This window comes from Ptiloglossa arizonensis, chromosome 6, assembly GCF_051014685.1.
Source record: "Ptiloglossa arizonensis isolate GNS036 chromosome 6, iyPtiAriz1_principal, whole genome shotgun sequence".
Lineage (NCBI taxonomy): Eukaryota > Metazoa > Arthropoda > Insecta > Hymenoptera > Colletidae > Ptiloglossa > Ptiloglossa arizonensis.
The window spans coordinates 25,380,824-26,450,534 of record NC_135053.1 but is presented as its reverse complement, the minus strand read 5'-3'; the positions used below and the strand labels follow the sequence as shown (position 1 = coordinate 26,450,534).

Here is a 1,069,711-nt window from a genome sequence, read left to right as displayed (position 1 = left end):
GTAGTGGTGGTGGTGGTAGTGGTGGTAGTGGTAGTGTTAGTGGTAGTGTTAGTGGTAGTGGTAGTGGTAGTGGTAGTGGTAGTGGTAGTGGTAGTGGTAGTGGTAGTGGTAGTGGTAGTGGTAGTGGTAGTGGTAGTGGTAGTGGTAGTGGTAGTGGTAGTGGTAGTGGTAGTGGTAGTGGTAGTGGTAGTGGTAGTGGTAGTGGTAGTGGTAGTGGTAGTGGTAGTGGTAGTGGTAGTGGTAGTGGTAGTGATATAAGTAGTGATATAAGTAGTAGAAGTGACAGTAGTTACAGTACTGGTAGTGGTAATTGTAGTTTTAACAGTAGTGGTGATTATAGTAGTCACAGTAATATAGAAGCAGCAGTAGTAGAAGTAGTGCAGTTATAGTATCATTAGCAGTAGAAATAGCGGTGCTGGTGGTGGTAGCGATAATGAAAGCGGTAGCAAGAGCAGTAGTGGTAACGGTAGGAGTAGCGGTAGCGGTGGCGGTGGCAGTGGCAGTGGCAGTGGCAGTGGTAGTAGCGATGGCGGTAGCGGCAGCAGTTGCAGATAGCGGATGCAATAGCAGAGAGTGGAAACAAGAGCAGCAAGTGGAAGCAATAGCAGAGAGCGGAAGCAATAGCAAAGAGCGGAAGCAATAGCATAGAGTGGAAGCAATAGCAGAGAGTGGTAGCAACAGCAGACTGCGGTAATAATAACAAAGAGTGGTAGCAATAATAGAGAACAGAAGCAATAGTAGGTAGCTAGTAGTAGTAATAGTGGTGCTGGTGGTGCTACAGGTGGTGCTGGTGGTAGTGTTGGTGATGGTGACGGTGATGGTGATGGTGGTTGTGGTGGTGGTAGTAGTAGCAGTAGCAGTAGCAGCAGTAGTAGTAGTAGTAGTAGTAGTAGTAGTAGTAGTAGTAGTAGTAGTAGTAGTAGTAGTAGTAGTAGTAGTAGTAGTAGTAGTGGTAGTGGTAGTGGTAGTGGTAGTGGTAGTGGTAGTGGTAGTGGTAGTGGTAGTGGTAGTGGTAGTGGTAGTTGTAGTTGTAGTTGTAGTTGTAGTTGTAGTTGTAGTTGTAGTTGTAGTTGTAGTTGTAGTTGTAGTTGTAGTTGTAGTTGTAGCAGTAGCAGTAGTAGTAGTAGTAGTAGTAGTAGTAGCAGTAGAAGTAGTAATAGTAGTAGTTAGTGGTAATAGTAATAGTAGTGATAGTGGTAGTAATTGCAGTAATAGTAATTGAAGTAATAGTACTAGGTTTTGGTTAATAGATCATTTTTAACAGTAGCTCAAACTTTTTAATAGTAATAAATTTATCCTCTGCGAAATTGTTTTGCGTTTTTTTATATTCTCCTCTCGGAATTAGCTAGGCTGGTAGTTTGATGCGTTTTGTTAAAATTTTTCCGTTTACTAACTAAAGTAGCGAGGCGAAAAGTTCAAGTACTCGTAATAAAGGCGCGTAACATAAATCTCTGTATAATTATTGTTTTGTTACCTGTCTCGCTCTCCTGATACTACACTCGCGCGACCTTTTATCCCCCTCTCTTGCATGCACACTCACTCCTTCGGACTCGTACATTCACACCTCATATTCTCCAATTTTCTCTTACAAAACGCGCGCGCAATTATTCTCTCTTACATTCGTTCTCTGACTCGTCACGGTATCAAAGTGTTAGCTTCGTTTTGCTCTTGCTCGTTTCGTCTAATTAAAGGTAGATGAGATATATCCCTCGGTAAAACTCGCGTCTAAGACCTAATAAATTAAGTAATGGAATCGCTTTTTTTTTTTGTTCGTTTACTTGCGTCTTATTTGTTTATTCATTTTGTTCTGCTGATCGCGAGTTACGTTTTATTTTTTTGTCTCGATTTCGATTAATCTTTAATGTTTATAATTTTCTGTTTTCTTTTTTAACGTCAGACTTCCTCCTTCATCGTAGTCGGTTATCCGTGGGAATGCGCGCGGATCGCGTTTCGATCTGTCGAAAGAACGTATTCGTTTGTTCGTTCCGAACGAACGATAATCGCCCCGTGAATCTGTATGGACAACGGTCGGAAGTTCCGGTAGGAGGATACTCCACAATTCGCGAGTGACTCGATAAACTACGACGATCGAGTTTCGTCTATTCGAAAGTCGGAAAAAGTTCAGTTTCTTGGATTTTCTAAGCGAAAAAGTTTAACGATTCGATCGTAAGAAGATGGCGGCACGACTGTTTTTCTCGGCCGCTTTCCAAGGCGATCGTCACGGTTTTCAATGATTTCAACGGAAGCTTCTCGATCGTCGTTCGATCGCAAAAAAATCGGCCCGTTGTACGACGCGCGGCGTCCGCTAAGGTTCGATTTAATCGGAAAGTGTTCTTTAGTACGGACGACTTTCTCGAAATAATCGTGGGCATGTCGTTACGCGACGTTACTTCTTTCGGTTAATTTCCGCTTTATTTTACAGAAAATGGTGAAATGGCAGTCTTGACGATTTGGTAATGTGCTTTCTCTTCTCTAGGAAAAAGACGAAACGTTGAGACGACAGCGAAGAGATAGGTAAAGCATGGTTGTTCTGCATCCGGGGATCGATTGGCCTGCCAATTCGTTTACCATGAACTCGAGACGCAATAGGGATTTCTTATCCGAGCTTGGCCGCAACGATATCCTTATCTCCCATTCTCTCGGCGTTCTTCTTTTACTCCTTGTATGCCTACCATCTTTTCGGCATCTGACTTGGCGGTCCAATTTCACAGAATAAAAGGAAAACAACTCGAATTCGTGTACTTCGCCAAGGCAAGGCAAAAAATCGCGAAGTTCAAAACGAAAGATATTCCTAATCGAACTTTTCGTCGGTCGTTCAACCCTTTCGGCGATCACTTTTTTTTTTAAATATCGTTACTTTAAAAGTAGTCTGGTGTTTAAAAATACGTAGGTAACGCTTTAAAATACTGCTTCGCGTTGGCATTCGTCGAGTAAACTCGTTCACCACGGTTCAAATGACGTATACGATTTGCTAAAATTGTAACGCGCGTACGACTAATTCTATAACTAATAATTCGCTTATTCTACTGGACGCTCGGCCGAAAGGGTGCGAAAATTAGCTCTTTCCCGATCAGTCGACGTGTCGCGATCGTTTTCAACCATAAATGAAAGAAGCGTGTCTCGCGAGTGGAAGAGAACAAAATATGCGACCCCCTCTCCCTTTTCGCTGTTCAAAATGATCGTCGTTAAGCTAACGGGCCTCTAGTCGGAGGGACGCGAAATTGATTTCGAGTTGCGATCGTTTATTGTCCTAATTACGGTTATAAAGCAATCTAACCTTGCATTGTGTCGTTCGAATTAAGCGACTAACTTAATTTATTTATAATTTGAAATGCAAAAGTAAATGAAATTTTAGTTTAAGTTCGTTTCAAGTTAATGAATTAATTGTTCGATAGTTCGAAATCGTTTCATCGAATTCGCTAAATATATTTAATTCGACACTGTTAGTAATATTTGATGTCATCTAGCAAAGCTAAGGATGTAAGGCAACCTTTTTGCGCAACTAATAGAGGGGGAACGGTGTCGTTGGCGAAAAATTTGTCTTATGAAAAATTCTCTCGTAGCGAAAACCTCCCGTCCCCCTGACTCGAAACCTTTTAGCGACAACGATAAGCGCGCGAATCATGGCAACAACGCTAAGTTTCGTTCGCTCGAATGTTTTCCGAGCGTCCTGCTCCGCGCCTCTTCTTTATACTTTTAATGGAAATTGATTCCGTTTTTCAACGAATTAGCCTTGCTAAATGCGAGTCTACGCGCGATACTGATTTCGCTAATGCTCGACTCGAAAGGGACCGGAAGTCGCGTATCCTGGCGACTGATTGTACAAAACCGCGTATCTGTCGCGATCCGAAAGGAACGATGAACACGGTTATAGACGCCATCGGCAGACACCTTTCCGACTATCGATCGTCACTTTCCACGTTGTTGTTTTGATCGCGTGGACGAGGAGTATTTGTTTCGTTCTTTCGATCGTTTGCAAAACTTGTCGCATCGCTTGTGCCGATTTGCTGCGAGCTCTCGAGATGCGCATCGAGGCCTTGCGGAATCACGTTCACGTGGCACGTAAAGCTTTCTTCCTCGCTTCCGGTTTTGAAGCTCGGAACTTGATCGATTTCGTTGTTTCGATCGTGCACAGCAAGGGAGTTGTCGTCGTCGTCGTCGTTGCAGATCTTTAGGTAATATCGGTGCAGCCAGACACTTTCCGTGGACACGTCGGTCGGTGATACAATATTTCCTGACTTTTAAATAAATTCCTCTTATCTGTCGCGTTTCTTTCTAACTCCCGAGATTGCGCACGATCGAGTATCGATATTATTCCGAGTAGATCTATTTTTCGAAGTATCGTACAAACGTCAGTCGTGGTATACTATGTTCGTAGATGCTTGCTTGTGTAGTAAATGTTTGTTTGTTTGTCCGTCTGTTTGTTGCGCGCGCGCGTGCGTGCGTGCGTGCGTATGTGTGTGTGTGTGTGGTGGGTGTGCGCGTGCGTGCATGCGTGTGTATAGTCAGAGGTGGGATGTTACGCTCCGAAAAACGAATTGTATTCCAATCGCCCAACGTTCAAACGGATAAGTCGATGCCGGCTTACTTTGAGCGGTGTTCTTGGTGGGAAAAAAAAGAAGATTTTCTCCGCTGCAAGACGCGTACGTTTCTGTAGTTGTTCACCGTGTGTAACTCTTACGGGAGTCTCCAGAAATTGGTTTTTCTCACCACGGGTACAATCGCCGATTCTCTGCCGCTCTTTTCTTTATCTTTTTCCCGTCTTTGTTCTCCTTTCTTTCGTTCGATCGTAGCTTCGTCTGTTTTCGCGCAGTATCGTCGATATAATCATTAGAATGAACGTCGTTTTCGTCATACCTTCGCCTACGTGCACTCGATTAATCAAATCGATAATAATTAATTAATATTACGTGGTACGATTTCCCTGGTTTCGTCACCAGCTGGTATCCCCTTTCGTCGACTACGCGCCGTGTTGCCGACTCGCGCGAATAACATCGTTAGGGAGGGGGGATTTGACGACCGCCTTTTGTTATTATTACTTTTTGTTCATTTTTTCCCTCGCGAAGCCGCTGCGATTTAATTCTCTTCCCTTTCGTTTATTCGTTACATTTTTTTTTTTATTTATTTGTTATCATTTGTAGTGAACACTGGAGTCGGTGGTGTGGAGGTTGGACGCGCGAGAATAATTTACCCTGCTCCATCCCCCTTATTAACACGTAAGTCCCTACGTGGGGTGCGTGTGTACCGTTAACACCTCCAAAGCGGCTGTCTTATTTTCGCTTTTCGTCGAAGCTATCGCCACCTTTCTCTCTCTCTCTCTCTCTCTCTCTCTCTCTCTCTCTCTCTCTCTCTCTCTCTCTCTCTCTCTCTCTCTCTCTCTCACCCTCTCTCAACCTCTTTCACCCTCTCTCACCCTTATCGCTATCCTTATTTTTTACATTTATTGTTACGCGATAACTTTTACCATCGTTCCTCAACGTTTTCCGCTTCTTCATTTTTATCCTTACTTTCTCGTTCCCTCCAATTCTTTCGTCGGCGATTACGCCGTTTCTCGTCGTGTTGTTCGCGTATCGTGCCGATGGAAGAAATTACGTGGCACTCGTTACTCGGCCGATCCTTGGTCGTTGAATTTCAGCGAATACTCTTTCTTTTCTCTTTTTTTTTTTTTCTCGTTGACGTGTAATAATGGATTGGAAGCACCCCTCGTATTGACAGACTATGGACAGAGGGCGCGCGCACTCGCGCAGGCGCAGGCGCAGGCACGTGCGATCCAACAGCCAGCGTGCACGCGTACACGCGTTTATCGCTAGCACTCGCAGCTAGCGCGACTACGACGACGTGTGAAGGAGGCCTACGTCAGGCACCGTAGGGAGCTGCAGCTGTTTATCGACAACCGCTTCAGCACTGGCCACCACGCTGCCACAGTCTCCTTCACTGAAATCATAGAAACCGGTTTCAGTTGTTAGGAACATTGGCCACGCGAGCGTCTTGGGGTTTGCCACTGTGGCAAACGCGAACAAAGGTTTGCAGGTACGAAAGAGTCCTCGAGAGAAAGATTATATTGTTCGTGTTATCGTTTTCGAAGAATTCTTCGGTTAAGCGATCGATTGAAATTTATTTATTTATATTATGGGAGAACATTTTGGCGCGTATAGGATAGCAACGGAACGATCGCCCCTGAGGTAAAATTTCAGATAAAACACGTATTTCGGCGTGGTCGGTGATTCGGAAATTAAGTGAATTTTGTTACAGCACAAGTTAGCGTTGCCAGAAATATGTATATGGAATATGGAATAACCGATGGCTTCTCAAGTTTCTATCGGTCGAATGAATTTACAAAGAAATTTGAACGACGAAAGAAATATCTACCTAGTAGTCAGACGTCAGTCTCGATGCTCATACAGGCTGGATTAATATTGTTATTATGGCGAGGGTTGCAGTTGGGCTTCTTGGTAATCTCGGGATGAGTGAGCAGTATGCCATCTTCCAACTCCATTATGTCTGACGATGATTCTGACATGGAGCTCTTCTTCAAGTGTTGACCTGCAAAGCACACCAAGAACCAAAATTCGACGGGTTTCGAAAATGGAATTGCCGATCGCGCTCGTAGACTGGAAAATTCGTTAAAATCGAAGAGTCGCGGCGTTGAATAGTTGTCGAGGGCTTTTCAGCGAAGGGTCTCGTCGAGGAGGACGACGTCGACGAGCGTTAATCGACAATCGTGGTCGGTGTTCCCGTCGAAGGCTACGAACGACACGTTTGTCGAGGAAAGCGTGAAAAATTGTACAGCCGGTGGGTTTGCGCGTAAGCGGATTAGTATCATGGTAAACTACCGTGTCAGCAGGGGCGTAGACACGTGATATCGGTACGTACTCTCGTCGGGATTTGCCTGGTAAACCGACAACTTGAAAACGTAACCTGAAATTCTCCCTTCCGTTTCGTTGAGTTTGAACAGATTTTTAGGGGCGTAGGTGCAGTCGTCGAACGAAGATTAGAATCGCGTCTTTAATCGATATTTTAGGATTCCACGAGGATGCTTACTAGCGTTTCGGTAATACCGAAGAGGTAAACGGCGCGTATGTACGTATTCGATTGTATTATATTATCGCATAGATTTTGCTTTTGAAAGTTGATATGTATACGTATCCGACTGCTCTTTCGAGCCAATGTAACATTTCGTACCAAGTATTATCGTATCGGTAAGGCCGAGCAAGTTACTCGACGTTACTCGAGCGGTAGCGAATACCTGTCTCCCTTAACACCGATGCGATGGTTACGTAATGTGTTCAATGCGTGCGTTACACGCGCCCGTTAAAAATTTATACGGTTTTGCCATAGTATCGAGCATGGAACACGTACAAAATCGTTACTAGCTCGGTAGAGGTGATCCCCGTTCAACTCGAAAGCCATTTGGACAGTGAAAACTGTACGTGTACGTATACGCGGACAAACGATTAGGCGACAAGCTCTTACCTAAAGTGCCAGGGAGATACGGGCAGCTGGTTACGTGATTAAAGTTCTGCGACTGCATCTCTTCCTGGTCAGTCTCACGGTGATAGAAGTAGTTGAAGTTGGAGACGATGACAGGGACAGGCAGGGCGATCGTCAGTACACCAGCGATCGCGCACAAAGAACCCACGATCTTCCCCCAGACTCCCACGGGCCTGAAGCAGAACGAAATGGAAGCTTTGACTTGCGGTTTGCCAGACAACCCGAGCGTCGATAGCTTCGTTCCTCGTCTAGAAACTCGGTGCTAGGTGTGGTGTTTCTATCTTGTGTGAGTTTGCCGTGTCGAGTCGAGTGTAGCGCTACTTATGCGGTACTGGAGGCTCCTATAGATATACACGGCCCGTCCATGTGCTTTTCGCCGTGTTCCAAACAGAGATTGGTCGTGGTCGTGCGAGGTATGCGTTCGTTCTTCGAGCTTCGCTCGCACTGTTTCGCTCCGAACGAATAGACCTCCGTGAAACAATTTACAGGAAACATGGAAAGTTTAGCGAATCGAACCACTCGCTACTCGGTTGGACAATTGAATTCCATTGAAAGTAATACGGTTTCTCCGATAGGAGTGAGCTAGTAGGTTCACAGAGATCGCGGTAAGAGAGAAGCGAAACACGTACGTTGAATCGAAGTCGAGTTCAACCGATCGTTCATCCATCTCGCTGCCGATACTCGCTTCGGATCGAATTTGCGATCGTACGATTTTCCAGAGATTTTTGGAAAAGAAATTTGCGCAAATCACTTTGAACCAGTCTCTATTTATCGAAGGCCACGTGTACGCAGGACCGTGTATACTTATAGCGATTCGCGTGGTCTAACAGAAGCGGGCTCACTAGACTAGACTAGGGGACTAAAGTGACTCTCTAAAAAGGCTCCATCCTCGTGTGCCGATGCACCGTTCCAAACAAGCGCGTGCCATTCCGTTGCTGAGATCCGACCGAACCCTCCAACGGTACGACATGCAATTCGTTGGATTCTCCGATTTCGTTGGGAAAGAAATCGAACGAGACTACTCTCCGATCGAATCGTGTTGCTTAATCCCTGAGCTCGTCGACGTTCCGTCTCGAACATGGACGCACGACGTTCGAATCGACGACGATACACGTACGGACGGTTTTCCCTCGGATTCACCGTGCACGGATGATCTCAAAAATCGCTCGCGTTAACGAGCAATTAGAGAAAATAGTCGATTCTGGCGAAGCGACAGAAATTGCTACAACTTCCTCGAGGGCAGAGACGATCGGAGCGTGTTTCATCGAATTGAAAACCATTGGTTAATGTCGACACTTTGGTCCAAGTACTCTTGTACTCTGCTCTCCGGTCGTTGGACGTACGAAACACGAGCTCCGTCTATGCGAGGGTAATCTCGATTTGCGGTCGAGGGTCAACTGTTTGGTGATAAGTCGATATATCGAGAATTAAATGTAAAAAAAGAGATCATTCTTGCAGGTGTCACTGTACTATGGGCCCTTGTGATCCATGACTGATGGTGGTAGCAGTGATGACGACAGCGTTGTGAGCAAAAATTGAGTGGTTTCCAAGGGAGTGAGAATTTCGCCGAGTCTTTCGGGAATTATGTTCGGTGGCGAGAAATTGTATTTGGAGCTGGCTGGAATAAATATTGTTTGATCGCGTATGAAACACATGCATTGGTAAACCGGATGCGGGAATTTGGGATTTTCAACGAGTTTCCAAGTTTCGACTTGCGACCGAGATCGGCCCGGTGAGAAAAAGTTCCATTTTGCGTTTGAAAGGTAACGAATTCTCAACGAGAAACATGCGAATCAAGGTTGAACCAAACGGTCCGAATATTAAAAGCAACGCGATCGAATCGAGTTAATTACCCGCGTGATAAACAGCGAGCGTCGTTTTCAAATATCGCGTTCACGATGGATCTCAACGTGCGCGTCGAATTGCACGGTTATCGAGCATCGATGCCTTAGGAGCAAGTCCGTCGGTCGGAAGGTTTCCGAAACTGCGATCAATCGTGGTAATGGGAATCGAGAACTGACGTAATGAGACGAGACGAGACGCGACGCGACGCGACGCGACGCGACGCGACGCTCGACAGTCGGGGGTGGGGCACAATTTCAAAGTGCGCTTCAACAGGGGAGCTGGTTACGCGAGAACCGGGTTTCGATAGAGGAAGCGAGCGACGCCGGTCTCTCGACAAAGGAGTCGAGTTGGGTGCGTGTATCGTAATGGAAAACTGGAACGGGTCTCTTGCGGTAGACAGCAGAGAGAAGCATCATCGTTACACAGGGTGTCCACCTAAAAACAATCGAAACGTATAAAACTTCGGGAAAATTGTCGTTGATTACGTATTTCCTTTTTCGAAATCTCGTGATGCAGAAAAGTTTAACAAGAAGTCTCGTTTTTCGATGAAAAAGTTCATTCTGCTGCTCTATCCAAATCGAATCAAAGGGTCTTTACGTTTCGTTCCCGATTTAACAAGTTTCGTGGGGATGAATTGTCAGGTTAGAAAGTTCATCAGGGATCTGAATGATTCCATAATTTTTCTGCATTTCTTTGGTGGTTGTATTTCGGCAATTGGGCTTCGATGATGGTATTCGGCATGATTTTTGGGCCCGTGTAATCTTCAACGTCTCGATCGTTTCATACCCTGTCGTTTTTCCACCAATACGAACGCCCAGGCTATTTTGTACATTTTACTACTTCTGTGTCGGACTAGTTCGATCCGACTGCTCGCACCGTCTAATACTCTTAAAATAGGATGGCCGACAATTTTCGCACGAAATGGTCGAGAGGACCAGAGCCGGTGAAACATTTACAACCTGTTAGCTTCGAAACCTTGACTGACCATTAAAATTTCAAGGAAAATCTGCTTTAAAATCAAAACTTGAAGGTTCTCGTTTTATTCTTAACGAGTAGCCAATTATGGTTTTAAAAATGGTTGTTTCTTAAACAATGGTCGAAATGGAAAATTCGAGCTACGACTCGTTAAGAGGACACGTTTTCACCTCGTAACGGATACGATTACTCCATTCGAATCGTCGCGATTTCCTAGCCGTTTTTTGGCTCGGGGTGTTTTCGGGTACTGTACCCGTGCCCGAGGACGCTTATCGATTTACAGGAGGCAATTGCTCAAGAAGCCCCTTTGCTCGTAACACCGGAGATCTCCAGTCTCTCTCGACGGTTGCTCTTGAATCTCGAGGGTCTATCGCGAGCCACGAAACTACCCTGCCGATATTATAATGTCGCTCTGCTCGCACAATGAGACGCGAGACGCAATTTTCACGACACACACTATTTTTCGACTTTCCGAGATACGTTTTCTGTATCTTTTTACGCAAAATTAATCTAGATCGCGCAGCAATAAAACGCTTTGACGGGAAAATATTTCTCTTCTATTGTTCTATTCGAAATTGAAAATTATCCGTATCAATTTACCGATCGTATCATTGCTCTCGTACCGTAACGGATCGTTGATCTTGTACGCGAAACGCGCGTGGCAGCGTTTACGGTGAAAAAATATATCGTGGTATATTTATTTTTTTCGCGCAGCGTTTCTATCCGATTTCTGTATAGGATCACGTTATATAATTCCTTGATAAAATACGATACGTACGACGAAGAAGTTGTTTGGCCACTATTTACGGAAGTTTCTGTTTCTCTCGTAGAAAAAATGTGGTTAACAGCGAAGATTCGTTAGAGCTTCGTGGGAGTTCCTTGTCGCACTCGACCGTGATTAAGTTGTAACGCAACGAGTTTTTCTAGACTTTTTTTCGACCCTTCGATTACCCTTGACGCTCGCTCGCGAATAGATAGTTTAAACTCGTTAAACGCGACACTGACTTCTAAGCAGATATTTCGCGTCGCAGTTCCTGTCTCGTTGCCCCGAGAAACGTGATTTCCGAGACGAAGGGACAAAGGAACGAAAGGTGACGCTTCGAGTACAGGAGAAAGCAGGAAAGAGTCGTTGACAGGGGCAGGAAAGAGAATCGCAGGAGAAACGAGAACGAAGGGCTGATTCAGTGCGACAACGAACGCAGTCCTGGAGACGATTCTATAAAAATGAAATAACGAGATCGTGAAACGAAGCGTGTTTAGAGGAAGATTGCGAGCAGCGCTATAAATATGCAATCTAGAAAAAATGTGTAGAGAAGAGAATTTCTTGGTCGAGGTGGTGATAGGCAAGTAGAGGAACGAAACATTCCAAGTCTACAAACAGGGAGAAGAAAGAGAAAGAGAAAGAGAAAGAGAAAGAGAAGAGAGAGAGAGAGAGAGAGAGAGAGAGAGAGAGAGAGAGAGAGAGAGATGCGTGGAAATCGAGAAGATAAAAAAAATAGCGTGTCTAGCTTTATCAAGCACTAAATTCAAAATCACCAAAAACAGAATTTTCCAAAACTAAAAAGCGATCAAACTGGATAGGGAAGACGGGGAAAGCGGATGGCACGAAGGGTGGGGGTAGGGGAGCATGGAAGGAGGATCGTACTTTGTAGGAGCGAAGAGAGGACAAAGAACAACGGTCTGCAAGGTGGAGACTAATCGAGTGAGTAATCAAGTAAGAATTAGTAAAGTATCGAGGACGGAGTAATAAAAGTGGTGTGTGTTTCGTTTGTTTGGCGGGCATTAACTAGAGTCTTAAGTGAAAGTGAGTACATCATACGTCATGTCACCATAGCCCACGGTCGTCATCGTGACAACGGCCCACCAGAACGCGTCCGGAATGGACTTGAAGAACGAATTCTCGGAGCCGGCCTCCGCGAAGTATACCGCCGATGAGAATAGCACCACACCTGCAATGCAAGGAAGAAAACACCGGTTCAGTGGGTTTAACGCCCCCGGTGGCTCTGTACCTCATGTCCCCGTAGCCAACGGTCGTCATCGTGACCACCGCCCACCAGAACGCGTCCGGTATCGATTTGAAGAAGCTGTCCTGCGTGCCCGCCTCCGCGAAGTATACCGCCGACGAGAACAGCACCACACCTGAAACGCACACAAGAGGAAGACACGCTTCAAGACACGGTATTTTAGCGGCCTCTAGCTCTAGTCGTCGACTCAGCCCTCTCCTTCCGCGGTTGGATCCTGCAACGCGACCGACGACCGATCTCCCTCGACGCCTCTGTTCCGATCTTCGCCACTGACTCTGCCTCCATGTTGAACAAAGCTCGTCGATCGAGCAAAATCGACGAATTTACCGGATTCGGACTTGGATCGTTCCTCCGGAAATTGGCAATGGACGATCCGCACCTTGGTTTTTCGGTTACCTAGATCGTTCAGCTGCCAGCTTCTAGCGAAGATTTGCGGGGAGACTTACAGAGGGATTTTCTGCTCTCTTGTTTTTAATTTCGTTCGTTTGTTCGTTCGTTCGTTCATTCGTTCATTCGTTCATTCGTTCGTTCGTTTGCTCGTTCGTTACGTTTCTTGCATGTAGAACGTTCTACCGGAAACAAAACGTGCGAGTATCTACCCTTTATTTTCGACAATACGGAGAATATTTCGAACATTGTTCGAACGGTTGTAAAGAAAAGGAATACGATGCGCGGAATATTTAATAATTTTGTTTCAAAGTTACGATTCTTTAGAATTTTTTCTTAACAAAAAAAAAAGCTTTTTTCGAGTTTCTGGTTTAGCGATCAGAATAGGTGGTTTAGAAATGTATATTCTATCCTTTGCTCTGTTGCAGAGGAAAACGTTAAATTGTCCCATCTCGTTTGCCGTACGCGTAGCTAAAACGCTACATGGCATTATCGCAGCTGTGTGACGTAAGTGCGCAGAACCACAGTCGCCGACCGTAGCGACACAGCGGCTCGAATTTTTCGAAACATCTAACCTGGTAATGGTGGATTTAGCCTTATCGAGGCCCATAGCTAATTACTTCGAAAGGGAAGTGTTATTGTTACGAAAATAGATTTATCTTCCGATTATACGTTTCCGATAACTGCAGTACTTTTTAATAATAATAATAATAATAATAATAATAATCTTTCCTCCAAGGTTCTGAATAGCAATTTCAATTAAATCGATCGAATCAAAGTATAAGGCACTTTACGAGGCTCAAAGCTGATGTTTCTTTAGATCCACCTCTGTAATCTAGACGCTACGTGTCGTAAGAATCGTTTAAAGTTTCGAATCGATTTATGTATCCGTGATATCAAGAGATACTTGGGTGTTCCGTTTCCGGTAGAACAGTCTGCACGTCCGCAGATATTTAAATTCAAAATTCAAGAAATTATCCTCCAGCGATGCGTTTGCCAATGCTGGAAGAGCGTCGATGAGACGTCGCGTAGAGTACCGTTTATGGTTACGTTCGAACGCTGTGCATTTGCAAAGAAATGCGCATTGGTAAGATCATCGCTGGAAGGTTTATCGGGACCTGAATTACGAATCCATGGACGAACGGGGGTTGTAAATATCTCGCGAAATCCTTACCGAGGGTAGAACGCGCTGTTGCAATGTCTTGGATTCCGAGAACAAAATAATTTCACAGATTAGTCGAACAAACGTTTCCGTTTCATTTTCGTTTCGTCGCGGATGCAGGTAATCGAACCGCAAGTTTTCGATACCCTGTTCGTCCCTTGTATTCGCGTTATGCGTCGTATTAGGATATTAAAATTTTTACGATAAATGGGGGAAGTTTCCGTGGAAGTAGACACGATCGAAGCAGAAATTGCGCTCGAAGCATGCCTCGTCGCGCGAACGAAGCTACGCTGTCGCTAAAAGTTTCGAGTGGTACGCCGGTACGTAAACGAACGACATTAATGTGTCCGAATTAACGAAACGATGTAAATTGCGAAAGAAGCGCCGGTGCGAGCGCAACGCAACGCAACGCAACGCAACGCAACGCAACGCAACGCGATATAGGAAAATCTTTGATCCGTTGACGCGAATCTACCCGAACGTTTTCACGATAAGCGTAGATTCGTCCACGTGACTCGAAACATAGGGAGAAAACGAACCAGTCGATCGAATTGCTGGGCGGCAATTTGGATTCTGATCGCTCAATTGCTGGATGATTCAGCTACTCGTACCGTCGACGAATCCCTTCTCCCTAAGCTCGATATTCTAAACGGTCATCGTTCTGGGAACTTTCGTCGACGCAAATTCGTCGAACATAAGTAGCACAAATTGGAAGAAGAAGTGAAACATCGTAAAGGCAGCAACGATAGTAACGGAACGGAACAGAACGGAACGGAACGAAAGGAAACTCACCGATGAAGAGGAAAAAGATGAGCAAGCCGAGCTCCCTCATGGAGGCCTTGAGCGTACGACCGAGGATCTGAAGGCCTTTACTGTGCCTGGACAGCTTGAATATCCGGAACACCCTGACGAGCCTGATGACCCTGAGTATCGCCAAGGACATGGCCTGGTTCGTGCTCTTGTCCTGCGGGCTTACCGGCGCCTTAGGTACATCGATCGTCTCCTCCTCCTCGGCCATCACGGTGCCGAGCGTGATGAAGTAAGGAATGATCGCGATGATGTCGATGATGTTCATTACGTCACGGAAGAAGTTCAGTTTATTTGGACATGCGAGGAAGCGCACCGATAACTCGAACGTGAACCAGATGATACAAATAGTCTCTATTAGGAAGAACGGGTCCGTAATGTCCGGCACTTCGTCCTCCTCGATCTTCGTGCCGTTCGTCGTCGTGTTGAAGACCTTGTAGTGTTTGAACTCGGGCAGGGTCTCCAGGCAGAATATCACGATCGACAGGAGGATCACGAACACGGATATTATGGCGACCACCCGGGCGCCCTGGGAGCTCTCCGGGTATTCGAACAACAGCCAGACTTTCCTTTGGAACTCGTGCGTCGGCAGCGGCTTCTCCTCCTCCTTGATGAACCCTTCGTCCTCCCTGCGCGTTCGTGCACATTTACACGTTGCTCCAAAACGTGCTAGGTATCCCGTGAATCGTGATACGGCCGAAGCTGATGGGAAAGTTTCGTTCCAAGTTCTCGACTTGCTTTATTTGTCGGTCGCACCACGAATCATGGGACACTCTGTCTACAGAATCGAACGTATTCGAAAGAGAAGGTCTCTTCCTTGAACGGTACGCGCACGCTTCGCGATTTCCATAACTACGGACGGAAAGAAACGGGAACTTACAAAAGAGGGAGGAACGGAACGGAACGGAACGGAACGGAACGGAAACGGTTCTAGTAGTTTTATTACCGCGGCGGTAACGAAAGTCACGAAACGGGACCACAGCCTGTACAGAAACCACAGAAACACGGAGAAACGAGAGATCGAACCTTCCCCAGGGAACAATTTCCCAGGGATCCACAACCTTTCCTTTTTCTTTTCGATACTGACTCCGTTTTCGAACAAATAACCGTGTCGTAAAATTAATTTTTCAAAATCGATCTTACGTTCGAATATAATTGTCGTAGCCTGTTACGCGTTCAAAAGTGTGCTGTACAGGCCGTGACACGACCAGCGAACCAGTGACCTAAACGTTCATCGTTGAGACCGTCTTTGTTCAAGTTTCCGTCTAACTACACCCACGACTTGTCTTCGTAACGCGCGGTGTTTTTCGTACCTGAATTTGTTGGTGGCCAGCTCGCCCAGCTCGTAAAACTTGATCTCCTCGGAAAAGACATCGAGAGGAACGTTGACCGGACGACGCAGCCTGCCGCCACTTTGATAATAGTAAAGTATCGCGTCGAAGGAGGGCCGGTTCCGATCGAAGAAGTACTCGTTGCGAAGCGGATCGAAGTATCGGAGCCGCCGTGACGGATCGCCAAGGAGCGTGTCCGGAAATTGGTTCAGCGTACGCAGTTGCGTCTCAAACCGTAACCCGCTCACCTGTCGGGATCGAAACCGATAATCGATTATGTTGTTACGCCGCAGTCTATCCTTACCCGTAATCCTCCTTTTGTCACCCGGTGCCCGGCTAATTGGGACGCCAGGTCAACGCGTTTTACCCAGCTTAAACAGCTTTCGACAGCGATTCGCTAATTTTCCAGGGGAAATGGAACCGATCTCGTTAACCTTGGAGGTTCGAACGCACTTGTTTTTACGCTCTGTGCCGTCGACTCGGCCAGAAATTGTAGAACCGTGTGCGAGGAGCGTGTTCGGAGAGACGAAAAGACTCCGAGGGAATCGGTTGTCTCCGTGAAAGAGCTTCGAAAAGGGTTCTTCTTTCGAAGCTAAAAGTTGCTCGTTTCCCGAGTAACTTTTATCTTCGCGAGAACGGTGCCCAGAAGCAAACGACCTATCTCGTATGTTGCTATCGGGACAAACGTTCCAACCGAAATCTAGGATGTCGTTAGAGAAGACACTTTGAAAAAGTTCGTCCTTCGATTTAACGAGCGTCGTTGTTACTCGTTACACCTGAACGTAACGTCGATTACCGCGCCGCACCGCCGCTGATTTCTTTTGGCTCCCAAGGAACGGGCTTTCTTTTCGATTCTCCTAGCTGCAAGCGGAAATCTAATAAACGAAACTGGGCTAATTGCGTCCCGCCGTTAAAACGATTGAAAAGAAAAAGGACAAGTATCGATTATAACTGTCGCGGTAGGACCTCGATCGAGAGTGGTGCGCGTCCACGGGAGTTATCTTCGTCGTTCAGAAATTCGATTTATTCGGATAATTCGAGAATCAGAGCTACGATCACGGTAAACCACCTACCCGCCGTTTAACGAACGAGGATTCGCCGAAGCGTCGAGAATAATTCGATTCTTCGCGGACGAACGAATGGGACGAGATCGGAGGAGAGGTTACGCGCGACTTTTCTTCAATTTCGACATTTTCCGACGGATACTTATGTGGACTCAACGTCCGTTACGAAAAATGTTGTCTCGAGAATCGTTCTTCTCGAAGTTCTCGATCGTTGTTGCACCGACGAAGCAGCTTCTCTTACGTTTCTCTTACGGTTATTTTGAAAATATATTGTACATTCGTGGTCGTCCAATTTTTATACATCGCGTCGATTCGACTACAAATTGAATATTGTTCTCTCGTCCGGTACCTCTGTTTCAAGAATGATCGAACCTTTAGTCGGTAACGCGTCACAATTATAATCTGCTTCATCGGTTGCGGTTAACCGTGATTTGCGATCCGTGTACAAATTAACGAATCGTAGTCTTTGATACCACGATTCGAGACCGATTCTCGAATTTTATTCCGGCCTGTTCGAGAGAGACACCAAGAGTAGACAAATTGGCACCTGTACGGTATTCCGTTCTTTAAAAACTTCACGCGTACAGGATAAACATCGATCAATTGTACACGGTGAATCACGCAACTCGATCACCTTGGTCGTTCTCGGTGTTAATGGACCGATCCGAGTCTTGTTTTTCCGATAGAGGATCCGAGTTTTCAAAATCGTCGATACGACGAACCGTAGATGATCGATCTTGAAAACCTCGAGAAAAGACCAACGCCCACGTATCGTATTTAGCTCGCGGTCCACCCTGAGAATCGAATATGCCTTTTCGAAGGAACCGACCGAAAGAAGGATTTATCGGAGACACGCGAACATTTTGCCGAGATTATTTGGAAAAGCAGCCAAACGACTGGCACGGAGTTCGCTCGTCTCGGTTCGGAGAAGATAAAAGCGGTGGAAAAAAGAAACGAAAAGCAAAAAAAAAAAAAAAGAAAAGAAAAGAAAAGAAAAGAAAAGAAAAGAAAAGAAAAAGCAACAACACGATTCCTCTCAGGAATCTTCGGAGCAATATTTACACGTGTAGCGTAAGCTTTAGAAAACAGATAGAGGAAAGGGTCATAGTTATCTCTTACGTAAAATCTTCGACGGCGGCTTTGCTTCGCCTCGAGTGTCTCTCTTGAAGATTTCTCGACGATCGAGAAAACGAACCACGGAGAAAGGCGTGGAATCCGATCTGGCGCAGGAAACGGATCGGTACCGCCAATTTTTCGGAGAACGATCGAACGGTTACTGTAATTGGCGCAATGCAGTCGTGTCATCCACGAGGACAGATAATTCCGTTCACACAATACGACCTTGGTACTATATTGCCCCTGATTCCAAGACGAACTTGGACGTTTGCCAACGGTACGGCGGTCTGTAGGTCGTTTCGTGTCTCGAGATAATCTTGCCTCGTCGAAAAGAAAGAAATACGAACGAAGAGGGACAGCACGGGATCGAGGAAAATATGCATTCGCCTCTGGAGAACGCGCGGTAATCGATCCGAGTAACGAGCTCGTGACAAACGAACGGGATCGTTTATCGGCCGCGGTTGTTTACTCGCTGCGATGAATCGAGATCGAGAAACGATTCGCACGATCGAAGCCCGCCGCGTTCGACTACGCCCTCCTCTTCCTCGTTTCGACGTTTATACTCTTTTTCTCCGGCGCGTCGAACGGAGCGACAAGTACGCTCCGTTGTTCCGAACAATCGCGATCGGATTCACAGGTCGGTAGGTTTTTCTCTATTTCCACACGGGACTTTCAGCGCGGAATTTCGACACCGATTATCTCGACGTCCCGATAGAACCGGGGGTAGGAAAGATACGAAACACCCGCGCTAGAAACGTTTACCATTTGAATTTTTCTTTCCGCTCGTAAGGTACGCCAACTACTCCTTTTCGTTTTGAAATTTCGAAATGAGAAGGAACCGCAACATTGACCGAAAGTGAATTTCTTTCGGCGAAATAATCAGTTGTACGAAGAAAAGAGAAAAAGAAAAAGAAGAAGAAGAAGAAGAAGAAGAAGAAGAAGAAGAAGAAGAAGAAGAAGAAGAAGAAGAAGAAGAAGAAGAAGAAGAAGAAGAAGAAGAAGAAGAAGAAGAAGAAGAAGAAGAAGAAGAAGAAGAAGAAGAAGAAGAAGAAGAAGAAGAAGAAGAAGAAGAAGAAGAAGAAGAAGAAGAAGAAGAAGAAGAAGAAGAAGAAGAAGAAGAAGAAGAAGAAGAAGAAGAAGAAGAAGAAGAAGAAGAAGAAGAAGAAGAAGAAGAAGAAGAAGAAGAAGAAGAAGAAGAAGAAAAAGTAGCAAGAGTCGATAGCAATTCGACGAAAAGGAATGCGATTAGGTCTTGCAAAATGTTCCGACACGGTCGTTTGAATTACGTTTGAAAGGAGAATAGATTCCTTGGTCGAAAAGGAACGATGGTTCGTTACCTTCCATCGATGATCGTACGCGACCGAGAATCGAAAGCTTTGCGCGATCGCGTTACCGTACGTGTATTCTACTTGCTAGCCGAGCGTCGGTAAGCGCAACCCAGCTGCCGATCCGTAATCGCGTTCGACAGCTTGGGATCCGATCGAGCCGCGCGTGTCTCGGTTCCTGCTAAATCGCGTTTACGTTTTCGGGCGGTAACTGGTTTCACCGTAACCGGTGAATGGATGTACACACGTGTGTGGGTGTACGTATCGACGAATCGATCGTAACGATCGTTTCCCTTCGATGAAATCGCGGGGGTGTCGGTAAACCGAGTGTACGGCTACAAGTATGCTTACGTTGATGACGACCCTTTCGCAAAAGTCATGATCGTGCGGTATGGGCTCGAAGTGCGTGACGCCTGTGTATTGGGTGTGGGGGTTCGGTCCATCCTCGTCCTGGCTGCTGAGTTTCGGCAGCGATCTGGAAAAGAAAGACGCTCGCGTCGTTAAAATGTCCCGCCGGCCGCACCGATATAGCACACGTATAGTACACACGTGACACTGTACAACCGTATATAGGATGTAGAAACGAAAACTAGGTTGCGCTACCTCTGTACTAACAGCCCCTATACCAAGCTATTCTTTTAATGAGCTACTAGACTGGTAAGCCGCTAGGTCGACAGCCTAGTAGAACTGCGATAGCTCGATAGATCGGTGAAGCGACAGGATCGCTAAAGAATTAAATCCGGGCCGAGTCAGCTACTCGATCGCTAGATCGTTGGCGAATAGGAAGGCACTAACGTTCCTACGATGGAATGTTCGATTAATTATCCGGCTACTGGAGTGGAAAATCGCTACGCCGCTAACTGACTCTACTGCGATTGGTTGGCCGAGAGAAACAGGTAAAGTTGGAGGATGAGGCTGGGCTATCGATTACGGATCGTAGCGAAGTTACGAGGATGGATCGGAAAGCTAGGAATTTTCACAAAAAATCGGACGGATCGTCGAGTCGATCGTTAGCTTGGTACGTACACCGTTAGGAGACTTGCGTGACTCACGTCGACGAAGAAAGCTGCGGATCCATTTCGATCGAAAGTTTGGGGGCCGATTGGCGATAAACAGGCAGGGCGCCAAGCGAATACGCAAATCGTAATCAACGCTCGTCCATGAGCTATCGAAACGACGAGCATCGTCGAGCTCGTCGCCAAGAACCTTGCGTGCTTTGGCCGTCATTGTTTTATCGTCGGTCCAGTCGCAGCTGGATTCCAGGAATTGTTCCTAGGCGATATCGATGCGGTTCGATCCTCTCGTTGAACGCGATCGAAAACTTCCTCGGAAGTTCGACGTTTACTCTCTAGCTTCGATGTCCCGGATCACGTATAAATCCTCGCTCGATACGAACCTTCGGAGAAAGTTCCTCCGAGTCTGCTCACGTTACGTTTCGTTTCTTCGATTCACGGATACACTCCCTTACCGGATAAAGGAATCGTTTAGGGACGAAAAGCTCGCAATATTGCTGTACGAAGAATCCGTTCGATCGATTTCGTAATTAGACGGGCACTTGGGCTCTTGAAATCCTCGACTCACGTTATGCGTCTTTATCGTGCCGCTGGTCGCGTTCATCCAGTCATCGGTGGAACGCGAACGACGTATCGCCCTGCGAGCGCTAGACGTCCTAAACCCTTCTATTCTTCAAGTTTTGGAAACATTTTGTAAAACGATCGGTACAAATATTTGTTCCTTCCTTCCTTCCTTCGTTCGCATCGGGAACGCGAACGTTTCGAGATACAAAAACAAGTGGATGTACGTATGTATGTATATATTGTGGCTGTAACATCGGTAAATGTATGTACAATACGGTCGCATCGTTTCGCAACTTGTAGCTGTTCTCATCGAGAAAACGAGACGGTACGTTACATTCGATATCGCCAAGGAAAAGACGTTGTTGAGCGTACGTTTCTCGAGTCGTCCATTAGCATTAAATTTGCCAAAAAGAATGTAATCGATGGCACGATCTTACAGATCGTCGCAAAAATATTTGTATATTTCACTGGTCGACGTTAAAAGGAATTTTTCGGAAAAGGAATAAAAAAAAAAACAAACATACGGAGACTCGGATTTCTACCAGTGACGGTGACCGACGCCAAAGGAAAAGAAGTACGTGCTGCTCGAGATGCAATATATTACGAAATTTTTCCAGAAAAATAGTATTTACGATTCGGTTGCATCGGAAACGCAAGTCACGGATATCCTTAATTATCATCATCGTCATCGTTATCTACGTCACCGTCGTCGTCGTCGTCGTTGTCGTCGTCGTCGTCGTCGTCGTCGTTGTTACGAGGCAAGGACCCTTCGATAATAGTAAATAGAGACGACGCGAGCGAAATTACGAATAAACGAAAGCTTGCGACCTAGAAAAAAATCTACGACACGATGGACACTGTTGGCCAATCCGTACGTACGGTCGACACGGTTGTTTTTACCAATCGCGGTATGCGGTATTGGTTAAAGAATCGGAATTCTCTCGAGTGTCCTAGGCGGAGAATCGAATTTAAAGAGTCGAGTATAATCTAAAATTTATGGTATTTTCAAGATTCTAGGATTCTTAAAGAGCGTGGATGATTTTATTAGAAAATTCATCGAGTTCTCGAAACCGTGGATTCGATTCTTTGGCAATGCTCCGCAAAATCCAACGAAGGAGAGTGAGTGGCCTTTAGATGCGTCTAAGGACGTATACATATGTACGGAGTTGTTTCTCCAGCAGTCGAAACTCGTTTACGACCCGAAAGAAGGATTTCAAAGAAGAGATGCTCGCCGAATACGTCGGAGGAGAAACATTGAGCGTCACTTTCCCCGGAACTTGTCCAAGTAGAATGAGAATCGTGAAGAAGGTGGCGTGGCACGGCGTCAAGGTGTTCCGCGAGCAAAGCAGCGAGACGCCAGAAAGAAAATGAAAAGTGGGAACGAGATGTGCCGCCAAAGAGCATCTTCGCGCTCCACTTTGCGGGGCCGAGAGGGTGGCTGTTGGGTCGATTCTCGAATTTCTTCTCGCTATTTTACAGAGAGTTTCAACGCTGAAACGCGTTCTTTGGTTTTTCTCGATCGAATCGACGGGAGTGCGTTACTCTCGTCGAACACACCGGATTCGAGGAGACCAACCCTTCGTCGTAAAGAGCGTGAAATTTGAAAATCGATACGTACACGCGATACGAATCGTGTTTCGTTGTTGTTTCCTGCGTCGGCACCACCGCTCCTTTAAAGAAGCCAAGGTCGATATCGCGATCTTGTTAATCGTTGATACGATCACCGATCGACGCGAAACGTATTCGAAGAGAATTACCCCAGCATCGCGCCGCGAACAAACGTTCTTCCTCCCTTTCCCGCGGAAGATCGCGAACGATTCCGTCGAGAGACAAAAGACCGATTAGCTCCGAGAACGCAACGATTCTCGGCTGGTGGTGAATCGCCGAGCAGAGGCTAGACACCGCGGCCGAACAAAAGAGAGCCCAGCCAGACGAATTTTCCGAGCCGAAAGTTCTTTGTTAGTTAGCGGCGGCCGCTGCTCGATGCCGGATGCTGCTCGGGAACCTTTCACGCTCGCCGCAAATTCCGCCTCAAAGGTGCTCTACTCTCGAGAGTAGACGGTATTCCGCGTTAGCGACACTCGTACCGCTGCTTTCTGCCGCGACAGCGACCGAACGATGGATACCGTTTCGACCGCTACAATACGATTTTCTGCGCGCGTTCCTCGAATCGTTACTCCGACCAAATTTCTAAAAGATATTTTTAAGTTTTATCTTTCGAGGTGATCTTTCGGGAGCTCTCTCGAGAGGTTTTCAGGGATTCCGAGAACCGTTGAAATACGCGGAAAATCGAAGAAATACGCGGATAACGGGAAAACCGTGGGAAGCGTGGGAAGCGTGGGAAGCGTGGGAAGCGTTTAACGCGAGTTCCGTCGCGTTTCCCGTGGGTCCTGCGGTACTTTGTACTCGAATAATTAGTACCGTTGGGAGATGAAAAGATCCGTTCGAATGGGTGTCTCCAAGTAAGGAGCTCGTTACGTGGTCGTGTATCACGTAGACAAAAGTCCACGTACAACGTGTTTTCCGTCGGCTCGTATTCCGAGTAGGTACGTTTATAAAAGAATTTTTCCACGCAACTCTGGGAACACCGCGTCTCGGTTTCCACTTTTTATTTATCACCACCGGTTAGCAGTTGTTAATTTCTTGGAAACGGATCGATTCAATTTCCCTCGCGTTCGCAGCGAAAGCGAAATTGGCGCGATCCCTTTTCGTTAGATTTTCTTCAATTCGAGGCGCGTAGAAAAAGGCCAACGTCGCTGCGAAAAATCGATATTTCAATTTTGTCGTTTAATTACGTCGCCAGAGGCGGGACAACGGCCAACTATTTATCAAAGTCTGGTCGTGACGGCCGACGCGGAGCGAGGGCAATTCTCGGTTCGCGGAGAAGATAGAAGAAAAATATCGGCCCGTGGATCTAACGTACGCGTCGAATTAGTTCACCGTGATGGATGGTTTATTCCTAGAGCACCGATGACAGTCGATGCACTCGGTGCACCCGGAGCGTAACTGAGAATAGCCCGACGTATCGCAAAAATAGATACGGCGTTACGTTGCGCGGTCCACCGACGAGCACGTGTTTCCTCTCGTTCCTTGGATCCGACGGAACGATCCCGGTCGGTGGAGTTTCTTTCGTTCTCTGGCCGTTCGAGCTATCGGGCAAACAATTTTCAACCCACGAGAGCGTAATCCTTTGAAAAACGAACATTTCGTCGATGCGAGGGAACGTCTCTTACTTCTTGCGCAACGATCGACTTCATCGCGAAGAAGTTCCAAGACGTTCTTGCATCTTAATTACCAGAGATCTTTTTCCAGAGCGATCCGTTCAAAATCTTCTTCGACATTCGTTGTGTTTTTCCGACACAACGGACGTTGCTGGAGCAAGATCGTGTAACAATTCGTAAAAATTACTTTCGAGAGGTTAAAGAACCTCGAGAAAGAAGCTCGATCGTACAAGGTGAGGGGAGGTAACGTTCTTTGCGTATTTTCGAGCCGAGGGGATCGAGGAGCTATCGCGGATCGCAAGTTTCGAGTTATCGTTATTGTTCGACTCGGACGCGATTATTTCCCGTATTAGAGCGGTTGCCTCGCGGCGAGCAGCCTCTTTCAGAGTTTGCCTTCGAAACGAAAGTACACGAGCGTGCGTAATTTATGCTCGGTAGAAGCACATTTATAAAAGTGTTCTCCAATTTGTTTCCCGAAAGGATTAATTCGAGTCTTCTCGTTGATATCCATTGCACATTTCGAGCACAATGGCGACATTCTGCCCCGACCGCGAATCAACGAAGACAAAAATGAGAATTAAAATCGACCACGGTTTGTCATTGTCGCTGCGTTACAATGGAATTGTTCCCACGGACGATCGTCGATAGAAGTCAATTAAGAAACACTCGAAGGAACCGCAATTGTTATCCTGAACTTTGATGTCGCCTAATTGGAAGGAGCGTCTGTCTCTTTGCTCGTCTCGCGATCCAGTCTCTGTTAAGATACAGGGAATTCAATGGCTGAATGAAAACCGTTTCCATTGTTAGCGTCGCGAGGGAGAGTTTATTTCCACTCGTCAATGGGGATACCGGCGTGCAGGGAAAAAGGACTCGGTTCCGGAGCCCACGTATCCGAAGAGCGACTGAAAATAGCGCGTCGTCTCGCGGAAATAGCGAGTCCGTCGTCTTGTACCGTGACCCAGAAACCACGTGCGCCTGTCGTTGCCCAGCGAGAAGAATCACGCGGCCGACCGATCGACCGACCGACCGACCGACCGACCGACCGACCGACCGACCGTGTAACCAAACGACACAAAGGGCGCGACCATTTCAAAGAATACGCCAGTTACGGTCGCGCACTCGTCGGATCGGTTCGCAAAGAGAACGCATCGTTTTTTCAAGGAAACGATCCTCCCCGGTGGTATCGTTCCATCCAGCGAACGCAAAAGGAAGAGGCGAAGAGCAAAGCCCGATAACACGGTACATCGACGGTTGACCGAGGCGCGGGAGAACGCGTTTGCGTTTCTTCGAATTGTACGTTGATAGGAGACGTTCTCGGCGCACGGTTACGCACACCTTTCGATACAACTTGTTGTACAACTACGACAAGCGCTCTTGTTTCGACGTTTGATCGCACTGCTCGTTCGTGTAGACGAGAAACGGATCGCAATCCGAAAAAATGTACGAACGTCGGTGACGAAACGGCCGATGGGAAAGCTCGGAGAAATATTATATTTCGAACGAACGAGGCCTGCATCCGGGAGCTTCGAGTAACACCGTTCCGAGTACAAGCTGTGCAAACGTAAACGTTCGAGAACGATTCGCGAGTCTAGTACGCTTTTGTACGTTTTCGTTTCCTCGAAAGGTCGTGAATTTAGGAGACAGATATCGAACGATTTTTACCGGAAAACGTTGTACGCGTGTAACGACTACTACAACGGAAATGGACATTGCCGCCGATGTGTCGCGAATGCTTTCAACTTCCGAACCGAAAGAAAGCACGGCTTTCGAACAAAGATGCACAATTTTGTAGAGTAACTGGCCAATTTCGGGCAGAACCGTGATCCACGTATCGCGAGGAAGATGCAACGCGACGGCATCAAAATTGGCTCGAAGCTTCGATCGTTGCGATCGAACTTTTCTGCGCGTCTCTCGTCTCTTCTTTGATCGGTATTCACGCCTCCCCTCCCTACCGATCTTGTTACCTTCGTAACGTTCGTTGTTTCGGTGATTCGAACCTTTGCGTTTCGGGGCTGCAAAATCCGCGAACGGTTTTCCATCCCGTTCCCGAACCAGCCGCTCGCAATACGTTTGCGCACGTCATCGAGCAGACCTACCATCGTTCTCGACGCATCCCGTCCGCTCGCTCGGAGCGAAAAGATCACGGGATTAACTCGAAAAGGAATTTACCGACCATCGATCGCATTTCCCTCCAAGAGTTTGTATCGGAATTCGGACACGGTTCGAAAGGCTAGCCCGACAATTTGAAGAACCAGCTTCGACAACGATCGATCTAGCTTCCGTTGGGAATCTATAGCGTACAGGACGTTGCAGACCGCAAGAATCGATTCCCAAAACTCGTCCCGTCGAAACTTCCCACACTTTATCCGAATAGTTGGCCCGTGCCCTTAGACAGCCGCGCGAATGGAATTAGTTCTCGACCGAAGGTCCGATCGCTAGGTCGGATTCGCATTACCAATTAGAGGCTGACACCTTTCACGGATCTCTCCTAGGCAACGTTAGTCTGCCTTAATAGGCATCAACCACCGGTATACGCGTTATATATGTGTGTGTATATATTATATATATATATATGTATATATATATATATAATATATATATATACACACACACACACACACACACACGCGCGCGCGCGCACACACACACACACACACACACACATGCACACACACATATGTATATATACATATCGTGCACATAGAGAGACGAACCTACGCTGGTGTTGGCTGAATGTGTGTACACTTATGCACGGAATATTCCTGACCCAGTATCAATGGAAGTCGATAATTTTAACTCGTCATCGTGCCGCGGTATATCTCGCTGAAAAACTCGGTGGAATTTAATGGACGCTGCCAAGGTTTGCAATACGGACTGGGTCCACGATAACGTAGTCATGACTTTTTCCTTGTTCCTAACTTTTCAAATTTGTACACTCTTCCGTTTTGGCAAAATTAGGTTTCGGAGGATTCGGGGTTCCTTGTTGCTCGGCATTATCGATCGACGCATCGCGAATCCGCGACTCCGAATCGAGGCTGTGTACACGTATCTTCGGCGGCGTTCTCTCCCTCGAAGAGAGCAATTATAATTTTCATTTTGCTTTTGCTTTCCAGAACCAGTACGATTTTCAAACTCGGCTAACTGTTCTAACATCACCGAATTCGAAGGCGCGAAATGCGAACAAACTTTTGACTTTGTTAAACGTATTCGATAGGTTCGATACCGCGCCAAGTTTCCGGTAGAATTTTAACAAAGGATTAAAAGTTTCGCGTTAAGAAAGATGGGTAAAGTGAGAACGAGCAAGAGAGAGAGGGAGAGAGAGAGAGAGAGAGAGAGAAGTTTAACTCGGATCTCTCGTTTAACGCGACATCGTCCCAACGAATCGAGCTAGCCGAATTGTCGACGGATTTCTTTCCCTCGAGTCCGTTGTTCCAAACGACTAACGCCTACGAACGTTCGTTATCTTTCGGGTCGGAAAGAGTTAACGAGCCGCAGTGCACGAGTCACGATTCGCGTTCCCATTAAAGAATCTGCGTTACGCTTGGAGAAAGTAGAATGGCGAAAGACGTGCACCGAGAAAAAATACGAGAACAAACGATTAACGAATCGATGGCATTCGCGAGCGATAATACGTTGCACCGACAAGCCGAACGAATAGGTGTAGCTCGAAAGCAGTCTTCTTCGCTTATTCATTACCCGGTAAACAGCAACTTCAACGTGTCGTGCAAAAATAGAATACACGCGTCCTCGATATTAAAATATTCGAGTACCCGTGCGCGCTTTCGTTGCTACGGTTGCGTACTTAAAGGGGGATGTCACGGAAGACGTTGGAGCCTGTTCTCGAAAAACAGAGAGAGAGAGAGAGAGAGAGAGAGAGCGATTCCGGCAGAAATTTCAACCCTTCGCGCGTGTTAAATCGATCGCGGAGTTCGAGGCTGACGCGAACGAACGACCTTTGTTTCCGAGTGTTCGCAATTGCGGACGTTACAGATTGAGAACGACGAGCAGACGGTGCAATCCGTTTTCATTAGATAAACGTAATACGGTGGCACGAAAGGAAGAAAGATGGATAATATCGAAAAAAGCGACGGAGCTTTCGGTAGCTTACGAGCTCTGAGGGCGTTTATTCGAATCGTTGGGATTCTCTGGTAAAAATCGATTCGATCGTTTTCGTCAGAGGGGTGCGGTAAAGTCGCCGCGACGATCGAAGACGATAAAAGTTAGTTTTTCTTGGAAGGCTCGGTTCGGAGGAAAGAATTCTCGATAAGGTTCCTTTACCGCGGAAAAATTTCGAGCTCGCAGCGCGGAAGAAGGACCATCCGTCCTTTCCGCGGTGTTCCACCAGCACCCTCGAGACCTCGTTTTGGAAATCGTGCGCGTGCATTCGCGCTCTGGCATAATCCAGTACAGAGTTGACCCACATTAGGAGAGATCAGCGACACGAAGGCGAGAGGAAGCTGACGCTGCATGCATCCCCGAGGCGCGGTCTGTCCCTGCTGGACGAGAACGTCGAGATCCTAACGACGGCTCGGTAGAGGCTCCAAGACCCCTGGGTTCTCGAGGAGCAGCTGCGGCCATCGGGGGCGGACTCTGTCAGCCCGGTTCGTCATTAATTCAGACGAGTTCGAGCTCGAGAGCTCGAGAAGCCGAGAAGGAGCCTTACCCCGTGATGCTGTTTCCGTCGACGGCACTCGTTCGTCGCATCGAGTGGCTCCGAAGAGACCGGCGAAAAACTTCGATGTTGCAAATTTTTTGCACGTCGCGAGGACTTGCACGCGACGCCTCGCTTCGTTGGAGATTCCGACACTCGACGGGAGTTTCGCTTCGCTTCGATTCTAGCGAATAACGCGATACTCGTTCCACGAACTACCATGAAAATTCCAACGATTCGAGCTCGCGAAAGTTCCGTTCGCTCGTAACCAACGATTCCGCAAGGTACTCGTGCGTAACTCGCCCGTTGGATCGTATCTCTGTATTTCCTCCGGTCGAATCGCGGGCCGTTTCCTCGAACGTTAGATTTCATCGCGTAACGAGCACTCGCGTCGATCCTACGATCCGCGTACATACCTTTCCATCGATGGGAAATTTATTTTCAACCTCTTTCGGCTCTATCTACCGTGAAAGGTGTCGCTTTTACGAATCCACGTTCAAAGCTGGAAACGTTCCGTTTACGACGAACCGAATCCCGTTTAATTTCTCCTCTCATTTTTTCCTTCCATTCGAACGACGAGAGAAAGGAATACCGGGTGCTCCTTGAATCGTTGCAGTCGGTAGTACCGGAGTCGGGAAACGCAGGGGAGGCGGAATCAAAGAGAGTCTCGGTACAAACGACTGTTTCGTTAAAAGCGAAATGGGGGAACGTCGAATAATTGTGAATTATAACGAAGTTCACGAGGCAGCGGAACGGTTGCACGAAACGAACGAGCGCGGACCATCGATCCGCGGACACGGACGCGAACGGATTTTGCATGCGCAATATTTAAATTTCCGGACGCGTTTCGTTTCGAATCATTACCCCGAATGGATTCGCACGCGACATCGCGACGTTAACGTTCGTCCATCGGATGCCCCGCTTTTCGACAAAGGCCGGGTCTCCTCGATAACGCGGCTCGTCCCGGTTGAATCCCGAAAAAACTTGTCACGTTTCTTCACGAGCGATTCGTATTCGAACGAAAGGCTGGAATTCACGGTCGTGGCGAGTCGCCTCGATCGGACGAAAGCTTTCGATTTTAAACGTCGTCGAACCGAGACGACCTCGAAACTTTTGAAAACGAAAGCGCGGTAAGTTGCGAAACGCGATTCCAGCGCGCAACGAGTACGAAAACTCGATGTTCGAAAGTAGGTATCGTTATCGTTGGAATTTTTCTTCGATAATTTGCGATCGTACGCCGAATTTTCTTTAGCGGTTAGCGAACCGTTTCGCGCGGCATTTGCGCAGAGACAAATCCCGTAATAAAGTTGGTACCCACGTTAGCAGCCCTCGACCACCTGCAAGCCCTAAAACTCGTTCCAATTACTTCGTCGGTCGTACGTTCCGCGGAAACTGGAGTCTCGCGTTAGCTGTGCCGCGGTACAGAAGTTTCGAAACGGTCGGTTACGAGTGCACGCGCGAACGTATCCGCACGCACGCACGCATACGCGCATTTCTGAAGGAGCGAGCGAGCGAGCGAGCGAGCACGCCCACGCGAGAAGCGAGTGCAAAGAGAAAAAACCGTCACTCGACCAGGCGAGAATCTCCATCCCCGACCACTTGCCGCGAAGCGTCGCCGTCGCCGTTGTTGTCGCCGTCGCCGTCGTCGTCGTCGTCGTCGTTCTCGTTGCCGTTGCCGTCGTTGTCGTTGCGCGTGCATTTCGCGTCGATGCTCTCGCGACGCTCCGGCCCTCTTTGAAATAAACCAACGCTACTCATAGTTTTTCCTTTCTCTCGGTTCGCGGCACGGACCTCGTTTGGGTAAGTGGACCTCTGCACCCGTTCCGCTTCGTTTCGTTCGCCACGATGATAACGATATCAGGTCATTTCGTACGGCTTCGCGTATACGCGGTCCACGAGATTTTTTATATCGCGTGGTATCCGACTCGGTCGAGACATTTACGGTAGCGGGTTCGGGGTGTTCGAGCCGTGCAATTGCTTCGGCCGACGCGGTTCGGCCCACCGAACGTCTCCGCCTTTTTCTTTCGAGCCGGAGATTTCTCACGTATTCGAGCGAGTCGATGAAAAGTTTTGTCGGTGTACTCTGCAAATATTTGCCCATTCGAAATATCGCGTGCAACGTATCGTCGAGGTAGTGCGCGTAACGGAGAATTCGAAGGAAAACAATGATACGACCGAACAGCGAGAAACGGTAGAAAGGCGTACGAACGAAATAACCTCGCGAACGATCCAACCGTGTTCGCGGACTCCTGGCGTATTCTACATCGTATTCGGTCTTTCGTGTTTTACCGTTCGGATAGAACGAATCGCGCTACAGTTCGCGACGGAGTTACTTCGTAAATTTGGCAACGAATCGGCTCGATTTGTTTCAGCCACGAAAGGTACTCGAATCGTTTGGCCCGAGGCCATTGAGCGGAAAAGTTGTACCATTAATTATTCCATCGAAGCGCCGAGCTTTAACGAAGTAGGTCGAAAACGATTTTATTTCGATACTCGACCGTCCCGTCGCCTCGTATTTTTCGAGTACTCGAGCAAACGAGCGAAACGCAAAGAAATTCATCGGCCCATCGAGCGCGAAAGACGGAATCGTTTTCTACTCGCTGGAAAAACACGAATCGATTGAACTCGTCCCGCTACTTTCGAAAATCTCGACGGCGCGTAATCCCGTTAGATCCGTTCCATTCGTTCGTGTAAAAAACGAAAAACCGTTTCTTCTCGCGGTTTAGGCAATTACGCAAACTGGTATTCCGTTGATCTCCTCGTTGCGCGTTCGTTGGTTCGTTCGTTGCTTTAGTTTTTCCACGAAAAAATTTCGTATTCGTAACGATGACGCGCAATCTTCTTCCGTACAGTGCGTTTCGCGATACACCGTTTCGAAAAAGTGTACACAATTTCGAAATACACGGAGCGGTCGAAAATATATTTCTTATCGGATCGATCGAATTTGGCGCATCGCTCGTATCCAGGATTTCTGGGATCCGATCTATCGTGTAGATCGCAGGGCTTTCGACGCGTCGAATGCGTTTTTCTCGCGTATAAGTATTTCGAGCACGGTTAACCGTTCGTTTCGTTTACTCGCCTCGTCGCTACGGGGTAAGTATCGTTTTCGTAATTTCCTCGTCGAAAGAGCGCAACGACGCTTCGCAAAGGTTCTCCGTGTACGGTACCTGTTCTTGAATTCCCAGGCCGTCGGAAGTATCGGCAAATCGAGACTAAACTATCTCCTGCCAAAGTATCGGAGTCTCTATTCTTAGACACCCTGTATTTACGCGCAACGACACGGATACGATCTCGAACGCGACTACGCTCGTGAATTTATTTCACGAAATTGCGTCGCCACTTGTACATCCTGACCCGTCCACCGATTCGTTGTTCGTTGTACACGGTTCCGCTCCGCGTATTACGTCCATAAATATTTATGCGGACAACTACGCGGTAATTGGACGAGCCACCGAAACCATGGACGGAAGATATTCCTGGTCGGTATCGAGTCGCGATCGATCGTTCCGGAAAAGACACGGAAGGTTTGCTCGGAACGCTCGTCTCGGGATGCTTCGCTAACGGAAAATTCGGGCAAGGATGTTGCTCGTTCGCGATTCAAATTCCACTCGAGTCGGTGAAATATCGCGACATCGTCGCTGAGCAAGAACGGAACGCGAGAAACGAGGAATCGCGGAACGCGTTATCGCGTGCGCTTGGACCGCGATACGAGACGAGACGAGACGAGACGAGACGAGACGAGACGAGACGAATGCTTTCCATGGAGTAGACCACGGTCAGGAATGACTACCTATTTTTAGAGCTCCTCGAGCTTAGCGAGACTCGATCGTCCGCGGCACGACTATTAGCGTAATTGCTGGGGCGCGCGTCCCCCTTGACTCTAGACACCGAGCTGATTGCACAGCCGGAAGAAGAACCGAGACGCGTCGTCCAGCGACGGGATCGAGCGTATCGCGAGCTGCGTGGAAAACTAACATTTACGAAATAACTTTTAACCAACGAAATTTATCGCTCGTTGGCGACACGCTCGTCGACCGAATTTCGAGCTAGTACTTTGCGATACGAATTTAAGAAAATTCGAAGGTTCGTAGCTTCGCGCAACGCGAATACAGAGTCGCGAATATCTCGAAGATGGATAGACGGGAAAGTTATCGGGAAACTGTGCGATCGAAACGTTCGCTATTTCGACCCGATGGAGGAAGATTCCGAAACGAGTACGATTCTTGAGAACGAAAGAGCAGCTATCGGAATGGAGAGATTCCGACGCGGAGCGGAAAGCCGGTCCGTGGGAATCGGCGGGTACGAAATTGTGTCGCGCTTGTTACTCTTTTGGATCGCTGGCCATTTATTCGGCTCCCCTGCGTCGTCCTCGTTCGCCGTACGGTGAAACGCGCGAGGCTCGCGAAGAAAACGTTCCCGCGCGGCTCCTTCGCGGTTTTCTTTCATTGCGGTAATGCCGTAGAGACGACGGTCCTCGGGTATCGGTGTACTCGGTCAAAGTCGTAAACGCGTTCAGGTGCCGGTACTCGCGCGGCGTCTCGAGAGACGTCGAAGATCGCCGCGAATTTCCGAAATCGAGATATCGCGCGGCGATCCTCGACTCTTATTATTTCGCGACTACGCGTTCCTATTCTTGGATCCACGTGAGAGAGACGCGGTACGGAGTTCCTCGGATCCAAGAACGCGACCGTTCCAGTCGCTAAACGCAAGGAATCGAGAAAAGTGACTTGCGTCGAACAACGTCTATATCCTAATCTACGCATTCCCATCTACGTACATTGGAACGATCTGGTTAAAAAGTCTCTAATACAGCGGCTGCGGACTAAATTCTGTGAGCTAACGCTAAGAGGCTACGCGAGGCGTAACAACTGAAAGAGATCACGTACAACATCGAGATTTCGTGTCGATCTAAAACTCCACTACGCTAGATCGGGGTTAAAAGATGCGTCCACGGTACCGGACGGTCGTCCGGTCGAGGCAATAGTAGTAGTAGTAGTAGTAGTAGTAGTAGTAGTAGTAGTAGTAGTAGTAGTAGTAGTAGTAGTAGTAGTAGTAGTAGTAGTAGTAGTAGTAGTAGTAGTAGTAGTAGTAGTAGTAGTAGTAGTAGTAGTAGTAGTAGTAGTGGTAGTGGTAGTAGTAGTAGTAATAGTAGTAGTGGTAGTAGTGGTTGTAGTAGTTGGTAGTGGTAGTGGTAGTGGTAGTGGTAATGGTAGTAGTATTAGTGGTACTAGTATTAGTGGTAGTAGTAGTAGTGGTAGTAGTAGTAGTGGTGGTAGTAGTAGTAGTAGTGGTAGTAGTAGTAGTGGTAGTAGTAGTAGTAGTGGTAGTAGTAGTAGTAGTAACGGATGACAGTAGTGGTACAAAGTATACGGTACAAAGACGTACAAGAGAGGTGCTCCGTCGAGCGTAACGCAGGTTCGCATGCAAAAGGTAACCTCGTACGATTGACCGATCGAAAAGATAGAGAACGAGAGACGTGGATGGTTTAGTAGTAGGTCCGTACCTCGTGTCGCCGTGTTCCTCCGCACCATTCCGGTGGGGGCGTAGGTCCTGCCTCGGTTTGAGGACAGGGGTCAGCCCCCATTTCTCGATGAACTCGGTGCGGGAAATCTTGGCGCTTCGCGGCGGTTACGAGAGGGGGCGAATCCCCCTCCCGAGCCCCATGCCCCCGGAGAGCGGTGCACCCCCGCAGAACACGCACCCGACGATGCTTCCTCTCCGCTCCTCGCCACAGCACTCCTTCTCCGTCTCTTGTCTCTATGCTCCTCCTTCTCCTTCTCCACCTCCTTTTTCCGCTCTCTTCTCTTTTCTCGGTCCTCCTCCCCCTCCTCCCGCTCCCGCTCCCGCTACCGCTCCCGTTCCCGCTCCCCTCCCCCTTCTCTTCTCTTCTCTTCTCTTCTCTTCCTCCTCCTTCTCCTCCTCCAGCAACTCCTCCTCCTCCTCCTTCTCCTCTCTGCCACCCACCGAACACCCAACCCCGTGTACCGTGCGTCGTTCGGTGCTCCGAGTTCTCGTCTCCTCTCGCGTCCTTCTCTCTCGTCTTTTTTCCTTTCCTCTTCTCCCACCCCCTTTATTCTCCTCTTTACTCGTCGCTCTCTGTCCAGTGGTTCGCTCTGTCGCACCAACAACACCAACGGACACCGACGCAGGACCGATCCACCACGAGTAACTGGCACGAGCACTACCAAAAACGATCACTGTGACGCGGCGGTGAACACCGACGATCAGCGACGCCAAGAGGCAGCACCAGCAGCGCAGTCAGTAGCGCGGCAGCGGCGCTCGACGCACAGCCACCTATCAAAATGGCTGCTCTCTCCTTTTCTGCCTCTCTCCTGCTTCTTTCGCAACCCACCCCTCTGGAAATCTCTTTTCGTCGCTCTCTAGCTTCTCTCTGTTCCGCCCCCCTTGCCCCCGAACCCTGCCCCCCTCCGTTTCCTCCCACTATCGCTCCTCATTTTCGTCCCTGTACGGGACTCGAACGTTTACACCTTCTACTCTTCGTTCGTTCGTCTTTTTCTCCCTCTCTTTCTCTCCCTTTCTCTCCCTTTCTCTCTCTTTCTCTCTCTCTTTCTCTCTCTGACTCTCGCACTGACGCACACACCGTATCGTCTCTCACCCTCCTTCTACGCTCCACGCACGCTCGTTTCTTCCTCTCTTATCTCGCACGCCACGTTCCCCGTATCGTTTCGCGTCCGTTTGCGAATCTCTTCGTCGGAGCTTCCGATCCGGAAAGAGCGTCCGGAGGAAGAAAGAAAAAATGAAAGAAAAAATCGAAAGAAACGGGAGAGATATCGTAATACCGGGTGAGGGCTAAGGGGTGGAGGCGAGCGAGCAGGAGAACGTACAGGAACCGTTAACTGACGCGGTGCGTTCCGTCACTCTGGCGCATCGTTCACTTCCGATCACTGACGTTGTCGGTCGGCGACAGGAGCGAGCGGAACCACGACGAACGAGGAAACGAGAGCCGAGAAACGGGCCGAAGAACACCGTGGCAGCCGCGGCGCACGAGCCATCGATGACCGTTCGTTCGACGCGTAGTCGCGGCCAGCCGAACGATACCACCGAGTCGTTCGGAACGACAACGCCTTCGAATACGGGACGGAAGCCGCGGCACGCGTCCCCTCGCCGCAGCGGCGCGGAAAATCTCGATCAAATGGATCGCGGCCGGCCGACTGAAGCGCCTCCACCGGGAGACATCTATCATCTGAACGCACTGCTCGGATACGCACTGACACCACACTCGGCGATCTTTCCCCGAGTTTTTGGTTTTCGTCCCTCTCCTTGGTTGGTTGGTTGGTTGGTGTCGTTCGTTCGTTCGTTCGTTCGTTCGTTCGTTCGTTTGTTCGTCCGGTCGTCCGTCCGTCCGTCCGTCCGTTCGTCCGTCCGTCCGTTCGTCCGTCCGTCCGTCCGTCCGCCCGCCCGCCCGCCGGCCTGTCCGTTTGTTCGTAGGTCCGTCCGTTCGTTTGTTGGTCCGTCCGACCGTCCGCTCGTCGACGGTCGACGGGGCGCGTATCTATCCACTCGGCTCGGTCTCGTCTCGCCGCGCCTGCTCCGTGTCGCTCTCGGTCTCGCTCGCACGCGCGCCTCACACCCGACCACGAGGATCACGGACCAGCCGACGGAATAGTTTTCCGTGCCACCTATGCGCCACGCCGACGAGAACTCGTCTGAGGAAGCTACCGTCGATCTACGTACCGCGCGCGCTCTCGCAGACTCTCTCTCTCTCTCTCTCTCTCTCTCTTTCTCTCTCTCTCTCGTTCTTTCTATCTCTCTCACGAGAGCGCCGGTGGAGGCTACGGTGGAAGATAGCACCGGTGGAGGTGGAGAGGTGGAGAGGTGGCGGTGGCGGTGGCGGTGGCGGTGGCGGCGTTGGCGGCGGGAGCAGCAGCGGTGACGGTGGTGGCGGTGGTGGCGGTGGCGGCGGTGGCGGCGGCGGCGGTGGCGGCGGTGGCGGTGGCGGTGGTCGCGCCGCTGCTGGCGGGCAAGCGGGCGTGCGGACGTGCTGGCGTGCGGATGCGCGGGCGTGCGGGCGTGCGGGCGTGCGGGCGTGCGGGCGTGTGGCGCGCGGCCGGCCCGTAGTGGTGGCAGAGAGGAGATCGCGTCGTTGCTGGCAACTAAACCGGAGAAAGAAATATCGCGACTAGAGAAGACGGTGTCTCGCAACGAAGCATCCTTGTTCGTTACTGCTGCTTTCTCTTCCAGTCTCGCTCGTTCTCCTTCTTCCTGTATCCGTTCTGTTTCCTCTTCTTCTTCTTCGTCTTCGTCCGAGTTTACAAAGCTGCGCTCTCCGTGTTTCACCTGTCGGACCGCTCTCCGTTGCGGCGGCACCTCGCCGCTCTCGGCGGCCAAGTTTGTTCCCTCTTTCTCTCCGGTTATCTTCCCGTTTGCTTCGTTTCGCGAATTCCGGGATCGTCCGTCGTACGCGTTCCTTCTCCCTCTGTTCTCCGCGACACAGGAAATTGGGAATCGGACTCGATTTCTGCGCGGTGCGAGCAAAGTTTTCCCTCCCTTCGTTCTGTAGCCGTTTTCGGTCGACGCGGTCTACGAAAGGAAGAGGTCCGCGCGCGAATTACCGCTTCCGCCGGTTGAACGCGTCTCGGCTCGAGTAGATCGTCCGGAGCGCGTGGTAAGAGGAAACGCTCGATTAGCGTCGAACGGAGAACGGAGAACGGAGAACGGAGGACGGAGGAACGCATCGAAGTAGCGGCTGGCTCGGAGCGAGTCGAGCGATCGGTCGTCTTTGGCGATGCCGGCTCGATCGACGTCGAGCATCCCCATGGTTCGCGCGATCGTTCGGTCTCGGGAGAGAGAGGACTCGATCCGACTCGATCCGATTCGATTCGACGTCGTTGGCGAGCACGAGGTTTCGACTATCGGCGCGAGTAGATCAATGGTTGTTGCGTAATTGTGCCGGGCAACGAGGTGCACCCTCCTGGCCTCTTGGTCGCTTCGCAAGCCCTCGCTCCTCCCCCCTCTGCGGATAAGGCAGACCGGTGGTCGCGATCGAGGACGAGAGTGGGTCGACGGTTCGGCGAAAAGTTGTCGGGACGGGGCTCCACGGCGAGGACGATAAATCGGTCGCGGGGCACCCGCGAGGTCGAATCCTCGCGAAATTTCGTATCCGTTGGTCGGCCATGCGCCATTTGTTCCTTCGAGACGCGCGCGCATTCCTGCCGACTCGGTTCCACCGCGTCGTTCCCTTTCTTTTCTCGCAGCTCGAGTTTTTTCCCTTTGCACCGCTCAGTTTTCCGAGGGATTTTCTCCTCGGTTCGGCTGCGATCGCAATTTCTCACGGGGGAACTCGGTCGGTCGGTCCGTAGATCGATAATAGTTGCGAGGGTTCGGGGCGAGGCACGCTCGTTCGAGTAGCGACGCCCGAACCTCCTTGTAGTCTTTTTCGACCGGAAATTTTTATTCGCTCGGCGACCGCGCGACTTTCGAGGTATCGAGGTATCGAGGTATCGAGGTATCGAGGATCGAGCATCGAAACTTTGAAACGTTTTCTTGGCAGCTCGCTCGACGTAAAAAACCTTGACGGCCGGCGGTTCCTTTTCGTTCGTTTCGACGAGCGGATCTTCGATTCGAACGTCGATAAAATACGAAGCCGTATCGTCGGCAGGTACGAGCGTTGCACCGGAATAGGAATCACGGTAGGTTCCGTAGGTTCTCGAGAGTGATCTCGCGGTTTCGGTCGCGTCCGTCTCGTACGCGACTGCGGAGACCGAAAGTTTGCGCGGACCGTGCCGAATCGTACGCGAGGAGCATCGAGACGCGACGAAGAATTGGAACTCTGGTACAAGGGTAAAGGGGAAAAGGGGAAAGAAGATTCGCTTCGCCGCGCGTCTTCTTATCGTCGCTCGTCCGAAAGGAAATAATTAGGCGGTCCGTATTTATAGACGACCTGGCGAACGTTTTTCATAACGCGGTTACCCGACGGTGTGCCGACGACCTGAAATTATTATCCACGGCGAGACCAGCACGCCACGTTGTTGCGATCGGATTCGGACTCGCCGAAGATACGTCGCAAAGACAATAGGCCCGCTCTAAGTATTGCCAAATGTCACGAACGCTCGACGTTTCTCGCACGCTTGATCGCGTACGCCGACACCTATTAATAATGCACGCGACCTCGGTACGACTTTTGCGATTCGTTCGCGTTACGTTATCGATACCGTCTCGAGACGACTACTCGGTTTCGTCGATCGTCGCGAGCAAGATTTCAAAAGCCTCCGGTAGCTCTCGCGTACTTTTCCCCGTCATCGAACTCGTTCGTTTCGCTCGTCGTAATCCTCCCGTATCCGTTGCTTCTCGAGTTACGTCGCGACTCGTTCTCGATCGTTGCTCGATGCGATACCGTTGGCGATCTTTCCGCGAGTAAATAAATCGAACAGAGAAGACGGATCTCTCTCTCTCTCTCTCTCTCTCTCTCTCTCTCTCTCTCTCTCTCTCTCTCTCTCTCTCTCTCTCTCTCTCTCTCTCTCTCTCTCTCTCTCTTCTCTCTCTCTCTCTTTCTCTTTCTGGCGCGCGCGCGCGCGCAGCCACGCACACACGGTCGCTTATTTCCCAGCGGTTCGAGTGTACGGGTCGCGTCGATTTACAAGACGAAGTAGGTATCGCCGTAGCGACATCGGATAACGTTGGTAAGGTCGATCCGTGGGATATTTCGCGGTTCGCGTTACCCGGTAACGAGCAGGAGGCATAGGCGCTGCGTATTCACGTGCCTCGGGTACGCGCGCGTTGCCCGCCTCGCAGTCTGTATTTCCCTCGTGCCACGACGCGTCGCGTCGCGTCGCGTCGCGTCGGTTGAAAGTAGCGTCGCGCGGTATCGATAACCGACGCTTTTCGCGAGGCGTTCCCGTCCGAGGATTCGCGTTACGATCGTCCGGAAACTTGGAAAAAGCAGGGAGACCGTAGAATCTTCGGAGAGTTCGGGTCGTAGTTGGTAGGACCGAATTCGAATGTCGCGCGAACCTAGGATTCGCGCGGTTGCTCCGAGACGAACGATCGGATCGATACTTTTGCTTTTCGACGGTCGCGAGGAGAACGACGAGAGGGGAGCGACCGGGGACGGAAAGCAATCGACGCGCGTAACCCCGTCGTTTCGAATCGTTTCGAATCGTTTCGAATCGTTTCGAATCGTTTCGAACCGTATCGTGGAATTTATCCGTAATCTCCGACTCGGTTTTTTCCCAGCGTTTCGCGACGAATGGTCCCGTGAACGCCACGTGCTCCGCGCAGGAGTAAAAATAACGCGCGAGCCAAACCCGCGTCCTCGTCGCCGGGCGATCCGTTTCTCCTCGACGGTCCTGACCGGACCGACGAAGGTCCCGGTTGACCGCTGAATTTAGCAACGTCCTGTACACCTCTTTGCATCGCCGACGGACAACGGATAGCTGCGGAAACACGCTTCCCCCAGCAGCAGAGGCGAGCTCGACTCGAGAATCGCTCGAGGCGAACGAGCGAAAACAACCGCGCGAGATTATCGCCCAAAGCGAGAGAAACCGAATCGAGCGGAAACTTTCCAACTGGAGACTCCGTCGATGCCTTTGGGTAAACCCTTTCCATCGGTGGACGCTTCTCGATCGATAATCGTTACGGAAACAACGCTAATTCGGCCTAACGATCGGCGACGCTTAATTAATCCCCGCAAACGGTTTTTCCAAGCCGGCGTTCCCTCGTAACGAGTTCCGAGGCTGGCTCTCATTCATCGAACAGGAAAAAAAGGCGTGCAGCCGGTCGGGGCGAAACGGGAAGAAATCAATGCCGGTGTCCCATTGATCGAGAAGGGGGTTCTCGATCGCGGAGCTGCCCGTTCCTCCTCGTTCGTGTCTTCCACGATACGGTCGTCGTTGCCGGCGACCTAGATCGCGACGCGGCGCGACGGGACGTACCCTCCGTGAAAGTTCTCGTCGCGCTCGGGGCCGGGACGGAAGGAAACGGAATAGCATGTGGCAGCATTGCAGTGTAACGGCATTGATCTCACTTTCTCTTTCTCTGTCTTTCCGCGCAGTTCTTCGTCGCGTGCACCGCCGCGCCGGAAAGCTGAATGACGCGGCTCGCGAACGCGAGTTTGCTCCTCCTCTGCTCGACGCAGGAAATTGAGAATCGTGGTCGAAGGGTGCGTCGCGAGCCGGGAGAGAGCCGATTTTGCGACCACACCTTCGATATTCGCTCCATCGCGGCCCGCGCTCGCCGATTTCGAACAACGGACGGGATCGAGCGGATCGAAAGAAACGTCCAAAGGCGTAGCCAGTTTTCGCTCTTCTCTCAGCCCGACCCACCCGATGTTTCCCCGTGTCCAATTATTTCGTCCCCGTTTTCTTCCCGGATCTTCCCCACCTCCTCCCCCGTTACGCTACTTCCAATCTTTCGCCGGTCGCGTAGAACGCCTCTCGCCCCGCGTTTCCGGTTCCATCCTACGTAGTCCGGGTCGTTACGGGCCTCTTCCTTTTTCTTTATTCCCCCGCTCCCCGTCCCCCGTCCCCCGTCCCCCGCTTTCCATCCCTCGGCCCTCGCCCCTCGCTTCGCGTAAATCTCTCCCGTTTCGTTACATCGCTCCCTCTTTCTTTCCCCGTCGGTTTTTTATCCACCCTGCGCGCCCGTTTCGCCGCTCCTTATCTCCGCGCGCGTTTCTTCCGCCGTAATTCAAATCTCTCCGTCCCTCTTCCCGTTGCTTCCCCTCCGCGGATGCCTTTCGCACCTGTGCGATAACTCCCCGCTCCAGCTTTCCCTTCGTCGTATCCCTCTCCCCTCGACGACCCCGCGACGCCCCGCGACGCTCCACGACGGCCCACGACGGCCCACGACGCCCCTCGACGCCCCACGACGCCCCGCAACGCCCCGCGACGCCCCGCGACGCCCCCCCCCCCCCGACGGCCCCCGATGCCCCTCGACCTCCCTCGACGCTCCTCGACGCTCCTCGACGCTCCTCGACGCTCCTCGTCGCACCAACCGGGCGCGCAATCAATACATCCCTCTCTCCGGCGATTCTAACCCCTACCACCGTAGAGGCGAGCAACCCACCCCTCCGGCTACTCTCCATCGCGAGCCTCCCCTCGGTTTCTCCGTCGTCCCTTTCCTTTCGGCCGTTTCGCCCCTTCCACTCTCCGTACTCGAGCGATCGTCCCTTTCGCGTTTGGTCTTCTTCCCTCGTTCCAAGTGTCCCACGCTTTTTCCGCGTTCTCTCTTCTTCGGTTTTCACGGTATTCCGGTCAGCTGATCCCACCCACCGCTCGACGCGCTCGACCACCATGAAGCCAAGGTCAGTGCGTCTTGCGGGAGCGCGTGCCGAACCATAGACGGGACTCTACCACTGACTCGCGCGGACCGCTTTCCTCTCGCCCCGTCGAGCCGCACCGTTTTCGTTTCTTTTGTTCAGCCGAGGAGCGTTTCTCGTACCTCGGAACTCTTCGCTTTGCGGAGCTTTGGGTCAACGGACCGACTCGGAACGGACACCGAAGGCCGTTTTCGCGAACCGAGACGTTCGGACGACCAGAGAAACGTACAATTTACGATTTACGATTGGCGACGAGCAGCGTTCCGCGATCGTTCGATTCGTCCTCCGTAGCGCACGATCTTCTAACGGCACGAGTATCGCGAAACTCGATCGATCGGCCGACTCTTTCGAACGAGGAGCGCCCGAATTGAAAAGTTTATCGGTAGCTTCGGCCTCCTCTGTTACAAATTGGCAAAGTTTCGTTGGAATTCGGTTCACCCATCGGGGTCGGAGCGGGGAACCGAAACGTGGCGAACCGTTTCTTTCGCGGATCCGCTCCGCGCGTAAACGTCGATTCGAATCGATCGGGAGCGTGGATCGCGAGGTGTCGTCCGCGAAACTTTCGCAAACTTGATGTCGCGTGCGTCCCGGCGATTCATCGCATCCTCGTTCGGAAACGAGCGTTTCGCGTAACCACGAACAAATCGATCAGCGTTTCGCGAGTACGCCCGAAGGGCCACTCGGTCTTGGATCGATCGCGAATCGAAGGGACCTCGGTAGAGTGGTCGCGTCGCGTCGCGTCGCGTAGCACCGATCGAGGAAGGGCGAGAAAGTTCGAGTCGATCGGTAATCGTTGCGAGGGAGAACGATCGAGGGGAGTTCAATGTCGCGATTTCGCGAAATTTAAGACGCGCCGATAAATATCCGTGTACGCGGCCCACCGAAATACGATCCGCAACGCGGCGTGGAGCTAAGCCAACGACACATCCGCAGCCCGGCCGCCCTATTTCGAATTACACCGTGGAAGTTTCCCTATCGGGATCGAACGGGACTCGTTGTTCGCGGCGACGGAATAATTCGGCCGATCGATGACCGTCGTTTCTATCGACGACACCGTTTCCCATTGTCCTCGATAACGGTTAACGGTACCGTCGCATCCGCGGGAAGGTTCATCGAGCGAAACGCGTCGTTGCTCGAAAAAACCGTCTCTTTCCAGCCGAACGTTGCCCGTCTCGATCTCGAGCAGTGTTTCGCGCGAACCGCTGCGAACGTTTCTCGACGCGTTCTTCGCGGTAACTCGATACCGAAAACAACGCGGACGAGGTATTTCTTCTTCTTTTTCTCGAAAACGGGGAACGTTTACCAATCGTTTCGTCGAACCAAGGTAGTTTTCGATCGATCGATCGATCGATCGATCGCAGAAGCGATACGAAGGTAACGAACGCCGCGAAACTTTTCGAAACTTTAGCGAGGAGTATTCGTTAATCTCGAGCCAAAGGAACGGCTCCCGATGGAAAGTTCCGTACGAGTCGAGGACGCTGTACGAACCAGGTAGACCGTTCGAGGGCCTCGGGACCGAGCTAACGAACTCGTCGCGACGAAGCGTTACCCCGCGTCAAAGAAGACAATGGAACCCGCACCGGTGGATACTCTCGACGATTGATCTCGCCGAGTGCTCGTTTCGCGACGAGGAGGACGACGCCCGGAAGATTCGCGTTCGAAGCAACAAGAGATTCGCGCTTCCGTCTCGTTTTCCTTCCGATCGGACGATCGCGATCGTTTCCCGCTTCTTCTACTCGAGAGTAAGAAGAGACGAGGCGAGGCGACAACCTGTTAAAAAGTTTGTTCGCGCGGATCTCTAGTGGATTCTCTCCGGTTTTGGCTGGCCATCGCCCAGCCATCCGTTCGAGTCCTTTCCAGCGACGAGTGCGACGCACTCGAGTCGAGAGGAGGGCTGTCCGATGGAAGAAGAATTTTCACGGACGACTCGTCCGTTTCGGCCGTTTCTTCCCGGCGTCGGTAATTTGCGAATCCGAGTTCGCCTTTCGAAATATTCGCCGAACGAACGTTGCGATCGCGTACCTCGTGTACGCCGACTAATGGAAACCTTCCTACCGAGCGAATTGGAAATCTATTATTGGCCGCGTCTCGCAAATTACATTTGTCGATAATCGTGCGTTGGCTCCGCGAATTGACTCTCGCGAACGTATTCGACAGCGTTTCCTATTGCTTCGCGGGGAAACTGGCCACCGCGCGTGTATTCGTAATGCCTCGCAACGCTCGCTTCTATTATCGGCTATACGGAAATTCGGTAATTACGCTCGAAAATACGAGGGCCGGTATTTTGAAAATCTAGAGGCTCTCTCGCGAGCGAAACTTTAGCGAGTTCCTTCCTTTCCTTTCTTCGCGGAAAGAGCGAACGCACGAGCAGTTTTTTTCCTCTCGATTCGCGTTTTCGCGTTTTCGGATTGTTGCGTTTTCGGACGATTTGCGAGCGCGTTCGAAGAGCCGAAAAGACGCCCGGCGAACGATTGGCTCGCGCGGAGTTTGGCGCACCGGTTTTATCGAGTTTCGTTCAATTTTACGAGAAAACGATCGAAAGAGAGTAAAACTTCTATTCGAACACTCTCGGCTTTATATACAATCGTAAATTCGAACGGCCAAATGTTTCAACGATTTCTACGATGTTGCGGTATCCGTCGAGCGAATGACTCTAAAAATAAACTTACACACAGTGGTTGTTGGAAAACGCATCGTCAAGGTCGGAACGATCGTCGGAGGAGAACGTTGGTTCGATCGCGATTCGGGTTACGCGAAGAAAGAGATCGATTCTTTCCTTCTCTCGTCCGGAAGCGATCGCACCTCGACGGAGGTTCTCGATCGAGAATCGTTTCGGTTTCGAAAAAGGATCTTTCGAATTTCCCTTTTGGTCGTTCGTCGGTCTACCGTAACGCGTTCGCGGCCTCTCTTTCTCTCTCTCTCTCTCTCTCTCTCTCTCTCTCTCTCTCTCTCTCGGTTCGTTCGCTCGAGCCTGAGCGGCCTAAACCTCCGCTCGCGCGTTAACCCGCCAAAGCTGTCCACGCGTAATTAGCTCCGGAGCTGCCTCGCATCGGATACAGCGACGAGCGTAATGCGCGCACGATTGGCGAGGTTGTGGCTCGTAAAGGACGCGCGGGGTTCGCGCAAGGGTAAGGGGTTCTCGATGCTCTTACGTGAGTCCTGACCGTTACGTAAAGGAAATAAGGTTACGGATCGAAAGAGGTTGGAGAGAGAAATAAAGCGGAGGAGGAGAGTAGCAGGAGAGAGCTACGGAGAGAGAGAGAGAGAGAGAGAGAGAAAGAGAGAGAGAGAGCGGCACGGTGTGTGCGTCATGTCGGATCCATTCACCGGCTTCGGTGAAGATGGGGCGAATCGGGTCGTGGGCATAGTTATCTAGGTCAGCTTCCCTGCTTCTCATGGCCTCGATGGGAGTGGTTAACTCTGGTTACCCCGTGAATGTAGCGCGAGAGGCATCAATGAAACGTCCGGAATGACCCTGATCGGACGAATTGCCGGTAACGAGGGCCGTAACGCGAGTCGATACGCTCCCGCGAATCAACCGTTACCGGGAAACCTTCGAACGTCGTCCACCTTTCTCGTCGACGAACCCGTTTCGGGACCGCGTTCGAACGATTCGCGCGACGAACGGTTCCGTACCGGTGGTAGCGGCCACCCCGGCCTCGGAACCGGACAGAACCGAGTGGAAAATCGAAGCGACTCGGAACTCGAGCGGGCAAGTTTCGCGCCTCGCGGTTATTAGAAGCAACGCCGCGTTCGTTTCCGTCGATGACGAGGAAACGCGTTCGCGCGAACGCGGAAACCGTGGTATCCTCGACCCTTTCCAGACCGGGAAATTGGACCGATCTTTTCGCTTCCCCGGTATCGAGGTTTCGAGAGTTTCCCCTCTCGGATGGAATTCGATCCGCGCGTTTTTCGTCCCGCTGTACCGATCGTTCTCGGGCGAGGATCTCGCAACGAGCGAGTAAATTTCGCGATACTTGGACCCGGTGAGCCGATCGCGCGATAAAATTCCAGGGAGCGCAAAAGGTTCGCTCGGTTTCTCTTTCCATGTATTTTCCGTCCGATCGCGCGGATCGGGAGCACGTGATCTCCCCCCGCGATCGAAATCCGTTCGGGAGGAACTCGGAAGGCTGTTCTCCTCCTCCTGCTCCGGGCGGCCACTAATTATAGCGGTGCCGCGTTCTTCGCGCGTAAACGTACGTTTTCGTTCTCATCCTCTGAGAATAGCCGGCTCGCGATGACTCGTCGACGAGAACGCGCGGAACCTTCCGCGAAAACCGCTTCGATTCGTAAACGCGGGACGCAAACACGCGAAACGAGCGAAGAAAGGAGAAAGCGGGGCTAAGAATAACGACCGCTCCCGCTCCCGCTCCCGCTCCCGCTCCCGCTCTCGGTCCCGCTCGTGCTCGAACGCGCGAACGCGCGAACGCGCAAACGACGGTGTAGTTTCTCGGGCCGCGAGGAACGAACCCTTTCGAACACGTGGCGCGCGACGTGCGACGTAAAACGTGCGGCCTGCGACGCGCGGCGTGGCCCGCTCGAAGAACCACGGACCCCTTCGTACCGTTGATAGATTCCTAGGGCAAACTCGAACGAACGAATCCTCTTCGAGGAAGGGAAATCGCGCACGAGAAGGTTTACGTTTCCGCGATAACGAACCGATGTCCCGGTTCGAACGGCGAGAAAACGGTAACGAAGCACTTTCGGGCGAGTAGTCGCGATAGCGCGCCTCTTTGCATGCAGACGCACGGTTTCGCGTTCGGTCGGGATCGTTTCGAAAAGGAAATCGGCGTTACGCAACGCGGAGACCGGCCACGGCGTAGATTTTCGATAAACTCCTCCGAGAAGCGATCCTCGCGTCGCGTAACACCGGCTCGGTAATCCCGCACGAATGTCCTCTCGTGGAATCACGTTGTCACAGAATCACGCCGCGCGTTGTTCGTTCTCTATCTACTCTCGTCCTTTCTCACCCCATCTTCCACGCTCCGATCGGCCGACACCTTGCACCGTCAGCAAATCCACATGGTCCTTTCAAACAGCATTTTACGAAATATCTCTCTCGTTCGCGATCGAGCCGTGCGAGCGACTGAAGGAGAGCTCGCGAACGAGCGAGCGTGCGATCTCCACCCTCGTGCAAAATGCAACGTGCCAACCGAGGGACCGGGGGGAGGGTGGCTGCCGTCCGAGCGACGGAGGGTTGAAATTCACTGGCGTAAACAAAAGCAGCGCACCCTGCATAGCCCGACGAGCTCTCCCGACGGGGGACGATAACGCCGGCGAAGATTATTAGATGGCGCCAGCCACCGGGATCCTCGCTACCCTTATCGACTCCGTTGCGCCAACCGACTCCGCTCACGTACACGCGCGACAGCGACCGTGTGCAGAGACCCGAAAATATTTCGGCAGCCAGGCCTGCCAAACGGGTCGAGCAGTCATCGGGGTCGATTTTCGCCAAGCCGGAAACCGTTTCAAGGTCAAGTTACCAACGCTACAAAACACAATGCGGAAAGACAACGGGGCTGATCGATAATTCCTTTCGACGCGATGCGACGCGACGCGACTCGACGCGACTCGACGCGACTCGACGCGACTCGAGGCGTCGCGTCGCGATCAATTTCCATTCGAAGATCGCGAACGCACCCTTCGAGGGCGGAAACGTCCGTTTTCGAGGGTCGAGAGTATAAAAAACGAGACGGAAGGGATCGGTCCGGGTGCGCGTAAAGTTGGCATCGTTCGACGGTGCGGTAGTTCCCCGTTCGTTCTGAATTTTTGCCAATCGAGTACCGTCGCGGAATTCTTGCCGCGGGAAAAAATTGATCGGTGTTAGCACAGTTTCGAGCGCGTCGCTACGTTAATGCCGTTACGTATGTTCGACGTTGCCGCGGAAGTAGGTTAAACGGAAACTTGGAAGGTTACGCGGCGAAACGTCGAAACCGGTGGGAAACTTGGCTCTGGAAAAATGTCCGCGATCCCTAGTTTCGCGCGAAAGTGCGGCCTGGTTGGTCCGCGATGCGCAAAGAACCGTAAAGGTAAGGGAGCGACGTTCGACGCCAAGATCTCCGGGGTGTAGCGCGAAATCGAACGAGGGGCTAAAGGTATCGTCCCTCGCGACCACTCGACCGGAGTCGCTCCTCTTTACCGGTTTTCTTCGTCCGGAAAACTTATCCTCGTTCTCGCGTACCCTCGAAATTTCGGGAGGATCTCGTTCGGAGAGGAGAAGTCTCGCGGAATCGGTAAAGGGGAGGGTGCTCGCTATCGAGGAAACACCGATTCGATCGGAGCAGCGAACGAGCGTTTTCCCGAGAAACGGGACAAAGGAAGCGTTTCGTTCCGGCTTTGTTCGACGAGATTCGAGGCAGCGATACGCGGTCTCGCGCGGTCTCGCGCGGCCACGGAAATTGCTTCCTCGGTGGTAGTTTCCCGGCGCCTCGGACGACAAAGGTGAATCGGCCTTTGAGGCGATTTGCGTTTCTCGGTACGGGATAAGAAATTGCCGGGGTTGTTTCCGAACGGTCCTCGACGGTTTCGAGGCTGTCCCGTCGAACGGCCCCGTTTTACGAGCCAAGGTCGAATCGATAACCTTTTACGGCTCGCCGTTTACGAGGAGCTTCCCGAATAAATCGTACCGCGAGCGATACCCCGCCCCGGCTCTTACGAACACCGAATACGTATCGTTCGTCGAACGATCGGTCGGTCCGTTTGTTCCTATTCTCGATGTACGCGGCGCGTGTCGCGCAACGCGCAACGCGCACTCGGGAGGGTCAACGACGGAAGCCCCGTGGGAAAAGCCGCGGACACGCGCGCGCGCGCGCGGGACAAATGTGTCGCGAATCGTGACTCGCGACTCGCGACTCGCGACTCGCGACTCGCGACTCGGGACTCGGATCGATGAACGCCCTCGGTCCCGCGGAGCCAACGCGAATCCTCCACGATCTTCCCAACCCAAGCCGTTTCGAAGCCCTCGCGCTACCCTTTCGTCTTCCTCGAGGAAAACGAAACGCGTTCGCAAACGCGGAGCGTCGTGCTCCTTTCCGTTGAATTTCCTTCGGGAAGCGTTCGTCTCTCGAAGCGCGTGCCGCCACGGGGCGGGGTTCGATCGTCGGTTGGAACGACGGTTTCCTCGAAACGAGACAGTCGGATTCTCGAGAGACGGTCGGGTTCGCGGCTTTGAAGCCACGCGGCCACGAAAACGCGAAACGTTCCCCGGAACGCTCGCCGTAACGGTTCGGCGTAACGTCGAGAACGACGTTACCTTCCTCGAAAAACGAAACGTTCCATTTTCGGTAGTTTCGGCGATTCTTGGTACCGGCGTTGTCCGCGCGTACGGCGAGAGACGTCGATGGCTTTCCGAAAGATTGGCTTCGAAGAGGTGGAACGGTTCCGGTGGTCGAAACGGGAGAGAAACGAAAAAGTCGATAGCGTCGAAGGGAGGAGAGGCGGGGAACGTTTCGAGCGAGGTGGAAATTCTCGGGTACGGTATAGGTCGGTCGGCCGCTTCCGAGACGGATCGATGAACGCCCGGTCACATGGGAATCGCCATGAATCGCGCCGCGTCCACGTTGCCGAGCTGTCTACGAGCGTTCCTCGTATATTACCGTTTACGCGAGCCGGCCGTCGGCGTCGTTGTTGCGCCCCAGCGATGGGAACGAAACTCTCGCGAGAAAGAACGGTTCGCCGGAGAAAGGATCGGAAACTCGGCGAGGAACGAACCTTCGTTCGTACGAGGGCGTTGGTTCGAGTAACGATCGAGTTCGCTTCGTTTCGTCCACGTGCGCGGTTCGTCGACGAATCCAACGGCCGTGTTCGCGAACTGCGAGGAATCGTTCCCTTTGACCGGTAGTTTCGTCGAACGCGTTGGTCGGTATCGATGAGAACGAAAACGAAGGAAGGAACGCGGGCGTCGAGTCGCGGCCGTAAACGGTCGGTTTCGTTCGGCTCGACCCGACCCGAGCAGCCGCGTTCGATCGCGAGCCTTTCCGGACGGAACATCGGAGACCGTCGGTAAGGTCGAACTCGCCGCGTCGTTGCCGCCCCGTGTTCAGAGATGCCGCTCCGTGCGAACCGAGACTCGCAACGCCCAACCGGCCTCCACGATTTTACCCGGAACGTTTCAACGTTCGTGTTCCCCTTGGATTAACGCGCGCGATCCACGGAACTTGTTTTGCCGAGTTTTCCACCCCTCGAGAGCAAACGTACGCGTTCGAACGGACATCGACGATCGTCCGGTGCTCGAAAAATCGAGTCCTTTCTCGAACCATCGACGGACCGGCGATAAAGCTGTTCCGCGTTGTCGGACCGTAACGCGTTCCCCTCGCTTCTCGGTAGTTCGTTTCGCGACACGGATCGACGATACGTCGCGGACGATCTCTCCTTTTACGTTCCCGATCCGTATTCGCGTTCAAAATCGACGCACGCGCGCACCTCTTTCTCCGTTCGAATTCTACCGCAGAGCGCGCGCGAACGATTTTTTCGCGCGCAAAGATCGGATTTGCGTCGGTCGTCGTTCCCGTTCCTGGACGAATTTTACCGAACGGAGAGAAATACGCGAAGAAGCGTTCGATCCACGAACGAAAAAAGTATCGTAATTGCGAGCAAAAATTGCGAGAGGGACGGAGAAAGGGTCTTATCGGCAGCATCGTTATCGTTTATCGATTCGACCATCGCGATCCGTCGACGGACGGAATTCGAATATCCACGCTCGAGGAAAAAAGACGCCGACTAACGAGCTTCGAAGCCGACCCGATAATTAATACGTCAAAATCACGGGGCGAACAAACGAGCAGTCGTTTCGCGCGGAACGCGGCCAACTGATATCGATACGCGAACGTGTACGTGTTGTCCGTGGCATAATGCTTCGAGCTTGACAAATTTCCACCGGGATGCACGTGCGACTGGCAGCACGACCATTTTGACATTTTTCATCGATCTCGCGGCACTTCCGCTCCCGTCGAATCGAACCGAACCGAAGCGAAGCGAATCGAATCGAATCGAAGCGAAGCGAAAACGAGGAAAAAGAGGCTGCGTCTCGTCGGGACAGTTTCTCGACGAGGTTGCGTCGAAATAGCTCGGGAAACGATACTTTCGAAGGCGGAGAGAATCTTGAACGTTTCGCGCGATCATCGATCTTCGATTTCGCAGTTCGGCCAGTTTTCGGCCGTTTCGGTCGTTCAGCGAATCTTCGGTTCGACCTTTGAATCCAGCGAGCAACGAGAAAATTTCCAATCGCACCGTTAACTCGGTTAACCCGTTTGCGAGGCAATCGAGCGAGTTCGCAGCCACGGAGGGAGAACGAAACGTTTCTCGATCGTTGGAGAAACGAAATCTGCGCCGTTAGAGAGCGCGTTGCGCGTCGCGTATCGCGCATCGCGCATCGCGGGCTAGTTGCTCGTAAACAAAAGGGACCGGAGAGAACTCGTCGCTCGGGATTCAATTAACTCGCGCCGTGGAGCGATACGGACCTATGAATTTTCTATCGCCGTTTAACGTACGGTGGCCGCTCGCTCGTTGCTGTGTTCCGCAGTTAACGTATCGGTCGTTCGTTGGGCGAGGATACACGGTTCGCGGTTCGCTCGTACGCGGCTCCGAAGGCCGCTCGGCTCGCTATCGGAAATCGATTAACCCGCGACCGTGGCGAGGAGCGACCCCCTTCGCGACCCCCTATCGACGCTCTTCCTCGACGCGCGTTCCCTCCGTGCACCGAGGTTCGCGATACGGACGACCGAACATCGATCCCTACGGATCTTTTATCTTCCCGTAGCCGCCCTATCTTTCCAACTACTTGTCCACGCATGGTCCTTCGATTCCTTCGGGGAAGGAAAACGATTCGTCGACGTAGCTCCTCTCCGAGGAGAGCCGGATCGACCGGTAGTCGCGGAAACGACGCGGAGATCCGGAAGACGATTCTCTTTCCAAGATTGGAACGCCCGAGTCGAGGATCGACCGAGCATCCCTGCGACATCGAGTTTACGCGAACCACGTGTCCTTCGAGCGAGCGGACTGCGCGTCTGCATTATTAAATTGCCAAGTTCTTAGCGAGCTTTGCCGAGAAAACTCGCCGCGCGAAATGCAACTCGTACCGCGTACCGACTCGGACGAATCTCCACCGTTTCCGCGCAATTGTTACGATTACCGGTGACAAGATACCCGTCGAGACCCGTACGAGAGCGTACCGCGCGACCTAATCTCGCGTTCGAGTGAATCGCAGTCGCGGGAGGTGGGAAGAAGAGCGGGAAACAACGACGAGGAAAGACGTTCCCTTGCCGTCCGTTGTTCGCAGGGTCTTTCGAGAAGAAGTAGCCGGAAGAACGCGCGAATTCGCGACGACGATGGCGGTGGCGGCGGCGATAGCGATGGAAAGGTTCGAAAAACGATATCTCGTAAATACGATCGTCCGGCGAATTCCTCGGAATCGTTCGAGACGAAAGGGTAACGGATCGGGCGCATCGTTCTCCGAAATTGGCCTTTCGAGGAGCCACGGTGCGAAAGCGAAAAATAGTTGCTTCGTTCCGAAACGGTCTCGCAGGGAACGGGCCGATGGCGAATCGATGTCGGGCAACCGGTAAACGACGAACGATCGAAGCAAAAGAGCATTCCGATATCGCGCGGCGGGGGTGGTATCGATTCGGTCGTCTTTCACGTGAAACTCACGGATGCTGCCGATGATCGGAATATCTGGCGTGTCGTTCCTCCGAGAAGCCATAGATGCCGGCTACCGCGGCCATACCTCGATCTGCACGAGCAACAGAGAACTCGACGATGGCCGTTCCAGGTTCATAATACCTCGTCGAAGCTACGAGCGTGGTGGTTCCGTGTTCGGCGTCGTCTCGTCTCTATTTTCAGCCGGGCGTCCCGATCGAACGTCTGCCCGTTTCGTTCTCAGCCGCGGGAACCGAGCGTACCGCTCCATAAACGGCCTTGTCCCTCTTTTCGAAATAACCCCGGAGCCCGCCACCGACCAAGGTCGAGCATCCCCTTCGCGGCTCCGTTGGATCTTCGCCTCGGCACTCCCGCTCTGTCCCTTCGGCGAACCTTTCGCATCGACGAAACGTTCTTCTTTCGATCGAAATCGAATTCTCGTTCGTTTCGTCGAACGCGAACTCGGCTCGATTCGTTTACGAAGTACGCGCTCGGTCGCGAGCAGTGACGGGGGAACGGTCGAGGAATTTCGAGAAACCCGGTGACGCGACCATCGACGAAGGGGAGCATTCGTCGCGCGGGACCGGCCAGCCGGCCGAACGGTTGCATTTTTCAACGAACGAGACGCGATCGAGATCGAGAACGAGAACGAGCACGAACCGGGCCGGGACACCGATCCCAGGCTGTCTCGTTGAATCAACCTTCTCCGTTCGCGGCGAGAACGATCCTCCGAGGACGGATTCCATTCTCTTTGCACGGCTCTCGCAATTATCTCGCGAAAAAGCTTTCGCGGCCGAATACGTTCCCGGGGTATTCCGAGGCGATCGAACGAGCTGCGGTTTGCTCGGTTCGCGACGCAAATGCTTGCGAACCTTGCTCGGACCGACGTCGAAAAATCCCGATCGAAAAGTCCAAGCGGAACGGGATCGCGATCGAAAGCGCGCAACGCCCAAGGATCGCGAGGACGTCCCGACGACCCGTTACCTCGAATCGGTCTCTCCTTTCGTTCGATACGCGCGACGAATTTTGACGCGCGACACCGACGCCGACGCCGACGCCGACGCCGACGAAAATATCGAGATCGACTTTGTCCGGGAGATCCGGCGCGGAATCGCGCGACGATTTAGCCCGCGAAACGATTCACCGGCGGTAGAAGCGAAACTCGTGGGATTCGTTGTAACGTTCGGGCGAACGGTTCGACGCGTCGCTCATCGGGCATCGCACGGTGCACCGGGCCTTTGTCCCTCGATTTCGGTCGCGCGAGTATCGTTCGATGAAAACGCTACCCCGTCGCGTATCGCGTATCGCGTTCGTCGGTCGTTCGGTTCAACGGAGCAACAACCGCTCTTTTCGCAACAACCTCCTCCTCCGAATCGGATTTTTCAATTCCGAGCGCTCCGCTCTTTTCTCCTTTCGTCCGTTACGCATCCGTGCAAAGTTCGAGGCGCGCGCAAGATCGCGTCCGGCCGATGAAAACTTTTCCACTTTGCGCGAGCGTTCTCGACGGATCGGCGAGTCCAGTGTTCGGACGACTCGTTCTCGCAGGTTGCGCGAATCGTGCGCGAAAAACGTCTCGTCGATCCGTCGAGAAACGGGAAACGGGAAACGGGAAACGGGAAACGCGAGTCGGTTTTGCGCGAGAGGTATCGGAAACCGGGAAGAAATTCGCAACCGGCCCTCGTCTAAACGCGTACGGTGCGAGCCTCGTCGAAGAAACCGCTCGATATCGGCCCTCCCGAAGGGCAAGGGGGGCGCGAGACGACGAAACGAGAGCGGAAGAACTTACGATGCGATCGATTCGATCGACCCGACGGAATTCACGGATATTTGGGAGCCGTTGATCGTGGCGCGGTCTCGTAAGTTTTCGCGAGGTTGCGCGTACTCCGATGGAGATCCATCGTTGGGAAAAGCCGAGGCGACGAACGGGACCGTTCGCGAACGATTCGCGGGGATATCGCGCGTTTCCTCGACGGTCCGCGAAGTAGGATCTTTCGAACACGGTCTCGGGGTTCGTCGAAAATCGGCGCACTCTCACCCGCGACCGAGCGTTCCCGCGAAAACGCGATGCGAGCACCGTATCACCGAACCGATCCGTTTTGCTCGCGTAGGGTCGCGTCGCGTCGCGTCGCGTCGCGGCCGACGCGGAACGTCTATCGTTGACAGGTCGAAAGGTGACTGCGGCACGCCGAGTTGCTCGAGGCAACGTTCCACGCGCGCCACGTGCTACCCTCGATTGGCTCCGCCTACGGTTCCGTCCGTATCGGGCTCGGAGCGCATTGTAAATCCATAACCGACCCAAACAACGTCCACCTTACCGCGCGCGTACACACGTGCATACGCGCGCGCGTCCATCGATTTTTCTCTCGAACCCGATAATTCGTCGGACGCGTTCTTCTACCGAAACCTCCTCGAAGCTGGCTCGAACGTTGCTCGCGGGAACCGCCTCGGAAACGCCTGCGAAACGCGCCAATCGTGCGCCACCGATTACCGCCGCGAGTGCAATTTTTACGCTGCTCGGTAATTCGCGGACTCGAACCTTCGCTGAATAATTTATCGCCCGACGAGTTTATCGTCCGATACGTATCCACGTTACGCGTTACGCGTTACGCTCGCGTTCGAGTGCGCGACCGGTCGGGGGGAAGCTCGGGTTACGGGAATACGAGCAGCGACGAAAAAACCGAAACGATCCCTATCTCTGGCGATTTCGAGTGTTTCCCGCCCGATTCGCGGAAAAAGTTTGATCCGATCGAAGAAACGGAGTCGCGAGTCCGTCCCCCTTGACGCGCGTGACGAAAGTTGGAGGGTAATCGCCGTCACGGTTCGACACGGCGGTCGAAGCGATCGCGCGCTCCGATCGAAAAACTCGGAGATCCGCTCGCTTCACGGTTCGACATTTTGGAAGGTCTCGTCGTCGTTGTCGCAGCTGAGTCCTTGGCAGGTAGCGCGCATCGCCGCGTACGCGACACGTTCTAAATAAGCTTTGCGCGCGTATCGATAGGTATATCCGGTGTAAATTAATTAATAAATAAATTACGAGAGCCTTATCGAACGCCGTCCACGCGAGAAGCGGAGGCTACGGTTACGCCTTTACACGCCTCGTTTATCGACAAGGTTTTTAGCGTACCGCGTAAAACACCGGCGTAGGGCATACCGTGCGACCGGCTCGCTTTGTCGCTTTCCGCGATTCCGTTGAGGATCCGGTCGCTCCAGCGACGTGAAACTTCTCCCTGACTTTGTTCGGAACCGGCGACCGCGCGTCGCATCGAACTCTCTCGAACGCCAACGGAATTCGATTCCTCGGAACGAGATCTTTTTCCCGAAAAATTGTCGAAACTTTCCCGCGGTGCGTTCCCCACCCTGAACTTTGCGTAAAGTCTCCCCCGTCGAGTATCGTCGAATCGAAAACGCAAACTGCTCTTCGAAGAGGAGGAAACGGCGACCTTGAACTTCCGAAGCGAACCGACCTCGAGAGAAAACCGCTCTTCCGTCGCTGGATTTGCGTCTTCGAACCGTGCAGCTTCCATCCTCCGCGAACAGCGACCGCGCTCGGGCATCCCCGTTAAATTTCTCGAGCGTTTGTTCGAAAGAACGTTGTTCGCGAAAGCTCGAGTTTCCACCGAGAACGTACCTCGACGAGCGTCGCGTAAATTCGGAAGGTAAACGACGAGTCGGTGTTACCACGTGCGCGACACGCTCCACGCTCCACGCTCCACGCTCCACGCTCCACGCGCCACGCGCCACGCGCCACGGAACCCTTCAACGTGCCGCGTTAAACACCGGGTTGCGCGTTTTTACCGCGAGAGAAGATATTTGCGCCCTCGTCCCGACCTCGCTTTCTCTACCTCTTGTCCTTCGGCGGAGCATCGACGAAGAATACGATTCACCGTTTCGAGAGGCTCGCGTTTCGCGATCGAATCTCCCGCGAACTTTCAACATCTCGAAACTTTCAAAGTACCGTACTCTGGCCCGGTGCTCTCTCGCCCGTAGAATCTCCATCGCCGTGTTCCGATCGCCTCTCTGGCAAACGTTCGAGCCAAACTTTTGCGTTGCGCTTCCTTCGAATCGTAATCGAGCCGTTTCGAACACCCGCCGCGTCTACGACTCCGAGTCTATTTATACTCGAACCAATTTGCGTACGTTGCGCTCGAACCTCTCGATATTCCACCCGGAACACTCGGGAGACTTTCTCTCTTTCGTTGAGCGTCGACCCGCGAAAACGACCGCGCAAACCGCAGCCGCGGTACCCATTGTGCCTTGGATTTTTCTTTCTTTCCGAGTCATCGGTTTCTACGCGTTTTCGTAACGTGTACCGTTACCGAAGTCTAGCGCGGGAAGAGCTCGGATCGAAAGTAGCCGTAAAAGACGTACCGTTCGATCGACCGTGACGCGTTTTCGAGTACTCGCGGAAATCGCGCCTTCGATGTCGGACAACGATCGCTTCGAGCATCGAAATCGAGAGATGGCTCCGAAAAGCGGGCACGAGAACTACCGCGGACGCTTACCTCGAGGAAAGTGCGCGATACGTCGCGCACCGCGCGTTACCGAGATTGCCCGAACTGGATCTCATCGTTCGAACGATGTCGCGAATTCACCTTCCGATCCGATTGTCGACGAACATCGAGAATGTTGCGCAAACTTGCAAACCCGATTCTCGTCGGTCGAAGCAGCGGTCGCGGCGAGGTGGCTCGATTCGAACGTATTCGCGAGCGCGACCAGGCCTCCGTTCGAGCCGCGATAAATACTTTAACCGGCAACGATAAACTTAAACTCGAATCGAAGCAAGTAGGACGACGTTAAAATTTTATTACGCCCTATTTCTTATTCGCACTACCGGTATCTCGGCGATATCGACGATAAAGCGCGCAATAACGGATAATCGTTGGCAGTGGCTCCGGTTTTGGCACGGTCGTAGCACGTAAACTCCGCGGAAACGTCCGTTGCGTCGCGGAACGATCAATTTCGCGAGCGGTCCGGAAAACTCGCGAATCGCCGAATTTTATTTTCCCGGAGGACGCTCGTAAAGCCGAGTCGACGACCAAAATTGGCGCAACCGCGAAACGCAAAGGAAGCTGATTCGGTCGACGCGTTCGCTCGTCCGCGTTCTCCAAAATTTACGATCGATTCCTCCGTCTTATTCGATACCTCGAAACGTCGTTCCCGACTACTTTGGAATTTTCGAATACCGATGGTACGCCGTCCGCTCCATTTTCCGTCGAAAATACCGCAAGCGTTCCAGTTCTTACCGGAAACGCCAAAGTCGCCGTTTACGGAGGCGAACGAGTCGCGGCGATAAATTTGCCGAATCAACGCTCGCTCGCAGGAATCGATCACCGCGTTCGATCGAAACGCGCAATTTTATCTATCGTTCGGTCGATTCCTCGATTTCGTTCCAACGGACGTTCCGATCGACTCGACCGATTCCTCGTAGAGGAAAGAGACGAGTCGCGAAAGCGAATTCGCGTAATTTCCACTCCTGTCGAAACACCGGGCAAGAGATTCGGATTCGATGCGCTCGGTGGTCGTTTTCGGGGAACGGGACGTTGGAGGTTCGGTCGGCAAATCCTCGCGGATAATCTACGTGGTCGCGCGTACGGCGAATTTCACGGAATCGATGGGCTTTCGCGTATTTCGACGCGTCGAGTCGAGTCGGGGACGCGATTAAATTTCGCCGGCAGGAATCGCCGTTGGATCCCAAGGACGCGAACGAGATTCTCCGGAAGCTCGGAAAGGGACATACGTATGCGTGGATGGATCGCGAATCGGCGGCACCCGAGCTGCTCGAGCGATCGTCGATCGCGTAATTCGCGAAGCCCGATATCGCGATCGAAATTGCACGGATCGTTTCTTCGGCGGTGAACGTTGCGGAGACGGATACGAGACTCGGATCGTTTCTTTTTTGGAGGGGTTTTCCGTAAACGGTGGATACTCGAGTTCGCGACGACGCTTTCGTAAAATTCGTTCGGTCGAAAGGATACCCGATCGCTTTCCGATGGTAGCAGTTGGCGCGAAGCCTCGGAAGTTCGTTTCCTCGTTTTTCCTTCGACAATGGTTACTTTCGCGTAGGCGGTAGGAATACTCGAGAAGTCGCGCGGGCGGAATCGTTTCGGAGGCTTCTCGAGAAGTTGTTGGCAGTCGTCCGAGAGATCGATGCTAACCGGCGTTTAATTGAATCCGGAAAACGAGAAAAGATCGGAGGGGTTCGGAAAGATTACCGGAAGAGACGAGACGAGACGAGACGAGACGAGACGAGACGAGACGAGACGAAACGAGAGGAGTTGTTATCGGTGAGCGCTGGTCACCGTTCGTAATTCGAAAGATCGGATTTCGCGATCTCTCGTGTCCGATCGTTTATAATAATATCGTACGACGCTCGTAGGATATCGAAAGCACCCCGTCGATTTTCGATTTTCGCGTCACCGTCCGACGAAAAGGGAAATTCCCGGGAGGCCCGTCGACCGCTCGAAAGAATCGCGTTATCGTCGGGTTTCACCCGTCACTGTCACCTAGCTCGAGAAGCACGACACACGCGGATCGTAATTCACGGTCGCGAGAACAGGCCGCGAAGAGCGATTCCGAACGGTGGTGGCGGTGCGCCGCGTACGCGACTGACGTTCACTGGTTTCGTCCGCTGCTGCGGACGTATCGTCCTGCAACGAGGTCCGCCCCCGAACTGAGGCAGCATCCTCGATTCTCGTTGCACGTCCCGCTACACGGCCGCACCGCTAACGATTGTTCCTTCGAGGAATCCAACGAGCACCGACCGTAAACCGGACTCCCGCGATGACGCGAAGCGAAGCGACATCGCGGCGACCCGAGCGGCCCGCCAGTTCGGAAATCGCTCGCGAGACTGCGTTTACTCGTAAAACGATTTCCTTCCGAGTCGAGAAGAACGACAACCTCGACCTCGACGCGTTGTTTATTCCGCTCGGAACGGAACTCGAAATTTCCAAGACGAACGATGGATTCGTTCCGAACGCGTCGAAGACGCGCGTATTTTACGTACGTGCATCCGCCGCGACGGCGACGGCGGTAACGACGGCGACGTCCCCCGGTTTCGGAGCTTTCGAAGCTTTTACGCGCGAGTCGATCTGGGTCTCTCGCGAGCCGAACCGAGCGAGAAATCGGTCTCGGCGCCCGCTCTCCGTCCGACGCAAAGATCCGTGAATCGATCGCGCGAGTACCTGACCGAGCAACTATTCCGCGCGTCGTCGTCGTCGTCGTCGTCGTCGTCGTCGTCGAGGATTTTTAACCGTTGAAACGCGATCGATCCCGGTGCAACGCGAAGCGATTCGATCGGCGCAAGGACGGCCGGTGTGCAGCGATCTTGTACTTTGAACGAGCAACGAGATACACGAGGGTCGCGCGCGATCGTAAATAACCGACGGGTCGCCCGATGCTTCTTGCAAGTTTAAGGACTGCGGTAAAACTCAACGGAAGACTTTTAGCTCCGTGCGACGCGCTGCGAAAGAAATACAATCGCGAAGGACGTCTATAGTAACGCGGATACCTTCGCGCGAGTCGATCCTTTTTTCACCGGGGCTCGTTTCGTCGCGTCGATGCGAACAATATTTCGCAACTTTTGACGGATCACCGAGGTAAGTTCTTCTCGGATACGAGAGGAACGGTACGCTCGGAAACCTTGGATCCGACACCGACAACGCGAAAATATTGCTCGCGCGCAACTTGGCCGATTCTTCTCGAACGAATTCTCGAACGAGCGGATCCCCTCGAGGACACCTCGAGACGTCCGAGTCCGGCCTCGTTTGGACCCATCCGTTCGCAGCGGACGGATAAATATTGTTCCTCGAGACGGGAATCGGTGCGCGACACGGAATTATGAATTCATCCGGGGAAGTTTACGCGACGAGATCGCTTTTGACCGAGAATTCATCGAGGGCAACGGGAAACCGGTGTCCCCCGGCGATACCCCAGAGGGACCGAAAAAATCATCTCCGACGCGAAGCTGTCTCGAGGAAAATGGCAAAAGTATCCGTCGACGTGGTCGCGCGACCGGACCCGAGTACCCGAAAAACCTTACCCGATCGATTTATCGAAGGTCAACCGCGCCGTGTAGCGCCGCGCCACGCCGCGCCACGTTGTCCGAGATAGGATTTCGATTCTTCGAACTCGGAAGTTACGTTTCTAGTTCAGAGTCCAGCGAGTTGCTCGTCCTCGCCGAGTATCGACGCCGTGACGAGAAAATGACTATAGCACGCGAAACTTTCCTAATCCGGTTCACGATTACGGGTCGAGGATTCTACTTGGGTCGCTCGGTTCCGTTCGACTCGAACGAGGCAGCCACGATCGACGGCAAATGCTTTTTTCGTTGCTGGTTCCCGTCTCGGTCTCTTCCCCTCTCTTCCTCGAAAAATCGAATCGATCGCCGGACCGACGAACCCGCGCGACGTCCAGTTCGCGAAATTTCGCGCGAAACCGGGAAAACCGTGGTGACTTGCGATCGTTCTCGAGATCGATCGTTCTCCGTAAAGGGTACGCGACACGGTTCGTCGCGACTTTTACGCGACGACTCGAGAAAATTGAGAGAAGCGTTGTTAATCGTTCGGTCGCGGCGGACCTTGGTTTCCGTTCGGTCGTCTTCGCGGTAGGCTCGGCTCCTGTTCGAAACGACGTCGAACGCGTTAAAAAGCTTCCAATTTGTCGCATTTTCGATCGAACCGGCTTTCGGCCCGTTGATTCTATCCAGTCGGCTACTTTACCGTTACGCCGCGCTTCTAAAAATAAACTTTCATCGATAAGTTACTTCAGCGACTGTGATTTTACTCTCAACTTTTCTTGGATGGAAATCGCTGCCGGCCTGCCTTTACGATCCCTCTCGACCCTTTCATTAACCCACTCCAGAACCCTCCACTTATCGACGTGGGCGGAGGAAATACGAACTACTCGCGATCCGGCACCGATATTTGCCTTCCCGAGTTCCCCGCCGGAGGTACCCGCTCGAGTGCTCGGGTAAACAGAACCACCGCACCGTACCGCACCGTACCGCACCGTACCGCACCGCAACGCGCCGGTGTCTCCCGGCGAATCGAACGCGCGCTATCTCGATCTCGGGAACGATCTAGGGAAAATTCCGCGACTTGGAATTTCGCTCGCTCGTCCGTTTTGCGAACGGAAATCGAGGGAACTTTTCGATATTTCTCGCTCGACGCGGCACGGGAAACGAGATCGAGGATATTTCGAACGCGTAACGCTCCCCTCGATGTTTTCCGTTCTTGGAAAAACGATCGGTACCTCGGCCGAATACCGTCGAGGGAGGAACGCGCGATGGCTACGATCGACGATCGATCGAACGTCGAGGACGTCTCGTGGATATCGACGATCGTCGAGCGAGTGGGCGAACGGGCGGACGGGCGGACGGGCGGACGGGCGAAGGTGACGGCACGGGGATCTCGAATGCGAGGAATTCGAGGCATCGCGAGACCCCGAGCGAGCTTCGATCTATCGCCGGTCTCGATAGGATCGTAACCGGTACCGGGTAACAGTTTGCGTCTCGTTTCGCTCCGGTTTCGCCGAACGATTCGAATCGTCTCGAAACGCAGCCGCGAAGCGACTGCGACGAAACGCTCACCGAGAACTCGTTCGTTCTCGAACGCTCGTGAACCGGATCGATCGTCGCGCGTACACTCGAGAGCAAAAACCGACCGGAGAGAAAGGGGCGATCGGTAGCTCGCGCGTTTACCGCGGTAGTCGGAGGACGAGCGGACAGTTTGCGACGCGAGGCGGGATCCTTCGGGGCTGGTTTTGCTTTCCAGCCCCGAGCGAGCGAGCGAGCGAGCGACACGCCGCGGTGCATCCCGGCTCACCGCACCCCGTCACCGACACCCGACTTTCCACTCCTCTGCCCGTTTACCGCGCGGCTCTGCTCTTCCGCTCGAGACCCCCTCGAGCTCCCCTCGAGCTCCCCTCGAGCTCCCCTAGCCGAGTTCCACCGGCTCGATATTCTTTCCGCGCTCCTGCACGGAACACGATCAACCGCACCGGTGCGCGCCACCCGCGAGGGAACCTCGTCTTTTCTTTCCCCTATTCGAGAGACAAAGTTAACCCGCGCGAGCGAGATTACCCAACGCGGCGGCGACGACCCCTCTTCGCGGCCCGTTTCCTTCCCGTTTCGTTCTCGTTTCGACCGAACCACCGATCCCGCAACATCGTAACGTCGCGTTGTTCGGTTTTTCCACTTTCCGACCGGGAACGCTACGAACTCGGAACGAATCCCTCGTTCCGGGTGCACCGTAACAACCACCTCCTACTCGCCAACGGAGAACGAATTCGACCCGCTTACTCTACGGCTCTCTCTTACGATCGGTTCCGAGTATATAGGAAACGTCGGGTACGCTCTCTCGCGGTTCTTCGTCGAAATTTACGTTATCGAAAAAACGAGAGACGATCCTCGTACCTGTAATCGCAAACAGGCGAACCGCCTATTTTCGTCCTCGAGGTGGAAGTTGTTCGTAAATACGTTTCGCGAGTGCGACTCGAAATAGATACCTTTTCGCTTTCGACGAATCGATCTCGGACCGGTGCAAACGCCCTCGCGCGAGCACGAGCGCGTCGAGCGTCGAGCGTCGAGCGTCAAGCGTTCGACCGCCACGCCGACTCGCCCCGCGAATTAATTAACCTTTCGCGTGTCGTACCGTTAACACCCCTTTCGTTGATGCACTCGCCACCGTTCGTGTACCAACGGCAACGCGTAACCGTGAAAACGGGAAACGAAAGCTTCTTACGGTAATAAACGTTGCAACGATTCGCCCGATAACGGTTACGGGTTCGCGATTGTGCGGCAATATTGCGCGATAAATTCCAAAGGGCCGTGGAGCAAGGTCAGGAACGAAGAGGTAACGGCGGCCATCGGCCGAGGAGAAGCGATCGAACCTTTTATCGGGGAATTAGCCGAAGCTGCTTCGAGAACGTTAACGACGTTCTTCTCGCTCCTTTTTTCGGTCCACGACGAAGCGCAGCGACCCAGCCCGAGAGCTCGTTCTGGACGAACGCAACGGAAATTACGCGTCCGTGTCTTCCGAACGAGAAAGTCGAACAACGTAAAAAAGTAACCTCGGTATCGCGAGACCCGAGACTCGTCTACGTAATTTACACTTTGTCGCGTAAGAATCCAACGATACCGTACGCGCGCTAAATCGATTTACCTCGATCCCACCACTTTTTCAAATCTCGACCGACGTCAGATTTGCCGATCCGACGGAGGTTCCGCGCGCGAGATCGAACTTTCCCTCCAGGGTGTACCGATCCGTGAAAACGCGTTCGCAACGCTTTTCAAAGTGCGCTGCAATTTTGAAAAAGTCGACCACGCTCGACGAAAGGTGCAACGTTTCGCTGCTCGTTGGTATCGCGCGCAACCTCTGTTCGTAACGTAAACGGTGAGCTCGAAAAAGCAACGGTACCGCGTCGCGAACGTTACGGAGAAAGAGGCGAGACAGAGTTTCAAATTTGAATTTCGAATCGATCTTTCGTTCGTTCGCGTCTGTCCCGCGACCGTTTTTCCCTCGTGGAAAATGGAAACGATAATTGGGAGTCTCCGGTGGAACGGTCCATCTCGCGACCGTTTTCCTCCGTGGATTGCGCGCGTTCGGAAGAATACGATTCGTAGTTACGATACGCTTGGTTCGAACGGTAAACGACAATCGCCGAACGATCTTTCGTTGCGCCGAGATTGCACTTTTTCCGATCGAAATAAATTCGAAAGGCGCGCGTTGCGGACGATCGAGGGCTTGTATTCGAGCCGAGTAGGCGTAGGTGTATATTACCGCGGTCGACTCGGTCCATCCGCGGCCCTCGGCACCTTGGGCACCTTCGGCACCTTTGGCACTTCTAGCGGGCTCGACGCCCTCGGGCACCCGTGGCCCGAACGTTATCCGGCGAATTCATCGGGGAGACCGCATCGTCGGTGTCTGCTCGGTTACCGTTATTACCGTTATCCACTTCCAATAAGCATTATCCCGGGTAGGTCGGTGGGCGAGCAGAGCGGGAGCGTGCGCGGTAGCTTCCTTCCGAGTCGGGATCTTCTTTCGGTGATCGTCGATAATGCAGTTACCGTGCTACGTACGGACCCGTTGGATCGCCCATCGATCGGAGCTTCCTTCGACCTGACCCAGATTCCTCGAATCCGGCTCGAGGAGCCGTCCTCGCGAGCGGATCCGTTTCTCCTTCCGCTCGGCGCGAGCGTATTCGGTTCGTCGACGAGCGACGCCATCCCGACGGCTTCCCGACGCCTTCTCGACGCCTTCTCGACGCCTTCCCGACGCCTTCGCGACGCACCGCGAACGGGTTTCCATCGCGTTATCCTCGAGGGTAACGCGAGCCGATAAATCGAGCCGGCCCGAACCCTCGCCAGCGGAGACGCTCCGCTCGTTTTTCCTCGCTTCTTTGTCCTCGCGGAATCTTGTTTACTCGGTCGCCGGACGAACCGAATTTATCGCTCCGCGTGTTGGGGTAAATGCGCGTTCGGTGTAAATTCGGTCGATCGATCGCCGCCAAAGTCGGGTCAACCCCTGGATCGAGTCGCAACGCAATTCCGGACGCTAACGAATTTCCCCAGTCGGTGGCGAAATCCGCTCGCCGATCGACGCGATCCGGAACATTTTTCGATCTCTCCGTTTCGTCCGAGTCGCTTCGAGGCGGTGTATCGGCCCTTGGTACGAAAACAATTCGGTGTTCCCGCTTTCTCGAGATTCACCTGCACGCGTTACTCGTCGTACGACCAAGAGGGTCGCGTCTCGCCGCGATCGAGATCGATTCGCAAATATTTCCTTCGGTTGTTGGGCGTCGAGGCGACGGGTCGAGCTCCGATCGGTCCTCGCGCCTCGACGCGTTTCGCAACGAGTCGGCTGGTAATCGCTGGTTTCGCCGCCTCGAATCACCGGTTACCCTGTCTCTTTTTCGATTCTCCGTTCGAAACGAAAGACCGTCGCGCTTTCGAAGAGAACACCGTACGACGAAGCTATCCAGACGAAATTCGCCGAATTACCCCTTTGCGGCGCGATCGACGAACAGAACCGGGGGGAATCGAAGCGAAGCGAAACGATCCCTCCGAATCGTAGATGTTGTTCGTTGACCTCGAACGTTCTTCGATTGTACCAGATTTATCGCGTCTCTCGAAACCGATTCAACGAATCGACGAAACCTCCAGAAATTTCAGGATCGCGGAAACGAAGGTGTAGCCGATGGAACGCGTTTTCTTGCGCGGGCAAGCGCGGCTCGATGCAAAAACGCTCCGACCGAACGAACGTTACGGAAAACGGGTCGTCGAAGCTTTTCCGTCCTCGCGGTGAATATAAATCGGAGCCTCGAGAGCCGTAGCTAGCCAGGCAGCGGAAAGCGCGACCGAGCAAAACTCTAATCGTATCGAGATGCAATTTCCGGAGAACGCATCGAAGCTACTTTGGCGATCGAATTCCTTTCCGTCGAGGCTCGAGTTTGCGACAGAACTGCGAAACGCCGCGCAAAATAACTCCCGGTAAAATCGGAGAATGCGAAACGACAGGGTGGCCATCAATGTCGCGTGAAAAATTACTCTCCCCGTGTCGTTGCGAATTGAACGCTGCCCGAGCTCCCGGAATATCGTTCTCTGGCACCGTTCTAGCCCCGGAGACACCGGGACTATTAGTCTCGCGGAGGCCAAGGAGAAACGCGACGTCGCCTCGATTCTTCGCAACCTTCGAATTTCGTTTCGAATCGAACGTTTTCCCAAGTATTTTCGAATTTCGAGACCACGCGACGTAACGCGTTTGCGCGTTTCGGCCTGCCTACGCGCGCGATACGAGAAATACTCGGTGACGCGACCGAATCCTCTTCCAGTGTCGTAGCGTTTATTACGAATAGACTGCGTTCTTCGACGACGCCGCGACGACGACGACGACGACGACGACGACGGTTCACGAAGAAACGATTTATCGGCCAATTTCGCGATAACGACAAAGAGGAACGCATTGACACACATTCCGGTGTGTAGTTGGCAAACGGCGAACCAACGCGAGCGTTCCGCGTGGTTTCGCAGAGAGGAGATCGGAGACGGTCTTTTTTAACTTTTCGGGGACGTCTCGTCGCCATCGAACGACCCGGAGATACGACGTTCTTCTTCGATCTCTGGCGCGTTTGCCCTCGTACGATTTTCCTCCCCTAATTTAATCGTCGTTGCGTTCGAGTCGACCCACAAAGGGTGACGTACAATTTCTCCTACACGCTCGCGCAAATAGCCGAGGAACGACGAGTCTTATAAAACGAAGCACTATGCGCTATTGCCATTACCTGTTGCGGTAATTTCGACCCTCTCTTTCGATCGTTCTACCTTCTTATCGTTATCGTCGTGCGCGCGCGTAGCAAAGGACGCGCGAGAAGAAAGCTGGAAAAATTATACGGCAAAGCGGAGTGGCCGCGTCCTGAATTCCCGTCCAGCGACCGGACTTTTCGACGAGCAGAGAGTTTACCACCGTTGCGCCCGAATCGGATTCAAGAATTTTCGAGGCGTCGCGAGAGGCTGGAAGAGGGAGATCGCGATAGATCGGGACGAGAGGTGTTTCCGGTGATCGGAAAAAAGGTGAGAGGACGATGTTTCCTGGCGTTCGTTTGAGAAATCCGATCGATACCCGAAACGCGTTCCCGAACGCGTTGATTCGCGAAACCTCGGAAGCACGGCTCTGCTCCCGAGGAACAAAAGAATCCCTTGTCCAGCGTTTTCGAGGCAAGCTGCCGATTCGGAGCCGGTCGATCCCGGTGCGTCGTTTACGAGTCTCCGGAGGAAGAGGCGAGGCTCGTTCCTCGCGGAGCGTTTCGAGTATCTCCGTGGTCGCGTTCCCCGCTCAACCTGCCGTTATACCGACCGGAAGGGGCTATTGTCTCCGAGTGGCGGTCTGCGAGGACAATCGAGACCGGAGGAGGAAAGCACTTTCGCCGGGAGCTTTCAAAACAATGACGCGCTCGCTCGCTCGCTCGTTCGCTCGCCTCGATGTGCATCAACGGACTGCAAATATTCCAACAGGGGGGAAAGAGAGAGAGAGAGAGAGAGAGAGAGAGAGAGAGAGAGAGAGAGAAAGAAGCGTTTGACCTTATTTCCAAGAGCGAAGGTAACCTACCGTGAACCGAAAGAACGTTTTCGCGAGACTTCCTCGAAACGATCGTACCTCGTGTTCGAACGGAGCTCGAGAAATTGGTACCGGTGGTTCGCATCGCGCGCACCGATCGAACGTTGCGCAAAGACGAGACACGGTACAGTTTCACTCCCAAGGAACGCTTTCGAAACTCGGGAATCTACCTGAAACGGGGTAATTAACGCGTACATTCATCGACACCTTCCCCCGGAAACGGACAACGGACTCTCGTTGCCGTTCGGGAATCTCGGAGACCGCTACCTTTTCTCCTTTTTCCAACGTTCGACTATTCGCCCAAAGGCGAACGATCGAGCGCGACCGAACGCGTTTACCAAGAACCGGGATCACCGAGAGAATCTCTCGAGGTAAACGTTCTCGATCGCGCTTTCTCGGCGAGTGGGCGATTCTTCGTCAATTTTCGTACGGACTCGTCGCGTTCGATCGGAGAAACGTGTGCCTCCGATACGCGAAAATTGCATTCGATTCGACGAAAGAAGGATCGAAGGTAATCAATTTGCACGGCGTCGCGATACGACTCGGACGACGCTTTCGCGCGAGAAAAGTCGATCTCCTCTCGAGCGAGCCGGTATCGTTTCGAACGTTTCCTGCTCCAAATTTTTCCTTCGTAGATTCGATCGTTCGAATTTCGTCTTCGCGCTGTTCACGTTCGACGACACCGGGCTCGTAGTTTTCGCGCGCGCTCGTTATCGATTGCTCTCGGTCGTCTACGAAAAGGGGAATGAATCGAACGCAACGAAAACTCGAACGAGTAATCGAACGAACGCGAAAAATATACGGTTCGACGAAATAACAACTACAACAACAACAATAACAACACCAACAATGACGACGACGACGACGACGACGACGACGATGAAGACGACGACGACGACGAAGGTAGCAACAACAACATCAACATCAACAACGCAACAATAGTAGCAGCAGCAGCATCGATAACAGCAGCAGCAACAACAACAATAACAACAACAGCAACAACGACAACAACAATTTATTTATTTCTACGGGAAGAAACCATTTGGTTACACGTGATAAGAGTAAGCTGATACGAACGTGTAACAACGTGTACAATGATAAGGAAAAGAGGCGTAAAAGAAAACGAGAAAGGAAAAGAAAAGTAAACGGTAGAATCGGAGAAAGCGATTACAAAAGTAATAGTAAAAACCACGTGTAGCGCAGTAGGCGGTATTTTGAAACGTAGCGAGGGAATTACGGAGAAAGTCTGTAGAGTTGCGTAAGCGATTTGCGGTAATACGTAATCGGTCGAAACGGTTGTCGCTGCCGTGGAGCGCGATGCGGGATTCGACCGCGTGAATGGAACGTTCTCCGAGTGACCGCGTTTGGACGTAAACATTGTAATTTTTTTTAGCGGCTCGGCCGAGACAATAATCGGATCGTTGGGAAGCTCGCGTAGGAATATCGGCTCGGCCGCGGTGCGGCGTCGATCCAGGGTCGTTAACCGGGGAAGCGTCGATACTGGCTCGTGGTTGCGACGATACACCGAGGCGAGTTTGTTCCCGCGGTGGGAAACGAGCCTCGGAAACTTACGTCGCGCGCTTTCGATTCCGCGATACGTGGCGTTTGCGACACGGAACTCGAGCAACGAAACCGGAAGCTTCGAGAGACGAATCGACGATACGCGCGCGGACGACGCTCGCGAGACGATCAGCTATCGAAAAGAAACATCGGGAACAACGTTAACGGCGAGCAACCGTGCCCGGTGTATCGTCAAGTAGACGAGGCTGGACAATGGTAGTAGCGCGATCGAACCCGACCGCGCGACACCCGGCCGCTCGGAGACACCGCGTCCCCTACGCTGCCAACGGAAAATAGAAAACGGTCACGGTCGATCGCATCCAAGTAATTATTGATATCGGAGTAGATCGAACTCGTTCCTAGCGAACGGAGCTTCTCCGAAAACGAGGGACGGAAACGCGGAGAGGGGGATCTTTGGGCGGCAACGAATCGAGAGCCGGAGAGACGCACGACTTCGTCGTAACGAGACGAAGGAGACGAAAACGGTGCAAGAGTACCGATCGAAACAAGTATCGTTGCTCCGAGGAAATCGCTCGGGTTGTCGTTTCCATCGAGGCGACGGACGTTACAGCCGGAGAAAGTTCACTCGGAATTGGGTAAACGGGAAACGATTCGTTCGGTAGCAAGAACCACGGACGTTTCGATGATAACGCAGAGCAGTATCCTGGCAGATTTTCACGCAACCTCGGTATTGTTATTCGTATTTAAAACGATCCGTCGAGTTCTCCGGTGGATTCGTGAACTTGGAATTTTCAAGTCCTTAAATAGGTGCTCCGTTATCGAGGTCCGACCTCGAAATCGGCGAATGGAAAATCCAACGCGGGGAATTACGGTAGCACGGTAATACACGGATCACGATGCAAGGGGTAGAATCGCTCGGACGGAGTTTCGATTCTTCGTCCCTCGACCGCGATTGCACGGCATGCACGGCAGCTTGGGATTCGCTTCCATTGTAGGGCTCGGTGGCTCTCTCGATTTTCGCTGGATCGGCAGCTACGGTGCGGAAAGAGGGTAAGGAGGTTTCGAGCGGGTCCGGTCGGTTTCGGCTGGACCGTAGCAACTGTCGGAAACTTGGCTCCGCAGGGAGAAAAATGTACGTTCGAGGATGATTTTTCTCGAACTTGACGGTCGCGGTTCGCGATTCCGAATCGTCACTTGTTAAAAGTTTCGTCCCGGAACGCGCTCGAGCTCGTTTCGCTCGCTCGCTCGCTCGGCTCTCGGAGTAATTCCAATTATCGTAATAACGTACGTTTGCCCGTTCGGGAGTTTTAAGGATAATTATAACTTTCGGCGACCGACTCCAACGAAACTCGTCGAAATTTAAACGGACGGTGCTCGCGCGCGAAACGAAATCGATACTTTTGCGCGTTCACGGTGAGCAACGAGCAGACGCGATGAAAAATTTCGGTCGTGGTTAAAAATTCAGAGGCCGGAAAGCGAATCGAATTTCTCGAGCGCGTTGGTTCGGCGGTATTCGGGCACGGCTTTCGATATTAGTCTCGTTATCGGCTCGTTAAGCTCGACGGGTTGTATTTATAGCGTGGAAATTTAATCGAATCGGTGGTCGATTCGACGAACGTGGATCGGGAGGAATCGCGCTGCCTCGATCGCGGCTCGGTAGGAGCACTTTTGCGCGGAAACGAATCGGTCGTCGACGTCGTTCCGGGAAGCCCTTCGTCGATCGATCCCGGTCCCTCCGACTCGACCGGGAACCATACCGCGAACCGATACTCGGACGCCGAAGTTACCGCGGAACGTTCGCGAGCCGATCCAATTTTTCGTTAACGTCGGCCCACGAACGTTTCGAGACCGTTTCGGAAGTTTATCCGTTCGTTTGGAAAATTCGGTGGAAAATTGTCTCCGAACTCGGTTTCGAACGCTCGCTCCGGAATCGTCCTCGTCGATCGAGGAGAGAGGGAGAATACTTTGGTGCGCGAGAGTTTCCAGGTTCGAGAGTTACCCCGGACGGCGCGGTTTGGTCGATCGTTTCCAACGATCGATCCGTGGCTCTCGTCGGTCCGGAGACTCTCGACCGACGAGCTCGAGGATCGGGTCGTTTTCGAGGCTGGAACGGATACCGCTGAAACCTCGGCACCCTTCGAAATTCGGCGAGCTCGCGACCGGTTCGAAAACGATCGACTCGGCCCGAGGCCGAACATCGACGTCGAACCGCGATTTTCTACGACACGGTCGTGCGAACGTAACACCTCGGCGCAAAGTGTTCCGTGGAAAATACTCCGGAAAGAAGCTCGTCGTCGCGCGAAGCTCGACGAAAGCTCGACGAAAGCTCGAGGAAAGCTCTTTCTCGGAACGAACTGCCGGAACGAAGATAATTGAAGCGCGTGCACCTGTCGCGGAAGCGCAGCTGTCGGGACCGTGCGAAAACCAACGCGAAAACAAGGCGAGGGAAGCAACGAGCCGCGGGCCGCGGGCCGCGGGCCGCGGGCCGCGTACGATCGATGCTCGCTCGGTCTCCTCGCGGAGAAAAATAACGTTGCGAACGAAATCGCTTTCGGCGGATTCGCGTTGTTCCAATTCCGGGGAGAAGGGGCAAAACCGTATCGTTGTTCGACGAGAAGGACTCTCGATCGACTTTCGAATGAAAATAAGTTGCCGGTCGTTCGCGAACTCGAAACGTGGGTCGCGCGCAGAGCCGAGCAACTGAATACGCGAGCCGCGAGCGCGTTCTTCGGGAAAACGGGACGAACGGAACAATTATCGCGAGCTGAGTCCCTATCTCGAGCCCATCGCTACGCGCGTCACGATACGCGCAACCCTCCCACCCCTAATTGCACTCTCGTTCGGGGTATGCCGGACGAGTGTACCAAGCCGTTCGCCATCCACGAATAATTCTATGAATTCCCGTTAGACACGTTTGTCACGCGATCCTGCCACGCTAACGCGCGTTCCGCCTCGGCATTACCGCCGCGAATTATACGCCTTCCAGCCTATTTTCCGCCCTTTAGAACCGGCTAAAACCGTTCGCGATTACGCGAGCGCCGGCTGGCTATCGGCCGCTCGAAGAAATTACTCAACCGCGGACGTTGATCCGTCGAATCGTCGTCGTTCGATTCCCGAAATATCGTTCAGAGGGAACGGATCGCTCCGTCTCGAAACCCGCAAACATTGCGATCGCCGGAACCGTCGTTAAACGCGATTTCCGAATCGTTTCCGACGGAACGCTTTCCAGAAAAAAAGCTTCGACGCGTCGAAAAATAGCGCTACAGCTCCGAAATTAGAAGACGCTCGCCGTGCGAACTTCTTGAAACAATAATCACCGACGTCGTCCTCGAAAACATTCGAAACGTTTCGGCGGGTGTTATCTATCCCGCGTAACGATTTTCGAAAAACCTGGCTCCACGGTGACAAAAGAGTCGAACGATCCTTTGTCCCGTGGCTCGTAGCTCCACCGCGTAGAAAAGAGAAAAGAAGAGCGAATTCGAACGATCGGCGCGGCGAGGTCCGGCCCGAACGAACTCGCCCGTAGAAAATCTTTCGCCGGAAACAGCGTACCGAACCGACGCGGACCCAAATACGATTCGAACGTCGGTTCGTCGAGGTTACCGGTACGAATTCCCTCGTAAACGGTTCAACGAGAACGCCGGAAACGCGAGCGCTCCATCCATCCATCCATCCATCCATCCATCCATCCATCCATCCGTCCGTCCAGCCGCTCGTTTTCTTAAAAAAGTACATCGACGCGCGACTACGAACGAAGAAGGTCGTCGACGGAGACGCCTCGCAATCGGTATCGCGGTACCGTCGACGCGCTCGTTCGTTTTCGTTCGCGAGACCGTGGACGAGTCGATCGATACCTACGCCGACTCGAACGCGAATCGAACACGGGGAACGCGACGCGCACCCGGGACGTTTCCTCGCGAACAAATTGGTTCCGGTTTTACGCGCACGGAGCGATAGAACATTTCCGCGAAACGCGAGGAACCTTACTTTCGAAATGTTTCATTTTATTTCGGGAAAAAACGAACGGGTGGACCCGCGGCCTCGAACTTTTCCGCGAGCTCGGAGATACGCGGCCGAGCGAATTTAACGAAAAACTTTCGAAACGACGCAACGAGTCCGAATTCCGTCGAAGGTGCGCCGTCGATTTTGTTCCCGTTTCCATCCGACGGAAGGTAAGTTCGGTTCCCATTGGAAATATTCGGGCAAACGAATACGAAGGAAACGGAGGGTAAACGTCGCGGAAGCCGAGACTCGAGCCTGAATCGTTTCATCTCGAAACGCCGTAGCAACCTCGAGGCGTTGCGCAACCCCGAGATCGCGCGCTCTTTTCGGCCGGTGAAGCGACGATTTCGATGGAAAAATCACGGCTCGAAGTTTCCGAGTTTGACGCTCGATCGTTGGGCGAGTTTCCCCGTCGATCGGCCCGTTTTTGCCGAATCGACGAGTCGTTCTCGCCTCGAAGGTTGCTCGTTACCGTTCGCGCGACGACGAGGAGCGAACATCGAACGACAAATACACAGAGCCACACCGATGGACAAACAGAGGCACGAACAAACGACACGAACACAGAGAAGCCTGGCGGATCGACTCCGAGCGGTCGATCCGGCGAGAGCGAGGATCGCAGCAACGCTGGCAACGCGACCACGCGCAAAAAAGACAGAGGCAAAAGGTATACAAAGAGACACGTATAAAACATGTGCGTTCAGACAGTGCGTTCGATGGGAGACTATGGTGGACTCACCCGCCAACAACCAGGATCATCTGCATGTTGCATGGAGGCGGCCTCTTTCTCGCTTTTTCGCAGAGGGGGCAGTCCGGAGCGGTGAGTCCTCTAGTTTCGCATGCGGTGACAGAACATAGCTATAGAGTGGTAACTAGAGACAGACAGACGGACGGAGAAAAAAGGCGGCCCTGCTTAAAGTATCTCGTCTCGACGCGTCCGCCGATCTCTCGAGCGTCCCGCGGACGACGAGAATTCGTTTCGAGCGGCGGCAGCAGCTTTTGAACGCGAGTCGAACGTTCTTTCTCCGCGGCGGAGCGTCCGTTTCGTTTTCGGGATCCCGGCGACGAAGAATCTCCTCTTCGCGATCGCGAATCGAGGTGCGCGTTCGACGAGCTCGAATTTCGAAGTCGACGCGCGCTCGTTCCAGGCTTCGAACCCGGCCGAACGATATCGAGTACTTCGCGGGAAACGTTCCTTTCCGCCGGTACTCCTCGATTCCGACGAAACGAATCGCAACGACATCGAAACGCGACCGAGCCTCGCGAGCGCGTGTCGAATTCGATCCCACCGCTGACCGTACCGGACCGGTCTCTTTGTTCCTTTCTGCCGTTTATTGTTCACCGCGATCCCCTCGAAGCGCGCGCGCGCGCGCGCGTGCGACAGAGCGAGACACCGAGAAAGAAACAGAGAGAGACAGACAGAGAGAGAGAGAGAGAACGTACAGAGAGAGAAGAGAACGAAAGAGAGAGAGAGAGAGAGAGAGAGAGACAGAAGAAGCGTCGACGCCAATAGCGGCGTACCACCGCCGAAACCGTCGTATATTTTAAGCAGGGTTGGAAAAGGAGAGAAAGATGTAGACAAGTAGCGAGAAGAAAAAGTTTAAAAATACTCGCTAAAGATAAGATTCTAAGGTACAGTGGCGAGAGAAAGAGACTATCGGAGAAATCGAAACGGAAACAAGTGGAAGTAAAAAGAGATTCTATCGGTAGAGTGGGTAATTACGTGTAGTGGATCGGACGTGTGTCGGTCGTTCCGTGACGGCTCGACCTTGAAATCCGCGGCCCGCGGATAGCTCCGTTCTCGCGCGGGCCAACGAGGAAATCGTTCGGCAATTTTTCCGACGAACTTTTTGCGTCGACGAGATCGACCGCTCTCGGCGACGAACGCGCCGCGAGAGTTTCCCAATTTTTCCAAAAAACGGCTGCGCGCGAGAACTTTGACGACGGTTCTTCGACGAGGAGCTATTTATAACGGAGCAACGACTCCATCCGAAGCTCCTTCGAGTCGCGCGATACGGGACTCCCTCGACGACGATTTCGCGGATACGGTTCCACCGCGCGAACGATCGTTCGCCGAAAGGGACCGCGAGCGACCAAAGAATCGTCGCTTCCGTCGCCCGAACGTAAACCGGAAACTTCCCGAAAAGTGGCGAGCGCGCGGATAACGCTCGTCCACGGAACGATCGAGCGTTCGAACGACGGAACGCGACGCGTCGAATATCCTCGGCGTCGCTCGTCGACCAAAAAGAAGACGCGAGACCGCGACCTTTTACCGACAAAAGCGAATCCTCGTTGCGCTCGCGAGAACGTAGAGGCACGACTCGACGCGGAACGATCCAGACGCGCGTGGTGAATGCACGGAGTGTTTCGTAACGGACGATACCACGGAAATCTTGCGATTCGGTCTCGCGCGAGCTTCGTTTCGATTGGACGAACCTCGTCGCGAGCTATCTCCGTTCGCGTTCCTCGATCGTAAACATTGCCGAATATCGCGCGTGATCCGACGATATCGCGAGTATCGATCGGTCGGAAGAAAAAATAGCCCGGAACGAGCGATACTTTGAACGGTCCTCGAGAAACCGAGAGAGGACGAAACGATTTTTACGCGGAATCTCCGTACGGGTTATTACGAAACTGGCAGTGTGCGTGCGTGCGCGCGCTCGTATGTACGGTGTCGCGTGTCCGTGTGTCCGTGTGTCCGTGTGTCCGTGTGTCTGGGTTAGATCTGGGTGAGAGTGTGCACGCGCGGGTAGTAGCGCAAAGTAGTAGACAGAGAAACAGAGAAGAGAAAAAGTACAGTGGCTAATTGGCGATGGCCCGGCGAATCGCCGTGACGGCCCGCACTATTGTACCTTCCCGCATGTTGCGTTTACTACCACGAACCCCCGTGTGTTCCACGCACGTCCTAGGACAGCCGGTGGTGTGTGATTAGTTATGTGTGAGCCACTTACGAATATTCGTTCACCCACTTAAGTCACTAGTCACTATAGCGCGCTCGACTCGCTCTCGAGAGATTGTTCGCGGTGTCGGCGGTGTCGGTGGCGGTGTCGGTGCGGTGGCGGCCGCGAACGTCGGCGGACGTCGGCGGACGGTGGCGGACGGTGGCGGACGGTGGCGGACGGTGGCGGATGGTGGCGGACGGCGGCGGACGGCGGTGGACGGCGGTGGACGGCGGCGTCGCGGTAGACGAGTCCACGCGAGTATCGGTCGCGGATTTTGAAAGGGGCGCGTTCGATGTTTCGGTGTTTCGGTGTTTCGGTGTTTCGGTGTTTCGGTGTTTCGGTGTTTCGATGTTTCGGGGTCGAAGGGGACGTATTCCGATATCGAGCCGCGCAATCACCGCTCCCCGTGTCAGCTGATCGGCCGTGGCGCGCGTTCTCCGTAGCGGATCGTTGCTCGAGGCCGCGTGTCGCGCGCGCTCGATGGCCCGCCGGCGCTCGAATTTCCCAGGAAATTACGGGGTTCGCGGCGTCGAGACGCGGCGGCGGCGGCGGCGGTGGCAGCGGCAGCGGTTACCGCGGGGAGAGGGAGAAAGAGGAGCGTTTCGGCGGATATCGAACCACGGCATCGGCCGGTACGTTCGTTTCATCGCGTCAGGCGAGTCCACCTTAAACAAGGACGTTCCACGGATCGCGGATTTCGAACGCGGTCGTCGAAGGCGAGCGTTCCAAGGACGGGAAAAGGATTCGGCGAGGAGGGGGCGGGAGGCGGGTGCTCGCGGGTGGGGGTCTCGAACGGAAGGATGCCATGGGAGGGATAACGGGGCCGGAGAGGGAGAGGGGGACGCGAAACACCGATAAAGCGCACCGTCACGCAATCGTTTAATTTAATCGCGGCCAGGACACGAGTTCGCCTCGTGTTGCCCGCGTTCGCCGCGTCCTCGTCCTCGTCCTCGATTTCGCGGTGGTGGCGGCGGCGGCGGTGGCGGCGGCGGTGGCGGCGGCGGTGGCGGCGATGCCCGGTCAGGTTAACGAACACCGAGGAAACTCCGTTCGCGTCGAACGAGGAGCGAGAACGCGCGCGCGAATCGCTCCGCGACGGGGCCTCGGATGGCGAAACGACCGCGAAACGAACGGGGCCGAAAACATTTGACAGAGAGGTTCGCGCGTCACATTTTCCAGCCACCGGAACACCACTGGGCCACGCGGTCGGTCCCTCGATTCGATCGGCCGTTGGCGGTAACCACCCCGCGAACCCGCCTTTTTCTCGCTACCCTCTGTACCCGTCGACGAGTTCTTTTCCCGATCCCACCGGCGCCGACTGCGCGCTCCTTTCCTCGATTTCTCCGCGATCCGCAGACGGGTCCACTTTCGCGTGCGATCTCCTCGCGCGGGTACCCGCCGCCACCGGTACCACCGGTACCACCGGTGCCACCGGTACCACCGGTACCACCGGTACCGCGACGGTGCGAAAACAAACCCGACGAGGTGGGAGTAAAGAGTTCTCGAGGACACCCGTGGCACAACGCACTGTCGCGCACAGAGACGGTCGATTCGATTCGGTCGCGCGGAGAAGAACCGGTAGGCGGTAGATTCGGCTCGAGCCGCGACCACGTTTCCCCGCGTTTCGTAGGTTTCTGAATCGTCGAGCCGGACGTGCGTTTCGCGAGACTCGCCTGGATACCAGAAAAGGACGAAACGACGGTCGAGGAGGCGTCAGGGGGACGGCGACGGGGGACGATGGCGGGAGCGGCGGGAAAGGGTGGGTAGGTAGGCAAGGTGGGAGGGAAGATGGGGGAAGAGACGCGCGGGGGTGGCGGACGGAGAGGGTAAAAGGCAAGGGGTACGAAAGGGACAACGAGAAACGAAAGGGACGGAGAAAGCGAGCGCGCGAGAGGAGAAGACGGACGGAGGGGGCGGTAGCGCGTTAAAAACGAGGAGCGAGGATAGGCGAGGTAGGAGGATTCGCGGAGGCGGCGGAGGCGGCGGAGGTGGCGGTGGCGGCGACGGCAGCCGGCCGTTTAGGCGGTAACGAGAGATTCGCGCGCGCGAGACCCGGGCGTTCGTGCGTGGTGCGTCGCGCGTTTCTGCGTTTACGGGTACCGGGGTACCGGGGTACCGGGGTACCGGGATACCGGGATACCGGGGTACGGATACGGGTACGGGTACGGGTACGGGTACGAAGGGTAGCTCGGATCCGATGGGACAGGGCGGCAAAGGACAGCGGAGGTGGCGAGCTTGTCGCCGGGAACCGTCGCGGCGTTGCACGGGGGCGCCACCGGCGCTGGAAAATCTCTCTCCCTCTCCTGACGCTTATCTCCCACCCTCCCGCGTTCCGACTCGCTCCGACTCGCTCCGACTCGCTCCGACTCGCTCCGACTCGCTCCGACTCGCTCCGACTCGCGCCGACTCGCGCCGACTCGCTCCGACTCGCTCCGACTCTCTTGGTTCGGAGCGTTGTCAATTTTCGATTCTCCTTCTCCCGGTCGACGCGAGGGTTCGGTCAGCCTCCGAGGAAGGTAGGAGGTCGAGGGTGGGGTTTCGGTCGGGCGGGTAACGCGTCCACGTTCGCTCGATCCCCGTTACGCTCGTAGTCGGTCGTTCGGTGTCTAGGTTCGAGAGAACGGGTTCGAAGCGCGTTCGTGTGCGCCGAAACGGGTTGGTGCGCGAGAGAGCGTTCGCGCAGCCGAGGGGTGCGCGTGGATGTATGAACGGGAGCCACGGCGTACGGGGTGGAATCCACCACCGATCTCCTCCAGCCCGCTGCACCGCCTTCGCCGTGCTGCTCGTGCGTGGGCTTTCCAAGTCGATATCCACCCGCACCACCGACCACTCGACCGTTCGAACTTCCTTTTCGGGATTTCCGAGATTTCCGAGATTTCCGAGATTTCCGAGATTTCCGAGATTTCCGAGATTTCGGCGAGTTCTGCGGCGATTCGCGCGCGAGAACCATTCGGATCGACGAGCGATCGGAGAGGAAAACCGCTCGTCGTAAATCCCTCCGCGCGACGAAGTTCGGCGACTCGAATCGTTCGGTCGTTTCTCGACGACGAACCAGTTGCTCCGACGAACCGTCGGAGGCGCGTTTCCTTTCGTCGGGAAAAGTCGTCGAATCGAGATCGAAAGATCCGGTCGATTCGCAGTAGGTGGAAGAGTAACGGGGTCGAGGATCGTTCTTCCCTGGTCGGCTTCGTTCGATTTTCGATCGAACGGTTACCGGTAGCACCGCGTGGAGTAAAAGGCCAGATTTACGATCGGTTTCCTTCGGTGGGAGGCCTAGCACGCGCCGCGAACGGCAGGGTCGTTCGATATCGCTTCCTCGATCGAACGTTAAACGAGGGCACTCGGTGGCTCGGCTCCGGCGAAGCGATAGCGATTCTTCGCGTCGATGCCGTCGGAATTCGCTTCCTTTTATTCGCGCTCGGTTTCCTTCCGTGTTTATCGCGGGAAGCACTCGATGCGGTCAAGGGCAGCGCGCGTTGCATCGAGAATAACCGCGATACTCGATCTTTCGAGGAATTCGAGGCCCGTCGCGCGTTATCGCGGTGAACGGTATCGGTTCTCTTTCGGCTCTTTCGAAGGCTCGTTTCGCGCCTCCGAGATCGAAAGCGGGTCGGGTCGCCTCGTTCCACGGTCCTCGAAAAAACCGCGTTACCGCGTTTACCGACTCCGATTCGATTCCGCGTCGATCGATCGGTCGCGAAGATTTCTCGCGAGCGAAGCGGTCGTCGGATTCGAGAGATCGATGCAGACTCCGGCGCAAGTAGCCGTATTTACCGAACTGGTTTCGCGCGATCGCTCCGGTATCGAGTGTCTCCGATATCGAGGATAACGCGTAGCGGCGAGCAGCGGGAATCTAGGACGCGCGGGAATCTTTTATCCGCTCGGTCCCGGACCTGATTCGGGATCCTCGGTGATCGGAGCCGGGCGCGCGGTTCGATCGATACCCGACCGATCGAGGGCCACCGAATCGTTTCGATCGCCCTTTCCCGAGGAACGGGTGGTAATTTTCGGCCTCGCCGGCTGCACCCTGACCCTCGTAATTCTCGGCTCGAGCGGCCGTAATCTCGTTCACGGTCGACGCGGCGATTAACGCCCGCCGGGATGCGCAACGCCCGGGGAAATTTTCGTCGAAACGCGAGCGCGCGTTTCTTCCTCTCCGAGAAAACGAAATTCGGCGGAAAAAGCAAAGCCCCGCTTCGATCGAGCTGACTGCGAGAAAGACGAATATCGGAGCAACCCTCCTGGCGTTGGAAGCGCTCGAGAACGCCCTCCGGTGGTAATCTCGCAAACTCCTTCTCCCCGAGTTTCCGAGACGAAGCTTCGGTGAACGCGCTCGATAGTCGGTGGCTGTATTACCAACGACGTCCGAGCGTTCCGACGAGGTTCCGAGAAACGGCGCAACGCGGTTTCGATTCGTGCTCTTCGAACCGACGAGGCAACCTCGGTCGCGAGGCTCGAGCGGTTCGTCCCTGACTACGAGCACCGGACGATCGAGTTTCCAGCCAAAGTCCAACCGGTTACCAAAGTCCACCGAGAGCTACTTGGGATCGAAACGATCGTCGGACTCGGAATGTGCTCCCTCGGTGCGCAATTGCGAGGGGTCTGCGAGTTCGGGCAACGATCGAAGCCGTTGGGGAGTCCCGGTGGTCGGTGAAACGCGCGCGAACCAACGAATTTTCAAACTCGCGAGATTCGCTCGTTGCGTCGTTCGTGGAACTCCGCGAATTTTCTTCTCGCGGAACGAATCGATACCGCGAAAAGAAGCTCGGTCGTTCGTGGAAAGGCGCGCGGGCTTCGGCTCGCGTTCGTTCGCAGACGCAAATAGGTTCGGTGTTTAGCGGAGTACGCGCTAGCGGAGTGTCCGTCGACTGGAAAATCGCTCGAAATAAACGTCGAGTTTCGATTCCGTTCGGTGCGGCCGCTCGAAGCGGCTCGAACCGAGCGCTCCGAAATTACGTCCTTCCGCGGCAACGAAATTGCGTCCTTGCGTCGCGCGAAGCAGAGGGGGGGGCGGGGGGGGGGGCAACGAACGAAACTAATGCGGGCGCGAAGCGCAAGGGGAAACGCAGAGGCAGAAAGCGCGCACGCGTGCGCGCGTATGTGTTACTGTCACCGCTTCTTGCGTCGTGGGAACTGACGTTCGCCCTGTCCGCCCGGAAGTAGCACCAACAAGAGCAACAACTCGATCCAGTTCGTCATCCTCTCCGGCTCGTTCGAACCCTCCCGGTAGCTGCTGTTAGGCAAGGCATCGCGCGAAATAGTTTCGCGCTAGCGACATCTCGACTCGGAGCCTGAATCAAGAGAGGAATCCTTAGAGACGTCCGCGCGACCGTCTCGATCTCGTCCTCGCCGATCGACCCTTTACGTTCCGATTCTCGCGTCCGCGTCGCCGTAAGAATCGGTGGCTCTCGACGGTCCAGCGCGCGCAGCCGATCGCGGCGAGTCGAGAAATCACTCTGGCCTACGCGTCGAGGCCCGATAGAGTCGTCCCTCTGGAAAATCGAGACCAATTTCTCGGGCGATCGGTCCGCGCTCGGTCCGCGCTCGGTCCGCGCTCGGTCGATCCGGCTCGAAGGGGAACGAACCGAAGACGCGAGCCGAGCCGACCCCGCGTCGTCGTCGTTCGTTCTCGACTTTCGATCGCGCGCGACTCGTATCGTCGTACCTCGAACGCCCCGAACGGGGAAATTCCGTGGGAACTCGCCTTCCGCGCGTTCCTCGTTGCTCGCGGATCGGTACCGGGGAAATTGGATCCTGCGGCTTCCTCTTTCGACCGAGAGGGATCGCGATTTCGATAAATTTCCCATCGGCGAGTGAATCCGGCGATCGATCGGATCGCAAAGGGGGAGGGAGGAATCGAAAGAGTGGTCGCGGATCGCGGCGATGGTCGTTCGTTCGTTCGTTCGTTCGTTCGTTCGTTCGTTCGTCCGTCGAGTCGTCGAGAACCGGTTCGATTCCTCGACCTCGCGACGACCCGAGGGACTCGGAACCGCGGCTCGATGATTCGGGACACTAGCTGTTCTTCTTTCTCCTCGAAAGCTACGTGAATGATACTTACAAGTAGAGAGCACTCGCGACGAACACGGTAAAAACCAGGGAATACGGCAGACACACGTGGCAGACGCCGAGAGAACGCAGGACAATGTTGCTAACCAGGAGTAGAATCGCAGAGTCCAAGACGAAGGAAAGGAAACCCATATCACACTGGCGAGGTACTCGATTTCACGGTTCCACGGAAAGTCATCGCCGTACCGTCTGATCCGCAACCGTGCACGGAGCTCGCAATCTGCCGAACGCGATTTCGGATTACGAACGCGCGCATCGATCGTTTCGCTCGCGGTTCGGAGAGCCGAACGAGTATCGCGATCGCGACCGCGATCGCCCGAAGCCGAGTTCTCTCACCGTCCGTTTCCTCCGACCGCGTTCTTCGAACCCATCGAAACGATCGAGAACCGCGAACGAGACGCGACGCATAGCGCGCGATTACGTCGCGTCTTCTCCGGTCGAGCCGCGACCGAACCGATGATCTCGGCTCGAAGTTCGCGAGGATTCGCGACGGTTCTTCCTTCACCGGGTTGGCCGAGGTTTCAATCGTGAGAGGAATTTCCGGGTTCGGTTCGAGTCGCGAGGAACGCGCTCGGCGTCGTGCGCTCTTTCGGCGGTGTTCTCGACCAGCGAAACATCGAGAAACTACGAAACCTGGCGAGCTCCGATGCACAACTACGCATCGAACGATACGACCGACACACTCGCGAGACGTTCATCGATGTGCGAACCGAGACGGATCTTCGCCGACGGCGAACCGAAGCCGTGCATACGTCCGACCGCTAACTACCGCGTCCGAAACGGCTCGAAGAGATACCATTAGTCCAGTGACGTATCCACTTTGGCGGCGAGTCGAGGAAAACGCGACCCCCGACGATCGAGTTTTAACCTCGTCGGTTCCTCGGCCGAGATTTATCCTTCGAATTCCGAACGTCGGCTTTCGGATTCGTTCGAGCCCCTCGACCGAGTTCCTTTCCGACCGCCGCCCGAGAACCGCGAAATCCTCGCGAGCGATCGGCCGACTCGTCGCTCGAACGAAACCACGCCAGCCAGAATTGCGCCCCGAAGACGCGAACGCGCGAACACGCGAACACGCGAAACCGTCTCGTTCTCGACGAGTGCACGGGCGCGACCGCGAACAACCACGAACCTGCCACGGAGTCAACGGTTTACGATACAAACGCTTAAAAGGCTTCGGAAAGCTTGTAACCACTGAGAAGAAGTATCACGGCTGAACGAAGGATACCGTTCGAAAAACGAGCTTGTGGGAAATATGCTTAGGTAACGCCGAATTAGGGTTTCGCAATCGTTCGTGTCTCGCCTTGACGAGAAATTAGCACCTATCGCGCGGACCAATTTAGGGAAGCCTTTGCGCTCGATCCTCCCGAGCACGGAGTCGATGAAATTCTCAAAAGCGAACGACGCTATCGCGGTCCTTTTAAAACCACCGCGTTTATCGTCGCGAAGGAAACTCGGCCGCGCGATTCTCGCGAATCGAATTCGCGCGGTGGTCGTCGACGCGGCCGGCTATAGCCCTTCCGAGAACAGTCGTTCCACTTTGTTCGCCGCGACGTGTATTATTAATTCCGCGAACGCTCGAACCGTCATCTGTCGTTCGCGCGGACGAGTACCGCCGCTCGAGGGTATCTCGAACGTCCGAACGGATCGGATTCGTAGCGAGGTAGATTTCCAGCCGACGGGACCGAACTCTGATCTTTCCCGGAGCACTCGGGAAACGTTTACCACCTTCTCTCGTTCACTCGTTCGCAACGAGCCGTAGAAATCCGCGCAAAGGTGTTTCACCTCGACCGCGACGAGTCCGCGAAGTAGAATTCGCTTCGGTGGTTTCTAACACGAGACCTTCTCCGTCGATATCGTTGCCGTTCTTACCGTTTTACGGTAAAAATATTCTTCGAGGAACTCGAGCGATTTTCGGTAGGTTTTCTTTCCCGCTGGACGAGCCGCGCGTTTTCGAAAACGCGCGGCTCGAAGTTGCGAAACGTTGCACGACCGAAAGCGATGGCTCGCTCGTATTCATCGACCGGGTCTGGCGTTCCAATTACTGACTGAAAACGTTCGATCGATCGCGCGATTCGAGACTCTCTCGGTCGCAGGTACCGATACCCTATTTTTGTCCGGCCTTACGTACGCGCGCGCGAGCAAACTTTCGAAGGGTGTGGTGCGCTCGACGCGCGACGCATCGGACGAAACTTTGCCGCGACGCTGGCCGAAAATTCAACGGCGACGAACTCTGGATGAATTTCGGAGCCGGCGCGACGGAAACGATCAATCGTCGAACGGAAATCGTTCGTTCGCCTTGCAACGCGCGTCCACGATTTTCTATCGGAAAACGACGCGCATCTTGCGCGAGAGTGGTAGAAGAAAGTGAGCGGAAAAAAAAGAAACGCTTCGGTTTTTGTATCGTTTTTGTTGTTGTTGTCGTTGTATTTGTTTCCTTCGTTCTTTCCTCGAATAATCGAGGGCCGTTGATGCAGGAGAACCTCGGAACGAACACCGACGCGGGAAGCGGAGACGCTTCCCGTTCGAACTCGAGTCGTACCGGTTACGCGCGTATTCTCGCGGTGGAGAAAGTAGATTTGCCCGTTTCTCGTTGCGAGGACCGTTCGTTCGATACCTCGATGCGATCTCGGTCGATACGATCGTCGAGAGATGCCGTTTCGGCGTCCGATACGTTCCACGGATTCCCGATCGGGATCGAGCCGTTCGTTCTCCGAGAGTAAGTTTCGATGTCGCTCGTGAAGGTTCGTCGGTCGCATCGGTGTACCCGCGGCGGTGAACGTCGAGGTCGAACGTTCCGGGTGGCGCGTGGAACGAGCGAAATCGAAATTTCGGTAACGGGTTTGGTCGCTCGTCCGGTGAATCGTGAGGCCGACGGGGACGAGGACGGGGACGGGGACGGGGACGAGGACGGGGACGGGGACGGGGACGGGGACGGGGACGGGGACGGGCCTGGCAACGAAGGGGACGACGGCGTCCGATTTCTGTATCCCGCGTTTCGCGAGCGGAGGGCGATTCTCTTTCGGGTCGAGGCATCGAGCTAAGCATTCCAGGTATTCGCCGCGATGGAGAAGAGAACGCGTGCGTCTCGCCTCTTCTCCGTTTCGCAGCGACGGTAATCGAGTAGTGCGCGAAAGCTTTATCGTCCAAGGTGCAAGGCTCTTCATTCCGTTTCATTCCATTCCATTGCATCGCATTCCAAGCCTTTCGGATCGAAAGCATCGGGAGAGCATCGGGACCCAATATTCTGGTCGCGGTACGCAGTTCGTTTTCTTTCGTGATCGCATATCCGATATTTCTCCAAGGTGGAGGTGGACGGACGCACAGTAGCGTGTTTCGTTTCCGTGTTATTCGTTCGGTTCGACTTTGGTCGCATTTTTCGTGTCGGGGGCACAACCAGTAAGCGGTCCAACATCGAACATCGCAAGCTTGTGTGTATGTTTTTAATGCCTCGTGCTGACGGATATATATGTCGGGGGATGTCGGGGAGGTCTGTGCCCGGCGCCCAAGGCCACGGTGTGGAACATACAAAGCCTCTGTGAACATTGTGCATTCGCCATCAGTGGAAGCTGCGTGAAGGAGGCGGTTGGAAGACACCGTCTTCCGGAGAGGGATTTCGGGATCATGCTTCGGCCGGGTTCGTCGCGCGATTCGCTCGACGCTCTCGAGAGGATTTCCCCGAGTCCGTGACGAATCGTCGGGAAAGTACGCGCGAATCGTTCGAGGGGCCGCGTCGACGGGTTTCCCCGCGGTAGTTTCCGCGAAACGTAATTATTTCAGTAGGGGTGCACGTGCTCGCGACTCGTTGCTCGTTTCCCACGTCGATTTTCGCGATTCTCGCGATTCTCGAGAGCGTTTCGATCGAACCGAGGCGGAGGAATCTTTCCAATCGGGAGGGAAGGTACGCGAGGAGAGCCGGCCGAAGGTCTCGCGGAGAGGCGGACGGCTCCGCTCGCGGACGCAGCAGGGATAGGAGGGTGGTTGCAACGATGGGTAAACGAGGCAGAACGTGAAAACGAGGTAAATATACGTATATTCGTGGACAGAGAGAGAGGCGTCCGGGTCGAGTCACGCGCTCCTCCGTTGTCGCGATGTTCGAAAGGGGCGTCGGGTAGAGAGAGGCGATGGATAAAAGAGTGTCGGGTACCGGTTCGTTCGTGCGCAACCGTAATCGTAGGTACGCGTGACTCGTCCCGGTACGGATCGGCCGGTGTCGATACGGCGTAAAAGGTGAACAGGTAGTTTCGATAAGAAACAGAGGCGTAGAGATGCGAAGGGATCGAACTCACCGTCTCGTCTTAACGCGACGATAACGGCGATAGTCGTTGGCGTTGACGTCGTTGGGGTCGAAGCCCCTACGGTGCTTGGGCGGCGAGGACATGGTCGCAGCAGCCTTGGTACCGTCCGAGACCGCGTTCGGCGTCCCGGTGGTATTGTTGTTGCCGAAGGCACCGTAAGCGTCCTCGGCGATGTGCAGCGAGACGAGAGGCGGCGGCGAAGGCGGCAGATGGGCGGGGACGATGCCGGATCCCGATATCGCGGTTTCCGTAGTCGGCCGAGACCGAGAGCCCTGTGATCCTGGCGCTGGTGGCTCGCCGATTACGAGGGTCCGATCCCCGTGACCGACGTGGCTCTTTGGCACCGCGTTCAGCTCGTGCCTGCTAACCCTACCGGCTCCCGGCCGACCCATTCAAATCCTCGATTGTCGCCCGTTCACTCCACCTCTCGATCTCGCGCGCCCGCTCTCTTCTCGCTCCTCTCGAATCGGTCCCGCCTTCCTCTTCCTTCCTTCCTTCCTTCCTTCCTTCCTTCCTTCCTTCCTTCCTTCCTTCCTCTTCCTTCCTCCCCGACGGAAATACCCTCTAGCTACTCCCGCGACGACGAAATAGGATCCCGGAACTCCCTGCGGACGCGGCACACTCGTTGACGGAACCCTGTCCACCGTAACCAGCGGACCTTGCCTCTTCTCGACCTCGTGCACGCGCGCGACCGAACCCTCCGCTATCTTTCCACGTTCCGACGCAACACGAACCACCCATTCGCGACCGACTCACGCACGTGCCACCGAGACCGATCCTACTTACGAGGAACGCGACCGGGACCGGAGGACCCGAGGCGGGAACCAGAGAACCGTGACAACGTGTACGATTGCCTCTACACCAATGTCCAAACACCGTCTCTTCCTTCCGTTCCGCGACCACGCCGACTCACTCCGACTCGCTCCACGGATCCTCTCGCCCTACGCGATTTCCCTGGATACCGTCCGATGGCAGCACCGGAGAACGCGACGCGGAAACAACCAGTCCCGAGATCGCCTTTTATTTCGACAACACCTTGCGATCGAACGAAAAACTTCGTACCGATTCCCCTCCCTCGAACCCTACCCTCTTCCCGATTCGATCCTTTCCCGCGACCTACGAGATCGCCAACGCGCTCCGGGATATCGCGACCGTGGAACGCTTCGCACGGTCACCGGAACGCGGAACGATGACTCTCGCCGCGGCCAAAAGGTGCACGATCGCGGACCACCGTTACAGGGATACCCACCCGCGAGAAACATCCCTAGCGAACCTCCTAACCAACGAAATGTCAATCGTCGAGAGTACTTTTTCCTTACGATCGATTCCAAGCCGAGGAAAAGATCGAAAAGATCGACCAAAGAAACCGGTTCGAGACAGTCTCGCGCGAGCGCGAGGTCGCCTCCCGCGTCTCCCGAACCAGCTTCCGGTCGTACCAATTACGGAAAACCCTGCCAACTTTCCTCGATCGGTTCTCCACCGAATCGACGTTTTTCTTCCTTTATCTCGGCCGTTCTCGACCCGCCCGATAACGACCCTCTCCTCCTCCTCCTCCTCCTCCTCCTCCTCCTTCTCCTCCCCACCATCGTCGCTCTCTCTCTCTCTCTCTCTCTCTCTCTCTCTCTCTCTCTCTCTCTCTCTCTCTCTCCCCTCCCCTCCGGAGAGGTCGATCGATTCGTCCGTACGAGAAGTTACTAGCACCCGTTCGAGGATCGGGGGATAAATTTATTTTTATCGCCTTTTCGAATATTCGATTCGAGAATCTCGATGGTTTATCGGCCGGATAAAAAAATTATTATCGTCGTTGCCGATCCGTCGCTAGTTTTTCCTGGTTCGAGGGTACGAGGCCGCGCGATCGTTTCGCGACCAAGGTCGCCGAGCACCGAATTGTCGCGTTTTCGAACGCGGAGATGAAAAATTGAATCGGGGAGTGGAGCAATATTGACGCGACCTTGAAATCTTTAACGCTCCGAAGAAGAGCGCAGAGAGAGAGAGAGAGAACGTTTGCGAAGAAACAAAATTCTCGGACGGTTTTGCTTTCTCCCTCCGGAGACGACTAAAATATTTAATCGTTAAACATGCGAACTAGCCGTTGGACGGTGGGGCGCCGAGCAACTCGAACATCCGTTTACACCTGGCCTCGCGCGGACACACGGTGAAGCGATTAACCCGCCATCCACGCCTTCCTCCACCCCCGAACGAAAATAGAACCGGTTCCGAGGGGCGCCGCGCGGTGGCAGCACCGAGAAGGAGCCACGAGACGGATACAACGTGCGTGCGTACCTACTATGGAACGTAGCGATTCGCGTTCGAACCTCGCCACGGATCTCGACGATCGAAAACGCAACGGCGAAAGTATCGGCGTCCCTCTTTGGCTCGGCGAGAGACTCGACGCGAAAAATTGCGACCGTACCGAAGCGATGGAATCGTTTCGCGAACAAAGAACGACTCGGAGCCCCGAGGTTAAGGGGCCAGGGTCGAATTCGGTGCACGCTTTACGATCAACCGTACCCCGAACCCTCGTCTCGTGTCCGCAAGGACATCGCTCCGGATACGATTCGAATCCGCCTCGAGAATTTCACTGTATCCCTTCCACCGAGGATTCTAGTGCCGCATTGTTGGTCGTAAACCGCTGCATTCGACAACGTTCCGAGCGACGTCCTCGCCGAACGACCGAACGATCTCGGGCCCTCGACGATACGCGCGATGCACAACGGACCGATTCGAGCGACAACGTCGCGCGCCAAAAAGTGCACGAACGACGAGGACGGAGACTCGAGTATTCGAAAGACGAGCGCAACAGAGCGCGCGGAAGAAGCATCGTCGAGGAAAGCGACGGTGAGAGTGGTCGCGCTTGGCACCGGCAGAGGGTGCGCGTGAAACGGGTCGGTGGTTCGCACCACGTGCTCTTTAAGCGAGCTCCCCGCGTCGATCGAGCTGGCGATCGTCCAGTCCGGTTCGCTCGAGTTCACAGCTACGTACGATTCCCTTCGCGGCGAATACGGACGGTCGAACGATCGCGGAGATCGTTCACCCTCGAGTCTACGGTAGAAACTGTTTCCCCGGTTGGTCGCGCCTCGAGCTAGCCGCGTACTCGGCCGACATCCTCGACGAGCGGCATCCCCTGCGTTCGAGAACGAGTTTCGTCGCGAAGGAAACGCGACTCTCGATCGCCAATCGTGGTTCGCGGCGCGTAACTCTCCCTCCCGCCTAATTCGTTCTCTCCGCGAGTTCACCGTAGGCCCGAAAGATGGCGGTGGCGCAGCGCGCCACGAACGCCCGGTCAATACCAGAAAACGAAGAAAGGGTCCAGTTTCGTCGGCACGCTAACCTCGTTTCCGAGCGCGTCGCTCCTGCGCGCCGACGGCGTTCTCTCGCGTTCCCTCGCGTTCCCTCGCGTTCCCTCGCCTTCGATCGGGAACTATTTCGAAATCGATGCGCGCCACGCGCCCTTGAACCGCCCGATTCGAACCGTTACGGGAACAATCGCTGAAAACCGTCGAGAAAAGACCTCCGACCCACGTTTCGAACATTGTACGTATTCTATTCGACGTCTTCGTTTCCCCGCAACGGTACAAAGAAGAAAAGAAAAATTATACCGTGGCGCGCTGCGAACGAGCTGCACGGCATTCCGTTCGAGTAGTTGCGGAGAATCGAGAAAACCTTTTCATCGTTGTAAGAACGGTTTTCGTCTCTTCGTTTGCGATTCCGTGCGCGTGTTTGCAACGTAACCGCGTCGTATCGGTAACGCGAACTTTTTCCGAATTCTTCGATCGCGCGCGTACGACGATAAAATGGTAAATCGCGAGAAACGTGTACGCTCGCTGGTAAATTTATACGCACACCCGGGGTTCCGGTAAAAATGGACGCTATTGCCGGCAAACGTGGTTACCCGCTGGTGCGTACGTTTTTCGCGCGCTACGATAAATACGTGTTTTTTTTTTTTAATTTATCCACGAACACGGTCCAGCTCCGAAACCACGAAATTTTCGTTCGAACTTTGGACGATCCGGTGCGCTTGCACTTTTATCGAAAGAAACGAACATTTACGCGCGTGGGTACCGATCGCGTTCGCGCTTTTGCCGCAACGCGCGTTAACGACACTTGCGTGGTCGTAAAATTTTTAACGAAATTCCGATCGACGATTCTTCGAACGATTCGTGGAGGATTTGTTGGCCAAATCGCGCGAATCCAGATACTTTGACCGATTTCAGCGCGCGTCCGACCATAGACGCGCCACGGTTCCAGGATGCGCGACCTTTTCGAAATCGAACGTTTCTCGATTTCGACCGATCCCGATCCCTTCGATCTTAGCAGTGGAAGGTTTCGAAACGAGAGGCTCGTCGACGCTCGTTGGAGAAATGTACGAAACGTGGCGTCGACTTTCAGACCGATTTTCGTAGATCGCAGGGTCTCGCGAATAGCGGAACGTCGTTTCACCGATCGCGCGCGGCAAATGGAAATTCTGCTCGCGACGAGGCTCGTAACGACACGGTCGGTGATTATTTTCGGATATCGAGGGAAAGCGAGGGTCTTTCGCGGAGGCATCGGTACGTCCGCGTTTAAATCCCGTATCGCACGGGTCACCGGTTCCCAATGGCGAGCGCGATAACGAATCGCCAATTAATTTCGCTCGCGTTGTTCGCAGCTCCGTTTAAACGAGAGTCGACCGTTCGAGCGATTTAACGAGGGATCGTACGAAGCGTTGGAATAATATTTGAAACAGCGCGAGGGAGAATTCGCGATCGCGGTAAATTCCGATCCTCGAGATCGCTCGCGAGGGAAACTGAAATTCGAAAGTCGAGTTTCGGTTCCCGCCTAAATCCATTCGAGAGGTTCGGCCCGCGAAGAAGAGGAATACGGTAAACGAATCGCGAGGAATCGTCGCGAGTGGTAAACCTCCGAAGGGAACGGTTCGTCGCGGTGCGCAACAACCACGAGAAGAGCGGATTCAAAGTCCCGAAAGATTACGAGGGAACGATCCTTCGCAACCTCGCGAGCGAACGCCCCGAAATAATCTACGTAGGTGTACCTTGCGAATCCTATCGGACGCGAGAACGTAGCTGGAAAATCCTAGAGAGAAACCCCGTTACGGAATTCGAAAACCACTCCGAGAAGAAAAACCCGAGCGGTCGATTTTCTCGACGTCCGAAGGGAATCGCTCGAAACTCCTCGGAAGCCGACGAGTCGAGAAACGTATTTCTCGAGAGAGAGAGAGAGAGAGAGAGAGAGAGTTTCTCGAAGGAACGCGAATCGAAATAAAGTAAGGAATCGACGGTCTCTCGCGAGTCGGGTCCGCGCGGTGTTCTACCCACCGATGGTCGCGCGAGCGATTAATTGGCGTCCGGCTCGAGACGCGTGTAGAGGATCCAGCAGCCCGGAGGCGATTATCGGCGCAGGATTCTCTCCGGTTGCGGTAGGTCGGTTCTGCGTGGTCGTCGCGCGTACCTTCGAGAAGAAGCCTTCCTCGGTATTCGACCAATGAATGACGCGAATGGTAGCACGGCGTCGGTATGACTGACTCTCTCCCGAGCCGACGTAACGCGAGCTGGCCCGCGGCGAGCGAGCCGGGCGGATACCGGGCGTATCCGTGGTTGGTCGGCCGGTCCGCGGTCGTCCCTCGACCGTTTGCCGCCGATGGACTCGATCCGATTCCCACCGCGAGGCTAGCACCCACCGATTCGATATCGCGGTGCCTCGCGAGTTTCGAAATCGTTCCGGCGCCCTCGAATTACTAAACAGCCGACGCACCGGATACGCGTCCCCTTCGCGGGGACCGAGCCTCGTTAACGATTCGCGTTCCTCGCTTATAGCCGTGTCGCGTGTTACTCTCGTATCCGGGAAATTGGGTCGGCCGTTCCTAACAGGGGCAACATCGATTCCCGAACAAGGTCGCCAGGAAGGCTCTCGAGGAACTCGTTCGGATTACCCTGTCGTTTCGCCGGTTCCTTCCTACGGAGATCCTCCCGTTCGAAATTCACCGTCTCCGATTCGCCGATGGAAATTCTCCCGGACGAACGAGGACGCGGTAAGTGTCCTCGGATCGGCGAACCGAAATTGACGTCGCCTCGCGCCGCGTCGTTCTCGATAAAAAGCGTTTCTCGAGCGGTAGGTTCGAGGGCTCGACGAGACCCTCTGAGATTTTCTTGCTCGTCGTTTGGATCGCGTAACGCGTGAGGAAAGTCCGGTAGCTGGTTCCGCGGTGAGAATTCGAAAGGTCGTAGGCCGGGAAATGTTCGAGAGCGGTGTCCGTTTCTTTGGGCAAAGTTGGAAAGATCCGGGCCGGCGGTAATCGACGGCATTGAATTTCAGCCGCGGTACGGGGCATCGTCGACGCGTAACGGAAAGTTTCCCCTCGGGGCGGCGGTTTGTGGAACGGGCGCCTGCAGGGCGTCGCGGCCCTCTCCGTAACCGTGTGCCGCGTGTCGCCGACCCCGCACTCACCTGTTTAATACTCGGTGCCCCAGTATTCGAGTTTGCCGGACACGCACGTAACACTCTGCGCTTCGACGCCGATACCACCCGTGGGTTAAAACCACCCACCTCGAATGCGACCGATCGCCGCACCGTTTTTACCCAACCGAAAGATAACTCGCGACGAAGACCTTCCCGCGGTTTTCCAAAATTCCGAGGATCGACCTCAAGGTTTGCGCGATCCGTCGCCGACAAGGTGACGCGAAATCGTTGACAACCTCTGCACGGTCTCGAGTTCTCCGACCCATTGGACGCGTTTCTTGTTGCTGCGGACATCGATCGCGCGTTCGATCGATCGTCGGGGATATTTTTTCATCAACGATCGACGCGAGCGACGAAGCACGCGTAGCTAGAGCAAACGCGCAAGAATGTCCATTCGAGGGTGCACGAGAGGGGAAATATCGCGATTACCTGCAGGCAATCTCCGACCCGGGTCGATACCGCACAGTTCAGTTGCCCCTTTTTCTTTCCTCGAGCGACGCGTCCGCGTTAAATTCTCGGCGTCGAGATTGTTCGTTCGAACCGGTGCCGGCCGCGTCGGGGCTCTAACGGTCCGGTAAATACACCGAACGCGCCCGACGATGCGTTCGCTGCCCGAGAAAAGGGAACCCCTGAGAATTACACCGGTCCGTTCGGACCGAAGGAGAATCGTTCGCCTCGAAGGTGAACGGAAATTACCACCGGCGGAGAACGATCGTCGCGTACCGAACGCCTTCCTCGGAAATCGCGGAAAGAGCTCTTCGTGGAACGCGTCCTCCGATCGATCGTGGCTCCGATCGTCGGGAACGAGCCGAAAAACCGAACGACTCCGAGCGCTGCGGTCGGGTGGTAATCGCGCCGAACGATCCGAGCCGATCGGTTCGGAAACGTTCGTTACCGGGACCCTTGCCGCGAGGTACCGAGACGACCGTGAATTTCAACGTCCTCGGCAAATTCAACGAAGCTGTGCCACCGTTCGAGAAATATCGTTGCCCGAGCCGCTCGAGAACGCGACCGGAGTCGAGACAAAATCAATTGGCCGGTCAAGGTCAATTGCCCCACCGTGGATCCGGCAGACGCTGGACAAGTTTGTCTCTCTTTTCGACGAACAGAGGGCCACGCTGCCGGTTGGCGGTGGCGGTGGCGGTGGCGGCGTCGAGTCTGCGCGAAAAGGCGAGAGATGGAGCTGGCGCCGAGATAGCCCCGTTTCGCGCGGCGGGGAGCGTGGCATTGAGCGCTCCCGCAATTTTCTCTCGATTTGGCCTGGATTTTCTCCTATACCCTCGTATACCCCTCGAGATGTCTGGCACTTATCGCCTCGGCTTTTCGCGGAGACGGCAGCTAAAATATAAACAAAGCCCGTGGCTCGGACGCTCGACGCCTTCCCGCGGTATTCGGGCTACTCGATCCCTGAACTCGAACCGTGGAATTGCCCTCGAAGATCTCCTCTGGTCGAAAATCGAGAAGAACGATCGATTTCTAACCGGAACGCGCATTCGACGAGAGTTCTTTTACGCAAACGAGCCACCGTCCCGTCGTATCGGCCGTTTCGGGTACCATTTTTTAAATACTTTTCGGATCGTCGACGAACGAACGTTATTCGGGGTTCGCAATGGCGTCGACAAAGTCGGAAGCGTCCTTTGTCGGTTTCCCGGAGCTCGCGTCAGATGGCAGAAGCTTCCCTGGAACCTCGGTACCGCACCGATTGCGCTTCGCGGAATACCAACTCCTCCGATGTTCTATATTTACTCGGAGTTTAAGGTGCATCGTTGGCTCAACGGTCGAGCATCGTGGAAAAAATGAAACGTCGACCTTGGGTTTCCCGTCTATCCCTGGCCAAAGGTATCTACCGACGCCGTTTCGACGAAAACAACGAGCGAAGCATCGATGCCGATAGTTTTCCGAAAATCGCTAACTCTACCTTCGGCCGAGAAACTACCCGTTGCTGGAAACGAGCAACGAGAAGCGCGCCGATGCCGGCGTCTCGACGGATCCGCGACGGTGGGACTCTTCGGGGGGGACGAAGCTCTCGTTTGCCAAACACCAGTCGCACGTGCTTCGCGGCGAGCTAAATATTTCGGAGGACAACGGAAGCGGATCGAACAACTGTGTCGGTCGGTATCCGGTAAGGGAAGGTCGCCGACGAACAACGTTCTTCCAAAATTGATTAGAAACCGGATGTTGTCCGAGCTGTTTATAGGGGAATACACTGTAGAACGGTACACTGTACGAGTCAAGTTTCGGAGCGATCCGATGCGAAAATGGATCGAATTTTATTAATTTCGATAAAAAAGTGACGCTTGGGGACTCGGTCGATTTTGCGGAACGGTCCTCGCACCGTGCGTGCGAAAGAAACGATCGATCGTTCGAAACTCGCAAAGACGCGTACGAAAGCGTTATCGCAGAATGTGGCGCAAATCACAAAACGAGGTCACTCGAAAGCAAAAACCGGTTACCTTTTCTTACGCTCGGGAGATCCCCGTCGTCGCCGCGGCAACATCCTCATACCGAGAAGAGCGCCTCTCATTCCAGCGTGCATCGTGATTAATCATTTAGAGTTACGCCCGGGCAAGTTCAACGTAACTTTCACCGCGCGAAGAGGGCCCATTAGTAAACGGAGAGAAACGAAACCTTCGGGCTGGAGAAGGAGGGGAAGAAGGTGGAGGAGGAGAAGGAGGAGGAGGAGGAAGATGGGGAGGTGGAGGGAGAGGGAGAGGGGGAGGGGGAGGGGGAAGGGGCACACACTCGAGAAACAAAGTAACCCGGCTGGAACGTCGTGAAAAATTCCCGGACAATTACCGAAACGAGCACCGCTCGTTCGGGGATAGACGTTTCGGACATGGATGGATTCTCGGCACTGGTGAAACACCTCTACCCCGGGACGACACTTATTTCCAAAGAGAGAGCATCGATGGTCTCGCGCTCGCCGATCTTCTACGTCGAAACCGTGACTCCCTCGACACTTTTCAAACTTTTCGACACCGGTCGGCACGTGACCGCGATCGATCTTCGATCGTCGCGAAGCGGCGAGCAACCGGTTCTCGATCCCTGCCGTCGCGTATCGCTCCTCGGTTTTCCCGCAGCTCCGCCACCTCCTCTTTTCCCGTTCTATCTATAACTCGGTGTTAATTGGGCGTCGGTGAGACCGCGAGACGCGTCGGCGAGACGCGAGATTCCATCGAGATCTCGGAAGACGCGCGTTGCGATCAGGAAAGACGGTGTCGCGGAGTAAACGAGTAACTCGTTCCCGAACGACAGCTCGAGCGACGTTTCGACCGGATCGGAGCTCGCCGTCGAAAGTTCCTCGCGGGCGGCGCGTCGGTTTACGACCGTGAGAGAAACGGTGGGGAAACGGAGGGAACGCGTCGAAAATATCGAGATCGAAATTGGTCGCTGGAAAGTTAGCGGTCGAACTCGAAAATTGTCGCGCGTCTCGCAGGCGAAATGGGTCTCGTTCGTTCCGATCGCGAACGGGCGTCCGCTTCGGAATTCGCCGCGCCGAAGACGTTCGAACGTATTTACGGTGGATAACGATCTTAACGGACACGGCTGATCTTCCGTTCGGGGAACTAGGAGAAGTTTACCGTCTCCCGATGTATATCGCGGAGCGCGCGACGCCCGGCCATAAATTTCGACTCCCGCGAACCGTAACGTTCGACGGTCACGGAACAATGCGAAGAAGCCTGCTCGCGAAACTGCTTCCTCGAAAATGAACGAACCGATGACCGGAACACCGGCCTCGAACGAGCCGAGATTACTCCCCGGGATAACGATTATTAAAATTCTCCTCTCGGGTCGTTCCCGCAACGGCTCGCGACAACGACTCGTTTCCAATTCGCTGGATAGCCGTTCTTTCTCCTCGAAGGAACGAACCGTACCGTTTCGAAACGGCGACTCGTACGTTCACCGATTACGCCCGGTGTACCGACGAACCTTGGACCGGAGCCCAACTTTCAAATTTTATACATTTTTACGGAGAGCGGTTGTTTCGAGTTCGGTTGGTTCGCGTCCAGAACTCTGCCAGCGAACCTAGGATCGGCTCCCTCCCGAGTTTTCAATTTTCCACATTTTTACGGAAAATAATTGTCTCGAGCTCGGACGGAAACGGTCCGGCTCGCGAGACGGCTGGATCGCGGCCAACGCGCAACATCGCGGCTGGTAAACGTTCGGACCGTCCTCGACGTGGATTTCCGATCGAACCGACCCGTCGATCCTATATTTAGCGCGATGTTCCTACGAACGGTTCGCCGGAAGATCGTAAACCTCGACGATCTCGTTCCGACGATTTCGACCTCGCGACGGGAAAAAAATGACGAAGCGTTTCGCGGCTACGACGGCTACGGCCCCGAAATATTCGAATATTCGTCAAAGTGTGGGCGGATCGAGACCCGGTATATTTTCGAAACGAAGGTACCGCTCGGTCTGGGAACGCCGCGTCGCCTACGCCTCGCCTCGCCTCGCCTCGCGCCCGAAACGCCAGAAACTACGTTTCCCGTGGTAAACAGGGTAGTCGCGGCCATTGATCAACGAACGCGATTCGATCGGCTTTCGAACAAACGTTGGGTCGAAGATTCGTGAACGCGTTCGTCCACCAAATTGCCTCGACGCGATCGACGGGGAGAACGACGACCGCTAGCGTCCGTTGGTGTATCGTTTCACCGAATGTTACGAAGGTTGTCGGGGTCTAAAAAAAATCGCAGCCTTGAACGGCCGAGCGGTCGAAGGTATCGCTCGTGGCTTTGTTCGAGCGCGTAGCTCGTTGTAGCTGGCGATCGCGACAAACGCGAATTACGTCTAAGGCGAGGGTTGTCTTGGAAGCCTTATCGAGGTACGCGTCAGCGATTTTCGATCCGACGCCTCTTTATCGAGAAACCGTCCGCTTTCCTAGAAACGCGCGGTGTAAATCTTCTTTAGGGCTTAAAGAAGAGCACTTGGAAAGCGATTCGTCGACGCGTATCGAACGATATTCGGAAACGCGTAACGGTTGGGGGAACACGCGAGCAACGAGGAAGCCGAAACGATCGACTACGCGCAAGGAACAGCGGAGCTTTCTCGGTTTTCCCGCTACGGAGCGCGGTTTTACCGCGAAATCAAAGCGCGAGCAGCGCAATGCCGACTCGAATCGATCGCGACCGTTCACGTAGCTTCGATACGAGCCGAGTTCTCGACGCGCACCGCGCGACCCGAGAAACGAGAGAACACCGTCGCATCGAACCTCGACGACGAAAAGACTCCTCTTTCCGATTTCCTCGATCGAAATCGGGCAAGAGCGTCGGCGGCGGTTCGCGAAATTCCGATTTCGTTAAATTTTACATTCGAGAGGCGTGCGCGACGTAAAAATGAGAAACCGGCTCTCGAAGTCGCGGACGCGCGGTCGATCGAATTCATAAATATCTCGCGTACGCGTACGCGAACACGCGTTCCCATTTTAATGTATGAAATTGCGTTTCGTGCAACGACCCGCCGCGTAAAATAACCCCGTTATCGAATAGCGCCGCGATCGTCGTCGAACGTACCGAAACGCGGGATTTCGGCCGGGGTCGATTCGAAAACGATCGGTTGGGAAAATAACGGAAAAAATGGCTATCGATCCGTGGTCGATCTCGGCGCGCGTACTCGATTCGAAGGGGAAGAACGCTCGTCGAAAGAATCGAACACCGTGCGAACGCTCCGCGGGAACAGGTTCGTTGGCGTTCGCGCGTATTTACGGGCGAAGACGAAACGTTGTCTCGCTCGGAAAGGTGCGAGTGAACGTCGCGGGTAAAGAAAAGGCTCGTTTCCTTGGTAGGGATCGTTGCAGGTTTCCGAGGGTTTCGAGACTCGCGGTCGAGACAAGGGTTTCGTTTGCCGCGAGAGGGAGGGAGGGTGGGGCGGTGGAACGCGCAGCGGACTGCCACGGCGGCTCTCGATACGATAATCGTTAACGGCGCGACTCTAATTAGCTCGACCGCGGAGACACGCCACGAAGCGGAGTCTGGTGCAACGTTCCATTCTGCGCATTCCCGGCGTGCCGAATTCCGAGCCAATCCCCATTCCCCGACGCGTCGGCAGGCTACGTCCTGGCTAATCCGGACACCGAAGAGCGCGAGATCGCGGTCGAACGTTGAGTCGGTCGCGGGCCCGTCCAGAGCTCACGGGATCCGAAATTTCGTCAGGTGCGCGCAATGACGTTAACCGCATGCAGTCGTTGCACGGATCGATCACGCAGCCCGCACTGCGAAAACCTCGACGCTGCCATGCCGGCTCGAAACCTTTTCCTTGCCTTTAAAAACCGGGGCCAACGTTGCCATCGTTTCGGTTACCGGCCGCGGACGGGAACTCTTCCGCCTCGAGCGAAACGATTCGCGATCCTCTCGGGACACTCGCTCCGTGGATTTTCGTCCTTTGAGTTTCGACGAGCCGTTCGAACCAAATTGAACGCGATCGAGCGCAATCTGCCCCAACGAGGGCTCGAAAATTTCGAATGCGTGGCGAATCTCCTTTGGCGATCGCGAGCCTACACTCGGGTGTCCGCGTTCTCCCGAGGATCGACGTTGAAGAGGCACCGGGGGAGAAAGGATCGCTTTAAAAGTGGCGCGGCGCGGCGAGGCCCTCCTGGTCGCGAGCCTTTTGTTACGTAATCGGTCGTAATTGCCGCGTTACGACGTTACGGTCGTCCACGACGAAACGCGATCCTCGCGAGTCGAGCCTCGGCCCGTAACGACCGCTCTCGCTTCTCGCTTCTCGCTTTTCGCTGCGTCGACGCGCGTTTTCTTCGAGTTTCGCGGTGCGATAAACCTTCGGTGAAATTTATTCTACGGACGTAGAGGAAAGTTTCCCTCGCGTCTACCAGTTTCGAAGAGCGATCGTTTTCACCGGCCTAGCCTCGCTAGAGACAACCTTTCACCGGAGTACTCGACTCCCGCGTTCGCGACCGAACGAAATCCTACTCGCGATCCCCGATCCATCGCACTTCCTGGGTCGAGCGAACGGTACACTCGCGCGAGAACCCTTTTCTCGTCTCGTCCGTTCGAAAATTGGGTCCCGATTACGCGTTACCCACTTTCCTTCGGGAATCTTCTCCTTTTGTCCGTTCGAGCCGCGTTTTCGAGCAAAAAGCCACAGGTAGGAACGAAACGAAACGGAACGGAACGGAACGTTTGCTCGCGAAATTCGAATCGATCGGGAAATTACGGTAACGAGCGCGAAGGTTGAACGAACGACGATGCCTCGGTCTCCGTAGCTCTGCTTCGAACGAGGCTACTTTAACGAAGAAATTGGCCGACCGAGCTCCTTCGTTGGCTCTATTTCCCCCGTAATCGGTGCCATTTGCCGCACGCTTCTGCCGACGATGGACAAGTTTCTCCGAGCGGTCGCGAAAAAAGTCGATAGTCCGTCCGTCCGTTGGTTCGGCGAGGACGATCGAGCGGAAGGATTCGAGCAATTTCGACCGAAAACGGCCGAAAGGGCAAAAAACCTCGTTCGATCCTCGACTCGACTCGAACCGAGTATTCCTCTTCCCGTAAGCGTATCGTCCGCGTTTGCGTTACCCTCGATCGGGGATCGCGTAAATTTTCGCGATTTCCGTCCAGATCGTTCGGACTTTCGAATCTCGGAAATTTCCTTGCACGGAGGGCCGCTTCTTGCCCCGTTCCGCGAGCCGTCCACGATCGCGGGTAACGCCTGAGAGGGAAATATCCATCGATTCGAGCGTATCCGTGGCCGATGCGAGCTACGAACGGGGCGGGTTCGAGCACTCGAAAGGGAATGGGAAAAAAGAGGCTGGTCGAGCGTTCGGCGAGAGAAAATGCGCGGACGCTCGTTCGCGCTGGCGGTCGCGCTCGCTCTCGGCCGCGCTAGAAGCGAGAAGCGAGGCGAGGCGAGGCGAGGCGAGGCGAACGCTGGCCGAAGGGAGGGCAGAAAGCGGGGCATAGGGATATGTCGCAATGCGTCTTGACGTCACCGGTGGGACGTCGTTGGTGGGATTCGCTCGACGGTGGATCGGCCGGTGCAGGGGTGGTGGTGCAGGACGAAAGAGGGTGGAACGGTACGGAACGGAACGAAACGGAACGGAACGGAACGGACGCGACGCACGTGTACCCGGTGCATCAACGCCGCTGCGAGCCGCCATCTGTCGAGAACGCGGTTAAGCGCGCTCCGAGAGTTCGTTCGCCGATAAGACCGATTTTCCTATCGATTTACTCCGCTTTCTCCGTCGAGGGAAAACGGCTCGCGCCCCTCCCCGGAGCTCCGACGGAAGAACCGTTGAAAACACGAGACAAACTCGGAATGGAAATTACGAGGAAACGCGAGACCCTCCGAGGGATATTTTCTTCGTAGTTTTCTCCGTCTTTTTCCAGGGGCGCGGCGTTCCTAATCGCGCAAACGGGGCTACTCGCCGAGAAAGCCGAAGATCGTACGAGCCGTTCGAAAATAGCCGAGCGCGAGTTTCCGCTGGAGCACGCGGTTCGTCTTCTCGTTTACCGATGCCGCGTAGCTGGCCGCGCAGGCGCACGCGCACGCGCAACGCCTCGTAATTCGTCCGACGAACCGCGACTCGCGCCAAAGCGATAGAAACGAACGAACCGTGTAACGATAACGGATAAATATAAGTTTCGCGCGGCTCGGCCGCGAACGTCGAAGCCGGCTCTCGCTTCCGAGCACCGAACGATCGCGCATCACCTTCTATATTTAGTCGGCCTTTGCGACACACGAGACTCGGAGAGACGATTCGCGCTTTCGGCATTTATTCGCCCGCTTTCGGATCTTCCGGCTGAATGTTCCAAAGCGGCGTCCGCTCTCGAAATTCTTTGAGCTCCCGGAAAAACCGAGATCGCGGTATATGCGCGCATTCGCCGCTCGCCGCTCGCCGCTCGCGACTCGTGTCCCGACTTTGAAGCTACTGCGCGAGTAGTACGAGTCAACGAATTTTCATCCTCCCGCTGTACCGGCGGATTTTCAACGCCGCGATGAACATTCGACGCGTCTTCGTCGACCTCGAAATTCGCGCGACTCTCTTTCCCTTTTCCATGCGACGATACGACGATTCGACGATACGGCGATACCCAACCGAAATCCATAACGCGTTTCGAACGAGCTCGCGAATATTCGCTCGCCCGAAGAACCCTCGATTCGAATCGAGGTCCGCGTTCACCGGGTAAACGGTCTCGACAGTTTTCGCCCGAGCACGGTCCGAAACGGCTCGAGGATAGGAGGGTCGAGCGTTCCTCGTTTGCCTCGATGAATACTGCATACTTCTTAAGTTTGGCGCAAACCTTTGCGCGGAACCCGTACGAGTGATACGGGAATAACGAACCGAGCGTCTACCCGCTCGAAAACGAGCACTTGTTACTCGCGTTGGATCCTCCTCCTTCGAGGGTTTCGACTCGGTTTCCCGTGCGGAACGGCCCCGACGCGTCCGCTGATCTCGTCTCGGGCTTAATATCCCGAGCGGAGGCGAACAGAGGAGAACGGAGGCGAACCGAGGCGAACCGAGGCGAACCGAGGCGAACGTGCGCGCCGAAAAACCGATCCGAATGAATTATCGTCGTCCTATATGAGACCCGGAGTCCTCGGTATCCTGGAATTGCGTCTCTCGAACGTTCCACTCGAACGATAATGCCCGCGCCCGCTTCCTCGCTCTCTCTCCCTCTCGGTGGCTCTCTCGCCGAGGAGAAGATCGATGATCTCGCCGCGTTTCTCGTCGCTCGGAGAACTTCCGGCGAAGGGAATTTAAGCCGGCGAGGTCGTTCATCGCGACCTTAAAAGACGGGGCTATTTCTGGCCCGTCCTTTCTGCCCGGTATAAACGTCCGAGATGAGAAGTTTACGAACTTTGCGCGGCGACCTTCTTTTCGTTCGCGAATCGGGGTTAGTCTTCGGCCGCGGGAAACTTCCGAACCGTTCCATCGTTGCGTTTCGAGGAACGCGAGACCGATGCTTCCTCGATTCTTTCGCTCCGTTGCGAAACCTCCGAGGAAACGAGACCGTTCCCTGCCGCTGAATCGGTGCTCGATCGATGCTTCGACGGTGAGCCAACGACCCTACGATCCCGGAGGTGGCTACGAAAAACGAGCCGGACGACCGGAAGGGAACGAGCGTTCTCCCGAACCGAGGAAACGCGACGGGTTGCTTTTCAACCGTCGAAAACGAATCGACGATCGTCAACCGCGTCGTACCAACGTTCTCTTCTTTCTAGGTCGAAATCGGTCGCTCGTCGAACGCGTCTACGTCTACGTTTCACGGTTGCGCGCAGTCGTCTTTCGGAAATCGCGAGGCCCGTGTAAACTTTCGTACGATCGTCGACATCTCGAAGGAAACGCGACCGATGAACGACCGGATCTTCGAGAAATATACCTACGGTCGGAGGAAAGAAAGCAACCCGTTCCGGCGCAAATTGTCCATGTTCCTTTTAAAGGCCTTTACGTCTTTGTCCGGCGGTAATTGGGCTCTCTCCAGCGTGTCAATTGCCACTCGCGTTCCGGTCTAATTTGAAGAAAGAAAAACGCGCGCGCCTCTGTGTGTCCGTGTGTACGCGTGTGTGTGTGTGTGTGTGTGTGTGTGTGTGTGTGTGTGTGTCCCGTTGCCAATTAAAGGGAACGAAACGATGGTTACGCGGGACGTAATCAGGGCTCCCGCGAAAGTACGCGCGGCCGTTAGCGAAATCGGCGCCTACGGAGCGAACGAGCGAACATCGCGATCTTTTCTCGCGACGATACCGACCCGTTGCGAGTTCTCAACGATGCGTTTCACGACGCGTCGAGAAACAAGAATTCCCGACCGTAACGAATCGGTGACGCGCGAATCGTTCGGTACCGCGAGCTTCTCGCTCGATGCCAACGGCTCGCGCTCGATCGTATTCTTCGCGATCTCGGTGGTATTTTTGAAAACGATTTCGCTCGGTGTCGTCGATGTACGAAATACGCGGCAACGGCGGTGGCGGTGACGACGGCGGTGGCGTTGTAACTTCGTTCCGCGCTTTTAATGAGATTTCTCGTAGCTTCGAAAGTGTTTCTAAAAATAACAAGATGTATAATTATTTTTAATTGGCCCGTGATACGAATAAATTTTAATATTTTCGATCGAAGAAACGTCGCGCGACGATGCGGATGAGATTTCGACCTTGTTCGAGTTTGTCGTTTGTCCGCGAGAAAGGTTCTCCCGCTCGCTCGTACCTCGCAAAATGAATTTAGAAAACGTGGCGTTCTATCCGAAAGAGACTTATATCGAACGCGAATTTGCATAGAAATGTATACAGGGTAGTTCGAACGTCGCGTTGCCCTAGGCCGTTGAACCCTCGAAGCCGATTACGCGCTCGCACGAACGAATCTACGTATTTACCTGCACGGTTCTGTTTCAAAACACACCGACCGCTTCGAAGCGACCTTAAAAACGACCTTGACGGGAATTGGGCCGCCTCTCCGAACGCACTTGGAATCTACACTCCGCGATATCGGGATCGCGATTTTTATCGAACGAACAAAGGATCGGAGACCCGCTCTGTTTCTTAGCGTTGTTCCTAGCCCGCGAAAACTAGACGCGTATACGCGTACGTATTCGAAGGATGGTTCTTGTCTCCGCGGCTGGTACGAGATCCAGCGCTCTATCTGTAGGGAAAGGATTGAAATCGTTATCGGCGAGATTCGGTCGGTTTCGTATATATCTTCTCGGCGGTGATATTTTTACGTCTAAAGGAGAGCGTCGATTCGCCGGTGCGCGTCGATATCGACGAGCTCGGTTTCGAAGCGGCCGCCGGCTGACAAAAGCAGCCTTTATTCCGCGTACTAACGACCGCGCGCGTTTCACGCGGCTTCGAAAAACTTCCCGTTCCGTGCCAGCAAATGCCTCCGTGTCGCAACGCGTCCGCGAATAAAAATAGCCGGCAGCGCCGATACACGCGAGGCTGGATGTCACTTGAAAAAACTACCGCGTTCGTCCGGAAGATCCTCGAAAACTTCGTAAATAAATAACACCGCGTATCGATCGCCGCCTAACCGTTCGAACGAGGGGAGACCGAGCTCTAGTTCGCGAATTAAAGCGCAGCGAACGCGCGGGCTCGTGTCCCGGTTGCTTCTCTCTCCTCGAAGAGACTATTCCTCTTCGTTTTCGACCGACCTGGTAATTTATTACGCCGATTCGAAACCTTCTCGAAACTTTTCGTTCCCGAAACCCGATCTCGTCCCGACCGAGGCCGATATTTTTCCCGACTCGTGGAACTCGTTCCCGATGAAAATACGAGCGCTCGTTCCGAGCATTACCGAAACGATTACAGCGAGCCGTGTCTCGCGTTCGTCGATTCGCCGATTCGTCGAGTCGTGTGCCATCGTGCGTGCGAGTAAACGAGATTCGGAATTCCTTGGAAACCGTTCGAAACTATAAATCCCCGAAGACTCGAGGCTGAGTTTCGAAAAGGGCGAAGGGGAACCGAGAGGGAAAATCGAGAAACAACCGAGAAGAGAGTAATAGTCGAGTAATTCTCGTGTACGCTGATAATACAAAATCGAGAGCGACAATTAGTTTATCGAACTGCATATCGCATCGCATCGCATCGCATCGTATCGTATCGCGTCGCGTCGCATCGCGAGCGAGGAATTCCGTTGGTTTCGTATCGAGGCTAGTAGATGGCTCCACCCGGGCCAACCACGCCGACTCGATACACGTGTGTTCCACGATCCTGTGCCGTGAACCAGACCGACTCGTTCCACTGCGGCGGCCTTACACGCCGGTTCTCCCCTCGATGCTCCGAGTTCCTTCGGTACGAGAGATTTCGTTTCGTTAAATTTTTCACTCGGCGCTTATCAAAGGATCCCGGAAATCCTCCGTAGGAGAGACGACGAGATATCGCGACGTTCAAAATGGAACGTTTTCGTTTCGATGTCCAAGTTTTGCATTCTCGACTCGAAACTCGATTCCATTTCGAACGAAATCGGTACGCGGGCGTACGTTCGCACGATTCCGTAGAAAAGAATCGAGTAAACTTTTCGTTCGTCCTGTTCCTCGTTACGATTCGATGCTAGTGCGAAACTCGAGATTCGAAGAAGCGTTCCCTGTTCCGAAAATGGGCCAATTTTGCGAGATAATTCTGGAACGCCCTGTCGAAAGTCCGCATCGTGCGCGCATTCTCGTTTCCCTACACTTGAACCCTGCCGTCCAGAGCGCACGTTCCATAGATTCATCGCGAAAATCATGAATGAACGTAAGCCCTTCGATGCGACGCATTCGGTTCGGTTTCTCGCCCGGCAACAGTTCCGGAATATCGCGGAATCGATACCGCGAGCATCGAAAATCACCGTTTCTCGATAACTCCCGAGGAGAATTCTTTCGCGAGCTACCGCTCGTCGATGTTTCATCGAACGACGATCGAACGAAATCACTTCGATATCCACGATATCGTACGAAACGGAATATTTTTCTACGCGGTTCGCCGAAAAGTTCGTTTTCGTAACTCGACCCGCGTCCGCTAAAATTTCGAAACTCGAATCGAAAATCGTTGGACGAGGGAGGAAAATGTTACCACGATGCAACGCAACGTCGGTGTTCGTCGAGAAGGTCAGGAGCGTGGCGACACGATGTTTCTGGGACACGCCGCGCTTAATCTATTCAGCCCTGATTCAAATGACCTTCGATTCTGGCCGGCAATGAGTTAAATTTAGGTAGCCCTTTGGGATTCCAGCTCACACTCTCGCGCCTTTTGTCCCGTCGTTGGCTTTGTTCTTTGCATTTCTTTGGCGACGCGATTACCGAACCAAAGCTTGCGCATCGCCCGATAAATGTCACTCGGAGTATACAAGGTGAATCGCTGGAATCTGCGATCACGAAGCGAATTTTAATCCCAGAGATACTCGGACGAAACGAATAACAACGAGGACGGCCGGATGGAACGCGCCGTCTTACGACGCGCTCGAGAATATTAACGACTCGCGATAATTAGGTAGAAGAGAAGAAAAAAGTTCGCCGTGATCGTGGTTAAGGAACGACGAGACGCGGGAAAGGAACAGGGGACTCGTCGATACTCGTTTCTCCCCGCCGGAAGTAGCTATTCGTCCAATTATCGGGTTCGACGAGCTCGATACCAATTTCCGTAACAATATTTCCAAGATTAAGTGCGCGCGAGTCGGTGACGTCGACACCTGTACGACTACCCATCGGTGCTGTCGCAACGGTGAGCCCAGAGTTTGCACGACCGGCTCTCGAACTTTCCGCCTGTATTTTCTTTTCGCCACGGTTCGACTAACGAACTACTCGACCGGTGGCTCGAAATTGAAACAAACGAGGGAACTACGAACACGGAGTTTAAACTCCGGCGAAAAGTATGCAAATACGATGCCGAATATTTTAGATCCTGTCCTTTGCAAGATTTCGAACATCGCCTCTCCAAACTTTCCTCCGCGATCGAAAGCTATCCTCTGCGCGAATTTCGCGCGAACCTTCCGTCTTCTCCCACGAATAATCGTATCCCCGCACCGACGACTATTTTCAAATTACACCGAGTCGAAGTACCGACGAGGGAAGCCCCGGAAACGGGAACGCGCTTTTTAACGAGCCCTACCTCCAATTGTACCTCTCGACGAGCTGTTTAAGAAACATCCCCCGTTTTCAGCGAACACGACTTCTCCTTTTCGAGACGGATCGAAGCCGATGGTAAAAATCTTCCAGTCTCGCGTACGGACCTCGCTTTTCTAACGGCTTACGAATCTCGGTAAAAGAAACGAGAAACGTGGTCATCGACCGAGCAAATTCTCAGCGCACGAAAGAAGAATCGCGTACTCGAACATTTTTATTCCAACACCGAGATCCGTACATCTATCGTTCACAGCTACACAGTGACTCGTCCAGAGATTTCGAATTATTGGAATACGTTTACGGTTATCGTCGAGTCGATCGACCAGCCGCGTCACGGAACGGAGCGCTGCGAAAGTGCAGGCCAATTCGGTTTCCACGTTGCTGCGTTACGAATTACGAACGGATATATTTACGCGATGTTGTTTCTCCGCTGAGAAAACTACGCCGGAAATTGGCCGAAGGAGGGGGGTATCTGTTAAATTCGGACGATCCGGTTGTTCCATCGGGAGAAGAAAACCGAAGGCTGGCTCTCCTCTTTAAGAGAGAATCGTTGACGGCAACGTCGTCGAGACGTATCTTGTTTCAGACGTTCAACCGCGATCTTGAAAATGCCACCGCTGACGGAGATCAAAGCCGCTCGCGAGCGAATACCGCCAACTCCTCGGGGTATTCCTCGCACAGGGTGCGCGTCGGAAGAAAGAAAAATAAGGGACGACGAAAAACGAGATCTCGTCTCGAAACGCCGTGCCGTGATTACCGCGTCCCCGTCTTTAACACACGCGGCGATTTTAACGACAAAGAAACGTTGCTCCGAGGCAGACGCGCGACGCTAAGCCTGGAAAACGAGCTTTATCTTCTTTGCCTCGGAAAATTGTTCGTAGCGCGTTTTCCAGAGTTTCTCGACTCGATGCAAGCCACGGTCCGGATCGAGAGGTTCGGTAATATCGACTTCCGACGCGTCCCGAATAACGATCGTAATCGGTATGCGCAACGTATCCCCGTTAAAAATGTAAACGAACGTTTTCTAATCTCGATCGAAGAAGAATATTGTCCGCATTCGTTGGTAGTCGTGAGTAGGGAACGGAGAGACGAAAGCGGTATAAACGGGAACGTTCTCGCGTAGCCTGCGAGCGGGCTCCGATGCTGCGTCAGAGTGCATCGCGCGGCGCATCTGCATGTCGCATGTGGCCCGCAAACGCGAAATCGAGTTAATAGGAGTAAACCCCTCCCCCCTTGGGAGTTCTTGCAACGACGTCGTCAACGAGGACAATGAGACGTTAATGCCGGGCCGTTGGCGCACGATTAAGAGAGGATCGGATCTCGTTAATTTTGCACAGTCACGGTCGAACGTTGCGCGTCGAAACAAGTGGCTGGGATTATTTCCCGCCGTTCGACGACGCGCATTTGTTGCCGGTGGTAATCAAAATTCGATAGCTCGCGCGGCCATCGAATTCGATTCGACGTTTCGAGCCTAACGCAAACAACGTCGCGTTTCTATCGATTCGATGGGAAATCGACTTTCGAAACGCTGTATCGCGAATCGCTCGTACATCCGTGCCAACACCGAACTCTCGAACTTTGCGCCGCGCGTTTCTCGAACATCGAGTTCCTTTCCAGACTTTACCGCTCCTACCCTCGATTTTACGTCGAACTTTGCTCCCGCTCGTACAGAGAACGATCGTTCGAACGAATTCTATCGAGGTTTCGCGCGACACTTTTTACTCGCTAACGCGTCCATTTTCTCCTCGGTTGACGAACGTTTCCAAAGAGAACCCAATTTTCACCGTTGCGGTTGAAAATTACGATGCACGCGTACGAACGCAAAGCGATTGCGCAAAGTCGAATCCACGACCGAGCGCGAGAAGATTCGCCGATTTGCGTAACGATCGAGTCGAACCGGCCCGAGAAGGAGACACAACAGTCGCTACGGTTGAACGTTGAAATTGTCGTTAGTTGGACGCGTTTCGCGAGCCCACGAGACACGTCGATCGCGAACGTTTCGGTCGTTCCGGCACGAACCTGTCCCGTTCGAATTTTCCGCGACGACTCGGTCGACGAAGCGAAAGACACGAATTCCATACGTTCGGAACGTTCGCGTACGTTCGAGCGGAAGAACGAGGAAAAAATCCGTCCCTCGGACGTACGACGGTGAGTAGGAAATTCGGTTCGATCGATCGTCGTCGATTCGAGTATCTTCGCGGTAACGAGCAAACGCGAGGAAAACAAAAATTTTATCCGTCGTTGAGGGCGCCGCGACTCCGATCGTAACTTTGGAACTTTGCTCTCGCTCGTCGATCAACGGTGTTACGAGCCAACGACGTTCACCGCGGAAACGAGCCCGCGCGAGGGAATAAAAAACAGCTTCACGATATCGGATCGAAATCTTTTCGATCGAACGAGCAAGGACGAGGATACGAGAATAGGTCCGAGCTGGTGTGTCTCGAGTTGTCGAGAAATTAATGCCGTTTAAGAAGAAAGAAGTCGAAAAGAACATTAATTTCGCGGCAAGCCGATCCGAGCTGCTCCCAACGGCGACTATCGAAAGTTTACGAAGCCGAGAACGACTCGGCCTCCAGGGACGAAGGAACGATTCGCGGTTCTCGAACGCGCTAGGAAAAAGGGCAAAGGTTTCCTGGAAACGTTCGAAAATACGTACAACCAATTGTCGCCGATACGCGGCCGATTTCGTATAGACGGTTTCCGAATTCTTTCGAACGGTTTTAGCACCGTTTCGATTCGTCGCTCCAACTATTTTCGCGCACGATCCAAAGGAACAACCGTTTCGAGGAAAAGCTCTCGAACGGAACTACGCGTCTCGTCGGAAACAATAATCGAAAATGTACTCGCGACGATGGATACGATTCGGCAAGATTTTCGCAAGAAACGTGTACGCGTCCCTCGAGAAGAACCTCTTCGTTCCACGTGACGGATAAAAACCGCGCGTTATCGTTCCCCCGACTTGTTTGCCATCCTTTAACGGATTTCTTTCTCGGGACGCTGGGTTTCCGTTGGTTCGACAACGGACGACGTTCTCCCGGCGGAGAGGGAATCTGCAATGTCCTACGAGGAGTTTCGGCTTGAACTCGGTGTTGCGTTCGTAACGCGATCCACGAGATTCTTTCGGAAGGAATTGGTAAGGAAATGTATCTATTCGAGGGAAATGGAAAGGCGCGATTCGTGTTCTAGGTTGCGCGACGATGATCGTTGGTTTTATCGCTCTCGTTGCGGTGTTCCGTCTGGGAAGCGAGTTATCGTCGAAACGAGCGAAAATGGTATTTAATGCGCGCGCGGCGTCGTTTTTATCCAGCTGAAAGAGGGCCGACGTTTTGGAAATGGTCCAAGGGAAAATTGAAACGCCGCGGCGCGGCGCGACGCTTTCCAGCGACCCACCGATAGACGTCGACGACTACTTCGTATTCTCTTCTCGAAAACAATGGAAAGATTTTCGCTCTTATCGAACGATGACACCGGCCACTTTTGCGAGACCGGTCGTAAAGGTAGTGGTTTCTTTCAACGATTCCGATCGCGGGGCGTATATATTTTCCAGCTGGCGAAACATTCGCCGGGATTCTCCACCGTAAAGCTCCGGGTTGGGTCGCGAGGCTCGATCCTTTGTATCGTTTCCGTTCGGATCGAGCAGCGCGGAAACATCGAAATCGTCGGTAGTTGGTCGAGGCGGTTCGTGTCGAGGACAGTTTAGGCATCGAGCCGTTTCGTTCGCGGCGAGGTGTAATCGACGCGAGATAAAGGCCGGTAATAATAAGATGCGTGCGGAGGCGGGCACGTGAGCCGGCCGGCGTACACGCGAGTGCAGCCAGCAACACGTGGCAGATTATAACGTCTAGAAGGGTTCGAGTCGTACCGCGGAGCGATTTGGCAAGCTCTTCGACGTCTGGAAACGCTTGCCATGCCGATGGGGGACGAATCAAACTCCGCGGGGGGTCGAGACCGAAGAACCGAGGAAAGAGGGGTCGAGAGGCAATCGGATCGACCCGAGGAGGTTCCGGTCACGGTTCTGCCCCCGTTCTCTCGGGAGTCGAGATTTTGGGAATTGAGCGCTCCCCGCGAACCTCGTGGGTTTCTTTGTTGCCGATTTACGGCCAGGGAGTCGTAAAGCCACGGGGTTCGCCACGGGCCGTCTACCGCTTCTCGCGTTCTCCGACGAGCTGTAAAAATTTATACGGGTCTCGTGCGGTTTGCCCGCGTTGCGGCTTCGCGCGCTCGATACTTTGCTCGCATACGGGGCGTACGATTGATTTCGATTCGGCGAAGCAAACGTGCAGGGTATGCAGGAACTCGGGACTCGGGACTCGATCGGCACCGATCGATCGACCCTAGAACGAACCTCGGGACGGGGATTACTCGTACGATCGTAACGGATATCGGTACTCGGCTCGAGACGACGCGCGAGAGTTTTGGACGCGAGAGTCGAGCACCGGCTCGGAACAACGATCCGATCGGAGCTCGTTAAACCGAGCGGAATAAGAGGGTGCTCGAACGGATCGTCCCGAGACCGCGCTCGTGAAAAGAAGTTGTCGCCTTCGACCCGGGGAAACCCGACTCGGTTTAAGACGCCGCTCGAGAAACGCTGACAGTGTTTGTCAAACTCATCCACGTGTCCGACGGCTCGAATAGATGTCTACATTCGAATCCGTTTAAGAGTACTTTGTCGTCTCTTCCTCGATAGCCAGCGCGCCGGATGCCCGAGAGACGTCTTAATCCGGACTCGAGGGCGCGGCGCGCGGCGCGCGGCGCGCGGCGCGAGAGCTCCTTCGCGACCAAATATCTCTTCCCTTCGATTCGAGCGTCGAGACTAAACATTTTAACGTCACCTTTCCCTATCGAGATACATATGTATATATACTATAGCGTTACCGAAAGGTTCGATGCTCGGTATTTCGTAGCATTGTCCAACGACGATAACCTTGCGTAAAAGTTTACGAGGCTCGGGGCTCTTTCCAGAAACGAGGGGGTCATCGGCGACGAGGAAACTCACGCGTCACCCGGATACGGCTGACACGGCAGTCAACGCGTTAGAGAGTAAACTCGATCAACCTTCCGGATGGTAATCGTATTTAAATCTCGAGCGACGCGCTTTCGAAATATCCGATGGGAAGATTCGCGCTCTCGCGAGACGGAGACTCGTTGGACCCTACGAGAGCGCCGATAGGAGGCCGATTCGCCTTAAAAATTCCCTAGATTATAGCGTAGCGGGCGCTGAGCTCGGATCGATACCGGGAGGCGAAGCACCGGGTTGAGGCTGAAACGAAATTTTCGAGAATTCCGTGACTTAAATGCGACTCGAACCGAGCGGAGTCTGACGTCCGTAAAGGTGGGTTCACAGTTGTCACGGAACGGGGAACGATCCGACCGATCGGAGCCCAACCAATCGACGCGCTGCGCCCGTTTCGTCTCCGAATCGATTTACGAATATCTCTTAACGGGTATCGTCTTACGACGATGAAATTTCCGCGAATTTACCATCGAAGGGGAACGAGCCATCGGGGTCTCGTTCGTTTGCTCGCTGGATCGTACACGGTAAGAAGAACAATACGGACGGTGCAGCTACGTTTTCGCAGTCCGCATGCGCGGAGTTTAGTTCACGGGCCAGCTTTGATCGTTGTTTCTTTTCGTTCGGACGATCCGCAACGTATCCCCTTTCCGAGGACCAAAAGAAGAACGCATCGCTCGGTGGAGCGGTTCTTCTCGAGTACGTTCTCGATAGATATTGTTCTCTTCGCGGTAATTGTCGCAAGAAAATTGGAAATTTCGTTTCGGTTCGGTTCCGAGTGTGGACTCGGGTTAAGCGTAGGCAACCGATATGCACCGACACGGTCTCGTATTCCGGGTATAACGCGGGCTGCGCCACCGATACTCGATAGCTTTTATGTTCTCTCCCGTGGGGGGTAGTTGCCGGCGCAAAGTAGGTATCGCTCGAACAAATATTGACGCACTGCCGCGCGTAGATATCCGACTTGAGTCGTTTAAGCGTTCCTCCGCAACCGAGCGCCTTGAAATCTCGTTCCGCTCTCGCGATCCGTCTCGCCGCTCGAATCGGACCATCGAGACCAGGCGATATCGAAGTTCGATCGTCGACGTTATTACGCCCGCGTTATCGGACTCGGTTCGCGGTCCGTTTCGAGATACCAGAGAGCTCCTATTGCTCCTCGAAGCTCCTCCGATTTTATTACCGTCATCCCCCGGTAAGTAAACATCTTTCGACCGTTGTTAATCACCGACACCGTTCGAACGGTTCTCGTAAACCCGGTCTCGATCCTTTGTACGGGACGACGCGCGAAAAGCGATCGCGAGCGATTCTTTCGAAAAGTGTCTCGCCGAACGGCGCCGCGAACGTTGCCGAACTTTCCTCGAAAGGAACGAGAGGATCGAAAACGCGGAACGAACTCTTTTCGCGCGAGCGATTTTGAAAATTTACACCCGCGGAGCTGCAAGCTTTCCCCGAACACGCTCGAGGCACTCGAAAGGGGTAGCTTTTCGAATAGAGGAGAAAAAAAGAAAAGGAGGGAAGAGCGTGCCGCGGACGTGGCTCGAGCATCGTTTCCGAGCGTAACTATGCGCGCAACGAGCCGAGACGCCGAAGGAATTCGAGAATGCATTTCTCTTTCGCGAGACTCGGAGCTTGTAAAACTTGTTACCGGTACGGGCGAGCGACGGGTTGAACGCCGGGAAACGATGGCAGCGAGTAGTAACCGTGCCCGGCCATTATTATTCATAACATCTGCGGCAAAGGATGCGACGTTTTCTCCTTTGGAAGATCGGCGCGTTAAAACCGATATATTTCCCTCGCTTTGACGTTCGAATCCCACAGTACCGGGCGTACGCAGCCGACATTGCGAAATTTTCGCCGAAACGTAATTTCTCTTCTCCGCGAATTTCTGTCTCGCCTTAATTGGTCGATCGTAGACCTCCGACGCGTTACGATTCGCGCTAATTGCGCCGTTACGGGGGAATAACCACGCCGCGGAATCGTAAAATCGAGAATTTCTCTTTGCATCTTTTAAACGTTGAACCATCGAAGAACGTATCGAGCGGTAACTCCGTCGTCGGTCGAACGTTTTCGCGCAACGATACATTTGTCGTTGATTCGGTCGCGTGGCTGAAAAATGCGAAATTACTCGTTGGACGTGTCAGATTTGGCTAGGAGCGCGCAAGCGTCAGCGAACGAACGTGTTCGTCGTGCGATTGAATTTCATTCGCGGCACAGATTTCTATTAAAGGTGCACGGTTTAATTTAACTTGATTTAATTTTCATTTGTACACGAACGATAAACGTGTTCTTGCGAACAATGCGCGTGGTAATTCGAACATTCGCCATAAAGGTGCGAACGCGCAAATTTCGTGCGTTTAACTTCCGCAATGATGCTCGCGTAGTCGCTGTACGTTCGTCGTCCGCGGTAGTGGACGACGCGCACTCGCGTTCGAAACGTTATCGAATGTTGAAAATCCCCGTCCCGATGCGATCGTCTCGAATAAAACAAGCGAACGACCGAGGAAATTCGTTCGAACGTGAAACGTTGAATCGCGAAAGAAGAAAAGAAATCGATGCAACGCGGCGGAAGGTTTGGAAATAATTGCTTCTTAAGAGGGTTAATAAGATGAGCGAGGAATCGATTTTCCAGCGGTGATTTCGGGGGGTGGTAGGTAAGCGCAGGGTGGGTAACGTTCTTACGAGTTGATCCGTAGAAAAAGGGGGAAGCTTCAGGGGCGGCGCGTTCGAACGACCGACAACGTGCTGCTACCGCCGCCTATGCAGTCTATTAAACATAGATAGGAGTACCGCATTGCCGTGAATCGGCGTGGGGAAGTGTTAGGGGCTCGCTGCGCCGTGTTGTCTCTCCCGCTCCTTCTCTCTCTTTCTCTCTCTCTCTCTCTCTCTCTCTCTCTCTCTCTTTCTCTCTCTCCCTCCCTCTCGCTCTCGGTCTCGCGTTCCCTCCCTCTACGCGTGGCGAGCTACGAACACCGCCACACCGGATACTACAGAACCTGTACCGAACCTGTACGGACTATACCAGGGATGAACAAACTGCGGCCCCAGGTCAGATGCGCGAGCTTCTCCTCGGTGTATTTATCGCTCGTGCTCGTTCGGTCGCCTCTACGACGCGGCCGAACGTTGACGGTTCGTCGCGCGACTCTGCCGAGTTCGGCGATGCACTCGCGTCGAAGGTTTCCCGCCCACCCGACTCCTCGACCATTTTACCAAACTCGTTCCGTACCATTTAGGGACACCGGTAGCTAGCACGCTTCGTTGACCCTCGTGAATTCCAACGGACGATCTGTCGCGCACCCGCAATGCTGCGAAAATTGCCGAGCACGCGATCCATCGCTACTCACTTTCGACCGATTATTTTACGCGCCCGAACCCTACGCGATCGGACGATAAAGTGTTCTATTTATCGCGCCTCGAATTCGCCGCGCGATCCAACTTTCGAATCGTTCCGGATACGCTCGTTTCCGTCTCGCGAAGATATCTCGAAAACTCGGTTTTCGGCGAATTTTTCGATCGAAGCTCGTGGCCTCGCAAACGGTCTCCGCGAGTGCGGGACACGATAGCCCGAGGGTAAGAGGGTTAAATAATTTAACTGGAATAAACGTTACCGCTGTCCGTGTCGACGAACAGGGTAATTAAAGGAAACAAAGTTCCCGTTCCGACTCTGGACGAATTCGAAATAATATTGTACCGATAAAACTTGGGCGAAGACGATAAATTACACTTCCGGCGCGTAGTCGCGAACGTCGATGAATCCGGCCGCGTAAACGTACCGTCAACATTTTTACGATACATTGGATAATCTGGACGCGTTGCGATTCGTGTCGCGCGAATTACAAACGAACGAAACCGGCAAAAAGTTAACGGATCAACGGGTAATAGGAATAATCGGAAAAACAAGTGGAAAATATCGATTTACAAAGAAAAGGAGCGACGTTGCGTTAACACGGGTATTTACCCACGCTGCTCGGGCTTTGAGCATTTTCGATGCTCGATGCTTACTCCTCGATTTTCAACGAGCTTACGATACCCGATTACCGTTTCCGAGCGCGGTTCTAACGTTCCACGAGCGTTACCCGTCGTTACGATACCCCGAGCTATAATTGTTTATCCGGTCGCTCGCTTTCGTGACACATTTCCGCGTTAATGTTTCATTAGGAGTCTATTTTCGCGGTCTCCTAGCGGCCATGGTCGGCGAACGTTCTTTCCTCTCGGCCAACGAAACTGTTGTTGATCGGTTCGGTTTCATCTTCGAGCGATAAGTCGGGCGAATCGTCGTCGAGATCGATGGGAAATCGATTTAACGTCGTTTGCGTACATCAGACGCGTCGATGCACAATACCTCCGCCCGCGTTCCATTGTGCACAGTCATAATCGTGTTTTCAACAATTACGCAGCCGACAATGAGATCTCGCTAAATGGAACGATAACACTCGCATTACCCAGAAAGCTGTAATAGCGTAACCGGGATTGTCGATGAATCGCAAACAGGAAGCGGTCTTCGTACCGCTGCGTTCCATAATGGTACAAAACGCGAAGAAGTAAACCCTGCCGAGTAAACGGAATACAAAGCGTACTCGACCGATATTCGAGTGCTCGTAAATTGATCGCTCTCGGACGAAATCACGGACAGGGAGGGGGGAAATGATCGAAATTTCGTACGGTAACGGAAGATCGTTGGAGCGTATTTCGGTCCAGCGAGGTTTTCAAAGTGAGTGGGAATTTGTAATGGTTCGTTGGTTGTAACGTATGCGTATCGAAGTCTGGTCGGTGGGGCGCGACCCTACGGGGTATAAGTTGAAAGAGGCCCGGGCCACGCGAAGGAGATACGGGACGGTAGTAACGAAGCGGCAACGGAAAACCGGTGCCGGGTTACAACCTCGCTCTTGCCCTCGTCCTCGTTCGTTATTCTTAACGTCACCGTGGCCGCGGTCGACGAATCTATGCGTGCCACCCCCTCTAACCCTTTCCTCGTTGCCGCGCCGCCGCACCGCGCCTGCCGCGCCCGCCGCGTCCGCCGCGCCCGCCGCCCTCACCGCCCTCGCCGCCCTCGCCGCCCTCGCCGCCCTCGCCGCCCTCGCCGCCCTCGCCGCCCTCGCCGCCCTCGCCGCCCTCGCCGCCCTCGCCGCGCTCGCCGCGCCGTACTGCATCACGTCGCACCACGTCGCGCCACGCCACCCTGTCACGCTGTCCCCCTGTCACGCTGTCACGCTGTCACGCTGTCACGCCGCCTGGTTCGCAGTGGCTCCGCACCGCGCGTCTTTCCCGCTATTCACTTTTTCCTCGCGACAAAGCCTCCTTTCCGCGACTCGACGCCTTTTCTGAACGGCTTTCACCGGTTTTCTAGCCCTGGCTGGTCCCCCGTCGCGTCTTTCGCCCCTCTCTCCTCGAGCCGACGATTATTTAACTTTGCAATTTCCCCGCGATCACGATCCGCGATAATCCGAGGCCCCACGTGACACGGAAGCACGCTAGTTTTCCGTGCTCCGCGAGTACACGGATACGTATCTCCGATGAAAAAATGGTCGCCGACCGACTAGGAGAATCGGGAAAGCGAACCGCGATCGCGCGAAGCACGTTCGAGGAGACGCGGATGGGCGAAAGGCGGGGCAAGCCTGACCCTGGAGAAGGACGATCTCGTAACGGTCCGTGCGTTATCGAACTTCCCGTCGGCTAAGCGTCGGTTCGCCCTGACACCGAATCGACTACTGGAACGGCACCGTTTCGCGACCTTCGCGGACGAGGTGGACAGAGAACTCCTCCTTATTCCGTGCTGGTTCACGTGTTTCGCGCGAGACGCGTAAACCCTTCCTTGGCAACGCTCGCCCTCGGAACGGTTAATATCTTTCTTTATTTTTGGCATCGAGCGTCGCGGCGGGACACGCGCACTTAACACGGTGATGCATTTAAATGGAAGAATTTTGCATTTCCACGGAGAAGCAGAAATGGCCGCGTACGCGTGCCGGGGATCTCTATAAATAGAAGGGCGTTTTGTATCCGCTTTAGATATGCCGTGTACACGCTGACAAGGTTGTAGATCATCGCGCGATACGATTGTACGCGAGCGACGGTGAAACCGTGGCTCGTTGAGCGAACCGAATAATTACACGGTCCGAAGTTTTAATAAAAGAAAGCGCGACGGAAACACGGGTTTTTCATTTAGAGCGCGTTACCGTCGAACGGAACCGAAAGCGAAGATAAACGATGCCTGCCGGACGGAACCGCGCGTACCTAACTACTTGGACAGAAATTAAGGAGGAAACGAACAAAGTGCGAAACAAATAACGCCTTGGCGCGGGCACGGGCGCGGGCGCGGGCGCGAGCGCTCGCTCTTAGACGGTTTTTTCCGACTCGAGGTTGCGACCGACCGGCTCGCAACAGGTGCTTGGACAAAGGATAGTGTCTAACGGTGCGCCGTGAACTTCCGAGAAGCTTTCTTTTCACGCGTCTCGCGTTCGCTTCGATGACGGACGTAACGAGGACCCGGCTCTACCGACCGAACTCTATCGTAAAACTACGCCGCGACACCCGACAAATTACTCTCCGACCGAGTTCTTCGCTCTTAACGCGACACGTACCGGAAAACCTTCGAGCGGGCAGACGCACCGGCGTACTTTTCGTTTAAACATCGAGCACACGATACGCGTAAGAAGAAACCTTCTTCGTATTATCCAACGTGTCCCTAACGAGATAATAATCTACGTAATGTGTACTTAGTTCTACGGAATACCTGGCTTCCACCGGATAGCTGGTAAGATTCTTAACGGATTACACCACTTTAACGGACCGAAAAGTAAGTAGAAACTGCTTACGAAGACGGGTATCTACTTTCGAACACGTGCCAGGACGCGCGCGCGCACACACTGGACCAAAAATCCGCTAAATTTGGTCCGGTAAGGTCCGCCATTGGATTCTTCCCCGCAAGAGAAGAAAACTTTGCTTGGATTTTTGATCGTGGATCGTTTCTAGTCGAAGTAAAATCGTTCGATTGAATTTTGTCGATTCGAACGCGCCTTTGATGCGCGTACTACTTTTGGGTAATGTTCGAGATACTCGACCGTGCGATAGACCGCGCTCCTCTCCTTGAGCGGATAAAACTTTAGTTTCCCCCTAGAACCTTACGAGATACCGAACTTTTTTACAAGGTACTGAATCTTTTTAAGAAAACTCATCTAAATCTGTCCAATGGTTCGGAAACTTTTGCGGAACGAAGAAGATTTCTTTGGTCGTGCTCGCGAAATTAACTCGCGACGCGTTCTACGGATTTATCAAGCACGGAGCTGTATGCGCGATAGAGATCGGTAAACTCCGAGAAGAGAATCGTTACACGGTGTCGGGAGTGTTGCTTCGGTTCCCGAAAGTTTAACACCTTCGTTTCGTTCGGTGCGAAAGTTGGCCGTGCGTCGAGCTCCGAGCGCCCGTCGTAATTTTCGGTTGCAGACTCGTAACCGTCGCGACAACATACTTGTCCCTCCGAATCTCTGTATCGTTTCGCTGTTCTCGCGAAACAACGTCGAGATCGCGTTCGACTCGTTCCGATGTTGCGCGTTATCGTCGGTTCCCGTATCGATGGAAATATTTTCGAATTCTCTTTTCGGAGATATCTCGCCGATCGTGAGAATCGCCTCGAGTGACGAAGGTTTCGCGCGGCTCGTCGGGAAAACGAGCCAGGAAGGAATTATCGGTTATCGGGGCGGTGAGCATCGCTGGGAAGAAAATATCGTATCGCGGCGCGTCGCCGGCCATCCGGCGTTTCCTTCGATTTTTCACCGAGGTTCAAGCACTTCACCGATGCATTTATCAAGGCTCTGACAAGCGCCATTCGCTCACCGTGGAAACACGAGTTGCCGAGCTGCGGATTCGCGCGATAAAACCACTGGCCAAGATCTGCCCGATGAAAAGCTCGTAACGCGAATTCGATACGTTTCGCGCGTCCTTTGTTTCGATCCTTCGTTCGAAGCGTCCGCGTCCGCGTCCGCGTCCGGTCCCTTCGTTGTAAACTCGGCCAAGGGGACGAACAATTCGCTCAAAGTCGTTGGGGACGTAGGCGCCTAGCCGCGTATTTGGAACCGCTGACGTTTCTAATTTCGTTCTTTCCCTCTCCGTCGAAAAAAACACAATATTTCTCTTTTTAATAAAGTAACTTGTTCCGGTAGTGTTTTTACGTAGTTGGCTGCGTGGAGGGTCTCGGCGCTTCTAATTACCGCCATAAATACAGGGTTCGGTAACTAAATTACTCGAGAGCCTCGTTACACTTGCTGCAGACCCGGGAATAAAAAGCGGAATAAAAAGGGCCTCTGGTCCTCGAAAATGTTGAGTAATCTTTGCCCGGAATTCATGAATTCCATTTCAATTTCAAATTTTAAACAAAGAATCGCCGGTGCTCGCGAGTCGTTCGAGCGGTGAATCGGTCGGTCGGTCGGTCGGTCGGTCGGTCGGTCGGTCGGTGGGTTTTCTTTAAATCCGCGAACCGGGCTTCGGTGTTGGCCCCTTGGTAGAGTTTCCGGTTCGTTGAACGCGAGGCGAATAAAAAATACCGAGCGAATAATCGGTCGGAAGGGATGTTCGGAGCTTCGGCTCGTTTTACGAGGCCATTATCTTGCCGCGGAGGGCGATGATTTGGTTTCTCTTGGATTCTCCACGGCGAAATTCCAGCGAGTCGCGCAAGCGCGCCATTTTATCGCCGACGTTTGCCCGATCGTTTTACCGTTCGAGCACTCTCGCGGTCTCCCGTAATTAATATCCGAGCAATTTTTTCGATATCGACGGAACGGAATCGTTTCGAAGGATTTGTAGATCGTGGACGAGCTCGCGGCTCGCGACTCGAGCCGCAATAAGCGCATCTCCGTGTTTATTGGACGCCTCGTGTCCCGACTGCGACGTGTCATATTGATCGTAATAATAAAGCGATTAATAGTAGCTCGCGCGGCCGCGCGGAGTCGGTGTCGGACTCGGCGGTTCTCGTTTGTTTCGCGCTATTATTAATCGGGCGTCAATCGACCGTCCCACTTAACGTTTAAATCTGGACACGCGTGCCTTGTGTTTACGAGCGTGCGTTGACGCGTCTGGCTGCACACCGAACACTGAACGGTGCGCGAAAGAATCTCGCCCCGGGTGAACCGAGTCGGAGTCGGTACCGTTAATTTCAACGCGAACGACCCGTCGCCGCGAAGATGCAGAACGCTATCCGGTATCTCGGACGTTCGACTATCAATTTAAGAAGAAACCTCGAAAAACAACGTTTCCTTTCGGTGTAGCGAAGATCGAGAAATAAATCTGGAAACTGATCGCGCGTATACCCACTTGGATCACTTTACGCAAAAGAACCGTTAGTTCGGCGAACGGTGGAAGCGGGACGACCAACGTTTACCCGATCGATGGAGATTAGTATCGATACAAGCTCGGACGCATCGTCCCGTGGACAATTATACGCGGGTGTACCGGCACGCGTAATCGCTTCGACGCGATCGTAAATCAAAACCTCCCCCATTTCGTAATTAATCGTCGATCGAATATGTCGTGTGGCGTGGCGCGGCGCGGCGCGGCGCGACGTGGCGAGGAGACGCTCGAGACGAATCGAATCGAGGCACGTGTAAAATTAGAAAGAGGGAATGCGAGTGAAATATTCAACGATCTCGTGCAAGCGTCGTGCTCTCGATCAAATTCTTCGAGCGAAACTCTCGGAGACCTCCGAGTTTAACGTCGATTTAACGACCGTAATTGATCGCCCTTGAATTCGAGTTTAAACGCCCGAGCGAAAGCGCAACGTTCGATAAAATTGCGCGTCCTTCCCCTCCGCGTTCCACTCGACGGATTCCGTTGAAAACGATTTATTTTTGAACGCGACGAGCGATCGATCGATCCATCGACGGTCGTCCGTACTCGACGGTGTACAAATATCGAGGTTCGAGAAGCGAAATCCCTCAACTTGGAACCGGTCGGTCGTCTCGAGAGAGGACACGCGACGCGCGAGGCGTTTGCGTATAAACTGTTGTTTTCGGGTCTTTAACTCGTTCCCCCTACCATCCGTCCACGGTAACTATCAATCGATTATAAACCGCGGCCGCTCGATAGCAATTTTCCCGTCGAGGCTGAAACGTAATTAGCTCCGTCGGTGATTCGCGAAACCGCACACGATGCGGGATAGCCTAGGCTTCCGGTATTTCCGTTTCCACGCCGATATTAATTCACCGCGGCTCCCGTCAACGTTATCGGGACAAAAAATCAACGACGTAGAAAATATTTTGCGCGCGAAACATCCCCCGACGCGTTCGAGCGCAATTTGTTCATAAAGCCGAAGAACCACCGTACCCGTAGAACGAACGGTCCACCGAATCGCTGCGCAACGTCGATATTCCGATACGATTCGGGGCTGCTTTCGTCGGAAATTGCGTATTTGCCCGAAAAATCCTAATTCGATCGCGCGTCAGTTTTACTCGCGCCGATGGTAAATTACGATATCGGCTAGCCAGGGTGTTTCTCGTCGATCTTGCCGTTTCCTCCAGCTTCGTTGGTAGAACGAGTCGAAACGAGTAACACGGTATCGCGGCAACGCGAACCATTTTAATCTCGTTTGATCGGACAATTTCAATCTACATTTTCGATTTATTTTCGCGCGTGGAATCACCTCCCGATTCTAGCCGTCTCTTGGCGGTCCTCGTTCCTCGGTTAGACGCGGCAGGTATATTGCGTGTCGCAACAATTTTTTCTCCCGCTACCGTCGCTGTTGAATTTCACACCCTTTCGAGCACCCTCGGTGCCATAGCGAGTCGCAAAGTGCGCCGAAGCACCTACTGAAATCCTCCCGCCACCGCAACGTTTAACCGCTCTTGTCACGCGATTAATATATAACGGTACAAATTTTCACCGCTTCCTAATATCGACCGTGCCCCCATCCCCTCCTCTCCACCGTCAACGACCCCTTTCCTTCCACTGAGTTTCGAGAAAAATATAGCGCCGCGCGCCATAAATCAACGTGACTTTTGGCACCGACGACTATTCATGGTTGATCCGAACGTATGTACGTACCTACGCTCGTGCCGCTAACGCTGGCTCCGCTAGCGCGAGCTATAAATACGATCCCGACACGGCCACGAAACCTGGGAAAAATTTCGCATTTTCACGCGGCCCGCGTTCGCGATTCGACGCGACCGAAGGAAAACGACAATGTTCGAACGAAAACGTAGGTCGCCCCGAAACGCCCGCTACGACCCCGCCAAAAGTACAAGCAATCGAATCGACGCGCGACAGACATTTTACGTACGAGCTTTCGTTCGATGAAACCTATCTATGGTTTTCTCTTTACGCTTACCCAAAGAAAAACGCTCGAGAAAGATATTTGTGAAACTTTGCGACCATCGAACGATTTACGATGGACGATTTCTTTGCGAAACGAGACGTTGTTTCTACGAATAATATTTCCGCGCGTCGTTCTCGAAATCGGGAAAACATCGCGTCCTTGTACGCGGACGAAAGATAATCCGGAAACATTTGGCACGCGGAAAGGAGAAAACAATGAAATCGATGCTATCTCGTCCTCTTTCGTTATCGTTCGTTTCCGTTAGTGCTAATACGTCGAACGTGCTCGATGAAATTGACCACGAGCCATTGATTCGTACTCTCTCCGTGGTCGCCGATACGCGTATCGTGGCCGAGCACGAGCGAGAAGATAATATCGAGGGACCTCGTTGATCAAAGTTTCGCGATTCCGGTTAATCCGTGCTCGAGCCTGTTACTACGGTTCCGCGCTTACCTCGGATTATCGAGACTCCGGCGTAGAAGGTAAAATGAAAAAAAAACAACGGCCGCCGCGGCTCGAAGAACGCAAACAACGGATAAGTATCGAGATACGAAGCATGGAAATGTTGTCGCGGAAAAAGAGCAAGAGAAATTGCACCCGTTTAAAGTGGCGCTCTCCTCTTCAGAATCGCTTAGCCGCGATAAGAATGGAAGACGGCCGAGAGCCGCTCGGTTCTGAAGATCATCTTTGGGACGCAAAGACGCTTTCCGGAAGAACAAAAGACGACGAACGACGGTTCGAGTTTCCTCCTCGCTATTTTTTACCCTTCTCGACGAAATGGCCGTCTTCCTTTCGGAACGCGATAGTCACCACCCACCGATCCAGCGAACAACCGGATTCAATTGGCTGTTCGAGGCTACAAGTATCGCAAAGTTTGAACGCGAATTTTTCGCGCGAGCCCCGATTGCACGCTCGCTCTTTCAACGCGATCGCGATCGCGATCTTTTCGAAACAATTTGGAAAAATATTTGTCAAAACTTTCCCGTATTTTCCTTCTCGAGTAAAACCCGCACTGCTTCCCCACACGCGGAGACGTTTTTTAAAAGTTGGTAAAAATTTCGTATTTGCGTCTGGCAAGCACGTATTCCCCGCAGTGTGTACCCGTTCCTTTGTACCCCCGTTAAGAGGGAAGGAGAGAGGTCGAAAATAAAAGTACAGCCTGAAAAATCCACGACGAGTTCCGTTCCATTATTTAAATCGCTATAAACGAGTGCACGAGTATACTCGAGATAAGAAAAACTCCTCCCCGATTATTTTCGCCGGCGTATAAACGTCGCCGCGACGGAATATAAGACTCGCGGTCTCTCCTCGCCCGGAAATGCTTCCTCGCGGAAATTCCGAACCCGTTTTTCCACCGTGTAACCAACCGTGAAAGTATAGCCGAGGAACACGAAACTGCGGTTTCGCGTCTGGCGATTTCCCAGCTTTTTATCCCGGCGAGCATTCGAGAATTATTCAAGAATCGTTCGAGACGATCGAGAGAGGAACGATCGAACGAGATCGCCGAGGGAAGGAACGATTTTCCAAATATTTTCGACGTTTCGTATCGTCGTTTGAACCTTGCAAAAAGTGACTCCCTCTTCCAGAAACGTGACGAGTATTCGTACTGTTTGCGAGACGACTCGACCACGGATCGAAAACACCGAACCCGGAAACCGACGAACGTCTGGAGAAGGTTCGACCGGAGGACTTAAAAATTGCTCGTATCGGGGTGTTATCGGTCCCGGAGGTCACCGAATTACCGTCGTTCGTACGACCGAGCGACCATTCGCGATACCAGAAACGAACGAGCTGCTCGCTGTAATCACAAGGCAGCCGAGTTAATTCGGTTAATTTGAGGAGGATTTATGGCAGCCACGGTGCACCCGGGTAACGCAAGGTCGATGTCCGGTTTCAGTGGTAACGAACGGTCGGATCGCTAACGAACGAGTCGAACGGAACCCGGCCGAGACCAGCGGATATCGCTGACGAAAAAAACATCGAGAATACAATATAGTTTGCTTGTACGACGGTTTCGGTCGCGCGAGACGCTTCGAGCACCTGTCCGTGTCGGTACGGTGCAAATACCTGCTCGAGATACCCAATAGGTCCGACGTATCCCCGTGCCCTTCGTCCGAACGAAAATGTATCGATCGTGACGGAACTCCGTAGAGGGTGTCCGATAAATCCTCGAACGAACGAGAATCGCGCAACCACTCCGAAGCAACGGTATTTACTCGCTGGCCGTACCGCCGTGTCGAATTTACCGAATATCTCCTACGTCCAAGCTTTCGAAACCGGGAACCGTGGCAAACGTGTCTTTCGAATTTTCCATCGACCGTTTGCATCGAAACGACCGATCTGGCTTATTTTCGGTTCCCCGTGGCAACGCGCACGGTGCAGAACTACGCTCGCCGGACGATTCGAAGCACTCGGAGCCTTTCGATTGTTTCATCGATGTACCTTTCGCGCGATACGAACGGAAATACGTGTTTACTTTTCTAATCACCGTGCCGCGTATACCAACAACCTGTTAAAAAATTGAATCGCGCGCGGGAACACCTCGAAATACCTCGAGTACCATCGAGAACCGAGCGCACGTCGATGCGACATTTCCCATTCTAGCGCTCGGTTCTAGAATCTCGTTGTCGACCCGTTTGTACTTACTCCTGGAACACCGTGTACATATATTTGGGTCAAACACCGCGCATTGCTCGAGTGTGTACGACCGAGCGGTTAGTATACTAACCAGCCGTCCAATTCTGACCGAGGAGGTCTGGTTAATGCACACGAACCGTAAGTGGCCGTTATCTCGATCGTCTTTTTGGTCGGTAACGTGGCCAACGAGACGTTGTCGTTGCTCGACTCCTCGTTTCCGAGAGCGGGCGTCGAAAGACGACACCTTTCGAACGTTGAAATATCCTCGCTCGTCGCTCTTCGCCGAAAGTGAACCAAAACCCGAAGACGAACGCGCACGTTCGAGAAAACATTCGTCTCGAGCTCGCATCCCGTTGCCGTCCGAGGAAAATTACATTCATCGCCATTCGCGATCGTAATCGTCTCGGTAATGCCGCGTACCGCGTAACCGATCTACCCGAAGGACGGATTCGGACGGCACGAATAACGTTGACCCATTTCTTTCCGCTAAAATGTCTCGAGTTTCGAAAACTTGGCCACCGTTCTCGAAAACGTCGTATATATGCAAATGAAAACGCATAACTCAAAGGGATAGCGACGAAACAGAGGTTAAAAAGAAACGCATTCGACCTGCAACTAATAACGAATTCGAGTCAAGGCGAAACACGGTACAACATAGAGGCAATAAAAGAATCTTTTGGCACGGAGGGACGTGTTGAATTCTAATCGAGATAGCCGGGGGACAGATTCAACTGGCACGCGCGATTCCATGCAGAATCTGGCCGCGGGTTCTACCGAGGACCGAAAGAACCGGCCAGGCCAGCAAACTTTGGCCATGCGTCACGTTTCCCGGACCGCACTGTCGCCGTTTAAAACCTTGCAAATTGAATCCTCGGAGACTCGTCTAACGAGGTCCGCAGCGTCGCGAGATACGCGAGATACGCGAGACGCGCGAAACGGGCGAGACCGGTTTCTTAATTAACGGTCCCGATGGTAAATAGACGTCCGCACCAGCGAACGAGCAAGGAATCGCGCTACGCCTTTCGGAATTTTCGCTCGCGCAGAAATTTCAATTTCGGTCGATACGATGTCGACGCGCGGATTCGATTTCCGCGTCGAATCGAAAAGAATTCAATTGTACGCGAGAAATGATTTCAATCGACGTCGTAACTTTTGCGAAAACGCTACGGGGAAAACTGCAACGACGAGCCGAGTCGTCGATAGTCCTAAAATACAACACGCTCCGACTCAACGACTGCCCCCGACGCTATAATTCTTTCAAAAGGTTGAACCTCGTTGAAATTCAAGAAGAGATATTCCCGTTGTTTACGAACCGCAGATCCCGTCCAGGGTGCACGCGAGGTAAAGCAGCTCGCGAAAGCTCGGACTTTGAATTTCGAGAAGAACAACGATTCGTCCGTGCGTTCTCGCGCGGACAAGGAAATCGGTGATCCTTTTTACGATTAACGATGCGATTCGAACGATACCGTTGCACGAAATTCGAAATGCGTTGTCTGGCGCAACCGACTCGACGAGCGAATCGGAAATCTTTCTTCCTCCGAAAATACGAGGCTCGTGACACATCTTTTCGTCCCGCCACTCAAACACCTGCCGCGCGAGTACGAAATCATTAAAAGAGACGATTCGCGGTTCCGAATCGTCGAGCATCAATACCCGCGTAATTAGTAACCGCGGCCGCGCATAATTAACAGGAACGAAAGCGTCTTTCGGCCGCGTTTGTGTGTCACGAGCTCCGAGTTGGCGCGCATCGAAATTCCGTTTCACTCGCGGGACAAACGTACACTCGTTGCTACAATTTCTTACAATTGATGCGTTCAATTGTATTTCGTCCGTGCTCCGTTGATGCAGCGTTTAAACGCAACGGATCAAATCGGTGAAAGAGTCGATAAGTCGATGCTGCGACTTTTCGAATAAGGTTGATCTTCGAATCTATCGCGGATTCTATCAACCGAGCTGTCACCGAGCTTCGTTCCGTACACTCGTTCGAAAGGAAAAAATCGATTCGAGGATTCCCGTCGGTCGATTTTACGAACGACGAGACCAGATTCGAACTAATTCTTCGCGACGAACTCGAGCCGGCGGTCGCGTTGGCCGATCCCGTGAAAAAATAATAAAAATGCGCTAAAAATCGTACGAAATCGCGTTTCGTTCCCAACGAAGGCCGATTCTCTCGAATCGAAATCGCTTACCCGTCCGGAGAAAGAGTTCGAACTTCCGAAGCAATTTATCCGGAAGTCCGCGTCGATATCGCGAGATTTAAAACGGTTTAATACGTTCCAGGGTGGTGGTGCCGATAGCGTCGTTCCTCTTTGAAATTTCCGGGAAGTTTGCCACGGATTCGAGGTTCGTTCTTCTCCGTTTCGACGGGATATTGCCTCGCAGCAATTACTCCCGCGTCGCGTCGCGTCACGTCGCAGCGTACGATGTCGTAACTTACGGTTACGCGGTGGTTTCGACGCGACAACGTACACGCGGAATTCGCGATCGCTCGAAAGATTGGAATCCTCCGAGCGATTTCGAATGATTCCTCGCTCATTCTACAAAGCTGCGGAGAGTTGAACCACGCGCAACGAAACTCGCGAGACGACAGCGATTTCGAACGAACGAGTGCCGCTCTTCCATCGGAATCCGATAGTTTTATCGGCATCGTTCGTTTTGAAAGCCGAGCATCGCGGTGAAAGTAAGTTTTCGATGAAAATTAATTGGAAAGAGCGGGTAAGGAATCGGTTCGCGGGGACCTTGAGCGGCCGGTCGATCGCGCTCGAAGGAACCCTCCTAACAGCGTTCGCCTCCGATAGATTTTCGGACGGTAGCTCGCGAGCTCGAGCTCCGGAACGTTTTGCGACTCGGGCGTCTCCAAGATCGATACGAAACTGGCTACCTACCGACTTGTACCGTCCCGCTCGATTAAACGAAACAAATAACTGACAATTATCGGGACATAACGGACGCATACGTGCTCGCGCGTAACTGTAATCCCGATTCTATCGAGTATTTACGTGTCGTTTCGCGCACAGAGAGCGGTTCATCGTGAAAATGAAATTGCTTATACCACGCCTCGCGTTCAAATACGTACTTTCGTAAACAAAATTGGCCAGTCGATATCGAATTCCGATAAGGCGCATCGCATCGTATCGCATCGCATCGCATCGCATCGCATCGCATCGCATCGCATCGCACCTATAATTAATGGACGGTTCAAAATAACGCGCCGAGCTACGAAAAAAGCAATCGTCCCGTCTAATCCCGTAATTAAATCGTTCGAGCGCGATGAAATTAGACGGTTGCGATTGATCCGGTACTCGTTCGGAGCGCTGATTTCTTTCCCGACTCGTCGAATACGATGTACGGTCGGAAGACCCGCGAAACTGTCGATAATTTGCCGCTAATTTTCATCGAACGCAACGTATTAAACGAAAGGTACGTTGTTCCTTCTAAACGCGATCGAGGTACGAGTGGAGAGCCGAGTTTCTCGTCGTTGCATCGATTGCCTCGGAAATGCTTGAAATTCGTCGTTTCGCTCGCGTCACGGGTAAAGAGGGAAACTTTTTCGAGAAGCAACGGTGAAAAATCAACTCGGAGAATATCGAAGAGCGGTCGGTGAATCCCACGGGCGAGAATCCGTGCTCGTACGAACTCAGGGAGAAAATTGGCCACGATTCTGTGGACTGGGTGACGATTCTGGTCCGGAGACGACGCGACGGAGTCAAGTCGTACGGAAGCAGGAAAGGATTACGGATCGCAAAGGCGGTCTTGGATGCGAACGAGACGACAGCAATTCGACGCCGCGCTACCGAAACGACGCTCGGTCCTTTGCGGAGAATACCAGTAACGGTGTTCCGGTTTCCGCGTTATCCTTTTTAACGAGATATCGCGCGTCTCGTTTGCCAGTGGTTAAATTTCGCGGGTACCCCGTTCGGTGGAAATTCGGAAAAAGAAATTGGCCATCGGAGATGCTCGTTCACGGGAAAGGCGTTCTCGTCCGTCGCGAGGACAGAGGTCTCTCATCGATGACGCAGGTCGTAGAGAATTCTCGCGAATCGATCGCCGAGAAAAGTATTTCGTTCGAACGTTGCACGTACTGTACGCGGCTGGTCGCACCAGCGACGAAACGTCGAAGCTCGAGACGGTATCGACCGTAGCCGTGAAACTCGAAATCCTCGATCGAGATAATTTCTCGTTAACGAACCGTTAAAGGGGAATTTCGGTCCTGTACGAAGTCGCGAAACACTTGTAGCGTAGGCCCGCTCCGCTACGGATCCACCGAGCGAAGAACGAAGGTTCGAGGTACGCGAAGCGTGCCGTTATTTCGGTCGTTAACCCGTTGGTCTTCCCTGGCATCCCTTTGCGAGTACGAGAACCCGGTCGCGTGTAAGAAACTTCTCGCACGCAAATGGCGGGCTAGGTTTTTCGGACGGAACTTTCCACGCGATCGAACCCGAAACGCGATTCCAATTTTTGGCCTCGACCGCAGCTGACGGTGATCCGAAAACGACGATTCGTTCGCGGTTACCATCGAGTACCCGGTGTCCCCGCCGGAGAGAACTTTATTCGTTTTTATTCGGTGAAACCGAAACGCGGCTTCGTGGCGCGTTTCTTCTTCCAGTTCTTCTTCTCCTTCTTCTTCTTTTCGAACATCGACGGAAGACGTTAAAACGGTCCGTATCCGACGGACCGGACACTTTTTCTTCGAATGGTAAAGCGCAAACCGCAAAGCGCAAGGCGCAAAACGCAAAGCGTAAAGCGTGTAAGCGTAAAGCGTAAAACGCGAAGCTCGTATTGAAGCGTGGCGTCGTCGCGTCGCCATAGTTACCGAAAACAAGTTACGTCGGTTACAGGATGACCTAATATTTATCAGAAAGCAAGTAGGTCTCGCGGAGGAGGTTGAATGGAAGAGAGGAGCATTGTCAACGGTGCAGGGAACGATGCCGGTTTTCTCTCCGGAGCGCGCATCGCGTCGTGTTTGCTCTCCTCGCGAGCTAAACCCTTGGAGGATGGAGAGCAGGAAGGTTTTTAATCGCGGTAACACGCGCTCGCTCCGGGAGGGCGACGCGGTGGCGCGGTGGCGCGGTGGCGCGGTGGCGCGGTGGCGCGGTGGCACGGTGGCGCGGAGTGGCGCGGAGTGGCGCGGAGTGGCGCGGAGTGGCTCGCAGCCACGGTTATCGGGGGAGGGCTGAATTTCTATGCGGCCCGTTTGCGAAAGTGGCGGACCGGGAAGCGAGGATGCATTGTCGGGTGGGTGCAGCGGTGCCGGGAAAAAACACACGCCGCGGCGCGATGTACCGCGGAACCGTTGAAAACGAGGCGAAAGGGAAACAAAGCGGTCGGCCGATGGTTGTCCGCGCGGAGTTTTCAAGATCGACAATGGCCGGATGCAACGATCCGGCCGAACGGGATTCCCGCAAACGATCCAAAGATCCTGGAGAACCTTTTTGTTCTCCGCGGAGCCATTGCGGACGGTTATCGGTTTCGCTCGAAACGGTTCCGATAGCCGGCCCGATGCCACGACCGCGATAAATAATTTCGTTGGATCGGGAGCGTACGGGTTACGCGGGGAACGGAACTCTTCGTCTGCTCGCAAAAACAACGCTTCGCTCTCGAGTGTTCTTTTACGCGCTCTCTTTGCGATTTTATTAGCCGCCGGTCCTCTTTGATCGGATCGCGAGCAACCGGACGAGCGGAATCGATACCGCGCGTTAAAAGAAGACGTTCGTTTCGCCTCGTTGCGGCTAGTTATTTTCAACGGAAGCCAGACCCGAGATTTTCACACCTCGCGCGCGATTACGAAGCCAACGCGCGTTTCCAGGGTCGGCCAAGGGTACTCGGGCGCCGTGCGAAAAGAAAATCCTCGAATATTTCGCTCGAGACAACGTCCGTCCTTTTCGATTCTGCTGGCCTTTCCTCGCGATACTTGAGAAAATTCTCCTCCTCCGTTCGAAACGGTCGAAGAACGCCGCTCGCAAAGTTTCGGCCGTTTCCGCGTAGTTTCGAGGAAACGGTGAAGCAACCGTGATTTCGATGAAACTACAGGTGTGCGGAGCGGCCAAAACCGGGAGCGGTGACGCGTCATTTTTAGGTGCGGCCTGTTGCTTTTAATCCGAGCGTAGCTCGAACGCTCGTAGACAGCCCCATTTTTGTCTTATCGCGTGTTACGGAGTCCTGTCGACGGTGCTCGAAATTGGCTCGCTGTTTCGTTGCCAAGTGTGCGGCCCCCACCTTGAGCGACGCGTTACGCGAGCGTATCGACGAACGAGCCGACGGTTACAGAGGTCGATACGGTGGGAGATTCGGCCCGATCTCGTTGCGGTTCCCGATGCTGTAATTGCGCGTAATTTATCGCGTTGGAGCGGCAGACTGCGGTCGCCCCGTCAGAGAACGTGGAAGAAAGCCGACTGGCCGAGCGAAAGAACGCGGTTCAATTTACCACGACCTACGATCAGGGTACCTTGTATCGCGATACCGTTTAACGGAACACGGATCGCGTTTTATTCCCGATCGAGCAGTCCCCGATGCAAACTGTCCTCATCGAGATACGGATCGCGCACCTATCTACGTCACCCCCGTGGTTTAGCGAATTCGCTTTCTCGCGAGGCGATCGTTGCCTTCGATTTCGAGAAACTTGCGGAATGTTTCGTTTAAATCGCATCGCACGGCATGCTGCGTACGGTAGATAGGTAGGTAGGTAGGTAGGTAGGTAGGTAGGTAGGTAGGCAGGTAAGTAGGTACGTAGCGATATTCGTTATCTCGGTATTCGAGCTTGGCCGCGTAATTTCGCAAAGACGGTACCGGTTTCTGCCCGAACACGGGAGCAGAAAGAATTCTTTTCCTCGGTAGACGCGGTATCGTGGTCGATAAAGGAACGAGTCGTTGAAAAAAGCTCGAAAATGTTCGATTCTCCTGTCTTTTATGTACGCAAAGACGACGCGCGATTGTCGTAATAATCGTAATTCTATCTAAAGATCGACTAGAACGCATAGAAGACAAGCAGAAAAAGAATTGGAGCGACTCACTGATTGAGCGTCCGATCGTTGCTGCCGGTGGTCGCAGAGCCTTGAATACCGGAAGCGGCGGCAGCGGCGGAACCCGAGTCGTGATGCCTTCTGTCCTTGTGGACAATGCCCATTAATTTCATCCATGGATTGTTGGCCGCATGGGCGCCTATGCCACCGCTCTGCCACATTGCGCTCGCCAGTCTCGCTCGTTTCGCAGGAGCCCTTCCTGAGCTCCGACCGTTCCTCTATCCTGCTGCCCGGAACCGCGTCTCCGGCGTACACCGCTCTGTCCTCCCGCTGGTCGCGCGAGTTCTCCTCCTCTTCTGGATCCTGTTCGCGATCCTGTTCGCGTTCCTGTTCGCGTACCTCGGTATCCTCGTCTCGGCGATCACTGTGTTCGATGCGCGGCTCACCGGGAACCGAAAAGTCTTGAGCGAGCAGCCTCGAGGCTAACGGGTCATCCTCGAGAAGAACGCGAGAGAGACGCAGCCGGCGATCGGCAGGGCTGGCTGGCCCTGCGTAGGTGCGAGGTGCCTTGATCGGCCCCGTAGGCTCCCAAGCCCGCCTCTCGAGCACCTCCACCATCTAATCCTTAGTTTCTTCACAAGGCTTTGCCGGCCCCGCACCCTCCGTTGCGCTTTCGGAACTCCGCTGGTTTTCGATGTGCTCCTCTTTCGCGCGTTCCCCTCCTCCGATCGATTCTTCGCGCCGGATCTGCGCCTTACGTCGTCTCACGGTCGACGCTTTTTCTTCTCCTCTTCCATTTGCTGGCTCTTCCCTTTCTCCTCTCCTCGTTCGGAAAGTTCGCGTTTCTTGTTGGCTCCGTGTCGTCTCACGTTCTCTCGGTTCGTCGCGGCTCCTGGCTGAAACACAAACGGACCGTTCAGAGAATCGGGACTTTTTCCGAAACTACGTAGGTTACGTTCCATTTCGCGGGGGTCGATCGATCGGTTTCGCGCGGGCCAACGATCGGTCGAGCCTCGTCGGATACGCGTCGCTCCTCGAAACACGGAATTTACCAACTCGATTCGAGCTTTCCGGGAAAGCCCGTCGAACCTTCCAACGGTTGACGATTAAATTCTACCGCTTCCATCGTTCCGCGATCGAAAGCCGATGAAATTGCTTTTCCTAACCGTCGACCGTGGTCGGACTTTTCGCGACGCGTACGAGCAAACGGACAAAGAGGAAGAAAATTTAGCCGAGCGTCGGTCGATCGGTCGATCGGTCGATCGGTCGGTCGGTCGGCTACGACGATCGAAATAACTCGCGCGATTTCGTTCCGTTTCCCCGATCGCTCCGAACGCGATAACGCGTTTGTATCGATGGAAAGGTAAATCGACGACGGGTTTATCGACGAGGCGCTTCCGCTCGGAAGGACACGAGTGGCGCCGATTACCCGAAAGAGCCGATTCGAGGAACGAGGCCCGAGATCGTAACCCCTGAACAATAGAAGCTGCCAAACTCGAGTTCGAGGCCACCGAGAAGAGCGGTTCGACTTATTTACGTAGGGTCGTTCGTTACGAGACGGAGCCCTCCGGAATACAAAGAAGCTATTGGCCTCTCGTGAAGAGAGTATCCATAAAATTTTCTCGCGAAGCGAAGAGCCTCTTTGAACGAGATCCTCTCGACCGGCTCGTGTAACCGCAACCGACGCCAATTATTTCCGCTCGATGAAAATCACGGGACATAATTAGCCTTCAAAGGCTTCCCCTGAATTTTCCAAATCCCAATTAAGAAGCGGTGAAATCGGATAATGGGTATCGACGAGTCGCGATCGTATCGAACGTCGGGCAAAGGGCTTTCGAGAACGGCTACGTACGCGTACGAAATCGGGGCCGCGCGTTTCGAACGGCAGATATCGATATCCCTTCAAGGTATACGGAAACCGGCCGTTTCGTTCGAAGGCGAGCCAAACGGGGAACCCTTTGGTTGTTTCGTTCGTCCTCGTCGTCGTGGCTGCTGTCCCGGGACGAAAACGTCGCGGAAGAGAACCCTCTCCGACGATCGACGACGCGATCCGCGAGATCACGGTTTTCTCGAAATTCGAGCGCCGCGTTCGATCGAAGCTTGCCGCTCGGGGCGCGAACGGTAACCGGGTTCCCGAGAAACGAATTCGTTTCTTCTCGGAATCGATGTCGTTCCTACCGCGGCCTCGTAATTCACCGGCCGATCGACCAGCGAACGCGAGAGACCGAATTTACGAGCCATCGGCGGCTCCTCTCGTTTTTCGAGCTTTCTTCGACGCGACGCGCAAACGAGAGAGCACCCGAATTTCGAACGTTGCGGCACGGAATCGCGCACTGGACGCTGGACGACCCTTATCGCGGTGTACCGCTGCTCCTACGATAAATTAAAATTCCAAGAGCTGGGCCGACGCCAAATATCTCGAGCGCGCGCGAGCAAGGCCACGGAGGGATAAAACCGCCTCTCTTCGAAGCATCGCGCGCTCGTAAAGCCACCAACGAAGAAAGAAACCGTTCCACGTCGTTCGAAAGGAAATTTACATTTTCTTTCCTCCGGCTTTTCCTCGTTCTCGAGGAAGAGAATCCGGTGACGCGGCCGCGATCGACGGTAACGTCCGAATGGAGAACAACGACGCCTTCGCGTCTCGGGGATCGTAGGTACGCGGAGCGGTCTTCGAGCGGTCTCGAGCGCCAACTCCCTCGCGAAAGTTTCCTCCACCTACCGGATTCCCCGACCGAGTTTTTTCCTCTTCCCCGACTACTCCGAAAGAGGATGCGTTATTTTTCCAGCGTAACGCGAAACGCGAGACGCGCGATCAGCGACTCGCGTCGGCCGGAACGAGACCGAACGTCCTCGTTTCTCGCGCGAATCGAGACACTGGTTCGCGAACGAGACCGAACGCGAAAAAAACGACGTTCGTTTCTTCGAAGCGTAAATCGTTCGAGGAGCCACGGTAGTCCGCGGTGACGTATTCGGACTCGTCGAAGCCCGAAATCGATTATTTCGAGGAGTCCTTTCTCTGGAGTCGCGCGACTCGCGAAGAGCGATCGAGGAACACGGAGTTCCCGGAGCCGAAGCCGAAACCTTTTCACGGTAATTTCGCGATTCGTTCGAATCTCCGTGCGAGCGGACGAATCCGCATTGCGCGTAAACGAACGATCGGTAGGAGCGCGAGCGTCGTAGGCGGGTGCTCCGGCCAATTGCGCGCATCGGTGCCACTCGCTCGACCCGACACCGATCCGGCCCGACTCCGACCACCAACGGAACAAACTTCCTCGACGCGGAAGATTTTTTGGAAACCGCGATCGCGACCGCGACTTTAGCGGAAACGCGGCTCGAGACGCGAGAGAGCTCGATCCAGCGAACGAAAGGGAGGGCAACCGGTAGCCTTCGATCGACGGAGATTACTGAAAAATTTGCTCCGTCCGTTAGGAGGACGGTCGAGGATTTCTACCAAGAAATTGGAAAACCGTCGAAACTTGGCGACCGGATAGGGTACCCGAGGTTCTCGCGTCCCAAGGTTCTTACGGTCGATAGCGTTCGAGCTTTCCGAAAGTACGCTGCGCGTCCTCTCGTTCGACGTTTCCCGATACCGTGCGTAACGTTGGATCGCCCGTCCAAAGAGACACCGAAGAGCATCGTCGGCCGGCGACGAACCGCGTTCGAACCGCGTTCGAACCGCGAGCGAACGGACGGAAAGAGGGACCGAGCGATCGACCGATTACGATCGGAACCAAGAGTGGATACGAAGCGAGCACGGGGCGAGACGATTCGCGGTGGTCGATCACCGGTTCGTTTCGAAACAGGGTCGCGAAATCGAAACGCAACCGTGACAGCGGATCGAAAAACAAACGAGAGGCAAAGTGTCGGGTTTCGGGTCGCAAACGTCCCGGAAACGTGGGGCAAACGACGCGCAAACGACGCGCAAACGACGCGCAAACGACGCGCAAACGACGCGCAAACGACGCGCAAACGGCTCTCGTGAACTCGTGGTTCTCACCTGTTCCGCGTGGCGGACCAACGCGCTCGAGGAGACGAGCGTCGAAGCGGGGAAGAGTACTCTCTGCAGTGCGCTATCCACCTCGGTGTGGGCGTCGCGAAGGAAAAAGGTGGAATCGAGGGCCGTACGAGCCACTCGTCTTCTTCGTCCTTCAGCCACCGTCACGGCGTCGCGGGCGCATCTTGCACCGCACACGAGAATACGATCAACCACGAAACGAGATTTTCACCACGTAAAACGTCTCGGTCACCCGCGTACGCTACCGAATCGTTTCGTTCCCTTCCTCGAGCCACCACCCCCACTTCCACCCGGTTGTTCACGTTCACCCTTCAACTAGACTCGCATTGGCCCGAAGCCAGCCACACGGTCGTTGTTCTCCACGATGACTGTACGTAACCACGCGCGAGTTCGATTTCGACCTTTGTCCGCCTCTCGACGCCGATCGACATTTCCGCGAGAGCTCAATGCCGATTAATCGCGGCGATAGGTCTTCGTCGTTTAGCCCGCTCGACTAACATCTACGGAATCGGTGAAACGAGTTAGAAACCTCCGTTCGATCCTTCCGCTATCTTTCTCTCGCTCTCTCACACTCTCTCTCTCTATCTATCTCTCGATCTATCTATCTCTCTCTCTCTCCGCACAGAGTATATTCAACTTCCCCCTCGAGGGGAAATCGAATACGCGAAAATGATTGGCGCGCGCGTTCGATCGAAAAAAGCCGGCCGTAGTTGGTTCGCACGGATCTCGTTCGTAGGGGATCCAAGGAGAGAAAACAACGATCCGAGACGACGCTCGAACGACGCGAGATAAGCGGGACGGAAACACGGTTCGACCGGAATCTTTTCCCACTTGAGATTCCTTTTCGAAATACGCGGAGGAAGAGTATCGATGCGCGCGTAATCCGTCGGTTGCCTACGAATATCCTGTCAACGATGCCAGACCGGACGATCGAGACCAGATGGGACGACTCTCGTTTTCAACGGCTCGCGAGACGTTTCGAAGAGCGGAAAATGTTTTCCTCTTGGAATAATTTTGATCGAAAACAAGGTTACCGATACGCGGGACTCTCTCGCGTCGTTGCGATCCCGAAACCGATGGATTCGAATCCCGGAGCGGAAAAAGAAAGAGGAAAACGGTATTCGCGGTGGTTCGAGTACCCGACCAAGTCGCGGAAAGTTTACGAGGAACGGTTCTGCGTATCGTTGAACGCGAGGGTATCGAGTGGACCGCGGTAACCGCGTTTCCGGGCATCGTCGGACACCCTTCGAGTCGATGTTTCCACGACGTTTGCCGAAGGAAAGAGTTTTCGAGGGAACCGAAGCCGCGATTCGAGGCCAGTCGTTCCGACGCTCCTCGAACGATTCTGGCCTCTACGAACGGGCAGTGGCGCGTCTGGCATCGACGATGGAAACGCTACAGGTCGTCTTCGGAGAGAAAGGCAAAGGTCTTCGTCGAGCGCGAAACGAGAGAATCTACCGCCGAAGGAAGGAGCACCGGTTACCGCGGCCGACGCTCCTCGAGATTTCAACACCGAGACCGAGACCGAAACCACCACCGATTCGGACGCGTACGCGTTTCGCGGCGAGTACGCGGATAAGACGAACGAGTGCGCACTGGTTTATACGCGTCGAGGCCTCCATCTTCCGTTCGAATGCATCGCGCGAGACGAGAGGTTTCGAATCGTCTCGACGAGTGCCTCGCGACGAGATCTAAATTCCTCGGTTCGTCGGCCGTTTGGGCGATCGGGTCTCGGGTGAGTCGCGATGTTGTCCGGCGAACGACCAGTCCCGTTGCGAAAAATCGGGGGAAGGAGTACGTCGTTGCGAAAGCCCGACGCGTTCCAACGACGGTTAATAAATAGCCGCGATATCGGTGTATCGATCGCGGAAGAGGGATATACACGTGCACGAGTCCCGGAATCGCAGCTCGCGTGGAAATCGTCGGAGGCTGAGCGTCGGCTCGCGCGGAACGAAAAAACCAGCGGTCCGCGAATCGACGACCTTGATCGCGGCTCGGCTACGGAAAGCTCCGAATCGCGAATCTTCTCGTTCGCTCCGAACACGATTCCCGATCGCTAGCGGGAAAAGGGACACTCCGCGAACGCGTTCGGACCGAAACGATCGTCCGTGCTGCGCCGACTGATTCCGCGACCGAGAACATCGAAGCCGACCGAAAAGACCGAACGAACGAGAGAAGAGAGGAGGGCGAGAAACCGTGACAGGGGAAAATGCACGCGTACCCCGCTCGGTCGAACACGAGCATCGAACTTGGACGTACCCATCGCCGACACCACGGCACGATTGCAGCCAATGAGATCGCGCGATCTCAGCCGCATTGGCGGTGCGTGAGAGAGGTCGCGGGCTAGCACACGCGGCATGGCATCTCTTCCCTCGCGCGAACCGAACGCCGATCGCTACGAGATCCCTATTTTTCACACCTCCGCTCCGAAAAAGACCTTTAACAATTTTCCTCCGACGCGCTCCGACGCGCTCTTGGCCTTTCCTTTCTCTCCCCCTCCCCCCCTCCCCCCCTCTCTCTCTCTCTCTCTCTCTCTTTTTCGCTCTCTGTCTCTCTCTCTCTCTCTCTCTCCCTTTCTCTCCCTCTCGTGCGTTCTCTCGTCCGCTCTTTTCTCGTTTCTCCTCCCTCGGCTTTCTCGTCGCTTCTTTACCTGTCGAAGAACACGAAGAACACCGCACCGGACGCGAATCTACGAGCGATTTCACCGTGACCGTCTTCCAGTTAACATTGACATTGGCATTGTCGTCCCGCGGTGCCGAAACGCGGGTTCCTCCTCTTTCCTCTTGCTGCGCCGGACATCGAGGAGGGCACGATGGTCGGCACACAACCGATTCGTAGATTCCCTCGAGGGGTAATCTCCGGTCGCACGAACGGCACCGAACTACTCGCGAGGATCGCGTCGGGGTTCGAATCGTTTCGCGCGTATCCTCTTGTGTGTAAAAATCGCGATACGGTAGCGGCACGCAGTCGACGCACGGTTGATCGCGTCGCGCGGACGCGAACTTGGCGGTCACGCACACCGGTGTCGCACCTACGATCGGATTAATCCGGCTGCACCACGACGATCTCGGCCACCGTTTCTCTCTCTCTCTCTCTCTCTCTCTCTCTCTTTCTCTGTGTGCGTGTTTCTGTCTCGCTCGCTCGCTCGCTCTCTCCTCGATCGCCCCGAGGAGATCGTACGAGTCGACGACGGCCACCACCGGGACCGAACAAAAGAAACGGAAACGAGAACCGAAAGAGACCGCGACTCGCGAGCGAAGATCGTATCCGAGCCGTCGAGCGTGCCTTGAAAAGAGAGCGACCACGGCTCCGTAGAATCGCGAGGGCGACGAAAAGAGGGGCGGGGGGTGGGTGTAAGGAAAAAGGCACCCCGACTTAAAAGAAAAGGCGGGCGGCCACGAGACTCCCGCGCGGAGCCCAACGTTTCGCCTCACTGCCGGGCTCACTGCAGGCTCTGACGCACCAGCCTGCCGCCCCCTGTACGCCGCCACCTCCGGCATCCCCTTCCGAACACCCCCGACTCCCCTTACTATCCCGTTACTACCCCTTCGACCGCCCACCTTGCTCGCTCCTACCCTCGCCATCTGGCTCGCTGCCTGCATCGCTGCCTGCATGCCTACCTGCCTACCTGTCCACCGGTTCGCTCGCTCGCTCGCTCGCTCGCCCGTTCGCCCGTTCGCCCGTTCGCCCGTTCGCCCGTTCGCCCGTTCGCCCGTTCGCCCGCTCGCCCGCACGCCCGCTAACCCGTTCGCCCGCTCGCCCGCTAGCCCGCTAGCCCGCACGGCCCAAACTTCTCTTCGAACCCTCTTGAGCCGGAACCCCCGCTACCAACGGACCCTTTCTCCTTTCTCCTTTCCTTGTTCCGTGCCCGGCGTGTTAGCGGCGCTCTCTCGCGATCAAACTGGAGGGTTTCGATGCCCGTGCGCCGCACACTCTCGTTCATTCGGCGCACACGCGCACACGCGCACACGCGCACACGCGTAGACAAGGCGTGCGGAATACCACGCCAGCGGCCGGGCTACCGGCGCACACCTGCGCCATGCTCTATCCCCCTCTCCACCGCCGAAAACCTGACCGCCCCACTCTTTAGCCCACTATCGTCCTTTCCTTAATTCCGTTTACCCGTCTTCTTTTTTTCTCCTTACCTACCAAAGTCTCTTGCCCCGAAACGGGCTGTGCCTCGAACGGTGACACTCCGTCCCTCCGATAGGCCCTCTGGTTCCTCCTAACGGGTAAACGCGAGACGCGCGATAACGATTTACCATCGCCGTGGGCCTGCTAATTTAAAGCGACGTCGACTCGGTTCGCCGCTAGACCGTGACCGACCCGATACCCGTTGCAACGAGAACGCGAACGCGTCGGCCAGTTGCCTCCTCGAACGCTCGAAAAATTAGCAAAACCTACCCGAACGCCTAACCGTTCTTTCGGATACGATTCATCCCCCCGTTGTACTTTTTTCGTCTTGCCGCGTCTCTGTTCGCTAACGGGCTCCGCTTCCGTTTCTCTTTCGGCTCTCCGCGCGAGTAGCACTCTTACCGACCTCGCGTTTCTTCCATAAATGTTCGCCGCTTCTTCGTCGATTTTTTCCTTCCTCCTCGATCCAGGTTTCGGTCCTCGCGCGAAACCGAACCGGGAGTCGGAAGGTCCTCCCTGTAAAGAGTGCTGGTAGTTTACTCGATCGAGATACCGCTCTCGCGACTGGTTTTTCTCGTAAACGGGGGATAATCGATTTTCGCGCGAACAACGATCGGATATCCAGGCCCCCCTCGGCGCGCGCGCCTAACCAGCGATTCGTGCGCGAAATTCGCCGAGAATGTCCGAGTCAACGTTCTCGGTTTCTCGCTCTTTTTACGAAACTCTCTCGGGTACCGACGATCCTACCGATAGTGCCCTCTCCCGAAAAACCTTCGACACCGGGGAAAACGATACTATCTTTCCGGTCGAACGGTGAGAAATCGGTGTCCCGTTGTACCGCGCTGAAACGAAACCGCGAGAGCACACCAGCGACCGAACGTCTTTGCAAGGGGGTCCCTTATCTCCGCCGAGTAATCCCGTTTGGAAAGATTAATCGGCCGACGAGGTTCGTCCGCGTACCAGGTATAAGCCGACGAACCACCGAAATCGAATCCACGTTAAACTCGCGCGAAATGGAATTTCCAGGTTCGGCCAGCAATAACGTATCGCGTACTCACGGATGCGAGCGAGCCCATCCTGGATACCCTCCTTCCCGCCCTGGGAACACCGACGAGCAACGGGGGGGCTTTTCGCTACCGACGATTAAATATTCCGATCGTTTTACGCGGAATTCGCTCTAGCGTGATTCGAATGCCCGCGAGAATCGGTTTCTACGGAGCGTTTCGTAATACGTGCCGCGAGAAATGTTCGATACGGCCGCTTTCGACCATTTTTGTACTTCGGTAACGGACGTTTGATCGCGTTCGCGCATTCATGGGAAGCTCTCGAAATGGAATTCGATTACTCGTAGAACGGAACGGTCGACTCGTCGAGGATCGCGTACGAACGGCTTTACCGGCCCGGTTCGCGATTCGAGATCGTCCGAGTACAAAATGACCGTAACCGGGAAACAAGGACGAATGTAGCGCGCGTTTCTACCAACTTTGTTCGTTACTTTTGTACCCCGTGTCCACCGTCGAGTCGCGTTCGGCTATCCTACAACCAACGAACCTAACGAACGGTCGAAAATCCGTGCGTCGAATAGCTCGCGTTCCACGTGGAACCCCTTCGGCCCCTTTCCCTGGGCTGAAACATCGACAAAGACGAGTCGACGACCGAAGAGCTGGAAGAACCGTACAACGGAGAAACGGAAACCTTTCCGCGACCAGGACGAGGGTAAAGACCAGGAGAAAGGTCACGGCGTTCCGAAAAAAGACATCGAAGAATTATTCTTCTACCGACACGGACTCTGCGACACCGTGAAAGAGTATCGTCCGACCATTGTCGGTACTGCGATGGATCTCGATCGTTTCAACGACGCTTTTGGACGTCTTTCGAGAGATCTTTCGACCCGCCGTGACACGGTTCTCCGAGAAATACAGTCTTTTTATCTGTTTCGTACCGAGGACGCGCGTACGTATGCACGCGTCGATCTACCCTACGACGAATAAGATTTTACGCTGTACCTACTCCCGAGTACGGTTAAAGTGAGAGGAACCTCGTAACTTGGTTATTGCGACTGGCTGAACGTATTCTCGCCAAGACACGGCTATCAAATTCGAAATGGGAGAGCGATTCCGGTGGAAAAGTGGCATTTGCCGGGGACGTTATCGCCGACGACAAGAAACCGATCCCCGACTCGGAACCGCTAATAATTAAGCGGCGTACGGTAGGGGCTAACAGGGCAAGGAGTTGGGAAACGAGGCGAGCCGCTCGTTAAGTAACTTAAGCTCCGCGGTTTTTCAATTTACCGGGCCGCCCGGGGAAATATTCCCTCGATTCGAGCGACTGTATCCGTAGTCGACCGGCTCGGCCGTTGTCTTCTCTTTCGAACCGCGTCGACGAACGAACGAACGAACGATCTTTACCGAACAAGAATCGACCGAGCGAGCCTGCAAGTGTTCGCGGCTAATTTGTTTTCCATGCGCTCCGTAAGAAAAATAGAGGAGAAAACCCGAACGGTTTTAAAATTGTTTCGCGATCGGATTTGCGAAATCGGGGAAAGTTCTCGTTGGAGCTTCCACAGGTGCTCGATTAGCGGCACGCTCGAGGAAACGCGGAGAAAACTCGGGGCAACTCTGCGAAGAGAATGGCCGCGCAATTTGGCGAACGATAGGCTGGACGACGATAGTCGAATCAGAAGCAATTCGAAGTTAGCGCGAATGGAATGTAATTTCCGGAGAACGCGCGCTTAATCCACTGCTCGGAGTCTGCCGCTTCCGAAGAGGTACCGAACGCTTTTAATCGATCCGTGTTTCGACGAATCGCCCTCTCGATCTTCGGACCCTGACGCTACTCGATCGATAATCTCACGGCCACCGAGCGATGAACCGATGAACGCGTTCTCGGCCGATAGCCGGCGTACCACCTTCGTCCAACGATAAACCGTAGTTTTCCAAATTAAACGAAGAGATCGATCTCCGGAGCTTTTGGAAATACCTACTTCTCGATTTTTTCGTTCAATCACCCTTCGCAAACATCGACGAAAGGTTTGCATCGTTTTTGACAATTACATAACCTCCTAATATTTTTCTACTTTCGCGCGTTTAACGTCCAATGCCCGCAAACGCGTTATTAACGCACACTACGCGGAGCATTTTATCGTGGCGTGACATCGATAACAACGAAAACGAAACCAAAATCAAAGATCGACGATTTTACATTTTCCAAAGAATTATCGATTTCGGTGCTAGATCGAAAAATAACGTATTCGAAAGCGTCTGGATATTTTCGCGAGGAAACGGAAATAATAATTACGCACTACGTATTTACCCAAGTCTCTCCGGCGCATGGAAAACCAACGTTACGAATCATCCTGTTCGATTACGGCAAAAATTTCGTTACACCGTTTTACAATTCTCGTAGCAATACCATCAGCGTCTCTTCCGGAGTCAAACGAGCAATCGTGTACCATTCCGTGCCGATCGAATCAACGTTTGAGCGGTAATTTTTGAATTTTTAAATTAATTCGAGTACAGAGTATTCGTAATGAAATAAAATAAAATAACAACAATCGCGATAAATAGAGTAGTCGATCGGAATTGAAAAGAATTGAAACGATCGCAGGATGTTTGATTTACCGTTTCTAAATATTTATTTCGTTCGTTAAATTCAAGCAATAATTGAAACGCGATCTCGATTCTACTCGGTACGGCAACCAATTAATTTGAACACCAAAATGAACCTAAAATATGGAAATATTTGGAATTGTACCTAGATATCGTATATCCGTTGGAACCAATCGAGCGAAACCGTTCTTTGGGCGGCAAATTTCAAACGAGATTTTTCGTCGACCGAAATAAATTTTACGCTATACGTGTAACATTGCACCGGATACAATCGACCACTTTTATTTTCATTTCCTCAAATTTATTCAGAGTACAGTGATTTTATCGTCGAGATGGATTTTCTGAAAAGTTTCCACTATTTTTACGCCTTGTATCGACATCGCGTACACAGGTAAGAGACCGGAATGATTTGGTCCAGTTAATACGCGTTGAGCCGACCGTTTACGGTAAAGATAACAAAAAATAACTCTCGCTCGATACAGCAACGTCCGGTACACGTACGCGAGTACGTTAACACGGCTAACGCAAATAATCCATCTCAGCTTTGAACGTCGAAACGATTAAAGCGATTCAGCGCAACTTGGTTGACCGTCCGACTCGAACCGAGCGATAATTACCAGCTGCGAAGAACACTGCGGAAAGTTACGAAAACAATTTTTACACGCGCATTCGCCTACCGAACTTTACAATCGACGTCTTGATACGAACCAAAATCACCGCACCAAGGTAGCTAACAAATTAATTGTGTAGTTTATTTTATTCGTATATATATATATATATATATAAATATACATTCAGCAGTCATGAAAGGATCAAATTCATGCAATACGTTTGTATATGCTTATGTACACATACGAAGAATGCTGAAATTATAGCAGCGGTAATAATGTTCGAACGTGCTTACGAACCGTTCAATTCCATATTGCAAGGTTCTCTTTAGATCGCTACGATAAAACTCGATTGTTCGAAAACGTATATCTAATAATATTCGGAACGTTTAAATTAATTTTCCAAGAGTCGTCGCTCTCGTATCAACCATAAATATATAAAATTTGAAATTTAACCGTGGCAGAAATACAATTGCGTTTAACGTATAAGTCGATATTCCGTACATGCTTACCTTGCAATATCCTTATTGAATATCCAGTCGCTGTGAATTATACAACGACTAGATACTCGATAAGGTCGAATTCGGTATTACACTAATAACAATATGAAATACAATACGTTATTGACGACTGCGTTAAATTCACCGTGCGTGGTAACGAAAAAGAACGTTATACGAAATATTATCGAGATCAATAATCTTGTACGGAATCGTAATTATTGTAGGGAGGGGGATCTGGACGACCTTCTGGAATTCTGTATTTCTCTTCCACTTCTTGCTCATTGTCGTCTTCGTATTTTACAGCCGTGAAGTACGATCCTGACGTTTGGAAGGTGTTACTGTAGTCAGGATAATCTGAAAATGTTCATCGGAACGATTAGTTTCGTGCGAAACGATCGTCGATCCGTGATCTCGAGAAAAGTTTTCGAAAGCCGTACCATCCAAAGGCTCCTCTTTAATTCGGATCTCTTTCGTGTCTTCGTCTTGGCGATCGCCTCGATCTTTCCTGTCTCTGCGTTCACGGTCGCGATCGCGTTTATCTCTCTTGCGATCCCTGTCGCGATCGCGTTCGATACTCCTCGAGCGCCTTCTCTTACGATCCCGATCGCGATCGCGATCGCGTTCGCGGTCTCTCCTGTCGCGAGGTCTTTCGTCCCTTTGTATCTCTTCGATGTCCGGATCGGGTAAACGATCGCGGCTCCGTCTGCGTTTTCGATCGCGCGATCTGCTTCTCGATCTTCTTTTTCGATCGCGCGATCTTCTGCGCTCTCTGTCCAGTCGATCGCGATCTCTGCAAAGGCAAACGTTAATATTCGAATTACGTACTCGTACTTGAAAGCGCGTAACAAGAATCTTTAGGAAAATATTATCGATGAATCGACAACGTTCAACGGATCGTTCATAGCAAAAGTTAGCGCGGTTCGATCCACTTTGTAATTTGAAAATACGCAAGGTTAAAAGTTACCTGTCTCTGTCAAGGCGTCCAGAATTCTCCCTCTCCCGTTCCAAACGGTACCGTTCTCGTTCTCTTTCATTATCCTCGCGACCAGAGTGTTTTATGTTCACGTCAGGCCCACCTCTTCTCGTTCCACCGAGACCACCGCCGAGCCTTCGAGGAAGCCATCCTTTCACGGTCCTTGCTCGTTCCACGTCGACCAACACTCTGCGACCATCTATTTTCTTACCATCCGCATGCTTATACGCAGCTAAAAGTACCGATTGAAAATTATCAACTGTTCGCGTTCCCATACTCGCTATTAGAGTACACTATGGGACTTCTATATCTCAGGGAAATAAATCTGAGATGACAGAAAATACTGTTCTGAAATTACTTCAATGGCTTTTTCTTTCTTTTTTTTTTTTTTTTTTTTCATTCTCGAGCGAACGTCGCGACTAGGAAAACGCCTTGTGAAAAGACAACCGACGCTTCGACAAAATGAATATTTTTACTTTTTTTTTTTTTCTTTTTTTCTTTTCTTTTTTTTTTGTACGAGTTCTGTAATTTCGAGAAATCACGGAACGCGCGAGAAATGTAGAAACAGCGAATACAGCAAGGACATCCCGAGAATTCGATCGCGGAAACACAAACGAGAAAATCGAGTACCGAGCGATGCGTACTCGCGGCGAACGCCTACACATGAACGCGTTTACCGGTACGATTTCTATTTTGATTGTGTTTCGTGGTGCTTGTCGACAAGATCATTCAAGCTGGTAATCGTGACGATTTTCGCGGAGATGATTAGGGTCATAAGGTATCGGCACATGTTATTCCTGATTACGTCCGTACCGACTGCAACGCACGTTATTTTATAAAGTAAAATGCGAGAGCACGTACCGGTGACGAAACGAATATCCTTGCGTTAGGCTCGTCGTTGATGATAATTTTTGTATTCGCGGTTAAAGGTAAACCGTAAACGTTGAAACCGTTTCGTGTTTTCGAGTTGGGTGAAACGTACGAAGCGTGTAGATACAATGGGCTGGAATTGCGATCAGTATTATTTGTAGCGGAAAGACCGCTGTCGCGTACCGCGGCGGATCACCATTTAACCGTATAAAATCACAAGTTCTACGTTACACTCGCGGGCCATGAATCAGTAATAAAATGTACGGAATTTTTCGGTACCTTAAATCTACAAGTTTGTAAAGTTCAAAAAGTATAGCAGATACAAAAATACCTACCGCGGCTACTTACGTACGGAAGTTAACACAAATCTTAGAAGTACTTTTAATCGTGAAATGAACTCGTAAGAGACTCGCGAGCATAGAGTAGGCCAGCGCGTATGCTATTCATTGGGAAGGTGCCCAGTCTTCATATGTTCGTTCAATCTCCGAAGAAGTTTACTTTTCATTTACCTGGTGCGCTTTGTTTCTTTTTACTTACGACCAAACCGTGTGCGCAAGTATCGTATATACTTTATAGTTTAGATTTACATTGTGCTCTAGTTATACATTAAAATTTAACGTAACTTTAAGACGAATTCTTTTTCCGTTAATTTTCTGTACTTTCGTTATTCTTTTTCATCTTACACGGGGAACTTTGTTTGCACGGCAAAAAATTATTATAATTTTTTCAACGTACACGCTTCTTCTCTTTTCGGTATATTTCTTTAGTTTCGTCTATGCACGCTATCCAAGAAACTAACTGATTTCAGATGAAAACCCGAATAATCAGACTGTTAGGACAAATTAGTATTCTATATCGAAATTGATATGTTCAAGGACTTGAATGTAAATAATCGATCGAAGTAGAATGATTGGATGACCCTCCGAGTAAGATGATAACTAGCTATTTTAAGATTTCGATTAAAACGGAAAGAGCGGCGAAGTAAGATGCTCGAGAAACAATAATCGATCAGTTTGGAACATGCATTTTGGTACTAGACCTAACGAGAAAATATTTCGTTTCTTACAGAGCCCATACGGTGCCCGATATTCGCTTGGTACATATTTCCGCGTCGAGTATTTCAAATGAGTAAAGCTTGATCTACGAGTAGATGATAGTACTCCCATTGTAAAAAAAATTATAGGTGCTACAACCATGATGTGCTAGAGTATGCCGTATGCCGTATTACCTAGTGATGCGTAACAGTTAATTGAATTTTGACAGAAAATGCGGTTAAATTTTACTCGAAGATATTTGAGTATTTCCTACGTGTAGCTCGATTACGATGCTTGTGTGATCTAACTTTACGTACAAGCGCAAAATCTAATTGCTTGCAGAGCGTGTCCCTGAACCTTCTTTTCTAAAAGCCCACCAATCAATTTCAATGTAGAATGCTAACTTTTGCAAACCGTGTTGTTGAAAATAAAAAAAACTTCAGCCCAAAAATTAGCAATCGGAAGGACTCCCGACTTCCAACACTTTAAGAGTGCGGCCATGCCTATGGACTACCCCCGGTGGGGGGTGTACTCGAATCGCAAGTTTAACAAAATCAGACAAGATAAATAGGGTAAGCATAGACGCTAACAAACGTTGTTGTATGTTGGATCTTACCACACATACAAACCTATCATATCAGGCAGGTTCAGGGATTTTGCATGGAATAGTGAACGGCACTAGTTGCCGGCAGCGGCCGCCACGCTGTACCAAGAACAAGATAAAAACTGCATTAATCAAGACAGCCAATATTTCTTTTTTCAGTTGATTCGTTTACCATATATGCATTTACAGAATGGTAATCCTGCATGGATGTATGGCGGGACCCCCCGTACCGTCTGGTTTAGTACCAATGAAAATGGGTAGCCTAACTATAGCCCTGCCCCACTATATCTAGCTGGAAGTGACGCTAAGTAAGGTGAAATTCCAGACTATGGACTCGCCGAGGTTCTCAAGAAGGGATTACGTTTCTCGGGTTTTACTTACAGTGCATATCTCTTTCGTGCTCATACTCAATGAAAGCATATCCTCTAGGCTTGCCATTTATTGCATTGTGAGTTACCACTATCTGAAAAGTTAAACAGTCTCAGCGACAGCAGACACTCGAAGGAGAAAAGTCGAAGAGCGGTTTCGCCCGCTTACCTTTTTTACCGGACCGTATACTTCGAACTCTCTCCTAAGTTTGGATTCGGACGTATCGTAGTTCTAGAAAGAAAATATAGATATTTAGACCGATCGATTCTTTATCGAGCAACGAAGCGACGATAAACCATATTTCTAAAACTGTATTCGAAACGATACTTACTATTCGAGCTACAAAAAGTGTCTTGAAGGGGTCCGCTGTCGCATTCGGAATGCCAGCAGGGTCCCATACAGCGATTTCCTGTTCTAGTTTATACGCCACTTGCTCCGCACGTTCCCTCCTTCGACGCTCGAGACGTTCTTCCCTAGTTTCCACGCGTACCGGTGGTGGTGTATCTTTGGGATCCTGTATCAAATATACGTTATTTCCTCTTTCGATCGCGCGGAACGTTCGGCGAACACTCGAAACGCGTTACTTCCAACTATCTACGTTGCTTGGAAAACAAATTTCGACGACGAGCACATCGAACGGATCACGTATGCACTTTTATTACCTCAAAATATTTAAGGAATGCTCCAACGCCGATATAGCCTCCATTCTTCTTCTCGTGCGGGAGCTTGCTAACGGGTGGTAAATACGGTATAGGATCCCGCGGAGCGAACAGAGCTAACAAATTCGGCGGCAGAAACTGCGTCATTTTCTCAGGTACAAGGCAAACGTAACACTTCTTTTCTCAATTCAAGAAAATCATCGAGACACACGGCATCTTTGCGTACCAAACACCATTACAAAATGGCGACAACGTTGCCAACATTTTACGGTTCGAAGAGCCTCTGCTGACCTCTACCGAGTCGGTAAAGTTTCATCGAACCTAGAGACGTCCGTTTCGTAAAGAAGATCGTGACGACATCTCTCGGACGAACTCGGCCACCAGAAGATTGCGATCGAACATCGAGTCTCGTTACTCATCGATCGAAAATTTGCGTTCCACTTTTGCGTCTAAGAACGCAATGCACATTGCATCGCTGTATTTCCCTTTTTCTCCCTTTTTTGCCAACTATCCGTTCACTTTGGGTTGCCGCAACATTACGCATGCGTAAATTACATCAACCGAAAACCACGGTCCGTAACCTCTTAACGAGATACTTTATAGCGTGCATCCGGTTTTGATAAATAAATTTCAAAAGCATCGGAGAAACGCGAAACGAGAAGAAAAAGTTTATGAAAACGTAGGCTCGCCTAATTTGTAAGGTACAATTATGTACGTTATTATTGTTTTTACCGTTTAAAGTTAACAAAGAATCGCGCATCCAACAATTTGAGAAGCACTCCGCTTAACTATCAAAGTTCGTTAGTTTCGCTCGCAACTAATCGTTAATAATTTTTATACGCGATACGACCAAAAATATGTACATTTATGTTTACGCGTCCAATTAAACGCGAAATTATCCAATCGACGCATCAACGTCGTATCCTTTGCGGATAACGACTTTATTGCATAGATGGTAAAATTATTGTTCATTACCGTATTGGAAATAATTTCTATACGTCTTTCGAATATAATAAAATTACCATCTTTGGATAATTATTCGGAGAGTTGAAATATCGCACATATGCGAAGGTTCGCGATCGTTTCCTACATTTGCGATATTTTAAAACAAATTAAAATATATTTTTCTCTCGAAATTGTTGCACTCGGTTGGAAATGTTATTAACATTGGGTATTTACGATACCATTTTCTTAGATTTAACCGGTAATCGTCGAAAATTGCTCGAGATGGCGCCAGTTGTACGTCAAATCGAGCAAAAAGTCGAAAGCCGTAAAGTTCGACTCGTAAACGTCGATTGTTCGAACCACGCTCCTACGAGACGTTAACGTATCGCGAAACTGTACAATTGCGAAAGAAAATTTAAAAACGAAATCGCGTGTACGCTACGAATGCTTTCGGTTAAAAATTAGTTCAGATTTCGAAAGACCGCGAGATGACGCTAGTCGTGCACGAAACGAATTTTACGCGACGCCAAACGGCAACGAAGAGTACTATCGTCGTTGCACTTGTGTTTTCACGGGCCAGCTACCATATTGATAATTTCTTCTCGGAATGGTCGTTTCCTTGCAATAATATCGAGCGAGCATCCTTGGCAAAACGCAACGATCCACGGGAGCTTCGAAAAATTGTGAGTACAGTTACAATATTTAGTTAATTTCACTGGGTTTTGTACGACGTAGTAAAGCGTAACAAAGTAAATTCTATCGTATGGCTGCCGTGACGTCATATCCGTTTATTTAGGATTAGTGGACACACGCGCGCACGCAGGCGCGCGCGGGCGCGAGCGAGCTTACGCGTAACGGCGGACTCGAGATATTCTTCAACGAAACACAGTTACGGGCGTCCATTGTTTTACGACTCGAGAAATTGCCGTACATAATTTCCAACACCGCGTTCTTCAAAACGATCGTAATAAATGTGCACGCGTTTCGACCGGTGAAAGGCTTTGCGAAAAGGGAACCTTAGCCCAGTTTCCGCGTCGGAAGTCTTCCCGAATTTTGTTTCCTCGAGCTATTGAATTTTGCGATCGTCGCAAAAGATATTCCGTGCGAGCGTTCGATGGGTCCGCGATTCGAAATCGGCCGGATTTTAATGCCGCGCGAAAGCGCGAAACGAGGAAGAAACTCCGAAATGGACGTTAATTTTACGGTAAACAGAATTTTCCGATAAGATACGAGCGTTACATCATCGAAATTGCACCGTAACTACGATCTACGCTTCTACGTCCGTAATATACGAACTCGGGATAGACTTTGCACTTTATGTGCAACAATTACCAAGTTTTATCGCTCGAACGGTTTTTATCCGCTCTATCTCCGCAATAATCAGCGGTGACATCGGAACGTTGAGATTCCGTTAACGTAACGGATTTCACGCGAGAGAAATAAACATTTTCAAGTTCCTTGGAACGTAGACCAGCGCCCTACGCTTCTCCGTTGCGTGAACGCACCGCGTACGCAGGAACGGAACACGTCGAAACGTTAAACACCGCGCAAAACTATCCAACGGAGCTTCGTTGGAACCGTTTGTTCGGTTTGCGCGAAATTTTTCGGAAAAAAACGTTGCATCTAAAAATCTCAACGAAGCGAAGAGTCTCGTTCGAGCGAGGAAAACTTTGCGGGGGCTTACGTCGGTGTAATTAAAATGCAGGCAGAAATCGCACGAGCGCGTATTTCTGCAATACACCGACTCGCCGAGGACGCTAAAATAATGCAAGATGGATTTGACTTTCGTCCAATATTCAGCGGTCTCGTATGCCTGCTCACGTTCACGCGCTCACGCGTTCCGAATAAAGAACGCGTGTATAGGATGCTCGATGCGCGAGCTGCATCCACGGGCGCCCGCGCGCACGCGCACGTACACGCACACGCACACGCACACGCACACGCACACGCGCGTAGTGTGCGCGCGAGGCCGTGCGCTGCACGTAAAACCGCGTATTGCGGATAGAATCGTCTTCCATTGGAACGTCGAATCTTGTTCCGATCGTTGATTCGGAAACGTACATCGAACCGAAATACGAATCCGATCTTGCACGCGTGCGCGCAACGAAACTCTTCGGCAAGTATCTTCGAACGGTCTCGACGGTTGTAAAGTTTTCCCTCGATTCGGAATTTCCCATCCGTCCGGTTTGTTCCCGGTTTCGAAGCTCGTTCCGAAATTTGTTGTCGAAGGATCGTCCGTCCGTTGCGTTCGAACCTGTTAAAATCGGGGCGAGTAAACGTTCGATGGAACTTCGACAGTGTTCGCGATACGCTCGAATCCAGCGCGAAAGATCGGTCGAGAAAGCGGGGGAGGAACAGTTGGGGTCGCATCTAGAAGAACGGTGGACGGTTGGCGTCGGTCCGTCGGTCGAGATTCGTCGTCGAGATCGATTCGGCGTAGATCGTCGAAGCGAACGAACCGCGAGGAACGCAACGTTTCGCGGCGCGGCGCGTCGAACGATTCGCGATTCGCGATTCGCGATTCGCGGTCTCGCGGTCTCGCGGTCTCGCGTCCTTCTTGGGTCGCGCGATTCGTAATCGGTGGACGATCCCCGTTTACGATTACCGCCGGACGGTAGCGCTACTCGCGATCGCGAAAGGCACAATCGCGAAGCAATTACGCCGCGTTCGCGCAAACGGCGATCACTCGACTCGGCCGATACGAGCCGCGTAATTGCGCCGGCTCTGTTTTCCCTCTGGCGACTCCTTGGACGATTCCAGTCGTTGACCGGAGGACGTAGCTTTCGTTGCACCGAGGGCGAGCGAACGGGTACCGAATCGTCGCGTACGCGCGTAGGGCGCGGTGAAGAACGAAATTACGGGACGAGGTGACTCGCGGTTGGTCGCGTCGGGAACGGTACCGCGTTCCCGCGAGTTTCCTCTTCCTCGCGAACGTGATTGAATTCGATCGGTTTCCGAACTACGTTTCGAGTCGGATTCGATGGTTTCCGCGAAGCCGAGAACCGGTGCGAGTTCGCAAGAGGGTGATCGTGGTCAACACGGTCGTCTGGCAGCTGCATCGCGCGTACGAGTATACGGTTGTACGGTTGTACGGTTGTACGGGTGTACGGGTGTACGCGTGTGTCCGCTATTCACGGTGAGTATTGGCACGCATCGTGGCATCCTTATCGAGCGCGAGCAACGGCGCGAGAAAGCGATCGGTGTCGAGGGTGGGGGAGCTAGGCGAAGGGTCGCCGCGATGGCAAAAGACGCCGCGTTGAATATCGGGAATACGCAGGCACCCTCGCTCGGCGTCGGCACGTCTCCGTCGAGTCGTACGCCGAGCGTACTCGCGAGAATGTGCCCGTTTCCCCGGCTGCCATCTTGGTTTTGCGTGATGTCACGGCGTGGCCTACTTCCGAGCACTCCACGTGCAAGGGTCGTCGACCCTGTTCTCCTCTAGCCCCCTTTGCCTAGCCGGCGCTGGCTGCTTCGAGCCGCGGCTACCAAATGCTCTAGCTGGCCCACCTCCCTTCCCGAGCCAACCAGCGACCAGGATTCCTCCGCACCCGACTCTCTCTTTGCCTCCACCGCCGCTTCGACGATTCCTTTTCCTCTTTCTCCTTCCCTTACCTCCCATTCCCTTACCCTTCCTTTCCCTTCCCTTCCATTACCAACGCTACAATTTTTCCTCCACGATTTACTCCTTTGCTTGTTTATCGTTTCGTTGGACATCGATTAACGCGTTCGTCCAACCCTCGTTCGGTGTTCGTTACCCCGATACGGTTTCGATCGATCTTCCCCGAGCAAACCTTTCGAAAAGCTCCTCGTATCCGTATCTTCCCCGTACCGCGCTCGCGGATCCTGACTTTCTTCTCCGTCCGGGTAAGGAGACTCGGTTTTCGATCGATACCAACGATATTCCTAGCTTCCGGCGGAAAGACTCGTCGCGATTGCGTACGCACGGGGATCGAAGATCGGAGATCGCAGATCGCGTTCGAGATACGGTAGCTTCGTCGGATTTTAACGCGCGGTGCCAGGTTGACGACTCTCCCGCGAAGGAACGCTCGCCGCGCTTTCGTTTCTCGAAATTGTTCTCGGCTCGGGGGCCCCCTCTCCGGCGTCCCCGTTGACTGGTTCCGTCGTAAACGCGATTCGCGTTCCAATTGGGACACGCGGAGCGATTTTCGTCGCGAGAAGCGTCCTGCTCCGGGAGCTGTCGCGCGAAACGAACGCGATCGCTCCGTCGAAGAGACGACAAAGGGCCGAGAATCGAATCGGGAACACGGATTCGGCCAGGTTCCTCTCGCGAATCGTTTTTGCGCGGGTGGACGGGAACCGTTGTTCTCGCGCACCTGTTCCTGTCCACTGGAACGGCTTACGCGACCAACGAGACGCATCCATCGAGAGAGAATTAGAACCGGCGGAGTTCTTTCGAACGCGGAAAATCGTCTTCCCGAATATTCGGAGGAGCATCTTCGTTGGTCGGAGTCGCTCGGTAACGCTCGAGTCGAAGAGCCGTGACAACGCTCGTGGCTCGACGCGTATCGCTTTAAAGCTTTGGCGACCTTTGCACCGTTCCCCGCCAATTTCGACAAAGAAACGTTACCGATCCGACGATCGCTGTGACCGTTCCCACGAAAACTCGGTTTTTTTGCTTTTACGCCGCTTTGTACCCCTTTGAATCTCGATTCGTCCCAACGGGCATGCACGTGTACCTACCGCGGGGAGTACTTTTCCTCCTTTTTGCGGTCGGACGTTGTCCATCGGCTCGTAAATGATCCCGTATCGCGCGCTGCTCGTTCTTTCGGCGACAAATACGTTTCGGGCAATGCGGATATCGACAACGCGTGCACGAGTTTGCGGAAGAACCGGGCCATCCGTCCATCTCTCCGGATATCGCGGTCAAAATTTCGAGCAACGAGAAACGAACGGACGGTTTACGAAATTGAACCGCGCGATCGTCCGACGCGTACCGCGGTTTCGATCGTCGTCTTTCGTCCGAAGTAAATTTTCCCCTCCTGTGGTATCGGTAGAAACGATCGCCGCGCCGGAGCTACTGGTGAACGCGCGTATCTACTTTCCACGGGAATGCATCGGAGGCGATCGTTGCTCGGTGGCTAGGTTCGTTCGAGCAACCTCGACGAAAGTCGCTTAAATTTCGTACGAGTCGCGTACGATTCGCGTACTCGGGGAAGAGGTTGTTCACCGTTCGATGTTTCGCGAGAACTCGTCCCGTGGGCCCTAGCTCGGGAAAGCGCAACGCGATGCCCTACTTCGGTAGCGGGTAGGTGTACGCTACCTTCTGACGCGACGACGATCGCCGAGGCTCATCCGTCCACTTTTCCCGACCGAGCGGAACGATCCCAAAAAGGGTCGATGTTCGATTTATAGCGCTACTTTCGATCTTACTCGGCGTCGTCCCTCCCGAGTCGCCGTCGGTGCGTTTCTCAATCACCGACGAGTCTCTTCGTGCGCGAACTTGCCGATCGACTCGGATCGCACGCTCGGCACTTTTTGCCCGATTCGAACGCGAGGCGCCCGCGCGCGCGCGCGCTCGTCCATTGCGAAAGAATCGAATCGCGACGACGCGCGTAAAAAGATAACCAGGACCGGGCTGCGCGCAGTACCCTCCGTAATCGATCGAAACGCACCGTACCGTAATACCAGTCGTTGACTCCGAAAACATCGCAGCGTGTTTTCCAGCGATCCCGTGTCGCGAAATTACGCGACGATAAACGACCGTTTCGAGCAACGTCCGTTGCGACTTCCTCCACGGTCCGTGGTAATCGTGCAATCGTTATCGAGCCGATACGGATCTTTCGTCGCAAAAATGTACGCGGCGGTTACCAAGTCTCGCGTCCCGTCGATCCGCCGGGATGCGCGCACAGCTTCGCTGAAACCGATTCCCGATGTTTCGGCTTCGCGAATGGTATCGATGGCGATCGATTCGACGAAATTATCGAGCGGCTCGTGTCGTAAACAAAGCCGGTAATCTCGATCGTTTACGATCTGAAAAAAACAATGCCGCTTCGTTTCGTTTATCTTATCGTCGTCGTAAATACGCGCATCTCGAACATCGAGGAGATCCTCGTCGAGAGCCGCGATCGTTGAAAAAAATAAGAAAGAAAAATGTACGGTCGAAGTTTCGGTAGTCTCGCGGTAAGTTCGGTAACGACGTGTCGGTAATCTTGGAAACTCGTAACCGGACTCGCGGCGCGTTTCGCCCTTTGGAACGAGGACGGTGCTCGCCGATAGAGAGAATCGGCCGAGCGAGCCGTTCCCGACGGAAACACCCTCTATAATTACGAGCGTTTCGAAGGCCTGTCCCGCGATACGCGACCCTCGTTTAATCGATATATACGCGTACGCGTATCCCGTCGATCGGGAACTTGGCCCGTAACGCGGTGTACCGACAATTATCGGTACGGTGTAATACACGTATTCGCGGTACCAGCGTTGTACCCCGCGTTCCCGATATCCGTTTGGACAACGAACGGAGCGACCTCGTTCTCTCGCGGCTCGTAATTACTCGATGCGTTAAAAATGTTGGAGCGCTGATCGAATTAGCCGCGTCGGTGGCTCCCATCGGAAGTATATCAGCGCGCGACGAACGAAACGAAAATGTTTCTCCGTTGGCCGAGAACGCCGGTGGAAATGTAATTGCGGTTGGACGTTCGGTCCATCCGCATCGATCGTGGCTGCAGTTCGTAAACTAACCGGCGCGACGGGTTCCAGGTTACTGGTTCAACCCTTCCATCGATCCAACCCCACTATTGAAAATTCGCTCGCCTCGAGACCCGTGTGCCCCGTGCCCCGTACCCGTTCTCTTCGCCGAAAATCTCGGACGCCACCGCGGCATTGGATTCGGAGCATCCATTCCCCTCTCTACTTTCGCATCTAGCCGCGACCGATGCTAATTATTTACGAGTCGGACCGCCACGGGAAACCCACCCCCGTGGGAGACTACGGATATTTCCGTACGGCGGCCCTCCGCTCGAATTTGCCCGGCTATTTGCGCTCCTCTCCCACGAATATTTATCGAAGGCCACCGAACTTCTCCGCCCGAATACAACGGGCGGGCCGTGGTACGCGCGCGTTCCTCTTTACGATCGTACCTTACTCGGGTGGATCGCTCGCTCGGAAGGGACCTTCCGTGGATCGGGAGATAATCGGAACCTTGGAGAACCCGCGGCCCCACCGTTCGATTCGTTGATCGACGATGCGGCGAAACCGTTCCTCCGTGGCCGATCACTCGTTCGCGGCGTCCGATCCGAAACTCTTTCGCAACGACGACGATAACGGGGAGTTTACGACGGTGCGGTTTCACCGCAAGGTGATCCGCGCGTCGGTGCACGGCGGTGGGTGTACGTATCGTCGACGATCTTCGATTCGATCGTCGTTTCGATCGCTTTTCCGAGAAAAACGCTCGAGTCGCGCATCGTAATTACGTTCTCGCCTCCGTATCGTTTACCGGTGAGAACGCCGCGCGAGACCTCGGTATCTTATTTACGATACTCGGCCCGCTTCGTTTCGCGACTATCGGGGCCGCGAACTTTTGCACAACGCTCTTGTTCGGCCGCACCTCCGATGGCTTTGCTCCTTGGACTCGTATCTTGGAAGTTACGCGATCCTGCGTTTTACTCTTACGTTTATTCCACTTTTCGCTCGCTTCCATTTCTCCGTCGCTCCTTGCGCTGCATTGTCCCTCGCCGTGTAAAAAGGTTACCGTGGAAGAAACGATAACGGTAATACCGGTCGATATTTTTTTTCAGCGCGAGGGAAAAAGTTGCCGCGCGTGCAATTCGTCGCGCTTTCCGTAAAATTGCGACTCGGCGAGTCGCTCGTTTCCCGAGTATGTCCGAAACGTCGGGTTACACCGTTCCGAACGCGAAGGTACGCGAACGAAGGCATCGATCGTAAAAGGAATGCGCCGAAATGTCAAGATCGAGGCTCTATCGAACGAGAAAATCCTTGCTGGAAGTGTACGTCCGCTCTCGGTCGTTAACGAGCAAAAGTTTCGTCGCAACGAGCAACGACGCGGTTCTTCCGGCTAAAAATAGTGAAATTCCAAAGACGCTCGCTCATCCGTGTTGCATAATTGTACGAAATTCCAAATGAAGCGAAGACCGCGAAGAAACGCGCGCCTAGCAACGTCGATTCGGAATTCTCGTATTTTTGTGCAACATTCGTCATCGGTAATATTCTTACTCGGCAAGGTCTCGGCGTGCTCGCGGACTCGCCCGGTTCGTAAATATACCGTTACGTTGCGCGTATCGCGATAATTGTATAACGCGGAAACTGTACGATTTTAATTCTGGAAACGATACGAAACCGGCGAGAGAAATATCGAAGTGCGATCGCGACCCGCGTACGCGTATACCCGAGAGATAAATGTTTCCTCGAGTGTACCCGCGCTGTCTTTTATCGCGCGATTCGTTTAAACTTTGAATCGAAACGCGACGAAACGTTTCAACGGACGCGAGAAGGAGCTGAAAATCACGTTTCGAGAACGATCGATTCCGAACGCGAGAAAACGGAATGCCGAACGCGGTCCCTCGACTCGTCTCGAAATCGGCTATTGACCGACCGTTGAAAAACGTTTACCGAGTTTCGCTTCTCCTCGACGCGTTCGCGCGAAACGAAAATATTTCCGTCGCGAAACGACGTTCGAAGCGGTAACCGAACGACGCCGCGAAGGGCAGAATTTCCCAAAGAAGGGAGTTCGATGCGCGGTGCGCTCCGAGCGGTCGTCGTTCGCGCGTCCCCGGCCTTTGCTCTTCGCGAACGCGTCCGAGTCGATAACGTTTCTTTCGAAGAGGAAGAAATTTTCTCGATTCCCCGCGGTTCGAAACGCTCTGTAGCCGAAACGGAACACGGAGGCACGTTGAAAGGGGTCCGTGCGAACGGAACTTTGGCTCGCAAGCGTGCGCCCTCGCTCGGGGTGAATCCGGGCCTCCGATTCCCTTCGCCTCCTCGTCTAGCCTCGAGCCTACACCCTGCGCTGGTTGTCCCCTTCCAGGAGGCAGGTGGTATCGGGGGATCCATCGAAAACAGTGGGAAGAACCGAAACGGGGAGACGAGTAACGGTAAATTCTCGTAAACGAAAAGCTCCTGACCCTTAACGAACGAAAACATTCGTCGAAAAGACGAACCGGCACGACGCCGCGCGGCGCGATGCGGCGCGGCGCGGCGCGGCGCGGTGCGGTGAAATCGATCGACCGACTGCCAAGGAGTTTTATCGTTTCCGTATTCTTTCGAGGAAAAGTGCATCTTTCGCGAACGCGAACGCGAACGTAACGAAGCGATCGAAAATCGATGCCGATTTACCGGATAATTCTCCTTGGCAACGGTGCGGCGGCAATTAAAAACGCGTCGCGGAAGAGCCGCACACCGCGGAAAATCGAGACGAAACGTCCCGTAAGAAGCTCGACAATAGGGGCTGTGCGGCGAGAGGGATAAGAAGCCGGAGAGAAGGGCGGACGGCGGACGACGGACGGCTGACGGCTGACGGCGTACGACGGACGACGGACGAGCGGAGCATCGTGGATAAGAGCGGAGGGGCAGAGGGGCAGAGGGGCCGGGCTGGGAGAGCGTGGGAGAGGGAACGGGAACGGGAACGGGAACTGGAACGGGAGCGGCGGGGGTACGACGGAGAGGAGAGGAGAGGAGAGGAGAGGAAAGGAGAGGAGAAACCAGGGCGCAAGTATTGATCCCGCACCGGGTGGTTGACACATTTACCAAAAGCTTCGCGTGGTCTAGTTTCGGTCTGAGGTCGCGAGAGGAGCGCCGAAGGAAATACACAACCAGCGCGTCTTTTTCGCGTTGTTCAATTTTCCACGTGCCTCCTCGACCTACATTCCGGTTAATTAAAGCTTCGATCGCGATTGATTTTCACCCGCGACGGCCAACCACCAAATACGTATCTCTCCGGTATCGTTCCGAGAAAGAAACGGTACTTTTCCTACCGAGAATTCTATATCTGGGAGAAGTTTTCCAGCGGTGGAGACGACCAATTTTTTCACCGATCCGCGTCGAACGAGTATCGCGATTTCAATTACGACACCCGTAACAAATACGTCGCGAGCAGCGAACGAACGCGTAATCGTCCCATCGGAATAAACGTCGCGATTAAATCGCTGTAGGTCGGTTTCGTTTCGAATCGAACGTTGCCCGTCTCTGAGTTCCGATTTGGATCGCGGCCCGACCCGAAACGCTACCGAAACGTCGATATTTAATATCGTCGCGCGAAACGGATCGATCGAGTTCTCATCGACCGCGTACGTGCGTATTATCGTCGACTCCCGACTCGTTTCGATATCGCGGTACCGTCCACCGAAATTCGCGATACCTTCTCTCGTTATCGTTCAACGAAACCGCGAAGAGAAGGATTACTCCCGATAAAATATCTTTCCGCGGCTGGAGTGGACGACTTAACGCGATAGCGCGAGCCAGCGAATACGCGCCGCGCGTCCTCTAAAATACTACCGTTCGTTCGAGCGATCCGCTATCTAATCGTAGAAGCGTCTCGTACGTTCGCGCGATCCCTTCTTCGCGTTGGAAGTTTCGGGAAATCGAGGCGTCTCGGAAAAGCCTCGACCCAATTTCCTCGCGCGTCGTTCGCGTTCGAACGCCGCGACCGCTCGACGAACAATTTCACCGTTTTCTCGGCGAACGGGACAGCTGGAAATATCGTTGCCGTTTTATAACAAAACTCGACGGTTGCCGATCGCTCGCGTCCTTGCGCGCGTCGCGAGTTTCCTCGCGACTCGTTCGCGCGCGAGTTCGAACGCTTCGATACTAGCAACGGTATCGAGAGGGATCGATTCCCTCGAGACGATAAAATCGACGATATTGGATTTTTCGAATTTCCGAGCGCACGGTAACAACGTCCGCGCTGGTTTCCCCACGGGGCCGCGCCGCGAGCGCGAGCGCGAGCGCGAACGCGAACGCGAACGAGAGTCGTGGAAAAAGAGGCGCGGCGGAAAAAAAATAATGGAAAAATTAAATCGGTGATCTCATACGGGGAAATCCCGCGGCCCGAATTCGGGAACATTGCCAAATGGGTCAGAGCTCGTATCGAGCTGGTACAGCAGCTACAGCAGCGTTGTACCGCTGACCTCGGCTCACCGTTGCCCTCCTTACCCCCTACCCCTTTCCCACCTTGCCCCTAGCCCCTAACCCCTCGTCCTCGTCACCCTAGATGGCGATCTAGAGCGATTCTAGAGCGAGGCCACCGACGGAGACCAACTATTCTCTCGCGCTGCTCATCTTATGTCACCCGTTCTCTCCTATTGTTTCGCGAGCACTGCCGACGTACCGAGCGCGCTGGCTCGAGGTAATTAAATGAAAATTAACTCGACCGGAAAGAAAACCCGGGCTACGACCCGCTGCTGTTCCTCTTCGAATCGGAATCGAGACAACTTCCAAGGTACGCGCGGGCAATTTTTTCGCGTACGCGACGCAACCTTGCGTACTCGAGGGCGAAAACTACCAACGACCGAACCGTCTCCTGTCGTTCTGCGATCGCGTACCTAATTCGCGCGGAACGCGTCCAGAGCGATCCTGTGCGTCGCCCTCGCGGCGCACGCGTACGTTCGCTCGAAAAAATTGAAAAATATTATAATACGCGTCGCACCAGCGAAACGGTCGACAGTTGTTCGACAAACGCGTACACTCTCGCGTACAATCGTTATACGCGTGTCGTAGCATCGTTAGTGGCACAATCGTGTCCTTGCGTGCACGCTCTCGTAATAGAACAAATGGTAATTAGCGGATACACGTAGCTATACGTGCTTGCGCAAACAGAGCCCGTCGATTCTTACCGACTATAATTATTATTTACTTGTAAATCCTTCTTTTTCCTATGCCGTTCCATTCATCTCGTGTCATTGACAACTGTGCTTCGATGGTTCGAGGACTTTGAAAGCGTACGACGGAATCGAGCCAAACGGATACATCTCGGATGATGTAACGAAATGCGGACGGTAATGCAGCGAAAAAATTAATATTCCCGCCCAGTGTGTGCGCGTGTGTGTGTGTGTGTGCACGCGCGCGCGCGTGTATCAATGACCGGTTAACACTGGTCAATTGTCACGCCTTTGGCATCGGAGACCGAAAAGCGATAGAGGCCGCGGTATCGTTTCGCGTAACGTTCGCAATCTTTTTCCCCGCGTAGTATAATCGACGAATTTCGGAACGAATCGAACAAGTTTTTCTCGCCTCCGCTACGTCGAACGAAATGTTTTTACGAGCTCGGAGTCGCGCGTGTTGCAACCTTCTTGAACTTTTGTACGTTTCGTACGATCCCTGATCGTTGCCTCTGTACTTATATAATCCGTATAATTGTTCGCATCTGATTGTATCGCGGTACCGGGAAGCGAACTATTATCTTTCATACAACGCCCCTGTGATCCATCGATAAATAAAGATAACGGAATGGAACGTAAGAGTAGTTTTGTCGTTTAGCGCTTACAGCGCGTGTTTCATCGATCGTTGGGCGACAACGTACGTACTTATACAATAGTTTCGTATTTCCGCTCGAGAATCCCTTTTCTTTTAGAATTTATTAACGTCTCCTCGACTCGAGAAGCAACTGGAACCGCTTTCGACGAAAATGTCTCGGACGTTTACGTCGTACAGGTTTTCGATCTCGGTGGCAAAAAGTTACCACGTGGATACGTTCGATCGATTCTCGAGTTCTTGGAAAAATCTAACCGCGTATCGCGATACGTTCGATTTCGTCGAGCCAAAAGGAAAGTAAACGCACGACGTAAATAAACAGGAGCAGGGAGCGACAGAGACCGCCCAAAGCCGGTAGCAATCGATGTCGGTTAACCGTAAGAAGAAAACAATGCGCGACTGCGCTCGTTGGGAACGATCGACGATCCGTGATTGCTCTTCCTCGCTGCGATCGAGTAGCGATCTTTCACGGGCAAGCCCGTGTTCGCTGGAAACGTTCGAGACGAAACAATCCCAGAAACGCGCACCGTTCGATCGAACTATCCGCGTCTTATCGCGGAACGTCCGATGTACGGTCCGCCTATCTGTAGCCCATTTTTGTCGTCCTCGTTGGTCGCGTACCTCCTCTGACGGTACTCGGTGAACGTACGGTTTCCATGGGTAGAAAATAAACCGAAAGTACCGTAGAAGTTCACTCTCTACGAGTTTACTATCTACGGTCTCTAGCCGCGATTCGAGCTCTTCCGTCGATACCGACACGGCCGTAAATAGCGGATGCGAGCGCCGGGACCGGACCTGTTTCGTGTTACGGTATACGTCGATAAAAGGAAATCACGAACGGGGGTCTCCGGTTATCGCGACCGAAACGAAAATTTCGAACGAAGAACGAGGTGAGAACAGAAACGTGAAGAGATAAAAGAGGCAAAGGGCGGTTCGACAGTTTCTCGAATGCAGCACGTGGCACGGGACACGTGCCTAAAGGTCGTTGGCCGCCTATACCGGATTTTCTTTGATCCCCCCTCTCTCGTCTCCTCTCGCGCACGCACACGCACACGCACACGCACGCACGCACACGTTCGTAAATCGTCCCACACCGCCTCTTTACCTAACTCTAGTTTGGTTAAACAGTGAAATATGTACATATATCGATTAAAGATTCAATCGAGGATCGGTACTTTATCGTCCGGTCGAGATCATTTTCCTTCTCGTTATTATTTTTCGTCCCGTTTCTTCGATGCCGATCTGTTTATTTTTCACCGAGAAGAAGCAGGAATTTTCGGGGGACCGAGGTTGGAAGCCTAGCGAGGTTTAATGGGTCTCCGAGTCAATCCCATCGTCGTAAATTATACAGAGTTTCGAAACGGCTCCCGTAATACTCGGACGCGGACGTCTACGAACCGCTGAACGAACGGACTAGAGAAATTCAGCAGTTTCGGTTGTTCCGTGTGATTCGACGGGTGTCGTTACGTAACCGAGAGCAATTTACGACACGGACGGAGTAATTCTTGACGCAACGCTGAATCGTTGGCGAGGCTGAAACACTGCAATCCCCACGTGAACCAACCGCTATTAATAGGAACCAGCCGCACCTATTTATCTTGCATAGGAGAGTCAAGTGCAGCTGGCCGACCAGCTACCGTGCCGCCACACCGGCAACGAAACCTCCCGATTAACGATCGAACGCTACAATTCCGTGACCCGTCTTTCTATTATTTTTCGAACGGGTGCGTTCCGTGCACACCCCGCACCCGCACCCGCACCCGCACCCGCACCCGCACCCGCTCTGCCCCGACCCACTCCGCTTCGCCCCACCCTGCACTGCACCGCATCGCACCGTACCGCACCGCACCGCACCGTACCGTACCGCACCGCACCGCACCGCACCGCACCGCACCGCACCTTAGCGTACCGCACCGCAACGTTTTATTTTCTTTCCAGCGCAGCTCGTTTCGTCTCCCTGTTCTCTGGCACAGTTACGCGCCAGTTCTACGCACGAGAATTTCTTTTTCTTTGATTTCCCCAAGGTAAAAAGGCAACTCTGGATAGCTGCGCAGAGCCTCCCGAGTCGTCGATATAAAATAATGATAATCGTTCGATACCCAATGGTAGCGGGAAATCTGAACACGCATAGGTAACGACGCGAAAAACGATTCGAGAAAGACTTACGACTAACGCGAGTAATCGATTCGATACTCGTCGAGGGGAAATTGCGTCAACTAATTAGCATCTACGATATCGCTATAAGGAAATACGCGCGTCTCTCCATCGCTCGATTCCCAAGTCTACGATCGAAGCAGGAAACAATGAAAGCGATAACTGCGAAACGTTCTTTAAACCGAGGCACGCGTAAACCTATCGCGCGCTCGAATTTCTGTACTCGTACGTAACGTTGACTTCTATACTCTCCTACACGTGTTCCGGGTGATAAGATAAAAAGGTGACAAATTTTTTTAGAACGAGAAACGATCCGTTTCGCGTAATATATATATATATCTGTGAAAAAATCTATATCGAGCGCAGACCGGAGCCACGGAACAGACGCTCGGTAACATCGTAGCTGGAGTACACGCGAGGACGATAGCACGTTTTCGAGCAGCGACTATCAACGTTGTTATCTCTGTTGGAAACGAAGAGTTTACGGGTGATTCTTCGTTTATAAACACTCGAAAAAAGTAGCGAAAGACTTGAAACGATCCGAGTACACCGAGTGGCCGGGAGATCCGATGGGCCAACTTGTATAAATTCAGGGTCGAGCCGATCGCCTATTGCGGCGCGCATTCGAACTTTCCAAATGTAAATTCTTAATAATTTATACGCGTCACGGTTAACGGTGTTTTGGTCGAAGATTCTCGCGCCCGCTCAACGCAGTCACGAAACAGAATGGTATTATCTAAAATGGTTCGGGTACTCGTTCGAAGCGACCGCCGCTTTATTCGATTCGAGCGGCCGAATGTTTTTTCGAAGGAATTCTCGAGCCGCTCGAGTCCCCCTGTGCGCGTAACTCTTCGATCGTTTTCCTCGCAATGGGACGCATCGGTATCCTCGAAAAGATTCGCGATTCGGCTCGACTTCCGCGCAAGCCGTACGCGTAAACTGGCCATATGTGCGACTCCGCGAGAAAACGCGGTTCCACGCCTATGCATCCGGACGGACGTGCGTACATACCACGTGTCCTACCCCTCGCATGACTAAATAGGTACTGGGAGCACGTGGCCCCCCACCATGCGTCCCCTAGGGTCCGTCGTGCGCTCGCGAGAGAAAATGCTCGCGAGAGACGCGTATCCGCGTACGAAGAGGACGAATCCGATTCGGCGAGGACCGATCGCAAATTTTGCGAAACCGACCGGAAGAACGGGGTACCGAGGATCGCCCGACCGAGACGAATAACGAGGCTAGAGACGCGAAAGGCGTACTCGGACGGAGGAGACGCGGTACCATTTCACTTCGAAAACCAGTGGAATTCGAAGGAAACTTTCAAAGTGCGTACAGTGCGGTACTGGGAACATCGTCGAATCGAAGTTTGTTTTCCAAAGGTTCGCAACGCCGCGATGGTCGATATCGAACGTACGATCGTTCCCTTGAATTTTCATCGTTTTTAGGACGAGCGCGCCACGTACGATTCAATTCGATGAGCTTTTATCTCGTAAAATAGTTTCCGTCGATCCTTCGTGCCGCGTACCGATCGAATCGTGATTTCGTTCGGCGTCGGACAAATTGTTACCGCTGTTCGGTAACGCCGACCGTCTCCGTGCTGCTACACACCATTACAAATTGCGCTCCGGTTGTACGAATACGAAGATAAATGGATCCCCATCCCCTGGTTCGGAATCTTCCACTTATCGTAGCAATGGCGCAACGAGACACAAAAATATCGCGTTTCGCGTCGCTGTCAAGCGTACGCGTACGCGTTAACGCTCCGATAACGAACGCGCGGTAATAATCGAACGATCGAATATTCGTGTCTCGTCCCGACGCGCGTACCCGATGCCAAATATTCCCAGGGCTACGTAGAAACGAACCACTTGGCACCAAAGACTAGAATTTTTTCGTTTCTAATTGCGGACGAGGATGTCAAGGAGATTTCGAGATAAACTTTGTTCACGTAACAACGCGCGTTAACCAAGGTCGCGCGAAGTCGTTCCTCGTTAACGTTACCGTTTAGGGATGGATCCGTTTCTTTGCAGCGAGCTCGAGTAACCTCGACTGCTCGTAATCGTCGCCGTACTCGTTGCAACGCGAGCTCTCGTCGTACCTGTTCGAAAATAAACGGTCGACTAAAAGTAAATAACGTTGACCTTGGGGGGAGAATTCCTTGGAAGCGTTACACCTGTTACTCCGAACGTCTTTCTTTTATCGCCGATCGTTTCGATAATCGTCGAAACGAAACGTCGGTAGTCTTGCGAAGGGAACTGCGAGCTCGACGTAATTTCCTTCCCGAAGGTTTGAACCTTCGCGGTGCCGCGTATTTCGTCGAATTCGTCTTTCGTAAGCGCAACGCACCCGTAATATCGTCGATGTCGAGCTAAAAGTTCCTTTCGATAACGTCCAACTCTGGCAGCGAGTAGGTGACACGGAGGGCTAGGCTCGGAGAGAAAGGACAAGCTACGGAAAAGAGTGGAAGGACGGAGGTTGTCAAAAGAGAAAGGAAGGAACAGGGAGATGGGGTTGGAATAAAAGAGACCGAGGGGAGCACCGGAGAGAAAGGGAGTAGAGCGAAGGGAGAGAGCGAGACCGAGACCGAGAGCGAGACCGAGACCGAGAACGAGAACGAGAACGAGAACGAGAACGAGAACGAGAACGAGACCGAGAGCGAGACCGAGAGCGAGACCGAGAGCGAGAGAAGACGGAAGAAAAGGGGGGCATAGCGAGAACAAAGTTGGTGGGGTCGATAGTTGGCCGAGTTGGCGAGAGAGCCGGTTGTGTAACAAAGGAACGAACCAAGTAACAAGAATCCCAAGGTGCATTCGTCGATTTACTCCGGGTTTCCTCGTACTCGTGGCGTTCCAGTGATAAATTCGGTGAACGCGCGTCCACGAATTGGCGACTTCTGGCCCGCTTAGCGCGTTCTCGTTCGATCCTCGACGAGCACGCGCCGAGGTTTCGACCTTATCGGGAACGAACGCGTTACCGTATCCTCTAACTGGAAAAACGAATCGCGAACCTTCCCGGAAATTTCAGCGGTTTGCTTCGACGTGCCGCTATCCTCGAAGAGATTAACCGAACCGTTCGTCGCCGATCGGTATTTCGCAACGCGTTATTTTACGCGCAACGATACTCTAATTAGATCGGGTCAATCGATGTCACGTTTGATAACGATGTCCGGTAAGTCGATCTAACGACGCGCGATGACATTCGTCGGTTCGATAATGTTCGTGGGTTTTCGAGGCTCGAGTAGCGAGCAAGGAAACACGAGTGAGTCGTTTGCACGCTCGAATCGAAGTTTCTTTCCAGTTCCGATCGGAAATTAACATCTCGGTTGGTTCGTTCGCGAAAGGAACGCAAGCGCGCGCGCGCGTTCTAGGGTTTCCTTTCGCTAAATGTGGAAGATGTTCGTCAAGATTGGGAAACAAGACGGTTAGGTAAGCATCGCGTTGCCAACAAATTCGAACGATACGCGGACTACGTATTCCGGAGTAGGGCACACCGTACGACGAGGCTCGCGAACCGTTTCGCGGGATCGTTAAATAGGTCGGTCCAAACGATTTGAAATCGCGAATCGAGTCTCTCGGTCGGGATGTACCGGACGAAGCCTTTTACCGGCGAGATCGAAACGCGTCGGGTTCTTTGCTATTGTCCCGTTCGTAGATCCGAATTCGAGGTAAAAATTGGAAACTCTTCTCCGGTGTCGTCTTCGTTGACGATCGCGTTACCTTCGTTGTCGTCGCGTCTTACGAAAAGGCGCGAGCGTACCGAGCCGTATTATCCCACGAGAGATATTTGCAGTTTCGGTAGGATCGGACCTTCCGTATCTTCCGACACTTTTCTGACACGTGCCGAGTCCACGCGACCGACTCGCTTCGCCCACGATGCACGAACCTTATCGCGTTTCGTGCGTCTTCTCGGTTTATCGTTTTCTGCTCTTTTTTCTCTTCATCTTTTTAAACTGCTCCGTTCGCGATCCGAGAGTATTCGAAAAAGTGACGAGAACGCTCGAAGTAACGGAAATAAGAAAAATTTGGCAAACCTTGAGCCACTTGTTTCCCAGGCGTACGATCCACGACGCAGGAGACACTCGAGTCGCGTCTACGGCGTGCACCGCGCGCAGCCTTTTTCAACGCTTCGAGTGCGTTCTGCGCAGCTCGTTTCGCACGTGGGAACGTAAATTCGCTCGACGCGAAATTACCAAAAATCCCGTAAATCCCGGAAATTCCCGATGCGAACCGTCAACGGCGATCGTAGAAATTTGAGGTGGCCGGACGCGGAGGTTCGAGGGTGAAAAATGTCGAAAGGAAAGATGGAAGAGGATGCCGCGTTTCGACGCGAAATACGATTGCAGAGTGAAACCCCGGCGACAGAGACGAGAACCTCGAGACAAAGGTGAACGAGGGAAAATGCAAATCAGCGAGAAACAAAGCGCGAGGAGGAAACGAAGAGCAAAGAGAAGGGAACGGTTACGAGGAGACAGAAGAGGGAAAAGGAAACAAAGACGGGTAAAGGCTTGCGCGAGCCGCTGCTTACGTAAGTACGTACGCAGATAAGAAGGTGCTTATCCGAGGAACGCTGGCATGCGAGCCACCTCGGACGACGTAAAAATATGCACGTGAAATCACAACGGTGCGAAACCACGCGGCGTGTCGAGTTCGATAAAGTTTATTGGCTGTCCTGAACGATGAATCGGTTCCCTCGGCTTTCCCGCGTTCACGAGCAATCGGATTGCTCGAGTACGCGTCGCGTCGCGTCGCCAACACCGCCGACTCGTTCGGAAACCACCGAACCGATTCCCAAATCTGTAGCGAAAATATTGCGGTGCGTCGTCGCTTGGAATTCTAAACTAGCTTTCGGCGAATCGGAGCTTCGCGGACAAGGTTACCCTTCCGCGATAACTATCGAATCGTCCGTCGAAAAGAGAAATAAAGGAATCCTGCTCGTAAGGTTCGTTACGTACCCTGCGCGCGCGCAACGATACACACGCCTCCATCGGAACAAGATAATCTCTAATATTTGTTCACGTCGCGTTGCTATTTCGTTACGAAGACGATGCATCGTCGCCGAAGAGTCGCGTTACGCAACGATCGCGCCCGACACGCGTGCAACCTTAATCGAGCAAACTTACAAGAACGATATTCGCATAAATTCGTCGTTGGGTCGAGCCTCCGCGAAATGCCCTTGTTTTTTCTTTACGCGCGAAAATGATGGTTACCGAATCCGATCGACGAGTCCATCGGCGATCACGGTCGAATCGTTACGATGTTCGGAGCAACGATTCGTTTCGCGAATTCGTTTTCTTTCGTCCTCTGGAGTAACAAAGGAGCTATCTCTGTTCGCTGATGCTTTTGAACGTTGCCCAACTGGCGCTTATCCTTCTTTGCTTTGCCAATCTTTGCCGAGCAACGTTCTAAAATTCGTTCGCGAAACTATTTCTCGTACGTTCGAGCGTCTCTTTTGAAATTTCATCGTCGATCGTTTCTCCCGCGTTACGATTTCGTACGATCGATGGATAAATATTTACGAAAAAACGGAAACTTCGGAAAAACGATATTTTATGCGCAGCGACTTGGGCACGTTTCGTCTGGCAGTTATTGTCGTAAACGTGGCCAAAACCGCCGCCATAAATTACACAAGCTCGTTCGTTTCGCGAGAAAATTTAGGACGCCGCTATCGCGCGTCGTCCGTTTCCTCGCCGAAAGGAATTAAGTCGCTCAAGGTCCTCTTGGTAACTGGCAGCAATGGTTGCCCTGAAATTCTCAATTCATTCCTATCCGGTGCATTCCGCTCGAACCGCGAACGCCAAAAATACACCGCGTCCGAAAAGTCGACGCCGTGGTCTGCTCGTACGCGACGAAAACCTCGACGACCGATATATTCTCGCGTATCGCCGGTGAAATAAATATCGAGTCGGCGCATCGATGCGTCATCGGTCTCCTCCGGTGAAACTAGTCGCAACGCTGGCAAAACGTTGGAACAAACTCCCGAGAGGTCGCGGTTTACACCCGGAAGCCATGAACGGAATCGACTGTGTATACCCGGACAGTGAAAGCACCGAGTATCTTTTAAAAAAACAAGCGTTTCGTTGACAAACTACGGTACGATACGGTACGGTACGGTACGGTACGGTACGGTACGGTACGGTACGGTACGGTACGGTACGGTACGGTACGATACGGTACGATACGATACGATACGATACGATACGATACGGTACGATACGATACGATACGATGCGATGCGATACGATGCGATGCGATACGATAGGATACGATACGGTAAGAAATAGGCTGCGCGGTGCTGGCTCCCCTTCCGTTGCCTACCACGAGCTAGGCCGATCCAATTGGGGTTCGAATAGCCTAACGCGCGGTGGCCTCCCCTTTGAGTTCCCGTTGCGATCAATACTCACGATGCCAAAGCCAACGCGGACCGCCGACTCTACCTTCGGAGAGGTCTTCGCGCGAAGCGTGACTGTCCTTGAATATGTATGTATATAGCGATTCACGGCGAAGACTGCCAGACCTCCCGACGGTCGAGACTATCTGCCGCAGAATGCGGTAGAATTCGCTATAATCGCTGCACGGTTATTCAATTTCGCAGAAAAAACGTACAAGGAACGCCGGTACGACTCACCGTCGCGGGAAACGATACGCGTTAATAACGCACGTGCGATACGCTGTCTTCGAGTGTCTTTGCTCGTGCTCTTCGTCGAAACTCTTCGGACAACCGATGGCGCGAGAACTTGTCTCGATGCGTTTTACAAAATTATCTTTTTCTTTGCGCGAGAGCGTAACAGCTATTCGCGATGATTACGGTACCGATACTGGAACCGTTTCGCGTCCAATTTATTTCTTTTCTACCGATTCGAATTTGTAAAAATTCAAACGGTCGATCGAGTAAACGAATAAGCAAACGCTTCGTTGCAGAAAAACGCGGCCCGCTGTCGTGCAGCACCGTGCTTCCGCCAGCATATTCAACACTTTATCCGACTACACGCATGTGCATATACGGGGTGTTCTAAAATTTACGATTCGAACCGGAACGAGGTGATTTCTCCGTGGAAAATATGGACAGCGATCGTTCATAGTTACCGTCTAATTTGCAACGAAGGACGCTTGTTTCTTTCGAATCAATTTTGCACACTTTTGCGACTCGCAAACGAATGCACAAAGATGAGAGTTATCCTTAATCGAAAGAGCGCTTGCTCCGTGTATTTGGAAACAAAGTTTCCTCGGGAAAGAAACGGGTTCCGATCAAATTTTATTCCGCGTTTTCCATCAACCGAGGAATTTCGGAGCACCCGGTATAAACGCACACGTACGCGCGTTCCGTGAATGCAGGAGAATTTGTGCGTACAGCTGCGTGTTGCGTCACTCTCCGCAATTTCGGATACCCGCTTACCTACTCGTAATCCCGACAAGGAAGAGGAAGCGATGCTTCGTTCCCCGTTGACCTTTCTCTTTCTGTCGATTATCATCGAGCGTGCGCATATGCGTCCACGGGCACGCAGAACCGCACGACACGCGTGTCGCTCACTCTCCTTGGGAGTTGCACAACGCGGCTTCCCGTATTCTCGACTTCCTCGGTTGTGTATCGTGCACGCTCCGAAACGAAATCCTTCGGTACGTGTACGCGATGAAAGCGCAAGATTATTGGAACCTTAACCCTTCGTTCGGACTGCAGAAGAAAATCGTGGAGGCACGCAGCTTCGTTAACGAGAAGCCAGGGTCTCGCGGTACTCCCGGTTTCCAAATATTTCGTGCGATACGCTCGAGCTAAATACTCGTCGCGTTATTGCGTCAGACGAATAGAAAGTTTCATATTCCCGTTCGTGTACAACGCGTTCTTTGTCGGTGGAACGAAGCAAATCGAATTTCCAGAGGTTTTTTTTTATATTTTTCTTCGCTCCAGCTATTCGTGTCCGGAAATAAAAACCGAAAGTTTTGGAAACACTCGAAAATCGTACAGATGCGTGTACATTACGAGCGAGTGAATGCCCTCGAATAGGTTCGAATAGGTTCGAACGCATAATAAAGTGTACACGCACGGGAAACGGTTGATCCGCATGAACAAACACACAGACGTACGCGATCGCGTATGTACACGGCATTAGACGCGATAGATAGATTACGCGGTCGCGTCGGCTCATTTTGCAGAGTGCACGGAGAGGTGCGTGTGAGCGATAGTCGCGCACACTGTGCGCTCTTAAAACGTGTGCGTGCTCGCGCGCGCATACATCGCCCGGTATATCGCGCACACGCATACACACAGGGGGCACACAGGCGCACACACGCGCACACAGGCGCACACACGCGCGCGCCCGCGCGAGAGAAGAGGGAACAAAGAAAGAGCCCTAGCGACCAGCAATGCGGCAACGGCGAGCGCCTGCGCGCCACGCTATGTGAGTCAAGGACGACACGTGCGGCTCCGAACGACCTACTTATATCCCCGTTGCTTCGTGCGCGATCGGCTCGCCCCACGAACCTTCCCGAGCGTGGAAATAAGACGACCGAGTCGAGTCCCAATGTTCTACCGAGTCGACTCGTTCCCCTTTCCCCGTCCTCGTACGCGAGCTTCGTTAATCGACTAACTGCTATACGCGCAGCACCGTTCTTTCGCGTTTAATGTTCGGATCGAGACGATCGTTTCGGTCCCAACGTTTCTCTCGATGTATCGTCCTTGTTCGGATCCTCGAAAGGTCGATCGATGCTTTTTCGAACTTTGTCCAGAGTCCGCGTATTCCCGTACGGTACGTTGCGTCTCGATCCCAATGATTTATTCTTCGCGCAACGGTAAGCTAGTATCGCGATTTACGTTTCTTCCGATCCTCGATAACCTTGAAAATTTTCTCCAACGGAGAAAAAACGAATCTCCGCGATGAGAAGTGCACGAACGATTTCGAGGAACGTCGCGTATTACGTAACTTCGATAATAAGAGAGCGTGCCACGGTACCGTAGACCCACAAATTTCGTTTAAAACTGCGTCCACGACCGACGAGTTTTTACCGCGAATTTCGAAAGAAAGGAAAGAAGAACGAAAATCTATGCTACGCAACGATGAATTGTATTCATTGTTTCGATACCAGGTCACCGCGGAAGCTTGAACATCCGGAGTAGCGAATTTTGATGGCCGGAGGCCACCGCGGTGCCCTATATGCGAAACGCGGTGGATCGATAGAAAAATGGGTCAAAGGTTCGACGACGATTTTAGCGGAAATAGTAATTGCAGCGGTAGCCCGATTACCTTTGCTGCGATTCTCTAGCGGCGACCGATATTCAAAGAGTGGATAAATCCATATGCATATCGTATAAAGTGATTCTTAGAAAGTGACCGATGCAGGTAATTATCCGTACACTCTGAAAACGTGTTAGAAATTGTCGACGGTGATTTACTCTTTTTAAATAAAGACCAAAATGTCATAATAAGATAAGTGTAACGGCGGAAATTTTATCGGCAAATTAAAAATTGAAACGTTTAAAGTTACGCGGTTTAGAAATAAAGTGCGCAAACTTGCAGGCCGCACGTGCCCCGTCTATTAAACATCGAGGCAGACGAGCCAAGCGTTGCAACATCGAAAAATAGCTTACTTTCAACGCGTTTTAGTTTAAAATTAATCGGTAAAATCGTACGATTCGTTTCCTGGCTGCATCGGAAACGATACGAGTTTCGTTTCGAGTAAAAAACCACGTTAACCTTGAAACAATCTTGCGCGTCTAGTGACAAAAATAATCGTTCCTTCTGTAAGACGTTGCCATCCGAATCTCAACAGTTCCTGTATCGACAGCTTTTTAACGCGTTCCGAAACTTTGCCGATAATCGCATCGGTCTGTCGTTTTATAGCGATCATCCTATATAGCATATATTTATCATGGTTTTGCGCATAGCAGCAAGAGGGGCGGTTGGCTGACATCCATCCCCCGCGTTCGTATACGAGAAACGTGTACACCACCGCACGATGGCCCTTTGGACCCGTAGAGCATCGAATCCAAAGGCGGCGGGCATAAAGGCTGCCTTGATTCGTCGGTTTTCTTCCCACCGGCAGCATAAGTAGCGCGTTTCCGCGCGGGTTGTGGCCAGTTCCTGTTCGACCGTCATACGACCGTAGCGAGGTGCGGGCGTGTGGAATCTCCCAACCAGGCACATACACGCAAAATACGTCGCGATGGCGTGTACACGCGCGCACAAACCTCTCGCAAGTACCGACCGTGCATGCACGTGTGCATATATATATATATACATATATATATATATATATATATATATATATATATATATATATATATATATATATGTACACGCTACACGGTAACCGTGTGTACGCGGTGTCCTCGCCCGAGTATCGTTCGTGTTGAGTCGAGAGTGGCCTCGTGTGCGCTAGCTATATACGCGGAGGATCGTGTGCGCGTGTGTATCGTGTGTGTGTGCGCGCGCGCGCGCGTGCGTATACCGTGGATAGTGAACGTCGCGGGAATTCGTGGTGTGGAATCGGCCAATCGCGGGCCAAGTAGCAACGGCTGTGCACCAATCGGAGAGCAGAAGTCCTCGCGAATGCGCGCCACTGTTACCACCGGATGTACGACCGTATCGAGTAGTGGGGATAGACTGAGAGTGCGGCACAGGCTACGCGCTCGAGCGCATCCTCGTTCGTCGCTGCTCGCCTTCGGAGTCGGTCGTGTTTCGCACTCTCGAGTCTCCTCTCTCATCGGCAGTTTCTCGAAGCCGAGGAGAGAGTTCGCTCGCCAGAATCTCTCGAACGCCATCGCGGTGTTAACACTCTCTCGACGTTCTTCCGAGTCTCGATTTCGTTCAGTTCCGATTCGGTCGCGTTCTGTGCCGTCTTATCGTTCTTGGAATCTCCGAGACGCATCGTGTATCGCGTAACAATCTCCCGAATTTTTACTGTGTCGTCGTGGCGTGGCTTGGACACCGAGCGCAACCGGAAACGAACACCGAATTCCGTATCGTCGACCGTGGGACCATGCGGTCGTCTGGGATTGCCGTTCATTGTGCGTTTCTCGTTTCTTTATGGTATCTCTTCGCACGAGTGATCGCTCTCGCGGAATTTACTGTCGCGAGATAACGCGCGTTTACGTTCAACGAACGCCTTCGAAGTACGCATCCGATCGGTAAATTTATTTAGGCCGTCGTTCGTTCCAGGTATTTATTTTCCATCGAGCGGTGTCGGTAGATAAAAATTTTCAATTTTCGTCTACTCATCGATACAGCCGAAAATTGTATTCATCGATACGCGTTGCAACGCAAAAGTAGCAGTCGCTCGTAAGGACTGCTCGACCGAATCTTGCCGCGCACGCAATTGTCCCCTCGCTCACGGCGTTTGCAGTAAGCCACGGTAAGTGCCAGCGCGGCACACGGAGATCCACCGGATCTTTTTCTAGCAAGTAATGGTAGTTACCCGAAGATAAAAAGATACGCGTCGAATGCCCGAAAAGAATGTAACCAGCTACGTGAATTTGGCCCGCGATCGAAGATTTATCTTTTGTGCGGTTAAAGAGGAAGGAAAGAGAACGTTGCTCGTACGTCGCGATGTTCGTGTTCGTGTTTCTTCGGTCTCTCAGTGGGTAAAGATGGCGGTTCCGTCGTTCGTTGGTTCGTCGGTTGAGTGGTGAGAGGGGCAACTGTGACGCAACCCATCGTCACGTGATCAAACCGTGGCTCCGCTCTCGCTGGGCCAGTGTGTGATCTAACGTTTGTTACGGCAGTTGATGGAGGATACGAACAACGGCTGGAGTGCAGAAGATACAAGAATACTTTTTTCCCTCCGAAGTTGGCTCCGTGGCTCGTTGTTCGCTGGATCAACGTGTAACGACACCTCGATCCATTTCTCGGTCGCTAGGTCAGTGGGGGTGAGAAACTGGCTTGGCTCTGTGCAACGATAGTCAGTCTTTTTCTCTCTCCTATCGGCCCCGTGGCACATCGTTTGACGTTGATCGAATACAACCCAGCTTTCCAGAAGATTCCACGACGTCTTTTCTTTCTTTTTTTTCTTTTCTTTTCTTTTCTTTTTTCTTTTTTCTTTTCTTTTTTTAACCATTCTTTACGCTCTCGAGAGCAGGAACGCGCATCGAAAGAAAATTCGCATACGCGGAGAACCACGTACCGTTCGTATCGGTACGTAGGAGCACGGGCTCAGCAGTGAAAACCGTGTTCCCCCAGCTGTAATGTACCATGTTGAAAAGGCTCTGGGATCACGGAGAACACTGCGCGAGTACTGACCGTTCTTCGAGCATCGTCACCCGTCGTCTCCATCGTCGTTCTCTCTTTTCTCAGTTGCGCGCACAGGGCCGAGTGCAACCGCGCGACCGTACATAAATTACTTTTCCGCTCGTTTGAAGCGTAAATTACTGTGCGCGTCTGTCGACCGGAAAATTTAATTCCCGAAATAAATTGCGTTTGATTAAGAATACAGGGAGAGGAGTTCGAGGACGTAATTTTTTTCGTTTCGAAAGTGCCACCTTGTAGCATTTTTTCGTTCCGAGTGCCCGTGGAACGTTTCGAAAGAAATCGCGTCGTTGCGATCGTACGGTGTTGTTCCCTTTTTAGTAGTCTCGCCGACGAATGTCGTAAATCGAAGGAAGGAAGGTGCACCTGCTACGTCGAACATCGGCCCTGGTCTTACGTAGTAGAGTCGGGTGAGTAGTGGCCGGTCGCGATCGTTGTTGCAAAGCCACTTTGTAATTGCCGTGCAAGAATCCCTGCCGTTAGAGCGCCGTTCACCTCGAGAGCCTTCTATACTTTCTAAAGCCGCTTACTTTCGTAACTTGGCAAATACCGTCGGCCTCGTACCGTGTAGCGGATCGCTGACGCGATTACGGGGCTAGATTTTTTTCTCCCTCTTAATAAAGTAGTCCGTTGTCGTTTTCCATGTAACAAGTGCCTAGAAACGTTTCTTTTTCTTAGCCGCTTTAGCAACGCGACCAGACGTCACACGCGGTCAACGTAGCCACCGCTCTGTGCCGATAACGACTCGTTCGTAAAATTCCTGAATGTTGAATGTTCGCCGAGCGAGCGTGCGCACGTTTCGTCGAAAGGAAGAAAATTCTGCCGAGAATCGGTTTCACGTTCGGTACCTTTCGGGTACGGAGGAAAGGAACGATATCGTTCGCGGTGTGTACCGTACTGGAAGTTCGTAAATCCGATCGCAGAATTCTTTACGGATGTTCGATTCGGGTACGGTAATCTCGCGTCTCCGATGCGCATCGAATATTTACTCTCGTACGTTTATTCGCCTCGAGTACGATGAAATAGAGGTTGAGTGTTTCGCGATTCTCGAGAATCGACGTTTCGCGTCGTCTCGACCGCACGCATGCCAAGTAGGTACCATAAATATCGTAACGCTGAATCAGCTTACGAAGCGCGCCGTAACGATCCAACGACGCGTGTTTTAAACGCAAAACCCGGCAAATGTACGTTGAATGAACGCGCGTCGTGTATCATCCACGGCGAAAAGAGGCATTAAAGACGCCGTGTTAGTCGTTTCTGTAAATAGAGGAACGTGTTTGTTTTTGCTGTGTAACTTGTACTCCGGTGTCGACGGGGAGAAACGGCTCGGAAGAAGGGACGAGACGTTTGTTTCGCAATCGCGTAAATCACCGTGCAAAGGAAAAACGTAAACGATGGGAAAACCCGCTCACGGTCGGTAATTTCGAACGACGCGTTTACGAAATTACTCGATCCGTTCGTACGGTTGTTCTCGGAGAAGAGACGAATATTTCTTGGAAAAACCTGTTCGGTCCTCGCGCGATTACGTATCGCGGATTAGAGGAGAGCCGAAACGCAAAGGAAACATAGAACGGAGAAGTTTGGAAAGTTACCACTCCTTGGGAAGAATGGAGAGGTAGGAGACGCGACGATGGAACGAGATATACCGTGTGCACACGTACACGCGCAAGGAGGAAAGGGAAGTGGGACTGGCTTGCCTTGTGCCACTTTGTACGTACGCACCGCTATCGAGATTGTAGTCTCGATACTTTGTACCGGTCGTGTAATATTCCCAGATTTGTTTCTTCTTTTGGTTCCATCGGCTCCGACCCCGCTCTCCGTCACCGTTAACGCGCTCCAAATACAATCGTAACGCCTAATGGGATCCTTTCGGACGATTTGAATGTACTTTTTCCAATTGGCGAAACATTTTTCGAATTCTATTCGGGACCGCTTTCGCGCCTCGGAGAAATTCGAACGTTCGATCGCGCAAGGAACGACGACGATCGAAGTTTACGCGTTCTTTGCGAACAATACGACGAATCGCGACCGAGCTCTCGATCGATTTCGGTAGCTGCTCTCTGGGAATAAAGATATCGATTCGCAAATGTATATTTTCGAGAAGCATCTCGAAGTTTATTCGTGGAGGTTTTCGGGCGTGGAACGAAACGATGGTACTCGGTCGCTCGAGACCGAAGGACCGTAAAGGGAGTCCGAGTAACGAGTACGGAAAAAAAGATGGTTTCGAGCGTCGGTTAAAATCGGCGCAAACACTTACGGGTGACGGCGGGTGATCAACAACCGCCATTTTATAGAAGGCGTCGCATTGCGGCCATCTTTCGTCCGTATAGTAATCGAAGCGTTTCCATTTCCATTTGGGGTTGCTCGATTGGCTCGGATTCCATCCACGCGCTGTCTAATTTTACTCGTTGGCCTCGAATCGGTCTCGCCATGGCTCATCGCGGGCTGGTACCTGAGTCCGAGAACAGTCGCTTCCGATCGTTTTCGTCCGGAACGATCGAATTTACAAATCCCGTGACCATTCGTCTCTGTAATCTTGTCTTCGAAAATGGCGCCGTTCGGATATCGATTTATACACACGCGCGCATTTAGCTACGTACTTATCGCTTCGATATTTGTTTACACTCGCGTTCGTTTTATTTACGCGGAACGGATCGCACGGGTTCGCCGTTTCGAGTCGGCGGGACACGGATCTACGTTCGATGAATTATCGACAGGGATCTTTGGGGTTTCGAATGGTTTTCTGCGCGTCGACCCCCTCCCTTTATCGATGCGAAACAAGAAGGATAAACGGGACCGAGCGATCGATCGGGAATCGATACTCTTTGGACGAGTTCCGCCAGGAACGTTGAAAAGAAACGAATTCGTCGAGAGAAAATTGAAACGATCGCCCGACGCGTATCTTCCATCGAATCTATCCATCGGCTTCCAAACATCCTCCAACGACTCGTCGCCCACCCACGGATAAAACGATTTACACCCGGAGGTTAGCAATTTCGAAACTACGAGCGCGAACGACGCGTACGATAAAACGGTTTCTAGGCGCGTGCATTTACGAAGAAAAAAGGTGGTACGCTCTTGCGCGGTATTGCGAGAAAAGTTGTCCGCGGTTTCGTTAAAACTCTAATTCCGTTTGGTCATATTTTTTATCTCCCCCTTTGCGAAGGAACTAGTCGCACAGTTCGAAATTAAAAATAAACACGTATCAATCTTAAGAGCCCTTGACTCGCGCGGAACGACTACGGTTTCTGTGTCAAGCCTTTGTATCGTAAGTTATCGGAGGAGCGCGTACGTACGTGCACGTTCCGTATCGTATTCGGAGACCCGAGGACGATTCTCGCAATTGATCGTGTAACCGGGAAACTCGCTCGTTGCGTTAATTTTTCTGCAATTGATTCCGTGCATCCTTTTAATACGTTTTCGCAGGTACAACGAAACGATCGGTCCGTTTTCGCGGAACAAGAAAACGTACTTTTCGATGTACGATACTTGCGTTCGTTCGTTTGGATAGCATCGAGTACCGCGTTCGCTCGGTCGACTCGTAAATATCGATGCGCGTACCGCGGCTCGCAACCGCAAACCGGAAGACGGTTTCTGCAAAAATTATTTTTAATCTACGAGTTTGTCGGTCAGCTGTCCGGACCGGTTAACGTTACGATCGAACGTTGGATCGAACCGAGCTCGAAAGTGTTCCGCGAGCGTTGAAAGGACCGTTCGAAGCCCCGTCTCGGTTACTTCGAGAAGGGGTTGATCTCCTCGGAGAGTCATCGAACGATTCGACATTCGCGACCGCGTAACCCGCCCTCTTTGGGTCGAAATTCAATTCGCGCGGATCGGAAGACTCGTTTCCGCTGGAATCGTTGGTCGCGTACCGGTCGACGAGGACGAGGGAATCGAAGAAACGCGAAAATTCCGATCGAACGGAAGCTCGTTGGTAAATAAGGTCGAATCGTGACTCGGTCGGTCCTATACGCGAGTAGCAAAATTTCAATTTCCGTGCGGACGGTGTTTGAAAATTTGTCCGTGCTGCGCCAATGTTACGGATGACATCATTGCGAAACGGTCTGTCGACGGGGCGGGAGGGGTATCCGTAAAGATCGTGGATCATCGCGAGGGTAACGGAGGGGAGGAGCGCGCTGGCCGCGGCGAGGAGCGGAGAGGGGCGGAGAGGAATCGAGCGCGAAGAGGAAGAGACACGGCTAGCGATGGCTTCGAGTCGCTGAAAACTGCGCGCGAAATATCTTCCACCGTGGATAGAAACTCGGGAAACCTGGAAACCTTTGTCGTCGAAAGTTTCGAAAGTCTCGAAAGTTCGGTAAAGACTTTCCAATCTACTCGCTGCGTCGGAATTATCGCTAGAGGACGTCCGAAACGAAGTTTTCCAAGGTTATCCGTCTCGGCCGCCGAGACGTCCGAACCGAATGGAAAATTTAACGTTCTCGATTCGTTGGAAGATTCGAAAGCAAGCGCGCGAGCGTCGTTGTTTCAGCGTTTCTATCCCGTTGGTGGAAAGATGGGAACTTTCGAGATTTTTAGCACCGAGGAGGTCGTTCGCGATTCGGCTGAAATTATTGGTAAAAGTTTTCGCGGGAGAGAGAAAGAAACGATCGAACGGCGATCGCTAGAGTCGGATCGAGGGAGGCTGAAGAGCAAACGGCGGAGACGTAGAACGGAAGAAAGGCGAAGAGAGAACGGCCGAGCTCCGAACGCAGAAAAATCGCGGCGGAGGGGTAGGAGCAGGGACTCGGGAAGGGTAGGGTAGGGGAAGGGGGGGGGGGACGCTCGACGGGGGAGACGGGGGAGACGCGTAGAGTGGCGGGGGAGGGAACCGTGATGCGATATAAGCACGAGAATCCAGCGGTGGGGCGTATCGGGCAACCAGGCCTTGAACGAGCGAAAGAGAAGAAAAAGCGACGGGGACTATTCCTACTGCCACTTTGTAAAGTTTCGCGAAAATCGACCGAGACCGACCCCCTTTTGCGAAATCGTTCGACCCCTCGAGTCGTTCCCGATTCTGCTCGCACGCGAGATCGGGAACCGCGCGATCTTCCTTCGTTGTTTCTTCGATGCAACGGGAACAGCGAAATTTCGAATCTCTTCGGGAGAGACTCGCGGTATTTACGGACGCGAGCTCGAATCGTTGAAACCGGAACCGGCAGCTTTCGGTTTTCCCGGAAAATGTTCGAGAACACGTTTCTCGAAAACGAAACCGGGATTCGGTCGTCGGGTTGGTAAAAGGGTTCGCGGTTCGTCTAAAAAGAAGGTTGCGCTCTCTTGCCTCGTGCCCGTAGAATCGATCCGTCGTACAGCGAGCGTAAATTTCCACCGGTCCCGCCACCCGTATCCACCGATATATCGAGCTCCCGAGGTTATTGAAAAGAGATGCCGACACGTGGACGGACTGAGCAACGATTCGCGTTGCGGGTAATTTTTCCCGGAAATGAGTCAGAGGAATACGCGAGTACAATGGAACGGTAGAAGCGGGGAAGGGAAACACGAGGAGAAATCGACGAGGGCAAATTGTCGCCGAGTACGTTCCGAGTCGATCGAATCTTCGATTTTGCGATCGTCCGGGCCGGATCTCGCGCGTTTTCGTCGGCGCATTCGCGAACTGGTTCGTTCCGAAGGAACGAAATCTTCCGCAGTTGGGTTCGTATCGCTCGAAAGATTCGAAAGAGCTTTGCGAAAGATCGTTCGGTCGGGAACTGTTCGAAAATGGGAAAGAGCAGGTTGTGTACGCATCCCTGGAGAAAATCTCGATGTAAGAGCTATTTCTGTGAACGTCGAGAGGAGAATTGGCGAAGAACCGCGGCCGAATCGGTCTCTGGACGGTGTCGCGGTCGCGATGCCGAGGGTAAACGAGGGAAAAGGGGAATAAAAAGGAAAGCGGCGATATCGGTCGAGCGGCGTGGAAGAGCGAGCGAAGAAGAGGCGAGGAAAGGTCCTCGAGGCGTGGGTGAGGGGCGTCTCCTTTCGCGGCGGAGCCAGCCGAGAGGACTCTATCGTTCTCCTCGAAAACCCACCCTGGTTCGGGGAACTTTCACCCTCGCAGCAACGCCCGGACGATCCGATCCGCTCAAAGATGGCCGCCTTGGTGGCTAGCAGGTCACCGGATGCGCGCTAGACCACGCCCTGCGCTCGCCGAACCCGAGCTTTCCGCGGCCAGCGCCCAAGGCCGCTTCAAGGACGAACCGCGATGCTCCTTCGGGAACGAGCGGACCATACCTTTTTCCCGGAAATTGCGCAACCACGGCGAGGCCGCGTTAACGCTTTCGCGGGTTCGTTCTCCGTGGATCCTCGACGAGATGATAACGATTACGTTCGGTATCTTCCGTCTCGTCTCGTCTCGTCTGGTTCCTTTGCATATTTTTCGCGCCTGTTGCGTTACCCCTCGATAGGGCGATACGTCTCTCGACGAAACGGGTTTCGAAGTATCGCGAAGCGTATCGGCGGAAAATTCGTAGAGATTCTCTGGCATCGTCGGCAGAGTTATCGAAAATAACTCGGTTCCGTTTACCGTTGTTTCGCGCGAACGATCGTCGACGGAAGTGCAACGACCAAGGGACGAGCGAGTTGCGTTCGACGAAGAGCTACGGCATTCGAACACGCGCGACGAACCATCGAGAAGAATACAAAGAGGCGGGCCGATTCGTCGCGAGGCTCGCGAGGCTCGCGACGCTCTCGAGGTTCTCTCGTTCGTCGAGGCAACGAAATAGGTTTTTGGAGCGGAAGCTTTTTCGGGGGCGGGATCGATCGACCCGTTTCACTGGCCTAATTACCGCCCGACCTCCCGGCTCCGAGCTCTCCTCGTTCTCCTCTCGTAAACTCGTCGCATTCGCGTAGACAGATATGCGCGCGCGGAATATATTACCACCGGTGGACGTACACGGTTCTCCGCTGTCACGGACAGAGACACCGAGCCCGATAACGTCGGGGAACGAACGATAAATCGCCCAACGGCTCGTCGAATTTCATCGTCGAACGCGACCGAGCCAACCGTACCAACAATTTTCCAACAACGTAATTTCCGTCGCTCGCCGTTAAGAAGCTGGTTCCTTTTGGGACGTTGGCTCGAGGAACGCGGACCCGCTGAAAAGTTTCTCGTCTTCTCCCGTTCGTGCTTCGTTCCTCCGATAACGCCGCGCGACGTTATCGCGTGGGCCGTTCCTAACGACGATCGAGCCAAAATACGGGAAAGGTTCGTCCGTTGACTCTCATCGTGCAGGTGCACCGATACGCAGCTGCGAGTCTGCACCTTTTCGTCTCGCTCTGTTCTCCCGGTAACCGCCGCTTTTGCAACGAAACGTCGCGATCCGGATTTCTCTTTTCGCGGAAATCTTTTTCGAAAAATTTGCTTCTAGATCGTCGGAAGGAAGGTTCATTCCTGTGAAGGTTCGTCCTCCGTGAAAACGGTCCGAAGGATATTTACCGGTTTCCCGTCGCGGAGTGGGTCTCGCTCCTCTCGCAGCGTCGGTCTTCCTCGATTCGTACACTCTCGAGAGGTTCTCGTTAGCACCTCCGCGAGCCGCGTCCTCACCTGTCTCTCCAATTACTCGTTCGCCTCTCGTTCTACCGCGATTGCTCGTTATCCTCGAAACCGAGTCCGGTTGCGTAACGCGCGCCATAACGGCGCGATGTAATCGCGCGCGCAGGACACGAACGGAGAAGGGAAGACGAAACGAAACACGGGGCACGGAATGCCGGGAGATTACCGGAACCGCGGCAAACGGATTTCGATCGTTTATTCTCGTTTTCTTTCTTCGATCCTGTTGCTTCGAACGGTCGCGCGCTCCAGAGACACTAGCTTCCATTTTTCGGCGATCCTCTCGAACGAATTCGGGGCGAATCCGCTCGGGCGGCTCGCCGGTAGGAGGAGCGGGAAAATAAAAAGATGGCAGGCCGGAGGTATTTCGGTTGTTGCACGGTCTATCCGTTTGGCAGGTTTATCCGAGGGCATGCGCGCGACATGTGCCCATCCTGCCCACTTACCTACCTGCATCCTAGTTTGCCTGCTCTCTGGTTGCCGGCTCGGCCTGCCTACCTACCGGTTTGCCTTGATCCCTTGAATAGCCAGGAGGTGGGTTGGTAGGTAGGTAGGTAGGTAGGTAGATAGGTAGGTAGGTAGGTAGGTAGGTAGGTACGTCTTTCTTACGTAAGCGCTCCACTAGAGAGCGAGTTATCGCGGCAGGGTCGAACGGACGAACGCGCGCGGAGAGAGGGAGGGTGGGGGAGAGAAAGAAAGGAAGAGAGCGATAGAGAGAGAGAGAGAGAGAGAGAGAGAGAGAGAGAGAAAGGGATTTCGAGGGATCCACCGCGAGACGGACTCGCTTCGGGCAGAAACTACTCGATCGACGGCCATTGCGGCGTTCGGCCGTGATCTTGCACCGTTTCGTCGATTCGAGGACGTTCGATGGGCACTCGCGCATAGTGCCGAAACGGTGGGTACCGAAAGGTGTTCGGTTCGCTGGAAAATCCGGAAGATTCGTTCCCGAGGGGAGCATCCGGATCGTAGGGGGTGCCGGTTGTCGTCCATCGATCCGTTCGGCTGGTTGCGTCGTCCTTGGCTCGGCACAGAGGGGAGAGGAGTCGTCGAATCGATGGACGGTAGGGAGGATTTCGGTCGTCCGTGGATCCCCTTGGATCGCTCGGTGGCGAAGAACGGTGCCGCGAGTCGCGCGTCGGGCGTCGGGCGTCGGGCGTCGGGCGTCGCGCGTTGCGCTCGCGAAACGATCACCGCGCTTGTGCCGTGACACAGATATCACGCCCTCTCCCCAACCCTGCTCGGTTCGCCCCCTCGCTCTCTCGTAGCGGTCGCAAACTGGGCCAGCGCATCTACGAAACGGACGCGCAAATTTACCGGATCGACTTGGCCGTTCGGGTCCGCGGGGTCGAACGTTGGGCTCGCGTTTCTCGAGTGCTCGCTCGGAAATCTTTTTTTCCTTCTTATTTGTCCTCTGTTCTCCGGTCGAACTCCGGTAGGTAGCTACCGTCTGCGGACCGCCGGGCGTCGCTCGAACGTTTCGCAACGAGGCGGCGAACGTATCGCGTTTCGCGGGGTTCTCCGCGACGGGAGGGCCCGACGTACGAAAAATACCAACGATTCCGACTCCTCCGTCTCCTCTACGACGGAAATACACCTACCGTTTCTTCGTTTCGCGAATACGAGACATCGCGAGGGATTCGACGGAGGATTTGGAATCGGAACCGGAGAAAGAATCCGGAGTTTCGGGAGGCTCGCTGTTCTCTCCGCAACGGGCGTCGTAGCCGCGATTGCGGAGGCTAGAACGAGGAACGCGCGGCCGCGTTGGCTCGCCGAAGCCTCGCGTATCCATAATTGCGCCGCTTCCTGCGCGTGAATACGGTTGTCCCACATTTCGGCAAGTACGCCTACCGCCTGACGTTATTTTCCGAACTGGGTCGAACGGCTCGGCTCGGCTCGATTCGGCTCGACTCGGCCGACACGAAGCGACGCGAGACGACGCGAGGCGAGGCGAGGCGAGGCGACGAGACGCGCGAACCTAATCGCCGCGCGGCCTTTTCACCGATCGACCGTGGAATTTTATCGCCGCGAGGAACCGAGATACCGATCTCGACCAAACGTTGCACCCATCCCCGCGAGAAATTCTCTTTCCGTTTCTCGGTTCTTCTCTCTCGCGGTAAATCGCAATTTTGGTCGTTAACGCGTCCTGGGACGCGTGAAACGACAGCACCGCGGGGGTACAGGCTGTTGCAGAAATACGCGTCGATAACCAAGGAGGTCGATCTTGCGCGTTAGCTTTTGGCGAAACTAACGAGCCAACCGGCGAACAGGTATCCGCGTCTCGCTCGTTTTCGTTCCGATTCGAACGGAAACGTTTTCGTCGGTGGTTCCTCGAACCGGGGGACGCCTACCGAGAGGGGACACGGTGCTAATTTCTCCGAGAGCAGCGGCGTAGAGCCGAAACCTCGAAACGCGCCGCGCAGAAACGAGCCTCTACACCGTAAACCGAGTCGCGCCGATTCGATGGAATCGCGGTTGAAAGTTTCACCGGATAAAATTGCAAGTAACGCTTTTTCCTGGTCGCTCGGTTTATTTGTTCCGCGAGGATGGAACGATTTCGTTCGCAGCGATCGTCGAGTCGGCGTTCGACCGAAACGGGACCCATCGCGTCGAAGGTTTCTAGGTTTGCCCGTTCTAGATACCGGGGCCGTGTTTTCTCGAGTAATCGCGAAGCGTTGGGAACCTCGTCGCGGTCCCTTGGTTGTCCTTTGCGCGCATCCTAGCTGCGGGTCGGTCCGAAATTTCGAACGGTGCGCGAGGCGCTGGTCGAGGAGAAAGAGAGACGGTCGGTTATCGATAGATTTTCGAAGGAGTCCCGTGGGGCGCGTGCGATACGAGGAGTAGCCCGCGTAACGGTCGCGTGGTCGAGAGCTCGGCATCGCGGGTGCTCGGACGGCTCGATTCACCGGTAACGAGCGTTAAACGCGAAAAATCGAGCTCTACGCGGAAGCGACTTTCGGGCCGCTGGCTCCGCGTCGGATCGTCGTTAATTTTCGAGGGCAGGAGCGGTCTTCGGAGCGCCTGGCCTCGCCGCTTCTCGCCGCTCCTCGTCTCTTTTAACGAGCGCCGATAAGAACGAATTACTCGCGCTGCCTACTCCCGGTAATTATTCCACTTTTCGGTTTTCCGTCTTCCCGTTCGCGATCTTTCCGTCCCGGCGTTAAACGCGCGAGGCTTCGTTAGCTCCCCATTACCGCGGCAATCCCGTTAAAAATGCTTATTTCTCGAGAAAGCTCGAGACGCGACGAGGCTCCCGAACATCGCGTCGGACCGTTTCGAGGGGAAATCTCCTCGATCGAACCTCGCGATCGTTATTGCTCGTAACGAACGAAACGAGATACAATCGTACGAGTAGAAGTTTCTCGGTGGTTTCGTTCCGTTATCGCTGCGTCCTGGGCGAACGGAGCTTGCGGCTGCAACGAGAGCCCGGTGCGATACAGTCGAGCCCGTGCGGCTAATCGGTCCAGTTGACTCCTATTCCGTGATAACCGTTCGCGCGATCGAGTTTCCGTTAATGTTCCAACGATACTTTCGCAACGAGGATCGATCGAGGCTCGGCCGGTTCGAGTTTTCTTCCTTCGAGGATGAAATATTTCGATCGTCGACTCGACGGTCTTCCCCGAAGCCTCGATCGTTCCACGGCGGTTAACGTGCTCCGTTTGCTCTTGGCGTTGATAAAAACGTTGCGCGATCACGTGTCAGCGATGAACGCCACGGAGCCGCGGCGTCAGCACCGCTCGTAAAGCCGCGTTGTAACGCGCGCGAACGCTTTTCCCAGTATCGGAACGGAAACGGGCGAAACTACCGAAAGACCCCGCGCGAAACAAACACCGACGATTCGAGCCAGTGTCCGGTTCGCGCTCGCGACGGAGAATTTCGCGAGGAACTCTCCACCGGCGAGAAGAAGAACGGCGTTCCCTCGAAACCCGACGAGACTCTCGCACGCGTATTCTTCGCGGCAGACTTTCGGACTAATTTTTCGCCAGTACGCGATCCTCCGCGACCGTCTGGTCGCGCATAGGCGTACGCGCGCCCCACGGACTCCTCTCCTTACGTAACAACGAGATCGACTCGACGAGCTTTCCTTTTTTTAACACCGTTAAATGCCCGAGCTGTCCTTAGCCGCTCGCGCGCAGGTGAATAATTCTCGGAACGTACCGTGCACGCACACGTGTCCGTACGTGTCCACGATGAATCACGAAATGGACGCAACGGACGTCGTATTCCGATGTCGTTAACTTGGACGCAATAACGGCCATGCGTCGACGCGATACCGGCCGCACTGCCCGATCAATTTCACCCGGGAAAAAATTACGTCGACCGGAATAGACGGCGAACGCAAACATTTCGACCGGAAGAATGGCTCCCGTCGGAAGGTTAACGTTTTTTGCGTCACCCCGAAGGTCTTTCGGTTTCGGTCGGGGCCTTGCCGGCAAGCCTCCCGAAGAGCCGTTCCTCGATTTTCGTTCGAGACGATTGTTCGCTCGACGATATCGAAGCGTTCCCCAGTTTCCTCGCGAAACTTCGGAAAAGGGAAGGGCTCTTCGAAGCGATCGATTTCGGGCCCCTGAGAATCTAGATCCGCCACTGGCACGGAACGGTAACGAAGGTACGAGCCGTGGCTTTTGCTCGCCGACGATTATCGTACATTTGTCGCAACCGCGAAACGATCGCGCGAACCAAGCGCGATAGAACGAATCGGCCGATCGCGAAACTTGCGAGCACCGTTTTCAGCAAGGTGCACCGCCGCTCGCCCACCGGTATACGCGCATATGTACTTGCGACGCAGCTGTTGCGAGTACGCGCGTACCTTGGAACCCGCGAATGCATACGATTACATTTACCGATCTCTGGTCATAAATTAATACCACGATTCCGAGTAAACGCGGCACAACCACGTGCGTCTACTATACGCGTACAGGCTGTTTCGCGCGCGCGCGCGTGCGCGCGCGCGTGCGCGTGCGCGTGCGCGCGAGTCGCGGTAGGCGTAGAACCAGTGGTACTCACCCGTCGGCATTACCTGTTACTTCTGCGAGTTATTTTCGACCGAGATACCAGCTTCGAATTTCGACGTTTCTACAATTTTCGACCGGAACGGGTCTCATACGACCCGTTTCTACGTTTCCAATTCTGTTCGATTTCGTTCCTCGGAACGTTTTCCAGCGGCCGAATCATTGGGAGACTAATTTTTCGATGCCACGTGCCTACGTTGTCGCTCGACCGGCAGTCGTGCCGAGCAGTTTTATCCGAGACTCGATACCGCGAAAAGAAGACCGTCGAAACCTCGAGCGTTGCCACCTCGACGCGGCAAAATTTGGCCGTTCAAGGTCGCTCGACGATCGTCTTCCTTCCACGGCTCGGCTTTGCTCCCCTCGGCGTGTTCTCGCACGCCCGAAACGCTCGATAGCGTCCCCGAAACATCGTTAATAAAACCCCTTTTTTCGTCGCGCATCCGAGTCACGCAGCCGCCGTAACGCCATCTAGGATCGCAGTCGTTCGACGAATAGACGCTTGCTGACGAACGAGCTACGATTCGTCTATAATTATCGACGTACCGTTCGGCCTGGACGAAAGTTGGAAAATGTACGTTTCTCGATGTTCGCGGATACGTACGTTCGTATCGAGTTTGAAAGAAAATCGGAAAACGGTTGGATGATACGCACTTGTTGCGCGTTTAAAAACGACCGACTACGCGGCTCTCGGGAGGTCCGTTCCACGTGGATTCGATGCAACGCGCGGAAAGCGACAATTGTACGAAAGAAGCGAAGAATACTTTGCGAAGGTATTCGTTTGTAGCGTTTCGAAGGCGGTCCGCGTCGCGGTTGGTACGCGCGTGAACGTGGCTTAATAGAGTTTGATCGGCATCTTTGAACGCGACTCGATGAAGTACCACTGTTATAGAGCGATCATGCGCGCTCTTCGAGTTCCTCCCTCGCCCCGCGGGTTGCGTCGCCCACGTACCCTTCTGCTAGTTGCGTAACGCTGCAGAGTCATGCGATAGGATAGCTCTGCCATGGCGTGGCGTGGCGTGGCGCGACCCGACGCGACACGACGCGACGCGACGCGACGCGACGCGACGCGACGCACGGCGGGGCGCGAGGAGACGATGGGAGGCGATGGGAGGCGATGCGAGGCGAAGCGAGGCGAACGACGAACACCGACCGAACGGGAACGAGAAGGAACCGGCGGAAACGAAACGAAAGAAGCGAGAAGCACGATCGGGAACGGAGAGAGCGAGTTAGAGAGACGAACGAACGTGGATAGGAGAGGAACGAGCCGATGTCTCGTCTCAGGGACAAGAAGAACTCCGAAGAGACCGAGAGACCAAGAGAGCGCAGAGAGCGCAGAGAAGAGGCGGTTCAGCCTTGAAACGCGCCGCGAGCGGCTTTGTCGCGGGTTTCGTGCACGAATGCCGGACTCGCGGTGGATCCCGTCGAATCATTTTTTCCGATCTTTTTCCCACGTGGACGGCACGCCGCTGTAATTCGCGACTGCGAATACCGTTACCCGTTACCCGTTACCCGTTCCTCGCGTCGGATAATTTTCTTTTACACCGATCGATGGAGTTCTCGTTACGCGTATCTTCTCCCGCGCCTCGTCGCGCGTCGACCACCGGAACACGGTGATCGACTTCCGATCTCCCGTCTCGAATCTACCGCGAAACCGACCGAGCTTCGTTTCTCGGGACCACGAAGACCTTTCCTTTCCCGTTCGTCGATTCCTTCGATCGATCCGTTCGAAAGCGCGGAGAAGACGATTCTCTCGTTTTCGTGCAACGATGCGAATTCTCGGTTCACCGAGTATCAATTTTGCTAGAGCCGGTCGCTATACGCGTACGCGCGATCAGGTTCGGGCCGCGACGAGTCTAGATCCGCCACTGCTGATCCTTGCCAAGGATTCCCGTCGACTCTGACGGTTGCGACTCGCGACTCGCGACGCGCTCGGAGAAAGATCGACGGTGTCCGTTCGAGTTTCGTTGACTCGATAAATTTCAATGTCTCGATTCCCCGAAAACGGTAAACAAAGACCGTCGGTGTACCCGAACCGACGTAATTTATCGTTCCGGATGTTTTATCCGGAGCGCGATATCGGCGATTAATAGTTAGCCGGTTCAATTTATGGAGAAAGGAGCTCGTATCGGGTCGTCGGTTGTCGCGCGCGTACGTATATCATCGAGGCGATGGAAACGCACCGGTTCGATGTTTCGCGGGAGGTCCTTCCGAATTTCCGTCGCTCGCCTAACCCAGAAATCGTTTACGCAACGATGCGCGAACTCGTCGCGAAAACGTAGGTTCGCGATCGCGGCAACGTTTCCTCGTAAACCTCGGATGCTGAAATTCCGAGAAGCGCACCGATAGATAAAAATAGATAAAAGCGCGCTGGGCTGCCGCTGGCTTTCTAGAAACGGTTCGGTCGATCAGGGTCGCGAGTGCACCGGTGCGCCTCGTCGTCTCGAAAAAGGCTTTCCCGTAATCTCGCTCCGGGAAGGAAGCGGAGCTTACTCGTTTAACGAGTCGCGGAAGAGATCCGAGCTCGGTGTCATTGCCGATACTTTTAATAGAATCGTATTCGTACAAGGTGCTCCCGTTTACCGACGTCACCTTAAATATCTACGGTGCCGTCTAATGCGCCACCGAGAGCAAACTCCCACGGCTGCGGAATGCACCGATAGAGACAAAAATGATCTCCAAGGTCGTTCTTTACGATCGATGCTTTTTCACGCGACGGGAAAGATTTTCGATCGTCGCTACCGGCATCGGGACGACCTTCGACGATCCGACGTCGCGATCTCGCAATGGTCTTTCTACCGATCCCGCGGAACGTTCGAACGTTCGAGTGCTCTTCCGTGGTCGATGTTTGCCGATCCTCCCGTGCCCCGACGCGCCAATTCGATGTTTCTCCGTACACTCTGCGCACAATTGTACGTCAAACGGACACGATAACCGGGATAAGTTGGAATTTGCGGTACTCGTTCGGTACAAGTGAATTTATTATTCGCGCGTATCGTTACATTTATCGCTTCGTAACACGCCGCCGGAATTGTGCTCGCGCGTTATTAACGTATCCTGTACAAATTTTCGATAGAGAACATTCGCGCAACGTTTTCGATCGAGTCGAGTTCGACCGCGAAACGCGCGTTCGTGTCCGACGGTGTCTCGATCGCACGTGTGCGTTTCAATTTACGGAGAACCTTGGTAAACTTTGAAATTCGTTTTTCGTTGCGCTCGAATCGATCGAGCAACAGCTCGAACGTTTCGCGCAACGGCTCGACGTCTCGAAACGAAGGGACGGGGGGCACTCGTGTTACGTTGGTCGGAAGACCACGCGGTGCGTATGAAAAAAGAGGAAAAATAACGCGCGAATCGCGAGCGTTGACGTCGACGACGAGGACGACGAGGACGACGAGGACGACGATGACGACGATGACAACGAGGAGTACGGCACTTCTCGCGAAAGTTGCGAAACACGCGCAACGCTTAACCTCCGCATCGTCGCCGCGACCGCGAGCGGCCACCGAGCGAAAGCAAAAACCGAACGACTGCTTTCCGTGTAAGCAACACGAATCGAAGGCAGAAATCGATGCCACGGGTATCGCGGCTTTTTTAACGCTCGGCTACCACCCGACTGGCATTTTTTCTCGCCAGCGAGCACGTTCGACTTACATACGTATTTCTCGATCCGTCGGCACTTCTGGAACCAGCGGTAAACCGAAGCTATATTTGGACCGCCGCGATTTTTCCCGAGACGAACCAACCGCATTTTCCGAATAGCTCTTTGCGCCCCGCTGCCGACGAGTATCGCACGCTCCCACATTTTCGTTTCGTAAAAGCACCTTTGCAAACTTGACCCACTTGCCTACGTATGTAGGTCGAATCGAGTGCGAGCGAGCAATTATTCCGATCGCGGTACAGACACCGAAACCGTCGACAAAATCGTACACCGATTATTCGGACGAAATACGCCCAAAGTGTCCAAGACTCGCGTCTTTCGAAACTTTCTTCCCGAAGAAGGAGACCTTTAACGCCCGACCGTCCGTGTACGTGTAAAAATGTGTGTACGTAAAAAAGAAAGAAACGTTCGATTCAAAGGTAGTGGAAAAGTAGATATTTCTCCCTCTCGAATAAGGTTAGTCGGAATGTAAAGGAGGTTGGGTCGAGGAAGAGCGAGAAAATGGAGCAGGGGCGAGGGGAGGAAACGCGGAAAAGGAAGAAATTGCGCTCCGCGGGCGAACGAAGAGCGAGGAGCGAGAAAGAGAAGCGAAAGTAGCGACGAAACGGAAGCGAAGAAACGAAACGAAAGGAGAACGACGGGCCGAAGGAAAAGATGGAAATGAAAAAGAAGCGTGTGCCGCGAGGAGGGTAGCTGGGTTTCGACTTCGTAGTAGGCCTCGATCGATGCTGTTACCATGGTTACGGGGGCAGTACCGCGGTGCTCCACTGCTGATTATTTATGTCAAGGATCCCCCCTGCTTCGAAGCTCGGAACGCGAACTGAAATGCAAACCACCCCGATGAGGAAGTAGGTAGAGACGGGCCCTTTGCCGCAACTTCTCCAACAATTTCCTCGTTCAAAGGTTCGAGCCTCTTCTCCGCGAATCGAACCCTGGAAACCTAATTTTAACTCCGACTTAACCTTGTTTCCACCTTTGCGTTCCTGACACTTTCGGCTTCGTGTTTCGCTCACGACTACGGATACGTTCTTTCCTTTCGTATATGCAATCGCCGCAAACACCGGAACCCGATGGGGCTCCACTGCCCTAAGTAATCGTGCCACTGAACGCGAATAAAAACCTCGTCGAGTATCCTAGACGCGTGTTTGTAATTTAACATTCTAAATCGACTAGCAAACTCGGATTATCGTTCACCTTTTCGTTCAACCACTATTCGGAAGCACGGAAGAGTTTGTTCGTTCTTCAAAAATTTTGCGGTTCGCGTGAACGACTTTCTTCCTAATTTTATTCGAAGCTCAGTATCCGTTACTTTATTGTCAAATTTATGTAGTCGAGCAACGCATCGCGAAGAAAATTAATTGGAAAACGAATACATTTTCGTGATATTTGTCTTTCGCAATACCTTGCGAAAAATGAACGAAAACCTCGAAGTAATTAGTTTCGGAAGCCCGCTTTGATAAACGCCGAGGCTAGACCGCGCGACGATATCGAACGCGACCGAATCCCGGCGCCTTTTTACACGCCGATAGCGCGAAACGGCTGGGAATCTTACGCGGAGCCAGAACGAGCCTTCTTTGAGCGCACACCCGGCCACGGGAAACCGATAAAAGTTAATCGCTCGATTTAAGTAGTTTCACGGAACTTTTTTCTTCCGCAGTAGAGTCGTTCGAACGTGACCGAAACCGAGGCGTCTCGTGCGCCCCTCGAGGGTTACGTTTTTGAATTATAAAGCAGCGTTTTTCCAGATATTTTTTACGGCGCTGCGTACCAATTGCCTTTCCAGACCGACAAATTTTTTCGACCGTGTCCGTCGAAACCCTTGCATCGCAATGATTACGGAGACGCGATATCGTTTCGAAAAACGTGACTCGATCTCGATTCTTTGTTTTCGTTCGTTGGTGGATCGTCGAACGTACCGTGTTGCAACGATGTTCGCTTCGAACATCTTGGAACACGCGTAATTCGTGAAATAGGTTATGTTTGCCGGTCAAAGTTCGAGAAAAATTTATTCGCGAAGGATGCGAGAAAACTTTACGAGAGACCGATCGTTCTTAGGAGAATCGGTGTAACGAGATCGCTGTTCGAGTGGGTCGTAAAGGGTACGAAATATTTCTAAACGAAACGCCAGCTTCGGAGCGTTACGATTTAGAACGTGGATTAGGAGTTGACATTTAAAGGATGGCCATCGCTAGTGACAAGTGGCGTTGGAAGATGGAGCTCCGGTCGTCTTTCGGAGTAAGCAGGATAGAGGAGAAACCGTGAAGGAAAGCGCTCCCGCTGGGAAGGATGCTTTCGACCCAGTTTCACCCTCGCTTGGTGGTGGTACCGTCACGAGTAATCGATACCGAGCCTAAGGGCCATAGTGTCGTGCTCTATCGCTACGAAAACTATCGCTATAGCCCGTGTAGAACACATAATTAGTGTTCGATAAAATGACGTCACTTTTCTTCCGTCTTTCATCGACCGCTCTACATACGTTTTCCTCTTTCTCCGTTTCCTCTGAACTGTACGTACGTACGTCTCCATGGATGACCTAATTTTCGACGTCTTGCGTTTACAAAAATGATCCACGAAACATCGTGTTCGTTGAAATGAACAACCACGGTAAAGTACGCGTTTAAATTTTACGAACAGAATTATCGATATTGTGAAAAAGGAGTACCGTGAATCACGATTTTATCTTTAATTTGTATCGGTGCGGAAACGAATTAACAAATTAAATCCAACTTTTGAAAGGAGTCGACGCGTAAAACAGGTTAGGAACCGCGGTATTAAATTATCGGTTGCAACGATGGAGTTCCATCGCTCGCTTCTCGCTATATTTTTTTCCATTACTTTCGTTTTCCTTGTCATTGAATTTACTATTCTTCGCTTCGAATATACGGTGTCATTTCGCGATAATGAATATTCTGCATATTAGAATTACAAATTCGGTGGAACGCGAGCGAAACGTAACTTTTGCGCTAACTTGTATTGGGAAATACGATGCCATCGTTGGAGCATTGAAACAACTTGTACAAAAAGATCGACGATCGATGACGCAATGCATTGTTAAACGCGAATCGTAAGCGTAGATTTTTAAAAAGAAGCACAGTGTGCGTGCAATACTACGACCTTTGTGTCCCAGTTTTTAGCGATCGAGTTATTTTTTTCCGAATTTGCATTTAACTTGAAAGAAACTTCGGCGATATTCGTGCAAATAGATACGAAATGGACAAATTGATGATAAAATTATTTATTTTCGATAAACATAAAACGAGAAATAACAATTTCACTCGGAAAATGTCTTCTTACGCGATTACATGCAAATCCGTACGATATTACCAAATACATTGAAAAGGATCTTAACGATGAATTCGGATGATTAATTTTATTCAAAATTGCTTGGGTATGTAACTTAATATAAATCTATCAAAAAACATTAAAATTTTACATTCGATTCTATTAATTGGAAACGTTGCCCATCTTCCGATTTACGTGTTTCCACTAACGTACCCAAAATGAAAATCGGGAAACAAGAATTTTTCTTTAAAGCTACTCTTACATCTGTATCTGCGACGTAAATTGTGCGTAATGAGACAGTTACTCATTATCGAGACCGTGCAATGTTGATAATACACATAGTGGGCGGATGAGGTCATACGTACAGCAAATAGGACATCGCGCTACTTTTTCTACTTGTCTACAATTTCTTGTAAATGTAATTCTTGGAACAGAATTCATAATACATGAAAAATACGATTTTGTTCATCCGTTGGTAAAATGGCATAACGTAAAGAAAAAATAAATCGCGTAAAAGATGTAAGAAATTCGAGTCAAATTGTTGCGAGATTGTTTACCTAATTATTCTACGCGAACTCGGTATTATATCAAAAGTCCGAATAACGGTTTCGCAAACAGAAATTGAACATGTATCGTGCATATTCATCGGAGCATTCTTGCAACACAACGTTCATTCTTTCGAGTTATATTCATAACTATTTTTATTCCATATACGTACATTAGAAGTTTTGCTACAGTTAACGTCTTTCGCTACCTCACACATTTTTCGATCTTAATTTATGCAATTCACTATCGAACTAAAGTATTAATTAACGATTACCTCTTTTTAATATTTACACGTGTATCATTAGTCGATCATATATAATACAAAGTTGCACTCTTCGCTGCCCGCGATTGCTAGTAATAACATCCTTACGCGTATAATCCACTCTCAGACTTCCTTGTACTCCGTTTGACCTTCCTTTACGAGTCAATCGTATCCGAAGCAAACGACAAATATCGTAGCGTACAACGACCCCAACAAAGAACTACTAGAAAAGCATTTTCGTAGCTATTCAAGATCGTCAACGAGTCGCGCGTCAAAGTCTCTCGAAATTAAAGAGACTTTTCAATGGAAACAGTAACCTCAGCTGCGTGTACAGCTAATAAAGTGGTACGAAAACCTCGTCACTATATGTACGCTTGTGCACATCAGTTTCAAAAAATTACTTATATCTCTAACCCTTCATCCTTGTGACAGTTAACCACCTAAAAATATAGACCGCAATTGGTCTTCTATAAGATAATCGAAGAACGTTATGCGAAAATTGTAATTTCTAAATAACATGATAAAAGATACGTTCATGAAACACAAAAGGCGAGCATAATTATTCCTCGTAATTCGTACGGTATAACAATCCATAATTTTTTCTTTCTTTCTTTCTTTCTTTCTTTCTTTTTTTTTTTCTTCCTTCTTAAACGTCACGTGTTTAGTCGAACTCTTGCGCACCTATGGTCAATACCTTATGTCAGGCATGTCCGTGGTTGAATCCCCCTTCGTGCGGCTTACTCCCTTTTCACGCACTGTTTCCGAAATACAAATATCATCGTTCCCACTTTTGCTAGTTATTTCACTCATATATCAAAGAACCCTACGCTAATTTTCGCGAGAGACGTTTACATTGGACACGCATCGCACAGCATGACTAAACTTCGGAACTTAGTTCGAACACGACTGTCCTACGTATTCTCAAAGCTCGATGATTCATCGTACAAAATCGAGTACGAAAATTTATGAGAGAATCGTGTCTTCTCGAAATATTATCGGTTATCATCTGTTTTTAAATGCTAAACTTCCAGAAAACAGATGTTACGGAATTAAAGCTGGATATAAATAAAAACGCAAATTGCGGAGATCGTTCTTAAGATGCGGCTGTCAATGCCAACTTCTCTCTTTCGTTTTTCTCTACAGCCGCCACGTGATCGGGTTTTTCACCTCGCGCGTAACGGTCCCACATTTTTCTGTACAACATTTCCATGCCTAACGCGTACAGTTTGCAGTTGAACAAAGGACTCTCGGATCGTGCTTTCCATACCTTGGCTCTTGTCGCTTTCAAACTGAAAAAGGAACAGAAAACGGATTAACAAATAACAGGTTATCGTAACGTTAGAAAAAAGAAAAAGTATTCTACTACACTAAAGAATCATATTTCGATAGATTACAGACCCCGGCACGATTAACTTACTATTCTCTGTCTGTTCCTAAACGAACAGCAATATCCTGATACTCTTGTCGTGTTCGTGCTACTAACTCGGGACATCCCAAGGTATTCAATTGACTAGCGGCTACGCGAGACGCCAACGTTTCTCCTGGCAGTGTGACCACTGGAGTGCCAGTCCATAAGACATCCATACTGGTAGTATGACCATTACAGAGTGGCGTATCCAAACATACGTCGGCAAGTTGTCCTCGTCTAACGTGTTCCTCTTTGGCAGCAACGTTGCTGAACAAAATTCTACCGGGTGACAAACCTAATTGTTGAGCCGTTGCTTGTAAATTTGGCTCGCCAACAGCCGGGAAACGTAGCAACCACAGCACTGAATTTGGCACGTGCTTTAAAATCTAGAATTTTCAATTGCGATCGATGCAGGTAAAGATACGTTTAACACATTTCGGATAAAATTAAATTCAAATGTGAAAAATACAGAGTAACTTACATGTGCCCACATGTGAAGCGTAAGCGGATCGATCTTATACAACTGATTAAAGTTGCAGTAAACAACTGCGTCCTCTGGTAAACCGTACTGCTGTCTCGTCGTGATCACAATATTCTGAGGCACTTCTTCGCCAGTTGCCGTTTTGTTGTTCACTTGCGTGGTAGCCATACCGTTTTGAACTACAACACCGTTTACGGACATTTGACATTGTCCAGAAGCGATCATCGTCTCGATAGGAGTAGTTGTTGGCAGTTCCGCGACTTTCAACGAGATCTCTACTGGTTTGTTTTTGGCATCGGGTACAACAACCTCGCGAATCTCTTTAACCAACGTATTCTCAATCATCGGAGAAAGATCTGTGGCGTTTATAACTGCTACGTTGTCTGCAACTTTACCCTTCATGTTCAATTTGTCTGTCAAAATGAGCCGTTCTTTAAGATGCGGGAACATTTGTCTGAAAAACATTAAACACTCTAATATAACGTATATAGAAATTTACATAGTACGTAAGGCAATGCATCAGGCTGAGAAACTTACTTATGATCTCCTATGAAGTACGTGTGCGGCATATAAGCAAGTTTTTCGCTGTATTGACTGGCAAGCTCCAATGGAGAGGTAACTTCGTCCGTAATTAAATAATCCATAAAGCTTGCCCCGGACGTTCCCGGATATCCGAGCCACATTACCTGAATCGGTGCCGGTCGCAGAGCAAATATTTCGTTTCTAGCGCCTTTCGTGTAGCCATTCATGTTTACTAAAATATGTATTCCATCGGAATTAATACGATCGGCGGCTTTTCCATTGCACGGGATCTGCGACAGATCGATAAAGTGCTCGGCCTCTCTTGCTATTTTTGCTCGGAAAGTCGTTCCATCGTCGGAACTAAGGGCATAACAGTAAATCTCGACGCTTTGCCGATCGTGAAGACCCGGAATCGACTGCATGAGGTGACTGGTAGGATGATTTCCAAAATCTGACGAAACGTATCCAATTCTCAAGCGGGTACCGATTTCGCGTGGATACTTGTACGGTTGTTTGTGCAAAACGTGAATCTGAAACAACCGTAGAATCAATGTAAGAATAGAAAAATGTGTACGCGTAACAAGTATTCGTTCTTGGAACATTTTGCGTCGACTGTAAGATTTATCGAAAAAATTTGGTTACCTTCTCGATACAGAGATTCGCGTGTCTGGCTGCGATAGCTTTTCTGAACTCGTGAGACAGTGGATAGAGCATGGAATGATGCGGATGCACGCTGGGTAATCTGTTCTTGTCCAGCTGCTCGGCAACAATCGAGACCAATTTCTTCATTCTTGCCTCATAGTCGGTCCAGTCGCACACAATTTGAAGGCAGTGTGCCAAATTGCAATACGCGTCTGGAAAATCGGGCTTCAATTTTAGAGCAGTTCTGTACGATTGAATCGCCTCAGGAATGTTCCCGGAATCTTTGTGGATCGAGGCTAAATTGGAATGAGCGTCGGCAAAAGCGGGATTAATTTGAATAGCTCTCGTATAACATTGAAGAGCCCCTTGTATATCTTGCATTTCTTTCAGAGTATTGCCCATATTCGAGTAAGCATCCGCGAACGTCGGTTGAATGCGAATAGCCTCTTTGTAATGCATCAGTGCTTCGTTCAGTTTTCCTTGCTGTTGTAATACAGAAGCAAGATTGCTATGAGCTGCTGCGAACTCAGGGAATACTTCAAGCGCTTTCAAATACAGTCGTGTTGCTTCTTCTATGTATCCTTGTTCCCTTTTTATGTTGGCCTAAAATATATACGTTTGTAACGAAATAGATTCCTAACTGTGCATCATCGATACTTTACACGTACAGATTCCTATCGCGATTGAATATCATTGAATATTTTGTGCACAAGTACCAGATTATTAAGGGAATCGGCGTGCGAAGGACAGAGACGAAGAGCCGTATTATAGCAATCCTCGGCCTCCACCACTTGTCCCTTTTCCTTGAGCGCGTTCGCCAAATTGCAGTAAGCGTCTGGGAAATTCGGTTGTAATTCAATGGCACGGCGATACGTGTCGATCGCCAAATCGATGAGCCTGCAAAATCGTAAATATATTTTCTGTTTCGCGATCGTTGAACCAACTCGCGTTTAATCGAAAGTAAAATAATTCTCTCGATGGCTCACCCTTGTTCATAGTAGACACACGCCAAATTTCCGTGTACGACTGCATTATTGGGACTGAGATTTAAAGCGCGCAGATAGGCAGCTACAGCTCTATTACAAACATAAAATTCACGTGGCCGTTAATCGATGTACCAACAAAGACAAGAACATTAATATTGTTTTTCGAATAACGTCGATCAACTGTGGCTAACTATTTTACATCGGTGATGAATCATTTAAGACGGTATATACCGACTGAAACGGAATAAGAAAATTCTCGATCACTTGGAAAGCACTCGTATGCGACACCACACCCGAGACAAATCGAACACGTGCGATACGTTGGTATACGTCGCAAACGTGTCACGAGGACGACCACCACCGGCGAGATACGAAGAAAACCAGTGTCGGAATTAACCTTTTCACGTTATATTTAAACCAAGAGATGCATCCAGGGCTCGAGGATCGCGTGAGTGCCCGCTGCAATTGCACGCGCAAAGAGGGTGCGATCGTAGTCGAGGGCGATATCACCGTGTACACGACAACGCACTGGCAGTCCATTCCTTCCCCATTTCGATATCTTCAATCGATAGATCAATCGGTGCTTTTAAATATGCGAAAACGATCGGCCGCCTCCCGGGGAAAATACGCCGAAAATACGCAATCACGGTTGGCTTTTAATTGCGAAACTTGTAGCCACGAGCTACGTTTTTGGCAATATCGAGCTCCGTTAAGGACGGTACATCCTCCCGCGAGGAGCAAAAGATTCTCTCTCGTGGGGGCGGAGCAAGCCTTGGGAATCGATAGTTGTCGAGTTTCTCCGACTGTTGTGCGTAACGACGAAGGAGATGGCTCCGGACCGACACGCAAAAACTCGTAAATCGAGTTTCTCCTTTGAATTTTATTGCCGACTATTTCCTCGTTTGCCAAGCCATTTTTATCCATATACGATCGAAAATGTTTCGGACGACGAGCAACGCCTACCAATTACGTCGCGCGCGAATCTCAACGAATTTGATTAGAAAGGGTACGCCTGCGCGAGCGAGCGAGCGAGCGAGCGAGCACGCGCCCGACCGGCCGTCGATTCGAATGGATAATAAATATCGATACGAATTGTCGAGAATAAGCGAACCTTCTCCGTAACGCGACGAAAAAGTAAACGAAGAACACGTGCTCTGTCGCCAAGATATTCTATCAAATTCGCTCTACGCGTTTACTATTGCGACAAAAAAATCTTACGTTGTAAACGTAGTTTTCGGATACGTAGAGCGAATTACAAAATATACGTGCCTCGCGAAAGAAGGTTACTCGCGGACATCGCTCTGGAGAGATACAAAGGACAATGAACTTGAAAGGACGTTGTATGAATATCGATTCGGTGTTTACACGTTGGCTCATGCGCTTTGCTCGCTGTTCCTTAATACGCGTATTCGGAAGCGAAACGCGTGAAATGTTACAAGTTCGGTGATTTCTTTTATCGTGCCGCGAATACAGCTGTTCCGTTCGAACGCGTTAGCGTTAATATTTTTTAAATGAAAATGCGATAAGATTTGTCAACTTCGATGTAATTCCATTGTGTACCGACATTATCGATTGTATGACATTTTACCACCAATAACATCATGGTAGGACGTTAAAGGAATAACTATAAGGTCACTTTTCTCTAGCACAGACTTTAAAACCGACGCTAAATTGAAGTAATATGCGACGATCGATCAAACTGTGCACATCTATACAAGCTATTAGACACGCGACGATACACGTAGCGATTCATGGTACATTCGGAAAGAGAATACAGTATTCGTTGAGAGCAGGTCACTCGAGATGGGTCCGCATTTGTTACGTAACGTAAAAAGAATAAATCGAAAAATTTTTTTTTTTTTAAACGCGATATATTCTTTCATCGACAAGACTCCTACTTTTACGTCTATGTGTAAGAATTTTTGTTGGAAAGTTTACAAATGGACGAGGAATAATTCGCTCGAAGAGAGTGGGAGTGAGAACGAATCGATTAACCGTATCATTTCGATACTAAAAACGTCCCTCTGGTGTAAACTTTTCTGTAATAATTTTGTACGTATACATTCGTTGATAAATTATTACGTTATTATGTATATATATATATATATATATATATATATATATTTGTAAAACTTTGTTTAACAAAAATTTCAAAATTGTCTCGAGAAGAAAAAAAGTTAAAAAAAAAAAAAACACTCGACCTTGGAGTGTACTTGAAAAGAATGCAATCTTTGTAAAGGACACACCTTCCTGTTGCTCGATAGAAAAAAAGTGTGAAAATGACTCGTTTCTAATGGTATGATTTGTACCTCGAGCGATACGGTCGTTCTATTAGCGTTGTCCTTTGAACGGCGATTCGAATAAGTATGAATTCGAAGAGGGTCTGTCTCTTTCTAGTTCTTACCTATCGAAGATCCTGGCCTCTTTGAGGACGTTGCCGAGATTGATGTACGCGTCCAAGAAGTTCGGATCCAACGCCACCGCCTTCTCAAAATGATGAATCGCTAGCCATATTTCTCCCTGGGCGTTGAACACGCAGCCAAGATTGCTCCAGGCGACGGCAAAGTCTGGACGCGTTTCGATCGCCTTTAGATAGCAAGCCTAGAGACAAACGGAAGATTAGAGGTAATGTTCGCGTACTGTCAGAGACGCGCCGCGCGCAATGCCCGACCTCTCCTCGCCGCGCCGCAGCTTTCACACATTCACCATCCTCGAACACCTCAGAAAATAACATTTACTCGTCGCCTTCGTCCTCTCTGTTTCCCTTTTCCTCTGTCCTTTCCCACCTTCTCGTGTACTACGTTTTTTCGTTTCTCGAATCGATCGATACACATTCGTTACGAAACGGAAGAATTTCGATTGCACGATTTACGTCGACGACTGGTTTCTATCGTGAGCTTTTCGTCGCGTCGTCTCATCGGGTCTGGATCGGACGTACATTGTAAACAAGTTCTTAGATTCCATTTGTTGAAAAAACTCGCGATAGAAACACCTATACGTTGCATAGTTGCTCGCTACTTGGCTAGTAGCGAAAACCGAGCACGGTTCCGAGCTCCGTTGATACCGATCGTCACCGGTGTACTATGAATCGTAAAATTGGCACGATCCGTGAAACTTTCTTACCGAACGAGATCATCGAACGATAATAACTCGTACGACGAGGTACCGATCCATCGATAGCGAAATCTGAATATACGTAATACGTATGTACGTACGTTCGATGGGTTGGGTTAGGTGTCGCGCGGCGATACTTCTTGTAACGTTCCGAGGGGGGAAACGGAAAACGGAAACGGTAACAAAGAAAACGAAGCTCACCTCTGCGTAAATCGTGTAACGTGTAACGGTGGGTCGGGGATTCGGTGCGAGTATCCCAGGGATAAAGGGTCATAAGGTGCGCGTTAGAAACGTCATCGTGTAAACGTGAGCGATAGAGGTGCCTGGTCTCGTATCCGTCGATTCTCCGGAATGCGTCCGGTGGACTCGACGGCACGCAGTACGCCAGTTTCGCTGTCGTTATTGTCATTCGGCCATGTTTGCCTTCGAAAAGATTCTCCCCCCTTGGTCGAGATGATCGAGAAACGCGTGTACGCTTGAACCGTAACGGGTTGCGATCCACCCGTATCCCCATTTACTTCGCAACGCGCTTACGTCGCGGATCGATTACGAAACCGATCGTCGTTTCTTGCTCCGGTTAATGAAATTTTCCAATTTCCTCTAACGCGTGACGACGTTCCAAAAGGTCAGAGCAGGGATGTGCATCGCGCGTGCCGAGAGGCGGGCTGCATCATATAAAACAGAGTAATCCGTACCTAAACAATAAGTAAAAGGGCATTTACGGTCGGCCGGTCTCTATGCGGGACATGACGAAGAGATCGTGGTCGGGTCTGGGTCGAGAGAAAGGAGAACCGGGAGAGAACGGAAACAAAGTTGAACCAACTTTTAACACCGGACGTTGTTCCGTTTCGGCGAACAAAACGGACAATGAATCGTTCTCGGTTCGTAACGGTCCGAGTTGTAAAATCGACAAGTCGCATACACCAGAGATACACGCACCTTTTTCGCAAGGCGAGTTGAAAAGATCCAACTTTCAAGTTTCACGGAACAAGGGGAGAACCGGTGTATACCGGTGGATCGATGGGATTGTTCAGAGACCGGCCTTGGGAATTACTTTACCTGCAGTGTACCCTTCGGTAGGTTGACGGTAGGTACGGCTCGCAAGCTCTCATAATAAACTTAGACCGAGAGACAGTGTGTTACTGAATAACCAGATTCAGATTCACCCCTTTGACGAAGGAACCCATGGTAACCGAGACCAATCACATTGCTCCGACTTCCCCTCCTAGAGTTGATCATCCCATCCACAACAATAAGACAGCTGCGTTAATGTCTCTTCACTGATACTCTTCGCCTCAACTTTTGTCTTTTTTTTTTACTTTCATTTCTTTTTAAAACACGTTTATATAGAGGTACTACACCTAGTCGTGCGTGCCGGTTGAAAGGCACGCTTCGCTGAGCTCGTCAGCCACCATGTTTGAAACGCGGAGGCTTCGTCTTAAAACGCCTTAAAACAAGAATCCCCGGCAACCTGAATACGGTGCAAGACGAGCGTGAGATACGTTAATTTTGGGTCCTGGAACTTTTTAGCCGTCAACGTTTCCACGTAATTGAATTTTCTCTTAATTGAAACGGTACATCGTGTTTTGAAACTCGTTAGAACCGTGAACGTTCTTTATGGTGCAGACTTGTACTTTTTCTGAAATCGTATGCGTTGCTGGTGGCGAAACGTACTGAGCGAAAAACGAACGAGCGGACTAGAAAGCGCTCCAGAATGGCGGGAAATTCAGCGGAAGGCCTTTCTCGTTGCTGCGTTCTGATTCGCCGACAAGCTTGTCCCTGCAGAGAGTACACCTGCGTGTATACACGGAGAGACAAGAACCAATGCGAAATAAAGTTTTCCATCAACAAGCAAACGTTTCAAACACTAGTACTGTCTACAGTCGCTTGCTTGTCAGCCATCGCCGCGCCGCGCTGCTGTGAAAGAAGCAGACCACTCGACTCGCCGTACTCAATTATTGGCAAAAGCAACGAAACTCTAAGGAGTCGAAAAAATCCTGCGAGTTTCCAACCGAAAATACAGAGTTGCGAATAAACACGTGTGATTGTCAAATAATTATCGACTTGTCATTTTTTTTGTTTTTAAATCAAATACCACGATAGGAATTCGTCGAGTGATCTCGCGCCATTATATCATCACCGTACACACAAGTTTAATTACTCTCAAAAGTTGGAAAGAAAAGGTGTCGCATTTGGCCACGTATACGTAACGGATCTGTATACCTAAAGTTAAATACACATTCAAAATGAGCTGAATCAAATGAGGATGAACTTAACTGCTATAGTCGCGCGCTGCAGATCCTATTGTAGCTTGTTACGTGTTAAAAAAAAGTAACACGCTCTCTATGTATTTACCTTTTCAAAATGAGAAAATAGACCGTTTTTGCTGTAATAGGATCAACAATTGCGGTTAAAATTTGCGATAACACCAAAAGACGAAGAGGAACTCGTTGCTGTTCGTGACGGTATTATTGCAAAACGCGCAGTGCCATGAGGGATTTGAAACTGTTTTCGATTAGTTCTAGACCAAAAACCCTCGTGAGCCGCATTTGATGTCGAGTACCTTCGTTGATCCTTCGTCAAAAGGACGAACGAAGAAACATTAAATGCGGCTGTTCGATCAGTTAGGTGGGTAAGAACGCGTGCGATGTACGATCTGCTATCGAAATTTGAATCTCAAACGTTTGTACCAATGTTTGCAAAAATTTGCGCACGCTCGATTTCGATAGAGGGCCATCGCGCGCCGCGCATACATTTTACACAAAAAGAAAAGGCTTTCCGCTTGAATGATGCGTATGCTCTGCTAATTCCTAGCCATTCCACGGAACTGCTGACTAGTGCTCGTGCACATTGTACGAAATGCATTCGTACCTTGTCAAAGAAATGATAATCAACGAGGTTTTTCAACAGACGGCCAACATCTTAAAGTTTGACTGCGGTACCAATGCATACGAATATGTGCATCACACGTCGAATTAATTTACAACAGTGCCAACTGGCAAAAAAAACCTACCTTGGCTTCGTCAAGTCTTGCTAATGCTTTCAAAAGATTACCAAGATCGCTTCTCACGCAGTAGAGATCCTGTAACACGCAAAAAGCGTACGATGTACGGTTTATCCAAAATTTACAAAATCTGGTTTAACTTGACGCTATTGAAGATGGTTTATTTAAAAATCTATTTTAATATCGATCGGTTCCTCACAGGGTTGTATTGCAAAGCAGTCACGTATGCTTGAACTGCTTGTTCCATATCCCCTGCAGCCACTAATGCAGCTGCCAGATTGATGTAACCATCGATGAAATCGGGTTTCAACCTAACGGCGTGTCTGTAGTTTTCCAAAGCTTCCTGTAGCTGACCACGTTCCTTGAAAACATTCCCAAGGTTACTGTAAGCTTCCGCCAACAAAGGATTCTGTTTTATCGCTAAGCTACTGTAATGAGCAGACCTAAAATAGATGAAAAAAAATGTATTAACGTTAATGGTAAATTGAAACGGAGAAGAGCTACTCTAGCTTTCCGCAAAAAAGAACATCGTTCCAAGAGTATTTACTTGTCTAGCCTCCTACACTGAAAATGAATCGAAGACAACAACAGAAGAACTCCTGTGTTGTTTGTTTCCTGTCGCCAGAGCTGCATGCAATGTCGTTCTGCATTTTCGTAATCCCCTGCTTGATACTCCCTATGAGCAAGTTCCAGTAGCCCTAGAAAAGATAAATTCAAACATTTCGCGTTAAATAAAATTCATTTATATTCATGTATTTACCTTAGACATTTTCATAGGCAGTTTTAATTTCAATTTATTTTACCAAATATTTTTTTCTAACTTCATTAAACATACGTTGCTCGCAAAATTTACGAAATGCTTACTAGGTTTGGAATTTAAACAAAAGCACGTGTACTTTTCAAGTCAGCGTCATGTGACTATGCTTGTTTACGTCGATGTAAATATTTCTACGATTTTCACGTATTTCCTTTCGCTTTCCAAAAGCCCATATATGCGTAACGTTTTTACGAGTATCAAGAAAATTATAGAAAACTTGAAATTCACGAAATGTTAAAGAGTGACGCAATACGAAGCATGAACATAAAAATGGCTACTTCCGTTGTATATTAAAACGGAACAAGTACGGATGAAAATGTATAAATTAAGAAAATAACATTCTTTAAAATATGTCAGGAATACTCATTTATATGAAAAATATATACACATATGTATGCTACAACCTGCAATGCAAAATAAAAAAAAAAACAATTTGCATAACTACGGCACATTGCGTTCCGGACTTAATTACAATTCATAGTATCATGAATTTTTATACTGATCTTTGTAAAAAAAAGTTTACTTAAAAACAGTGTACGCTTTTATGTTGACCAACATATATCGATTTTCTTTTGTAATTTGACCGGCTGCTAAAAAGTGAAATGGTATAGGGAAGAAAAAGCGGCAGAGGCAAAAAAATACGAACAGTAGGAGTCGACAGCGACGTTAATGGTCTGATTGTCGGCGATTGCAATAAGCTCCTTGCCCTGGGTGTCCTGTGTAACAACCAGAAGATTCTGTCCATTTTGCCACTCGACGGTTCCATTGTAAACGTCACCCGTACCGTTGACCACGTTTCCGATTATTCCGTTGGAACTTTTCAGGACAGATTCTTTTTTCTTCTCCACCAATCTTAGACTCATTTTGGTGACAAAATTTCCCCAGTTCGTTGCTCTGATCTTCCCGGCACTACACGCATACACACAAACACGCCGTTACCACGCGCAAACAATTTCGAGACTTCTCGATACACAAAAATTGATGTTCGGTCTTTTTCTACGAAAACGTCTTCCAATCAATCTCGAACTGCTTTATTTTTTTCTTTGGATTTACTTTTGTCGCATTTGTTGTTTGATTTAGGTTCCTTGGTCGTCGATGCACACTTTTCCATCCGATACTTATTAACTCCTCGATTCTGTACACACTGTATCCGTCGTGTTCCTATACGAGAGATCGTTCTGGCCAGGTTATCCCCGCTAGATCAAGCAGCAAGCCGATTGGTTGACTCGACTACTATGGCGGACTCCTGCGTCGTGTGGCAAAGACGAAAGAGGGACGAAGGGAGGTAGAGAAGACACCCGGCTCAGGAGCGTCAACATCGAACTTGGTGCCATATAACTTTTACGTTTTGTTCTTTGTGAACACGAGTGGCTATCCAAAAACTTCGAGTCGGATATTTTTATCGAAATCGTGTTAGAATCTCAAGAAGTTATTTGCCACACCAATTTGTACAAGTATTCGAAATTCAATTTGCATCAAAATTTTCCGATCGAATTGGATACTTGCATAGCCTTGATACACTACTTCTCAATTTCGATAACAATTCAACGATGAGAAACTTGCGACTGTACGGGACTTGTCAATGTGAGTTATTTTTAGCAAACAAAAACGTAAAAGCAACTACGTTGATATGATGCGTTAAGATGTGTTAGCATGTTAATGTTGTATTAGTAATTCTATTGGTAATATTTTATTTTTATATAATGTAATCATACCATTCGGACTATTCGAAACAATCTCGGATTCTATTCCGACAAGAAAACCGTTTTGTTTTTCTTTTTGTAAATTCGAATGATTGATAACCTTAACGGGAGTCAGCATTACATAAAAGTTAGAGACATCGATTGCGGATCATTTTTAGGGATAAACTCTTAATACTCTAGCACGTACACAAAAATTCGGCAATTCTCGGGGCGCATATAACGTTGTACGTGACTGAACACGCAAAGAAACCATGCCAGTAGTTCTCATTCGTTATTAAGAAGGACCGATTATCCTGACTTTCGTAATTATATACGACTCATTGCTTTCATCTGTAAATTCTGTACATTGATGAAACAAATACTTTCCCTTAATTATAATTTTAATCTCGTAAACTGGATATACAACGTTCGTTACAAGATCATTGAAGTACAACATATGCTCATTTGAATCTTAATATTTTTCAGTAGTGAGAAAACATCCTAACTGCAGGTGAGATTTTACAATGATACAAGTAATGAGTAAATGATAACAGATATGATACAAACCATTGAAATAAAAATGCGAAATTACACTACAGGAGGAAAAAATAGAGGAACGTTGCAAAGAACCACTGATATATACGAAGAGGGACTGTTAGCCCCACTCTACCGCTCGGAGAGCAGATGGAATAGGTGCCCAGTGGAATATTCCATCGTCACTTTGACGAAGCACGAACAGCGGATTGGGGAACGAGGGGAAAGAGAAGCTTAAGGGAGAGCAGGCTTGAAAAGGGGAGAAAACTATAAGCTAACAACGGTAAAGCAGTAATGCTGCGAATGACATGATTTGTGCAGCAAAATAAAATCATAGACTGAAATCGCAATTCTATGATAAACAATTTAAGCCTGCAATTTCTTTAACATCCGTGTATGCGGTCACACAGTTTTAATGTATTATAACGCGTTCTTAATGTATTAAACGCGAGAATAAATAAATTATATCGTTCACGTAATTAAACGTGAATATATTGTTCACATTGCAGTGCCTAAAGAACACGAAATACGTTTTACGTATATATGATACCATATATTTATAGTAATGTAATAAATTAGTATTAATTGATCAATAAGATACTGATAAAATTATTTCTCGATCGTCTTAAAATATTACAAGCAAACTTGATTCTATTTAAAAGTTTCAAATAAAAGTTGTAATTTAGCCATGATTTTGATCAAATAATTGTAATTGAGTGTTATTCGAGTACAGGTTCGAGGCAAAAATATATGTACATTACGAAAATTACATGAATACAGTCTAATTTTCTTTCTTCCTATTTTTAGCAACACAAATTATAAGGTTTCAAAGGGAATATCTGCAAACTCATCCATTTGATGGAACCTCGTGAACGAAAGATTGAACATTGCAACGAAACGATACGTAGTTACGGTCGTTCTACTACGTACCAACTGTCGAAAGTTGTTGAATCTCGTTCATCTTGAGAATGACACTGGTACCAGCTATTTGTTGATGATTCTGCTGCTGCTGTTGCTGCGACTGCTGTTGTGCTTGCATGATCACGGCCACCATAAAAATTTGATACACGAAGAAAAAAGTCATAAAAGAATTTCGTTAATTATTTGCCCGAAAGATCTGCCCAAAACCGAATATTGCAGTCAAAAAATCGCGACGAGTCGTATCTGAACGTGATTCTGTCCTTACCCAGGAACAGAAACAAAAACACAGGTACGCGCAGGGCTTACGTCGGCATGCACTAGCGCGATCTTTCAACGTGCGCCATCATGGATTTTCGAGCACTGCTCAAACTACCCAGGTTCAGTATATAATATGCAAATTACGTATAAACGAAATTATGTGGCCGTTGAATATTCGGCTATTCAAGGTTCTGTGATAAAAGACACCAAGTCACCGATAATTTGGTTTCTCGCGAACGACAGTTTGTTAACGATACGAAATCCGTAACATAACGTGGACCATGGACACGTAACACGAGCCGACGCGAAAAACCAATCGATGAACGCATTCTGGGTTGGAGACTGGTGCGGCTATACGCGCGGGAAATACGTCACACTGATGAAGCTGATATGTAATCGCATTGCACACGCTCGGCTATTGTATTTCGTGAACCCCAAAATTTTGTAATAAATATTCTTTGGAAATCTCAACAGTCTTTCCATATTAAATTTATAATTTACATATAATGCTAAATGTTATTATTAGTAGTTAAACAAAAGGGTCTAGGATGTAAAACTTGACTAAAACAAAATATTGAATATATTTTTACTTTATCGATTAGATTCCTGCTTTCAATTATATTATATGTTGTTTCATAATCTAAAAGTTTTCCAAACTATGAGTTAATTTGATAATAGTTGTTTTCTATCCTAAAAATACGACATATAAAATCAATTATTGGTATTGTGTAAAATCTTTTTGTTCTTTTAAGAAAAAAAAAAGTAGTATCCTCGGAATTTTTAAAAAAATTAGAATATATATTTCTTATTATTACATAATAAACAAAACAAACATATTTATTATATGATTTAATGTGTGTGTGTATGTGCGTATATAAAAAAATGTATTCAAAAAAATACAAAATCAATGAATTATAAAATTATCCGAGCTTTTTTCAGAAAAATTATTAGTACCGAATAGACGTGTCAAATTTCAGAAACATTAATATAAATAGTTATTACGCAAAAATCATTTAAAAACATAAAAAAATATTTTATTCTACAAAATTAAATACGAAAAAAGGAATGAGTTTTTAAACAAAAATATGGCCACTCCTGGAAATCATACACGAGCGCCAAGACGGTGAGAGACCAAGAACGACTTCCCCACCATGTTGTAAGAGTTCGAATAAACGGAGGCTCGATCCGTTTCTTCGTTCTCATTCCTTCGCTGCTGTTGCCGGCGTTTCATGGTTCTGTGTTCATTACTGACTTTATTTTATTTAGTTTTCAATTTAATAATGGCAGAGATTGAGGAGCGTTCATTCATCATGATCAAACCAGATGGTGTCCAACGTGGACTCGTCGGAAAAATAATTCAACGTTTCGAAGATAGAGGTTTTAAGCTTGTAGCAATGAAGATGTTATGGGTAAGTTTCCTATATTTGCACATGTACATACGTGAAACGTCCCTCGCGAAAAAATCCCATATGCATTTATGTGATTATTTCCATAATCACGTGGATACTGGTTTCACGTCAAAATTGTCGTTCTTCGCAGCTTTTTGCGGAAAGTAGTTCTACACATATTTATTGTAAAGAAGCTATCGTATTTTTCTTTATTAATAAAAAGTTATCGTTACCTTTGTTGTCGACTATACGATATCAATTTTTTGGGTCAAGATAAAATGGTATCGCGATTTTTGCATCATTGTCATTGTATTTGTACTTAACATTAGTAAACAAATTACAGTAAAAGAATTTCAGTGAGTAATTAGAAGAGTTATTTTTGTGTACTATTTATTAAGACAAATTAAACTGTACTAATTGATGCCTTGCAACTTAGTATTGGCATACAGCCTAAAGATAAAACTACTCTGATATAATATAGTCATTGCATTATTTAACACGTAATGTGACCCATGATTTCGATATATAACATTCTCTCGCAATAATACTTCAATTTGTTTTTTTAGCCAACAGAGGATTTGCTAAAACAACATTATGCAGACTTGGCAACTAGACCATTTTTTTCAGGCTTGGTTAAATACATGAGTTCAGGACCAGTTGTACCCATGGTAAGTAATAATTTTATATTTAATAACAAAGTACATTTCTTCTGTACATAACAGAAGAAAAAAGAAAAAGGGTATAGTAATAAAATTTTATAAACCCCCTTTAGGTATGGGAAGGTTTAGATGTAGTAAAAACTGGTCGTGTAATGTTAGGAGAAACAAATCCAAAAGATTCAGCACCTGGGACAATACGTGGTGACTTTTGTATACAAGTTGGACGTAATGTTATCCATGGGTCTGATTCTGTTGAATCTGCTAAAAAGGAGATCAAATTATGGTTTGGAGAGGATAAGAAAGAGGTCATTGACTGGGCATCATGGGCAGAGAAATGGATATATGAATAAAATATTTAAAATAAATTAACAGGAAATGTTAAGAACCGTTGATCTTAATATATATTCTGTTGCTTATTCCTATTCAAATAATACCATAGGAGTCATTGTATATAAATCTGCTTAAGGAGTAATAAAACATATTCTTATATAAAAAAAATTGCATCAATATTAATTTTATTATTACCCTTTATAGAGTAACATACAATTGACAAATATAGCAAAATATTAAAATTCTCTTATACTTTATTGCATAAACTTACAAGAGAGTATAATCTTATCCCTTTGCGGACGGAGCCATTTAGCGGCCGTGCGTCGCATGTTTAACGTTTGTATTATAAAAACTAAAACTTCGTTTAAATTGAACAAAATTTGTTCTTGTAAAAGAATATATTACTATACTGACAAATTTGTACTTTTATACACCTGCATCGTGTAATATTTCGAAACGGCTTAAGTCGGCTATTTTTGACACGCGTCCGCAAAGAGTTGAATACTTTGTAAACATTTGATTAAAATGTATATATATACTTTCTAACAACAATAGCTACATTTAGTTTAGTTAACAGTAGGTAGAATATAAGGAATATGAAAAGAAAGATGTAGAAATCGATTAAGTCGTAGATAAAATTAAGTTTCGATAAACATTTATGATTGTACAGAGTTGAACGAAATGTCTATTTCTTAGATATATGTTTGGTATAAAGTGTTACTTAAAGTCCATATAAATAATCGTTTGACCTTTATTTTGTTTTGTTGATTGTATATTATCTCGTCTGACAGATTTATTAATATACGACGTCTATCGATATTAATTCGTCGGAGTAGAATTAATTATCCGATTGTCCTAAATACGCTTTACAAGCAGGACAGTAGTGTTTCTTCACCAAACAGCTGTCCATACAGTAAGGGCAAGGTGCGCAACACCAAAATCTAGAAATACATATTAATTAGTTTTTTTTTAAATAGCATATGTTTTAAGTCTACAGTATGTTAACCTCCGTCAACTGACACCTCTAGTGATCGTCGACAACCATGCATAGGTCAGTATAGACCCGATTCTATTTTTTTTTCTATTTTGTCATTCTATTGATCGCCTTATTCATTCTGAAATAAACAGTTTCCGGTTTAAATTACACATCGCGAATCGAGAAGATCGACGAGGCTTTTACGAACGTGGATCAAAACAGATCCAAGCTCAGTTGACGAAATATTAAGCATACCGAATCGTATAACACTTTTGGTACTCTATGTATTGTTAACTGAAAATTTTTCCAAAGTTCATAACGAGTATATAATAATCAATGGATCGTATTCGATATAAATATGTTTTATTAATTACCCAAATACACATAGAAGAAGTGCAATCATATGAGTTTTCATGTTGGCCTCAGTTTCTATTGATGTACTTATATCGGCATGACAAGACGAACACCTTACGCGTTGCGATTCAGAACCGAAATGTGTATTTCCTACGATGACAACACCTGTAATATCATTGTTTAAAATAATTATTTTAAATAATGTAAAAGATAAAATATTAATTACTCATAACTAACAGCAATAATTAACAAATGTACCATGCAATTTATCCTTTTATAGTTTATTGTAATACAGATACATATTGTTTTATTAAGAGATTAAAGAACATGTGTCATAACTTAGCAAATAATGTAAACCGTTGATTTGTATTTTGACAATTATTTATAACTAAAAAAATACAATGAGAACGATCGAGAGCATAAAAAGTAGTCAGACAATGGTTGAGTAAATGGTTCGAAATTTTAATCATAACTTCTTGAATTTCATTAATTCGTTTTACATGTCTCTGCACTTTATCGAGTTCCCGATCACCCGCAGCTGCTAGCTATACAGTACCGCCCTTAGCAGTGGGCAAATGAGGTAGTACTTGGCACGGGCACTTACAAGGATCCACACTTATTGTTAGTTACTTCCATATTTTATAAAACATAAATGAATGTAATTACCGCGGCATTCGTTTCTTTTTAACATACTTTTACAACTATATAATTTTAATAGTAAATTTAAGTTAAAAAATACATCGACAATTTTCTAAAGAATATAAGTTTTTAAACAATATTGTACAGTATAGCGTTTAATATCTGTAAACTTTTTAATTATATTAGAATAGGAATAGCGGGCTCTGTAATCTCTAGGAGCGGCACTGTAATTATTATATCAGGGACGACCTATCCCCACTGCTCTACTTCCCAATTCTTCGACGTGTTACACTATTGTGTGTTGTGACTTATAAATAATAGATTTTCTTATATTCTTATATCTACTTTGTAAGTAACAATTATGCCATAATGATAGCGATAGCAATCAGTAATACTGTATTATATTTTTTGTTATATATGTAGAAATTTGTAAATATTATTTGTACATAATAAGTTTTCTTATTATTGTATTATATTTTTTTTATGTATGTGAAAATTTGTAAATATTATTTACACATGTTTTTTTTGTCCTTTCAACAAAGTATAGTAACATTAGTTACACTCACTATGTTTATATTTCTTTTTCTTTTATTGTCCCATCGTTAAATGCTCTTAATTGCCCCATTGTAATTACTTGCATTTTTCTTAGCATTTTTCTAGTTAGTTTAAAATAATGTATGAATTTCAATACATTTATTGATAGTCACTGGAGCAAAAGTTAATTAGAACTAACGTGTGTGGATATACTGTTAGGTTGTGTATGTAAATAAATCTGATGGATGTTTTCTTTTCTTCTAGGAAAGTTGGAATAATAATTTACAGTAAATTGATTTATGTAGTTTTTGATCCTGCGATGATGAGCTTCGAAATATTTTATAATTTTCTGTTCCACAGTTGGAATTGTTTTTTTTAAATCATCATTTCTTAGATACCACTGTGTCTTTAATATTGTTCTTAGGATAGTACATTGAAGGTTTTCCATTTTATTTATATTCGATTTGGCAGTTATATTTTTTTATATAATAGATTTGGAGTCCATATGTCTAGAAAGGTTTAATGATGCTTTATAAATTTGTATTTTGTTATTTAAATTCAGACTTGAATTTCTTGCTATGAGCCAGTTCATGGTTCTGTTGTTTTTATTTGTTTTTTCTGAATGTATTTTTTCCAGTTTAATTCATCACCCAAGTGGAGTTTGTAATATTTGACAGAATCTGTTTCTGGAATTTTTAGATTTGTAATTTTAATTTTAGAGGTTGGTTTTTTGTTGAGTGTGAATGTGATGTGCAAACTTTTTGTCGAATTAATTTTTATTTTGTTGGCTCGTATCTAGTCTGTTAGTTTACATGAATGATTTTGTAGAGCTAATGTTGCAGTTTTTACGTTTTTATTGGAGGACAGTATGGTAGTATTGTTCAAAAAAGTATATATTTCTATTTGGACTGTAGTTGGTATGTAGGCCGTGCATAAAGAATACAGGAAAGGATTGAGGACATTTCCTAAGGGCACGCTAATTGCTTTACTTGGATGTTTCGTTAGAATTTTTACCATTATGAGATCACATTCTGATGTTTTGTTATTTTTTATGTTTTTAATGATGGCGAGAATTTCCTCCTTTTTGGTTCTTGAATTATTTATTGATGGTGGACTATTGCTGCTACAAGGTGAGGAGGTGTGTAGCTCGTTAATAAATATCTCCTACAAATACTCTGCTATGGTTTCAGTTTGATTCTCTAAAGATTTTGTCCATCTTCTGTTTGATTTTACTAACAGTGATATTGGGACGATAGGTTTTTTGATTCGTTTAATACTTTTCCGTAGAGAGTAATTTGTCCTTTTTGTATAATCAAAATTCCTAATATAGTTTATAAAGTTATTGTTATTTGTGTTTTGGATTTCACTTCTTAACTTATTTGTTAGTCTGTTCAGATTTATTTTGTACTTGGATCATTTTGTATTCTGTCACAATTTTCTTACTTTCTTTCTGTTTTTAATTAAGTCTATGATGTGAGAAGGCTATTTTGTTCCAGTTATTTCTTTGGTTTTATGTTTTGGTGAGGTAAATGCTGCTGATTATAGTACATTAATTAAGGTTTCTACCGGTGTTTCTATATTTGATGCGTTCCTTACAGTAATATTACAGTTTAAGTTTCTATTTATGTATTCTTTATAAGTTATTCAATTGGTCGTATTGTTTGTTAAAGTCACTTTTTATACATTTCCAGTACTTTTTCTATCATAAAAATTGTAGGGATATGATCTGAAGATAAGTTGAGTAGTTCTAATGCTTTAATATCATATTTGGTGTTAGATATTGCTATGTCTAGTACATCCAAGATTTTCTTTGTATCTGGTGGCTAGTAGATGGGTCTTCCTGATGAATATACTTTTAATTGACTGTTTATTACGTAGAGGTATAGGTTACAGTGTTTTGTGTTTATATTTATATATTATAATGTATGTATTATGTTTATACTTCTCACATACTTGGTTGTCCATCATTATAAGGTGGTGGCGGTGGAGGTTGAATAAAGCTTGGTCCCGACACAAAACCTACTGGCGGTGGTGGTGGCGGTATATTTTTCTCCATTATAATATATGATTTTTTGTCTGAAAAAAATAAAAAAGAAAAAGTTACTTTACTTGAGTTGAAAAATGATACACGTTCAATGATAAAACGTGTTATTGTGTGAAATATAATGTAAATGTATTTACGTTATTCAATGTGTTATTTAATCTTTTGAATTAGTACTACGTTGCTTTTAATGTACACAATATTACGTAACTAGTAAAATTGATAAGTAAAATCAAGTGAATAACAAACCAATTTATATAACTAAGTGGAAATTTTCCAAGTGTTCAGGCCATTTTAAATTAAATGGTATAATGCAAAAGGAGGGTATTCTTTAAAAAAAAAAATAGAATATGAATGTAGAATAATATTCTTTTGTATGAGTGTTAAGTTTTGAGAAAATCGTTTTTCAGAATTAAAACCTGCTTTCACAATTAACTTAAAAGGATCTTCTAATATCCCATGGACTTTTACAGTCAAATTATTATTATTAGTAACATAATAAACATTATAAATGTTTTATTATAAGTTAGGTACATTAACAATAAATATTTCAACAGTACTTTCAACTTTTGTGGTTTCAAATCTTTGATACCTTAGTCATTTTAAATTAACATTTGCTGGTTAATCTTCTAGCAATACGTATTCACATATTAAATTGAATTATTACTTTACGATTTTTCCACCTATGAATTCATCACTCTATGATTAATCACACGATGTGCAAATACGAAATTAAGTTACTTAATACTACGTCCATTGTATTTTATATAATTGTTTAATCTCTTTGATACAAGGTGGAGAAAAATCAAATGAAATTCAATGTAAGTATTTATAAAGAAATACAGTAAAATTTATTTGATGTCAAATTCTTTGCTTCTTAAAATTGGTGGGGTGGAGTTACATGTTAAGAATATGAAGGCAATTATATAGAATGAGTCATTAAGCACTACAATGCATCTGTCTTTTAACGTAGCGTTCTGGTTAATAAAAAGACAAACTGAACAATTTATAATGAGGTAATCTTGAATTGACCTTGAATGTCAAATCAAACAAAATATTGCCTGCCTTTGTATTACATTTAATACTTTTTTGCAGGGTATGTGTTCAAAGCTTTTGCCGTTTACTTCTTCACATTGCTTTAAACAATGTTGGAATGAACGACAAACTGCTCTGACAAGGAGAGGTTCAGAGGTGTGGTACTGACTTTTCGATCGGCGTTTGTACAGTGAATACGTGTTAATGAACTAAAGTTAATGGTAACCAATTTTTGGAATAGACGGTTTATAGTTTATAAAATATTCAACATCGGAATTATTATTTCTGTTTATCTTATCATGTGCAATAACCTCATTCGTGAGAAGCATATATAGCGTGCACGATCGATAAAGAATCCACTTGCTTTCAAGGTCAATTCATGGATACCTCTTTTTATTGACTATAACGCAGCGTTAGAAAAAATATTCACTGACTTCGAAAAACTCAAGGTCACCTTGATATCTCAGAAAATATCGGTTGTGAAAAAAATTAAGTTACATACTTCTGATGCGTTCTTTCAAATACCACGAAAATTTATTTAAAACGTTTTTTAATACAATCAGTATGTAATGTGTTATTTTACATAATGATTCTTATTGACTCATCCTGTATATGTCTTTATCTCTCAAGGATGTCACATTTCGTGACCTTACGACTCAAGGTGATACTTTTTTTCACACTCGAACTGTATCTCACCTTTTGTTGTCTTTTCACGGAGTACAGAGATGAATAAATTCATCCGAGGTCATTTGAGGGCCTTCGTAAAGAAACAACTGATATCAACAGAATCTGACAACGAAAAATGTAACACAAAGCGTAGAATCATGGTGTCCAAGGTAAACGTATAAGAAATAGAGTTAATGTAAACGAATATTTTGGTATATATTTTTCAAGCAGATTCGAACGTTGTAAACACGTTGTTTAAAGTCTCGAAAAATATATATTGCGTATCGTATACAATCTAGTACTTGCAATACTAGAAATATTATGCAGCGGTATAGGTTGATGATTTTTAACTCATAATTTTCTTGCAGCAAATCATAAAATCGTAAAGCACCATACGATAATAATATTAACATTTCCCTATTGATGTCATCGCACAAGAGACATTTGACATCGAGGCTTCTACTGATTGTAGTTAACGAATCATCGAATATCTACACTTTGCTGTGCAAATTTAAAATTGTCCGCGATCACAGTTTCCTTTTCAAATTACGTATCTGTGCACATTAAAAAGATTCTCTAGTAAATGGATATGTACGTATAAAACATGTAACATCACCGGAATGATATATCACGAAGTAATCGCTAAACAAGTTTTAGTAATCTTAAATGTATACAGGATGAGTCAATATGTTACATACCATCTTAAAAATAAACGGATAACAGATAGTTACTTAAGATTATCGATGATATCGTGGACAAATCAAGGAACACTAAGTCAAATTATCAATTTCTCAATCAATCATTCGTGTAATTGTTTTGTTATTGATACTAAACCGATAAGATTATAATTTAAAAATGTAAAAGATCCTACAGGTCGATACAAAATATTCATAAGGGTGGTAGCACCACTGTAAATATTTCACGTTTGTATATATTTACTCGCGTGTAACGTTGCTGGGTACGCCTATTTAAAATTTTGTGGCAGATATGCGCCAGATTTCGAAACATATACTTTGAAAGAAGTACACCGCGGTAAAAGATAATGAATATATCGATTTCTTTTGTTTGAGGAATCTAGACGGATACTCAGTTTGCACTGTGAAGTTATCAATCAGTACTTTTATACTATAAACAGTTTTACAGAGCACAATATATTTAATAATTTTTGTTTCGTACGCAATTGTATTATTGACTTATCTCATTTTTCATTTTTCAATACCTTTACCTAAATAATTTTTTATAATTTACCTAAATAGTAGTACCTATATATTTGAATTAATCGATCGAAAGTTCTAGATAAAACGATATCAAAAGTAAAGTATAAATCGTGTTAATTAAAAGTTATAAATGAAGCGACATGTGCATATACATTTTGAGAGCGAACCGGGTGTCATGGGTTTTCATACTGTCACTTTGTTATCTTATATTTCAGTATTTTAATAGCGAATGTTGCATAATTACAAGTTTATATTTATGATTTGTTGAATGTCAAATGAATTTTTAAAAATATTTGCAGGTTGAATGATTTCAATTTTATTTTCTGCTTCTAAGATATTTTTACAGGAAATCCATGTATGTTCGTATATAAACTTGAAATGTGAGTTTTTTGTATAATTTTTGCCAATAAAAATGGAAGAATGCGTTTTGTCGTGAATGCATAATTCATTTAACGACGATCGGTATTTCGTCTACCATTGTTAATCGTAGATGCAACGTGACACCGTACAGTGAAATTTTATACGTCACAGTTGCGTTTGCAACTCGCAACACAATTTCCTTGATAATTAAGTATATATGTACGTATATGCATTATTTTATTCAACACACTTCAGACGCTAATAAAATGATGCAACTGTTTACAAACAGAAGTAAAGAGAGGGAGGAAAACACTTCCAAGAAACCGTGCATACTTTAAAAATAGGAAATTTGTGCATACTTTATCGCAATTCCATCAATTGTTAGAAATTAAAATCGGTCACAAATTTCTCTGTTAGTAATATAAATACTTTCCCAATATGGCTTTATAAAATGATTGAAATTGAAAATTGTTGTACCATTCATTTCACATTTACACATGTTTAAAAAGTTATTTCGTTCGGTGCCGGTGAAGTCTAAAATTATCTAGTACGTTAAAGTACTTCCATTTTCGCACCCACATACCTGTTGAAGTAACACACACTATGCACTTCGTCCAAACTCTCAGCGATCAACGTAACGTTGGAACGTCGAAATTTAACTATGTACCTACTTGAGTTTACACCGGTATCATACAACCTCAAATTTTCAATATAGCTGCGTATATATCGGTAGGCGCAAAGTGGGAAAGTCAGTGTTGCCGAATGGGAGACTTCTGGGAAGTGACGTAGTAGCCACGTATGTAATCTCACGCGATTATCAGATCATGTATATCAGTTAGTGTAAGAACGCTTTTCTTTCATCGACATACCATATACAAGGAAACCAAGTTACTCAAAATACGTGGTAGATGTGATTCTTGGAAAACAAGTTTTAAAACTTCAAAGAAGAATTGTCCAAAGCGAATCATCCCATAGAAACTATATTATATTTTCGTATAAATGTATGTGTAGAGTCAATACTAAAAGATACAGATTTTAAATTATATTGCATAGCTCGAAAACAAGTGATGACTCTTAAAAGGATAAGTCGATTTGCACTGAAGGCATTTCTGTAAACTTTTACTTCCGGAAAAATAAATACTGAAAATACGTAGATTAGAATATGTAAATAAAAATATGATTCGAGTATGCAATAAATAAAATTTTATTTACCTTTGCTTTATCAAAAAAGATAGAAAAAAAGTTTATTCAATTTTTTAATTTTAAATTTAATCCGTCTTAAGATTTATTTAAAATATTTCGAAAAATTCTGAAATAACGTATACATATCAGAAAAATCAAAACACCAAAAAATGTAAACTACAAGAAGTACTCGACCAATTTCACTTAAAATCTAATAAGATATTTAGTTGGAAGTATAAAACTTCAATATAAAGTTTCATTAAATACCATTCACTCGTTTAAACGGAATCGTTTTAACAAATGTACGCACAATCTATGTACGTATGCACATACGTACACACGCCAATTGAAGAAAAAATGTTTCTTTTTAATAATTAAAATGTAATCAGGGGGTTTGGAATTGCGTTTCAGCTTAAAAAAAAAATTTCTGTCGAAACTTATCGCGATTACGATACTACCCATCCTTAAACATAAACTGAAAAATAAAAATGAAGTACCGTGTTAAATATTATTGATTGTTACTAACCTGAAAATCCAAGTATCCTGCATACCTACGCGATAAAAATATGCTTAGTCGAAACTCGTGAGTTTGTTATTTGAGTGCGCGTGTATTTCATGTGCCTCTAGAATTATTCTTCTAGTCAATTAAGATTCCTTAAAAAAAAACTGATTGTACATGTTTGATTGATTTTTTCCCAAAAACAAATGAATCCTTTTGTATCGTACCATGTATTTCGAAACACTGTCACATCCAGATGAGGTAGACCATATGGCAATTGCAGTTGAATTTATACAACGACCGAAATTTTTGATAAAATTCTAAAGTAATTCGTTAACAACTTATAGTATAATTTTCGATCATATCTACATTATAATAAATTTAATACAAAATTTGAGATTTTACTTGAAATTCACAATGGGAGGATACATTTTTTTTTTTTAAATAATTTTTTAGTTACTTAATTTACTCGGAGGAAAAAAATACTTCTTTGTGTGTAAGTATGGCTGTGTATACGGAGCTAACAATATATCCATATTATGGTAAATGTATAAGACAACTATCCATGCAGTGATAGACATGGACAGTAGATACTAACTACATGTATGTATTTTGAGTTTTTCGAAACGAAAGCGTTAGTGTATCGTATGCACGATGCAATTATTAAATATCCGACTAATTTAATCAATTACATAGAAAAAGTCTGACGACTTATAAACACAACATAAAGGGACGAAGTTATACGCGCTAATGTAACAAGGTTTTCTGACAAGTGAAAAGATTATACAAGTATAGAAATAACGCAGAACATGGTAAATTTTCTTTGCGAAATAAGCAGTCATTTAGAAATTTTATAATCGTACTGAATTCTGTTTTATTATGTAATGTGTAATCGTTTCCAGTTAACAAGTAATTTTATTGACCATAGGAAAAATCATTTACCCGTTAATTAATACAAAAATTTTAGTAATCTTCAGAGAAAATTGTAAATTTAAAGTACAAACGTAAATTCAATAGTAAATATCTCTGGTAGTTCTGTGCACTGACAATGGAAATTGTTAATTGACTGCATATTATATTTCTTCTACGTTCGGTGCTTTATTTATTAAAAATTTCCACGAATTTTGCATTAACTTAACATAGGATCCTTTTCATGAATTTGTAAAAACTATTATATGGAAATCATAAATAGAATATAAAAATATGTACAAAATGTGTAATAACTTTTTACGAGCATAAGTTATAAAGGAAATCAACCAAAATTCTAACCGAAATGTTTTCCTAATATTTAGAGCGATTATAAAATAAAATTTTCAGTAGAGATAGTAAAAATTTATTATTACCCTGAATGCGAAATTGTCAGGTGTTTAACAATCACAAATTATACCATACATAATCAGTTGGATAAATGCAGATTAATGTATGTTTAAATTTCTTCTTACACATCTCAATTCGTGCATGTAATTCAATTCTTTTCAATTTCCATAATAATTGAATCAAATTTTTCTATTATGTGTACGTTACATTACACAACAACTTTTTAGGAGAAACTCGTTATTCGAGTCAGTTTTATCTATTTGGTTTTAACGTACCTATATGTATACCATTGTATACAAAAACATATTTAAGTTTTCAGATAATACTTTGCTATGGAAAAATTTTCAAAATTTCACTCGACACTAGAAAGGATTGTAAACGTTCAACATTCGTAGTTATACGATCTATCTAAAGAATCAAATTGCCATCGATCGATTACGTTTAACCGTTCGTTCGCATATAAAAGTACTATGTTCTTTGGCTAATAAGACAACAGTCACCCTAACAATAACAGTACAAAGACAACAACCTAAAACACGTTACGAAGAATAACGTCAATTCGTTGTCCAATTGGAAACAAATCGTTTAAAAATTTAGTATCAAACTCTGATATTCTCTCAACATACTTTCTTTTGTATTTAACATTGCGTACGCACCCAATTCAATTCGATCGATCGTTCGTACTAATGATCGTTTAAAATTCAATTCCTACGTAATGTGACGAGTTATAACGGTCGACAAGTCAGCCAAAGTGTATTAGATACGGAAAAGTAAACTACTAGTAAAAGTGATCGAGATACGATCATTTGCGAGGATAAGTTTTTATCAAGTGCTATGTCTCGAAATTCGTGTAGGAAGGTATCTCTTCGCGATCGCGTTAATATCAATACGTTGGCAGTATCGAATTGGTTTGTATCTCTCGAACGATATTCGTGTGGAATGTTTCACGGATCAAAGCGAATAGAATTTCGATGGATCAACGACGAGGCCGAAAAAGGGCGGGAGCACTAAATTTCACGGTGATTTCGCACTACGTGTATTCGTGCACGACGCATCGACGCGGTTCTCAGTCTTCGTTTCTTTACGAGGGACGATCAGACGTGGACTTGGTCTTCGGTTTCCGTCCGAGTAACTTGCGAAACGACGAGGTCCATCTCGATCGATTAAATCCTGCTGTGCTTTGCTCGTCCGGCTCGCTGCAGCTAAGCGATTCGCTGATCTTTCTGCTTTTACCACTGCTGCTGCTGGTGCTACTACCCCCGTTTTCGTAACATCGTGATCTTCGGTCTCCGATCTCCGAAGAGAACCTGAAAAACATTAATCGTTAGTTGTCTTTCTTGAAAATTGGTCCGTAAGGGAGACGAATAGGATTACAATTTTTTACGTTTCACATTTTAAAAATGTTCTCTCAACAGTGGCTAAAATCGCCCAAAAAAATCTCGTAGAACTCTATTTTTCAAATAGCTGTCGAGTCGATAGTCCCCGACTCGAAAATTCTTCGTATCGAAGAATCCTTTGATACGCGTTTCGAGCTCGCAAAAAAACAACGATTTTTAATCAAATTTCTAACCAAATCCAAAACAAGTTCAATTTGGCACGAAATGGCCCGAAAATGTTCTCGATCGTGCGACTGTTGGGCGGATCGTGCGCGATTTACGCGTTCCCGTTATAGCGTGTCTCGAGCACAACGGTGAAGCTTATCGAAACGATGAGAAATCGAACAGTGGTGAATGGGAGGAGCCGATACGGTAGGGGCCTGTACGTTTGACCGATCGATCGTCTCCCAATTACGACTGCGCGATTCAAGATTAAGAATGTAACTACAATCCGATCGAAGAAACGACAGATTCAGATAGCGGAGAATCGTTCACGAAGAAACGGTAAGCAAATATAGTTCGATCGGGTTCCTACGCTATTTTCGATACGCTTGATTCCATTAGCAGCCACCGTTCAATGGAACGGGCAAGAAGAATATCGGGACGGGCGGTCGGTAGTCCCCTCGTCCTTCCCGACTCGATTCTTTCTTCGGACCGATAGACCACGCGTCGATATGTAGTAGCGAACGATTCGAACACGAACCCTGAATCGGAAGAAAAGGCTCTGGCCGTAGGTGGAGCGCTAGAGTTGGCCGACGAAAGCGAGATTTCAGCGACCGGAGTGCTCGGATACGCTTCGTCGTCCGAGGCACTGTTACTGCTAGTTGTACTGCTGCTACTACCGTTGCTCCCACCGGCGCTACTGTCCACGCTGGAATCATCGATGAAGCTTATTTCTCGATCCGCCAAAGGCGAACTGGTCCTCTGTGCACGCGACGACGATGTTGCCGGTGTGGCGTTAGGTCGCAACCAAGTACGCAGATCCTGCAGCGGTGCTTGAAGGCACTTGAATAGATTGCCGCTAAAATTTTCACCAACAATACAGCCAATGTATAGACCAGTCCTGTCATTACTTCCGTATAATTCTAAAATATTCTAAAGTTAGTTCTTATTTAGCGATAGTCGCGATCTTTGGGGAAACGATTTTAACGTTTCGCTGGAGTCGCAGTTAGCTTCGTCGGGTGTCTCAGAATCGAGGCATCGGACAGCGAGCAGATTCCTCACACGGTATGCTCAACGGTACGGGAAATCCCACAAGGCTCCCGGCTTTCCCCCAGAGCTCGGGGAGTCTTTGGGAGTACCGACGCCACAGTGGCGCTTATTTTGATATCGATTCTGAGACATCCGACGAAGGTACGGTAATAATTCTCAGTTTCGAGGCGGAAGCTTGTCCTTCGAGACGAAACTAGTTTCGCCTCGCAACCGAGGAGAATTACTTACAATATCGGCAAACATTTCAATATCAACGATCGTTTCGTACCACGGAAAGCGGAGAAAGCGAACGGATCGCAAGAGCGATCGACTTACTCGTCGCGATAGTCATCGATCTCCGCAAAAGTGCGTCTCGCGTACAAACAAACTGAACATCGCCGGCGACGGCGGCAAGATGTAGCGTGAAGAGTCGCTGCACGAAGATGACGGGCGGCGTGCCTCAGAGTGATCGTTTCTCGCGTCAGGGCCGCGACGCCTTCTTCTCGTCTGCGTCTTTCCTCTCCCAATTCGCCCTGCTCCGCGCGCAGCTTCTCCTTTAATACTTCATTCTGAAGAAAGAAAAAGACAAGTTGAAAAGCTACGGTCGAAGAAAACCGCGCACGGAAGACAGACCTCCCGAACGCGTTCATCCTTCGATCCTTCGATCGAATCTAACGAACTTTCGAAGCGAAAGAAATTTGAAAAGGTCGGGGTCGGAGAGTAGCTGTTCGCCGTGGCGTTCTCACCTCTCTCTCAAGAGCATCTCGCTCGGCACGGATAACAGTAGCCTGTCTGACAACGTCCTGTCGAGCTCGTTCCAGAGTTTGCCTTGTAATCTCGTTTTGCGCCAGTTGCATCTGCAGACGACGCAAAGCCACCTCGCGTTGTCTGTCTAGACGATCCCGCACCGCTACGCAGCTGTCTCGGTCGCTTTTAGCTCTGTCCACTTCTTCCTCCAGCCGTAGACTCCGCTCCAGTTGGAGAAAGAGCTCGTCCTCTTTCCCGCGAAGCTCGGCTTCGCAACCCTCCAGACGCTTCTCTAGAAGCCATAGATTCTCCTCTAGTTTGTCCCTTTCGGCCTTGAACAAAACGGACAAGATGTACAATCGGTGATGCGAGTACAGCCGAGTACTTTGGCTAAACTCGAACGATCGGTTAAAGGATACCTTTAACCTCGAGTCCTCGAGAGTGCAACGATAGCGAAAATCATTTTTATCCGTTTACAAAAATTTCGCGAAAGAGAGTTCCTCCTCGAGCGATTCGAGATCGAAATCTCTTTGCAGATTGCGCGTATCTATCGTAAAGCGAACGGACAATGGCTACGCGTCGTTCGATGCTGCGCAGAGACGGCCCTGGAAGACTTTTATTCGGTAGAAATCGCGCCAAATGTTGTCCGTTAATTACAGGAAGCAGCACTCGAGGTCTATCCGATCGATAAATCAATCGATACGATTGTCCCGAGATATACCTTTGGACCGCTTTGTACGCTTAAAAAAGTGTGCGTCAGCTCGAAGAAAATAGATAAGTGGACGACTTCTTTCTTCCGCGATCTAGACCCGATCGACGCGATCTCAAGGAAGATCTCTAACCCAGTGGTTGTCAACCAGCAACGCGGACACCGTACTCACGGACGAACGTTCACCACGATAATAAACCTAATTAAAAAGGAGGATCGAGCGGATCGTACTTTTAGAATTGCATCTAATTTCATGGTGATCGCGTCGAGATGCGTCCATTGCGTTCGCTGCATGCGAGAAAGGTCCACGGTATCGTGTTTCCTACGAAATACACGTCCCAAAATTAATGTCGAACATTGGCAGTGTAAAGGCGGCGGATCCTCTGTTCTTAGAATCGTTCTTCCACCGCACAAGTGGAAACGTATGTACCTGGTGCCCAATCGAATCGATTTTGAGTCATGGAGAATACACAAGCTCGTATATCTGGAACAACGCGTACGATTATCTTATCCGTGGGAGATACCGATGATTTTCATTCGGATGTACTTAAGAGGCTCGTATAGTTTTCTGTTCCAGTACCGTTGGTACGGAGCTTTGAAACGATAATTCTTCGACGATAAAACTCGTAAGTACCGAGGAAAACGAGTCGTAACCGAAGATCGCGATCGTTCGCGTAAATATTTATCTCTTTCCTCGATGCAACTATCGAGGAAAAAGGTGTATCTATTTTGAAACGCTATTCGCAATCTCCATTACCAGTGGAGAAAAACAAACGATATCCGTAGACGGTTTACGCGGCGAAGCTGATCCCACCTTTGACGGGAAGGAGAGCATTTTACACGAAATAAAATAATTGGCAAAGATCGAGGACGCGTTGGCGCGTAGCCAGTCGCGATCGGGTAGAATTCGTCCCTCGAGTTGCGTAAGCGATTAATCATAAATCGTCGATCGGGCGCGTCTGGTCGCGCGCAAACGACCGACCAGTTTGTCATTGAACGTTTCGATTCCTCTCGCGCAAACGCTGGCCATCACTGGCAACCTACGTCCAACTGGACGCAACACCGCTCCAAACGAGACGACAACGAACGAACGCCGAGGATCGCTACTCCTCCCCTTAAGGCGAGTCCACACACTTGTAACGGAAGCACCAATTTCGAGCTACGACAACGGAAGTTTGTAACAGCCAACGGAACAAAAACGAGGGTCGTCGACCTAGTTCGGATCAAACACTGGACTCGAGAGTTACAGTGAAAGGGATCTTGGAAAACTAGACGCGACAGAAATTGGTCGCGTCGGAATTCTAGGTCGGCGACAAATATTTGTTCAAAGTCAACGAGAGACCGATCATCGAGTCGGTCGCTCTCGCCGAGTTTTATTACGAAAATTCTCGCGAACTCCGATCGGCCGATCGGCAGATCGTTTCGACTATTTAGTTCGTTCGTCGAACGTATCGATAACGAAGCGGAAACGGTCCTCTTGGCGTCTCTAGCGTTACCCTACGTCACGAAAGTGACGTAAACCCGTTTGCGGTAGCTAAAAATATCTCGATTGCTCATCGAACAATCGCTCGTGTTCCTTAAACGTCCGACAAGTATACTTGTACGCGATCCTCGAGAAGATCTCGGCGAGCCGATCGACGCGGTAGCGAAATACCGTGCGTTGCAAACTTCATATACCTCGGAACGATCTTCGATGGGTCAATTTCCGTGGGATCGTCAGCCATTGGAAGGTTTTACGTGGACCCGGCTTTGGACGACTCGGTAGCTTCGAGCATCGCGCTAGATGTTGCATTGTAGGTCAAGCTAGGTGGGTAAGCCAGAGCCTCGAGAGGTTGATGAACGCCATTACGGGCTAGATTGGAGCATACGCCGAAGAGTTTCGCGGTCCCCTGGTCGCGGTGCGAGACTAGGCGAGGCGAAAAGGAGGGGGCCACGGTGGCGGTGGCGGTGGTGGTGGAAGGAAACCGAAGAAAGTCGGGGAAAAAATGAGAGAAACGAGACAAGTCGAAAGACAAGACGCGAGACCGCGGAAGGAAAAGCGGACTAACGAAACGTCAACGTATTTCGTTCGTTTCTCGTTTCGTTTTTCCCGGTTGCGATTCTACGACTCGGTTCTGGTTCCTGCGGTTAGCTTCTCCCCGGTTATCGCGAGCAAATAATCCTGTGTACGGAGAGCGGTCAGGCAGACGTACAAGTGGTCGCACCGCGAGCGGAAGGCCAAGGGGAAACCGGTGCAACCGAGCAACCGAGCAACCGAACAACCGAGCAACCGAACAACCGAGCAACAGTCTAGTTTCTTTTATCAAAAGGCTTCGCCCCGATGGATAAACCGATTCTCCTCGTGTCTTTCACTTTCCTCGATCCTCTCACAGACCCGATTTTTAAACTCTTCGGAGGGTATACGTGCCGCGAAGAACATTCTCGTCGATAACGAGAACGTTTCGAAAATGATCAAAGTTACGGGTAAACCGATCGACGATCGTTTCAGTCCGCGCGTCCACGGCTGTACGCTTCACCGAGAAATATTTTTTTCAATAAATTCTCCAAAGTATTGTCAAGAATGTCCCGTTGGAAAGATCGTACGTACGAGAAAAATGCAACGCGTCGTTAAACGTCCGGAGAGAATTCCTCCGGATGCAACGTAGATTCGACAATTGTTGAGAAAGGTTATTTCTCTATCGATCGAGATTTCGTATCGAAGAAGATAACGACCAATGGTAGCGGCGAAACAAAATTTACGACCGAAAAGACGGATTTCTCTCGCATCGAGAAAATCGCTCGCAAGAAGCACTCTTTATGGCTTTGCAACATGTACTCCCTTAACTGCGAAGCGTATCGTACGGTAATTATCTGCGGGATACTCTACGCGAAGGTAATACGGCGTACAATGGTAGAAATTTAAATTTCTTCTCGAATGGATCGGCTTCGATCGCGATGAAATTGAAAAAGGAATCGAACGCGAGGAATTCCAGGAACGAGGAGGCTTCTATCCTCGACCTTGTTTGTACCGTGCCGGACACGCGTAGACAACTATTTTCATTTTTCGCGATTTCTCGTCGATAACGTTTATCGTTACTGTTGCACCGTCGATTCCAAAGGAGAATGAATTTAACAGCCAAGATTCATTTGGACGAATTACGATTCATAAAAGCCCGGCGAATGCGGTACGAACGACCGGTGAACCGGCGGGAGGTCCGTTGAGTCGATCGCGTCGACACCATCGTAGTTACCGTTAAGAATCGCGACAGGGACTGGATTTACGATACGGATGTGACTTTTTTCGATACGTACGCTGTTCCGTTTCGACGATGCTCGATTCGGTTTAACGGACGGTACTCGAAAATCTAACAACGGTTTCGAAGATTTGGTGAAGTTTATACGGGCCTTTGTAGCGATTGCCGTATCGTAAATCCAAAGAACCCGAGGAACAAGGCCGGGGTAGGTAGACGGATTATGTTTGCTCGGATTCCGTACGGTAAATCCAGGACAAGGCAAACGAAACGCTCGAGGATCTCACGGAAACGATTCAACCGTCCGAAAACACCGTCCACGGAGAAATTACAACCGAGATTAACGCGTTCCCGGTCCAACCGACTCACAGGTGGCTCGAGACGATTTATCGTTCGACGAAATCTATTCTCGAAGTATTAAACGTGGGTACGTCGCGGGGACAGCGATCCTTCGAATCCTGTCCGCGTCCTTCGGACGGATACAACCGAGGGACGAAAGAGGATACCAAAGTACAGTGATTCGTTTGCGTCGTTTGTTCGATCGGACGGTTCGATTCGAAACTTTTGCAATTGGAGAAGAATGTTGCCCGTTCCCCTTTTCGGCTAAAAATCGATAAGATTTTCTTCGCGTTCGAGCGGTATTCCCGCTTACAAGCGTGGACCGTGAACTCGTTAACCGCGACATTTCGCTTTAAATAGAACGCGTTTTGAACTTCAGCGATCGAACTTTGAAACTGCGCGACGAGACGAACCGGTATTCCTCTTTGTAATTCTATAGTTGACGCAGATATGGAATCGATCGAACATAGACCGTATGAAACGATCTTTGTTCGATACGGATTAGGTTAACCACGTTAGCGAACAGTAAAGTCTCTGTTTCCACGGAGCAGAGCGTTGGTATCAAATTTCTTTGCAGAGAGTGCTCGTGGAAGCCGTAGGAAAACATTGGAGACCTTCGAGGCGATATGGGAAATTCTTCCTACGGAGGTCTGGGATGTCTAAAAGCCATTCGGGGAGAATCAAGAGCACGGTGGCGAGCGAAGCGCAGAGACCGTGACCTGCGAATCGTGCACGTTTAAGACCACGATGACAGCAACGTTCAACGATGTATACTTTGCTGGACGTGCACGAACATTTTCAGAACAGCGGAACGAACGTATCACTGCCGAGAAGAGATTTTTCTTCCGACGATATCGTATCGCGAACAAGAATTCAATTCGAGCACCGATAATAACTTTCGTATCTCTATCGACACCGTATTATTTATTTTAGTTCCTCGTAATCGTTAATTGTCGTCGTCTCTTCGTTTGCTAGAAAAGTTTCTCTTCGTATCCGTCGATAGGAGTTGCATCTTATCGATACATATTTTTCAGACAATCTCTCCCGCGGAAAGAGCCCAGTTTTCTCTTCTACATTTTTGCGGATAATATTGCGAGCAGGCGAGACTTGATTTCACTCCGGGCGCAAGCTCTTTCATTCAGATAACATCTATCCGTCTAACAAGATCGCGGAAGAGGGACTCTCCCATCTCCGTTACGATCGTCTCGGGAATTAATTGCGTCATTACGTACCGCTTGCGGAACAATTTCTGTGCATTTTTCAGCAAGTTCGGTCGCAACGTTATTTCGAAACCGATTTTGCTTCGTTTTTGAATCGAACGTTTCGAGTGATCGTCCGTTCGATCGATCGATCGATCGGTGGGTTGCGGTGCGGTGAAAGCCCTTTCGAGCGTTCGACGCGTTCGCTCGATAATACCAACTTTACAATGTGCGCACCCGACGGACATCGATAAAATTTTATTCGATCGGAAGGATAAGTTTTCATCGTTTTACAATTCTAATTTTCGCTAAACGAACAACGGATGAAAAGGTGCTCGTCCGTTCGTCGTCGTTCGATATTTTTATCCGGATAAGAATTTTACTCGTCTTCGGCAGCCGATGCACGCTGCACCGACGAAGCTCACCTCCGAAACGTTAAACGCGACAAAAATCGCGAAGAAAATCAAAAAAGATCGCGTACAATTTCTTTCGGGTAGGCTCTTGCTCACACCGTTTCATCCGTGGTTAAATTGTTTCGTTGAAACCTCGATTGCTCCGAGGGCCGCAAACCCGTTCAATTTTATTCAAATTTACGAAACACCGACGCCAATTTCGTCGTACTTCCTCTTTACCGCGCCAGTTTGCCCCAATGATAGACGCGGGCAACGATCGACGACACTTTTCCGGCTTCGTCGCGTTTTAGTATTTAGGGTCTCCGTTTCGATGTATCCGGTGTGCAATTTTTACAACACATCCCGACGTTAACGCGTCGCAAAGGGAGACGCTTATTTTCTCTTCACACGGCGAGGTATTTCGATACTCGCGTTACGCGTCGTCTTCGAGAGACCTATCGAAACTATCGGGACGAACGTTTACTTTCCCGATGGTCTGCGTCCAACGAAGGAGAGTATCGTGGTAGAGACAAATTTCCAAATTCTTTTCGAGCAAGTTTTATCGGTCGCTTGGAACGGTTCGACTGTAAAAAAAAAGGAGACATTTTTTCCACCCGAACGACCGAGCGAATTTCAACCGAACTTATTTTCGGCCCGTTTTCCCTGTTCTACGCGTCGAACCGACAGAAATTCGTTCGCGTGTACTCGAACTAGGTTCCAACGACAAAGAGTGAATACGGTACCTCGGTATCTACTTTGCGCGCGAACCTAGTCAGTTGCATCGTCTCGTCGAGTGGAAGGAATTCAATGTCATTGTTCAACGACAAAAGTCATTTTTCGAACGATCGACGCAGGAAGTGGAAGTTTCCGTTGGAAACAGAAGTACACCGTTGGCAAAGGAGCGAGCATTACGCGAGAAGTGAAGCGTGGATAAGAAGCGGGGATGGATATATAGCGTAGCGTAAGTGGGGCATTGGATTGGTTACCCAGATCGTTCCATGATTCTCGAAATTGGCAGCCTCGTTTTCTTGCACCTATCGAGGCGCTACTGCAATTAAACGTTAAGAAAGACGAACTCGTTCCACTTTATTTTTCAAGATTACCGAGCGACGCGCAAGATCGACGAACAGGTCCGACGCTGTGCGATTTTCGGAAGCTGAACCGGATTCTCACGATCGCGTATCGATAAGGAACCCGTACGGTTCGGATTCGAGTTCGATACGATTCGGACTTGGTTCCCGATAACGATTCGTTTCATTTACCTTAACTTCGTGATAACGTTCTTCCAGATAGTACGCGATACCCTTGGCTTCCTCGTACTTGGCGGAGAGGGCGATGTATTTGTCGTAGTGGCGTTTGAACAACACGAACCTGTGAACAAGAAACACGGTATCAATCGGGTACCTCCTCGGTGCGTGTTTGGGCATTTTCGTTGCACGATCCGTGGGATGCGTACAGGGTGTTCGGTATGGAACGCTTTTTCGATTCGCCGCGACTAAACGAGACGATCGAACGACCCGTTTCGAGAGGAGCGCTCTGCACGGCCAACCGGTAGATCGAACGACGCAGGTAAACAAGACCGTACTCTCGACGTCGTAGACGCAGCGAAACATTGCTCGCGATACGATCGAAGAAACGATTCACAATTTTTGTACAGTTTCGTCGTTGGTCCTCGACGAACGTTCGATGGAAGACGAATCGAATCGAACGCAAAAATGTTTCACTTTCGGAAAGAACCGTCCCAACGTTTAACATCTTGGACGTATCCCTGTTTCTCGAGTTTGCGTGGCTAGGTGTGTTCCTCGAATATAATTTACTCAAAGGGAAAACTTACGAAGCGAGTCGGTACAATATGTTGGGTTACGAAGAACGAACGAACGAGGGAACGCATCGCTCGGTAGGAGGCAGATTGCTTTCTCGTTCGGAGCAAATCGCAGATCCGGCGTTAAAAGAGTCGCACGGGAAGCGAGAGAGCTCGTGAAAGAGATTAGGCGAAAGGAGGGCCGAAAGAGCGCGCGAAACGATTTCTGCGCTCGGTTCCCCCGTTTCGTTCTCACTAAACGTAAGATTCCCCTTTGGCTCGATCAACGTCGCGGCGCGATCTCTCGTCGGAGATCTGCCGTTTGGAAACCGGAAACTCGCTCGGGTCCCACGCAATCCTAGCAACGTAACGAGGAATATATATATATATATATGTGTGTGTATGTGTCTGTGTGTGTATCGGTGGTAGTCGTTCGAGAAAGAGGACCTTTCGGCCATGGCGGTGGTCGGTGGTCGTCGTCGAGCGATTCTCCCGCGGTGGTCCTCGTAAACTCGGCCCGCTCGATTTCTCTCTGCGTCCGTATCCTCGGCGCGGTCTCCGATCCACCAAAACTTCCTCTCTCCGGCTCTTTTCCTCTTCGAGTGGTTCTCGGTCACAGACACTCGCACACCCGTCGGCAGACGCTCGTCCATTCTCTTCTCCAGCGCCGTAGGACTTTCGCTTTCGCGATTGCTTCGACGCGGGCCTCCGGGCCCGTGGGCCCGTCTCGAGATCCTAAGGTGATCTTCTCGTGTCTCTTCCGGGTGGCTCTGCTCTGCTCTGCTCTGCTCCGTGGCACCGGTCCCGATGCCCGCTCCTCGACGTTCCTCGCCGATCTCTCGACCGCGAGAATTCTCCTCCGGCTGGAAACCTGCGATACGCGACCGATGTAATTCGATCCGTTCCAGCCTCGAAGGTGACGATCCGACTCGATCGCAATCGATAGCGACCAACGTCGATCGACCGTATCCGGAGCTAGCTCCGGCTTCGACTCGACTCCGATCGAATCGAATCGAATCGAATCGAATCGCGGAACCCCCGATCGCCGTCTACTGGAAACCGGACGCGCTGATTCACCGATCCAATTGCGAACTAATTTTTTCGCACCGGATCGCTCTCCGACACTTCTCACCGTACCGGATATAAATCTGTCCAAAACGCTTCGAACGAAGATATCGAAATCCGCGAAATTCTACGAATCGTTATCTTATCGCTTTCTAGTTCGTGACAACGTTAAATATTTTCGAACCCGCGAGACGTTCGATTCAGTCCACGAGCAACGATCGTTATCGCGTAGAAATCTGACATCGCGAATTTAACCGTATCGATTCCAGGAGTATACTCGTCAACGTGCACGAATACCGGCATCGCGATTACGTCATTTCGAGGAACATCGGTATCTATTTTTATCGTTCACTTGTTACGATAACAACAACAAGAACAACAACAACAACAACAACAACGGTAATAATGGTAAATAACCGTGTTCGTATCGACGCATCGGGTCGAAAGAGTACAAGTTTCGCGTATTTCTTCGCTTTCGTACTTTTCGCGGGCAAACTCGCGACGCGTAACGTACGGCTGACACGAGAAAAGTAAAATTGACGACCGGCGATAAATACTATTGTCGACGATCGCTCGTAACTCATTGTCGATTCCAATTCATCACCGGAGAAATTGAACGCGCGCGTACCAACGAATCGGTTTCACGATTCTTACGACGTTCGATATTCAGCGGACGTTCGGACGAAGAAAATTTTCGTTCGAACTTTCTAAATCGCGTATCTCGGTGGAAGGGTCAACAATGCCGGACAACCGTGACCAAAGGTGGAGCACCGACCAGAAAAGGGTGCGTTGCCCGATTTTCTCCCGTCGCGCGAGTACGCGTTGGATTTATTTTACTCGAGAGAGATCGCGCACGTCCGACGAATATAAAAGAAAGTGAAGACACGCTTCTGGTTTTCGCGCGTTTTCGGAGTAGCACGGGTGAAATTTTTTTTCCATCGCGAACGCGTGCAACGAAATTCGTCGTTAACGCGTTCGATAAACCGCTAACGCGCAAGGTTTATGGTTCTCGGCCGCACCTTTGGAATTTACCGCATGGTTGCTCCAAATAAATAAATAAATAAATAAATAATCCGTCGAAACCGCGCGCTGAAAATAACGGACGGTGAATCGACGGAGCAACGTTTAAAAAGTAAACCGACTATCGATTGCCAAATTCCCAATTCTTTACCTCGTTCGACACTTTGGGTGGCTGTGGACGCTCGTAAATCGTAAATACACGTACCAACGGAAACGCGTTTCGTGCACCGCCGGGAAAGATTTGGAAGTTTCTCCGTAAGAAACCGAACCGTGAACCGGTACACGTGTCTGCGAATTCGAAAACGAAAATATGTAATCTCGAAGCATACTCGAAAACTACGGTGCTCGTTCGACGTTAAAAATACAGTCCACGAGTGACCCGAAAATAGCTTTCGTTTTTGGCGAGACGTATCTTCGGTGATCGTTGGTCGATCGGGCTTGGATTCGAATCGTTCCCAGGGATTCGCACGGTCCCCGACTTATCGGAAACTCCTTCTTCGGTCCCACGAAAAATACCTTCTTCACCGGTGCGAACTGTTTTCGTTCGAAACGAACGAGAAATTCCGAGGAAAGTACGAGTTCCAGTTTTCGCGATCGCTTTCGCGGCGATCGAATCGCCGATAACGAACGCAATTTCGTCCGAAGGAAAAAATAAGCAGGAATTTGTCGGCGGTGACGGTCGAACATCGAGGAATCGATGTTCGGTACGGTCGAGGAACGTTCGTGCGATTCGCGAAGAAACTTATTTTTTCTTCTCGCGTATAGGAATCTCTCGGAGGAAAGTCTGCGCGTGTCCCAATTCTCTCGGCATCGTTTGGCGGCCACCGGGACGATTGCGGTGACGGTGACAACGTTTTCGAAGAACCGATGCGTACGTACAATGTTGGCCTGGCCACCGAATCGGAATCGACGATCAACGTGTTCCACGACGCGTGACCATTGACTCGTGCTCGTGAGTACCGTCGAGTCCCGGCGATGGCCCAGCTACCTCGAGTCGGCTATCGTAGAGAAAAGAACAGAGCTAAAGATAGCGAACCGTTCGAACAACCTCGGTTGTCTCACCCTGCCGGCCGGCCAACCCCTCCCGTTCTCTCTTTGTCCACCCATTGTGCAGCTGACCTCAACCGAAATACGCGCGATGGACACTCGGCCCCGATCTCCAGCTCCGTTTCCCTTAACCTTTCCACTCGAAATAAGGAAGCCTCGCGAGCTCTGCAGTCGCGACGTCGCTTTATTTAGACGCGGCGTGTTTTCGAAATATCTGACTGCTCGTCTCATACGCGAATGCCTTCGAGCGTTTTTGCCTCGCGAAAACTACGTTCCTCGAATCGTCTACTCGTTACAACTTCTCCTTCTCCGCTCGTTCGCGATCATTTTACGGGACATTCGGCTACGCCCGTTTCTCTTCCACGATTCGTAATCGAACATGGACAAACTTTTCAATTTTACGTTTACCCAAAGTTCGAACCGACAAATTTCATTCTGCGACTCAAATTTTAATTTTAACGATATTTTTCTTCAATTTACGATCAACCGACAACGTTAGCGTTCGAAGCTTGTAAAATGTAATCCTTGCTTCGTACGACGCACGGAATCGTGCGAGTATTTACCAGCGATATTAGGTACCTACTCTGTATACGGTGCACGGAGTGCAACGATGCAACTGGGACGAGTCGTACGTTCTGGGTTTCGTTCGAGATAAGAAACAAACGGCCGAGGGAAGAATCGAACGTTGCACGAGCTCTGTCTCCTCGCGGTCTCCCTTTTTATCGCAAGCGTGGTTTTACTTTTTAAAAGCGTACACGAGGAGATATTCGAACGTTTCAAATATCTCGTAAAACGTACGTTTTAACTCCGCGAGCCGTTTGAGAAGATGTGTGTTTCGATTTACAAAAAAGAAAAAGAAACGCAAAAACAAAGTAGAGTGCCCTTCGTAGGTGCATCGTTGCGATTCAGACGGACGCGAGGTAATACGAAAATAGATCGCGTTACAGCTTCGATCGCCGTTCAATTTTCGTCCGCCGTTTGTCCTTTACCTTCCACAAGGTAAAAGTTGTAACGCGTACGTACCGAGTTGCGCAACGCGCTCTACGCAGATACCATTGTTACTGACCCAACGCGGACCAATAATGCGCGTATCGCGCGACACATTATTCTCGTTCGTTTTCCTCGTTGTTCCGTTTCGCGTACAGGAACTTCGACCTTAGCCGAGGTCGGATCGTCCGGTTCGAGGAACGTTCCAAAACTCCTTTCGAGCGGAAACAAGTTCGCAGCGAAGAAACGTATCGCGTTCGACTTCGGTATTAAGATATTTTCGGTTTGTCCGATAATCGTTATCTCTAATTACAGGCAAAATTACCGAGTTACTGTAACTAACGCGAGCTGATTAATTGCATCGATTAAATCGCGTTTTAAGCGGACGCGCGGCTCGCTGCTAATTTCCTTCGAAGCCGTTTTCATTGAGAACACAGAGTACACGCGTGCGCTCGCGCTCGCGCGAGTTCCTACGGAAGCCACTCCTTCCTTCTTCATTAAAAATGAAACGCTCTTCGCTTTCCGTTTTTAAGCGTGCGAGCGCGCGCGCGCGAGCGAACGAGCGAACGAGCGAACGAGCGCGTACCGACTGAAATAGTTTGTCAATGATTCAACGTCACCGACTAAATCAAACTGCACGCGAGAGAGCTGAACCGAACCGGAAACCAGTTCGTCTATGCACGTTTTACGAGCGTTCTCGAGAGAAACGCGATTTTCAGCCCGACGGAACAAATCGTACGGAACTGTCGCGCTACGAAACGTTCGCGGTTGTTCGATGGTTCACCGATCGTTCGAACCCCCCGCAGAACGGAAGAACAGAATCAGAAACGACGAGTTCTTCCACGCTTCTATCGCGCGTTGCCAGATACGGTTCCGGAGCAAATTGCACGCAGCGTTTCCGCTTTAAATTACGATTAGTGCATGTACATTTACTTTTTATACGCCGCTGCGAATGTACAGGAAAGTTACTCGGTCCACGAAAGGAAACCTCACGGTGGAGTTGAATTTTCTTTCGATCGTTGCTGGGAAAAACTGTGAAAAGTTCACGGTCGCTACGCGATCGATGTTTTTTTTTGTTCTTTTTTCCGCGCGAAATTATATTTCTCCGGTCGATACCGTTTTCGTGGTGCGTTTTCGCGAAACGTGGTAACGGTCGAGAACTACGGTACCCCGGTCCAAGATCGCGACGAATCGACGAAACGATCTTGAAACTCGTACGATCGAAAATACGGAAAAAAGTTTCGACTCCGGTATCGCATTTACGTAAGTATCTCGCGCGTTCGGTGGTCGAAGATACAACCGAATCGATCTATATACAGGTTAAATCGAACGTGGCGTGGATGTACGCGCGCACTCGATGCGTTTACGTTCCGTCGTAAATCCGAGACATCGTCGTAAACCCACGTTAACCGACCCGCTCGTCCGCATTTACGGTCGCATGCGTACATCTATATATCGAATCCCGGATCTCCGGTGGCACGACTTGCAAATCTGTAATATCGACTTCGAAAGGAGCTCGCTGCATCGTAAATTATCGAGAAATAGTACATCTGTATCTCGTTTGCTCGCGCTCGTCGCTTTTTCTTCCTCGATCTTGACCGCCTTGATTCTCGCGACTCTTCCACGTGGTTTTCATTTAATATAAATAAAAGCGTAACGCCGAGCGATCCCGAGTCCCGCGATACGTCGAACGCGGTCACTTGGAATTTGGACACCGTGTTTACGAACGGTGCGTTGCAACTCTACGAACCGATAAAAATCGCTGATCTCACTCGTAACGCAAATAAAAAGCGTGCCACATTGGACGGTAAAGTCGAAAGATCGAGAAACGGGACAACTCTGACGCGCGACGAATGAACAAAACTTACGCCTATAGAAAAACCTGCTCGTAAGAAATTCATAGAATATCCCGTCTGTAAAGTTACGCGCCAAGAGAACGACAAACACCGAATACGTTGTAACTAACGATAAATAAACGAGCAATTCGTTGTAAACGAGATGTAAACCCCGCCCCCTTTTTTTTTTTGTTCGAGTTTCTACGAACGATACGCAGAAAACGCGTCGATTTTCTCCATAAAGAAGTTACCAACGAGCAACCAACGTTACAAAAGTAATGGAAATCCACGAACACGAATATTCGTATGTCCTTGTAATAACTATGTTACGTTCCTAGACACGTAACATCGGCGAACTATATACGAATTTATTACGGTATATTCTGCCCAAATACCACTGCTGGTTGAAAAATTTCGACAACAACGATTTGTTGCCATGTGTAATCTGAAATCCAAAAATAAGTAAATATGGTACAAGTCGATGTTCCCTCTACGCTGCGCGCATGCGCGGAAACCGTTGCATATCCACGTACCCGATACAACGCACTGTTTCGTTGTATTTCTCGAATTACAATTCAGTAAGATACACCCGACACTTTTTTCTATTTTAAAGTCTACACTGTAAAGGTTATTCCGTTGAAATAAAATTGCAAAGTTTCGTGCCTTTGAAGATTAAGGATTGTTCGGACGATCCGAAACGATCCAACGACTGGATCTTTGTTTTTGTGGGTACATATTTTTAAAATTCCTTAATTACGAATTGTGTGTAAAACCGAGACAGAATTTGTACTTCCTTCCAAATATATTTATACGGAATGTACAATCGCGAATACCACAAGGCCTTTACTAGATGCACAACTTACCGTTCGACGCGTACACACTTTTTTGCGTAATTGCGTAAGAAGGTCGTCGTTTACAATGAGAATACAAGAGTAACGATGTATTTTCGAAAAGCGATTTGTGTTCGATTTTCAAGCATTGCGCAAAGTATTCGAGGATTTTGTTTTCTTGATCGGAAAATAAAAAAGAAGAGAACGGAGAGGGAGGTAGTAAAATGTTTTCTACGCACCTGTAAAGATCGTTCTCGGTGACGATGTCCCGTATGGAATCCTCGGGATCGATGCGATCCGCCGGTACGCCGGACGCTCCGACGACCCTCGAGGACAACAAGGGACACGGCGGTGGTTTCGAGTCGGTGGCCTCGTGGAGGGCGCTGGCCGCGATCAGGTCGTCCTCGGAGGCGGTGCTCGGCAAAGGCACGCTAGGGCTCGGGGAACGCGAGCCGGATATCACGCCGAGCAAATCCTCGCTCCTCGAGTGCCTCATCTCCATGCCACCGTACCTCCCGGTGGTCGTTCCCATCGTTCGACCGACCGTTGCACGCTTAATCTCCCCACGGTCGGTTTCGAACAATACGAGCGTCGTCCGTTTCTTTCTCCTCGTTCTCGTTGCCACGACCTCGAGCAGCCCGAAGGAACCGACGATCCAACGACCGCTGCTACTCCCATCCGGACGAGCCCTCGTCTCTTGCTATCTCTCATTCGACTATGTCCGACTCGAGGCGTACGATCCACCGATTTTCATATCCCGTGGTATATATCTCTCTCTCTCTGTTTCTTGTTTCTTCCTCGTCGCCTTTCGCTCCTCGTGGCTCTTCCACTTCCACGGAACGTCCTCGGATGTTCCTTCGTTCGCGGCGAACCAGAATTCCTGCTGTCGCGATGCCGATTATTTCCCTCGAAACTCAATACCGACCGCTACCGTTTTCTTCGTTTTCTTGCGCGTTGACCGGCATCGACTATTATTTTGGCCATTAACCCGGGTACCTACGACGGACAACCTTTTAAATGGTCACCCCCCATTCGAGCGTGACCGTATCCAACACGCTGTTCGACTTCGACGATTGTCCGTTGCTTCGTTCTAGTTCATCGCGCGTCGCTAACTTACACGTCTGTCCCGATTTCTTGTTTAAATCGCAAACACCGTGACACCGTGATCCACGAGATTTAGTAATCGCTGCCGACGTTTAAGTAACACTCGATTATCGAGAGATCGCTGTTTAAATCGTCGCTCCACACTTTCTCGATTTCCAGCGGGGTAACGAACACCGTGACGCCGCGCGAAATACCGAGGGTAACGGACCTTTTACGTTCGTTCGCGCGTTTGCACGCATTACCGACCGTGTCACGGATCTTACCAGCTTCTCTGCGTTCTTCGAATGCTTTTTCGATGTATCGAGCACCAACGCGGCTGGTATCGAGGAATCTACGACAAGTTGCACCGTTAACGAAACCAACAGGACGTATCCTCGTCATGGACGAATCCACGTTTCAACGATCGCGCAAAGAATCCGTTCGATTCGCCGTCACGAAACGATCGACGAGTCCAATCACCAATAGAGATTCACGCCGCCATTTTCGTCGGATGATTCTACGAATGTGCACCTTGCACCGTGCATCTCTCGAGAAACGCCGGACACAGAGCACACGCGCCGAATAGGCTCGCCCCTTCGTGATTAAAGTAATTAGGAGGCAGGGTGGTTCTTCGCGACGGACTATGCGCGGTGAACAACGCGACACGTACACTATAGTTATCCGGAATCGTCCACTTTCCGCGACGGGAGTACGCGATACACTGGTGATCGCGTGATTTTAACTCTCTTCGCACAGATTTTTCTCCGTCGTGCCACCTTTCTTTCGCGAGCCACAACCGAAGTCTGCCGTAACGGGAACCAGCGGGGCCGCTTCGTCCTTTCGCAAGGAAGGGGCGTACGGTAAAGGATGCACGTATACCTGCGCGCTACTGCGCGTTCGCCGCAGGTACACATCGACATTGACCAATGAACGTCCCTTGGTTGGAAACGGGTCACAGGTAGATCCTTTGGCCTTCTGCCTTCGACCTTCTCCCGAGCGAACGGTTCGCATTCTGAGAACAACCACTATTTTTGGAAACTCTAATCCCATCGAAATAAGCACCTCGTGTCGTCGAGCTACGATCGATCGATTTAAAGAGCGAAATCATTTTTTTCCTCGAGTCATCGGATACGAAAGTTTTTCCTAGAAGTGAGGTTAGTCCGTGTTTAAGTGGAGCAAATTCTTTCTATCTGTTTTGCATCGTACCATGGAACGTCGGACGGTACACTGCGACTGCGAGAGCGGTCTACGAGATAATTGAGTCGGTTGATCGTAGTTTTCTACATTGTCTCTCATGAACGGTAATAGAACATCGTGACATTGCGATTGTCCGTCGCGGTGGGTTTATCGAACCGATTTAATGTTTACCGGAGAAAACCAACTGGTGACCAAAACTTTGATCTTGATTTACCGACCTCCACGGTGTACAATATTTTCTAGACAATTTCCCTACACTTCCTAGGGCGTTAATCGCATTATCGGTTTGCTCGGGCATTGCGTTGCATAGGTGGCACAACAGTCGTCTTTAATAATATATGTACAGTTAAACAATGTACATTTAATATTTGTGCATTCGATGATATCTATACCGTACGCTTTAAAGTTGTAATAATCGATGGGCTAAAAATTCAATCGAATTTTGAACTTCCATTCGATGAACTTTCTTTGTTAGAATTTACAGACAACTATCTTCTACGACTCTCGCTTACAAGACTGTTTGTACGAATTAAGGAAAGTAATGTGTATTATGAATGCAAGATGTTTCGTTTGAAAGGAAAGAATATAAAATAGAGTGTTTATTTTAAACATTGTAACCGAATACAATAATTTGGTCGGTAAGGAAGTCCACAAGTTTGCTCTCTGTATCGTAGGCGTCGCTAGATTTTCAAATATTGTTTACATATTATTGTCGAGCGAGTGTCGTTCCCGCTATTTTTTGATGAAATAGAAGTCATATGTCGGCACCTTCTTATTTTGATTTTTAATTATCTCGCAACCTTGGTAATACTTTCACTATGACGAGTTCTGTTAGCACAAATCCATCTACTTTGTTGCCTTTAGGTAAGATATATTTTATTTACAATGTCTTTATAACCTCACTTTGTTCTTTGAACACTTTACTGACCCGCAGCATGAATTTACAGAGTTAGTTGACAAATGCATCGGTTCTCGGATACACATTATTATGAAAAACGACAAAGAAATTGTCGGCACTTTATTAGGTTTCGATGACTTTGTAAATATGCTGCTCGAAGATGTGACGGAAAGCGAAGCAACCTCCGAAGGACGAAGGGTCACTAAGCTCGATCAAATTTTGCTCAATGGAAGCAATATCACGATGGTTAGTAATTAACGTTTGCAAGTAACCAATTTTTATGTTCGCATCGGGTATACCAAAATTGTTCGATCCAGTTTTATCGAGGTATTTCAATCTGTGTTCGTATAAAACTGATCATTCTCTTTGCAAGGATCAAAATCAATTTATAGAACGGAATTAGGGCATTTTGACAGTTGTTTATATATTTTTGTTGTAGCTTGTACCTGGTGGAGAAATGCCCGATACGTAAAATAACATCCTTTTTGTTATATTTTGTACAATAAAAGTATAAACATTAATCTAAGCGTACGTACTATGAAAAAATTAATGTTATTTTCGAATTGAAAATATTAATCAAAATAAATATTACCGAGCAATCAATGTATAAATACGATCAATTACTTCATCAGTTGTGGGTCTATCCGTAGCATTTTGCGACCACATTTTTTTGTACAATGTTTTATAAACGCCTTTAAACTCGTCGTTGATAATTTTGTCATCTGGGCGATTCCCTTTTGCAGACAGATAGATAATCGTGTGACAATGTAAACCGGCGAATGGCAATTTTCTAGAAATCATTTGCCAAGCTACGACACCTAAAGAATAAATGTCTGCTGCCGGAGTTGGTTTATTCCCTTTTAATACCTCTGGAGCTGTATAGCCTGGTGTACCCTAAACAAAAGTTGTCTTTAACAAAAAGTAACGTAACTAAATAAAATAAACGTACGTTCGATTCAAAAGTGTCGTTGGACTCTCCTATTAGTACAGAGCTACCAAAATCGGTAAGCTTCGGTTGACCATCTGCAGACATTAGAATGTTTTTTGGTTTAACATCGGCGTGTACAATGCCTGCATTGTGACAAAATTGTAACGCGTACGTTATGCCTCTTAGCGTGCGCACTCTGTCGTTTTTAGTTAACGCAGATTTGTCCAGACGATCTTGAAGACTAGTACCGCATAATTCCATTGTTATTAAAGATATAGAAGCACCTTGTTCTATCATCAAAATTTTCACTATGTTAGAGTGTCTTAAGAAAGAAGCGTGTTGTTCAGACATTAATACATTGTTGTACTTTTTTGTCTGTACCACTTTAGCTGCCACTTGATTACCTATTGAACATTTAATCGACATTCTCAAAAATATCTTACATACGGTTTAACGTGCTAGAAACTTACTCGTCAAAGGTTACATATTTTACCTTTATAGGAAGCTTTATATACAGTTCCAAATCTACCACACCCAAGCACCGTACCATGTTTCTTTGGAAGACCATCTTTCAATATTTTCTTTCTGTTAGGGGTATCTATATTAAAAGGCGATATATGGCCCTTGTTTTCGATATTTTGTTTACAAGTATTCTCGTTTGGTGTCTTTGGACTTAAAAATTGTCTATAACGATATAATATAAAACGCTTTCGAACAACGGAAATTAAATTCGTTTGTTTTTTTCTTCCGCAACAGCATTACCTTTTCTCCACATTGCGGAACGCACGAGGCGATATATTACACAATTTCACTGCCAATCTTTGCGGTGAAGCCATGTTGAGATTGCTATTTAACAGAGAGTAATGTCGTACGTGTGTCTCGTTTCTTGTTACTTCATCAGAATTATAACGGAAATGAGCGCCTTTTTTTTTCATAAAGCGTTACATAGGCTTTAAGTAAACGACAAGGACGCGAACAGACAATAGTAAACAGTGTGTAACTGTAACGCAAAGTTTTGTAGAAATTTGTCGATATTAACGAAGAACGTTGATCAAGAATTTTATGAATAATATCGTTGTAACGTGTAAATAGAGCAGCGTGTAAGGTACGATAATGAAACGTCTAAATAGAGTACGAGGATTTCAAAAGACTAAGATAGAGTGCAATTAAAATGTTTTATTTCTCTATTTTCTAATATAAGGCGTGAACCATCTACTAGTAGTCTATTACTAATTATTACTCTTTAATACTGTACGATAACTAGATTATTTACATTTTTTTTAAGAACTCATAACAATTGATACTCGTTCCAATAATCTCTCAATATATGTAATATCAGTGGTATGTATATAGTAACATGTTAATGTACTAGACATAACATATCTAATGAATTTTTGTGTTAAAAATTTGACTCTAATAGTACATGCTCGTAAGTACTGCCAGTATTTTTTACAGTAACTCTGGACCTCTATCACAATTACGCAGCACAATGTTTGTCACACGAAACTGATGTTTTATACAAATTAGTGGTAATAAGTAACGCGGTAATACATTTTTTTCTTTTCAGAAATAGTGAGATTAAAATTCGTTATTATTCAGTAAGGTACTTTAGTGGATTAGCAAAATATTTTAACGAATTAAAATAGAATGTCTTTTCTCTTTGTAACAGCATTCAAAATAGTCGGTTTCATCTTTGTTTTCCTTTGTTGCACGTATACGATATACGGTAACGTATTATTATGGCTTGGTCTTTTTCGAAGTGTAGAAACTTTACATTTGGAAAACTAACAACTACAATAAAATTAATAGTTACCGAGGTGAAATACCTACCAATACTGATCAGTTCTTATATCGAAAATAAAGTACAAAGTGAATATTTAAGGGGGCTTGTTATTCGCACAATGGTAGTTTTACTACGTTTTAAGTTGGCTTATGTTCTAATTTTAAATAAGTACACGATTGGTTTAAGTAAAAACTCTATTTTTGTTCCTTTCTCGTAAGTAAATACGAACGAAGGTCGATCCAAGCTTTTTCGGAAGTAGTTGCTGAAATTCTTGAATCGCGAAGCTTATTTTCTCCGGGTTTAACGAACATTTGACTATTTAACGTGAAATTATTATTCGTGCAACGTAACGTTGATCAAAGGGGCGTGAGGTATATCGAATTTTGAAAAATTAGATCCCCGACGGAAAAACGTCGATAGTTTCACGCATACATACGAATACGAATTTGTTTGTGATCGGCATTTCGTGGAAAGTTTTATTTAAATAACAGAGTGCGTTTCAACGAAAGGACTGATTCTTAATCGATGGAACAGTAAATTCGTTCGTTTAAGTACTCGCAACAGTTGTAACGTAACGAAGACTGTCTTTCTTTAACGTTTTCAACATTTAAGTTATCGTTTTCAAGTTATTTATAAAATATCGTTTTCATCGAAGAAAAATGGTGATAACTTTTTTTCCAGCATATATTCAACAGATATTGCTAAATGATTGTAATTCTTCGCACGTAGTGCTAACGAGTTACGGTCCCAAAGAAATTAGAGCTACAATATTCATCGATGAGAACAGCTAACAAGAACTACTCGGACATCTTTTTATAAAAGATTCGATTTCATTCGTCCACGTTGTTTCCACGTGGACGGAACAGCACCATTAATAATCTGCGATCTTTTGATTTGGCACTCTCGTATTCTGTGCCATTACGCTTAAATGTTTCCTGAGCAACGGTATCGTTCATCACTGTTCTTTAGAGGCACTCGGAGGCACCTTTTCTCCTCATCGACTCCAAGAAAGATGAAACGCATTACAAATTTCGATTACGAATATATCGGACAGTGTTCTGGTACTCGATACATTTTGCGTATCGCAACGTTTATTCGGTATTCGAAAACAATATCAATTTGTTCCATAATGTGTACAGATCATTTGAATTCGCAATTCGAACCGGGTTGCCGAAACAAACGAATATATTATCAATCCAGAGTATCTTTTCTTCTTCGAAGATTCGATTTCATTACCTACAGTCCTAGGTAACGTTATTGTATTTTATAAATCGATCGATGCGATTCCAGCAAAAAATACATTTCTTCCTTCGAGTACCAGTACACATCGAAGATATTGGTAACAAACGTAGATTTCACCGGTCCAGCTTCTCCGGTATACGCATCGTTATCGATTATTTACAAATTTTCTAGTACAAAATAAACTTTACGAATTCAACGAGTTAACTGCTTCTTTATGGGTATCGTAACCCCCCGTTTGTCTACCCTTTATCCACGCCCATCCTTAAATCATCGGTATACATATTTGCTCTTTCATGAAAATAGACTCTTTTTTTCTTCGCAAACTCGCACTAGCGTTGAAAGACGCTCTGATACGTGATAGAGGTTACGGAAAAAACGAACAAATTCCTTCGAATTGAAACAACAAGGGAGAAGCAGGGAGAACGATATATCGGTGGGAAGGAGGGAGAGGGAGAGGGGTAGGGGTAGGGGTAAGGAAAAAGAGAGAGAGAGAGAGAGAGAGAGAGAAAGCAGGGAGAGGGTATATTCGGAGCAAGTCGAATAAGGCACTATCTAACCAGGTAACGGAGCTTCCTCGTAGAAATCTGGCTCGTCCTCGGTGCTCTCGTGTTCCGATCCTTTGCTGTCGAGTGCCCGCAACTCGGCGACGGTGAAAAAGTGTCTCATCTGTGCTCTAAGAGGTATCATGAGAATCAGGAAGAACGGAAGCGCCAGGGCCGCCCTGGTGCTCTTGACGGTCCACAGTATGGCTAGGCACAGTATCTGTATGAGCGTGAAGATGTGCATTTTGTACGTTTGCACGCGACGAACGTAATTGGCGGTGCCGTGGTGTTTCACCGGCATGAAGAACAGCTTGACGCGGTCGAACATTTGCACGCCGTTCGTCGATGAGATGCCCATGTAGAGAAACACACCGAGAAGGACGGACATCGGTACGCGTCGCAACAGCGGCGCCATCAGCACGCTCACTCCGATCAATACGGCGACCAGCAGAGCGCTCACCCTTTGCTCCTTCACCTCGACGATGTGGGGCTTGTCGCCGGGTGCATGGGTGCGGGACATCACCGTCACCGCCGACACGTGCGTCAGCGACCTGACCGAGGCGGCGCAGCACCACGGGGCGCCTATCAAACCGCAGCCAACGTTCATCAAGCAGACCACCACTATGTCCATGTGGTATCCGTTACCCTTGCGCAGCTTTCGCTCTTTCTTGTCGATGATCAGTCTGGAAAGAAGGGAAATCGTATTATTAAAGCGTTTCTTCTCTCGGTTGCGGTATCGTCGGAAAGTTCACCCAAGGTGAAACGTCTTCTTCTTCTTCGGAATTCTCCACATTCTTCGAGTACGGTAGAGTACGGTAGAGCGGTACTACAGAGAATATTAATTTTCAGCTTACTTACTACATCGATCTCGTCCCTCGATTCTACATTTTTCACGGTAGAATCACGATCGTCGTAGTTCTCTTTTACAGTGTAACTAAAACCGATCGTTCGTGGGAAGAAGAAACGCGAGAGTTGCGAAACGTTGACGATAGACGCGCGTGATAACCGTACGCGTTAAAATAACATTGGACGCGCTTTAAATATCGCAAGACGGTTACGAATCTATCGCGATGCAAACCGGCGTCACACGGAAGAGGTTTCCCTCCTCTCAGAGCGACTGCTTCCTCTTTGGTAGACATCGTTTATCTCGATCGTCTCGTACTCGGGAAATCCGAACTACGGAAGAAACGATATTTCCGCGCGCACCGAAAGTTACTCGATATATCTTACTCGGAGATTTGAGTTTCCATGAAGACGAGAATGTAAACCAGCAGAGCCGGCACAATGCAAGCCATGGCCATCCACAGAGGGATAGGTTTGTGTACCCCAACGGGCGATACGAGCCAACTTCTGCCAGGCTGAGTCGGCGATAGACCTTCCGGGACCAAGAGTTTCTCCGTTTTCACCATTGCCAAGTAGTCGATCAACGCGAACACGATGATGCTGATCGGTACGCCAAAGTCACCGAAGGCTCTCCTGGCGCTTCGACCGAGATAGTGACTGTTACGGAAGATTCGCAAATAATAAGCGCCGAGGAAGGTGCCCAGACACAGAATGGTGCACATCAGCGCGGTGTTCGGTTGATTGATCAGCAATCCCGCAGCGTTGCGACCCGGTATCAGGGTCTGTGGCTTCTCCAACTGGAGGACGACCGTGTCGCCCGACACCGGCGACACGACCTTCATCTCCGTGAGGTTCAACCGCGATTCCCAGTACATCGTTTCGTTGGTCTCGGGAACGAAGCTGTACTCGTCGAGAAGCGGATTCTTCGCGAAGTAATTGTACAGCTTGATGAACGTCTCGACGATGTAGAGGAGGGATATCAGACCGGTGAATATCTCCTCGGTGAAACGGGTGAAGAGCCTGACCAGTACCGATCCCTCGACCGAGGCGATGGCCAGCGCTATGATTCCCATCCAAGCTCCTACGTAGACTCGCACCGTTAGAAATTCGAGCTCGTTCGCCAGACAAAAGTTGTAGAGACTCTCGTCGAAGAGGAGAAGGGGCCCGGTCGTGCCGATTATAACGAGTGGTTGGGTGGAGAACAGAGCCATCACGATCCCGGTCCAGGAACCGGAGACCAGGGTCTCCGATATACCGATTACGTTGTGCGTCTTGTCGCTCATCAGACCGCCGAAAGTGATGGCCGTGCACAGAGCGGCAAAGTACATGAAGATGGCAGCTGCCAAGCAGGAGGAATTCAAGCCGTCCGTGAAGTCGGATAGGTAAAAAGGGTAACGTCTTTTGATGTCGTTGATGAGACCACCGAAGGGACGTTTCGTTCTACGAAGAGGATCGTCGTCGCCGGATGGTTTCTTCTCTTCTTCGCCAGCGAGAAGAGCTGCGAAAAAAGGAAACGTATCTCGTTAGACTTTTTCGATCCAGGCTACTACTACCGCGATACCTAATACGCGTCCGTCGAGTCTCGAGTCTCGCTGTTGACAATACCAAAGGGTGTTTCGACGAGAACGATGTTTGATTTTTCGCTCGTTGCAAATCGGATATTCTATTTCTTCGTTCTTCTCGTCGTATCGCGAGATAAGAAATTTTAGAAAAAGACTCAAAGTCTACGGTCGACGTATCTCCGAAGAAGTAAATAAATAAAGACGGTTCGAAGGTCCATCGGATCCATCGTTCCCATCGAAACTCCGTTATTTCGATCTCGATTTGGGTCACCTTTCTTGATGGCAGCTTCGGTTTGAATCGGTTTGTTCTTCTCCTCGAGCGCCTTGGCCTTCCGATTCCTGATAGCCTCGCTCTTCGCCTTGAGCTCGTTGAACGGCAGCAACGCCTGCCGCTCCCAATCACCGGGAGGCAGAACGATCGAGTCGTCGAGGAACTCGTTGATCGCGGATAGAAGCTCGCGCCTCTCGTTGGCTTTGTACGCGATTTTGTGGAAGGAGGTGTTCGCCATCAGGGTGGCGATCGATCTACCGATCTCGTGGTAGTCCAGATCGGCGTTCCTCGGGCCCAGCAAGGTGAACATGAATCTTACCGGTATGGTGACCTCCGTGATCGACGGAATGAACACACCCTCGGCGAGACGGACGAACGCGATCGTCGGTTGGTCCAAAAAATCGACCGCGCCGACCAGGACGACCGTCGCCTCGGCACCGGCCGGTATCCTCTTCAGGATGTAGTCGTTGTGACCCTTTTTCAGGTCCTCGTTGCTGCTGGTGTAGGTGAGCTCCTCCTTCATGTCGACGATCGTGTGGTTGGTGTCCAAGGCCAAGTTGGACGAGACGATTTTCGGCTTCGCGTCGTTCAAGTTCTAGAGGGTGGATCGAACAGGAAGATTCGTTAGAGGGGAGCTCGGTAACGTTCAACGATCGCTTCAATGATATGCATACGATGCGTTGGACCGGATGTAGAGGACCGAGAGGTTTTCGAAGGGCTTTTGCGAGCCGGAGAAGAGTGTTTCGTTGCGCCAGAGGCGGATGGTTGGCTCGCGAAATGTTTTCATTACGGTCCGCGCGCATCCCCCTCCGCGAGGAGGATTTCCTTCGGTAACGGAACATCCGCCTCTGCGTGAAAACTCGCCGATTTCCGTTCGAACGATACAGGGTGTCCGATTTATCGTAACAGGCGCGCGTTAAAAGAGTTTCGCGCATCGTCGGGACAAAGGAGACATTCGAGGTACCGATAAATGGGACTACCTGCGTATCGTAGGATCCGATGGATGTTGTTCGATGTTCGATGGGTGGAGCAGATATCAAGCGGAAATCGGAAGAAAAACGACGCACAACGGCGCGTTAGAGCCGCTCGAGATCCCGTAATAAACGCGAAACGCGAGACAACCTCGAGTCTTTCGCAACGTTCTCGTCCCGCGGCTTTCGGAGATCCCGAGCGAACCTAAGAGGCGCGCGTACGTATCTACGGGGTGGCTAAATACTGCAAGGAGAGTAAAACGAAAAACGGTGTCGTACGAAAAGTGAAACTGACCAATGAACGAAAGTGCGATTGCAAGCTGGAACAGTCAAGCGGCGTCCTTGCTCGATATACTAAAACGAACATCGAAGAAGCCTTCCGCGAGTGCAGAAAACGCAAAAAAAGGTAAAAAGGGAAAAGAAAGAGAGATAGATAGATAGATAGATAGATAGATAGATAGAAAGAGAGAAACGGCAAACCCAAAAGAACTCTACTACGGAGGTGTATCATGGACTTACAAGGTGGTGCGTAAAATACGAACCGTAAAGAATAAGGTGCGGTGCTACGAAGAAAGATAGCCGGACAACGATTTTCCTACTACGAGATACGTGTAGATCCCTACGGGATTTGGCGGTACTCGTAAAAATCGCGTCGGTCGGTCGGTCGGTGGTTCGCGCGCGCGCGTTTCGAAAAAGATGGAGCTCGATTGCGTGCTTTCGTACGTGAGTTTCGTTTCCGTGTTTCCGGGGTCGAAGAAGATAGGGATAAGCGACGAAGAAAAAATGTGGGAAAACACACTCATTCCCCTGTAAGTTCATGCCGAAAGATGTTAATGCGAATATCGATGTGATCGGCGATGGGGCGAGGCGTAAACTAGCGAGTAAGGTTGAAAATACTGCGTTCGAGTTCGGGAAACGAGAGATTTACATGTTGGGTTACATGGTTCTCAGAGGCTTCCCGCGCAGCGTCTTCTTCCTCCAGACAGACGGACTGTGGAAACAATATTAGGACACACGGTCAGTCAGGCCTCCCGTCCACTAACGGATTTCTATCGCTTATTTCTCGCGGTTTATCGAAAGGTAGCTCGCGCGTTAAACACCCGGGGAGAAACGTACGCGATAGAGAACGCGACACCTACTATAAATCGTTAAAAGCATCGCGCGGTTCTTGTACCTGAAGGCTGGTGTAGCTCGAGTAGTTCCTCTTCCCGCCGAATCGGAAACCGCGATCGTGATCGTGCACGTGTCTGTGCCTGAGGAGCAGAGCCCTCATGATCACGGGCCTGTCCTCGGGGAGGATCAGCTCCTCGACGACCATCTGCTCGACCACCCGATACGCCAGCCCGGGGAGATCCTTCTCCTCGAGGTCGAGGAGGACCACGCCGGTCTCGAGGCATCGTCGCAGGTTCAGCAGAGAGTGAAAGCTCAACGAGGCGACGTGGGGTCTGCCCCATCTGTCCGCCCCCTCCTCGACGTCCTCCTCGTACTTGATCCATCGAGCGGTTTCGCGCCACTCGCGTTCCTCACCGATACCGTAGAGCTCGTCCAGTTGGACGAACACCTCGTGGGGCGAGTGATCGTACATCTTCTTGAAGGTCTCGTGCGGTATACCGCCCTCTTTCCTCCGCCCGATCTGCACGGTCGAGTGTGCCGCCTTGTGACGTCTCATACCTCGCGGATCGTCGCTCCTGTGCGACTCGAGGTCGTCGATGTCCAGTTCCTGTAACGTGCTCGCCTCCTCCGGTTGCACGCTCACCCTCCTCGCGAGGACGCCCGCGTTGTCCGGGAGTCCCGCTCCGGATCGTTTCCGCCATTGCGGATCCTCTTGCAGCGAATACTTCCGTGACTTGTGATGGTGTCTTCTGCGACGGGAGAAGCGAAATTCAAGCAACCGGTTAAAGCGCGGAGGAGGAACGGTCGCGGTATTTGCGAGAAATTTTCGATACCGATTAACCGCGTGTACGGTGCGAGCTCTCGAAAGCTTCTTCTCGAAATCGAAAAGGAATCCTTCGAGATCGACTCCGCGTACTCGAGCGATCCGCCTCGTGTTCCGCGGTACGAGGTAGAACGCGCGAGAACGCGTTTAAAGAGCAAAGCTGCGTTACACGATGCGTAACGCGCGAAAAACGCGAGCAACTCGCGCGGTTTGTTTCCCGAATCGCGCGAACGGTCTCGAGTGGCTGGCCGCCACTGTACGCGTTTTGCCAGCAGCCCGGCGAAATCCCGCGAACAATGCCGCCTTCGTTGACACGAGGCACGCGACCGAGTGCCAGAACTGTTTTTGCGCTCGACCCTGGCAGTCACTCCACCCAGTCTGCCATTGATGAAAATCAGACGGATCGGCCAGATCTTGGTCGCAGGAACTCGACGGAACGGTGACTTCTAGCGAGACGTTCTTCGCTCGTTCGTTTACGAGGCGACGTAAAGGAACGTTGCTTCGACGAATAACGATTATGCTCCGAATACGAAAGTACGATGTATCTTTCTACGAAGTGCGATCGCGATCGCGAGCGTGTGGCGTGTGGCGTGTGGCGTGTGGCGTGTGGCGTGTGCGTGTACTTATGCGGTATCGAAGTGGTTCGACGACGTCACATTGTCGACACAGCCCGTACGAAACCGATACGTAGAATTTGTTTTCGCGCGTACGTTCGACATCGCAGAGAACGTTCGACTCGCGCGAAAATCGGACACGTGCATTACCAGTAGAAACGGGAAAGATACTTTTTCAGAAGTCCGATGCGACCAATGCCCATGTCGTAACGGTCCGGGCGGCCATCGTATCGCAGAGCCATGACGACGAACCAGGACCAATTCGTCGCATTCGTCGCACCGTGATCACCGAAAGACAGGAGACGCGATCGAACTAATTACAAGAACGCGAACCCAGTGGCCTCGAGAATCGGACTGCCCGGTACGGCTCGCAACGGACAACGCGAATCTCTGGCCGAAGGCCATCACGTTAGACGGCAATCGCGAACTGGTTCGCATCCCTCCCGCTAAACGTATCGCAATTATCTAATGCCGAAACAAACCAGGGAACTCGAATTGCTCGAATCGTTTTCGAGACGCGACACCTACCACTCGGATACGCGCCGCGTTTTCCCCGTCTCGTTCTTTTCGCTGTTCGCGTTCGGTACGAGCGCGATTCTCCTCGAGCACGATTTCCATCGTCAAACCGCGAACCGAGAGTCGGAAACGAAAAAGACGGGCGATTCTTTTTCTTGTCCCTAACCGCTCGAACAGAAATTGGAATTTTACGCATCGAACGAAACGCATTCGAATCTAAGAGCGTACGGTGAACGGCCATTTGCGCCCAAAGCGTTCCTCGAGTTCTCTCGATGGAATCGATTTTCGACGTCCGCGCAAAACTCGACGACGAGGAGAAGACGGTGCTGACGTAATTTAAAATTCGCGAATGCGCGAATACAACGACGCGCTCGAATCCGTAATTTTGTTATTTGCACGAATAATAAACTACAATTGCTGCATCTTGGCAACTGTTGATACGACGTTTCGGCTCGCAAAGTCATTAATTTAAGCCCCGTGACGACAAACTTCGAGCGTCGTCGTAACGACGAAAACATTCCGACCGCGGATCGAGCGATCGATGCTTTTGCGGTGTGTCTGGCGAACGAAACGATAACGTCGCAAAACGAGACGAACACGGACGTTGCTCGGTGCGCGCGGTGGTTACTCGGCCGACGGACGCCCGACGCATCGCGTTCGGGAACCAAGAAGCTCTTCTCGCGATCCGGATGGACCACTCGATCGAATCGGTCTTCCTTCTAATCGAGATTCGTACCCGCGTCGAGCCGATTCGTTCTCCCTCTTTGCAGCTTTAACGCTTCGAAGCGAAACTCGCCACGAATCGAGACAAAGACGAGCGATACGCGATTACGAAACGAAGCATTTTTAACCCGAACTCGAGCAAATAACGAGAAGGAATTTTTCAGCTTACGCGCGACAATAGACCCTAGGTGCGATCCCGCTCCGACTCGAAAACGAGTCTCGTTGCGGACGAAATTAAACGGTCGAGCGCAACAAAGCCCACGGCACCTAGGAGATCGTTTTATAGCCAACCGTCTCGTAAACTGGGATTTTTGGACCGCTGAACGTTACACGCGTCTGGCACGTTCCTAGATCGCATTTAACCGTCAGCCGTTGCGAGCCGATTCCAAGAATCCGAGGACAGTCCACGCGAGGTTTCCTCTCCCGAACCCACACCCGGGATTCCTTCCCGTTATCGACAACCGGAGAGGATCGGTTCCGCCCGATCCGTAGCGACGTTATTTAAAAATAAACCGAGAACAACGAACAGACGCGAATCGTCGAGAGCAAATTGAATCTCTCGAGAGATTCGGTGTCGTCCTTTCGATCTGAGTTTCGAAACGGTCGTTCGTTATTATTTTATTCAACGCAGGACGTCTGGTTCGTGTCTCGAGCGTAACGCCGCGCGCGATCGAGAACGTCTACCGGGTGTATCCGAACTATGGACAAGGTCTCGCTCTATCGAACGCGCAAATACCGACAAACGAGTTGAAACGTTCTCCGAGTAAAGTTCTTCGTACGCAAATTGTCGAACGACGAGTTCGTTCGGACTGTATCCACAGCTTCGACGCATCCTGGACGAAGAAACGTTTGTTAGCTCGACGATGACCACGCAGGCAACGGTAACGGTAACGAAGCTCGCGACGAGCCGGACAGAGTGTCCGTAATCGAGTCAGGATTTCTACCGGTCGCAAGATTCGGGTTAGGTTCGAGATTGGGTGGGTCAGCGAACCGACTCACTTGTGCTCGTGTTTCTGGTGTCTCCGGCACTTGCGATCCTCCTCGTGGAGGCCAGGTGCGACACCGGCCGGTACCTCGTCCTCCGGGGACGTAGGAACATCTTCCTCCTTGATGTTCTCGAACTGCACCCGTGGGCTACCAACGGTCGGACTGTCGCTGAAACCGGAAGCGGCTCGCTCCGAGATCGGTGCCTCGCTCTCGCTGCTGACAACGTTCTCCGTCTCTTCGGCGGTTTCCTCGTCGGCCTCGACGCTGCTCGGCGACAGCCCGTTGTCCATTTCGTCCCCTTCCGGTCCACCGCCATTTCCCGCGTTCACCTGCCCGTTCTCCTCTTCTTGGCCGACTTCCGTCGTCGATCCTTCGCTGGAAACATCACGAGCGCGCGTTTTTCCTTCGCGTTTGCGTCCTTCTTCGACCTCGTGGACGGTGTTTCGATAAGAGCGAGACGTCTCTCAACACGTGTGAAAGTACGCGGGACGCGTTCGAAATCTCTCGTTCGTTTCGAAGCGCGCAATTACGTTGCAATTACAATTGCAATTTGTTCGAATTTTTCATTACCTTTCGGCGTAATCGGGCCATTGTGTCGCGAACGACTCTCCGAACATTGCTCGATTTTGCGTTCGATTTTCCTCACTCGTGGAACAAAAATTTGACGCGGAACGACGACGTTCCAATCGACGCGGAACGTTCGACGTTCGTCTGTAAACGGGAAGTCGTTCGAAGATCCATCGCTCTTACCGAAACATCTTTCACGTCCGTTTCTTTCGCAAGTATCGCAGCGGGAACGACTTACGGAGAGAGATGTCGTCGCATAGATCTGGAATGAATGCTTTTCAGGGGCATGTGTGGATGAGGGTAACTTCTCTTTCGGTGCTCTGTAAGAAAAATGTAGAATAGAGAGAAATACGTTCGAACTTTCACCGTTTTAACGCAGGAGTGTTAAACTCGTTCTAGGAAAAAATCGTAATTTTTAAGCTATTCGGTTTTCGAAACGGATAAAGTTCAACGCTCTTTTAACGAATTCTTTTTTTCTTTCATCGAATCGGGAGATTCGGTCGGATTTGACCAGACCGGTTTCGTCCGACGTGGAATTTCTCCATACTTTTAAAAATAAACGTACTTTCGTAACAAAACCAATCGTTTCGATAAATCGATTTATCCGATAATAGTGAACGGAAGAAAGAAAAGGATGCGTTTGGTATCGTACCACTGGTGTCCACGTAGAATAGAACGTTAAAATTCTGCGGTATTACGATATTGTACGAAGAATAAATTAATGATCGCGGCATGCCAGAAAGCGGAATTGCCGCAACCTTGGACCGCAAGAAACAATCGATTTACGTAAGCATATTTTCCGTGTCCAGGGTTCGGTCCGAGGAACCGTATTGAATCACGGACCCGATAAGTTACGTTGAAAAAGCTCTCGACGCGAAAGAGAAAACGAAACTCGCGGAGAGAGGAAAAACGGATCGGGCGAAAAAGAGGTAAGAATCGTTTAAACTTCGCGGTTGGCGCTACCGTTAGAAAACGATGTTCGAAACGAGAGGAAAGACGGTACGTACGATTGCAATCGCGATCGCCATATCGCGGTGGTGGTCCTCGGTCCCGATCTCGATCTCGATCGGATCCAGCCGATTCGGAAGGCGAACCGAGTCGGGCTACGTCGAACCTCTCCCCGACGTCCATCGCGAAAACCTTCTCCATCTCCTCGTCGAGTTCCGGTCCCGTTTCCGCGCCATGGCCGTCGACCTGTTACGGGGAAAAGAACATTTCTCGGTTAATTCGAACACGATTTACGAGCAACCGTTGTTACTCGATTTGGAAAAGTTGGACGGTTCGTCGACCGAGAAAACCCTCGTCGAATAAATCGTCGACGATGCGTGGAAACCGAGGTGTCGAGCAATTACGAAGCGATCGTTCATCGAACGCGAAACGTTTCGTACTCGGCGTTGGTAATTCGATCGGAGCGCGATCTGTGCTTTTCCGATAAGACGAGCCGCGGATCGTCCGATAGACGACGTCGTTCGATGTTCGATTTTGGTAAAATTTCAATAAACTCCCGTCATCGTTTTTTCCTTTCGTATCGATTTATCGCATTCGACGGGCTCGCCGTTGACATTATTATAGGTGGTTGCATAATATCGATCCGCCGCGAAGGAAAGGGCCAACACCTCCGAGCAACGACGTTTACTCTCGGCGAACCGATACCGTAAACGGTGGACTTTTTATCGTCGAACGACCGGAGAACGTATTCATCGACGCGTGGCTCGAATCGAGCTACGATACCAGCCGTGCACGCTCGGTCCTCTTTCGCGATTCGATTCTTCGAAGAAGCGCGCGCAGACCAGTCGTTCGAACGTCGTTCGTTTCGCGATCGTTTTTCATCGAGTACCTCTTGCGAGAACTTTCGACGCGTATTTTTCCATCGACTGCGTTCGTAAGCGGCACGCAACCAACCAGCTACGAGAAGAAAGGGTCCGTGATTCGAGTAGGGAAAAACCTCGGTGGTTCGATGCATCGACGACCAGAATCGAAATGCAGAAAATTGCGTACTTTCACCGACTTTCGACAAAATCCATTGGCTCGAGCGACAAAGTTGTAAATTAACGCTCGCAAGTAACGCGTACTGCGATGCAATTGGGTCGTCGATGGAAGCGTGCGCGTCGAATGTTTTTGGCACACTGGAACGAAAGGATACCGACTGGAAACAAATTGTTACGTATACGACGCGCGCAAACAGCGATCGTCCAAGTTCAAAATCCAGTTTCCTCGAGTCCGTGAAAGCTTCGATTCGAGTTTTTCGTCGAAATGCCCGGGAAAGGACGCGCTCGGCTTTCGTCTCTTCGGAGTTATCGAGCATCGCTGGAAATCTAGCAAGATACGGTCGCAGCAAGGTCGAAGCCGCGTATTTCTTTACTCGTCGGACGAAGAATTGCCTCCTTCCTCTCCTCCTCCTTCGTTTTCGAACTCGTTCGATCGTTGCAGCTACACGTAATTAATAAATCGAGCCAACTCCTCGACGAATACCAGTATTCGTTCGCTCTCGTTCCGACGTATCTCGGATTCGCGTACATCCGGTGTATTCAATTTCTTCGAATGCATCCTACTTGCGCATCAATGGACGCGTGTCGTACGAACGATCGAACGAATCGTGTCGCGGATTTTTGTCAGACGCAACGCTGGACGTGGGATCGAGCTCGAGTAACTTACGTCATCGGGAGGACCATTGAAAAACGATGTTGTACTCCGTTACGTGCCGTCGAAGCGGACGCTCCTCCGAACCGATCGAAGTTGTCGAAAATTTGACTCGAAACGAGGAGCGGTGGAGCGGTCGAGCGGTCGAGCGGTCGAGTTCGTTCCGCGATCCACGAAACGGATTTCCTTAGATCTAACGATCTCTCGGAACGGAGCGATCGATGATCGGTAAAAACGGCACCGAATTCCCTCTCTTTCGGCGGTGCGTTTCGTTCACGGTGGTTGTCTTCGTTTTCGTTCGTTTGGCGCTCGAACGGCCTCTTTTAAGGCTCGAAACGCGGGGGTGAACGGGCATCAACGATAGAGGAGAAAGGAATTCCGTCGTTAACGACCGGTAAGCTCGGGTAGCGAGCGATCGAGGGGCACCGCCGAGTTCGATGCATACGTATTCGCGCACTGCGTAAATCGCGGGAGCGAGAGGCGCGCGTCCCGGCGCGGTTCGAAGTGCGTCACGCCGCCGAGGGTTTGGGAACCGTGTCGAATCTACGGTAACGGAGACCGAAGGAGCGCGATCGAACCCGCGATTCTTCGATGCCGCTCCGACCTCGAGTTTCGACGAGTCCAAAGCAACGCGCGATCGACGCGACGTTCGACGGAAAGGACTCGCGCCGTCCACCGAGATCCTTCAGCCTCGACGAACGATCCGAACGGAGAACTCGAGAGGAATCGAGAACGAACCGCGCGACGTCGGACCCGATCGAAGATCCTCGTCCTCGCGCCGAGAGGAGTACTTCTTCGAGCGAGAGTCCTCCCGAGGGACCTGGAGAACCGCGAACGCGATACGGTCCATCGACGATCGGTAGAGTTCGACGAGTCCAAAATCGAAACATCGATCCGTAACGCGGAAACGAACGGAACGATCGAGCCGAGTTCGGGGGAACCGCACGAGCCACCGTTCACCGATCACCGTTCACCGTTCACCGTTCACCGTTCACCGTTCACCGTTCACCGGTGAAAGTCCTACGGAGAAACGTTTCTCCTCGACGGAGGAACGTCGCCGAGTCACGAGTTCACTGTCATAGTCGATCCTTCGAGAAGAGAGTACCCTTCTCGAGTAGGAGGACCGGATCGGTCCACGGCACGGAAACGATGCACGGTGCGCGAAAGCCCGCGACGTTGGCCAACGCACTGTCGAACCGCTGACACTCGGATCCTTCCAACTGTGGAGAGAGACGGAGAGAGAAACAGAGAGAGAGAGAGAGAGAGAGAGAGAGAGAGAGAGAGGGGGAGGAGCGTTCCTTCTCGTGGCCAGGGCGAGAGAGACACTGCGTCGCGCGATAAGATATCACCTGGTGGCTCGTCCGCAGGGATCGACGTAACCAGCGGAGGACCTTGCCCGATGCCCGTTGGAAGAACGACTTCTCGGAGGAGTTAGCGGCGGCCTCGGGCATGGCATCCCGGGCCAAAGTGACACCCGGCCGGTCGGCTCGTGCTCGCAGCTCGAAAACCCAAACTGACGAAGAGGGTAGCGCCGCCACCGCAGAAAGTGCGCGCGGTGGGGATGGGGATCCGGGGGCTGGCGTACGCCCGGAGGGGTCGGAGAGGTGCGGCGATCCGTCCCGAGGCGGGGCGAGACGAGGACCGACGAGGAGCGACGAGGAGAGACGAGGAGAGGCGAGGAGAGACGAGGCGAGCTCGCCTCGGTCGATATCAACCCCATACGTCGCGACCAGACGGATCTCTCCACCGAAAGCCACCGTTACCCTTTCTATCCCCCTCTTTGGCCGATCGCGGTTCTCCCGGGACGCAGCCGGACCCGACCGACTTCCCTCGCGCGTCGGCCTTCCCACACCTACCCGGATCAACGAGATTACGCTTCCTCGAGTACTCCGAGAAACCGATCGCGACTACTTATCGCCCACCGATGATCCCCCTTCTCCTCCTCCTCCTCCTTCTCCCTTTCGATCTTTATCCGATTCCTTTGCACCAGCCACCGAATCGAATCGCTGGTTCCCAAGATCCGAGGGATCGTCGAGGCACGTCGTGTACCATCCAATTTGGCGCAGTTCGCTCGGAATTGATTTTATTACCATGGAGCCTCGAGAATTACGAAGGCTCCCTCTGGGAAACGGAACCTCGGACGCGACACCGACAGAATCGAACCTTACCGATCCGGATAAACGATCCGTTCGAGCCTTCGTAAATAATAAAAAAAGATACGCGCGGCCACCTTACCGTGTCGCGATCGTTTCGTCGAGCTACCCGAACGGGCTTTGCGAACGGTTCCGCGAAGATACGACGAAACGTATAAAATTTTCCGCGCGCCTCGTCGCCTCGAGCATCGTTGAGCGCAGGTAGGGGACAGCGACACGGAACACCTCGTTCGTTGCATCGTGTCGACAGGTGGAAGGGACGAGCCACTTAAGAACGAGCGAAATTGGAAGTGGAATTCCTCCGCTTCGAGTAAAGGCGGAGCCCGTTGGTGGGAGTAGCGGGGTGCCAGCTCGGTATCGCTTCCTCGATTTTAACCCCGTTATTTTCCCAGGTTTTTCGTTCCACCGGAGTCGTTTCACGGTTCGAGGAGGAGAGAGAACCCATCGGGTGATCGGTATCGCGAATCGTCTCGGAGTTCGCGACGATGAGCCGATCGTGCATCCGAACGGCGCGTCACGGATGAAAAAATATCGTTCGCTCGGCTAGGTTCGGAAACGGGTGTATCGAGAGATGGGTAGCCATTGGTCGATGCTGTGGATGCAACAAGTGTCGGTCGGCCGTGAAATCTACCGTTTGGAGGGGGTCTCGACGGCACGGTGGAAGCGGACGGAAAGAAGGAGAAAATACCGAGCGGAGGAAGCAGGTGGGGGGTAGCCGGTGGTGGCGGTCGGAGGGGTGGCAAGTGTCGCGACCAAGGGGAGAGAAAGCTCTCAGCTGGCGGGCGGGTGCAGCTGTCGGAGAGGCGAACCGGACCAGCGCAACCCGAGCGAGGCCTAGGTCACACCGGTAGGCTTATCGACCGCTCACGATGCCCAGAGACGAAATCGAGCCTCGTTTCGATAACGTCGACCGCGTCTTCCCCGAGTTCACAGTCTCCGTTCGAAATTCGATCGGCTTTCGATCGAGTATTCTCCTCCGCTCGGATCTACGCCTCGGTATCGCTCGAGGAAACGAACGATCGCGTTCAAACCGCGGAAAAGTGTCTACGGATCGAATCGTTCGTTCGAGAAACGATATTCTGCATTGCGGGGTTAATTAATTTTGTCCCGATCGAACGCGGTCCCGGTACGCTCGTAACGCGATACACCAGGGAACGGTGCGTAACCGTGATACCTAGCAACGATATCAACGGCGGTTACGCTCGTTTCCTCCTCGTGGAAAACGGAACCGCCCACGATTTCGAAATATCCCGTGTTTCGATGCGTTTACGACGATTTCGAGACGATCGCCGAGAAGCGAGCGATCGAGGGTCTACCGCGACGGTTGATCAAAACCACCGTATGCATTATTAATCGATCGTATCGAGTGCACAGCTGCGGTGTAACGAATTACGAAGTCGATCGACATCGCGATATAAATTATGGCCGATCGGAGAATCTGTTCCGATACCAGTTCCGCGACAAAGGTTAACTTTATTTTCGGAACGAGTCGATGTCGCTCGTTTTGCGAAGCATCGCATGCCCGATAACGACCCTAACTTTCAACGACACGAAGCAAACGAACGTCTTGCAAATTGCGAGCAATTTCAACCGACAATTTACGATTCGAGTCCCGCGACGCGTTTCGTGCCCGAAATTCGATCTTCTCGAACGAAAGACACGGCGAAACCTGCAACGTCTGGAGCGGTTGCGTCGATTTTCTCGACCTTTCGATCTTTCGTCGCGAGAGTGGTTCGTTGCGAACTACTCCGAGTTTCGTTCAACGAGTAACCCGCGAACGGTTGTTTACGTTGGCCGTTTCTTCGCGGTTAATCACCGGCCGACCAGGAACTTGGATACGAGAAGGCAAGGGGTGGCTCGGCATTCGGTCGAGATGGCGCTGCATCGGCGAACGGAGAACGGAGAACGGAGAACGGAAAACGGAGAACGGAGAACGGAGAATCGAGGGAATAGGAGTGGGAGAGAATTTCCAGCATCGACCGGGGTTTCTCGTCGGTGGGAACGTGTACGCGCGCACGTATCTCGCTTCCTGCTTCCACGACCTTGAACCTGAACCAACCGCGCGCACAGCCTCTCTGCTCCGTCTCCCTTCTCTCTTGACCGCTCCGCTGAAAAGCTCGATGAAAATCGATGCGCCGTTTGTTGTGCCCCGACTCGACCAAACCCACAGCTTCTTTTCGCGAGGAGAGACACCCTTTCGACCGTTCGTTCCTCGATCGGGATGCTCCGCGAGCGATACTTTTCGAACGGTTACTCGAACGTTTCGCGTTACGGTTCGTTACGATTACGACGCCACCGAGGAGACCGAGGGCAAGTTTAATCGACTTTGATAAATTGGCCCGATCGAAGTGAATTCAATTTCTCGCTGGACGTCGAGATTGAATCGATACAGGGTGCCATTATCTTGTTCCGATAGGTCGGAGCTGGCGGTTGACGCGCTCCTCGACGATCGATCGATCATCGACGACGTTAATGGAAGGGTAGCGAGCCATTAATCGACGTTCGGTGGAATTTCTCAACGGAGTGGACGATTTCGATACGTTGTTCGATTTTCTGGAAGAAGGAACATTTTCGTCGGAACGTGCTCGAGATAGGTGTTTTCGCCCCTCGCGGTATTCGCAAGTACACCTTCGATTGGCCGTTGGATGTTCAGAGCCGACGTCGAGTACCCGGTTCGAAGAGCTCGTTGACCCAACCACCCGCGTCTCTCTCGCAAGTATATTTTTCTCCCCCTTCTATTTACGGTTCCTTCTCGAGCGTCGAGAGCCATACGCGAAACAACGTTCGTTCGTTCGTTGGTTGGTTCGATTTTTATGTAATTTCGCTGCATCTTTATTTACTTCGGGGCGCTTCTCGTCCTCCTCGACGGCACGGATATTTTTACCTTTGTCAACGGCAACGAAGGGCGAGGAGTACAAAAGACCTTGCTCGAGCGTGTGTTAAAAATAACGTCTCTCCGGTGATCCGTGCTCTCGTTATCGAGCCGACCTTCTCGAGAAATATTTCTGCTCTTCCGATTCCGTGTCGTTCCGCTGCAACTACGATCTCGCCAACGATTTCGTTCCACGAGTCCTTTACCCGCGTTGAACTTTCGTAAAATCGTACAGTTTCGTTCGTCGATTCGTAGCTCGAACGTTCTCGAAGCGTACGAGGTGCAGCGTCATCGATCGCGGGAGCGAGTTCGAGTGCGAAGAGGATATCGAGTCGTTCGTCCGAGTATCCGCCGTGAGCGAGGCGAACGTTACATCGGACCTCGCCGCCCACACTTTTGCGAACGAAATTCGGTTCGCACGGCTCGCCACTCGACCCTGAACTTTCCTCAAGGTCCACCGAGGACAACGGAAAAGACCCCACGGACACTCCTCGAAACGGACGAAAGGTCGCGAGCTTGGAATCGAAATTGGCGAAAAATCGGGATTCGAGAAACGGACCGGGTTCCGACGCACCGACGCACCGACGCGGACGCGACGAGTACGCAGGCGGGGAAAAGAAAGAGCGCAAGTACCTTGACGGGTGCAAGGGTTACCATGGAATGGATCTTCCTTCGGCAGAGGGACGCGAAGCAGCATACTCCCATAGAGCGTTGCCAGCCGGGCACCTTTTCGTCGAACGTTACCGCTCAATCAACCTTTATGACACTGCGGTTACGATTGACACCGGTCGTCCGTCTTGTAATCGAGTTTACGGCTTCCGGCCTTGCGTAAGTGCCTAGCCGGCAGTGATTCGTTGCGCCGAGCAAGTGCGAACCGAGTCGAGGTTCGACACGCGACAGGGACACCTACTTATATCGTTTCGTCGTTCTAACGTTCCCCGCGTTTGAACGATCGCAAGCTCCGTTCGCGGTGTCGTTGCACCGATGTTAATCGGAACCAGGGAAACGGGAAACGCCGAACCGGTCGACGATCAAATTCCTCTTTAACCCTCTCGCAGCCCCGCGCGAACGCATTTCGGTTTCGAAGACCAAAAGTTACGGAATTTTCTAATTTTCTTTTCGTCGAGCGATTCAACGATACGAGTTGGATATCCACTCCTTCGATCGAGAGAAAAAGAATAGTAGTTCTTCTCGAAGAAATTCTCGAACGAGAGGAGGTACCGTGCCAATTCGCAACGAGTCGGTACCTCTTTTTCTCAATTTCGTCGCTTCGTACGCGTAGCTATTATTTTGCAACGGGACTCGGGGAAATCGGTAACTCGATTTCCGAAACTGCGAACGGAACAGGCTTTGCCGGTCAATAGGAAGCTCGCTTCGTCGCGAAACTAGCTTCGGATTCAATTTGGATTTTCATCGGAAGCGGCGTTCGAAGTTATTACGAGGATTTAGGGGATTGGTCGAAAAAAAGGTGAGACTCCGGGTCCCTCTGTGCGCCGCCGCGATAATCGCTTTCGGCAACCTATCTGTTTTCGATCAGCGTCAATTCCGACGGTTAAAGGGAACGTTTCCGGTAAAACTTGGGCGAACTGTCGAGGTATTCTGTTAAAAGGAAATAGAAAAATGATCTCCGGAGGAACGAGAACGACGTCGATCGCGTCAGAGAATCTCACCGTCGATTCGTTCGTCGACATCGAATCGAATCGAATCGACTCGAATCACTCGCGACGAGTGTTAACGCGCGCGGACACTCGCGGCTTATGAATATAGATTCCCGTGGATGGAATTATGCCAGAAATTCCGAAGCGAACGATATCCGTGTCGAGTGTCGACCCTTCTACGGTAAGCGACGTTCGTTGTTTTTTTTTTTCCTTTCTTTCGAATGCTTCCTTTTGCACGGTGCGCGAAATCGAGAACGACCGAGGTGCTCGCAAATCGTAACGTTTCGATCGCGACGTTTACCATCTTCGTCGACAGGTTCACCGCAACGTGTAATCAATCGCACACCCGTTTCCCACTTGCCAGCGTTTGTACACGAACCGAAAATAGCGCGTTGTTTTCCTACAAAACGGACAGCAATTTCCCGAAGAAAAATTTACTTCAATTTACGTCGCGAAACTTTCAAACTTTCCATTTATAGCGAGACGCGTTCGCAGAAATGTTATTTCTTCTCTCGGAGTATCTTTCGCGCGCAAAGAGCCAAAACCCTGGAACCTTTCGAAAAACGTTGCGTTCGATTCCAGCTCGTGTAACTACCAATTGGCACTTATTTGACGAAAGTTGGGTGCAAAATAATAGCGCGACGGCAGAGGACTCGCAAAAATCCGTGTGCCGGTCCACGTGTTAATAAGCGTTAAATACGGGGTGTCCTCGAACACTGCGACGAGCCGTGAAACGCAAATTCTGTGGGCCGAAAAGATCGAAAACTCCTCTACCGGTTTCGCGACTCGAGGCCTCGTTCTCGGAGCGCGCTGTTCAAATTCCTGGACCGAACTGCCGCGTCTGCGCACTCGTCGACTTTGCGGTGATCCGCGTTTAGAAACGCGTGCGAATACCGCTACACGTGCAGAAAATCTTATCGATCGGTTATCGATCGCACCGACCGCGATCCCTGCAACCTATCCACGTTTCGCAATCTCGGAGAAGATTTCAATTTCGGTAGAAACTGTCTCGATCGCGCTAACGGCGTCCCGAAAACGAAAGGAATGAGAAATACCAACCGTTCGCTCGATGGAAAATTTTTCATCGAAACACCGAAACGTACAAGTAAACCGTCGAGACAGAGCGAACTCGTCCATCGAACGATTCGATTCGATTCGATTCGCGAGGATACTCGTTCGAAGCAACGAGAGAACGTTAAACGTTGATTTAAATAATTTTCCAGTATTTGGAAAGACCGCGTGCACGAACCCGGGCTGGCTATTTTCTACGAAGATACCGTCTCCTCGTCAACCGTCCCGCGAGTCGAAGCGGTCGAATATTCAACGCACGATCCGTAGATTCGTGCGCAAGGTAGCGCGGATTATCATTTTTATCTATTAAAAAAGATGAACCGAAGTGGATACGAGAAGCGGGAGAAGCTGGTGCCGACCGATTGGCCCGATTATCGACGATCGTGGGTCAACGATCGTTCGATAGGAGACGCGGAGCGGTCGATCGAGTCGCGCGCGCGACACCTAAGAATTCCCTCCCTCGGTGTTTCACCGCGCGTCCCATCGATCGCGAGCCAAACTTTTTGCCAACCGAACACGCTGGAATCCGTCCGGTACGCGTTGCGTAAAACGGCGGCTCCGTACCGTTTTTCGGCTCGCGTGTTAACAGATCGTTGCCGAGCACGTGCTCGCCCGCTTTCACGCTTCGGGTTATTTTAAGATTTATCGCTCTCCTCCGTTTCGCCCCGATCTTTCGACCGCGTCTACTCGACTCGCCGGGATGATCGTTTCCCACGTAAATGGACATCCACGGGGACGAGGAACTCGCGATACTTTCCGACCAACGATATTTCGCGCACAAAGTCAAATATTACCCGAGCGAGATACGCGAACGTATTTCTTTTTCAAGAACGGTCGATCTTCTTGGCGAAGACGGTTGCAAGAAAGCGAAATGGGTATCGAATTTTCAATCGCGAACAACGGAGGAGGAGCTCGCGAAGCTCGTTCCGTCGCGATTGTTTTCTCCCCGGACACTTGGAATACACGGATGATCGAACGGGTCGAAGATCGAGCACACGGTTTGCGGCGAAACGATAACGCCCCGTTTAACGAGCACGCGGTTGCCGGGCTAGAACACATTTCAGCGAGGATGTGTGCGCAATCACGTGCGACGTGTCGAGTAATTCCGTTCGCACGGTGACCGTAGAATCACGAGAACCGCGAGTAACGTGAAACCACGAAGCAATTCCAGTGACGATCGTTTGCTCGGCATTCCGATTACCCTCCCCTTCGAAGATCTACAACGACTCTTGTACTTTCGGACAAGCATTACGACGATCCGTACTAAATTCGAAAGAATTTCCCCATCGCGCTTCGAACGACGAAAAACTTTGTCGACGACCGCGAAACTACCGATCCGGGTCGTTTGAAAACAGCGGTGCAATTTTTAACTGAATCGAATAATTTCCAAACGCTCGTGGAATTTTTGAAAGTTCTCCTCCCGAGAGAGAATCGATATTTTTATCCGAGCAAAAGTTTCGAACGAGGTACCGAACGAGTACAATATTCTGTTCGTCGAACAGAGCAACATTTGAATCGCAGATACGTGTATCGCAACGAACAAACGAAAATTTGATTCTTCGATGGAACGAACCTTGCGAATAAATCATTGGACGCGCGTTCGAGTTAATTCTTTCCCGACTCTGGTTTCTCCGATTTCTCGATGAAATCGTAATTCTTCTCGAGACCGAACACGCGAGAAAAGTTTTCGGTTTCTCTCTCGAGTCGAAACGGATTTTTAAATCCGTCGAGAAACAAGTAGGCGTTTCCGCGTGGAACGGAATCACCTAGCGCGGAGAATAAATAAAATTGGAAAAGTCTCCCGCAACTCCCGGAGGACCTACGCGTCGTTTCCGCGTCGAACTTTTGTCTCGCGACGCGGGCACAAGTTTACCAAAGCAATTCCACGGTACGAGCAATTTTACAACTTTGCGAAAAGAATACGTCCGTGCATTTGCATCTCGTCTACGTGCAACTTGCAACAAACTCACCGTTAATCTTCAACGTCGTCGTAAACATCGGCGAAAAAAATATACCTTTCTGCATAAATTTCACGCACATCGTGCAACGATCGGATTCGCCAATTGCGGCTGGACGAGGCAACGTTGTTAACAACGGACGCCAGCAATTGTCATCGTCGCGAAAAAAGAAAGGCAAAAGATTCGAAAAAAGATTCGACGTCATTGAATTTGCGTTATCGGTCTCTCTCCGCGTAATTGGATCAGGTTTTATTAACGGAGTGGTATCTAGATTCGTCGATGTCAACGAGTATCGCCGATAGGTCAATAAGAATTTTAATAACGCTTCTCGTTTTTCTACGACAAAAAAGTACAAACATAATACCGGCTGAAATTTAAATATTTTTTTGACCATACGCTCGAACCTTGAATCCTCCCATCCCGAAAATGAACTCTTCGTTACGTTCCACGAGAGACGACGAAGAAGAATTTGAGCCAAATGAAAGCCGAATAAAACCAACGTTTGTTCAATTGGACGGTTAAGTTTTCGTTCCATCGATCTCTTTTCCACGCCGATCGAGAAGTCACGCTCGTTCCGAATAATTGAACGCGATAAGTACGTATCGTGGAACTTGAAATAAACTATCCAACGCGGGGAGTAAATATCGAATGTAATGTTGACGAATACCGTTAGAGTCGTTCGATGTTTCAGCTGGCGCGCGAATCAGGTGCTAACGAGAATTTTACTGTTGAATCGACACGTACCTGGAGGATCTAAATCACGTCACATGTCCCGTGCGTTAACGTCGAGGGGAAATATTGGTTTCTTTCTCCTCTGCAAACATTCGAGGCGATGCGGGAACAAATTTCGATCCTCGTACGGGGAAAACTCGAATCGGATGACTCCGTTGTGCGAATCGAGAGGGAAAGCCCTTGGTAAACGGTATCAGTTATCGCGGCAGCGTAGAACGTATCGAGCAATTGGCAAGGAAGTGCCTCGATTGATCTTCGAAGAAAGGTTTCGCGCACCAGAAACTCTGTTTGCTAAACACTTGTAAACCATCGACCTTTGCTAACACGACTACCGATAGATTACGCGCGCGTTTAAAGTACTGGGCGCGAAATCGCGGTATGCGACTCGTCGAATAGTATTTCGCGAATAGAAATTTATTCGCGTTACTTTTTATCCTCATAGAAATTCCGAACAGCAACGAAAAGATTGAACGTTTCGCAACGAATAAAAATTCAACCCTTCGATCGATCCCCTTTTTTTTTCTTCTTTTTTCAAATATTGCGAATACGTTGATTTCGTTCGAATAAAATTTTCCCCGTGTTTGATCACCGCTGACGTTTCTCTCGTATAAATGTCGCAACGATACTCGAACATTGAAAATCGGGCGGAAATTGTAAAATATTTTCTTTCGATGATAAACGATATTGAACGCGGGACGAAACTTACCGATGCTCTTTTGCCAAAACCAAGGAAGGACAGCTTCCTTCTGGTATTCTCCATCGTTTACCGGTCGCGGTAGCTGCTCCTACAGCTATCAGCCTAAGGTGTCGACTTTTTCCTGGGTGCTCGACCGATCCTGAGTCGGGACGGCGATGTCCACATGTGGAGTAATCGCTGAGATGGCAGCTCCGTTCTGCTAGCTGTCGAACAACGTTTCTCTATTAATTTCTGGCACGATCCTTCGACTCTGCTTACAGTTTTTTTTTTTTTTTCGCAGAGTCCAACGCGTGGCTGGTCGTATCGTAATATCGAGACGTTTGAAAGTCTTCCGTGCGTTATCGTTCGTCGCGATTAAAACGGTAAAGGCCAACGTACGAAGTCACGGGTTAAACACGAACGACGATCACAGAGAACAAACAGGTGTTTCGCGATATCATCGGGCCTATAAGGTGAATCGATGGCAGACAGTTCTCCTTGCAAAGCTGCTAATAATAACCGGGAGTGACGAAATATTTACCTCGAAAAGAAAAGGAAGGAAGGAAGAAAGGAAGGAATAGAAACACGCGTTAGGTCGATGACGTCAGGAAGGATAAATACCGGATGTTTAAAGTTTCGTGGCCGATCGACGGCTCTGGTTGGAACCGATCGAACGACAACTCGATCGGAGAAGCAACGAGAACGAATGGATGGTAAATTCTCGGATCTCGTCGCCAAAGAACAATTGTCCTTCCGTCCGACGAGAATTCGGGGAAAAGAAACTCGAGGAAACCGCGAATCGTAGGAGCGATTTTCGATACCACGATCGAAGAAAACGAGAAAAAAACGAAATAGGGATAAAATCGCTACGTGCTCGACGGGAGCATCGGGAGAGAAAAACGAGACGAGAGGCGAACGATCGGATACAGACCACTTTAAAGTAAGTGCAGCTGCATAAAAAAAAAAAACGGTGCAGTCTAGCGTTACGAGGACGATGGTCGGAATCACGAGCGATCTCGAGAACACTTGTTCGCGAACTACGGATCGACGGAGATCTCTCGAACGAGCGAACCACTATCGAGAAGGAGAGCCGACAGGATGACAGTGACTGACCGACCGACCGACCGACTGACTTCGTTCGAGACTACCAGTTACGCGACGTTCGTCCAAAAGGGACCGCGTCCTCACGTGGCGTAACCTCCGCGGTACAAATACCGAAATAAACCGATACGCTTTGTCGACCATTTACTCCAAAATTCACTCAACGTGGAACACAACGCAATTTGAATACCGATACGAAACGATTCCGACCGATAGATCGTAAGAACGATTCGAATTTATTTACGAACGACGGTTTCCAAGTTGGCGAATCGTACAACAACTTTGGAATTAGCGATAACTTTGAGCCACGCGCGACTCGTCTCCGCCACAGAACGTACTCGTTAGACCGGAGGAGTGGCCTAACGACCGATACGCATCTAAACGCTGTGTAATTCGTTTCGGTCTTCGGAAGAATAATAGACTCCTCGTATTTGGATCGTAAATTCGAGCAATTGCATTTGAAACTTAACATTTGGCACCATAGAATTCTGTTCGTAGAATACGGACGGTCGTAACTGTCTATTAGCGCAAATACGCTTTCTACGATCAAAAGTTATTCGAGATCGCGAGGATCTTTTGTCACCGTTTCTGTTCGTACACGGAATGAACGAACGAACTAAAAATGATTTTAAAACGAAGATACTTCTTGGAACGCTCTCGAGTTTGCTCGTCGAGAATAAACGTCCGGAAAAAGTTTCTTTTTTAAAATCTACCATTGTATTGTACTTACCGCAGAAAGGACTTTCGATGGGAAATCGATGGTAAAAAATATCGAGTTTCGAATCGAATTTCTCGAATATGTACGATACGCGTGGTACATTGTCGGCGGATGGTTCAATCATCGACCGACGTATCCTTTCCTGAACATTGTCGCGATATTGCGAGCCAAGGATTCGAAATAATGGAACATCTCGATATTTTGAAAAACGAGAACGTTTCGAAAAGCGTAGAATAAGATACTTTAAGGATCGAAACGTTGAAACACGAGTTCGCGTCACTGGTCTTCCCGCTCGTCTCCAACGACACTCTTGGATTCGCTGAAATGACGTAACGAAATTCCTGTCGCCGATTCGATCAGTCGAACGAATACCTGACTCGCGATACTTAGTCGCGCGGTTGCACGCCATTCTCGAAATGCTCTTTTGTCGAGGAACACGGCCTAGATCGTCGCGAAAACGCAATCGAAAATCGAAACGAAAGGTAACTTTGTCGTTTTTACGAGAATTTTGTCGTTGAACTTTTTCGAAACGTTACTCGAGAAATCGAGGAGAAAGAATAGACAAAGTTCGAGGCTCCGTTTCGTATCGGATCGGAGCACCCGATCCCGCATCGCGTAATTAACGACTCGATCTCGAGAGAACCGTAGCATCGTTTTACTCCCATCGTTTGAACGAAAGGAACGAAAATCGTGTTGGTTACTCGCAGCTGTTGGATGGTCGTAGTTGACTAAATTGGTCGAACGAACGTTTCTCTTCGTTGTTCCTGAAGAGCGTCGTCCATCTCCGCGCTCCCTTTCCGTTTCGAGTACAAAGTAGACGTTCGATTTTCCTTCTACCGAATATCGCGACGAACGTGTTCTCAAGAATTGCGGATCGCGGCGCCACGTTGACGCGAAGAATTCCTCGTCGCGTACGGTCTTCGAAATTCGTTACGCGCCGCTTTATCGCGCGGATAATTCATTGTTACGGAGCAACGATTCCGAGTTCTTTTTCGACGGTCGCGAGTTAATTTTTCGTCGACCGTTATCGTAGGAAATGCTCGCGCGATCGTATCGACCCAGGAGCCCGCGCAATATCGCTTCGCGTTTCGGAAGGCCGAACGAGCACCTTCGAGGACAGTTTTGGGAAACGAATTGACCACGGTTTCATCGAAGACTACCTGTGGTTTTCGACGAAACCATCGAGCGACGTTCCGAGGAATTTGTGCGCGGTGAAACGGGTCTAGAGGCAACGAGGACCGCGCGAATCTTAGTCTCGGAAACATTCGAGAATACGGAGACTCGGAATCGTTGGGAATGTTATTCCAGACCAGAAGAAGTTCGTGGAAGTTCCGATTAGTCCGGATTGCCTTGAAACTTTTGAACGCTTCCCAAAAGCTGACAAATCAAAACAACTTCGAAAATAATCTATCGCAAATAGACTTACGTTACATCGTATTTAGACAACGATTAATTTTCTATTCCCGTAGCCGGGCAAATATGTATATATATGCATACATATGCGTAGATATACATACATATATTTGGAAATGTAAATGAACGCATCGCAGCCGAATAATTTGGACAGAATGTTTCACAAAAATCTCACCGTTATCGCGCGAAGAATGATCCACGATGAACGCAAGACAAACAATCGTTAACGTTCCTGATCCCCGGAGTACTCCCGCGTTACTCGTAACACGACCATTCCCGAACCTCTCGACCGAACGAATCGTTCCGACGTAATATTTTCCAAGAAAACGTGCGATACCTGTCGTTAAATCCGCGATGCCTTTTACACGATCGGGCACTGTGGCTGCTCTTTCGATCTCCAAAAGGTACCATCGAGGGATTCCAGCGAGTGCTCGAGGCCGCTCGGGCATCCGAATATATAGCGCGTAACAGTTGTCACGGTAGCGAGAACATCGTCGCCACGAAGTTCGTATCTTCGGTTGGATCTTGACGAATAATTGTCGGAAGCGTTCCCGCGGAGGGCGTGTCTATCGCTCGATTTAGACACGGAGACTCGTTCACCGATGATCGTCGATCCGACAATGAGCGCGGCCAGACATTCGGGAGGTGCGATGAAGACATTTCCCGCGAGGCAACTGGCCTTTGTGGCTGTTGAACGAAACTGGTGCCCTTTGTCAGCGCACCATCTGCCACGGTGTTGCGTCAAATTGCTCTCTTATTATTCTCCGCTTCTTTGTCGCTGTATCAACAAGTTCGGACCGTATCTTTCGATTACGGTTTGATAATACGCGTTACAACGACGCTCGAACAATGCGCGCTTACCGGAGAGCTTCGTCTTCAACGGACCGTTATTGCGCCGTCCAAATGTTTTTCGACTGCTCGAAATAATTGGATCGGCTACGCGAATAACTTTACCCTCGATCGGAGCTCTCGATAGATTCGAACGCTCCGCAACGTGTCGTACGAAAACACTCGGTACGAACCGATGTTTGCCTCGTTCGCGTCTCCGGACGATGAATATTGTTACGCCTCCTTGCCCCGAGACAAACGGAAACAAAGAAAGAAACGTTCGGATCGTTAGCAGCGAATACGCGAAAACTGACCCGTACCAATAACGACAACGGTAATGATTTTAAAAGAATACTATCGTAATTTATGAAACATTAATGCTAATGCTCCAATGTCGTTTTTTACGTTAATAAATTACCAAAAGAAATTCGTGTCGTTCTATCGCTCGTATTTAGATAACCGGAACGGTTTACTTCGAAACGGAAAATTCTATCGCCACTCCTGTACGTAACGAGCGGTGAAATTAACGGAACGTATTATCCGGATATTTACCAACGCGGAACTGTCCGTATTTTGTTTCGTTGGCGTCCGAATAACGACGAGCGTAACCGTATCTATAAAAACGAAGTCCGGTGGATAGTTCGAAACTATTTATCTTACACCGTTCGTCGGCCGTTTCGCGAACAAACCGGTAGACGCACAGTCGTGTATTAATAGTCGCACAATGTAACCTTGTTTACGCGGTACGCCAAATTCTTCCGTTCCTCTGCAAAATCCGCTTTGATGCCACTCGTCCTCGTCGATCGATCGTAAACACGCTCTTTCGCGTTAAGTTGCACGAGTGTTGCAATTCGCAACGAAAACTCGGTACGACGATGCGCGGAAACGACGCGATTCGAATCGTTAATAAATCGTGGAACTCGCGGCGAGTCGGGTGGGGAACTTCGTTTCCATTTAAATGGACAACTATCGATAGCGCGATATACATTTATACGTAATACATGCGCGAAACGACGACACGATATTCGTAAATGGTTCGTCGCATACAGAATTTAGTACGCGGAATATGACCCAGTAAAAGCCGATGAATAAGTAAATTTGTATTACGTAGCGACGGGAGTGGACACGTTTCGTGCTCGCTGTCAAGTTTTATGGTTCACCTTCGTTTTAAATATTCAAACAACGAGAAACGAGTCCCGTCGCGTACCTCTTACACGCGGTGATACGAAACAAACGAGATCGAAACGATTCGGGGCACGGTGTTCGCTCGAGTACGGAAATCGTTACCGCGATCGAGGCAACAAAGTACGCGGTCCCGAATTACGTCCTACCTTCTTGCTTTTCCACTTGGCTGGATCGTCATTTTTCGCGGATCACCCTCTAAACGCGCTCATCGAAACGAAGAACGATCCTTTCCGTTTAATCGCGGCAAGATTTACGAACGAGCGCCGCTCGAGTTGTACCCTTTTGGTTTCCATAGCCGCGAGATTGCCTTCGAGTTTCCGAGCGCACCTCCAGTCCGTGTAATTAACTTTTAAGCTCGTATTATCGCTCCTGTTCTATATGCACCAGCGATTCGTAACTGCGCTACCGGGCAACGTACACAGTTCTCGAGAAGAAGACTCGACGATTCTTTGGATTCTTTGGATTCGCGGCGAACGATTCCGTTGTTCGATTTCATCGCGTTATCTCGATGGTAATCCGGAAAGTAGCGAGGAATTCGAATTACCTACGATCGATCCGTCGATGGGCCATCGATTCGATCGAAGTACCAGCTTCGCTCTGGAAACGGATAGAACGAGAGGGTCGAGTTGCCTCGAGATCGGACGATCGTTGCTCGGATTACTTTCGTATTTCCGTTTCGATCGTTCGACCGAACAGCATCGTCGGAAAAGCTCGATATTCGAAAAAAATGGTGCAACTTCTCCGGCGGTTCGACCGGTCTCCGTTCAAACGACGAGAAACGATATCTCGAATTCGAAGAAACCGTTCCGCGTTTCGTAGGACGAAAGCCTCTGTGGAAAATTTTTCGACGCCTCGGCCGAGAACAGAGAAACCCGTTTCTTTCTCGCTCGGAGCGTGGCGGGCAGCACGTGTATCAAGAAGGAAGGACATACGCACACGCGCGGTTACACGATGCGAGTCCGAGATGTCGAGAGATTTATAAAATCAGGTCGAAAATCACGGGCCCCCTGGTTGCGTAACCTTGTGCCACAAAAGACACGCGAGAGGAGAAACTGTGCTCCTTTCTCTCGAGCCCGACCAGGCTCGAATCGCTTTTGTTTCGACGATTTATTCGCGCGAGACGATGCCCGATGGGTCTCGAATCGCTTCGCGAAATCGCCAACTGTCCCGAACCTTTGCCGAGAACGCGCAAACTCTCGATGGAATTCGGATTTACGCTGTACAATATTCTCGAAAAAGAAAAAACGGGAGAAGAGCAACGCGACGATCCACCGACCGTTCGGCATGTAAATTATTCGATCGACCACAAGGATCGCGAACCATCGTTACGAGAAACGTTTACGTTTTGGAAATTGTATCGTTCCCAAATAACCAAAGAAATTTCTCGCGGCGCAGTAGGCGAACGGAAGAACAAATTGAACTTGAAGTTTTCGTTACTCGAACGCGCAATCCCTTCGACCGGAGCAACGATGGAGTTTAATAAGTCCAATTAGACGATATCCAGCATGGGTGCGATCAACAACGTTGTTAAGCCGAACGAGCGCGCGAATTAGCGGCGAGCGAGAAATGTTCGTCACGCGGCCGCCGTCTTTCGCGCTTTTCACCCTCAATTGCCGGGGCCGGCGCTTAACGTCGTTAACCGGTCCCCGCTTAATTATGTCACATGAAAACAGTTGGTGGCTTTTGAACGATTTGCGCGTGACAAGATCGTTCAATTGAAACTGGACGAGGACCTCCGAGTTTCTCGAAATACGAACCGAGCCGAGCAGTCGCTGCTCGTTCGAGAACGCGAAAACTATTCGTACGAACGATGTTCGAGAAAACTGTGCTTTCGATTCTATTCGCGCGAATCGAAACAAGGAAAATGGAAAATGGATCACAAACTCGGAGCACCCGAGTTCTACCTTCTTGCGCACGCTGTATCAAAAAGGGCGATGTATCTTTATTTTCCAAAAAAGTTCCTCTCGGTTCAAACGCACCGTTCTTTCAACAAAAATACATTATTATTCACCAACGAGGACACAGAGAAGGTGAATAGATTCTGTTTTACGAGGCACGTACAGTTTCTCTGAACAAGTTAGCGCACAGTGTACTTGCATCGTTGCACTCGAAAAGATAGTCGTAACGTAGGAAAATAGTCCTCGTTGAACCACTCAACCCTTCCCTCTATTTTCGCGTAGAAACGAATTATACTCCGACCCAGTTTCTGGAATCCCTCTGTAACGATAAAGGTCAAAGAGTTCCTTATTAAAAAGTCGCAACGGAAGTACGAAAGACGCGTTAACGCGAGAGGATCGTTTCGCTCGATTCTGGGTTCGACGTTAACGAAATTGATGTTTACGCGCCGTTTCCGACAATAGCCGAACACCGACTTTATTCTTCCACGAACCTCGTAACGATTTTGTTTTTCCCCCGGCGAATTTAAGCTCTCGAGCTTTTCCCGATACGAACGATCATTTTTTTTTCAAACGTTACGAGATCGATCACAATGGAAACGAGACATCGTTCCGGTATAGGAGAACCGTTGCACAAGAATCGGATATTCACCGTAAACTCGGACGTCGCTGAAAGCTCGATCCGATTGGACGGTCCGAGTAAATAAACGGTAGAAAACGTTCAGACGTAGCGCTTTTGTGTTTTCGAGAACGGCCTCGATCGCACCTATACGCCTCGAAATAATGATACGGCATTATGCGTGCAGGTGTATCGCGGCTTCGAAGGGATCCCCACCGTGGCGTATCGTTACGTTTACGGTTTTGTTCAATTTCCCGTATTTCCAGGTCACCCAGAACCGGTGCGGTACACCTTCGCCCGGCGAATCGAATATATTCCGCGATAAAAATTTAATTCGCAGCACCGGACGTTCTCGTATCTGTCCGTTGCACGCACCTAACCTTGCGCGCTCTTTTTCTATTACTTCCAATTTTAGCATTCCCCCCCGCGGCGTGCTTCGACCTATATACAACTCGCGCGTAAAACGCCACGTATTCCAGTTCTCGCGAAACGTTTGTTCGAGCGTCTCGACGATCGAGCGTACAATTACACGCTCGTTGTTCGCGATAACTCCCACGCACTATATACTTTTCCGTTCCCGGTGGACCGTCCGCGATTTCGACCACGAAAATATATCATTTCCGTTCCGTTACAATTATTCAACGAAACTATCCAGGAAAAAGATGCCCGCTACGCGTGTACCTTACGAGTCGAAGTTAGTAGACCCTTCAGAGGGTACGCGCGTTTACCAGCTCGAAGAAATCGATCATTTTTTTCCCCTTGTGCAACCATTGTACACGATACGAGAATATTCTGCCATGGATTTGATTTTTTCGTTTCTTAGGTTCGTCTACATCGACAGGAGCAATTCGTTGGCACCGTCGGGTCGATATTCGATCGGTGATGCAACAAATCGCTCAAAGGAGGAGGAACAATTCGAAGATACGAACGGACGAGAGAGCTACTGGAACACCGATAGAGCAACGAGCAGCCTGGGTCACGGTTAATCGGTTGATCGTGTATGCCACCAACCGGACAATGTTAAGGCTATCATCGATCGAACGTTGCGCAAATACCTTTATTCCCACCTGTCGCTGCTCAGTCACCGATACCCTCGACGTTTCTTCGTACGAACAATTTTCGTACTTCTTCTCGAATCTGGACTATCCTCGCGAGATCTTCGGACACGAATCTTACACCCGTAGACGAGGTCTTTTGCAACGATGGAGCTCGTAGTACCGAGGTCGATGGTTCTTATTCCGTGGACGTACGGTCAACGACTTACGAACGCGTTTAATATTCAAACGTCGGGGTTCGTTTATTCGTCAAAGTACGATAAAAGTAGACGTTTCCTCGCTACACGAATCCCCCGTTGTTCCCAAGTTCGAGTTCCGTTTGGGGTGGTTTTTTCCGCTGGTATATGTATTTCCTCTTATCGGCATCAAGCGGAGCTCTTTCTTAGCGGATTGGTTCGGCCGTAATACGAATTCGTAGAAGCGGCGCGTGTGTCGTTCGTTCGGAGACGAGGAACGGTTCTGTATATTTCTTGGATATTACGTGTACGAAATTCAATTGGCCGGTGAAGGTTACTTCCCCGAATACGAAACGCATCGATCACGGCTGCTGCGCGTGTACGGTGGAGAGTACACCGGGGAACGGTACATCGGGGATGGTTGTTCCCGGTGGCCTTGAGCGGTAAGACGATATTGTTCCCGTGAAACAGGTAAGGGCTGCTGGCAACGTCGAGAGGAGCAGGTGCGCGAGCCTGTGCAACCCTCGATCCTCCGAGAGATCGCGAGCGCGTCGCCGAGAGTTTATTCACCGGGTCGTTCGACGAGTTTTCTCGTTCGATGAAACACATTGAACGGTACAGCGCTGGGTAGCTCGGTAAGTTTCGTCGTTGGATAACGCTTATCGAACAATCTATCGTTTCTCGTGGACTCTTTCGTATGATTCTCGAACCGTTGCTCGACCGTTCTTCTTTAACTCTTTCGCTGGTTTCGTTCACTCGCGCGCATCCCTGTTTTCCTTTCGCTCAATTTACGACTATGCTCGCGTACGCGACTTACGATAAACGGTATCCCCGATTCGACTAGGAGACGGTACCGTAAAAATGCACGATCAATCTCGCGCTCGTCGGAGAATTTTTAACGCGATCCGCACGTGTCGAACCATCGATCCGGCCGGCGCGATCGATTTAAGTGTTCAAGCCAAACGACTGCGAACCAATTATTTCGCGGGACGTTTCACGAATCACTTCAAGGGAACCCGCGACCGTATCGTTGACGGTTCATCGATTACCGCCGCTTTTCGATTCGGTGTTCTCGAATATCTTATTTAAGATACACATTCGAGCGATCTCGTTGCTCCGATGCAAGAGAATTTTACGTTGGACGAACGCATCGACGAATAGGAGGAACACCGTTCGAGGGATAAACGTCCATTTTCGGAAACGAAAATATACTTACCTGTTTACCAGGTAAGATCGTCACGGTGCCAGAAGGGAAATTTATTTGCATTTTTCGCGTGCATCCCGGCCGTCGACGACGCTCCGAGACTCCGGCGACCTCGGGTCGCCCAATAAATCACTCGTCCGTACCGAGAACTTACCGTCACGATGAACGAACGGTGCTCTCGCATGCAACCGGGAAGCTACGGTGTTTTCCTACGTTTCGAACGAGCTCCGGGACAAGGGGTTGGACGAACTCGTTCCGAGAACGGTCGAGTGATAAATATTTTCAATTTTACCGGTCCGGGAGGTGAAATCCAGGATATCACCGTGCACGATAACCCCTCGTTGAAACGTTCGGGTTTCGTTTCGCGATCGAACGTGCCGAATCGTTCTCCCGTCTCCGTTCGTGCGCTTTGATTCGCGCGGCGGACAGCTCCCGAACCGTAGCAACATTTTTTACATTTACCACTTGGTATCTTCGCGAGAGCGTCGTCGATGAATCGGCGAGGTTGTCCGGTCGAAAACGAGTCTAAACGCGATCGTGTTCCACGAGAAATATAAAAGTTTTCAAGTGGCGTTAATGGTCGTCGTACCGATACGGGCGTGGCAACGCTTCGAATCTCGCTGTTGCGCTCGACTCTTCGCGTATCTCGTATCCAAGATACGAAACCTCCTTTCCGGGAACAAATTCGCCAATAACCCTCTCTGAAACACTTACACCGGACTCGAGAGTGTAACCGTTTTAACGAGCGGTTACCGTATTTGCACGAAGGAAAAATCAAAACTTACGCAACGTTTCGCGATCGAGCAGATTCTTAATCGACAGTGTTACAGCTACGTTTCGTTAACGATTCCGCGTGGATACCGAAACAACGATTTCGTGATTCCGTTACGAAATTAATTTAAAAAACGTCGCGTGCCGTTGTTCCTCGATACCAGGTCCGGAAGGAACACGAGACTACGTATACGTGTACATCGATCGTTGATTCAGCTCTCGCGACACGAACAAATTCGCTCCAAGCGTGCGCGGACTATGATTTTCCTAAAAATACCCTCGCCGAGCAGACGTGCGTGTCCGCGGTAAGAAAAACGCTGACGGCGTGTCTGGCGTACGATTCGAGCCGAACGAACATCGTTCGATGGGTTCAACGATGTTCAAGAGTTTTCGTAGCGTGCAACGGAAGCACCGAAAGCAACGATTACCGAACACCCGGTATACGAATCCCTTGGTACGGCGCGAGCATCGTACGCGACTGGATTACAGCCGCTCGAGCCGAAAAAGGTTTCGATCGATATTCTCTGGTAAATTGATGCGTTTCTCTGTAATTCCTATCGCGAGTAAACAAAAACGTATTCGAACGTGGACTGTTCGAACCGATCCGTCGTACCAACGACGAACAAAGTACGAAATCGAGTGGACGTTCGGCTCGTGGGAACGCGACGATAAATTACACGTTCGCGCGCGGCAACGAGCAGAACCGTTAACGAGATGTTGCGACACGATTCTTCGTGGTAAAAGAACTCGTTCGTTAGGAATCGCAGACGCGCCGTACGATAAATCGTTGAGAGACGAACGAATCGAATCGAATCGAATCGATTCGGCTCGGCTCGGCTCGGCTCGGCTCGGCTCGGCTCGACTCGAGGACGAGCAACCCGCTCGTGGAAAATGATCGCGGTAGGGCCGACTCTACAAAGCTGCGGTGAGTACCTGCGTACTCGGAACGAGCGAACCGTGAACCGTGAACCGTGAACCGTGAACCGTGAACCGTACACTCGAACAGTTCGAGTTGCTGAAAATTTACCTCAAAGTTTGCCGGATCGAGGCGTACGGAGGCCTACCGATTTTTCGGTACAATAATTTGCACGAGTATCGTTACCTAGGACCGTTCGAACGACGAGCGTGAAACGTAGAGGGTCGTTGTACGAGCTCGCTACGCGAAACGTGGTCGAACGATCGCGAGTCGTGCGAACGATCCTAGGACGAAACGTCACGGGACGGGACGGGACGGAACGGGACGGTCCTCTGGGTGTCTCTCGAGGTATTCTCGAGAGGCTCGTCTGGTTACGTACCTGGGGAGACGCGGGTCTCCCAATGTGTTCCTTTCCTTTTTCTCCCCGATTCCGCTTCGAGACCTGCGCAAGACGAACTATAGACTGTAGCCGGTCTATCGAATCCAGCATAGAGACGAACAATCTCCTCGCGGACCACCTCTGCTCGACTACACGACCGACTGACACGAATGACAGCGACCAAACGAACGACGAGCGAATACGACCCCCACCCCCTTCTCGCCGCGATTGTACTTCACCGGAGTGAATCGACTACCTGTGACCAGTCTGCCGATTACCACCTCGTGCAGCCATCGGACAACGCTGCTGCACCTCCGAGCTTATGCACCGGCCGCCCCCAGTGACGCTCATCTCTCGCCAGTGGTTCTTCGATCTACCGTGATCGACGAGTTTCGCCCGGACTGGGTCTCTCGACGACTGAAATTCATGCGAAACAACCGGACAACAAGTTGCTCGTCCTTTTCGAAACTTTCCTCCGAAACTGAAATTATCGGTCGGCTCCACTTTCGCGGTTTTTCGAACATTCTGGGAATTCGTGAGCTTTCGAACGAGGTTCCATTCTTTTCGCCAGTTTTACGACCACCTTCGTCAGAAACCGGAGGACTAACGGTATCGGTACACCGATAGAGGTATAATTAGCGGCAGTAACGCGGAGAAAGTATCGCTCGTCGTTCGGTCTCGTGCAATCGATCGTTTCCTACCAGGAACGATCTTTCGGGAATTTCGCGATATCGCTCCGATAACGAACATTTGGAAAGAACGCGTCTCGAAGGAAACGACCGAACCAGAACTCGCGTTCTCTCTCCGGCGATATCGATTCCTCCGCGAAGGTTGAGACGTAACGATGTCAAAGACGCTAAGAAACACCGTTGCCCCGTGCGGACGATTGTCGTTTACCTTTCTTGGACCTTGGAGTCGCGTACCCGTTTCAAAGACGATTTTCAAACAACTGTGTACGAATAGGCACACATCGATACGCGTCTGTTACTTTTCGGCGAGCGTGGTTACCCTTGAAACGTTAACTAACCGCGACTTTCGCGTCTCGACGGAGGACCAAGGGCGAAGCGGAAATATTCCAAAATCGACCCAACTGTCCGACTTCTGGATATCGACTCGTGGATTTTCAAAGACGGTAACGATACGAACCTATTTGCGTAAATAAAATTGTCGAATCGCGTTAAACCCGCGTTGAAAAGTACAGGTCCGGGCGAAATGTTTCGAGGAGGACTGCCGGCGAACACGTTCTCGAAATCGACTTTTCGTGCATCGCGTCGAGATCCAACCACGTGCTAACAGTTCCAGAGCGAGCGCAACAGCGACCGAGTCTCCAATTACAGATCCATATTCGGCCAGCGAGAGACGCGACACGCGTATCGGGGTATCTCGTCTCCGATGAAGATACAATGCGACGAATATAAAAATTTTTCGTTCGTACTGGCTGTCGCATCGAAACACGAGACCGTTTTCTGTATGCAAAACTAGCAGCCGCTCGAACCGAACGATCTTCGCAGCCGTGGAGATTAAGGTACATCTACGATGTCGTCTCCGTTTCGTGTTCGTGTCCCCGGAATCGAAACGGTTGCTACGATTTTATATGGAAGTATTTACACACTGCCCGTGACGTGTCCGTCATTGGCCAAGAGCCGATCAGGATACGGTTGCGTACGCACGGACCTTTATTCGGTACGTTTTAACAAGGATTTGTTGCGTTTTAATCGGAGTCACCGATAGCTAGTCGATGAAAAGCTACGAGGCTAACGGAGTGAAGAGAGATCGCAGAATATCGAAGACGTACAGTCTCTCCGAGATATTGCAATTGCAAAGAATACTTTTCGTCAAATGCTGTTAGGTTTTCACGACGGTAGTTCTATTAATTTCTTAGGAAATAAACTTTCTCGAAAATTCTAGTCGCCGAATCGGAATTCTATCCAGGGGCATCGTTGCGTATCGTTTTCGATCCTCGAGAATTCGTAACGATATTTTGAGAGGAGGCGCGTTTATACGAGCAATAAATTTCGATATCGAAATAACCGAAAGATAAATTTCGGTTCGAGGTGCGACTCGTTCTAGCTAAATTTTACGTTCCAGAGGTTCATTGAAACGTTACCGTGACAGACGCGTCCACCTGATCACACACCCGTGCGAATAAAAATTGCAAAAATCTGACACGTGGCGTCATTGCGACGCGGAAAAGAGTCGTTCTTCGTCGAACGAGACACGCGTTGCGATGAGAAACGTATCGCGTAGCGTTCAATCCGATCGTTCGCGCGAGCTTCAATCTCGCAACGAAACATTGAACAACGTTGAATCGATCTAACGGAAAAATGATAATCAAATGACGTATAAATAACGAGAGAGTCGATTTCGTGACAAGATTATCCCAAGCTCGGGGAATTTGCTTGCATCGGGTGGAAGAGAACGCATTCGATGCAATTATCGCCAACGAATCAAGATCACGGATGATTGTTTAACCGACAACGAAATTTAGTAAAACATACATTGAAAAAATCGAAAGATACGGAGTATTTGTCAGCTTGGAAGATCTTGAGGAGTATACAAATTTACGCTGGTTAAAAGCTGCCCACGGTTAATCGATAATTTATGATTTTGAAGGAAAAAGATAAGTCGGCAATGGTTCTAAGAGATTCGAGTGATTTCAGATCCAGCGTGATCGGCAACATCCATGTACCCAGATTGTAAGACGCTAATCTTAAGAATCTATGTTGATCTCGACCGTAAGAATTTACTCTCAACCGTTTACAAACAATTTGGTCGTAATTCCATTCTACTCGAACGTAGCATAAAAAATTCAAAAGTAACGGAACCTCGCGAAGGAACCATTTTCTCGTGCAAAGCGTTTTCCACGCTCCGAGCCCTTCCTTGCACGGAATAAGTCGCGCAACTTCCACGAGTCGTATCTCTTTTTCCAACTTTTTACGTCTATCGACGTATTTATTTCGCAAACGTGCAACAATACAGCATCTGCGTTTTTACTCGAGTAAATAATACTTTGCGACGCGTTTCGAATGCCTTTCTTGGTACACCCTTTGTTCGAAGTGTTGCAGCGTGTTTATCGTGGCGCGTAATTGCTCGATGATACACGAACGGGAGAATTTGAAAACTTTGCCGAATTATCCGTTTCGAGTACACGTTTCCACCTCGTACATTGTGCAACCCGATAATAACGTGCACAATATCTTCGGTGTAGTAAATTTGCCGGAATCGAATTGATAGGCACTCTCGTTAAACGCATGGACGATCGTGCTACTACACCACGATAAATCAATCATACGCGGTAGAGAACGTCAATTATCCGTCGAAACGGGGGGACAAATCGTTCTCGATAACCGTGTGATTTTTCTTACGATCGACCGGGAGGAGCAACGTTTCCAATATCGTGCATTTCGAGGGAATTGTAATCGTTTGTCTCGTTTGTACAACTTCCAATCGCTACGTTAGAACGGGTCTCTACTTGTACCGTATACTAGAGAGATTCGATCAAACTCGAACGCTCGGATAGAGAGCACAATTCATCCTGTATAATTAACGAGGCTCGTGCCGTTACACAAACACGATAATTACCATTCGGAGCAATCGGCGTCGTAAAGTATCGCGTTGTAGTGTTTTTTTTTCTTTTTTTTTTTTTTTAATATCGACGAAACGATACTCGTTAACGAGTGCAATAACTTTTGGTCCCGCTGTTCCGAAAGATAACCGCGAACGTTCTCGAACGTATAAAACTGTGGGAGAAAATCTTGCCGCAAAATTGATACGCGAATCCCCAACCGCCGATGGAGTGATTCATCGAGACGAGTTGTCGCGTGCTGGTCGACTCGATTAAGCTCATTGAAAACGGGACCGCAACTCGTGACTGGAGCCGGCAACGCGCCACACATAAAACTCGAATCAAACGAATTACCCGATAATCGTTCCTCTCGCGTCAATAGACGTACGGCTCGTGTCCTAACAAACCGACGAGCTGTTTCTTTGAACCTACCGCGACGACGGCAAATATTGTGAGATGCCTTGCGTTACACACTCCAAGAAGAGGGTCCTCAAACTCGTACCCTACCGACTTCTCGTCCCCGACACCGGGTATACACCACCCGATGGAGCAATAGTTCCTCCGAAGATCGAGTTTGCGATAGGGATTCGTGATCGGGAATCGTCCTCGTCACTGTTTATATTTTCATCGCGAGGGTATCGTCAATGGGTCGGTGAACTTTTTCCAATTATTCGGACTACTTTCGATCGTTCCAAATCCTTTGGAAACGAGTCCAATGAATTACGATAAAAAATTGACCAGCGAGGTCGCGTTGGGACTCATTTTGGACCCAAATTCCCGTTCGATCGATTTTCGAACTTCGAACGGAGCGTTACTGTACCGATTCTACGCGGAACACGAACAAGGTACGAACGATTCTACATTTGCCATCGACGTCACCGAAGCTTTTATTCCTCCGAAACGCGCGGACAGTTTATCGCCATAATTTTTCAACGCAACGATCCGCGTCACCGCAGTTAACGACCGGACGTCAAGTTTGGACGCCGAAAGTCTCGATGTAGCATTGTTCCGCGACGTCTGGAATTCATCGACGAACATTACGGTTGATTACGCACGCAAGAGGATTACGGAACTTGCAGTGTCGCAGTTGAGCGTCAGACGCCGCAGCAGCTGTTAATTATCAACCAAATGAAACGGTTTGTTGCAAAATGTACGACATCGTCTCGCCGGTTGATAAACACTGGTTCTGCGATTGATTTCGTAAACGTGCAGTTCAGGACTGTGAGAAGTCAACTCTTGGATCGTAACGTAATAATTAGTGGAAACGAACCATTAACCGGACTAATTGGACCTTTGACGAGTTTGCTCTCCTCTGTTTGTCCTCTGCGGCTCGAGTTGGGCAAGAGATCGGTTCGACGATGAATCGGAAACGTTTAAGAAAAGGGGTTTAACTTTTCCTCGACGTTGAGTTCGCTCGAGGGATCTTCTCAAAGGGATGAAAGAATCGAAAAAATTTTCGCTCGTAAAAAGCACCTGCACAAACCACGTACGACCAGCTTCGGCTTCTGCGCAGATGTTTACATTATCGGCACATTTTGGGCAGGCTCGCTTCCACGCGATTCAAAGGAATAAATAATGACCACATGTGTGTCAAAGAGCCAGGGACCCGGGCCAAAATCATAATAGAGAGTCACGTGCGAGGTGCGCCCGTTCAAAAAACATCAACAATTCGAACCGTGCATCCCAGATGTTTAAGTATACTTTTGTCAATGACGGGAAAATTTCGAGAACAGGATTACGTTGGCATACGGACAACTAGACGCGAACACCGAACTATATTTCGAAAAAGTGTGTCTTTCGGTAACCGTTTCTTGCGTTAAAATCGAGTGCTCCCAGCACCGGGACTTTCCGTACAAATATCGAACGAACGAAAGACAAGCAACATTTCTTCGCGTATAAAATTATCTATCTCCGCACGGTCCGCAGTAGTACATTCTGCGTCTACCGTGTACGATGTAACGTGTAAACATACAACGGTGAGCGCGCAAAAAATAGTGTTATCGTTTACTCAACGAAGAAATATCGATTCGCCAGCCCACGTCACCCGAATCAATTTTTAGCCGCTCGCGAATAAAACGATACTCGATATCGAGATACGTGCAACCGATGTGGCCAGCAGAATTCTACCGGAAAGATGGTCGCTCGGTAATTACCGTTGACAGTCTTGACGGACCAAACATTGTTCGTACGGTTTTACAAGGTAACGGTCCTCGTTCCTTCTACCGTCAATTTTTTTTCTAAACGCGTTCTTCGTTAAGTACGTCGTTAACCCTTGCACCGGTGAGGATCTCTCGACTCGTTGTCGACGGTAGGGGGATAGGGTTCTCGCGATCAAATTGATCCCGAAAACATTCCAAGCGGCCTAGATGGACCGCGTGTAAACATTCGTTTACATCGATCTCGACGCTGACGCGACCGAAGTACCTCTCGTCGATTTTTACAAACAAACGATAGAGCGTCGAAAGACCGACTCGTTTCGAACTCGTCGCCAGTGTTCGGACTTTGGATAAAATTTTGTGCGCGTTCGACGTCGAAAGTCGAATCTTTTCGCGGCTGGCGCGTTTACGCCGACGAATTTTTCCTCTCAAGGTCGCGAGAGTCACGCGGCCAATTTCACCTGCGAAACGCCGATCGAAAACCGCCTTAACGCGCGTTCCGAGAATACGGAATGATTTGTCGCAATCGATTCGACGCGCGTGTCGAATATACACCCCGTACGTACGCGAACGGGCCATTTATTATTTCCGATTGCTCGTACGAGTAAACGTAACAACGTTTGTCGGTCTTCGAGTTACACGAAAAATCGCGCAAGGGAGAACGAGTGTCCGCTCGCTGTCGAAAAGTAAAAGACCGTTTAGCGATAACAGATGGTTACTCGGCAACGCAGATAGCGGAACCGCCAAATGTTTACGAACGCCCCTAACAGCTTGTTCGACGAATTCGCTGGAGATACAACGAAAGTAAATAACCGTACCTTTAACGCGAAATATTGTAAGCTTACGTCGTAGAAACGATATTGTATCACCGAGCGAATTCTCGTTACCGACGAGAAAGCGACAACCATCGACTCGAAGATTCGGAACGACTACGAAAGGTATTATGTGTGTACATGTGTATGTATATTGTTCGATAAGCAAGGACTATCGATTTCACGTCGTCTTTATGCTTAATCTGTCGGTGCGTTAACGAAGCGACTCGTAACCTTCTCACGTAACTGGAATGTCCTTTGGAATACCCCACCTACCTCGATGCACGCTTAACGATCGATTTTTGAAATACGATCGAATAAAGCTCGATTGTCCAGAAATACGGATCGTATTAACGAATCGCGCGAATCGACCAACTTGAAATTTAAACCTTACGAAGTATACTTCCGCGATAAAAATTTCTCACCGCTCGTTTCGTTGTTACGCATATCTATAGTATACGCGCATCTCGTTTGACACAATCGTCACTGTACAGGTTAACCCACCGTGGCACGGATCGCTTTATCGTTCACGGCTAGTCACATGTACGAGACCATGATAAGAGCGTAACGTGTACGTTCGATCGCGAATCGACGAAATTGAAAAACTCGAAGAGTACGAAACGTTTGTCTCGACGGATCGCGCGAAAATAAATTCATCGTGCTACTAGCGTCGATAAAAGTATGCAGCCTACTTTGCGTCGACGATTCTGCCACGTTTTCCCTTTTACGCGACAAACTTTCGTTATATGTACCGCTACGAACATAATCTGTTGCATTCGTCGAAATTAATTTCGTATTTTATTTCACACGGAAACGCGAGAGGGAACGAGTGTACGATCCTATCGGCACGGTATGTGCACAGCACACATGTACGCGCGGCATTTAGGTGGCCGTCAGCGCATGTCGCGTTTCAAAGTTTGAAGAATAAGCAACAGCGTCGCGATGTTTTTCAATGCGGTCATTTACGGAGAATACGTTTCGTAACGCGAAGAACATGGAACCCGGCAACAACCGCTCTCTCTTTTTCGCAAAAAACAACGCCCGAGCACGTACGAGAACTTCACACCGTACCGATGGCATGCACGCAGAAGAACGAAACAATTGCGATTTCGAAATTTGAAAACGGTCGAAAGTGCGAGGATAAGCGATATTCGTCGGATTCGAACGCCCGTTGATCGAATGGTCGAACGTATTTCGATCGGCTTTACGTATTATACATTGAAATTTCAATGCAGGTTAGCACAAATCGAAATGCGAATATACAACTGATAAACATTAGGACGTTTAGATATACTAAATTTCGATGCGAACGTAACTTTGATAACGTATATTGCATCGAACAATTTCTTTCGACGAGAACGCGACGATTAATATTTCCGGGAAAATGACTGACGTAGAGCGAACGTTTACTCGTGTTAGATTTAATAGCTCGTAAACCTATCGCATTGTTTCTCGAACGCGATGTAGTCGTTGCACGATCGCAACGATAGGACCACCAACGCGCCACGCATCGGTGACGACTAAAATGGCCCCACGAGATCGGCCAGTAAAGTCTGATCGCGTGTAACGAAATCAACGATTTTAACGGAACGAACGAAAGTCGAACGTAGTGTTCCACGTGGGCGCGGAACGCGATCGAAGGATCGATCGAATCTTCTAGATTCGAACGCGCTTCGTTCAACGGACGATCAACCGAGGAAAAGAAAATCAAAGTGTTTACATACCCTTGTCTGGAATTGATACGCGTCGAGCCGTTCCCGAAGGTAGCGCGGCCGTTCGGCCTCGATCGACGGAAGAGACGCAACGGTTTTGACGCTTTGTCGGTAATTTCTTCGCTCGTTCTAACCGCTCGAACGAACGATCATTGTTTTCGTGCCACACCGCGTTTGCCGGGAGGGCCAAGCACAGTCAGCCCAGCGTGTAACGAGTTTTCTTTCCGCGCTACCGGCACGCATGCACGTTCACGAGGGAGATGGTGTTTGCTAATGCACTGTCACTGACAGACTGTACGGAACTGCTCGATTCGAACGTCTTTGGACGGCGTTTACCACGCTTCCCTGGGGAAACGTTAACTCCGGTCTTTCTTTAACACGGCGAGACCGATGGACGCGGCGGATGAAGAACGAGAGGCAAACAGGGAGGGGGACAGAGAGAGGATAGGGAGAGAGGGAAAGAAGAGAAAAGGAACGAACGAAACGGAATCAAATTTCTACGGCAGCCAATCCTGGTGCTTCGCTGTCTATCGTGCGAAAACCTCCGAACTGGTGTGCTTTAAAGCCTATTACGCACTGTTGGTGTCTGGAGCTGTCCCAGAACTCGAAACATTTTGCGTGGCGTAAAACTCGTTTTTATCGAGGGGTTACGCTGCCGTTGCTCCGAGAAAAAAGTCGACAATTTCTTTTTCTTACAAATCGATAATTTGAATCCTTAATAATAATTTAGGAGATATAGAAATAACATAATCGACAATATCGTGGTAATTGTGATAAAAATATAACGTTTAAAGCGATAGCGTAAAACGAAGCTCACGAGTGAACAAAGACGGAATCGATTGTTAAAAGACGAACAAAATTACACCGTACTTTCATCGCGATTTGTTTCTTCGACGCTTATAGATATTTTCCATTACCTTCAACAAATGAAATTATTTGAAAACGATACTTCGACATCCGTGCAATCGTCTTAGATTTTATTTCGGATCAGGTTCAGATGTGTTAAAATAAAAGTTTAAATGCGATTTAACCATGTTTTTCGCAGTAATTACGATTTTTGTTTTTGCAGTTTCCAAAAAATAATAAAAACGTCTCTTTCGAAAAGGACTTACATTTTTTTTAAATCCTATAATTTTTACAATTTTTTGAATTGTACAAATTCCATTTGAGTATACGTTCGAGAATGCGTTAAAGAATAATATTTTTTAACCACTGATCTTCAAACAGATAAAGGTTGCACGTGCATTTTACTGTTCGCATACGTTAACATTTAACGAGCCAAGTGAATCAAGACAGCTACACAATCGATGAATTGCCTCGAACCAATTGCACGTCGATCTAATTTGCGCAAACGCAAATAAACACATTTTGTAAAACACGTGCGAAGCGATTACGTAGTATAAATGTATGCAGAAAGATGTTGCGATCGAACGAATTTTGGAAACGATCGAATTTAGAAACTCTAGTTACTTAACGACGAAGCGAAACGTACGGGAAAGGGAATCATCCACGATTACCCTAACGGAAGGAATGGAAACGCAAAAACGGAGGTATAAAAGAGTCAGGCTCGTTGCAAAAAATGTACATTACGTTTATTGATGTTAGCTCGCGAAGCTCCTCGTGAAATATCGAGTGGATTACAAAGAGGCGCTCGGTTTAAAGGGTCTCGGGAGTGATTTTACGGTCGTAACACGAGGTACGATGACGATGCACGACCGTCCGTATGGGACATCGGTCGAGTACATTTCCTTTCTTTCACCATTTTGCTTTAAACAAGAAAAAAAAGTCCGCTACGGACTATATAAATTGCTACGACGTTTCTATCGCCTGTGTTCGTGCTTCGACTCCGCGTTGTCATCCCTCCGATCTCTGTACCGATTAAAGAGAGAACGAGGAATGAAAATGGTCGCCCAGTACCGGAGAAAGAGATGAATACACGAAAGTAGTAATAATGATATTCTCGTCCGACTGATACAGGCAAAATGCTACGGCTTGGTAAGGACAGTGACCGTTTATATTATTCTGTGTTTTTATATATATACATATACATATATATATATATACATATACATACATACATAAATATATATATATATACATATATATACATATATATATATATAACTATATATATATATATATATATATACTTCAACGTACAAACTATATCGTACCTTAATAACCTCTAACGCAATAGGGGTACAGGGGCAAATATTTACACAGGGTGGGACCATTTTACACAGTCCAGGGTTACGCGGTACAGTTTCAAAGAGATCCAGTGAATCCGTTGATTCATGGCCGGCCTTCTTGTCTTGGGTCCAGCGTGATAACACGCGATCGTTAACGGTGACAAGTATCTTCACATTCACTATCAACTAGTTATCAACATTTATACATAATACAACCAAGTTCCTCGCACGCACGCACTCTCAGCCCCACTCATAGGATTGCGTAACGTTCTCGCCCTTTTCAACTGGTTCGGTGATCTCGATCGGTGTTATTGTTGCGTGCCATTATAAAGCAATGAAAATTATCGCACGATGCATGTGATACTTTCAACGAATATACTTTCTCGAGTTCGAAACGAAAATTGACGCCATTTCGCTCTCAATAGTTCCTACTGACGAGGTAACGATGGGACGAAGCGTAAAATGTTTCGCAAATGGGAACCATTTTACGAACATTTCTACGGACCACCGTACAACGCGATTGCTACCGTACGAACCTTCGTAACAAAAGAAACGATCCACGTTCGTTGAAACTTCCGATCGCGTTCGTACTTTAACTGTACAATAAACGAGTCGGTTTCGAGTTGCACTCGCAAGATCGTACGAACGTATTTCTAACAACGATCGCGGAAAGAGGAGACGTTTTTTGTCGTGCTTCCGCGTTCTTTGTCAAGGGACTTCTACGCGACAGATAAATAACGAAACAGGGTTCGTTTACTCAGGTTCGATAAAAACATCTCGACGCTGCACATTCCTAGCGTGATCGGGGGTGCATTGCTGTGATTCCAGATCTTTCGCGCAGAAGGAAACGCCACCGATCGATCAAACGCGTCGCGTTCGAGCATTTACGTCCGGTTGCAATATTTTCGGAGTATCATCGATTCGCCAATTGCGTAAATGTTAACTTTCAACCCTTCGTAGTCGCGCTGTATTTGTATCGTGGTATCTCATCGACCGATACTGCTACAATTGTTGGTCAGAACGATCGCGAAACGACGCAACGATTACATCCGACGAAGAATCGATTGTTCTGTAAAATTTACAAATTTCGTTTCCTTGTAACGGAACTTTCTACGTTCAGAGAGGAGTAATATTTTTGATTATCTTTTATTGTAACATTATGTTATATAATCTTTATCGGTGTGGTGTGTCCAACGAGAATAGCGCCGTTATTGTTTATAGCGAACGTTTCCTCGTGCGTGAAAGAGCAAAAGGACGCAAGGTGACATGGCACGGTACCTTAATCGTTAAAAAAAAAAAAAAAAGAAGAGAGAACGGATCGATAGAAACGCGTTCGAGACTCTTTGCACTCGTGGCGTTTCAGGTTTTCGCTGGTAAAGTTAGACCGATCTAACGGCACGAAAGATTGGACCGTGAAGTTTAAAGAATAATGAAAAAAATGTATACTGGTGGTCGCTGTCTTCCTTTAACAGGGAAACTGCACAGCAGCGGGGTTTCTCTTCTCGTTTCGAGCGATCGAACAGCATTTTCGGTGAACGAAATCTTTTCAAATCGAAATATCTTTAAACGCGACACCTTTTCGATGCAGATTCTCCAAAAAGAAACGTTGAAATCGGCCACCGCACTGCTGGGTTAGGTCTCTCTTGTAACGTTACAAAATGTTACACGTAGCTGGGGTACGAGTGCAAAAGGTTCTCAGAAGTGTAACACACGTCGAAGAAAGGGATTCTAATTCACCTACTTTCAATACGTATTTACACAGACACCTGTAAACGAGTGTCCGGGACAATTAATTATCATAGTTCGCGTGTATCGCGTTAACGAAAACGACGTCGGGTCGAGGCTCGTATTTGAACGTCTTCCGGTTTCGAATCGTCGTGGATGTGTGTCTCGTAGAATCAATTGTCGTCGATACAGCTCTATTACCGAGTACGAGCCGTCGAACGTGACTATCGAATATAACAAACGCAAACTGTTGATTCGTTGACTAAATTCAACTAGAAAGCGGACGATAAAATTGGATCGAGGAACGTATTATCGAGCGCAGCGTGCGCAAATTGGTTCGGAATCTTTGAAAATTTGGCAATACCGTTCAAATTCTTCGAAAGTTTAACACGAGCCTCGCAACAACGATGCAAAATAGATCGGCGAACCTGCACGTACATATCGCAACGCGCTTTTCGCAATACGACACCCTTGGGGCAATATGTACGCCGCGTAGTTGTGTATCGTTATATTAAAATAAGAATATAAAATTATAAAACTATCAACAAATGTACACATCGGGTAGAAAAAGTCTCGAGAACGATAAAACTCCAAGGAAACGAGAAAAGCCGCGCGTACGACTTTCGGGCTCGGAACTGATCGCTTCTCGTTGACATTTGCGACAGTTACGGATAGGTCAACGATAAATCTGATACGATGCCGACAATTTACGCGTTCCATTGATTACACGGTAGTTAAATCGACGCGTAGAAAGGTCAACGCACCCTCGGTGTAACAACTTTCGTCTATTCACTTCGAACAATGAAACTCGATCGATACTTTCGATGCTGGTTCGAACGCTCGTAAGCGTTCAACGCACGCACAGCACCGATCGATCGAGCTCCGATAGCGATGAAAGACTTGAACGAATAAAACGATCGTTCTCGAACAGCATCGAGATATCTTCGAAATTGGGAACCGTTGAGCGGACTTGTAACGCAAAGTGTACAAATTCGTTACACCGTTAAGCAAGTAAAACTCGGGCGAAAAGTTTCGAGATAAAACCGACGAACATCGGACATATTTGACGCATTTGCAGTAAATCGATTCTGAGCCCGAAAGTCGCCGATCGCGACAACGCTGTCGATCTACGTAGATTGAGCTTTGGTCGAGAGGACCGGTCGTACGACGAGAACGCGTTTGTGCGTAAAAAAGTAAACTAAGGAAAAAATCGAGAAGGAAAAGGAGAAAGTTGACGTGTAAATTTTTGGCGCGTATCTTCACCGATGTCCACAACAGTTCAAGGATAACATTTTCGTATACCTACTCAAGTCAAAACCGCAGAGTGCAAACGCATCAACATTATAAAGCTACTCCGACTGCACTTTTGCTGGAATTCTTTGTGCTACTGTAATTTTTTGTCTTTGTTGGAAGAATAAAAATAATAATAGTAACGATGATGATAATAATAATAATAATAATAATAATAATAATAATAATAATAATAATAATATTAATAATAATGACGACGATGACGATGACAATAATAATAATAATAATAATAATAATAATAATAATAACAATATTAGTCGTGATAATAATAATAAGAGTATAGTCGAAACAAACATTAGGCTCAATTTAATCGTTAAACGTTTAAATCTCGTTTCTGCATATTAATGTAAATTAGTGTTTAACTTAATTTAATTTTTGGTTTTATATTTTTAATATTATCTTATTTGCTCAAAAGAAGCTGAATTAGATCTGTTTGTTCGAAAGATCGTTACGTTCTTTCTACTGTGGGGTAATCTGGTTATAAGAATCGTTCGAATTTGAATAAAGACAATTATCGCATTACCTTGTAGATACACGATTCAATGAAATTTGATGTTTGTTTCGACCATTAATTTCGCGCTATTATTTATTGTGACAAGCAACAAATACGTATTTAATTTTTTTTTGTTCAAATACCGTCCAAAAGGAGCCGCCGTTCTAAATATATATCCGCAAATCTATCACCGTTCAATTACAAACGATCTAAAACCCTGAGATGCGAATTCGCCTTAGGGCGATTAGTCCTCTCTATGGAAAATTGGCCAGGCAATCAGGTTTCCGTGTGGTTTTTCAAGTGTACCCTCTCAGCACGCAATGAATCGACCTGTGACGTTGTAAAGTTAAAAATACATCGGTTGTTTTTCACGGGTGTGCGTCGCATCGTCGCAACGAACAAGTGTACGCGTCTAGAAGAAGAAAAAAAAGAAAATCACATTTTTGGGACGAACGGACGAATAATACTACTCGATCTTGATTTCATTGCGTGCTGCAGAATATAATATAAATACTCTAAGGTATAAAAGTGCGATGTTGTGCGCGCTGCAGCTAAAATATCATCAAATTTCTGATCGATTCGGACCTATTTGGTCTTGTTTCCGAATTGATTCACGTCAAAATCGTTGTACAATACCAACAACGTAGAAACTGTGTCTCGAAACGAAATCTTATAAAATCAGATATAGTCGGAGCGATAGCGAACCGTGTATGTGTGAAGTGTGTGTGTACGTGTGTGTGTGTGAGAGAGAATATGTGTGTTTTCAGCGACGATACATTAGAAAAAGTTGTCGACAGTTAAAACTTCTCACGTTACGATAGAGTATAGATTACGTTGGCTAATCGTTACTTTATGTAGTAAAAAATCCGTCAAGCTACACGAGAGTCTACGACAAAGTGTGTATCAAATTCTTTCCTTCTTTTTTCCCCCATCCTCTTTCTCTAATAGACATCGGATAATATGTATACCTGTATACAGCTTTCGGAATAATCGTCCAGTTCGAAGAGAGCAAGTCGACGGTACGAATTGGTCCGTCGACGGTACGAATTGGTCCGTCGACGTTACGCGTATCTCCGTTAAAATAACATCTTCCGTTCTCCACTCGTAGAAAAGCTCACTACCGTTCCCAATGTCGTTTTATAAATAACGAATGACACTATTATCCGTCTAGTTCGACGTTCAGGTAATACACGACGTATAAAAGCACGGCTCGAGCACGAGGACAGCCGAGACTCGTGTCGAAGGTGCACGTATTTCGTCGCGGCAGTGTGAAGAAGTTCTAACGTGTTCGGTTATTAAATTCGCGCGCGTGCTCTTTCGTCGCGGGTGGTTCGTTGGTAAAATACGTACGGTTACGTAAAGTAAATCTCGTTAACCCTGTGAGCACCGATAATGCGCTGTGCGTATCGTTTCAGTGGTTCGAAAAGTCACTATTTCTTGAGGGTTCCGTCGACGAGCGTCCCCGTGCAGAAAAGACGGTCCTCGTCTCTCTCGATCGTCTCTGTGGTTTCTCGATTACTTTCAATACGGGAGATATATACTTTCTAGCGCAAACTCGGTGAACGTTGGCAACGGTGCGACTTGAAATCTCAAAGTGCCTCCAGGTTTCTTACCCTTCGATGTACGTAAACGCGCTAAACGACCCGAGTGCGCGAGCCCCTTTCTCAAAGGAGCGGTATAAATCGTTCAGAGACGACGACGTTCGCTTCGAAAGTACAGAGAATGCTCGTAACACGTTCCAGATTCTTCTCGTCAGAGAGATCGTCCTTCTGGAAGAAGGGTAAAAACTCGAAAGACAGCTTGCTACCTCGAGTCGAGAGTGCCTAGGCGTCGACATGGGAGTGGATCCAACGCGACTGGAAGATGCGACGTCGGTCAGACGACATCTGTCGCGTAATGCGTTTCTCGGGTATTCGAATACCGCTCACATGTTATACGCAACGTAGATCGGATCGAGCTGGTCCGCCAGGAAACCGTCGCGCAAGTGCATTCGTTGCTTCTCGCCGCGCGAATTTATCGGGACCACTCCGGGATCCACCACGACTACCACACCGACGACCAGGTGATGTTCTTCGAGAACGGCGCTGGTGACCAACGCCACGAGATCCAAAGCCTCGCTTTCGCTTCCGTCGAGCTCCACCACAACTACCAGTAGATTGGTCCACGTAAATACGGCGCTGTAAATCGTACAAACGTTTTCGTTTACGGTGAAGGGCAACTCGGTCGAGAGGATCTATTCTACGATATCGTTTGTTCGTGTTTACGCGTTGGGTCATCCCGTAAGCGATACGTAAGTCGTTTCGTCGTTTCGTCGTTGAATCGCGTAACAATGTAACAGGACGGGAATCGTCGCAACCGACTGCATCGCTTACGGAATAATCGCTCACGATCACTCACTCACCATTCCGCTATCTTCTTGTGACACCTCATGACGCTGTTCTCGATATCGATCGGGTGATATCGCATTCCCCTGAGCATAATAGCTTCGTCGAGGGCGCCGACGACGAACACAGCGTCGTGCAACTCGGCGTCGCCGGGAACCAGATCCGCTTCCGCTGCGGAAGTGTCGCCGGGAACGTCGCTGATTACCGACTGCTGAACACTCTCGGTACGCCTCAAGAAACCGAGATAACCGGTCCTGGCGTAAACCTCGTTCGTGTTTCCGGTCACGAGACGAGCGTTGAAGTGATCCGCGTAATCGCTTTCGTCGCCGTAAATCGTGAAGTAGCCGCTGGCGTTATGAGCGGACTGCACCCAAATCTCCCCTAAATGGGAATCTCCGCATTGTCCTTTCGTTTCCGGATTGGCGATGATCACTTTTACCCCGGGAAGCAGTTTTCCCGATTCCATGAGGCACAGAGAGTGCGGACTGCCCCTTTCGACCAAGGACACGCGATCGTTGCGCAACGCGCGGAGATCGACGTACACCGTGGACGGTTCTGGACTCGATGCACCCTGTTCCGAGAATAAACGATATTTCGTTTCCAAGTTTCGTATTTCTAACAATGAATTTCGTTATACGTTTGGACCACTCTGTGCACGAACCTGTAAACAAATGGCTGTGTTCACTCTGCATCCGAAGGAGGTCGACACGGCGCGCGGACTCAGACCCAGAGCGGAGAACAGTTTACTGAAGCTCGAAGTAAGGGCGATCCGTGGCCTCTCTTCGGCAACAACCACGCACGTTCTGACGCAGGCCAAACTGACGCCCCGCGCTTTCAGAGCGTGAACGGAGGAACCGAGACCCTTTGTGCAGAGTTCCATTACGCCGTAGGAGCAAAACGTGTCTCTCACTCTGGACTGACTAACCGCCGACAGCCACAACGCTGGATTAGCTTCCACCTGAAAACACAAAGATATCGAGAACAACTCTTTGGCTTTCAAGTTTTTTCAATATAGCTCGTGAAAACGTACCTCCGACGGCGGTATGAGTATGGAATGATGTCCGCTGTATATACTGCTCAAACACCACAAAGCAAATCCTAATCCAGAGTAAGGATCCAAGCACAGAGCGATATGCCTCGACGGATACAATTCACAGGCAAGTTTCATGGCACGGCACAGAGATGTCACTGCTGCGTGGGACATTTTAATTCCTGCGAGCATGCCCGTGGTCGAGACGCTGAAGTCTAGATAAGCCAGCATCTCCGCCGTCGGAGCTCGATACATAACAGGTAGCTTCTTCTTTGGCATGTCGTCCATATCGAGAATCGTCGGCCAGCTCTTTATGTCGACAACATTATTCGCCTCCTGCGTTGCATCGTTGCATATAGCATTTATTCGTACAAACGATTCGATACTTTAATTGCTAAACGCGTAAAGAGCAGCTCTAAAATATCGTTGCGAATTTAATCGGCTAAAAATACGTCCGAGACGAACAGTTCAACGGTTATAGAAAACGTATTATCGGTAGAGATGTACAGGGTGATTCATTCATTTTAATCGATTCGAGTATCTACGTACATTGGTGCCGATGATAAGAGAAAGCGTAAGAGGAAGAGGTTGTTCGGTTCGAGAGAGAACTTTGATAAAAAGAAATGGAAGAAAATGGAACTTTTGTACCGTTTTCCGATTCGAATGAAAACGACGATACTTTCCCGAACCAAACAACTTCTTCTCGTTAGACTTTCCCTAAAAGCCAACGGAGATGATTCGGGATCATTGGAACAAATGGACCAGCCTGTATAGAAAATACGAAGAATCCATGGCGTATCGGTGTACCTTTGTTTTCAGCAGTTTCAGGAGATTCTGATTCGTGAGCACGAGCACAGACTTACTGACGTCCACGATCATGCGGACGGTTGGCAACGTGGTCTGAAGGTTCTGCGGATGAGGTGGCCTGATCGTAACTGGCACTGCTCCAACGTAGAGACAACCGTAGAACGCGCATATCAAATCTGTACCGGGAGGAAATATTAATGCCACATGGTCCCCGGTATTAATTCGTCCGCGATCCAACAAAAGATTCCCGATCCGTTCGGCCTTCTTGTGCAGCTGCGAACAGGACAGGGAAGTTGCCACTGCTCCTTTGGCGTTCAACGACGTGAATATCACGTGATCGGAGGTAGTCACTGCACGCCATCGAAGGATCTCCGAGATGAACTGGTACTGAAAGATTCAACGCGTGAACGACGAGTCGCAAACTCGCGAACTTGTAAAAATGCTAACGAAGCGTTCGTTAAGAGGAGAACGACAAAGACTGTAGATTACGGTGTGGTTGTGCCTTTTGTACTAGACATTTATCGTTAATTTGGGGCCAACGTGTAAAAAATAAAAAAGGCTCGACAGACATCGGGCTCGACGATGGCGTCGAGCCTTACGAGGAGATTCGTTATCTTTTCCAAAGAATTAAGGAAAATTGGCGCTCTTTACGCGTCATAGTCATCGACACCGATTTCATACGCTCTCAATCGTTATTGATACGCGTACAGTGGATGTATTCGAACGATCCGATCTATCGTACTTGTCGTTCCATTCTCTCCACGAATTTCGTCGACGCAAACCTTTTTAGCGTTATCACTGTCCTCGTCCAAGACACCCATGTCCCGTCCTTGAGCCGAGGCCAATCTATTACCCTGAACAATGTTGCCCACCATGACACTGGCCGGACCAACGTCTGCAACAGAATCCCCCGCTACACGCCCCCGCACCATTCCGTTAGTAAACCAACACAAACACTCAACCCAATAATGAGTAGCTCACACACTCTCCCCTGACTGAGGCCGGAAAATCAAAGCTCTATAAAGGTTCGTGAACTGGTTCGTTATTGTCTTAACGTACGTCCTCGAATAGGCGTGTCCGAAGCATTCCATGGACTGTACATACTCGACGGAAAAAAAAGAAAAAAAGAAAGAAAATATTCCGTTCTTCTCGAGAAGTACGACAATTCGACGATACGAAATTAATCAACAAAGCGTTAGTAAGGAAAAAGAAAACAAACGAAGCACGGATCGAAACAAATTTGTAATTGTTCGAAAGCTTTCGTTTTTGCGTGCCAATCGTAGTAATCGTACATATACGGTGAATCGAAAATAAAATGTCACATCGCAAGGTGTAATTCATCTATAACCATTGGATCGCTACAGGGTGTTTTGAGCTCAGCCAAAAGAAAGAAGGGTGAAAATAATAGAATACCATGCTAAGCGTTAAAAGTACTTCAACGGTGTAGGGTGAATCAATGATACATGATATGTAGCAAGAGACGGTTGTATACTTTGTACATCTGTGCTAAGATACTAAAAGCCTACTAATGACTTTGCAAAGAAGCGCAAATTGTTACGTTCCTTCGCGTGTTAATTCGGGATTTTGCAACAAAGAATGAAATCCGAAGAACTGCTCATTCATTCTCTCATTGATCATTCTCATAAACATCTCGACGAATCGATCCAACGAGCCAGCGAAAAGATCTCCGTCGCGGGAACGATGCGTTTGTCGTTTTCTTCCAACGAATCGCGAGTTGACTTTTCGTCGATTTATCCGCCATTTCGTTGGATCGTCGTCGCTTAAAATAGAATGCGTAAAGAAAAACGAAGAAATGTTACAACCAAGAAAAGTGAGTGTATATATTGTCCTTGTACTTGCTGACATTCATGTAATTCGTTAAAGTCCGTGATTTTTATCGGTATACCTGAACTTCGGGGACTTAGTACTCGCTGGTGAATGAGCAACCGCTTACCTGAATGGACTTCGCGTGGTTTGGGTAGATTTGTAACGCAAGTGTGCGGACAAAGCAGAACATTAGCCGGGTGTAGTGTACCCTCTAGAAAACGTCTTTTCGTTTCCGACAGATGAATACCGCCGAGTGGTGTTTTCGGCAGGTAATTCGGCGGAACCAGCGCCAGACAGTATATTCCAACCGCGTGAATGGAATCTACCGCTTGCAGCACGCGCGACATCCATTGAAAACTCTGAATAAGTAAAGAATTCGTGTAAGAATCTAATTTACGCTGACCAAAGGGCGGTAGATCGTGGCTCGATTTCGAACGAGAACGCTCCGCGACTCGTAAACGAATTTTACGACGCGTTCGTATTCGTTGCCGCGCTCGAGGTTTTCAAGGGGGAATTTTTCGAGGAAAGAGCGTCCGAAAGGTTGTTCCGGAGTAGATTCGGTCCTCGCGATCTCGAGCGACCGATCGATTTTGAAACGGAACCCACGAAAGTTATACGTCTACGATTCGGTATAGCGTCACCGAGCGTCTCGTTCGATGGAGCCGTAAACGCCACTCGAAACGTACTTCCTCCTCGCTGCAATCGGGTCGCTGTTCCGCAACGACGCATATTCTTTCGTCCCTCAATACGCGAACGCTGAACACGGCTATTCTACCGCGGTAAATGAACTTCATGGGTTCCACGGCGAGAACCGTAGCGATGATATCGTCGGCGTTGTGTTTCCTTCCCGTGACAGTCATCAGTCCGTCGCGCGAACCGCAGACGAAAACCAGGCCACCGGGTCCGAGGAAGCCCAATAAACCGGAACGAGTGTACTCGACTTCGCCCAACGGACTCCCATCGGCCTGCAGAGGAACCACCTTGAACGTGTTGTTCGTCAGCCCTTGAAGTCCCCAGTACTGATTCCCGGTCGCTGAACTGTGCACGCAGATCTCGCCGACTTCGTCGGTCTTGCAGATGAACGGCTGCCCTTCCATCTTGATCACGACCACGATACCTGTAAGAGGAGGAAAAACGTTCTGGTGTTTAACGGTTCGTGGGAGGATGGACGTAGAACTCACTTCCGGGCATAACTTGACCGCAATCCTGAAGCGTCAAGGAGGTAAGAGAATTCTCTTGATCGACTCTGACGACCCCGTAGCTCAGTCCGGACATCGAGAGGACGCCGCGTCCAGTCGCGTTCACGCCGGCGCGACCCGGTCTTCTGACCGAGACGGTGAGAGCTTCGCTGGAGGATGCACACGGACAGACGGCGTCCGGTCTCAAACCTTTCGACTGGAATACCGAGAGGAACTGGTCGCAAGAGGAAAGGGACCAGGGATTGGCACCGTCGGCGACCAACAGCAGTCTCAGCGACGACAAAGAGATGTCCTTGTGATCTTTCGTGGCCAGGAGACCCCAGTGAAGGTCCCGAGACTTCACCACGGCGACGCTGGCACGGTGCTTGGTGATCATTTGCATCCAACTGGCGGGATTCACTTTCATCAACGCGTACGGAATGAAGATCACGTGCATCCCGTTCAAAACGCTGGTGAGGGTGCTATGCCAGAGACCGACTTCCCGTTTGAAATCCAGCACGCAGACCGCGTTCTCGCCCTCCGTGTACCCGCAGGCTTGGGTCAAGCCTCGACAATGCGAGAGCATCGCCGATCTGGTCACGGTCACGCCCATTACCGAGCCGTCCTTGTCCGTGGTGTACTCGATGTACGCCGGAGTGTCGTCGGTCAATCGCGGCGGCGGTAGCCAGTCTTTCGGCGTTTTGCCCAAATGTTCCGTCACGAACCAGTGCAGCTTCGGCCAACCTTTGAACGCTACCACTTCACCGGCCGCGGTTTTTGGCAGGCCTTTCAGACAAGCCTCGCTGGTCAATGCCACCTAGAAACGACGCATTCGTATTCGCGGGAGCTTCGTTCAAGTCCTTGCTGCGCGAACAGATCGATATTTTCGCGAGCAGGATCGTTCTTGCGCAGGAAAGGTAATTTCGACACTCGAACGTGCGAACATTTGTACTCGAAAGGGCGAATATTACGAAAATTGTGGGCTCGCGACTCACCTGGATCCCGCAGCTTCCCAAAAGAAAGCCGATCTGCTGCGAGCCCGCGTCCCGACGAGTCAGAGGAACTTCGATCGGCACGGGTACAATGCCGGCCTGCAGGCAACCGTAGAAAGCGCACATGAAGCTTATCGGGTCGTTGTTCGGGTAAACCAAGGCGATTCTGTCGCCAGGTTTCAGACAGCAATCACCGCCGCGACTCAGAGCCTTGTTCAGCAGCGTGTAGGCTATCTTGTGAGAACGACTCAGAAGCTTTCCGTAAGTCAGTGTTACGCAAAGCTTGCCGTTCGGATCGAGAACGGTCGCCACCGGTGCTTTGTACGTCGCCAAACCGTACCTGGAGAGGAGAAACGTTGTCAGTTGGATGGCGGTTGGCCTGTTACGGATCGTAGACCGAAATTCTCGTCGCGCGCTCTCGTCCGTTGATTTCCGAGAACCGTTCGCGAGAGGAACGTCGCGTCGTCGATCTTTCGATCCGAGCTCGCGAATTTCGGTGTTCTTGGAATCGTCGCGACGCGAGTTCCTCGGGAACTGTTCGAGCGTTAGTTTGAAAATTGTGAATCGCACGGTTGTTCGAGAAACTTTGGTGTACTTTCGGTGCTCGTATCTTCGGAGCGAGTAAAATTCTCTAAATTGGGGAAACGTCGAGATTTTGCGAAACGTCTCGTTTCCCCTGGTCCGTTACGGGTGGTTGGGATTCGACCGCGAGCAGAATAAGATAGAGGTGAGTTCGTTGTCGGTAGGTGGCGCGATGCGAGTAAACTTTGAGAGTTTCTCCGCGTCTCACCTTTGTATAGCGGCCTCGAGCGACCTGGGCAAACCAGCGGGTACCGACAATGGTTCGCCGACCGCGGAGGTCATGAAACCGCCCTCGGGTTTCGGAGCGTTCGGGTCCTTCGGATTGGCCGCGATCTCGAGCTCGATGTCATCGTCCTCGTAGAACTCGGGCAACGGGCGCCGCTTCGGTCGTTTCAAAGTGTTGAGGAGCTGTTGAATCTTGGCGGAGACCTTCCAGCGTCCGGTGGTCCCGGTATTGTTCTGATCCTCGACGACGTGGTAGCGGTTCACTCTATCGGCCCCCGGTCGCCTGGTCGACTGCTGCGCAGCCGGTGTGTTGCTGGTGTGCGTCACGTCCGGCGGCTGAATGTTGCAGTAGGCATGGGGCGTGTATTCCGCGATGTCCGTGATGTCCGCGCCAGGAGGTCTCCTAGCCGGTGGTCTCGGAGGCGGAGGCGTGTCTCGCGCCGAACCGGTGCTGCTGGTGTCCGACAGTCCTGTGCCTAAAAGTCCAACGTGAAACGCCTCGAAGCACGAGCTATACCTCGCCTCGCCTCGCCTCGCCTCGCCTCGCCCCGCATTTACCAATGCTTTTTCGAAGCTCGCTGCCCAATTTTCGACGATCGCTCGAAACGACTTGGAAGACCCGGCAATTATCGACGGAAAGCTTTTCGCGTGTATATTCGAGTCGGCGCGAGATTGGCGGTGCGATTGTTCTCCGATTCGAAGTTGCCGAGTGTACGGCCGATCGATCGTTTCCGAGATTCCCGACACGAAGCTAGCCAGCCAGCCAGCCAGCTAGCTACCTTGCTGGCTTTCCTCCAAAAGGAGGCGAGCTTTGCACCCGGAAGTTTCGCGGAGTATCCCGAGCGAGTCGCGTAAGCCTGGAAACGTTTCGGTTCGTTTCGGGCGATTGTCTCGATGCCGGCCGGGGTATCTCGACAACGCATTCGCATTAACGATCGCGATAAACCGAAACCTAAACGGCGCGCGAACCACCGGCTCCCGGCTTCGCTCGAACGGAAAATTTACGGCGCGTCGCGTCGCGTCGCGTCGGAGTCACGAGCAAAAGATAGAAAGAGTTAGATTCGAAGGAGGTATACCCGTTGGACCACCGGCACCGGGACTTTCCTCGGTGACCACGCTGTCCTCGTCGCTGCTCGATTCCCCGCTGTCACGACGGTCTCGGTCGGGACTCCTGGCCATCACGGAGGTTCTCTTCGATGGCATCGGCAGGGACGGCTTCGGACGACCCTGCATCGCCGCCAATGCCTGCTGCACCGCCTCCTGGCGCACCTCTGTGCATTTAGAGTCGAACGATCAACTAAACAACCACTCGACACATTTCTCGCATTGACGTACTTTAGAGAAGACGCGCACGGAAATCCTGAAACGGGCAACTTGTACTTTCTACTGTGCAGAAGAGCAGCCTTTATGCAAAATGCACGACTCTGTTCGTCGTTTGAATTCTTGGCGAACCGCTCGACCGGGCCGGCAGATACTTCATTTATCCTTGCGTTTTCGAAAGTTTCACGCTCGCCGAGAGCAGAACGAGCTCGGTAAAGTTTCGAGGATCGGAAATCGAGGGGCTCGCGCGCCAATGCGTCCCGTGAGCTATTTATTCCGGAATTTTTTCAGGAAAGCGGCGCATCGAATTATCTTCTTTCCATCGTTGCACACGCGCACGCGCACGCACGCGCGCGCGCGCACGCGTGTGCACTCTCACGTGCGATCGCGCGAGTGCCCACTCTCGCAACGAACCCGTGCGATGTCGTAACGACGATACAACGAATATACCTCGGGCGGAAATGCAGAGACTCGCTGACCGAATCCGCGCCGTCTCCATTACGCTTCGGTCTATATTTTCCACCGTGGAAGATGCTCGGTCCCGATCCGAGGGAAACGCGGTTCGTTCGAAAGTGATTCGAAAATCGAGCCGGGTTAACGGTAAAGATCGAACCGCGACGAAAATGGAGAACGCCGCGAAGCGAGCAACAGCCTCGGTATTGAAAGTGGCCGGCCGTTGTCGAACGATTCGATTACCAAAGATGGACGTTGCATCGAGCGGACACGAGCCCCCCGCGCGTACACAATCCCCGATCCGCCGCCCGCCGCCCACCGCCCACCGCCCGCTTCGAGCCTTTTCTCAAGATCGAACCACGCGCGAGTACACGCCGGAGCGTATTTGCGTGTAACCGCGCGCGGACGTTTCTCCGATGGGCAGCGAGTTATCTTCCGCGAGCCACGCTCGTCCTCTTCGAGCGGTAACGGTGCACCAGGTGCGAGATTGCCTTCGCTCTGCCTCGAGATAAATGAAGTTTCCAGGCGGACTTTTATGCACGGAGAACCGTTCGTTCGGTTTTCGTTCCGTTCCGGCGAGCACCGCGCGGCAAGTTACAAGCTTTACGGCGCGCTCGCTAGCTCGCCAGCTCGCGAAAGCTCTTCCGGTGGGAAGTTTCGGGCATCGTTTCGCATCTTCCTCTCCGTCGCGCTCAAACGAGAAGAAGAGCTCTCTCCGATCGCTTTCGAACGCGGACGAACGGACGTAATATTTATCCGGATAAAAATTTCGAATCGGGGGATAAACAATTTTTTACGCGTCGATTCGTTCGAATTGTAGGTGCGCGGGCAGTTTACGCGCGTATGTATGTACACATTGCCCGATGCAATCTCGGACACGGTTACGAGGAAAAATTCTTTCCGGTTCTCGGGACAAAAAGTGCTTGGGAAATGTTCGAGGGAAAACACTACGGTAGATTGGTCGAACGATCAAGGGGAGCACGATTTGGAGTAAGTTTTCTGGTGCAACTTTTTACGAACAGTGGGGAATCGAAGGGTTCGTGCAATTACAGGCAACATTCCGTATTTACGATTCGACGCGGATCAACGGTCTACATTGTTCCCCGGAAAACCAGTCGGTTTCTTTGCCGACTCGCGGCTATCGACTTCGCGATTTGCTCAAAAGTAATTGCACGCGTTCGATGCAGGAAACGCTTTATCAGAGCAGAAAGCACTCGCGCCGAAAGCACATTCCTCGCACTCGCAAAGCGTGTTTCCGTGTATCGAGCCAATCGAGCTTAACGTTGCGCAATTACTCGGACGCGAATTACGATTTCCAAGCGCTCCGAGTTCTAAGCGGATTTCTATCCGTTCGGGCTTCGAGAAATGGTCGTCGTCGTCGTCGTCGATAGATTTCGTTAACGTCCGATACGCGCCCGACGTACTCTCGATCGGCACGACGAATACTCCAACCGACGAGATACCCGCGAAACCTAACCGCGACGATTCTTCGATTTCGTTTCAACGTTCGTACGGGACTGGTAATCGACCTTTGGAATCGATAAAGTCGACCCGAATTATTTTACCGTTTACCCTCACCTTTGAAAACCGATACATCGAATTCTTCGACGCTCGTCGACATCGTTGCTCGAACAGTTCAATTATTACTCGAAAGTACGCGATTCGATTTCAAGAGCCGATCGAAACCCGTTGAAAAACGTTTCGTTCGAAAATCGTATTCCAGTCGTCGAGGGATAAAACGTTGGAAGGTTCCGGTAGACTCGTTGCTAATTTTTCCGTAAAATTCGAATATCTCGAAGCGGTTATACTCGAGAATTAAAAAAAAAAAAAAGGAAAAAGGAAAAAGAAAACATACTGCAGTTACAAGTACATAAACGAAAGAAGTCCCCTTTCCCATAAAACCGAGCTTTCTCTTTCCCACGGCAAGCACTGTCTCTCAAATTGAACGACTACTGTAACAAAACGAAAAGCGTCTACGAGAAAAGAAAGCGAAAGACGCGCAAACAATTCGTCGAAAACAAAACGGATAAGTACAAGGACGTTTGCGTCTCACCGAGTTATCACCGAAATCGTACCGAAGATAAAAATCTTATCTTTCCTAAAGCTGCTACGATAAAACGAAAAGCATCCGGAAAAGGGGTAGGGGAGGAGGAAAGAGAAACGAGAAACGAGAAACGAGAAAGGAAACGTACTCGAAGAGTCACACGTATTCGACCGATCGGAAAACGAATCGACTTTGAAATTTTGTTTCGAAAGTATACGTAGATGCGTTTCAAACGAAGGTCGGACGAAACGATCCGTTGCGAAATTACACCTCGATGGCTTCAACTGTTTCGGGTAAAACGGTAAAATATTTTGCGACTCGAAGGTCACGGTTCGCGAAAGATTCGACAGCACCGCGAATATTTTGTAAACCAGTTCTCGAAACTTTCCACGGTGTGAAAATACAAAGCACGAAAAATCGATCGTTCCCGAGTGCTCGAGTACATGCAACTCCTGAAGGACGTTTCCGTCTGTTCGAAGTACGTCCGAAATCGTATCGGAACATTGACACCTGAACGAGAAGGTCCAAACGGAAAAGCTAAATAATTTGCCGATAATCGATCAAGCGGGACGAAGTCGTTTTAACAGCGAACAGCGTTATCGAGTAAACGGAGGATCGACTCGCGAATGGTCCGCGGCGCTAGTATTTGAATAAATAAACGGTAACGCGCGTAGAGTCGGGACTCGTCCGAGGGTTAAGGACCCGTTAGCGGTTCTTTTCGTCGCTTTGGACCGTTTGATCGTCCAGCTGTGTGATGTACTCACCGGAATGATAGCGGCTCTCATTGCGCGTGAGTCTGCGATTGCCGCGTCTCGCAGCCGCCGAGTTCGAGTTCCCGGTGTTTCCGGTCGAGCCGCCAGATCCCGGGGGACTGGCGATCCCGCCAGGTACTAGCCGGCCTCCTGCATGCAACACAACAACAACAACGCCACATAGACAAAGAAAGGAGATCTACGAGGATCGGCAGGGAGCTACGCGTTTCGTTCCTTCCAGCGAAACTGTCTCCTCTACCAGACCTGACCCCAAGAAACGATACTTGACGCCAAGTACGCCTCGATCGCTCTCGCTTTCGTGCGCACGCCTCTTCGATCCCGAGACGGATGGACCGATTCGCGTTCCTTCGGATCGTTTCCAACGGCACCGAGTTCCACCCGAAACGAATCTCGCGATATCGGCTGCTTTCGGATAGATCGACGCTTCAACGGGGGGAAAAAGAAGAAAAAAAAGAAAAGAAATATTCACTTTAACGCGACTCTGGCCCGTTCGGTCCATCCGTCTCGAATCGAACCGTACGAATGTTCGCGATAACTCCGAACGCTGAATTACCTGCCAAGTGAACGTAATTGGAGTTGCTCGGCTACAACGCGTGTTTCAATGGGGAATCGTTTCTTTAGGCGCGGTCTGAACGGCGCCGCCACTGACAACGGCGACGACGATCGGAGGTCGTTCCACCTTCGGAAGCTGCGACGACGATTTCACTTTTATCGATTGTTCGCAGCCCTGCAGTGGCCCCGGGGGATGTTGGGGGGTTGGGGTTGGGGGTCGGTCGGACGAGGAGGTGGGTCTGTGACGCGATCCGATCGACAACCTCCGCGTAATTTGAACTCTGCCAGCTTTCGAAGACGCGACGGGCGACGCGAATCTCCCGTTTTATCACCGATCGTTTTGCACTTGCTCGCGTTTGGACCGACTTGTAGGGATTTTTCGACATCGAACTCCCGCTGTAAGGCCGGCTGGACGAAACGGAAGAAAGATTTTCTCTGCGCGACGAGAGTCTCTCGAGTCTCTTCTTTTACGCTTCGACCCGAGCCAAAACCGCGCCAATTGTATCGTTGTACGCGTCGGTTGCAAAGAAACGCGAAGCGATGGCGCAAAAGCGAGTTTTTTTTTCTCCCAATGGATGCATCGGAAACGGTGGTCGCTTATACTCGTCGAGACGTCCCGATCGTTCGATCGATCTCGTGGCAAAACGTTCGAAGCAAAACTTTGGCACGTGTTCACCGAACTAGAAAAACGTTAAAGACTTTCTACGCGTTACGATGGAGGTCACGGTTAAAGCCTGAACGAGAGAACCTCCTCTCGTGTTTCGCGTCCCACGCGGTTTTTATCGCCAACCGAGCGAAAACGATCGATATTTTGAATCGCGACTTTCGAGACTTTCGAGACCGACCGTGTAAATTCTTATCGTCGTTCAAGTAACGCGCGCGCGCGCGATATCGTTTTGTTTCTCCGGAGCTCGAGAGTTCGTCGCTAGCATCGAGCCGAGCAAAAATTCGAACGAACTCGTAAGAGCGTAATTGTTCGACGACGATCGATCGAGTTCGATCCGCGACTGCTTCCAGTGCCCAGAGATCGGCTCCCAAATTCGATTCGGTGCATTTTCGTGACTGGTTGTGAAATCATTGGCAACTCAAAGAGACAAAAAGAAAAAAGAAAAGAAGGGGAAAATATAATCGCGAGAAAAGGTAATGGAAATTTCGCAAGCCATCCGAAAAAACGTTGTCACGACGAATCCTCGCGATTGTCGTCCGTTCTGACGGGACGGAAGAAAATTTATCAGAATCCCGATCGATGCTCCGGCACGCGAGGCGACTAATGGCCAACGCGGAAAAATCAAGGTGTTGCGGGCAAGTCCATGACTGTGTCGAGTCACGTTGAGTCGAGTCGAGTCGCAAGAATGCCGACGAATGGCCGCTTGCAATCTCGAGTCAGCCGAAGGTGGAACAACCGGTCCCGGCTAAGTCGAATTACAAAGGTATCTAAGGTGTAAAAGCGTCTCCGCTCGAATCGGTACGCACGTGGGATTACAAGCAAGCGAGCTACATCCAACAAAAACGTGTCAACCTCTTCGAGACCTACGCTCCTACGAAAGTTTCATTTTTTTTTTTCTTCGAATTACTCAATCGTCTTGGAACGGAACAACTTCGAACGCGATTCGAACGCGATAAAAAAAATTGTAAACAAACAAGCGGACTGGAAATATATTTTCTTTACCGGTGCGAAGCACTGCGTAACGATCGCAATGGCCGATCGCTCGCAGAGAATCGTAAATTTTTAGAGCGCGATATTCAATTTTCCATTGCGCAAGCCCGACGAAAGTTCATCGAAAAGAACGTGGCTTTATTCGTCGACATAGAACACGAAGAGGTTGAATCACGAGTACTTCTGATCACTACTGATGAAAATGACTGTTTACGGATTATCGAGATCAATTACTGGATGAATCGTGAAACGTGATACGATGATGGCTCAAGCTACGATCCGACCTCGCGATTCTCTACGATTGAATTCCGAGTTCGTAGAGGTGAGGCGCGCGCGATCGGATGAAATCGAAAGATTCGTGGAAAAGAAAAAGCGAACCGAATCGGTAATGCAAGAACGCGGTAACGGAATTTCGGTTAAACGAATCCTTTCGTCCGATCGATAAAGCACGATTAATGGTTATTGTACATGATGAATATCTACGTGCGTGGACAAAGATCTAAACCGTGCACACTCACAACACAGGATCGGTAATCGAGTCGGAAACATCGCAGTTTCGCTGAATTTTACGCTATTTACACGCGCCGTCTAAGTTTGGCTTAATTGGTAACTATTTCTATCGCGAAGCAGAACAATTACGGATCTACGAGATGCAACATTTTCTATGTACATTTTTAAATGGAAATCTGACTTCCTATGAAATTTCTATCCGGGACAAACTTTGGTCCTTGTGCGTTAAGAATCGTTCCCGGGAGTCACGATTCGTAACTTCCGTCTGTTGGTTTACCCTGGAAGGGGTAACCGGAATCGTAAAACGTTCGCGATCGCGGCACGACCCGTGGATCGAATTCGAGTAAAAATTTCCCATCGAGTGACGCGAGGAGTACGGAGTCGAGCCCGAGGGGACCGGGCGCTTAATTAAGACAAGGACCAACGGCATCGCAATTATCCAACGAGTACTCGACAGCCTGACTGCCATCCACCCCATCAACCCCACCCACCCCAACGCGGTCCGACGCTCGTCTTTCTCGTAACGATTCTTTTTCTCCCGTCTAAAGACAACTATTCGCCGGATGCCGTGATCCTTGCCGTACCGAGGAGCCGTCCTTCCTTCCTCCTCGAGGAACCGATAACGCGCTTTCTTTCGAAAACTCCGAGGTAAGCTCTACTGGTGGCCACGTTCGCGCGGGAACCTTCGAAACGGTTACGTGTTCGTTCGCGAAACTCGTATCCCGAAAGTCAGATTTCAACTTTGCGTTCTTTCGCTCGTAAAAGTCACAAGTGACCGGTGGTTAAACCGGACGAAGGAACACAACGGATTCGATCGTAACGGAAAGAAGAAAACAAAGGAGAGAAATAAAACGGTCGAAAAACAGAAAGCTACGTGAGCGTGAAGTTGGCACAGTCAAAAATGCACACTGGTCGGCGTACGTGCCGACCAACGCATCCCAACGGCTATACGTTCCTACTGAAACCAATCCGTGTACGACAGCGCTAACAGCGTCGCTTTTCTAATGCTCGGTGATGCAGGTGGCCATGTCCCGCATGACCCGCAGCTAAACTCTAATTTTCTAGGCGTGGTACGAGGCAACAATAGAAAAAGTATATACGTTGAATCGTGCAATGCGTCGCGCTACCTGAATGATAGCGCTTCTCGTTGTGCGTGACGCGACGTTGCGTGCGGCGTGCACGTGGCTGTGGTCGGCCACCGACACCGACACCGACACCGACACCGACACCGACCCCGACACCGACACCGACACCGACGCCGACACCACCGCCTCCACCACCACCGCTTCCATACCCCGTCCTCTCGACCCTTTCGATACCGAGGACGCCGACACCTCCTCCATCGTTTCCAGCCCCTGTGCGCCACACACGTGCATATGCAAAAGCCACCCTCCAGACTCCCTACCCTCCCTCTCCTCTCGCTACTTCTCGTTCCGATTCTCAAACCAGGGGGAAACGCGTCCTTTTCCACTCCGCGTTTACGACCGCTATCGGTTACGCGTACACCGGTTTTAATCATTTTCAAACGAGACCGACCGCCGCCCGTCTCCGGGAATTCCGCTTCTTCAATTTTAACGGACTCGCCGAACCTTTCGAGCCGTAATCTCGCGCCGCGGCTACGTCCGGATTCATCGTTCTGGAATTATTTAATACGCTCCGTACGCGGTTACGCTCCGTACGAATTTGATTCGACGTCGTTGGAACGAGCTACTACCGTTCGCGGCCGAGTCACGCTCCACGGTATTTAACAACGTTCGAGCGAACCGTGGTCAAACCGTGACAATACCGTGACCGACAATGTAAATCGAACACGACGCGAATCGCGCTCAACGACGAGTAATCGCGAACGAGTAAACTACGATCGTTAGCATCGAAACTCGAGAAGGAACACGGCCGTAACGTTCGATCGCAGCTTCGAGCAACGCGTCGCGAACACGCGCGTTTCGACAGCCTGCGAGCCTGCGAGCGTGCGCGGAGGACGCGACACGGGAATACGCGAACCGTTGACCCGCTCGTAGTCTCGGGAGCCGTTCGAAAACGACCACCCAACGTTATTCTAACCGATGAAGCAACGAACAACAATGCTGTGACGGGATAATCACTGCTTTGTACGTAATACGTCGTCGGTTGGAAGCTACCTGTTGTTCGCGGTTACGCGTTCCTCCTGGGATAGTCGTGAATCAAACGCGAAGATAAATCGCTGCCGAGGGGAGGAGATTGGCTCGAGTGCAAAACACTTGTTTTCAGGAACCTGTCTTCGAAGACACGTCTTTCTGTTTCTTTTTCCATACACCGACGTAAACAACGTACTCCGGCTCGGATCTATCCTCTCGGAATCGGATCTATCCTTTGTCGATGGAACGAGATCTCTCGGAACGGATCACCTTCTACGCGTGGAATTCTCCAACCGGTCCGTTACCGATTATTTCGAACGAAATCTTTTTTTATTACCCTCGACCCGACGATAGGAGAAACGCGCGCGACGAGCACACCTCAGCCAATCGACGCGGCTCTCGATACCCGTTACGCGAATGCGTTACTCGACGTACAATATTTTCCATCGTGCGTCAAACGCGTACAAGAGTTTAAAACTCTTTTAAAACTCGAAATCGCGCAAAACGATCCGACGTTCACGTTCCGTGTTAAATTGCGCTACACGCTCGTAAAATGTTACATCGTTTGCGCAGAAATACTCGTATTCTCCGATCGATTTTCCTTCGAGTATTTACGATCGATCATTTTCTTCCCGTGTTACCGGTCGCGTGTTTTAAAAACGATAATCGAATTAGTTCCCATCGTCGAAAACAATGCGTCGTAATAACCGAATAAGACCGCTCAACGAATCGAAACGCGCAAGAAACCACTATCGCTAGAGTGCAACCGGCACGGTTCGAAGATTCGTGGTAAAAGGAACGGGCCAGAAGCAACGACGTGGTTATCTGCTTTTTCGAAACCCTTACCGATGCAACGAATGCGCTTTTTTTTTCCTTCTCGACGATAAATACGAACCGATAGCTCGACGAGAAAAGTACGACGCCTACAACGATAGTCCGTACGCGACTATTGACGCAGACAGTGAGACGGAAAATTGATTTGCTTGTACGCAACTTGGACAATTTTTACGCACAATCTACAACGTGTCCCATTCTTGAGTAGCGTTTCTCGAACGAATTCTTTTCTCGCGGTGATAAAACCGCGCGGATACCTACGCGCGTATCCTCTCGATGAAAAGAACAGCGGCAAGAGTGCAACGTTCTCCCGTCTCCCGTCGAAGGAAATTCGTGGAAAATCGCGGTTCGAGCACGCGGAAGTTTCAAGTTTCGAGAAAGTCAGAAAAGTGTCTTTGCCCCGAGTCGCGTACACGACAATAGCAGATGTACGTCGCGTATAACGAGCGGATAACGCGGAAGTGGCTCTTCCGCATGCAGGTACAGTTAAACAGTATGTACATACGCTGCAACCGATTGCAGCGGTTCGACCGATTGCAGCACTGGTCGAAAGCACGACTAACAAGGAACATCCGTGAACCGTTCGACACCGATTTTCCAAAAGTCTTCTCAAGTTTGCGGAGTAGCCGAAAATAACGGGCGCGTGTCTTTTTCGAGCTTCGATGAATCAAATTTCACCTCGTTGATGCTACTTTGAAAACTATCGGAGATACAACGAAGGTTTCCGAGTAAATACGTTGCGGTTCGTAACGGAAAATAACACGGTGTACACACCGGTGGAAAAAAGTAAAGAAGACGCTTCGCTTCGTGTCGCTTAAAAGTCGTTTTTGTAAAAAATTACTTAGCCGTTTCCAGGAAACGATTTCGCAATTACAGAGATAAGCAAAAATAACCGCAGGTGTAGTGGCGATAATACGTTAAAAAAAATGTCGGCTCACTCTCGAACACGAAAGTAACCGTCACCGAGGCGACCGATAACAAAAGGAAACGGATCTCGATGGGGTTTTCGCGTACGCAGGAATTCGAGTATCGCGAAGCGCGTTAGTTTTTCAAATTTCAACGAATCGTGGTTTCTGGTTCGTTGTACCGCGTACGTTTCTCCGTCGCGTTGCGTTCCGGTGTTCGATTCGAAGGATTCGTTCCGGATTCGTAACGTATCGGATACGAAGGAAACTCGTGTAAACGCAAAGACGTGTCCAGCACAGACCAAGGCGATTCCACCATTCGGAAAAGAGCAAGGATAATTCGAAGGACTCGGGTTGCGTGTATCGGTGCCGCGCGTTGCGCGTGTTCCTGAATTGCGCAACGCGGACACGAGAGTGTCAGATACGGTCGTTGAATCGATAGAAAAATCTATGGTACGAGGAACGTTCAACGACCACGGAGGCACCGACGAGCGCGTGATAAGGCGATTGCGCAAGAGAGGAAAACCGGTGGAAGGTGACGGATGAAAAACGGTGCTCGAGGCTAGAATCACGCGGCCGTGTCCGCTCGTTCCTCCGTTTATTCCCATTACGATTGCATCTGTCGGCATTGTGCGCGGAAAGCAAGCCCGTGTCTCTTGAGAATCGGAACGCGATTAATATTACGACGCGAACGACGACGAGAGACTGGTTGTTGCGTCTGGATGTGGCGCAATAGTCGGGCGAGCGCGCGACCACGAGAAGCTTTTTTTTTTGGAAACGTACAGCCACGATCGAAGAATACAAACGTGGCGAGTTTCGATGAACGAGCAATCCACCGCGCTTCCTTCCGTACGCCAGAGGATCAACGAGCTCGATTCCACGTGGATCATCGGGAAAGCCCGTGTCTCGTGTCTCGGTCATTCGGAGACCGTGTTGACACTTTCCGATCGGAATACACAATCCCGCGCGGTACATTATGATTTAAACACTTGACACTTGATCGAGCAGTTCTTCTCCATGAGTAATTCATGCAAATGCTAATTTGGTCGGCGAGAACAACTTCGAAGCGAATACGTGCTCAACGAATACGATTACGAGGTTTCCGCGCACGGCACGTGCCGAGCCTTTGAATCTTGACACCGAAAGGGTTAACGAGCACCGACCGCCGATTCAACGTCCGTGTAAACGATCGTCTCGCGAAATTCCAAAACGAACGCTCGGAAGGGACGCGTGCCGGGTAAATACGGACGAGACGCGGCCGCGAATTTTTCCATCGGGGAAAAGTAAAAGGTTCGCGAACGGGAGCCAGGGAAACGGCGCGTAAATCCGCGCGCGGAAGTGGCGTGGAAAAGAATCGCGGTGTTACGATTCCGTCGCGAGCTTCTCGTCGGCGCACGCGCGCGCTGCTTCGGTAAGAATGAAACGATGATGAGCATATGATGACTCGTTCGCTAAGGTTTCTTGCGAGCAAAAAGGAAAAGTTCCACTCACCCAGCTGCTTCGAGGCATACTGCTGAAGTAGACGTGTCCGTTTCTTTTCGTACCCCTTTTGCGTTATGTCCCCTGAAACGAAAAAACAATGCATCGATAATACTTACTTTGCGGATCTTTCGATTCACGTTGTACGTGACGCGTACGTATCCGTACGAGGTAACCGAGACTTCGATACGGTCGTTCGAACGAGTCTCGTTACAAAGTCGCCTCTGTTAAAATTAATTATCGAGACGATTCATCGATTCTCGACTCCAAAAGAAAAGAAGGATAACGAAACGAGTATCGCACGCGATACAACGATAAAAGGAACGAGTAAGGTCGGAGACGGATTCTTTCGATTACGAATGGTGAATCGAGCGATTTCGATTGGAGTTCGAGCACCTGGTAAGAAGAAACCGGGACCCCGATTATACTACCGTAAGAACCTAACGATCGGAATCGTGCTTTCGATTCGATTTTCAATTAAGGTTTCATCGTTTATCGGCTATAAACGGTCAGAAAAAGCGAAGCATCGAGGCACGAACTCTCGTCAATTTTTTGGTTTTCTCCGCGCGCGCGCGCGAGAGAGAGAGGGAGAGAGGGAGAGAGAGAATAGGAAAACGCGAGAGAATCGTCGCACGTTGAATTACCTTGCTCCCGAACGAGTGGCTAAATAAGAGAGATCTCAATTTCTCAACTGATTTCCATCGACGGCCCGAAAAAGGACGTCTCTCGATAGCTCCTCGCGCCTGATCTCGTTCGGGGTAATTTGTTCTCGCGTTGCGGCACGAGACGCGAGGAATTCCGAGGACGATCGGTGAACGCGTCCAGCTGTTCGCTCGAACGTTAGAAATCGCCACGAACGTTCGCGGATACGAGTCGGAAAAGGAGACACTTGGCTCGACGCGACCTCGTAGAACGCGAGCAATGAAATTTCCAGGGGAGAAGAATTTCGAAGCTGCTCCGAGTATGCAAACTTTTTACCAACAGTTCTACCGCTAATTACTTGGACCGTTTTGTCGCAACCTCGACACTCGCTCACGAATCTTGTCCAATGCACCGTTCTGTAACTCGAGATGAAACAACTCCCCGTATATCCTTCCCCGCGTTTTCCAAAATCTTCGTTTTGCGAAGAAGTTTTCCAATCCTTCGATATACGCTAGAAAACGCATACATCGAAAGTCCAATGTTGAAAATTATCCTACCGCTTATCTGAAAGCAGATTTAATTTTTTTAACGGTCGAAGTAGGCGAGAAATTACCTCGGAACAAAGAACCGATCGTTCCTAACGAGTAAACGTATAAAAATGTTTAAAGTCGTCGTCTCTCCATTGGTATGCATTGTGCGATGGTATTTACGAAGACTGTCCGTGGATTGTTTCATCGAATCGTCGAGTAATAAACCAAAATACACGCACGACGTCGCTGATTGTGACAACGATGATTAATTTCTCGAGGAGAAAGAAACCTCGGTGTTTTTCGTTCGTGAAATTCTACGGTGACTGTGCTTCGTGAATGTCTACGGTGCAACTCGCTTGCCCACGTGTCTTGCGCGACGCGAAACGGGTCGGCATGCCGGCGTCACGCCTCGTAACTCGAGAAAATGTTCAGAATCGATCGGCTAACGGCCGAGACACGATTTTTCCAGTTACGAGCACCGACACACGGCACGAAACTAGGCCACACGGCGTTGAATTTGTTCAAACGGTCCCCAACACCGTACGCGATAGCTAAAGAACCGAATTTTCCAAATTTCTCACAATTGTGCCCTTTGCGCGCGGTCGATAAATACGAAAACAACTTTCAAAAGTTTTTGTCCCGCGAACGATCGTAATCTTCGGGAACAATCGTGAATTTTCCTCCAGAGATCGCGATACGTACTATATTGTTGGAAATCGAGATGATAATTCGAGGTAGCTCCCTCGGTACGTTTCACGAGCTACGAACAAGATGCGAATTGTAAGAAAAGTTTTCCTCGAAGCGGTAGAAGACGATGCTTCGAGTTTCGTTGCTTCTCGAATTTTAATCGAATCCTGGTCGGAACACGATGGTCGAGCGTTTCGCGCGCGAGCAACGGAGCGCGGGTTGTATCTCTTCGGGCAGTCTAACCGGTAGTTAAAATTATCGGCACGCGGATCGACTGGTCCTTCGGGCAAAGTGCATATTGCGCGCGGCCAGACCTACGAACGCGAATGCGTCCAAAGGAATTATTGCACGGTCGAGTTATGATTAGCGCGCGGATGAAGAATTTCTCTGTTGGGGAAGCGCGTACAGACACCGAGTCCTGCCTCCTATTACGCACGCGCTGCCTGCTTCACCCGCGGTTAGGACATTGACATCGAGTCAACGATTAACCCTTTTATCCCGACAAAGTTACTCTCCTCGATGTTTCGTACGGGTTCTCCCTTGGGATGTAACGCTAGCAGGTCAGGGATAATTATTCGTGTAAAAATAAATCGAGGAATGGATTTCTTACGCGCGAGACTTGGTTTCCAAGGAAATTAATGTAGAAAATTTACTCGGTGCATTTCGGTGCGATTCGTTACTTCTGTTTGCTCTTTCGCGATTGCGATCGGTATATTGTTTTCTGGACAAATGTATTACGGAACTAGCGTTTACGATGAACATCGAAGGACAGTCAGATATCGATTGGAACGTACCGATAAGAAGATAACGAACGCGATACAAATCTTCCGAGTGCGAGTACGTGCGAGCACTCGACCGATTCTCGAAACGTATTTTCCCGAAAACGAAAACACTGCTCGGAGAAATTTTATGCCACATTTTCGATCAAGGTACTCTCTCGCGAGGAAACACTCCCTGTGCTTGCCAGTAGTAACGTCACGAGACATTCTCTATCCGCGACTAGAATTTTTCAACGCTTTCTCTACCGGGAAATTGCACCGTCTTTGCCGAGGGAAAGAGTGTCTCTCCGAGTATCGAATTGGTCCTAACGATTCCAGGCCGGACAGATTCGACTAACGTGCAAACTATCGCGCCTGGCCCAACAGTTGGCGCAAGTTGGAAACTCGATTTTACATTTACCGCGACATCGACGCTCAAGATTTCCAGCGCTAATCAACGCCCGTTGTTGTTGTTCAAGTTCGATTGGATATTCAAGCTATGAAAGTTTTCGCGTTATCGCGTTCAATGTGTTCATCGAATGCTCCAGGGTCTTCTCGCGTAACCGAACTCTCGCCTCCTATTGTCTCGTCAAAGTTCCAAAGCGTGTGAATAATGGAGACCAAAATTCGACGACAGCGGGACACGGACGTTGATAACGTGCGAATACGCGACGAGCTGTAATCGCCTAGCGAAATATTATTCAATTTCCTCTATATTTGGATCCCAACAACGGCACGGGTTCTCGATTCGAACGAGAAATCGAAACCGTGTAGCCCGTTGCTTTTACAAGAGCGAAGAAAGGAGACGAAGAAAGGCGACGATCGTTTCGAACGTATGTACGCGCACAGCTTCGAATCGAGTTCGCTCTAGGCAAAAACCGCAACGAAACCAAACCTGGCGAACACGTTGCGTAATTAACGTCGATCGCGTGGAATAACGGACAAAAACGAGACAGACGCAGATATTTGCAACCGATCGAAACTTCTGACGCGACATTACGATGGACAATCGAATGCCTGTCGTCGCGCAATCTCCTCGTCGACGATTTCGATCGCTGTCGAAGCACCGACCAGGGAACGAGTTTATGCTAATTCGCTGCAATTAAAATCTCGACTGCGGATACACGTCGTCGCGTCGTCTCTGTTTCGAACCTAAACACCGTGGGTATTAGATTCACTATCGACGAAACGGTTCTGAAAGGCACTAAAACGCCACACGGGTATTGCGCAAAGAATCTGCGAGTCGATAAAAAGTTAATCGTAGAATGAATTCAAGGGAGTGGGTTGCAAACGTGAATTGTCAAAATCGCGAAAGAGTCGAGCAAGACGAATTTGTTGAATCTGGTATCGATCGTTTCCGCGATCGAGTTATCGCGAATCGTACTTCTGTTCGAATTATTTTTCCTTATATGTACGATACAGGAATCGTTTCTAGAAAACTTTTAATCCCGCGTGATCAACAATAGGTCGAACAAGGTGCCGTGTTTGGATCTATCGAGACAATAGTCTTGTAAAAATGCGAGGAAAAATATAAAAATTGTTGTTAGCGGCCACACCGCTACGCGTGCGGCACCTCTTTGAAGTTTGGCCAGCGGGTTTTTAAAAGCCTTTCGCTACGACGGAATTGGCCGCTGGTACGGTACCGCTGAACGGGATTCCGAACCACCGGAAAACACGGTCGTGCGTTTAAAATCATTGATAGATTTTCGATGATTGTTCGACGAGGTAAAAAGTCACGGGGAAAGTGGAATCGTCGATCGTGGTCGTTGGCGACGCGAGCGCTGCGCCCTTGCGCGGATGCATCGTCGCCATTGGCCAAGATGGAAACGCGTACAAGTCCATCGCGTGACGAGGAACGCGAACGAAACGAAACGCGAGCAAAATCCGAGATACGTTCGCGAACTGGTCGCGAGATCGGTGGGTTTTACTCGGTCGCGTTTCGTTTTGTTCGCGTTCGTGTTCCTGGTCGCGCGTTGTACTTGTACGTTTGCCCAATTTAGCCAATAGGAACGGTGCATCGCGTCGAGGCGTTGCCGTCGCGTGACGATTTCCCCCGTGACCTCCCTTTTCAGCAAGTAGGCCAACTCCTGACGCGTCGATAATGCACGCACAGGTGTATCTACAGGAGCCGGTAGCAAAGAAAGGGTTGAATCGGATCGAAGAAGACCGGTGCGGAGGATTCGGTCTCGTTTCGCGCGCACGAGAATCGCAGATCCTGATCGCTCGTTGCGATAACTCGCTCGGAATCGAAAAGATTTCGGGGAGAGCCAATCGGTGCGATACGGTTATCTCAGTTTGGGGTCTTACTGGGTCGTTTTCTCAAGGACGAGCACTTCCGCACGAGAAAGACCGGCTGGCCGGAAGCTTTCCGTAGCTGGGACTTCCGTCTGAGAGGCCTCCGTCTGAGTCCGGATCTCTGCCTCTTGAGGTGCTGTTGCCTCTGTGCGGCGTGCGAGCTCTTTCTGCGCTCGGCGCCGAGGCGCGTCGACTCGTCCTCGGTCTCGCTGTCCGTCGACGATAGACACCTGTAGTACATCGACTCGTTCCTCGACTTTTCCTTGCCGAGAAGATTACACGAGCCCCTCGAGAGGAAACTGAGAAACTGGTTGCTGGCGAAGTAGTTGGAAGTCGCGGGCCGCCAGGTGGTTCTCCGCGCGAGAAGACCGCTCGTCCGCAACTCCTCCGAGAACAGTTTGTCCTCGTTGAAGTCGCTGATCTTCGGTGCGGGACACACCGACGAGGAGGAGGACGCCGCGGAAAAAGAGCCCAGGGAGGAGGATACCAGCGAGTTCAGGACACCCTCGTCCCGCTTGTCGTTGAAGTCGCCCGAAAGCAGCAGCTTCAGGTCGTCGAACTGATCGTCCGAGAGATTCGACGAACAGTCGTCGATCCTCTCGACCACGGGTACCTCGCTCTCCGGAAAGTATCTGATCTCCCGCCAGACCCGCCTCTGACGTCTCGAGCGACGTCTTTCCGGTGGAACGAACCACACGGGGCTGTTCGAGCGTTGCCGCGGCGGTGGCTGGGGCTTGTTTCTTTGAGAGGTCCGTTTTCCACGACGTCGCGAACTGGACCGCCTCGAGGCGTTCGTTCTCTTGAAGTAACCCTCCCCGCTCACGCTCGGCGACGGCTTCTGTCCTCTTCGGTTGAAGAAACCGTTCCTCGTCCCCCTGAAGCCACGTCACACATCGAATTCAGGCCCGTGTGTCGGGGAACTCTCGAACGATGAAATTGACGAACAGAATGCCCGCGCGATCGAACGACGAAAGATCACAGGATGTAAACGAAACCGCGCTAACACCGACGAGTACGATTCTTAACGAAAACGCTCCAGTGGATACACGATCGGAAATGCTTTCTCAGCGGATAATCGGCAAACAATTTGCACGTTAGATTTCTTAAATGTCGTACCGTGCGATCGAACCCGTTTCCCAGGATAATTCCGGTTTATCGTAGTTTCTCAATGTCAATGCGGAGCCAACGGTGCGTAAAGTCAACGGCTCGTTGTCGATGAAAAAACGAGTACAGATACGTGCGTGTACGCGGTGAGAACTCGGAAGAATTTTCGAGTAACAGTGACAGTAACTACTTCGAGCAAAATCTAACAAAGATCGTTGTTGTTAAAGCGACGTTCGTTGGGTACGGGGCTTCCGGGTAATTCGTACGGCACGGCAAGTAAAAATAACCTTTCGTTCGCTTACACCCTGTGTCTCGCGCGCGTTTCGCAATTTCATCGTCGAGGAAAGCCAATTAACAAGCAAGCGATAGTAACCCTGCGCGAAAATCGGCCAATCTGGCGATCCTGAGGGAGAAACCGAACGCGGAGGAGACATCCTTCCCGGTGACGCTCTTCTCCGGAGCGGAGACCGTCCTCGCGACCGTAGGCTGGGGTTTCCTCTCCTTGAGCGCGCTGTCCAACGAATGGTGGACCGAGGGTCCGGAGGACCTGGGGTAAGGGACCGGTACCGCGTCCCTCCAAATCCTACCGAGGCTGATGCTAACGCTGGGAGGTCCCTCGGCGGATGGCTCCTGGGCTTGCAGGATCTCTTGCTGGCCGATCTTCTCTTGAATGGTGTCGCCGGATACTTTGAACGGTTTCGAGGGCAACACCGGGGACGCGTCCAGCTCGAGAACCTTTAGATCGTCGGCGACGTGGTCAGCGGTCTCGTTCTGCTTCGGAAACTTGGAAATCTTGTTCTTACCGGAAACAGTCTGTTGTTGCCTGATCTGTTGATGTTCACGGTGCGCCTCGTCGAGTTTCTCGCGCGAGGACGAGCTGACACCCTGTAGCCACTCGTCGTAGCTGATCGATTCGCGACTGAGCGTGTCGTCTTGGAGCTTCTTCGGTTTCTGCTCCTTGATCGCGGTCTGCTCGAGGGACTTTTCGTTCGAGTTGGTATCAACGATAGGCGGAACGGTCGCCTCGAGGTTCTTCTGATTGAGCTTGTTGCGTCGCTTGCCCCGATCCAGGTAACTCTTCCGTATCGATATCCTCTTGAAGGACTCGCTGCGCTTGAAGGACGGCTCGTTACGGTCCTTCTTGCGGCCCACGAGCCTCCTCAAGTTCTCGAAGGACAACGGCCTCATGAGTTCGACCGTACGCGGACTCGCCGCTCAAACGATTTCCTCGAGCCGCATCGCTCGGCGCGTCTTCGAGACCTTCTCTTCGAGTACCGCAATCTCATGTGGACGAGACACCGAGAATCCTCCTCGACTTCTAAACGGACACGGTGGTTCGTACTCGATGCTGAAAGTTGGCTGACTCGCTCGGTCGCTCGGTCGCTCGGTCGAAAACTTTGCCGGGGAATTCTCCTCCTCCGTGTTCTCTCCGCGATCGCGGCTACGTTTCCGGTTTCGGATCTCGCGCGTTATCGGGCCGTTATCGCGCTCTCGAGATCGCGAGTATTCGCTGGTAGAATCCGCGGAGGGATTCCGCGCGGACGAAGGGCTCGCTCGTTTCGGGCTTTCGAGCACACCCCGCTCCCCGAGAGTCCTTCGAACGAGAGAGAGAGCTCGGGAGTTCTCTGGACTGCTTCTCTTCTCTCCCTCTCCGTTTCATCCGTACTGCCGTGGTTCCTCTCTGGTCGCTCGGTCTCCGTGCGAGCGGGCAGGCTCGCGCGTTTCTGCGATCTTAAGGTGTAACTCCGAGGTCTTCCAGTCGCGATTCGACATGGCTTTCCTTTTTCGACGTGCCGTTACCGCTTCGTTTCTCCTCCTTCCCTTTCCTCGGTCTGCAGCTCCCTTTTCGCCGCTGTCCTACGACGGGCCAGGATGGTTTCTTCCTTCGACGAAAAACGATCTCGTGGCTCGATCTCTGCCGTTCTCGTACGAAAAATAACGTTAGCTCGGGACGCGTCGCGTTCGATCGGAGGTTGCGCGAGCGATCGTCTTCCTGCTCCTGGATTCGGCTCGAAGGAAGCTAGTTTTCGATCGGCGGGCAACCATGATCCCGACGTTACTTCGCGTTTCGACGTCTCTCGATTTCCCGGCGAGAACACCGTTATTTCTCCCGCGAAACGATTTCTCGGTGCAGCCGGTAACTAGGCACTAGCGGTCGATCGACACGGTCGACGTTCGTCGATTTTCGAGGACCGATCGAACGAGCGATTCTTCGAGGCACATTTTCATTCACCGGTTCCTTCGGTCGATCGGTGTCTAAGAAACAAGGCCAACGCTCCCCGGTTACCAGGCGTAACTTCCTCGACGATTCGGCTCGCGTCGAGCACAAATGTTGTTCCCCGTATACGCGTCTCGTCCGAAAGCACTCTCGAATCGCTGAGAAGATCTTCAACGATACTTTCTCCGCCCTCGAACGATTACGACACTGATTTCACCCTCTCCTCCCACCACCGCACCGGTTCCCGTGTGTATTTATTATTTTGATACGACGAGAACACGTAACGCTGGGAAGCACGAATCCGTGCCCAACCGACACGCTAAACAACCACTGAATCAACGATCTTCGCGAATTCGAACAACACGATTCGTTCACCTCGCGCCACCACGGAACCGTCGAAACGTAGCGAGTTGCGCGCGCGCACCAATCGCAAATATTTACATTTTTACACGGTGCACCATTATATGTGTCACGTGTATCGATTCTGGGGACTCTTCGGTCTCGTCCAGTGCGCAAACTCGCGTCGAATCGATTTTACCATCGATCACCAAATATTCTCGTGACGCGCGTATTTCACTGAAAGAACAAATCACGGTCACGCAACGACCCCGAAACCACGCTCGACCGACCGCTGTCGCTTTTGCAAATAAGAAAACCGCGTGTACGGTGTTTACCGCCGATCTTTCCGTTCAATTTTTCCCCCGAAAACGCGACTCGCGCGCATTCCTTCGGTTTTCCCGTAGGTCTATTCGTCCGTGTTCTTAACCGACCTTCACCAACGTGTACTACGAAAGAGAAACGTCGTCCGAAATATTTAACTTGAAATTATTCTTATCGATCGAAATTCGTTCATCCGACGAGTTTGGCCGACGACACGAGTTACCAGACAACGGAAGAACTTTTTTTATTCGTAAGTGGCGAGAAGAGAAATTTATTCGAATAACGTACGTAGACGGAACAAATACATATGTATTCGTTGTGTAAACGTTGAAAGCAGTGCGCGAGACGGGTATACCATTTGCGTAGTGTTTGTACGACGGTATAAGTTTTAATCCATTACGGTTAAACAATGATTCGAACGAAGTTATTCGAGCGGCGCTCGACTCTGATCGTAAACCGACTCTCGTGGAACGAGTAAACGGTTGCGAATGAATTGCGGAGGGATTAACGATGCGCGTAAATAAAAATTAGGAACAGTTTCGAACCGACCGTTTGAGCGAAGAGTCCGGTACCGTCGATAGATTCGTAAATAAACCAGAGATTTATAAGTCGTCGAAAATTGATCCTTCGCGATAATATACCAGTTCCCCCGGCATGGAACTCTTTCGCCCCGTTCGTTTGAAACAGCCTGCCGGTTAAGGGAGTAAGGTCGGCCCTTTGGAATCACGGAAAACACACTCGACTCTCGCGTCGCCGAGTCGTGTCGTCTGAATTTTACTAACCGATGCTACGATCGTTCGAATCTCTTCGAAGAGAGCGGTCTTTCGGGTTCGATTTGCGTAAACGATTATCTTACAATTGGCGATTTGAATTTGAAAATTGTGCACACAACCGGATCTATTCCCGAACAGTGGATAAATAAATTTCCGCGATATCGACGATGGAACTACACGACCGATTCGAACGTAACTTCGCGGACAGGGAACCAAAAACTGTTGGGCCGGGGTTCGGTCGTTTGCGTGACCCACGACGATTCGAAAATGTTTAACAAGATCGTGTCGTTCGTAGAAACCGAAATACTTTGTCCGTTTCGTAAGGTGGACGGTACGTAAGAAAGATCGACTCGCGAAACACGATCCTTGTCGTTCGATATCCGATAAACTCCGTAGAAGGTCTACGCAAACGGTCTACGCACGAGTCCAGTACCGATCGGTTCTCCAGCTATCTGCGAAGATTCGATTGAAATCGACGCGCAACACCTCGCGTGATTCCTTTGCGACATAGCGGTTACTCGTTATAGGGCAACGTCGATCGCGTTTACGTAAATCCAAGGTTCTCGAGTTCTCCGAGGAGCTAGAACGGCGTGCAACGCGCGTCTCTCGCGACACAGGTACCGCGGCGATTCGTAACATCGGAGCATTCACGAAACACACGCACCCCGGATTCCAGTGTTCCACGCGCGTCCCCTCGAACGGATATCTCGACCAGCGTACGTAAACACCGTACTACCTGTGCATGTATGTGTATGTATGTACGTATGTGTGTGTGTGTGCGCGTGTATGCGTGTACGTATACGTCTATCGCCGAGCTGAATTTACAAAGCGAAAGAGACGGGCGTGCGGAGAGGAGAGAGCCGGAGAGAACTAGAACACCGACGGTAGCCACTGTTTACGATACAGTGATAATAGCAGAAGAAGAAAAACGGAAAGAGTGGAGGCGTCGATAGGTCCGAACAGCGGCAATAGTGGAAGCTGAAGAGCAACGGTGTAGCGTTTGAGTACGAAGCGGCGGTAGCGGTCGTGTGTAGGGTTGTCGTGTCGGGCGTACTCGAGGCGCGGGGCGTCGCGACGCGGGTCCACCCTTATTACGGAGGACAGAGGAACGAGCATCGGGAAGCCAGCCGCCGCGGGTCCCCTCGTCTCGCGAGGAGAAAAACTCTCGGGTAGTGCGCGTAGCTGAAGTCGCGTCGAATCACTGGCATTTCGCGAGCTCTCGACGCTGCACCTCTCCCTGACTCACGAGACGAGGAGAACCACCACGGACCCGACCAAACGCACACAGAGACGCAACACCAGACGGAGGAAGGGAGAAAGAGAGAGAAAGAAAGATAGAGAGAGGGAGACGAAGAGAGAAAGAGAGAGAGAGAGAAGCGGTCTGGGAAGCCGGGCCCCCTGTGAGTAAAAGTCACGTCGCGAGAGAGACGGAGAAACGCGGAGAATCGTGGCGCGGGGGTGGGGGCAAGGAGGCGGTAGTGGTGGTATGCCGTCCGTCCACTCTCGCCTGCACACAACTCTCCGGCTCTTCTGCTTCTCTCGCAGCATCCCATTCTCCTTCCTCTTCGCTCTTTCCTGCTCCTTTCAGTCCCTTTCCCTTGTCTCTCTTGTACGGTTGCCTCGCGTGTCCCCGAACAGAACAGACTCCCTTGGCTTTTCTTTCTCATTTTCGTGTTACGTGCTCCATCGCGCTCTCTTTTTCTCTCTCTCTCTCTTACTCTCTTTCTCTTTTGCTCGCTCGCTCTCTCGCTCTCTCGCTCTTTCTCAAGCGCGGTCTCTGCCTCCACCCATGCGCGCGTTCGCTTAAGGCGGGCTCACAAAGATCCGTGAATCGGATAGAGAATCCTCTAGCGATGGGAGTGATGCCCTCGCGAGCGGTGTTGATGGTTTTTACGAATAAACGGTATTGGGCCCGTGCAGAACCAAACACCTTCGAAAGATTCTAGAATCGAAACGTAACTAAAACACGTCATGCACACGAATCGAATGCTCGAAGCAATCGACGAATACCTTGGACAATACTTTGTACGCTGTGTCGAGAAAACATTGATAATCGTTCGTCCTTCGTGTTCAATCGTGCTGTCCAATGTTAAATACTCTTATAATTTGTATTCGAAGCGTTGTCGAATACCGAGTATTTCTGATTAGTAAACGATATACATATACTCGGTTTCATTGCCGAATGACTGTACATGTAATTTTTCTCTACCTAGGCAGTACTGCTTTCGTAACTCTTCAAATTTCAGAAAAGAAATTCCTCGAAATAATTAGCTTCAATCCCGGTAATTCCAGTGTCGATGGTGATCCGCCGAATTATAAAATCCAGTTAAACTTTAACGTTCATCCGCGATCGTTAGATTCTTACGCAAAGACCGCAGCACGTGGAAAAACAAGGAGGCGCTATTTACCGCTGTAATTCGAATATAATCCAGACGTTGTTAACCCTGTTCTTTAACGATATTCTTTACGAGTACCTTATCCGTCGTAGAAACCACTTAGAACCGAATAAAATTGGAAAGTAATTTCATTTACCGTCGCTGGTTTTTCGCAGCCATCTCGAAACGATGCTTTGTCCGTGTAAAATTCGATATTGCTCGTTTGGTATCTAAATTTACCCGGTCTGTGCGAGACTTCGAACGCCAAAATCGATATTTCAAAGACACAGATCTACCGCAAACGGTACACTTTTCCGCACAAGCGTCAAAAACGAACGATTACGGAAAAGTTTTACAAAGTCATCGACGTACAATGAAAAAACGGTATCGAGGAAAGAGACTCGCACGATACTCCACATACCAAGGGGACAGGGGATTTTCCTTTCCGATTTGAATCGAAGCGTGCTTCTTCGCGGACCGCGAACAACGACCGTAACGAAGCTCGCAGCATCGATGTTCGTTTTACGAGAAAAGAAAAAGGTTTAAATTGACGGGTTGATTGGTACTCTCCGACCTCCCACTCCCTCGCGCTATATCACAGACCCTTAACTACCAGAGATCCGCGAGAGACCATTGCCGCGCGTATTCCTACTTTTTTCACGAATACGACTCGAAACGCCCACGCTCGACCGTCCCTGTACATTGTACAGTGTACAAGTAGCGCGAGACCAGCGACAATCGACGCTTCGATTAGAAAGCATGGAAATCTACATAAATAAATGGTTCTCCGCTCGTCCGTTTCTTACCGCATTGCGAGGAAATGTATACAATCGTGACGAAACTCGAGTCGTGTCCGTAGAGTGGCCCGACTTGACAAAAATATAGAACGTACCACGAATAAAGGAAACGTGGACAATGTCGAGAAATTTTTGCCAAGTCGTAGCTCTCGTAGGAAGAATGACCAAACGTCCCGCTCAACGGAGCTAGAGCTGGCTTGTCCCAAAGCTTACTCCGTTCTACTACCGTTCGAGAACCAAAATCGCGTTCTGAAAATCAAAACGCGGATGTTTGACGCGTCTACGAAATTACACGTACGATAAGGAGTATGCAAACAGATTACATTCGATAATAAGAAAATTTGTCGTGCATATCGCGGAACAAGGCTACACCCTTGAATTAACTCCACCGACACGCGTCCAAATCGATAGCAGAAGCTGGCCAAACACTCGAACATCTCCAGTTGGGCGCAGCTACCGCATTCTTATCGCAACGATAAGGGAAACCTTTTAATATCGCCGTTAGAAAGCAATTGTTTGGAATATTAGTCACCGTTATTTTCGATTATCCGTAGTTGATTTACAGACATCTAACGGCTCGATTTCTTTTTGTCTCGTACAACAAACGGAACGGAGTGAAAAATACTTATCGCTTAACCTTCGACGAGATCACCGAGTAGACGGACGAACACTTTTATCAGAATTTAACGTTCCCCGTCGTTACTCTGAGAACTTGACCGAGAGGTACCAACCGATTCGCTTTTCATTATCGTCGCGTGCACCGTTTAATTATTTCCAACACCGACGAACCGTGGAATACGGCACATCGAAACTAAAGATGGAGTTGCTTTTATTTCTCAATTCCGGAAATTAGGAGATTTCTCCTCTTTTATCTACCGTTACGCGCCGTAACAACCAGCGAAAACAACTGTACAGACCGTATATACGAGGTGGGCGACAGTGCCCATCGTGTCTTAGAATTTTTTTCCCCAAGTTACCGGTTTTCTTTCAAAACTCGTTAAGGAAATTTATACGTAATTTCGCTCACACTGCCCAGTCGCTTGCATCGATATCGTACTTATTCGTTACATTTATCCGTACCTCTTAGTTTCTACTCGGTACGCGTTTCCTGTATATTATCGTCAAAGGATCTTTACCCGTATAACAACGATAATAATAATTAGCATCGTTACGACACGTTGCGTCCACGGACCCTCGAATATCTCTATCGATCTGGCGAGAGACACGGTTTAAGAATTCGTGTTGAATATTTTCGAAACGTACAGGCTCGAGCGAAATCGATAACCGACGACTCGATACCGGAGACTCGGCTCAACGATAAAAATCGACACGGAGGTTTCTATCGTGCATCGGTGCCGTCAGAAGGTGCGGAGGAGGGACATAATAGCCGATAAGCGTCGTCGACGCGTGCATGGAACGCGCGTCGGTGCAACGTGCAACTCAAGGCGACTCGAGGACGTTTACCCACGAAACCGGCGACCTTGATCTTACAAACGGTCCACGAACGAGGCGCGACAGCAGCTGCACCGACACCGATGGATGCATTCCGCCGTCCCAGTGCAACCGCACCTGCATGCGCCCTAACTACACCGTCCTCGTTGCGGACGATTTTTTTATCGGTGGTTTACCGATTTCGATGCTCTCTGCCCTGCCGTCTACCTTTCGACTTACGTTCTCAACTGTTCGAACAATCCCACGTGTCGGGTAATGCAGAAATTGACGCGATCCTGTTTGAAAAGAAAGAGATACAGACACAAAACACGAAAGATATTCCTTTGTTTCTTTTATTCGAGTAAATATTAATTTTTAACGGTAAAAATGTTTTCCACCAAGGTGTACCATACCGGATACGTATACTGTTCATGGATAGTACGTACCATGTTCTCGAATCGCTTATTGCGATATTCTTCGCCTCCTCTCTTTACCGTAATTTAAAAACATTTAAACTTTTACACACTTTACTAATTACGCATAAAAGTCCAATTTCGATATTTCTAACGATCGTACCAATTACTGTAATGTACGCTGTCGGGCAAGGAGTTACAGGAGCGATCGAGTTCTCTCTCGTTTTATCAACGCAGCGGTAAACATTGCCGTTCATCCGAAGAACACAAATTCCGTAAGACATCGACTAATTGCTAATTGATAGCGACACGCACGGAAAATGAATTAGTCGATTAAAGCGTACGGGGTTATCGGATTTGTTTTGATTGCGTAACGCAACACGGAACCAGAATACGATTAATGTTGCAATAACACAATCTTCTCGAACAAATTGCTATTTAAAGGTCCGTGTATCGTGCCACATCGTCCGTTTACTCGTATATACGCACATCTTACGAACTCGGTTCTATTATTACGAATCACCGGTCTATCGTACGTTTGTCTAATTAACTCTACTCTCGATAATGTCGCTCCCTCTTTCCACTTGGGCATCTACCGCCGATTAAAAGTTTGTACACTCCTGGATCGTTAGGACAGCTCGCTCAAACTTCCGAGTGGCATTCCATTTGTTCGATCGCTTCGAGCGTCCATCGATCCACGTATCCATAAATTGATCGATTGTAAATGAAACTTGTACTCTCTCGATCCTCGTGTCCCCGGTTCGACCAGCCGAATCTCTCCAATTATTTCCTCGAGTCTCTCTTCTCGCGATCGCGTACGTTCAAAGTCGCTGAACGATATCGCGTATCTCGTAATACCGGCACGTAACAACGGTGTCGTTATCGTCGTTTATCCTGGTTATTGCCGGTCCGACGTCCGTTCAATTACAAAACCCACGAAGACGTTAGAAAGTAACGAAATATCGCGTAAAGGAAACTTTGGTAAGCGGAAGTACGGTGACCTCGAAAGTGCGAATAGAGGCCGCGGGCGAAGTGCGAAGTCAGGTTGAACGGGAACGTAAATCGTCGTAACAACAGCGCAATCGAGAACTGACGTCAGCGGAAGGGTCGGAGGGGCGACTGATTTGCCCGCACCTTGTCGCTTCGATGAATTCTCGGCCGATAAACGAGTAGGCTAGTTGTAATCGAGAACCAAACCCAACACTCTTGGAACGCATCCGACGCGAAATTAGCCTGGACGTTACGCTCCCTGGCACTTGACTTCTGTACGGGGGATTCTTTTTCAGTGATCCGGATACCGGAGTAACGATACCACCGATCGACCGAGAAATAACGAGCCTGAAAATACACAGTCGTTTCCAGGGCACCGATTTATCCTACCTATCGACTCGAACGCATCGTTACTCTCGTCGAGTTCGATGACAAGTCCGTGGACAATTCTAAAGAAATTGTCGGTTTTACCTTTGGAACCGCTATTGCTTATGGATGTCTATCGCGATCCTTGAGAACAATGTCCTGTTGTTCGCGAACAATTCCAAACTATTCGACTCGATGAATCCTACAACGAATCTAAACTCGTTTCGAGATTCCCTCGACGGTTTAAACCTTTGGTATTGAGAAAACGAACTTTCGTTAAATACTATATAAGAAAAGTGAGACGTAACGGTTACGAAGGAAATTGTCGATACAAACGTTCCTTCCGTTAGCGGATCGATCGGTTCCGAAAGGTCAACGATATCTTCAAAATAGTTTTCGAGTTATCTGTACGTGGATACGTGTTCGAGATTTTAGGGTCACCTTCACCTTCCCGAGTGGAACTACAGCTTTTCAAACGCCTACGAGCGGAGCCCTTCTCGCGACGAGTTCGATGACCCGAGGCTCAAGGTCAAGCAAGGTCAAGCAAAGTTCAGACACGTATATCGAATAATATCTAAGAATGTCTTTGCACAAAGAGCACACTATAGCAACAGAGGACCGACTTTTTCCCCGCAAATTTTCATTAAAGAGGAAAATGCTAAGCGATCTAACGTTTTTGAAGTCAGATTAGAGTAGCGATATTCGAATAAATTGAAAAAATTCTACGAAGACATTTTTTCCGAGAGAGGAAAGAGGGGTGGCGAAAGGAGGGATATGAGACGAGAGTGGGGGGGGGGGGGGGGGGCGTTGTATTTCATGGCTCAAGGCGATTATTCGAGAGCCATAAAGTCCGAATGCCTTCTTAACTCGAATATCTTGGAATTATCGGTCACTGGCCAGCTTCATAAGAAGGGCTAAATACCTAAGGTCTATCCTACGAATCTAGGTAAATAAATTCTACAATTTTCACGGGTACCTACCATTCTCCTTTGCAAACTGAAACTCACCGTCGAACAAAGAATTTCTCGTTTCGCTCAATTTCGCGGATATTTTGCTCGTGTAATTGCAACAAACGTAGAAACCTGTTCAACGGTGAAATAAACGTACAACCGATCGGTGTGTACACTTTTCGTGCGCGCGAGTAACCTTGAGGAGGACTGAAATTGCGGCGAGCTCGAAATAAAACCGAATACTGTAAAATAGGACGCCCAAACTGGTCGTTCATGGAACTCCAAAAGCATGAATCAGGGAGCGGTGAATAATCTGTACTCTCGAGCGTCAACCGAGAACGTTCTATCCTTTCTTCTCGGACACTCCTTTGCAGCCAATTATACGGAAACGCCGGGACAGATCCTTGGCAATCTGTGTTACACGATAAAAACGTTTAAACGGGATTAGCTGGATACAATAAGAATTATTCATAAGACGCGTAGAAACAACGACGGCGTAATTGGTCGTTATCCGACAATTCGCGGATAAGTGCAACGTTTTCATTCGCGGCACGGTCGTTTTGGTATTTCCTGAATCATCGAGAATCGCGTTTCCACCCGCAGAAGGAAGCGTTAACTGGCCAACCGTTGAGCAACCGCGAGCGCAACGATCCGTGCGACCATGGAAATCGCGTGGATAAAGGTCCACCTTACCTTTAACTGCAGCCACGTAATAACACGGTGATTACGAAATTGTAGGTTAAGATCGCTTTCTATTCTTTTTTCCCTCCTTGCTCGGCGAACAACCCAGTCGTCCACTTCGAGACTCGGGACACTTTTTCAAGTAGACGCAATCATCGGGGACCGATCCTGTTCGCGTTACACGCGATATCGTTCCAAGGATCGTTCGAAGATCCTACGAAACGAATTCCATCGCGAACAGAAATTCTCTCTTCAACGAATCGCTGAATAATCAACCGCAAAACTATTTTCCGCTATTAGAGGCGGTACCTGAGAATCGTTCTTTTCCTCGCTGTCGCAAAAATATTGGTAATTGAGTGTGCATTATATACCGTACGTTGTACGTTTGCGTCTATGTATGCGCAAACGTACACAGTCATATGGAGGTGCCGGATAAAATAGGGCACTGGAAGACATAAATTTGCTCCAGAATACGGAGTCCAGAGAAGCTACTTTCGGCTGTTTGCTTACGGATCTTTAATAAATAAAACCCCGTTTCTCTAGCGATAGTACATCGACTATCTATAGAACACTTACACAGATGCGGTAGCCTGCAAGACGACCCATTTAACTTGACCACATTGTGTATTTTCATTGTGGTCGACGATAACACCGAGTCTACAAGGTAGCCAACCGTTTGCTCCGATAGGGCACGTATGTGTAGCGAGTCGTTATTTCAGGGTTGTCGACACTTTTTACGGTTAAAATTTGCATTCGTTCGTTTTTAGTCTCGCACAGGAAAGTGAATTCTAGGACGCGCGGTACACGATATTTGCACGCGAAAAAGAAGGCTGAAGCGAGTGCCATTAACTTCTTTCTCAAATACGACGCGTCCAAACGTTTTCTCAACAGTTGGGAAACTAACGTTGTAAATTTAATCTTTCGCGCGTCTACGTGGATCGATACGTCGAAAAAGTCGTATAAAACGATGAAAGAGAAAGCAGATATTCCAACGAACATAAAAAACCAACAGCATTATCGCTAACCCTGACCAGCGTTACACAGAATCCTCCGATAGTTTGAGAAATTTGTCAATTTACTTTTGTCAATAGCAACGCTCAAATGGAAAACGATACGATCAAAATACAGTAATTTCTTTCCACGTGTAGACGAACCTAAAATAACTTAAAATAAAGAATTCCTTTGTCACGACTGCCCGAACTCAAAAAGGACAATGAATGGGAGACACAGTGGTACGAATTTCGTTTTCGTAAGAGTATATATTTTTGGAAACGACGGTCACAACGGAAATCGCTTTCTTCTCGAAAGCATACTGCTGCGCCGCACCAAACGCTGTACATATTCTTTAACCCTTGTTCAGCCAGCTCCGGGTCCATTTTGATCCATGCGATGTTTATGTCATAACCGCGAGAAACAACCGTAACCGTTCGGTTGCTTTCGTGCTCGTTAGAGCCATGGAAAGAAAAAATTTGTCAACTTATAAATCGAATAAAGTAAAACTTGGCGAGTAAAATTCTAACTCGACGCACCGTCTAATATTTCAAGGAGAACCTTGACCACCGACGAACCGGTTTTAATATTACGCTGTGAGCCGATAAATAAAGAAATAAATTAGCCGAAATTAGAAGCAACGAAAACCCCAGGCCGTGGATCGTTGAAACGTTAGATAACAGGTGCAGTGCGCCGGCGTGAGTAGCGTTTAATGACTCGTAGATAAATCGTATCGTCGAATAAACGAGGCAACATTTTCTCGTTACATCGCACGATTACGTGTAACGCTGTCGATTACCGAGTCGATTAATTTTTACAGCTAAATCGAAGTTAACGAGCCGATTCGGAAGGGTGTTCTGATTTTCAGCGCTAGAAATCGCACAATTTTCAAGAAACTTATCGAAGGAAACAAACGAAGACGTAGATATAAAACTATGCGAATATATTTGTACGCGATTTAAATAATTGTATGAATTTTTTGTATCCATACGTATGTAGCTGTACATCGAGCGGACGAAGCTACGCAAGGCGTCTCGAGAAATAAAGAATTAAGCAGTGGTATCTTGTCGCGTTGACACGATTTCATCGATTATAGTTATCAAAAATAGAACGGAAACGGAAACGATGAAATTACAAGAGTTGCTCCGGTACTAGAACCTCGAATAGAAAGAAAACATCGAAAAATGTCGAACTAGAACCGATGCGTTCCTTTGTTTTGCCTAGCAAACCAGCAGATCTGGTTTTGTAGAAGGAAGTACCTTGCACTTATGACTTACGGTATCAAGGAGAGGACGGGGGACGACGAAAGGAACGCGTATCGAGAGCAGAGACGAATTCTGTTCTTGCATCCACGATTATTGTCGTCGTCGAAAGAGTTTCCATTACGATTACGTCAACCCCAGTTAATTGCTGGGTGAAGTAACGACACTTGGGCTCAAAGTGGAACACCGTTTCTCGACCATCCGTACAGCTCGCACAGTCCACGGTGTTTGCCTCGATACCAGTCGTCGAAATTTCCGCTGGCTTATCATTTTATCTTTAGGTAGGATAGTTCGAACCCGACCGAAACGATACACCTTCTTCACCGATAACGACCTTGGCCATGAGTATCTACGATCACTGAACTCGTTCGATCGTGAATTACTTCCTTCATTTTTATATCCAGATTCGGATAAAAAAGCCTTCCGTTTGCCTTCCCGGCGCAAAGAAGGCATAAATCGGTTATCGGGCTCGGGCAGACCACGTCCACACCTTTTATCGCTCAAAGAGCGTTTCGTCGCGTCCAAAACTCTCCACAGAATTCCTCTCGAGGCGAGCGTATGTAGTCGGTTTCAATTGAAATACGCACGAACGGGTAATCTGCGCAATTACCTCACATGCAAATAAAGCTCCGTGAAGATGAACGGTGACCCGTCCAGCTGACGTCACATGGCCGCCGGAGGATATCGCGTAGAAACGATATTAGATGTTAACGTTCCTAAGCTTGAACGCGTACACGGCTCTCGAATCTCGTTAGACACGCGAAAAGCATAATCTTCTTAACAGAGGTTATCGCTCGTCGAAAACGTATCGATCGACAACGCTCTATATTTAGTTATCATAGCTCGATCTTCTACGGCTTCGGGCTGACTCTCGTTCCAAAGAGTGGCCGCAAAATTCCCCCCGTTTTGTTTTTAGACCCACCATTTTCCAACCGAATTGCACGTCGAATGATACCACTTTGCGAGACGATATCGATCGCAAAAGATTAAGTCGAGTCCAGAAGTTAGTCCAAAGGTACGGGGACTCCGAGCAGTGGCGATTCGTTAACGCTTTGAGACACGAGAGCGTTACGTCGGTCTAATAATTTCAAAGCTTCGCGAAGGAGGAGAGGGAGTTGCTGGCAACGATTTTCGAGTCGGATTTCCAAAATTTTAAATGGCGAACAACGATACATTGAAAAAATTCGCGATTGGAATAGTTGTAAAATTGAACCGTAACGGATTTATATAAATTCCTTCGAGTGTGCATTATTTTGGTAAGAATAATAATCGATGAATTATTTTAATCGTAAAAATTTCGTCCTGCGATTTTCGATATTGGCCACCTTTATTTTTCGTAATACGTAAACTGTATTTTACGAAAATTACTCGCTCGGCGAACTTCAATGGACCGAGTAATAATCTTCGTGAAAATATAAAAAATGTATAATTTTCGGTGGCCATATTGGATCCAGCATTTTTTGTTTCGTCGAGGAAACAAAGTCCGAACGCTGCGAGTTGCGTCGAAAACAGTAGTTGACAGTCACGTGGCCCGTTTGAATCCTCCGTACTTTTCCACGTGGAACACGGTTGACCGTGCGGAAAGTAAACGGCCATGAAAAATACTAGGGATCCCTTTAAATTGCGAACGGACGAGACAACCGTTCGACCAAGGGGCTGCAAGGAAGAAACCGGTCGGCCTCTCGGTGTAACAATTTCTAACTTCGAATGCAAACAAGCGAACCGTCCAACGAGTCAAGAGGCCGCGGGAAGCAGACTCGAAACATCACACCTGTAACGATGAGACGCGTGGCCACGGGACACCCATGCGAACTCTGCTGAAACGACGACACGCTCGTCTTGTTCTTCAACGGTCGAGAAAGATATTTTGAGGAGTCGGTTCGTTTATTCCGGTTCGAAATATTCCGCCAACTCGGCCCCGAATTTCCAGCCACGATCCTACTACACGTTCGTTCTCTTCGCTTGCTAAACGATTTTCTACAGTCGCGACCACACGTACGACATCCCACGAGAAATATGACTTTTCCGAGTATCGTTCGATAAAGCAATAAAACTGGAAATCTGTTTTAAAAGTCCAAGTAGGAATCGAACGCGCAAGAATCGCGTTTAAATGTTTAATTTTCAAGAACGAGGCACCACCGGTGCAAACTGTCAGTGGCGAACATAGCAGTTACCTGTGGTACTAAACAATATTGCAGTAAACCGTCGCTAATTTGTAGCGGCCGTCGAATCGACACCACCTCAAACTCGGAAATATTTCGTTCTTTAACCACTGTTCCAACCAAACGCCAGACTCCAATGGACCTCGAAACTTTATTAACGAGATACGCGTCAGTTTTTCTACTCGTATACTTCGTCAAAGTGTGCCAAGTATTCGGGGATGACACGAGAAACCGGTCGATAGCTCGTTACGAAAGACGAAACTGCAAATACAAATGAGCTCGCAGAATGATTGTGTAGCTGACGAACTCTGCCCAAATCGCAGAAAAAAGATTCCTGGCGGTGTCCTCGTAATTTTATTTCCATATTGTCGCTCGTAAGGATTATTTGTTCGTTTGTTTATTATCTTACACAGGTATCAACTACCGAAACTATTTTCCAAAATCCGCGTGTTTCCGAATACGAAGATCTCTATAATGTTTCGATCAGATCCCTGTGGCGAGAAAACTTCATAATTTCTTTGGTTACGTTTACAATCGTCGACTAATGCTAATTTATTTCACAGGATATTCTATATTTCCTTCGACAGACCTTTGTATACAGACCGTATTTTAATTGTACACGTAACTGACATTTCTATATTGAAAGATTTGCATACGTCAGTTTGTTATTAACTTATTAGGTGACCGTGGGTTAGTCGTGCGTGTTCAATTGTTGAACATTCCTTTCTGTCGTGAAGTGTTTTGCCAGGTTTCATCTTTTTACTTTATCCAACATGTTATTACGAAGCACTCGTTTTATGCTGAAAATAGAATCGTTTAATCGAAAGATCGTCGAGACACTTCGAGGACATCTAGGTACATTCGAGACGTACGCCATGCGAGGAGTCAGTTTCGTGTACTTCAAATTTTCTGAAACCGATTAACTCTCCTTCGGAGGTATTGGACCGTTTAAACAATTTTGCACGAGAAAAAAGTACACGTAAACGACGTTGAATCCTGTTCTATCGGGAAATTCAATCCGATAAACTGGCCACCGGTTTCGAACGATGCGTACGAACAGGTTTCACGAGATTCGTTTCAAGCATCGAGCGTCACAGGATCGTAGGTAAGGGTCGTCGGTAATTCAAAATGCATCAAAAAGGAAGGATAAGGAACAGTCATCGTCGATGATCCAAAAGAAAATGCAAAGAACGATATGTATAGAGCGAGGCGCGGTCGATAGGAACACCCGAGTGTCGCGATCGGGACAGACACGTTTGGAGGAATTCCAAATCTCTTTCTTATAATTAATGTTTGACAGGGAACGGGAAAAAGCTTCGTTCCGACACGAGAAGATTTTTCAAAAGCTAGTGTACGCGGTTACGAGGGAGCAAAACGGCAACAGTGAAGCAACTATCGATTTTATCAACTAAGGGGGCTAGGGGATTCTTTCTCTGGTGTGCAGTCACGGGGTGAGTCAGAAAGGGTTTGCGTAGCGGCGCATCGAGAAAATCTGGTTGTCTACTTACCTTCGGATAACTCGAGATCCAGCTCAGCAAGTTTCTCCCGCACGTCCTCCGGGAGCTTGCCGATGTCGATGTTGAACTCGGCCATCGCTAGGCCATCCGCGCTGCGCCGAGATCACCAATTCTCCAGCCGTACATTCCACGACCCGTCACCACCGCTCGGCCATCTTGCCTTACACTGATCCGACGAGTCGCCGCCAGCTAGCGACACCGTTCGACCGGCGCCGCGCAAGCGTGCGTATTCGATCAGTGATCAAATAATGTATTAGGTTGGCGCATATGAAACGTTTTTTCTAAAGATTGAATTTCGCGGTACGATGATAAATGGATTAAACGACATTTAATTCTTAATCGTTGTACGTCACGATAAAGAAGATAAACTCTTCAAACTTATTTGATTGTTGAACTTTTTACTTTATACGATAATTTTCTATACAGGTAAAAAGACAATTACTTATTCTACTTTTTATAATATTCAATTTTGGTTTCAAACTTGAAACTCACTCTGTACAAATTCTTCGTTACGCTACATATTCGTTTAATCGATATATATTTGTATCGGATGAGACCCTACAAAAAAAGATCGGTAAGCATTGACTACCCTCTCGTTAAAAAGGACAAAGTTTCTTACATAGCATGTGGTTTTCAAAGTTCGAATCTCGATATATGACATTAGAGACTGAGAAAATAATTCACGTCAAATTGTTGGAAAGATAACTTCGCAAATGAATGATAGTCATTTTGCAGTCGTACAATGTTTAAAAATTCAAATCAACATTGTCCGTAATACAGCTCCGAAGCTTACTGTTCTATATTGTGTTACTACATATAGGAATGTCACCAAGCGCATTATATGTATATAAATATTCTACACAAACACAACATAACGCATACAGGTGAACAACGTCACGTAAAGACTCCACCCGTGAATAGAGCGACTTGAAAGAACAAAGACAGCCGCTTAGTTACTCCAAAGAAATAAAGAAATTCATTTTTAAATGAATCGTCTATTACAACGAAGAATAAATTTTACGAACAATAAAAAATAACAATTAAGAAAACAATGGAAAACATTTGAAAAAGATAATAGTTATTGTTTAATGATTTTATACATGTGTGTGAAATTTTCAGAAAACCAACCTACGTGACCAAATAGGTACATACAATCGGTGCATCAATGATAACAATAGAAAAAAAATGTTACTATATAATTAAAATGGATTGTTTCATTATTTCGTTATTTCAAGCAGAAAATTATAATCCTAAAAATTATTTCATAAAAAAATTAATTAGTAACTTGTAACATAACTAAGCTATGATTGTACGATATACAATAAAGATAAAATTCTTGTATTTTTAAAACAAAATTTGTGAAATAAAGTATATAAAATGACATTATTTCAAAAGTACCCATGCTGTTGAAACGTTTTACGAATGACAGGCGTCGTGCGATCTTAACTTTCGAGCCTCTAAGTATTACGCGGGTGATTCTATAAGATTATCGACAATCGTGCAACCTAACCTCCAGTATATAATAATTCAATATTACGAAGTTATAAATGAATACAAATTTTCTACTCTTTAAGAAAACATGGAAATACTAGAGGATCCAGTCTTTAAAACAAACTATCAAAAATATAAAGTTCGTGTCAAATTATGGGAAAGTCGTTTTACAGAAAAATATGGGCGCAAACCGAACAAGGTACATGATTTAAGTTTTTTTTACATATGAGACATAAATTTGATACGACTAAAATTATTGTACTTTAATAATTGTTAATGATAATTTCTGAATTTCATTTTGTCATTGAATAGCATCAACCGACCAGTTTCAGTCAGCTTTTGTAAAAAATATGGATCCTTTTTTAAAACACAATTTAAAAATATTTCTTTTAAATTTAGAATTAAATAACTATTTTATTAAGAACAAAATCGTTTATTTTTGTGACCATTTAAAATTTTCTTTGTATCGCTAGTTAACATCTTTTATATTTATAATTTATAAAGGTATATGAACTAAAGTTACACACTATGCATACCATAAATGACATGAAAACAAAAACAACAATGTTCTTAATTGAAAAATAAAATAAAACAATATTTACATTTTTTAGAACGATATTAAAGAAGCTGATATAAAAATAAAAGAATCATACAAAATGTATTGGAAATTAAAAACACGTGCTTTAGAAGAAACGCTAACAGATATTACATTTTCTGATGAAGTACAAGATAATATTCCTGATATAACTTCAATGCAGACAGCGGTTGAAGAAACCAAGGAAGATAATAAATTATTTATAGAAAACAATAAACAAGATACAGACAATACAGATAAAAAAGATGATGGAAATACAGATAAAAAGCAAGTAGAAACTATAAATAAAGAGGATATAGAAATTATAAGTAAAAAGGATACAGAAAATATAGATCCCTATGGTCATAAAAATCAATCTGTCGTTAATGATTCAACGATAGATAAATCTGAATGTAAAAATGTAAAAGGTGTATGGGGTGATCATCTAAGTAAAAGTAATGAACAAGTGTCGAAGAAGAAACAAACTCTACCAATAAGTAAATCTTCCTTTCAATTATCGCAAAATAAATTTACAAGTTCAAATTTCACAAAAAGAAATCCTAGAAAATCATTATCTATGTCAAAGATAAAAAGTAAATCTGAAAAAGATGTTAACACTGGCATAAGTGAGAATATGGGCCAAAGTATATGTTTAGATGCAAGTAAGAAAGACAGCTTTGATGCCAATGAAGAAATAAAACCTGTGTTTGGTGAACCAGTAAAAGTTATATATGTAGAACACAAATCTGCTACTCAGTCGATTAGTACAGTTCAGCAATTAATGGAAGGTCATATTGTTAATAGAAACTTGAACCCAGGCTGGTTAGACAGGTGTACAAAGCAGAATAATTTGGAATATACGTTGCTTGATTTACAAAGACTCTCTGGTACAAGTGATTCTGGAATTGAATCAATGGAATCCAGTATTCAATCGCCTAAGGAAGATATACCACTGCTTGTGACAACTAGATCAGTACAGGATGAAGTACTGGATGAAGAAGATTTTATTTGTAATAGTGACTCGGAAGAAGAACGTAGACATAAACGTATTAGAAATATCAAAAAAAGATTTAGCGATCAAAAGAATCATGCTAAAAGACTTTGCACAGATAATCACACAAATAGTCTTATTGAGAACGTTACAACTTCTAATGTACAAGAGAAATGTGATGACATTAATGCTACTAGTATTCCTACAATTAAAGGTAATAATATAGGTGATAAATGTTTAAGTAATGTGACAAATTTGACTGACAAAAGTGACAATTACAATAATGATACAAACACACCTAACAGTGAGACTGCAGAGAAAATATCTAATGAAATACAACCACGTCGTAAATCTTTTAGAAGAATTAAACATGTCTCATCTGACAATTCTGACCCAGATTTCAATGTAAATGATAAACAATATACTAAACATAAAGTATTAAAAAAGACACGAACAAATTTAAGAAAGAGTGAAACTTCTGCAAAGGGAATAAATTTAAAAACTGAGAAAGAAAGTATAATCAGAACAAAGAAGTCCTCTAGAAAGAAAAAGAATGTATTGGATGTTGATAAAGCTTTGTTAGAGCCTGAAGCTGTGGATCCAAAAAGTGTAAGGGATAAAGAACCCACAATATATGCAATAGAAACTTTACAAGCTGTTCCACGTTTTGCCATCAAGAAAAGTAACCAAGGAGACCTTATTGAACAATGTACTAAATCAGTTTCCTCGACAATAGATAATTCAACTGCCAGTTTTGTTGCTTCTATAAAATCAAATGGGAAGTTAACCAACAAAGAAAAATTAGAAAAGAAATTGGCAGATGGAAAAGTAAACGAGAACTTTGTGAGAATAAATTTGAAAAAGAAAGTATTTGTGCGTGGCAAAAAAAACTTTAATTTTTCAAAGTACAAAAAAAATCAGTGGAAACAAAAAAAGAAAGAATTGGGATCTAGTGAAGGTAGTTTAGAGGTAGCTGACTTTGTTGAAAAACATGGTGTATCAACTTGCTTCAAATGTGGAGATGTTGGTCATTTTTCGAGAAATTGTCCAAATAGGAAAAATGATGATCTGATACCATTAGATGAGATAGACGAAAGTTTACAATTTCCTACTTTAGAAGAAGCACAGCAAATGGCTAGTAAAAATGCATTAATGGCACACGCTAATAAAATTGATTGTCTGCCAAAGAGATCATTATATTTTTCTAAGGAAGAAAATGAAAAGGAAGTAAAAGACGAAGCAGAGGATAAAATTGATGATAATAATTTATGGGAACCCATAGAAGATGAAGTAAACTGTTTATTCATAAAAATGTTGTTCTTCTTATAATTAATAATTTCTTGTAACTATTGCTTTATATTTTATAAAATTTTTAGGAACTTTTATGCGAACATAAAATACCAGAGGATTTAATATCAAAGTTATTACCTCCAGAAATAGACTCTGTACAAGCACTATATGAACTTAAAGAAGATCAATCGTGTATCGGTAATTACTTTAATATCTTAATAAACTCGTTAATAAATTCGTAAATTAATCGTGGATAATATGTAATTACAGATACACCACTTGAAGTGTTTGAAACTTTGCGGAAATTTGGTTATGAAACTTTTAGACTTGGACAAGAGAAAGCAGTGATGAGAATACTATCTGGTCAATCAACATTGGTCACTCTATCCACTGGTTCCGGCAAATCTTTGTGCTATCAATTACCCGCATATCTTTATTCTAAATATTCTAATTGTATCACTTTGGTCATATCACCATTAGTGTCTTTGATGGATGATCAAGTGACTGGCGTGCCGTCATTTTTATCTGCAGCATGTTTGCACACGGGTCAAACGCAAAAAGTACGAGATAACGTGATGCAAGCAGTGAAGCAAGGAAAATTAAACATTTTATTGGTCTCTCCAGAAGCCGTAGTCGCTGGTGAAAAATCAACCGGCTTCGGTGCCTTATTTAGGCAGCTTCCACCGATTGCTTTTGCATGTATAGACGAGGCTCATTGTATCTCACAATGGTCCCATAACTTCCGTCCGTCTTATCTCATGGTTAGTCGAGTTCTCAGAGAAAAATTAGGTGTCAAGACAGTGTTGGCTTTGACTGCCACTGCAACAAAGGCTACTAGTGAAAGTATAGTAAATCATCTGGGCATACACGACGGGATGGCAGGTGTCATCTCTGAAATTCCAATGCCAAGAAACCTCTTGCTAACAGCCTCTAGAGATGAAAATAGAGATCAAGCTTTAATAAAATTATTACAAAGCGAAAGATTCCAAAAGTGTAATTCAATTATCGTTTATTGTACTCGACGAGAAGAGTGTGCAAGAATTGCCAGTATTCTAAGAGTTTCTTTACAGGTATTATTATTTCTTTTTGATTGATATCAATGGTAAGTTAATAGTATAATAATATTATTTATTTATCTATTTTTTAACAGGATGAGCATAATCATATACCTAATAGTAAAATCTCTTCCATTGCGGAGACATATCATGCTGGTTTATCAGCTTATCGTCGAAAAATTGTACAGAAAGCGTTTATGAACGGACAAACCAAAATTGTTGTAGCTACTGTTGCCTTTGGTATGGGTCTCAACAAGCCAGATATTCGTTCCGTTATTCACTACAACATGCCTGGAACATTTGAAAGCTATGTTCAGGAAGTCGGAAGAGCTGGACGAGATGGAGACCTAGCACACTGCCATTTATTCTTAAGTCCTAAGGTATTGTAGAATTATTTAACATCGTCTAACGAATCTTTTGAACCTGATTTGATATAATGTTTTTCTCCAATTCAGGAAGATAGTGATAAATGGGAATTACGCCGTCATATTTTTGCAAATGGAGTAGATAGATATACAATCAGACGTTTGTTACAAAAAGTTTTTGTTCCATGTTCATGCTCGAAAATACGCGAAAAAAATACTGACCGCAGATGTCCTGGCCATGAAGTTGCTCTGCCGATTGACGAAACAGTTCCAGCACTAGATATTACAGAAGAAATGATTTCGACCCTTTTATGTTATCTCGAGCTGCATCCTAAAAGATTTATTACTGTTCTCTCATCTGTATATGTAAGAGCTAGGGTTTCGAGTTACAGTGGATCTCAAGCATTGAAACTTGTTGCACAATCGGTGAGTATCTACAGTGTTTGTTTCTAAGCATACTTCATGTTCATAACTAATGTTTCAGTCACCGCCACTTGCAATGGCAATAGCACTGGACTTGCAAAAAGATATTTCTCATGAAAATAGTAACATCATCGAATTTCCGGTCGTAGACATAGCATCCGCTATTGGTTGGGATAGTGGAGTCGTAAAAAGTCATCTTAAAAACTTAGAGTGGAAAATAGGTGTGATTTCATGAACAAATAGTGTATTTGTGTAAATAATTGATTGCAGTAAAATATTAAATTTCTACTTGAATTTTAGTTAATGGGACTTACAAGCGTTCAGCCATTTCAGTAAAATATGATAAACTTGGTTTAAGAGTAAGAGCTCCTGGCGATCTTACAGAAGATGAGCTAGACGAAGCACTCGACATTTTAGTTAGTTGTGCACAGACTCAAGAAATTTTAGCTTTACAGCAACTTGAAACAATTAGCACGACACTTCAAAACTTTAGCAAGCAATCAGTGACAGAATGCTTAGTGATGAATGAAGAAATGACGATTAAATCCGATGAATTAAAGAATGTTATTCGAAACTACTTTGATGGAAAAGTTCTGTTTGAAATTAATTCCCAGCAACAAGTACGAAGTTTCCTATAATTTTAAATACCGATATTTGATTCATGCGTTCACAATTTTGCATTTTTGTTTCAGATGAAAGTGGAAAACGAAACTCAAGTAGCTGCCGACGTTCGAAATTTAATCGTAAATTATCGAGATAATAATTTTAACGGGCGCGCAGTTGCTCGTATTTTTCACGGTATACAAAGCCCGAATTATTCCGCCTACGTTTGGAAGAAATGTCGCTTTTGGAGAGCCCATCTTTCATGCAATTTTAATGCTTTATGCCAAATTGCGACGAGAGAAATTTTGGCGTTACGTTAAAATAAGTATATTCTCAATGCTTTTAAGGGTAAACTTTTAACAGTTTTGTGAACTTTGTAACTTAGTACAGCAGCAGTTTTTAAATCGTCACAAATATTTGAATACTATCTTTGAATACTACTATCTTGGACGACGTGTAAAACGACATACTCTAAGATAGATTTAATATGTTACAGATTCTATCTAATCATACGATAGGTGTTTTGACTGACATGGAATGTCCGCTTAAGGTGGGTCACCGATGATTTGGTTCAAATTTTGTACACAGATAGTAAAGATGATAAAAAATAACATAGTAAATGCATAGATCGTACTATTAAATATTTTTGAAGAAAATTATATGTAATGTTTTGTACAAGTTCAAATCTCCATGGGTTAGCAACTTTTTTCTTTCAATATAATGTTATATTTATATATTTTTTTTATCAGGCATATATCATATACTTATACACATTTTCATTGGTCTTTTTTTTACGATTATTCTATAAAATCGATGATTTATAACTATACATTGGTAAATACATACATACATACATACATATATATATATATATTTTTTTTTCATTACACACACAGAAATATTAATGCTGTGTTAATTTTTTATGCAGTTTTTTTTTTGTATATATATTAAGATATTGTCTACACAAAAAGTATGAAAAAATGAAATATAATTTTCTTTAAAAATAATGAATAGTACAATTATGCATTTACTATGTTATTCTTCATTATATTTACTGCTGACACCTTACACGAACACTCCTTGTGAGTAGTTTTATTTTAAAAAACTTAGGAAATTAGATATTATGTAACGCTTATTGCTTCAATAACGAGTGAAAAAGTTGGTATAAGTTGTGATATGCAAAATGATTACTCACAAGTGCCTGAACAAAGTAATTTATTTTTTTTTACATTTATAAAATAAATTGTAATATAAATGTTCCTTTCATCTTTTTAAACAATACAAGAACTGTTTTCCTCCATATCTGCTAGAGTTTTAACGTGTAACAATAATAAAAAATTTATTCAATTTTTGTATCAGGTACTCAAAACGTTCCTGTATTACTACATTGTTACTATTAGTTAATAAACAAATCCCCAATATAAATTTTTTTTCCTGCACCGATTACTATTCTCTATTTTTCAATTTACGTTAGTAAATTCGATTAATTTACAATAATAGTGTATAAATTAGAAGTCACGAGTAACTTTTGTTACTTTCTTAATACTAATTACGTTCAATACGATATTTTCTTTTTCGAGGCGATGTTGAACACTGCTTGTGCCGCGAAATATTTATTTCCTTCATGTTTGACGAAGGAAACAATAGTTGCGATTAATGTTTGTAGTGCTTCTGTGATAATAATAAATTTCTCGTAAGAGCTTGTGCATGCGTATTTGCTGTATTTTACCGACGCGATCCATGCACGTTTCGTTCTGGCAGACTGCGCAAAATTCAGACGATATTGCGTGAAACGGTGAACGAAAGTAAACGCTGGCATTTTTCAATGCTTTGTTCTTGTGGTGAGCCCAAACGTGCAACGATACTTCCAAGAACGCCAAAACCGGCAAGAACCAGTGGAAGCATATGATGGCCAACAAGAAGAGACAAATTGGATGTATTTGCCCAAAACATGTACCAGCAGGAACAGGTTCCAACTCCATCAAGTTTTCGCTCTTTTTAAAACCATCCTTATTTGATAGAGTTTCCTTCACTTCTTTCGGAATCTAAAAAATGATTATTTATTAGCTTTTTCAATACGTTCTGTATGCTTATTATTGCGCGTGGACGAAGTATTAGTTTATATTATTCATTATATATAACTTTTACAACAGAATGCAAAAAATTCATTTTTAAACCTTTGCGTTCGGAGCCTTTACGGAATTGTTAATCAGCCAACTCTATACTTCATTCGGCGAGACAAAATACTCTGATAAGCAAACCACGATACATTGTAACAGATTTGCATTGACTCACTTTGGCTCTGCTCAAGAGCGTATCGAAAAGACTCCAAAAACGTGAGAGTAACATGGGTCGCATTTTGTGAATAATTTATTTATATTAAACGTTAAAAATGTACTTTTCGGAAAACAAAAATAAATACCTTCTCTGATTTTCAATTCTCCCTACAAACTTTACCATTTTTGATCAACCATTGGGCATTACAGTCTTAAAACTTCTTTGGTTCGCCTTCCTCGAGGCCACTATGCATCACTAACACTCGACCCGATGTGTATATATGTATCTATTCAAGGTACAGCACTTCATCGTTTCAGTTCTGTCGTAAGTTATGTGGTTTGGTTACCAATCTTCATCTCGCTATATAAAATATAGTTACAGAAATCTGATACCACTAGAGAACTTACGAGAATCAGTTACTATTCGTAATCCTCCTCGTGAATCCAACGTCCGACCGTAAAGGGTTAAAACTTTTACAATCATTATACTTGAGGTATCGTTGCGATTATTCGCTTCCTATTTATGACACGACAGATTGTTTTCTTCATGGATTGAAGCAACGATATGTATTTTATGGTAATAATTTTATTAGGTTTCTGGGTAAGATTAGTTTTTGTACCTGGAAGCGCATCCTTCGGCTCTTGGTCGTTTCCGTCCCTATCACGTTGATTTCTGGCTCTCCCGTTTCGACATTGTTTACCGCAACAATGTGTTGTCGAATCTCGTAATCGGAAACAGGCAAACTAATGCTTTCTCCGGTTTCTTCGTCGACGAAAATTCGGTCCATTTCCCTGTCGATGTTTATCACATATCAAAAATCTATACGGAACACCTACTCCCCCCCCGTCCTCATTCCCCCTCTTGTTTCCTTCGATGTAGTCTCGTATTCGAAGAAGGAAAACCAAGTTTAATGTATTCGAACGTATGTAGTCGGATCCTCGGGGTCACTTCCCGGATACGGTGCTCTGCACGATTTTTATTCTAATGATTAGGTAGCTTGGCGTAAAAACTTTCTGAAACAGGGTCAACAATAACAATCCACTATTATCGACTAAAATGAGAAATGGCTTCGAGACGATCGATCGAATCGTTTTTACCTTTCAACTGTTGACGTATAAATTTTATCGATATGTATGATCTACGGGCAATCAGTGAACGTGAGAGTGAAAGTAAAAGAGCTCCCCAACGGTAATTGAAATTATCAGGTCGAAAAGCGAATCGAATAATGGAATGTTAAAAGTGGGAGTATCGCACAGAATAGAATTGCTCAAAGTGCAAGACGTATATAAACGTTTGATATCAGATTTAATTCACTGACATGTATTTTATAGAGATCAAATGAAATAATTATAATACTTTACCAAAATTTATAGTTAATATCAATTTTAAAAACGTATTACTGTTTTTATTATACTTAAAGTATCAATTCATCCGTCAATTTCCAAACAACCCCTTGTAATTTATTCACTCGCAAATTTAATCAATTGATCTGTGAAGGAGCAATCGAGTTGAGAACCTCTGAACCGAAGATTAACATATCATTATATGTATGCATGTACACGTGTGCATTGTCCGTCTATTGCATAGATTCTATGTCAAAGAATAAAATGTATTAAAACGTAAAAATTACATAGAACAATCGAATTAAATATCATTGACTGATCATTAAGCAGAGAGAATTTTTAAAAGAAGAATGATGCAACACCTTCAATTATTTGCTAAATTATTTGCACCATCTTTACTAAGCGTCTATCCTTGAAGGAAAATAAGATTCTTGGTTGAATGAAATATTATTGAAAGATAAAGAACGTAAAGCACCAGAAACTAATGTGAACGAAAAAACATTAAAAATTAATCGATACAGATCTTAAATCAGCTTTCCCATCCATTGTTCGTATTCATACGATTTAATATTTGCACCCACTGTGTATCTATTCTTGATTTCCCATTGCGAGTAAAGAATTAATACGATCAAATGGCAGACGAAAGTCATCGACGTAATAAAGGTTCAAAGTTTATTTAAGTAGTACGTCATATTACCTAACGCGCGTAAAATTTCGGACATAAACATTGATCGTCAATTACAGATCTAGACCGATCGGGGGGCAAACTAATTACTGTTTATTTTTTTCAAATTTTGGAAGTTATAAAAATAGTACAAAATAGAGAAAAATTGCACATATATAAAATATATAAAAAAAAGTTTGCGAGAATATCAAAGTATTTTGGAAAAAATGCCACTTTTCAGCAAACATGAGAATATGATAAACAATAATTTTAGAGATATTAGACTTTAAGTAAAATTAAGAAAAGTTTGGTTATGTATATGTATCACACCATTTTTCACGATCAAAAATACATTTTCCTGTTGTCTTAATCGTTCCGAACAGCATAAATCTAAACGGATCATTCAGAGACGTGTGTATACGTACGTATAAGGTGTAACATCGAAAATGATCAAAATGCAGCAACAGCGAGCGAATCCGGTACGTACTACAAGCAGGTATAAAAGTGTTTGGAACGATGATTCCAATATGAAAGAAATTTGTCTTTTTATCCATTTTCATGATAGCGATGCTATTAGTTACTAGTTATAAAATTTTTTCCGGTTGTCCGGTATACATTTTTTATACCGAACATGTAATATACGTATAATGAAAAACAGTCCGAATAAAAATGTCATCAATCATCCATTAATAATACCTTCGTGAAAATACATACAATGAGAAATATATGTAAAAAGTCTTGAGTTTGTTGACACTCATACGCATGCAACACCACTTTGAAGTTTGGCCAGTTGGTTTCTAACTTCACAATTGCGTCTTTCGAGACTCTCAAGTTGAACAAATACAAACAGTGGTGGGAGTGATTCTTAATCGCCAATCCTTAATGCAAACTTGATCTTTAGGCGGAGTATTACTATAGTCCGAAATATTCAGAAACAAAACGTATGATTTTAGCATACACACGATGCGATCTTTCTTATCATTTTATGGTAAATATTTACTCGATTAAAACGACGAATTGGAGAAACTATCGTTGTCGTACTCGTCATCAGAAGCTTGGAAACAGGTGGACCAAGTGCAGCCATATTTTCTACAAGTCTTTGCAATGACTCTACAGAAATATTCAGCCATGCAACACATATTTGACAATGTACAAATTTATGTTGGGTATACGCATATAGCAATAAATTTCAAATTATAGGTCAGTCACTGATAATTTATAATTTTCCATTCATTCGACTGAAGTTTGCCAGACATTTATGTCACTTAGTTTTTTTTTTTCAATGTATAATAAAAAATAAATGTAATGGTAATATTATTTTAATTTGGTTACGTATAAATTTATTTTGTAATACAATCTAAAATTTATGCTAAATAAATTAGTAGAATTTGTTTAAGAATCATTTAATAAATTTATTTTGATTATATTTAAAAACATAATAATGACAGGAATTGTGATATTTTCTTGTTGTTAGAAAGAAGTAATTCCTATCGGCCTTATTATTTTACTCAGTTTGTAATTTATTTTTATTTTGTGTAAATATAGGAAGAGCTCGGCGAATTATTATAACTATTGATACATATGTGACAACACCCAAAAAAGTTTTGGAATCAATGATATAATTTATAATAGCAATTAATTTCTCAATATCTTTATTGTATACTTTACGATTCGGGTCAAAAAAAGCTATATTATTAAACTATAATTGATTACAAAATAAATGATCTACATAAAGGGGTTATGTATTTCCAATTTCATTTCGAATTACACAAACATGTTAAAAATCAATGCGTATACGAGATACATGTATTCCGTAAGCGAGATGCCATCAAGGACTATTCTACAAATGTTTCTTATGCAATCGCAAATGAAGATTAGAAATCATTTTGGAGACAGGATTTTAACTCGTCGTATAAACGTTGATTCTTCACTTACACGCGCAGTATCAATTCGTTAATAAGATTTATTAGTGATAAAACTGCGAATTCCGCAATTAATTTGTAATGAACCAAGTAATTGAAATTTTATGGTAAAAAGTAACATTTAAAAGACAGCAAATATAGTTGTTTGAAACATTTCGAACGTAACCTATAAATGTCTCGAAGAATCGATTAAATAACCGTGTATTTCTTCTCTGACGATGGAATATTCCAGGAATAAAGTAAAGAACAAACACAAGATCAACAGTAATTGGATGTAATTATGTTTTGATTGACACACTACATAATCGTAACGTAAAAGCAGATTCTGCTGGAAAATTTAAGAGACAGTAAAGTTTTGTGCTTGATACGTATTATATTATATATCAAAGAGATTTTTACATAATATTTTACTCGGAAAATAAATTAAATCGTTTTAAGATTATTTATTTTCATTAGTAATTATTCTTCATTTAATATTCGCTCCGTAAGTTATTCATATCCATGATTAATCATAATGAAAAATCGAGAACACAGACTTTGTGCATATACATACTTTTGAAGTAATTGAGAATTACCTTTTGGAACTTGAAACAACAAATAAAACGCAATCGCATTTACATATTGAGTAGCAAAGTGACGAGCTGACGAGTAACAATACTAATGGAAGTTTGTGTATACATATGTATTTACTTTTGACGAAGATCCTTGCAACGCAATGCTCGTTCCGACATTTTTTCCATGTAAAAAAAGATTTATTTATCATAATTTACAGATTAATGGTTATTTGTTTAAGATATTTTAGAACAACATGAGACAAAAAAAGGATATTCTCAGAAATTACAATTATGAAGAAGGATTAACATCAATTTAATGTTTAAAATTCAAAGTAACCTGGCAGCCAACCAATAGATAACCTCTAATTTACACGAATAAAGAGAATTTAATACTATACACTTACGGATGCTACACGACTGTAAATACGCTCACCGATAGGAGCGTGATATGTGGGCAATTAACTCGTTTTTCGATGAAGGTCCACGGTAAGCGTCACTTTTTTATGTAAACTCACACCTCGATAGAAAATGAAATAGAAATTTACGTCGAAAACACTGTATTCGCGATAAAAAGCAACATATTGCATCGATCACGTTACCAAGTCGCGCGTTGCCTATAACTCGTCGCGTATCTGTAGTTCAACTGAAGGTGCTCGCCATGATACCTGTAACTGTGCAGAGTGTAGATGGCTGTGTTTACCAATCATAGAGGTCTCCGCTACGTTGATAACATGAAAATAAATTCAATATTAGGTGTCCCGAAGTTTCTCCACATAACGATAACGTTATTTTGTTTCGTTTCTTCTTTTACTAATTAATAATATTGTATTTCAATCGATATCTATCGAAGGTCAAGAGAAGTGTACAATGACGTACAAATTGAAAACAAGGTCCCAAAGGTGTTACTTTCGAAGTTTATTACATGGAGCGCGATTCGCTTGCTACACGATTGAACGTTTTGAACAGTTTGACACACCACGTGCTGCAGTGAAAGCTTCTGTGCAATATGATGGTACAATGAAATGTATCGTGTAAATGACTCACAAAATGAACATTTTTATTAGATTATTATGATAATATACAATACTTATTGCTAGTAAATATTTATATATGATAAGTGTCCATAATACGTTTCGGAGAGTAAAATAACAAAATAAACAATCACATGTTCGATTCGATCAAATCGATAACAAATTCGTAAGAATTATTTGAAAAGCAATGAATCAATATTGTTTTTATCTCGTTTGATAACAGAAAATAGAAATAATCTTCCATTTATTTGTTCGCATCAAGAGATACTTGTAATAAATACAACGATCTTTATTGACACCAATGTCAACTATTACTGTATTTGAAAACACGATAATTTTTAATTGTAAGTAAAACTTGTCCTCGATATACATAGATAATTATACACATTGTATTTATACTACATTGATATATAAATATAATTCTGTTTTCTCACGCGCTAAATTAAAAAAAAGGAAGATATTTCTTAGGGCCTCGTATGTATGTACTAAACAGAGTAAGTGAGTTAAAACTGTTTATTATCGTTAAAAAATGGAGTTTCAATTGTTTAATCGATACATAATCTGTTGGTATACGACACGAAGGCGAACGATTCGATGTGCATAATCAAGCGTATGATTATCTGTGAAAAGTGAGAAAATGGATAAAGATAAAAAGCATCAAATAAGCGAGACAAATTTGAAACAAATTTCTGGATCTAAAGAATCGGAGATTAGTTTGAAGTCGTATAATATGCACGATGCAGTTTCTTCGAATAATTTGACATCCAGATTGTGCCGAAAACCTCCTCGCAGTTATAAAAAGTAACCATAAATTCATTTTTGGTACAAATTCTCCCTAGCTTGTATTAAATTTATTTTTGTTTGATATGTATTCGCAATTAAAATTTTTACTTATTTGTTTACTCCAAACAAGATTTAATCGAATTAATACGTATCGGACGTAATTAAAAATCCTTGACTGTTACTCACGAAAGGTTCATCTTCACACTTTTGTTTTCGATTAATTCAACACCATATCAGTAATTAATTATTACATATTTACAAATACTGTCCATGATTATGATTTCATGACAAAGATGATAAATTGCGTGATGATTATTTCGATTATCAAAAATAATTAAAAGATAATTAATTCCAACTCAATTCTACTCTTAAAGGTGTAGAATAATTCAAACATATATATATATAAATGTTCGTACAGAGGGAGAGACGAGATACCCTTTTTTATACCGCACAAGAAGTTACTCGAGAAAATCGACCACAAGTCGGAAATTCCTGAACCACTGGTGAAGACGATTTTTACATTTCTTTCGATCTATTTTTATCCGAGGGAAATCTAAACAAATCTGCTTTCGTAGACCGGATTTGGCGCTCAGCAAGAAAAAATTCGAAGAGAAATATGCAAACCGAGCACTCTACCGATGGTAACGGAGAAGGTGGATAAAGTATCAGGAAAAGAAACTACTCTTCGAGAAGTAAAACAATCGACAAGTAACATTTTTTGTACTTTTGTAGTTCTGCATTTTTATCAATGACTTTATCGAAAGCTTTCTATATTTATTTATTACTTCGTTGCTCGGTCTCGATTTAATAAATACATTTGTTATTTCTTTTCGAGAAAGAGGGAAGGGAGGGAGGTGTCGAGGTGTTCGAAGAAGGTGGATTAATTCGGTGAAAGAATAAGATAGCACCGATAAGGCTATTGGCAGTCATTGTAAATCGAACTCAGAAAAATAAAGTCATTAGATACTTACATTGTTTCTTCATATTATGAGTAGTACATGTACAATCATGGGATAGAATCCCGGCCGGTATTGAAAAACAAACGCCAGAGAAAAACGTATTTCCGTTGGTCGATCAATTGGAGCTGATTCAGCGATTGCGAGACGATCCGAAAATTGGATTCTTTTATATGGTCTACACGGTGGAACGATCTTCAAAGTATTTCACCCCTTACGCCCTGAAGTGAATACAACGTTCCGATTCTTCGAATTCCATCAAAGTCCACATGTTACTCAGTTACCTCACTAATTACTTTTTTCAGGGTTGTCCCTTATGCAAGCGTAGGCAATACTTACATGACGATCAGTGCTAGCGGAGTGACTCAATACAGCCCCGATGAAATGAGTTTTACCCCAATTGAACAATGGGAAAGGGAATACGTTTTTTATTTAAAATTATTGAAGGTACGAAAGTTATGCTCGTAAGTTTTCAGATTTACTTCGATCCCTATCCCTTCTGCTTCCTGCGATTTCAGATACAAACTTTCATCGCGTTTCGGAAGTGGAAAGCTTTCTACGTTTGGAGAAAATCAATCTCTTGCAGGAAGTTGATGGAGACCAGAAATTATTTGGAAGAGAATCTTTTCATATCGGACCCGATCCTCAGTAAGGCTTTGTTGGAAATTAAATCAATGTACTCGATCTTTCTCGATTCGAGCTTCTTCGATAATACCACGATGGAAAAGATGTTACTCTTTTATTTTGTTGAGAAACAGGTGAATCTACCGTGTTCTAAGAGACGAAAATATGTTTTTAAGTAGATGCGACGCTATCTTGGAAATCGGTTTTTACAGTTTGCCAAGTTGGAACTAATGAGAAGCAAGTTGGACGAGTTCAGAAGATTAGCGTCAAATATTGTTAACAACGCCTGCCTGGGTGCATTACTGCGAAGTGGATACACACCGGACGATTCCAATATAACGATAGAACAAACTGCTTATGGGAAACTTGGTAACGCCTAATATTTATGCAACAAGTTTCGTCGAAACTCTTGCACTTTTTTCTGTTTCATAATTTTGTAGGTGAGTTCGGTGCTGTTAAGTTCAAAATGCCAAAAGACGGTGTTCTCAAAATGAGTTACATCGAGCAGGCACGAAAAAGAGAAAAATGTTACAGACTTTCATGGTACGTAGCTTTCTGACAAGATATATCGAATTTCTATTTTATTTTACTCGCATTGCTTTATTTGTTGTGCAAAGGTATTATTAAAAAAAAAAATTTTATTGTCCAGCTTTATTCATCTGGTCGATTACATTCAAACGAACATGATGCACGGTCTTCTGTTAAACGCTTACACGGAATTTATGGAGGTATTGAAGATTCATACGGAATCTTTGCCGGACGATGATTTAATAAATAATGATAAAATCGATCTTATTTTGGAAGAAAATCGACCAGCATCACATTGTATCCAGGTAAATTTGATTATGATTCACATTAATCCTTTCTGCTCCGATATAGTAATCTAAAATAAAAAAGAAACGTACGTATACGTGCTTAAAAAGATCATATTTTTAAAGAATGTTATACATTTTAGTAATGTTATCAATTTTAGTTACCATACTTCGTAGTGGATTTACTAATTTTACCTTCTGCGGAGATTGTCATGGATCCAGCTGAAGCTATTTTCCGTTTCGTAATAAAAACCATCCAAATCATGTGGGAAGAGAATACATTTGCCATCAAACCTCTTCTCTCCGATCCTTTCTTCCATTCTTTCACTAGGTATGGAGGAAATTGTATATTTTCGTTAGATACACTTTATGAAATAATTTCTTAACGTTTATACGTGATGTTGTACGCATTTATTCGAGGCCTATGATCAATCATAAAATAGAAGATCGCATTTGTGGCCATCCTCCGGAGATTCAGGAGATTTTAAAGCAAGATCCGATCTCGAAGAATTTGAAAATTCAGGTGGACGCGCTGCTCGAAAAGAATTTCGACGCAGCGAAACGTTATTGGCGCCGCTTCGAGAGAATTCGACAATCCTTTTTCGAAGCCACGACATTCGATGAAAATATCATCCGTGACAATCGAGATTGCAAATTGTTCCGTCAATGGAGCATTCGTTACAAAGAGGAAGTGGATCTAATTAGTAGAGTGATCGATTCGCAGTCGTTGGGTATCTTTTTCATTCAACTCGAGCGATTCAAGGCCGTTGCTGATGTCGCTCCTAGAGGGAAGATAGGAGTAATCGAAGCTGTTATGCCTGGGTAAGCTCGTAAAAAGCAGGAAGTTCCATAGTTGCGTGTATTGTAATCTTTCCAATGCCGATTAACGATAGAACTTTTTAAGTCGTAACTAGATTCCATTGTCGCTTATCATTTTCATTCGCTTTCTTTTAACTCTCTGTTGTTTTACCGTATCATTTTTCAATTTTATATCGTCTGAATATTGTTATGGAACTCCTCGTTGCAATCATTTCTACAGTCCGTAATCATTTTTTAAATTCCTTTCTATGTAAGTCACGTTCACGTTTCATTAGACTAGGGAAAAGAAGAGTAGACGCTTTATTAACGGAAGCGATCGACGCTATTAATTATCTCGAAATTGATCCCGTGACGACGGAAGAATACGCGGCATATATAACGTTCGTTGACGAAACGCAGCAAAACGTGGACGAAATGGAAGCTCAATTGGATTACGTGAAAGAATTATACGATACGATGGAAGAGTTTGCTTTTCCCATACCGTCGATGGACATGGCAAACTACTTAGTAACGATATAACTTGTCAAATTTTTTTTTCTATTTTTTCTCATTCCACAAAAATCAGAGTTTTTTTTATTAAAGTGCGCTTATCGTGCAGGGCATCGGGACACATTTTACCAGTCTACGATTAGCAGTGGAAAATAGGCTGGAGGAGAGACCAAAACTGATAAGTAGATTCAATGCTCAGCTTCAGAAGGATATCACAGCGTTGAACGAAAAAATATCGGAGATTCACGATGAAATTATGGTAAATTGTAATCAGGATTATCTGAGAAAGAGTTTTGTTGCAATCTTTGTTCATTTTCTTGCAGCAACCTTGGCTATTGGACTACGAAAGTAACGTCGATGCTTGTTGGAACACATTACAGGAACTCGGTGATCGAATAGCTGCCTGCGCAGCGATTGCGGAAACCTATCGTGCTCATCAAAAGTCATTCAGGGTTAGTTGGATTATTTGTCGAAGCTTCGTAGTATAACACCGAGCGAGATCGATGTAAGATAGTTCGAGGTGAATAGGTTAAGCGAAAGGAGTTTTCTTTATCTAAAATTGTACCGTTTCGAGGCAGCTTGAACCGACGAGATTCGATATCCTGGACCAAGTAACGAACGAACTAAGGTTGCGTACCTTATTGTGGAAGAGTCTAACCGAATGGGAAAACGCGATCCACGCATGGAATTACGCCGATTTTGACACCTTGGACGTCGAGGACATCACCTTGTTCACGATGCACACGATGAAAAATATTATTCAATTGGAGAGAGGTTTGCCGCCAAACAACATCGTGCCCAACTTGAAGGAGAACGTTGAATTGATAAGGAACAAATTACCAATCCTGGGGTACTTGAGGAACCCAGACTTGAAGGACAGACATTGGGAGAAGATCGAAGCCATATTGAACTACACCTTCCGTCCCGATGAGAAAAAGACATGGGATCAGTTGATGAATCTTGGCGCTTTCCTGAAGCCGAACGAGTTGATGGAGATCGCCGTAGCAGCTAGTTCCGAGGCCAATTTGGAACATATGCTGCAGAGAGTCGTTGACGCGTGGAAGGACATGGAATTTATTGTGATACCTCATAAAGAAGGAAAGGACGTCTTCGTTATAGGTAGTTTAGAAGATATTCAGACAATGATGGACGAAAGTAATATCAATCTGCAAACTATGATCGCGTCTCGACACGTGGGTCCCATTCAACCTCAAGTCGAGGAATGGATCGAAAAGCTCGATTTGTTCAGTGAAACTTTAGTACGCATCTTCCTCTAACCGTTGTGATCTTTTCGAAAATACCAAGTGACTACTTCGCGCGTTCCTACTTTCTAGGAAGCGTGGCAGCAATTGCAGCTACAGTGGCTATACCTCGAGGCGATTTTTTCAGCGCCGGACATTCAGCGACAACTCCCGATGGAGGCTAAGCTGTTTCTCGAGGTTGACAAGTTTTGGAAGGATCTCATGAGACGAACTTACAAGGTGCTCGATAAAGTTACTTAATCAAAGTATTTCTTCGATTGAACGTAACTACCATGTGAATGATTTTTAGGTGCCGTTGGCAATGGTTGCTTGCACTCAACCGGGTTTGCTGGAACTGCTCGAGGAGAACAACAGCAGATTGGACGAAGTCATGAAGTGCTTGGAGTCTTATCTCGAGACGAAACGTATAGCCTTCCCGCGATTCTTCTTCTTGTCCAACGACGAGCTTCTGGAAATCTTGGCTCAGGTATATCGATCAACTGAGGAATATCCAAGGCTAAAAACGTCTTTTCGGAAACATACGCGAGAGACACATTCCAAATGAAAGAGCCAGGCCATTCTAATACACCGCTTGTTACAAAATATAGACGAAAAATCCTCACGCTGTGCAAAGACACCTTCAGAAATGCTTCGACGCGATACACAGATTGGAATTCGCGATAAAGGAGAGCGAGACCGGGAACGAAGAAGATGCTGTGTTGACCACCGACATAGTGGCGATGATTTCGCCAGAAGGCGAGAGAGTTCCTCTTGGAAAAGGTTTGAGAGCTAGGGGTAATATGGAGGACTGGTTGAGCCGAGTCGAAGATGCAATGTTCAAGACCTTGAAGGGGAGAATGAAACAAGGAATTAAAGATTTGGCGGCGATAGGACGGAAAGAATTTCTCTCTATGCATCCCTCACAGGTTAAAAACACTTTCTTAAAGACAAGATGCATTTATTTATCATTTTTTGTGACCGATAAACTAGTGTTTATAATAAATATTCGTAAATTGAAAGAAATTTCTTACTAAAAATATAGCGACGTATTCGAAATGATTACGTCACAAACCTCTACTCTCATCCTTTCCAGATAATCCTCACCGTATTCCAAATATTTTGGACTCGAAATATCCATCTCATCTTGGAATCTGACGGCAATGTACTCAAGTTGATGAAAGCGTTCGAGCAAAAGTGTTTCACGGTTCGGTAGATCATTATTATTTCGCTATCTTCGTTAACAATCTCTGTTCTTCTTCGATTCGTTTTATAGAATTTGGCTGAATTAGCAGGAATGGTGAGGGGAGAATTATCACAATTGATACGCGATGTTATAATTAATGTGATAACGATCGATGTTCACGCCAGAGATATTGTCACAACTTTGATCGAAAATCAAGTAACAACCAGGTCAGAAGTTATCTCTTCTTTTCTGGAGAGAAGTTTTCACATTCTCTTTCTTAAACTCATTTATCCTTGTTCTTCAGCACGAGTTTCAATTGGACGAAAGTGTTGCGCTATTATTGGGACGACGAAATTGACAATTGCTTGTCACGTATGAGCAACTCCGAATATCTTTACGGATACGAATACCTCGGTGCTCAGAAGAGACTCGTTATAACGCCCCTTACCGACAGATGTTACTTGTGTCTTATGGGTGCGCTTCAATTGGATCTAGGTAAAAGAACCAGCACCGCGTACAAAGGACGCTTTATTTTTTTCAAAGATGAACTGTAACAGCGATCGTCGCTGCTTGAAATTGTTCGATAGGTGGTGCTCCAGCGGGTCCAGCTGGAACCGGTAAAACGGAAACAACGAAAGATCTGGCCAAAGCGAATGCCGTTCAGTGCGTGGTATTCAATTGTTCGGAAGGACTTGATTATAGAGTATGCCAACAACGACAATAATCTTGATTGTTTCGTGTCGACCAATATAATATGTAGGACAGCGAGCAAAACAGCGTTACGAGAAAACAAACCCATCGCGATACTTTATCAAAATTTGTATACAATCGTAGATTCCTAGACAACCGACTGACAAATTATTTCAACCGGGAACAAAATTAAGGAATCTCTCTTTCCTCGCAGATGATGGGCAGGTTCTTCTCCGGCCTGGCAACTTCCGGTGCCTGGTGTTGCTTCGACGAATTCAACAGGATAGATATCGAAGTACTTTCCGTGATAGCTCAACAATTGATTACAATCAGACACGCCAAACTCGCAAGAGCCAAAGAGTACGTTGTCACAACTCCGACGATTACGTTCGGATCTAAACACGATCTTCTTCCCTCGACAGGTTCATGTTCGAAGGACGAACAATAAAACTCGTAATGTCCTGCGCAACTTTCGTCACTATGAATCCCGGTTATGCCGGTCGTACTGAATTGCCAGACAATTTAAAAGCACTGTTCCGTCCGTTTTCTATGATGGTTCCTGATTACAGTACGTTTTATCAAAAAAATTGTTTTTTTTTCTTGGACGTGCTTCAAGTAACACGTTGAAACGAATGGTTTCCTTTCGCAGAGCTCATCGCCGAAGTCACATTATATTCGGAAGGATTCGAGACGTCGAAGCCTTTATCGCAAAAAATGACTCTGATGTATACTCTCTGCAGTGAACAACTTTCTCAACAAGATCATTACGATTTTGGAATGAGGTTTCTCCCTATCCGTTGATCTTGTTCGCTGCACAAAAGCTCTTGTGATTTCTTGTCGTCAAAATCGTCAGGGTTGTTTACTTAAATATTTTTATTGCTTTTGTATAGGGCTGTGAAGAGCGTGCTGATGATGGCAGGCAACCTCAAACGAAGTAATCCCGACAAATCGGAGGACGTTGTTTTGATCAGGGCTCTACGCGAGAGCAATATACCCAAGTTTTTGCGCGAAGACGTTGAACTCTTTGAGGGTATTGTAGGGGATCTATTTCCAGGCATTGCAATCCCCGAGGAGAGCTACGGCATTTTGGAAAAAACTGCTATAATGGTAATCGATGGTTTAATTTTATTAAACATTATTCCATAACTAATTTAAGAACGTTTAAGTTAGAACCGTGGGACAGTTTCTATGCATCGATACGCATCTTTTGCAGGTGCTCAAAGAAGCCAATCTGCAACCGGAATATTGTACATTGAAGAAAGCTATTCAGCTACACGAGTGTTTGCAGGTGAGACACGGAGTGATGTTAGTTGGACCCACTGGTGGTGGAAAAACCACGGTTCTTTGGGTAAGTCGAGTGCTGTTATTTTTCTTACAGAGATACTAATACTCTTTTTTATTACAAGAGAGTATTTTTTTTGTTTAGACCCTTGTAAATACGTATAACAAACTCCATGAAATGGGTGTAGTTGCGAAGATGTATCAGCCGGTACACTTGTACACAATTAATCCAAAAGCAATTACGATGGGTGTGCTATACGGAAAAGTGGACACAATGACCAACGAATGGAAGGATGGACTGATTGGATCCATCGTTCGTCACGCTTGTGCCGTTAGTAGTAAAGCAAAATGCAAATTCTTAATTTGAATCATCTCAACACCACTTCAAAAAAAAAAAATGTCCAGTCTGAGACGGAGGATCATCAATGGATCGTTTGCGACGGGCCTGTTGACGCTGTATGGATCGAAAATTTGAACACCGTCTTAGACGATAACAAAATGTTGTGCCTGGCCAATTCCGAGAGAATTAAATTTACCCCGTACATGCGTATGCTTTTCGAAGTCACGGATCTTTCTCAGGCGTCACCCGCTACCGTCAGTCGTTGCGGTACAAAAAAAAACACTCTTAAAATTTATTCGATACGCTTCCGCTCTATCTACAATTTCTTCTCTCTGCAAGGAATGGTATACGTGGATTCTGAAGAGCTGAAGTGGATGCCGTACGTGAAAACGTGGATAACGACTCTTCCCGAAGAAACCGTCAAAGAGGAACATAGAGAGATAATCATCGAGCTTTTTGACAAATATTTCGAGGACGGACTAGTCTTTTGCAGAAGAAATTGCGTTTGTCCAATTTCTCAGGTTGATCGATTCTCTTTCTCGTTGTTTAAAGAGTAGAAAAATCAGAAATGTTTCATAGTCACCGTTCGATTAACATTTCATAGGTCGACATCGGCAAAGCAAATACGACTTGTGCAATATTAGGGAGTTTCTTGAACGAGCCGGGAGCCATAGAGAGAACTATCGACAAGGCGCGGATTAAAACCTTTTTGATTCAATTATTCGTGTTTGCTTATCTTTGGTCAGTCGGTGGCAACGTCGTCGATTCCTCTCGGAAAGAATTCGATGCTTTCGTGCGAAAGCAGTTCAAAGACAACGAAGATGCATTGTAAAATTTCAACAATGATCCGTTTCTTCCTTCCAGAAATTAAATAAACACACTGAACGGCTGTGTTCGTTTCTTAGCTTACCACCGACAAGTTTATGGGATGTGTACGTGAACGTTCCGAATCGTCGATTAGACGTTTGGACGGAGATTATGCCAGAATTCGAATACAACAGAGAAATGTCACTTTTCGATGTTCTCGTCCCAACAGTCGACACTGTACGATTTGGTTATATGATGAAGAAGTTGGTGGAGAGCAACAAACCGGTACTTTTCACCGGTGACACTGGTTAGTATTATTTTGTGTAACTCTTTCCTGTTCAATATTAACACTAACAGAGGAAGAACTCGATCTGTCCCCCTCCGATTTTAACGTGCTTTTGCAGGATGATAAAAGACAGATCCTTGTTGAAAGTGATAAAATATTAAGTATGAATACTCTTTGAAAGTATCGAATATCTACATCCAATGTTCCGTGCATTCCAAGAAGGATCTGCATTCTACCATCGTGCGTGTGCAACGTACAACGTACCACCGTAACTCGAAATATCTATCGTCGTTTATAGGAGTTGGAAAATCGGTGATAACGCGGGTGGTGTTAAACACCTTGGAAGAAACTCAGCTTTGGGTGCCGATCACTTTAATTTTCTCCGCTCAAACGAGTAGCAGCCGGACTCAAGAGATTCTAGAATTAAAATTGGAAAGGAGGAAAAGAACCGTTTTGGGTGCTCCCATAGGAAAACGAGTATGCGTGTTCGTCGATGATGTTAATATGCCTAAATTGGATTTGTACAAGTCCCAACCACCCATCGAACTTTTACGGTACCGAGTCAATCGTAATCGCTTAAACGGTATATTCTCTGCTTCGAGTACGTAAATGTTTCTACGTGGTATTGGGAACTACGCAGCCAGCTGATAGATTTCCACGGAATGTACGATCTGGAGAAATTATACTGGAACGACGTGAAGGATGTTGTATTCACCGCGGCGTGTGCATTCCCAGGAGGTGGTAGGAATCCTTTGACGCCAAGATTTGTCAGACACTTTGCGATACTGCTTATTCCAACGCCCACTGAATTATCTCTAAAAGGAATCTTCAAGTAAATTCTCGAGAAAAAAGAAATCACAGTGTTAAAAAAAATGCTCGCTCTCTCGATAAAACGAATTCGTAGGGCAATTTTAAACGGGTTCTTGGACGATTTCGTGGATTCGGTGAAGCAAGTAGGAGACAAAATAGTGAACGCGGCGGTAGACGTCTACCGAAGAATCGCGACAGACCTTCTACCCACTCCGGAAAAGAGTCATTACGTTTTCAATCTGCGCGATTTATCGAAATGCGTGCAGGGGATTATGCAAGTGGATGCCACGGTTGCTAGGGAACCTCTGGAAATGTACAGGTGTGTACAAAACGTGCACAAGCGTTGACGAGAGATACTGTAACGTTGGCCATAACGAGATTAGAATCGCTCGTGTTGTTTCAGGCTCTTCTACCACGAATGCCTTCGCGTGTTTCACGATCGACTGATAAATTTGGAGGACAAGAGTTACTTCTACAAGCTGTTAAATAACATTTGCGCCAGTACGTTTGCTACGGAGGTGGTGCGCCTTCCGGATGAAGAAATCATTGAAAAACCACCGGTGCTTCTATTCGGCGATTTCATGACTTTCGGGGCAGCAAGAGAACAGAGAATTTACGAGGAACTTACGGATATTGAAAAAGTTATGGGAATTTTGGAGGTCTGTCGTTTACAATTGCGCAAAGAATTACGTACAATTAAATAAACGTTAGATTTCTTGTTCGCGGTACCTTCTATATTTTCGTAAATCGATAACGCAGGATTATTTGGAAGATTATCGGTACTCCATCGGGAAAGACATGAAAATTATCTTTTTCATGGACGCCATAGAACACGTTTGCAGACTGGCGAGAATTCTTCGATCCGAAAGAGGAAATGGTCTTCTGGTCGGTGTCGGTGGAATGGGAAAGCAAAGTCTGACGAAATTAGCGTCTCATCTGAACGGTTACAGGTCCGTAACAGCTTACGACGTAATTGCGCAATTTATTTATAAGACGTTGAGATAATTTACGAATGCTTAATTGAACCGATGAATGCTCGAAGGTGTTATCAGATAGAGGTTACACGGACATACGATAAAAATTCTTGGCACGAAGATCTCCGACGTTTTTACTTCGCACCAGGCACTAATGCTGAGCATACAACGTTTTTATTCGCGGATACGCAAATTGTGCTCGAGGAGTTTTTGGAAGATATCAACAATACTCTTAACACAGGTGAAACCATTATTATTTGGCCAAATAAAATTATCGTCTTCTTTAATTGTACTCGAGATGCAACAGATTGGCCGACCAAGGTCACCTCTTTCTTTATGCACGGTTTAAAAAGAGAAATCGCTAACTGTTTATATCTCGACTACAATTTTTGATTGTCCAAAGATTTTTATAATTATTTCGAGGCGTGGAGTCCACGGTAAACATCGCTTTACTAGTCAGTTTTAATTCTCGATAGTAACGTGAATCTACCGTACATTTTAGGCGAAGTCCCAAATTTGTACGAAGCAGACGAGCTCGAAAAGGTTATCATAGCTACTAGATCCGCGGCGAAAGCAGCAGGAATCAATGAAACGAACAGAGATGGAATTTATCAGTTCTTCATCGGAAGAGTCAGGAATCGACTTCACCTGATGATCTGTATGAGCCCTATAGGCGATAACTTCAGGTCAATTTCATTATTCTTCGCGTATAATAATAAAAAAAAAAAAAAATAATGATAATAATACTAATTTATAGTACTTGGTTATATACTCGTAAATACGTAATTACCGTCTTGTGCAGATACCGATGTCGCATGTTTCCGTCATTGGTAAATTGCTGCACGATCGATTGGTTTACCAAATGGCCAAAGGATGCCCTCCTTTCGGTAGCAGAAAACACATTGACCGCAATTGTACCGAACGATTCGGAGAAGCTTGCTATCCTTAGCTCCATTTGTGTCTTAATTCACGAAGTATACTTACTTCACGGAACAATCAGACCGATGAAAATCGATCGTTTAAGAACCATGGTACGGGCGATACTAATTTTTAACGAAAATTATACAAAAATTTTCAGACCGTGGAAGAGGTAACGGTGCGATTCTACGTAGAAATGCGCCGAAGGTACTACACCACGCCGAGCAGTTACTTGGAGCTTTTGAAGTTATTTCGAATCACTTTAGAGAAGAGAAACAAAGCAATAGAATCGTTGAAAAGTAAAATTTCAAATGGTCTCAACGTAAGTGATTTTTCTGGAAGAATAATGTATTTACCATCAACGATCATTTTCCATTCAATATCTGTGCCATCTGTGTAGAAACTTGTCGAGACCAACGAGATGATCGGTATAATGAAAGAACACTTGGTCGTTCTTGCCCCGAAGTTAAAAACAAGCACGGAAGAGGTAACGAAACTGATGAAAATGCTCATGAAGCAACAATCTGAGTGCGACAAAGCAAAACATCTAGTGACCGCCGAAGAAGCAACGGCTAAAGTATGATCGACGAGCGAAAAAGAAAGAAATTAACGTACAAAAGAACCAATGACAAGAGATCTGGTGAAGTTGCGGTATTTTTCTTTTTGTTAGTTGAAAGCTGACGAAACGGCGGTGTTAGAAGCCGACGCCAGACTAGACTTGGAAGCGGTAATTCCAGCCTTGCTGGAAGCTCAAAAGGCGTTGCAGGCTTTAAATAAAAACGACATCAACGAGGTTCGTGTCTTCAACCAACCACCTCACTTGGTGCGTTTCGTCATGGAGGCGGTAAACACGCTGCTGGGTGAAAAGTGTGTTTCATCGAATCGTTAATTAAACCTAAAAAATCTCGTGTTATCCGCGAATCTCTTTGCCAGAACGGATTGGCCAAGCGCCAAGCTGGTTCTCGGCGACATACGTTTCCTCGACCGCTTGATCACTTATCCCAAGGACGATATATCGAACAAGCTTCTGAGCAAACTGCAAGAGTACATTAAACACCCGGAATTTCGGCCGGATCTGGTGGCTAAGCAAAGCAAAGCGTGCAAATCGCTATGCATTTGGGTAAGAGCGATGGACGGATATGCCAAAATTTACAGAATCGTGGAACCGAAACGTCAGAGGTGAATTGTGGGAAACTTTCGTGGGAAAAATGAAACGGTTTGCGACAAGCGTGTTACTAAAGTGAGTCTCCGTAGATTAAAGCTAGCCGAGGCAGAACTGCGAGCGATGGAAGAAGTGCTTGCCCTCAAACAGGAAGAGCTCGCCACGTTGGAAAGTAAAATTCAAAAGCTTCAGAAGCAATACGACGAGGCCGTGAAAAATTTAAACAAGTTAGAATCCGAAATGGAGCTGGTGGAAGCGAGGTTGAACAGGTCCGGGCGACTGACGTCCGCATTGGTGGACGAGCGAATTCGATGGGAGGAAATGACACGCGTAAACCGTTAAAGTTTCATTTAAAGTTGTCAATCATCGATTGGATAGATTTTTCAAACTTCCCTTTCGTTCGAACTTTCAGGAATTCGACCAGCAAATGATCAATGTTACCGGGGACACACTGATCGCTGCCGGTGCGCTTGCCTATCTGGGTGCATTTACCAACGAGTACAGAGAGGAACTACTACAAATTTGGTTATCCAGTTGCAAGGACTACGATATAAAGACTACAGAGAATTATAATCTTATCTCGATTTTAGCCGATGCTTATGAAATTCGTCTTTGGAACACTTACGGTTTACCGAGAGACAAAATCAGCACGGAGAATGCTATCTTCGTAACGCAAACTAGTCGTTGGCCATTGATGATCGATCCCCAAGAACAGGTGATCGTTGCATTATCTTCCCATGTATCGGATCGATCGAGACACGATCGAATAGGATCGGTTTATTTTTTAAATTACATTCTACATTTGTACAGGCGAACAGGTGGATACGAAACATGGAGCAAGACAATAATCTTAAAGTATGCAAACTGACCGATGAAAGTTTTATGAGGATATTAGAGAATTCCATAAGACTCGGAACACCTGTGTTGCTTCAAGAAGTAGGAGAAGTGCTAGATCCAAGTTTAGAACCCGTCTTGCTGAAGCAAATTTTTATACTGGTACGTAATCTTATCAACAAGAGAGAAGTTAAATTATGCGATTAAGATGACCGTTATTTGAATTACATTGACGTTATTTAGGGAGGTAGACTGTTAATACGATTTGGCGATACGGATGTCGAATACGATAATAATTTTAAATTGTATATCACGACGAAAATCGCAAATCCTCATTACTTGCCGGAAATCTGTATCAAAGTGACAATAGTGAATTTCACTGTAACCATGGGAGGTCTTGAGGATCAATTACTGGCGTAAGTGCGTTACGTACAATTGTCATAAAGGTCTCACGTTAACGTTTCACTGGCGAGGTATTTATGAAACTAGCCGTAGTAAAATTGTATGCAATGAAATCCGGAGAATGAAATGATTCTTCAGAGGTTTATACATTTTTACTTGAATTGTATAAAAACGAATTTATCGAAATATTCAGACCTAACGCAGACTCATACTCGTGAAAATATTCATGAAAATATTAGGATCGATCCTTAAAGTCGTGATTAAAACCGTGTTAATCGACTGTAAATTTGATAAAGTTTCCTGACTTTGTATATTTTAACTGTGATTTATTTCGATAAATTTCATCCATTGCCTCGATGCGATCCCAAATGCCGAGACAAAGAAAGAGATATTAAACTTTCGAGTGTTGTTCGATCGTTTCACGAATATTTTCTGAGAACATAATTGAATCTTACACGACGAAAGTTGAACAAAATTAAATGTATAAATATAATACACAAATTTGAAAACACGTATCTTTTTCTAATTTTCTATAGGGACGTTGTACGGCTTGAAAGACCAGACCTTGAAACAATGAGAAACGATTTGATAATGAAAATCAACTCCGACAAAAGCCAATTGCAGAGCATCGAGGACAAAATATTGACGTTGTTGTACAGTGCGGGTGACGATATTCTGGATAACGAGGATCTCATAGAAACCTTAAACGATAGCAAAGAAACATCCGCGATCATCGCAACGAGATTGATCGAGAGCGAAGCGACCGAAAAAAAGATATCGGAAACGCGTGAAAAATATCGAACGGTTGCAAATCGTGGATCTGTTCTATACTTCGTTGTCGCGAGTCTCGCGAATATAGATTTTATGTATCAATTTTCGTTAAAGTACTTCAATCAGGTGAATAATTCTAACATGTTTTAAAAAACATGTCAATTTTCGTATTAGCGAACAATTACATTCTCTACTCTTAATTACTTTCTGTCTGTCCAGATATTTAATACAGTAATCGAAACAACCGAGGTAGATGACGATTTAAAACGACGTTTGCAAACCTTGCTCGCTGAGATAACATTAGCCATATACACGAACGTTTCACGAGGCTTGTTCGAGAAACACAAATTGATTTTCAGCTTTATGCTGAACATTGCAATATACACGAACGACGGGACCATCGCTCAGGCGCAATGGAATTTTATACTACGAGGCGCTAGAAGTATTAAAGTTGTAAGTTGTAACACCGAAACAAGAATCGTTGTTAATAACAACAGTTTCGTTAAATCGAAGCGAATATTTTCAACATCCGTGCGTTGTATTGTCTATACAGGAAGATACACCGGATTATCCGACCTTAACGACTCAAGTGTGGACTTCGGTGAACTATTTAAGTCAGATATTCAAAAGCTTTAAGAACATTTTGCAAGATATATTTAAAAAAATTACACTGACTCTGGGATATTTTCAAGAAGTAATCAATATAATTCCTACGAATACAACAAATGCAACACACGACTGGGACAAATTGTTAACCGATATAGAGAAGTTAATGCTGCTGAAAGCTCTGAAGGAGGATCAGTTGATATTTGCAATTACAGCTTACGTGACGAAGAATCTCGGACCGAAATTCGTGGAATCGCCTATGGCAGCGTTGCAACTATTGTACGTAACAGAATTGAAATAATTCCTTGCATTTGCAGGGGAAAATACTTAAAATTGCAAATTTTGCAAATTTTCTGAAACTTTTGGAATACATTGAGGACACATCTTGGTAAGTGATACGTTACTTTATGTTACGCCAATTCGCTCTAAGGAGATGAAATCAAATTATTCGCGAAGGATTCCCGGATTGAGGATTTTCCCTTGTCGCTTTATTTACAACCTAAAAATAAATTGTTCGAGAATTTAACGGAGTAACATAAGCAACTAATATCAAATTGTGAATGAAACAACAATTCTATTCGCAGATTCGCAGATACGTCAAATAAAATACCATTGGTGTTCATACTCACAACTGGATCTGACCCTTTCAGCGGTTTCCAAAGATTTGCGAGCGAGATGGGTTTCGCCGATAGATACGATTCGATTTCCTTAGGACAAGGTCAAGGTTCCATTGCCGAAGGTCACATACGGGCGGGAACCATAGAAGGTAGGTGGGTGTTCCTGCAGAATTGTCACTTGGCCACCTCGTGGATGGTAAAATTGGAGCAGATCGTGCTGGAGATCAGCGAACAATCGGGAGAAGTGATACATGCTGATTTTCGACTGTTTCTGAGTTCGATGCCGAGCGCCGCCTTTCCGGTTTCCGTCCTTCAGAATTCGGTGAAAGTTACCAACGAGCCGCCGAAAGGTCTAAAAGCCAACATTAAGAGGGCATTGTACGATTTGGATGACGACTATTTTCAATATCATTGTAAGGACAAAGATCACAAAATTTGATCAAAGAATCTCATCGAAAGGCAATGCCACCGGCGTTAAAGAATCGTTAATTAATTTTAAAAAATCTCTTTTCTCGATATATAGTTTTGGGAGAAAGCTGGCGCAGAATGATATTCGGTGTTTGCTTCTTTCATGCAATTATCCAGGAACGAAAAAAGTTTGGACCTCTGGGGTGGAATATACTCTACGAATTTACCGATAGCGATCGAGAGTGTTGTTTATTGAATTTAAAATTGTTCTGCGTGCACGAGCACATACCTTGGAACGCGTTATTATACACGACAGGTTTTTGATTTTTTTTTTTTTAGATAACGCATATTATACAGAAGTCAATAAAATATCCAAAAAAATCTTTGTTGCTTTTGACGACACGAAATGTCCAAGGAAGGAATAAGGTAGTTATTACAATCAGAAAATCATTTTTTGCAAGATCGTATTTTTCCGACACTTGAATCGGAAAGATTATCTTGTTACAGCTTAAACATCGTAAAATCGTCCACTCATTTAAAAATCATTGTCCCCTTCCATCCAGCAATTTCTTTCTCAGACATTCAGTTGAATCGTAAAAGTATAACAGGAATTTTTTAGCGATAATTTAATGCATTTCGTCGTATACATATACACGGACTGTATACATATATGACATAATGAATCGTATAAATGAATTTTGATTACGTTTGCTTTAGGTGAAATCACTTATGGAGGCAGAGTTACGGACAGTTGGGACTTGAGATGTATGAAAATTATTCTAGATATATTCTTCTCTCCTAAAACTTTAGATATCGGTAAGTTATTTTTCAATGAAATCCATTTTTATCGATGGATAATACCTATTGACATAAAATTACTTTAGATTATATTTATTCGCCGTCTGGAAAGTATTACTGTCCTGTACTCCATACTCCGCAAGAGTATAGAGATTTCGTGGAAACTTTTCCAATAATCGATGATCCCGAAATTTTTGGAATGCACGAAAATGCGAATATTACTTATCAAGTAATTGAACAGAGTAATATTTCTAAAATACATTTAAAATTCTCGTCTTTAAGGACTGGCTAAAAGCTAAACAATTTTTATAATTGTAATCATTCAAGTTAAAAGAGGCTCAATTCGTTGTGAACACTATTTTGGAAGTGCAACCAAAGGAGTCCGCTGCCGAGGAGGGCAAATCCAGTTCGAATATAGCATATGAGGTTGCAGATATGATCATGAATAGAATTCAGTTAAAAATAGATCCCGTGGGATGTAATCCGTATCACTTAATTGTAAGCAAAGAATGTAACTCTATAGAACGATCGGATAGATAAAGTTACCAAATTTTTGCAGAGGGACACAATGAGACGACTTCCATCTCTGACTACTGTCCTTCTTCATGAAGTAGACCGATATAATACATTGCTAAAGATAATACACGCGTCAATAGAAAATTTACAACGAGCCATCAAAGGTTTTGTCGTTATGTCGGAGGAATTAGAAAATGTCTTTACTGCACTCATCAATAATCAGGTTTTACTATAAATTTTTGTATCCGTTAACTCATTGAATGATGCTTTCAGTACAATATAGGAACGTGAAATAAGAACTTTTTTACAGAATAATTGCATATATTTGTACAAATTTAAATCAATACTTCTATTCATGTTAGACATATCTATTTTAATATTATGCGTACATAAATTAGGTACCGCAAATGTGGCATAATGTGAACATCTATCCGTCATTGAAAACTTTAGGAAGCTGGATAAGGAATTTAGAGCTTAGAATTGATTTCATTCAGGTATAAAAGCATTTTAAAATAGAAAAGTGTACCAAATATGATAGGAGATTTTCACAATTTTTGTATATTATAGACTTGGTTGATCCATGTAAAACCCACTTCTTTTTGGATTTCTGGTTTGTCGTTTCCACAAGGATTTCTCACTGGAATATTGCAAACATATGCAAGAAAATACAATACTCCTATTGATCATTTGAAATTGAATTTTATTGCCACCAAAGTGGTACTTGATCAAGAAGAAATTGAAGCAGAACATAAAAAATCTGAACAAAAGGTTTTAATAACTGCAAAATATTCTTAAAAATGTAGTTTATTTTAACAATACATACAAATTAAAATTTTGTGACAAAATAATAATCACTTTAGGTATTGGAAGTGTATAAAGATTTACAGGTGCCGGACGATGGAGTATTAATACATGGACTACATATCGATGCTGGTAGATGGGATTTTGAGTCCATGATTTTAGTAGATGCAAACATAGGTAAATTATTAATTTCGTGAACTACACTTTATGAAATAATGCACTGTTCAAAGAAACAGATAATTTTAATTATTCAGGAAATGTTTTTCAGGTGAAATGTATCCGTCTCTTCCAGTTTTACATATAAACCCAGTATTAGAATTACCAAACGATGATTCAAGATACGTTTGCCCCCTGTATAAAACAACTGTACGAGCAGGTGTATTATCTACAACAGGACATAGTACAAATTTTGTTGTTGCAATTTTGCTTCCATCCAGAAAAAAACAATCATATTGGATTTTGAAAGGAACAGCCCTTCTGATTGAAATTATAAATTAGATTCTTCATATTTCAATTAATGCAATAATATTATTACAGCATATATGAAAGATGGTTTGGATACATTAATTGACAACTGTATAGATTTTATAATTATAGGATTGAGTACCACTGCAGTCTGTATGCATTAAGACATATATATATAATTTAATATATATTTTACAACGGAAAGCGTATAAAAAAAATTATATTACAAATACATGTATAACTTAAACATAATGAACACAAAGCTAAAAGAATGAAACAAAAAATATAAATAGAAATTAAAACAATTCTCTTTGTTTTCTTCTCACAAGACTAGCGTGATAATTATAATCCTCTTTATCGATGGTCCACATGCAGGTCATATAAACTGTGAGTATCGAAGCTAACAATATTCTGTCTAATCTATAAAACATTAAAAATTAACTATTTAATTGTGATTGCTATATAAAAGAAAGAATAAAATGTGTTTTAAAATGAAAATAAATGTGCCTTACGTCATATAGGGATGTATCCATAATATAATTAGAAAACCTGTAAAACTTGGGTGTCTCATATGCGAGTAATAACATAGCAATTCTTTAGACTTCATGATCATAGGACTTGGCAAATATGAAAATTTATAATATACTTGTTTGAGTCCAGTTAATTCTGATATATCCATCATTAAGCATCCACTGTAAATTATTGCCCAAGCCAGAACATGAAAAGCAATGAATATGAACCGTAGAATATTATTGGAAGATGTATTGAATTCCCACAATGCAATTGATGAAATAGTTTGCCACTGATAAAGAAGTAAATGTAGAGTCATTGCACTGACAACATTATAAATACTTCTCTCCATATAATCCATATGAAATTTACAAAATAAATGTTTCATAAAATCTTTGGCCATAAGTGAATGTTGCAATATGAATGTACTTAATAAGGACATATTTATTATTAGTAACCACAACACAGAATCAAAATTCTCATCTGTAATACAAATTTATGAGGTCAACCTATTTCTGTGTATCTCAACTTCTTGAAAAAGTTTTCATTAATAAGTACCACAAAATGATAATTGTGAATTAACGTGTATTAATATGACATAACGTAAGATATGCCTAATAATGAAAGCCGTTTACCTTTTTCTGATGGAATAATCGTCTTCTGATTTTCCTTATGACATGACAGAAAGTACGTCAAGTTACACAGAATATAAAATGTGTATAAAAAGCACGCAGCACACGTCACTACGTTGATACATTTTACAATCATTTTTGTAAATAAACAATACTTGAAAACAGTCGCTTAGTCACTAAATCGGTGTATGATTATTCCAAGATTGTAATCGTAATATTGACAACAATTGTACATAATCATAACCTATTGATTGATGAACAATACTTCCGAAAGAATTTTATACTTGTTTAGAAATCTCTATTTACAGAAACTTTAAAAATCATTAAATACATATGAACTAGATACGTAACCTATGTTAAAACTATTAAAAGAGACCCTAGATTGTCCTGGCGCGAATTGAAATCATTTCAAAATGTTTTCTGCACTTGATATGATACGATTCGTAAGTGGTGTAATTAAATTAATAAAACTACTCACCTATTGTTTTCTGTTGTACAATTCTGTGACTTTCAAATGAGTTTTCGATTTCTGTATAATTTCAATTATATAATAATACAATTGTGAACTTTGAAAGTTACTGCAATATATAGTTCGGGCAACGCCTGTCGGAATGAATTGTCATCTATGACCGTGTAGTGTTTCGCATTATCCGTTTCATCGGTTTGGAATGCAACTTTCCGTCAAAAGGAGAGTTCAGGTTAACTTTCAATCGTGTGGATTGGAAATTTGCACGTCAGCCAGCTGGCTTCTGAAGAAATTTGGCTGGTACTTGTCGATATCTAATTTGTAAGTATTCGAAATGCATGTATTATGCATAAGCATTTAAAAGAAAATGTAAAAGCTATAAGCCTAACTTAGTAATTTTGCAGTTTAACTATTTACCATGATAAGTATATTTGAAAGTGTACACAACGATAATATGTCTTTTCGTATAAATATTATTATCAGAAATATGCTGCGCATATTTTTGCTTTATATATTTTTACATATTCTTCAATTTCTAAAAACAATTAACGAGAAATATATAACAGTAATTTTGTAGGTACTCGAAACTTCTGCGCGTTCAAATTAATTTTTAATCGTTACGTTGGTTAAATATTAATAAATTTAGTAAACTTGGTAATATACAGCTGTAGAAAAGAAAATTGAATTGAAAATCACTTTATTGAAGAATACATGAGGAGATTTGTTGTACAGAACTAGTTACTTAATAAAATAAATTTATCAATAATACAAACAAACCCTAACTTTATGCTTTCTATGTAATTTACTGTACATATTTAATTAATTCTCAAATACTTTATTTTTTATTTTTAATGTATTTTAAAGTTGTTCCAAGATGCCAAACCCTGCTGAGCGTTTAAATTATGTACAAGATAGCAGTAGCGACACGGAAACAGATAAAGAAATGGGTAGCAGTGGACGACATCGTATTTATAAGAATAGAATGAGGTAAAATCTTTTTAAATTTAAAAACATGTAAATGCCTATAAAGTTGAACACAAAACAAGATATAAAAGTAACAAAACATTTTTATAGATACTTTATATTAGCAGCTTAATTTCAACCTCATTGAAATGGGAAACATCTTAGACAAGCAATAACACAATAATTTGATGTGTAATTTATTATTTCTTTAAATATTCCATTTCAGTAATTACATGTTTAAATTGTAGCATGTATTTAAAGCTGTTGTCATATAGTATGTTATATGCATGCCAATTAATCTTTTAATTAAAAATAAATCATTTTTGCTCGTGTATATTGTAATATTAAATTAGTCCAAAAATAATACAACAAAGAATGTTATACTTGAAATTCATCTAGCATTTTACATTATTCAATATGATTTTGTGAAATTTTGTTTCATATTATGCAACTGTATTTCTGTTTCGAATCATGTTGCATAAGCTTTCTGTAACGTTTTTTAATTTTATATATTTTTTTACTTATTTATGTATTATTAAAGGAATTAATTAACATCAAAAGAGTGAACAATGAAAATGTATTTCAGACTGATCATTTGAAACCCAAATTATATTTAAGAGAATTATTTGCATAATAAAACTTCATGTACATATACTTCATTTTTAATTTGAAACAATTTTTATACTGAATCTTATTAGAGTTAGTAGACATTACACGATGCTTGTTGAATGCAATCATTAGAAAGGTAATGTCGTTGTTTTGCATGTAGTTGTGGTGGCTCTTCCAAACCTAAATCTTGTCTGGTACAAAGAGACGGAAGCAATGAAAGGCACTGTCATTCCTTCAATTCTGGAAGACAAAACACAAATGTAAATCAACAAAACAGGTAATATTTACAAATGAACAACAGATTGCAAACAAAGATTTTCGTTTTACCCTCTTGTCAAGGTACATAAACACTTCATATTAACACTTCATAGTATAAAGGATTTAATTATTTTATATTTCTGCGTATCTTACTTTTATTCTTTATATTGTCAAAACAAGAGTCCAGACATCATTACCTGAGAGGTAGGTGTTGTCTAGAAATTCATTCAACACTGTGCATTGCTTTTGTGTGTTTATTAGCTGTAATTTCTCTATTTTCTGTGAATATTGTTACTAAATAGTCTTTCGTAGTTACTTAAAACATATTTTTCTTCAGATTGTGCTCTAGTGTCGGTGTTGGAAAAAATCAACAAAGTCAGAGTAGAGATAATTTACCATCATCTGGATCTATTACTAGCATAAGTAATCTACAGGGTAGTGATGAACGAATTACCCTTATTGTCGACAATACTAGGTAAATATTCTCCAATATCACTTTTAACACTAACGCAATTACATTAATTAAAAAATTGAATTGATTTTCAGATTTATTGTCGATTCTGATCTATTCACTGCACATCCAAATACAATGTTAGGTAGAATGTTCAATTCTGGTGTTCAATATGCTCAACCAAATGAACGTGGCGAATATGAAGTTGCAGATGGTATATCTGCTATGGTATTTAGAGCTATCCTTGATTATTACAAGGGTGGAATAATTCACTGTCCGTCAACAGTTGCAGTTCACGAACTGCGAGAAGCTTGCGACTATCTCCTTGTTCCATTTGATGCTAATACAGTGAAATGTCAAAATTTAAGTAAGTAACAATTGTAATCTACTACTACATACTTTTGCATGACGAACATTTTTGTAAACACTATATAGCTAATTCAAAAAAATCATAGTACAGTCTCATGTATTGAAAATTGCCATGTAAGTGACACAATTGCAACTATACTATCATTTTTTACATTTTCATTGTTAAAAAACATTAAATGATGGATAGTGGCATCGCTTTTCCATATTCAGTATAATGTAGAAATTTTTCCATTATATTTACATATCCGGGATAATTTAAAATTCGAGTCAGACCAGTAATTTGAGAAATATTGCTTTGACTTGAAATAAATGGCAGGAACTCTAGAAATTAGACAATTTATTATAGGAGGGTTATTACATGAGTTATCTAACGAAGGCGCACGCTGCCAATTTGAAGTGTTCCTCGAGGATTTGATATTGCCACTGATGGTAAACAGCGCACGTAGAGGTGACCGTGAATGTCACATTGTCGTTTTATTGGAAGATGATATTGTTGAATGGGATGAAGAATATCCTCCACAAATGGGAGAAGAATATTCACAAAGTAAGTGTGCACAAACTGTAATCTTTTTTGTATTACTTTTGCTTTTCTTGTAATATCGAGGTTAAAAATATATAACCTTCATACACGGTATATTGATTATATAAAATAAAAATTCGATAATTACATCAACCGCATTTTTCAATACTATAGCGACTATATTAGATGTAGTCATTTCCTTCAATTACAAATGTGAGATTTATGTTTTTTGTGTAGTCTGTATATTGTTTTTATATTCTATTAACGCTAAGTATTCGAAACAACTAATATTTTTCTTTATATTCTTTTATTCTTCAGCTGTCAACAGTACCGCAGTGTACCGATTTTTCAAGTACATCGAAAATAGGGACGTAGCTAAGCAGGTAATGAAGGAACGGGGTTTGAAAAAAATTCGTTTAGGTATCGAAGGCTATCCTACCTACAAGGAGAAAATTAAGAAGAGAGCAGGAGGACGTGCCGAGGTTATTTACAATTACGTACAGAGGCCTTTCATCCATATGTCTTGGGAGAAAGAAGAAGCAAAAAGTCGACACGTTGACTTTCAATGCGTGAAATCAAAATCTGTAACAAATCTCGCGGAAGCCACTGCCGACCCGGTGCTAGACGCCGGTGGAAACCCAATAGGAATTGGTCTTTTGCAAGCAACAGAAACAGTGTCTCAGCCGGAAGTTGTACTGGCAGTTGGTTCGGATGGCGATGTCGAAGGCGGTATAGGTTTACCAGTTGATCAAGATCTCGGGTCGATACCGCCTGACGAGTTACCATGAATGTTCGTTATGAAATTGAGGCTGAACAAACTACCAAGTATTTACGCATCGCTTTCTTCATGCGTCAATTTATAGTGTTAATCAGACTCGCTTATCTCACAGTTTTGTTTTAAATTGGATAATCAAACAGAAAATCCAAAGTTGATTTTCCAAAGAGGAAGCTTTAACGTGCTTTACATACTTCTATACAATAATCCATGAATTTGCTTACGTGTAAATGGTGTTCTGAATAAAGGCAAGGAGTCATCCTTTGTGAGTTAGGCAAGCCTGATTTTGACTCAGTCGAAATGATAATACCGTGAAATTATTGCATCTTGTGGATGTTTATCTAGTATCTTGTGATAGTCCTCGTACGTGACGTTCAAACTAGAATAAAAATAATCGTTGCGACTTTTTCAATTTTGTATGTAACGTTAAATATTTCTTATAATACTTACGTGTCAAATGCGAAACAATGATTCATTCGGTATGTATTTGCGAAAAGTAGTTTCCTGTTTTATACGATTAATAAAGTTGAATACTATTTCCGAGTCTATTTTTTCTTGTTTTTTTTTTTTTTTTTTTTATTTTTATTTTTCTTCCCATTTTGTCGTATATTAATTTTTAACATCAATGGCCTAAGAAGGCCTTCTGTCGAAAGAACTTATCAATCGAAAGAATTAAAATCCAATTACTTAAGGTAAAAAAGTGCGTGTTAAAGATTCTAATTTATTTAAATTAATTCGTTATATCTTTTTACACACTTAATCACACGGGGATTCGTGACGCAAGGGGTCGGGTATGAAATCGTATTATATATACTTCTCCATTGCGATTAGTTTGTAAATAGTGTCATGCAGATGAAAAGTTAATTAGTGTCGTTTAAATTTTATAACAGATTGTCTATTCTATCAATAGATTATAATTATAAATGAGATACACAAAATACGTTTCATCTTAAAGGAATTGGTGTTACACGATCTGAAATACCGACCTCCTACGATATCAGTGGTTTCGCAACGACATTTTCGTTTAAGAATAGTGATTTTAGGTACTACATTCAACTAAACCATGGAAGTCGGTAAAGAATCCATCAGTCTCAGAAAATGTATCAATATGTCCTATTCAATCTTACAGAACGAACATTTTTAAGGTTACAACTACCGTGATAACTTAATAAAATTTTCCAAGTCTCGACTAATCTTAGACTTCTACTGAGTAATATGCAAATTATATTCTAAAACAGGACAAGAAAAAAAGCTACTCGTATTCGAAGTGAATTTATTGAAATGCATCAGGCTTGCATTTATACTCATACGTTCGGTAAAAATATTCAAATATTCATGCAAATAACAAATTTGTCAATGTCACAATACTCTATTTACGTGTATACTTTAAGAAACCATTAAAAATGCATAGCCAATTAGCTCGGTACTACCCACGACGAAGAATTATTGTTCATCGCGAGTAATATCGATTACCAGGTCCTGGTAATCTCTATTCACGAAAATGTCATTCTCCCGAAAGCCTTCAAGGCGACCTCTCGATTTTCGGCTGTTGTACCCTCCGCGGCCCAGCACGGTTATGAGTTACCAAGGGCTCGACCAGTGCCGACCAGTGATAGCCGGTGATCGATATTGGCGACCGGTCCCTAATTTCTTTCTTTATCGACTTGGGTGATTTAGTTGAATATAGAATCGCTATTCTTTAACGAAGGTGTCGCTTCGAGACCAATGATATCGTAAGAGGTCGGTATTTTAGATCGTGTAACACCAATTCCCCTAAAATGAAACATCTTTTGTATATCTCATCTGTACTAGAGTCACTCTGTACGATAGTGAACATCCTTGAATGCAGAATGCGCTACGAACCATTGACTTTTCACGAGGTCGGTAGTTCAGTTTGCGAGATACAAACTCCTATGGAACGGCCAGTTTATCCTCGTCGTCGGTTTTCTATCTTGTATCTCGTCTGTGGCGTAACATCGAGAAGACGCAAGCGCGTGCGCGATCAATAAATAGGCTAGTTCGGTCGAGGGCAGCAGAGCAGTAGCGTACGAACACGCGAGCAGTGCGGAGAGTGGTAGCGCGTTAATTGTTGTGTCGGGTGAGGCGTACGAAAACAACAGAGCACCCCTCCCCGGCGGACGACGGTGTAAAACGGGCTGCCAGCGGTGAGGCTGCAGAGCAGGCCGCTCGTCCAGCATGCAACCACCACCGAGAAAAGTAAGCCGACGAGACTGACATCCATCCAAACACATGTCATTTCTTTTCGTCTTTGATCGAAAGTGATTCTCTTTTTACTCGTCGCATCTTCGCTTTCAAAGAATTTGCAACCATTTGTTCGTTCTTTGCGCACGAATACGATAACTTATTCCCGAGATGATTTTTTCTGAAATTAGACTGGAATCTTGTACTTTGCCGTTCTAAAAGAGTTGAGTCGACCAATTTCTGAACAGTGAAAACGCAGTTTCTCATTAATCGAGAATCGGAACATATTAATTTCCAAAGACAGCCAGTGTTTCGAGTATCGCATCCTCGTGCAAACGTCCGAGGAACCGCGAGAGGATACTGCTTCTTCGCGTCTCGAGGAACGATCGAGATACGCGAATCTGGCCGCGAGTATCGATCTTCAGCGACGTCTCACAGAAAAATTGACGTAAATGCCGCTCGAACGCTGCCACGATGAGAAAATCGATGCGCACTTCGGGCCCTCGGTGCGAATCTATACCAAAAGCTGACCTCAAAATCCATGGAACAGGTCAAAGACCCGAGTTAATATCACGCCAGATCGAACCAACGAATGTGCATACATCGCATACGGTTGACCGCTTCCATCCTCTCCGCGATCTTTACCTTCGTGGTGTCAAAAGTGCGATTCCCTTTGCCTTCCCGACTGCATCAACGTTCCTTGAATCGATATCTCTCAAATTTCTGACCGTCTCCCTCGTTATATAATTGTACGATGTACCCACTGAAATCGATCTTGAATTTTGAATACAGAACAATTTTGGAGGCCATGTTCCTTCGGGAGAAAGTTTTGTACAAAGTTTCTGGTTTCGAGGAAAGAAAGGAGCGCAAGGAAATTCTGTCACTCGGATGCGCAAATTTTGCGGTCTTGATTTCTTTTTAGCTGCATTGTCAAATAAGAACGGCAATGAGATGCTTGGAACAGATGGATACAGAATTTTTGGAAATCTTCAACTAGTCGTGGTCTTCTCGTAGTATTGTGGTATTTAAAATGCGAGCCGGTAACGATTTCTTGTCAACGTTTAATGTTCCTAAACCTGTGTCGTACAACCCTCGTTAATGCTCGAACAGCATAATGCTCCTATCTTTGTCGAAAGAGATCAATTCTTTTACATCGCGATGTATTACTTATTCCCGTTTATGAAACTGCGTGCAACTTTTTTTCGTTAAAAAAGTTTCATATTCGGACATTTTACAGAAAGTAATCGTTTTTAAAATTTTCTCTATATTAAATAATTTTAATGCCCCGCAGAAATATGCTTTCCGCGTAGACGTTTGACACGTTCGAAATAATTTTCAATAAACACCAAATACTAGTGAATCTCGTATCTTGAAGTGAAACGTTTCGGTTAAAAAATAAACGCGTACGGTTTTTATAGCGTAGGACAGATAACTCTTTATAATGCAAAAAAGTATTATTTATTTGTTAATAGACGTTGCAAAAAATCCTCTTCTCTGGACGTAAAGCGACGTGACTCGAATAATGTCAACTTTACAGAAGAGAGAAAAAAAGGATATTACACTGTTGTAAAGATCCGAATAAAAACTTCCGTGGAGATCACTTCGTACGATATTTGTGAAAGTTACATAAGCCGTCGTTGTGAATATTCGCGTTAAATTCGCCATTTAACGAGAAATTTTTTCGAAACGTTTGTGACACTCTTTCCGTTGATAATCTGACACGTTTCCTATATAAAGATATAACCCGATAATGGAACTTTTTTTTATTCGCGTCACTTTTCTTACGGTAGAGACAAGGGTTGGGAGGCAGGATGCGGAGTACGAAGTATCAAATGTACCGTTATCGAATACGTACAAGAGTGATTGTAAACGCAACGACTCGAAACGATACCAATTTGAAGGGAATTGTGCATTCGCGATGCACGTTCGAAAAACCAGCCCAAGTTCTCGTAATTTTTCCGCCGCTTAGTTACACGCAGAACGGTGAGGCAAATCGATGAAACGGTCCGATGATTGTTCAGTCATTTCTCTTTCATCGAAGATAGCAACATTTCCTGACCTATTTATCAAGCTGCGGCAACCAGCCCTTGCGTCTCGCTCCACGACAATAAAGTTTCACAGTTAAAGATCAGGGGATTCCTGACCCACTTCCACTTGTCGAATGCTAGTCGCGCGATAAGAATCCAAAGAGACACCCACCCCGCGAGATACGTGAAAAGCGAACGCGTTCTCCGGGTCGTATCGAGCCCGAGGAACACGCCTCGACTCGCACGCTCGCACGCTCGCGAGTCCTTGCGCATCTATTCGCCGATGGCGCTATTTAGAAATTGTTCTTTGCGTCTCGGAGGCGATCTCGCGTTCACCGGTATCTTCTCCTCGCCGGGAATTCTAGTGAAAAATTCCCTCCGATACCTTAACGATCGGAAATTATTTGTTTGGCGAACACGACTGCTTTGCGCGAATCTCCAAAGACCTCTTTTTTTTCTTTTCTTCTTCTTTTTTTTTCACCGTTTTATTTCCTCGGCGCTAGGAAAGCTCGTTGGGCTCTCTGATCGATAAAGTGTTTTTTTAGAGTAATAAACGTCTTTGTCACGGCCCCGGCTATAAATTTTCTTTATCCGGAGCCTGGAATTCTTTGCTGTATCATGGTACTTTGTCGAGCGCACCTTGCGCGGCTTAAAAGCCTGGCCTTTCCGCCTCGTGGAGCCCAGACTTGAATTAAAACGAAATTACTTTCAGGGAGTAGTAACCAACGAAATTTTTACATCGATGAACGATCGCGAATAAAACTCCTCTCGAATCGATCAACGACGTATTTGTTTTTCGATAATACGTGCAAACCCAATGTAAAAAGAAAAATGTCAATTTTTCATTTCCGTCGAAATTGACGGGTAAGTACGATAAAAACTGACGAAACATTTTCTTCCTTCTTTGAGATTGTATCCTTCGTAACGACAGACGGGACGAAAAAACGATGAAAAATCGTTCGATTTTAAAGAGAATGGAAAAGATTTTGAATCTTTGAGCGATTACCCTTGATCGTTGCGTTCCTGGGACAACTTTTCGTGACTAGAAAAAAGAAAATGGATCGTGGTCTTACTCGATCGGAAACCAGCCTTTGAATACGATACATTCTCTGTCGGCAAATTAATTTCGTGCAACACCAAAGCCAACGAATAAGGAAAGATCACCGTGGATAAGAAAGATTGCACGGACGAACGTATTTGAAATTGCACTTGGATTGCGTACGCGTTGAAGCTGTTGCGCCGAATACAAATGGATCGAAGCACAAGCAAAATGGATTTGGTTGTTACTCGGGTAATTCTGTTATCGTGTTTGCCAAATCACCGGGAGGAGAGAGAAAAAAAAGGAAGCTTCGAAACGTGGAATCGTAGCTGACGACTCCGATGGTAATTTTGTCTCGTTTAACGATCCGCGTAACAATGCACGACGTTACGAGCGCGCACAGAGCGATTGCTTACGAGCGAGTTCTTAAATCGTGGAGGCATTCAAGAATGCAACGCTAGACCTTCAAAGAGCAATCGATAAGAGAGTAGCTGGAATTTTAAGCGATCGTACCAGCTGGGCTTGTCCCACGGTATTAATCGGTTAGCTAGTTAAATAGTAATACTAATTACAATGTGGAAGTTGAAACCGGGGTCCCTTGGAAGTCGAAAAGTGGGGTACATAAATTTACCTCCTCTTTTTGGGGCTGGTGCCACCCAAGGAGAGTGTGACCTTATTCTCGGAGGGTGGACGTGCTCGTCGCGAGTCGACTCGAACCTACGTGATGTAGAAACTAAAAAGGGTGAGATTCTTTCGGGAACGATTCGATCTGTCGGATCCTCTTACGCCTCTACGTCGGAGACTTGGTTCGAGTAGGCCTGCTCGACTCTCCTAAAGATTTCCTTCTCGTTCTACCGAGCTATACGATTTCCGAAGGTTCCTGCTTGCATATTCTGCAGCATCGTACATTATTCTCCATCTTTACACATCTAATGGCCACTTTTACGAACGCTTCTAGAGCTACCGACTATTCCTAGCTGTTATTTTTTAAATCTATACAGGTTCAATTTCTTCTAAATATCTTCGAATGTGCAACGATCGCGAAAAGAGAACGCTCGTCTCTACTATAATAATACATTAAACATCACGACGAGTGAAGCAAAGTTGTTCTACAGTTCGACGTAAAGAACGTACAACGAATCGAACTCGCACTCTACGACGAGGTTTAAATGTTAAGTAAAATACGTTACTTAATATCGCAATATCGGAAAACAATTTCAACCGTTCGGTCGATGTAGAAAGAAAAAAAAAACTAAACCGAGGTGACCGGTTTATTCGTTCTAACGGTACCGTTTAACTCGATCCTTTTTTGGTAATAATATTGGCAATTTAATCGCATCGGCGAGCAAAACTCGACGATGGCCGAGTTGTCGCTTTTTCTTGTCCAAGAGCTGATTTCGTTGAGTAAACAGCCCCCTCTGATTGTGCGATACCGGCTCCCGTTTCCTTCCGTAAAATCTTCTCTGGACTTGATCGACCGAGAAACTCTCTATACGACCTCCGGCTACTCGTAAGTCCTAGATTCGGGTAGTCCACCCTCCGTATTGACTTCGTTGAGCGTTAGAACAGAGTTCACGAGGTCAAAGCGAGCCCTGATGCGTAACGAAATCGCCGATGCATCCCGCTTGTGTACTGCAAAATTGAACTTGACTTCAAACAATGTCGCCGTTAATTAAAGCGCCACCCTTGTTACCTTCACTGTCCGGCAATTATTGCCGGCCACGCGCAAAAGACCAATAATCGAAGCGGAAAGAGAGCCAGTCGTTTATTTTGCATTCAGTAGAAGCTCTGCTTTCTTTCAAGAGCGCACTGCATGAAACAATTAAACGATCGCGCTTTTTAAACGATAGAGAGAAGGGCACCGTGTATCAGGAAAATAATGTATATTTAATACACGGGGGGTGAGTCGCGTAAAATGTTGGAAGATTTTTCCTCGGGAATTGTCAGGGACAGCGATACCTTTATTATAGATTTTACCGGAGTTTTTTTATGCGATAAAAATGATTCTTCCCTTGAAAGAAAGCGCTCCTGGTGCGTTTCATCCCGGTCTCCGATGGATTTTGCGCGCGGATGTTCTCTCACAGGGGAGCAATCACGAATCGACGAACACCGATTTTTGTCGAAACGTTTCTTTCTACAGAATAATTCTTATTCGAATTCATTTGTCTAAGTTGTCTTTGTCCGACCGAGTACATCGTCCACCTGAAAATTTGAAGACTGTTTCTTCGACCCCTCTGCGTCGAATATTTTTCAAAGTACCACTTTGTACAGAAGTTTTGTTCGAATCGCCGATTGTACCTCGAAGTTCATCCCTTATTAGCGGAGGATGTGTTTCGCTTCTGAATTAATTCTTTTGTAAGTTTCATTCGAGGAGGAAGGAATTTGCGCTCTTTCTAAGGTACGAAAAAGTAGGCCAAGTGTACCGTTGTAGCACGATTGTTTACTCAAACCGTGATTCTTCGCTCGCAGGGAAATTACGCAAAATTTCTGAAGAATGTGCACGCGGAACAGGCGGCAAAGTTGCAGGCGAAAAATCAGCACGAGTGCGACCTTTTGGAGGACATACGGTGAGTCTTGAACTTATGTAAAGGAGGATTAGATAAAAGCCCTTTGAACGTCTTAAGCGGGAATCATTTTGCGTCAGCGAATTTCCATTTCTTCGACGACCACACTTTCACTTTCGTCGGGCAGAGAGTTTCCCAATAATATTTATATTTTTCTTACGAACGATGCATCGAACGCGCTTACGAGAACCTTTTCCTTCTTCGTACGTTCGATCGGTTTTAATCTTTTTCTATTCGATTTCACTCGCGGTTACGAGTGCTTTAAAAAGTTAACGCCCCCTTGATAGAATACAAGCCAGAAATATTTATTCGATAAACAAGCTGTTTCGGTGAACATCAAATTCTGCTTTATCGTTCCCTTGTCGCGCAGTCAACATTCACCGCGAACTTTATTCTCTGTTTCACGGGTCGCAAACGAACTTTCGATTCGGAGATCGTAGTACGATGGAGTACGATCTGCTTTCGAAAACTTATGCGTCGATATTACCCTCCACCTGAACGTACACAACGCGAGTATTTTACGATGGAAATATATTTTTCAGCAACTTTACGATCAAAAAGTCTGCGATCGAAAAATCCTATTCCGAGGTAAGCCGGATATACCTGCGGCGATACGTAATTAATGCTCGTCGAACTTTTACGATCCACGTTTTGTTTCAGGCGCTCCTCAAAATATCTTCTGCCTACTTGAATAAAAAAATACCAAACATTCCAGACCTGAAAGTCGATGGCGGGGAAGAAAAATGGTACGTTTCGTTTCTCTGAATCGTAAAATGTCTTCTCGCGTTAAGGTACGAGATATTTCGATCGACACCCTTCTCCTCCTCTGGATAACTATTATTTTCAGGAATATGTGGAACGTTTGGCGAACCGTGCTGGAAGAAAATGAGAAACTCGCCAGAGCGCGGTTAGCAGCGGTGGAAGTTTTTCAACAACAAATCGCCGACGACGCGAAATGTTTAAAGATGCACAAACTCCAAATTTCTAAAAAGGTACGTTCGCGATGTTCGAACAATTTTCGTATCTCGTACGAACAGATAAAGATAGGAACCATTACGTATTTCTCCTTCCAGGCAATCGACCAATTAATGATAGTACAAAAAGAATTGCAATTGTGCGTGCAAGACGTAGACAAAACCAAAAAATTATACTTCGACGAAGAACATAGCGCTCACGATGTACGTGACAAAGCAAAAGATATCGAAGAAAAGTACGTACGTGGGCGAGCAACAGTTATTCTTACTTTCCTGATCGATCGAAAACATAATACTACATGACATTTGATCGTTTCCAGACTAAAGAAAAAGAAGGCATCCTTCTTTCAATCGATAACGTCGTTGCAAAAGAATAGCGCAAAGGTACGTATTTTTTTGATTGTTATAAATTTGATATCTTGTGATGGAATTATTAACGCGACGAGCATTTCCATTTAAAAACCGATACGGCTAGGTAAGCTCGAAACGCGATGCCTTGGAAGAGAAATCAACCGGAGCTCGAAACGATTATTTACTTAGTCTCGCCGCTGCGAATGCTCATCAAAATAGATATTTTGCAGTCGATTTACAAAACACTATGCAGGTAAATAGATTCCATCTTTCGTGATTCGTGTCTTCTGATCTCGCTTAGAGTGAATAAAAATACCTTTTCCTTCTTCCAACAGTATTTGGAACAAGGCGTTTACGATAAAGTGACAGAATATTTAACGCTAATGGGCCGTACAGAACTGTTGACCTGTCTAGCAACGCAAAATAGTTTCACAAAAATTCGCGATCAAGCGCAACAAGTAAGTAATTAAGAAATCTAACACCCGATACAATTATTATTGTATCGGGCGAATCACTGCGATTAAATACTAGGAAATTTGTAACCATTGATTTTACGCCTCGTCACGATCGCTTCTCGTATCTGTCTCAGCTCACCAGGGAATACAATATACAATGTTGCTGTTTATATTACCCTGTCTTAAAACAACATATACAATACGAATTCGAGCCTTGCGACCATGATCCGGTAGAGAGGTTTGTAGATAGCTACATATACATTGAGAACTTATAAATAGCAATTGAGGTGTAAATTGTTGATAATATTTTGTAAAACAAACTCGTTGCAGGATAACGGCTGATCACGCTGCCGCAGCTACACTCGGAAAGGAAGCTCGTCGCTGGGCAACAAGAATAGCGCGCGAAGTAAGCAGCATCCGAGAAAATAATAGGAAACTGCAGGTTCTCGTGCAACTCAAAGAGTCTGGACAAAAGGTTAACGTGTTACACGATTGATTAATCGAACGAATCCTTTCGCTTAAAAATAACTTGACGATAACGATTTTGCAGACCGATCCGAACGATCCGCAAGGTCCGGATTTAGACACGAAAATCGACGAACTGAAACACACGATACGACGCGCAGAGGTAAGATTTCTGGTGACACGCGAATCACGTGAATTCTCTTCCTTACACGTTTACTTGTTCATTAGACAGCAAAGCTAAAGGCTGAATCGAGAATAGAATGTCTTCGAAACGGTGGAGGTTTGTTATACGTTAACATATTCGAATGACATTAACGTAGTAATAAACGTAGTATCGCCGCTCAGAGGCGACAGTAGGCGACACTATTGCTTCCTTCTTGTTGTTTCTTTAGTGAATGTCGACGAATGGCTCCAGGAGGTTGAAACATTGACCGTACAGGAGATGCTGCGCTCGGCCAGCTCGCTCTCCGTCAGAACCGATGCGTCTGGAACGGCGGTACTTATTGTCTCGATCTAACTTTGGAAACCTCGATTCTTACACCGAGTGAAATACAGATACAGTGAACACCTCGAGCAGAGGCGGATCTACCGTAAAACTAATATTTGTTCTTTTTTAATTCAATCACTGTTCAACTACGCTAAAAGCGTAAAAAATAAATTTTTAATTTTCATTTGCCCTTGAAAAATGGTGCATATCGAAGAGAGAACTAACAGGAAGATAAATATATTTTCGTGACAGTAATGTTTACCGATCGTAAAATATTCAGAAATGGAAAGAGCTCTTCGAAGTAACTAGTTTCAAGCACCGATATGTCTAGATCCGCTACTGAACTTGAGAAACACCCCTTGTTCACGTAGGCCGCCAAATAAATGTTTCTAGTCGTTTGATTTGTTCAAATCCCTTAAAGCATTGTAGACGATATATAATCAACTGGCTGTTCAAGTTTAACCTGGCCTCACTGTTTTGTCTCTCTTCTACCTATTGTGTGTATAAGCGCTGATCTCTCGTAAAACATCGACCACTTAACGTTTTCATCGCGCAGGAACATCCATCATCGGACTCGTTCTACGATAGCGACGGAGATGGTGGAAGCGACTTGACGACCGTCGAGCGACCAGGTAGTGCGCGAAACGCTCCTCAACAAGAAGAGGAACCAACCGAGGAGAGACAAAGGCACGACAGCGAAGAGGTCGATGGTACGTCTATACAAACGTTGCGCTGCAAATACGAATATAAATATCCAAGCAATGGTGCAAGAATGTCATGTGTATACATTTATTCGACAGCTTTACTCGAGCAAGAGAAACAGCGAATAGAAGAACTTACCGTGGGTTGGGACGATCCGACGGCAGTAGATTGGGACAACGAGGAAAAAGACGAACAAGCTGAAATCCATGAATCATCCGAACAGCCTCCTGTGCAACCAGTATATAAATGCACCGCGCTCTATTCGTACAGAGTAAGAACCACCAGTTCTTAACATTGATGGACATGTACATAATGTTGTTGTTTTTCTTAATCAATCCACCGATGTAATTTTTATTTTTAGAATTTCGTACATTTAAAATCACTTGAATATTTCGATGATCAGATTGATCAAATGAAAAAACATTAAATAGCTAATTAAAAGTCTTTTTCGGAAATTAGGCACGCTTGTTGCAAACTACAATCGTTTCTTTTTTCTTTTATTATTCTTCTTTAACAGTGTAAATTGTACGTATTTGCTTTACGTTATAATATTTTTGATAATCGTTTGGGTAAATTTTGTCACAGGCCCAAAATCCAGACGAATTGTCCATTGTCGAGAGTGAGCAACTCGAAGTTGTTGGCGAGGGTGACGGTGACGGTTGGCTCCGGGCACGAAATTACCGAGGAGAAGAAGGTTTCGTTCCTCAGAATTATCTCGACGTCGAGAGGGAGCCTGAAATAACTTCGGGTCTCAGTTCTCAAGGACCAGGACTCGTTCAGCAAATATCTTTCTCCTCGGTAGATTATACGATCGACGATCACGATGCGGTCGATCCCGACGCTAATTTACAACCGACTGTTCCGGAAACTATTGTACAAAATCATATAGGAGGTAAGCTTACTGTTCTTTTCATTTATTTAGCTTTTGCAGTTTTCGAACATTCCAAAATGTCATGTAGAAATCTCGATATCTTTTTCAATCAGTTACATGGTATTTATTCGTTGAGAGCAACGAAGATTCAGGATCTACGCGTGTTATTTAACGTAGAGAGAACACGTTTTTCGAATGGTCGTTTTCTACTCGCCTTTGCGGGGCAAGAGTGAATCAAAAATGATAAAGAGAATACCTAACTCTCATCGTGTAGATTAAATTCAGGTCTCAATGAATACATACTATATTCCAAGACTGTGTACTTTGATTATAACAATATTAGAGCCTTGTTGTAAAAATTAATTTACCTTTTCAGAAACCGAACAATATTGTCTCGCCCTTTACGATTACGAAGCCACATGCGACGAAGAACTTAGCTTCTTCGAGGGTGATATTATAAAAGTTCTGAAAAAAAAACCACACGATGTCGACGATGGTTGGTGGGAGGGTGAATTACGCGGACAACGAGGATTATTCCCGTCTTTAATTGTGGAACCATGCGCTGCAGACGGTTCGCCTTTGACCCCGCAGGTTAAATTTGAATTAATACACAGATTTAAAGATATATTTAGCCTCTACACTTTTAACTTCCACAATGAAACGATTCTATTTGTCGTTGGTTATAGAAACGGCAAAATAAAATAGGATGATACATTATACAACAAACATTTTCCTATAAGAATGGGAGAAAAATCAAACTCGAAGAAGTATCCAATAATGTTTATTTGAAATGTCTTTCCAAATACGATACGTTCTTCCAGAACTGATCTTCTTTTCTCTCGTTTGTATCTATGGAATTGTAATTTTATAGATAAACGATATTGGGTTATATAATATTATGTATAATTTATCACAATTTAGATACGGATAATACAATTCTAAATATTTTACCTTACTTTTAACTTTTGTGATAAATGTAAAGTGTACGAATATACACGTTTACTTTAATGTTTCAATTTTCCTTATAATTTTTTTCTGACCGGTAGGAGAACGTGACGCCACCGAGCTCCGCACCACCCTTATTTACACCACCCGAGGTTACAGAATTCTTGTTGGAAGAGGAACTGGCACAAAGTCTCATAAATGGTAATGATCGCTCGTCAAAATTCCATTGTATCATAGAAACGGATCAACACAAAAATCTATTCTCAGCGCTCATTCTGTTTAACACAGAAACGCAAAGTGAAAAGCCTAATAACGTAAACACTGAACAACAAGATGGTTTCATAATAAATCTCTCCAAGGACCAAAAAAGTCAATATGGCTCGCAGTTCGATGCCAATAACGAGTCTGAAGGGCCTGGTATAGTAGGTAAGTAGAAATTGTCCACTAAGCGCATCAATATTAACATGTCGTATCTTTGTTGTATTATTTGCGTTAATGTTTAATCCGTATCTCGATTTACACATAAAACTGCCGCTTAGTTGTAGAAGTATCGGATGAATCGGAAACCAAGGTAAATGGGTGGTTGGTAGAAAATGATCAAACGAGCCGATCTCTCGTTGCATGCGTTAACCTGTTTGCACCGTATTTCCAGGCAGATGACGAAAAATCAAAACAACCGCAATCCTTGAACAATGACCAGTCTAACGACGATTTTGGGCTTGGTGTTACCCAAATAGTGATCACCGCAGCGACACCGATGGAAGAAGTCGAGCACCCGTTTCCAGGATTACAAGAAACCACCGACGATGCGATAAAATCCACGGAAAGCTCTGAAGGTGATGTGCCATCGAGCACAACAACCGCCGACATAAATGAAAGCGATTACAAAGAAACAACCGTAATACTGGACGAAAAAGAGGAGCAAGTCACAGAAACAACGGAAGACATTGAAGAGAAGTCAACGGTCGATGACTTACCAACGGACTCGGCACCATTCCCAGTTAGTAGCAGTTCCGGTAGCGAGGCAGACTCAACGTCCGGGCCGAGCACAGGAGATAATTCTCAATCAATACCGTCTCGTGGTACTGTGGTCGAAGTACAGGAAACGGAAACAGAGGACATCGAAATCGTACCAGAAAAGATGATGGTCGTGGGAGGAAGGGCAAGTATTCCAGATGAGTTACAACCCGACCAACTAGAGAAATTACAAAATCTGAAAGAATCGAATGCCTAGGATTGACTAGACCTCGGAGATCCCGATTATCCTGCCTTAACAAATAAACTGGCTCTTCCGAAAAATCATCAAAATAAGTTTCAGCATCTGCTGGAATTCTGGAAATCTCCAGAAGTTATCGGGAAGAAAGACTAACGGGAATCGAATAACGGGACGACTGGGCAAATTTTTATGTTAATACTATGTACACAACCTTTTTGCTAGATGATACTCTAGTGAACTAACTATTTAAAAGAAAGGTGTTGCGACTTTTGCAACGTATTTACAAGACGTTAATGTACAGAGTCATAAGGTAATAAAGAGAATTGTCGATACCTATAATAGATGAAAACTTTTAGTTGTTCGTGTACATTTTAAGAGAATTATAATGGTGTTGCATGTACGAAAAGAATTATCGTTTTTTATTTATCTTTCATAAATTTGTATGTCTTTTTTTTTACAAATTTTTTTTCACAATTTTATGAATTCCATGCATTATACATCCTTTACCCGGCTCCATGTTTATATGATTGAGAACTTTCCTGGCATAAATTTAAGGCTGCATCCTGAGAGCACCGTCTAATCTTATAACTTCTCCATTCAGCAGAGGATTTTCAACTATATGTTGTACCAACTGAGCATACTCATCCGGTTCACCCAATCTTTGTGGGAATGGTATAGTTTTTGCTAGAAATAAACGCACCTTTTCTGGCAATGCTTGTAGCATAGGCGTGTTGAATAATCCAGGCGCGATTGTTACAACACGTATACCATTTTTACTAAAATCGCGTGCTATTGGTAGAGTCATACCGACAATTGCAGCCTTACTAGCAGAATATGCTGCCTGACCCATTTGGCCATCGAAAGCTGCAACGCTTGCTGTGTTGACTATTACTCCACGTTGTCCATTCTTATCTGGTTCATTCTCAAACATGAGATTTGCAGCTAATCTAATGACATTAAATGTTCCAACAGTATTTATATTTAATACTTTCTGAAAATCAATTAAAGAGTGCGGCAAGCGTTTGTTAAAATTACACGTCTTATATGCAACAGCCACCCCTGCCGCATTCACTAAAACATCTAATTTAGAAAAATGTTTTGCTGTTGACATCAGTGCAGCCGTTACATCCTCTTCTGATGTTACCTATAAAAAAGCATGTCACTATATACATAAGTTGCTGTGAGTTTATTATCATAATAGATTTCTTTATAAAAACAAGTATGAAATTATAAATGATACACGACAGATATTTGATGAAAATAGCTGTCAAAAATACACTTTCAATGTCAATTCATAATGGTTACTAGTAGTATTAGTAGTATACATATAATCAGTTGCTCAATAAGTTTTATTGAACGACAAAACTTATTGAACAACCTAGTACATAGTATATTAAGACAAACGACAGTAACAATATTAATAATCACATATTGCTATTAAGATTAATAATAATTAATAATTCTATAGTACATATACTGTAACAAAAATATACATCTTTATACAGTTTAGAACTTTGTTTGATGCTTTTTTGTTTAGTACATTGCTAACACATAATCGCAAAACCTTCTTTCAGACTTATTTAACACTATTACTGCTATTACTACTACTAGTATCAATTTGTTAACACTTACATCCATTGGTACAAATAGAGTAGACTTTCCCATTTGCTCTGATATATGCTGTCCTTTTGAAACAGGTAAATCGGCAATAACAACTTTGGCACCTTGTTTGACAAACCTTTCCACAGTTCCAAGTCCTAATCCGGAAGCACCTCCGGTTATAAGAGCAACCAATCCCTAAAATATATGTCAATTATAGTGTTTGTTTATACATTTAATTTCATTCTAATGTATTAGTTATCTGTTAATAAATTTAACATCTTTGTGTAAACAAAGCTACTAATTTTTAAATAAATTATTTTTAGAGCATGTTCTATAATACATAAATAGTTACTATAATGCACTTTTGAATTATCTGAATGTTATACTTTTTTTTATAGAAAACTAAGGATCTGTATAGTATTTAAAGATAACAGAAGGCAAACTTGTGCAATTGTCTAACAACAACCATTTATATTTCAGCTTTTAAATTTTGTACTATAAAATGGCATAAAAATTAAGAAACAAAAACTCTTTTCACTGAAACAACTATTTAAATTTATTTTATTTACACAGAGGTTTATTAATCTTAATATAAATTTTACTAATGCCCTTTTATATCATGTTTTATTACGTAATGATAAATATAATAATAATATTAAAATAATACATTTCAAGTGTAATAACAGTACAATTAAGTAAAACTATAATTTTTCTATAATATTTTTATTAATGCAACAATGAATATACTAAATATTCTTAATTGCAATAAAATAGAACTTATGATGTAGAATGTTGTTTATCTATATATTAGTCACATAATCCACATGATAAATGACTAAATTAGAATATAATGTAATTGATAAAATACGTATTATCTAAGATCCTTCAATTTTTTAAATCTCTTTTTATAGTTTGTAATTATATTTATTTAATTCAACAATATTTTTGTATTACAGGATAGAAAATACTGTAACGAAACTATTCCACGAAACATCTGCTTTCGTCAATAGACGTAATTCATTTTAAATGGAAACATATTTTTCGCAAACATATGATATTAGGTATACATAATTAGTAAATTTGCGAAACAGTATATCGTACATTAAGACGTATGAATGCAGTAATGAACCAAAAAACTTTAAATATGTTTCTCTACTTTATAAGTTAATATTTACAATTATAATTTTATTCTACTTACAAGAAAAGAGAAAGAAAAAGAATACAAAACTTACCTTCATCATTTTGAGATGTTCGAAAGTAACTACACAGAAATGCACGGAATAAGAATAATTATTAGCAGATTAAGATAAAGAAGACGATGAAAATTTTATCAGCTATGGAACATCAGCTCTTGAATCAGAACGAAAGCAAGTAGGCATATGAATCAGCAAAATAATTGATCACTTAACTTATCGATATGAAATATTCAACCAAATAAGGATAAAAAAAAAAGGTCGTACGAAACAAGAACTGAGACGAAGAACGTCTGTAACTTGGTATTCCTTTTCTGCTAGAATTATACGTTCCAATTGGCTTGAAGTATCCGCCATTACATGGAACTTTAATTCGAAGACGTCTGCCATCTTTTTTTATATTTAAAATTGTATTTAGTTACCATTTTTACCATTTTAAAATAAATGGTACATTTTATTAACTTACCTACTTATATATTGGCACCTAATATATACATCGTAATAAATAAAAATTGGTTTTCTCTATATGTTTGTAAATTGCTGTATTATTTACTTGCTATTTGCTTATTAGTTTCTGCAAAGCTGTACACAAGTATTATTTTATTGTTACGTAATTTTTATTTCAAATTGTTTTTTCTTGGTTATAATTTTTAGTAAATGCATATACTACAATTCCTGACACCAATATACAATTTGAACAATTCATCGTTTCTCATATATTTCAATTTTAATTTTACCCAGAAAGTTGATTAATTCAATGATATTACATATATTTAGCACACATGCTTAATAATGTATATTTATGTAGTTAAAATTTATAGGTACTATACAACATACATATATGCAACACACATTGCACGGATATGCCACATGTATACATATCAGAGAGGGACAAAATTGTCATCTATATAAAAGTTTCGAATAACAAGAAGAAGATAAACAGCTTTAGGAATTATCGAATTAAATATTCCATAATAAGCAAATATAAGATTTACTGTTCAATCAAATAAACATCGCGAATAAATCGATATGCATACATACATACGTTGAGTTTATTCATCATCTTTTATTTAAATAAAACTTTACCCATCTCAGATGCATACATACTTTCATTCATGCATATAATAATGCGTGTAAATAATAAAATGTAATTTCAATTTGTTGTAAAATCTTTTATTGCTAGTTTGTACTTTGTAAAGTATAAGTATTGTAAAGGTGAATTATTGTATTGCTTTAAATAACATAAAGTAAATTGAAGAACTTTTCTTAAACTGTTTCAAGACACAGTATTGTTGTATTTATGTATATTTAAATAAAGTACATGTAAAGCTGAGAATCTCTGTTTAAAGAAATCCAAACTCTATCATAGATATAACCATAAGTAAACACAGAGCACAAACGTAAATGATATTTACAATTTCTAAAATATAAGTTTGTACTACATGTGTATATTTTTGGCAAAAATAATAATATGTGATTAATGTAATAAGAATTACTATTATTAATTGTAACTATAGTAAATCGGCATTTTAATATTCTCGTATTATTGGTTATGTTTTCTTAAATATACTGCTAAACTCTTAAAATACAGTCTTCTAACTTATAATGAACATCATACGACTGAATAGTCTTCTATGTAAAAACTTTTGTTATAGTAAATATTGTTGCAAAGAATATTCTACTAAATGTTTATCAGGTACATATTCATCTAAAATAGCTATTTTAAGAAAACAACACAAAATAGAAGATTTAATTTACGTTTGGAATTAAAATGAATGATTAACAACAATTGTGATCAATACACCTTTTTTTAGATTTTCCAACAATCTATAAGTGTGAAGACGTAGAATCTACATGGTACAATGTTTGGGAAAAAAATAAATACTTTGCTATCAAAGACAGTGAAAAAAAAGCATTCAAAATGCTTTTACCTCCTCCTAATATAACTGGAACATTGCATTTAGGACATGCCTTAACTGTTACAATTCAAGATGTTTTAGCAAGATGGTATTTCTCATTAATAATATTTCATTATTCAATTATTGTAATCAAGGTTACTCAAAATATTTAACATCTAGGTATAGAATGAAAGATTGTCCTGTTATATGGATACCAGGTTTAGATCATGCTGGAATTGCAACACAAATGGTGATAGAAAAATATCTATCTAAAACAAAAAATGTTACCAAATTTAATATAGGAAAAGAAGAATATCTTTCATTTATTTGGAAATGGAAGAATCAAAAGGAAACTGAGATAAAATCTCAATTGAAAGCTTTAGGTGCCAGTTTGGATTGGTCCAAAGAATATTTTACAATGAATAAGGTATTTCATAAAAAATCCCTGTATAAAAGTTATTTCAAAATTTTAAGACATAAATTATTCTTTTATAATACAAATTTTAGAATCATGAAAATGCTGTGATAGAAGCATTTATAACTCTTTACAATAAAAATATGCTGTATAGAAAAAAAGATTTAATTAATTGGTGTCCTACTTTGCACACTGCAATATCTGATATTGAAGTAGAAAATGTGTATATCACTGAGAGGACACAACTCCAAGTTCCAGGATATGAAAAAATGATTACATTTGGTGAAATAGCACATATAGCTTATCCAATCAAAGACACAAGTAATACTCATTATTGTAAATTTGTCATACTCTTTGTATTATTCATATTTTATAAAAACATATTTTTTTTTAGAAGATGAAATAATAGTTGCAACAACTAGACCAGAGACTGTTTTTGGTGATGTAGCAATTGCTGTTCATCCAGATGATGAAAGATATTCAAAATATATTGGTCAAAATGTTTGGCACGATTTAAGGCAAATCTATATACCCATTATTCCTGATCCTTTAGTTGATAAAACTGTTGGCACTGGTAAGTTACTGGTAAGCACTGGTATTTTATTAGTTCAAATAATAAATGATAATAAACTTCAGGAGCAGTCAAAATAACACCAGCACATGATCATTTAGATTATACAATTGCTACAAATCATCAGTTAGATATTATTCAAGTATTTGATGAATATGGAAACATAACAGATGCAGGAAATGATTTTAAGGTATAAAAATATTTAAGTTAAACAATTATATATTTTATAGTGGTTTTTAACTAAAATTAAAACTTGAAAATATTTTAGGGTCTTCCAAGATTTATTGCTCGGAAAAAAGTCTTAAATGAATTGAAGAATAGAGGTGTTTTAAGAAATATCAGTGATCATAAGATGTGCATACCAAGGTGTTCACGATCTCAAGATATTGTAGAATACTTTTTGAAAGAACAATGGTTTGTGAAGACCAAAAGTATGGCACAAAAAGCGCTAGATGCTGTGAAACAGGGTCATTTAAAAATAATTCCTACTATTCGTGAAGAATTATGGTATGAGAAATTGAATAACATTAGGTAATTAGAAAACTATATAAAATGTATAGAAAAGATTAATTACAATATCTGTTTTTTTATTATATTACCTTGTTAGAGATTGGTGTATTTCAAGACAACTATGGTGGGGTCATCGTATTCCAGCTTATTATATTATACTTGGAGACAAAATTGAATGGATAGTTGCCCGAACTGAAAACGATGCAAAGCTCATTGTAGAAAATAAGTATGGATATGGTATAAAAGTAGATCAAGATCAAGATGTGTTAGATACATGGTTTTCTTCTGCAATTATTCCTTTTGCTGTATTAGGGTGGCCAAAGGAGGTATAATATAATAACAATTAAGTAATGAATGAAATAATATTGTTATATTACATTAAAAACTTTATTTTTAGACAGAAGATTTGAAAAAGTATTATCCTTTAACATTAATGGAAACAGGGTATGATATAATGTTCTTCTGGGTTGCAAGAATGGTCATGCTCGGATTGGAGTTAACTAATCAGCTACCATTCAATGTAGAATTTTCTTATTCTTAAACATGTATTTAACAAAAAAATTATTTTCTTATAGTTTTTTAAAATTTGTTGGCACATAGGAGGTAGTTCTGCATGGCATTTTATGTGATGCTTATGGAAAGAAAATGTCTAAGACAGTTGGAAATATCATTTCACCTGAAAACGTCATCAATGGTATCACTATAAATGTAAGTGTTAATGGATGCATATATAAACGCATATTTTATGTTTATTAAATATTTTAATGTAACCAGGATCTAACTACACAAATCACAGAAAGTTATAATACTGGTATTCTTAATAAGACGAATTTCAAACGAATGTTGTCTGCAAATAAAAAAATATTCCCTGATGGAATACCACAATGTGGTGCAGATGCACTACGAATGACATTGTGTAGTTTCAATATTAAAAGTTAGTATACATTAATATATACAATATTTTAATAAACTTCTCAATGTGATAATGTGATAATTTCATTATAATTGATTACTTTTTAACTGCATAGATGAAAATATCAATTTTGATATAATGCAGTGTCGAGCAAATAAATTTTTTTGTAACAAAATTTGGCAAGCAAGCAAGTACATTTTACTTATGACAGGTGAAAAGCTATACCAAGAACCAAAAAATATATCAATTATTGATCGTTGGATTTTAAGTCAATTATCTTTAATGATTGATACAGTCAATGATGCATTTATGCAACAAGATTTTCACACAAGTATTGCATCGATAAAGCAATTCTTACATTATAAATTTTGTGACTTCTATTTGGTAAGATTATGGTAGAGAAATCCACTTTTATGTAATACATAATTTTCTTTACTTTGTTTAATGTCATTTAGGAAGCAACTAAATGGGGATTCAGAAATGAAAATTCAGATATTATTATGAGTCACACATACAGCTTAAGAACATGTTTAGAAGTTTCACTAAGAATACTTGCTCCCATAATGCCATATGTTGCTGATGACTTATACAAAAGATTATCGACTAAATTTTCCGAATTTTTATCAGTACCATCTTTAATGGAGGCACCATATCCGATGCCAGAACAGGTAAGGATAATTGGTTTACGTTTTAATAAATTTCAAAATTTAAAATTTGTATTTTGTTTGATTATTACAGTTTAACAAGTGGAAAGATAATACTATAGATAAAAATATACACAAAGTAGAAACAATGATATTTCAAATTAGACATATTATGAATAATGTTAGTAAAAAATTAAATCCAGAAGGTAAATATACATTTATATATATAGTAAAATATGTGCTATTGTTAAAGTATTAGAACGGAATTTTGCTTGCAGTTCATATTGTAACTAGTAACTCTGAAGATTTTAGTTTCTTTAATGAAACTATAAATTTAATTAAAGGTGGAAGTAAACTTAAGAATATTTCTATACACCCAAAACATAATTATACAGAAAGTGAAAACAGTGTACATTATCCCTTAATTCCTGATTGTACATTATTTATTATTATAAAGGTAAATTTTTTAATTATATTACATATTAATTTAGTTTTATACTAATTTTTATACACAATGTATGTGTTTTTCTCTTAGAATTCTTCAGTTTTGGAACAAGTACAGAAAATTTCACGTGAGAAATTGTCAAATAAGACAATAAAAATTCTTACGTAATTTTGATTAAAAGGTAAAATGTAATCCGTCTCAGTGAGAATAATCATATTTTATAATACAATACAGAATTAATTTTCATCAACATTCATAGGTTCAACTATAGAATTACTTTCATCTTCATCACTGCTGTCAGTGTTCTCATCGTCCGAACTCGAACTGCTCGATTCGAACCAAGTTTGCGAAGATAAATCATCTGCTATTATCGTTTTCCATTCATCTAATTTGCGACAATCTTAAAAAAAAGTAAATAAGACGATAAGAAGGTGTTATTTTATAAACTTTCATTATACATGTGTATGTAATGTACTCAACTATAACGATGTACATACCTAAACTATATAAATCATTGAGCGTATATTGTTGATTACCATTTTCAAACATGCCCCCATACAGATATAAAACATTGTGTTTCATAACAAGTCCAGGATTTATTCTTGGACATGGAACAAATATATGTTTGTGTGAATTTTCTTTGTTATGTAGAGTAGCTGTTGGTGTTGATCCTATGGTAACTGTAAATATTCCATCATCATCAGTAATTGTAGATTCAACAGAAGTAGAGGACGATTTTTGTATTTCATTGTCATTTTCATTTTCGTTCTCACTATTGTTTTCTTGGTCACCATCTTCTTTTAGTTTTCTTCTTCGATGCCGTGTAATTATATCTTTTTTTTCACATAGTATCGCTAAAATCAATCAAACAAGAACATGTATCAAACTTTTATAGCATCTAAGTAGTGTTTAAAAAAGAAGTGTTCTGTTGTAATTAAGGCACTTACCTGTCTTCCATTGTAACTTTTCTAAATCTAAAGCCATCAAATCATTATAAAATGTTCCATTGAGTTCTTCTTCATTATCTTCTTTGTCAAAAACACCACCAAATAGATATGCTAAATTTGATTGAACTAAAACAGCTGATATACCACATCGTGGTGATGGTTTATTTCCTGATTGCTTTATGGATACCCATTTCCACTTTAAACCACTTTCATCATTTTCTAAAATAATATTCTTAGTAATTTTCAAGATTGAAACATATGAAATAAATTACTTACTCTCAGGAGCCATTAGAAACATGTCATTATGAATAAAACCTTTATCAACATCTTTTTTCAATCTTTCCTTACTGTAGCCACCATATATAAGTATTTTGTTTTCATGTGTTGGCAGTATTATACATCCAGACCGTGGAAGCGGTGGAATACCTAAAATTTTTTGAAATATATTTATAATACATAGGTTTGCTTTAAAAATGTATTTTTCTATTCATCATAATTTTACCAGATAATTCAATTTTATGCCAAACATATGTATCAAGGTTAAATATATTCACATCATTGTAATATTTATAATCCCTTAAGTTATCATAAAATCCGCCAAAAATTATCAATTGTCTTTTTACATGTGTCATTCTGTGACCACTTCTAGCTGATGGTCCACCAGGAGATCTACAGAAGATAATGGAAATTAAATAATAGAAAATTTTTTGGGTCTAATTCTTAAAAGCTATATCCATACAAAATTTTTTCCCATCTTTTTTCACCAAGTCGATATACCCATAGATCTTTGTAATGGTAAAATTGTGATTCTGAAGGACTGGAAAATTCACCACCAAAGGCCCACAATTCTCCTTTATTTGTTGCTGTTGCTACTACTTGATGACCACAACGTGGAGGTGGAGCATTCGGTGCTTTTATAATGGTCCATTCATTTTTACTCAAGTTATATGAAAACATGTCTCCATAAACAACTGTCTAAACAAAAGTAAACTTATCACACTACTAAATAATTAAACTACTGATTAGTTAGATTAAGTTTTATTAATATTAATGAAACCTAATATTAACAATAAGAAAAATATATTTTAATTTACTGTGCGTCCATCGTGATATTCTCCACCAAGCATAATGAGCTCATCTTTAAAGGGATGAGGTGTTAAGGTGAAATTTACGCGTCGAGATGGTGGTGCTACTGTCTTTTCAATAACACGCTGTCTTTGAGCTTCTTCCTTTTCAATTTCAGCAATCACATGCTCTATATTATCCTAAAATTTATAAGAAAAGAAATCAATTAATCAATATCTTAATATTTATTTTTATTATTACAAATTTCTATTATGATTATAATAGAAACACGAATTGTATTTATACATTTTGCTAACCTCACCAAGTGCGGCCAATTCTTTTTTTTGTTTAGCATTTAATTTTTTTTCAGTTTTGATTGTTGTCTTTACGCTGCCACTAATTTTTTTCTTATTTTTATCCTTTTTACCCATATTAAGTAACAAACTTTTTAAAAATTACAGAGTGCTCTTTCAACGTTATCGACCTACGTGACTGTAGAAAATTTGCTTAAAAGAATATCTTTGACAGTGGTAAAGTAACTGATAGAAATCCTTCGTTTCTTTAAATAAATATAACAAAAACAAGATATTTGTTCTAGTTCTTAATATTCGCAAGTCATCAATTATATACACTTTTTAAACTTAATTATTATTATACTAATTACACTTTCTGATTGGAGAAAATATATTTTAAAATATTGAAAGGAACACATTTGTCTTGTGTATGTTTGTTATCATAAGTAATCAATTTTTTTTATTACAAAATATAAAATTATTAAATATCTTCATTCGTTAAAATTATTTTTATTTATTTTTTGTAAAGTATTTTTTAGAAAAAAATATACATTTTCATTAAAAGTTTTCTCATTTATAGCATAAAATCCACCTTTATTCTTTAAACCTAAATTCACTATATTTAAAAAAAAACAATCTATATTTATTTGTCAGGTGTGTAAACTAAGATTTCAATTCACTTAAATTTGTCAATCTCGAGATCGAATATTCTGAAATAAGGTGCGTTTGCTTGGTCGAAAGTCGATCGTAGAATATCGCTTCCGCAGCAAACGTCAAAGTTAAAACAATCTTTAAGAGTTTCTGCTTTTAGAAGAAAAAGTGACATTTTGAAACCAGTTCTGCTTCAGAGAAAGAAAAAACAGTTTTATTTGTTACTTTAGCTTTTGCAGTGACGACTATTGTTGCTGCAATTATTTCACGGCGTCATCATCGTTCCAATACGTGTCCATGCAATGTTAGTTGGCTCTCCCTCTTGCGAAGCATTACGTTATTTTTTTAGTGGCCACCACTTCAATGTTGTGATTATTTTCGCGTCCGATTAATCGTATCGTAGTCGAGTAAAGGCGTGATACGCGATCGCATCATGTTTTGGGCGAACAATTATGTGTCATCGCCTCATATCGAGGCATTGCTCAATAAGGAGGTAAGGAAATTATTTTTCCGCGGATAAAAATGTTATCCTGTTGACTGCCTAGCGGTTTGCAAATTTTAATACCTCGTAAGGAATCCAGTTTAAAATATCCTCTTTCATTTGGCGTATTTCGTCGTAACATTGTTTAATGAAATTAGAATTACTTATATATTTTTTTCCCTTTTTTTTTTTATATATATACGATTCATACCTTGCTTTTGCATAACTCCTGTTTCTTCCGTTAATAAAGATTTTTCAAAGAAACTATCAAATTGTAGGAAAATATTTAAACAATGCAAAGCAGTAGATACTATTTAAAGTGCCATTCACCTTGCTTTTGAAAAATTATAAAATTTGAATATTTTCTATGCAACTTTTGATATGCAAAAAATTGTCCTACTACTTTTATTCAAATATTTTTTGAAACTTTTAATACAATAGACGAATTAATATAAGTTTTATTTCTTATATTTGTATAATTCGTGGGAGAAAATACTAATTTATTGTGATATAATATGTCTTTGAGTAACCTGTATTTTGTATAATTTATTGAATATAAATTGACAATTCTTAATATTTTTGACAATATTATTAGAAATAAAGAATTTAATTTTGCTTATACTTTTAGGGTGTTACATTACAAGAATTGATGGATGAAGAAGATATTTTGCAAGAATGTAGAAGCCAAAATAAAAAACTTATTGAATAGTAAGTAAGAGTAAAAAATATTTCTACAAACTGTAAAAACTTCTGATATGTAATTGTTTATAGTCTAACAAGATTTGATGTATTGGAAGAATTAATAATGCTTACAACTAAAGAACCATCGACAGATATAGAAGAACGTTGGCGTTATAAATATCCAAATGTAGCTTGTGAATTATTAACTTGTGATGTACCAACTTTAAATGAGAAATTAGCAGGTATACAAATTAGCTGAGTGTATATCTTAATAAACTTATTGCTTATAAATCTTATTTTTCTATATAAAATGTTATAAAAGCTTTGAAAAATATAGATGAAAGATTTCATTAGTTACAATTTCAAATTTGTAAAAAGAAATTAAAATTAGTTTTATTTTAGGAGATACAACACTTTTGACTAAACTTTATTCATTTATTGATACGGATCAACCATTAAATCCGCTCTTGGCATCATTTTTTAGTAAGACTATCGGAGTACTTGTTGCTCGAAAAACTGATCAGGTGATTATTAAGTTAATATAATAAATTTACAGAAGTTTAATATAAACAATAGAATATTTAATATAAAATAGTATTATTTATAGTTAAAATATAATTGCATCACAATTATTAATTATGAAATATCATTTTTTCTTATCAATTATTTGTAACTAATCTGCAGATCCTACATTTTTATCTTTTCTGTTAGAACTGGTATTCGTATCAGTTCACTTGTTTACAGGTTTTGGATTTTTTAAAAAGTCGTCAAACATGTGTCGATCTCCTTTTGCAACATTTGGAAACCTCTGCAATTATGGATTTAATACTGAAACTTGTTACTCAAGTTGAGGGTAATGACATACGACAAAATATATTAAATGTAAGGAGTCATACTTTTAAAGTACTTTCAACAAATAATTTTAAAAAGCAGAATATTTTATTTTTTGATGAGACGAGATTTGTTTGTACAATTAATGTAGCTGGTTATATTGCTTTATTTGAAATTTGATGTACATATGTGTTTTAACAGTGGTTAGATAGTCAACAGTTAGTGCAAAGATTGATAAAGTTATTATCTCCTAACTCTGAATCAAGTAAACATACAAATGCTGCACAATTACTTTGCGATATGATTACTGAAACAAGAGAAAATCAACGTACATCTACAAAACAATCTGATTCAGATCCTATTTTAAATACTCTTGAATCGTAAGTACAACAAAAAGAAATGTGTAACTAAATAAACATAAATTATACAATTACTACTTGCATGATATTCAAAGCAATTGTTATTTCTTTCTTTGAAGTAAGTTATTCTTTCTTCACAGAGCAGACACAGTAAGTCTACTGTTAGAAACAGTCTTAAGTGGAGAAAAATTAGAGAGCAGTATTGTCGGAGGAATTCAAGTACTTCTTACACTTTTAAGCAAAAAAACTAACAAGTAAAAATTTGAATTATTGTTTAAATATTTTGGCATCTTATAAGGAAGTTAGCATATTAGTAAAACGTAATATTTGTATTTTTAGTGCATTAAATGAGGGAGATGTTCATGATAATGGTATTGAAGATGAAGTAACAGACAAAGAACAACGTATGAAAATTTCAAATGCAACCTTACCTTATTTAGAACAACTTCATAAACTTCTGTTACATCCACCCTATGTAAGTATAATATGTAGAGCGCAAAGGATTGAAGTTATAAACAAAATGTTTTTATAAAAGTTGTATGAAGAGTGACATTGTGTGATATTAACAGTTTTTATGTGGGTTGAGTGGTGAAGGAGGTGTCAAATTAATTATGAATCCCGCATTCCACCATAACTGATTTTTGATACTGAATGTTATAATCTTAAATCTAATAGAGATTACTGTTTGACCATATTCTTGAGTTTTGATGGCAAATTTTTGAATGCATTTATCTGTTACTATGTTTTTGAATAAAATTTAGATCATTACTAATTTTATTGGAAATCTATAATGAAAATTTTATTTGGAGTCTTATATCATCAGGAAGCATTGTGTGTACATCAGTTAATTTATGCAATTTTAACTGATGCTTTCTAAGAATTTTATGGACAATTGTTCTCGAGAGACCACAATTGCGTCAGACTCTATGAATGTTCAAGGGCGCATGTTAAAAGTGGCCAGCACGTTAATTTCATCATCCTTAATCCACGAAGAATGTTGGTATCTTTAAAAGTATTGTACAAAAAATTTGCCAACTTTATAAATCATCGGCGCTAAGGACTTTTGTTTATTAGAATGCCTTTTATGAAATTCTTTAATGAAAACTTCTCCATACAATAAATATCCGTTACTTCACGAAAGAACTAATTCTAGTCTTTCTCTAATAATAAAAGATATTTTTATTCAAAAATCAAATAAAAATAGTAATGGTTATAAACAAAAATTTCGTAAATTGACTTATGGAAATTGAAACGATTAATGTAAGAGACCCGTTGGCAGTACGTTTGGTTTTTGTTGATAGCACAGAGCCATATTGTAGTCATTTCTTGCAGTCACGACACGTCGCTAACTGCCGACTATCGGTTGTTGGGCGATGCAGCACGCACACATAAGCTGTTCATTTACCTTTATTGAACACGAAATGATGTTGTATAATATCTTTTTGGTTCAGTTTGTTTCAGTTCTATTATGATGAAAAACATTTAGCATTCCATTTAAGGAAACTAATTTGATCTTGACAGTTCTTTCACCACTCCACCAACATCAAAACTTAATATTACACAATGTCGCTCTTCATACCATTCAACTTTTGTAAAAATATTTTTTTTATAACTTCAATCCCTTGCAAGATACTAAACTATATTCATTTAAACAAGACACTTTATATATATAAAAAATTTTAAGGCATTGTAGATACCTTGATTTTGTTATTTAATATTTGTATCAAAAACAACTGTTAAAATATAAATATGCGGTTTAAAAAATATTGTTTTGCCTTAAATATAAAAAGAGCATTGTATTCAAATATAATTCTTTAACTCTACGTTCTTATATTTCAGAAACCTCCTGTCAAAACAACGGCTGGAGTGTTAGAATGTCCATTAGGCAATACACGTATACATGTTGCAAAGTTATTTACAGCACTAATGACTGTGGAAAATGTAAAAATTTACGAAACCTTAGTAGAACTAGGAACATTCCAAACACTACTGGTGAGTAAAAATGATCACTTAAACGTTAAAGAAATATAATATCTAAAAAAATATGTTTTTTTCTATATTTTTTAAGGATTTATTTTTTACATATACGTGGAACAATTTCCTACATACTCAAGTACAATTGTGCCTGGCTTTAGCTGTTAATTGTGATTTTAAGGATACAAATGACATTATTTATTCTAATGTAAGTACCATTGTTTCAACAAGAACATAAGAAGATATCAATTTAAGTGATATAATTAAATAATTTTCAGATATTTATCAAGTGCAAATTAATAGATCGAATTTTAGAAGCATGGGATAAAAACGATAATAAACAGTATGTTAAATAATAATTGTTGAAATATATGATATAAATCCTTATTTGCGATAATGGGAAATTTTTGCTTAGCATCTTACTATTATATTTCAGAAATATGGAAAATGGAATCAGACAGGGATACATGGGTCATTTGATAAATATTGCAAATAACATTGTTAACCAACGTAAAAAAAGCGAAGATTTAGATAACTTTTTGAAATCTAACTTATCATCTGAATGCCTTAATAAATGGAAAAATCTTGTGAATACACAATTGGCAAAAATTAATAAAACTCATCAAATTCTTTTGGTAAGTTTAAATTTCTACATAAGTAAAATTTTATCCATTTAAAATTATAATTTTATAAAGTTACTCGAGTGAAACTCATAATGTGCATTTTTAGAGTGCAGAGACCGATCCATACAAAAATAATTCCAGTGAAAATCCAAATGATTTTAGTTCTTATCCACAAGAAGAATATCTTGAAGTTCATCGAACTGAACAAGTTAGTACCATATTACGTATTTATAAAAAATTTTCTATAAAAACATATAATAGGTTGTAATAAAATAACAAATTTAATTGATGAATTATAATAAGTTATTATTTTGTACAATATTGCGTAATATGAATAGTTTTACGCTAATTACCTGAAACAGCATATGGCACCGCAATTTATTGGAAGTTTCGGATTCTATGACGATGAACTCAATAAAAGCGAAGGTGATCTTCAGTAAGTAGCTCAATACATATGTTCACGCACATTTTATTAATAAAAATGACACAATTATATACGCACCCGCGAACACATTTTTTATAATTACAAAGAGAACGATAGACTCTCATATTGTAAAATGTTGAGATAAAAATAGACAAAGTAGAAGACTATAATGTAGCATCATTTTTTGCAACATCTTCTTTTTACGAAAATGCTATTATAGTAACTCCATTGACCAAATAACAACGTTGGGCTTTACTCTCAGTGAAGAAGATCACGAAAAGAGAGAAGAGGTGTTCAATAAGGTACAGGTGTTGTTACTACAGATTTTATAGTTCAAATATTTTACATTTCTAGAATATCAATGATTCCTTGCAGATATGTCAGGAAAAACAAAAAGGTGGCTTGGATGATTGTAGCGCAGGGGCAGAATGGGGTGATGAAGGTGAACTTACTTTTCAAACTGTGGTAGATAAACAAGACTGGCCCCCGAAACAGCAACATGATTCCAATTCGTTCGACGAGGACGATGAAGGTTTTATCTATTAATAATAATTATTTCACATTAAAAAAGTTCCTCTTTTTTTGTACGAGATAGATTAATTTTTATCAATTTGTGTATTGCATAAATTATATAAACCTTTGTATAAATACGACATTAATTTGAACGATTCTAATTTAGAGTAATGCTATGTTAATATTTATCACATTAGGATTCAACTGAACTATTATTTACAGGTAATACACTTCCCGAGGTGAATCCATGGGGCAGTGCACCATCAGAAACAGTTGAATCTACTGGTTGGGCAAATTTTGATAATTTTGAAAACGCATTCAGTGTAAAGAATACTGTGATAATAGATAACAAATTGTGTGATGAAATTAAAAAAGGGCCACCGGATACATCGGCGGATCTAAATAAAACGGAAGCTGTAATGGAAAATAAAATAGCGGCGGAAACCATTGGAGCAGGTGATGTCGAAGTCGATGATTCTGTTGATAGTACTTCTTCGTCACATATAGAATCGAATATAGATGATAAAAGTATTGAGGATAGTCTGTATTTTATTTGTAATGCTAATAGAAATGCAAATACAAATCCAAATCCAAATCCAAATCCAAATAAAATTTTAAATGCCAGGTAATTAAAGTGTATGTAATGTTATATATAATATTATCTTGCAATTGAATATGTAACATACATTATATATTTTAGAGAAACCACGTGTGAAGAAAACATCATGAAAACGGAGCTTGCTACTACTACGGTACAAAATGAAAAGTCCTCGAATGATTACAAAATCTCATGTAGTTTAAACAATGCGTCATCGGAAGCTGTATTACCACCAACAGATGCCAAATGAAACGCTATTTCTTAAGTACGGCATTGCAATAGAACAAAAGAAATCATATCAGTATAAATTTGTACGAATGATCAGAGTATATATTACGTCCCTATATTTTCATTAGATCACAATAACTGTGCTTCATTACGTTGGCGCCTGAGTAACTACAACTTACAGTAGGGTATAAATACGGAATGAAAAGTAAAAAAAACTCATCGACGCTCAACTATGTTTAGTGTATTACTTGATGTATTTGCGTACGTTCTCAGACCGCCAATGTGTCGACTGTAGGTATTACATCTACGTGAAATACAATTTTCCAAACATTTTCGGTAAACATTAGTATCAAGAGTTTCTTTTAATTATTATTTGTACGTAATCAATATAAAAATCTGACAGCCATTAATATTTTCTGTTGCGTGTTTGGCGTTTAGCATGATAAAATAGACAAAGTACAATTTGTACAAAAACAGAGCCAATAGTAACCGATATTGATCAAATTTTCGCTTGATTGCTCGATACTTGGTTTCAATATATATATATATATATATATATATATATATATTTAATAACATCAGTATGAGGCTCCTTAAAGAATAAATCACCGTAAATAATGATATTTCATAAAGAACTGGTGCTTTCGCTTCTTTGTTCGATAAGGCAAAGGTACTTATATGCAGTGCCTATTGTTTCATTAAACGTATGCTCGTGCAACGATGCGATACAAACAAGAAAGGAAAATTATGTATTTTTATTACGTTGATGATAATATTCAGCCAATGTATACACACGTAATGTAATCAAAGTATTTCAATGAATAACTTTATTTGCATTCCAGTAAGAAAATTCTATAAGAGTAAATAACATTAATAGTCTTTCAAAATGATCTTCCAAAAAGATATAGTATTAAATTGCAGGGTTCCGAACTTAATGTGGTGTATGCTTTGGTTAATATGTGTATAGTTTTTTAAAGGGGAGTTTTACGAATTAAGTTCCCTGGTTGTTCGAGAAATTTTGTTTGCCTTAAGAGTTTTGGCTATAGTAATGTCTTTATAGTACCGTACACGAAATAATGTACATAATTAATAAATACAAGCAGTGTTCAAAATTCAAAGAACAATATTATTATTGTTTAATTATCTTTATAACATTATAAAACATGGTCTCGCTTTACAATCAAAAATGAATGAACACGATACTTAATTTTGTTTTTTTAAAATCTGTATTGATATAAAAATTTTACAACTACCATATAATTAATTATATACTTCAGTTTTAATTAGTCGTTTAATTTTTAGTCGAATGATTTTTCAGTTGTAACTGAAAATTGAAATGTCATATTCTGAAATTAATTTTAGACACTACTATTTCATGAAATATTTATTTTACCTAAATATAACATTTGAACGTAAATAAGATACTATATTATAGTTCACAGTTTAGCCAACTATGCAAAATAACTGTTCACTCACAATAAAACATATGCGAACTAAATCAAGGCTTTTTACTATTTTTTTTAAAAGTAACGTGTTATATATGTAAATTAAAAAATCTTGTCAACTAAATATTGGCAATTTTTTAGTAAGCAACGGATGGTTAGCTTTATCAATTAACTGATAAATAGTGAGTGGCTTTTCATGAGCTATTTTAGTTGAATAAAAGATGTATCTATTAGTTTTTAGTTTTGGATTAATAATTTGAATTTAGATAAAATTATACACAGTCTATGAAAAATAAATCATTTTAAACAAGTTTTTCCGATTACGTATTTGATGATATATGTTTCAAACTATATTTTTATATTTCTATTGCGTACAAAATTTACTCAAGTAGATCGCACTCTTTATGGTTACATCATATCGTGGCGTGCGGTACGTTGTTCAGTATCTATCGATCACTAAGTTTGCTAGTTTCTTCAAGAAATGGAATTGTAAATGGTAAATTTGTCCAATATCATTATATGATGTTTAACATTGATCCTAATTTAGTGCATTTTTTTATTTAGAGTAGTCACATGTTTCCTGGAATTTATATAGGTGACAAAATTTATTTTGGATATATACAGAGTTCGTAATCCTGTTATTTATATTTACTAATTCTTGGGTTAGAGTAATTGATTTAATTCTTTCGCAGAAGTAAATCAAAGGGAATAAGAGCTTCATGATATTTCTCACGCTTAACCGTTTTCATTATCTCGTGCCATTTTATATGTATTTGCATTGTATATTTATGTACAATAGCGTATTACATAAAGATTAATTTTAAAACATCTTAAAGTGTATAAATACATTGCATAAACAAATATTGAAGTAAAAGTTTTAATGTTTATTTTTCTTTTTCTAGTTTAATGGGTATGTCCAAAGTCTCATATTTGATCAAACGATACTGGGCTGTGGTTACATTTCCTACAATTGTAGCAGTCACAATTTATGCAGATTGGAGCCATACTCAACAGTGGAAGAAAGAAATAGCCAACAAGGAAAAACTGCACTAAAATCAATAAAATGGCAGAAGTACGCTTCACGAGAGTATACGTTCAACTTGGCCTACTTCTGGGAGTTTCTTGTTTGCTTTCAAAATGGTTAGGAAAATTGGAAACAGAGAAAATGTCTTCATTTCGTGATAAATCTGCTTTGTTTGGAAGAGAATTGAAACCTGGGGAGCCTCCATCTTGGTAATAATTTCATGAACTTCAAATCGTAATATATAATTGTTTTTACATTATCTGTTAGTTAATCATAATATGTAATTTACATAAATGAATAAACTTCTTTGTATTTGAAGTCTACTAAGATTGAAAATAAAACATTTCAATCACTTAAATTACGAAGTTACTTTTAAGGTAATAAGAAAGTATAATTTTATTTGTACAAATACATTACAACAGGTTTAATACAAATATTTTTCATTCATGTATAACAATTGTATATAATTAAAAAATATTTCATTGTTTCATTTTTTGTTCTTCATAATATTGTGAGATCAACGAAATATGGTAAGTATTCTATTTCTAATATCTTTTTTCTTTATTATTTTTTCAGACTTATCAGTTTTTATACTTAACCTGAGGTTTTCTTTATCTTCAATGTCTTTTGGCATTACTTTGTTTGTTGTCATGTTATAAGCCTTTCGTTTTTTCTGCAACCACTCATTTGATTCTTCGTTCCAAGATATTGGTCTATCTTTCGAGCCTTTAATCACTTTTCGGTGCAAACATAACTTATTACCTGTTTCTAAATTAAGGTACGAATACTTTTCTTCATTTTCTATATTATGATCTATGAGACCATAATGTTGAAATTTTGTAGCCTTATCTTGTGAAGCAAAAATATTTTTAGTGACTCTTTCTAACACTTTATCCTGTTCAATTCTGATAGGTGTTTCAAATTTCTCTCTTAAATTGTCCAAGTTTTGAACTTCAAGATTTATACTGCTTCCTTTGCTTGAATATTTTCCGTGACGTTCGCTGGCTGATCTTGTGAATGCATATGGCCTTTTATATAAATCAGGATTAAATTTTTGCGAGGTTTGAACAAAAGATGAATCTCCTATATCAGCAGATAATGTGGTATCTAAATCTTCATAATATGGTTTACAGGGGTTCTTTATTTTGTTACCATTGAGAGAAGCAAATTTAGAACAGGTTGACTTTAAAGTTGTAGAATCTTTTAAATTTGACCGCTGCTTTGTTCTTCTTTTTTCAAATGTACTACTATCAGAGGAACAAGAACTCCCAACACATGCTTTTTCTTGTTGATTATTATGTATTATCCCTTTATTATCTATTTGCTTATTCAACTGTTCAGTTTGATTAGTAAACACGTCTTGTGTACAAATATTTTTTGTAGATGTATTCAATTTGTTAACTGTATTATCAAATTTCTCTAAGAAATTATCATTCATTTGCAATTCTGTGGTCTTTATTTTGGAATCAACTTTGATTAAAGATTGTGACACATTTTTCTGTGAATTATGTATTTTTAATAAATCTTGTAATTTTTGTTCTTCTTTCAGATGTAAATTTACTTGCTTTAATTTATCTTTCAATTGACGCTCCAAGACTTTTATTTCTCTTTCCTTTCTAAACAATGCTTTCTCACGATTTTGTAAAGCTAATTCTCTATTTCTCAATACAGCTTCCCTTTGTTCTATGTCTTTTAATTTTTGTAACCAATTTCCTTTAAACACTTCTTCGCTAACTTCTTGCGGTGTTGGCACAGTTGCTGAGTATTCATTTTTGCATCCATGATAAGATAGATTTGTAATTTTACATTCAAAATCTTCGTTTTTTTCGTCGATTGGTGTCAATCTATCAACTTTGTTATTTATGTATGAGGAGAAACGTGCATCATCTACATTGTATAATTGCCTGCACTTTAGTTCAGGAATGTTAAGGAAAGTGTAAAAATTATTCAATGTGCTTTCATTTACTTTGTTTAGGTCAATATGATCTCTTTCAATAAACTTGTCAAGTGTTGTGCAATTTTTTAAGTTTTGTGCACCTTTATCTTCCTTGAAAAGTGAATCGTTTTTGTAATTTTCAGTATAGTTTGATTCAGTTTTTACAATACTTGCAATTACATTGTCAATTTTATTCGATTTTATATTCACATTATTTGTTTCACTTAGAACAGAAGTGGTATGGCAATCATTACCCAAAGGCACAATAAAAGCTTCTACTCTATATTTCACCTGTTCCATTATTTAAAATAACAACTCGCTAAACATGTCACTTTTACGATAAGAAACAAGTGACATTAACCTTTAAAAAGCTGCTTACTTTTTAGTGCATCATGCTTTTTCAAACGTTAAACATTTCCTCTTAACACGAAGTTTTATAGCCTCTCAAAAATTGTCACTACTTATCGATATTACAGCGTGTAGATAATAAGTTTATTTGGTTATTGAATTTGTTTTATATCGAACACGCATTTGCGTTGTATACTTAAAGCAGATTCCTTAATTCTTTTGTCCAAAGATTGTTACAATTCATTACATTTTGTATCCACTACGATATTCATTCATTCTATCTCTGAGCACGTGAATATGTGTACGTTATGCATAAATCTATATCGTTGCATTTTCACGAAATTTGAATTATCACCAATCCTTATGTCTTAAAATGCAAATGAACCACGCACAATGTTCGTAAAGAACTTTTAAACCGTTGTCGTATGTAATATAGCGTTAATTTTACAATACCATTATTTTTCCAGCTAGTGACATTAAGTCTGTCAATGTTTAGGTTTTCAAGAAATAAGACTGTATGCAGATAAATATTCTTCCCCAACGAAAATCTAGAAACAATAATTTGTCACTTGAATTCACAGCAGATTATCATAAAATATAGAAGTGTGAATATAAATATACGAAATTAATGTGTTATATAAATACATATACCGCGACAAATTAACACAGAAAATGAATTACACAAACACACACATTTATATATATATATATATATAGTGTGTGTGTGATGCATGCATTAATGTGTGCATGTATGCACGATGTATACGTATATATGTGTGTGGGTGTACTACATTATATTGTGATTTTTGTTGAAAAAATTAATTTGATGTTCCTGTATTTGATACTGCTTATACAACAATTTACTTACGTTGCTAAATTTACCCGTTAAAATAGTATATATTTTGGGATACAGTTAGCAAAATAAAAACAAAGATATAGAGATAAACATAGGAATGTTTTGTAATTTCTTCACAAATTTATCATCTAACGATTGATATAAAAGAGCAAAATAATTAAGTCGAAAGGAAATTGAAAATTCATACACATTTTTCTACAAATTTGTAAGTTTTCCAATTTAAATTATTTCAAAGGTTTCCCCTAATTTGGATATTATTAATTCACGATTCTTTCGTAAAGGGAGCGCTACTATTGATTCACTAATTCAAGGTCACTTAGATGGCGCTGACGTTTTTTTACAGTCATGTAACGGAAAATTACTCATTGTTGGATTTTACACTATTTAATTTTAAAACATACAATTTACATAGTAAACATATAGCAAATATTTCATGTTCGACTCCTATTACAAAGCGTTACATATTTTTTCTGTATGCAAACCATTAATATTTCCCGCTTAACTCGGAACATCCGTCAGTATGCGCGCGCATATCGATTTGCCCAATTTACGTATATCCTATCGAAGAACAGTGTCGTACATAGAAGTTGAATAAGCAATACTATCACGTAACATATAAAGAAAGAATAATATATGATAAAACCGATTATCATGCGTTTACAAATTTTACGTAATTAATGAAATCAATATTAAAGAAAATAAAATAATTTTCAATCAAATTTCTTTGAAATAAGAAACCGAAATATATTTTTAATTACACAAATTGTATTGACGAAATGAAATCAACAATAATAGTACTAACTATAACAGTGAAGGTCAATCAAAATATTGTTAATAATTATGAGAAATAAGAAAGTCTTAACATTCGTTTGAAGATATTGATTAACAGGCGTATATCTGAAAAAAATTAAATTTTCGTACATAAAAGTGGGGCGCGACATCGTTGGTACGTTAGTGTAGTTTGTGGCTGCTCGGTTCTTAAAGAAAATGGTGGAAAGGAGGGGGTAGAGGGGAGGTGAGCATCATTGCAGCGTTGCAGTTGTCCGCCATTGCTAGGGAGTTAACTTCGGTACTAGGCCAAGCGAGGGTCTCGGTGCTCGCCGTGTGCCCCCACCCCCTTTCATCGCGGAAAAAACTATTTAGTGATTTCGTGTTACGATTTTGGGTATTTTGAGATCCGGGCGATTTCGAATTAGCCCCACGTTCTGAAGTAATGGAGAAGAAGAGGCATTCAACGATGGTTACGAGCAGCGAAACGGTGTTGAACTTTCTAACGCCAACGGGTCAGCGTCTTACCCCGACAGGGAAAATCAGCCATGCTAAGACGCGTGTCTATACACAGCGATATCGCAAAGAATGGGAACAGATGCCCGATTTTAAAGGTACTACTTCGTTACCGTTCCATTGCTGCCTCTAAAATAGCTTGTTGCTTAGTCACGAGAAGCAATATGTTCGGTCGACATTGGTAACGCATCGTTTGTGTATTGTGCCACGCTGGATGTGCGTACATATATACATATACGTTAATCGTGTGGCTACGAAGCACAGTCGTCATGGCCTTAAGCAATGACGCTTTCGATCTACACAATGAGTAAATTATTTTTAGAGAGAACGCCTACCGCGCGACAACGACCTTTCTGTCTCGTTATCTCTTCGACGATCGATGGGTACCTTGCACACTGTGTTCGAACATTTTTTTATTAAACACGATACTTTTTTCGTTATATCTGTTTTTACGAATTGCGTATAATTGTCACATATTGTTGCCTTCCAATCCTCTACGTGTGAAACTTGAATTGTACAACGAATTTTTAAACGATTGATGGTATCCCCATTGCTCACAGGTAATCAAACGTCAGTCAATTTTCTTGGTGAAAAATTAGAAGAACGATCAGTCGCGTTTAACATACGACGTGACACTATCGAACACCGTTGTTACATGCCTAGCCATATTACTAGAGTTAATAAGTTACCAGTAAAGGCACTGCTGGGTAATTCGACTGTCTTTCGAGTAGATATCACCATACGGACACGCTTTTAGTGGAATGGCGCGTTCGGGATGTTGTGTCCCAATTGTTCGAGAGAGAAGGGAATAGCGCGCGCGCGAAATTGCAAATAGCGAAATATGTATTTACAGTCACACGAAAATATTCGACCGGCGGTATGTTCCTAGTTTAAATGGATACAAATTGCACAATACAGTTTGTGCCAGGTAGTACGCGTTGTGCACATGGTTTGCCTGTACACGATTAAGTAAAATATGTAAATTTGACAAAAATCAAACTACATATGAAATACATAGCAATTCAGTAAAATAAAAGGCACTGGATGTTGTAAAAGAATTTGAATGACATTCAATGGTCATAACAGGTTTTTACTGGGCATCACAATGTAAATATACTGTCCTTAGTTTGTTCTAAGGTAGCGCAAAGTATGTATTGTTCATTGTGCGATTCATTTTCTTAACTATGTTAAAATGAATCACAAGGAACTAGAGAAATTAAAGCAAAGGGAAATGTACAATGAAATGTAGTAGATGATATAGTGTACTATAGTAGTGTACTATATAGTGTAATATAGTGTACAGAAAAAGTAGATTGTGTAATAAAGTTGTACAATAGGAGAAAATTGATCATTCGTTATGTTATGAAGAAATGTAAAATTAAAAGTCATAATACAAATAAATCGTGTGGTTACCCAAAGAAGTTAATAAAAAAAGAAGGGACAGTACTATGAGAAATTGAAAAGGATTCCTTTCTTTTTGACATAAAACTATTTATTGGGTAAAATGATAGAAAGTTCAAGAAATACTATTAACTTGTTTAAATACTCATTGAAGTAATATGTAAGTTTTATAGTCCATTAATAGAAAAATTACTATGAATTTAGGGTATTTCATGGAAAATAGATGTCAAAATTATGATTGCCGCTAAAGATTTATCAATTTTGTATTAATGCTATTTTTGCTTAAGATTAATATTTATGACTAAAATACCTACTCGGTCTGTAATGTATTTCACATTTTGTGAATATTACTTAATTTTGGATAAACTTGCATAATTTATCTAGACAGGTATTCTCTTGTTTTATGGATATGGTCTTAGATAAATGTTTACTGTATTATGTAATTTGTATCGATTCAAATCATGAACATACTATGTTTTTAATATTTTTGTGTACATCTCTACACATTTGAAATAATATTGTTTTGCAGGATGGTTGACACATGTGCCATTTCAACCCACACGTGCTTATTGTCTGTATTGCAAGAAAAATCTTCATGCGCACAGACTTTCTTTATTGAAACACACGTGTACAATGAAGCATCAACGTGCAGCCTTGCTACACGAGGCAGAAGAAAAGAAAAAGGCTGCTGCTCTAAAGGTGGATCCTGAAGAGGATGTCGAAGTAGAGGAGGTTGACGAAATTCAGGTTTTAATTAAGAATTTTCATGAATTTTCCAATACAGGTAATTTTCGTTTTACAACTGGCTCCTGCTACCGTACAGAAATAAACAAGTATATTATCGTCATTTTACAATATTATCGCCAATCAGTTGATTAAAGCCAATATAAGTGTTAGATTGTTTATTCGTATTATTATATGAGTTTGCGTATGTGTACGCGCGTATTTGTGAATGCTTTTCCCATGATTTAATATTTATGTTACCCATTTTAGAATTCTTATATCTATAATATCAGATAATTGAAAGAGGGGATAAAAGAAAGAGACAAATAATAAGATTTAGAAATTAAATTAGGATCAATGAAATTTTGGGAGAAATATACATATCTTGCATGAAATTCGAGTTCTGAGAAAAATTACCGAACGAAGCTGCATTGTAAAGTCGAATACTATCTGTATTATCTCATTGATAAATTTTATGGATCGTGTTTCATTTGTACTCCCGATGCAAAATTGTAATACTGGATATTTAGTGAAAATTAAATAAAAATATTTTTCCATTAGGCCATGGAGCATGTACAGACAGAAGTAGAAGAAAACGAAGATGAAGTAGAATATGTCGTCGAAAGATTGGAAACGGACGACGAGTTAGATGAAACGCAAATCAAAGATCCGCCCGAAGATGATGAGGGTGAGATGGAGGAAGAAGAAGAAGAAGAAGAAGAGGAAGACGTAAAAAATTTACAAATGCCTTTGGACGATGAAGATGTTAAACATAGTATGAAAAAGATAAAAATTGAGAGGCTGGTAAGATCACTCTTTTGTTTAATTGTTATTTAATTGTTAGTAAATTGTACTGGATTCGGTTGACGAATTTGTAACGTTAACGACTGGATTTGTTAGGAAAGTTGCGGAGATACTCTGGCCGAAGCGATGGATCACATGCAGAGCGAATATTTAGAAGATGCAGATAATCAAGGGGCTGTGCAGATGGAAATGGTAGTAGAGTCGGAAGATCAATGTAACGCAGAAATGCAAGTTATGTCTATTCTTCCCGATACGGAAGATTGTAACAAAGAATTGCAGAAGGAGTCACGTGAGAATGGAAGAGCAATCAGACGGGGCGAAAGTAAATTAGACAGAAAGTCTGCAAAATTATTGGTAGCTATTGTACATAGTATAATCGTGCACAATGACTGGTCAAGTTGAACAATTTATATTAGGTTTATCGATGTTCTTTTAGCAAAATGTGAAACAACAAGGAGATGCGGAACTAGTGATGGCTTGCCCGTTGCCGATTTTAAGTACGGCTTATCAAATAAATTCTTCGGTTGCACCTACTTCTAATACGATTGGTGTGCTTCAACCCGTAAATACTATTCCCATTGCACCGGCACAAAGTAAAACAATTACTTTAACGTCGGGTGGAAAGACTTTGACTTTAACTGGTGGCACGTTTCAACCTGGTGCCCAGTATGTTTTGAGTAAATTAAAAGGTAAATTTCCGACGTTGCTAATGGCTGATAGAAAATCTGCAAGTGCATCTAATCAAGTAGACGACGTTGCGAAAGACGTTCAGTTAAACAAAGATCAACTTGCCGTAGCTAGTACAAGCTATCAAACTCCGAAGAAGGTACGTGAATTGTAACGTCAGTTTTGTATACTCGATGTGCAGCGGGTAGAAGAGATGCAGCGAATTTCGATTCGTGTTTTTTCGAGTGGTTTTCAAGTGGTTTTCAAGTTGTACATTTGTTTCAGCACGTGCTTTTAAAGTCATCGAAATCTTCCTCGAGTAAAAAACCTCGCATTTCTACTCATGTTGTGGATACAAGTAAAGGTCTACCGGTTGGAGGATTACAAGTCAGTCTTTACAAGTTAATGGATGGACGGTGGACGTTTTTAAACGAAAGGTATACTTTCACCAAGACAGGTACATTTAGTCTGGTAGCATGTTTTACCGACAATTGTTAGTTTTACGATGAAAACAACGAAGCTGTTTCGTTTTTGCAGCAACACAAGTCCAAACGGTCGATGCGTAGACTTGGTGGATAACATGAAAGTTAATTTCACAACCGGGCGTTACAAGATTCACTTTGACGTCGACAAATATTTTACACTGAGGAGAATAGAAACAATGTATCCGTTCATTGAGATCGTGTTCGATGTGAAGAATCCTGCCGGTCACTACCACATACCGGTGTTGCTGAGCCCGTTTGGCTATACGACTTATCGTGGTTCCGAAAGATGAATGGCTAACAAAATTACGATATTCGACGGACAATTTAGGGGACGGAAGATGCATCGGTTTTTTTGTAAAAATATCATGTTTCGTAAGAATAAACATTTTTTATAATCCGAGAAACTGACGACAACCAATGTCAGTTTCTCGTCGTTGCCGGTCGGTATTATATAGCTTGTGCATTTTGTAATTATCGAGAGCTACGATATTTAAAAAACGATAAAATGTCGCAACGCAGCTCGATCGTTGGACATTCGATCGTCTAGGCCGATAAATTAATGCGAGCTACTGTGAAAAAATATATTTTATTTCTTACTTTATAAAAGTGATTGCGTCGAGACGTTTACTAATGAATCGGCTGTAGGCGTTTTCCAACAAGATTATTTGCGCGCGTGGTGCAATTCTTTCGGATAGAATAATATTTGGGCGGCGTGTGAATCGTACCGTTTCGAAAGCTTTGGCAGGCGTGCAAAGGTGACGAAGAGAAAGGTGCAACTGTCGACTGCGAGAAGGTAGTCAATGGAAAAAAATACAGCGAACTTTTCGAGGTAAACCGTAGTCGCGATATCTTTGCGGATGTAAGCCGCAAAAAGTGATTCTCGTCGTTCGGTATACAGGATCGGTTAAGCTCAAATTGGTCGATTCATTTTGTTTTCATTCTAGTATCCAAAGAAGAGATGAAATTTATTCCTTGGTTTTGGATACCCTAACGATTAAATCGGTTTCACGACTCGAATGCTTTTCTAAGTAGTAAGAATCTAGACAGTGAACGAAGAAGGTAACGAAGGTTTTATTATATATATATATATAATAATAGTAAGTAGGTCTGTGTAAAGATCTAGATAAAATAGAAGCAACCAACTGCGAGTTGGTAACGAACGGAGAGAAACATTTTTTCGAACTCGGCGGTTCGCAAGTACCGCCGAATAAACGTGTACAGATTTGAGTATGCCTCGAAGAGTTTACCGTATTTGTTTCACGGACTGTACCTTCGGTACGAGTTCAGCGTGCAAAATTCTTCGAAATGCTTGAACATCGATGGGCCCGTTGAGTTCGGTCGAAAGGAATCGCGTCGGTGGTCCTATTGCGGAGGAAGGTAGCTTCTGTCGACGTCTTTCGGCGGTAGGTACGAGTCACCCTTCGATCCCTTGGATCCTTGATCGGTTTGACCTCCGCGAGCACCGTTTCCTCCTTTCGGTCCCGAAGTACGACCGGAACTGCCCGAACCAGTTCCTTCGCCAGTGCCAAATTTGAAACTGGCTCTGTTCCCGTTCTCGTCGGCCTCGTACCTTCAAAGGGACGTCAAACTCGAGCAGCTTCTTTTCGAAACGCAGCGATAGCAAAGGAAAGCTGGTTGCTCACTTGACGGAGATTGGAAGACCCTCGGGACTGTCGTAAGAGAAGCTTCCTTTCACGGTTCTCACCAGCTCACCGTCCACTTCCTTCAGCATCTCCGTTTCCTCCCTCTGCACTCCGTCTTCTGCGTTCGCGCTCGCGATCGGACGGTTTCTGGCTTTGTTGTCCTCGAACGGCGTGTTCAGGATCAATCCACCGGAACCGCGGGCAAATTGAGGCGCTTTCTGATCCGGGGACAATTTGTCACCGATGCAACAGCACGCGGCGAGAAGCACCAACCAGAGGATCTGGAGAAACGAGGCGCGAAACGATCAGAGGATCGTTCCATGTGTAATATTCTGCTGTCTCGTTTACGTCACGATAAACTCGGACCATGGTTTCTAGAAGTAGTTCTGCGTTAAAAAAATACATCGAAATTATCAAATAAAATGTCTCCTCGAGAAGCTGCGATTTTCGAAGAAATCAATTTTGAAACTGCTCGTGGCCGTTAACGCGTTCCGTTGGAATTCAATTTATTGGATTTCGCTATAGATCGCTACAGTGTTCGCACAGAATGTGCAGGAGTGACAGTTTCCAACGAGAAATACCATTTTCGAGCAATCGACTTTCCATGTCTCGTCTACAAATGCGATAGGAACGTTCAGAGAGTAGTTTATTTGTTTCTACGTCCCGACTCGTACGAAAGGAAAGTATTGTATCGAAAAATGTGTTTCGAGATACCCCTGGATCGTGTCGCGACTTTATCGAGAAAACGACTCTGGTCTACCATCGATTGAAATCGTTTCTTTCGAGAGCGGGACCACTCGGTTGGAAAAAAAAACTTTGACTCTACGTTAAGATCGATCGTTTAGCGATTCGACGCTACACGTTGTACTCGGAGGAAGTTTCGGAGCTGTTCGATAAAAAGAAACGCGAAACGTGGACGTAAACGCGAACGTTGCGTATCGTGCGCTCCGACAGCATCGATGTAAATGGTGGAATATCTTCGAGGAAGTAAGCTCTCTACGCGCGCGCGCGCGCGCGCGTAATACGACGCGTACGCGTAACTTTTCGAGGCGGACGAAGAATCTGCTCGCCCGAGGGGGTTACTTTCGACGTTCGGTGACCTCTCTCGACAGCCGCGATAAAATCGCCGTGGATCGTGCAATCTTTCCGCGTTACCACCTGTTCGCCGTTGGCTCGCGCGGTTCTACCGAAAGGAAACTTTCTACTTTATTGATTCTCCCGTGTCGTCCAGGCGAAATATCACTTCGAGCATCGTCCGTTCGATGCGGATCGCGCGCTTTACGACCCCCGTTTTCCCCGATCTCCGCAAAGCTGTCCAACGTAGGGGCCCCTCGCGGGACTGCTTGCTACCCCTTCTTACGAGTCCTCCTCCGCGCATTCCACCTATGTATGTACTTACTACGTCGTCGGAGAAACGATATCTCCATTGCGAGGAAGCTCGCAGACGCTCTGCACAATGTATCGTGCATACGCAGTGTCGCGTTTAGACGTAGGTGGGAGAACCTTGAAGAGGTCTCGCGGAACTTGAACCGACTCGGTTTAAGGCAAGACGTTCGATGCTCGTACACTGGGCGAAGCGCGGCACGGTGGACCCGTACGCGGTTCTTTTCTTTTCTTTTTCGACCAATCGTGAGATCTTCACCGATAGGATCGCTCGACCGTGATCAATCGATCGTAAACGACGGAGCAATCGTTACGGGTGTTACGAGACTAGGGGGAAAGGAATTCGAGTACCACGAACGGTGAAAAAATTCGATCTCGAATCGTCTATGTGGGACCCGACCGAAGTTGTTCTCGCCAGTGCTGGGGGTCGACTCTTTCTTTTTTAGGGGTACCGCCTCGTGGCAACATCGATGGATGTCACCGGCGAATTTCGATTTGAATTTTTCTTCGCTCCGAAGCGTGAATGTGATACCGTCTCCGAAACTTTGCGCGAAAACTACGGTGAATGGGTTGCGTAGCGTTCGAAAATCGGGATCTTCGATAGGTGAATCACGGGTGGAGAATTTTTCGTGACGGTGAGAGGAACACAAGCACAAACGATAACGGGGGCGAATGAGTTTCGATCGGGGATTCGATGAAGATGTTCGATCGATAGCCGGGAAGACGCCGGCCGTCTCGATCGGTCCAGATTCCAGGGAGGAAGTTTGCGATACGAGACGCAAAATACGTTTCTACCCTCGAGGGTGGTGTATTCCTGTCGTCGGGTGTACTCGTCCCGGCTCGAGTACGGGAACGTACCAGCGATCGAGGCACAATTCCGCGAGAGGTCATCGTCGCCAGAGGATCGGTCACACTGACGGCACTCGAAATGGCATCCCTCGTGGCACACGCGACTCCGTACGACTTGCGACGCGATCGATGGATTTTCAGAAGCCGCTAACCAACATCTGCGCTCGTTCGCTCGCCGAGCTTTTATATACCCGATACTCTACGCTACCGCGTACCAACCGCGACCGACCGTTTTTTCCCCCTCTGATGCGACCGATTCTCAGGATCGCAGACCTCACGAACGACGCTCCTGTAGCTCTCGTTTTTTTTTCTCTCCTCTTTCGGACCGTCTTCGCTCGGTGTCTACGGAACGTACCTACCATTCGAATATTAACATCGAACGAATAACGAGTCGATCGAAATACTTTGTCGAACGGAACTTGCGAATGGGACGATCGAGGGGGTTCGTTGCGCGAAACGCGAGCTCTGCTCGTTTTTTCGCGATCGTCTCCTCGATTCGCCAACGAGCTCGCGCGAGTCTCGATTCCGTTCGATGTCATCGCGAGACGGAAGTCCCGCGGAAACAAACGAACAACCCATCTCGTTGCATATGCCAATTTAAAACGCGAACGCGGTTCGGTCGTTGCGTGCTCTTCGCGGACATCTCGCGATGGACGATGCTCGTTCGCGTTCGCGCTCGCGTTCGCGCTCGCGCGTACGTATTCGTTCGCGATTATTTTCTTCTCTCGGCCGTGGGGACGGTTGGATTTATCGCCATCCGTTTGGCACGCGATTCAAAGGCCAACGTCGTTACGATGGATGAGATTTCGCTCGTTTAAGGGCACACGGGCAAACAATGCGATCTCTGAACCGCTAATAGGATGCGTTTGCTCTTTCGTAGGTAGAATCGAGTCACGTTGACATTTTACCCTTTTATTCGATTTTTTTCCCACCGAACCCATCGCATTCCGTGCCCGGTAGCCGATCAACGATCCCTTTCGATCCGTTCCCGATCGATCTCGATCGTTCGATCGAACCGACCGAGTCGAGCGCCGTTCGAACGGCCGAGCGTTACTCGCGCCTCGAATCGCGCGTGTCGAGGTTCCTTCCAGGTGTCGAGCGCGATCGTCGATATCCATCGTCGCCCGTCGAATCCATCCGGTTCTCTCCGAATTCGTAGACCGAGGGCCAGGAGTAGTGCCGCGGTTCGTGGAAATAACTCCTTCGATTTTTATACATATATACATATATTTTTATACTTGGACGATGCATCGTCCAAGAGAGAATTAACAGGAGGGTAAACGTATGTACATTTTCGTGTAACATCCGCGAGAAGGAAAGAGCAAGCCTCGATCGGTCTAGACTCGATTCTGTACACGGGTGATCGATCCAACGTCGATTGTACCTAGCGCAGCTGAACCCTTTGGACGTTGCGGGTGGGTACCCGCGAACGCTCGCGCGATCCCGATACGTACTCGACGCCGAATACGTTGTCCCCGGTTGATCGATGCTTCTTCGATTCGCAGCAGTAACCGAAGGGTCGTCGTTCTTCGTGGAGGATCGCTGCCGACTTGCCAGAGATCGCGAGAAGGGTACTCGCTCTGTCCGTAAGTGGCTGGCCCTGTCCCCTGTTCGAATTTCGATCGACGTGCAATCGATGGAAGCGGTACGGTGACTCGTTTGCCGCGTACTCGAGCGGCGCGAAACTGCCGTATCGTAAGAAGAAAGAAAGAAAGATTGGTCGCGAGTTAAGGGGAATGTCGCGGCTCGAGTAATTTTTCCTTAATCGTAGCCGGTACAAAGGTCGATCGATCTACACCAGAATCGCATTAAGATTCTCGCTCGTGCCAGGCACGCTCGTCTTCGCGGTTTCTTCGCAGCCTCTTCGTTGATTTCTCCGTTCCATTCGATCGTATACGGTAAAGGAAAATGTTTCGCGCGAGTGGTCGCAACGATTGGTTGCGCGCGTTCAAAGAAGACCGATATTTTCGTAAACCCGATCGAATCGTTACCGAACGTGTACAATTTCTACGAGAAATCGACGAAACGAACAATACGGATCCGGTCGGTGACATTACCTCGACGACCGAGCGCAGACGGTTGTTGCCGGATGAGACGAAGAAAGTAAAGGTGTCCCCGTTTATTCGATTATACTTCTGTTCAGCGATGCGCCGTGCTCTGTCCGTTCACGTTCCATGTACACCCCTCTCCGTGTTTCGATTTACGACTCTTCGAACGGCGTATGCCTTCGAGAGCGTGGCCGCGCGTCTCCGTTTGGCACGAGCAATGTCCCACGATTCCGATCGTTCGTACGATGTAACGATTTCATAATCGAACGGCTATCGTTCCTCGGGACGGAGACGAGAGAAAGGACTCGGTTGCCGAGAAGGAAGATACATACGCGCGCTATCGCGCGATCCGAGCGTTATCGTACCGAGAACCGAGATACGCGCGCAGTTTCCACGACGGATTTAACCGTCGTGATTTACACACTTGACTTTTCGAGGACGCGCTTCGTCGACCGAGACGATTTCTTTCCAAGTTCGTTTGCGAATCGAAAACAAAGGGACGATAATGTGGAACGCGATCGGTTCGTTACGGAGGGAGGGAAAAAAGAGAGAGAGAGAGAGAGAAATCGTATTTTTTTTGGTCCAATTTCGAGCACAGCAGTGCCTCGCGTAAAGTTGGACAATTGCAGAGAATTGATTTCGTCGCGAGCGTTCGAAAAGTACGATTCAAACGGGATACAATGGAATAAGGTTCCGGCCGGAGAGAAACTTTATTCGAACGAAAAACGAACAAAGTCAACGTTTTTCCAACCCGACTGTCCAATTTTGATTTCTTCGTTGCGGAATATTTCATTCCGTACGTCGAATTTTAATTTTTATTCCACGTGTTAATTCAACGGCAGAACGGTTATTTATTTTTTTATTACAGTCGAAGAAACCCAAAGGGCGAGGATGGTTCTCGATCGCCGATTCGAGGGACAAATTTTAGCGATACCCGAGGCATTGCCGTACTCGGAGAGACCGATGATAATTCGGTCGCAAAGCTAATTGGTCCAGATTTCGGTTTATTTCGAAGTCGAGTTCGACGAAGAGACTCTCGGGAGATCGGGAATACGGGGAAAGAACGAAGGATCGGATCCTCCATACTTTTTTTTTCTTCTCTCTAAACGAGACGTTTAATATCAACGTTTCGCGTGTAAACGGACATTAAGAAGTTTCGGTAGAGATTCGATTCGTCGTGCAACTCGATGCACCCTCCTCGATATGCACCGCGAGTGTATAGGATTTCGAGACTCGACAGCAACGGGAAATATTCGCGTGAATCCGGTCCCTGGGATCGCATCGTTTTCAAATTATAGTCTCTGCCATGGTCCAGCTGTTGTTGTTCGTTGAAGCAAGATCGTAACGTTACAACAGCCTCGAAACTTCTCTCGTCGAAGCGCATTTTCAGACTCGAGTTACAGATGGTCCAATCAATTTGAATTTGTTTCGTGTCTTGTGCGTATTCTAACAACGTTTTCCACTTATTTTGCATTTTCACGCGTAAAAGCTAGGTTTTCAGTTGAATTTGGTAAAATAACATCTTCGAGTCTCAGCACCCTACGCAGTCCCCTTTCTCCGTTGCGCGTAACGTCTTCGAACGAGCCTGTTCGATTTCTTCCGATATATAAAAAATAATTGCGTATTTTACAAAATGCAACGGATCGTTTAACGAGAGAAAAACGCGATTCTCCGTTCAAATTCTTTCATTTTCGGATCGATGAAAAAACGTGCGAGAAAAATTTAGCGCGTTACGAAGCTTCGGAGATTTCGATGCCACATCGGTGTAAACTCGTTTCATCGAAAATAATCGTTACGTTTCTGTTTTGTGAATTCTGTCGCGTTGATTTTTACAGGACAAATGCTCGATATACCGACGGTTCGCAGACCTTGCGAAAAAAACGTCACCGATTCATCGATTTCGTTAAACGCTCGGTCTTGAAGAAACGAGTGTTCGATTTTAACGGATCCACGCAACTATCCACGATATTGGTCAGCGATCGAAATAATACTGAGTCGTTAATTTGCGTTTCTCGCGTAATTGTTTTTCCGTCGATCGTAGAATTCTATGTACCGTCAATTTTATCATTCACAGATTTCCACAAATCTTTTTATTATCACTTTCTTAGGAAATACCAAGCGAAAGAGTTGAATAGTTCGTGTCTTCTCATTTTGTGTGTTTGTTTGTGTTTGTGTGCGTGGGTGTGTGTGTGTGTATACACGTTTCCGTGACCATGTACATACTGTATGGACTCTTCCTTTTCCGGGTTTGCTCCATGGTATACGCTAATTTCGCGACTGTAATTTGCGAGGACGCGAGTAAATTATTCAGGATCTCTCCTATTACTTACAATTTTATATTACACTCTGTACCGTACATACATTGCAACTGCGTACAATGAATTGAAAATAAAGGAAATCTTATATTCATCTTCCGACGCTCTTGCTTTGCTCTTTCTTCTGCTTCACCCGTTCCTTCACCACTATTATATCGCAGCGTTTCATAAATATCTTTTGCCCCGGCGATCTAGGAAAAATACGCGGATATGTGTATTAAAAAATACAGGCAGGCATTCGTTCAGGCAGACAGGCAGTCACGCATCACACGGTACAGTCATTTAAACGCGAACCAAGCACCGCTCTGTGCAACGTCCGGATTCGTCTCTCTGTTCCTCTTCGCGCGTAGTCGTTGACGAACGATGCGGTAAATTTCTCGGAACGTGCTCGAACAATGCGAAATTTCAATTTCAATTTGTCGAATGATCGTTTCGTCGATGTTACACCGGCGCTACTCGATGCAGGGACCTTCCTTGCGCGTCTCCTTTCCCTTCTAACCGTCTCTTTCTCGCCTAGCGTATCCACATTGTCCGAGAAATCGCACGACGTTGAAGAAACAGTCGTGACGAGTTAAAGTCTCTGTCGCGAGGAAGCTCGCAGACGTATGTATAGCGTCGCGTTCGAACAAGAGTGGGAAAATTTCAAAGGTGTCGCGAAATATGACTTGGACAACGCTGGTTTAGATCCTGGGCGCTCGTTCGATTATCGACCGTGCTCGCATAATTTTGCCAATCGGACGAGAATCGGTGCGCTTCTACAGGGTACGATTGTTAATTAACGCGCTACAGCCGATATACTCGTCGATGACGTTCAACTTCCTTTTCTTCGGGCTTCGCTCGACTCTTTACTTCGACGTATCTCTTCCAGCGATTATACGCGACGAGCAGTCTCGTTTCGCGCAGTGAAAACACGCGATTCGACTTTCTTACACATATAATAATTACGCGTGGAACCGATCAACGGTTTCCCCATCGATGGACATCAACGTCCGTGTTAGAGAAGTTTCGTAAACACGCGCGCGCGCGCGCGCTCGCACGCGGTTACTCGTACTTTTCGATCGTATCTATACGCGCACAATTCGAGAAGATCCATCGAACGAACGTACGTACGTCCACGTACACACACGCATACACCGTACATGCATACGTCATAGATACATACATACATACATACATGCGTACATGCATGCACGCATACAGTTAAATACAATAAAAACGGGTTGAAAGTTGCGAAAGGACACGTAGAAACGGACGACGTATTCGATAAAAACAATAAATAATTAATTATGGACACGCAACGCGCGCGGTTGTGAAAATGAAAACGTACTACCGAAAAGATATCGCTTAACCGATCGTTTTCGCGCGCAAATTGATTTATTTCTCGTCGCTCTCTCCTTTTTTTTCCGTTCTCGTTATTTCGACGTATTACTTTGTGCTCTAACAGGAATCTCTCGGTCGCAACTCCTCTCCTCGACGCGTTCTTGCGTTACTTCGGCGATCACCGACAATCTCACACACACACGCTTCAAAAAATATCGCGATATTTACATATTTCGTCGCAACGATCCTGAATAGTTACTCGCGCGCTTGGACTATCGAGCGTTGGCTCGCGCGCAACAATATAGCACAGCGTTCTTCTTCGGTACGTTCGGGTTTCTCTTTTAATGCGAGGCGTAGAAAATAACGGCAACGAAAAAGATCCGTATCGAAGTAATGCGATTTACGAAGAGACGTTACCGAGAGAAAACATGCAGTTCCCGATACTTGATCGCGAAAGGAAAATATACGCCGATCTCTCGTCTCTCCTTTTCCATTTTTCCATCGTTCTATCGTGTCTGACGATCGTAGTAGTACCTTTTGATTAGCGCACGTTCTACGCGATGTTAAAAAATTTTTCCGTAAAAGTCGCCTATATAGAAGAAGTAATTAAGTCCGAGTTGTTGTTTTTTTTTTCTTTTTCTTTTAGTAAAAACGAGAATCTATGAACCTATATACCTATATATACGTGTATATATATATAGTAGTATATCGATGTCCAACGAAGTATAATTAATTGCTTTCTCGTAAACTCGGGTAAAGTTTAAACATCCGTTCCCTGTGCAATCGCGGACCGATTTTTCTCTCACGCTCGCGTTCGTCGTCGTTTATACATTTCTTGAAATCACGATGATTTTGACAGTAATTAACCACAATAGTAAAAGCATATAAGCTATACAACTACCATTTTCTGTATCTACAATATAGTTTTATGTATATTTTTTTTTCTTCTTCTCCTCCTCCTCCTTCTTCTTCTTCTTCTTCTTCTTCTTCTTCTTCTTCTTCGTACTCTCCTTTCATAGTCTATTTACTTTATGGACACTCCGTTGTCTCCGAAAGGCTATCAAGAGGCTCGGTGCTTTACACGTGTTCAGGTAGCTCTCTCCAGTCACGTCGATTAGCTTTCGCTCGGCGAATCGTTCCGAGCGTTCCCCAGGATTCCCCTTTGTCGCCGTATCGACGCGAACCGTGTCGTTCCGCGAGAACATTCGACTTCCGTCCCTCGAGGTTCGTCTCTCCCGTAGGAAAATCGAACTTGTTCGCAGAAGAGAGAAGACGGCGGCGCGCGCACGATTACTGTCCTGACGCGGCCGGTTACGTTTTCTCCTCGTAGCTGCGTTCCCTCGTTTCTCCAGGAAACTGGTCCCCGGAGCGGAATATACACGACGGGAGTATTTGCGTCGTTTTCCACGGTGCTGGTCGCTATCTAGCGACCAGTCGTTCGAGAAACGCGAACCGAGAACTCGTCGTTCAACGAAATCGCCGCAACGCGCCCTCAACGACCGAGAGCGATCGTTGTCCGGTTGCCGAGACATCCGTGCCTGCTTCTCGTCCATTACTGCAGAACACAACATTTGCATTTAGGCTTCTTCTTCAAGGTGACGTGTTCGACCTGCGAAGCGTCGCCCGGTCCTTGCGCCGTTATTCTGGCCACTTCTACGGTCGCTGCCCTCGACGCCGCAGCAACCTGTGAGCAACACGGAAAAAAGTACCCTTGTTATCGACATCGGGACGAGAAATCGACGATACGTTCTTGGAACCGAACACCGATCGAATCGAGATGCTACGCGACACCGAGTTCGAACGATCGAAATTTCGAAGCAATACCGTGCGTAAAAGAATATGTGGTGTGTATCTTAGCGAAGGTTATTTACACAAAGTTTCTTTTACGCAAAATGGAAAGTAATTTGAACCGAAAGAGGAAAGATTCAGGTCCGAAGATCGATACCTTATCGTTGACAGGCTGCTGACTGTTCGCGGTCGCAGTTTTGATCGGAGTGCTGTGGGCATTTCCGTTCTCCTGGCCAGGCTTGGGCGAAGAGTTGACGTGTCGGTTGGTCGAGTTCGTGGAGGACTTCAGCAAGGGGCTGGAACTGGAGTCGTGGTCGACCGTGGTCTGCGCGTTGCTGGTAGCGGTGTCGCATCCTGGCAACGGCGGAGCGGTTTGGCCAGGGGTCGGTGTGATGGGTTTTCCACCTTTTATCAATTCCACTATCTCATCGGCCTCCCTCGAAAGGTCGCCGTCCGGTCTGAACGGATTATCCCAGCCGCTGTCCGTGCTGCAAAATAATTCGTCCATTTAAACCTTCGTGTCCTTAAGCACGACCGAAATCGATCCTCGTTATCGCGTTAGATCGAACAAATTATGCCTTTGGAAACTACCCTACTCTATTCTACGTTTCTCGGAAACGAAATCGTTTTTGCGGAATGTTCGCGATTCGCGAACGATTTTAACAACACCCTCGACCCGTTCCGTGGTATTATTTACCCACGATTTTGGCGATCGCGCGCGTACGCACACCTCCGCTCGCGTACGAATCACCCAGTACACATTTTCTTACGGAATAAACGAGCTTAAACGGTTAATTCTTCGTTTGAATTCCGTGCTTCTTGTCTCTAATTCTGGAACAGGAGTCAGATTGCTCAGTCCACGCTTATTTTCCATCGTCATCTTTTCTTTCTCGGTCCGCGTTTGAAATACATACCGTGGTAAATTAGACTCAATTATAATTGCCACTCCCTGCTAGCCGTGACATTGGCCACGATATCGCGTTCCACCTAATTGCTGCTCATCCTTCCTACCGCTCCCCGATGTTGCATGCGTAGCAACGGGCGACGCGGACGTCATCGTTTCGTCGCGAACCATCCACGAGATCTCTTACCGATCTTTGCGCCGATCGAAAACCGATTTCGGTTAATTCGAATCGATCGATCGATCGATCGCGTCACGATCCGGTTGGATCGTTTTCATCGATCGAGGATGATCCAACGAACGAAGAAAAGGAGATCGAAGGTAGTAACCGACCGGAAGCAGGAACGAAACGGAAACGACGTGGAAGAGGATGGATACCGTGTTCGTTGGCCGAGCTAAGGCGAAACGGTTAGTAGACTCATCGGAACCGTTGGACTACGGCCAAACGGACTAATAATGTCCGATATTGCGAAACTGTACGCCGCACCGAGTTCCCTCGCTTTCCCCGCTGCGATTAATCTTCGCGCCGGATCGCATTCCATCGCGTTTGTCCGCAGTTCCGACATCGTTCGCGACAATGGAGGAGCCGTCGACGGTTCGCGCGACGACAAACGGACCACCCTCCTCCTTTATCGCTCCCGAAAAAGGAAACGCTCGACAAGTTGATCGCGTTTCCGATCGTAAACTGGTATTCGATCAACGCGGACAATCGTCACGATTCGGCCGAGCCTCGAAAAACGAAACGATGCTCTTTCTTCCTTCAATTTCCCGTCAATGTTGTCGTCCCGCTCTTCGACGTCAACCGTATACGTAGATCGAATTTTAGCGGCACGTGGTGTTCGCCGAAAACGGACGAGAGAAACTTCTCAACGATCGTCGAAGATTATTGGCGATATTTGGGAACCGTTAAATGCGTTAAATACGATCGACGATTACAAAACTGGCCCGAGTCGGTAATATTTCTTTTTCTTTTTCGCTCTCCAATAGTACTGTAAAGTAGATCGACGCAACGTAGATAGCATCGCGAACGTATACGACCTACGATTATCGCGTCGAACGATAATTTTTCGAGCGTATTGCTCTACGCGAGGCGATTCTCGATTCAAAGGTCGATTTCGTTCCCATTCGGAGTTCTACGCGTTGCACAGTTCTGGTAACAATTTACCAACATATTTCGTACACGAGTCCGTATCGATTTCCTCTTTCAGCAATTACCGTGTCGTCGGTATCGTTGCAATTGTACGATGCAGACCTTGTAGATTCGCGTTGCGCAATGTACGCATTGCGTGACCTCGAATACCGCCGAGGTTCGCTCAGAGACGATCGAGGGACCTAGGTTTTTCGCCAAAAGTCGTAAATTGCCTCGATTCGTATCGAATACCAATTGTGTCGCTAATCTTTGAACGTCGAAGATGCCAAGAAGCGCGATTCATTGAGGGATCGAATCCGGTGGGGAATCGTCGTCGTCGTTCTCGTCGTAGTCGTCGAGAAGTTGGCTGACTCACGGGAAACGACACAGTTCGAATAAAATGGTTGCGTTTCGACTCTTGTATAGCGTATCGTTTTATATTTAAACTGTTACCGGTGGGATTGTACGCGTTGACTTTCACGCACAGACAACGAGAAAGGAAAATAATCGCGCACGCGCGCGCACCCGTGTGTATATAAACGTTTCGACGTTTATATTTTAAGAAAATTAACGCACAAGCGCAAAAAGGACTCTTACGAAACTTAAAGATACATTTGGTCGGTATTCGTCGATAAAGGAACTCTTCTAAACAAATTTCTTCCTTATCGAGTATGAACGAAGCGTCTTTATCCTAGATTTTGGACCATTATTTGTTCACCGTACGAAAACCTGTGTGTAAAAATTATTTGAATACGATCATCGAAGCGTTGAAAAACTTTAACGTACGAACGATGCTCGATAGAAATATTTCGTTCGAATTTGCACGGTGCGATACTCGGCGGTTTGAATATTTTCAATTGCTCGTTACGAACGAAGTAAGGAAACCGTGAAGCGGCTCTATTTGCGTGCGAGCAATGTGCGCGTTATCTTCCCGAGGCCTCAATTTCCCGTGTAAACAGGAATTCTTCAAATCGAATCGAGCGCGCGAGCTTTCCGATAGCGACGTGTGATTTTTCGCGCGCTGAATTTTCATCGTCGCGTCACTCCTCGTCGCTCGTCACGCGTCACACCGTCACACCGTCACTCCGTCACTCCGTCACTCCGTCACTCCGTCACTCGTCACTCGAGCGTCGTTCGACGTCTTCGGATCCAACTGCGCAAATTGGCAGCCGAGAGATTCGAAATCCGACGACGATTACCTTTCATTGCCGTCCGTGTCCTTCGGTACCTTGATCACGTAATACACGTGGCCTCCGTGGGTGGTCGTCATTTTGCTCGCGATCGCGAATCCACGTCTCTCGATATCAACATCGGACGCCTTGATCTTACCAGGCGATTTCAGAGTTCACGCGCGAGCTCGTGGCTATCGACACTTCTCCAACGGTCCGGAAACACGACTCGCGGTACTGTCCACCGCCTCGATTTTACCACCTCGATCCTCCTCGTCACTCCTCGACGTTCGGCCTACCGGTCCAAATATTTCTCCGAGCCTGTCACGAACAGAACTCGGCCGTGATTTCGCGCGAACCGACTCGAACGCGAACGTAAGACTTTATTTTTAAGCGGAATCGTGGCGGGAGATCCTTGCTACTACCGCCTGCCGTCTTTCTTTCTCTCCCACGGCCACCCCCTCTTTTCCTTACTCCCCTTTCTCTGTTTCTGTCACGGTACACGTCCACCCAACCCGTTATTTCGAGCTGCGTTATTTCGCGACCAACGAAACACAGTCGCGATAAATATCGCATCCTTGTAGAAAAATTACAAGACGAGTTTACAACCTTTCTTTCTCGCGAATATAAAAAAAAAAAAAAAAACAAACCGACGTCGATTAACCAGCGATAGGACTGATGACGATACTCGAGCGATTCGATACCAAAGTACCAATTAAGGGGGTATCTACTACGTGTGTCGACGTGAAAAGGACTTTTTTCAAGAATTTATTCAAGAACGATAATTCGATTTTTTGCTTTTCTCTTTTATTAGACAGGGGATACATCGTAGATTGTTTCGAACAATTCGTCAACTTCTGTATGTACAATTTCGTGAAAAAATATTGAAAATTGACCGAGTTATCGCGCGGACATAATTGTATTTTTATCGTTGATACGATTTCTTCGGTAAGATCTTTTCAGCGCCCGTTATCTTCGAGGATTCGAACGATCGTTTCATACGTAACAAGAATTTACTCGAATTCTTCTACGAAGGATATTGGAAAAGAAACCCAAAAACAATTTCAACCGTAACTTTGTCAAAAAAAAACCAATCGATATTTTCAAACTCACAAAGGTGTGTAATTTACGGTATCGATAGACGTTGATTCGGTATCATTCCCATCGCTACCGAGATTATCGATCACGATTGCGGTGGCTCCACTCGCTCTCTTTGAGTGCAATTTCTTTAAAACGGCGCAGCATTGTTTTTCGTGACCTATTAGTCCAGAAGCAATTGATCTCGTACGCTGGCATCGATATCCTAACCGGATCAATCGGAAGCGCACGAAACGTTCGCGCTCGCTACGATCGGTTGAACTTTTTTCGCGGACCGTTATACTTTCGATGCGTATTTCTTAATTTACCATTCGCGAGTCATTGCGCATTTTTCGCGTATCCTTCGGTGTAATTATTCTCTAGGATGTCTTTCTACGAACGAACAGAAACGTTCGTTTCATCCGCTAGCCGCTATTACGTGCCACGCGTTTATCCGCGAGATCGTTCGGAGTATTTTCCGTGAGTTTATCGACGAATGTTTAAATTCTCTCGAGAAGACCGTCGTAGACGCTATCGCCGACCTGTAACGCGTTATCGAGGGAAAAGCGGCTCGAAAATAAACCGAGAAAGAAGTCTGCCGAAAAAAGGGTTCGAAGGAAGGAAAGGAGGAAGGAAAACGGTTAGCTCGGGCACGGATACGTATGGATCGAGAAGCAACGTTATTTTTATTTTTAGATGGCAAATAAACACGCAGAGAGCCCCGACAGTCCGTTCCATCGGCGATCATAATGAAACGCGTAAGCCGTTCATCGATCCGTGGCAGTCGAAGCTGACCTATTTCCAGAAAATCCTCGACCTATTTACTCCAATCCCCGTGCAGTCTACCGTTCCCTACCTTCTTGCTATCGACAAGGCGAGCTCGTTCTTTTCCATGCGACAACAAGAGTTCAAAAGAAAATGCATCCTACCGGACATCCAATTACGACGCCCCGTACGAACGGTTTCGGCCGACTTTGAAACAACAATTCAGCATCCATCGAGGACACTTTACCTTTCGCCGATAATAGTACCACACTTTGCATACGCCAGGGAAAGTGCAACGCGAATTTCTAACGACGCGTACAATGTTCGCCGATGATCGCGAGGACGCGTGCGAACTAACGTAGAAAACATTGGGAGAAAGCGGGGAAAAATTTCGAATTTCTTTCGTATTTAACGGGCCAATTAAATGTAGGAAAATCGAAGATGGATAGACGTATCGACGCGACACCCTCTTTAGGAGGATACGAAACTTCCTCTGTCTTTGGAACCTAGATTATTTCGCGCAATTTTCATCTCGTTCGTTGTTTTTTTACAATTGTCGAGCTTCGAGCAACATTCGCTACGCGTTATAGAATACAACTGGAAGACTTTCGCGGTGTAAAGAAATACGCAAAAGACCGAAACAATTGTTCCGGAGACACGGACGCGAGCACGGTACGAGCGGTCTTCGAACAGATCGAACGATAACGATAGATTTTTTTACTCGTTCCCGATTAATCGCGCAAGTTCGACGAAACGGTAGAGACACGAGCAGAATCGATCCGATTCTGTTTATAACACTCGATGTACGGCTTCTACAGAAGTCGATTCGCACCGACGCGACGCAGGTGTACGCGATAACAAAGCTATCCTAACTCGAGATCTGACCGAGCGATTCTGCAGTTTCGCAGCAATAACGGAACCTGTGAAAAACAGACGTTAATTCGAACCCCGTAGAAGTATCGGTGTACCCCTTTGATCGCGTTCTGTCGAGTGGAATGGTCTCGTCGTGTGTATGTGTCCGCGCGCGCGCGCGTATTTCCTGTCGTTATAAATAACGATGAGTTCGATGCTCCAAGATATTTATATAGAGATGCTTTTCTATGTGTATATATATATAAAAAAATAGAAACAAAAAGTCTGGCGTTGCGAGTTAGATTTGGCTCGCACTGGAAACTTTGCGAAATAACGATATCGAAGAAGAACCGAGTCGATCCGTTAAGTGGGAACGTTACGAATGACGAAATTTTCAATAATTTTTTCAAAGGAAACGAGCAAAGGTACGAACGTAAAACTCTCCAGACACGTTTACCTACGATTCGAGTAGCTACGTGAATTTTTTCGTGTCCGTACGTGGACAAAGTTGCGCAAGACGTCCTAGGGAATACTATCTAAAAAAGTTGATCCTTTCGGGCAAAAATTTTGGAAATAATTTACGAGAAATTTAACCGGCCGACGATCAAACACCTGAACGACGAAGAGAAAGATATTCGTCGTTCGGAGAAGGTACGTTAACGCGAGACACGGCTCGGCGGTGTGAACGATGTAAATGTTGAAAAAGGTCGTTGAATTATTATGCACGTGTAACCGTGCGAGAGACGTTGACGAGAGAAGGCCTCGTTGTTCGGTGGAAAGAAATTGAATCCACATTCGAAGTGGAAGAAATGCTTTCGAAGAGCATTCTCCAGGGGTGTTCCCCGTTCCCGGTGGCCAGGGCTCGAGAGCAATTTGTTCCGCGAATTTGTTATTTCGAGCGGTGAGATTTTCAAGATCCCGATTAACGAGGAGCAGGATTCCGTTCGGTATCGTTACGGGTAAGTACGTGTCGCGTTTTCTGTGTAAGCGTCGAGCTCGCCTCGGTGTTCGTCTGCCCGGTGCTCTCGCGATTCCAGCGACGGGGTTGGCCAAGGGTGACGCGAGCGACGAGGGTGAGTATATGGGTCATGGCTGTCGGTGGTGTTCTCGCGCGCACCGTTTTCCTCGGCTGTCCATACCCACCTCGCTGGAATATCGCCACGTTTCGCTACCCGATACGCGGAAAACGCGTACGAACCGACCCTACGATTTCCCCGACTACCACCGAGACGCCATCGTCTCCTACGCACGAGTGGAAAACAGTCGCGAGCGCGAACGTAAAAGGTTTCCATCGACTTGGAAAACATTCGCCCGGTCCCGCGTTCCGATCGTTCCTCTTTAATCCTCCGAGGTGACCTCGATCGCATCGACGAGTCGAAACGCTACGAAAATAACTGGAGAATTCTCCAAAACCGAAAACGAGAACTCGAAAGTTCGCGCGAAAATTCGACAGAGAGCTCTCTCGCGATACTTTTTATCTCTCGTTCGATCGTAACTTTTCGCGACGACGCGCGACACGTCAATATCGAAGATTCTCGTTCGCCGGGCAATGCGTCTCGACGCGATAAACTTCGCGTCTTGGCGGCAACTGGCCCAAAGCTATCGAAAACGTACGCCACCGGCGAGATTCCCCGAGTTCGTCGAGTTCGTCGAGGCGCAATCCATTTTCCCTGTCGTCGGTCCGTCTTTTGATATTTCCGATCGGGACGAACGAAAGGCGCCCGTTCGAGAACGAGTTTCGAGGAAAATTTCATTTCGTTCCAGTGTTTCGACTCGCGGCTCCTCGTTACGGTGCTACCCTTTTACGAGTCGCGTTTGATCTATCGTCTAGCCACGCCTCCTAATGCAATCGCAACGTCGATAATCGTAATAATGGAAGGCTCTTGGAAAATTGGCGGAGACGCTTCGAAGAGGAGTTCTCGGAGACTTCGAAGTAGAAAAATGTCCGCTACGAGGGTCGAATTGTTCTCGGATGGTGGGAGAGCTCTGCGAAGCGTTCGTCGAGTTCCGCGTACAATGTTTTTCGGCAATTGTAAGCGCGAAAGAGAGAGACAGAGAGAGAGAAAGAAAGGAGAAACGTTGTCTCCTTAGGGGTGCGTACGATTGCGCCATCGCGTCGCGCGAGGCTGCGGTCGGCTTTTCCGCGGCTGCGTGGTTGCCTCTCTACTCGTTGACCAGGAAAATTCAGCCGGAGAACGAGCGAGGGGATACGCGAGAAACGAAGAGCGGACCTCGATCGAGAGTGCCGTCGATAAACAGAGAGGACATCTAGGGCAGTGTGTTCGCCGCCACAGAGTCGCGATACGCGAATTGATTTCGTCCGCGAGCTGACCCGCTGAACTCCATTCACCATTATTCTCGTCAATTTGCAGCGCCTGTTTCGCGGAATTGTAGGTTAACGCGTTAACTCCGCTCGAGGACTCTTCGCGAGATTTTCGCGAGATTTTCGCGATAGCACGAGGTTCGTTACCGTCGGAGAATTCAAGAGGACGGCTCGTTGGGATTTAGAAATCGAACGGGGATTTTGCTCGAGGAGAGGGATCTCGAAGAGGTTGTTTAAAATTTTCCGCGACGGATTCGGCGGAGAGGGATAGAAGAGGAGAACGCGAGATAGGTCATGGTTCTCGAGAGAACTTTTTCTTTTGGCTTCTATCTTTGGTAACCGCCTAGACGCGCGTCGCGACGCTGGTCCCGTTTCTATTTTCAAGAAGCCGGATCTGGGTTCTCGCTCCAGGAGCTCGCGAGACCGCACGAATCTCCGCGTTCGTCGCGCGACGCGAACTCGCGCGCACTATTATTACGCTCGATGGATTCTTTCGGTTGTTCGAGGCCGAGGGACCGTCGAGCGGGGAAAGAATATCGGAGCGCGCGACTCGTTCGATCTTCCGGATCGATTTACGAGTAGGTAGCATCGGCTCGCGAAGATTCGCGCGGAACGCCGGGATAGGAAAAATCCGAGAGTTCGATCCGGGTTTCGGTCTCGGGAAGACCTCCGCTACCGGTTCCGGAACGTCGAGCGAAGATGGACCGTTGGCAAGTTCTCTACGGATCGCGGGCGTGATCGTCCGAAAATTCACCGAGGGCGGAACGCCGAGGAAGCGAGCAAGTATATCCGGCTGGCAGCTACCACCACCGCGTCTCCCCATCGAGCCGGCGACGATGCATTCCGTTGCACGACGCGCGAGCGAGCGAGTCACGGCACACTGCGACGTACGAACAACAACGAACGCGGGTGCACCACTGCGAGAACCGATCGGGACCACGGTTCTTCGCCGATGCAGCCGACAGCACAACTGGCGGCTGTCCTACCGCACCTCTGCACATCCACCCACGCTATATCGATCGTCCCTCCTCTCCTGCGACCTCTCTCCTCTTCCGCCACCGCCTCTAGTACCTACGCAGTAGTGCTCCTCGTGGTGGCGGTACTGTTAATAGTACCATTCGCCGATGTGCTATTTGTACATTGGCCACTCGACGGGTACCATCGCGACCGACACCGCGTTGGCATCGCTGGTGTACCCGCGTACCGCGAAACGCGGACCCCTTCGGGTTCCAGACAGAGGATCGAGACTCTCGTTCGACCCAATTGCCTTCACCGGCCGATTCTCCAACCGGATCGAACGCGATCGAGATTATTTATCAACGATATCTCGTCCACGCTCGCCACTTTTATCGCGTCGATTTACAAACGGACCTCCCACGGCTGGCAGAGGGGAACATTTTATTCGAGTTTTCTTCGTCGTCGGTTAGATATTTCCACGACTCTGCGAATTGTTTTTTTTTTTCTCGCTCACTGAGTGACGGATCGACGATCGTTGTTTACCTCTCGCTCGTTGAACGAACGTTTCGCTCGTCTCCGAGTGTTTGCTTATGCTCGATTTTCGGAGATAATCCGTTGCCGCGTTACGACCGTACCGTACCATACACCACTTTCCACGTAACGCGTTCGTTTAATTGTCGAAGAAAGAAACAAGCACGAGATTTCGTCGAGTTGCTTTTTATCGCCGGCGTGCCGGTGAGAGTCAAGACTCGGGGATTACGTAACCAGTGCCGGAGTAGATAGCGATGCGACCGGCGGACCGAACCAGACAATGGAAAGGAAACGATGGAACGAACGCTCGAACGCTCGAACGCGTATTATTCTTCGCAGACGTCGGTCCGGAATGTTTCCTCGTTGGTTTTGCGCTTTGGCTTTCAGCGTGCAACGCGGTCGTTGCGCAAATACACGGAACATCGGATTACGTAACTAGGTAATACGCGACAAAAAGGTCGCTCTGTAGCTAATTGCGCGTAAATCGGTAAACCCAGAGGCGGTTGTCGCGCGATCGCTGACCACGTTCTAGGTCAAAGTAGAACGCAGTTACAACCGTAACCGACGAATACTCCCCCGTACATCGACCAAAGAGTATCCGATCGAACGAAATTCGATTTGTTCGCGCGACAAGGAGGACCGAGTAAACCGTACTCGAGCGATCGATCGCAATCCCGAGCTACTCGCGTCCCTTCCAACTTTGTTCTACGCGTGTTTCTTTTCTTGCCCTCGTCAAGTTCACCGACACCTGTGAAACGAGGTTCTACGTAGGCGAACCAGGTTTCTATGTTGTTCTATTAATTCTAGTCAACCGACATCCGAAGCCACGTTCCCGCGTGTGCCAACGAATACTCAGGCTGCGCTTCGAACGATCGAAGAGCGACTCCTTTCGATCGTTTGCCCTACCGAACGGACTCGTTTCGTTTCCTCTTCGAAATTGTCGCGAGGTTCTCTCGATTCTGTGCCTCTTTCCGGAGCAACGTTCCTTGTTTTTCCTTACCGTGTCGGTGGTGTCTGTTAAATCTTTGAACGACGCTCCTCCTTCCGAACACTCCCACCGCGTCCTGGACGCTCGTCGGGTTCGACGACGATCGAAATAGTGGCTCTGGAATCGAATCTGACTCGAGCAGCGATTACCGAATAGGTCGATGCTTGCGGCGGCGTACGCGACTCCGTAATGCGACTTCGTAACGTTCGATATACCTATTAAGCGTGCATGTGACTTGCGTAAGAGGGTCACGCTATTTAAAGACAACCGTTGTATCGTCTAAACAAGGTACACGTAAGAACAAGGTATGCGACGTACCTATTCGGTAGGCGGGACGTTGCACTCCCACGAGACATCGCGATCGATCGCGACTCTAGCCCTTTTTCGTTCTATCTCGGGGCGCATCTCGCGCTCGAGAGATTACTCCGCGTTGACGGAAGCGAGCGCGAAAAACTACGTTACTGGTAGAGAACGGGACGATGAACGTTCGAGCGGCAAACGATTCGTAAAACGATCGCGTCGCGACGCAGAAAGGCACGCGCGATCGCGTAACGGTGACTCGGTTAACGATGCTCTCTATATCGGCGTACGTTCCGTGCGTGCGTAACAGTCGCGAAGAATCGTATATAAATTGATAGCACGGTGTCGTCCGAAAGAGGGAGAAACACGGAGAAAAGCAGAGAGATCGAGGGGACGGTACGTCACTTCCGGTCCATTAAGAGCAACACGGGGGTCATCGCTGGTGTTACGCGCACGGAGCTAATTATAAGAAAGACAGAGGCTCTCATTCGTACCAGCCGATGAAACTTTACACATTTCTCGCCAATTGTTCCAGACATTTGCACCGATAAGCCAGCGAAAGAGGTGCCGAATTCGCGGTACGCGAAGCATTCGATATCGAGCATTCGTTCGCTTCGAGTTTAAACTTTATCGGTAATGGTCGATCGTAATCGCATCTTTTTCGATCGATTTACGATCAAATCCGATCCGGTTAACTTTACAGAGATTGCACCTTATCGGCTTTATCGACGCAAAGCGAGCGTATATATAGAGAGATTTTTTTATATAGACAGTCAACCTTTTTTTTCGCTTCGACGAGCGAAAAACCTTTGATTACGTGTTACAGTCGCGTATTATAAATTTATCGGCGTCGCATCGAACGAGCGACACTCTCGAATCCTTTCTCGGAACGACCGTGATATTCGATCGAAGGAGTAGCCCGTTGGATGAAAAAGAAATTTTAGATGCGATCGTCGAAGGCGTTCGTTATCTCCTTCGACCGCCCGTGAAATCTTCGATACTCTCTGCGCGCTCTAATCGCGGAGGATAATCGACGGTAGTTGCTCGGTGCGGCGCGACCGACCGACAAAATTCCACGATCGGAACGGGTACTCGATAAATCGTCGATGCGCTCGAGAAGATCGCGAGTCGGACGAGACGAAACGAACCGAGGACGAAAAAGAATCGGTCGAGATTACCTGATTTGCGTGTGATAGGCAGGAGCCGTGTGTTCGGTGTGCGTGGTCAGGAGTTCGGCCGGAACGGTGTCCATGTCGATCGGTTGAGTCCTCGATATCGCGATGGGCTGCACCTGAAATACGCCGGGTGTTGTCGGTGAAGGTTGTGGACCGAGCAACGACACGCGTACCATTTCCCTACCTTCGCTGTGAACAGAAATATCACGCAATCTATGAAAATCGTGTCCAACCGTACCGAAACGGATTCGTGTTTTGTGTACTAGTTCTCGAGGAAGAAGAAAAATTTCATCGAACGCGTCGATGAACTTTTTCCCCTTCAACGGACACGTTCGGCTGTAATTTCGTTCGCGTAGGAAATTATCGAAAACGGGATCGCGGGATTACTCCCGCCGTGAGAAATATTCAATAAGGGTAATCGACTCGGATTTTCATTAAAGCGAATTTTCGCGGGATTTCGCGTAATGGACGATAACGTCGATCGAATCGTAAACGCCGTGAAACCGGAGAATCGATTAATATCACGGCCGGCACGAAAACGCGATTAGCTAATGGTGATTTATTAGAGCTAACTTTCTTCTTTGGTGGCGCTCTTATAGTCGTCGACTGTTTCGTTGGCCTCACGTGTTGCACGAATGGCACCGTGCCAAAGGGTGTGTTGACACTCGCCAATTTACGGGATTACTCGATACCGTATCGATATAATAAAGGGAAAACGTATATACAAATTGAAACGTTCGAATGTTCGTTAACGCTGACGCGTCTCCGTAATCGAGCTAACGGAACGCTACCGAACTAAACGATTCCTTTCGAAAGCAACGTTCGGTAAAAATTGTCGCTGCAATATTCTCCGAACGCAACATTGTTCCCTCGACGGCTATAAACGAAGCCACCGAGGGGTTATTTTGTTTGTCGAGAAGAAAAAAAGCTCGAGCAAAGTAGCGAGAAACGACCTTGCGAGACGATAAAACGAAGAATTTGCCTCGAGACAGAATGTCACCCCGTTCGTTCGATGGGTTGTTTGCCACCACCCTAGGGCGTTAAACGTGACCCTCTTACTTCTCAAGGGGCACCCCTGTGGATTCGCGTACAAATCGCGTGTAATCGATATTTTTCGACGACGAAGCGTTGCGCAGTGGGAAAACTCGAGCGAATAGTAGCATTCGAAGCTCGAGTTTACAAAACTTCCGTTCCTTTTGCAGTCGCGAGGAGTACCGCGTATTTATTAAAAAAGGAGAAAAAAAAAGAAGGTAAATCGATACTTTGGTCGGTCGCGAGGAACGTTCGGCCGCAACGAAAATAGGTTAGAAACGGATAAACGTGCTATCGGCCGAGCGCTAATCGAGACGGCTCGCCTTTAAAAACGAGTAATAAATATTTCATTGCACGGAACGTAGTCGAAAAAGGCTACGCGCACCGTTTATCCCTTTTCAACCTCTACCCCATTTTTTCGCCAAGCAATGCTCTTTTCTGGACAATTAGCGCAGATACCATGTTTTCTACCGGATGCACGCGAAACTCGCAGAGCACCGTGTTAATAGAGTTCGTACCGATGCGCGGGTTAATTGCGCGTGAAACTACGCGTGTTGTACATCCGATACGCGCGAACATTGTACGCGAGTCTGTCTCTTGAATTTTTACTCGGGAAAAATTCGGACGGTAGAAAACGGGCCAACTTTGTCGATTATTTTACTCGTCGAACGAGTCGGTATCGGAGACGGACGAAATTTTTTTACCCAGATAAAATATTCGCGTCGTACGACGAGTAAAAGATACACTTTTGTTCCGTGTACGTTGGTTTTATTCCGATAGAATTGTATCCATCTCGGGCAGGAACTGCTCGAACGTAGTACGATGTAATACAGTTGTAAGAAGATGCAGAGTACCGGTAGGTACAAAAAAAATTGAACCGAGAAGTATTTAACTCCAGGTACGTGTACCTGGTGTAGGTTAAAGTAAGAACATTATTGGGAGAAAAAGATCTGGGTTACGCCAGGAGGGAATCGACTCGACGGGATGCAAATCGTAAAAACTTACGTTACACTTTCGCGATCGCGTGGCAAAGTTTCACGATGCACGGAGGCCCGATGGTAGAGACGCGTACTCCACTCGAGGTAACATCGAATATTAAGAGCGAAAGAACACTCGAAGGGTTTTCGAGGAAAGTTTCGCCAAGTCCGACGCGTAATATTACAAATATCGAAGTTGCTAGTGATGGCGACTTCAAGTTCACGAGCAGTGTTTACGGAAGAAAAACGATATATTCGAACAGGGGAAGGAATCTAATTGGACGAAGGACGGTGATACGAAGAGTACCGTTTCGTCATCGAAGCATCGATATCGCTGTAACGCTATAGAAAACGTTATCGTAATTGCGGCCGAACGGCACACCCTCTTCTCCGCGATGGAAGAAAACATCGATCGAATCGACTCTCGGAGGAGAGTAGAATGCGATATTCCCTAACGAGACGTCGCGGATTCGAGCGAGTCGATGTCCAAGCGTCGCGAGTCACGATTTTGCACGATCGACGCGTGTTCTTTCTCTCTCGACTTTCGTTCGAGCGAAAATCGTAAGAATAAAAAAAAGAAAAGGGGGGAAGGCTTTCGTTCACGCGACGAGAACGAAAGAAACCGAAAGGATACAGAAACGAAGCCGAGGTCTGGCTCGAAACCGGTTTCACCGTGCCACGGTCACGCGACTTTTCATCCCGATGTAGCCGGTTACGAAGGTATCGATCTTACGACGATAATGCACGAGTGTTACGCGCGTTCAACCAGAGAAATCGACCCGTGCACCACGCTTTTGTGCGCAAGAATGATAGCTGCATTACGTTCCCGCAAAAGCATTGTCGCGTTCGTCCACCAAAGATGAGAATTATACAATTTCCAAGTTACGTTCGTCGATCGAAACAGTGTCTGCAGCGGTTTCGGTGGATTCGTTCCAGCGCGTAGCAGTTTCTCGATCTCCTTAAAAAAAACGCGTACTCCGGAGTCCATGAACTTTTAGATGACATTATCAACAGCCGCTCCTTTACGGAGTTCCTTCCCACTAAATTCGAGATGCTCGAACGAGTTACGATCAATGGAAAATAACCTAAAGTTTGTCGTTACAAATATTCGACGAGTTGTACGCGCCATCGTGTCACTTTTGCGCAAACTTTTTCGCACACCCCGTACAGCGAGAATGTTTACGAGCGTTCTCCGAGCATCTCCGGCCGCTACGCTCCGGTCTGGTCTCCCGTTCCCTAATAGCCACGGTAGTGCGCAGTCTGACGTCACCGAGCAGTTAAACACCTACTGCGTACGATTTAAAGTTTAGACCTTGAGCTCGTGATATCATCCCGAAACGTTCTCTCGTATTTACCGTGAAACGGCACGCGCGATCGAGAGTATTCGTTGCACGCTGTCCTCCTCGAGTCGATGCCTCGGCAGTTGTGCAACTTCCACGAGTTTCGATTGTGTTTATTCGTTTATTTTATACACTTCCTAGTCGCGCACACTCGTGGCGCTCTCCTATCCACCGTGGACTCTCGATTCGTTGGCCTACCGATCATCGAACGCTTAACCGAGCGTCTCGAGGAAGAAATTCTTTAAAGGAGCGGCTATCGAAAATGCCATCCCAAAGTTCACGGAGTAAGGAGTTTTTTTTTGTTTTTTGTTTTTTTTTCAAAGAGATTGCGTAACTTGCTTGCAGGCGAAACGAGTCCATCGAAACCGCCATCGACCGTATCGATTGTACGACGATCACGGTAGCGTCTCGCGCAGCGTTCGAAAAGTTGGGAAGAAAATTGGAACGTTTCCCCGGTCGATAACCTTTCCACGCTCCTTTGGTCTCTGTCTCCTCGGTTTCTGTAAAATTAGACGAGCCCGCGTTCGACACGTCCGATTGGTCTCAAAGATGCAAGAGGGTCGATCGACGGTAAGAGACGAGTCGTTCGCACAATAAACGGAAGCGGGTCGAGAAGACCGTTTAACCTAATTTTAACCCAGTTCCGTGGAGGGTCGTCTTTTGCTACGTCGGTAAGCGATACTCGAGAGTATTGGCATCGATCATTCGGCGAGCAAGGGGCGGATAGTCGGTGAATACGTGGGCGCCATTGCGTCTGTAACCTCGCGAGGTCGACCTCGCTATACCCGATGCGAATGAGAACGGTCAGTGGTACCGAGAACCGAGCTAAAATATTCCACACTCGCGGAAAGCTAATGAGAAATCGAACCGTGTATTTGTATTGCCAGGAAATGAAACGTCCAACCGTTCCTGCCGAATGGAACCTACAAAGGATTCGATTTAATACCGTTAATGGAGTACTTGTTAAATAATGAACCGTGGCATTAGATTCTATTCGACGGATCGCCTACTCGTGGGATTCTCGAATAAACTGTTCACCGTACTGGCGACGTATTTATCAAAATTTCTCGATCGATCGATGCTCGATTCTAGAATTTCGAACAATCGAACGAATCGAACATCGAGAGTTTACCCCCCGTTCACCGTACACGTGTTAATCGCCTACGGGTTTTCATTTACGCGACGACACCGATTCGGAAGACTTTGCGTTTACTTAACACGAGCGAACGTTTCATTTACGACGAGAGAACACACGCGCGACAGAAATTCGCGTACCACGATAATTCTAAACGAAACAACGATTCCGAATATACGTGCACAACGTTCTAATTACGGTCCGTACGGCATCAATTTATTTGTAAACATTTCCGGCTACCGCGAGCATTTTTGGATAATTTCTGCAATAACAGCGTGTAAATGGAATAGTTACACGACTGCGTTAACTAGCGTTACGTGGTGCATTACTCAAACGCGATAAAAATTATCAAAGGTTCTACGCGCGACGTACCAATAAGTGTGCCGATGAATCGTAAACAGTGTTTCAATTTCCTCGCAGCATTTATAATATTTCGGTAGATAATTTTTATTACGACCGCTACTAGGCTATTAAGTTTGTTCAAAGTTTCACCCAACGATCTAATACGTTCTAACGATAACAGATCGTAAAACACACGATAGATTAGACGGCATTCGATACTCGGCGTCATCGGAGAAGGGACGAGAGAAAAAAAAATCGTACCAACGATTAGAAACTCGGGCACCGTGTATCTAGGAGAACGGGGTTTTTTCAACGTGGACGATTAGCTCTCGGTAGATATTCACGTTCGATCGTTGCAGCGAACACGATCGGTTAGGCTCTCCTCCGCGTTTTCCATTTCGGAGCACCGCGCTCGTTTCGTATCTGCTTCGTAGCATATTTTTAACTTCTTCTTACGCTCTCCGGAATTTATGTAACGATCGAACGTATTCGATCGGTTGTATCGCGATAGACGAGTACGCGCGTGAAATGTTAAGTAGGATCGTTGCGAGTTTGCGTATCGCCGCGCAAACTCCTACACACGAGCCGCTTCAATTCGTACTCGTCACTGGAACGAATTTATCGCTGAGAATCACCAACCGTGCGTTCTCTTCTCGGCTCGAGTACTTCTTGGACAATTTTTTCATCACGATTAACGAAGAGGAATACGTCGCAATATTTTACATAGAAATATCTGACTTAACAATCCAACGAATTCGATCTCGTTTCATTTTTTCTCTATCGAAGAAGAAAATTGTATTCAACCTTTTTACAAACGACTCATTACGAGTAACTATAATTACCTCGAACGTATTAATAGATACGTACACACGTACGGAACGTGACCAGATGACTCCGAAACGTGTTCTTCCGAGTAAGGAACATTTTTCTGAAATTTTTCTCGACTGCGACGATACTCCTTCTTCGTAGGTCGGGGAGTAAAAAATGAATACCGGAGGTAGCTTTTCTAATAGGACTCTACGGCCGCGGGCTTTCCTCGCGAGCAAGAAACAGTGCTACCCTGGGAGGAAAAACTGTACGTTCATTTGTCACGAGAATCTCTCGCGACGATGTACATACATACATACATATATACGTGCAAAGCGAAGTCTTCGGTGCTAACGCAGAGATATGCGTTAGACACGCCGGTCACGCATGACCGACTACCGTCTGTAGTTCGATATCGCGCTTAAATTTGTATTGTTACGAAAGCCTACGGAGCAAATACAACGGGAACGCCCAAAGAAACGTTCGATTGTTATACAACGCAGTCGGTTGATTTTTATTCCCATATTCCCCGAAGGTGTTACGAAACCTCTGCTTCGCAGCCTGGAACGCTCGCGTTTCCTGCATCGATTGCTGTTTAGCGAGACCCGAAAGATGAAAATCAATGTTTCGTGTGCAATTATCGGAGAAAAAGAGTGTCGCGAGAAAAATAACGATAACTCGCCGTGGTGAGACAACGACACGTCCACTATCTTTCTCGGTGTGCAGATTCGGTTTCATTTTAATTAACGATAACGCTCTAGACGCATTGTAATTTGCAAAACACGGTGAATGAAACGATAAGTAGTTTCCACGAGAAATAAAGTAAGAAGTTCGCTCTTGGATACTCGAGAAACGATTCTTTGTCGCATTACCCCATGAGTCACGGAACATTTTACGTTCGGTGTAATTTTTCTCGTCGGTAGCGAGGTTTCTCTTATACACCCGACGATCAAAGTGCCAAAGAGTGCTCGAGAAAATCTGAAACGTGGGACAAACACGAATGCAGAAATAATTTCTTCGAAGGCATTTGCATTCCCGCATACATTGTATTTAATTTATCGAAACACTTTCGAAACTCTCTAAGAGAAGAAAACTAATTTGAACGCGAGACGAGCGTAAAAAACAGAATCACTAGGTTAACGCGAAAACGCCTGTTACCTGCTCTCGAGCGGCTAGCTAGTACCGGCTCGACAAAAGGAAAATCCTGAGGTTCGAAAGAAAGGGTCTGTAGTGTGTCAAGATGGCTCGTCGCCATGGTAACTGGTCGGAGAGTGTACTCGGTCTCTTTTGCATTTCCTCCCCTCGTAACTGCGACAAGTTCCTCATCCTCCAGCTTTCCCCTTTTATTACATTAGTTCGTCCCGTTTACTGGCCCATTCGGCGAACGAGATCGATCGTCGGTCGCGATACGCGACACGATCGTCTCGTCGACGCGTAAGACATCGTGGGCGGTGAGACGCGCGCGATAACGCCTCGCGACTAATCTGTTATCGTTGAGCTTAAAATAGTTAGAAACGAAGGAACGATGGAGAAAAGGCGGTTAACTCGGCACGATCGACGACTCGGTGCACGGCTTATCCCGCGAAATCCCGGTTTCGGATCGTCCATGATTCGAGTAGCGATCGCGAACCACTGGCTCGAACTGTTTACAAGCGACCAACAGGAAGGGAAACCTACCTGACAGACGAGAATCCGTCAGCTTCCCGTGGCTGCGACTCGGGAACAATGACGAGAAGCTCCCGTGGATACTCCTGGCATGCAAGGTCCTTTTCCCTCGACTTCGAGCAACTTCGAACCGAGAGTCACTTCGTTACCCTACGCACTCGCGAAATCGCACGCACGAAAGCTGCCGACCGATGCCCGGACACGACACGAACTAAACTTCGTCTCTCCGGCAAACGAAGCTCCTATATAGGAGTCGCGAAATCGATCGTAAATCCTCGGCACCACGCCTGCGTTTATGGACCTCCCTCGCTCCACCTGGTCACGCTCTACACTGAGCAGGCAGCACTGACGTCGCGCGGTTGAAACCGCGCAGGTGCTGCCCTCTGTCGCCGACTTTGGCAAACGTTGCAACTACCTGCATCTCGCACAATGCTCCGAACCGTACCATATTGTTGCACGGATTTTTTCTTTAGAAATTACCAGCACGAGAAGAAGCAACGGAAAAAATACAGTTTCACCATTTTTATTTTCCGATCTGTAAGGACGGGAAGTGTCGCGATCGAGACAAATTTCCAACAAATTTCTTTTAACGGAAAAACACGTTTCAAGACTAGCCGATCGTGTCTTATTTAAAAAGAGAAAAGGAATAAAATTTTTTTTTTCGAACGTGTATGTATACACGTGTGTGTAAGTACATCCGTAGATACGTACCTGTGTATGTCTATTAACACGGTTGCGTCTAAACGGCCGAATGTATTTCAACGAAACTTTGTATTTAAGTTTTTTGTTTTCGTCTCTACCTCTGGTAGATTTTTGGGGATTCGAGATACGCGCGTTATTTGCAATAATACCGAAAAGTGTTTGCAAAAAGTATCGCTACCCATTCGCCCCTGTTGATTTTTCAAACGTATAATTAATTTCGAATTATGGAAACGCCGCTAAACGTCGATAAGCGTACTTTTATTTTCTTCTGCAATTTTAGCCTTCGTGTATCGACGTTAAGTTATAAATGCGTAACATTATGTTCCATTTGCATAGTTATCTGAACACGTATAGCCGGATATGTATTGTAAGTACCACACGTGCGAATTGATATTCATCGACGTGCAAATTCTTCGCATGACATCATACTTCGTCTCGAGGTTCTCGTAGCGTATTTTAAATCTTCCCGAGAATGATGTCAATATCGCCACCTTTTATGTCAATGTCCCAGTTTTCGGTTTAAAGAAAAATTCCCTACAATACGAACGGACCTGCAATGTACTTGTTGCGTGCTTCCATCCATGCACATATTGGGTAAACGAGTACGCTTCGTTGTGGCGAGTACACCGTAACGAAATATACGAGGGAACGCAGCTCTCGACGAAACGGGGGGTGGGCGGGGGATAAAAAAATTGTACGTACAATTGTCCTTCCGCCTTGGTGAAACATGATCCTAAACGCGACGCCCGCCTTGTCGAAAACCGACATTAAGTATTCCAAGCGCGCGGTTCATCGTTTAACCGGATCAAACACGATAATGATCGTACAGGGCGATAAGTAGAAGTCTATTAGGAAGCCCGTGGAGGCATCTGAATCGTCGAATTGAGACTACAGCGATGTCCGGGCTCTGTTCTCGGCGTAGAACGGAGAATCGCGTTATAAACGGGAAAAAGGTTACCGTGCATAACAGAAACGACGAAAGAACTATGGATGGTAGACTTTATATTTCACCGGTCTACTGTAACGAATTAGTCGTTCGAGCGAACGACTCTACGCTCGCGAGTTTTAACATCTGACCGCGCAGTTAAACGAATGGAACGTCCAGAAACGTTATACCGGTAAATATCCACATATGTATGCATGCATGTATGTATATATATATATATATATATATATTGTGCGCCAGATGACGCGACAAATTCCATCGCGCACGCATAAGCGACCGAGAATAGAGTGAAAAAAATGATTTACTTACTCGGTATCGGGTACTGACGCGATCAAAGGAGGTAAGCGTCCGTTGTGGTCCAAGAAACGATTGATCTCTGGCTCCTCTTGAACAGGAGTCTCGTACACCAAAGTTTCAACCATCGATCCTTTGCTCGAACCAAAGGAGACTCTGCGAAATGAGGAATGTTATCTTCGTCGACTAGTTTATTTACATAAAATCTACATTTACAAGGAGAGCCGTTGGTAAATCATCCGGTAAAAGAACGTTTTGCAAAAACCCACGTGGAACGTGGATTCGTCGTAGCAACGAGACGACCGTCGATATAAAAGATGTCGTTAGCCGTATAGAGAGCCGAAAAAAATAGTTCCCGTAAACCTCAATTTCCTATCGCGTGACAGCACTCGAAGCGAGTGAATCGGACACTCGGTAACCGCAGCAGCGGGCGGTCTGATATCAAAATCGAAATCCCGCGATCGAGGTATCGGGTTACAGCGATCAAGCACGGTCGAGATTAAAGCTACGAGTCTGTACCGAGTCTGTCTCGTATACTTTGCAGGACACGGTAGCATCGACCTTTGAATACGTTGGACGAAAATAATTTTCCGTTCCGATCGATCGAAATTCAATTTTCAAAATGGAACGATTTGCGAAGCGACGAAAATCGAATCGAACGTTCGACGAAAAGATTTCGATTTTTCCAGTTGTTCGTAGCAACCGGACGACATCTTTTAGCCGGTGCAACGTTACGGTGCCCTTCTTTTCCTTGCGAAACGGGGTTCTGATCCGAACTAGATTGGTTATCGGTACAGTGCTGCCACACAGTGGGAAAGTTACTCAACCGCTAGGCTACATTCTCAAGAGTAACACACCGATAACGTACGTCACCGCGATTTCTCGTTACCATTCTGTGCAAATATCACGGCTTTGTCGAGTAACGCGTACACGGCTCGGTGATAAAATATCAGGGTACTATTTTGAGTTTGTGATATTTAATTGCGACGTACAAGAATACGAAGCGGTATCCCTAACGTATACAGCGATACGAACCGGAAACTATAGAAATGGTATCGAGTCGCGCATAAATTATTTTCAGAAATTCGAAAACAAGTAGGATGTATTGTCTCCTCCTCGCGAACCGTAGTCCCTTTCTACTTAGGACCGATGTGTGTCACCATTTCAAACTGTCCCCGATGACGTAACGACGATTCGTAATCGTCTACCCACACACAGCTCTCCCATTTTCTTTCTCCAAAACGCAAATTCATCGATTCGCGGAGCGATCCGGGCAACACCGGGACTCGCTTTAAACGAGAATCGCACGAATCACTCGTACGCGTTATTCAAATATCGTGTCCCCCGCAGTTTCAAAGGCAACGAAGATCGGCCTTGCCGCTTCTAAACGGTATCGACGAACGCGTTTCTCCTGCACGATATACGACGTTAAAATTGGACCGAGTTAAACGGCGTGTGAAAAATATGTCCCCCGAAGGAACTTGGAGCGCGTTTAACGATTTTACGATCCTTCCGTTACGACAAGCTCGAAGAGAGCACTGGACAGTTTCACCGAGCACCCAATCGAGAAAAGTGGCGACCGGGAGAAGCCTTCCCTCCCATGATGATCTCTCTCCTCTTTGTACAATGGTTGAATTCGTTTGAAATTCGTTTCAAGGCTACGTTCGACTACGCAGTGTCGTTAAATTCGTCTCGGGATCGACCACGTTTTCCTACGTCGAAACGGAAAAACAAATTGTCGCGCGAAACAAGACCGTCGACGATTTAAAATTCGAACGATGCATCGTTCTTTCGAATTACGGAACTTTTAACGGTTTCGGTTTCAGAGAACGCTCCGCGTATTCTAATTCTCGCGGAACGTTACGAAACTGTTTGGTATTCCTCGCTTCGAACAATGGCATCGCGATACTCGTATCGCGCGCGCTAATACAAATAAACAAAAAAATAAACAAACGAGTTATTTCCGGTGCACGATAAAGCACGCGACGGAAGATAATTTTGGAAATCGGAACGAACGTGGGTAAACGCGACGTATGCCCGGTGCGAGACGTATGGACGCGACGAGTCTCCGAGCGGAGAAATACTTGTCGAAGTAACGAATCAAAGAAGTAGAGTCGGCAAAGTTTTCAAACTTGTGATTCTAGCGCGCAAGGACAAAGCCTCTGTAAGTACGTTAGGCTTTGTTCGAGCACGGTCCCACAAGTCGTCGCATGACCGTGACCTACCCAACATGTAAATGTCACGGGAGTTTCAGTGGGATGCGCTGCAAAAGACGGCTCGCAAACCGGTATGGTATAACATCCTCCACCGGTGGAGGGACTTGGATCGTGTTTGCTTTGTAAAGGGACGTCCAATGAAATGTATTAACGCACGGATCATTAGTCAAACTTTCTCTCCGGTAGCAGCGGAACAGGAGAATCGCGAAGGCCGTCCCGACTTGTGTACAACTTCGATCGCTAATGCGTATCGTCGTTTCGGTTGGACGGAAACGCTGGAAAAAGAACAAAGAAGAGAGAAGAGAAGGTACGGGATCGTCGAATTCGGCGGTGTTTTTCGATTCGGTGGATAATTTTAACTCGAGCGACGCTTCCAAACGTTTTACCTTGACAGTGAACCACTCGCTCCGATTTTCCTCTCCCGTTCTACGTTCGAACGCGTTGAATCCGAGCGAACGTTCCAACGAATGCGCGCGTTGTCGCGCGACCGCCTCTGCCAGGTGCGAATCTCGCGTCGATACGATTCTAGCGGTGTCTCGTGCGACGTTTGAAAATCGAAAAGATCGATTAACGAAACGGGAACCACGCCCGGAGAGTTTCTAGACATCGAGCCGAGTCGACGATCGTTCCAAGTTGAGAAAACGGAAACAGTTGCGGGGCTATCGGTACCCGAGAATTATCGTAGATATCGGGGACGATAAACGGAACGGAAAAAAAAATCGACGATCGATCGAGGTAGAAGAAAACGATCGACGTTCGTTTTTCAATGATCGTCGAGATACCTACTTATCGAAAATTGACAGAAATAGCGAAGTCTCGGCGTTAGCGAGAGAGGGAGAGTTAATCGGTCGCGCGAGTTTGATATACCACCGGGAGGAGAAGGTTAAAGACCGAGCGAACCGAATTAGAAAGGTGGTCTCGAATGACCCCTGAACTCTCTTCGAGTCTCCAAGCTCTCCGGCTCTAGCCCCCTTTGTATATTCGTCGAGTTTTTTCTCACCTTTTTAGACTAGTGTGCTTCGCTCCGTTGAAAATTTTGTTCTTTCGATCGCTGCCTACCGTGCTGGCGTCACTGTTGATGCTGTAGAGACTGTCGTCTTTGGTGACCTTGGAGGTGTGCAACGTCGACTTCTTCGCCACGGTGCCGTTGTGCTTCGGGCTTTCGAGGCTCTGGTGTTGCTGTTGCTGTTGCTGTTGCTGTTGCTGTTGTTGGTGCAGCTGCTGCTGCGGCTGTTGTTGCGGCTGCCGGTGATGCTGATCGCCGGCATGCTCCTCGATCTTCGTCGAGACGATCATCGTTTTGGCCGTGTCGGCGTGATTCCTCGGGGAAACGACTATCGTCGGCTTCGAGGCCAGAGGAGGACGTTCTCTCGGACTCTTCTGGAGTTTACTAGCGCGATAGTTGGCCTGATTGGTGTCTCCCGGTGGCGGCTTGTCTTCCGTTGGCAGCATGTACGACAACATCGTCTTTTCTCCGTTCACCTGGCAGGAAAATAAACAAACGAATTAAGTCCTCGCACCGGAAGCGGGAAACGGAGGTAGACGAGCGTCGGGGGGCAATGCGTAACGCAGCGGCGCGACGCGACGCGACGCGACGCGGAGAAATCGATGCCCCGCGCGAATCGGTTCGTTCGGGGTATCCTTTTGCTCGTCCGGTCTGCTGGTACTCGAGCGGGAAAGAGGTCGCGCTCGAATCACCAATTGGAACTAATTACACCGAAGCGCCGCGACGTTAATATCTGTTAACGCTTCAACGATCTCCCGTGAAGCGGTTTCTTTTCCGTGACGGATCGACGTTGTCGCGTAACTGTACAAACGCGAGGCCGATACCGAGCTACGTTTTCTCGGACCGTTCTCGTTACCGCGGTATCAAAGTTTCGTTCTTCGTTCGAATTTCTGGAGATACATTTTACGAGGAGAGGCGTGGATCGGAGGGGAACAAAGGCGGAGGGAATCTCGAGAACCGTGACGGGAATCCAAGACGTTGGATCACGCTTGACCACATTGGATCGCGTTTACGCTCAAAGGATGCGCCGAGGAAGATACCGCCGGCACCGCGAAACGTGACTCACCGACTATTTTGCTTCGGTTCTTCGTGTCGTGTTTTTCACCGGATATTTCACGCGAAGAGTCCAAGAATCGCCGGATTCGGCACAATGGACGCGAGTTCGACATTAACGTCCGAGCTCGGTACGACCGGTCACGGAAAGCTGGACGCGGACCTAGCAGAAGCCGTGATATCGTTCCGAGATCCGCCTACTCTAAAAATGTGCAACGATCTTCGATATCCCTGGAACGTGGGCACGTATTTACTTGGTCCGTCCGTGCTTCGCGCGGTGTTGAACGTGGAAAGGAATCGGATAGGTTCGCGCGTACAGAACCGCGATAAAAGAGAGTACGAGCGAATCGATACCGAAACGAAATTCAAACAAGCGTACGGAGAGGAACGGAGAGGCGTCGTTGGTCGAGAACTTTACCTTCGAGTTGCACGAAGCGTGCGGGTCGCGTAAACGACGGTGCGTGCGCGCTCGCTCGCTCGGTCGCTCGCACTCGCGCGTTCGTGCGTAACTCGTGCACGTCTCCGGTGCGTGTTCGATTACTCGCGCGCCACACGGGCGGGAATAAGAAAAAGGCGGGTACTCGCGAACGGAGAAAGAATCGAAGAAAGGATCGAACGCGGAAGAAAGGTGGTGGGCAACGTTGGCTGGGAGAACGGCTGGCCGCAACTGGCTGTGAGAGCGTCGCGCGAGACCGCGACGCAAAACCGACCCAAAGGTTAGAGGAATGGCGGCCTCGGACGCTTATACCTATGTCTACTCCACCGTGGCTCCAAACTTCTCCGCGCTTCGCTCAAACTCGGCTCGCGCTCCCGTCGTTCGATCGAGCCAGCATGCGATACGCTCTCGCGTCTATATCGGACCGTCCCCGCCACCTCCGACGGCTTTTACCTATATCGGTTTCGCGCACTCCGCCCGCGCGAACCACGTGCACCAACGCGCAGCTCTGTCTCCGTTTCGATCTACGCCGAGAGGTTCCGCGCGCGATGCACTCTCGAGAGTCCTGGTGTACTTCGATCCTTGCGACCGGATCGATTCGGTTCGATATTCACGGTCCACTGACACATCGAAACGAGTATCTCGCGAATCGAAACTCGAATGTTCCGGACCGGCGAGAAACCAAAGAGAAACCAACGAGAAACCAACGAGAAACCAACCGGGCCGAGTACCATTTCGTTCTTGGAATACTTACGCTCGTACCAAGGAGTTCTCGAGACGATGCTTTTCAGAAGGCTCGCGTGCTGGACTGGCATTTGGGCTACCTGGAACACAAACGCGATATTCCGTGTCAGGGTGTACATTCGGTTCGAATTTCGTCGCGCGGTCTATCGCGTTCGAGAGCTCTCACGGTATTTTAACGCGACGCGCGTTCGAACGTATCGCCTGACCCGGAATACGGACCAACGATAAGGAACGAGCGGAACGAAACGATTCGAAAAAGTCCATTAGCGGGAGAACGCGACGAGATGCTCCCTCCGCGAGCTGCGTTCAACCCTGGCCGCCCGTGGCAGCCACTCTTTTTCAATGGGCAATGCGTCAGCAGGCGTGGCACGGGACGAGCGGGAGGAAGCGATCTCGCTGCTTGAATAGGCACCTGTTTTCGCAGACAGGTGACACGAACACGTACAAAACGCTCCGCTGTATGCAAACGCCCGAGAACCTCGGGATAGACCGAGGAGGGCAATGACTCCTAGAACACCGCGAGTGCGCCGACAGACGAATCGTCGACATCGAGAATAAAACCTTCCTCCGGGGCTGACGCGTCTTGAAAAAAGAACCTTCGACCGTCTGCCCGAGCTCTCGTCGTAAGATTTCCGGAGATACGAAACCTACTCGACGGACAAACCCTCGGAAGAACGCGCGTGCTACCACGCTAGAGCAATCCTTCTCGTCGCGTTACGAGAAACACGCGTTTCTTCTCGCGAATAGAACCACGAGGAGGGAACACTCCGCGCGGCGTACAATTCCTTTGAAAATCCTACTCGAACACCTTTCGACCCTTTTACGCGCGTATTAATTTCCCCGCGAGCGTATTTCTTCTCGTTCCTGTCGAGCTTCGACTCTCGTCGAATATTTCGTAAAACGAAACTCTGCTCTTTTTTCAAACGCGCGAGATTGGAACGCCAGAAGCCTTAACGGATACCAAGTTCGATCTTCTGGATACCAGCCGGAATACCAAATGGTACGCGGAGGTAGGTATTCGTTTTCCTCGAGCGTGGAATTCTCTTGCTCAATTCGACGACCAAAATGGGAGTCGAACGTTAAGAAACGAGCAAACGAATTCGCGGATTTCTCTCGGCGAGCAAAGCGTGTACGAACAATTACGGGCGCAATGGTCTTACGGTCGGCTCGCGCATCGCGATTACGGCGTCACGACACTCAATGCGGTTCGGTGCATCGGGCTACTAAATTGATAAATTTGCACGATCCGCTATTCGCGAGCATTGACGGTTACGAGACGCGAGAACGTTCTTCTTGCGAGCTGCCGGTCGACTCGCTTTTTAGTAAATTCTCGGTTCTATCTTTTATCGAGATTTACGCAATTCGTTGGACGTGTACTCGCGAGCCGAAGCAACTCGCTCGTAAGTGGAGAGCCATTTTCCGTTTCGACGAGCGAACCGACTCACTCGCGACAATAAAGGATTATCGTCGGGTTGCCTTATCGTCGTTTTTATCTACATTTTTATGAAAAACGTTGCACGCGTTATCGTGCTCGTTGGTTCGTGTAATTCATCCAACATTCCCGGCCAGAATCGCTCCGTTTGCGAAGCAGTCGTTATTCGCGAAATCTGATTTACTTTGACCGATGCTACGATTCGACCCCCGAAATATCCACGAGAATAAATCCTAAATAAACGCGCGTCGAATTTAATAAAATTCTATCCAATTACGATCGAAGAAATCCACTCCAGCGGGCGACTAGAAGATTCGAGTAGCGCGGGACGAGGACCCTTATATTTCCCGATGAAAATTGGCAAAAATATTATTCGAGGAATGTACTTTCGATGAGCATTTATGTCGAACTTTCCGCATCGTTGCAAAAAAAAGAAAAATTCCCAATCGTCGACCGTTTTTTCCGCGTCTCGAAAGCGTTCGATGGTATTTTCCCTCGGTATCGTAGATACGAAAATTCGTGGCTCGAAATTGTTCCTCGTGTTCTCTCGTAGTATCGATTATGAATTGCATTACCATAATATTTACTTGGTGCTCGCGATGAACACGCGACGCTTACGTAACCACGAGACACCGACGGATCTGTGTCGCGAACAGGAGGTCCACCATTTTCCATCGACGGACTTTCGCGGAGTGTTAGGTTCACGCCCACGTTATTTACGCGAGTCCGCGCGCGGGTCACTCCTCTACCGAGAAAACTGGTCAAAATCGAAGCACTCGGTTCGCGACGAGTCTGTCCTGCAATTAGGGAGCCCGGTCATGCGGGAAATTCGCGACAGTCCTCGAAGCGGTCGGTCGGCCGGCCGGCCGGCCGGCTCGGCACGAGATCGATCGATCGAATTTTCCTTCGAAATATACGACGAGCGTAGAAATTATTCTCGGTCGAAGACTTGTACGATAAACGAACGGACACGACGATCCGTTTAACGCGTACGCGTGTTTTAATTGCACCGTTACGGGAGCACGCGAGTTCAAAATTATCGAGCGGAAAAGCGCGCGTGAATCGTTCTTCGCTCATCGTCGCCTCCTCTTGCTCCATCGAGGGATCGTGGTTCGGCGACGAAACGATTCGAAGATGTTTATTTCCGGCCACGAACTTCTAACGTTACATTGGACGAGATTTCCGGTACCGTGACTTCCTGTCGCTAACAGTTCCGCGCGTTCGCGGCTTCGAAGCCACTTACGAAACAACGAACCGAGAAAATCAAAGTACCCGTTACCGTAAACGGACCCGTGGTTCGCGCGTCTCGCGCAATTGCGCCTCGGACGAACAACAGATACCGAGGAAACGTCTCGACCGAGCGGATCCGAGTCGGATGCACCGTAACGCCGATCAAAAGGGGCCTATGTTTTCCGAACGAACCGCGTAATTTCCCGTGAGTTCGTTTTCGATCCTTTTCTGAAAATTCGTACACGTTCCGAGTTGGCTTCGTTCGCGGATCGTAGAAACGCGCGAGTTTAATATCGAGAAGTAGGGTCACTCGGTTCGAAAAAGTTTTCGAAACTCGTTCGTTTCGCGGCCTCCTTTCGAGCTCCTCTTCCGCGTTTACGAACGCGTCGTCTCCGCGGTCGTATACGGTTCGCGAACTACGTACACTCTGCTCCGCGCCGAAACGTCCCGTGGATAGAACAAACGAATGAATTCGTAGCGTGCAACAGTGTTGGTCGTTTCGAAAGCGGTTCGGTCGGTAAGAAGTTTCGTCGAGCGGTCCGGTCCTTGGACGTTGTTTCGAGTTGAACGCGAGCTCGTCGGTATCACGGACGCGGAATAAACGTTTCTCACGACTTGTGGGAACGCTGTACATCCGACGTGATTCACTCGCCGTAAATTCAAAACCGCGCCTTTAAAGATCTTCCGCTCCCCCTCGAGCCGACGATAAATTTTCAAGCTCGTCTTATTTTCTTTCGTTCCTTCGCGAAATTACGCCTCTTTCGTTTCTCCGCGTTTGCGCTCCGATCTCCTTCCTCCCATCGTTTTCCCCTGCCGCGTTCGTTTTATCGCCATTGTTGTTCCAGTCCACTTATCGGTAGGTATTATCGCCGCGATTATTCTCAATGCGAATCAATCGTTGTCGCTATCATTGCGCGTCAACGTGTTTACGATAATTGGATCCTAGAAACGACGCGCGTTCAGATTACGCTCCGTTGTTTCAGCACAATGGACCGCATCTTTTTCAATTTGTTCCACGGGCGTTGTTCGCTCGACGAACGATTCGACGAATTGAAAATTTCGCCTCGTTACTCGGCGACGAACGAAATTTTCACCAAAGACCGTGAACGAAATCAACGTATCGATTTTCTTTCGTTCGTAATTCGAATTCGAATCGAGATGTAAAAAAGTTGTTTTTCCATTTTGGTCGTTGCTCGAAACTCTTATCTGGATACAAACTCGTCGAGTAACGGTAGAGTCGCGGTTGATCGTTACCTTCGCTCGATCGATCGCTTTCTTTTTTCGTCGCGATATATATAAATTTCGATTCGAATTTTCTTATTTATTCGGCAAACACCGGACGAACAGAAGTCGTAAAAGTTTATCTTTTCGCCGTGGTTGGAAACTTTTCTGCGGAGAAGAAGGTTGGCCGTCTCCGGTGTCGGCGAGTAACAGTACAGTCGTGGCGATTATTCGTTAGAGGAGGCGAATCGCGTATCAAAGTCCCGGGGAAAGTCTGCGAACCGCGGAGCAGAAACGAAAAGGGATCGCGCGAGTCGAGAGACAGACGCGTCACGACGCGATCGCGCTCGTGATCGCGATGGCGAAAAGAGGGAAGAGTAACGGAACTCGACCCGGGGAGCATCCGTCCACGCGTGCTGGTCTTAATGGTGCGCGAAGATCGCGAGCAACGAATAGAAAGGACGATTACTTCGGGTTGTTGATAAGCCTGGGCACGCTGACCGAGCGCAGGAAGTTTGTCCTTCGATGGAAGAGCACCGCGTAATAATCGGTTAGAGTTTCCGTCCATCGTTCCGCTTCTGCTCGTTTCTGGCCGGTTGCTCGGGTCCCTCTCTCGGTGCATCGTCTTTCTCCTTTTTTTTTTCTTCTTTTCATGCTCGACGTGTCTCTGTCACGGGTATTAACGTAACTGTAGTACCGGGCGAACCGTAATACGAGCACGCTTCTCCTCCGTATGCGTAAGAATCCTCGGATGCACGCTAAGTCGCCAGGATTACGGATCCGCGTGTGTCTCGACGAACGCGCGGTGCCGCGCCTCTGTGTTGCGTGCACGCACACGTACGGTGCACGCGCACAACAGTTGCATTCTGGACGCAACCCGGAGAAACGAGTCCCCCATCGGATAATTAGATATCCGATGTCGTTCTTCGCGGTTGACTCGGCCAATTTTTTCTTCTCGCCCAAAGGATTCGAGAGAGACCGAGAGAGACCGAGAGAGAAAGAGAAACGCTCGCGTTTCCACGCAATTAGCTTCGCTGCACGGAATACGCGCCGGTACATAAAATTCTCTGCGTTTCTTTCGTTTCGTAGACGGTGGTACCGCGCCGAGTTCGTGGAATCGAGTTACGGAGCGTTCGCGTTTCAAAAATATCGATAACGAACGAGAAACCGCGAACTTTGGACGCGACGAGAGGTTTTTTCGTCGGTAAAATTCGCCCATTCGATTCCGGATGCAGCGGTAAACGAGGCGTTTCAGCGCACTTTTGTCGCGGAACGCGTACAGAACCGCGAACCACGGCTGCGCGAGGGTGTCGCAGACCCTTCGTTCTCCCTCGCGGAAAGTAAGAGGGACAACGATCGCTAATGTACATACACGGAGAATAATTCGTTAAGGGATACGACGAACGGACGAAGCAGACGCGGTGCGCCACGATTTTCATTTAATTCCGTACCCGCGACCGAGGAGAGTACAGTTCTCGACGTTTACGTTACGAAACGGTAAGAACAAAGCGGACTTGTGTCGCTCGGGATTTCCGCGATCCCTAAACCGCAGCTTTACGGATAGAAACGCTGCTAAAACTTACGCGTTGAAATTTACGGTACACTTTCGCGAACGTAACGGTCTCTCGAAATAAGTTTAAATGAGTAATCGTTGAAACGGTTTACGAACGTTGAGAGGTCGCGCCGAAGCTAGACTCGTAATTTTACGGAAGAAAATACCTTTCCGGATCGCAAAAATACACGTTGGAAGAGCAGTGGCCGCGCGTCGACGGACACTCGAAGCGAGTGCTCGAGGAGAGCGAGCAAAATTCGAGTATTCTCGATAAGAACGAGAGAACGAAACAAACGTCCAGGTTCGATTGTTCGCGAATGTAAACGGTGCGGGGCAACGACTCGCGATCGCGGAACGGGTAAACGGTTTTGCTCGATTTCTCGCCAAAGATTTTAATTATTCGACGGGTCTGTTGTTTTCTCCAATATCGTACCGATCGGGAGTATTTTTCTTTTCTTTTTACTCGAGACGAGGGTAATTTCGTCCTAGCTTTCCAACGAATCCAGGAGCAATTCGTAATGTCAAGGAAGGATGCTCGATGTCCCTCGAGCGTGTCATCGGTTTCCCGCGCGACTCCCGACTTTTAACGTCGGAGCCGCTCTCTCGACATTAATCTTCTCGGCCGGAGTTGCCGAGCAATTGCGAAATCTCGGTGCAGCAGCGTCGTCTACTCTGCGCACTGTACCGTGTCGCGAGGTCGACCTGCACGGATGAACCCGTACGGGTTCTGGCAGCTGGTTGGGTGCCAGCAAACGTCTATGCTTCCCGACGTTGTCCGCTGGCATTATAACCAGGAAGATGTGCGCCCGAGCAGGGGACGTCGCCTCTCTTTCCCCCTTATCTTATCGCGAAAATCGTCTCGAAGCTCGTTACCTCGCCTAATGTCGCCGTTTCTCGCGCGTCCCGAGCCTTCCGTCAAATACCCCGTCTCTATCGACGACTCCATCGCGACGTGCTTGAATTTATTTACTTGCCCGTTTACTTCGCTAATAAACGGGATTGAACGATCTCGACGTCGAGGCGCACGAACCGTGGACGTTCGCTCCGAGCGAAGAAGGATCGCCTTTCGAATTTTTACGAGATCGTAGTTTCGAATTGAAAAATGAAAGGAAAAGGATTCGTAAAGTGGGTCGGTTCTGCGTCGTCGTTATCGTTCGTGATATCGATTAGCCGAAACGCAAGCGTTCCGGCGGTTTTAAAAGAATTTAGGAAACCGAGAACAAGCGAACGTTCCTTCCGTCCGACGATTCGCACCGCGCGGCATCCGCGAAACGAGACAATCGCGGATCAACAGCTCGGTTCTTATCCGTTTCCGTTCGGTGGGGGATCGACCAGTTGGCGCAAAACGTTTCGCGCGTGTTTCGCATTCTTGAAAGGTTTTTTCGTAGGTGCCAGGAAGAGGAACGACGGGGGCACCAGGTGCGAAGAGGGCATGTACATCGCGATTACATTCGACGCGGACGTACCACGACGGCTGGCGTAATGACGCGTGCACGCGACATTCTCACTGACCCTCGTGTTCGCCCAATCAAGCCCCCTCTGCTCGATGCGCTCTCTTTTCTCCATACGGTTCGCTGGCTACACGGCCTTTCGTATCGTCGCCAATTCAAATGCACGGTTCTTTTTTCCGGTCTTCTCACCTTTTTCCCCTCTTCTCGTTCGCGAGATGCCCGCCAAGGAGATTTATACCGGACGAACGCGAGTTTCTTCGATCTCGTTGCCGCGAAACATCCCCGAAAGAGCGGGCTCGCATCTACGTCGGGCTCGTACTCCCGTGGAATACAATTACGGAACGAAATGTGCTTCGCTCCGGTGAAAATAAATTGTTCGAGGTCCATGTTCAACGAGGAAAGAGTACGAAGCAACGATCGGAATATTGTAAATTCCGCTAGGTTTCGTGTTTATTTTGCCCGCTTCCGCGTGCACGGTGAACGCGCAACGTTCTCTTTTTTTTTTTTACGATGGAGATACTCGTACGTAGAGTTCCCCCGCGTCTAGGAATTCGAACGCGGTTACGTGGAAGCGTACGATCAAAATTTTCAAACGACGCGAATCGATTTCACGGTGGCCCCTGGCAGGTATCTCGAGTCGGATCGGAGGAGAGCGTTCCGAGTAGCCGGGTAATTTGGAATGCGGATAAACTGTGTTACGCAGCTAGCCAGGCTCGTCGAATATCCTCGGCTCCGCGAGAGCGTAGGCGCGTACGAGTCAACCGTCGGAATTGGACGGGTCAAGTTGCAACGATGCGCCACGCGATGAGGTAATCCAATAAACTCATTGCCAGCTGTCGCGAACCTTGCTTCGAAGCGCTCGCGAAAACCTACTTCTTATTCGATTAGACGTCCCCTTTCCCTTAACGCGGCTCGTGCAAACCCGAGTACCGAGTGTCGTCACTCCTCGGACCGAACCGACATTAAAACCTAGCCTTTCTTTCTTTCTTTCTTTCTTTCTTTCTTTCGGCCACGCGTCGTCGTCGTCGTCGTCGTCGTCGTCGTCTTTGTCGTCGTCGACCTATGCTCGAACGCGACTCCGTTGCTCAAAGTTCAACCGCTATCGAACAAAAAGCATCGCGATAACCGGGCCTGTATTATCCTTTGAACGCGATAGAGCCGAGCTCTACGAAAGTCTCGACGCGATACGATAACACGATTATCGACGTACGAGCGACGTACCGTATACTTTGTTCAACGTCGATACGAGCGGTACGCCCGTGTCTTCTCTCATCTCGAAGCCGTAGGAATCCTCGAAGCGATTGATCAATCGACGAGACGCGCGAAGAATAAAGATACGTCGTTACGGGATTGTTTGGAAGTAGGCGCGTGGCACTCGATCGTTCAGCCCGGGGAAGCAAACCGTAGCCGGTGCATCGTGCTCTGCCTCGTATAACAGCTGTCGTACGTGAATCGTGTTCGGTATCGACGGCTCGTGAATACGGCTCCGTACGTAAGGTGCGTAAACGTGGCGTGAGTCATCCTCTCGTAGTCGCGATAGCAACGCGTAACGGAATAATCGCGGGGAGAACGCGCGCGCGCGCGCGCGAAACTCGGCGAGCTCATTCACGAGTCGGCAACAGGACCGAAAGGAAACTTTGAAAAACCTTGGGAAAAACGATCGTCGAACGTAATGACGGTGCACCGATGTCGGACTCGTACAAATTGCAGGTTGCGCGCCGAGGGAGAAAAGCGAACGGTATTACGAACGTTCGACGATCGGTTCGCCGAGCCTTCGCGAGGAAAGAAAAACCAACGAGCGAGCAACGCCCGCGAACGATCTCGATTTTCGCGAATGAACGTTTCGCCAAATTTACCGAAAGAAAAATATTTCGAGGGAGAGACGTTTTTGCGAAAAACCTGTTCGAACGTTTGCCGCGTTGTACAGAAATTAAGTCGAGAAACGATAGCGCGGCGGAGGATTTCGATGTTTCCAGGAAGCTGCACGAGGCAAAGTTATTTCGATCCAGCTGCAAACGTGGGTCAGCGTACCGAGACAATTTCCTGAACGCTCCGACCATCCTACATACGCGCTATCCTTGTTAAAACGCCGAGTCGCTTCGCGCGCGTTTTCTTCGCGAGACGCTACTCGGATAACGCGACCGTTGCTTCTACGTGGGAAAAAGCGCAGAATGTAACTCGGAGCGCAAAAACCACGCGCGTAAAACGATGGGAAAAAAACCGCGACGCGTTGAAAAACTCGACAACGCTTTCTTTCGTCGCGTTTCCTTCGCCTTGAAGCGCGACGAATCATCGACGGTCATCGTTTACCACTTTGCGTTCAACGAAGGACGGGAACGGAATTAGAATACTTCTCGAACGACCTAGCCAACGTTAGCGACGTTATCCGAGCAGCGATCTTATCTCGATGAATCCGACACTTACCGATGTATCGATTGTACCGAGATCCGACGAGAGTTCGTTCGAAACGGTTGCTGCGGCGATTTAATTCACCTCTCGCAACACGCCTAATTTACGGCCACGGAAGCGTACGGTACCGCGTGCTTTCCATAGCTGCGGTTCTATCTATATACTCTGGATGCAGCTTCGTTGCGCGAAAAGGACCGCGGAATCTCTTTGGATTTGTTTCGCGCGACACGCGAGCCACCTTTTCCGTTTCGAATTCGAGCTCGACGATTCCACTATCGTTGATTCGATTACGGAACAGCCGGTACCGCGTTCGACGATAAATCGTCGACTATAATTTCGATCGGAGGGAAAAGGAACGACGAATTTACGAGCGTAGGATTACCAAAGGAAACGCGCCTGCACGGCAGACCGAGTGTCGATAAACAACATTACAACGAGTCTTCGTTTCGTTCCGATCGATTATTTAATTCGATTTATTTATATACCGGAAAAGTTGCCAATGTCGAAAGCCTTGAGTAATCGTTGGCTATTACGAGCGCCGTTGATAGCGTGCGCGAAAGAACCCTCAAATCGATACAAATTTCGAAAACAAAGGTATCCGCTGTTTCCGAGAAAAGTGTGGAAATTGTCGCGACGTTACGGTGCGTCCAACGCGCGACTTAAAACCCGGCCATTGTTTCGTACGAAGACTCGTAGCTCTCACGCGTTGTTTCGTAGACGTAGCTTTAAAATCCAACGATCCATTTTCTTATCCGACGTACGAAAGTACCCCCTCGCGAGAAACGAAATCCCCCCCGAGCGGCCGAGCGGTACAATTAACTCGGTTCAAAACGGAGCGAAATCACGCTCGATTCAGTTACGAAGTACGCGACGAAGGAAAGAATCGCGAGCTTCGAAGTTCGATCGAAGAAAAACACGGCGGCTAGGTTTCGCGCGCGCGAACCTGGCAAGTATTACATAGATACGCGCGAGCCGCAACGTTCGACGTTGACCGGGAAGCGTGCAACAGCTAGCTCCGATCCAACGCGCGCGCGACGAATCTTTCTCACCAAGGGCAACACATTTTGATCGATACAGACGTTACGAGGAAAACGGTGAAGCCGAGTTACGACGCAAAATGAATACACAACGTGCACCCACGTAGGTACACGAATGTAACATACATCGCCGCGGAGTTAAGTCATTCGCCAGAATTAGAACGTACCGGCGAATGATAGACGTCCGCGTTTAAAATTCGATATACGTATGTAGAATATCTCGGCGAGCCCGCGTTCGGCTCCTTTCGAAACTGTTCCACTCGATCCCCGATAGATTATACGTATTATTTTTGTTTCCGCGGTAATCTCGCGCATCGGATATTTCTCTCTCTCTCTCTCTCTCTCTCTTTCTTTCTCTCTCGTACCGGTCTCTCGAGTTATTAACGAGATACCTTCCTCCAACGACTCGGTCCTAACGACGCTACTGTGCGCCTCGAGTGGCCGCCCCCCACGTTCCTTTGTTCTCTTTTATTATCGAGCCATCGAAATCGCTTCGTACGATTACTCGTCTGCTTCCGTCTAGGTGGCTTACGTAACGCCGTCATCCGCGTGCACGCCGTTCTAGTCGCTTTTCGATCTAATTTTGAGCGCCAACACGCTTCCCGTTAATTCCGCGAGCTTACGTTTCGTCGCGGGCGTTGCGGCCGATCGTTCATCATCCTACTTCGGGGAGACTCGACGTACACGATTAACAAAAAGCGATAGCAAATTGGTAATTGAACGTATATCTGTTGAGAGTCTTCCAGAGCTTGCTCCGAGATGAATAACGTTCCACGGGTCGAGTACTTTGACGTTGCGAATTCTTTAAACGTACAGAACGGACGCGCTTGATTCAACGGTTTCGAATTGTTCGAAAATGGCTCGCTGTAGGTAAAAAGATCGCAAAAAAAAATTTCACGGTATCGAAGGAGATGTAGATTTTTGCATACTTCGCCTTCTTATCGAGACACGAAGATCGTGTTCGGTCGTTTGGACATCCGAAATGCGAGCGAACGAGCGGTGGAACGGGCAGTCGAAAATACGGTAGCAAAGCCTAGAATTTGATCCGCAGAATGTGCTCATCGTTCTACTTAAAAAGGTTAACGTCCATAAACCGCTAATAGTTCCGTATCGAACCGAAGATTACCCGTTAATGAAAGTTAATGAAGAGTAGCGAACGGAGTAAGTCGGTCGATCGAGTTGCGCGTAGGTACGCAACGGTTGCGCCGCGTGCAACAGGGGCAACGACACATCCAAGTCTCCGAGACCGAGAGACAGGATGGGCAGGATGCATTGAATTTCAAGCACTTAACACAAAGATCGCCACACTTTCCCCCGTCACGACCCTTCCTCCTTCCTCTTTCCACTTCCCTGTTCATCGACTATCCCTGTCCGGCTTTCGGCATTGTCGCGACGCCGCTGACCCGTGAACTCACCGATCCAGCGGATAGGTTATCCGAGACTATCGAATTTCATTGTCACTACGCACCCTCGAAAACCGACCTCCGATCGACCCACAAACAGGTGTGGCACGATTTACGACCAAGCTCGTTCGATTCACCGACCGGAAGAAGGTGCCGACGCGAACACTTTTAGCGAGATTCGACTCGATCCAACCGCCGCTGGAGAAACGTTCAGAGACGATTCTGACGTTGCGAATTCGATAAATGTAACAAACACGGAACGAATACTCGTCGTTCGACCTAGGCGAACGGAGTACCGTTGAAAAAATGTAACAGCAACCTCGCCGGAGATCCGATGCCGATGTCTCGCGGTCGTCGTCGTCGTCTATTCGATCCTTTCGCTGCGAACGAGGTATACGTAGCTGTACACAATACACGTTCAACGCTGTCGCGTTTTCAAAGTATTTATGGCGAATACTCGGGCTGTGTAGGGGCCTCAAAGATGTGGCGTAATCTAAACAATCTAAGCACGAGGCCCTGCTTCGGGTACTCGGTTTCAGCGACCGAGCGAATATTGCCCCGAGCACGGGACGCTTCTTGGTTAAAGCTCGCCGTGGCAAAAGGGTCGAGGTATTCGTGTTCGTGTCACGAATCATTGATCATCGGCTGGAGGTTTTAATTCGCTCTCGCGCTCTTTAGGTCGAGTTTCTTCGACGTATAGCTTTCCGCGCGAACGGAGCACCTTGTCGGGATCTCGTAGCGTTAAAATATGTACGCGTTCGCAAGTTTTCGGAACACGAGCGTACGGGAAACGGGACAATGCCGACGGATTCGTAACGTCGGCGGGGAAATCGGAAATAAATGTTCGGTGACTAACAGGGAACGAGGAGTCGACGCCGCGCCACGTTAGCCGGCTAGAGGGGGCGAAAAATCGGCCACATGGTTTGGGAGCCCGGGGCCTCGAACTCGGAAATCTTCCCCTTCGATGGACGATAACCCTGGTAACCAATTGTTTGCCGATCCTTTCTCCCCAAGTCCAACATTCGAAGCGAGAGCACGGAGAATCGCAAGGAACGAAGGGTGAAACGGCTGCTCGGGGAGCAGCTCGGCAACGAGTGCAAGCTACCCTCGATCGCTACCGTCCCGAGGTTAACGCGGTGCATCCCCCGCGATAGTGACCGTTCCTGGATAGAGGAGGGAACGTGGTCGTAGGACGGTCGGTCGGTCGGTCGGCTGGCTGGCTGGCTGGCTGTTTCGCGTGTACACGCACGGCAAAGGTAAAAGCAAAGGCAAAGGCAAAGGCAAAGGCAAAGGAAGAAATCGATACGACGCCTGCGCGCAACCAGACCTAACCCCGCTGGAATCGGCGTCGTTCGTCCTACTCGAGGTAGGGTTCTATCCCCCACCTCCTGCCACCGAATCGTTTTCGTTATCGAAACGCAGAGCACCCCCGTCGCCGTTAACTCGCGACATTTTATCGCCATCCAGCAACGGCTCCCGCTTCGCGGACAATCGGAGCCCGGATACCCGTCGCGTCGAGTCACCACCTAGACCAACCGACCGAGATCCTCTCGCGTTCGCCTAATGTCGTCTAGACGGCCTCCTGACACACCAAACTTTAACCCACTCGCTCTCGAGAGTGGCTGACCCGGATAGATTTTGGCTCGCGATTCTATCACGGCCTAGACGTTCGTCCAAGATACTTCGAACAAAGAACTCGTACACGTCCATCGTGTACAGCTTAGCGTATACTCGCTCCGACCGTTTCGCTGGTAATTCGCCTACCGAACCTCGGGGAAAGATTTATCTTATCGACGTTTCGATTTAACCACCGTTCGAAAGCGGACAAGATAAATTTGTTACGCGATCTCTTAATATTTTTCGAATTTTATTTCAAACTTAACGTCGTCGACCCATCTTTCGTTCGTCTTCCGTCGAACACCTTGGAAAACGAAAGCGCCCGATGAATCTACGTCCGCCTCCGCCGAACGCAGGCAATGGCCGACGGTACCATTTCGTCGAGGTGCACAAAACGATCGATCTTGAGAATTCGAGAGAAGAACGTTCGTTCGATAGCGAACCAACGTACGTAAAAAATAACCAAGGTATCGCGAACAGCAGCTACTTCTGTATGGTGCGTATCCGGAGAAACCCAGCCGGTACAATACAACGCTAATCGCGACATTTCTTCGTTCCGTGTGGCCGAGAAATGTCAGAGATTATCGCAGCGGGAAAGTCGTCTGTCCTTGAAAAATGTCAATTGACGTTTACGAGTACACGTTTTTGCATCCGTGTTATCGCGTCGATCGACAAAGCCGCGTAATTAACACTTCGATGCGAAGCCGAGCCAACGCACAGGTTGAAACCCGAAGGAAAAATAACGACGCTACAATTGCGATCGTTTAACGAGCACCGGGCCTCGAACAACAAGACCCAAACTGGTATACCGGCGTGTCTAACATTGGAAACGATATTACGCCAAAGATAACGATACGTCTAATAATAATTTCCCCCAACGTTAACGCCAATGTTCATTTGGTGCGACGAGAAAACGACTGACCTAAACGCCGTGAACACGGCGTTAAGCACACAGCATCGCCTTCGCGGTAATTTTAGCGATCGAGAGGCTGCGTATCGTAAACGCGTTAATACGCCGGTCGCGAATCGTACTTTAGCAGATAACGTAATTGCACGTCACGGCGATCGATCGTTTCGATACAGGTTGGATAAAATCGTCGGCCAATCGAAGACGGATTTACCGGAAATCGTGCACGTTGGACCAACCTCGATTCAACGAGGACTCGCATCGATGCGCGATCCTCGTTGTTTGTTCGCGTATGTATAACGCGGCACAGTTGCCGTACACACACTGCCGCTCGTAATTCTATTCGCGCGGTCAGCACGCGACCAACAGTCGGCCACTCGTCGCACGAGTAAACGTCTTTTAACGCTTTAGCACCGGACGACGTGCTATTGCGCTTTTTCATTTCTAAAAGCTGACGCGCTTCTATAGTTTCTACGTGCCTGGAAAATTATTCGACCGGAATTTCAAATAATTCACGACGCCTGGCTTTTCAAACTCAACCCTCCGATCGATTTCGATTTCCGAATAACATTCCTGGACCGATATCGCGTACCGTTCTTCGCGTTCCGACAGTTTTGCAACGGTTTGCGATAAACGTTCCATCGTTTCCGTAGGAAAACGCAACCGTATCGAACGAAGGATTTCTAAGAACTACGTAACGCGCATTCGAAGAGACCCTTGAGAGCCAAGACCTGCGCGAAAGTGACGATCGTATATCGTGTCGTCATCTGGGATTTATGTGCTATCGCTCGAAAGTTCGGGATCATCTAACTTTCTTCCAGACTGTGTACACACGCCGCGTACGATTCAGTGAAATTTTGGTTCGAAAACGGAGCAACGATACAGTGGGTACGACTAAACTTTTACAGAGTTTCGCGTGGAGAAAGGGAACAAGGAACCGACCACGAGTCGTAATTTTTTCGTTTAATTGTCGATCGTTGACCGTACACTTAAATATTTATTCCTTCTCGTTCTGCTGTGTCTACGAATACAGCGATGCCTCGGGTATCGATAAGATTTGTTGCTCGGAGTCGCGAACATCTCGCCACCACTGTGTTTCGTCGACTCGAGCGACCGTTTCCAAAAATATTCCACAGGTACCTATGAAAATAAAACCCGTCTGGCCGAATTTCCTCCCACCGTATCCCATTCGTTGTACTCTTTTAGTGGCCCGTTTCCCTCCCGAGGAAACAACTCGTGCTCGATTTCTCCGTAATTCTCCGTCGAGGAAACATACTCTTCGAATTTACAGATTCCACACCGTGGAACGAATATTTTCATCCGTGGTTCGTTACGTCCCGAACGCGTTCGCGGTAACTTCTGTTACGGTCGATCGAACCCCGAGCTACGTTACGCAAGAAGGTGATAATTGTATAAAACTATTAGCCGTGTCGAGCAGATGTTATCCGCATTAGCCCCCTCCCCGTTTCCCCCTTTCCGACACACGAAAGGAAACAACGAGGCACGCGAAGAAACGAGGATTCGCGACACAGAACGCGAAATCGCGTAACAGATTTAACGTATTATCCGGCAGTATCTGGAGCAACCTGTTTGAAAACATGGCTGCGTATTAGAGACGTCCCTGACTTGGATGCAATTAGCCTAGTAATACAGCTTTCCACCTCCGTGCGTTTCCACCGAAAACTGGTTTACAGGTACTACCGTACGAAAAAGGAGAAAAAAAAGAAGAAGAAAAAAAATGAAAAAAAAAAAAAATAAATAAAACCGTCGACGACTCGACTTTGTAACTTTATGCACGGTGCGCAGGACTTCCTGTTACACGGGCTCGAGATTTTGTTCCACTTTTCGTTTAGCAAAATTCTCGTTTTTCAATTTGGAGTTTCCCTCGCGAGACAAGTTACCGCCGCGTAATTTCTCAATTAAGCACGGCCGAGTAGTTCGACGTGACCTTTCCGAGTCAATTTACGGAAAAGTTAATCGCTCGTGAATTGCAGAAAGTAAACGGACCGTGTTAAGGTAAACTCATCGAATCAAGAGCAAACAAATTGTACATTAGTTAAATTCGTTTGGTTAACTTCCGAGACACGTTTCAACTGTTGCATTAATATTCTTCCACACTCGTGCGAGCACGTTACGCAATATCAAAGCGATACGACCGGTTCGAGCGTTAGATCGTATTACGCGCCGAGTATACGCAATGTAAGTACACGGTTACCATTTTTACGCGCGATCCGATGAAACGTATCGCTCGTTTCGCGATGGCGAATATTCCCGGAGAAGAAGCGTGCACGTATTTCGGGGTTAAAGTGTTGGTCCCGTTGTCTCGGAGTAGGAACAAGCTCCGTTCGGTGTATACGCTCTTTTAGTAATAATCGTCTCGAGAATCGCGACGCAATAAAGGCCTCTTTTGTACGGTGCCGCGCGAAGACAGCGCGTATCGTTCCTTTTGACAACACTCATCCATAGTCACGTGCTGGATACGTTCGCTGCGACGTCGTTTATTGTCCACGGTTTATTACTCGATATTAAAATGCAAGCTCGAAATAATTTACAATTCTTGTCGATGTATTCCGCTCGAAATGTATGCTCCGTTTAGATATCGTAAAACCTTATTTAAAATGCAAATTTTGCGAACGATTACGAACAGGAATACGGAAATAGTCGTCGGAAGCCTTTGTGTATCCTAAAATTTCATTCTACGTTGCGTTCGTCTCGGACCACGTTTGAATTAGGCTTCGACGATTTACTCGAATCACCGAGCTAAGTACCAATAAATTAGTAGAACTAGTACGATATAGGTTTTTGAGGTATACTGCGCACAAGTTGGGACATCCTATAGTCAATTGTGATCATCGCTATGGACATAATGACCCCATTACGTGGTTACACGATATGACCACATTGAATACCCGTAGAACTGTTTCCGTACCGTTGTTTATTTGTCAGTCGGTTAACGGAATAATACGTATTTCGCAAACTTTTCTAAGCAGAGTCAACGTTTACGTTCAATCCAGACAGGAAAGCACAACCTTTTTACGCAACATTACGCAAGTACGGTTTTATATTTATCGATCTAATACATTTGCATATTTAACGTTCTTGATAAATTTTTCGTTCGTTTTGTAACATTCGTTGTGCATACTTCCACGAACGTACACCGTTTCGAGCATAAAATACGTTCGTTAAATTATTGCACTCGTGTGTAGAAGGTCTCATAGTTCTACCTTGTATTTCGTTGTTAATCGAATAAATAAATACGAAATATCGAAGCAATTGCACGATCGTTTCAATTTACGGTCCATTCGAAATGTCGAAGGAAACCCCCGATTCGTAAAGTTTAAGGTCAATATGGTAATCGTCGTTACAGGAAATTCGACGAGAACGTAGTAACGATTCGTGCAGAGAGTATAGCTCACCTAGGGTAGTCGTCGAAAGGTCGTCCTGGGAAACAGCTGATCCGACTGGCTCGCTCGGTGGGTGTCGCTTTCGTTGAGGTTTCTCAATCGTGATCGGCTAACCTCCAAAACTAGCTGCGCAATCGAGTGGATGCTAGCGACGGGGCGGGGATAGCTGATCGCATGGAACGCACCTCGAGTTTTCTTCTCGCGTGTCTCGGTTGCGCGGCACTCGACTCGTCTCGATGAGAGTGTCCAGCCGTAGTTAAAGCGGCACGTAAAGATTACGAGGATCGTTGGTACTTGCGAAGGGTGGCCGTTGCGTCATATATCGTTGCCAGGCGAACGGGACGTAACCCAATTCGCGGCTGGCAGCTTCTGCTTCTGCCTCTGTTCCTCGTCTCATTCTCTCTCGATCCCTTCGTCGTTTCGATGTACAAGGAAATTCACTGGTACGGACAAACGATGAGACTGCATGAGACACCGTGACTCACTGTGGTAACATCAACCAAACTGGTAAACACACCGCGAGTCGAGAAGTCGCGGTGGATCATCGAGCGACATTCGCGATCGGACGATCGTCGATTCTAACCCAATTCGCGAGGAGATCGGCGAAAGCCGATGCTCCTGGACGCACTATTAACTGTGCGTATCCTTCGGGTTAGTCCGTTGTCAGTGTATTTACTGAAACGAAACAACCACCGAGCGAAAGGACGCGACAGGGAAAGCCGCCGCGAGTGGCAGAACCGAGGAAACCAAGAGACGAAACACACCCCACTCTGCTACCAGTGGAAATGATACTGCGGCTTCGTGAGACTTTATTCCGTGCATACTGTACATAAACGCTTACGCGCAGGCGCAGAACAAACGTGGCTCTGTCAGTCGGACCTGACCACTTTCGAAATATTACTTCAAAGGATATGTTATTTTATTACACGATTATTTTGTTCTCGATACTGGAGTATAATAGCTCGTTTCGAAAAGTAATTTTCTAAATAAAACCTGCATTTGGAATAATGGAATAACCGATCGATAGCTTCGTACAAATATATCACATTAAACGGTGACGGTACTCTTAAATTGTAGTCTAATGTACTGGAATCTTTTGTATTTACTAAATTGTGCCAAGTATTTTGTCGTTAAATATTTTTTATCGTGTCGTACTCCGATCACTGAATACGATTCTAACTTCGTTCGTGGTTGAACTAACAATATGTTGACCGTAACTATTATTTTTTTATCGTAATTTCAAATGAAAAAATAATAACACGTTCTCGTTCTTAGAACTGTTGTCTTAAATAAATCGATATCTTCTTTAGCTCCAAGTAACATTGGGCCAAGTAACTAACTAAACTTTATTTCAAATCGTTACTTTATATTTCGGTTTGAAATAAAATTTACCGAATCCTCGGACTATATTAAATAGGCTAAGAGTTTTTCTTGACAAAATAAATAAAAAATGCCGTAAAAATCAACCTTGATTTTGACATCGAGTCTTCGAATAACGTTTGCACAGTTGTTCCTTTCGTATGGACTTGACGTTGAGTAGGATTTATAGTGTGCTGGCAAATTTCCGTTTAATTCGATAAAATGTTGATCTTAAGAATCAACTTTTATTCTCGTCAAAATTTGATGAATAACGAACAGAGTGGATTAAAAGATAGACGTCACATTTTCGATATACAATACATTATTATATTAAAATATAAATGCAAACTGTTCAACAACTAGACATCAATGTAGCATATAATATACATTACATATTTCAATTTCATCGATTTTACAATAATTATAATTCGTAGCCAAATATGGATCGAATTTTCTTTCTCACATCTTACGTTCGAGTCATTAGATGTTCAAACAAATACCACAGAGGTTTTTGTCACTTGAAATCTACATATTTTAAGAACTAGCAATAAGGCCATTTTTCGAAGAATAATAAGCCCTAGCTTTCCAATTACTTTCATTAATAGAAGATGTATAAAATACAAGTAATATTTCAAACTTTACAATTGCAACCATATAAAAGCACGTTACGCGCTCAATCACACAAATATAAAATACGGATAATGTCACGCTTGCTCACTGCTCATCTTTGTCTTTAGCTCCGTGTTTTAAGATTCGCGTGAATTCGATGTAATCGAACATCGATCCTTTGATAGGCGCTTCGCGGTACATCTCGTCCACGTCGTCATCCGTAAATCTTAAAAAGTGAAAAAGAAAGATAAATTTGTTCCTTGTTTCTCTTGAACGTAATTGAATTCTTCATTTTACAAAATGTTACCTGTCTCCCATTGTTGTGAGTAACTCGCGAAGGCGTTCCTCGTTTATATGGCCAGAGTTCTCTTCGTCGAAACAGCCGAAAGCGTTCTTAATTACATCTTCCGGATCCGTGCCTTGAAGTCTTTCACCGAACAAAGTTAAGAACATCGTAAAATTGATTGGTCCCGGAGCCTCGTTCATCATAGCTTCCAGATAATCTTCGGAAGGATTTTTGCCTAAAATAAATGCACGAACGTTGTATAAAAATTACACGATACTCGATCGTATTGCATATTTGAGGCAAACATAAATATTATAAATATTTAACGAATTAATGCGGTTTGAATTTAAAGAAAAACCTTGGCAATGGAAAATTTGAATTAATATTTTGGCTAAAATCGTAATCCCGATTACCATATACTTTATTGTAAGTAGTTTGAAAAATATGGTATTAAATCGAGTAATTAATTAATTTGCAATATCTCACCTAAAGAGGCAAGCATATCGTGAAGATCTTCTTTGTCGATGAAACCATCATGATTTTGATCGATCATGTTAAAAGCCTCTTTAAATTCGGCGATTTGTGCTTGATCGAACATCGCAAAAACGTTCGATGTCGCACGTTGCGCGCGTTTCTTTGTCGTTGCACGACGTCCGGCTGTTTTGCGAGACGACATGTTGGTATCCCTGGAATTATAAATAAAGATACAGCTCGTTTTGTTTAACCAGTTTTTAATTTCTCCAGTAATTATGGAGTATTTCTCTTAGATTTTGGAATATTTCGAATTTCAAGGATGACATAAAAAAAGAAGAGGGGAAAGATTATACAAGTTTAATCGTTATTTTGATAAATGTAACAAATAGTACGAATAAAACATTAAGAGAATTTAAATATCAATCGTATTTACTTACCACGCTGTAGCTCCATTATCTGATTAATATATATTTCTGGACAATAAATTCAGGAAATTGTAATGTACCCGAAATCAGAATAAAAATAAGATCGTCTTACTTGGTTAGTCGGTAAAGAGGACGTTACACTCTACCATCTATCGATGTCTTCGTACAAATGCTTAATCGTACATTTTTGTAATAAAAATTTATTATTAAATTTGTTAATTTTATCGTCACAGTTTAAGAAAAAAGTTTGAGGGCAGGTGTTAAAAATTGTCCTACATTTTCTGACACGTTCATTAATTTTTGTGGCAATAATAGTACAAAATGCTACACATTTTCGGTACAATTTTTTCGCATGCCTCTAATTTTGCCTGTAATTGATTCACTTTAAATTGTAATCTTTTTACTTTCTAATTTTACTTTATAGCTCTTTGTCTCAAAACTTTCGCTCGGCTATATTGGTACAGGCTATATTTGACTACTGGTAATGCTTTTTCCTAAGAACGCTCAGCGCCGGTGTAAAATTATTGAATTGTGAATCCCATCAAATTTAACCATTAAATTTAACTTAAATGTATTAAAGTACGCCGATTAATGAGAAAAGTACGTAGATCGGAGACATAATAAACACAATGGCCGATCTACCAAGTAAGACGGCTGTCAAGTATTTCACGCTTTTTAGGACGCCTTTGTACACGCGACTTAACAACTAGAATCTTTCAACTTGAATCGTTCAAGTAAGTTAATAAATTTGTACCAACCTGATTAATATGAGCTTCTTTACGACAAATTATAATGAAAATCAGAACGACACAGAGACTCGTGCAGCACTGTGACTCACGTTACGCGTTACAGTATGGTTATTCACCACACCCGGACATGTAGCGCCATCTGCCGAGGAATCGTCTGTCCCATGGGTTCTCAACCTAGTCGCTAATAAATTCCGTGGAGTCTATAAAACACCAGCCCCATAAAATATTACGGGTTACTTGGGAATCAACGAAGAATCGTATGTTTATGTATATAATATGTTTAGGAATATTATAAAAATAATAATATATAATTGATATTATATAATTCTAATAATATAAGTAGAAAATATTTCTTACCAATTCATATTTCGATCTTTTATTTCACCAATTATTATTTTTAATTGTAACATTAATATCGATTTAACTTTTTGTTCCATACAATTTTTAACGTATCCTATTCTTGTATCAGTGTAGGACAAAGATCGGCAATATAAATTCCATTTTTTTAAAGAATTTAACGCGCAAGAAGGTTGAGAACTTCTGGCCTATCCATTGCACGAGCCTTTTCTAGTCATGCTCAAAAAATTAGGGCGCATTACTACGAAGAAAATCAACGATTCGGTTAATGGAGATCGATCCTTGGTTCGATATTCAAGTTTGGTTGAATGAAACCAAACTATAACGGAAAATTATAATTTTAAAAGACAAAAGCCAACTTCTTTTTTAAGGTGAGTCGTTCAATCGCATTCGGACTCTGCGTTTTCCCAATAATGTTACTCAAGCCCGTATTATTTATGAGAATATCTAAATTATTTAAATGGTTCGTAATAACCATCTTCTCGTTCAACGATATTTTTAAAAATTTATGTACTTTATATTGCGCAGATCACCCGATTCACCCTCGAAAGGACACGTCACTGTAGGGTACCGTAGTTGGAGTAAACTACTGACAGAGAAATCATTGCCTTATAAGGCTGTGAGAGAGCCCGATATAGTTGTTCCTCGTGTCGTAATCACGTTCACGGTATATTCCAAAAGGTACAATTGCAGCCAGATATATGCTTCCATTGAACTTAAAAAAGTAAAAGGAAACGCTGGATTTCACGGAAAAAATGCAGCACGATGTAAAATAAAACAAGAGCATTGGTTTCTTTATTTGCCAACCAATGAACATACGAATTTATGGTACAAGTGCGTCACTTGAGATTTACAAATAATACTTCTAAATTACAGAAACACTCTATATACATAATGATACATGGATTGAAATGTCAAATAATTTCGAATGTGTACGAAACGGAGTAATAGTAAAATCGTTATCCATCGTTAATGTAACGTTCGTTTGTCGTCGACGTATAAAACACAGACGCGAATTTTTCGCAGACACTCAATTGTCGCGTTTCTCCTCTTTACTTATTTACATAAATCGGCGATGCGCCGAAGATAATAACATAAATAAAGACAACAATATTTCGCGTATCGGTATCCTCTTACTTTCCTATCCTGTACATAAATAATACCTGATTTCAGAAGACTCTATTCGAACTTTTCGATTTCAAACTATCGTACAGACACTCCATTAATGGTGATACCGTTTCTATTTGAAACGGGTTCCGCCTCGTAATGTCCCGACCTACCGTAATGTCTTCTCACGTTGTTGCCGTACCTTCGACAAAAAAGAAACAATTCGTAAGATCATCGATCCGGAGAGAAACGAACAATTATTTGTAACTTTACCCGTAAGTGCTGCCGCTTATGCTGTACGGATTGTCATAAAGGCCGTCTTCTGGAACATTTTCGTACATAGCGTTGGGTGTTCCATCGTTAAGCGTAGCATAAGACATCACAGCCGCGTTCTGGTCCTCCTTTCTTTCGGCCGCTTGCACGTTTTCCGTATTCTTCACCGGGGTAGCTTTCCTCCTGAAGAAGCATTTTTTTTATAAAAAGAAGTCTTGTTTCCGTTCAACGAAATTCGTTTTCAACAATTTCGTCTCGAACGTTACGCACAGTCTTAGATAAACGAGTCCAAGAATAATTAATATAAATATGATCACTCCGGCCCCGATGCCAACGCTGGTGCCCACGCCTTGCGCTTCCGCTACTTCGTTCGGCATAACTACGGAACAACAAGGACAGAATCAGAACAATTTTGACAATTTAATAGCTACTTTAATGTTCCACTTACACTCGCATTTGGGTTCCTCGCCGCTCCACGAACCAGTATCCAAACACTTTCTTAGAAATGGGCCAACTCTCTCGTACTGCGGTAAGCAATGATACTCTGCGGTTCCGCCGTAGGTCGTGGTCCCGTTCACTACAATCACTCTTCCGTTTTCTATGGGTCCCGGATGTTTGCACTCGACGGCTGCGCGATGAGAATTAATTTCAATTTTAAGTCTACTCCGTCGCGAGACTGCGTTCAAGGACGATAGGTGTTTTCAAGTTGGTTTAGCAGAGGCAAAGTGATACGCTTACAGAAACAGGCCGGCATGCTTCCGCTCCAGGATCCGTTCTGTAGGCATACTCTCGTTTCGTTTCCCTCCATATAGAATCCACGTGGACAACTGTAGTGGGCCACTCCACCCACGCTGTGCGTCGATACTTGCGTAGAGAGCACTCCTTCTTTTTCAGGATCTCTGCACCTGATTTCTGCGCACACGAACAAATATCTAAATACACGGGACAAAGAACGTAAAAATCTTTTATCGTTCGACACATTTCTTATGCAATATTTCCATAGAAACGTTTCATTATTTTATTTTACTCATTATCAATGGATAAGCTGGGCTTCCAGATTCCTCGATTTCTTCGTATTGCGATATTTAAAGATCAACTTATGCTCACTGTATTCCTCTGAATCTCGTTCACAGTACAAACATAGAGCGTTTGCACACTTTATCGATAATCACAATTGGGAAATAAATATTTTTATCCAGACAATTACCTTTGCAAATCGGAGTATCGCTGCTCCAGGTACCGTTCTCGAGACACAGTCTCCTAGCGAATCCATCCAATTCGAAGTTACCGTCGCATTCGTAAAGCGCAGCTGCCCCGTAATAAGTAGCGTTCGACGTTAGAGTGTATCTTCCGTGTTGAATATGCTCTGGCTTGCTGCAATCGACGTCTAGAAAATACATTATTAAATTCCGTGAACGTTGAATTTCACGAACCGCTACAGAGAGTCTTTTACCGCAGAGAATTCTTTCGTTCCTTTGATCCAGTTCTTTCATCGCGGAAGCTACGTCGAGATATTTTTGTAAGCGACCTGCGTCGTCGTGGCATTGTCGTCAGTTTTGATATGTTTTTCTTCAAAAAAAATTTGTCGAATTTTATCGAAACTTTACAGTCTTCTTGTAAAAAAAAAGGAAGAAGAGAAGCAGTTTAAAAATCACGTTCTACGGTAAAAGATCCGATGAAATAAGACAATTTTGCCAGTTTCTTACAGACGCAGCGTGGAACCTCGCCGCTCCACTTTCCATTGTCCTCGCACGTGGACAGAGGTTCCCCGATCACCTTGTACCCCCTCTCGCAACGATATTTCGCGAGGGCACTGATCTTGTACGAGGTCGCGCCTGTATTAGAGTTCTCTGGAGTTCCAGTGCGAATCAACGTTCTGCCGTACATTCGGTCGTTCCCGGTCACCGAGAGTATTCCGTGTTCCGCGTATACGGGTTCCGGGCACCGAATCTCTGCGACGAGAGCATTATATCATCGGTGTTCCTATCTCGTGGACATGGAAATGACGCAACTCTTTGGATGTCCACGTACCTTCGCACTTTGGAGTCGCGTCGCTCCATTGACCATTGTCTAAACAGTATCTTCTCGACACCCCGTTCAGTCTATAGTTTCTCGTGCAACCGTAGGTGATCTCGCTTCCGAGATGGGTCGTTCCATTCGCGTATTCTACGGCTCCGTTCAAAACGGGCAGAACTTTTCCACAGTCGACGTCTGTAAAATGAAAAATCCGAATACGTTGCGAAACAATCGACGCGTATTGTTTCTTTACGCGTACATCGAGACGTAAAAATGGCACGCGAGAGAAAAAAATTTAACAACGATCGAACTCACACTCGCAGCTAGGCACTTCGCCCGACCATTCACCGTCCTTGCCGCAGGTGTGTCTGGCTTCGCCTTGGAGCAGGTATCCCGCTTCGCAGTGGTATTCGATGGCACTGTGAACGTTCAAATCGTATCCAACGACGTAGCTTCCAGTCGGCACTTCGGGCTCTTCGCAGGTGATCACTGAATCGAAAAATGAATTCAAGAATTGGTCGGTGTGGTTAAATATTACATCGTTCTATTTGCATCGCTGCTTACACTCGCAGGACGGGGTATCGTGGCTCCATTTCCCTTCTTTGGTGCACTCTTGTTTCGCTTCGCCGACCAGCCAGTAATCTTCCAGGCACGTGTACACCGCCAGACTTTTCACGGTGGTGGTGCCGTTGATTAAAGAAACCGAGCCGAATTCGATTTGAGCCGGTGCCCCGCAGTCGACGAATCTACACTGAGGCGCTTTGCCGGACCATTCTCCGCCGACGTCGCACGTGAGAACCTTTTCGTGATCGATTCCGCGCGTTAACGTTGCTCAACATTTCATTTGTAACGAACAGATTGCGCAAAACCTTTTACAATTTTAATAAACGATACCGCGTGTAATCGGTGCGAGAAACGGGCATAGCGAGCCTAACGAACGAAAGGAAATGTACTGGCCCGGGTCAGGGAAGAAACGATAAATGAAAACTTACGTTGTCTCCGAACAAAATGAAGCCGTTTTGACACGAGTAAGTGGCACTCGAGCCAGCTCTTCTTCCGGTAATCGTAACGACTCCTCCGTTCACCTGCGGTGGTTCCGGACACCAATCGACTGGAAAATAGCGAATGGTAAAATTGTTGCACGACTCGGTGTATCGCGTACCCGTTAAATCTATCCCGTACACAAGCATTGAGGTTTATGTCCACTCCAAATACCGCCGTCCCCGCATCTGCGTCTGGCGTCGCCGAGTAGCGTGTAATTTTCCTTGCAGGCGTAATCAGCGAGCGCTCCGTGAGTCGTTCTTTTATCGACCAACGTGATCGCCCCGTTCACCAACTCCGGCAGGGGACCGCAGTCAACGACTGAAAACATTTAGACGGTGACGCCGATTATACGCGAGACGATTGCAAATAACCAGCTGCAGTCAACGACAATTATGCAGCTCGCGTATCGACGCGCGCGATTAAGCTTACATTTGCACGTGGGCGACGCTCCGTTCCAAAAGCCGCTCGGCTCGCAGGTTCGGCTCTTAGAGCCGATCAGCATGTATCCATCGGGACAAACGTAATCTATCGTCGAGCCGATGGTTCTCTTCGTCCCCGCTATCGTTGTATTCTCGGACTTGTCTGGACTACCGCAGGTCGGTGGTCCTAGAAAAAAGTGTCGCGGCACGGAGCATTAAATTTTTCCTCGCGATTAGAAATACTACACCGGACCCGTGCCAAAACTAGCAACACCTTTTGTATTTCGTTTAGAAAAGTCGAACGATTTTGTTCCACGGGTTTGCGTATTCACATATCTATTTGCACGCGTATCAATGGACACTCACTGCTTTGACAAATCCAGTGCAAGTAGTCAAGGTTGCAACCGACGTCATTCCAAAGCCAGCTGCGGCCACCGTCCAGCACCACGCAGTTTTGCTCACCGTTATAATTATTCGGTTGATCCTTTCCCCAGGAAGGTTTTTGCACGATATCGCCTAAAATAATTTCCATTTCAACTTGCTTGTCCTTTGGATATTTACCAAAGCTATTCGATCGTAAACTCTTTATACAACCTGCCGAATAGTACGGTAAATGTAACGGATATTAAAAGAAAGAGAATGATTTTTGTTTTCTTGATTCTCCGTTGCGCGTCTTGTACGATTCGAGGCAATAAATTGTTTAAAACTAGCTAGAAGCAGCGCACGAGAAGCAACAGGAGAATTTGATAGAGCGTACAGGTGTACGGGAGTTGTTGGCGCGAAATTCAAAATTAAGACGTATTGTATCGAACGGAGATATATATTTGTACAGGTACAGGTACTTTATACGGGTACGTGTATCGCGTTGTCGTATCGATCGTATTGAACGATTTATCGAGAAGCATCTGTTCGATCCAGATGCAACCAACCATTATCAAGAATTATACGTTCGAGCAGATGCTCACGGGTGTAACTTCCAGTTGATTTCCACACGGTGGTAACTTTCACGTTCTATTTATTAGAGCGTGTGCGATTGCGCCGACAGTCGGTCGCGTCGCGTCGCGTCGCGTCGCGTCGCGTCGTGTCGCGTCGAGTCGCGTCGAGGCAAGTAGATCTTCGATTTCGCAGGCTCCGAGAGCCAATCGGGGGTGGAATTTCCAAACGATTCGGACCGAACGATTTCAAATGGCAGACGGAACTATAATTACAGCGTAATTGCTGGACAAATTGATTGGCTCGGGTCGAGGAATCTCAATCAACGTTACCCAACGATTGCTTCCCGTCCCGGTTCCCATGAACGCTGTCGATCGATCGTGAGAAGGGAAAAAAGTCTTTTGGCCGTTGAGCGCCGGATAACGGGGAACAACGACGACGAAAATCGAAGAAATCTCGTCGCGTAATACGTATCTACTCACCGTCGACCCATCGCCAGGTTCGCGCCGTGATCAGGGGCTCCTTCTGCGCGCCTATCCAAACCAGTTGCGTTTTCAGCTTGTCCTTTCGCCTTTCGAGATTGTTCAGTATGTATACGGACGACACGCCCTGCGGTTGAGAAAAAGTAACGATTACGGTAAAAGAAACCGTTGCTGGATCGACGAGCGCAGATACGATCAAAGGTTCGAGTACACCCCCGTAAGATTTACGTCCCGTGGACCACTCGTCGGAACCAAAGGGCACGGTAGAACGAAAATCATCCAACGGTAGGACCCCGTTGGTGGACGTACCCAAACTTTTGAACGACATTACCGCGACCGTCGAACGTATCGAAAGAAAAAACTCGTCGAATGTTTCCTAGGGAGACCTTGAAGCCATGAACGAGGTCACCGCCTCTCGCGCGACAGTAGTTTCTGGCTTCTTGAAACGAACCCCCCTTTTTCACCACGAACTCGTAACAGGTGGAATTGAAGGCGGCTAAGTCGGCGTCAGCCGGTGTCCCCGAATAGGCGCACCTGTCCGTCGAGAACTCTGCGGAAAATCGGGTAGAACTATTCTACAGGAATTTTATTTGACAGGCTGCCAGCGATCGTTCGCGCTCTTCGACTCTCGACTTACCGTCAACGGCGAATACCTCCACCTCGCAGAGGCTCAAGCTCCCTTCAACGCCCACCAGCTGCAGGAACACGTACTGTCCGATCAGAGCTCTGGCGCACACGAAAGTCTTAGTGATTCCTTCCTCTGCAACGAATCGATTGATCGACCATCGCGACGGAACACACTATCCTACTTTTTAATGGACTTTTCAAACGCTTACCGATCGTACCGGGGAACCAGGCGCACAAAGGGTTCCGTTGCAATTCTACGCTACTGTTACCGACGCGTATCTCGATGTCCTGTAGCGGTTGATGGCCTGTCGAGAACGAGACAACTTTTCCAATTTCGAATTTCGGTTCGATAAACGCGTTAAGGACTTACGACTTCGCGACGGGCTAACAAGTGAGAGAGTTTTTAGAAACGACATCGTTTAAACGCCGAGTCATCCGAATGAACTCAATCGCTCGAAACTTACCCGGATTGCAAAACTGCTTCTTTTCTTTTATTTCTTTTATTTCGGACGATCTGACGACCGAACGATTCGATTCTTTTTATTTTTTTTTTTTTTTTTGGCGTTTCGCGTAATTGGCCTTATCTTTTTAACGCGATTAAAATTTATCGTCGAAAGTTGGTAGATTTCTAATTCAATATATACAAGTTTAGGGAACACGTAAGCGTTCGTTTTTCCAAACTGTCTTATTTCCCAGCCCGTTAAAGCAGCGTAACCCTATAAGAGGACAAAGAAATACCTCGACGATGAAGACCATCGAGCATAGCGTACTACCTTTTAAGTGGACCACCTTCTAATGCGAGTTGAACTGAATTTCAAGTCTCGCTATTTACATCATTACACCGGCACTTTCTACTCGGAAAGAATGTAACCGTTGCGAATTAAAATATTTATCATCGAATCCGACAGCTTTCTCTGAGAAGTTTCCGAACGAACGGGTCTTCTTTCTAAATTATTCCGTCTGCTCGAAGATCCACGCTCGAGGGATAACGTTGCGCGCGATAACGATGGAAAAACGAGAACGAAAAATTGATTACCGCAGCAGCCTCTGGTCGTTACTCGAACGACCTTTACCGAGTACGATTTCAAAAGGTCGACCCTCCACCAAGGGCTGGGCTCGCTCTGGGTTTCCGTGCATCTTTTCCCGTCGTGTTCCGTGCTGGAGTCACCGTCGTTTCCGTGGCCGGCATCGCCCCCTCGCACGGTCGTCGATTGATTCGTCGGTTTGCGAAACGCAACGTTCGTACCTGTAGCAACGTCACATTTTACGACGAGACGTCCTCGCGACCAGTACGAAACGAATGATCCGGAACCGAACAACGTCGGAGCCAAGGTGTTACCGACCGCGACCGAGCAACAAAACGTCCCATTACGGACAGGACGCGTTTAGCAACAAAGAGAAACGATTATCCGGCGATACGTTCGTAGCCGGTTTCACCGAGTCGCGAGTACTTCTCGTTTCGGAGTCTTCCGGTTTCAACGATTTTCCGCATTCTCGGCGACGCGCCGATCGAAACGCGTTCGAGGCCCGGCATCGATCGAAATCAACGAGATTGCGCAAGTAAGAGCTCCCCGAAACTTCGCCCGGGTAAAAGTGAAGCGTCGCGACGAATGATAATGTAAAACCGTGGCGCCGATATCGAGAGCAAAGGTCGACGTGTTTCACGAGGTTGCTTCGCGGCATACGCAAAATCGCTTTCTACCGTACGCACGCGAGAGGACCAACGCCGATCGCATTTTAACAAGGAAGAGTTCAATTTCTTTCGTTCGTAAGGTGCAAGCGATTTCGTGGCAAAAGAATTCTGCTCCGCGGTGAATCGAGGAGGAGAAAGCCACCGTACGATCTCGTTGTCAAGTAAGGCCAGCGATCGAACGCGCCGGCCGAAGCGATCGAGGAATTACAATGCAAACGGAAAGATTCCAAACGGTTGGGTTTCGTTAACGGAGGAATGCTTACCGCAGAATGGTAGATCTCCTTGCCATTTCCCTCGAGCGTTGCACGTCAGGCTGCCGCTGCTAAACAAGCCAATCCTCGGATCAAATAATCGAAATTCTTCGACTCGCTGCGAACGATACGCGACGAGGGCACGGAAGGTGGACACGCGAACAAATATCGCCAATCGTAGCAATTGTACAAGAAAACGGAGAAAGTCCGTAATGACCGGTACTATCGACCACTATCGTGCTACGCAAATGGTCGTCTCGCTCGGTTGCGACTACTGCACGCGCGTATCTATCTACGTGCTCCGAAACCGACGGAAAAACTCGCTAAACGTTACTCTCGCGCTCGTTTCGTCAAAAAATTATTAAGATAACGCGCACGCGCGATCCCCGCCGGCAATCGTACCGTGATTACGATCGGATACGCTTTTAATGTCGAATAAATGGGCGCACAACGCGTTCTCCGTACATTCGTAAGCGGACCCGATACTTGGAAAAAAAAAAATCGCGCGCGCATTTTATTTCGCAAAATAGAAGCGCTTTCGTAAGCGTTGGTCGGACACTTACCCGAATAATTCGTACCCGACGTCGCACGTGTAGGTCGCTAAAGCGCCAGTCTGCAAAGATTCGTCGGACAACGACACCTTGGCGTTCATCGGCACCGCCGGATGACCGCACTTCGATCCTGTGTTTAAGAAAATTACGTCGCTCAGTCGTGACGCTTTACAGCGTTTCTTCGGAAAAAGTAGAAATTCATTAACCGCTGGATCGTCCGGTGTTTGCGGTGGTATTTTAACGATACACTCGAATTCAACGTTTACCGTCGACTACCGTTTCGAACCGCTAAAACTGAAGTTTCAATCTCAGGTGGTGCCGTTCACGGTAGATTGCATATTTTCTAAAATGAATGAAATTCGTTTCTGCGTTCTCCGCTGGTTTTTCCATCTCTCGGATCGAAGGAGAAAACTTTGCCCAATTGTATTTCGTCGACGAAATTCTACGGTTTCTGTGAGCGTATTCCGCAGAAACAATTGCGGTACCGTGTCGGCGCTTAAGCGTGTAGCAAGATTCGAGAAATTATCTAAACTCGAGCGGTAAGGCGTAACGTCCACAATTCGAACGTTGCGAGCCGAAAAGGACCGAGAAATTTCCCATTGCGCATCGATTAACGCGTTTTCCTTTCCACGTTTGATTTCCCGCGGCTTTCGTTACGTAAACGAGCTGCCTACCGTTAAGTGGAAGAGAGATGTCAAGGGCACGGCAGACTCCCCGTATAAACGTTCGAGTCTGCGAGGCTTTCGCCCATAGATCGGTATAAAAGTAAATCGAACAATAGCCGCGTCACCGGGCTAGGAGAAACCTTGGACAGAATCCCACGCGTATTCCATTATTCGAATTCTGCGGCTCGGGAAATTAGTCGTACAACAACGGATTTTCTATCGTCCGCGAAAGGATCGAAATTAGTAGGTCGAGAATAGGATTGCCGTAAAGTCACGATACAGTTGGTTATGGACGGTTCCGAGCACACGGAACGGGTATCGGCGAGCAACCGTACGAAGCTTGAGAAACTTTTTTACGGAGTGGAAAGACCGAGCGCGTCGGCCAGAAGCCGATGGAAATCGACGAGCATGTATCTACGAGCACGTGCCCCGCGGCTAATTTGCCGCGGAGGATTCTCGCGAGAGCGTGGAAACACCGGAGCCTCTTTACGATCGTAAAAAGTATCGTATCTCGGGGAGGGATAATCATTCGATAGGTTTGAAAAATCCCAAAATCTGGCGAATAATTTTCTCTCTCGTGAGACATTTCGAAGGACGAAAGGGCTCCGCGAGAAATAATTACCCTCCGGTCCCGATAAATCTGGATCCACCGGCGTTGATCCTTCAACGTAAATAGAAGCGTGTCAGTCGTCGATAAATCGACGAAGATGGTAACGCGCAACGACGATAACCCGAACCTCGCGAAACTCCTCGTCGAGTATCTCAGCAACAGGCGATAGGATCGTAAAAGCGATTAGACGAGCGCAGTCGCGCGCAACTCGCGGAATAACGTTTCCGGCGCGATGTTCGAAGGCCGATCGCGCACAGATGGCCTTTGATTTTCGAGTCGACGATCTTAACGATCCTAATTTGCATTCTCTCGTTGGCTACGCGCCGCTAATTCTTTCGAATCCGGTAGGCCGGGAGAGCTCGGTTAATTTAAATACGAGAGTCTGCGCGCATCGAAACGCGGGGTGAAAGCCTCCGTTGTCTCTTTGGACCGTTCGAACTCTCGGGAGCGCTCCGTTTCTCGTGGGATACGAAGTTACCGTTTCGTGCGAACGAGTTAATTAAAGCGAGCACAGACGCGTTCGCGCGTACCACGTTGCGCGTGAATTACAATATTTCGATTCGAAATCGCGACTCTTCGCGCGTTGAAGCGCTTCTTCCGCGGCTCATTTTCCGCGTAATTAATATCGTGTTCACCGTGCTTGAAAATTCACTTCTTCGATTATACGCGAGAAAGTTATCATTAAGAACGACGGTCACCAAACTTTCGACTCGACGACCGTTCTCCCGAACGCGCCGCGAAATACTCGACGAACTTGATTCGAACTCGATTGCTGAAAAACCTTCCGCCCGATGGTTTGGATAAATACGTCGACTTTGAGCGTCGACTTTACCTTTAGGTTCGAGCGATCTTGCGAGAGGTTCGAGATCTCGGTAGCGACGAGACGATGGATTCGACGAAAGAGACAATCCTCCTCGATGGATCCAAAGAAAACGAGAATCGTTTGTGTTCCGTGCGCACCGGTATTTAAATACGATACATACGTTGCTCTAGCTTTAGCCTCGAGTCTTTGGCATTCGCCGATCGCTTCGTGGGTCTGGGTCACGCGGTTACAAAACTTTAAAGCCGAAATAACGGTACGACATGGTGCTACTTCGGGTCGGGACTACTACCGGTGAAGCGTGTCACGGTACGGTTCTTGGTTTATCGCCATTTTCCTTTATCGTTGTTCAAATCGCTCGATAAATGGACAGCTCGCTCGTTCCCGCGAACCAACGACTCTTTCCTTCTTTTATTTTTCCAAACGATCCCAGTATTTTCTAAATCGCGCGCACTTTGTACTGCGTAGAAGAAACATTGCTCAATATTCTTACGAGTGCACATCTACTTGAAAACATTTTGCGTTTTACGATCTTTCATCGCTTACAGACGTTTGCGTTCTCGCTCGTTTCTTTCTTTTTTTATTACCAAATTCGATTTTTAAAGCGATCACTCGTGCCTTCGGTTCGGTATTCCGTGCCATTCCGCTCATCTTTCCCGTTGCAATATTTTCCCTTTACGGTACGATAACGGCAATCTTATCGTCAACGGGTCGTTAATTACCCGGAGATCGATTTTATTCGGTGGCGCTCCATCTTGGAGCAAAGACGCGACGCTATACTTTCGATCGGCTGACCCGTAGCATTAGAAGGAGTATCGAAAATAGAATGGTTCGTTCCACGCGAATCTTTTGCAATAATTGTGTCGGTGTGTATACGATCGCACCGGGGATCACGAACACACGTTCTCGTTCTGTACCGTTCAAACGTACCGGTGTAATATTGCACGTACAAAAGCGATTGTCAGGAAGTTGGAAAGTGGGCGTGCCTGGTTGCGATCTATCTCGCGAAAAAAAAAAGAGAGATCGATCGTCAAGGATACAGAACGACGCTATTGAAAGACAGATTCGGTTCGAATTTTTTCCCCGATGTTCCACCGTTCGTCGTTTCCTTTATCGATCGTACGAGATCGCCGTTCGGTGTAATTTACTTTTTCGAGGAAAGTCGAGCGACCGATTACACCGTTCGTTCGGTGTCCAAAGTCCAAGATGGAGAGGAACCGATAACGCTTTTTTCCCTCGGTGTTCTCGTTGTCGCGAGTTCCGGTGCGATCGGAAAGAAAGGCGAAAACGACGAGATCGTAACGACGGATATTACGTGTTATCGCGTTTACGTAAACGGGATACACCGAGAGCGAATTTTACTACCGCCTCGCGAGTACGAGGCATCAGTAGGGCATCAGGAAACCGGTTAACGGTCGTTATTCGGTTCTACGAAGAGGAATACCGCGCGACGCGACACAAGGTGCGCTGCCACCTCCGGAATTCGTGCCACTTAAACCCACCAATTTGAAATCGGCCTTTCGGTGCTATCGAAAGGAAGTTTGTCATCGGTACGGGGGAACGGAAGAGTGTTCCTTTCGCGAGTTTCCTAATCTATTGTACACGCTGCACTCAGCGAGGAGAAGAGTACACGGTGCGTGTGTCGTCGCGATCGACGATGACTTGCGACACCTCGCAACGCGTCGGGAAACGAATACCTTACCTCGAAAGGTGTACTTTCGTGTTATTGCTTCGCGAACGATTGCAACGCTCGCGGATACAGGACCGTTCAAAATTCTCGGACACGCGGATTCACCGGGAAGATTTATTAGAAAGTGGTCGGTAGCACGAGCCCAGGAAAGGTGAGTTCCAAACCGTGTCGTCTTATCGAAATACGTCTACGTAGCTTAAGATTTCTTCGGCCTGAATTGCACCGAGTGTATGCACGTGTGTATCTATGGGTTTCCAGGGGACACGCTAGAGATCGTTTATTCGGAGAAGAGTGGATTTTTAGACAGTCACGACACGAGTCGCGAAAGAGAGAGTTTTAAGAGAATTGGTATGCGATCGTGCGATTTTTGTGAGAAACATTGTTCGATACACATCGCCGTCGTATTTCTTTCGTCTCGCTTTTCCGTTCGGTTCTCCGATGTATCCTTTATTAGGGGGGATACGTACCTCTGTCACCGTTAAAAGGACTTTCTTCGAAAGAAGCGCACGATGAATCGACTCGATTGTTTCTTTCTTTCTTTTTCCTTTCGAGAAAAAGGGAATATCTCGATCGTGAATCGTTTTACAAAATTATCAAAGTCACGTACAAGCAAACGTGCGAAAATGAATGGAATTTGGTGATTGGATTTTTAAATTTTGCAAAATTAACAAAATTACGCCATTTAAAAAAGAGAATGTGACATTTTGCGTAAAAATTTGCTCCTCTGTCGGGAAATAAAAAGCCAACGTATTAAAAGATCGAAAAAACGGCTCGACTGGTCGACAATTTTATTAATTGTGCGCGAACCGAGTTTCGTGAAAAATTTGGAAAATTGAGAGAATCATCGTGCAAACCTAACTCGTATTTTTATCGTTGATGCAATTTTTTCAATGGGACCGTTTTTATTATTCTCGCTTTTACAAATTCGATCGTAATTTTCTCAATTTTCCATGAAAACTTGTACGAAATATTTTTCGTTCTACGTGCGATTAAAGGAAGAAACGATTTTGTTCAAATCCCTGAAAAAGGTATGTATCCCTCAAAGATGGATAAGAAATGTGTGCAGTTTGGTCGCATTTCCTGCATCCCACAGAAGCGACACGCGGAAACTCTCGAGAACGTTCGGGCAATGTTGACTGACGATGTTGTGTAACCGGCGGTAGCGTCGAATTGCGTCTCGCGCGTTCGGCCACGACCAAAATACGCGCGATCGGTCGTGCACGGTGATCACGGATCGGAGGAAGTGGCGCGGTGGTCTCGGTCGAAATTTCAGCTGCGTCGGGCGTGGAGGGCCCGGTGCCCCACCCACGCGGGGTGCGTTTAACCAGGCATAGGTTATCGCGAGTTTCGCGTGCTTCCGAGTCTAGCCAGACCTAGCCAAGCGGCCGGCTAAATGTTACGATCGTCTCAGCGTGGTGTTCGATGGAAACGCGAATCGTGCTCGAGTCCGCGAGCGGCGTTCGACACGCTTCCTCTTTCGCGGGAACGAAAGAAAAGCGTTCACATAGAATCTCGAGGACGCTTTTACTTCCCCACTCTGACACGAGCTTCGACGCGTTGGACGGTGTACGTGCAACCACCGACTGCCCGGTTTGCGAGCCGACCTATCACCCTATCGTTCAATCTATCCAGCGATCCGCGAGTCCCTGGAATCGGACCGGTCAGAGGCGTGCGAACTGGTCTCTCCCACTTGTATTTACAATTACTACCAGCGATCGTTCCGTAAACCGCTCTGTTTACGCGGCAACCGTGGAAACGATGGCTGCCAGGAACAGTTCCCGGAGCTTGTGTCATCGCGTTCGAGTTCTCTCGAAGGTAGGGCTCGTGCCACACCACTGAACGTTTCAAATCGCTCGAAATATTGTCGAAAATTTCAAGAATCTCGAGATCCTCGCCCGTTTTACCGAATCGTCGAGGTGTTTAAATTCTAAGAGACTCTCGAGACGTTAAACGTGTTCGAGTAACGGTAGAAGTCGTCTAAATTCGTTAAGACCGACGAGCATTTCTCGTGGCTTTCGACATTTCCATACGCATTTATATTCAAATAATCTGTTCCAGCGCCGAGTCACGTCCGAAGTGAGGTCCGCCGGGAAAAGCTTTACCGAAGAGTCCAACGGTATTTAATTTCAAATCGAAATCGAACGAAGCAAATAAACGAGTATCGACCTAAAACACTCCACGCGCGTAATTATTCGTAGCTGATCGATTTATGCGCAACGATTTTATCAATTGCGCGACCTTCCCTGCGAACTATGCCGGCAACTATCTCCTCGCTAACCGTGTATCTTAACGGTACACCAGACGCAACAGTTAAATAATTATTACGCGCAAAGGTGTTATTTTCCAATCGCAATTATCCTCGCGTCAAAGATACGTGCCCTTCCTACGCGTTTTTACTCGTTAACCAATGAAAGTTCGAGCGAGCAGTTTCTCGCCAAGGAAAGGTCTGCCGTTTACGCGTCGATGACGTAAATGGCACCGCGTTCGGTAAAATTTTATCGACGCGTCGCGTTTAATTCGTTCGAGCACAGGGCCGAATCGAAAGTGTCCTGGACACGTGGCGCGGCAAACCGACCAATAAAAAATAAACACCGCCGTTCGAGAAAGCCGCCGTTACTCGGGCCACGTGTTTCTTGCCGATTTAATGGTACATTACGAACGGTTTTTCTACAATTACCGTAAAAGATAATATTATAGACGGCTGTTGATACGCGTACGCAGAAATGCAGTGTTTGCGCTATCGAGGCGTTTCATGTAGGTCAACTAGGAGAATAAGAGTTACAAAAGGCAAAACTTGCTTCGATCGACAACCACGACCGGGAGTCCTGTTTTTCCGCGTCGCGCGACCAGTTTTATTCAAATTGAACCCAACGAACGAAAAACTCGGTCGAGGGAAGTACGAAATTGGGGCAACCCGATGGACAAAATGGGAGGAAGTGTATCCCCGTTTCCGGTCTGCACGCTCGACGGAGTACCTTCGAACGGTTCGCCACTTTGATCGAATCGTGGCTCCGGTTTGGTCAAGGAGTGCCTCTATTTTCGTCGGTAAGGATCCTTGGACGAAAATAACTGCCGCGAAACGCGAGGGATGTTTTTCTTCGTAAAAAGAGGCTAAAAAGTTTGGTTAGAATTCGCAAGGTTTCGGGCGAACGAAACACAAAGCGACAGGAACCTGTGCGTTTCGTTCGAAGCGGATACACCGGGTGACCTCGAGACACCAGAAAATCCGCGTGGACGAGAACCGAGTGGGCGGTACCTGTTTTGCGCGCTTGTATTCCTTTCGTTAGTGCCGGGGACACTACCAGGAGAACAGATGGAAAATACTGGACGACCGTTGGCTTTCAAAATTGGCGACGGTTCGTTCGATCGGCGCGGCTCTTTCTTCGCGCCATCGATGACGCGGTTCAACGAACTTCGAGACACCACAGGATCCGTCCGCGCCCGAATCCATCTGTGATTTATATTTAGCAAGGTCGAGGAAACACTCCACCGAGAGCGGAGAGTGGAGGGAAGGAGAGTTTTCTTCCCGTTGTTTGGAATTCTCTTCCTACGACCAACGGGAGAGAAGTTATTTGCGTTTCACCTGGCGTAAGTGAAGTATGCGTTCGAATGCTCGGCGATGTTTCCGCGACGCTTTGAAAATCGTCGTCACCGATGCGTTCGTAACACCGACCAGTTCTTCGAATATTTTATACCGAGAGAAAGAAACGGCGAACAAAACGGTGGATTCGAAACGCGTCGCGCGATCGATCGAGCTTTTAACGCGTCGGAGAAATGGCTCAAAGATACATATGTACGTGCCTTCTGCGCCCACGACGAGGATCCCCAAAAGGGATAGGAGAATTTCTCGCGTCATCCTTGACGATATGTTGTTCTCTGTCCTCGACGATGAAGCGGAATCACATCGAAAACGCACTAACTCTGGTCGCGATCATCCACGAGCACGTACCCGCTACCGGAGAACACTCTTTATCGCGCACCTCGGAAACTTTCACGAGAAGTTTCTTTGTTCGGTGCGCGGCACCGATGAAAACTCGCCTCGACACCGTAATGTACTCGTTTCTCGAATTCGATTCGAAGTATTCACACCGGACGGGGGATTCGAACGTTCGACGATCGAATTCCCGCGATGACTCGATCCAAGGAAGGTCGCGAAGAGGTCCTCCTCGCCGTTCACCGAGCAACTTTTTGGTCACCGTATGCGATCGATGCGAGAAACGATCGTCCTTTCATGGTTTCGTTGAATCCATTCGAAGCGCGCACTACGCGGAATTATTCGCGGTATTCCGGCGTTTCACCGCGACTTCCTTTCCGATTCCTCATGACTTTTAACGTCTCTGTGTCGTTTATTCGGGTTCTACGTACGGGCGCGCGAACTCCTCCCTTCGATTATCGAAATTACTCGAGAAATCACTGGAACCGGGACCGATTCGCGGGAATTTCGGTTCACTGTTACCGAAGACCGTTAAGCGCGACTTACGGACGGCATTTTCGCTGACCGTTTGGTCGAGTATCGACCGAGTATGACGATCCGTTCCCTTCACTAGCCGTCCGTCGAGTGCCACAGGCCTCGGGTCTCCTGTACTCCTTCGACATTATGAAAGTACGGTGTACCTTGCTGCACGTACCGTGCATCCAGCCGGCTACTATGGGGGAACCTACGCTCGACTACGTTCCTCTTGACTTTTCGCCTTAGAACCGGCAACAAGAATAAGTGGCTTGCACTAGACCCAAGGTGGTCACCGGACCACCGTTCCGTCTTATTCCCTTTTCTCTTTGCAAGCTACACCTCCTACGTATCGAGTTCTTTCGAAGATCGGCATACGTCTTACGACGGTACAAGTGAAAGGGGTTATTACTTCCTATCGAAACAGACACCGATTTCGTAAACGTTGATCTCGACGAAAAAGTTCCATTCTCGTAATATCGGGCACCTCTCGCCTCTTTCGACAAACGCGAGATCAATTTGCGGAATTGCCGCGAGAGTTGACGTATCGCGATGTTTGTCGAAATATTCGAATGGATATTTTTCACGAGCTCGACAAGAGCTGGACAAAGTGTCCGGTCTTGTTCGGTCGCTCGGTCGTGTTACGTACTCTGGAGGGAAAATTGCGTCGGTCAGCTCCGGCCGACTCCGGTTGTCCAATGTCGTGCTCCGAGATCGAGAAGATTGCTCGCTCGGTCGTCCGCGAACGCGACGCCGCGATACACGTTGTCTATCTACTTGTGTGTACCGTACGCGTATCCGTAACGCTTCCAAGGTAAAACGGCTAGCGTTTGATCGAAGCGGCTACGGGAACTTTTACTCGGACGCGATTACAGAAGTTGCGCATTAACGGAATAGTTCCGTAGCGGGGAACGATCGATTTGGTAAAGGCTAATCGCTTCCTTGTGGGTAACCGGCGCGTGCAAAAACGACACGAAGATGTCGAAAATGATACCAGATTGTAATTCTCCACCATATATCGTTCCACCGTACTCGCGTAAAGTACACCGACGCGTGTCCACGCGTACACGTAGTCGTTGGAAACGATACGGTGAACACATCGAGCGTGCTTGCTTACTTACTTACTTACTTACTTACTTACTTACTAACTTACATTTGTGGAACGAAATTTGAAACCGTCGTTTCGGCCACAAAAGACAAAGACTTTTCTTTATTGTCGCGTCTACTTGCGTACACTACCCTTCTTCATGGTTCGCGTAATTTAAGACCGTACCGTATACTTAACCAAGTTGTGAGCGCAACACGGTCGAGCCCTACGTCACCTGCCTACATCCTGTCGGTTCGTTCCTTTCAAAAAACCGACGACCGTGGTCAGTAACGGCGAAATCGTTCCCGACTTTGAAATTACCGCGAATCAGCGATTCCCGTTCTAGGAGCGTCGCAAACACCTGGCCTCTACGGGGCTCTCTTCGTTCTCGCCCGTTACACGATTTTAAAACGAGCACGATGAAAGCGTATTTTCGTCCTCATTAGTGTCGCTGACTGAACCATACTACCGTCCCGCTTAAACTTCCTCGGATCTACGGATTATTATTCGCTTCGTAATCCGAATTCAGATCTGCTGCTTTTTTCCCGTTCCCCCTTCTCTTCTCGCTTTTCCTTTCCTGTACGCGTGGTATTTCTTGACGCGTAGAAAGTAAATACACGTATAATAATAAACGTACATGTACGTATTTTTCAAGTTGCTCGCTTCTTCGAAGAAATTTTATTACCCGGTAATTCTCTCCTACGAGTTGGAAAAGCGTTACGCAAACAACGAAATCTAGACGACCCTTCGAACAACAGTGAAACGGATTCGGTTTCGAGGATTGGCTCGAAGCTTTCCGATTAACGCGAAACGGAGCATAAATGGAATTGTAACGCAATTACAAGATCTAGACAATGGGCAGACTTTGTCGCTCGTGCGCTTAAATTGAAAGTGGTGATTTGACCGTGACGAATACTTTCCTCGGAAGCGAGCAAACAATCGCTAGATAAAAAGAAATTCCTGTAAATACGAATCAAGGGGATTTGGGCAGTTTTCGGCTGTTTAACCGCGCGTTAAGAAACACCCCCCGTTTGCGTGAACGAGGACACCGCAAAAGGGTATCCGAACGTCAGGGTGGTACCAGGGAAAAAAAATGTTGAAAAACACTGCTGCTATAAGGTTACACCGATTTTACCGTTAAGCCCCTCCCTTCTATCGCTTACCACATCGCTCTCCCCACTTGAGTCACGAGGTCCCTTGCGCGCGATCGCGTTTCCAGTCGGTTCTCGGATTCTCTCTCCTTTCAACCTTTCTCGTCTCTCCTTCTCCGTTGTTCGCCCTCCTTTCCTCCTGCGGCTCGCGCTGTCCTTTTCTTTTTTTTATCAACGCTGTACGTCACAGCGCGCTCCGGCCCCTTTCACCTCGTCGAGCCTGGTGTCTTCGTTTCGATTTCACAAAGAAACGAAAGACACGACGATTCGGCCGAACAGCGGAAAGACGAGCAATCGGGTATAACAGTTTACGCGACATCGTACGCAACGATTAAAAGCGACGAAACGATTTCGGATGGTTTCGACCAGGTCGAATGTTTCGTTCGCAAAATTTTACACCGGCTCGATGATCGATCAACGTACATGCGTTAATAACCAGATTTCACATTTAATGCGTACTGTGTTTCGGAGTGGACGGAGGGCGGAACGTTTCGAAGTTTTGCACATCTGGTTAAATTACGCTCCCATTATTTTATTTGTACGACTATAATTACATCCCAAAGGTCGTGTACGGTGCGAAACGAATTAAGGAGGCCACGGCTACATTTTTCGGTGTACGACGTTTACTTTCCTTTTGAAATAACATTGAACATTACAAGATATGTGTTGCCATATTTTTTCAATTCGATTACTGTCATTGACTGAAGTAGTTATCCTTGATACTTAAAAATACAGAGTGTTCCAGAATGCACGGTACATTCCAAAAGAAGGTGATTCTGACGGATAAGAATACATCGAGATATAGCAATATTTTTTCACGCGGTCCCTCGTTTGCGAGAAAATCGATTTTAAAAATACGCGACATATGCGTACGCTTTGTCACGTTGTGCCACGTATTCTCAGACAACCCGTACACAAATATGGTAACCGATGATTACCTTATTTCGGCATAAACAAAGAATGTTTTGCAAACTCGATACTAGCCTAAGCATCTATGTATTTCATCAATTTAAGTTTAATTGGTTGTAAACATTAGCAATACGTTCAGGTTATATTTATTTTCAATGGCTAGTTTTCGTACCTTTATCGTTATCGGCGTCGTAGTCCTTCGGTGACAAACATAAGGGAAACAATTACAACGTCGAAATTTTTTATCCCAATATTTATTATAAATTTTTCTATTAAAATTTGCTAGATGAAAGAACAATATCGACATACATTTGAATCTTCATAGAAAGTGTACTGACGGCACGGTACTGTCCGATCGAGCCAACTTGAGCCAAGTTTGGCCTAGTACAGTGGTGCCCAAAAATTTCTTCAATTAATACGACGACAAAGTGGAATCGAACTTTTCCGTGTCAGTACCGGTCGAATCTTTTATCTCGTACTTGCCGTTATCGATCATCGTAAATTGGTATTAATTTTATACAGGCGACCAACAATAATTTACAAATTGTGTAAATCGTACGATTCTATCTACAGTATTCTTAAATAGTTTATCGTCTAACGCGTAAAGGTATAAAAAAATGTAGCGATTTTTAGTTTCGTGCAAAGATTTGTTGCAAAGGTACGGTACAAGACGAGTTTAACCGATATTAAAGAATATAAATACTTTTTCTGTTGGAAGACTCGAAGTGTAAGTTGCGCGTCACTGGGTTCAGTAGGTTTAAGAGGTTTTGCGCGACTCTTCGTACAGGTCGGGTACAAATGGCGGCATCTGGTCAAGACATTTCGTATTATATGTCTTGTTGAAAGGTACAACCACAAATGAGCGTTGCCGCGTACACGGGATTCATTTCGGTTTTTACAACGTTAGATCGAGTAGTGAGGTGTGCATGAGCCGGGTTACGATGATGCCGGTACCTGTGCTTCGACGCCAACGCGAAGTCTGTGATTCCTATTTCTTACGTTAATTTATTATCGAGGATACACCGAATAACCAGAAAACATGTAAGTGATTGATTCGCGATGTTTTTTGTTAAAAAAGTTGCTGTTTCGAATCGTCAAAAGTTTCTTTATCCTAATAAAAGAAATTATTCAAACACTTTATCGTTATTGCATTTATTACTACTCTACCTTGTTTCCTGTTGATTAATCTTCCTGTCTTCGTCATCTTCTATTGTTTACAACTTTCATTATTACAACATTTCTAAATCAATGCTTAGCGACAGACATAAAGATGTAGGTATGTGATTTCTTATATCGGTAGGGGACTAAATTCGCAGCAATATCCAAGACCTAAAAGAATGTAAATATGGCAGAAGGCGGTACAGAACCAAAGTCCACCGACAATCAAGTAACTAAACTTCAGTTAGAAGTAAACGAGTGTCTTGGTAATTGGCTAGTGTACTTACAGGTTTGTTCATTCGTAATAAGTTTTACTTTAAGGAATGCAAAAAGCAAATTACATTGTTTAATACAGGCACTCAATGGCCTATGCACAGCTGGTACAAAGTTGGCTCAATCGTTACAAACTCTCTTATCCGCTCATAATACATTGGCACAATGCCGACTACCGGGACAATGCCTCGCTGGTTGGGAAGAACTTACAAGAGCGACATACATAGCGAGCAATACAGTAAAGAATCACATTATTTCTGCCTTGAGAGATCGTGAAACTCGTGAGAACAAAGGAGATATACATGTACGTAATTAGTTTGTTTCTGTTTAAATTATACAAAGATTCGATACGTTTAATATTAAGCGATATTGTTTTCAGGACATACTTAGAGATAATTTATTAACTTTCATAAATTTACAATACCAGTTCTGCGTCGCTTGTTGCGAATGCGTAGGTGAGAAATAACAATTACCTTTGCTTTCTATTATCTCTTGCTTCTTTTTACTATAATTTCGAAGCGACTGTTTTAGGTGGAATGGTCGAATGCTCTTGTTCGCAAAGCGGTACTGCCGAATGTGATATTGCATCTCTTCAACAGTGTTTCGAAAGGTTATATAGTTCACTGCCACCTGTGTCTTCGTCGTCTACGCAACAAATGGTGCAAAACTGTCATAGATCGCCTTTACCGTATCCTTTATTTCCTCTGCAGGTAATTTTGTCGAGTTAAGTGTATAATTTTTATTGGTAATTTCGTACGATTATTTAATTTTCTGCAAAAGGTTCAGAGGAGGTGGTCCGAAACAGCAGCTGCAGAAATGTCTGGCGAAGTGTCGGAAAATACAATGAGAAGGTGGTCTATGCCGTGGGATTGTCGAAACATCGTAGATTGGCCACGGCAAGATGTTAGGTTGCGATTAAGGGTCCCTCATCAAGACAGAAGTAGGTCCACTACTCCCGACACTATATGGAAGACGTCTACCATGGCTAGTCAGGATGGCCTACAGGAGGCAATTCGGTTGTTATCGTGCAAACCAGGTACATACGAACGAAAGAATAAACGTTACTTGTCAATCTTTATTTCAAGAATAAATGTTATTTATTAATTATATATTAAACTATCCATCCCATCTACATAGGAGTTAGACCCTTAAATCAATTATCGGCTTACGCCAATCAACATATTCCGGGTGTTACTTTAACAACGTGCAATTTCGAGTCAAACTATGACTCGACGATTTGGCCAGGATCTCGTAAAGTGGGTTCCTCGAGGTGTTGGCCGCACGATTCCCACTCGTGCGATCACTCCGATCAATCGGGACGTCGCGAAAACGATCAAAGTCCACACAGTGGAGAGCACAGGGATTCAGGTACGGTTTGATACGCATTAAAGCTTACTCGCTCACTGTTTGGTCGATAAATTGTTCATTGTATCTTGCGCAGAGCTAAGTGGAGCCAGTGGTAGTCACGGAGACAGCAAAGATAGCATTCATTCGCATAGCGATCATAGAGAAGTTGAACTCGGTAAGTGTGCGCATTACGGGCAACGGGTAAAGATAACAGCGTGTAACACTTGATTTTTCCATTAGGTACTGTAGATATGTTACCGTCTCGTAAAAGCAGTTCTTCGACAGATTCTTGCATATCAGCCCATAGTCGTTCAGGTTCCGAGAGCGCTGGTGGTGGGGTAATGCATGGTTACACTTTAGAATAATTACGATTATCGTTATCGAGAATCTTCCTATAATATTACATTAGCATTAATTTACGAGCGATTTTCAAATATTCGTCGCATATTACAAAAATTCATCGTTTCAGGAATGTGCGAGATCTCAGTTGTACTCGATGTGGAGCGGCAGTGATTTGCCTTTCATTAGATTACCAGAAAGCAATGAAACACAGGACGAACACCCGCCTGTATAAATATACGGTATTTGCAGGCAAATTTTATGCTTCCTTTTGAACGCTGTTATCTTTTATCAACGGGAACGATCAAAATCGTTCGGAATTATCATATTTATAAGCGTGATACAATAACGCGCGTTAATAGTGCGTCAATGAATTAATGTATGCGATCGTTGAAAAGACGCGCGAAATGCGACATTTGATGATCAATATAACAAAGTAGAGTTGAATGTGAAGTGTTTATATATCGCGCGATACATCGGTACATAATCATTCGAAGGACGAAACGTACCACAAAGTGGGGTTATTTATGGACCTTAAATATAACGGGGTTTCTTTTAACGTTAGTTCAGCCCCGAATGATCACAATCGATATCGATCCCGTTTCTCCTCTCTAGTCTGTCAATAATTTTCAGGGGAGAGTTGCTCATCGTTAATTTCGTAATAGAATTTCGATCTCGGGTATATCATTCTTCGTAAAGCTTTAATATGCAATTTTAAGTATCGTATATTCACATATATTAAAGTTTTTATTTACATTTAACCGCACGAATTTGAAATTAAACATTCGAAGAATTTTCTATTCGATCCTTCGTATTGTCTGAATGTTGTGCATTGGCATTATCAAGTGCAGTATTAAACCATATCGTATAAATTGCATTTCCGTCCGACCTGATTATTCGTATGTACACCTACAACAGTAGTACGTATCGTCCGTGATCCTTTGAAACACACGTTTCTGCTATCCTTTTAATACCGGCAAAGTATATTCTCCGTTATCCTTGCAACGTAAAGTGAACGCACGTCGAGCGCGGTAGCGTTACACGGTAGGAGGATAGGTGTTAGAGGAACACGGACTACGTTTACTATCTGATCGATAAAATCGGATACAGTACGCGTAAATCGGTCAAGAACGATTCGATACATATACAACTTTATTCATATGGCACAGAAAATTAATAAAACATTCGACGTTACAGAGCTACTTACATACATATTAACACTTAACGAGCAACGACTTTTACGCGCTATGTTGCTACGCTTGAAACCAGTCAGTTCGAGGAACCACCGTGAACGAGAGCCCGACCATTGGTTTCGTTTGCGTTTGCTCGGTTAAACACGGCCGCGACACGCCAGTCGATGGCTTGGAGCCATCTTAACCGTGATCGTTTAAATTACACCTCCCAACTAGCGAATCCCTTTTCAAGGGAGCTGGGTCCGTCTCGCGAATGAACGGTTGTCGATTACCGATACCGTGTAGCTTTCGCGTATACGAATACAATTTTACGAGCGAATACCGGAGAATCGTCGCGATTCGCAAGTTCGTTTCACGAAAGTATCGTCACCGGACAATATGCGCGCACCGTAGGCACAACCACAGTATAGATTTCCCATCCTCGAAGAAGCGCGAGTGGCCGCCACGTCGAAGGGGGATTACGGCGCGACGTTAGTCGATCTCGTCGTCGGCCAGATCGTCCTCGTCCTGACCGTAATCGTCGTACTGGTCCTTCAAATCGTCCTCTTCTTTGTCCAGTGGGCAGTGTACGCATCTCGACTCGTTGATCCCGTAATTGATACAGGTGTCGCCTATGCACTCGCAGCAACCGTCGTGAAACCATCTGTAACTGGTTGCGCCCATGCTCTGACAAGATGCTCGACACTTGTTCCAGGAGTTGCATTGAGCCATAAACGCGACCGTACAGTTGACGGTCATCACGTTCGGCTTTAACGGGTGCACCTCTTCGTCCGCGGTCTCTGAAAGAAGAGATGGACGTCTCGTGAGACGAAGATCGTACCAATGACGGCTACGCGAGAAACAAGAGAATCGCGGAAACGGCGATACGCACGCATGTGGTACTTCATCTCTTTCTCGTGCTTCGGTGTGAAGAGGGACATGTCGAAGTCTACCGGAAACGTGAACGTGAGCCAGCGTTCGTGCGGATCCGGTTCAGCGGTTAACGCTTGAAACAAACCCGGCATCGGTTCGCTGAAGTCTTCCACGTGAGATTTTTTACTCAATGGATTATCCGTGATGTTTGGCTTCGGACACAGGTCTACGAGCAACGAGGTACACGATTAATTGCGTACAGATACAGATTGGGTGAATGAAAAACACGGAGAGTTCGTACATGACTGTACGTATCGTAAAAAAGGCGAGATAAAGGAGAAGAAACGTTTAAATTTAAACTAGACTTATATCGGTGGTAAGTGGGCAAAAGATACGACGAAGGAATACGGATCGACATTACAATTTACGCGCAAAGATTAAGAATACGAATGGTCGCACACGATGGGATAGTTTCAATCGTCCGCGAGCAGTAGTAGGTGGCAAGGTACGCGAAGGAGCTACGGAATTTAGACAATTAGCGGAGGGTTACATCTACGATAAAGCATGCCTGGGAAAGGTTCGATGATTCGTTCGAACGAAACACGAGTGCATCAACGTTCGATCGAATCGTCGAGGAACGGGAGACGCTGTCTTACCTACGCACGAGCAACACTCGTCGTAAAGGTAACTGAGGCAGGAGAAGCATTCCTTGCAGCAAGTGCAGGTGACGACATCGCACTTGCAACTCTGCGTAAGCATGCACTTGCTCACAACGCTGGCGCAGATCGCCTCGTTGCAGGCCTCGGTGTAGTTCCTCGTCGCCGCCAAAAGAAAGATTCCGACGATACCTACGGCCAGCGTCCTGCTCCAACTTGTCATCGTGTTCTAGAGAAACACCCGTCAACGGACATTAACGTACCAATTGTAATCCGATACTCGACGGATTTTCGTCTCGATCGCGCGAAACGAAGCACGCGTCCAAGACAATTACGCGCCTCGCGGTGCATCGAGTCCACGCGTATCGAGAGAAGTTCATCATCGGTAGCGATCGAAAACCGCGATAAATTGGCGCCGCGCAGCTTCCTTCGAACAACGGGACGTCGCGGAGGAGCAACAAGACGCGTCTCTACGGAAGACCGTGAATCGCGTGCGTTCATTACGACCATGAAGCTCGATTAAGCTCATTAAGAATATTCATGAACGTGAGTCAGGAGATGTCATTAAGAGAGGGATGTGTGTACCGAAAGAACGAATTTTTAATCTCACGCACCCACGAAACCTACACCGTATCCTCGCGGATCGTTTCAACGTTCGTTAGATATTCGAGAAACGCGACTCGTTCTTTACCGCCACACGCGGAAAGCGTGAAATCGATCGTGCACGATAATCGATTACCCGTTGCGAGAAAATGCGAAACGAGATTGAAACGCGCCGACTTGCCGGAAATACGGTTCTGGACGGAGTAAGAGGTTGAACGTAAAGACGCAAACTCCGATAATTCGATGCAAAATGATTGCGCGCGTAATAATTACAGGTTTCGAACGTGCCAATTAACCGACTATTTATATACCGCATAATCACGTCCTACGACATTTCAAGCGAATTATTATTGGATAGGAATTCTATTTCAACGACCCGTTACGCGTGCCGATCCGGAAAAATTTCATTCGAACGTTACCTCGCGAAGAAAAAAAAAGTATCGTAAGCGTGTGGCAACGCTCAGCATCGAGTTACCATCTCGCGATCCTTAAAGAACAGCCGCGAACGTAAAAACACGCGTCCGATACTGCGCGCTATCTTGGCCCCGAGAATCGAAAAGTTTACCGCGCGGTAGCCACTTGCAGGACAGTTTCGTTGGCGCCGGGTCCTGCTCGAGCGAACCGTAACCGACCGATCGGATACGAACCACGAGGCTCCTTTTTCACGCGAAATTTCCACTCGAACGCTCGGAAAGGTGCAGTCGTAAACGAATACCGAGCGGATGGATCGGATCAACGATGACTTCCTCCAGGTAATTGTTACCCCTTGTCCCTTTAACGCCAGTGTAATCCCGTGCCACCCTCGACCAGTGCCACTTCATTCAATCTCCGCTTTTCGCTCGACCGAACCGAACTGAATGAGCCAGTCGCGGCCGGCGATTTTATGCAGTCGCAACAGGTGAATACACAGAGAAAGAAGGAGAGAGAGAGAGAGAGAGACGGACCTTTCGAGAAATTCTATTCGTGGACGAATCTGCCCGAATCGTCAACTACCGACGATATTTAAAATCCATACGTTCGGAACACCCCACCGTATACCCGAACTGCATCGTTAAGCGCGATTCAATTTTCCGAAAAATCGATACGCATCCGTAGATACGTATTTCGCAACGCAAGTCCAATATTTATTTTAGCGCGGCACACAATTTGCAAATCGTACGTACGGTTGACGCGCGAATGCTTTGCATTCTTGGAAGTCGCGGAAGTTCACTGAATGCGATTGAACTTTTCAGCGTCGAATGGTAGCCGATTTCAATTTACGAAGAAATTTCTTATCGGGCGGCACATCGGTTGACACTCGTTCGTACAAAGGAGAAGGAGAATCGTGTAAATTTTTCGCGTTTATCGAGACGAATGGTCGAAACGATCGCGATCGCCGCATGGAAAATCCACGAATTACCGAACCCGAATGAGAAAGAGCGGTGTTTCTCCCGAATCGAAAACACGGCGTTGCGATTCAGGAGAAACGACGCGCAATTTTTATTCCACGAAGCGGCTAATTGAAATGCCACGGATGTCCAATGCAATGGAGGAATCACGACGGTAGGCGCCGCGCGCATCGAGACTGGAGACCGAACAGTTTTAGAAAAATTCCAGCTGGATTGAAATGTAAACGCTCGTTATCCAGGGACAGACGTGCTGCTTACAGCCTCGCCTTGTTCTGGCTCGAGGCGATGGAATAACTTCAATAACAAACGGCGATCGACTTCGTGGAAGCCACCGTAGCGTCTACCTACGTTGGCATCGCGACCGAGGGCTCTTTCGAATCGCTCTCTTCTCTACCCCCTCGTGTCTCGTCTTCCACCGTTTTACTTTTCTTCTTCTCTTTTCTTTGTTTTTCTTTTTTTCTTCTAGGAAAATAAAAATATTCAACGTTTCGTTGCTTCTGTTCGTTCGTCGTCCTCGTGACGAGTTTTTTCTCATCGGTCGTCCGATCGCGACGCTTTCCAGGTTCCATCGTTTAAGATCGATTATCGGCGACTGCAGGAGTGTACGCGTCGTTTGTTTACCAAGTCTGTTAGCCGCTCTTCGCTAGTTCGGTTGCATCGAAAACACCGTTCCGAGTGTCGGAGAGTTTAGGAGAGTATCGTTCTCGTAGCTGTTGGGAAACGGTCGATTTTAATAACGCTCGTTCATCCGTAAAGCGTCATTGATTCGGTCTCGTCGGTATCCTCCTTCTTGGAAACTACAGAGAAGGCAGACTCGATTGATCGTGAAATGGCCGACCGTAAAACCGCGCACGTGTCCAAGATAGAGGTTTCTCGAGAAACCGATATCGCGCGGAAACGCGGCAGCCTGTCTCGCGGAGACGAACCACGAACGGGGACTAAATTTCTCATCGATCGTGATCGCCGATACGAAGAACGCCTCGCGATCGAAATTCGTTGGCGTTGGATCGAGATTTGCGATCGTATTCGTTCGGTGGCGTACAGCGAATACTACGATCAACGAGAAAGACGGGGTCTCGCGTCGACGTAGCTACACTCGCGTCTACGAAAAGTTTCAGGAAGATCGTAAAAATATCGCATCCACCGTCGACCGTTCGTCCAAGGTTCGAAGTTCGTAGGGGAATAATTCGATAGAGGTTCGGTTCTGGTTGCGTAGGTATCTCGATCGCGAACGTTCGAACACGTTCATGGTCCACGAGCGTACGTTGCGAGATCTCGGTCGATCGGGGCAACGGAATCGAAGCGCAGTTACCGCGAGTGGATCGATGCGATGGTGCGAAACGTGTTGTCGCGATGAATAACAGATCCCAGACGACGAGGTCGGAGAAGCCCCACCGAAGAAGCGTTCTCCGATTCGCCGATCGAAAGAAGAAGACGGAGATTCATCGATATTTACCTGGCAGTCCTGCGACGTGTTCCAGCGAGCGAGCGGTGGGCAGAGCGGTAAACCTATGCGCGGAGAACTATTTTAAGAGCGCGCAACCGGTTCGCGTCGCGACTGCCACGAGACATATTTCCTCCGTGAGGTATATATCCTTATCGTAGTTTCGCTGGCCCGGCAAGGGAATTCTTGCTTTCTCTTCCCGGAAGGTTTTCTTCGAGTTGACGTTTATCGGCCAGAGACGATATCCTGTACGATTCCACTGGTCGATTCGCCGCTGCCACTACTGGCCCGACACCACTTTCTCCGAGCACCGATCGTCGTCTCCTGGCGTTCGTTCCTCGTGTCCACGGACGGGACGGACCGGTACGCGAAACTACGATCTCGAAGCCGAATGGACGACGGGAGCGTCGCCAAGACTCGAGGAACCGAACCGCGCTCGCACCGATCGCGAAGACGAACTCGAGCCGAGATCGACCAACGAAACGAAAAAAAGCTACGTATCCTCTGAAAATCAACGCGCGGAGATCTGTGACGGGTGCGACGAATCGAAGAGCGGCTCTCATTGGACTGAATTAAGGAAGGACGTGGACCGAGAGAAACGGAGAAGCGGAAAGGGAAAGAGGTGAAGGAGGAGGAAAAGGAGGTGTTGGCGATGGTAGCCAAGCGAGTCGGTTGGTGGTGGTGCCTGCTGCAGCCGCTGGCGTAGTTGTTACCGTAAGTCGTTGCCGAACACGATGGTGGTGGTGGTTGCTGATAGCGATGGTGGTGGAAAAGGAGAAGAGAGCGAGTCCAGCTCGCAGTCCGCCAGAGACTTCGAACAGCCAACCGCGCGAGACTGGTTTTCAATTTTTTCCCAACTTTTTGTTTTACCTGTTCCGCTACCTCTCTACCTAGCCGCCCCCTCTTCCCTTTACCCCTTCCACATTACCCTTCCCCTTTCTCCTTTCCCCTTTCCCTTTCCCTTTTCCCTTTCCCTTTCCCTTTTCCCTTTCACCTTTCCCCTTTCCCCTTTCCCTTTTCCCTTTTCCCTTTTCCGTTACCCCTCCCCTCGTTCCTCTCCCTTTTCACCTTTCACGTTCCCCCTTTCACTTTTCTCCCGTTTCCCTTTTCCCTTTTCCATTTCCCTTCCCCCTTTTCGCTTTCCCATTTCCCCTTACCCCCTCCCCTTTCCCCATTCCAGCTTCCCCTTTTCCCTACCATCGTCCACTCTTATCCCCGTTCTTCCGGTTCCTTTTCGTCCCCAGTTTCCTCGTCCGTGTTATCCTCGCGACCGATCATCCCTTACGAGTGGGAAAGCAACGCGTGAATCGAGAGCTCGGAACCACGGTCGGTAGTTCCCGTGGACAGTGGCGATGAACCGGGGACCACGGTATCGTCAGGTATCTCTCGCCGAGGAAGCGTACAACCGTGCAGAGAACAAGCGAAAACCATTCGGGCTGTCCCCTGTCGGAGCCGACTCTTCCCAGGAAACGGAAGCTCGATTCTACTTGGCCCTCGACCAAGATCCGTCACGGATACCGCTAAACGCTCGTTCACGACTAAACTCACGACGCTAATTAGAAGTCGGAAACACCCAAGCCCTGGACATCGTCTCGTTCCGTTTTCCTCCGATCGAATCGCGAAACACCGATTACTCCTCTTCCGTCAGATCGTTGAAAGAAATTCGGAAGACGACAAAATTGTTGTTAAAACTTAAAAGTCCCGCGTGTAAACGGCCATTATTATTTTTAATCGCGTTGCTCGTATTGGCCCTGTAGCGAGCACAGCCGACTCGACCATACGCTACGCCTAGGTTGCACGGAAAACAACCGTGTAGACCGTATGCACGGGTCAGCCAACGGCGCACTTCGCATCGTCAAATCGCTTCTGTTCTTACAGTACTTGTTGGATTTATTTTTACCTCTTTCCGTCCACCGCTACCAAAGGGTCTTTACCCGCGTAATAAGAAGAAGAATAAAATGTGTCGAGGCAAGGTGCCGAGCAGTGCGGTGCGACGAGACAGGCAGACGGAATCAGTGTCAGGGCGAACGAACGAACGATCGAACGAACGAAGAAACGAACGAAGAAACGAACGAGTCGAGGCAAAGCTTTCGAATCGGGAATCGGGCCGCGTTTCGAGCACGATCGAAAGGAGAGTGATCATCTATCGGGCCGATTCGAGGAAGGACTCGAACCGGTACGCGCACCACCGTCTTTGAGAACGCTCGCTACTACAAGACACGGAGAGTCCATCGTGCAACCTCTCATTTCCCTCCTACTGCAATCAACGGCATTTAAGCCCGGAGTTTCGAGCGTTTAAGCATTTAGCTGCTTCCGTCATATCTCGCCGTATACCGAGAATTTTTTTCATCCAGTCGGGCACGACGACTCCCTAGAAGCCCGATTCTCGCCTCAATGGGACGCGTTTGCGAATCACCGTCCCGACCCGACCTTCCTACGACCTACGATCCTCGGGATCGAAATACGCGGTTCTCGTTTCGATCGGACGTACCTCGCGAAACTTGACATTTTTTACTCGCAGCGGAGAAAAGTGAACCAACGAACAAAGGTGAGATCGAGCGACTTCGTACCCATCTTGCGTGTCCTGGCGAAACAATCGGCAACGCAGGAGCAAAACCGACCAAGTCCGGTCGAAGAGGGTGGGGAAGAGGAAAGAACTCTGTTCCCAGAGTGCACGCGCGACTTGCCAGCCCTTCGGTAGACATTGTTCGGGGGTGAGACGGAACAGGACGAGGCGGTACGGGACGGGGCGGGACCGGTCGGGGAAGGATACGTCAGGTATACGAAGCTCGTTAGCTCGAAGAAAAATTAGCCGTTTGTCGGAGTGTTCCGTCCGAAGATGGGTCAATCGGATACGAAAACACTTGTCGGAGCCGGGCATTGTCCGAAGAGGTAACAGGTCTACGAAGGATCGCGGACACAGGTATACTTTTGTCCTAATGACCGTTCGAGGAATTCAAAGGTTCACGGATCCTCGAGCGTGTTCGCCAGGGTGGGCCGCGATCGTCCGCGATCGTTCGCGATCGTTCGCGATCGTCCGCGAGCTCTCTACCTTGTCATTTTCCTACCGAGAGCCGTGCGAGAGAGTCCTCGATTACGCGACATGGTATTTCCGGAGCACCGACACTCCGTTCTTCTGTTTCGACGGGAAGTAGAAGAGTAATCTTTGCGCGTTCTTAACGCTTTTAGCCTTCGTGTTACGAGATATACAATTGGTATTGTTATTATCGTACAAATTGATGTAACGAGTACAATGCGAACACAAGCGATCGCGTTGAAGAGAAGGAAACTGATAACCCAGAAAACAAATTCAAGACGGTTGGCCGATCTGCCTATACGATTATCGTACGAATTAACGTGTTTACGCTTTTATAGCAAATACCGAATAAATGAAAATAAGTATCGTACAAGACTCCGATAGAAAGACGGTAACGTACAACTCTAGTATTATATTTATTCGGTAGGTACAACGCGTCGTTCGCAAACGGGCAACATTTGTTTTCTACATTCTTCCATAAAATTGTACTTTTCTTTTCGGTTTTGGCTCCTGTGGATTTAGAATCTCTCGTTTGATTTTTCTTGTTAATTTCCTATGTTGCTGTTCGCGCGGGAAACGATCGTAACCTTTGATTTCGCTCGTGATTCCCTTTCTCTGTCGAAAAAATAGAACGAAAGCATCGAGTTACCACCTTTGGACCGGCATCGATAATTTCGTGCTCGCTTTGCGCAAATTCCAAAGTCAAGTAGTCCGTACTCGCGAAAACGAGTCCTGGTTTCTATATTTTATTTGCGTTTACTTTTTGCAAAGTGCCTTTCGCCTTTCTATTTTTATCTCTTTTTGGATAGAGGAACTTATCGCGAAAGGACGCAAATAAATGAAAAAAGTATGCAGATTTACGAGTAGGAGAGCAACGACTGCGATTCGTTCTAAGACGAGGAATCGGGTTTTTTTCGTCGTTTCGATTACGGCCATTATTGGCGGTGAACGCGATAAAACGATAAATTATCCCGAAGCTTTGTCTCGCTCTTTGTGCCGCGTACAAGCTGACAGGACAATTTTGTTGTACGGTACGGGTTTCGATCGGTCAGGGGCGTGGTCATAATCTCCGTTATATACTCTATTTCTATGTATGCATTCGATCCTTTCACCTCCTGTTTAGATTTCTACCGTTCGTCAAGGTAAAACTGCAGAAACACCTGTTCGATGAGAATTTTGACATCGACCGTGCGTACGACGTTGCAATATGTTGAACTTTTCTTTTTTTTTTATCGTCGGTGAATGCAAGATCGCTACGCGAACACGCAGCTCTCTGCGCAGAAAAAACGACTCGAGTCCTCTGTTACTTTTTGCGATACGCCCGAGCATTTCAAATCACTTTGGAAACAAATTTTTCTTTCGGACCGATGAGAGAAGACTTGAAAATTCGAACGATCATTTATTACGTCGATTGACAAATTTCCAATTTAATCGTCGTTAAATTCAATTTCGTTTCGTAATTATTGTACGCTGTAACTTTGGTTGTAATCGTACGGTGGTACAAGTTTAACGGGTTACACGGATTTGTAAATGTCACCTTGTTCGAAAGTTCCGAAGCAAGACGTAATATTGTAAATACTTGTAGATATATTGCAAGATGAAATCAGTTAAACGCGTTGATCAACGGGCAGCGATATCGATTGTGGACCGAACCGAGAGTTTCGATCGGAACGAAACGAATAACCACCGTAACCTTCCAAGTAATTAAAATGCGCGCTACTACCGAAAAAATAACAAACGATCGTCGAGGACGCGGTCTCTATCGGTATTTTAACTTTCGGGTGGTATTTAAGGAAAACGCGCGATAGATCGGGACAAGTAGAAAACTCGATAATCTGCCAACTTTCGTAGACGACATTGAAACGTCGAGGATAAAGAATAACTTTTGGAAAAAAGAGTCGTATAACTTTTTCTCTGTACGTTCACCTTTGGTACCTTTGAAAGCTACGGAGATATCGAGGTGGTTGAGATAAACGAAGCACCCTATATATTACTGTCGCCATCTATCGCGGATCTCATGCAACTTTTGCAACGCAACGTTCTCGATCGCGTACGTGCACACGAAATGCCGACGGATACCCGAGACTGCATCGTGAACGAATCGGCCACAATCGGTACTGACTGGTACTGATCAGTATCCGTTAATCTCGTGTCCCCGTTCGTTTTCTCGTTTGTGTTTTTTAAGTTTTCATTGTGACCGTGACGTCAACCGATATCAATTACGGACGTCAGCAATCGAGTAGAGTGGGGCGTCGAGTGGGGAAACTCCCATGGATCTTTTTCCGTATCGGTGAAAATACCACCGCTACCGAAACACACGTCATTACTCATTTTGGAAACAAACTTCTCTCTTTCTTGTCGCAAATCTACCATTCACCGGATATTTCAACGAGTTTAGCGTTCACTCTTTCCTGGTAGATATTGTGCGCGGTGTCGATCTTATCTCGCGACTGATCAATCACGTACGATTATATGCGATTGCGATTACTTACTCGTGCACGAAGATCAACCGCGTACTTTCATTGGTTAGATTTTAAGCGTGAACAGCGAGGCTTCTGTTGTCGTGTCGAGTGAAAATTGTTACATCTCTACTACTTTCACCGAGGCCGATCGAAGTAACGGTAAACCGTGATATTAAGAAGAATTCTCTGTATATGTATTTTTTTGTACGTGACCTCATTCGGTTCGTTTGACTTTAAATTCGTGGATATATCTCGCTTTTTATTTTCGCTCCTATATTTGTGAGAAAGATCTCATACCGTTTCCGTATTCGTGTAACCATTACGGTATCAAAGAATTACGAGGAATTGACAATTGCTTTACGAGTACTTTTCATTTCTCGATCGTTGAACAGCTGTTTGTAATAATTGACGCCTATTCGATAAAAGAATCGGGAAAATGTATTCGCGTTAGTGCAGTCTTTGCGTATATACGTAAATACTTTGTCCGTGATAACATTCCCTTCTAAATATCTGTTGCGTGTTTGTTAGACAAGTTGTCAGCCTTTAACGAGGTAACTTGAAAAGATATCGTCGAATCGATGTCTTTGGTAAATTGCTTTTGAATAATCCTCACGTTGGAATAAATATTCGTAAGAAATTTGAACAACTTTGATAAAACAAGATCGACCGGGATTTCTTTTGTCCAACTATCGAGTACGCTGTCATTTCTGATTCGAGGTTATAATCGTTTATAAATCAAATTGTACCGTATTTTTTTTGCAGAAAAATGCGGTACTTTGCGTTTCTTATCGTAATAATTGCAACGATGCAGTTATCCGTTGCACCTCCTGTCAATGAAAAGAAAACAGACGAGGAGGACGACAAGGAAAATGAAATTGACGAATTGGAACAAACGGTACGTTTCTTTACCGAATAATTAATTATTCGTTTTATTAATGCAACTTATAGTATATAGTGTTTACGTAGGGAGATGTTATGGAGTACGGCAGATATCTAATGGAAGTTGTCGGTGTATTAGAAAGTGATCCTGATTTCCGTGCAAAGTTGAAAAATGCAGACAATTCGGATATACGTGTAAGCAGGAATTACGGTATTCCGTTCGAAATGAATCCAAAAAAAATGATCAAATTCTCTTCCATTTGTAAATATTTCTTTTTCGCTAGAGCGGGAAAATAGCCGACCAACTACAATTTGTACATCATAACGTTAGGACGAGGTTGGACGAGATAAAGAGAAAAGAACTAGAACGATTGAGACATCTCGCGACGAAGGAAATGGAATTACAAAATGGTTTAGACGTCAAGTTTCTTAAAATAGCCGAACATTTAGATCACGATAATGCGCGTACGTTCGAAATACAGGATTTGAAAAAATTAATCGCCAAGGTTGTACAAAATTATTACTGTTCGGAATTGCAACTTCGCGACTAGCAATTAGCCATTACGTATACATTATTTTTCTATACAGATTACAAAAGACTTGGCAGAAGTCGATAAGAAACGACGAAAGGAATTCAAGTTACACGAAATGGAAAAGAAGTTCGAAGAAGAGGAAAAATTAAAAAGTAACGTTACGAATTGAACCCATAATTGTCATCGATCTATTTTCGATTAATTCTGCTTTATATAGTTTGTTTTATTCGTTACAGACATGGATAATGGGGAGAGAAAAAAGTACGAGGAAGAATTACAAGCAATGAAAGAGAAGCGCAAACAACACGAACCTGTAAGTTATTTTTAACGTACGTTTCCCTTGTTTTCGTATTTCTTATACGTCCTTTATTCGTAGGTACATCATCCGGGTAGCAAACAGCAATTAGAAGAGGTATGGGAGAGACAAGATCACATGGATAGAGAAGATTTTAATCCTAGAACATTTTTCTTTTTCCACGGTAGTAAAGAATTTTTGTTAATTATCGATCGATAAACTGCTACTCGAGATTTCGTTCCAAATGTGATATATTTTTACGCAATGTATAAAAAATATTTTAGACGTTGACGGTAACGGAGTATGGGATCAAGATGAAGTTAAAGTATTATTTCTGAAAGAACTGGATAAGCTTTACGATCGCGGGGCCTTGCAGGGCGATCTATCGAGGCGTGCGGAAGAAATGGAAAGAATGAGGGAGCATTTATTTAACGAAGCTGATCTAAATAAAGATGGACTTATTAGGTGTGTGTACATATAATTTTGCATCTATTATAAATAATTGTTATTACTACGCTACTGTTTTTTTAGCTACGAAGAGTTCGTAGAACAAACTAGAAGACCAGATTTTCAACAAGACGAGGGTTGGCAGCCATTGGACGAACAACAGATTTATACCGAAGAAGAGTTCAAAGATTTTCAAAACTACAAACAAAAAGAGATGGAAAAACTGATCGCCAGAGGCATGGTAAGTACCGGATTATAAATAAAATTGTAGACGAGATTGATTCCGATTAGCAAAAATATTTTATTGCATCGGTTGTGTTATCTTTGATGCTTTACTACTCACGTTTAGTTAATAGCATGCATAAACTAACAACGAGCCTGTAGGTTTAAAATTAATTATGCGAAATGTATCGTTAGAACGAACAATCGTGATATCTTGCGAAGCAATTGTTACTCGAGAGAATTAAGTGCGAGCACATTTGTTTAACAGCGAACGTTCGAAACTTGTTACACGAGATACTATGTCGTTTAGTGTTTTAATTTTATTTCTAGATAAGAATAACGTAGCTTGTTGTGTAATTAGTGATTAGTCTTTATTTTTTTCGCGTCGCGATGTTTGTAACGTTTTCGTAATCGATAATAATTAGCTTGTGCACTTTTTGTTGCTGTTATTAGCTTCCACCACATCCAGGTAATATACCTGCGCAACACGAGTCGGTAAGTAATCGTAATGTTTCAAATTATATTTTGTACAAAATATGTATAAAAAAGAGAAAGTAATTGGTAACTTGATACAGTAGGAGAAAGCCTTAAGAAGTTTTGCATTGTACTTTCAATGCGTTCCGTGCGTTGCACGGAATTGAAAAAGACGTTTATCAACATCGACAAATTGTAAGGTAAAATTTTTCAATATTTTACAGTTCCCGCAATACGCGCATCATCCAGTGTCTTCTCAGGAATACGTAGACCCAAGAGGATCCAATCAGAATCTTCCGCACCAGCAACAATTCCAAGATCAAAATCATCCCCAATATTATCAACAACAGCAAGTCGTTTCTCAACAACAATATCCTAATCGCGTACCAGTACAGCCAGTACACGCGAACATTCCTCAACAATATCCAGATTTATCGCAACATCCCCAATTCCAAGGTGAATTACCGTTGAATCAACAACACCAACAAGTACCGCAGCAACAAGGAGGGCAAATTCCGGTTCAGCAACAAACAGGGCAAATTCCAGTTCCACAGCAAGGAGAACAAATTCCGGTTCAGCAACAACCACAAATTCCGGTTAAACAGAACACCATGAATCAAGTATTACAAAGTAATCCGGAATTACATTTACTCAATCCGAGTAATTCGAACTCGCAGCCTGTACACGGTTTGGCGCAACAAAACATTAATAGGAATAAAATACAGACCGGTGAAAAAGTGTAACCATGAAATCTTTTCGCCGAAAAAAGGAGCCAAGATTGAAAGGTGTCGGAAAATATACGACGAGAATTTATCCACGATTTTTAAGATAACATTCGAACTACTCCGCTTTGAAGCTTTCTCCGTGTCTTTGTCCACTTTTGCCAGCCCAACGACTTTAGCGTCTTCGTACGATGATATACAAAAACTTTTAACGTTGCATTTATTACGAGAGGCCAATTAATTTATTTATCATGAAATGTAAATAAAAGCTGTTTTCAAGAAAAAGCATCCACTTGCCTTGACGAATCTCCTTTTCCTGGTAGAAATTTATCGTCCTTTCGAGCAGTACCGATTGAAGTTTCTCGATAAAATCTTTAAGAACGATGGTAGGGACATTGCGTGCAATAAGACGCCGAGGAGGGGGGATGGGGGGAGCTATCGAACCATTGAGTGAAAGAAATCGTGTTTAATTTCTCATATTTATTATTGCATACTGTTTATGTTAGTATATTACTTAGGTATACGTGCCAAATAGCAACTTAAATATATGATTGCGTGATTCATCTGTTTGTTTCACCCGTCAAGCACGGATAGGTAGGTAGGTAGGTAGGTAGGTTAGTAGGTGGTTAAGTAGGTAGGTAGGTAGGTAGGTAGGTAGGTAGGTAGGTAGGTAGGTAGGTGGTGGTAGGTTAGTCAGGTTGATTAGGTAAATTAGCGGTTAGGTGGGTAGGTGGGTGGGTAGGTAGATAGATAGGTAGATAGGTAGGTAGATAGATAGGTAGATAGGTAGATAGATAGGTAGATAGATAGGTAGATAGGTAAGTAGATAGATAGGCAGATAGGTACGTAGGTACGTAGTTAGGTAAGTAGGTAGATAGGTAGGTACGTACATAGGTAAGTAAGTAGGTAGGTAGACGGATAGGTGGATAGGTAGATAGGTGGGTAGGTAGATAGATAGGTAGATAGGTACGTAGGTGGGTAGGTTGGTAGGTAGGTAGGTAGGTAAGTAGGTAATGTAACGCTTACTCCACTATATATAGGGTGTATTTATAATTATAGCATATGTTGGTAGAACGTCATCTTACATGCTAATCGGTAATAAATAAAAGAGGAATTTGTAATGGGTGACAGGTTTTGTTTTGCATCCGTGACTTAAAAAGTAAATTATCTTTCGAAAGCCTCGGTGCATGCCAAGGTGTTCGGTAGAGAACGGTAAAACAAACGTCGCTTCGCGATTCGTCACGGGTACATACATATTATTTCGAGCGTCTCCGGGTAAAGACACGCGCGCAACTATTCGCATATGGGTGTGTCGGTTTAATCAATTGTCGACTATCTACTCAAAAGAAATACTTTGTTTAAACGTAAAATAGAAAGAATAATAATAATAAACTATCGTCACCTGCAAAGAAACTTGGCGCTTGTCGTTGTTCTTGGACAGCGAGGGTTTTTTTATAGGCCGCGACGATTTCGAACGTATCGATCGAGATTAAAAACGACAACGAAGACAGGATAGACGCTCTGGGTTCGTAGGATTCGCGCGAACCAGGGCTGCAACGCGATAGAAACGCAACGCGCGTAGAGTCGAAACAATTCGATGCGTCGCTAAATTGCGCGGGTAAAGAACCGATCGGGGAAATTGGCCAAGATCGGGGCCGCGCCGTTCTGTTTCGAATCTCGTTCTCGATAGTCGCGAGGCATTGATCGGAGAGGCCACACGCTCCAGAACTTTAGTCGCGAGCGCTTTGAAAAATAGTTCTTCCTTCCGTCCTCTCGTAGCACGCGACCAATGCCCATTTTGGCGCGGCTCGGCGACAGATTCAAACGAAACAGAGCCCTCGGATCGTTAAACTGCGCAAAGTATTTTCACGACCGGACAAATAAATATATTACAGGTTACGATAATAAAGATGAACATTGCCGTATAATTAACATTGCATTCTCTCTATTTACAGTGAACGCGCGGTTGTGCCTGTCTGTTCGCATAGCGTACTGTGTGTTCTCCTTTAGTGTACTTGTTCAAAGAATGTGTCTCTTTTCTCGCATGCGTTCTACTCGATGCTCGCACACCTTTCTTTCGGTCGCTACCCCCTTTTCTCTCCGCTTTCTTTGTCCGTCCGATACTTTCCTTTCCACTCGATCTCTGCGCTGTTCGAGCAGAGGCAAAGGAATACGGCCGCTCGAGATCGCTATCCGATTACCAGTGGTCGCACCGTTTAACCGCGTCGTTTCCTTTCTCGCGTCTTCGATGCCTCGAACAAGCGAAAGAGAAAGGCGAACGAGTCGAATAGGTACCGGTGATTCTTCCGAAACTCTAGAAGCGCTCGATAGTAAAGTAAGGATCCGTTTCGAACGACCTTGAGCGGCCAAGATTTCTTTCCATCGACTCGGTTCGCAGCTCTTTCCCGATTCTCCGTTTCCTTCGATACTTTGTGTACGTGTGTGTATGTAAGTGTCGCATTCACGGGCGCGCGCGCACGCACGCACGCACGCACGCTCGCGTGTGTACCGTACACGTGTTGGGTGCGCGTGTATGTATGATGCGGGATATCGGCTCGCAGCCGGGTGTGTACGATTAAATAATCAGTTTCTGAAAAATGTGCGGTTCTATTGCTCGACTACTAGTTCCTGTAAATTAGGATGCCACCTAGAGTTTAATCCTCGAAACGTTCGGTCGTTACTGCAGCAGAGAAACGGAAAACTCGCGAGTCGGATGCGTATTTTTCCTCTCCTCCTGTTCGCTGCTCCGAGCCGCGTTTCTTCTTCCGCTGTCGTAACGTTTCTCTCTCTCTCTCTTTCTCGCGCGCTTTCTTTCTTTCTTTCTTTCTTTCTTTCTTTCTTTCTTTCTCGCTCACGCGTTCGCTCACCCACTCGTTCGGTCGCTCGGTCGGTCGCTCGCTCACTCAGTCAGTCGCTCGCTCGCTCGCTCGCTCGCTCGCTACCTCTCTACGGCGAATGCCGTTACGCGTTACACATCCTGTAAACTAGCCGTAAATCGCGAATACGGGACTACTACGCTTTGTTTATCGCTTTATTCTTACAGCTGGCTGGGATTCTTTTCAGTATCTTGACCTTTTCTTCGCGTATCGAGTGCGGCTTGTACGTCGGCTCGACGATTCAATCGCGATACGATGTTACACCTCGAAGCTAAGGCGAAAATAAAGAAAAGAGTTTCGGGCGCGTGCGTGATACATTTTAAATTCTGTTTCACGGATTCCCGAAAGTGGAACGAACGTTAGAAATTTGTGTGTACAAGACCCGCGTTAGGGTCCGGTCGCCCGTGGCGATCGAGGAGCGTATCGCCTCGAATATATTTACTCGTAACACGTGCTCGAAGAACTCGTCGCCTCTGTTTCGTTTCTTCGATAAATTAAGAAACAGAGACGGGCGCGGGTTTCCCTCGCGAACGATACGCGAGTCGGTCGTGTATTTTTGCGAGGTCGGTGAATCAACGTTGTTTCCATCGACTGCAACGACCGAAAAACAATGAATTCGTTATTCGCGTAACAAGCTCGCGCGGGCGTGCGGGCGCGCGGGCGCGCACACACGGGAAAATAATTTCTCGAGTAGGCACGGGTCCCCGAACAATAACGCGAGTCACTGCAGCCGCAGCCGAGTGTTTCTCGTCTACGCGGCTGTGTACGCCTCGCTCGCGAGTCCTTTCGTTCGATCTCGCGATTCGCGAGAGGGTAGCTGCGCGCCTCGATCAACTTTTTTCAACGTCTCTCACGACGTTTTCCCGTTTCTCCTTCGATCCGCGTTTCGCGCACCGCTTCGAGCGAACGAATCGGGAAAGATGGACGCGCAAGACGGATCGAGAGGACGGAAAACCCGAGAGACCGATCGATAAGCGAGCGAAACGCAGAAGCCACGAGACAAATGGGCAGGTGCTTTCTCTCCCTCTCTCTCTCTCTCTCTCTCTGTCTCTGTCTCTGTCTCTGTCTCTGTCTCTGTCTCTGGAAAGTGGTATACCAGCGTCACGCCCGTCCGTCCTTACGTTGCCTCGATAAAAATTCTAAGAGCTACTTTGTCTTCGACTCTACGGTCCTTATACTTTTGTCTAACTTAATCTCATCCCGTGAACTTTTGTTTCGTCCTCGACGACGTTTGAACGGAAAACTGCGCACCATCTTCCTTCAAAAGTAAAACGCATTCAGCGGCAACCTTATATAGCGTCAATATATCAATTTATGTATATATATACTTTTTTTGTCTCATATATATATTTACTTTACTTTGTGTCCTATATCAATAATAGCGTATTAGATGCTTTTTTTTGTTCACTTACACCTTATGTATGTAATATAAGTATCTTTGTTTTTTTTCTTCTTCATCTGTTCACAGATATATGTATATATCAAAATGCGTAAACGAAAGTTCCTCGAAATATCCGTTCTCTCTGTTGATTCAAGCTACACGCTTTACCCTCCTCCTTTTATCGCCCATCTTTGCTCTCTCTCTCTCTCTCTCTCTCTACCTTTCTCACTCACTCTCTCTCTCTCTCTCTCTCGCTCGCTCGCTCGCTCTCACTCTCGCTCTCGCTTTCGCTCTCTTCTTCTTTCTTTCTTTCTTTCTTCGTCTCTCGTACAAGCGAATCGAAAGAAACGTTTACGAGAATATGCCATTCAGGGTATTACCGGTGGTAGATTGATCCAAAACAGAAATTTTGTCCGGTTTGCTTATAGATTTTCTGTATCATTCGCTCTGCACTCGCACAAAAGGATTCGTAGACACATTGCGTAATCGATGGAAGAAATTCCACCGCGTCGTTCGTTAACGGAAAGCCAAAAGTTTTCGCAAAATATTCGAGTTCCTTCATCGTTTCTAATCCTCGACTATGAACCGTGTGCGCGCGTTATATTTCTCGCAGAAATCGCGCAGCGTTGCTGAGACTTCGAGACGAGACGAAGAGAATATAGGTATGTATACGTTATCTCGGAAGAAACGTTCGATAATTTTACGCAACATCCCCACAAATAATATTCCCCGTTTATGTTTCCTTTTTTCTCATTTTACTTTTAGTCAAAAACGATTCGTTCCGTGATACGAAATTTCGAACGACTTTTCATCATGTACAAGTGGTCACGGTCTACGGGACACGTTAAATTTTTTTCTTTGGAAGGCACTTACTACTTTTTTTTTTTATACAATATTAATTTTAATCTCTTCCACATTCTCGCCTGTTCACATGCTCCATCCTTTTCTCTCGCACGCTCTCTCCCCGACCTCTCCGCCCCCTGGCCGTAGCCTCGCACCCTCCCCGGCCCACCCCGCCCCACCCCTGGCCCGCTAATTCTCGCAATTTCGTTCGCGGCTCTTTGAACTCGGATATTTTTTCTCCGTTTCTTTTACTCCCCGACTCCCATTCCCCTCGCTTCGGTTCGCGAATTCCTTTTCGCTCCGCCCTCGCGGCTGGTTTTGTTCAAATTTACCTTCTCGTTGAACACATTAAGCCTAAATCGTAATAAAATCTTTTAAAATCGCGACCTACCGTATTTCTTCGGTTTCCTCTATTTTTCTACTCTTCCTCTCGATCTGTTCGTTCTCTCGCACTCTATCTCTCTCGCACGCTTTCTCTCTCTCTCTCTCTCTCTCTCTCTTTCTCTCGTTCGTCTCCCTTTCCCTCTCTGTCTCTCTCTCTCTCTCTGACTCTCAATCGCGCGCGGCGGAAAATAAAATCGTGCTCGACCCCGAGGTAGTTCTCCCCGTCGACCGTGCGTACTTACGCCGTACGCCCGAAACGTTTTTTCGTTTACGTCGCAAAAAAATCTATCGTATCAAGAATAACGCGGTTTCGGAGTCCCCGCCGATCCAAACCCGTCCCTCCCTCCCTCCCTCCCCCGACGTTTTCAATTTCCTAATCGCCGATAACGATACAAGTTTGCTAATCGATCCGTCCTCGAGTACTTTTCTACGAAACCGTCTTTTAAAGCTTCCGGTAGGAGAGCGGCGCGAGAACAGCGTTTCATTTTTTTTTTTTTTTTTCGAAAAATTCTCTAGACAAACGGATACAACACGACGGACGAACCTACGCGCCCCATTTTCCGAGCAAAAGCGAAAAGCGATGGTCTTTTCCTTTTACAGAAGGCCACTTCGAATTTTTTTTTCTTGTTTACGTTTTAATACTTACTTAAAGAGTCACTCGAACCGGTGTGCCAACTTTAAAAAATCTGTGTCGTCGTTTCTCCTCACTTTTTGTTTTCCGAAAGTTCCGTTCTCACTCTCTTCCCTGTCTCTCACTCGTGCACCCTTTCTCTCTCATTCTTTCACATTCTCTCGGCTTTGTTTCCCTGTTGCTCTGCACCCAGGATGGCTAGGGGCCCGTAACGAACTCGCTCGCTCGCGGACGTCGCACGAAATCTCCGAAAGCGGGTCGTGGCGAGAACGATCGTTCGACGCGCATCGTTCTTCGATTATCGAGGATCGAGGGTCCCTTCGCGAAAAGTCGTACACGCGCGACGTGTAAAATTTTGAAAAATAGCACGATCTTTCCGAAGCAAAAGCACTCGCACTCTCTCTTTCGCTCGCTCTCTCTCTCTCTCTCCCCATCCAACTCTGTTTCTCTCGTCGACCTCTCGCGCTCGCACTCGCGGCAACGCAAACACGACACACGCAAAACGGATGCAATCGACAACACTCACGCGCACACACCTATCGACGTTTTCCTCCTGTTTCGAATTCAATGAATTTCACGGCCGTTTCGCCGGTTTAATTTCTCAATTTCCCTAATCTCTAAACCTTATAATTTTTATACTTGGCATACCCCAAATATGGCAGGAAGGCAATCTTTTACGCTTAATAAAGTACAGCAATCGGTATTGTTCTCTCTTTTTTATGCGTGTTCGTTCGAGCCGAACAACATATTTTCTTTGTTTCCTTTCGTTCCGTAGAGGTTTGGTCGTCTTCTCGTTCGACGGGACAGTCCGTGAATAGAGATTTCGACGCGTCGCGTACTCGTCGCGGACCGGCCGCGTTCCCTCGACGTTCTTTCCCGGTGCGGAAGAAACCGATCCGGAACCGCGGCACTCCGACGAGCGCGATGGGACGCGCGTGCTTCTCGTTCGAGTCGACGGAATCGCGGCGTCGTCGACGCCGATCGATCGACGCGGATAGTGGCTCGCGATCGCTCGCCAATTACTATACATTTGGCATTAAACGTACGGTTAATCGTATATGCGTGGATTATATTTATATATATATATATATATATGTATATATATATATATTTTGTGTGTAAGTGTGTTCGTGTGTATGTATATATATATATAAATCTGGAGTCGAATCGTGCGTTTCGCTCGGGCAAAGAACGGCGCGATCGTGTTATCGTCGAGCGGTTATTGGCTACGGAGCGTTTCCCTCGGCGCGAGGCTCGAGCGATCGCGAGCGATCCTCGAGATCGAAGGAATAAAGGTGGTCGCTCGACGACGACGACGAGCCGCGGCCGCGCTTCTCGTCCATCGGTGTCCCACTCTTTCGTTCCGTTTTGATTGTGAGCCTCGATCTCGTCGGAGAGATCGGTACGGTGTGTCCCGGTGTCGCAGCGAGGTCCGAGACGCGATACCGAACGGTACGAGATGCCGGGGTGTCTAGGGCTCGGTCCCGCTCGATCCGCGTCTCGATCGGAAGCCACGCCGGCCCCGGTCCCGGCCCCGGTCCTCGGCTCCGCGCGGCTTACTATTCGCAGCGGGAGTCGGTAAGCGGCTCGAGCTTCACCGGGATCTTGTCCTTGTCCTTGAGCCCGTGGGGACTCTTAACGAGATCCGCGATGTCCTCCTGGAAGAGATTCTCCGGTCGCGGGCTGACGAAGCTCCGCGTCGGTTTGTAGGTCATACCGCTGACGCCGATGCCGACCTCCACGCTACTGGGTATGTGCCCCGGGTCCATCAGAGGGCCCAACGGACTCGCGAGGGGACTCTCCATCGGGCTCTCCGGCGGACCGCCGGAACCCGGACTCGCCAAGCCCAGATTCAGCGGAGAGTTTCCGTTGTTACCGCCGACACCGACGCCCACGCCGACACCGACCCCGACGCCGACTCCGACGCCGCCGCTACCGTTGTTGCTCCCGATTATGCCCGCGCCGCTGTTGTTGTGATGTTGCCCGGCCTGCATCGCCGCCTGCAGGTTCGACGAGAGGCTCGTCGACAGGTTCGCCGAGAGATTCGTCGAGAGATTCGTCGCCATTATGTCGTGCGGCTGAGAATGCGCCGCCGCTACCATGCTGCACATCTGATGTCGCAGACCTGCGCCAGCAAACGACCGCCATGTTATCCTTTCTAAATGTACGGCATGGAAGGATTCGAAAAAGCGTCAGTTGGAACGACCGTCCGACCGAACGAACAACGTCTTCGTCGGGAACGATTTTGCACACTAGGAGGGGGATAGGGAGGGTGTTCTTGCACCGAGATTCCTGGACCTTCTACGTCCAAGAATCACGGTTCGCTTCGTAGCACCGCAACGATCGCGAGAACGTACCCCGAGGAGGATGGGAACGTCGAAACGACCGTCCGTACGCGTGGCACCGACTTTGTCCGAGTTTCGAGATCTATTTCGTCGGATTCGTTGGCGACCGTACAACAGCGAAGGTCGTCTTTGGTCCTTCGAACGGGATGCCTTCGATGCTTCTGCCCCGAATTTCGACGGTGCGTCGAACGTTGCGCAAAAAAAATATTCCATCGAGTGGTACGCGAAACGAACGATTACCGAGGTATGGTTGCGATACGTTTATTTCCAGCGGTGAGCAACATTTTTAAACGCCCGTTTCTTCGACTTTGTTTCTTAGCGCTTCCGAAGTACGGTGCAAACTTTGAACCTCGTTGAACACTCGTTTCGATCGGGCATCCCGTCGAGGAAACAAACGGCGGTCTTTGCGTCGCGACGAAGAACCGATTACCGCGCGACTCTCCTTCGAGTGATTTGCGGATCGTTCGAAGTCGTCGGTTTAATCGGTCGGCTCGTTGGGCGTATCGGGGAGATGTTTCGAAAACATCATTTTTAGTCGGAGGGAAGGTTGGAAAGGACGAGTCGTGGGCTGAAGGTAACGGGAAAGCTAACGAGAACGAAGGAGGGATTTTCGGAGGAAAGGTTGTATCGCGAGGACGGTCGAACGAAGCGTTCCCGGGTACGAAGCTGAAAGACGAGAAGCCGAAGACGAAGAAGAGGAAGAAGTTTAAGGAGAAGAAGAAGAAGAAGGAGAGGAACATGAAGATGAAGATGAAGATGAAGATGAAGAAGAAGAAGAAGAAGAAGTAGAAGAGAGAGTTTACCTTGAGCGACCGCGGCGACCGCGGCAGCCGCGGCTGCCGCTCCGGGGCTGACCGCGCCTTCCGGTCCGTTACAGGCGGCGTAATTCGCCAGACTCGGGTACATGGAGGTCGGTTCTTCCTTGACGATGTGCGGAGAGTGACCGTCGCGGAACACCACGGCTCGAATCACCCCGCGGATGTGCTCGTCGGGCCAGACACCGAGTAGAATCCTCTGCGGTCTGCCTCTTCCTTTCGGGCGAAGATCTGAGCAACCGAGAAGCACGGAAATCGTATTTTAGGGATCAAAGGTTGCCTCTACTGTAGTACTCGCGACGATCTGCCGTTTCTCGACGCCCGACGCCCGTGGCCACGGCTTCGTCGATCGTTGTTCGCGGCTGCCCATCGTGCCAGGAGTATCCTCGTGCGTCGCGCTCGGCTTCCTCGTCGTTGCGGTTCGAACGGTCGCGCGCGGTCGACGATTCGCGAGGTACGGCCGCGGAGGAATGATCGCGTCGGTCGTGGTCGTGGTCGCGGAGATCTCGCGACGGGATCGCGCGGGTACAAGGTGGTACGCGAGGCCGAGGGGATCGATAAGGTAATCGCAAGGACGGGGGCGGTTGCGTCTCTTCGAAACGGCGAGCTCGTTCGCGTTCCATCGACGCGGAGAGAGACCTCTTCGAACTGGAAGCACTTCCGGCAGATCCGTGAGACGAGAAACGGCCGTTGACGCGAGGGTTTAGTGAAAATGGCAACTAACACTCACCGGCCCCGCCGTCGGCGCTCGGACCCAGCATGTTGTGCACTCGATTGGCGTAGAGAACGAACGTCGGGTACGGGATGTCGTATTTCCTGCAACAGAAATCGGCAACGAGTCTCAGAGACCCGATCGATCCTCGTAAAGATTATCGCGTTCGTTCCACCGAACGTTCCCTCGATCGTGCTCGCGCCTCCGGAACAAAGGGAAAGACGACGCGTTGTTACGCGAGTGCGCGCGCGATACGCGTTTTACGACCAGGCTGTAAAAGTCCTCGAGTTCTTCGTAGCCGTTTACGCGCGGTCGAAGCTGGCTACGCTCGCGCCGAATTAGCGACAGGGCTCGAACGAGCTCGAGACTCTCGAACCTCTTCGAGCCCGCTTCGAGTTGCCGCGATTCCCGATCGAATCGCCGTCGGTCGCCAACTTTCGCGGTAACTCGAACCTCGACGAACGATCGCGATACAGCGACAAGAACAAGTCGAAACCATCTTTTTATCTTTCGCGGCAGAGGAAAAGTTTGCGCGGGTTTCTTCGATCCGTGGCACGCGCGATTCTCGTAATCCGCGGCGGCGGCGACAGTTTCGTTAAAAATTCGACGCCTGGTTGCAACGGTCCGATGAACTTTCGTAGTTGAATTTATCTCGTCGCGCCGCAAATATCCATCTGATAATGAAATTCTTCTCGGCGCGTTCCTTAAACGGGAGAAACGTCTGACGCGGACACGTTCCAGACGATTCGGTTGGTCGAACAGCGACTCTACCTACGCGCTTCTCTGTTCGACGAACTCACGAAACTCGGTTCGGCAACGTTCAACCGACGGAGATACTAATTTCCGAGAACGGTCCGCGATGAGAAGGAGAAAATCGCTTTCCCTTTTTCGCGGGTTTGGAAATTTCGAGAAAACGGTCGAGGACGTACCCGATCCGGTGAGAAGGAAAACCTTCTTACCTCGCCGCTTGGCTCAAGGACAATCCCTCCTTGAGGACGCTGAAGATCGCCTCCGCCATCGTTTCCGGTCGCCAGGACTTGAGCGGGCCCCGTTCCCGGAAGCGTAGGTTGTGCACCAGGCTCTGATTGGTGTTCCAGCACTTTTGCCACATCGACTGCAGCTGATACTGGTAGCTGTCTGCTAGTTTACGCCCCCCGCGGAAAAGAGAAAACAGAAAAAGCCCAGCGTTAGCGAACGTCCGTGTTTCGGTACGGGGAGAGGTGTGCGTGTTCGTGTGCGCGTGTGCGCGTATGCGCGCGTCTGTGTGTGCAGGTGAGTGTGCGGGGGCGAGAAAAGATCGTCGAGCGTTTGCACGATCGCGGACGCCAAGTTTTCGATCGGTCGAAAAGTTGGTCGCGTCGCGCGAACGAGCGAACGAATGCAAATGATATTCGGAAACTCGAATCGGCACGGTGATTCGGCGAACGAACGGCGTAAATAGCGTAAATAACCAGACACGCAGGTAAGTCGAGAGTCGAGGTGCGAGAATCACGTGGAGATAGGTTCCTTCGTGGCTGGTCGACCGTGGCGTACCTGCGAACAGAACATCGAAAGGCAAATTGCGAGGGGGGAAGCGGGGAATAAAGACACTGCGCGGCGTGTACGTTAACGTATCGATTGTATTATCGTTGAGCGTACAATCGCTGCGGAATAAAAGCGAGAGAACGAGTTCGCAGCGGAACGAGCGCGCTCGTCGATGGAAAATATTTTGCTTAACGTTAAATCGGTAATCGCGGGCTCGCAACCGACGCTCGCCTCCGCGCGCGATACGCAACTCGGAACGTACCGGCTACGCCGCGGACGGCTGGCCTCAATTCGCAACGATTATTTAATAGTTAACTTATTGGGTTTAATTGAGCATCCTCCAATTTGACGATTAATACAATTAATTGGAAAGACGGACGCGCGAGCCAGAGCGGGCGCGTGCTCGCTCGCTCGCGCAGCGCCGGGGCCGCGAGCCGCCCGTCCGTCCATACGTCCATCCGTACATCCGTACATCCGTACATCCGTACATCCGTCCGTTCCTCTCAGATTTCGAAGGATCGACCACCGACGGAGCCGAAATCGACCGGAGAACTCGATCGTTGTCGCGAACGAAACCCGAGGGCAACCTTCGAAAATCGGAACGCGAACGGAAACGGAACCGGAAACGGAAGATCGCCGAGACGCGGTAATCCCTCGTTAAAGCGTCGCGTTTGCTTCTCGATGAAACGCAACGAGTCGTCCCCGCTACGGTTCGGAGTCTTCGTCGGTCGACGATTCGAAAACCGATCGAAATAACGCCGCTCGCGCAGGGCCGCGTCAGTTACCGATCCGAACGATGCCCTGTCTCTACGGATCGGCTACGTCGTCGCGTACAGTTTGCTCTTGGTCGGACGATCGTTGAAATTTTCGGCTCGGTTTTCCTTCGAGGTACCGCGTTCAACGACGATCGAGTCTCGGTCCTTCGGCCTCGGAGAAGGCCCGTGATTCTCCGAACGGACCTCGTTTCACGCGCGACGGAACGAAGGAACGGTAGAATTCGGAAGCTCGGTGAACGTCGCGCGGTCCTTGGAATTCTTCAAAGTATCGGGATCGAGTTTCGCGGGTTTCCGCGTCGGAGGACTCGCGGTATCGCGAAAACGTGAAACGATTCGTTTCGGCGAGCTGGCGCTACGATTGCGCGAGCGAAACGAATAATCGGAAGGAAGGTGGTCTCGGACGGCTCGAGTTCGGCTCGAACGCGAACTCCGACGTAATTCGAGCGCGATGACGCACGAGCGAGTGCCCGTTCGAGCATTACCGCGACGCGAAAGCGACGATCGTGTGTTTACCAACGGGACCGCGAGCTAATTCGTGTTGCGCAATGTATGTACAAAGGACGCGCGTATCTCGGCCGGCACCGCGCTCCGAAAACCGTCGTTTCGTTCGCCCGAGTCGGGACAAAAGCTTTCGACCGCTCAAGGTCGTTTCTCCGAGCGACCATCTCGCCTCTCTTCTCGCCGCGGCGAGCCGAGCAAACGATCGAGCCGAGCCGAACCCAGGCGGTCGTCCGGTGCCCTCGAGCGGTTCGAACGTTCGTCCCGAGCTCACCGTTCGACGAAACGCGCTCGGAAGTTCCGAGAACGAGGAATCCGTGCACACTCGCGACCGATCGACGCGCGCTGAAAAATATCTCTAAACCTCGCGATCCTCGCGAAACTTTCCACGGACGCTTCGCGAGTCTAGTTTTCGAATAGAAACGTTCGTCTTCCTCTTTCCTCGGGTTTGCGCGCTGCTTTCTTTTTTAGCGAGTTTCCGCGAGCAAACTCGGCGTCCTCTTCGATTCCGATACCGGACAAACTCGTTTCAAAATGGAACAAGTAGAAACGCGGGAACTATTCGCGCGACGAGAAAAAAAGTTTGCCCCGCTATAGTTTCCGAAGAAGCGCAACCTTCGCGACAACGGTACCAGTTGCTCGGAACCGACTCGATCCGTAACTTCGAAACGACGCGACTCGACGCGACGCGCGTGCACGGATCTCTTTCCTACGGGTATATTTCGAAGCCCGTGTTCTCCTCGTCGTCGGTGATTCCGCGCGAAACGTCGTCGCCTTCGAGACCGATCGCGGATAGGAAATTAATTTCGAGCACGGTGCGAGTCGCGATCCGTTCCGTTTCGTCGCTCGCTGGTCGAGCCGTCGATCGGCGGGGGGGGGGAAAAAAAAATAAGATCGCGGCGCGGCGGTCCGATTACGCGTACACGCTAAATTACATCGAGTGGAAGACGTCGGGCAGAAGGCACTAGTTTTTTCGTCGCCGAAGAGCGTAATCGTTGGCCGCGACGGCGCGATGCGCGTATTATCGTCGCTATTACCGTAAAACGTTGCTATTAGCGCTATTATTGCTACCGTTTATCGTTAATTTTATTGGTCCCGTTAGAACGAATAAGCGTAGATTTCGAACGCGTGTCTCGGAAGAGTTAACGTTCGCGAGTACGGAACGCGCGTGGAATGTGAAATACATCGGTAAAACCCGATCCTCGGTGTTCCGACGGATCACGGTCCGAGGAGAGGACGCAACGTCTCGAGGAAAGGCACGATCGTGGAGAGAGTTTCGACGACTCTCGTTCGTATCTCTACTGATCGTTCTCGTTCTCGTCGTTGAAGTAAAGCGAGACTATCGAGTGCTTTTTACAGAACGCCCACCACCAACGAAAACCCGAGAGACCGTTGAACACGAAACCGGGGTCGCGTTTTCGTCGAAGCTTCTCCACGAAGTTGAGAATCGCGTTCAGGGACTTTTTCGTGCGACGATTGTACGGACTGACGCTGATGTCGCAGCAGAACTCGAGCACGGCCGTCTCCTCGCTCGAGTTCAGTCCCGCCTCTTCGAGAACCATCATTCTCTTGGTCTTCCCGAGGATGTTGTCGTACAGAGTGCCTTTGGGTATTCCGTATTTGGTGGACGCCTGGGTGAATCGCATCTTCTGAGTGACCACGGCCTCGATCGCTTCCTGGAGATCGTGCCGCGTCCACGTGGGCGCCTTCAGCTTCAGCAGGGTGGTATAGTCAGCTAGAAAACAGTCAGGGATTTCGACTTTTTCGTTTCGTGTACGCCCCTGGCTGCGCCCAACCCGGATCGACCGATCTCGGTGGTACGATAGCTGGCCGTCGGACTCGACGCGAAACTAACTCGGGAACACCCCCTTTCCTTTCGCTTTTCCGACACACGCACCCTCTCGGGTCTCTCTCGTTCCGCTCCTTTTTGCCGCGTCGCGTCGCGCCGCGTTGCATCGCGTCGCGTCGCGTCGCGTCGCGTCGACCCTTTCCTTTCCCGCCGCTCTCCGAACAACTTTCGAACGAAGGTCGAGGAGAATCGGGCAAAGGGTCGGAAAGAAAGGGGGGCCGTGGCCGTAGCGGTGAGACAACGACGCGAGGCGCGAAACCGAAACAGCCGACTCTCCGCGATCAAAGGGTCCGTGCGCGGCAACCTCGGGCCGAGGATTCGACCGGCTCGAAAAACGCGAAACATCCACGCGAACGCTCGACCCTTCTTCTTTCTCCTGGTTTCGTTTTTATCGCCTCTCGGCGAGTCTCTCGTCGCTCTGCTCCTCGTGTTCGCACGAAACGGTGGTTGCGTCGCGACCTAACTCCGAGGACAGATCGTAAACGCGGCGATGACGTTCGCGAGAATGCGGAGCCGGTGTTCGAAACGAGATTTCCATCCGAGTCGGCCGCTCGCGCGTTATCGACGAGGCGGTGGTCCGCGTAAATCGATTTCCGGTTCGAAATCGGCGGGCACGCTTGGCGGTTGGTTATCGGACACGGTCGCTTCTTTCCTCCGGCGCTCGGTTCTTCTTGGTTCCTCCGCGTCCGGTGGTCCGCCCTCTCGTCCATGGGCTCGTCCTTGGTCGTTCTCTCGGAGCCGCGTCGCGTGGTCTCACCGTTACTCTCTCCGGCTTTTCCGCCCCGTTTCTCTCCTCTCGCTCTCTTCTTCTCGAGCTCGTCGTCGACGTCCCGATCGCTCGGGAAAGCGGTCGATCGCGAAAAGGAAACTCGCGGATCCGCTCGCGCGAGGAACGCCGCTCCTCGCCGCGGAGAGACCCGATGCATCGATTTTCGCGAGGGATCGCGCGCGTTACGCGTTACGCGCTTCGCGCGGTGATTCGCGTCCTGAAATGCGCCGCCGCGACGGCGGCCAGAGAGCATTAGGTATAGGTGAAAAAGCGTTGGGGAACTTACCTGCTATACTCGAGGTGGAGGCTCCGAGCCAAGCGTGGGACGACTCCAACAACTTGGCCTGCAACAAGAAAAGAAAGGAACGCTCTAGAGAGATTGCGGCTGCGATCGCGACGCGGCGTACCGCGGGTTAAGGAGGGCCCTGGAGCCCGGAAGATGCTCGCCCGTACCGACCGGCCGAGCCCGCTTCCGGAGAACGGAGGCCCGCGTCTCTGTCGAGACAACTTTACCAATATGCGAGGTTTTCCGGGTCTCTAGAAAGGGGTTGCGAGACGCGCCGAAAGCGCAAGACACACGCAAAGTTGGCTCATTTGAAAAGTTTTCGTCCGCGGTCCGACGCGGCTAGCGATTTCCGCAATACGGGAAGGTCCCACCCCCGAGACTTTTCATATATCCGAATCGTATCCAGAAGCCGCCGGCCGACGGGCACCGCCGTCGACACCGACGCCGACGCCGCCACCGCCGCCACCGCCGCCACCGCCACTCGGCTGACTTTTCAAATTAATTTTTAAGGGCCAAAGGGCCTCGATCCTCTATCAAACTCGAAACCCATTATGCCCCCCACCGTCGTCCTCCTCTTTTTCTTTTTTTTTGTCCCCCCCCTCCGTTGCGTCGCTCTCCGCGCTCGTTCTCCGGGATCTCGAGCCCGAGAATTTCCACCGAGAGTCGGCCCCTCGTGGTTTCGATAAACTTCCGCGACCGCCGAACAATCCGAACGGATCGCCGACGAAAAGTATACGCGTCGCGGAACAAAGACCGTAGGCGACGAAACGGATTCCATCGAGAGCTCCGAATCGTCGTAGTCGTCGTAGTCGTCGTCGTCGTCGTTGCTGCGCGGTGCGCCGTTGCGAAAGAATGCGCTCAGACGGGGCACTCGAGTCGACAATACTCGCAACAGCGATTCGAGGCGCGGCTTCGCGACGGTTCGAAACCTTGAACGAGAAGATAAGAGGTCCGCGATTGTTTCGCGTTCCTTCGAGACGACGACGCCTAATTTATTCATACCGCGAACGCGAGACGTCGCGAGACACCGTCCGGATCGGTGAACGACGGAGCGCGATCGATCTCGCGAATCGGGCGGCGAACTCGATATCGTCCAACGGGGATTCCCTCGGAAAATCCGGAACGAAGGGAGCACGAGGAGGAGGAAGAGGAAGACGCCAAAATGGTTCTCCCGCGATAAAAACCCACCGCTCGGTTGGATTCGCGAGTCGACGAACCAACGAGATCCGAGGTGAGAATTTTCGTCGATTCGCGAGCCGATACGAAGCCAGCGTAGGACGTTGCAGTTGCGCGACCTCGACTGAATAATTCCGCGCTTTTATCGTCGCGGCCGATTCGGCGGTGCACGCGCGTCTCGCGGAAACCGCAAAAACGGACGGCGCGCATCGGCGCGACAGGGAAAACGAGTTCGTCCCGTGGTGCGTGCATTTTTCATTGTCTCGTGCGTCCGTCCGTACGTCCGTCACGGAGCGTGACTCGAAGAACGCGCGTCGCGGTGCACGCGACGCACTCGCCGAACGGCCGGACGGCCGATGCACCGACTCCTGTATCAACGAGAAAATTGTTCCTCGCGTTCCTCCGATTTTATTTTCTCCCCGTCGCTTCCCGAGAGGAGGACGTACGGGGGCGAGAGACGGTGTAAAATTGGAGGATCGGCGGGGTTGCTTCTCACGGGGTTACCGTTGGAAGCGGAGGTTCACCGGTCGGCGACGGAAGACGGGCGCGGCCGAAATCCGGAAGGACGGCGATAAACAAAAGTCGGACGCGGACGAGCGACGAAGCCTGGCCTAATTAAGAAGGGCTTCGAATTCACGGTTTCCCCGAGCATTCTCACGGAAAATCCCGCGAACCTTCCGGCGAAGAGAATTTACGAGGTAGTCGTCTATCGTTGCTAATTCCTGCAAATATTTGCCGGGCAAGGATATAGGCGTGGGCGAAACGAGTAGGCGTCGGTAGGACGCGCGGGGAGGGTAAACGAAAGAGAGCGAGATGTATGCACGGGGATTCGAGCGAACGCGACGGGACGAGGACGTGAACGAGGACGAGGACGAGAAAGAGGACGAGGACGAGGACGAGGACGAGGACGAGGGCGAGGACGAGGACGAGGACGAGGACGAGGACGGGGACAAGGACGAGCGCCGGTTCTCTCCTTCGTCGGTGCTACCGACGCCGACGCCGTCGCCGACGCCGACGCCGACTCCGACGCCGACGCCGACGCCGTCGACGTCCTCGAGGCTCTCGTCGACCGGCTGGAGTTTCACGCGGCAGAATGCACCGCGCCACGGCAAATTTCTAATCAGATTAGCACGGATTAGCAAAGTTCGTTTGTTCTAATGAAATTCGTCTAAATTAACGTCGGAAGAGGGAGGAGGCGCTGCCGCCGCCGCCGCTGCCGGAGGAGGAGGAAAGGGGTTCGGAGGAAGGGGATCGAGACCCCCACGGAGGGGCACGGGACCCGGCCAAGGAACCGGATGGATCTCGGGCGCGAGATCTTCCCTTCGGTAGGGCGACGCGAGGATTCTCCGTCTCTCTGGGAAGCGAACGAAAATCAGCGAAAAAGCGTACGCGCGGTCTTGTACGAAAAGGAGGATCGATTCGAGGGGGCTCGCGACGGACGCGGAGAGAGGAACGCGAAAGAAAGGGAGGAACTCGGAGCACGCGCGTTAATTGTCGCCGAGACGCGAACCGGATCGCGCAAAAACACACACGGGTCGTGGCGCGGCGCGGCACGTTTATCCTCTCCTCCTACCTTCTCCGGTCCGCACGCACGCACGCACGCACGCACGCACGCACGCACGCACTCACGCACGCAGCCAGGCAGCCAGGCGGGCATGCACGCACGCAGGCACGCACGCTGATATTTTATTCACCGATATCGCGCTCGAACCGTTCCACCGATAGGCGACCGGTCGCCGCGTTCGAGTCTCTCCTCTCATCGGGCGCTGTACGAATACGAACGGCGCGTGTTTTATTCATCGATGTACACAGGATGTGTCCGAAAACGGCGGGATCGCGCGCCCGTATCGGATTCCGGAGAACAATACCGGGAAGAAATTTGCGTCGGTATTGGCACCGATCGCGGCGGCAACGTCTCGGGAACGATCGATCGATCGATCGATCGAACGAACGAACGAACGAACGAACGAACGAACGAACGAACGACCGCGCTCCGACTCGCGGTTCGTTTCGAAACGATTTGGCCAGCGGCGAACGGAGAAACAAAAAAAAACCGGGGAATTTCGTTCCGTCGTGGTCGGATCGTCGAAAAAGTCGTCGCGCTCTCGGCTAAATTGTTTACAATTTAAAGAGGTAATCGGGTCGGGTCGGGCGTCGATGCGGAGAACAGAGTCCCGTTGACGCATTGACTCGACTCGTCGTTATCGCTCGACGAATCGTCCGGTTCGATCGGGAAGTACGGTTTTTAGCGAGCGGGTTTATTTGTGTACGGGCCGTGGTTGTCGTCGTTCGACGAGCAAACGTTCCTCTTCTCCCGGTCCCCTCTCCCCCCGTGCACCGTCCCCGCTCCCCCGTCTCTCTCTCTTTTCGGCGCTTCGCTCGTTTTCACGAGTCTCTTGCGCTCTTTGCTGGTCGCTGCTTTTTCGTCGTTCGGTTTTATTTCGAGCGGGACTCTACAGGTAGTCACGTACGGGGCACGGTCGATGGGAACGACCGTCCGGATAAATCCTCCTCTCGAACGGTCGCGCGCGGACGCGGCGAAATACGTTGGCTTCCACCGAAACGCGGCCCGTCCCGCCACTCGAATTTAACGCGAACTTTCTCCGCAGCGTTTAGCCCCGTGTATCCGATTTCGTTCGCGTATTCGACTTGCTCGATGCTCGACAGCGATCCAGTCCGGCGCTCTCTTTTTTATTTCGATCCATTTTTTCGTTTCCCCTGTCGCGTTGCTCTCGAATCGATTTCGTCGCCGCCGCCGCCGCCGCCGCGCGCCAAGGACAACGCCCGCCGAATACGCCACGGTGCGAATGCGTTTTCCGCGCGCATCGTTTACGATTGCGCCTCGATGAACTCTCGAAAGGTCGCAAGTATCGTCTCGTTGAATCGCGTTGTTCTTTTTCCGTCGGTTCGGTCTCGTTTCGTAATTTCCCGCGCGCGGTTCTCCCCGATTCGCGAGGAGATCTCGCGCGGCGTCGCGATAAAGTACGAAGCGCGATGTTTCGAACGGGCTCGAACGCGAACGGAAAACGGCTCGGTGATCTATGGATCAACGATGAATCGTTCTCGGGGTTTAATATATAAGGAACGGATTATCCGTTGAGTAACGCGTCGGGTCGGGCGGTGGCAGGAGCTAGGTCGGTGGTCGTCGAATTCGAAGGCGCGTTCGCGGTGGTGCACGCGCTCGGCCACGCGTGTCCGTCGAGGCTCGGTTCGGTCGGATCGGGGTGTGTTCGCCGGACCGGGCGCGTCAGGACCGGGGATAGAAACGCGTACGAGCGACACCGAGCGAAGCGGAGTGGAGCAGAGAGAGAAGACGGTAGCTCGGCCCTGCCCGGAGAACGGAGTTGGCGCGATGTAAGCTCGCGCGTATGTAGATAGAGTACTGAACTATGTATCAGAGTCGTGTACCTTCCGCATAGATATACCGGGGTTTGTACAGCGCAAGATTTGCCATTGGCGGGGCCGGTCTGAAATCCTGCACAACGGGTGCTCGCGAAATCCGTAGCCGGTGACGTCCGAACGATGCTTTACGAGTCTCTCGGTCGTACGCTATCGGGGATTAACCGATTCCCCCCCTCCGTCGTAGCCGTAGCCGTAGCCGTAGCCGTGGCGCGTCGTAAATTTGAAAAATTTTCTTCGGAAGCGTTCGCCGAGCAGCTCGCGAGCGCGCCCGAGCGAGCAAAAAGTCCGCGCGCCGTGGCTCGGGACGGACGGACGGAGCGTGAATTAACGGCCAGGAGCCCGGACGGACGGACGAATTTATTTCGTCGGCTACGAATCGAAACGCGGCTACACCGGATACGGGAACCGTACGGCCGGCGAAGAACGACCGAGAAGAAACGAGGAGCACTCGTAAACCGTGTGTATACTATAAAAATACACCGGCAAGAAGCGCAAACAGAGGGAACAAAGGCGAGGAGGAGAGACGAGAAAGAAAACGAGTCGATGCGAAGAGGGCCGTGTGCTCCGCTAACGCGAGAGAGATCATGCTCCGAAAGATGCTCAAGAAGCAGAACGTTCTTTTTAAAGCGGAACCGGCCGAAAGAAAAGGACCGCGACCGGGCCACCGGCGCACGCCGCGCGCCGCGACGGATCCAGTTCCCGGGACTACCGAGGGGAATTGTAGGCGGTGCGCGGATACGCGGATACGCGGCTACGCGGGTAAGCGGGTACGCGGCTACGCGGCCCCAACGGTAATTAAGATAAATAAGAGAGAGAATCGAAGGCACAATGGAAGGTTACGCTCGTAACGCAAAGAAAACAAAGCCGAGGAAGAAAAAATAATACGGCCGATTCCGTGCAAGGAGAAAGCCGGGGAACGAACGACTCGGGAACGAGCGAGAGGACCAAAGAACCGGACGAACCCGCGGAGAAAGGAGAGGGCCGCGGCCGAGACCGGCCGAGAGCGGCCGCGCGAACGACCGTAAACTTTAAATTTACGAAGTGATATACACGCCAAACATCCGGTAGATATTTAAACCCCCGGTTTCGCTAAACTCAACAATAACGTTCGCCGCTATTTCGGGGCTAGCCGTGATTCCCGCTCGGTCCTGCCCGAGCCGTGTCATAACCGTTTAATACGATTCGTATCGGTTCGACCTATCGAAAACGGTACACCGGAACCGGAGAGCTTTTCCGTTTCCTTCGCGAGCAGCTTCCGTCGACGCGCGGTGCCTTTGCGCGTTCCTCGAGACCGGGAATAAACTTCCGAAACGAAGCCGAGTTCCGATGCATTTCATCGAATTTTTCTACCCCCGCGCTCCGATCGTTCTTTATTAGTCGACGACTGGGTCACAGACGAAAACTCTTTTCTTATTTACGCGATTACATCGCACCGACGTCTGTTTTATAAATTAGCTTTCTCCCTCGGTTGCTCGGGATCGGGGCGATAACCGGGCTTCGACCGTTCGAAAGAGCGGTGCCTCGATCGAAAATTTCGACAAATTTCGACAAACTTCGAGAAATTTCGAGCGGCCGTTCGAACCGGCCACTCGGCGTACTCGGAGAAGAGAAAGAGGAAGGAGAAAGGAAAAGAATCGATCGAGATCGCGACACCCGGAAACACCGGTTCCGGTTGGCGCGTACGCGGCCAGTCGAGGCGCCCGATTCTAATTCGAGCGATATCGTTCGAGCGATTTAATTTAACGCGGGCTGCCGACTCGTTCGACTGCGAATCCGAATCCGAATCCGAATCGATTCCGGGGCGATCGGATCGGATCGATCCGGGCGATCGATTCGAGGAAAACTAATTCGAACGGTCGTCGAGCTGCTCGGAATTATTCTAACCTCGTTCTCGAGCCAAATTTCGCTCGCGACGCTTTCGTTCTTCGCGTTCTTCTTTGTTCGCGCTCGCGCTCGACGCGCGTTAATTCGGGCTTGGTTCGGGCGCGCGGCTCGCTGCGCGGGTAATATTTGTTTTTACCGGGTTCGCTCTTACCGCGTTAAAGAGTCGTCGTAAATCCGCGTATCGTTATTTATTCAGCGCGTGCGGGCGCGCGTAAACCGTGTAAACGGATCCGCGGCCAAGGAGATCGAATTTAACGCGAATTTAACGCGAATTTACGCGGATCCGAGGGCAGAGAGGGGCAAAAGAATCGACGGTTGGGTCCCCGCGACGAGGATCGAAACGGTGGTGCATCGTACGGTGCGTTCGACGGGACGGACGCATCCGTGGAAGCTCCGAGGAGGATCGAGGAGGAGAAGGAGGTGGTGGAGGAGGAGGAGGAGGAGGAGGAGGAGGACGACGACGGCCGGGAAGGTCGCGGAAAAGAGAAGCGGGTGCGCGCGCGGGGTGGACTTTTAAATTCATCACCGGACGAGGACGTTGCCCTCTGGCGAGCGAGGTACGTGTATATTTTTTAACGGAACGGGCACCGCGATTAAAGAGCCGAGAACAAAAGTCACCGCGGCGAGCGGCAACGAAATTCCATCCTTATGAATCTTCTATGGTTCCCTTACCGCGTGCCTCGAGCTCGAGCCTCGCGCTCCGCGCTCCGCGCCCCGCGCCCCGCTCCCGATCGATCGCGAATTCTATAAGCCCGCATAATTACGCGCCTCTTTCGAATTCTCCTCTCGGGTCCGCGATCGACTCGGCGTACCGTTAACCACCGAGACGACGATCGAACCGCGAAAAGACCCCGAACGTTTCGCCGAGGCGCGCCGAAACGATCGAAAGCGAGGCGATCGACCGCGGTAGAGGAGTTTTCTCCTTCCTGGAGGTTCCGATCGTTCTCGAAGGGCACTCGACGATGGCATCCGTCGTTCGGTAAAAGGATCGCGAACCGATCGATCGGGAGGCACTCGGAACGCGCGACGAATCCGCTTACGGGCGATCGATCTTTTTCGCGCGCGAGATCCGTCGGTCCGGCGAAAAAACTCGGAGACTCGAGGAGCGAAACGGTTTCGAGCGACTTAGCGGTCGGAGGATAGGCTCGAGCGTTATTCGTACGTGCCCGTGCCTCGGTTACGCGGGCTATCGATTCCTTGGTCGCTCGCCGGGGGTAGTAACGTTTCCCCTCGAAACACAAACACAGGGCCTCGCATGCATGCGCGATGCAACCCCGTGGTATGCATTCGATACGCACGTAGCTTCCTACCGAGAGGAAAGAGGTCCCTGCATCGCGCGATCGATGTTCGATTGCACTTTCTATCCCGGTGTTCTTTCTCTCTCGCTCTCTCCCTCCGTTCGGTTTCCTCTCTCTTTTCTTCGTTTCGTCTCGATTTCTTCGAAAGGCCGCGCGGACGACGACACGCCCCGAAACCTCGACGGGATCGGGCGCGAGTTTCGTTCCGACGACCGCGAACGCACGGTCGAACGGTCGTTAATTAATTCGGTGGCAATGGACGCCGGTATACGCGTCGGGATCCTTTTTTCGCAGTTTCGCGCGCGACGGCTGATGGATGATCCCCCGTATATTTCGCAGCTCCGCGAGAAAGGTAAGACAGGCTCGGCATCTATCACGAGCGAGTCTATATCGGCGGTGTTTCGCGGCGGGCGTCCACGAGGATAGGAGCTACTCGGACGGGGGGAAATACGGCCAGGGGGATACGGAGGAGAGAACGAAAGAAGAAGGAAGACCGTTAACGGTGAGACCAAGGCGGCGCCCGATGGCTCCGCGTCCCCGGATCGACGATATTAACGGGCAAAGAATGTTTACAACTTTGATAACGTTCTAAATTCCAATAATCTATTTCCACGGGTAATACGTTACACGGGCGGATTTCACCCCGGGACACCGAGGCGCGCTAATGGCAAAGTTCGCTCGCCGATAGGGACTCGACGCGATAGTTTGTACGCGCGTTGGTTCGCGCTCGCGATAATCCGTCGGGATAAGAGCTCGACCGAGCGGCGAATCGCGATCGCCTCGTTCCACCGTGAAATTCGTTCCGTCGGCGATCCGCGCGATACCGTAGGACCGATCGAGACGCCGCGAACGATTCCGCGTCGCTCGGCGGAAGGAGCGCAGACACCGAAACGAACCGAAGCGAACCACCGGCGACGGAAAGGCGGGATTTTCCAGCGAGCGGCGTAGTCGGAAGGTTGCTCAACGCGGCGGCGTCGTGGTTTAATAAGGAGCTATCTATAGCGGAGCATTATGTTACCTCGATACATCCGTGAGATGAGACGTTGCAATATTAATGCGTCTCGTGAAATATTCGTCGCCGTCTTGCCATTCATCTCGCTCGCGCTCCGTACATTATATAGAGGGTGCGGTGCGCGGGCACGGGCGCGGGCGCGGGTGCGGGCGCGGGGTGGTCTCGCTCGAAGCGCGGAGACCGAGGGAGGGCCCGAGGGGCGAGCGAGGAGACTCGCGAGGAACACCAACGAGGGGACCGACTATCCTCGATTCTTTCAAAGTGCCGCGATTTTTCCATCTCGAAATCTACGCGAGTCCTCGCGTCCTTCTCGAAATCGACGCACTGCCCTTCGAAACCTCCTACGAAAATTCCGTCTTCGACCGCGTGCGTTCCCCGCGCGAACCACTCGCGCGATTCGAAGAGTTTGCGAGAGTTCGCGGCCGCGTCTCCGAGTTCCCCTCGCGAACGAGGGGTTTTCAACGGTCGCGAAAACGGAACTCGATCGGAAAACGGGGAAAGTTTTCGAAGCCGGCGAAACGGAAATTTCTTCCCCGTGCTCGATTTCGTCGCGGCGAATATTCGAGGCGGACGTCGAACGGATCGGGCGCTTCTCCGCGATAAATTTTTCACCGTTCTCGTTGTCTCGTCGTCGGCACCCTCGCGCGCGCGTAACTCACGCGCCCCGGCAGAAGTTTGCGCTCTCTCGCCGAACGCGGAGAGCGAACGGACGATTCGGAAAGAACGGAAAGAGAGGAGCGAAAACGGCTGGACAGGAAAGGGGCGAAAGAGCGGTAGTAAGGGTTGTCGAGAGGGGGATGACGAAGGCTGTCGGCGTTGGCTCGGGGGTGGGCAGGTTGAGCGGGCAGGAAGCGGTGGGTGACACGGAGGCGAGCGAGCGAGGGAGGCCGAAGAGAGACAGAGAGAGAGAAGAGAAGGAGAAGGGGGCTGGGGGGGGGGGAGAACGAGGGCGAATGCTAATATTAAAAGTAATATTTCTCGGGCCGTCCGCGGCGCAGCGCCGCTGGAATCGCGCTCTCGCTCTCCGCGGTTCTATTTATTTTTAATATAAATTAAACAATTTATTCTCCGGCGGCGGTGGTGGCAGGCGAGGCGAGGCAAGGCGGGGCCGAGAGGGCGAGGAGGCGAGGAGGCGAGGAGGCGAGGAGGCGAAGAGGGTGGTCGAAGGGAGCGGGGAAAACGGGCCGGCTACTGAAATAGAGAAATAATGCCGGGACTGCAATATCGAATGAAATATCGTCCGCGATCTCCCCGTCGCGCCGCGCCGCGCCGCGCCGCGCCGCGCCGCGCCACGCCGCGCCACGCCGCGCCGCGGCTAGAAGGAAAATACAAGCGTACGGTTCCCGTACGTACGCGGAGACTGCGTGCGCCCGTAATTTCCGTCGCTCGGAGAGAAACCCTATTTACTTACGCTCGCAGTCGCCGGCGGAACGACCTCGAGATTCGGCCGCGAGAAAAAAGAAACGGAGAGGGTAGAGTTCGGGGCGCGATCGAGACCGGAGAGGGACTCGTCTCGGGAAAATTTTCGGCGAGTCGACCGACGCGGGAATCTTCGACCCCCGGGGAGTTTCGAAACGCTGAAATCCTTCGTGCGCGCGCGTACCTCGCGAGTTACCTCGACGTTCGAATCGGTGATCCGAGTTTCGTAATTACCGCGTTATAATTTTACCGCCGGCAGAAACTCCGAGCGAAAACGATTCGTATTTATACCATCGCGTGTTTCGATCTTTCGAGCGCTTTACGGTCCTTGGACTCGTCGAGTTTTACGGTTTTACCAGGATCGGAGTTTCTTCACCGGGGAGCGCGTATCGTCTTTCGCCTACGTTCGATACGCTTTGCAACCGTGTTCGGTTACCGGCCGGATTTTCGCGCGGTCTATTTTCGTTGACCCGCGAATTATCGATCGTGCGAAATCTTTAAAAGGTTCACGGCGTGGCCAACGACGCCTAAATATACGCGAGCATCGCGCTGACAGTGACCCGTTTAAAACGATACACGACCCACCCTCCTTCTCGTCCTCCTCCTCGTCCTCCACCTCCTCGTTCTCGAGCATCGAGTATCGAAAAGGACCGTCGCTTCGCGCGCTAATCGCTCCTGTCTCGGTATCGGTCCCGCCTCTAACGTTGCTTCCGACGTAGATTCCGGTAGCCGACGAACCTTCTACCTGGCGGGCCTCGGTGAGCGCCCGAGCGACCGAGCGAGCGAGAAAATAAAGGAAAAAAAGGAGGAAAAAAATGGAGAAAGTTTCGAGAAACAATGCGCGTGGTGAACCGGTGTCGAGGTAGCCGAGTCACGGGCGGCGACTTACAAAGCGAGCCGTTCGGCTCGAGATTGTCCGGCGAAAAGGTTGCTTGCCACCGAGGTAGGTAGGTAGGAAGGAAGGTAGCAAGATAGGAAGGTAGGAAGGTAGGAAGGTAGGAAGGTAGAAAGGTAGAAAGGCAGGAAGGTGGGAAGGTAGGAAGGTTGGTAGGTAGGTAGTAGGTAGGTAGGTAGGTAGGTTGGTTGGTAGGTAGGTAGGTAGGTAGGTAGGTAGATAGGTAGGTTGGTCGGCAGGCAGGAGGGAAGGCAATGCACTTTATGATCGAATATAGCGAACGGTACGAGGGGTAGAGCACAACTTCTATGTATAGCGCGTCTGAATCATAAGCGACGCAAACACTCGCTACCTAGCTGTCGGTCCGCGAGTAGGTACGAGCGTAGTTTCGTTTTTGCGGCGTTGGTCGTTCGACGATAACCCGGCTTCGTTTCGATTTCTCGCGTACGAGTACCGATCTCGTTTCTCGGTCGCGGCCCTCCGAGTCGTCTCTTCGTTCCCGGTTCGATGCCGTCGAGGAGGTAATTTACTCTCGGGGAGTCGCGAAAACGGCCTCGAGCGGTCGAGAGGTTTGGCCAGGTTCGCGTATTGGTCGATTCTCGGTGGCGGTCGGTGTTCCACGAAGAACGCTTCTTTCGGTTTTCGTCGGTTTGGCGCTCCGTTGCCCTTTGTCTCGACGTGCCGAAAATAACGCGAACGAATCGAGGAACGTTGCGCTTCTCCGGAATGCGCGCACGTACGCGTAGGTAGTCGCGAATCGACGACCGATCGAGGGAACAACGGTCTCGTTCGGGTGGGTCTCCGGTAACGCGCGTGCCGCGACGGCGCGTAATCGCGGAACGAGAAACAATTCGATCGCGAATCGGGAGCGGGAGCACGGCCGAACGCTCGGCGTGTCGAGTTTCTACTCGTTTTTTTCTCCCTCGGTTCCCGATAAGGGCTCGACGAGCGTGTCGCGGTACGAGCCGTAAAAACTCGCCTCGCGAAATACGACGAGAACGCGGCGTTTAACGGCCGCCTCGCGATTACCGCAACGCGTTCGCGCGATCGAGAACCGATAACTCTATCTCGCGCAATTACTTTGCCCGCGGATGTTGATCGTCCGTTAACGAGCCTCTTCCTCGAATTTACACCGCCGCGAGAAAACTCGGCAACGTTCGAAGGTCGCGAGGCTCGCGGACGGCCTAATTGTCCTCGAAAGTGTAACGTTGTGCGTTTTTCCGAGGGAAAACGCGGCCGATCGAGGGAAGTTTCGCGCGCGGTCTGCGCTCGCGGGCGCGCGCGAGCGCGAGCGGGCGCGTACACGGGAAGCTTAATCCGCGTAATTACGATGCGAGAACACGAGCCGAGGGGTCGAATCAATTTATCGGCTTAATTCGACTACCGAATCGTTTTCCGCGCGAGATTATAAGCGACATTCTTCCGCAACCTGTGCAAGCCCCGGCGCTTATCCCTTTTCCTCCGGGCGAGTCCGTTGGTTCGTCTCCGATTCTCTTCCTCGATCTTCGCTCGGCTCTCGTCTCTCGTCTCTCGTCTCTCGCCTCTCCTCGTCGCTCGAACCCACCGCTCGGTGCCCCGCTCTCTTCTCGCTCGGTCTAGTCTCGCGCTAATGGTGTTGCGGCTATTACCGTGACGTGCTCCGCCTTTAATAGGTGTCGAGGCTCGTTTCTGAGCCACGATAATGTCCGCGGGCACCTTCGGCCGTGCGCGCTAATTACTCGACGATCGATCCGTGCCGGGATCGAAGCCGGTATCCGATGCTCGGACACGGACGCGGACGCGGACGCGGACGCGGGAAACGACGCGCCCCGCCCCGCCCCGTCCCAACCCGCCCCGTCGACGAGACGAACCGTGCCGTGCCCGCTTTCGAATTCTTTTCCGGATCCGACTTCCGCGTCTATCCCCCGAGGAGACCGGAACGACGGATACGCGTTCTCCTTCTTCCGTGTTTCGCGGGCGATTGTCCGTCGATTCGAGCGCGCCTCTTTCGATTTTCGATTTCGAGAGTTTCGCTCGAGTACCGATCGTAAGAGGATCGCGCGGTCGACGCGTCGAGGATATCGAAGACTCGAGGCGCATAAATCGTTTCTTTTCCCCCCGTCGGTTCGTATCCAGGGACACTCGGAACCGTTTTTCGCGCGTATTGTTTTGGACTTCCGGGCGATAAAAGTCGATTCCGCCCACCGGGCAGCCCGCAACCGTGCGTTCCTATCTGGTCGGTCGGATCAGAGGCTTCGGTAGCGAGCCGGAGCGTTCGCAATATCCCGTTCCCATCTCGAAACTCGGCGCTCGTTCCCGTCCGTCTCCCCACCCTCCCTCGGCCGCAGTTAACTCCTCGGTCTCGCGGTTCCTTCGCTACTCGAAGAAATATTATTTAAGCGCTTCCTGCCATATAAATAGTCCGTACGCGATGATAATTAAAGTCTCTCGGGACGGTATCGGGACCGACGATCTATCTGTTCCGGTGTACCGATACGCGGCGCGTATATGCAGCCGCGTCTCCACCGCGGCCCTCCTCCGCTCTCTCGGTCTCTCCGTTGCTCTTTCTCTCGCTCGGTCTCTACCTTTTCCGCGCGGACCCCGTAACTCATTTGAATATCGCCGGTCGTGCGAGGAGGCGAACAATGCGCGCGACCTCGGGATATTACGACGGCCTCGCGAAACGGGCTCGACTCGACTCGACTCGACTCGACTCGACTCGACTCGGCATGGTTCGGAATCGAATCGAACGGGATCGGTTCGGTTTTCGAAAAGCGGGTGTCGCGAGCCTCGGTAGTCGCCGCGACGAGGCTCGCCGGAATCGAACGCGGACGAGATCGATTTCGACGGCTCGGGAGGTTCTCGGAAGGATGCGAGAGGGGGCGAGGAGGTGGACGACCGCCGAAGAGCGAGAGGGAGAGGGAGAGAGGGAGAGAGAGAGAGAGAGAGAGAGAAAGACAGAGAGAGAGGGGGGGTGTGGAGGTGGGCAGAGGGCAGAGGGTGGCAGAGCGGAGGGTGCAGGAATGGATCGCTGAATTTCTCGAATAATTAAGTTAGACCTCGGTGAGCTAGGGGTGGTCGCTTACCTACCAACACACAGACTCGTACATTATGTACGAGTGGTGGTACACGGTGGTGCGCGTGTACGCGCGTACTCTGGAATGGCGAAGAGCGGGAGATCGGGAGAGCGGGAGGACGAGGACGGAACGAGGATGGGGAAAGGGAGAGAGAAACGCGTACGTGTGTATCCGTCGACGCGTGGAAACGGAGTTGAACGCGAACGCGGTACCCGTGCTCGTGTTCCTGGATCTGGTCAGCGCACTGGGAAACGCGTACACGCGTATCGGCTGCGCGTACTTACGCGCGCGTAAGCTCGCGTAAGCGCGTACGTTGCGACAGAATGTGTACGAGGTGGGGAAGGAGGTGGAGGAGAAAGAGGAGGAGGGAGGAAGGGGCTTCGTACGTCCACCCTCCGCCACGCTCTCCTCCGCCCCTCGGCCCCTCCTCTCTCTCTCTCCCTCTCTCTTTCTCTCTCTCTTCCCGTGTGTATCTATCTCTCCGTCTCTTCTCCACCGTGTGTCCCCGGCGCGACGGTGAAACTCGCTCGCTCGCTCGCTCGCTCGTTCGCGCGCCCTATACTCGCCGCTATTGGATATATACTTAATGAAGCGTAAATAATTGAGTAATGTGCTCCAGGCCGTTCGATCGACGTTCCTATTGGTCGGTATTAATCTATTCCGGCGCATTAGCGGCCGGTATCTCCGCGAACCAGCCTAGGACCGCGCCTAAATACTATCCTGGACTAGCCACCGGCTACGTATCTGCCATCGACCGCTCGTCGCTCGTCGCTCGTCGAGTTCGACCGCGTTAACTCGCGTTAAACGTCGCCCGAATCGAACCCCGAGCCACCCGGCTCGGCACCGATCTCGCGACTTTCCTCGGATTTTCTTCTCGTTCTTTCGCGTCTCTCGGAATTTTCGAGTCGTCCATCGATCGCTCCGACCGTTTAATTACTCTTTTCTCCGAACTCGGCTGTCTCCGTGCTCGGACGACGCGGCACGGCACGGCGCGGTGTCTTATTCGTCGCGATGTTCTATGCAAATTCGTCGGAATAATTCGCCGGAGACAGAACGCAATAAGAGCGTAAAATATGCTAGCGCTTATTCCGACGCGTTGGCTCCGACTCCCGAGACCGGAGAGGATTCGCGTCCCGAAATAGAGAACGCGTCTAAGGAGACGCGAGATCGCGCGTCGGAGAACGGAAGGATCTCTCTATTCTTGCGGGATGGGAGTCCGTTATAGAAATCGAGCGAGCTATTTTCGAGGGCGAAGGAATTTACGAGGCTGTCGGGAAAGGAGACGACGCCGCGACGGGTCGAACAGGTAGCTCGTCGGAGACGGAGGTCGGAGGTTGGGGGGCTCGAACGAGGGGGGAAACCGAGAGGGAAGAGGATGGCTCTTACTATCTTTGGAAAAGTCGCGCGAATCTAACGAGCGGAGCCACAGGTGTTTTCCCCGTGAATATATATGGAGCCGGCGCCCCTCTACCGCGGCTCGCTTGTTCTTCCGCCGTACCGAGCTATCCACCAGCCTGCACCGTTTTCGATTCTAAACCTCCTCCTCCGCGAACCGTCCACGATCGCGGCCACCCGACCAACTTTTTTCTCGAGCCGCACCGCGACGCGCTCCGTCCGATCGAACGGAACGATCTTCGAGGAAAATCGCGGATAGTTTCGCCAGGCTGGGATCGTTCTCGCTCGCCTACGCGTATTTCGCGCGGGTTCGATCCGACGATCGATCCCCGAGGAGGCGGGAAGAAAGTTTGGCAGAGATCGGCGGACAATTGGTCGGAAAACGGGTCGTAAATTGATCGTCGTTTGCGCTCGAGGACGACATCGGCGCGAGATAAAACTCGAATAGCTTTGATCGGGAATACCGAGCACCGATATTATTTGGACGTCGACACCGACGCGGAGGTGCGGAGGCGCGGAGGCGCGGAGGCGCGGAGGCGCGGAGGCGCGGAGGCGCGCGTTGGACGGTAGCCGCGGGGCGTGCGGTCGTAGCGTAGCGCTTCACCGGGGGGCAGAGGGATAGATATTTTCGAGGTATTTCGCGCATTCGGCGGTCCTAGATCATCCCGGGGCAAAGCCATGGCGAGGGTGGCGGGAGGGAGGGACGTGTACGGGGTTGGGTGCGAAGGGGAGGGAGAAACAGCGCGGAAAACGAAGGACGGAGGACGAAGGGCCGGCTGCGCGAGAGGATTCGAAGGGGTGGCGGTGGCGGTGGCGGTGGCGGTGGCGGTGGCGGTGGCGAAGGTCGGAAGCGCAGAGGTCGGATGGATGGCGGGGCGAAATGCGCACGACCAAATGCGGAATATTAGCCGGTGATTAATTATTAATAGCATCGAGTGCCTGCTAATAGATATAATGTTATTGGACCGAAATCAGTTGTCCCTGGACGAAGAGGTCGAGCCTCGAATAATATCGAGCGACCTCGTTGCCGTCGGAAACCGAGCAGCCGAGCGACGCCTGGTAATCGCGGGCATTTTTCGGCAACGTCGAGCTCTCTTCCTTCTCCCTTTGTCGCGTCTCGATCGTCCGTTCTTTTCCGTCCGCGTCACCCTTCGGCTCGTTCCGTCTCCGCTCCCGCGGAGCTCATCTCGAGCGCTTATTACGCCGAGAGGCGAGGCGAGAGGAGGCGAGAGGTGGCGAGAGGAGGCGAGAGGAGGCGAGAGGAAGCGAGCCAGGCGCGAACGCCGAGGGAACGAAGTTTAGTTCGTAAAGCGGATCCTTGATGACTCGTCGCTGTTTTTCCGGAAGAAACGTCGGATAAACGACGTTACGCCTCATTTGCCGTCGAGGATACGATCTCGTTCGAAAAGTTTCGTCCCTCGTGCCTTCGAGAACGATTCGACGCGGCCCCCCCCCCCCCCCCCCCGGGAGTCCGTGTCCTCTCGAGGCGAGAAATTTGGCGGGAAACGGTGGTGAACGATCGCGGCGATCTCGGTCGCGGAAAATATTTCCCCGCGAAAGGAAAGCCCGATCGAAAAATAATTCGCGGAAATTCCTCGGGCCGGGTCTCCCGGTCGAGAAGTTTCCACGGGGTTTTCTCCTCTGGCGCGTTCCTTCTTTTCGGGCAAACGTCGGAAAGCCGAAAGGAGAGTCTCTCCGGGAAAGAAAGTTAGCTGGCTGTGGCGGTATAATACAGAATACCGGTAGGGTTTTGTAGGAAGGCGCAGGAGGAGAACCGGAGGGTGGCGGGTGGTCCCAAGGCACTTTCTTTGAAGCCGGCCGAGCCACTTGGAAAGGGTGGCACGGACTGCCGAGTTTGGGGCAGGTCGCACATCAAAGAGCGAAATACTTGAAGCCGAGATTCCCGTCCCTCTTCGCCCCTCGCCGTTCCACCCTTACCCGCTCCGTCCTCCTCCCCGGCCCAACCCCCACCCTCGAGCTCCCTCCGTCCCGCGCCACTTTCTCGCGGCGCGGCCTCCTCTTTCTCTCCGCGGTTCTTCCTGTCTTCGTCCTCGTCGACCGTGCGACTCCCACCCTTCCGCCAGGAGGGTATCATCCTCCCTGCGTTTCTCACCGATGACCTCCGCTCTATTGTCCGCTTTCGAGCAAAAACGCTCTCTTGGTTTTTGCATGCACCGGAAAAAGTCACCGCTGCCGCGACTCATTCAGCCGAGGAGGCAATAAGGGAGTCGTCGCTTTAAAGCGGCTCCGCGGAACCTCTTTGCCGCGAAGGGCCTGCGGGGCCGCCGGCCGTCGACGCGGCGAGTGCGAGCGCGAATGCGAGCGCGAGTCGTACGAGTTTCTCTCGCTAGGATCGCATCGACGTCTTCGTTGTTTCGAGCTACTTTTCTTCGGCGTTTCCCTCCCGTTCGCAAAGAACGTCGAGATCTCCGTCGGGGTTTTCGTCTTTCTCGCGAAAGAGGAGTCCGTTTCGTCGTTCCGTTTGAAATTCTCGAAACGAGGAGATCGTTGGGATCCGCGAGGGTAAATCCCGGCCGAACGAGAGCCTCTATTTTCGCTAGGATTTGTCCGCGTCGCGGTCGGCCGGTTTTATCGGTTCGCCGCGCGGTCCTCGGTAAACCGCGTTACTTGTCGCGCGAGCCGATAACTCGCGGAGACAACGTTATCCGCGGTCGTTCGTTCTCGTAACGGTCGCGCGCCGCTTCGAGGAGGCTTCGCTCGTACGGAAAAAGAACGATCGTTCGAGACCGCTCCCCTCGAACCGTTTTTGCGTTCCGTCGAGCGCGTTTTTCGATCACCTCGGCCCGTCGAACCGGCTCGCGTCGACGTCGAATTCCGCTTCTCGCGACAGCGAATCGGGAACACCGCCCGGTCCGCCGTTAATTCCAAAGGACAATGTTTTTTTTAAACTCCAATCGGAATCCAGCGAGCTGTTCGCCGATGATCACCGGCTGTCTGCTATTTTTTTTTCGGCCCGACCGGGTGCATTAATTCGTAATTGCGCGCCGTTTTTACGCGTCGAATCCGCCCCGATCGAAAAATGATTGTTTCGAGTTTACCGAACGCGCGCGCGGTTTGCCTTTTGTTTTGCGTTTTAGACGGAAACCCGACGCGACGGTCGGAGGAGGCCAGGGTGGGAGAGAGCGAGAGAGAGAGAGAGAGAGAGAGAGAGAGCGAGAGGAGGGGGGGTTGGAACGAGTGGGAACAGAAGCTGGCTTTTTCGTGGCTTAAAATTAATATGCATGGACCCGACAGCGAAACGTTTATCTTGCCGGCTTGATTTCGTTTTGATACGCCGACAAATTGCCGGACCCCGGTTCGTGTCTCTACTCGGTGTAATCTAGCGTCGAGAAAAACGAACGCGAACGCGAACGCGGAAACGATGCGTCGGCCCTCTTCGTCCCGCGAAAGAAAGAAAGAATCGATGCTCCGCCGAAGGGAGAGGAGGAGGAACGGAAGGACAGGGGGGGGGGGGGCGACGGAAATTCACAGACGGAAATCGGAACGGACGGTCGAGAGCGCGCGGAAGGACGAAAAAAAAACGCAGAAAAAACAAAAAAACCAAAAACAAAAAAAATGGTGGGAACGGCGAGCGCCCGCGCGTTGAAAAAAATAGCCTCTCTTTTTTTTTCCTGCGAATTTTCACCGCGAGACAATATTCAACATCTGGACCGAACGGAACGGCGATTAAAAATTAATAACGAATATCAACAGCGGCGGGGCCAGTGGCGCTTCATTACCCGAAATTAAAAATCGTCGTTCGAATCGCGAATAAAAACTGGCCGCGGCAGCTTCGGTTCTGTAATTACAAATATCCACATGGCGCCTGTGGAAAAATCGGTAAACAGACTCGTGATCGATGGCCGCGCTCCCTCTCCCTCTCCTCCTCCTCCTCCTCCCCCTCCCTCTCCCGCGGCGCCTCCCTCGCTGCTCGTAGTTTTTTCCCGCGGTGCCGCGAATTACCATTGCAAACGTCCGGTGCCTGTGAAAGTCCCGAAACGTATGGGGTTTCGATATGATTTCCGAAATAAAAAAAAAAAATGGGGAAAAAAAAAGAAAAAAAAAAAAAGGGATTCGATGGATACGGGGAAAAGAGAGGGCTCCGTCGTTCGGACTCTATTATAATATATTCATGAATCCGCAGTTAGCCGCGTGGACGTTTCGCTGCCCCCCTCGCGAGCGATCGCGCAGTTTTCGTTCTGGAGTCGATCGTTCGTTCGGTCGCGGTCCTTTGTTCGTCGATAAGAACGGAGAAGGAAAACCGGTAGAAGGAAAACGCAAAGGTTCGAAAAGCCGAAAATTCCGGGGGTGCCGCGCACCGCTCGCAAATCGTCGTTCCACATTTAGCGACACCACCACGCGGACACGGGCGGTCGTCGGTGACACCAACACCGCGGCGCGATATTAAAACGACGGCCGGTGCGAAAATAATTACATTTCATAATTGGCTAAAATATCAGAAATGAAAATTAGTTTATCGAGCGCCGCGTTAATAATTTCGCTTAATCGAAGCGAGGCGACGGTAGGCAGGCCGCCGCGGATGATATTCGTGGCGCCGGCTTCGAATCGGGTGTAACCCGGCATAAATCGTCCGCGAATCGACGACGGGCTTCGCGCCTCGCCTTTCGTATTTTTTCGTTCCCTCTCGATCTCCTCTCTTTCCCTTTCCCGCAGCGATCCGAAGGTGGAAAGAGGGGCGGGCCTCTACCCTCTCTTTCGTCCCTTTCCCTCCGGCGGTGGTTCGCGGCGTTGCTCGCTGGACGCGGACGCTTAAATATATTTACGCGCGGGGATAGGTGCATCGCCGCGGATCGTATAAAGGTTGTCATCGCGGGACGACGATGCTTTACCGTGGAATCGAAAAAACGAAAGAGAAACGGATAGTATATTTTCGCGCGGTGCGGTGCGGTGGGGTGCGGTGCGGTGCGGTGCGGTGCGGCGCGGCGCGGCGCGGCACGGCGCGAGCTGTCGCGTCGGGAAAAATATAATTGCGTTCTTGCGCGGGTAACGCTCTTTCGCGCGTGTCACCGGCCCTTCGGCTTTTAATCGCGATTATCAATTTCGGTGCAGAAAATAGCGGTCGTTTAATTGGCGTATGACACGCTTACCGATGCGGTAATTTAACGTCAGCCCCGGCGTTTACCCGATCCCGGGATCGCTGATCCTACGCTCGATTCGCGGGATGATCAAAGTTTCACGCGTGGTCGCCGTTCACCCGGACCAGATCGTCCCGGTTTAATGAGTTTGTTTAGTAATAATTACCGGCCGGTGTCCCGTCGCGCGGCGTTTCTCCGATCGACGACCGCACCCTTTAATCGCGCGATTAAACCGCCTTCTTCTTCGAACCCGCGATTCTCGAGCCGTCTGCTCGCGACCCTTTGCCCCGGTCTCTCCCTCCCCCCTCGTGGCCCCTCTCTCCCTCTCTCTCCCTCTCTCTCGCGCGCGCTCGCGTCGACGTCGAGCTTCCTCTCCGGTCCCCGGTTTTTTCCGTCTCTCTTTTTTTCCAGCACCGATATTCGGACCGATCGATAACGCCCCGAAGAAGGCAATGGAAAATTGTCTTTGCAAATTTATGGCTTTACGGGGCATAATACACTTACGGCGGTATATCATTTAACGCGGGGTTTTACGAATACAATGGGGTTCATTATTTTTAATTAAATTTAAAATTATATCGCACACCAGCGACTGAACGGGTATTTCGCCGTACCGATGTAATTTATATTTATGCATCGCTGATTCATTCCCCGCGGTTTAAGTACACCGAGATTTTTATTCCGCCTCTTTAATTACTCAAATGCCGGCGCGCGGTCCGCCCGCGATCCAAGGATTTGCGATATAAATTTGGTAAATAAATTAACTTTTGTTCGGGCGAAAATTGAAAATACGATCGTTCGGACGCTCGGCGCAAAGCGGCCGGAATAACGCGTATCGCGGGTTCGCTTCTCCGTTGCGCGACGGGTACGCGCTTCGTTTCTCGGAGGAATCGAGGGACACTGTCGCGATCGATCGTCGAGCACCGGATCGCGTCGACGAGGCTCGTAAACGGAAGATTTCTCGTAGTCGTCGCGGCGAACGCGATTCGCGTTGCCGAGAAAACAGGGGCCGGGTGTCGAGGGTCGCGGTGTCGGCTGGGCCGAAAAAAAAGCTCACGGTGATCGGGGTAAAAGCATTTTTAACGAGACTCGCGCGAAAATCGTTAGTTATTCAATCGGACGGGCGGGCAGGCGGGCAGGCGGGCAGGCGGGCAGGCGGGCGGGCGGGCGGGCGGGCGGGCGGGCGAGCGGGCGCCGGGCCCGTAACGAGCGGATTGATTGAGCCTAAGCGATTCTCGCTACGGCCCGTACCTTCCACCCCTCGTTTCTTATTTTCCATTCCTCCTTTTTTCGTTTCCCGCGCCAATTAAACGCGCATCGAAAGTCATTAGCGTACCCGTAGGTGCCCGAGAGAATTCGATCTCGAGGAGGCCGGCTGCAGGGAACCGAGGAAAGACTCGGCGCGCCGACGAGGGATACGTTCTTAATTGGAGTAGCCTTCGAGGGATTTTTCGCGAATTCGTGCTCACGGTCGGCAAAGGGACGTAGGAGCGCGGGAGGGGCGACGGTTCGGTCCCGAGTCCGCGGAACGAAATCGAAGGTAAACGTTCGCGACGATTTCCACTCCCCTGGACCCTCGGGGGCCGAATACCGAACGGCCGAGTCCGCTACTCGCGCAAACTTTCCTACGATCGATACGGAAACGGCTCCTCGTTGCTTCCTCCGGTCGCGTTTTTCCATTACACCGACGTTTACGAGACTCCTTTATCGCGCGGGAACGCGCGCCTTACGACGGAATAAAGATTTCTCGAGGAATCCAGCGGAATTTACGCGGAAAAAGCGGCAAAAGCGGCAAGAGCGGCAAGAGCGACTCGCGTTCGGCGACGATGCGAGAAAGAGAGAAGAGAACGCCGTTTACGAGCGTCCGGAGAATCCTCGGTTTCGCGAATTACGCCCGATAATATTCCCCCCGCGGCAACTTTGCGCAAGTAGGTTTTCTTCGGGACCGCGGGTCGAGAACAGCGACGCCTCCGCGTCGGGCCGCGCCGCGACGCGCCGCGCGAACCGAATAAATTCCGCGAAGAATACAGACGGCCTGACAAAAATGCGAGAGTGTCGGGACAATTCGTTCGCGCGGCGGGTGCTGGCTCGGCGCGAGCGCGCGCAAGCAGCAGCACGCGTGGGAACGCGCGCAAATAACGGTCAGTATTTTGCAGTAATATTTCACCGGAGCAGTTGGTATTAATTCGTAATATGTTACCGGCAAACTATACGAAAGCCCGCGACCCTCCCCCGCCCTCCGAACTCCCCACACCGCTCCTCCTGCCGAGCCACCCCTCGACCACCCTCGCCCGCGATGGACATCGTCCCGCGACCACCCTAATATATGGTCCGGTATTATTGCAATGCAATGGACAGAATACTGTCAAAATTTATCGGCAGCCGTTTTTCATGCGCCGCGTCAAATGAGCCGAGCGATTAAAGCGCGTGAATTAGCCCCGAAATTTTCGAGCGCTGTCGCCCGACAAGGAACAAATGGAACCGGGACTCTAATAAACGAGCCGAGCCGATTCGATCTCAGATCCGAGCCCTCGGTCCTCCTCGGTCCTCCTCGGTCCTCTCTCGTTCCATTCGGTTCGCGGCAACGTTTTCGAGGTTTCGAGAAACTAGGATTTTTTCGAATTTCGAGACTCGGGGACGGTCTCTTCGCCGGGAGCGATCGGGAGCGCGCGGGAGCGGCGATAAACTCGAATTAAAATACGCCCTAATCGAGTAAAGTAAATTCAAAGGTCGGGGGTCGGTATTTAAAAAGAAGAGGATCGGCCGGCAGAAAACGATGATAGCCAGGAAACGTTCTCGATCTCCGTTTCCTCGCTTCGGCCGTGTTGCCCCGTCGACGTTTGCCCTTCTTTTCCCTCGCTTTACCGTCGCTCGATTCGTTCTTTCGCTCTTCTCGAGGAGTTTCTTGCCGCTGCAATCTCGAGCTAAATTGCCAATCAACGGGGTATTATTTTCCCGTTAGTCTCCCTGGGCGAGGAGGAAAGCTGGAAGGTAGCGGGCCGACGTGCCCGATCGCCGTCCGATCCTCCTCTCCCCTGCGCTCGAACCTTCTTCTTCCCGCGAAAGACGAAACGGCCCGTCGAGAAAACCGCGAGCTATCGATCCCCTCGTTCCCTTTTCGAATCGGGCGATCCGGTCCGGTGACGAACCTTTTCCGCTTCGAAACGGTCCCGCGTTCGCTCCTCTCGATCGATCGCGATCCGTCTCTCGGCACCGAGAGAGTCACGCGGAATTCACACGTTCGAGCGTAGGTAAATTCGTCGGAAGGTCTGCGAAAAGTGCGCTCGCAACGGAAGAAGGTTTGGCGAACGAAAAAAAGAAAGAAAAAAGGAGCACGGCGAGGAAAGACGAGAGGTGGGAGCTGGGGAGAAGAAAGAAGAGGAGGAGGAGGTGGAGGAGGAGGCGGAGGCCGAGGCGGAGGAGAGGGTGGGGGCAAGGGGACGGAAAAGGGGGAAGAAAAAGTGTCGGTGGGCGGAAGAGGAGGAAGCGGAACACGAAGAATGGAGGATACACGGGAACGTGTACGTTTAAGTATACGTACGTGCCTACGCGACTTTTTATTCTCGTGGCTGCGCGACGGATAGCGGCAGAGGGACAGGACAGGGTAAACCTCCCTCTAGTGGTCTACAGAAGTCAGTACAGCGTGGTCTAGGGGTTTCGCGTTTCAACCACCCTCTTATATACTAATTATCATCGTCGCGCAGTCTCTTGATGTAAATGCCTGAATGCACCGGGCGTACCACCGTGAGGAACGGGTGTTGCGGGGTGGTTGCGGCTGCGGTGGTGCTGTTGCTGGCGGCGGCGGCGGCGGCGGCGGCGGCGGCGGTGGCAGCGGCGGCGGCGGTAGCGGCGGCGGCGGCGGCGGCGGTGGTGCGAGAGAAGAGCCAAGGGAAGGGAAGAGACTCGCGCGAGTATTTTATATAAAAATACAGACGGCCGCTTCGTTGCTTCGAATACGCCAACTACCCGACTCTCTTCCTTCCCTACCCTTCCTTTCCCCTCTCTTCCCTTTCCTTCCCTTTCCTTCCCTTTCCTTCCCTTTCCTTCCCTTCCCGTCCCTTCCCTCTTGCCCCGTTCCGTTCCCTTCTCTTCCCTTCCGTTTCGTTCCGTTCCCGTGGCTTTCCGCACCCTCGACCGGCTGTCTCCGTCTTCGCGCATCCCCTTCGCGCTTACCCTCTCTCGGCGCGTCGCTCGACGTCGCTCGACGTCGCTCCACGCCGCGCCGCGCCGCGCCGAGCCGAACCGAAGCGGGTTAAGAGAATCCGAGGCTCGAGAGTTACGCGTTTAAAGCTAAAGAGGATATCGTCGTTTCCCGCGACGAGCTCTTCCCCGATTCTTCGGTTTCCTGAAACTTTTCACGTCGAGTCTCGAGGCGTGCGTCTTTCGTCCGAGCTGAAAAACACCCGCGACGAGTTCTCCCGAGGGACGCGAGGAAACGAGTCGCGTCTCGCGAACGGTGACCGTAAAATCGCTCCTCCTCCGCGCCGGTACTTGGACCGAATCGCGCGCTCGAGCAACCTCGTCGAACGTCTCTTTTTTTTTTATTTTACACCGGTAACGGAAAATTGCTCCGCGGATATTATTCGCACGGATGATAAATTTCTGGAAAAGGACAAAGAGAGTCGTCCTCGACCGTCCTCGATTCCGCTAAATACTCGTCTTTGTTTTTCGCGTCGGGCTCGCAAATACGATTATCTCTCGCTCTTTTTCAACGCCGCGCCGGCCAAGTACGAAACAGGGATGGATTTTTGTCTTTCGCCCTCCCTTCTTACCTCTTCGAGCCGATCCGTACCAACGTCTCGCTTCGTTCCGCTGATGCAACGACTAATAACTCTCCGTTGCGTTGTAAGCGTAGGCTGCTTTGCGACGTCGCAGCAGAGGCGTAACGGCAATAACAACGATAATAATATCGAGAAGAGCGACCTTTCGATCGACTCCCGTTAGCGTCCGCGTTCGGTAAAATCGATTCGGGCCGTAAATTCCGTTCCGCTTCGCGTTGTTGTCGTCGAGGATGGGTCACCGAAACGCGTATCACCGTTTACGGTCGAAATTCTTCCGTCGACGGTAAACTCTTCGCCGTGAAATCGTCTCGGTCGCGAAGGGATACATACACGGGTCGGTCGGTAGAAATCGCGTTCGGCCTTTGTCGCGCAACGACGGATCCGAACAAAGAGAAAAACCGAGAAGGAGAATAAAATTCGCGAGCAGGAACGGGCAGGAACGGGAACGAGCGGGAACGAGCGGAAAGTAAGCGCGTGTGTCGGGTAAACGATTCGAGCGAAACGAGCCGGTGAAATCGAAGCGGGCGCGAGAGGCACCGGGGCGCACGGGGATGCGTCTAGGGACACGGAATAATGCAAACGGAGGCGTCGAGGGGTGGAACGCCGCTCTAAATTACAGCCGATATTAAGATCTCGCGATTGCGCGAAATGGTATGCAAAGCAATTCCGGTGGGCACGCACGGACGCGTAGCTCGGTCTGGACGTCGACCGCGACCGAAGGCTCACGGCCCGAGACCCTACCTCCGCCCTTTACCGGAAGTACCGCTGGCCCGCCGAGATACCGTGGATTTCGTCCGGCACCGTACAGAACCGATCTTTTCGATGCGAGAGACAACGTTTACGCTCGGCCGAGCGACGGAACGGAAACGAGCTCGAGCCAACCTCTCCGAGAAGTGTGCGCGTTTACGAGTTCGAAATCGTTTCTTCGCTCGTTCGATCGCGCACGGCACGCGGGAGGTTCGCGATACGAGTGGTAACGTCTCTTCGGTGATCGTTGCCTCGATTTTTCGATTCGTCGAGCTTCGTCCTTAGGCTTGGAAAATTTTGTTTCTCGAACGACCCGAGAGGTATCCCCCCGGAGCGAGAGAAAAAGATAGTTTTACGGCGCCAAAGGTATTCCGCGTAACCTCTCGAACGGAAGCGGTGGATCGAACGGAGACAAGGCCATCGCGATCAAAGGGCGATCCCGTAACGCGAGCTCGCATCAATGTTTAACGCGACGATAAAATGTAGCTAGGTTTCGCGAGCGTAAATAAAGTGGTCCGAGTCCCGCGTCACCGGGCAACGATTTTCCGCGTTCAATTCCTTTTGAACGTCGCTAGGAGCGATTCGGGGTAAAATCGACGGAGGATTCGATGGCTCGATCGACGAGCGCGGTCGAACCGCGATCCGGGTTTGTTAATAATCGGGAAAGCAGAGACGCGTCGCGTCGCGTCCACGGCGATGGTAGATCCGGGTAATTCGATTTCCAGGGACGGTTCGACGCGGTGGGTACTTGAGCGTTTTCGAAACGATTCGATCGAGGCTCGCGAGCCTCGATCGTAATCGACCGCGCGCATCGGGTAACGGGCATCGAGTCGTCCTTCGTAGAATATTTATCGAATTCCGCGTACGAAATACTTGCGGGATCGAAGCGGTTCAAGTTCGCGAGCAGCCGATTCGATTCTCGTTTTCGACCAATCGATCCGATTCGATTCGGATCTTTCGGGGTCTGGTTTTTCGGAGAACGTTGACCATTGGTCGAGGGGAACCTTTCTCGCGGCGCGAGATACCTTTTACGACCGATCGCGATCGATTCGTTCCCGTCTTGAAAGGGGAACGCGAAGGGAAGCGTCTTCTCGAGTTTTCGGGAACGCGTGGCGTCGCGTCTTCGTCGAGCGATCGATCGCTCGATCGACCGCGCGAGAGATCCAAGGAACGCGCGTTCGCCGGCAAAGGGATACTTTCGGGGCATCGGTCGTTACCCAGATATTATTATCCTCGGGAGACAATAGCCGATACACATCGATCCGACGTTGTCGGACGCGAGCGGAAAGGGAGGGCGCGTATAACGGAGCTGTCTCATTAACAACTTGTAATGGAACGGCCGTATCTATCGGTAGGTCGGTGGCGCGTTGCGAGAGGAGGACGCTACCCTTCGTTCTCTCGCGTTTCGTAAAACGAGCGCCAAAGGACGGAGAGGAAAAGGAAACGGGAAAGAGGAAGGGGTGAGAAGGAGAGAAGGGAGCACGGAGCACCGAGGCGGGACGGGGGAGGAGGGAGGAGGGAGGAGGGAGAAGGATGCGGGAGATGTCGAAGGGGAGGGCAAACCTTCGAGAATAGACGATACGAAAACGAGCCCGAACGGCCGACGAACCAGCGAGCATACGTTCGTCGATACGAGAGACCGACCGGGGAACGAGCGCGCACACGTCCGATGGATGCAACTTCGCCATCCAGCGCATCGGCCCGCATTGTGCACGCGCCATTGAAAACAACGAAACAATGCGTCGAAGCCAGGTTTTGTCCCGTGACTTCTCGCCCGTTTCGAAGCAGACCGCAACCCGAAAAGGAGACGCACCCGCGCCCCCAAAACGCTCCACCCGTTTCGTGTCTGCGCGCGCCAAATACCCTAACGACGCTACTCCGATGCGGGCATTGTGTGTCTTCGACCGTCTTTTCAATTTTCCTCTCTCGCCCGAACCTCCCGCTTCGCGCCACCCCGGAAAAACCGGAATTTCTTCCGTTTCGCCGTTACGAATTTCCACCGATTTCTTCGCGCTCGTTTTTCTTCGGCTCGGCGTCGGCGGTTCTTCTCCCTCGTCTCCCCGCCGATTCGCTGATTTTTCCACCGAGTTCGCAACTCGCGGACTCGTCGTTCGCGATCGTTGCCTCGGGAAAACGGCCGGATTATAAGCGGCCCGATAAACTCTTTTATTTTATTCGCGCCTCTCGCGCGCGAAAAACCGTTGCGTCGCCCGCCCGCGATATTCCCCGGACCGTTTTTTCCCTCGGTCGCGTTTTATTTGTTTCATTGGTCGCGGCGAACCGGCGATTTCGATGGCTATCGGGAGCGCCGTAATTGGCCGTCATTTGCGGCGAATTGGCTGCAAAAAAGAAACGCCGGGACGACGTCACGGGGGTACGGTGGGGCGAGGCGCGGCGAGGTGCGGCGCGACGTGGCGCGGAAGAACGCGCAAGAACGCGCCGCGTTTCGTTCGACCGTCGAGTGGAACTTGTTTGCGAAGGAGGAGCGCCGGGGGGTGCCGGGTCTTCTCGAGTTCGAATTCGAGTTCGAGTCGGGCGTAAAAAAGTCGTGGTTCGCGATCGTCGGTTCCCGCGAATCCGTTCGCGGGAAAGTTTCGGCCGTGGAGAAGCCGGGGCGCACGGCTCCCGAGGGTTAACGACGAATTAACGACACCGCGTTATCGTGCCACCTGTACATACGGCTGTATATAGACCGGAAGCTCCGGCTCCGACTCGTGACGGCAGGACTCGCAAACGGGCTAAAACGCCAAACTGTTTTACCACGACAACGTGCTAACGATTAACCCACCCGGCACACGTATCGCCGTATCCGCGCGCGATACTACGTTGTATACGCGCGCGTGCAGTCTCCCTTCCTCCGCTCGTGTTCGCTCTCTCGCCCTCTCGCCCTTCGAACGCAACCTCCACCGCTGTCCGGTATAAACGCGCACCTTCCATCTTTCTCCTCCGCTCCCTGTAGCCGCTTTCCGCGCTCGATTTTCCTCTCTCTTCTCTCTTCTCTCCGTCGTCTCTTTCGCACCACGCCGAGCGTGTCGCCCTCGCCCGACCCTCTGTATCTCGCCTCCCTCGCGCGGCATCGGCTTCCTCCACCCCCGATCCCACCCTAACCCAAACCCCCGTTCTGCCCGCAACACCCCACACCTCGCACCCCACAAACCCACCTAACCCAACCCACGCCTCCTCGTCCCACCGATTCTACGCCAGCCTCTCTTTCGCCCCCCAGCGGGCTCTCTCTTTCTCTCTCCCTCCGTCTCCCTCTCTCTCCTACTCTCACCCTCTCTCCCTCTCTTCCTCTCTCCGCACCCCCGACACCCGATACTCGACACCCGATACCTAATTATGTTAAACGCTTCCGGATTTTGCGGCCGGATTATGCGGCCTCGTTTCCCTCGCGCGCCTCGTCTCTCTCTCTCTCTCTCTCTTTCTCTCTCGGTCGGTCGCGTTCGCGTTTCCCGCCTCTCTCGTCCTTTTCGCTCGTCACCGTTCTCGCGCCTGCCTCGAAAAAGGATTTGTAGCTGCGAGCGTTCGGCGCAAAATCGCCGAAAATCATCGTTCGGAAACGGCGGGGGCGGGTGGTGCGGGGGGGTGCGGGGGCGCGAGCGTCCGGTAGCTCTCCGGTCGACCGTTTTCACGCGTCCACGTGCTCGTGGTCCCTCGGGGCTTTCGGCCAACTGTTGGCGCGTTTTCTTCGGAACCGCGCGGTATTTACGGGCCTCGGGACGATTTCGCGAAACGCGTCGCAGTCGCCGAGGCACGGGGGTTGCCGCGAACGTTTCAATTTCCCGGTAAACGCGAGGCAAGTTCGGGCCGCGTGCCGGATTCGACCCTCCCGTGTGCCGCGGAGTCGCGATTTTCCCTTTGTCTCGTTCGCGCTGCTCGTTCCTTCTTGGTCGGTTTCTTTTTTTTCCTTCGTCCGCGTTTCCGAGCTCGTCCTCGAAACTCGAACAGCTCGGCCCCGAAAAGAATCGAGAGGTTCGATGGTTCGAGGAACGTCCAGGCAATCGCCGGTAACGTCCAAGGTTTCCGTAACGAACGACCTCCGATGCAGTATCGCTCGAAAAACGTCGACTCGCTCGAGATCGGAAAGTTCGGGGTAGCGGCGCGAGGCGAGCGGTGCGTCCAGTTCGAGGGGAACTCTTAACCCTTCCGTTAACGCGGTTCGCCGGAATATTCGATCGAACGATAACGTTCCGGGACGAACCGAAAAGCAAAGTAATAAATTTAAGTGGACGAGCGAATAAATAGCCTTTCACCGCCGCGGTACCTTTTACCTATCGAGCCGACCTACATCCGTCGGTCACGGATGCGATAAAATCCTTTAATATTGCAATCGGAGTCCGATTTCTTTTCGCCCGGTCTAAAAATGTTCCGCTCGTTGGTAAATTGGCGGGGGCGCGGGCGGCGAAATTAATTTCCACGTATCGTCGATCCCGAGGTGTCTCGGTGGAACCGGAAGGAATCGCGGGGAACGAAAATAAACGTCGGGGCGCGAGAGAGGAGAGAGGAGAGAGGAGAGAGGAGAGAGGAGAGACGAGAGACGATAGACGCGAATTCGACGACGATTCGAGGATCCCCGGGCACCGTATCGGGTGTCGAATTTACGCCGCAAATTGGATAATGCCGGTGACGCGTGGCGCGTATATCGCGCGAGTCGGAGGATTATCGCGACCGTTTCGGTACAGTTTCGAGGCGAAACTATTCGGAAGGGAGACTCCGGGCGGAGATATCCGGGCCGGGAAGGGCGCGGTTTTTACACCCCCGGCGTTCGGTGTGTTTTCTCCGTTTTCGCGTCCCCGGCGCGCAACCGGGGCCGAGCTTTTTTAAATATTTCTTCCTCCGCTTTGTCGTTCGAGACTCGGCGTCGTAACGCGAGCCGGCAAAAACGCGTCTGGAGTGGGCCGTGCCTCGCAAAGTGTTCGAGGAATAATTAACGTTTGTTTTACAGTAGGCGCGTTCACCACCGCGGGTGGTAGTTGTCGCGGAAGCGCGTTCGTTGCGATTTTTCTCCCTCGGAATCCGTAGCTCTTTAGCGGGAGGGGGGCACGGGAGAGGATATCGTTCGATCGGATAGTCGATCGCGCGGTGTCTAGGTGTCTAGGTGTCTGGGTGTCTGGGTGTCTGGGTGTCTGGGTGTCGGTGCGTCGCGGTGTCGCGGTGTCGCGGGGTCGGGGCGACGATATCCCGCCCGCTTCTTCGGGTTCGTTTTAATTGTCGACGACCGGTCAACGAGGCGTAAACGTTGGCGCAACACGTGTACGGTCGCGTTAATTGCCCGATAAAAATCACAACACGCCAGCCGAGGCAAAGCACCGGCAGCAGCCTAGGTCGCGTGGTCGTAAAATTAAAAATGCCACGCTTCCGTCGAGGATCGCGTTAGTCGACCATTAATTCATTAATTATAAGGGCACGCGTGTCGCGACCATGCAACGCTGCTCAAAGCTGAATCGCGAACGGCGCTCCCCGCTTCTTTCGCGTTTTCCTCCTTTTCCGGTGCGTTTTCCTCTCCTCGTTGCTCGCCACGCGCGCGTTCCATCTCGCGTCGCGAGCTCGAGTTTTCGCGAGGCTCGTTTTTCAACGTCGTCCGAAGCGAGCTAACGGCTCCTCGCGCCTCGTCGATCGTTTCGTCGTTCGGATCCTCGGGCTCGCGAGTAACGCAGCTGGATCGTCGCCGGGGGTAAAAGGGTTCTCCGGGCGATGCACGCGATCGATTATTCGGCGAACCGTCGCGTTCCGTTCGATAACGCGGCGACTAATTTTCGCGAGGCATCGTTTTCCTCGGCAACCGAGCGGTCTTCCTCGGTCGACGGCTGGTTTCGTTCGAAGGTCGAACGAACAAAGTCGAAACTGCGACGCAGTTTCCATTCCCGTTCCCCCTTTGCCGCGTATCTTTTCACGGCGGCGGGGACTCGAGCGAAAGCGGTCGGGGTGGTTTTACGACGAGCGAAACGCGCCGCTCGTTCCTCACCCTCGTCCGCTCGCGCTGCCGCGCTGCCGAGACATAAACTTTACGGTGTTTATGAATATTTATATTAATCTACATTTTATGCCGGCGTCTACGCGGCCGTGCGAACGGAGAGTGCGTGCGGGGGACGGAGAAAAAGGAGAAAAACCACCGCGGAGGAGGAGAGACGGAGAAAACCGGGGCTGCGAGGGGAACGAGTCGACGGACGGGGAGGAGAACCGGGAGGAGGTGAAAAGGGACCGAGAGGGGAACGAGAGCTCGAGTTTTATCCGGGCGACGAAGGAGGTACCGACGATGAAAAACTTGGATAATAATTTACATCGACGAGCAACCGGGCGTCTGCGCGGTAATCGTTTCTTTCGCGAACTCGGAAGGCTGGTTCGCCGTCGCGACGCGAAAAATTCGGAAAATGCGCGGTCGCTAACGAGCCGACCCAGAGCTGCCGGTTAATTTCGATTCTTCTCTCCGTTTGGCGCGCTTTCCGCGGTCTCCGGAGCAAGAGCGTCGGGAACGGGAACGGGAACGGGAACGCGAACGGTAACGATAACGGTTACGGGAATGGACACGGGAACGGTAACGGTAACGATAACGGCGGCAAGAGGGGGACGAGCGTCCGCGCCGGGAGCATCGGGGTACCAGGCGTCGGCGTCGGCGAACGGGGAACGGGGAACGGCGAACGGCGAACGGCGAACGGCGAACGGCGAACGGCGTCCCAACGCCGGTAGCCGCCGCAACAGGAAGTCTTCGGTGTTCGGCAACGACGCCAGATCGATATACCTCGAGGAGACCGAGGCTCCGCCAATGGCTATTATATCACGCGTATATATGCATCGCTCCGTGCATTGCTCGGTACACTGAATTCCCCGTACACAAATACGTCCACGTATGCCTATGCGTTACTTGAGCGCTCCGGCGCGCATACCTCCGTCCGCGCCCCCGCCGCGACGCCCGCTCGCTCCTGCACCTACACGCGCACGGAGCCGCGCGTGCACGCCGAGAGGACACGCACACCGCGGAAGCGAGTATAACTGGGCGGCCATCTTGGATATTAGCCAACCAGAACAATAGTATACACAATAGTACGCGAGCTAGCGAGCTAGCGAGCAGTGTTTGGTACCACCCCGACCCTCCGAGTTCTCTCATCCCCTCGTTCGTACCAGCCGACCCACCCTACCCTCCTCGCGCTCCTCCTCGGCTGTTCTCCGCCGCCACCTTCCGCCCGCTCCGTCGACGATCGCCAGGATCGCCTCTTTCGCGACCCCTGCCGGCCCTAACTTCTCGCGCCTCCTAACCCACTGTCCGACGCGGATCTCGGATCGCGGATCGCGGATCGCGGATCGCGAATCGCGGATCGCGGATCGCGTCGAGAGCATTTTTCCTCACCGAGTAGTCCACCCTGTCCGTCCGTCCGTCCTCCGGCACCCTTCGCTACTCGTCGAGGCTCTCTTATCCGCCGCTTAACGCGCTCGATGGATCCTTCCCCTCGAGGACTTCTTCTCGACCGGCTTTCTTTCCCTCGCCCTCGCCCTCGTTCTCGCCCTCCCCACGACCGCTTACCCTCTTTCGACGACGAGGATTTCCTCGAGCAAAGTTGCTCGCGATTCCATTCGATAAGACCCGAGGAACGCGCGCAGCTGACGGCGGTAAGTTTCGAAACGCGGCGTCGAACCGACTCGTTCGCGCGCTGGGAAAAAACCCAACCGGGGAAAAAAACTAGTCGAAAATCGACGCTCGTCCGTTTCTCGCTTCTCCGAAGTTGCTTCGCTATCGATCGAAGGCGCGTCGCTTCGCGTCGCGTCGCGTCGCGTCGCGTCGTTTCGTCCGTCCGACGCCGACGGCGGCGAAAGATACGCCTCGCGACGGTAAACTTACCGACCGCCCCCCGTCGCCCTCGACTCCCCCGGGTTTCTCGCGAGAAAAATGCGCGGCATTCCCCGAAAGATTCCGATCGTTCGCTCGCACGGTCTCCGCGCTCTCCGTATTCGTCGCGGAACGACCGCCACTTTCAACGAAATTCGGTTCCCCGTGGTCGCGCGAGAAGAGACGAGAGCCCGAACGTCGGGAGGAAAACGAGGACGAAGGCGAGGGGGATGGCGACGGCGACGACTACGGCGACGGCGACGGCCACGGCGACGGCGACGGCGACGGCGGCGGCGGTGGCGGTGGCGGCGGCGGCGGCGGCGGATGCATTTTGCGTCGACTGTACATCCTATTCGCGCACGTGAATATATTAGGGTGGTTCTGCTCCCCCTTGGAACTCAAACACATACAAATTAACGATATTACTCGTACGTACGCGTGCTTACTGTCTGCGTAGAGCGGAGAGAGACGTAAAACGCGGTCGGTACGGTGTGCCGTATAACGCGCGCGAAGGGGTGGAGCAGCCCGTTGGTGTGCTCGCGCGATCGCGCACACTCGCCCGCTACGACTCGGTGTGCGTATTCGCTGCACGACGGGGATGAAATATTATAATACGTCACTTGGCAACTGTGCCGCGCCATCGAGCGGTGTATACCAAGTTTCAAATACGCTAATTCGAAAGCCACCCCTCGGCGCGTTCCCTGCAGCGCGCTCGGAGTCGCGGGACTTCTTTTTCTCCCGACCCGTCCTCCTCCCCGGCTTCGAGCGCATCGCCCCCCTCGACCCGTGACGCGGTTACGCGTCGCGACAGACCTTCCGTCGCGGATATTTTTCGAGATCGAGCCCTCCTCGCCGCGACGAAACGCGACCAAACGCGAACCCCTCGCGCCTCCTCTCCCACGAGTTTTTCCGCGGCACCGGCGTCTCGTCGTCTTTCCTCCGGGTTCGCCTTAAACGGCCGAGTTTTCCTCGAGCTCGAGGAGGACGGTATTTTACACCCGTCCACCGTTCTCAACGGTGTCCGGGGCGGTTGAGCGCGGCCGAGGGGGATCGCAAGCCCCGCCGTTGGAACCGCTTCGGGGCGAAGAACGCGCTGGAAATTTATACCGGAGGCAAAGTGCACCGAGCGGCGAGTTCCGACTCGGCCGCTCTTGCGATTTTCTCCGACCGTTGGTCGATAAATCGAGCCTCGAAACACCCCGGCGGTAGTCCTTTCCGCGAAAGACGCCCGGTATACCGTGCCTATTCGCGAGGGTGTGGTTTGATTAATGACCTATTCGATAGCCCTGCCTCTACCCTTCGTGCGGGGATGCCTCGCATCGAGCGTACTATCGAATTCTACGTAAATACACTCGTACGAGAACGTAAGCCTGGCTCGTCGGCGTAAATGCGCCTATCTGCTCGCCTCTCGTCCGCTCCGGAGACGAGGACGGAGAGAGCGAGGGCGAGGGCGAGGGCGAGAGCGAGGGTGCGGGAACGAAGGGGGTTGGCGAGGGGACGAGGGAGAGGGGAACGAGGGCCGCGAGGGCCGCGAGGGCCGCGAGGGCCGCGAGGGGCCGACGAGCCGCGAAGGGAAGAAGAGAGAATTCGAGGGAAACAGAGCGATCGCGCACTTACGTGAAGAGACGGGGGCGGGGTGTACGGCGCGAGTGCCGAGCGGGACGCATTAATTTTACAGCGGCGAATATTCGCAACTTTGGCAATTTCGGTGCGTTCGTTCGTTCGCTCGAACGGCTGCCGCGGACGGCCGATTCCGCGATCGCGCGCCGCAAAATACTTTGACAAATTTGCCTCGATATCTCTGGAAAGTCCGCTGCCAGCCTCGAGACCGTGCTCTAATCGAAAGGAAACATGGCGTCGCATATAAATAAGAATTTATAGACGATGAAAAATGCGAACGAAAGTTGGAGTTTCGCTCGAGTTTTCCATCCCGCCCCCTCCTACCGCCCCGTCCTCCGCCCGGCCGCCTCCTCGCTCGCTTCCGCGTCCTCCTTCTCCATTCTCTCCGAGCACCCCCGGCCCCCGGTCCACCGCTCCCGTTTCGTTTCGCCCACCCACGCCGCGCTTTCGTCGTCCTTCTTCCCTCGCGCGGCCTCGCGGTGGGAAAGAAAGGGAGAATTTACGGGACGGAGTAAAAGTTTTGCGCGAAAAGCGAAAACTCTCGCTAATGGCTGTTTTTCTTGAGCGGAATACTTAAAAATAAAAGGCGGACGAAACGGAGGAAATAAAAACGAGAGAGTTACTCGGTGGCGTCGGCGTCGGCAGTGCCGGCGGTGGCGGCGGTGGCGACGGTGGCAGCGGGCGCGGGTACGGACGCGGGCGCTCCACTCCGCTCTTACCTACTTCTGTGTTCGCGGAAGAAGCAAGAAGGCGTAATTTGCCGCTATTAGGCGACACCCTTCCTTTCTTCCCCGCGAGCCACGCGGAGCAACCGAAATCTCGAACTCGACTCGCTCGCTCGAGTCGCTTCCAGCCGGGGTTCGATTTCCGTGGAGGGCTTTCTTCCCTGGAAACGAAGAGAGCCCGGTCGATCGCGCGCGGTTCTTTCGAAAAAGAAGGAAAGGTTCGAGGAGAGTGTCGCGTACGCGTCGATTCCAAAGTCGTTTGCCGCGCTGGCTCGTCGCGGTCTCGTCGACGGGCAACTTTAATTATACGGCTACGGAACGAGGAGAGCGGTTCGATGCTCGGCCAGCGTATCAAGATAATGGCTTCCATCGGGCGATGGTTCGTATATACCAATCCGCGGTAAGGGGTTGCGCTTGATTTCCATTGCATCGCGTTATCCCTCGCCGGCCGACCAGCCGACCGGCCGACCAGCCGAGCGGAATGCATCCACTCGCTCTCTCTCCCTCCCTCCCTCCCTCCCTCCGTCGTGGTTCTCTCGCTCCTCTCCGCTCTCGTCCGCCGACGCACCGTCGCTCGTCGAAACCCTCCTCGACGCCGCGAGAAACGCGAACCGCGAATCGCTCTTTTCCCTTCTCGGCGAAAACTCCTCGTCCGAGCGGGTCGCGCGATCCAACGGAGAAAACGGTCTCCTCCGTCCTATCGAGAACGAAGAATCGGGGCGAAGAGTTTTTTACGGAATCCGTTTCCCGACGAAAATATTCCCCGCGAAAGAAGATCGATTCGAACGTAATTTTCCACATTTAATTCCGTCGGCGTTGCAACGAAACTTTCGTAACCTCTTTTTTTCGATCCGAACGAATTAATTTGCCGGGATATCGCGCACGTTCGCGCGCGTAGAGAATCGCACAAAAATTTAATCGACGGGAAAAGAGAGGGATATTAATTATTTCAACGGTAAATTTTTTAGGAGCTCGTTTGTAATACGAATACAAATACCTCTACCGTTGGCGAGCGAGCGAGCGACCGACCGACCGACCGACCGATCGATGCAATCTCGTCGATTACGAGCTCGCGATTGCTAATTATCGACGACGAAAGAACGCGGCCGAATATTCCTCTCGATCGCGGGGAAATTACGGATCCCGGGTATCGTCGAAGACGGCGCGCGCGGTTTCGCGTTTCGGGGAAGACGCGCCGAACGGTTTTTCCCGCGAACGACGTCGAGATGGATAATGGTTTACCGGTACGAGTTTGACGCCGCTATAACGCGGACTGTATTAGAACAAAACGTATTCGGTGGGAGGACCGGGGTGGCACGTTGACGTACGTCAATTTGACGCGCACGCAATACGTCAAATTTGCCGCACCGCGTCGGATTTGCCGCCCCGAACGTATTCCTCTCTCCTTCCCGGCGTTGCTCTCCTCTCTCCCGTTCGAACGAGTCGCGTCGCCTCGCGTCGCCTCGCGTCGACGAACGCGTCGACGAGCAGAGATCGAAGAGGGATCTTTATCGGAGAAAAAAAATCACCGGGGAATAAATTGTCCGGTTTCTTCCTCCTCGTTCTCGCTAAGTCTTTAATCCCATCCACTCCGGCGTCCACCGGTGCCGGATAAAACACCCTAATTGTTACTTAACGCGAGCGCGGAGCTCGCATCGGTCGAGGACGATATTTAAAAGGTGGCTCTCCTCGGCTCCCCTCGCCACCTCGGCTAGCCACCCTCCCGCCTCGCCTGCCTCGCCTCGCCTCGCCTCGCCTCGCCTCGCCTCGCCGCGTTTCGTCTCGCGCTCTCTCGATCGATAAGCGGGTTACGACGTAATCGAAGAAACAAGCGCGAGCGTTTCTTCGAGGAAATAACGCGCCGAGAGAAACTCGATTTACGGTTCGTTCGAGGAGCTTCCTTCCTCCTCGAGCGAAACCGCTCGAAATTTTTAGAAAAATAATACCAACGCTCCGATTACCGACCGTTTCCGAGCAAAGATTTCATCGCGCGAATTTCCCGACGGAGGGTAATCGAATATCGAACATCGGTCGAAACGCGGATCGAACCGACGATTCGTTTTTCCCCGTCGAGCAAGAAAAAGCGCAAAAAAAGCCCCGCGAATCGCGGGGGCAGTTCGACGACCGGCCTCGAGCGGAGCGCGACCGAGCGGGAGACCCGGGCCGATTCTTCGAGGAGAGACTCGCGCGGAGCGAATCGCTTCGGAGCGAATCCGACCGATTACCGGGATTATTTTCTAACCGAGCGCGGTATTCCCGTCGCGTCGAGTAATAATAACTCGGAGGGGGGAACCTCGACGGAGTATTTACCCTCGATTAAACTTTCGATGGCGAGAACACGAGCTGGGATTTCTCGGAATTCGTTTACACGGATTCTTTTCCGACGCTCTCCCTCGGCTGCTCGAGCCGTTGCAACGCCCTGCTGCACCCGCATCGATCAATCGAATCCGAAGAGGCTCGAGGGTGTTGTTAAGGACGGCGAGTGGCCTCGTCCCGTGGACGCGGACGCCGCCGCCTTTTCCGCTTTTTCGACCTTTGCGATTTTCGAGCTTCTTCGCGGCCGACCATCGATCCAACAATCGCGAAACCTTTTCCGAGGATCGGTCGCGATCGAGAGCGAACGGTCACCGAGATATTCGCGAACGAACCAACCAACGATCTCGGCCATCGAACGCGTTCCTTCGACGGAGAGCGTCGATGGAAACGAGTTTATCGCGATCGAACCTCGGCGAGAAACGTTCGCCGCACCGTACGAAAAACCGATGGCGATCCATCTCGACGAAGAACCGAAGCGAACCGACCGACGAAAAACGGTTTACCGCGCCGCGCTCCCCCGCCCCTCCTCTCCCCTCCCCTAGTCGCGTCCCCGGTGGGAAAAACGAGCCAAGAGTAAACCACCGGAGAACGAGAGACGATCCAGTTCGCGATCTCCGAATCGATGCGGCGACGACGAGCGGAACGCGACACGCGTCGAGCCGAGCCGAACAATTTTCCAGCGATTCCAGCGATTCCCCTCCGTCGCTCGGAACGAAAGGGTCCTCTGGATTTTATTTCGCCCGAGGACGCCGAAAGACGGTCCGCGACGACGAAAGCCGAGAGAGGGAGAGGGAGAGGGAGAGGGAGAGGGAGAGGGAGAGGCGGGGGCAGAAGCGAAACGCGTCGCACGGAGACGTACGAGGAGCATAACGCGCACGAGTGCCGGGCCTCTACACGGCGGAAAGAATCCGTAGTGTAAATAAAGACCCGTTCGCAACGCTGGCGAATGTTTGCCGTATGCATTAAGGCGGTAAGAGCAGTGCCCGGCGGATAGCTCGCGTCGCGATGTATCGCGGGGCGATGCGACGCGCGACGTACGGAAGAGGAAAGGAGAGGAGCGGGAAGGGAAGGGAAGGGAAGGGAAGAGAGGGGCGACGGGCGGTTAAAAGGGGCCAGGGGATCGGCGACGATGCGGCTTAAGGCCTATGTACCGCTCGGAAGCTTAACGTTTCGAGGGGCAAAGGGGCTCAGGACGTACGGTTGACACGGTCTCGCGGGCGCGCGCGCGCGTTCGTACGTTCGTTGGTACGTTCGCTCGTTCGTTCGCTCGCTCGCATCGAGCGCCGAGGAAAGAGACTCGTTTCGAACGAGCGCGCTCGGCTCGCGCGGCTCGCGCTCTTGGATACCACCACAGCCGCGCGCTCCCTTTGTCTATGTCTTAGGGCTTACATATAATTCCGTGTTTGCGAAAAAGATCGGGAACCCGTATCCGGCAGACTACGAGAGCGTCCCGTTCCCCGGGACGTCCGCGCGCACCGGATTTTTAATATGTCGTGCCGCGTAGGTGGATAAACGCGCGAATACGAGGACGCGACCGCGAACCACCGCTCCGCGCAGAGACGGCTTCGGGCTTCTCCGGGCTCCCCCGACCCCGGCCTCTGACTCCGCTCGAGTCTCTTCTCTATCGAGGATCACCGCCGGAGCCGGCATAATTAAAAATAGCTCTATTTTAAAATGCTGATCGCCCGACCACCCGCCCGCCGCCCACGGATCCCTCTTCCCCCGCGTTCTCCTACCGTTTCTCCGCCGACGAAACGCCCGTTCGTAATATACCGGCGGCGGGCGTGCTCGCGCGTGTGTACCCTGTCGAGTAATTGCGCGACGACCGCTATAGTCCGCGGGACCGACGGCATCGCCCCGATTTCCATCGCGAGATGGTCCTACGAAATTTTCCGACCCTGCCGAATACCCGCGAACCTCTACCGGTGTTTACGAATTACGGCCAGTTTCGAGCCTCGTTTCCGCGACTGCGACTGCGACTGCGACGCGCCGATATATTTTACGCGACGAGAGAACCGTCGAGACGCGCCGCTCCGCGAGAAGAGAGGGAAGAGTAGGGAGAAGGAGGAGATCGAGCTGGATGCGGTAGGGTGGGCGTAGACGAGGCGGCGGAGACAGGGGGTGAGTTATAAATTATAAGGCATTAGGGGGCCGGGCTGACTCCGGTGGATGTGCTCGTCGGATGTGTAAGGGGATGATTATGCCTAATGGTGAGATATTACCCGACCGGTATTACTTGGACACGGGCGCGGCCGTGTTCTAATCTTTTCGACAGGATTTCCTACTTTTCCACCGTCGCGCCACCTACGTACGTTTCCGTAGACGAGCCGGCGAAAAAAATAATCCACTCCGCGAGCCCCGGTGACATCGCGGAGAGACCCTCCTCTCCTCGCCCTCCGTCCTGCTTACCACCGTTCTCGACGCGTGTCTCGAAAAAAACATGCCCCCCGGCCCGATAACCGCCGCTCGGATTATTCCCGCGTACAAGAATTTCCGCGCCCGCGAGCCCTCCTTTCCTCCTTTTTTCACCGTCCGGAGGGAACTAGATCCTGATTTCGCGTATTCGCGGCCGGTCGTTGAACGCGCGACACCGCGCGTCCCGACGTTTCCCGCTCTCGCCCACCGCGGCTCGAACGCTACGAGAGGAATCGAGACCGGAACGACCGGACCCTACGGAGATTCCGCGCGAATCGTCGAACGAGGAGGGCGGCGGGAGAGTTAACGGGGAGGGCGAGGCGCCGCGAGGAAAGTGCTCGGGCTGGAATCGCCGCACCCTAAACCGGGCGGAGGCTCTCGAGAATCGTTTTACAGGTATATACCCGTAACCGTGGGAGGGCAGTTAGACCCGTTAGCTAATATCTATTTCCCCCAACGCCATTTTTCTTTCGTTCGTAAAACGCGAGCTCGGCTCCGATGGGCGCGGCCCGACGCGCGGCTAACGCGTAATGTGTACTTATTGCGGCCGCGCTTCGACGCAAACTTTCGCGTTTGCTTAAGAAGAACGGCAAACGGTCGGACGTAACGGTACACCGGGACCGATGACCGACCGTTACGAACATCGACGTCCCTCCTTCTCGATTTTCCACGATCGACAACTTTTTCGAAAAGGTTCCCGCCGCCTCTTTCGACGAACGTCGCCGCGAAATTACGCGCAACGGCTCGCGAATCGATCGAACGATGTCGCGCGGCTATCGGCTCGGGATCTCGCGCCTTCCCGAGAATCGCTTCGTCGACGAACACCGCGGCGTTATTTATAGGCGAGGCAACGACCACCGGCCGACCCGAACAATACCAATCGACCGGTTTCTAAATCGGTTCGTTCCTTCGTTCGGTGTTTCCGTCGGCCCGAGACCCTTCTCGACGGAACGCGATTCGTCGTCGCGACGTAGAACCTTCCCCGAAATCGAAAGAAAGCCGTAACCACGTTGCTCGGTAACGAGGAAACTTCCGCGGACTCGTCCGTTCCGGTTCGAGAACTTCCCGGCACGATAGGATTCCCGACGCGAGGAACGCGGGGAGAGGATATTCAAGGTCGCGTTTCCGAGAAACTTCGCGCCCGACGTTTGCCCTCGCGAGGGATTCGAACGCCGACCACCGAGTCCTCCTCCGAGTCCTCCTCCTCGTCCTCGTCGATAAAATCTCGCGACCGGCCCGCCGAGACGCGGCAAACTATTTCGAGCGTTCGAGAACCTTCCACCCTCCGGTCCCGAACAGTTCCGAGCAGCCGGGCAATTTTCTCGCGGCTCGCCACGCGGCGGGACTTGGCCCCGTTTCCGGTTCGCGAAACGGAAGACGGTCGTTCGGTACTCGAAATATTCGATATCGGCGCTCGCGGTAAACGGATCGCCGTATCGGGTATTCGCGTACTCGCGCGTACTTGCGCGTACGCGCGTATCGGCGACAGATGCGAGTGTAGCGACGTCGGGGCACGCAGACGCGCGAAACGCGCGTACACGGTGACGCGTGTACACACACAGAGGCGACGCGCATACGCGCGCACCAGCCGGCGGAACAAACTTCGACATGAATTACTTAGATTAATTTAGTTGGGCGGCAGGGTGGTTGGCTGCCGTTGTTGCTTACTCTCCGACCTTCTCTATATCGCGCCACGATACACCCCCGCAACCACGGCGGCCGACGCCGCCGCCACCGACGCCGCCGCCGCCGCCGCCGCCGCCACCGCCGCCGCCACCGCCGACCACCACCACCCTTGCCACCGGTAGGTGCTGCTATCGATTCTAGCTCCTGCTTTCGCCTAATTTTAGAAGCCTCGCTCGAAGAATAAATAGCGTCTCCGGTTGCCCCGCGAAGGATTCGAGAATCGTCCTCGCCGCTTTCACCCGGGAAACTCCGAATCTCGGATCGAAGGCGATCGAGACGCGATACGCGAGACGCGAGATGGTCGATATCGCGGAAACCCGACGGCCTCGAGGCTTCTTCCCGCGAGAAGGCGGGAAAGTTTCCGCGTTGCGCGAGTAAATCGGTCGGGGTCGGTGTATCGGCTCCGCGGAAATTCGGCCGGCGATAAATTTCGAGCGGCGTGTTTACCCGCGCGCACGCTACCAACTTTCGACTCGCGTCGAGCTTCGAGGGGGGCGAGGGGCGGGGGATCGGAGCGCAACGGCGAACCGTTCCACGGCACGCTCGCGCGGAGCTTCGAATTCCTGGTCGAGCGCACGGCCCCCCGTTCTAATTTTCTCCGCTTTCGTTTCTTATCTCCATCGGCCTCGTTCCCACGCCGTTTAAGCTCCCGCGCGGCAAGCCGCGATCGAGCGCGTTCGAGAATCGCGAGACGTCTCGGCCGCGAATCGAGCGCGAAGAAGACCGTACAACGGCCGCCGCGATCAAACTTGCAAAGAGGAAGAAGGGAAAAAAACAGAGAAGGCCGGACGCGCGCGGAACGCGCGGCGCGTCTACTCGGTGTCGCGGAAATAATAGATGAACCGGTTACTCGGACCGTGGTACCAGGGGGCTAAACAATGTTTTTCAGCCACTGAAATCCCCTTGAATTTTTTATCGGCCACCTATGTTTTAACCCTTTCGCCGGCCCGGGAGGAAGGGTTTTTTTCCTCCTCCTCCACCTCCTCCGCCTCCTCCCGTTGCTCGTCCTCTCTTCTCTTCGGGCCGCTCGTTCGCTCGACGCGTCTCGCTTCTTGAATAATGCATCCACGGTCGCGAGGATCTCCGCGTCGTGCAGCGTCGCGTCGCGCCGCGCCGCGCCGAGTCGCGATCGGGAATCGTCGCGGAGTCCTCGCGCGAAATAAGCCCCCGCGGTTGGCCGGTGATCGAGAAAACGACGGGTTCCGGGCTCCGTCGGGAGGAAGAGCGTTTCGGTCGGTCGATACCGGCGAGAGGGACGGAGAGGGACGGAGAGGGAAGAAAACACGGACGTTTCACCGATTTCTCCTTCGTCTGGCGTTAACCGCGCGTCAAGGGGATGAACGACTTTTCCGATCAACGAGCACGATCGCCAAGAGGCTAGGAGAATAATGACAGGTTTTTTAACGAGAACGCTCTTTTTCTCCTTTTCCTCCGTTGTGTCCCCCCTCGTGTAAGCAACCGTGCAATATTGATAAACCGCGAGCCACGTATTTCTGCCGGTTGTATCGAGAGGGGAAAAGGAGGGTCGGTGCGTTCTGCCTAAGCGAGCGCGTTTGCGCACGTACGTGCGTGCGTGCGTGCGTGCCTGCGTGCGTGCGTGCTTGCGTGCGTGCGTGCAAACCTTCCTGCCCGACTGCCTGCCTGCCTGCTTGCCCGTTCGTCCGTCCGTCCGTCCGTCCGTCCGTCCGTTCGTTCGTTCGTTCGTTTAGCCGGCTGTTTGCCCGATTGGCTGTCTGCGTGTACGCGCACGAGAGCGCGGACACGCGTACGCGAGGGTGTAGAAGGCCACGGTTGTAAGAGGGAGGACGAAGCGACCGAGAGCGAGGCAAATTCTCGGCGGGAAGGGGAAACGCGGACCGGAGTAGGGTGTACGTAAAACCATTATGTAATTACATCTAGACCGGTCGCTCGAACGGACGAGTCGAGGAACGAACCAACGACCGACCGACCGACCGACCGACCGAACGACCAAACGGACGGACGAAGAAACGAGTGGACGGAGACGATCGAACCCGAGGAATCGCCGGACCGAGAGAGACGGCACGGCCGACTCGTCGAGAGGCCGGAAGAGGCTCGAGTTGAATTCGATTTCGGAGAAAGGGGTCGATACCGCTACCGAGCGGTTCCGATCGCGTGATACCGAGCCGCCTTTCCTCGGATACGCGCCGCGGAAGCGACGCTCTCGAAATATCCTTTCGAGGTTTTTCCGCGTATCCCTCGAGGTTCGTTCGGGAAGCGTTCGACGCCTCGATGGACGCGCTAGAGGATTTCTTCGCGTCCGAGGTTTTCGCCCGTTTGGTCGGCTCCCCCTCCTCTCGTTCGGTCGGTCGACGCTCGAATTCCACCGGCACGGATTTATTCGTTTATTCTCGGTCGCTTTCCGATTCGCGTCAAACGCGACCGATCTTTCCGCGCGATCGAGCTCGACGAGAGGCGAAACGAACGGTGGAGAGGAGAGAGCGAGAGAGGTCTCGCGTACAAATCGAGGCGGTCGACTCGATGCGTCGCGTCGGATCCTGGTCTTTGATTTCGTCCTGACGTGTAGGCATTACGGGATACGCTTTGGTCAACCTCCCGTGGAAAAGGCACCCTCCTGGTCCTGGATCTCCATTACGGTAGTCATGGCGACCGCAATTGATTCCACGGGGGTGAGGCCGGACGAAGAGAACCGAGAGAACGACCGAGAGAGCGTGGCCGAGGGACGAAACGACACAAGGGTATTCGAGACCGCCGAGAGGGAGCGAGAGAGATCCTCGAACCGACCGAGAAAGAACGGGAGAGGGAAAGAGAGAGACGCAGAGTGAGAGAGAGAGAGAGAGAGAGAGAGAGAAAGAGAGAGGAAGAGAAGGACCGTCGAACGGGGTTAGAGCGAGGTCCAGCGGAGAGATCGACAGAGGGCATGGTGTTACGATGGTGGTGCTACACGGTACTCGCTTTATCCGATACAATGCAGGCTAAATAGCACCGGTCGGTTCTATGGCGTCGGATTAGAGATACGTCGCTCGTTCGAGGCGAGGTTCGGTCCGGTTCCCCGGGCTCCCCCTCGGCCGACTCCCCTTTCCATCTACCTGCCCCCGTGTGCTTCTGACGCGACCAACTCACCGCCACCGCGATTCACGACTAACCTCTGACCACCGCCACCGTCGCCTCCTCGTCGCGTTCGAATTACCTGCGTGCCAATCGCCACTGCTCGCGTCCCGTACTCCGGTATCGCGCTTCGACGTTCGGGAATCGATTTCGCGATCGGCCTTTGGAGAACCTCGCTCTCTCTCGGCTTCTCCCGCCACGAGCTTTCGACCCCGGTCTCGCTCTTCCGCGACACCGGCCCTTCGATTCGTTCCTACTCCCTTTACCTCGAAACCGCGTCGAGCCGCGAACGATCGCTCGCCAGATACGAGAGGAAAGCTCGGAAATCGCGTCCGAGTTCACCTCGCACGAAAGATCTCGAACCCTCGGCCGCGAAACGATTTCAACGACGCGCGATAACGCGCTCGTAAACGCAAAAATACGGCACGGGTATCGTTTTTCCGGCAAGAGGAATCCCTGGCCGAACGGAGAACGCACGGCGAGGTCCGTTATCGGTTAACGCGGGACGACGATACCCGTCACGGTTTATACGGGGCGCGCGAGCTGCCGTTGGGCTAGGTCGGGTTTTCTAGGCCCGCGCGATACGCCGAGTACCTCGAGTATTTAGTAGTCGTTCGCGCCCTCCTCGGCAAAGAGCGTACACGGACAACGGGGAGGCGAAGGAGAACGGAACGCCACGGAACGGAAGACCGAGAAAGGGACGCGGGGGGAACGAGACTCCGAGTCGGAGTCGTAGTCGGAGGCGGAGGCGGAGGCGGAGGCGGTGGCGGTGGTGGAGCCGGAGGAGGTGGGAGGGCGAAAGAAGAGAACGAGGGAGCGAGAGACGCGGCTATTGTCCAAAGTGCCAAAGTTACATGGCGCGTCGTAACTTACATCGTATTATGTAGGTACACGCGAAGCCGCCGCCGCTGCCGCCGCCGCCGCCGCCGCCGCCGCCGCCGCTGCTGCCGCCGCCGCGTATACCTAAGGTACACGACCGCTTAAGTTTCGTCGAGGCGCCTGCTATCTCCCTCGCGACGAGCACCGTAAACAGAACGGCGGAGGGTGAGCGAGGAAAAGGATGAGAGGCGAAGGAGGAAGATAGAGACGCGACTACGTCGTCCGGCCGGAACGATCGATAAAAGTGGAATTGTCATAGCGCGAGATGGCAATAACGACCGGGACAACGGGCGACGACGAGGATAACAATGACACCCGGCGTAGCGCGCAAATAATCGCCCTCCGGCTCTTCCTCGAGGACGCGCGCGAGCGAACCGAGGGGCGACGCGGGCGACGCGGGCGTCGCGTTCTACGCGCGCGGCGAGCCTCGTCGAACGCCCCCCTCCCTCCCTCCCTCCCGAGTTTTCGAAATCGCCAAGAAGAGAACCGACCTCGACGGGCAGCGGGGACGATCGGCGAGGTAACGCGGGCCAGTGCGAAACAGCGGGTCGACGAGCGAGCGAAACTGTAACGATTGCGTTCAGGTGTACGGGCACGCGATAGAGAGAGAGAGAGAGAGGGAGAGAGAACGCGTGCCTCGGACGCGAAAGAGAGCAGCCGGTGGCATTTTGTAAATTAAATTTTAAATATTAAAAATGAGCCGGCCGCGCTCTTTCTCCCTCGTCGCGAGCCCCGCTCTTGCTTTCGCCTTCGGTGCCGCGAGCTTTTCCAAACGCCATCCATCGCGAGCTGCCCTCCGCCCGCACCCCTCCCTCGCTCCCTCCCTCCCTCCCTCCCTCCCTTCCTCTCGCTCGAACCGCTGCCGCCGCGACTCGACGCGAGCAACCAGCCTCCTACCCGATAACCTGCAACCCACTTACTCATTCGTCGATAATAATTTTATTCGAGGGTGAAAAATTGGTGTTTCCCCTCCTCGTTCTCGTTCTCGTTCTTCGTCGGGCTCCCCGCGTCGGTCTCCCTCGAATCGTAGGCAGCCGTTTCTCTCTCGGGCGAATATCCTCTTGTTCGCTTTTTCTCCGGTCTCTCGCGGCGCGACCGAGCCCGACCGGCGCGCAACCAGGTACCAAAGGTAGATCGGACTTCCCATGCATACTGCAGAGTGCTTTTGATCGGGCCGGACCCCAACGGAATGAAATATAAAAATCGCAATAAAGCGTCGCTACCGGTGCTGGGATGTTTCTGTTCCGTATCCGTATCCGGGTATTCGACGACGCGCTCTCCTCTCGACACGAGCAAATACACCGACGATATTATTCGCGAGTACCGCCGCCCTGGCTTCCCGTCGTTTCCCTCGTTTCTTTTTTTCCTCTTCGAATCGGGCAACGACGCGAGGATCGCTCGACGAACGGACGCGATCGAATTCGTAAACTCGGCGGGCGCGCGTACACCCGCCGCCCTCGACTCGGATCGCGAACCTACCCCGAGACGCTCCGAGATCGTGGCAGAGAACCGAGGAGAAACGGACGAAACGAATTCGCGATAACGGCCGCGAGTTTCGTTAACCGTCGCCGCGGCGGCGGTATCGTTTCTCCCGCTCGCGGCTTTATTTTTTTCGCGAGCGTAAAAGAGAAAAGAAGTCGAACAGCGCGAGCCGATTCCGTCGAGAACGGGAAGGAGGAGCGGGCGTTTTACCGCCCGGGAGAGTCGTCGTAAAAGTATGAAAGGCGAAACTGCGAGGAAAGAAACAATGAAAAGGGGAACCGAATCGTTACGCGCCGGAATAATTTCTCTAAAGTCGCAATTATAATAAGCGACACTTAATTTAACGGCTGCCTTGCCTCGCTTCGCGTTTAATGCTCTTGCTCGCGGAGAGCATTACCGACGGCAACTTCGAATTTCGCCGAGCCGCGCGATCGATGCGAGCCGCTTCTTAAAACTGCGTCGCGACTCGCCGCTGCCGATATCTCGACTCGCGAGAACGGTCGAGCTCGTAGAAAATCTTCGCGCGTTCCGAGCGAGTTCTCGTCGCGCGAAATTCGACGAGCGAATCGTTTCGCGCGGACGGAAACCGCAAGTTTCGTCGCGTACCTCCCGGCTTCGAGGTTTTTACGGCCACGGAAGCTCCTGGACCTTGGAACGAATCGAAAATTCGACGCGGAAACGTCCAACGATCCCCCTCGGGAGCGACCCGCTCGGGTCCGCGGTTCGAATCGAATTTTAAATTAAAATTCCCTCCGCCGTGAACGATGCAACGACAAAAGTTGTCGAAAACAAAAAAAAAAAAAACTCGATCGTTTTCTCTAGCCGCGCCTCCAGTACGCGCGCGACGCGGCCAGACCGACAAACGATTCCTACGATATTTTTCTTCGCCTTGTCCTGTCTCGTTCGCGAAGAAACCGCCGAGCGTCGATGCGTATACGTACGTTTCGCGTTTCGTATTCGCGTCCGACTGGGAAACGCGCGGATAAATACGTTCGTCCATTCGGCGTCGTCGAAAACGCAAGAAAAGTTACGGGATCGACGAAAGACGGAGGTTTCGAGCGCAATCTTTCCGCGACGTTCTCCGTCGATCCTCGGGGGGGAGGATCGAGGCTCGTGGTTCGTTCCGCGAACGGCAAACTGGAAACGAGAACGTCGGGGAAAAGGAGGTTAATATCGCGGAAAGTTGTTCGCGACCTTTTGACCGATCTCGCGACAAATATAATATATTTTAGGATTTTCTCTCGCGAATTCGCACATCCGTTCGTGAATAGTTGATGGGGACGGACGCCGAAACGAACGCGGCGTTTAAAAATGAAACGACTCGAAATTTCTCGCCGGCTTTAATATCGAGTGGCCGAGAAATCGCCGGACGGCTCCGTTATTAATCGTTCGAGTTTAAACTGGTCCGAGCGTCGGCGACGCGTGGAAAAAGACGACCTACCTAATCGCCCGAGACCGCTCGCCGTGTTTCGCGGGCTCTCGAGGGACGCAGGGTGGGTTCCGTGTCACGGAGCGCCGAGTACTCACCTGAAACAGAAAAAGAAACGTTCGCGTTAGATCGAAGCTCGGTGCGTTCGTACGTTTGTACATTCGTTCGTTCGTTCGCTCGCGAACTCGCTACCTTCGATATCGTCACCCGGCCGGGAATTATACACCGGGTAGGGGACATGGTTTTATAACCGCTCGCCGAAAGAGATTTAGTAGTTTTAATTTCGCGCCGGTGCCACCGGTCGCCGCCTCCTCCTCCTCCTCTACCTCCTCCTCCCCTTGTGGCCCCGCCGCCCGTGGAAACACAACCGTCCGAACAAAGACGCTTTCTCGTTATTCACCGTTATTATTACGCGAGCGTAAGTGGCGAGCGCGTTCGGTGAAGCGGGAGAGCGGGAGAAATACGCGAAACTCGAATCTCGAAGCTCGATTTCGTAGCTCGTCGCGGTGACTTTAAAGACGCGAGATAAATGTCGCAATCACGGGGACCGAGGTCGAGGCGGGAGGGGTCGCGAGGGAGTTACCTGGGGGACGTAGACGGTACAGTCGGGGGTGGATGGCACAGGGGCGAGGGCGAGGGTAAAGGCGAGGGCGAGGGCGAGGGCGAGGGCGGAGGAGGTGACGAAGGAGGGTCGGGGTGTGTCGGGGTTGCGGGGTGCGGTGCGGTGCGGTGCGGCGAGGTGAGGTGAGGTGCGGTGGGGCGCGGAGAGGGCGGTAGGCACAAACATACGGGTAGGCGCGCGCGAAGGGTGCAGTCGCATACTAGGGGGGAGGCCCGTCATAGGGCATGGCGTTCTGGCATAACTCAGAATTGCCTCGCTGCAAGGGTAGAATTGACAGCATAGCACTAACATTGTATGCACCCGCGTTATGTATTTATGTAAATGCATAGTCCCTCGCCCCCCGCGCGGACGGAGGTGGAGGCGGAGGCGGAGGCGGAGGCGGAGGCGGGTGTGGGTGCGCGCACAGTTTCCCTTAGCGGTCTCCTCCGAGCCGGTCGAACGGGCCCCGGCCACGGCCCCGGCCCCGGCCCCGGTGGGTTCTCTCGTTCGTGAACGGTCGCCGCCGATGGCGAGCCCTTGCGCAAACTATACCGTTCGCGAACGAAGATATATTGTACGCGCGTACACGGCAATACGAGAGCACGAGTGCGTTCCCTCGGTACACAGGGAGCCGGTGGACGCGCGTGTGCGCGGAATCCGCGCCAACGTGCACGTAGACGCGCGTAAGGCGCGTGTAATCGTACGAGGACGGAGGAGGACGGAGGCCGCGCGCCGCGCGCCGCGCACTGGTTCGCCACGAGCGAGAGAGAGTTTGCCGCGAGGGACGAGAGGTTGGGAGGGAGGGAGGGAGGGAACCCAGGCAGGGGGGTATATTCGCATAAGCGGCAGCCGAGCCAAAGGACGGAGCAACGAGCCGCCGACGCCACCGACGCCGCCGACGCCACCGACGCCGTCGTGCCACGCTACACGGCATATACCATACACCGATCACATTAATCAGAGGTTATTGCGCGCATTCCTAATCATCCGGGCTTCTAACTATTCCCAGACTCTGATTGGCGCATTACTCGGCATTTCCGGTATGATTCTGCATTCCAATTGGCCGAGCGAGCCGCACCGCATCTACGAATTTCAATTTGCCCGCTGGCGTTGACCGAGAGAATCGCTCCTCCCGTTCCTTCTCCGTCTCGCTCCTCGGTCGAGCCGGAGGCCGAGGCGCGCGAAAACTACCCCCCGAGTTTCCGCCGTGTCGCTCGCGTCGAATCGAGAAACGAGCGCCTAGATCGAGAACAGCTGGTAGGAAAAAGTCGGGAGAGTCGCGATCGCGAACGAAGGAGAGAGCTCGGTGTCCAAGGCGGGTCGAGTCGAGTCGAGTCGAGTCGAGTCGAGAGACGGGATCGTCGAAAAAGGCCGTGGGCCGAGATCGTGGACGCGGGCGGAGAAGGAGGATCGTAAAAGTAATTTCGATTTCTGCAATTTCGGCGCGACTTCGATTCTGCCTGCGATAATCACCGAGTAATTAACAATCCCAGTTTCAATTCGGCCGCCGCGGAAAATAGCAAATTCGTAATATCCTACGATATTGCGGCCCTCGTATGGCCTCCACCTCGTGGCCCCTGCCGCCCATCCTCCGCCGGTGGAAACTCGGTGAGCGAGCGAGTATCCGAGTTACCGCCACCCCCTTTCCACGGATGCTACACCAGCGCGATCGTCGACCCGTCTCCGTCTCCCGTACGACAGGACGCGCCGAACGAAACGAGCCCTCCCATCGCATATCCCTCTCCTCTCCTCTCCGCGTCGAGCACGTCGCGCTCGCGCGATTCTGCACATTTTCGAATTTCCTATTTGTAAATAAGCAATCAGGGGACGCGAACCGTTCGACCAGGGCCGCCAGAGGTGAGACAATTAATCATTTCAATTAACGGACAATTCGATCTCCGATCGCCGACCGAGAAGAATATTGAAGCGCCGGCCGGGGGACAAACCGGAAGCTCCCTGCCTGCGCTCCCTGTCTCGCGTCGTTTCTTCCTTTTCCAGCACCCGCTCGTCCGCGTCCCGTCCCGTCCCGTCCCGTCTCGTCTCGCCTCTACTCCCAATTTTACTCTTTTCCCTTTTTCCGCCCGCGGTCCCCCTCCTCGTTTTCGCGCTGTCCCGATCGCTCGTCCTCGTTCGTTCGCCCGTCGCTTAAATCGTAATTTCGTAATGCGTCGCCGCGCCGGTACGCTACGCGCCTCGAATTCCATTATCTCTTGTCCCGCGAAGGAGCTCGACGACTCGTCTGCGTCGTTAAAACGATTTCTCGCGAATCCAGCCCTACCTCCGCCCGCGAGATAAAGCCGCAATTATTCGGTTTCGTAGGCCGATCCGGCTAATACGTAACATTAACCGAAACGCGATGCAATTTCTCGAAAGCGAGCGGTTGCGCGGGCATTTTCCATCGAGGACCTTGTAGCGGGAAAACGTCGCTACCGTCCGCTAATCACCGCTGTAAAATCTAAATTGTCGTTCTCCTCGATGTCGAATCACGCTACTTCGCTACCGTTGCGCGGCCGAGAGGGAGGGAGGGAGGGAGGTAACGCGAGGATGCACGCTCGCGCGGAAAATAATTCGTCGTCGGGCGTATCGATTTCCCACGGTCCGGTAGGCGTTGTTGCGTTTTCTTCGATACAGGGAACGGTGATCGTCTCGCGTCTCGAATCGCGAGCACGGTCCACGGAGGTTCGAGGCGGCGCCCGACCACGGCTTTAACGAGGTTAGCGACGCGAATTGCTCGCCGGTAACGCCACGATCGCGGAGACTCGGACCTCGAGAAATCGACGGATGAAAAATTATAAAGCCGGACGAAGAAACGCGATAATACAATATCGGTGGGTGCTCGGAGGGCGAAACGGGCCGGAAAAATAAAAGGAGGGAACGATAAGGAGGTTAGCGCCCACAATGAGCGTCGCCGCGTCGTCGCGAAGAAACGGCCACGGAAAAACCAATCGAGGGCGCGAAGGAAAAGAGAAACTGTCGAGAAAGCTCGATGGAAAACGTCGAACCTCGCCGGGGAGATTTCGAACGGAATCGCGTTCTTCTTGTCCGAACGAACTCTTCGCGAGCGGTGTACGCTGTACGGAGAAAGTACGGCTCGACGGTCGCGCGATTTTCGTAAATTATTTCCTGGTTAATTGTTCCGGCGACGCTCCCGATCGCTTTTCTCGGTTTTCGAAAGAAAAGTTGAGGCGCGGGAACGCAAACGCAGCTCGGATTGGCGAAATTCGGCGTTGTCCGTGGTCTCGGTGTAAAATCGAAAGGCCGTCGAACGCTGTTCGCCAAAGCCGCGATTACCCATCGATCGACGGCCGTTGTTGCGAAGAAAACGCGGTAGCCATCTTATAACCGCCATTTTAGCCGAACCACGACAAAGGTTAAGGTATCGAGGGGCGATTCGCGCGTAAGAAGGGGTCGTTCGACGTCGCGGACCAACGGAGCAGAGACGAAGGGTGGTAAATAGGAAATAAGTGACTGCCGGAGGGAGCGAGAACGGATTCCGCGGCAATTTCTCGTCTCCGCTCGTCATTGGCGAGAAATTGTCAAATCCCTGCCGCTTCGTCCCGACGCGTTCGTTTCCCTCCGTTCGCCTAATCGACGTCCACCGCCCCCCGCGCGACCGAGCGTTCCACGATCATGAGCGAGCGTGCTTCCCGAAGGTAACGAGATTCCTTTATTACGGCCGCGAGTAAAACTGCAGACGCGGAGAACTCGATTCGTTTCTCTTTATCGTCGGTCTTTCCTCCTCCGTTCCCTCGAAAAACAACCGCCGGGACGCGAAAAGAACCAACGAACGAACGAACGAACGAACGAACGAACGAACCACGCGACGCGGATGGAAAACGCGCGAGCTCTCGCGAGCCCCCGGGGCTGGTTTTAGTTGTTTTTTTTTTCGACCGACCCCCCGACAAATTTTCTAAAAATGGAATTTTCAATGGCTCGCCGCGCTAGGAGACGCTCGCGAGCGATCGGTTCGCGCCCCGGCACGAGGAATTCCCGTTGCGTTCGTTTCGATTTCTCCCCTCCCGCCTCTCGGTTCCCCGAGGAGGACGGAGACGCCCGGAAGAATCGAAACGAGGCGTTCGAGCGCGCGAAATTTATTTATTTTTGGGGAGGATGTTGGCTCCCGGGTACAGGTGGGTGGGACGGGGTGCCGCCGGGGGGACGAGATTGGAAACGTAATAGGTCGGCCATCTTGATTTTCCAACCCCGCGTCAATTAGTCGCGGCAGAAGGGTGCAAAGGGGAGCGATGGCGTCGCCGCGACGAGGAGGAGAGAATCGGACGGGTCTCGAGGCGGACGAGCGCGGAGTCGGCGATCAACGCGGACGAACGCGTTACCGGCTCGGCTATATTCCAGAAGCCGAGAACGAAAGTTCGGTTTCCGCGACGCCCGGAAATAACGCGACCTTTCGCCGAGGAATTGGGAAATGAAACTCGTATCCTTTCGAGATTCATGCTCGACGCGTTCCGGTTTCGAAACACTTTTCCCATCCGGCCCCATTGCGGCGACTTTATCGCTCGCGTAGCTCGTTTCTCGCCTCCCGGACGGACCGACGTTATCGAGTTCCGACGATTTCCCCGCGCAACGCGGCCTCGGTGTTCTACCAATTATCGGCTATCGACGTTCCGCGTAAAAATATTCCACGGTGCGAAGGGTGCTCGCCTCGACGACGAGGAACCTTAGCCACCGCGAAGCGCGCTCCGACGGACGTTCGCCTCGCAAATCTTTACGGAGTCCTTCGCGCCGAGCCGAGCGTTTACCACGGTATCGCGCCTAGGACGAACCTCGATTCGCAGTTTCGGCCAAGAGCCAGGTGCTACGGAGCCGAGGAAATCGTCGCCGATTCCTTCCGCTCCGGGGCGAAAGTTCCAAACGATCGACGCAATTAATCTCGGGGTTTAACGAGGAAGCGGAATTTGCTCGAGCAATCGCGGGGAGAAAAGGAAAGCGTCCCCGGCATCGTTAGGGGCGAGGCGTCGGAGCGTCGGGGCGCGTTGCACCGCCGTGCGGCGGTAGCGGTGGCGGCGGCTTTGAATTTCCGATTCCGCGGTCGCGAGGCGAGATCGCGCCGACTCGGCCCGGAATAAACAAGCCGCGTAGGTGTCCGTGCGCGGTGACGACGCGAGCCGTTTGCATACGGCCGCAAACGCGCGATAACAGCCTCGTCTCCGACGATTCCGGCCCCCGGGGGCGGGCGGCCGGGCCGAATCGCCTCCTCGGTGCTCCTTGACACGTCGGCGAATACGAAAATGCAATTAAGTGGAAAATATGCGAGCTCGTTGCATATTTGCGGCTACGTTGGTCGTTAGCATCACAAAGACGAGCGGTCTCGGATCGTTGCATCGAAATGGATGAGAAGTCTTTCGAGAATTTATCTCTTCCGCGGTCTGCCCCGTAGGCCCGCGACGCATTAATGCGCCGTGACGCCGCGCCTTTCGTTACGATTTCTAACTTCCGGCCCCGCGCCGCACCACCGTTCGAAACTTTGCCCGCTTTTAGTTCGCGCAGGATCGATGGTTTTCCGTTCGATTTAACGAGACACGGCTTCCACCGCCACCACCGCCGCCACCGCCGCCACCGCCGCCACCGCCGCCACCGCCGCCACCGCCGCGAACGACGCGAATTGCCTCGCGGAACGAACGCGAAAACGGAAGGGGTTATCGCCTCGGAGGTTGCGATTTTCCGGAACCGTTTTAGCGGTTTCATCGGCCGAAAGGAAAACTCGACGCGTCGAAAGGAAGAGGGACGGTTTTCGAAACTCGAGGCTCGAAAAATCGACGAAAAATTCGCCCGAAACGGACACGGCTGAAAATTGTGAAAAATGAAATACTGCAAGATGGATTCCATCGGAGCAAAACGACGTTTCGTGTCCCGCGAACCGGACACGTTCCGCGCTTCGTCGATGGACGAAGAAAAATAGGTTCGCGGCGGACCCCCCGTCCGCGGAAAACGACTCCTCGTTCGTCGGCGCCGGGAATTTCCGATCCACTCGACCGGGACGTTCCTACCGTGGTTTTTCCGTTGCCGATTCGCGGTACGGACGTTGCTGGAAAAGGGCCGATAATTATTATCCCTCCGAACGCAGCAACGAGGCTTCGACGAACGCCGGTAAACGTCGAGATCGCGGTAGAACGATAACCGAGCTCGGCTCCGCGGTGAAACGGAAAAGGTTCTCGGGCGAGAGTCGAGCTCGAGGTTAGCACCGAGTGGTCGTCGGCGATCGTTCGTCTCGGTTTCTCGGCGGCGTTATCGAAATCGAGCGATCGGCCGAGGAATTCCGCGAGCGTTCTTCCGGGCGGAGGAAGCGGTTCGTGGTCTCGCGTTAAAAAAAAAAAGGAGCGGTCGGTCACGGGGCAGGGTGCACGGGGCGGCGTCTTAATCCCGCGGGCCGATGGCACGCGGCAAAGGGGACCGAGAACGGAGATTCCATGCAAATACGATTCCGTTCTGGCCGTCTCGCTCCGCGGAGGGCCGGATTGCTCCTTTTTTTTCCCGTCCTCGTGCCCGAGCGATCGTTCGTGGCAAAGAAAAGAAGGAAGAAAAAGGAAAAAGAGAGGAGCGAGGTCGAGGGTGGTTCGCCGGCTGCGACCGGCTCGGCCCGCGGAAAAGAGAGAAGAACGAGCGGAAGGAGGAAAAGGTGGCGCGGACGAAGCACGAGGAAGGTGGCGAGGAACGGAACGCGGGGGAGAACCCGAGGGCAAAAAGCAAGTATCTTATTTATGAATATGTATGGGAGCCTCGAGCGCGCTCGAGAAGCTGACTACGGGCTGCTACCACGAGCGGTCGCTCGGGCCGCGCGAGCGCTGCCCCAACCTAGAATCAAAGTGACATTAGCTGGATGTACTTGCGCCGCCGCCGCCGCCGCCACCACCACCGTCACCGCCGCCGGCTACGTACGCCGCGGCTTACCTACCTTTCGGAATTAATGTCCGCGCGGCACGATATACGACCGCGTGTACGCTCTTTTTCACGCGGCTTCCGTCCTACGTCGGAACGCTCGCAACGCTCGCAACGCGCGCGCCTTTCCCTTTTCCGCCCGACTTCCTCCGCTCCGAATGCTCGAAACGCCGCCGCGCGAACGAGACCCATCGAGGACTTTCGCGATCCGATCGGTTCTCGGACTCCTCGAAACGGAAACCGAGCGACGCGCTCGCTTTCCATTTAAAACGCGATCTTTCGCGGAACGCGCCGGCATTCTTCGACCGCCACCGCCACCGCCGCCGCCGACGCCGCCGTCGTCGCTATATTAATATTTTAATATAAATGCAAATCGCATTAGATCGCGCTTACCGATAGGGAGACTCGAGCGGAGGAGAGTCGACGGAGGGACTAACCGCGCCGAGAGGGACGAGGACGAGGACGAGGACGAGAGAGAGAGAGAGAGAGAGAACCTCCTCGCGTAAGTAGCCTCGTACGACGCGCGATTTACCGCTTGCGCTCGCTACGGCCCACCGCCGATATTAAGGAACGGCCATAAGGTACGCAGCTTACGGACCCGCCTCGCCAACTTGGCCCAACTTCCTCTTGTTTCGCGCGCCAACCCGGATCGAAGTAACGCGAAATTTAACCCGTTATCGCCGATTTTAACGGGCCAGACGCGCACCGACGACCACTCCAAAGAAATTCATCGAAGCGTCGAGAACGCGACACGCCGTATCCCGGATAACCACAATGAATCTTTATTCCATTCTACGGACGTTAATTTCCTCGCCGACGATGTTTCCCCGCCGGCATAATTACAGGCGATAATATAAAAACGAGCGTGAAAAGCCGGCGAATTCGAGCGACGCGATGAAAAAAAGCGGTCTCTCGCGCGCCCGCGCCCGCGCCCGCGCCCGCGCTCGCGCGACGAATCTTGCGGAAACGGAGGCGATTAAAATACAGAAAACCCTGAAAGCCCGTTGAAGAGGATTCGTAATGTTCCCACGCCGGATATACCGGCACACGGTTACCTCGCGCCAGTTATTAATTCCGGGCTGCGTGGTCGATTCGGTGCACCGTCGCGCTCGCTTTCGCCGAGCCGGTCCTCGCGCGAGCCTCGCGTCGACGTCGACGTCGTCGTCGTCCTCCTCGTCGTCGTCGTCGTCGTCGCCGTCACCGTCGCGGTCGCGGTCGTGGTCGCTGTCGTTGTCGCTGTCGATTTCGCCGTTGTATTCGCCGTTGCAGTCGCAGCTGCGACGCGAAACCTACCAGCGCGCCTTCCCATTTACGCGACTCACCGATGCGCGATGCCATTCACGGGTGAAAATATGAAAACCCCATTATGCGGCAACCCGAGCTGTTGCTTTTTGTGGCTCTCCCGCACCCCCCCCCCTCCTCCCTCCTCCCTCCTCCCTCCCTCGCGCCTCTTCGGCCTCCCGCGCTCGCTCCTCTCGTACCTCTCGCTCCTCCGCCTCCTTCGTGGCTGCGCTCTTCCGCTCGCGAGCACGCGACAGCCCCGCGGATACGCCTATGGATTTATCGTATATTTTCGCGTAACGCGCGTCGAGTTCGCGTCTTCCACCCCCCGCTGGTCCTCCCTCTTCCTCTTCTCCCGCGTTGAAACGGCGTCGGTAATTATCGCCAACGCCAATTTACCAACGCCCGCCGAAGACACTCTCGTTTTTCTCGCTCCGCGAGGTAATCGCGAGGCGATCGATATCCGGTGGAAGGGAAGAAAGGATCGATCGGAGGGATGGGAGTTGAAAATTCCGCGCAAGGACGGATCTAGGATCGTCGAGGCGCGGTAGGAGGAAGAAAACGATCGAACGCGCGCGATGTTTTCGGCCGATTTCCCCCGGAGGATCGCGTCATCGGGGAGACTCGACGTTCCGCGTTAAACCGCCGATCGTCGTTCACGACGGTGCTTTATCATAAATTATAATTAACCGCATAAATATGCATTCGACCGTGGCATAATTCGACCAATAACAGTAAATTACTCACGAGGCGGAGCGACTCGTCGCTGGTGCCGCGGTAGCGCGATCCCACCCCCGGTGTAGAGGGTCGCCCTCCGTGCCGCCACCCTCTTCCCAGCAACGGCAACACCGGGGAATGCCGACAACGAGGCAATAGACAGCAACGACTACACCTCCGGCAACGGTACCGTTCTATCCGACGATGCAACGCTCGGCCGTGCCCGTGCCCGCGCCCGCGCCCGCGCCCGCGCCCGCGCGCTCGCGAACGGGCTTCGACGATAATGCGATTAATTGGTATTGCTAATCGCCGATAATTAATATAAATAGATGAGCACAATTATTAGTAGAGCGTAGCCCCGATTCACCCGCATACAGGTGCGATTCGTTCCGCGCGGACCGCTCGGTCTCGTTCCCGCTCTTTGTCGCTCGGTCGCTCGGTCGCGTTTCTTCTTCCCTTCGTTCGACGGATACCGGGTCCGTTCGAACCCGGACGAGCTTCGCCTTCGAGACCGAATTTCTCGCTTCGACGAATCGCGAACGGAAAAAGAAGCGAAGAGGCCGGGAATCTATCCTCGTACGCACGGAATCGCGGCTACGGTACGCGGTAAATCGTGCAAATAGTCGGACTCTGTATTTAAATGAAATTTATCGTCGCGCCGTTGCGAACCAGCCGTTTCTTTTCCCGAATCAGTTCCCGCGATTAAATCGACGCGAACGACCGAAAAGGGTACCGTCGCGATAGCGCGTAAACGGGAGTTACGAGCTCGGGAAATTTTTAAATCGCGGTACGCGGATCGGTACGCTGCTCCGTCGCGAACGGACGGACGTATATTTTCGATAAAGCGCGAAACGGTGATCGATAGCCCAGCGCGTTTCGACGCGATTACAGGAGAAAGCTACTTATCGCCGGTGAACTGATCGGCAATGTCCGATCGAAGAGGATCGTCGTTCGAAAAAGGCGCGCGAACGTTTTGGAAATCGCTCCGAAAGCAACGTTTCCGACCACTTTTATCGCTTTGGCTTAGCGCGAACCGCGTTTGCACGTTTTCCGCGTACCCGTTCGCTTCTGCTCCTTCCCGAGAAAAATTCAACGATTCCAAAACCGCGACTTATCGTAAACTCGAACCTGCTGGAAAAGTATCGCGCTCGTTCGACGAGTTCCGAATTTAAACGCATTTTCCGCGCGAAATTATCGATATTCGTTGCCAGGCGACCAGGCGCGAAACAATCGGGCCCGGAAGGTCGCGCATCTGGCAAGGTCACCGAGGGCAAACGCCACGCCGCGAGTTTACGACGCGTCGATCGCTATCGCGAGAAGACTCGCGAAGCGCGAGCGCGTTGGACGAGAACCCGAAAGATTCCCAACGACCGAGCAACTTCTGGACGAACGGGTTATTCCTTTTCGTTGCCGTTTTCGCAAAGTTTCCGTCGCAACGAACGCGGTGATCGAAACTTTGAAAACTCGAGGGTCGACGGTCCTTTTCTTCGAAGCGCTGTCGTTTCCAAAAATGTTGAATACTTTGCGCGACTCGCGCTCGTAGTTGCGCGAGAAGAGTACGTTCTCGCTCGCGCGTTCGAAGAAACGGGTAACCTTCGAGTGGAAAATTTGCGAGGAGAGGGTGGGTTTCTTTTTCGGCGTCCCGAGGCTAAACGGCCCCTCGATGCGAACGTCCTCCGCAGGGATTCGGCGAAACGATCGCGGCTTGGAAAAATACGAAGGAAATTGGAGCGAGGCGCGGTTCGATCGTCCGTCGCGTTAATACTCGGCCTTTGCAACGTTCCAACCTCGAGGTTTTTCTCGATCGATCGCGAAACGATCGCGAACCCCGGCCGACGTTTCGTTCTCTCGCTGCAAAAATCGTGGGGAGAGAAAAGCGAATCGGAGAAGCGGAGGCAGAAGGTGGGTGGGTGGGGGGTCGGAAGGGGGGTTACAAGGGGGCGGAAGAAAGAATTAGGTAAACCGCAGGGAGACCGCTTCGGGGGAATAATAATGGAGCCGAGCGTTGTATATTTTTTTATATTCGATGCGTCATATTTTCCGAGCCTCGAGACGCACGGGGCTCGAGGAGCACGATATTGAAAAAAAGAGTGCCACTTCTGACGGGTGCGCTCCGACCCCGCTCGGCAGAGGAGAGGAAGCGTGGTGGCGCGTGTGGGTGGTTGCGGAGAATGGGAGATCGCGGAAGTGGTACGCGGTAGGGTGACTCGACTCGACTCGACTCGACTCGACTCCGCCCGACCCGACTCGACTCGACTCGACTCGACTCGACTCGACTCGACTCGGATCGAGAGACCCGGACGCGGCGGAAGGGAGAGAGGGAGAGAGAGAGAGAGGCTGCGCGTATCGAGGGACGGAGAACCGAGAAAAGAGTGGAACGCGGACCGAGAAATCGAGGAGGGAACAGAGACGGACGGAGAGACAGAAGAGGGTCGCGTTGGCAGACTTCACGCACAATTAATTTCCTGAATAATTCCTAATCGAAGGCGAAACCGAACGAGGCGTGGATGGTGGTTACGCTACCGATAAAGCGACAGCTGGCACTTCCAACCGCACTCGCACCCCGCCCTCGCACGGGTTTCCTCGTCTTCGTTGATAATTATGTGTACGTTAATTAATTGACTAATTATTATTCCAACTACGACGACCGGGAATTTCAAGACGAGAGGTTGCGCAGCTCGTAGCTCGTTTCCTACGCGACCGAACCCGATCGGGGAAAGGCCGAGGGAGAAGGAGGGAACAGTCATTAACCTTGTACCTCCCTGCTTTCTTTTTTTTTTCCCCTTTTTTTCATCGTTCCCCGCTGCGGCGGGCGTAATCGAACGCCGGAATTGTCGTATCCCTTCGTAGATTGCCGACAAATATACGCGTAAAATTCAACAAGGCTCGAATAATCTTGCGATTCGGTGTAACGAGGACGACGTTGTACTCGATACGACAAAGTGCTTTACAGCGAATTACACGCGCAAATGGGCTTCGATAATTACATACGTCGGGTGTAGTAGCTTACAGAACGCGGCATTTACAGCCGGCAACGTCACCCGCGATCTTGGCTCGTATTCGCATCGAAAACGACGGTTCGACCAGCGACTTCGTCCCGCGAAACTCCCGATTCTTCCGAAATTTTTCAACCGCGTCTTCCTCGCAACCTCGATCCTCGCCGTACTCGCGGCGCGCTCGTTCTCCGCGGTTCGTTCTTCGATTTCGCGCTTCGAAGAGATCGGTGGAAAACAATGGTCGCGGTGGTCGCGGAACGCGTTGGTTCGTCCCTCTCGTTTTTTCTTCGGCTCGTCAACGAGCGTTCTTCGATGACACCCCGGAGCGTCGCGAGCACCCGTACCGTTCCCCGCGTCGACTCTTTTTCTTCGTCGCGTCCCTCTATCCGTAGAGGGTCGGCGGCGGGTGGGCGGCCGCGCGTCGTCTATCCATCCGGCGATCTATCCATCTCCTTTCTCTCTTCGGCCTATCGACAGCTCGGCGCATCGACGACAACCGCGTACAGCGTCCCCCCACCCTCGCCCGTTCTGTCCCCATTGTCATAACCCATAGATGCGACCGTAAATCGACGGGAAAGCTGCAAGAACGTTCGATATATCAATCTACGTCGGCTCCTATTTGGTGGTAATTAATCACGTTCGTATCCGAGGGCGTACTTAGCATCCCGAGAGCCGGAAGCGTCGGCTGGCCGGCGAACGCGCACCGAGCATACGTTCCAAAGATTTCGAGACCGGCGACGCGTCGAAACTTTCGACTCGTCCGAACCGACGAATTCGCGAGGAAACGGCCGTTCCGCTTCCGTTTCGACTTGGACGATAACGATAACGATATTCCCCGGTATCCGTGTTCGTGAAGGACATTCGCACCGGATCGTTTCTCGGACGGTGGACCGGTAGCGATGCGAGAAACATCACGGGCCGCGGAAACTTTTTAATCGCGGCTCGTCGATTCCATTGTCGAGGGAAGCACGGCTCGTCGGTGCAAGTTTATCGACGAGAAATCCACGCTCTTCGAATCGGCGTATCGTCGGGGAACGAGAAACGTTAGAATCGTTTCGCATCGATTTTCCACGGCTCCCCGATTCTTTTTATTCCTTTCCGAGGCGGTATTCCAGCTATTCGATATCAATCGCGCGTTCGCGCGCCTTCGCCGGCACGGTCGTTGCGCCCGCTCGCCGCTTCGTATCAATTTTACACCGAGCTTCGAGCGCGCCACCACCGGCCGATGCACCCCGCCCGACGCGCGCTAATTTAAGATTTACTCAAGAGCTTGTTCAGCGAAAGCAGGGGCTTCGTTGCCGCGAATTTCCGACCGAGCGGAAAACTCGCGGTTACCGAAATTTGCGTCGTTCCGACGGTGCCGCGCGTCGCGAGTTTCGAAATCGACGCGAAGAATACGAAGAAAAAGAGGCAAACGGTCAATCGGTGTTCGAAGCGATCGTCGTCGCGCCTCGGGGACAACGCCGGTGTCGCTGAAAAGCGTCTCGAACGCGGGAAACGTTTTCCCCGTTCCGGGCCCGTCTATCTCCGCGCTGCCACGAATTTTCTCCGGCTCTTTTCGCGCGGCGTTCTCAACGATTTGTTCCGCCTGCACCTATCCGGGAATTCTCCCGGCCGAAAACCGCCAGCAGACCGGCAACGGAACGAGAAAAAAGAGGCAGAAAGAGAGTCGGAGGTCCGCGTTCAAAATAATGCGAAGCCTCCTTTATTCCTATCTCCCCCCAACCGGGACCCGTCCCGCGCGCCCTCCTCGATCCAACCACTTCGTTCTCGACGCTCTTTTTTCCTTTTTTCCTTTTTCTTCCTTTTTTTTTTTTATTTCGCGCTTTCTGCCACGGCCAATGAAAGAGCCACTTCGCCTTTTGTCGCGCTTCGACCGTACCGAGACTCGTTTCGCTCGCTTCGAACGACGCGGGGCGCGTATCCGCGATGACGCCGCGCTTCGTTCTGCCCGACGGACGCCAGCGAGTTCTCCTCGAAAAACCGGGCACCGGTACGGTCTTTGAAAACGCCTCCGCGACCTTCGATCTCCTTTACGATCGACCGACCCTCGACGAAAGCGATCGAATCGTCGACGCGTCTCTCGAAAAAACGAACGATAACGAGCGTTCTTTACGGGAACGTTATCGAATACGTTTGGACAAAGACCGAGATTTTTTCGGGTCGAAAATCCGTAATCGGCGAGGTCGACGAGCGTCGGACGCGGCGAGTGTCCGGCGTACTCGGACGATCCGTCTCGAATGGCCGGCCGATCGAACAATCGAGACGGAAACTAATCGCGGCAATTCGAGGAATTTGAAACATTTTTTCCAGCGTAACCGCGGTCGAGAGGGTGGTATGCGAAACGAGGGGAGGAGAAGCCGTAGCGGGGAACGGGGCGAATAGGAGGTTAAGGGGGATCGGTTTTGCGAGGGGGAGGGGGTTTCGGTGTGGGTGGCCAGGAGAGGGCAGAGCGGAGCCGGCGAAGGGGTAGGGGCGGGTTGCGCTTTCACGATTTTGAAAAAAAATCCATTTCGCGATAGAGCCGTCGCGGAATAGATACGGGACGCGGACGCGGACGCGGACACGGACGCGGACGCGAACGCGAACGCGAACGCGGCGGCGTAGGCCCTATACCGTGGAGGGTATAGGGTGGCCAGGATTGACGATACGAATCGGCTATCTGCAGGTACGCGCCGGATAGGCCGGGGGACGAAGGGAGAAACCAGAGGAGGTGGAGAACCAGGAGGAGGAGCAGGAGGAGGAAGAGGTAGAGGTGGAGGCGGAGGCAGCTAGCGTGTGTAGCGCGATGCGAGCGTATACGAATCCGCGAGAGGCACACCACGGCGAGGATTCCGCGTACGTACGCGCGAGGCTGCACGTGCGTGAAGTTACACGTGGCTGGGTGGGTATCTCCGATATTTATGGGCAATATTTCCGATTCAGCTGCCGCTATCGAAGCCCTTACCAGTTCAACATGTCCGCAATAAAAAACTGGATAAAATTATATCCACATCTCGCCACGGTTTCGACTCGTTGAAACTCGTCAAAAGTTATGGAGCGGCGGGGATACGAGGAATTCTATTCTACTCCCTCTCTCCCCGGCCTTTTTTTTCCCTCCATTTTTTTTCTCTTTCCCTTTTTTTCGTTCCTTTTTTTCGGTTTTTTTTTCTTTTTTATATTTTGCGCGAGACTCCGATGCGCGCGAATCGATCGATTTCGAGCCGATAAAGCGGCCGTTTCTACTCGCCGCGAGCCCGGCGCGGTCGTTTCTCCCTGTATTTCGTTCGAAAAGGGAATTCACCGGCGGCGAAATAATTTCGCGACGGAGCTACCGAGCGAGGGTCGAACTTTTTCCCAGCCGATGGAAGAAATCGCGGCAACTTCGCACCGAGCAACTTTGTCGCGTACTTGTTTCGCGAAGGGTAGGGGAGGGGATGGGGAGGGGAGGGGAGGTGGGGAACCGCGAACGTCCAACGATCGCCGCGATACCCGATACCGAACTCGGCTACGCGAGCCGAGTCGATTCCGTCGGTTCGCGATCAAATTAAACGGAAAGAAACGGCTCGCGACGATTTCCAGCCGAAGGAGAGAACCGTAAACGCGACGACCGAGTTTCGAACGTAAAAATTCCAATTTGTTCCCGGGGCTGGGTGAACCGTTAAGGCCGCGACGAGCCAGAGAAACGCGTAATATATTACGAAACTTCGCCGCGGAGCTCGGATGCGGGGACCGAACGCTATATTATACGAAAGTTTTCCACTCCGCGAAAAATTCTTAACTTATGGATTTCGGGCTCGAGAAACTACGGTCTCGCCTCCTCTCCGTCGTCGATACAAGCGAGAGGTAAGCACACGTTCGGTCTCTCGCGGATGCGAGCGTACACACGTACGTTGTGTACGCGCACCCTCTTTCTCTTTCTTTATTCGTCGTTCCTTGTGCCGCGAGTCGCGGGAACGCGCCGCGGAACGGATCGATCCGTCTTCGAGTCGGTTTCGCGGAAGTTTCTCGGTCCGGGGTTCGAACGGCGCGTTCCGAGGGTCGCGCCCGATTCCGTTCCGTATTTCCTCTCGGCGCATCGGCCGAGCTCCCCCTCGAGCTTCCGCGATCGACGGAAAATAATAAACAAGCGCGCGGAACGCGGCAGTTCGGCCGGTTCGTTCGTACCCGCGTTACCGCGATTTCGAAGACGAATCGAGCGGGATATGCGCGTAAACTTGGACTCGACGGAACGAGGAGGACGGAACACCGAACGACCGGAGAAACCGGGGAGCGAACGGGAAAGACGGATAGCCCCCGTGGAAGAGGGGCTCGGAGGCGGAGGCGGACGCGGACGAGGAGGCGGAGGCGACGGAGGTAAAGGTGGAGGTGAAAGAGGTAAGGGGGTTGGGGGAACCGGGTACGGGAGGAGAAGGGAGGAGAAGGGAGGAGAAGGGAGGAAGCGGAGCGCGGGGACGAAAGCGGCGGAAAAACTTTTTAAATTCGAGACAAAATGCTAAAAGTTCCCCGAGGCCATGCATACGAAGCGGGAACCGACGAGAAAAAGGAGCGAGGACGGGGCAAGTGGGGGGAGGGGGAGAAGGAGAAGGAGACGTAGGAGGAGGGGGAAAGGGGAGGGCCAGGCAGCGACCATTAACATAAAACAGAATGTGGGAAAAGCAAATATTGTGATAAAAAATAATAATAATAGGAGGCCGAGCGGAGAGCACGGAAAGGGAAGAGGGTGCACGAGGGAAAGAGAACGCTAGCGCGAGCGCGAGCGCGAGCGCGAGCGCCCAACCCCTGGGGACGGAGCGGAACGACGGATACTTCGGCTCCGCGAATGCCGTCGTTCTCTTTCTCTCCTTCCCGCTCGAGAAGCCCCTTTCCTCCCCCTCGCAACCACGCCTCATCCTCCCGTCTCCGTCTAGCTGCTCGTATAAATACAAGTATACGCTCGGAGTTTTCCCCGGGCATTTATGAAACTCGTTCGGCTAGAACTAACTCTAATAATCGTTGGAACTAATGCTCTCTTTCGAGTACCTGTGCCACCGATACCCGACCGGCCGCCCGGCCGCCCGGCCGACCGACAGACCGACCGACCGTTTTCCTCGCTCCTCTCCAAGAGTCTCGTCGGACCACGGTGAGAAACCTCGTTCGACTCTTTACGGCCTCGACGCCTCCGAGAAACGAAACGCTCCGGGTCGAAATATCGACGTTCCGAGTATTCTCCCTTTTCCTCGAAATCGAAATCTCGAACAACGGCGCACCGTCGTCGCGGAGGGTGGAAGACCGGGAAGCGTAGCGGAGAATCGAAGACCGAGGACCGAGGACCGAGGACCGAGGACGTAGGCGAGGAGGAAAGAACCGAGGGAACGGAGCGGCGTAAACCGTAACGATAACGATTATAGGCGCAGTTACCCCGGGACGTCCTTTCTTAACGATTACGCCGTTGAAAATTATTACGCGCAATAACGCTCTCTCGTTATTACCGTTATTGTTATTATTATTGCTATTATTACGAGCGTTATTATTGCCGCCGCTATTACTATTATTTATATTATTATTATTTTTATCATTATTGCCGCCGTTGTTGTTATTATCATTATTATTATTATTATTATTATTCGGCGCGCAGGAGCGAAACGTACGATCGAGGACGGTTTCGGAAATTCGCGCGATATTTCCAGCGTCTCGTTGCTCTCCTCCCCCCGGTGGGGTCGTTCGCGAACCGACTCTTCCCTCGGGTTTCCGCGTCAGCGTCGAAATCGAGACAACCGGGAGAGTCGGATCGTTTTCGACGAATTTTGCGATTAAATCCGCGGCGTCGACGGATAGCGTTATTCTTCGAAGGGGTACGGGTAGGTGGATCCTCCCCTGGTTCGACGTGGAAATCGTTGGTATCCGTCGATCGCGAAACGCGCGTTCGAGGGAGGAGCCGCGTCTCGTCCGTTCTCGTCGTTCGCCGAGAGACCGATCGAAATCGAGACCGGCCGGTCGGTAAAATTCGAGCGGTCGATTTCCTCGAAAACGATCGCGAACGAGAGGATCGAGAGCCTTCGAGGTCCGAATTCGAGGGCGGAAAACAACGACGATCGCGAGAACGGTTTGCCTATTTTCGGCAATTTCCGATTCGTAAATTGCTCGGGCCGGACCGGGAGACAAACTAGTTTTGTCCCCGCAATTCGTACGGGCGCGCGTACGCGCCGGTCACGGTGACCGTATTTCATCGAAACGATAATTGTCGCCATTACCGGGCGGCACGGACGGCACGGACGGTCGACGTCTTCGTGCACGGGGAACGCTCGAGCGAACGCGGTGGATTTCTTCGTCCGGTCGGAATCGCGGAACGATCTTGTCGGCAGGTACTCCGCGAGGAACGTATCTCGCATCGAAACTCGCCGGCGAAAAGATCCCGGCGCAACGATACCTCCGCGTTTACGTCGCGCGCCTCGCGTCGAGTCGCGTCGAGTCGCGTCGAGTCGCGTCGAGTCGCGTCGCGTCGCGTCGCGTCGTTCCGCACAGTTTCGAACGCGCGGGGATCGAGCAACGTAATTGCACGTAAGTTGCTCCCGTGCGATAATGCTCGGCACTCGGTCCCCCCTCTCCTCTCGGTTTCTCTCTCTCTGTCTCGCTCCCTCCGTTGCGCGCGCGCGTCTAATTACGCGCAATACGTATCGCGGCGTTAACGCGATAAGCGTCCGACGAATATTTGTACACGGCTAATTGTCGTTATTTATCGAGCCGGCGTATCATCGTTTCGCAGTTCGGACGGTCGGAAAAATGCGAACGCGGGCGTCGCGTTGCCGTTTGCCGGTCGCTCGCGACGAGCCGACCACGGTCGCATGAATATTTATATATTTCGCAGAACGTGGTAATTCAACGAATCGTAAACGCAACTATACGGAACCGCTGCCTCGACGACGAGCCATCGTCGTCTTTACGGTCGAGTCGTTCGGCTCGCCGTAAAAATACGAGCCGCGGCGCGAATCGATCCGCGATGTTAAATAGAATAATCATCGTACGAATGTTTATGCACGTGCGCCCGATATTATTGTTACTCGCCGGTTTAACGACGCGTAAATGGAACCGTCCGAACAATTTCGACCGATCGTCGACGCGTTAAACGCAATTAACGATTACGGAAATATTTATCTTCTCCTTATTATTCGGAGAGTCGAACCGCCGCGGCGCGTTCTCGGATCGAGTTCGCGCGAGACCGTCCACGGAACCGATCCTTTCTTCGCGAGATCGCCTCGCTCCCGATCGAAAATCGGCTCCTCGGGTTCTCCTCCCGTTCGCTCGTTCCCCGTTCCCCGGCCACCGAACCAATTAGCGCAACGTTTTGGAGCCGGTAAAAGGCAGCAATTGTTCGGATGTAAACCGATATCTGCTTCTCGCAGCGCATCGCACGCATCGCATCGCATTGCATCGCATCGCATCGCATCGCATCGCGGCTCGCATCGCATCGCATCGCATCGCGGCTCGCATCGCATCGCATCGCATCGCATCGCATCGCATCGCAACGAACGCGTTCCCACTCTTGTTCGTTCTCACCCTCGTCTCCTCCCTGTTGTCCGCGACGCGCGCACGGTTCCGTGTGCGTGCGAGGAGAGAGCGCGGTGTGTATCCAGTTCGGAACGTTCCCCGACGAAGGGGATTTTGCCAGCGGGAAACACAACGAGCGCGCTCCCTCTTTCTCTGTCGCGCGCGGCCGGTCCACCCCATGCCGACGCGCGTTTCCAGTTAAAACGGCCGAGTACTCGTGTTTAGATATCGTTAAACCGCATTTTCGACACTGCCATTATGTAAAGCACGTGGCGGAGCCCGATAAGTCGAACAATGGGCGCGAGCTCGCGCGGGACGAGTTCGCCGCTGGGACTTTTCGACGCTCGTTCTCCGGCCCGCTTTTTCGACCAATTTCCGATCGCGTTCTTCGTTCCAACGGCCCTCCCTCTCTTTCTCTCTCGTTGTCCTTTTCGTCGAGTTTTCCCAGGTCGAGAACGTCTTCGCGATCGATTCTCGTCGCCTCCTCGAAAACGTAACTTTCGGCCCGCGATATTCCCCTCTTTATCGCCTCGGTCTTTACGATCCGCCCTGCGCCTGAGCGCGAGGAACGCGGGAAAGAAAGACGCGCGCGGATAACGGCGCGTATCGTTCGGTGCGTTAACATTTTTATCGTCGAGTTCTTTTACGATCTACTTCTCTCGCGAGTCGGCCCGGTGGCGTCGATCGAGGTCGATCTCGGCTCGGCTCGTTTTTCGCGCGGTTTCGCGCGGTCCGATCGGCGAAACACCCTCGGCGATCGAAAGCTCGTCGAGGTACGGCGGCGCGTGCCCGTTGGAGGCTCGTCGTCGCTCGAGAACACGGGGAGCGAAGACGTCGAGGGAACGCACCGGGAATAAATACACGTCGCGGACGTACCGACGCGCGTCCGTATTCTCGATATAAATTGTGGCAGAAACACGCGGACCCGGTATATAAGTACGGTAACGATAAATCAGGCGTATCGACGTCCTGCATAGAATTGCAAATGAGAGGCTGCCATCTTTAAAATAAAAAGTTATAACCGCGCGCTCTCTCGGTCGCGCGCGCTCGTAAGTTTCGACGGTAGGTACGCGTCTAAGCGTGTACGCGGACGAGTCGGTCGGTCGGCCGGTCGCCGCGCGGAGAGGGACGCGGGAACCGTGCGAGGGGGAGAGAAAGAGCCGAGCTCGAGCTCGAGCTCGAGCTCGAGCGACCGAGAGAGAAGACCGTTCCTGCGCGCGTAATACATACGATCTCCGGACAAGCAAGGAGAAAGAACTTAAAATGAATAATGTATCGTATATTTAATTCTATATATAAGTACCCGCGCGCGTACTCGCACACGGGAGTACGGAACGCTGCGCGCGTACGCGGCAACGTAACCGAACACGTAGGTGTCCCTCGCTGTCTCCGTCCTTTCTCTCTCCGGGTCTCCCTTCGCCTCTCTCTTCGACCGTGCGAGTTTCGCCTCTCCTTCTCGTCGCGAGCCGCGAGCCGCGAACCGCCAGCCACCAGCCGCCAGCCGCTCACCGAGCCGCGTGTGTTTCTCCGATGAGAACCGAGTAGCATATTTTCTACGCGGAGGTCGCGACGAATCGACTTTCCAGCCGGAGACCGGAACGAAACGAAAATATTTTACCCGGGGCGCGCCTCCGGAGAAATAACAGCCCGCTCGAGAATAACTATCGTTAAATTATTATCGATCGATAAGCGCCTCGTTATTGCCGGCCCGAGATTCTTTTTAATCCGCCGGACCGAGTTCCTCTCCCGTTGAAAAAGCCTCGGGAGTACGGGGATCGATCTCCTTCCTCTCGCACCCTCTTTGCTCTTTTTTCGCTCACCTCCCCGGAAAATTATCCTCGTTAAGACGTTGGTCCGATCGCGTTGACGGGCAATCTTTAATTAGAATCGAACCCGACCGGCGACCGACCGACCGACCGACCGACCGACCGACCGACCGATCGACCGGGCGACCGCCGAGCGAGCAGCACCCCGCGACGCTATACCACGCGATATTACCCCCACCGACCGAACCAGACAAACACCGTGTAATTCCCTCCTGGCTCGGTTGTTTCTTCCAGGGACTTTTTTCTCTCGTTTCTCGCGCTTCCCACCTATTCTCTCTCCTTTTTCTCGGCGTCGCCACCGCCGCCTATGCGCGAGCGTCACCGCGGCCCGACCATGGTTACCGCAACGAAACGCTTCGCGTTTATTAATAATGCCGCGCGGTTCGACGTTTTACGCTTCTCGCGAGTCCACGGCCATTTACCCGCCCGAGTGTCTTCGTCTCGGCGCGCTCCCGAAAAAAAAGGTCCTCCTCTCTCTCCGCGAAGCAGGGGCCGATCGGCTTCGATCGTCGCGGATAGAACCGCGAATGAGAACCACTCGGTTTCGTTCGATACGGAGAAGCGCGTCTCGCCGTACGGTCGGCTCGGGCTGCCGCGTGACGTAACAATATAAATACCAGCGCGCATTAACAAATTCCTTTTAATCTTATCGTTATACAATAAATATTGATACGAAACTTTGGTTCGCGCTATCGTCGTCCGGGCACGACGCTACGCGTAAAATAATGTAATTCGCCTAATCTCCATCTAGCGGAGAGCGGCCATGAAGCGCGCCGGTTCTTATCTCGACGAAATAACTGCGCAATTAGCTCGCCCTGTGGCTCCACCGAATCTTATTGTCCGCGCGAGGATCTTCTTTCTCGAGCGCGACGTTTCTTCCCCGGCGTCCCGCGGCGCGTTGCTCGCTTCTCCCTCGATCGGTCGCGACACCGCGCGGTACGGAACCGAGTCGCCTCGACCGGATATTTTCCGCGTCCCTCGACGGAGAAAGCCCGGAACGAGGAACGAGGAACGAAGCCGGGGGGACCGAGGAAAGAGGAAAACGACGCGACGACGCGACGACGCGACGAATCGAGCCGGTAAGCGCGCGACCGCGACCGCGACCGCGACCGCGAACGCGAACGCGAACGCGAAGAGCGAACGCGAGCGCGTGCACGACTACGTTGAGAGCCCCTGCATTAATAATATACGATACCCGTAATGGCATCGGGCGTATACGAACGTATATATTGTATAATAACTTCCAAGGCCTTATAAACGTTTATTATTTACCGCGTAACGTAATGGCAAACGGGTCCCCGCTTCTCGGCGACCGTTATTAAAAATAATACTGTAACGTTCCGGCGCGAGCTTCCACTTGTCCCTCCGCTGCTCCCCCCTCGCGTCCTCGCGCAAAATTATTGCCTCGTGGAGTTTCAACGCGAGAGTAATCGGCCGCGAGTACGCTTTTCCAGCGGGCCGACGAAAATTGTTCCGCTTCGGGGTCCGGGACACGGGACACGGGACACGGGACATCGAGGTGTTTCGAGTTTCGTGGAATTTTCAAAGAAATCGTCGATCGACGGTGAATCCCCGACCGAGGAGGATTCTCGGACGCGCGACGTCGTCGCGTTTCGCGCTCCGCTGGTTCCGATGGTGGGGGATCCTCGAGGAGGAGAACGACGATCGGCGACGAGAAGCGAAGGAAAGCCCTGGCCGTTCTCTTTGGTCGAAAAGCTTCGGGAACGATCGAAAGCTCGAGGACGGCTCGAGGACGGTTCGACTCGGAGCGGTTCGGGAATGGGGTAAAAATTGTTAAAACGGACGCGTAAAAGGTAGGCGAGTTCCGGTTCGGTCGGGACGTCCGACGTCGGTCGGTCGGTCGGTCGGTCGGTCGGTCGGTCGAGGCCGGCCTATCTCGGCGCTCGAGCCGGCTCCGTTTGATTCGCAGGAATCGATAAAAATCCGCGGGATAAAAAAATGGTTCGCAGTCGGGGCCAACCGGAAAGCGGAGGTCGAGGATGGGGGAGAACGATGCCGAGCGGAGCCGGAGGAGGAGGACGAGGAACCGGACGAGCAGGGATAATCCGATTTTCAGCAACTTTATACGTTGCGCTTCGATTAAAATCCAGCCACCGTGCAGGGCCAATACAGTTACGTTGCTTCTACCCTCTTTCCTCCGTCTCTCGGTCCATTCTCGTTCCGTCGATCCTTTCCCGTTCCCTTATTTTCGAAGCCGGACGACCCTCGCGTCCGATTTCCAAACGCGAGCGCGCCTATCCGCGCCCGTGTTTTCTCTCGCGAGATTCCCGACTCCGGAAACCTTATTTGCCGGGAATCCCCCTAACGCGATTGTCCTCCGATCGCGGAAACGAGTCGCGCAAACGAAACGCGACGCGGGACCCGAGTCCTGCGCCGGGGATCGTTACGGACGAATACTTTACCCGCGAAACGTCCTTGTAGATTTCGGAAATACGCGATCCGCGTCGCCATCGCCGTCGCCGTCCTCGAAACCCGCCGATCGCGTCGCGCGTTCCTCGTAAAAGCTCCACGCGGAATCGCTTCCGAATTTCAAGCTCCTTCTTCTTCCCGAGGAACGGCCGGGAGAGAAGACGAGCGACGAGGGACGAGGAACTGAGCGACGAGGACGGCCGAGCGGGCCGGACGGAGGAGAGGACGAAGAAAAAGCCGGAGCAGCGAGTACGCGCGCGTTATTGAAACGCAAATCACGTTGCGCAACTTGGCGCCGTAGCGAGCTCGATCGGAATGTCTCGCATTAATAAAATATGAAGTGTACAAAGTTATTAAAAGGAGTAAAGAGGAATTTAATGTTTATTCATAGCCGAGCGAAACGGATGGACGAGCTCGCGGACGGTCGAGCCGCGATTCTCGAGGCGTCGAAAATCGCGCGATTCGCTCGGTCCCGGGTGACGACTCGCGCGGTCCTTGCTCGCGTACTCACCTGAAACAGAAAACGGAAAGGACACGTTCAACGATCGTTCGTTCGTTCGTTCGTTCTTCCACGGGCTTCGAGGAGCGAGCGCTCCCCGACGGCCTCCGAGCGCCGACGGTTTCGCCTACGCGCTCGAGAACGCGCCGCTCGACCTCGAAGCCGATATTATATGCGTATAATATTGCGCAGAAATAATAAATTACGGTGAAACGCGGACGGACGTAAATATGTATTAACGCAATTACGCGTTACGCGGGGAAATCGATTTCTCAACCGTCGCTCGCTGGAATCGTTTTCAGCGGCCCTCGGAGCCGGCCGACGTATTCCGTAATCCTCGCGAGGAGACTTTTTACGCGCCTCGCTTTTTTCTTTAGACCGAGTTCGTAATAATTATTTTTCTCGATCTCCGCGAGCATCGATTAAAAAATCGATGAATAATGCGGTGCGCGCGACCGCGCGAGCTTGAGAACGGGCGCGGAACGCAGCTGTCGCGCGGATCGCGACCAACGGACGGGGACCGATCGACGGGTATCCGAAAAGGGCGGCAAACTTTGGCTCGACGGTGGTGGTCAATGGGCGAATAAACCGGCATCGAACGACTCGCGAATTACCGAGCGGTCTTTGGCGCCAACGATTATTTATAACCGACGTCGAAATACGCGTACCGCTTCGAACCGAATTCCACGATCCGCGCACGGTACAGGGGTATAAATACGAAACCGAATCGTCCAACGACGGAACTCGTCTCGCGACCGCGAAACTCCCCCGGTGAACGATCGAAATCTCCGAGGGACGCGACGCTGCGTCCTCGCATCCTCGAAAACTTGCCGACTCGCGTCGACGAACGATCGAACCGAACGAGATTCGAAAAACATCGGTCGAGGCACCCGGTGGAGACGCGACGAGCCTATCGAGCCGCGATTAAAATATAAAATGGGTTTCGAGGATTCGGACGGTGTTACGCGCCGTTTCAATTATTGTCACCCGGCAACTACACGCAATTTTTGTGCCCGCGTTCGATCGCGGCTTTTCGTTCATCCGCGCCCCCTCCCTCCCCCCTCCCTCCGTACCCCCCGCCCCTCGTCCCTCGGCCAGTCCTCCTCCTCCTCCTCCTCCTCCTCCTCCTCCTCCTCCTCCTCCTCCTCCTCCTCCCGCGACCGCCTCATCGCGTATCTCTCGATTTTTTGCGAGCGCCGATTTTTCCGCCTTTTTTACCCGAGCCGCGGTACGGCGCAAAAATCCAATACCGTTTTGCGGAGCCCGGATTAGCGGTAGATCGCGCTACCGATTTGCAGCGCAGCCTCCACCGGACTCGATGAAAAAATATTTCGTTTCTCGTTCCCCGTTTCCTCCGTTCCCGTTCGGTTCCCGTTCCTCGCCGCGACGACGACGACGACGAGTCGTTTCTCGATCGCGAGCGGATTTCGTTCGAGCGACGGAACACCGAGACGGAGCCAGCCACCCGTTCGCGATACTCCGTCACCGCGAGTCGAAGAGCGTCGCGCGAGCGCCAAAAAGGGGAATAAAGAGGAGACGGATAGAGACGCGAGCTCGTCGTCGTCGCCTCCACCGCCTCCGCCGCCTCCACCGCCTCCACCGCCTCCACCGCCGCCGCCGCCGCCGCGCGGAAAGAATCTCGAGCGAAAAGCTCACTCGAGATGCCGCGAAAACAATGTCGAGGGTGGCCCGAGATATACCTAATTGTTGAGAGTACAGCCGGCGTGGAAGGAAAAAAAAAAGGTGCCGGAGAAGAGGAAGAGAAAGGCGGAAGAATGAAAATGACACCGACTTCCCTCGAGCCCTTCCTCCACCGTACACCGTCCCCCCTCCGCACTCCCGTTCTCCCGTTCTCCCGTTCTCCCGTTCTCTTACCCCTTTCCGGCTCGATCCTCTCTCTTCCGCGCGGTCGCGTTCCTCCGTTTGTCTCTCCGTTCCTCTTCCGTCTTCGCCCTAACCCTCGGCCCATCCCCGTCTCCGCTCCTCCACACCCACACCCGCACCCGCACCCGCACCCGCACCCGCACCCGCACCCGCACCCGCACCCACACCCACACCACCTCCCCGAGCTCCGCCACCGCGTCGGCACACTTGCTTTTTATCGACGGCGTACTTTAACCCTCGAGCCGCGGTGTGGGTGGAATGGGTGCAGCTCGAGTGGGCCGCGCGGGTGGAAGGGGCCAATGGAGGGAGGGAGGGAGAGGGAGAAAGGGTGCAAGAGGCGGAACGTAGGTGGCGACGGAGGATGAGAACGGATCCGCGGCCGAGGGAGAGCGGAGGACGGACGCAGGACGGTTGCCGGCTGGTCGAGGGTACGGTCGGGGCATTAAACCCATTTAAATATAACCAATACCGGGGGATGCCTTCTACCCTCGGTTATGGATGATTTTTACCGTTCATTTGAATAACCCGTAAGCTGCATCGGCCCCGCGCAGACGAGCACGCACCCGACCAACACGAACGCGAACGCGAACCCGAGCATCGTTCTCTCCTCTCTTCTGTTCGCTTCTCCGCTCGGTTCCATCCCTCGCCCCACCCTCGACGCGTCGACGTCGTCGTCGTCGTCGTCATCGTCGTCGTCGTCGTCGTCGTCGTCGTCTTTTCTAGAAGCCGACGGCGCGCGATCGTTTCTTCCGTTCCGCGCTCGAAACGGACCATCGGGTTCGCGATGTTGTCGGAACGCGACGCGAAATTCTTGCCTCGAGAGGGATAGCTGGGAGGAGGAGGGTCGGCCGTAAAACGCGCGATATCCCGTTTACCTACCCTTGCTTTTACGGGAAAAACCTAGCCAACGAAGTTACGGCGAATTAAATTTCGATCCTTTTTCGTCGTACGCAAATTTTCGAGGAGATCGATACCGACCGAGATACGGAAGCTCGCCGTCTCCGTTGTTGTTGGCTCGTGCCTCGTAAACCGGGCGTTCCTCGCCGTGACGGTGGGAAAATACGCGACGCTCGAAAGACCGCGAGGAAAACGAAATCCCGGTGACCGTGGCAGTGGCGTTTCGCCTCGCCTCGAATACTCGCGAAAGCGAAAAAAGGACGAGAGCGGACAAAGTTCTCGGCGACGAGACGACGCTCGATCGGGAGAAAAACGCATCGTACGCGAGCGGCAAAAAGCGACGAGAAGCGAGAAGCGAGAAGCGAGAAGCGAGAAGCGAGAAGCGAGAAGCGAGAAGCGAGAAGCGAGAAGCGAGAAGCGAGAAGCGAGAAGCGAGAAGCGAGAAGCGAGAAACGAGGACCGAGGAGCGAGAAGCGAGCCGTTCTAACGGCGATGCGTTGCCGCGCGCGCTAGTACGAGTGGAGTGCAAATATCGCCCGGCCGATAATGCGAGGTCAATTCCTCTCTCCCTCCGCCTTGGCTGTTCAAACCTCTCGACGCTCCCTACGGCGTTACTTCCACTCGAGGAATCATAGAGGAACAGCACGAAATTGAAGCGAAAACCGCGCTGTTGGCTCGCGCACCGCAATCCGGAAGGAAGTAAAACCCGGACAAGGGGAGAGGCGCTTGTCCGCGCGGCCGGGCCTAGGGGGATTCGATCGAGCCGATCGCTCTTACTCGCCGAGAGACCGGCGAGCGCGCGTTCCGAGCGAAATTATCGCATCGGACCGAACCCAAAGAAAACAAACGAGGGCCGTGCGCCCGACACGGGGAAAAAGATCATCGACGATCAAAGTCCACCGGCGAAGTAACGCGACGACGATCCCCTCGAAAAAACCGAACGCCGAACCGGCACACCCGCGATCGAGTGCCCGTTAGATCGCGGAAAAAGAGGGAATCGAAAACGTTTTACGCCCAAAAGAATCACGCGGAACCTTTATCGCCCGTGAAAAGAATCGAACCGAACCGTTTTCGAATTAATTTAGAGAACGATCGATTCGCGATAACCAACGCCGAAGAAACAATCGACGCTGCGAATCGCGTCGGAAATTTATACAAATTGCCGACGAATCGTAAAACTTTTACAACCGCGACGAAATTTCCGCGCCGCGCGGGAAATTCGGGGACCGGGGATTCGGCAGCGGGGAACGAATCATTCGTCGAAGAACTCCCGAGCGAAAACGAATCGATCGTCGAAGCTGCGCTTTACGGAAGACTTTGCGAAAGTTTCCGACGCCTCGCGATGCCAAAGGAGCCGATCGAGCAATCGACGCGAGGTAACGAAGCTCGTTGACTCTGGTGGTGGGTTTCGATAGAATCGATGCCCTTTTGGCAAAGGGTCGATAATTTTCCCGCTTCCGCTGGGTTCGACGCGTCGTCGAACGCTTCGAAACGACGCGCGTAACTTAGCGACATCCACGGTCTCGGTAATTTCGACGGGAGCGCGCAACCCGGCAATTCGTCGACGAACGCGTCGAGACAAAAAGCGCGCCGCGATTCGAATTCCACGGGGTCGCGAATCGCCGAGCGACGATAATTCTCGGTAGAACGGATAGAAGGGTTTTAAGGCCGAGGGGGTTGGGGTCGCGGGGTAAACGGGTAGACGGGTAGACGGGGAACGAGGGACGCCGGTCACCGGTGAAATCGTAACCGTAACCGTAAACGTAAAGGGTGACGTAAACGTAAAGCCGAAATGATAAACGCAACGGGTATACTTAATGGCGGGAGGGGAGCCAGCAGCGTGTGGCCGCGTTTATCGCGCGGCGATTGGGGCGAGGTTTCCGCTATCGTTTCGACCCTCTACGATCGCGTCGATGCTCGAATCGTATTTATCATACGCGACCGATCGTAGCGGATTCGCGATCGGCGATCGGGCATCGGGCATGGATATCGCGACGAGCGCTCTCTCTCTCTCTCTCTCTCCCTCCGGTGAGCTCGCACGGCCCGGAATCGTCACTTTAATCGGTCGTTCCTCACCCGGAGGATTTTAACGGGCCGATCTCGTCGACGGACCGCGAGCATTTATTTTCGATTTCGTCGTCGGTTCTCGGATTATCGGCGACGCGACGCGACGCGACGCGCCACCGGGGGAGGTAACCGGGAGCCGGGTACCTTTGCCGAGGGGTTTTTCGAAAAAAAAATAGAGGAAAGAGGGAAAAACCGAGGGAAACCGTCCGTAACGAAGCGCCTTCGCGGGGGAGGCGATTCCACGGTCGGAAACGTCGAGTTCGCTGGTCGTCGCGAGCCGGGAGAACGCCCGCTTCGATTCGAGTCCCGTTCGAGTCGAGGGGACAAAAGAAGAATCGGCAAACGATCGACGAGTCGCGACAAAAGGAAAAGTTTGCGGATGCGTAGACGAGCCGAGAAACACAGGACGGCTCGGCGGTCTGGCGCGGGTCGGAGAGCCGGTACAGAGACCGGCAGCCGGCAGGAAGGATCGTTTTCCGCGCAACGATGCCGGAATCGATAACGCCCGAAGTCATTCGACAGTCATCAGAGGCCCCCGTTAGCTCGGCAGGGGCTGGCACCCTCGGTTCTCAGTCCCGTTTCTGCGCACCCGTCATCGTCATCCGCGTCCTCATCCACAACCGTGTCGGCGGCAGCGTTCGCGTCGTCGTTGTCGTCGTCGCCATCCTCGCCACCGTCGCCATCGTCGCGGCGGTATCTCGCGTTTGGTCGACGGTCCTCGTCATCGTCCTCGTCATCGTCGTCATCGCGATCGCGACCGCGATCGCGTTCCGCGTAGCGGAGAAGGAACACATAGGAGCGCATCCGGGGCTGGGGGTTGGTCGGTCGACGGGTGGACGCGGGGTGCCGCGCGGGTTAGCTCAGGGGTAGGATAACCGGGAGGAAGAACTAGGAGGAGCGGCGAGGAGGCGGAGGAGGGGGTCCGGGTATCGGTGCGAGAGATAGGCGGAGGTGGCGGAGGAGGGAAGCGGCGTTGTAGGGCTCGGTGGATCCCGGTTCCAGAGCCCTCGCCTCTCTCTCGCTTGGCAGGACGTAGGCGTATAACAATGACAAACCGTGAAACAATGCTGGGCGCCACTGGAAAAATTCCAAAAAACGCGAATAATAAAAATGAGAGCTCGCGTGCACCGCGTGTGTGGGTCCCGCAATGGTGGCGGCGGTGGCGGCGGTGGCGGCGGTGGCGGCGATGGCGTCGACGGTACGATGCCAGTGCGGCACCGATGCGACGCTTCCAGCGGTGCTGGTAGTGGTGCCGGCGGCGGTGGCGGCGATGGTGGTGGTGGTGGTGGTGGCGGTGGTGGTGGTGGTGGTGGTGGTGGTGGTAGTGGTAGTGGCGGTGGTGGTGGTGGTGGTGGTGGTGGTGGCGGTGGCGGTGGCGGCGGCGGTGAGACAAAAAAAATGGGTAGGAGAAGGGGGGTGGAAAAAATGTAAAAGCCCCGGCGCGCACGACGCTTCGTCGGGGACAATACGCGGCGATGAATGCCTATTATATTTATCTGTAACAGGCGTTCCATAAAGCAAATAACACAGAAGTGTAGTGAGGAAAAAATCGGGCTTTTTTTTCGACGCGGCGCAGTGCCGCGAGGGCTCGCTCGACGAAAAAAAGAAAGAAACGAAAGCAAGGGCGGAAAAGGGGACAAACGAAAATTCCAGTTCTATCCGAGGTTCGTCGATCCTCCCGGCTCGTCCAACCCCCCTGCGGCCCCGCTTGCGGCGTTGTCGGACGGACACGGTGCCAAGGCCCCGCGAAAAGCGCCGCTTTCGATGCCCGGTCGTGGTTTCGCCTCTCGATCCCGTTTCGTGGTAGGGGGAATCCGACACGGCCCCCCCCCCACCCCCGGTCGATCGGGACCATCGAACGGATCCTCGTTCGAGACTCTCGAATTTATCGCTCCGAGGTAGATTCCTTGTCCGGTCGATCGTTCTCTACGGCGACGAGCCTCTCCGCGTACCGGACCGAGCGCGGCTCCGATTCCCGAGAAACGGCACCGGTGCGACGAATCCGGCGGTAAACGCGAGTCGACCGAAGGAAATTCCGTGAACGGAATAACGCGGAAAAAGAGACCGAGCGAAAGGGTGAGGACGGGAGAGCGAGAACGGGAAAGGGCGAAGCGGCGGTGTGTGCCAAAAACTATAACCTGTTGCATACGGCGGCGTCACGAAGCCCGAAAAACGCCCCTAGCCTCGTCCCTTTTACTCACCCCCTTAACCTTCCGCCCCTGTGTCGAGCCGAACTTTTCGCGGCATCGCGTTAAACCGAAGAATTCCTACGGTGTCGGATACTCGATATCCCGATACGTTCGCGAAATCGAGCCATCGGCGGCGATCGACGCGCCGCGTTTCCGACGGGTTTTCCGCATTTTATTTTTCACGGGGCGAGAGAGGCTAACCCGAGCGCGGAGAAGCCGAAAAAAGAGAAACCCGTTGAAGAGGACGTCGCCGATTCCGGGTGGAAACGATCGAAACCATCGGGTATCGGTCTCTCGGTTTCGCGTGGTTCGCGAACGGCTCGCCGGGCATCGATAATTCCGGTTCGCGCGGTTACGGGTAACGGGTCCCCGAATTCGTTCTCGAGTCGAATATTTTCCCGGTAAATCGAGCGCTCCTCGATCGGTATTCTTAGCTTCCCCTCCCCGCGTTGTGCGCATCCCGTGGGTTCCTTCTCCGCCGGCGGCAGACTGGAGCGCGCACGCACGCACCCGGTCGAGCCAGCCAGGCGTGCTCGCGTGTATTTTTATGAAATCATTGTTTCGAACGACAATACACCGGGATGAGCAGCGCACAATGACTGCATCGACGGAGATGCAGAGGTGGAGGGCGGTGCGGAACCGGAGACGGAGGTGGAGGTGGAGGTGGAGGTGGAGAAGCAGGAGAAGGGAAAAAAGAGGGTAGGAGAGGGTGGTTGGTACGCGATGCAAGGAATCGAAGGAAGGGGAGGCGTACACAGCCGTTCCACGCACACGTGGACGCACGCGATACGCGCTTCGTCGCCGTGGATCGTTTCTACGCTCGTCCGTGGCTCCGTCCGTCCGTCCGTATGTCCGTCCGTCCGTCTGTCCGTCTGTCCGTCTGTCCGTTCGTGCGTTCGTTCGTTCGTACGTTGGTTGGTTGGTTCGCTCGGTCGTTCGTCGGTCGGTCGGTCGGTTGGTTGGTTCGGTTCTTTGCGATGACTGTCGATGAAACGATGACATATTTTTCCGGCTTTCACTCCCGGCGTGGCCCGCGGCTCTTCCATTCGCGCTTCCTCGCCTCGTCCCTCGGTTTCTCGGCCGTGGCCGCGGATGCACGCACGGACGCACGCGCGCTCGCTCGCGTTGCCTCGGGTACAATTTCTCCTCTTCCACTCGCTCGTCTATCCACCGTCGACCCTCCTCTCCCTCTCTCTCTCTCTCCCTTTTCTTTTCTCCGTTTTCCCGTCTCTCTCTCCCTGTCTCGTTAAACCGTTCGACAGCCTCTTCGTTCTCTTTCCTAGAATTTCATTGCCCCCCGTATAATTTTCCCGATCGACGTCGTTCTTCGAACGTTGGACGTTCGGACCGGTGGATCGGTAACGCTGGCTCTCGGAGTAAATCGTGTTTCCCGAATACGTCGGTCGTCGCGATTCGTTCGACTTTGTTCTCTCCGTCTCGACGGAGAGGTCGCGCGCGACTCGCTTTCGTCGGATCGACGTCGATTTTCGATCGCGGTTCCGAAAAATCGTTTCGTCGATTTTCGTTGGTTGCACTTTTTCCCGGCAACCGTAATCTGGAACGAGAAGATTACGACGCATCGATTTCTCCCTCGGGGTGGGAAGAGCGGAATCCATCGATATCGCGGGAAACGAGGGTAGATTTTTTGTTCCCCTTTTTCCTTTTTTTTTTTTTTTTATATATACGATAAACGAAATAAAACGTCGATCTCGTAAAGCCGAGCGGGTACAATAAAACGGACACGGAAAATCTGGCGGTACGGTTGCGCATTCACGGGGATACAGTCTCCGCACGTACATCCGAGAATTATACGTCCGTCGCGCTTCGGGGGAGAGCCGGTGCGCCGCGCCGAGCCGCGCTCGCTCCCGCGTATTGTACGTCGATTTTTTATCGTCCCATTTATTTGTACCGACCTTTATTAAACGATGAAAACTTTATTGCTAATTGCTGGGGGCGAAAGGGTTTTTATGGATGCTTGCCCGGCCGCGTTTTCATTTCGATTCCAGGAACATTCCGTGGTAGGCTCTCCGACACTGGCCAACTCCCCCTCCCATCGGCACCTCCGCCCCGGCCAAACTCGTCGATCGCGTCGATTCTGAACGCGACGGAATATCGACGAACACCCGCCGCCGTAGCTCGCCTCCGCTCCTAAATACACACGGGAATATCGGCCCCCGGAGCTTTTTCCTCGACGGAGACGACGGAGACGCCGAAGAAGCCCGCCGACGGCTCCTCCTTTTTTCCACCGTCTCGAAGGAACCTCGTTAATCCGCGAGACGATGTAATCTCGAGGCGATTCTAAGGACGCGCCGGGCGATAATTTAACGTCGTTTAATTCCGTCGCCCGGTAAAGAGAGTTTAATTAAATGAAATCGTCGGAGAATTAATCGTTCGATCGGCTAATCCGAGCCAACGCCGTAACGACGTTTCCATTAGCGCGGAGGCCGGAATAGGCGCGGCGAGGTTCCCGAGGACCGACCGAGAACTCTCGGCGTCGCGAATCCGCGGCCCTCGCGAGGCACGCGCGTTCCTCCTCGGAAATCGGACAATTTCCACCGGTGCCTCGACCACCGAATTTACGACCGGTAACGCACGGTCGCGAAATAAACGCGGAAAAATAATAATTGTAAAAAAGTTCCCCGATGCGTAGACGCGCGCGCGACCGAGCGAGCGAGCGAGCGACCGAAAAATCCCGGTGTCGAGTCTTCGAGGGCAATTTCGACGCTTCTATTATTCCTTTCCCGCGTTGCCTCGCGCCCTCTTCCCCGCTCCTCCGCTTCCCAGGCCACCGTTCTCGTTATACCATTATTTCCGTGTTTTACACACCGGCGCGAACCACGAGCGGCGTCGCCTCCTCGTCGTTCGAATTGTCCCGGTCGCGATATTTTCGACGCGATCGAGACAAAGGCGTTTCGAGCGACGCGAACGCGCCACGCCGCGCAAAGGGTCAAAGCCGCGGCTACGAGACGCCGGTGACGCGGGTAACGCGGTTCTCGATAGCTGCGCCGGCCAAAGGGTCAACGTAGCGTCGAGGGACGCGAGCGACCTCGATCCCTCGCGAAAACACCGACGAAGATTTTCGAGAGAGAAACTTCCCTCCTCGCGGAGAGGACGACTCGGTAAACGTCGCTGCTCGTTTCGCGATTTCTCTCGTCCGGTGTCCGCCTCGAAACTCGTTCGCTCGGTTCTTAACCGCGAAGACGCGGGTCGAAACGGCTAAAACCGCTGGCACGCGTTTTAATCGTCGTCGAGGTCGTTAAGACCTTTAAGCCTCGAACACGGGGCAAAAGGAGCAGGGGGAAGCGCTCCGCGAGGATGAAATACGGGGAACGTTGAACCCAATCAAGTGGCTGTCATAAATTTCCATCAAGCCGCGCAACCCCGGCCACGGCGCTAATGGTCGATACAAAATTGCGACTACCAGACACGGTTGGAGAACCGGAGGAAGGAAGAGGAGCTCCCTCTCGAGCGAAGGCCGAACCGCGCGAATCGCGTCTTCGGCGTCCGCGAAGGTGCGCCGGATTTCGATTGCGAGGAGAACCGCGAACGGTCCGCGCGAGACGAAATTTCGTCGCGGAGAAAAAAAGGATCGCGTCGTCGATGTCGCGGTGCTCGAGCGCGTGGCAGCCTCGAGGAAGACGAACGACGCCCGCGGTTGTCGTCGACGCCTCGTCGTCCGTTTCCCGCGACGCGTTCCGCGCCTACGGTCGGGGAACTCGAAGCCGAGCGCGATGAACGTATTTATATCCAGATGCGCGTATCCGCGCCGGCGAGCGCCAGCGAGAATATTTCTATAGAAACGGTTATACACTCGTAGAACATATTGAAACGCGTCGTTGGGGGCAGATGCGTCCGATGATATATTAACGCCAACTGCGCGGCCCATATACGCGCGCGTGTGCAACGCGCGATCGGTGCCCGAGCGTCGTTCGCGAGTGCGCGCACACCACGGAAATAAATGATAGAATTATCGTTTTATCGCCGTGCTCGCGTACGGATATACCGCGCGCCTATATATTTTCGGGGTTTCGCGCGCGCGAATCGTCGCTCGTCCCTCGAGGGCTAACCCTCTTTGCGCGGCCCCTCGCCCACCCCCTCGACCACCCCGTCCGGTATCCCCTCCGGGGGAAATCGGCGCCGTCCTTTCGGCGTTTTGCATTTTTTGTTCGTTTTCACCGACGCGACGCGCCGCGTAGATAATAAATCGCCAAGGCGGTACGCCAAATTAATATCGTAAATTCGTTACGGGCGTGGATACCGCTTCCCCGTAAGAGCGGCTCGAGGGTGGCCGAAACGTTCGCGACCGCGGTGTAATATTAAAAACAGGCGCGAAACGCGCGACCCGAGAGGCCGGACGAAAAATAATGCGCGGCAATATTTCGCGGGGCCGCGGCCCCCTCCCGTTCGCGAGCGAGCGACCGACCGATTAATCGTTCGCTGCGCGAGCGATCCCGGCTCGCGGTACGGAATACAATTACCCGCCCGAATCGTCGCTCGATCGCGGACCGCCTCCTACCCGACGCCACGACCAAACGGATTCCTCTACGATCTTACCCCGGTCGAACCGAAGGACCTTGGGACCCCCGTTCGGATTTTATCACCCGCGGAATCGAACCGCGTCGAAACCGCTTGGTCCCGTCGCGACGCCCGAAACGGAAAAACACCGACCCGTGGAACACTCGAAGGTCGACCGGTTCTTCGTCGCGCGTTACGAACGGGACCACCGACCGAATCAACGGGACGACCGACCGACCGAACGGAACCTCCGAACGATTTCCACGATCCGTACAATGGCGGGGTAAGCGCCTCCCCGAGGGGAGAGGGCTATTGTGCCCCGTTCGTGCGGAAAACGTTCGGACGAACGCGATCGAAAGACGTTCGAGCATCGCGAGAAAAGAAGCCGGCCGTTTTCCCGGAAATCGTGGCCACCGCGAACGAACGTTTCCCTCGACGCGAACATCTGGGATAGCTCCGAATCGAAACGGAGCGTTCTTTCGCTAGTCGCGACGACGCGAAGAAAAAAAGAACCGGTCGACGACCTTTGAAATCTCGTAAAACGCCGGCGATACCGGTGAAAAGAGTTCGTTTGGCGGTACCTCCTCGTTCGCGTTCTTTTTTTTCCAGTTTCGAAGGAAAGGGAGATACAGCGGACGGTCGCGTTGAAGGAAACGCTCGGTTCGTTGGAACGAGGTCTCCTCTCGTTTGGTCGGAGGATCGTTCGACCGAAGCGATGAAAAGCGACGATCGGCGGTCGAGGATGGCCGCGGGGACCGCGCGGACCTCGGACCGAGGTAACCGGAACACCGGCGAAACGTTTCTTCGAAAGGACGAAACGTACGCGCGGAATCCTCGGACGGTAATAGCCGTAAGAACCCGAATCGCGAGACCCTCGAGAATCTCGTACGTGGAAGCCCGAACGCGACCGCAACGAGGCTCGTTCGCGTTCGTTCGTACGGATACCGGTACGGGTGTGCGCGAGGATAGATTTACGCGCGATATAAATTTAAATAAGTCGTTATAAGTATAATTTGTTCGGTTGGTATCGCGACGCGAGAGACGCCGGCACAACGAGGCTCGTTAAAATATCTACGCCACGCAGCCGGGAATATATTTTAATAATTCCGAATACATTAAAGTTTATCGTGGCTCGGCCACCGCCGAGTCGTTCCGCTTCTCGAGCGCAAAACGCCCCAAAACGACCTGAATTCGAGCCGGTGGATCACTCGGGTGGTTCCGCCTCGCTGGAATAATTACGAGGGCGACTTTCTGCTCGGAGCGTGTACGCGTACGTAAATTTCGGACCGAGGGATCCTCTCCCCCGTCCTCGACTCGCCTCGCCTCGACTCGAATCGATCGCGTTCGAGTTCGCGTTCGAGTTCGCGTTCGAGTTCGCGTTCGAGTTCGCGTTCGAATCCACCTCCGTATCCGTGTCCGCGTCTTCGAGACGGAGAACCGACTTTCGCGCCGGATCTCCGGGCAACGTCCGAGGGGGACCGCACGGAGCGAAATTCCGCGATGCGGATTCGCGCTCCGCTCTGTCGGTCACGGACAAGTTTTAAATACGTAACTAGAAAATGTATTCTTTGCTCGGTGAATCGTACCGCGATCGACGGCGATATCGCGAGAAACGCGCGTAGCGTCGCGGTGATTTAAAGTCGCGAAATGGAACGAGCGAGGGTGGGAGGGAAGCTCGAGAAACGACCGGGAGAACGGGAAGGAAACGAGGGACGAAGAGGACGAACGAACCAACGAACGAACCAACGGACGAACCAACGGAGAAACGGTGCCCGGTCGCGGGAGACGAAGGAAGACAGAAACGGAGACACGCACACAAAGACGCCAGAAGCTTGCTCGACCGAAAAGTTTGCCTAACGGTAAAGCGATGAGTTAACATTAATATATTCCGTCGGAAAGTTTTTATAATATTCCCGGGCATTGTCTGCAGTGGAACAATAAAACCGCTGTTCCCGTTTACGACGGACGATTTTTCAACGAGTCGGAGAAACGAAGCGAGGCGAGACAAGACGGGGGCGAGGCGGCCGGGGCGAGGCGAGGCGAGGCGAGGCGAGGCGAGGCGATGCGAGGCGATGCGAGGCGCGGCGAGCCGAGGCGAGGCGAGGCGAGGCGGAGAGAGGCGAGGCGGAGAGAGGAACGGGTGAGGATAGAAGATGAGAGACGAGGAGGAAAAAGTAGAGGCACTCGGTCGGTGGGGGCGGAAGACGAAGAAGGTTGGATGGAAGGAAGCAGGAGGAAGCTACGCTGTCAGCGTGTGTACAGTACGCGTCATTTACGACGGGGAACGGAGTCGACAACGCGCCGCGAGCGATCATCGCCGCGAGGGGACCGAGAGATTCGAGCCGCGAAACGCGCCGATAGCCCGCCGCCAAAATTTTCCCGAGGAAACACCGGGGTGTTTCGATGCGACCGCTTCCGGTTCGCGCGAGTCGCTCGCCGAATTCAACGACGAAAAGGCGGTGGCGTTTCTCGCAACGGTCGCAGCGGCGGTACGAGCCGAGTCGAAGAATTCGTCTCGGCGAGAGCGAAAGACGGGAACTTCTCGGAATTCCTCGGTGCGTGCACGGGCATCGGGGAGAGAGAACGAAGAAGGAGAATCGAGGCGGGAAACGAAGAAAGAGAAGCGGTTCGAAAAGTTTACGGAACTCTTCTTTTTCTTGGACGTCCGGTCGTTGTTAACCGGCGCCTAGCGGAGCGGAGTTTCGTTTGATATTGCGTCGAATCGAGGGAATGGCTGCGGTAACAGTGGCAGCGACTGCGGCCCGGGCGCTGGCAGAAGGAATTAAAAGTAAACACGCAGGCTCACGCGTTCCTCCGGGTTAGAGTAATTACGAGCCACGCCAGCTGCCGCGAAGTTTAAATTATAGAAATTACAAAACGCCCGCGCCCCTCCTTCCCGCTCCGTACGGCCCCATCCTCCCCCACCCTCCCGTCCTCCTCCTCCTCCTCCTCCTCCGACCGCTCGCATCCCCCCCACCCCACCTCTCTCTCACCGTCTCTGCCCCTCTTTCGCAGTCTTCGCTCTCGCTCCGTCTCTCTCGGGCTTTGCCGCTTCCTCCGACCTTCCCCGCCGCCACCGGCGTCGTTTCTTTTTCCAGGAAACGATGTTTCTTTTCGCGCCGATACGCGCACCCGACGCGGCGGGTTCAGCGGCCAGATCCGACCGAGATTCGGTCGAAGGGCACCGCGAAACAACGCTTTCGTTTCGACCTTTTCTTTTCTCCACCGCGACCGGAACCGCACTCGAGAGTCGCCAACGAAAGGAAAACGCCTACCGAGGAAAACGTCGAGGGAACCGTCCCGGGGAGAAAGAGAGAGATCGGCGTCGAGAACCGAGTCTCGTTCGACTATCCCGAAGGTACGTTTCCAGCTGAAAGCAGGTAGGTAACTCGGGTTGCAGGTAACGCAACGAAATAACGCCGGTGGAATTCCTCGAGGCTGCCGCGGCTAATGCCATCGGCCCTCTTTGTCTCGCAGTGCCATCATTTTTCTCCGGTAATATATTTTATTGCTATCTCGGTCTCCCTCGCGCCACCGGCCGCCTCCACCGCCGTCACTGCGACCGCCACCGACGCCACCGCCACCGCCACCGCCACCGCCACCGCCACCTCCGCGACCATCTCCACCCTCACCTGCGCCACCGGCTCGCTTCTCCTCCTTCAGCTGTCTCCCTCCGCGCCCCCTTGGTTCCCGGCACCCTGGCCGTTGGTTCGGTCCGTTCCTTTCCTTTGCTCGCACGGCACCTACGAACACCTTCGCCCGAGACTCTCTCTCCGCCGCTACGCAACGCAATTCCGCTCCCCTCTCCCTCCGCGAGACTTTATTATACCTTTCCGTCTCTTTTCTTTTCTCCGCGGGCCCCGTGGCCCCCGTAACCCTCTCGGAACCCGTAGAGCTCCCGCCCTCCCCGAGGCCCGAGGCCCGGGGCCCGTGGTTCCCTCGCGGGCGGTGAGCGCGGTCTCGTTCGGTCTCTTTCGGCCGAGTCACGGGGCCTCGGCTCTCTATCTCTCTTCCGTTTCTTTCCCGCGCGTGCATAGGCGCGTATCGAATCTCGTCTCGTTCTTCCTCGCGCGAGCGTTTCGCCGGGAGGGACGAGGACGGAGACCGACAGATAGACCAGCGGAGAGACACCGGAGAAGCGCGACCGAGGAGAACCGAACAGGGACAAAGATATCGGCCGCGCGCCGAGTGCGACGAGGAGACCGATATAATTGTATCTAAATTATAATATACAAATAATAACAGCCACGGAGCGGCAGCCTGACGCCGGTACAGTCGGTCGAGAAAGTTTTCGGGGCCGCGGTCGGACGGTGGCTGGTACCCGAACGCCCGAGAGAAAGCGCGTACCGCGAATCCGCGATTCGCGTATTCGCGGGAATATTCGGTTCGTCGAACGTCCTCGCGGGCACGCGGCCTCGTCGCGAGGGGAGGGCCGGGGCCACCTTGGAATTCGAGTCGAGATCGCGTGACGCCGTTAACGCGAGCCACGCGCGCGTCTCTCGATCGCTCTAGCGCCGGACAGAGGCGACGCGTCCCGATCGTGGACTTTTAACGGAAATTTTCCCCTACCGCGCGATTCTCGGACGACGATTCGAGAGACGAATGCAAAGTTTCGCGGCGCGGTACGGTTCGTCGTTCGAAGAAACGAGTCGCGAGAGGTGTACGTTCTCGATACCGCGATCCTCGAGATCGATGCACGCCGGGTTTCCTTCTCGCGGCGGCGGTGGCGGCGGCGGTGGCGGCGGCGGCGGCGGCGGCGGCGGCGGCGGCGGCGGCGGCCGCGGCCGCGGCTGGCCGCTTTTTCTCGCGATGCATTATTTGCCGTGTATCGCCTGCAGGAGAGTACCGCCCGCCGTCTATTCCTTCTCGCTCTCTCCCCTTGTCCCCGTTCTTCGGCTTTGACGCTCTTTCTCGCTCTCCTTTTTCTCCCTTGGCCGGCAGCACCGGAGGGATCTCTGCCGGCAATGCGCGTACAAAAAGAGAACGACGAGTTCGGGGTTAAGTTTTTCTTGTCTAAGAAGACAAGGAGATTAAGAGGGAGAGAGCGAGAAGGGATGGAACGAGCGGAAGGGGCGACGAAGGGAAAGGAGGCGAGCCAACCATCTGGAATCCAAGTCGGTGGGTAAGAAAAATAAGCTCGGTGGGAGTAATAATAAAGAAATATGTTTCTCTTCGGTCAGAGCCCCACCGCCTGGTTTCGTCTTTCCCTTTCTTTCCTCGCGGCCACCGAGCTCTCTCTCCTTTTCGCGAAACAGGCGCTCGTGTACGCGCGCCCGCGCGCCCGCGCACAATACAACCGGCGAACGCGAACGCGTACGCGTACGCGTTGCTTCGAATCGTTCTCGGTCTTCGTTCCCCTCGAGCCGCGTCTTTCGAGACGCCGTTGAACGTTTTCGAGCAACGAATCTCCGTTACTCTCGCTACCGATTCGCCCGTTACCGCGAAATCGGCGAAAGGTGACGCTCGGCGAAGATTCGCACGCTCGAGTCGGGTCTTCGAGGCGGCTACTCGTAATTCGAGTTTCGCAAAGTTCCGCGCCGGGATAGAGCCGGATGTCGGAGCTAATCGAGGGTAAGGTCGGGGCAGGTGTACCCGCGGCTGTGTTTTCCGGTTCGTTCGAAAAAAAAAGGAGCGACCGGCCGAAGCGGAGCGCGGAGAAGGAAACAGCGGCCGACGATCGAACCGGCCGGGAACGGACCGAGGGAGCAACGGAGGGCGAAGGCGAGACCGAAGGAGGAGAAAAATGCGAAAAGCGGGAGCGACGGCCGGGGAGACGCGTTGCCCGAGTTCTCGGAAGGATGCCCGATCCGGAAAAAACGCCACGGCCTCTGTAGTTTTCGCATAATCTGCGAACCACGGCGAGGCCTAATGTCAGTGTTCTTCGGATAGCGTGGAAATCGAGAGGAGGCGCGTCGACCGAGCGAACCGAGCGAACCGAGCGAACCGAGCGAACCGAGAGACCGCGGCGCACCACCGTCGGTAGAACGACGCCGGCCGCCGGCCGCCGGCCGACGCTGCTCACGGACGGACGGACGGAGGGAGGGCTGCGCGCGAGCACGGAGGAAAAGGAAGCACGTTATATTTTATACGACAGCGTGATTGCATTTCCCAGAACAAACATCGCTCTGGCCGAGCGAGCGCAAGAAAACGTCGGCGTTAATCGCAGCCCTCCGTCCGTCCGTCCGTCCGTCCATCCTCCCTACCTCTCCCTCCGCCGTACCTTTCCCGGGTTTCTTCCCTGGCCGGTACACGGTAACTCCGAGTTTGGAATTTCTTTGGCGAAACGCGAACGGGAAGAACGATTCGCGAGGCAGTCGTCGCGTTCCTCGTTAACGGGGGCCACGCGGCTTTCGATCTTTATCGATGTTTCTCGTTGCTCTCTCGCGGCGTGCCGTTCGAACGCGGTCTCTCTCCCGAAAGGAGAAACACCCGCAAAGGAGAGAGATAATTAAAAACCGGGCGGTGCGAGACTCGCGCGCGATTCTCCTCCCGGGCCGCGCGGCGCGGCGCGGCGCGTTCTTTCTCCGCACGGCTGGAAGAAGTTGGCCCGTAAGTAATTTTCACGATTATTCCACTTTCCGGCTTCTCGACATCGGTTGCAACCACCCCCTCGGACCTCTCGTCCCCCGCACCGGCCAGCTCTTCTCTCGCCGCATTCCACGTTCCTTTTCCCCCGTAAAATTCTACGGTAAGGACTATTTGTTCACGGACTTATCTGTATTTTATTATACCCAAAGTTTTCACGCTCCGCCTTATCTGCTCTCGTGTTTACTATACGATATTTATAGCTGTGCTCGTCCGTACTCGGCGCCGGTTATTACGGAGCTCGCTAGAAGAGAGGGCCGTTGTACCAAATACCGCGGGAACGAGCGAGCTGCTCGCTCGGCCGGCCGGGAGAAAGAAGCCGAGCCCCTCCAGGAAAGAGGGGAAAAAAAACTAACGGAGATAGATAAATCATTTACTTTCTCGTTCGTGGAACGAATTCTCTCGCGAGAACCAACACGAACCGAGATACGAACGCGAGAAGCGAACGAGCCTCGACGAAATCGCCGGGACCGAGAACGGAACGCACGGCGCTCGCGCGCGTCGAATCGATCGAGACGCGTACGTAACTCGATCGACGATCGACGTCGCCCGCTCGATACGGAAAACGAGCGTACCGCGAACCGACGAGAACGAGAACGAGAACGAGAACGAGAAGACGAAAAAGACCCGAGGGACGAGAAAAAACCACGACGAAAAACTCGCGCGTAGACGACGATCGAAGGAGGGAACCGAACCGGATGCGCGACGCGAGACCGAGAAAAACCGAGTAGGAGGGGAAGACGCCGGAGCTTCTCGAAATGACGCGTCGTTTCGTGGGAATTGCTTAATCCTTGCCCAAAGTTTCGAATGGCTCGGTACGTAGCATTAATGTAACCCCCGTAAGTATCTGTCGGCCCGTAATGGCCCGTAATGCCGGTATTATTATTCGCGAAATGGTTTTTCTTTTGCAACGCGGACCGGGCGCATTAGAGGCGAGCGGAGCGGAGTCGGTCGGGTCGTCGGTGTCGGCGGCGGCGGCAGTAGCGACGCCGCTTCCGATGCTCTCTTTCCTTTCCCCGTCGGGGCTCGGATTTCGACGCGCGATCGCCGATCGAGATACCGCGAAACGTTTTCCTCCGTTCCGTCGCAGCCGCGAAAATACGCCGAAGGCGAGCGAGCTTTTCTCGGGATACGATTTCGCGTTCGGCGCGCGGCTTCGAAAAGGGAACGACGGCACGGGCCCGAGTTCGAGGGAACGATTTCGAGTCGTTCGGAGGGCGTGCTCGGGTAATCAACGGCCCAGGATCGCGGCTCGACGCTCGTTGGACGCGCGAAAGAGGGTTCGCGGAGAACGTCGTCGGAGTCGAGTCGCAGCGGGGACGCAACACGCGGATACGGTGGTACGGCGAGCCAATAATTATTGTTTTTACCCGGCAGCAGCGGGCCGCAATTAAAAACTGTTTATTTATTCAGGTCCGGCTTTTTAGTATTCGCCCTCACCCCGGGAAGGCTACGGGTGTACGCGCGCTCGCGCGCGCGCGCCTACGCCGACCGGCACGATTTTTCAGCTTACCGAAGAGTTGTTTCCAATTTTCCCCGGCCGTGTCGTTTTCCGGGCGGCGCGGGGCCGTTCGAGCTTGCCGAAAAAATTGCCCGTCGGTTCGATCGTCGAAAAAACGGCGAGCACACGCTGGCTCGTCTTCTCGGGTTAAACTCGAGTCGCTCGGAGAGGATCGTTTCGACGGTGTCCGGTGCTAGGACGGGACAGGTGGACGAACGATCGCTCGAGCGAGCGCCCGAGAGAGAGAGAACGAGAGAGAGCAAGAGGGAGAGAGAGGGTGAGGCGATCGCGTATCGGGGGAGGGGATCGACGAACCGCGAGATTCGCAACGGAGCGACGTTCGCGCGGCGCGCTATCTCGCGCGGAGATTTATTATTTAATCTCGCGTCACGATATTTATTATTGCACGTAACCCCGTGGGTCTATAAAAATATCACGCGTTATCGCGTACCGTCCGGTCAATAACAAGCCGACGATACACCTCGGCTTGTGTCGAAATCGTTGCCGCGAACGCGCAATTTTTTCACGAACCGAGAAGAAAATAGATCCCCGCCGAATCGGCGAAGCCGCTAACGCGCTCGAGCGGTGTCGGTCGGAGGCGCGGCGCGGCGGAGCGAGGCGATGCGAGGCGAGGCGATGCGAGGCGATGCGAGGCGAGACGAAGCGCGGTGTGGCGTGGCGCGGTACGGCGTGGCGCGCGGAGAGACGAGTCGGCCGAAGATGGAAGAGAGAAGCGCGGAGGGAGACGAGGGGGTTCGAGGGGCCTCGAGGGGGGCGATGCCGGAGAAGCGGGGGCAGATGAAAGAAACGCGGTACGATCGAAGCGGCTCGTCGCAACGCGAGAAGGACACGGTGCGAGGAGGCCGCGCGGCGGGGCCGCGAGGGGAACTTAGAACAAATAAAGCGATAAAATATATAATATTACGTCGTACCCGCCGGCTGGCCGGCTCGGGCATTCCAGAGTGCATTGCCCTCGCGAATACTCCCTCGGCCTTTCCGACGAGGCACACGTCACGCCGGCCTTAATACGAAATTACCGCTAAAGCGTGACAGCGCGCGTACGCTTTTCGCCGCGAATTTCTTTCACGATGTTTCGCGGTTCGCCTTCCGCTTCCTTCCTCGTTCGCGAGCCGTCTGGCTCGCTCCCTCGGCCGGGACCCGCTTCGTCTACCTGCCGATTTTCTCTCTTTCCGCCTTTCCCGTCGCTTCGAACCGCCACCACCACCGCCACCGCCACCGCCACCGCCACCGCCTCCGGACCGCCACCCGACCCGGCCCGCTTTTCGCTCCCTCGCGTCTAGTCCCTTTCTGTCGCCGACGCGTCCCTCGCTCCGAAAGACATCGAACCCCCCGCCGCACCTTCGGCCCCTCCGACTCGCTCGCGAAGAGAGACCTTCGACCCCGTCCGACTGGAACTTTACGAAAGTTTTTAGACGCGACCGAACTCGAATCGCGGCGAGACGATCGAGCAACCTTTTCCGCCCGACGAAACGGTAAACTTGGAATCGATCGAAACCGTTTCTCGGTAACGTGCACGCGCGGCTCGCCCGACCTCCTCGAATATCGTAACGTCGACGAAATTCGAGCCGCGACGCGTTCGCGATCGCCGATCTTTGCGCTCGAAGCGCGGCGCCAGCCACCGAAGGACGTTCGTTTTAGAACCAATTACCCACGGCCGTCCATTCAGGGCCGAAGATCGTAAATAATTCGCCTCGGGGAACAAAGTCCGTCGTAAACGCGCAAAGTCGAAAAATCGTCGACCGTCGAGTACGCGGACAGTCGCGAGCGCGCGTGCGCGCAACCAAGATCGTCGCGTTTCGCGTATTTTGCATATCGAAGTAAAATAAATTCCGTCCCGGTGGTTTAAATCGAGCTTCATTGTCCGTTAACGCGTTACGCACGGATCGCGTGTTTTTACGCGTTTCTGGCCAGTCCCGTCGCGTTCCGAGCAATATCGATTTTCGCGTATAAAGAATAAAAGAGCCGTTATGAAATGTATAAAAATTTTAATGGAAGCGCCCGGAGACGCGCACGGCCGCGGACGCTCTCCGTTCTTTCTCGGTCTTCGTAATTGATCGAATAATTCCCGGGAAATTTGCATTTTAATGCCACTCGCGAATTTCTATTTACGCGGGATTCGAAAACGGTCCGAACGCAACGCGTCGATAAAAGGCAGCAAACACGGATAAACGCGCGTTCGACGTCGGTGCTCGCGCCGTGCACCGCCGAACCACGGTTTACCAAACCTGCCACCGCGAAAGGAATTTCGACGCCCGACCGCCTCGCGCGTTGAGTCCCACCGGGAGGAATTTCGCGACGCGTAATTTCTAAATCGCGTCCACGAGACGCTCGTAAACCGTGCGAGTAGGTAACGAAGAAAGTATCGCGCATCGTGCAGCTACGTCGAACCGGAACCGCGAGATCGCGGCCGCGTTCGTCGGCGTTCTTCGAGAAAAGAAGGAACGACGGCTCGCGGGACCGGGCCGCCGAACGGCGAATTTTCCTCGGGAACGAATCCCGATCTCGAGGACTCGAAGAAGGTGTAAATCTCGCGGGACAATATCCGGCGAGTACGGCGGACGATCCGTAATTATGGATCTCGGTAGTTGCGGGGTCGAGTAAACGCGCCGGTCGAGTACGGCAGTTTCTCCGACCACGAGGCCGGATAAACCTCCGCGTTTGGATAATGGAGCCGTTCGAGGGCCCGGCGCGCCGCTTCTACCTCCGAAGGAAACGCCGAGTAAGAGGAAAGGAATTCCGAGCGATTCCCTTACCCCGCCGCTCATCCGATTGGGAAACTTTTTACGTTTCTCCCGCGGTAAATCATCGTTTTCGTAACACCGGAGCAGTCGCGGTGATATCGGCCCCGGGGGAATAAAAAATATTTCTCCAGATATCGTTGCGCGACCGCTGAAAATTCACGCGGAATTAACCCCCTGCGCTCCACTGCCACGGCTAAGGCAAGGACGCGATTTCACCGTTCCACTCTAGAAACTCGACCGGTCGGAATCACCGTGGCCGATCCGTTTCCCGATTCGACGCGGAAACGAGCGTCGGCCGCGCGTAGCGAAAAATCGTTCGTATCTTTCCGACCGGCCGGAAAGGGCGCGAGCGAGCGAGCGAGCGAGCGAACGCGCGAGCGAACGCGCGAGCGAACGCGCGAGCGAACCGAATTGCTCGAATTCGCGATCGGGAGTCGAAAAATCCTCCGAGCCCGCTTCGAAGGCGCGTTGTCGCGAGGGTCGTGGAAACCGTGGGAGGGGGACGGTTTAAATCGAAATAAAATAAGCGCAGACATCGAAGCCGCGCGGCGAAAAGGAAGGCGGGCCGCCGCGCGGTACGGGCGCGACGAGGAACGAGAAAAGGAACGCGGAGCGGCGGCGAAGGGAGAGGATCGGGACGAGGACGATGTATAATGATATACAAATAAAATATCCGCCGCACCGCGCGCACGGAACACCTACTCGATCTTCTACGCAGTGTCCCGAAAGTAGGCGCGGCGTCCTCGACGCGTTACCGAATTCTCCTTCGCCTCGCGTCCAATGCTTTCCGAAAACGCGGAACGAACTTCTTCCTCTTCGACGAGAACGGGAACGGGAATTCTTTGTCCGCTCCGAAATCGCAGGGACGAACGATCGTCGAGCCGAGGACGGTTCGGTTTCTGTCTCGCGTCGAGAGTCTCGGCACGGTCGAGAAAGGAAGAGCGTCGGATGGCTCGAAACCGAAAGGAAAGCCGAGGAGCCGAGAAAACGGCAGTTCCGTTCGTTTTCCATCGGTCGAACGTTTACGCGTTAATTCGGCCGGCGGAGCGCGCGACCTCCCGGTGGGGGGACGCGCGACTTCCTTTTCCGCTCTCTCGAGAACGCGGTGGAAAAATCTCGGTCGAATCTCGAGGATGTTTGCAGGATCGAGGGGGGTACGAGAGGTTCGTCGACTCGGGCTCGATTCCCGATCGCTTCGCGATCGAGGAGTAAAATTTTCCGTGGGCACACCCCGTAGATGAGCACCGGAGGCCGACGCCACCACCGCCGTTGCCGCCATTGTGCACGGCGCAGAATAAATAACGCCGTAGTAAGAATGCCGCGGGAGATATTATACGGCGACTACAGTGTGGCGCAGAAGTAGGCCACCATTACAATATTTTATTACAAGGCACTAACGTACAATCTAACGTGCTCGTATGCATTCGTAATGAACGTATATGAGTCGTGTCGAACCTACTCTCTCCTTCCCTCTCGTTCTCTTTCCTTCTCCTTCCCCCGTCGCCCCACCCACCGTCTCGCCACCGACCGCGCTCTCTACGCACACCGAGTGTTTTATTGAAATTTATGACTACTCGCCTTTGTGTGGCCGGCTTGTGTGCGCGCGTGCGTGCGCGCGTACGTGCGCGCGTACACGGCCGCGGTCCCTGCGTGCGAGCACATACGCGTTCCACGCTTCTCCGCTTCTACATATTATATGCGCGAATAATATATTATGTATAATCTGCATGCCGTATGCGCCTATGTTAAGTCCGAAAGCGAGCGCGGCGTTCGCGGATCCGTGAGCCTCGACCGTCCGACCGTCCGACCGTCGGACCGCCCGACCGCTCGCCGTCTTTCTGTTCCTTTTTTCCCTTCTTAATTGCCCGCGCGGCCCGCCGCCCCGCTTCCGGTTTCGACGAACGCGGCCTCGCCTCGAATAACGGAAACGGTTCGCGCGAACCTACCGATCGCACGGTTTTCGATCGAGCGACGACCACCTCGAGCACCGTTTTCATCGACGAGTCCGTTATCCCGTTCGCAACGCGGAACGCTCCGTCACCGCGGAATCGCCTTTCGAACCAACGAAAAAATACCGAGCGCTCGCCGAGTTTTCGATAAACGATACGCGGTATCTCGCGCGCTCGACTTTGCCCGCGCGAGTCCAACTTTCTCCGCGTTTTCGAGCTTTTCGTAAGAGCGGGCGGTAGGGCGGGTGGTCGCGTTCGCGCGGTATCGCGACCTCCCGCGTGGAAAGAGCGGGCGCGTTCGCGATACCGGGGCGATTCGCGATTCGCGATCCACTCGACTCTTTTTCCGCGGTTGTTTGTTTTTCGCCAATTCCGCGATCCGAGACACGGCGTGTTCCGTGGAACGCTCCCCGTCGGACGGTCAATGACTTCGGAGAATACATTTGGTGGGAACGAAAGCGACTCGAATCCATCGTGCATATCCGGCCGTGTACGATAGGAATCGCGCAAATTCATCTCGGCGACTGGTCGTATAAATAAAAGTTTATTTAAAGACGTACGCTCGTATACACGGTACAGCGTACGAGAGAGCGAGCGGGTAGAGAGCGGGTAGAGCGCGGGAGCCGGCGGGGTGGGAAACCGAGACCAAGAGAAGGAGAGTGGAAGAGGCAGAACGCGAGACCGCGTAGGTAGTTAGTTGGAGCGGTTGATTCGAAGCGTAGCCGAGCGCGAGCGCGAGCGCGAGCGCGAGCGCGGACCCCGACGACGAAGACGGAGAATCGCGGGAAAGAAACCGAGGAGGGAAAGAGATCGAGGACCCGGGGAGAGGGGGCAGAGCGCGGCCATGCGGTTTCCAGCGAGCTTATAGTTTACGTTATAAATTATTATTATCGTATTTCATACGAAGAATAAGATTTATTAAAACCCTATAGATTACCGCTCGTACCGGGCAATATATTATGCGCCGTGCACCGTGCACCGTGCACCGTGCACCGTGCACCGGTACATTCGTAACCCAAGCTTCGACGCACACGCGTGCACCCACGTATCGCTCGGGAGCTCGAGTCGGTGGTGCCGCCGCGGGTAACGCGTACGCGCCTCCTCGTATCGCGAGCTACGATTTACAACCCGATCGCGATCGGACCTCTGCTTCCGAACGTTCTCGATCGCCGAATTTTCATCGCGAGCGCTCGACCCGAGGAGAACGAACGCTCGTTTCCTAGCTCGGTCGGTCGGTCGCTCGCTCCTCGTCTACCGACCTCGAGCACCGTCCGGCTCGGACGCGGCTCGTGAAAGTCGCGTTCCGAGCGCGAGAACGCGAAAAACTCGCGCGCGTTCTAATTGCGAGCCGAGAGACGCTCGGCCGTTATCTTCGAAATCGAGCGCGGCACGCCCCGTGCGCGCCGCGAACGACCCATCGTCCTCCTTCTCTCCGCGAGATTTTCCGAACCGTTTTCCGGGAACGCTCGGAACGAGGAACGCGCTGCTCGTGGCGCGAGAAACGACCGTGTACCTTCCAAAGCCGTCGCCTTCCCGGATATTGGCTCGAGAAAAAGTTACGGGTGGAACTGGTCGGATCTTTACAATTGAAATACGATGGATCTTGTTTCGACGAGTTTCTCCTCGGCTGGCGCGGTAGCGCTCCGGCGGGCTCCGTTACTGGGTCGCGTATACGTTTGTATCTTATTATCTCGGTGTTTGCGATTACATCGAAATTTATCGCGGCAATCTCGTCGTCTCGCAGCCCGGTGGCTGCCGGCCGCGTTCGATCCTCGATCGTTCTCTCTCCCCGCTCCCCCGGCCCTCGCCCCCGAAATTCCACCGTGAGGCGAAACTCGCGACGACGGACTTCCCCCGAGGATCGCGGAAACTTCCTCGAGGAAGGGAACGGGCGCCACGGTCGGCGAAACGCGGGGAATTCGCGCAGGCGCGATCGCGCACCGTCCTCGACGCCGACGACATTGAAAAATAGATCGATCGCGAGCGAGCGAAAAATAATAGCCACCGATTCGAGCTTTCGTCGTTTCGCGCGTTTGCATTTTCGGTCCTTTGGGAACGACGGACCGACGAATGCGCGCACCGAGTTACGCGCGCAATGATTTTTCTTTCGCGGAATATCGTTCGTTCGTTCGTCGACTCGGTATCGGTTACCGCCGAAAACGCGGGACCGCCGTCGTACGATTCTCCGAGAGATCGAGCTCCGAAGGAAAAACCGCAAACCCCGGGAGGAGAGCTCTCGAAAGGCTCGAATCTCGTCCGCGCTTCGAGCCGAGAGAATCGCGATCGGTGCGCTGCGAAGAGACGCGAAGAGACGGGAAGAGACGCGAAGAGACGGGAAGAGACGCGAGACCGACGATTCCGCGCGCGCTCGCGCGGCCAACCGTCCGGAAACGTGTGGGTGCGGAATCCAACGTCGAACGCGCTCTCGCCAAGAAGCATCGAAAAAACGCCCCGAGCACAAAGCGACGCGCACAGGGACGCTCGGCGTCGGTGCGCCGGAAAGGAGAAAAAAGAGAGGAGAGACGAGAGAGGGAGAACGAACCGAGGTACGAACCGAGATCGAAACGAAGGGACGTCCGAGACGAACGAGGAGACGCGCTAAGGGCAGCGGGATCATCGCGGAACAGAGGCGGCCCGGCAAAGAGGAGAAAGACGAGCGAGAACGAAAGACGTCGCGACGCCTCGCGCGAGGGGCGAACCGGGGCGGAAGAGAGAACGCGCGTGCGGCGAGCGACGCGTAACTTGGAGGCGAGGGGCTACGGAGCAAAGGAACGGGCAAAGGATGGAAAAAGAGGGGACGTATGTACATTAAAATATTATTCTCAGATGAAATACCGGGTGGGGCCCGGCGGCACAGCGCGCGTATATTTTTAGACCTTATATAAATACACGAATCATAATGAACGCGCCTCGTTCTCCCTGTGTGTGCTCGCCCGCTCCGCCGCTCCGTCGCACCCCCGCATCCCCGCACCCCCGCCGCGTTCGCCGTGGCCTCGCCTCGGCTCGACTCGCCTCGCCTCGCCTCGCCTCGCCTCCGCTTCTCCCGCTTCTCCCGCTTCTCCCGCTTCTCCCGCTTCTACCGCTTCTACCGCTTCTCCCGTCGCGCCATCCGACTCTATCTCGCCGCGTCTTCTTTGTAGAGCCTTCTTTCCCTTTCTATGGCACCGGCTCGGCTTCTCTCGCTGTAAACGCGCGACGTTTCCTCCTCGCTGCGCCGACGACCGCGCTCGGCTGGTCCGAGGAAACGAGATCGTTTCTCTTTATTTCGGACGCGCGACCGATCGATTTATCGCCGTTTATCCTCTCGAGCCGTAGATTCGCGGCCCGCGCTTTCCCTCCCTTCCTCCCGTTCGTCGCTCGTCGCTCGTCTCTCGTCTCTCGTCTCTCGTCTCTCGTCTCGCGAAAACGTTTCACGCTCGATCGCGCGTCGACCTTCGCTCGCCGGCTCGCCGCAAAGGGTCGATATCTCTCCGTTCGGATAAATTTGGGTCGACGACCGCGGCGCGCGGTCTCGAGGAAACGAAAACTCGTCGCGTCTCCGCAGCTTCGCGGACGCGAAGGAATCGGAGTTCCCGATCGCGTTCGCGTTCGCGTTCGCGGTCGCGCTCGTGCGATGCGAGGCGCTCGGTTATCGGGGAGTAGGAGAAAGCGGAGGCCACTCGGGGCATCGGTTTACAACTCGTTACGGGCGACAAAGGTCGCTACCGCTTCCGTTGCGAGCGAGCGCCCGCGAGGAGATAGCGCGTGGCCACCTACCGCGGAGCGGGATCGACCGACCGGAGGGGAGAGGAGACCCGAGCCTCGCGAAACTCGAGGTGCGAAAACCTCGCAACGACGTCGCGCGCCTTTTTCGGAATCGAGACGAACCAACCTTCGACCCTTTCTTCTCGCGGATACACCCTAATCGGTCGCGCGGCGACGCGCGATCCCTCGAAAAATCGCGACGCGATGACCCTATTGTCCGCGGGGAAAGGGCTAATTATACCGGCGAACCTCGGCCGAGCCAAAGACGCCACGCGCACGGTATCCGGCTACGCGGAACGGCGAAAAGCGACGCTAAAGAGGTCGCCGATGACGTCCGCGGGAAAGACGGCCACGGGCGAGGCTGAATTTCTCTCCATCGAACGACCGTTCGCCGCGCCGCGCCGCGCCGCGCCACACCGCACCGAGTTAATTACCGCGAATTACGCGCGCCTCGGTCCGACGACGTCCAACACCGGGAACCCGCGTCGTCGAGGACTCTCCTAGTTCCTAGGAAAGTAGCGTTCGAGAGCGAACCTCGAACACAGTCGCGGGTCGTCCGACGGCCGAACCTTGCCCTCGCGACTCGAGTGAAACGACCCACGGTCCAGGAACCACGGTACCCGGACGAGGTCGCGCGAACTTTGCCCCAATAGCCGAACCTTCCTTCGCGAAAGGTATCCGATTCGCGGTTTCGTCGTTCGATCGTCGAGACGCCGATGGAGGAAATATCGCGAGTCGGTTCGATTTCCATTCCGCTGGTTCGCATCGTCGTCGAACCGCGCCGCGCGCGATAACGATCGAAAGAGTTCTCCGGCCACTTATTTAATTATTACCGGCAAAGTGTCGCGGGGAAGCGAACGGGGACGCGGGACGGTTAAAAGGCTCCGAGGGTCTTGTTCGCGGTATTATTACGCGGAAGCGAACGATAATACCGTACGAACGATTAAGCGAGCGGACCCGGAGAAATACCTTTTCGGAAAAAATACACACGTATTCTCCGAGCGGAATACGAACGGGGAGCGTACCGAGGCGAAAAGGAGGAGGAGGGAAAAAAAGGGCAACGCGCGGAATTGTATTTGGCAAATATATTAACGTTCCGCGGTATTGGCTCTGTATCTTTGCAGGGAGGATACACCGGGGCGCGTGCGAGGAAAACGGGGAACGGGAAAGGTTCGCGATGAAACGCGGAAACGCGGAAACGCGGGAGACCCTTTCCGCGATTCCCCCGGTCGAAAGATTTCGAGGATCGAGGCGTTCTCGCGGGTGTCCGAGCTCGCCGGGAACGCGACGTATCTTGTCCCGAACGAGCGCTCGTTAATTTATTCCGCGCGCGTATCCGGAACGATTCGCCGGACGATTTAATAATTATCGAACGACCGGTGGACGGTGCGCGTCGTTCGCTCGCAGCGATCCTCCGTCTATCGTTCGGCGCTCGAGTAATTTTCATTCGTAAAAAGTGCGGGTCGGTAGCGGTAGCGGGTAACGCCGGGGCCGGCGGGGAGCCCGGGGTAACCGGGGTAACCGGGGTAACCGGGGGAACCGGAGGACACGGAGTGGCTGCGGCGTGCGCGTTTTAACGCGCGAAACAATATTTACAAAATGATGCGACCGCAGTCATCGCGGCGCTCGCATCGCGGGTAAATACACGAGGGGGAAACGATAAACAGAGCGAAAATTAAAACAACAAAGTCGCTCGGCGAAATCGCGTCTCTCGCGATCCGCGACGGACGAGCGTCGAGCCGCGCGTCCTCGCGAACCAACGATTCGATCGCGCTTACGAGAACGAGGACCGGTGCATCGATCGTTCGATCGATCGATCGATCGATCGATCCGTCCGGATTCGTCCGAGGATCCTCGATTCGAGGTAGCTTCGACGGTAAAACGATCTTCGTTTCCTTTCGTCGAGTCGAGATTATCGCGCGGCGACACCTTCGCCTTCGACGGTTTACGATCGACTTAAAGTCGAATCGGGTGAATCATCCCGCGTAGAAGCGTACCCGCGCGCACACCCACGCGCGTATCGCCGCGCGAAGTATGTCACTGTGTAAACATATTTCCATCGTTATCGCGGCACTCGCGTTCCGCGTTATCGTCGTTTGCTTTTCTTTCGATCGTCTATCGCGCTCGCTCCGTCTCCCATTGTTTTCGCGCGAACGCCAGACGCGGAGGAGAAATCGACGATAGGCCCTCGAAAATTGGCGAAACGGACGCGCGTGAGGCGAGCGTCCCGAAAACTATCGTTTCGAGCGGTTAACGAGTTCTCGGTGTATCTCGGTGTATCTCGGGGGCTCTCGGGGGCTCTCGGGGGTCGTCGGGGTTTGCGCGCACCCTCCGAGCGACCGTGCCGTCGGCGTATTATTCGTTTCACCGTGCCGCGCGTAGTCCGCGTAACGCGGTCTGTAACCGCGGTCGTGGAAAAACACGCACGCGCGAAGGATAATTACGCGTTAATAGCTCTTAATTTATGAAATAATTTATTATATAACGCGGGACGCGGTGGCGGCGGCGGCGAGCGAGCGAGCGACCGCGGCGATGGCGCGGAGAGCGGAGAGCGGAGAGCGGTGAGCGGACGGAACGGGACGACGCTCGGGGACGAGGGGCGGAAACGCGTCGCGAGCCGGAGGGAGCCGAACACCGCGCCGGTGAGAACGGAACGCGTTCGAAGAAAACCGTAGTCGGCAAGATCGCGACCGACGACGCGGTTCCGCTCGGAGAATTCGGGGACCGCGTTCTCGCGCGGCCGTTGCGTCTATCCAAGGATAATCGGTTGCTTCGGCTCCGCGAGAAACTCTCGCGTCGCCTAGCGTCGCCTCGCGTAGCGTCTCGATGAATATTTCTCCCGGCGGACCGGCCGAAGAAAATAAATCGCGCGGCTCGCGCAATAAAATTGGTACCGTTACGAATAACACGCGCGTTATGCCCCGAGTTTTACGGACGCGCAGCGACTGGCGCTCGCGCGCTCGCGCGCCACAATTTACGAAGGTTACCGTATTATTGCAGCCTTCGCAATCTGCATTGTTGGCTCTCCGCTTTTAATACTCTTTATTGTCTCTTTTATAACCGGAATGACGCGCTTCTTTCAGCGCCGGATAAATTACACGCGGCATTGTACCTCTAATTTTAGAGGGAACGGGAAGGGATACACCTCTCGGACGCGCTCGTGTCGTTTCACGGGTTTCGCTCGAGATCCGTTTCCAGCTCCGTCCGTTCTCCGTTCGATTCCAGCTCGGTACGCGGCTATAAGCACCGCGCGGTCGCTGAATAAATAAACGCCGATGATCGATAACATTTTTCTTATATCGCGCTCGGTCGCGACCAATTCGCCGATTCCAGTGGCTGCGCGCGTTCGATTTCCCCGTCGAGCACGGCCGAGCGAACCGCGAGAAACCTTCCGTACCTTCCTCCGATGGAAATTACGCGGAACCGGCGTTCGCCTTTCGAAGCGGCGAGGGCCGCGAAGAGAAGGGCTCGCGTCCCTCCGCCCGGTGATCCGCTCCTCGCGAATTTTCCATTTTCTCGCGGCAGGGAACGCAAAGACTCGCGGAATTACGCAACGTCCGCGCGCGCAACGACGGTCGCTCGACGAGACAATATTGTGCAAAACATAACGTATTCAGCGTAAGCGTTAAGTAGCGTTAAGTGGGTCGAATTTACTCCGCGTCTTATTATTTCTACTTTATATGCCAGCGCGGCGGGCGCTCGGTGTGTGCGTGGCTCGCGAGACCCGTGCGTGTACCAAGCGTGCGTGCGCGGTAGGATGTGGCTTATTGCCGCGAATCTAGGTTATGTTATTCGCGACGCTCGGAAGTGTGGATCTCGAGACGCGTACGCGCGCGACCTTTCGTCCTTAGTCCTTTGTCCCGATCGAAGCACGAGCCGGCGGTAGCGATCGCGCGCCGCGTTCTCGCTCCGGCCACGGGGAACGATATTTCGGCGTTGGACCTCGCGAGACGCGTCGCGGAATTTCTCGCGATCGGGGACCACCGGTCCGGAGTAAATCACGCGAGCGACGAACGGCGAACGGCGAACGGCGAACGGCGTCGGTGGTCGCGAAAGATCGCTCGAGCGAGGGACCGAGCCAGCTAGCCGGCCAGACGGCCTGTTAGCTGTAGGTACTTATCCGCGTATAAAGCGGCACAGTGAAATCTGCATATAATATTGATGCAATTTGCCATTAGAATGGCGACGGCACGGTCTAGGATGTGGGCTCTATTCTGTATGCGGCGGCTGAATGGACCGGTTCAATTAGAGAATCATAAGTTGCCGTGATGGGGCCATCCTGCAGATATTACCTTCGTACGGCCCTGAACCGATGCGCATCGTTTTTATTATCGGCGTAGTTTCGGTCTCGGTGAAATACAATCGGCGATTATATAAACCGGAATAATCGATAGGTACGCTCGTTGGCGTAAAACTCAATTTTTATTAATTACGCCAAATTGAACGCATTTAAATTACATAATGCGAGCTTAACGTTTCCACGGACCTTAATCGTCGTTTTGCCGCCCTCTGCCCTCCCTCTCCCTCTCTCTCTCTCTCTCTCTCTCTCTCTCTCGCTCGGTTCGTTCCCGTTCTCTCCTCGCCCGATGCGATCCGCGGACCGGACAATGCAGGTGCACGCTCGGACGTGTAACGGATCGTTCTCCGAGGGCGGTGCGTGCCACGACGGAGAACGAGGTCTTTTCCTTTTCCTCTCGGCGCGTTTCCCCGTCCGGCCTCGTCCTTCGTCCGTCGTTGCGGCGTCGTCGCGGCGTCGACGCGCCTCGCGGAAAACGAAGAGTTCGCGACGCGCGATTCGAGCCGCGAGAAGATACGCGCGGAAAAGGAGGTGTGGTACTCTCTTCTTCTTCCTTCCGGTCCTTCGAGCCCTTCGCGGTCCGGAGGGCGAAGGAAATTCGGGTTCGAGAGGATCTCGATCTCGGTCGATCGCGATCGGTGGTCGGACGCGCGTCCCCGAGCGCGACGCGTGACACGTGACAGCCGACACGTGAGACGCGCGTGCGCGTGCGCGTGCGCGCGCGCGCGACGGGCCTTTATCCGTGTAGGCTACGATCGTACGATCCTAATAGGATTTATAATCGCGCGCGGAGACGCGAGTTTGTGCAACGCCGATGTTAGACGACCCACGTCGTGTCACGACGACTCGCATTATGCGGCATTATGCGCGCATTACGGTAATAATAACGACAGCGACGACGACAACGACGACCCCTACCACGGTAACGAATTTCATTATCACCTTCCCCCCTATCTCTCGCTCTCTCACTCTCTCTCTCTCTTTGGATGTTGGACTCTGTTGGATTCGGGGAGGCGCCCTCCGCGGACCTTTTCTTCGCGTCGGGTCTCCCTCCGCTCGCGGACTCGAGTCGAGCTCTCTCCTCCGGCGTCGTAGGAACGAAACTGGATCACCGGGAACCAGCCCGGACGTCGCGACGCCGTCGGTTCGAGGATCGCGTCGGCGCTGGCTTCCCGCGCCAACCACCGCGCACCGTTTTAATTACCATCGTTATCGCATTTGCAACTTTAACCTATTTAATAAGTCCCAATCGCGGTGTCGTTGGGTCGGACACACGAGCCGTCGCGGTGGCGGCAGCTGCTCGTAAACTGCGATTCGCCCGATCGGGCATCGGCCACCGAGCCGTGAGTCGCTTTCGCCTCGTCCCTCGCGCGGAAGAGGAACGCTCGAACGCGTCACTCCTCGAGAAACTGGTCCCGATCGGTTCGAGAGGATTCGTCGGGACGCGCGGACGTTATTCGTTTCCGCGCGTTCCGTTTTTCGGTAACGCGAGGACAGTATTCGCTGCGTCGACGCGCTCGGTTTCCGCTCGTCGATTTTGCCGAGTCGCGAAATTGCTCGAGAGCCGCGTTTCGATTTCGCGACGCGACGAAATCTAAGCGAGCGCGTTCTTCGATACGCTCGACGAATCGGTCGCGGAGAAAAAATACACGGGCGGAAGGAAAAGGGCGACGAAGCACGGGCGAGGGTTAAACCGCGAAACGAAACGTTTAAAAGCCGCGCGAAATCGATACGGCGCGAAGCAAAAGTCCGACGTTCCCATCCGGTCCCGTCATCCGTCACGAGTTTTCCAACGTTATTAGATCGCGGGTAATTTACGTCATAGACGCGTAAGGGGATCGTCGAAGCGACGAAAAAAATAGGGAAAGAAATACGCCCGGTCACCGACGCGTCCCGCCCTCGCTCCCGGCCCGTGGATATTTCATTATTCTTAACGAGTATGTTTTCGGAGCAAAAAGGACGGATAATTGATATTTTGATGCGCGAAATTTCGTCGAACCGGGCGACCGAATACGGTCCCGCGATCGATCCGTGCCCGACGTTCAAATCCAATTTCTTCCAATCGAACGTATTTTTGTGTTGCGAATAAATGTCTCGACGACTCGGTAAAAAGTTCACTTACCGAGCGTCCGACAGCAGACGGTTTCGCGCGAGCCAATTTTTCGTCCCGCGGAAAATTACGGATGCCGATACGTCCGAGGGAATCGGACGTCGATATCGTCGTCTTTCGAACTCACCGTGAACGAATCGAATCCCGCGAACCGATCCCGAGCGAGTTCGGCGTCGATTCTCCGCGAGCGTTCGATATCCGATCGGGAATCGTTGCGGCCCGAGTCACGTAGGAAAGAGATACCCGGGAACGCGCGTCCATCGACTTTCGAAACGCATCGGTAATTCGTCGCTTCGCATCGGCGATCACCGGGACGCTCGATTACTCGAATTAAACGAATTCGAATTCGAGGGAAATGTCGCGGAACCGTTGGAAAAAGTAAAATCGATATTATAAAAAAGAGACGTCCGCGGTGGAGGTCGGCAACGTTCTCGACGCATCGTTTTCGAATTTCGCGTAAAACGCGAGGCGACCGTTGGCCAACGGAATCCGTAATATTTCGTAGGAAAATCGCACACGAAGATAGCAACCCGCGATATTTACCCGCGGTCGGCCGAGCTCCCGCGTATCGAAACTTTCTTCCCTGTTTATCCGTTCCGACGCCGGAAGCGAGTTTTCTGTTTTCGAACGTTATCTCGGCGGGCAGCGTTCGCGAATCGAGACGAAATTATTTCGCGAGGAAAATATCCCGGCGTCGCGAGGTTTCTTCGATCGGTCGAATCGCTCGCGATCGCTACGAAACGGAAGATCGGGCGGTGAAACGTCGAGCAACGAGGCGAAAGTGGATCGCGAAAATTGGACCGTAGGAATCGCGGCGCGTTCCCGTTGTTCGCGCTCGCTAGGCGCCGAAGAAAGGGGAAGGATTTTCGACGCGCGAGCCCCCTTTCCCGGACACTTTGCTCCGCGGATAAAGCCGAGAGCCGAGAGCCGAGACTCGAGAGTCGAGAGTCGAGAGTCGAGAGCGCGGGGGGTCTCGGAAGCGGCGCTGAAACGTCCGACGACTAGCCGACGACGGCGAAAAGCGTCGTAGCCGCGTTTTTGTCCGGCGCGTCGCGCGGAACCGGTGGCCCGGTGCTGGGCTGCCGTTCCTCCTGAAAGTGCAGCGCCGACCGTTTCTAGCGAGCTAAGCAAACGAGGATGTCCCTGCATTCTTTACAGCGGACAGGCGCTTCTCGAGAGCGCCACTTTCCTCTCTCTCTCCCTTCTTCTGGCATCTTTACCCCTCTCCAGAGACGACACGTCCTCGCGTTTCGACTCGCGCTCGCGCAACGACGATCGCACCCGTATCTTCCTCGAGTCGCGTTTCGACCACTGGAACCCATTACCGGGACACGTTGGACGTTTTCGCTCGACTCCGCGGCGATATCGTTGCGCGAAACTCGCTCGTAAATACGGCCGCTCCTCGCCGAGCCGAGAAACGAATTTTCTCTTCGGTGCGCGCGGACGAAACGGGGAAGGTGGCGAAGAGGAACTTTCGAACGCGGTGGCGAAAGTTTCGCGCGAGCGTTTACGATTCGAGGGGAATTTACGGTCCCGTTCGGCTCGAAGCGGTAAACCGAGAACGAGGCGAAGAGAAAAAAAAGAAAAATGGCGGGAAGACGGTCGCGGACGGCGTCCACGGTCGTTGCCGGGATTCGCGCAACAAGTGCGATCGGATCGTCGTCGAAAGAGACGCGAGGAAGCTCGGAGCGAAGGTCCGCGTTTCGGTTCGAGGCGGCCGGACGAGAACGGGCCGAGAACGGTTCGAAATAGCGAGAAACCGAGAGGAGAGGGGAAAAAAAAAAAAAAGTAACGAGGAAAGAAACGGGGACGAGAGGTGCTCGCTCTTCCCCCGATATAAACGGTCGGCCGGACGTCGAGCGATCCGGGAACGAGACGGGAGAGCCCTCGTGGAATCGCTCGTAAGAACAATTTTCCGGCATTGTCGCGAGCGAAACAAAGTTTCAATTACGCTTCAACATCGCCCAGTTGCCTCTTTTTAGTTCGAGTCTCGAGACCTCCGCTCGTTCTCGGTGTCGCGTTCGCGAACCGAGCGGCAAACCCACCCTACCTCCTCCTCCTCCTCCGACCCTCGTCCCCGCGCCATTCTCGTTCCGACTTCTCGGGCTCGCCGGCAAGGCGGAACGAACGCGAAGAAAAGAGGCGAGGGCCAACGAGAGCGGAGGGAATCAAAGGGCCGAAAGAAAGCGGCAACCGCGAGGACAGCGGACGCGCGAAATAAACGCGGGTCTCGACGTTTTTCGAGCAGTTTATCGCGAGGAGAGCGCGCTCGCGGCTAAAGTCCCACGCGGACTTTGGCGTCGATTATATTCGCGGAATAACTTAACGGTCCCTTAGAAACCCGCTGAATGGCCCATTCGGTCGTTCGTCGAAGGTTCTCGAGCGTTGCGCAACAAAGACCGCGTACACCGCGGGCTCGCCGCTCGGTTCGCGAGGGTGCGGGCGAGCGGGCGGTTCTTTCGTCGCGCGGAACGGCCCGTGAATCGGAAGCGCTAAAAATCCCGTTCTCGAAGCGTTTTCCCTCGCGAGCGGAGCCGAGAGAGGAGCCGAGGGGAAAGAGGGACCGGGTCCGGGACTTTGTCGCTCCGACCGCAGCCGCGGAAGCGCTGGCTAGCTCGCTCGAGTCCGACTGCGCTCGCGAACAATCGCGGAACGTTATTACGAAAACAAGCGTAAAGTCGTTAACGGAGTGCCGGTAACTCCGTCGTCGCGAGAATTTCGCGTCTCGCGTAAACAATCCAGCAACGACCGCTCGCAACCGCCGCTACGGAGTATCGAATTTTCCTCGCGGCGAAGGTTCGTCGAGCCGTCGCCCGGAAACGGAAAACGGAGCTTCTCCCCTATCGGCGACGTCCCGACGGAGAGGTCCCGGGGCTCGAGGAACGGCTCTTCGATCGACTTTTCGAGATCGAGCGCGCAGCTACGCGAACCGTTCGATTTCGTCCAAGGGTGTACCGATCGCTCGAAAAGATTCGATCGTTCGTTTGGAAATTCGGGGATCGCACCGTGCGAATCCGTGGATCGAGTTCGGCGTACTCTCGGTGCTCGAGTTTCCGCGACGTAGTTCCCGACTCGTTCTCGTTCTCGTTCTCGTTCTCGTTCTCGTTCTCGTTCTCGTTCGCGCGTCGTCGAGAACGCAAACACCCCGACGAGAGGTTGCTCCGCGAACCGAACGACTTTCGCCCGGAGAGCGGGGCAACGAATTCCAGGAACGGTCGTTCGGCCGAAGGAAAAGAAATAACGGAGCATAAAGACGCGCGTAAAACGCTTTCGACCGGTTCGCGATAATCCGGCCGGCGAAACAATATCGTTTTTATTGTCCGTGTCTGGCCGCGATAATAATATTTATTTCCGTGGCGCGTTAATTTTTTCCGGAACGGCGCGCCGGCTCCGAGAACCGCCGACCGAGAGTCGGTCGGTGTATCGTTAATGAGCGAACAATGGTGGATCGCGGAGTCTTCCGAGAACGACGCCGAAGCGTTACACCGGTGGTTCTCGACGCCACCGGTGAGCCTCTTCGACCCTTTAACCGCTGGATCGTTTCGTTCGATGCTCTTTACCGCTCGCTCCTTCCCTGGAACCGATTCGCATTCCCCGCGGAAAAGTACGCGTCGCGCGGCGATCGAAAAGAACGAACGCGAAAGGGGCGAACGAGCAAGAGTCCGAGAAGAGGACGAAGGCGACGAAAGGGTGGACGATCGGAACCGAGCGAGAGGCGGACAAAGAAAGCCGCCTCCGCCACCGCCACCGACGTCGACGACGACGACGACGACGACGACGACGACGACGACGACGACGACGACAGGCTCGGGGTGAGATAGAAAAGGCGAAAGAGAACGCGCGTATTCCGGGCGTATATGCTTTCCTGGGTTTCCACGAGCGAAGAATATGACGGGCGGTGACGTCAGCCTGAATATTTGAAGGGGGCGAGACTTCAAAAGAACACGTGTTACGGTGCTAGGACGCCGTTTAAATAATGCAAAGTCAACTTACTCTCCTCTCGTCCCGGTATGCGCGTCTTTCTTTCTCCCGGTGTCTTTCATTGCCTTCTCCTTTCGCTCGGCGCGTCTTTCTCTCTCTTTCTCTCTCTTTCTCTCGCTCTCTTTTCGTCTCCGTCGTCGGCACCCACCCCCTTCGACGCGCTGCCGCCGCCGCTGCCGCCGCTGCCGCCGCTCGAGCGTTCGGTCGTTCCTTCTCCGTCGGTCGGTTCGCGTCTCTGTCCGAGCCAGTCTCGGTGTCCCTCTGGCACGGCCGCGTCGCGTCGCGTCGCGTCGCGGCGCGGTACGGCGCGGCGCGGCTCTCCCGCTCTTCCTCTTCCAACGCTCTCCGACGCTCGACTCGAGTCCGAACTTCGTAACGATCGATGTGCCACCCTACCGTATGTACCGAGCGCGATGAAACGTTAATGCAGCGAGGATCGCCCGTTCGTGCCAGGAATTTCGGATTTCCCTCCGACTCGCGAGCCCCCTTGCTCGTCCGTCGATCGCTCCGGCCGTCCGTGCTCGTTGCCGTTACGAATCGACGGAATCGAACCGGCTCGCTTTCTCTCGTTCGTTATTTTTCCGGTCGAGGAAAGATTTCGTCCCGTCGCGGGGACTCGGGTCGTCGAAAGGAGCCTCGAAATCGCAAAGACGGAGGATCTCGGAGCGGAGGAGAATTCGAGAGCGGATTCGCGGGTCACCGATCGCGCGTTCTCGATGCGAGCGGCGGAAAAAAGAACCGGCGAGGAAAAAGGAGAAAGGGAGGGAGAGAGAGAGAGAGTCGAGAAGAGGCGAGAATAGGCGAGAAGAGGCGAGAAGAGGCGAGAAGAGGCGAGAATACGCGAGAAGAGGCGGAAGAAGAAGGATCGGAAGGCGAAGCGGCGGGAAGCGTTCGGAGAAGGGGGTGGGAGTCAGCGAGAGGGAGAGAAGGTGGTGCCGGAGGAGGAGGAGATGGTGAATGAGCCGTGTGTGCAGTCGATGCGATGCACGTGCAGGTGCATCGAGAGTGGGGCGGCAGGAATTCGCGCTGTCGCACCCGCGCATTTACCCCACCCCCGCGTCGCAGGGCGCAGGATTATGGAACCACCCCTGTGTACGAGGCCCTCTGTTTTTAGTCCCGGTTTTTTTCACCGATTGGCCACCCGTCGTGCAGCCGGCGGTGCGCCGTTCGTGGACCGAATTCGCGTGGGCGTTCGTTCGTCGGCGCTCGAAACCATTCCGTTCGGTTCCCACGAGCGGACGATTTCCCAGCCAACGAGGAACCCGCGCCGCGTTCCTCGAGGTTGCCCGCGGGACGAAAGATGCGCGCGATTATCGATCACGCCGGCCCGGAAATCGTGCCGGCCGATATTAAACTTTTAAATTACACCATTTTTTCACCGACGCGCGACGCGTATTTCGCGATCGCGAGATCTCGTTAATTTCCCGCCGCTGGCGCGTCCTCGATATTAAACTTCGCATCGTCCTCGTCGTCGTGATCGTCGTCGTCGAAAAAATTCGACCGGATCGCGAGCGAATCCGCGGTGCGCTCGCAGCTCGTTCCGGTAAGAGGCGAGAAAACGAATCGAACGGGAGCCAAGGAGCGGTGGGGCGGTGGGGCGGCGCGGACGCGTCGAGAAAATCGCAAACGCTTTTCCTCCCGTGGGTCGGAGCTCGGCTCGCGTGCCACGCGACCGTGTCGACCGTGTAAGTTCGCGTACGTGGGCTTTACACGTGTACTTGCACGTTTTACGCGGTACGTGGTAAAGGCGCGTCAACGCCGCTACGACGCTTTACGCTCGACGACCGAATACATTAACCTCCTCCTCCCACTCGGTCGCTTCCTCTTTTTCTTGCCCTTGCTCTTGGTCCTCGTACACCTACTCGGGCTCCTGGCGTTCGCCACCGCCGGCTCGCCTCCCTCTTCCTTCCCCCATCGACCCCTCCTGCACCGTCTGGCTGTCTCTCGGCCGGAAAAAGAGCGGGCGAGCAACGTCCTTCCGACTCGTCGCTTCGAGGACGAGCTCCTCGGCTCGTCTCGCGGTTCTCGATCCTCCGTAAATTTTCCCGCTCGGTCGGTCTCGCGACCGAGGAGAGAGAAAAGATCGAGCTCGCGTTCGGGACGCTCGGACGCGCGACGAGTCTCGCGAGCTCTCGGCCGGCGGAAACGCGTTTCGAGGAATGTTTTTGCACGGAAGAAGTTTTAACGCAATTACGAGCGACTCCTGGCGCCTCCCCGGCCCTCGGTTTCGCACCCGCAGCCTCCCTCGCTACCCCTCGCTGCCCCTCGCTGCCCCTCGCTGCCCCTCGCTGCCACCGGCGTAACAGCGTGCCAGTCCGTTCCTCCGTCTCCTCCTTCCCGGCACCCTTCTCGCTCTTCTTACCACCCTCCGTTGCGCTATCCTCCTTCTTTCCGAACGGTCCTGCTCCCCCGGCCTGCAACTCGCCCGCGAACCTACTTTGCCCCGTACTTTATCTTTATCCGTTTTTCAGCCCCTCGCAGCCTCCCGCACCTCCCGCTCCTCCCGCTCCTCCCGCCCTCGACTCGCACTCGTCTTCCGCGTCTCTCGTTCTCTCGGGTTCTCTCGCGCCACCCTCCACCGCGCTTACCTTTGCTCGCCCGTCCGTCCCGTCCCGTCCCGTCCCGTTCCGTCCCGTCCCGCTCCGTCGACGCGCGCGTCATTCCGCATTATTTTCATTTTATCGTCGGCAATCTTGGTTAATGCAATACCCCCCGTCGCGTCGTCCGGGAACCCTGTTTTATTTTCTAGTTGAATATTCTATCGCGTTGCCGCCTCGTGGAAATCCCGGCGGCGGAAGGTGGAAGGCGGAGGGCGGAGGGCGGAGGGCGGAGGGTGGAGGGCGGAAGGCGGAAGGGAAAGGAGAGACGGGTGCGCGGTTTTTGTCTCGGCTGGCGGGTGCCGCGAATTCGAGTTTCGAGCGCGGTGAATTCCGCGCGCGCTCCATTCGAGCGATCTCCGTCGGAAATTTCAAACGGCGGGCGAGGAATTTCGCGGAGAGCCGCGTCGAAGCCGTATTCTTCAAAGGCGCGTCGTCGGCCGGCGCGAACACCTCCGCGCGCGAATCCCCATTGAAGAACGTTTCGACGGACGGTCGCCCGAGGGGGTAGCGCGAATCCGGCTTTAGAATTCTCAAAGCCGGCTGGCACCGCGCGACACAGTTTCGTAGGAGCGTCCGGAGTGCAGCCGCTGCCGTGCCGCCTTAATCGCGCATCGATCGAACGAACGCGACTTCGAAGGTACCTTGCCACCGCCGCCACCGCCACCGCCACCGCCACCGCCACCGCCACCGCCAACGCCGCGGTGCTACGCTCCCAAGTATCGCGCGCGCGGCCATTCCATCGACTTTGTTTCCGCGAGTCACCGCACCGCCGTCTATAGCACGGCCAAGACGTCGCTCGTATCGATCGCCGGATTAATTTGTAGTCCAGACAATGGGCCGCCATCTCGCCCGTTCCGACCGATACGATGGACGGAACGTTCGTTGGTTCGTTTCTTTCCTCGGTGCGGTCGTTCGGTTCGCACTCGGCCGAGCTACCTTTGCCCCGGCGGCTCGTTTCGCGGCTCGCGCGATCCAAACGAACGAAAACGACGGAACGCTTCCCGAAGCGTTTCTCGAGGGGGACGGCGCGACTTTCGCCTGCGCTCGACAGGTGCGGATTTTAAGGACCGACCGACCGACCGATCGACCGACCCGCCGTCCATCGATGGATCAAGCCACGCGTTTTCTCCTTCGAGACGCAATCTCGACGGTACAATGGAACATAGAATTTTTAACCGCCGGATAGGAATACGAAACGAGGCGCGAGACAATGGCTTTCTCGAGACCGATTTGCCCTTATCTCGACCCGGTATTTCCTACAGGTTGAACCAATCTCGCTTCCGCGAAGCGACTCGCTCGCGGCGCTAACTGTTTCCTTTTAATATCCGTACACTATTGTTCGCTCGACTTCCGAAATTGCTTCTTTCTGCCCGCTAATCTCCCCCTCGCGCGAGAATTATTTTTTCCTAAGAGGTAAATCGTTACCGCGGCCTCCCTCGGATCGCTCGGGAACGAGACTCGAGCGAATCGCGTTCGCCGCGAGTATCGCGACGTGAGTCATCGACGTAAATGAAATTATATTCTACCTCCTAATAGCAACGCTCGGCATTAACCGCGCCGCACCGCGCCGCACCGCTCCGTTCCGACAAACAAATTCGAGCGCGTGACTCAGACGGCGCGTACCGTGCGTAACCTACAGGGTGTTTCGTAATAGGCGATACGCTCCGCGGAGATAACGATCGCGGATGAAAGAGACGCCGCCCGTTCACCTCCGTAGGATCCGTGCCGCGGGAACCCGCTCGAGATATCGATACGTTTATCGAACTTTGCGCGCCCCGCGGAAAATCATCGCGTTCGCCACGGGGTATCGAACGACCGGGTTTACGGCGCGCGGAACCGTAAAAACCGAAACCCTTGCGACTTTGCGAGTTTTGCGTCGCGGCGCGTGCACCGAACGGAGAGGAAAGAGACGCGGAGGAGGTCGACGACGTCGAGATCGAAACCGCGGAAAGGGCGAGAAACCTCGACGACTCGCGCGCGCTCGTTACGCGCGATCGAGGAACGATTTTTTTTTTTTTTTCTCTCCTTTCTCGATTCGACGTCGCCGACGATGAAAACCCGAACGTACGGCAACGAACAGCGAGGGGTTTTATCGGCCGGCGGAGGAGGACGGACCGAACGGGAGAGACAGAGAGGAGCGGAGAGGGGGACGAAGGGAGAATGTAATCGAATATCCTAGAATTTAATTCTATCGGTTCGTCCCGCGCGTTCGACTTTCATATCGCGCTTTTTTGCGACAGTCGTTAAATCTAATTTATCGCGACACCCGTGCCGCGTTTCAGGGACGCGCACCCACGCCCGCGTCCGCGCCCGCGCCCGCGTTCGCGCTCGCGCCCGAAACGCGGAAGCCCCCCGTGTTTCCGCGAGCCGGAGTCGAAAGACCCGCGGCCGAAACGTTCTTTCACCGAGAGCGCGACAGCGAACGTTTCGCGTTACTCTCTGTTCCCGTGCATCGTTTGTTTCGATCCGCGAGCAATTTCGACTCGGTGCCCGAACGGGTTAAAAGCCTCGAATCCCCCGAAAAAAGGGAGCGGTCGAACGGTCGCGAGCCGGTTTCCCGTAGGAAAAACGAGGGGAAAAAAAAAAATGGAAAAAGAAAAGAGGGAAGAGGAAAAAAATGGGCCGGGCTGCGCGTCAAAAAGAAGGGCGATCGATCGATGATCGAGCGAAACCAGAAGCGAGCGGGAGTGTCGTTGGCGGTGGCGCGGGCAGAGATAACGACGAGAGGTTATAAATCTCCTTCCGGTCGGAATCGGGAGCGAAGCAATCTGCGGAATGGTCCGGTCATCCGTCCATCAAGTCACGCGTACCGCGACGTACGGTCTACGTATTAATATATCTGCGGCCCGCAGCGGAGATCCGCGCGCGCGAGCTCGCTTCGTTGTGTCGCGACGCGTCGCGTCGCGTATCGTCGAACGTATGGTGCGTGCACGCCACCGTACGGTGTACGCCGAGTTCTACGATGCGCGATGCGCGATGCACGGTGCACGGTGCACGATGCACGATGGACGATGCACGATGGACGATGGACGATGGACGATGGACGATGGACGATGGAGGACGGAGGACGGAGGATGCGCGCGGGAGGCGTCGTTCCCGGTTCGCCGCGGCCGATTCGGGCTCGCTCGGTCTCGCTCTCGGTATTTATGCGCGTTTCGATGGGAAAAGGCAGCGCCGCGCGACTCGGACGCGACGCAAGATAATTTCTGATTTACCGCGGCCTCGTCGGAGCTGTCGGCCGCCGTACATCGCGTACGGAGATTCCTCCCGTAGCGTTTTCAAAATGGAAACCGTCCCCGTCTCTCCGCCCTTTCGCGGGGGCTCTCGCTCGCGGTGGATTCGGCGACGCGTTCGTTTCCGAGGTAAACGAAACACCGTCTCGACCGAGCGCTGAAAAATTAACGACGAACGGGGAAAGCGAGGTTTTCCCTGGTCGGCTCGCGTCGGAAAAATCGCGAAACGATAAAGAGCGGTCGTCGGGGGGTGACCGATTCGGTCGTCGACCCAGGGACGCTCGGCTCGTTACATTATTACGAGAAACTCCTCGCGGGAATTTCCAGCCCGAGTTTGCGGCCGAGAATCGCGAACGAGCGTCTTTCCGGCGTCGTTCGGCTGAATGTTTCAGGGCCGTTTCGCGGACGTTGCCACTGGACGCGCTTGCATCTTTCAAGAATCGGGCAGCTTTCTTTCTCGATGCCCCTGACTCGCGCGCGCTACCGAGCACCCGCCTTTCCGCGAAAACGTCGAATCTCGATCCGCACCCGTTTCTTACCCTCTCGCGACGATCGATGAATCGTCGTTCCGAGACGCGTCGGGTTGTTCCATAAATAAACGTCGTTCGTTATCTGTCTTGTACAAACACGCGTATCTTGTTCGTATCGAAGCTGTTTACGAATTCTTCGGCGCGTGCCCTCGCCGGATCGTCTCGGCGATCGCAGCTGCGATTCGGTGCCCGAACCGTTCGGTATCGAACGAGGACCGAGAGGATCGCAGGGATCTCGGAGAGGATCGGAAAGAGATCGGTGAACGCGGGGAGGGGAGCGCGTCGACGAAAACGACGGTTAAACGAGCAAGGAAACCAAAAGCCGAAGCGGTCGAGCGCTCGAGCGGTCCGGTTGCCTCGCTCGGAATTATATTCCAAGTATTGCCATTATGCCGAGAGTTTCCTAGGAAGGCAATTTTCGAAATATTTAAAATACGCGGAATCACGGGCTCTGAGCCGTCCCTTGTTACAAAATAGTCCACGGCCGAGGGTGGCCACGTAACGCGCTTCGAAACCGAACGAGTCTCTCCCTCTCCGTCGTTCGAGGGCGACGGGGCGCGCTCGCAGGACGAAATTACGAGCGTCGGTAGCTAGCAATTTCTTCCGGCTCCGTCCTTGCGGGTTCGACCGCGAAGACGCGCGGCCGCCGCTCGTCTCGAATCTCGGCAAAAAGCTCCTCTACCTGGACCGTCTCGCGGCCGATAGCCGCGCTCGTACCCCGGAGCGCCGTCTTCGCGTGTACGCCGGATCGCGTGCGCGCGAATCGGTTGCGTGTGAGTCGCACCCGCGCCGAAACGACGGAAACGCTCGCGATCCGGTTGCGAACTTTCCGCTGGTCCCGGCCGAGTTCGGGCCGGGAACGATCTCGGTGGATTCGGGTGTCGCGACTCGAGATCCCAGCCGAGATAGACGGGGAGCCTCGATCGAAGGGCGGAGAGTTTCGGCACTCCGGTCTCCCGTGGGAGGGTTCGAGGAATCGAGCTTTTCAATTTTCCCGCGGCCGGTATCGCGACGAGGACCGCCCGTCGAAACGACGCTTCTGATATATCGCTTAGGCGGACCGTTGCGCCGCGTTCGTCAACGCGGAATCGATGGGAGGGCCCGTGCAGTCGAAGGTTCGCGCGCGCGAAAACGCAATCAAGACCGTACGGGAAAAACGCTAATTTAAACGAAACGAAGGAAATACGGAGTCGTATCCACCGTCTATCGGAACGAATGGCTCCCGTTCGGTTACCGGGATTCGCGATTCGCCGTTTCGCGCCTGTTCTCCGTTCCCCGTTCCTCCCGATACCGGCGTCCCCGAAACCGTAGAAGATCGCGTTCGACTATCGCCGATAGTCGAAAGACAATTTATATTTAAATCCCGTTTCATCCGAGCTCTTAATCCGAAGGAAATCCGCCTCTCGCGATGGAAGCGATCCTTTGCGGCGACTAAATCTTTAATAATCCATCCTCGAGCGGCGCGCTTCTCGCCGGGGAGTAGTTTTCGCGGGAGGGAGGGTGGTCCGCGCGATCGCCGTTATTACTTTTAGGTCGCGGACAAGTTTTCCACCCTCTCGTCCGCGAATCGGTCCTTTGACGAATTTTCGCGGTGCACCGTTCGCGCTACTCGAAATACCGGAATCAACGCACCTCCTGTTACGTTCGCCCGCATCAATTAGGCATTTTAATCGGAAAGGCCTCGCGCGCCGCTACCGCGGAATAGTTGCGATATACTAGCGTATTACGATACGAGCAGGCATGCCCGGAGAATTGGAACGTGGTTGCGTTAACATAATGGAATTCCGCGGAATGTTATGCCCATTATACGTAGCCGATTGCATCATCGGACCGATATATACTCGCGATAGAAAAATAATGCTCGGCCTCCGACGACCGGCTCGCTTCAATTTTCTAGATTGGCCGAGAAACGACGATACCTCGCAGCGTTCGTCGCGATTACCGAGGCTGCGTCCGATCGATCTCGAGCCGCTTCTCGACGGCTTTCGATTCGCGGACGGATCTTTCCACGCTACGGGGAAACCTACGAACGAAGTATTCGCGAGGATAGGTGCGCGTTGACCCGGCTCGGGCCCGGTGCGTCGACGGAGATCAATTTTTACGACAGCCGCGACCGCGATTGGGAAATACGCACCGTCTCGAGTTTCTCGGAACGAGATCTACGAGCTACGGAAGGAAAACGAGCGATTCTCCGTTTTTCCGCTCGGCCGTCCGTGCGGCGTGCTCGCGTTCCGAGGAATTCGGGTGACTCGCGTCGTTTACGACGGTATCAATTATTATCGTCGGGCGTCCGGAAACGCGGTTAACGGGCCTTTGGGTCGACGGACGGTGGAATTTGAACGGCTACGAATAGGTAGGTGGGCGATTCGTCGACGTCGGCGCGGTCGAACGCGAGCCGAACCCGCGGATCCGAAAACGCTCGAGAGGGTCGTCGATCCTCGATCCCGCTCGAAGAAGGTTTCGACCCGCGCTCGAACGCCGGACGCGGAACGCTGCTTGCGAAACGGAGCGCGGTCGGTAGCCGTTCGTTTAATAACTTGCGCCGGTGGCGGACGATAAATAATGCAGGAGACACCGTCGTCCCGATGTAATTAACGAGAACAGTCGATACCCGGTGTGTGTCACGTATGCGCCAACGAGCGCGTAGTCAATATTTGTCATTCGTTTTAACAAAAAGAACGTTACAAAACGGTCGGATGCTCCGCGTCCAAATATTGACCGTGCTCATTGACGTTCATTGATACTCTCAATTAGTGCACACCGTCGAAGCCGATCGTCGGGTAATTGGACCTCTCCGGCAAAGGCACGATGGACCCACCGCCGCCGCCGCCGCCGCCACCGCCGCCGTCACCGTCGACGCCGCCGCCGCCACCGCCGCCGCCGCTGGTCCGCGAGGTCTTCCGTTGGACGACGTTTCGCGTAAAAACGTTCAAACGAGCCGACCCAACCCTCCAATTAAAAACGCGTCGCCTTCCGCCGCGCCTTTGGTCGGACGGCGATCGTCCCGCACCGCCAAAGTCATTTTCCGCGAAATTGCGGCGCGTCGAGACGCCTCGACGACGTCCCGAACGTCCGCCAAACTTGCACGGGAAAAGAAAGCCGCGACGGATCTCGTTAATGGCGGGAGAACCTAATTATCGACTTTCGAAAACGGTTCCGGGCTACGGTAAATTTTTTTTTCCCTTCGTTTCCCTTTTCTTTGTTTTTCGTTTTTCGTCGGTTCGCTCGGGCTTCGAGGGAGCGTGGCCCGACGCTGTTCGTCGTTTCGTTTCTTTTGCCGGCGCCGGTGACGCCGCGGCGACTCCTCGACTCGATCGGGACGGTCCACTCGGCTCGGAGCGAGCTCCGAAACGAAGATTCCGCGCGCGCTTACGCGTCGCGGCGTTTACCGATGTCGGTTCGGATCTAGGTTCGGGCGATGTTTCGGTATCCGTCGGCTGACGGAACCGAGATCGTAAAAATCGACTCACCCTTTCCTCCTCGCGGATCATCTCGGCGATGCCGGGCTTGATCTCCAGATCGTCTCCGGGCGTCTGTTGTCCGACAGCTCCCTGTTGGTGGTGTTGTTGCTGCTGCTGCTGCTGCTGCTGTTGCTGTTGCTGTTGCTGCTGCTGCTGCTGTTGCTGAACGGCGAGCTGCTGACCGTGAGCGGTCAGGTGGTTGACGGAGCCGTGGGGACCGGAAGTCACGTGGCCGGGCACATGGTGTCCCGACACGGAGTGCGAGCTCTGCTGTCCCTGGGGTGGCGGTGGCGGGGGTGGTGGTAGCGGGAGCGAGACCGGAAGTTCCTGAAGGTTGATCTGCGGCGTGACGGAGACGTTGGGAGTGCCGGGCGATCCGAGGGATCTGGGCGTCGAGCTGCTGGTCAGCATGCCGTGAATGTCGGGGACGATCACGCCCGCCCCACCGGAGCTAGGGTCTTGATCGTCGGGAAGGCTTCCGGAGGCGAGACGATCGGGACTGCTACCGGGCGGCGATCTGTCCCCCGATATTCGACGCCGCTTCTTCTTGTGCATCGCCGCCGCGTTCGCCGCCACCTCCTCCAGGCTCGGCCTGGACGTCAACTCTTGCTCGCTGTTCACGTCCGCGAGACCGCGGATCTTGAGACTCTCCGCGACCTTGAGCAGCGGACCGATCTGCTCCTGCGACACGTTTATCTCGCCCTTGTACATGAACTCGACCGCGGCCTTCAACTCGGGCCACTTGATGTCCTTCATGATCACGATCGGGTGCTGGCAGGGATTGTCGAAGAAAAGGGCCTGAAAGTACGGGCTGCACGCCGAGAGGACCATTTTGTGCGCCTTTACGCTGTGCCCGTCGCAGGCCAGGGTCACGTCGACGAAACTCTCGCTCTGCAGAAGCTGATCGAACACGTTTGTCAGATTGGTCTGATAGTTGTTCCACCTGAGGCAAAATTGCTGGGGCGACCCAGCGCCGCTCTGTTGCGTCATCTTTTCGGCAAAATTCGCGTCTCGATCGTTTCTTCCTCTTCCTCTTCGTTCTTCCTCGTTCTCCTCCGCCTCCACCTCCTCCTCCTCCTCCTCCTCCTCCTCCTCTTCCTCCTCTTCCTCCTCCTCCTCCTCCTCTTCCTCTTCTTCCTTCTCCTCCTCTTCCTCCTCCTCCCCCTCCGCCACCTCCTCCTCCTCCTCCTCCTCCTTCTCCTCGTCGTCGTCCTCTTCCTCCTCTACCGCCGTCGCCGTCGCCGCCGCCGCCGCTGCCGCCGCCGCCGCCGCCGCCTCCGCCGCCTCCTTCACACCGGCGCGCTCCTTGACGCCTTCCTCCTCCTCCTCCGTTTCCTCTCTGCGCTCCGTTTCGATCGACGGAATGTTGGCGCGAGTACGTCGGCCCGTCGACGTGTGGTCGCTTCAGTGACCGGTCGCGACCGAATCAACAGCCAGGCCGCATCTGCAAAACATAGGTACACAGCCACGCGCGAACCTCGAAATACGCGCGAACTCGGCGCGCCTCCTCGTGGCAACGCGCGCCGATCCGTCAGACGCGCGCGACCTCGGGAATCCTTCTCCCGAGGACGTCGGGGCCGAGCATCCTCTGTCTCTTAGCCACCGTTCGCGAGCCTTTCGGTACTCGATGCGATGTTCGATTTCACCGAGCACCCCCCTGTCTCGCGAGGGAACCGAAATTCGACCGAGTCGGTTCTCCGATCACGGTCAGTGTCCCGAACTCATCCTTCCCGAGGAAGGACGCGCGACCGAACGCGATCGACCGGAGATCTCTGCCGCGCCGGTCGAGCGAGTGCACACGCGAGCGAGCGAGCGAGCGATCGCGCGCGATTTTCGAAATCGCGAGACGAGGCGACGCGAGTCGTCCTTTTCGCGAGGAACGCGACGGTGGTGTCCCGATCGGTCTCCCCGTGCTCCGTCCGCTTGTTCTCGAAGGAGGGCGGCGGGTTCGTCAGTCTCTGTTTCCGTGGTCGGCGATGAGAACGTGTCCCGCGCCTCGAGGAACGCGGACGCGGACGCGGGCTCGTGTGTCGGGGTTCGCGGCACCGATCGTATCGAGAATCACCATCGACACCAAACACCAGCACCAATCAGCACCAATCAGCACCAGAAGCGGGGAGCGCGGGCTCTCGGTAGCCCGATGGACGACCTCGGACGCGACGGGGAGAGAAGAACGCAACAACGTGCGCGTGGGTTACGTGGCGCGCGTGGACGCGCGCGTTCAACGGACCGATGGGGCGACGAACGACGCAGGACGCACGGCGAACGATCTGCACCCCGTGACGAGCGCGTCGCAACTGAGAGGCTCGCCGCGGCGCGGCGCGGCAACGGTTCGCTCGAACGGCTGTAGAGAGGCCGTGAGGCGGTCGAGCGCCGATATACCGTGTGCTCGCGGCGGTGCCAGCGTCGACTCGGAAGGGTCGCGGGCCGAGGGGGCTGAGGGCCGGGGGCCGCGGGCCGCGGACCGCGCGACGACCGACGGGGCGAGGGCCGGGGCGGGGGGGAGTGGGTGCGAGAGGACGAGAGGACGAGAGGACGAGAGGACGAGGGGCGGCGGCGGCGGCAACGGCGGGGGGACGAACGGCATGCGCGACGAAGACCGACGAACCGAGTCGCGAGGACGTCGGAGAGAGAGGGGAGGTTGCACGAGCGCGACTACGACTACGAGAGTACGAGTACGAGTACGAGTACGGGTAGGAGCGCGAGTGCGAGCGCGACCGCGCGTACGGGAGACGAAGCGAGACGCTCGAACGATAAGAGAGAGAGAGAGAGCCACCGACCGCGGCGATCGAGTGCGACCGAGGCCTACGGACCGTGGAAGCGAGACCACCGATCGCAAAGAGAACGAACGAGCGAGCGCGGGTGGAGGAAGCGAACCTAGCTCGCGCGTCCTCGCGTTCCCCTCGCTCCGTCGTCGCATCGGCCAATCGGGAGCCTCGCCTTCCGATCGGACGCGCCGACAGGCGCCGCCCCTGGAGACCGCCTCATACCGCCTCTCCTTCTTTCTCCCTCTCGCGATCGGCCTCTCGCTTACTTCACCGAGAAGAAGAGAATTCTCCCGCGGCAGATCGGAGAGGAGGCTCGCCGATCGGCCTCCCGAAACTCCGATCCACCGATGACGACGACGAGAGGAGGTCACGCCGCGGCGAGCCGCGTCGAGCCGAGCCGCGCCGATGCCGGTGGTGGTGGTCACCGGTGTTCCCGCGGTCCTCCTCTCCTCCTCTCCTCCGCCCTTGCTGCTCCTAGTCCCTCGAGCGTTCCTCTTTCGAACGCCGCGGCGATCGGCTCGCGTTTCCGCTCCCTTCGATCTGCCCTCGCGTTACCGAACCGCGATACTCGGATCCGTTCGCCTCCCGATCGCGGTCCCCGTTCGGAGCGAAATCGTACAGACGTCGCGCTCCTACCGAACGACCTCGCGGGAAAATCGGGACCGAGCGCGACGCGCGCTTTTACCGCGAAACTGGAGACGTTCGCGCGCGACCCGTGCCCGAGTGGTCCTTTCCTCGTCGAACGATCTCGATCGCGGCGAGAAACTCGTCGCGTCCGTTTCCGAGCACCGAGGGACGATCGATCGGTCTCGCGTTTCCTCGAGGCGAGCGAAATCGGCTCGCGCCGGCCGGACGCGGCCGAGTATTCCCCTCCGATCGGATCGTCGGGGAAGAATCGACCGGTCGGGTCGAAGGGATCGATCGCTGTCGGAAGTCGTCCCGTTTCGCTCGGAAACGATTTCTCGGGTCGGCGAAACGAGTTACCGGGTCGGAGTTCGCGCGACAAGTGAGTTCAACGAGGTAGCGGCGGTAACTTTCGAGTCGGGGAGGACTCCGTTCGACGGCGCGTTTCTCGAGGCCGAGACGCGCCGAGAACTCGCCGCGAATCGAACCACGCCGAATCTTTCCCGCGACGGACTAATTGGATCGCGGGGAACGGGGGAAACGATTATTTAACGACAACGACGCTTCCCAGCCTGCCGTTCTCTCGAGACAAGCAAGAATATTAACGATCGTATTTAGGGAGTCGTGCTTCCCGATAACAGAGTTACGGCACGCCGGTAGAAAGGAGAGATGGCCGTCCTAATGAAATTAAGGGTACAAAGAGACGGTTCGCGTCTGTCCCTCCGACTCCGGCAGACACTCCTAAATGGCTATTAACGCGAATTTTGGGACCAGCGTCGTCCCCTTTCCTTTGCCCCCGCGGAGTCGACCGATCGTCTCCGAGTCGCTTCTCCGCCGCTGATTCGCGATCTTTTCCTCCTCTCGTCGGTAGAGATCTCCTCTTCTCGTTTTTTTCTCGCGCTCCCCTATGTTCGCTCGCTCGCTCGCTCGGCCCGCGGAACGGGGAGAACGGGGAGAATCGTCGCGCGATATTGGAAGCGTAAAAGCGCGAATCGAGCGCGGAGTCGTTGAACTTGTATCCGAATAACGACGCTCGCGGGATTTCCCGGGTAGGAAGGAATATTGCTACGGTTTTTACGGGTCACGCGGCGTAAACGGTGCGCGAGATTGCGTCGCGATAAAAGCGCGGGGTTCGCGCTCGGTGGTCGTTCGCGGTGTCCGCGTATTTCGGGCGTCGTCTCCTCCGAGGAGCGCGCTCCTTCGAAAAAGATTCCGCGAACGTTCCCCCTCCGGTAGGAAAAACGCACCGCGAAAAACTATCCCGGTTCGGGGTAGTATCCGTTGAGCCGTGGATGATCGCGAGCCGGGCGCGAAGGCAGGGGTGGCACCGGCTATAACGCTCGTATTTCTCCTATCGTTGAAAGTTTCAGCCGCGCGGACCGAGAGACCGAGGCGCGCCGCGCGTTCTAAGGGTGCGCGGAGCGAAGGGGCCGCGGCCATAAATTTTACTACGTAATATTGTTTAACTGCAAACAGTATACCGACGCCCTGCGTCCCGACGCGAGACGGAAAAATTTCGACTCGGCCGAGGAGGCGAGCGACGTACGCTCGACGGGGAACGAGGACCGAGGAGACTCGGGAACTCGTTTCGGCTCTTCTGCTCGCGACGGAGAAGAATCCGTGGAAATCGGCTCCGGAGCGGCTCGCGGACGCGGTTACCGAACCGTCCTCGCGAATTCGACGCGCCGAGACTTCCCGAGCGCCGACAGTACTTTCGCGACGGCACCGCGCGCTCTCGGGGGCCGGTTATGAAAAAATACGAGACGAGAAAAATGGACGGAAACGGCCGGCAGGCGCGGAACGAAGCGGAACGGGACGAACCGTGGTACGAAATAAACTCGTAAAGCATCGGTGTCGGGATTTCCGAGGTTTCGTCGAGTCAGCGGAGCGCGGACGGGGCTCGCGCCTCGAGTACCGAGTTTCCGTCCATCTTGGCGCGGATTCGCGACGCCTCGATCGTCCGAAGGTTCTCGGGAGCGCTCGGAGATCCGACCTCGACGACGTCTCGGCGCCAAGATTCGAACCGACGGGAAGGAGGACCTTTTGAAAAATCTACGCGGAACGTCTCGAACGTCTCGAACGTCTCGAACGTCTCGAACGTCTCGAACGGCGCGTCGCGCGTCGAGCGTCGAGCGTCGAGCGTCGCGCGAGTAGACGAGATGGCACGAAATTAGCCATTTCCAGGGTAACCGTTACCTGGTCTGGCTCTGCCCGCTCCCCCCGGAATTACAGAGACGGCAGCAGCCGTTGTACGTATTGTACAAGAACAATGAGCAAAGAGAAATATTGATGATGCTGCTGCTGCTGCTGCTGGTGGTGCTGGTGGTGCTGCTAGTGCCGGTGCCGGTGCTGCCGGTGCTGCTGCCGTGTGGCTAAGCGCGAGAGCGAGAACGGGCGACGAACGAGCGTGCATTGCCGCGTATGCGTGTGTACGCGCGTGCAGCGTGAAAGGACCGTGCGTATACACCGAGCGAGCGATAGACGAGCGAGGAAGAAAGAGGAGCGGAACGCGAGAGGGTACGCAGCGACGGGGAGGAAAGGAGAGAAAGACACCGAGCGAGGGTACGCGGACGACCGAGAGAAAGATGGAAGAGAGGCCGTGTACGAAGAACGGGCCGGGGGAAAGGGACGGAACGAGAAGAAGACCGGGTAAGAGGAAGAGAGTTATATGCTTAATATTTCAGCATCGCGAAATTCTGCCCCTGAATCATTAATCGCCTACCCCTGCGGTGCCTAGCCGAGGCGAGCCTCCTCCTCTTCCTCCTCCTCCACCTCCTCCACCTCCTCCACCTCCTCCACCTTCTCCTCCCACCCTTTCGCCGTTCCTGGCGCTCTCCTTCTCGCTCTCGCCCTCTACTTTCGCCGCCCCTTGCACCCTCGTACCCCCTTACGCTCTATCTCTGTTCGCGCCTCTCCCGGCACCCCTCCGCTTTACCTTTTGCTTTCGCTCCTCGGCTAGGAACGCTACCCCGTGCCTGAATATTTCGAGTTCTCGCCGACGTACGAGCAGACGAGTCGACTAAGCTGTAATTAACCCCCTGATTAATTACCGCGGTCTCGATTTCGCGATCGAGAGTACGCCGCGATCGCGACGACGCCGTCCCCGCGAACCCTCCGCGGAGATCCACCGACGGCGACTCCTCTCTCCCTCCCACCCTCTCTCTCGAGTTCGAAACGTCCACCGAGTACGGTCCGATCCACCGACCGAACGACGAGTCGCGATTCCGAGCGAGGAATCTCCGAGAATCTCTTTCAGCGTTTACCTTTATCGGTTCGTTCTCCTCGAAGGAGGTTGTCGCGCGCGCGTGCACTTTCGGCGAGCTACTCGAGGAAAGATCGAAGGGCCCACTCTTTCGGGAAAGTTCCGGCAACGGTCGTTGGTCGTAGCCGCGGCGACGGAGCGTGCAGGTTGCGCGCGAGGTTAACGTTGCAGAACGGGGTGGCGTAAAAGGGGAGCGGGTGGGTGGCCGTGTGCCTGGCTCGTAGCGAACAATGATATCGGGTATTTGATTTGTAACCGACGACAATACCGACTTGCGACCCCGCATTTCATCCCCGTCTCTCCTCTCTACGCCTCGTTCTCGTTCTCGTTCTCGTTCTCGTTCTCTTCCGCGCCATTCTCCGTATACCTGTACCGATGGTGCATCTACGCGTCTAGGTCGGTCGGGTACGGGAGCGTACCTAAACGGCCGCGCGACAACGCTATCGATGGGAGCGCGGTTTCGCGGGGTCGGCTTTTTCCCTCGCGTCCTGCGCGCTCCTTCGAGATACCGCTCGAGGAATCTTACGAAACGTCGGAAGACGTCGGTCGATCTCTTATCTCGTTCGCCCGTGATTTTTACCCCGAAGGCCGCCTCGATCGAATCGTCTCGCGAATCGTTGCCACTTATTCCCAGTTTCCACGGAGTCGGCGGGCTACCCCTTTGTCTTTGCTCGTTCCGTGCCGCGTCCCTTCGGTCGCGGTTCGACGCGAGAACACCGGGAGAAACGCTCGAGGAACCGAAAGAAGACGGGAAAGAAAAAGCCGGAGGGGAGGAAGCGAGATAACAGACGGGAAGAAAAGTCGGTAGCCCGGTGCCGTTTCGCGAACTTGCGTACGGATTCGGCGAAAGACGGCCCGACCCGACTCGACCCGACTCGATCCGGCCCGGCACGGCCCGGCCCGGCCCGGCCCGGTCCGGTTCGGTCCCGGCCCCGGCAGCCAGGTGCAACGGACCTATTGACGCGTTAATTGCGCCTGAATAATTGAAGGGGGCCACCACTCGGCAGCGGTGCTCTGTCCTTTTAAAAGGTCCGCCGATCTCGTTAACCCGCTCGCACGGAGGACGAGGCCCGAGCGATCGAAACGCGATTTTTCCCGCGAATCGAATCGAATCGAATTCCGTAGCCGCGTCGGTACTCGCGTTCGATCCTTCGTTTCCCCGGTGGGGTGAAAATCACGCGGGTGGAAGTCGTCACCGTGGTGCCCGTCACCGGCGAGTTCGATCGAACGAGCGAAAAAACTTGTTCGCGCGCGAATCGAACGTTCTCCGAGGATCGGTGGAGTTTAACCGGAGAACGCACCGCATATAGTTGTACGCAATCGGGAACAGGGAACGCGTTCGAGCCGAACGCTGAATTATTGAGGATTTAGCTGTGTATCGCCGGAAAGGAAGGGTTCTCGGTGATCGTAAGAATATCTAACCTCGACGTGGCTCCTTCTATTATTCAACGGCTGTCATCCCCGTGTCGGGGTGAAACGCGCGACTGGAAAGCTCGAAAGCCCGATCGTACCACTTATTTTCGATCGCTCGACCGTCCATTCTATTCGCGCTTCTTCTCTTTCCTTTTCTCGCCACCCTTGCCCCCTTTTCCGCGTTTCTTTCTTCGATATATAATTCCGCCGCCGTCGTCGTCGTCGTCGTCCTCGCGGCAAAGTTTACGCGCGAGGAATCCGTTTCCGTCGCGATCGAACGACTAGTTAAACGTTCGCGCGAATCGATCCGTTGAAAAATGCGAGAGGCGAGTCGCGCGTCGAGAGCCGTACGAGGGCTCGAACGGGCCCTTTGTTCCGGCCGAGACCTCGAACCGTACCCTTCCTCGGTGTTCGCTCTCGGTCCGCGCGACGTCTCGTCGGTCCGAGCTGGACGAGCGATCACCGAATCGAGAGTCGAGCGATCGAAAGACGCGCGGTCGTCCGACGCCCGGCACCGAGCATCGAGATGCCGAGCAGGACGTTGCCCGAAATAGCACCGTGGATTCCTATTCGGGCGTAACGCGCGCCGGCGACGCGTCTTCGATCGCGGTCGGCTCGGTCGTCGTAGCGAGCGCGCGTCGCGGTCACCGGATACCGATCGGGACGCGAGGCGAGAAACCCTCGAGGTTCGAAGATCTTTCGGCAAGGAGGGAAAGAGCCCCGAAGAATCGAGAGCTCGGGCGCAGCGTCGCGTGCTCCTATCTCGAGAAGGGATTAAAATAGGGAGAACGCGATTCGAACCGGGCGTTTATCTATTCCTGAAACGCGGCTGTATTTCGGAACGAGCGTTTATACGCTCGATTCGACCGGGCGCGAAAATAGATCCGCGGGGAAGCGTTCCCAGTAGACGGAATCGCGTACCGTATTGATAAATCTCCGCTTGTTGTGTCGTTCAACGGTCGATTAAAAATACGTTTTCGTATCTCGAGCGCTCGGTAAGCGTTTCGCTCGCGAACTCGATGCATTATCGATAATTACCTATTCCGGTCGACGATGTTTGTAGTCGGAGATGAAAAACGCGTGGAAAAAGGGTAGCTCGGAACGAACGAGAATAGACATCGGGCCGTTGGTTGTCGCGTCGTTTCGCCGATCCGCGTTCTTCGAAGGCGAGCGAGCGACGGTCGACGGTCGACGGTCGACGGTCGACGGTCGACGGTCGACGGTCGACGATCGACGAGCAACGACGACGGATTCGGGAAACGGTATCGGCCGGGACGACCCGGCGGAGGGGCGTCGAGGGTCGAGAGGGTCCGCCGCCCTCGATCCCTTCTCCCATCGATAATATACGATCCTGCACGATTCTGCTTCGCGTATCACAATGGCCCTCTGGGCAACCTATTCTACGAGCCAGCAACCTCCGGCCGCGCTCGTAGCACCGATCTACCGGTCTCCGAGCCTGTGGTAGATAACGAGTGATTAGGTAATTAGTTGTCCAATATTCGGGCAGCCTATTCCCCGCGCCCGCGCTTGGACGTTGTTGGTCGTGGTGGCGTTTCGAGCTCCTTCCTTCCTCGGTTGGTTCGTTCGTAGGTTCTTGGCGGGCGATCGAGAGGCGGTGTTCGCCGATCGCGCGCGAGAAAACCGAGTAGCGTTCGTTTCGGGTTAATATCGATTCGCGAAACCGAGGGGTCGCGCGCGCGTCTCTCGGGCAAAAAAAAAGCGCGTCTCGCCGGTGAGCCGACCGGTATCCCTTCGACGTATCACTGCGTACGTCGGTTCTCCCCTTTTATAAATATAACAATTAAACGTACGGGGGTCGCGGCACGAGAGGGAGAGACGGATATAAACGGAAGAAGGGGTAGAAACCCGAAGAGAAAGAGCGTGTGCACGACTGTTGGAACGATCAGCGCGAATATATCTTATACAACGTCAAATAGAAAGGGGAGATGCGATTGTACGGACGGGGCTTGCCCCGACAGGCGTATCGGAAAGAACACGCACCGCGTTTCATAAAATTCCGTTGCGCGCGACCAAGTCCGACGGAACTTTCGCGCGGAAATTTCTGTTACCGTCGAAGCGCGCCGGACCGGCCACCGTTCGCGACCGATTCGCGCAAAAATTTAATTAACGGCCTTTATTATTACAACTTGTCCCTCTTTTCGACCGGAAGAGAGGGCTTTGTCTCGGGGAGAAATTTAATTTCGGTGCCGATGCGTTCCGCAGCGAGCACCGTAACTTTTGTTCCACGGAAAATGGTCGAAAACGCTCGCGCCGCTTCGAGCGAACGGAACTCCCGTCGCAGCTACCACGAGTCCCGGTATCGAGCCAATTTTTTCCAAGACGTTACAAATCGTCCCGTTCCGTCCCGTTTCGTCCCGTCCCGACCCGAGCCGAGCCGACCCGACGCGATCCCTCTCGACCCGTCGCGGCGCGGGGGTGACGACGAAACGGGGACGAACGAAAATTAGATCGAATTAGATCGAACGAAGTTAAACTAGATTGAATTAGATTAAACCGAGTCGAATCGAATTAAAAGGGAGCGCGTGCGTACGAGAGGAGGTGGGCCGAGGAGAAACCGAGAGGAACGTCGATAATCGAAGGAGAGCGAGGAGGAACGTGGGCGAGGGAGTTAATTCGCGAAAGCAGCGGGACGAATTAAACGCGCGGGAGTTAACCCGCGACAAAATCATCGCGGACCGTGCCGGAACGAGCCGGCTCGTAATCGTTTAAATTCCCGCGGCTGGACGGGAAATTGTCGCATCTGCTCGCGGGGACTCGGGATCGACGCGTTCCGTCCGGCGCGTTTCGTCGCCGTTTGCCCGTTAAGATCCGCGAGCAACGAACCGTCAACCTCGCCGAGTTTTCTCCGACGACGAGAGAGGAGCCCGTGCCACCGTACTCTCGACCGAACGCCGAGATCGAGTCGCTTTCCTCCAGACGTTTCCAATTTTTCGGAGCGAAACGCCAAGAAATCCGCCTCTGCTCCTCCCGAGGAGAAAAAGGTTGCGGAATCGCGACGGTAGCCGTGCCCGCGCGGCGTCGCGAGCCTCCGATGTAATACTTTTACGATCGGTCGTTGCAATTTCTCGATGACAACAGCCAGCTATTTCTGTCGTCGGGTCTCCGCGCGTCCGGCGAACGTCGTTGCACCGCGACGACGTCTTCGTTCGTCGGGTTTACGGCGCCTCGAGTCGTTCTCACGTGGCGCGAACTTTCGCGATTCTTTCCTTCGACGAAACGTGCGCGGCGCGTCGCGACCACTCACCTATACGTTACGCGTCCTCGGGCGTCGTCGATACCGTTGATAGTGGAGCTCGCGTTTTCTCCATGCGAGGTACATTGCTCTCCTCCGAGTCCACTCGTCGCGGCGCTGCTCCTCGGTGTCCTGCTGCGAAAGAAAAGTTTTACCGTTAACGCGACTACTCGAAGAAAAAAGAAACGTTTCGCGCGCGGTGGCCGATTTTCGACGAGAGAGGATCGCGCGTCGAGATTTCGCGAGACGTCGAGCTTCGAAAGACGAACCGAACCGAACCGAACCGAACCGAACCGAAGCGGAGAAAGGAGAACGAAAGACGAGAGAGGCGGAAGAGTCGGAGGAAAGAAACAAGGGGGTAGGGTACGGGTAGCAATGGTTACAGCAGAATAAACCCCTCAATAATGAGTTCCGCGAGTGAATTCCCCCGGTGCGGAGAGGCTCGAGATAATAAAACAGAGCGACCGGGACGCAACCGAGCGACGGTGGTAGTAACGGTAGTTGCGGTAGTGTTGGTCGACGAGGGCTGCCGAGGGAAGCCGGGGCTGCGCACCGGCAAGAGTAATAGTAAGAGGCAATAAAATATAATGAAATAACATCCAATCCAGGAGAGATATTGTGAAAATATTATTACTAACTTATTACTCGCTGGGCACGGTGCACCACGCTCTCGACGTTTTTCTCCTTTTTTCTTCGCTCGCCTTCTCCCGTTCCGTGGACCCCCCTCGTCCACCTCGGCGCATACCCTTTCCATCCTTCCCTCTCGCTCTTCGTTTTTCCGAGCCCCGGTTCCACCCCTCGCGCGGCTTTTCCAGTACGAGACTCTCGATAAAAATTTCCATTTCGCGTCGCGGGGAAGGCCACGCGCGCACGAATTCGCGAATCCCCGGCATCCCGCGAAATTCGAGACGGTAGGGTTGTTTCTTTCGGTCGAGTCGACGAAACGAAAGACGCCTTCTGGTCGTCGCGTCGAGCCGACGAAATATCGTTGTCTCGGAGCGCGGCTCGGCTCGACCGGGCGGATTTGAAATGCAAAATACGCACCGAGCGAATTATCCGGCGGGAAAGATCGGCCGAGCGACGGGGAAAAAAAAGAGCGATCCCGAAGAGAGATATCCAGGGAGGAGATCGCGCGCGGTGACGAAAGAGGGTTACGTAAAAGACAAAAGTGTAGGCGCGCGGTGAACGGTGCGGCGAGCGCGAGGGACGAACCGGCGCAAAGGAAGAGAGTATCAGCGGCTGGAAAAAGAGGAAGAGGATCTCGGGGGGCGGAAGGGGGATGCTAGCCTGGAACAATCCTATCTGACCGTGTAAATCTCCGGGCGTCGTAACGAAGCGGCAAATCGAAACTAAACGGTAGACCGTGAATGGGAAATCTGAAAATAACGTTACGCCGCGCGAGGCCGCGCACTTCCGGCAGGGACAGCGGCTCCTACGTAGCTAGACGGGGGGAACGCGCTCGAGCGAGCGCAGCTCCCGGACGCGGGAATCCGCGCGCAGTCGGCGAACCTTGCGCTCGCGAAAACGAGTCGAGACCGATCGACGAGCACCGTTTCGAGACGCGAGGACGGCGGACGACGAGCAATCGTCGCGAAAATTCACGGCCTCTGGAAAATTTCGAGTCGAGACTGCTCGCCGATACGGGCATTGTTCGCGTTCGCAGTAATTCGCAACGGTGGGAGGATTCGCCGGGAGAGCTCCGCTTATATAAATAATATATCGTTGCGCGAAAGAGCGCGCGAGCGGGTCGCGAGGAGAGAAGAGACTCGTCCGTGTCCGATGCACGTGGCTTTGCATCGAGTTACGTAAGCGCATCCCGTGCACGACGGTGCGGCTATACACCTAGCTACGGGCGAATACGTCCGTCCCGCGCGCGCACTCCGGGAGGAAATCGGTACGCGATAGCGTTCTCGTGACGCGGTCCGCGCGAACGCGCGGTAACTATAATGTCTTTATCCTAGCAACCGGTGTTTCGTGCCAACTACGAATTAAACGAGATCTTTTCGTGACGGCGAGCATCCGTCGTCGAACGAATCGACGTTACGGGAAAGAATAATATCTTTATCGGCGGAATTGCCGTTACGGCGCGACGTTCGGAGACCGAACGAGATTCTCGAGGGGGACGTTGCGTTTCCGCTGTTACGAAAATCGAGCCGCGCGCGGGCGCGCTGGCACACGCGTACGCGTACGCGGAGAAGAATAATTCGTATCGACGTAACCGCTATTCCGGCGAACGCATAAATTAAGATCCTTTTACGAGGCTACGTTTCCGTTATTAGCCGGCCGCGTTCTCCGCCGCGTCGCTTCGAACGCGAGAGAGAATTTGCATAAACGTTCGCGGTGGGCCCCGCTCTGGGATATTTCCGACAACGTTCTTTTCCTTTCCGCGGATCGCGCGGATCGTTCGGCGTTCCGTAGAAACCTCGCGATCGCGACGTGGCGCGGCGAGGCGATCGAGATCGCCGCGAGCTCCCGATAGGACTCGGCCGCGATTAAACGCGATTAGAAACGAGCTTCGTGACGAATCCTGGAACGCGTAATGCCTTTTAATTCTCACGTGTCTGGCAACGTGGTGGCACGGATTCTCTCTCTCGGTCCCGCGGTCCCGCGGCCCCGCGTTCCCGCGTTCCCGCGGTCTCCGTCCCCTCGCCTTCGGCGTGATTCCGTTTCGAGTCGGTAGCGAACGTTTAAATTGTAAATGTATCGTTGCTCCGTTAAACGATGGCTTTCGGTTCGGTACGCGAAGGGACACGACCGGGTACGTGCTCGCCGCGCGAATACGTGCATGTCTTTTCCGCAGGTGGACGAGCGTATGAATAAAACACGGTTTCCAGCCGAAGATTTGCCGAGTCGCCTCGGTATAACTAAATGTCTGTCGCATTTGCATCCGCGTTACGAGACCGCGTATACCGTCGACTTGCGTAATATTATAATTAGCCTCGGGAAAATAAATAACTATCGCGTCTACCCGGTCGCCTCTCGAGCGGGCTCACCGGCCGGCAGGCCGGCCGACTGCCCGGCCCTCTCGCTCTTTTTACCTAGCCGCTGGATAACTATCTTTCCGTTTCCTGTTGACGGGTCGCGGTAACTGCGCGTTCGTGCGTACGCCGAGCCGCGGCGAGCACGATCCGGGAAGGGAAACCGAATATTCCTTCTCGACGATTTCCGAACGATCGTCCGAGACCTCGAAATTGATCACGCGCGTCGAAACCTCGGCGATCTTCGCACGGTCGAGCGAGAAACGCGAAACTGTTACGGCCGCCGGAAAATAACCATTAACCGGTAGACTTTATCGGCCCGGTTCGCGCGCGACCTCTCTCATCGGGTCTCTCCTCGCGCTCGAAAACCGTAACATCGAATTCAACGTTTCCGGGAACCGCGGCGTTTCTCCGTTCTCGTTCCGCCCATCGCGTAAACGCCGAAACCGCGTTCGCGAAGAAACAAAACGAAGCGACTCTCGGCGTTTCTTCGTTCCGAGAAATAAATACGAGAGCCATCGTCGCGCTCGGGATACGTATTTCGAAGGAATCGGTGTCGCTTTGCGCGCTATTTCCCCGCGCAGCCGGTCGCTCGAGCACGCGGCATGGAAACGAAAGTGTCGAAGAACCGGACGATGTTACGGAGACCGTGTATCCGGCTTTTTCCGTCGGCCGAGCGAGAATCGAGGCAAATTATTTCTGCGCGAAAGCGTTCGGAAGTCGTTACGGCGAACGATGGCACTCCTCCTCCTCGTCCTCCTCGTCGTCGTCGTCGACGTCGTCGACCCAATTGCGGACCGTCGGATTCGAAAAATTCGTCCGAAAACATCGAGTGGCGAGGGACGACGCGCGACGCGACGTTGCTTCCGGAGACCTCTCCGCTTCCGATTCCATCCGATCGTCCGTCTTTCTCCGCGAGGATATCTATTCCAGCCGCTCGCACACGCACGCTGCGTCGTGTACACGGAGAGGAACGGCAGGTACGTACGAACGCGCAAATGACAAAACACGTATTACGTGTAACTGGAGTCCGTGCTAGAGATCAATACACATAATAGAGGGTATCTATAGCGCGCGCAACCCGTGCTCATTTACTTAATTGTGTTCTATACGGTATAACCGAGGTATGGTGTGCGACTCGTGTAGGTACGCGGCTGCCTACACCCCTCTTACCGTACCTCGCCGCTTTGGCCACCCTTCGGAGCACCGCTCCCAACCCCTCCCCACCCCCACACACCCACCGACCGACCTCCCTCTGTTCCCTGCCGCCCGTGATGTCCATAGGGCCGAGTGTGCGTAATATTCAGACGTATAACGTGCCGGGGCCTCGTAGGTACATTGGCATCAATTTATGGGGTGGGAGGGTGCACCCAGATATATACGATCCGATAGGGTTGAATATCTCGTGCTTTTGTGCCCATCTACACCTCCTCGTTTCCATCTCTGCTCGTCTTTCTCTCGACGAACCTCCGCCGCTCCCGTCTCGCCTCGCCTCGCCCCGTTTCGCCTCGCCTCGCCTCGCCTCGCCTCGCCTCGCCTCGCCTCGCCTCGCCTCGCCTAACCTTGCCGCTACCGTCTCTGCCTCTTCGCCCCTTTCGTCCATTATCTCGCTCGCGTACGCTTTCTCTCCCGTTCTCCGCTCTCCCGTCGCTTCGACTTTGCTCGCGAGATCGAGTCGTCGATCTTTCGAACGGAACGCGCGAAAAGAAGAATCGGTGAAAAATTCGTAAAGGGGAGAGGCGGGTGAGGGGGTACAGGGTTGGCGGGGAAATATCGTACAATACCGTCCCAGACGGCAGACCGTAAAGAACGCGAGCCGCGCGCCGCGAGCTTCGAATGGCGCGAATAATTCGCCAACGAACGTAATTCGGGCGCAACGAGCCGAAATTCGTGCGCCACGACGGGCAATGCTAATAAGCGCGCGCGATATCGCAAGAATTTCCGAGCGAGAAAATCCGAAAGCGATCCGTGGGTCGGCCGGCCGACAACTGCGACGAACGACCAACGACGAACGACGAACAACAAAATGTCGACCGCAATTATGCTGTAATTAACTTGGAAACGTACACACGCGGCACTCTCGGCCGCTGCAACGCGGAAACGCGCGCCAGGGACAAAAACACAGAAACGCGCAACCACGCGCGCTCGCGCGCCCGCGCGCCCGCGCACCCGCGCATCGGCGTCTACTCGTGCTAGCGCTCGTGCCCACACGCGTTACGCACGCACGCACGTACGCACGCATGCACGCACGCAAACACGCAAGCACGCACACACGACCGAGCCACCGGACGGTGCGGCGTGCTTCACAGGTGGTTGGGGATTTTTGTATTTAGCGGTTGGCACCGCCCGGCGTTTACGCGTTTACACGCGCCGCCTGGCTGCATTATGCATGTTTGCGGTAGCAGAAGAGAATTTAAACCAACTACCTCCGATCTATCCTCCGACGTCTATCTTTCTCCGCGCGTTCGTCCTCGAGCAACCTCCGATTCCAATTATCCCCGTTTCCGTCGCACCCGCGCTCGCGCTCGAGCTCGCGCTCGCGACCTCTCCGATCCTCGCGCGATCCTCGCTCGATCCCGTCCTCCGAGGAACTCTCGGATCCGAGAGGAGAGATTCGTTCTCGCCTTTTTTTTCTTTTTATCCGCGAAACGGGACGCGAGTCGTATCGCTTCCGCGCCGAATTACGGTTTAAATTAGTATTATTACGACTTGGACATCATCGCGTAATTACATTATTATTATACGTTTCGGTACTTTATTAAATATTTATCGGCTCGTTATTGCGCATCGAATACGGTATTAACGACACCCCAGGGATCCGTATTTCAGCGGATTTCATTGAACGTTCGGAATATCGCTTCAGGATCGCGAGTTTCCCGAGAAGGAGTCCGGCGACGGTTTCCTTTTCCGCGAGGAGAGAAACTCGAGAGAGACTCGTTCGGTCACCCGAACGGAAAACGGACAAAGGGACGAGCGGACGAGGAGGGCGGTCGTCGCTCGAGCGATCGGCGTCCCGACGCTACGTCGCTCGTACACAGGCTCGCGATGGCTCTGTGTCGCGCGGATGTACGTCGAATCAAAATGCACAATCCCGGCAAATCATTTCGAATATTTCATAATGGGCGCGAAATATCATTACCTGCCGCCTGTGTGACACCCTCCGCCGGTCCACCTCTCCACCGCGGCCCCACGCGCCCCGCGTTCCTCCATCCCTCGTGAATTCGCCGCCGCCGCCGCCGCCACCGCCGCCGGTGACTCTCCGCATCGCGAATATTACCGGCACAGAGAGAAACTCGGCGCGAGGAAGAGAGGAGACCGAACGCGAGACAAGCGCAAACACGGGACGCGAGGGAGCAGGAAAGAGACCAACGATCGAGCGGGAGATTCGTGTCGCGCGTGTACGTACAACGGGAAATACATCGGCGAGATCGCACACCTAGTCGCGTCCACCCGCTCGCGCGCACCCGCGTCCGCGCGAACACGGTGCACGACGGGCTATGCAACCGGGACTAAATTACGTTCCCCGTAACGCGTTTAGCCGCGAATCGCATTGCGAGCGATCCGTATAACCCGAATATCGGCCGCACGCCAGAGATAGGACCGACCGACCGACCGACCGACCGACCGACCGATCGACGGATTCGTCCGGGAACGATCGTTACCAGCGTCGATGCGAAACTTTCCGCGCCATTTTGACCATCGACCGGTTCCCCGACCATGAAGATACTCCGAAGCTTCGACGCGACGACGATCGGTTCGCGGTAAGGGTTGACGATTCGAATCGATGCACGCGCATCCTACCTACATACCCGGCTAGAAACCATCTCCGTTCCCTCCGCGAAACATTCAGCGGGCAACGTACCGGGCAACTGGCTAACAACGGCAACGCCGAGGGAAACGGTACAACAGCAACATCGTCGACGGCCGAGTGCCGGCAGCCAGCAACAGCAGCTAGACAGCAGCCAAGCACCGGTAACAGTGGCTTCCTCCGCCTCGTTCTCCATTTGCCTTCCTCCGTGCTTCCTGTCCTATCTACCTAGCTACCTATCTTTCTCCCTGCCTCTCCGGCCCTCGTTTCCTCCCTACCTTCTCGTCCCTCTTCATCGACCTTCTCTACCATCGTCGTTGAAATCACCACCACCATCGCCGAGACCATCAGCGGCGGCAGCGGCAGCAGCAGCAGCAGTACCAGCACCAGCAGCAGTACCAGCACCGGCAGCATCAGCACCAGCACCAGCAGCACCAGTACCAGCACCGTATACACGGTACACTCCGGTACTACTCTGGAATCGCATCGTGGCCACTCCAGTTGCATTGCGGCCAACACCGATCCGCGCGCAACACAGAGTCCGGCCCGACGACACACGTACCGGAGAAATACGTACGGCTCGCGCACATTCATCCACCGGAGCAACTCGCCGAACGATGCGTACATACACGTGCATGCGCGAGAGCACAACGGCCTAGCGTTGCCCTCTGCCTCCGGCCAGAGATATCGTTAGCATGCCTTGCTAATCACGGACTCGATAATAATACCGTGATTGATAGGACGAACCTCGTCCCTTCTCTTCGTTCGCCTCCACCACCATCTCTGCCTCCTCGTACAACCTCCTACCTCCTACCTCCTACCCTCTGCCTCCGATCCCCTACCTCTTCCTGTTCCTCTACCTCTGCCTCTGCCTCTGCCTCTGCCTCTGCCTCTACCTCTACCTCCAACGCCACCGCCACCACCGCCTCCGCATCCACCTCTGCCTCCTCGAAACACCCGTGGAACGTTCCACCCCTCGAGAGAGCGGCCATTGCGCCCTTCTGACTTTCTCTTGTCCATTCTCTTTTCCCTCCCACCCTGCGAACCTCCACCTCCCTCTCTTTCGGTCTCTCTCTCTCTCTCTCTCTCTCCATGCATCTTCGCATTTTCTCGTGCACGGTCACGTATGCGCGTCGTTCCTACGCACGATCGACGTTCGCCTCGCGAAATTCGACGTTCCCTCGTCGAAAACAACTCGTCTCGTCGCGTACGCGCCCCGTTGTTTCTCCCCTTGGAAACCCGAGGCGTTCCGAAACGCCGGATCCCGACCGGTATCGGATACCTCTTTGCCGCTCTCCTTTCGATCGTTCGATGCGAACCTTTTCGCGAAACGTTAATTCGGCTCGATTTAGAGTCGTTCCTCGCGACGGAAAAATCGATCGGTAAACGATCTTCGAAACCCGAAACCCGAAGAAAAATTCTCGATCGCGCGCCGTCTCGATGGCGCGGGCGGGCGCGCGCGAAGAAAAGCGTAGCCGCGAGTCGAGTTAGAAATCCAGGGTTGAACGCGCGTACGCGTTTTATACGGGTCGGACTGTCTCTCTTTCTCTCGATTCCTCCCCGTTCCGTCGAGCAGAGGGTGAACGCGCGAGTACGAACCGGCTATGTCGGCTATGATACCATTAGCATCGGTGATTAATGTATGCCGCAGCTTGTTTCACGGCAATGCGCGAGGTTCGTGCATACTCCGTGATTGACTCGTAGCCGCGGCAGCGACGGAAATTGAAAGAAAACAGGGACCGAGATCGACCGGCGAAACTTACATCGCGCTGTCTCCGTACGATCGGGGCTAAATTGATCCCCCCGGGTGCGCGCGAACCAACCACCGGCGACTTTAACGGCGAGGAGATTCGCTGGAAAACGTTGCCCGGGACGCGTTTTTTTTTCGTCTTCTCCGAAACCGCGTTTCCGAGGATCGATCGGCAAAGTTGCACGGTGTCGAAGACGATCGAGAGAAAGAAAAGGTAGAACGGTTCGAGAACGGTACGGGAATCGGCGACCGGTGGTACCACCCGGTAGTTTCGAATTCAGAGACCGTGGATTACATAGCTTGTCCATCGAAGCGTTCGCGCGTTCTGTATTTTAGGCTGTCGGAGAGGAAACCTTCGTAGGTTCCGGCAACGCGCGTTCGTAGATCGATACCGCAGCTTCGATTCGCGATGTCCGGGAAGATCTTTGCGTATCGGGTTGCAGCGCGCTGCGTGTCCTCGAATAGGTTCCAACCGGCGAGCAGGAATTAATTATCGAGAAACACGCGTTTACATCGACGCTCGTATAACGTACCAAGAAATTAAAACCTCTCGTTTCGTACCGCGTATTAAAACAGCGCATCGAGATCACCCGCGACGAGTTAACCCTCCCGGAGATACAAATTTTTTTCCCTCCTCGACACGGAACAACGGTCGCCGATCGGGATCGAAGATTTTTCGACGATTGAACGAATTTCTTCCCGACGAAACAACGGAGACGCGATAAACAATTTTTCGTATCGATTCGAGCGATACGGAAAAAGTTTCGAACGATCGAGAACGATGTTTTTCTCCGCGCGACGCGAACCGTTCGCGATAGGTACTCGGACTTGGATATTGGATTTTTTACGAATATTTGTCGACCGTAATGAATCGCGATGATCCGCTATTCATAGATTACGATCGGTAAAGACGTATCGCGTATTTATAATAACGACGTTGATTCGACACGATCGATGGTTGCGAGACGCTGGACGCGCGGAAAAAAGGAGATGAAATTCATCGCGAGAAACAGTTCTTCGCAACCTCGTTTGTTTTTTCGCGCCTCGCGTACCTCGAGCGACGCAACGTTTTTTGTCTTTCGCGAGAGATTTTTTACGCCTCGCGAGATAGAATCGACGCAGCGAGCTAATTTCTCGGTAATAAACCTACGATCTACGAGCGACGTCTCAATCGAAGCTCCGGACTGACCGCGCGAGAGCCAAGTTTCTTCGAAACTGGCCGAACCGAGAACAGTGGGCGCCCAATTCTTTCTTCTTCGTTTCCTTTTTTTTTCATTTCGACGCAAATTTTTTTCGTCCCGCCCCAATTCTCGCTCGTCCGACGGGTCGATCGGTCGAAAGAGAACCGAAACGTTTCGACGCGAAACGACGAACGAACGTCGACTCTCTCGACTAATTTCCCGGAGGTTTTTGGGCATCGGTGAATAATAAATAAAGACATTCGACTAACGGGAGGAAGCGGATCGAGAAGTTCGAAATCTCGAAGGATTTTGTCGTGCGGTTCGGATAGGAGTACATCGTGCGAATGGAGGGGAATATGTAAACTGAGAATCGCATTAATATTCAGGCTCGCGGAGGTCTCGAGGAAGGAGAAACTCGTAGTAGGCAGGCAAGCGGGCAGGCAGGCAGGCAGGCAGGCAGGCAAACAGACAGGCAGGCAGGCAAGCAGGCAGGTAGGCAGGTAGGCAGGCAGGCAGGCAGGCAAATAGACAGACAGGCAGGCAAGCAGGCAGGCAAGCAGGCAGGCAAGCAGGCAGGCAAGTAGGCAGGCAGTCGGGCATTCAGTCAGCCAAGCGGGCAGGCAAAGAAGGAGAAAGGGAGGGAGCAGGTAGGTAGGCAAACGGGTGGGCACGGTGCCGCGATCCATAAAAATGTCGGGGCTTCCGAGTGACGGCCGGAAACCAGGAGATGGACAGGGCCAATTGTTTATATTACTCGGGGCAACAATGGAAGTCCAGCGGCGTGTACCGTGTAGTATCGTAATACATGCTACGGTGGTTGCATTCTTTTTCCAGGAATTCGACCGTGCCTCGGTTGATGCGATAATGCCAACTAATGTTTCTTTTCTTCTTCCATTCGCGCTCGCCTGATTTTTATCGACCCTCTCGTTCCGTGGTAGGCGCGCGAGGATCGGGCCGGTTTCGTTCGGGAACAGGAAACGGAAACCTCGGCGTGGTTGAGGTTTTTCCGTCTCCTCGGCCGAGATCTCTCGCGAAAGTACGAGGCGATCGCTCGAGTCGCGATCGCGTTCGTCGTCGGTGGTTTTCTTTTCGATTCTCGCGCGAAACGGATCGTCGGGGAGAGCGGGAGAGACACGCTCGGCGCTCGGCGTACGGCCGAAATTTCGTTCGTGAGAATTTTACGAGATCGAGAGATCCCGGCGTGTCGGGCGAGAAAACGGAACGGTGGCGGAGAAGCGACGAAGAGCGCCGGAAAGAAGGGAGGAACGAAGAGAGAGAGAGAAAGAGAGAAAGAGAGAAAGAGAGAAAGAGGACGCAGGGGGTGGTAGCCGTAGAGGTGGAAGAGTCCGCTACCTTTACAGTAAAGTTAAATCTACAGAGCGCTATGCTACAAAGCAGGTCTGGCCATTAGGTATTTATTAAGTTTAGAAATTTATAGATGCCTCCTGGGCGCGGGCCCCGTCAACCCCCTGCGAGTAGGTACGCTCCTGCCCCGGACCCCTTCCCGCTGCCTCCGCCTCCGCCTCCGCCTCCGCCTCCGCCACCGACAACGCCGCCGCTACCCCCGGGCTTCGCCGTCTCCACGACGGCAGTCTCCACCCCCGGCCAGCCGCCAGCCAGTATTAAAATGAATTATTTAATTTTAAACTTGGTAATTTTTAACCGTATTATATCAGAAATTATTTACACGCCCGCTTCGGCGCTGCTACCCGTTTCCACTACCCCGCTCCGACTCGCCTCGCCTCGCCTCGCCTCGCCTCGCCTCGCCTCGACTCGCCTAGCCTCGTCTTGCCTTGGCTCGCCTCTTTCCTCTCGCCACCGTCCTCCCCTAGCCGTTTTACTATTAAACTCGCCGCCACTTACCTCGTATACTAGCCGCGAATGATTCTTCCTAGCTTAGCCTCGCTAATACCGGCGATGTATTTTCTCGATCGCGCTCGAACGGGTTCCCGACCCGAAAGAGCCGAACGTAGCGATCGCAACGATTCGTTTACTTATTTTTTTTTTCGATTCGAGCGTTGGCAAAGTTTCGAGGAGGGTTTCGGGGTAAGGGGGCGATGAAAAAATTCAGCTACCCCGGCTAGCGATCACGGAGTATCTAAAAAAGCGCTCGAGGAGGATAGTCCGGTTAATTTGCGCGTCGGTATTTACTTAACGAGTCGATCGCTGAAATTACAACGTATAATTTAATACCGACACCGGTCAAATTTACTTCGTAAATAACGGTAAATAAACGAGCCGTTTAGTACGCGCGCGCCTCTAAAATTCGGCCCTTTCAGACGACCGCGGGGCAAATTTGTCAACGTAAATCGCCGCTGTACGTCCGCATCGTTGAAATCTAATTGAAATCCTAATTGCCGCGATGACTTTTTTCCCGCACCGGCTCGAAATTTGTTACGATGCTTCCGTCGATTTATGCTAATTACCGACGGCTCGGTAATATTAATTAATACTGTCGATAATATTGGAACTCCATCTAAACAAACGACCGTACACGACGCGGATCCTGCGTCAGTTGATTAGCGCTCGGCCGGCACGGTGTAGTCGCGCGCGCTCCAAACTATTCCTCGGTGTAGGTGGGTACGAGCGAGCGAGCGTGCACGAAGGAGCGTGTACGCGCGGACGCGGACACGGACGTGGACGCGGATGCACGCATTTTACGTAAACACGCGCTCGTAGAGAAATAGTAGCAGCGGAAACGCTCTAAACCAGGCTTATACGCGTATTCTCGCGTCTACGTAAACGCCGGCAGGTACGAATGTACGCGTACGTATCCGCGTCTATTCCTAGCTAGAAGGGCCGGGCTGCGCGCCCGCTCGCGCTCCCGCTCGCGCTCCCGCTAGCGTTCGCGCTCGCGCGCGTTCTCTCGTAGACAGGGGTTGCGATCGTAGGGAGCGATACGTGTAGTCGTACAATACATCTATACCGTCTGGGCACATACGCGCGCGATATCGCGTCCAGTCCGCGCGGCGGTATTAATTGTTACGACGAGAAAGGCAAATAATTATTATAATTGTCCGGTATAATAATAGGATTCAACGTTGGAATACCGCTTATACATCGTTCGTCGTAATAAAGCGGCCATCGATTTCGAGCCGGTGTCCATCGATATCGGTGTAGCGCGCGCTGGCGCTGGTAACAGGCAAGCGCATGATACGCGTACGTAGCTATTTGGCCACGTAGCGCTCTCGTACGGGTATTTACGTAGCGGCATTGTGTGCGTACAGAACCGAACGGCGGGTGCGCGCATATAACGCATATCGAATGTTTATATTATATGCACACACCTAACGAAAGCCTAAATATACTAGCCACCGTGTGGGATCACGCCTATAGGCGGCTATTTGAGCGATAAACAACCGGGCCCGACGTGTCATGCGGCGAATGGTAAAATGTATGTATACCGGGTGTACCGCCTCCATTCTGCCACGTTGTTGGTGTATCAATTGTGATTAGGGACAAAGATCCGACGAATTATTCCCGGTCGGTCTCTAATCTGATAACCGAAGCCAGTAGTGCCGCGCACACGTCATTGCATCGATTGTTTCCGCACGTGGGTAAATCATAAAGGGCAATGAGTTCCAAGCGTCTTCATTGTCCCCGCGATAATGAAACGCTAATCACCGGTGTCCGTCCGCGCGTCCGGCTGGGAATTGTTCTTTCGTCGTCGAGTCGTTCCGACGCGGTTTTCCTTCTCCTCGACTCGCCGAGTGCCCCGCGATTCCGTTAAATCCACTCCTCGCGTCCCGCGACCAACCTACCAACGAACCAACGAACCAACGAACGAACGCCGCGATCTCGCGTCCGATCGTAAAAATTCTTGGACCGGTCGCCGAAGCCTTTTACGACTTCATCGAGCCGTTTCTCCCGCTCGCTACCGCAATAATATTCGAGAGTTTGCACTCCCCTTCCGAAACGCCGCACCCCAAGGACCGAGGGATGAAAAACCGAGGGGTAGTCGGACGAATCAATCGCAAACACGAGAGGGTTTCGGGGTTTTCAGCGGTGGGTCACGGGACTGGGTTACCGGGTGCACCCGTACACCCTCGAATTCGCTCTTTCTTTCGGCCCCTCGTCGAGCCGCGATACTTTTCGCGCTGCAAAATTCACCCGCCGAGAGAGACCGACCGCTTCCTCGCGTCCTCCTTGCGTTTCGGGAACGGTTTATCCGTTAGTTTCCAACGACCGGATCGAAACCTCACGGAGACGAGATTCTGGAAGGCAGTTTTACGAACGCGCCGCGACCCGAGAGATATCGACGAAATCGAGGCTGTCCATCTTCGAAATATCATTTCGGATGTAAATTTCGGGAGTAACGGTCGAATACAAAATGCCCGCTAGATTCGACATCGGCGCGATTCCGATACGAAGAGGAACTTTTGGATTTCCATTTACAGGACGCGGCCTGATTGGACGAATCGACATCACCGGCGGCTCGGTACTCTCCCCGCAGGACACGTCACGCGCATTGGCACAGACTTATGGGTATAATTCATCGACATTACTCGCGACGGGGGTCGGACCACCCCAGCGAAACCCAGCACGCGTGTTTTAATCCGCGCCGTACCCTACTATATACTCTTACACGCTCCCGTATTTACGAGCTCGCGACCATTTGTCCAGCCCCGTTCCTTCGAATCCCTCGAGATCCGATCGAATTGGACCCTGTCCGACCTTGATTCGTATCGATCCTCGAACCACCGGCAAGAAAGCGCGAAAAACCGGATACGCGGCGATCTCTCTCGAGGCGTCGTTGGCTCGGGAACGAACCGCGACGCGGACAAAGGGAGACCCGAAACCTACCAAAGGTTATCTTTTTCCTCGAGCGTCCTCGAAACGTTCACAGCGACGAATCGCGTCTTCCTCGACCCTTGCGAACGAAAATCGTTCGAACGAGTTCGCGTTCGGTACAGTTTTCCTCGCGAGAACCTCGTGTATTCGATTACGGCGACTTTGCAACGATAAAGCAAAACGTATAAAGCTTATACTTTTCTGGTTCGGTAACTCGTCGGTAACCCGAGACACCGGCGTCGCTCGCCGCCAGTTCCGAGAAGCAACGGGGATACTTTTGCGACGCAACGAGAGGCAGGGGAAGAGGGAGCGAAAGAGAGAAATTACCGTACGTATCGAGCGATACGTACGAGGACGCGCGTCGTTCGTCGAGAGACGAGTTTGCAAAAAGAGGAAAGAATCGTCGTACACGGAGTGGCAAATCGAATGGAAACGAGGCGGGTGGGAGCGGGGAACGGAAAAAAAATTGGAAAAAGTCCTGGACACCGATCGTTCGACTACCGAATGTTTGGACGATCGCGTTCAAACGTTGCAAAACGATCGAGTCGGAGCGACGAACGAACGATACGTTGAAACTCGTCGACGTCGTTGACCGACGACTGGACGTCGCGGTGAAACCGAGCGTCGAGCGAACCGGGAAGCAACGACGCGCGCGAAAATAGCGGAGGGTCGCCAATCACGAGGTGTCAGCCGCGACGAACCGTCATTACGCGATTACATTTTTCCCACCGCCCCGATCCGTCTGTCGTTCACCGTCGTAAATCTCGATTAAGTTTCGATATTCGGAATAGAACTCGTCGCGCGGCAAGAGGACAAAAAAGCTCCCGAGTTCTCGCAGTTGTTTATCGAGTCGGTGGGGAAAAAAAGAAGAGTCCCCGGTCGCGACGGTACTCGGGCATAGGTAAAAGCGCGACGTGTCGTTGGCGCGACGCTCCGTAAAAACTACTCGGTCGTAGTCGCCCGGTCGCGACCAGCCAAGGTGAGAACGATAAATACCGAGCGATACCGATCGATTCGAAATCGGCAACCACCGGATGTTACTCAGCGATTCAACGACCAACATTTTCCTAAATAGCCTCCCGCCCTTTCCCATAGGGTCGCGACCCATCGAAACGTTTCGTAATTTATATCGGCGCGACTGCCGCCGGAGCTTTCGGAGTCTACGATCGACGATCGACGATCCACGAACGAGGTAGGGAAATTTCGCGGACGAGCGCGCTTCTCGACGGTATCGTCGATTCGCTTGGAAAATCGCGCGGCGGCGGCGGCGGCGGCGGCGGCTGCGATCCCGTCGTGCACGCTCGAACGGCAATCGCGTCGAAAATTACGCGGTTTCCGATACGCGTATTGAAAATACGAGCAACGAAGCGTGGTCGCGTTCGCGTTTGCGTGCCACGCTCAACCGCGGATTCTATAATATTAAAGGTAAACATCCTTGAATGCTCGCGCTCGTTAGACCGATGCATCCTGACCGATAATGCCACGATACGCGTACCGTCGCGTCTTACGTAAATTCCACGGCACGCACGAACAAAAATTCATGCCTGTCGCGACGAGGTTTCCCATCCTTGCACTCGTTGCGCGGCCAAGAGGAACTCGGAAGAGGTTTTCGCGGGGAAACGGTGCGAGGAAGACGAGAGTCGGGGACATCGGATACGCCGGATCCCATCCCGCGGGTACCACTTCGGAGAAAGAGAAAAACGGAACCCCGAGCGAGTCCGTGGCTCCGCTCTCTCACGGTATTCGTACCCCGAAGCGGACGGTGTTCCGAGTTCTCGCTAGCGCGGGACTCTCGTTACCGGTAAGGCACCGGAGAAATCTTACCGCGCGGAGGCTCTCCTCGTGTCGTTCGAAACCGCTATGCGAATTCGTCGGCCGTAAAATCTCGTATGGATAATGAGTTTCCGTCTTTTTGCGGTGCAGCGGCGAAACCAACGGGGACGGTCCCGGAGAAGGAGGAGAACCAGTGGAAGGGGAGAGAAGAGGAGGAGGAGAAGAACGAGGAGGAGGAGGAGGAGGAGGGTCAACCCGGGGAAGATACCACCGGCAGAAGAGGAAACAACCCGAGGGGAGAGGGAACGGGGAGAAAAAAGGCCGAAAGAAAGGACGGGACCAGAGGTGGACCACACACACATCGAGCGAACGTGACCGAGGCGATCCAGGTTCATATTGTAATGCGAAGGTATCCATCCTGCTGCATTATCGTACAGTCCGCGACAGCAACACGGTACTTCCGTGATCATGCTTTCCAGCACGAAACCGACTCGCTACGTACGGAAGCCTCCTCGATCTGCTCGGTGACAGGGAACGATATACTACACGCGGTCGGTATCCCCCTGTTCGACACCCCCTCGGCCGGCAGCTTTTAAATCTCCGCGTGCTTACCTTCCCGAACACCGGTTGCTCACCGGGTACAACGTCTTTTTCCGTTCTCCATTTTTTCCGAGGAGAAAACCGAAACAATGCTGACCGCACGAAACGGAAAGAAATACGAAAGATCGCGTCGTGTCCGAAGGTCGCGATCGGCGCCGATCGACTCGATCTCCCTCGGAGAACTCGGAGAACTCGGAGAACTCGGAGAACTCCGAGGAGCCAGAAACTCACCGGTAGATCCGCGACGGGGGAATACCGATTCGACCGAGCACGACTGTACGAAGATGAGATAAACGAATCACGTATTATTATAATGGCCAGTTGCTAAATGGTTTTTTTCAATCCGTCCAACTCCGTCCGCATCATCGGACGCGGCACCCCCTGCTTCTCTTTCCCGGCCTACCTACCCTCGGCTCGGTTCTAGCCGCTTCGCCGTTAATGCTTCATTATAGCCGCGTAATGAAAATAATAAGAAGAACCATTTGTCCGAGTCCGGCGCGTACCGTGCCCTCCTTCTCCTCTTCCCTTTCGTCTTCTTCCTCTCGGACGCGACTACCCGCCCGTCGGACGAATAAACGACGTTCCTAATCCGGCGCGCGTCCCTCGACGATTTTACGAAATTATCGAACGTTCGAATCTTTCGAGAGAGATCGGAACGAGCGAGAGAGAACCGGGAGAAGGAAGATCCGATTAACCGGACCGGGATTTGCATGGAAAAGCAGCGATTCGGTCGACCCGGGTCCCACGACCGATCGAAGCCCGTTTCGATGCTTCGCTTCCTCCCAGGAGGAGACGCGACGATTTCTCCGGGCGCGTACGTTTTTCCGCGCAACGGAGACGCACGCGAGCTCGAAGTCGTTGCTCGTTTCGCGCGCGGCCGAATCCGGAGGACCGAGGGGATCGACCAGCGGAGAACAAAGCTGCCCGATTCGCCGGAGAGAACGCCGGGCATTTTCATTAGCATAAGATTCTTTTAGTAATCTCGCGCAATACCTCCCCTTCCGCCCGCGAGGTTGCCCCACCGCCCAGAAACCAGCAGCAGGCACGCCAGAGCCTATCATTATAGAGAAGGAATCATTGGATGATCTTAATCGTGCGAACCGCTCTCCGTGCCTTCGTGCCGGCCAATCGCGTCGGTCGATTTCGAATAATGGTTTCCACCGAAGCTGCGCCAAACTCGGAAACGTCCGAGCCGCGGAACGAAGACCGAGCGTTGTCTTTCGAGATCTCGAAACCCGGTCGTTTCTCGATTCGGTTCCACCGGACCGAAAAACCTCGGGAAATCATCGTCGATAAATAATTGTCGCGCGACCCCTACTTTTCTCCGGTGGTGCTCGACGCTCGACGCCCGACGCTCGACGCTCGACGCCCGACGCTCGACGCTCGACGCTCGATGCTCGATGCTCGGTGCTCGGTGATCCCCTAATCGGCAAGGTCGAGAGGCTCGATCGTGGCTCGACCTATCTCAATTCGTGACGCGAGCAACGAAGGGACGAGGCGCCGCGCCGTAAGGGCTTCCACCCTTAAATTCCAGACAGAAGCTTTGTGGCCGTTAAGGGGTGGCATGGGTACAGAGGGGGTGGAAGCGGTGTCGGCGGTTTTGCCGTGGAAGTGGAAGTGGCGTGGGACTCCATCCACCGCCGGCCCGTTCCGTTTCATCCCCGGGAAAACCCGTGAAAACCGCCACTTGTTGCATTACCTACCCTTCGTGCCTCCGCTGAACGAATATATATTTATACCTATATACATATTTACATATACAGGCACATGGCGCCGCGCGTACACCTCGGTCCGCGCGCGTATTCGTTCGTATTTAACCGTATAAGCGGCTGTGCAGCTCCGCGTCACGGAATTTATATATCCAGCTCGCGCATTTATTTCCGAACGTTTCCAAGGTCGCGTGCGCGAATTAGCGCGAAACAACGCGAAACCGGCCGAAAACGCGAACCGAGAGAAATATCCGACGGAGCCGCGCTCGATCCCGCTCCCCGATCGAGCGGAGAAAAAAAATTAATGACTGTGTTACGTCCTCCTAGCGAGGGCCGAGATAGCTACCGAGACGATGCACGATGCACGATGCACGACACGACCGGGATCCTCGATACATATCCCGGGAGCGTTTCTTCCTCGAGCGAAGAAAGCCTCGATGCCTGCGTTCGTACGAGCGAACACGAGTCGCGGCGAAACCACGAACCGAGAGGAGCGCGAGAGGAGCGCGAGAGGAGCGCGAGAGGAGCGCGAGAGGACTAAGATTTGCATTCGAAGCGTGCAATTTCGACCGTTTTCGCCCCTTTTTTCAACGTTCCGAATTTCTCCGCCGGAAGATAGGTAGCTCTCCCCGATTCTATCCTCCCGATTCTCCTCCCCCTCGCCGATGCGCTCCGCGCGTAAGGGCACACACCCTGCATTTACTACCGGCTAGACGCAAAAAATGTCGACGTCGACTCTCGGAATAAAACGCGCTCTTTCTCCGTGGCGCGCAGCGATTTTCGACGTAGGCGCTGATCACGGGGGTAGGTAATATCAGTGCCTCGAGGCAACCACCGTCCAGGCCCTGTGTATAAGCGTTATGCCGATCATGCTACCGGGTACCGAATCACCGAATATCCAAATTATCCCCCTGGTCCTGTCTCTCTCGCGCGCCCCTCTTTTTTTCTCCGTCGCCCGTTCGCCCGTTCGCCCGTTCGCCCGTTCGACCCCCCACATCCCCCTCCTCCGTCTCTCTTTCTCTCTCTCTCTCTCGCTCTCTCGCTCTCCTCCAAAGACCTAAGACTCGATCGATGTAATCATCGGTCTCTCACCTGCGGCCACGAATCGATACGCGCGCACGGCGTAGTCGCGGAAAAGACGAAGCGCGAAGGGTGCCTCGAAGAAGGAAGGAGAATCGTCCTTCGTGCTCGGGGATCGAGAACTTTGGCCACGAATTCCAGGTACAGGATTTTCGTTCGAAGCGGAGCCACCGATTCGACCGAAAGACGAACGGATTTCGATCGAGGCGTCGCGGCCGCGTCTTTTCGCTGTTCCTCGAGTACGCGCGAACGGATGGCCGACGCGATTCGAGAAGGTACGAGGAAAACTCGGACGCGACTATCTTTGCAAAAAAATGGTGCGAACGAATGGAAAGTTTACCCGGTTCGAGAAGATTGCCGTCGGTGGTTCGCGACGAGGATACAGCGCGGTGGTCGAGATCGATCGTAATTTTCTCGCGAGAACGGTTTTCTCGAATCGGAAGGTTCGCGCGACGTCGAGGCCGGCTACCGCGAGCAATAGCGCCGCGGACAGCCTTAATTGCGATCGTAGGAATTTCGCAAGCTCGTCGGCGGAACATTTGCATGTTCCCGCGATTGCGGCTCGATTCGCGAATGCAGATTTCAATAGACACCGGCGGGAATTCTAGGTCAGCCGAGGTGTATTGTTGCTCGTAACGAGACAATTGCGACAACAGCGCAGCATTGTACCCTATCGCGGACCGGGCCCCGTTTCTCGGCTCCTAACGCAACATCGTTTCGTCGAATCTACGGGGCGAGCGGCGCTCCACTTTGTCGGAACGAAAAGTCGAGCATTAAAATTGCAAATTAACCTTTCGCCCTTTTCGACCGGTCGTTGCGCGCGCAATAAATCAACGGAACGCAAGTGCGAACGAGCGAGCCGGCCGCGCCTTTCACGGAACGTTTCGCTGAAAATTTTGCGGGGCGATACCTTTAGAAATATCGCGGGGAACTGTTAATTTTGCACGGCGATACGGTTTTTCCAGCGATGAAAACGGGCCGCGATTCAACGTTTAAACGCCCCCGGAATTAATCGGTCCGCCGCGCGTTCTTTTCAGCGGTAAACGGCTCGTACGGAAGGAAAGGAGCGCGCGAACTCGGAGGTCGACTCGTCGAAAAAAATGAAAGAAAAAGGACCGAACGGGAATTCGCGAACCTAGGAACGGGAGAGGGTAGACCGAGAGAGAAAAAAAGGAGCGAAAAAGGGGAGAAAAACGCGCGTTCTCCGACGTTAATCCGTCACGCTCGAATCTCGAACCGTGGATCGTTTCTCTCCTAGCTGTAAATTCTCCGTGTACGCGCGAACGATGCGAGATGCACGATAATGATACGGTATTTCTAGCATTCCGATAATTTCTTACGATAAATCACGTCTAAACGGGCCCGGCGAGATGGCATAAACACACGTTGCGATCGGGCCCCGGTACGTTGCCAGTCCGAACGCTCGAAGATTAATGATATTTTATAAATTCGAGCGCGGCGTTGGTCGCGCCTCCCGAGCACCCCCCAACCCCAACCTCCAACCCTCGCCGCTCGCCTCTCGCCGCACGGCGGTGGACGCTCGTCGCTCGGCGCTCACCGTTCACCCACCTACCTCGATTCCCCCCGTTACCACGAACGGACCAACGACTCGCTTCTTGTTCGAATCTCCTTCGAGCGATCCGTCCGGCCCGCCGGGGCACGCTACCTTTTTGCCGCGACTCGACGCAATTTCGATCCACGGGGACCTCTTTGAGATCCGCTCGCGAACGCGATGGTGTGCGCCGGTACGCGCCGCTCGCAAAGACATCGAGTACCGACGTCAAAAGTCCCGCATTAAATTACATCGCATTTCCATGGGCGAATAGACGAGAGAACGGGCGGTGTACGCGCATACCGTTCCTTTGTCCGACGAGCTGCGCCAAAACCGCGTAACGGGTGTCCCCTCGCGAACTCGGCCTCGCGACTCTCGTAGCTCTCCCTCGCGTTCGATTTCGTCGCGTGTACGTTCCTTACCGCGAACGACGCGATCGGTCCGTAAACGGCCACTGCGCGACCACCGATCGCGATCTCGGTCCTGATCTCGATGTCTCGAGAACGCGTTTTCGAATTGCCGCGCATCCCGTAGAATCGGAGAGCGAGGCGAGGCGAGGCGACGCAAGACTCGGTGCTCACGCACACGAAGCGTCCCTGGACGCGTGGTAGTTAAATCGAATTCTCTCGCTGTCCTGTCCGCCGGAGACACAAAGCAAAGGTTGCCCGAGTGGATGGCTCGCCCTGGGCGACCATCTAGCAAATTGTGGTATCTAAGTGCCCGCTGGAAACGGGCCGCTTTATCGCTCGGCTCTCGTCCGGAATTTCGAATTTTGGAAAGTCGTTTTACGTTCGCTTCGGGGCTCTTCTCTCCCCCGTTTTCCCCGCTTCCCCCGCTTCCCCCGCGAGCGATTCTCTTTCCCTCTTTCTCGGTTTCTCGGTTTCTCGGTTTCTCGGTTTGGCGGTTTCAGCGGTCGCGCTCGAGGTACGAAGGAGGCTCTCCTACGAGTTTCGATGATTTCGCGCACGCGGTGACTGGGGAACGGTACTTTGCGCTCGCGGAGCGTAACGGATTCGCTCGATTCCCGGTTAAGGAAATTGCGCGGGGAGATCGGTTCCAATCGAATCGTTTCCCTTATCGCGTTTCGGCGATCGTACCGCGGGAGAGGTGGACAAATTACGATTCGATCTCGCGAGATCGTAAATGCGCGTCCGTCGTCTCGGTTCCCATCGGCGATAAGATCGTCCGTCTCGGAGGTGAATCCGCGGCTCTGGATCGGTGGATCGTCGGATCGTCGGATCGGTGGATCGGTGGACGCGCAGACGGGCGGAAGAAACCGCGGGACCCGCGCGCTCTCGGAACTCGCATTACGCGGCGATAGCTTTCCACGGCGTTCGAGTAATTCCAGGCTCGAAACGTTCCATTAAAGATTCAGCATGTAATTGCGTACGATCGTAGCGGAGATCGTTCGCTCGGTCCCGCGTATCCGTCTGGTCCGTTCGTTTCCTTCGTACGTCTCGCTTCGTCCCGCGCCCCGCTCTCGACAGACGTGCCACGCCGGGCTACCCGAGGGATTATCATCGAACCGAATGATCGCGCGTAACCGTCGTACGTGAGGCAATCGGGCGACTGCGTGCCGGAAAATCCGTCTTAATGATGCCTCGAGCACCCTGCCCGGTGGTCCCGTCCCGACCGACCCGTTCCGCTCTCCGATACCGATACCGATCGCGCGCCAAAACGAACGGACCGACGAAACGCGCCCGACTCGATTTTCGTTCGTTTCTCTCTCTCTGTACACCTCGACGCGGCGAATCGCGCTCGGTTTTTCGTCGTTTCGGCGAAACCGAACCGATCCCTCGAACCGTACGGCCCGAGATACGTAGATATCGACGGTGTTGCGCGCAACGTTCCCGATCGACGCCTCGATAGGCACTCGTCGTTGAAATCCGTGCGTCCCTTCGCGGCCGATTCGTGCAAACGTCCGTCTTGCGATTGGCGAGAATCGATTATGTGCCGTGTACTTGGTCGTAAATGTAGCGGTAAACCGTGGGAAACGGGGGTGCTCGACGGAAAACGCTCACGCGAACGATCGCTCGATCGATCGGTTCGAGCATCGAGGCGCTAAAGAACGATCGGGGAATTTTTTTCGAGGGGTTTTAAAAGACGCGGAAGGTTAACGCGTCGACGAAACTCGGATCGAAGAGCGCACGCATCCTTTTTCCAGGCGTATTATTCCGGCGTTATTCAGGAGATCGGAATGCAGGTACAGTTATGGTTACCAGTAACGCTCCGCTCCGCGCCGCGCCGCGCCGCACCGCGCCGCACCGCGCCGGCTCGTCGGTGTACGGCCTCGCGGTTGACAATACCGCGAGTTCTCCGCGTGGTCCCCCGAGCGTCTCCTCTTCTTTCGTTCGTCGTCCTTTCTCCCATTCTTTTCCGCGCGCGATTCTCTTTTTGTTCGGCACCGGCGGTCCCCCCTTCCCGTAAGGCCGACTCGTCGCGAGCGCGTGTCTTTAACCTCGTCCTCCGTTCATTGTCGGTTCGCGAGTGCGTGTATGCGATACGTGCCCGAACCTAGAACTCGACGACAATCGATAACGTCGTCACGATCGCGAAGACACGCACGCTTCTGTCCCCTTATGTTAATCGCTCCTTAATATTCCACGCGCACGCTCCTCTCCCGCTTCTCCGTCTTCGTCTTCGTCTCGGGGTTTCGCTTTTTTTCTCTCGACGGTTGCGGCGCGTCCCTCTCTGTCCGCTCGTTCCGCCCCGTCTCTCCGCGGCCCCTAACTCACGCGCTCGTTCGCCGCTTCCTTTTTTTCCCTCCCGGGTGCGGCGCGGCGCGGCGCGGTCGCTTCTCTTTTTCGACTCTGAACGCGACAGGTTACGGTAATGTTTGCTATTACGCTCGAAAATTAATCCCCGTGCCCGATGCGCAAACTGGTCGCGCGCGACGGTTACGAGCTTTCGGTCGACGATCTCTTTATTCCGAAGGCGTCTTCGATCGCCGAGCCGTCGGTGAGTCACGCGCGGAGGGCGCACCCTCGCCGCGCGGAGGATCCGCGTTTCCCGAATCGTTCGCCCGGTCGAAAAGTGAAAGAGGAGAGGAGCGGAGCGGACCGATACCGGTTCGCGGATCTCTCCGTGGAAATGGCCGCCCCGTTCGGTCGACCAGGGTCGTCGGGTCGCGATCTCTCGGCGATCGTCGAAAAAACGATGGCGATAAATAACCGGAGAAATTACGAGATCGGTCGATGCCGGCGCGTTTCGTCGGCGAGTCGGCCCGTAATATCCTCTCGAAATCTCGTCCGAGGCGCTCGGATCGCGAAAACTCGGCCGAATCGAATTTCTATAGCGATCGTCGGTTTCCGTTTGGCGCGCGCTCCGTCGCGGTGTCACCGAGCGGCGCGTTGCCGCGTCCCGTCGTCGACGAGACGAGAGTCCGCACCGATCGGGGAACGTTTCTCGCAGCACGAGCGGGAACTCGAAGCGGAGCGAGGCGGGTCGGGGCGGTGCGGTGCGCGTAGAAGAAACGAAACGGTGCGACGGATAGAAGAGAAGGAAAAGAGAAGAGGCGGGGCGAGGAGCAAAGTAAGACGCGAGCGAGTACAAGTACGGTTCGATCGGTACCTCGGGTACGTTGGCGCGTTTAAGCCGGTAAGGGACCCGATATCGTTAATAATAATTATACAATTATATGTAGGTACGGCGTATCGAGCGTATAGTTTAGTGCCGTGTTATTATCCCGTTCTCTTCGAGTCCCGCGCGGGGCCGTGGTCGGAGAACACGTAGCCTGCTCTCCCTATAGGTATATGTTATTACTTATAATATTTCATCGTCGGAATTGGCGGTTGCGCTTTGTTTATGCCATGGGAACGTCACGGGGTTGTAACTAAGAGTGGAAAACGAGCCGAGCCGAGCCGAGCCGAGTCGAGTCGAGCCGAGCGAAGCGGAGCGGAGTCGCGCGAGTCTCGGCGCCATCGCGATTCGCGAGGAGGTTCGAGTCGCTCGGTCGCGCGGAACGCGATCAATCGGTCGCGCGGGCGGAGGTCTCTCCTTCCTCGCGGTTCGCGTTTTTCCTACCGAGCCGGTTACGAGCGCGTTTCACGGTTACGCGACCCTTGGCGAGCCGCGGGCACGACTTTTCGCGCTCGAAACCGGAAGAGTCTGCGAGACGGTGACCGCGCCGCGCCGCACCGCGCCGCACCGCGCCGCACCGCGCCGCATCGTTCGACCGTGAGAAACCGATTAAAACGCGAATCGACGAACCGCCGCGCGATTCGCAACGCGGATCTTCCGCGCCACGGAACGGATATCGACCGTATCGATTCGAGCGCATCGTTCCGCGAACGAGACGCGAATCGATCGCTCGTCGGTCGGACGTGGTCGAAAGAGGAATAGGAGAGGAGCGGAGAAGGTTCGGGACGTTTCACCGGAAAAATTTATAACCCGGCTGATCGATTATAGGCAGAGGGATTCCGAGAACTACTATGCCTGATTAGAAAGCGAGGCATGCACACGAGTATGCATCTGCAGCCCCGCCTATTCCTGCTCGCTCGTTCGCACCCTTTTACGCGCGCGCGTCCGCGTGTGTGTACGCGCGCGTGTTACCGTCTACGTTGGTATCTCTCCCTCTGTGCAGTCGTCGGCCTTTATCTTCCGCGAGGGGCTGAAAAATGATGGACTTTCCGGCATCCGAGGTTCTTTGAAGTCAATTTCGCGCTGGAAGGAGGAAACGAGAGTCTCGCGAGCGCGAGCGAACAAAATGCTCGCTTTAGCGGGGATTCGAAGGAATCGGATCCCGGGCCTCGAGCTGCGACACCGCGGCCGAATAACCTCGAAACTGACGGACCGCGGTTCGAGGAAGTCGAGTTTCGGCCCTCGAATTTCCATCGCGGCGGAAAGGCGGAACGCGCTCGTGAGCACCGATCGGGGGAAATCTGTTGGAACGATACGCCGCGGTCGCGACAGCGCCACCAGCGTTTAATCGATGCGTAGCGAAGTTTACACGATTCGCACGACGTAAACTAATTACCTCGCACTTTGTGCCGGCCACGCGCGCACGTACACCTACGCGGTGCACGCGTCCGCGTCCGCGTCCGCACCCGCGCTCTCGCCCTCGCCCTCGCCCGCGCCCGCGCCCGCGCCCGCGCCCGCGCGAGCCGTGAATCTTTTCCGAAGGCGAACCGACGCAGCTGGCTACTTTTATGCGTGAACGGTGTTTTACTCGCGGCGTAATTACCATCGCCCGTTTCTCGTTACTCCACAATCCAGCGGGGATTAATCATCTATGAAATACGAGTCTCGTCTCGTTTGTTCTCGTGCGCGTTACTCGACAGGTTTTTTTGCCAATGGAAAGGATGCGTTCGATATCTGTTGAAGCGCAAAAACGTACCGCGCATGCTACCTTTTAAGATATTTTCCACGTACTCTGTGTATACCGGATGTTCGACTCCCGAGAGACTGTCATCTACTAAAAAGCTCGGACCGATGCGTCCGCTTCGAAGTCGTCCCTAACCATCCTCGTTGGCCGTTTCCAGGCCGTAATTCGTCTTTGAAAGGTCCGCCGGACGAAATCTCGGCGACGGAGTTGTTCGAAACTCCGAGTCGGTAGTTTCCAAAGTTTCGAGTTTCGAGTTTCGAGTTTGGATAAATTGTACACCGGGTTCGAGTCGAGGACGATCGCGTCGAATTCCCTCGCGGTCCGAGCGGGTGCCGCGAGCCTCCGAGTAATTCTCGCGCGTGGCGCGCCCGGCTCGACCCGCGGTGTTTCCTACTCGGTTCTTCGTTCTCCGTTCTCCGTTCCCCGACCTCCGTTCTTCGTCCTCCGTTCTCCGTTCTCCGTTCTCCGTTCTCGGTTCTCCGTTCTCCGTACTCCGTTCGTCCCTGGCGACCCACGCGTAAGCGAGCGAGCGCGCGAGACTCTAGCCACGCGATGTCCGACCAAACGGCTCCGGAATTAGGTCGGTTTATCCCGCTAATGGGAAATATAAAGTTGTACACAAATAAGCGGGCAAATTAAATTTAACGGCCGTGCCCCGGCAGGCAATAGGCGCGATCCGTCGGTGTGTTTGCGTTTCCGCGTGCACGGCCGCAAGCCCCGCGTGTTCGCGCGCGCGTAATAAAACACGGAAGCTCGAAGCGGGGAGAGGCGGGCCGCACTTTTCAGAGCGCGCAACGCGTTACGTCGCGTTACGTTAATTTACACTTTTGGCCTCTGTGTCTCGTTCGCGTCAAAGACCGAGAGCGAGCAAACGAGACGACGATTGTTTTTCTCATTAACGGCAGAAGCACGGCGGGGAAACGAAAGTCAAAGTCCGCGCTAGGCGTTCGTTCGTTCGTTCGTTCGTTCGTTCGTTCGTTCGTTCGTTTGTTTATTTCGATACGCGTCGACGGAAGTTTAGCGGGAATAGTTTGCCGCTTTCGAGCTTTGCGCGCAATCGGACGGAATTCCGCGACTTTAATTGCTCGCGGTCATGCGTTTAAGGTTCGAGCGCGCTCGACGCCGAGTTAGAGACCCTTTAACGACGTCCGCGGCGATTGTTCGAAGAACGTTTGTCCGGCGGTCGCGTCGATGGCGAGTCGGCGCGCGCGAAAAGAAAAAAAAAAAAGAAAGAGAAAGTGAAAAAATCGCGCGGAGAATCCGCGATCCGGCTGCTCTTCGAAAAATGGCGATTTTTTCGCGACTCGTTGCCCGTTCTTTCGCGTCGTCGCCCCGTTTTTTATCGTTTCGATCATCGACGCGATTCCTCGGCGCGCAAATTATTTTTTCCGGAACGCGCGAGGGTACGGTGCCGCGTTGAATTCGCGGGCGATAAATCGCGCGATCGACCGTTTCGGCGGATCGATCGCGCGGATTCGCACCCCGGTCGGGTTATTTACGAATTAGCGAGAGAAAGCGACGATTTCGGGCAATTTTCCGAATCGCGTCGCGCGTGCCGCGAAACGTCGATACCTTATAAATCGTTGCGTAATTATTACGTATCGTCGCGCAATTATCCCCGGCGTAAACCGGGAACGCGGACGGGAACACGGGAACACGGGAACACGGGAACACGGGGACACGAGGACACGGGGACTCGGTTTCGTTTGTTCGGTTAGTCCCGGATTATCGCGATAATTATCGTCGGAGGAGAGCACGAAGATAGCGGGTAAACTAGGATGCCGAGGCGGGTCTCCGGTCGTCGAGAGACCCGGAAACGGGAGCGAGAAACAACCTCGTTCGTCTTTCTCGCGTACGAACCGAGGTAAGTACCGAGCCGACGGGGGGGTTCACTCGACGCCGATACCGAGCGTGCGAGCGAGCGCTCGAACTCGCCCCGTCGTAAATCGCGAACGATTCCGCTAAATTTCCATCTCGTCGAACGCGAAAGGGGATAGCAGGGACCACCGGTGGATAGGATAGGGGTTGGGTCGTCGATGGTGCCGTTGGATGGATAATGGCCAGGGTGAATGATAATGCCGCGCGCACATTGTAACTCGCAGCGCGACGCGTTTCTCTACAGGGTGTTCGGAGCGCCGCGCGAACAACGAGTTTCGTCGTCGCGAATCGGTCGCGAATCGAGCGCGAGCGAGCCGCGAGCACGGCCCGCGCTCCGATACGAGGACCACGAAGCCCCGAATACGAGGACCACGAGCAACAAAAACGACCGAGCAAAGACTGGTAGCCGGAATACGGCCGGCCGATCCTCCAAAACCCAGAATTACGAAAATTACGGGCACGCCGCGCGGGCAGCAGCGACGCGAGAGGCGTATTATACGCGCCCCGCTTCTTTTCCCCTTTTTAGCATCACCCTCTTAGAGACCGTTTAAGGACCGCTGTGCAAAAAATCTGGCCGAACGATTCACCGTGGCCGTGGCCGTGCCCGTGCTCGTACGATTCATCCGTTTCGTCAAATCGCGCGACCGAAAACGCTTTTCGAAAATGGCTGGCTCTCCCTCTTTCTCGCGTTCTCTCTCTCTCTCTCTCTCTCTCCCCTCCCCCTCTATCTCTCTCTCTCCGTAGGCGAGTCGATCCGCTCGTTCCAGAAAGAAACAAACGAGAGGGAACGATCGCGGTACGTGTACTTAGACCGGCTTGTGCACCGTACTGTTCCAGCAACGGCGAGTCGGTCACGAATACCTAATCAATAATTATTACCGCGATACTCTCTATTTTTGCGTCCTGGCCCCCTTCGCGTTCTCGACGAAGCCTTCGTTTGCCCGGAGACCCGCGAACCCACCGCCGCCCCCTCTTCCTACCTCCTCCTCTTCCTCCTCCTCCTCCTCCTCCTCCTCCTCCTCCTCCTTCTCCTCCTTCTCTTCCTACATCGTTTCTTCTCCCTACGTGCACCGTGCCGCCATATTTGCATATTTATAAGGGAATGTAATCGCAGAGCTCGGTTTTCGCCGCTCGTCGCTCGCTACCGTGGAAAGAATTCTCGCAAGATGGCGGAAAGATTCGAGGCAGACATGCGATCCGATTTCCTGCTCTCCCTACCGATGCCTTCCCGAACAACGTATCATCAACCCGACCGATCTGGAAGAAACAATCGTTCCTTCGTTCCCGTTCCCTCCGCGGAAACGTCAACCGGAGGAGGAAGAGAAAAAAAGGAAAGGAAAAAGAATCTCGAAAATCCGACGAGTCGAGGGCGATCGCGTTCCCGAGGAACCGAGGAGTCGGCCGTCGGTGGAGGATCGCGTCGCGATTTCGTTTTCGCGGGGAAACGATCGTCGATAAATTCCGTCGACGTCGAAGCAGCGCGAACGCGCGAGAATCGATCGATCGGGGCCATCGTCGGCCCCGGCCGACGAGGCCTCTCGCGTTTGCTTTGCGATGTGTAAACAGGCGGAAAAGAGGACAGAGGGGAACATCGCGTTCTCGCTCGGGAGACCAACTCGAGGAAAGAGAAACACCGAGAACGGTGCTCCCGACTCGTTCGTAGAGTTCTCCCGCGGCTTTCGCGTACGCGGATAGCATTAAAACCGCTTTGGGACTATCGTTGGAACGATTTAGAGGCGAGCCAACGGATAAGTGGCAGTTCCTCCGCTCGCGGAAGAATCGAACGCGTTCGCGTTCGCGTTCGCGCTCGCGCGAGCAAGCTCGTGCTGGCCGTTGTCGAGCAGTCGTTCGCTGCCGCAACAGCTCGCGAATAAGCTACCGTACGAAAGCGGCGAGTCACGATCGGCTCGTTACCGGCGATCCCCCTCGATATCGTCGATCGCGAAATCATGAAAATCATCCGCTCTCCGGAACGGACCAGTCCTCTCGGCCTTTTCTTCCGCGCCTCGTCGAGTCTCGCGTCCGTCTCCTTCGACCGTTGAACTCGAAAACCTTTCGAACCGAGTCGCGCTGCTCGGCAACCGCCACGCCGGGTAATTCCATCGGCCGATCGGACTCTTTTCGAAACCTTTTCCATCGTTCGCGCACCGCTCGCGCAAACGAACGAGAACGACGCGCCGTTTTCGAGAGCCCGTCTCGACAATTTTCACGAGCTCCCGCAGGGGGAGGACCCTCGCCGGTACTTGTGTTTATTACGCGTACAATAAAATCCCCGGTTATCTTTCGAATACCGGCTACAATCTAATTTCGAAGGAACAGAGAGCGCACCGAACGGGGTGGAAACCCCGGGCGGCCTATTCGGACCATCGGAAATGAAATTTCGAATCGTCGAGAGAGCCTCGTCACCGCCCGGAGAAATCTAACCCGCAATTCGCATTAGGCAGCAATTTTTGCGCCGCGGGACGCCGCGCAACGCCGCCCTGCCCTGCCCTGCTCCGCTCCGCCCCGCACCGCACCGCGCCGCACCGACTCGACCGCTTCGTCTTCCTCCGTCTTTCGAATTTAAATATAAAAATGGCCGAACGTAAAACGTTGCGCTCGCGTCTGTGACCTACGCGACACACTGCGGGTTAGATAATTATTTATTTATTTATTTATTCATTTATACGGAATATAAGCCTCGATATGTACATAAAATGCATTTAGAACATCCGGGAAAACCTCCGGCCAGTTTCCATCGGAACCGACCGTCCGAAAAGTTTCGTTTCCGAGTCCGGGAATCGCTCCCGAAACTGGAAAATCTCCGAGCGAGACGTTCCCCGTTCGACTCGATTCCCATCGCGAGAACGCGCCTATCGATCTACGCCAATTGCGTTAACCTTTTCCCCGGAACTCGAGCGCGTTCGCGTGTCCGAACGCCTTCCGACGCGGACCGACTCCCGCGCCTCGATCGCGACCGACCGTTTTCCTTCTTTGCCGCGTACGTCGCGCGCGCCGCATTTCTCTCTGTGTGTTTATTCCTTTTTTTTCTTTTTCTTTTTACGAGCGAAACGGCGTATCCACCTCTGCGATAAGCGCGATAATAAGAACGCCGGTAAGAGCGGAAAAAACTGGGAACCGCGACGCGACGAGAAGCGACGAGAAACGACGAGACGCAACGCGATGCGTCGCGTCGCGTCGAGATAAGCGGGAGATCGCGAGCGTCGCTCGTCGGGAACGCAGTTGCCATTAGCGACTATCGCCGCGCGGAGTAACGTTTCTGGTAATACCCTCGGGGACGAATCTCCCTAGGGAGCGAACCCACGGGTGGTTGGAACCCCGCCGGATAAAAGGAAAACGCGATTACTCGGTCAAGAGGCCCCGATCGCGGAGTCCATCCTCGATCCGGTGGCCGACGGAAACTCGAAAGAAGCGTTCGAACGCGACGACGCGACGCGACGCGAGGCGACGCGACACGCATGAATTAGATCCGAGACGCGTCGATGGGAAAACCTCGACGCGACGCGAGCACGCGGCAGAAATCGGAAGAGTTCACCGTTCGTCGTCCGCTTCGGGTTCCTCGAGTCGTGAAAACCGCGCGACGCGACGCGACGCGACGATCCCCTTTTCCAGCCGTCTACCAGGAAGCGGAAAATTTCCCGTAGCGACCGATCGTCTTCGAAGGGAATACTTTCGCTAAAATAATAGTCCCCGGGCATGGAAAACAGAAGAAGCTTGCCAACGCGGAGCGTTGCGCAAAACACCGGAGTTCCTATTACTATTTACATACAATCGAGTCTATCGCGCATAAATTTACATACTGCGCAAGTAGGTCATCCTCGAGCAAGGCTAACGAATATATTATATAAAATATTAGCGCGGCGATCTCTCGAGTTTCGCACGATTGCGAGATCGTTGATCGATCGAACGATCGACGGTGCGTCGTCGGTGCGAAATCGCGGAAAAGTCGATCGGTTCTCGTCGAAACCGAGGCTCTCGAGGAACCTGCCGCGCGGACGAAACCTTTCGAGCCCTTCGACGAACGTGGAACGAGATTCGAGGAAAACTCTTTTTCGTCCATCTTGGGCGGAGAATCGACGGGCGTCGAATCGTTGGCGCGGTGGTTGCGGACGAGGAGGGTCGATAGGCGAGCAACAAGGTGGAAGTCGAGGACAGCGAGACGGGACACGGGGTCGTTTTCGATCGACTTTCCGCGAAATATCGGCTACGCGAGGGAAAGGGGCGAACGAGCAGAGGGGAACGAAGAAACGGAAGGGGACATAAATATTAATATAATAGCACTGATTGCGCTAGATCGCGGCGGGTGGGTTCGGGCGAGGGAACAACGCGTTGCAAATAACGCGACGGGCAGAGATGGTCGTGGCGAGAAACGCGAGGGGTCGTTGGGGCGAGCAGGGGGCCGAGCAGGGGTGGCTCTCCGCGTTACGTCCGGTAGCATAGTGACATATCCGAGAGCAACGACGCGATGACGCGGACAGCGCGCGAGAGAGGAAAACGCTGCGCGGAGGGCAGCTGGGCGGGGGAAACGAGGGAGGAGGACCACCGATAGAAAGAGAGGACGAAGAAGCCGCGCGGGCTGGGAACGGCCGAAACGAAAACGAGCAGAGGGAGAGAACCGGAGAGAGACACCGAGGGAGGGAGACGCGGAGAGCCCGCGAACGCGTTCCACTTGCGAGCGTGGACTCGGGAGCTTTTTCAACCGGGGGTGGGATGGGGTGTGCTGCTGGGTTAGGGTGGGCTGCGCCGGGGTGGAGGTGAGGGTGGCACCACGGGCATTAAATATACACGCTGATTTGTCGTCCGCGGATTGTCACCTCTGATAGCTTTCATTTTGTTGTATATCGGCGTCGGCCGCGCTCGCCCCGCTCGCGCGCTACGCTTTTCGACGTAATTCGGCCCGCTTGATTGACTTTTCAGCTGGCCTTTATGGCGATATTCGTTGCGCGAACGCGCTACTCCCTGCCCTCCCACCGGTCCCTCCGGCCCCTCCGGCCCTCTCCGGCCCTCTCCGGCCCTCTCCGGCCCTCTCCGGCCCTCTCTGGCCTTCTCCGGCCCCGCTGGCCCCTCGGCCCTTCGGCGTCGCGGTAGACGCCTCCGCGAGGTAGATTTATCGGACAGCGAACGCGTGTCGCGTCGGTTTTTCGTTCTGTCGTAGCCCGTCAACGATACTCGACGAACCAACCGAGTTCCGCGGCTAGTTCGAGGCCGGAGGCTGGCTGCCGTTTCACCGGGATCGCGGACCAAAGACACCGAACCGCGCGGATTCGATCGTTGAAAACGTTCCCGATAATTCGCGGCACGATTCGTCGACGTTCGTCGAGACTCGTTCCCGTGGTCGCGACCGTTCCGTCTCGAATGTTCGAGAGCGAGCGACGGTGGCCCTCGGGTCGCCGACGGAGCACCGAACCGAGAAAAGGAAAAATTTCCCGCTGTTTGCTCGAACCGTGGAAAATTGCTGTAACCGAAACCGCGATGTTCGCGCGACGAAAGCGATACCAAACACGGACGCGTTCGAACGACGTTAAGTTAAACGAGGGGTATGTAACTTGGCAAGGAGCGTGGATCGCCGTGGCGCGCGTGCCTTCGCGCTCTCCGAAGGCAACTCGAACATCGGAGACGAGAGAGCGATAAAATTTCGCGCTTTGGCGAAACAGTGCGATCGAAGCGATCCTCCCGATCGTCTAGAATTTTCTCGACGGTGTCGAGGCGGGAGGTGCTCGCGCGGAAAGACGGGTTCGCGGCGTGACTCACCGAACGGACGCGAAAGATTTCTCGATCGAGCGAGCGAGCGAGCGAACGAGCGAACGAGCGCGCGCGCGCGCGTGTCGCGACCGAGAAGTTTCCTACGGCGCGGCGGTCTTTATCGCGAACCGCGCCACCGGTGTTTTGTCAACATCCTCGGGCCCGCAGCGATTTTGAATAATATACGCGGTCGCGCATTTGTTTCGAGTCGCTGGAATTCCGCTCGTATTGTCCGCCGGCGAAAACAACGTTCCGTTTTTTGCCGTTGTATTCCGCGCACGACTCGTTGCATCGCGCGGAGAATAAACGTTTCTTTCTTCGGTTTCCCAGAAATTCGTCGCACTCGAAGCGCGCGTGTCGCGCTCAGCGGCGACCTCGGCTAACGATCTCGCGTTTTGGAACGAACGCGTAACGTCTTTTGATCGTCGCCCGTCCCTTTGACCGCGTTCCATCGACGTCAAAGGGCTCGCGGAACGCGCGCGTCGCTCGATTCGTCGCAACGCCCTCCCTCTCTCCGTTCGTCTCGCTGGCCGCCGAAAAAATTTCCTCCGTTCACGGCCAATTTTCAAAGAGCGGAGCCGGAGCCGGAGCCGGAGCCGGAGCCGGAGCCGGAGCCGGAGCCGGAGCCGCGCCGGTGCTTCTTTTCTCGCGACAGCCTCGCGCATCGTCCGTTCGTCCGGCGAACTTTCCGCTCGTAAAAGTTTTACGCGCGCAATTGGAGCAATCGTAAATTTTAACGTTCGAGAGACAAAGGTTTCGGAAAGGCGGCTCGTTCTCGTCGGCCGGTCCGAAAACGTAGAAAGCGTTATCGAAACGGGGCCAAGCGGAGAACGGAGCCGACGGAGAGGACGGAAGCGAGGTAACCGACGGAAGCCAAGATCGAAGAACGCGAAAGGGTCTCGGGTCGTTCGGTGGCTCGCGCGCGGCCGCGCGACTTCGCGATAACGTTACGCGGCGGTTATTGGAAATAGTCAGGTCGATCTACCCCACCGTGAAATACACACAGCTCGGCGAGCCTACGTCATACCTTGGCGTATGTACATTATTCATAGCCATCGGTGAAGAGGGCGCCAGCCGTATTACGTATGCCACGGGTTATTATGCCCTCTAAATGTTTAATGTGTTTGCCTTCCTTCTCCGGCCACCGACGTGCTGGCTTTACGTTTTACTAACTAAATTACTATGTTTTTTTCTATCGGTTCCTCGAAGCTCGATGTTGGCTCCATCGATTCGTCGGTCTCGTTCCTCTCCTCGGCCCCTCTCCTGTTTGCGTATCTCTTCTTTCGGGTAGCCCTGGCTCCGCGATCGTCGCAGCCGTCGCGATCGTCGTCCCCTCGATCGCGGCGCGGTCCTACGCTCTCTCGTTGCACTCGGTGGGTTTTTCGGGCCGCCGTTGGCTGTTCCCCGATCGTATTTAATCGTTCCGTTTCACCCGGTTCGGAATATTCGCAGCCACGTCGGCGACCGACGGACGCGGAGCGCGCCGGCTAACGCGAGTTTGCCTCGCGACAACGTTTGCGAAGAAAAACGAAAGCCGAGAACGAGCGTAGCTCGACGACTCGGTAAAGATCCGTGAGTACGGGAGTACGCCGGTCCAGCCTCTTCCCCCCTGACCGGCCTCCCCTTCCTTCGGTTCCTCGACCGTGACATTTTCCTTCTATTTCGGTTCGAAGCTCGCCACCGTATTTATCTTCTTTCAATTTGCAACGCGGCCGCTCGACGACGCGGCTTCCGGCTCGATTTTCGAAACGTCGAACGCCTCTGGTCCCCGATCGCGCTCGGACCGCTCCCACGGGGACGTTTCCCCGAGTCGCGTATCTCGCCGCGGAGACCGAGCGCGGCGATTCGGAAAAATAAATCGTTCGGTCGGAGCGGACGTCCACGGCCGGCAAGGTGCTCGGTTGTTTACAAAATTAATATCCGCCGGGCGTTCCTTGAGGATGCGGAGGATGGCGGAACGAGGACGAACGGGCTCGTTAAAACCGCGGATCCGCTAAAACGCGCAACACCGAAACGCGAAACCGGGCGGAAAGTTTGGAATTTACTGCCCGACATATTGGCTGCGAAAGCACACGAAATTAAGGCTAGTAAAACACTTTCCTGACACCTCGTGCGCCCCTCGCCCGGTACCGCGCCCATCTACGGCCCTCTCTCCCGCCTTCCCTTCCGCCCGCTGCCCTTCTGCATACCCTTCTGTCTCGCGAACGAAACGTTCGACGAAACGGACGACGCGGCGCACCGATAACTCCTCTTTTACGTTTACCGGCTATCGCGGAACCTACCACCCGGCTCAAAGCTACGAATAATATCGAACAAATTTTCTTCGATTAATTCATCGCGCACGGACCGCGCGCCGTCCCTTTCGGCCGGCTATTTTCCGACCGACCGATATCGTCCATACGATATTCGATTGTCGATCCTCGATACGGATTCGGTCGTAACAGAGCGGTTCCCGACTCGCCCTCGATACCTCGAGACGAAACCGATATTTATATTCGGCAAATTTTTATTTCCCCGATAATATTTTTTCTCCCACCGGGATCGAAAATCGAACGAGTCGAGGTACGCGGAGGACGTTCGGAGAAACCAGTTACGAGGCGCGTGCGCGTGCGCGTACGGGCTTTCGAAAAAGATTCCGGCGTGCAATTTAACATTGCCGACTTTAGAACGTGAATCATCGATATATTTCGAGCGATTCCTCCTTAGGAATTCAAATCGGGTCGGTGCTGCGCCGGAAACGATCGGGGGGAAAAAAGAAAGAAACACGTTCGACGAGGGAAAAGATCGCATCGATGGAAATCGCGAACGTCGCTCGATCGTTCGCGAACGCGGAGAAGCAGAGTGGGTCGGTTAGGGAGAACGGCCCTACGAAATCGAAACGAACGAACCGTGCATCGATGTCCTACGAAAAGGTGATCGCGGTTAACCGTTCGACTCTCGCGCGGCGAAACTCCTCCGTTGTCCGTTGCCGCGTGCCGAAATCCTCCTCGCGGAAACACCGCGCGAACCAGACGAGAGAACGCGTTCGAAACGATCCGAGACCCGACACGGGAAACCGATCTCGTCGCGCGATAAACCGAGACCTCGAACGTCAAGCACGACGATAGCGAAACGACTCGCCGAATTAGAATACGAAACGACAGCCTCCTGTCTCGTACACCCGATATTTTCACCAATTTTCCGAAAATACACTTTCCAAACGGACCAGGTATCCACCGCGTTACCGTTTCAAGGGTTTTCGACTTTTCAAATTTCCGACTTTCGTCCAACCGATATCGAACCGGTCTCGACCCTCGAAGAGGAAGCGTGGACGCAAAAAACGCACGCGCGCGCAAAAAGAAACGCCGAAAATTTGCAAAATTTCGACGTTTGATCGAACAAAACGACATTTCGCGCGAAACGGTTTAACAACTCCGTGGGACTTTTGCCCCGGCACTTTGCCGCGGTTCTTTCCACGAATTTAAAACGTTTCTAGAAACGGGATTGGATTTAGAACGCGTCGTTACGAACGTAGCGCCCCTTTATTCGTATTTCCGTCCCGCTGTTGTACGCAACGGGCAATTTCGATAACCGTACCTTTTGCGTCAAAGCCGCGCTAAATTCGTCCGAGATCCGAGAACAACGCCGTGAAAAATTTCACCGACGAAACGATATTTCCGTTTTTTCGGCGTAAATTTTAAACGTTAGAACACCGACGTTAATTCGACCAACGCGAGCCGCGTTCACTCGTGACTTTTTTGCATTTCGAGCGTCACCGAACGAACGAACCTTCCCATTTTTTCCCCGTTTACGAAATGATCAAATTTGGCTATCGGTTTCCCCGCTCGCGTTGCACCGGTCCTTTTAAAATATGCACGCGGAATTGCACAGCTTCGAACGAGCTCGAAACGATGCTCGTCCCGCCATCTAGCGGAGGAGATCTCGGTAGCTATCTCGGCCGCGGACCGATAACGCAGGCAGCCGGTTTGCCTTTTCCGTTGCTTCGCCGCGGTGTACCCTCGCTTATCGGTAAACGGGTACGTGCGTACCTTCGAAAGTAACGTGGACGAAAAATAGGAGGGAAAAAGACGGAGGGCTGTAAGAACGTAAAATCAAGAAACTTACCAAAATGACGAATGAAAAATAAACGGGGGTTACGGGAGTAACTGCAACAAACGAAAAAAGTGTACTTCAAATACAGCGTAGACCACATCGTGAGCGTTTTCCAATAAACACAAAACATCAACTTTCTGTGTATCATAGTTTTTATTGCCAGAACAAATCTTGGATCGATCGGTTATAACAATTCGCATGACGCGTCGAGAAGTAAAATTACTTGCAACTATAAAATCTGATACGATTTTATTTACAATCAATCTCCTCGCGCGATCGATTAAATCTACACCATGCGTAACGCGAACGCGTTTTTACATTTGGCGCCTCGACGAGCCGGAGCGCTAAACGCAACTATTTTGACTTCTTTGCTTGACAAACGAACCTCAGAACCGCACAATCGTAACCATTTAACATCGTCGTTTCCACGCTTCGACGCATACAGTTCGGAAGCGAGAACACCGAACGAGTCGCTGACCGCTCGTTGGGTGTTATCCGTCGCAAAGAGATCGAAGACGAATCGGTTATCGTCGAATTTGGAAGCATCGGGTTTTATATACACAACTCGTGCTACACAACCACTTGTGGATCATAGGCACCAGAGATACGCGTTCCGACGTCGGTGAACGCGGTATCTCTCGCGAGAGCAGTTGCAAAGGGAAACTTTGAGCGCGAAAACGACATCGTCGCGAAACGGTACGCGCCGTTTGGAAGGAAAAGAAGCCGAGCGATCGAAAACGGTCGCAGCTTTTCGTCGAAATTTCGACAGAAGTCTGTGTGTGTCAACGCCATGTCAAATTTCGAGCAGCGTTGCTTGGGAAAAGTAAAAACAAGTCGACGATCTTACCGAAACTGAACAAAGAGGGAATTACGGGCTCCTTGTAACAATCACCAACAAAAATTTCACAAGGAAAAACAACACAGAATTCACAAAATACTCCGAAGCTAGCGGCGAGATGTTTCGTGCAGACAACTGCATGTATACACAGTCGACGGTGCTGCCGCGCTCCGACGATGACGACAACGCGAAACGGAATCGCGACCGCGCAATTTCGAATCGTCGTATTCGATCGTTTCCTCCCAACGAGAACGAAACGACCGTACGTGTAAAATAAGCGGTATTCGCGACACGCGAGGAAAGAAAACGACCAACGGCGCGGAAAGTTAAGGTCGAACGTGGCGCAAGTGGCGAGATTCAGCGACCAAGAAACGCGTTAAATCGAATACCACGATTGGCGTGCCGTTCGCGTTACCACACGTAGAAGACCAGTGATAGAAATCGATCGTTCAATTTTTTCTCCCGTGTTCGTGCTCGTTGCTGATAAACGCGAACGGTTTCGTTCACCGTGAAATTTGCAAACGCGAGAGGTTGAAATATTTTTAAACGAAACGTTCCAAAAATCGTAAGAAAGAAAAAAAACTATGATCGAATCGGTGAATTGTTACGGCACTGCGCGCAAAAGCGAGAGGTAGACGCGGCTACGGTTTCTTCGCGGTGTTCTCTCTCTCTCTCTCGTTCTTCCCCACTGTTCGAAATATAGATTAACAAGGGTAACGGAATCGCGGAGAAGGGGCTGGGTGTGCGGCGGAGGGAAAAGTACGGAAAGAAACTAGAAAATCGACACGGTGGAAAAATTCAATTTCCGAAAAGACGAATTCGGTGGAGAAGGCCGAAACCGTGGAACAAAGGAAGCAGCGAGAAGCGATATACGTGCGTAGGTATCGAGAGAGACGTACGGTAACAGGGGTTGGCGAAGCCCGAGTGGAAGGGAGAGAGGGAAGGTACCGACGGCAGTGAGGAAGCAGTGGCGCCTTTAAAGATGGCTTCCGTGGGTAGCAGCGCGCCGTGTCGCGTCCAAGCCGAAAAATGACCGAAAACCCTTACAAGGGCGCCAGTGTCGGTTAAATCGCACGGTATTCGCGGCGATTACGGGTAAATATTCGCGGCGGGTGTGTTCTCGCGAATGATCGGTAGGATGTTGGTGGTTCCCGAGTATTCGGCCGATTGAAAACGAGAGGAATATCTCGCCGCGATGAGAGAGAGCTGGGGAATCTAGCGGCGCTCGTCATCCTACCCCGTGTCGAGTGACAGTTGCTTACGTAACGGATTATTCTCGCTATGATAGCGATATTCCAGCCGCGGACGCGAAACAAGAAACTATTTTACCGGGTTATTCGCGGCGCTGGCCAGCAATCCGCTAGAAATAAGCATCGCGACTGACCTGAATTTTCATCGTCTCTCGACGCGATATCGCGAACCACGCCACTGTTCGACGCTGCGCTCTCCGTTACCTTTGTCTCGAGTACACCGGAAAACCGTATCGGAGATTTTCTCGGTCGAATGGAATTATGACAGCGGCGCTCGTCATGGAAAACGTGAATTGGGATCCCGGTGAGTAACGCTGCGAGGTTCGTCTCCTCGAGATACCTATCGACGATACGTGCACGGTACGTATACCGCTTACGCTTCCTCTCGAAGGCGTCGTTTGTTTTCGTCGTTTGTTCCTCGACTATCGGCACGAGCGATGCCTGCGAACGTCACGAATTTAAAAATAGTGCCGTCCCCTCGCGCGACCGAGGTGCGGATTTTTACCGGTTCGGTTCAACGTCGAAACATCGAAAAGCGAGAAACGTACCGTACACGACAGGTGCTTCGCGTCTATTTTTATCGACTCGGACTTTTATCCGCGGCTCTGCGCGAACGCTAAAATACAAAATTGTAACGGAAAAATCGAGCCGTCTCGCTCGAGCGTATTTTCCTTCGTCGTTTTTCTTATTTCTTTTTTTTCCTCGAACGAGGTTCCTCGCGCGGTACCGACACGCGAAGGAAAACATCGGGAGCGAGCGTTGGTTTCCTTTTCGTACGAGAAAGGACAAGTTACGTTCGAGTGGTTCGCCAACGGTCGCGAGGAAATTAATTTATCGATCAGGAGGTAAATGTGTCGCGAACCGGACGCGTTTCCGTGAACCGTGTTCGAGCAACGCGGCGAGATTCTTTTGCGATACGATTCCGATAACGAGGCTCGCTGACGGAAAACATTCGCGATGGAACGTTACGCGTCTTTCGTTGCGCGTACCGTCGCGATGGGAACAATGGGTTTTCGGTGTACGTTAAACACGCTCGTTGTCTCGTTTCACAGCGTTGTCCAAGCTCCTGAACTCTCTGCAGGAGAACAAGAACGAAATACCGAGCTGCACCGAGGAAGAGTTTGGATTCCTCAGCGATTTGTTGCAGTCGAAGGAGTTGAACGCCTTGGTGAACGTTCACAATAAAATTGTGAACAATGTCAAGGACGACAAGTTCTTCCCGGTGCTCTCCAATTCCATGAACATCAACATCGATGTTTTAGGCATGCTATCGACCAAAACGCACACTTCGAAGGACTGCAAGGAGCTCTTTCGCCTTCTTCAAAAACCGCACGTACAGGTAGGACGGTAAACATTGGGACCGGTGTCGCGCGAAACGTTGTTCACGAGGAAAACGAAGACCCAACGATCGTCGAACTTGGACAAAGTTCCTTGGGAGAAAGCTTCCAGTTCGATCGGCTTTGATATCGAATTGGGAAGGGTGGGGTGGGGGTTGGGATGGACGGATAGAGAGAGAGAGAGAGAGAGAGAGAGAGAGGGGAGGGTTTGGGGTATAGAGAGAGAAGAAAAAGGAAAACGACGTTTCACGTTCCACCGATCCAGAGGTAGGAGTTACCCGAACAATTGAGGGGAAAGAAAACTTTGCCGCAGGGTCTTTTGTGCGCCCACGACTCGGTCGCCATGAAAGACTACTTTCCCCGATTACCGGAAATTCCTTTCGAGGTCGACGAGGACGAGGAGACCGTGAAGATCGTGCAGCTGGTCAAGTCGAACGAGCCCTTGGTACGTCAGATAGGCCGCACGTTCGGTACTTAGAGTGTCTTTGAGGTTTTTCACTCTTATAACACGGTAAAGAGATATACGACGTAGTAGACGAACGATCGACTACGATCGACGGAGCAATTAAGGATAGAGAAATATTTAGCGATAGCGTAACCTACGTTTTAGCGTAATCACGTCGATTTTGCATGGGACTTGATCCTGATTAATCCTTTGTACCGACGTAGACGCGTCGTGTTCCCGTAATAAGTACCGTAGTATCGAATTACGTATCCCCGAGTATCGTGCGAGCGATGCTCGCAACACTTCTTAAGTAATCACGTGTTTCTTTCATCGTCAAACTTGCTTCGAAGTGTGGCACTGGCATTGAACCGATCGTGGTAAGTCGCCTTCAAGCCAAAACATGTACAGGCCTGTAAACGTTTCATGCGTATCATCGATTCGCAGTACGATTTGGTAGCGTTTACGTTGTTCGTTTACGTTCTTCTTTTTTCATTTCGAGTTTTCATATTTCGTTCGTTCGTTAGACACGTATAATCGTCTAGTTGTCGGAGTACTTTTTTTCTTTTCTTTCTCTCTTCTTTTCGATTCTTTTCACTTTGCGATCTCACCTCTATACTGGAATGAGAACAGAGCGTGGACGAAGCGAGCTGTAAATAGAAGGCTGTTTTTTGTTTCCCCGCCAACACTAATTTCTTAATTTCTCGCTTACTCTTACTTTACACACCTTGCGTCCACTTCAATCCCCCGTTGGTTTGTGTTTTTCTGTTTGTGATTTTTGCTTGTAAATAAAACGATTTCTCTATCGTAACAATTGTATCCTATGTTATTGTCCCGCATGTCCTCGTGTAAATGTCGCAGTAAATCTCTCGAGGTAACGCGACGGATGCGTCGTTATCGGCGCGCGCGCGAAATTTATCCGTTTCGCGTGCCCGATCGCACGATTTTTAAACATCGCGAGTAACGCGTAACGGGTTACGAGGAAACGGAAGAGAGAGAGAGAGAGACGCAATCTTGAGGGCGTCGAGCGTTTATCTCGAGAAATTTCGAAACGAAAGAGTGTTTGCATCCGAGACTTGGAACGCGGTCGCGGCTTCGATCGGTTAGCCGTATCTGCGCGCACGATCGATGAATACACGGCGTTTACGCCTTCGGGATCAGTTCTCTTTCTTTTTATTTATTTTTTTGAAGAAAAACGAAGGCGCTCCGTAACACGCGCACCTTGCGACGCAATGAAAATATTAGTTTACACGTTGACAATAGGGGGCGACGATAAAAACGTGCGAGCTCACCGGCAAGATCATGATAGCGCGAATAATGCACGGCGGCGCGGCCGATAGATCCGGCCTCATTCACGTCGGTGACGAAGTCTGCGAGGTCAACGGCATCAACGTCGAAGGAAAAACTCCGGACTGCGTTCTTAAAATACTGGTAGGCCACTGTTTCTCTTTCAGCTTTTCAAACGCCATTTCGTAAATTCACCACCGCGTTGAAAACCGTTCGAAAGCGTTCGGAAGCGTTGAAAAGCGTTTTCCACGAGCGCTTTTCTCGCGCTCGAATCGCCCCCACGAAACGAAAACGATCACGGGTATAAAAGACGCTCGTATCGATCTCTTTCAGCAAAATTCGGAAGGTACGATCACGTTTAAAATAGTCCCGGCGGACAGTAAAGGCGGTATTCGGGAGAGCAAGGTACGTTCCGAAGCACCGATTTGAACAGCGAACGCCTCGTCGAAAGGGGAACGTTTTCGATTCGGAGAGACCGGGATTCTCTCTCCGTGTACGAACAACGACGCGTCCAACGATCCGCATCGAGAAACCTCTCCGGTTCGACGAGGTGCTCGCGAAACGAGCCTCCGAGATGCGGTGCGAAGCAAAAAACAAAAAAACCTCTTGTTGCGCGATAGGTGCGAGTGAGAGCGCACTTTTCGTACAAAGCTGCGGAAGATCCTTATACGCCTTGCAAAGAAGCCGGACTAGACTTTGTCAGGGGCGACGTACTCCACATCGTCAGCCAGGATGACGCTTATTGGTACGACTCCAATACCTAGATTCGTTGTTTTACGCAGGCAGTATTACGTTCCAATTACCTTCGTTTCGAAATAGGTGGCAGGCCAGGCGCGAGGGTGATCGAAATACGAGAGCTGGCTTGATCCCCAGTAGAGCTCTTCAGGAAAGACGAATTATTCTCGAGAGACAACAGAAGAAAAAGACCGACGACGACGACGACGACGACGACGATATAAGTAAGTCGCGTGGCTTGCGCTCGGGAGAAGCGAAACGATCGCGCTTTCGCCGGTGTTTCCTAAACGCGAACGGCCGACACGATTTACCGTTCCCGATTCTCTCGTTCCTTCGATATCTCGAAATCGACTCGATCGCGTCGCGTACGCGGATACTCGCGAAAGTACGAAACCGGCCTCGAGCGGCCGAACGCGAGACTTCCGAAAAAAAGAACGAGTTTGGGAAACCCTGGCGCGCCACGCCATGTCACGCCATGCAACGCCACGCCACGCCACGCCACGCTACGTTACGTTCTTACGTCGTTTCATAATCTCCACTCGTGGTTTTAACGCGAATTACGAGTTCAACGGCGTGCGAAACGATAACGCGGCTCGAGCGAGGCGCTAACGAAGCGTAACGTGTAACGTTAACGAAAGAACAACGGACTAAAACGATGACTCTCGGGTTCGAGGTTTTCAACGAGCTCGATGAGATTACGCGACGATTCCGTGAATTGGTCACGGCTGCTCTTCTTAACGTATGATGGCCTGACGACCTAACCGTCGGTTAGGCTTGTGTTCTGTTCCAGTGCCTTTGCCTTCATTGTGCCCCCGTCCCAGTACCTCTTTGCACGCCTCGCCTACAAAGTGCAACTTGCAAGGAGTAAAAACTAAAAAAATCATGTATGACGCTGCAGAGAACGACGATTTCGACCGGGAAGAAATACCGACCTACGAAGAGGTCGCGAAGCTCTACCCGAGGCCTGGTCTCTACCGACCAGTGGTCCTGATCGGGCCACCGGGAGTCGGCAGGAACGAGCTCAAGAGACGGCTCATGGCCACCGATCCCGATAAGTACAAGACGCCCGTGCCTTGTAAGTTTCACCTCGCTTCGCTCTCCGCGAGTCCTCTATCCTTCCGTTTCTCTTCAGATACCTCGAGGCCACCGAGACCGGGCGAAATCAACGGCAAAGAGTACCACTTTGTGAGCCGCGAAAAGATGGAAGAGGAAATCATCGGTGGAAAGTTTATCGAGTACGGCGAGTACAAGGGCAACCTCTACGGTACCAGTTCCGAGAGCGTCAGCTCGTTGATAAACGCCGGATACGTCTGTCTCTTGAACCCGCACTATCAGGCCCTGAAGATGCTCCGTACACCGCAGACGAAACCGTACGTGATATACGTCAAGCCGCCGCGATTCGAAATATTGAAGGAGACGAGGAGCGACGCCAGGGCCAGGTCGACCTTCGACGAAAGCAACTCTCGGGGTTTCACGGTAAAGAGCCGATTTCTACGCGGAAGCGGATCGCGTTACAACCGCTTGTACGATTGTTCGTTTCTAGGACGAGGAGTTTCACGAGATCCTGCACAGCGCGGCCAGGATAGAGTTTCTGTACTTTCACCTGTTCGACGAGATGATCGTGAACGCGGACCTCCCCATGGCGTTCGAACAGTTGGTCAACGCGGTTCATCGAGTCGAGTCGGAACCGCTCTGGGTACCCGCTTCGTGGGTTCAATAAATTTCGCTCGGACGAAGGTCACGAAGAAGCGAGAACGCGGGTTCGGTAAACGTTGCGCTCCGAACGCGTAAATCTTACGACACGCTCCGTTCGACGATCGCTTTTCTTCGAATCTCACGAGCGATACGTATTTTAGTCGAACGCGTTCGTATTTTCTCGTCGGTACTTTTCCGGTATTTCGAGTTGACTAATACTTCCGAGTAACACCCACACCTTTCTATACGTAGACTCGCATAAGTGTTTTGGTACGTCGAGAGTTTGCGAAACTTCCACGCTCGGTTCGAACCGAACCGAGTCTTTCCTCTTTCTTTCTTTCCTTCGTTTTTTCCTTCTTTTCGTTTTTCTCTTCTTTTCTTTCTCGTACGCCAGATATAGATCGTTCTCCGATAGTTTGGTCGACGGCCCCGACGCTCGAAAGAGCAAAGTTCGAGGAGGAGTGAGTCGAAGAATTATCGACGATTTATCGTATATATATATATTTATATACATATTTTCGAGCTGCCTCGTTTCCAGCGCGTTCGAAATCGACCGTTTCGTCTTTGTTACCCGATCTATTGTGCGTTTACCGCCGCGAACGTTGCGATCGACCGAAGCTTCTCGTGACGTCCGACGAATCGTGCAACGTCCTCCGATCTCATCGCGCGTTATCGCGCGAGCACAGAGTATTCGCGAGTGGCGAAAAGGTTTAAAGGTATATTAGGGAGGATTCGCGAACCGCGTTAAACCTCTTACGTAAGTTTGGGATCAACGATTACAAATGGTATCGCCTCGTCTAGATAGAAAATTGTAATCTGGTATTTCCGGGCATTGGAAACGACGCGTACGGATGCTGCTACCACGCATGACCTTTGATCCCAATTGTTGTTGATTGTTGCCAAATATAAGTATCGTACCTAGAACACGGCGAGACTCGTTCTCGCGATTATTGTATTTTCCACTCGATCAGCATTGCCACGATATTGCTATTTTTTTCATAATTAAACGGCTGCCAGCGCGAGGAAAGTTTATGCGCGCTATACGCGTCGGCGTTGCATTAAATAGTTCGTCCTCGATGTAAACTCTGTATGTTACCGAAATATAGCATTACACTTTGAAGCGCGTGTTTACCCTTTCCCGTTTCTACCGAGAGACAGTGCTCGCCAAGAGAACAATTCGAACGCTCGTTGTCGCATATGGACCAGATTAATTTATTTCTCGCGTAAAAGTCGAGTAAAGTACAAGATTCGGGTACAATTTCGGCGTCGTTGAAAAGTAACGAACCCTGACGATCTTATCCGGTGACGCGTAAATCGTTGGAGTCGCAACGTTTCTCAAAGATATTTCACCGCGGTTCGTCGTTGTTGAATTTACGTCGGGAAGAACACCGAAAAGAAATAGCTCCAAACCGGCGACGGGATCGCCGTGTTTTCCTCGCCGAACGAAACGATCGATTATCTTCGAACCGGGATCGTTACCAGAAACGGGAAATAAACCGTGTATCGTGCACGGTTGCGTCAAATGCTGCAGAGTTCGCGAGACGGAGTCAACTAACGCGTTCGCGAAGAAAGAAACGTTACAAAATATTGAAAATATACAAGGTAAAATTATTGCCGATATAAAAAGATGTTATTGAGCAAGGTTGGAGCGTTTTGAGGTATACACGGTTTTCGGAGAAATTCGCTTTCGTGCGCGAAATCTTCGTGCCTCGACGCTCCCGCATAAACGACTCGTATCGCCCGAATAAATTACTCGCGCCAAAGGTTCCGGAACGGACCGAGATTCTTCGTTGTTCGCGTTATTCGTCTTAACGATTAATTCGGGAAGAAAGGTTTCGGTTCCGATCGATCGTTCAACGCGTTCGAATCTTTTCCATCTGGTCGCGGTTGCCGGCTCGCGATATCTCGATCGTTGTAGCCCATCCCACTTTTCCGCCGGGCTTTTATTAATCCGGAAAACCGACCGCAGAAATAGAATTCTCGTTCCTCGGTGACCGTTACCAATAGTACGTACATAAAACCGAAGCGACCGTGCGCAGCTTAGTGGCTCGCGAACCGGTGCGTTTACGATTTCGCGGCGCGACTCTTCGACGCGGTCGATTTCCATCGACCGTTTTCAGGGACGAAACGTTCCACGCGTGGTTCGCGAACAAGAGTGCATCTTCGAGCGGTACGGTACGCGGCGCTCGAAAAACAGACGCGTCGACGGCAGTGATCGTAAAGACGGGAGGGGAGAGAAGAAAAATACGCGAAAAAACGCGAGATCGACCCGCGTTCCGTCGAAACGTTGCGTTTTTACGTTCGAGAACGGACAAAGGACAACGAGAAACCGAGAAACATTTTGTCGTTCGAAATCGTATTTACGGGAGCGCGCACTGTTCATCGCGAACAGCTAGGAAACTGGTAACGCGGAGCATTCGAAATACTATTTTTAGTGGGCTCGGATTTTCTAATTGATCTTGAATCACCGGAGCTTCCGAGCACGTGCGTGGCTCGCATCGGGTGGCCGCGTGTTACCGCACGAAAATAGATCGGAAAGATATCGAAGAAGACGCATCTCGAGTACGCTCGAGGATCGAGCGCGAGCAACGCGGCGAGCTCTCTTCGGTGATCGCCGGCCGAACGGGGCTATCGATCCTTGTCTTCGATTCGGGTGCCCGAGGTATTTCGCGGAGTAACTAGCAGCTGTCGGAGAACAAACGAAATACTTTTGTTTTCCATTGACCAGGTATCGAAGAGACCGACACCTGGCTCGAGTCCGCGACTGCGCGGACGAGAGAGCGTGCGATACGACCCTCGCGATACTTTCGGAGCTAGGGTGCGAATTAAACTTTGGCCCAGTATTCGATCAACCCTTACACGAGCGGATCGGTTTCAACGGTTGCTCGATGGAATTAACGACGCTTCGAATTTCCCTCTCCGATAGATTTTCTATACGTAGCTGGAAATTTCAAACGCATCGCCGGCTCGTACCCAGTGAACGTTTCTCTTAAAAGTGCGCGCCTGTGCGTTCTCGCGGAGAGCCCGGTGACCAAAAAAATAGCGATCGCAAAGCTCGCGGTTTCGAGCACGATACCCGAACGGAATCGTCGATGTTGCATTTTCATGGACGAATCGAGAGCAGGTAACGTATCTCCGAACGAAATTCTCGGCGCAAAACTTTTCCGGATCGGATCTTCCGTTGCATCTCTTCGCGAAAAATATCGCTAATCGTAATCGGGATTTACCCGGCGCTCGATCAATTTATCGCTATCCTTCCAGGAGAGACGATCGGATCGTTCGTAGCGAACGATGTTTGTTTCGCAGCAACTCGTTACGGATCGCAAGCCGCCCGCTAGCGAATCACGGTCACGAGACGTTAAGCGACAAATTTACCGATCTCTACGGCCCGACGTCGACCTTGTTTAAAATTAAACCGAACCTGGTCACTAGAGGAAAGAACTTTCTTACGTGGAAATGAGAACCGATCCGCCAAACGAGACGCTCGGAATCGTGCAACAAGGTTCCCAGCAATTTCTCACCGAGGTTATCGTCGCCCTCGAAATGTGTCAATGACACAACGCCGCGCGTGATTATCACCGGGACGCGATTATTATTCTAGATGAAATCGCGCGCGTGCTATCGACATCGGTACCCTTCACCGGTTTCGTCGAGTTCCCTTATGAATTTTCATCGATACCGTGTTGCGTTTGGAAAGCGCGACTCGTAACGCGCCACTCGTTCACACCCTAACGAAAGCTACTCGACCAGGGAGCCCGATTACGCCAGACGGCTCGTCGTTCTCCAAATTTATGTCCACGTCGCGCGAACTCTGCGTTATTTTTCACTCCGCGAACAACGATCGGAATTACTCGCGAAGAGAGAACCGTTTTCAAAGAAATTTACGAAGGTTCGATCGCTCCCGAGTCGACGTTATTTTTAAGAGCTTCGGGGAAACGTGGATCTCGCTCGTCGATCTTTTTGAAAAATACGGCCGTTCGTTGACGGAAAACACGCGCGACGAAAGTTTCGTTTCGTAGGATATTCGCGTTCCTTCCAAACGAAATCGAGACCCGTTGCCTTGTACGCGTTATCCATCGATCGTGCCACCACCGAATGGAAGAAATTCTCGCGCCGTTTAATAAGGAACGCGCGCGAAACTATTTCGAACGAGATGGCGTCGATCCCGATTGTTTCGTAATCGTGAGTGGACAAAAGTGAGCAGCGGTTGCCGCACTCTCCGTTGAACGTAATTCGTTCCTTCGATCGGTTGGCAATTTCTTATCGCGCTCGGGCATTTACCTCTGACGCATCCGGAACTCGGGAAACGAACGAATACGTACAATTGTCAACGCGCGCAACCTTCTTTGTCCTTTTTTTGCTCGTCGCGCGCTTATTTTCGTCGAATCGCAAGAAGCGATGCAATCTTTTCGAAACACGACGTTCGGAATGAAAATAATTCCGCAACTGCGTACGTTTTCCCCCGACGACTTTCTCGTTGCCGAGTAAACGTCCGAATTTCTACCGAGGAGATACCATTTCTTCGCTTTTGTTTACGATCATCGATTCGAGCTCTCCGCCTCGCGCGCCGGAGACTTTTCACAGCGACGAGTACGAAATATCGATAAACGGCCGGTGTCGAGCGTTTCGTCGAAGACGATAGATTCTCGCGCAAAAGCGAATCGAATAAATATTGGCCGAACGCCAAAGACGAGAACGACGCGAACGACGAGAACGACGCGAACGACGAGAACGACGAGAACGACGAGCCTCTCGGGCGAATGTAACGCGGCCAAAATAAACACACGGGCCCGAGAAAAAGACGAGCGAAAGCGGTCGCGTGGAACTCGGTATCCGCGCGAGCGTCCTCGACGTCGACGCCGACGTCGAAATCACGAATCGCGTAGCTGCTACGAGATGAATCTAACGCGCCGGCGGCGGCGACCGGTTCGAGCCACGATACGAATTCGAGTACGGAGATAACACGATAATTCGCGCGTTCGAAAGAGATTCGTTTCGGTTCGGTTGTCCGGAGGAGGAAACCTCGGGGGAAGATGTTGGCTCGAGTAGACCTCGATCGATCGGATTGACGTCGTTTGTTCGGCCGGTCGTGTTTACAGTACTCGATGGAATCCGGATCGAGGAGAACGAGGACGAGGAATCGGGAGACCGGACCGACCACGAGGGAGGAGCCCTTCTCTGGGAAAGCTTCCTCGTTGCACGGTGGAACCGAGTACGAAATCGGAGACAACCCGGTTCTATCGAGCGTGCAACGAAACGTTCGCCAAGTAAGTTCTCCGCGGCGCGATATCGGTGCCTCGGTCGATATTTCCTTAACTCGCGAGGAGAGGACGAGAACGCGAGGCGTCGGAGCGTTGAAAAATGTACGTCCGAGGATCCGCGGGCCGGCCGGTTAATTGGAAAAAGAGGAAAGAATGCCGCACGGTCGTGGTACGCGCCCGGAGGGAAATGCGCGCGTATTGCTCGCATACCGACTCGGTATTGCCGAGCTTTAATGCCGCGCGTAGTCGCGGCGACGAGCCACCGGCCGAGCAACGCGAGGACTCGACCGACATATAAATAGCGTTTAGTCGAAACGGATGCGGTAGAACTCGCGTGCACGTCTTGCGAGGCGATCCGGAAGGCACCGCTCGCCTTCCAGGGAACTTCTCCTACTCCTCGACGCGAGCCGATCCTCGATCCGCGATCTACGATCCACGATACACGATCCACGATACACGATCCGCGACACCGACGCCTCAGTGATTTCCGAGAGTTTCCGCGAGAACGTTCCAGTTTCGACGCGCTTACGTTTCGTTCGCGTCACCGAGTTTCGATTCTCTTCGCGTTCGCGAGGATAAACTCGCCGGTTCGATCCGTTTCTTCGGGTTCTCGTCGTCTCTCCTCGAGCAACGATCGTAAATTTTCGTATCGCGTTCTCGTAACGCTGAAATCTGAATTTCGATTCGAAACGTATCACGATCGGTTTCCCCCCCGAGACCGAAACGTGGACGGATTCGCGTAACAGGCACGGGTGAATTCGTACAGAAAGCCCGGCGGATTCTCGAGAACGACTGGCAGGTAAACGGTCTCCGTGCCGCTCGTGTAAAGGGCAGTACCTGCACGGTGAACGAGTACAGCATCGTCGCCTCTAGGGGAGAGCTCGCTCGAAATAACTACGCGGCGAGAGAGACGCCGGCGCCGTGCATCGTTAACGAGAAGAGCAGAGGGATCCTCGAGGCGAACACCCGCGCCAAACACCGGGACACCTTTCACGGGGAAGAGTTCTCGGGTAAACAACTCCCTCGGGACGCCGCGGGATCGAACGACCTCGGAAGGCTTCGACGAGCCATTCGCAAGTCGTTCTCCGTGCCCATCGATCTCGCGGAAGGTGAGCACCGTCGGCCTCGATCCGACGCTGATTCAAACGAGTTTCTTCGCGTTCTTTCAGGTCTCTCGTCGTCGGAGAAGACGGGACGAAGACCGACCGAGGAGAGCATTCTGAAGAGGTCTTCCGCCTTTTTGGCCAATCTCGCCCACTCGGCGAGCAAAACCACGGAGAAGAGACCGAACGACGATTCCTCGAAGAGGACACCGACGAACGCCGCTGCCAAACCCTCGACCATCAAGGGATACTTTTCGATCCTGACCGGCGATCGACAACCACTCCGACGTTCACCGAGCTTTCAAACGTTGCCGGTCGAACGAAGAAAGAAGAACGTCGCACGCGTGAAGAAATCGGTCTCCTTCAGCTCCGACACCAGCTTCGAGGAGAAACGCGCGCCGTACAGAAGAACCGCCGTTCACGAGGTCAAGGTCTATCGCAAGGGTGTCTTGCAAGGTACGCGAGTTTTGCACGCATTTCCGCGATCGATCCTCTCGAGGAAGAGAAACGTTACGAAGTGGATCGCGGCTCACGGGGCTGCTCGTCCTCGTTCTCCTCGTCGGCCACCGCTAATCGTACACCGTAACGTTCGCGCGCGGTTCTTTTCTTCGACGATGCTTCACGAGAACCGATCTCTACGCGCGGACAAAGAAATCGGGAAACACCGCGATACAATTGGAAACGAACGGTTCGTCGCGCTGTTTACCGAACGTCGTTACAGAAATAAAGACGTTCGTCGCGAACCGATGCGCGCGACGCAACGCCAACATCGACAGCCTGTTTCTTCGTTCGTCTATTTTCACGTGTTACGAAACGATTCGCAAAAATCCTTTTAACCGAGAGTGTCGCGTTCCGTTTCTAGATCGCGAGGTGCTCGAGAACACGATCGTGGAAAAAGTGCCGCCGTCGTGGGACACACCCTCCGAGGGCCGATCGGCCCTTCTGAGGGCGGCCAGGGATGCCGACGACGCGGCTCTCGATCGAATCGCGACTCGGGTCCGCAAATTTGGATTCGGAGACATGGACGTCAACGTGGCCGACGGCAGCGGCAGGGTAAGTGTCCTTCGATACCGCCACTTTACAAATCGAGTATACGAAACTGCACCGAACCGGAAACGCTCGTAACGAAACGCACTAGGCGTCGATGTTCGCTGGAAGAGTATACGCAAATCGACGGGCGAGAGCCATCGCAGAGAACGAAAGTCGGACCGGATCGATTTCCTTCGACTTTCGATTTTTCGTTCCATCGTCACCGATCCGTACACAACGCGCGACGAGAACCAGGAAGCGGTTCTCGAGCCGGTACACGGCCGCGAAGACAGTTACAATCAAAAACGGAGCCAATCGCGAACAATTTCTACGAACCATGGTATTTTCGTAACTTTCCTGGCGCCAAGCGTTAGCTGTTAGCTTCGCGCGCGCTCGACGTAACGAGAATCGGTACGAAAAAGTGTCAAGGTGAGCATCGACGAACCGGGAGACGTTCATTGTCGCGAAGAGATCGACGGAATCGCGACGAGGACGATGTCCTCTTTCCGAACGAAGCGCGCCTCTTCCGGCGTATATTCCGTTTTAATATTCCCGAGTTCTTCGCGTAGAATTTCTCTCGTCGAGCGCATTCCATGTGCGGTGACATCGGGCTATAATTAAAACAAAATTTCGTCGTTTGCGTCGAAACCAGGAAACCTCGACTCGCGACGCGCACCCTGCGTATTCAAGAGCGATCGAATCTTCGAATCTTTACAATCGAACACGCGCGAGGACAATTTCAACGCTACGTGGCGAGGAATCGTTTTCGTGCTGAACTCGGTTCGAAAAGTGGACGAGCCGGGAGACACCTCGCTTCCTTCCGTGACGACTCGATTCGAGCGAGGGGAAAGCGTAAATTTACACGGCAAAAGGTGGCATCGATATCTTTCGAGGCTCGTAGCGTGCACGCTCGGAATCAGTGGTTGTCAAATTGAAAGACGTTGCCCGACGCGAACGAGACGGACAGCCTCGAGGTGGCTACGGAAGATGGATCGTGGTTCGGGCTCGATTACTCGTTCCCTTTCTTTTCTCGATACGATAGCGGACGGAGGAAATTCTCTTTTACGAGAAATCGATGCGCAAGCTCGTTAACGACTTCCCTCGAGGGCAGCGTCGAACGAGAAAAATCGAGCGTCGCGCGTTTCCGTTCTGTTCGGTACGTCGGTTCAACCGCGACGCGACTGAGAAGATCGGTAGCGGTAACGTCGAGTGGTAGATACGGGGAACGATTCGTTGGTAAAATATTTGGGAGTCACTGTTCCGAATCGTTTCGGGTCACGGTCGCCGATTCGGTCGAAGAAGACGTTAATCGGGTTCTCGGTGACGTTAACGAGTCGGCTCGGACGTGGTAACGTCGATTTCGATCGCTACGTTCGCGAGTACGAATTTTCGTAGGCGATCGAACTCGCGGACAATCGACGCCGCGCTATCGAAGGAGTCGAAGAACGCGGACGGGGACAGGAAACGATTAAAGTTTCTTCCGGTACCGGTTCTTTGTATCGTCGAATCGTTACGAAGAACCTTTTCGACGCGCGGTGGATAAACAAATCCGTTCGTTTCCGTTACTCCTCTCAGCCCCAACCCCCCGTGGAATCGGAGGTTGTTCGTCGCGCGAAGCAATTGCGGGTCTGACGCGTGTTTGCTACGCCCGGACGAATAAAGTAATAGAGTTGGAGCGATCGCGTCAACGTCGGTAACCACTTGATGAATTGACCCTTGACGCACAGCCTATTGCGCGTCTTTCCAAACCGGAGAACGCGAAACGGTACTCGAACGAATCTTTCCACGGTCTCGATCCAGCGTGACGTTCGATCGGTGTTCGAAAACCGCGTCGCGAACGAAACGAGCAAAGATGCCGAGTTAACGGAACGTTCGAGAGCGAAAGAGAACCGTTCTTCTTTGGAAGATACGGTTTACCGGAGTGACGCGATTTTCGAAGAAATTTCCGAGCGAGCCGTCACCGAGTTTGTTTGTTTGCAATGCCAGACCGCCATAAGCTACATGAGTGGGAACGGTGCCGCGGCGATGTTGGAGCTGGCTCTGTCGTTCGAGAGGGTGGATCCGAATATTCCCGACAACGAGGGCAACACGCCGCTACATTTTGCCGCGCAAGCGGGTAAGCGATCGCATTCCGTTGAAAAAGAGAAGACGCGACTCGTCCCGGTAAACGCGCGATCGATTAAGGGGGGACCCGATGGTTCGCTAAATATTTGCAAAGGGGAAGGAAACGCGTCTTCGTCGGGGAAAATGCGATAAAATTCGGTTCCGTGTATCGAGGACAATCGTTTCGGTCGGTTTGCGCGCAATTGTAAGAACGGGACGGCCACGTGGCGGGGCATAAATTTCGTAAACACTTGTGCCGCGCTGCTAGAAAATAATATCGGGTGGTCGAATCGGAGGCGCGCGATGCCGTAAGGATCGCACCGCGGCGTCACCGGTGCCAGAAATAACCGGCGTACTTGGGTAGTTGAAACGCGCGTGGTCCGCGGTGACGCGCGTGCATACGTCGAGGAACGTTTCGAGCCAAAACACGGCCGAGCGTTGTTACGTTCGCTCGAAATATGCGGACACTCGAATCCTCGAAGGACGCCGGTTAACGTCGCAATCTCGATTTAATGCCCGTCCCGTTTTCCACGATTCAGGCCAAACGGAATGCCTGAACATTCTACTCCAAAGGTGTTCGGACATCGAGGTGGACGCTAGAAACGCGGCGGGTTTCACGCCGTTGATGAAGGCCGCCCTTCAAGGAAGGACCAAGTGCGCGAAAATTCTACTGTTCGCCGGTGAGCAACAGAGCCTACGGGGCAACTTTTCCTTTCCGTGCTCGTACGCGGATGCGCTCGTAACGTCGTTCGCTGCTCGTTTCAAGGTGCGAATCCAACGTTGAGAGATCACGGGAGAGGGTTGCGGGCGGAACAATGGGCCAGATTCTGCGGTAGGTACGTCTGCGCCGAAGTCATCGAGAGATTCGCCAGGCATCGACTTCTCGAGAGGTCGACGTCGTGCCGATGGGGCAGCGAGCCCGAACTGGCGGCGAAAGTGCTGCAAGGGAAGGTAAACGTATCTCCGTAAACGATTCGCGATTTGCGTCCGAGAATAAGAAAATTGATTCGTACAGCTGATACCCATTCCCACGGCGCCCCTCTCCCCGCCGTCCACGGGATTGAAATCGAAGATCAGAAGAGTATTTCGCACGACCTCGGGACCCGATCGAAATTTCTCCTTGGTCTCGCAACTGACCAGCGCCGCCCTTTGCGCGAGCAGTCCCGCTTTGCCGAAAGCCAGCGAAGTCCCACCCGTGGTGAAAAGTCTTCTTCGACCGCTGAGCGTGCCGCAGCTCAGGTACACCGTTCGAATTTCCTTCGACCTCGACTAGTCCCGGATACATTTTACCCTTTCGTGTCTTTCAGAGTGACGTTGGTGTCCCCGCAAGACTTTCTCGAGCAATCGAAGGACAAGTACGGCTCCAGTTTCACGGAGAAGATCGAAAACACGACGGTGAAACCATCGCGATCGAAGAAGAAGAGCAAATAGACGGATACAATTTATCGGCGAGTCAGCTCGCGAGTAAACGGGTAAACGGAATAGCGATAGATCGCGCCTACGCAGAGGAAAGAATCCATCGAGTGTGCGCGATCTTCTCGAAATTCGTTCGTCCGCGCTGCGATTTCGCCGCGGTTCCTACCTCTGTGGAGCTACTACGTTTCCAGTTAACCGATATCGCGTATTTCTCAACGAGCGCGTTCGCAATGTCAGGGTTCAAAAGGAGAGATTGTTGTTCCGGATAAATCATCCTTTTCTTCCAGCTCGGTTGATTTAAGTGCCGTCGTGCGTTACAACCGCTGCTCCGGATTATTTTCGATGTAAATGGTGCGGTCGAAGGTGTAAACGTTCCGACTTATTTTTGGTTTACGATCTCGATGGACCGCGTACGAGCCGGGAACGAACAGCAACGCGTGCAACGCGTCGAAAGTCGGAAACACCGAAGAATCGACCAGAGTCGCGGCTGACTCATCCAGTTGCCGAGCAAAAAACGCTCCAACCACCGTACGTCGAATCGAGATGCAAAAATTCTCTTCGCAATTCGTTTCGCGCGCGCAAAACAGAGACGAGGGGGTGGGGGTGGGGGGGCAACACGATATTTTACAACTACGCAGTGATTGTGGAAAGAACTTTTAAATAAACGTCTTTGTATTAAAATTATTCTACCGTATACTTCCATCGTCGCGATTCGAAACGATACTTTTTTCCCGTCGGAGTCGATCGTTACCCCTTTGCGGACGATCAACGAATCTACGCACTCGGCAAAAAGAACCGATAGAGCCATTCGTTCGACGTAAACTCGTATACGCGTTCGGCCAGAACAACCGATGTCTCTTTCGTCGAAGAAAATCAGTAGAGCCGGACAAAGAATACTTAACGCGCACATCGTTTATCAACGAATCGCTGGTCGAAGAGACAAATCTGACAAAACTAGCCGCGCGGTTGACTAAATTGAACGATATTTACCAATGATTCTGCAAATTTTCCCATTCGCGTCGAAATGTACCAGTCGACCGGCAGTAACTTCGAAATTGACAAGACGGAGGTGTGCCGTACGTTCGAAAAATAAACGACGAAAAGATACACGATGCTAGCGCAAGGAACGTAACGTAGGCTCGCGCGTCGATGAATGTTTTCACGTATTATCGCGCGAAAGAAAAATTATTAATTAAATATTTATGGTTTTGTTATTATATGTGATTTAATATTAATAATTTAAATTTCTAATAAAAAATGTTAGCGAATGAGTAAAACGTACTTTATTAAATCTTTGGGTGCTGTGCGCATGAAAGTACACGTGTTCAAAATTTGGCACTTTCGAGTGCTATGGCCGATATAACGTGCAGCTGACAATTTCGAACGATTATCGCTACAACGGCTCGACTCTATGGAATGCTCGGCTTCGAACCGTTCCATCCGCAAAGGGTTACGGGACGACCCTGCGCGCGATCGTTATCGCGGAACGAGACTTTGAGGTGTTGCGCTCGCTGTTTCGTTCCGTTTACGTATTCGCGAACGTCGATTTTCGCGATTCGGTACCGTGTTTGAAAAATGTTTATACCGTTGAAGTAAGATACAACGAGGTAGAACGAGGTCGATGGAAAAGAACCGAACGTATCGTCTGTATCGTAAAATGATTGGAAAGACGGAATGTTTTTGTCGGGGGTATTTTCGAATACCGACATCTTCGCTCGTCGGGAATTTAACGAATACCGGTATCATCGCCACCGGGCGATGTCGGATATTTTCAAAATCGCTATACGAAACGATTGCAACGCGACGGTGTGTTAGATGAACTTTCTGTTGCGGCGTTGTCTACGATTCTTTGCGTTCGAAAGAATTTCGAACGCCTGTTGAATCTGCATGAATTTCTCTTGAGCTTTTCGCCTTTCCTCTTCGGTGCCCTTTATTTTATCGGGGTGATTGTCCCTCGAAAGAGCTCTCCAACGGATCGTTACGTCGGTTTGCGTAGCCATTTGGTTAAGTCCCAAAACCTGCAACAAAGTGCACTACTTTTAGCGCCGTTTACAATGCGAAGAAATACAACTAGAATCGTCAACCGTAGATCGGTAACATCCTTATCTTTATTATCTACGTATCGTGTATGGAAGTATAAATGTGTACGCGTGTGTGTAAGGATAAGCGTGCGCGAACCTACGGTGCGAGTCATTGGTCTTTAGTATGTAAGAACATTCGGAACAACGAACGCAAGTGGGTACGTTAAAACCACTAATAATTTAATCGTTCTCTTTTATTTTCATTATCTCGTTCTCGTTGTTCTTCAACCCTCGCTAATACTTATCGTAGAGGAAGAAATTTCGCAAGACGGACGGGCTTACTTTATAGGCGTTCATTTCATCTTCGAAATCGGTGAGATTCACCAATTGTGTCCACGTTGCCCATAATCCTTGATGCCTCGCGTGGTTCCACGTTGCCTGCAAGCTGATCTGAACAAAGTAAAATTTTATCAAATTTCGCTCGCGTTCGTGAGAGACTAATTTTTTCTTGGTCAAATTAACCTTAATATCAAACCATATAGGAGACCCCAAGAAATGATAAAGCGCTTCGGGAAATTTCATTTCTTCGTTCTCGCTGTTGATGATAACCGTGTTAAAGTATAGGCGACAGCCGATTAAAAATAAATACACCGTCACAGCCAGGCTAAGATAAAATGCCCGTCGGCAGGGGTTCTTCCTCTTTCTTGACGTCAGTTTCCATTGCTTACTGAACGTATCGAAACAGAAGCTGGAAACTAGCACCATAAGGAATAGCCACAGGTTATCGTCCCCGATGTAGAATTGAGTCGGATAAAACAAGTACGCCGACCAGAGGGCGACTCCTATAGAACCCTGTTCCCTACCGATATTTCCGACTGTCCAGACACCTAATTAAACGTGACCGTTAGTACTGTCGTGGAGAGGCCATATTCGATCGACACGAAACGAATATCGACGGAAATGTTTTCCCGATAAAAATTCAACCTTGACTTGTAAGCATGTCGTGAATAATCGTACAAGATAAGTTCGATGGAAGTAAAACCTACCTTGTGATTTCGAAATTGTCAAACGATATACGATTTCTTACCCAAAGCGACGACCAACGGCGTGAAGATCAATAGGTACCGAAAATTAATGCCGCAGACTTCGTCCTGTGGAATGGCACCACGGTACAATTCGGCCCACATATACGCGACTGCGTTTTGAGCAATGAATCGCACCGTCGAGATCGGCGGCTGAAACGTCGAATACAAGTTACATTATGTTCGCTCTTCTTCTTCGTGAGACCGGCCGCGAAACTCGTAATTGTGTTTCTTTGCTCGACGACAACGAGGGTAATACGCGTAATCTTTGTTCCCAGCAGTTTGAAACATCGTGCAATTCGCGCGGCAAGTTCGCACGTGTATTTCGTCGAAGTATGTACCTTGTGGTTGACACGAATTTTGTGTTTGAAATCATCGATGAAACGAGCGTCTTCGTTCGCGTCTGCCACATACGAGGGAATCCTGTAGATATCTCGGAGCCATCCGATACCACCGACTCCACCGAAAGTCGAGAAGTAGACGAACGCATGAGCGTCCCGTTCCAAATACAGGTGATGCGCTCCGACCAGGCCCCCGAACAACCACAACACGTAAGCCCAAAATGTAGATTTTTGCTTCTTGCCTTTTCTATCGTTCAATCCGTTTCTCGGATCCATTTTCGTTTCCATTTGACGTTTTAACCGCAAGTCGGATCACGCGTTTCTCATTTCGGGCGTCGAGTAGTCTGTCCACTTCGAGCACGTAGAAACAACAGTGTAGTAAATATCCTTGCACACGTAGCAAACCGTAAAAAACCTTTATCTCTGAGTCACGGTTCTATATTGATATTCGTCATTTGCATCGGTCACAAACTGTACACAATAATTGTCGTGACATTCCACGTTGTTTGTGTTACACGCGATAGCGAATACGTGTCGACAACATGTTCGACACAACCGTCTGTCTTTACCGGAATATAAGACTCACAGAATCACTTATGTCCTTGATTCGTGTCAGCGACAATTCAAGGACTACCGAACAGGGTTGCCAAGTAAAATCCCACGAGACGAATAGTGGGAGAAATTCGATGATGGGGGAGAAATAACGGGTGTCTTGTATCGTATCGTATCGTATTGTATTGTTCGGCACGTGTCTAGGGCCTAGAGTTGAACTAGTTTCAAGGATACGAGTGACACTCGACTCGCCTTTTTCAACATTCGAAATTCGGAATTTGGTTACAATGAGACGTTCAGTGTGAGACGCTTGTAAATTGGTGAAAATCATTGTTGTCGGCGATTTGGATAAAGAATCGAGTAAGGTAAATTTTGATTATTCGTGCATGAGTTTAAATTTTAAGAAAGGATTTTCTTTTAACAATAAGTATTTCTTTATTTATGAAGTTATTCGTTCTCTCAATGGCTCCTTTTTGAACCGTCTAGACATACATTACATTACGTATTACTTTATAAATAGGTAACAACATGGCCAAAGGACAATCGGATCCAAACGATATTATTGTTACCAGCACTATGGATATTAAAAATGAAGTTAACGACTCGGGTAAAATATATATTTAATGTTTGTATACAAGTTTAAAAGTTAAAGAAAGGAACATCTTCCAAGTAATTTGTATTTTATCGACAGATACCAAAGACAGTACGGGCCTATCGTCTGCAAAGAAGGTGAATAGAAAAAGATTCGTAGTATTCTGATCGAAGGATCTTTCTTTTTGGCTGTAGCTAGCTCGATGCAAGGGAACTGTTTTCGCAGCCAAACGTCTACTGTTCAAAAAGATATTAAAATCAAGCAAGAGACGCGTAAAGAAAACAAACTACACAATATAATACTACCAGACAACATGGACAAAAGCAATAATAACGATTACTATCTGTTTGTATTGTTTTTCTATTTGTGTGTAAATTTGTACGTATACTGTACGTAGATTTTTGTATATATTCTTGCGTATGCTTTGTGTATGTTTTTGTATATATTTATGCCTACGTTCTATATAAGCTTTTATAAATACTTTATCGACAAAGTTATTCGTTCTTTGAATATATAATCATTTTATGCACATCGTGTATATTTTTATTTTAACTTTACACAATTTTTATAAATGCTTTGATAATCAATATTTTACATTATAACAATAATATGAATAAATAATTTTTGAAATTTTATTCAAAATTTTCTATTGAAAACACCTGAGTATTCTAACCCTACACAATGCAACGATATAGAACTTACAGGACACCCGTTATTTCGTCCCCTACCTTTCGCTACAGTACGAGCCACAACACTAACTATACCTAGTTCTCTCACTATTCACCTCATGGGTTTTTTCCTGGCAACCCTGTTACCGAAGCTGGTTCCATCGCACTGGTTTGTACCATTTGTGGTTCAATGCTCTGTCACGTGTAACGGTACCTTTACAGGACCGTAGCAACGTAACACCATTGCTCGTGGGTCATCCAAAGCATCGCGTCTATCGCAAAAGGACAAAAATCAACGCGATCCGTCTGGCTTTTTTGACTGACTTTGAATCAAATAAACTTCCCTTTGATTCGTCGCTTACTCTACCTCCACATTTTTTCATTACATTTTCTATAAAGGAATACATCAAATTCTAATTGAAAAATAAACGCATTTATTATTTATAGAGGACATTTATGGAATAACATTTGTTTGGTAAATTGTACAAGGAAAAGTGCGATATCGTTTGTTATTATTGTATACGCATGTAATAACTGTTTACAATATTTTACGATACTCCGACGCGAAGTTTTTGTTTATATAAAAACTTCTTTGTATATACGATTGCAAAATCTGACGTAACAATAAGATAATTATACGCATAGGTCGATACATTCGATCGAACTTGATCTACAAGCAGTGTAACCACTACTAGTATTCTACGTAATACGTTGACTAACAAATCTAGTACTTTTGTCCTTTCGAATAATAAAAATAATAGTAATAATAACCGTATGAGAATTTTAACGCTATTTTTATTTTCCACATATATCATATTTGGTGATATAAATTTGACTTTGTAAGATGTAAAAGTTGCCATCGATGTTTGGTTGGGGAAGTTTGAATAATAAAATAAAAAGACAATCGGAAAAGACGGTCCTGTTTCTTAGCCTAGACAGAATACTCTCGCTGCTCGCTAACTTTCAATTCAAAGTGTTGTTATTAATTTGATTAAGATAAACTTATTCAGTTCTTCGTTATAAATATTATTTAGATTTTCCTTTTGGACACGAGCGAATCGCAAGAATAACTTTCTTAATTTCGATTCATCGTTTAATGAAGGATGTAAGCGAGCCATTAAAAGTATAAATTTTATCGACCTCGATAATTCATAAGCTACTTTTGATAATTTGGACGAAAGAAGAAGTAGTGCAAGTTACGATTCAAATTCAGATTTAAATTTTATAGTTCGTACGAACTTATAAAAAGCTGAAAAAATCATATAAACAAAAATTCAAAGAAGTACGGTTGAAAGATCCCATTTTTAAATCTTGGATCAACTTGGATAAAGCTGCTTTATTGTAAATTTTGTAATATAAGCATTAATAGTGACAAAACTTTAACGATTCATCGTGCAAACATTTCGAAACACAAGCGAAATGCAAATTTAATTTCAAGTACCAAGTGAAAAACGAATAAAAGAGGCAGGAGTGGGAACCCTTTGTAGATATATAAATAACACGAGAAATAGCTGAAAAATTACATGTTACATTATTTTAAACACTAAAGTGTAACTAAAATTAAGTGGTAAGTAATTAGTCGAACGCGTTACAGTCATAATTAAATTAGAATTAGGATTTCTATTGCATCTACGAGTGACTACGGTGAGATAAATTTTGAATTCTTTTGTTTTTATGTTTACCGTGTTAATTTAATAAGATAATAAAGTAATAGTATCGTAAAATCCCCTAAATAAAACAAAACATAAACATTTGGTACATTTTTCTCAAATTTAATACCTTTTCCTGCATAAATTGATTAAAAATATTTTTGCCAAGCGGTCACTCTGCTTACAAGCGCGGTTGTAAAACAGGTTCCATCTTTGAAAACAAACGCACGACGTCAAAGAAAAAGTCCCTAGGAAGAATAACTCCCTACAATGTCAACGAACACGCGTACCGTAATAACCTTTAACCTTGACGACCATACGATATACATAAAGCTACTTTTATTGCATTCTCTGTCATCGGATTCAAGTTGCATCTATGTACGTACTAAACGAACTGGTACGTTCGATAAATTGTATTCAATCTGAATTTCTTTCCTCGAAATTTCACTTGCGATCAAAATTTCATCGAATCCCTCGTTTCGCGCAAGGTCGAATATAAAAGAAAACAATATTCCCGGGCGCTACACTCTTCGTAACTTTGATGAAAATATGGGGACAATCTCGATCGAAACCTTCTTTCGAGGGTAACATGGCGGCGTGCACGTGTCGTCTGCAATTCTCCGCTGGAATCGATCGTTGGATGTCCAACGACCATCGCTTTACGAGCCTCGAACGATTCACGATATCGACGAAGGAAGCACGGGTATTCCTCCTCGTGGAAAATGTGTGGTGATGGAAGGGTGTTGCTCGACGAAACGAAGCCATAAAGAGTGGCGACGAACAGCGAAAAAGGAACGTCGCAGACGTCTGCGTCGCAAGGCGGCCGCCGAGCGGGAAGCGGATGCGGAACGACTGACGGCAGCACTCGAGAAAAGCGCGGACTATTTGAAGTGGCTCGAGGAACGCGAACTCACCGAGAGAGAAAACGACCGGAGAGAGAAAGAGGAACACGAACAACGCGAAAGATTATGGTTGGAAGAGGAGGTAAGATTTCATTCTACCGTTTGAAAGTTCGTACGAAAGATACCGTTACCGAGTACACGCTACTATTATTACGTTTACCGTTTCCTTTGAATTTTATTACAAGGTTGCTCACGCTGCCGATCAAAGTCGTATCGAAAACGATTTTCGACGAACTTTGTCCACGAGATAGACAAGATTTATAGGGAATATTTGATCGAATCGTTGGAACGAATAGAAACTCTGCTCGATCGGGACGTTACGATGTACGGAATACGGAGTATTTTCTACAACCGTTAAATTCATCGATGTTATCGGAACAGTATCTAGGCGAAAGAATCTACTGGTGCGATACACGTGATACGCGAGTATCGTATATGCTAGAGCCTGCCGGAAACGAATAAGAAAAATTTTGTCCATTTCGCTCGAGTATCGGCACGAGTTTTACGTAATTGCACGCTGAATAGTTTCGAGTCGTAATAATTCATGAAAGTCGACGACCGATAGGGCCGAATCGGGCTCGCGCGCTATTTCGCGTATTTACATGTGGGTCACGCGCGACCCTTGAAAGTCAAAGCCCGTTGAATCGAATTACTCGTGTCTCGAAAACAAAGTTTCGGATCGGAAAATGGGAAAATACGAAGAAATTTTTCGTTTCGATTCGTCCCGTCTTTTTGAGATACCCTGTATACCGTTTGCCTCGTTTCTTATCGAAACTATTTTGTTTTCACAGTCGATAGTACGCGCGTTCGATCGGTTGTGCAATGTCAATCGGAACTTTGTCGTGACCATGAAAATAGTACGAACATGTGGTTACCGAGACCTGTGAATTATTATTCGATACCTGTAAGCTCGTGGATCAAGCCGATCGTGACACCGAAAGCTTCGTGCAACCGTTTACACGTTTCGATTCGGTCTGTTTAGGTAAGAGCGCAAAAAGAATGGCAAATCCTACAAGAACGAAAGCAGAAAGCCCGACAACAGCAGTTGGAGCAGGAAACGAAAATCCGGCAGGAGTTCGAGGCGAAACAGGAAGCGATTCGCAAGAAACAGGAGGAGGAGAAACGTAAAAGAGAGGAGGACATTAGAAAGCGGGAACAGCTGTTGAAAGAGATTGATGATTACATCGATAATGGGATCAAGACTCCGGAAGTTCTGCGCGAAGTTATCGACAGTCAACCTGGAAAAGAACTTTGTCCTTTCTTCGGGAAAACGGGTGCTTGCAGGTAAACGAAATCGTAATCAACGGAATCGTCCGAGCGTGCGAGCGATCTACGATTTGAAAAATTGATATTATTCCAGATACGGCGACACTTGTTCGAGGAATCATCGAAGAGTGTGTTTGAGCAAGGTGATATTGGTACCCGGCTTTTACACTCATTTCTCCTTGGAAAAGAATTCCGCGGAGTACGACACGGACGTGGCTCTCGAGTTCGAGAGTTCGGAAACGCGACAACATTTTCGCGAATTCTACAAGGACGTGGTCCCGGAACTCGAGTCCTTCGGGAGAATAAAGACCCTCAAGTATTGTTGCAATACCGAGGTTCATTTACGTGGTAATCTGTACGTCGAGTACTATACCGAAAGAGAGGCAGCAAGGGCAATGAGAAAGTTGAAAGGTCGCTGGTACGCCGGTCGGCAGCTTAATTGCGAATTTGCGAATCTGAAATCTTGGAGGAGCGCTGTCTGCGGGATGACGAAATGTCCGAAAGGAAGAGCGTGCAATTTTCTGCACACGTTTAAAAATCCCCACGACGAGTACGATATCAAAAGTCCGCCCAGGTGGGCGAAACAATCGACCTCGTCCTCTCAGGAAGCCACGAGCAGGAGAACCGAATACAGGTACGCGTTTACTTTTTAATAAATCGAAGCTGTGGGTGGATCGATGATCGTTCGTTCTCGATTTTCAGAAGCAAATCGAAATGGGAGGATGGCAGCGATCCCGAGGACGGGAAGAACTGGAGATGGTCCGAGTCTCCCGAACCCGAACCGCAGCAACGTACCACGAGGAACATCGAAAAACGTCATCGTCGTTCGGACGAGGCGGAGCATCGGCAAATATTTACGCGCGACAAACGACACGATCAATCTGCCAAAGATAAATTCGCCGATAACGCGGAGATCCCGATTAAACGTCAGCGATCGAGCATCAAAAAACATTTCGAGGACGAGAACAAAGACAACGAGTTTTCGAACGGGCCCGAGTCCTCCAGAAGACGTTCCAAGAAATACCGGAGAAGAAGAACGGAAGACGACGACTGCGACGAATCGAGATCACCGAGGCACTCCCGTAGACGATCCTCGAAAACCGACGACAGAAGTTACCGTTCGAAGACTCGTAGTCGCTCGAATAAGTATCCATGGAGAGAGAAAGAGAATCGCGAGAAAGTTAGGCACAAATTAAGGAATCATCGGAAATCTTCCGAAGACACCTCGAAGAGAAAATCGAAGAAGAACTCCGAAACGTTCAACGCCGATGAAACCCACGGGCCGAAAGACGCGCCCCGTTCAAAATCCAAGTGGGACAAAGAAAATTCCGAACAGATTAGTTCCGATAGCGCGGACTCTTCCGACACGGATTCCTCTAGCGCCACCGAAGAGAAGAAGGTGGAAACGTCGAAGAAAACTTGTACGGAGTGTTCCGAGCACGAATGGACGACCACGGATTCCGAGAACGAAGAAAAAATCAAAGAGAAACATTGAAGTAAACGTTTGTTCCAATACTTTGCAATTGGGAGTTTATCAAAAATCGACGCGCTCGCGCGACAACCGATGTAATTAGTGTAATTAGGTAAAGGAGTAATCTTTCATACCCAAGTGCATTTATCAATAAAATCATTTTTCTACTTACGCTTTACAAACTATCACTGTGCAATTATCGAGCTTTCGATCTTCTCTTTTAATTGCGTTGCTTTTTTCGTCGAAACGAGTGTCGCGATTAGGTCGTTTCGATGCTTGTAAACGATACATATTATCTTTCAAGCACTACCATTTGTATCCGCAATTTCTTGCTCCGCGTTATCAGATAAGTTCTTTCAATTTCGATGGAAGTAGAATACTATTTAACGCTACGCCGTGGTGTTTTTGATCAGTCGTCGAGGAAATTTCACTAATCGTTGTACGCTGAATCGATCCGGACGTTGGTCGAATTTGAAAATAGATAAACATTTTCCGTCGCTTCGAGGATTCGACATGTTCCTTTTAAGTATTTTATCGGTGTTATGCCTTATCTTCCGTCTCGGAGATGGCGTTGGGCTTCACGGATTTCATTTTCGTGGTTTGGAAGAACCACGTTCTTCGAACAAGTACAGTTCCCTGAGTGTAAAAGAAGCTTGGATTCAGCAGCCTCTCGACCATTACAATCCTCGCGATAATCGTACCTGGTCAATGGTATGCGCTAAATAAAGATGCTTCGGCGAAAAGTGGAGCCGTATTTATGCGTCTTTTTATTTTATTCGAACAGCGCTACTACAAAAACGATCAGTTTTATAAAGATGGCGGACCGATTTTAATTATGATCGGAGGGGAATGGGAAATATCCACAGGCTTCCTCGAGACTGGTCTGATGTACGAAATTGCCTCGGCTCACAGCGCGATGATGTATTATACCGAGCATCGTTACTACGGCAAAAGTATACCGACCGAGTAAGAAGTTCGTTCCGATTCCATCGTCCCTCGTTGAAACGTTTCGATGTTATCGATTTCCGTCGTTCGAATCTCGTATCGTTGAATCGTTCTTTCAGCGACCTTACTTCGATAAATTTACGGTACTTGAGCGTCGATCAAAGTTTGGCAGATTTAGCGAGCTTCATCGAAACTATGAAGAAAGAAAAAGAACTCGAGGAGAGTAAGGTGATCGTGTTTGGAGGATCCTACGCCGGAAGCGTGGCTGCCTGGGCTAGACTCAAGTACCCGCATCTCGTTCAGGTATATCAATGTTTTCTCTCGTTTCTCTCTCGCGATGTTTCTTTTCCGGTGAAAAGAGCGATGACTTTTTCCACAGGGTGCGTTGGCTAGTAGCGCTCCAGTTTTTGCGAAGGCAGACTTTCATGGTGAGCGCAACAACCTCCGCACAATTGAAACTTTCATCGTATGTTTAAAAAACCGGTTCTCTTTGTAGAGTATTACGAAATCGTGACCGAGGCGCTTCGCAGACATAGCCAGCAATGCGTGGACAACATTAAAACCGCATTCGACGAGGTCGTGGAATTGTTGGCAGCCAAATGCGGCCCGGAGAAATTGAAATCTTACTTCAAGTAATGCTCGTTTATTCGTTTCCCCGTAATACGATCGCGCAATCTCGCCGGTGTTCATTAACCAGAAAAATTACAGCTTGTGCAACGTAACGGATATAAACTCTACCAACGACCTTGCATCCTTTATGAACATTTTGACAGAGGTATGCTTTCTTCGAAAGTAGAATAACATCGTACTCTTGTCTCTCGTTGCGAAACGTGGCGCGCACGGACGAGTTACAGATTTTATCGATCGCGTAATTTTGCAATTGTCGATTATTTTTTCACGATAGGTGTTCGCCGGTATCGTTCAATACGATAGCGTGCAAAAGGACGGACGAACGAAAATTGCTTCCTGCTGCGAGACCATGACCGCGTCTTATTTGGGTAGTCCTCTTCAAAGATTGGCGCGTCTCGTCTCGAAGGACAAGTGTTTGGTGAATAATTACGACGAAACGGTCAAAATGTACAAAAACAGCAATTGGCGTTCGCAGTCCGATATCAGTACGTCGTAGTTAGATTTTGATCGTATTAAAAAACGAACCGGTTCCTCGCCGCTTTCTACGATTACGGTGATTTCAGTGAGACGATGGTACTATCAGACGTGTACCGAATACGGTTATTATCAAACCACGAATTCGAAGAAATCAATTTTCGGGTCCATGGTCCCATTGAGTTATTTCACGGATTTCTGTATCGACTTGTACGGAGATTAGTACGTATCGTAGAATTCACCGTACGCGGGATACGTATTGGGTTCGTTTCGTAGCACGTTTTTCCTTTGCAGCTACGATAACAATTTCTTGAACACGAGAGTCGAAAGAACAAACACAATGTACGGAGGTTTGCGACCGGATTTGCGCAACGTAATCTTCACCAACGGAGACACCGATCCGTGGCACGCTCTTTCGATTCTTAGTGCTTTGAACGAGTTCTCACCCAGTATACTCATCAAAGGTAATGACAAATCGAAGCAAACAGCTTAACATTTATTTCTTAATAATTCTCTTCGAACTTGTATTTCTCCTCCAAAAAAGATATCCATTTTTGCGGTTTAAGAATTCCAAGATATTGCAAGAAGCTAACAGTTTCGTAATAAAATATCGATAGACAAAGTAAACTTGTCAAAGATAAAATCGAGAAAGTATCTATTCCTTCGCGCGAGAACTTTTACTTTTATTTCTTACAAATTTTGTTCGAACTGGAATAAAACTGGTTTCGTTTCGATCGTTTCAACGGAACCTACTGAAAGTATTTAATCGAGGAACGTACGTAATTTCTAGGATCATCCCATTGTCGCGATCTGTACAGCGACAAAGACACGGATATTCAAGATCTCGTTCTAGCCAGAGCTGAGGTGCGCAAGGTTATCGGCAACTGGATCGCTTCTTGAACTCGGAGTTCCGTCCGTTTCGAAGAAAAAAAGAGAGATGAGAAATGGATGTAGAAAAATATGTTTTTATTTCCATCGACAGAGTATTGTATTATTTACACATTAATCGAGTGCCAAAATGGAATTTCGTGCAACTTATAACTATTAAACGTGTCTCTGGCTTTTAAAATTTAATTCAAATTCCTCCGAATTTGCGCGACTGTTGAATATTCGTAGTTCAATCGCGTCGCAAGTTTCGAGAGTGAAGCATATCGTATAGTATGCGCATACGCGTTTCGCAATCTTTGAAAATTGCCCCGCTAAGGTTCACGATTAAATATTAATAATTCGTCGGGTACAAGCAATTGGCGTCGACCGAGATCAAAGTTTCATTGTTTTATCGTTGTTCGTTTCAGTTTTTCCATACCGATTACCAAGTACAACTCGCTGCGAGTAGAATTATCGTCGACGGGGTTGTCCCGTCGTACAAAGTGGATACGGTTTGCGCAGTCGTGGTTAATATATCTCTCGGGCGATCGATTTATTTCGATCAATCCACTTCGAGTTTTCGAAACGAACCACTGATTCCGTACATTGTGGAGTCACTGGAACCGATATCGGAGCATCCGAAGCCGTGTTTCAACGCGGACACCGCGCCTTCTCGAGCTTTTTCGGAGTACGATTCCAGGGACACCCTCATCTTGTCGTGGCTCAGCAACCTTGGCCTCATGTCCAACAACTCTTTTCTCCAAAGTGCTACGAAAAGAAAAAATTCGCGTCGCGTGACATTTCAATTTTCACGCGTGCTTCGATTCGCTCGATAACCGAGCCACGAGTACGAGAAACGGACTCGATTTGCACCGCTTTCTTTTTTCACGATAACGTTATCGGAAGCACGCGCCTAGGAGAAATCGAACCTCGCGCCGATCTACGAAATACCAAGCCGGGAGAAGATACCCGCGTGACTTACCGATCATTTCCTTCATAGGCATCGTGCCGCCGTATTCCTTGGGCAGCATGCTAGTGTCCATTTTCTGATTGACAGCGTCGTTGAGACTGGTGTAAATCTTCACGCGTTTCTTGATCTTTTCGGAGATCAACGACATGCCGAAATCGAGAGCAAATTTCACGGAAGGATGCGTATTGATCGCGTGAACTTCCTTGTGTCGCATCGGTATAGTTCGCTGGAAAATCCCAGTTTCGGTCGTTTAAAACGTGTCGAATCAATTGCGTGCTTTTTTTTTCTCCAATTTTTTTCACGCGACGTTTAACGTCGTCTTTAAGGTGTTACGCCGCTTTGACGGGCGATCGAAATAAGGTAGTTTTTAGAAATTATTTTCAAAGTTGCTATAATTGCAATAGTATCGAATTACCTCGCGCGTTACCTGAAATAGAATTAAGTTCCAAAGACTACCTTGCAAATGGTGCAATTCTTCAAACGTTTTCGAAGCACTCCGCGAGGTGTTTACATATTTAAATATAACTATACGTGAAAAAGTTCAAGTTGACGATCGTTATTCGAACGTCGGGCAACAATCGCGGACCGTGGAACCGAGTCTAGAAAAACTGGTTACAGCATCCTGTCGTTTCGGAGGCGTTACGAAACACCGTCATTGGCGTTGCACCATTGCCCTTGAACCGAAAGCGTTTTGTAACCGTAAACCGAAAACGAAGGCTGTGCTCGTACCTCGCCGTTTTTCACGATGCGGACGGCTTCCTTCGGAGTGAAAAGCGTCAGGTGTGGAAAACTGACGCCAGCCCCGTCGGCGAAATGAACGAAACCCCGTACTTGACTTTCCTCGTCTTCCATCAACGTCTCGTACGTGATCGCGTGAATTCGACACATGTCGGCGTTCGTGTACTTGTGGGGATCGAAAACACCTGAAAACACGTTTCCACGCGTGAACATTTCCGAACGGAGTAGCATTCTCGGGAAAGTGAATCGATCGTAACGTTAAGCAGAGTTTCGTCGAGTTACGATTCTTATTCTTATTCTAGGTAAAGTTGATCGATCGTAACGTTGAGTAGAGTTTCGTCGATTGACGACCGGTGTCGTTCGAGCCGAAAACGTCGCGCGAAGACATTTGGAGCGGAGAAAGAGAAACTTGGAAATACCATCGGTAGACGCGTGTTTACAGAATTCGTCCAACTCGAAAGTAGGTTCGGAGTAATAGGTTGCTCGATCAGTTTTGTCGTTCGATGAGAAACGGAGCTATTGGATCGGTCGTTTTATTTTTCCAAAGATGGTGCTACCGTTTGAAGAACGTGTGTAAAGTTTCGCGTATATTTGTCTACACGTTCGTTTAATTACGGTTGCTCGAAGTTAAAGTGTCGTAGTATTTTTTTGCAATGAAAAAAACGACAAAACTTATCGAGCAAGGTAGCAGATTACCTGGTCTGGCGATTACAACACGGCGGCCTTTCGTATCGCGTCCGGGTACGGCGAACAGATATCTGAAGCGATACAACCGAAATTGAGTTACAACGATAGCGATACACGCGTATCGCTTCTCTTCCAATCTTACCCCAGAGACAACAATTCGTCCATCGTTTGTTCCATGGCGTCCAAGTGATTGAAGGCCGGATGGTAAACTTGCCGTAGAAGCAAATACCTCTCGATGGCCTCTTCCGCCATTGGCACGTTAAACTTTTTGCATCTCAAGAATCTCAGTAAAAATTGCGCATCTAACCAACGGGGAATACATCGATCAGAGAAACGATACTTTCGACGCGCGTGTCCAACGTTCCGAGTAACGAGAAATACATACTAGGCGCGTTGTTTTTAAAAATAAACGTAAATTCTCTCACCGAGTCGACAGTTTTGTATACGCGAATTCATTTTGATCCAATTACGTATCTGTTCGAGGGCCTGGTCCCTGGTATTTTTGTCTTCCCGGAGTTCCTCCTTGGCAATAATCTGCGTTTCCTTCGAGAGGGGACACTCGTAGTTGTCCTCCTCGGTTACCCACTCGATCGCCCCCATTCTAGTTGATTCAATCCTGTCTCGAATACAAACGGCAGGCAACTTCGATCGGTCGGGATTCTAGAAAAGTATTTATTCGAGTCCGATTATCGACGAGACGAAGAGGTCGTTCCGAAACGATAATCGTTGCTCGCGTTCTCGGAGCGTAACGAGGTGAAACGCGTTCCCTTGTTTCCTCGGTTCGCAGCTGCCCTCGCAGCTCGACGAGCCACTGACACGGTTCCCGGGATCGTTCAAAGTCACGCCGTGAACGAAACCGAACACCGAGACGAGAGCACGGATACGATCTGATGACGCTTACACTTTCTTTCTCTCGTCGAATCGTCAACGGTGGTTGCATCGTTTCGTAATTCCCGCTGGCAAGTATTATTGAACCGGCGCGTTGGTAATTTCGTGACATAACAATTTCGTCGGTTTATGATATAATGTTCGACCGGGTCCGAACGCCGAGGACCATTACGTGTTCCGCGATACCGACATATGCCGTAAGTGAGTGACTCGTTTCGCAACAACTTTCTCCGATTGCGCAATCGGCTAGGTCGTGCACCCATCTTTGTTCTCCGATTTTGTACGGCCGACTAACACGGTTCGATAATATTTCACACTGCCCCGGCGTTGAATAACGCTTCCGTCCGATCGAAACGAAACGTTAAAATTCGAGGTTTAAAAAAAAAAAAACACGATCGTCGAGATAAGAGTACTTTTACTTTCGCATCGAATTCGCCGCGTACCGAGCATCGAAATCGAAGGACGGCGAAAAAACGGGCGCGAAATGCTTCGAACCGGTGTCAAGTCCGACACAAATGAAACCTTGGGGCGCGAGGTCGTCATCGATGACGGCTCGACGACTCTCCGCATTGCATATGTATACAAGCTCGTTTAAGGACGCTTGATGGCTGCGACGAGTCTCTCCGACGAGACGCAAAGCCTACGAGAGTCTCTTCTTTTATAGCAATCGCGGTACTCGTCGCTACGATGTCTCCGATTTTACGGGTAACACGTTTCCCGCGTGTAACGTCAATGAACGTAGCATGTACTAATCGGGTTACCGTGCAATCAGGGAAGTAAACCGCCGCAACTATCTTCCGCGTAGAAAGCGCCACTTATTCGCGTTATTACTTTTGCAGTTCTTTCTTCGATACCAATTGCCGTTCACCCCGTAGCCAGCAATGTTTCCTTTTTTTTTTCGTTGGGAAGTTCGCGTCGTCGAATCGTGCCAGTTTTCGTCGAATTTTCTTCTTAAACTCGCGCCGAACGTTTTCTCTCGAACAGAGACGAACGTGGAAGTCTTTCCGGAAAGACGACGAGCAAACTTCCATGAGAAATACCGTTGCGAGATAAATAAACTCGTTGGAATTGCGTAAACGGAAGAAAAACGGTAACGACCGTTGCTCGAGAAACGTTGTTACGTTTCCTTTGCGTTACGTTATCACGCGTTATTACGCATCGAACGAACAAAGTTCCGTGTAACTTGTTAATTCGATCACGCAACGCAATCGATCGTTGTCGCTTCTTCTGGCCCTGTTTCCCGCGACTTTGAATCGCAACGATCACGAATAAGTTTACAGAACAATCGTACGTTCGACATTTCCAAGGATAACGTAGGCACGTTTAACGGAGGTTCCGTACCCTTGGCATTTAACATTTTCGACCTTCGAAGACAAGGTCGTTACACACTACTGGTACTTGAAATTCCCACCGCGTCGATTCTATTGAATTTCAGCGAGCATCGCGATCGAAGTAACGCAATTAGAATTTACCACGATCTTAAGGCCGAATCACGTTTTTCCGTTGATATTTAATACGATACGCGAGGTTGTTCGGGCGGTGGAAAACGTCGTTGAAAAATCAATCGGACGAACAACGTCAAAATCGAGATAACTCGGCACATTATTTTCGCATACGGGATCGAAGTGAACGAAGGAATCGCAAAAGCGCGAGAAAAAAGTGATACGTTCGCTCGCAAATGAAGTACCTGCGTTAAGAATTTCGGTTAGGATTTCAAATTCGACCCGAGCATCGTGATCGTTTTACGTTCGTTATATCGACGAAGAACTCGAAGCAAGTTTACGGCAGGTGTTAAAACTAAAAAAATTAACATACCCGGATCGTAGTCGCGCAGGTGAACACTTGGAGGAGACTGTCTCCTCTTGACTGTCGATCGCTCTTTTATAATTTCCAGTCGCACCTTTCTTCTAGCTCCACCTCCGGTGTTCTTGCGGTTGTGTTCTACTGTAATCGTGGAACCCTTCGAGGGACGACTCACGCGTTACTAAACCTTCGTTAAATAGATTCGGTTGCCACGGCAAGTCGTAGATTAAAATGTCCGGATGGCGCGTGTGAATTGTTTCGTGATTATGCGCCGAGGCGAAACACCGAAATGCCTCGGTTTACCTAATTGCTGGTCTTTTATAGATACGTTGGCAGGTATCATCGTTCACCTAAACGAAGCGAGACAGTGGTTAGTGTCGCAACGACTACTACCGTCTTTGGAGCTATCGCGTTCTTTTTCGCGAAAAAAAAAACCTTTCCGGAAATTACCTTCTCGTGCGGCAATAAAAATCAAGGTTGCGAATGTTTGTACATATACGGGGGATAAGCGAAATGAAATATATGCGCATTGTCAAAATCTTAATGGTTCCATTCCTGAAACATTATTCTACGAAAATATGCAATTGCGTAAATATTCACGGAATTAATTTTTTTTATTTCGCTTCGATAAAGTCCGACACTTTCGTACACGAAAAGAAACTTTCGAAGAATATACGTAGATAAGAAAAGCGTATTTAAACGCGTATGTAATCGCGATTATTATTAAAATTGCTCGACAAGGTTGCTCGATACTTTTTACGAATCTACCGAAAAAAGTAACGACATTCTTATTGCTGTCTGCCCAAACGGCCGGAACGTTGTTTTCACTGTAGGCGCTATTGAGAGTATCATTGTTCTGCAATGTCGTTACAATATACGCGTAGAAAATGATTAAGTCATGGAAATTGTGTAGCGCAAAAAGAAGCGATACTAAAAACGTCGAGGAATTTGTCAATCTTCGTCCTGTTGGTAGAAAATATCCAAAAAGTTTATTAGAAAAACATCCTACAAACGTGTAACGTGGAAGGAAATTTGTTACAATTGGAAACTTATTTACTAATATTTACGTAACGTGTTTCGCGAGCGAGAAAACATTTAATTTGAGCAAATAACTGGACAATTACTATTACATCTCGACATTGAGACTGATAACGCGAACGCGTTTGATATCGGCGTGTACGATATTCGAGAAGAAACTCTTGTAAATGCGTAATCCTCTGTAAATTTCTAATAACCGACTTACTGCGCATAAACTGTTTCTATCTTACGTCATCGATCTACGTAACAACTAATTAGAAAATTTCTTTTTCGCCGGATTCAATTTTGCCGTAAGTTTTGTGATCGTGTGTGAAGTTTCAGCGTTCAAAATGGAAAACCGGGAATGTTACCTATGCACGTTATCATCGCGATAAACGTAACGATAACGTTTAAATGATCGCTTAACGATCTAAAACGTTACAGCTATCGAAGTTCCGAATAAATTTAACGGAAGTGAGGAATGTTTTCTTTTCTTGGCATAAACTCTTACCGTTTCTTGGAAAGCAACGAAAGGAAAAGTGTAACGAATTCGTGTTGTTTAGATCTCTTAAATCGATACATGTCGCAAAGTCGGTATAACTGAATAAAACGGTAGATAATTATGCTTCGGAAGAAGATTAGCATTGGCAAGGTGAAGACGAAGCAAACCAGTATAGAAAATGCCATATCCAGCGGGGTAGGTTCTTACGGATTTGCATAACGGTAACGATCGTACTAACATAAGCTCACGTAACACTTGTTTCAGTACTGTTTTCTTACGAAGCTTTGATACGCAATAGCTCCAGCAGTTACAGACGGAAAGTGAAATGCGATTATACTGGCGAGAATGTACGGACTAGGGATGGAGAAATTACGTGCGTGAAAGGCCTTTGCCAATAAGTGCGGTTACTCGTACAAAATTGACGCAATATTTGCACTAAATGATCTATCTTTCTTGAAATAAGTAAGAAAAGTATATCTTAAATATATGTATATCATTTTCCTTTATTATAATGAGAAATTAAATTAAATTTAAAAATCATTGATACGTGCCGTTACACTCGCGTTGTACAAAAAAGATAATTCTATCGTTTAATGTTAGAGTTTGAAATGTTTAAATAATAAGCAATCCAACTGTAAGTATAATTAAAAACAGTACAAACGTAATAGAGCTTCGCACGAAAAATTTCATACGACAATGGTTTAGGAATTCATGGAAAGTTAATTTATAAAATGCACGTGGTGTTTAAACATTGTAGTTTACGGAAAAACTTGTACAATGTTTATTGTATCTGAGCATTCGAAAGTATTACCTAGGCGTTTAAAATTTGTTTATACTTAACGAAGAAGGAACGTGTTTTTTAAATACAAACGGGTAATTTCAAACTTATTCTCTACCAACAACTTGAACCTTAGCGTAAGCTCCTTTGCAACCACTACCCGAAAGTAATAAATTACGTTTTATTATGTTGATTTGATTTTGCGTAAGATTTAAATCACCGTTTCGCGCCACATCCGTTATACACATCTCTAGTGCCTGTTCGCTTAAAGGCGCGAAATGAACAACGGACATATCGATTTCTCTCGTGGTAAAAGTGTTGATAATTGCATTTTTACTGTCTATCAAATTCACCTCTCGCTCCAAAGAATCGTCCGAATCTTTTATGTTAAAAATGGCAAATACCGTAATACATTTGCCTTTGTTTTTGCTCAATTGATTTAATATACTAGCAAAAATATCTAAATTTTTCGTTTTTAAATTCTCAATAATTAGTAAATCGTAAGAATTCAACGAACTTAATACACTTTTATCTATACTGTCATTATACGATAGATCGTATATAATAATCTTTTCTGGATTTGGAAAATTTTGTTTAATAATTTCAACCGTATAAGATTTTCCAACACCTGTTCCACCTATAAGACATATGACCTTCAAATAATACATTTCCTCGAGTAAAGCGTAATTAATATTGGAAATTGCGTTTGTTTGTCCATATACTTTTTGTTGAATTTCGAGGCTAGCGTTTAAGAACAATGTACTACGGTTGCAAACTGAAATTGCAACGGGACTTGAAATTAGTGCAATTATTCCCAAAATAACTGGAAATATGCATAAACATATTAAGTTGCAACAACACTTATGTATTCCTTTTCTTGACGGGCCTTTTGTCTTAGGAACCAACGGTCTGAGCTTCTTTTTCACATCTTCGTAGGTATTTTTAGTCTTCTCTTTTGTAGTATCGTTTTGGTCTTTTTCAGTCTGTATTTCCACCGAGTTTTTAGATTCAGGACAAGGCATTTCCCTATTTTTATCAATTATATTAGTATTTGTCGATAGGCAGTTTGACAAAACTGTAGATTCCTTTACGCAATCCGCATTATCAATTTCCATATATTCTACTTCGTTCGACTTAACGTTCTGTACAAGTTTCGACGCTTGTATTATGTTACTGGTTTTATACAATGGCCAATCGGGGATTTTAAAAGTATTCGAATACGGTACCATTGTTTGCCATTCTTCATTACGTTCATTGTTAACGGTACGTACCACTTCCGATACTTTTACTTTCCTGAAATCGCAAGAAAATTTTAATTATTAGAGAGAAATCTATTTTTGTAATTTTATATTTCATTAGAGTTACACATTACATATTACATTAGAGTTTTACCTGGTGTTTCCAGTATGATCAAAAATTTGTTCGCAGCTATATTGTCTAATCAAGCCAGATGGGTTTCCAGAATAGGATTGTGTCATGCAAACTCGATGGGAAGATGGCAATTCGGAATAGCTAAAAGCTCTGGTCAATTTACAATCGGTATCCGAATCCAATAATTTCAATGTTGCAAAATGCTCTTCCATACTATTGAATAAAATTCAGAAAATCTTTTGCAATAACTGGCGACTGAAATATAACCTCCAAGTTCTATAGGTTTTTAATTCTTCGTTCGTTTTTACTTCAATTTAAAAGACATATATTTTTAAGTACGTATTAAAATAAAATATACCTTTAAGATTTTAACATTTAAATACTTTTAAATACAACTTTCAACTCAGCCGATAGCAAACGTTCAAATCGGTTTAAATCGCCGTTAACATTTGAAACACAGTCCCTCTAAAAAACGATGGGCAAATCAATTGTATTTACATTCTTTCTTTAAGAATACGTTTAACGTTGGATTAATTGCATCTAGGTGATCATTATTAGCGACGATGATTAATTATTTTACTTTAACAAGAATTACACAAGTTCTCTTTTTGTATTGTTTCCAGATAATTTAAACTGTTTACACGAAAGAAATATGATAATTTCAACTTTATATGTTACACGTGTTTTAACAAAAATCGTATTTTCGACGATAAATTACATTGGAATTATATTTTGATAAAGTCGCATTTGCCACATATGTATGTGTAGGTTATAAAGGAACATAAAAAATCTGTTTGCCGACAACACAAAATAAGTAACGTATTTGTATCAGTTTTACATGGAACGTCGATAGTTGAAGGATATCAGGGAAAAAGAAAGAATTTACAATTTATTATTTCAACGGAAACCTTGAAACAAATTGTTTTGTAACAATGGAATGTAAGTGAAAATATTAGAAAAATATAGAAAAAGTTAATTCTACGAGACGCCAGCCGGTAAACGTGTAATATGAAATCGGAAAATGATAACGTTCGGATCAAAACGTGAAATCTTGGCAAAATATGCACTAAATTGCGTTTATTGGTACAAAGAAAACGATTTCTTTCGATTTTTAGTAGTTTCGTTAATTAGTTTTACAAAGTTGTAACGATAAACGATATAATTGCTAAGAAACTTTTAGAAAAGTGCGCGCGATTCGATTCGTTCGTTCCGCCAGTCATGGTTCAAATTCCTGTGGTTCAAGCTCAGTTTCTGCTCGTGTATCGACGAGCGAACATTGGATGTTTCAGGTGTGTGACTAGTTTGTGTTATCGTGATGTGACATTCCTACAGTGAAAAGTAGTAAAAATGCAATCGAAACAACTGCTGATACGATGTCTTTGGCTTATGTCGATTCTCGTACTTGCTACCGCCAGAATCCACAAACTCGAAATACGGGTTAGTTCGACTTATTACGTTGCAATTACGCACGTATATTTACCAGTTATGGAATATTTTTTTTATCGGAGTTTCCTCGTTACGTCAATTACGTTTTACCGGTGAACGCAGTTAACCGTGTCACCTACTCCATTCAAGTTACGCGTAAACTGCAAATCTTTGAAAATGTTGTGCAACGAATTTTGTAAACGAACATATATTATACGTGGTACGCATCGTATCGACGTTTACTCTGCGAGCTACGTCTACCAGATCCGAATGTGGCCGTAAATACTGTAAACGTAATAGGTTTCCGTAAAGAATTCGATAAGTAAAGGGATGGGTGACGTATAGGTTATACGTCGATCGTGTTCCGAAAGAACATTTGCTTCCTCGTCGATTAGTCATAGGTCGCGAGACCTAGCCTTCTCGCTTGCTCTTACAAATTTTCCATGTTACAGAAAGACATACGGCGATACATTGCCCTTAGTACCTTTGGTTTCTACAAGGATGGTATTCTCAATGTAAATTTGTCGAATTTCAAGGCCGAACCTTTCGACGAGAATGCCGTGGTGAGTTATCGTAGCGTGGACGTTCGCGCAGTACTACGCGTCGTCCATTCACGGACACCTGTTTCCATTTTCCCTCATTCACACCACTGAATTGCCGCTAGGAAAGTACTCGAAACCATTCCTAAATACGCGTCTTTTCGAGTACCAACGTTTCGCGTACAGGTCGATCCAAAACTTCTCGTCGATTAAACAAACCATTGAACGTGGAGTCTATCTCAGCGGGAGTCGTCGTTCTCGAGATAATCGATTTTCAAAATACGTAGGGTGCGTGCGAACGTATCTAACTTGTTACTTTTTATGCCGCGTAATTATCGAGCGTAACGTTCGCGGGTTGCGAAACTACAATTCGATATTTAATTTTTATTTCTTTAATTTTCAAGACACCGAAAACACGCGAATTACTACTACATTCGTATACGTACCGTGCACGATACAGTAGAAATCTATATCGGAATCCGTTAATCCTGATACATGTATATCTAATTGTGCGTGTATCCCGTGTATTTTCAGAATCGATTTTCTCGAAAAACGAAGCCTCTTGGAAAACATTTTTATTTTAATATCGCAAAAAAAAGAAAAATTTAGACAAACTCGAACCAATCGATCGGTTTTATTTATTCGTTTCTCAAGATTTTTAAAAATATTTGTCCCTCTTATCTGTGTAACGTGTACTTTGTATTTTTCACGGTTCAGTTCGGGTTCAGTTTGGATCGAACGCTAAGCGATGCGATGAATCGGTATTTAGATAATCATCAAGAGAGATGCGTCCTACAAGACATTTCGAACGTCAGGACCGATCCCGAGCAGAGGGACGAGAACGCGGTCATATATTTCACGATGGACTTGAAAAAGAATTTGTAAGTATTGGCCACGCGGATGAATCATAGCGGCCGTTTACCTGTTTATCATTTTTATCGGGCTTCGCCCCGGTGTGAAGCTAACGTCACGGATAAAAACGTGTTTCAGGTTGAAAGTGAACTGCAGTCAGAACGTGCACACCGCGCATATCTACAAAGATGCCGGCAAGGTGCTAGTTTTTCGAGCAAAGAGAGACTCTCTACCGGCCAGGTTTAGCGATACTGTTCTTTTTCCACGAAGAAAACGCTATACCTCGCACGGTGTGTCAGATCATTACAATCATCTTTATTTTCCGTCCGTATCGTTCCGCGAAATTGCATTCGATTGCAATTACCTTTAATGGATATTTTACGATTACGTGTTTTAAATACCGACTATTATTCGCGAATACGAACGCCGATGCGAATCGACCGGTTCTCTGGTTGTTGGGTTTTGGAAAATATTCTCTCGTTTTGCATTATACGAACAGGGAGAAGCACGTCGCTGTAAACGATGAACGAGACTAACGAAGGGGGCAAGGGTGTAACGCGTCGGCGTAGTGAGCTTTTCATTTTGGCAAGTGGCCAAACACAGGAAGCTGACGCGCGATAGACCGAGTGGAATGGGCGTCACGTGTTACTTCATGACACGTTGAAGCTTCCGCAAGTTTGTTAATCGAATGTTACGATGATTCACGCATCACTTGGATTCGGTTATTTCGGATACGCGTACCACGGTTACCACCGTTACTCGCAATACCGAGTCCGTTTCATCTGAGAAATGACCGTGTAAATTTCCAATCCGAGAATACCTCGTCGTTCTCTACGTCGATCAGAGTCGATACGCGTACATTTTTTTTCGTCGTGGAAGTTGATCGTCGCTCGACTCGTTACTGTTTGCTCGAATTATCGAGCATAACGCACGAAATAAATCGATAAAAAAAACAAACAAACGATCGAGCGGTACGTTATTGGACCGGGCAATCTGCGAATGCTTATCAGCGTCGGTTTGGACAGTACTTTAAAAATAAACGTTGCTGCATCCGTGAGTTATTTTTAACGCGGTCCGTTACTAACATTAGAAACTCGCTGTTCGAACGTAACAGGGAGTAACAGGTGGAAAATGAAAAGTTGGCACGAACCACATCGGTCGCGACCTTAGAACGTGGTTATTAATCTTTCTTTTACGAACAAATTTCACCACCCTCGTTCGTAATACGCATATTGTTCATATTTTTCCACGGTAACGATAAACCTTGGGAACAATTTTCCTCCGTAGATGCGAAAGAATTTCCAATCGAGATTATACAAGAGAACTTGCCTTGAACTTTTATCGTTTGGCTTTACATCGATACTATGAACTATGAAACGCCGTCGTTCTGTTTTATTGACGTCACTGGTGTGCGTATACACACATCGATTTATATATATATATATAAATATATATACATATATATAAAAAATGTATACACATCGTGTGACATTCAATGCGTATAATTGATTGCTCGGCGACGATGTAGGGAGAAATATACAGAGAACGAGCAGCGTTGCAAATTATTTTAACGCGAGATGAATTTTGACTTTTCAATACTACGCGAAACGATACAATTTATGCAACTAACGGTAAAAATTGAGACCGTACGATGCGCCCGTGTTTGGACGGTGTTTCAAGCAGGTAACATTACCCGTTTCTGCTACTGTTCAAATTGCGATACGTTCGTTTGTTGCAACATTGAGCATATCGGCGAGTGTTTCGCGCGATCCGTGGAACTAAATACGAATGTGATCGATATCTTACGGAATGTGAACGCGAAGCGACATCGGTGATCGAACACCACCAGAATGAGAGACGCTATAATTAACACGAGTCGTCCTCAATCTTATAAATAACTCGAAACTCAAGTATTTTTGAGGGTCCGGTTAGGTAACTATCTTCTAGAGAAGTACATTTTATGTCAATGATCTTTCAACCGGATTCTATTGCAAACAATATTCGAACCGCTTAATAGTCTAGGATGACTCATGGACGAACCGCGACTCGTTACGTATCTCCGGCACGCTCGTTAAAATGTAATTCTCGACGATAAAAGAAACTTATCCTTCGCAGGTGTCGAGAAATCTATTGTCGATGATCAATTCGAGTCCAGGTCGGAAGGTGACGTTTGCTCCGGTTTGACGCTTCCGATGAAATCGCAAACCGTGAAAGGAGAAAAATATTACAATACAAGTTTCAGTATGTACGTCGCCAGCGAAGAGGAAGAGGGTCTTTATAGTCTTTACTTTCACAATTGTCCAAACTATAAATACGGTTCTCAGATCGCGCTGGATTTCACGGTAAGATACTTGTTTTTCAAAAGAGATTTTAACGACCGTATCTTCCAGGTGTTTTTACAGACGTTCGTCAGGATATTGTTCGTAATTTAATAATTTACAGATACAAATATCGGAGGCCAATAGCGGAAATTATTTGAGCGCGGGTGAAATGCCTCTACCGGCTCTCTACTTTATGATGGCACTTTTATTCTTGCTGTCGGGTTGTTTCTGGGTATTTATACTTAAGAAGAGCAAGTAAGCGCATCGTTAAAATTTCTCTCGGATATTTTTCACCGACGTACTTTTTCTGTACCGTGTTTATTTTAAATCGTTCAGGCATCCCGTTTTCAAGATCCACTATCTAATGGCAGTCCTGGTGTACTTGAAATCGTTGTCGCTACTCTTCCACGGGATCAATTATCATTTTATTCAAACGAAAGGCGAACACGTGGCTGCTTGGGCGATTTTGTATTATATCACGCATTTACTGAAAGGAGCCGTGCTTTTCATCACCATCGTTCTCGTTGGCACCGGTTGGACGTTCGTTAAACACATTCTAGCCGACAAGGATAAAAAAGTCTTCATGATCGTGATACCGTTACAAGTTAGCGACAAAATACGTTTGCAGAAATTCGCCTTGAGGGAAACACTTTGATAAGAAACTCTTATTCGACAGGTATTAGCAAACGTAGTAGAAATAATAATCGAGGAGAGCGAGGAAGGGGACATCGAGCACAAGACGTGGCGAGACATTTTCATTCTCGTCGACTTACTTTGCTGCGGTGCCATTCTATTTCCAGTAGTTTGGAGTATCAAGCACCTAGAGAGAGCTGCACACACGGACGGCAAGGCAGCTGTGAACTTACGCAAGCTCAAGCTTTTTAGGCATTTCTATATCATGATAGTTTGTTACATTTACTTCACGAGAATCATAATGTACTTACTCAAGGTACAATCACTTATTTAATCGCGATGTTCGAGTTTCGAACCGTACTCGGTTCAAACGGTCAATTTTACCGTGTATCGTTCTCGTAGATCACGGTACCTTTTCAATACGAGTGGCTGGACCAGATGTTCCGAGAAATGGCCACTTACGTCTTTTTCGTTCTTACCGGATACAAGTTCCGACCAGCCTCCGCAAATCCGTACTTCACTTCAACGAACGACAAGACGATCCATGCCGACGAGGACGACGAAATAGAAGTCGTGTGAGTATTCGATCTGTTTTCGATTTTCTCCATTTTTTTTTATTTTTTTTTTTTTATCACAAAACGTAACACTGTTCGTTATTTTCGATACATTTAAGAAACACCCTTCTATTAGTTACCCGTTCATTGCTTTTCAGTTGATCGTAACGTATTTTATCCAGTTCTAATGTGACGATCTCAGTCTCTTTTCCAGTGTTTCCGGAGGCAGCGGCATCACGGAGGGTCTGAGCAAAGTTAGCAAAGTTCCAAAAGTTTTGAGGCCCGCGACCGCGGACGTTCCATCCACCCAGGAAGAGAGGGACTCCTTGTTCACTAAAACAGAACCTACTCACGAGTACGATTGAATGGAATAGAAATTCTTCGTAATATATCGATTTCAGTGTGGACGTAAGCGAGTAAGACTCGTTTTTCCGTCATGTGATATTTGGAAATAGTACTAAATAGCGGTCGGAACAACATCCAATGCAAAAAATGACAAAACGCGTTCGAACAAAAAGGGGAACGCACGATTGCTGTGGATAACCTTAATATCGCTCTCTGGATCTGTCTTGTATCGTTTCGATGAAGCAGATAAGCCAATACTTTACTTATTAAACGATCGTTCGTTGTGTTTTACTTCTACTCCAAAATTACGATAAATATTTTTAAGTCGTCTTTATTTTGTACTTCGTCTTATCGGAGGCGTCCCTTATCGTCGCTCAACACCGAAACTTTCATTTTTTGTCATCCACTTGTTTCCCTGCACGTCACCATTATCACGCGACGCACTTAATACCGAGTATTTTATTCGAGTCTCGAGACGTAATTAAACTCGGACATTGGAGTTTAGTATAATCTATAATTATCGGTAGAAAGTTGTCATAGATATTGAACAAAATTAATCTAGAGGACGGTTCGAAGAGTCGAATGTTTTGAAAACGCAGTGTTAAGCGTTTGCACGTTTTAGGGGCGAACTTAAAAATGCAGGCCCGACAACAAGAAATTTACGTTTTGATACGCATCTTGTCGTAGTTGGTTTTTCTTAGGCATTTAGAAAAACGGTGAGACATTTCCATTTGTCTTTTCACGTGTCACGGTTAGTTTTCTGGAAACGGAGACCTCGGTCCGCGACGGTTTAGTAATTTTGTGATAAGCGATACACCAACCTCGGTGTATCACGATCCATTTTTGTAAAGCACTTGGTAATTTTTTTCTCTAGAAGTAATTCTGTTTTTAGGTGAAAACGAAAAGGTAATAAGTTTTACAGGCGTTTAACGTGTCCCGTTACGTAATGCCAAACTATGGTTATCGCCAATATTACTACTTCTGTACACGCGTTATCATAATTATTGTTACATGTGTTACTATTAATATTTTATTGTGTATAATAAAAGGGACGCGTTAGAAAATCAAGTTGGAATAATAAAGCGGATATTTTTATGAAATCTCTCGTCTCCCTTGGAATGCATCGATTCCCTGATACCGAACGATCGATTCGAATGTCGTCCTATCGCACGAGTATGAATTTGTCTCGATTCTTTTCGAATTCGAACGAAAAAATAAGCGTTGCGCTCCAACAATTCCATAGATTTCTTGGCCCTTAGATATACAGTATTTAAGTATTGTTGCTTAAAATTTATAGAATACATACGATCTATTAATACAAAAGATGTTTCTCGTATCACTGAATCACCTCCCCGAGAAGGCACCCCCTCTTCCTCGAGAGTCGTGTAACGATTCGGACCGAATACCGAAATTTATTTAAAAATCATACTCGCTTTGCGAGCGGTACTTTGATTTCGCAACGGTAACGATCGTTTCTGGGCGACATTTATTATCGCGTACACGCGATAGTGCTGTTTGTATCGGAAGATTACGGCTGAGAAGATTGTTCTAGTCTTAAAGAAAGATGGGCGTGTGTTGCGAGAGATCCATTTAGTTCGAACGTTTGTTTCGTTTCGCGTGTAGTTTGGCAGTTGGACGAAGTAACTTTTCTACGGTTCTCCCGATTGGTGCTCGCTCGATGTCGCGTTGTCTTTCGTTAAAAATCGTAAAGGATATGTTTAAAAGACGTGTTGCTCAAAGGGTCAAAGTTTGTAGGGTAAATTCACTCCTTGAATTCGAGTCTTTTTCCGGCAAAAAAAAAAAAAAAAAAGAAAAAAGAAAAGTACACGGCCCTCGATTGTTATTGTTCCACGAATTCGCAGTTTCGGAAAAATCGACATTTCGCGAACGTTCCTTGTGTTCTCGTATCGACAAGCTGGCGTCGGATCGTAACCTACCTCATGGGGGTCTGGATAATGAATTGCTCGACATAGACGTTCTTGGGTGGGAAACGGGGAAGCGCAATGGAGCTCGAATGATCTATACTTTCTAGGCATCGTAAAGTGCATTTAAACGAAGACGTTCGCATTCTTGGTCGTCGTTAACGGGTCCTCGAACGTTCGTGCGAATATTCCGATTACTATTATTTCTTCGCCCTTCTTCCCCAGAAACATTTCATAATACCTCTAATCCGCTCTTCTGCATTCTAAATTGTTCGTATACGTACGTATGCAAGGTCGTCGTTAGCCCTAAGCCCTAAACGGTCACCTACCGTAAATTCTTGTTTCATCTGTACAAGATTATACGTTTACCGTCACGAAACGTGACGTAAAAATGTTACTCCGCGTGCATCGTTTGTCGCTTCTACATTTTTTTTTAACGGCGAATATTAAAAACGTTTCTCTCCCGTACTCGAAAATTCAATTGTCGCGCGAAAAGAAAGCCGTATCTGATTACGTTTTTCTTTCTATCGTGTACGATTATAAATAAATCATATCGACTCGCACAGTAATCAAATTCTTCTGTTTCGTATTTTGCGTCGTATGTATTTTTTCCGTCAAAAATACATAAGCTGTTTGCTGACAAATTTTACCTTTTCATAATTATGGAGATATTCTTTTCGAAATGAAATTAATAAAAGAATTGGGAGGTATTTCCAAACGAAATTATTTGTTTGCGATTCCGTGTAACGATCGAACGAAAAAGTCGTCGATCAAGGAACGGTTGGGGGTTCGGTAAACGCGAAGGATGAAAGTTTGGTAAGTTTCGCGATAGATTCGGCCTTATCTCGAGGGATGTTGTTATTCCGGACCAAGGAATGTCCATCGATCTACCGATATGTACAAGGGTGATTACGAGGTTCCGCAAAGGGAATGTAATTCGCTTGTGCAGGGTGCACGTCGAACGAACGAACGAACGAACGAACGAAATAAATCGAGGAACGTATTTCGGTCACGTGTGTTCGATTAAGCCGAATTCTCGATGGAAGACGAGGCGAACCGAAAGAGCGCTGGTGCACATTCTTCCGAGACGTTGAGCAACCCCGAGCCGCACGGCACACGTTTCCGCGGCTCTCTCGATTATTGCCTTCCTCCCTTAGATTCCATCAAACGTTTCCGTTCCGTTGTACCACGTATCCCGGAGCATGCGTCTCGGCGTCCCGCCGTCCGGCCGACGTGCCCACGGAACTGGCCGCGAAATTCTCCAGTCGGCGTCGCGACGCGCTTCAAACGTCTTTCCGCTCGTGTCGTACTTTCCTCGAGCGAACTCGAAATCGGCGCGAAACAGAAACGAACTCGAAGAAACTTCGATTCGCGATTGATTCCTCCTCGCCACGTTTACGAGGTATACACGATCCGCGCGAGCGAAGCGGAGCCCTGCTCTCAGAGGTACGTCCAATTATCTTACGAACAATATTCCCTCCGATCGGAGGAAATACGTTTCCTCGACCGTTTGTTACGGAGCTCGCGTCGTACGATAATAGCGAAGAGGGACTCGTTTGCGTCGTTTCTTTCGAGAAACGGGAACAATTTTATTCCAGCGAAAGAATCAACGAACAAATCAACGGACGGTTGAATTTGTGTTTCTCGTTGCGACGTACCGTTTCGTTCCGTGCGTCGAGTTTTAATTTTCGTTCAACGAGCAGGGGACAAAAACTTGTTTATTCTTTCGTCGTTGTTCGAAACTTTTACACGGATACAAATTTTCCTCGTTTCCGTTTTCTTTCGCCGGTGCAGCTACGCAGTTTGAATTTTTTCGTCGGGAGTAGATTCTACCGTGCTCTGCTCGCTGGAATCTTCTTTCCGTGTTCGTTCGTAGCGTTTCTCGACCAGAGTATCGTGACATTCCGAGAGCTTATTTCGGAATCGTATTCGATGGATCTGGACCGGTGTTAGAACGATTTTGCAGAGGAACGATTCCATTTTCGATCGACCGGTGTATTTTTCCGGACCGTATCTTCGTTTGCAGTCTCTTTAGCGAGTGTCGATGTTTCCGCGTTAGGATTTTATCGATATTAGAGCGAAGGTACTCGATCTTATCGTATCTTGTTACGGGTTCGTTGTTCGAAAGCACTCGGGGGAAAGGGGCGAGTGGTTTTCTTTCTCGTGCGATTTACGCGTACTTGGTTTCGTTAGTCTCCGTGCACCGTTAATTCCAACAAATGGAACGGATTCGGTCGCGTAGCTCGCGCGGAATACCCAAAGGTGGGAGAATTAGCGAGACTCGGCTCGTTGAAACCGATCGTTTGCATCCGTATCGGCAGCTGTTGCAAAATCGGATTTTCATCGGACGATCCAGTGTCTCGAGTTTTCGGTACGCGTTACCCCTGAACGTTGGAACCGGCGCCGATGCAACAGTTCTCGCGTAGCTTGCACGCGATTCCGCGTTCAGCCGTCTCGACTTTGAAAGTCGAGAGAACCGCGAGGTTTCGATCCGCGCGATAGCGACGATTCACGTCGGTCCCTTTCGATCGTTCGACATCGGTTCGCAACCACCGGAGGACACTCTCTGGAATTACTCCTCGGTTCTACGGTCGATAGCTCGGCTCCGACGACACGTCGTCCTGGTAGTTAAGGACGAACGAATCTCTTGTTCAAACACGACCGGATTAAACGGCGGAATATAATTTACGAAAGGGACGAACGGCGAACGGGTACCAGATGGGTCTCCCGGAGCAGAACGAAGAGTTATTACGGGTCTTTCTGGCACACGGAGCATCGTGCACGTCGAACGATAATAAACATCCGTGCAAATCGATAACAAAGCATGTTCCACTTATAAGAATGTCGCGAGTATCCGATGTCCCGACCTCGGGGTACCCTCCTAACGGAATCGGAACTTCGTTGGGCAAGTTTCCGAGCAAAGTTACGCCAACTGGACGCGTCGTCGATTTTTTGCGGAATTCCAAGAACGGGGTATCGTTTTTCGTAGCCCGTAGGTGCGATCCCGTCTCGGCTCGAGAAGCGATCTCCGCGCGTCACCGAGCCTTCGAGGGGAAAGAAGTCGATCGATTCGCGAGTAAATCGGGCTACCGGCTGCAGGATCTCGACTTTAATGTTCGCGTTATCGATGACGTTCCACCGCTCGGCGAAACAACCCGATCCCGCGGCGTCGTTACGACCTCATTTGGAATCTATTCACGAGTCGCGTATCCGAGAAAAAAGGAAAAAAACACGCACGCACGGGTAAGCGTGAGCGCTCGCTCGCTCGCGCGCGCACGGGCGCTCACGGGCGCTCACGCACGCACACAGTGCGGGTTCCCGTCGAACTTAAATTAAAAATGTTGCACGCGCGACGTGAGGCGAATAATCGAATCGAATCACCTCCAGCCCCTCCAGCTTTCCGTCCTCCCACCGATCGGCGAACGCACGATATCTCGAGCATCGATTTCCTCCAGGAACGGAAACCGATGTACGGACAAAGTCCCACGGAAACTTTCCCTCCATGTACGCGTTCTTTATCGCGTTTGCAAAGGTAACGGTAACGCGACCGGATCTACCCTCGCGCCGTTAACGAAAACAAGAATTTCCCAGAGTACGTTCGAAAAATGTTCCATCGGGCACCGCCGGTTTCGAGCTCGCGCAAAGATCGAAACGGACCCGGTCCACTCGGACGATATCCTCTCTGCGTAAAATGCGGGGGGAAAGTTGCGCGTAAACGATCGAACACCGGACCACTCGAGGAAAAAGGACACGGACCGGCGAGATTAACGACCGGTCGGTTTTTCGATGCGTCACTGCCAGAGCACGGCTCTCGTCCCGATGCTCGAGATTCCGTTTCTCGTTGGTCGATCTCGCGATAGAATTACAATCTCGCGTAAAATTAAGAGCTCCACGGGGCTGCGCGATATCAACGGATAAAAATCTAGGTCCTTGTTCGACGATCGCGTCCATCCGGAGCGGTTCGGTCTCCCGATCGGAACGAGCGGTAACGATCGTGGGAGATTTCGTCGCGAGGATCTCGTTTGAAAATGATAACCTTGCCGGTCGACTCTGTTAATTTTCTTCCAACCGTCTCCACGGAGAGAATTCTCTCGCGGTACGGTCGATACGGTTAGGCGAAGGTCTACGTGCTAATTCCGAGCGGTCGGTCCAAAGATCGGATTGGGATCTCTCGGATGGTCCCGAGGAATACATTCGGAACCCATTACCCGTTGCCCGTTCCCGCCTACCCGGGAGAATCCTTTTACACGGGAAAATCTACTCGGACTGTTGCGTTTTCCAGCTGGTTCTCCGGAAAGCGTTCGCGCCGATTATTAAGAGAACGCAGCAAGAACGCGATTCCCTTCCGTTCGGGAGAATCTCTCCACGTGCCGTAACTTTCGGATCGTATTAGCTCGATGGTATCGAATCCCCGAGTTCGGTTTGCTCCAGATTACGCTACGAACGTGATCGAATTAATTTCTGATTTCATCCAAGTCACGTGTTATCCGGGTGGAATTATACTCGCAGTATGCCGACACGTAGTAATTCTGGAACCAACGCGTCCCTCGGATACTCTTTCCTCGTCGACGCGTAAACTTACGGAGGAGTTGCCGATCGAATTGCTCGCGGAACGGTCTTCTTTGGGAATCGATACCGAGGAAACCGGTCGTCGACTCGTTTCGGACCGAGCGCGATATCGACCGATAAAAAACGCGACACGCGACTCGCATCGCGCAACCAGCGAACAGATTCCGATCGTTGTCACCGAGGCAACGAATCGTCAAAGTCGAAAAGAGGTCGCTCGCCAGCGGTTGCGCGAAGAACGAACCTGGAACCACGGTTGATCGCTGCGATCGAGGATACCTCGACGAATCCGGCGACCTTTCAGACCGAGTTTCGTCGAACGACGTCGAGGATTCGAAAAACGAGACTCCAAAGAGTCGCCGGATGAAAGGTTACGGTCGGTGATCCCGTTTCGTTAACCGTCGTTCGTAGAACGTAATTCACCGTGGTGCATTTCCCGCGAACGCGACGTCCCCTTCTCGTATTTGGATACTACGAGAGAAACAACGTCGAAAGCAACCGAGAACCAGCCGGAGGAGAGGTCGGTTTTACATTTCCGAGTAGACGTTTCGTTTTACGAAGTTAAAGAATCGTCGACGGACGACGCGCAAAGGGAACAAGTCTCTCGATGCTTCCACGGTGGTTATTCGGAATTTTAAAACAAACGCGCGGCGAAAGTACCCGCGTTTCTTAATCGCTTCGTTCCGATCTCGGCCTCGCCCTCGCCATCGCCCTCGCCCTCGCCCTCGCCCTCGCTCTCGTCCTCCTTCGGTACGATTAATTTAGGAGATTGCAACGAGATCGCAACGAGAGCGTAACGAGCGCGTACCGCTTCAAGGACATTTTTCGCGTTACACGGAACCATTACCCGAAACCAATTTCCATTCTTAACTTTCGATAAATTTTCCGTAACGGAGGCTCGTAGAAACGAGAGGTCCACTTCCTCGAACAATTTCGAAGCCGTGGTTCGTTTCCGGTTTGCAAACGCGCGAAACGAACGGTACGATCGACGACGAAAGCAAAATCTGGTAACGAATCGCGTAAAATTGCCTTACCCCTTATTCGGTTCCGCGATGGCAATTTAGGTTATCCGTTCCGAACTACTCGAAGCTCTATTACGTTAAATCGAAAAAACTACTCCGGCTTCCGCGCCCCGGGAATCCTCGATAAACTTTCCCATTTTTTATTTCGAATTTACGGCGGACCCTTTTTGCTCCCTCCCTTTCCCCGGGTGCCTTGAACCGACCCTTGCGCGAACTTACGGGAGCACTGGGATAAAGCCGACGCAAACAACGACCACATTTATTTTGGAGCGAGCTCGTTGTTATTTTCGTCGAACGAGGAGGATCCTCGGCTACGAGAGTATCGCCTCGAAATGTGCCAATTTCGCGTCGCGGAGTTTTCTCGAACGACGAACGATTTCCTCGATATCGTGGTTATTTTTACTCGCGTTATCGCCACGGAAATATATTTCCGATCTGACCACCGTTGCCGATAATTCTCGCTCTTAAGGGGGCAATAATCCGTAGATTCGACCGCGTCGTTCGACGATTTACCTACTCCTTTCGAACGATATCGAGTCTCGGCGACGGCACTTCGCGAAACGCTCGAGAGGGAAACATCGCGGACGTTGCCGCAATTTTTATTCGAGGCGATTCTACGAATCGGAAGATTCGACGTATCGCGAAGCGTTGACGGAAACACGTACCTAGTCATCGAGAATCGTTTCCCTCGGTTTCGATCGTAAACCTTCGGGACGATCGCGACGCGGTATACGTTAAATCGTGCGACGACACATTCGCGAGGAAAAAATTACCGCTTCGTCGTGGAAGAAATTTCCCTCGCGTGCCGCTTATCAAGGAAGATTCGATAAAGTCGAATCGAGCGTTGCTCGAGAAACACTTTTCCATTTTCCGCGCCGTTTCGTCGATCTTCGTGTAGGTGGGTACCATCGCGAAATGGAAGGGATCGATCGTTCTTCGTGGTTCGCGAGACGGTGGTAATCGATCGAAAAAAAGCGATCGTTTTCACGGTGAGAAACGGTACTCGGTTTCCATACGCCGTCTAGGGAACGTATTCCGTCGACGGTAGCGAATTTCCAACGCACGGAAGAATTATGTCCATCGTGCGACGAGGATTACGAACCCGGATCTCCATCAGGATCTTCTTTCGCGAGACCGCGTTCGGACGGAAGACGAGGGAACGGGTCGGTCGAAGTTTCTCGGTCCGAGTAATTCGACAAAAGCGCTTTTCAGCGTCGTCGATGAATCCGGCGACAAATTGCGACCACTTGGATTCCGTCGGCCAGAAAGTCGTTAAAGTTAATTATCGCGTGTCTCGTTTCGCGATGATCGGCGCGCTCGGGCCGTTCGTTCAAAGGAAAGCGTCGAGTTAATTACGCAGTATCGGGAGATTCTGCTCGATCCGTGGAACGCGATCCGTTTGGTCGGTACATCGCGTTCGCGTACCACCGAGGAAACCTTCCCCGGCATCGATCCGCGCTTCGGTGTATCCTCTGTGGTACGAGCACCGAGTCGTCGATTCGTTAATCGGGTTGTTCGCTTCTTTCGTTGTTTCGGAAAGTTTCGATTAATCGTCTACCGGGTGAACGGAACGGAACAGGTGTACGTTCGAAAGTTTGCCGTTTGTTCGGCTCGAGGCGCGGCTAGGCGCGGCTAGGCGCGGCTAGGCGGGTTTTACTTTGCCGAGAACTTCGACTCGGAACGACGAAGAAGGCGTACACCGGGGGATGTATTGTATTTTGGTTAGAGGGCGCGAACGCGCAATACGCGGACCGAGATTCGAGCCACGGAGTCGCAGCTGTTGACTAAATACGGCGACAAGATTTGCGAGGAAAACTCGAACCGTCTCGACGCGCACGTAGCCGCGGAAACTGACAACTTTTTCTCGCGCTGGAAACTTTTACACCGCGTGGTGACTTTTCGCGACGGTGACGTTCGACGATACGAATCCCCGTTAATCCTTCGATCGCCTCTAGAAAGACAAACTCGCCCGATCCCGCGAATTCCTCCATCGAAAGATTACGTTTCAATTTTCTTCCACGACTCGCGCGACTGATCGTTTCGATACTTTAATTTCGGTTCTCCTTATCGCCGAGGTATTTCTACCATTCGATCGCGCGCGCCGAGTTTTGATCCGAAAGTTTTCAACCGAGAAGTTACATTTCACGCGCTACTTTCGATCGAACCGACGTTTGAAATTCGAGCGGCCGAAAGCGGTAGCAACGATTACGAGCGATCGATAGCTCGCCGGTGAGAAGAATCTTCGGAGAGGATCTTTCGTTTGCCTCGAATCTCGTCGACGAATCCAGACTTTCTTACGGTTTCTTTTACGATCCTCGACCGTCGATTTTCATCGTTCCCCGAAGCGGTCGGATCGAGAGCGAAACGGAAGAATACCGAACGGACGATTTACCAAAGTTCGTCTTCTCTTCTCGTTAAACTTTTGAAAAAATACCCCGCGGAAACACCGATCGTAAATCTTTGGAAACGTCGACGAGCCAACTGTGCGAGCAAACGCGAACTCCCGACTTGCGAAACGAAATTTTCACCGATCGAGAGCAAACTCGATCCGACCGTCTTTGGGGGCCGTTACGGCGATAAAGATCGAAAGTAAGTCGAAAGTGGTTTGCGGCAGCGCAAAAAAGGGCCCTTTCGACGCAGTGTCGTCGGGCATGGAATCGGTCCCGCGGTTTGGCAAGTGAAATTTCATTTTTTCGAAAATATTTTTAAGAAACGTTCGGGTCGAGCAAAGTCGGCCACGTGTGTTCGATGTACGGGGAATTCGTAGCCGAAATACACCGACCGTTCGGAAAGTATTCCGTGAACGCCACCGTAGCGAGTTTGAAAATATTCCGCGAGCGTCGTCGCGCTTTCCCGAGGAAATCCAGAGTTCGTGCTCGGAAACGTTGAAACAAGAAAATTTCCGAGAAATCCGAAGTTACGATAATTCGCGATTTCGCTTTGTGTACGCGAACTACGGGCCAGGATTCCGAACGGTAATCGTCGCAGTGGTGCGTTATTCCTGAAATCTGCCGCATCCGTGCGAGCCGAGATCAAAGTAGATGCGAACAGGCGGAATCTTAAATACGTCGGAGTCGAGCGTAGGAATGTTCAGCGATGTCAAAGGAGAGGTGTCGACCTCGTAACGGTTCCCTGGCAGCAGGATATTGCCTCGATCGGTCATCCTTGGGCCGGATGACGGTTTAATTGCGTGCGCGAGTTTACTCGAACGTAGCCGCGAACCGGGAACACGGTGTCCCATCGACGACTCCGTATCTCGGACCATGGCTCGTCCGGACGCGAGCCGAGTTTACCTTGTTTATCTTGTACGCGCGAAAGGAGAACGGGTCGTAGGAAACGTTTGTTTTCTCGCGAGGAAACTTTGTTATTACCCGAACCGTGAACCTTATCCGTTTCCATCTGCGGCGTCCATCGGTTTTTCTTCTTCCCTCGGTGAGCAGTCGAGCCGGGCCGAGCCGGGACACGCCTCGGCGCGTCGCCACTCCCGCTGTTCGCGACGAGCTTTCCGTCGCGACGCGGAAACGCCGCGAGGGGATCTCGTACGGTCGGCGATCCGTCTTCGATTCGATGCACAATGAACCGGAAGGTAGTTTCGGAAGGGCGCGGGACGAATCGGGAAGCCAACGGACTTTCCTCGACGAAATAAATTTCGCGGGCCGGCGACTTCCCTCGTCGAAGAGTAACTTTTCCCCGGTCTCGGAATTTCGAGGGGACCGCTTCCCCTTTGTTCGATTATCGCGCACGAAACCTTCTTATCCCAAAGTTCGTATCGTTGCCTCGTTAATCGATACGACTACTTCGTTTCAGCGACCAGGACACGTTTCGAGAAATTCCTCCTTAGGGGAACGGTGTTTTCCGTGGAGGCGATCTTCGGAACGATCGGTCGATGGGCGTGACGATATTTCGAATCGTTTACGCGCTAATGCGTGGGGGCGAATGGTATTGCGCGTGGCTTGGAGAAAATGCGAAGCGTTTGGTAGCGACGAGAGAGAGAAGATAAGCGTTGGAATCGAACGGTGGGGTGTCCGAACCGAGGCGCGAAAAACGAGCAATCGAGACGGCGTCGGATCGAGGAATCTTTGGGTGAACGCGACCAGATGCACGGAACGAGACAAGTTAAGGATCGGAACGATAGGGAAGGAACCCGTGCGAGAGAAACGGGACCAAAGTCACTCGCGAGAGATCGGTTAGTGGAATTTTTTCAGAGTCGGAGAAAGACCTTTCGCGAAACCCAACCGCCCTTTTATCCCGCAGCTCGGTCGATTGCATCCGTTCTCTTTCCTCTCGGCGTTCCGAGTTCTCGTTTCACAGAAGTCGCCCGAACCGCGGAGCTTTCGACGCTCGGGCCCGTGTCTCGATTTCGAGAAATTCGCAACGACGAACGAGATTCCGTAGTTACTGGACGTGCAGGTTGCTCGCGCGAGCCACCTCGAAAGAGGATCGAACCGCCGTTCCCGTCTACGGTAAAACGAAAAGCGATTCTCGCGTGTTTTGATCCGGTCGAAGGAGTCGCGAGGAAATCGTTCCAGAGGGAAGTAAGGCTCGAAAGGAAGAGATCGCGTCGAAAGTTACGACTGGTGCCGTAACGTTGGACGAGGCGAGCCGCGTTAAAAGAGATTCTTCGTTTCTAGGTCAAGGCGGTAGAATTCGCCGGTCGATGGGAAATGGCACCGTAAAAACCGTCACGGCGCGTCGAGATTCCCCGTGGAAATAGAGAGACGAGGACCATCGTGCCCCGAAACGAGGAAGCCAACCACTCGCCGCCGCCGCGATTCCCGTACTTTCGAGCGACCATAATGAACACGGGGTTGCCGTTGCACCTGTTGCGTCCAGGAGAAATTCTTTAAACGCCGCATTCGTTCCACGCATCCTCGGTGCCGCTCCATCGGGACTCCATCGGGACGATGAAAGAGACGTCGGACGAGAAGAACTCGAGACGCGTGGAACGACGAGTCCCGCACCCTGGAACGGGATTCGACACGTAGAACGCACGCCGATCGAGTTTCGCGCGTCACGAACGCGGATACGCGCGATGTGAGATGAAATGGACTATTTGATCCGGGGTTTCGGTAGCCGTAGATGTGAGAAACAGAGAGAAAACGAGTGCACGCGCGAGAGGGGGAGAAGCAAGATGAACGGGGTGACGAACGCGACCGGTACACGGATATGCGTTCTACCGGAGGATCTCGAGGTATTGGAGGATCCTCGAACCCCCTCCTTGAGAAGGATCAGCTACGGTATTATCCTGCCCGCCATCTGTTGCTTGGGAATCATCGGGAATATTTTGAACTTGGTCGTCCTCACCCGACGCAATATGCGGGGAACCGCTTACATCTACATGAGAGGTAAGTCGTTCCGTTCCGTTCCGTTCCCGGAACCGCGTTTCGCGAACACGCACCGTAGAAACGATAGGCGAACGGGGCGTAATTATCGTCGAGGGAAGTCGGATCGTTGACGGAAACGAGCTTCCCTTCGGATGAAAATTCGTCTTCGTTTCCGAACCGAGTATCGAACCTTTCTCGTTGTCGGTGGGTTCTATCGGCTCCGCGCGACGACGACACTTTTTTTCCACCGAGACGAAACCTTCGAGGCGTTCGTACGCGGTCGAAAAAATTCTCTCCCGTTTCCATCGGTGTTCACCGCGCGACAAAAAACGTCCCGCGTTCGGGAGATTCCGCAGTTCCATCGCTCGCGTACGCGCGGAATCGAATCGTCGAAATTAACGCGCGAATCGTTATTTTATACCCGAGGTGTACTCGGGCGCCGAGGAAATATGAAATCTCTGCCAAATGGAACGGTGAATTTGCGATTTTGACTACGGGCCAAAGTATTCGCGACACGGCCACGTTCGGATAACTTCCAAACTACATTCCTCGGCTAAACTTTTATTTCGCGGCTTATCTGCGGGACACATTCCTCCCACGAATTCATTAGCGGGTTAACTCGCGTCTAATTCCACTTTACGGTTCGAGTTTCTCGTAACGTTTAAACTTTCGATATCCGTCGTCTCTTGTAATTTCTTTCTCGAGGGGGGGAGACGAGAAGGTTAAGATTCTTAAAATTCGTTCGAGGTTCGAACAAAACTCGGACGAGGCGAGCGTGATCGATATACTTTCGAAAGGGAACGCCTCTCGGGTCGAGAAAAAGTCCGATGTTTGGGAAATATTTTCGCGCGGGTGTCGGTGGTTGGAAAATTAGAATTTTTAGGTATTGCGTCTGAAAAGAAAAGATAAAGTGGATAGTTTTGTTCGACGTCGAAATCGCTGACCGTTGAGTTTCCAGAAAAGAAGTTATCGTACAGCTGTTAACGAGAGAACGATCGAAAGATGCTCGGTTCGTCGTCGAACGGGCGGTTAGGTTTTCCGGATTTCCCGGGTGACGGCTGGAAGGGAATATTCGATGGTTTCCGCGGTGCCCTCGACGTCCGTGCTCGTTTCCGGTCGGTCAATGCCGGTACATTAGGGGGAAATTACTCGGGGATTCGATTATCGGTGTTTTCCAGGTTCCCGGCTCTTTGTTTCGAACGGAGCCGAATTCGCGTCGCCGAGGAAAGTACATTCTCGTAGGTATTCTCCGTGAAACTCTCCCTAGCGAGTCGTAGGGTCTCCGCGCGAGTTCCAATTTCCGAAATGTTTACCCGTGCACGGTGTACTTTCCAACGTTTTGCGTTCTTTCCTCTACCGACGCTCTCCTCGTATCTTATTGGGAGATATCAAATTGCGGGATTCAACGATCGTATCTCGAGCCAAAGAAGCTCGAGTCGGGGATTCTTCGGTGCTCGCGTCTCGGCTCTGTATCGTTTAAACGATGCATAAATCGGCCGGGCAAATAGTCGAGCGCGGGCAAACAATTTCTCGGTGTACCTCGGTTCTGTTTCGTCGTGGCGTAACTCTCGGCAAAAAGATTCGTAGAATCGCGTATTTTGGCGCGCGATATAACCGCAACCGGCGCCGATAGATCCGTTCCGTAGGATTCGCCGCGCGAGACCGCGAGCACGATATTTAGTATTTGGAAAGTATTCGATTTCGAGAAGTTTTTCGCTTCTCCGGGAATTACCCTATCGAGGGTAGGAGCGTCGAACCGGGTCGGAAAATATTCGTATTTACGAGGAGGTTATTCGGCGCAATATTCGGTCGTAGGGGTCGCGAGGGGTTCCGGAGGGCGGAAATCGGGAAAATCACGCTCGGGGAGAAGCACCGTTCGGATACGAGACCGGGACCCGCAGGAAGCGATCCCTTCCGGGCGCAAGAAATCCCACGAAATTTCCGTTTCGTTTGATTTTTCTCGAGGCGTTGGATTCGCGCGTCATTGTCGACGCGGAAGTCGGACAGCCCGGAGACGAAATTGAACGGGAATATTTTCGAGCTCGGTCCTCACCGGTATATATTTCGCGGGCAGAGATCTCCCATTGTTTTACAAACATCGTTTCGCTTTCTTCGGTATTTTCCCTTCGTTGTCCCTCGTTCCATCGAACTTGGCCAATTCGTCCCCCTCGATTCATTTTTCGCAATTTCACTCTCCCTTTTCCGTCCGCTGGAATATTTTTTCCTTCCCGTTGCTTCCGTTCGAGCGCGAGTCGTTCCGACGCGCGACACGTTGGTCGGTTCGAGTTTCCATACCGGCACGGTCCTCGGTATCCATCGAGGTCCTCGGTTTAATCCATCTTGCTCGTAAATGGGATTAGACGGCCTGCTAATTGTAAGCTTCGCGAGGAAGCGCGTTGGACGTTGACCCAATGGTTCCCGTCTGCGTCGGAACGGAGCAACGTTCCATTTCCTCGGCTGTAACCGCGCGAACCAAGATCGATTCCAGCTCCCGTCCAGAGAACCTCCGTCACTCCGGAGCTCGAGGACTGCGTCGCGGAAGTCGAGGGAAATTCGTTTCGATGTCAACGACTCCGCGTGCGTCGGCTGGGCCGTAGCTGCCGGCGAGGAACATCTTTGCACGGGTAAAGACGAGCGATCGAGATCTATTCGTTTCGTTTTACTTTCGTCGTTCCGTACCCTACCGTTTTATCTCGCTTTTGCGTACGCGATCTTGGCACGATGAAGACGTATCGTCGTTACCGATCGCGCGTCGGGATCGAGTCCATCCTCGCGATTGGCCCCTTCCTTCGTTACGAGACTTGCTCGTAACAGCCTCGCGATCGAGACGAGGACGATCAAAGTCGATCCTAAAGGGAATTTTACGCTTTGCGCTATCGGAAGAATCTCGTTTGCTCGCCGCGGAGGCTCGTCGAGGCTCCCCGTGGATGAGAAATTTAGCAAAGGGGATCGAAGACGCGACGAGAATCGGCAGTCGTTCGCGGACGAGGACGGACGTGTAAATAGAGAGGAAAGTTAGATATGCAAGCCCTAGAAGTCTATCGATATGCACGATGTACAGCAACGGCGAGAGCGGGGTCGGGAACGCGGATGAGATCGAACTAAAAGGACATGCCTCGGAGCATGGAAATATTGCTATCCGTGGGATATTGGGGCTGAAGAATTTGTGCGTAAGGAAATGCAATTTGAGACGTGCACGGAAATGACGACGGCTACGGTCGAACGTCACGTATACGTAGAGAAAACAGAGGACTCGTATACGTCATACGTGGCGTGTTTCCGCGTACGTCGGCTTCAAAGGAACTTGTCCGAACCAACGGAAACGCGTAGGCGCGGCTGATTTTCGATCACCGATCTTTCACCATTTTTCGAGAATTAATTTCGAGAGGATAAACGCCTCCTTTCGTTCGTCTCTCGTTCGGTTCGCAGGAGCAAAGTTAAACTCTTCGAAGGGTCGGTCCGAAATCGTACTTAATTTTGCTTCGAGTCGATACGGAGCTCGGTACTCGAGTCGGCTTCGCGGAACGGAAAAAAACTCGTTGAAAGTTTTCGAGTCGGCGTTCGTCGGGCCGCGTAAAAGCGCGATAAAAAGAAATCGATTTTTCGATTACCCGGGCCACTCGAGCCGAACTTGGACGGTAAACGCGTTCGCTCGCTCGCAACGGGGTGACTTTACGTTCCTCTCGAATTCGATCGTTCGTCGAACGCGTCGAAACGTTCGGGTGGATCGAACGGAAGGTTGAAATTTTCAAAGATACGAAAAGATCTCGTTCGGTCGAGTTTTCGAAAGGTTCGGGGGCGCGTTCGCAAAGATCGCGGTTCGTCGCGTTCGAGGTTCGTTCTTGGCAAGTTGGTCGTCAAAGGGATATCCAGATTGGATCTCTCTTCGTTTTACGCGAACACCTGTCGTCGCTCGTAACGATACATCGAGGCGCAAGGGTCGCGCGTTTCTGGCAGAGGGAACGCCGGGATAAAAATCCTACGAAAATCTAATCTCGATTGTTTCGTCGGATGGAAATCGAAATTCATTTCGTTCGACGAAGCGAGGGAGAGCCGGTCGTCTCGATTATTTTCGAATCGAACGATACCGGATTACGACGAGCGAGATCAGTTCGCTCGAAAGATATCGCCGCGACGAGATTTACGCAAGTTTTACGCGCGTTCGAAGCTCCGATTTATCGAACAGTTCTGAAAATCGCGCGCGAATAAACGCGATCGTTTTCGTCTCTTCGTACAATTGCATCGAAATTACCAAGGACGAGATCTTCGTTAGGTTTCCGCGTTAATTACGAAGGAGCGGGTTGGTCGATCGCGCGATAAGGTAGGTCGATTCGAAAGAGCCCGAGTCCCGAGCACCCGCTCGAGCGAAAAAAGCGTAACGGTTCGTGTCAGGGAGGGGTGATTTAATATCGCGGATATGGAAATTTAACCCGCGTCGGGGAAAACAATTCCTATCTTTATCGCGACGCAATAATGGGCGAAACTCTGCGCGGCAAGCCACCGCGAACCAAATTACGAACCAATTTCCTCTCGGAGACTTTAGCGACTCCCGTCGTCGTCGTCGTGGTCGTGGTCGTCGTCGTCGAGATTGCACAGGCGCGTTCCGTTTCTTCCGCGACGAAAGGGAAATCCGCGAATGAAAGATCGTAACGAGTTTCCAGCGGAGTCCTTCTAATTATATTTCGCTGGGAATTTTCCGTGGAATCTTAAAAGGCTCGCGATTATCTAGCGGCGCGGAGCGGAGCGCAAGGATCGTTGAATCATCGTCGCGCTACCTTTTTACGTGGCTGGTGCCCTCCGGCGAGTAAACGCGGCCATCGTTCTTTCCTATCGCTCGTTCCAGGGTGCCACGAACTCGCGAACAATCTTTGTCCGCGGTGGTAGCAGATTAGCGGCAAACTAATCGCGAAATTTAACCACGTCGAAGATAACGAGTTTAAAGTTTCCGAAAATTACGTACGCTTGGAAAAGTTTCCGGCCGGAGTCGAATCTCCGTATCGATCGATGGGGATTCTTTGGATCGTAAATTTCGGAGAGACGAACCTTTCGGGCACCGTTATCGAACGAGAATCGGATACTCCTCCCATTCCTCTCCACGGATTCGCTTCGAGTTACGCGCGTTCGCGGATCTACGAGGTCGTCGTCGATCACCGCTGCAAATTTTCATCGGAGCACCGTCGAGAGCGAACGCGCCTTTACCCTCTTCGCGGCGCGTTCTTTCCTTCTTCGAGGCGAAGAGGGTGCCGTCGAACGAGTACGAATCGTCGCGAAGCGGTTTCGTTTCACCGGAAAGAGGAGGTTCCGATGCTTCGATCTCCGCGAGGGGTTGCTCTTGGATCGACCTGTACGAGGGACGCGAGCGTACTAAACGCGCGGATGGACGAAAGGAGGCTCCCATTAACGAAGTTCGGAAGAATTCGAGGTGCTCGCATTAACTCGAATCGCAGTAGTTTCGTAATCCGGGAGAAACGAAGTGTGCAAGGTGCTCGGTCTGTGCTTCCTCGGCTATCCTGCTGAACCTCTTCCGCCCGGAATCCCATTACCTTCTTCCGGAAGATCGAGCGCGCTCGATCCGAGCAAAAAATCCCTCGTTCCGTCGACGAACTTTCTCACCGGGTATCCGTTCGACGGTCGGTCCGTCGGTTATCGCATCTCACGAGTCCGCGAGTTTCCTCGACCGGGCGGAACGTCTACATCGCTGAAACGATCATCCTGTCTCCCTCCCCTCCCCTATTTTTCCACGGGGCTCGAAACTTTACGAATATTAACGAGCACGCCGCCACGCCTTCGATCGTCGGCCGTGTTAACCGTCGTCCCCGAACCACCGACGACTCGCTCTCGATCCGCAAGGTTACGTAATTAGCGTTCGTCGTCGGCGACCAACTACTCGCGACGATAACGACGGTTTCCGCGAAACGCGAAATCTGAGCGGAGGTTGTGGCCCGCGTCGTCGATCCGAGGAAATCGTAGACATTGGAAAACCGTGGATTTACGTCGCGGGGTAAATTGCGGAGACTGAAAATATTGCTCGACGGGGACTCGAGCGGGCCGAGTCGAGGCCGGCTCGCGGCGGGTACGGTCGGCTTAAGGGTGAGTTACCGCGACCGGAGACAGCTTCTCCCGGCCTAACCCGAGCAAACTTTCAACCAGCGTCCGGATAAAACTCCTCCCGGAAGACCGTTTCGTTTATTCGATTCGCCAAATTTTACGCAAATCCGTTTGCGCGCTCCCGTCTGCGTTTACAAATTTTCGAGCTTCCCTTCCGGGTCCTCTCGTCACCTCCGTCGCATCTCGAGAAGAATCTTCGACCCGGCCACCAGCTCGGGACGAATTCTTTTTCTCCGACGTCTTCGTTTCAGCGTAAAAACGTACGGGACGGCCGTCAACCCGATTCGAACTTTGAGCGTACGCGAACTCGATAGACTTTACTTAACTTTTTTAGCTTCGTGCGGGACGAACGTCCGCTGCGGCTAAATTCGAGAGGAAAGGGGTCGAGCGTTCCTAGCTGGAGCAACGATCGAATTAGCAGCGAGGATTCGAGTTTCTTGGTCGCGCGAACCGTTGGCTCGCTTCTCGATCCTCGATAACGCCGGTTCTCGAATCGTCGAACCGTGGAGACGGCCGATCGATGCACCCGCCGGGCAATTTGTCGAAAATCGTGGAAAACGGGTTAACGAGTAAAAATCAATTAGGTGCCGAGGATAAGTACCGGTGGATGGTCGAGCCAGACGCGTACTCCCGAACGAGGGGCTCGAGTACGAGCGATCCGATGATCGTTGCGATTCGTCGGTCGCAACCCGTCCCTTCCCTTCCGTTCCGTGCTGCATCGAGAAATTGAAATCGAACGATACGACGTACCGGTCCCACCGTCGTCTCGTTCGCGAAACCAACGCGTTCTCGGTGCACCGCTCGAGCTCGAATTTACGGTTTACGCGCGACACCGTCGTCTTCCGGTTTGACGAGCGGAAGAGGGCTCGCAGTCACGTACACCCGGTGAACCGACATCCAATAACGCGGCCGCGGACCGCGTCGACTCGTTTCCCTGGAAATCTTTGCCTGTTCAACGCGAGCACCGCCCCGAGACCCCACCGAGAACCGTTTCCTCGAGTTGCGATGATTTTTTTAATAACGCGCGCGAATCTTTGTTCTCGCGCGCGACGGTGTCGTCTCGATACGACCTGGAGTAATTTGAGCACGGTTCGCCGGGAATTACGGCTGCAGGGGTGCACACCGAAGCGGAGTATCGATTACGTTTAACGCGCGGTTAAAAATTAATTCTTTCGCGAGCACGAACGGGAACGCGTTTGCGCGGCGGTTTTTAAAACGCTGAGCGTAAGCGGCCCGCGACTCCGTTACGTTCCCCGTGTTTGCGCGTCGTCACTTTTCCCGCGCTAATTAATTTTACATTACTCGCGGAATTGTCGAGAGTTTTTGTTACGCGGTTGCGTAACGGACGGCTCGCAAACTTTCCCGGGACGGGGTCCGAGTTTTCTTTTTCTTACGCGGTAATTAGCTGTCTCGTTCGCGGCAAGTCTCGCGAGCTCCGATTCGGATTTCCGAGCGCGTCTCCGCGGGTTTATCCGCGCGACGTGCCGAGGACGTTAACAGGGGGTTCGTTCTCGATGGAACGATGCCGCGTAATTAATCAAGGGGGGCCACGACTCGGCTCGTCTCCTCTTACGTTCCCTCCCCCGTCTACGAGTTTCGCTATCGCGTTCCCGGGGCTTTCGATTTTTTTGCATCTGTTTGCTCGTGTTCCTTTCCGCGCCGTTAAGTCCATCCTTCGTAATCCATCCTGTACGGTGGCTCGGTCGAGAAATTGAGGTCGTTTCTCTTTGGGAACGCGCGCGACGAAGCAAACCATGATTTACGTTTGTTAGCGTTCATATCCGGCGAAACGGAGGGCGGTCCCTACGTAACGCCGGGGTGCTGCGCCGGACCGAGCAACTCTCGCAATCTGTCTCGATATTTCGTTTCCGAAACACGATCGATCTTTCGGGAAGCGGAGGAAGTTACGTTGCTTCGGCGACCTCGCGTCGGTTAGTTTCGATCCGTCGCGGGAAATTTACAACGGAGTTCTACGAAAGATTCGACGAATACGTTTCCCTCGGAGAAAACGAACACTCGCCGGGGGTGTATCGATCCGTCGCGTTCGATCGAATCGTCGAGACGACGACGACGAGCGGCGTATTAAAAAATTAGAGAGCCCGCCCTATTCGATAAATATTCACGAGGACCGTAAAAGGTTTCCACGTTACTCGCTCCTAAGACGGCAATTACGCGTTCGATTCTTCTTCGCCGATGCTTCCCGATATTTTATCAAACCGCGCGATGAATTTTCAACGAGGAGAGTCGTAAGACCGGGGTTTTAAACCCTTTTATCGATAAACCCTGCTTTCTATTTGTCCCGTTCACCGCCCGAACCCCGCGAACGAAACAATCGAACGCTCGACGAGAACCGACCGAACGAACGATTCGGCGATCGAAACGATTCGTTTTTCAAAATCGAACGCGATCGCGAATACGTACTTGTAACTTACCCCCTCGGTGCAACTTTGGGCAGAAAAATTGAAAAGGAGAGGCAACAATACCGAAGGAAACCTTCGCCTTATCGCGCTCGCGTTGTAATTTAAATCGATGTTGCCCGATCTCGACGCGACGATAGATTTAATAGTCGTTAGCGAGTACCTCTGTTCCTTCGCTCGCGGGTTTCGTTATTCCGCTATTAATTTTTGCCATTAATTTTTCCCCCTCGAAATACGCGTACGACGTTGGTCCCAAGTGCACGAATATATAAAGGTCGACACGGAAGTTTGGTCCGAGAACGAGCCGTTATCCGTGGTCAAGGTCGATAAGGGCGCGTCGAAAGATCGCACGAAACCCTGGCTATTTCCCGCCCGGCGTTTCTTCCCTTCTGCCTTTATCGAGTTTGTTCTTATCTGGCACCGATCGGCGGGTGAATTCTGAAGGGCGATAAAAGGGACGCTCGGGCTATCGGGTCGGAAAGCAAGGTCACCTTTGCCGTTTATCTTCGAGCTCGGGGTAATTATTTCTCTCGTCGTTGAACAGCGAAATAAAAAAAACGGAAAGGTATAAATTTCGTTCGTAATTATTCAACGTCGAAAGAAATCCGCGAAGCACGAACCGTCGAAGCACGTCGGTGAACGATTCCGCGATTTTCTCACCACGAGTCACCTCCTTCGAAAGAAAGGAGCGATTTCGATCGCGATGCTCCGAATTTTGCGCAACGTAGTTTTGAAAAACGTTTTCCAAAATCGAGGCGGACGTCGAACGCGTCGAGTGCCCGTTTCCCGACGAAAGAAAACGATTCGGTGGACGTTGTCGGACGTTTAACGCGTTCGAGCGCGTTGGAAAATTGGACGTACGATTTTACGACGATCGTTGGCCGTTGCGACAGATTCGGGAAGTGGGTTGGCTATCCCGCGCGCTCGTCCCGTGGATGACGTTTCGCCATCGGTTGCATCGACATTTGCGAAACGAATAATTTTCCGTGTCCGCGAACCAACCTGTCACCGCGCGTCGCCGTTTGTATCACGAGCGCGGAACACGCGACGCGAAATTGACGGAAACGCAACTTTCTCGCCGAACGTTCTCCGAAGACGCCGACGTCTCGAACGCGAGGTACCCTCCACGAGCAAAAAACCGTGCCACGCGATGTCTCGCGACGTATCTCGCGCGATAATACGTTTCGAGCGCCACTCGATTTTTATAAATTCGCGCGATGATACGTTTCGAACGCCACTCGATTTTTATAAACTCGCGCGATGATACGTTTCGAGCGCCACTCGATTTTTATAAACTCGCGCGCTCGGAGATTGCCCGGAAAGAGTCGCCCCTCTCTTCCGCTCTCTTTCGTAGAAACGACGTTCGACTTTCTTCCCGAAAACAAAATTTATCGTTCCGGCTCTCCTGCGTCAAATTATATGCATCGAACGGATACCGTCCTTCTCCCCTCGAAAACTCGCAAACTGCAGACTCTCGGACTACTCCGCTGTGGATTTTTGCGAATTTGCAACTTTGAAAGCTTCGGGAACGAGCAACGGTCCGGCATTGTTCGCGTACGCGCGCACAGTTTCGACTTTCCGCTCGGCCGTACCGGTCATCGAGGAGAGATCTTTATTGGTTGCATCGGGACAGCGTTCTATCGGATCGCGATTTTCTTCCGCGAGGAACGACTACTTGCGAATCGATCGATCGAGTTACTCGAACAAGTTGATCGAATGCGTACCTATCCATGAAATAAAATCAATTTAGGTAACCGAGCGTTCTAAACTTTGCGATAAAAAAAAAGAAAAATCGAGGGCACTTTCTGTGTCCTTCGAGGAATGGAAAAGGGCCGCGGAGCCAGTTGAAGTCAGCGTCGGGTCGCTTTCGGAAGGTTGCACGTCTCTCGTCGAGGGCAACGTTTAAAATCCCTCGTTCCGCGTACGAGGAACGTAGAGTTCGCGGAAAATCGATCGAGTACTCGAACAAGTCGTTGATCGAAAACCGTGCGTACCTATCGACGAAATAAAACCAATCTAGGTAACCGAGCGTTCTAAACTTTGCGATAAAAAAAAAAGAAAAAATCGAGGGCCCTTCCTACGCCCTCCGAGGAATGGAAAAGGGCCGCGGAGCCCGTTTTCGGTTCGCTTTCGGAATATTGTACGTCTCTCGTCGAGGTCGACGTTTAAAATCCCTCGTTCCGCGTACGAGGAACGTAGAGCTCGCGGGAAACGTTCCGACACGAGCCTCTCGTCGTTCCCGCTTCGGGAAACTCGAAAAATGAACACGTCGGAAGAAACGGAGGGGTCCGCGCTATCTTAAGGGGATGCAAAAGATGTTCATTTAGGGCGTTACGCGGAATTTGCATGCCGTCGTGGAGGAAGAGCGCGAGCGGCGGAAGCCGGCCGGGCCGGTATTGTGGAAGCTCGTCAGCTCCGTCGAGCGAGGCGGAGACGAGGTTGCGTTTCGCTCGACAGCTAAGCAGATTCAGTGGCCCCGATCTTAAGCTTCGTTCTCGGTATTTTACGTTCGCGGTACGTCCAAACGAAGCTTCCACGGCTCTCTCGCGAGATTTCCCTCCTCGCCACTTGCCAATCGTTCCTGCGTAAGGACACGTCCAGATTCTTCGGGCGCGAATTTTCTCCTCGCTTCCTCGAGGAGAAGCACGGAGCCGCGCGTTGAATAACTCTGCACTGGTAACCAACGGAGTATGTTCTCCGCAGCTGTCGAACGCGAGGACCGACGAATTTTTTACGAAACTCGAACCGTCGAAAATAAAAATTCCAGCGACCTTTCGAAAAGTCGCCATCACTCGTTATCGTAGGACTGGAAAGATGCTCGTAAAAATTACAGCCGACGGGTATTCCCCGGCCGCGAGGATCTTTATTCCGGTCCGAAACTTCGCGAACGACACTGTTTGTTCCCGACCTGTTGTTTCTTACGTCGTCGTTTAACTTCGTTACCGAGCCCGCCTCTTCGCTCCGATCTCGTCGTCGTTTTCTTTTCGCTTGGAGTTTCGGCGCGTCTCGCGGAAACGTTCGTGGACTTTGGTCCTCGAGAGAACGAACGCGATAAAATTCCGAATCGTTGTCCCTCTTGCGTTCCCGCACGGTTTAAGAATACATACGAACAATACGCGTGGAAAACTTTCCTCCCGCCGTGCATTTCATCGCCGAAAGGTGGAAAGATTTTCCCAACGGTGGTCCTCGGATTTAGGTTCTCGAGACGGTGGCCGACCGAGTCGTAAATATTATCGGCTTTCGCGTCTGCTCGGAACGGAACGTAAAATTGCTGAGAACGAGCGTTCTCTCCTTTCTTTCTCGTTCGCGACTCTTATCCATCGTGGATCAAAATTTTGGAAACGAACGAGAAACGAACGAGTTTCGACGAGTTGCGAATAGAAGTAACGATCGTCGCGTACGCGTTCGCTCGATTTCGAGAGGACGAAGCGTTATCGTATCGTTGAACAACAGAGGTTCGAAACGTACGCGAACCGAGTTTCGAGTTAATTTCCTTCGAGCCACGGTAGACGAATCGCGAAGAACGAGGGAAAGATTCGCGCGAGAAATATTTCGATTAAGAACACGGCGATTCAAAGTCTCGGCACGCCTTTGAAGTTACTTTCGTTCGGAAAGAAACGAGATTTCGCTCGGCTCGCATTCGCGGAGACCGTTGCGCAAATATCCGCAACGACGTTAATTTTCTTCGGTGAAAATCTCGGCTCGAAACGAGCAATCGTTCGTCTGTTTCTTGCGCGAGAAATGGAGCAACTCCTCGTTAAAGGGTCGCGTTCGTCCCCCGATAAAAGGTACCGAATTATCCCCGCCACTGTTTACGTTCTCGAGGAAAGAAGGCTCGTCGATATTCATAATCGACGCGCGACTGAACGTTACTCGAAAACGATTGCACGGTTGGTAGGCGGCTGGACCCCGGCTCGAGGGACGATAGTTTCGATTCGAGGAAGAAATTCGCCAGCGTCCCTCCCAAAAAGGGTCTCGTAGGGGAAAAGGTAAGGAGAAGAGGATCGGGTCGAGGTCTGTATCGGGCGAGGTCGATTTCAACGTATGGGGAGGATTTCTCGCGATACGCGGGACGTCGCCGAGCCGCGTTATTTCCCCCGAGGGTCGAGGACACTCGCGAATTAATTCCGTCGCGGGCGCGAACACGTTCCGCGGTTCCGCGAGCTTTTTAAAACGCGTCGCGTCCGCAGCTCGGTCGAGTCACGTAACGAGCCCGCGCTCCGTGCTTGTGTCCGCGCGCTCGCTTTTCGCGCGCTAATTAATTTTAAACGCGCGGCAATTCTTTCGGGATGAGCGCGCATTTGCCATTATTCCTCGAGTCCGAGGCGGATAAATTGTTACGCGTATCGCGAGCTCAAGGGTGTCCCTTTGGCGAGCGGTTCTCTTCGTCGTGTCGGCGCGGTACGCGAACCGATGCTAGGCAAACGCGTCCACGTCGCGGGAATCGTCGCGCGTCCGAGAGAACGTCGAATCGAATTTTCGAGAAACGGTACGTTGAAAATCTAGCGTAACTCGTTTTCCGATCGGTCTCCGTTCTCGCGTTCGACGCACTCCTCCCCGTTCGTAACCGATCCACTCGACTACCCGTCTCGTTGCCGGAATTCGAAAACGAGCAAACTCCATGCATGCGCCGTACGGTCAATTTTTTCGCTCCAGCTATTTGTTCCCTTAAACGTACCCCGTAATCCGGGTAATCCGTTTACCGTAAAACCTCGTGTACGGTATCTCGTTCCTTCCCTCCGTTCTCGTTTTTTCGTCCGTTCGTTCGTTCCGAAGGAAGGAAGGAAAGCATCGGGAGGTAATTTCCGTTAATTTCCGTTTCTTTCCTCTTTTTACGCTCGTTTATAATTTATCGACGACTTTTACCGACTCGGTCCCGTTGTTCGCGCAATATCGGGACATTTCCGGTATATAAATCAAATCGAACGAAAGAGCTCGGAGCGGCCGGTTGATTTCGCACCGTCCGTCAAAATCTCGAGGCCACCGGGTCGAGGTACGAGAACTCGCTCGGCTCCCTCGGGCTTTCGAGTTCGCCGGCGCTTCGTTCGATCGAAAGTCTGCAGCGTCCCGGGATCGGTTTGTCACCCCCTTGGATTCGTTACCGGCGATATTAACGCCGAATGGTTTATTACCGCGACAACCGAGCTCGTTTCTATCGCGCGAGTTGCCGCGAGTTTTCACCCCGGGTAAGCGTTCGCGAGGTTACGACCCGGTTTCTCTCTTCGTTTTGCCGCAAACGAGCGTACGATGTATCCTCTACCGAAGACCCGTATTGCGGTAAAACCTTATCGCGAAACGGGAATTTTAGCTAGCCGTAAAAACGAAAGACGAAGAGGTCTCGGGTTACGGTGAACGGGGACAGCGTCGACCGATCGTCCCTCGATCGCGAACCCTGCGAGGGTCACGACTCGCGATTCTTTCATATCTTTCCAACCACCGACAGCGTCGATCACCGAGAAGAGAAGTACTCTTCGAATCGTCCAGAGATCCTCGCGCACCGAAATCTCTTTCGAAAGAATCGCGTTCGATCCGTACAAGTCGTCGCCAATTACTCGATCTTCTTCGTTCAGTGTACTCTACCGATCGTTCGACTTTCGTTCAAACGAATCGATTCGACGCTGACCACTTTCTGCTCACACCTCGCAGGACCTCGTTCCCCTCGAACGAGTCCTCTCCTCTGTCTCAAAACGTACAAATCCGTGTACCCGGTTTCGCGATACTCTCGAGCCGGTGTGTAAACCGTTCGGTGTCCAATTTCGGAGACGGAAGTACGCGAGAAACGAGGGAAAAGAACTCGATCCTGTTGATCCGGCTCGCGAAAAAACAGTGTTGGAAACGTTACCGAACCGATGGTCGCTGAAACCGATCCATTTCGTGAATATTCGCTCGTCGAGCGACAACCACCGGCCACGTAACCGAGCACACAACGTTCAAATAAATTTCAGGACGATGTAACGTTAACCAGGGAATTCGCGGAGACCGCGGTCGACCTCGATACCTACGAAGGGCAGCTTTTACCCTCTTCGCTCTCGTGAGAGCGAGTCACCGGGACGAGACACCTAACGCACCGTACCGAACGAGCGTACCGTACTTTTTTACGCAGCGTTCGCTGCTTTGTAGAAATATCGTTCGAACGACCGAAAATGTTCTCCGTGTCTCGATAAAAGGGCAATACCGTACCGCGTGGTTCCTCGTTGATCCGCTCGCGTTACGCGTTCAAATCGACGCTCTTTTTACGGGCCAGTTCCTCGAATAACGTATCAAACGAGGAGATTGTCCCCGTGCTTGGTCAAGATCGACGAAATGTAAGTCCGCGTAAGAGAATCGTAAAGGAAGACTTCTCTACGGGCGAGAATCTGCCACCTCGGTGCATTTGGATCGGTGCAGAGTTTTCACGGAACCTACCAAGACGTAACGCGGCTTTAGAGCATCGAAGGTTATTTTATAATATATTACCAAAAGCGTAGCCGCGGTTTCACCGTATCGAAGATTTCAATAGAAGTCTCGGAGTTACGACCCAGATCGAGGTAGGTAGTTGACCGACTTTGTTCAATGGATGGTGTTCTTATATGCAATTTGATATTGTTGTAGAAGTTGGGATTATAATATCTGGTTTATCGTAACGCACAGGGAGGTTTACTAACCCGATGCTCGCGACGAACAGTGTCCCGTGCTTTTCTCTGCTCTTCGTTCGTGACCGAGCGAAGGAGACCGAAAGAAAGGTAACGGCCAAACCGTTGACGACCACGTTTTGGCAAATCGAATACCGTCCCTAAAAGCCAATGCAATGGATTGTCCGAGAAGTTTCGTCGTTCGATAAAACTTATCGAACAATGCTACATTGAACGGAACTGTTCGGTAAGTTTTATCGAACGACGAAACTTCTCGAACAATCCATTACGTTGTCTTTTAGGGACAGAGTATTGAGTTGTTCGGAGATTCGTTTCGTTTTCCAAAATGGAGAATACATGATTCGATAAAATGTTTATACGCTCTGAAAAAATCGTGTTACACATTCGCCAAAAAAAAACGAAATTACTTTCCGAGCAACCTAATAGTATCGTTCGATAAGTTTCATAGAACGACGAAACTTCTTAAAGAATCTATTACGTTGTCTTTTAGGGACTGTGTTCAATTTGTGATTCGATAAAACTGATCGAACAGTACCGTACAATGTATTCGGTTGTTCGGAGAGTCGTTTCGTTTTTGAAAATGGAGAATACATGATTCGATAAAATGTTTATGCGCTCTAAAAAAATCGTGTTTCACATTCACCAAAAAAAAAACGAAATTACTTTCCGAGCAACCTAACGGTATCGTTCGATGAGTTTCATAGAACGACGAAACTTCTCGAACAATTTATTACGTTGTCTTTTAGGGACTGTGTTCAATTGGTCGTTCGATAAAACTTACCGAACAGTACCGTTCAAAGTAGCATTGTTCGATAAGTTGCACAGAACGAAAAAACTTATCGAACAACCTACCAAACTGTGCACCATAAACTCGTGTCCCTACTGGAGTCATCGTTGCATTTATCCCAACGGATACGGCTGGTTTCGCGGAAACTGTAACTTTTGCGGGGAATCGTGTGCCGCGAGTGACGAGAAGTTACGAATGAAATTTCGTAAATGTTGTAAATTTAATCCAGGAGTGCGTAACGGTAGCTCTATGGTCCGTGTCGCGGTCACGAGTCGGAATTCGTCGCGAACGAGAGGAAAGTCGAGACGCTCGGTGTCTCGGTGGTCGTTTGCGCGAGTATGTTTTCCGCGTGGCTCGAATTGCGTGGCGAAATCCCGATGTTTGGTATTCGAAGCGATCGACGCGCCGAACAAGGGAAGGCAGCGCCCGCTTTGTTCAATCCCCCGCTTTTGTTCGTTCGCGGTTTCACGGTACGGTCGAGGGACGATCGCGCGCGTGCTCGGCATCGCTTACTCGCTGAGATCTTGTCCGCGGACCTCGATCCGCGGATCGAAGCTCTTTAGCGCGGAAAAAACTACTCATTAGCCGAATTTAACGACACCGAGGTAACAGGTTGGCTCTGAACTCCTCGCGTTCGTTCGTTCCGCGCCGCGAGATATTACGGGAGATTTACGCGCGGAGATTCGAACGATCGCGCGAAACAACGGTTCACGAGAGAGCCGCCTCGATAGGATCGGGTCAAGTTCGAAAGCATTTACGGAGACACCGGTCTCGGAACTCTTTCGAAAGGAAAGCTTCAGCCTCGACCGGACCAGAATTTCTCTTTTACGCTCGCTTCGAACCGTTCGAGGGTACGCCGTTTTCATCGATCTCGGTAAATGGAATACTTTGCTCGCCGAATACGAAACAGAGCTTGCTCCGACGCGATTCAACGCTCGCGAAACTTCTCCCACCGACGAATCGATCATCGTCGAACCGCGACGAGGAGGGAACATTTTTGAGTCGCGAAATAGATTTTGGAAGATATCGTTGCAAAGATGTTTCGCGATATCGAAGATCACGATTCTACCAACGCTTCGTTTGCTCTTCGACGAACGAACGGAACGTTATCGTCGCGAAAGAAGCCACTCCGTTTCGTTCGTAGAATAAAGCGAACGTCGTGACGGTTTCGCGGCGAGTTTGAACGAAATTCCCGTGGCGCGAGTATTGTTTCGGTCCTTTCCTCGGGACTTTGTTAAATGAAATCTCGGCGCGGGGACGCGATTTGTAAGACGTCGACCACGAGCTGGAAATCAGCTGGAAAGAGAACTCTTCTCGTCGCGAGATTCTTCTTCGTTGGAAAGGCGAATTTATCCGAGCTGGCGCGGAAAATGGAAGCGGCTCGCGATCGAAGGTACTCGGGTCCAAGGAGGTTTCGAAAGCTTCGTGGCGACTCGCGTGCTATCCAAGTGGGAGATTTATCGCCACGAACGAATAAACGATTCGCGTTATTAACGCTCGAGCGTCGGTTACCTTCTCTGGCTGCGATCCGAACGAAAGAAAAGCAAAGGAAACGGTGGAGCGGACACGGTTACATTTTATTAAAAGCATTCGGATCCCGCGCGAATCCCGACGTGTACTCGGTTCCGCAAACAGAACCGGCCGGAAGTGGACGGCAAAGTTCCCGGAACGGTCGCGAGCTCTTTCGAGAGGATTCTTCTTTTAGCAGGGAACACGCGCACGCTGGACGAACGCGGAGAATCGGGAGCAATCAGCGACATAAGCCGTGACAAACGAACCGAGACGTTTAAACGGCTCGGTATCTCGTTGATCCGACTCTGCGTGTTCCTTCCTTCCTTGGAACCGAATCGATCCTTCCGGCTGAATCGAATTTCAGGACGCGGCGAATCGCGCGGAAACTACGAAACGACGCCGACGAACATTTTCAATCGCGTTTATAGACCTATACGTATAACGGTTTCATCGACAAATTTTGTCGTTGGGCAAGAAACGAAGCTGTTGAGTCGGTTGGTTTATTTTTTTCAGAGATGGTACTATTGTTTGACGAACGTGTGTAAAGTCTCGCGTAGATCTCTAGATTCGTTCCTATATTTACAGTCGTTTAAAATCCAAGTGTCGTAGTGTTTTTTTACAATGGGAAAAAAAAGATATCGAACAAACTATTGTGTAGACGATGGAGCTATTCGATAATTTACTCGTCGATACAGATACGCATCTATTCGCGATTGTCGCGTCGAGGTGTTAACGAATATCGAAATTGTAACTGAATACGGTTTGGTGTCGTTATCGGAATAATTTCCAGAAGATTTTTCAACGTTTAACCCTTTGCACTCGAAGCTTCTCCGCTACCAAAAACCAGCACCTCGATGAAATCCTTGAAATCGTGTAATTAATTTCAAACGGAGCATTTTCATTTCAACATTTCATATATGCATACGTCTACATCTCACGAGAAAGTAGTAATTGAATTTTAATTTCAATTCGAAACCACGATGGTTTTCCGAATCGGAGAGAAGTACGCCGAATTGAGTGGCGATCGAGGATAGCCTCCCGAGTGGAAAGTGTTAAAGGTTCGTTTTTCGCGAAGTAAGACGACGAAGGTGTTCATTTCGAGGAAAGTTGGGTAGAAAAATTGATCGCGTTAGAACGTGGACGATGAAATTGATTCCTTGTTAGGTTCGAGGCGTGTATCTGCGCGATATAGATACGTAAACGATGCTGTCTCCTGGCGAGATCAACGAGGGGAAGAAACTACGAGGACAGACGACTGCCCAATAATTACGAGACAGTCGAGAAGCGACAAGGGCAGCAATGTTTCTTATCGATCGTTCGACGTCGACTGCAACATCGTCGTTCGTTTTATTTCTAACGAGATACGTGAACGGTTCGATCGATAAATATCGAGACACACTATCCTCGAGTATCGAACGGTTAACAATCGTTTCTTCGACGATACGAAACAAGAGAATCGATTCTCGATCTTTGAACAGTTCTCGGACTCGTCGGTTCGTCGAGTTCAACGATGAGAGCGTTCGATCGTCGAGTTCAACGATAAGAGCGTTCGATCGTCGAGTTCGACGATAAGAGCGTTCGATTGTCCAGTTGAACGATAAGAGCGTTCGATCGTCGAGTTCAACGATAACAGCGTTCGATAGTCGAGTTCAACGATAAGAGCGTTCGATCGTCGAGTTCAACGATAAGAGCGTTCGATCGTCCAGTTGAACGATAAGAGCGTTCGATCGTCGAGTTCGACGATAAGAGCGTTCGATCGTCGAGTTCGACGATAACAGCGTTCGATCGTCGAGTTCGACGATAAGAGCGTTCGATCGTCGAGTTCGACGATAACAGCGTTCGATCGTCGAGTTCAACGATAAGAGCGTTCGATCGTCGAGTTCAACGATTAGAGCGTGCGATCGTCCAGTTCGACGATAAGAGCGTTCGATCATCGAGTTCAACGATAAGAGCGTTCGATCGTCGAAGAGACAGTTATTCGAAGGTGTGAACGTTCGTTAAACGTACTCGATAACGTTAACTAAACTTTGCAACGAAACATTCGACGTATCCCTCGAACGAACTGCTGTTTGCGAGTTTTCCGGTTTTTATCGGTTCCGCGGTCGAGGATAACGATCGAGCCAGCCCTGTGCGAGAGTAGTCGAGAACAGTTTGTCGTTCGCGGACGAAACGAAAGTTAAAGGAGTTCGAGTTCCTTTCTCTCGTTAGAGAAGTATAAAAATCGATCCAATAAGGAGAGGCAGTCGGTGACAATTGTAACGGACGGAGCCAATAAAAGACGCATCTCGGATAAGAATGGCCGACGACAGTTGGTCGGATATCGTAATTTAAAGCTAACGCGTAATTTCGTCTTAACGGTGCTGACGGAACCAGTTCGAGAGAAAAGTTCCAAGGGAGTACAATGCGACGGGCACGCTCGATGAGTTCACCGATTCCGTTGTCGATATCGATCGAATTCGAACGTTACCGGTAATCGAGAACGAGACGCTCCGAGTTATCTTATTGGCAAACATTACGGAGACTCGAATGCTTCGCGACAACGATCGTTCTATCGCAATCCTGTTACCATTCGCTTCGTTTTTACGTTAACGACTCGTTCGGTACGGTTCGATTGACCATCGATAATTCAAGGTACAAGACCTTGAACTTGACAAAGGCAAATACGTTATACTTGAAACGTTAGATTTTAGAATACGATGCTCTATTGTCGTTGAACAAAATCACCGATGATGTATAATACAGAAGGTACATTTAGCGAAAGATTTTATCTCCCGAACCAAAGTATCGATTTCTCGACAAGTCGGTGATTCTGTATTCTATCTTCGGAGATGGCGACTATGGGAATCACGTTCGTCCGCACCATCGGAGTCAATAGAGGCAGTAAACTTAGCTCAGTTGTACACGAGACGTAGTTTCCCGTATTATCGGTTCGACACGGAGGTCGCCACCGTACTACTGACATTTAAACAGGTCGGTATTTAGAGTCGTGTTGTACCAACACATCCGAGATCTATGCTAGACACTGTGGGCAATGCTCTTTCGCGATATCATCGATTCGGGCTGATATAAAATATCAGCCGCGTCGAGCGTAAGGTTTAAACTAAACGCGTCAGTGAAAAAACGTCCAGTCTATCTCGTTGGTATCCGAATCTTTGGTAATTTGGAGGTTGTGGCGCCATCTAATGGTAAAAATGAAACACTATTTTACTACGAGTTTGGACGTTTTTCCGCCGATGGCACCACTTGTACCTGAAAGAACGCGAAGAAAGAGTGACGGAATTCAACGAGTTTTCCCTTTATTAGACGCAAATTCGTGTCACCGGTTACAAATTGTTTCGCGAGAGAAATAAAAATAAAGATAAATTGGTAGCGAAAAAGAAGGACGAACGAACACTCAAGTAATCTCTATCTCGTTGGTATCCGAATTTTTTGGTATATCGAAGGTTGTGATGCCATCTAGTTGTGAAAATGGAACACTATTTTACTACGAGTTTGGACGTTTTGCCGCCGATGGCACCACTTGTACCGGAAAAAACGCGAAGGAAAAGGAGTGACGGAATTCAAGAGTTTTCCCTTTGTTAAACGCAAATTCGTGTCACAGATTACAAATTGCTTCGCGGGAGAAATGAAAATAAAAATAAATTGGGAACGAAAAAGAGGGACGAACGAGCACTTAAGTAACCTCTATCTTATTGGTATCCGAATCTTTGGTGTATTGAAGGTTGTGACGCCATCTAATCGTTAAAATGGAAAATTATTTTACTACGAGTTTGGACGTTTTTCCGTCGATGGCACCACTTGTACCGAAAAGAACGCGAAGGAAGAGTGACGAAATTTAACGAGTTTTCCCTTTGTTATACGCAAATTCGTGTCACCGGTTACAAATTGCTTCGCGGGAGAAATGAAAATAAAGATAAATTAGGAACGAAAAAGAGGGACGAACGAGCACTTAAGTAACCTCTATCTCGTTGGTATCCGAATCTTTGGTATATCGAAGGTTGTGACGCCATCTAATCGTGAAAATAGAAAATTATTTTACTACGAGTTTGGACGTTTTGCCGCCGATGGCACCACTTGTATTGGAAAGAACGCGAAGGAAGAGTGACGGAATTCAACAAGTTTTCCCTTTGTTGGATACAAATTCGTGTCACCGGTTTACAAATTGCTTCGCGAGAGAAATGGAAATAAAAATAAATTAGAAGAGAAAAAGAGGGACGAATGAGTACTTAAGTAACCTCTATCTCGTTGGTATCCGAATTTTGTAGTATATTGAAGGTTGTGACGCCATCTAATCGTTAAAATGGAAAACTATTTTACTACGAGTTTGGACGTTTTGCCGCCGATGGCACCACTTGTACCGAAAAGAACGCGAAGGAAGAGTGACGGAATTCAACGAGTTTTCCCTTTATTGGACGCAAATTCGAGTCACCGGTTATAAATTGCTTCGCGGGAGAAATGAAAATAAAGATAAATTGGGAGCGAAAAAGAGGGACGAACGAGCACTTAAGTAATCTCGAACGATCCAAACGAAACGTTCGGTACGACGATCGGAAAATTGCCAATCTCGAACGTCGAAGTGGTAACTGGAAACAGCGGAATGAGAAATTCGTAATCTCGGTGATTTAAAATCCAGCTGTTCGTTGTAGTTTTTAAACTTGAAACGTTGAAACTCGTTACAGAGTTCGTGGGTAATTTCCTCGGGTTCCCGCGATCTTGCACGTCCGCCTAATTGAAACCTTTACGTTGCACCGCGTTTTAATTCGAATTTTATGGTCGAACGGCTACATATCGTCGGAACTCTCGGCGTGTTTTAATTGCGCGGCGAATTACGTCGAAAGCGGAACGCGTAAAGTGTCCGTGGCCGGGTCGCGCGAGGATCGAGACGCGTTGGATAATTAAGAAAGTTTGTCCAACGATTTTTATCGGGCTCGGGGTGGAAAATATGCCGGGCGTGGTTCGCGTAGGTATATTTAAAAGAAGGCTGGTTAGGTGCGTAGATGGTGCGCGATACGCTCGTTCGCCGTCGGTCGGTTCACCGAACGCGAGCTAACCGTGTTACCGTTTGGTTGCAGGATACTCGGCGGCGGCGCTTCTCGCGATTTTCTTCTGCATCCCGTTCGCTCTGAGAGTTCTTATTCACAAAGAAACAGGGCGGTGGAGCAATTGGATTCAGGCATTTTACCATACTCATCTCGAACTGTTTCTCGGGAACGGTTGCCTGGGTATGAACTTTCTCTATCGTTTCGTGGCATCGATCCGATCAGCTGCTTCGAGTCACTTTAATTCCGAACCGCGCGCGGTCTAACTTCGTCTATTTTATTTTTTCCTCTTGATTTTTCAACGAATCTCGTCGAATGGCTCGTTTCTTTCAATCGTTCCTTCGTCTTTGTTTCGGTCCGTAAGAGTTTATCAAGCCACGAGTACATTTTAACGGTAAATGTATTACCAATTGCGCACAGACGTTGAACAAACCAGCTGAATGCATCATTGTTCGAACGAGTGAGCGAAGAGTCGATCGGCTTTGCAGGGGTCGGAGTGATGATGCTGCTGGCGTTAACGGTGGAACGTTACGTTAGCGTTTGTCATCCCGGTCAACACACTCGCCCGCTCTGCGGTCCTCCTCATCTGACGGTGGTACTCATCCCCCTGGCAACGTTCCTGGTTTATCTGCCGAGTGCGTTTCGGGGCGAAATTACGACTTGCTTCCTCGCACCTGGTGGCCCCGTCATCTATCAGAAGAGGGAGAACCAGTCCTTTCTCGACTCGTTGTTTTATCAAGTAATCAAAATTATTACTCTTCCTCTCTCTCTCTCTGTCTGTTATTTTTAGAGAGTTTTCTCGACGAGGAAAGAACAGAGTTTCCGTATTTCGATTGACGGTAATTTTTCGTCAGGTGTACAAAGTGGCCCTGGAGATCGTGTTCAAAGTGGCGCCGACGATCCTCCTCGCCGGGTTCAATCTCCGGATAATGATAGTCTATCGAAGATCCTGCGATCGTCGACGTCGAATGACGCTGTCCAGGACCGTGAGCAGCGACGAAGACCCGCGAACCTACGCGGAGGAACGAAGGCTCGTTCTCCTTTTGGGCAGCACCAGTATCCTGTTCCTCGTTTGCGTCAGTCCGATGGTAATTCTGAACGTCACCTTGAGAGAGAGCATACTCAGTCACTATCCGTACCAGGTAATTTGCCCCGGTCTCCTCCTGTTCGGTTCGTTAGCCCTGTACGCTCCGCTCCGATCTTCCCTGGCGGCGGAGATTGGAACTAACGCGTGGTAATTCGATCGCGGTGTTTCCAAGCGAAACGTGCTCGCGAACAATCCTTCCTCGCTACCATAGACGTTCAACGATGATTTCCAGGTGTTTCGCGCCCTGGCCAACTTGTTGGAAGTGATCAATTACTCGATCACCTTCTATATCTACTGCCTGTTCTCGGAGGACTTCCGTAACACCTTGATCCGTACTCTGCAGTGGCCCTGGGGACACACCGACCAGGCCGGAAGAGGACTGCCCATGAAGCGTTCTCCGTTACCAAGGCCGACCACCACGACCACCACGACCACCACCACACCACCGACGACCGCTCTAGCGACTCCCGGACACTTTGCGCGCGCTAGCGTATAGCTCTGCGAATTTACCAACCGTCGAACGGTTCTTTCCAAATTTACCTCGGAAGCTATCCGTTGCTGAAAATTCGAATTTCGTGCGAATTTCTCGGTGTACCGTGTTCGTCTTCGTGGACGCGAAGCACCGAAGTCGAGGAACGAACGAGTTCTCGCGTATCGAAAGTTTCGTTCCTCGGATCTAGCCCGGGAGCTCGATTCGAGGCGATCGTTCTTCGTTGCTTTTTACATCGATTCGTCGGGAAATTTTACCAACAACTGCGTACCGTTCGAAGGTCACCGTTGCGATCGAGTAGCGTTCGTTTGTATTTCTTCGACTTCGGTGAACGACAGCTACGAAAACGTTTTCGAATCGTGCTTCGCGTATCGATAATTGCCGGCTTTCGAACAATCACGCGAGACACCACTGTACACCGTCGTTTCGCGTTTCGTATCGACGTCAGGTACGATTTCGCGCTCGATTCTCCATTATTTTTCCTTCCGTTACGGAATACCAACGTCCGTATCGCGGTTCGACTCGATACGATTCCTTCGGAGCGAAGCTGCCGGCCAAATTTATCAGATCGCTGCCAACGAAATCTACGCGTTTCTTCTTTCCGTTGAATAACCACCGGTGCGACTTCTTTTCGTCGCTATTTTCGATAACGCGCGTACGACCCTGGCTCGTCGAAAGTAAGGAATCGAAGAATTTGCTTGACGAGTACCGACTCGCGTTTGCGTAACCGATCGAAGTCACGTTCCGTAATTCGGAACTGAAATTTCGGTAAAACGAACGTTTCTCGTATGTACCGACTCGATCCACCGAATCGAGGCATCGATGTCAACGAATAAACGAACAAAGACTAAACGATACTCGCGGTGTTCGGTACGCTCGTCGAACGATTCGTTTTCTCTCGGTCGCGTCGCTTTCCGTCGGTTCCATCGGTCCGAGAATCTCGCGAAGATCGACGATTCGAAGGTTCGCGCGAGACATCGACGACCACGGTTTTCAATCGAGCATCGAAATCCAGATCGGCGTAACGACAGCGACCACTTTCCCCGGTAAATTTCAGTATTTCCTCCGGACGCGTTTTAACGACCACGCGATATCGTAACGCGATATCGAGCACGGTGCTAGACGCGCGCGCGACGTTACGCGATCGATTCGTAAATATTTACGCGTTCCGCGTATCCGTTGGCAATATTTGGCGAACGATCCTCGCGATATCGTCGGATCTTCGTCCGACGAGAACGTTCCGTCCAGGACACCCATTGATATCGACACACGAGAAGAAACCCGCTAGTTCCCGGACCATCGCGGCTGGATCTACCGCGAAACTGACGAAGCTCCGGCCGAGAAGGAGCCCCCGAGATCTATTTCCTCCTCGATCCTATCCGAAACGAGTGGTACGTTAAAAACGATGCGAGACAAACGGAGGAGAATATACTCTTGCAATTGTTAAACCGCGACGATCGATGTATCAATAGAAAACGATGTTTAAGTTATTCGTTGGTTTAAATTCCGCGCGGAGAATCATCTCTTCGACGTGTTCGCAACGAAACAGGTAAGTGCGGTTTTCAATTTCACCGTTCTCGTTTCTTCTAGTTATTCCGGCGAATCTCGAAACGTTCGATGTGGTTCCGAGTGACCGCTACGTTCCCTGCTTTTCAAACCCGAAGAACGTTTAGGTTCCGTTCGGGGGCAATCGAGTTACGAGCCGAGCAGCTTTGTTTATTTTACCATCCTTGTCTCGCGAACGTGCGCTACGTTACAATTGTTCCAAACGTTTTCGTCTCTCCGTCCTCTCTCGCGATTATCGTTTACCTGCTCTTCGTTCGTAGAGAGAAATATCCGACACTTTTGAATCGCGAGGAGAATTTCGAAACGAAGACCAGCGAAAATGAACCCGGCTCGCGAAAAATTCGAATTACCCGACCGCCTTGGCTTTCGCGTATTCCGAACGAGTTCAACGACTTTCCTTTGGTTCTTCTTTGCCGCGAAACTTGGTCAACTTCGAAGTTGAACCGTCGAAACTGTCCAAACGCGTCTATTTCGAGCCGCGTTCCTACGTACCTATCGAGTTTCCACGGCCACGCTTTTCCTTTGTTTACTCGAATGCACCGAGTCGTTCCACGAGCAGTGGCGTTTTCGTTCGCAACTGTAACGCGATACGTTGGAAAACGGAACCCGCGATACTCCGCTATCTGTTTAGCTGTTCAAAAGTCACGCCCGTGGAACTCGCAAAACCAACGTTTCTCGCCTTTCTCGCGTTCCAAATGGCTGCCGCGCGGAGAGAAAGAAATTATATTTCTCGCGTAGAATTTCTCGATGTTTTCAACGAAAAGTGAAACCGTGCGACGAAACGGGAAAAAATAGAACACGAACGAACGATAAACGGTACAGGTTTACGTTTCCGCGAACGAATCGGGAGAATTTAAAATCGATACGCTCGTTACGCGTAAACGCGTTCGAACGAGGTACTCGAGTAATCCGACAAGCTTCCGAAAATATTCCACGACTTCGTTACTTGCACGAACGTTGAAGTGAAACGTTGGAAGCGTATTTTTGAATAGTTAAAATTCTCGAAAATCTAAACAAAAAGAATGAAACGCGAATATTACACCGTGGTTATCCCCTTTGGAGCGAACACGTTCTCCGTTCTCCAGTGTTCTCGATCACATCGTAAAGTTGCTCCAATTTTTACATTTGCACGATATGGCGTAAACGATGAATCGAAACCGGGCTAAATAGATCCGTGCGTAGCTCTCGGATGGAACGATTACGAATAGGAATTGTTATTTCGGAACGATCCCGTAGATTTGCGATGTACTCGACACAACCGAGGATGCTGGTCGCGATGGAAAGGTAGTCGCGATCCGAGAGGTTACCTTTGTCTTCTGCGGCGGGATACGGCTGGTAATTGAATAGCCACGCGCAAAGCGAGTTCGTGGGATATTTCGAAAACGAGATGGATCCGCGTAATTACCGTAATTGCGGTTCGAAAGGAAAGGTTCGTTCGGTCTGCGTGGATACGTACGCGAAGCGGAGCGTAACGAACGGCTACGCGTAAAGCCGCGTTCGTTCGCGTACGAACGTGTACGCGATGCAGGACGACGCAGAAGGGACTCGATAAAAAGCATTTACGAAACTTTCTCCAATAACGTTAAGACTGGGTTCCGTCTTTGCGCTCGAGCGAGCGCGGTTTTTCTTTAAAACGAACGCGGATCTCGACGAGTTACTTTTCCGAAAAGAATAGCGGCCAAGTTTCTTATCCGTCGTTCCATCCGAGGAATCGTTCGCCTCGCAGCGAAACAGAACTCGAAAAGTTCCTCCTCGGCGAGTGCCGACCGCCTCCGAAATTCATTTCACGGCTTCGGACGTAAATAGCTGGTATTACATTTTCAGAACGATAACGCGGACCGGTCTGCGCGTAGCGGGCAAGCCGAGCGCGATATTCGGGAGGTTTTATACGGGCGGATCCGCTCGTGGATTCTGAAACGTCCTCCGAGTGGCGTGTGGCCGCGAACAAAGATAAGGCGACTCCGTAGTTTCGGCGCTAATTAAGAGAGGGTTGCCGGATCCGACGAAGAAACTCGCTTTCGACTTCGTTCAACGAACGCGAAACAGTTGCTCCTCGGTTACTCCAAGGACAAAAGCGTTGCGAACCGCCGGGGATGAAAACGTCGCGGTTCCTCCGGCATCGACCGTAGGAAGCGAGATCGGAGGCCCAGCAGACCCATTTTTTCTTCAATTCGACGAAATACTGCCCAACGGGAACAATTTCGCGGAGAATATCGGTGCGACACGATCGTGTAGTCGATCGGTTCGTAATACGAATTTTGCTCCACGGTACGGTAATTGTGTCGGTGATCGTAAACGAGTGCGATCGAAGGCAAGTACAGTTGCGCGTTTTGTGCAGAGACGGAGAAAATTGTTGTCCGGACGAAAGAGTCGAATGGAAAGTAACGATATCTGTTGGATTATCGTCGAACGCGATCGATCGTTAAAAATTTGTCGCTAGAATCGCTACGCGAAACCGTCTGGGAGAAATTAGAAGCGAGCTGTCGTACGTTCTCAACGCGCTCACCTACGCCAAGTGGAAAGACGTACGAACGAGCCGTCCTTGGTACGACGAAGAGTTATCGCCAGCTAAATGCGAGCATCGTATCCTGTTTACAGCGTATTCGTCCCGGGCACCTTTCCGGGCTACGTTCTCGTCATTTACCATTTCCCTTTTTCAACAAATAAGCGACACGTTCAGCGACGTCGTAGCTCAAAACGGGACGGATTTTGACAGCGCACGACAAACGTTTACGAAACGTTTTCTCGCGGTTTTGACCGCAACGAGACGACAGAGTCCGCTAGATACGATACAAGAGAAGCTTTGGTCGCTCGCCGGCCCGTGGTCTTCCTCTCTTTGGAAGAAAACAAACTAGAAAGTTTCCGGACGGTGTCGTCCCTCGGTACGTTAACCGATGATCGATCGCTCGATTCTTCTCCGAGACTCGTCGTTCTTGTGTACGCTTCTCGAAGGTACGTTATCGAGTTTCGAAGCTTTCGACCAGTTGCAAAAGTCGCGCGCTTGGATCGATCGAGGGCGGTCGTCGATCGTTGCATCGACGAGAAGAAACGACGAGTTTCCGCGGAGTTTGTAAAAGGTGGCCGTGTGCAAGAAAAGTCCAGGGTTGTGTCGCGCGTTCGCGTTTGAAAAGCGAGTCGCGAGCTCGGGATCGGAAAATTCGAAACGAAGGACGAAAAGCGAGTGCGAGCAATCGATGAGGCAGGCGATGCATCGTGCCGAAATTTTTGGGCGACGCGGCACCGGGGGATGATAGTAGACAGGGTCGTCCATGGTGGGGGTCGGTCTTTCGGTGGGCGTTGCTGGGTCGATACAGGGTGGCTTCGCCGTCGGTCGCGAGGAAAGCACCACGGAGCTAAACGAATACTTGCTCCGTCTCTTGCTACCCTCCTCGACGATGACCTTTCCTACGCACCGAATTTCCTCCTGGCAACGATTTCCAGTTGCTCCGATTCGTTTCGTTTCGGTTCGGTTCGCTTCGACGACTCTCGCTCCCGTCATTTATAATCCAAACGTCGATCGATCCAAGATGGTTTTACCGACCGTCAGTTCCTTGGTGCGGGAGGGTCTGAAATTTTTCCTCCGATGGTTCGACGAATCGATCATCGAGCGTTTCGATGCTCACCTTTACCGCGACGCGGAAATCCCGATTATCGAAAAGTCGGCCCCGCCGGATTAGTAGTCAATTTCGTGGCACGGAACCGGTCCATCCGAGTATCGATCGATGGAAATATTGCTCGCGAAGCTGTTTACGTTCTAACCGATAACAAATGGCTAGTCCGCGCACGATCCACGCGAAAACTTTTCGTTTAATACCAACCGACCCGAGGTTCGTTCCGCTGGAAATTCATCGCGCTCGCGACATTTACCTATGCCAGTTTGCCTCGTCTTCCGTTCAATACGTTACGTAAACCAATCCCACCGTTACTCCGTCGGGATGCGAACCAACGTTTGTTTAAACTCCCGTTTACCTCGGTGAACGCGTACGGTTAAAAATCCGCATTGTTGGTCGAATACGTGGTCGAAAGCCTAATCCGAATTTAATCCTCTGGTTGTACAACGACGACTCGAGTCAAACTCGACGAAACTTTGTCGAGCGAACTTGTAACGTTCTCTCGATAAATAAGTTGGCGAAGCTACTCGTCGTCGCCTCGTCGATGCTCAGAAGCGGTACGATATTACTAACTTGTTCAACGATTGGTACGCACAACGGGTAACTAGTTTCTGGGAGCGTTACTTTTCACGGTTTTGTCGGCGAATACGCGCTCCTGTTTGCTCCCTGGACGACGAAGCAGCAGATATTATTTTACTCGTTCCTGGTGCTAATTAGTTTTCGAACACGGTGCATTAAACGCTATTAAATCCGATAACGTTTCCATTACACCTCGTCGAGAGTGTACTCTGAGCGAAACCTAGCTATTTTCTACGCACGTATTGTTCCAAATATCGTTCAACTCGTCCCGTACAAACGTTTTTTTTTCGTTTACTAGCAAACATTCGTTGACTCGTCGCGTTATCGAATCTTGGAAAATTGTATTTGGCGGTGGAATCAATTATTCCGCGGTGAAACTAACGCGGTACGATTTCCATCGAGGTCGCGAGCATCTCTGTATCTACGCAAAATCGGATCCGAGATCCAAGTACGCAATTACGGGCGAGAATGCAGCGCCTCGGCTCGCTTTGCCCCAATGATCGTTGTTAAGAATGTTTATGGCGCGGAGAACTGCGCTTTTACGTCCCGATCAGGAGCATCCACGGGTGCGTTCGCGTTGTTTACGCCATCGCGCGACGAACGTTATCTCGGTGTTCGTCGAAGGAGGTTGAGCGCGAGCACGAGTTCGGGGTTGGTAATGTTTCGTACGTGCAAAATTGAACGGCCGTGCAAATTGCTCGTCGGTCGTGTTCGCGTATAACGAGTCCCTCTGCGCGACTCTACCGAGTCATTTTCGCGTTCGTCGATGTTGAAAATCTAGCGCGTCCGCGGCGGATAGAGAGGCTCTCGATAAATTGAAGAATCGAGATTTTTTCTTTTTTTTTTTCACGGAAAAATCGACGAGGTTTCCTTTAATTTCGGCACCAACGGATTCGTTTGCCAGAAATGTTCGGAAAACTTAATTACGATCGCGATGCGCGATATTCGATACTCGACCTCGTCCGTTCTCGATTCGGAGCACGCGCGAATCGCCGTCGAATAATCGCGTAAATGTCGATTCCACGCGGAGACGTCGCGTTGTTCGATTCCGCGCGATTTCGTTCGAAAGGAGAGATGAAAACGTCCGACGCGTTATCGGTGATAAAGAACGCGCGCGAAAGGACGATCGTTTCTCGGGTTAAGGGAAATACGGTCCAGAGGGACGACGAATTTAGCGAATTTTTTGCTCCGAATGCTCGACTACGCCATACGTACTCGAAACGGATATTGCGTAGGAAAGTATATCGATTCGGATTCGTTCGATGTTTTAAAATCGCAGCGTTTACACGAACGGTGAAGATCGGTACCGATCCAGCTGGTATTTTTTTTTTTCGCACACTTCTTTCCAGCTCTCTGGAATACATTTCGTTTCGGCGATCTGGATGGTCGGTCGTAGATCATCGAAACGAACCACAGTCCGTGCGTTCGCGCAACGGCTAAAACGCCAGTTCGCGTGAAATCGCTTCTAGCGTAATCGCTGCCCGATGCACGATATTCTCCGTAGAAAGCACGATTATCGTCGCGATGAATTCTTTCACGCGACGACACCTCGTCCTCTCTTATTTATCGTACATCGGTAGACCGCGATTCGTTTATTCGTTCCACCGTTTCACGCATCGCTGTAACTCACCGTCTCGCACGATACGCTCCTTATCAACTTTCCGCTTCTCCGAGCGCGCGGCAAACATATTTATTGCGAAACATTACCAAAGATAACTCTTTCTCGCGTTTTCTTCGTTTTTCCCGTGTCTTTCTATTTTTCCAAATGCGTTCACCCTCTGACACGTTGTATCGTGCTTTTTCCTCATCGTTCGTCATCGCGTTAACAGATCGGTCGCATTCTTCTTTTCGCGACGCAGACACGGTCGGAATGTTGTCCGACCGAAGGACGACAAACGAAAGCAAACTTCGGAGATTTACACGCGGCGTTAAATTTGTATTCGTTCACCGTGCAATGCTTCGTCCTGGAATTCAAATTCAAATTTTTATTCAACGAGTGACGAGCAAAAGTTGTTCATCCGTTGTTCGCTTTTCGAAACTTTTATCCGGATGAAAATTTTGCCCCGTTGCGAACTTTACGATCGAACTTTTAACGTACACGCGTTCCTACGTATCTTTTATTTCCATTCTTGTATTCGTATCGATCAAGATCGATAACACGGGATACAGTAGCTTGCTTTCGGTAGAAATTCACCGTCTTCTATTTCCCGGAATATTTTATTTCGCGTTGTTCCGACGCGACAAAGACGCGCAATAATAATTATTGCGCTTATTCGTCGTGTACGGGAATTCCATCCAGCGCCACGCTGGGAACTCGGTACAACTGGATGTTAGTTGCGGAGTCGCCGTCGTTTACACAGCATTCCGAGAACCCTTTATCCGTGCTCGAGAAGAACGCGCGAGCGCGGAACAACTATGCGACGCAAACTTGAACGCGCCAACAGAAGGCGTAACTTTCTTTGAGGATCCATCCGCGCGCGTCTCCGGGCGAGCTGGAGACGACGGCACGTCCCCGTGTTTCTCCGCTACTAATTTGCTTGGCAATGATCGCACTCGCCCACCAGGAACCGTGTAACCTACTTTGCGGCTCGTCGTTAAAAGTTAACGGAGGTTGCGGCTGGACAGTTTACCGCGTTATCGGACCGAGCGCGGCGTCGAACTTTGCGAACGCCCGCCTTTGAACGGCAACGGGGCCTCTTGTTCCTCCGCTTCGAAAAAATTAATTTTTCCCTTCCCTCCAAGTTTCGGGGATTTTTAAATTATTCGATCGAAACCCGGAAGACTGGCGAAACGAATGAAAGGTAATCGCGCTCGAGATCGTTACGCTTCCGTTGATTCCGATTCGATTCAAGCAACCTCGTCCACTCGAAGTAAACGTATACCTGTTATTCGCGCTAGTCGTTTCGTAGCTGAATTGGTTCGATCGCAACGATCTCGCGTACGTTACGCAACATCGAGATATCTTTCGAACGTCGACGGAGCTTTGGATTCAAGTTGCGTGGAAGTTGCTAAATCCTACATTTTGAAATTGAACGTTTACGAGGTCAGACACCGACTGCGATTTCGGGGAACGTTCGCGAGGTAAGCCGAGTCGGCTCGCGCCACGCAACGATACATCGTCGCACTTGTTCTTTGGATGTTCCTTCGTTAAGGAAAAACGACCACGCGAGTCGTTAAGTAGTTTCTAATCCCGTCGTCGTCCTCGTTGTTGTTTGCCGAGGAGTTTTATTGGCCCGGTAATAGGGAGTCCTGTTTTCGAGGGAAAGTTGTCGGCATTCTTTCGGGGCCATTGCCAGACTGCTGACTCCGCTTCTCTGTTTGCGTCCCGTCTGACCTTGTTTCTGCCTTTTCCGCGCGCTTATTCGGCGTCAAGCACTTTTCTTATTACTTCCAAGATAACCCTGTTGTCCCTCGGTGGAGCGCCGATAAACGACCGGGAACTAAATCAAATTGTTCTTGCTTCCGTCGCTGAGATCCGCTTCGTTCCTCGGTTTTCGCGGACGGGCTGCACTCGGAGCAAATCCTACGATCTTACGTATAAATTTTAACGAGAGGGTTAGTTCGAGTCCTACGATACGGTTTCTTTGGAGGAAAATAGATTAGCAGATCGTTTGTACGCACGTGGAAATCTGGAAAGCCGATGGAAGAACTGCGCGCGCTAGAACCGGAAGTACGATACTTCGAAGTAAGTGAGAAGAGTGTAAGTTTCGAGAGAAAGCACACTCGAAACGCGATTCGGTTGCCCTTGGGAGGTTAAGCGCGTCGGGACGAATTGGAAAGGTAACGATCGATTGTTGCTCGTATTAGCTTGCGGATAAGAGTGGGAATGGGTTAAAGATCGCACGTGATCAGAGGGAGCGGCTGGACGACAACGGAGCGTTCGTCGCGAGACAGCTGGCGTAAAGAGCGATGCGTTTTGATGTACAAATTGGACAGTCTCGTGAAAAGAAAATTGCAAAAATCGACGAAACTGGCGTTGTCTCGTTCGACGGGGCAGTCTCCAGATCAAGGGTCGTTGAACGCATCGTTTCTCACGGATATCGGACGATCCACGATACGAGTCATCGAGGGGGATGCGTGCGAACGAGCCAAGTGCGCCGATTTCTCGGAAAAGGGTGGGCAATTCGAGGAAAAATACCGACGCGGAAAGTAGTTATTGCGATCGAAAGAAATGGGCGCAAAGACAGCGTGCAATTATCCCTTGGAACACCGTGGACGTATCGAGAACGTGCGCGGACTCGCGCGATATCGTCGATGTCGTCCCTGTTCGATACCACTTGACGTATCGACACCGTGGAAAGAAATAGGTATCGGCGAAGAGGCGGCGATCGCGAGCGAAGCTAGAAAGATTTCGGTGTCCCTAGACTTTCGAACCCGATCTTCGCGTTAAGACGCAACGTCGAGCAAGACCTGTTCTTTTATTCATGGGGTCACCGTGGAACCCATTCCGAGAGCTCGTTTTAAATCTATCGATCCGAATCGAACACGGCCCAACGCATCGTTTCTCGTCGGCCATCCGTTACGACGTCACGGAACCACCGGTATTCTTTCGTACTCGGCTGAGTAATGCGTTCCCCGGAGATTCCGCCATTCCGTGGATACGAAAGATATTACGAAACGGAAACGGCTTATTCCTTTCTAAACGCGCGGCCTGTTTTATCAAAGTTTGCACGAACGAGAAGTCCGACGCTGTATCGATATCTACTACTGTCCCTCCGCCGACTCGAACGCGTTGCCGCTACTTTCGATTGCGATTTCATCGAACCTGTTCGAAATTCGTCGGTCGAGGACCTTGCGTTCGTCGAACGTTTAACTCGCGTTCCGGTGTTTTAAGTTTCCACGAATGAATAGGAACGCTGCAATTACACCGTGACGAGAAATCGATGCGCGGTTCCCGGTTGTCGACGTTTCGCGCAGCCTACGAAAGCAGAGATGTAAATTTATTCCGACAGAGGTTTATGAGAAACATGGAGCATCGAGTTTCGAACGCGAAGGAACATTGGCGACCTTTGCGTCGCGAGAGCCCCCGCTCCGCCCGGAAATTGTAACGCATATTTACCAACGATAAGATACGGATACGCGGCATAAATATTCCGTTATCGTGGTTCGGGGGCGTACGCGAAAATTGCTGGTACATCGAATCGGAAAAAGTTGGCAAAGCTGGAACGGGGCTCTGTAATTTAAGAGGCGGATAATCCGTTAACATATTAACGGCGACGAAACGTTGCGTCTCGCGCGTTCAAACGTCGCGATTTTTCGCGTGCCGTTTTTCCCTCGATCGCGATAAACCGATCGTTCCCACTTTAACGCGAACAAATTCACTCGCATTAGAATTCCAAAGCCGAACAGGGAAAATCCATCGGGCACGGACGCGAAAAACCAACTCGGTTGAAAGCGTGGCTTCCGAGGGAGCGCGTCGGGTGAATAAATCATCCGTTTGATGTCGCTGGACGCGTCGTATTTATAGCGCGACGGGGGACGCTCATAAATCAAACACAAAGACTGAAACTGACTCGAACTTGAACGAAAATTTCGGTACAAATAACGTTATTCCTCGTCGGCGATCCTCGCCGTTAGCGTTCGTTGCTCGTTCCTCGTCGAATTTTTCCATCCATATTCGGCCCGATTCGAACCACGATAAAACGAACGACGAGAAACTCGACGAATTGTACGGGCAGCGATAATAGGAGAAATAGACGAGCGTACGGCATCGGGAACGATTCGATCACCGCGATAAACAAGAAAGATACCGGTTCGTTTCGAGTTCCGTTCCGTTTCGTTCGATAATGGAGGGGCCACGAGCCCCGACCGCTCGCGGGAGCCCGAACTTTCGCGAAAGCACGACTCGAGCGGCTAACGTTATTCGCAAAGCGAGAGTTACGACTCGTCCGAGAGAAGAAAGCCGCCTGGCTTTTCGTCCGCGCGTAAACAAGAGAGGAGAGGAGGCCAGAGATTCCACTCGTTGATTTATCGACCATCGAGAAGTCGCGCGGACCACCGTTACGCGTGACTATAAATATTAATGACCGTTGACCGGTGGCCAGCGACAAATGAATTCGAACGGGTGTTTGTAAACGCCAGTTTCCTCGGAAGGGCGTTCCGTCGAGAAATCGAGTTTCACGCGATGGAAAAACAATAACTCGATCCAGCGGTACGAACCAGCGAGGACGACGGAGACGTTTACCGGTGAAAAATTCCGAGACGCGCCGGACGATTTCTCAACAGCGACAAGGAATATTTCTCTCGCCACCGTAGCCACGATTAATTCGAACCGCGCGATTTTTTGTTCGCAATTTTACCGGCTTCGTTGTACGTTCCAACGAAACACCGAAACGCGCGCATGTTTTCGGCGCTCGCGGCTGGAAAAATAGGATAGACGGGAACAAAGATGGACGGCGTATTTATTATTCGATGGATGGAACTTTGCGGCGATACGAGTAAACACGGAAAAAATTTGAAAGGTAGACGAGAGGCGTGCGAGAGCGGAATGGAAAGTCGCGAGAAGGGATCGACGTTACGGAGAAGGGCAAAGACGGAAGTGGCAAGAACGATTGGATGGCGACGAATCGAGAAGCTCTGAACGCCAACGAATTCGATAATGGACCGTACGAGAGGTACGACTTTGGAACGCAAAGTAACGATAACGTCTTTATTAGACCTAATGGAAAATACGTGCACAGATCGGCGCAAAGAGACAAGCCTCGGTCGCGTTGCTGTTAATTTCGAGGGCAACGATTGATCTTGCTTTTCCATCTACGGTTATCGGTACTTTGTCCATATTCGTTCAGCTACTGCACCGCTAACGGCTCGTCGATATCGCGCATCTAAATATTTGCTCGCTCGAACGCCACCTTTCCGATCTACCGTCCGTTAATAAATTTCATGCCCCCGACACTGCACACGATTATCATTATCCGACAGTTGAAACGCGTCGACGATAACCAACCAGACGTACCACTCTTCGTGTATTCTCTCGCATCTTGCCACAATTTTCGTGCTTTCTTTCTTTGCTCGATACTTTGCTTCGCAGTGTATACAATTTCGATCCGATAAAAATGTACGACCGTTATTATCGAGCTCGAGCCATAACCGTACCGAGAGACGAACAACGAAGGAAACGAGACTTCCGACAAAAAGGGAACGAAGAGAAGGAAAAAAATCAGAGGAGAAATAAGAAGGGAATAAACGTTACGGCTGCTGGAGATTCACGAGCAGGTATACGCGAAGGAAGTTCGGTGAAAAACAAGAGGGATAATTCAGGATTAAGGTTCGAACCGCAGCGCGTCCTCGGGGAAGAACGGAGACGGGGCGAGCTGGATACGGACAGGTAAGGGGGGTATCGAAATAACGACGAAGTCAACGACGAAACAACGAAGCGAGTCGGTTCGCATACGAGAAGGAAAGGATCCCGCAGCTGGAAATGATCTCTCGACCATCGAAATCAATTTGCTCTATGTATTTCGCGGAATCCGGTTAACGGAGAAGATAACAAATATCGCGACAGAGGACCGTATCTGGGCTAGGAGGAGAGGAAACGAAGGGCAGGTAGCGCGGGAAGGGGTTGAGAGCCAGAGGAAGAGAGCTCGGCCGAGGGAGAGGGAGAGGGAGAGGGGAGGAGAGAGCGATAGCGCGAGGGTTCGGGGGGTAAAGAAAGAGGAACGATCGAGAATTCTCCGGCCGAAGTGGTGGCCTCGCGCCTGCGCGTATCACTGGCAACGCACTGGCACGTAACGCTATCGGCGAGCCAGTCTGACGCCAAGCGCCGCGACGCTATGACGTCACTGGTTCGCGTTTTCTCAGCGATCGTTTCTCGCCAGCGGTGAGGATTCATGAATGAAAACCCGCTGCTTCGAGGGCCAGACTTTGTCTCGCGAGCGTCCGTCGAATCGCGAGGGAAATCCGCGTGCTGCGACCGTAAACGGGAACCGACGGAAGGGGCCCCCCCGGCCCTGTGCGGTGCGTAATCTCTGCAACGCCTCCTCCACCGGGTACCGGACCGTTCGCGAACGCGGACCGTTATCTACGATCGCTTTCTTCCTCGTCTGGATTTCTTCGACGCGAATCGTACGTCCACGAAACCGTACGCGTATTTGCTTATCGCATCTTTTGCAGCACGACCGATAAAAAAGTGGACCGAACGCCGAGATGCTGGGACATCGTTCGTCGGGGTCGGTTTCGGCTCGGTTCGTTTCGTCGGCTCGCGGACCGCACGAGTGCATTTACGTGGACGTAGGTCGATCGACCAGAGAAACACCGCGTACGCGAATTTATTTATTCGTACTCTCGTTGATCGAATTTTCGTCCGTTTCGTCCCGTTTCTCGTATCCGCGGACACACGACGGAACGTTACCTACCGCCGCGAAATTATTCTCTCTCCTCGCGGCAACCGCGGCCCGGGTACAGTGCGCGAGAAAATTCCATTTCCGTATCCCGGGGGAATCCCCGGCTAACGGGATATTTCGCGGGAGAAATAATAGCTACGCGTCGCGAGATAGCTACTCGTTTCGGTGGAACGCGCGCGATTCGTTACCCCTAATGCAACTATGCGCAATACGATTTCCGTTCCGCGAGCAACGTTCCGCCCCTCGTGCCAGTCGACGAAACAACGTTTCTCGAAACTCGAAACGTACGTCCGCGAAATGATTACGGTGCTCGGATTTCAACGACCAACCAACGTAAAATCTCCCCCCTTTCCGGTTTGTCGCGTAACACTCGATCGTCGCGAATACGCAATGGTGCCGCCTACGCGATCTCTCCGTTTCAACCGTTGAACCGTCGTAACGCGTGGAAGACGATAATTCCGCGATACGTTGCGCGCAAAGGTTTCCACAGGAGAAGGACGATCTCGAATATTGTGGACGAGAAAAATTGTCGCGCTTCTAGGCAATTAGTCGTCTCTTACGTTTCGTCGTCTCAGAAACTCGTCGTCGAGCACCCTCGACGCGTACTCGCTATGATACTCCAGAAGGGTAGGTTGACTTCGGACTTTCCCTAACGACACGGACGTAGTTTCGCTATAAATTCGCCCAAAATAGTCGTTGTTCGTTTGGAAAGTCTTCCTGGTAATTCAACGGTGTCTCCCTTTATTTTTCCATCGTCGGGTCGCACCGCGTTAATACCATCGATACGTATCGATTACGACTCGAAGTACGCTTCGTCGACAACACTCGCGCTACAATTTCGACGACTCGCGTTATTAGCGTACCGAAGCGATACGCCAAGAGCAGACAGCCATCTCGGTCGGTTACTTCTGGGAACAGTGGCCAACAGACCGGAATATCCAATAATCCAATAGTGCTCGAGTCACGGTACCGGACAATCGGAGTTCCACTCTGTAATTGTTTACTTTATGCGGATTCGTTTCTTCTGTTGAAATTTGCGAACGTTTAAGGTACGTTTCCAGCCGAGACGAAGTCGCGACTTTTAACGCGTCGTTGTGAAAACGTGAATTTGTTATTTTATTTTCCACGTAAATCGTTTGGCGACGCAACGTTTTGCGCGGAACGACCGTGTGCGTCGCGACGTAAACCGTAAGGTGTTAAAAATGGTAGCCTCTCGTCGAGCAGGAACGGTCCTTAAAGACTGCTTACGCTCCATTGTCACATTTCGCTTCTTTCGAGTACCGTGTCTATCCTTGACACCTGTTTATTTCCAACGTTGACCATCGTCGGCGTCGTTGACGTCGCTTCTTCTTTACAACGACCGCTGAAAGCTCTAATTGGAGCAGCGCAGCGGTCCGGTGCCTCTCCGATACCGAGAGAAACCGTCGAATTGCACGTGACGTTCGTTCGTTCTTCTCTGTCTCGCGCGTTCCATCATTACGCTCCCCTCGCATCGTGTTTCCGCTTTTCCGTGCGAGTCTACGCTACCAGCGAGGTCTGCCTCTCGAGACGCGCGACGAATCGTTTACAAGATACGCGACACTTTGGAAACTGCTGCACTCTCGGCTCCGAAGGATCGCGATTTATCCCGACCCACGGTGCCCGATTCCATTCGACTCCGCGTTCGAACCCCCTCGATAGAGATTCCGACGTTTCGGGTCTCCCGATTCCAACGCGATTTTGCAAGGTAACGCACGATAGAGGGTAGAGCGGTGCACTGGACCGAATTCGCGTCGATATCTGGCTCGCTTTATGAATGGATCGCGTATAACGCGGCAGCAAAACCGTTGGTCGACGAAGCTATTGTTTTAGATTCGAGCAGAAACCCGTCCGCGTTTTCGCCAAGTTTTCCGCTCCACTTCAAACGGTACGCGTTTTTCCACGCGCGAAATTCCAATGCGAAAGTTCTCGAGAAATTGACCTTTCGAGTCGGTTTTATTCGCAACACGCGAGGTTCTATTTTATGGAACGACGGACTCGGAAGAAGTAATTACCACCATCGGAGTAGAAAATTTCATTCGGTCTCCGTACGTTAACGTTTTACTTTCGGTTGTTCGATCGGATCAATTTGTTCGTTGCTTTCGTCGTCTAGGTTCAAGTATCGCGCATCGCGTTTTTCGATCGGAAAACGTGCATCGTGAAATTTCTATAAAATTCGACGCTCCGATCGGTATCAAATGGACGAGAAATACGTTCCAAAGGTTCGTCGCGATGTCACGATGTCAAGGATACGGTCGGGCTTCGGCTGGAAGTAAAGCGTTCAAGTTCTACTTATGCTTTGCACGTTCTCGAGAAACTCTCGATAAGGGTGCCGACAGTTCTTACCTCTCGTTAGACGACTAATTGTATCGATACAACGGACCGCGACGTTCACGGCGCGCCGACACTTCCAACGATTAACTCTTCGTTTCCATAGGAATTTCGGAGCGAACGATACCAAAGTATCTACACGACTGCGTCGATCCATCGAAAGAAATTCGAGACATCTTGAAAGTTTCGTCGAGTCGACGAACTTTCTTTCTTCTTCTCTTCGTAATTCTTCCGTGGTTGGATCGTCGACCGAATTCGAATGAAACGAACGTCCGAATCGGTCGTACATCGCGCCTTACGCAATTTTGAAACTCGTTATCGTTACGGGAAACGTTCGTGAATAATGCAACGAGTAACGAAGCAATTAATCCCGGCGAGATTAATGTAATAGCTTGGAACTGGCGCTAGAACACGGGAACGGTAATAGTTCTATCTTCACGATTGTCAAAATGTTCGTAAACAACGCACGATGCGCGTAAACGTTTCAGCGAGAACGAATTTTATCCGAGAATAAATCCTTCGAGTTCGAGTTCGAGGCAATTTTTGTCGTCCATCGTTTCGGGTAAATTGCGATAACATCGATGCGAAAGGAGGGCTCGAACTTCCTCGACGTGATCCGTGGATTAGCACGCGACGAAGATTTAACCGTACTTTTCGCTCTCTCGACGTTACGCAAAATCGTTCTTTCGACCGTCTTCCATTGCAGTTTAATCGCCAATCGCATTTAAGTTTGGAACAATTGCCTCCTGACTCGATTCTTTCATTCGCCGGCTACCGTTTCCCTTTCATGGACCATTTATCAAACGATCCTTCGCCTTTTTTGCGATCGTTTCTCACAATCGTGCCACGAAACGGCCTGGCCATCCTGCTATTGGGATTCAGTTTCTATTCACGCCGAGCGGAGATAAACCGTCGACGCGTTAAATGAAATTCTTAGACGCGCGTTTTATCGACGCGACTCGAAAAGGAGAGGAAAAAAAAGAAAGAAAGAAAGAAAGATACGTTTCCGTGTGTTCGCGGTTCGCGTTGCTGTGTATCTTGCGCGTTTCGCGTTCAGGAATTTCCGATAGTATCGATCAATTTCGTACGCAGCCGTAAATTACCAGCGTTAAATTACGCGCGCCTGCTGTGTAATTAATATCTAATACTGGAACATTCGACGTCCTTAAAGAAGAGATTTATCGCGCGGTAGCTTTTAATATTACGGTCCCATTGACGCGGCAATTTTTTCGGCCCATAGAAAGACGAATAAGCGGAGCGGTAGCACCTTTGAAAGGACGTTTCAGCTTTCGTTCGGTGGCGATGAAATGTAATCAGCGACTGCAGCCGTGGAAATTCGTTTAATAAGTCCGGTGACATTCACAATCCGTGAAAAGGATGCCGTGGATATTTTAGGTGCTATCGGTTCACCGTAGATACACATAGTTCGCGGGTACGGTCTTCGAGTCCTTTGACGGAAGTAAAATATTTCAAAATATCGTTTCGTAAAAATAACATCGATCGTTTCTCACCCGCTATGATAAAACGATCGAGTACCGTTCGCTCCCGTAGAAAAGGCAGTCGAATAAGTTCAAAACAAAGAATACATTTTCCACGCGGAGAAATGCTATTTTCGATCGTTTTCGATTCGATTCTAAACGTTGATTCCGCGCGGTCGAAGAAATCCGAAATCACGAACTCGCGTCTCCCTGGAAAAAAAGGTACGCTCGAGGGATCGAAAGATCATCCCGCGAACGAAGCGCGCATCCGAGAAAGTTTCCGCGATTCGCGAAATTTCCGTAAATTGTGCCAAGAGCCTCCGGTTGTTTCGGAATGTTGAAGAACTGGCGAACCGATCCCTCGCGATTCGCATCGAAGTGGCGGAACAGACACCGAGTCGCGTCTGTCTGGAAACGAATCCCTTGTATACAACGAGTCGACGCGAAACTTTTCCAGACGCCTGTCGAGGATGGACTGATGCTCGACGTCTACGAACGAGGCGACAGAAAGCACGCGTATCAGCATCGAGGGAACTCCCGATACCGAGACGTAGTCTCGTCCGCGCTCTTCGAGAAGCACCGTCGACCGGGAGCAAGTTCCCCGGAAGAAAAGTTGCGAACTCGCGGAAAAGCTCGCGGTAACCTTGAGGAAAAGTCAAGGAACCGTTTCCCGCGAGACTCGGAGCAAGTTTCGAATGCGCGCGTTGCCAGACACGGTCGTATCTCGCGGAACGAATTCGTTCGTTCTTCGTCGAATCTCGCTTTAAGCGTACCCCGTGTCCTGGCACGGGTCGGTTCGATCCTCTTGAAAGTTTAAAAGAGAGGAGACGAGAGTGGTCTATCGTCGAGGCGAGCTGCATCGATCACGGTTGGTAATTCGGTAGCTGAAATCCGTGGAACGCGAAAGATGTGGGCCGAACGGTGAGACCCTGTCCGTAGCCCGAACAAAAGAATCGACCAGGGACGAGCGGTAAAGTGTTACAGTCGATCGTACAGAAGACAGAGGATCCTTCCGAGAAACATGGGCAAGAAGAACAGCAAACTGAAGCAGGATACCATCGACCGACTCATGAGCCAGACGTATTGTGAGTACCGCCTTCGTCCCGTTACCGGTACCGCTTTTAGTTCAAGGCTCGCGACGATGCCCACCCTTACCTCGCAACTCTCCCCACGGATGGCAATCGTTCGACCGACTTTCCCGCGAATTACCATTTTCGAATCGAACGAAGAAGCTTCGATGCCCGTTTAACGACAAACGCGTAATATCGGTCTCGTCGTACGCGGACTAGTTTCGCGTGCTCTTAGGGTTATTGAATCACGGAAAGAAACGCTTATCGTCCGTTCTGATCTCCACGACGGAACGGAGAACCTGTTCTCGGTCGAACTCGCGGGGAAATCGATATTACGAACGAAGGGTCGGGCAGAGCGTTGGTCGTGCGTATCTCGTAGCCGCGTGTAATTTGCATTTCGTTCGCGCGACAACCGACTCCGTGATCCGTCCTATCGTCGAATTACGCGTACCGAGATTTTTGGAAATCGACGCGGTCTACGGGAAACGAGAGCGATCAATGATAACGTAACGCGATGGTTACCGAACGAAAAACGAAAGACGTTCGAAGTTTCTCCGTCTTCTCGCGAACCCGTCGAAAGACAGGCTTTTGAATTCTAACGGTCGTTAAAAGAAGAAAAAAACTCCCTCTCGCCGTTTCTCTCGGTAAAGAGCGAAAACACGTTCGGGGATTTTTCGAAGCCCGCATTGGTCGTGAACGGTTCGTTAACGAATCGTGGTTTACGAGCTCTGTCGAGGAACGCTTCGGTCCGTGGTCGGTTAATCCCGTGCGCGCTACGAACCGACTCGATTAATATCGGTACAGAGTTCGCAGGTAAGTTGTCGGTTGATTCGTCGACGAGTGCGAGTAGATTTTTGTCGTTTCGCTAGGTAAATCGTGTTACGACCGCGAGATCGGTCGAGAGCTCGCATCGTCGCCGAGCGGCCGAATGGAGGACGACCGCGAGTGTCGAATTAAGCTCGTCGTTGCGCTTCGAATGACGCGCACGGCGCGTATGCACCTGTGTACGTCCACCGATATCGGACCTCGCTGTTCAAACGGAGCCGCGTGTTTCTCATTATCGCGATTTCCATAAATTTTCAACGAACTACCCTGCCCATTCCCGACATCGTCGTGCACCAGTCGCTGCGCGACTCCCGTTTGTTTTTGTTTTAACGTTGTTCTCGAGGTCGGGGTTGCCGTACTCGGAACGATCGTACACCTGTCGCATGTCGCTCGTCATAATACTACAACTCGATCCCACGGTGGACGTTTATCTTCCTTCCTTACTTTTTATCCGTCGCGAGTTTCAGTCGCGCGGCGACGTTTCTTGTTTTTTCGCGACGGATTATTCGCGCAAACATTGACACACGTGTATCGGTTAATCGCGGAGTTACCGTTTCGGGAAGCTTTGCTACGTAGTATTGATCGAACACAGTGGGCCAATATTTGGACGACGTTTCTACGTCTGTTAACGTATAAACGATAAGACCCGTTGAATGTCTGTCAGGGCGACGATAACGATAATAATAAACCCGGAAAGAGTACCAGGGAATCGCGCGGAAACGTTTTCTATCGGAAACAAAGCACAAAGGAGGATAAACAGGTAGAAGTACGCCGAGTAGCATTCAATTGAAATGTAATTATAATTGGGGCAATCCTCGAAAGAACGGGACGTTCTTGTCAAACCGTCCTTTCTGCGATTCTTCGAGGTACGAAAATTAAACAAAACGTAAAACAAAATTACGCGGACGAGTTTAATCGAAACAGCAGTAACTTAAATAATAATTAAAATTTTTCATTCGTTACGCGTCTCCACGGTACGCGGAATATTCGATCGAAATCGATATTAACGTTACCGTACGAGCGAATCGTGTTCAACGAGTAAAGCGATTAATTGCAAAAGAACGACGTCGAACATTCGACGTACCGCGAAGATATGGAACAAACAATATTTTAATAATCGTCTCTGTCCTTTGTCCACCTAATTTTGTCCCCGTTTCGTTCCACGAAATCTGGACATTCCGAGGGAAGATTCTTCCGACTGACCTGTTCACGCCACCGTACCGAGAATTGCGAATCGTTCTCGGTCCAGATACTCGGGAGAAACACGATTTGGGATCCGCCAGTCAATAATGATCCGTTCGAACGTGGTAAATCTTTCTCCACGTCAAACCCTAATCTCTCCCGTTGACGTTTTCGTTCGGCGTTATTTACGTCCTTCGTCCGTTCGATCGCGCTCTCTATCGTTTCGTCTGTCTTTTTTCGAAAGAGCTTCTTCGCAAACAGAGCGAAAACGCGTAAATCGACGCGTTCCTTTAAATAGGTACGTTCGTGTACGTACCTACGTACTCGTACACACGATCCTCCTCGGTTTCGAGGTGAACTTTTGTTCCCGGATTCAAGGTGGCGAATCCTTTTCCACCACTGTTTTTCTCTTCGCCGCGAGAATATCGTGTTTCAACGAAATTTAAAATTCACACGCTTTATACATTGCGTCTTTGACGTTGCAAGCATCGTTAGCAACGAATCGACGAGGATATCCCAACGACGACGAATTCGAACGCAACTTAACCGGATTATTTCGAATTACGCGTAAAATGGAACGCTTTTGCTGCTCAACGAGTCCGCGTGCCTACGAACAAGGTCGTGTTTGGACTCAATTTCAACGGGAAAACCTCGCCGATCCGTTGACGATACTTTCGCAAGGATGTAATGAAAAATATACGAAATTTTACATCTAGTAGATATTTGCTCGCCGTTGCTCTATCTCGCTCGTGCTCGATGTCGTAACGCATTCACAGACCTTGGATTTTTCGCATCGAAACGGAGGATTATCGTACTTTGAAAATAGGCGATTTTATCCATACGGGTTTGTAGAGCAGTTGACGTTTATTCGATGAAAGTTTGGCACGAAATAATGGCGCGGCGTTAAAAATAATTTCAACGTTAAAGCCAGAGTACCGAAACAACGGTATAAAAATTTCCCAACCGTCGTTAAAAGTTTTTCCCCGATGAAAACACGATCCGACGCAAATGCACGCGCGCACGAACCGAAAAAACATCGGATCAATGCGATCTCGGTAATGGATGAAATTACATCCTAATAACGGCTCGCGCGATTTCAATGGAAGTCGTCGCGCAAAAAAACCGCTCCGGCGAACGACTTAATCGTCCACTCGAATGGAAAACGCGAGAGGGGCTGCTCAACGTCGAGTTACACGCGTATCCCGTGGACATTTACGAGTCGACCACGGTGCCCTGGAGGTTTTCTTATTACGCGAAACAATGCCTCTTATTATCCAGCTCGGCGATGGAACGCGGACGGTTGGGCCGGCCTGGTCGAGTGCTGCTGGGAAACACCACCGTTCTCCCTGGAAAAATTAACCCCGCTTTAATCGGCGTCTCGTTAAAAGTCGATGTAGCCAACGAAGGAAAATATTGTCGGTGTGGAAATTGTACTCGTCCCCCGAGCAAGAGCGCTTCCGTAAAAATTGACGCAGAGAAGCCGCAACGACGTTACCTTGAAATATCCTTCTTTTCGCCGGAGGTGTCTGGCGAATACAAACAACGGAGGATGCGCCGGAACGTTTGAAAAATCGCACGAGAGGGAAACCCTTCGCGGTACGTGTACCTACGCGGTTCGAATTCTTGACACCGGCTTGTCGTTTCGTGGAAACCCTTTCCTTCGAAAAGATCGGTGACCCTTTAACGGCCAGGCTGTCAAAATCGATACGTTCGGGCCAGTAGAATATCGCCACGGGAAATTGTCTCTTTTCGTTCGGGGTGACGTTACAAATGTTGATATTGGACGAGAAGCGCGTTTCGAAAGAGTGGAAGACTTTAAGCGCGGCCGAGGGACTCGAAATTCGTTATCGGTCGAACGGGGCGCACAGCTGATCGGAAATCGCGTTATCGGGACGGTACGCGGAATTTGTAGAATCGATATTCCGCAGGTGGTGATATTTTTCGACGAAAAGGTACAGAGAGAAAACGTTCGGTTCGCGTAGTAATCAACGAGATTAAAGAGGCTCGCGACGTTGGTGCTGGCACTATTAGTATCGCGTTAATGTCGATGGACGATTTATTCTGCGTTACGTTGGTACAGTTTCTCGCGTTTGTTCAACGCGAGCAAATTTACGCGTCGTTCCGAAGCAAAATTATTCCACGCTCGTTGGTATCGTACATCTCGTCCGCGTCGTCGTCGCAGTCACGAATGCCTCTCTATCCCGTTCCTTTGTAATTTGCGTTCCTTAAACAATTTCTACGGAATGTAATTTCCAGGCTTCCGGTCGGTGTTTGAAAGAAGCGCGCGTTTCTACCGTGTTCCATCTATCTGGTAAAAAGGAGCTTTCTTTGACACTTATCGTACGAAGGTACGACGCGAGTTACGATTATTTTGAGTGTAAACTACGATTTCGCGATATCCGGTGAGCTAAACCGAGCTTACGTGACTACAACGATTCGCGTATTATTAAAATAAACGTTACTTGCCGCACGAATAAATCTACGACATCGAGCGGGGAATAATAGCTCCAATCGAAGTAATTCCAGCAGTTTAATCGTAATTCCTACTGTAATGTTTTCTCGCGCGGTAGCGAAGATTTCGGTTTCGAGCATTTCGGGGCTTAATTCGAGTCTGGCAGGAAGGTAGGATCACGTACGAGCGATGGACGTTCGTTCGAAATCGCGTCGTCTGGGTAGAAGGTTTCTGGTTACCGTATTCCATCGACGCACTCGTTCGTTCGAACGGCACGTACTTTACTTTCTTTTTTCCCCCGACGTCTCCAGACAGAAACGTCGGAGTGGTTTCCGGCGTTCCGCGTTTCCTTTTTCCGCCGAACTTCGAAGCGACGATACCGAGGGTAGTAGTCGCGCGGAAACGCCCGGTTTTTCTTTCGCGACACATTCTCCGGCTGTCTCTTTTTTCGCGCTCGATTTCGCTCATTGTTCGCGCGGTTTGTTCGATCGTGCGTACGTACGTGCGCGAACGACACCATCTGGACGAGATTCTCGCGAGAGTCGCTCCATTGTCGTCAAAATGCAGGGGAGTTCGAAGCAAACTCGAATTATCGCGAGAGCCTCGCTCGACCGATTCGTGATTTCTTTCGAGGGAATCGCGAAGCGTTAGTTTCGTTTAATAAACGTCGATCGATTCCGCTTCGTTAACTTTACGATAAAGTATTTACGGGACTACGTTCGGAAGACACTTTGGTCTCCCTGTTGGCCAAAAAATACGGCGACCAAGTTTTCACCGAAACCCGAGGGACACGCTGCGCACGTACAGTTTATCCGCGCTCGCTATAAGAAGCTCGTTCTTTTTTAGTCGTCCACGGTCAACGTCGAGCCACGATTTCGCTTATTATTCATTCGGTTCGGTTTTCTCGGCCGTAGAAAGAGTCCCTTCCATCGAGGAAACGTCACGCGTGGTAGTGGAACGATCGATCCCGATGCCTTGCCGCGTTTCGATCAGCCAGTCACGCGTCTACGAACTCTCTGTCATTTTATGCGCGTACCTCGACGATCGCGGGAACCCCTTTGCCGTTTTTCTCGTCTTTCCACTTGGATCGTATCTCGAGCGTTCTCGAGGTTCGTCTCGATTAAACGAAACACGGCGGTTTACTTGGAACGGGAGACACGGGCGTAGAAGACGAGCGTACACGTTTATCGACACCACCATCGAAAGAACGTGTCCGCGCGAAACTGATCCGCTTGAACGCATTTTCAGGTTTCTCGTTGGCGAAACGGAGCTTGATCGAAGAAGCCGAGGTCGCGCTCCAGATCGAAGCACGCGGCCTACGCGCTCCATCGTGCTGCGTTGTAAACATTTACAAGCGGCTTTTAGGTGCTTTCTCGAAAACTTGGAGGACAGGCTTCCAGTGAACACACCGGGTCGCGTTTAAGTGCTTTCAAAGTCAATAAGTAGGTACGCTGAGTGCGTTCCACGGCGCCGATAAACGTTCCCGAAGGTCCGCTCCTTTCACCACCGATGAAACTCTATCTTTCGAGAAGGCCGGTCGAATTTCAATTCGTCAATTCGAAAGCAACCGGGAGTCGCGTCGACCGTTTCGAAAAATTTCTTCCCGCTTTTCGAGTAATTTCCGAGGGATCCGTCGGGAGAGGGTCGATTATTCGCACGAGTTACCCCTGGGCGTTTTTAAAGAGAGTATCTTAATCGTTAACGATGGAACCTCGCTTTCCGGGACGCCGAAAGTTTGCCCTTAAAATTAAGATCCACCGCGCGGCACTGTTAAACGTTACCCGGCTCCCTGAAGTGACTTTTTTAATTTTTTATTTATGAATTTTCTTCCTCGATACCTTGGGTTAATTTCGTTAAACTTTGCATCACGGTATGGGAAGTTTCATGGGCCGATTCCTTCCACGATAGGAATAAACGAGCGCTGTTGAAGAAACTGTTCGTAAATATCGTGTTAACGAAAGTTGGTCCGTCGCACGCTTCCACGATTTCTTTCGAACGAGAATGCACGGCAAGTTCAGTGAAACGAGTCAAGCTTCTCCGCGCCGCAGCCCACCGTTAACGCTCCGGTTAATTTAGGGCTTCAACGACGCGAGTAAATACGCACGAATTTATGGACTGACCTCAACCTTACGAGCGTGCAGGACGGCCGGCGTGGTCGATCAATTTATCACCTTCCAAACTGTACTAAATTAGCAGCGGCACGATAATCGCCGTGAAGTAACCTATTTTCAACGCGTCGGTCGCTTGTCGGCAAAATTTGCCCGATGAACGGGGCACGCCGGCACTCGGGTATTTCGGGACCAAAATCGAGGGTTCTTTGATCGTTTATTTTTTCACCAAGAAACGAACGAATCGAAGTGAAACGTTGATCGGTACGTACCTCGTGTAACGTAGTTTAACGAGACGCGTTCAGTGTCTTGGAAACGAGTTTAGTCGTAAACGAGTAGACCGGTCCGTCTATCGAGTGAGCCACCGCGAAGCGAAAATTATCGAAATCGAGAAAAAGGAGAGGTCGTTTCGATCGAAAATATTCGGTACGGCGAAGAAACGAAAACGTTCCACGTTCTCGAATTACCGGTTTGGCTCGTTTAACGCCCTGACGAAATTTTCGAGATCCGAATCTGGTAGTTCGTTCGCGAGCACTCGAGGTATTCGTAGATTCGGCACGGATTCGTGTCCCGACGAGTCTCCTCCCGAGCTTTAAAAATATTTCCGCCCTATTTCCCAACGATTCTCGAAATTCATCGGAGTTCGTCGTGCCAGTTGCCGCGTATCTCCTCTCAGGGTCGAGCACACGCCTCTCTGGAATTTCGTTTTCTCATTAGGCTGCGTTCCTATTAAGAGCGCGGCCCGACACGCGGCAACGTTTGCCAAGCCGATCCCCTCTGGCTCGCGAGTAGCCAGCTGCAAGGTAATTGTTTCGACTCGCCGAGAAGAAAAATTCAGCAGAATTTCAGGAAACGTTGATACGGTCGTGGCCCGACACGGTGTTCGTTCCCCGTGTTTCGAAAATCGGGAAACCATCGGCGGTAAATCTGACAGGCGGAGAACCGAGGCGACTCGAACGAACGATCGTTTGGAAATAATTTCGAAGAGGAGCCGGTCGAGCGATCCGCTACCGATTCGGCACGAAGCTCGTGTTTTTCCCAGATACTCTTAAAATCGATGGAGATTCTCAGTCCCGAGGGTACATACGTACCGCGGCACGCAACGTTCGAACAAAGGACGAAGCGATTTCAACTTTTCCTTCGCGAATACGCTCCGAATCGACTCTCGCCGCTTCGTGCCGCTCGTTCGCCGGATCTAAACTTCCACGAGTCACGAAATCGTAATAGTAATAACAATCGTTCGGAAAATCGTAAGAATTTCGATTATCCTGGAATCGTCGATTTCAATTCCTCGGAGAAACGGATGGTCGTTTCGAAGAGGCCTTACCTGTTGCCGGTTTACTCCCGGCCGACGCTCGTTTCGTAAATTCCCTTGAACCGTGAATTATGAAAATCGATCTTCGGGGTTGCTCACGGTCTCGTCGTCGATCGTTTTTTAGTCTCGAAGCGCAACAACGTTGTTCTCTTTGGGAATTTAAATCGATGGCGCGCGAACGACGGAACGAACAAGTCGGTTATTCGAGGAACGTAACCTTCCTCCCTTCCCCGTCGGTTCGTAGGAAGGTGGCAATTACCTTGGAGAAATTCAAATATCCGTTTGCGCGAAATAACGAGGAGCGGACAAGTTGGAAATAGGCGAGCGGAACGAACGCGAAATATGACCGGGGCGTGCTTGAAACGTTCGGAGCGATTCATCGGCGCGCGATTCGGTAATGGGTTTTAATCGAGTCGAGCAATTGGGCTTTCGGTATTCATCGACGATCGAGTCCTCTCGAATTTCTCGACGCGAGGGAACGATCTTTCGATCCGACGGTGCGCGACGGCCTCGCTTTAATTTCCCCTCGAAAATACGGAAACGGAGACGCCGAAATACACGGACGGGCAAATTGTTCGAGAAGGAAAATCTCGTACAGTCGGCTGGAAAGCTGGCCGTCTCGTTCGTTTAGTGGATTCACTGGGAAGTAATCGGTGTTTGCGCCCGGACAACGAAACCTTCTCGAAATTCGTCTTCGCGGAGCTGCCCTTTCCCGTCCTGTTTGCCCTGCGCCAAGTTCTCGTCGGTGTGTACACTCGGGTGGACCGGGCACCCGAAAATCAACTTTTCTCTTTTTTTTTTCTTTTCTCGCGCTTTTCGAGAACGTCGTCTTTCCCCGAGTACAACGGCGCACGGTTTGCGTGGAAATTCACCTCTTTTCGTACACTTGTGCCAGCAAGTTGCAAACCAGCAGTCGAAAAACTGACCACTTTTTTTTCCATCGTGCTTTTTGAAAACGTCGTCTTTCGGATTGCATCGGAATTCGCAAAACTGCGGATTTGGCAGCCGAGTCGGTCGAGAGGCGACTGAAAAACTTTAAACGCGTTCCTCTCCGTTTCCTTCGTACTCTCTCTCCATTTCGCAGCGATAACTCAAACACGGTGGCGGGATTGACTCGAAAAGACAGAGTTTGTCCGCAACGTGTACAATGCCGGATCGCAGCTCCGAAAAGTTTCGCGAAACTTTACTCGCCGAGAAAAAAAATAAACTTTTAAAAACGGTCCGAAAGAAGACTTTGCCACGGTGCAATTTGACCGACCGGTTCCCTCGAACATTTCCAATTTACACGGTCGGGGTAGGGCTTCGACGTCCACTATGAAGTAACTCGGACGAGCAAGCATTTCGGTCACGTAGCGAACGAAATACGTTTCTCGCTGTAAAGAGGTAGCGTCAGCTGGTACATTTTCCACGTTCAGCCTTGACAATCGACAACCAGCCGGCAGATCGTAAAGTTTCGCAAGGAGCGGTGTCGCACAGTCGCGAGGAGAACGCATCGGGTAGAATAATGCCGCGCGAAATCTCCGCGGTGGACGTGATTTATTTCTTAGTGAGGAACGCGAGTAGCATAATTCCCTCCGCGAGGGTAGCAATGGTAGCGAGCACCGGCCCGATTCGTAAATTTACTCCGCTCGAACAAAGCTCGGTGTCACGTGCGAGCGAGCGACCGCATCCTGCTTCCTGCTCGAGCGCGTCCGACCCGAGCCGAAGCCCACCCGAAGCCCCAAACCGAAACGCAATTACGAGCATGGAAATTAACGCCAGGGAATGCTAATTCTTGTTAACCGGAAGTTTACCCTTCGAAAGCGCTTCGAGTCTGCGCTTTTCAACCCTCGTTCTTCATCCGTGTCGTAACCGATCGCGATGGTATCGTCGTTCGCTCGAAGGGGGTTCGAAAATCGAGCGTTCCTTGTCCTTTCTTTTTTTCAACAACTGGATGAAAATCTTTCGACACCTCGAGTCGGCTAAACAACGAAAATATTCAATACTTTTAGCCAATGGCGATTCACCCGGTTTGATTTCGTTCTAACCAACGATCGATCAACGATGTCTGGTATACGTGGTTACTCCGTCTGTCGGACTGGCTCCTTGCACCCTTATTTTTTCCAGTATGGTCCGGAAAACGTTTCGGTTTGCGACAATGTTGAATATTTTTTCGCGCGAGCTCGTTTCGTAAAGTACAATGGAGAGCGAGTCCTTTGATGCCTCGGAGTACTTTAAAATTATACGCGTCTACCCAGCAACTTCGTTCTGGGCACGCGTGTCGCAAAATGGACGAAACTCTTTATGCAATCGCGCGAATCGTTCTCGCTAAACACGCGCCAAAACCGATTCCCTTTGATCGGTGTCTCTTTTCTTCGAGAAACGTTGCAACGACCGATGTACCTAATATTTTCGAAGAAATTGATTTCACGTTATTTCGAAATCGTCGTAATTTCCGTTCTCTTATTTCGATCACAATTTCGGAGGTAGAATAATTTCAAAGAGGCCGAATAATTTAAAGGCACTGTTCAAACGATATCTCGTTTCACCGGTCGGTTCATCGATAGAGTTTCTCTGGATTAATGTGTCTCCGTAGAAGCTCCACCCTTTCCCGTTCACCACTCCCTTCCAGTAAACTTTGTTTTCGTTCTCGGTTATATCGGGAGCCATCGAAAAAAGAAGAAACATTTTTATCATTTTCACAGTATCGGAACGTTAAGTTGCGGTCGTTGCACGAAAACAGGCGGCCTAGATTCGAACGAGTCGAAACGCAGGTATCGCGACAAACAACTCCATTTCGTTGACGGGCTTGCTCTCGCGTTCTCGCGAAATACTGTCTGGATGATTTTTTTTTTTCTCTCGCGCGCGCAGCTCGTTTACGGGCGAAGCTTTTGTAAACAAAAGTATAAAAATGAAGCCGGGTCCGCAGCCAGCCGTAGGATTTACGAAAAATGGGAGACGCGCAGCTGAGCGAAGAAACAAGAGCTTTTTACCGTGTCAGCGGCGCTGCTTGAGGAGTCAATGGTCGAGTTTAGAAAATGTTGGCCAAATTTTTTGTCGATTCTGCGAAAATTGGGGCCGCGATGTATTGCGTCGCGGGGAACAAGCAACGAGAGAACCGAACTCGGCGTAACGGTATTATTCCTGACAATCTATCCGTTAATTTTTTGTTGCCGTACCGTTCGTAAAATGCGTGCCACCGTAGAAACGAAACGCACGGTACGAGAAGTTTTCGAGCCGGAGCGATATCTATCTCTCTCCGCGACCGCGATCGAAATCCTCCTGCATCGAATGAAATACGGAACGGTAAACGGTTCTTTGAAATTTTATTTCCAAGACGGAGCATCGATACTCGCGTCTTTTCACCGAGAGCCGATGCAACATCGGAAGTCGACTAGCTCGAAATCAAACCTTCGAAATTTGTCGCGCAAACTCCGAAAGCTACGAGAAACTAAAGAACCCTTTTTCCTCGAAATTAAACGAAAACGTGAATTCAGGGTAACGATGCGAGTCCAACTGTTACCGTCTAACGAGTCAAGGACCGCAACGACGCGTATCCTACGCCAGAAATTGCACGTCGGACTTTACGAACGAACATTTCGAATAAAACGTTCCGAGCGAAAGTGCCAAATAGAAATTTTAAATTAAACGTTTAAATTAAACGTTGTCCGGTGAACAACGCGATCGAAACCTTGCAGCATTTTGGCCACGCGACGGTACGTAATTGTCCGAGAACCCTCGTCATTCCAGGTACGGAAGCACTTAGTCGGAAGTAAACTATTTACGAAACTTATCGGTACACATTTTCCAACGCCATCGTGCTGTCGTCGCAACTCGTGTCCGCTGCACTCGATAACGTCGAAATCGCGCTACCGCCGCCTGGGTCGCTCGATTGCACTTTTAAGGGCTGAAAAATAAGGTAGCTTTTGGAAACTGTTGTCAAACGTTTGTCCGTCACCTAAAAGCGCGTGCACCGAATGAAACATCTCCGAAATTTTATTAATAAAATTTAATAGGCGTTTGTACTTTCGTGGACGTACTTTCGGATAATGCGCAAACGTTCGACGAAATTAGTCGTCCGTCTTCGAAAACAATTTCTAAAGTATCGCTTTATTTTTCATCGCCTAGATGTGTCGCGACCCCTTAAGAGTCAGCGTTCCTTCGATAGAGGGACGATACCGTATCGCGAAGGGAACTTTTATTTTCACCGAGTGTGCCCGTACTTTGATCTTTTACGTCGAAAAATACCGGCAACAGAATAATTCTTCCCCGAACGATGTTATCGTCGCCGAGAAGGAGGAGATCGCATCGAGAATTGGCTCGGAGAATGGTCGGATCGTTGTTAACGAAATCGAGTCGGTTGATTTCATCGCGATCGATAGAGCGAACCGCGTCCTTTATCCACGGGGTCTCATTGTCTGGTACAAGGCCGTGATACCGGCGTGTAAGGCTAGCGGTTACACCGGGAGCGATTTCGTGCGAACACGTGGCTGGTGTTTCGTTAGAACGACCGTACGCGCGAATTGTACAACACATCGTACGATAAACCGTTGCCTCTATAGCCCGTGTAAGACGGCTCGAGAGCCCACTCGTCGAGCAGAGACGGTCGTGATTCGCGTTTCCGTGGTCCCATCGTGGCGCGTATCTCGCAGCTCTGGTAATTAGATCGGCGGAACGCGAAACGGAAGACGAGCGAAACGAAGACGCGAGAAACGTCTTAAACGAGAAACGCGAGCGCGTTGTCGCGATCGAAGATTTGTCCATCGATCGGGCTGTACACGCGATGGTATAGTTCTTACGGTTTCGAACGAATCGCGACACGCGTATGCCCAACCGTTTGCCGGTTAATTTATCCCATGATGGATCAACCGCGTGCACGCGCAGACGCTCGTTAATCGAGAGAGGAATTGAACGTCGACTCGCAGCTGTTGGCATTCGATCGAATCCATTTCCCCGTGTGTATCGGACCGCGGAAAATGGAGATAATTTAATTGTCAGCGATACACCGACGTTATCGATGATATCGCGTCCGTGCTAGGGATCGGAACCGGTATCCCTGACTGTTAACCGGTGACCATCATCGATAAACGACGACTCGTCGATGAAACGTCCGATCGGACCGAAAACCCATTGCCTTCGAATCTCGACGACCGGTGGTAAACTTGGCGATTTCGAGTCGGTCGTTTAAACTCGCTGGAAGGAAACTTCGTTAACGTTTATATTTCCATCGAGACTTTCGTCGCTTTGCATCACTGTTCTCCGAGCACATTCAATTTTCGCCGACTTGTCTCGTAATTTCTAACTTAATCCTCCTTGATTCGAGACCAAGCGAATTTTCAGCGAGCCAAGTCTCCGCCGCGGTTCAACGGCAAACACGCCGGAAGTTGTAACGTCCCCGTCTGGATTTCTCAGGAAATTGCATTTTCAAGTTTATCTCGATCTCGAGTAAGAAGGGTAGTTCGTTAAAATGGATCGCGTTGTAACCAGTCGACCAGTTAACCTCCCGCTCGAAGATGACTTTTGCATCGTTACCAAACAGCTTACAAATTGAGCGGTAAGGGTTCACCGCTGGTTTTTAACGAGCTAGTTTTCAGAAATTCTCTTTTACAAATCTTCGAGATTTTATTAAACAATTTCTACGCGAGCGAGAGTTGCGGTCAAACGGGAAACAATCGAGTTTTTGCGATCCGCATTTGCGTCACGACTTTGACGGGGATTGTAAATCTTCCTCGATTTTTGTATCGAATGTTTCGGCGATCCCCGTTTCGCTGGACGATCGGATTAAAATTAAAATTCGGTACGCTCGAAGTTACACGTATGCACTTTCAGCCGATACGTAAACATCCGATGATAATTTCGCTAATGGCGATAGAATTCGTTGAAAACGTTACGATGCATCGCGATAACAAAATTGCGACACGATTACTCGTAATCGCAAACGATGTTACGACGAGGGCGTGCGTTTAAACCGTTCGTGCTCAGGGGATATGGCCAACGTCCGTAATTAACGTTAAGTTAAGTAAGTAATCGCGTTACTGTTAAAGCAATCGTTGATTCGCGTAATCGTGTAGGAACTCGAAACAGGATTACCGTCGTCAGGAATCACGACTTCCGTGGCGCGGCGTGTCTATCGAGAATCGTTCGATACGAGTCTGTAATACGATTTGGCCTCGCGATCGAGTATCGTTGTTCGTACGAGTAGAAACGTAGGTTCGTCGGCTAGGAGAGATCGTCGTTAAGCCTACCGGAATTTTTTTTCCACCGGGAACGATACAGGGAAAAGTATGACAAACAGTGCAGGGCTCCGTCGAGTCGTTTAACGCGATTGGCGTTTATTAACGTCGCGGTGCGCCGTCCCAATTACATTTTCCAATTTCCGCGTACGTGTTCGAGCATGCGCGTATAACTTTTGCCGGCTGTAACCGTATTTTCCCGAGCGAACAGCTGTCCCGGATTCTCCGCTACTGCGCTCCAAACAACGCCGCTAAATCGTCCCGAGTCATTAAAATGCACTTCGCGGAACGCGATACCGTGGACTTATAAATTTCCCGCGGCAAAATTCATTCGTTCTTCGAGCATCTCCAACGTCCACCCTCCGGTCCGTTTCTTTCTCCTCCGCGATCGTTTCGAGATATTTATTATACATCGGTACCGCAGGACCCACGATGGATACATTTAAAGACCGTTACAGTTCCGTACGCCACGTCCGATAAACGCGAACGTAATGTTGCAAGATGGAAGACACATTACGGCGATCTTTTTTCTTTAAAGTATTCAACGGTCTACGATATTGAAATTATTTTGTTTTACCGCCTCGCCTAGGTTACCGCGCGCCCACTCTCTTTCCCGAACACGAAACATCCAAATTAATCTCCCTTGTACCGACTTTGCTACCAGATTCTATCGTTGTGCTAATGAGCTTGCTAATTTCGTCGATTTCGTTCGTGACCCCGTCGACTCGTTCGAAACATCTACCCAAAAACGTTGCTTCGTTTCTTCGTTTTCTTCGAATTATAGTGTACGCGTATTTTTGCTATCATATTTTCATTTTTATCGCAATGCTTTCAATAACGGTACTTCACCCGATAAAATCGAGAAAAAGTACCCTTCCAATAATAATTTCACGGTTCGAATCCCGGATAGTTAATTCTCGGACGTATCGTATCGGTGTTGTCGACGTTACGATACGATACGGTTAATTTATCTTGGGAAAATAAAATCTACGTTACCGGGGCGCTCCATTGTATCGCAGTCGCGACATCGTTGACTCGTCACGGGAATAAATTTTCAGAGGCGTTAAGTTTACCCAATACCGGGCCAGCCTTTCCGCGATCGTTCCGTAAATCGTCGATCTCGCGATACGGGAAACCCTCTATCGTTCGATTTGCGATCCATCCTGGCCAGGGTAACGGGAGAGAGGAAATTTACCACGGATAACGCTTACCCAGAAATTCAATTTCCCCGAACAGCGCGTCGATGTTGAACCGTTCGCTGCGAAACGCATAAATTCTGCTCGGAATTGTAATATGAAAAATTGTGGAACACGTGCTACACGAATCGTTACGCGTTCGATGTTTAATCCGCGTCGAAGATTCGAGTACGTTTGGAAAAACTACCGGATAAATTTCCACGGAACGCAGCGTCCGTGGTTACGCCATTTTCGTCTCATTTAGTTCCACGATTTAGTTTCGAACAATTTTCTCGCGTTGCGTAACAGCACTTTGGCTTCGTCTCGTCCCGTTGCACTTTCGTTCCGTTTGTTTCACCGGTTACTCGATTTTCATTTTCTTCCTTTTCGTCGCGTGTATCCTCTGTTTGGTAAATGTTGGTAAACTGCGCGGCAAAAACGTAAAATGAGAATCGATAAATAAAGCGAATCGCACCCCGAGTTGCCTCCGAAAGCCGTCGAAAAAAGATCGTTTCCGCGAAGCGGACGAGAACTTTGGCGACTCGTCCACGGGAAAGTTTGCAAACGCTGCGACACAGCTTTCGATTCGCCCTAAATTCTCGGTAAAAGTTTCATCGACTTGTCTTCCTCGAGCAGCTGCCGAATAGAAAAATAAAAAGAAAGAAAAAAAAATAAATGGAAGAAAAGGAGAGGCCTTGCGAGAAGTCGCGTATCTTCGTGCACGGCCCAGATTCGAAAACTCGTTTCGCTGTAGAACTTCGCGGACGATCCCGACAATACCTGTCCATTCTGATCGACGTGCTCGCATCGAAAGGCGAAGCCGCTTACAGGCGCGTCGTTACGTGCATCCGTTCGGATACGCGGGAGACGTCATTCGTCCTGCTAACGAACACGCGCTGGCAATGTCCACGAAGGACATTGGGGCGGAACTCGTTCGGAGAAGAAACTCGGTATCGTTTAAAGCTCGAAGTTGCTCGAAGTTGCTCGAGGGGACGAGTTTTCGTTTCTCTTTTTTTAAACTCGCGCCGTTTCTTGCGCGGCCAAGCGCGAACCACGCGAGTTCGGGAATAAATGGAGTTACACACCTTACGGAGAGAAATCCGAGAACGTTTTCTCTGTCTTCTTCGGGTACTTTGAATCGAAAGTTCGAGACGTTGACAGTTCTCCGAGCAAGATTTCGAAAAGTTTCCCAATTCCAAGTCCGGCTCGCGCGTTTCAACGCTCGGACCGTTCGCAACGTAGACAATAAACTTTTCCGAAGTTATTTCAATTAACGCGTAGCGGAGCAGGCGGTTTCGCCGAGACCGAAAAGCGTTTCGAATCGTTTCCCTGTGATCGTTGCTTTGACGAGACTCCATTGAAATTTTCATTTGCCCGAACAGCGATAAGCTCGCCTCGCGTATTTACCTGTTACGTACGCTCGACAAAGCAGGAAATTTGATTTCCCCGGCTCTCGTGGTATTCGGCGAAATTAAACTAACCAAATGGATCAGTTTACCCGAACTTTTAAACCGCGCGTCGATTCGTCGAAAAAATAAGTCCTCGTCTATCGTCGGTGTCCAAACTCGGAACTACTTCGAGAGACGTTTCCTTGTAGAGTTTACTGGGTCGGAATAGTAAAGTCCAGAGTACCGGTCGAACGACGAGAACGAATTTACTCGACGAAAAATGTACGTACGTATCTAAGCGTGTACGAATTTCCAGCACGGCAAGTTCCTCGACGAGAAAATACAGACACCGTCTATGTTCCGAGCGTTACAAATACGTTTCGTCCATCGAATCCAAACTACCGATATCTTTCGGTATTTCGTTCAAATCGATCGTGAAAATTCTCAACCCCAGGAATTTTTCTACACGGTTTTACCCGCAGGTGCTAACAGGTGAGGCGATTTTCGAAGACCGTTCCTGTAAAGTTCTAGCATCGTAAACGATCGTGCGTCAAAAGCGAGGAACATCTTTGCTCGCCAATTCGTTGCACCTGTTCGTTATCTTGGCGATCGCAACGAGCTTGTTATTTTCTCGAAATTATTCGACGACTCTCGAGAGCGAGCAGGGAACACGTTATCCCGGCGGTAAGATCTCCGACAGCAATATCGGTGAATATCCGAAACGATCCTCTCGACCTTAGGCAGCAGCTTTCTCCGCAAACCCTCGACGCCCTTCTTCTTCGCTTCTGGTTGGCATCGTTGAGCCGAGGATTAGAAGAGCCGGTGCTTCTCGTGCCACGGTCTCTGCTCCTTTCGGCTCTTCTCCGCTCCACGGAACGCGAGATTTTCAAGCTTTATTACCGAAACGAAAGACGAGAAACCGCAACCACCGAGAACCGCGCCACGAACGCGAACGAAAATCAAGGAGGTGAGAGTAACGAGACGGAAGGTACGTCGCGTAAAATAAGGAACTTCTTTCGACCCTCGTGTTGGCCCGCTCGAGTAAACTGGACAGCCTCTGTCCGATACAGTTTCGCTATTTTTTACTCGAATTTAAAGAAACGCGATATTTACGGTACGCGTCGAAGCGACAGTTTCACCGTTTGTCGATCGCGACTGAAAGCGCTCGCCCTTCCGTTCAACAACGAAACGTTGAAATAATTGGAAGGTCGTGAACTCGCTGCGGACGTTGAAGTTTACGCGTTACTCCCTCGCGAAAGGTGTTAAATAATAACCCCGTATTTTCGAGTACCAACGGCACGGCGTACCGTTGCACCGCGGACCGTGAAGGAAACTAACGAAAAGCCGTAAAACTTTTTACGAGTGGAAGAAGGAAGTCTTACTCCACGAATACCGACAACTCCGTCTCTTTCTAAACGTCTATGCGCCCGTTCGAACAGCTTGGCCCGTGAAAGCTTCCGTAGAGGCATTCCGCGCAAAGAACGGTTTCAAACAAGGTAGCGGAGATCCTCGAAAATGATAACGTCGAGTCGGCTATTTGGAAACAACCCCGGAAGGTCCTTCTTGTGTCTCGAGTCTCTCCTTCGGCGAACAAAAGAACAGATGACTCTTTCGAAAATTCGGAATCCTCGAAGGTGAATTTTCTTTCGTTCCGAGGTGAGCCGATCTTCTCGGCAAACTCGAGCCCGAGCTCGGCCCGAAATATTTTTCGACCGTTTGAACGACAAAGGGCCGTTCTTCGCTCGGTTCTTCCAGTTTCCCCATTGAAACGTTTCCCGTCACCGGATCTCGTTTATGAAAATATCTTCTTTAAAGAATGAGAACTTCCCGCGACGATCTCGACCCACCGTCTCGAACAACGAGCAAATCGATACGATCGCGTTGACGGAGGAAAGACGTACCGCGCTCCGCTTAAATCGGAGACGGATCCCGATAAACTTTTATTATCTATCCGACGATAAACTCTTTTCATCGAGGGAATGAAACTGGAAACGATATTACGAGACGGGATCGCATCGGCGATTAAAAGCCGGAGGAAAAGGGGTTCGATCGAGACGAAATCACGACGAGAAACGAAGCTGGTGGATCGAGGGGAAACTGTCGAAAGTTTTGGAAAAAATGGTGGCTCGTCGCGCGGGCCGGAAGTCAAACGGCTGGAAAAGATCACTTTCGAAAGAAATCCTATGAAACTTAAACGAGGTGCGATAGAGGTTGCGCGAAGTTCGCGAAGATCAAAGTAACGTTGAAGAAGCGGGGACAAGGATAAACGAGAGGTGACGAAGAACGAGTACGCGCGCTCGAACAAAATTAAACGAAAGGAAAAGGTCGGGTTCGCGAAAATAGAACGGGTTCGTGAACGCGGAAACCGATGGGGAAGGAACACAGGGAGGAAAATCGACGAAATAGAATTGCAAAATAGGAACATCGGAATAGAAAGATTTGGGGGAGGGTTGCGACAACGGGGGAGGGGAGCGACCGAACGAGGTGCAATTAAGCCTTCTTGGCCTCGAACCAATTACGAGACCGAAGAGCTTCACCGTGAGATACTGGACGTATCGGTCGAACCGAGATGGAATTCGAAGCTCTGCGGTCCACGCGAAACTTTCCTCGACCGCCGTGAAAATTGTTCGTTAAACCGTTCCCACTGTAAAGGGAGTAACGCGAGCTTACGTTACTAAAGTCGTCACCGAATATTTTGCCGGTTCAAGGACATCGAGGAGTAAATTTCAATTTATCCGTCGTTCCGCGTTTCTTCTACCCCTATTTGCTTAACCTCTTCGGGGACAAAAATTTCAATTGTCTTCGACTCGCGATATCCTGTCTTGCGACGATAGAATCTGCAATTTATATTAATACTTTTTGGGTTTTGTATTGAAATTGTCTCTAGAAACTACAATGTTTTAACAACGATTGTAGTAAAAATATTTTCTCTCGTCCATAAATATTTGTCTCCCTTATGACCGTGATCCGTGTCGAAGAACTTGGCACAAGTTCGTCTGGAGTCCCCGACGAGTCGAGCGGTAGGTAAAATTTCATTAACGTGCCGCAATGTCGTCGCGGCGTTCCGCGTGTACTAATATTAAAGCTCGTTGTTCCGACGTAAGGTCGTGCAATTAAATCGAATCGAAGTCTTTAGGGCTTACGCTCGTATCGAGCTAAAAAGGAAGTTTCGAAACAACGGACACAGGGATAGAAGGAAGGATTTTCGTTACAAAGAGCGCGCGTCTTCGGTGTTTCGATCGTCGAAGAAATAGCCCGAGCCTTCGAAGCTCCTTTTCGCGATACGCGGAGTATGTGTTTGGAATTGGAAACGGCGAATCGTTCTTTTTCGGAACAACGATTGCTTCGACGACTTGGAAATCCTGGCCGTACGATCTACGAGGAAAAACTGGAATTCGATATCGAATCTTCTCCTCCTCGATCGTTTCCTTGTCGAGCATTTCCACGCGAACGTTGTTTGGAAATCCAACGATAACATCGAAAACAACGAGAGCGAAAGTTAACGGTGTTGACCACGCTTCGAGTGTGAACTCGAAGGTGCGCGCACATCGAACGTGAGCGTAGAAATTGCCGATCGAGCGCGAAAAGCCCGGTTTCGATCCGGATGGTTTTTACGCGGGGCCGAACGTCGGTCAACCTGGAGAAAATTGTCGAACGCGAGCAGTCACGCGAACTTGTTCGACGAGTATTTAACGAACGAACGGAGATCGTAAACCGCGACGCGAAAACCTACTCCGAAGTTTCCCGACATTGCCAGCTGTCCGTATACGTGGAGATATAAATTATTCGTTCGGTTGCACGGCCGTTTCGCTAGCGTGCCGTACATCGAGCAATAAATTGCTGGCCACGTGGCTGAAATTATCCTTACCCCGCAATTTAGTCCCCTCCACCGTCGAGCCACAGTTTTACGCTTCTCTCGCTAACACTTCTCGTCGGCTCGTCGGCTCGTCGTTTCGTCTTTTCCACCGGGACGATCGTTGTTTTATTCAATTCCGGCGACGTTCGAAACACGCAACGCCACACGCGAACCCGTGGCGCCCGATTGTTCTCCCCTGGGTGAGCAAACATCGAAAAAGGGAAATCCTTTCGGCGCGTTCAACGATTTCGGCACCGGGTCGACTTTTGAATAATTGCACAACGAACCTCGTGAAATGTGGAAATCTCATCGACGAGCGTCTCTTTAACGCATCCGAGTTGTACGTTGCGGTGCAATATGATTTATGCCGCGCATAATCTACTTTCCCCTCGTTCCATCGCGCGTTACGAAGCTAGGCGCTTAGAACGACGCTATTAAAAACTTAAACGACCTTTAACTAGAGCCTTTAACTCCGTTACGTGTTCGAAAGCCATCTTGGGGTCCGTTGAGCGTTTTATTAACAATTCGGTGTCGACCTTTGCGCACGTAAAGGCTAATAGCGAACAACCAACGAAACATTGGAGCGGATCGCGCGCCCGTAAAGTATTCCGCGAAATAGCTCTTTTCGCGCCAAAGTTCGACACTCGTATGCCGAATTCGACGAAACGAAATACATATTCGAGTAAAAGAGGATCGCGAGACGTTTCGAGAATGGGATTTATCGAAGGTCAAGATGTTTCGAGTCAGGTCGGGTTGCAGCTATCCGGCGTTTGGTACGTGTCGGGTGCTCGTCGAGATGATCGATAGGCTCTTCGAAACGTTCCAGAGAATCCCCTACGGTGGCTAATTACTCTCGGCGAACCTTCCTCGCCATGACCGAACCTTGCTACCTCGGATCTCTGGGGACCCTAACGTCCTAAACAGCGTATTATTTCCGCCAGTAAACTTCGAACTTGTTCTTCCGTCTTACGTTCTTCGATCCCTGCGTCCTATATTCCCTTAGCCGATAAAACTCTCCACGGAAGCTGGGAAGACATCTGGTCCACCGAGTTCGCGGAACAGAACCAAGGATGGAACTTCAAAGAGCCGAGATTCGTCCTTGTCCCTTTTCACGGATCTTTTCCTTCGATTCGTGTTGCTTTTAACGGCTCCTTGTCCGTGACTTTAATCCGACTTTGAATTTTCTTGGACGAGGCTTTTCGCTCTATACCCGGTCTTCTCTTTGCATTACCGTAATTGTAAGATCGACAATGCCGCTCGGTGCGTCGATACTCGATCTTTCCAGTTTTTCGTTCGACGACTTTGTTCGATTTTTACGAAACAAACGGTTGGAATACCGATTCGCGAGAACACGATACATCGTAGCGGAAGAACGATGAAAGGGCGAGGTTCAACGAATCCCTGATACCCGTCGTACGTATAGCTTTCGTGCACGAATTACCTTTCATAGAAGCAACGTCGACTAGCAACTTCAACTTCGCACGAACCGTTGATTCGCTCGACAATGAACGTGGCTCGCCTTGCAACAACGCAATGAAGATTGATGTCCGATTAGGAAAGACCGATTAGCATTACCGCAACGGATGATCCTGTCTCCGCGGCTCAGCGGGATAAACGTTATTTTCCAATTCGTTCTGCGATTCACCGTAATTCAAGGCAGAATGGTTCAACGAGTCGAAGAAACGGACAGCCGCGCTCCGTAAGTTCGCAAATTTCATGGAAATGGAACGCGACGGGCCATTCGGGACGTTTTCGTTCGCGGTGGTATATCCGCGTGAGGGTCGTTACGCGGAAATTGTACGTTCCAGACGTTGTCGCTGCGTTTCCGCTAATACACTGGAAACTTTACGTATCGCGAACGCGTCTCGCGCGCAGAGGAATAAATTGTCCTCGTTACTCGACGTCGAAGGAAAGGACCGGGAACAGGTACGCGAGCGGACGAACGAGAAACGAATGCTTGAAATTAGAAAAATTGCATCGTTTTCCACGGTCATATCCACGATACGCGGAAAAATTGTTCGGGCGTTGTAACCGAGCTACGGGACACACCTACGGAGAGAAACGGTCGGGTATAAAATTCCAAGGGATTCACGGAGCCCGAGGGAAGATAAAATAGAATAGCGAACGCGTCCCGGCTATAATTCTCTCCCGATTCGTTTTATCGAGTGCTCCGTTCGGATTGTGACGCAATTCGTCGAGAGACGGGACGGAAGGAAAATGAGACGAAAGTGGAACGAAAACACGTATTTGCTGGCTGAAAACGAAACTGGCTCTCACGAGAGCTCTTCGAAAAAAAAAAAAAGGAAACACCGGCCTTGTCCCGTAGCCCGGTGCGCTCGCTCGCGAACCACGCGCAAATTTATCGAAGACTGTAAGAGCCGACCGCGGCCAAAGCGACGAGCCAGAAAGATTATGTATGCGCGGTCTGTCAAAAGGAGACTCGGAACGTTGCTAAAGATACCCGACGACTTTTGTACGTCGCGTCGGGCCAACGTACTCCTCCTTTGGAAATTGAATTTTTCCCACAGAGGGAAGAAACGTCCCTTTGTAATTTACCTTCTACGCCCGAGAAAATTCGTCTCTTGGTTCTTAGACGACTCCTTTTCTCGTTGAAAGTAAAGGAGAACGTAACGAACACCGGATGCCGCGTTACACCGGTAACCGGATAAACATCGGAACCTGGCGATATCGTGAAATTTTATCTTTAACCGGGGACAAATTCTACGAGGCGAGAGCTGTCGCTTCGAGGACTGGCTATACTGTGATATTTCTTATTTAAAATATACTAGATTTTTTACCATTTTCTTCCTCTACGAATTATTGGACGAAAATGAAAATTGGCAGACCACCTTGCGATGTAATTCAAACAGATGTACGGCGACTTTTACAAACCGTTAATTCGACAACGGTCGGCTAGATTGGTTCAACCGTCGAGCGAATCGTTGTAAAGCAAAAGTGTCGAAATCTAGGAAAACGCCATCACTTTGATCGGAAATATTCGGTTTGTCGTTTTCCGAATCTGGAACGCGGTTGTTTTTTCGCCGGTCTCCGAACGAAAGAACCGGGCCACACGTTCGGTTCCCCTCGGTCGTTTATGTGTATTGAAATCGCGAAGGATATATCGCGCGGAATCGGATCGACGAGATGCGCGCGTTCGTAGTAGGAGAAACTTTTGTTGTTCGTCGAGTATTCGTTCGTTTCTCGCCAACAATCGGCCGTATCGATCGTCGCTGGTGTGCTCAGCCGGTTTCGGTTAAATTGAATTTATCGTTGAAACGGTGGTCTGCATTGCGGGAACTTTTCGGGCCCGTCGAGGACCCGGAGCTTTTCAAACTCTCTTCCAGCTTCCAGCACGAACCAATATGGCCGCGCGACGTTTTTACCCCACAGCCATGATTCCCTATCGAAAACCGATCTAATTCCATCGGAATGGTTAATTACCCCGTGTCGTGTTCGGTCGTGTTACAAGTGGAATTTTAACGCGATGCTCGAGCCTTATTAAAGTTAACCAATAACCAGGAGCATTCGTTTCAATTTTCGCATTATCGAACTCGAGTGTATCTACCACCGGATCGTTTTAGCAATTTTTTCGTCGATAATTGATCAGAGGGAAGTCGCGAAAATTGTATCAATTAAGATAGAATTTTTTCCAATTCGATACCGATTCTAATTAATATCGAACATTGCAACTCGATCGATAAGTGGTTTCTTTTTAATCGAGGGCAAATTAATTTCTCGTGGGTTTTTTTTTTCATTAGACGATTTTAACGCGTGTACAATGTACACGATACGAATGGAAGATATTCTACGACGAACCTACTTTTATGAACAGGTAATCAACGACACGCGGAAAACTAAATATCGTCTGTGAATTTCTCGTACTTTTTTGTTACCAGTCGGTGGTTATATTCGGTAAGGAAGAAATTGAAGGGGTGCAATTTAGGTGACCGGCACGCATTGAATCGTTCCATTGTTCCGCGTTCCTAAAGGCGGATCTCGGCCTCGAAAAAATTCAATTTCCAGCTGCTTCCGTGACATTTAGGAAATTTTACCGGACGGATCTCTCCAGCTGGCACAAAGGTCTCCGCGAGTTCCCGTGGACCGTGTTCTCGGTAAACACTTCTCGTTACCGAAAACTTATCGGAAATAATCCACCGAGAGACAAACATCGGTACGCCGAACGTTGCGATCCTTCCTTCCTTACTTGTGGAATCTTTTCTCCCAGCTTCTGCCACACTCGTCGCATCTCGCTCCCGATTAAAAAGATTCTTGCTCGTTTTTGTTTCAGTTACCGAGAAGGAGATTCGACAATGGTAAGTTCCAGGAAAAAAACCCGCTGAACCGAGTGAAAAAGAGTTTCGTTTCGTTGAGATTCGCGAGGAACGTCTATTCTCTCGATCGAACGAACGAACGAAACCTTAATTTCCGCTGAATAATTTTCCTATTCGGTTTCGCAAAGAATCTATTCGTCTAATTTTACGACCGACCTTTCGATTGTGCAATTTTAGTTTCCCAATTAAGAATTTCATTTTCACCGTTTCCACGTACGGAACGAGGTCTTTACGAAACGATTCTATGCTCAAGAACCGTGTATTGTTATTCACTTGGTCTTTTCTTTATCGAGCGTAAAATTTAGCTTCGAAAGGAAACTATTCATACACTGGGAGCGAAATTAAGTTCGATAACGTTGGACGACTGTTTGTTTAGGCACAAAGGATTCCTGAAAGACTGCCCCGATGGCCTGCTGACGGAACAGGTATGGCCTGGTTTCGGCCGGCACATTAATTAAACAAAAATCGATACTTACGCGCGGCGAAGAGTTTGGAAATAAGCGTGCCTATTGCGTGATTTCAGGGTTTCATAAAGATCTACAAGCAGTTCTTTCCTCAAGGTGATCCCTCGAAGTTCGCCTCGCTCGTCTTTAGGGTCTTCGACGAGAACAGCGTAAGTCTTCAGAAGTCTCGACGCATTCGCGAACTGCACTGTGCGTTAATAATTGAAAGAACGAGAGAGACAAATTTTTTACGCGACCTCGACACACATCGCCGCGAACGCTTCCGTTGAATGTCAAAAGAACGATCTTACGAATTTCGGTATTACAAGCTAACGAGCGTGAAAATATACCGTTCGAGTTTCTACACGAGCAGAACGAAACTGGCCGACTTCACACGGTGTGCTTTGTTCGCAACTCGATTAGCTTCGCCGAGAACGATCGATCGATCGATCGATCTCTTTCACCGATGCGACTTTGTCCAGCATTTTTGTAAAGTGTATACGAGTCACGCGATTCTCATCACGGGTTCGCGCAGTCTATTTTCCTTCGTAAGGGTACAAACTTCTCGACGACGTGTAAATTTTTACATCAACAACTATAGAAACCAGGAACAAGGACGACATCTCGATTGATCGATTGCCCATGAAATTGTAACGAAAATTTCTTCACATTTTACTATTTCTATTCGCGTTTAACTTGTCTAATTATCGAAAAATCTTTCGAAATGTACGATCGTGTCAAAAAAAATGTCTCGAAAGATCAAAACCATTACGAGAAATGATTACCGTTTTCCCTTAGAATCGTTATTTCCGATTGCGTCGCGAGAGTATCGAAATGTATGCAAAGCAGCCATTTGTATCTATTTCTCCGTTGTTGAACGATCGCGATGAAAAAAAAAATGCTCTTCCATGGTTCTTGAATTTACATTTTGCAGCCCTTACACGAAAATTTATCGTCTTGAAGGTAAAGTAACGGAAACGAAAGAAGAGCGGCCATCAAAAGGGAATAAAAGAGTTCGCCACGGATCGATAAAACAATTCCATACCCTTCGAACAATCCGTGAGACTTTTATTACGCATTCCGTAAACAAAACGATTTACATTACCGCGATGTTCCTGCCCGTAATATTTCTCGGTATCCGTGTTTCGGTATTTCTCACTTTAAATGCCACTTTTCTCGAGGTCTGCGTATTTATTAACTCTGTTTCAACGTTACGCGTCTCTTAGCACACGATATTTCGCGATTGTTCTCGAAACATTTCATTGCCTCTCGAATCGAAGTTTTCCGATAAACTGTGGTTGGCGCGACCTCTGTGAGCGATTTTACGTGTACTTACACGTCCGCTCTGCTCTCGAAAAAAATCGAACAATTTTTATGATAAATCGATCGATTCGGTCGGTTTTCATGACACGTGCACCGGATCAACGATGCGTTCGCTGAGACTACGAAAACGAGGTAAACAAAACCACGTGACTGCGACAGAGTCGCCAACGGTGGACTATGCCCCGAATAAATACAGATACGATCTCTCCGTGCACGAATCATAACATAGAACATCCCTGGCCAGAATGGCGTGTCGTCACAGCGGACCAATGGGACTCCTCCGATCGTGTGACCACTGTTGTTTACATCGTTTCGTTTCTTCTCAGCGAACGGATAATAGGCACGCGCGCGTTGCCCACAAAATTCCTGGCGCAGGAAAATACACGTATAGTTCTGTTTATAATGAGAATATGAGTCGGATCGATGATTATTGTCTCGCAGGATGGCACGATAGAATTCGAGGAGTTCATAAGGGCGCTCTCGGTGACGTCGCGTGGCAACTTGGACGAGAAACTACATTGTAAGTAGAACTTACTCTCGATAAGTGGTTTTAGAAACACGCAAAATAAATATCTTTGCGCAAAATAATAATCTCCGCTTTTTCTCATCTACAAATGTAACGCGATAGATTTCTACTTGTTCAATGATAACATCGTGAAAAAGGTCGATGCGTTACGTTCGCGTAAATTGTGCAATAATACTCGTGTCGTGTTAACTCTACATTCGTGTAACGTCTAGATTCGCTTACCGCAGCATTGTTCTCGAAACATCGCGTACGAACGCGAAAGATTATGTGGTTGGAATCGAACGAATTACACGAAGTATCCTAATACATTCGAAGGAAACAGAGCAATAGAGGAGTCGGTTCCGTTTTTATTTTCAGGGGCATTTCGGCTCTACGACGTGGACAACGACGGTTTCATCACGAGGGCGGAGATGTACAATATCGTCGAAGCGATATACGAGATGGTGGTGAGTACAACGCTTTTAAGGTTTCGTGGAAATTTCGCTGTATTCTTTTCTCTGCTTTTCTCCGGCTATGTGCACGAAATCCCCTGTCTCGCGTTATTGTTTTTTACTTTCCGAGAAGAAAAGCAACTTTTTCCCGTCCAACAGTTTCCAAGAAATTCAGCTGTGTATTTAATCGGTCGTAAGAACATCAATAGCAGTGCAGCTTGTAATCGCGAGGGTAAATGCAATTAACTTTAAACGGATAACAAGTGCGTACTATATCTATTCTCGATCGCTTCGACAAACGTTACCCTACATTTTTTCGAGCGCAATGGGAATCGTTTAAGAGGTTATACAACGATTGGCTGCGATTGACGCTTCTTTATGCAGAAATTTCCCTCGAAGATTAAAGCTGCTATCCTGCGGATCTTGTGAAAAACGAATCGCATCGAGTTCATCCCAAGGAACTGTCTTCGTTTTCGTCCCTGATTTCGATCTTGAGAAGCAGGGCTGTGACAAGACAGGATTAGGAGTCCGTGCGTCTACTGTGCTCTTAAAATAACAAAATTAAATCAATTACATAGTCGTAAAAACTTTTTTACGAGAACGATATCGAACAGCTACGCGTGCGTAGCCACGGTAAAGCAAATGGACGATGAGCACGGTATTTCATTTTTACTTGGGGCGCCAAAGTACCTAGGCACGACCTTGTCGAAGAAGGACGATTGGCTGGAGCACGACGGACAACGAATAAAAGAAACGATGGAGAATCGAGAGGACTTTGCGAATCAATTATCCAACACAGGAGAGCAACCGTTCTCGAGTCTAGCGTCTTGTCGAGGCGGCAAGGTCGAGAACAAAAAAATGGGACAATTACTGTCTTGCGCGAAGGTTCCGAGAAAGTGGAGGAACGTCAAAGGAATAAATATGTTGTGACAGACAGAGTCCAAGTAGACTTTCTTCCGTTCGCGCGAATGAACAATTTGTCGAAACTGTTTCGCGAACTCAGTTGCGGTGCGAACGTTGACAATTGAAACGTAACATTTCGAGTACGTAGAATATCTCGTGACTTTCGTACAACGAAGAAAATGCGACGCTTTGCTGGTTCATCGTTACTGGATCCTGGCGGAATGCATCGTTATTTATGAGTCGAGACGAAGAGGGAATGGGTGTTCGATCACGTTTACACGCTGTTCGACAATGTTAAATGCGAGCATCCCGCGCGGAAGATACAGCTTCGAAACGATTTTACGTACTCGTTATCCGGAATTATTATTTCGTTGTATTCTGCAGCGGATAACGACGCGCGATCAAGTTTTTAATTGGATTCGGTGATTACGTTGCAGTTTCTTATTTATTTGAACGTACAGGCTACCCCATCTATTAGTATCAGCTTCAATGTCACCATTGCTCCTGCAACACCGTGCGGGAACAAGATAGTGCAAACTTTGAAAGTCAGTGATGTCTTTAAATGAAGTTATACGATTTCGAAGTCAAGGTCATTTGGAGATCACGCTGTCGCAATTGAATTTTCTGTAATTAAAGAAACATCGATTATCCTAAAGTACAAAAAAAATGGCACAAAAATGTTTCTTTACTCGTTTTCGTGCATTCTGAATAGCAATAGAGATACGCAACGTGTTCTTTGTAAATGGGACACCACGCGCGTACGTAGATCGGTGACAATTACTCATTGCCAATTTCTCCACCGATTCGATGATTCGTCATCGATACGCAACGTTTCGTCCACCAATTGAATCGATCACGGCGAGTTTCGTAATTCGTGATCGACGCGCTCGAAATCGTCCCTACCTCTTTCGAAAAGTTGGAAAGCTTTCTCGGTGAGCGAGGCGCGTGGAAAAGTTGCATCGTGGATTCGAAAAGATTCTCTACCAAGTTTCGGATTGTTTTCCGCGCGGTAAATAAACGCGGTAGCTTGCAGAAAATCATGGTACGATCGACGCCCGAATTTCCACGCGAAACATCGACGTGGGCGAGAATTTGACGTTATCAATCACGTCCGAATTCACGCATTGGCGCCGACAAAGCGGATAAATCCTAACGGGGCTGAAGATTACATCGATCAAGAAAGTCGTATACGCCGGTGACTATTAACTCGCGCATAATTACCCCGAGGCATAATTATGGCATATTTGGAATATTAACGAGCGATCCAGCTGCGCATAGCTCTGTACACATTCCGAACAAAAGGTGGGTTGATCGTTGAATTATAATTGTCGACTACAGACGGAACGCGATAACAACAGTGAACGGAGTAATTTCGTACTGTGGGCCAATAGAACCGAGTATGCCAATTAATTCGAGCAAAAAGGACTTTCACGGAAATCTTTAAGGTCTCGACGATTTCTCGTGCAAACGGAAGTGGATCGAACAAAGCCTCGTTCGATACGAAAGCGAACTAGGAACCTTGAGTTTCTCTAAGGGCAGTTTATAAAGTACAGTCGATGGTCTTAATCGTTATTCGATAATAGAAAAGTTTACTTTCGAGGGTTGAAACGTAGATTCGCGTCGCGCTACCCACGCGATTATTCTTATCGGGTTTTTTGAGTTTAGCGGCGGCCATTACTGTCCCTTCGTTTCGATCGTATCTTTAAATACCGTGCATTCTCGTCTCTCAAGGGTACGTTGCGAAAAGGTTCGCCGCGCGCGGCCTATCAATTTTTAACGAAATCGCGCGCCATCGCTATGCACAATTCTCTTTCGGGTCCGTTCCGACCGTTTTGCCGCGTGCAGCGCGTTAATGACGAACAGTGGGAGTTATGTCATTAAATGCTTCTACCAAAGCTCCGACGTCATAAATAACTGATTAGTCACGGGAGCTGTAGCCATGCAAACGAGTGACTGCGCCAGTTATACGCGCAGGTTAAGTTGACTGGCGTTGATTTAACGCGAGCTTTGAAATTTTAACCGTACCGAAACTCGCGATGCTTAACCAACGATTTCACGAATTGTTCGCTAAAAAATTGAACGTTTCGCGCTCGCGATCAGCGCGCGAACAAATATGAAAATTTTAGTAACGCGGAGGGGCCAACAATTACGGATTTCAGTAAAGTAGTCGTGTACATTAGCCCGGATTATTTATTTAGCGACATAAGAGTTCTTTTTATCTCGCCTTATAAAATAATTTGACAAAATAATTTCTTTTTCGTATTGCGATTAGTTTAGGGGACGAGGCCAAAAGAACATCGACTATTTGTAACAAATGACCATAAATTTCGCAAACGTGAACTTCGGTGTACGTTGTTGCTCACCTGGAAAGGATTGAAACGCATTCGATGACGTTAAAAGAGAAAGAGCAGCTAGAGCGATATGAACTATCGACTTTGGAAAGTGTGTACATTAGCGAATAGTTATGGTCGCCGGCCCTCGGTGTAATTTACATTTTCGTTGGAGAGAATACGCCGCGTTAATCCTCCAGAGTCCCGATGTGTTTGCAGAGCGCAGCTGCATCGAAACCAGGACACCAACGACAAAAGAAGACTTTTATCCAATGATTTCTTTCGGGCCATGCGCATAGTGTCGCGGCATAATTCAAGTTTTAAACGAGATAGAACACGTATCAGCCACGTTTGCCCTTATAATATTTCTACGCGTACGATAACACGAACGCTGCTCGAAACGATGCAAATTTTTCTTTCTTAAGTTAACGCAAAACGCGAGATCTGAAGATTACGCGCTCTCGTGGAATATATACACACGTAGCGTGTAGAATGCGGTAAAAAAAAGTATAATTCAACGGCGGCGAGGAGCATAAAGTACGAAGCGAAAAAGTTAACGCTAACTATTTCTGGTCTCACGACCGGTTTAGTTGCAATACGTATCAGCACGAACTCCAGGATTCGTTGGTGACGTTATAAAAACTATAGTCAGATCCGTTGCGTCTTACGTTCGTTACGTGTTTCCCTTTGTGAATATCAGAGCCCGAAATCGCCGCTCTAATTAACTATGAGTTCGAGCGCGTTAAACCGCCGTTAAATATTAAACTCTCGTTTAGAAGCTCCACGTGCTTTCATTTTTATTACGTTTCGTTCTATTTTACTAGCCGCGTTTTTATTTTATTTTTCTCGCCCGTGTAATGTATTTTCTCTTTGCGTATCGCTTACGTCTTTCCATGATATTTTCGCACCTGCAATTTCTATTGTTGCTTCAGCGAGGCCTGTATTCCGCTTACCTTTGTCACGCTTCGCATTGTAGCTTAATAGTGTTAGGGAATATTGTCCCAGAGCGTGCAATATATTACTTAACTATCTATCTATCTATCTATCTACGTAGGGAGACGATAACGCGACAGGAAGGCAAGCTATCGAGCTGTTCGAGCCGCTCTAAATTAGCGATCCCTGTCGAGCCTATTATCTAAAAGTTACCGTCACGAAAAGCTCCTATTAACTACAGTCGTTAACTCTATCTTTCCCTCGCATACGGTGCTCTTGTACGTGTCTCGAAACCGAGCCCGGTAATTGCAAGTTTTCGTTTTAAAAATCCCGATTTGGCGTGTTTATCGCGATTCCGCCTTCTTCCTGCTTCTCGGTACACGCACACTCTTAACAAAAATTTGCAATATCGCTTTAACACGTTCCCCGTCGGGCAGAGTTCGTGAAACTTCTCGAGTATCGGTCTAGGTTTTCTCGTAATTTGTGCTTTCAACCCCGATAACTTTATTTCGATTGATTCGACGAAATCGTTCCGCAAGGGCGCATTTTCGAGCACCCATCGAATTACCACGTGGCGTGAAACGTATTCGAACGTCGGCGCAAATGACGACGAGGCGAACGAAACGTTAACGCCGTGAACGAAAATTTTACCTCGTTTGCGTCGATATCGGCAAATTTTGCCATCGTCGGGGTTTATTTGCCACATTCGCAAACATTTTTCGTGTACCCGGGGAACAAAAATTTTAATCAGAATTCGAAACATTCATGGGTACGCGATTTAAGCGAAACGCAGTGGAACGTTGAGGTACAACCGGGACAAACCCGTATTAGATTTTCCAATTGCAATAAGCGACCGGTTTTTATATTTATTATCGAATATCCGATGCTAGTTAAACTCGTAGCTCGTTCGAATATCTCTGCGAGGGAACTAGAATTTGGTGGAATAATTCATTTGCTCGAAGCGATATTTGCCCTCCGCCGTGAACACCGAAATCGATAGTTCCGGAGCGGTACGAATCTCTTTGGCGTTTTAACCGACGGCGCGACTCTGCTCTCCGAAGACCTCGAGTGCTGGCTGTGATTTTTCAACGTCTTTCGAAGCGTCGTGGGAGATCATAGTTTCTCGGGAGATACCCGTATCACCGTGTCGCGACGTAAATACTTGCGTTTCCCGCAAAGAAAATTTCTCGCGGGGATGGTGGTTCAACCTCGTCGAAATTGAACTTGAAACTCATCCGCGTTCCGTGTAAATTCTCGAGCTTCTGTTTCCCCGATCCTTCTGCATTGCAGGGATCTCGACGGAATGAACTCCGAAGGAAATTACGAGTCGTCGAAACGTGTTCCGATCGGCCCTCGAAAAGCACGTAGCCCGTAACTCTGTGTCCATCCTCTCGCGTTCGTTCTTTATCCGAGCGTCGTCGCTCGGACTTTGATCAAGGTTTTAAGCTCGCGTTTCTGAATCGTTGAGCGACGAGAGATCGTTTCTCGGATTGAAAAGAATCGGCGAATCGGTTGGACCTCGATCGATAACCACGAAAGTTTCGGGTTAAAGTCTTCGCGAAGTGGTTTCGACGAGCCACGGACCGGCCGATAAAAACTGAGCTAACAGATTGGATGCGCGATGTTCCAGGGCCAGCAGCCGCAGGCGGAAGACGAGAACACGCCGCAGAAAAGGGTGGACAAGATCTTCGATCAGATGGACAAAAACCACGACGACAAGCTGACCCTCGAGGAGTTTCGGGAGGGTAGCAAGGCCGACCCGAGAATCGTGCAGGCGTTATCACTGGGCGGCGAGTAATGGTAAATTCCGTCGAGGCTGGACGACTCACCGATCGTTCCAAGTCGGAAGATCGCGTCGTCGCCTCGAACGGTCCGAGGAAATCAATCGTTCGAACGATAAGGATAAGTCGAGCGAGCGATCTCGAAGCAGCTACCCCGCGTAATCGATTAACCACCAGCCGGCGTACACGCATACGTAGCAGGTACACGCGCATTCGACCGCGACTATTTTCGACGATTTCTCTTTCTCCTTCCGTTCGCAGAGACGATTCCCTACCCGTACGCGCGACGGTTCCCGAAAACCACGCGATCGGTATCCATAGAAATCGTAGAAGTCTCGTATGTCGCGGATGTCGCGAGTAGTCGTTGGTTTTACAGTTCTTTGTACTTAACCGAACATTCGACGATTTTTTGCACGAACGACGAACGAAGCGAGTCAAAATTCAACGATCGCGTTTTTCATTCGAAAGGCTCGATCGCGCGAACGTTGGAATTTTTTTGGTACTTCCGATTGGAGCGTCCTGGCAACGCGCGGCTCAACGGAACCGATAAAAATGGAGTTCCATCGATCCGCTTTTATTAAATTTAGATGCGCAGAGCTTGGGTGTCGCTGGAAGCTGTCGTAAAAATGGAAATGTCGCGGTGAAGTATTCGCGAACGATTCACCTACGATCTCACGTAGGAGATTGACCAGCTTTTTCAACGTGTTTGCTCCGGGCAAAGATAACCGCTGGGATTGAAGTTAAAATAACGACGGAGAACGGACGAGTCCAATTACATTATCTGCTTATCGATTCGCCGCAGCGCTTACGCGAAAAAACTTCGACGGGAGAACGCAACGTATCGTCGATCGTTGTACCGTTTCGGCTGAAAAGTTCCACGCTCGCGTGCGTGTTTTCCAACCGTCGTTGAAAATTTCCAGCCAGCGAACAATTATTTCGACCGTGCTGTTTCGGTTTATCCCAGTTCAAGCTTTTATCGCGATACGGTAGCCACGATTCAGTTTTGCGTCTTTGTGGAGTATGGACTGCGTCGATCCTCGACGAAACGTTCCAAGTGTCTGGTAATCGTTACTTTTCGAATTCTTCATGGAATCCTTGTCCGTTTCTCCGGGATCTCGGTGTCCAGTAGCGGCGATCGCCCAACGCGTCGCCAGTGAAATATGGCGCTCGTTGAAAGGGGAGGAAACGGAGTAACGGCAACGAAAACGAGCAGGAAGTGATTAAAGCGAGAGGCAAGCGGGAAGGGTGAGCGTTTTTAACGTTTTAACCCTTCGCGTGGCCGGTGAAATACGCGCGAATCTCCGAAGAAGAAAATTCGCGGAAGGAGCAGCCGAAGCGTAGGTGGAGCGGAATGCTTGCGAATTTCAGAGAAAGAGAGGGAAGAGTTGCCACGGGAGAGCCGCACCCGGCACGGTGTCCTTTTCTCCCGCGAAAGCATTGAAATATGCGCCGGAGGGTAGGCCAAGGGACGCGGTGGAGGGTTAAATATCTCGAGCTCTCGGCAGCTATGTTCTAATACCGCAGCTTCTCTCGGGCGGTGCAGCGCGAAAGACTATTTCTTTCCCCCTTTCGCGGGTTCTTTTTTCCTGTGCTTCGAATTCCCATATTTTCCAGATTCGTTTCGCGACGAGTAGCAAATTTCGTTTCCATTCACGCGCGACGAAAGTTGTCCAAGTTTCGAATTACCAACGGGAGGAAAAAGGGCAAAAGGGGCGTAGCACGACACGATCTCGTAATTTTTTCACCGGTAGGAGAAACCGAAGGCAGTGTTCCAGCCGCGAGCGTGCTCCACGAGGGATCCTCACCGGGAGGATATATTTTTTAACGCGGAACGTCACCACCGGGATTACGTTTTCCTCGACGCGTATTACGTATTTACGGAGTTCGCGGACGCGGTGTCCCTTTAAAAATACACCCGATGGTATTACACTTTAAACGCATTCCGGTTAGCAGACGAGGTCCCCTGCAAAATTCACGTGTACTGCATACAGCTCTCGATACGGTTGAAACGCGGGAAAGAACGGGGCGCGAAGAAATTTACTTCTATTTTTCGGTAAACGTATACTTTTTTTTCGCGAGTTCGTCTATCGTTCGAATCTCGATAAAATTTCACTAACGCGTGAAACGAATTCGTGGCAACGACGGCCAAAAATTTCCCATTCGATTTCAACTAGATTCGTACGTACCCGACTGCGAATCGAACGTACTCGGGACACGCGCGCCTCGTCGTTCCGAAAAACAAGGAAACTTGATACAATTGCTTCGCGAACGTTTAAAAGAGGGATGAAAATTTCCCGTCGAGCGGTTCGCGCGTCAAATTCAACGGACACGTTGAAATCGAGGGTACGGTGGAGTTCGAAGACAATTTTTCGAAACGTAAAATAGAACGCAAAGAAGTCCGACAAGCTGGGAAACTGCTTTTCGACCGATCGAAACGTCGAACGATCTTTGTCGGAAATGGTGGCTACTTTCGATCGTGCGCGCAGAAATTAACGCGCTTTCGAAGCGAATCGGTACTGTCTGGTACCAGATTGTTCGAAAGTTGTCGGTAGCGCAAAACAAATCCGATCGTTCGGTGAATCAACGCACCGGTCTTTCGGGCGTTGCAATTTGAAAACTAACCACGACGAACGCAATTTAAAGCAATTATTCCGTGTCAAATTAAAGCGCGCGTTTGTGCCGTTCGAGCGAAACAATTTATCCAGGTTGTTAATTGAAAATTAAAGCAAATATTCGCGCATCCCTCGATGCTCGTTAGAGTTTTACGCATTCCTGCGCCTTCCCTCACTTTTTTCGCCAGAGATGGTTATTTTCAAGTGTCGTTCCGCGCGTACAATACATTTTCGTTCGTGTCCCCTCGGGGAATGTACAAAATGCGATACATCGAAGAATTCTTTTTCGCGTCGTTTCTTTTCTGTTTTTTTTTTCTTCCGAGGCAGAGTAACGTCAAAACTGCGGATACCTCGACGTGGAACGCAAACAAGATCGTAATCCGTAAATTTCGAGGAAAGTCCTATGAACAGAAAATGGAGCAAAGTACCGATAAATTCGTTCGAGACCGATTGCTCCGTGAAAGCAGTTTCCAGTGATCGATACTTTATCGGGAAACGAAGTCGTAAAAGTAAGCGGCTGCGTAATAATTTCGAGCAACTTTATCAATTTAATGTGCTCGCTAACGAGCTCTCTGATCGCGACCGTGCGTCGAGCTTCAATTCGGAAAGAATTTCGCGTGTTGTCCGTGGAATACGACAGCGAATCGCACTCGTCGCGAAAGGGTTAATTAAACGACATTATAGGAAGCCCTTGTAGCGCGCCATCAGAACCGGCAATTAATCTTCCGTACTTCCGACTCGGAAATAATTCTCGGAGGAATTTCTACCGAGTCACCCGGCGACAGAGACCTCGCCGTTAGCATTTGTTTTTTTTTCTTTCCCAACTTCACCGTCTTTTCCATCCTCCCGAATCCCAACATTGAAATTAGTACGCCTTTGTCACTGTCACTCCCTTGTTTTCTATCCGGAAAACGAGGATCGTCGGTTCTTTCCCCCGTCGATCGAATTTCTACCCCGCATTTCTCTCTATTTAACTTCTGACCGGTCTAAAAATCGTGGCGTATTCTCGGGGAACAGTAGTGCACCGTCTGTGTAAATTCTATCGCGCGTTTCTACCATTCTTTTTTTCCTATCGCGAATAAATTGTCACGCGGAAACGAGCTTCCGGTTAGCGTTAAGTGGGTTACGATCTTATAACGCGTTCTTTCAACTGGTTTTGTCGTCTTTTTCTCGCAAAGAGATCGTAAATTACCCTCCACTGGCAATTTGGACGCCAGTGTAACTTTATCGATTTAAAAATACGATCGAATACGAAACACGGTTCTTGAAAAATTCGACCCGTTCGAGTAGACTATTGTCGAAAGAAAATCACGCGATCGATTCGCGTTCCGCGGGTCGACCGCCTTGCGAGAGAGCTCTCGTATCAATATTTCATTCGGAGCATCGTTTCGCGCGATATCGAGGATATTTCAGAGGTACACGACTTTTTCGAATCGATAGTTCATTTACCGATGAGAGTATCGCCATTTTCTCGCGGCCACGGCAATCACCTTTCCGCTACCTCGTTCTTACAGTTGTTCGCGATCAACCATCGATCCTGTGCAACGATACCGCGAGGGTGCACGTGTTGCAATTCCTCCGAGGAAGCATGTTTATTTCCGACTGAAATTTACATAAACGAGACCAGCCCTGACCTTCTCGTTTCCAGCCGACGTTACGTTCCTCTGAAACGTGTCATGTATTCCAACGTCTCCGCGTCGCGCGCGAGCTATTCACTTTATTCGTCTTTTGTGGTATCGGTTGTATCGTGAATCCACCCGGCAAATGGATCTTAATATCGGGGGTTTTACGCCGAGGTGTTCTCCCAGCGATCGTTCGATATCGTTTACTTCAAGGAAACACGTTCGTGGAACGGACAACGATAAAAAATAGAATTCTTCTCTTGTACGTTTCAAAGTAGCTTTAACGTGTCTCGTCCAAGTGAATCATATCGGAGTTATCCAGAGTCCAAAATTCTCTTTCAACGCTTTATTTTCATCGTTTGGTCCACGATAACGACACGAATGCAAGGATTCACGAGAGGGATGAAAATCATAGAATTGAGAAAACGAAAATTTCAGCTAAATTTCAATCGAACAATTGTTTCTCGTATACGCGTTTCTGTGCTCTACGCGTTGCGTCAGGGCATCGAGCAATTATACCGCAAAATATGAATGTATCGCAGACACGAGCCACTGCTCCGATTATAAATTCACCGTAAAGCCATAAATTGCGTAAAACGGTAGCTTCGAGTATCGCGTTTTTTCCTCGCCGTAACTCGCGCACGTAGGCGACACGAGGACGAATTTCTACGCACTCGATCCGCGTTGTTTCGCGAAGCTCGGCCGTCGAATGGTGCACCTTGCGATCGATCGGGGTTCCGCTGTTCGCGTAAACGACCAACCACCGGAAATACGGTTGGTTTCATCGCGCAAAAGTTACGTAGGAGGAATACTCGAGTCGCTTCTCGTATTCGTCTTGGCATTCGGAGAGCCGTGGCGTCGAAAACTTTCCTCCCCGTTTCGAACCACTCTTGATTTACGGTGGCAACGTGGAGTGCCCGTTCCGAGAAAACTCGTCGCTCTTACCAAATATCGGCCCGATCGATCGGCCCGTGTTTCTTCGCGGTATCGCGTCTACGGTCAAAGTATACGCGTTGCGTAGACACGGGGAACGGAAAATTATGCGCCGTTAAGCGGTCGTGCGTTTGCGTTCGCCCCCGAGATTAAGGTCGCGGGGAAAGTTCGGGGACGAGAGGAGACTGGAACTGGATCGAGGGGAATTCCTGTCGCGCGTAATTCCTCCTAGATACTCGCGGTTTGTTTCTGCTCCGACGAGCCGAGTTCTCCATTCGGAAGATTACCGCTCCCGGGCCAACGTTTGCGTAATTTTCCTCGACGGTGACTCGGCGAGTTCACCGCCGGCACGAATTCCCTCGCTAAAAACCAGTATCGCGCGCACGTTAACTTTTCGTTGACGCGACGCGCACGATAGATCGATCCGCGAAGAAGTTAACCAAATATTTACGATGGAAGTCTCCGGTTCGCGCGAACGGGCACACGCGGCTCCCTACTACCCTCCATGCGAAAAATCTCTCGATATTGGCAAATGTCCCACTGTTTTTCCTCCGTCAGCGTCTTACGTCCGAAAGTTTCCACGAGAATTCACGAGCACCGCGTCCGCAAATATCCGACGTTATCGTTCTTTCCATCTGCACAGCGAAACGACCGCTCGCCCCACGGTCCAATTTATTTCGCTCGATCGATCCAACGTATTCTTCCCTCTCGATGTCTCCGCTCGGTTAACTTTCCCGTAGAAATTTTTATTCCCGTTCTCGCGAGGAAATTATCCTTCGTTTAATTCCCTGGAAAAGAGCTCCGATATTGCGAACGACAACATCGTCGAAGCGATCAAAGCCGCTCTCCGATCGCGGTCGGGGAATAAGGCGGTGGATACCGAACGGTGGCGATCGTTCGAATTCTCGTGCGTGCGACTCGTATCCGGGGAAGACTCGGTATTACGCGCAAGGGTAATGCCGTTTCCGTGTCGATGGCCTTGTGCAAATTCCAGCCGAGCGATACAAAGCGGCGGAGAAGCGGCCGAGTAAGCAGAGGGTAAACAGCTGCGGCGTGGAAGTGTGCGTCTCCAGCGGGAGGAATCGACGATTTGCTCGAGATGTTCGCTCTTCGTTGAATATTTTCCCGTTCTTTTCGCGAAGTTTGCTCGAACCCTCGTCGAGAGGCGGGCCACGTTCGAACGGCTTCGTAACTTCGTTCCCGAGCGCGATCGCCGCGTAACTTGCCGCGTGTGCCGCGGAATATACACCGAAAATCTCCTACGTAGTCCCCGAGTCTCGAGCTTTTCGTCGCGCGAGGGCCAATTAGAAATTACCGAGGCGAAGCTGGTTTGGTCCCAGTGGCGCGAGTACGCCCGACAATTTGTTCGCCGAGAGGCTCGGTGCTTCTGGTGGTGTGCGAACAACGTTGAAGAATTTCGAGCACGGTCCAAGACAACTTTTTCCAAGAATAGATTTAACGCGAGAACGTTGGAAATTATTTCTTCGAAACGGATCCTCCCTGCTGCTTCTCTATTTTTCGTAAACCTTTCTCCAATTCCTTCGAAATCTTGTTTCGAGAAACGGTAGAATTCCAGCGGAAAATTGCAATTTTCTTAATCGCGACATTCGCGTGCCGACGTATCGACTAGATCGAAGCACGTGCACAGGGAATTTGGAGTCGGAGAAGCATACCCGTGCGCGCTCCTTTAATATCGTTTCCGTTGCGTCGCAGTCGGGACTCGTAAAGCAAAGGAACCTTCGTTTCCTCAATCGCGGAGGGGTCGTTCGATAAAACGTATTCGTCCGACCGATACGCGGTGCTATCTTAGATTCGAGTCGTTCCTCGAACTTGCTCGGGATATTACCTCCTTCGAGGGAGCAGCATCCTTCGCGGAGAACTCGGAAGAAATCACCGCGCCGTGTTACGAACCGAACGATTCGTTCCCGGAACGGATACGTCTCGAAGTTGGAAAACGCTTAAGAGTCACCGCGTGTTCTGGTATTTCGTTGAAACGCTCGGACGGAAAATTTGTCTGGAAACGTTGGCACGGGCCAGCCACGATATAATCTACGGTGTGCAACGGCACCGTCCGATATATAACTCGGAGCAAACCTCGTTTGATATCGCTTACGTGCCGCCACACTGACCAAAGGGATAACGCGTCGCCCGAACGTCATTCGGGCCGATCCGATGCACCGTGAAAGGTCAATAGATGAAATTGCATCGGAAGCTTGGGGAAAATCGGCAGCTTTTCGGATTTCCCGCGATCCTTCTACCTTTCTTTCGCCGTTAACTTTATTTCCCGCGATGTTATCGATCCCGCTTCCCATCGTTTCAGCCACTCGTCGAGAAGTAGCTCCTATTCCACGATCGAGGAAGCGAGAACTTCCAGCCACCGAAAGTGTCCCGTTCGCTTCTACCAGATTTTCCGCGTCACTTGTTGCATCGTTGCCGAACCGTTCGAACTGCGCTACCCGATTCAACAACGTTTACCGATAACGTTGATTAACGCGCGAGGTATTCGCACCGCCATCGATCGTTCGCTTTCGCGCATTTTTCGCAACTCCGCGAATTGCACCGATCTCGAGCCGTCGGTGTTTCGACGAAGAAGAATAAGCAAACGGTGGGACGCAGCTTGCGTCGTCGTTCGTGCATTTAAATACGACGCGTTAGGATTTAGAACGTTTCTCTTCAACTATCTTACGATCAGTAGCGAAAGCAAAAGTAATCTTACGGTTAGATAATATTAAACGTAGTCGTGGCCAGGGTTGCAGAAACGGACCGTTGCGAGAATCTTTGTCTCGCGTGTTTCGGCACCCGATTGCGGGAAGAACATCCGTTCGGGTGGCTTGTCCGCGACAAGGTGACGTACTCGTATGCGTGATACGCTCGGCAAGTTATCGAGCACGCTCGCGTCGATCGCGAACGCGGCACGATAACACCGTAAATGTTAATTCTCATCGCGCGTTAAGACGTCCTCGCTCGAAGGAACGCGCGCGTCGAGCCGTCGTCTGGTCGGAGACTCGGGAAACGTTCCAAAGGAGGTAATTTTTCCGCTTCGACGGCCTTCCGAGACGGTAGAACGAAATTAATGGTCGGAGGGGGCGCGAGAACGCGGTTCGAGCGCGGCCTCTGATCGGTCCCTCGTACGGTAGCGACAATCGAGGAACAATTGTTAGCGGTGTCGAGTGAAGAATTTTAAGAGATCGAGGATCTCGAGAGGCCGATTGTAAGCGGCGAGGGCGAGCGAGTAATTTCCTCGCGGAGTGACGGGTTCGAGGACGCTCGCGTTCCGCTCGAAACACAGCGTCGCTCGCAATCACGGGGGCTGCGTTGTAACAATAATTGAGGAAGAAGGTTGGCCGGGTCGAACGCGACGGCACGACGATCTCTCGAAACTTATCTCTTTCGCTGAAGGTCCGTCGTCAGGGTCGAGTACGGGCCATCGAATCGCTGGGACAGTGTTTTTAACGACCTTTCGCGTTACTTAATCGACTCGCACACGGGCAGAAATCTTTCGAGACGAACACCGGCTACGGGACAAGTACGCTTCCGCTAAACTGAAAGTGAAATTTACGTTTCCGTGAAACCGATCGCGCGAGCAAGATGGGCGACCGGGCCAACGGTGGCAGTCGACTCGATCCTGTTCAAGCAATTTTTCGTTCGCACCGACTGCCACGTGGATATCACGCTCAAAAGAAACAAAGAAGCCCTTATATTTTTCTATTTGCTCCGATGGACAGAAATGACTTCTTCGTTGTCGGCAGATCGTCGTCGTTCGCCTTGGCCAATGTCCGAAACGTTAAAGTATCGGCGATTCTTAACCCGTTTCGTTGTACGTAGGTACTCCGTTAATTATTTATTTGTTTCGTCGTTCGTAGTATATTTTTAACGCTCGTGGAAAAATGCAACGTTTTCAACGACGTTGGGACATCGTCTCCGATTTTCCTCGCTTCGGTGTAAAAATACAATCGGAACTGTGGAAGCCATCGGCCTTCGGTTCGTACGGCGAGCAGAACTTGGCCATTTCGTTTCGGGAGAAAGGAAATTGGAAAAGTGTACGCGGTGCACTTGTGCCCGATCGAGCGAAATCGAAGCGACGAAAATTCCGAGCGTGCCAAGTTGAGTAACGACCCGAAAACGAAAGAAACGAGCTTCGAAATTTTACAGGCCACCCTCACGTCGGCTCTGCCCGTAAATCGGCAGAATCGTTTCCTCGCGGAACTTCGACACTTTTTCAAAAATACGTTTCTTATTCTTTCCCGTTCTCCCGTTCTCCCGTTCCTCGATCGTTATCCAACCCCCGAGATTTCTTCGACGTTACCGTATTTTCGAGAGCTGTCCATTTTCCACGAGTCGACGCGAACAATTACGCGAGCGGAGGGGCAACCGTGTCGCGGTTGAGAATCGCCGATTCGCTCGAACGTTTCGCCGATAATCCGCGTACCGAACGTACGGACGCCGCGCGAGCGGCAAATGCTGCTCGAGACAATTAATCGAGGTGAATCCAGTTAAATTTACTCATTCGTACGTAAGCGAGTCACAGGAACTAAGCATCGTCTTAAGTAATTTTTACATTTTCAAGGGGAATTATAACGGTAAGAGATCAATTTCCGCTTAGTGAGAGTTCTAGATGCTTTTCGTGTAAAAATTCTCGTAACGAAGCTTCGTCAAGCTAGAGCCTCCACTCTTCGACTTGCCAGTGAGATACGGGAGACGAGAGAGAAAAACGTCAGTGCCCCGTGAACGCGACGTTTAAGCGAAAGGGGGAGAGAGAAAAATGAAAGGAAAGAAAAAGATGAGAAGGGAGAAGGGGGCGCTGACTCGGGCCAGACCGGTGTTTTCGAATTTTTGCATTCTCTCGAGGTGTATTTTTCGCGGGTTTCCCACGGCGGAAGCTCGCTCTCGTAAGTATTCAATTCTTAACGAACCGAGGAGAGATCGAGAAGAGAGAAAGGAGAATTTTCCGCGCTCGGTGAGTGCGAAGATCCATCGTTTTATCGGTTTCGGACGTTTCTCCCGCCGCGTGTAATGAATTTTGAATTTTCCCAACGGCGTTTCTTTATCCGCCGCGGAACCAGGACATTGAATGTATTTAGCAACGCGCGAGGAAACGTTAAAAAGCACTTGCCCGAACGAAGCGGAATTCGCGTGAAACGTCCCGGCTCACGGCTGCGTCTGGAAGTTAATTTTACTACGACAAAGCGTACGGTGCTCGCGAAAGCGGGGGCGAATGAAAGACGTTCTCGCGCGAACCTCTCGCGCGGGCCATCGGGTCGAGCGCACCGCCTGCACGGAAATTCTTATCTCTCGAACCCAATTTTATCGAGGTGCTCGCCGTCTGATCCGATCTTATCTCCGCAGATCCGTCAAAGTACCGTGAAAGCGCGACGTCGTTTCGAACTTTAATTCGCTCCTGAACGACGTCTACCGCGTGAACGTAACAAGCCTCGAGACGCGAAAAGCCAGGGAAACTAACCGCTCGCGTTCGTAAACGCTCTCCGTTAACATCGAGTTTCGATTTTAGTCGAGGCTCCGTTTTCGAAGCGTTGGACATCACGGCTCACGGAAATGCGAATATCAATGTTCTTGTAAAATCTTGCACCTTATCGGCTTCTCCTTCTCTACCTCTCCCTTTACCTCTCACTCGTTCAACGCACCGACAATTTTAAAGATGAAAACCTCTTTACGCGTAAAGTTAAAAAGAACTATTCTACTTATAGCGTAACTAAATATTTTTAAACGCTGCAAACATTAAAGAGACTACTCTCTATGCGTACCGTTCTACTTGTATCGCTACTTGTATCGCTGCTATTACCGCCTAGTTATACGTAATACTAAACGCTAATCTACCTGTTACTCTACTTACAGCAACGTGACAAAACTTTTCCGTCTGAAACGCGTACTTGTACTCTCTCTCACTCGACGAAACGAGAAGCAAATTCTATGCAAAAAAAAAAAAAAGAAAAGGAAAAAAAAAGAGAAAAAAAATGATAACGGAGAAGAATAGACGCTTCTCGAATCAAGGCACACGAACACGCCGGGCATGAGCACGAAACACACGGGAGAACACGTATTTACACTCGCGAGGCGCGTACGCGTGCGCGAGCGCGCGCGCGCGACCGACCGACACACATACAGAGAAAACGCGAACACGCAGACAAACCAAACACACGTGTACATTTAAAAAAACGTCAAGGTCATTATTTTACGAACTTTCTGTGATAATTATTAACAATCACTAAATACGAGGAAAAAAATCACTTATTACGAGGTGGCAGGAAATGGTTAAGCGACGGATCGATGTAACTGACGGCGAACGAAATCGCGGCGAGGATGAGAGAAAGAACGGAAAGGCAACTGCGACGTTGGATAAAAATAGTCTTGTTGTGTGATAACGTTACTGTTCCGTAGTTTGTCGAGGGTTCACGGATCCGTTGGTGATACGGTTTCTCAATTGATCAACGACGGAAACGAGCGAAGGGTAAAGAAAATCGACACGCGACCTCGAAATGTTGCTCGGTTAACACGAAAATCTAAGCGCATTGTTATTTTGTATGGTCCCATGCGTTTTTTCTAAATGACGACGACATCGTAACACACGATAATGATGGTGATTAATAAAAATAACTCGAAGCACAGATCGACGCAGCGTTATTACTTTCCACTGTTCGCGATCGCTCAACGTCCCCAGTATCGTCGTTTTTCTTCCGCGATGTTCGCGAGTTCGGACACGAAACGAAATCTGTCCAGAAAATTCATCGACGGAGCGATTCGATCGTTGCGGTTCGCCACGGTTAAAAATTTCCATCTCCGGATGCAGCGCGGGCCAAACGCAACCGATGCAGTTCCTCCGTGCGTCGCATGTCCTCGTCCAGAGCTTTTATCCTCAATTGTACCTCCTGTATCGCCATCTCGGCGATTTTTACTTTCAAACGTTTCTCCTCCGTCTGCAACACGAACGCAACGCGCGGTTCTCCAAGTGTTTGCACGGTTAATTAAAATCGTCGTCGAAAGTACCTCGAGCCGCTGCAAAAGCAATCTGTGCTTCAACTGATTGCGATAGTCGGTCAAGAAAACGTAGCCCCGCGATCCGTACGACTCGTTTCGAGTTTCCGAAGTTTTCGGCCTGGCGGTGGGATCGTTTTCCGGATGGTTGTCCGTAAAAGCGGTCGCTCGATTTTCCTTGGAATATTTCCCGACGTGTTTCTCGTACAACGAATCGTTCGCGCCGCACTCGAGCGAATCGCATTCTTCGTTGCCTGCAAGTACAAGAAACTCGTCAAGTGTACAGATTTTTCAGCTCGGCGAATACCACCTGTACGATTACACGTTTCTAAAACTGCGAAGCGTAGGCGTATCGCGCGATAATGGGGAAATCGATAAAGATTTCAGCGTATTCGTAGTGGCATTCGCGTTCACGAGTGACCATAACCGTGACCGCGTTAACGGATGAAAATTTCCACGGGTAATTTCTTTGCCGAATACAGCTCGTTCGCGACTAATCTTTCACCCGTAACGAGGATAACGACCATCCGACAGAATCCTCGAAAAGAATTTCGGCGTAAAATCCGGAATTGGTCGTAACACTTTCTTTATTTACTTTTTCCTTCGACGCCAGGTCCCGCGAGACAGCTTACCCGAGATAACGATAACGGCTACTTTATTAACGGAACGTGGCACGACTTTGCGCGTCCTTTTTACGATCGAGAATAATCTACAAATTTATTTTATCCCCTCCTTACTTGCGTCAACATGTTTCTCGTTTAAACTCGCCCGGTTATTGTGGTCCATGGAATTATGCGAGTCGGACGAATCTTCGTGGCTGTGCCTTTCTTTGCGATCGCGCCATAGAACGTCCGCTGAAACGGAAGAAGAGAGTACGCGCGTGTCCATTGAATTTGAATCCAGATTTCTACCAACGAGGTACCTTTCGTTAAACGCTGTATTTTATGTACCAGCTTAAAGTCGAATCGTGTCGTTCGAAGAAGGAACGTACATTTTTCGAAAACACGGTACCGATGTAAATTCAATTTTCGATTAATTTTTCGGTAATATTCTTTCAAATTCGACTCTCTTAAGTATCACGAGTATATTATTCCCTGTATTTTATGCCAATATAAATAATCGGAAAGGTGAACCTCGCGCGAGTAATTAAGGGGCAAGAATAGTTCATTTTACCCGACTTCCTGGTGGGTATGGACGCGTTACTCGAAGGTAGTTTGTGGCTCCCATTATTTGCACTTTTCGAGCCGTCCTCGTTATTCTCGGGATAAATGACCGACACGGTGACGCTGTTGTTGGAAATATTCGCGTTGGACACCACGATGCGATTCCTCGTTTTACGGTCGATCGTGTCGGTCGGCGAGGACGCGAGACGATCCTCGTTCGTAAAAATCTCCTTCCTCTCGTCCAGGCTGTCCTCTTCGGGATTTACGTTCTCCGTTGGATTCGTTCCTTGTCCGTTCCAATCCTCGGACATTGTTTCCTCGTCGTTTCTCTCCGTCTTGATTCGCGAGAGATCTTTAAATTAAATATCCACTCAGACGCGAGAAATACTTTGAACGTGAAAGATGAAAGTAGAGAAGAAGTCCTTTCAAATATTAAACCGTTTCTTTAACCGTGGCGCGATAACGTCTCGACTAAAATTCAACGTTTAATGTACAGCAATCGACGTTAAAGAGGTAATAAAACTTCAATGTCTGAGCGACGCGTAAATCTTCCGTGTCGCAGAGTCGAGAATCCATTGCGTTCGAGTTAAACGAATTATTCCGGCACCGGCCCTTTCGAGCCAACGCTTTTCCAAATTTTCTAAGTTTTCAGACATCGAGGATCGAACTTTTCGAAATTGTTTCGTCGCGTCGAATGAAATTCCGTTCAAAGACGAGCGAAAACGACAGATTAGAAATAAAAAATGGAATACCGATGAAACTGTCTACGGTATTCAATTTCTGGGAGGATTCTTCGTTATCCTCGTACATTTCGGGTGGCCGATATCTTGAACCGTTCGACGAGCTTTGCGAACGATCGATCAACGGCCGAAGAACGTCCGAGATTTCCGAAAACTTGTTCGCTGAACGATTTTCGACGAAGACTTGGTACCGGTTCCATTCAGGGGACTCGTTCTCCTCCGAGTTTGGACATTTTTTATTTTCCTTCGATATTTCGTTAACATCAGTGGTAATCAACAGGGACGAAAAGACGAACACGGGTGATGTATAGTCGCGTGCACAAGTTACGGAACAATTGGTTTTCCGACCGTCCCGCACCAACAGCAGCGTTTTCCAAAATTCCATTTTCGCGTCGCGTTACCGAACGTTTACCTTCTATCGAGGCTGTTTCGGTTTTGAAACGAATATCGTATAAAAACAAAATAAAAATATCTACGTATACGAACGATAACATCGGCCGAGGATCGAAGCTGTACTTTACGTAAGAAAAAATCGTATACGTACACGGTTTTGGAAACGCTGCCGCGAGAGGAGCGGTATATCCCTTAAAAACGAAATAATAGGTGGTCCGTATTTTTGGGCTCCACCTCGTCGTTGTTTCCCCTCTTCGAAGCGAAGCTAGAAAAGCAACTGTCCCGAAACTTTCGCACGCCACTGTAGATACCTACAGGACTTGAAACTAATTTCACTCGGTCGTTTGACGTTTCGGGGCGAGACCTCGTATTCGTTCCACGGACATTTCCACTCCGAATTAAATTAAAAGCTACGGACTGACGGACGAACGAGCAACGAGCTCGCTCGATCGCGCAGGAAGAGTAAATTTTCGAAACTCCCGCGATAATGTTTGGCATCGAGAAGGTAGCGCCGCGAAACGTCGAATTCGTATCGCGTTTGGTATTAAATTATCCAGGAATTTACCGTGGATCGAAATCCCTCGTGCTCGAAAACGGTAGGGAGATTCGAGTAAAATACCGATCGGTTATGAAGAGTAAAAAAAAAATTCCCGGATACCTTTCCCAGTGCTCTGGCCTTTTTGCAATGATACTTGTAGTTCTGCCAATATTTTTTCAGCTGTGCGGACGTCTTGCGCGTGAAGCCCGCCTTCTTGAATTCGTTCTCGATGATCGTCCAGATCTTCTTCCGTGCGAGCGTCGAAGCGCTCTTGTCCAACAACGGAGCGTACTCCTTCATTATGGAGAGTAAATGAATCCGTTCCTCCTTATCGAATTGATTCTTCTTCCTGTCGGTATCCGACAAATTGCGCGGCATTCTCGACCAATTCTATCGTAGAACCCGAGCTGGCTTGGTGCTGCGTAACGATGCTCCGCGGAGGATCCCGTGTTCCCTAGAAATACGGTGAAAACCGAGGCTTAAGATCGTAAGATCGTTTAGAGCCGCAGACCGTCTTGGCAGAAGTGCCGAGTACTTTTGTTTCATCAAAACAGGTCGACGCGATTCGCTCTTCTTTTCGTCGCTGTCGGTTCCTTAGTAGTTTTGCCTGTCTTTTTTCCGTTCACGCGACGCTGAAAACATCGGACGCTTGATCGTCGCGCGATTTTCGAGGAAGAACTCTTCGCGAGAGAACGTGGTTCGCGCGACGCGAGACCTCGTGGACGAGACCGAAAACGAAACGAATAAGCGAGCGACGCGAGGCGCCTCGGGGCGTTGTTGCTTCGATGTATCGGTCGGAAAAAAAAAACAAAAATGAACACAAGACGTTGAAAGAGTCCGTTTGCGTCACGGTAAATGGACGAGCTCCGAGGAGAATCGTTTCACGACCTAACCCCCCGTATGTTGGTTGCGTCTCAACGATGCGAAACCAGCAATCAGGGACGCGGATATTATCGCGATAAATGGACGACCGTCGGAACGGTTAAATTCGAAATAAATGTGAGGTATCGGGCGCACGGTAATCGCGTACACTGTGTATTCGTGCGACGTACTTTATATTTTCGCTAGATTGCATTCGGTTGGATCGTGGACGATTGTTCGGCCGAAAGCATCGGTGGTAACCTTGGGCCAGTCGCACACGAGCCGATACGCGAACGTGTGTCCAGCACCGGACAGATTTATACGAAGAAATTCGCGCGCGACGCAATTTCTGCTGACAACTTGGCGTCGTGTTCGCATGGTAAAAACAAAAAAAGAAAAAAAAGGGAGGACGCGCGTGCCGTTAGAACGCGGATGCGACGCTACTTTTCAGCGTGGTGGCAGTACGTTGTTTCTGTCGCGCTATCCGCGCGTGTAGCTCGCGTCACTTTGACGTCGCAGAAAACAAAACGGAGAAGAAAAGAAAAAAAGAAAAAAAAGAAAACAAAACGAACGGGGTGCTCGAAATCGAAACATCGACGAAACAAACCATCGTCCGAAACCGTCGAGTTCCTCGCGCGGAAGAGTATCGCGACGAAGTAAAAAGAGCGCAATGCCTCGATGGGAAGCGATACGCTCAATGTTTCCGTTTCGCGACAGTGTGTTATGTTCCTGTGTAAAATTATAAGAAACCTAGCGACGAATAACGTTTTTCTCCGATCTCTACGTTCGAACGTCTCCACCAGCTGGACCGAAACTGCGAGCTTCGACATGGACGCGACGAAACGAATCCGAACAAATTACGTACATATACAATCCACAATCATAAATCAATAATTTGTGTATTCGATGAAAGAGTATCTTAACTCCTAGCTCTCTCGTATTACTCTTTTCAATGGAATGTAATCTATCCAATTATAATCGAGAGTGTAATCATTTTGATTAATCGGTCGATCGCGTTCGATGATTACATTCGCTTTGATTATTTGTATTATTCGTTAATCGTTAATCACTGCTGATCAGCGATCGTAATCATTAATCATTACCTTAATTACACCGGTAATGTTTGGTCATTAATCTCGCTCGTCGTTCAGAATGCGGCTACAGAGTGACGCTCGTCTCTCGTGTGAACTACGAAGAAAATTGGACGGTCTGTCGTTCCGACGCTCGTGTGTACCGATCCTTAATTGCAACAATCGAAAGCCATCGAATTCGCTCGTCCGTTTTTCCTTCGAGTCGAATCCGTATCGACATCGATTAATTGCAAATGTGTTCTCCGCTGCGGTATTTGTCCGAAATGATCATCCTCGTAATATACGGTACATTCATAGAGAACAGCGATTACTTCGGAAAAAATAAGTCACGAATGTACCACAAAATTGTTCACACGAGGCTCTCTTCGCAAAGATACTCGTTATTGCGTATAAACCGGAGATGGGAAAAATTTTATTCGAATAATGGATGGCAAATAGAAACGCTTTTATTCGTTCGACGTGGAATGCAGCTTCGTTTCGTAACTCGAATTGTAATTTTTAACCAACGAACAACGTGCCAAAAGCAGTTCACCTTTTACAGAGTATTCGGAACCTTTATCCGAATAAGAATTTTGCCCGTTTCGATTACAAACGCGTAACGAGCATTTTCAATTATTCATTTTCGATTTATTTTTTTTCAACGGACATCGGTTCGTTTTTACTCGCGGAATATATTTATTCCGGTACGGTGCAATCCCTGTGGCGAATATTTCCGATTACACGTTTTCGATTCAATTACCCGACGAGGATAATTCCTTTCGGCTCGTTGGAAATATTTATAATATTTCGGTATTGCATATACCGCGTCGAGAGCACCGTGCAACGAGCAAGCGTCTCGGAAGAATTAGGTTCTCGAAACGTCGCGCGTTGTACATATTTGTGCACAGGTTTAGTTGCAGCCGAGGAGCACTTGTAATTACATAGACGCAAAACCTCTCAACTTTCTACCGTTGAAATTTCGCTGTGTCTCGTTCGCGATTATTGCCTCGATACATCGTTTGCGCAATATTTACGAGCGTCAGCGGTGGCCGGGTTACATCGTAATCCGTACACGTGATTCTGTACGAGCTGGACCCTTGGAAAATCCGATTCGTTCTGTTTGCTCTGGAGAAAACAAAGCCAGCAGTTTGCGCTCGGTTCCAGTTTCATCCTATCGTCGTCGGAGACTCGACTGAGGTAACGCCTTCCATTTGACAAAATATCGGCTCGTTCGGAAAGTCGTTTCGTTTTCCAAAATGGAGAACGTACAATTCGATAAAATGTTTACGCACTCTAAAAAAATCGTGTTTCATTTTCACCAAAAAAAAAACGAAACGACATTCCGAACGACCCAATGTAATAAATACGCAACGCGTTGCGCGTTGGATATTTTTTCGAAAACACGGAAACGGATACGGAGAAATACGTCACGTTACCATTCGGCGAGTTTTTTTTTTAGGTCTCTGTTACTCAATTCGGTAAATTTTTTCAGAGACTTGTACGACCATTGCGAGACGCGAGTTTAAAAACCTGACCTTCGTTCGGCTGTTTTTAAAGTACCGGAACGTTTAAACGAGTGTTTAAATCGTGTCTCCTTTGGACGTACGAACTTGATCAAATTCGCACTGTTCGATCTTACGCGACACCGTTACGATGGCAATGATTTGTATTACGTAAGCAGGACTTTCAGCTTCCACCGATCGGTAATAAAAGAGCCGCGAAAACCGGTTACACGAAGCATGCCTCGTGTAACCGAGGCAAACTGTTTTCGAATCCGATTCGGATTTTCGGAATCGTTTTTGATTATCGACGCTCGTCGACATCGAGGACATTGAATTCCTACTGGACGAAATTCAACGCAACTTGTACCGCTGGTTTAGAACTCTCGCAAGGTCAAGGTCGCCCACTTTGCATTGCTAAAAAGGAAGCGTTATTCGATAACGAGTCGGTCCCGAAGAATACGTACGGTCGCTGGACAACCGTCATAAATCAACGACGAAATACCTTATTGTCGTTATCACGGGACGAATCTCGTATCACTTCCATTACTTTTCGTATTCCTTTCCACAACGGAAGGAAACGTTTAAAGGTAAGTGTCCGAACGATGCAGAAAATTTACAGTAACGACAACCGAATCCCCACTTTCGTTAACCGTGAACGTTTCTTTTCGCAGACGTTAAAACCGAGGTTCGAGGTGAGTCTCCGACATCCCCGAGAAACCTGCTCGGTTGTGTACGCAAAGGCCGGAAGTGGTAGCACTTTTTCGCGTACTCGCGTTTCAACGTTAAACGAAACGCAAACACGTTGTCAGTTGTCTTTCGTACGGAGTCAGGAACGTTCCGTTCCCTGAAATAAAACGGAGCTCTCGCGTGGCTGGGAACAAAGGCTGTTAACTTTCGATCGGTTCCAAGAAGGCAGAAGAGGAACGAGCGACGATTCGTTTCCGAGGTAACCACCTGTCGGCGGCGCGATTACGCAAACACCAGTGAAGGACCGCGGAGAGAAAATGCCTAATTAATCAGCGAATTTTGTTACTCGTAGTCGGAGCGTCGCATCGCGTCGCGTCGCGTCGAGTCGAGTCGAGTCGAGTCGACTTTACGACCTTACCCGCCGCCCGAACAGCGCCGTCACTTTCTCGCGCCGGTATTCGACGCAAACAAAGAAATACATCTCGCCACCGGCTAGTCCTCGCGGTTATTATTACAGATAATGCGCGCGAGTGTTCCCCGCGAGATGCGCAACACGCCTGCCCACCCGCCCGCCCGCCCGCTTGGAAAACAATCGCGCGAGAAACAGATTCGCGCGACCAACAACGAACCGATTAAAATTAATCGCGACGACCACGGTTCTTCGTTTAACGCTGGTCATCGTTGTCGTTAACGTTTTCCGTTGCTGTCGTCGAATCACGGGCGCGTACGTTTTTCTTCTTTTTATTATTGTTGCGATTTTACGTCCTTATCGCGCGCACAGGCTTCGTCAGCCGATACTTTTAACGCTTGACCGTATCCGTGCTCGATGTTAGAATATTGATGAGGTAACGTTGGATAAATTCCTAGAATACGTATCGTCGTGCAATGTATAATTTGCACAATTATACACGGCCGGAGGTTGCTTCGGATCTAACCCCAAAATTGTTGCACAAACGCAAACAATTAAACGCGAGACAAAGAAGACACGGTAAGGAAATAGATGAAACCGAGATAGAAATCTAAGAAGGAAAATGTATACAACGTGTGGATGGATCAAAGATTCAGCGATACGTTTGAAAACGGAAAGGGTTGGGAACAGGGCCGTGACATGGCACGTGCCTCTCCGCGCTTTGATACACGGATCGCTCTTGAAAGTAGTAAAATTAAATTAATTATCTTAACGTTTTTAAAAATCTCCGAGCTGGTTAAACGTCTGGTTGAGAGACAGGGGATTTCCAAGGCGAGGGAATTGCAATAATAAGAAGAAGGAAGGTGAGAAAATGAGATTTGGAATTTAGATGTACGACGAAACGTGGTAGAAAAGAGTTGCGATACGAAAGATCGGTAAAGGCGAGATCGAGAAGGTAAGAAGAAGAATCGGTATCGAGGGAAGTGTCTCGTGGCCGAGGCAACGGAGGTGAAAGATCCGTCTGTGGTTCGCGTCGAACCACTTGTTTCGTTGAAAGGTTCATTTCCGGCCGCGACAAACGTTCGTTCGAAAGATGTCTCCATCGGATCCAGCATCTTTCTCGACGTTGTACGTACTCGAAAGGCGATCGAAAGCGACACGGATCCGGTCGCGATTCGATTACAGTTGAAAAAGGGCAACGTGCTCGGAACGAAGGGTCAGAAGAGCGAAATAAAATCAGAGTCCCGTTAAAAGGATAACCAATGGCTGAGCGGACAAAGGTGCGTTGATTTCAATCTTAAATTCGATGCACTCGATCGCGTCTCTAAGATTCCGAGAGACTTTCCAGCCAACGCTCTCTGGTCGAAGAAGGATAATTAATTATCCGATGTTACAATATTGATGAGGTAACGTTGGACAAATTCCTAGAATACGTATCGTCGTACAATGTAAGTAGCGACGATCCGCGATAAGCACGTGTTATCGTGTACTCGTTTCTGTTTGTCGTGGCACGTGGAAAACGAAAAGGGAAGCATCCCCGTAGATTTGCACCGGTTGCTCCGGAAGCAAAAAATTCGTATCATTCGCATAGATTATTGCGTGGTATTTCCACGCAAAGACGATCGGTTCTTCGACCAGTTGCCTACCGTGTCTGGAAACGAATTGTACCGATGGGAGCCTAAAAAAATGGTCCTGGAAGTAACACGAATCCTGTTCTCTGTTCACCTCGATCGATGTACCGGTTGTAAACTCTTTAATGCTCAGCTATCGTCGATTCGTAACGAAGCGTGGATTCACAGAACCGAAAAGAAGTTCTGTTAACCGATGGAAGCCCCTCGGGGCCATTCTTGTCGGTTCTCAACGGTACATCGGCATCGATCGAGCTCGCGTAATCCTCGGCTCGTACGTTTTCACTACGCAACAACGTGGACGATGCACTCGTGCGGCGAATCCATCGTGCAGCTACGGTAGTAGAAACGCTGGTAGGATTTACGCGAAAGGCCTCGCGTGTCTGGAAAAAATTCACGGCTCGTGGCAGCGCCGGTGTCGCGTCACCCACGCGAGGGCTCCTCTTTAATTAATAATTCCGAGTTTCCAGATGGAGGCGTAAATGTGCAATCTCGCCTCCAGCGATCCGCCGGCAGCCCGTTAACCCATTAAGGAGATGCGACCAAGAGCATCGAATGATTAATAGGGTTTGCCGAAGACGTTGGCTGGTTGTGGACGCTCCGAACTCGGAAACCCTATCGATCCGAGAACGACCCTATCGAACGACACACAGCGAGCTCGCACGGATATGCCAATATCTCGGATATCGATCGAATTCGTAGCTCGGGTTCGCGATCGCGAGTCACCCGCCACTCGATTTCGTATCCTTTAACTTCGAGAACAACTCGGTCCCATTGTGTTGTCCTCTACGTTCGAGTTGCCGTTGGTACGAAACAGGCTCGAGTTAACGCGATCGCTGTCGAGACCGTCCTCGCTCGGGAGTTCCTGGCCTGGAGGACGTGGGTCGAAATACCTTCGACTCGAAAGGCTGAACGCACGAGCGACGCCCACTTGCAGGGACTGAAGGAAAGAATGTGCACCACGAATACCAGTTCGTTAGATTCCAGCGCATTAACGGTTGTACGTTATAAGCGAGTCGTTTCGAGGCTAGCGCGCGTCGAAGAACCCGACGACCAGAAGTCTTTCGCGAGGGGAGCGGAAAATCACGCGTCCGGTTCGAAGCAATTACAATCGTAAGATCCGTTCGTTCGTTGAAATAGATTTTAGCCTGGTCAACGAGTAGATCGTCCCACGAGTAACGCAACTTTTTCTAGAGCCCGTGTAGCGAGGCTGTAAGATTGGCAGCGATCCAAAGAACGGCCAATGGAAGCGACGAAACTGATCGATGGTTTCCAAAGTACAACCTCCGAGATGGACTTCGATGCCAGAGACCTCGCGGGACTCGAGCCAGGCCATTTTATCAACGTTCGACAAATATTGCGTGGACTTGGAAATGCGACGAAGGGACAACGGATGTCGGCCGAGCTGTCGGCAGACGCAACCGTCGACGAAGGACAAGCGTGCGCTCGACTCTTGTTTCTAGGTTGAAAAATTGCACCGTTTCGGAGACGAGACGTTACGGGAGATGAAAAATGAACGTCGCGTGGAAACGTTAGAACGGCGACTGATCGCGACGAGGCGTCTGTATCCTATCGGTATTGGTAGGGAAAACTCGGCGCGAAAAGGTGCGTTCCATATCCAGACAAATATCGTTCGTATTCGAGGGACTTTTGTATATCTCGCCGTGTGGATCTCTGCACGCACGGAACCATCGAGCACGTAGAAAGCTGCTAGTTGAAGGAACAACGAGCACGGGGAACCGTCATTAGAAGAAACGACCGAAAAATTACGAGAACACCGGGCTTCCGTATAGAAGAAGATATTGCAATTCGTGGATGTTATTACGGTAAAACGTTCGCGAGTGTTTGTAATTACGCGGTCTTAACTCCGGTGCGATATTAATTTTCAAACGGATCGGTACACGTTCGCTCGATACTTTTCAACCGTTTACCGTTTCGTTGCCCGTCGGTTGGCGCACTCGAGGTGTTCAAATATCCCGTTTAAACGTTTCGTTTCTGTTCGCAGTTTTCTACGCAGGTTTGCTCGCGTTACATCGACGGCAGATTTACGGAACATCGTCGGTGGATTGCGCGCGATCGTTGCAACGCGACGACGGATAGATCGATCCCCCGCGATCGAGAGAGATCAACGCGCGGGATCGTGCCACGAATGCCGAGTCAACCGAATCGATCGCGTACGATTCAATTAAAGAAGTTGGTTTAATTCTCTCGATGAAGGTGGCACCGTTGTTCCGTGAAAAGCGAGAGCAATTCCAAGAACGCCAACAAGGTAGGACATCCCCTTTACCAACCTTGATTGAATCGTTGAACTTGGTATTCGGAACCGTGCCTCGCGTCGTGTGCTGATTTTGATTGCGCGTCATTTTAGAACCATTACGTTCGCTCCTAAATTTCAAATCCTGTTCTCGTTCTTACGAACGGGAGTCGACGATTTTTCAACCATTTCGCGAGCTACCTGCTCGTCGGCATCCAAGACCGGGAGTTTTTACGAATTGGAAAACATTTCTTTCGGAATTTCTTTTGGAATTTCTTTCGGTCGAGAGACCCAAGCGAGAAAGTTCCAAGCGCGGGGACACGCGGCAACGCCGAAAAATCGAAGAACTCGGGAACGTAATTGCATTCGCGTTCCCCGGGCTCGTAAAAGTTTTGCGCAAGATTAGCGAAATATGTGATATTAAATTTAACCGAAGGTACACTTCGCTTCGAGAAGCTAGTCCGCGGCGAGACTTTCTCTTCGGGCTCTCTGCGTCGTCTACGCACTCAAAGGTCGTTTTGTTCTCGAAGTCCTGTGTCGTTCGTCTTGGCGGGTTCGCATTGTTCGGACCAATCGCGATTTTGCACGCTTTGCCGCCTTACTTTTCGAATCGTCGAAAGCGCGGCACACGGTTACCGGGCATCGCGCTTCGCTCGATTTCTTCTTGAAATATTTGGAACGTCGAACGATTCGTTGTTTCGATTCCCGCGTCTCCGCGGATCGTCGAGGAACGAGACTCCGAGACTGGACGAATCGTTTCGACGATTGCCGATTCGAAGTTCTTCGAACCGTTCCGATTTTCAGCGAAAAGCAGCGAGCTCTTTCGAAAAATAGCACCGAGCGCGTAGCTCGTTCCAGCTGGAAGCTACGAATGGCATCTCGCGATGCAAAGTACAAAGCATTTCCGCGAAACGGAACGGTAGTTCCATCGAAACGCTCGAAACGCTACCACCGCGCGTGCATTTCTATCGAGCGTTGATACATTTCCGATCGGAATTCCTCTTTTGTTCAGCCCGAGGTATTTTGCCGTTTCGAAAAGCGCAAGGGATTCAGAGCGCGCGGTAATAGAACCGTGAATCGCTAAAAAGCAGGCTTCCGTCCCGAAATTCCAAATCTTCCGCGAAAATTCTTATTTTTACTCAGGGATTTAATTCTCCCGTTTAATTTCCCGTTATTTTCTCGTCGATCGAGTCGATGCGATCACCTCGACACCTTGGTCGAGCTTCGTTGCGTTTCGAAGCACGCGTCGTTGTTGCATAAGCGCTAATTTTCATCGTCGTTCGCGGAATCCGCGTGCTCTCGGTTCACCGTTCCCCTGACAACGCTAGATTTCGTATCTCTTCTCCGGTCGATTTCGTATTTCTTCTCCGGTCGATTCAGCGTCAATTTGTTAAAAGCTGGGACGACTCGGAGCCCGAGGTCGCGATCCAGGGAAGCTCGAATAAATCGAAACGCGATTCGAACCCAGGGAGATTCGAGAGCTTCGGAGATTGTAGAAAATCCGTAACCGCCCGTGAAAGTTTTCGACCAATTACCGACGCTCGAAGTTTCGCGGATTTCGTAATTCCTAAAAGCTCGTGGTAACGGCTTTCCAAAAGAAAGTGTACCGGAGTGCCGAATTTCGTGGGTGGCGTGCATTTCGGTGTCTGCCTGGTTTCCAACGTTGCTTCGAATCGCTACGAATATCTACCAGCCGATACGAGGAGTTCGCAAAAACTCGAGGCATTTTCAATGACGCAATCGTTTCGATAAATCTATTTAGAAACGCTCGAAAGTCCTTAACATCGTTCGACGATCCGTAGAAAGCAGCAACGATTAACGGAGACGAACACCGTTTAACACCGTGTCGATCCAACAAACGATTAGATGGATCCACGGTTTTCATTAGTCGGAACAGAACCGGAGGACCTTGAAACGTACCGTACCTCGTAGAACGAAAAGTGAAATTCGATACAGTTGTTTACGACCATTTTGACTTTCCCGGTATTTTTACGACACTCGCCGAAAGCAATCCGTCTCGAGTTTTTTAAATGTTTGCGTTCGAGATCGTTAGGCTTCCAAACGTCGATACGAGTGGATTGCTCAAACGCTTGCGAACAGACGGAAACGTCCTTAAAGAGTCGAACGAATTAGCATTTTCGTAACACCGAGATTTCTCAATCGTCTCCTTGATCTTCCGAGACTCGTTTGCCGAATAATCGTTTTCATTAACGCAGTCGTTCGTTTTCCATCGAATATCGTAAGGTTGCTCGCTAACCGAAGCTGCACGCTTCGCGACACGACACCCTCGGATAGTCGCGTCGATCGCGAAATCCAGTTTCGTCCATCCAGCCTCGAGTTCGGCACGTGTCAGAACGTATCAAAGCACGTTAACTCCAATTGGCAACGATCCTCGATCCACGATCGCGCTCGTACCCGGAAAAGTATTTACGCTCCTTGTAAGGGTCGAAGTAATGAATCTCATCCAGCGACGAGCGCGTTCGTGTATCGTCTTCATTATCGTCGTACGCGAGTGAACGAGGAATGCTTTCGTCGATCGCTCATCGAATCGCTTTAGGCGCCATTGATCGATCAACGCGCATTTCTCGCGTTTGTCAACGCGATCGAAGCATTCAATTTCACGCGGGAAATAAATGTGTGCCGCATCGATCCCAGCGAGACGAAACGCTTGCGAAACGGTAGATTTTCTCGATTCTTCGAATTCCTCGAACGGGGGTGGTCCGACGATCTTTAAGAATTCAAATCTCGAAACCGTTCTCCCGGTTAAAGATACTTTCGATTCGATTATTTCCTTATGAAACAAAAAAGAAAAAAAAAATTACAGAAAGCCCTCGATTCTCCGCTCGAAAGAAGCAGACCGTTCCCTGGCCGTTCCGTTTCTCGTAAATCTCGCAAATTGAGATTTATCGCGTCTGAAATCATCGGAGCTTATCTCTGTAGGAGATCGTCGTACGATCGGACACGGTTATCGGGAAAAGACGAGTTTCGGAAGCCGGACGATCTCGCGGCGTTCGTTGCCCTTGAAACGTTCGAAGATCGATCGTTACGTATTTACGATAATCGTAGGATTCTTCTCGGACGATTAGCGTTATTTCGTTCGAGGACCCGAGCGAGGATCCCTATTTTGTTCCGCCGTTTGTTGGTCCCGCTGTTGATGATACAATTACGGCGAGCAACGGTGATGGCACGGTCTTTCTACAGACCGGCTAGGAAAGGGGGTACAATACCTATATAAAGCTTGAATGAAGATGCTCCCAGCTATTCACTCTCACCTTTCTCACAAGCGTGCGCACGACGCGAATCTTCCGGACGGGAATCGCCAGGGAAGATCGGACTTGGCTCTTCGTCTCTCGTCTATCCGTGGAAAGGATTTCGCTTCGAGGTGAGTGTTGCCGATTTCGTTCGCGATCGACACCTTGCTTCGCGCACGGATTTCCGTTTGCCGTGAATCTGGACCCGTATCGAAAACTCGCGCGAACGAACCATGAGCGTGAACCGGAGTCTCGCCGCGGTGCCGCCTGGAGAAAAAAAGAAACGGTCGAGAGAAAGCGACGTCGATGAATTTCGCGTTTACCCGTGCATCTGCCGAACAGTTGCGGTGTTCCGTCGAAGGGAATCGAGCCGATATCTCGATGTCGTCCGCGTCGAGCGCACTCGTTCCTTTTCCGCGTTGATTCTCGTTCGTTCTCGAAACCGGCCGGGTCGATCGATTCGAGAGCGCTGAAAATTGTAACCGATTCGTCAACAATCCGTCGCGAGATGCGTTTAACTTTTCTCACGGATGCACCGAATTTCCTATTCTTCGTTAACTGTTCGAGAAACACGAGTTCCACTTTACCGCGCGAGAAGAAGGAGATATCTAGTACGCAAACAGTATTGGTATCGCGCGTCATCGAAACGCTCCGCTCTTTCGTAACTCGATTGCGCGTTACTTATCTCACGGATAATACGCAAATCCGTTGCTTCTTAACCGATTCGTTTCGATCGCGCGAGTTCATTCTCCGATCCGCGTGGTTCGTCCGTAATAACGGTCTCATCGGATGCACCGCGATAACGGTTGCTCAACCCCGTGCTTTTCGATGCTTGTACTCGAACAATTACTACGATTGGTTCCATTCGAGGTCTTCCGTATCGCTGTTCAGAAATCGCGCGCTTCTTTACTCTTTCTAATCCGACGAATTGTACCGAAACGCGTTTCCTTCTCTTTCGTACGCGATCGATGCGAAGTTTCTCAACGTTGATCCCGGCCATGGTCGAAACCGTAAATCAGCGAACGTATCGCGGACATCGAAACGATCCCCGCGAGCATTCGTTGAACCGAGGATCGTCCTCGTTCGATTCGACGCAACGACGGAGGATCTCGCGGCGATGTACGCGAAATATTGTATTCGTCGAGTGATGCGTAATTTCGTAAAGTGGTTGCGACACCCGTGATGGAAACACCGTGTTTCGTAACGTCGTGTAATTTTTGATAAGTTAATTGTTCGGCTTGAACGTTCGCGTACTACAAAGCGGAGAAAGCGATCGATTGCGCAGCTAGGTTTAATTTTCCTCTCGAAGAATCATCTTGATCGACGCGTGGCAAGGTCCACGCCGGTGTTACGTCCGCCGCTCGGTACAACGAATAGAATTACTCTGAGAATTTGCGGTAAAAGTAAGAGCGAAAGATGACGACATCCACGGCTTCGGTCCCCGAACGACTCGTTACGCCCGTAGCCACGTACGCGCTTCCACGAACGATCGGTTTCTTATCTCGACCGAAATCCGAATCGATGGGCACCGATCCGCGAAATTTCCGCGCCACCTTGCCAATTTCCGCGTACGGCGACGCGTCGCGTAACGCTCGAATTCTCGAAACCGGTACCGGTGCGCTGAAAACGTTGGAAAATTCGTCGTCGAAACTCGAACGAACGCCCCGCAAAGGACACCGAGAAAAACGCAAACAACGACGAATCGAGCGGACGTTAACCGCGCGACTCTTACCAACGACGGCTCGGCGTTCGTCGTACGAGCAGAAGGACGCAGTCTCGTCGAGCGATCGCGCGAAAGTGGCCGTGACTCGTTCAATGGACGAAGAAAATAGACGAGAACGCGTGGACGATCGCAAACAGGCGTGAGAATCGGGCGCAGGAGCGAGCGCGAGAGACGATACCGGCTCGCTCGATTTGGCGATCGCGCGTCCCGAAGAAAGCGAGCATCTATCTACGCGCGGGGAACAGGAACAGTGGTACTCATGCGCGTCTTCTCTGTAACTCGCTTTCCTTCCTCCGCCTTGGCTTTGACGTTTCCGTTGAACTTGTTCGCGAGACGACGCGAACCGAGGACAACCGTGCAAATCGACCGACACGGCAAGAAGCGTCCGCGACAGCGTTCATTTTTCTTTCGGGGAAAGTCACCGTATTTCGAGTCTTTGCTATTCTATTTCTTTAACGCGCTCGCGAGAAACGCGATCAGGTAGTTCCGGAACCGAGAATAGAGGCGCGATCAAAGTTCGAACAATGGCAGCATCCCCGCGGAGAGATTCGATGTCTCGTTAACTTTGACTCTCGAGCGACGACTCGAGATTCCTCGGAGAAACGATCACGAACGACACAGTCGTTCGGCGTAGGACAAAAGGCGGGCCGCACTTTGACCAACGGCCGCCACTTAACGTAGGCTGTGCACTTGTTGCATCGTGCTCACTTGGGTTCTCTTCTTTCTCCGCGACCCTTGGCATCCTTCGTTGGAACGTTACGAAGCGCGACGAGGAAATATTTGTTCGCTGGCTCGCTGGCTCGCTCGCCGCCCAATAAAGTGGCGCAATACCTCCGACGGGAAAAATTCAAGCTTCGGATGCCGCAATGCTCGTTCAACTTTGCCCGGAGGTGACAGCGGCCGTTTTCGAGCATCGACGACGACGACGACGCCGTACCGTGCCGCGTCTCGGCTAGAAACGAAACGCGGGACGAGACGGGACACGGTAATCTTTTTATTTACGCGAGGCGAAACGAACGGGCGACGATTTTGTCGCGCGTGTTTCGCAACCAGACGAGACGGAACCGCTTCGAATTATCGCCGCTCGAGCCACGTTCGCGGAAATCGATTAATTTCTTCCCGTTGAATTTATTTGGCAGCTTCCTCGTTCGATCGGACGTTCCGAAGAGATACGATTATCGTTGGTTGTTTCGCACGCTTACGAACGACGCTAAACAGCGTACCCTAACCGACTCTCCGTCGATTATTTCCCAATCCACCGTGCGTACAATAAAACCGACAAACTAATCACGCTTCCGAGCGGTCCGTCTCGAAATGCCAAAACCCCGCTCGAACGGTCCGAGCGGCTTTGGAACGTGGGACAGCAAAGTTCCCTTAGAAAATCGCGGACAATCTTCCATTTGCGAAACACGGTTTAATCGTTGTCGCAATTCGACGAGGAAATGATCGACCCGGCGTGTTTCCCGTCGCAAAAGGATGCCCGTTCGAGGACGCGATCCGCGCAATCTCGCCGAGATCACGATTCGGGTTTCGTCGCATCGAGAAATTGTCCCGCGATCCGGAGGGATACTCCGATCTCGACAGCCGGCATTGCTTTCGACGACGACGACGACGATGCGTGCGTTTTCTATGGCGGGGGCTCGAGGCGATACCCGCGGGGACGCGCATACGCGAATCTATCGACTCTATTCTCGGCACGGACGCGGACAACGGCCGCAGACACTCCGAGCGGGCTTCAAATGTCACCAATCCCAAGGACAATCGCTTCCCGCGCGTTTTCTCGAATCGATACTTTCGCCTCATTGAATTCTAGACGAGACGTACGTTCGTTCGTTGGTTCGTTGGTTCGTTGGTTCGTTGGTTCGCGTTCGTACTTGTTCGAAACGAAAGCGACGCGTTTCCACGCGCCCGTGGAATTTCTCGTGCCGGTGCAACAGGAGCTCGATCGTAATAACCCCGCGGCGGGCTCACCGTACAAGTTTACCGTGCGTGGTCTCGCAACGCGTTCGCGTTCGCGTCCGCTTCGACCTAATCGTCGGGATCCCCTCCGGCCCGACACCGACGAGTAGAAACCGCGAGCCGCGACTTCTCTAGACGCGTAAGGCGATCGATGTCCCCGTAACCCAGACCTATCGGACGTAACCGTTTTCACTGGCAGATCTTCTCTCCCGTCCGTATTTAGCGGCTCGTTTCCAATTAACGCGGTTAACGCTTAACGGCTAACGCGACGGATCGACGCCCCGACATCGACCGGCCGACGCGGAACACCGACGGATTCCGCTACCTCCGCGAACGCGTGCTCGATTGTCGAAAAATTCCATCTTACTTTCACCGTTCGTTTCAATGTCTCGTGGCTCGCGGGAAGCATCTCGGTACCGACTCGTGCCAAACGTCCCCGCGTTTTTTCGACACGATACGACACGGCAACGTACCGTTTTTTCATCGAACCGCGTTGCTTTCGAAACGGACTCCATTCGAGGACGACTTTTCGTTAAGGGAAATTCGAACGTTTCGACCGCGACGTACACTCGCGCGTTAATCGATACGGCCATTGTCGGGCGTGGAAACGGCCCTTGACGCGGTGGTCCCTCCGTTCCGCTTAACCGATCTCTTTTTCAATCGAGGCTGAGACCGGTTTGATTTTACATCGCGGTCAATGGGTTCTGAAAACGCTGTTCGGTGGATCCCACGAATACGTTGGATCGTTTGCGATACGGGTATCCTTCGTCGTACGGTTGAATTCGCGACTCGAACGAACGAATCGGCTCGAAAGTCAAGGCGACGAGAGAACCACTCGATCGAGTAAATGGCCGAGAAACGAAGCCTCGACGAGCGTCTCTACGAAAGCGAAACGATATTCCAACGAGCGAGCGAGCGAGCGATTCCTCGGCGCAAACGAAAGTAAACGTGAGAAACCTGGCAACGAGACGAGACATCGCCGTAGCCCGGACCCCGTTGGGATCGAGGTCCGTCCCCGGGTACGGGTAGGACTCGAATCGTTAACGCGTAAAAAAACCTCGAGCGCGTCTCGCTTCTTCGACCGCTTGTTGCGAAATTCGGATAATGAACAAGTACCGCTCCGTCTCGTTATTAAGACGCCGCATCCAGTCGAAACGCCGCGGCGCAGAAACCCCGAACGAAACCGCAGGCGTCTCAAGTGCACGCTACACTTGCCTAATCTCGCTACCGCAAACAACCACCTTACGCGCAACTCTTTGCAAACTTTTCAAATTTCCTGCGCGATAATTACGCCGGCCGCGTCCCTCGCCGCGTACCCTCCCTTCCCGATCCCTTCTTCGCGACCACCTTCCACGGTTTTTCGTTCGACCGACGCTCCGATGGGCCAATTCCGAGATCCTTACGAAAAGAATCGTACGCTCGGGCGCACCTTCTTCGAGCTTACAGCCCTCGCGGAAAGTTCGAAACACGAGTGCCGGTAGACAACGAATCGAAACGAACGATTCGATGGTGAAACGCTCGTTAGAATTTCCATCGTGTTTTTCTCGCGATTTACCGTTTCGATTCTCGTAGAGGCTTCTCTAGCGCGGTGAAACCGAAGTTTCGGTGGCGAACGTTGCTCGCGTCCGACTTGACCGTAATTGCAACGAGTCGTGTTTTCGCAGCTGTCGTCGCGCGAGTTCAAAGATCGTAAACAGCGGCGAGTATTGCGCGGTAACGCGAAATACCGGTGTTACTCGGCGTACTCGAGGTGCGTTTACAGACACCGAAGCGTCGTCTTCCAATAGGGAGAAGGAATTTCGCGATCACCGTGGCTCGAAATCGATCCGTGTCGCGTTTCGACGAAACCGTCGTTTTTAATCGCGGCTCGTATCGGCCACGGTCAAACGAAATTAAGTTTGCGCGTTAAAAGAGAAAGGTCGATAAAATCGTCCATTACACCGGTAACGGGCGCCGCGTAAAGGAGATGCCTCGGGGAACCGTGTTCACCGCTAAACATCGTCGCGGACGAGTTATCGACCTTGTTTCAAATATTTGTTTCGAAGTGCGCCGCTCGAAATTCCACGTTTCGTTCCGAGCGATCCGTCGGCCGTTTCTCCGCCGCTGTGAATTCGACGGTACCAACTTTTCAACTCCATTATCGGAACTTCTTTCGACGCCCGTTTCGATCCCAACGATATTTTTCCCGTCGTTGGACCCGAAGCCCGAGAAATTCTGCCTCGGGCCGGAAACGAAAGTTACGTTAACGGTGCAAAAAGTTCCCCGCGGGATTTCGTCGGCCGCTTCGAACCTCCTAGGAAAAAGAGCCGCGTTTACGCGACCGCGAGGATAGCCAAATCCGTCGAAGGAACTGCTGAAAAGCAAAAAGCGGAAACCGAAAAGCTAAAACCGACGAGCAACTTTTCTCCTATCGGATCGCGGACGAGCGGGGTAAATTCGAGGCGAATTAAACGCGCGCGAATATCAACCTCGCAGAGGCGAACGGGAAACGAAGCGAGAGACGACGGATCTCGAATTATCGGCTCCTATTTTCATCCCCGATGGAAATATCTCGGTCGAATCTTTTAATCGGCCTTCCCGCGGCTCGGTCTATTGTACTCGTCCTCGTCACCGACGAGCCACGGAATCCCACTTGCTCCATTCTAATTTAATCGCGCTCTCGTTTGTGCAACGCACTCGCCTTCTTTTAATCTCGATCTCCGAGATTTTCATTCGCCGCCCGCGCCGCACTTTCTCGCACCGTACCACCCGCGTTTACTTCGATTAAATATATTTCTAAATAAAAGCTCGCAAACTGGGACATTCCCGTGTACTCGATTAAATACCGTGGTCCCTCCCTCTCGTTCGATCGCGTCACCTTTCCCTCTCGGATCGGTGAACGATTTTTCCGAATCGGATCGAACCAACGTTCTCGAGCTCGTTCGTTTCCACGCGAATTCGAGCAAGATTCGCGCGTGATTGACTTATATATATATAATCGACTCGCGCGATCGAAACTCCTCTAATAACGATACGCGTTTATGCAACCCGTCTCGAACTTTCTACATATTTTCGTTCCTGGAATTTCGTTTCCATTCTTCTTCGCGTTGCCGGATCGTTCGCGATCTCTTTATCCCGAGACATCGTTTAACGAACTAGCGCGATCCTAATTAAATTGGAATCTGATTCGTACGAGTTGCTCGATCCCCCTCCCGTACTTTTTCCCACGCGTTTTGTATTTTAACGAAGCCGACGTGCGACCGAGGAGCAACTCTACGCGCGCGAACACGCGGGAGCGCACACTTACGCGCGACGTTACACCGTTACGCGTGCGACCACTGTGCCATCGGTGACGGATCTACGCTCCTCGAGGCCCGAACCCTCTTACTTCGAACGACCCTTTACCTTCGCCGAAACGCGTACAAAATTTGCGACTCTGCACAGGATAGAGAAAAATTGCGCGTAGATACACGAGCCTGGAGCGACGAAAAATTCTCGACGAAGAAACCTACGAAATTTTGTGAAAAATTTCGTTTATTTTCTTCCAGTGCGCACACGCGCGATCAACGATTTAGTTTTCAAATAAAAAAATACTTTCGTACGGTAACGAAATAGAAAAATGGACGAACGAAGAGCTCTCAGGGAGCTCGTTAGTCTCGCGCTGTATCCACCCCTGTCTGCTATTAGCAGAAACGATTGATCATTCTCGAGCGATGCGGACCATCCGTTAAAGAACACTTGCGATGTCGAGTGCATCGTCGAAAGTTAACCTTCGCTCGTTTTACGGGGAACCGTAGAGAAGCCGAGCGGAATTCGCGATCGTTTGCTTCGTTGATAGAAAACTGGCGGCGAAACGATCGAGGCGTTCGACTATTCGTTTATCGAAACACGCGCTCGAAAACGCTCGGGGGACGCATCGCGCGACTCGCGCATGGGAACGCGGCTAAACGCGTTTAAAGCTGCACAGTTTCTCAACGTTCCAAATTGCTTCCGTTTGCGATTAGGAACCAAGAGGAGAACATTGCGCGTACAATGTAGCAACGATTCGTAATTTATACAAATTGCGTGTCTATGCTCGAATGAAAGTTTATTCGAAAATCGATGTATTCGATCGCATTCGATATAAATTATATATATACTTTACATACGCATTAATATTTATATTGCATCGTTGTGAAATGTTCGTTACGAAATACCTGTTTCATAATTCATTAGTTTCCATTTCGTAATTAATTCATTCGCCCCCTTCGTTCGTTTAATAAGCACACACTTTCCGCAAAAATGTCGAGGATCGTCGTTAACGTCTCACGATCGATTTATCTATTCCATCGTGATAAAAACGTGTCGATCGTAATTTTCGATCGCTCTACGAGCTAATCGTGATTCACGGATAATCGATCGTCGTCTCGATCGCGCGGTGATCTTCTTTCTCGGATTGGATTCGGTCCGCTACGCGCGCATAGGTGTAACGAACGGTTACGGAGCCAAGGCTGCGAAAGGGTTACGATTCCGTGAATATTTCGGTAAAGTAGAATCGAGGGGGCTCGCGTAGCTCCGATCGCGAATGTAAAAGTGTCGTGGCGCGTGATTTCCGATCGCATCGGCTCGTTCCGATCTTGTAAGCCGAACGCGCGCATAATGCGACGTGCATCGCAGCTGTGCGAGGATGCACGAGGCCGGCGCGACTTTCACCTTTCACCTCGGCCGAGCACGATTCCTCGGTTGACTTCTCGAACCTTTGCCCGTACGGGGTGGAGGAGGACGAAGAGGAGGTGGATCCTTCCGACGTAGGAAGAAGCGATCGGAACACGAGCCGAGCGTCTACGAGGGCCACGAAGCTGGGCCGCGTCACGATTCGTTTTCACCGGGGACCGTGCCGCGACCGATAACGCTCGAATCGCATGGAAAGCATATCCGGAGATCCAACGGGATATACCCTCCGCTCGTAAGTTCACCTTGCTCGAAAGCGACAGTGCTTCGAGTTTCCCCGACGAAGAGGAACGCCAACGGGTTCTTCTTCTCCTTCCGAAATCGTTCACCGCGGTACTTTCTACGCGGACAATTTACCTCGCGGAGAAACCGTAGATCGCTTGCTCGCTCGCTCGCTCGTGGACGCTTCTTCGAACCTGTTCCGGTCGAGAGACGAAACGGAACTTATCCTAATGCCGGTTGTACGCGATCGCGACGATTCGCGGACCGAGTTTCGAGGAGCGGAAAAAATTCCAAAGCAAAGTCGAATCGCTCTCGAGTTTCTCGTGCCCCGAGGAAATCGAGACGGTTGTTCCCCGCGTGCTCGTAAATTCTCCGTTCGCGAAACGAGGCGATCGATTCGTCGCACGGATCCCGAGACGCGAACCACCCGAACCGGGTTGCTCAATTTTTTGCACGTCTCTTAGACGCGATGTTAATTAACCGCGAATCGAGCCGCGGGTTTCGAAGACTGATTAGAGACGATTGCGGCTCCCCTCGTAATCTGATCTGACGAAACGTTCCGATGTGCGTGAGAAGAACGAAACAATCGTGGAAACGGCCTTTCCCGGGACCAGAAAACTCTTCGGCGATTGTGCTTCCCCGGCTCGCGCGAAGCTTTCTGTCGAAATTCTGACGAAACGAGCGCCACGAGAGCGTTCCTCGTTGCTCGAACGACGACTTTTCACGGAATTTTCGTCCGGTTGTGTACCCCTACGTAAACCGAGACCTTGCGCGCGATACTAAATTCCCGGGAACCGGTGCTACTCCCTCTCGAACGAGCCTCTCGAGCGCGTAGATAACCGACCGACTCGCTCCGTACCGCTTTCTATTGTTTTTACGTGCTCGGTGTGTCCGCGGGTTGTTCGCAGCCTTGGAACGAACGAGCGACGGATTCAAGGTTTGCTATCTACGCCGGCTATCTACGCTGATACCTCGACCGAAATATCCTACGGTTTTGCGCGCCGGTCACGAACAGCTGTTCCCATTGTCTTTTGCTCTCTTTCGGTAGGGTTCGGAGTAATTGCGCGTAAGACCCGTGCTCTCGAACCGTAGCCAACCCGACGAGGAGCTTCGCTACGCTGCTGGCTGTGCAGCTACGCTCCGTCGAAAGATCGAGTTCACATCGAGGATCAAAGATCGGCGTTCCCGATTTTCGAACTACGAACGAAGCGTCCTCGGGCCGGGTTCACCGATTCGTCTCGAAATACGCGCACGGGGATTCGAGAGTTCGTTGAAAGAACGCTGTCGGAATTCCCGCTCGTGATCCGACGTTACAACATCGATTATCCAGGGCTCCGATCGCGTTCTACAACGACGCTTTCCACTTACGAGGACCGTGGCGGTCCAAGGGTCGCATCGAAAACTCGGTTCGAATCCTACGCCATCGATCTCGTGACGGGACAAACTCCAATCTGTCGCTTATCGGTGAAGGATTCGAGTCGCACTCGATCCTGATTCGTCGAAGTTGAATACAGCGAGGATCGGTGACAGTCGCGACGATCGTCTAATTTAAACAAAGAACTTTGTTCGAAAATTATTCGAGCTCGAGAAACGATGGGTTGAAACTGACATTGTGACGACGTAGCGACAGGTAGACTTCGAAATGTAGACAGCTTTATTCGAAAGCTTGGTGGGTTTATATACGTATTGTATACATATTATCTTAAAGAACGTTCCATGATGCTGCACGAAGTACGGGCTGAAAAGTTTCACACGGTTAGTTTTCGGAGTAAGTCTTATCTGGAGGTTGTTCGTCGAATTCGAGCTTGGGGATCGGGATGCACCGTTCCGGGTGGTTCGAGGTGATGAAGCCGTTCGTAGAAATTGGATATCGAGAGTCGTTGGAATGTCAACGACGCGCGATTACCTCGGTTGACGCGTAATTTACCAAGAAACCCCGCCAGAGTGCCGAGTTTAAACGCTCGGTCGTCCGCGTTCATGGGAAACGCGAAAAATTAACGTCGAGAGAACAAATGATCGTGGAATTTCCCAACTTGCTCTCGGCCGAATTACGATCGTCGACGATCGATTCGAAACCGCCGCGAGATTCACCGTGTCGCGGTAAAGTCTCAAAGAACAGTGAAACGAGAAATTCTCGATGCGGGTGTTTACGATCGAAGAGAAGACCGACGGGAATTGGGGTAAAACGATAGATAGGGTCGAAAGCGGACGGTTAGAAATTGTTTGGGAAATTGTGAAAGAAATGGCATTGCAGGTAGAGGATGAAGGCAACCGTGACATTCCTGGCCGTAGCTGTCCTGGGTGCAGCCGTGAGCCAGGAGTACGGAGGAGGCCATGCCCTGTTCGTCAGAACGTCGCCCGCAGACGGTAAGAACGACACGAGACGTCGACTCTAGCCCGACCACCGCCGATCGGGAACAAAGAGATGTAACGTACGTTAACGAAGAGTGAGTTTGATCAAAGCAATCGTTTGAAATCCATTAGCGCACTCGAGAGTCCAGCGAGCTGCTCCAGCGTCGCCCGCGGACGTGATGGCTCAAAATATCCTCGAGTGGATTCAGGGGATCTACCGGCAGGGCGCACGTAAAAGTACGTTCTCCAGGAGGACCTTCACTACTTTTGAGTTACCCTTTAAACGAGCCATTTTCACCTTTGGCGATCCTTAGTAAACCTCTTCAGGCTCGTATCCCTTCGGTCGATGCAATCGTTTTAGAGAATACCGGGCGTCGAAGGAAAATATCCGCGAATGCCTTCGCAACGCGAATCGGGAACCAATTACGTAGAGTACGCAGAACCTGAAGAGGTTAAAGCTCCCCTCGAAGCCAGTTGGAGACGGCACCCTGATCTTCGGACGAGTCAGTGGCCCTTGCCCGAAGGATACTCCCGCGAATAACGTCGACCGTAACAAAGCTGTTTCGACCAGTCTTAACCAGTCGCAACGCAATTAACCGTACTTTTACATGGTTTCACGCCATTGCACGCTTACCGCCAACCTCACAGTACATTAACAACAATCCACAAGGGAACGCCGATCCGGCCCTCCGAACGTTTAACGGTACCTGCATCGAAATTGCGAAGAGGTTCGCCCGGTACGCGTTCCTCTTCTGCTCGTCGTCGAGTGTCCCGCATCTCGAGTGAAAAAAAGCGTACCTCTTAGACGCTACGGAATGTTGTTTCGATCTCGTTAAAGTTTGGATCGCCGGGCTCCCGGAACGCTGTGCAACGCGTCGATCGGTTTTCGAAACTCGTGATCACTCTGACACTCGCGATCGATCTTCTTGCAGCTCGTCAGCAGTCGGATCCGCCTGGATACCTACCGCCGTACAGCACCCAAAGGCCACCGGAAAGACCAAGACCGTTCCAAGCTCCGTCGGGTGGCCAGCAGCCGAGCTACTCGTCCCCTGCCCAAAACGAGGTGACCAGTTACCAGAGGCCGCAAAACGTTGGCTACCCGTCCGGTCAGCCGGCCACCGTTCAAAATCCACCGTTCTCCACCCAACGACCTACCTACCTTCCGCCGAATAATCAGTCGCCCTACGGTCCACCGTCCACCTCGTACAATCCCCGTCCCACGCCCTCGCCGTCCTACTCGAACGCCGGTTCTTCTGCATTCCCACCGTTCGGCTCGACCAGGACCTCGACGACCTACTTACCGCCTTCGACCGGGTTTCCAACGTCCAGCCCCCGTGCACCCTCCACGACCACCCTCCAGAGTCCACAGTCCGGTTACTCTTCTTCGGGCGGTATCTCGACCAACTATGGTTACTCGACGCCAACGTTCGGAAGCGGCAGCTCGCCCGGATACTCCACACCGAGCGGATTCTCGACCACGTACGGTTACTCGACTCAAAGACCGAGCCAACCTTTCGTTCCGTCCGGCGAAGGAAGCGCTTCCAGCGGATCCTCGGTCCCTGGATATCCCGCTCCCAGTGGATTCACCACTTACGGTTACCCCACGGACAATCCTCGACCTTCTTTCCCAACACCCGCACCCAATTCCTACGACGGAGGCGCCGCTGGATACCCATCTTCGCCCGGTTATCCGTCGTCCACTCCCGGAGGAGCCTTTCCACCCCAAGAGACCGATCGAGGAACCATCGGTACCGTGCCTGCTAAACCCCCGCCCAAAGAAGGTGCGTCGTGTTCCTCGTTTATCCTCTTGAATCCGTGGAGAGAGATTGTACAGTTTTGTACCCGTTACGGCAGGCTCGAGCGGAACCGGTGTCTCAACGGGAGAGGGAGCAGCCGCGGACGACGACGACTCGAAACACCCGCCCCACATTCACGCACTCGACGTCGAGTGCAGCAAAACCATGATGACCATTAACATCGAGTTCAATCGCGCCTTCGACGGGGTCATTTACTCCAAGGTAAACGAAAACGAGAAAGAAACCTCGCGACTTTAGGAACCGTGTAATCGACGCGAGATTTTACAGGGATACTTCATGAACTCGGAATGCAGATACGTGGAGCAGAACTCCGGTCAAACGAAATACTCGTTCACGGTGAATCTGGATTCCTGCGGTACTCAATTCATCAACGATTTCGCCGGGGAAGCTGGCCAGGCGTACCTGGAGAACGTGCTGGTGTTGCAGGTAACCGTCTGTCGTACGGTGGTGTCACGCGCAGAGGATCGTTTGTTCGTGAATCCGAGTTGTTCGAATATTTTTCTACGATCGTGTTTTCGCAGAACGAGCCAGGCATTCAGGAAGTCTGGGACACGGTGCGCAGGGTCCGTTGCCTCTGGGAAGGAAACATCAACAAAGCGCTGACGGTCAACTTCTCCGTGGACATGCTCAAGCAAGAAATAGTGACCTTCAGCGGTGACACGGCAGTCGCCAAGTTGGACATCCAAGTCGGAAGAGGTCCGTTCGCGGCCACGGCCGATGGACTGGTCAAAATCGGAGAAACCATGACTCTGGTCGTCACCGTCGAGGGGGATCCCGCTTTCGATCTTCAAGTACGTTCGTTTCGCGCGTTTCAAAGAACGAGACACTCTCCAAGTTCGTAGAAACGAGAGATAATAATTGTGAAACGAATTTTCAAACTTTAAGGTACGCGATTGCGTCGCTCGTGACGAGTCCTCCACCAACACGATACAATTGACGGACGAAAGGGGTTGTATATTGAAACCGAAATTGTTCGGAGCGTTCCAAAAAACGAACGACACCGGGAATACGGGAGCTTCGATTATCGCGTACGCGTATTTCCAAGCTTTCAAGTTCCCAGACGTGATGGATCTGTTCATCGAGTGCAACGTGGAGTTGTGCAAAACCGATTGCGAACCGTGCCCGGAAGCGAATCAGGTAACACTCTATCTACGCTTACCCAGTGGACAAGGCAAAATTAACGCTCGATTCAGTTTGTTTACAATTTTTTAAATAAACGTCAGGTTTTCTTTTTGCTTTCTTTTCAAATAATATGTTCGTTTAGCGTTTAAATTATTTATCAATTTTCAAAAATCACGTACTAATTGATCGCCCCCAGTGTCTTTTTTCCATTGATTTTTGAAATATTTCAATCGGTACGTTTTCGATTTCTCGTCGAATATTGTTCTTCGGTTGGGTCCAACGGCTGTAGTTTATTCGCGTACACCCTTTCTTTGAACGATTTACGCGATCGTCTCGATTGTATTGGATTACGTTTCTAAGCAATACTATTGGAAACGTCTCCCAGGATCTATCGTACGTCATTTAAAAGAAAAACAACCGTTACTTTTTAGCAAATCGAACCGGGCAGACGGCGTCGATCGATCATTTACACGCCATCGAACACTTCAGCGGTGCTGCTCTCGGATCCGATACGAGTCGCTCGGGGCTTCAGAGTGATCATGGCGGACGATTTAAGCGAAGCCAGTTACCAAGTACTGGAACACCTTGAGCAAACTGCCGTGGAAGAGGTCGCGAGAACCACAACGGACATTTGCATGACGTATAGCGGTTTTTACACCGCAATCTCGTTAATGCTGAGCACCGTCGTCGTGACGACGGTCAGCGCGGTAATGCTGTACGTTAAATTGCAACGAGTTTATAGATCGAAGTATGTAAACTCCTAGAAGTTTGGTTCGTTTCCGTTTCGCGATTTCGATCGAACGTGCAACCAGTGAACGTCGGGGTGGCAATGAACCAGCTATCGTACCAAGTTATCCGATCGTGAGTCGTAACCTTTTAAAAGATGCTTCCACGCGTTTACAAATGGAACTAAATACGTGTAACGGCCGATTAGGGCCATTGGAGCCTATTCCTGCCATACTATTTACCTCGACCGCTGCTCTGTCTCTCGTCTCTCGGTACGGACTGCGAGCACGCACACCCTCTGTCTTAAAAACAGAAAAGCAAGTAGACACGGCACAGTGCTGCCTCGCGTATCTCTCGGTCGGGAAAAAAGTAACCTCGAACGGCTGATCAATTTTCTCGCGTTTTCGGTAACCACGTCGGTAACCGTGTGTTTCCATATGTCTAGAATTTTACTCCGATCGAGACGAAATACCGATTCTTTTTCTTCGAATTGACACGGCTCGCGCTCGAAAGCTTTGCGAATCGATAACTGTAGGGAACCGAATCGTAAAATCGTGAAAAAGAAGTTATCGTACGATTGCCAATATAATACTCATCGGTAATCGATCGTACGAACATCGGATTCAAGTATCGTTACTGAATCCGATTGTTAGTAATCGTGAATTATATCGCGAGCAAATTTTGTTAAACGCGGTGTACAACTTTGACGGAAGACGTTTTTAGGATCGTTACATCGACAAATTAGTTTCGATACCTTGGTTTAAAAAACGCGACGTTACTTGCCACCCTCGCGACCTATTTCGCGCACGTTTGCATAACATTATCGCTAATACGATAATAGTTACTCGACTGTACAGCCATATATTTACAAAATATCGAACTAACGTAATCGACAATTGTGTTAAAAGTTGCTTTTGCGTAATGGTCGTATACCGACAAGATGAAATTCGAATCTTTGACCAGAAAGCGACAATAGATAGACTTTAGACATTTTTTAAATCGATCGAAACGAACTATGTACCCTCCTTTACGAGCCATGCGATTCGGTAGTGATTTTTTTAGCGAATAAAGTGTCGTAGTCGACAATGGCGTTGTAAATACGATTAGTCGTACACGAAAAGACACAATAAAGGCGTTTTCTACCGCATTGTTTCACGAGAAATGTCGTTGAACTGTTTTACATGCATCGAGGGTACGTTCAATTGTTACGAGCTTTAGCCGAAGAATAAAAATACGAAATGGAATTACAGCGTGGCTAATAAAATATATACAAATTGAATGTAACGACAAATAATTTCATTACTCTATATACAACATCGTCTGTTTTAATTTCTCCTGTTAATCGATCGTAAAATTAACGCGTTGACTGACGTGCGTGATATTGTAACATTTATACGCATGTCAGTCGTACAAACAGTTTTTTACAAAACGAAGCATTAGAATTAGAATTATGTTCTACGTATATCGAGTTTTAAACTTTTTCTTACCAATATAACTATTGAATACAAACTATTTAAAGAACACTGACAAAAGCGCTAAATTGGTACTTGTTTGCCATTAAAACTTCAGTATTTTTGATAAGAAAAAATATATACTTGTCAAAGATACATAGTGTTACTTAATCTTTCTAAAACGTAAAATGTACAAATGCTCTCCCCGAATCTTCCTTTCCGTTACTACCTCACCTACCATATTTAAATTCTTAAAAATACGCATAATATGTTCCGGATCGTTCTCCTTAATAACCAACAGATAAAATGTTCCCGTATCCGACAGAATAGCGGGAATCATAGGGAATACTCGTTCCATGACTTTTCTACCATTTGTACCGCCAGCCCAAGTCTTGAATAGAAGCCTTCCATCTAGTACTTCCTCGTTGCTTGTTACTACGTACGGTGGATTAAATACCACGATATCGAAAACATAATTGCTACGTACGCAACTCAACAAATCCATCTGTATAACGTCTATGTCTACCGAATTGAGCATAGCAGTTTTCTGTGTGACTTTACAGGCATTGCTATTAACGTCGATCGCAAGATGGTAAGGTTGACGCCGATTACTCAATGCCATTGCCAAAGCGGTAATTACGATTCCAGATCCACTACCTATCTCTAAACACATTGCAGGATTCGTAGCTTTCAAAACATTTAAATCGGCTTCCAAGGCATCTATTAAAAGGAAAGAATCCTCCGAAGGTTCGTAAACTGTTTCCAAATCTTTGTTCGACAAATTAATTATTGGAGTGTTCATGACGTATTAATAGAAAATACAGAAAAACTTACATATAAAATTCCTCTGCTAAATACTTTTAGATTAATACAACTAAATAGATATATCACAAGTATTTTATAATTATCGGGCCTATCTTTTATTCTTGTTCCTTAGGTGGCGCGGTTTCGTTTTCCGTTTCGGTTTGTTCTTTCGTATCTGGAATATTTGTAGCATTACTGTACGAAGAACTATGATCCAACAACGCCCTCCTCTTTGCCGTGTTCTTTTCTACCGCTTGATGAATCTTATTCAATCGCTCTTGCGTATTTTGTAGAATGGTGCTAACGATAGTGATCTTGTGTTTCGCGTTGATCAATTTCTTTACGTAAGAATCCGTTTCCAATGGACACTGCAGCGTTTCGTTAATTCTTTGCAATTCTTCCGTCAAAGATTCTATACGTTGCTTCAGTTCTATTTGACATATTCTGTACAAATAATGACAGTTAAATTCCGTTACGTCACGATAAGAAAACGTTAATACTCTAGTATCTAATACAATGGTCTTAGTATTTACAAAACCATCAACGTAAATACTATTTATGTTCGTTTTAAATTATACAGAAACGAATAAAAGTTTACGCACCTCGTGGCACGAATTCTTTCATCTAATTGATCCACTGTTGGTTTCAGTAGGCTCATAAGACCTTCCGTTAAGGCATCTCTCGTCGGGTTTTCACAAAAATCATCTATTTTGTCATCTATGGACGTATTATCGCTAGCTGTATCCACATCCATTTTTCCACTTCGTTTTGTCCTCCGATACTTTCATAGTCTTTAGATGGCACCACTTGCATCACGAGCGATGCATCGGTAAGAAAGTGGGCAATAAAATGGTAAAGCCATCTAGCGGCGAACGATCGAAGATACTTCTCAAATTAATTAAATGTAAATTCTTTAATATCTTGGGACTTTAATTCAGTAGAGTCGGCACGGTGGAGATATGGAATAGACGTTTTATTTAAGAAAGTTGGTACAGTACGACCTGAAATATCGACATCTTGAAAAGTCAATAGTTTTGGAACGACTTCTTTGATTTATGTCACGATGGCAGTACGACATCAAAGATTTACAGTTAATTTGGTTGCTTTTGTGCAAGCTAGCCGAAAAAATGATACATCGAATTTAAATAATACGTCGTAAACCACCTTTTACTTTAAATCTTGATAAAAAATAATATCTGTGGTTTATTTAATCGTTCATAATGAATAAATTAGTGCGTATTGCGTCAACAACATTCGGAACATGCGTATATGTTAATAACACCGCATAAAGGAACATACATTTACTAAACCGTTCACCTTCACGGGTTTCGCAATATCTCGAAGTTTATTTATCATAATTATTAACAACCGTCATCGGACCATAGTTTCAATAGTTATTAACAATGTTCTAGTACGAACAATGCTTTAAAAACCATCGATATGTTCATTCCCCCTGGAGACTCCTCTCCATTTTGGGTATATTTTTATCCAGAGTAGAAATAGATTGATTTTTGTCCGTTTTGTAACAAAAATTTTACTTCCAAGATTATTTGCAATTTGTATTGTATATTTTGTCATTCGGATCGAAAACATCCTCACCGACAAACATCCAATCGTGTAAAGGAATAATTTATATTCTCTGCCGATAGATGGTGACACGTGGTTTATATTTGCATCGATGGCCTGAATCTCCTAGCATTCGTATATAAAACGATCGATGGAAAACTACCGCATATACTGCTTCAACTCCTAACGATACATATTTTACAAAACGAGAAGTTAACACAGTTAGGTTCGTAGAGTCTTCGTAGACCTCGCTTACAATATCGATCGTATGGTAATAAAGCTGTACGGATACATTAGGAAAAGTACTCTCTTTCGTTCATTTGTTAATTAAGAGTATGCGAAAAGCAGAGAAAATCAAAATTATTTAAACGGTGAAGTACAAATTACGTTAAACTCTTGACGCAATTGGTACTCAGAACCAAAGTTTGAGGAAAAGGAAAATTAGTACGAAAGATATGTTTTTACTAATTATTCTATTTGCGGCCGTTGGGCGTCGCTGCAGTCGCATAGTCGTTCACTTTTCCGCGGCACGAATCAGTGTCATCGAGTATCCCAGCGAAATATGTGCAAATGCGTAACTATACAGATATTGTATCGGAGCTTTCTTTGCACACGATAGCCTCACCGAGAACGGAGCGTGTATCAGGTTATGTTCCATTAACTGTACCATGGAGGTTAGAATCGGATTAAAAGTTTACGGATCGTCCGTAAAAGTGTTGGATTTGTCTTCAAATATTCATAATACACGTATTTTACAATAACTGGTACGATCGATTGTAGGATTTAACCGATATCGATCATGGCTACCGACACAGCGCATCGCCCACGGGATATTTTAACGTTATCTATAAAAAGTAAGTGTCACAACATAATTGTGAATTCAATTAATGCAAATACAAAAGTGAATTTATGTACTCGCAGCAAGAAACATATGTTTACCCAACAATTCCATTGATATGCGTGCGGCAAAACAATTTTTTACATCGTTTCCTGTTACCTCGAGACATTCGCGACACATTTTTCATTTGCACAATGCTAAATATTGATTCGAGTCGAATATCGAGCAGAGTCGAGTAACGCGTCTCGTTGCCGCACGGCAAATGTCAACCACCTGTAAATAGAAAATATCAAAAGGCTCTGTTAGTGAATACATATGCGTATATACATACACATACGTCGTATATTTAAATTACACAACACACAAATTACAGCATTTTATAAACATTATGAACAAAATTGTAGGAAATCGTGTAGGAAGAATACGTGAAAATTTCGTCGCAACTGCGCTCGATTTTCTATTTCCGTAAATGAGGTATATCTGCGTTAAGATTAATATCGACGTAGCGGGCGAACTAACCAAAGATCTGATCGGATGTTGAGAAGTGGTGCCGTGGAAATGAAGTGAAGCGGCACGGAAAATCGTGAGGTGCGTTTAACCCTTTATCTAGAAATACGAGAAACCGAACAAACGTTCCGTGGATAATTATCGTCCTTGGTTAAAGGAACGACCGTGCGCTCAACGATCCTTCTCGGTGTAGACGCCGAGAAAGAAATTACCGAAAGATGAGCGAACGGCCGACGAGCAACGATCGTTATCGAAATCGAATTACGACGTTTTCGAATAAAGGGTGAAACCGGATCCACCTTCGCGACCTTTTGCGGCGCGAAAGGGGTGAACTGCATCGTAGTGCGAACGAATGGACCGATAAATGAATCCGTGTCGAGGCGTCGTTGGGTCTTCTACTTTCCGTCGACGTTGGAAAATAATTTCGGCGCTCGGTCGGTTACGTCGCGCGGCGTGCGAAGCGCGTGAAATTTTTGGCGCATCCTCGTTCGTTCGTATCGCTTCGAATTTACGAAAAGGAGAAAAACAACGTGACCAGAAACAAAAGAGGGTTGGAGGTGATATTGATCGTCGTCGGGAAAGTCGGAATTTTTTTTTTTTTTTTTCGTTTCTCGAGTCAGGAGACCAAAGAAGTCGAGTCGCCGTTTTCTCGTATATCGCTATGCATTACAAGCAGTACTTTCTCGAAGAAGTAAATAAGATGATCGGTAAAATCGTGGATCGACGAACGCAACGACCGCCGACCCGAATATTAAAATCGAATATTATACAGATAATATTACACTAACTAAATACATAGGTATTGGATATGTATCATTTTTTTTACACGTGTACACACACACAAGTGCATAAACCTCTCGCGATCAGTCGCAACGAATGCGATCTGACGGCTTCTCGATAATAATGTGTATGTTTATATGTACATACACAGCGTGTACCGTTTCGACCTTCGAACGCACGCGTTTCCGAGAGACTCGTTGACGATATTTTTCAAAAGATTCTCGTTTCGAGGATCAAAGGACGCGAAGAGGGACGTTCGAATTCGAAGGAGAAATGCTCGTAGCTCGATCGAGTTCGCCGTGTTTACAATTTATTCGACAAAACGGTGGAACGCGTGTACGATCGAACTCGTCACGCTTTATCGATCCTCGCGAAGACAACGAACACCAGCTCGAAACGAGCTCGATTCCAACTTCTCTCTTCCAAAATTCGGCCGTCCCCCTTGGAGTCTTTCGACGCCCCGAAAGTGTTTATCCGCGAATTGAGAGTAGTGTTCGAAACGTATGCGTTCGAAGAACAAAACGGGACGCTCTCTGTATGTGTACGCGCATACGCTTCTACATACGTACATACGTACATACATACACGTATCTACACGAATTTGTACATAAGGCATCACGATATATTCATTCCTCTCTCGTATCGATCGCATCGAGGCCGTAGATTCCGTAATAACCACTCTCGAGAAACTTGCGACCGTTCGTCGCAACGGGGGTGTCGATGGCGGAAGAGCGCGAGCGACGATACATCCACGCGAAACGATGCAAAATCGAACCGAAATACTTAACTGGAACCGCTGAAGGTGAGGAGAGCGGCTCGATTCCCGATTTTGGGTATCGTACCCCTCTCTGGGTATCGTACCGCTCCTTGGGTACGGTAGGGTCTCGCGCGATCTTCGAAAATCGAAAGGGTCGATCATCGATGCGCGAAACACTGCCAGTATCCGCTCCGTGCGAAGAAAGACACCCGATAGCTTCCGATCACGAATCCGAGTGAACAATTTTACCAATATCCGAGTCCGTGGTTGCGTAATTTATCATCGTCGCTCGCACCCTTTCGCTGGACGTTTCTCGTTCACGAATTTTTCTATCCGACAGCGCGAGATACACAGTGGCCACCGTAATTCGTGGCAGCACCGAAAATACATATATATATATATATATATATATTTACCGTTACGTCGAGGAGCTCGCGTCGCGTAACGTTTCCAAACTCGAAACGTCAGTCGTATCGACGTTACGCGTTTCCTCCCCCGCCGATCGAGAAAAACGAAGGCCGTTCCGAGACTCGAACGCCCGTTCCCGCTTCGGAAGATCGAAATTTCGTCGCAGTATCCACCGTTGCTGTACACGAACGCGTACAGATCGATTTTTTACTCGGCGATTTATACGCTGCACGCGGAAACCGGTATCGAATGCAAATGACGAATATTCAAGAGCATTCGACGTTTCGTTCGGATAGGTACGCGCGATATTTGAAAAGAAGTCGACGGAAGCGCGGGACTGGCGCTCGTTCGCGAATCACCCGGAGAATCGGCCGATCCTCCGCGAAAGTCGTTAAGCAACGGCCGGAAGAATCGTTAAGCAGTCGGACGGGATTGCCGAAAAAACTTTCAAACAGCGGACGCAAACCGAATAAAAATTTCGTCGCTTTTACCCGGGCTCGGTCGTCCACCGAAGGCGAGGTTTTTCGGTTGCGAATTATTGCCAACTAAAAAACTCGAACACGGTCGCGCCGTTTACGTTTCACCGGGTCACGAGGTGTTCAACCAGCGACGATTATCGATTCGAACGCTGAGCGATTCGAAAGCGGATCGTTGCGATCGTTTTCGATTCACGGACATCGGCTCGCATCGCGAACGTATCCGTACCGGGAATTCGCGAGTGGAATTCTCTCGAACTAACTTTGATCGATATTTCTCGTTGAGTTGAATCGCAAAGAACAATTTTTTCGTTCGACAACGGTACCGTTGTCTCGTAGCGTCTCGTAATTCGCGTGATTCCTCGTAACCGCGAACGGTTCGTTACGCGTACGAAACCGGTGACAGTGTTTCGTTCGGTTGGTCGTTTACCTCGTTCCGTGTCGCGCTCGTGCCCCGGTCAGCGAGAGAAGAACTCGCGGCGCGACGGAGTCTCCGAATTCCCCCGAACGTTGCCGCGCGGATTCGAATTACGCGTCGAGAGAACGCGACGCGGACAGTGTTACTCGCCGAGACGTGTTAGTGGTCCAGCCACTAGGATCCGTAACCGCGCGTGATCGAACGACGATTCGCTCGCGCGGTATTTTCGATCGAGAGCGTGAAAATCGATCGACGATCCGTCGCCGAGGCGTACGACCGGATCGTTTTGGCAGTGGCGCCGGTGTTTCCCTCCTAGGCGAACAATCCGCTGGACAAGGTAACGCGAATCGTCGATTCGACGAAAGCGTCTCGTTAAATCTCGCCTAGAGGAGGAGGTCGCGCGTCCGAATTTCCTCCCGGTGGTCCTCCTGGACCGTGAATGCGTTCGTGGTTAGCATCGTCGGGGTCACGACGGTGTCGTTCGACGCCGGAGACTTCGACGAGTGGTTGCGCGGTCACTTGGCGTGCTGCTTGGGTAGATGCCGCTTCATGTGGAGGGCGAGGTGGTCGCTTCTGGCGAAGGAACGCTCGCATACGGCGCACTTGAACGGCTTCGCGCCGGTGTGCTTTCGATAGTGACGAGTTAACTCGTCGCTTCTGGCGAACCGCCATTCGCATTCCGGCCACTGACACTGGTACGGTTTTTCACCTGGAATCAAAACGGGTACAATGTAGCCACGTTTTCGTTACTTTCGCTAGGCGCAGTCGTAGAAACGTTTCGTCCCACCGTTCCGAAATCGATTCGCGCACGAGGTCCAACGTAACGACGCGCGGCGTCCATCTCTGTCCCGAAAAACGAGGAAACCCCGGTTCGCGAACGGTCGTTTCGAGCATCCGCGATTTTTCGTTCGTTTCGGATCGGTTCTCCGTATCTAGGTGGCGCGCGCGCCTCGCCCGTTGCCGAGGCGTTTCGAAACTCGTTGATCCCCCGTTTAGCGGGTTAAAGCGCCGTTTGACTCGATCGAACGCGGACCGAGCGGAGTTTTCACGGGGGGGAAAAGTTAACTGGACTCGAGGCATATGCATCTGGTATCCGTTGTATCGGTTGCAACGAAGCGGAGCAAGAAGCAGGAGCAGGAGGCAGGATCGGTGCTGCGAGAACGCGAACGGATTGCGCTGGAATACAGGTGAGCGTGTTGCGGCACGCGGGTACAGTTAAAGGTCACCGCGGCATCTCTCGTAGCCTAAGGTTCTTCGTCTACCTATCGCGCGAGCAAAGAGCAACGCTTTGTTCTTCGATAGGTCCCTTTCCTTGGCCCAACTACCGACGAATCGCACCGGTACAACGATACGGTACCCCTCGCTCCTCCGCCGCGCTTACTCCCTCGAAACCCATGGAACGCGACCCTTTCTCCCGTGATCGATACCGGGTAACGCGACTACGATGAAACGGTTTTCGACGCACGCGCCTACCCGCCCCGACTACGAATCACCGCCATCGCGGCACTCGCTCGCAATCTTCGGACTAGCCGGAGCGTACCTCGCCTCTCGAAACCCATTCTTTACGGTTCGTTATTTTTCGAGCGCGCTCGTTCCACGAAAATCGTGTCTACCGGTTTATTCGATCGCACGGAACGACGTTTATCGTTTCGCGCGCACGGACCTCCAGAGCGAGAACGCACGAACGAATTCAACGGAATTTATCTCGACGCGTCTACTTTCGGGTTTACCAATTCCGTTCTAATCTTTTATCGTTTCCACGCGGTCTTCGAAGCGAGTTACCGTAGTCGTTCGAACGCCAGCGAAAATTCGTAAATCGACGCTGTTTCCTCGCGTTCCAATTCCATTTACCGATTTACTTAGACGAGCGTGTTTTTCCGCAGGGAAGAACGACATTGGCGCGAGTTGCTCCGACGCCCGTTGTCGACGCGGGTACACGCTACGCGGTGACGGTGTAAATTGTACAATTTACGACTTTCGCGGGACTTTCTAGCCGCGCGATTCCAACGACGTTCGAAGGGCAAGAAGGGAAAAGAATTTCGGTTTTCTTTTCGCGTTCGCGAACCCTTTCCCCGATCTTCGAGAACGCGTCAGAGGCGTTCGAGAGACTCGAGGAAGAACGAACGACGCGGAACAAGGAAACGTATTTTCCGGGCGAAACGACTCTTAGCGGAGGCTCGGTACGTATCGGAACTTCGATAAATCAACGGGAATTCTGTCGAGGCTCGGCGAAGGTGTGCGTGTATCGGGAAACAGCGAGAGAAGACTCGATAGCTGAGAAATACGCCCACGCACGCCGCTGACTCGTTCTCCTCTACGAAACGGCTCTCTCTCGCTATGGAGACGACCCTAACCGGTCTTAGCCACACGCACGACTCCCATACAATCGGTATTACCACCACGAGCGGTATCCATTCACGGTATTACTCGTTCATGAGAATTCCGCGGAGATTTCTTCGTAGACGGCGGAGAAAAGGGCCGACTCGAGCCAGCTTTCGGTAACGGGCTTGCTTTCCTCGTCGCGATCGCCCGGTTCCTGTCGCGTGCCTCCTTCGCGGCGCTCTTTCTCGACGCCGAGATTTATGGAAATTTTAATATCGATTCGGTCGCGCGCGTGCTAGCGAACCTTCTCTCGAAACGAACACCGACCAACTCGGTCGACCGTCTTCGTCTCGCGTATTACGCGCTCTTCCGTCCTCCTCGTCGATCTTTCGTACTTTTAATTTTAAGAAAATATCCATCGATTTTCTGAAATCGGAAACAGCGGTGTAATTTTCTCCAGGAAATTGATTCGTCTCGAGAGCGGAATTTCGATCTTTTGTTACTCGAACGCACGGTTGACCACGGTCGATCTTTCGTACTTTGAATTTTAAGAAAACATCCATCGATTTTTTGACATCGGAAACAGCGGTGCAATTTTCTCGAGAGCGGAATTTCGATCTTTTGTTACTCGAACGCCCGGTTGACCACGGTCGATCCTTGTATCGGCGAGCGAGACCGGTGATATTATCCCGTACGAGTCTCGCGATGTTCTTTGACGTTTAGCGGTGGTCTTGTTACTAAATTGTCGCACGTCTATGGATTTTATGTCCCATCGCGATCCTCGGTTCGTTAATTAATATCACCGGGATCGTTCGACGGTTCCCTCGAAGGGAATACCGAAATAGGAGCCGACGATCGTTTCGATATCGCGTAAGATACTCGTTCGGCGAAACCGCGGCCGGTTCGCAACGGAGGCGAAATCGTTTCTTCGACGCGTAGACGATAATTTTTCCGCGACGCGACGACGAGTGGAAACGGAAGGGCGATAATGGTCGCGCGCGTGTAACCGATCGCGATAAAAATAGAGAAGCAAAGTCGTGTTTCGCTCGTGCCGTCATCTAATTGGCAAGTATTAAGTCATTCGATGGAGCGAGTCTCGGACGGTGGCGACTCTCGGATCCAGTTTTTCGCGCGTTCCACGGAATCGCTCGAATTTAACGCCGATTCGGTTTTTCTCGCTCGGTCTCGCCGCTTTTTCACCGGTGGTGTTCGACGAGTCGCGTTTCCGGGCACGTCCGATCCAAGGATCGTAGGGACTCGGTGGCTCACCTTCCCGTTTTTTTGCTCACCACCGGGCAAGCGCCGGGAGCGTCGGTGCTCGTCGTCACCGTCGCCTCTGCGCTTCCATTGTTGTTGCGTTCGCCGAGCGACGAGTCATTACGCGCAGCGATAAATGCAACGGTGATAAATGCAAATGGGAAACCGAAGACGGTTAATTTCCACGAGGCGACATTGTCTCGGGAATGTTTCTTTTTTTTTCTCTTTTTTTTTTATATCTTTTTGCGCTTCGAAATCCACGGCTACTTTCAAATCCCTTCCAGTCCCGTCCACGGATTCTTCGCCGCGCAAAATTTCATCGGAAATCGACGGGATCGATCCGGTGAAATCGGAGACCCGTGATCGAAATCCACGATTGCTCTCGAATCCCTTCTGGATCCGTTTCGGAGCAATTTTCCGCGAACGATCGCCAGAGGGAGCGGATCGAACGATCGCGGAGCGTTCGTTGGGAGTTTCGAACGCGCGGAGAATCGGAAATGGCGTTCGAAAACCTCGACGCGAAATTTCGTCGAGAGAGGCGAAGCTGCTCGCGGGAAACGCGGTTGCGCTCGAGTCTCGATCGAACTGTCGGAATCGGCGCGGTCTCTCTCCGGTCGGGACGAGTTTTTACGAGGTTGATAACGTCCAGGTGGCGTATCGCTGAACCGTGTGTGCCCCTCGGCTCGACGACGCCTACGAGCCGCAACGCGTCCCCGTTAATTTCGGATCACTTTCACCGCGTCGCGGTGTGCGCCACCACGAACCGTACCTACGTATTTACAGCAGCGCGAGAGCGCGCGAGCGCACCAGCGCACCAGCGCACGGGATCCGACAATTTACTTTCCAAACACGCGTTTGCCCTAGCCCTACTTCGCTCGAGATTATTATTTCGCCCTGGGCCGCTCGCTTCCTCGCCACTCGAGAACTTACGTCGAATACGCGTCGTTTCTCACCGATGTCTCCATCGACGCGCTCGATCGGTTCGAGTTTCGTCGTTCGATGACCACGGACACCGGACAACGATTACTTTCCAGAAATCCACCGCGATAACGACGTTCCGAGAGGATAAAGGGAGCACCGCCGTCGCTCTCGGCGTTCGAACCGAGCGGATCGCTCGAAAGACAGAGTTCGAAATTAAATCGCGCTTCGACGAACCGGCGGGAAATATTTTCCAACGATTACGAATTTCTCCGTGACGTTGCGCGGTCGCGTTTCCACTCTTTCCAGCTCGAAAAAGAATCGTTCGTCTCGGGAACGGACAAAGACCCTTTGACGGTCTTTTTTTTCGGGCAGAGCGGAGACTTCGATGCGTCTCGAAGAGTGTTTCTAAGGCGCGAAACGGGCGCAGAGTTCCACGGACGTTTAGCGAGGGAGGTGAGGAGAGGTGGTCGCGCAAAAAGCGGATTTTAATCGGCTGGATTTTAAAGCAGGGAACGCGATAGCGAGGCAGAGGACACGCTAGAAGGATGCCGAAGTTGGAAGTGTGGATGAAACAGGAATGTTGCTCGCCTCGCGTCCGCGTCCGCGCCCGCGCCCGCGCCCGCGCACGCCACACCGTGAGACTTCCCCTCGCTTACGTGCCAATCGTACGGCTGTGGTCGCGTGCACGTACGCATGTACGTTGCGTTGCGTGTTCCTCCCATGATGCGAGAGAGATTCTGACCTCCTGCGAATGTACGCCTCGGCACGCGTCTATATTCGTACGTGGCATCGCGGCGAATCGCGGATCGCGAATCGCGACTCTAGCACACTTTTTTTTTTCCCCCCTACCGAGACCATCGATCCGCGACGTGTAACCCGTTACGCGTGTAATTCTTCGTTCGTGAAAGCGACCCACCGTACGGTAGGGGAGGGCTGGGTTAGGTCCGGGGAGCGGAGAGGGCTCCCGGCACCGAGAACGAGGATCGCGCTTCCCACGCGATCGTTTTTCTTTCGATCGCCGACGAGGGTAAGACGCGCGCGACGGAGAGGAACGTTTTTCCTATCGGGATCGCGCGTTAGCGGTGGTGGTGGTACCTTTCGCCGAAAATACCTCTCGAAACTATCGCGACGGACGACCTCGAGAGTATCTCGCCGGAGCGTAAATAATTGATCGTCGAAAATTGTCGGCGAAAAGCACGAAAGTCGAATGGACGCCCGCGAGCATTGTCTCGAACGGTGTACGCGCGCGTTTCAGCCCACGTACGGCTCGTCTTTCAAGGGTTTCTCGGACCCTCGAGTGTTTCGACGCGCAGTTGCGATGCAAGGAGAATTTAATACGTCGATGTAACGTACGACGCGCGTCAATACGGCTCGTTAACCTTTTCGCTTTTGAAAGAGTTCTCGTCGGTGCGCGGTATTGCGCTTTCGGTTCCGAAGCGGACCGGAGCTTCGGTGTAAGAGTTGCCGTGCAGTGAATTCGTCCCGTCGTTGGGTCCAGTCCTTTACCTCCGGTCCGCGACGCTCCAAATTGATCGCGGTTTTTATTTTCCCGCAGCGTCTCGATAAGATCGTCGCCGAGCACGGCGAAAAAGAAGAAAATGATAGCCGTCAAGGTTGTCTCGCGCGAAACCCTGGAATCGGTCATCGGGCACGAAATTTCCCTATTAAGAAGCACGCAACGTGTACACCTTACACGCGGTATAACGCATTCGGCTGTATTAACGGAATACTAAGCGCGCCGTAATACCTTCGCGTTGATCAAGAATCGATCGACGTTCGCTCACGAGCGGCCCGAACAATCCTCGAATATAGACGTTCCACCTTGGACGCTATATAATTTACGAGCGATCGAGCGATATTCTTTTCCCGGCGCGGCGGTCCGTTCGCTGTAGGGCGGACCAACGGGGTACGGGCGGGTACAGGAGGGCACGGTAGGGTACGGTAGGGTACGGGAAGAGGGAGAGGAGAGGACTCGGAGATGCACGGCACGAGAGGTCAGACCGTGAATGAGGGGGTCGCGGGGACGCATCCTGCGATGCGGTTATGTTCGATTCGGTTCGGTTTGGTTCATTCAAGACGAGCGCCACGTGCCCGAGGCTCTCAACCCGCTAACTACGCCACTGCCTTTCCCCTCGCCATTCACCGCTCCGATTCAAAAATCGTTCGCGTTCTCGCCTTCCGTTTTCGCGAACGCCTCGACCCGAGAATCGAAAATTTCGCTTCGACTCGACGAACGTGTCCACCTTTCGAATATTTTTTTTCCCCCCCCGAGGACGCGGACGAGGTTTCGCGCGTGTTTCGAACGGATCGTGAAACGCGATCGCGTTCGGTACCGTTCGCGTCGTTGAACGAGACGACACGCGAGGCGGTACTGCTCGCCGCCCTTCCGATGGAAGTAAACCAGGATAATCGCGCGGTTCTCGGGCGTTCGTTGGAATCTCTCGGAGCGAAGAGACCGAGGCACGCGCTGACTCTCCAACGATCCTCGAGTACCGCCGGAAGGGGGACGACGAGAGGTGGATAGGCCGCATAGCTCGCCCCGCGATTAATTTAGTCGCGCCGAGACTCGCGCGCCAATCTTTTATCGACTCGGTCGAACACACGCGGCAATAATTAAGGAATTCCGAGAGCAACTGTACCCTGCCGCATCGAAATAAATTAAACGCCGCGATCCAAACGCGTGGACATCGGACACCGTCCGCTCGGACGCAACGCAGCCACGGACGATCGATCGGGAATTTTTGGTTAAAATTCGCCTCGCAGAAATTCGATCTTCGAGTTCCGTCGCGTTCGTTGACGTACCGCCCGGTCCTTCGTTTGTCCAGGTTCTACGTCATTTCGAGGAACGCGCGGCAATCCCGGGATTATACATCGTAATTGCGTTCTCGACTCTGTACCTTTTACCGGCACCGTAAACGGTACAAGGGGTCGTAAACGTATCGGGGTCTTATTTATCGCGGAGAGAGCTCTTACCGAGTTTTATATCCCGTGGATCTCGTCGCCTCGAGAACGTCTCTTTTCTCGTTTCGAAGCAACGAGTAAAGTTCGAGGTTCCTGACCAAAAGGCTCTTACCGAATCTCTCTCGCCTTTTTTTTCGATTCGTCGTTCGCTCCCGCGTCAACGGTGGACCGAAAAGGGGGACTCGTTCGGAAAATTGTTCGAATATGGATCGCCGTTCGATCCGTGTTCCATCTTCCGTTGCGTGCAACGTTCGACGGGGCTCACGGGGTGGGGCGCGATCACGGGTCACCGCAAAACCTCGGGGTATCGATTCGAAAGTGGTACATCGCACTTAAGATGCCTCTGGCTGGCATTCCGCGAGAGGCTGCCGAGCGAGCACGCGTGGACGGATCGCGAATCGCGAATCGCGTTCCTCTCGACGCGAGCGTACGCGAACCTCCGCTCTCGCGTTCGTGCCCGTTCCCCGCGGTGAATGTGCCCGTTCGAGAATCTCGACGAATCTCCCGCGTCTCCTCGTTGCACGCTGCACGCTCGCGCGAACCGCGAACGCGCCGACGAAAACGCCCGGCCGAGAAATCCACGGCCTCCGGAGGAGCCGCGCGTTCCACTCGCGGGATTTCGTGCCACGAGTCCTCCAGTTTCTCAAAGCCGAGCGCGAAATCCCCCGAACACCGGTTACGTCCGCGCGCGAGCGAGCGAGCGAGCGAGCGCATCGATGAATCGGCGCGGGGACGCATCCTGAATGAACGAATTCAACGCGTCGATGCTCGCGTACACTCCTCGTACCCGTTTAAGCGGCCAGCGTTGCCTCGCTGCGCGGTCATTCACGAACCGCCTGTACCCGACTCGCCGCGGAGAAAATTTTCCTCGCCGATTTTTCCAACCACGGTGGCCCCTTTACGACGATACACGGGTCGTTGGCTCGGTACCTCGATCTCTCGCGGAGTTTGCCCACGATTGCGAAATCCTCCCGCGTTTCCCGGATCCCGTGGCAAGGCCCTACGTGCAATTGAAACGATTTCCAGCGGAGACCCCGGGTAATATTCCGCGGCCACCGTAGTAATTTTCAAAATTGAGAAACAAGTAACCGGAGACTCGTATCGATCGCGATCGAACGTCGATTATCGCGAGGGGAGGTTTCGAAGTAGTTTGAAAGGTGGCCGTCGCTTCGCGCGAACACGGATCTGTGGTAAATTGCATCGTTCGAATGGAAAATTCGTGGATCGCTCTCTTGTTTAAAACTCGGTACGATTGGAAACCTAGGTGTTACCTCGTCGTCGCGAACCGAGCGGAATTCACCCCCGGTAAATCTGTATCGCGAGGGTCCGGGCTCGTTATCGGGAACAGAGTTCTCGACGGCTCGAGCGAAGATTCCGTGGAGAGCCATGGCACCCCCTTTGGTGCGCGCGAGACCGTGTATACGTAAATACACGTAGGTGTACCGGTACGAGCGCGTTAGCGAAGCAGCGGTGTTTGGATACGGACAGGATGTGGGTCGCTAGCTCCGAGAGTCTACGGAGCGCGGAGAGTCGCATACCACGCTTCTCGCGCGTTCCTTATACGTTTACATATGATAGAGGCTCCTTTGCGCGACACCGCGCGCACCGACGGAAACGCTGCGGAGAAACCGAGAGCGGGAGAGAGAAACCCAGAGCCTGCCGAGAGAGACGGAACCGAAGGTTAAACGGAGCTAGACAGCGGAGAGGAGAGAAGGAGAGAAGGAGAGAAGGAGAGACCGCGCCCTGCCCACGCCGAGTGCTCGACCTCGCGCTTTCGAACGCTTCGTCTCGCTTCGTAGATGAGCTACATACCTAATTACCGCGGAACCGTTCCTTCCTCCGCGTCTCCCCTTTTTAACCACCCCGAAGAGGACCGCGGTTACCGCGAGCACCCCGCGGGTCCCAATTGATAATCCACTCACCTGTGTGTATCCGTTGGTGCGCCTTCAGGTGGGAACTCTTTGTGTAGACCTTTGTACAACCTGCAAAACGAAACGGTTACGAGCACCGTGAGCGTTCGGGTCCTGTCTATCTCGGGGCCGGGGCTTGTCGCCGAGCGGCGGTGAACGCGACTGCGAACGCCCCGCTCCGTGACGCGCGCTCACGCTCGCGTTCGCGATTCTCGATGCAATCTCGCCTACCGGTTGCCAATCGCGAACGCGTCGTACGCGAGAGACCGTACGACGGGACAATCGGTGAAAACGAAGCTTCTCGAGAGACGGCGTGCAAAGAGACGAAAAACGAACGATTCATCCAACGGGTTCGTTCGCGGATTATTTAATTACACCGAGCGGGGAACGCATTCGTTCGCGAGCGAGGTTGCGCGCACGCGAGAATACTCACCTATGAAATCACAGTGATGGACGCGTCGTTTCTCGAGCTCCGGGTTGTTCCGCCTGTTGAATTTGGCGTTGATGGATGGATGCTGCATCCTGTGAGCGGGATTCATAATGGAGGGCTGGGGATAAGGCGGGGGCGGTGTCCGCCTCGGTGGGGCTCCGATCGGCGAACCGGGGTCGGAGATTGGCGGGGTTAGCGGGGAAATGTACATCAACCTGGTCATCGGGCCGTACAGGGGCGACGTCGCGCTGCCACCGACCTGGTTACCGCCCCCGTGGTGATTCGACGTGGAGTCGTTGTTGTTGTTGTTGTTGTTCCCGCCGCCACCGCTTTGAACGTTGTTGTTGTTGCTGTTGCCGTTCTGGTTGTTGTTGTTGTTGTTGTTGGCGGTGTTGGTGTTGTTGTTGTTGTTGTTGTTCGCGTTGACGTTCGCGTTGGCGTTGTTGTTGTTGTTGTTGTTGTTGTTGTTATTGTTGTTGTTGTTGTTGTTGTTCGGTGGAAAGGTCTTGAAGGCGGGGGTCGCGGTCCGATGGTGTACGACCTGGGTATCGTTCGGCGGGTTCGAATGGCCGTTGGCGAAGGTCTGGACGGGATTGGAGGCGGGTGCCTCGAGGAGGTGCAAGGTCGGCGGTGGCGGCAACGGTTCGGTTTTGATCTCGACGGGCGAGAGTACCGGGGACGTCACGTCGTCGGTCTCCATCTTGACGTGAGACTGGGAACCGAGCATGTCCGCGTTCTCCGGGTCGAGCTTTTGAATGCTCGAGGTGATGTCCTCCCAGAGCGGCGGCCTGAGGAACACGTCGTCGTCGTTGCCCGCCGGTTGACTCCTCGACGAGACGAAGCTCGCCTGGGGCCGACACACCGGTCCCCCGACCTCGAAGAAATCCTCCATCTGCATCGAGGACTCCCTCGTGTCCTTCTCCGGGTCATCTTCGTCGAGTTTCTGCAGTCGGTCGAGGTCCTGTCTACACAGCAACGTGTCCAGGTCCGACGTCTGCTGAAAGCAAAACGAGACGGTCGAGAACGCGCGTTTCTAGGCACCGCGTGGTCGTCGTGTCGTCCTCCATCGAAACCGTAAGAGCCGCGTCGGTCGGTTCGGTCGGTCGGTTTCGGGTAGAAAACGGGCGAAACGATCTCACGGGGACGAGAAGCGAAAAGAAAAGGTCGGTAGGTTCGATCGAGAACGTCGCTGGATACTCGTCGGAGGAGACGAGGCCCGGAGTAGGTTAAGCAAGCAGGCGGACAGGTAAACGAGCGAGTGACTTGCGGTATGCTGATTCACGAAAGGGCATACAACGCGTTGTTCTCGGTTAATATGCAACGAACGCATCGAGGGCTGTGCAGCATGAGGTCTCCTGCACCCCACGCCTCGCGTACGAATCCAACGACGCATACGCGAGAAGGTATACGGAACCGTCCCGAGGATGGACGAGGAGAGGAGAGTCGACCAAGAGGGGACGAGGGCTAGAGAGTTTTCGACCCGAAGATGGGAGGGAGCGAGCCGATGCCGCGTCATTCTTCGCATGATTTGTACACGCGCAACGCCGCCCTCGTGCACCGCCGCCGCCGCCGCACGCTCTCGACGAATGCTCCAACTCTGCGCGCGGACCGCACAACATTCGTAAATATTTTAATGCGCCGGGATATAACCGGCGCAACGCCCCTTTCGCGCTCTTTCGAGCCCGACGCGGCCGACCAACCACGCGACCATTACCATTCTTTACCGCTCTTCTTTCCTTCCTTGCTTCGAATTCGGAACCCCCGTAGTTTCCATCGATAGCTTCGAAAACGGTTCGTCGACCGATCGCCAACGCGCCTCGAGCTCTCCGCGCTCGAAAGATCGGGCTTCCTTCCACGAAGGAAAAGTGTAACGTAATTTTTACGTTTGCGATCTACCGATTTCTTTTCGGTCCACTCCTCGCGGATTCTCGACTTTTCGCGAACTCGCTCGCGGCTCGCGAGATCGTCGATCGACTACGGAGAAAACGAGTCGCTTCGAAAATTCGGTGCGAAGAATTTGTCTCGAGTACCCTCGGGGTCTCCGTTATGGCGCGAATCGAACGAAACGGTATGGAATACGTAGCGTGAATGTTTAAACGCGATGCTCGCGACACGGTGTAGTTATCGGGCCGTAAAGAATTCCTGTCGCATTGCGGAGCGATGCGTTCGTGGTATTATCGCGTGGGACTGCCAATAACGCGACGAGAACCAACCACGTTGACCGATCGCCTCGATTTTATTGCGTTAAACTCGTTAAACGGCGCGCGGTATCGATTCCCGATCGACCGATCCGACGAATTACGCCACGATCGTTTCCACCGCTACGGCGTCGAACGCGATTCGCGATTAGCGACCGATTCCCGACGAACAATGGAACAATTTTCCATCGTCGTCGCGTCGCGTCGCCTCGCGGAATCGTCGTTCCAACGCGTTCGAGCACGGAGTAAACGTCGGCCGCGCGGACCGGTCGTCGCGTTGCGAGCTAAATCGAGCGGCCAAGGGCGGAGCGTAAAATTTTCCATCGATACGCGGAAGCGAAATGGTCGCGAAGGAAAGCGACGAATCGATTAGAAGCGTCGGAATTGCGTCGGAAATTTTCGAACGATTCGGGCTCCTCGTCCGGCGAGCTTATAGTGTGATTTATGAATTATTTACACAATGAATTATTCATCGTCGGAAGATTGGTATACTCGCAACACTCGATCGTACCTGATATGCAATTTGAAAAGGAGTATGCAGCGAGGCACGATATGCGCGCTTGCGCGCGAAACATTATATTTAAATGGCGTATCGTCCCGAGCGGGATGGATGCGGGCCTCGCGCGAGCGAGCGCGTCCATCGATAAAATAACCGACGACGGGGCCCCGTTAAGAAGACGGGGGAGAAAAAATGGCCGCGAATCGGCCGTAGACACGGTCCGCGATGCGCGCGCGAAATTTTCTCTCAAAGTGTTCCCACGTGGCGTCGCGTTAACGGTGAACGATAACGATCGACGTCCCTCTGTTTTCGCGCGTTGAAAGGAACCGCGCGTCCATGAGCCGACAATCGGGAAGACGCCGAACGAAGAAAGATTTTTTCGCGTTTACTCGCGACTGCGAAGACTTTCGAATTCGCGCGGCGCAACGTCGTTCGCGCGTACTCGGTCGCGCGATAACAAAGGCCGTAACCTCGATCGCTCGTAGGCGTTCGTAGGAGAGAAAAAAAAAAAGAAATGAAAAACGAGTAGATGCTCGATATTCCACGGTATCGTTCTCCCTTCCGCCCTCCGTCCCGTTCCCACCTCCCCACGGTCGCTTCTTTTTTCCCTCTTTGATTTTCGCTCGAGCGTGTCTCTCGATTCGCGCTGCAATAATAATAGTGCGGAGCGCGAGCAAAGTTCGTCCATCCGGCTATTAATGCGCGTAATCATAGAGCCCAGGGTCGTCGGTGTTAATAATGCGTTTTCGAATCTGTCAGAGCGAGAACGAACACCCACGCCGTCGATAGATAGTGCGTCGTCATCGTAACTGCCGTGCAAGATGAAAAACGTTTCTGTCTGCGTGTTGCCTCGTGCTCGCCTGTGTCCGCCTAGTATTTTTTATTCCGACCAATCGCGGCCTCCGCGGCTGACAAAGGAACGCGCTCGCGCGACCGCCACCGACCGCCGCGTTTGTGCTCTCGTTCCTTCGAACGCGCGCGCGGATAAATCCTCCTGTTCCCAGACCGCGCGTCGTACGCCAACGCGGACAATTCGAGGAAAATCGCGACGCGAGGATGAGCCCGCCGAGCCTCGAACTATCCGGTAGATCGATCAAAGTCCTACGCCTCTGGAAAAGTACTGAACTGGTTGCGGGATACTAGCCGCGTAAACAACGACGTATCTCGCGGCGCGTACGACCGATCGAAACGGGGAACGAACGACAACGTTCGGAACCGTACGAGCTCGACCCTTGGGCCTCTTTCGAAGGGAAAATTCAGGAGAGTCCGAGACGAAAGTAAAAATTACTCGACGTTGTCCACGTAACCCTTGCTCCTGGTACCGTATTCCCATCGACTCGAGTCCGATCTATCCGAGCTCGCGAGCTCAACGTTCGGTCGTTGAAAAGAGGCAAGGAAACGTGAAAGACGGCGCGGTGGGGCGGGTACTCGCCGGAACAAACTCGCGGTTTGCGCGAACACCGATGACGAGAGTAAAACGAAACCTAGAAATTGTTTCGGGCGGTGGACCGTACGCGGAACGGAAAATCGCGTCGTATATCATAATTATCGAAAGCGAATCATCGGATGAATTCAACGGCGATACAGCGACAGGTTTATCGTTCGGTCTATTTATCGGGTCTCGGGGCAAATGGGACAAGAAAGATGGATGAAAAGCCGTGACAAGGAAAGCAGCCATACTGTTCGCGGTAACGAAGCGTAGCGCGCAGAAGCGAGCTCGCCGAATCAATCTGGCGAGGCCACACCCTCTGACCTAAACCCGTATTATCGCGATAAACGCCCGGGGAAATGTCAGCCGCGCGCTGTCGGCCATTTTTGAAAGCTAGGTGCTTTTTCAGCCGAAGAGGACCGAGCTTCCGAAATTCCCGTCCTGTTCGATTCGTTTCGTTCCAACGCCCACACGTCTCGTCAACCCTGGCCCGTGTTCGCGTAATTTCCTCGACGATCGAGTTTCCTCCCGATGTTCCGAGAATTCGCGTTTCGCGCGCGTCGGAGAACGAGTCGCGCAACGAGCCGTTAAACGCTGTTATTTATACCGCGGGTTTAAATGTGCCTCGACAATGGCACGCGGAATATACGCGGCGGAAAATCCAAGCGCAAATAAATACAAGGAGCGTAGCGCGGATACGATCGATCGGACAGCGTGACCCAGAAAAATAATCCGAGCCACGATGGGCAATGTTGGCCAACCTGCGCGCACCGTCTACGCGGTTGTTGTTACCGGTGTTGTCAGCGGCGTCTCGCTTCGGACAAAAGAGAGGAAATCGCCCCCGAGCGTCCAAAGCGATTTTTAACACGATCGTTGAAAACTTTCAACGAAGAGCTCGCGATCGAGCCACAGATCGCTTCGCGTCGATTCGAGCGTAAACGGACTTTATGGAAAATTCGGACCATCTCCGCGATATCCGCGCGTGTGGCTCGTTCTCGTGGATCGAGGAGCCTCGGGAACGTTTCGGGCAGAACGCGCGTCGCCGGAACTCGAAAAGGAGGAGTACAAAGTTGTACGAAAATAATGGCGACCGTGCAACGGTGTCGTTCCCGTGCGCGGCAAGCCGGTAATTTACTTAAATGATGGCGCGAGATGGGCGACGCCTGTGGCCCGAACCAACTACACGAGGAAGAAGAGGCAGAAGAAGGAGAGGAAAGTTTCGAGACGAAGGCGTAAAGAAAGAAACGGAGGAGGCGTGGCACAATCAAGGATTAAGTTCAGACGCAAATTCGGGCCGCGATTTATGCCTCGGTACGGTTTCTTCGAAATGTCGCCGCGGCGACCCCTCGCTCCGGAAATTGATCGACCTTTCGGTTCTCGCGTCTCTCGGCCGATCGCGTTTACGAACGACGACTCGCGACCTTCCTCGAATCAATTTTCGATCGTTCGACCGTCATCGAACGATACGCGACCGTCGTTTTTCGATCGACGCGGAGTACGTTGATCCGCGAGGCTCGAACCACCGTGAAAAATCTACGAGCGCAGAGTCGCGACGGTGAATAATAATCGTAGTTTCGCGTCGGGACGTAGGAGCGAAGAAACGAATTGCGATTCCGCTTGGAATTAATTAATGTCCGGCGGTTCTTAATTGATCGCGCGCAGACCCATTCATCGTCGACATCCTCGCTGAAAAGAAAAAGAAAAAAAAAAGAAAGAAAAAGATAAGAACCGCGCGCGATGAAATCCTTCGAAGGGGATCGAAGCACGAAGTTCGTGATCGCGGTGACGCGGGAGAACAGCGCGGTTAAAAAGCTGCTATTCCGATCGATGACCTATATATCGAATAACTATCTATTTCGCAACTTTGAGCGCAGCTTGAACGAACGAAACGAGAATTCGCTCCGAGCTCGAGAGACAATGGAGTCGCGTCTATAAAGTCGTAAAGGAAGACAGTAATGCCGTTCGAGGCGAGTCGGTAGTTTATTTAAGCGACGGCGCGAGAGGAATAACCAGTCGACGAAGAGCGGTATCTCGACGAAAGAAAACAACGGGAGAAGAGAAGAGAGAAATCAACGCTCCGAGTCAAAGGCACGGGATAAAACTAAAACGAGCGGACCTGCGCCGATTAAAGGGGTTACGTACCTACCGCGCCGCGAAAACACGACGATACGACGTTCGAAAAGTTTCTCTTCCATCGCAACGGAAACTTATCGCGGATTGTTCCAACGAATCGTCAAACTCGCGTACCAGCGAGTACGGGCAACGAATTAAATCCCGCGGGTACCTTGCAGTGCGAACGTGGCGCGATTCAGGTTCCCACAGTGGACCGATGCGAAAATGGACGGAATTTTCTCCGATCGCGCACGATCCGTCGTGCTTCGAAACGGATTTCAAAGTTTCGCGAAACCGAGGAAATTGCACCGTTTTGAAGAAAAAACCGACCCATTGCGCAAAACTACCTCTCGTCTTGGATACCAAATTTATGATATTTTTATTTATCCAGCAACGGGAGAGCGTACAGGCGCAAAACGATCGTCGATCGCTCGTTTCCAGGCGATCCTGGAATTTGAACCGCGTTCGTTTCACGAAGGATCGAAATGTACGCGCTCGAGATTCGAGGAATAGACGCGCGAAGCGGAGGTTGCGATAGGCAACGAGGAAGGAAGGAAGGGGTCTCGGTCGAAAAATTTCCGAAAGGGTCCGAGCACGGCTCGAGCGATCGCGATACACAATACGCGCGCACCGTTCGGTCCGAGCGCGAAGCCGAGAGGAGCTCGAGACGCGTCCTCGTCTCGTCTCGGCTCGGCTAGGCACGGCTCCGCTTGGTGCTCGTTCTCCTCTGTTCTCTTCTCCTCCGTTCCGTTGTGTTGGCCGGCGTTCGAGGGGGCTGTACTGCCGCGGACACGTAGATTCTATCTCGCCATTCAGCCGCCTAGGTAATAAAACTCTTGCGTCCATTATTTACTTGCATTATCGTTACTTTACGCCCACGTGGGACGCGCCACGTATTTATGGCGAAATTATTCAGCATTATTTCGCGGATATGAATAAGATGGGAGATACGGCCCACCGATAGATGCATAATTCGCGAAATCTTCGAAAAGCACCGGGAAAAGGGGGGGAGCTCGGTATCGCTGGACCGAAAGTCTCGTTCGAGCGGGTCGTTTCGAGATTCTCGACGAAGCTCGAAAAATTTGGATCCCGGATTAGGGTTGTTTCTCGACCAACATCGAACGAGAGCCCGCGCTAGCGCGCGCGCGAGTTCCCAAGAGGCGTTCTCGCGTTTCGCTCGGAACTGTGGGAAAGCATTCGCGCGGATTCGCGGATTTTCCGTGGAGAAACCAACCGTGCGGCGAACGAAGGGGGGATCCGTCGAGGAGGAGACGTTGCGCGAGGGAACGAATTACTTTCCACGAGAGTATCATTGTTCCCTCTACACATTTCGTAACTGGATTGGCATTTGTGATGCAAGTCGAGCTACACTGACCTTTAAACAACTTTCTTTAGGCTACGCGTGACTTGATCTCAGAACTCGGCTTCTCGGTTGCCTCGTTCACCCAGTTGATACGACGTGCTACGAGCTACGTGCTACGTGGTACGTGTTCCGCGCGCGTCCATACGTCCGTAGGCACGGCGTGTAGGAGCGTTCCCGGCAGGGCTGCTGCGATTTCCGATACCTGACTCGATACCGACGCGCTATCTCGTTGCTCGACAAATCGCCGTCGCCCCGAATTATTCTTTATTCCACCGACACTCGCCTCGCCTCGCCTCGCCGCGATATCGCTTCTCGACAAATCGTCGTCACGCTATCGACCCGCGCCGCGTTCGATGCACGTGGAAACCTCGATTTTCTGCAGCTCGGATACGCGCCGCTCGACCAGCGACGCGAGTCGGACGACACTCGACCGATACATCGGTTATCGTACCGGGAAGGAAAGTCTTTCTCCCGTGGTCCGCGAATCGACTTCGACGACAACGAGCCATCCGAAGCCGGACTCGCGGAGAAGCAAATGGAAACTCCCAGACGCGAAAATGATCTCTTTTCGCCGGAAAACGATCGAAAGTGGAACACCGATTACGGTAGAAACGCTATACCGTTGCGTCTTTGGGTGTATGCGATAAATGCTGCGTAAACACGGATTTATCGGGCGATGACGCGAAACGTTGTGTGCCGGGGACGGGGATAAAAACACGCCTAACGAGCTGGAATTTCAAATTTTAACGCATCCTCTCGGTTCCCTCGATCGATGAATCGTTCCACGCGGACGAATGTTTCCATCCTCGGGCGTACGGATCGAGTTACGCGTACGTTCGAGTCCGATGGAAAAGAACTTTACGAGCACCGATCCTTTTTCTTCGCGTCCGATCGTTGATTCGGTTTCCGGCTGTTCTCTTTTCGCGACTCGCGTTCCACGGGCGGGGAGTGCTTCGAAGTCTTTTGTTACGAAAAAACGGTGAACGATCGTGTTCTCGAGGGAACGTCTCTGTTATCTCCGTTGTTATCGGCACGTATCTCTCGGAAACGCGTGAAAAATCCAGCGTCTCGGGGTTAACGGTAACATCGGGAAACGAGGGGCACCGGAGGAGAGGACGACGAGCGAGGTTGGGGAAAATCGGCGAATCTCGGTGATTCGTGCCGTTACCGCGCCCCGTGATGCTGACCTCGCGTACGCCGCGTTACCGTTACCGCGTTGCCGACAAATTGCCGTCGTCCGAAATTATTCTTTCGCGTACCCTTTGAACACCGCGAGACAATCGTCGTCGCAGCGACGGAGAGAATAACGCGCGACGCCGCGGAGCGTGATTTCACCGTAACCACAGGGTACGGAAATTTATGCGCGCGGAACCACACCACGGAACCGCATCGTGGCGTTAAGCAGATCATAAATATGAAAGACGGGAAACCAAAGGATCGGGACGGTGCGCGCGCAACGAACGATATCGGACCGAGTACTCGCGGACTATCGAGACACGATTTCTCGTTTCCCGATCTATAACGCGTCCCGGTTCTCCGATCGAGAACGGACGAATCTGTCGCTAGAAAAGAACGATCATCGTTTCGAAACGCGGCTCGAACTTGCGTAGAGAGATCAAATATCGCGATCGTTGACGGTTGTATCGCGTACAACGTACGATCGTTCGAAACGAACGAAATCCCGACCCGATCCGTCCGGTTCGTCCTCGCCGGGTCCTCGGCGATGACAATAGTCGGCGGGGCAGTGACTTTCAGGGCAGAAAATTACTTAATGAATATGGACATGCAACGCATTATGGCATATTAAAAGGCACGTGCGCGCGTGGGCACATCTTCGTTCTTTCGTGCCCTCCCACCAGCCAGTTTGACAGCCGACGGCCGAGCAGTTTGCGGTACCTTAGTCAGCGCCCGGCAAACTACGAGCTGCCCTCTTCCCTTAACCTTTCCGTTAACCCCCGCGATATACCGTTTCACGGTGTTTGCCCACGGAAAAAGGGGAGCTTCCGCCACGGGCATAATTGAATACTCCGCGAGTCGACGCTAGCCCTGTCAACGGCCTATCGACCGCTACTTCGCGAAATTCGAACGCGTAAACGATAACGATATCACCGGTAACGCGTCCGGGCCGATTTCGATTCGCGGAGCTACCCCTCGTTCTCAATTTCGTTTCCAGATACCTTTCAACGTCCGTACGCGATACGATCGACGATAATCGCTCGCGAACTTCCGAGCGGAATCCAAGACGTTGGCTATTTCTCGTCGCGCGAACGAGAAAAGTATTCCCGAAACGCGACAACGGAAAATTGTTGCGCCGCGAATGGCGAGGGACGATTTTCCTTGGGCTTCGTAAAGGGTAAACCTTTCGTTTTTAAAAATCTAGGTATTACCATCGGAACGTCGCACAATTTTCTATCGACGAGACTCTGTGAAAATATCCACCCTCGACACCTCGACACCGATAGAATGAACCAATCATGGACAATCGTTAAGACGATCGATCTTTCCTCGACCCAACCGAGACGAGTCGAAATCACCGAACCGATACGTCCAGAATACTCTCCACCTCGCACCGCGTACAAATAAATCGAAGTTCACGGTAAACGCGTAATCGCGATTCGAGAATGTTCCTCTCGGTTCTTCGAGCCGGAGGAACTTTGTCGCTCGACGCGAAGCAAAGACTCGCGAAGACGTTGAAGAATTTCGGTGTCCCGAAACGGCGAATTCGAGGTTCGCGCGAGAACGCCTCATCCATCTCGCGGTGGGTGCTCGTTCGTGGTTCGCGAAACGTTTTCAAATTCATCGATACTTTTCACGCGACGTATCGCTTCGACTCCAGGAATAACCACGGTTCGTGGAACGACGTTAGGATATATTAGATCAGATATGCTTGCATACGACTGTGGGAAGTTTATCGAGCGGCGAAGGTCGGCAAAGAAAATAAAGCGAATGAAATAATTGGCAGCGATGGAATGCGAACCCTTGGAGGATCCTTGGCGGATCTTCTATTTTCGTTTGCCTAACCTTGTCCGGAGAAACTCCGTCGAAGCGATCCGCGTAATTTGTGTAATTGGGCTATTCTGGTGCGCGTCGCCAGGATCGATTGTCCATTATTCGAGCGTTACTCGAATAATTTTATTATCCCGATGAACAGCTTCGATTCGAATCCGCTTACCGTTAGCTGTAAATTGGGTAAAGATACGCGAGACCGAGAGTCAGCCTACGGGCCGAAGAAGATAGAAGAGACTCGGTCGTACGCTCGCTCGCTCGCTCGCTCGCTCCCTCGAAGTCGATCGTCTCGTTCGACCGCTGTCCTAATAATTTTAATATTTTAACGAGCAATTTCGATCGAGATCCTCCTACCGTTAGCTGTAAATTGGGCAAAGATACGGTAGAAGGAGAGCACCGCGCGGACCGAACGAGAGAGAGAGAGAGAGAGAGAGAGAGAGAGAGAGGACACGCGCGTTCGAGTCGCGTGGCTGACCTCCGACCGGTCTACCGGTCTACCGGTCGACCGGACGCAACCGGTCGAGTTTATTCTTGCCCCCGTTGGCCCGTATCGCCCGTTTCGCTCGGTTCGGCTCGGCTCGGCTCGGTTCGCCTGCCGCTTCGTCATCGATCTCGTTGTTAGACGCTCGTCTCACGCGATCCGCGCATCCCCGTCGATCCACTCCCCTCATTAGGAACCACGTGTCGTATATTACTCGAGCGGCGCATTCTCGGGAACGAATAAATCTACTCGCAACGACAAATTGCCATTAAACCGAACCGTTCTCCGTGCTTTTTCCCCGTAATCGGCGATGTTTCCGTATCCGCGCTCGTTCGAGCGCGCGAGGAAAGTGGAACGCGTGGAAAAGAGACGGATTTTCGAGCGGTGAAATTTTAAGTGTTACTTCGAAGAGGAGAGAAACGAGTCGCGAACGGACTCGGTACTGTCGAACGATTTCGAGAACCGTGATCGCGACGCCGGGAAATGCGCTTCGAACCCGGGGAAACGCTCGCTTCGGATAATCGCGCGGAACGCGAGACGAGAGAATAGAGCCGTTCGAAAATTAAATTCCGTGACCAGTGAGCGGTTTTAAGTAGCGAAGACGGGAAAACGGGATCGAGTTTGTTGCTCTTTTATCGTATACGTATTTTACGAGACGGGATTCGTTTCGATAACTATACGAGTGTCTCTAAGTACAAGAATTTACGAGAACGAGCCGGCCGAATAATCAATTACCGCTTCGCGTAAGATTTATCGAGCGTTCCACTTTATTTGCACCCGAGTATGTTTCCCCGAGGCGATCGGCGCGATCGCGATTCTCCTCGGCCGGATCTCTTCCCGTCCGAGTTCCGCGTAACGTTGTTACGGTCGCTCGAATATCGTTGAAATTTTCGAGACAAGTCGGACAGTGGTTCGTTCGTTGGAGGTGGTCGCGACTCGATCGCGATTCGTCGCGTCTCCTTTCGATTTTCGACGATCCGTTCCTCTCCGTGCACGAATCCGTTGGTCCTGCGCGGACCGGTGCTCGCGCGAGCGAACGAGCCCGGCGATCGTTTAACTTTTTCTCGAGCATTGTGCGGCATTACCTCGGTAATTCCGTGGCGATTAAATGCCAACCGTGGTTTCGACCGAGTGTACTTTTTGCGCTGACCGTTTCATTATCGTACCTTATTAAATTTCCAGGTGGAGCGGTCGGATGATTCGTCGTCCCGGCTCGTCCTCTGTGATCACGATCGCCGCTGCTCCGCGCACGATGATCGACGATCACGCTCGACTCGCAGGAGGAGGAAGATTATCGTTATCGAGTCGGAGTAGTTACGCAATGACGCGCATGAGTCACTGAAAAGTCGATCCAGGGTGATCCCTGTGGCGAAACCGGGATCACTCTTGCCAACGACGTGCCGCATTAGCGTGATTACACGCTTCGCTCGCAGACCAGTCAGCTGGTAGCGCGTCAAACTTCCGTGCTACCTGGCCATCCCCCTTGTAATTTGCACCTGGTGCTTTGATTCTATCTGCTCCGTCCGCCCGTAATCCCGATAATATTCCCCCTGCCCCTCTCGTTCGCGATCACCGAACGGGGCAATCGGAAAGGAGCTTTCTGCGTTTCGCGGATTCCACGTTTCGCCCCAGCTTCCGTTCCCTCGGTTCGCTGACGCAACTAACGGTTACCGATTCGACTCGCGAGAAATCGGCGAGGATTCGCCTCGAACGTTTCGGAACACGGAGGGAGATAAATTTATTCGGACGGCGCGAAACTCGATGCGCGAAACGGGCGAATTCTTCGGTCGACGAGAGCGAAGCCACACTCGCCGATACGATTTCTTCCGGCGAATCTGGGACGCTGTGGAACGCCTCTGTGTTTTTACTCCCGCGAGCGAAGAATTCGTCTCTTCGATTCGGTCGGAATCGAAGACGGAGAAACCGTTCGAAAAGGTGGTGGCCTCTCTCGGGATCGAACGAGGTAACAGGAATCTTCGTCGATCGTCGATGGACGAGGACAATATAGGTCGAGGGAAGAAAAGCCTCGAAGGGGGCGGGAGCCATTTAATCGTTGTATCGGTCGCCTCGAAAACGTCATGGGAACGTCTGTTCCGGAGGCGTTCTCGTGTTGACGAAAGTAATAGCGCGGTCGTTCCGGCCGAAGGATCGTTACACACGTATCTGGGAACCCCCCGTAAAGTCGTCTACCCCCGCTAATGCACTTTTAATTAATTAAACGAGCCGATGGGGCGGCCGGCCCCTGTTCCTCCGTAGTTCTCGTGCCGACCTCGCGTGCCGGCTGTCCGCCAGGCTCTAGGTGCAAACTCATCCCCCCGGAGATATTCCCCCCGTACCCGCTCACCTTCTCTGTCCTCTGTTCTCGAACCCGAGACTCGTACATCGTTCTCCTACCTCCGTTCCCTGCTCATCGACCCATCCTTTTTCACCCTATTTCTAGCTGTCCTTACGCTCGCGGTTACCCTCTATAACTCTCGTCTAAAAGCTTTTAGCCGACAAACGAAGCAATCCGGTTCCCAATCTCGCGCACTCGCTCGCTTCTTTTATTATTTTTCCTCCGTTCACGGAGATTTTCCCCGAATACGACCGCGAATCGAATCGCGTCGAAATCGTTCCACGAACGGTTTCTCGAATATCATCGCGATCGTTTTCATCGTCGTTGAACATTGCGATAGGAAGTACTTGGAAGGATTCGGGCGTGAATCGTGCGAGTCGCGGCAACGCGAAAATCCGAATCGGTCGAAAGACGAACGAGAAAGAGGGGAACACCCTCGACGACCGACCCAGAAACGCAGAAACATCGAAGGAGTTGCTCGAAGACATTTCGAAGACAGTTGATCGAAAAACATTTCGCACCTCGAAGCACCGACGACTTTGCGTTTCTCGATTGGCCGTCGAGGTGAGAAATTTGAACGGAAGAGGAGGAAATTGCAACGCGATGGTAATCGGTTTCCTGGCGTCGCGTGCAACAGCTCCGGGGAAACGCGTCCGCGCCGTTTCGAAATAATCGAAGAACGAAGAGGCGAAATAACGACGAATTAATATCGGTCCGTTTCGTACCGGCAGTTTATAGCCGCCACAATCGTAGCCATCGCGGTTACCGCTACTATAAGTCTATCAACCGGTTATTAAAGTTAATCGCGCGTATTTGTGGCTAATTAAGTGCCGCGATTCCGTGTAATTCGTGGGCCGTGGCCTTTCATCGCCGCGCGAATCGTAAACGTCTAAATAATACTATCGCGCGCCTACTATCCGCGGCGAGGTAATTTTTAGCGTCGGTATTCGTCGCGACGAAGAGAACCGATCGGCCAAGGAGCTTCGTCGAGGGAACGAGGTCTCGAATCGCGCGGGGAACCGACGAGAAAAATTCTTTTGTAACCGTTTATTTAAACCGTCGTTGGTATCGGCGAGCGTCGATAAATCTCGAAAGTATATCTGTCATCGATTGTTAACTCGTTTCGATATCCACGCCGACTCCTCGTTTCCGATTAGTATTCATTAATTGCAACACTCGCGTACACATGTAGGTAAAATGTGTAAATCGATACAAGTATGGTAGGTAGCTGGTTCTCTTATCTCGATTTTTAAATTGGTTTTTCTTTTTTTTTTTTTTCTTTACGCGTTGTCACAGGCGCTGGCTTCGACCGGATCGCGCGTACGTTGGTATTATTGCGTTCGTGTTCCAGTTCGGTTCGCGCGGATACGCTTGAAAATGCTCGGCTCGCGATTGAAAACGCATCGACGGTTAACGATCATCCGCGTAAACGGCTATGTTAAATAGGCACGAGTGTGTCGATGAATTCTCCGTCCACGGTGCGTATCCGTTCGTATAATTATTTGGCATTAATATTCCGAACCGTTCCGACGACGTACGAGCGTGTTTCGAAACGTAATCGCGATTACTCGCGACGGTGCAACGTTTTACGGGCCGTTACCGGCGGAGCAACATTCGTCAACGTACGAGTACCGCTTTGTAGAAAAAGATAGAAGGAGAGAGAGGAGTCGAGTTTGTTCTCGGAACGGAGCAGTTTGCTTCTGCAAATCGCGGACCACCCGAGGGCACACCGGGGCCAACGGACCAACTTTTTTCCTCGGCTATGCCCTTGTAATTAAACTCGCCGATGACGTTGATTTAGTTACTCCCGCGCTCCGGGCCCGCGTGGAACCGAGCGGAGCCGAACCGAGACGCGCAACTCCACGCGCGACCGAACCAAATAATTTCGCAGAACGGTCGTGCAATTTCTCACTCGGTCCCGACTTCTTACCCCCTGACCGTTTCCGCGTTGCTCGCGTCGGGGGATCTCTCGTTCCTCGATCCCGCGAGTCCCGCGCACGCGTATTCGCGTTCGTTCGTTCGTAGCTGGACCGCTCCTCGAAATCGGCAAACGTTCCGGAACGAGGCCGATTGACGAATCTACATACGGCGATAGAAGCGAGCGGTATTTACGAGGTTCGAAAGCGGGTTAGACGAGCAGACGGCCGTTAGAGTCTCGTTAATTAAATGGTTTATGGGCTTGACTAAATATTGGAATTTTTGTATTCAATTAGCTACGGGTCGCCGAGGGCGGTGTCTCGGAAAGCGCGGCTATACACGGTAGATAGGGTTGCTCCGGGCTGCGAGATGCGGGACGATTAGAATGAATGGCCGCCATAAATCAGCCGGCTCGTTGGAAGCGGCGCGAGGAGGACGCGCGGTCCTGGGTCCAGGACGTGGACGTCGTACACGGGACGCGGGCTGTCCTCGTCCCTGCCCGCTACCTGACCGCGCCGATCCTGAATCTGGATCCACGGGCCCCGAGTTCTCTCCACCGTCGAAGCTCTCCCTTTTGCAAGTTGCTGCTGTTGCTGTTTCTGTTGCTGTTGCTGTTGCTGTTGCTGTTACTGCTGCCGCCGCGTCGTCCTCCCGCGGACCACTCTCGTTTGCCCCGTTTTCACGGACCGTGGCTAATCTACCTACTCCCTACGGACGCGACAACGGCCCATCCGAATAATCCTGATCCACTGGCTCCTCAGTTCGGTTCGTGTTCTTACCCGTACCACCGCGCGTATCGCCGCGCCGCCACGCCGCGTCGCACCGCGCCGCACCGCCACGCCACGACGCGCCACGCCACGACGACGCGCCACGCCGGCCGTGCGCCTCTGACTCTCGTGTCCACCGAAAATAAACGAGCTGACACCGTTCGAACCAACTACCCACCGACCTCTTCTCTCTCACGCACACTACTCCGCCACGACCGCTTTTAGAGGAATCTAATTATCACGGCCGCCTTTATTGATTCGCCCGAAAATTTATTGCGCCGTGACCTCCGCGTTCGTGTCGCTCGTTTTCTTTCCGGGTACAGGGCTAACGCGACCGGCCGCGATTAGAATGCTTTTTCCTCTCGTTCGGTGTCCCGCGTCGATTCGAGGAAACGGGAACCGTTTCGTCCCCACCTTTCGAAACACGGAACCCCGATTACACGGGGGTAAGAAATAATTTCAATTCGAGTTCACGCGACTTTGCAACCTTAACGCTTCGACGAACCACCGGATCCTCGATACACCAGAGATACGAAAGTTTCGGTAAATCGAGTCGTGGATGAACTCCTGGCAAAAGATACCGCTCGAGCGGCGCGAACGACGTCATCGATCGACCTAGCAGTAAATATTCCCCACCTTCTTTTCCAAAAGTCTCTTGCACCGATATCGAATAACAGAATCTTTTTTACTCGCGAGAGAAAATGGTAGATTCGGTACCGGTCGCGTATCTTTACGATCGTGGTACGTTTTTACGTTCACCGTTTTATACGTTACGACGAGGTCCGCGCGTCTGGTCGTCCCGCGAAAGCGCGTTAAAATCGAAGGAGAACGTATCGCGCGTCCCGTTCGGTTACAGCCGGACCTAATCCAAAACGAGTTTTCCGATGTTTTTCGCGCGAGCCTCGTCGAACCGTCTCACGGGCCAATCGTTTCCCCGAGAGGTGAATTTCGTCTACCGCGTGTCCCGAACGAAGCGCCAAAGAGAAGAAAAACATCGTCGAGTTTACGGATCGGGCGTGCGAGAGCGTAAGAATTCGCGGAGCTGATTACCAGGGTCTGGATTCGGTGTCAGTGAGAAGAACCGGTTGGAACGAGGAACCTTCGTCGAAAGCGATAGTCGCATTCTGGATCGGTACGTTCTGCTCGGAAACTCGCGCGACCGACTCGTGCACGCACGCTCCTCCGCGCGCGAATCTTCGATCCGCGCGCGGCATACTTTTCCCGAAAATTCACCGCGGAACGAATCACGTCTTCGTCACGATGGAGGATCGATGGAACGAATAAATCTTCCAAACTGGATCCCCGTGGCTCGATCTCCTCGCTCGGATCGAGCCGCGAGCGCATCCGGACGTTTCGCTTTGTTCCTTTCTGAAATTACGCGCGCGGGTGCTCGCGCGATCTCTGTTACGACTCGCGGGATTTCGTGCACGGACGCGTCCGGTATAATTATTCGGTCCGTATCTCGTTCCGATCGCGGTCGCATTTTATGTAAATTCGCGTTTTCGCGAACGTCGAACCGAACACCGTTTCCTCCGAAAATATTTATTTACTCGCGCGACGAGGGTACGAATTAACCCACTTGTGTACGCGCGACGAGGTGTCGTGGGTATCGTCGCGCGAACGAAGAAAATCGAGCGGTACCGAATCGTTGGATTCGTTCGAAGCGTTTATCGGTTAGGGAGTCAACCGATCGCAACGTACGCTCGACGATCTTTCGTCAAATTGATCGCAGAACCTATGGTACACGGTACGATCGTTAAGTTACCTTGTTTCGAATCGAAACGTTGAGTCGCCAGTCGCGTTGGAGTCGAGCAAAATCTTCGACGACCGAGTAACCCGATTTCACGATTGGACGTCCCACCCGAGGAAAACGCCGACTCGAATACGAAGATCTGTTCGCGAGGCGAGGTGCACCGGAAACGCGACCGTCAGATTTCGTTTTCGATTTCGTTCCGTCGCGTCCCCTCGTCGCGGGGAGCCCGTAACTCTGCGAGATCTCGATCTTCGGGACGGTAGCGATTGGAAAATTCTCCGCTACGAAGAATTCGATGATATCTCGGTAGAGCGAAGATGGTGTCGTATGACAATGCGGAGAACGTCATCCTCCGGCGACTTACGTCAGGGACTGCATTCATCGGTATAAATTGATCGCTTCATCCCTCCGCTGATCGCATCGATCGAACCGTCGCCGAGGGGAAAAAAGTGTAATAACGACGTTCGATTATCCAAACGGCGCGCCGGCGGAGCTCGAGGTTGCTCACCGAAGCGAATACTCTCGTCCCGACGCGGCGCGTCCATCTGAAACGATCGGACGGATGTCGATGAAGCCGGCGCGATGTCATTGTCAGTCCCACGCCTCTCGGCGTCGCGCGAGCGAACGAGCGAGCGAGCGAGCGAGCGAGAGAACGCGCGCGCCGACTGAAATCGCGCGTTTCGAAGAAACCATTATCCACGGTAATTAACCTAAAAGTGCGCGAGACATTTCATTATTCCGCGTCTCGTTGGAGCGTGCACGCCACCGCGGTGTTCGCTCGGTTGCGAAACATCGATGACACGGTAACGAGCAACAACGGCTGGATCCGTTCGATACCGCCCGATATTCTCGAGGAGTCGACGCTCCGATTTTAAACTGGAACCGTTTCGTCGGTTAACCGACTCCGTTCTCGAGTTTCCGTCCTTTCCGATTTCCAACGACACGGCGCGTGTTCGCGATCCGAGCTTCCCTCGAACTCGTCTGCCTTTTGCTCGATTCGAGTCGTACAACGCACCGAACGATCTTCGACGCGTTTCCTCCTTCCCTTTCGATCGTTTCTCTCGCTACCGCTTCAACGTTTTCGTAGGGACGGTGTCGCGCGATCGTTTGTCGCGCATCGATCGTGTCTCCCGTCCTCGAGGCGTAACGGCTGCTCGTCGCGGTGACATCGATGCCCGAGCAGGAGGGAATCGCCGCTATTAATGGTTCCTAACGAGCAGATAGTAATTCCATTACGATTAGCCTGGCGCGCTTTGTGCGGCTGGAATGTTTGAGCAAGTGCGTGGGCGTGAACCGTGGCCGGGGATGACGATTGTTCGGAGGCAGCCAGGTATATTCCCGTGCGTGTGCACGGACACGCGCGGCCGTGAGCGCGTGCACGAGGAACGGACGAAACGAAAACTCGGCTCCTCCACTCAGCGGTGAGCATGTTTCCTGATGGGGTCATCAGTGCGAATTAACATACTGGGTGGACTAGTATGACACGCACACGTGCGCGCGTCTCTCCACCAACGTTTCCATCTGACTCAGTCCTCCTTTCTCTTTTCGTCCTTATATCCTCTTCCTCCTTCTTTTCCCGTCCTTTCGGCTCGTCTCCGGCCTCCGTCTCTCCCCCCTCGACTTTCGCTCCTTCTTTTCCTTGTTCTTCCGTTACACCCCGTCCTTCTCCGCCACCGCTTCGTTCCCTTACAAGAAGAGCCAGAAGAAGAAGAAGAAGAAGAAGAAGACGGAGAAGAAGAAGAAGAAGAAGAAGCGCGTTCACGTGTGCGACGATCGAGAAATTCGCGTGTCCCGGAGCTATTCCGTGCACGACTGGTAAAACCGTGGACCGTGGGGGCACGGAGACAACCGGAGAAAAGTGACACGCGGAACGCGTTATTGGCCGTTCCCGTTCGAAAGTATGACAAATCTACGGCTACGACCCGACCGGAGAAACTCGAAACCGAGATCACTCGGGACGATTATCGCGCGAGCGGCTCGAAAATTTCATCGCGGATCGAACGCACGGTCACGAGATCCCACGGGAAAAGTCGCCCAGAGTCTGTTATTGCCCATCCCCCTCCCTCTCCGTCCCCCCCCTCCCGGTACTCGAACGTGCAAGCTCGCGTTTCACGACAAATTTGTCCCAAGAAATCGTTCGACGACCGCAACTCGGCGAATCGAACGCCCGTCTCGTTGAATATCGCGCCAGTTCGACGAGATCGTAACGAGAAACTTCTCGCGAGAACGAAGGGTCCAGGAAGTCGTTACACGACGATCCTCCAAGTCAGGCAAATTTTTCGAACGAAGAGAACGTTCGATCGCCAAGTATACGTACGCGTAAGAAAGCGGTTGTATTCGCGACGAACGTTTTTTGCTTCGATTGTAGTGTTCGACCAAGAACGAATCTACCGCGAAACTAAGGAACCTTAGCGAAGAAGGGACGAAGAATCGTGTACGTATACACGTTAATTTTTCTCGATCCAACAACTCGACAATTATCGAGGAGAGACCAGTAGCTTGGATGAACTCTGATCCGCCATCGAATCGAACGAAACTCCCGGAATGATTCGTGGCTCGACGTTGAACACGAAATTTGTGAAACGTGCAATTGTAACCGAGGACCGGTTGCTTTGACGGTGAAAGGTTGAACGGTTTTGAAAATGTGTAAGACAACGACGACGGTATTCGAAATATCGCGCGTTACGTACAAGATCGTCGAGCGCGGTACGAGTCGTCCCGTTCCTAATGAGCGGCCATTTAAGATTTAATCTGTACCGAGAAACGCGTGTGTCCTTTGCCAGTTCGAAGATAAATCTTACGCAGCGATTGCACGCTCTTTGAAGTTTAATATCGAGTATCATTGTACGGTCGTTAAATCCGAGTCGAGGGTAGAGAACGAGAGCAGTGGGATAGCACCGGTCGTACGATTCAAAGGCGATCGATCCATCGATGGGATCGGGTCGTTCTTTCGCGGGAGAAACGGAAATCGATTCGGTTCGACGAATTCTTGCCGGGCCGCTGATCCCTCCAGCTTAGACGAATAACAATAAGACAATTATGGGCGAAGGATGAACGGGAAGATAGGAGACGGATTAGACGGTAGTCGACCGGCAGACCGGTAAGCCCCAATCAGCCTTTACTCGCGAACGAATACCCAACGTATTCATCACGGGCTGCCTCCATCGCATCACAACAAACGTCTCGTCGGCCTTTCGTTTTATTTTCACGTCCAAAGGCGTGGAAAAGGCCCGCGTTCGACCGTTCTCCAATTCGAACGATCCGTCGCATCGACGAACGCGTCGCGAACGTTCGTTCGAGACTCTCTCGTGCTTCGACGGTGCCTTTTACCGCGCAACGCTCCGATAAATCGATTCTCTTTGCACTTTCTCGAAACACGGGATTCCCCGAACCGACGAATTTATAGTCGCGCTTCGAAGGCGGCAACCAACGTCGATAACTCGTTGCGTTTTACCGTACCGGATCACGGGAGAAACGTAACGTACGATTCTGGGACTCTCGAGGAAGGATTTGCAACAAATTTTAAAATTCTTCCTCGGACGGAAGCGACTGTGCAAAGAAGAAGACGAGGAATGCTCGCGAGGAAGAAAAGTCAACCGTTCAGAATCCAAGAAGAAGGTCCCCTATATGGTCCCGGGCTGGTAGAATGGTCGCAATTATAATAATTATCTTCGTCGAAGCCGGCATGAAAAACTTCGAAGCCATTATTCTCGAAAGTAGGTTTCTCGAAACGGCTTTCGCGATATCTCGCGATTTTCTCGATCGGTTTACGTTCAAAGTTTTCGATTCGTTTCGAACGCAGTTATCGTTCGTAGCGACCTCGACGTCGCTACGGATCGTCGCATTGGCGTCAATTTTCTCTCGAACGATTCACCATTGTTATCGAAACGCGCGACGATAAAAAGATTTGCAAAAAGATGGAGAAAAGTACGTTCTACGGTTCGGTGAACGCTTAGCGATCGTTTGGTTTTTCCCGTACGAAATTCTACGGACGAAGAATTTATTTACCAGTTTATTTCGCGCGGCTATTGGTCGACTCGTAGGTTCGAGGAGCGACAGGTTGACGAAGTTCGACGCCAATGGGGACGAATCCCGAAGATCCGTCCCATCGGCGGTCACGAAATTGACGACGCAACGCGGTGGTACGCTGCGCGGCGCGGCGCGAGCTGCGAACGGGAGGAATGGAATCGCAGCGGGACGTTAATACCCGGGACAACGCGTTCTCGCGATAGAAACGCTCGGTTCCTCCGTCGTTTCTGCTAAATCTCACGGCGTAGATTAGCCGTCGATAGGACGACCTCGGCAGGTAGACGAGCCGAGAGCCGCTTAAACGAGAACACCCGTGTGTCCCCGGTGTTTCCAATAACTCCGGAAAGGACCGTGTAATCTGTTTGGTCTGCGCGAGTCAATAACGTACGCTTTATTTGATCTCGAGGGAACCCCTGGCCCTCGAGACATCGGTTTCCCGAATTCGTTCCCTTTCTCTCTGTCTTTCGAGATCGCTCGCCTTCCTTTTTTTCCCCTCGAACGTTTCCTTTCTTTCACCGGTTCACCAGCGGCTCCTCGCGGTCGACGCACGTCGAAACCGATGCAACCACGGCCCCGGTCTCGAAACACGTCCCGTTTCTCGAGTATTTGCCCGTAAACGACCCGTTTTCCCTCGTTTAACGATAATAACGATCGTTTGTTCGCGCGCGTAATACCGTTCGGTATTCAAACGGCGCGCGACCCCGTCGTCCGATTCAACGGAATTGCGGAACTATCGCGCGATCAAAGTTCCGCGCCGCGCCGCGACGTAAATAACCAGTTCGACAAATCGTTGACAACAGTCCGAGCCGAAGCGGCGCGCGGAAGAGACCATTATTTCTAAACTCCGTCGGAACGTTACGTTCGAGTCATTCCAGGGCATCTTTGAACGCTCGATGATTCGATTCGCGACTTTCGACGAATGTCGATGAGTTTTCTCCAACTGTACTTTACATTACGTGGTACCGTTCAATGAGTTTTATCGAACGACAAATGTTATCGACCTATTATCATCGCGATCGTGACGCGTTATAACCGTGTACGAGTCGAACGCGTGCGTGTACGGGCAAGAACGCGCAAACTTTATCGGGACGAAACTCGATCTTCTCGCTCTTCATTTCTTCCGAGAGGACGTTGGTTTAAACGCACCGTAAACTCGATTATTCATCAAGGATGCCGAGACACGTTTCACCTTTCGTCCCGTGTGGTTTTCGTCGCGATCGATAATTCGGTAGCCGCTCGATGTCGAGGATCGGTGAACGTTGGATCGAATTCCTGGAAAAGCGATAGTTCTCGAAGATAATGCAGATGCTGCGGGAGAGCCGGCTCGTTGGAATCGAAGATCGATAGTCGTCCAATCATAGGATGGACTGTAATCGATCTTATCGGACGTAATGCGCGCGGGACAGCAATAACGATTACGTATCTCTCTTCGCCGGCCGAAGCACCGAGAACGTTACAAAGAGCACGCTTCCGGTTAATTTATTAATACGTGCATTAATGAGATTAAATTCGAGCGAGGTCGTGCGTGTCCCGGTCGCGTTACGGAATCCCTTTCGCGAATTTTTCACATCGCGCCGGGTTGGTGCGCCCGAGTTTCGCGGATCGAGCGATTCCGTCGCTTCCTTTCCACGCCGACATTGAGATCCCGTCGAACCACCGGTTTTTACAAACAAGAAAATATGGCTGCGCGACGCCGTTGATCCCGGCGATGGTAACGCGATATCTCGCCCCGAACGGCTATCTTGGAATCGAGAACGCGAAGAGAAAAGGGACGCGAAAACTCGTTCGAATTCAGCCCGAGCGCAGACTTCCGCTTCTTGAAACGTTATTACTCCTCTGTACGTTCTGCTCCTTCCTTTTCCACCGTCTTCGTTCACGGGGTATCTTCTTCTTTTTTTTTCTCTTCTTTTTTTTTCTAACGAGTATCGCTCCCTACCGACATTTTTCTCCCCTCCCTCGAAACCCCCTCGAGCTCGCTACCTTATTGCACGTTTACGCTCAACTCGCGACCAACTTTGCCTATCTCCTTCTCGATCGGCCCTTCGTCTCGTACGCGTACTTTATCTCGCGTCCAAGGGGTTTTGTCCCCCGTTCGATCGGTGAACAAACAAATCGATTCTTCGTTCGATAATTTTTTCTTTCGAACGAAACTTCGAGACAGAGAGAAAACGGTGTTCGCTTTTTCTACATAGTGCATCGACGGTTGGATAGATTCTTTTTTTTTTCAATTTTCGCGAAAGACCAAGCGGCCCCGTTTTTATCTCTGGAAACCACTTTCCTCGTAGGTTTTGCTCCATCGGTTATAAAGCGGCAAAGATATCCGTTTTCTTCGGCCCGACCGGGACGCTACGTCCGAAAGAAAATATGGTAAAAACGCGCGTGGTCGTCTCTTCGATTCGCTTTATAGGAAACAGTTGTCCGTTTCTAACGAGCAAAACCTCGCGGCAAATATAATTAAGCGAAACTAATCCGACACGGTCGGTTTTTTCGCGTGTCCCGGCGTTAGTTGGCGCGCATAGAGCACACCGGCGTCGGTTGGCGTGCATCCGAAACGTTCGCTCGAACGAACGGTTAGAAAGGCCGGTAAGATTTGTTCGAAAGCGGAGCGAAATCGAAGCGCGAAGTCTTAACGTCGGGACGATAAATCATGACGCGTGACAGAGCATCGGTCCACGTGGATTGACCGGCTTTTTACGCGCGAAACAATCGTGAAATGTCAGAATTTCAAAGGATGCGCCATAACCTTTCCGAGAACACGCGACCCTGTTTCAGACCGTCGCGTCTATCCGGCGAACAATGTCATCGTATATGTCACTGAAATCATACAGTTGCATGTGCGTCGAGCTGCATGCCAAACTCGTTGCGCAACAATCGCACCGCCATTAGAATCCTGTGCCAGGAATTTCGCTAATGGCCGATTTCGTCATCGGAGAGTAGCAGGATATTTGCCAAAGTTGCGCGCGAACGATCAAACGGTTCGTCGTTGTTGCTTTTCGACCATCCGGATCGAACTTTCGGGCAGTTTTCTACCGAAACGTTTTGCGGTGTTTCGACTCTATCCTCGGTCCGTCGATGACGCGATTCATCGATCCGGTAAAGTTTCTCGTCTTTCAGCGCGAAACGTTCATATCGCGGACGAGATCGCTGGCTAGCCAGGGTCGTCTTCGAGGATGTCTCTCTCGCGTTTAAATTCGACTGCTCGGTTCTCGAAATGTTCTCCATAGTAATTGCCGTGTTTTCGTAAAGTTTCTTCGGCGACGAACCCTTCTCCACAGGGTCGATCGTTGCACGATTTTCGATAAGATTTTTCGAAACGATCGGTCCAGAGTCTGCTTGAAAATATTCCGAAAGCTCGCCAACTTGGAATATCGATTTTCCGAAAATTCGTCCAACGGTTCGCGCAACCTCGTAAAGTAACAATTGCTCGTTGGAGGTGACACAGGTCGGTATCCGGCCGCGAAACGTTCGATCGAGGCTCGTGCCGTCCGCGAGGATCGCGCGAAAGAAATTGAGCAAAAACCTGGGAACGAGTCCCGAGAGGTGGTACCCCAGCGACAAGAAAGGAGAAGAAACGCGGCGGACCGAGTTTTCGGATGGACCAGATCCACCGAGCGTGGAGCTCGAGGGACACAATGGTGGTCGTATTGTCGTTGATTTGTGACCACTAATTTTGTGCCCCGGACACCGGGGTCGGCCCACCGCGCCATTAACCATCCATTCGGAAAACCACCGGCCGATATAATATACCGCGTTTGCCCCACCGACCTACCGTAGATCTCTGCTCGTCCTTAACGCGCTCATTGTCCGAGAGCGCGTCTTTTCAACTTCACGAGCGTTTTTGGGAAAATCTATCGACCGCGTCGATCGACCACCCGTCACTTCAAAGATCCACCTTCGAACCGAACGATTTTGCGACCAACGCCGAACGAAATCGTTCGCGCCGCTTTCTTTTCGAAACTCTGCAACGTTGCGTTTCTCGTATCTATTCGTAGCTAGATTCTTTCCAAACCGTCCACGATACAATCCGGGTGCCATTACCCAGGAATCGTTACACGTGGGATAACGATAAAAAAACAAAAGAAAGAATCGAAGATCTACGAGCGAGCGTACACCGCGCGTAGACGAATCGCAACAGCGTAGCGATCGATCGGCCAACGTCGTTTAGAAATTACTAATCGCGGATGGATTCCAGTTGGCGTCGCGAACCAAAATAATAAGGTTGAAAAGTAAGAACGATGATGGATATTACCGTGGGTACTTAGGCTGGTACGCGTGTCGGAGTATGCAAAGGGAGAGTTACAACATACTTAAACGGACCGAGAGATTTGAACCGAAAGGCTCGGGCACCGGTATCATTGAAATACGTTAAACAGCTATTGAATAATTATTGTAATTATCGTAATGTTAGTACCATTATCGGATTACGGTTATTACTATATCATCGTTATTGCAGCACGAGCGGAGGGACGCGACCAACGAACGTGCGCGTTTCACCCATACGCGTCCCGCTGACTTTTCGCTGGCAACACGAACGCGATAATTCCTTTACGCGACGCGTTATTAACGGAAATCTTTTCGACCCTGTTTCGCGCGGCTCCGAGACGGGATTTTTACGCCAACGGCTCGTCCCCTTTATCGATCAAAGTAACGATCGTTGTCTCGTTTCGAGCTCGAGACAGCGATTGGCTCGAGCTGCTCGCGCCGCTCGCGATCGCCGAACCGTGAAATCCTTCGAAAAAATTCTTTCCACTATTCCCTGAAAACTTTTCCCCCGCGCACCAATGCGGCAAATTTGAACGAAACGCCGCGATAATTAAAAGAAAACCAACGTCGAAGCGAAAGTCGACCGGGAGGGTCGTTCGTTGCGTCGTTTGTTACGGGAATAATATCAACGAGATCGGTATTTTTACCAAAGAGTACCGTTCGGTAAAAGATAAGAACGAGGGAGTTTCGAGCGATTTCTAACGCGATTTATTCGTTCGATACCTCGCGACATTACCCGGCCGAACGTCGACGCGAATTCAGCTCGAAAACTCGACCCGTTGTACCGATTTATATTTTTCTCTCGATTTTTACACGTTCGTTGCGAAATATTTTGTTTCTGTGTTTACTCTACGAGCGACGGATATAAAAGTTGTTTATCTTTTATTGGTCGATCGAGGTTCGTATCCGGATAAAAGTTCTCTCGGTTCTCGGACGGCGACGATACGAGAGGTAAAAAGAGAAAAGAAAGGATGGGACGGTGAATGGGCGAGGCGCGGCAAAAGTCAGATTCGAACACGATTCGGGAAGCCGATGCGACGAAAAATGGAGGACGTTCGCGTTCGCGTCCGATAAATCGATCCCAAGCGAGATTCGTACGATGATTAATGCCCGTATTTAGCCACGGTATATCTAGGATCGTGATCGCGTTCGAGTTACTTAACTCCGAATAAATCTCTCGCGAAGGTAAGGAACCGTGGTGCCCCCGTCGTGTAAAATCACGCCCAGAGCCCCACCGGCTTCACTAATCGCGTTATCCCCGATACTCGGCCGATCTTTCGGTGCTTCCCTTTCTCGCCGGTGTCCTGGCAGGTGGCCCACCTGTTCCGGAGGGCCGGGACGAGCTTTTCCAACTTCCAAGATCCTCGTAACACCGACGATCCTCGTTCTCGGAACGAAATCCGTTTTCCCGAGTCGACGATCGAGCATCGTTCCGAGGGATTAGACCTTTGCTCGGTCGTTACCGCGTCGATAGACCCGTGTTCCCGATCGGACGAAATTTTGTGGAATAATGGAATCGTTCAACGCAAGAGGTGAAATTAAATGGAACGTTTATTTAAAAAGGTAAATCTAATACAGTCGTGCAGAGCGTAACGGTCACGTCAACCGAAAAATATGAAGGTCGGTATCGACCCCCTCCCCCGTGCTTTGACTTCTCAAACGCTGCGTGGGTCCATGTCGTTGTATTCCAACAATTTTCACGGAGTAAAGTTTATCGATCCTCGAGACCAGCTCTAAAAAGACACCGAACCCCTAAATTTCAGCTCTGCTGCACTTGTTTTTCTTCCAACTTTATCCGATTGCCTACCCATCGGTATCGTTCCGTTAACGCGGGTTCGAGCAACCGTCGTTTCTTTCAACTCCGTTTGAAGCTCCAGGCCTATTTTTCTTACGCATCTTTGCGATATCAGCAACGAAAATAGTGAGAAAAAGAAAAGATATCAATTGACACGCAATCTCGACGCGTTTCGTCTTGGCGGAAACTGTTCGGGAAATGGACAAACACCTGTCTCGAGACTCGTCCGAAGCTGTTGCGCGCGACTGGCGCGAAGCGTGCGAAATTTCTCCGCGAACCGCGAAACAGTCGACACAGTGTCGAGAAGCAGGAGAACAGCCGCGAGAGAAGGAGGCAGGAGTTTGCGATCGGGTCGCGGTAACGATCCGCCCCTATCCAATTATCGAGGCATCCCCTGTTGACATTTCCAAAGGTGCGAGGGGCATGTGTATAATGATCCCGAGCGAGCATAATGACGGAAAAGGAAGGTGTTAAAGATCCAGAGGGAGCGAGAGAAATAAAAGTAAGAGCGAGGAGAAGAGGCGAGGCGAGGCGAGGCGAAGTGAGGCGAGGCGAGGCGCGGTGAGGTGAGGTGAGGTGAGGTGAGGTGAGGTGAGGTGAGGTGAGGTGAGGTGAGGTGAGGCGAGGCGAGGCGAGGCGAGGCGAGACGAGACGAGAAAAGAAGAGGGCAACTCGAACGAGCGGCTGCCTAGAGGAAGACGGACGGAGAGGGTGGGTAAGGGCGAGAGGGAGAGAGACCGAGGAGAGCCATGGAGAGCGCTCACATCACATTCTAGGCTATTCCGCATTCTGTTCCCCCACTTTCGATCGTCCACAAGCCACCGGCTCACCTCTACGCCTCCGTGACTGCTGGAAAAGTTGTATAACGAACACGTACGCGTGTACCTGACACGTACGCTCGCCTCTTCGGAGTGTTCTCCCGTGTCGGTGTGTTGGTAACGTAGGTACGTCCGCGGACCCCTATACGGACACGGCTACCTATGACACGAGGACTCACCTGCGTGCTCGCGCTCGCTTATGTGTGGCTGCTGCAAATCCACCAGCAGCACGGCCACCGGACAAACGACGAGGAACACGCGCACGCCCAGAGAGACACACGCTCCGAGTTCCTTCTTACTTCGCGCTGTTGCCAATTCCTTTTCCGATTTTCCTCCGACGTAATTAACGTTACGACCTCTCGTGCACGCTTCGTCTCGGTTCCCCCTTTCGTTTCGCGGGAAATCGATTCAATCTGCCCGCGCAGATTCGATCGATCGATCGAGTTCCCCGCGAGGGAGTCGTCCGTCCCCCGGCAGCGTTCTCGTTTCCCCGATTCGTCGATTTCGACCGATCGCGTGCCAATCCTCGTCACCTTCTTCCCCACCCGTACCCCCGGAGACGAACGAATTTTCTATCCGAGTCTCGCGCATCGATAATTACGACACGTTTGCAATTTTTTGTTCAACGCGAGTAACCTTTCTCCCGTTTTCGCGGTCTGCTCGTCAATCCATCCGAGTGACCGCGATCCGTGAAAAATGAATCGCTTCGATCGAAGTTCGCGTTATCGTCGCGTTCTCGTTTCGCCTACCCGTTTCCTCGTCCGCGGCGCCGCAATCTCGCCCGAGTGGCGAGCAAATTTCCAAAGTGGCCGCAAATATCTCCGGAACGAAAGGACCGACCGAGTCGAGAAAGGACGAGCAGGTATTCGTTGGAGTAAATTGGCAACGCTGAACTTCTCGTAGAGAGCCGATGGAAGGCGGGTACTCGTATAAACAGCGACTAAGACCCCATTACGCTACCTTTCCTCTACCCGGCTATCTATCTTCCACGCTTTCCGGAACACGGAATTCACTATCGGTTCCGAGTACACTTCTTCCTATCGATCCTCGGGATTCTTCCATCGCGTACCATTTAGAACGATGATGATGCGTCTCTACGTTCGAATCGAATTCAAATTTCGAGGAAAAAAAATACTGAGACACGATCGAGGCGCGAGAACACCGCACAGAATGTTACAGTCGGTGGAAAGTTTGATCGGTCGAGTGTTTAAAAATCGGTCACGCGTCAAGTGGGTAGCCAGAAATTTTCGAGAGAAAGATGCGTCGTACCGGATTTCATCGTTCGAAGATAAAGGAAAGCTCGATATTCGAAACCGTACACGTCGAGTCGGTTTCCTCGGTTCGAGCGCGCGTAACGCAAATCCGCGATGCTCGCGCGAACGATTTAAACGGCACCTGGTATATGGCTGAATGGACAGAAGCGACGTTTCCGCTTTTAAAGAACGTAATGGAAAGCCGTCGTAATAGGCGTATCTGTGCCAAGTTTATTGGAAAACGCGCGCATTTTCTCACGGATCGGCGGAACAACGAACGATTCTTTGCCTCGCGTTTCCCCCCCGCGTACGCCTCGGCCGCCGACAGCCAACCGCATTATGAGCGATTTCCTCTCCGGACTCACCAACCCGATCGCAATTATCGCGCAAAGACATGTGGATGGCAATGAAAGTGACAGCGCGCGGATGTCGGCACACGCGTCCACGTATCGGAGTTATTCCATCGGCGATTCAACGATCGTTATTAAAATCGACTCCGCGAATCGGACGACACGTACGACACGACCAACGACAGAAACGACAGGGACGACAGAGACGACAGAGACGACAGAGACGACACGGACGCCTCGACTCGATTCGATACGCCCTCGAGCCGAAACTGCGCGCAACGACTCGATCCTCGTGGGTGACTTTAGGCGGAACATAATTCGCAGCGATTTATCGACGCCATGATTTATGGTCTTCCGAAGGACCCGTTTTTCGAGCTACGCTCGCGCGAACCTCGCAGCCGGGGCACCGAGAAATCAATCGGGAAATAAGATACTACATAAATATCTCGCGTACGAGCGTGACAAATTTCGACAAACAGGAGGATTAAACTTTTTTTTCTTTATCGCGGAGAGCCGCGATAGCGCCGAACTCGAAATCATAAATTTCACCGGGCAGATAATTTTGACAACCGATTCGATCTTTCGACACTCCGTAACGCCCGTTAACCGTGGATCGTTCGCGTTACAATCGTACACGTTCCGTGCGAATCGAGCGCGTCGCAACGCTCGTTCACGGTGCACACGGAGCACACCGTTCGGAACTGTATTTCCAAACAACATTTTCCTGCCAGCGACGCGAGAAACGGCTAATAAAACCACCGATAAAACGGCGTTCGTCGGTTTAATCGTTCGATCCGACTCGTTGTTATTGCATTCTGTGTTGCACAAGACGGTATTTCAGTTCTATTCTTCCATTACGGTATCTCCCCGGCGAGGAACGGCTTCCACCGACGACGAATATATCTCGGCCTAGATCTGCGACCGAATCTTCCGAGAAATCTGGTGCAACGTTTAGCGTCTAGGAATTCGAGCGGCAGCCCTCCCGATCGATCAACGGGTCTACGACGAATGGTTCGTCCTCGAGGTATCCTCTCGACTCGGAACGACGATACGAGTACGAACGCGTGCGTACGCGCGACCGTTAAAAGGTAAAGACGGATTCGTCGAGGCGAGCGTTGAGAACGAATTTGCCCGAGTAGCCGAATCCCATGGTCGAAAAGCCGTCTCGGAGAAATGGAACTCGTGACTTTCACCCGAGACGCGCGTACACCGCAAGGACTTGTCCTCTCTCGGACGAGCAACGGCTACGGATTTTCACTGAACGTTCCCGTTCCGTAGCATCGATCCGCGATCGATCTCCACCGCGGGATCGCGCGATCTTCGGTCTCGTAGGCGCGCTCGTTACACGCCCGTTGTCCTTCTTATAAATCACGGCCTTGAAATCGGCCGCGCAAGTAGACACACGTACAACCAACTTTCGCCGTATTTGAATAACAATGCGCGCCAAGTTACCGGCAGCGTCGCGTTTCTACGCTTCGTTGGGCTCGTTTTCGCGCCTACCGCGGCACTGCGTCGATCCATTGGTCCGTTCACGAGCGTCCGCGATCTACCGGTCGCTGGAACGGAAGCTCGTGGATCGATTCGGGGATTTCGTCGTTTCGTCGTCACGGAGAGCCGAGAACGTCGAACTTGGAACCGTTTCAGCGGACAATGCGGACGACGCCGCGGAAGAGGAACGAGGTACACCCGGAGAGAATGCGCTCGCTCGTGCTCGCGCGCGGGCGCGTGGTAAAAGGAAACACCCGCTAGAATCGTAGGTGGTGGGTGCACGGTTATTATAAGCGCTCTATCCATAGTCATCAACCTTGACACGACAAGTCAGTGAAGTCCGCGTTCTAAAGACTCGCTCCAAGAGCGGTCTAATGGATCGACGGCGAGCGTCGAGCGTTCGTGCACGGCGAGCGTGTTCTGGTCGGGCCTGGAGGTGGATTTTGCAGGAGCTGGCGCGCGAATGGCGACAGTGAAAACGACCGGCCGCGGCCAGACGACATTCTCGATTTCAATGCCGCTCGGACACGCTCGTATTCGATTTGTCGTAATTGCCGCTCTCGATTGCACCTTTCTTCCTTTTGGTCGTGCACGGAGTTCGGACTTTACCCGGGAACGACTCGATCGGACCCCGCGCTCGCGCTCGCGCTTGCGCTCACGCGCGGTAGCTCGCCCGCGCCGACACGCTCTCCTAAACGCTCGACAATTTGCAGTAATCGGTACATCTACCCCGACGATCGTACCCGCTACTTCGAAAAGAGTCAATTACGAATCGGCTTGTAATAAGCACGCTCGAGCGTGTCTCCTATTTGTTCGACAACGATTTATCGAGGCTTTCGATCGTCGATCGTCGATCCTCGATCCTCGATCGGCCGATCGCTGCCCTATGCGCGCCGAGCCGCGTACCGTCCCCGCTACTCGCAGCTGCCTTTTTTCGATTTCGATCGTTCGCGGGGAACGAGCAGTGCCGGATCTAGATTCCACGAGACCCTCGTCCAGCCTCCCGAAGACACGACAGTCGACGAGATTTGCGGAAAGAGCACGTCGGAGCAGATTTTTCTTCCGTACACGGTGATCGAATGGCTCGCGCTCGGTTTCTCGACGGATTCGGCATTTAACGCGCGCGTGACCAATTTGCGAGCGAATTCACGAGATTGGTGATTTTCAGGCGCGACGCGTTCCTCGAAAGTTCCGTAATCGCGACGCCCACGCGTCTCTGAATTTCAAGTTCGAACCGTGGCGTTTCCATCGAATTGGATCGGCTCGAATCGGTTACGTAACGACGACGCGGTTCGTTCGGAGCTCGTTTCGCCGGTCGATTTCCGAGGCGACTCTCGATAACGGCGTAAAGGATAATCCGTGTAAATACGAAAAGCAAGTAATTGCAAACAGTCTAATCTCAATGTGACTTTGGCCGCTGTCGCGGATCTAACCTGCACCGACGCGTATCTTTTACGAGGATACGTGTTACGTGTTTGCCGGTGATAAGGTATTCGTCGGGGGAGACTGAGAAACCAAACACGATGTCAAGTATATGCCTCGAGATTCGCGCGACGAGTCGCGGTATCCCTTCTCCCGTGAATCAACGCCGATAATCCATCGCGTTCGTCGTTTCGAACCACGAGACGGAAATATCGGCCGAAGGTGGAGCGATCCGAACCAAACTTCCGATTACGTTTCGAACGATGCTTACCGATCGACGATTCTTCGCATCGGTTTCGCACCTTACGGTTCGATTCGTCGAAGACCGACCAAGATCGACGAACAGGCGATCGAGAAAATTAGAGGAGAAATTTCGAACGAGTAACATCGCGAAGAATACACCGTCGACGTAATCGGTCGCGAACGAGTTGGCAAATAACGTCGTTCCGGGAAGCGAGGAAACGACGCAAACCGTGACTTCCGTTTTTCGAGATTTCTCGGAGAAAATGGTTCGCTTCGAAAGGTTTCTCGATCGTTCGTTGGTCGTCGATCGCGTTCCACGAGCGTGGGAAAAAGAACGAACGAACGAACGTTCGCGAGCGGAGATAACGCGTCGCGAAACGACGTATCTGCGTCGAAGGCTCGCGAACGTCATCGGAAGTCAAACACGGATCGAGCCGCAAAAATCGGGAAGCGCGAGCAAACACCGCGTCGGTTTGCTCTTCAGGTGCCGTTCTCACATCGCGCTCCGCTCCGCTCGGCTCAGCGCCGCACCGCACCGCGCCGCACCGCGCCGCGCGTCGTTCTAATCGACCACGCGATCCTTCGAACGTACGATCGCGAATCGATACGCGCGGTTTCGTTGCTTCTCTATCTCCAGATACGGTTTGTGTGTACAGCCAAGGATCCGACGAAAACCTCTTATCGGTATCCGCGAGACCGTCTGTAAATTTGTCCCTAGATCTTGCGCAATTTCGCTTCGAGTTTCAGGAAAGGGATTTAACGTTGTTCCCGATTCCTCGGCGCGAAAGATACGCTCGATTTCCCGCGCCGGCTGGGAGAAGTCTCGATGACTCGTCTAGAAAATTTACACCCGAAACCATCGCAATTCCCCGCTAAAGTCTTCCGAACGCGCCCCATTCAACGCGAATCCAACGATCGGATCGAACGGTTCGCAAAATTCCTCAAAGTGGAAAAAATCGAGACGATTATCTGGAATTTCAACGAGTGGATGGTTCGTCGCTTCGAAAGGTCGAATCCCGCGCGCTCTTACCGAAATATTTAACGGGCCCGTGACCGTTCCTACGGCGTGTAATAACTTTCGAGCGGGAACTTTGCTAGCCGGCTGCACTTTGCGTAACGTGCATTCATCGATCGGCTGTTGCAACGCGAGCCTATCGAACGATCTCTATCCCGAATCACGGTTTCCACGAAAACGGCATCGATCCCGTTGAAAGCGGAGCCGATATTGGAAAAGATCGGCGGGGTCGGTTGGCTCGAGAACGCTCGAGAACGCTCGAGAACGCTCGCGGATCCTCGCTCCGCGTCCTACTCGGCTTCTTCGCGGAGATTTTCGTCCCTCGGCCGCGCGAGCTCCTTTGTTCCGTAAGTTACGAGCGCGCTCGGCTTGATTGCGAGTTAGAAAGTCGGCGACAGTAACCGAAGAGTCTCGCGGCGAGCGATGGGAACCGGGCGACTCGAAACGCTCCGAATTTCGAGCGAATTTGTTCAACGGACGCGGTAAAACGCGCTTTCGGGCACGAACCGTGCACCGTTTCGCGCGTATCGAGGAAACGAGGACGAAAAACTACGATCGCGTCCGAGAGAGAAGAGGAAACGGACGAGATCGATATTCGATCGAGCGATGAGTTCCTCGAGCGATCGTGGACGCTCGATACGACCGTTTTAAGAAGCGAGATCGGATCGTCGACGTTTGTACGCGTTTCGAGAACGGTTATATACAGACGAGACGATACATTATCGTAAACCGTGACACAAGTTACCCGTAGAAAAAGCGAGTTGAATCGATGCGAAACGCAGGAATTTGTATTGGATTTTCTCTATCGCGTAAGAATGTTTATACGTATACCGAGACCGTATCGGAGACGCGGATTCAAGGTGTGGTCTCGCTGGAGAGAAATATAACGTTTTGTGCGCGCAGAGGAGCTCTTAAAGTATTTCCAGATACGCTACGACATGCCCAATGCCCTAGATACGGAATTACGAGTAAGCTCGATACGATCGCCGAAATCGAATTTATCGTCGAAGACGGCTCCCGGATTACGCGCTTCTCGTCGTACGATCCACTTAGGTAACGACGGGACCGAGTACTCGTTCGAGTTCCTCGGGCACCGTGATTCGAATCCGGTGCGCGCGTACCCCGGAGTTGGAGAGCATCCGTGGCCGATGGTACGCGTTCGCGGAGATTTGGGTCATCCGAGTGCAAGAGGGATTCGTATACGCGAGCTTCGGAGCGTCGATAAACGCGTGGAACAATAGAGCCTCGAGACGAGGACGGCCTTTGGAAACGGGTCTCGACCAACCACGCAAAATCTGTGCGCGTTTCGAAGCGGAAAGAACCCGGTACATCGTTGCGGTAATGTACCGAAACGGACGCGCGACAACGGATAAAAATTTTGTAACGATTAAAGAAAAAAAAAAAAAAGAAACGAGCGTAGTTTAGACGATGCGCCGAGAACGTTTCGTAAATGTTATTTTTCGTCGAGGAGGCGTAACCCCCGTCGAAAGCTTCGTCGTCCGAGTGTTTCGGAGAGCGTGGTAGTATTCGCGTCGCTTCTGACACGGTTTTCAGCCGGGTCGAGATTCGAGCGACGCGTTCGGTGTATCGCGAGAGCGAGATACAGGATGCAAGAGCCGCAGGAGTCGAACGGGCATCGGTAGTGGAGCGGTATGGTATCGCGCGGGGAGCCCTGGTGCTCTCTCCGGCTGGCGTTGCGGCCCGCGCTGCGCAGATAGCAATCTTGTTTCTTGACCTATATCCGCCTTTGCATCCTTGCGCAATAGACTCGAAAGGCGTCTTCGAAAATCACCGCGAGTGGTTTCGCGACACCCGTGATCGTCGAGCGTCTCTACCCGGCTCGGTCTCGTTCGCCGTATTCGTCTCTCTCCTCTTCCCTATTTCCTTAAATTACGGTGCGAGTCGAGTCTATATTTATCCGCGACTCGTTTATTTCGGGTCGATTGACCGCCAGGAAGTATCTCCGCGTTCCAGCGACGGGAAGCGGACCACCTTCGAGACGGTTCGACTCTCCGTAATTCCGTACCTTTTCCGTGAATTTTTATCGCGTTCGTCCTCTCCGGTAAAGGTCGCCCGAACGATTTTCATTTCCATTTCGGGAAGACCGGTCTCCGCTTCGAAAATTTGCCCGGAATTTTGCGCGCTCCGCTCGATCAGTTTCGCCGCGGACGCGATATCGTTCGCCTTTGGAATATTTCGTGCTCGCGTAAAAAATCGTCGGCCGATACGTGGCTGGAAAAGTTTAGGAACGAGCGCGACGCGGATCACCGAGTCGGGAGCAATTTGGCGAATCTCCCGCGCAAAAATGCCGATGTGACACGGCCGTTGATTCTCGAGGAATACGCGCGTCGCAATTCACTCGCGAAACGTTAAAAATAGACTCTTCTCCGGAAAAGGGTCTCGCGCATATCGGGTGTATGTTCGATCGCGAAGCGCACGTTCAACTTCCTTCGTGCGCTCGCGCGCGAGGGTGACCCGTGGACACGCGTTACAAGAACTTCGGGTACTTTGGCTCTGCGAAGAAAAGGATTTACATGCGTTTCACGGTCTCCGGCATTGCTGACACGATTGCCACGCAGCCGAGGGACACGTAGAATGCGTGTCGGTACGCATCTTAAAAGTCAGTCGCTGCTCACCGGTCTTCCTGCACGCCGCGGTACGCTTAGCCGAAGGCTAAAGACCTTCTTCGGAACTTTTCTTCGGCCGAGAACGCCTAGCGCTCACTCGCTCGACACGCTACGCTGTTTCCTTCGCGATCGGACCTGCCGACGCTCGATACACGAATTTCCGTACCTCGCGACCTCTTTTCCAAATATTCCACAGTTTCCACCATCGGCGAATCTACCGAGAGAGTCGACCGCTCACGATCCCGTATTGAACCGTAAACGAGACCCACTTCGCCGCGTTCGTAATCGCGAGGAAGATCGTTTCGTTCAACGTTCCGATAGAATTTCAAACGTTTCGCACCAGGTACCCCGAGTCTCGTCGTTTCGAAAAAGTTACCGATTCGATCGTCCGAACTCGTCCGCTCGCCGTGGAACTCTGCACGCTTTCACGCGCTCGCCGAAAATCTCAATTCTCGCATTCCGTTGTAGCTGTCCCGACGATGACGTATCGAGTTCTCTCCGTACGTGATCGATCGGGGGGGAAAAAATGTGCAACCGCAGGTATTGCGTGCGATTGTCAGAAGCAACGAACCCGCTCGATCCACGAGAAGGAGTTAAAAGTTTCACACGATCCCAGAGGTACCGTTTCCCTTCCGATACACTTGTATTGACAATGACGTACAATTATAGGCGCATGCCGGTAAGTATCGTTTATACGTCATATTTCGTAACGGTCTCGGGTCGATCGGTTACTACCGATGCAATGCGATGCAATGCGATGCAATACGATGCGAGCCGCGATGCGTGCACACGCCGCGCCGTAGCAGATATAAATTTCCCCGATCTTCGGTACCGTAGGTCAACGTTCAGAGAGAATTCCAGCCGGACTCATCGTCCTGTCTCTTTCTCTCTTTCTCTCGTTCTTTCTCTCTCTCCCTCTCTGTCTTCGTCTTTCTCTTTAACGCGCTCGCACGGCTACGATCGCGGTGCGACGATCGCCGGAGACGAACGAAATTTTTCTCCGCCGCGAAAGTTTCGAACAACGTGTAAAAGATAAACGTCTTCTCGTGCGTTGCTCGTCGAATCGAAATTACGATTCGAATTGTACGCTCGAATATCTCTCGACGAACAACCTTCTGTCGGTTACTCGTCGTACAAAGATCGATAATTACGGAACGACGATATTTTCCCCGTCTCGGGATAAAACTTCTTTCGAGCCGACTCTTCGTTCATTTATCCCGGTGGCCGAATTTCTAGCCTCGATTGGGAAAGTTTCGCGCGTCCGGTGACATTTGAAAAGTCTCGAGAGTGTTGTAAAACACCGTTTACTCGATGTTTAACCGACGACGAGTAGTCTAGCGAGCGGTTTCAAAAGCGGGCGTTTCCATCCCGATTAAGATCGTCGCCGTAAAGCTCCGCGGTTCTCGATTCTACCAAAAGCGATACGATCGCAAAAACGAAGCTACGTGAAACGTCCGGAGGGCCGTCAGCCTTTACGTAACCACCGACTCGAGAAAGTAGCCCAAAGTCTGCTCGCTATAAATCACCCGTTCAACAACAACGCCGATACGCCTCGATCGGATCTTTGAACTTTGATTCGTGGGAATTAAACGTAAACAAAGCCGCGTTCGAAACCACGTGTAACTATAAACGGGGCACACGCGCGTCCCTCGATCGTGAAAATCCTCTACTCGACGACGAGCAGCGAAGATCGATTCGTCGCGCGATCGAAATACTTAAATTTCGATCGTTCGAGATGACTCTTGGCGGGCAACGCGATTTTCCGTACCTCGACGATCGGTTTCGAAAGAATCCTCCGCAAATGCCACGTCGATGAAAGAGTCTCTTCGGTGCACCCTTACGGTCTCGACGATATTGTACTCGGTGAACTCGTCAGTCCGCAAGAGCTTGGTATTACTTTCTCTCCCGCATTGTCCTTTGTGGAACGTTACCGAAGAATCACCGCTACGAGAGTCTCGAGTTCCGTAATAAAATCATCCACACGAGTTCGAAAATCGAAAACCTTCTCGACGTACCGAACACCGTTCCGATGGTTTCTCACTCGGATCGTTGTTCCCTTATCTGGAACCCTTATCTCGGTGACAATATTGCCTTCTTGGAAAATATCCAACGCGAGTTGTTACGTTCCGTAAGTTGGGCGACCTATTTCGAAGACGCACCGTACACGTGACCCAATTCTCACGACCGTAAATCTATTTACGTTCGTACGACCGTACCTACGTGCACGCGTACAATTTCGTGTTCGTATCGTTTGTCCCGTGATCCGAATTATCGACATTTTCGAAACGTTCGTTAAACGAACTTGGCCGATCGTTGATTGATTTACGTCCCGTTGGTACCCGGTGCTGTCGAAGGGTCTGTACCCGCGTAACGATAATAACGATAATAATTCGATCCGATGAAATCTCCTTTCGCGTCGCAGTAGGTCGCGAAACTGGAAATGCACGACTGGACGACGACAACAGCGACGATTATTATGTCGACGAGGGGACCGGTGGGTCGGACGTAATTAGAACGAGCTCGTGCAACGGACGAGGAGAAAAAGGTTCGTAGGTTCGTAAGTCCGTGGGGCGATCGAACCATCCGGGGGCCCGTTTCCGTGTTCCGCGGTGAGCTAGGTAAGGCAGATAGGGCATGGCACGGCAGGGCAGGGCAGGGCATCTCGAAGAGAGAAGGGAGAAGATACGCCGTGTCGAGCCGAGCCGAGCCAAGGAAAAGAGACTCGCGTAGAATCGAGAGGGAACGAACGAACGAAAGGAGGAAAGGAGGAAAGGAGGAAAGAAGGGACCTCCGAGGCCCGGGGCGCCGCGAGCATAACGGTACCTCGCAGAAGAGCGCAAGAGAAGCGGATAACCAACTAGCCTCCGCCCAACCGAAAACGATTCGCATCTCCTCCGTCTATTTTATTCTCTTTCACCGCGGCTACCCCGCGACCCCCACCCGACCTATCTCTCTCTCCCTCTCTCCCTCGCTCTCTCTCTCTTTCTCTCCAAGACCAATTAACCGTCCGCGATGTTACGCGATGTCCGCGTTCGACTTCCTGGACGTCGCGCCGGGTCAATGAAATCGTTATCGATACGAAACGAAACGAAGCGTTCCACGACGTATGAAAAGCCACCGGGAACGATCGAGCCGAGATTCGAGACCGAGGACGCGAACCCGTGCAGTTTCCACCGTTTGGTCCCGATACGAGTCCGACCACGCCTCTGCGTAGACCGTCTCCGTTGCTTCCAAGAGACACCGGCCATTGTTTCGATCTCTCGGCAACCTTGTTTCGCGGGCATTGCGTAAACGGTGAACTTTATACGTCTGGACGTACGTACGGCCAACCGGAGGAATCGCGAGCGTTGGATCGCGGAAGAAAAAAGAAATATATATATATATATATATGTGTACGACCGGCTCCGGCTCGACCCTGATCTTACCGGTGAACGAATAATTATCGGTGGAAACGCTCGGACGGGAAATGGAAACGAGATTCTAATCGAGAACCCAAACAGAGACCGCCGTTCGACCCAACGCGAGATTCCGTTCGCGATGGCCGCGAATCGAGCGTTATTTCGTACGACCGACGGACGGACACGTTGGGTCAATTTTTCGCAGTCGTCGAGGTGGCGAGAGACGCTCGAGAATCGAGCCATTAAAATCCATCTCATTAGTATGAAAAGCGCAAAGTCGCTTCACAGTTATTACAGCAGATACACCGATGCTTTACAATCCGTCCTCGGTGTTAGCTCGTAATGCTAATGCGTTGTACAGCCGAGACTTCCGTGCTGGCTACAAAGCGTTGGGCTTCGCGGGCATTAAGTATGCGATGCCACGAGGTTGCCTCCTATGAGGTCTTCGCAGCTCCGTACTTACACACAACACCTTTATTGTGCCCGCACCGTTGCTTCGTTTCTACGGTTCTCCCTCCCCCCTGCCGCCCGTTCACCCGCCGGTTGCCCCTCCCTGCCTATTTCGTTTGTTTACAATCAATTATTTCCACGATAACGAGCGCGACCTTGCCTCGTTTTCGACCGATAAACCACTTCGACCCGAGAACTCGTCGCGGACTCGGAACGAAACCGTGACGAACCGATCGAGCGGACGTTAAAGATGAAAATTCGATCCTCTCCAGGTGGAAGTACCGAGTGCGAGCGAGATACGTACTACGCGAGTAGTTCCAGGAAACGGTGGGGACAACTTTGCGACAGCTTCTCGACCGATACCGCGTTTCGTTGTACGTCGTTCGTGGTCCGTCGCTCGCGGTTCGAACGATACAATAGCTCCTCGCGTAACGTTGGAAAATGACAACCGAGGATTGCACGCGATTAGAAGAGAGCGATACAATACGATCGTTTTCGTAGAACCTGGGAGAAATTTGATCGATAACCGGAGACGTAGCCGCGTTCGATTCGGGAAATTAAAAGCGATTCGATGCCGCGCGAGGATCGGTTCGGACAAGCGGGGCAACGAAAGTAATTCGCGTTTAATTCATTGTTCCCAGACGAGGGGTAATTTGTGACCGGTTTTCACAGCGTATTAAGGTATTCGCAGATTACACCTACACCTGGCCGCGCGGATGGAGGTCGGTACACAATAAACCTGCCCGAGTAATTTCCTGCCGGAGCGACAGAGTCTCATTAGTCGGAAAGCATTGTCGGTTCTTTTTACGAGGCTCTTTTGAAAACTCTCTACCCTACGGTTTTCGTGGCTTCCTCGTTGGACAATCGTCGGAGTCCCGGTCGTCGCGGTGTACGGGAAACCGTGAGGTAGAACGATCGATCGAACTTGGCCAACTCGAACAGCCTCGTATCGTTTCTACTTCCGCTCGCGAACGTGAAAAGAAACGGAGACTTCTTCGCGGTGCGACCGGGACGGGAACGAGCCGTTAGAATCGGGACTCCTCGAAACGATAAATCGTAAATTCGTTCTTAGGGAGAACCACGAGGGCGACGTATCGAGCGCCGTTCGCGAGAATAATCGTATTTTCCAATTTACATGGAAGTGTTTCGACGGGACAGCGAGCAGGAATCGTTTCGCGCAAACTTCTAAAGACTGAATGGCAAGAGCGTATGTCGAACGAGTAACGGTGTCCGGAGTTTATATTCCTTTTCCACGTGGTCGGCGGTGGCCGGCAACTACGGAGCGTCTTTATCCTCTCGTAACTCCTCGACGAAGAAAACTAGCCGACTCGCGGCGGGCGCGATTCGCCGCGTTTAATACTGCTCCCAGCGAGCCGAGTACGCTCCGGGCAGCGTCTACTCGATCGACCTTTTGCCCCCTCGGTCCTCTCGACTGGAACGCGTTTCCTACGCGGAAATCGCCGCCGCCGCCGCCGCCTTCCTACCGATCTCTACTTCGCGCGAATTAAGGGGTTACGCCTTGACAGGGACAAAACGAATGGCGGCCTTAACAAACTTTTTTTTTACCCAGAGAATCCCGGACGCCCGATAGAAAGCAATTTCCCCACACGTACGAAACGTACGATACGCCTCAAAATGATATTTCTTTCACCGATCTGTGTACCCGAGGATCCAAGACACTCGACGAATGTATCGCTAGTTTGCAACGTACTCCCCGTTGTAACGGAATCGTTTCGAGAAATACGAATCGCGGAAATTACGGTACTAGGAGGAAATCGGTCTTCGCCCCACACGGCGTTTCTCAAATTTCTTGTAATCGCGATTACGAATGTACCCGGGAAACTTCTTCGGGGTACATCTTTTTAGGAACGCGAGTTGGAAAATACAATTGGACGTGTTCTTGTTACCAGGATTCTACAAATGGTAAAAAAAAGAAAAAGGATTCAGTTTGAAGGATCTCTCTCGAAACTGTGCCGAAAATCAAATTACGTCGATTCGCAAGTAACGCTCGTTTACTTTTGATCGACGCAAACGTGATTAATTCACGGTTCGTTAACCGACGACTTTAACGAAGACGCCGACAGACGCGCGTTACGAGAATTTCTAACAGTGGTTCTTTCGACTAGGGATTATTCGAAAAATTCGATGAAGGAAATTGCACGCGACTCGTTCCTCGAAGAAGAAAACCTATTCGCTTTCGGGTTTACTCGAAATCGTCGCGTCTCTCTCTCTCTCTTTTTTTAATCGCAACGTTCGTTCCAAGTTACGTCGATTCGTACGCCGCGGACCGATACGAGAGAATCGCTATCGCTCGTTGGAATTTTGCATTTACAACGTTATTCGAAAGTTATTTCTGATTCGAGTGGAAGAACGATGGCGAAACGTTTCGTAGGAATAACCGACGAACGCGCGTCGAACGATTGGAAATTGAAAAATATTTTACGCAACGGGAACAAGCTAGGTACACGTGCGTCGCTTCGCCCCTCTTCTGATCTCCAGGGTTGAAAGAATTTATTACTCGAAGTAGAATCTCTTGTAGATAAAATACGATAAAAATTCCTCCGCTGCAATTGTAATTACCGGCCTTGGAAAATGAATCGTACGATAAGCGTGTTCGTCGTTTTCGTTATCCGCGTTCATTGATTAAGAAATATTCCTCGTTGCGTTCCGACGCTACGTTGATCCCGGGACAAAAAACATTGCACTCGTTTTTTCGCATCGTTCGATCACTCTCGAGGGTTACGCGGCGAATCCAACGAACACGAAGAACGCAAATTCCGGAGGTTAACGGGTCAACGATTCGGTAAAAATCTGCCCAATTACGTCTAGTTTAATGCCCGACGAATTTTTCCCCGGTTGTTCCCAACCTTCCCGATGTATCCTTTGCGCACAAATATGCCCGCGTATATTCGAGACGTAATCGTTGGGTGCGTTCGGGCTTTTCACGCTTCGCGACGCGCATCATATCTGTTTCCTGGGGATCGTGACCCGTGACTCCTAACCGAAACGATGTTTAAACGATCGGGGGTGAAATCGTGCTCGCCGGGAATCGTTCCCGGAGAATACATTTCGATCGTGGGCTCGATTCGACGTACGTACGGATGAAAAATTTCGCAAAATCCGATCGATTATCGTCGAATACGAGCGTCGCGTCGCCTCGCGCTAAACGAGCGGAGCAAAACGCGGACGAACCTAACCCAGCCGCATCGTGCGAGTCGTGGTACGCGCGTTCGAATCTATTATGGCAATCCGTGAACAATAACTCTTCCTCCACTCTCGGCATTTAATGGCCGTCCATCTATTTAACGTGAAGGAAGAGGAAGTGGCTGATGGGTAGATAGGTCGAGCGTTTTGTAACTAATTTCGCGAGTAAATTGTCCGTAACATTGGTTCGGTGCAGTCCGACTAAACGTAACGACAACGAAACGGGGTTGTCGGAACAGACACGGGGCAACTCGCGAATCCCTGCGACTAGGAGCAACGCGTACGAACGAATCGATCAAAAATTGGTCTCCCTCGATTCCGATTCGCTTCTGTCTCGTTTATTCGTTTCTCGACTCTGTCCTACGGGTAAAAGAAGAGACGGATGTTCGTGGAATTTCCAACGTGGATTGAGATCGACCCGCGAAAATGGACAGTGTAAAAACGGAAGCTATGGAGAAGAAATCGAATTCTTTTTTCTTTTTTTTTGACATCAACGTACTCCGTCAACGATCCGGTATTCATCGAACCGATCGAGTTTCCTGGACAAAATACGAGTATATTTGGCGGATCGCGCGCCTTTGCCAATATACGATCGTCGAACAGGGCTCTGCGCGCGTTGAACGCGCCGAATGCGTGAAACGCGTGCAACGCGAGTAACTGCACACCCACCCACTGACTCGCGATTCGTCGTGAGTCACTGCGACCGGCGCGGTGTCTCGATGCGCAAGTAATACGAGTCGCAGCCAGATCCTCGAATCTTTGCCGCGTTAAGAATACGGAAACGACGCGTCCGTTTTTTCGACGTCGTTCGGTGCAAAATCGATGTCGAACGAGACATCGCCGCCATCGAAACCGAACGCGCTTGGAATAAATTTTCCATCGCACTTCTTACCCTTCGATCAAATTATTATCTCATCGTGGCTCCAAGTGAAACGAAAATACACGCGACACGGAATTGCGTTGCAGGTTTTGGTTCCGGGAAAAATGCATTCGAAAATCGATTTCGCTGCCGATATCGAGACGTCTATTCGCCATCGACGCTCACTTAACGCATTTTTCTCGAACGCGACACCTTCGATGCAATTTTCTCGTTGCATATTTTCGTTTCGTTTCTAGCCGTGGTATCTTTCCGTTCTCGTCGATACGGTTCGAAACGAATCGAACAAGTCGACTTGGGAAAATCGATCGATCGCCCCGTACAAGAGCGAAGCGCACTCCCGTGTTCCGCGTGCGAGAAAATACGAGCGTGTGGTAATAATCGGTAAGGTTAAACGCGTGAGAGAGTTTCCCTCCGTGCAAACAAGATTGTCCTCGTATTTTAGTTCGACGAGTCGATCTCCGAGTCTAATGTTAATTGCGTTTGTTCTCCGTTCGAACGTCGAGCGAAATAATCGGTGGAACGGTAATCATACGCAGAACTGAAACGAAGGGCGGTGAACCGTGGAAATGGTTCGTCCGGTGGTCGTCGGGATGCCCTTTCTGCCTGGCCACGATAATTGTGGATTTCCGTCCGCTTATTATCTTACGCGCGTCACAATGCGTTTAGGATTGCGTCCAGGTAACGGATAATTAGCGATCCAGTACCATTCGCTTCGAACGCGGCGATGCTCTTTGTCGCGGCCGATCGTTCACCGTTTCTTCGCAACGTTGCACCGAAAAAAAAAGAAAACACACACGCGCACACACACGATCTCTTCGACGAACGCGCGACATCGCGATCGTGCTGAATTCGGGCGTGCTTCTCTTTCGCAACGATCGTATTTTCTCTTTCGCGTGGAAGAGTCGCGCGCACCGCGTACACACGGCGGTGAAAAAGTATCCGGAAACTTTGAAACGAATACAATTCCAAGAGTCAGTCGCGGGAAGTTTCCTTTTCTCGGCGAAGAGGGTTGAAAGGTACCGACTCCCGGTGAACCCGTAAAGGCAAGATCGACGAGAACGATCGCGAATCGAAACGCCGCGAAGAAAGGTCCGTGCTTATTGAATTCCCCGACGCTATCTGGGCGAACTTCGCCTACCAAAACTCGGTATCGGTAACGGTATCAAAAAACTGGTTTCCTATTATAGCCACGGTATCCGTGTTCGTGATTATAGAAAAAGCCGCGAGCGACCAGCGCTCGAAAGTCGTTCCGCAAAAACCGACTCCGAGATCTGTTCTCCGTCGATACGCGGACAGTGGAACGGGGGATGGCTCGGAGGGGAGAAGAAAGAAGCTTTCGAGTTTTAATTAGCTCCGCCGTCGATTTCTAATCGACCCCCACAGGCGTTGCTCGAGTTCCGTAACGAAGAGCGTCTATAAAGACGGAAAATTAATGGCACGACCGGTAGCTGCCGGCCGGCTTATTATATTTAGCCACGAAATCCCCGATAAATATTCATCTCGCGTCTCAATGTTACCCAAACGAGCGTTACGTGACGCTATCCGGCAAAAATCTTCAACGATACTCGACGATTCGCCGTTCGTTCGTTATTATTCCCCGACCGTTCAAATTTTCGCTAAAAGCGACGCGTTGCGCATCTCCGGGAAAATTTCGCGGATCGAGGGACCGCGTGCGATCGCGGCGATCAATCTGGAAAGGATTTTCGTTCGAGTTCGAATCGATCGCGGAAGCGAAACGCGGAGAAAGTGTTCGACGACAGGTGGTGCTCCTGAATAAAAATTTGGAAACAAATTTTGCTTTCGACGAAATGAACGACGTGGGCGACCGATCTTGTCGCGAGACGCACTGGTAGATCCACGGTAGATAGTTCCCCGTGAATGTTCCGATTTGAGTCGCGAAGACAATATCCGAGCGAAAGAGGACTAGAACCGGGGCGATGGCGAGGGCGAGGGCTTGGGCGAGGGCGAGGGCGAGAGCGCGGGCGCGGGCGCGGGCGTGGGCACACGCTCTCGGCGCAGCAGACGGACAGACAGGCAGACAGACAGCAGCGCACGCGTGCGCGTCGTCCAAGTTCCTCGGTAAGGTGGAAAGGCGTGCGACGCGTGTCCCAGACGGACGGCGTATCAAAGGATATTTGCCCTGTCAACAACGCGGCTTTATGTGGAAACGCCGCTGCGTCTAGAAGGGGAGAACGGACGGACGGGCGGACGGACGGTCGGGCCGAGATAATAGTAATGGGCATTATTACTTCGCTCTATTATTTTACGATCGGACGCTTCCACGGAATCGATACGCTATCTCGCGGTCGTTTTCCACGCGCACCGATCTGTAAATACCTAGCCGAGTATTTCCACCGAGGTACGTTCGTTCGTTCGTCGAGAGCCGAGCGACTTTGGAATTCCGTACGTCGGGTTAACGAAAATACGCTCCGTCGAGGATCGATTCGACGAACGACGAGTTTCACCGAACGAGTATCGCGGCTCCTTTTTTACCAACGACGCGTTACGTTCGTCTTCGGTCACCGATACGATGATTCATCCGCGCGACGCGATCGACGACAACGACGAACACCTCGCGCGAATTTCGACGCGTACCGTTCTCGCGCGAGAAATTCGCCGCTGCGCGATTCCGCAGGAGAAGCGAGATCGTACTTCGTTCGAGGCGCGTCGTGCGCGAGACTCTACGAATTTTCTTATCGCGACCACGATCGTACGAACGATACGATCCTTTCGTTCGTCGAGACGAGTGAACGGAACACGGTGGGTAATTTCGACGGTGAGATCGATCAATCGTTCGCGGAATCGAACGACGTTCCTCGACGTTTACCAAACACCGCGCTACCGAGCCACGAGAGCGGATGTTTATAAATCTGTTACGCCGTGCTCGGAATCGGACATCGAGGATCCGAGAGTGCGCAACGTTGGTACGATAATCGAGGGAAACGTTACCGAGAACGCTCGAGGACCGAGTATTTTGTACCACTTTGTACCCTCTTGCGCTTCTTCGGTATTCTTTTTGCTCCCAGTTCTCCGAGCGATCGGGTCTGAACCGGAAACAACGACGAAGCGTACAACGTCCAAGTGCGAGCCGCGAGGAAAAAATACGTTGCGGTCTTTCGAGTTTTCCCCGGACGTGGTCGTGCTCCGTCTTCTGTCCGCGAACGCGTACGCAACGGGGAAAAATGTCGAGATCGTCGCTCGAATTAGTCCCGTGTAGTCTAGCTGTCCGTGGTCCACGTACACGGACGCAACGCGTCGATCTCGATTACCTATCGGGTTCGAGTCGCTCGAGCGAGCCGATAAAAGAAGCGGAAAGGATGCTCACCTGCATCTGCAGCCAAGAGTAATCGATGTAGGTGGTGGTGGTGGCGGTGACAGCCCCGGCGACGCTGGAAGCGGAGGATATCTGCTGCCAGTTGTCCTGGCCGGTACAACCGAGTACCGGCAATCCGTCGGGCTGACCCCGATCCGGCACTATCTGATCGGCATACTGATAGGGTGGCTGAATCGTCGGCTGTCCGCCGGAAGGCAAACTCGCTGGATGAGGGTGCTGGGCCCCCGAGCCGGCACTGGCGGGCAAGCAGCACACGCTCACGTCCATCCGTGGTGGCGGAGAGTCGTAGAAACGTTGCTGCTCCGGCTCCGGCTCCGGCTCCGGCTCTGGCTGCTCCCAAATCGACCTCCCAAGGGTTAACCCCCGCGGAACCATCCAATCTGCGACCGACACCCCCTTCGTGTACCCGTCACTCGAGAAACCAGAAGACCGATTTCGCCGACCGGCCTTACCGATGCACCCCTCTCGTTCTCGATAACTCTCGCGCACCCTGTTCCCTCCGTTCGGCCGATCCTAGCCGGAAGACGTCTTCCTCACCGGCGACGATCTTGCGGCGACCTTCCTACCGAGTCCACCCGGGATTCGAGGGTCTCTGGAACCTCGTGGACGCGCGTCTCCGCGGATACGCGAGAGCCGCGTCTCTAACGGAGCGGATCACCGATTCACGAACAACGCGACTCGAACGTCGCTGTTTCGACTCCGTTCCGATGTCTCGCCGATGTATCGAGATCAGTTGTAGCAACTGTGATCGTTCGACCTTCCTCCCGTGAGGTGATCATGCTCCGCGACTCGGTTTCGCGTTCGCTCGCCCGTGTTATCGTCGCGTCTCGACGATCTATCGACGAATCGTTTCGATCGGACACCCCGTGATCGTTTACTCGACCGATTCGAAGCACAACGCGTCACCGTTTCCCCTAGCGAACCAACAGTACGGACGATTTTTCCGCGCAACGAACCGCGAGATCATCTTTCACGATTTTCCACTCGTTCCGCGAGGTAGACGATCGTCAGCGCGCGAACGCGTACCCGGCTTCTCGTTTCCTTTCTCGGTACTCGGACGACGATACCGTCGCACCGACTCTCCTTCCCGTTTCTTTCCTCCTCTCGACGCGCGAGAAAACCAAAGGCGCGTGAACGAACGAATATCTCTCTATTTGATCCGAAAGCGGTAAACGGATGTTGCGCACACCGTGGACAATGAATCGTCGTCGTCGTTTCGCGGGCCACGAACCAATTCCATGATCCCGTGCGTAAACCGAGTTCCTCGCGGTGAACGAGATCGTTGCTGATCGTATCCAAGGTTTCCTTCCTCTGTTTAAATGGTCAGAGCTCGGGGTAACGACCACCGCGACGCTCGATCCTCGTTCTCCGTTACCGATCGGACGACGGATCGGTGTTCCACGTTTTCGTTGATCCTCATGCTTTCGGGAAACGTTCGTTCGCAAAGATGACGCGGTTGACCTGCCGCTGTCGATGCGACGACAGGGTACAGCGGCAGGTTTCGCGACGACAGCCGGACATGGAATCGCTTATCGCGATCCAACGACTTCACCGACGGCGAGCGCGCCTCCGATTCTTCGGAGCGATTACGATCGATCGTCGACGAATCGCCGGATCGAATCCTCGGCGTGGCCTCTACGACGCGATCGTTCGGTAACTCGTAACCGAACAAGGGTTTCGCTCTTCCTCGGCCAGGGCGGCGGGGGGAGAAACGTTCCGGTATCCTTCGTTCGGCGACACTTGGACGACGAGTATCCTCCCGATCCACAATACGAACTCCGATGCGCCGCGAACGTACGAAAAATCGGCCCGCGTTATCGTCGCACAGTTATCGGTGAGCGGGCGCCGGCTCGAAACCGATCACGAGCAACCGATCGCGTTCCTTCCCGTTTGTGAAATCACTGAGACCGCTCGCGACGAGAGGGCCGCGGAACGGATCGAACGACAGCTCGATCGCGGGCAATCGACGAGAACTCCGATACGGTCGCGCCTTATCGCGAGCACCGTCGACGCATGACAACCGTACACTCTTCGTCGCGATACGCGAAACGCGCAGGAGGAAGAGGAAGAGGTGGAGAACGCGGCAACGTGGAAGAGGGAGGACGAAGACCAGGAGGTGGAGATGGAGATGGAGATGGAGCTGGAGGTGGAGATGGAGATGGAGGTGGAGGTGGAGGTGGAAATGGAGGTGGAGGTGAAGGTGGAGATGGAAATAGAAGTGGGGTTGGGGTTGGGGTTGGGATCGGGGTTGGTGTTGCGGTTGCGGTTGCGGTCGCGGTTGGCGTTGGTGTTGGGGTTGAAAGTTAGGGTTGGGGTTAAAGTTGGGAGTCGAGGTGGAGGTCAAAGTTGGGGTTGGTGGAGGGGTGGGGGTAGAGTCGAAGAAGGAGTGACCGCAGGAGGAGAGGAATCGAAGGTCGGGCCGAACGACCTCGAAAAATGGAAGGGTGGCTTCGGAAGGGAGACTCGGACGGTAAAGTTCGGGGAAACGGTCTGTGAAAGAGCGCCGTGTCGACGACGACGACGACGACGGCGACGACGGCGACGACGACGACGACGACGACAACGACGACGACGGATAGGAAACGTTTGTGGCTCGCATCGGCTGCCGCGAATCGAGCAACGTTCCGTCAGTGACAACGCGCGCTTCCGTTAACGCGTCATCGTCCTCCCTGTTTCTTTTCGTCCGAGTAACTACCAGGCCAAAGGTGAGAAAAGGAACGACGCGAGAAGAAGAGTAGGCGCGCGACAGCGAGGAGTAGTAGGGAATCACGGGCGAGGCGAATGGTATCGGGGGAGTAGATACGCTCGAAAGTACCGACGGAGAAGCAGCAGCAACGACGAGAACGGTTGCGCCGGTGGTGGTGGTGGTGGTGGTGGTAGCGATGGAAATGGTGGTGGCTGGTGGTGGCGGCGGCGGCGACGACGACGACGCCGACGACGAAGATGACGGCGGCGGTGGTGGTGGTTGCGGTGGTGGTGGTGGTAGTGGCTCGGAGGGCCAGCGGGTGGAGGTGGAGAAAAGGTGATAGTAGTGGCGGAGGCGAGGGTGGCGAACGCAACTGGTGCTCTGTACGCGATAGTGGTGCACCCGGTGTCGCGTACGCGCATGCGTGAACGCGTGTCGTCAAGGCAACGGTTCCGGAGTAACTGCCCGGTGAACGCAGCCCTCCACGGACCGTACTCTTTTCGCTCCCTCGCTCCTTCCGTCTCTCTTTCGCCAGGCTCGCGTCTACTTCTGCCTTGTGCTTCTGGCTGGCTCACGCCCCGGGCGCGACCGATCGGAGCGGTCTAGGCGGCCATCAAGCACGCCCCCGTCTCGTCGCTTGCCGCCCGTTCTTTCACTCTCTACCCCCCTAACGCCTCCCCTCCTCCGGCGAGCCGACTCCCTCTCCACTCTCCACTCTCCGTCTGCCCTTTGCTCCGCGAGCGGGTATCTCTCTCGTTGGCCACGTTCTCCTTGGCTTTCTCTCTCTCTTTTTCTCTCTTTCTCTCTCTCTTTCTCGTTTCCCCCTCCGATTCTCCTCGCTCGTTTCCTCTTCGTCGTGCCGCGCTCCCTCTCTTCCTTTTCTTCGCGCGCGACCGTACGCTTTTCTCTTCCACGGTGTTGCTCTCTCCTCGTTCCTTTCCGAGGATCGCTCGTTCGCGATCTCGGTCTCTCCTCGACCGCGGAGAAGACAGTACCGTACCTCCGGAGTACGATTATCACCGAGAGCTATCGAGGATCTCCTACCACCGACGACTTTGGCACACTTCTCCTCGATCGTTGCTTCTCCTCCGCTTCTTTTTTCCTTGGCTCTCGACACGATGCCGGGACGTGTCGTGTCTCAACCCCCTGGTACCTCCACTGGAATTTAACGAATACCGACGGCCCGCCGTGGAAACGACGTTGCTCGTCTACGATGTCCCTGCAATTCGCGTTCCAACGTTGCGCAACGAAGATTCCGTTTTTTCTACGATAGGTTGCAACGTTCGCTAATATTCGATACCATTGCGAACGCACCGGTAACGTAATCGCTAGCCAACGTTATCGCTCGATACTTTGCACCTACGTGGAAACGACGCGACCGGCGCAACGTCCGGTGCAATCGCGTACTCCAACTACGGAAGAGTCGATGTCGCGTTCGAGTATCGTCTCGCGTACTTTCAGCGGACACCTATGTCTCCCGTGTGCTTTTCTCGCGCAAACCCACCTAGATGGAAACACGACCGAAACAAAAGATCACCGCCTGTTCTCAACGGCCATCGAACCCTATTTCGCGTTCCATCGAGCATCTCTAACCCAAAACGCGTTACAGAGAGATTCTCCTGTTTTGAACGCGAGCTTCCGTCCCCGTCTCTCGTCGCGAGATTTTTTCCTCCCGATGTTCCTCTTGGACAACGGGAACGGCCATACCTATTCCCGCCAACGCTCGTCTGACGTCACCTTGCTACGACCAACGTGTCTCGTCTCCCGTTCCGCCGATCGAGGATCGCGTTGCGATCGTTGTTTCCAAACGCTCGAAGAAACGAAAAAACGAACGCGCCGTTGACCACCACTATCTCCGATTTTTTTATTCGCGGAAAACGACAACGGAGGAAGTCGAGACCAGCTTGAAAAGTCGAGGCTCGAAGCGACCCAACCGCGTTGTATTTCGCAGACGACCGGAAAAATCGAATCGGTGAGGAGCTTGAAACGAAGCTCGAGACGAGAACGATCGACTCGCGCGCTCGCGCGATTTCGCTCGAATTCGGAGTACAACGAAGCGCGACGTATTCGTGTGTAATGTATGCGGCAACAAGCATCTCGAATCTCTCCCCTCCCACGGTGCCAGAGATTCCCTTTCTCTTTAGATTGTGAAACGATTTTCTATCGTGGCGCTTTAGCTTTGCGGATTTATTATATATGCAACGGGTTACGCAAATTACGACAAAGTGCAAATATTTCACATGACCTGCACCTGCATGACTCCCCTTTCTACGCGCGATCATTTAAGCGGACGCGTGAATCGTAACGCGACGATCTCACCGCGGAATACTCCGACCCGTTCCGACCCGCCCCGTGCGAGTACCTCTGCCCTTTCGACGCGACCCTTCGCGCTCCGAATTCTCGTTTCTCGAAACGACCGCCGAACGCCGCTAATCGTTCTTTGCGACGCTCCAAGCTTCGTGGTAACGTAATCGTTCCGATTTTACAGCATCGAAAGACCAAAGATCGATGGCGAGCCGATTAGGCGCTCGCGGGCTTCGAAAAATCGAACATCGTCGTTATCCACATTCCTAAAATTTGTCGACGCTCATTGAAAATCGACCAATCGGATACACCTACACGCGTATTCTCAGATTTTGCGCACGAATTGAAAACGTTGCGTCGTTTCGGTACGATGTATCGCAAACTTCGAAGAGAATCCATCGATTTGACACGAAAATTGCCAGCGGCGTAACACCTTTCGTTAAAGAATGTATCTTACCGTGAAAAGTGTTTCTTAATATTACATTGTACTCGAACGGTTTACGATCTAAAACAACGATACGAACACGATCTTAAACCGCGTTTCGTGCAACGCGAACGATAATAAATGTCCCGCAAGAAACGTACTGCGTTTCGTGTATTCCAAACGGTGATACGAATACCACCGTAACGCGTGTTCAACGTCGAAGACGTGAAATTCTAGGTCGTGTACCGATCGACGCTCGTTTCGCGAAAGTTAAACGCAAAATAGTAGCCCAGCACCGGTGGATATCTCGCGCGCAAAAAAAAAACAACCGCGTGGCGTAAAACCCAAGCTTTTCTTTCGTTAATCGTCGTGCGTTTTAACGCGTCCGCGAAGTGGAGGCACGCGTTTCGTTTCGAACGTAACAAAAAGTCTATATCGAATTGTCGCGCGACAACGAAAATAATGCGTTCGTGCCACAAACTGGTTTTTCTACTATACGTAACTCGAACGTAAACGATTGTTAACAAAAGCGAGTTTACCTTTCGCCCCAATTTACCGGAACTTCGAATCCGTTCCAACCGTAAATCTCGAGCCCGAGTCGCGGTTCGTTTCTTTTTCTCGAACGTCCATAAATCTTACGTTTCTCGACTTTGTCTACCCGAATGACGCGAACGCCAACAGAAATCGTTCCGAGTAAGACTTTTACGAATATCCGGGCCCGTCTCTCTATCATCGTCGACGCGATAAGCATTGCTCGCGATTCTAAGACCTTCGAGGCCCGAGTTCTCGCGCGCAATGCTACTCGACCCGGCTCTCGTACCCATCGATATCCAACTTTGTCTACTTTCAACGTTTCAACGGTGCCACGATCGAGATACGGGGATGTTGCGCGATATCCGTCGACGAAAAAAACAATGGGCGATCGAAGCGAAGATCTTTCGAAAAATCGAAGATCGAAGACACGCGCGGTGCGAAAATGAACATGAACCGCGAAAATCGAGAAGAGAGTCTGGAGAGTAAGGGACGAAGGTGATGCTCGAGCGAAAAGGGCGAAGCAAACGCAGCTAGCGTGTCAAAAGCCACTACGGCTGAATCGTGGAAGCGACTATTTAAGAGTAGCTAGAATTCGAGTTGCATCACAGGCAATCCCCCACTATCAGGACGGAAGCAACGCAACTTATGAATGGAAGTACTCGCCCATTGGTCGGCTTCGATAGCCAATAGCTGGCTTCTCGCGGCCCTCTTTACGCGATTCCGCGCGAGTTCGCCGTCGCGCAAATCCTGGCCGAAGATTCCCAGCCAGCGATCGACTCGAGAGCGTTCGGAGCTTCTTCGATTCGAGCTTCTTCGATTCGACTTACGAACCGTGTATTACGATCCACCCGAGCCGGGTATCCCGATCGCTCGTTTCACCTTGCATCGTCGCGAGAAACGAATCAAACGCGTCGCATTCGTCGCTCGTAAGATCGATCGTCCCTCGAACCATTTCACATTCGAATATCCCTAGAAATCGTTCGACTTTCGTGGCATCTCGTTAAAACGCATCGATGAATATTTTGTAATTTTCTTCTCGCGCGTAAAAACGATACCAAAGTGTAGATACGCTTTTGTAAGACAACGAAAACGATCTACTCGATTTCGATTGCGTTTTCTGTAACTTGGTTACGAGGAAATTTGTCGTGGATTCTTTTTTTTTTTAGGAAATTCCAAACGATCGAAGACCTTCCGTTTGAGCACGTACGATTCGAAACGAGGTAATCCCAGCCGCTGAATATGTTACAGAAAGCTGCAAGGGAAAGGTTCGGATATTGATATCCGAACGAACTGATTTCCAAACGAAATGCCAACATATTTGTCCAAATGAACCGTAATCCGTGGCAAACGATTAATGGTAGCCGCGTAGAACGAATAACGTTGAATTTTACGTCAACTTGTCCGGTATTGAAGTCACTCTGAAAATAATAAAAAAAAAAATATCGGGACCACGAAGAAAAGACGCTCCCTGAATTTAATTCGATCGAAACTCGCAGGATTGTGCGAGCAATCTGTCGGAAAGCTTTCGACGGTTTCCTTTCCATGGTCGTCGGTTGCTTTCGATTCGCGATCAATCTCCTAATTGAGAAATTGCTTTCTCCGTCCAAATGTAACGAACTACGTATTCAAAATAACAATGCGACACGAGGAAAAATAGATTTGCACGAATTGAACGGTAATCGTTTCATCGGTATCCTTTGCTCGATGATTGCCGGGTATAAGTGAATAAAATCATCGTCTTTAATTGTCGCACGCATCGGGTCCGTACGATGACATAATAATACAGCAAAAAGCGAACACGAGTGAGAGGAAACGGATAGAGGGAACGGAGAGAAATTAGCATAATGATAGGTACGAGTGTCACTTTACCGTCTTCTTTCGAATTGTAAATGCAATACCCGGTACATCTTTAATTATATCCACCATTACAATTTCTGAATCATACGTATGGTGTAACTACGTAGGCTGATTCACTTGTCCCTTGAACGGATTTGAGTAAAAACTACATACCACGAACGTTTTACGCTACGATGGAATACATTAAACTGGTTTACGTTTGGCATCGTTCAAGTTCGGGCAAACGATCGAAACCGGGATCAAAGAAACTTCGCTTAGCGACTTTGAGGTGAGAGGAATAATGAAACGATTCCGCTATAAATCGTGAGAAGAAAAACCTGCGAGAAAAACCTATCGATTAGAAATAATTTGTGAGGAAAAAAAACTATTCTACATACAAAAAACAAAATAGAGTCTACCTTGGTTCGCTATCGATTTGCCATTGCATGATAATTATTCGACTCGAACGAATTTGCAAGTCTTTCGCAAGATGTGCAAGTTATTCGAGAGAAATACATAGCGTAAACGGTACAATTTGTTTCGAACGTGCATTGACAAATAAAAATAACGATTACTTTAACTGAACAGAAAATTAGGATTAGGACGCGTTGTTACGCGTGTGCCTACGCGCACAAGAAAGCATAAATGTAAGAGCGTTTGTGCCGATTCAATTGCCGATAAGAGAATGCAGCAAATACCGAACAGCAATTATTGACCAGCTAACGTATGTTAAGTATAGGGAAGAGATGTCGGCAACACTCTTATGAAAGGGAAGTGAAATTCTGTTGGGCACGTCAAGGTGATGGTAAGATGACACGATAGCTGTCACAAGAGTACATATAACATTATGCGCTTGTGTGCTATGCTGTGTCGCACAAATCTGCATTAAATGCTCTACTATCGGTTCTGCTATTTTTTAGCTACTTTCTCTTCGTTCGAGCAATTTCTTTGTTTCGACAAACCTCCCGAAAAAGTATTTTAAAGAAATACCTTGCATTCAGATTTGCAACGAAACAAATTTCAAGTAAATAATTTTTTAAAGTAATTATTCCGCACTTACGTATTCATTTACCATAAAAATGAGAAAACCTTTACCCGATAGAACTATTTTGATCTTCGACGTTGCGTATTCTACGCTTTAGTACTTGCAATAAATGCATACAATGAAAATGTAGTAATAACGTATATTACTACATTAAATTGTCTTTGAAATTTATTATCGATAATATAATACATCGTACTAACATATTATATGCACCTTCTACACTTACAAATTTATCAAACATCTACCATTCATTCTCCTCCAAAAATTTATTCCTCTTTGATCTCTGGACTAAAAATTGGACCTTTTCTCTCGGGGTATCTGTAAAGCAAACGAAGCTTTAAATAACTTTTATAAACGAAACTTTTTTTCATTTTAATGCTCTAAATAAATTATACCCTTGTGATATCCTTTCTAAGTATTTTGCTCTGTTCTGCTTTCGTAAATTGTCATATGTGGTACTCTGTTTCAAATTAAGTGGCTTGTCCAGTGACAAATCTTCTTCCAAAACGTTACTCGTACCGGAATATTGATTGCCTTGGGGCAAAATTAATCAATTTGATAAGTAACAACACTTATGCTTACTTACTGAGTGAACTTACTACTCTCGTAATTATCATAAATGTTCCACTGTGATTCTTGCTCCGGGAAAGTTTCGAAAGTTTCAAAAGATTCTGAAACGTTACTTTCCTCTGCAATTTTATCGTGTGACCTGTTTTTAAAAACACGTTAAATCATTGTGCTAATAATGGAAAGGCAATTGTAGAGAAAAAATAATACCTTCTACCGTCGAATGTTTGTTTGCGCATAAAATCTTGCACAGGTAGGTATTTCTGCATACACGACATAGTACTCATGGTCTTTCCTATCACTAATCCGCTTAAAGACATCAGTGTTGTCATTAATAGTCTATTTTTCGAACTCCAGTTAGAAGCTAAATAATATGTGATAAGTCCAGTTACTACTCCATTGCTAAGACTATTCCATAAAACGTTTTCTTTCAAACATTTTTCATAGGCTGCTCGAGTTTCCGGTGGTAAATTATAAATCTACGATTTAACCAAAATTATTGAATCTGATTCTAAACACTTTAACTCTTTTTTATAATACAGTGTAACATTATTGTTGATATTATTTTCATAATATTAGTTGAAAGAAAACTAATATACCATTTCTTGTAAGGCTTCACGAAATTGCTCCTTCTTTGACATATCCATGGTTAATGTTACTTTGTCCACCAATATCAAATCACCTGAGTACCCTTAATCTCACCGATACCTGATAAATTACAGCAAATTATTATCAAGTCCGAAGCACGAGTTCCTACCGGTGCGGCATACAAAATTGCAACACTAGCACCTCCAGTGAATGCAATGCGAACTACTTACCATATCTTTAAACAGGTTGTATTTTAAACGTTGTTCTCCCTTCGATATAAAAGATAAAACAATGTATGTACGTAGGAGTAACGAATTAAATGAATAACAATTTTTAAAACGACGAATGATAAGAAATATTTGAATTTTAGCAGATATTTTATTTATTTGCTAATTAATATTATTTTATTTTCTGCATACACATGTATATATTTTATCTTCTTTTCGTGTTCTGATAAACGTTTAATAAGAATAAATTATAATAGCAAATCATTTTGTAACTTTGAAAGCATGTAAAATCTAAGAACTTAATGCAACCACACTGCTTTTTCTGGTCAGTAAGAAATTCAAATACCTCCTGTTAGTATTTTTGATACTTGGAAATTCATTTAAATCTAAAAGAGATTACAATATTCTCTTCAAAAGGTACAATTTTGTATAAATTACCCAGAAATCCATTTGAAATAAAAAACCAATGTATTTAACTTCGATGCATATTACTAAATAGTACAATAATATTGAAAGGGAGAACAAAATTTAAAATGAAGAATGAAACACAGTTTTTACACAATCCTTTCCGCTAGAGTAAAATTATAAAAATGTGTAAATTTTAACTATTATTAATGAAACATTCAAGGCATTTAGCACAATACATACAACATTAATTAAACACATATGCGAATTTCGATTAAAATTTATATAGTTAATAAAGAAAAAATATAATTTAAGTATATGCTATTAATTATTGCATCATCTATGTTGTACATACATTTATTACTAAATAGCTTTTATGTCATAGTATCGTGCTAAAAACCATTACGGTACAGTAATTAAATGTAATAACAACTTCTTACTTACATGAAACACTGCTTAATTCAAATATCAACAAATAATCTTAATTTAGAGTAAACTTTATAAAATCTAATTTTATCTTTGTAACACTTTGTAAAAATATTTATATTCTTTGGTAATTTAAAAATAGTATTCCAAGTGTTCACACTATTCTGTTTTAAAATATGCATGTATCTATAACATGAGTCGCATAAAGCACTTTATTTGCACTTATGTGCTAATTTAATAAGTACAGAAGCCTATGTTACATTGCAGCCCGTCAGAAAAATATTCCATGTACTTTGTTCCTGTATGCATATGTTATACCAAGTATTATTAAATTATAAGAAAATTAAGAAGGTAATAGTTCCCTTATTATAAAATATTTAAATATTTCTTTATACTTATTTATGCAAAACATTAGAAACTTACAATGTACTTTGTATAAAGTTTAAATTCTAATGTTTAAAACATTTATAAAGTTTATTTTACAATCTTTCCTGTAAATAATAATCTCATGGTTGGTAAACATATATGACTATTTTCTTTTTTGTTACTCAACATATATGTTATATTTGTTAAGTTTTACATTCTCTGTCCCACTAAAATATTCTATGTACATTGTTTACTAGGACTTCCCTCTTGTAAATTTTCCATTCCCACTTATGAACAAGATGAAAATATATATAATGACATACGTTGTATCTATAAGTTTAAAAAGGGGGAATGGTGCTAATGAAGCAGCACCGTCTGCTATAAAAGTAGCCATTTGGAAATGGGAAGTACTACTGGAAATGTTGTGTAACAGTGAAATGAAACAAGATTTTAAAGCTTCTCGAGTAATTTACTCGATATTGATTCTATTTTATATATCGGTGCAATTAAGTGTAACATTACCCGTGTCTAATATGGATTATAGTACAACAACTACAATGTTAATAAACAATTCAACAAATAATTCATTTGATGATAATTTGTAAGGAAACTATAATTTAAATATTTTTTTAATATTTAATATATATACTAAGATGTAATAATTCTATTAATTATATTTAGTATGATGCTAGTTCATATAATTTGAAGAATATTTCTTTGTATTACAGATATGTCATAAAAGCAGTGGTATATGAAATTGGTATTCTAACAGATGCAAATGAAACAAATGATGATACTACTGAGAGGTAAAGTATACATGCATTAAAACTTGAAAATATAAATTTTATAATTTAAGCCACACGATAATAAAGTTAAAGTTTAATAAGCCTAAAATGATAATGTTAAACAAAAGTATTATGTTTTTTCACTCTATAATTTTTGTTTCTAGTTGAAACATTTTAAGTATAAATGTTTTTGCTATTTTATTTTGTTCATAGGCAAGATGTTAAAATTTCATTCTACAATCCGCCAAACACAAGCAATAGATTTTAAAAAGAAATTCGAATTCGTGTACGTGATGTTATTTGACGCATTTTACATAGTCACCCATGGAATATCAATAGTGTTAATGTACAACAATGTAAAATTAAATGATAAAATTTTTTAATGGTACACGTAACTATAACAAACATGTATTAATTTGCGAAATTATAGTTTATCACGCAACATTCCAAGGTTGCTGCTGAATGTAAATTTAATTGAATACATATCAAAATGTATTTATTCATTGTAAATAAGCCCTCATTTTTTAATTAAAAATATATTTATATTATTATAACAGAATGCTTGTGATGAATGTGATGTAACATAACGAAAATGAATTTTTTAAATAAATTAAATATTATATTTGCATTTATTTTACACGTATCTATGTATTAAGTAATAAATTAATTAGCAAAATATAAAACATAAGTCAACGTTTTTCTTATTTTTTCTCTTCGTAACGTATATACAAACTATTTAATTAACGCTATATATTTATAGTTTTATTAACAATTAATTTCTCGTATCTTTCTGTAAAGATGACACGAACCTAAAACATTGCTCGTGCTGTGAATTTAGAATAGTCATTCACATTAACGTTCGTCTTTTACACGACATAAAATCACGCGGAAACAGACCTTGAAATGTAAGGCTTAAGTAACGTCATCTAATTTTATAGTCGCGAAACAACTAGAAGCTTATTTTGAAGGTGAAGGTTACACGTTTTCCTTTAGATGTCTCTCTATGCTTATTTACCACGTGCACGTTTAAGGTGCGATACATGTGCCGTGTAATAAACAAATTAGAGCAATTGAAATCACTTAATTTAACGATTTACAAACTTTAACACTTACTGTTATTTTTTACATACATATAACATTATATGTAAAATATTAAACGAGAAAAATATCTGGAAAACAACGAATAGGATTTGAAATAATTAAAGAATTAAAAACTGGTGAATGGTGTATAAAAGTATTAAAAACATTCAATACCTATTAAGTGTAAAAAAATTGTACGTTAATTTTTTTGTAAAAATCATCAGAAAAAATTGGAATAAGATTTCATTAATTTTATTTTGAGTATAATATTTATTGCTATCAGTAACTTATGATCCATCAATTTTTATTAATGTTAACAATTATATTAATGATATCTTATATAATTAGATAATCCCTTAGATTTAAATTACAAGATTTTTAAGCAATGTAAGCATAGTGCAAATGAAGCTAAGCAATATTATAATTATAACTATGTATGTAAATGAACTTCAAAAACTAGTTATTTTTATATCTTACAATGTTATTTAAATTATTTATACGTGTTTGTGCACGAAAGAAGAAGCAACAAGCTAGATATTTTATCCATGAGCATTATTTTCATAGAAAAGCAAATGAATCTACCAATAATGTGTCAGTATCGCATTTTAAACATGTTTTTAAACAAAGATGTTTGCCCATAGTAGATGGATATACATGTATTATAGCAGATTGTCCTATATGCAACAATGTGGAGAATAGGTCAAAACTTTATGTAAACAAACGAACAGGTAGGTATGATTTAAAATAGGTGTCAAAAAAGAACTTTGTTCTGACATCTAAAAAATAATATTATAGGGTTTTTTATGTGCGATAAATGTACATTCAATGGTTCCTGGAATATATTAGAACAAATTTTATTAAAACAAATATCAAGTGAAAAATTTAGAGAAATTATTCTACTAAAAAAAAATAAACAGCGAAATGAAGACTTTGACAAAAAATGGAAAGAAAAGAAAGAAAAATGCAAAAATATCATGGATCTAACGACAAACGAATATGATGCTCTTCTTGATAATTTTTCATTTCCGGTAAGAAAATTTATAAGATTAAGGTAATATATAAAAAATTGAATGTTTTAATTATAAAATTCTAAATTGCAATTGTCATTACAGCCTGTCTTGCAAGCAGATATGAGTCAATTACAATGCATTTATGATAAGACATCCAATATATTATACTTTCCATTAATTGGGCTAAACAATTCTATTGTTGGGTATAAATCTGTTACCACAGATCAAAAACTGGAACACACATTTCCTGCTACTGAGGTCAGTGGATGTATTGAATACAAACAGTGTAATAGCAAAATGCCATTACAATGTGAAAGTACTGCTGTAGTTGTTGGAATGATAGATGATTTGCTAGCTTTAATATCACAGAAATCATCAAATGTAATTATCTGTCTTCCATACAATTTAAAAACTTTACCTCAACGATTATTACCATATATGGAATCCTACAACAAATTGATTTTATGGTTTGGAAATGATGAAATAAGTTGGTATACTGTTAGACAATTTGCAATAAAATTAAATGAAAAACGATGTTATTTTGTGAGACCAACAGATGTACAACCTCGACCAAAATTGGCTGCTGATATAGGTTGCAACCTAAAAAATATTCTTCAAAATGTTCAATCTGTGTGGCATAAAAGTATAATTACCTTTCATGAACTCAGGGAAGAAGTGTTAAGTGATTTACAAAATATAGATAAAGTACAAGGTATAAAATGGAAGAGATATCCAACTCTAAATCGATTACTGAAGGGTCACAGAAGAGGAGAATTGACAATATTAACAGGGCCAACAGGTAATCAAAACAGAATATGATATTCATAAAGTAAATTTTCTATATGAAAATTTTAAATATTGATTTCTTTTATTACATCAGGATCTGGTAAAACAACTTTTATGAGTGAATATTCTTTAGACTTAGCAATGCAAGGTGTTAATACCTTATGGGGTAGCTTTGAAATACGGAATGCACGATTAGCAAGAACCATGTTACAACAAATGGTCGGAATGCCGCTAGATGAAAATCTTGAAATGTTTAACTTGTATGCAGATGCCTTTGAAAAATTACCAATTTATTTTATGACATTTCATGGTCAGCAAGCTCTTAAAGTAGTTATAGATGTGGGTATATGCATAATTATACTATCTGATTTTTCACAATTAAATATGAAGCAATAGTATTTCTGTTGCAGGCAATTGAGCATGCAACTTATGTTTATGACATAGCTCATGTAATAATTGATAATGTTCAATTTATGATGGGAACATCAAATGATACTAAATTTATGGACAGGTACTAGAATAATGTTACATAACATTTTTTAAATAGTATAACACTATTGTCTTCTAGATTCTGGAAACAAGACGATATAATTTCAAAATTTAGAAATTTTGCTACCGAACAGAATTGCCATGTAACTGCAATAATACATCCAAGAAAGGAGCGCATTGAAGAAGGATTAACAACTGCTTCAATTTTTGGAGGTGCAAAAGCAAGTCAAGAAGCAGATAATGTACTCATTATTCAAGATAACAGACTTTCTTCTGGTCGGGGTAAAAAATTTTTACAAGTATGTGTGTAAAAAGAAAGTGGTATTAACAATTCATTATGACATATAATTTACAATTAGTTACTTAGAAAATTTGTACTTGCAGGTAGCTAAAAATAGATATAGTGGAGATTTAGGCATCATGAAGTTAGAGTTTGAAAAATCTAGTCTTAGTTATTCTGTAAAAACGAAATTAAAAAATACAGAAGATGATAAATTGTGTTTAAGACAAACACAAGTAATAACAGATTAAGAAATATATATACTTATAATAATTATAATAATTTATAAATAAATTGAATAAATATAATTTTGTTAAACATTTTATACATAGATATTGTAAAAAGAAATAAATGATGAAGTAATTTGCTTTTAATTGTACAGTAAATACTGTAATTATTTCATATGTTTTTAAGTAAATTGATATTCATAATAAAGATATGAGTTTTACATATCAAGTTTACACATTTATTGATAAAATATTGAAATTTTCTTAGTTCATCTACTTATTGAAATTAATTAACATGTATTAGCTGTCATCGTTGAAGACAGATTCTCTAACAAATGTTTGTTGAACGATCCTCTATCGTACTTTAAATACTCTACATTTTTTTTCAATATTATTTAAGATCTAAATCAAGTTTCCTTCAGTAATTTTTTATGTTTCTTCAAAAATATATCGTTTAATGTAAAAAGCTTTAAATTAGTATAGGTCTTTTAATACTTTCTGGTAGAAAAGAAAAAAGTGCATTTAAAAGTATATTTTATGATATGAAGAATAAGTGATTTAATTTCTTACATGCATTACTGCATAAAAATGCGTAAAATTGATATCAGAATATGTTCTATTCTAATTCTTAGTTTAAACTTTGCCTTATGACATTATAATTCGTATGCCACTAAATATTAAAACAATCGTGAATGATGTCATTAGCGAGGGTAGTTTACTGCTGTACCGACTACATGCGCTTCTAACGTGGGTGGTAAAATTTTATCAGAAAAGGCAAAGTAATAAACGTTGTAGTGAAGAGAAGAATAAATGTATACATATATAAATACTTAGTCTATTAATAATTTAGTGTTTTCTTTATATTTTTTGTTCTAATCAACTAATAATAGTTAACCACGAAAAGGATAATAAACTAATTAGAACCGGATAACGTAAGAAATGAGATTGAGGAACATTGTTTTAATTTCTTTCATTCTTCTTATTACATTCTCGGTGGCTTGCGGTGGAGATTCGAAGAAACCAACGGTATTAATAACGATTTTAGTTCGAAATAAAGCACATGCATTACCATATTTCTTAACCTTTTTGGAACAACTGACTTATCCGAAAGAACGACTATATCTGTGGTAAGTTTATCTAGCGTAACCTCACTTTTGCCGTGAATTCTGTAGCGAGCAATTGTCAGAAATTTATTGTAGAATCAAATGTTTTCAACATATGTGTAGTGTTTCAAGTGTATTCTTGAACTTGAATAAATAAAATTATAAGAGAAATATAACATTAGTCACGAATGTAATAAGTAAGAAATAATAATTTCTATTTTCAAAATATTAAGAACACTTTATACATTTGTAGAAAGTATTTCATCGTGTTTTAACGAAATTTTTGCATTGACTGAATACTGAGATCAAGTTCTAAACTTTTTCTTCTCATCAAGTGTTTTCAACTTTATTGATGTTATATTTTAGTTACTCCTCATCTGTGGTTGCGCGATAACTGTTATGCCGTCAAGTTTGTAATTGCCCGCCATTCGTGTTGATAAATTACAATTTCTACTGCGAATGCGCAAGTGTATGAAACGAAACGTTCCGTTGTTCAGCATTTGAATTTTTTTCGTACTTTCAAAAATATATTTTGACTATTTAACGTGAATTTCGATTGAGATAAAACAAACGAAATAAATCGTTTAGTGTATATGTTTGAATGATATTAAACTTTTCATTTGTTACTAAAAATTATATTTCATTCTTTTTAAGGATACACAGTGATAACAATATCGATAACTCGATTGAAATATTGTCTACATGGCTGGTAAACAAAGGTAACGAGTATCACGGAATAGAAATAAATTTCGATAAGGAATCGAACGGATTCGAAGATGAGAATGGAATTGCCGATTGGTCGACACAAAGATTTCTGCACGTGATAAATCTACGCGAAAAAAGTCTTATCGCGGGAAGTAATATGTGGGCAGATTTCCTTTGGGTATGCGTTAGATTGTTAATAACATTCATATTGAAGAATTAATGGTATTTTATGAATATCTAAGGGTTGCAGTGTAAAGTAATGATTTTAATTGAATTTTTTTTATGTGAAATTGCAGATGCTTGATGCAGACGTTTTCTTAACAAATCCAAATACTCTTGATGAGTTGACTTCAAAAAATCGGACTGTAGTCGCACCATTACTAAAATCTGACGGTTTATACAGCAATTTTTGGGCCGGAATGAATAGTGATTACTACTATCTCAGAACAGACAAGTACAACCGGATCTTGTTTCAGGAGGAAATTGGATGTTTTGATGTACCTATGATTCATAGCGCGGTTCTTATAGATCTGAGAAAACACGCTTCAGATAAGTTGACTTACGATCCAAATAACTTGGATCAATACGACGGCCCTATAGACGATATTATAACTTTTGCCATTAGTGCCAATAAATCTGGTAAATTAGTGTTAGAGCTTTGATGATTCTTTTCATTTAATATTTATTGTAACGACTTTTTCGCGTTTTTGATAGGCGTGCCATTGTTTATTTGTAACGACAATGTTTATGGGTTTGTTATGATTCCATTAGAAGAAGGAAAAACTATTGTTGATGATCTACAATCCCTGACTAATATTAAGACAGAGATATTAGGTGAGTTAAACCATTCCAATAGAAGAGAGAAAGTGATATTAAAAGTTTATAAAACACATGATTATTTATAACATGAATTTTGTTTTTTCAACAGATAGTAATTATCTTCCATTGTCGACTAGTCTCGAACAATTTGTGCAATATCCTGTTGCAGATTTGCTACAAGTGGGTAATATTTATATGATAAATCTTTTAAGAAGACCGGAGAGACGCGATAGAATGTACAGACTTTTTAAAGAACTCGGTATTCAAGTGGAAACTGTTGATGCCGTTGACGGTAGGTAAGTCGAAATAAATAAATTTCGCTGCTGGTAACTTGATCTGCCTTTATTTTTACATTACAAAATAATTAAATGTCACTCATGATAAATAATGTCAAATGGTAAATAACAATATTTAAATGTAAACTGATAATATTTCAAATGTATTTATTCAGGACATTAAACGAATCTGTATTGAAAGATCAAAACATAGAATTGATGCCGGAATATGCTGATCCATATCACGATCGGTAAGTATGACAGAAGGTAAATGCGATTGTGACGACTAATAGTACGCAAAAAAAATTGGCAGGCCAATGACTATGGGAGAAGTCGGATGTTTCTTAAGTCATTATATTATTTGGAATAAGGTAATTACGAAATTGGAGAAACGAATCAGTAAAATCCTTTGAAATAAAAAAAATATATTTTTAAATTGAATAAATAAATTATAAATTGTACTAAATATCTTGTAAATCGTCAGGTAATAGAAGGTGGTTTCGAAAGCGTTATAATCTTAGAAGACGACGTTCGTTTCGAACCGTTCTTTCGGCAAAAAGTAAACTATATCTTAACAGAGCTCAATAATCTTCAACTTGAATGGGATTTAGTGTAAGTACTTAATTTTTTTAAATTTCATTCTAATAATAATATATATACATATATGGAAAACAAATTTGGTTAGAAAATTGTACTATATTAAAGTAAATATAATATTCTACAATAGTTATTTAGGAAGGAAAAGGTTAGTGGAGAATGTTGAACCTTTAATTGATGGATCAAAATACTTGGTACGTGCTGCTTACAGTTATTGGACATTAGGATATATCTTATCAGCAAAAGGTGCAAAAAAACTTGTAGAGGCAAAACCGCTGGAAAAATTAATACCCGTCGACGAATATCTTCCTACTTTGTCTGACGTTCATCCTAGGTAAATATACACAGGAAATAATAAAATTCTTGTGCAATTTTTTCAGAATTCTTATTTAAGTATTTCTATTATATTGCATGTTAGAATTATTTTTTCTACACAGGCAAGATTGGAAAGCACACTATCCAAAACGGGATTTGATAATACTCTCTGCAAATCCTTTATTGATTCATCCAACGCATTATACTGGCGAAGAAGGACACATTAGTGACACAGAAAACTCCTTGATTGTATTTAGTGACAATAACATAAATAAATCAAACAAACGTGAGGAGCTATGAATGCCATAAAAGTTGTATATATGCAAGCTGAGAAAAGATATATTTGACTAGTCTCTTTAATCAAACCAATACATTACATTTTTTATTTCATAATATAGGTCACTAGTATTCACACATGTCATACAAATTGTGAGAATGTTGAAATAATCCAGATGTAAGAATCAAAGAGATTTTGTATATTTTCTTGTAATTTTTTAATAATTATATATCAATATACTTCAAGAAAACTTTTATATGACATCAACTATGTATTTGTATTAATGATTCTAATTCCTTATACTATCACTCTAACTACAGTAAATTTTATTTATCATCCAATACCTTAATTGAATGTAGAATAAACATCATTGCTATTATTTTTGAAATTTCTTTATTATAATTAATAAAATTATAAAATTTATTTACATACATTACATTATTATAAATAATATTCGCATCATTTTACGTTGTTCGTTATGTTATTCATATGTCAGTAAATAATTATTTATAGGTATGTAAACTATTCGTTCAAATTTCAATGCATTATTACTGAGTTTCAGTCACAGATGTCGCGATCTTTTACCAAACAAGTTTCCATTTTTGACAATCTATTACATCGAAGAGTTTCGCAAATTGAGTGTACAGCTTAAAGTGTGCTTCTGCTTTATCTCTATAGGTGAGGTGTGGTTTATTGAACTTGACAAGAACTGAAGTTAAAAGCTTTAATTAAAATATATTTTGTTAAAATAAATCGGCAAAATCGAAAAGATGTTGGGCCATCTTCCCGCATGTGTAATCGATGTAGGCACGGGGTAAATATATTTTGAATTTAAAAACGATTTAATTCCGGCGAAAATAAATAGGCTAGAATGTGATTCATAATACATGACATTTGATGCGTCAGACAAACATTGAAGAAAGGATATCCATAAAATTATTTATAGATATTTAATGTCATTGATTACAATCTTCTTTTCTCGTTACCTGTTATATATCCGACATATATTGACAATGAATAATGCTTAACATATCAATTTCATAAACATCAATATAACTGTACAATTTGATGTGTCAATTGATATTCTAGATCAATCCGCAATGGAAATGTAACATTATTCTGCATCAGTGAAATTATTAATGCCAATTATCTCATAGCTTCAGACAATAATACATTTTTTCAGAATCTGGCAAACTTTGAATTTAGATGTAATAATATACTAGTATCAGAATTATTGTGAAAGTTTTTTTCACTTACATGTATTCTTTTAAATCAAAGAACAAATTATAATCAATTGCACTTTTATAGCTATACGAAGCTAGGATTTGCTGGCAATAAAGAACCTCAGCTTATGATACCGTCTGCAATTGCTATTAAAGAAATAGCAAAAGTCGGAGATAGTAATGCTAGAAGAATCACTAGAGGTGTTGAAGATTTAGATGTTTATATTGGAGATGAAGCTTTTGAAGCCACTGGATATTCTGTAAAAGTGTGTATCGCCAATTGATGATAAACTATAGTATTATTATTTTTCAATTGTTTCTTAATTGTTGTGTAGTTATAACATATTCTAATTTTGTTTAGTATCCGGTTAGACATGGACTAGTAGAAGACTGGGATCTAATGGAAAAATTTCTACAGCAATGCATTTTTAAATATCTCAGGGCAGAACCTGAGGATCATTACTTTTTACTTACAGAACCACCATTAAATACTCCTGAAAATCGAGAATATACTGCAGAGATAATGTTCGAATCATTCAACGTACCAGGTCTTTATATTGCGGTACAAGCTGTATTGGCAATAGCTGCCTCTTGGACAGCTAAAACTTTAGAAGAGAGAACTTTAACAGGTGTTGTTGTCGATAGTGGAGATGGAGTAACACACGTAATTCCAGTTGTAAGTATAAAAAAAGAAAGGCAAAATGCAAATCTGTATAAAACAATATGAAGATAAGAACGTTTTTTATATTAGCTAATTCACATTGTCTCCTAGGCAGAGGGTTTTGTAATTGGAAGCTGTATAAAACACATTCCTATTGCTGGACGTGATATTACATATTTTATACAAAGTTTGTTAAGAGAACGTGAAATCGGAATACCACCTGAACAATCATTAGAAACGGCTAAAGCAATAAAAGAAAAACATTGTTACATATGTCCTGATATTTCAAAAGAATTTGCTAAATATGACAGTGATCCTACTAAAATAAAAAAATATGAAGGTATTAACAGTATCACCAAGCAGCCTTTCATTGTAGATGTTGGATATGAAAAGTTTCTTGGACCAGAAATATTCTTTCATCCTGAGGTACGCCTATTTAAATTTACAGAGAAATAATTTTATTTTTATATTTAATTATGCACATTACTATATTTTCTTTTTTTTTTTTTAATAGTTCTCTAATCCAGATTTCACAACGCCTCTAAGCGAAATCGTAGATGACGTGATACAAAATTGCCCGATAGACGTCAGGAGACCATTGTACAATAATATTGTATTATCAGGTGGTTCTACAATGTTCAAAGACTTCGGTAGACGATTACAACGTGATATAAAACGAATTGTCGATGCTCGTCTTAAGCTTAGTGAAACATTAAGTGGAAGTCATATTACGGTAACGTGTAATTTCATTATTGTTAGTTTAAAAAGTAAATAGATAAGAGTAAAATACCAGTTTATATACTTTATTTTATTTTAGCCGAAGCCTATAGACGTTCATGTTATATCGCACCATAAACAACGTTGCGCGGTATGGTATGGTGGTGCTTTATTAGCAGGCGATCCTGAATTTTACACCGTTTGTCACACTAAAGAAGCTTATCAAGAATACGGTCCCGGAATATGCCGTTACAATCCCGTATTTCACAGTATGGTGTAAAATAAATAAAAATACAACTGGTATTAAGGAAGCAACATTACATGGACCAACGGTCAAAATTTAACGTCATTAACGACTCTGATAATAATTTATTTGAATTTCAATTTTTTCACTTATGGTGATGCTACATTTGATAAGATAGACTGGGTACTTTTATTATGTAATTTCTAACTGAAAGAATTACAGGTTATACCCAGTATTATACTAGCAAACGCACACGAAGATGTTTTCATGCTCATTGATTATTACATTATTGTGTAAGAAAAGATATTTGCATTTAATAAAGAAGAAACAGGATAGATCAATTGAAAGAATGAAGATAATGTTCCATAAGCAGTAGTGATTAAAAATAATTGATGGACTTACAACACAAAATGATTGTATAGATCTGTAAATAAAATAAGTCTATTGGAAAATAATCATTCTTTTTAAATGAATCATATTCCTAGAAGAATTTATTATCCCGTGTAAAATATTTTTGCACTTACGACACTTACAAAATAATGATATAATTGTATCTGTGTATAATTCTTGCAACAATACAGTTTATTTATTATTGTACATATAACTTTTTTCCGTATTTACATTTTTTCGAAAACCAAAACATGATTGTTTCAAAAATTTAATACAAATTATAACACTGCATACAAGATCGTACAAACAATTAATGCATAACATCATATATATATGTATATATATTGAACCAGAATATCTAGTTTCAAATATATAACAGACACTATAATTTTAGTGTTTGCTATAAAATGGTAGATATATTACTTGATATGAAATGTACATTGTTTTCATAAAAGTAGTGTTATTTAAAAAATACATATACACATTATATTACTTCCCATTCTTGTTACCACATTGAAAGTAAAAGTTCTATATTTTAATTCGATTTATTACTATAGATCGTAATGTTATCTTACCTTAAGTTTGTTCGTTATTATCGTAACTAAAAATATAGAATGCTATTTATCATAATAATTAGTTTTTCTTATGTTATATAATTTTATTATTGTATTTACTTACAATAAATTAGGGCCATCCATGGCGGCAACTACAACTTCACCATTAACATTAGGGAATAAAGATGAGATGAAAAGGGACAAAACATTAGAACTTGTTTGGGTTGTTCTTGTATTTGGTACAGGTCTTTTGTAAATATCAATGCTATCCACGGGTGGTAGAGGATCATGTGAGAGTATCGACCCATCGGTTAGTATCTATAAAAGTTTTAAAGACAAATAAGAACATGATACTATTGTATAACATAACAAAGTACAGTAAATTCCCGTTAACCGCTTCTCGAGACTGAGTAAAACTTTATATTTTACTGACAGTGAGAGTACAAAATTTTACATACGTCTTGAACATTTACAGTAACATCTTTTACGTCGGACAATATAATATGTCTCAAAATATTTTTTGGCAATTTTCCTTGATAGCGTTTACTTCGCTTCGTTTCACAATACTTGACGTAATCATCTTTAGAATCAATTCGACTTAACGCAGTGTGCACGTTTTCACGTAGCCACGGTAAAAGGTCTGCTTCTTTCCATAAACGGAAACTTCGTGCCACATATAGATTTTGTAATTTTTCTAATGCTGGCGTCGTTGAAATTGCTACCTTGTTAAAGAAATGATGATCTCTTACCTAGAAGATTATTTTTCTTATTTAATCAATCAGTACATGTGTATTAAACTATGCTAAATTTTGTATAAAAAACTGTGTATTACAAATGTTATTTACAAGTACCTTTTCATCGGTTTGTATACTACATTTGTCTAGCAAAGATATCAACACGCCAGGAAACATTATTAAAGCATTCTGTAAAAGTTCATTAGCGACAGTTTGATTGCCCAAATAGAAATGGGCCAAAGCTAAACTATATGCTATATTTGGCAGTTGTGTCAGGTTTCTTGCATTATCCCAAAAATTGCAAAATTGTATAAACCATTCATACTTTTTTGCTCTTAAAGCATAGAAATCAAGAGAGAGAATCACGGCTAAAGGATCGCCGTCTGGATCAAGCGATAAAAGTAATTTACAAAATTCCAAACTTGTTCTGAAATAAAAAATTTTTAAAAGAAGTTTGGAAAAGATGAAAAAAGGGTGAAAGTTTTATTTTTTTTTTTACCTATAACATGCACGTCCACCCACAAAATTAAGATGTTTGAACAAAGTTATAAACAAAGCACGATTTTGTTGTTTTCTGTAGTCCAATCTACAAGTACCAGTTGTTAGGTTAAATAGTGGATGGAAATTGCATTCTAAACAATAGAGTGCTCGTTCTGTAAATTCTGCAGCCAATGATAAATCTTCATTGATTTCGCAAAGATCGGTTAATTGTAACAAGGCATCTATATGATAAGGGTGTGCATTGATTATGCTCTAAAACAAAACATAGGAATTAAATTCTTATAAAATGATCTTTTCTATGATGCTTAAATAAAAATGTAACATACAACAATATTTTCTGGATTTAAGCTTTCAACAGCTTTCAAGAATTTTAATTGGACTTGTCCATATGAAGGGCTGTGCTCATACACAAAGTATCGAATATTACCAGCAGACTTTGCATTATTATCCAAAGACATAGATACACCAGATTTATTGGTTGGTAGCCAGTAGTCTCTAGGAGAAACTAACCAAGTTTTCTTCAAGTGACCTGAACGGCCCCTACTTCTTCTGTTTTTATTAAAGTTAAACATTTATCATATGAAATTTAACTACAGTTTCTATTTTATATCTTAGAGTGAGTTGCGTTACTTGTTCGCCATGAATAACTTCTCATGAAATGAATTTTAGTGATTCTGAAAAGGTCTGTGAAAATGTGAAAATGTTGAAAAAAGTAAAGTACATTATGCTCAAAAGTTTTCTGAATCACCCAAAAAATATATATACTCTATTTAAAAAAAAATTTAAGATCACTAATAATATTTTATAAATAAACAAATTATTTAAAAAAATAATTTCAGCATTCCATGTTTCTTTCGTAACTGTGCAATTTCTATGTAAAATATTTGTAGAGTACATTCTTTAGAAGTTATTCCTTGTGAACAAGTTATGCGACTCATCTTATATAAACATAAAATAAATTTCATTATACATACTTTTGTTCGTCTTGTACCGTTTTACTACCGAAAATTCTTTTAAGTTCATTATAAGGATTTAAATGTTTATGTTGCACCAACAGGATATCCTTTTTGGATTTTTGTTCAATCCATTGTGAATTGTTTATATCTTGAGAACTGCAACCTGGCAATGGTTCTCCAAGTAATTTATTCACTTCCTTTACAATTATTTCTATTTCATCCCCATCTTTGATCTCTTTAGAGTTAACAATTTGTTGATCTTTCGAACTTTCCAATTTCTTTCGCCTCTTCTTTTTCTTACGTTTAACCACATCCGTGAAATTTTCTTCGACAACTTGCTGTTCTTCATTTTCTCTATCTCCAATTTCAGAATTTTGATTCAACTAAAGATAAAAAATTTGGTGAGAATATTGAAATATGATATATTGAAAATGTTAGATGTTTAAAGATCGAAACGAAAGTTTTACGACATCGCTTAAAAATTAAAAAATTACGTCAATAAGTTCAGTACAGTATTAGTTATAATATTACAAAATTCAAACGTACTACATCAAATATGTTAAATGTTTTAGACTTAACGTCGCCAATTCTTGAGTTTTCTACATCACACTCGCTTTCAATATCTTTCTCAGCTAACACATCACCTCCGTATACTTTTTTCATATACCGTGTGGACATCTTGAATCAAATTAATTTTTATTTCAATTATTAAAGAAGCACTGCAGATAAGATACAAATCTACACGTAATAAACTACACGTTCAATTTAAAAGTAATAAACTTTGAATGTTGATTCGTTTCAATCACTAGGAATTGTAATTAAACAATAAACTTTTCTCCACTTGTCAATTTTCTCACTCAAGTCCATGTAAACGAGCACGATTACTAGAACGCATAGAAGAACAGTGGTGTATTGTACCGTGGTCGCTACAATCGCTTCAAGTTCTGCCAACAGTCGTATAATTTTGAAAGTTGTTCGATTGACAGGTAGTTTGAACCTGACACTCGTGTCAGTTCAGCATTGGTGTCTATCTGCCACGTACATTCAATGTCCGTTAAACATTTTCATTCTATTAGCGAATAAATCTTTATACCGGTTCGATGCATCGAGGTCAAGAAATACCAGTGTTTCGCCACCTAGTATTACTTTCGTTCAATTTTATAGTAACATTATGCTCTTCGCTAAAAGCTGACAATACGAAAAAATTGTGAAGAACGTGAGAAGTTACAATTTTATTTAATTATAAAATTATTAAATTGTGAAATTTTTTCACCATCAAAATGAAATCGAATTTGAAGAACATTAAGGACAGATTGAAAGACGAAACGCTGGATCTTAGCTTATGCGACCTGAAAGAAGTACCTGTTCGAGAAATCGTACGTTAAATCTGTTAAAGTTCAATTTATAAATTGTTCCATTTAACCTGATGTATACAATTAATTAATATTACCAATTAAAAATATATAAGATCGTATGATAATGTAACGAGTAACCATTAAAGTTGGTGTATTTTTTAGGCAGCTGTTAAAAAGGCAACACATTTGGATTTATCGAATAATCTGTTAGTTTCTTTGCCTGTGAGTTTTCCCAGATATTGTTTCTAATTTTACAGTAATGTCTCTTGATTGATGATAATTTGTTTCAGAATACTTTTGTCAGTCTTAAACAAATAGTTAAGTTAGATCTTAGTAAAAACATGTTAATAGAAATACCAGAAAATTTTGGAGAATTGAAGAAGTTAAAGCACTTGGATCTTTACGCGAATCAGGTAAAGCAAAGCAATACCATAAGTAGCTTTAAATGTAAATTGTTTATGTACAAAAAGAATAATTATTTTCCAGATAAGCAGGTTACCACTTAGTTTGAGTGAATTAAAAAACTTAAGATGGTTAGATTTAAAGGAGAATCCTTTAACTCCTGCAGTGGCTAGTGTTGCCGGTCCTTGCAGTAATTTGAGCGAATGTCAAGCTTGTGCTCGTAATATCGTTACCTATTTATCATTTGTAAAGCTTACTATCGAAGAAGAAAAATTACAGAGATTAAATGCCATTACGAGTAATACAAACAATAAACACGAATCCTTAAATGTCTGTTATGTTTTGTACATTGATAATATTTTTGTTTTTAGCGAGTACAGAAACAAATTCAGTATTGCTGAAAAAGGGTGGAAAAAAGAAGAAAAAAAAACCACTCGAGAAGGATAATAAACAGGATGTAGATAAAACTGAATCTTGCTCCTCGAGCAAGGAACTACATACTGATAGAAATAAAGTAGAGGATTCAACATCGATACAGGATCATAAATATACTAATAAAGAACATGTGCCAAAAGGTAATATAACGCGACTGTATTGTGCTCGACACACTTTTCAATACACTCTCGTTATGTTAATTTAAATTGGATTATAATGTGTTTTAGGCAATGTGTGTCGTTCTCTCATGTCTACAATCGTATGGCTTCTTTTTCTCGGCTTAGGATTTACATTACTAATCGTGATTCTTCCAATATATTCGGAACAGTCTGAATTATTTGTAAACTATATATAAAAATGAACACAAGTGTACCTTTAAAGGCACTTCAGAAGAGGAGTATCTATATGTTCCAATCCTCTATACGGATCGGAACTATGTAAATGGGATGCATTTATGGTGATTTGTAAGACGTTTATAAAAAAAAAATTCAAAAGGGATGCAAGTGTTCCAGTCGGTGAATAGTTGTTTTACGAATATATAAAACTAAAAGTTCTCTGACTTATCGATCACTTTGTATTATGTAATTTACAAATAACGAATAAAATTCATCAGCGTTGAAGTTTTATACAAGATTTTCAAGTTTGATAGTGAACAAACTTTTGCGGCGTAATTCTAGTATGCTACTTTGTGATTCAAACATAGCGAAATAGCGAATTACTGCGTAAATCGAGGTTTGCCATTTATTTTATAAAATGAGAAACGATTACAAACTCTAAGCACTTTGCATGCAATACAAATTTTGTAACAAAATAACTAGTCCTACTGTTTTTCGTCTGCAAACATTTATTTTATCGATAAAAAGATAGGGATCGATCGTCGATGGTACCTTTTTTTTTGTTAACGTGTAACGTTTAAATGTTACATTTTGATATTACGCATTATTGGTTACGTTTGTTTTATTCACTGATACCGACGGTGTTGCCTTGATGGATGCTTTACCAAGGGAGTTCTCCATTTTACTGATTAACTTTTGGAACGTGTTCATTCGCAACAAACTGTGCTGCTTGCCAAGATCGTCCGCTTCTTCGGTTACGTTCGAAACCCGACAGTTTCTCTCCGAAGCAATGGAGTCGATAAATTTGGACTTTTTCCCATTGCCAAATCGGTTCCACGGCCTCTTCTCCGAGCCAGCTTGTGTCTTTGTCGCTTCTTCGTTCTCTTTCTTACCAAGTAATTCCTTTTGTCGCACCGTGAGGTCTATAAGTATAGCGATATCGTCGTACAGTTCCTCCTGCTGATTGACAGGAGGATATTTATGATGACTCGATTCGTTGCGCGGTGTTTGGTAGTGTTCATTATTATCTTGGGGTGAGCGTTGCTGGTAATCAATGTTTCCGCACGATACGAAGTTATCGACGTCCGTGCGAGCAACACCGTGAATGTGATTCACCTTGCTTGAGATTCGCTGGAAATTCATCGAAACGTTTCAAGAGATTGTCGGATTGACTCGGTCGAGGCTGCGTCTTAACTGAACATCGTACAGCGACGATAAATTCGACCGATAAAAAACAAAAAAAAACAAGAATAAAAAAAAAAGAGGTGTCTATCGGACAAAATTCGACATCTCTTTTTATCCTTTGTTTCCTTCGATCTGGTCGGATTTGTCGCTGCACGATACTCGGTTAGGATGCAGCCTAAGAATTGATAATCGAAAATTAATCGTAACGATTTTCTCACCCGATCCGATTGGCACGTTTCTTCGTCTTTGTAGCTTCTGCGACACACGGCAATGTCGTCGTAGAATGTTTGCTTATCAATCTCATCTGCGATCACCGGTGGTTTCGTGTAAACCGGTCTAGGTGGGGGCGGGCAATTATACTCCGATTCTTCTTCCTCGAGACTTCGCTTAGCTTCTTGACCGGCATTCATCAAATCGGATACATCGTCGTAGGTCGATGTTTCTTCGATGTTTGTCGGTGGTGGTGTTGGGATTTTACGCTTTAGTTTTTTCTCGCTTTTCCGCGGGGATTCCCTTTTGCTTCTCACTCTGCTCAGACACGATTTCTTCAGCGGGGACTTTGCCGGTACTTCCGAGTTTTCCGTTGCTCGATCCTTGCTCGATTTCCCATTCAAAAGCAAATTCTGCGTACAGAGAAACATGAACATTTATAGTTATTATTTCTACGACGTAGTAATCACCTTACACTGTATTCAATTCTTTTTTCTACTTGTTTTTCTATTTTTCTTTCCTTTTCCTTATTTTTTATCGATTTTCCGTACATGTAAACTTCTCATTTTCTTGGTGCAATAAAAATTTTTTATTACTATTATTATTATTATTTTAAAAAATGTTAATCAACGCGATTATTGAATGGAAAGAGAGTGTACATTCACCTACCTCGTCGAAGCGAGCGTTATCTTTCGGTGCGATACTCGCCGAGGCGGCATCGTCGTAGGTCGCTTCGCTTTGGGAAATAAATAGTCGTCTCGCGACTCCGAGCTCTCTGAGCTCCGAATTCTTCTTCGATTTTTCATCGGGTCTAATCTCGTCCTTGATGTTCGCCGATATGTCGTCGTAGGTTTCGAGTTCGTTCGAGTGATTGTCGTCCGGTTTGATTTCGAGAATTTTACCAACGTTTCCGTAACAGTGGCCCGTGTCACGGAAATCTTCGATCTTATGATAGATATCGTCCTCTTCTTCCTCGGGTAGTTCGTAAGACGTTGACGAACCGCGAACGGGCAGGGATGGCAATCTTCGAGGGATTCGAGCGGGTAATCGGGGAGCAGGAACAAATTCAGGAGGTGAAGCGGATGTCGATAGATTCGCCGCTTCTGAAAAGACATCTTTCGACGAAGGAGAAGCGGCGACCGCTTCCCCGTCTCCGTTGGGAACGCTAGCAACGGTCAAAGATACTTCGGGTATCGTTTTATCGGCGCCCAAAGTTTCTACGTTTTGATATCTTTCTTCTTTGGAATTCGATTCCTCCCGTGGCGATCTTCCGTCGTTTTGCGAGGCATCGTTCTCGACGTACACCCCGGTACTCGGTGATTTCGTAAGATCTTTATTGTCCTTTTTATCCTCGTCGTACAATTCCGAAATTTTCATCACCCAATCCTCCATGTCCTTTGGCGACTTGGCAACAAACTGGAAACATTCTCGATCAGAATTTACAAAACTGTACTATCGTAAATTACCAGTTGTGTTTCTCGTTCGATTTAAACTCGTTTACCTGAAGCGTTCTGTTACCCGGTCGAAAGATTTCGAAGGTGGACTCGCTTTTTCGTTGATCGCGTGAAATCGCGTTCGGTGCTGCCCGGGCCATGTAACCGCGAATCGGTAGAATCTTGTACGGACGGTTGTCGTGATCGCTTTCGTAGATCAACAAATGCAACCCGACCAAACCTGCGACGTTTACGTGAAATTGTAGCTCGTTCCGTTTCGGTAACACTCGACGCGATTCGTCGATCGGATTTCCACTTACCGACCCAACACGCTCGATATTGTTCGAAAACGAACAACTTCTTCCCTTCCCTTTTGAAAAGAGGACCGCACTTCTGGCACTTGATTTTCGTTTGTGCCGCCGGAAACGTCTGGTAGATCTCCACGACGATTCGTTCGATCTCCTCGTCTTGGTTTAGAGGATGATCCGACGTGATGTTGTTCGTTGCCTCGACCGATTGGAAAGTCTCGTAATAATCGTGTTGCAGTTTCTGCGCGGAGTGTTCCTCCGCCCCCACGTATTCCTCGAGTTCAGCCTGCGTCTTCGAAACAGCTACCAAACCTTTCGGTCTGATCGCGTTCATGTTCAAGTATTGCTCCGGAGAAGTCGATCGTCCGATTTTCTCCACCATGAACATCGTCAAGGTGTCCTTCGATCGTATCAGCAGGCTGTCCCGAATACTCTCCAGGTTGATCGGAAGCTTTGCTTCTCGAAGACATTCCAAAAACTGCACCACGTCTATGAACACACGTAATCGTTTCCTTCGTTTGCGGTCTCGATCGAAATACAAACACCTATCGGTTCGTTCGTCGAGGAAGTAATGCCGTTTTATTATTCTTTTTTTTTTACCTTTTTACGCGCTGCCTTACATGCCATTTTATTTTATTTTTTTTTACCTTTTTACGCGCTGCCTTACATGTCATTTTTTTTTTTTTTACCTTTTTACGCGCTACCTTAGATTAATTAAAACGAAAAGAAAACTATCGACCAAACACGTCGTTGATATTCATACCGTTTGCAAGACGTTTTAAACTCGAAACATTTCACAAGGACACGCTAGAAGAGGTTTCAGAAAAATTGACACTTTTCTCAACGAATTTGACAGCGAAGCGTATGCAACGAACGAAGACTGAAGCGAGAAGAACACGATCGATCGTTATTGTACCACATTGTCACCGGAGATTAAACGTGGATATTATACGATGCCCCATAGAGAAGAAAACTATCGGTTACTCGCGAAGAGACGCGATCGAGATCCGATTTCTGCTTTATTAAGTACTTTCTAGGAGTTGAGGACGATCCATTGTCAATGTCTAGGCCAAACTCGGACGTTTGGACGCTTGAAAAATGGACTAACGGTTTGGCGTGAAAACGATATTACTTAGAGAACGAACCGATTTATATTGTATTTTACGCGTCTATCGGGACAAAATCGCGGAATCGGATATATATATATATATACATACTTACCCCTAAGTATGGTGGTAAGTTCGCGGTCGAATCCCATTGTTGAGTTTTTCGATTTGACTTTTGTAGATCAGTGGTCGCGTCTTAGCTTAATTGGAATTTGTCAAACAAGGGGTTAATTCGAACGCGAGTAACGCAGCAGCCTTTCACGTTACAAACTGTCATCGTTTAGACAAAAACACGAATAGGATGTGACGATATATGTCTGACAGATAAGAAAACTTCCTACCGAACACGATACGAGATAAATATAAAACGAACGAATAAATTATTTAACGAATCGGTGCCGCGCCCATTTTCCTTCTGCAACTTTGACAGAGAAAAGTATCGCGGGATTGTCGGCGTTGTTGCATTCAACGTAATCGATCGAATACCGTACGATACTGTCTTTCGGATTTCTCTTTCGAACTTTTTTATCGTGTCGACGAATTTTTGATTTCCTTCGATGACGTCACCGAACGTACTCGCTCGTATATTTTAACGAACGTGATCTCTCCACTGGAGGCGCACCAACGAATTTTCACGAAAGCGATCGTTTCGATTTTCCTCGAGCGAGCTTCGCGTTCTGTCCCTGTACCGGAACACGTTCGATTTTAAACGCGATTACTCGATAATTATTTATCATCGTCGGTGGAACATAATTCTTTGAAACGATTATCTCGCACGATTCTCAACTAATCGCGGCAACTTTGTTCGCGTTAAACTTTCACTTTCCCGACGATATCTTTCGCGTTTAACGAGACAACTCGACCCGTGAAAATGTTCCGATGTTATCTCGTTAAGATTCAACGAGAGACAATGCACGTGGGAGCAGCGGAAAGCGGTCGACTCCCGCAAAGACCGTCGTCGTCGTATCGTCGTCGTCGTCGTCGTCGTCGTCGTCACTGTCGTCGTTTGTCCTCGGAATCCTTCGCTTCGCCTTCTTTCTCGTTGTTCCAACGAACGACTGACTCACTCTTTTCGACCGTCTTCTGCTGTCCTAATCGCCCATCCTCGTCACGTTCGCGGCATCTTCCTCGAGTGCGACACCAAGCGACATTTTAATTGATCATTCCAATTGACGGAGTAAGAACCGACCGAGAAACAAACAGCCACTCGCATTCCACGCGTCGTGCGTTTCTTCTTCGCGAATCTCGCCCGTCTCGTTTCGCGGAGGACCGAACACGATCGATCGATTTCATTTTTATAACAATCAAAATGCGATCACGGAGCTCTTGAAGCGTCAGTGAAGTTTATCGATCGTTTCGAACTTGCGCGTAAAATAAATTCGACTTTAACGCTGTTTCCCGTTCCTCCAGAGATTTGGCTCGCGTCTATCTCGATTTCTAAAATCGGATCTCCTCTCGTGTATAAGGACGTGTTGTTCGCTATCTTTCTCATCGCGTATTTGTTGTTCTTGCAAATACACACAACCGACAGATTCTACAGTTTCGACACGATGTACCCTTCGTAGACCTAATTGCGCGATGTGTACGTGTACGCGATCAATTTTACCGTGTCACATCCTTGGTTAATCGCTCGAAACGTGGAAAGAAATTTCGCGGTATATACGTATACACGATCAATTTTACCGTGTCACATCCTCGGCCAATCGCTCGAAACGTGGAAAGAGGAAATGTAAATTGCTCGCGTGGTTTTTGCAACAGATTCGGCAAATTGGTTTACTACGATGATCGATCGATCGCGTGTACGCTCGTCGACTGTTACGCCAAGATTGGAAACGCGATGTAAATTCGGATCCGATTGCTTCGAATTCGTTGTATTAGCCCAATTGACGTTGAAACACTGCCGCTGGTCGTTTACTCGACGATCGACTGTATCGCGCGCGAAGAATCGATCGTGGCACTTTTATCGTTCGAGCTCGAATATTCGCGCGAACGTCGTGGAAAATTCACAACGATTTCGATCGAGGAAAAATCGTCTTTAGAACAATGCGATTTCTCTCGAAGCAGCCGATAACATTTAATCGCGATCTCTCGCGACCAAACGAGACAATTCCTCCCTAGAGTACTTTTATTTCAAGTACGCGTAACGTTATCTCGATGCACTTTCGATCTCTCGCGTTTAACCGGAGTTTCAAGAACGAATCGAGCAACCATTGGAACGCGCGAGGCAATACTTTTTAAGAATTCGTAATCTTCGCGCTCTTGGCGTTCAACGCCATTTTGGTCCCTTTCTGACGCGTTTAAATTATTTTTTTTAATCTACACGGAAACGTTCTATGCTACTCTCCGCCGTAAAAAATACGAATACGAACGATACAAGTGTACGAATAAATTTTCGACGCATCGATGTTCCAGGGCTTGTGACAATTTTTTAGAGAACCCGGAAAAGGACAGGTCGTGAGAATCGTTGAAAAAGTAACCAAGTAAACGAAAAAATTCGGTTCGACGATTTCGTTCGACGAACGGAAAAGGAAGTTGGAGATAAGGGAAACGATATGGATAAAGAAGCGTTTGCTCGGAATTACGGAATTTGCAACTGTCTCAATTTCAATGTATTTAATAGAGACTATACCCGATTACAATTTATCGTAGGATAAATCCTCGAGAACGAGGAGCCAAGTGTCGAACTGTTGGGAAAAATATCGATGCGCATCGACTTGCAGCCGATGACGATAAAATGGTAAAAGTCACGAGGTTTTTGACGATCTCGAATTACCGATTTCCAACTGTAGGCAAACAGTTGTCCTTCGTCGTTGTCCTCGACGTTATTCTCTAGCGGTACGCGTCGTAGAACTCGAACCAAAATCGGCAATGTCGAACTGATTTCGATAGGACGGTGTACTTTGGTCCGTGGTTTATCGTTCTCGCGCACAAACGAACGATTCGAAAAGAAGAAAACGTGGGAGAAAAATTACAAGCAATCGAAACGGTTACTTTATCGTTGGTTCGACGCTGAGCGAATCAGCCTGGACAAAGATTCCGCGCGCTGCGAGGCTGTTCGTCGTTGGAATGCTTTGGCTTCGAGTACGAGTCGATCGATTCGAGATAATTACCTTCCACTTTCTGGGACGATCTCGCACGAACAAGTGCTCTTGGATCTTCGTTCAGTTTCGCAGATCGTGTTCAACGATGCGAATATTACGCGGGGAGAGCTAACGCGAGCGAAAACACACGTAACGCGTAATGGAACGATCGCGCGCGAAACGTTTCGATCCTCGAGAGGGTCACGGGGATCACGCGCGTCTTTTGAACGGATTTTTAATCGAGTTCCGCGTTCGGACGTTTCCGGTCGCGATTGTTCGACGTTCGTCGCAAATAGATGGAAGTCTAGGCGTCACGATGTTCCACGGACACGGAACTTTGAACGTGGATCCCGGATTCGAGCGCGTCGATCGATTTTCGGAGGACGCTCGGTAACGTCCGCTCCACGTTCTTCTTTCGCGTACCTGGGCCGCGGTACTGTCCCTCCAAGCTTGGTGTCGAGGACAGACAAAATTTTCGTTCGTTGCTCTCGTGAACGAGGAGTGCGTGTGCGCCATTATTCGTTCGATCTCGATCTGCGAAGAAAAAGTAAACGGGAGAAGAATGACACGAGTAAACGCAACTTGCGACGAATTCGCGAGTTTCTCGTGCAAGTTGTTCTAGAACGAAACGAACCTTGCAGCGTTTCGCACGTTTCCGTGTATCGATCAACGACGATCGTCGCGACGAACGATCGTGTGGTACCGGTTCGCGTTTCGTTTCTCGTTTGTCATCCGGATCGCCGAACAGTCCCTTCGATTCCGCTACCTTGATCATAAACAACGAGTCGAATTGCATCATTTCCTTTCTTCTTATCACGGCGAGAAAGCAACCCGGGTCCAGCATGCGAGTGACGTTCTCCCCGTAAATATCGTCGATGCTGCCCACCTCGAAGAGATCGCTGTCCGGAACCTACGATCGCGATAACCTTTTCTATTTATCGTGGGAGAATCTCGCGCGAGTTACGAGAGAGATCATCGTTCGTACGAATTGCGACGGATCGTAACGGTCCTCAGAGCGAATAGACTTTAACGCTTACGTCGACGGAAATCTTCGAGACTCGATCGTCGTTTTTTTCCAATTTTCTCTGCTTCGACGAATCCTTTCCTTCCTTCGACGTCTTCTTCTTCGACTGCAAAGAAAAATCTCAGGGGGAGAAGTGAGATCGAAAGAACGGACGATCGACAAGAAAGAGAGAGAAATATCGGAAAAACGAACCAGTCTTACCAGATGATCGCGAACGTACTTCTCCGCGGCTATTCGATTGACGTAATCGACCACCTGTCGAATCATCTCGGTCGTCTCCGATGGTAGAATCGTGTGCGCTTCGTAGATGAGAAATTGAACGTTTGGTCTGGTCAACGCGTATTTCAGTGTGGTCATCTGATCGGCCAAGAGAGCTCGCGGTTGAACATCCTCGCGATCGTGACGATCGTCGTCGATTGCGTAGACGTTCGTCAACGTTTCGAGGAGATCGGCGTCCCCTCCTCGAGCCACGGCGAGATCGACGATGTCTCTGACACCGGTGTAGCTGCACGGCGGTATCGCCAGGACCACGGTAGCCCTTTCCAACTCGGCCGTCGATGGATACGACACGTATCTGAACGAAAGCGCAAACTTTCGATCGAGCGAGCTCGTTTCGAGAGGACAGTGTGTAAAACCAAGCGTGTCCACGGGTGGGGGTCCCCTGCGCGGTAAGTTCCTCTCCCACGAAATGCTACAAAGTCGTAAGCATTTACGGCCGACGCGTGGTATCGCGGTGCAGAGTGGGGAAAAGGTGGTTAACACTTTGCGCTCGAGAGACGACTCTCGGTCGCCAATTAATGCACTCGGTTTTCTTGCATTATAATTCTTCTAATTTTTCTAATTTTCAAGATAAATTCTTATAACCCGAGGTGAAAAAAAACGCTTTGTAAAATATACAGAGACGTAAGATCCAAATCGAGTCTACGATTTATTCTTACTTTTGAATCTCTTCGAGGTTTTCAGTTTCCGTGTAAAACAACGAATCGAGCGCAAAGGGTTGAGCTTCGTAGCTTAACTTGGACACGCCTGGCGTGAAACGAAGACCGTTGAAGAGCGAAAGAGGGTTAGTACTTCTCTGAAAAAACTCGACATCGTTGCAACGTAACGCCCAGGTCCCTCAGATACGTTTCGTACTCGCAACGACGTTCACCGGCTCCGAAAGCCAACAATCTGCCGGCGTCTTCGATGTCGTCCAACAACTCGGCCAGGTATCCGGTGTGTCGAGGCGCGAGCGAGTGGGTCAGCACCACTGGGCCACAAAAACGACTAACGCGAATCGCACGCGCCAATGCAGCCGCGCCCAGGCACAACGATCTTTCCTAGACGATCGAACACGACGAAGAACCGTGTCATCGTAGAGACATCGATGCGCGCACGATCCACGAATTCCCGTCGACCACTTACCAAAAACACGAAACGATGATCGCGAACGAGACTGGAGACGGCCAGCGTCTCCCGCGTTGCTTCGTGCAGATTGACCATCTTCGGGCAGATCGAATCGAACGCGTAACACGAGTCCTCGAGCTCCGTAGTTTTCCCGTTCCGACAATGGACCAACTTCAGCCTCGACATTTCGTCCACGAATTCCTCTTTGCTGGCGTACTTGTTGCTGTTCACCCATCCGGAAGCGATCGCGGTTCCCTCGCCCCAGGCGACACCCTCGATGATGCGCAAACGAGCCGGCAACAGCTCGTCTTCGCGTTTTCGAGCATCGCAACGACGATTATATCGTTACTGGTATACTCGCGACGAAGCCACGGGTCAACTATATCTCTCTCTCTAACTTATTTCGCTACTTCGAGTTTCAATGGATCCCGATTCAAAAGCGTTTAAAGGTATTCACCGAGACTGAGCGCCGAACCACGGATTCGCAGACGCGAGACGCTCGCGGCAAGATGCGTTTTCGACTCCAGAAGCGCCGTTTCGATGCCCAGCAATCCGGCAGCCTGTCGAACGCAATTTATTTCGTTTCGATGAGTCGTCGAAGCTCGATTTCGTACTAAACTAGCAACGAGACAAACGAACGTATACATAAAATGTATTTTCGCGCGATCGAACAACCGAACGATCCTCGGTTTCAACGAAGAGGTAAGAGAACCGAGCTCGTGGATCTTACCTTGAAGATTTTCTCCCGCTCTTCAACGGCGGCGACCTCGCCGCGTCTCGTGAACTTCCTCCCTTGCATATCGTACAGCAGCAACCAAACGATCTTCTCTCGATCTTTGAACTTGTCGTTGCGAAGCCAAAATCCCGCCTCGGTCAAGGCACGGCTGAAAATCTTCTTGTCTGAGGAAAACGGAACAATGAGATTGGACATTAACCCTTTGCACTCGAGGCTTCTTTGTTACCAGAAATCAACGCCTCGAGAAAATCCTTTAAGTCGTAAAATTAATCTGGAATGGAATGTTTTTAAATACTTTGCACACATGCGTTTACACTCTACAAGAACGTGATATTTAAATTCCAATTTGAATTCAAAACCACGAAATTTCCCCGGATCGAGAATAGTATACGGAATTAAATGGCGACCGAGGATCCCCTCTCGAGTTCAAAGGGTTAAAGAGTACTCGAGCGATCGTTCGAAAGTACGAACAGCAGCTTACACCTAAGCACGTCGTAAACGAGACCAAACACTCGACGCATTTCCGCCTCGTCGGAGTAGGAGGGTGACATTGAATCCTTTTGAAGGACCTTCGCGGCCAACAGGATATCGTTGACGCGCCATCCTGGCTGAACGCAAGCTTCCGTCATCGAACCAGCGATCCCGCGAAAGCTCGTCACCGAACTCCTCGATTCCTCCGTACTTCTTCTCGATTTAACCTTCAAATGATACTCGCGGATCTCTGGTTCCCATTCGTCGCTGTTCCTCCGCTCGTTCATCTTCTCCTCTTTCGCATATTCCATTTCCAATCCAACCTCGTTCGCCCTTCGAATTTTTACGGTTTCTTTAACGTTTCGAAACTTCATCGATCGCGAACACTCGTCGCACCCCTTACTTACTCCTTCGTTATTCACAGCTACTTATTCGCTCGTTCGACGATCGAAACCGATCACACGCCACACTGGTGTTACGCAACGATACAAAAATTCAACTTTCGAAAAGATTAACGTTTATTTAGTCACGAAACGTTACGTTTTGCGTTTCTGTATCGCGTACGAAACGGGAGAAAGAGAAAAAAAATCAGTTTATCTTGTTAGCTTGTAACTCTGAAACGGAGAGGGAAGGTAAATTGCAATTTTGACAGGAGCGAAATCTTGTAAAATCTTTCCGAATCGATTGAACAAAGAAGTTGATCGCTTTCGAGTCATCGATCGAGGTGTGCGTACGATTCGAGAGAATTGAGACCGTAAAGTTTCGAAACCGATTTGGTGCGCAAATACTCCCGTTCGATAATTCGTAAATCACCTTTTCGTCGCGAGTTCCGCGTCGCATTCTCTTTGCAATTCGACCAGTTTGTAATAGACACGATGCCGCCAGTCTTCGTTGCTCGGTAGAATCAGATCCTCCGTTTGATCGTTCAATTCCTCGTCGCGAAGCTGGCTGCAAATCGACATCCATTTCGCTAACACGATACGAAGAATCTTGACGTATTCGGCGAACGGTTTTCTGTTCCGGGAACAATCGTTTCTCCGAGTTTTCGACCAACTTTCCAATCTACCGTCGTCTTCTTCGTAGCTGAAGCGTCTCGTCGTCATTCAGAAAATCGGTATCTTCCCCTAACGATCGCAAATGCGCGCTTCGTTCAAAGCATGTACGCACGTAACTGTTAGGTTGTTCGGAAAGTCGTTTCGTTCTCCAAAATGATGAATATATAATTTAGTAAAACGTTTATACACTCTGAAAAAATCGTGTTTCATTTTCACCAAAAAAAAACGAAATGACTTCCCAACGACCTAATATTTTCACGGACAGAGTAACTCGATTGTATTTCACGCAACACGTGTAATCGAAGGTGAGCAAACTTTACACCCACACGAATGTTTCGAATAACGAATAAAAAACAAACAACTTTTTATTCGATACTCGTTGAGCGAAAATTAAAATTTGAAAAATTTTTCAATAGTCTCGGTCTCTGGTACTGGTATTCTCGAAGCAACCGAAGAAACTCGAATCTAAAAATCGTTGCAACGATCCAGCAAACTACCAAAATTGTCCAAGCTACGTGGACATCGGTTTGTATCGACTTACTCGATCGGAAAAATGAAACGATTGTTGGTGCAAACGCAGAACGTTCAAGGTTCGACCGAATTGAAACCGTTGCGCGTACTCCGAGTATTCCGACTGGCTCGCCGATACTAGTCCGAGTCTTCCGTTTCAGAGGGGTCGAAGGAAACTGTTAAGCTACTATCTTGATAAGGTACGGTTGTGTCGCAACGTCGCGTGTTTCGACAACATGTACCGCGAAATCGCGATCAACCATCTGCGCGACGCTCTGCAACGATCCATCCGACCACGATGGGCTAGATCGTCGACCTTCCCGAGGATCTTCCCTCGGCCGGTTCGTGTCTCGTTCGTGCCACGCTCCATTTATTCGGCTTGTTCTATGTCGTGGCCGTGGATAGACAGAACATCGCGTATCACAGTCGGAGACGATAAATCTCGGACTACCGCGTACATCGTCACGAAATCTCATGCGCGTTTACCGCTGAACGCTGTCGATTGTATGTAGTACGCACGTGACTAGCTCCCGAATGTATGCACCGTAAGCGTTGCATGTTCACGGCGATGCATTGGGTTGTTCGGAAGGTCATTTCGTTTCCCAAAATGGAGAATATATCATTTAACAAAATGTTTATGCACTCTGAAAAAATCGTGTTTCATTTTCACCAGAAAAAAAAAAACGAAATGACTTTCCGAACTCAATATTTTGTTCTGTGGTATATCTTGTGGCATCGAAAAAGAGAAAAATACATTGTTTTTTTTTTGGAAAATAGGTACTTCGTTTTATCAGAATAAATTACTTTCGTTCCTAATTTAGCCCTCGCGCCTTCGGTGAGATCTCTGCAATGTATTGTATGCTTTTAGAATTATCGAACTATGCGTCAATACCAAAAGGATTGTAATGTGTTGCATGGCCTTAGAATTATCGAACTTTGCGTCAATACCAAGAGGAACTCTTTCACGAAATCGACGTTTAGGTATCAGTCGTCACGACAAACCGCGAAACGAATCTCAAGTAACAAATGTCTCTCCCGGGCCAGGTGCGCACGAACGTTTGAATCGACGTTGTACAGAAACAAACCACGAGGAAACTTTATCGATGGTCTGGGTCAGGTCATTTCATTTACCATAGATTAATACTAACAATTACCATTGATTACCATTAATACTACAATTACCATTGATTACCATTAATACTAACAATTACCATTGACTACCATTGATACTAACAATTACCATTGATTACCATTAATAATAACAATTCCAAAATCTTTTTATCGTTAAAAGTGATACACAGATGCATCAAATTCCCATCTAGACTATATGTATGCTTACGGAATTCGTCAACGTTGTCGATATAACTGAAGACTCGCGAACCTCTTAAATGATGTCTTGGTATCCCATTAACGAAGCATAACGCTTCGCACATCTTCGCAATGGCATACAAAATGGGCAAAAACTGAAAAATGCGTTTAACTCGGTGAATTCAAATAGAACAAGGTAGTTTGCGTTCGGGGTAAGTACAAGCCATGGAGATAGCCTTATCGTAAAAAACTGACGCAATGGGAAAGCGATTTTTAAAGTCATTCGCTCGATGCTTTCTCGAGCAGAGCGTCGAATATATTAAGTAACAGATAAATGCGAATCCCCTCATTATGGTATATAAAAAGTAATGTATTAATCTGAAGTACCACATACAAGGATCTACACAATTGTACGAGTAAGCACGAGTAAGAACAATTCTACCGAAATCGATCTTTTTAAAATAAGATGTTTAGATAACGATCATCTACTGTTGTTCGTACTTCATGTTTATGACACGATTCGTTCGAGTCTTTGAAAATTAGACGATGAGCAATACTTGTGAACGAACCGATTTATCGAGACTAGCTCAATTCGTGGAAAAATGAAATAAAAAATCAAATTATATTTTTAACGAAGGGGATGTTCTAAGGTAACAAACTATCGGACACAGTTTGTAAAAATTAAATAATGTATTTTTTCGACGTGTAAAATTGACCATGAATGTATAAAATTGAAGACTCTCGGTTTTACTTCTCATAACAATGTTGACAAAAATTAAAATCTTCCAGACATGTGATACCTCTACACCCATCGCAATTTCACGCTCTTCCCTCTTTTCGTAATTGTTGCAATAATTTTATACATTTGTCTGTCTTGATACAGAAAATACACTTTCTGGTTAGTCTATTAGTAATGTCGATATATCGCAGCGTTAGTTTGTCGCGTTTTATTAAATTCATTCGTTGTCAAAAAGCTTTCTTTTTTAGTTCACGTCTTTGTATGATACTTGGTGAATAAATTGTACAATACTCGCAGAGTCGATTTCAGATCCAAATTGACGATATCTGTGAACAGGACAGAGTTAAATTTGCCAACAGATACTTACTCTAGACAATTACTTTGATGACCAACCTTCTGACCGGGCTTTTGGTTTTGGCAATCCAATATCTTGCATAATATCGAACGCAAATGAAACATTGTGCACCTTTTGATCATGTGTTTTCGGTGTCAAATGAAAGCTACCTAGAGGCACAAAAAAACCCTCGAGAAGGCCAAGTAAAAGCGTTAAAAATACTCCGTCGTGGAATTGCGTATCCAAATCTGTCACTTCCAAGTGCACTTTACTTAGATGCTTGTTGACAAAAGTAATCAATGACTACGAAACAAAAGAATGCTATAAGTTGAACAATCGTTTAAACAAATCGCTTCTTGTACATTAAGCGAAAATATACCTTTCTAACGACAGCCAGATTATCGGCCGGACGGTCAAAAAGAGCATCAAAAGCATCGCGCTCGCATCGCATTCCCAAATCATTATACGTTGATGTAATTTCTTCTCTAACTGTTCTGTGTATTAATTGACCATCCTTTTTACGTACAACAACAACTTGTGCAGTCACTCTCTCTGGTAGTCTTACAGGGGCACGGAATTGTCTCGCTAAACCGACTAATAGATGTAAAATAGCAACAATATTCTTCGAATGAACCGTTTCTACGCTCCATTTATACGGGGGATACCGATCCAATACACGATTAGCTGTAGATAAAACAACTGCCAATTTTTGTTTCTGACCTTCTTCTGATTGAGTCACTTCGGGAACATCTAACTTCTCTCCTGTTAATTTTTCTAAAAATTGATGTCAATATGTCTATTTCCAATACATACCTTAAAAATTACCTTAAAATTAACTTTGGAACCTTAAAATTTAAGCATACCTAAAAGTTTCTGCAATATCTGTCCATCATAAAGATCTTCTGCAATATCTTTTACAATAATACGTTGATCGGCTAATTCGTCATTGATCCATTCGATCAAAACAAATACAAGCTCTTTGAGCTTGGAGTCCTCTAAAGATCTAGGTTCTATCATAGAACGTTCTTCGTTTTCATCTAACGCGTATTCTTCTGGTGGCATTTCTGGATTAGCTGCAAATCCTGGCGAGTCGATTGCATATTTTCCCTCCTCTTGAACTTCTTGTACTACAAATAAATAAATATAAAATGGTTTTATAGCTAACTATCGGATAATTTGAAGAGAATTTTGTAGAAATGAAATGTTGAAAATGAATTTACAATTTGATTCGTCCTAGTACACAATTTCGATTTATTATTACGACTCGTACCAAATATGGAAATGTGTTCTGTGGGTACACAGAAAGGGTATGAGTAGGGTTACCTTATTAGTGTTATGCTAAGCACAATGCGATACCTTCTTTGATTCGCTTTTTTCGACCCAAGGTTCCAATCTTATCCCAGAAACTCTCTTCTTTGTCATCTTTCTTTGCCGAAATGGGTGGTCGCGGTGATTTTGGACGAGGAGACGCCATCGTTCATAACTTACATCAAAGAGGTAACTACATCATATAAAACGTCATCTCTCAAAATACTAACTTCCGATCTGATTCAAGGCGTAGTAATTACATGAATGCATGTATACACCAGAGTCTATACCAGTCTTTCCTTTCGACAGACGGTTTGATTGGTGTAACGCTAGTGACTTTTCCTTTAAACAATAAATTGAATAATTACATTGCAAAGCTGAGGAGGAGAAGGGATAGCGCTAATCTTAAGTTCTTTAAAACACAAGATCCGTGTTACCGATAACTTATCCAAAGCACTTTTATTAATATATTTACATATTTCACATTGTTAAATTATAGATAATTTTATTTCTGTACGTCCTCTCCTTTTTCCATAGAGAATAGTCTAGCTACTTCCAATATTACAGTATTATAGGGATTTTAATCTGTTGAACCTGATTAGTTGGTGGAACTTCATTGTATGCCAATTTGAATTTCAAAGCTTGTGTTGCCGTCAACGGTTTGTGATGGATATTTGAGCGTAAATGAATAGAGTTTATTATGGTTTTTAATAAGAAAAATTTAGCGAAAACAATTTCGCCTATCAAAGTTAAAAAATTAATGAAAGTACAATTATCTACAAATGGAACAAAACCGAGTACGAGTGGAAGTACAGCCTCATCGATGGAAACAGAAACAGAAACAGATTCGCAGATGAGTATTCAAGTAATTGTAAGAATTCGACCACAGAATCAACGTGAGTTCCAGGATAACTGTAGAACTATCATAAAATTTGTTGATGACAAAATGTTAATTTTTGATCCAAAAGAAGAGGAGAATCCTTTCTTTTATCATGGTGTTGCTCAAAAAGGGCGAGATTTACTGAAAAAACAAAGTAAAGAGTTACAGTTCATTTTCGATAAAGTCTTTGATATGTCATCTAGTAATAGTGACGTATTTGAAGGAAGTACTAAAGATTTGATCACTAGCCTTTTAGATGGTTATAATTGTTCTGTATTTGCATATGGGGCAACTGGTGCTGGAAAGACTCATACAATGCTTGGCAGTAGCGAAGATCCTGGTATTACATATCGTACAGTGGCAGAATTATTTTCACAAATAGAAAAACAAGGTGAACATCGTGAATTTAATTTGGGTGTTACTTATTTAGAAATTTATAATGAAAATGTGCAAGATCTTCTACATAGTTCAGGTCCTTTACATTTACGAGATGATGGTAGATGTGGGATAATTGTTGCTGGCCTTCAAATAATTACTATTCACAGTGCTGAAGAATTGTTAACACTTTTAGCAAAAGGTAACAAAAATCGTACGCAACATCCCACTGATGCAAACAAAGAAAGTAGCAGAAGCCATGCTGTCTTTCAGGTTTATATTAATATTACCAACAGATTAGATGGTCAAGTACGACAAGTCAAATTATCTATGATCGATTTAGCTGGATCTGAGAGAGCTTCTGCCACTGGATGTAAAGGAGTAAGATTCAAAGAAGGTGCAAATATTAATAAATCTTTATTAGCTCTTGGAAATTGCATTAATAATTTGGCAGATGGGGCAAAACATATAACGTATAGAGACTCTAAATTAACACGATTATTGAAAGATTCATTGGGTGGAAATTGTCAGACAGTTATGATAGCTAATATTGCACCTTCCAGTTTTAGTTACGAAGATACCTACAATACCTTAAGATATGCAAATAGAGCAAAGAAAATTAAGACTCGCATAAAGAAGAATATTGTATCTTGCGAAATGCATGTAACTGCATATATAAAAATGGTAGAAGAACAAAAAAAGGAAATAAACTATCTGAAGCAGAAGTTATCAGCTTTAGAAAGTGGATCGATGCATATATCACCAGACTTCAAGAATACAAAGATCAACAAGGAAAGAGATAAGTGTACAGTAACAATTAGGAACACATTCATTGAACTACTTGAAAAGAAAAAGCTTTTGAATGAAAAGATTCTCTCTTTAGAAAGTGCTTACAAAATATTGTGTTTTAGAATTCAATACAAAAAAGCAGCAGATGAAAGATTACACAATTTGACAGCAGCTATTGATGTCTTGACTTCTGAGGAACAAAATATTAGCGGTAAATCGCGCATTAATAAATCTTTGCATTACTTTGAAAGACAAAGAGATTCTTTAAAAGAACAAATGGAGGCAGCATGGCAAGAATTATGTTCGATAGAAACAGAATTACAAAAACTGAATGTAGAAATAAAATTAAAGAAACTTGAGGAACAAGAGGATTTAATTGCATTAAGAACATATGAAATAGAGCAGTCCAGATTACAGCAACAGTACAAGCATGCAAAGAAAGTAAGTAATCTTCAGCAATGCGAAATACAGTCCCATTATTCAATGATTAAAGTGATGAGTGCAACATTACAAAATTATTATAACATGATGAGAGGCTATGGAACAATGACTGACACAATGAAAGAAGAATTTAAACAAATAATTAAGTTATTGGAGGGTGTAAGAAATATTAAATGGTCAGATACCGAAATGACCAATGACGACGAACATTTTTACAATTTAACTTGTTTAAGTATATCTCATTTGATAGATCCGCTCAATAGTAATATACCAGTATATACATTGTGTTCTTTAACCGAACAGAATCAAGATAATTATACTAATGATGCTTTAAATACAACATTTAACACATTCAGGCTAGAGACAGACAATGTTTTTGAAACACATGATACAACTACTACATTCGTAGGACATTCAGATACAACTACTACATTCGTAGGACATTCAGATACAACTACTAACAAAGATACAAAAGAACCGAAGAAGATCTTTAAAGAACTCAGTATTGTAAGTTGTATACAGGAAAAATCAAATAAACGAGTTCTTTGTAACAAAAATTCTATAAATTCAATGAAAACACCTACGAAGCAATTAAAAAGATTATCTTCAAAACACAAGGATACACTGCTTACAAAGGGAAACAAGACTAAAGAAAATAATCATATGCAAAAATCACAAGTAGGAATGAGTGCAAAGAGTATTGCAATACTAAATAAATTAAAAGCAGATAAACTTAAAAATAATTATCTCAATATGGATGTAACAGACAGAGCACTGAAAATAGTACGAGGGAAAGAAAGGCATAGGTTGATGGCCGTGCATCCATATCAGAAGCCAAATGGAAATAAGTAAGTATGGAATTTATTTGAGATTTTATATAACTACACAGAACTATCTGCACAGAATTATATGCAATATTAGTATTGAAATATAGAAAAGATATGTGTATAAACGATAATATCGATTAATACAAACTATTATAATTTGTATCTGATTGAAGTTGTCAAATAGATAATAATGACAGTAAATTGGTATTATATGGCACTGTAAAATACTTTCAAGGAAGAAAACATTTCTCTGACTTTGTTAAACATAAAGAATATGTATGTATTCTAGTTTGACACAGTAAAAGTAACAAAACGCATTTTTCTTTGAATTATTGAAAATTACGTATTTCCAATGATTATGTATGGTTTCAGAGTTGTACCAGCTTCATCTTCATCTCAAATACCTTGGTAGTGTAGTTAAATGCATATATATACACACACATACAAAATTGCTTTTCTTTGAGTAAGTGAGATGTGTAGAGAAATGAATAAACATTATATATTTGTAATTGAATCAAGTGCAAAAATGTGTAATGTAGAACGACGTCACATTTGTATAGAATCCATTTTATAAAAATAATTAAATTACTAATTGCAAAATATTCAATTTTATTACTAACGTTTGAAAAATGTAATTATTGGGTTGTTCGGAAAGTCATTTCGTTTTCCAAAATAGAGAATATATAATTTAATAAAATGTTTATACACTCTAAAAAAATCGTGTTTCATTTTCACCAAAAAAAAACAAAATGACTTTCCAAACAAGCCAATATATTTTTTAAGTAGTTATAAACATGTTACATGTCTATTTGACAGTGTTTCAAAACATTTTTTTAAAGATCGAAGTAATTTATTATTAGTTTACTTAGAAAGAAATCATTTCTCGACAAACTTGGACGAATTGCCACAGATTGCACCACTTGGATTATATGCATCACAAAATTAATTTATTAAGAGAATTTGTTAATAATCTTTTGAACTTTATCTAAACTGCATTATTAGTCGGCCAAATATAATTTTTATATTACGTTTGGTAACATAGAATAATTTTTTTAAGGTAATAAAGAAATTCTTCTCTTGCTTTTGTTTATGCGATCCTAAATTATGTTACATATCACAGAATAGAACTATGAGATAATAAAGTTATAAAGTTAAAGCTTTAGTCTTGTCCTTGTTGCAATTGGTTTCGACGAGTAAAAACACAGTTATGCCATATCTACAGCACCTGAGTAACGAAGGATATGCGAATGCTGAGATCGTTTGAAAATGCAGGGATTTCGTAAAATGGCTATAAATTTGAATCTGTATCAGAATTTTGCGCAGCGCCCAAGTATCAGTTACAATAAGTTGAATGAAACATTGTCTGCCCTAAATATACCGATGTACATTAGAATCAAACTAAATTTGTGGTAAATTCTACGAGAAAGACCGCAGCTATTCGCTCATATTATTTTGTATGTAGTTAATAATTGCATTACCTTGCTACCGGCGATACAATTAGTAATTATATACCAAATAATATAGATTGCCCAGGTCTCACCACGAGGAGGTTGCTGCGTATAGAGACCTGCCCTAACCCTACCCAACCACCCTCCATTTACACAGAATTTTGATTTACAACTTCCCTAATATACGACTCAGCAAAGCAACGATCGTGTTTAGATCGTTGCTCAAAGAACCAACAACCGTTAGCTTTCAGAAGAATCTGCCTTGAAAAGGCTAACTACGACACAAGTAGATGCAACATGGAGAACAAGTCGATGCAAAATGGAAAACATACCTACCTAATTAAATTCTAGTCATTCCTACCCAAACTAGTCATTGCACTTAATAGTAATTGTCTGCCTATATAAAAGCTAATTTAAAATTACCAGTAGAACCTACCTAACTAAATATCTAATTTCATTCACACCCTACCTAATATAAATATCTAGAAAAGTACAAGGAAACATTATATATTTCCTTCTTCTTTGGATGATCGGTGCCGCGAAGATTGTCCTGAAATATAAACTGTGGATATTAAATACAATTTCATACCCAAGAGCCTACCTAACTAAATGTCTAATTTCATTTACATCCTACCTAACAGCCTACCTAACTAAACATCTAATTTCATTTAGACCCTACCTAATAGAAATGTCTAGAAGTATAAAAGAAAACATCATATGTTTCCTTTTTGTTATGACGATTGGTGCCACGAAGATTGACCTGAAACACAAAGCGAAAGATATTAGACACAATGTCATAAGTCTCACCAATTTTTTCTCTTGGCTATATTGAGTTCCATTTTGTCCCAAATTCTCACATTCTATTTTCGATTCCCTTAGATTTGTCATTTATTCCTTACGCAGTAGGAAGTGTCTATTAGTAGACATAGAAATAAAAAAAATAATAGCTGAAAATAAAATTCGTTAGTAGACAGAAACAAAAATTACGCACAGTCCAACGAGGAATTTCATATCAATCACAATAACACTGACACTCGAAAAGTAAAATTATAATTGTTTGTTTGTTATATAAAAATTGAATTTTAATTTTATTTCACATATTATTTAACGAGAATATACCAATTTAAAAATATTTTTAACATCATTGATATTGGAATAATCATATTTTACTGGATTCAATGTAAATTATTTTTGCATCCAGAAGAAACCGATAATCATGCGATAATATAGACTCTACTCGAAAATTTATTATCAATACAAACTATCGAATTGCAGCTTGCGTACTTTTTCGGTACGAGTTTTTTAATTTTTCATTAAATTACGCAACGATCGCGAGTCGACTTTGATCGATGCAAAGAGTTTCGAATATTTATAAAATAAATACACTACTTTATTAGGCAAATTTTTCTGTAAATCAACTGCGCTCGCAAAAATAATATATCCCGTAGCAAACCTAATAACGAATACCCTCTATTGCAGAAGCTACAATAGTCTGTTAAATTTATCATCATCATCGTTTTACTGGCACCGTACCAGAATTATAAATATGTACAATTCGTAAAAATGACATTTCAGATACGATTCTACGCATTTCAGCAGTATTTTCAGTTACAAACGCTCGACTTACAACGCGACGATTGCAATTTCCTTGCAATATGGTCCACTTATCAAATATGCAAACAAACCCGTGAGTGGACCGTTCTTTTTTCGCAACGCTACTATATTAAATATATAATAATAGATAGAAAAAAAAAATACTCCCGAGAGCAGCCAAAATGGTGCTTTATAATCGTGAAGTTAACTGATTAAAATATAAAAAAATTCTCAATAAAAATCGCGCGAGGTGCTTCGTTATTCGCAACACTAATATATATATAGTAAAATGCAAAATGAAAAGACTCCCGAAAGCAACCACGTTAGGGCGCTTTATAGCTCGCAACGCTAATTGAATACCGTGCACCTGTGTATGTTAAATAATACGCAACGCTAACTTTAATAGTCGAGTGCAGTCGTTTCAGACTGCGGGGAATCACGTGTTGGACAGCCGATTCAGCTGTTTCGTAATTCCAACAGTGATTCCAGTGGGAATTTTTGGGCGTTAAGTGAGTCGCAACACTAATTGAAACAAGCAACGCGATCAATCGATATCGCAACGCTAATTGAAAATACAAATACAACCGCGATCAATATTCGTCGTTCGCAACACTAAAAGTAATCGCGATCGGTAAGTACTCATCGAACGCAACGCTATTCTAGAAATGAATGCAATCTTTGCATTCAGATCTTGCAAAATCAAAAGCAAGCGCGCTCGATATTCGTTCGCAACGCTAATTCAAACTATAATAACTACATGCGTAGCTAATTTCAATCGCGATTGGTATTTGTTCGTAACGCTAATTCAAATCGTGACGATTTATCGTCCGTACAACTAATTGCAATCGCGATTGGTATTTGTTCGCAACGCTAATTCAAACGCGATCCTCCCCATTCGCAACGCTAACTCAAATCGCGATCATCGCTTGTTCGCAACCCTAATTCAAATCGTGACGTGATTCTCGTCCATGTATCTAATTGCAATCACGATTCTTTCTCATTCGTAACGCTAATTCAAACCGCGAGTTGCCCAATATTATTGGGGGGTGAGGTGCCACAGCACGCGTGGTACACGTAAGTGTACACGTGCTAAAGAAACTAACTACTACACAACTACTTGCGAGTACAGTGACAAAATATTAATAGTAATGACTTTCCATCCTCGGATAGATATATCCGAAGATGGATAGCCATTCGTTGCAGCCCACTCTTGAGACAATTTGTCTAGGGCCTCTTCGGCTTACAGCCTCTTCTCTCTTCGGACGGCATTGCCCGATCTGAAACCCTACGTTTCGCGAAAACCGCGTACAAAACGCGTGCGACCGTGCAAACGATTCAGAAATCGTTGGTCGTGCAATGCACGCGTGAACAAATGGAATTTCGAGCGTTCGTTCGTTTCGAGGCCCTAATTCGACGCGACCGCGTCCACGAACCATTAAAGCAGAGAAACCCGAAGAATCGAAAGCTACGCCAGATGCAAACGATATTCCTCGTTTGCACCAGCTTCGCGATCAATTCTTCGAATTGTCCTACAGGTGCAGGTACGTCACGCGAAAACGCGCCTACCCGAATTGAGAATGCGACGACCTGCCCTGGCCCTACCTAACCGTTCTTAGCACACATACCAGAAGGTAAGTTACCTAACCTACCTAGACCTATATTTAAAAAATGGCAAAACATTCTCTCAAACACAATCACTCCACGGTTCTCATTCATAACGCCCGGGTGCAATGAGCCTAACCTAGGGAGGCGTCCCCGGGACGCCTCCGACACCCGAGCTTATCAAACATGCACACTCTAAAGGTACATACCAAGTTCCTGAAATTGTCTGACAATGGCTGGCGATCATTGCGTACATGTACTCGTAACGAGCATAAGAATTTATCGCGTGGCTCTTTAAGAAGAGCAATCGTCGCGTGAACAATTGTCGCGTGAACAATTGTCGCGTGAACAATTGTCGCGTGAACAATTGTCGCGTGAATGTAATAGCAAAAGTTAAGTTAATACAGATAGGTACCGTCATTGATAACATGACGTAGTCATACTATAAGAATACAGAGTATTCTTTGATTCGTATTCTCTATGATATATTTTCGCGAATCGACGCAATTCCACAGCCTAACCACACATACATATGTGGAAATTACGTCGTGCACGATACGCCAGCGCATTGTCAGACACTTATATATATTATTATTGTTAATCTTACGGACTAAGAAGTCATCGTGCACGTTGCCTTCGCTCGAGCAAGTAGCACCTGGGCACTTGAACGAGTTCAGGCAACGAACACGGAAAAATCATGCTGAAAATCCTGAACTAGAAAGTGTGGTTAACGTATCTAGTATCTAACGAGATAGTATTCTTTCGTTCTGTTCAAATGACTCGACTTTTTATTTGTGAAAAATTAAGAGAAAATTGAAAAATCTACTATGCAAAGAAGTTACTCGTAAGAGAATTATTTGTAAGAAAAAATTGATCAAGAAAATCTAAGATAGAATATTTAATTACTGAAAGTTTTGAATAACCCTTGGTCGATTTCGTCGTCAAAGTAAATTCTTTCAAAGTTGTAAAATTGTGTACAAATCTGTTACTTTGACTCGGAAATCTAACCAGCGCGAAATGCCTTCTTGTATACGAAATGTAACATAAAATTTACGGATAAATGTTAATACTCGAATCATATTCTAACGCGAGACTCGAACAATATATAAAATAATCAAATATTCGACAATATCGTTTTCGCGTAATACTAATCGATAGAATTGCGAAGTCGGAGGGTATCCGACTTCTTCGCTAAATAATTATATCGCGGTATAAAGAACGCGGTATACAAGAAGGCCCTATTACCTCAACTAAGAAATACGTACAAGTACAAGGAAAAATATTGCTCGCGAGTATATGGTAAATATACTCGCGGTCACTGTACTCGCAAAAATCAAGAAATATAAATACAACCGGTTACCCGTGTCGATTCGGACCTTTCGTCCTACGACATGATTGGGGACCGGAGGAATACAAAATTGCATGCGACTCACCGATCGTAGAACACGAACTGGTGAATACCTCGGCAACGTGTCATCGTAGTAAACCCAAGGTGGAGGATCTGTAACAAAAAGAAATCAAAAAACGTGACGATTTGATTCTAAAGTTTCAAAATGGTTTCAATTTTAGTACCGATAAATAGGTACTTACGTTGTTCGCTGGTGGACTCCCGCCCGATGTCCCAGCCAGATGTCATCGTGGAAGTCTTTGGACCCTGGAACTAAAAAAATCAGAAAACACATATAGTAAACTGCAAGGGTTAATATGCATGCATTTAAGAACAGTGGTGATAGATACTTACGTTGGTTGCTGGTGGAGGACTGCCCGAGACTCCTCCTGAGTCAATGATGCACTGACTCTAATACCGGGGACGATTCACTTTAGATAATACGAAAAGAAAAAAAAGAAAAAAGAATAAACTAAATTAGTAACGCGACCGAGTAACAAATCCGGCGAACAAAAATGATTCTATTGACGGGATTCAAAGAGCAAGAGAGCCACGATGCTCTCGAGAGAATTTATAAAACGCGAGAAACACTGAATCTAGATCGCGTGGACCTAAACTCTGAACGAGACTCTACTCGAAGCCACTTTGCTCCGAAATACATTACAAATTTACGCAATAAACACTGACTCTACTGGCCGCATTGCGCGCGGCCGTCAAAATTGCTGAAAGAAAAGATGGGAGGAAGGGAGGAGTCGTTTATCGAGCGTTTGTAAAGAAAATACTGCTCGTTTTTAATGGTTCGCACTTTGTCGTGCAAAGCATCAAATTCGACAAGATACTATCGAACAATTTTCAATTGTTCAATAGAGGATTTTCGTTATTAGAGTTGCGAACGTGTTCATTCTCGTCGAGAAATACGCATCGCGATTTTTATAAATATCGGAAAACTCGTTGCGTAGATCAAAGTCGATCGGTTGGTACTCGTGTTCCAAAAACACGACAATACGCGGCTACGGGTGGAAAAACTCGCATCCGAAACGCGTACGCAAACGCAATTGCGACTGGTTCGTAGAGATAATTTTATGGAACATCGATTAAATTGTGCACAAACGAAAAATATAAAATCGCGACCGAAATCCAGTAATACACGAGTTATTCCAATTATCAAATAGATACTATTATCGAAATTAGATTCGAGTTAATCTATTCTTATTTGATTTTTGCATTAATCGAACTCGAAATCACATATGCTCGCGATAAACGACATTTAAATGACACACAATTGAAATCAAATATACATACTCGTGTCATAAATATGCAATGAGAATAAAGAAAAATATATGTTATTCTTACTACTTGGAAGATTTTACCAATGATCCGTGAATTGATCCCGAGGTGTCGTAACATCCGTCGGTAGTGCGTCATACTGTAACAAAAGAAACGATATACATATTTGAAACGCATTTATCGATATAAACACTGTCGTATTATAATTAAGCAATAAGTGAACTCGAAATATTTTGCACGAAATTACAATTTAAATCGAAGATACGAATTAGTATATATAAATCCGCACTCTATAATGAAGAGAAGAAACACGAAAACGATGTAACTGTTTCACTCACGATGATTAAATTTATAATTAAAAGTGTATTAATGTTAGATGAAACACCAATGTGAAGTAATGAAAGTATTTGGATTGATTAGACACTATTAAATATTGGAAAACTAATGCTCACGTACCGTCAAACTCGTAGGTCCGTCGACACGTCTTATCCTGTCGGCTGTAGCGTATACAATGGCGACCTTCTACTGTAAGTCACTAAATTCCGTTTCAACTTCGCAGGGAAGGAATAATCACAAAAACGATTTAATTGTTCACTCGCGTTAATAAATTAATAACTAAACGTGTATTAATGTTGCACGAGACACTCATAGGAAGTAACGAAAGTATTAGGATTGATTAGACACTATTAAATATTAGAAAACTAATGCTCACGTACCGTCAAACTCGCAATTCCGTCGACACGTCTTATCCTGTCGGCTGTAGCGTATACAATGGCGACCTTCTACTGTAAGTCACTGAATTCCGTTTCAACTTCGAAAGAGGAATAATCACCAAAACGATTTAATTGTTCCACTCGCGTTAATAAATTAATAACTAAACGTGTATTAATGTTGCACGAGACAGTCATAGGAAGTAACGAAAGTATTAGGATTAATTAGACACTATTAAATATTAGAAAACTAATGCTCACGTACCTCCATATTCGCGCGTCTCTCGACACGTCTTATCCTGTCGGCTGCCATGTACAAAATGGCGACATTCTGCTATAAGTCACTGAATTCCGTTTCAACTTCGAAAGAGGAATAATCACTAAAACGATTTAATTACTTCACTCACGATGATTAAAATTATAATTAAAAGTGTATTAATGTTAGACGAAACACCCATCCAAAGTAATGAAAGTATTAGAATTGATTAGACTCTATTAAATATTGGTAAACTAATGTTCACGTACCTCCATACTCGTGCGTCTCTCGACACGTCTTATCCTGTCGACTGCCATGTACAAAATGGCGACCTTATGGTATCAGTCACTGAATTCCATTTGAATTTCCAAAGAGAAGAAAACACTAAAACGATTCAATTGTTCCATCCGCGTTAATAAATTTATAACTAAAAGTGTATTAACTTTAGACGGAACACCAATAGGAAATCGCAGAAGTATTAGGAATGATTAGACACGATTAGATGTTAGAAACTTCTAACATCTAATTAACTTTGGATTGGTGTTTCGTCTAACATTAATACACTTTTAATTATAAATTTAATCATCGTGAGTGAAGTAATTAAATCGTTTTAGTGATTATTCCTCTTTCGAAGTTGAAACGGAATTCAGTGACTTATAGCAGAAGTTCGCCATTTTGTACATGGCAGCCGACAGCATAAGACGTGTCGACGGTCCTGCGTGTTTGACGGTACGTGAGCATTAGTTTTCCAATATTTAATAGTGTCTAATCAATCCTAATACTTTCGTTACTTCCTATTGGTGTTTCATCTAACATTAGTACACTTTTAATTATAAATTTAATCATCGTGAGTGAAACAGTTACATCGTTTTCGTGTTTCTTCTCTTCATTATAGAGTGCGGATTTATATATACTAATTCGTATCTTCGATTTAATTGTAATTTCGTGCAAAATATTTCGAGTTCACTTATTGCTTAATTGTAATACGACAATGTTTATATCGATAAATGCGTTTCAAATTTATCGTTTCTTTTGTTACAATAAGACGCACTACCGACGGATGTTACGACACCTCGGGATCAATTCACGGATCATTGGTAAAATCTTCCAAGTAGTAAGAATAACATATGATATTTTTCTTTATTCTCATTGCATATTTATGACATGAACATGTATATTTCATTTCAATTGTGTGTCATTTAAATGTCGTTTATCGCGAGCATATGTGATTTCGACTTCGATTAATGAAAAAATAGATCTTCCTCATAGACTTTACTAGAAACTCGGTTTGATTCTAGTGTACATCAATATATTATATATCAGCTAGACAACGTTTCATTCAGCCTGTTCATCTTCCTTTTAAATAAGCGCAACGGCATTGAAGTCGCTACTTGAATAGGTTCAGTTCATAAAAAATTATGGTGGTAAATTGCTGGTCACAGTATTTGATGGGACAATCATTTGCGCTTCAAATGAGCCCAGAAACATGAATATCGGCCAATTTTTAACGAAATTATAGCCATTTTACGAACCCCCTGCATTTTCAGCCCTTGGGTTTCGTTCGTTACTCGTGCACCGTAGCAACCTAGAATTCAAATAGCCACAACTTTGTTAATACTGAACCTAGTCTATTGATACGGTAGTCAAATTAAAGCTAGAACCTTCCGCTTTGTTTGCACTATGGTTTTTTTTTTGGTGGTCTACGCTGGAGTGGGCAATCGCCACTTGAACAGGGTGTTGTCAAATTCTAAAAGTTGCAAGTATTCGAGGTGGCGTTCAGTTCATAAAAAATTATGGTAGTAAATTGTTAGTTACAGTCTGCGATAGAGCAATCATTTGCGCTTCGAATGAGTCTAGAAACATTAAAATCGGGGAATTTTCAACGAAATTATAGCCATTTTACGAACCGACTGCATTTTCAGCCCTTGCGTTCCGTTCGTTACTCGGGCACCGTAGCAACCTAAAATTCAGATAGCCACAACTTTGTTAATACTGAAGGCAGACTATTGGTAGGGTAACCAAATTAGAGCTTGCACCTTCCGCTTCGTTTGCACTACGGCCCTTTTTATGGTGGTCTATGGTGGAGTGGGGAATCGCCACTTGAACAGGGTGTTATCAAATTCTAAAAGCTGCAAGTATTCGAGGTGGCGTTTAGTTCATAAAACATTCGGTTGGTAAATCGATCACAGCAACCGATTGGGCACTCATTTGCGCTTCGAACGAGCCAGGAAACATTAAAATTGGCCGCTTTTTTACGATATTATAGCCATTCTACGAACCGCCTGCATTTTCAGCCCTTGCGTTTCGTTCGTTACTAGGAGACTGTAGTAACCTAGAATTCAGAACCCTTTACACATGTTAATAACTAATAAGTTGTATAAATACATCGATCGATTCAACCTAGGTTTCTAATGTTTAAGGATTAGCTCTTTGTTTATGCAATAAAACGAATGAAACATTCCAGAATGTGCATTGTGCTGCCATCTACTGACAGAAATATACATTATTTCTCGACAAACTTGGCCCAGTAGTCACAGATGGTGCCACCTCTACTTCTCATGAAACAAAATAATTTTATTAAACTATTTTGCAAAAATTTATTGAAAACACTCTGAATCATTAATTAGCTGTGCTATTAGGCTGTGGAATTTATTTTTTGCATTAAGTTTACTACCTATAAACAATTTTGTGATATGGAATAAAACGTATTGATGATTTATACAAGTTTCAAGTTGCTATTGATTCTGTAACATAATTTGATGTATTCTTAGTTTTTCAAGTTTTCGTATTACATGTTTCTTTGTGCTAAAGAGCGATTTACAACTGTAAAGACGCGAATATGGTCCATGTTACGCCATCTGGCGTCGCAGATAGGAATCACTCTTCGACAAACTTGGCCTAGTAGCCACAGATGGCACCACTTCTGTGATACGTGCAACAAAATAATTTTGTTAAACGATTTTGCAAGCATTTATTGAAAACACTCTCTATCATTAATTAACTGTGTTTTTGGGCTGTGGAATTTATTTTTTACTTTGTTTACCACCATTAAACAATTTTATAATATAAAATAAAAGGTAATGATAATTTGCGCAGGTATTCGGTTGCTATTGATTCTGTAACATTATTTGATGTATTCTAAGTTTTTCAAGTATGTCAATTACATGTTTCTTTATGCTAAAGAGCGATTTAAATCTGTAAAGACGCGAATATGGTCCATGTGTCGCCATCTGGCGTCGCAGATAGGAATCACTCCTCGACAAACTTGGCCTAGTAGCCACAGATGGCGCCACTCTGTGATACGTGTAATAGAAGAATTTTATTGAACGATTTTGCAAGAATTTGTTAAAAACACTCTCAATCATTAATTAACTTTACTATTGGCCTGTTAAATTTATATTTCACTGTATGTGTATTACCATTAAACAGTTTTGTAATATAGAATAAAAAGTAATGATGATTTATGCAGGTATTCAGTTGCTTTAGATTTTGTAACATAATTTGATATATTCGTAGCGTTTGAAATACTCCAATTACATGTTTATTTGTGCTAAACTGCGATTTAAAGCTGGAAAAACGCGAATATAGTCCTTGACACGCCATCTGGCGATGTAAACAGGAATCACTCCTCGACAAACTTGGCCCAGTAGCCACAGATGGCGTCACTTCTGTTATACGGAAACAAAATGATTTTATTAAACGATTTTTATTAAACGATCTTTTGATCCATATAGCGATGTTCACTAAGAAAAAGATGCAGTTTTCTTTTATTACATAAGTAATAAAGAAGTCGCCGATCGCAGGAGAGGACCCTGTCTTCTGTAATCTTTCGCAAGTCGTGGCTCACGGCGCGGAGTTGTGGAGAAATGGGGCGCTCCTTTCGGCAGTGTCGGCCACTTTCTCTGGAATCGGGCCCACTTAAGGGAAACGGGACCGACATAGTAGGACCAGCTTCACGGTTCGCCTCGTGTTTTTCCCAATTTTCCCTCCTTTTCTTCGACAATGTTCCATGATAGATGATTCCATCTATCTCTCTCTCCGGGTCTCCGCTCGCAGCAACCTCCACGTGGTGAGACCTGGTAATCGGTATTACTCGCGACGGACAATTATTGTTCGTCGCGGCTAGTACCGGGCTAATTGGCTGCGAATTTAGAATAACTTTTATCATTTAAATAATGAGTACATAGACTGATTACTTAGAGAGTAAGAAAAATTGTGTATTACAATGTAGAAAACTTTTGCGGCGCATAAGAATGTTAGATACTTAAAGTATGATAGAATGTAGGAATACGATTATAACTGGAAAAAATATGTATATTGTATTAAATAAATAAAAAATATTCAGAATATTACGAGTTTTTTAATTACAACTTTCCTCCCCATTACTTGCATCCCTACGAATCACTTCAACAATAATTGAATGACGTCATTTCCAACAATCCACGAAAAAGGTATACCTCCTCGCACATCGTGTTCTCCTGATATCAAAGTTCCGAAATCGGCGAAAAATTGCAGCCAAATTTCAGAAATTCGTTTAAAATTCGCGCCTCGGGGAAATTCTTGGAAATGACGTCATTTCCAAGAAGTGGCACGATAGGAATACCTCCTCGCACCTCATGTTCTCCTGATACTAAAGTCCCGAAATCGGCGAAAAATTTCAGCCAAAATTCAGAAATTCGTTTAAAATTCGCGCCTCGGGGAAATTCTTGGAAATGACGTCATTTCTGAGAATTTTCCAAATTTCTTGGAAATGACGTCATTTCTGAGAATTTTCCAAATTTCTTGAAAATGACGTCATTTCTGAGAATTTTCGGAAAAATTTTAGCAAAAGTTAGAAATTCTTGGAGGAGAGGGAGTGGAAATAAAGTGGGAAAAGAAAAAATGCTAATTATGTTTCATTTAATAAATTTATTGAAATGTATTGGAGTTACAACGATTTCCCTTCACACGCACTTTCTTCGCACTGGTCGGCGCTGATCCGTTGCGGGTCCGCGCTAACCCGCGCCGATTAAAACTTTTTATCGTTTTTACTTTTCATGCAATACCTCATTATTATCGAAAATTTTTGTGTTCTTGCAGAAGTTCATGTTTTTCGATATCCGAGGTGACACAACAATTCGACTTCTGGATTCTTGTTCGAGGATTGTGGTTCTACAAAGATCACCCATTGGTTATTGGAAGGCAGAGAAAAGTTTCTATTTGTCGAGTAGTGTATTTTGCGTAGTCGGTATATCAGATTGTTTTGTATCGCGTACATGAGATAGAAGATAGACATGTTGGCAATGATTTTTTGTTACAGAATTGTTACAGAATTCAGGGCTCACAAGACCCCTTATCGTTTCTGTACTACTTCTAACATTATCAATTCGGAATGAAATAAAGTTTCAATGTTATCAGGTGTAAAGATCAACACAAGACACGACGAGAACGGATTATTTTGTTAGCAATTAGAATCACAGATGAGATATAAAATAGACATTCAGAAATAGAAATACTGACTTGGTAAAATATCAGAGATTTTGGAAGGAGCCCTTCGTTTACGAATAGCATGCACAGGTACTGTATTCAATCGAAGTCCATAAAGGTAGTAAAGGTAGACAATTCGTCCTTGTATATTTTCCGCAGGTCTGTCAAAGCTACCAGCCTTGAAAAATATTATAACAGCAACTTTCATTTAATTTTACAGAGATTAATATTACGTCGAGCGTCTAACGAAAAACATTAGAAATAGAAAAACAGTTCGTTTCTTCCTCAAGAAGAGTAAACTTCTTCTTGTCTTACATCCTGCGCTTGTAGGCGTAAATATTTGTAAAATATAATCGATTTATCCAATGTTGCGAGCACGTAATTTAGCGAGACTGGAGATGTTTGCTGTGGAAACAGGAAACTGCGATCGCGGTATTTATAATCAGCCTGTATTAAATACACCAATTAGAATAGGTAGACCAGCTGACGATAATTCGCTCCGGTTTGGAGCCACGGAGAATTCCGTGCATGCTGAACCGGTACCGCCCAGTTCGGTGTATGTGCAACTAGCGAATCATGGACTAAATTCGTCTCGATCGAACGGACTCTCTTTTCGTTGGATAGGTTCGTACGTGCAACCTCTCTTTGCTGTGCAGGTACTTCTCCACGTCTGAGAAATACTCCGAGGATATTATTTGCGTGCAGGTCGACTCGTATTTGGTCGATGCCGCGACATGCAAACGTAGCAATATTTGACTCTTAATTGTGGTTTGTAAATTGAGTCCTTTATTTGCATTCAAAATATTATACAACATTTCTATTATGGTAAAGTCTAGTCAACATTTCTAGTATGGTAACGCACTAACGCGTGTTATATTTTTCGGTTACGAACAACTCCTTTTTACAACTATTGTTTCGAACCGTAGAAAAGTCTCTTATATAGGTAGGGGTGATTTTGAAAATGAAACTTTTCGCTTTGCAATGTACGATTGCTCGTTTGTTTAATTACCGAGAAAATCTGTAACATACGAAGACGCAGTGTAGAGTAAAATATAGAACTTTCGCAAATACATAGATCCAAACTTCCAATATCTACTTGGAGTTAGAACTGTTCGAGTTGCGAGGTTCGTAAAATATTTAAAAATACAGTAAAAGATGAAAAGTAGAACAAGGAACCGTCGGTCACTGCACCAATATCAACGAGTCCTCGGACCTTCATCCTTGGCGCGAGTGTCGGCTAACGTACTCCGATTACTTTCAACTACAAAGATTCCGAAGCCTCGAGTATCTAATTAGCAAGAAACTGAATCAAATAATTTAAGTTATTCGTCGAGCTAAATAGGATGTGTAATATTGTCTGGTAATAGGCATATTACGAATCGGTAAACGCACGCGATATCGTTCACGCTTACTTTCGGTAAACGAAAGAATCTCGTTGGCCGTGTAACCCAATATCTTCTCGCACTTTTTAAAATTTCCAGTCATGAACAACGTTACAGGGCACTCGGACAGAAACGTCTCCTGCGGGGAAGCGAACGCAGCGTTCTCGATGATTGGTTGAAATGACATCGTGATCTGGAAATTCACAAATTTGAATGGCTTGTTTATTACAATACGGATGCATCGAGTGAATACGATCTTAGAACGAGGATCTGTGCTCAACAATGTGCACAATCCGCGAGGAGTTGGGAGACCATTATGGCGGATGAACGTCTCAAGAGCACCAAATTTCGAGAAATAAAGTTTGACACTCACATAGTCTGGTATCGGGTAGTCCAGGTTGTACGTCTCGTATACAATCCTTTTGGCGGGAATCTTGCGCAGCGATTGAAGCACTAGATTAGTTTCCACGTTGTCGACGCCGAAAGCAGCAGCTATTCGGTGAGCATTGTCGAGTTCACGGGCTGGCGTGGAGAACAGAAGAAATAACGGTGATCCACTTTGACTGATACTCCGAAACGTGTAACACGTAAATAATGATAAAAATAGCAACGAAGGATTTAGTAATATCGTCAAGTGTTGCATAGACAAATGCAACACTTGTCTAGGGAACGTCTGTCTATCGGTTGAAGATATACCTTTCGATCGATTGGAACAAGATGAAGAGGTACAGTCGAGACCCCTGCGCTCACGTTGAATAATGTCACCCTCTTGGGATCGCCACCGAACGCGACGATGTTGTCCTGCATCCACTTCATCGTCAAAACTTGATCCTTCGGAGCAGCGTTGCCCATGACGTTTGTATTATTCAGGTACAGGAATCCTGAAATGTCCAGTCACTTGGAATTTGATTATTCGAAAACGTGTGTATTCTACGAGTTTGAAAGAACTATTTGTTCAAAGACGATTGTACCCAAAGTACCGAGCCGATAGTTCATGGAGACAATAGTAACATTTTGCTCCATGAAGAAGTCCGGTCCGTAGAGCTCCGTGTTAATGTATCCAGGATAGCGAATGCGAAAGTAACAGCTATTTCTCATATCTTTTTTTTTTTATTTTTATCATTTTCAATTTTTATTCATTTATCGAACGACATATCAATTCTACTCGTATCGCATGTTAAATAGTAACTACTATTTTAAATAGACGTAATTTCAAACCCATTCTAGCGCATTGTTTTGATCGATCGTTCATGAATGAACCATTAGTTGCGAATGTGGAAGACTCCCGGTAACTTTTCCGCAAAAAGCGAACGTTCCTTACTGGTAGCGAAACAATCGACGTCACAAGAGTTTCGGATTCTGTCAAATGCTCGGCACCGCTGGGCCAAACGAGAGAGATAAGAGGAACGATGCCCATAAATTACCAGGCTCCGGGTGCTGCAATACTCTTGTCAACGGCTGTCACTTTTACGAAATTCCAACAGTATTTAAAACGACGACGCGTTGTTAGATTAACGTTCGGGAGAATGTATCCTCGTTGATTCAACGGAAACGCGGCACAAGTAGCGGTAACGCCTTCGCGGTGCACCGTTTACTCGATATCCCGTGATCAGAAGTGAAATCCAGTCGATACCTAGGTACTCGTTCTCTATCCACGTATCACGATTTTAGTGCTACCTCGGCGCGACGCGTGTCAACATTCATGGATTATCATTCGTCTCGTTCGTAACGCAAGACCGACCTGTGTCGTTTGCATGCCAAAGGATCTACTATACTACATCGACGTGTTACAATCGCACGATCATTGTAACACCGCGCGATGATTGCTCGCCGCGAAGCTGCGACCAACTGACGAAAATTTGATGCTCACGTCGAATGTGAACCGATAACACGATAAACGAAGAAATCCTGGATCAAGCCAAAGACCGTACCTGTTGTTAAGTTATTGGGTAAGCTTTGAGGATTATTTTATTGGCCGTCTACGACCGAAACGATAAGCACGAAACGGTGTCGAATTCCTTTCGCCTCTGTTTCACCGATTTTTACACACAACGCGATATGCTCCAGTTCGAATCGCTCGAAATTCATGTCGGGTGAGTTTTTCAACGACAATCGCGGATTAGCGTTACGCTGAAACGATCGGGGACAGCTTGAGCCTATGTCCAAGTATCAATGTTTAGACATTGAGCGTTACATAAGAATTTGTAACTCTGTTCCTTTTTTTCGAGCTAGCATTGCTTTTGGAATTTTGCACAGTACGAAGTTCTTTTACCGAGAAAATTACGGGGCCTCGAGAGGATGGAAATCAGAACGTTTTTATATTTTATTTCTTTCGAATTTTATGTCCAATCGCTGCTCGACACATTTATCTACAGGGAAAAAGTTTACCAAGAAAATAGAATTCGTGTACCAAGTTTTTGAGAGTTTTCCATTGATCGGAGACGAGAGACATTTGAGCTCTGATCACGTCCTATCTGTTCCATTGATTCTCGAATTGTTCGACAATTGGTTTCTCGTAGGAGGGCCTAATTACGCTCAAAATTACGTTGTTGAAAGCGGGTATACTTTTTAAATATAGATGGATGTATTTCGATAAATACGTTAAATTGAAAAATTCGAAAGTTCGGATTAAAAGAGATTAAACGAGATATCGAATATAAATACGCGCTCAAGTATTACGCTCAAAGTATACGGTATTGCTTATGTAAGTAGTAGACTACTCTCTTCGTACGTTATCTGTTCGGCACTTTATCGTGACGAACGTTAATAATTAAACATTTCAATCTCGACGGATTCAATTCTTTCAGCTCGTTCTATTCTCTGTACAAATCGAAGCATCAAAGTGAACATATTCGCTTTCGGTATGCTCCATTATTTTCCTTCTTCGTTCTATATAACGTTTATAGATTAAAATACAATACTCTATACAAATCGAAGCATCAAAGTGAACATATTCCCTTTCGGTACGCTCCATTATTTCTCCTCTTCGTTCTATTCGCACGTAGCTGAGTCTCATCTCGGGTTAACAATCGCTGTCTAGCGATTAAGATCCCAAGAAATACCGTAGCTTCGTCGCGATAGGGTAACTATGCTCGTAACATGTGTCTTTGTGTCGTCCGATACATTTTTCACGATATTGTTCCCTAATAAAAATTAATTCAAATTTCTCACGATCGCGATACTTCTCTTCCTCGTGGATACGTCGAAAAAGTACCAATCGTTTCAAATTCCATCGTGGTCCATCGAGCGTCCCCTTTCGCGACTCAATCGCCATTTTCACTTTCCTAGAGAGGAATCGGTTACGCGACGGTTACACCAGTTTCCAACGATCGACGCTGTTACATCAGGTCGTATTAACGATCGCGAATCGTGCCGTGTGTCGTAGCGGGGCCGTGATCCTATAGACACGGCGCGACGGGCGTCTCTCCTCGACACACAATCCGTTTATTTGGCTGCATTAGCATCCCGATCAGTAACACGTGACTGAATGCCAACGGAAAATGCAACCGTCGACCGGGAACGCTCACTCTCGTTACGTTCGATTCGTTAGTAAGCGATAGACGCCGCGCGTGTTATCACTCCACGTGACTTCGATCCGGGGCCGATCTCTTCCCGCTTGGTCGCCTCGCAACGTCCGAGTCGTTCGCCTCATCTTCACGGAGTTACATCCCACCGCCACGATGACAGGTTTTTTTTTTTTTCTTCTTTTTAGCTCCGATTTTTTCTCTCTTTAGCTCCGATTTTTTCTCTTCGGCTCCGATTTTTTCTCTTCGGTCCGATTTTTTCTCTTTACCTCCGATTTTTTTATTCGCGCGAAAATATCGATCGTCGCGCCGAGTTCACCATTCGTCTCTCTATCTTCGTTCTCGCGTAGCGGAGAGAAACACTCCGATTTTGTTCGGATTTTCGCGTATACTTCCCAGGCACGTATCGTCGCGCGGGATCGTTGATTTTTATAAAGGAAATTCAATTCAAAAGACGTTGAATCGTCCCAAGTCTTGAAGGAGAGGAGTTACCGAATTTTCGACCGCATATTTTCAATTGCACGCGGAGAATTAAATACTTTTACCGGCCGGTATGAAGGGAATCGAATTGATCCTCGTGTACATCTTCGAACGATGCGATGAGATTCCTCGGTTCGAAAAAAAGCTCGCGCATTGTGGAAAATAAGAGATTGAAAAAATGTAATCGGTTCGATTGACGCAAACGGTTCGAACGAGTGGTATTCCTAGCTTCGATCGTTCGGTGAATGGTAAAAATGGTCGAACTTTCTTGAACGAAATTAACGAAAACAAGCAAGTGCGAGACGAGTTAAACGATATCAGATATCGAATAATAACTGACCGAGTCCTGATAGGAGTAAATGTAATATTTCGGTTTTACAGTTTATTATATGCTCCGATGAATATTTGAAACTTCGAAGTAACGATTATTCGTATAATTAAGTACGTCGAAGCAGTGGTTATCTTTAATTAATCGTACGTTAATTGTATCGTACATCGAAGTAATGGTTATCTTTAAGACACAAAAATTGCATCGAACGTGGGTATTAAATTTGATATTTATCGTGTACATAAGAAATTAATACTTTCTACACCAAAGAGTATAACTCTTTACACATTATCTTCCGAGTATACGCACAAAATGCATAAAGAATTTACGTTTATTTATATTTATCTCCAATGAACCAGTTCGTATCCTGGTAACGGGTTGTATTCCACACCGGACGACTTTACAAATAACACACGTGGTCCAACTTTACCTCCAGACTAGAATTTTAAAACGATGTACTTGTTATTGCAGTCCGCCCACGATACTTCCTATGGTACATTACGTGCAATTTCGATATGCGCTTATTATTGAAATATCAACACTACTTTAACGATAATTACGGCTAACGCGACTCTGCGATTCGTACGAACGCGTCGACTGCACCGAATAATATTCAGCGAATATTATGCGGTAAGAATAATATTTTAAACGTCGCTGAACAACATCTATTCGAGATATCAAATCGAGATTTCTTTCAAATATTCTACAGCCACGAAGCGTACAAAGTTCTCATTAAGAACACGTGTCAACGTACCGTACGAACAATGACTTTAGTCATAGTCATATTATTGTTATCGTTACGATTTGTTCAAGAGGAGGAGGGTACGCTAGTTCCGTATTATTTTCAAGATTTCGAACGATCGTTTCTTTAACCCTCCAACCCCTCGAGGCCAAAGTTTTCCTCGGCGAAGCTTTCGCGCGGTGCGCGGTGCGCGTTTCCATGCGCAGGGTCCTATAGTTCGCGCGCCAAGAATATACATACGTCTGGCGGTTAATCGGTCGTATTCGTCGGGACACTCTTGCCGTACGTAAATACGCTGTTGTCCGTTCCTAATGCAAACTATCGAGGCGTTCGTAGCCAGTTAGATGCTCGGTTGTTTCTCGATACGATCGTTACTACGATGCAACCCATAACGGTCGCCGAGTGAATTCTTTCGGCGCGCGAACCGTGGAACGTTGGTTCTAGAAGATCCCTTTCGCGAAAGAATTTTGATTTCCGATCGTTTCAACGTGGCCGTTCACCCGCGATTCGCGAAATCGTTACTGAGTGTACGAAAAGTGGAAAGTTCGGTCTCGCGTTCGGCCACGTGGCCGTTCGATCGCATTTCTCCGTTTGCCATAGTCGAGGAGCCCGCGTTGCGTGTTTACCCAGTTTTGCGCAAGCATCGTTTCCGCGCGCGATAAACGCGTTATCCGTCAACTTCCGAGCACACTTGTTTGCGGTCACGCGTCGACCGTAACCGAACAGCTTGTAGTTGGAATATGTTTCGCATCGTTCCCGATGATCGATAAGGAGATGCGATATACGAAACTCGCGCGACGATCAACGCGCTGGTAACGAATGCTGGCCGTTCCACGTGCCCGAAACGATTTAAACGGAGCACCGAAACATCGCGGGGGTTCACGTGGCACGAATTATTCGCAGACTACCTGAGCGACGAGATGTCGGCGATCACGCCGGAATTAACGGTGAGACGACCGGTCTATCAACAGGACGAACTCAATCACTTGTGCAAATACGTGAAGCCCAAAGAGGCACGTAAGTATCGTTTAGGATCAAATCGTAAGCCCGCGCCGTGACATATTTTTATGTGCAGTATACGCGCGGTTTACGATGCTTATCTGCTTCGTTCCAGTGAAAATCTTCGTTAACGATCGAAGAAACGTTTATAGTCGAGAGATCGTTTCAATCCTAAGTACACAGGGTGTTTGGAGAAAAATTGTAACACTTTTACGAAGAATTAAGAGATGACAGTTTCTTTTTTTTTTTTTTTTATTATATTTGGATCGGTGTTTCTTTAAAATAAGGAACGTGATCCCTAGTGCGCGAAAGAAACTTTTAAAATGTAAACGAGTACGGATAATTCAAAAATCTCTTTGCACTCGTGCATTAATCGTAAGAATTTAACAATTGTTGAAGTATACTTCTCTTGTACCATTTTGAACACCATTTATCTCACTTTTTTGCGACTTTTTCTTCGTATCTCATTATTTGGAACGTAGTGTAGCAAATATCGTTTAATTATTGGTGGAAGAGTTTCGCAAGCATGTAATTTGGTTAACGGCTTTTCTTAAATAATTGTGTCCAATCGTGTGAATGAAAAATTCAACGTGATATATATATATATATATATATATATATATATATATATATATTGCATTATCGGTTCTGTTTCTGCGAAATAGTTGCTTCGTTTAACCGTTAACATTTTCGCGAAGAAACTTGTGCAAACCAGCGAGTACGTTTCGGTCTAACGAATAATACGAATTCTACGACAATTCGTTGCAATAGACAAAGTTCTCGGAAAAGATGGGATTTAATGGGACCAAGTGTACAGAGTGTACGAAGTGAGAATTGTCCCGCGTTATAGTCTAAATTTAAAAGCAAATGAACAAATGGAGCGATCTTTACGCCAAGATGTTGACGGTGCTACTAATAGATTCGTAAAACACTATAAGGACAATCCTGGACTCGAGCACTAAGAAACAGGCGAACTTGGTTTCGTGTAATCCAATACGGATGACTAGCAATTACAAATTTTTTATTTAGGGATCCTCGTGACCTTTTGGCTCTAGATTATCAGGAACATCCGGAACCATTTGAGTTCCAAAGATCTTGGAACTCGATGTGCAAGAGGTTCCAGAGGTCCTGAACGTTTCAGAAACTTGAACTTTTTACGCAAGCCCATACATGTCAACGGTGTAAGAAATTTACCGAGTCATCGGCATTCTAAAAATTCAAGGTGTTCGGAGGTGTCACAATTGTCGAGGGTCCCAAAAATTCCAGAAGTCTCGAAGTTAAAATCTCACGGATCTCGAGGTCGTCTATATTGGGCCGCACGAGTCCTGGATCGTCTTTTTGCGAACTCACATCTCCAACGATGTGTATCGGAGTCTAGAAGCTATTTATTTCGGGTCCCATGGCACCGACGACGTGCACATCGGGACCCACAAGGTCTGCGATACTCCGTTTCACGAATTCGATCTTTCAAATCCGATAACACAGTTTTAGAGAGCATATCATCGAGATGCAAAAAGGTCGAGCCACTCTTGGTTTTAAAGAATTCGATACCGCTTATTGGCTGGTTGTCGAAGTACGATTGGAAGCGCAACATACTGGGCGACATCATCGCTGGAATTACCGTTGCAGTGATGCATATTCCTCAAGGTATGCACGTTTGCCGCACGTAAAACCGTTTTGAAAAGTGCATTCGTAACACTTGTCGCTATTATATGACGGTGGTACTAAATTATACTTCGAGATTAATTGCCTATTGTATTACCATATTGATTCGATCGGTGAAACATTATTTCGTTTTCCGTCGACCAACGATTGCGAAAGAATTGGAAACAACCGTTTTATCGTTATTAAAGAAGAAATACCAAGTTATCTTCGGAATTCAATTTGGCACTGCGGAATTCAATTTGCCAAAAGATTCTTTGACCAAGAAAATATCGATCTAAGGATTTAGATGCAACGCTTAAATTTTGTAGATTTTTCCGTGACTTAATCCTATGTAATCCGGACCAAATAGATCGTCATTTGCATCGTAATGAACACATCTGTTCTACAGGAATGGCGTACGCAATCTTGGGCAACGTGCCACCTATAGTCGGTATCTACATGGCTTTCTTTCCCGTTCTTGTTTACCTTTTTCTCGGTACGTCCAGGCACAATTCGATGGGTAAGTCAACCTAATACGATACAACGATCCGAGAATCGATGTTACGCGAAACGTAAGTTTCGAATCGATACCAAAGAGGAACAGTCCTCGCTTGTACAACACGCAGATTCCCGATTCAACCGCGTTCCCTCGCGTTTACGCATTTGCAACATTCCTTTCAACTTTCGTGTCGACTTCACTTTCTAACGTTGCTAGGTAAACAGACACATAAACAAAATGGTTATTCAACGTCTTGTAAAAACCGTTGCGATTGCGTGGCGCTTTTTATTACTCTTGGTGTTCTTTGAATCATCTCTGTACAAGGAGCACCACTTCCTAACAAATATTTATATCTGCGCGCAATTAACGTAGATAACGGAAGAGACGTTCCGTTAACAAGCATGTTTGCAGACAAATTCATTGCAACGGGAGGCCTCTTTGAACCTCCAAATGTTTAAAGATAATTATTCGCGATCAGAAACGCAATAGCTATCGGCGTACGTCGATAAAGCTTACCAGTCGGTCGTCGACACGACAGTACCGTCTTTGAATGAAAATTTACAATTCTAATACAAAATAGCCGAGTACGAACGTAACGGTTTGAATGTTTAGCTTCGTCTTTCGACGCGCACGGGGCCGGATCATGGAAGTTTAAATTAAATCGAAAAATTTTGATACAGAACGTTTCAATTCTTTTACTATTATTAAAATCGCAAATTTTTAATAATAATTATGCTCTCTAGAGATCAATTTAAACCTAAGGTCACCGTACTCCGACCGTTATTTCGCCCCAAAGAGTACGAAGATTTCTCAGCAAACGAGTATCCGTTGCACCACTCGGCAATCGAATCTCTGATCAAACATTTAAACGACTTCTTTTCCTCGTGACAAGGTACGTTCGCGTTGATTTGCATGATGACCGGGAAAGTGGTCACAACGTACAGTTCACAGGAACAATTGCCAAGTAACGGGACAACGGAAAACGAATCGATGTTCCCTAACGGCAATCAATATTCGCCGATAGAAGTTGCGACTGCCGTCACGTTCACTGTTGCTGTAATTCAGGTAGTTATTCTTGTCTAGGTATTGGCAGGATGAGTACGACGACTTATCTCGCGTAACGTTTTCACACGTTTCAGCTGGGAATGTACTTGCTACGATTGGGTGTTATCGCGTCTTTGCTCGCGGACAGCCTCGTCAGTGGATTCACCACTGCAGCAGCCATGCATGTGTTCACGTCCCAGGTGAAAGATCTCTTAGGATTGCGGGAACTGCCCAAACAAAAAGGTCCCTTCAAATTGATCCTGGTGAGTTTCACGATATATGTACCAGTACTGTTCCAACGATTTTTTCGTCGAGTAATTGACACGGAATCATCGCCAAGACCGCGACGAAACAGGGATGAAAGGGGTATGCGCCCTTGGACGTCTTTAAACGTACTAAAATTGCAAGGAAGGTACTAATTTTTAACTGTCGTTCTGTTATCCATTGCGTTACATAGTTCGTTTCTGTTTATATTTTTATTACGAGGAAAATTAAGTAATTACTGCGCGTCGGTTAATTAACACATCCACTGATATCGTACCAACTGCGCCCACCTGAGCAAATATTTTTCGTTCGTTTCTTATGTACGAACAAGAGTTTTTGTATTACGGAGAAACCATTGTCTATACGTAGTTGTGTTATTAGAGGAAGTACAAAGTAACGAATTTTTCCACGCGATAACGACGTTTACACGTTCCCCGATAGACTAGTCAAACAACGTCTATTCCTTATTGTCGTAACGACCAAACTACGTATGTGCATAATCGGCAATATTTTCCGTGATTTTTAAGTCATGGTGCTAATATTTCGTTACGATGGTAACCGAGGAAAAACGTTGAAAAGTTGAAACTCGAATCAAACGTAATTACATTGACGAATATATTCCATATTCGAGGAGATAATAATTTAATATTTCCAAGCGTAACGATATTAACATTCCGATTACGAAAGAAGTTTTTCTAAGTCTTTACGAGTGTTACGAATCTGTCTCGTATTTTATTTTCGAGTTACTTGCTTTTCACCGACCGAACGGATCGCTTAAGTACCAGCTAATTGAAACTGCTTATTAATAACGTGCAATCAAATCAATGCTACGAACGCGTTAAACTGAACGTATGAATTAAAATGTGGAATTTACTTCAAACACTACGACACACCTACTCGTGAGCGAATAGTACGCGAAGCCAGCTGTCAATGTTAGAAATGTCCAGAGTGCGAGGGGTTAAATGGATATCGTGGAAAGTTTATGTCGTAACTTGAGCGGGGAAAAAAAAGTTCACCGAGATTATTATAGTAATTTGCAGCTCGCGGTTCTAGCACAGGAAGCATTGTTGAAAAGAGAAGTGGGCCAGGAACACCGTAATAAAATGAATTTTACGCGATCGTTACATCGCAACAGATGATTGCGGTCCTTGAAATCTGCTTTCGTACATATTTATTTCTCTTTGGACGATTAACGAGCCATGTCGACGGACCTCGATTTCAAATCCACGAACGACGTGTCCGTTCACGCGTTGTCTTCGAACGAGAGGACAAAGTATCATTGAAATGTGACGTCCTTCTGATCGAAGGAGAAAGGATTTGTAAATTCAGACGGTCATCGTCGACTGAACCTGCATTAGAAACTGCAAAAATGATTAACAAACGGTGAGAGCTAACTAGGATAAGGACAGAACCAGGGCTGGAACGGATTGTCGAGTTCTTCTGTATTCGAATATGTTGTTCATTTAGTTCTTTCGGGAATAAAAATTTCTTTTTGTCCAGAATACAACATTTGTCGAGACACGAATGTTCCGAGTTTATTCGTAACACTCGAATACTTATAAAAGATTCGAAGATTAAATTACTCGAACAGTCCCGGACCTAATTCGACATCGTCAGCATCGGTCATAACAATCGAGTTAGGAACTCTAATGCCCTGCTTTCGGTCTGCCTGGGATTCACCGTTTCCCCTGAGGATTTACGATGCGAGTGAACCACGTTTCCGGTTGGTCTTGCCCCGTTAGAACGGAAAAACCGTAAGAATCGAAAAGTAAAAGCCGCTAATGGCTGCGAAGCTAGCTGGTCGGCTTCACTTCCCTTCGTGCCAAATAAGTCGAGCAAAGTTACCGCCGCGCAACAGCAACAATTATTTCTTTTACCGTTTTCAACACACCGCATACTCAGGAACGTTCAATTCCCAATTCTCCCCAGAGAGCACCGAGCGTAACAAAATTACCATGGAAGTATGCAAATATGTAAACTAGTGGAGAAAATTTCGCGACGATAATGAAAATAATCGCCAAATAGACTTTGATCAATTATGACTCTGATTATGTAATTAAGAAAGGCACAAGAATTTTGGCAAACGATCGTTTAAAATATACTAAATTAATCGAAACATATTCTAACTTGTAGAAAAAATTGACAACCCTTCTAAAATAGAAATTACAAAATTTTATTAAATGAATTTTAATTAATTTAAACGGTACAATTTTCATAACTAATTAGTAAAAAGATACCTTAAAAGTTGGTGGATCGAATTATTCAAATTTGAGTGTCATCGGTAAATTATATTGACGCACCAGACATAGACATTGTTAAAATTTGGTATTAAAACGACTAAAGTTCGAGTTTCCAATTGTTTACGTTCGTTTCAGACTTACGTGGACGTCCTCAACAGTATTGATAATGTCAATGGGATCGCCATCTTGCTCTCCTGTGTCACCATCATCATTCTCGTTGTCAACAACATTCTAAAGGTTGCTCTAAAAATAATAAGTCGTGTTTGTAGCTAAACTATTTCTTCGAAAAGGTTCTTACCGCGTTCAATGTATATTAAAATAATTCATTTCAACTCCCATACGCTTTATCGTAAGATAAAAGTAACTTTTCAATCGATATTTTCATATCAATACTCTAACACAAAACACACAATCAGTCGCAATTTTTAATTCCAGCCAAAGATCGCAAAAGTGAGTCCTTTCCCCGTTCCCATAGAAATGTTGGCAGTCATAATCGGGACGGTTTTGTCGATTTACACGAACCTCGAAAAAGATTATGGCGTTGTAGTCGTTGGTCATATACCAGTCGGGTAAATACATTTAACAACATTAAGAACAATCGCTCTTATGTTTTGCATCGATGCAAAACCGTGCAATTGTGGTAACCGTTCTTTTTCATTTCGTTCTCAGCTTACCAGTTCCAGCTGTACCCCCACTTCAGTTGATACCAAACATTCTGGTAGACAGTTTCGTGATCACCATGGTGTCCTACACCATATCCATGTCTATGGCGTTAATCTTCGCGCAGAAGCTCGGTTACGAAGTGGACTCGAACCAGGAATTAATGGCACAGGTAAGCTCAAAATTCAACCGTTCTATGTCACTAAATAATTCAATTTCCCTCGGGGGATCAGCACTCTGGGTAAATTAACGCTTCGATCCTCAACCTAGTTCCGCTTTCAAGGCACCTTCGAACTGAACTTGAGATCCGAGTTTCCAGTAGTCGACACCTTGATCGCGCAACACCATACAACCTGGTGCACTCCAATTCAAATTCAATGATTCGAGTCACAGACGACCTAGTTTGTCTAAACTAACTCCGATCCGACAAGGCTGACTCCTTGGCCGCGATAATGTAAAAAAGTACCAACTAGCGTCACAGAGCTAGAAATAGTGACCGGACCAATCCAATGGCACACTTAACAATACCGAAGCGCATCGTTTTCCACGTATTGGGTTAAGGTATCAAATACACATCGAAATAAATCATTGGTATTAGTGAAACATACTTGTTGATATTTCTTGCATTATCGATATCATCGTCAAACATCAAATATCATTGAGACTTAAACCCGATCACGACGATAACTAGTCTACCATCAAAGCTGTGAATTCTGATAATCTTAAAAAAATTGCTAATTATGTTTGACGTTTGAACTGCTCGTGGAGTGTTACTTTCGTTTCTTTTATTTCTGATGGCATGCGAATGTAATTAAACAGATATCAGATATGTAATCGATAGATACCGATACGATAAGTCTTAGGATGGGTCGATGCAAGAGAATTAATTTTAAAAATAAATGTATCGTCGATGTCAAAGGCGTGTCTCATTGCTAGCACAAAACAATTAAAGGACTTCTCTATTGAATGTTGTTTCAGGGGATGGGCAATCTCGTCGGATCCTTCTTCTCTTGCATGCCCTTTACAGCTTCGCTGTCCCGATCCTTGATCCAGCAAACTGTCGGTGGCCATACTCAGCTAGCGAGCTTGATATCTTGCGGAATTTTAATCAGCGTGCTGCTGTGGATCGGACCATTCTTCGAGCCTCTGCCGCGGGTAAGTGACCAATCGTTCGATGAAGTCAGAGTCCTCAGATAGCAAATGACCTCTCGTTCTAGACAGTGATACATCTTTCACGCGGGACGCCACTTTCGATCACAGCTGGCGCGATACACTCCGTTACGTAAATTTGTCTGATTTTCGAACAATGTTGCCTCGAAGAGGAAACATTGAACAATTAAATACATTACTGTCCAAAAATCTTCGGGTCGTTGACCTCGTATTAGAAATTGGCTCCTATAATCCATTTATCGTAACCTCTAAAACATTTCTATTGGCCTTACACAGTAGCCTGTTTATACTATTGTAGGTACTTTCTAGTTTATCCTTTTGGAAAATTCTACTACCTGTTACAGCGAATGTTCCTTAGTTGAGTACATTGCTACACGTTTCAGGTAGAAATATAAATTAGCACGTTCCTATTACGTTTATTTTCGATGACTGTAAAATTGATAAACTGTAAAATTGCTTCCGTTTGGAGAACAAAAAGAAAGTCGCATTTCATATTAACTTTTTTCGAGCAATCGGTAGTCTTCATTTGCGTTAAATAAGGTACAAATGCCAGCAAAATTAGAATAATGGCTGACGTCCGTGATTCGCTCACCTATCGACGACACACTATCTTACTCCGAGTGATCGGCTTAGACTTTTGCACGATACTGTACATACTAACAACATCCGCTACACTTCCTTTAAATGATAAGGATTGACCGATAAACGCAGAAATATACCGCACAATGTCTCGAGGAGTTGAAGGATAACAAGAATCGTCTTTGTCCGAACAGTGCGTTCTGGCTAGCATAATCGTGGTGGCTCTGAAAGGCATGCTGATGAAAGTGGTGGAATTCAAGAGATTCTGGCAACTGGACAAGACGGATGGGATCATCTGGGCGATGACGTTCATCACCGTTGTAATTTTGGACGTCGAGTACGGCCTGTTGCTCGGGATCGTTCTCTGCATAGGCAAACTAATCCTGTTCGCTGTCCAGCCATACACATGCGCGCTCGCTCTAGTACCTGGTACAGAGCTTTGTCTGGATACCAACAGATACAAAGCCGTACGGAGTAACAGTAGCACCCTTTTATCTTGCTTTTACCCCTTCCATCTTACTTTCACCTACTCGACAACGATTACGCCGGACGCGATTGACGCAGATTAACATAGTTCCTTCGAAACCAATTTATATTGCGTTTCTTTTATATCGCGACTATTCTTGCCACAATTCAGGTAGGACTGGTCGTGTCTCGCAGAATTTCTTAACACGGAAGTTCGGTTTCCTTTTCAGGCCGTGGAGCTGCCCGGCATAAAGATATTCCACTACTCCGGAAGTTTAAACTTCGCCTGTCGGCAATACTTCCGCGACCAGGTGTACAAGGTTGCTGGACTGATGCCGCGGAAGGAATCGGACGGAGGCTTCAAGCACGACGAGTTGAGGGAAATTAAAAAGGTGATATCGAGTTGCACGATCGTGGTTTCACGTGGAACGTTCACGCGTCGAATGGTCTTTGCCTTTACTTCCTCGAGTAGGATGTACAGGAACGGTAACGCACGAGAAATTTCCTGTCCGAGTTTGTAAAAGCGATTCTCAACTTTTATGTAGCTAGAGATTATCAGCATCATTTCAATAGTAGATCATCAGCGTCAGATCTTTATCAGCACTATCTCTATCGGCACATCGGTAGACGAAGAATACTCGAATACCTTTAGTTGGACGTTCACCGATGCCCTTCAACGATTCAAACGTCCACAAACTAAAGGGCATATAATTGCATTGTCCAAATTACAATGTTAATATTTTCATCGTTATGTTGTAGCTGCGAACTCTGATACTGGACTTCACAGCAGTGAGTCACATAGACCTGGCGGGTGCGACTACTCTGAAAAATTTGATCAACGAGTACAGCGAGGTCGACGTTTGCGTTTACGTCGCAGGCTGTTCGGGTAAGTATCGATCGATCGATATGGGGAGTCGATCGTCGATCGATGCAAGACGATAAAAAACGCTGTACGTATTCAACGTCCGATTTAACGTATTGTAGGACCTGTGTACGACATGATGAGAAAGTGCGTACTGTCGGAATGCAAGGGAAGCCTGTTCGCGATGTTCCCCACCGTTGCGGACGCGATGCACTTTGCAAGATGCGCCACCGAACCGTCCTCTACGTTCGCGTGGATGCACGAGGAGTCTTCCATTGCGCGGCTGTGATCAGAAATACCGTTTGACCCAGATGGGAACGTTTATTCATAGCTTCCAAAGAAAAGCTGCTCAATTAGGGTACCTTGACGGGCGCATGACTCGATTTTCAACTGTCGCGCGCTTTCATGAATAGTTCTTGGTAAGCAAAACCTCACGGGAGAATATTTGTCAAATGTAGTGAAGAATAAGTGGGAGAACGAACGACACGAACAGAATATACAGTACGATTAACAGAGCGCTCGCTCTTGAGAGCTTTTGGCCCGATGCAAGTAAGTGGCACGATAGTTTTATTCTTCGTCTCGTCAGTGATAAAGAACGCCTTTAAATAGTTCTCTTCGCTTGGAAGAATTCGCACTCGTGTTGGTTACTTTCTATCCCAACGCTTTGGAGAACTTAAACATTAAGGAATTAAGGAAACCAAAGCCCAACGATTTGTATCTCCGATCTTTAAGAGAAAACTTTTTGGTACTGAGGGAATACGGAGGTGCCATGCATTTTCGTTCGAATGATATTAAAGGAATAGTAGCTTCGAGAGGAGAATTTCGTTTAGGACTTGTTTGAACCCCTTAGTCGACGAAAGTACAGGAACTAATGTAAGTAATGTATGATTGCAATTTAATGTTCTTTCAAAGAAGGCATTTATATATTTATTTAATTTCACGCATTTGTAATACGTATTAGCAAAATGTAAAGAATAAAACATCGCCTATACCAAACAATTCGTAAAGTTTATGGACATTAGTAACTCAACACGATAAATTACTTCAGAAAAATAAATGATTCGTTGTTTCGTAGAATAAGTTAGTAAATTTTCTTGTTCAATGTCGATGCTCCGGTATACCCTTAGATACTTTATCACGATCTCGTTTTGAATTCAATGCATGGAGAAGCGCGTGTCAGGCTTGTCATTAAACACCGCTGTGAAATGCGAATTTCTAACATGGTTGCATACCGTTGCACCGCTAGAAATGCGTTTTCTAACCGGTGATGATACACGAAATCCTTTCGATGCTTTGAAATAGTTAAACAACAAACGATAATTTCTATGTTCGTCTTATCAGCCACAGGATTATTTTGATGCAAGCTCTACTGCTTATTCGTTAATAAGTTATTACGTACAACACCAAAATCTGATGTTATTGTAAAAAAGTTTGCTTTACTGTGACGAATGAATTTTCGATTATCACATGTGCTAAATATTCTACGATCCTGTGAACTGTTAAAAGCCACCGATTTGGGTTTTCACCTATTTTGTACTTAAAATATAGAAAAACACCTTTGAAGGTCTGCGATTGTTTGTAACAAAGCTCAACAGCATTATTGACGATTGTTACAGTTAAGAATATAAATAGAACGATTGTATGTATTATTTATACTTTGCGTTTATGTAATTTATGTAATATAACTGGTTACTTGTTATTTGTTGATGTAAGTCGTTCGTGTAATGGCAATTTATACTTTGTAAAACATGATAAAATAAACAATTCTATTTATATCAATTATGTGTTACAATTAAATGTTTTTCGTCATTTATGGACTTGTATCAAGTCACGATTTCAGAATTATATTGAAATGTCTTAAAGGAGTAAGTAAATTGTATATGTGGTTAACCTTAAAGGTCATGTATATTTTCTTTTCGAAACTCTAAAATCTTTTGTTATTTCTAATCCATGGAATTCAGACTCAAATGTAATGCGTGTTAAAATTTACACCATAGAAAAACTGACACTTGAATAATGAACTTGCGTCTGCGCAAAAACGTCAATATTTTGTGTACGTAAGGCATTGGAATAGAAGTTGGCTTTGTAAATATTGCCGTCAAGTTGACATTATTTGTTTACAATGAACTCGTGGGAGCAATATATCAAATCCATCCCGACGCATATGGTAATGTTATGAATTGATTTTAAAATGGTATTAACTTCTCATTAATCGTATCTACTATACTGTAATTAGGTTATGTTCCCCAGTACAACAGGTGTTCTTATCTGTTCATGTAAATTGTCTTTTTATATTTAATAAATATATGTTTTCTAACAGAAGTCTTATTTAGGATTACGATGGCCAGGCTCGGGCAGATAAATTATCAAGGGTCATCATGACAATATTTGGAGTAAAGTATCATATTTGCAATATATATGCATCCTGTATATTTGTAAAATACTGCACTGATTTACACCTAATTTATGTTATAGGTAGTTGGATTAATATGGGGATATGTTATCCAGCAATTTTCACAAACATTGTATATTCTTGCTGCTGGATTTGTGATGGCTGCCCTAATTACAGTACCACCTTGGCCTATGTACCGTCGTAAGCCTTTGGACTGGCAAAAGTCACAGTCAGAAGTTACAGTTAAATCTAAGAAGAAGAAGTAATTGACCATTGCTTGCTACTGTACTTAAAAGACTTTTTTTTACCATAGTTATTTTTATTACATAATATTTGTTGATACGAAAAAAAGATAAAGTTTGTTCTTATCATTTTGTAATGAAAATTATATAACTATGGTATGGTTAAAATATGGATGCGACCAAAAGAAATGGTAATGGAAATGATAAAATTTATCGAAACTTGAATAATTAGATAAACTGATAGGGACCACCTAGAGATTTATATCCATAACCTAACAAAGTTTAAACATTAAATACATACTTCTAATTGGAAATAAATTAATGTTTCTCTCTGTGAATAAATATAAATTTATATTATATTAAAAATGACTTTCCTTACATCTACCTCATCTACTTTATCCTGTTGTATTGTTAATTGATAATCTCAAGTATAGTTTATCTTTATTATTAAAACTTTTTCTTTATCTGATATCTTTTCATAGTACTTTATTTGAACTTGTGAAATTTAAACTATTTACTCTTTGGTTTCAAACAAAAATCTTATTCAGGATTTTTGCACAAATTTCTGTAGTTGTACCTATTGATATTATATTTACATATTCCAAATACAAAATACCTAATGTACAAGTGTTATGGATACAAGTCATTACTATATAAAGTATCCAGGTTATTTACTTTTTCTGTTTTTTAAAATTCTATTAATTTGTTCTTATTAATTCATTGCACAAACCGACTTTACCAACGTATTTTTTATGAAGATGAGGCGGCACGTAAACGGGAGCAATAAGTAACGCAAAGTAAAGAAGAAAGATGACTAGTGTTTCGTAATTCCTAACATTTTCTCGTTCGATTTCAATACTCTCGTAACAAGACGTCATCCTTGAGACATTTTACCTCAATCCTGTTTAAATTCTGCGCAAGCAGAAGCGCGAAACCGGCTTGTGTTAATTTCGCTTTTAAATTGTAGTTGTAGAGAGTATGAATGGCTACCACTGTTGCATGCCATTGCACTACTAGAAATGCGGTTTCTAATCGGTGATGACACCATACGGTATTGTCGACACCTCGATAAAGCGGAGCGTCTCTAATTAACAGTTTCCGTTTAACCGATCGATGACACGATCTTCGGCACGAACAACGATGTTAATTTCGATTGTAACCTCTTCCTGTAAGTAAAGTTCTTAAAAGGAAGTTGGAAGGGAAAGAATGTTAAGGAATTCCAAGGTTCGATCTTTTTGTAACGAAAAGTAATATTAATGTTAAATACAGTTTTTCAAAGTACGTTATACAAATCAAACAGTGATAATTTAAAAAAAAAAAAAATAAATTAATTAAAAGTGAAGAATAACATCTTTTTTGTATGCACAAACTTTTATTTTTGAGATAACTACGCACGTTAATGAAATCATGTGTATCTTTTGTATCGTCACTTTATCTTCCCGAGAAAAATTACCTCTTTTCAAATAGAACTGCAAGTAAATGTAGGTTCTCAATAATATGTTATTTGCATTTATACTTATGTGACATAAAATAAATTTAAAGTAAGACTATTTGTTGTCTGGATTTCTAACCTATATGCATGATACAATCATATAGTTTATGCATGACATGCTTTTTAATGTTAGATTTTCCTGAATTTTAATAAAGAAATTTACACTCGAAAGCATTAGAAAGTTCGACATATGAAATGTGTTTATGTGTTATATCCGTAAGATGATAAATCATCGAAATTACGTAATATTATGCGTTCAAAAACATTATATCGCTCGAAATAATCGAGTATCTGATTACGTGAATTTTGAAATCACCCGAAGTAAATAAAATTTACGTTATTTCATATTTTACTGTATCCCACGTGAAAATATATTTTTATACACCTTTGTTTATCACAATATTAATTTTTTATAAAGATAATAAAATTGAAAAGAACTATTTTGAAATAAGTAAAAGATATACAATAATATTATCTATTCGCGTCGGTGTAATGGAAATGTACTTACGAGAAAAATTTTTTCAAACGCGTTACATACATCGATGTCAATTCTCTTGTTGTTAACATAATATTAACTTGATTCACTTAATGATACAAATTTCTGTTACTAAAATGTTTCAAATATTCACATAATTAATACACTTAATTTCATTCACTACATTTCTACACACTCAAGAAAATTGGCGCTGCGAACGAACCAAGTAACGTGAACGCAATACGCAAGATCCACGACCCACTGAAATTTGTCTGCATTTGTCATTGTTCTGCCGGTACGTCTGTGTTTTTTGTTTACAATGAATTCGTGGATACAGGACATCAAGTTCATTCCAACGCATATGGTAAGTTTACAAATTGATCCTAAATCGGTGCCAACAATTGACTAATAGGTTAAATCATTTTCGAGGGATGTTTTGATTCCGCTGCAGTTAGGTTATGTATCACCATATGTCAAAATCTAGTAAAGTTCTCAATCAGTATGAAATAAAACTATTTTCTTTTTTGAATCTTTTTATTTTTTTAGGACTATGATGGCCAAGGTCGGGCAGAGAAATTATCAAGAGTCATCATAACATTGTTTGGAGTAAAATATCGTTTAAATTATACATGCCCCGAGCATTTGTAAACTATTATTCGCATATGCCTGTTTTACATTGCAGGTAGTTGGATTAATATGGGGATACGTTATTCAACAATTCTCGCAAACAATTTATATCCTTGGTGCTGGATTCGTGATGGCTGCTTTGATTACGGTACCACCGTGGCCCATGTATCGCCGTAAGCCATTGGACTGGCAAAAGCCGCAATCTAGTGTCACAACCAAATTAAAAAAGAAGAAATAGTTTATCGCTGCATGTTCTTGTACTTATTAAACTGTTGTTAAAGTAAGATATGCAACAGTATTTTGCGATACAATTTTAAGGACAGGTATACTTTGGTGGATCCCTTTTTGTATTAAAACAACTTACTTTATGATCGAAGAATGAATGAAAGTGTCTTTCGAGAAGAAGAGAGCGGACGAATGTTTCCTATTCCATTGTTCAGCTTTGACTATAAATACATTTATTTAACGCAAGTATATAATTTTCCTAACGAATCTGTTGCAATATTCGAAGATCGTGTACAGAAATATAAATAAAATTATAGATGAAACAGTAGAGCATTGTGAAACCATTTCATTTACAGATACATATAATCGGAGTATATAGTTAGTCCCGCTTTGTCGCGTAACAGCATTGTTTACCATTGGAAAGTAATGGTTATTGCGAAACACTGCATGCACGGAGATCGATGTAGACTATCTCGCTGACCCGTCTGTATAAAGTATCATGCTCAGAATTTCCCTTCCGCTTCGGAACCACGGTTATATAATCGTAAGCCAAGTAAGAGGAAGGTAGTCTCGTAATAAGGTTAATCCCCGCGCGATCTCTTATCGAGACTCCTTCGATTCCGTATTCGGTAAATCACACTCGCCTTGAACAATTAACCACCTGTTTATGATTATGCCGCACACCGTGCACCACCCATTGGATCGGTTCCAACGTTTGACTTTCATCGGCCGCGTTTCGTATTTTCTCTCGACGCGCGCTAACCGAAGCATATTTCCCTCAAAATCAACCTACCGGGTGACTTTCACGGGACAGAGGAGGTAGAAATGTTTTGGAACGGTGGGGATGATTGCTGCTGATCCTTACGTAAACAAGGAGTGATTACAGGTACATCGAAAACATAAAATGCCGCAACTGTTGGCCGTCGTTTTGTTCTCCTCGTTCTTTTTACTTCAGGTTCCGGTCTTCTCCCCTTTCGTCACAGTCGAGCTACTCGACGCACCGGTGTCACGAGCACCTAAAGGGTCTACGATTTTCTGCAATGGAAAGAATTTTGTCGGAGTCGTGTTACAAACGGGTGTCCTTTTTGTCGATACGTTCAGTGATCCAAGACGATCGATCAATATTTCTTAATCCTCTGTTGCACGAATTTTGTTTTATACTTCAAAAAAGGAATTATTTCTTAATTCTTTGAATATTCCCATAGCGCGCACAATATTGCCGAAACATTTTTTACCGTGTTCGCAATATTGGAATACTTCCAGAACTATTTTCTAAAATATTGCAGTAACGGTTCCGTGTACACCGTTTGCAATCTTTATAAAACATTGCAGCATCATTCTACAAAGTTTCGTATCACATGGGTATCTTTAGGGATATGTATATCGCTCTCATCAGTTTATTTATATTTGAAATACGTGTTAATTTAATTTATATTTAGATTATACATATATACACACATATATGTATATATAATTCTGCGTATACGTATTTAGAACGTGTATAATATATATATCATTCGCTACGTATAATTGTGACATAATTAATCTAAACACTTGTAGATATGATTTTGTGATTTGAACGTTGTGTAAGAATTGCCGCTCAAAAGCAGGAATTGTTATACATCTGTATTTTATTCCAACGTAGGATTGAAACTCCCTTGCGTTTCAGGTAACGACTGTTATACAATTTCAGCAAGGAGTTGCGTATAAAATTCGAGGTGGGCCGGACCCGAAGAATTCTTGCGTAATCACGACGATTTCGGGCCTCCAAAATCATCGTGAATCGTGTACCTTTCTCGCTCCGTTTCGTTGCTGGGTATTCACCCACCACGCAAGATATTCGCAGGTATACAGGAGAGGGTTACGAAACGCTTTCTCCCTGTATGATGGATATTTTAAGTATGCAGCTTACACCGCTTCCTGCCGTACTGGCCGGGCCAGCAGTGCATGTACGAAAAAAATGGATGCAATCGCCACGGTACACGGTCTCGAGCGTTACCTTGGTCTTAACACTGATTTCTTCCTCGAAAGAAATCTGTGAACCTGAAAGGTAAATATTTTCCGTGTTGATCGAATCTGTACCATTCTAAGGTTCGATCCACGATGAACGTGTTGATCTCTGGACGAAAACTCGGTTACCCTATTTGAAATTCTTGCATTTTTCAGTCTCGTGAACCGAAGATAGGAAAAATTTTATTCGAACAAAAGACGAATAAAACGTACCTCTTTGTCCGAAACTTTCATCAAGATAAAGAGTTTGCTTACCCTACCGTAAACACGCTACAATTTGGAATCGGTTGATTTTTTTAAGGCGACCTAGTTTTACAAAACACAACTTGTTTCTCACGAGTTCCTCGAGATTCTACAAATTCTGAAAGACCGTTTCCCGAAGAAACCAGTGTGTTCGCAGGGGATTCATTTTCGTACGCGTAATCACCAACGACGAGTTACGAAACTTCCACGAAATTGCACAGTTACGATCCACCGGATATTAACAAGCTTTTCACCGAAACAAAATTGGAAGATTTATGAGTATTCGCGTAATCGTATACAAATTAGAATCCATCAAATTAGCATTCGGGTGGGGCATAGCGGCACGGGAAGTTGCGGCACGTTCGTTTAATATCTGCCTACAAATTTTATACTCAATTAACACGATAAAATGTATACGTGGGACGCAAATTCGCGGCTTCGATTGTTTCGTAGGCGAATCGTTGATTATGGCGGTAGAAACGTTTCGAGGTAAACGACTTTGGAACACTTCTGTGATGTCCCATTTCCAGCCACTGTATTACCATTGATATTGCTTTGAGAACGGAAAGAGAATGACGATACAACGGATTGTCGACCGGAAGTGGAGAGTTCCGCAATAATTTTAGGGAGAAATAAAACGAAGCCTGTAATCTTTTCACAATTAAGCGCCCGTTGTTTGTCTAAGGTAAGGATATATTCGGATACGAATATGTTTGTAATTGAGGATCACGAATAATACACTTTTCCTGTTCTCATTTGGCCGGTTCCGATCGACCGAGGTTGAACTACATTCGCAGTTCCAATGCAATTAATAGGCAACGAACCGGTGTGCTGCGTATGCTAAAGTCGCCTCGTGATTATGCCATCGACTCGGCGATCGAGTTAATCTTTTCGCGTCACTTCGATTCAAACGACGAGAATCAACTCTTCAATGTTAGACTATTCATAGGCAAACCGTAAAATTTTTTTTTCTCTCCTGACAGATTGTAACGTCAAGATAATGTGATTATCTGTTGTGAAATGATCTAGAGTTTGGCTCGTTCGAAATTATTCATTGAAAGAATGTATATTATCTATGTATATTATGCAATCTCGTAATCGGAATTTGTAAGAATAAAATAATCTAATTTGTTGGATTACAATTTATTATCTTATTACATTTTAAGATTTTCCTTTTTCAATTGAAAGAGGATCGCGATCGATACGATAGAAACGTTGTCCAACTATACCGCATAAATTGAGGAGAGAAAGAATTACGGTGTTTAATATTTAAAATAATACAAATCGAGAAGATGCGTGCGATGCTGCGCGTACGATCAATTATACGTTACTTTACGAATCATTTGGGTGAAATCGATCACGTAATGCAAAAATATTCCACCTGTGTCCCCCGTATATTACGTGACTCCCGAATGACTTATCTCTCGGGGACCAAAAGTAGACATAATTTTTCGATTTAATGGCAAAGGATTTCGCGACATTTATGCGGACCGCTTTTGCACCGCTCGTTTACCGGCTTCTCACATTTGGAAACGTTGTTTTTGTAACCTGAGATGCCGAAAAGTAGATATTATTGAAACTCTTCGAAAGAAATTCCGTGTTAATTAATATTCCGTATTCAATTGCCATTTTGCAACAGTTTCTACGAAGATAGACACGCGTGGTCCAAGAGAAAGTCAAGTAGTATGTACATATATATATAAAATGGCCTTTTCATGTAGCGACATTAAAATTGGATGACGATGTGAAAATTAAATCCACATCGAAACGCACACAACTGCCCGTACTGTGTACGAGACGCTTCAGATTTCGAACTTATCGAATATTTCCACGAAACGAATGCGTCTTATTAATGCTGGTTTTATTTTTATCAATAGCAACACATTTTTCAAATAATGTTAGGGTAAATTTAAGAAATGAAACTTTCTCTTCATCGTGGTTAAAGATATCGGTGTTTTCGACGAGAAATTGATATGATATCCGATTTCTAACGCAAATAGGAAACGATTTTATTTGAAAGTACATAAATACGAGGAAACGATGTTCAATGCTCTTTGCTAGCTTCCCGTAGTTTGATCACGTTTCTTAAATTCAATGATGAAAAATCGTTAAAAATTAACAAAAGTCGAAGAAAAATTATAGCTATATCAACGGTACTAACGGTCGTAAGTACTGGACATTACGATGATTTTCGAAATATCTATTTCGTTTGGATCGGTTGAACAAAGGGAGGGTCGAAAACGATAAAATGAATATTTCTTCGAGACTATTGAACGCTTATGGTTTATTTATTTTTATTTCGCGCCCTCGTTACACAAAATGAGAACAGGCACACGATTATCCCATTCGATGCGTGTTAAAATCAACTTCCTTGTTTTCCGGACGCCGCGCTCGTTCGCAATCCGGAAAATGAAGGAAATCATCGCGTTGCTATTTTCCTGTTCATTTTTTGTCAGTACATAGAAAGTTTGGAGAACACGTCTGCGACAATATATAAGAACGAACGGTAATAGCGAAAGAATTTTCATTCACACCCATAGATTGGTCGCGTGCGTATTAATTAATGTTCCGAAACAAAAACAAAAAAAATTCAAAAAGTTTTCCCTATCGTTTTAGAGACCACAAAAAATACTACCCAATACTTTTTACAATTTAAAAATTATATTGCTATGAATAGATGATGAGTTTGATGCAAGGGATGTCTTCACCCTTAAATGTCTTCACCCTCGAAAAGTGCAATAACAGCCACGAAATGCAACACAGTTATCAGATCGAGTCCCAAGAACTTACTTTCGATTGATCTAGACCACATCGAGAGGCGATAACTAATTACTTAAATTTCACGAGTGTTTCTTTACAATTCCTAAAAGTACGAGGAACGAACGTACAGTGCTCGATTGCAGGTTTTTGCAAATCGGTGACATAAAAGAAAGATGTTGAAAAAAATGCTGTTTTCAGGTTCGAAAGGTGAAAGGTGCCCGTCGAGGCAGCATACGTTTACGATTTTTTACCGATTCTCGGATCGATCCTCGATCGAGGATGATAATCGACGGGTAGACGGCCACGTGCCTTACGCACCGTACACCGTGTGTTACGCAGCCCATGGGGGGGAACGCGCCGAACGAACGTAATCAGTCGGCGGCCGCTTCCTAGCTTTTACGTAACCGTAAAGTCGAGCGACTTTGCTCTCCCACCCCGTGGCTTTTCACCGGGTGGTTTTGGCCACCGCGGTTCGTCCTTTATAAGCACACATCCCCGGCCGTTCAAAGCCAGAAACGTATCGACATCCGCAAAACGTCAATCGTGTGCTCTCGCCCCCCTTTCGATTCTCGTTTCGCGGGTTTTTTTTCGCTCAGTTCTTCGGTTCGATCGTTCGTTCGTTCGTTCGTTCGTTGTTCCGCGAAAGGGAAGTTTCAAGAGACACGGAAACACAAACTAGCAAGATGCGCTCCCAGACCATCGCTGTGAGTACATCGTTTAACACGGTGGACGAGTTGTGAACGGAAGATGATTTTTCGCGACGATAGAACAAAAGTGGAACCAGCTCGCGAATGTGCCGATCGGTAGAGATATCAGTCGCGAATTTCGGTGCACTCCTCTGGTTGGGGTTCGAGGGGCTTCCATAGGATTATATTATTCTTTGCTTTTGGTGCACAATTTTTACGGCTAGTTTGGAAAATCGGGAGAAATTATCTCCGAATTTTTGCGAGTTAGATACGGTTTATTTTTTTCTTTTTTTTTTTGGTAGTTCATTTTTCTTGCTTTGGAAATAGAAGTTCTACGGGCCCAAAATATCACTTTGGAAACTTGCGGCTTTTCATTTAACGATGCAACGAAGTGCTCGAAATCGGTATAATTCTAATGTAAATGTTAAGTTGTGCGTAGCAAATTTTAAAAACTAACATCTTTTCGGACGAGATCGTTTAATCGTTTCAAAGCTAATGGTGATATATTTGTACCTAATGCATCACGGTTGGTTTCGAAATTTTAACCCTTTTTCGCGCCCTTGTGCTCATCACCTTCGCGAATGACGTAGATCTGTTTCTTAACTTTTTTCCTTTTAAAAACATCGAAAAATTATCATAGCTTTAAGTTCGTTCCAATTTCGTAAAATCGATCGGTTCGGTAAAAATTAGAACAAGGTACTTTCACCCCAGACGACGCATGATCGTGCGAAGCACGTACGATGTACAGTGAAATTGCAAAATGGAAAAAAAAATACGGCGTTGCATACAAACGACAAACCTGACGCGTCGAACCGCGGTGCACTTGTCTTCGTACAGGCGAATAACAAATTCACGTACGTGTTGCAGTTAATCGTGTTCGGAATAATGGCCGTAGTCCTGTCTTCACCGGTGCCAGGTGGCTATCACGGGTAAGCTGACAAAGTGTCTCACCGTTTGACGCAAATTACTCCTTATAGATTACAGTCTTCGTCATTATTTATGTATGTTTGTTTTAAAAATAATTTAAACGTTGCTCAAAACTATTAGCAATTTCTTCAAAATTGATGCTTATTTTCTGCAATTTCCCGTAAACATTTTTTCTCCGGCGAAGAAACCATAATAACTTAAAGTGGAATTAGTTTAAATTAATCGTAATCTTGGAATATTGAAGGTCAAAAAAATGAAGTGAACGATTGCCGATTAGTACATTTTTTATTCGTAACATATATTAAAAAAGGTTAGAAAATATTACGGTGCACTTTACTTGAATCTTAAGTTCATACGATGGTAATCGTGTATTCGAATAAATTTTAATGTCGGTAAAAAATGTTTCTCCAAGTGTTTTTTAAATAATGAAAAACTAGTATCTATTCTCAAATCATTGATTTGATATAATTTTCTGCTTCATAGTAGGTTGTCGGGTAGCTTAAAGAGGATGGAGAAGTAATTGCCTCGTTTCTATGAAAATCGATTGACTGATTTCAGTTCGCACCAGCACGTTCGCATCCACGTGCCTTATCACGTGCACACGGTCCATCATCATCATGTGAAGAAGATACCTGTGCACCACGTTGAGAAGGTGCCTGTCCCTGTCCCGATTCCTATTCATCACGTGCAGAAAGTACCTGTGCCCGTGCCAGTCCATCACGTCGAAAAAGTTCATGTACCTGTTCCGGTTATCCAGAAGGTGCCCGTAGCTGTACCTGTTCACGAGGAGAAAGGGGGATGGTGGTAATGGGAGCGCACCGACTTCAGTTTGTTATTATTTAGGTAATTATGAAATCAGTGACTTTGCATAAGAACAAGTAGTTTTGATTCTCGATGAAATAAGTGTGCAGTTAGATTTGAATTTACATTTCATCGAGTCGGATCAAATCGAGTCAAATCGAGTAAAGTCGAGTAAAGTCGAGTAAAGTCGAGTAAAGCCGAGTAAAGTCGAGTAAAGCCGAGTAAAGTCCATTAAAGTTGAGTAAAGTCGAGTAAAGTCCAGTAAAGTCGGGTCAAATCAAGTCGAGTTGAATTCGGTTGATTTTAATCGAGTGTCAGTTCAAGTTCAAGAATTACAAGTATTCAAATAATTTCAGAATATAAAGAAAAATTAATTTAAAGTCTACAGAGATTCAAAAAAATAAAGAACTTTAAGAATATCGAATTTAAAAAAAAAATAATCACGTTTTCATTATGCTTTACAAGTATTTACACGCAACGTGTTCCGTTACCCTGTTACAGGTTGTAAAATGAGGGCATTCGAGTTACTAGCATTTCGTGAAACTTTATTTGCGTTTTCGCCGACCAAATCATTCTGGAAAGTTTTCCGCACTAGGAGAAAAGAGAGGCAAATAGTACAAAATAATTCGAAGCGCCTGCGTTAGTCATTTAAGTGTGTAAAATAGAGTATCACTTGGTATGCACAGGTGTGTGCTTTGGTCAAAGATACTTGTACATACTGTATTATGTTACATTATTTTTTTATACAATACACATGTTTGACAAATATCGTGCGAATTTTGTCCAAGCACCCATTGACCGTATCTCTGCAAATCATAAACCACAGCTAACAGTAGGTTATTTGTTTTATCACTAACGGACAAAATTTCAATCATTTAATCGAAGTTCATCGAATCAACTTTTCATCAAATTTTCTTAACATTATTTTATTTAACGTAACATTATATCGCTGCGACAATCAACAAATATATACAACAATAACAGAACAATCGTAATAGATATAGAAAACCATAGCTTCGTAAGGAATTTCACAAACTTTGCCGACACAGAAGTCAGTTTGGAATTTCACCATTCTTCTACGTGCTCGTGTCCATCGTCTTCTTCTTGTTTCACGTGGTGGATCTTCTTCACGTGTGTGTGATGATGTTTGTGAATGAGTTCGGGTACGTGAATAATGAAGTGCGTGCTGGAAAGAAGATGTATCGACGATGAATTTCACCCATTGAGCGTAAAATGGTAGGTACTGAAGTTGAATGAAATATTTACTGTTCGTCGTGGCCACCGCCACCAGGATAAGGCATCGAAAACACCAAGGCAAATGAGACAGCCAGAACAAGAAGGAAAATCTGAAACAGAAAATTGTAAGGTAAGTCGAAAGAAGCTCAATCGATTATCTTATTTATATAATTAGGATCGTTAAAAAAAATTCCATTCTTTGTTACTTTTCAATTTTATAGCTATCTATCATTTTACGCGTAACATTTTCTTAGAATTGAACGATCAATAGGACCTGCTAGATCAATTATAAAATTTTTCTTCCTCGCGAATAATGTACTCGTCGAAGATACAAGCCTACATGTAACTATCGTACAGAAAATTATTTTATATCGAGTTAATCGTAAGTCGAATATTATCTAAGTCTCTTATTAAGTAAGTCCAATACAATGTCCAACAGATAGAATTACTCTAACCGGAAAGATAATATACGTGAAGAAGCGTGAACGGTGAAACTTCGAACAGAAGCACGGGTCAGTACGAAATGTTTCGAACAAGACCAAAAAATGAATCAATCGTGTTCCGTTACAAGTTCAGGTGAAAGCGTCTAGGGTACGTTCGACCAGATCACCGTTTATTAAACTTCAGTGAAACGATCGACTGTCCGTGGAACACACCTTATTGTTTCGACCGTGTTAACGATCCTCTAATTGTCAATACGATTTTACGTCGAGCAATAGGAACGTTCGAAAGAATCGTTTTCATATCGAATCGAAAAAGTCAATCGAACTTCTCTTGTTCGTTAAAGAAATAAAGTAAAATTTTCGATCACCGATAACGTAGTAACGAATTCTTCGATTAAGCGGATATCACTGTTTCTCGAACGTTTAGCAATTAGTTCGTGTTCACAATTTCCTTCAATTTTTCTCAATCACCGATTCCAGTAAAGTAAAAATATCCGTGAACACAGGAACAGAAGATCGACACCCACATGTGTTCGCGGATTCCCCATGGCTTTGGGCGTTCACTTCGTGCTGGATCCTAGTGTTTTCCGAGACTGCTGCGCTCTGGAAACTAGAGGACGCTATCCCGGCGAGCCTTATAAACGGAAGCATAATCAGTGAATGGTACAGGAACGAGCGAAATATTTCCTGCGTACACCCCACCCAGCCCTGTTCGCTCTCACCTGCGATTACGTGGAATTTCACGAGCACCTTCTATCATTGTCGTAGACACCGTGGTGTCCACCGCGCGAAAGAAATCGCATCAGGAATCAGTGTCCCTTCGATGCGGAAAGAATTCCACCAGTTGAAAATACCGGTCGGAACGACTATTTTTCTATTTGTCGAGAGAGGAAAGACTTTGTTTTTGCAAAGTTCAATGAAAAATGCGATCGTGAAAGTTGAAGACCGATCCTCGACGATCATTAGTATTGGAATTGTGGACGAAATAAATATTACTGTTAATTTTGAAATTTAATTCGTGTAACTTCTTTCCTTAGCGATGATGCATGTTTAAAAAAGATTAATAATAGACGAAAATTTTGTTCAAATACCGATTCACCGATAAAAGTTGAGTACTAATGATACGTTTCGCTAGGTCTGTGACCTCAATTTATATTCTAATTGAACATTTTGTTTATTCTGTGTACGGTACCGAATCAATTTCCTCAGACTTATTACCAATGTTACATTGATCATTTGTTAAGTCAGAAGTCGGAAGTTGTTAGGTCGGAAATCTTTCGTAGGATACTCGTATACAATTACACTGTTATAGTCGATGATTTTCTCTTAAATGCGGTTTCCTCGTTCATTGATGAAGCGTATAGAATTCATTCAGCAAATTATTTCAACGGTTGAGCGTCAATTACTTAACGTTTCGTTGTGACCAATTTCACGCGAAAACGTCCCTTCGAGAATCTTCGATTCCTCTGGAGCTCGTGCACGCTTTCTCCGATTCCCGCTCCTGTAACGAGAGTAATATAATGCATTGTCGTAATGTGCTATTTGTCGACCCATCTACGTTTATCATAAACACTGTTTTATATTTGTAGATCTGATCGTAATTTAAATAAAATGTTTCCTAAATAATTATCACCCTGGCTAGAATCTTGAATATGTGAGACAATAACGTTACAAATAGGACAGAGTCTGTTGACAATAACGTAATATTTTCCTTAATAATGTTAACGGAATCAATAATATATCCTTTGCACCATTGTTTTGTTCAATCATTCAAAAGATTGCGAAGTTTTTATTTACTTTACGCCTATGGAGCGAAGAAAGTAAGTGCAGAATTTTGTTTTTTTTTCTGAAACGAACAGAGCCCCCACTATTATACCAGCTGCAAGTTTTAATTTTTAGTATTTGCTTTGTTAGACTAATCTACTAACAATTAAGATTTTTTATTCGAGAAACGGTCATTTGGCGGGTGAACTATAAATATCTAAAACTGTCGTAAATCGAGTAATATCTTCTTTCGTCAATGAAGTCGTCGAGTTATTAAACCAGAAGAAAAATAAGGGACTATTAATACATTTCGAAACAATAATTATGGTACATGTAAAGAATAATTTTACAACGAATTTACTGCCAACATTAGGAAATTATGAGCTAATATATTATCCAACAATATCCCGATTCTAGTGTATTATTTTAACGGATTATGAATTGAAATCAATTAGAGACACATTTACAATTTTACCGCCATAATTTATTACAGCACCAGCAAACGTGGAATCTCAAGCGCACATTTTTGCAATACAGCGTAGAAAGTTCAATTTTCATTTCAAGCTGCATCAAATCCAATTAACTTAATTGGTTGATCTGCGAATTTCCTACGAGGCAATTCATTGTAAAGCGTTGGTACATAGTTTTCGATCTTTATTCACTTTCGCTGCTCTGTTATGCGAAATGCTCATCATTTCCCGACAATCATTGATATCTCCGTTTCGCTTTACATCATAATGGCGCCCGTAGTTTCATCGATTTCCAATCGTCAATTTTCTACTTTCCAATCTTTCGTTTCGTGACACTTAAGGTTGTCATTTGCTGCTCTATAAGCGATTAAGCGTTCGTAAAACTTTTACTTCGTACACCATTGATTATATTTTTATATTGAATTATATACGAAGAGAAATCACGTGTTCTCTCGCGTTCGATGGGAATCTGTGAAAGATGGAAACACAAATAAAAGCTACGCGTGTTAAGTTATAATCGTACGCATGTCAAGATATAATAACAAAGAGGTAATGGACCTCTCGAGATCGGACCGGTAAATTATTCATATTAATCATCGACTTGTTCAAGCTCTCTCGCGTTCGATGGGAATGTGTAAAATATGGAAACACAAATAAAAGCTACGCGTGTTAAGTTATAATCGTACGCATGTCGAGATATAATAACAAAGAGGTAATGAACCTCTCGAGATCGGATTGGTAAATTATCCATATTAATCATCGACTTTTTCAAGCTCTCTCGCGTTCGATGGGAATCTGTAAAAGATGGAAACACAAATAAAAGCTATGCGTGTTAAGTTATAATCCTACGGATGTCGAGATATAATAACAAAGAGGTAATGGACCTCTCGAGATCGGACCGGTAAATTATTCATATTAATCATCGACTTGTTCAAGCTCTCTCGCGTTCGATGGGAATGTGTAAAAGATGGAAATACAAATAAAAGCCACGCGTATTAATATAATAACAAAGAGGTAATGGACCTCTCGAGATCGGACCGGTAAATTATCCATATTAATCATCGACTTGTTTAAGGAATCATCGATCCCGAGGAGTCTAGATGGAACGAGAAATCCCGAATATCGAGTATCATAGATCAAGGCCAACATCCATCTCAGCGACGATTTCGCACGCGGAGCTGTTGAGTGAAATCGTCCTCCTCCGTACACCATAACATCTGCCCTCTTTCACTTTCCGCTTACTTTCCATTTCGAACTAATCGCCTTGCTCACGAGCCATTATCGTTAATGAAAAATGGTACTATTGCGAACGCGAGAAGACACGCGGAACATCATCTGTTTTCCTGTATTATACACTTCCTACGACGTGCAACGACCTATAACACGGAGGATGCAACGATACAAGCCGGAAGTAGAACAAGAGAACGGCGAGATTGAGTCAAATTTTAATGGGGGAGAACTGTTAGCTTGAATAAAAGTTTTCTCTTTTTTTATACTAAACAGTATAAAATAGTATAAAAAGCTTGAACAAGTCGATGATTAATATGGATAATTTTACTAAACTAGTAAAACGACCACTAGAACGTTACCTGATTATCGAATATAGAAGATTTATTGTCAGTCTTCCTTATGGAGATTTAAAACCACATCAAATATATTTGTTAGTTTTACTAACCAATTCGATTGCTCTTTTAATGTTTGCATTAATCATTAATATAACGATATTATGCAGTACGTGAAAACGTTTGTGTCATTGTACATTTTATACCCTGCATGTTATTTGGTATTATTAATTGATTTACTAGTACTTAATATACTATTGCTCTTGATTGCGTTTGAAAAACAATAATTCATAAAATAACAAATTTCTTCGTTTTCTTTTTTATAAGCTACACTAATGGAGTTGATTTTAACAGATTCTTGCAAAGTGTAAAATATGATTGTGTGTCCCTTGCAGAACTTAATAAAACAACTTTATCCCAGGGTAATTGAATATGAATATAAATGTAAGAACAAGTGCAGTGAAGCTTACCAGTACAATTTTTGGTTTTTAACGGTTAGGAAAAAGTCACGGTTTACAAAAACGTATAAAAGACTTTATTAAAAAATAACGTAAAACAGTATTTACACAATATGTAATATTTACAAAACGTAACAACAACACGAGCAAACAATCACGCAGGTGAGTCGTTCTCGCGAGAAGTCATTAAAACAACTAAAACAACGCACGGGTTTGTGCAACTTCTGGGAACGATTGATACTTACAACAATTAATCGTTAGCTGTAAAATATGCTCTTGAACTCAAACTACAGAGTATTCTTTTCCATTTAAAAAACATGTTTTTACAGTTACGCCACTGTCGATAAAAATGACGTAAATATGGACTTTTCTTCAAAAGCGTAAAAGTGTCGTTTTCAGGATTCACTATGAACAAAAGAAATTCCTCCTAAGTTACCAGATCGATACCGTAAGTATTCTGAGAGTCCTTCGTACGATCGAATCGTTAAATCTTCAACTTTATTTTCACGATTCGTGGTAATTCGAGGTTTCGTTGACTGGTGGTGTCTAAGAGAAAACGGAGGACGGATTCGTCGCGAGGATAATGACCGTGGTCAGACGGCGTAAATCACGGGAGATCGAGTCGATCGTCGTGAATCGTCGCTTTGTTACGTATACTGGCAGTGCTGTATATCGAGTTGCGATCGAAAGTCACGTGGGACCGATGATCGCGTGATCTGGTAGATCACTGGCCGACTCGACGTCGGAAGTCGGTCAAATTGGTCGATCGGAAGCGCGGCATTGGCTTGTCGAGCGATTTTATTTTTTCTTGTGGTAGCCCGAGAAACCGTGACCACCACCGCCACCGCCACCGCCGCCTCCACCACCGTGACCACTCGAATACGAATCGTAGCCACCGCCGGAACTGTAGCCGCCTCCACCGTGGCCACTGCAATAAAAATCGAACGTTAGATTCGTTTGCAATACGATTGACAAGAATGATGAATATCGTGTAAGTTAATTCGAGAATTTAGAGCTGTTATCTTCATTATTTTCAATTGGATAACGCTTTATCGATTCGATTGGTAAATTTTTACAATTTGAAAACTTTCTCACCTGTTACCGAAGCCGGAAGATATACTGTTGCCACCGTAACCGCTGCTTCCAAAGGAATGGTGATCTCCACCTCCACCTCCTCCTCCTCCGTAACCGCCACCTCCTCCTCCTCCGTATCCACCACCTCCTCCTCCTCCGAAACCTCCGCCATGATGGTCATCTAAACCACCCCCACCTCCTATTTCAATGTGTCCACTAAAACCACCGCCACCTCCGCCTCCGTGGCCTCCACCGCCTCCGAAGCCTCCACCGCTGTGATGATCGTCGAATCCTCCGCCACCTCCTCCGTGAAGAGCAAATCCTCCACCGCCTCCGTATCCACCTCCGTGACCTCCTCCTCCTCCTCCTCCTCCTCCTCCGAAACCTCCACCGCCATGATGGTCATCGAGTCCTCCACCACCTCCAAAACTTCCTCCGCTATGAAGAATGAGCGTTCCTCCGCCACCTCCGTATCCACCTCCGTGACCTCCTCCTCCTCCTCCTCCTCCTCCTCCACTGCTTCCAAAGCCTCCACCGCCGTGATGATCGTCGAATCCTCCGCCACCTCCGCCGCCTCCGCCGTGAAGGACAAGTCCTCCACCACCTCCGTATCCACCTCCTCCGCCTCCGAAACCTCCACCACCGTGGTGATCATCGTGTCCTCCACCACCTCCGCCACCTCCGAAACCTCCTCCGCTATGAAGAATGAGTGCTGCTCCACCACCTCCGTGACCTCCTCCTCCTCCTCCTCCTCCTCCTCCAAAACCTCCACCACCGTGGTGATCATCGTGTCCTCCACCACCTCCAAAACCTCCTCCGCCATGAAGAATGATTCCTCCACCACCTCCGTATCCACCTCCGTGTCCTCCTCCTCCTCCTCCTCCTCCTCCGAAACCTCCGCCACCGTGGTGATCACTAAATCCACCGCCACCTCCGTATCCACCTCCGTGACCTCCACCTCCTCCTCCTCCTCCTCCTCCGGGACTGGTTATGATAATGGTTTCGTGGCCACCTGAAATAATTTCCTCGGTAGAATAATTAAGAAAACAATATTGTTCTAATTCTTCTATATTTCATTTAGGCAGTAAACACTTGAAATATGATTTAAAGGAGGCTTATCTACTGCTGTGGTACTTCAATTGGTGTAGACACATAGCAATTGAAATGGATCCTGGATCGAATTTTCATTCGAACCCCGAATTTCTGAATATATTAACATATTGATATTTCGAAGAAATTGCATTTCCCTATAAGTTTCAAAATGATCGAAGACCCGAGTATCGTCGATGTTAGCGAGAGAATTTTGAAACTCGAAAAGAACGTCCACCCGACTCCGTTAAATAATATTGTCAGAGGAAGTTGCACCCTACAGCTAGTAAAAAAACAAAGGCGATAAAACTTAAAACAGGTTTACGATCATTGGCTAGCCTTGCAGGACAACTTGGACAAGCTACCGTCTCATTGTAGAGAACATAAAAGAAGTCTAGGTAAGAGTGGTACATTTGCGAAGCAACTGTTCGTGTGACTGCAAGACAAATTCTCGCCTCCGAATCGAGCCGGAAGTGAAAACTCACGAAACGAGTTCTACGGCTTGAACGGTGTTAAAGAGCACGAAGAGAAACAGTGGACGTATTCTCTGCAAATAAGCACGATATCGCGATCGCCTAAGGAGAACGTGGGAAAAGGTTTTATCCATTATCTCCGACAAAGTCGTGAAACTCAAGTGCATCTTTTATACGTCACGTGACTCGCGATTTTCACGAACGACTGTCCGAACCTTTCTCTCGCTCTCGAAATTGAAAAACGAACTTCTTTACGTGACACTCGAGGTAACGTGTCACACTTTTCGCGATGAAATGCAACCGTTCTTAAAACTTATCGTTCTTATAATAAAAAAAAAGTATGTCCACAATCGTGCGAACGTATCTTTCGTTGAAAATTTCTAGTAATATTCTTTCAAACGCGATTAGTGTTAAATTTCTTTCAACTATAGTTTTCTTACCTCCTCCACCTCCGTGACCACCCCCTATATCGTGACCACCACCTCCAAAACTGATGTGTCCTCCACCTCCGTATCCTCCGTGACCTCCTCCAAATCCTCCTCCTCCGTGACCTCCTCCAAATCCTCCTCCTCCGTGACCTCCTCCAAATCCTCCACCTCCGTGACCCCCTCCTCCTCCCACTATTATAGGACCACTGACTTCGATATGATCACCGCCACCCCCACCTCCCCCGTGATCACCTCCATGGTCTTCGTATTTTATGATTTTTTTTTCATCGTGCTGAATGATCTCCGGTACGTGGACTCTTATGTGCACGCTAGAAAGTTAATCGACCGACTTTACATCGAAGTTATTACGATTCCCTTTATAATAAAATTTCGATGATACTTGAAAGTAACGATCGATCATAATCACGAGTTGAATTATACTCACTGTTCGTGACCGAACGTAGCAATTGCAACGGCCAATGTCGTTGCAAATATCAAGCACCTTGTCTGTAAACAGAGGAATTCGTGTAATGCTTTCTGAACTCTTTTTGGCGAGGATTTGTTGTTTCTTAAAATTTATTATTTTTGCTCGAAGGTGTACGTTCGCGTAAAATATAATTACTCTATTATTCCTCTCTTGTAAAGTCAATTACCGTACGAACTCAGTACCAAGATTATTAGTCTATTACGTGAGCTGTAAAACTTAAATACTCTTATACTTTTATGACTCTGCCGAGTTATGTTGCATTATGCTACCAACCCGAGAAATTGCACTGTCAGTAGTTCGACTACTCTATCACCTAGGTGTCACGAACATAACTCTCATCGTCTTATCGTTAACTTGATTGTACTGTCTGGTATTGCGAACATCACCCCGAATATTCTACCATTCATTTTACTACCCTGTACGAGAAATTCTAGTCTCGCCACTTTAACGACAAGTTAACTACTCTACCGCCCTCGTATCGTAAACATAACTCGCGTTATCGATAATTTGACTGCCCTATCGTAAACGTGACCCACAATACTCTACAATTTACTTCATTAATCTATCATCCTGGTGTCACAAACACGAGTTCCTAACTTGTCGTTAAGTTGACTGCTCTGTCACTTTGGTATAAAAAAAAAACTAAACCTCCGGCATTCCCTGGATAATCCGATCAATCTTTTACTCAACGTGCCCTACGATTCCAAGTTAACCCAACAACCCCGTCACCCAAGTCCCTCTCGAAACCCTATCCACGCGGTTGTGGACACTTCCTTACAGCAACTTTCGGCTCCATGGTCCTCTCCGTCACTCTGTCCTCCTCTCTTCCTGCCTCTTCCTGGTCAGCTCGCTTCGGCGGTTAGGAACACACTGTCATATATATCCGGCCAGGATCCTGCCTATATATAGTGGGCCCGAAGGAAGTACCGGAAGCGAGCCAGGTGGGGAGGCAGCGATGATCGATGCCCCAACCAACGGAGGAGGCTCGAGTCGAAGGTGCCGGCGTGCTGGAGACGGTGCACACCGATACCGCCACCGGTGTTCCCGTGTTCCTCGAGGTTGGTGTGTGCGTGCTTACGGAGGAACGGCCGTGACCTAGAGCCGAGCACCAGAGAAATTCGCGCTCCGGGCGGTCTTCGGCGTTGGTGCCCTCTGGGGTAATAAAGAGATCGGCGACAGCGCGTTCTTCTGGGCCCTGCATCGTCGCGGAAGGTGAACCAGTCTACTTCGATCTGTTTCCACGAGCTCCGATTACGGAAACGTCGTCTACGAGACGTCTACGTGAGATCTACACCGGAACCCTTTTGGAGGAAAAAGCGACGACGGACCCTCGGGATGATACTCTGGTGATTTTTGATAAATTAAGTGGGAAGAAGTAAGGTAGCAGGGAATGAGAAGTAAGAGAGCAGGGAATGAGAAGTAAGAGAGCATGGAATGAGAAGTAAGAGAGCAGGGAATGAGAAGTAAGAGAGCAGGGAATGAGAAGTAAGAGAGTAGGGATTGAGGGATTGAGAAGTAAGAGAGCAGGGAATGAGAAGTAAGATAGTTTTTGGAAATTTTGGCGTGTCGAAGGCACGTCACCTTGTCGAATGTTTATTTGTTTACGTTTACGGCTATAGATGCAGATTACGGCACGATTGCACTTTGTTTGTTTGTGTGTAGAATAAAAGATGTCGGTATGCGCGTGTGATGCGCGATAACGAGTGTACGGAACGTTGGACGATAAACGAGAACAGGTGAAACCGTGGAACGGTTCGGGGTAAATTTTTTCGGCTGTAGGTAATATGAAAATTCTCGTGCGTTTCGCAGCACCGTTTTGACGAGGGGACGCGTGCGAAGTTATCAGAATGGATCGGATTTCTAGAAGTCGACGATTCGAACGTTAAAGTAGCCCGTGAAAGTTTTATTTTATTCGCGCAAAAGTGAAAATTGATCGTGTACGGTATAATAAACTCGATAATTTACGCAACGGAAAAACGATATAAATTTCGAGCCCCGAACGTTCGCTCGGCCGAAACGTCGCGATTCGATGTGTCGCTGGGAATCTGTAACGAAAGGAAACGATCGTTGTGCAACCAGATGAGATCGAATGGTATTTAAATGGAACGTTACTTTGGCTAAGTGAAATTAATAATTCCGGAAGGTTCTATCCTTAACCCAGTTATTCGATTTCTACAACAATGAGCGAAGGAACGCGAAGAATTCACGGAACGGAGTAATTGAACGCGGCTAGTCGTTTCGTAAACGAGATCGTGTTCCCACGGGATACAACCAACGATGTAAACTTCTTAATTAGCGCGCCGTATTCTTCCTTTCAATCTCCATTTATTTTACATACCTCGATCGTAGAAATAACTTTCACTGTTTCTCGTACGCACACCGGCGAACGCTTCTATCCGAGAAACATTCAATATTAATTGTAAATTTCAATTATCATCGGTAATGGCTAGATTCTCGGCTCAAGGTGGAGCTTACCAGACGAGATGCGTCTGCGATAGTGACATTCTCGAGTTCAATTTTTCCTCGACCTGCAACAGTTAGTTTCACTTCTGAGCTATTATCTTCCACGCGATCGTAAAATATTTTTTTTTATTAATTCATGGTTTCTTTTAAAATTTAAATCAAGATGAAATTCCTTCTTTCTTTGCTCCGAACGATCGACTCTCAGTGGATACGTTTTCTTACACGAGGATAAAGAACAACAATCAGTTTGTAAACAAAAATATAATCAACCCCGCGTTTCTATCCAATTTTCCTTAATGTATTTATCCGGATGTATTTATCGAAGAAAAGCGAAATGAAAAATATTCATGGTCGAAATTGGTCCCGGTGCTCGATTCGAAACGGGCCAGCTGCATTCTCCTGCGCTGCTGCGCAAGTATTGCATTCCATGCGTCACGGGAGATATCATCCGCGCGCAAAAAGCATCGTTTCCCGTTTCACTTTTCATTCCGCGCGTGCGAACATCACCGTGACAACGATTCCCGCCGATGATGGCTCCGGTGCATCAATTTACTTTCCTACGAAGGTCGTTGCATAAATCGCCGGTACGGTGCTTTACGGTACGGGAGCACGCGCTTTCCCCGATTTCCAGAATAAATGATACAGAATGCCGTGTTAATCTGATCCCGGGTTTCTTCCTTCGGATCGGAACGCTGATCTTTCCGCGTCTTTGGTTACGCGATATAAATTTCGTATCGCGAGTTTCCACAATTGCAATAATATGTACGAAGAGTGTGGCGATCTTTGCTATCGATACGTTTAAACGCACTGTTTAGAGACATCGTTTGTATACGGTTAATTTTATCACCGTTGTTGCAATCTTTGACAAGTATTTTACATTACTCGTAACGTTACTTGGCGGACGTGAGCAATTGTTTTGTAGAGAAAAGTAATCTTGAGCGAACAGAGTAGCGCAGATCTGAAAAAGTTAACGATGCGGCGGCTCATCGCAAGAGAGAACATCCGAGACCGAGACACTTCATTTCAAAGAGAAAAGTTATATTTGCAGAAGGAACGTTTCTCTTGGCTCATTTGTTAACGGTGGATGCACTTGATCGGCAATAAATTGCCCGCTCCCGTTGCAGAAGGATTTCGTAGCGCACCGCTGCGAAAGAGATATCAAATTCCTAGCCGGGTTTTCCCTTTCGTGAAATTTGCGCATAGCTCGAATAACGTTACCCGGCCTGTTTAGACCGGAGATCTACAATTTCGGTGAAACGAATCTCGAGTCAAACTTTGAGAGTAGCTCGTATCGAAGATGCTTTTGGAGTCCGTAACTTGGACACGAGTCGACGCGAATTATTTCAAAGTCGCTATCAATATTCGAGAATCGATTTAAGGATATGGGTCAAAATATTGGTTCCGTTTTCCAAAATAGAGAATATAATTTAATAAAATTTTTATACACTCTGAAAAAATCAGGTTTCATACCACTCAAAGTGTCGATATAATTACAGCGTTAATAACCGTTGTGTAACACCGTGATAAGTGGCGGTTCTGCGTTACGTAAATTCGTTGTGTTTCGAGACCGCTGGTAATACAATTACGCTCGAATCGATTAGTTTTCCCGCCTCGAGTGCTTCCCTTTAAATAAGGATTTCGTTTATCGACAAAGCGAGATTGTGTATCGAGTGCAAACTGTACTGTGTCTTGCGTAACCGCTCCGTTGTCGAAAAGTAAAAGTACTATTATCTCGAGCAATCGCGTCCAATCAGAGTCACGCCTGGACGTCCCACGAGAAAATAGTTCGATTGCTCTCACTATCGCTCCGTTGCTATAGCTTTCGAGCGATCCGACGATAACACGACCTTGCGATGTAGAATATTGAAACATCGACCTCTGATTGCCCGAGAAAAGCTCGTATACTCGTGCAAGTCTACCTACAACTATCTACTATAATAAGAACGATCAAAGTGATCTAAGAATAAACTATACAACTATTTTTGTTTGAAACAGAGGACTAATTTTGTTTGACTTTAATACACTCGTGTTGTATTAGACATTGCTACAGTACAGATGTGAGAAGATTGCGTTTAGATCTAAGAATAAACTATACGTCTATTTCTGTTTGAAACAGAGGACCAACTTTGTTTGACTTTAATACACTTGTGTTGTATTAGACACTGCTAGCTACAGTACAGATGCGAGAAGATTGCGTTTGGAATTACGGTGGGTCGAATTGGTTCAGGGTCAATTTTCTCAAGTGGAGATTGGCCTTGAAACAACGGAACGCGCTTCTAGATATAATCTTCTCGCGCACATACCGTAGACGTTCGTGTTCGCGATAAACCAAGGGTGTGGTCACAAAAATAATCAAAAAATTTTTACGTCTTGTTCGAGGTTCTCGCCGAGATTAGAAAAAGATTAGGTGTTCGGATCGATTGAGTTCCCGGTATGGGAAGCGAGTTTCCCACCAATGTCGATACCAGCCCTATTTGACGGCTTTCATTACGGCAATCGACACGCGCGTTGAATCGTAAACGTGTCGTAGAAGAAAAACAAGCGCAACTGCTTGGAATAAAACGTCGCGTCTCGGAAGCAAACGTAAATCTCGTCGCCGACGTCGGTTCGGAGGTTAATCGCTTTGAAAAGTACACGGGAACACTGGCTGGGGAGAATGGTAACCAGCGATGGGAATGACATCCAATCGATATCGTGTGCGTTATAATTTAACCCTTTGGACTCGAGAGGAGATCCTCGGTCGTCATCTAATTTAGTGTACTATTTTCGATCCGGAAAAACTTTGTGGTTTGGAATTCAAATTGGAATTTAAATATTACGTTCTTGTAGAGTATAAACACGTGTATACGAAGTATTTAAAAATATTCCATTCTAGATTAATTTTACGACTTAAAGGATTTTCTCGAGGAGTCGGTTCCTGGTAGCAAATAAGTCTCGAGTGCAAAGGGTTAATATCGAATGGTATCAAAAATAAACATCGAACAGAATCGAGACAAATTTCTCTTTATTGAAAAAAGAAGAAATGCAACTAAAAAGACACGTTCCAAGATAGAAGATCTCGTAGGTATCGAGCCCGGTATAAACGATAAATACGGATCGGACAGTCGCGGATCGCGTTGACCCTGAAATTGTTGGAACGCGTTCGTTAGATTCGATACCGGAGTATCGATTAAAGTGTGTCGATCGAGTATTCGTCGAAGAAAACAGATTCCTGTCGAAAGTCGATACCAAGTATCCGAGATTTCGATACCTTTCGATACTTCTTATTGAGTACCTCGGTATCGAGTGTCTCGAGTATCATCGACACCCGATCGTATCGGTCCCATCGCGACCCGTCGAGTGTACACGATACCAAAAAGGATGTTGATCCACGTTCGTTGTTGCACAAGGGATCGTTCCCTACTCGACGGTACCACAATTACCGGAAATCATCGATCTCGATGGAAATGTTCTCATCGAAATCAGATCGTCGCGAGCTGTACAATTTTTCAAGGTAAGAACTCCTCGATGACGCATCCTCGTCGATCCGAGCTCCTTCACCGTCAACCTTGATCGTGCACGTGAACTTGCCGGAGCCATCTCCGACTAGAAAGCGTTCCACGAGGGCAAACACCTATTGTCAGCGACTCGATCGGGACAACAACCTCTCGCTCGAGGTGTACCGCAGCGGGATCTAAGTCGTCGCTGGTGTATTACGCGTGCGGTGGCTTCTTCCTTCGCGAGCAATTAAGCACGGCACGGTATACGTGGGTTCGTATCGTTTAATGCACGGGTAGAGAACACGAACACGGCCGGCAGCCGTCGCCAAGGAACGAAATAGAAAGTGGCGATACGAAAACCAACGGCGGAAAAGAGAACACGGGGGGAAGATCGTCGAGGATGTAACAGGGAGGCGAGGAGAGATCGAATATTCGTGAGAGATTGCACGATGCGACACACGTGCCCTTTCACTTCCATTTTCGCCTTCCGGCCTCCAGGGAGCTCTCTGTACTCCTGACCGTTCCACCCTGCGTCTCCTTCACTTTCCAGCTAGGTCTTCCAGCAGACGTTGCCATTGATACGTTACGAAAGATAATTGCACGCCGCGCAAACCCCGGATTCGCTTTCGCGAATAAATTCGTGTGCCTTCCGGGTTCCTCCTTAGGAGGTTCCTCATCGAACGAGGCACGACATTTTTGTCGAGGAAAGTTTCCTTCGATTACCGCGAGATAAACCAGCTGGGAATTTTATTCGATTCTACGAGATCGACGAACGAACCACGAATCGAGTATACAGGCCATTGGGTAAGTTCTGATTTGAATTTAATATTTCGAATGTTTTGGAACGACATTCCCTTTCTTATAGAACCGAGCGTTCTCGGTGCATCGTTCCTCTCGAGTCGTTTAACGTTCGTTACTCGTGAACGTTTATCGACGTGTTTAAACAATTTAGTGGGAAGTCTCTGTTCGTGTTGCATTCGAATGTTTCCACCGATACGAAAAATCGGACGTTACAGCACCGGTAGACGTTCACGAGTAACCGACGTTTAACGACTCGAGAATGTTACGTAGC

General features: G+C 48.5%; 70 protein-coding genes and 5 long non-coding RNA genes across 163 annotated transcripts; 33 read left to right on the top strand and 42 right to left on the bottom strand.

The window, feature by feature from the left end:
- Positions 1-5,420: 5,420 nt before the first annotated feature.
- On the bottom strand, positions 5,421-134,068 carry Shaker (potassium voltage-gated channel protein Shaker). 6 transcript variants are annotated; one of them, XM_076315437.1, is made up of 9 exons: positions 133,771-134,068; positions 74,260-74,349; positions 19,879-20,002; positions 16,005-16,270; positions 14,677-15,320; positions 12,321-12,450; positions 7,474-7,664; positions 6,370-6,543; positions 5,421-5,934 (listed from the first exon to the last, which is right to left on the bottom strand). In XM_076315437.1, exons 1-8 carry the CDS (start codon positions 133,938-133,940, stop codon positions 6,377-6,379), a joined length of 1,782 nt encoding a protein of 593 aa, XP_076171552.1. In that variant the 5' UTR covers positions 133,941-134,068; the 3' UTR covers positions 5,421-5,934; positions 6,370-6,376. The 6 variants fall into 6 exon arrangements, 5 of the variants coding, with proteins under 5 accessions (XP_076171552.1, XP_076171551.1, XP_076171553.1 ...); XM_076315436.1 differs by lacking the exon at positions 12,321-12,450 and adding an exon at positions 12,131-12,260 and having other exon boundaries at positions 133,771-134,066; XM_076315438.1 differs by lacking the exons at positions 12,321-12,450; positions 74,260-74,349 and adding an exon at positions 12,131-12,260 and having other exon boundaries at positions 133,771-134,065.
- LOC143147887 (uncharacterized) lies at positions 35,016-40,349 on the bottom strand. Its single transcript, XM_076313582.1, has 5 exons — positions 40,288-40,349; positions 39,575-39,893; positions 38,907-38,925; positions 35,822-38,832; positions 35,016-35,332 (listed from the first exon to the last, which is right to left on the bottom strand). Exons 1-4 carry the CDS (start codon positions 40,347-40,349, stop codon positions 37,847-37,849), a joined length of 1,386 nt encoding a protein of 461 aa, XP_076169697.1. The 3' UTR covers positions 35,016-35,332; positions 35,822-37,846.
- On the bottom strand, positions 52,770-55,164 carry LOC143147884 (uncharacterized). Its single transcript, XM_076313574.1, has 3 exons — positions 55,115-55,164; positions 54,674-55,037; positions 52,770-53,280 (listed from the first exon to the last, which is right to left on the bottom strand). The coding sequence occupies exons 1-3, from the start codon at positions 55,162-55,164 to the stop codon at positions 53,128-53,130; spliced, it is 567 nt and encodes a 188-aa protein (XP_076169689.1). The 3' UTR covers positions 52,770-53,127.
- Positions 84,976-87,652, bottom strand: LOC143148769 (uncharacterized). The gene is made up of 2 exons (XM_076315442.1): positions 86,815-87,652; positions 84,976-86,061 (listed from the first exon to the last, which is right to left on the bottom strand). Exons 1-2 carry the CDS (start codon positions 87,213-87,215, stop codon positions 85,689-85,691), a joined length of 774 nt encoding a protein of 257 aa, XP_076171557.1. The 5' UTR covers positions 87,216-87,652; the 3' UTR covers positions 84,976-85,688.
- Positions 134,069-145,727: 11,659 nt separating the features above from the next.
- On the bottom strand, positions 145,728-151,362 carry Snrnp-u1-70k (small ribonucleoprotein particle U1 subunit 70K). Its single transcript, XM_076314220.1, is given in 9 exon segments — positions 145,728-146,938; positions 147,022-147,374; positions 147,549-147,789; positions 150,091-150,117; positions 150,120-150,164; positions 150,447-150,528; positions 150,603-150,665; positions 150,766-150,948; positions 151,097-151,362. Coding segments are annotated over 9 exon segments (1,302 nt in total). The 5' UTR covers positions 151,241-151,362; the 3' UTR covers positions 145,728-146,774.
- A 47,068-nt stretch (positions 151,363-198,430) lies between these two features.
- Sxc (O-linked N-acetylglucosamine (GlcNAc) transferase sxc) lies at positions 198,431-213,851 on the bottom strand. 3 transcript variants are annotated; one of them, XM_076315040.1, is made up of 12 exons: positions 213,286-213,851; positions 209,870-210,020; positions 209,522-209,765; positions 209,332-209,400; positions 205,609-205,805; positions 203,205-203,294; positions 202,935-203,115; positions 202,219-202,821; positions 201,592-202,106; positions 201,055-201,508; positions 200,583-200,959; positions 198,431-200,454 (listed from the first exon to the last, which is right to left on the bottom strand). In XM_076315040.1, exons 1-12 carry the CDS (start codon positions 213,437-213,439, stop codon positions 200,259-200,261), a joined length of 3,231 nt encoding a protein of 1,076 aa, XP_076171155.1. In that variant the 5' UTR covers positions 213,440-213,851; the 3' UTR covers positions 198,431-200,258. The 3 variants fall into 3 exon arrangements, with proteins under 3 accessions (XP_076171155.1, XP_076171153.1, XP_076171156.1); XM_076315038.1 differs by lacking the exon at positions 213,286-213,851 and adding an exon at positions 210,786-211,337; XM_076315041.1 differs by lacking the exons at positions 209,332-209,400; positions 209,522-209,765; positions 209,870-210,020; positions 213,286-213,851 and adding an exon at positions 205,876-207,353.
- LOC143148583 (uncharacterized) lies at positions 205,399-214,194 on the top strand. Its single transcript, XM_076315049.1, has 5 exons — positions 205,399-207,405; positions 211,220-211,723; positions 212,308-212,332; positions 212,421-212,922; positions 213,163-214,194. The coding sequence occupies exon 1, from the start codon at positions 207,056-207,058 to the stop codon at positions 207,401-207,403; it is 348 nt and encodes a 115-aa protein (XP_076171164.1). The 5' UTR covers positions 205,399-207,055; the 3' UTR covers positions 207,404-207,405; positions 211,220-211,723; positions 212,308-212,332; positions 212,421-212,922; positions 213,163-214,194.
- On the top strand, positions 207,399-208,858 carry LOC143148584 (uncharacterized). Its single transcript, XM_076315050.1, has 2 exons — positions 207,399-207,864; positions 207,945-208,858. Exon 2 carries the CDS (start codon positions 208,033-208,035, stop codon positions 208,351-208,353), a length of 321 nt encoding a protein of 106 aa, XP_076171165.1. The 5' UTR covers positions 207,399-207,864; positions 207,945-208,032; the 3' UTR covers positions 208,354-208,858.
- A 496-nt stretch (positions 214,195-214,690) lies between the features above and the next one.
- Positions 214,691-216,090, top strand: Awd (nucleoside diphosphate kinase). Its single transcript, XM_076315046.1, has 3 exons — positions 214,691-214,943; positions 215,489-215,590; positions 215,695-216,090. Exons 1-3 carry the CDS (start codon positions 214,764-214,766, stop codon positions 215,929-215,931), a joined length of 519 nt encoding a protein of 172 aa, XP_076171161.1. The 5' UTR covers positions 214,691-214,763; the 3' UTR covers positions 215,932-216,090.
- Positions 216,080-224,472, bottom strand: LOC143148582 (lipopolysaccharide-induced tumor necrosis factor-alpha factor homolog). Its single transcript, XM_076315048.1, has 4 exons — positions 224,317-224,472; positions 220,368-220,490; positions 217,262-217,406; positions 216,080-216,852 (listed from the first exon to the last, which is right to left on the bottom strand). The coding sequence occupies exons 2-4, from the start codon at positions 220,468-220,470 to the stop codon at positions 216,750-216,752; spliced, it is 351 nt and encodes a 116-aa protein (XP_076171163.1). The 5' UTR covers positions 220,471-220,490; positions 224,317-224,472; the 3' UTR covers positions 216,080-216,749.
- Positions 224,473-226,731: 2,259 nt separating this feature from the next.
- LOC143148578 (uncharacterized) lies at positions 226,732-245,992 on the bottom strand. Of its 2 annotated transcripts, none has more exons than XM_076315042.1 (6): positions 244,739-245,992; positions 237,177-237,285; positions 230,045-230,377; positions 229,635-229,867; positions 228,811-229,128; positions 226,732-228,038 (listed from the first exon to the last, which is right to left on the bottom strand). In XM_076315042.1, exons 1-6 carry the CDS (start codon positions 245,029-245,031, stop codon positions 227,813-227,815), a joined length of 1,512 nt encoding a protein of 503 aa, XP_076171157.1. In that variant the 5' UTR covers positions 245,032-245,992; the 3' UTR covers positions 226,732-227,812. The 2 variants fall into 2 exon arrangements, with proteins under 2 accessions (XP_076171157.1, XP_076171158.1); XM_076315043.1 differs by having other exon boundaries at positions 228,950-229,128.
- LOC143148580 (uncharacterized) lies at positions 238,593-243,408 on the bottom strand. Its single transcript, XM_076315045.1, has 2 exons — positions 240,863-243,408; positions 238,593-240,798 (listed from the first exon to the last, which is right to left on the bottom strand). Exons 1-2 carry the CDS (start codon positions 241,076-241,078, stop codon positions 240,322-240,324), a joined length of 693 nt encoding a protein of 230 aa, XP_076171160.1. The 5' UTR covers positions 241,079-243,408; the 3' UTR covers positions 238,593-240,321.
- Positions 245,993-246,239: 247 nt separating the features above from the next.
- On the top strand, positions 246,240-248,521 carry LOC143148585 (U6 snRNA-associated Sm-like protein LSm5). The gene is made up of 3 exons (XM_076315051.1): positions 246,240-247,643; positions 247,727-247,923; positions 248,117-248,521. The coding sequence occupies exons 1-3, from the start codon at positions 247,598-247,600 to the stop codon at positions 248,147-248,149; spliced, it is 276 nt and encodes a 91-aa protein (XP_076171166.1). The 5' UTR covers positions 246,240-247,597; the 3' UTR covers positions 248,150-248,521.
- Positions 247,350-249,635, bottom strand: Mos (proto-oncogene serine/threonine-protein kinase mos). Its single transcript, XM_076315044.1, has 4 exons — positions 249,368-249,635; positions 249,099-249,289; positions 248,627-249,009; positions 247,350-248,571 (listed from the first exon to the last, which is right to left on the bottom strand). The coding sequence occupies exons 1-4, from the start codon at positions 249,538-249,540 to the stop codon at positions 248,266-248,268; spliced, it is 1,053 nt and encodes a 350-aa protein (XP_076171159.1). The 5' UTR covers positions 249,541-249,635; the 3' UTR covers positions 247,350-248,265.
- Positions 249,636-249,761: 126 nt separating this feature from the next.
- Ae2 (anion exchange protein Ae2) lies at positions 249,762-265,299 on the bottom strand. Of its 5 annotated transcripts, none has more exons than XM_076315033.1 (9): positions 265,152-265,299; positions 262,170-262,356; positions 261,401-261,482; positions 260,608-260,970; positions 256,994-257,681; positions 256,748-256,810; positions 254,849-255,443; positions 253,403-254,513; positions 249,762-252,855 (listed from the first exon to the last, which is right to left on the bottom strand). In XM_076315033.1, exons 1-9 carry the CDS (start codon positions 265,251-265,253, stop codon positions 252,183-252,185), a joined length of 3,864 nt encoding a protein of 1,287 aa, XP_076171148.1. In that variant the 5' UTR covers positions 265,254-265,299; the 3' UTR covers positions 249,762-252,182. The 5 variants fall into 5 exon arrangements, with proteins under 5 accessions (XP_076171148.1, XP_076171150.1, XP_076171149.1 ...); XM_076315035.1 differs by having other exon boundaries at positions 256,760-256,810; XM_076315034.1 differs by having other exon boundaries at positions 256,994-257,678.
- Positions 265,300-296,994: 31,695 nt separating this feature from the next.
- Dip2 (disco-interacting protein 2) lies at positions 296,995-346,556 on the bottom strand. Of its 5 annotated transcripts, none has more exons than XM_076315027.1 (17): positions 329,201-330,163; positions 327,736-328,598; positions 322,824-322,895; positions 318,607-318,834; positions 314,752-314,889; positions 311,247-311,441; positions 310,154-310,646; positions 309,367-309,703; positions 308,375-309,188; positions 307,880-308,310; positions 307,321-307,552; positions 306,149-306,279; positions 305,367-305,753; positions 304,560-304,895; positions 304,191-304,487; positions 303,547-304,100; positions 296,995-303,322 (listed from the first exon to the last, which is right to left on the bottom strand). In XM_076315027.1, the coding sequence occupies exons 1-17, from the start codon at positions 330,013-330,015 to the stop codon at positions 303,070-303,072; spliced, it is 6,576 nt and encodes a 2,191-aa protein (XP_076171142.1). In that variant the 5' UTR covers positions 330,016-330,163; the 3' UTR covers positions 296,995-303,069. The 5 variants fall into 5 exon arrangements, with proteins under 5 accessions (XP_076171142.1, XP_076171143.1, XP_076171147.1 ...); XM_076315028.1 differs by having other exon boundaries at positions 306,149-306,261; XM_076315032.1 differs by lacking the exons at positions 327,736-328,598; positions 329,201-330,163 and adding an exon at positions 346,404-346,556.
- An 877-nt stretch (positions 346,557-347,433) lies between these two features.
- Positions 347,434-354,021, top strand: Recq4 (RecQ4 helicase). The gene is made up of 9 exons (XM_076314623.1): positions 347,434-348,102; positions 348,515-350,758; positions 350,845-350,956; positions 351,029-351,828; positions 351,909-352,193; positions 352,269-352,604; positions 352,663-352,822; positions 352,902-353,221; positions 353,294-354,021. The coding sequence occupies exons 1-9, from the start codon at positions 347,992-347,994 to the stop codon at positions 353,522-353,524; spliced, it is 4,599 nt and encodes a 1,532-aa protein (XP_076170738.1). The 5' UTR covers positions 347,434-347,991; the 3' UTR covers positions 353,525-354,021.
- A 381-nt stretch (positions 354,022-354,402) lies between these two features.
- On the bottom strand, positions 354,403-360,625 carry LOC143148692 (uncharacterized). Of its 2 annotated transcripts, none has more exons than XM_076315279.1 (3): positions 360,398-360,625; positions 356,101-356,272; positions 354,403-355,249 (listed from the first exon to the last, which is right to left on the bottom strand). In XM_076315279.1, exons 2-3 carry the CDS (start codon positions 356,266-356,268, stop codon positions 354,827-354,829), a joined length of 591 nt encoding a protein of 196 aa, XP_076171394.1. In that variant the 5' UTR covers positions 356,269-356,272; positions 360,398-360,625; the 3' UTR covers positions 354,403-354,826. The 2 variants fall into 2 exon arrangements, with proteins under 2 accessions (XP_076171394.1, XP_076171393.1); XM_076315278.1 differs by having other exon boundaries at positions 360,369-360,622.
- Positions 360,626-361,338: 713 nt separating this feature from the next.
- On the bottom strand, positions 361,339-382,842 carry LOC143148691 (nurim homolog). 2 transcript variants are annotated; one of them, XR_012992568.1, is made up of 4 exons: positions 382,534-382,674; positions 378,413-378,752; positions 364,366-364,497; positions 361,339-364,241 (listed from the first exon to the last, which is right to left on the bottom strand). XR_012992568.1 is itself a non-coding variant. In XM_076315277.1 (3 exons), exons 1-3 carry the CDS (start codon positions 382,664-382,666, stop codon positions 381,685-381,687), a joined length of 738 nt encoding a protein of 245 aa, XP_076171392.1. In that variant the 5' UTR covers positions 382,667-382,842; the 3' UTR covers positions 380,893-381,684. The 2 variants fall into 2 exon arrangements, 1 of the variants encoding a protein (XP_076171392.1); XM_076315277.1 differs by lacking the exons at positions 361,339-364,241; positions 364,366-364,497; positions 378,413-378,752 and adding exons at positions 380,893-381,808; positions 381,901-382,381 and having other exon boundaries at positions 382,534-382,842.
- On the top strand, positions 361,421-381,644 carry Dhc16f (Dynein heavy chain at 16F). The gene is made up of 61 exons (XM_076315280.1): positions 361,421-361,796; positions 362,197-362,281; positions 362,354-362,486; positions 362,774-362,960; positions 363,040-363,181; positions 363,253-363,492; positions 363,571-363,727; positions 363,799-363,901; positions 364,008-364,191; positions 364,332-364,501; positions 364,591-364,992; positions 365,265-365,496; positions 365,588-365,737; positions 365,802-365,930; positions 366,057-366,737; positions 366,813-366,959; positions 367,030-367,206; positions 367,328-367,645; positions 367,813-367,923; positions 367,993-368,129; positions 368,207-368,397; positions 368,490-368,605; positions 368,807-368,952; positions 369,015-369,160; positions 369,242-369,374; positions 369,483-369,699; positions 369,806-369,940; positions 370,019-370,204; positions 370,279-370,480; positions 370,553-370,734; positions 370,818-371,041; positions 371,119-371,327; positions 371,605-371,860; positions 371,947-372,138; positions 372,211-372,435; positions 372,520-372,775; positions 372,876-373,066; positions 373,159-373,331; positions 373,593-373,776; positions 373,893-374,064; positions 374,169-374,330; positions 374,409-374,585; positions 374,679-374,875; positions 374,942-375,187; positions 375,263-375,500; positions 375,583-375,885; positions 375,981-376,166; positions 376,248-376,420; positions 376,943-377,303; positions 377,397-377,630; positions 377,731-378,062; positions 378,368-378,813; positions 378,924-379,124; positions 379,526-379,624; positions 379,693-379,835; positions 379,934-380,104; positions 380,166-380,345; positions 380,521-380,616; positions 380,690-380,890; positions 380,983-381,100; positions 381,192-381,644. The coding sequence occupies exons 1-61, from the start codon at positions 361,633-361,635 to the stop codon at positions 381,419-381,421; spliced, it is 12,279 nt and encodes a 4,092-aa protein (XP_076171395.1). The 5' UTR covers positions 361,421-361,632; the 3' UTR covers positions 381,422-381,644.
- Positions 382,843-383,172: 330 nt separating the features above from the next.
- Positions 383,173-387,489, top strand: LOC143148690 (BTB/POZ domain-containing protein 10-like). 2 transcript variants are annotated; one of them, XM_076315275.1, is made up of 7 exons: positions 383,173-383,317; positions 383,861-383,983; positions 384,729-384,845; positions 385,164-385,301; positions 385,373-385,644; positions 385,993-386,190; positions 386,485-387,489. In XM_076315275.1, exons 1-7 carry the CDS (start codon positions 383,199-383,201, stop codon positions 386,952-386,954), a joined length of 1,437 nt encoding a protein of 478 aa, XP_076171390.1. In that variant the 5' UTR covers positions 383,173-383,198; the 3' UTR covers positions 386,955-387,489. The 2 variants fall into 2 exon arrangements, with proteins under 2 accessions (XP_076171390.1, XP_076171391.1); XM_076315276.1 differs by lacking the exon at positions 384,729-384,845.
- Positions 387,490-388,893: 1,404 nt separating this feature from the next.
- LOC143147759 (protein nervous wreck-like) lies at positions 388,894-409,953 on the top strand. 4 transcript variants are annotated; one of them, XM_076313313.1, is made up of 24 exons: positions 388,894-389,158; positions 394,679-394,776; positions 395,316-395,361; positions 395,434-395,519; positions 395,621-395,765; positions 395,847-395,983; positions 396,068-396,131; positions 396,223-396,351; positions 396,434-396,556; positions 396,688-396,791; positions 396,884-397,028; positions 397,104-397,181; positions 397,247-397,298; positions 397,411-397,514; positions 398,062-398,215; positions 398,306-398,478; positions 398,793-399,099; positions 399,455-399,669; positions 400,125-400,224; positions 400,312-400,449; positions 400,563-400,594; positions 400,676-401,549; positions 403,798-405,249; positions 405,849-405,928. In XM_076313313.1, exons 1-22 carry the CDS (start codon positions 389,138-389,140, stop codon positions 401,255-401,257), a joined length of 3,033 nt encoding a protein of 1,010 aa, XP_076169428.1. In that variant the 5' UTR covers positions 388,894-389,137; the 3' UTR covers positions 401,258-401,549; positions 403,798-405,249; positions 405,849-405,928. The 4 variants fall into 4 exon arrangements, with proteins under 4 accessions (XP_076169428.1, XP_076169431.1, XP_076169430.1 ...); XM_076313316.1 differs by lacking the exons at positions 388,894-389,158; positions 394,679-394,776; positions 395,316-395,361; ... (18 more) ...; positions 400,676-401,549; positions 403,798-405,249 and adding exons at positions 405,455-405,730; positions 406,113-406,359; positions 406,440-406,668; ... (11 more) ...; positions 409,521-409,611; positions 409,690-409,953 and having other exon boundaries at positions 405,849-406,041; XM_076313315.1 differs by lacking the exons at positions 388,894-389,158; positions 394,679-394,776; positions 395,316-395,361; ... (18 more) ...; positions 400,676-401,549; positions 403,798-405,249 and adding exons at positions 405,455-405,730; positions 406,113-406,359; positions 406,440-406,668; ... (11 more) ...; positions 409,521-409,611; positions 409,690-409,953 and having other exon boundaries at positions 405,849-406,041.
- Scu (hydroxysteroid 17-beta dehydrogenase 10) lies at positions 401,631-404,518 on the bottom strand. 4 transcript variants are annotated; one of them, XM_076313334.1, is made up of 4 exons: positions 404,501-404,518; positions 404,074-404,102; positions 402,872-403,036; positions 401,631-402,383 (listed from the first exon to the last, which is right to left on the bottom strand). In XM_076313334.1, the coding sequence occupies exons 2-4, from the start codon at positions 404,080-404,082 to the stop codon at positions 401,790-401,792; spliced, it is 768 nt and encodes a 255-aa protein (XP_076169449.1). In that variant the 5' UTR covers positions 404,083-404,102; positions 404,501-404,518; the 3' UTR covers positions 401,631-401,789. The 4 variants fall into 4 exon arrangements, with proteins under 4 accessions (XP_076169449.1, XP_076169450.1, XP_076169452.1 ...); XM_076313335.1 differs by lacking the exon at positions 404,501-404,518 and adding an exon at positions 404,251-404,449; XM_076313337.1 differs by lacking the exon at positions 404,501-404,518 and adding an exon at positions 404,302-404,449.
- Positions 409,403-412,154, bottom strand: LOC143147763 (kelch domain-containing protein 4). Its single transcript, XM_076313331.1, has 8 exons — positions 411,760-412,154; positions 411,472-411,642; positions 411,117-411,352; positions 410,880-411,046; positions 410,654-410,803; positions 410,378-410,596; positions 409,928-410,284; positions 409,403-409,830 (listed from the first exon to the last, which is right to left on the bottom strand). The coding sequence occupies exons 1-8, from the start codon at positions 411,871-411,873 to the stop codon at positions 409,667-409,669; spliced, it is 1,578 nt and encodes a 525-aa protein (XP_076169446.1). The 5' UTR covers positions 411,874-412,154; the 3' UTR covers positions 409,403-409,666.
- Positions 412,155-412,469: 315 nt separating this feature from the next.
- On the top strand, positions 412,470-420,345 carry Fmt (phosphatase 6 regulatory subunit 1-like protein fmt). Of its 5 annotated transcripts, XM_076313322.1 has the most exons (19): positions 412,470-412,879; positions 413,496-413,575; positions 413,639-413,790; positions 413,951-414,072; positions 414,260-414,430; positions 414,581-414,759; positions 414,879-414,992; positions 415,078-415,213; positions 416,578-416,730; positions 416,807-416,920; positions 416,991-417,055; positions 417,149-417,347; positions 417,442-417,543; positions 417,674-417,771; positions 417,980-418,061; positions 418,135-418,291; positions 418,495-418,557; positions 418,648-418,897; positions 418,973-420,345. In XM_076313322.1, exons 1-19 carry the CDS (start codon positions 412,820-412,822, stop codon positions 419,118-419,120), a joined length of 2,445 nt encoding a protein of 814 aa, XP_076169437.1. In that variant the 5' UTR covers positions 412,470-412,819; the 3' UTR covers positions 419,121-420,345. The 5 variants fall into 5 exon arrangements, with proteins under 5 accessions (XP_076169437.1, XP_076169436.1, XP_076169433.1 ...); XM_076313321.1 differs by having other exon boundaries at positions 417,698-417,771; positions 418,022-418,061; positions 418,495-418,897; positions 418,973-420,344; XM_076313318.1 differs by having other exon boundaries at positions 417,698-417,771; positions 418,495-418,897; positions 418,973-420,344.
- Positions 420,346-420,713: 368 nt separating this feature from the next.
- On the bottom strand, positions 420,714-424,959 carry LOC143147761 (uncharacterized). Its single transcript, XM_076313323.1, has 2 exons — positions 424,720-424,959; positions 420,714-424,399 (listed from the first exon to the last, which is right to left on the bottom strand). The coding sequence occupies exon 2, from the start codon at positions 423,801-423,803 to the stop codon at positions 422,085-422,087; it is 1,719 nt and encodes a 572-aa protein (XP_076169438.1). The 5' UTR covers positions 423,804-424,399; positions 424,720-424,959; the 3' UTR covers positions 420,714-422,084.
- Positions 420,809-421,735, top strand: LOC143147768 (uncharacterized). Of its 2 annotated transcripts, none has more exons than XM_076313340.1 (2): positions 420,809-420,973; positions 421,446-421,735. In XM_076313340.1, exons 1-2 carry the CDS (start codon positions 420,948-420,950, stop codon positions 421,594-421,596), a joined length of 177 nt encoding a protein of 58 aa, XP_076169455.1. In that variant the 5' UTR covers positions 420,809-420,947; the 3' UTR covers positions 421,597-421,735. The 2 variants fall into 2 exon arrangements, with proteins under 2 accessions (XP_076169455.1, XP_076169454.1); XM_076313339.1 differs by having other exon boundaries at positions 420,826-421,039.
- A 772-nt stretch (positions 424,960-425,731) lies between the features above and the next one.
- On the top strand, positions 425,732-432,000 carry LOC143147762 (uncharacterized). 6 transcript variants are annotated; one of them, XM_076313327.1, is made up of 7 exons: positions 425,732-426,089; positions 427,922-428,139; positions 428,677-428,919; positions 429,016-429,273; positions 429,356-429,745; positions 429,871-430,042; positions 430,123-430,291. In XM_076313327.1, the coding sequence occupies exons 1-7, from the start codon at positions 425,921-425,923 to the stop codon at positions 430,149-430,151; spliced, it is 1,479 nt and encodes a 492-aa protein (XP_076169442.1). In that variant the 5' UTR covers positions 425,732-425,920; the 3' UTR covers positions 430,152-430,291. The 6 variants fall into 6 exon arrangements, with proteins under 6 accessions (XP_076169442.1, XP_076169440.1, XP_076169439.1 ...); XM_076313325.1 differs by having other exon boundaries at positions 425,735-426,089; positions 427,922-428,124; positions 429,871-430,022; positions 430,123-431,999; XM_076313324.1 differs by having other exon boundaries at positions 425,735-426,089; positions 429,871-430,022; positions 430,123-431,999.
- Positions 431,124-434,068, bottom strand: LOC143147767 (uncharacterized). Its single transcript, XM_076313338.1, has 3 exons — positions 433,955-434,068; positions 431,714-431,994; positions 431,124-431,640 (listed from the first exon to the last, which is right to left on the bottom strand). The coding sequence occupies exons 1-3, from the start codon at positions 433,985-433,987 to the stop codon at positions 431,433-431,435; spliced, it is 522 nt and encodes a 173-aa protein (XP_076169453.1). The 5' UTR covers positions 433,988-434,068; the 3' UTR covers positions 431,124-431,432.
- A 4,240-nt stretch (positions 434,069-438,308) lies between these two features.
- On the bottom strand, positions 438,309-486,716 carry LOC143147764 (uncharacterized). Of its 2 annotated transcripts, XM_076313332.1 has the most exons (7): positions 485,954-486,716; positions 468,289-468,358; positions 466,040-466,521; positions 462,839-462,979; positions 453,587-453,772; positions 441,574-441,904; positions 438,309-441,312 (listed from the first exon to the last, which is right to left on the bottom strand). In XM_076313332.1, the coding sequence occupies exons 3-7, from the start codon at positions 466,501-466,503 to the stop codon at positions 441,181-441,183; spliced, it is 1,254 nt and encodes a 417-aa protein (XP_076169447.1). In that variant the 5' UTR covers positions 466,504-466,521; positions 468,289-468,358; positions 485,954-486,716; the 3' UTR covers positions 438,309-441,180. The 2 variants fall into 2 exon arrangements, with proteins under 2 accessions (XP_076169447.1, XP_076169448.1); XM_076313333.1 differs by lacking the exon at positions 468,289-468,358.
- On the bottom strand, positions 444,714-452,111 carry LOC143147769 (uncharacterized). 3 transcript variants are annotated; one of them, XR_012992339.1, is made up of 3 exons: positions 450,309-452,111; positions 446,022-446,085; positions 444,714-444,936 (listed from the first exon to the last, which is right to left on the bottom strand). It is a non-coding gene; the product is annotated as an uncharacterized LOC143147769 (long non-coding RNA). The 3 variants fall into 3 exon arrangements; XR_012992340.1 differs by lacking the exon at positions 446,022-446,085 and adding an exon at positions 445,729-445,873; XR_012992341.1 differs by lacking the exon at positions 446,022-446,085 and adding an exon at positions 445,729-445,873 and having other exon boundaries at positions 444,714-444,910.
- Positions 486,717-487,523: 807 nt separating the features above from the next.
- Sqh (myosin regulatory light chain sqh) lies at positions 487,524-489,960 on the bottom strand. The gene is made up of 4 exons (XM_076313727.1): positions 489,853-489,960; positions 488,682-488,881; positions 488,217-488,430; positions 487,524-488,135 (listed from the first exon to the last, which is right to left on the bottom strand). The coding sequence occupies exons 2-4, from the start codon at positions 488,869-488,871 to the stop codon at positions 488,015-488,017; spliced, it is 525 nt and encodes a 174-aa protein (XP_076169842.1). The 5' UTR covers positions 488,872-488,881; positions 489,853-489,960; the 3' UTR covers positions 487,524-488,014.
- Positions 489,961-490,978: 1,018 nt separating this feature from the next.
- On the bottom strand, positions 490,979-501,872 carry Fw (CUB and Sushi multiple domains furrowed). 2 transcript variants are annotated; one of them, XM_076313865.1, is made up of 22 exons: positions 501,855-501,872; positions 499,609-499,726; positions 499,058-499,116; positions 498,138-498,347; positions 497,311-497,406; positions 497,112-497,234; positions 496,861-497,024; positions 496,475-496,601; positions 495,426-495,575; positions 495,070-495,246; positions 494,779-494,958; positions 494,589-494,707; positions 494,161-494,395; positions 493,912-494,085; positions 493,612-493,791; positions 493,287-493,532; positions 492,788-492,967; positions 492,319-492,492; positions 492,029-492,208; positions 491,851-491,959; positions 491,581-491,763; positions 490,979-491,509 (listed from the first exon to the last, which is right to left on the bottom strand). In XM_076313865.1, the coding sequence occupies exons 2-22, from the start codon at positions 499,695-499,697 to the stop codon at positions 491,404-491,406; spliced, it is 3,261 nt and encodes a 1,086-aa protein (XP_076169980.1). In that variant the 5' UTR covers positions 499,698-499,726; positions 501,855-501,872; the 3' UTR covers positions 490,979-491,403. The 2 variants fall into 2 exon arrangements, with proteins under 2 accessions (XP_076169980.1, XP_076169979.1); XM_076313864.1 differs by lacking the exon at positions 501,855-501,872 and adding an exon at positions 500,884-500,979.
- A 9,419-nt stretch (positions 501,873-511,291) lies between these two features.
- Positions 511,292-515,384, top strand: LOC143148099 (uncharacterized). Its single transcript, XM_076314018.1, has 11 exons — positions 511,292-511,821; positions 511,883-512,016; positions 512,276-512,422; positions 512,489-512,710; positions 512,786-512,861; positions 512,938-513,116; positions 513,187-513,442; positions 513,544-513,774; positions 513,848-513,928; positions 513,994-514,091; positions 514,223-515,384. The coding sequence occupies exons 3-11, from the start codon at positions 512,321-512,323 to the stop codon at positions 514,325-514,327; spliced, it is 1,350 nt and encodes a 449-aa protein (XP_076170133.1). The 5' UTR covers positions 511,292-511,821; positions 511,883-512,016; positions 512,276-512,320; the 3' UTR covers positions 514,328-515,384.
- On the bottom strand, positions 514,768-520,426 carry LOC143148100 (twisted gastrulation protein homolog 1-A). Of its 5 annotated transcripts, none has more exons than XM_076314025.1 (4): positions 520,241-520,426; positions 516,794-517,022; positions 516,157-516,363; positions 514,768-516,064 (listed from the first exon to the last, which is right to left on the bottom strand). In XM_076314025.1, exons 2-4 carry the CDS (start codon positions 517,014-517,016, stop codon positions 515,757-515,759), a joined length of 738 nt encoding a protein of 245 aa, XP_076170140.1. In that variant the 5' UTR covers positions 517,017-517,022; positions 520,241-520,426; the 3' UTR covers positions 514,768-515,756. The 5 variants fall into 5 exon arrangements, with proteins under 5 accessions (XP_076170140.1, XP_076170138.1, XP_076170137.1 ...); XM_076314023.1 differs by lacking the exon at positions 520,241-520,426 and adding an exon at positions 518,160-518,259; XM_076314022.1 differs by lacking the exon at positions 520,241-520,426 and adding an exon at positions 518,112-518,245.
- Positions 520,427-525,403: 4,977 nt separating this feature from the next.
- Positions 525,404-529,587, top strand: Nucb1 (Nucleobindin 1). 7 transcript variants are annotated; one of them, XM_076314855.1, is made up of 11 exons: positions 525,404-525,679; positions 526,490-526,622; positions 526,694-526,801; positions 526,891-527,112; positions 527,195-527,291; positions 527,376-527,452; positions 527,516-527,618; positions 527,719-527,899; positions 527,966-528,122; positions 528,557-528,598; positions 528,802-529,587. In XM_076314855.1, the coding sequence occupies exons 2-11, from the start codon at positions 526,494-526,496 to the stop codon at positions 529,318-529,320; spliced, it is 1,635 nt and encodes a 544-aa protein (XP_076170970.1). In that variant the 5' UTR covers positions 525,404-525,679; positions 526,490-526,493; the 3' UTR covers positions 529,321-529,587. The 7 variants fall into 7 exon arrangements, with proteins under 7 accessions (XP_076170970.1, XP_076170967.1, XP_076170968.1 ...); XM_076314852.1 differs by having other exon boundaries at positions 525,404-525,886; XM_076314853.1 differs by having other exon boundaries at positions 525,404-525,931.
- A 7,386-nt stretch (positions 529,588-536,973) lies between these two features.
- LOC143148472 (protein bric-a-brac 1) lies at positions 536,974-668,710 on the bottom strand. 8 transcript variants are annotated; one of them, XM_076314833.1, is made up of 6 exons: positions 667,675-668,710; positions 544,989-545,046; positions 540,246-540,426; positions 539,299-539,390; positions 538,563-538,805; positions 536,974-537,539 (listed from the first exon to the last, which is right to left on the bottom strand). In XM_076314833.1, exons 1-6 carry the CDS (start codon positions 668,653-668,655, stop codon positions 536,974-536,976), a joined length of 2,121 nt encoding a protein of 706 aa, XP_076170948.1. In that variant the 5' UTR covers positions 668,656-668,710. The 8 variants fall into 8 exon arrangements, with proteins under 8 accessions (XP_076170948.1, XP_076170950.1, XP_076170949.1 ...); XM_076314835.1 differs by having other exon boundaries at positions 539,305-539,390; XM_076314834.1 differs by having other exon boundaries at positions 540,246-540,423.
- A 151-nt stretch (positions 668,711-668,861) lies between these two features.
- On the bottom strand, positions 668,862-718,968 carry LOC143148488 (uncharacterized). 2 transcript variants are annotated; one of them, XR_012992489.1, is made up of 4 exons: positions 718,090-718,968; positions 717,255-717,295; positions 678,998-679,120; positions 669,094-669,109 (listed from the first exon to the last, which is right to left on the bottom strand). It is a non-coding gene; the product is annotated as an uncharacterized LOC143148488 (long non-coding RNA). The 2 variants fall into 2 exon arrangements; XR_012992488.1 differs by lacking the exons at positions 717,255-717,295; positions 718,090-718,968 and adding an exon at positions 679,624-680,134 and having other exon boundaries at positions 668,862-669,109.
- Positions 671,343-696,182, top strand: LOC143148485 (uncharacterized). 2 transcript variants are annotated; one of them, XM_076314874.1, is made up of 2 exons: positions 671,343-673,706; positions 695,417-696,182. In XM_076314874.1, exons 1-2 carry the CDS (start codon positions 673,643-673,645, stop codon positions 695,860-695,862), a joined length of 510 nt encoding a protein of 169 aa, XP_076170989.1. In that variant the 5' UTR covers positions 671,343-673,642; the 3' UTR covers positions 695,863-696,182. The 2 variants fall into 2 exon arrangements, with proteins under 2 accessions (XP_076170989.1, XP_076170988.1); XM_076314873.1 differs by lacking the exon at positions 671,343-673,706 and adding an exon at positions 694,697-695,294 and having other exon boundaries at positions 695,417-695,785.
- On the top strand, positions 718,605-725,946 carry Metro (membrane palmitoylated protein 7-like protein metro). 2 transcript variants are annotated; one of them, XM_076314847.1, is made up of 11 exons: positions 718,605-719,634; positions 720,383-720,669; positions 720,981-721,112; positions 721,463-721,489; positions 722,373-722,540; positions 722,730-722,801; positions 723,017-723,141; positions 723,216-723,355; positions 723,904-724,206; positions 724,264-724,607; positions 724,675-725,946. In XM_076314847.1, exons 1-11 carry the CDS (start codon positions 719,592-719,594, stop codon positions 724,849-724,851), a joined length of 1,818 nt encoding a protein of 605 aa, XP_076170962.1. In that variant the 5' UTR covers positions 718,605-719,591; the 3' UTR covers positions 724,852-725,946. The 2 variants fall into 2 exon arrangements, with proteins under 2 accessions (XP_076170962.1, XP_076170964.1); XM_076314849.1 differs by lacking the exon at positions 721,463-721,489 and having other exon boundaries at positions 718,610-719,634.
- Positions 725,947-726,851: 905 nt separating this feature from the next.
- Positions 726,852-735,893, top strand: LOC143148473 (uncharacterized). Of its 4 annotated transcripts, XM_076314844.1 has the most exons (11): positions 726,853-727,488; positions 727,555-727,950; positions 729,926-730,093; positions 730,854-731,196; positions 731,257-731,646; positions 732,053-732,243; positions 734,206-734,335; positions 734,862-735,002; positions 735,089-735,273; positions 735,338-735,561; positions 735,630-735,893. In XM_076314844.1, exons 3-11 carry the CDS (start codon positions 729,932-729,934, stop codon positions 735,751-735,753), a joined length of 1,890 nt encoding a protein of 629 aa, XP_076170959.1. In that variant the 5' UTR covers positions 726,853-727,488; positions 727,555-727,950; positions 729,926-729,931; the 3' UTR covers positions 735,754-735,893. The 4 variants fall into 4 exon arrangements, with proteins under 4 accessions (XP_076170960.1, XP_076170959.1, XP_076170957.1 ...); XM_076314845.1 differs by having other exon boundaries at positions 726,852-727,950; positions 730,961-731,196; XM_076314842.1 differs by having other exon boundaries at positions 726,853-727,950.
- Positions 735,894-736,341: 448 nt separating this feature from the next.
- Positions 736,342-740,855, top strand: LOC143148489 (uncharacterized). The gene is made up of 3 exons (XR_012992490.1): positions 736,342-740,099; positions 740,255-740,341; positions 740,426-740,855. It is a non-coding gene; the product is annotated as an uncharacterized LOC143148489 (long non-coding RNA).
- Positions 737,007-739,602, bottom strand: Wus (TM2 and DnaJ domain-containing protein wurst). The gene is made up of 5 exons (XM_076314868.1): positions 739,183-739,602; positions 738,847-738,994; positions 738,282-738,646; positions 738,102-738,209; positions 737,007-737,756 (listed from the first exon to the last, which is right to left on the bottom strand). The coding sequence occupies exons 1-5, from the start codon at positions 739,468-739,470 to the stop codon at positions 737,550-737,552; spliced, it is 1,116 nt and encodes a 371-aa protein (XP_076170983.1). The 5' UTR covers positions 739,471-739,602; the 3' UTR covers positions 737,007-737,549.
- LOC143148486 (uncharacterized) lies at positions 739,467-740,759 on the bottom strand. Its single transcript, XM_076314875.1, has 2 exons — positions 739,769-740,759; positions 739,467-739,653 (listed from the first exon to the last, which is right to left on the bottom strand). The coding sequence occupies exons 1-2, from the start codon at positions 740,063-740,065 to the stop codon at positions 739,600-739,602; spliced, it is 351 nt and encodes a 116-aa protein (XP_076170990.1). The 5' UTR covers positions 740,066-740,759; the 3' UTR covers positions 739,467-739,599.
- Positions 739,682-743,619, bottom strand: LOC143148487 (uncharacterized). The gene is made up of 2 exons (XM_076314877.1): positions 741,091-743,619; positions 739,682-739,812 (listed from the first exon to the last, which is right to left on the bottom strand). Exon 1 carries the CDS (start codon positions 741,852-741,854, stop codon positions 741,543-741,545), a length of 312 nt encoding a protein of 103 aa, XP_076170992.1. The 5' UTR covers positions 741,855-743,619; the 3' UTR covers positions 739,682-739,812; positions 741,091-741,542.
- LOC143148474 (uncharacterized) lies at positions 742,853-746,459 on the top strand. Its single transcript, XM_076314846.1, has 4 exons — positions 742,853-743,627; positions 744,528-744,829; positions 744,906-745,445; positions 745,514-746,459. Exons 1-4 carry the CDS (start codon positions 743,376-743,378, stop codon positions 746,304-746,306), a joined length of 1,887 nt encoding a protein of 628 aa, XP_076170961.1. The 5' UTR covers positions 742,853-743,375; the 3' UTR covers positions 746,307-746,459.
- Positions 746,460-746,630: 171 nt separating this feature from the next.
- On the top strand, positions 746,631-749,393 carry LOC143148478 (putative serine protease K12H4.7). The gene is made up of 10 exons (XM_076314860.1): positions 746,631-746,993; positions 747,067-747,248; positions 747,347-747,530; positions 747,607-747,655; positions 747,724-747,859; positions 747,936-748,002; positions 748,132-748,342; positions 748,421-748,553; positions 748,626-748,795; positions 749,122-749,393. Exons 1-10 carry the CDS (start codon positions 746,796-746,798, stop codon positions 749,229-749,231), a joined length of 1,440 nt encoding a protein of 479 aa, XP_076170975.1. The 5' UTR covers positions 746,631-746,795; the 3' UTR covers positions 749,232-749,393.
- On the bottom strand, positions 749,277-754,547 carry LOC143148481 (alpha-tocopherol transfer protein-like). Its single transcript, XM_076314869.1, has 7 exons — positions 754,297-754,547; positions 752,019-752,253; positions 751,736-751,895; positions 751,603-751,664; positions 750,898-751,091; positions 750,181-750,394; positions 749,277-749,966 (listed from the first exon to the last, which is right to left on the bottom strand). The coding sequence occupies exons 2-7, from the start codon at positions 752,191-752,193 to the stop codon at positions 749,761-749,763; spliced, it is 1,011 nt and encodes a 336-aa protein (XP_076170984.1). The 5' UTR covers positions 752,194-752,253; positions 754,297-754,547; the 3' UTR covers positions 749,277-749,760.
- On the bottom strand, positions 754,516-845,849 carry LOC143148479 (uncharacterized). 7 transcript variants are annotated; one of them, XR_012992487.1, is made up of 3 exons: positions 757,974-758,281; positions 754,735-757,874; positions 754,516-754,634 (listed from the first exon to the last, which is right to left on the bottom strand). XR_012992487.1 is itself a non-coding variant. In XM_076314866.1 (3 exons), the coding sequence occupies exons 2-3, from the start codon at positions 758,162-758,164 to the stop codon at positions 756,689-756,691; spliced, it is 1,377 nt and encodes a 458-aa protein (XP_076170981.1). In that variant the 5' UTR covers position 758,165; positions 845,843-845,849; the 3' UTR covers positions 756,342-756,688. The 7 variants fall into 7 exon arrangements, 6 of the variants coding, with proteins under 6 accessions (XP_076170981.1, XP_076170980.1, XP_076170979.1 ...); XM_076314866.1 differs by lacking the exon at positions 754,516-754,634 and adding an exon at positions 845,843-845,849 and having other exon boundaries at positions 756,342-757,874; positions 757,974-758,165; XM_076314865.1 differs by lacking the exon at positions 754,516-754,634 and adding an exon at positions 759,433-760,246 and having other exon boundaries at positions 756,342-757,874; positions 757,974-758,165.
- Positions 759,195-765,721, top strand: LOC143148476 (protein GPR107). Of its 2 annotated transcripts, none has more exons than XM_076314851.1 (10): positions 759,195-759,389; positions 759,830-759,940; positions 760,634-760,797; positions 760,907-761,058; positions 762,884-763,110; positions 763,211-763,344; positions 763,426-763,693; positions 763,766-764,038; positions 764,125-764,297; positions 764,491-765,721. In XM_076314851.1, exons 1-10 carry the CDS (start codon positions 759,300-759,302, stop codon positions 764,639-764,641), a joined length of 1,743 nt encoding a protein of 580 aa, XP_076170966.1. In that variant the 5' UTR covers positions 759,195-759,299; the 3' UTR covers positions 764,642-765,721. The 2 variants fall into 2 exon arrangements, with proteins under 2 accessions (XP_076170966.1, XP_076170965.1); XM_076314850.1 differs by having other exon boundaries at positions 764,479-765,721.
- Positions 777,176-801,757, top strand: LOC143148276 (putative G-protein coupled receptor B0563.6). The gene is made up of 5 exons (XM_076314464.1): positions 777,176-777,476; positions 799,984-800,133; positions 800,439-800,689; positions 800,805-801,092; positions 801,270-801,757. Exons 1-5 carry the CDS (start codon positions 777,176-777,178, stop codon positions 801,531-801,533), a joined length of 1,254 nt encoding a protein of 417 aa, XP_076170579.1. The 3' UTR covers positions 801,534-801,757.
- Positions 815,071-872,373, top strand: LOC143148482 (frequenin-2). Of its 3 annotated transcripts, none has more exons than XM_076314871.1 (8): positions 815,071-815,102; positions 819,910-820,537; positions 845,324-845,348; positions 845,743-845,791; positions 845,890-845,979; positions 847,574-847,652; positions 848,016-848,104; positions 853,886-865,826. In XM_076314871.1, exons 2-8 carry the CDS (start codon positions 820,474-820,476, stop codon positions 854,051-854,053), a joined length of 564 nt encoding a protein of 187 aa, XP_076170986.1. In that variant the 5' UTR covers positions 815,071-815,102; positions 819,910-820,473; the 3' UTR covers positions 854,054-865,826. The 3 variants fall into 3 exon arrangements, with proteins under 3 accessions (XP_076170986.1, XP_076170987.1, XP_076170985.1); XM_076314872.1 differs by lacking the exon at positions 853,886-865,826 and adding an exon at positions 872,048-872,373 and having other exon boundaries at positions 815,085-815,239; XM_076314870.1 differs by having other exon boundaries at positions 815,085-815,239.
- LOC143147882 (uncharacterized) lies at positions 865,983-869,467 on the bottom strand. Its single transcript, XM_076313568.1, has 6 exons — positions 869,148-869,467; positions 868,109-868,340; positions 867,367-867,708; positions 866,931-867,128; positions 866,206-866,447; positions 865,983-866,135 (listed from the first exon to the last, which is right to left on the bottom strand). Exons 1-6 carry the CDS (start codon positions 869,403-869,405, stop codon positions 865,983-865,985), a joined length of 1,425 nt encoding a protein of 474 aa, XP_076169683.1. The 5' UTR covers positions 869,406-869,467.
- A 3,463-nt stretch (positions 872,374-875,836) lies between the features above and the next one.
- Positions 875,837-897,096, top strand: LOC143148302 (uncharacterized). Of its 4 annotated transcripts, XM_076314514.1 has the most exons (11): positions 875,837-876,297; positions 876,379-877,010; positions 877,190-877,453; positions 891,537-891,649; positions 891,767-891,871; positions 892,567-893,415; positions 893,489-893,652; positions 893,719-893,877; positions 893,973-894,242; positions 894,337-894,588; positions 895,005-897,096. In XM_076314514.1, the coding sequence occupies exons 4-11, from the start codon at positions 891,544-891,546 to the stop codon at positions 895,335-895,337; spliced, it is 2,238 nt and encodes a 745-aa protein (XP_076170629.1). In that variant the 5' UTR covers positions 875,837-876,297; positions 876,379-877,010; positions 877,190-877,453; positions 891,537-891,543; the 3' UTR covers positions 895,338-897,096. The 4 variants fall into 4 exon arrangements, with proteins under 4 accessions (XP_076170629.1, XP_076170628.1, XP_076170631.1 ...); XM_076314513.1 differs by having other exon boundaries at positions 876,379-877,453; XM_076314516.1 differs by lacking the exons at positions 875,837-876,297; positions 876,379-877,010; positions 877,190-877,453 and adding an exon at positions 880,786-880,820.
- Positions 896,581-898,321, bottom strand: LOC143148424 (methyltransferase HEMK2-like). Its single transcript, XM_076314729.1, has 3 exons — positions 898,157-898,321; positions 897,674-897,998; positions 896,581-897,558 (listed from the first exon to the last, which is right to left on the bottom strand). Exons 1-3 carry the CDS (start codon positions 898,306-898,308, stop codon positions 896,914-896,916), a joined length of 1,122 nt encoding a protein of 373 aa, XP_076170844.1. The 5' UTR covers positions 898,309-898,321; the 3' UTR covers positions 896,581-896,913.
- A 1,935-nt stretch (positions 898,322-900,256) lies between these two features.
- Positions 900,257-963,676, bottom strand: LOC143148764 (uncharacterized). 2 transcript variants are annotated; one of them, XM_076315432.1, is made up of 4 exons: positions 961,526-963,676; positions 913,109-914,102; positions 912,688-912,747; positions 900,257-904,013 (listed from the first exon to the last, which is right to left on the bottom strand). In XM_076315432.1, the coding sequence occupies exons 1-4, from the start codon at positions 961,907-961,909 to the stop codon at positions 903,820-903,822; spliced, it is 1,632 nt and encodes a 543-aa protein (XP_076171547.1). In that variant the 5' UTR covers positions 961,910-963,676; the 3' UTR covers positions 900,257-903,819. The 2 variants fall into 2 exon arrangements, with proteins under 2 accessions (XP_076171547.1, XP_076171548.1); XM_076315433.1 differs by having other exon boundaries at positions 913,109-914,099; positions 961,526-963,675.
- A 6,842-nt stretch (positions 963,677-970,518) lies between these two features.
- Positions 970,519-974,582, bottom strand: LOC143148436 (uncharacterized). Of its 4 annotated transcripts, none has more exons than XM_076314751.1 (6): positions 974,537-974,582; positions 971,530-971,638; positions 971,141-971,409; positions 970,963-971,072; positions 970,759-970,897; positions 970,519-970,681 (listed from the first exon to the last, which is right to left on the bottom strand). In XM_076314751.1, the coding sequence occupies exons 2-6, from the start codon at positions 971,575-971,577 to the stop codon at positions 970,630-970,632; spliced, it is 618 nt and encodes a 205-aa protein (XP_076170866.1). In that variant the 5' UTR covers positions 971,578-971,638; positions 974,537-974,582; the 3' UTR covers positions 970,519-970,629. The 4 variants fall into 4 exon arrangements, with proteins under 4 accessions (XP_076170866.1, XP_076170864.1, XP_076170865.1 ...); XM_076314749.1 differs by lacking the exon at positions 974,537-974,582 and adding an exon at positions 972,595-972,613; XM_076314750.1 differs by lacking the exon at positions 974,537-974,582 and adding an exon at positions 971,749-971,786.
- LOC143148437 (uncharacterized) lies at positions 973,165-974,373 on the top strand. The gene is made up of 3 exons (XM_076314752.1): positions 973,165-973,543; positions 973,671-973,748; positions 973,941-974,373. Exons 1-3 carry the CDS (start codon positions 973,233-973,235, stop codon positions 973,993-973,995), a joined length of 444 nt encoding a protein of 147 aa, XP_076170867.1. The 5' UTR covers positions 973,165-973,232; the 3' UTR covers positions 973,996-974,373.
- Positions 974,583-974,653: 71 nt separating the features above from the next.
- Positions 974,654-977,679, top strand: Mtdna-helicase (mitochondrial DNA helicase). Of its 5 annotated transcripts, none has more exons than XM_076314747.1 (8): positions 974,654-974,695; positions 975,449-975,535; positions 975,603-975,835; positions 975,920-976,616; positions 976,698-976,942; positions 977,014-977,114; positions 977,172-977,391; positions 977,477-977,679. In XM_076314747.1, exons 3-8 carry the CDS (start codon positions 975,611-975,613, stop codon positions 977,621-977,623), a joined length of 1,635 nt encoding a protein of 544 aa, XP_076170862.1. In that variant the 5' UTR covers positions 974,654-974,695; positions 975,449-975,535; positions 975,603-975,610; the 3' UTR covers positions 977,624-977,679. The 5 variants fall into 5 exon arrangements, 4 of the variants coding, with proteins under 4 accessions (XP_076170862.1, XP_076170860.1, XP_076170859.1 ...); XM_076314745.1 differs by lacking the exon at positions 974,654-974,695 and having other exon boundaries at positions 975,188-975,535; positions 975,920-976,075; positions 976,187-976,616; XM_076314744.1 differs by lacking the exon at positions 974,654-974,695 and having other exon boundaries at positions 975,188-975,535; positions 976,737-976,942.
- Positions 977,680-978,244: 565 nt separating this feature from the next.
- Positions 978,245-981,951, top strand: LOC143148035 (glycosyltransferase 25 family member). 3 transcript variants are annotated; one of them, XM_076313882.1, is made up of 11 exons: positions 978,245-978,726; positions 979,357-979,585; positions 979,704-980,046; positions 980,122-980,241; positions 980,336-980,522; positions 980,678-980,752; positions 980,815-980,872; positions 980,986-981,113; positions 981,229-981,246; positions 981,310-981,432; positions 981,536-981,951. In XM_076313882.1, exons 1-11 carry the CDS (start codon positions 978,539-978,541, stop codon positions 981,711-981,713), a joined length of 1,647 nt encoding a protein of 548 aa, XP_076169997.1. In that variant the 5' UTR covers positions 978,245-978,538; the 3' UTR covers positions 981,714-981,951. The 3 variants fall into 3 exon arrangements, with proteins under 3 accessions (XP_076169997.1, XP_076169996.1, XP_076169995.1); XM_076313881.1 differs by having other exon boundaries at positions 978,249-978,726; positions 980,396-980,522; positions 981,229-981,432; XM_076313880.1 differs by having other exon boundaries at positions 978,251-978,726; positions 981,229-981,432.
- Positions 981,952-982,309: 358 nt separating this feature from the next.
- On the top strand, positions 982,310-985,008 carry Arp3 (Actin-related protein 3). The gene is made up of 6 exons (XM_076313851.1): positions 982,310-982,504; positions 982,999-983,179; positions 983,275-983,589; positions 983,686-984,000; positions 984,089-984,307; positions 984,392-985,008. The coding sequence occupies exons 1-6, from the start codon at positions 982,461-982,463 to the stop codon at positions 984,569-984,571; spliced, it is 1,254 nt and encodes a 417-aa protein (XP_076169966.1). The 5' UTR covers positions 982,310-982,460; the 3' UTR covers positions 984,572-985,008.
- A 186-nt stretch (positions 985,009-985,194) lies between these two features.
- On the bottom strand, positions 985,195-988,562 carry Nulp1 (Nuclear localized protein 1). Its single transcript, XM_076313849.1, has 8 exons — positions 988,217-988,562; positions 987,689-988,053; positions 987,041-987,263; positions 986,713-986,966; positions 986,331-986,640; positions 985,938-986,228; positions 985,604-985,797; positions 985,195-985,526 (listed from the first exon to the last, which is right to left on the bottom strand). The coding sequence occupies exons 1-8, from the start codon at positions 988,346-988,348 to the stop codon at positions 985,502-985,504; spliced, it is 1,794 nt and encodes a 597-aa protein (XP_076169964.1). The 5' UTR covers positions 988,349-988,562; the 3' UTR covers positions 985,195-985,501.
- LOC143148012 (uncharacterized) lies at positions 988,217-995,776 on the bottom strand. Its single transcript, XM_076313848.1, has 7 exons — positions 994,555-995,776; positions 993,346-993,822; positions 993,094-993,266; positions 992,262-993,008; positions 991,601-992,005; positions 990,750-991,328; positions 988,217-988,348 (listed from the first exon to the last, which is right to left on the bottom strand). The coding sequence occupies exons 1-6, from the start codon at positions 994,589-994,591 to the stop codon at positions 990,795-990,797; spliced, it is 2,373 nt and encodes a 790-aa protein (XP_076169963.1). The 5' UTR covers positions 994,592-995,776; the 3' UTR covers positions 988,217-988,348; positions 990,750-990,794.
- LOC143148015 (leucine-rich repeat-containing protein 59) lies at positions 988,948-990,675 on the top strand. Its single transcript, XM_076313852.1, is given in 7 exon segments — positions 988,948-989,046; positions 989,188-989,247; positions 989,316-989,438; positions 989,512-989,725; positions 989,799-990,002; positions 990,090-990,208; positions 990,211-990,675. Coding segments are annotated over 7 exon segments (909 nt in total). The 5' UTR covers positions 988,948-988,950; the 3' UTR covers positions 990,304-990,675.
- Positions 995,777-997,042: 1,266 nt separating the features above from the next.
- Positions 997,043-1,002,352, bottom strand: LOC143148255 (uncharacterized). Its single transcript, XM_076314427.1, has 10 exons — positions 1,001,950-1,002,352; positions 1,001,147-1,001,469; positions 1,000,660-1,000,829; positions 1,000,387-1,000,489; positions 999,948-1,000,237; positions 999,615-999,862; positions 998,745-999,117; positions 998,557-998,649; positions 998,154-998,429; positions 997,043-998,053 (listed from the first exon to the last, which is right to left on the bottom strand). Exons 1-10 carry the CDS (start codon positions 1,002,237-1,002,239, stop codon positions 997,730-997,732), a joined length of 2,490 nt encoding a protein of 829 aa, XP_076170542.1. The 5' UTR covers positions 1,002,240-1,002,352; the 3' UTR covers positions 997,043-997,729.
- A 2,381-nt stretch (positions 1,002,353-1,004,733) lies between these two features.
- Parvin (beta-parvin) lies at positions 1,004,734-1,006,598 on the bottom strand. Of its 2 annotated transcripts, none has more exons than XM_076314428.1 (5): positions 1,006,439-1,006,598; positions 1,005,946-1,006,209; positions 1,005,462-1,005,856; positions 1,005,142-1,005,385; positions 1,004,734-1,005,074 (listed from the first exon to the last, which is right to left on the bottom strand). In XM_076314428.1, exons 1-5 carry the CDS (start codon positions 1,006,554-1,006,556, stop codon positions 1,004,998-1,005,000), a joined length of 1,098 nt encoding a protein of 365 aa, XP_076170543.1. In that variant the 5' UTR covers positions 1,006,557-1,006,598; the 3' UTR covers positions 1,004,734-1,004,997. The 2 variants fall into 2 exon arrangements, with proteins under 2 accessions (XP_076170543.1, XP_076170544.1); XM_076314429.1 differs by having other exon boundaries at positions 1,006,406-1,006,546.
- Positions 1,006,599-1,007,066: 468 nt separating this feature from the next.
- On the top strand, positions 1,007,067-1,010,259 carry LOC143148124 (kinesin-like protein KIF18A). The gene is made up of 2 exons (XM_076314060.1): positions 1,007,067-1,009,723; positions 1,010,075-1,010,259. Exons 1-2 carry the CDS (start codon positions 1,007,091-1,007,093, stop codon positions 1,010,112-1,010,114), a joined length of 2,673 nt encoding a protein of 890 aa, XP_076170175.1. The 5' UTR covers positions 1,007,067-1,007,090; the 3' UTR covers positions 1,010,115-1,010,259.
- Positions 1,010,260-1,022,921: 12,662 nt separating this feature from the next.
- Positions 1,022,922-1,023,664, bottom strand: LOC143148517 (uncharacterized). Its single transcript, XR_012992501.1, has 2 exons — positions 1,023,485-1,023,664; positions 1,022,922-1,023,136 (listed from the first exon to the last, which is right to left on the bottom strand). It is a non-coding gene; the product is annotated as an uncharacterized LOC143148517 (long non-coding RNA).
- A 359-nt stretch (positions 1,023,665-1,024,023) lies between these two features.
- On the bottom strand, positions 1,024,024-1,025,341 carry LOC143147841 (uncharacterized). The gene is made up of 3 exons (XR_012992360.1): positions 1,025,207-1,025,341; positions 1,024,864-1,025,026; positions 1,024,024-1,024,469 (listed from the first exon to the last, which is right to left on the bottom strand). It is a non-coding gene; the product is annotated as an uncharacterized LOC143147841 (long non-coding RNA).
- On the bottom strand, positions 1,025,215-1,031,404 carry LOC143147838 (esterase B1-like). 2 transcript variants are annotated; one of them, XM_076313500.1, is made up of 3 exons: positions 1,028,005-1,031,404; positions 1,025,530-1,025,714; positions 1,025,215-1,025,396 (listed from the first exon to the last, which is right to left on the bottom strand). In XM_076313500.1, the coding sequence occupies exons 1-3, from the start codon at positions 1,028,105-1,028,107 to the stop codon at positions 1,025,349-1,025,351; spliced, it is 336 nt and encodes a 111-aa protein (XP_076169615.1). In that variant the 5' UTR covers positions 1,028,108-1,031,404; the 3' UTR covers positions 1,025,215-1,025,348. The 2 variants fall into 2 exon arrangements, with proteins under 2 accessions (XP_076169615.1, XP_076169614.1); XM_076313499.1 differs by lacking the exon at positions 1,028,005-1,031,404 and adding an exon at positions 1,025,805-1,026,138.
- Positions 1,026,626-1,042,124, top strand: LOC143147837 (prestin). 3 transcript variants are annotated; one of them, XM_076313497.1, is made up of 14 exons: positions 1,026,626-1,026,782; positions 1,030,811-1,030,924; positions 1,032,392-1,032,553; positions 1,032,960-1,033,070; positions 1,033,942-1,034,114; positions 1,034,189-1,034,356; positions 1,036,733-1,036,834; positions 1,037,033-1,037,166; positions 1,037,267-1,037,429; positions 1,038,236-1,038,412; positions 1,039,201-1,039,473; positions 1,039,702-1,039,863; positions 1,040,231-1,040,357; positions 1,040,456-1,042,124. In XM_076313497.1, the coding sequence occupies exons 2-14, from the start codon at positions 1,030,828-1,030,830 to the stop codon at positions 1,040,620-1,040,622; spliced, it is 2,016 nt and encodes a 671-aa protein (XP_076169612.1). In that variant the 5' UTR covers positions 1,026,626-1,026,782; positions 1,030,811-1,030,827; the 3' UTR covers positions 1,040,623-1,042,124. The 3 variants fall into 3 exon arrangements, with proteins under 3 accessions (XP_076169612.1, XP_076169611.1, XP_076169613.1); XM_076313496.1 differs by lacking the exon at positions 1,026,626-1,026,782 and adding an exon at positions 1,028,386-1,028,520; XM_076313498.1 differs by lacking the exons at positions 1,026,626-1,026,782; positions 1,040,456-1,042,124 and adding an exon at positions 1,028,386-1,028,520 and having other exon boundaries at positions 1,039,201-1,039,435; positions 1,040,231-1,040,358.
- Positions 1,042,125-1,042,344: 220 nt separating this feature from the next.
- Positions 1,042,345-1,043,327, top strand: LOC143147840 (signal peptidase complex subunit 1-like). Its single transcript, XM_076313502.1, has 3 exons — positions 1,042,345-1,042,500; positions 1,042,667-1,042,726; positions 1,042,809-1,043,327. Exons 1-3 carry the CDS (start codon positions 1,042,456-1,042,458, stop codon positions 1,042,989-1,042,991), a joined length of 288 nt encoding a protein of 95 aa, XP_076169617.1. The 5' UTR covers positions 1,042,345-1,042,455; the 3' UTR covers positions 1,042,992-1,043,327.
- A 1,814-nt stretch (positions 1,043,328-1,045,141) lies between these two features.
- Positions 1,045,142-1,046,114, top strand: LOC143147839 (signal peptidase complex subunit 1-like). The gene is made up of 3 exons (XM_076313501.1): positions 1,045,142-1,045,298; positions 1,045,481-1,045,540; positions 1,045,617-1,046,114. The coding sequence occupies exons 1-3, from the start codon at positions 1,045,254-1,045,256 to the stop codon at positions 1,045,797-1,045,799; spliced, it is 288 nt and encodes a 95-aa protein (XP_076169616.1). The 5' UTR covers positions 1,045,142-1,045,253; the 3' UTR covers positions 1,045,800-1,046,114.
- A 5,330-nt stretch (positions 1,046,115-1,051,444) lies between these two features.
- Positions 1,051,445-1,053,852, top strand: LOC143148634 (uncharacterized). The gene is made up of 4 exons (XM_076315160.1): positions 1,051,445-1,051,503; positions 1,052,353-1,052,414; positions 1,052,971-1,053,255; positions 1,053,715-1,053,852. Exons 1-3 carry the CDS (start codon positions 1,051,483-1,051,485, stop codon positions 1,053,218-1,053,220), a joined length of 333 nt encoding a protein of 110 aa, XP_076171275.1. The 5' UTR covers positions 1,051,445-1,051,482; the 3' UTR covers positions 1,053,221-1,053,255; positions 1,053,715-1,053,852.
- Positions 1,053,853-1,054,278: 426 nt separating this feature from the next.
- Positions 1,054,279-1,055,855, bottom strand: LOC143148423 (uncharacterized). The gene is given in 7 exon segments (XM_076314728.1): positions 1,054,279-1,054,399; positions 1,054,480-1,054,559; positions 1,054,782-1,054,785; positions 1,055,457-1,055,509; positions 1,055,512-1,055,606; positions 1,055,609-1,055,642; positions 1,055,694-1,055,855. Coding segments are annotated over 7 exon segments (549 nt in total).
- Positions 1,055,856-1,069,711: the final 13,856 nt, after the last annotated feature.

Excerpts from the sequence above, each read along its gene's own strand:
- LOC143147887 (XM_076313582.1), bottom strand. The coding sequence starts at position 40,349 with ATGCAAAGAGGTGTACAGGACGTTGCTAAATTCAGCGGTCAACCGGGA. Across the intron at positions 39,894-40,287 it reads CCGGGACCTTCGTCGGTCCG|ATTCTACGGTCTCCCTGCTT; the intron begins GTCAGGACCGTC and ends AACTCTCCGAAG.
- LOC143147884 (XM_076313574.1), bottom strand. The coding sequence starts at position 55,164 with ATGCGCTCCGAGCCCGATACGGACGGAACCGTAGGCGGAGCCAATCGA. Across the intron at positions 55,038-55,114 it reads GTAGGCGGAGCCAATCGAGG|ACGTTCCGCGTCGGCCGCGA; the intron begins GTAGCACGTGGC and ends TGTCAACGATAG. Across the intron at positions 53,281-54,673 it reads TCGATCGAATCGATCGCATC|GTTCGCCGAAGGGACAGAGC; the intron begins GTAAGTTCTTCC and ends TCGATGCGAAAG.
- LOC143148769 (XM_076315442.1), bottom strand. The coding sequence starts at position 87,215 with ATGGGTCGGCCGGGAGCCGGTAGGGTTAGCAGGCACGAGCTGAACGCG. Across the intron at positions 86,062-86,814 it reads CGTCGCGTTAAGACGAGACG|AGGCTTTGTATGTTCCACAC; the intron begins GTGAGTTCGATC and ends CAATGTTCACAG.
- Shaker (XM_076315437.1), bottom strand. The coding sequence starts at position 133,940 with ATGTGGCAGAGCGGTGGCATAGGCGCCCATGCGGCCAACAATCCATGG. Across the intron at positions 20,003-74,259 it reads ATGATCCTGGTTGTTGGCGG|ATCGCTGCCGAAACTCAGCA; the intron begins GTGAGTCCACCA and ends TTTCTTTTCCAG. Across the intron at positions 7,665-12,320 it reads GTTGGCTACGGGGACATGAG|GCCCGTGGGAGTCTGGGGGA; the intron begins GTACAGAGCCAC and ends GTTCTGCTTCAG.
- LOC143148583 (XM_076315049.1), top strand. The coding sequence starts at position 207,056 with ATGCGGGACATGACGAAGAGATCGTGGTCGGGTCTGGGTCGAGAGAAA.
- LOC143148584 (XM_076315050.1), top strand. The coding sequence starts at position 208,033 with ATGGCGGGAAATTCAGCGGAAGGCCTTTCTCGTTGCTGCGTTCTGATT.
- Sxc (XM_076315038.1), bottom strand. The coding sequence starts at position 211,002 with ATGAGTCTAAGATTGGTGGAGAAGAAAAAAGAATCTGTCCTGAAAAGT. Across the intron at positions 203,295-205,608 it reads GAGGCCAGGATCTTCGATAG|AGCTGTAGCTGCCTATCTGC; the intron begins GTAAGAACTAGA and ends TGTTTGTAATAG. Across the intron at positions 202,107-202,218 it reads CGAATCTCTGTATCGAGAAG|ATTCACGTTTTGCACAAACA; the intron begins GTAACCAAATTT and ends CGGTTGTTTCAG.
- Awd (XM_076315046.1), top strand. The coding sequence starts at position 214,764 with ATGGTTCTGTGTTCATTACTGACTTTATTTTATTTAGTTTTCAATTTA. Across the intron at positions 214,944-215,488 it reads TAGCAATGAAGATGTTATGG|CCAACAGAGGATTTGCTAAA; the intron begins GTAAGTTTCCTA and ends TTGTTTTTTTAG. Across the intron at positions 215,591-215,694 it reads CAGGACCAGTTGTACCCATG|GTATGGGAAGGTTTAGATGT; the intron begins GTAAGTAATAAT and ends AACCCCCTTTAG.
- LOC143148582 (XM_076315048.1), bottom strand. The coding sequence starts at position 220,470 with ATGGAGAAAAATATACCGCCACCACCACCGCCAGTAGGTTTTGTGTCG. Across the intron at positions 217,407-220,367 it reads TTATAATGATGGACAACCAA|GTGTTGTCATCGTAGGAAAT; the intron begins GTATGTGAGAAG and ends ATGATATTACAG. Across the intron at positions 216,853-217,261 it reads CTTCTTCTATGTGTATTTGG|ATTTTGGTGTTGCGCACCTT; the intron begins GTAATTAATAAA and ends ATGTATTTCTAG.
- LOC143148580 (XM_076315045.1), bottom strand. The coding sequence starts at position 241,078 with ATGAGACGAGCAGTCAGATATTTCGAAAACACGCCGCGTCTAAATAAA. Across the intron at positions 240,799-240,862 it reads GGGGTTGGCCGGCCGGCAGG|CCGACTCGAGGTAGCTGGGC; the intron begins GTGAGACAACCG and ends TCTCTACGATAG.
- LOC143148578 (XM_076315042.1), bottom strand. The coding sequence starts at position 245,031 with ATGGGAACGACCACCGGGAGGTACGGTGGCATGGAGATGAGGCACTCG. Across the intron at positions 229,868-230,044 it reads GAGATGCTCTTGAGAGAGAG|AATGAAGTATTAAAGGAGAA; the intron begins GTGAGAACGCCA and ends TTCTTTCTTCAG. Across the intron at positions 229,129-229,634 it reads ATCGATGACTATCGCGACGA|CGGCAATCTATTCAAGTGCC; the intron begins GTAAGTCGATCG and ends TGAAAATTTTAG.
- LOC143148585 (XM_076315051.1), top strand. The coding sequence starts at position 247,598 with ATGACGAGTTCTGTTAGCACAAATCCATCTACTTTGTTGCCTTTAG. Across the intron at positions 247,644-247,726 it reads ATCTACTTTGTTGCCTTTAG|AGTTAGTTGACAAATGCATC; the intron begins GTAAGATATATT and ends ATGAATTTACAG. Across the intron at positions 247,924-248,116 it reads ATGGAAGCAATATCACGATG|CTTGTACCTGGTGGAGAAAT; the intron begins GTTAGTAATTAA and ends TTTTTGTTGTAG.
- Mos (XM_076315044.1), bottom strand. The coding sequence starts at position 249,540 with ATGAAAAAAAAAGGCGCTCATTTCCGTTATAATTCTGATGAAGTAACA. Across the intron at positions 249,290-249,367 it reads TTCCGCAATGTGGAGAAAAG|ACAATTTTTAAGTCCAAAGA; the intron begins GTAATGCTGTTG and ends ATATCGTTATAG. Across the intron at positions 248,572-248,626 it reads ACGACACTTTTGAATCGAAC|GGTACACCAGGCTATACAGC; the intron begins GTACGTTTATTT and ends ACTTTTGTTTAG.
- Ae2 (XM_076315033.1), bottom strand. The coding sequence starts at position 265,253 with ATGCCCGAGGCCGCCGCTAACTCCTCCGAGAAGTCGTTCTTCCAACGG. Across the intron at positions 254,514-254,848 it reads CGAAGCTGCCATCAAGAAAG|CTCTTCTCGCTGGCGAAGAA; the intron begins GTGACCCAAATC and ends CTTTTTTCGCAG. Across the intron at positions 252,856-253,402 it reads ATGGAAACTCAAATCTCCGA|ACTGATCATCGACAAGAAAG; the intron begins GTAAGATATATC and ends CCTTCTTTCCAG.
- Dip2 (XM_076315027.1), bottom strand. The coding sequence starts at position 330,015 with ATGAGGCCGTTGTCCTTCGAGAACTTGAGGAGGCTCGTGGGCCGCAAG. Across the intron at positions 322,896-327,735 it reads GTCCTTGAGAAAACGACCCA|GGGACATAACGCAAAAGGGG; the intron begins GTAAGACCCCAA and ends TTTTCGTTTCAG. Across the intron at positions 318,835-322,823 it reads GTATGCCTCGAAGCAGCTGG|GGGCTGGAAACGATGGAGGA; the intron begins GTGAGTGGAACT and ends TGTGGCGCACAG.
- Recq4 (XM_076314623.1), top strand. The coding sequence starts at position 347,992 with ATGGAAATACTAGAGGATCCAGTCTTTAAAACAAACTATCAAAAATAT. Across the intron at positions 348,103-348,514 it reads ATGGGCGCAAACCGAACAAG|AACGATATTAAAGAAGCTGA; the intron begins GTACATGATTTA and ends TACATTTTTTAG. Across the intron at positions 352,823-352,901 it reads AAACTTAGAGTGGAAAATAG|TTAATGGGACTTACAAGCGT; the intron begins GTGTGATTTCAT and ends CTTGAATTTTAG.
- LOC143148692 (XM_076315279.1), bottom strand. The coding sequence starts at position 356,268 with ATGGACCGAATTTTCGTCGACGAAGAAACCGGAGAAAGCATTAGTTTG. Across the intron at positions 355,250-356,100 it reads GCCGAAGGATGCGCTTCCAG|ATTCCGAAAGAAGTGAAGGA; the intron begins GTACAAAAACTA and ends ATCATTTTTTAG.
- Dhc16f (XM_076315280.1), top strand. The coding sequence starts at position 361,633 with ATGGATAAAGATAAAAAGCATCAAATAAGCGAGACAAATTTGAAACAA. Across the intron at positions 367,646-367,812 it reads TCTCTATGCATCCCTCACAG|ATAATCCTCACCGTATTCCA; the intron begins GTTAAAAACACT and ends CATCCTTTCCAG. Across the intron at positions 370,205-370,278 it reads TCGTTCGTCACGCTTGTGCC|TCTGAGACGGAGGATCATCA; the intron begins GTTAGTAGTAAA and ends AAAAATGTCCAG.
- LOC143148691 (XM_076315277.1), bottom strand. The coding sequence starts at position 382,666 with ATGATTGTAAAATGTATCAACGTAGTGACGTGTGCTGCGTGCTTTTTA. Across the intron at positions 382,382-382,533 it reads GATTATTCCATCAGAAAAAG|ATGAGAATTTTGATTCTGTG; the intron begins GTAAACGGCTTT and ends TTTGTATTACAG. Across the intron at positions 381,809-381,900 it reads TGGATACATCCCTATATGAC|ATTAGACAGAATATTGTTAG; the intron begins GTAAGGCACATT and ends AATGTTTTATAG.
- LOC143148690 (XM_076315275.1), top strand. The coding sequence starts at position 383,199 with ATGCAACTTTCCGTCAAAAGGAGAGTTCAGGTTAACTTTCAATCGTGT. Across the intron at positions 385,302-385,372 it reads CTTATTGTCGACAATACTAG|ATTTATTGTCGATTCTGATC; the intron begins GTAAATATTCTC and ends ATTGATTTTCAG. Across the intron at positions 385,645-385,992 it reads AGTGAAATGTCAAAATTTAA|GAGGGTTATTACATGAGTTA; the intron begins GTAAGTAACAAT and ends AATTTATTATAG.
- LOC143147759 (XM_076313313.1), top strand. The coding sequence starts at position 389,138 with ATGCAACCACCACCGAGAAAA. Across the intron at positions 396,352-396,433 it reads ATTTACAAAACACTATGCAG|TATTTGGAACAAGGCGTTTA; the intron begins GTAAATAGATTC and ends TTCTTCCAACAG. Across the intron at positions 397,029-397,103 it reads TCAAAGAGTCTGGACAAAAG|ACCGATCCGAACGATCCGCA; the intron begins GTTAACGTGTTA and ends ACGATTTTGCAG.
- Scu (XM_076313334.1), bottom strand. Across the intron at positions 402,384-402,871 it reads CTCTATTTGTACCAATGGAT|GTAACATCAGAAGAGGATGT; the intron begins GTAAGTGTTAAC and ends GCTTTTTTATAG.
- LOC143147763 (XM_076313331.1), bottom strand. The coding sequence starts at position 411,873 with ATGGGTAAAAAGGATAAAAATAAGAAAAAAATTAGTGGCAGCGTAAAG. Across the intron at positions 410,597-410,653 it reads GTTTCTAATGGCTCCTGAGA|AAAATGATGAAAGTGGTTTA; the intron begins GTAAGTAATTTA and ends ATATTATTTTAG. Across the intron at positions 410,285-410,377 it reads AAAGTTACAATGGAAGACAG|CGATACTATGTGAAAAAAAA; the intron begins GTAAGTGCCTTA and ends GATTGATTTTAG.
- Fmt (XM_076313317.1), top strand. The coding sequence starts at position 412,820 with ATGTTTTGGGCGAACAATTATGTGTCATCGCCTCATATCGAGGCATTG. Across the intron at positions 417,056-417,148 it reads GATAAAAACGATAATAAACA|AAATATGGAAAATGGAATCA; the intron begins GTATGTTAAATA and ends ATTATATTTCAG. Across the intron at positions 418,898-418,972 it reads AATAAAATTTTAAATGCCAG|AGAAACCACGTGTGAAGAAA; the intron begins GTAATTAAAGTG and ends TATATATTTTAG.
- LOC143147768 (XM_076313339.1), top strand. The coding sequence starts at position 420,948 with ATGGTTACATCATATCGTGGCGTGCGGTACGTTGTTCAGTATCTATCG. Across the intron at positions 421,040-421,445 it reads AAGAAATGGAATTGTAAATG|TTTAATGGGTATGTCCAAAG; the intron begins GTAAATTTGTCC and ends TTCTTTTTCTAG.
- LOC143147761 (XM_076313323.1), bottom strand. The coding sequence starts at position 423,803 with ATGGAACAGGTGAAATATAGAGTAGAAGCTTTTATTGTGCCTTTGGGT.
- LOC143147762 (XM_076313324.1), top strand. The coding sequence starts at position 425,921 with ATGGAGAAGAAGAGGCATTCAACGATGGTTACGAGCAGCGAAACGGTG. Across the intron at positions 426,090-427,921 it reads ACAGATGCCCGATTTTAAAG|GATGGTTGACACATGTGCCA; the intron begins GTACTACTTCGT and ends ATTGTTTTGCAG. Across the intron at positions 430,023-430,122 it reads TGGACGTTTTTAAACGAAAG|CAACACAAGTCCAAACGGTC; the intron begins GTATACTTTCAC and ends TCGTTTTTGCAG.
- LOC143147767 (XM_076313338.1), bottom strand. The coding sequence starts at position 433,987 with ATGACCTCTCGCGGAATTGTGCCTCGATCGCTG. Across the intron at positions 431,995-433,954 it reads GAATTGTGCCTCGATCGCTG|ATCCTCTGGTTGGTGCTTCT; the intron begins GTACGTTCCCGT and ends TCGTTTCTCCAG. Across the intron at positions 431,641-431,713 it reads GGTCTTCCAATCTCCGTCAA|GTACGAGGCCGACGAGAACG; the intron begins GTGAGCAACCAG and ends GTCCCTTTGAAG.
- LOC143147764 (XM_076313332.1), bottom strand. The coding sequence starts at position 466,503 with ATGTTGTCGTACATGCTGCCAACGGAAGACAAGCCGCCACCGGGAGAC. Across the intron at positions 441,905-453,586 it reads GCCTATCACACGCAAATCAG|CACGGACAGCGGCTGGGATA; the intron begins GTAATCTCGACC and ends ATTATTTTGCAG. Across the intron at positions 441,313-441,573 it reads AGCAGCCTGTCAACGATAAG|GTTGCTGCGGCGTCGAGGGC; the intron begins GTATCGATCTTC and ends TGTTGCTCACAG.
- Sqh (XM_076313727.1), bottom strand. The coding sequence starts at position 488,871 with ATGTCGTCTCGCAAAACAGCCGGACGTCGTGCAACGACAAAGAAACGC. Across the intron at positions 488,431-488,681 it reads CGATATGCTTGCCTCTTTAG|GCAAAAATCCTTCCGAAGAT; the intron begins GTGAGATATTGC and ends CATTTATTTTAG. Across the intron at positions 488,136-488,216 it reads CTCACAACAATGGGAGACAG|ATTTACGGATGACGACGTGG; the intron begins GTAACATTTTGT and ends TCACTTTTTAAG.
- Fw (XM_076313865.1), bottom strand. The coding sequence starts at position 499,697 with ATGAACGCCAAGGTGTCGTTGTCCGACGAATCTTTGCAGACTGGCGCT. Across the intron at positions 497,235-497,310 it reads CTGGTTCCCCGGTACGATCG|AGGAAGGAATCACTAAGACT; the intron begins GTAAGCGTTTGA and ends GATTCGTTGCAG. Across the intron at positions 495,247-495,425 it reads GCACTGGATTTGTCAAAGCA|GACCACCGACCTGCGGTAGT; the intron begins GTGAGTGTCCAT and ends ACTTTTTTCTAG.
- LOC143148099 (XM_076314018.1), top strand. The coding sequence starts at position 512,321 with ATGGCAGAAGGCGGTACAGAACCAAAGTCCACCGACAATCAAGTAACT. Across the intron at positions 512,862-512,937 it reads CGCTTGTTGCGAATGCGTAG|GTGGAATGGTCGAATGCTCT; the intron begins GTGAGAAATAAC and ends CGACTGTTTTAG. Across the intron at positions 513,117-513,186 it reads ATCCTTTATTTCCTCTGCAG|GTTCAGAGGAGGTGGTCCGA; the intron begins GTAATTTTGTCG and ends TTTCTGCAAAAG.
- LOC143148100 (XM_076314020.1), bottom strand. Across the intron at positions 516,364-516,793 it reads CGAGTGTTGCTCGTGCGTAG|ACCTGTGTCCGAAGCCAAAC; the intron begins GTAAGACAGCGT and ends CGTTGCTCGTAG. Across the intron at positions 516,065-516,156 it reads AGAGATGAAGTACCACATGC|AGACCGCGGACGAAGAGGTG; the intron begins GTGCGTATCGCC and ends CTCTTCTTTCAG.
- Nucb1 (XM_076314855.1), top strand. The coding sequence starts at position 526,494 with ATGCGGTACTTTGCGTTTCTTATCGTAATAATTGCAACGATGCAGTTA. Across the intron at positions 526,802-526,890 it reads CAGACAATTCGGATATACGT|AGCGGGAAAATAGCCGACCA; the intron begins GTAAGCAGGAAT and ends CTTTTTCGCTAG. Across the intron at positions 527,292-527,375 it reads AGAAGAGGAAAAATTAAAAA|ACATGGATAATGGGGAGAGA; the intron begins GTAACGTTACGA and ends TATTCGTTACAG.
- LOC143148472 (XM_076314833.1), bottom strand. The coding sequence starts at position 668,655 with ATGACGCAACAGAGCGGCGCTGGGTCGCCCCAGCAATTTTGCCTCAGG. Across the intron at positions 545,047-667,674 it reads TGATCCGCGAGGAGGAAAGG|GCCAAGTTGTTGGAGTCGTC; the intron begins GTGAGTCGATTT and ends TTCTTGTTGCAG. Across the intron at positions 538,806-539,298 it reads CGACGGCGGGGCCGGTGAGT|ATCTTCGCCCGAAAGGAAGA; the intron begins GTTAGTTGCCAT and ends TCGGTTGCTCAG.
- LOC143148485 (XM_076314873.1), top strand. The coding sequence starts at position 694,971 with ATGCCACGATACGCGTACCGTCGCGTCTTACGTAAATTCCACGGCACG. Across the intron at positions 695,295-695,416 it reads GCGCGGGACTCTCGTTACCG|CGGCGAAACCAACGGGGACG; the intron begins GTAAGGCACCGG and ends TTTGCGGTGCAG.
- Metro (XM_076314847.1), top strand. The coding sequence starts at position 719,592 with ATGACAGCGGCGCTCGTCATGGAAAACGTGAATTGGGATCCCG. Across the intron at positions 719,635-720,382 it reads AAACGTGAATTGGGATCCCG|CGTTGTCCAAGCTCCTGAAC; the intron begins GTGAGTAACGCT and ends CTCGTTTCACAG. Across the intron at positions 723,356-723,903 it reads CGACGACGACGACGATATAA|GCTTGTGTTCTGTTCCAGTG; the intron begins GTAAGTCGCGTG and ends ACCGTCGGTTAG.
- LOC143148473 (XM_076314844.1), top strand. The coding sequence starts at position 729,932 with ATGGAATCCGGATCGAGGAGAACGAGGACGAGGAATCGGGAGACCGGA. Across the intron at positions 731,647-732,052 it reads TCGCAAGGGTGTCTTGCAAG|ATCGCGAGGTGCTCGAGAAC; the intron begins GTACGCGAGTTT and ends TTCCGTTTCTAG. Across the intron at positions 735,274-735,337 it reads CGAAAGTGCTGCAAGGGAAG|CTGATACCCATTCCCACGGC; the intron begins GTAAACGTATCT and ends TGATTCGTACAG.
- Wus (XM_076314868.1), bottom strand. The coding sequence starts at position 739,470 with ATGGAAACGAAAATGGATCCGAGAAACGGATTGAACGATAGAAAAGGC. Across the intron at positions 738,995-739,182 it reads AAATTCGTGTCAACCACAAG|CCGCCGATCTCGACGGTGCG; the intron begins GTACATACTTCG and ends TCGACGTTTCAG. Across the intron at positions 738,647-738,846 it reads GCCGTTGGTCGTCGCTTTGG|GTGTCTGGACAGTCGGAAAT; the intron begins GTAAGAAATCGT and ends ACGTTTAATTAG.
- LOC143148486 (XM_076314875.1), bottom strand. The coding sequence starts at position 740,065 with ATGATTTTCACCAATTTACAAGCGTCTCACACTGAACGTCTCATTGTA. Across the intron at positions 739,654-739,768 it reads TCAAGGACATAAGTGATTCT|TTTGTGACCGATGCAAATGA; the intron begins GTGAGTCTTATA and ends TATTGTGTACAG.
- LOC143148487 (XM_076314877.1), bottom strand. The coding sequence starts at position 741,854 with ATGGCAACTTTTACATCTTACAAAGTCAAATTTATATCACCAAATATG.
- LOC143148474 (XM_076314846.1), top strand. The coding sequence starts at position 743,376 with ATGGAAGGGTGTTGCTCGACGAAACGAAGCCATAAAGAGTGGCGACGA. Across the intron at positions 743,628-744,527 it reads GATTATGGTTGGAAGAGGAG|GTAAGAGCGCAAAAAGAATG; the intron begins GTAAGATTTCAT and ends CGGTCTGTTTAG. Across the intron at positions 745,446-745,513 it reads AGCAGGAGAACCGAATACAG|AAGCAAATCGAAATGGGAGG; the intron begins GTACGCGTTTAC and ends CTCGATTTTCAG.
- LOC143148478 (XM_076314860.1), top strand. The coding sequence starts at position 746,796 with ATGTTCCTTTTAAGTATTTTATCGGTGTTATGCCTTATCTTCCGTCTC. Across the intron at positions 748,003-748,131 it reads TTATGAACATTTTGACAGAG|GTGTTCGCCGGTATCGTTCA; the intron begins GTATGCTTTCTT and ends TTTTCACGATAG. Across the intron at positions 748,796-749,121 it reads ACCCAGTATACTCATCAAAG|GATCATCCCATTGTCGCGAT; the intron begins GTAATGACAAAT and ends CGTAATTTCTAG.
- LOC143148481 (XM_076314869.1), bottom strand. The coding sequence starts at position 752,193 with ATGGGGGCGATCGAGTGGGTAACCGAGGAGGACAACTACGAGTGTCCC. Across the intron at positions 751,665-751,735 it reads GACGAATTGTTGTCTCTGGG|ATATCTGTTCGCCGTACCCG; the intron begins GTAAGATTGGAA and ends GTATCGCTTCAG. Across the intron at positions 751,092-751,602 it reads TGTTGTAATCGCCAGACCAG|GTGTTTTCGATCCCCACAAG; the intron begins GTAATCTGCTAC and ends ACGTGTTTTCAG.
- LOC143148479 (XM_076314866.1), bottom strand. The coding sequence starts at position 758,164 with ATGGAAGAGCATTTTGCAACATTGAAATTATTGGATTCGGATACCGAT. Across the intron at positions 757,875-757,973 it reads GATCATACTGGAAACACCAG|GAAAGTAAAAGTATCGGAAG; the intron begins GTAAAACTCTAA and ends TTGCGATTTCAG.
- LOC143148476 (XM_076314850.1), top strand. The coding sequence starts at position 759,300 with ATGCAATCGAAACAACTGCTGATACGATGTCTTTGGCTTATGTCGATT. Across the intron at positions 763,111-763,210 it reads AGATCGCGCTGGATTTCACG|ATACAAATATCGGAGGCCAA; the intron begins GTAAGATACTTG and ends AATAATTTACAG. Across the intron at positions 763,694-763,765 it reads TGATCGTGATACCGTTACAA|GTATTAGCAAACGTAGTAGA; the intron begins GTTAGCGACAAA and ends CTTATTCGACAG.
- LOC143148276 (XM_076314464.1), top strand. The coding sequence starts at position 777,176 with ATGGACTATTTGATCCGGGGTTTCGGTAGCCGTAGATGTGAGAAACAG. Across the intron at positions 777,477-799,983 it reads CGCTTACATCTACATGAGAG|GATACTCGGCGGCGGCGCTT; the intron begins GTAAGTCGTTCC and ends GTTTGGTTGCAG. Across the intron at positions 800,690-800,804 it reads TCGACTCGTTGTTTTATCAA|GTGTACAAAGTGGCCCTGGA; the intron begins GTAATCAAAATT and ends ATTTTTCGTCAG.
- LOC143148482 (XM_076314871.1), top strand. The coding sequence starts at position 820,474 with ATGGGCAAGAAGAACAGCAAACTGAAGCAGGATACCATCGACCGACTC. Across the intron at positions 845,349-845,742 it reads GAGAAGGAGATTCGACAATG|GCACAAAGGATTCCTGAAAG; the intron begins GTAAGTTCCAGG and ends CTGTTTGTTTAG. Across the intron at positions 848,105-853,885 it reads AAGCGATATACGAGATGGTG|GGCCAGCAGCCGCAGGCGGA; the intron begins GTGAGTACAACG and ends GCGATGTTCCAG.
- LOC143147882 (XM_076313568.1), bottom strand. The coding sequence starts at position 869,405 with ATGCCGCGCAATTTGTCGGATACCGACAGGAAGAAGAATCAATTCGAT. Across the intron at positions 867,129-867,366 it reads CATACCCACCAGGAAGTCGG|CGTTTAACGAAAGGTACCTC; the intron begins GTAAAATGAACT and ends CATAAAATACAG. Across the intron at positions 866,448-866,930 it reads CGAGAAACATGTTGACGCAA|GCAACGAAGAATGCGATTCG; the intron begins GTAAGGAGGGGA and ends TTGTACTTGCAG.
- LOC143148302 (XM_076314514.1), top strand. The coding sequence starts at position 891,544 with ATGAAGGCAACCGTGACATTCCTGGCCGTAGCTGTCCTGGGTGCAGCC. Across the intron at positions 893,653-893,718 it reads ACGGGGTCATTTACTCCAAG|GGATACTTCATGAACTCGGA; the intron begins GTAAACGAAAAC and ends GAGATTTTACAG. Across the intron at positions 894,243-894,336 it reads ATCCCGCTTTCGATCTTCAA|GTACGCGATTGCGTCGCTCG; the intron begins GTACGTTCGTTT and ends TCAAACTTTAAG.
- LOC143148424 (XM_076314729.1), bottom strand. The coding sequence starts at position 898,308 with ATGGATGTGGATACAGCTAGCGATAATACGTCCATAGATGACAAAATA. Across the intron at positions 897,999-898,156 it reads GAAAGAATTCGTGCCACGAG|AATATGTCAAATAGAACTGA; the intron begins GTGCGTAAACTT and ends TTATTTGTACAG. Across the intron at positions 897,559-897,673 it reads CGCCACCTAAGGAACAAGAA|TACGTCATGAACACTCCAAT; the intron begins TAAAAGATAGGC and ends ATTTTCTATTAA.
- LOC143148764 (XM_076315432.1), bottom strand. The coding sequence starts at position 961,909 with ATGGTTCCGCGGGGGTTAACCCTTGGGAGGTCGATTTGGGAGCAGCCA. Across the intron at positions 912,748-913,108 it reads CCATCACTGTGATTTCATAG|GTTGTACAAAGGTCTACACA; the intron begins GTGAGTATTCTC and ends TTCGTTTTGCAG. Across the intron at positions 904,014-912,687 it reads GCACCAACGGATACACACAG|GTGAAAAACCGTACCAGTGT; the intron begins GTGAGTGGATTA and ends TTTTGATTCCAG.
- LOC143148436 (XM_076314751.1), bottom strand. The coding sequence starts at position 971,577 with ATGGATATGTCAAAGAAGGAGCAATTTCGTGAAGCCTTACAAGAAATG. Across the intron at positions 971,410-971,529 it reads GTGAAGCCTTACAAGAAATG|ATTTATAATTTACCACCGGA; the intron begins GTATATTAGTTT and ends GTTAAATCGTAG. Across the intron at positions 970,682-970,758 it reads TTAGAAAGGATATCACAAGG|ATACCCCGAGAGAAAAGGTC; the intron begins GTATAATTTATT and ends TTTGCTTTACAG.
- LOC143148437 (XM_076314752.1), top strand. The coding sequence starts at position 973,233 with ATGAACAAGATGAAAATATATATAATGACATACGTTGTATCTATAAGT. Across the intron at positions 973,544-973,670 it reads AATTCATTTGATGATAATTT|ATATGTCATAAAAGCAGTGG; the intron begins GTAAGGAAACTA and ends TTTGTATTACAG. Across the intron at positions 973,749-973,940 it reads AATGATGATACTACTGAGAG|GCAAGATGTTAAAATTTCAT; the intron begins GTAAAGTATACA and ends TTTTGTTCATAG.
- Mtdna-helicase (XM_076314743.1), top strand. The coding sequence starts at position 975,286 with ATGTTATTTAAATTATTTATACGTGTTTGTGCACGAAAGAAGAAGCAA. Across the intron at positions 975,536-975,602 it reads TTATGTAAACAAACGAACAG|GGTTTTTTATGTGCGATAAA; the intron begins GTAGGTATGATT and ends ATAATATTATAG. Across the intron at positions 977,115-977,171 it reads GATACTAAATTTATGGACAG|ATTCTGGAAACAAGACGATA; the intron begins GTACTAGAATAA and ends ATTGTCTTCTAG.
- LOC143148035 (XM_076313880.1), top strand. The coding sequence starts at position 978,539 with ATGAGATTGAGGAACATTGTTTTAATTTCTTTCATTCTTCTTATTACA. Across the intron at positions 978,727-979,356 it reads AAAGAACGACTATATCTGTG|GATACACAGTGATAACAATA; the intron begins GTAAGTTTATCT and ends ATTCTTTTTAAG. Across the intron at positions 980,047-980,121 it reads CATTAGTGCCAATAAATCTG|GCGTGCCATTGTTTATTTGT; the intron begins GTAAATTAGTGT and ends CGTTTTTGATAG.
- Arp3 (XM_076313851.1), top strand. The coding sequence starts at position 982,461 with ATGTTGGGCCATCTTCCCGCATGTGTAATCGATGTAGGCACGGG. Across the intron at positions 983,590-983,685 it reads TAACACACGTAATTCCAGTT|GCAGAGGGTTTTGTAATTGG; the intron begins GTAAGTATAAAA and ends ATTGTCTCCTAG. Across the intron at positions 984,308-984,391 it reads TAAGTGGAAGTCATATTACG|CCGAAGCCTATAGACGTTCA; the intron begins GTAACGTGTAAT and ends ATTTTATTTTAG.
- Nulp1 (XM_076313849.1), bottom strand. The coding sequence starts at position 988,348 with ATGTCCACACGGTATATGAAAAAAGTATACGGAGGTGATGTGTTAGCT. Across the intron at positions 987,264-987,688 it reads ACGGTACAAGACGAACAAAA|AAGAAGTAGGGGCCGTTCAG; the intron begins GTATGTATAATG and ends TAATAAAAACAG. Across the intron at positions 986,967-987,040 it reads TAAATCCAGAAAATATTGTT|AGCATAATCAATGCACACCC; the intron begins GTATGTTACATT and ends GTTTTGTTTTAG.
- LOC143148012 (XM_076313848.1), bottom strand. The coding sequence starts at position 994,591 with ATGGGATTCGACCGCGAACTTACCACCATACTTAGGG. Across the intron at positions 993,267-993,345 it reads ATATCGAGCGTGTTGGGTCG|GTTTGGTCGGGTTGCATTTG; the intron begins GTAAGTGGAAAT and ends TAAACGTCGCAG. Across the intron at positions 993,009-993,093 it reads CGGGTAACAGAACGCTTCAG|TTTGTTGCCAAGTCGCCAAA; the intron begins GTAAACGAGTTT and ends GAATGTTTCCAG.
- LOC143148255 (XM_076314427.1), bottom strand. The coding sequence starts at position 1,002,239 with ATGACGACGAGACGCTTCAGCTACGAAGAAGACGACGGTAGATTGGAA. Across the intron at positions 999,863-999,947 it reads ATCATCGTTTCGTGTTTTTG|GAAAGATCGTTGTGCCTGGG; the intron begins GTAAGTGGTCGA and ends TCGATCGTCTAG. Across the intron at positions 998,430-998,556 it reads TCTCGAAGATTTCCGTCGAC|GTTCCGGACAGCGATCTCTT; the intron begins GTAAGCGTTAAA and ends TCGCGATCGTAG.
- Parvin (XM_076314428.1), bottom strand. The coding sequence starts at position 1,006,556 with ATGGCGTCTCCTCGTCCAAAATCACCGCGACCACCCATTTCGGCAAAG. Across the intron at positions 1,006,210-1,006,438 it reads AAAAAAGCGAATCAAAGAAG|TACAAGAAGTTCAAGAGGAG; the intron begins GTATCGCATTGT and ends ATTTATTTGTAG. Across the intron at positions 1,005,386-1,005,461 it reads ATCTGGCTGTCGTTAGAAAG|TCATTGATTACTTTTGTCAA; the intron begins GTATATTTTCGC and ends TTTGTTTCGTAG.
- LOC143148124 (XM_076314060.1), top strand. The coding sequence starts at position 1,007,091 with ATGGTTTTTAATAAGAAAAATTTAGCGAAAACAATTTCGCCTATCAAA. Across the intron at positions 1,009,724-1,010,074 it reads CAGAAGCCAAATGGAAATAA|AGTTGTACCAGCTTCATCTT; the intron begins GTAAGTATGGAA and ends GTATGGTTTCAG.
- LOC143147838 (XM_076313499.1), bottom strand. The coding sequence starts at position 1,025,931 with ATGAGAAATAGCTGTTACTTTCGCATTCGCTATCCTGGATACATTAAC. Across the intron at positions 1,025,715-1,025,804 it reads CTATCGGCTCGGTACTTTGG|GATTCCTGTACCTGAATAAT; the intron begins GTACAATCGTCT and ends TGGACATTTCAG. Across the intron at positions 1,025,397-1,025,529 it reads TTGTTCCAATCGATCGAAAG|TCAAAGTGGATCACCGTTAT; the intron begins GTATATCTTCAA and ends TCGGAGTATCAG.
- LOC143147837 (XM_076313496.1), top strand. Across the intron at positions 1,034,115-1,034,188 it reads TCACTGTTGCTGTAATTCAG|CTGGGAATGTACTTGCTACG; the intron begins GTAGTTATTCTT and ends CACACGTTTCAG. Across the intron at positions 1,034,357-1,036,732 it reads GTCCCTTCAAATTGATCCTG|ACTTACGTGGACGTCCTCAA; the intron begins GTGAGTTTCACG and ends CGTTCGTTTCAG.
- LOC143147840 (XM_076313502.1), top strand. The coding sequence starts at position 1,042,456 with ATGAACTCGTGGGAGCAATATATCAAATCCATCCCGACGCATATG. Across the intron at positions 1,042,501-1,042,666 it reads AATCCATCCCGACGCATATG|GATTACGATGGCCAGGCTCG; the intron begins GTAATGTTATGA and ends AGTCTTATTTAG. Across the intron at positions 1,042,727-1,042,808 it reads TCATCATGACAATATTTGGA|GTAGTTGGATTAATATGGGG; the intron begins GTAAAGTATCAT and ends TTTATGTTATAG.
- LOC143147839 (XM_076313501.1), top strand. The coding sequence starts at position 1,045,254 with ATGAATTCGTGGATACAGGACATCAAGTTCATTCCAACGCATATG. Across the intron at positions 1,045,299-1,045,480 it reads AGTTCATTCCAACGCATATG|GACTATGATGGCCAAGGTCG; the intron begins GTAAGTTTACAA and ends TTATTTTTTTAG. Across the intron at positions 1,045,541-1,045,616 it reads TCATCATAACATTGTTTGGA|GTAGTTGGATTAATATGGGG; the intron begins GTAAAATATCGT and ends TTTACATTGCAG.
- LOC143148634 (XM_076315160.1), top strand. The coding sequence starts at position 1,051,483 with ATGCGCTCCCAGACCATCGCT. Across the intron at positions 1,051,504-1,052,352 it reads TGCGCTCCCAGACCATCGCT|TTAATCGTGTTCGGAATAAT; the intron begins GTGAGTACATCG and ends TACGTGTTGCAG. Across the intron at positions 1,052,415-1,052,970 it reads GTGCCAGGTGGCTATCACGG|TTCGCACCAGCACGTTCGCA; the intron begins GTAAGCTGACAA and ends GACTGATTTCAG.